Here is a 1,113,876-nt window from a genome sequence, read left to right as displayed (position 1 = left end):
TTGATCAGATACCAGTAAAAAAAAATTACTACCACCTTCTTGTGGGGGAGGAATCTTGTGTTGCCAAATTTTTTAAGGAAAATTAAGAGTCTCTTTGCTCAACTTGAATTTGTGAAAATGCCAGAGGGCAATACAGTCCGTGCCAAAAGATTAGCTTTTCCACTGCCTCTGCATAACTTGACTCATTGCACATGAGCCAGAAAGACACTGTAAAGTTTTTGAGAAGAGATCAGTAAATTCTTCAGGATGCCTCTGCATTTCCCACTTAGGGAATTAAGTACTCAAACTTCTGGAATCTCCTGGTGTGAGTAGGGTTCTCTGGACATGGTCCTTTGTTTGGCCAGTGGTGGGAAAGCAGCTCAGCCTAATCAATCAGTCCGTGGCCTAGAATAAAGGTAACTGCCAACGGGACAAGAAAACAGTTATTTTATTTCTAAAACTGGTACGTCACTGATGGGGTGAGGACTGGGGTACTGTGATTTTTTTTCTAATACCTGAGAGCAGACAGACCCCACTGTGTACCAACTTAACTGGTGAGAGTAAACGGCAGGCTTGTGTACACATGAAGGTTAATGTGGAATAAGGTTGGGTGTGAATTTAAAGTGAATTACCTATCCCTGCTTAACTCCATTTGTGGAAACTTATTCCATAATAACAGCGCCTTATTCCAAATTAGCTTAATCTACTTTAAACTAATTTGGAATAAGGCATTCTTCTTTTGGATTAAGAGAGTCCACACAGGGAGTTGATCAGGAAGAGTTATTCTGGAATAACTCCTGATGTGTGGTGGTTGGGACTGCACGTGCCTTTATGCCCTCAGTTGAGGGATCACAGGCATGCAGGGCACATGTGTGGCCCCAATGGACACTGCCAGCTAAAAGACCATGAGAGGGATCCACATGGAAAAAGCATCTCAAACCAGAGTTACTGTTAGGAGTGACCTGCTGTTCCCTAGGTTTTTCAGACCTGCTCATCACCCGTTAAGATCAATGGGAGCTGCTGGGTGTTCAGCAGGTCTGAAAAACTTAGTCACTTATTTATATGGCTAAAAAAAAGCGGTTGGGTACTGAACTCTTTTGAAAATTTGACCGACCGCCCCCCCCACCCCCCACACACACTGAAATCAGTAGGAGTTGAGGCTTCTGCACCTTACACCAAAAGGCATTATAAACAGGGGCTTAATCCTGCTGTTATTGAAGACCATGACAGGTGCAGGACTGGGACGTCACAGGATAAATGTAGTCCCTCTGGAACCCATTAATATCAGGTATGAATGACAACACATGTACTTCTTGATGTATTTTCACAGTGCAGAGTGCACTCAGTCCGTCATTGCTTCAGCTTGTCTAAATTGCCTGTCGATGGCTCTTGGAGTAAATTTCAGCATTTGCTATGTATAAAATGTCAGTTTTGCTTAAAGGGAGAATATTATCCATGTTTAAAGACTCTCAAGGACTTAAGAGTTTAAAAATCTGCTAAATGAATTCAGCCAGACCTTGCACTGGAGTGACACCCATTAGTGTTGCCATAGCGAATAGTCAATTGCATCTTCGGTGTTAATACCCCAGTTTTCTAGGGGTTCTAGCAGGACCATTTTGAACTTTCATCCTTCTGAAACTTGGTGTGCAATTTCTCAGCCTGAAACAGATTTTTTTTTCATTTAAAAATAACCTCATTTTTAGACTTAGAGCAAAAAATGGGGGTTTAAATATTTTCTCTAAGGCAAAACAGCTTAAATTTAAGAACCTGAAATTTTTCAAGCTTGTATTCCCAAGAGGCACTTATTCATCTGAAGTTATACTGGCTAAGACAAGAATTATGAGTATTTATAAAGGCTAGTGCCAGGGAATAAGCTGATCACTTACTGGGATGAGGAAGAAATCTCCCTTTTCCGAATAGGTTGACTGTAGAAGTTTTATTAAAAGTCCCCTTGATTTGACAATAGTTTTGATACCAGACTAGATGGATGAATGATCTGACCTGGTATGACTTTTATCGTTTTCATGCTATGTGTAGACCAGTGCCTTTTAAAATTAAAGACTAAACAAACAAAAACTCTGTCATTTTCTGTTTTTCTATAACAACATGGAAAAAAAAGACCCATTTTAAATAAGGATCTGATTTTCAATGGTGCTTTCCTAGCAGATGCACCTGCAGTTGCAACTGATATAATAAAACACCTTTGCAGGTACAGGCATTAATATCTATAATACCTGCCCATATGGCCAATAGTGGTAGGAAAGTGCCCTTGAAAGTACCTGCAAGCTCATAGTTCCCCACCAGGATCTAAATATCAGGCCTAAAGTTGTAGCATAAAATTGTGACCAGAGTAAGGAAAAGATGAGTAAAGAGTACGTTCCCATTTCTGTGCTTTCCCTATTATTTCTAGAACGCTGCAGCCTCTTTTGTGTGTAACATCATTAAATATTATCTTTACATGGAGCCCTGAGGGGGAACATGTGTACATAACAGTTGTGTGGGTGCTGAACTTTCAATGGCTGCTGTCAAAAGAGTGCTTAGTCTAATACCCTGACAGCCAGATAGTCACTTAGGAAAACCTCATTTTCAGCAAACACATTACTGCAGGACATGACACTTTTGTTTTCAGCAGAGATCAGAAGCTAGGTGTATTTATTTTTCCCTTCTCCAAAGTTTAGAAAGTACAATTTAATCAGTATACTCCTGGTTTTAAGATGAAATTCAGTTTTGTGTATGAATAAATACAGCTGTTTGTGAAGGAAAAACCCTATATTTGTTCTCTAAAATGCCTCCGGTTTGAGGAAGTCAAATAAGAGACTTCTATTAAAGACAACACAGATTTTGAGTGATGCAACAGGTTGATCTAAATCAGGCTCATAAAGTGTGGATTCTCACACCTAGACAGAGTTTAAATGCCTCCATGGTCTGCTTGTTAGGAGATCATAAGCAAAGATTTTTAACATCACTTTGGAGGTGCATTATATGGGTGTATTTTCTATATGACATCTGTTCTCCTCAAGCACCTGCAAAAGTATTTCACTTCATCAGTTTGCTTTTTGGTTCACTTCATCTGTTAGACCAGTAATCTAACAAATGAGGCTAAATATTCTATCATTTAATTGTGCATCAGAAATGTAGTTCAATTTTAAAAGAACCTTTGTGAAAGGATTGTTGAGGGTGAAGTCTTTGGTCATTACTGCCACTGGCTGTTTATTCCCATGAGTTTTCTTTCATTGGTTGTTGGCCTTAAAATGACCATCAGTGCTTGGACTGTCCAGCTTGCCAATAAAGGTTGCTTTAAAATGAACAATGCTGAAAGTGGAAAGGAAATGCTCACCATATATACTATTTACTGGGGCAATGGGCATGTCATTGGCGAGGTTTTATTCCAGTCTTTTGAAATGCAGCTTCATTGCTCAAAATGCAGGGATAATGGCTCCCCTCTCCCAGTTTGTGGAGTTGGTGAAGCCTATTCTGAAGAGCGCACACATAACAAAGAGGAGGTGGTAATAGTGTATAACACAGCAAAACTTGGGTCTTCTTCCAGTGTTTGTCTGAGACTGAGCAGGGCACAGTTATATTTTAAAATGTAAAAGGTACATTTGCAGTACAGCGCCTCAGCAGGATGACTCCCGTTTGCTTTTGTCAGTTTCAGCTAGCTACTGAACGATGATGCTTTTTTAATGATAATCTAGAAAATATTCAAAATAGAAAAATGTATTATGTAGCCATCATAAAGGCAATTTTCTGTTGACATTAAAATGCTATTGTAAAATCTATAAATGACTGAGACCCCCTCCCCCTCAATATGAAAAGTAATTAACACTCTGGCTTCTTTCTCCTTCTTTGGTCCCAAGCTGAGGAGTTTTCATGTGCTATCCTTTTCCGATAGCCTTTTATCATTATAAAACTCTCATTGGGCCGAAGAGTTAAACACATGCTGAACCCTCTGACACAACGCCATCTGGCTAGAGAATAACACCAAAGGGCTAAATTCAATTAATGGGTAGTGTAGTCTCTACACACTCAATCCATGGCTTCTCTGTGAAGGGGCCAGATCCTGTCGTCTAGTCAGGGCCAGAGAAAGGCGTCTGTCGGTAGAGGGAGGGCAGAAAGGGAGAGAGAAAGTGTCATCAGTCAGTATTTCCTCAAATTCTGGCACCAGGCTATTCCTAAGTGGAAATCAGAGCAGACTTCGGGCAGCTGGGCATTAGTTGAAGCCTGCAGCCTGGCCCAAAGGCCCATTGTTGCTGAACAGCATTCTGGCCTTGTCCTTTATACCACTATACCAACCCCACACCATTGAAGGATTCCCCGAAAGCGGGGGAAGTCACAGGAAACTCGCTAAAGTACCTTTACAGCTTCTGTGGCACAAAGCGGACAATGTGGGTTGTCTGGTGCAAGGGAGCTAACAAATAGTGATTGTATTAATGGGGTATTTGCTCTAAACAGCTGCCCACACTATACTGGATGGAGTCTACAAACTCATTTCAGCGAGAGCGGTGGGCTGGGTAATGACTTTTAGTCTCTATCGTAATGAACTGGGTTGGAACCATTAACCCAGAGAGGGTTAATGCTTCTCTAAGGCTTTCCATTGCAAACTCAATTTGTAAACCATAGCTGGTTGTTTTGGAGAACATACTGCTGAATCTGGGTGTTTTACAGGTCTGCTATCAGCCCAGGTACAGATTTATTTTGAGGAGGAGGAGGAAGGACATAAATTGATTTTGACATGCATTAGTCACAGATTCGCAAAAAAATGTTTTTAAACACAGTTGCAGATGCTCAATTAAAAAAAAAAAACATACTATGAAAATGGCTTGAATTTAACCTAACAACACTTTACAGACACACAGTCCCTAATGTGGACTGCTGCCTTTTGTTGCTATCATTCCAGTAGTAATAAACAAACTGGTCTTGATGGGAGAACTCAAAGAACAGCAATATAGCAAAGTTGTGTCATAGTTTTATGAATGGAAAATGTCTGAAAATGAATAGATAACAGAGCTGTGTATTTTTGCAGAATGCCTAGAGCAAAATGGTCTGCAGGGAGGCATGTTTCGTGGGTTGCTGTTGTAGACAAATACAAGAAACTACCTACACCACAGAAAAGGCAGCAACTTTATACTGTTTCAAGAAACACTGATGGCATTCTTTATAAAGGCCTTTGTGATAGCTCAGTATGTTCAATTTGTGTCTTGAGTGTCCCACCTTACATTATTTGCACCTTATAAATAGTACATTGGAGTGATGTATGGGCTGCCACCTATTGGGGACCCACACGAGAACACACATCCTACCTAAGTGATGCAACTCCCGTGGAGGGAGTTGGACTCCATTTCAGTGGTGACAAAAACAGTGGTGGAAGTTAAGCAGAAAATAGGCCTAAGCAGCAAAGTAATGTAACTTGCCTTGATTCTGTCTCAGTGGTGGGGTGTAGAGGTGAAATGATGATGCCTTTGTTTTATGTACTGCACTTTTAAAATATACCAGCACAGCAGCTCAGTGAATGAATCCTTTCCTTGGCACACAGGAGGGGTAGAGGCCCTGAGAGAGGCCACCTGGACAATTTAGCGAGAGCAGAGGTCCAGGGAGGTGGAGCCAAGCTGCCTAGAAAATTCAACGATAAAACTCATGTTAAGAAATAATGGGTATTTCTCACTATGAGACACAAGTAGGTGTGTTTGCATGGGTAACAGGGTATTTCATGGCAGTAGAATAAGTTAATGTTGCCACACTGTCTAGAATGTGGGTGCTTTGTTCCCTACTTGCTCCAGCAGAAGTGAGATGCAAAAGGGTCTGAAGAGGAGGACGGTGCAGCAAGACAATGAATGAGGTGGAAGAAAGCAGCCTCTGCCCCTCCGTTAATTTATGGTTACATCATTCTCATTATTTTTCTGAGGGACCAAGTAACTCCTGGCATGAAAGTTCAGCTCCTATGGACAGCAATGGATGTTGCGCTCGTTTTAACAGGTGGGTTTGGTTCCAGGAGAAATACCAAATTGAGGCAAGTTACCCCCACTTACACCAACTTCTGGGCTAACTTACAATTCATTTTGGCCAAGAGCTGTATGTTATGCATGAGACCATTACACTGAGCAAACCTTGTGCATCACCGGCTTGGTTAGGATGTCAAAAATAGAGATGACATGTTTGCTGTGTTCATTATATCCCTCCAGTAAATAAATGAAACGAAGCACTATTTTGATGATTATGCTGTCCGGGTAGTGGCACTATACACTGCTGTGCAAAAAGTCACTGATAAAAAAGGAGTTATAGGCCCAGATCCTCAGGTGGTATAAATCAGTGTATTTCCATTGACTATAATGGAGCTACACCACCTTAGTCTCTAAGGCCCAATAGTCTCTAAGGCCTTGATCCTCAAAGGTATATAGGCTCCTCACTTCCCTTGAAATCTGTGGAATTTAGGAGCCTAAATAGCTTTGAGGATCTGGGCCAAAGGGCTTGTCAGTACCAAAACTTGCACTGGTGTCGTGTAAACCCATGTGGACCCTTATAAACCTATTCCAAATGGGCTTAGTCAAAAATTGCCCCTCAGACTAGAATAAAAGTGTGAAAACAGGAGTTTACACTGATGTAACTATAACCAGTGCTTAATTTGTGCCAGGACTTGCCAGGGCTGAGCCCCGGCACCTCTAGGCGTGGCAGTTCATAGCCGCGGCACCTCTGGGCTTGCTGCATCAGGTATGAATGTAAAAAACTTGCTTGAGTCCTTGCACCTCTTTCATTACAAATTAAGCACTGACTCTATCAGTCTAAATTCACACCTTAGGTTATACTAGTACAACTTCCCTGTGTAGACAAGGTCTAAATAGTGCTAAGCACAAGAAATAGGACCACAGAGGCAAGGAAATACAGAGCAGAGAGTCCTTGCAATTTGGGAGTGAGGCCTATGGATAGAGTACTGCACGGAGTGTGCCCTGGTAGTGTCATCCCTGTTCTGTGCATAAAGAGAAGCATTTGGTGCCTGATCATGTGAGATGCTAATCAGGGCATTGTCGCCTCATGGGATCAGACCATTGGTGGTGTGCTGGTACCTGCTTACAAATAGTTCAGAAAATTCTCTGGGGCATTTCCCTTGACATAGTGATTGTAGCGATACCATTGAAACCTCATTCCTGATAATAAAAACCGTATGGAGACTAGCTACTGAATATGCTGTGCCGTGGTTTTTCAAAGCTAAATGTCTTCTAGATGTGTTGGTCTCCTCCCACCAGAATACCATAAGACCGTACGGCTCGATGTACCTCACTTCATTTGAATTGGTGGTGGTATTATTATGAACCAAGTGTATTACAACAGTGTCTAAGGGAATGAGGCCACAGGGTGCTGTAGTGGGTAGTCCCTGCCCCAGAGAGCTTACAATCTAAACAGGCGAGAAAGGCATCGGGTCGGAGAAGGGGTATAACATGCAAGCAGAGTGAAAATGTGATGGCAGCAAAAGGCATGCTAATCCATGGGTTTTTAATTTTAATTTAATTTTATTTATTCGATGAGCTTACTTACGAGGGGATAAGTTAAATGAACAAAAAGGGAAAGAGAAGAGGGTAAGCAGGGCAGATGTGGAGTGAAACCAAAGTGAAGGAGAAAGAAGGTTGGAACAAGCAGCCAATCAGTGCAGGGCACAGAAAGTCCAGTCAAAACTAGAAAGCTGTCTGAATGTCTCTGCCTTGGCTGCATCTGCTCCTATTGGCTGGAGTCTCTGGCTGGCTTCTCTCTGCAGTTTTTTTCCAAGGGGTGGGCGTAGCACATGGGCACAACCGTGTAGTGCCCCCAGAGTGTGGGAGGTCTGTTCTAGGTCAAGGAGGGTGCTGAGGGAAGGAGTGGCTGGGCCTCATTTTGTATTGACCAATCAGTATTAGAGCCTGCCATTCCACGCTTCCAGCTTTCATCAGACTCTTCCCTCCTGTGATGAAGATTTGAGGGCTGAATTGCTGGATTCATTTTCAGCTACAGCTGTTCTATCTAATAGAAAAAATGTGCTGAAATTGAAACCATTGCAAATATAAGGGAAAATTAGGGTAACTAATTTGCTGAAACAGGTACACCAACTTCCAACCTAGCGTGACTTTAAACCAGAGAACTCATGAACCCCTGATTATTGGGATTATACTAGGAACACTAACTGAATCTTAATTAGAGCTGAAATTTGGAGAGAGAGAGAGAATCAAAATGACCTATCTTGTTTCTGCTTAATTAGAGAAAAAGGAAATGATGCAGAAACTTTAAATAGTGAAAAAAATCATTAAGCTCCTACAGTCTGTATCTAAGAATATACTTAAATGAAATTTTTGTTCTAGTAAAGTCTTTAAAATGTAATTAAAATATCAATGATATGTTTTTGCTTTTTTTAGTCAACTATTTTTTCCCAAGAAGCCTTTTTTAATGAAAATATCTTTTAAGTTTGAAAAAGGTTACACTGTGTTCTTGGATTCTTTTGCTCTATGGATGAGAGTTTGGTGGGAAAGAATGTGGTTGAGTATATTTTTAAATATGTTGAAAGTATACATTACACATTAGGCCCTTGATTATCTTAGACTCATTAGCCAGCACCCTGTTTTGTGAAATGCAGGCATTTCTTCTTCTTATATTGGAGTTTTAACACATTTTAAAATATAATCTGTCATTTGGAAAAAGAAAGCGAAATACTGAACATCCAGCTTGGTACTAGGTTCTTGAATGTGCGTGCTGTTCTCATAAACTGGGGACTTCTGTATTACCACATATAACTTTATATATCTCAAAACTAATAGGATTATTTAACTGAAATGTTGATGTGCTCAGATGCAAGCAAATATACCTCCCCCCCTACGCACACACACAAACACAGAAAACAACATTCAAAGAATGTTAATATTGTAAGATAAAGCACCCAAAAGTTAGGAAATGCCAGAATTAAGGTTTCCCATGTAACCTTAATTTGGCCCCTTGTGTGTATGCATTTTGATACAGTCTTTAACTGCATGATCACAGACTATATTTTCAGCAGAACCTCATTCATTGCACAGGATGTGAGTACTCAGCACTTATGCAAATTATAGGCCAGCTGTCTCAAGTTAGGCACGCAGAAATGAGGAACATAGAGTTAATAGCATTTGTAAAAAGTTTGGTTGAAGTGAGTTGCCCAGCATCACATAGGAACTCTGTGGCAGAGGCAGGGATAGAATCCAGTTCTGTAGGGTGGCTTCAATCTCCAACCCTGCCCTCATCTCATTAGCTGTACATCCCAGTCTGATTCCTCTATATTCCAGTCAAGTTGACTTATTTTTTCTCCATGCTGCCTGGACACCAGGAGCACTAAGAGCACAGGGGAGATAGTTCATGAGCCTTAGCTCCAAGAGAAGCAATACAGCCCTCGGATGGTGCATGCTCAGTACAAACGGACTCTTCAGAGAATTTCGCTGCCAAACTCTAATGTCTCTACTGAGACAGCGATTTCCAGAGGCTTATAATTTAGCCAATTTCGGGCAGAGTTTCATGGGAACAGCAAAAAGCACTTCTCTGGCACAGAGTGAGGTCCTTGCTCCAAAACCTGGAGGCATCAAAGCTTATCAATGAACCAGTGTAAGAAATTTTAAGAAACTTCCCCCTAACCTTGTGCTGAGAAACAGCGGAACCATTTTTACTATAATTAAAAAAATATATATATATGTAAACCTGAGGCAGACATCTGGCATAGAAAATTCAGCCTGAGCAGTTATGTATGTAAAAATTATAAGACTTTTTTTTTGATTGCTTATAATGAAAAGTGATGGCAACCCTTATCTACAGGCGTCACTGTGTATGTCGCCTATATTGACCTGGCTAGCAATGTCAGATTTGTAAGCGCAGCTGTAATTTATGACAAGTGATTATTTTATGTGTCAGAGCAGCACAAGTTTATTTCTGTGTGTGTTTCTGTATGTATCTGATCGAGTAAGAGAGTTGTTAGATGAACAGTTGAAATGGCTTCTGTAGCTGTGGACTGATCAGAGGACAGAGCTGTTAAGGTGGGAAAAGCATTAAAAACAGAATGAATGATGAGAGAGTGGAGGTGTTTAAAATAGAACAATGATGGGCTCCGTTTTAAACAGATTTATCTTTGCTTTCCTTGGAGGAAATGACACTGAGGGATTTGTGGATATTCAGGCTGAGACACGTTGCTGAGTTAGGAGTATTGAAATAGTAGGTCTGTGACGTAAAATGTGTTGATATAAGGTGAGCACTTTGGGCTTTGCTGAAGTGCACATTTCAACACTTTTTATGTCATTGTTAAAATAATGGGATTCATCAAGAGGAAATTTATACACTCTGATGGTGTGTGTCTGTGTGTGTGTGTGTGTGTGTCTGTGTGTGTGTAATATGAACACATACAGACTATCAACATGTGTTTTATAGATTTTGAGATATATACATATATATATAATAGAGAATTGAAGGGAGAGAAAGCACTTGTATTATCTTGTTTGTAGAAAAGTCCTTAATAAGAACACCTTGAAATATTAACCTGTGATGAGTAAATATGTGGTGGTATTGCTCATAGAAACCAAATCATTTTACTTCTGATTTACAAGGGATTTGTATGTAAATGACCCTTACTGAACTATAAACTTAATACAGTTTTGTGTAAGAAAAGAGATGTGTGCACAGGGACTGAGCCAAGTCTTGATTTAGCATACTGCACTTTTTTTTTATTCTCTCTGCTAAGTCCTGCCAAGCCTGCAGACTTTATTTACTAGCACATCATTGAGCATCATTTCCCACAGAGCATACTTAAAAAGTCAGGTGAAAATGAAATAATAATTAAAGCATCTTTCAGCCCACTGATAAAAATTCATGGTGATGGATGTGAAATCCTGGCTCCTTTGAAGTCAATGTCAAAGCTCCCATTGACTTTAAGAGCGCCAGGATTTCAACCTATGGGTCCTGCAGCAGATAATGGTTTGCTGTGGCTATCTTGGTCTGTCTCAGTTTTGCCATCCCTTGATGTGTTTATTGTTCTTAATGCAGTGCTCGGTGAAGCCCAATTAGGCATGCGATCTTCTCTGTGGAGAGCTGGCTGTTGTACCCCTGAGTTTGTTCTCAAATAGCTGTCTGTTGTATTTGAGCCTCAGTATGGAAGGGAGGAATGGCTTAACACAATGCCACTGAATGGCAGAACAGCTGTTTTCATGCAGTACTGGTGGATAGCATGAATCCCAACACACTGAACATGGGATATTGTTCAAAAATGGGACACAATAGGCAGAGACGTGCACAGCTCTGTGAAAATAATTTAGGAGGCTGACAAACTTTTTTCAGTGGTTTACAAATGCTGCTGTTAGCTGAATGTTCCCAACGCATCTATCTGTGTCCATTATTTCTGTTCAGGTACTTTGTATGAGAATAAAATGTTCATTCCAGTGCTCTTTTACCCTGCCAGTCTTAATCTCTCATCACCTTTGCTTGTTCCTCTCTTCTCTAAAAGAAAGGTGAAACAAATGCCTATTGACAGCTGAAAATCCCTGTTCACAGAGAATTAACCTCTGATAGTAAAGCCAAAAGGACACCCAGATTTGTGTCATTTGCATTTGTTAATGGGAGAAAAGAACCTTGTGGCTCAAGAAATGAAGCCTGTCTCTGCTCCATCAATGACAAAGCAGACAGTTGTAAATAGCCAGAGACTGATCATACACATTGTAAATCCATTAGGTGAAAACCTGGCTTTATTGAAGTCAATGGGAGCTTTGACTTTGATTTTAATGGGGCTCGATTTCACTCACTGACTTCAGTGGAATAACTCCTGACTTACTTCATGGTAACTGTGATGTGAATCAGACCCAGTGCATCTATCAATGCAATGAAAATGATATTTTCTGTGTAGCCCATACAACCTCCCACCCCCGTATTAGAAGAACATTAGAGCTGCAAAGTAAAACGCACAAGTCAGGAGACTGTATTTTAGGCTGGAATTTTCAAAGGCTCTCAAGGCATTAGATACCCTAATCTTACTGAAACAATGGGAACTGGGCATCTGCCTCCTTTAGGCTCCCAGTCCTAAGATCTAGATCCTACATCAAACCCCCACGATGGACCTCCACCGCCATGCAGTCTTATTGACTTCAACAGAGCATCTTGCAGGAGCCGGGGTCCACTTGTATGGAGTCAATTACAGGGACAGAGTCTTAGGTCGCCTCGCCTTATCTCTTCCCTTGTGTGCACCTGCATTGTGATACAGGCCCTGATTCTTAGCTACACTCTGCCTGCTTTGCACCTCTCCATGGGTACAGAATGACCGAGGAGTTCACCTACATAGGGAGATCTGTCGGTGGCACAGAGCTGCCGGGGCTAGCATGGCTTTGGCTCCCCTGAACTCTACAAGTACCGAGCTTCCATTGGCAATGGGGCTAGGTTAAAGCCCCTCAGAGTAGTGGAAAGATGTTCTTAGCAGGCAGGAAAGAGTCCAGCTTGATTTTCAGATCCCAAGTTGAGTTTACAGGGTGGGCATCTTTTTGCTGGTAAGGTGAGTCGATGTGATATGCACGTGCCATTGTTCGGTTACCACTCTCTCTCTGTTCATCGTCATGCTGCATTTCATTGTAAAGGCCACACCTGTTGAACTGGATGTGTAATTCCAGCAAGGGAACTTGTGAGTGGATCCCACTTCCTCACAAGGCAGAAATGCTACCGATAGCTTGGCTGAGCAGACACTTCAGATTTGTTGCCATCCCAGTGGAGTACCAGGAGGAGCGCTTGCATGTGAAAAGGAATAAGCATGTAACTATTATAACTGTGAAGACATAAAGAATGAGTGATGCCTATTTGTTGCTGTGCTAAGCTTGACTGAAGCCCTCGGTGACAGCTCCCTGTTAAATAGGGTAATGAAATTAGTCACAAATTGATTATGACTCAAGGAGATCAAACTTTTTGCTACGTATTGTCAGACAGTTTCATTTACAGGATATGCCGAAAGTGGTGATTTTTTTTTCAGACCCAACGTAGCCAGCTCCTGCCTGCACTTGTATAAAAGCACATTTTGTTGAGGGAGGGGTGTCAGGAACCAGGGTCTGCAGCTGGGTCGGTCTGGAAGCAGGCCCTACAGAGCAAATCTCTGGGCCACGTAATGGGCGCAAACAGTAGTAGGCTGTTTGATTGGCAACACAGCCTGATTGGTTGGAAGAATCAGCCAACTGGCTTGTAAGCCCAGCGGTAGTTTGGTAGCTGCTCAAATCACTTGCCCAGGGCTGAGATAACTTCTGCATCTGCTTGTTCCCAGTCTGCTCCTGCTGTGGACCCAGCCCCGCTCCTGCCTGACCTCACTCCAGGAAATCTGCTCCTGATCGTCAGCTCTGATTCCATGCTTCAGACTGCGACTGTGACCCTTCGCTCTGGCACCTGGCCCCCAACTCAAGCTCTGCCCCTGGGCTACTGACTCCTGCTCTAATCACTAGGCATGACTGCCTATGACCCAGGCACTGACATGGGGAGACTCATTTTCTCACATGCTGTTACATGTGTCAGTCACGTGAGTGACATTTTTAATTATAATCTCTGAGAGTATCAATGCCCTTAACGTCAAGCCATGACACATTAATGCAAACTTCCAGGGAATTGCCCTTTAAAAAACAAAAAAGGCCTTTGTTTACCTTCTTTCACTAGGGCATGCTTCCACGTAGTGAGCAGATCTCATACACTTGTTCTGTTTTTGACACGTACCCTACGGTGACAATAGCCATGTAAGCAAGCTTGGAAAGTTTACAGTTTTATTGGTGAATATAGGTAAATGTCCCAGGAGCCAGTGCCCCATGATGTCAGCTTCTCTAGTGCAGCTGCACCGCCCCCAGCCTGCCCCTGTCCCTTCCACGCAGCTATCTGCGTCTCCTGTTTGGGGGCAGTACACCATGCCGGAGGAGCTGCTGGCACAGGACGCTGGCTTTCTGCTCCTTTCGTTGCTGTGGTTCCCAGGAGAGCCCTGCGGTTCCGCAGATACCAATTTATACCTGCAGATATCCGCATCCATGGATCTACATTTGTATCCATGCAGGACTCTAGGTATTTACTCTATTACGACAATTTATGCCTGAACAGTTACAAAGCTTTAACTTTTTGAGTCTCAGTGTCCGTTGTCATTAACTAATTCTTATCTGGCCCCCTTCCTCAGAATTTCCTGCAACTGTGAAAATTTAAATCAGTAAAATTTGTGGAGAAAATGCTTAAAACCCAACTGTGAACTTTAGAAAGATAAAACTGGGGAAACAATGCTTAAAAATAAACATGGATATTATCTGTCAAAATTATAAAAACATAAAATAAAAATTGAATTCTGCCAAGCCTACAAGGAAGCTTTTTTAGGGTGCTGGTGGGAGATTAATTAGAATTTATTTTGCCAGGGTGGATTAGAAAAATAATTACACAGAACCTCTTCAAAATCCTTTCAGGCAAACAATGAAAATGTTGCTGTGTTCTGGGGTACCACATTCAACAATACAATAAAGATCTGAATCCAGCCTATGCAAGCTCCAGCCTAAATTGTAAGCAGGCAATTTTTATTCATCAGATGTCCATGTGCTGTATACAAATTGCTGTTTTTGAGATGAGGCAGTTTGGCTCATGGTTTTAATATGGAAGCAGGGGCCACCTTGTAACTTTGTATTAAAAGATCTCAACAGATGTGATCATATGGGTACAGATTGTTAAAGAGCCCCACAGTCTCTATGGTAGCCCTTCGTTTTCCTTAATACCTGCAATTTTCTGCTGTGCACAGTAAAGTATTAAATTGCTACTGTTTCTACCCAGATTTAGATAATTGTTTTATATAGTACTTTACATATTAAGTTCTTTCAGTATAATGGTACAAAATGTCATTTTCTGGGAAATTAGCTACTCTATGTAATCAGCCTCTGGGGACAGCTACACGCTCATAAATAAGAAAATCATGGTTCATACTTTTAGTGATGTCTGGCTTTTTGTCCTCTGGGATTTGATCTCTTGTTCTTGAGCTTTTATTCGGCCAAGTGGAAATGGGAGAAGTCTCAGGAAATAGCAAAGAGGCCTTAGAAACATTTGCCATTCAAAGTAAGAGGAAAAATAACAGTGGAGAGGAACAGCAAATATGCTGGCTGAAGGGGACTGGTTTATGAGTAAAGGAAAGACTTGTCTCACTTCAGCTGGGACACTCCCAGTTTTCCAAATGATGTGCAAGGATCTTCTTTGAGGACACCTGAAATGTCCCATTTTTTCATGTAATCAAAGCATTTGTTTCAACCACAAATTATTTGATTTAGATGTATTGCTACCATGAGTAGAATTGACTCTGCATTTACCAGGAACACACAGCTCACTGGAATGAGCGATCAGTGTAAGCAACGGTGTTTGGAGTGAAAAGTCAAAGGGTTGTAGTCCCTGTTGAACCCGTCCTTTGCATTTGTTAACAACATACATTCATTGTGTCACAATAGACTCATCCAGAGCACATTCGCGAAGGGGACTTAAGCAATGCAACACCTAACTCCTAGTCAAAGTGCTGCCCAGTGGAATTCACAACCCTGAGTTAAGTGTCCAGGCTCCTCGTGCATTATATGGGGAAGTTAAGCCCTAAGAAAGGGATTCTCAGAAGCCAGCAAGCTGAGTGGGGAGCCCCCTAAGCTAGCTAGGTGTGAAAAGCAAAGGAAAGGGCAGTGCTTACGATCCAGATCCACAAAGGTACTTTAGGTGCCTAACTTCCACTGTGCCTTTGTCTTTCATAGAACTGTTTGATGACCCTATAATCTGCCACCACCTGAGTGTTCTGGTTTTTATTTTGAAAATACTTATGATGAAAGGGTAAAAGAATTAATATGTACAGTTTGTCAAAATGTTAGCTAGAGGACGGAGGACCACGATGGTCCAGATTCTCAATGCAAATTGGTGTAATGCCATTGACTTCAACAGAGCTCTGCCAATTTATACCAACTGAGGATCTATCCTGATAATTAACCAAACATGTTGACCTATTGGAGGATACTGGATTGTTATTCTTGCAATGCTTAACTAACTAGCTGGGGGTTGCTATTTTGGGGGGAAATTAATCTATCTTAAATGCTTTAAAAGGGACCATGAGCAACTAGACATCAAAGTCACCAAGCAAGAAAATGTAAAAGAAATCTTCAACTTTTCAATCCTTCTCTCTCTCTAATCACCAGTTTTCCTCTCACGCATTCACTCTAATCCAAATATGTCCCCTTTCTTTTTCTTTCTCTGCTGCGATGGAGTTATGTTTGTATCCATACGTAGATAAATGTGTACACCACATGTTCATGTTTGTTTTCTCACTAGAGAAAGCAAATTCTTTTTAATCTACTTAAGAGATTTAACCAGCATATTAACATGAGCCGGAAGGGATAATGATATTAGACAATCATGGAATCCTTTAATATAAGGTAATAGGGTATACTTTATACCCCACCTTTGGTATACTTTATTATTTCCCTTTCTCGCTTGTTTCTTTGCTTCCACTGTGAAAGACTATCCCCTCTCTCTCTCTCTCTCTCTCTCTCTTCCCACATAGGATCACTAATTACACATAGGATGATAGTATCACGCTATAATCCTGTTCCCCCCAAACAGAAGGATAGATGGAACTAAAAACTCCATAACTCCAAAAGCCTCGAGTTCTTAGACTATAAACTACAATACAGCAAGGTACTCAAATGTGTGTCTAACTCTACTCCCATGCTTAAAGGTAGACACATGCTTCAGTACCTGGGTAAATTGAGGCCTTAATCCACTCAAGGTGGAGAGGGAAGGAGATGAAGCTGGAGTCAACTTTCTTGGATAGCTGCCTCTCCATGCAGCTCAGCTAGTTCTCCTTTCCCCAGGCATTGCCACTCCACCGTGAACCCCGGGTCAAGAACCCATGTCCTACATAAGACTTGGGCCTGTCCACGCTGCTGTCACTGGCGCTCTGCACCAGGCTGATGATGTGCTGCTGTAATTCTCTGAGGTAATGGTTAAACCAGGGATGCACAGGTGTAAATTAGAGATTTGAAGGGAAAAGGGAGAGCGTCAGTATCCCAGCTACACTCACATGTGTACGCATCCTAATGGCCAAGCCTGGGTCAGAGCAAATCATTAGCACTTCAGAGCTGCCCCATCTCCACACAGGTATGTACAGCTGTACTCTGAATATCCATTCATCACCTTGTAAAGCTCTTTGAAATACGCTGAGTGTGAAACCAGAGGAAATATGCTGTATTCATGCCAATGTCGCTGAAAAATATTACCTATTAACCCTTATGGAACTGGGCACACACACACACACACACACACACACACACACACACACACACACACACAAACAAACAAACTGGCACTTACTGTACCCATCCCCCAGCTCCCAAGACAAAATGGCAACCTTATTTTAGGCTGACTCTTTCTTACCACCTCTTAGAGATTCTGCCCCATGTGCAGCATATGCACCTTGTGTGTTCTTATTTCTCTTTCCGCCGATGTTTCCTCCACTTACTTACCTTGTGCATGTTCAACCGACTACACTGCGTGAGCCCTATTATGAAGTGCAGCCTTTCATTTAGTTTTACCTTTGCTTGCTCCACCCCACACACTTCCCCCCCTCACCTTCTCTGTCACATTTCTGCACTATTTAAGAAGAGCTCAAACCTTCTCTCTCTCATCAAAAGAAGTAGATCCAGTAAAAGACAATGCCTCACTCCCTTTGTCTCTCTAACTTTTATTACAACCTTTTCCTGTTGGACTTTTTCCTTTTCCCATTCACACTTCTAAAATTCCCTCTGGTCTTAGTATAGCTGCACTCCTTCATCACTCTCCGATATCCACCCAATTGTACTTTAATGCATGTACTTTTTTTTCACATTCCTCTGCATTCCATATTCATGTTTATCTGGATAATATACAATAGGCATTGTGAGTTTGTATGGTATTATCCTTCTGCAGAGCAATAGCAGCTGTGGAGAGCCTTACAGATCAGTTTTCTATTGGAAGAGAAATCTGTGGCATTGTGTCTGAGTATGTTCTTAGGATAAATTGTTTTATTTACACCGATCCTGGAACAGAGGTGGTCAAAAACAGCACAGAGGCAATCCCCTCCCCCAATACTCAGCCCAAACACCAATGCCCAGTTCCCAGTTATTGTACCCCAATAATTGACTCTAGAAAGAGACTTTAAAGCAGAAAGCAAACTCTCTTGTGTTGCCACAGCTTCCCGCAAAGGAAACACATCACAAAACTAACATTTCTTCAAAGTTTTTCTTCAAAGACTGAATACTGCTCACCCCTCTCCATATGCTTCAGGACCTGAGCTGCAACTTCAAAGCACTGTCTATACAGCTATTTTTAGAGCATTAGTGTGAGCACTGCTAACTTGAGTCCAGCGACCCGAGCCAGGAGGCTCTTTCTTGCTCAATCCCAAATGCTGTGTAGACATACCCTGTGTCTCTCTCAGTAAACATATAAAGTTAGATAATCTTTGCTTTCTACCTTTTTTTTTTCCAGGCTGCATTTTTTCCCTTTATAGCTCATCCCTAGAGAAGGATTCATGAGTGAAAAATCATTGCTAACTTCATTTTCTGCCTTCAGTGTGCATTTCTTTCCCAGTGCAATAATAAGGAGTAATAGGTAACACTATTTTGCAGAGCCCATAGTATGTAACAAATTGTCTCTTGTTGTTTTCAGTTATTGTTGCCATATTTAACTTATTTGAAGTGTATTACTTTTTCTCCTTGTCTTACCAAGTTGTGCTTACACTTAGTGGTCCTTTCAACCCTTTCTGTAATATTAGGAGCCAGAATTTCTCTAGTGGTATGAGCTGGGAAATGGGATTTGGGTCTTGAGTTTCTCCCACTGTCTTGCTATGTGACCTTCAAGTAGTTCTGAGGTTTCAAAGGTGGCTACCGGTTTGAGATTTTGGATGTCCGACTTGAAATATTGTTTGCCGGAGCTATCAGTGCAACTTCAACTGCAGATTCTCAGCACCTCTAAAAACCAAGTTCATTGTCTCACAAGCTGAACTCCCCAAATCAGTGGCCACTTTTGAATCTTGGCCTTAACCCTTCTTTGCCTCATGTCAGATCTCTCTTCCTCCCTCCCTCCCCGTAGTGCCCAGTCAGGTCTCCAGACATCACCTGTCTCTGGACAGGAACCTTTGTCCACTCCTTTCTGACTTGGGATTTTATAGCTGCACAGCAACCTGCACTGTGATATCCCCAGCAAACCAGTCTGCCTAACAGCCAGAATCTGTACTTTTCTCTCTCTCCGAGGGCTATGAAGAGTGTGTTGTCAACAGTTAAAAGTTACCACACACAGCTCTTTCTAAGGGCTACCGGGGTAAGTCAGCCTAAGTTACACTAGTCCAACTATGTGAATAATGTAGCTGGAACTGATGTAGGTTAGGTCTACTTACCTCGGTGTCTTCATTGTGCTGCATTGATGGGAGATGTTCTCTGGTCGACTTACCTTACTCTTTTTGTTCTGGTGGAACACCAGAGCTGTCCGGAGAGTGCTCTGCTGTTGATTTAGTGGGTCTTCACTAGACCCACTAAATTGACCTCTGCTGCATCCATTGCAGCAGCGTTGATCTCCCCGCAGGGAAGACAAGCTGTAAGTAAGCACATTTATTCATAAAGTAACAGCATTACAGAGAAAACATACAAACCAATAAAAGTGTTTATTTGCATACTAAAAGCTTACAAGAGGTCACTTGGAATTATTACTAATGTATTAATATTATTATTACAGGACACCGCCACAACACCAATTTAACCATACATTACTTTTGTTAAATTCAAAGGCCAAATGGTATTTAAATAGCTGCACCAACATGCCGTAAATGCCTAAATAACCACACCCATTTAATAACATGCCATTATAAGTATGGATCAGGTGCTTACAAGAGGACTAGATCTGGGGTTCTCAGACCCATGTTGTCTGGCTCCAACTTGGTCAGGCAGGTACTAGTAATAAACCCGTCAGCAGTTCACTCTTATACCTACCTGTTGGTCTCTACATGACTGTTTGAGAATTTCTTTCTTTGCTTAAACCAGTTGGAACAACCCTTGGGAATTGAGGCCTCTTCTTCAAGGCCTTTTCCTCCCATCTTACAGTTACTTTCCAGGTCCAGTTTTTCCAATTAAGCCACATTCTTTCCAGCAACTGCTAACAAGGCCTGCACGTTACACAAACTGCAAAGCATATATATTCTTTAGTCAATCTAATTTAACCCTTTATATACCTATCTAATCCTACAGCCACCCATCTGTCTTATGGGGTCCTAGGAAACCAAAGTCTTTCCAAGCCTGCTGCAAGGGTTGTGGCTCCCTTAGACAGAAGGCCCTGTCCATTTGTTGGAGCAGAAAGAAGGCCCAGAGTCAATTTAATCACAGCCTTTTTATGCCAAAAGTCCTTTCTTTGCCTGTTGGTCTCTAGAAAATCCATGTGTTCTTCATCATGAAAGCGTGGTTCTCTTCTCAAAAGGGACTCCGTAAATTGGGCACGGTGGAGGTTCTGTTACGGTGTGTGACAAAGTGTGAGCAGCCTAAGGCTGACTCTCCACTCTGTGTACTTGGCAAGTGTCTTGCCATGGGCCAAACTGAGAGGACAAGTAGTTAAGGACTGCACAGTTCACCAGTTAACAAGGTGATTCAGCTTGTCAGTGGAGGACAGTTAAAAGAGAGAGAGGAAGAGGGAAGAAGAGAGGGCAGACCTAGTGTTTGCTCGCAGTGCATGTAGATGAATTTCTTAGGTCTTGTCTACACTGCGGGGGGAGATTGATCTAAATTACGCAACTTCAGCTACGTGAATAATGTAGCTGAAGTGGACATACTTAGATCTACTTACCGCGGGGTCCACACTATACTATGTCAATGGGAGATGCTCTCCTGTCGACTACCCTTGCGCTTCTTGTTCAGGTGGAGTACAGGAGTCGATGGGAGAGTGATCTGTGATTGATTTTAGTGGGGCTTCACTAGACCTTCTAAATCGACTGCTGATGCATGGATCACTATGTGTCAATTCCCTGGTAAGTCTAGACAAGCCTGTAGGCTACATCTACGCTATAAGCTAGAGGTGTGATTCCCTTGCTCAAATACACATATTTGTGGTAGCTGGATGAGGGCTAACCCAACTATAAATAGCCGCAGTAGCCCAGACAGTGGCAGCATGGCTCAGCTGAGTACATTTTTAGGAGTGTTTGTAATCAGCATGGCTAAGCCATGCCAGTGTTGTTACTGCCCATGCTAACACAGCATCCCTATTTATGCTTGTGCTAGATCTCATCAAACTACTGTGAGTAGGAGTATGGGAACTAGGGAATCACACCCCTCGCTCGTAGCCTTGGCGAGTCAGTGGGTGTAGAATGCTGATCTCTTAATTCACAGTTTGGTGACCTAGCCAATGCACCAGGCTGCCATCAAGACAACCAGTTTTCCATACATAACCACTATCCAATCAAACCTGTTCCCAGAGGTGCATGGGCATCACCAATGATGGTGAACACAAGCATGGAAGTTAAGGAAAGGGCTATGTTGATTTCTGGTCCATGTCAAACATGGAGGAAAAATCAATACTCTGCAGTTATCGAGGACAAAATTGGTCTAGAGAAAATGATTGGTCAATGATCTTGAAAAAAAAATATGGAGAGTAAATAACACACGTCTGTTTTAGATCTAAGCAATATACGTCCACAGTCGTTCTCTAGGGTTTTGGGGTTTTTTTCTGCTCCTTCAGGTTGTTGAAAATATACGTCTGCTTGCTCAAAAGAGGTAATGAATTCTAAGGCAGGTGTTGTTCTTGATTATACTGCAAATAATCAAAGACCTTTTTTTCTCTCCTGTGATGTCCTTGCAGGGGTTCACTTGTATATCTAGAAAGCAGATTAGCGGCTTGTGTGCCTCATCCAACAAAGTGGCATCTACAGGACTGTATGGATGTGGGAGGCAGAAGAGTCTCAGAGAGAGGGAGAGTCAAGACAGTTGAATTCAGTCATCTAGTGGCCAGAGTTGGAAGGCAGAGCTGTGTATCCTGGATTCTATTTCTGCTGGGATATACAGTACTGAGATCTGGAAATGACGGATGTTACGTAAGTGCAAAACACTCTTATAATTATTATTTTAAAACTACAAAGGGACAAGCATAATGAAGGGTGGGTCTAGATTCAGAAGTGGATTTCTCAAAAAATCAAAGGATTTTGGAGGTGGTATTCCAGACTGGATCATTCACTTCTTAAAACCTTACTGTATTGTACTTGAAATTTAGAAGACTTTGTGCTTCATCCAGCAATGCCCAACAAATTAGTGCCACTCCTTGGACACCAGGGTTTGAGGGCTTCATCTGGGCCACAGTATTTGATAAGGCTAGTCAATTGTATTTCTTGTGTAGTTCCCATGCTCAGCTGAAAAATACCATCTTATCTCCCACCCCCAGTCAGTTCAGGCAGTGTAGACTTTGACAGCAGTGCATTATAATGAAAATATAATATATAGCATTGACCTTATATGAATTCACTATTATATTTTATAATCCTCTCCATTTCTACATTTCTTTCCCCAGCTGTGGAGCAATTTTCTTTCTTTTCTTGGTGAGTATTAAACATGCATTTTACTGTATTGATATTAAAAGCCGCTTGTTTCACTGGCAATGTAAACAAAGAATGGTTGCTTTAAAAAGTATGTTATTTGCAGTTGGTTTCCCTGGTTTTCAGCTACCAGTAATCTCTCTTCTAAACTGCAAAAATATTCATAATTATCTTCTAAAAAGTTACACATCACCAATGTACATTTCTAAATATGATCTACGTTTTTGCTGTTGCCTTGCTGACGGTATGGCACACGTAATCATTTTAGAACTTATAAACCCATATGTCTCAAGCCAACAAGCACACAGCTGTTTAAAGCAGGTTTTAAATTATGTTCCTGGCCTGTAGCTAACATCATCCTTATAATATATAACAGTAACAGTAAATAAAAGGAAAATAGCTAACTGGGAAATATAATCAAGAAACAAGAAAATAATCTCCGTTAATAAAAAGGAGATTGCATTGCATAGTCATGACTGCAAGTGCCATTAAGATATCAGCACTCCATTATCTACAGTACCCTGACTATTTAATTTGCTGCTCTGAGCGATCTTTAATATACAAAACAACAGGGCTCATGAAAAAGTAATTTAAATGTATTCGAAATCCTCAACTTTTAGCTTATTTATATTTTCTCATTTGTGATCACTCTAGTTTGGAATGTATTTTTCAGCTGCCAGATTCTTCATTTATTTATTGTGTTCCTTCAACTACTGGTTCCCACACTTCCCCTCTCTGTCTGTGACTACACCAAACTCATTACTTGCAAGTTGCCGTTAAGGGGAGGATTGCAGCCTTGTAAACAAAACTATTGTGAAGTCAGGAACTCAGTCACAATACCCCAAAATGTAAAATCTGGAAATTTGAATCAATAACAAAATATCCTAGCATGTATGTTAAGAGCATGATTTTTTTCAAAGGCCTACTCTGGCAAGCTCCTGGCTTCCATGTATATTGGGGGTTGCACATATAGAAGTGAACCTCTGAAATTCCAACATATAGTATTAAAAATGTAGTAAATGTGAAAATATTAAGGCTGTCGATTAATCACAGTTAACTCACATGATTAATTCAAAAAATTAATCTTGATTAAAAAAATTAATCACACTTTTAGTCACACTGTTACACAATAGAATACCAATTGAAATTTATTAAATATATGTGGATGTTTTTCGACAAACAAAAAAAATCCACATTTGTAAGTTGCACTTTCATGATAAAGAGACTGCACTACAGTACTTGTATTAGGTGATTTGAAATATACTATTTCTTTTGTTTTTTACAGTGCAAATATTTGTAATAAAAATAATAATATAAAGCTAGCACTGTGCACTTTGTATTCTATGTTGTAATTGAAATCAATATATTTGAAAATGTAGAAAATATCCAAAACTATTTAAATAAATGATATTCTATTGTTGGTTAACAGTGCGATTTATCATGTGATTAATCATGGTTACTTTTTTTAATCACACGATTAATCACGATTAATTTTTTTAATCGCTCAACAGCCCTGGAAAATATTGCTGTGAAGAGAAGAACATTGCAATGATGAGTGGAATTTCCATTGTTGTACTGGTGGCTGGTATTTCATGAGTAAGTTCTGAGATATTCACCTCTTATAGGAATACATAAGAAATGATAAACAAATCATGAGTGGGCAAAGATAAAATAAGACTTTGTTATACCTTGAAAACAAGGAAAAATAACCCGATGCATAGAAATTTTAAATGTGCAGCGGTGAACTGAATTAGACGGATGTGAAATGTATTGGCCAGATACTTTTTACACCAAAGCTCTGCTTAGCACAAGAGAGAGGTGGTGAAGAATTGGGGAATCCTAATCAGGCCCCTGACTCTATGTGCCAATACTAGCCCGAAGGCAACTTAGAGCTGCTTCCCACCAGCCAGACACCTGCAAAAGTATTTTCCGTAGTAACTCAGAGCTCTCTCCATCTAGAGTCCCATCTTCAGCCATTGGAGATATTTTTGTATAGCAGTCACAGATGGTCCATATGCCATTGTAGGGAATCTCATCATACCAACCTCCCCCCTCCACTGCAACTTGAGACCATTACTCCTTGTTCTGTCATCTGCTACCACGGAGAACAGTCTAGATCCATCCTCTTTGGAACCCCCTTTCAGGTAGTTGAAAGCAGCTATCAAATCCCCCCCTCATTCTTCTCTTCTGTAGACTAAACAATCCCAGTTCCCTCACCCTCGGAGTTTTGCTCCGACTTATACAGCCCAAAATGCCACTAGCCTTCTTGGCAATAATGTTGCAACTTCCACACAGAAAAACTTACATATGTACTTAACCGCAGGCACTGTGACTAGTGCCACTGACTGCACCCATGACCCAGTGCTCATTATAAATTAATTAGTATTTTCATAGCACCTGGGTCCCTTGCTATGGACAAGAACCCCTTGTGCTAGGCACTGTACAAACTCAGAACCAAAAGATGCTCCCTGCCCCAGACACAGGGCCGGTGCAACCATTTAGGCGACCTAGGCGGTCGCCTAGGGCACTGGCATTTGGGGGGCGCCATTTTCTTTAGCAGCGACCGCAGCGGCCGGATCTTTGGCCGCCCTGGTCGCCACTGGCATTTAGGCGGAGGAAGCTAGGGCAGGGGGGCGCAGGGAGGGCCTCCTGCAGCAAGTAAGGGGGGGTGCAGCACGCAGGGGAACCCACCACCCCAGCTCATCCCTGCCCTGCCTCCTCCCCGAGCACGCTGTGGCTGCTTCACTTCTCCCACCTCCTAGGCTTGTGGCGCCTAAGCTGATTGGTGCCACAAGCCTGGGAGGCGGGAGAAGTGAAGCAGCCATGGCGTGCTCGGGGAGGAGGCGGGGCAGGGGTGCGCTGCTTCACTCCTCCCACCTCCCAGGCTTGCGGCACCAATCAGCTTAGGCGCCGCAAGCCTGGGAGGCGGGAGAAGTGAAGCAGCCACGGCGTACTCAGGGTGCTCGTGCTCATGCACGGAGCAGGGGTGAGCTGGGGAGGGGGGCGTGCCTCAGGGTGGGGGGTGGGGAGCTGCCACGAGGGGGGCACCTCCAGAGTGGAGGGGGGCACAAGGTGGAAGTTTCGCCTAGGGCGCGAAACATCCTTGCACCGGCCCTGCCCGGACAGCTTACAGTTTCAGTATAGGACAAGAAACAACAGGTGGATACAGACAGATGGGGAAGCACAAAGAAACAATGAGACAACCCAGCTCTGTGTGATAAGCAGTGGTCTCAGCACACCAGCAGCCTGTTGTCAGTAATTTTGTACATTTCACAGCAGAGGAGAGTTTTAAGAGGGATTTGAAAAAGGAATCATGACGTAGCTTTGCGGATGTTCGTGGCGAGCTCCAGTCCTCCCAACTGAGGGGCAGCCTGGGAGAAAGCATGAAGGTGCTTGTTCGAAGTGAGCAATGAAGGATGAAAGTTAAGCAGGCACGTATGTTTTTGCAGGATTGGAGCCTTAGTGCATAGGGAGATTTTGCTTGTATTTCTTATTATTTCTTTGACTTGTACTGGGCCAAATCTGATGTACTCGGCACTGTTTAAATAAAATTACAGATCAGAAAAAGGTATTAAAAAATCCTAATCCTGAAAAGGCAGAGTTTTTAAACTGGGGCAGGTGCTGAGCATGCACACACAGGAGCAATGCTTGAAGAATTTCACAAAGATTTGTTCTGCTCAAAGGAAACTGTAGGTTTCACTGTTTATAACCCTTCTCCCCACCTTCTATCTACGCAGTGTCTTTGATTTTAAAATCATTTCCTGGTATTTTCTTGATTTTTATTTTTTATCTCCCAGTCATTCTCTCTGAGGCACAGTTGAGGAATTGCTACCATTAATATATCATAACCCCTGGAGTAGGTGCTAAAAACATGGAAATGTAGACACAAATCACATGTTGGTGTTAATGTAATATTTTGGTGTGTGACTCTCAGGTCTCTGAGAAGGAAATTTAGAAGCTGTCTCTCTCTCTCTCTCTCTCTCTCTCTCGCGTGCTCAAAAAAAAGAAAAAAGAAAAAAATCTATCAGCAAAAATATGTCTGGCAAAAACACACGGAGAGTTTTCCAACAGTTTAAACAATTTTATCACATCCTGTAGTGACTTATTAGCAGTGTCTTCAACCTTTATATTTTCCAATAACAACCTGATGTCTTCATCATATCTTATGGAACTATAATTGGCTGAATCCAGATTCCGGTGCCTGGAGGGCATACAGTCTTGCAGACTTTAATGGCTCATTAGGTATTTATTCACTTTAACTTAAACAGCTCAGCCATTTGTGGAAAATGAGCCTTTAAAATAGAATTAAGGATTTTTTCCTAAGCAGAGTGTGTTACCTGAACAGTCGCTGAATTTAAATTTCCAAACCTGCCGGTTTAATTTGGCTTCCCTGTCTTTCTTTTTCAACAGGAGTTATAGCTTTATAATAACCTCTTAGGCTTCAAGCTTAATGTCAGGTAAATCTGCTTGTATTACATAGAATTGTTTCTTTATTGTAAAAAAAAACAAACAAACCCATATTTTTGGTCTGTATTTTGATTGTTTTTGCTGACAAGCGTGTGTCGTTCATTTCTCTGCAGATGACCTACACAGGTCATGGCTGAACTCTTTAATCAGCCGAGAAATAAGGAAGGCAGGATTGAGGCTCAAGGAAGATTAATCAACGTGAATGTTTGCCATGGTGCTGGGTGGTTTTGTATCACCATATAGAAGTAGGGCTCAAACCTCTACGCACATGGTGCATTTTAAATGGTTTCCAGCAACATATGTTTATTTAAACAATTGCTTGTGAGGGAGGGAGGCAGACAGAGCAATGAGGATGGGGGAGGCTGGGGCAAATATGAGCTGAATTGAATAGTGCCAGTTAAACTGTGCACTCTTCATCGGGACCAGTTAGCGCACAATGAGGCAAATCCAGTTTCCTCTGCCCCTCAAAGGCACAGAGGACCAGAGACAAAGCAGAAGTCGTATGTCTGAGGGCTTGGCTACACTTGCAAGTTGCAGCACTGGTAGAGGCTTTCCAGTGCTGCAATTAGTAACCGTCCACACCTGCAAGGCACATCCAGCGCAGCAACTCCCTGGCTGCAGCGCTGGCTGTACACCTGGCCAGGTTGGGGTGTAGCGATTGCAGCGCTGGTGATCCAGCGCTGCTCATCAAGTGTGGACACACACCAGCGCTTTTATTGGCCTCCAGGGAATAAGGAGATATCCCAGAATGCTTTTAACTAAATTACTCTTTGTTTGTTTTGTTATGCAGCCTCTCTTTGTTTTGTTGTGAACTCCGATCGGAGCTCCGTTGAACTGCTTATCTAAAAAAACAAACACTGATCACAGCAAACAGGAGCTATCTGTACCTGGCTGTGAACGATCAAATGAGAGGCAGGGAGTGAATGTTTGCTTGACAGAGAAACAGCGTTGGATGCAGGCTGTTTGCAATTAAGACTAAGGGTTCGCAAACATTTTGTGATTTTTCAATCCAGGAAGCTAACACACAGTGTTGGCTCCAAAAATCCACTCTCTCTATCTTCCCCGCTCCCTGTCACAGTACACCAGCCTCCACCCCACTCTTTTGAAAAGCACGTTGTTGCCACTTGAATGCTGGGATAGCTGCCCATAATGCAGCACTCCCAACAGCGCTGCAAATGCTGCAAATGTGGCTACACCCCAGCGCTGGTAGCTGTGAGTGTGGCCACACACCAGCGCTGTTCCTGCACAGCTGCATGACCAGCGCTGTAACTCCCAGCGCTGCAACTTTTAAGTGTAGCCAAGCCCTGAATCTTGGCTTCATACCCCAGCCCAGTATGAGATGGATTATAGCTAGAACTGGGTGAGAAATGTTTTTCCCATTCAGCAAAGATTTTCATGATTTCAAAACTTGTTTCCATTCTGCACCAAGATGAAACTGAGATCTGTCCATTTATTTCTGTGTAAAAAAACCCCCAAACTCTCCTCTGTGATGTGGAAGACACGGGAAGTTGAACCTGGCTTTCCCACATCCCACTAACCACTCTCTTTCTCTGGCCAGAGAAAGAATCTCCTGGACCTTTTCAATGAAATTGTCATCTAAGCTGCTCCTTTCCCACAAAAAGTTTAAATTTTGATTAAATGGTTCAAAACTCTTCTAATTATACTCCACAGGGGTCCATATGACTTAGCACTGGCAGGGACACAATTATGAAGATCCATCTGCTAAATCACATACTTCCTACCCCTGTTATAGGGAAACTGGGATATACTGACTGTGGAACTATTGTGTCCCTGTGGCTGAAATTGAGACTGTAGCGGAGTCTTAGGCCTGGTCTACACTGGGGGGGTGGTTGATCTAAGGTACGCAAATTCAGCTACGTGAATAGCATAGCTGAAGTCTAAGTACCTTGGCTCAAATTACTTACCCATCCTCACTGCGCGGGATCAACATCCGCGGCTCCCCTGTCGACGCCGCCACCGCCACTCGCTCCGGTGGAGTTCCGGAGTCGACGGGAGTGCGTTCGGGGTTCGATATATCGCGTCTAGATGAGACGCGATATATCGAACTCCGAGAAATCGATTGCTACCCGCCGATCCGGCGGGTAGTGAAGACGTACCCTTAGTGGCTTGGACGGGTATTGACTCTGTTGCAGCCTCAGTCTCTTTCCTCTCCTGCATTTGCAGATGTCCTCCATGAACAGCCAAAGCTGCTAAGGCTGAGAGTTGGCACTAATGTATATATATAATGTACGCGTAGGTTTGGGCGCATGGTCGCAAAAGTACATTTGCGTTGTGCTGTTTACCTGTGTGATGTGTAACTATGGAGACAATATGTGTATCAATATAATAAAGTTCGGCAGTTTCTTGAATCATTGTTTGTTTGTTTGGAAATTCAGCTTATAGTTCAGTAAAATTATAATGTAGCCATGTCTTAATAATAGTATTTATTTGCTAGAAATATTAATGCCTGTGAAAGCATGCATGCTTTAGGGATTCAAAGGAAGTTCATTTCCATAATGTGGTTAGGTAATATGGTAAGGTTGTTGTAATAATAATCAGTGGTCATTTCCTCATCCTCACCATTGTTGCAAACACTTTACTACCCACATTGCCATACCAATGACAGTGTCTATATCAGGGATTCTCAAAATGAGGGTTGGGACCCCTCGGGGGTTGCGAGGTTATTACATGGGGGGTCGCAAGCTGTCAGCCTCCACCCAAACCCCACTTTGCCTCCAGCATTTATAATGGTGTTAAATATATAAAAATGGGTTTTTAATTTATAAGAAGTGGTCACACCCAGAGACTTGTCATGTGAAAGGGGTCACAAGTACAAGAGTTTGAGAACCACTGGTCTATATGGACCTACACTGTGTGAAGGGAAGATGTCAACTGAAGGTGCTTGTATAATTTATTGATGTTTGGGGCAGCTATAATCATGCATCCTTTTTGGTTTTTAGATGATCAGGTTTTGTAGATGAGGAAGAATGTGTAAAGCATTTCCCACGTTAGCTCTGCTAGGTTAGTGGTAAAGGCATGCATTGATTTTTGGAATGGTGGTTGATATGCGCTATAGTTAAATTACAATTTTCCCTTCTAATAACGCCTTACTTCCGCCAGGAGAAACCAATCCCTTGAAATTTCACCTGGGGCATCTCAATCCAGGATACATTTCCAGCCCCCACCCCAGAAGATTAGAAAATCTCTGAAAAGAGGTATTACTTGTAGTGGTTTTGTTGTTTTAAGTTTCCCTATTGATAACTTTTTGAAAAATGTACCTGACTTTATTGGCACATCTCATCTTGCTTCTCCCCAAAATGGCTTGGCCTTGAAACTTTGTTTCTTTTGTTCTGCTAGCCTTGTTGAGGAAACATGCCATTTAGTAGGGTTTTTTTGTTTGCTTGTTTTTTTAATGTTTTTTTTTAAGGACTTAGAGGAGGAATTGAAGAGATGTATCAAAAACAAACAGCTTATGATGGGGTGTATAAGGCAGGCAGGGAAAAGATTAAAGGGAGACTCATTTGACCAGTGATAGAAAGAAGAGGCAGTGGAAACTCAGGAAAAGGAAGTAGAAATGCTTGCCTTGCCCTCCATTTAGGAGGCAAGGATCAACGGGGATACTGAAGCACGCTACTGCTTATAACAAACAGTAAAAATAAGTCACTCATGTTCACTTACATGTAAAGTGGTAAATTTAGTACTGATTGTTCCTGATCCTCCCCTGCCAGCTGAAGCAAACAATTTTCCTCTCTTCTCCTCCTTTTCCCCGAGTCAGGTTGAAGGAAACTTTGCCCTAACTCCACTTATACTGGATGAGGGATGAAAATGCTTTGACAGAGATGTATGTTACTTCCAGTGGCAAGATGGAGTATTTTATCTTTCCCTCTCTTTCCTGTTACATGTATGTGTATATAGAGCATTTTTTCAATGTTTATAAACAATACATTGACCAGCTATGGATTCCAGGCATGAGCAGATGTCAGGCCCCAATGGCTAACACTACTGCTCTTAGGAAAAAGTGCCATGAGACATTTAATGATCACAAGCAGTTGGGAAGGACCTCAGATTTTTTCTCTCAGTTGAAACACAGCATATCCAGTGCCAAATTAGGATATTGATTCCTTAATGACTCAGGGAAGATTGCTACCTGCTGAACTGACAACATTACTTCTTAATGCACCTAGGTTTTTCTTGGAGGTCTTCAGTCCAGGCCCAGCACTGCTTGATTTGAGGTAACTGTGTTGACATAACATATGTAGACTTCTGCAATGCATTCAACTTAGAACTGCGCAACATTACGATTAAAAAATTATCACTGTACAATATAAATATAGAACATATTAAATGCATTCAAAACTGCCCAAGTGATAGCTCTGAAAGATAACAGTAGATGGTGAATCATCATCCAGAGGGGAACTTCTAATCCCACAGGGATCTGTTCTTGTCCCAATGCTAGTCAATAGCTTTATTAAAGATTTGCTGATTAAAATTTGCAAATGACACTAAATTGGTGGAGCAGAAAATATTGAAAAGTTCATATCGTTTCTACAGAGCAATCTGGATCGCTCAGTAAGCTGGGCTCATTTGAACAACACGTGTCACAATGTAGCAAACAAGGTCATACATCTGTGGGGAAAAAGAATGTAGGTCACATTTAGAGGGGATTATATCCTGAAAGCAGTCATGCTGAAAAGGACATAGGGGTCATGATGGATATCCAATGAGCTCCCAGAGCAATGCTATAGCTAAAAGGGTTAATATTTGGCTGTTTATGCTGCGGAATATCAAGTGGGAGTAGGGAGATGTTGTTACCTCTGTAATTGGTAGAATAAATATTGGGAAATACTTTGTCTAGTTTTAGGGTCTCCACTTCAAAAATAATGTTGACAAACTGGAATGGATTCAGAAATGAGCAAAAAGAATGGTTCAACGTCTGGAAAACCTGCCTTGCACTGAGACTAATGAAGCACAATCTATTTAGCTCATGAAGAAGAAGGTTAAGAGGTGACTTGATCACAGCGTACATGGGGAGAAGATTTTCTAATACAGGGCTCATTAATCTAGCAGATAAAAGCAGAACAAGAACCAAAGGCTGAAAGATGAAGCCAAATAACAGGTTAGATATAAGGTACTAATTTTTAACAGTCAGACTCATGGTAATTAATCATCAGAACAACTTCCCACAGATCTGGTGGATTTTCTATCACTTTGAGTCTTTAAATCAAGAGTGGATGTCTTTCCGGGGGAAAAAAAAAGTTTTATCTCAACCTAGAACAGCCACTCCGCCATTATTAAACCACATAGTCCTCCTTTTGAGAGGTTTGTCCTCCATCTGGTACTGGACAAAACTGCACATTGTTTTGTCTGGTATCGGATGAGGATGCCACTCTGTCCCTTTAAATGGTGCCTCTCCGTGAGATATGACCTCACACACACTGTCATGCCAAAATGTCCTTATTTCAACCACAAGTTGTGGGCTTGATGCAAGAATTACTAATTACCATTTTTTGGCCTTTGTTATACAAGAAGTCAGACCTCATGATCATAATGATCCCTTCTGGAATAAAAATCTATACGATGAGATCACAGCCTAGATGTTATGGCTGACTGTTTCCCATGCATCACAAATGATTGAAAGCTGAACTATTATATTTGAACTTTCATGTGAGAGAACCATATTTTATGACTTATTCAAATCACATGATAGTGGAAGAAATTGAATGTGAACTATGAGTCAGAGCAGGCTAGGAACCTGCTTCTGGATTGTCTTTCTGTGACACTGATTTAACTATAAGGCATTCTTTAAATTTTATACAGGTAATAATTTTCTTGCCAGTATGATCACCCAGAAACTGCGCAGAACATTCTACCAAGGTGAACATCTGAGATTCAGCTGAGGCCAGAACAGACTGATGGCCTCAATGTTACCATGGAACGTGCTCTTTTTGTAATGTTAATGAGGGTGGTAATGACTGATGATGAGTACAGGGTGGCTGTTGTTTGACCAGGTTGCTGATTCAAACAACAGGTGTTCACATGGAAGTTATCAGTAAATCCATGGTATGCCCACATCTTGAATACTGTATGTAGATGTGATCGTCCCATCTCAAAAAAGTTATATTAGAATTGGAAAAGGTTCAGAAAAGGGCAACAAAAATGATTAGGGGTATGGAACGGCTTCCATATGAGGAGAGATTAATAAGACAGACTTTTCAGCTTGGAAAAGAGATGGCTAAGGGTAGATATGATTGAGGTCTATAAAATCATGACTAGTGCAGAGAAAGTAGATAAGGAAGTGCTGTTTACTACTTCTCATAAAACAAGAACTATGGGTCACCAAATGAAATTAATAGGCAGCAGGTTTAAAACAAATAAAAGGAAGTATTTCTTCACACAATGTACAGTCAACCTGTGGAACTCTTTGCCAGAAGATGTTGTGAAGCCAAGACCATAACAGGGCTCAAAAAAGACCTAGCTAAATTCATGGAGGATAGGTCCATCAATGACTATTAGGCAGGATGGGCAGGAATGGTGTCCCTAGCCTCTGTTTGCCAGAAGCTGAGAATGAACGACAGGGGATGGATCACTTGATGATTACCTGTTCTGTTCATTCCCTCTGGGGCACCTGGCACTGGCCACTGTCAGAAGACAGGATACTGGGCTATATGGACCTTTGGTCTGACCCAGTAGGGCTGTTCTTATGTTAAACTTCAGCAGGCACCAAGCAATAAAAGACTCACTCATTAAAGAGACTATGTGGGTGAGGTAATATCTTTTATTGGACCAACTTCTGTGGGGGAGCGAGACAAGCTTTTGAGCTTACGCAGAGCTCTTCTACAGGTCTGGGAAACTAACTCAGACTTTCCCAGATGTGAAGAAGGGTTCTGGGTAAGCTTGAAAGCTTGTTTTTCTCACAAACAGAAGTTTGTGCAATAAAAGATATTACTTCACTCACCTTATCTCTCTAATATCTGGGGCACAACAAATACATTCTCACCTTCTCACTATCCAGATCAGTATTGAAGACCTAGGAGGGATAGGGCAGGGACTAAATTGACCTTATCTTGTATATATGATGTGGCGACAAGCACAACCATTAACGTTCTATTGTTGCCAATTTAATTTTTTAATGGGTACTACATTCACTTTAAAATGAGTTCCTTGTTAGTATGTAGCATTGGTCAAATTAACCCATGCATATCACATCTTCAAAGGTTATGATGTTCTAATTAATGTAGCGATTTAACATCTTCAATGGATGCATGATTTGCCCCTGGGTGCATAAAGAGCTAGCCAAGCAGTATTTCCAAACGTTTGATTACCATATTAAGTTAACTAATGAGCTGCATGTGATCTCCATTAACTACACCACGCTCAAGTCTTGATAAAATGTATGTTCTTATAGTATAGCATAATGACATCAGAAATTCCCTACAAACAATGGTTAATTACAAGCTCGTCATGATTTTGGGATTCAAGAGAAAAGATTAGACACTTTTTTTTTTTATGGCCGTAAAATGGTTCTGAAAAAGAATCTTCCATGAAGTGAAAGTGGAGATGGTGGTTTGAAGATGAAATGATTTGGCAGGAAAAAAAACAATTTCTTTATAGAGAAGATAAAATAAATGTTTATTATTTTTATTTTTCTGTAACGGCATTATCTTGTGTGTCTATTTTATGTAATACAAAGTAAAAATAAACTAATACACTTTTGTCTAAAACCTCTTCTCTATTTCTGTATGTTTATTGACAACAAACTGAGATTAAAATTAAAAAAATAGGAAATGTTACTTGATAAAATATTTGGTCTCTGTTCCTTTAACATTTATAGTTCGCTCTGTTCAATGAACTTCAAAAACATTCATAACGGCACAACAGCTCCATCACATTTATTCACATTACAGGGCCCAGGCATGTAAACGGGGCCCTGTTTCCACTCCTGCAATTTGCATTTCACGCTACTCATTGTTGGCTTCAACACCTTTAACTCCTAAGCTCTCCTGTGGCTTTGAGATAAATGTTGTTCATGGTTATTTTGGATGTGCTGGCAATACAGTGTACAATCTTCAGGCAGAGAACCACACCTGTTCACTGTGCAGATATAAACTGCTTGTCTACAGACACTAAAAGGGGCAACATCACGATTAACATAGAAAATTAAATAAAATTATTCAGCAACTGTGCATGCAAATGTACCTGATTAGTTATTTGTGTGTGTGCAGCTTAGGTGCATAAGTGGGTGCTGAAAGCTTCTGACAACATGTAACTGAAAATCTAACTTTTTACCACTAATGCTGTTTATTTGCTTTACTTTGCTCTCCTCTTCACTTGAGCTGGGAAACTGACTGATCAGGTTCACTTCTGGACATAGTCCCCTGTGAATTTCTCTTTCTGTGCCTTAGCGCAAAGCTGTTGTGTTTGGTGTGGGATGCTGCAGGGGAATGTTCAAATGGGATAATAAACAATTTTATTTGACTAGTTAAAAAAAATCCCAACCCTTTTCCGTGTACCTTGCGCCAAACCCCCATTCAGGCAAAATTCCCATTACATTCCATAGCGTGGTGACATGGTATTTAAGTTAGTTTCACTCTTATAATATTTTCCTCAGTAATACATTGCCCACAGTCAATCCGCAGTGTTAAATTATTCCAGATTTATACCTGAGCAACACAGCCCTGTGTCCCCTCACCACAGAATGATGGATTATTGCACCAAGAGACCAACACAGCAGTCATCTTAACATTAAAATATAACATCAAAGCAGATCTGAGAGGATTTTGTTCATTTGTTGTCTATCCAAGTGATTTTTACAGTACCTGAAAGGCAAACGGCTTCATTTCAGGAGTGCGATTTCCCTTCCAAAACACTTTGATTAAGATATGTAGCAAGGTTTGTATTTGCATATATCTTTAAAATAGTGGCTGATCATAACCATTTTACTCTAACATCTGATCTACAATTACCAAGGGAAAATGGTTGGTGGATAATCAGCAGAAAACGACATCCCCAAAAGAAGGTACGCCTAGGTAGGCTACAGAACCAGTAAGAATTTTTTTTTTTACTCAACAGGAGTTGAGGGTACACAGTATTTCTTGTAAGAAAGCAACGAGAATCATATTCAGCTTTCTCGAATCAAAACATCTTAACATAAATGTCAGTGTCTTGTAAAGATAAACAAGAGAAACTTTCCCTTTCTCTATAGAAACCAGAAACAGTGAGGCAACACAACAGATTTCGGATTATTTTTAACATATGGGAATGTGGCCAGTTGATGGACATAGACCTAACTACACCATCTGCCTACAAAAGACAAAGAATATTTAGCATTAAAGTAAACCAAGTTATACTTGGGAATTATCTTCTGTTTCCGGTATTATAGGAAATACACAACAGCTAACAATAGTATGAGAAACAGGGCGTGCCCGCAGCTAGATGCATGAAGGCTGACAACTAATATGAATAAGAAGGAAATGTTGAAGAAGACGGGGGGTGAGGGGTGGGTGGGTGTTAAATTTGGGAGGTCTTTATGTGCAGGCTAAAGTTCTGTACCAAAACAAGCAAAAGGAACTAAATCCCCCTGCCATTTGGCCAGTAGATGTCTCTGTTACACATATAGCTACTCCTTCAGCTGTAACTTCCTTCCCCAGTTAAATCACATTTTGTCTCAAGTGAATCTTTCAGCATAAAACATATGCACTCATGCCTCTTTATTTTGGGGAGTAGTGTCAAACGAAGGGGGTCTTCTACTTTTTCTCTTTTTCCCCAGCCACCACAAAGAATTAGGAAATTGCCATGACAATATAGGAAACTTTTTCACATTTGAATTAGTACCTCCCAGCATATGGGATAAAGCAGCATTTCGTAAGCTAATAAACTAGGTAATGCTTGTCAGATTGATGTAGAGAGTTCTGCTCAGTTATCAGTGGCAAATATCTATATCTAATTTATATCTATCTCAGAAGGCCAGTCAAAGCCTTATGTTGAATGTACCATAAATGGTATATTTCTGCTAACAGAACAATATGGTATTGATGGATCTTGTCATTTTTGCCTATAAAGAGAGGTTTTAAATGCTCACAAATGCCTGCCAAGTGCAGCAATTCTGTTCTACACCACAGACCTAGATTAGTTTTGTTCGAGTTATAAAATGCATTAATTTAAGAATACATCCCTGTATGCCGGGGAACATATGTAGGTACAGCACATAACTGACAATTTTCCAAGCCTTTTACATGAAGAATGGGATCCAATCTGGATCAGTTACAACTGAATAAACATAATCAACTCAAAAATATGCCTCTGTTGCTTAACAGTGCAAATTATTTTTGTGCAGTTCTCTTGCCCTATGCCATTGAGCCGAGTGTGAATTCTAACTCCATCAGGCCCTGATCCAAGGCCACTCCACACGTGGATCTCAGGATCCTAATCTTTCCATTCTGGGACTCAAGGCCAGTTTTATCCTTCAACGTCTTAAGTCTCCCCTATGCAAACACAAACGTGGTTCAAGTTGTCAGTGGCCTTCTGCAAAGTCCAATGCTGATACCCTTTGTTGCATGATGGATGAAATGGTATTTGTTTTGTGAGTGGCTATATTCCTTTCCCAAGCACCCAAGATCCAAATCTATGTCTTCCACAGCTTGCTGCATGGTCATACTTCAGCAGATCAAGTTGTTGTTTGGGATCTATAAAACCATTTATAGCCTGAGGCCTGTGTACTCCGTATAGGTTCTTATAATGTGGTCATCCCTGTGGTGTCTGAGCACCTTCCAGTAGTGCATTAAGCAATGTGTCCAACTTCTGTCACCAAGTAGTTATTCTCTCATCCTCTCCCCAGGAGGAGAAATGTGTGCAGGAGAGTGTATTATTTTAGTTGGGGGTGTGTGCGTGTGTACATATGTTCTGTGTATATTTGCTAGGGAAAGCAGGTCAAAAAAATGTGTCTGGTGCATGGAGCAGAAGGTGGTGAGATTGGTGATGGTCCTTAGTTCCTGTGCGAGTTTTGTGACAGATATGGAATTTCCTGCAATATCCTTGAAAGACCTAAGGGTATTAAGTGTATGTGGTATTGTGGGCCGGGATTGTATGTCATTTCGTCATAGGAGAGATGTGACAAATATTGCAACCTCATCTTTTGGTCCATTGGTTTAAATGAATGGTTTATGTATGATTGGGTTTTACTCCATGGGGAAGGAACTCCTCCAGGAACAAAAAACACTGAGTGGTGATTAAGACAGATCAGCTAGATTGTAACACCCTGGAGATGTACATGTATACTAGTTTATACCAGATTCTCTGGAAACCAACAGACAAAGAAAGGATTTTTGAATAAATAGGTCAAGTTTAAATTTACTCAGAGCCTCCTTTCTGAACCACCAAGTGGTCAGGAACTTCTGCCCAAAAGGGGGCCCCAGTCCTTACTGAGAAGGGTTGGAAGGACTTTGGGCTACTGGGGCCTTATAAGACTGATGGGTGACCTCTGGTAAGATTTTAGCTTGCCTGTTGGAATGCTTATTGTTTTTCTCGGCAATGCTTTCACCTTAAGAATAAATGTGTTTTGCTTTTAAAAGGCTTTGTCATAACTTCTTATTGCTGGCAATTACAGGTGTTCATAGTCTTCACAGAGAAAGCAAAGCATGGTTTGCTGGAGAATTCACAGTGTAAGCAGGGAACTGTGCAGCCCAGAAAATCCCCGCTCAGACAGGAGAGAGATGTTAATATCTACCCAAGAGAGTGATGGCTTAAGAATGGGAGCCCTCGAGGGACCACAGAGGGAGAATACAGGTGCAGTTGTCCTGAACAAGTTCCTTTCACAGTCTCAGACCGGCCCTGGGAAAGCTCTGTCTCCTGCACAGATGTGCTTTATCCTTATGGTAGAAAGTTCGTTGTGCCAGAGGAGAGAAGCTGTTGACCAAGGTCTTCATTCTGGATTTTTAGGTATCATGCGCCCAGGCCATTGAGCACACTGAAGCTACGGACTGAGACCCTGAGCATCACTTTCTATGGGAAGCCAGTGTAGAGAGCGGCGGACATGTTTGATGTGCAGCGTTCTCTACTAGTTGGAATTTCCTAATGGTTCGAAGTGTCATGCCCAGGTATTAAAGACTAACTATCTCAGGACTCTGGACCAGCTGGAAAGCTCAATTTGACAAACCTTAGATTTGATCAACTAGGGGCACAAGATGGTGTTTGTGGAAGAGCCGTGACCTGGAAGTTCACTCTCCATTCTTTTCCATTGGCGTATGCTGCTTTTCCCAAGGGTGATGGCTCAAGAACAGAGGAGTTTATGGTTGGAGGGGAAGTCCTTTGTTATTAATGAACTTTGGGATTTACTGTATTGTTTTTGTCTGTAGACGCCACGATAGACATAATCTTATTTAGCAAAGGTACAGGGATAGACGCTACCTTCATATTGCTTCATTCTATCAACATCTAGGGGTATACAGTTATGTACATTCCTTCCTCAGGAATAACTTGGGAAAGCTGCTCGACAGGCTACATAATATAAACAATTGCTAAAATATGTAAATTAGGAAAACTAATGATGTGTAATACTATAATGTTTTAAATGTCTTAATTTAGTTTGTAGACTAGCACTCAAAAAGTCTCTTAAGGAGAAAAGCATCAATAACATGAACTCTGTGTTAGCTGAGTAATTACTTCTCAGAGCTGGATTCTTAAATATTAATTTGCTATATGCCATTCATCATGTGGAAAACTGCATCTGTAAAGGCAAAGCAAAACCGAGGCTCAGACTCTGAAGATATTGGAGGAGAATGGCTTTTTGCGGCTAAGCTAGTGCTTGCTACATGCATCTTCTCAACTTACTGATAGATATGCATGTGACACGTTTGCCTGTTGCCTTTTGCATGACTAGTAGAACTGTTGCATTAGCAATGACAGATACTATTCCACATACTGCAATGTGCTCTCTAAAAGTGTTGCTGTAGTTAGTCACCCAGGCCGATGTGACTGCTGCGGGAAAAAGATGCTCTTTCCAGGGTCTGACATGGCCTTGAATTATTGCAACACAGTTTTGGCTCCCAAACAACATGGCCAAAGAAATGCCATATCTTCTATTCTGCCCTTAGCAAAGTGAGTGCAGCTCCAGCTAACTTCAGTAACAGATAGGGTCAGGGGCGGCTCTAGACATTTTGCCGCCCCAAGCAGGGCGGCACGCCGCGGGGGGCGCTCTACCGGTCGCCGGTCCCGTGTCTCCTGTGGACCTACCGCAGACATGCCTGCGGAGAGTCTGCTGGTCCCGCGGGAGGTCCACCAGAGCTGCCTGCCGCCCTCCCGGCGACCGGCAGAGCGCCCCCCGCAGCATGCTGCCCCAAGCACGCGCTTGGCGTGCTGGGGCCTGGAGCCGCCCCTTGATAGGGTGACCACATGTCCCGGGTTTTGGGACTTTTTCTTATATAGGTGCCTATTACTCCCCACCCCCGTCCCGTTTTTTCACAGTTGCTACCTGGTGACCCTAGTCACAGAGCTCAGAGAATGGCTTCAAGGAACAGCACCAACATAACTCAGGATTAGGGCTCACTTGCACCCTTAGATCCTGGGCCAAATATAGAAGTGAATCTAAATTACTGTAATTCGCACCTTCTTCCAGTACTCGCAGTCTAAATTACACCTGTTTAGACCTGGTTAGACTCCCTTAGTCACTCCTAAATCAATTAGGAGAGCCTGGTTGAGTGTAAAGGTGTTAAACCGAGTTCACGGTGGTGTAATTTACATGCTGTTAGGGGATGGCAGGAGAGACAAATTGAGCCAATGTGGAGAACTTGTCACAGGCTACTATCCATTTACTGGAGGGGCTGTATTTTTGCTTCACTTATACACTGTGTTGCTGTGTTTATATAGCTGTTGATAATTACATTGGCCACTAATCTAACTGATTTTTGGGATGAGCCGTGGCAAGCATCCCAATGGAACTCTCTAGTACCAAGGTCAAGGACATCACTGCAAGGAGAGAGTTGCCTAGTGGTTAGCAGGTGAGGTGTGATGGGAGAGATTTAATTCCTAGTTTTGCTACTCAGTGTGTGATTTGGGGCAAGTGATTTAACAACTCTGAACCTTCATGTCACCATCTGTAAACTAGGGATAATAGCACATACCTCACGGGTATACTGTGAAGTTGCATTAGTAATCCTAACATATTTTGCAATCCCTGCAAAGTGTGATACTGAGCTTGTAAGTGGAACTGTAAATCCATGTACCTATATTTGCAGCTGCCCCAAGAGGCTCTACGCAGCAGTGCTAGATTACGGTTCAGTGCCCCCACTGGAGATTGCAGAGATTTTTTATCCTGTGAGAGTTCGAGGCTATGTGTAAAATCCATGCAGAAGAAATGACCCAGCACTTGGGTTCACTTTAACACCTTGTTGTCTTTCAGTCAAGCCCCAGAACATATCCACCTTCCCTACCCGCACATCCCTTCCTATCCCAAGAATACTCCTGGAACATGTACATGCCAGGAATACACTCCTGCTTACTAAGGAGGAGCTAGTTGTGTGGAAGTGGAGAACGGGATAAAAGGAATAGAGCAAGAGTCAGGCTAACATGAACTCTGAAGTATCAGAGGGGTAGCCATGTTAGTCTGGTTCTGTAAAAGCAGCAAAGAATCCTGTGGCACCTTATAGACTAACAGACATTTTGCAGCATGAGCTTTCGTGGGTGAATACCCACTTCTTCGGATGCAAGTGGTGGAAATTTCCTGGGGCAGGTATATATAAGCAAGCAAGAAGCAAGCTAGAGATAACGAGGTTAGATCAATCAGGGAGGATGAGGCCCTGTTCCAGCAGCTGAAGTGTGAAAACCAAGGGAGGAGAAACTGGTTCTGTAATTGGCAAGCCATTCACAGTCTTTGTTTAGTCCTGAGCTGATGGTGTCAAATTTGCAGATGAACTGGAGCTCAGCAGTTTCTCTTTGAAGTCTGGTCCTAAAGTTTTTTTGCTGTAGGATGGCCACCTTAAGATCTGCTATTGTGTGGCCAGGGAGGTTGAAGTGTTCTCCTACAGGTTTTTGTATATTGCCATTCCTAATGTCTGATTTGTGTCCATTTATCCTTTTCCTTAGAGACTGTCCAGTTTGGCCGATGTACATAGCAGAGGGGCATTGCTGGCATATGATGGCATATATTACATTGGTGGAAGTGCAGGTGAATGAACCGGTGATGTTGTGGCTGATCTGATTTGGTCCTGTGATGGTGTTGCTGGTGTAGATATGTGGGCAGAGTTGGCATCGAGGTTTGTTGCATGGATTGGTTCCTGAGCTAGAGTTACTATGATGCGGTGTGCAGTTGCTGGTGAGAATATGCTTCAGGTTGGCAGGTTGTCTGTGGGCGAGGACTGGTCTGCCACCCAAGGTCTGTGAAAGTGTGGGATCATTGTCCAGGATGGGTTGTAGATCCCTGATGATGCGTTGTAGGGGTTTTAGCTGGGGACTGTATGTGATGGCCAGTGGAGTCCTGTTGGTTTCTTTCTTGGGTTTGTCTTCCAGTAGGAGGCTTCTGGGTACATGTCTGGCTCTGTTGATCTGTTTCCTTATTTCCTCGTGTGGGTACTGTAGTCTTGAGAATGCTTGGTGGAGATTTTCTAGGTGTTGGTCTCTGTCTGCGGGGTTAGAGCAGATACGGTTGTACCTCAGTGCTTGGCTGTAGACAATGGATCTTGTGGTGTGTCCGGGATGGAAGCTGGAGGCATGAAGGTAGGCATAGCGGTCGGTAGGTTTTCGGTATAGGGTGGTGTTGATGTGACCATCACTTATTTGCACCGTGGTGTCTAGGAAGTGGACCTCCCGTGTAGATTGGTCCAGGCTGAGGTTGATGGATGGGTGGAAGCTGTTGAAATCGTGGTGGAATTTTTCCAGAGTCTCCTTCCCATGGGTCCAGATGATGAAGATGTCATCGATGTAGCATAGGTAGAGAAGGGGCATGAGTGGACGGGAGCTGAGGAAGCGTTGTTCCAGGTCGGCCATGAAAATATTGGCATATTGTGGGGCCATACGGGTGCCCATAGCGGTGCCACTGATCTGGAGATATATATTGTCAGTATATCTGTCACAGTATATATGTCAGTGAAGTAACGCTAGACTGTAAGGCAGGACCTAGGCGAGTGCGAAAAAAACGGTGAGAGGTTATTTTGACCTTGTGTTATATAAAAATGGAACGCAGACTGTAGCAGGAACTGCTGAGGAAAGTAAGATATCAGGAAGGAATATGTATAAACAAGATGCGGCTGCTGATCATTATTGTATGCAACAAAAGGTATAAATGCTTGCCCTAATTGTTTATCTGGCGGAGACCTGCCTAGGAAGGGGGAATCCCTGTCCGTGCGCACTCTCCCCGTTGCAACTGCTTGATAATAAACAGTTTCTGACATGTTGCAAACAATCTAAGAGTGAAGACTGCGTTTTCTTCCACAGTTGACAAGCATGCATGTCCTCTCCCATCATCTGCTAAGAGCAGGGTCCCTCCAGAGACTAGCCTGAGAGCCTTGGGGCTGGATAAAAGCAGATATGTTATTCTTACTGATTAGTACTAATGTGGCAACTAGGAGCCCTGGGCGTGGCCAGGACCCCACAGTGTTACGCGCTGTACAAATATATGGGGTGGTCCTCCAGCCATTTCTGCTCTTCCTATTTTGGGAATTGTTTAGCTTTTAAAGTGAAATTTTAAATAAGACTTAATCGCACTAAAGAGCTTTCTTTTCCTCAAACAAATTATATATTTACACACAATTCTCTAATTGCTTACAGTATGTTGTCTTCCAAATGTAACACCTGCTTGGGGATGTTGTTAATTTAGATATAACAAGATAAATGCAAAAATTCTGTATTGTACAAGGCAGGAGAGGAGTAATTTCTTAAAAGTAACTCATTAACATTACAAATTAATAGGAATCAAAAGAATTTTTTTTTCATTCACAGCAACCTTTATATCAAAGGATTTCAGAGCACTTCACATTCACTTAATTCATCATTGATTGGGGGGACTGTTCTAGCAGCATAGCAACACTGCATGATGGTTTCAGACAAGAAGTGAAGAAGAATCATGTACTGTATTTAAAGGCATGGAGATTTGCAAGAGACTGGGGGTCTTGGTTTAGACTTGCGCACGTGCCCCACAAAAGTGAACATACATGATTCATGTACACAAACCCAGGATGGTGCACCCAGTTCTGGCAACAGCACATGCAAATTCAGTCCATGCATTTTGTCTGTGTGCAATTCCACATTTGCATCTCTGAAAACTGAGGGGAGATGGCGTGCTGTGCCTTCCTGCTCCTGGGCAGTTCTGGGGACTGGCAGAACCCAACATCTGCACTAAGCCTCTGATTCAAACTCCGTTGAAGTCAATGGGAGCCTTTCCATTTATTGCAAAGGGTTTTGGATCAGGCCCTAATTCCCTTTAAAAAAAGATACTTAATTTAAATTGCAACAATTTCCATTACAGGCGTCTGACGAAGTGGGTATTCACCCAGGAAAGCTTATGCTCCAATACGTCTGTTACTCTATAAGGTGCCACAGGACGCTTTTTACAGAATCTCTATATCACTCTCAACTCCGCCCCTAACTCCTATAGCACCAGGTCTTGCATTCTCTTCAGCACTGGGGTTTTTTCCATATTTTTTTTCTCTGGCCCCTAGACATTTTTACCGTATTATTTTCTTGGGATCTTCAGCATAGTTACTGAATTTAGCTCTGACAACTGGGTTCAGAGATTTCCTCCTCGTTTAGTACTTGTATTGAGACTGGTGAAAGGGGACCATAGAACAAGCCATCACTTTTGTTTTTGGCTTGTAACCCAAATATTAAATGAAGATCAAATGGGGAAGCCACTCGAGAGACGAACTACTGCAGCTTGAGTTCTGATCCAAGTGAGCCTAAGAGGACTGGAAAGTACAGACTGTGCTACAGCAAAGGAGCAGGCAGAACAAGAAAGCCAGGCTGAAAGCAAGAGAGAAAAAAAACCCCAGCAATACAAACCAAAGCAGATAGGCAGGCAGAAAACCCTCAGCAAGACAGTCAAATTAATAAGGGCTTAGAACAATCATATTATCATTTGGTTGGAAACCCCATCAATGTGTTTGGCAGGAGAGACTTATTTAGATATAACTTCAGAAATTCTCGCAAAGACCCAGTTAGACATGCAAATGCCTAACATTATCTATGAATACACAGGTGGCTTTTGGATGCAACATGCTGTATAACAGATGCCATTGTGAGTGTCTCAGCAGCCACTCTCTGTACATTCATTTTGAGCCAAAGTGCTCTGACAATGCGGAAGATTTGGGAAAGGCTGCTTGGCTAATGCTCGTGTTGTGAAACAACCCTTTAGAACAAAAAATCTGGATTTTTTTTCCATTGATTACTAGAGGATCTTTTCAGTAGCATTCTGTCTACTGTTCTTAATCCCATAAACTACTTAATATAATTGTGGAAATTGAACCATTGCGAAATAACCCTTGTTCATATGTATATATATTGACATCAGTGTCCAATTTGGTCTTTGGTACAAGTTTCATTAGTGCAAAATGCATCAACACAAGTCTCAAACAGCAATCAATACTTCCCTAATATGCCATAAAGTGCTGTTCCGCGTTTCCATAAATGATTAAAAATCCTGCTCTGCTTATGCTTTCAGATGTGGTGCAGTGCAGATAAAAATGTTCCACATATGGTGTTTGCTAGCATTGTCTTTGGCATTATGGAGTTCAGAGAACCATGCTAAAGTGCAACAGTAGAATGAGTGTGCTTTGCAGAGAATACTTACATGAAATGCCAGAACACTGTTCAAAGAAAATTAAATATTTTTCTTCTTTTAAGGAAAACGATAGCCGAAAAAGCATAAGCAAATGAAAAAAGGTTGCTTCATTTCTGGACATTGTTGTGTTTAGTTATTTGCAGGAATTCTGTGGGAAGAAAGATATTGGTACTATTTCAGTGATCTACAGTTTGAAGATGTAGAGAAGAAAAGTTGAGGCTCTGTTAGAAGTGAAGGACTGTAATGCATATCTTCACTGAAATTCCACTTCTGGCCCATTGAGAGTCCTGCTCTGAATTCCAGTGACTTACAAATGTATGGTTGTATTGACATAGACGTGAGTAGTAGTGATTTATATTAGTTACTGTGGCTGCGTGGATGGTGGTGTAGATGCTAAGATGATGGAAACACTAGAGTTAGGTGATCTGATAGACTAGATAGGCCTTCATGATAGTCAAGGTGAATATGGCTCTGGAAGTTGTTCTCCAAGGGCCTGATCCAAAGCCCATTGAAGTCTTTCTATATATGTCAATCAGCTTGAGCTCAGACCATAAAAGTAAAGGAATTTATCCATCTATTTATACAGTCCCAATCACCATAATACAGAGTAATTCTGAAGCATTTAAAAATACATAGAGATGTCTATTGCTATTTTTCTTCCTCTCCAACCTATAGAAGAAATAGTTGGTTCATTTATACATGTTTGTTCTGCTTATTGATATTTTCTTGTTTTCCTGCACTGCATCATTCTGCTGAAAACAAACCAGAAGGGCTGAGACCCTACAAGAAATCTTGTTGAGTAAATACTATGGTCCATAATACTCCTGAATGCCAAATACCAAGTCAATTTAAACTTGAGAATCTTGGCTGTAATTTCCTTTGTGAAGCTGGAAGGATGAATATGAGTTTCTGGCTCTGACTAAAATGTTGCTACAATACCACTATAAAATACAGAATCTCCTCTCTGTCTGCCTTGCATTGCCACCCTGCTAAATAGAATGCAGTTAGGCTCGGCATTGTCAAAGATGTAAATCTGGTATATTCTCACATGGGACATGGTAATGTAGTAAGTCAGGAGAATTGCCAATATTATGTATCATATTCTAAGATGCCTTTGCTCCGGCTCCCTTTAAACTAACAGCTGCAGAGATGATAAACCTCAGTTAGGTATGTTTAAAGTTCAACTTGTGATATGGAACAGGGCAGATGCCAGAAGACGAAGGTGGACTTCTACCACTGTAAAACATCTGGATAATGATAGTCTACTCTTATGGTATGTTAACATAAACCAGCAATCTTCAGGAGGGTTAAGCAGGGGACACATTTTGTATGATCTCCTGCATTAGAAATACTATGTGCCAAATGTTCTGCTGGTGTAAATTGATGTGCCTCCGTTGACTTAGGCGGAGCTGCAGCAGTTTACGCTAGCAGAGAATTTGGCTCTATATGAGAACAAAAGACTAAGGGTTCTGATCCAAAGCTCACTGAAGTTCATAGAAAGGTTCCCATTGACCTCCAGGGGCTTTGGATTTGGTGCTAAGCATTGCTTATCACACCTGTCTTTGTGTAACTTTACCCTTATTATTAATTATTTTACTGCATATGAAATAACGCTGTAGTGAAACAGTACCTCGCCCGATGTGTGCTCTGGCTGATAAAACATCAGCAAACTGGTTAATGAAAAGGAAAATGTATTTATTTTCCCTGAAGAGGTGGGGCTGAGATGAAAGCCCCATTGTCAGCCACCTCTTGGGGTAGGCAATTAACAACCAGCAGCATACTATTCACATTCGGGGCTTAATTCAGTAAATACATGCTGCATAGTCACATTCTACAATTAGTAATTACAAACAGATGCAATCAACAGGTCCTTTTCAACATCTTTCTAAACCTCCGTGAACTGCTGAGAGACCTCAAACGAGAGCTAATTCAAAGGTACACCCACGTCTCAAACACACTGTGCAGATGTACTGGCTTTTCCTTATTTTAAAGTAAAGCCAAATCTAACAGAATTGGAAAAGGCCTAGAGATGGGAACAAGAGTGAGTGGAGGCATGTGGGCAGGGTGGGCTTACATGTGAGGAGGAGAGAATTGAAAACCTCGGATTATTCAGGTTGGACAGGAGAGGTGAAAGAAGAATCAGGGTCTATGAAATAAAGCATAGTCAAAAGTCCGTTCTCTATCTCATGGTATGAGCCATTATCTTCCTGCTGAACCTGAGAGGCAACAGCTTTAGAGTGGGTAAAGCTAAATATCTGCTACGCTGTATATAAATGACCCCCGAGGTTGGCTGCCCTGAGAAATCATGGAAAGCAAGTTAGAATATTTTACAAAGGGCCTACGGGTGTCAGGTATCCAGTTTCCATAGGGTCCTTTGAAGATCCCAGCCTGGATGTTTGTATGAACACAAATAAGGTTTTCGGTTACATTCACAGAGACGTAAAACTCCAAGGGATTTCCTCTCCTGCAGAGTGCATTTCCTGCAATAGACACTGCCTACGTACCCACCAGTTGTGGGTACCAACTTTTAAGACACCTGGGGTCAGATTTTCGCAAGTGCTCAGCCATCCGGCATGTCCCAGTGTGACACTTAACTTCACCGACTGTGTTGCAGCTCGCCTAGGATGTGGTAATTCCTTGATGTGAAGGAGATAACCCAGGAGCAGTCCTGAAAGCTATGCATGTAAAGCACTTGGGAAAGGAAATATAAAGGGTATGTACATAACTGTGCTGGTTTGCGTCTTCCTTCTCTTTGCTGTCATGTGCTACTCAGAGAGTATTGCTTACTAGGTGTGGGGGGAAAAAATCCCACCTAAACTTCAATATTACTGTTGTGTAAATTTTAACAGCTTCTGGAGCAGAGAGTGCTTGCAACCCCAACTGCAGTTTGCTTTCTGCCCCCGAGGATGGCATCAGACATAAAGAAAGCAATTGCTCGATGTGATTATAACAGACTTTGCCTTTTTGTGAATGATGTAGCAATGTATGTCACAGGAGACAAGTGGCCTAATCTATGCAGGTGGGAGACTCTGGGATAAATAACAAATGCTGAGTGGATTTACCTGCTTTTTCAATGAATAAACCCAATGCATTATCTTAATTGACTGTATGTACTTAAAACATTAGACAAAGTTCTAAAACCCCCTTCTGTTTTCCTTCACAATGATATCAATGTTAGTCTCTATTTATCACTCTTGATAAAATGCGAACACGTATTCATGCCAGGTGAGCAGCAGTTTCTTTTCCTGCATTTAAATTAGAAATGGATTGCACTATGCACTAGAAACTGCAGAATCGCTGACCTGAGACCCTCTGGTGGCCTAAGAAGAGAAGGATATTTTTCTTCACGGTGCAACTTCCCTGTCTAAATAGTGAACAAAAGTTTTAATTGATAAAACAGGCAGTGTAGGTCAGTAGATAGGTCAGAGAGCTGGAGTCCATTCCCAGTTCTGCCACTGACCTTGCTGTGAAACCCTGGCTTCCTGTGCCTCACTTTCTTCATGTGTCCGTTGGAAATCACACTCACTTATCTGTGCAGAGTACTGTGTAATCAATGGATGAAAAGTGTCTGTTAAGCACCAGGCATTATGATTTGTATTCTCTGACCTAGCGAGCGGCTGTGTTATGCCAGTTTACAGTAGAGTCACACACGTTAACTAAGGCAAAGAGCAAGAAGCTATCTTTCAGAGCAGTGTGGTCTAATGGATAGAGCACCAGACTGAGACTTGAGCACTGGCCTGCTGGGCAACCCTGGACAAGTCGTTTCACCCCATGTGTGCCTCAGTTTCCCCAGCTGTAAAGTGGGGATAATGCTACTGACCCGCTTTGAGATCCACTGCTGAAAAGTGCTGCGTAAGAGCTAACAGCTGTTATTGCAGAACTGCACTCCAAATGCAAAGAAACATGATTCTGCAGATGAGTTACTGTGTGAAATGCAGATTTTTTTCATTACTCCTGGATATAAAGGAAGGGTGTGTGTGTGGGGGGGGGGTGGGTATGGAAAGAGGAAGGGCAGCTGGGTCAATCACTCCCGAAAAACTCTGTTCTCACTGTCTTCCAGTGAATATCACCCGTCAGCCCAAAGCGCTTTGCAGTCTCTACACACATACAGGCACCACCCCTCAGCACAGAACCACTCCTAGGATGGAACAAGGCAACTGCTCTGCCACGAACAGCAACATTCTCGGGCGACTAGCGGAGGGCCAGGCAGGGCGTCCCTGAATCTCAGGGTCTGTTTGCGCTGCAGTGAGACACCTGCAGCTGGCGTTTGCCAGCTGGCTCAGGCTCGTGGGGGCTCGGGCGAAGGGGCCGTGTAACTGAGGTGTAGATGTTCGGGCTTGGGCTGAAGCCTGAATTCGGGGACCCTCCCACCTCGCAGGTTCTGAGAGCTCAGGCTCCAGCCTAAGCCTGAATGTCTCCCCTGCAGTTAAGCAGCCCCTTAATCTGAGCCCTGTGAACCAGAGTCAGCTGGCATGGGCCAGCCGGGGGGTTTTCACTGCAGTGTAGATTTACCACATGCTATTATTACAGGGGAAGAAGCTCAAGCTCTCTTAGAAATGACTCATGCCACAGTTCCCCCTAAATTAAAACACAACCCACCAATGAAAAGGGGGTTTCTTCACTGTTCAATGGACGTGACGGATGGGCACCTTTGATTTACACCGTGACATTCAGCAGGAGTGATTCAGGCTCAGACTGATGAGGGACTTTAGAGGAGAGATGCAGTGGTCGTTCTGGGTCCAAATTTGAGGCGGAGCACTACAATTAATTGTTGCTGTAGGTTAAGCCAAACTCCCATTGGCTTTAATGGTAGCAGGGTAGGCCTAAAGGTTCTCAGTTTGTATTCACCTTTTGCTGAGTTTTCTGCCTTCTGGAGCCACCTCTGGGTACGTAGCCTTGACCCTAGAAGCTTTAATTTGCCACAGCTCATCTTTTCATGTTGGATCTGCATTTCCCATATCACATTGCATTTGATCCATTTTGTTCCCTAAATGCAACCAGTTGTGTATTCATACACCCTGGTTTACTCCAGCAAGGAACCTCTTACCTGTGTGCTACTACAGCATTCTGCAAGCCACAAGAGACAATGATTTTCTGCATTGCTACTTCCAACTCGGCTGCTTTGCTCACCAGAGCTTGGGCCAAATTTTTTACACCTTGAGGAGTGGTGGACTGCTGAAGGAATAAAGGTGGCAGCAAGAGCAAACTGGATTTTTCCTCTTCCATCTGATTTTTGATTTTGAAATCTAAGCACAGTGCACAGCTTGCTGCTTTTCAGCTCCGTGAGTTAATAATTTCCTTCTCTATGTTGTCGCCAACAATCATGGGATGGTGAAAGTGAATAGCTCCCTATACTGCCACGTGCCTGGCAAGCATAATAGAAACCTTGCCTTATCGATGAAAGGGTGGATTGTGCATCTACTTATTTTCAGTCAATTTGCCATGAGGATTTTCTTTGGAAAACAAAAAAGCAGTAAAATTTGCATCTCTAGCATCCTTAGCAGCATACTCAATTCTTCTAAATCTGAAGTGTGTTATGCAAACTGCTTGTCATGGTACTTACAAAAGCCCCTTTAGTAGCTAATCTAGGCAGTTCTCTGAAACATTCACATACATGAGTCAAATAAAAGATTGAGCACAAGGTCTTTTTTCATGTCCTAGCTGCACTGCAGTGCAGGGTGGTAGTTTTCCTTATGTGGCGACGGTGGTTATGATATTAGAGGCGAGTTGGAGAAATTTCCTTCAAGTGATAAAGTGTGTGGTTTGGGCTGGAGGGATCTGAGGTTGGAGAGGGATTTAATTGTGTGTGTGTGGTGGATTAAAGGGGAATGAAATTTAGTGAAACCCTAAATAGTGTGTGAGGAATTCTGCCTCCCCACACTACAACTCTTCTACTCCACTGTGGTAGCACAGAAGAGCCATAAACACCCCACAAAAAGCCAAGACAGAATTCTCCATGCACAGCTGGGTTGTAGTAGGTGGCAAAATGCAGGCCTTGGCAAGGAGAGCATGCTAGGAGCAGCTTGGGATGAGGAATGTCCACAATCCATGGTGCTATGGGGACTCTGAGCAGCACCAGACTACAGAGCAGCCCATAGGCAAATCTCAGGAGATTCCTGCAAATTAGAGCAACCCAGAATCCTGAGGGCACAAAGATGGTTCAAAGCATCTTTACCCTCCTCTCCCTGAGCTGCACCTTCTGTGCTGGGGGCTTTCTGGAAAATGCCAGCCCATAACCAGATGGCTGTCAGGGGAAGAGAAAGAAAGAAAGGCCCTTGTGATGGGGTGTCCACCCCACACAGGACTGGAAGTGGTTAAGGTGGCCGGGTAGGCCAATTAACTCCAGGAAGGTGGCAACAGACAGAGGCTGCTGCTGGGAAAGAGAAGTCAGTCCCTGGGAAGAAGGAGGAGCATTTGGAGCTGGTACACTCAGGGCAAGGAGGGAAACTAGGAGTTGTAGGAAGCAGTCCAGAGAAGGAGCATTTTTTAAGACTGGGAGAGGAAAGCCCAGAACTGCTGGGTTGAGGGTCCCTGGACTAGAACCGGAAAAGGATGGGCCTAGATTACCTTACCAGCCACCAAGGGCATGGCATAGACCGTCGGGGCAGTGAACGGGAAGACTGCCTGGGTCACTGAGGGAGTGACAGAGAATTGAAGGACAGTACCCCAGGAAGGGGGAAACACTGAGTAACCTAGCTGGAGGGCTGTCATGAAAAGGACTCTGCAGTTTCTGGGATGAGAGAGGAACTGCAGACCTGAGAGAGAGACGGTGTGAGGGTATTCAACCATGGGAAGGGATATCGCCGTCATGAGCTAATCCCCAGAGTGACCAGCAGAAGGCACCGAACAAATGGTGAGCGGAGAACCCCTGTCACAGCCCTTAATATTCTCTGTGTTAGGGGCTTTCCATAAATTACATTACACAGTTTTGGGTGATTTTCAAGACCCATCCACCCCCTTGTAACACTTTGTAACATTGAAACAAACATGCAAAATTAAGGACCAACCCATCCCCTAATCCGTTACGTAATTTATGGGCAGCCCTTTAGCGATACCTATCTACCAATAGATGCTCTTCGCATGGTAGTATTTCTGAGTTTAATGATTAAAGATGCAGAAGTAGGTTTCTGTGAAAACCAGGCCCTCCGGAGAGTATGGATAAATGGCTAGATCTCCTGGACTGTAGTTTGAGCAGGTTCCAGACCACTGACCAGAAGAAAATTCAACTCCTGAACACAAAGACATGTTTGCAGCCATGCACGCTATCTGACAAGGTAACTAGATTATGTCAGATTTTGCTTACAGGCAACTGAACGTAAATAAACCTGAAAGATTACTTCACAGTGTATGACTGTAGGTGGTGAAAAATACCACTCGTGAAGAATTATGGCCTAAACTAGAATTACCTTTATGTTCCTAATCCGCTCTCAAGGTTTGCTTTGTGTCTTAAAAAACCAAAACACAGCAACCTTAATATTTCTTATATGTCAGCTCAGACCCCCCCTTGGGTTAATACATTCCACAGTCTTGTTGTTTACTTCTCATTAAGCTAAATGTTTTATGCAAATCATCTGACATAAAGCCAGACGACCAATCTAGAAAGCCTGTAATTCCATTTGATGAGTTCATTCAACTGAAATCTGTACTTAATTTCCATAATTATACTACCCTATTCTCATAATGTGAACTGATTGCTGAGAAAACACAAAATAACTAAAATGCATTCAGATTTAAAATATGAAAATGATATGTCCCTTTGGGCATAAGAATTATGTTTTACAAACAGTTTCTCTATTTTCTTATTTCTCCCCCCTCGGATAATATCTCTTTATTTAAGACTATGCCAGCCTAATTTAAAGACCATTAAAATAACACCCATTTCTGTGCTTCTGCTGCACTTTTGTCTTAATGGGAAAAAACCGCACACACAGACACACACAAAACACATGAGCATTAGCAATGGTATTAATGTGTTATGCTCAGGAGCTTGAAGATTGCCATCTTCAGTCATGCAGCTTAAACGTAGAACAAACGGGCTGCGTTGCTGCTGACAAGTCTAAGCATTTTCTTAATTATAGAATCAGCCAAATGAAGTCACCTCTGCACCAATCAGTCTGCAAAAGAACTAGCACGGCTGCTTCTCACAGGGCTTGAAGAAACTAACATGGATCTAGGTTTCTTTTGAGAAACTTTGGTCATTTCAACTACATCTTTCTTGGCTCCCCAGAATTAGCAGACTGTTGGCTTTCATTTTTGCATTGTGTATTCTATTGTTCAGAGGACTCTTACTATAATATTTGGTCATATTTATTCAGCATGCTTTATCCAGAAAGGATCCAGAAGTGTTCTACAATATGGACTTAATGTAGTTCCCATCAAAGCCAACTGATGGACATGACCTGGAAGTATCAAGCCTTTTGGCCCAGCTCCTCAAAGGTTATTTAGCCGCATAACTGTCACAATGGCAGTTACATATCTAAATAGTTTTGGGGATCTGGGCCTTTGTCTCTCTACATATGGGGATTTAAATTTTCACTTTAAACCAAGACAAATTGATAAAGCAAAACCAGTTCTAATCTACCAGTGTACTTTCTAATGCCCACATCATCCTAGCAAAATTACAAGTTGGGTTAAGTATGTCCATAAAGGACTCTGCTCTCAACCATTTCTTTATGCCTCGTAAATAGGAAAAGACTTCTGGCAACTATAAGTTCCAGCAGTGCTCTGAAAATGTTCAGACTTGGGCTTGTTCACTTGCATGAGTTTTCTCCTGGGCTCCACTATCCATAATGTTCCCGTTGAGCACTGGGGTGCCTCATGAAACGAGAAGTGACCACTAATGTAGCCATAACTTATTCCACAAAGTGCCTTTAAAGATAAGGCCCCAGACAATTACTTTGATGGTACAGTGGCATCTTTGGAGCACCTTCTGATGGACTCATTACTTTTTCTTCTTCTTGCTTAAAACATGAGTTGTTGTGCGCTGCACACATTGGGCTCTCTCAGTTGGGATCCCACCTCAGTGATATTCCTTTAAAAGCAATAGCATCAGTCATTTACTTCCTATGGAAATTCCCTGCTGCAAAAAGTTTGCTTTCTATGTAGAGCAACATCATAGGAACCAGCACAGGAAGGCTTTTGTGTGCACAAGTACCTAGCCCCCAAAGACACTAGGGCTAAAATTTTCAAGCCAGGGAACCTAACGTTAGACTTCGTAACCACATTTAGGTGCCTAAATATTGCTGCTGATCCCACCGGAGGGCGTCGCTCTGAGTGCTGCAGTAAACCAATCCTTAGAAGTTTGGTAGCTTGCTGACATCCCATGTGCTCAGAGGCAAGTGCTGTAGATGCTCCAAGCTCCATGTCTGCTGGGCTGTAGCTGTGGTTTGCAGTGGATTTCCATAATCACTCAGCCACTCTGATGAATAACAAAGGATGCTTTGCTAGGGCTGCCAGAAGTAAGCCTTGCAATTACCCTGGGCATAATGGCTTAAAGTTGCGAACAAAAGCTGATTGGGTCAGCCACTAAGGGCAGTGAGGTAGAGGGGTAGTTAGCAAGGATGTCTTAAGAAATAATGATAATTATGCTTTGCAATGTCTCATTATATACATGGGAATCATGCCACCCACCTATGAAGTGCAGCCACCTCTGGGATGAAGTGCAGCAATATTTAACAGCACATGGCAGTTGTATGCATTAAGTCAGGACAGCAGGTGCCTAATTCTGAGATTGGCTGATCACCCACAACTTACTATTGACTGTAGCTTGGTGGAAGTTGTGGGTGCTCATTCTGACTCCGGATCTGGCTTGAAAGGGAAGAGGGAAGCAGGGGAGGAATTTAGGCTGGCACAAAGTAATTAACTAAGCAGAGTTATTGATCGCTTTCTTTAGTGCACACTATCCATCATTAAGGTGAACAGTTCACCCACAGTGGTAGATGAGATCTTGTAGTTATTTCCTGTACTAAGTGTAGGGAGAAATATGTTATCTCAGATACCACTGTATCATAACTGTTGGCAAATGGAGATGACAATGCAGATGACATGTAGACAAAAAATAGACATAGAGCTCAATCTTGCAAAGGGTTGAGGGCTCTGGCTCCAATCCAGCAAAGCACATAAGTATATGTAAGCACGTGAGTATTCCCTTTTATTTCAATGGGATTCCTCATTGGAGGAAGGTTAAGCCCAGGCTTAGGTGCTTTGCTAGATCAGGGTTATAATAACCAAGAATCGTCCCTTTCCATTTGACTACATAGAGCGTGAGCACAAAGAAAGTTGGATCTGACAAATACAGCACATCCAACATTTGGAACCAGGCACATTTTTATAGTTAATGCTGAGAACTTGTAATTTGTTTGTAATAAAAAGAAATTTATTTTTTTCAGTCTCCTGATTAAACTAGAACACTTTCCCCCTCAGATGCTAAATAATGGAGTCACCAAACTTGATAAAAGGCATTCACGTCCTCTCTCATGTTAAGGCAGTTTACCCATTAAGAGGAGGGCCCAAATTCTTCTCCACCATCCAGTATTGCTGAAGGGTTCTTCACTGTCTCATAACTCTGTGACTGCCCATTTTGCTGTCACCCCTAAATGTGTTACTAGGTCAAAGGTTTCTAATGGGTATACATTCTTGATTTGTATCCCTGGAATAATCACGAGAGTATCAAGAGATAGTTCAACTCTGCTAATGGTGGCCATGATTCTGCCATTTGAAACCCAGGCACTACCTTGAGGTTAGGAGTATTTTGTGTGTGTGTTTTACTCCTATTACATTTTTAAGCCCTCTAAGATGTTTTCCCTTCATTTAAACCTTTTAGGATTCGCTGAACTCTACATGCTCTTACATGGAACTAAAAATTGTAGTTCACTTGTATGAATTCTTCCTGAGGCTTGAATGTGTGGTAGACACTTACGTATGATTGACTGATGGTGAAGCTGGTTTAATATGCAATACGACATTGAGTCTATGCAGTAATATTGCTCCAGGAATTCTATACAATGCAGTCACCACTGCAGTTACCAAGATGTCCTTTCCAAAAAAAAGGAGCAGAATCTCATTACAGTTTTTTAATAAAAGTAAGAAATAATCCTGTTAAAAATTCAAACATTCAAATAAATCAATTTAGAAACTTTCCCACATATCCTACTTCAAACATGCTAGTCTTTCTTCCTTGAAATGACAAATAGCACAACTGAGAACCATGTAAATGGCATAGTCTTGGTGTGTTTGGCAACAAGAAATCCTGCTCAAATAGGGCCTGGTCAAACTCTTATTTGAAGCCTCTGGGAGTCTTTCAAATTCGGTTTCAAAGCCAATTGGATCAGGCCAATACTTGGCAGGAATGGGTGAATCTGAAGAAGTTCAGGTTCCACTTTTGGCCATGAAGTTCAACAAACTCAAACTTCAACCTTCCAGGAGTGGAGTCCCACTCTCGTGTCCACTTCAGGGTCAGCCACATGGAAGCTACCATCCCTCTCTTGCCACATCACTCTGAGAATCAGACCCTAGGGCACGGGCTCTTCCAAATGACCTTTTAGTCTCATACATCATGGCCCAATCCATAGCTGATGTATCTGTGCCTTGCTCCATAATGTAGCAGTGCCAAATTCAACCAGCCTCAGGATCTGGCCCCAGCAGTATAGTTTTGCAAAAAACTCCTCCTCTCCCCTCCAAATCACAACCAAAATCTCTTCCCCCTGCCCCTTTCTGCTTCCCCAATCACCCTGACTTTCCTCCTCAACGTATTCCCTCTTCCCTCTTCCCTCTTTGCTCTGCCTGCCTCAGCAACCCCTTACTTCTCCCAGCCTCTTTCATTCCTACTCCGCCAATCACCGTGAAACTCCTTGCTCCATTCAAGTAAAGGTGAAAATTCCAAAGATATTAGGACCTTTTTAATAGGATTGTAAAGCCTCCATTGGCATTTTTTGGTTTATTTGTCTGATTTACTAAATTGACATAATTTGTGGGCTTTATTGTATATATCAAATATTTCATGTAGTTCATAATTATGCCATACATTGATATAATATAGCACCTTGAAATCCAAAAGATTCTAAAGCACATTATATAATCAGGGATCTAATCCCCATGTGGACAGGTGGCCTGAATTCTGCACTATAGTAATACTGACTTGAATCTAGTCACATTTTTGGGCTTGGAAGGTGGAGGGAGAATTTACATATGCACCATGTAATTGCTGGACTTGGCATGTGGCCAAGGCATTGGGGTAAACACCCCTAACTTTGTGAGACAGTGGTTACAGGAGACACATGCAGCAGGAAAATTCCCAGCTGCATATTGGAAAACTGGCTCAGTACTGATTCAGAAGAAAGAGTGTACTGAATCATCAGCATCACTTCCTGTAGCAACTAGTTATTCCAGAAGAATGAATTCTCACTAATTCAATTAAAGTAATGGATGGAAAGAGTCTAAAAGCTAAATTCCCATTCATGTTAGTTGAAAAGAGTTATTCAGCAAGTGAATACAAAGGTTGTTTGCAGGCTTATAGATTATTAACTTCATGCTCTGTAATCAGAACTCTGAACAAAATATTGTCCTATAACCAAAATCCTATGAATTTTACAGCTGAAAGAAGTCCCTTTAAGAAAGTAAATCACCTTTTACTTGAATGTAGCTTCCAACTATCAAGCTTCATTGAATTAATGTCTCACGGCAATGTAAGGGCTAATGAAACCTATTTGAGAGAAATGTCATTTGTTCTGAAAACTGACGGTCGTTGTGGATTTCTTCATCTGATTGAGAGAATGACCTAATTTTACAGAAGATGAGTCTGGTTGGGGAACCAACAGATTGGATTTGCATAAACCAAAGGAAGCTGCTTTTTACTGTGCTTATTCACACGAAGCACTTTAGATGCAGTTTGGTCATAAAAAGACTCGTCTCTTAGTTTCAGTGGGTCTTTCTGAAAGGTAAAACACAGTAATTACTTAATGGGAAATATAAGAATACTGTTCAACGTCTATAACTTCCTTGAATTGATACCAGCTGGCTAATTTAATGGCTTAGGTTCACTGAACATATTTCTAATGACTCCCTCCACCTCCAATTCAAAATAGATCTCTTAAGTTTATCTAATTTTAGCTCACTTGAAATGTCCAAGGTTGACCGAGTTGATTTACATACCAGCTGAGCAATATAAACAGTTAATATCATTTTTATTAAGTGGCTATATAGCTGCTGAGGACTATCACTTTCACTGCTGTGTGAATGCCACAGCTTTTTAAAAAATCTCTAATTATATTTTAATGAGATACATTAAATGTAGAAATAGAACTTGGTGTGACAATTATTTTGCTAAGAAGCTCTCATCTATATACAATACATTGGGCATGTTTGTATTAATAATGGCAAATGCCCTCCTGTGTGCATAGTATACTTCTTATTATTTGTTCAGTTAATTAATTTGCTGGGTATCCAGACAAAATAGACACAAAAAATACAATAATTAAACATTGGGTCTTATGGCCGAGCTACAGATCCCCTAATACGGCTGGAAATGGAGCATTCCACATGGTAGTGGGAATTAGATCCTTGATTATACAAGTGATCGTGGACAATACAACCCAAAGCAGGATTTACAGTAAATTCTGAAAACAACCTCTGAGCGACTTTGTTGGACACTGTGAGGGGGTGTTTAGCCCACATTTGCCCTGAAAGAGTTAATGAAGACCGAGAAGGGGGCTAGTTAACCCAACAGGACACAGTGGAGACAATCAGGTGGCTAAACAATCCCCTTATGTGACTGAGGGAGCCCAGCTGAGGAGGAATGAGCTGGGCTGGGACTATAAAGGCAGGAAATTGGCAGCAGAAAGGGGCTTCTAGGAAAGTCTGTAGTCACTCCCTAAGAGAAGGGAGATATGTCTGTGCAAACCCAGAGAGGGGAGGTGCCAGGAGCGTAGGATGGGACTCAGGGAAAGATAGTAAGGCCTAGAAGGGAACAGACCTTGACTGCTGGCTAGAGGGTCCCGAGCCAGAACCTGGAGCAGAGCGGGAGGGCTTGAGTTCTTTCCCATTCTTGATTGATATGGGAAAGACTTGAATGAGTAACTGCCGCAGACTTTCACCTTGGGCAAGTCACTGAATTTCTCTAGCCCCCAATCCAGCAAATCACTTCAGCCGATGCTTAACTTTTAAGCATGTGCTCCAGTCCCTTTGGAATTCAATAGTGCTTACATGCATCCCTTACTCAATAAAACCTTTAAACCAGTGCTTAAGTCCCATTGGCATCAAATGGAATAGAGTGCAGCCCAGGGCCGGCTCCAGCTTTTTTGCTGCCCCCAAGCAGCATTTATGGGGTATCATTTGTTGTTGCTTAACATTTTTTCCAGCTAGAGAGAAATTTAATACAGAGCATAGTTTTAGCGGAGCTAGATAGCTTTTAGGGAAGAAACAATGGAATCATCTTGTGAGGAGGAAAGGAAGCTAAATTTCAGGGGTCAGGGGGAATGGTTTGGAAACTCCACTAGTTTTCAGACCTCATAATTAGTTCAAGAGATTCAGGAGACCTTCAGCTCCTGGAGACTCTCATCCCTGATTAAAAGTTTGTAGTGGAACTACACTTGCTGAATACAAGATGAGTAATCAGAGATCACACCTTGGCTACTAATTGGGTAGCTAATTAAAATACTGCAGCTCCTCCCAGAAAGAGAGATGCTCTGGTGGTGATTCAACCCAAGTTACCTACTGTGTTCACAGATTCTAATAGGCAAAAAAAGAATTGTGCAGTGCAAATATTGACATGCCACATACATAGCATGTTGCATTTTCCTCTGCTCTGTCTTTAATATTACATATTCTGAATAAACTTCACTTTAATTTTCTCAGTCTAATGTAGGAATCTAGGAATATTTACCACATTAAAGGGGAATTCTAGTTGGGGGTTTTATAATTAAGTTCCAATGTAGAATGGACACATTGGGTCAAAATTCCAGGCAGCAGATTTCTAATTTTGCATTCAACATTTCTTGTGACCCTGGGCAGAATCCTTATTTGCAACAAGCAAAAAGGCATTTAAGTGCCAGCTAGATTAGTGCACTTTTGACTAACAAATTTAATAATATTGTGATAGAAGTTGTAATATAAATGCAAGGTACTATTTGAATAAGTGTAATGAGTTTAGCCTCACAAATCCCCGTGAGTTATGAGATAATTGAGCCACAAGGATTTTCAGTGGGGTCAACCTGGCTGGAGTTAGGGTCATAAAAAGGACCCTACACATATCCTTTTGTAACACTTTCCCCTGCATGTGCAGATGAAAGCTTCTAACGTCTGAGCACAAGGATGATGGAATTTTCAGTTGTAGAAGACATGGTGATGGGTATTCATTATTATTGTTGTTGATAAAATATCTTTTATATATCACTCTTCAGCTGTGAGATTACAAAGGAAGTAAGTACCATTATCCCCATTTTACAAGTGGGGAAACTGAGGCACAGAGCAGCAAAGGGATATGCCCGAGGTCACCCAACAGGTCACTGGAAGAACCAAGATTGGGACCGAGTTTCTTGACTGCCATGCTAATGCCAGTTGTATGCTCAGGCACAGTAAAGACTGGGTTTTGAGTATTAGGCTCCTCAGAACAGATCCTCAAAGGTATTTAGGCACCTAAGCTCAGTTGAAATCATAATTACCTTTGAGGATCTAGGCCCTACTGATGCCCTTAAAGCTACACAGGAAGTCTGTAGCCGAAGCAGGAACACATTCCAGGTTTCCCGATTTCCCACCCCATCTGCTTTCACCATAAAACCATCCTACTTTGCCATGCCTGTTTTGATGCACAAATGTGGGTTTTGCATACTCAGATGGCCTACACACACACAAAGAAAAGTACACCACTTATGTAAAAATGCTGTTAAAATAATTTGAAAAAGTCATGTGGACACTTTGTAACACTGTATGTTGCAGGAGACTATGTTCCTGTCAACTCACCCCCTTGCTTCATGGCAAGAATGATCAAATTATTCATGATAGATCAGTGTCAAGTATTATCAGGGTAGCTCCAGTGATGGCCAATTCAACTTCCTATATTGCTGAGCTGTTCTTCTAGATCAAAATATTTTCCCAATATACTAACGTTCTAGTCTGCGGCTTAAGTCCATTATTTCTTGTTCGGTACTGACTGATTAATGAACATTCAATCCCTGTCCTCTTTATGTAATCATGTCTCCTCCTTGTTCTAGGACAACTTTCACATCTCTTAAAGGTGCCTGCAAGGGGTTTAAAACAATTGATGGTGTATAAAGAAAGTCCAAATATTCCCCCTTTCCCCTCTCACACTTTTCTTGCTGCTTTTTACCTTAGAATTAACTCACAAATATTGTAATGTACAGGAATAAGATACTATCAGGTTAAATAACTGGTGAATCCTCCAGCGGTGCTCACCATGTTTCATGCATCAAGGACCTCCTGCAACTAGCCAGAGCAGCAGGATGTAGATAGCTAGGCTTTACACGTTTGTGTATGGTTAGAAAATGTGGTTGTCTGGAACCCAGCCGGGCTGCTGGGTTTCTTATAATTTTTCTTAAGTAGAGAGCAAAAGACACACCAGATATGAAATCTGAACTGTTACTTATCTATTAAAAAATCCTAGGTCCTTCTCATGGTGGTTGGTACTCTTTATGGACTCAAGCCAAACTCCATTAAACTCAGTGGGCGTCTTTGTATAGTTTTCAATGAGAGTTGGAATAGGCCCTCTGTAAATGGTAGCTGTCATGGGGGGGAAATGCACCTTCCTTTTAATTGTTTGTTTCTGCAGATTTGGCAGTTATGCTTTGTAGGCTCACTGTCTGGTTCCACGAAGTTAAAACAAGGACGTATTACCAAGTTTTAGCCAATACCCAAATTACCTTTGATATGGTTCTTAATGCTGCTTCATTCAATTGTCAAAGAACATTCAGCTGTGAGACTCAGATGAGCAGGGTATTAGAAGCCAGAAATATTCCATTCTGATTTTCAGAAAGGTGACAAGCCGCAGGAGGGCTGCGGGTGGCCAGCATGCACTGGTTAGTTACCAAACTGCAGTCAGGGAAATGTGTAGTGGAATCAGGTTCAAGCCAGGTCAGGATACCAGGAAGTCAGGGTCAGACACTGAGTTGCAGGCCGGAGGCCAGTAGCAGTCAGGGACAAACTGGGTCAGGAGCCGGAATCAAAGATTCACAGTAAGAGGTGGTCTGCAGAAGCAAGCAAGCCGTCTTCATCATAGTTCAAACAGCTCCCTGTAATGGCTTCATGGTCTATCTACCTGGGGGGGGGGCAATCAGTGGGCTATGGGGGTCCACCACTCAGGCCCCACTGGATGGTACTTCCTGCAGTGTCTAGTTTCACAGGGTCCCCCAGTGGAAGCCCAGACTGCGCTATCCGTGGTGATGCACCAGCGTTAGCAGCCCTGCACCTCCGTGGTCCCATGTTTCACTCTGGCAGGTGCTTATGTCTCCTTTATAATCTGAATGACTCAAGCAAGAAGCCTCTACAGCAGTCTAAATTCTAGTCCTAGCCCATTGACAGTCTATAAAATATCCTCACTGTAATTTGGCTCAAAACACTCTTTTTAACAGCTTGTATTGATTTTACATTACAGGCCCTGTGGAATGAAATGTAATGCAAGTTTATGCCTATGTTACCTATATACAGATACATTAAACATATGCTTTTAATTCCCCTTTTTTCTTTATTGCCCATCATGTCTGGATGCCAATCATATATCCCTATATATAATGAATTGCATTACTGCTTAGGATATTTTCAGTTGCTTGATTGCATCACTGATTTCTATTTATTAAAATATAATAATGATGAATATTGAAAAAGATACTTTCACATTTTTTTCTAGTTGTGAGGCGCAATCAAACAGAGTACACTGATTGCTGCATCAGTGGCCATAGAGATTTATTGTTGGTGTTAGCTTGTGGAAGAGGAGACAGTGATTGTATTGAGATTGTTTTGGTTGGTAGCTGTCATCTCGGGAATAGATAACATGATGATTTCCTATGCAGAGGGAAGGTGTCATGGGCCTCTCGGAGGGGTCAGGCACCCAGCCTCCCTGTGTTAGTCTCTGCTAAAGAGAAACAGCCAACCACATCCACCTGGGGATGATTAATTGGATAAGTAGCTGGATGGCAATTAATTTTTATAAGGAACCCCTGGCCTTATAAAGAGTTATGAGCGCTCAGCAAGAGAGGAAACTGCAGAGGAGAGAGACTACGGAGCTCTCCAGGCAGGGAGGCCTGCATGACTCCCTGATTCAGCAGGGTAGAGACTGCAGAGCTGCCAGGCAATGGAACAGCAGAGGAGAAGGTTTGTTTACACAAACACTTGGCGGTTGATTAAATAAACTTAGACCCCTGAAGGAGCATTGTTCACTTGTATACAAGCCTCATTAAACTTACTGCAAATCCACTAAGAAAACCGAGGGAGGGATGTAACCACAGTTCCACACTAGGCCACCAGGGGGTGTTCCAGGAGTGAGTGCCCACCATTACAAAAGGATTATGAGCCTCGTAGGCGTTGGTTTAGAAAAGAACTTAAGTCCACACATAAGCACAGGAGGCCTCCCATTGACTTTGATGGCTCCATTGCATGTGTAAAGTTAGACACATGCTTAACTATCCTACTTAATTGGGGCTTTAGGTGGAGCTCATCCCTGGCTGTCACAGACAAGCCTTTCTCATGCTAAGGGCAGGTGGTGGGAAGGTGACTCACAGCCCTGGTACCCTGGGAAGTGCCACAAGTGGTTTGTGTTGCAGAACATATGCCACTTCCCCTCCCATGGCTCACACAGGGGATGTGGCTGAGGGAAAAGGAGTGTGGCTAGATCTTCCCTGCAAGCCAGTGATCTCCAGCTGCCACTGTAGTCCATAGGGAAGCTGGCATAATGTAGAACAGCTCTAAGGATGCTAAAACTGGTACTGGCCACTTGTGTGGGCACATAGCCAGTCCAGGTTCCAGGAAGGACAAAGATGACTTAAAGCCACATTGGCCCACCCCTTGCCGTGCTGGGTTGTGTGCTCCTCAGCTGTAGCTGAGGCTCAGGTTTGGTGTCGGTTAGTTTTTAGCTGTGGACCCTTTTACCAAATGGATTGTCCTCAATTCCTGAAACAGTCCTAGAATTATAGCCCAACATCATTATTTCATTCCTGCTTCGCAGTACCCAATCAAAAACCGGACAACCTTCCATCTGTTCTTCACCTCCTCTATGGTACAGTGCAATGCATCTAATCCTAATACACCGCATTACCTATCTTCTGAATGGGCTCACACAACACATACCTTAACAGGAAAAATGCATTTCAAAGATGGGCTAAAATGCCGGACCTCTGAAATATATTTTTCTCCTCTAATGCTGTTCAATAAAAAAACATTCTCCAAGAATATCTTGTCCCGCTGGCATTTATACCCTACAGTCATCACACTCATCTCTTTCCCTGACCTCATTATTTGGATGGCAGCACTATAGAATTTAATTTTCAATCTTACAGAAGCAGATTCTCCTTCTATCACTGTGGATTTCTAGTCAAGGAAACTGCTAAATATGTCCTCTTTTGGTAGCAGCAGACAAAATTAGCTCATGCACAACCTGATGTTATTCCATCTAGTTGGCTTGACATACACTGTGTATTTCAAAGGATCACTCCTCTAAAAGACGAACCGTGTTTAATAAAGACCATAAAAATCTGAGGTCAAACAGTGCCGCGGATTCAGCAACACAATGTCATATCACAGCACAGGTGGTTGCAGACAGGGGACAGCATGCAGCAAGAAAACCCCACAGACCTTTTTTGAAATTTCATAGAGGGCATGCCTGGTGATTTAATAATCGTATAAAAGTGAAAGAAAGTCCTGGAAAGATAAAGGTAGAGACAATCCAGATATGTATCGAAAAAGCTGTTTCCCCAGTCCCTTAACACTAATAGAAAAGCAGATTTGCTGTGAGTGGAGAAAAGTGACTGTCTTGGCTCCCTTTTAAGGGAAGCAAATTGAAAGAAAGAATTCAGAGGTGCCCATTATAGTCCACGAAGGAGACCAAGACCGAATTTGGAATAGCCTACGAAGGAGGAAGGATTCTTCTCTTCCCTGACTTTAGCCCTGCCATTCAGTCAAAAAGCAAAGATCTGAGAGCAGTTAACTTTTCACAGCAGAAAAGGAGAAGAAACAAGTTTATTATAGCAGCCAAGCACTGAGGAAACCTTTAACTGAAAAACATAGTGTCTCTGAGATGAGGAGGTTGTGGAAGAGCCTATGGACATAGGGCACACTGGATAAGTAAAAGATGAAAAATTACACTTTTTGATATTGAAATGGCTGTTTTAATTGGCTGAACACTTTGTTCCTGGAGCTGCATGGCATGGTAGTACTGAAGTAACGTGCTTGTTAAGGACTCTCTTTTCATATGAAGAAATTTCAGAAAAAAATGCTTTTGAAGTCTCTGGAGATTGATATTCTCTTGGACTTGTTATAGCACACAGCATGATGGTGAAAGACAACAGATACCAGCTGTATAAATTCTTCAAATGATTTTCGTAGAGTTTAAAGCCAGAAGGGACCATTAGATCTCGTCTGACCTCCTGTATACCAGAGGACATAACATTACACCCAGTTTTCCCTGTATTGAGCTCAATAACTTGGGTTTAACTAAAGCATTGTACCAGAAAGGTATCCAGTGTTGATAAGAGATGGAGAATCCACCTCTTCCCTTGGTAGTTATTCCAGTGGCTAATCACTGTCACGGCTCAAAATTTGTGCAGAATTTCCGTTTTGAATTTGTCTGCCTTTAGTTTGCAGCCATTGGTTCTCGTTATACCTTTCTCTGCTAGATTAAAGAGCCTTTTAGTACACGGTATTTTTCTCCACCTTAAGGTACTTGTACATTGTTGTCAAGTCATCTCTCAACATCTTTTAGATTAGCTGGATGGAGAGAGCTCTCCAAGTCTCTCACTGTATAGCATTTTCTCCAGCCCTTTAATCATCTTTGTGGCTTCTTACTGTGCCCTCGGTAATATTTCAACATCCTTCTTAAATGTGGCCTCCAGAACTGGACACAGTATTACAGTACTGGTCTCACCAGTGCTGTATACAGAGGGAAATGACCAACTCGTACTCATTTTTCCTACGTTTATTCATCCCAGGATCACATTAGCATTTTTCACCCAGCAGCACACTGGGAGCTCATATTTAGCTCCTTGTTCAATATGACCTCTAGATCCTTTTCAGAATCACTTCTTTTCAGGAGATAGCCCCCCCGTTCTGTAGGTATGGCCTGCATTCCTTGCTCCTAGATGTATAATGTTGGCTGTATTAAAATGCATTTTGTTTGAATGGGCCCAGTGTACCAAATGATCCAGGTCATTTTGTATTATTGCCCTGTCTTCATCTGCAAATGTTAGCAGCAGCGGTTTTATATTTACTTCCAAGTCATCAATGAAAAGGTTGAATAGCATCAGGCCTAGTAATGATCTCTGCGGAACCCTTCTAGAAATCCCCCCCCCCATTCAGTGACGATCCCCCATTGTCAACTCCTTTCTAAGCTCTATCAGATGGCCAATTCTTAATCCATTTAATGTGTTTTATTGATATACTGTAGTGCTCATTTTTAATCAGAATGTTGTGTGGCACCTGACACAAGTTTAAGTATAATATATCCATGCAGTTACCTTTATCAACTCAATCTACAATCTCATCAAATATCAGAGGGGTAGCCGTGTTAGTCTGGTTCTGTAGAAGCAGCAAAGAATCCTGTGGCACCTTATAGACTAACAGACGTTTTGCAGCATGAGCTTTCGTGGGTGAATACCCACTTCTTCGGATGCAAGTGGTGGAAATTTCCTGGGGCAGGTATATATATAAGCAAGCAAGAAGCAAGCTAGAGATAACGAGGTTAGATCAATCAGGGTGGATGAGGCCCTGTTCTAGCAGTTGAGGTGTGAAAACCAAGGGAGGAGAAACTGGTTCTGTAATTGGCAAGCCATTCACAGTCTTTGTTTAGTCCTGAGCTGATGGTGTCAAATTTGCAGATGAACTGGAGCTCAGCAGTTTCTCTTTGAAGTCTGGTCCTAAAGTTATTTTGCTGTAGGATGGCCACCTTAAGATCTGCTATTGTGTGGCCAGGGAGGTTGAAGTGTTCTCCTACAGGTTTTTGTATATTGCCATTCCTAATGTCTGATTTGTGTCCATTTATCCTTTTCCTTAGAGACTGTCCAGTTTGGCCGATGTACATAGCAGAGGGGCATTGCTGGCATATGATGGCATATATTACATTGGTGGAAGTGCAGGTGAATGAACCGGTGATGTTGTGGCTGATCTGATTTGGTCCTGTGATGGTGTTGCTGGTGTAGATATGTGGGCAGAGTTGGCATCGAGGTTTGTTGCATGGATTGGTTCCTGAGCTAGAGTTACTATGATGCGGTGTGCAGTTGCTGGTGAGAATATGCTTCAGGTTGGCAGGTTGTCTGTGGGCGAGGACTGGTCTGCCACCCAAGGTCTGTGAAAGTGTGGGATCATTGTCCAGGATGGGTTGTACATCCCTGATGATGCGTTGTAGGGGTTTTAGCTGGGGACTGTATGTGATGACCAGTGGAGTCCTGTTGGTTTCTTTCTTGGGTTTGTCTTCCAGTAGGAGGCTTCTGGGTACACGTCTGGCTCTGTTGATCTGTTTCCTTATTTCCTCGTGTGGATACTGTAGTCTTGAGAATGCTTGGTGGAGATTTTCTAGGTGTTGGTCTCTGTCTGCGGGGTTAGAGCAGATACGGTTGTACCTCAGTGCTTGGCTGTAGACAATGGATCTTGTGGTGTGTCCGGGATGGAAGCTGGAGGCATGAAGGTAGGCATAGTGGTCGGTAGGTTTTCGGTATACGGTGGTGTTGATGTGACCATCACTTATTTGCACCGTGGTGTCTAGGAAGTGGACCTCCCGTGTAGATTGGTCCAGGCTGAGGTTGATGGATGGGTGGAAGCTGTTGAAATCGTGGTGGAATTTTTCCAGAGTCTCCTTCCCATGGGTCCAGATGATGAAGATGTCATCGATGTAGCATAGGTAGAGAAGGGGCATGAGTGGACGGGAGCTGAGGAAGCGTTGTTCCAGGTCGGCCATGAAAATATTGGCATATTGTGGGGCCATACGGGTGCCCATAGCGGTGCCACTGATCTGGAGATATATATTGTCAGCAAATTTGAAATAGTTGTGTGTGAGGATAAAGCCACAGAGCTCAGCAACCAGGTGTGCTGTGGCATCATCAGGGATACTGTTCCTGACAGCTTGTATTCCATCAGTATGTGGGATGTTTGTGTAGAGAGCCTCTACATCCATGGTGGCCAGGATGGTGTTTTCTGGAAGGTCACCAATGCATTGTAGTTTCCTCAGGAAATCAGTGGTGTCATGGAGATAGCTGGGAGTGCTGGTAGCATAGGGTCTGAGTAGAGAGTCTACATATCCAGACAGTCCTTCAGTGAGAGTTCCAATGCCCGAGATGATGGGGCGCCCAGGATTTCAGGGTTTGTGGATCTTGGGTAGTAGATAGAATAACCCTGGTCGGGGCTCTAAGGGTATGTTGATTAGTTCTGGTGTTAGTGTAGGGAGTGTCCTGAGTAGATGGTGCAGTTTCTTAGTGTAATATATGCCATCATATGCCAGCAATGCCCCTCTGCTATGTACATCGGCCAAACTGGACAGTCTCTAAGGAAAAGGATAAATGGACACAAATCAGACATTAGGAATGGCAATATACAAAAACCTGTAGGAGAACACTTCAACCTCCCTGGCCACACAATAGCAGATCTTAAGGTGGCCATCCTACAGCAAAATAACTTTAGGACCAGACTTCAAAGAGAAACTGCTGAGCTCCAGTTCATCTGCAAATTTGACACCATCAGCTCAGGACTAAACAAAGACTGTGAATGGCTTGCCAATTACAGAACCAGTTTCTCCTCCCTTGGTTTTCACACCTCAACTGCTAGAACAGGGCCTCATCCACCCTGATTGATCTAACCTCGTTATCTCTAGCTTGCTTCTTGCTTGCTTATATATACCTGCCCCAGGAAAATTCCACCACTTGCATCCGAAGAAGTGGGTATTCACCCACGAAAGCTCATGCTGCAAAACGTCTGTTAGTCTATAAGGTGCCACAGCAATCTCATCAAAGGATGAAATCAAATTTGCTTGACGACCTATTTTTGATAAAACCATGTTGAGTGGCATTAATGATAGAGTCCTATCCTTTAATTCTTTTGTCAGTTGAATCCCATTTCCGCTTTTCCATTGCTTTGCCAGGGAATGATGGCAGGCTAACCCAGAGGGGTGCACTAGGAGACTCTGCAGAGGGGCGCTTGTCAAAGACACAACTAGCCCTGTAGCTGTGACAGTACTAGGTGAACATCCCATAAATCATTTGGGAATTCCTAGTATATAGGGGCCGTCTCCAAAGCTGACTGAAGCCAATGGGAGTCTATTTACTTCACTGGGCTTTGGATCAAGTCCTCAGTGTAAGATATTATTGTTATGACGTGGTTTATACTATTCCTTGAATTCAGACTGATGGCACCTTGTCTCCTGGGTTTTCACAGGAAGAGCTCCAGGGCAAAGGTTAATGGCTTTTAGCAAAAAATCTCGTTTGAACTGAAGAGATCTCTACCTGATCTGCCCCGGGAGCATTTATGGAAAGGAAAGGCGGCTCCTGCAGTGATGCATCATAATTGGTTTTGTTCCTGCATAGCCCTTCTGAAAGCTTTAAAATGTGCAGAGACTGTTTTCTGGATTTGGTGATAGCTGTCAACAGTCTCTCCATTAGGAAAGAGGTGACAAACACACGGCCCTTATAAGACCAGTTAATGTAAATGTATTTTTCTATCTTCCGGCATATTATCTTTATTGAAATAAAGATGTGCTTCATTTCATAGATCGTATTACCTCCATCACCTGTAGGACTTGCACCACTAGGTCAAATAATGCACCATGTTGGGTGGTCACACTTCAAGTGGCAAGATGAGGAGGTAGGCTTGGTGGGTTTAATAGTCATCTCTGATAAGCACATACGAACCTGTAAAAGGGCCCCATTTCTTCCCAGCCTCATCGTTAACATCTTCGTTACACTTCAACTTGCATGACAATCCTGCTGAGGTTTAATACAGGACTGGAATTGGAAGGAAAACGATGTTTGCTTTCTAATTGCCCTGCTCATTTCTAGTTTCATCTCATTTATAAAGCATTAAAACGAAATCTTTCCCAAGCAACTGCTTCACAAACCAACATGGCAGCACTTAACACTGCTCTAGCACATATGTCTGTCATTCAAATAGACAGCACTCTGAAAACCTGTGTAAGCAACTTCACTCTTCCATCAGAAACCTCACTGTTCCCCAGTCAAAACAGAAACATGGGTAGAATTTAATTGTTATGAGAACCTACTCCATTGTCTCCATGCTGCAATGCTGGACTAATTTCACTGGGGAAGAGTGATGGGGCTAAGGGAACCAGTGTTCAAAAATTACTTGTGATTTATATGTACCAAACAGTACTTCTGGCAGCCTAATTATTCCTTGTTTCATTATCCCTGGATTCCTGGTAGCTGACTGATTCACAGCTTTTACTTTCCCTTGCTCTAAGATAATAGTGGGAGAGGTAAAGCAGCCGCTGTTTTCAGCAATAGCTGTCATGAGGGAAAATTCTGAGTACTGCCTAAGGGAGTTCTTTTGAAGAAAGTCTATTTGATATGCCAGGTTCTTTTGAGGAGTTGGAGAATACTTTGAAAGTCGGTTTAATGATGCTTACTGTTTAGTGGGAGTGACTCACTGAAAAATGCAGTAGTGGGGGTGTCTAATTCCCTAATTCCCATGCGGCTAGAAAATATGGACTGCTGGTGAAAGGCTAAACATATGGGGCACTGCTGCAAACAGAGACTTACAATTTCAATGGCTTTCTCTGTAATAAGGTGAATGTATAGCAATATCTGTCATATTGGCTGAATTTTGCTCTGGGGTCTGTATCCATATTCACTGTACAGCTCTTAGCTATGTATTTTATACATCTGAAGGTTGAGGTACAAACATCAGTCTCTCATCTTCATTTGCTCTCCTGTGTGTCTACACTTGTGCTTTACTTGGAGTGCAAGTGCCAAGTGGATAAAATCCAATGAACTAATTTTAAAAGGAAAGACCCATCATGCATCAAACAGGTGTGTGCTTCATGGAAATTGAAGGTGAGGAGAATGAGAATTTGCAGGGAGAATGAGACACTTGAACCATGTGTTCTATTCAGAATTCAGTGGGGTGTTATTGAAAATAGAATTCAAGTCAAGGACTCCAAAGCCCAAGGAGTACAGAGTTCATCACTGCTTTGCATGGATCTGGGAAGAGGAGGTTAGGAATGAGTAGGCTTTCGAGCAGCATGGTATAAGTAGTACAGTGAAGTTGGGAACTGCATGATAACCAATCCTGGTATGGGATGAATGTAAGTTATAGGTCTCATGCTGGAATTTTTGGATGAGGTTCTCTAGTCTGTGTCATGTAGGAGTTCAGACTAGATTATCATAATGGTCCCTTCTGGTCTTAAAATCTATTAGTGTGGTGTTGTGCTGTTTTGAAGTTGTATAAGTAAGAAGTTTTGGAAGATTGGTTAGATTTCTGTCATATATATGAAACTTTCATTCATGGTTGTCAGAACTCAGTTCTGCTTGACTTGAACAAGCACTTAATTTAGAAAGATTAATTAGGATTGGCATAGTGGTGATGTCAATTTTTGATGAATGCTTCTTTTTCTCCATCTTCCACTCTTTTTAAATCACTCCACTTTCTTTGCCATACTGAGTTGAAAGGGGTTCAGAGCAGGATTCTTCTGTTTCTGGGGGTTTCATCTCTTCTTGGGTTTCTCGGTATTACTTTCCATTTGTTCATCATGGGATAGCTGTAGTAGCTAAATTAGATTTCTAGTGATCAAAGGCATGTTTCTTTTTTAATATCTTGACTTGTCGGTAAAGTGGCAATAAGAACTGGTTGACAATTTTCCATCAAATTATTTTTATATGGAAAATGTCTTTTAAAAAAAAGATGTTAGCAAAAACATCATTTTTTCTTGAATGTTTTCTGGTTTTCTTAAAACTAATTTTTGCAGGGTTTTTTTACAAAACTCCTCCAAAATTCAAGTAAAAATGTTGACAAAACAACAAAAAAGTGGTTCTCATGTACATTTTGTGCATTGGGAATTTTTTCCCCCTCAACCAACTCTAATAACAATATTTCCCCAGTTCAGTAAAGGACTGTGAGATCCTCCAGTGAAAGGTGTTACTAAAGGGCAAATTATAACCTTATGGACTTCATATTTTACATAGTATTAATCCACCAAGCACTGCTGGTGATCTACCATGAGAGAGGCTACATGTATGCTGAACAGTAAACACAGAAATTTAGAACTGAGCCCCTTAGTTCTCCCAATGTTTTGGGGGTCTATCTGATTCCAACCATCACAAAATAATTTTTTTTGTGCCAAACCTGTGCCTCTTCGCACATTAAGGATTCTCAAACTCAGATGAGGTAAATCTTCCCACACAGGTTTTATCATCCTACTTCTTTTGGTTCCTGTGTAGCAAATAACATCACTTAAAAAGGTAATGGGATCAGCTGGACCTCCTCAATGTTAGCTAATGGGAAAAATGAAACAACTGCATTTCCAGTGTCTCTGGGGGTCTCTTGGACCCCAACCTTTTACAAAAATTTAAATAAAACATGCTAGGCAAACCACTGCCTGTTCTTGCTTTAAGTTTTCTCAAACTATGATGAGGACAACCTGTTAGCATTGGTTTTTGTCTGCATATCTGTGGTGGTTTTAGTGAAGCAAAAAAAATCAAAGTAGAGGGTGTCGGACCCCAAATAATTATGCCAGCATTGGATTATTTTTATTTTGAGTCAGCAGCTATATGATTAGATGAATCTTTTAGCATTGTTTTTGTCCTCATAGTTCCAGGTTTTTTTTTTTTAAAAAGCACTTGTAGGGTCTTGGAGGAGGGGAGAGGTGTCTCTGAGACCCTGGATAACATTTGCCTCAAGTATCATCACAATTGTCCAGCAAATTGAGTTTCTTTGAAGATAACTCTGCCAAACTGATTTTCTAAGATGCCAACACTTGCTAGCAAGAGTTTCTGGTAGGGTTGCCAGTCCTCCAGGATTGTCCTGGAGTCTCCAGGAATGAAAGATTATGTCATGTGATGAAACCTCCAGGAATATGTCCAACTAAAATTGGCAACTCTAGTTTCTGGGGAAGCCACAATTGTCAGATACATTTTCTAGCATGCCCATGCTTGACAGATGATGCTGTTGAGGCAAAGACTTGCTGTTGCATTTCACGTGCGCATTACATGTCTGAATGCATATATGGTTTGGATTTTGTTGACCGGCACTTGGGATAATAAATCTTTCTCAGGGACCTGGACACAGAAATGGTGCAGGAAAGGAACACTGCAGCCATGCCTCAGGCTTCTAGGGAAGTAGCGACTAGTGTGCTGGGTACTGATCCTGAGCCTAAGAACCAGGGAAGATGTTACGTCTGTCCCAGAGAACAAGACAGAAAAACACATCAAAAATGTGGGAAGTGTAAAAACTTTGTTTGCTCAGAACATGTCTTGTATTTGCTCTGTTTGTTCAAAGTATAGGCCATTTGTTGCCACTTTGCTGTATTTGTGCTTTCTATATCATTGCTAGTGCTACCTATTTTCATTGTCTAAACATGGGGTCAGTTAGACTTTGACCACTTTGATACCGTTTAATCACGGGAGTCAGTTAGACCCCAACATGAGTACTGTGTAGCGTGCTTTTGAATCTAGGAAAATTTTAACTTGTTCAAAGTGTTATGGTTCACTGGTTACAATCAAGTCAGTTTTAAATGCATCCCATGTTTCCCCCCCCTCAATTTTGACATAATGGGGGTCTCCAAGACCCCAATACGGAAGTAGTCGGGTGATTTTTGGTCCAGTTCAAGGGTTGCACTCTTTGTAGATTACACTGTGATTCATTAGGTAAATCCAGACTCTAGCATTTATTTTTCAATCCCATTTTATGCATATCAATACTGTTAATTCTCAGTATATACAGGTGTGTCATCTTTTAATTACCAGAGAATATCATGGATCTTCTTCGTTCCATACTTGGGTTTTTTGTTGCAATCTTTGGAGCAATGTAATGTGATTTACGTTACAGCGATTTTTTTTTTCAACCTGTAGTCAAAATGCTCTCATTGCTGATCAATAGGTAATAACAAGGACAAAACATCCCAGGTATTCTGCAAGTTCATTTAGAAGTCATACGTGATTTCGGCCTTCTCCTCCGCCTCCTTTTCACCCCCCTTAAATAGGCACCTCATTTGTTCGCTTTCAATCGGTATATTTTTGCTCCAACTTGTGGAGAAGTGTGTTCCTTTCCTCCCCCAACTTTGCACATTGTTATCTGCATGTCACCTGTAAATAATTTATTCATACTTGGATGGTTCTATTTGTAGCCAGGTAAAGCTTCTCTATCACATTGTGCATCTTCTTTTTAAGCAGAAGGAAATTTTACATTTCACAAAACCCAGAGACTATATTATGGATGTGCGACCTGATGAAAATAAAATAAGAATCAATAAGAGCCTGTTTGAAGATGAACCTGGAATGAACTTTTCAGGAGCTTCAGATATGTTCAGAGACCTCTTGTCTTCAATATTCTCCACCGTGTGCCCCTGAACTACCTGCTTCTGGAAAGGACAAAGGGCATGATCCTTAGAGCGGCTCAGCACTTCCAAGCATCTCTGGCTTTACTGGAAGTTGCCAGTGTTCAGCTATTCTTAAAATTAAGCCCTGAAGCTAAAGTTCACAACTCTGCAGACAGACAGCACAATCCAATGCACTACTTATATTTCACTTAGACCCTCAAAATTGGACTTATATGAGACATAAGCAGTGGTCTTCTGCTCAGCAGTGATATCTATCCTAAAAGCAGAAATGCCACAAGGAAAGCTTTCTCCCTGTATCACTAGACCAAACAGACTAGGCATTTTGAACTTTTATGAGGTTTCCAGCCAAGTTTTGTTTCCCCAAGAGATCTGGGTAGTTTGGATAAAGAGCTGCACTTTTATGAACAATGATTCTAATTGATTTCATTACACAGCACCATTAACGTGCATAGTACCTTACAGAAACATAAAGAGACAACACCCCCGTGACAATGAGTTTACAGCCCAAATTAAATATTGTCACAACAGAACTCCCAGAACATTTGGGTGCCTCTGCAAACTGACCCACCCAAATTCTATGAGGTTCACCCATCACTAGGCCACATACAGTTCTTGTATCCAATCCTTGTCTTGAATGGTCTATCAAACTGATATGCACCAAACTTGTCATTGTTCTTTATTGTTATTTGCCAGACTTGTTTAATTTGTATTGATTTTGGGCTTGATCCTGCAACCCTGACTCATTTGAGTAGTCTTCCTTTTACCTAGATGCAATCCCAGTAGTTCCGCTGCTCTGACTGAGTAAAGTTGCAGGCTCGGACCTGAGACTGCTAGAATATGCCAGAGATACAGTTTTTCCCAGTACATCCTCTTGCAAAAGCAAAACACTAAGACGTGTCATTTTAACTCGCTGCTTAAATTACTTTTTAAAAATTTCATTGAGACAGTTTTAAAAGGGCGTAAAAATGTAATTGAGAATTGTCATCCTGCTCTAAATGATTCAAACTTCTGCTTAGAAAGGGGAGGGGTGGAGGGAAGGAAAAGGATCTGCTAATGTTTCTGGTTTGTCTTGTCTCGCTGTGGAAATTATACTTTCAAATATGATGTGCAAGGACCGTGCGCATAATTGATTGATTGGCGAATCGGAGAATGAGCTACCTGTGCTTCACTAGTTAGGCTCTGGGAGTATTACACAGCCAGAGAGAAGGTTTCAGAATGGTCCCAGGGCTGACAGACACAGAGTGATTTTGGAGCACCTCTGACTCTGAGGGGAGATCTCCGAGAGCAAAGGGAAATGACCCTTTTTTCAGTTCCTCCCCTAGAGGCAGTTGACGGGGAGCCATCTCCTTCTGTAAAACAGGTTTTTTATTCTGAAGGAGGAGAAGCTTCTGCTTGTTTTCTTTTTTGCTTAGCAAACTGCGCTCACCTTAAACTGCACAGTTCACATAACCACCAAGCAAAAAAAAAAAAAAGCATTGTCCAGGACAAAGGCTTTCCAGCACATAGATCGGAAGCCTGACGTAAGTCAGTTCTGGGGTCACTAGAGCGGTGTCAGATACCTCTCCATAAGGGGAAGCGATGTGGAGACGGCTGGATCAGTTGCTAAGCCTAGGAAAGCAGGAAACAGCCAGCGACAGCTGAAAAGGTGGACTGGCTTAGGAATGCATGGGCAGCTTTGTTATCTGGGGTTTGATTCTTTTAGAAAGATTTGCTACAAATCCACATGTGCGCTGCACTCAGCTCTTTCTTCTCCTTCCCTGAGCTCAGGGGCAATGGTTGGCCAACGCTGGAGCATCTGCCTTCCTTTTCCCCACTAACCAATTACCACACAAGCCCAGCTCGCTCTGTTTCCATGTAGACTTATTACAAAAGAAGCCCCACTGCTTGCATCGTTTAAAAGGAAACTGCACAAAACACCGCAAAAGATCCTATATGGAACAATCCCCCTAGCTTGGTAGGGTGTGTAGGTGGAACATATGATGTAATACGGTGGGTTTGTCCCATCTCCATTTGCTAGGACTGTAGGGATGAATCACAAGGAATGGTCCCATAATTCTCTGTCCCAGCTAATCTATGCATTTAGGAGGGCATTTTCAAAGGTGTCTAACAGAGTTAGGCACCCAGCTCTCGCTGAATTTCAGTGGGAGATTCACCCTTGCTGGACAGCACCGTCAAAGTTGTCCAGCCCAATCTGCCCCAATTCCCTCGCTCCATACCGTTAACCCCTGGGAAGGTTTGTTTCTTGTGGCCTGTGTTATAGACATTCACTGGAAGCAGAGAGTGTTGGCTTGAGCACCGGATAGACAATGAGCCAAATTCAGCCCTGGTGCAAGCGGGTGCAATCCTGCTAACTGGAAAGGAGTTAAATTTGCCGACACTAGGAGTGAGTTTAGCTTGATATCTCTTTTCCTTCGGGACTGATCACATCCTGCCTTTTGTTCTTCTTTGATAGATTTATTTCCTGCTCTGGAAAGTAAGAGGCAGGGCTAGGTTATAATGAATATAAAAGGGTTTATATATTAAGTCTGCTGGACACAGATAGACCCTGTGCTTCCACATGGCTTTCTATGCTGCTAGAATGACTACTCCCAGCCTGTGCTGCTTTGTGAAAACATTCAGAATCTCCCTGCATCTTGGCCAGGAGTTAGCAGTCATAGAAGGGACTACATATTTTTCTGACTGCCCTTGCTTCTGTGATTGAAGTGTAGCTAGTCTCTTGTAATTGTTTGTAATGTCTCTTTGGGGATTTAATATATAATATTACATTGAGCGTTTTCCTTTCCTCCAACTGCCAAGGATCCTATTTCTTGGCACAATGGAAAATTAATTTCCACTTCAGAAATTGCTTTGAAATAGACAATACAGTACAATATGATTTTTGGTAGAGCACTTTTCCTACAAACTGCATCTCAAAGCACTTTAGTGAGTTAAATAATACAAGACAATGGATGGTATAATTTATCACTCCCCTCCTTCCCACAATTCTTTCAAAAGTTAGAAATAGCCCAGGGAGTTGATTCTTCTGACCCATCATTTAGGGTCATTATCATCGCATCTTCTGCAAAGCTTGTAAAAAAAAGGGCATTATCCTGTCTTAGCACCACTTAGAGAGATATAAACCACTAGGGGGTTAATAACATAGAGGAGGATCTTGCCTAGCGCAGACTTGACGGTTTCTAGGTTACGGACAGAATAGTTAAATGACTCAGTTATAGTCTCATCTCCATAAAAAGGGATTTTCACGCATTACTCCCAGTTATCTGAGATCTCAATGTACCTCAGTCTCCATTTTAAGATGTCCTTGATAAAGTTTCCAGTGACAGCATGTTGCATCTAAATGCAACAGAAATCCATTATACATATATAACCACATCTAATGAAGGGGCAACAACCGTTACCCTTAAAGTTGATGAAAATATTTTATATATTGAGATGGCAGATCCAGCAAATGAGATCTCACAGGTAGCATCATTGTTGTCTCATGGTTAGAGTAGAGGAGCAGAAATGCTGGGTTCCATTCTCTGTTGCTGACTTACTTTGAAAACTTGGCCATGTCACTTAACCTCTCTGCCTCAGTTTCTCCATCTGTTTAAATGGCAGCAGTACTACTTGCTTAACTCACAGGCATACTGGGATGTGTAATTGATGACTTATGATGCCCTTTAAGATCCTCTAATAATATCTGGGTGGGAATCACTGTTATTAACATTTCAGTCCATAGCTGTTTCAAATTAAATTAAAGGAGTAAGAAAAACAGAGAGAAAGATATTGAAGAATTTGCAACTGTGCATATAGCACAAAAGTGAGAATTAAGGTGCAGATCTATGGGTAGGGGGAGGCATAGAGGTGTCCTGTGAGGGGAAAATCCCAACAGTGCAATTTTTTCCATGATGCTAAAAATTTAATGTAAAAGGATCTCCTACAACTGGAGCCAGAATGATATGAGACATGTAGAAAAGGGGCTATCTCTTAATATGTGTATTCAAAGTGGGGAGGTAATTAAAAGAGCAAATAAAATGTTTGGCTGAAGTGCAGGGAATTATTATAGACTGGATGGCTGAGGTTGCACCGCGCTCTGGCAGCCCGCAATCAAAGCGATAAGTTCCAGTCACTGCATTGCAAAACACATTACAGCGCCTGAAAAAAACCCAAACCCCATAACAACAGAGGAAGGCACCGGCATTGTTGCCTCCAGCTTTAAAGGAATGAATTATGAGGACAAGTTAAAAAACCTTAACCTTAGAAAAAAGTCAACTAAGGAGATCTAATTAAAGAGCTCAAACTCTATAATGGTTGAGCTAATGTCAGCATTATTCATAACTCCATGCAGAAAATTTGACAAAAGAGCACAAATGGAATTTAAATTAAAATAAAGACACAAGGGAGCATCTTCTCTGTTTGAAAGTAATAAATGTTTGGAACGAACTACCTGGCAAGGTTTTGGAGGTGATGACACCCAGGGCATACTCAAGAAGCACCTAGATTTTGCTCTGTGGAAACAAGGTATTAATATGGATGATCTCAGATGAGCCAAATGCTAATTTTCATCCCGGCCAATGCTGAGAATGCCAACAGCTGCTCGATCTCTAATGAGCACCTGAATGGCAATGGCAAAGACAAACTGCTTCCCATTTTCGGATGGTGACATGGACCATCCAAGGGACAGAGGACTGTTTACCTTGGATTGGCACTTTCTGACTAATTTATTGTGATCTTGATGCAACCCTCTGTGTCAGCGGTTCTCAAACTGTGGGTCAGGACCCCAAAGTGGGTTGCAACCCCCTTTTAATGGGGTCGCCAGGGCCGGCTTAGACTTGCTGGGGCCCAGAGCCCGAGCCCCACTGTTCGGGGCCAACGCTGAAGCCCCTGGCCAAAGCCAAAGCCCTCGGGTGTCAGCCCTGGGTGGCGGGGCTCAGGTTAAAGGCCCCCTCCCCGAGGCTGGAGCCCGTGGGCTTTGCCCCACCTGGGGCTTGGGCAGGCTCAGGCTTTCGTCCTCCCTCCTGGGGTCGTGTAGTCATTTTTTTTGTCAGAAGGGGGGTCGCGGGGCAATGGAGTTTGAGAACCCCTGCTCTATGCATTTGCCCCCCTCGTTGGGAGAGGTTTTCCACACCATTCCCAAACTCCTGCACATGGTCCTGAAATATTTAGTGCTAGAGCAAAGAATTAGTTTCTTCCATTTGCTGAATAGCTGAAAATAAACAATTCACTGTTATTTATTGATAAAACAACAGGGGGGGAATGGCTTTGAGTGAGGTTTGCTGAAAGGCATTTTAAACTCATCAGTTTTTACCTTCTGTTCACCCTCGCTGCGATCTGATCTTGCACATCAGAGTTCATCATCGGTCCCAAATGAAGCTTTGCCCGGACTGGCATTTGGTCTGTCTCTTAAAATGAACACTTCTCTCATTCTTCACTGGTTTCGGGCTGTCTCTGAACTGATGGATCCTGTTCTATTTTTGAACATCCAGCCATTATTTTTTTCATAGGAGGCCAGTGCTAAAGTTTTAGGAGGCTCGCAGAAGGAATTTAATTTAATATCATGTCAGAATAGTAGTTGTTTTGACGAAACAGTATAAATCCAGTAATTCTGTGGGAAGTCACACGAAGCTTCATCCTCTCCAAACAAAGTAGTGAAAATTCACAATTGTTAACCAATAATCTAGAAGCCATTGCTAGCCCCTCATTAAAGGAACCCATGGCCCACAAATAGGGTACCCAATGTGTTTTCGCTGCTCTGGATTCCCTAAATAGTCATTTTACCAATTTTTAAATCAAGACTGGATTTTTTTTTTAAAATCTGTTTCAGGAATTATTTTGGGGGAAGTTCTAGGGCTTGTGGTATACAGGAAGTCAGACTAGATGAACACTATGGTCCCTTCTGGCCTTGGAATCTATGAAATAATTACAGTAGCGATACAATACTACACAGATAATGTGTATCATGGGTGCAAGCTTTCAAACTGGATTCAGGACTTTTGGTTGCCTCCTTTTTTTTGCAATTGCAGACGCTTTAAAGGGAGCTGATTTTCAGAATGTGCATGCTCTGTGGCCCTTTTATGTATCTCATGCTGGGCACCCAGACACTGAGACATCTGCATGACTGTTGAGAACATAGATATGCTCAGATTATGCCTGGGTCTGGTTTGGCAGCTTAGTAAAAGAAGAATTGTGCATATATAAGAAAATTCAAGTAATCATATCTGCGAGGAAAGCAGAAGATACAAGACACCACAAAGCCAGAAGAGTCTGGGCTGAACTTGCACAAAACCTGAACTGACGGGGAGGAGAGCAAATAGGGAAATTAGAGGTTAATAAATACGGATAAGGAAAGATGATATAAAGTTATATGTAGTCAGCATAACAAAGGCTCTGGGAAGCTGTGAATTGACTGGTCTTGAAGGCAAGTATGGTGGCATTGTCCCAATGTGCTTCCCACTTATAAATGACTTAATTAAGATTTGTTGGTCTTGTCTGCTGAGTGGTGAACTTCTGTCCAACAATGATGATTCACTTTTGAAACTCTTGGCCCATTTTTTTGTCAGTTCCACTAGAACTGCCTCTAAAAGTCACATTTTGCTGATGCACTGAGGTCTGCTAATTGGGAAGAAGTGTGGTCTAATAATTAGAGCGAGGGGCCATGAAACAGATCTCCTGGATTCAAAGTCCCTGAATCTGCCGCTGATTTGTTATGTAACTTTGAATAAGCCGCTGATTCAGGGCCTGAACCAAAGCCCACTGAAATTAATCAATGTCTTTTCATTGACTTCAATGGGCTTTGAATCAGCTTTTTAATGTCTCTGGATTTGATGGTGATCTCTCACACAGTTTCATATCACTGTAACGTCATCGACTTCACTGGAGTTGATCTTGATTTACCCCAGAGTAAATGAGATAAAAATCAAGAGTTCAGTGTCTTGCAGAGGCATTTGTGATAATTGATGTTTGGGATCATTGTATACAAGTTCAGATGAAAGGGGAAGGTTTAATCACTACCACTGGAAGTCGTACTTTCAGTGAATACATCTTGTGAGAATTTTGGCATGAAAGATGAGTGCTGGCCTCGAGGTGAACATACAGGTACTCTACGTGGAGGTAGATGCTCAATGGGTGTTCACTGTCATAGCTCCACTGAAATCAATGGTGTAAATTGCTGTATTACTAGGTGAGGAGCTATTTCTTGATGCCACTCTGAGTCTCCAGATCCCACCGTGTTCAGATGCCCCCACAATTCTGCCAAATGTTAATGGGGTGCATGGGAAACTATATAACTTCATCACATCTGTTTGCTATTGTGCTCTCCTACCTTGTCCTACAGCTCTATTTTCTTTAGTAAAAGTCCCCCCACCCCAGCCCTGGACTTTAAGTTAAATTGTACCTTTGTCAGCTTTCGTAAATTTGGTCATTAATGAAATCCTTTGGAGCAATCAGCAGAGTTGGGGAAAGCCAGTGAAGGTAAGAATCAGCTATTAAAAAAAAATCAACCTTTAAAAATAATTAACTCCCTGAATGCCATATTCATTGGGCTACTAAAGAACTCTACTTCTTTTGCACTAATAAAGGCTTCTTTAACAATGAAGATTTGCTAAACGAAGCTGTTAACACCTTGAAAGAGCAACTTCCTTGATCTGGAGTTCTGTTTTTAACAAATTTCTATTTCCAGTGTGCAGGACTGGAACTGTACCAGCAGAACTGGAGTTATGCTTTAAATTAAGCCAGTTCAGTCATGCTAATGTATTGACATTGACTTCAGCCAAAAGTACGGAGCTCTTTAATTAAATGATAATCTCACAGAATGAAAAGAACATCTTATCCACAAAGGATGCTGACTGTGATTATTATTATTATTATCATTATTTATTTTATTTTATTTTATTATCACCTTTTCTTTCATTCATGAGAGAGATTTTCAAAGCCACTAGAGTCACTTATGGGCCTTTCACTCTGAGTAATTATCCTAATTACTCTTCAGGGACTGCAGAGCACCATTTAAACTCTGTGTGTGTGGGGGGAATACCCTATATACTTGTTCATTAGCCCATTAGTTTATAAGCCAACCCTCCAAGATGGTTAGGTAAAAATAGCAAAAACTGTATGACCCTTTCATAAGCCAACCCTATATTTCAGGGGTTGGCAAACTTTGGTTCCTGGCCTGTTAGGGTAAGCTGCTAGCAGGCCTGGACATTTTGTTTACCTGGAGCGTTCACAGGCAAGGATCCCCTCAGCTCCCATTGGTTGGGAACGGCGAACCGCGACCACAGGGAGCTGAGGGGCTCCAGGCCCACAGACACTCCAGGAAAACAGAACGACAATGTATTAGATATTCAATTCAATGATTCCATAGAGTTTAAAATCATCTAATTTTGGTGTAGACCCGTTTATAAGTCAACCCCCGCTCTTTGATGTGTCACTTTTTTATCAAAAGTATTTGGCTTATGAACGAGTATATATGGTATATTTGTCCTCGCTGGCTCATGAGTCCCAACCTCCACCCTCTCCAACACACAGAGAATGAGTGGCGTTGCAACCGGGTGCACAGGGTTGCAGTGGCACTCAGGTTTTGCCAGGCCACAATGTGGTCGGGTCATGGCTTGGGTGCCTCTCCCTGTGGCTACACAGCCTATGCTCTTTAACAAAGCAAGGCGTGCTCCTTACTCGCGTTGAGTAGTAGCTTACTCCATTAATATGTCCATTGTAGTCAACAGGACAGACTTCTGGAGTTACGCCATCCAATGGAGTTACACCAACTTATACCAGTTGAGGCTCTGACTCATTGGGATTACTTGTGGAGAATGTTGCTACACAACACGAGTAAAGATATTGGAACCTGCCCTTCAAAGATGAGTCCCTATGCTGAATCTTGGCCCATGGCACATCTCCTCTTCATGTGTGTATGCTCTAACCTGCAATGAATCTCAGAATGTTCTCAACCCAGATTCAATCTGTTCCAAATCCTAGTCTCATCACACTGGGGTATGGAAAATGGTGATCCTTGGCTGGTACAGACATATTCCAAGCATGATAAGCTGGTACAGTGGCCTGAAAAGATTCAGAACCATAGTCTGATGCTAACCACTGAAACACGACTGCAGCCAAGATTTTGTTTAAAGAAAGGTGAGTGAAGGCTTGTTCCCTTTAGTGTTTTGTTTCTGAGTTGTATTGTTCATCTGTCCACAGATATAATTTCATAGCAGAAGGAACAGTCACAAAAGAATTTGATAGACAAGATAACAGGCAATGTTCAGGGAAGGTTCTAATGTGCTTCGAAATACCATAAATAGTGATAAGTATCGGGGGGTAGTCATGTTAGTCTGTATCCACAAAAACAACAAGGAGTCCGGTGGCACCTTAAAGACTAACAGATTTATTTGGGCATAAGCTTTCGTGGGTAAAAAACCTCACTTCTGAAGTGAATGCCCAAATAAATCTGTTAGTCTTTAAGGTGCCACCAGACTCCTCATAAATAGTGATATGTGCATCCCTTTAGCCCCACTGTAGCACAGGTCCCTGGTTAATTCAGAGTGTGATACCAACTTGTTCTGTGATCTTATCACATAAACTAAACAGGGTTGAGCTAGCTCAATATTTGGATGGGAACTTGACTGCTATCACGATGAGTGCCTTAAAATATGCCTACACGGAAATAAAACCCCTGCAGCATTGAGTCTCAGAGCCCGGGCTCTGCTGACTCGGGATCACAGGGCTGCAGGGCAAAAAAATTGAAGTGTATATGTTCAGACTTGGGCTGTGACCTCCGCAAGGAAGAGTCTCAGAACCTGAATGTCCAGACTGCAATTTTAAGCCTCGCAGCCCAAGCCCCATGAGACTCGGTGCCACTCTGAAACTCGGTGCCATGGTTTTTTCATCATAGTGTAGACATACCCTTAGGATTACTGTAGGTAGGCTAGATAGAGGAACAGCTGGGCAGGAGGCGTTCAGATACCACTGAAGTGCTGGAGGCAGAGATGGTGGTTATTCAGTAGGGGGCAGGCCATATTCACTTTCCAATAAAAGCAAGAAGACATCCCTCAGGACATGCCTGCCCGGAGCCCTGTGTAGATCTCTGCTCACAGAACTCTCCAGGCCCCCAGGAAAGAACATAGCCAGCTATAAATTTGGTCTAGAGCAGTAGTTCCCAAACTTGTTCCGCTGCTTGTGCAGGGAAAGCCCTTGGCAGGCCGGGCCGGTTTGTTTATCTGCTGCATCCTCAGGTCCAGCCGATCACGGTTCCCACTGGCCGTGGTTCGCTGCTCCAGGCCAATGGGAGCGGCTGGAAGCAGCGGTCAGTACGTCCCTCTGCCCGCGCCGCTTCCAGCAGCTCCCATTGGCCTGGAGCAGCAATCCGTGGCCAGTGGGAGCCGCGATTTGCCGAACCTGCAGATGCGGCAGGTACACAAACCGGCCCGGCCCGCCAGGGGCTTTCCCTGCAGAAGCAGCGGAACAAGTTTGGGAACCACTGGTCTAGTGGATTGAATTTGGAAATTAAGAGAGCCAAGAAGTCAGCCGAGTTCTATCTCTGGCTTTTCCGCAGACTCACTGTGTGATTTTTAAGCAATCAGTAAGGTCCAGATCCTCAGAGATTTCAAGGGTTTGGATTTTAACCCCTTTGGCCTTCAGTTTCCCCATCTATTACATGGGATTTAGGCACCTTGGAAGAAAAGCGCTATATACAGACAGCGCATTATTTAAATTAACATATGGGAAGAGTGAACTAGCCTGTGTGTCAGCGTACACATTTCATTTCTGGGTGGTGCCCTACAAAAATATCACGTCCAACAGGCAATTTATCTCCAGGAGTCACAAATTACTTCTCATAGAATGGATTATAAATCTCAAGTAAAGCCTAGTCAATTCTACAAATGATGTATTTCTGTCATTACTGACCCTTTTACTGATGCTCTCTGGGCAGAGGCAGTGTCATAGTGCATCAATATATTAATCTCAACAGCTAGGCTAACATTCCCCATTGTCTTTCCTTTTTGCATGCAGATACTTGAATCTAAACTTTTTTGTCAATATTAGTTTACCTAGGTATTTAATAACATGATTCAGTGATCTTAAAGATATTTAGCAGGACAAGGTGAACATTTTTGAATGAAACATTTTCCCATAGGAATATGAGCTTTCATTCAAAATTGAAATTTTCCTCCACAAAACATCAATATCAGTGGAATTTTCCACCAGGAAAATCAAAGCAAAACATTTCAATTCAGGAGCATCAAGATGCTTTGTTTAGATTGAAAATGCCAAAACAGAGTGGTTTGATATTTCCAAATAATTTTTTCTTAGAAGCTTCTCATTCCATTAAGTTTTGTTCTTTCAAGTTTTCATCCTTACTCAGGATGAAAACAAATGCCAAAAGAGTGGAACTTCCCACAGCACAGAAATTTTGTTTTTTCAATCAGCTGCAATATTTACACAGCAATTTGTGACCAAACCAATCAGCTGCAGCTGGAGGAACAGCTTTTCCAGGTGTGATCAGTGTGTGCAGGTCAGGCCAATCCATGCTTTTTTTTTTAATTTTAATTTTTTTGCACATGTCATCTCCCGTGACACTTAGTAAGTGCAAACCATAGGACAATTGATCCTGAGGATGCATGTAGAGAACAGAGGTAACTTTACAGACACAAAGTGTTCATTATATTGTGAGTGCACAAAAACAAAAAAATACGCACCTCTAAGTGGTTTATATGTGTCACTTTAACAACCTGGTTGGCTCTTTGGGCTTGAACAATCTGAAGCTCACTGTAAATTAAATCAAAGGAGGCATCGAAACAATAGAAAGAGCCCAAACTCTGCCAAGCAGCACCATAGCTAAAGAAGGAAAAAGCCCAGGTTTTAGTTCCAGGGTGTTCAGCCACTGCATGGCTTCTGCATCATGGAAGACGACCCTGAGCCCTCCCTGGTGACAGGCAGTAAAGTCCTGTAAGTTACTAATTCAGTCCTTACTGTTTTGATGTTTGAATGGAAAAACGTCTAGAAACAAATATATGAAGCATGCTACGCTGGAGAGAGACAAATCTCTCTTATGCCCTCAGGGACTGAATGCAACTTACAACTGCTGAGTGAATAATTAGTTGTAATTAGCACTAGAAATTGATGCCTTTGGAGATAGTCTGCCAAGTTTTTAAGCACTTTAATACTAATGGATTTTTTTTTCTCAGGAATAAATCTTTATAGAGGAAGCAAGCGCAAATTGATTTTTAAAGAGCCTGTCCAATGCTGAATTTATCTTTCAAAAACATTAGGTTTAAAAACAATTACATTTACCTTTACTGTGTTTTAATGTTTTTTCAATAGGCTCATTTTTCTTTAAATATTTTTTTCTGTCACTTTTTGTCCATTTTCTTGGAAAACGAGCATATAGAATGCATATATATCTATAGAAGGTATTAGGATAAGATATGACACATGCTACAGCCATTTAGTTTCTAAATCATTTTTCGTTTATGAAAAAGTAGCATACTTTAGCAATAATGGAAGTATACTGACACTTTGAAGTATATGAGTAAAGTTCACTTCCTTTTTATAAAAGATTTTTGAGTAGGGAAAAGGCAAAGGTGTAAAAGTTAAGACAATTGTCTATGCAATTTCATACCTATTCTGTATTTGTATCTTTCAGATCTTAGCCATGCAAACTTAGAGGCAAGGCAATGGGAGTCTGAACAATGACTTGGGGAAAGACCTCAGAGTTTAGTCCTATTCAATTGCATGTGCAATTGCAGCAATTGTGCAGGCAAATGACCAGTTGTACCAAGTATTAGACAAACTTTGCCACAGCTGGTGAACTGGTACGTTTGGAGGACAAAGAGCGACTCAGGTTCTGATCTTGCAATTGGCTTTGCATAGAGATGGTGGTATGCCGACACTGAGCCAATTGCAGCGTCTGGGGTTGAGTGCCAGACTGGAAGTTCAGACAGAAATACAAAAAGCTGATTTTTCAGGAGTGCTGAGCACCCTCAAATCACAACTGAAGTGATTGGGGTGTTGGAGGCTTCAGAACATCAGGCCCCAAAAGGTGAAGATACTGTGTTTTCATTTAAAATAAAATGTTTATTTTTTTGTATTGTGGTAGTAGCTAGATGCACCACTCAGGAATCAGGGCCCCATTATGCAAAACACTGTATAAAAATAACAAAAATATGGTCCCTTCCCCAAAGAGTTTACAATCCAAGTAGGTTGATGGGTGATGTGGCTACCTCTAACATAGATACCATAGCAAGAGAGACTATATGGTAGCTAGAAGTCAGTGCACTAAATCAGTGCAGCAGCTACTTTGTTGTTACTACCAGCAATAAAAGGAAGATAAAATAATAGCCATTACTGGAAAATCAGAGCTAAAAAAAAGTTTGAAACGTACAAACATTTCAATATTAAATGCATTAACTACAACAAAATGATATATCTTTTACAACAGGTGGTGTGTGGACATTAGGCTTATAGAAGCAGTCTGTTGTGGCTTTTAACTCTGAATCATGTCATGCAGACATCATGCAAATCAATTTAATTTCCTGCAGCAAGAAGGTGTATTTCCTGCAGCAAGAAAGTGGTCCTTTTTCACTGCCACCTTGAGTGCCCAAGCATTTGTTCATGGCAGTGTAAATATGAGTGTGACATAATGTACAAAGGTAGAAAGCAGACTTCCTCTATCCTTTTGGAGTAAATATGTTTCCTTATGTGATCGCATTGAAGTCAGCGAAAAGGCTCTCATTGATTTCAGTTGGCTTTGGATCAAGCCCTGTTCTAAGACTGTCTACTCACCTCACTCTGAATCATCTAAATTACAGCTACCTACTAAGGGGCCTAGTTTTGTGCTGACATGTTACCAGTGCAATTTCTGTTAATACCAATGGAGCATTCATGTGTAAAGTGTATAAACAGGAGGACAGACCCCAAAATTTACATCATGGGCCATAAAAACCTCAGATCAAATTAAATTTGCAAGAAAAAAAATGAAGACTTCTTCAAAGCAATCCTCTTTTGAAGGACCTTGGTTGAATATGCTAGTGTCATTCTGACAAATACACATTTTGGATATGTGCAGCCAGTAGGTGAATAGCCTGTGTAGTGCAACTTCAGGTTACATCAGTAATATCAGCAATATATAACATCATGCGAGAATGATGGCACAGTGAAGTAATATGACCAACAAATATGTGTTGAGGTGTGCAGGTTTGCTCATGGATGTTCTGGTCTATGTGCTATTATTAGCCAATGGCTTATCGACAATTACATTAACATCTCTGTGCACAAATTTTCATTAAGAAATTCAAACATTTCCCAGGAGAACAGGTGCTGTGGGACCTGCCAAATGTATGAGATTTTCACCCCTAGGATGGAGGGAGCTTTCATATATTTCTGACATATGAAACATGCAAAATCTTCATTAAGTTTTGAGTTTTAAACATCTTGCACAGGAACATAAGGCTGGAAGGATCCACTTAAGTCATTGATTCCCGTCTCCTACTATCACATGAAACCACATCATATGTTCTTAGATAATGGTTCCTGTCCCATGTTTTATTTATAAGAAAGAAAGAGTGTGTGAAGTGTAAATGAATTATAAAAGAATTTTTAGCTGGCTATTCCCCCTCCCAAACAGTTCATGAACAGTAGAGATGCTACTGCATAAATACCTAGTGTCTCTTCACTATTCATGATTAGATGGTTCAGACACCTGTAAACAAATTACCAAGGTGTAGTAGATGCATGCATGCTCCTTGCTTTGCCTTGTGGTCTGGAAGGAACTCAGCTTTGACCAAAGCGTCACAGTGGACAAAGAGTTGGTGCTGAATTATTTGTGTTTACATCAAAGGCTAACCAGGGATCATCAAGTCTTTGCTTGTAACTCTGAGGGCACCAGACCTTGTGTTGCAGTGTCAACTGTTCGTAGTCGTTCCTTCTTCCTAGTCATTCGTGCTCATCGCCTTCTTCTACACCGAATTCCTCTTTTTCACTTCACACACTGCTCCACGGTGGCATTTGCTTTATGGAAACAATGAGTACAGCATGCTTAGTTTGGAGGTTATTTTCTCTTTCTGATTGTGTATGGTGCAGTATCACTCTTCATTAGGGTATCTTTAACTCGGCCTCAGTTACTCCGGGATTCAACGCCGGCTTGAGGAGAAAAACAAGGTTTCTTTCCTTTTTTTTCTATTGGCTTTTGAATTATTGCCTTTAGTTGATTTCTGAGAAAGCAAGCAAGTCCACTTTCTGAGATAAAGAAGCATTTAATTTGTGCGTTTTCTTGAAGGAAGTTATTTATGGGTCTGAACTTGGTAGCGTGTTTTTCATCCCGACTATAAAGTAATTCACATCTATTTTGGGAAAGTACCAGTGTGAGTGAGATTTCAGGAGAAGAAAAGAACATGTTTTATTTTCTACTTTCTACTTTCAACCTAGGTTCAGTCCCGAAAAAGCCCCCACAATAGCTAGTGAAGGTACCAGGAAGGTGACAATATCCACTGGTGTTATGATGTTGAGCCAATCAGCAGGCTGAGTGACCGATAAACAATCTTTAAGGACATATTAGAAGAATATTGAAATGATAAACAGGGCCAATCCTTGTAGATAGTTAGCAAAGCCAGGATAAATAGACTAGAGTCCTTAAAATATAGGTCTCTATCGTCAGAGAATCAGAATTGATGCTAATTGTATTTGTTTGTTAAACTTCTAACAAGATATAGGTACACAATGTGATCTAATTAGCTTGTAGATGCTAAACTTCTGTTCCTGCCTATAAATGTTTTATTACTGTAATCTATTGATTCAGAGATCAAATGGGGATATTGCCATTTAGATGTGGTGTAATAATATTATTGTCTTCATTTCTCTTTGAAATATGTAGGAAACTACCTGTGAACTGTTGCCCTATGCTAATGAATGCAGCTAGTTACTAGTGTATGCTTAGGAAATAGATTAGCTTCAAAGCAACAATATACATGACCTATTCTGCAGCCAAGAATGGACCCTGCCACAACCACAGACCCTGATCCCGCTGTCTGAGGCCAGGTGGCAGCCAGGACTCCACAGCCTGACCCTGTCGGGCAGTAGCCAAGACCCCACAGCCCAACCTTGGACCACAACCCTGCTGCACAACCCTGCCACATGACTGCCAGAACCTGTGGCCTTTAGCACACAGCTGAGCTGGGTCACAGCTGTGTGCTAATTGGGCTGCATGTGGCCCACGGGCCATGAGTTGAGAACCGCTGCTTAAAGGGAACTGTATTTTGGCTTCTTGGTAACCAGTCAGGTATTATAGAAGCTGCTTGGTTACTGGCTTGGTGAAATCTAATTATAGAATAAACCCTCATTTTGGGGGATCGTCTTCCCTATTATTTGCAGTTTGCCCTGATTGAGCATTCTCAGGATAGCCCCTCCAGTGACCCCGGTCACAAGTGTTTTAACCAACACATCACATAGACCTTCCCTGTGCAGGGCTAAAGAACGTGATGCTGAAAATGGATCTCCATACGCTGGCACTCCCGACATTGCTATCGGCCGTGGAGCTGCACTGACAATAGGAATGGAAGACTTTCTTTAGGAAGAAGGCTGTGGGATAGACACCAGCTTGGTGTGGGCAAGGCTTCTGAATCTGAATGTGTGAAATGTTGGTGAAGCACAGAAAACAGAACTGAAAGAGAAACGCTGCAAAGAGACAGCCCTGAAGAGATGGAGAGCCTCAAATGGGAGTGTCCATTGGATAGCACATGTCAGTGAAAACTTGAGAATATACTGCAGGGAAGTGTTTCTGGATGGGTTCAGGAAGCAGTGATGGCTCGCAAAGCTAAGATCTTGTCGTCATATCTGTGCCATAAAAAAGTGAGTGTACCTAGGATACCTGGCTAACATCTTAGGGGAACCCAAACTTATTCCTTGGATAGCCATCCTGTTTGTTCTCTCTCTTTACAACCTAGGGGGCGGATCTGCAGGCAGGGGCAATTTGTATAGTGGGGATGCTGAGAGCCATTGAACCAAACTGTAAATCCTGGATATAAAGGAAACTGCTTCAAGCCATGGGGTGCAGCAGCACCCCTAGTGCCAGCACCTGTGTCTGTAGGCAGAGCGCTCACACACCCCCGGCCGCTCCAAAATCTATGGGGATGAACATGAGACCTGGTCCTCCCATGCCTACCTCCCATCTAGTTTCTAGGCAGTGTGTGTGGGATCTAGGCAGTAGAATTGTCAATAAAGTGCCAACAGCCGTGAAAGCGAGAACAGGAGAAGGAGAAAGCACAGAGAAAAGTCTCGTAGCAGTTTCAGGAAAGGGACAGTGAAAAGAGAGCGGGGAGGGGAAATCAGTTATGAACAGCTTAAGAAAAGTCAGCTGGCTGACACCTGAGACAGGAGCCCAGCAAGGAGGAGCAGACAAAAGCACAGCAGGTCGACCTGTCTAGAAACCGGAGGGAGTGGGAGGGCCAAGTTTCAAGTTCACCGTGAGAACTTAGAACGAGCTGTGTGGAACCTTGTAACTGCTGGCCATGCACTGTGCATAGCCCGCGGAGAGAAAGCAGTCCAAGGTGCCGGCCTTTCGGCAGACAGGCTTGCTGGCGATATCACAGTGTAAGGCAGGGAGCTGTACAGCCTTAAGAGCTCCTGCCCAAAGATGTGTGATGGGTGGAGACCTGAAACCTAGTTGGTCACTCCTGGGGTGGACCGTGGAGGTGTGGAAGGGGATATAGGTGCAGTTACCCCGAAACTGTGCCCCATACATCAGCCAATGTCCATGCCCTGCCATTCTGTGAAACTGGGATATGGAGCAGGACAGACACCACAGCAAGTGCAAGAATGCCCAACTGCATGGGAGAGGAGAGCGGTGGCAGAGGCGTGGAGCCCTGCAGCTCATCACAGATGCAGGGATGGGCAGCCAGTGTGGAGTACTTGACATGGAAGCCTGAAGTACCAATGCTTCTGCTGCACATTTACTGAGTTTTCTGAGCCGGTGCTGTACAGAACAGCCCCACACTCCCGAGGGGATGGACTAGATGAACTAACAGGTGTTTTCCATTTCCCTGGTTCTATGTATGTTACCTATGTAGCCTAAAGAAAGAAAAGACACACGAGAGAAGCCTCATTAAAGGACCAGATCCACAACCCATTGAAGTCTATTGAAAAATTGCCATTGACTTCACCAAGTTTTGGCTGAGGACTGAATTAGAGCATCTATTACTCTTTCTATTTTCAACTCTCCTATTATGCCCCTTATTCCTTCACATATGACGAAAGTTATAATTCACTCCAGGAATTATTCTGCAGAGGCAGAAAAAGAGAATCTGGTCACAACCATGTTCCCCAGGTCACAATGGAACATTAGAGTCGTAACCTGATGTCTGTTGATCTTTTCACTTCTCAATAACAAAGTTATATGAATACTTTAGTTGCTTTACAGTTTTCTTTTTTTCCTTGAGAAGCTGAGAAAGAGGCCGAGAATCCAAACAAGGCAGCCATTGTGGATTCATGCAAGCAAACTGGTTTCCTTAGCAACAGAAATTCTGTGAAAAGTTGCACATTTATATCTATCCATTTGTGCTACGGGCCTTACTTTGGGGGTGGGTCACACACACTTAGATGGACAATCTCTATTCAGAGACCTAGAAGGGAATTTTCAAAGCCTTACATAGAGCATATCTAACCCACACACACAACCTGTCCTTTGATGACTAAATTCGGATGTTCTTTTACTTCATGTGAGGCAAAACGGCAGTCAGACCAAGGCTGCTCGATCATCTCCAGAACCTCAGTAAGTGTACTGACTCACCCTGCAACCACAGCCTGCAGTGACTTAGGCTGCTGCAGCATGCCTGAAGGCTATCACTGGGCAAGGCATGGGCCAGATGAGTCCCAGGCACAGGTATTCACTGATCTCACAAAGCTGCAAGATAATCTATACAACAGCGCTACCCGGCCAGGAACTCTCCTGCTGCCTTGCAGTGTTAGACTCCCTAGGCTTCCAGACAGCCCCATGATCCAGTTCCTGTTCCTGCCCCAGCCTTGCCGAGCCCTCCTCCAACCTGCTTCAGCCTTGTTCGCACCCTACTCCGACCTTGCTCCAGCTCTGAAGCCTTCTTGTGACCCGCAGACCCTTGGACTGACTCCATTTTGGCTTCGACCTGACTCCAATCCTGATTTGGCTCGTCTGTGGATGCTGACCTCAGTTCTCAGCCCCGGCCTGTCCGCTGGACATTGGTTTCAGCTCTGACTTCAGTTCAGTTCTGACTGCACGGCTGACTCCAACCACCAGGCCTGACTGCCTATAACCCAGAGCCTGACATTGTCCTATTTTAAAGATTCACACACCTACACAGAATGTAATTTTCAGAAGAGCTGAGCATGCAGAATTCTACCTGCTGCTAGTGGAGGCTGCAGAAGCTTAGCACCTCTGAAAATCAGGCTCCTGCAGCTAGTTCCCAATAGGAACACAACCCAGCTTCCTTTTGTACAGGCACAATTCTGTGCATGGAGAAAGCTGTATTTGCACTTTTCAAGCACTAGCACTTGGATGTAGAGTGGATAGATTCTGTCCATGCTCGTCTTAGGACATTAAAAGGTTATATTTGCATGTAGGATGTTGTATATGCTCAAGAAGTGTTATTTACCCTGTGCTGTGTATAAAAAACTGCTGTTACCCAATTACCATACAGTTTGGACAAAGTGCATCATGTAAGGTGCCAATGGAAAAGTTACAGTCTATCAAGTATTATTATTATCCTGGTTAAATCCACGTATCATCTTTGTATCTAAAGTTATGAATATTGGCTACGATTAGTACCGCAAACATGTGTTTTGTTCCGGGTGACACCCCCATTTACATGATGGATAGATGGCTTTGTGTTGATGGCCTATTAAGGACACTGTCACAATGGGCCATAGAAGAAACTCATCCCGCCCAGATAGCTTTTCCTGTGGATGCCTCAGACAGCAAGGAGCCAATGGCCATTCTTGTGATTCAGTAAATGATGTAAGGACATGTGACGAGGACATGTGACCTAAGATGCCATCTTTTACCAGTAACTTACCATGCTCATGTGACCCTGGACTCCATCTTGGGCGAGTAATTTTCCATGCATGTGGCGAAGGGTCTAAAAAGACACCCGAGACATCTCCATTTTGCCTCTTCCCTGCTCTAATTCTCTGGACTGTGGATTTACAACTAAAAGGAACATCTTGGAAGATGGACTGAGGACCTTTCCAATCATTCGGAAGTTACCACAGAAACTTTTGCAAACCAGCAGTCTATTCTACCACTGCTACAAACCTGATGTAAAGACTTAGCAACCATTTCTGTGTATATGATCTATTAACCATTTATAACTCTCTTCTTTTTTATTAATAAATCTTTAGTCAGTTTACTAAGGATTGGCTGACAGAGTGGTATTTGGGTACGATCTGAGATACATATTGATCTGAGGGTACATGTCTAATCCTGTGGGATTAGTAAGAACCTCACATATAGTGAAATGGGTTTTCTGTAACCTCTGTTTGTCTGGATGGAAGTCAAGGGCTGGGATGCCTAAAGAGGACTGTGTTTGGCTTCTGGTTCACCAGTGTGGTACTGCAGAAGCTCCTTTGTTACTGCCTTGGTGAATCTAATTATAGAATAACCCCCCAGTTTGGGGGATTGTCTGTGCTATTTCTTGCAGTTTGCCCTGAGTGTGGCATTCTCCATGTGATCCATCCAGGAACCCGGTCACAAATCCTTTCCCACAACACAGAATTAAAAGCAGTCTCCCAATGGAATTAACAGGCAGCAGGTTTAATACAAACAAGAGAAAGTACTTTTTTCACACAGCACTCAACTAACCTGTGGAACACATAGCCATGGGATGTTGTGATGGCCACAGGTACAAATGGGTTAAAAAAAAGAACTAGATACGTTCATGGAGGACAGCTCCATCAATGGCTATTGGCCAAGATCGCAACCCCATGCTTGGCGAGACCCTAAAGCTCTGAATACTAGAAACCAGGAGTGGAAGACAGGGCGGATCCCTCACAATTACCATATTCTATACATTTTCCCTGAAGATCTGGTCCTGGCCACTGTCAGAGACAGGATACTGGGCTAGATAGACCACTAGTCTGACCCACTACGGCAGCTCCTATGTAAAGGAAAGCTGGTTTTGAATAGCAAATCCATAGTATACTGTCGAGTGTGATGAACCAACATAGGGGAACAAAAGAAGTGTGAGAATTGTTTGAACCCAGTAAGTATCTCCTGTACAGCAAAGTCCAAAAATGACAGTATTTTAAATCTTATAGAAAACATCCAGATGCATTGTAAACACTTTTCTATTGAGGATGCACTTGTTTTCCAGGCACTATAAGACACGAAAGAGATCAGGATTTTAATTTGTTGCCTCAGCTCTTTGACCGATTTGGTCTGTATGTATCTCTGTCCAAAAAATATGGGAAGAGTTGATACAAAATAATTCCATCCTTGGTCAATTGCCCCCAATATCGATTGTGTATATATATAAAAAGCTCTTGAGAGATTTTCCTCACACCTGCCCATTCATAATACTTACAGCTGGACGGGACATGGTTTTCCTGTCCAGCGCACATTTTTGAGATTTTGAAATTTTTCCCCATCTCTCACTGGGATAAAGAGGTCATTTTTCTGAACTGAAAATTGGGGGGAGGGGGGGTGGGAGCAGAGGAGGGAAGCCATTTTGAACTGGAAAACTGGAGCTTATTGTTTCTAAAAGGTTTAAACAAAACTTATTGACAATGTCAACACTTTTTATTCAGAAGTATTTTCATAATGAAAAGTTCACTGAAAGCAGCCCTTTCCTGTGAAAAGTATAAGTTTAAATAGATAGGCTTTTTCCTATAAAAAAAACCCCAACCATTTAATCAAAAAATCCCTGAGCCACTCTAATAATAATATCTCATGGGGAATTAGTCACAAAACAGCAGGGGTACATTCAAGTGCTGCTGAAGCTAACGCTATGTCAATATTTCTATCATAAACCTCTTATTTCCAAAGGCCATAAAACTTCACCCTGAGCTAAAGTACAGCACAGAAGGTCATAACTTGGAAAAGATTTTTATTTTTAAAGAAAAGTTGATACACACTGAACTGATAGTTTTCAAGTTAGAGTGGGGCAAAAGACAGAGTTTTTTTATTTTCTATTTCAAATGCATTTTCTGTCCTAATCTAGCTCAATAACTGTATTGGTTTTTCTTGAAGAAATAGTGATTTTTTTCTAGCCTGTAACTCACTAATGCGGATGGCTCTTTCAGAAGGATTTTAAAGAGTAAAGGGAAGAGATCTCCGTGTTTGTGGATGTGAGTATTATTAAGCATGATATTATTCAAAGAATAAAGTTTAGCAATGAAGAGATACTTATGTTTAAACTTAGCCACACAGCCAGTTGTTTGCCAGGATAAATGTCCAAAAGTGTCTGTGACACCTCAGGAATGTATTTCAGAGAATCTTATTTCTTTTGGAGTCTTCAATTCCCACACTCTAGCTTCATGAAAAGCAAAGTTCATTTCCTGTAGCAGGCCCATTTTCACGACACTAGCTTTGGCGTTGTAACTACATGCTGCAAGGGAAATGATACAAGTCTGCTAGTCAGGGTTATGATTATCAATGCAGTAGAGACCAAAAAGGTGTGACCATTTGCACTTTATTAGCAAGCAACTATTTAAAAAAAACAACAACCTTGTGTATATTTGTATTTACAATAACATCTCTTCATAGCTACTCATCTAGCTGTGGGTTTGTCCATTATAATCATTGACATGATCATTTTTGTATTATTGTGTAGCAAACAGATGAGCTCCATACTGAATCATGTCATGAAGTGTATATTTACATACTTTCAGTTATGATCACATGAGTACTTATGACCATGGGACCAGATGACATGATGGCAAAATGATTTTTTTTAAAAGAGTGAAACCAGTGATATTGCTTCAGAGTGAAACTAGTGTGTTTCATGCAGCTGGGGCATGCAGCTCGCTATCTGAATGCATGAGAAAGGCAGGCACTTTTATAGTTATTGTAATGCCATTTTTCTTGGCTTGTTTTTAAATTGACAAATTTGGGCCTGATCTTAAGCCCATTAAACTCCAGGGAAAGCATTTCATTGACTTCAATAGGCTATGGATCAGGGCCCTTCCCAATCAAGGAATTTGCTTTAGAATGACATCGTGAATTTCCTGTCATATGCTGAAACATCAGACTGTCAAGAGGACAGCTGTCTGTTCCCTAATGACTCTTTTGTTGTATTTTATTTGCTGTGCACCTCACTGATTTGTTTTAATTGCAATATATTCTTTGTAATTAGCCACCGTGATTAGAACATATTTAACGTTACACTCCAGTTTTTCTTGTCATAACAATGTGAAATCCCAGCCCCTTTGAATTTTTGCCTTTCACCAGGACCAGGATTTCCTGCAAGGTTTATTTATTTATTTATCTATTTAACACCATCCCTAGAGAAATAGTGGGCCATTCATGCTAAATTGAAACAATGGTGAGCAACAACTATCTGGAGCATGTGAAAGCCAAAGCCCTACATTCTCCAGTGTCGCTAACAGTGTTCCAGGTTAGACAGTGACTATACCATGAAGCTAATTACAGAATCTGCAAATTGAAGGGAATTACAGCTTTGTGTCATGGGGGGAAGAATATGATACATGCAAAAAATTAACCACATTGGGGGGAAAAAAGACAAAAGACAAATACTGAATAAGATATACCAGAGAAGTACAATTAAATTTTTATTGTTCAGAAATTTCCAAGCAGGGAGTCCTCTGTTATAGAGAGATGTGCTAGCTGAATTCTTTACAGTTTGAGGATTTTGCTGTGGGTTTGTCATCTGACAGTTTTTGGAAATCCCTATGAAAGCTATTTCCGGTGTTATGTAGTTTCTCTGACACTTTCTACTGGTAAATAATATCCTGATGTGCTTCTTGGTGGTGTTAACATTTAAAGACTTATGCATGGACCAGCTACTCCAACGTGGCAATCAGGGACTGGGACGGTAGGACTTGAAACAGCTTTTTCAAAGATTAGGAATCTAGGCCCTGATCCTCAAAGGTATTTATGTGCCCAACACTCATTGAAATCAACAAGCAACTGTCAACTAGTAATGGGGGTGAAAGAGAAAAGGCCGAGGTTAAGTAAAGATAAGCAGTTGAAAGTATGCTTATCTGAACTACACCATGCTATCCAGATCTTGCAAAATAGGATTGGAAATTTCAGGAAAATAAGCTCCTTAGTTACAGTCCAGAGATCCTACTACTGGCAATAACCTGAGGTCTTGAGAGCCTAATGAAAAGCTAAGTGATCATTTGACCTGCAAACACAGTGTTGAGCCGAGACAACATAATCATATAATTTTCTCACGCTATTCACTGCAGTGATCATAGCATGGTGATGCTTTCCCAATACAAGCAAACTACATTCATTGTTCCCAGAACAATCATCCATATTATATTCCAGTTCATAACAGGCATCGACAGATTTCCTGCAGGCTTTCTTTTCTTTTCCCCTGGTTATAATCAAAATCAGCAATTCATCCCCCAAATTTTGTTATGGCTGTTAACACCAACACAGCACAATACCCACCTCTGCTTATTCTGAAGTGCTCTTTAAAAGATGGTTATATCCCCTTTTCTCCCTCCTCCCTTGATCATAGCAGGAAACAAGAAACAAGCCCTCCAGTGCCGAAGTACAGTTGTGACAATTCCTCAGTCTATTGCCTCTACTGGTTGAGAGCCTGATCCAAAGCCCATTGGAGTCAGCTGGAGTCTTGCCACTGATATTATGGGATTTGGATCAGGCCCTGAATTTTTTTAGATTATGTCCCTAAACTCTCCCTGGTGAGTAGACAGGCCCAAGGTTTAATCCTGCATTAACCATATTGTTTGTAGGATTTAATATTTTTCCCTACATTTTGATATGTCAGGAGTGTTTATCACACAAACAGACAAATTAAATTTTATCAGTCTCTCAAATGCCAAGACCTTTTGTGTTCTCTCTGCATGCGTATCCAGAATAACAGTGCTGCAATGAGCAATGCTAGCAGACTAGCCAGAACACAGCTTTGATTAATACTATAAATCCATTCCTAGATTAAATATATTGAAAACATTTAATAATAACCTTTTTCCTGGATGAGATGATGTGCTTAGCATTTGATTCTTCTGTGTTTGGAGGCTACAGTTTTGATTTCTGAAGGTTACATTGGAAATGCTGCATTTCTCAAGCCACACAGATGTGGGTGTTATTTCAGTTGATGAGCTGTAGAAATATCTATTTGCAGCTTTATTACGGAACAGCTATAGCAGCAACACAAGTTATTATTCACATAGTCAGGTGGGGATGTGGTAAACATGACCATAAGTTACAGTTACAGAAATCCTTTGTGCAGATGCAGTTAGCTTGGGGACATTAAATAGCCTCTGCAAAAATAATATGTAGCATTTCACAGCAGCTAATCTAACTTGCATAACTTGTATCATCATTGCAGTTCATTGCTGGCTTTCTTTCCAGTTGAAATACTCAGGAATATTACTTAGGTGACTAACAGAAATAAGCTCTTCTATTGTGTGCTTCTGCATGCAGCATGTGGTTGAGCCTTGGAACTCCCTGATGCAGGGAGACAGGTCAAATAATATGGCTGGATTTTTCAAAAGACTGGTTAATTTTATGACCAGAAGCAATTTTTCAGTGAATGTAGTAAGGTGAATATGATAGGGTTAACTGGGTTACCCAGAGTATTATGGGATGGGGCCAGGCACCACTCTTCCTTTATTTCCTGTTTAGTCATTGGGAGTTTTCTCCCTCGCTTTCTGTGATGCAGTTAAATAAAGCAGCAAGCTCTCAGCCTGCAGTACTGTGAGTAGATTTATTTTTGTGGCACTGAGTGGTCCCTTTCCAAAGTAAGCATGGTAAAATCTCATGCCTTCTGATGTAAGTAGAGTACGTGAAGGTAAGGAATTTTCTTTCTTGAACTGCAGTGCACGGATGGATAGGCGCCTTTATAATGTGGGGGACAGGATGCATGTGGAGAGTAGAGACCTATGACACTGTGACCTAGGTGAGTGCAAGACTGTCTTTATTTCCTATATCCTTCTTACCTCTTTTCTATATCCCCACTAGGGCCGCACTAAACATTCACAATGAACGTTACAATGGGACGCATTGTCTTCCTCTGAGTCATGACTTAGTGCCCACTTTCAGAGCCAGCATATTGGAGGGGGGCCCATATTCTGATTCGGTATGGCACATTGGTGGAAATATGCTATTGGAAGTCAGGCTGTTCCATTTATTAAATATTCTGGTTAGGCAATGCTGCTATTTCCTTTATTAAGTATTCTGGTTAATTTCAGATAGCTGGGGATGTTTGTGTGTAATTCTGTGCTTCTAGACAATAACTCAAGAGACTCTTCTGCTAATTCCAAATCCAGGTAGCACATGAACTATATCATTTCCATTCCCAAAACTTTTTCAAAATTTAAAATATTAGACAAGCCTAAACAAAGCAAGGAGTTCACGGATTTGAAATGAAGACTGGAACACTTGCTGGAAAGAAACCTTAACAATATTATTTCTTCACTGATAAGATCCCCAAATCCCTTGCAGTTGAAAAATTACAGAGGATTTAAAAGACTTCATGCTCCAGGTTATAAACCGACAGTGAGCCAGTCACTCTGAGGAGTTCTGTCTTCCAGGGACATTGAACCACTATTTCTTCAAGCTTTCTAATTCTCTGCAACCTGAACTTTGACAGATGACTGCAAAGAGAAGGCAGAAATGTCACTTGTTCCACTCTCTATCATGGTTTAATTATTTACTTAACTGCTTCCCACACCATCCTCCAGGAGAGAAGAAAGTAGAATAAAGAACTAAAGGAAATCTGTCTTGAAAGCAAACTGAACTCCTTCCGAGAAGCTGCTTCAGTGCACAATAGGGATGGTCTCTTGAGGGTGGGGGAATCACCCAGATGTAGTGATGGGAAACCGCAAAAGGTGGAGATTCTAATTTTTCTTCTTGCTCTGTACCTTGTGCAGTTATTTACTTTGGTGCAAAATGGTGGCAGCTATGTGGACTCCTGGTATGGTACAGCCCCTCTGTGAGCCCTCCTTTGCAAACCTTGCCTTCGAAGCTACAATCTGGCCCTAATTATTACAAAAAAATGCTACTTAAATATAGAGTTTGTGGTAACCAGGTACTATTGATGTGTCAACAGTTCTTACTGATCAGTGTTGTCTAGTGGTTAGAGCAGGGCTTAGGCGTTGGAATTCTTGGGGTTCGGGTTCTGATCCTGGCACTCATTTGCTTGGTCTTCTTAGGTGAATCACTAGAATTTAAAGGTGTGATATTAGCATGCTCTAGCTCATATGTACAAACTAGAATGTTTGAAAAGTCCCGTGCAGAAAAGGTCACATAGACTTAGGCTTTAAATCAACCAGTGCAGCACACATTAAAGGCTTTGTCTACTCTAGACTATTAAAACCTGCTATTTGGCACATGCTAGCTAACATGCCAGCATCCCAGCTTAATTTCTAATCTAGACACGACCTTGGGGCCTGACTTTCAAAAAACGTGTGTGCAATTTTGTGCAATTTTGTGCTGATTGGTATGCACACAAATGGTTTAGTTCCGTGTCTAACTGGCCATATTTATGTGCTGCCTAATTTGTACAAGGCAATCATTATAAATGCCTGTGTAACTGCAAACACATGCACTTTTATGTGCCTGTGACTGGGGTTCCAGAGAGCCACACTGAGATTACTCAGTTAGGGTAAACTGTAAAGAATGGGGCAGGCAATCCCCAAAACTGGGGGATATTCCAATCCTTAGATTTACTAAGCCAGCACAAAACAACTTCTGTAATACTTTAGTGGTTCCCCAGAAGCCAACAACACAGTTCCCTTAAAGCAACCCAGCCTTAGGCCTCCATCCAGACACCCAAGTCAAATATCATGGGGATTAATGAAAATCGTATTCACCATATAAGAAAGTTGTATGAATCCCAAAGGATCAGATACATTACCTGCCAGGTTAATGAATATTCCAGATACACGCTTACAGCCAATTCTTATTAACCAAACTAAAATTTATTAAACAGAAAAGAGAGAGAGTTGGTTAAAAGATCAGTATACATACAGACCCGAGTACAGTTCTAAGATCAGAATCATAGTAGCGATGGTGAGCTTTGTAGTTGCAAAGAGTTCTTTCAGAATTAGTCCATAGGTTATAGTCCAATGTTCATATTTAGGGTGATCCAGATGGGACTGGAGATCTCTGTTTTACAACTCAAGCTTCCCCCGCATGAAGCATCAAGCAGATCTGAGATAAAAAGGATCAGGGCTCAAGGGTTTTTTACACAGTTCCAGGCCTTCTCTTGACAGCTCAGAGTTCTTAGGTGAACAATAGGCAATCATTAATACTTTGAAGTAGATCTATTTCCTAAACATCATTGGTAATTAGCTACAGGGGTTAACATAAGGCAATTGCCTGTGTTTTCCACCATTCACAGGTGATTTGCTATACATTTCAAAGAGAAATGAATACAGTGATAGCACTACGTTTACAGTTCATTTAAATGTTAAGATCTCCTTTTGATGTCTGAATTAACAGAATACAGCATAGACAGGGACTGTTTGATTACATTGTTAACCTCTAGCAATAATCACACAAACCACAAACATTATCTACCAATATGTCCCGAAAAGGTTGATTCTGGGTCAATTAGCCAGCAAGCTGCTTAACCCTTTCTGGCCATGTGTCACAGTGCCCAATAAAAAAAAATAGCCTTAACCACTTTGGGCTCCTATTTCCCTATTTGTATAAAGGGGATAATAAATCTTTCCTACCTTACAGGAGTATGATGAGGCTTAATTAATTAGTAATCAGAAAGGGCAAAATTCTTATATCTGCTCCATGCTGGTTAAAGGGACTCTTAAAGCCCCATGTGATGCTAAGGGAGAGTTTCCTTAGTGCGGGAACTGAGGAAAACAGCCCATCACAAACTCCAGTGTAAGGAGTATGCCAGGATGGGAATGGAATTTTGGGGGCGAGGCTGCAGCATGTAACATTGCAGCGATAGGACAGTGCTGTGCCTCATAGACAACTGGAGACAGGATGCCATTATTCCACAATACACTTTGGCCTGCAGATCACTCCTGAAATGTGGTTTAGAGACACCTTAATCCCCCCGCCTCCCCGCTGCACTGTGAGTTCTCTGCTGTGCTTCTTAGTGGCATAGCACAGAATCTCACCCAAAGTATTTTGGGCTCCTCAGATGAAAGCTAATGTATTAAATAAAGTATTATCATTTTTAATGGGCAACTATCCTAGTAAATGCAGATGAAATTCACAGCTAAGTGGATTTACAATAGTTATTTTAAAGTGTTGCACAAATCTCCCTAAAGGTTATTTCACTTCAGATCCCAATAGCATTGATAATGGAGCAAAATAGCTTCCCAGATCTGAGGATGTCTTAAAATGATTTCTGGGGCTCCTGTTTCTCCTAGGAAAAATAACAGCCCAGAGCTAGAATAACTAGATCCATCCTGCCTAAAAGAGGTCCCTACTGATGCAGGTTTTTGATCAGTTGCTGACTGTAGACCAGATCCTCTGCAGGTGTCAACTGACATTCCCTTGAAGCGAATGGAGCTGTGTTGATTGATGCCAGCTGAGAATCAAGCCAGATATGTACCAGTGATTCCTTTAATCAAAACAGTATCTGGTACAGAGGAGGAATGTGCTTTCTCTGGAGACGCAAGGCCTAAAAACTCCTAGTATGATCATTTCTTGCTGCAAGCATAGGGAACTATCTCATACTGCATCTGCATAGCAGTCTCGGAAGCACAGTGAGATCTTCAAGCGAGGCCTCCAGAGTGTTGAATCAACACATCAGAACCCCTGGGTACACTATTAAGACTGTGCAAGAAAGCATAATTTAATGATGTAGAGTTTTGCATCTATGAAAATGAGCGATACTAATTTAATGAATGCATGTGCTTCCAGATAGTTATGCTTTCCTCCCTGGCTATTCCTGTTGATATTAGCTACACTCTTAGATTGTTTTCTTAAGCTTATAGTTGTTATTATTATAAGTCTATCAGGACAATTTTATTCATAATTATTTTGCACTTAACAATTTCATGTGTATATAGGAGGCAAGTTTAGACCTCCCTAAGGACAATGAATCAAGGCATTATTATTTTTTTTATCTAGAATACTTTTTTCCACATGAATTACCATCTAGCCCTAATCAGTTATCAGCAACTCAGCTAACTCGGAGCCTCAGTACTTCAGCAAATGAATTCAGCAAAATGTGCTAGCACTTTTCAAGCCTTAATCAAGCCCAACTGAGAAGGTGTTTTCCCCTAGCAGGGGTCTTTGGAAACACTTGGATCAACTAGTTCAAATACTATTAATAACCTTCACGTGGTCTGTGAAGAATACACTCTATAGCAGGGGTTCTCACAACAAAAATTTTGGTGGCCTCAGAGTGCAGCCACCAACTCTTGTTGGTGGCCGCTCTGACAATTTTTCCTACAATACTTAATTCACTTTAGGAAAAACAAATAAATATGCATTTATTCAGGTCCAAATCAGTGTAATTTATTTACGTAGGGTTTTTGAAGACCTAAGAATAAAAATAGTGTACCGTTGTCTGTATTCTTTACTGGATCTAAACAGAATAGAAACACCAACAAGGTACTTTGCAGGTTCTTGTCTTTTGTCCTTTTTTTGGTTGCTTTTTTATGACTTGCTAGCTAGTAAATCTGCTTCTGTGAAAAGTGGTATGTGTATGTTTGTTACTATCACTTTTCACAGCAGCAGACGAGAGCTAGAAGACAGTGGAAAGTGATAGTAACAAACATACACATACTACTTTTCACAACAGACTTACTCAGCCCTGGCAAGCCGGAGGACAAATTAAGCCCTGGATGGGGAGGTGGGTAGGAAGACAGTGTGGGGCCAACGGAGGCAGCAGGACCCAGGGGCAATGGGGTGGTGAGCGCGGGGCTGGGACCGGAGGCTGAAGCTCTGTAGATGTAATGGAGCCTGCTGCCGGGTCGCCGGAGGACAGAGCCCGCCACCCCAGAGATGAAGCCAGAAGCCCACAGCCCCTGGGAAGGTGGGAAACTCACACTGGCTGCCTGCTCCTCTGGAGTTTGCAGCTCCACTGGTTCCCCACCCCCGATCACATTTGTGGAGGGTATAATAGGCCAGGGAAGGCTCTCTGCAGCCGCCGGACCCCAGGTTGCAGGGTTTGGCTGTGAAGTTTTTGCTTTATTATGCCCTATGCAGGTTCCAGGGCAGCTGAGGAGGCACATACAGTACCATACCACTGCCTCAGCCACCCCAGAACCTGCATGGAACATATCAAAAGCATCTTCTAACAGATGCTTTTCCCCTGGGTGGGTTGGGTCCAGGGAGGGGAGGCAGGGTGCAGCTGTAGCCAGCCCCAGGCTCCGCTAGGCGTGGCGGGGGGTGGAGGAAGTTTGGGGCTGCAGCCGGCCCGGGGCTCCTGCGGCCGGGGCGGAGGGGATGTTTGCCAGGAGCGGGGCCCTTGTGGCTCTGGCCACGGGAGTGGGCAGGGGGTCTTGGGGCTCCAGCCATGGGAGTGTGCTGGCAGCAGGTTGGACCCAGGGGCAAGCCTCCCCAAAGGGAGGCTCCACCCGCCGTCCTTGCCCCATCACTTCCCAAGAGGCTGTGGCTGCAACAAAAGCCCTGGTGGCCACATGTGGCCATGGTGGCCGCATTTGAGAAATGCTGCTCTATAGGGTCAATGAAGTAGATTCACAAGCTAAGTTATGGCCCTTTGCACCCAATTTGTCCACATCCTTTCTGTAGTAGGGGGCCCAAAACTGGACCCAGTACTCCAGATGTGGCCTCACCAGTGCTGAATAGAGGGGAATAATCACTTCCCTCAATCTGCTGGCAATGCTCCTATTAATGTAGTAGGAGAACTGAAAGCTGTTTAGCAGCAGCTTCAAATTATGTCTGCATTGGGGTTACCCCCGAGATTAACAGAGATGAAACAGGAAAAAAAAAAAACCTACTAGCCAAGCCTCTTTCAGTGTGAATCTCTTTGTCCATTTTCTACCAGCCTTTCCTGAAGGTTTCTATTTGGAAGAGCAGAAGATAAAGTTGCTCATGGATAATTCATGAACTAAAGCTAACCACTGAATATTCAGATTAAAGGTTTAAGATTTTGCAAAACAATTTAATGAACTGAACAAATACTGAAGACATAGGTGGTTCCCCCCCCATGCCAATCATGCTCAAACTATGCTTAATTAAATTTGTATTTTACATTTTAATGGCATCTCATTATTCCATTAATGGTCTGCAGCAGGATTATCTGTGTTTATTTTCCACTAGCATTTATACATCATGGCATGACTCAACAAGTATTAAAAAGCTGATCTTTGCCTGGAAACATGGAAGACTTGGGTCCATTCTACTGAATTCTTTTCAACATGCATATTTAAATGGTAAGCTCTAATTTACATCTGCTTTCTGCTTCTTTGGACTTCACTCTTTTAACCCCAGGCATCAATTTAGTGTTTGTGGCACTGCAAATTGTTTATTTCTGGGATATTAGGATGAAGAGAAATGGTGTTAATTACAACTATTACCATACAACAGGCTACATCGTCAACTATTATAAAACAAATGTATCTCCATTGATGTCAGTGGAGCTATATTCTTTTACCCCAGCTAAGGATCTGTTCCTACAACTCTAGGGATGCTTCAGTTGCCCCACACGGGTTTGGAATCCCCTATACATGAAGGGACTTGATCCCTGGATAAGGAAGTTATATTTCCATTTGTGATGGGTGAATAAGCTCAGGTTTGGTTTGGAGAAGCACTTAAAAAATAGAACATTGTTTGAGTACTGATTCCCAGGGAAGCTAACCACAGCAGTACTTCTTGCAGCTCTCTGGATTTTCCCTTGCGGGCTTCCAAGCAAGTGCTGACCCAATTTAGTTTATGAGAACCAATAAGTTCACCAAAAGGCTGCCCAAAAAGTTACATGGATTCAAGTTAAAGTGTGATACACTTGAAAAAGGTAATAGCTCACCTTAACTGATCACTCTCATTAGAGTGTGTATGGTAACACCCATTGTTTCATGTTCTCTGTGTTTATATATATATCTTCCTACTGTATTTTCCACTGCGTGCATCCAGTGAAGTGGGCTGTAGCCCACGGAAACTTGTGCTCAAATAAATTGGTTAGTCTCTAAGGTGCAACAAGTACTCCTGTTCTTTTTACACTTGAAAATGTTTCCCAAGTGTGAATTCCCCTTTAGAAAGCATTTATGCTGACACATTTTGCCGAGAGGAGTGGAGGAATGAATGTATCATGTGTGACCATTTCAACTCAGCAATGCTAATAGTTGTTTAAAGGTTGTCATGCTGTGAGACTTAAACCAGCCTGCGACCTTATCTGCTTCATTGTCGTCAGACAAAAATAACTTGTCATTTTACAAAATAAGAGGCTGTGGCTTTTTCAGAACTGGAAAGTAGTAATGAAATATGACATTTGATAAATGGGTTTTATGCTGCATGCAATTCCTGTTTTCTCCACATCTTTTTTGGTATCGTTTACTGTTCCTTTTTTTCTTTATCTGTTTCTCCTGTTGTTTGGAATGTGCATTTTGGCCAATTGTTAAAGGTCTCCTGGGCAATTAGGAAGCTGAGACTTAGACACAAAGCTCCCTGGGGTGTGGAATATCTTCTTTGCTATTACTTGTTTGTTCATACGAGATTATTGCAATGTACTTTTTGGGGGCTGCACCATAGGTCAATGTGGAACTTATGTTGGTTCAGAATGCAGAAGCCAACCTATTAAGCAGTGCTCCTCAGTAGCAGCATGTGCAACCAGTGCTCCTTGATCTGTATTGAATTCTGGATTGAATTTAAGCTGCTGGTTTTGACCAATAAAGCTCTACATGAGTTGGGACCTTGCTACTTGAGAGACGACCTTTCTCCTTGTGCCATACTGCTACGGTTGGGACTGATGTAGGCATTTGAGCTGGCTCTCCACTAGTTTAAATAATCAGGGACACGTGGTAGAACATTTTTCATATAGGACCTTCAACTCTGGAACAGGCTTCCACCCTGGTTTGAAATAGCCCAAGTTTGCTGATCTTCAGAGAATGTGGCAAGATGTGTCTATTTATGTGAGCTCATGGGATTTTGAGAGCAAGCTAATCTGTGGGGGAAAGGGGAGCCTGGTGTTCCACCAGTGAGCTCAATTGTTTTAGTAGTTTATGGCAGGAATGCCTAGAGTCTTGAGTAGGGGGCCCCTTTATATTTTTTGTATGACGCTAACAGGAATAATTTCTCTGTGCAGCTCCTACACAATGGAGTTCTGATCCTTTGTGGGGATTCCTAGGTTCAATTGTAATGAATGATTATACTGTGCTTTATGAGCTCACTCATGAACTTGTTTTAAAAAAATTCTCAGCCACATCAGCCCATATCCTCTCGCCTTGATGTTGTTGAAAGCAAAAGGAGGACTTTGAAAGACTGGAGGGCCAACTTTTCAGCCAGCTTCTGAGTTTTCATGCCCATGTTTGTGCATGTGCCAGGAAATGTGGGTTCTTGCCAGAGCTGGTTGAGTAGCTGAAACAAAATATTTGCAAATGCCTCACAAATACTAAGGCTTTGGTTCTACTGAGTCACATTGATGCTCTTTAGTATTCATGGAGCTTTGAAACTGGTCTGCATGATTCAGTCATTGAATACATGTGTGTGACCCACTGGTTGTCAGGGTTGAGCACCTTCAGCTGAGCCTGATACCAGCCAGCCCAGCCTCCAGGCAGATTAATGAGCTCAGCTGGGTGCGGGAGGGCTTCCTAACTGGCTGAAGGGAGCCGGCAGGCCTGCTTTTAAACTTAGTAACAGCAGTGGGTCACTGGCTGCTCAATACTTCTAGCCGCAGCTGCAATCAATCTTGTCCCTGCTCTGCTCCAGCCTTGCTCTGGTCCAGCTCCAGCCCTGCATTTCCTTCCTAGTTCCCGGCTCCTGGCTCTGGCTCTGACCCTTGCTTCTGGTTCCCAGTTTCTGACTCCCGTTCCTGGCCCCCTCAGACTGGTTCTAACCACTACGTCGAATGGGCGGTGCCTGGGATCTCCTGAGTTTCTGACTCTGGGTGTGACCCTTGGCTCTGGTTCCTGATTTCTGGCTGCTGGCCCCCTCCGTATGGTTCTAATGATTAAGCGGGGCTGCTGGCACCTGCGATCCTGACACTAGTCACTTGCGTGACCCATTTTGAAGCTGAAATGCTAATATTAGGTACTTCAGGATTAACCCGCCGGCTGCCACTTATTTGTGTATGACATTGATCGATGATTTTGCACGCCACATTGAATAAAAAATAACAATATTGGGTTAATCTTTGCATGCAGTGACTAGTCTTCCAACAGCCCTATTGTGTAGTCATTTTGCACAATCAATTTGGACAGTTGGGTGCTCACTTCTATGGTTGTTCACAAACAGGGCATACCTATTTGGCTAGCAAAATCAGCTGCATGTGCAAAATTAGAGGCAAAAAAAGGCAGTTCTCTTAACGGGTACCATCAAGTAGTTAAGCCCCGGAGATGAATGTTCCATAAAGGACTTCAGAAAACCTTGTAAGAAGTCCATTGATTGTTCCCTGAAGTACTGGAAACCCCAAACCCAGCAGTAATGTGCAAATACACGAGAAACAGAAGGCGAAACTGACCAGTCGAGTTTCATTATGTAAGATGAGTATTGCAGAAAAATAAACAGAATAAAAGATGAAAAGTGAATTTGATTCTTTCACTCCTACTAGCCTGAAGGCAAGGATGTGGGGCCAAAGTTAGTTGTATTCTCTAGCTGCTTTGCGTCACACTGATGAACTTGGCTCAACCGTCCATCTAACCCAGGCGTCGGGCCAATTTACGCCACTGGCGTGGAACAAAGATTGCAAACCCTGATGATGAATCTGGCTCTTGTTTTTTTTACCTTAGTACCATATTTGTTCGCAAATGACCTGTAAAATATTTGCACCAGTTTTTCCTCCTGTCTGTTCACAGTTGTATCCTACAGTATTTTGTTCTCAGATGTGTCTAAATCCAGTTTAAAACTATTGATACTTTTCACCTCGGTGGCTACTAACTAGCTTTTGGTAAAGAAATTCCATTGGGGCCTGGCCTTCCATCATCTCTGCTCTTCTGGCTGAGAGCACCTTAAAGTGCTTGATAAATTCTGTAATCCAGAGGTGTATCTGTAACAAGAGGAATTAAGTTGGACAGCTCAGCTAAGGAAGTATACAGTAATGTATTGGTAACAGTTACCAGTAGTTAACACCTCACTTGCTCTTTGGATCAGTTCAGCTATTTCCAGAACAATACACGAAGCACACTGGATAACCAGGTAATGGATACTGGATGCTACAATGTTTATGACACCAAATAAAAATAATGGGACATTTTACAATTTTGTGTATATATTCGTGTCACACAGACAAAATAGCCTTATGTGCACTTCAAAAATGAAATTCCTTTCCCTTGCACAGAACAAAAACTCTGAAAAAGTTTTCTGTGCAGGGTAAAACTCTCATACATCTTTACCTTGTTTCCTCTAAGGGTAACTCTACACTGCAAACTCCTTACGGTGGCGTGTAACGTACATTCGCTGCATGCTTCCCTAGCATGGGTGTAAATAGCAGTGTCGACGGTGAGGCACTGCTTAGGGGAGTAAAGACATGCCTGAACCCTCTGGGTGTGTCCCTGCATGGCTCTCTACATACCCAACCACTGCCTCCCCAGTCCGCACTGCTATTTTTAACAGGGTAGTGTTCCCCTGCCTCCCCATTTCTAGAGTCTTTCCCTATAGACTTTCCCTGCCACCAGAACCGTTCACTGACACATGTAGCTACATACCTCAGTGTGGATGCAGCTGCTTTTCCCTGCACTGTGTAGCTACGGATGTATATCTGCACCAACAGGAGTTTAGGTACCTATGAGATTTGGCAGCAGACGAGCTGGGGTTGTGAGGATCTAAATTGTGGACTTTGTGGCTAGTAGGCACCTAACTCCCTTTGTGCATTTAGCCATCAGTCTGCTTGACTGGCTCCTAAATCATTTGGGCACATTTGAAAAACTGTATCCCTTATCTCTTATGAACATCTTTATATGGGGCCTGAGCCAAAGCCATAGAAGTTGATGAAAAGCCTTCCAGAGGGTCTCAGTGAGCTTTGCATCAGGCTCGTCATGTCCTTTTATGGGTTGACCAGAGCAGGTTTCATAGGTTTTTTAAAGCCAGAAAAGACCTTTGTGGCCATAACACAGGCCACAGCATTTCCACATTCCATTCCAACCATCCCATAATACTGTGGTGGAATTACTTCTTCAATCTCCCATTGAATGTGTGAATGCAACCTAGCATTTTGTTGACTTTCATATTAACTGCTTCTCTTCCTCTGAATTGTCTTGCTCATGCATCTCTCCAAGGATTCAAACCACCTTCTGAAGGGCTTTGATGAAGAAAGAATATATCTGAGACAGAGAGAGACTATTCTGGGATGGGAAGGGGACTGGGGTGGGAGATGAGCTAGAGAGACAGAGAATGAGAACAAGGGGTGAAAAAGCACTTTATGATTAAGTACAAAAACTTCAGTGCATACTCTGAAGGAATGGATATAGTTGGATCAGAGGACTTGAGTTGAGGACTCCTGGCTTCTGTTCCTGGTTCTGATGCTGACTTGCTGTGTGACTTTATAGTATGCAGTTGAGGCAGTCCCTGGAGAGCAAAGTCAAACAGACTCTTAGACAGCTCTGTTAAGTGATTCTTCTCCTTTGTAGATTTGTTTTGTTTTACAATATTTCTGAGATTATTTAGAGAGGATCCAGAAGGCCTTTGCACAGCTGCGACTCAATTGTAATAAGCAGCAGGAAACCGCTAGAGAGGTAACTACAGCAGGCACTATGAGGAATATCATGCAAATTACATTCATGCATAATTCCCATTGATTTTCATGGTAGTTCCTCACACAGAATTATGGTAGCGTTTGGCCCAATGGCCTATTTATATTAGGTTTGGTGGTCATGCAATCCACATTTGATAGTTTCTATAGTTACTAGAGCCATAACACACTCATGGGTGACTCATGGCTTCATTCATTTCTCACCTTACATGTGTGTCTTCTCCAGGGTCCAGGCACCTAATTAATGGAGCTGTGCTTGTGTGGCTTCACTAATTAGGTGGGTGGCCTTTCATTCTTTTGTGTGCGGCCACCCAGGTGCGCACCTTAGAGGGAACTATCCGTGGACCACCTGAATGGAGCTTGCGGACCACTGGTGGTCCACGGACCACAGTTTGAGAACCTCTGCTCTATAGCAAGAGTATCTAAAGCATAAGAATATTAGTTCTCCCTTGTTTCAACTGCATTTGCAATGCAGATACACTCGGTTCCCTTCTTCCTTGCTCCAAGAAGTGCACAGCAAAATATACTACTTGAACCCCATTCTCCTGATGCAACATACATATAACCCTCTGAAGGCTGATGGACAGCCTTTGTCAGCAGCCTAAGGCAAAATTGGCCATGTCCAGTTTAGTTTGTAGCCTTTACCTCAGGGCTGTGTATTCAACACACACACAAATGTGGAGCAATAATAAGAAGCAACAGTCCTGTTCTCACCTGAGACCCCTGGCCTCTGGTAGCTTAACAGTCTCGCCCTTCCCGCGGCTGGGGGAGAGGGGGTTGGGATTGGGGGCACAGTCCACAGGGTCAATTGATCTGCCTTCTCATAGCATTCTGCTGCATTCAGTGGAGCATGTACTGCCAGACCTCTCTTGGAGCTCGGGGCCGGGGGATAGAGGGCTGCTATTCATAGCTGGAAATCATCCTACCCAATCACTAGATGCTGTCCAGCTGGGTCAGACAGTACCCAACACCTGCCTGTTGGGCTCCTCTCCAGAGCAGGGTTGGCTGCACCTCGGTCCCCTTGAATAGCCAGACACCCTGTTATGCCCTCACTGATTCCAGTGGAGAATAAACCCTGCTGTACAGACCTTCCGATCCCAGCTTTGTCAATTTGATTCTTCCTCAACCAATCCTGCTGCAAACTTTAGGAGCTCCAGTCCACCTTTCCATTTCTTTTGCTGTGTTTTAAAGGACTGTCTTGCATTCACTGAGAGGTTATTTTTACCCATCAATTTGCCGAAGGTCCTAGAGAAGCCGTAAGTAAAGAACACACCATGTGGCATTGTGGGATAATTCTACCCTTACATCCTGAGTGAAGAAGTCAACCTAATTAATGACTTCCCTCCAACTGGCCATGTGCAGAATAGTAATTTGGATACTGGCAAACCAGGACTTACTGTCAATTCACAAATCCACGAATGCCAGCACTGCAGTTCTCTACATCTCAACTTACAACAGGGATCAATACTGCACTCACAGCGAGCCCTTGTATATTTTATTTATGGCAAACATATTTTGAGACTTTTTTTTGCTCGGTAGTTTTTAAGAATTATTGCAGCCACCACACTTGATTTACACCAGCCCAATTTTAGTCTCTTCTCTCCTGCAGCCCGAACTACAGGTGATGGCGTGTGTTTGTGTGCATTCACGTGTGCGCACATTTTTGTGTCTATTGGGGGTGCGTAGATGTAGGTGTAATGGCATATGTAAATCTGTGGTTCTTATTCTCGATTAAACTAAGGCCTCTTTACACTGCTCGGGTAGTATATTTGTAATTTAAAGCCACGTTTACACTACCAGAGTAGTGTAAAATAGCCTTAGAGCAAATGAGAATTGGCCCTTGTGTACATAGGTGTGTGTGCACATTTCTACGTGTGTGTCAGAATACAATCTATGGAACAGGGATAGGTGGCAATCAAAACCCCACGTCTGACCTACCACAAACTTTAAGGGAGGTCAATTCCATGTCCATATCCGGACATTATAACTCTGCCCTGGCTCTAGCCCTGTGCTCGTACAAGTTACACTTGCTGTTGTATTTCATGGACAGTGACATATATTTACTCAATAAAATGAACAGAGCAACTTCCCAATCCTACAACCTGTTATATATTTATTTCTTTGGTAGATTCCAAGAAGAAAGACTCTAGTTAGATAACAGAGGTTTCTGGGTTCACTGCACATGTTGACTTAGTGCTACATTATCACTACAAAATGATAATGCACTTAACTTTAGCAGGTGAAGGAACAAGATAAAACACATTTATTTTAAAGTCTAACATAAAAATCCCTGGCTAAATATGTACGAGAAAAACAGGGAATTTTAATATAGAAGCTGAATTATATAAAGTAACATGCACATTCAGACAGGAAAATAACAAAGTGTTATAAAACTCTTAAAAAATAACAGTTATTAACCAAAAAGATCATTAGTCTTTACCTAGCTCTCTTTTGTATAAGATGTGTGGCCACCAGCATCCTATAAAGAGATAACTCCGGAGTCATCGTTTGGGTGTCTGTTTAAGGGACTCTCAAAGCCCATCCCTCTATTTCCTCAGGCAGGTGAAGTTTAGTTCAAGGCTTCCCATTTTAGTAGACTATTGAGGTTGGGCCAGCTTAACCCTAACACACCTTTTGCCACCCCAGTGAGTCACAGCAGCCAAATATCCTCTTTTGGTGGCTTCCATCTAGAACATGAAACTTAGAATTGGCCCATCCCTATATCAATGATATATACATCAGTCAGTTGCCATATGGACATCTTCTAAGGTTGTGAAGAACCTGGCTGTAGCTCTTTGATGCCACGTTGTGCCCTCCATCAGGAAATGGACTTTAACCACCCAACCAGTCTGCTAGTGAACAATAGAGGATAAACAATATGGGATGGATTTGACGCTGTGCCATAGTAATGAATGGCGCTGTAGCCCAGTATCGATCCCCCCAGTCCTCCACAAAATAGGTACCTCTAATAATTACTGTCTGAATTCTTCAGTATCTTATTAGTTTACTTCTCAATCTTAACTTTGCATGAACAATGTGGTGGTGGTGGTGTTTTGTGCAGAGAAGATAATTGCATTACTGCTGTCTGTATGGGAAGGACCATTGTTATGGCCTTCCATTAAATATCTGTGAAATCTCTTTCTGCACCACAGAAAGAGCAATAACAGCTGAACCAAATGCAAATCAGGCACAGTTGCACTTACTCTGCATTCTTTATAATTAATACACATTCGTTCTCCAGGCCACTTGCTTAAATGGTGATAATAACTGTGTTTGTATCAGGCTGCAACATCCCTTGATTCCACGGAGCACTGTGTTTATTTACTTTTGCTTCATACTTGTTTAAAGAGACCATTTTTAAAAAACTGAACTAAGCAAGCTTTTTTTGGGGTAGGAAACTGTTCCTCAGCTTTCACTATTCTATAAACCATGGAGCATCAGTTTAACCGTTACCTAAAAGGTAATGTATGGACGACTCACTATAGATTTGATATATTGCAGGAAGGCTGCATTCATGAATTCTGAATAAGAGCAACAATTTTTCAAATATATATTGTCAAAGCTATTTTCTATCCAATAACATTTCACATAAAATGTTACAAGTGTAATGGCTGTTTTACTTGCAGTTAAAAAGAGCATACCATTGTAATATATCAGCTGTTGTTAAGATGACATCAGGGAATATATGAAGGTTTTTTTTTCTTATCCTATTTGAGCCTTCTTTACTACCAGTGTTTCCCATTAAATAGACTAGTATTAAAGAATTACTAGAGAGAGTATACTGCCTATATATTACTTTTTTGTTCTCAGTAGATTTTGGTACCTACATTTAACATACGTTACTATATATCGAAGGGCATAGTGGCATCTCTCTATAGACTGCATATCTGATCTTACTCTAGGATTTCACCCACATCTGTCAAATAATTAATTTCTTAATCAGCCTACGGTTGTTTTGAATGGTGGCTTGTTCCCAAATTATATTTAATTGGAGGGTTGATCTAAGCTGCCAATCCAAAGATCACAAAAGTAGGATGATCATCATAGTTCAGGACACCTGGGTGTTAACAAGCACTCTGTTGGAATAAAATTACAGCCCTTAAACAGTATGTGTTCAAAACTGTTGTAGAATTAAATAAAAAAAAAGTTAAAGAGTTCTAAGGGGCTAGCAAAGAAATCCAGAGTTACACAGAGATAGGTAAATCTGCATATTTATGAACACATAGGGTGAAATTCTGGTCCCATTGAAGCCAATGGCAAAACTCCCATTGCCTTGGATAGAGACAGGATTTCACCCAGGGTGTGGGATTTTTCAAAATTGCTCAGCAGTGAATAGGTGTTTTTCCACAGACTTCAGTGGGAACAGAGTTAGGCTAATGCTGAATGCTTTCGAACATCCCACTTATAGCTATGCTATTAAGAAGAGCATATAACAAACCTGTGTGGCATTATGATGTTCCCTTTACCCATCTCCCCATTGGTTGTTGCTTTCACTCATCGCATCAGCATTACAATTCAGCCTTGATCTTGCATTGGAATGTGTTAGAATGGAGTTTGGGCATGGGGCCAGATTAACAGATCCCTGATCAGGATCATGACCTTGGAAGTAAGCTCTTCAGCACAAGGGATAATGGTGTCTATTTCTTTATCTGTAAAGCACCCCACTTTGGGTGCTGTGCATTTATTAAACAACTCTAACAAGAATTTCAATATATCTGGAGTTTGGGTTCAATTTACATAAGCACCGAAAAGATGAGGAGTCCGGTGGCACCTTAAAGACTAACAGATTTATTTGAGCATAAACTTTTGTGGGTAAAAACCCACGTCTTCAGATGCATGGAGTGAAAATTACAGATACAGGCATAGATACACGGGCAAATGAAGAGGAGGGAGTTACCTTACAAGTGGAGAACCAGTGATAACAAGGCCAGTTCATTCAGGATGGATGTGGTCCTCTCCCAATAATTGATGAGGAGGTGTCAATACCAAGAGAGGGAAAATTGCTTTTGTAGTGAGCCAGCCACTCCCAGTCCCTATTCAAGCCCAAATCAATGGTGTTAAGTTTTCAAATGAATTGTAGCTCTTCAGTTTCTCGTTGAAGTCTGTTTTTGAAGGGTTTTTTTGTTGAAGTAAGGCTACTTTTAAATCTGTTATTGAATGTCCAGGGAGATTGAAGTGTTCTCCTTCTGGTTTTTGTATGTTACCATTCCTGATGTCTGATTTGTGTTCATTTATTCTTTGATGTAGAGGCTGTCCATTTTGGCCAATGTACATGGCAGAGGAGCATTGCTAGCACATGATGGCATATATCACATTAGTAGATGTGCAGATGAATGTGCCCCTGATGGGTGTGGATGATGTGGTTGAGTCCTATGATGGTGTTGCGAGTAGATATGAGGACAGAGTAGGCAATGGGGTTTGTTACAAGGATTGGTTCCTGGGTTAGTGTTTCTGTGGTGTGGTGTGTAGTTGCTAATGAGTATTTTCATCAGGTTGGGGTGCTGTCTGTAAGCGAGGACTGGCCTGCCTCCCAAGGTCTGTGACAGTGAGGGATCGTTTTCCAGGATAGGATGTAGATCGTTGATGATGTGCTGGATTGGTTTTAGCTGGAGGCTGTACGTGATTGCCAGTGGTGTTCTGTTATTTCCCTTGTTGGGCCTGTCCTGTAGTAGGTGACTTTGGGGTACCCATCTTGCTCTGTCAATCTGTTTCCTCACTTCCCCAGGTGAGTATTGTAGTTTTAAGAATGCTTGATAAAGATCTTTTAGGTGTTTGTCCTTGTCTGTGGGATTGGAGCAAATGTGGTTGTATCTTAGGACTTGGCTGTAGACAGTGGATTGTGTGATGTCTCCTGGATGGAAACTGGAGGCATGTCAGTAAGAATAGTGGTCAGTAGGTTTCCGGAATAGGGTGGTGTCATAAATAAACAGATCAGGGTTAAGGTCTCTTTTACCTGGAAAGGGTTAACAAGCTCAGTAACCTGGGAAACACCTAACCAGAGGACCAATCAAGGGACAGGATAATTTCAAATCTCTGTGGAGGGAAGCCTTTGTCTGTGTTCCTTGTTTGCTCTCTGTGCTCTCTTTGGATCTAAAAAGACCAGACATGTCTCCAAGTTCTCATGGAGTATTTCCTACTATCTAGTATAGTGAGTATTAGTTAAAAAGGCGGATTAGTCTTTTGAGTTGCTTTCTGAATTTGCAATTCTGTGTTTTGCTATAGAATTTCTTTAATTCTGTACTGTTATTGCTTTTACTGAGAAAGAAAGGAGGGGGGATTCTCTCCAGAGATTGATAAGTTTAGACCCTGTGTATTGTTCCATCTTGGTATTACAGAGACAGTTACTTTCTTTTTATTCTTTAATAAATCTTTTCTGTTAAGGACTTGGTTGATCTTTCCTTGGGTGGATTCTCAGGGAAAGGGGAGGAGGGAGGAGGATGGCATCCCTCTGTAGTTGGATCCCGGTATCTCTCCTAGAAAAAGGGAGGGGGGAGGAAGCAGGGGGGAATGGTTTATTTCTCCTGGGTGTAAGAACTCCATGGATTTGGGGCTCTTGGGATCCCCAAGGATTTTGGGGAAGGACTGTGTCCCAATACACGTATATTATTGGGTGGTGGCAGCTTTTACCAGATCTAAACTAGAATTTTAGTTTAGAGGAGTCCATGCAGGTCCCCATTTTGGAACCCAACAGCTCTAAGTGGGGGTGAGACCTATGACAGGTGGTGTTTATGTGACCATCACTTATTTGCACTGTAATGTCCAGGCATTGGATCTCTTGTGTGGACTGGTCCAGGCTGAGGTTGATGGTGGGGTGAAAATTGTTGAAATCCATGTGGAATTCTTCAAGGGCCTCCTTCCCGTGAGTCAAGTTGTCCCCAAATCTGAAATGGTTGTGGGTGAAGACAAAGTTACTTGAAAAGATACTTCTCCAACCCTTATCTGCTAAGGAGCACACATGCAGGTTTTCTCATGAGTTACAAGTCAAAGTCCATATCTGGCCCCAGCTGGAAATGTTGTTAGAAGACTCTCTCTTATGGTAATCCAGCCACAACAGTTCCATCCCTGGCCAGAAACTAGAAGGAAAAAAAGAGTCAAAGAGGTTCAGGTTGAGAGTAAAAATAGATGAAGGTTCTTATTAAGTCTGCTCTTAACTCATGCCATTGTGCCTGGGTGTTGTACCTTGTAATATATCACCTGCTGTTCTGCGATCTCTGGAACTAGTCACTCTGGAGTTGGTTAAGTATTTAATTCAGACCTGTAATATACATGAAAAGCTTCTGTATTTGATTTCTTTAGAATTTCAGTAGTGGTTTGACAAAATTTCTAAATGATTTGAAATATAAGAAAAAATATATAATGACAATCTCTAAAATCAGCAATGACTAAATATCTTAATTTTTTTATTATTATTATTATTTATTAGTATGTCTGACATTGTAATTGATGATATATATGTCAAAATGTATCACGTTCTTATTTTTCTAGCATAATGGCTGAAGGCAAATCACAGATGAGGTATTTGTACTCTTACCCCCAAATAGATTGTAAAAATGCCTTTTCTTGTCATGCTTAGTCAAATCCTGCTAAGATAGAAAAGCAGACGGAGGTTGAGGTAATGTTGAGTCAGGTATGTGCTACTAGACAATAGTTTATCACTGACAGCATCCCACTGCTTGAGGTTTAATTGTTCCTCATTTTATCATGCACTCGTCTTCTTCAAAATAATTTAATAACACCAGCCGTTGCCATTAAAATCACACTCAAAATATGGTAGAAAGCAGCACAGCTGCAATCAAAGGCTTGTGGGGTTTATTGTCTTTTGTTTTCCCTAAGCACAATCTAGGCTACGTTTGATAATAAAATTGTGCGTACGGCAGTCAATATGAAGAAGCTGCTCTTGTTTCTGTATCACGGTGTTTTTAAAGGTGTCATTTAAGAATCAAAGTGTGTTTTGCAAGGCTAGCTTTGAATAATGTTTCCTGCCTCTCAGCATGTCTGCGGGTGACGTACCTCTTCCAGAGCAATCCAAATTAACCTTGAGCAGTACGTTTTTAAGCAGTGAATGGCAAGCTCTTGAAGGGGCTGAAAGAACAATGCAATAAATCTGACCACAATAAAAGCAAATGTGGGACGGTGCCAACCGGCATGCTTGGTGGCATGGAAATTGTGGAAGCTTATTGTTTGTGAGGAGATGTTCCTATGCTCTTGCTTGCCGCAATGAGCAGAAAGCCAGCTCCACCTGGAAGGACTGAAGATAGCTGCATGCCCGATTTTGTCTCGTGGAATAGCTTTTGGCAGAACCTTTAATGAATGTGGTGGTGCTTTAGAGGACAGAGTAATGAAACAGTGTAACTAATTTGACTATCCCATAAGGTCAGCGAGTACTAGGGCAGCAAACACAGGAACCCTTTTTTGATGCCGTTACCTTTCAGCAAGTGTTGAGCAGCCTTTTCTCTCTCAGTCACATAATCAATCAGTCTAGTCTGCATACTCTTGTTCATTGCTGCCATTCTTACTCATGATGAATTGTGCCTTACTCTTTAGACAGTCCAACAGAAAGCACTGGGGCTCACCGTTAAATAAAGAGGAGTAAAAGTAGCAGCATCTGGCCCCTTGCTGGATCTTGGCATGTGCATTAATAAAATAAACATTTTTATTTGGGGGGGAGGGATAGCTCAGTGGTTTGAGCATTGGCCTGTTAAACCCAGGGTTGTGAGTTCAATCCTTGAGGGGGCCATTTAGGGAGCTGGGGTAAAAATCTGGGGATTGGCCCTGATTTGAGCAGGGGGTTGGACTAGATGACCTCCTGAGGTCCCTTCCAAACCCTGATATTCTATGATTCTATACACTACTAGCTTAGAACATTTAAGTCTTTGCCAAGGACTGAAATATATTATGTAGTGTTGAGAGAGTCAATGGCAGAGAAAGAAAATCTATAAAGTAATAAGCATTTTAAAAGGTCGTTATTATATCACTAAATAAAAATGAGGCCTGGCTTCATCCTCGAAGAAATATTTTTATTAAAGAAAGAGTAATTGACATTCATTCCTGAGCAACTGGAAAGAAATAAATCATTCTAATTTGGGACTAAATAGAGAGGATGCAGAGGGAGCTAAGCAAAAGGTCTGTTCCAAGCACAGCTGGGTTTGTTCACAGATGCTCCAGGAACAGGGGATCTGTGGGATAGGGGGGACACAGATGGAGACACTGAGATGTTTAGTGGTTCAGAAATCCTGGATAACATTTTCTCTCCCTGACCATTTCCAGGCATCTCATATCCTGCAATTTCCTCCTCAAACAAGCCCCAGTCAACACCGTATTTTCTTGGAACCTTAATGCTCCCTGTCTTTGTTGATGAAGGTGCCGTGTGTCTAGCAGACTCTGTGTTGTGTCCTAATATTTCTGAAGTCAAACATCACATGTCCCGGGGTTCTATCAGTTGCTAGTGAACAGGAGCGGCTAATGGGGGACTTTGGTGAGGGACTTCTCCAGGTGAAGGAGGAGCGATTGCGGGACCCATGGGGTAAATTTGTTGTCTGTAGTGTTTGTGGTGTGCTTGCTGCTTGACTGAAATATACCATGTGGTCTGTTTGTTTCGGGGACCGTGTGCTGACCATGTGTGTGCTGAGCCTAGCGGCCTGCTAGGCTCGGCTGAGAGCTAGGAGCTTCTTGACGAGGCATCCAATCAACCCTTAACCAGAGGGAGAGGCTACTCAGGCAGAGCAGGGCTTTAAAAAGCCTGGTCCTAAGCAGCCAGAGGAGCTAGCAACCAGGAGCAGCTAACAGGGGACTTTGGCGAGGGAGTTAACAGGGGGAGTGTGACCAGGCGCTAGATACACCTGATATTCTTTACACTTAAAGGTTAAAACACCACTTGATAAAAACAAAACACCAACATGGGAATAAGCTTCAGAAGTAAAAAGAGAATTGAGGCAGAAATCCAGCAACAGAGTGGGAGCTACCCAGTTTATTACACCTAATGCAGCATGTATGGGCTGGTGACGTAGGTATGCATTCGGTGCAAGGAGCTCCTGGCCCTCAGAGACCGTGCACGGACTCTGGAGACCAAAGTGGCTGAGCTGGAGGAGCTAAGGGAGACAGAGAGATACATAGATGAGACTTTCTGGGACACAGTAGAATGGTCCTACTCCTGGTCTGACAGCCTCTGTGCTGTTGAGGATGAAAGCCTCAGAGAAGGAGAACATCCAACTGGACCAGAGGGAAACGATCCCATAGTTGGGACCCTCCTCCCAGATGATGTGGTATCCTCTCACACTGAGGATATGTCTCCGGGGGGAGGGAACTCCAGTTATTAGGAAGAGACAGGTATTAGTAATGGGCAATTCGATCATTAGAAACATAGATAGCTGGGTTTGCGATGATTGGGAGAACCACATGGTGACTCGTTTGCCTGTTGCAAAGGTTGCGGATCTCTCGAGGCATCTAGATAGGCTTATCTGTAATGCTGGGGAGGAGCCGGTGGTCATGGTACATGTAGGTACCAACGACATGGGGAACGATAGGAGAGAGGTCCTGGAGGCCAAATTTAGGCTGCTAGCTAAGAGATTGAAGTCCGGGACCTCCATGGTAGCATTCTCTGAAATGCTTCCAGTTCCACGCGCAGGGCCAGTTAGACAGGCAGAACTGCAGGGTCTCAATGTGTGGATGAGATGATGGTGTAGGGAGGAGGCGTTTAGAACTGGGGAAGCTTTTGGGAGAGGGGGAGCCTATACAGGAAGGATGAGCTCCACCTAAACCAAAATGGAACCGGATTGCTGACGCTTAAAATTAAAAAAAGGAGGTAGAACAGTTTCTAAACTAAGGGCTGGGGGAAAGCCAACGGGTGCGGAGGAGCATGTGGCTTGGACATCCCTATCTATAAATGGAGATTCCCTATGTCCTAATAAGGAGGAGAGGATGGAAAATGATAAAATACAGGGAGGATCTGATGAGAAACAGTCAAATGAAAAAAAGTCCCATTCAATTATGTCATGCAATAGGAGACAGACAAAAAATGACAAGTTTTTAAAATGCTTATATACCAATGCTAGAAGTCTAAATAATAAGATGGGTGAACAAGAGTGCCTAGTATTAAATGAGGCTATTGATATGGTGGAATGAGGATAATCAATGGGACACAGGAATACCAGGGTACAAAATATATCGGAAGGACAGAACAGGTTGTGCTGGTGGGGGAGTGGCACTATAAGTGAAAGTTAGCGTAGTATCAAATGAAGTAAAAAACTTAAATGAACAAAATTGTACTATAGAATCTCTATGGATAGTAATTCCAACCTTGAAAAATAAGAATATAGCAGTAGGTCTATATTACAGACCACCTGACCAGGATGGTGTTAGTGACTCTGAAATGCTCAGGGAGATTAGAGAGGCTTAAAAAAAAACAACTCAGTAATAATAATGCGGGATTTCAACTATCCCCATATTGACTGGGTACATATCACCTCAGGAAGGGATGCTTAGATAAAGTTTCTTGACACCTTAAATGACTGCTTCTTGGAGCAGCTGGTCCTGGAACCCATAAGAGGAGAGGCAATTCTTGATTTAGTCCTAAGTGGAGCACAGGATCAGGTCCAAGAGGTGAATATAGCTGGACCACTTGGTAGTAGTGACCATAATATAATAAAATTTTTCTTTCTTTCTTTCTTTTGTCCCTAGCTGTTATGGTTGTAAGGAAACCTCTGAATGTGAACTCCACATTCCTCTCTGTGAGGGATGACCTCAGATGTGCATATACATTTCAGCATAGCTAACTCAGTATTCTTCATGTAAGGAGATGGGGATGGTAGATTTGCAAAATTGATCTCATTTTGCTGCCACAAACGGGTGATATTTATTTCCCCTCTCCTCCCCTTACAAGGGACCAACCCAAGGAGTGTCACAGTTCCTCTGGGTATATTCAAACCCCACTGACAAGGGGACAATCTTGGGGAGTATGCACGGTCACATTTAGAACATCTACACCATTGACTCTGGGTGGAGTTCCATTTTGATGCTTCACAGGGATGGGTCTTATTTTGTGGGTGGAGTTTGGAAGAATATGGCCTCCCCCCTCAACCCTAATTCTACCATGGTTTAGACCTGGTCTGCCCTTGACCCCCTCTTTAATTCTGGCTGACATTATTTGTGTAAGCGGAGAACCCCAGAAAAGGATTCTAGCATCCTTTTTAATGACTCACCACTCATTGGCATCAATTTGCTACAATACGGATGTACAGGGCAGGGGGAGCGGGGAAACTAAAGATACAATTGTGCCTTCTCTTTCCATCAGAAGAAAGACATTTTAGTTTTACAAGAACTAACCAGCTTCAGAGAAAGGAAAAAAAAGTAGCTAAAGGACTTAAAATTATGCTATCTATCACTAGGAGGTAAAGCAGAGATGAGCAGGACATTTCCACGGGGAATCATTGCAACAGCAACTTGCATTGCCAGGAAAAATAGCCACAACAAATCTGAAAACAGGTTCTGGTCAAAACGGAGTAAACACATACTTATGATTGAATACACATCCCGTGGGAAGACATGCTTGGGAAAGCATATGAATTACAGACGAACACTAGGAGAGCCTGTGAGGCGTGTGCAGAAATTGTGATGCTGAGCTAGTAGAAAAGAAGATACTGCTAAATCTAACTGGGGACAAATGTCAAGTTGGCACTTTTCCTTTGCATAGTCTGCAGACACCGCCTCGGTCAATAAAATGCAAGGAGATAGGGGATTGGTCCTGCTTTGAGCAGGGGGTTGGACTAGATGACCTCCTGAGGTCCCTTCCAACCCTGATATTCTATGATTCCATGATTCTACCTGCAGGCTTCTGTAGCTGACTGGGGGTTCAGGTTCTGCCAGTCTTAGGCCTGGTCTACACTGGGGGGGGGCGGTCGAACTAAGGTACGCAAGTTCAGCTACGCGAATAGCGTAGCTAAACTCAAAGTACCTTAGTTTGAGTTACTTACCCGTCCTCACGGCACGGGATCGAAGTCCGCGGCTCCCCCGTCGACTCCGCCACCGCCGTTCGCGGTGGTGGAGTTCCGGAGTCGACGGGAGCGCGTTCGGAGTTCGATATATCGCGTCTAGATGAGACGCGATATATTGAACTCCGAGAAGTCGATCGCTACCCGCCGACCCGGGCGGGTAGTATGGACGTACCCTTACATTACTGAGCACTTACTCACACAAGTAGCCCTGTTGGAGTCAGTGGGTGAGTAAGTGCTATGCAATGTGAGTAAGGATTCTGGAATGTAACCGCTGGGAATGAAACTCATTGGCCAAGAAGTAATTGCTGGATAATCTACACTCTGGTTCAGTAGTGAGGGATAACGATGGTTGATTGACAAGCTTAAGATAAAAGGGAAACTTCCCCTTTACCTTCACTTGACAGAAATCAAATCCAAGCCTTTTCAGAGATTCAGAAACCTAAGGCTATGTCAGCACTAGAAAGGCAGCAGAGGCACAGCTGCTTCACGGTAGCGCTTTGGTGTAGACACTTACTACAGCAATTGAAAGGGTTCTTCTGTCACTGTAGTAAGTAAGCCCACCTCTCTGAAAGATAGTAGTTAGGTGGATGGAGGAATTCTTCCATCAGCCTAGCGCTGTTTACACTAGTGCTTAGGTCGGTTTAGCTACTTCTCTCAGGGGTGTGTTTTTTTCCACACCCCTGAGCAATGTAGCTGGGTCAACCTAACTTTCTAGAGTTGACCAGTCCTAAGTTGTCATCTTATTTGTATGAGCTGCTGGGCCAAATCCCTCTCTCTCCAATATCCACTCAACCCCAGTGACTTAAACTGGGGTGCCTGGCTGTAGGAGAGTGCAGCATGTGCTCTCCTACATGCCACAAATGCTTTGCAACCCCTGCATTCCCTTTGCCTGTTTGTTCTGGAATTGTACCCCAGAAATGCGAATTGAATGTGTGGCACGATTTGTTCTTCAGAATCCATGCAGCTTCTTAGCAAGCATATGGCATGGGCCCGATTCCGCCCTTTGCACTGCTAGAGAAGTTTTAAAGCTACCCTGAAATGGGCAGCCGAGCATTCCCCCAGGATTGAGAGGGAGCTGAAAGGCATCTTCGAGCTGCCTTCGCATCCCCCCACCTTCAGCTGCACCAAAGGCAGTTTTAAGCACTGCTGGGGTTTGAGCCCTGAGTGTCTCATGACTACTTCACTTATCCCATTGGGATCCAAAAATGGCCTGTGCATCACATCCAGTGGAAACTGGAGAAAGCAGGCAGGGCAGCCGTTCTTTTTGCTCTTTTATGTACTTCTTGGAGTGAGTTTGCCTCTTTCAGGAGCAGTGAATTTTTTTTTTCTTTTTCTGATTGAGGATATGGAATGGCTTTGATCTGAAACTGCTCCAGGATGGCTCGGTGATTTTCTGCTCACTAGTAATGCACCGGCAGGAGTGGGAAGTGCCCAGGAGAGCTTTGGTTATGGAAGAGGAGAGGCCTCCTCTGAAGTGCTGTTGTCGGGGGTGGGGGGCGGGGAAGGACCTCAGAGAGCTGAAGGGTGTTTTGTAGCTGTGTAGAAGTCTGTGGCAGCGGAACAGTGTGAGGGCTTTTGCCACAGAAGGAAGGTAATCTGGGTCCCAGCCTCCTGTGTGGTTATGAGGTGCTTTCTGACTGATATAAGAATTTGCCTGATATTGGTCAAAGCAGCTGCCAATATCACTCACAGCAGGCTGGGTGAGTGTGGTGCAGGGGATGCTCTGTCTGCTATCTTCTCTCCATTTTGTTTTTCTTCCCCAGGTTGCTTCAGGGTTCCCTGGGCAGTCAGATAGAAAGTTCAGATCCTTGGCAGCAGTGACAGTAATGCAGTAATGCAGACAGACACGAGTCTGCAGTATGAACATTCTAATTCAGTAGCTTAGGACGCTACACACAGCTCTCAGGGGTGAATCAAGACTACAGAGAACTTCCCACACAATATCCAGCTGCTGGAATCATACCACTGTCATCTACTCCCTGCTCCTAACACCAACCTGGGGGGCATAGCTGGCCCCAGAGACCCAGGGTTCATCTTCTGGCCCTAGGTCCTGAACCGCCCAGCAAGTGGCTGGTTGGTAGCAAAGAGCTATACACTTTGCTGTCTCCTGCGAGTTATTTCAGCATCAGGGTCACTTCTAAGTACTTGTGGCTCAAATTCCAAGATTCTTCCTTATTCCTTCCCTGTATCAGTCTTGGCTACCAGCGATTGAGTAATAGTCAGTCTGCTAGAGACTCAGATTAATAGATCCACACTATTAGGAAGTTATAGTGCTCTCTAGAGGCTGGATGGCTGTCTCAACAGCTTTCTGGCACTTTGTAACATACAGAAATATAGATTGAGCCTATGGATTTTACAAGTTAGGACTAATTTTGCTTTTCACCTTGAATTGTTCCCTTTATTGACACTAGACGCTAGTGTGGAGTAAATACATTTCAAGATAAATTCTTCAGTGAGGTTCCTTTGGAGCTCTGGCTTGATTGGATCTGTGTGGGTGAAAGGAACCAGGAAGGTGAGTGAAAGCATCTGAATGTGCCTGAAATTGCTGTTGATGTGCAAAAGAAAGGAGTGCCAAAAAGGGCTCCCTGTGAAGGTGGCCTGTGATTTGAAACTTTATAAGAGCCAAAAAAGCAATTCTGTCAAACCAGCCTTAAGGAACTGAACAAAGAGCGACACAAACCTCTGTGGACTGGTGATCTCATGGGTGACTTAAGGGGAAATGGGGCCAACCATAACCGTGCCATAATTAATTAGCGGCTCTCCAGCCTGCAGGAGATGGGATTGATGAGGGCCAGATGATAGCGTAATGGACACCTGGGTCTAATAAAAAGGCTGAGTCAGTGAGATCAGTCTGAGAGTGGGAACTGGGGAGTCAGTAGGTTCTCATGGAATGCCCTGAGCCCAAGTCTGCAGGATGCTGGGTGCTTTAGGGGAGCAGTCTAAGGCCTGGTGCTCCATGCTAGCACTGGGAAGGATTCAAGCAACAGAGCTCAGCAGGGCCTCAGAACAAGACTCCAGGGGAACCGGCCTGAGAGCTGAGTGCTCTATCTTAGAGCCATTATGACTCTCAAAGGTAGTTCAGGAAGGGGCAGGAATAGGGCCTACAGGGTGGGCTGAAGAGAAGCCTGGAAGGGCAGGGGAACTCTGGTTTGGGACTCTTTAGTTGGACTTTTAACCCCTTCTGGGATAGCAAGTTTATCTGTGACTCTTCTGGAAGGCTAAGCCACATCTCCAGCATTGGCTTGTGTGGAGAGCTCAGGAGACCCAGCTCGGAGTGGGGGGGGGGAAACTGAGGCAGAACTGCCAGCCATGCCATGCTTGGCCAGCAGAAGCTATGGGGTAGCCACACCCCTTCACAGGTGACATAAGAAAATGTTCCATTAATTCAAAGCTTTTTCTGTTCTTAGTGACCTAGTATGTTCCTAGAATTCTCCCATTCAGTACTTGGCAATTCAAACACTTTGCTTATCCTGCAGAGCTGATATTTTTGAGTAGTCAAATACTTGAATGGACCCCCTAAACTTATAAATTACTCCCATTGTATTTGTTTTAAAAATATTGTCTGTGGTGATTCTCTCCACAGGTGATAATATTTACAATCAGGATGTGCAAACAAACAAAATACGTCTTCTAACAGTTGGGTGTACATGGATTATATCACCAGTTGATTATGCAAGAACAATTGGGTGGCTAACAAGGCATCCATTATATGCAAATACTAGTTGCTTTAGAATAGGGCAAAAGCTCTGTGCCAAAGATGTTTTTCCATTTCATTTAGATTGATACCAGTTGGAGCAAAGCCACTACAATGAGAAATCTATTAAAGATAAACTGATAGTCACTGCATCCCATATTCTGTCAGTTTCTACTTTCCAATCCCCTTTAAATGGCTCCTTTCACTCAAGAGCACCAGGAGTCCAACCTCCTTGGCTGTCCTTCAGACAGAGATGTATAGGTTTGCCTTAACTCATTGGGCTGACAGGTAGCAAGGCTGAGAATTATGTGGGCATCATTCTGACTGCAGGAACTGGTTAAGGAGGGGACTTGTTTGGGGTGGGAGCTGGTCACACTGGAGAGAGGTTCTCTGACAAGTAAGTTGTTATAAAATATGTGCAGATCCGTTTGGGTGTGGCCTCTTAGGACAGGAAGTATTTGGATAAAGGTGAGCCCTTGGATAGTTTCCCCTGGGAATAAAGACCCAGTTATACAGGAACACAAGCTGGAGGTGTTCTTTTGATGCCCCCAGGCGCTGTGCTGGCTCCCCGTCTGGTAGTGAATTTGGTTTAAAGAACTGGCCTTAAACTTTAAGGCCAGGAATCCCCAAAGCCCTGACTATCTCAGGAATTGCCTCTCTCTTTCTCAGTGATCCTGCCATCTCCTCGGACATTGGAATTGACAGTGCCAGAAATGTGTACCTGGAGAGAAACAAGTTGTTTTGGCAACAGGCTTGCAGATTTTCAGGTTCCTTCTAAAAGACCTTAAATTGATCACTCTCAGCCTGCAATACAATATCCATCTTGGGTGGTATTTTTAAAGGTGCCGAATGAAGTTAGATATCTGAATCCCAGTTGGGTGCATAACCTCCATAGGAAATACTTCTAGCCATTCTAGTTTTCTCAGTGCACCAGGAGACTATTGGGAAAATTAGCCCAGGGGTATATGGATGTTTTCATAGTTCTGGTAACTCTCAGTGATGGCTGCGTTATGAACAGAGAAAAACCAAGACATTCTGTCTTCAACCTAGTAGGAGCTTGGGGTCAGGGACTGTTTTGGAACATGATAAGCACATTGTTGGTATATAACAGAAAATAATTAATGAATAACAGTAAAACAAAATTAGAAAAACTGCTCAATTTTTTTCATTCAAAAAAACTTTTATTTGGACAGGAGCCTGTTTGTCCAATGACTTTCTATAGAAAAATTTTATTTCATTTACTATTTTCTGGATTTTTGCTGAAAAAAAAAATCTGTTCAGCTTTTGGTTTTCATTTTTCTTTCCCTCTCCCCTTCCTTTCCTTTCCCCACTTGAAAACGGGGAAAGAGCAGGAAAAACAAAAAAATGATTTTCATATTTTGATTAAAAAAGAATCCACACAAAATATTCTCATGAAAGTCAAAAATGTCCATGAAACACAATGACACGAATAACATAGCTGGAGTCGACGTAGCTTAGGTCAACTTATTGCAGTCTCTAAACTGCGCTGGGTCGATGGGAGAAACTCTCCCATTGACTTACCGTATGCTTCTCGTTCCGATGGTGTATTGGAGTCGACAGGAGAGCGATTGATGGTTGATTTAGTGGGTCTTCCCTATACCCGCTAAATCGACCCCTGGTGGATCAATCGCTGTGGCATCGATCCATGCTCTGAATGACTAGCAAACCCAGCTCCTCATCACTCCCTGCTTACAGCAGATGCCAGGAGATCAGGAGCTAATGTTTGCCCTTTACTCCTGGGAAGATTGGCAACTTCTCCTTACTGTTTTCCTCTGTTCAGCTAGGGCAGAAGGGAGCAGTAAGGAATGGGATAATCTCCTTGGAAGGCAGCATTTGGCACCTGTCTGCTAGGAGATAATTGCTGCATTCCAAGGGGATTAGCACAGTGGAACTTTATTATAGTGGAGTGAAACTGCACCGGCTATCACTCACCAGATGGATGTCAGACTGTTTGTCACAGTAGACACCGAGCACAGAATGGAAGACATGAGGATGAGCTGCATCTCTGCAGATGAAATGTGGCCTACGCTACCCTCTCTGCTTCAGAACTAGGTGCAGACTTTCTCACTCACCTGCTGCCTCACTTCAGAACTTTTTCTAGGAATACTCATGTATAACTACATTTCTTGAGGCTCAATCCCAGGCCCATTGAAGTCACTGGGAGTCTTTCCACTGATTTCATTGTATTTTGGCAATGGCCCTTCCTGCCTCGCAGGCCTACCGACTTTCAATTAAATTCAGTGAGAACTTAAAAAAAAAAAATCCACCCACTGAAAAATCGAAGCTTCCCTATGAGATGGGTGAAAGCCTGTTGAAATTAACTATGCAAATGAGGACATTTTGTCCAGTTCACTGCAATTACAGTTTCCCCGTGGTTGGGTTCAGTACAGGCAGGGGGTATCGTATTGTGCCTATCTATAGATTTAGATCTAATGTATGTAGAGAAAGGAAGGTAGAAATTTAGCAAACAGAAATGCAGAGAGGAATATGCTCTGCATGGCACAAATATGCTCTGCTAGTCAGATTCCTTATGGATCACCAATTCAGTATCTCTAACTGTGAGTGAAAGAGCAAGCTGACAGTTAGTACCATTGCAAGCCAAGTGTGTTCTTCAACAGAAAAATAAAGTAGTGCATTCTCCTTTCTATAGGTCCAAAGGCAGACTCAAGCCATATAATGTGAATGCTGTAATTGTCTTGTAGAAAGTGCTGAATCTCGTTCAGATGATCGCTTACCTGTACTGAGTGGGTTAGCAACGTAATGGAAAATATCCTCCAACTTTGCTCTTCTATGACCTGTCTGTCTTAAATTGGGATGAGCCACATGTGGCAGAAATTAGAAACTATTTAAAGCCTTGCCTGGCAGTTTTATAATATACTGGTGTTAAAAGTGGTGTGTTGGCATTTAAATCACACAGTGTGAACCTTTATTTAAATCATGTTTCCTGCTGTAGGACAGTCTTTTCCTAAATATAAGTGTGTGTTGGGTTTGGGGCTATTGTTAGAACCTCAAGCAGTGAAAGTTCATGGTAGCAAAAGAGTTCTACTAAAAAAAAGTAAACGTTCTTTCCCAGTGTTTGGTTTTGGGAAGAAGAAAGTTGATAGAGCACAATATTCAATATGCAACACAGTCATTTCAGTAACAGGATGGGGACATTTCTCTAGGTCTTTTTATGACTTTTCTACTTTAGTTACTGCTTCCCTACCAGTACAGAGCCCCAATAATACTCAGAAGGCAAAATTGTGTCTTGATTTACAGCCCACTGAAAGGATGTAGATCAGGCAAGAACTTCCCCCAAAATTTCTAAATTGACGGAAGACTTTTGCCTGGTTGTGGTGAAAGGCTGCAATTTTGTTGTTGTGTGTGCTATACTGCATTTGGTACAGGATACACTGAATTGAGTTTGAGGCTGTATGCATGGTTTGGGCAGTTTACATCCAGCATACCCATTATTTGCACAGCGCACACCGTTTGTAAGCTGCACACTACTTCGTCTGAGATGTAAGAGCACTCTTTCAATTCCCTGACTGTTTTGTGAAGCAGCTTAAAAGTCTGGTTGTTTCAGCACAGCTCAGAACTTTACCGAACAAAATTGTTGCTTGCTCTAGTTAACTGTAGGGCGGCAGAGTGGTGTAGTGGCTAGAGCACGGCCCTGGGGCTCAAGAAACCTGTGTCCTACTCCTGGGTCTGCTGCTGGACGACTGGCTGACATGTCACCTCTCTCTGCCTGCTCCCCTCATGTACGCTGATATTTATCTCATTTGTACAGTGTTCTGAGATCAACTTGTGAAACGTGCTAAGAACTGGGTATTACTGTCTCTTTGAAGGCTAGCCCTGTAGTAGCTTAGGACAGTCCTGGTCCAAAGTCCTAGAATTCACAATCCTAATTATTACCGCTCTTTGTATTACAGTCGTATCAAGAGCCCCATTGACCTAGGCACTGTACGTACAATTAGCAAGAGACAATCCCTGCCCTGGAGACCTTCCAGTCTGTTTCCCCTCCCATTCTCTAGCAGTAAGCAGGCACTGAAGGGTCTGCCTCAGGTCACACAGCAGGTGTGAGGAGCAGGTAGAGGAGCGGAGTAGGCCACAGAGTGAGAGTCGTCTCAGTGCCTTAAGCACTGGACGACTCTGCCTCAAGTTAGTACGCCATAAAAGATACAGTTTATCAAACACCTAATACGTTGAGGCTGATGTGAAATCTGAAGCTCCCATACTGAGTCTGAAGACAGACCTGTATTAGGGAGCAGAAGGGATAATGCCCTTGAAATGGAGGCCTGGCTATGTTTCCATCCCTGCCTGGGGCCAGCGGGGGTGAGAGCGGGTCACAGAGGATGGGCTGTCCTATTGATTCCCTTCCTCCGACCCCTGCACTCTTCACTCCCCAGCAGCAGGGAGACACTGTGTGTGTGAGTGAGAGAAACACATAGCGCAGACCAAAAGTACACCCAGTACTTCTGAAAATGGAAACTGTCCTAAATCAGTAATATAGCCGTTAACATAAATACTTGACAAGCCTACTTACAGCAGAGAACACAGCGATTGCCAAAGTTGTTAATTAGTAATTAATGAGTAATTATTATTACTGCAGTATTGTATGTATTTCTTATACCCTGACAACCCTAATTGGGATTGGTAATGGTACCTGCTCTGATTCTGTCATGCAGCTATACATGCTGATGGTTTTGAATACTCTTTCCCCCACACTTTTACTAGAAGACACTTTTACTTCTACTTTTATTCGGCCTCACTGTGAATGTATTTCATTTTCATGATTTACCACGGTTGTCTGGAGACATCCGTCTCATGGAATCTCCTAATAAAAGACTGGAGTGATGTTGGCTCCTGGTATTAGAAACGAACATCTGTAGGTCAGACAACTGCCCTTTTTTCCAGCATTTCTTGTTGATCTTGAAGGAGAGGCTGTCTCTCTGTTCCCTGCTATATTATAAGGACCAGAAGAGCGTAACTAATGCATATTGCTAGAGAGAATTAAACCTATAATAAGTTTGTGACACTGTCAATATCTAACAGTTCTATTTAAGCTACATGTAAAAGCAGAATTTATTACTGTGAGAATATTTAAATTCTAAGTGCTTCAAATATGAAGCAGGTGGACAAGGTTTAGAAGAAAAATAATTTGATCTCTTTCTAATATGTGTTCGCTGCATGTTACCTAAAGATGGAACATGTCAAGAATCTATAGCATTCCAGATACTTTTGAAATCAAAGAACAATAGAAAAAGGAAATAAATAATAAAAAAAATTAAAGCAATATGCCTGCATGAAATGATTGTACCTATAATAGTTCTCTGTGGACCTGATTTTTGCCTCCACTACCTACAGTAAGTAGTAACTTACAACAAGCAGTTTCAATGGTTTCTAGGGGACTGTTCAGGGAGTAAGGTATTACTCAATGTGAGTAGAAGAGGTGGCATCAATGTGATCAACTGGTGAACTTAAAAGGCAATTCTCTTAAAAAATTTGCAGATGAGATACTTTGTCATCTTGTTTTGTACTGCTAGAATCAGTTCAAAGGCTGCGCTTCGGTAAGAGGAATGGTGTTTTGGTAGCCTACGTCTACCTGCTGTTGTAATGCTTGTGGAAGTATTATACTGCTGCTACAGTAGAAATGCTTAAGGAGTAAGTCTCTGGGGAACAGCTGGCAAAAAGCCACAAGATTTACTGTATCTTAAATGGAACCGGCTGCTTGGTTGAAAATCAGAGGTAGTAAAATTGTTGCTGACACTGGGAACTTGGATGCAAAGATCTAGTCTCTCTCTTTCCTCATCTTATCCTGAAGGAATCTGATCAGACAAACCCAGAGAAGGGGCAAGACAGATTTACATGACTTTGTACCACCCCTGCCAAAAGATAGGGTGTGGGTAGGTAGTGGTGTCTTTGATGTATCATAGCACATATGATGAGCTGTGTAATTACAGCAGCAGATGAAAAATTTAGTTAGTGCTCTGGATATAAATAGCAAAATACGTCATTTTTTGAGTCTTCTAAAGTGAAGTTTTTTCTTGAGATGACTAACCCTGTCTAGGAGGATGCAGCATCTTAAGACTTGTCTACATGGTACCACAGTCTGGACTATGGAGGTGTGACGTGCAGAGCACTTAATGTCTTGCATTCTAACTGGTCCATGTTGACCCTGCTGGTGCAGACTAAAAGGTACTTACCTCTTGCTAACATAGCCCTGGTTCTAAACAAGATGACATCAAGGTAACTTTTAGTTTGCACCAGCAGGGGCTACACAGGCACTTAGACTGCAATCCGTTGAGTGGTCTACACTTCACACCATAGGCGCCGACTCTGTGGGTGCTCCAGGGCGGGGAGGGGAGCTTGGCTGGAGCCCCCATGGGGAAAAATTGGTGGGTGCTCTGCACCCACTGGCAGCCAAGCCCCCCTCCCCGCCTCACCTCACCTCTGCCTTCTCCCCTGAGTGCGCCGTGTCCCCGCTTCTCCCCCTAGCTCCCAGTGCTTGCCCCCACAAAACAGCTGCTTTGCGGCATACCAAGCTCTGTGAGGGAGGGGGGAGGAGCAGGAATGCAGCTCGTTCAGGGGATCAGGTGGGGAAGAGGCAGGGCCAGGGCTGGGATTTGGAGAAGGAGTCCAATAGGGACAGGGAGGGGCAGAGTTGGGGCTGGGACTTTGGGGAAGGGGTTGGAATAGGGGCAGGGCTGTAGTCGGGGCGGGGCCAGGAGCAGAGGTGGGTTGAGCACCCACTGGCGCCAGCAGAAGTTGGCGCCTATGCTTCACACCACCATAGTTCAGATGGTGGCATGATGTAGACAAACCTCCGGTACAGAAAAATGGTTCTCAACCTCTTTCATAGTAGGGACCCCTGAGCTTCCCCTCTCATCTAGCTGATGTCCATCCGGGAATCCCCTCCCATTTAGCAATATGGAAAATCTAGGGTAATCACAACCCCCACACCCGTTCATGACCTGAGAACCCCTCTTATGTCACAGGTTGTCTCTGCAATTTTGTGTGACGTGTAGAATTTGATTTCACCTTTAGAGCATGGTTGGTTTTGCCAAAGATTGCTCTTGGCATTTGCTCTACCCTTTCTCCATTGTGCATAATGGCTGATGCACAATTACTGCCATTATGCATGGTTCAGGTATGTAGACAATTAACTTCATACCATACGTGACGAAATGACTACAGCACCATTCCACCATTTCCATATGAACCCAAACAACTAGAAAATAGTGGATGAGCTAGTCATCAGAATCAGCAAGTAGAGCTTAGCTCTTTTATCCATGGAGCGCTTGTCAATGCACTCATGTAGAGCTTTCTGCTGTTCCAAGAGCCATTTGTGCATATAATAATTAAAGTTCCAATGATCTGGAACAGCTTGATTCAGCTACTGTTTTGGCAGGTGGTTGATCCACTGAAGCATATTCAAACCGTGTTAGCCTTGATAAAGTAGCCACAGATTATATGCATGCCTGAAATTTTGGTATTGTTACAAACAGTGAGAAATCAAGGGCGAATCCATCAGCTATGTATATGTAGCTATCATTGACGCCACATATATTATTTGCATGAATGAGTGATGGGGTAAGGGGGGGTGAAATACGTTATTCTGCATTTAATTTATTATAGCAGTGGGATATTTTAATCTTTCCTCTATATATGTTGACATGTAATATACCTACTATTATCCACAAGCCTGATTACCTGTGGGATTGTGCTTTGTACATGAATCTAGATGTAAACACATCAAAAAATGAAACAATATCTTTCTACACAGAGCTTAGGGATACCTAGCCCTAAAGACCTTCCTTATTTCTTTGGTTGAACGTTCTGGGCCTGGATTTGCAAAGTTTCATGTATGGGAAACGTCAAGTCCACCACCGGTTGCCAATTAAGAACCAAGGAACTACGCCGAGGCCTTAGGGCACATGCTAAATATTGTGGCCACTCTTATCTGAGCAACTAAAGTTCCCACCTGGAAAGTCTGGGGGCTTCGATAGACTTGCCTTGAGCAGGTGCAGTTTTTCTGCTGGGCTGCATAAGTGGTGACTGCATCCTGCAGTCCCTTACCCAAGCAAACCTCCCCAAGGCCAATGGGAGTTTTGCCTAACTAAGGTCTGCCAGCTCTGACCTGCCCAAATTCCAGACCTATTCCAGGAGCGCTATAGACATGAACATAAAAATGACTTTCTGGTGGGGAAGCCAAGGGAAGCCACAAGCGCGGTCAAGTGCCCCTCCTCAGCAGTGTGGACGCGTGGTTGCAGTCAGTAGAGAGGTAAATCATGGAGAGAGGGCGAGGGGGTGGAACAGGGCTGAAGATGCCTCAGCTGGTGTTGGGTCAAACGCACCCTCAGTCTGTCCACCCCCCCATGCATCTGGACCCTCAATATCCAGACCCCCCCTCCCATGGAGCCCCTGCACTAGGATCCTCACTGCTGAGCCTTCCCTCCTGCACTTGGCACTACCACCTGCACCGGGTGGGACTGGGGATGCCCTGGCAAGTGGCTCCTACCCTGTGCCAGGCTCAGCTGCTAGTCCCCGAGACCCTCCCCCATAAACTTCCCCCAGATCTGCATCCCCCCTATTTCCTGCCCCTGTCACTCATCCTCTGTGGAGGGAGGGGTGACTATATGGGAGCTGCTCCCCTGTTCACCCAACCCCCATGCATCTGGACACCCCACCCCCCATATCCAGACCTAACCCCCATGCCTCTGGCTCTCTCCAATGAGCCCCACCCTCCTGCATCTGGACCCACACCCCTGCACCTAGACCACCCCCTGCTGAGCCCTCGGCACTGGAACCCCTACCCCGACAAGCTCCACTCCCTATGCACCTGTACAACCCCACCAAACTCCCCAGCACCTCCCAGCTCACCACCCCACTGAACCCCAAGCAGCTGTACGCAGATCCCACACCCCACCAAAACCCACTCCTCCAGCAACTGGACACTCCCCCCCCGCAGAGCCCCATCCTCCCACACCCAGACCCATATGCTGAGCCCCAAGCACCTTCACCTGGATCCCCTGTCCTCACACCTGCAACCTTCGTGCATCCACATCCCCCACTGAGCTGCCCTCACCCAGATTGCCCCACACAGAACCCTCTCAGCCCACACCTGGATCTCCCCACACTAAGCCTCTCCACACTTGGATCCTGCCTACCCACACCTAGTGCTCCTGGTGCAGAGGGGCAGGGCTCGGGAGGGAGGGGGTTCTGTGGCAGGCCCAGACCATGCGCTGTGTCAGGAGCGGGTGCAGCCACATCACCAAGTCCATGTCCTGGGGAGGGTGGGTCTGAAGAGTGATCTCTCACCTCTGTGCAGCTGGAGCCGCCACATTTATTTATTGACAAATAAAACATGCAGAATTTTAAACTATTGGTGCGTGGAATTTTTATTCTCCCTCAGGAGATCTTCCTAATGTCACACAGGAAGGCTGTGGTGGAGCAGGGACTTGAATTCTGGTCTCCCAAGTCCAGGGGTAGTGTCTTGACCACTGAACCATGCTTATTCTCCAACACTCTTTTGGTGATGATTACTGATTGCTGCTGATGGTGATTAGTGGGCTGCAACTTATTTACAGATGCCCTTTGGTCAGTCTTGCCTTGCTAGTATCAAGATGGCTTCCTACAGAACACGGATTGGAAATGCCAATGGTCATTAGAGTCTTTAAATGACATTTCCTGCTTTTAACCAGGATGACAAGTGTTTCTTATTTTGCAAACTTGGGTAGGGCCAGGCAGAGAAAATCAAGTGGAGATTTCCAGTAAGTCTGTTTGCCGTCTGAAAATCATAAAAGTATATTTGTAGAAAGGATTATCCATCTTCTGAAATTACTATACTGCTTAACAAGGTCAGTCGCATCTCGGCGTGCAACTTACAAGATAAACACAACTCATTTTACTGATTCTTCTTCACATTAAAGGAAGTCCCAAGCAAGTAGGGCAGTCCCAGTGAAAAGAATGCGTGCACAAGCCTCTTCGACCTTCACAACATGAACCATGTCTGCGTCATAAATCATGGAGAAAGGGCAGAGAGACAGAAGCAGCCATGCCGTTTGGCAAAATAATTTCTGTACTTCTTTTAAGAAGTTTGAGCCACCGTGTGCTTTGTCAATACAAATACGACACAAAGGGCAGCTGATGTTAGCAAGGCACAGAGCAGAAGAAAAGAGAAAATGATGGCGAGTGGACAGTAGCTGTGCATTGCTGCTTGATTGGCTGCTTGTAAATGTACACTATCTGTGGTCCTGAAATTAACTTTATGGCCTGGCGCCTAGTCTACACATTGATGCATTTAGTCACATATTTTTGTTTATGTCAAAATATTTTGATGATGCTATTTGGAACTCAAATAGTGCCACTCTGCTTGCTGAAATCAAGTGACACCATGAAAGAGAAGAGACATCAGGCCAAAGTTATTATTCCTCCTGGTGCCTTGCTCGACCAGTGGGCAGTTGGATGATGTTAGTTACACTTGGTTACTCTTTGCAATGCTGCTTGTGTGGCTATCTGCTTGTGATACACTGTTGGCATTTAGAAAGGTCAATAGGGCAATAGGACAAGCTGTGGTTTTGACACTGAGGAGAGCTGACACTCAGTATAGGGACTACCTGCTAGACAGACAGGTGAGCATAGTGCACCCATGCAGATCTGCTTGAGAAATTGCAGTGGGAACATACTGCCTTTGTTCACATGGATATAGTGGAGCCTTCCTTTAATATTAGGACCAAATTGTAATATTAAAATCCTAGAGCTAGATCCTTGGGCCTTCTGAACTCCGCTTTGTGTAGGAACAGAGGAGAGGAGAGGAAAAGGTATTTTCGAACTACCCTCCTGATCCTGGGGCCATTTTTCACCTGGCACAATTTAAAGCAACCCTCACTGGGTATGTAAAGGGGAGCTGGACTCTTTAGAAAATCTAGCTGCAAGCTGTGGGTACTGAGCATTAGAAAATGTGACCCTTAACCAGGGGTGAAAGTAACTTAAAGGACTTACCAGTATGCCGGAGTCCTGAGCAGGGGCGTGGCCTCAATCGGAAGAGGCGTGGCCTCAACCGGAAGAGGCGGGGCCTTTCAGTATTTAAAGGGCCCAGGGCTCCCCGCAGGGTCCAGAGCTCCAGGCCCTTTAAATCCCCGCCCAAGCCTGGCTGCCAGAGATCCGGCGGTGATTTAAAGGGCCAGAGGCAGCGGCTGGAACCCTTTAAATCACCGCCGGGGAAGCCAATCCAGTCCAGTACGGCATACCAGCTCTTGCTGATACGCCGTACTGGAGCGGACCAGCTTACTTTCACCTCTGCCCTTAACTCTTGTAAAATCTAGTACTGGTCAAACATTTTCCGCTGGAATGTTCTTCCATTGGAAAATGCCATTTTGTCAAAATCATGAGTTTCCTCAGGAACATGTAGATTTGAAGTAAAATTATTTAAAAAAAAATCAAAACAAAGCACTTTGACATTATCAAAATGGTCTGTATCCACATTTTCAAAATGGAATGTTTCAATGTTTTGTTTTTGAAATAACTTTTCTTTTCAAAGTGTATTTAATTTTATATTTAAAAAAATGAAATCAAAATGAAATGTTTTGATTTTTATTAAAACAAACTGAGCCAAAATAAAATTCTTTTGAAAATTAAATTTCATGGGAAATTTTGTCTTTTCCTTCCAACTCAAAATGAAGAAAAAGAAAACAAAATTAGAGATGTTGGAATTTTTCCACAGGATGGAAATTCTGATTCCCAACTAGCTCTTGTAAAATCCTTTTCAACACAAAATCTGAGCATGGGGCTTTGAAACTAGTTGCAGGTTTCTTCTTTAATATGGGTGGATTTTTATGCTCAAGGATAGATGGTCACTATTGTTTTGATAACGGATACAATATTTTGGAAACTGCAGATTTTTCTTTAAACCATAGCAAGTATACATACGGTCCTTATGCTTGTCAAAGCAGGACTCTAACTATTAATTTTCAGTGCAAGGGCTGGCCTTGCTTTTGTTGAAATGCCCATTGGTGGAGGCCCCGGTGTGCTTTGTCGTCTTTTGTCAGCACTTGTTTTACAAAATCTAGCTAGTATGTGACCAAGATGATTTGGGCTAAGGCTGTGGAAATTTCATTCCCAAAGAAGAGGTGATCAGAGAAGTTCTCTCTTTATCCTAGGCATATGTATTTGCTATACATGGCTGCACATGGATAAATCTCTCTACTTTCCCTAAGGCTTCTGGCCAAAGAACTTACTTCCTCACCAGGGACATAATTAGTAACTGCAGGGGATAATGGTAGTATCCTCTGTACTACACACATTTAATTTCTATTAAATTGCTACTTTCTTGTCCTCCTTTTATTCTGCCACGGGCGCCTGCCTCATCTCTGTGTCAGAACCATCCCCGTCATGCTTAGCTACCACTGCTGTCATTTCTCTTGCAATCACCTAAGGAAGTAAGATGAAGTTTAGGAAGCTAAAAAAAATCAGGAGCACACAGTTAGTCTCAGTGTATTGCCAGTGAACAGGCAATCAGCAGGTAGCTTGGCTGGGTTGTTTGTTGCTTAATGGAAACCTCTCCTGCCTGCTCTTTCTGTGTTTTATATCACTAGTTGCTGTGCTGAAACATCACTTAGTGCCTCTGTAGCTTCTAGTAAGGCAGTTTTCATTTTAAGATAGGGTTTTTGGGCAGAACAACAGAAAAAAAAAACCCCGCTACCAACTCGTTTCTCCTTTGATGATGCATCAGAAGAATTTTCTTCACAGAGTGAATTCTATTTTCGTTCGCTTGCTCATCCTACGTTCCCTAGAGTGGGTTGTGCCTCACTTGCACTGTGTACAAATTTCTTCCTCAAACAGAAGAGAGAAATCAACTTTATTTGGGGAAATTTACTTCACACAAAAACAGTGCTTCATCCCAAAGCCATGGTCAGAGCATGGATTTGATTGTGATTTAAAGAAAAAAATATGCTTTAGAAATATCAGAGAGGAACGGCTGTTAGGACTCTCAGAAATATGTTGCTGCAATTCCTTTTTTCCCTTTTTGTGCCCACAATAAAGAGGAAAGAGGAATAGAGCTCTATCTCTGTGATGAGTGCAGAAGCCTAAAAAAAAGATGCAAATTTAAATTCACAAAAGTCAAAAACATGAAAAAATTAAAGGCTTCATTGCAACATTAACTTGCTCACATATCTCCTACTGAGACACTAAAATGCAATAGAACTTGAGCCCGTAACTCCTTCCAGCTTCTTGGAAAATCCCAATGTAAAAATACTACATCTGTACAATGCGGGTGAATTAATTTTGGACTGAGCAACCATAACCTTTCAGGGCCAAATTCACAGCGTATGTAAGCAGGTGCAACTTCTGTGAGAGGTGTTGGAGCCTGATTCTGTGGGGCTAAGTTGGTGTAAGTGGACATGAGTCTAAGGGAGATAAAGTTGGCATAAAGTTAGGGGCACAGTCACATGTACCACTTACTGTTAAGAACCTGTGTCACCTCTGAACTTTGCCCACCTTTCAGTTGAAACTCAGAGAAGAAAGTTAATACTAAAAAATTGAATGAAAAAACCCCACTGAGTTATAAGGAAATTCAGCTTGCAAGCGCTACCATAGTATTCTCACAATGGATGCTAGTGGGAAACAGCCATATGCTACAGGTACTCCTTAGTTTGTGATAGTTTGCTCCTTTGAATATGTAGGACCGTGAAGAATGAGGCCATCTTGCTGTTGTTGGTGTTCATTTACATTCAACACAGTGATGTCCTTAGCCTAGAAGTGTTTTTAAAAGTGGTAAACTGAATATTTTTTCAAAGAGAATTGGGAGGAATAGTTCTAAATTGGACAGATGGTGGGCATCCATTCTGACCGACCAGCACCACCACTCTGGGAAGTATGAGTTTGTATGCAGGGATAAGGTGTGAGACAACAGGTATGTCAACACTATACAGAAAAACCTATGGCTGGCCCGTGCCTGCTGACTCAGGCTTGCGGGACTTGGGCTGAGGGGCTATTTTATTGCAGTGTAGATTTCTGAGCTCAGTTCTGGGACCCTTCTGCCTTGCAGGGTCCTAGAGTTTGGGCTCCAGCTGGAGTCCAGATGCCTACACAACAATGAAAGAACCTGCAGCCCAAGCCCCACAAGATCAAATCAGCTGGCACGGGCCAGCTGCAGGTGTCTAGTTGTTGTGTAGACATAGCCAAAGGGGTTTGGTGAAATAAATATGGGGAAAGGAGTGGTCTTTTCGCTATGACTGGGAGTGTGGGGGGCTTTTCCTCTTTATGGGAGAAATTGCTGGAGAATCAGAGAAACCCGGTGCAAAAGGGAGAGCACTGCCGAGACAGGAGAGATAGCCTGCTCAGGGAAATTAACATCCCTGGAAAAATTACTGTAGGCGGCAGTTTTGGTCTGTCTTACTTATTTTGTTCAGCTGCTGAGGTTGTACAGAATTTCAATCCCTTCTTTCTGTTAACAGTGAGACACTTTCTTTTAGGATAATAATGTGCAGCTTTATGGGAATTTGATGTGTCTTTACCAAAGTCTAACTGAGGCTTTGCTAGTGAAAGAGACAAAGATGTTCAACAATTACCTTTAAACCCGCTAATGAACTACTTTTGCCAAGCCAGGATTGCAAGCCATGGATGAGCTTTTATTGTTGATACTGGCTTCTGCAGCTGAGGAAGAAATGGGTGATTATATATACAGTTAGGAATTCAATCACGAAGAATAACAATTCTAGGAATTATTGTCTAGGTTCTCTGTAGACCATAATTATACCCTTTAATGCATGATTGTGCAGACCTTATGCAAGCAAATTTCCCATTAAAGTCAATGTGATATTTGGTTGCTCGAGAACTGTGACACTGGCCCATTAGCATGCATTGATTTACAGGCTTCATTTTCCACGTATTAGATACACATGTGATGCACAGCATTTAGAAATGGTAGTTTTGAGTTTTCAGTGTCCAAGTTTGCCTCTTCTCCAGAGGTCTGTTGTTTTGGGGTAAGGAAGGGCAATGTTGCCTTGTTCTCCAGACCATTAAGATGAGTCAGCGTACTCAGTTCCTTGGCTCAGTTCACCCACCCCTGCTTTTGAATCTTCAGAACCTGCTCCAAAGGAATGTGACTTCCCTGAGATAGCAAAGATCACCCATAATGCAAGGTCCTAAAAAGGGAGAAAAGAAAGCAAATGTAGGAGAAAAAGTGGTGAGGTTCCTGGGTGTCTCTCTGGGCAAACGGGAGAGATTGGGATGACCAAAAGCTTAATAGCAAAATGGATCAGATTACAGAGGCTGAACAGGAAGAGCATTGTTGAGTTGTCCTGAATTTTTATACTCAGGCTTCAGCAGTTATTGAAGGTTTTTACTAGGCTTGTGTGATGGAGTAGGGACTGTCTGCATGGGGGATGGGAGGATTTTAGGTGAGGGACAATACCTGAGCCTGGAACCTGAGCTAAGCACGGGGGAGGGGAGGTCAACACCTTTGCCCGGCAAGCTGGACAAAGGCGGAGAGCCGAGTGGAGAGGGTTGGGTCAGTTTCGGTTTGGGGCTGGGGGGTGCAGTGCAGGGAATCCCAAGCTGGGAACTAAGCTCCCTGCACCCCCAGAAAGACCAGATTGAGGGGTCCTGGCTATGCCCACAAGCTCTGCTGTAGCCTGTGTTCCTGTTGTCCAATAAACCTTCTGCTTTACTGGCTGGCTGAGAGTCACTGTGAGTCCCAGGAAGAGGGGTGCAGAGCCGAACTCCCCCACACTCCATGACAGTAGTGGAATAGCAGGGGGAAGTGAATAGCAGAGGTAAGTTTTTGGCACATATTCATTGATTCACAAGTAAGTTTCAGTTCTGCTGTGTTTTCTACTCTCTCCATGAATATCTGAGTAGGGCTGATCAAAAAATTTCCATCAGAATTTTTTTTTCCAATGGAAAATTGGAGTTTCCGGGAAACACATTTCAGTGGAGAAGTCTGCTTTCTTCAACACTTTTTTTCACCAGAAAACTGAAAAATGGAACATTTGGGGGCTTTGGGTAGTTTTTCTTTTTTTGATGAAAAGTTGAAATTTTATGTTGAAGGTTTTGATGAAAAAAAAGAAAAGAAACAAACAAAAGTTATTTGTCCCCAAAAATTCCACGGGGGGGGGGGGGGATGGTGGAGTGGGGATGAAGATATTTTCCAGCAAGTTCTATATCTGAGTGCTGAAGCTTTGCTAGCATGAATACTCAGGGTAACACACATTTTTAGATTGAACGTTCAAATAGTCACTGAAAACGAATGTCAAAGTTGTTAAAAGTGCAAGTTATGCAGTGCTTAATTTGTGCCAGGGCTGTACCCTGACACCTCTGGGCTTGGCAGTTCATAGCCCCTGCACCTCTGGGCTCGCTGCATCAGTTATGAGAGTAAAAAAAATTGCTTGAGCCCCGGCACCTCTTTCATTACAAATTAAGCACTTGAGCTTATGATTCATACTGAGTTTGTGCATATGGGTCACATGGACTGTTTCTGTTCCCTGACTGGATGATGTATATAACTAACCAACCTATCACAGCTTTCAGCTGATTAAAATGAACGTATAATTCAAAATTTGGGCTGTGCTGGTTAAAATTCATTACATAAGTTACAAAGTGAACTGTGGGTTTCCCTGTAATATTTGCAACTTGCAATTCAAATGATCTGCAGAGCCAAATTATTCATGCAAGTAACTTCCAAATAATTGTGAACAATGAATATATTCAACAAATTTGTGGTCAAAGCATGGATAGTTAGCAAAGGGGAAGGAGTAGGCAGGATGCCAGAATCCTGCATGTGGGATGTTCACACCTGGCCTTCTTTTGGGCTGTTATGGGAGTTGTGAGGAAGAGGCAAAGAAGGTGTAAAACTTGGCTGGTGGATGGACAAATATATAGATTCACTGGCCTCTTCCTCCAGCAGAATGTGGAAGCAAACCAAACTGAGGCTGTTTTAGTCTGGATGCTGCAGAACTTGCTTTTGCTCCATAGCTTGAGGATAGTGGAGCCATCCTGCCCGCTTACCGTTGCTGAGTTCTCACGGATCAATCCCTGTATTTGGGCTTGGCACAAGCTTTACCTAGGGCTTTGTTTGCACTCAGAACTAACCCCGATTCAGCAGTCTGTGGCCACCAGCTAGTATAGCTGCACAGGCTCTGACCTCTAAGCATAGACAACCACAAGCTGGGGTTAGCAGTGATTGAACTTACTGGGGTTTGTTCCACCAGTGCAGCTACACTTCTGTTGGTTACTGATTGCTGAACCAATGTTATCCTCCATCATAGACAGGGCCTTATTAGAAGAGTTTATGAATCCATCATTCCCATCAAACGTGCTATCTTGAATCACATTGCTTGGTTGCTAACCATTCTGCTCGTTGTATTGTCTCCCCTTATATGAAATACGTGCTTTCACAATAACAAAAGCCAATAAAAAGTAATTTAAAAAGTAAAATACACAGAAAATATATCTATCCGTGCAGCAATATTGGCACGTTTAGCTGTCTTGACTTTGCAATCCCCCCAAATGTATTATAGCTTAACTCTACTGAGCCAACCTCCTCTGAGAGCAAAAAGATCTTATTAAGGAATGCAAAGTTCTTGTGTTTAAATTGGTTTTAGTTTTAGCCCCTGGAGGAAAACAGGCCTAATGTTCCCAGCTACCAATAAGGGAATATTTTCCAATTCTACAACAATGCCAAACCTCGAGGAGGCAAATAAAAATCAAAGCATTTTCTTTGAAAACAGAGAGTTTCTTTTCCTTTTCTTACATTGCTTTGGTTGATGACCTACACAGAGAAGGTTTTCAACAACCTCTTCACCAGGTCAGGATCAACAACTGCTCCTATTATACAGCGAAAGACAAATCTTAGGGCTTGGCTACATGGTACTTTTGGGCGCACCATGAGGGGTGTGCTTTCTAATTTGCATGGTATGTTGTGCACCTGGCTCAATTACATTCTGCTGGCATGCACTAAGAGTTCCCTAGTGTTTATTATTGTAATAGTTTTGAAAGAAGGCCTGCATTAGCGCACATTAAGGAACTTTTAGGGTGTGCCTGCAGGATCTACATGGGCCAATTAGGGCTCCAGGCACTGTGTGCATTAGAATTTACATCCCTGTAGTATGGACTAAAACAACGTGTAGACAAACTATTAGTATTACTCTTAACTCTCTGTCTCTCACGCACACACCAATGATGCAGACACACACCACACAGGTGCACACCATATGTGTAGAGATTGACACACGCATTCAGTGCACACCATAGCACAGAGACACTCACATGGGCATACAGCCACCATAATCACTGACACACACCCACCGATGTACAGCCCTGTGCACAATATGGAACAAAAAGAGGCCCGTGTTCTCTGGTGCAACCCTTTGATGCCCAAGGACAAGAGAGTTTGATCCATATAACACAGGATACATAGCTGTGACTTTCCATTTTACAGAAGACTTTCATATTGAATGTGCCTGGAACTGTACTGCAGCTTGTCCTGTCTGTTAAGTGGTAACGTTTTCAAAGCCTTCTCTGGCTTGGTTACTGTGCTATACAAGGCACTGCACAGAGGATGTACTCCCCGTGCATAGCACCCCTGCATCCAGCCACTCCACCATCAGTCTGCTGCCAAGGGCTACAGAGGAAGGCTCTGAAAATCCACTATTCTCATTATTGATTTGTATTGCGGGAGCACTCAGGGGGCCCAATCAGGAATCAGGGCCTATAATAAAAAGACAGTGCCTGCCTCTAAGAGCTTACAAGCCATGTATAAGCAGATGTCTATATTGCAATCCGTGGGTGTGACTGCAGCTCGAGGAGACATACCCCAGGTAGCTGGTTCAAGCCCTGGATCAGTGCAGCCATGGCAATACAAGCTAGGGTGACCAGACAGCAAGTGTGAAAAATTGGGACAGGGATGGGGGGTAATCTGTGCCTATATCAGACAAAGCCTCAAATATTGGGACTGTCCCTATAAAATCGGGACATCTGGTCACCCTAGTAGAAGCTAGCCCCGTGAATAATTATCCAGGGTTCTGGATGGGTTTGTACAGCCTGGGCTGACGTTCATGCTGCTGTGGCTTCACTGTTCTGGCCCAGGCTAGTGAGATTAAAGCTATCTACGGTGTGCCAGCACAAGCTTCGATCACACACCCTGACTGCCGTATAGACACGCCCTAAGATGACAGGCGGATACAACAGACACACAGGGGAGTGCAAGGTACCAGTGAGATGATTATAACAGAATGATAAGTCATCACAGTACACCAGCCGCTGTCCTGAACAACAACTTTAAAGCATCCACAAGCTTCATGGTATAAGACTGCTTATACCATGACTGCTTACTTTGCTTAAGTGTCTTTGGTGAGGGACCTTGTCAAAGGTTTTCTGAAAGTCCAAGTACACTATATCCACTAGACCACCGTTGTCCACATGTTTGTTGACCCCTTCAAAGATTGGCAAGGAATGATTTCCCTTTACAATCACTGTGTTGACTCTTGCCCAATATATCATGTTCATCTATGTGTATGATAATTCTGTTCTTTACTATAATTTCAACTAATTTGCCTGGTACTGAAGTAAGGCTTACTGGCCTGCAATTGTCAGGATAACCTCTGGAGCCTTTTTATAAAAAAATCAGTGTTACATTAGCTATCTGCTAGTCATCTGGTAAAGAGACTAGTTTAAATGACAGATTACATACCACAGTTAGTAGTTCTGGAATTTCATATTCGAGTTCCTTCAGCACCCTTGGGTGAATACCATCTGGTCCTGGTGACTTCTCGCTGTTTAATTTATCAACACCTCAATCTGGGACAGTTCCTCAAATATGTCGCCTAAAAAGAATGACTCAGGTGTGGGAATCTCCCTCACAACCTCTGCAGTGAAGACGGATGCAAAGAATTCACTTAGCTTTTCCACAGAGGTCTTCTCTTCCTTGACTGCTCCTTTGGCACCTCGATCACCCAGTGGCCCCACTGATTGTTTGGCAGCCTTCCTGCTTCTGATGTCCTTAAAAATTGGTGGTGTTAGTTTTTGTGTCTTTTGCTAGTTGCTCTTCAAATTCTTTTTTGGCCTGCCTAATTATACATTTATACTAGTTGTACCTGTAATTGCAAAGATCCAATTATCATACATTTTGTGAATGGAGCGATAAGGTTTCTGGAGTGGGAAGTGATAAGAGATAATAACTGCCTAATTTCTCTTAAAAGCTATCTACACCAAATGTATGATTCTGATAAGAACCAGAGGCAGATGATTTTAAATACTGACATCTCCAAGTAAACAACATGAAGAAATGCCATCATTTGGTGGAGATGTTTTAAACATGTAAGACCGTTACTCCTGACAATCTACCCACACTCCTCCTATACAGTGTTGTATCAGTGACAGTACAACAATGACATTCAAGACCCAGGATGTAAGAGAAATAGTGTTTATAGAAATCCTGCATTTAATAATGTTGTCTAGGATTGTGTGATCTTCTTTAAAGTCATTAGAAAACCAAGACTTTAACTTACTTTAAAATTCTTATTTTCCACTGATGAACTGTCTTTCAGATTGTAATTATCCTACTGAGATTGTCACCTCCATAGGAATGGTTATTTTGTATACTGAAAATGTTGAAATCTTCTGTAAGTTCTTTTACAAAAAACTTTGGGGCAAGACTGAGAGATTTGGTCAAACCACAGAACAGTGGAAATGTAGTCTTAGGGCTTGTCTTCACTACGGGGGTAAGTCAACCTAAGTTACGCTGCTCCAACTATGTTCTTAATGTAGCTGAAGTTGACGTATTTTAGTTCGACTTACCCCGGTGTCGTCACTGCACCGGGGTCGACTGGAGAGTTCTCTGCCGTCGATTTAGCGGGTCTTCATTAGACCCGCTAAATTAAGCCCTGCTGTATCGATTGCAGCAGCGTCAATCTCCCCATAGTTTAAGCACTGGCTGGAGTTGGTTCTCTGGGATGGGGGTGAGGGGAGTCTCCCATGTTGCTGCTATAGTTCACAATGGTGGTGGAATATAGGTGTATCGTCTAATATTGCCATTCTTCATTTTTCATCTAAATCTTAAAAGCAAGAGCTGGAGTGGCATTAGAAAGCTTGGAATTCAATTTGCAGAGGGGTGTAAAGGTGAGAGATTGTGTGTGGGACCAATAATTTTGAGACATACATAAAAGAAATAAAAGGGCGGCCTTAAGAACAGGAAAGATAAAAGAATTGCTGATATTAAGTAGAACTTACTTCACAGAAAAACAATACTGAATTGCCTGCTATTAGTGAGAAGGGGAAAAAAAGGGGATTTTTTTTTCTAAGAACCCAAGAGGCTTTATCCATTTTAAAACCAATTCAGTGCAAAATAAAGGCAAGTGAGCATATGTATTCTAAATAGCACTTCAACCTCCCTCCAAAGAAGTCATCAGTGTTAAAATAGGAATCGTTACTGTGTTCTTGCAGTCCGTGGATTGCAAATGACAAGCCTGCTTTCTAATTGGTTTTAGAACTGTGCGCACAAAGTCTTGCATGTAAAGTGAAGGAAGCCAAATGGGGCTGGTTGCATGCAATAAAATACAGGTTAAAAAAGAAAGAAATTAATCAATTTTTCACCCTTTATAGTTTTCACAGATTTGGCCAGAGACTAAGAAATAGTTTTTGGTGACTGAGATCAAAGTAAAAAGACTTTTGGCTTCAAGAAATTAAAGCGTGAGTCACAACCCAAGGGAAGGCTGAAGGTCAAGGAGTTATAACTGCATCTGCTCTAATGACTTCTTGAGTTAAATTGTATCCAGGCGGTCAGCGGCATTCACGTGTTGAGTGAGAAGTGCTCAGAGAGAGATGGGATGGCCAAGTGCCAGCGAAGAGAAATCAGTCAAATAATAGATACAGTAGTAAAACTTCATTGTAGTTATCGTTTTGCTTTTCCTCTTATGCTCCTTCTGGATACATATTTGCAGCTTTTTAACTTTGCAATGAGAGTCAGTGAAGAGGAAAAAAGTGATTGCAGCATAGTGTGTAAGGTCAAGGGAGGCCGGGGACAGGTGTGCATTTGTGACAATGTAAGATGGTGGCCCATGGCACAGTCATGACAACAGGTGAGTCCTTTATTTCAGTCTTTAGTTCAAGAAAGACTTAGGGATTTTTAGGATAATGTATTTACTTAACTAACAGTGAATAATGTAAGTCTCAATCCTGGTATTGCATCTGTACCGATGTCGGGGGTCTGCCGGGGCAGATCTACTTGTAGGATCAAGGCATTATAAAGTCAACACTGCTCTGGTGCTTCAATAATCAAACCTAGGTGCAGCTTCTGTCTCTGATTATGTCTACACAGCAAAAGCTGTGCCTGGCCTAGCCTAACCAAGCTAGCTTGAATCCAGCCAGCATGCGTAACATGGCAGTGATGACAGCAGGTTACAGTGAGGGTAGGCACAGGCTATGAGTAAGTATTTGGCTCACTATCCCTGTATGAAACCTGTGCTACACAATCTTCTCTACTATTGATGCCTGCACAAGCTGGATTCAAGCTAGCTCGGCTAGGCTAGCCTGTCACTGCTTTTGCTGTTTAGACAGACCCTCAATCTCTGCGCTTGGTTCCTTTCTCGGTGGGTGTGTCTGTGAGGGTCAACTGGACGTGTGGCACTGCCCAGCATCCTGTAGGATGCGAAGCAAAAAGGAAAAAAAGGTGAGCTGCACACTGAGCAGAGGTCTGTAGTGACAGTCATAACAAACCTTCTGCTGGGAATTGTTTGCCCATCTCTGAATCTCATGGTGGCAAGATCTGTGAGTTTTGCCATCACTACACAGGTGCGTATGAAAATGTGAACCGATCAAAGAGGAAAAGGAGGTGAATAAAGCATTTTAGCGTTGCTAGGGAATCAGAGTCCTGATGCCGGCTGAAATCACTCTGGCGCATGTCAGGGCATTACAGAGTTATTGTCATGAAGAAAAATAGTCTAGCATCACAATTTTCTCAACACAGGTCAGTACCTCAATGGCAGTGCTTCTAAAATTATAGTCCAATGGGCATAATGTTTTTTCTGCTTTGTTCTTGCAAACAGATGTCCGCTTCTCAAAGGTTAAAGTTAATAAGGGATAAACCCTATTATTTTTAGAAGACGTAAACCACAAGGCCCAAAACTTCATTATATTATTTAGCTAAGGAGCAGGAATATCTGTCCAAGTTTGCCTACGATCTTATCAGCTATATGGAGGCAGCAGCTTGCAAAGTGGGTGCCTGGGGCATTCTGCAAAAATAGCTGAATTCACACCGATATCTGGCACAACTTTTACTTTGGGTAAATAGATCCTGCTGTTAGGCCTGAATAAAGATGTAGCACAAAACCAGTTATGCCAACCTGACTGAAGTCGGGCTAACAGAGGTTTCTGGGTAATCCCAGAGTGGAAAAGTACTGAGAAGCAGCATTGTTTCACAAAGCCCTGGAAAACGTGAGATAAGCCAGGGATTGCATTCCTGGCATAGCATCAGCTGTGCTAAGGACAGTGTTTGAAGAACTGATAAGAAACTCTAGCATCCCACGGTTCAGATTCTAACTCTCTGGTTGAGTTATAGGTTTGTTTAAAACTCCCCTGTATTTCTAACTTTTGGGGTTTTGTTAAGATATAATTAATAATCTAAAGTTGTAGACATAAAGTCTAGGCATGTGTGTATATTAAAAGGGTCTAGTTTTAAGTTGTTAAACAAAGGGGGGTGGGTTTTGCTCAAGTGAGTGATGTATGACGTAATAAAACTGTCTATATAGGCTAATGCTAAGCTGTAAAGAGAGGCTGGTTCTCACTGGAGATGAGTTGCTCTTTACTGACGCGTGCACTTGTCAATAAAGAGTTTTTAGATCGGACCTTGCTGGTGTTGCCTGTCTCTCTGTGATCAGACAACGAATTTCGCTGTCGGGGTAAAGTCCCTGACACTGCCTACCCAAATCCCCTATGGAATGTCCACTGGATATGGTACTCTTCTTTGTTCTTTGCCCTAAACGGAGCCACAATACTGCAAACACACATAAGAACAGAAGAATGGCCGTACCGGATCAGACCAAAGGTCCATCTAGCCCAGTATCTGTCTACCGACAGTGGCCAATGCCAGGTGCCCCAGAGGGAGTGAACCTAACAGGCAATGATCAAGTGATCACTCTCCTGCCATCCATCTTTATCCTCTGACAAACAGAGGCTAGGGACACCATTCCTTACCCATCCTGGCTAATAGCCATTTATGGACTTAACCACCATTAATTTATCCAGTTCCCTTTTAAACACCGTTATAGTCCTAGCCTTCACAACCTCCTCAAGCAAGGAGTTCCACAAGTTGACTGTGCGCTGCGTGAAGAAGAACTTCCTTTTATTTGTTTTAAACCTGCTGCCTATTAATTTCATTTGGTGACCCCTAGTTCTTGTATTATGGGAATAAGTAAATTACTTTTCCTTATCCACTTTCTCCACATCACTCATGATTTTATATACCTCTATCATATCCCCCCTTAGTCTCCTCTTTTCCAAGCTGAAGAGTCGTAGCCTCACATGGGACCCTCTCCAAACCCCGAATCATTTTAGTTGCCCTTTTCTGAACCTTTTCTAGTGCCAGTATATCTTTTTTGAGATGAGGAGACCACGTCCGTACACAGTATTCGAGATGTGGGCGTACCATCGATTTATATGAGTAAAATTATGTACCTGCTTAAGTATTTTCATGACCAGGACCATGGTGTCTCATGTTACTGTATGCTGTTAATCAGCAATCTCATTCTGCTCTAGAGGTAGCTGCACTTCAGCTCTGGTGAAGTGATTTGTGTATTTGCAAAATACTGGGGGATCCTGGGTAGTGTGCGTGAAATATAAGATGTTAGTAATACTAATAATCCATGCTCAGTTACAAGCGTCATCTGGAACTTGGGTCTGATCATTAACAAAAGCCTTTTAAATCCAGAGAAGACAAAACAATCTGCAGTGACAGCCATAAGGAACATGCTGCCAGAGAAGACAAAGAAGTTTGAAATGACAGTCATAACAAACATGGCACTGTAGAATAAAACAATCTTTCCTAAGCAATTTTCAAATTAAAAAAAAATAACAAGTTTATATTAAAGCCATGCACTTTGGTTGCACTTTTTTAAACATTTTTTTTCCGGGGGAAGTGAAGGATGACTTTTGATCACATAAACAGCTCAGGCGAGATGGATCTGCAGGGAAATCAAACATTCTTGCAAGAATACAAAATCCTTTCCCCGAGTTGCAGCAGCAAAAGGAGGGCTTCAGAATTCTGTGTCATGTTAAATGTTCACAGCAGGAAGAGATCCAGGCACTTGAATTGACATGATGGATTTCCTTCTCACCTGCTGCCTCTATCTCATTAAACTGAAGTGATTAAAGAGTTATCAAAATTTGATACTTCAAAATGGCTGCACAAAGCAACTTCTTTTTCTGAGAAGGCATCCTTACAATATGACACACACACACCCCTTTGAATTGGTTGGAAAAGTAGCAAAAACTTTTTCACCCTTGAAAGCAAACAAGGGCTCTAAATTCTTGTGGTTATGGCATGTATTATACCTAGCTCTTATGGTTCACTTTGTGGCAGCAGATCTCAAAGCATTTCACAAAGGAGGTCAATATCATTATCTGCTTTTTACAGATTGAGAAACTGAGGCACGAAGAGGTGAGGTGACTTGCCCCAGTTACCCAGCCAGCCCATGGAAAAGCCAGGAGTCAAACCAAGGTCTCCTCAGTCCCAGTTGTCCATCCACTAGGCCGCACTGCCTCCCCATATATAACCCATCAGGCAGCCCTGTGCATGTGGTTATGGCATGTATTATACCTAGCTCTTATGGTTCACTTTGTGGCAGCAGATCTCAAAGCATTTCACAAAGGAGGTCAATATCATTATCTGCTTTTTACAGATTGAGAAACTGAGGCACGAAGAGGTGAGGTGACTTGCCCCAGTTACCCAGCCAGCCCATGGAAAAGCCAGGAGTCAAACCAAGGTCTCCTCAGTCCCAGTTGTCCATCCACTAGGCTGCACTGCCTCCCCATATATAACCCATCAGGCGGAGAATGGAATACCTTAGGAGAAACATAATATATTGAACTGTGGCTGAGTCCTGGTAAGTATCATCGCAAAGGAATTAGCAACCTAGAAAAGGGGTGAGTTAGCATTGATTCATCACAGCAGCTTGCAACTGGAATCTAGAGCTGTACTGTGAAACCATTGTTGGACAATGGCTACTTTGAAGAGCCAGTGTCACCACTGGGGAATAGAGGTGAGGCTAGAGAGTGGAGTGCTTGAAAACATGAATAGCTGGGAGAAGACAGATCCACTGGGGAACAGGTGGCAGGGATGGAAATTAAGTTGGAGGATTTTTCTTAAACCCGCCAAATTCATAAAACAAATACAGCTGTACCTCGATATAACATGACCTGAGCTAACACAAATTTGTATATAACGTGGTAAAGCAGTGCTCCGGGGAGGGGGGGAGGGAGAGTGCTGCGCACTCTGATGGATCAAAGCAAGTTCAATATAGGTTTCACCTATAACACAGTAAGATTTTTTGGCTCCCGAGGACAGCGTTCTATCGGGGTAGAGGTGTACTTACTGTACCAGATACTTGGCTTCCCTTAAATTCCTCCTGTGTTGTTTGAGGGGACCATAACGCTGCTTTGGGGTAGCAGCTGGGGGTTATTCTAGTGCAGGAGAATCCTGAGCTGGCATAGGGCTCCCCTAGCCAGTTCTACACTGGTCTCTCTTGTTCCCCTTCTATCTGGTGTATGGAGTGGGAATGGGGCATATCAGGGAGTGGAGCTGGAATGCAATAGCTCTCTGGAGATCTTAGCCAGTAAAGTAGCCCCTTGAGGACTATTATTCACTGGCACATGTTAGAGCAGCCCTGAATTTGCCCCCTGGTAGGCGTGGAGACCAGGGGACAGAAAGGTGGGATTCCCATTCCCCAGGTGTGCCTGAGGTCTGCTGAGAAACAGCAGTACTGTGCTTTCCCTCTAGGGTCCATAATTGTGACATATGGGCTGGTGTGTTTTCATTTAGAAATGTAGGCTCTGTAGCCTTATAATTAATTTGGGATGCAAAATGCTCTTGTCACCAATATCAGGTTTGTTCTTTGGTGGCTACTTAGAGACTAATTAAGACGACGATTGGTGAGACACACAGAGACTTTGAGTTTTATTTCTATCATGATTAATGTAAGCAAAATCAGAGAACTAGAAAAACAAGACAAGAATAACAGCAGAATTCACATCATGCATACTTACAAATCTGCAGGACTGTGGGGGGCCCCTTAAAGTGACATTAAGTATTAAGGTTTTCACCATCCTGCTATCCTGAGGTCCCGGTGAGGGTGGTGTTTGATTCTCTTTTAATGCATCTAGTGCTTACCTCTCCCTATTGTCCTGAGACCATATTTGATTAAGTCTTAGTCTCTTGTTCATGCTTGTTATTCCTGCTACCCATTTGTCTACATTCCTGCTACAGCAATTGTCCTAAGCATTTGCACAGAGAGAAGATTCTTTATACAATGTGGTTAAGGAAGTCTGACTAAATAAAGCTAGGGTTGCCAGGCATCTGGTTTTCGACTGGAATGCCCAGTTGAAAACGGATCCTGGTGGCTTCAGTCAGCACCGCTGACCGGGCTGCTAAAAGTCCGGTCGGCAGTGCAGAGGGCCTAAGGCAGGCTGCCTGCGGCTCCCAGAAGTGGTCGGCATGTCCCTGCAGCCCCTAGGCCTAGGGGTGGCCAGGGAGGCTCCGTGTACTGCCCCCACCCCAGGCGCCGACTCTGCAGCTCCCATTGGCCGGGAACTGTGGACAATGGGAGCTGCGGGGATGGTGCCTGCAGGCAGAGGTAGCGTGCAGAGCCAACTGGCCGTCCCTAACCCTAACCCCGAACCCTCTCCCTCACCCCAACTCCCTGCCACAGGTCGGAACCTCCCTCCCACACCCACACCTCACACCCTCCCACACACCTCAACCCCTCGGCTCCACATCTGAGCCCCTCCCTCACATCCCAAACCCCTCATCCCCAGCTCCACCCCAGAGCCCACACTCCCATCCAGATCCCACACCCCCTCCTATACCTCACACCCCTGCCCCAGCTGGAGCCTCCTCCTGCACCCTGAACCCCTCATTTCTGGGCCTACCCCAGAACCCACACTCCTTCCCGCACACCAACCCCCTGCCTCAGCCCAGTGAAAGTGAGTGAGGGTGGGGGAGAGCAAGTGACGGAGGGAGGGGGTATGGAGTGAGTGGGGGGTGGGGCCTCATGGCAGGGTGGGGCAGGGCCTCTGGGAAGGGGCAGGGGCGGGGCAAGGGTGTTCAGTTTTACGTGATTAGAAAGTTGGCAACCCTAAATAAAGTCTAGAGAGTTTATCACAAGATATATATTTACTAAATTTTCTAACCCAAGGTTACTTACTAATGCTAACTTTTATTAGGCCTGATGTGGCCTTATGCTAACTATTACTACCATTAGGCCTCAAGCTAAATGCTAGACTTCCGGCTTACTGCTAAGCCTATTTTAAAATAATATTTAATTTTCTTTCTTTATTTCTACTTGCATTATAGCTCTAGTTCCATTTGCACTAATTTAGCAAGCACCTGAACTCTTTCTAAGATATACATGTTTATTTGCCTGATCACCTGGGTTCAAGTCATGGGTCAGAGATCAAAAGGTCCAGTCCTGCATCACTGATGTCAATAAGATCTTTGCCATTGACTTGAGTGGAAGCAGGATTCCTCCCTTAAACTACTATTTGTGCATTGATCCGTTCTGTCCAGTCACCCCAGATAACTTGGGACTGGCTGCTTTGTGTATAATATTTTTCCATTAACCACAGAGGATTTCCCAGAGGCTAATAATAAGAGAAAACCACAGGGATCAGAAGAGGTGAAAACCTCCTCCATAAAAAAACAATCTTACTGGAGCCTGCAGCTCTGCTTTCATAAGCCACAGCAGCATCAGCATTCAGTAATTCACATCAGTGGATAACAGAGTAAAAATTCAGGGAAATAATTTAAGGCAAAATAACTAGCTCTTTATCCTGGAATGTTGCACGGTATTCACTTGTTTAAAAAACAATTTTGAACATTAGTACTATCTAGCCCATTTATCATTATTAATTATTATTATTAACATTATTTATTTGTATTGTGGTAATGTTTAGGAGCAAAGACGGTCACTGTCCCCAAACCTATACAATCTAACTATAAGGTGAGAGACAATAGGTGAGTACAGACAGATGGTGGAGCACAGAGAAACAATGAGAGAGTATCCATCAGCATGATGGACTGTGATGTCAGCATACCAGCTGCCTAACTGTTGTAAAGTTTTTTTTGGTGTCACAGCAAAGGAAGGTTTTTAAAGAGGGATGATAATGTTAATGGTAACATTATTGATATCTATCTATATATATTTAATAGATGGAGAGGCAGATTCTGATCTACTTTCATCAATGTAAAGCTGGAGTAGCATTCTCAACATCAGCCTGAAGTAATTCCCTTTGTGCCTTCAGTTTTTTTTCCCTCCAGCGGTAGAATTGCTTCAAATTTATCACAGTGTAACTAAGATCAACATATGCACCTGCATTTTTATGGAAATGATTCTTTCCATATTATTCTTTGCGGGGCTTTGGTGAGGGGTGCTGGAGGGGTGTTGTGCTGCTTGATTTTTTGTAAATGTTATTAAATTGCTTCTTTTCCCACCCACCCCTCTTATCACATCTCACGGCTCTATATCCAAAAAGGGAGGATTCCCAACCCAATCTGATGCAAATATATAGAAACGTTCACTTCTGAGGTTCCCCTCAAGTGCATTAGCAAGTCCCCTTGACTGTGTCATAGGTGCCAAGATGTTACACTTTTATTTATCCTGGCTGTCTGTGAAGGAGATACAATAAATACTGTGGCCCAAAGCCCTCATCAGGCAGTGCTGAGGCAAAACACTTAGTAAACTTAATTACTTTGACTTCTGACATGCTTCCCTCATACCTTGAATAACGGTACTGAGTCAGACAGAGACAGCAAAGGGTAGTCATGCTGATGGATATCTTTTGGACATGGCCACAATCGAACAAAGTTGGCTACGTGATATTTTTTTACCTGATTGAGTAAAGGAAGGAAGAATCAGACCTCTGCTTGGTATAGAAAACATTTTACTGGTTAACCCCTAATCGCCATATGTCAACCTGCTCACGTTAGGAAGGCCAGATGATGGGGTTGATACCAATAGCGGGAGCAGCATGCATTCTACAATAATCTTTTCTGTATAAATATCTTCACTCAAAAAACATGGGAGTATTAGTAGGTAGCAGGTGATGAAAAAATATGGGGAAGACATGATTAAAAACAGGCACAACACAACCATGACCGGGGATTTGTGCACATGTTCAGTCAGGGAACAGAAACTTTTTCCTGAGCCTGTGATCTGGTGGGTGAGCAAATCATTTTTGTTGACATTATTAGCTTTGTTCATTGAGTGCATGTAGTACCAATGATGTATGTGGATTTTTATAGACAAAATTCCCGTCGGCATGGCACTTAGAGTTTAAGGGCTTGATCCTGTGAGGTGCTGAGGACCTGCAACTCTTATTGATAGCAACACTCTGCCTCTATTAGGATTTCACACTAACTACAGAAACGAAGGGCTTGATTCTCATTTACATGAGCATCCCTTTGCATCATTTTAGCAGTGTAATGGGATCTTGAACTCTATGTAAATTACCTTGTACAACTCATTAAATGTATACTGACCTTAAAGCTCCTTTATATTGCCAGAGCAGTGGGCATTAGTAGCTGCAAAGACTAATACAGACCCACAAAAAAGTTATCTATCCATTATATTTTGGATGAGGGGGAATTACAAATGGTAGCCAAGAAGTTCAGGTGGCCACATAAAGAAGGTTCTCACAGTTTAGCTGAGGTTGTGGTCCTGGCATGACATAGCAAGACACCCATTTACCCTTCTTTATTTGCTTCACTCTAGCTGAAAATGAGAGTTCTCTACTGCTAGCTGGAGACCCCAGTGCACTCAGAGCCATTGACTGTAAATATATGAGAGCTGTAGCCCTTGTGCACAATAAGGAACTGCACAGAAGCAGGGAGAATAACGGTGACATGAATATGCAAGTAGCTCTCAATGCCAACATCATAATCACAGCTGTTGTTGCCATGCATCTGGGGTCCATCCCTGAGTCATTCATTTTGCACATGTTCCAACTCCACCAGCTACTCCAAATATTTTCACCCAATGGGGGATGGCTGATTGTTCAGTCTTTATCATATTTTTTCTGAAGTTTACTTTGTTAACAGCTGTGTACAGTCATTATGGAGCTGGCACTGGTTCTGAGACGCTGCTAATTTTCTCTATTTTGGTGACAGGGAATGCTGTCCCTGTCTATCTCTTTGAATAAAGATATATTACAAAGCGGTCCATGCATTCAGAAACCGTCATGTGCTAGAGTTACTCCATGGTGGCCTGAAGTGCTGAAAGCCACCTACAGCAGCTGTTCTTCTGGGGGCCAGAGTGGACACAGTTGGCCTAAGTGAGTAGGGTTGGCCCCAGCGGGGCTGGGGCTAGGCCAACTTGTACTCAACATTGCACTGACTCACAGCATCTTCTGGGCAACCAACGCACGTAAACAGAATTTACAGCCCTCCTCCCACACCCAGAGAGGAGAAAAGAAGCCACACTACTGCCATTACATTTCTCCAGGGGTGAATTCCCTTTGGCGCATTTGCCACATAGGCAAAGTGTTTGTGCAGATGAGTGTTGTCACAGTTTCGGGGTTAACTACCTCTTTCACCTTGCTCTTGATCTTCCTCAAGGGCACCTGCATAAGGGTTCAGGCTTCCAGCCATTCCTTCCTTTGGGTAGAGACCCGCAGCTCTCCCTCCCTCCAGACTGGGGGTGTGTGGGATTGAAGTCCCTCTGTACTGATTTCCCCAGCCAGTCTGAACAGGGTCCAGCACCTGTGGTTAGCCTTTCTCCAAAGATACACCCAGCCTCCACAGAACAAACTACATGTATTCTTAGGGTAAAAGCATTACAGAGAACACGCACAAAGACAATTGAAGTTACTCTATGTATGCTAAAACCTTACTAGAGGTCACCCATCAATTCTAGAGAGTCCAGGTAAGCCGAAGTCGTTCCAGTCCTTTCCCTCCCTCCCACCCTGGACAGAAGGTCCTCTCTGCCTGCTGAATCAAACGAAGGCCCAGTGGGAGTTCAAAGTCAGCCTTTTTATAATCAAGAGCCTTTTCTTTGTGCGAGTCTCTGGAAAACCCAGTTGGAACCAGTATTCGCCCTTGCAAACCTCTCCAGGGTCTGGTACCTCTCTAGAGTTGTTTAGTCTCAGTGATTCAGCTCAGTCACGCCCCACTGTTTTTAGTTCCATGGAGCAGAACATAATCATACATGGGCCATTCACAAATTTACTAAAATGGTCCCCAAAGATACTGCATGGGTTTGTAAGATGTGTCGCAAGGGTAAATTTAACATGAGTATAAATATGTGTTGCTATATTGAGGGGGAGTTGGGTTTTTTTAATGTCTCCTGTTCTCTGCCGGATTCCCTTCCAGACTGAGGGTTCAGCTCCTCCATCATATGGCATAGGTCAAGCTTATGGGAAATTATACCCAACATAGGGCAAGAGCCAGTGGCCACTGAGCCCAGAGGCTACCCTTAAATGGACAAGGCCATTGTCTTGCATCTGATACGGGCTTGCCAAATAATATTGCCTATTTGGAGAAGGCAGCTGCTAGTATTCGCAGTTGGAAAGAAATTGTTCTAGCTGTTGTTCTTAAGGGTAATACTGTTTATTTTTTGGGGTTGTTATTTTTTGTTTTTTAATTTTTTGAACCAGTGGCAGGAGGGGATAGCTTCTGAGGGCTGCAATGGTCTTCAAAATGATGATCTTGCTGAATTGGCAGTGTTAATTGACCCATTATATCGAAGTATATTGAACACTAAGTTATTAATCGTTGTGACTAAAGCTATCACAGTCTGGTCCATAGTCGTTATCCAAGTATTTGCTGGGGAGTAGTTTTGCAGTCTGGAAAGGAGGCAAAATACTTGGCTTGTTTGTTGTTATGTTTTATTATTTTTTCCTTATGAGTGATAACTAGTACTAAACTTCTTTCTCTGGGGGGGTGAGTCATTTATTTTATAGTAAATTGATATCTGTTGTTATATGAACATTACTTATATATTATTTATATGTAGATCTGCATCCTTGAGCTGAAAAATGTAATTCTTTATTCTGTAATTTACTGTTTAAAATTTAATGAAATTTTAATTACACACACACACACACACACACACACACAAGATTTATGTAGCACAGAACAAGTGCCGTATATTTGTGCGAATTGTTCATGCTGAACAAATTGTGTCACAAAGGGAACAGGAATAAATTAGTGAGCACAAAACAAAAACATCTGCAGTTGGCCTATTAATCCTATGTAATGTGTCATTTAGAAAGATGCACCTGAAGACAGTGTTACTGCGTTTGGAGATGGCAAAGCCAGAGGAATTGGTATCCATCTCTGCCTCTGAATAGGGCCCAGTGGCAATGGGTTTCTGGACTCTGCAGCGTGCTCTACTAGTCTGGCATTACATTGTTTCATATCCCTATGTTGTTAAAATTGGGAATTTTTGGTTTCCATGATGTGGTTATACTATTTGGCAGTGTCCTGATGACCTCAGGCAGACAAAGTAATTGGCCTGAAGGTCCATGTTGTGACAATGTACCTGAGGCACCAACTGTTGTCTACAAAAGACCAGCAAAGCCTTTGAATTAAGTGATACAGAGAGAGACCATTTTGTTTCATATACTTTTAGTAGCAATACTAAAATGCTATGTTAACAACTGATTGCACCGTGAGGCCTCAAGTCACAGTCATTGCTTGATTCTATATTAATATCTATGTTGAACCTTGATATCTCCTGAAATTTTGTGTCCTGAACTGAATGACATGTCAGACAAATAACTGTATTTCCTTAGACAGATAAATCACCTTATGGCAATAGCGTCAATAATTTGCTGCCATAATTTTTTAAGGTAACTTATTTTAAGAATTGCGTCTATGCTCCGAAACTGAAACCTAGATGATTTTTCACATTTCTATTAAAAAAAAAAAAAAGGAAAAAACCCTCTTGCTTGTTAATTTTGAATAGTTTTGGTCAAGCTGTTTTTTTTCCTTAGAAAACATTTTCACCGCACTGCGCTTTAGCCTTCACAAAACTGGTGCCATTAGACTTTCATAGCTTCCAGCACAAGAATGGTAGTTCTATTTCTAATGTGCTCTGTGGCTTTATAAATGGCAAGGTCATGTCTTTGTAGGATTTGTGACAAAGATGAAAGTTCTCTTAGAGCTTCTTCCCTGAGAACTAAATCCACCATAAATCCAGGGCTTTCAAGATTTTTCTAAGCTGAGAAATGTTGAGCATTCTGATAAAGATCATACTTTTATCACTGCAGCAAACGCAAATAGGAATATATATATGTAGAGTATCTATGAATGAAATACTTCTGGGATTGTCCTGTAACTATTGCCTTCTTTCTTCAATCACTTTAATAGGCGGCTAATCTTACATAGCACTAGTGATCCTTCCTATGCACGCTACATGTTCCTGCCGGCTGTTCGTTGGCTGAGTAATAATGAATACTCTGTATCTCAGAGCTGATGATTCTTGCAACATCCTTGAGTGCTTTTGATTCTTTACTGTCAGTTCAAGTTGGTGTGCAGTAAGCAATTGTAAAATTTATGGAAGGAGGACAGATAATTCTGGACTGTACTCAAACAACTTTTTAACAATACTCTTCAAAACATTGCAAACAGACGTTCATCACGTGTCATGTGTCGTTGCTCTTCCACCTTGTTAGAGCCAAAGCTCCTTCTAGTATTATATATATTGCTGCATGTACCAACAGATCCAACGTAAAATGATTGTTTTCGGACATTCCATCTACTACGTAACAGGAAAATTCCAGCATGGTGCCTAGTAATCATTTAGGATGATTCTCATTTGCTAGATATTTGACAATATGAAGATAATTTATCTATTTTTCTTATTTGTTTCTGTGAACATCCAAGAAGAGTGATGAATGCCACTTTATTAAAAAAATCCTGTCATCTAGCAACACAAATAAAAAAAAAGTTAGATGTATTAAGCGTTATGTTCTTTTATATTTCACTAGCAACATACCGAATGTGCTGAATTCTATTAAAACTGGAGTGGTGGTAAAGCAGAAGCTCTTTCACTGAGTCCAATTCAGCGTCTATAACTACAGCAGGTCGCTCTGGCAGTAACAAACACTGTCCGAATGTAGAGTCTCTACAGATGGAAGCAGGAATTCTTTCATCTGGGCATGCGCTTTTATGAACATGTTAAATTAATGTATGCCTTTGAATGAAGATGTACAGATATTTTCTCATAGGAATGCTTTGGGGATTCTATGTGGTTATCGTAACATTGATCCAAGCAGTCTACTCCAATGGATTTGTTAAACAGGTTTTTACATCAGCACATAAAATCAGGAATTTATGGTTTGCCATAAGGCTTGCAAAGTGAGATTTCAACTCCCTGTGGTGCACAGCACATCACGCATCAGGAATGTCACTATTCCTTGTAGCAGCTATTGCTCTGACCTGCTGCTAAAATGCAATTTTAAGCTGTACTTGGTGTATCTCGGGAGCTGGAATAGACAGCGAGATGGATACATTGCCTTGGGAAGATGGCATAAAGGTGGCAAAGCTCATCACTTTCCCAGTTTTCCCCCACTAACATGACCATTTCTAAAACCACTTGTAAAAAGCATAATTGTTCCGATATGTATAAACAGAACAAGTTACACTAGGGACCTGAGAAAAGGCCCAAGAGACGGATCTGAAATGATAAAAAACACATTTTTATGTGTTGTCATTAGCATAAAATGGAAACTGTAAAACTGATCACCAGGCTAAAATACAATGTTTTCTCTTTTAGACGCTGTTATACTATGTCTTCCAACTGCCGTAAACTCTACTGACAATGCCTTCCATACAACAGCAATCTCACTCTGACGTGGAAAGCGTTTGTCTTACAAAGGACAGTCGGGTAGAAACAACCTTGGATACAAATGAGGGTGGTGGAAATACTTCATATGTATTGCAATCGCTACGGAAAGGTCAAATGAAAATATCTCAATGCACTGAGGGAGAATCCACCCAGTTCCAGAGAAAAGCTGCGGACTCATAGAATCAATGTGTCACCTTTCCTTGGGTCTGATTTTATTAACAAAAAGGTAACACTCAATGAGCCTCAGCCTAAGCCTTCTCCTCAGGGTTGGCTGCTCCTAGGGTTCCTTCCTGCTAGATCCATCTGTTCCCAGGCCCTAACTCCCAATGCTGAAGAGCTATTGCCACTTTCCTTTCTATTCAGTGAGAAAGCTAAGGAGCCCCACTTGCCTTAGAGAATGTGGCCCTGAGCAATGGTCTGCAACTCAGGAGAGCTGTGTTCAGTCCTCACCTCCCATGTTGGGTCATCTTGGGCAAATCGTGTCCCTGCTGTGCAGAGGTGACAGTAAGCTGGTACGCCCCAGCAAGAGCCAGTGCGCCATACCGGGGTGGATCGACTGCCCCTGGAGGCAATTTAAAGGGCCTGGGGCTCCCAGCAGTGGCTGGAGCTCTGGGCCCTTTAAATTGCTGCCAGAGCCCTGTTGACGGAGCCCTGGGGAAGCGGCAGCAGGGCTCGGGTGGCAATTTAAAGGGCCGGGGCGCCTGCTGCAGCTACTTCTCCGGGCCCTTTAAATCGTCCCCAGAGCCCTGGGGTAGTGGCGGCAGGGCTCCGGCGGCTATTTAAAGAGTCCAGGACTCCGGCAGCCGCTACTGCCCCGGCCCTTAAAATAGCCACTGGAGACCCGGTGCCTCCTCCCCAGGGCTCCAGCAGCAAGACGCCGGGGACGATTTAAAGGGTCCAGGGCTCCGGTAGCCGCTACCGCCCGGAGCCTGCCGGAGCCATGGGGTAGCCGCGGCAGGGCTCCGGCGGCGATTTAAAGGGGCCGGGGCTCAGCCGCTGCTACCACCCCAGGCCCTTTAACTTGCTGCCGCAGCCCCGCCACCTCCTCCCCAGCGCTCCGGCAGCAGGGCTCTGGGGACGATTTAAAGGGCCCGGAGCTCCCACCGCCGCTACCCTCTGGGGCCCTTAAAATCGTCACCCGAGCCCTGTTGCTGGAGCCCTGGGGTAGCGGCGGCGGGGCTCTGGTGGTGATTTATAGGGCCAGGGGCTCCCAGCTGCCACTACTGCAGTGGAGCCCCGGTCCCTTTAAAGCTCCGACAGAGGCCAGGGCCCCGGGGTAGCGGCAGCAGCTGGGAGCCCCCTCTGATGGTGATTTAAAGTGCTCAGGGCTCTGCTGCGGTAATGGCACCTGGAGCCCCGGGCCCTTTAAATCACCCCTGGGGCTCCCAGCTGCCTCTGCCGCTGGTAGCTCCGGGGGTGATTTAAAGGGCCTGGGGCTCCCAGGTGTTGCTACCACAGCCCCATCCCTGGGCCCTTTAAATCCTGATTTAAAGCACCCTGGGATTTAAAGGCCCCACTTCTTCTGGTAGAGGCCACGCCTCTTCTGGTTGAGCATCCCCCCCAAGGACTCCGGAGTTCCAGTAAGTCCTTTAAGTTACTTTCACCCCTGCTGCTGTGTGCCTCAGTTCCCCCGCCTCATGTAAAATGGGGATAAAGCTACTAAGCTCCTTTGTAAAGTGCTTTAAGAGCTGTTGAGAAGAAGCCCTGTATCAGAGCTAGGTGGTATTATTATTATTTATTAGAGTGTCAGCAGTAATTCACTGGCAGCTCCCTGCTGGATTCCAACACTTTCTAACAGGGTTTGGCAACAGGAGACTTCTTCCACCTTGTTGCAATGTCAAATACTAAAGATTTGACAAGCATTAATAATCATCCCTATAGTACTACTTTTTTAAATGACAGAAAAAATGTATTTCACATCTCAATAGCATAATATGGCATAACTCTTCATTATTGGTACAGTGGTAGGCAAAATTCAAGGTCCCATTGTGTTAGGCACTGCAAATGCACTTAACAGGAAGCTAGCCGCTGACTTAGAGAGTTCACAATCTAAGTATGTGACTGGCTGTTGCATGTTTTGTACTCTTTAAATATGTGAAAATTCTGTTGATGATTTTGCTTGGGAATCCAGTGCTCTATACTGGGTCCTATAATTAGCCCTCATCTACATTTTCTCCAGAAGTCAAGGTACCATACATATCTTCATGTGTATCTGAAGAGTCCTTGTGTTGAACATTAGAGAGTCCTGTTTTGCTGGATGAATGTCAGTCTTGTTGCATTTTTCATTCCACGCACTGATCTACAATCGCTTATCAGATTCTGCGGAAGTATTGATTTATAGATACCAAGGCCAGAAGGGACCATGGTGATCATCTAGTTTAACCTCCTATATAACACAGGCCATAGACGTGCCCCCAAATAATTCCTAGAGTAGATCTTTTAGAAGAACAATCAATCTTGATTTTTAAAGTGTCAGTGATGGAGACTCCACCATGACTCTTGGTAAGTTGTTCCAATGGTTAATTACCCTCACTGTTAAAAATGTACACCTTATTTCCATTCTGAATTTGTCTAGCTTCAACTTCCAGCCTTTGGATCATGTTATACTTTTTTTTGTGTGGCTACAGACGAACACGGCTACCCCCTGATACTAAATGAGTCTTGTGTCTTTCTGAGTTGTGTGTGCTCATCTGCTAGTTTCCCCAAGCTACAAGGGCTGGTTTTGCCATGGCAGAAGGGAAGCTGTGTTGATGTAGGAAAAAAAAGAAATGAAAGAAAATTGGTGAGAGTGTTTGTAACCAAAGCCGCTCAGGGCAAGTCATTGTTACCTACATTCGTACAGTGCTGTATGCATGCATGGCACTTTTGTATAAGCAGAAAGTACCTAACAAAGGGCAGGATCTCTGCCTTGAGGAACTGTGGCTTCAGTCCAGCAAAGCACTTCACACTAAGTACTTAAGTAGTCCCAGCTTTGCTGGATCAGGTCCTGCAAGTGCAGATGTATTCAGCACAGTGCAAAGCAATCTAGACAAGAAAAGCAAAGGAAAACATGAGTCTCCATCCTAGCATTTGCAGCAGGAATCCACATAAAAGCGATTGGGCCTAGGATCTATGCTTCAATCCGTGGATGCACTCTGGCTGACTCAGGGTATGTCTACACTGCAAAAAATAACCCACAGCGGTGAATCTCAGAGTCTGCGTCAACTGGCTCAGGCTTCTGGGGCTTGTGCTACAGGGCTAAAAGAAGCAGTATAAATGTTCCCGCCCAGGCTCTGAAACCTGGTGAGGGGGAAGGATCTCAGAGTCCGGGCCCCAGGGAATGGCTACACTACTATTTTCACACGGATAATGAGAGTCCCACAAGTCCAAGTCAGTTGATCTGGGCTCTGAGACTTGCTGGGTTTATTTTGTAAATGTTCCCTCAGCCAGGAGACTGCTGAGACCTTGGTTTCACTAGAGCAGGATTTCTCAAACTGGGTCTGTGGACCCCTGGGGGTCCGCAAGGGAATCCAGGCAGTCCACGGGCCCTGCTGATCAACTCCTCCCCTCCCTCAACCTCTCCCCCTCCCTCTCAGTGCCTCCTGCACGCCGGGGAACAGCTGTTCAGTGGTGTGCAGGAGGCGCTGGAAAGGAGGGGGAAGAGCGGGGACGGGGCACGCTTGGTGGGAGGGGGCTGAAAGAGGTGGGGAAGAGGAGGGATGGGTGGACTAGGGGGTGTGGTCTGGGGGTGAGTGGGGGGCTTGGTGGTCTGTGGAAAAATTTAAATCAAAATCCTTGGGTTGTTAAAGTTTGAGATCTGCTGCACAAGAGAAAAAGGCGAGTTCTTACCCCAAGTTTGCTAAATCAAGTGCACTAACGAGGTAATATTCTAGTGAAAATAAGGCAGGCTGAAGTTTTCACATGTTAGCAGGTTGAGTTACAAAGACGACAGTCTTTAACTCAGCCTGTGTACATGGGAGAAAATGACAAATTGTCTTCCCTAGCATTTTCCCTCAGGTTAGTTACCTCACGTTAAGAACACAGCTTTTTTCCCTAGAGAAGACACTGCCTGAGAGGACTGCGGGACTGTGGCTTTGAATACTAAGCATCTGAGACACCCATCTATCTAGGCCTTCACTTTGATGGTCAGTGTCTGTTACCCAGCTGCAGACTGTAAACACCCACTCGCGCTAGCTGGGAGCAGAACTGCAAGGAACACCCAGCTTTGAATCTTGGCTCAGGGTACGGTGGCCAGCCATCCTGATTTGATAGGGACGATCCCGATATATATGGGAATGGGCTGCTTTTCCTTTTCACTAGTCACAGTAGTCTTCCAAGGCCGATACACCCACCTTCCCAAGAGCCAATCCAGAGAGCACAGTAGGGAAAGGCGCAGACAGAAAGCTCAGATGCTCCCTGTGTTTATTGTTTCATTGTCATTGAGTTTTCAGTTCGGGGCTTTTTTTTTTTCTTTTTGCACTTTGTCAGTTTGGGCCGTGGCAGTCCAAGCCAGCTTTTTTTGGGGGGCGGGGGCAGTTCTGGCAGCGTGGAGAGAAGCTGCGGCCCCGAGCCTGCCGAGGTCAGAGCACACTGGTGCCTGCAGCCTGCAGCCCGAGAGTTCTCTGTCCCTGGCAGGCAGGGGGCTGCGGCTTCTCTCCCCTGCTGGGCACTACTTTTCACACCACGTCACTAGGCGGGCACACATAAATGCCCCGGCAGGCGCCATGGCACCCACGGGCACCACTGGTCTAAATGGAGCCTAGTTACAACAGGACTAAAACCTGTGTTTGCAGGGCCGGCTCTAACTTTTTGGCCGCCCCAAGCAAAAAAGAAGAGCGTCGCCCCGCCGCACCCCCCCCCACGACGCGCTGCCGAAACCCCGCCCCCGAGTGCCACGCTGCCCGAAACCCCGCCCCCTGAGAGCGCCGCGCTGAGCCAAGGCCTGACCCTGCTGAGTGCTGCACCGCGCTCTCACCCCCCCTCCGAGCACCGCGCTGCCCCAAGCCCCGCCCCCATTCCAAGCGCTGTGCCAGCCTCCGCCCCTCCGAGCACCACGCCGCCTGAAGCCCTGTTCCCTGAGTGCCATGCCACCCGAAGCCCCGCCCCTGAGCGCCACGCTGCCCGAAGCCCTGCCCCCCCCTCAGAGCACCGCACCCCTGCCCCCCCTCCAAGCCCCGTGCTGCCCCAAGCCCTCACTCCCCCTCCGAGCGCCATGCCAGCCCCTGCCCCCATAGCGCCGCACCATGGAAACAAACAAAAAAAAACCCCTCCAGCGCTGCCTCAACGAACCAAAAAAAAAAAAGAAAAAAACCCGAGCTCCGCCCTGCCCCGAGGTGCTGCCCCAAGCACGTGCTTGGTCGGCTGGTGCCTGGAGCCGGCGCTGTGTGTTTGTAGTGTCCTGGCAAGGAACACCCTGGGGCTCCTGACAAATCCAGGACGTGTTTTATTCAAGGCCCACTCGAAGTGGAAAAAAGAAGCAATCAGGTCACTCAATGGCCTAAATCTCAGCAGTACAGTTGCCGGGTCTTTTCCCCCAATGCAGTTTGTGGTCACTGAAGGGACCAGCTGAGACACAACAATAGTCTGAACAAAATACAGACTCACAGACAGGGGAATATTGGGCCAGATTAATCCCCAGTCTAACTCCAGCTATGAATGTGAGGTGGGGGGACTCCCCTTGCTGGTAGTTAATTCCAAACTCCCATCCCTTGGCTTGGGGTGGAGACCACTCCGACAGCGGGTGGGGAGGCAGGAATTCACCCAGAAATCACCCAGCAAACAGTCCCAGTTCACAGTCTAGTTCCTGATCAGGGCACCTCTTTCCCACTGGCTGTCTCTCACATGTGGTGCAGGCTCACTGTGACCACACGGACAGGCTGTTTGCTGAGCCTATCCTCTGACCCTCAGCCTGCTGTGTCCCTTGGGAGCGTACACACTCCACTGGCAAGCCGAGCCTCTAATCAGAAGAGAGCTGGACATAGGGGCAAGGTTCCTGCCAGCTCTCTTGCCAACCAGGACTCTGGCAGGGTGGAGCAACCAGCTTCCCTGTCTCACTGCCACATAATCTCAGGTCACCAGGAGAAAGGCCAGCCTGCACCTCCATAAATGGTGTTATAGTGGAATGAACATGGCACATTATATATGTCCTCTTCTTGATGGCATTCAATCACACGGGCCGGAGCATCATAGCTCATATGCAGATTTGCCATCAAGGAGCCTGGATTCCAGTGTCACAAGTTAGCAGTGAAGAGGAAAAAGTTTCCCTACTGTCCACTATTATATATAGTCTCTCTTGCTCATTTATTTTGGCATTGACAAAGCCGGCGGAGAGACCGGTATATCACAGTTTTATTATTTGGATTGGTTTCCAAGAGAAACATAATGGATTGAGGTTGTCTGGTAAGGGCAGCTGGTGTGTGTTATTGCAAGGGGATTTCAAACAGTTTCTGTAGTGGAACAGCATTCTGCTCCTCACACAGCCGGGGACAGTTTCTGAGCGGTGGCTGAGGAAAGTTCAGGAAAAGCAGTGATAGGGCAGGTGCAAAGGTGCCTTTGTACTGCCCTGCTTCAGGGACTGTTCTGCCTTGAAGGCTGCTTTAGCCTGCTCCTTCTGCTGAGATCCCTACAATACGGAGCTGCTCTCAAAGCTAGTTCCACTTGATTTTGTTGCCCTATGGCAGTTTAGCAGTGCGAAGTGCCCAAAGAAACCCAGGATCAGATCCATTTCATATCCAGATTGAAATACTAATCATATGTAAATGTTACTGTATAATATAATCTCTTTACCAGATAAATTAATTCTGCAATGATATACCCAGCCTTCAATGGGAGTATAGGGGGCAACCATCAGACCAAGCACATTCATTGACTCTTGGATCCATAGTAAAATCCACTCAGTTTATACTGTGAATTAGTGCGCTTGCAACTTCACCACCAGCCTTGAAGCAGCACAAGATCATTGCTTTGGGAGAGGTTTGACATCTCGATGGTGGAAAGAGTCTATCGAATGGCTTGGCAACTTCTGCGGAGAACAATGACAAGATCCCAGTCAGGTGAAGGCTGCAGAGTGGGTTTTTTTTCCCAGGAGACTGTAAACAGAACTCTTTCATTTGAGCAAGCTTCTATGAACACACACAAAGAGCAGACACCTTCCCTGAGGAATGGAAAGCTTGCAATGTGTTAATCAGTCAGCCACAGATATAAAATCCGCTGTGCAAGTGCTAGGGATGAGCGGGCCAATTTAGACATAATAAGAACCAATCTGAGCCAGCATCCGCAGCTCAATTCTCTTTTTCTTTTTGCTTGGGGGCAAGAGAGTTGAGAAAGTTTAGTTAACTCCCTTTTATGTCTGGGTTTTTTTGTGTGTCTAGTGAATATCCAGAAATCAAATCTGGGACTCAGTTACAGTAAAGTGGGGGCACGAGGTGCAATGGACTTTAGAAGCATTATGCTTCAGAGGCTGGGTGCATCTCCAGGGATGATCTGGGAGTGTGCTCAGTTCCTCAGGACAAGGACAAGAAACTCACTGCTGTGTGTTTGCCCAGCAAAGTCGCATCTCCTCTAATGTTCCACTTTGTTCTGGTGACATCACTATGATGATGCATGTGACTTTGTGTCCTGGGCAATGGCACCTCCTGATGCTTTGTTCTGCACCTGTTTGCAGAGTGAGGTAGGGAGTCTTGTAACACTGTGTCATTTAAAATTGGCCCTTTCAGCAGGCATTTCCTCAACAATGCAATCAAATTCTCCTTTGCTTGCGCTGCAACACATGAGGCTTTTTAACGATCACTTTTGTCTACACCATTGAATAACTGGGGCTAATATAGCCAGCTATTAGTATTCTGCTAATAGGATTTATAGCTCACTCTAACAGAAAATGATGTGGGGTTGCTAATGATGATGTGCCAATGTTCTCCAGTTTGCTGCTCAAGCAGTTTGCTGTTTGCAAAGGTTCGGCTTTAGTAGAAAACACATCCTTGAAAATAAATAAGACAGATCCATGCAGAGTATAACAACTGAGTTCTTGTTCTAAGAGCAGAGGGAGAAAAAGTGGGGGTTTTTTGGATGCTGTTTCAGACATTATTATTCTTGAAACCCTGCACACATCAAGCTAAGCATCAGCTCCTAGACAGCCTGCAGACCATGCAAGCAGGAGTGCCAACTCCTTCTGAAACCCAGGTCTTTCACGCAGCAAACAGATGTGCTGCCTGCAGTGCTGAGCTGCTGGGTACAAAGGTTGGATCTATTTCTAGGAAATTAACATTGCGTAGCCTGGTGCAGCAAAATGCCAGCCCTTGTATTCTTTTAGTAATTTGCCTAGTGGCCTCTACTTCATTTGAATGTCTGCCCCAATGTCACATCTAATTTATATATCTGTGCCGGATCCATTGAGAAGATCAAACAAACAGAGGCTGAAAATATGAACATGAAAACATTGGTGATATGGCAGCCAAATGCAATCCTCTTACTCTATTGGCTACTGTCATGTGCACAACAAAGGAAATGCAATACAGTAAGTCTGTAAGAAGCCTATTCAAACTAGTGGTGGACAAGCCTCAAAAGGCCCCAAGATTCTGTTTGGCTTAGATAAGCTTCAGAAAGCATCTGAGTGTTGAGATGATTATCTGAACCTCTTTGGTCTACCAGGTTGAGCTAGAAAGCTCACTAGCGCTGACTTTCTTCTGAAATTTCTAGTGCTCACTGGGTTGGACCAGATGTACCGCATGAAGGTGCTTAGATACAGTGGTGATGGGCACAATATAAGGAACGAGATCAGACAGAAGCACAGATTCTCATAGTGGAATTTGACACATCTGCTCCTGATCCCAGTTGGGACCCAAAAGTACAGAGGAGTTGAAAATAGAAAAGAATGAGGTAAAGGGGGTGGGGAGAATGGCATAGTTTTCAGATAACAATAGGAAAAAAATTGTTCCCTTCAATGTATGGGTGAAAGTTAGTTGGAAATCTTATATCTGGGCCAGTTTCCCCATTCCTAATCGAAACCAACACAGAGTATAAATTCTTCTGCCACCTATGTGTTTGTACAGCACCTGGCACAGTAGGTGCTCCTAAGTGCTACTGAACTACAAATAAAAAGTATTTGAGCTCCTGAGATGTGTCCTGCTGGCATTGTTCCCTGCTTTTTGCTAGCTGCCATCATCCTTCTCCCTTGCTGGGTTTCAGTGAAACCCAGTAAGAAAATTATGGTTATATGCTGGAAAGGCCTGCAAATATTGCAGCTTGTTGCACAAGTCATTTGTGGACATCCTTTCGGGGAAACATTCAAAAGCCTTTCTTTTTTTATCTTGCAATGACAAGTCAGATCTATATAGGCTGTCCGTAGTATGATAGCTGACCGAAAGAAGTACAGATTTTTAAAGAGTCTGCAAGAAGAGAAAGTATTCTACAAAAAAATTATAAAGAATGAAAAGTATCATGTATATTTCAAGGCTTTTGCATCTGGTGAGCTCCAATATAGCTTTTCATTTAATTACGTTCACCATTAGGCTTTCCAGCTCAATGAATTTAGGCACCTTAAACAAACAAAACAAAACAAAACAAAAACAAAAAAAAATAGTGAGTTGTCCTTTTTGTTGTTTTGTTATATCTCTGTGCTTTATGAAACAGTTCTGATGACTGAGCTGTTCTGATCTAATAGGTAGCATATCATGGGGACAATTCCACATTTCTATAGTTGCTAGGCTACCAGAAGTAATTCCTGGTATTCTACAGCACAACTCAGTAAATACAGTGGTCACATCAAACTTGTCTGAAGGCCTCATCCTGCTCTCACCAGAGTCGATGGCAAAATTCAGATTGACTGAAGTGATGCAGATTCAAGTCCTTAGTTACCCTTTCCAGATCGGCCCATTCTGGCTTATAATGGCCCCCCATTCTTGCTTTTAAGAAGCTCCACAACATCTAAATTCTAGGCCTAAAAGTCATTGGCATTGTCCCTTTAAATATGGAGAAACACCCCGTATGTGGAAAGTTCAGGCCCCATCAATATTCAAAAGTAAATCTCTGAAGTCTTAGTATCAGTTAGTGGGAAAATCCTTGGGTTATAAATGGGCTAGAGAAATTCATTGGAATCATTAACCTTTAGTAAATCTGATGCCAAAGCTAAAACATTTTGATTAAAAAGTAATTAATCAGCTATTAACAGATTACATTTCCTTTGGTGAAAGTCCAAGACAGCGTATATTATGGAAAGAGTTTAATTACGTTCAGATGCTGTTTCTGAAGTAGATGACCTTTTATTTGGGGATCTATCTGCCTTTGCCCTCTGAGGATCTGATCCCAGAGCTAATCTCAGCATTTTATGGAAAAACATCCTGCCACCCAGAACCCTGAAACATAACTGACTCCTGTCCCCTTTTACTACACCGCTGTGCACAGGAACAATGTGAGGATTTGGAGAGGGCTAATGAGATGATTAAGTGGACACACTTTAATTTTGCATTAAAAATCTCTCTCTCTCTCTCTCTCTCTCTCAGTGTTTGTTTCAGGGATTTTAGGGTTTCCTCAACTTCTTGAGCCCCAGTTAGACACATGTGTAGTCCCATTGCCTTGCTACCAAAGTGGAGTCAAGCCGCTCCTTCCTTTCAGTTGGAGTGATTGGGGCCAGATCCTCAGCTGGCAGGAACTGTCATAGCTCTGTTGACCTCGAAATATTGCCTATTACAATATACTCAAATTATGGTTTTGGCCCTGGCTTCCATCTAGTTAACTTTTTTCAAGTCTATCTCTGCAAGGAAAAGCCCTTCAAACATACCTTGATTTAAAATGAGACCTGCTATTTTCCTTTATATTTCTATTTCTCCTAAATCAGAGGGGCCATTGGCCACTGGCTTCATCCTTGTGCTTTCCAAGTAACCCACAGCTGCCAATCAAGTCAATGAGAAGATTGGGCATGCAAAGAATGCCAGAGAAGATGCCACACCTAGTATAACGAGGGCAATTAACTAGAAAGATTGAACATGAATGCTTAATTTTCAGGCTTCTCTTGGTTTCAGCTAGCCCGCAATCACTATTTAAATGTATTTTTGTGTGCATGGTATCAATAAATTATTCTCTCTGGTGATCTGCGATAATGTGTTGCATTGTGTGAAAAGGAACATTTCGAAAGAAATTTAGTGACACTATTGCTTCAGAGCTCGCTTGCTCCCTCTCCCTCTCTCTCTTTCTCGCTCGCCACACGAGAGCTGTATTAATACTTAATGCTGCTAATGAAAACATTGCCTGCTACTCACAAGGGAAGGAAAAAAACAAACGCCTGTTTGTTTGTTTTTGAAATACTTGCAGCAAATATCTACAATAGTTCGTATTTGCCAGTGGTTACCATGCACTGGTATCTGACGCACTGCATGGATTTCCTCTTCTACATAAAGGGAAGAGTCGCATCCAGTTCGGATAACACTGTGTTGCAAATATGATGATTATTTAACATTTATATTGCAGTAGCACCTGGCGAACAGGCCCTCATTCTACTGCACGCTGTACTAACATATAGCAAATGACAGTCCCTGACACAGAGAGCTTAATAGTCAAAAAATCTCCCATAACGGGTGGGTTAGATAAACAAGCTGGCCAGCGTGGATGAAATGAAGTAACAAAAACAATAGGATGGGCACAAGTCTCAGCCATTCAGGAGCAGGAATCACAAGTCTGGCAACACTGTGAACCTTGGCAACTGCTGACTTTTTAACAATAACCACGGGCCATTGTAACAGAGAGAGAAATGAAGGAGGTTTGAGGTTTCCGCACAATCTGTAGCGATGCAGGGGTTAAAAAAAATCAGTTTAGGGCTTTTTCTGTTAACTCTCTCACAAGGCCTGACTCCTTCACCCCCATGGCACATCCTCTATCAACCCAGAGTGAAACTAAACTGCCAGATATAAAATTCTAATTTAGATTCTTAATTAGCTGCCCTCAGGTAGGCTCCTGGTTCACCACAGGCCAAGGAACATCTGCAAAGGATGTATAATTTTTTTGGCCTGGCAGTAAATTAAACAAATGTATCAAGTCAGAGAGTTTTCTTGTAGCCACTACCTTGGGGGCAAATCTCCCAAGCGCCCATCGCTGTGTCTGACCTGAAAGGCAGCAGAACCGATGGCAGGGTTGCTATGTGGTATGGGCACGAGGCAAAAGTATTCATGTATGTGGGAGTGGGGATGGTTCTGAACCTTTGATAGACACAATCTGAAAGGCAGTGCTCTGTCCTCCTCCTGCATTAGTGCAAGGGAGTGTTTTGAAGGCAGGCAGGGCATGACCTGTTCATCTGAAGCTATGTCGATCCACCAGCCAGACCCGCCCACTCACTTTGCTACTGTTTGCAAGCTAGTGGACAGCATTCTGTCACCCTCACTGAACTAAGGCCCTTTAAAGCTGTGCACAGGGGATGTGATTTTAGGGCCACATTATCCACATTTTACTCATACAACTGGTCCCATTGCCTTCAGCAGGACGACTCCTGTGAATAAAGCATGCAGGATTTACCCAGGGGCATTAGAAAGGTAGTAGCAAATGCTCAAACCATGCATCACTCACTTGGCTATAGCAGCACAACTGACTTTTTCCTCCATTTTACTAGCAAAATCTTGTTTGATACATTTAGTCAACATTATTGGTTATGCTAATTCTAATCAATTAATTTCAACCATCCAGAATACAAATGAATCCAGAAGGTCTCAAATCAACAGCTGCAAACTAACTAGGTAATGCAAGTCAGCTAGAAACAGGCTCAAATAGTCTGACAGCAATTGCTGCATGAGTGACATTTACAATTGCAGAACATTTCTTTCTTCAGCCCAGTGAATTCCATCATTCCGCCCCCACCCCTTCTTCTACCCCTGCCCCCCTCCATTTCCAATCAGATTCAGTAGATGATATTGGACAATGGATTTTTTTTTTAATCTTGTCAGTGTCAACCACAGTACGTTTCACTCTAGGCAACTGACTTTTTGTCTCCAGACCCATTGGCATGAGGAATTTCATGTTGATCTGGCTAATCATGAACTAATATAACCAAACACAACACTGCCATATTCAGAGTTGTGTTTAACCATCGATTTAAATGGAAGGCTAGGGTCCAAGCTGTCTTTGTCAAAAAGTAAATGTGACTACGTTGAGGTGGGTTACTCTTTTTTCCTGTATGTTACACTGTCTGCAAGAACTATGTGATAAGTGCACGTCAATGAAGACTTTGGTGCAAAAGGTTCATCCCTGATATATTCGTCGTGTGGAGCTTTATAAACCAGCACGTACAAAACATGATAAACATTTTATGTTATGTCCTAGCAGTGGATATTGAACAAAAGGACCCTTCTGAAATGTTTTAAAAGGAACTATATTGCTGTCGTTTTTGGTTTTTGAGTGCAAAATATTAGGGCAAAATTCTACCCTTACTTAACTCTGACTCCTCTGGCTGGAAAAGGCCATATAGCAGAGGGTGGATGGAGTGTCCTCTTAAGTGAACTTTGTTGCTGTTTTCCTTTCCCACACCCCCCAAAAAAGGCAGCATACATGCCCCCTTTCACATGTTTTACTTGCACCCATATACACGCAGGCAGTGATGAGCTGCCAAAATCTTAACAACCGGTTCCCTATAAAAAGTTCTGATTTAAGGGGGGGGAGCAGGGGAGGGGCCGGGGGGGAGATCCTCGTGGGGCCGGGGGCCCCTGCAGGGCCTGGGCCAATTGCCCCACTTGCCCCCTCCCCTCTGGCCAGCCCTGGAGCTTGCAGCAGCGCCCCCCACTTGCTGGGCCATTGAAAAAGTGGCAGCAGGATGACTCCAGAGCTCAGCTAAGCTGCGCGGCTGGCCATGCTGCAGCTGGGGGGAAGTGGGGGAAGGGCTGGGGGAATCCTGGGAGCAACAGGATGGTCCAGCCTGCGGACCAGAGTTCTTTGCCCACCCCCTGGCCCTTTAACAACCGGTTCTCCACAGAGGTCTAATTTTAGCAACCGGTTCTTGAGAACCTGTGGGAACCTGCTCCAGCTCACCACTGCACGCAGGGAGTAGCACCGGTCATGCTCACCAGATGGCAGACCACAACTCTTCGGGTCCAATGGCAGCAAAGGGTGCGTTAACTGGGTCTGCTGTAGGGCTCCCGAGAGTGAGAGAAGGAGGACTGGGGGATGAAGTGTCTCCCTGAACCCCCACATAAGAGTGAAAATTAGTTCATAACCTTATGCTGTCGTTCTAGATGTGCAGAAATGTGATGATCACTTTGGAATCTTGCACTCACATTTGTAGGACTCTCCAGGTAGAACCAAAAACAGATGAGAAAGGGACTGTTTGCTAAGGGACCTGGCACTGGTCACGGTCGGAAGACAGGATACTGGGCTAGATGGACCTTTGGTCTGACCCAGTATGGCTGTTCTTAGGATGCCAGCTACCTACCAAACTGATTTGGGTTTCATTAAAATAGCTAAGGCAGAGTCTTGTTTGAGACAGGCCAAAACACACTGAAAATGAACAAGGAATAAAGTGAAGGTGATACAGTCTGCATAGGTGAGGAGTCTACGGCTCGTCTACATGACAAAGTTGCATCAGTTTCATTTAAATAGGTTTAAAAATCAATTTAGTTTAAAGAGTGCAAAATCTGTATAAACATTCTTATTTTGGCCTGAGACTAGCTTATTGCAGTTGAGCTTAAGAATCGACATAAGCTAAAATGGTATAAGCCATTTTAAACAGAAATAGGCATCTAAACAGGGTTTTGCACTGGTTTGGTCAAATCAGTTTTACAACATGCAACTAGTTAAACCAGTGCAAGTTTGTGAGAGAAGGGCCTAGCGTTGTTTTGGGTAGTGCTATTAGTTGTCAATCAAATAAAATACAGTCTGAAAAGACATTGGACTATGTCTGATCTTTCTTGTAGCCCATCCAGAAAAAAAACAGTACTGGGAAAACTATGCAGTCAGTGCCAGATTCCTACCTAGCATCTCTTATTCACTATTGAGAGGTCAATTTCCACCTTCCATTGGCCCATGATATCAGTTTCCACCTTGGTACATTTTCAAAGGAGTGCCTTTGTGCTTTCTCTCATGCTTGGGAGGATCAACCTGTGAACATCTGCAAAGCCACCTCATAATTTTTCTTCAAATCCCCCCTTACAAGTCTCCTTTGTTATGGCACCTTCAAAACACTGGTCAACAGCTAGGCCAATATTGTCTCATTGTTTCCCTGTACTTTCATGTGTGTCTGTACGCAACTGTTGTCTCTTGTCTTATACTTTTTTGTAAGGTCCTTGGGATAGGGGCTGTCCTTTTGGTCTATGTTTGTACAGCTCCTAGCACACTCAGGTACTGATCCATGAATGGAACGTCTAGGTGTACTACAATACAAATAATCAATCATAATATGGAATATTATTTTCCACTGCAAGTGCTTCAATTGAAATCAGTGGGGCTACTCGCTATTCAGTGAGTAAGGATGGGAGAGTCTGCCTGTCAGACATCAAATGGAGCATAGAAACATCAACTGCAGTTTAAACTTACATTCTACACCACTACCCCGATTTTCCTCAGGTGTCATGAACAGATCTGTGAAAGACTTTCCTACTGAAACACAAAACCAGGTGAGTCAGCCCAGGTTTGCCTTGGTACCAAAGTGTTCAGAAAAGTCCCCAAAGCTGGGCTGAGTTTCATGTGAAACCTGAGGGATGAAATGAGGCAACACACTGTAATTTTCATGAGTTCCGCTTTGAATTTTGAAGCTTGGGGTACGTGAACAAACAAGAAACTAAGAAAAAGTCCACCAGCTCAAGCTGGACCCACTGTTTAATACCCAGCTCTAATCAGAAGTAACATTAAAGCAAAATCACCTAATTTAGAGCCTGATTTCAAAGCCCACTGGAGTCAGTGAGAGTCTTTCCATTGACTTCAACAGGCTTTGTTTTATAATTTAATCAGAGAATGGGTTTCCATGGAACAGACCATGTTTGCTAGTACACTCCAAGTAGTATTTTAGATAATTACATTGCTAATATAATGAAACTTTCCATTTCACAGTTGTTTAATTTAATTGAGTGAGAATCTGCACATGCTTAATGGGGTATATGTGTAAGGCAGGTGCAAAAAATACCCCTATGGTAAATTAAACTAACTCAACAGTCAAGAAAATAATGAGATGCTGTGGGAGTTGCATTGCAAATAAAGCCCACACGGATCTAGCCATCTTAGCAGAAGTTATTCATTAGCTTTCCTTGCCTTCAGTAGGAAGAGAAGACAATTTGGGGTTCCATAAATGCATGACTGAGTTTGATGTGAAAAGTGAAAATTTTGTTTTAATGAAAAAGAAACAATTTCTCTTGAGTGATTTCCATAGAAACTGCCATCAGTTATCCCAGCTCTTAGCAACCTGTCTTGCCCTGACTCACACGCCACAGACAGCAACTTAGATGTTCACATCACTTTTTATGAAGGGACCCCCCTGTGGAGAATGATCTGTTTAAACCTTGACTCATTACAGGCATATCAGAAGCTACCAATGTCTAAGAAATCCATATAGGGTATGTCTACACTGGAAAAAAAAATACCCAAACCAACCCTGCCAGCAGTGAGTCTCAGAGCCGGGGTCAAGTGACTTGGGCTTGTGGGACTCATGCTACAGAACTAAAAATAGCAGTGTAGATGTTCCCACTCAGGCAGGATCCCGGGCTCTGAGACTCTCCAGCCCAAGCAGGAACGTCTACACTGCTATTTTTAGCCTTGCAGCAAGAGCCCTATGAGACTGAGTCAGTTGACTGGGGCTCAGACTTGCTGCAGCGTGGTTTAGTTGTTTTTTGTTTTTTTTGCAGTGTAGACATACTCTAAGTCCACAGACCCAAAGTATGGGCTACTCCTGCTGTGCTTGCAGTGGGGGAAGGGGATTGATCTCTAACGGTTTATCAGGCATGCCATGAATCATTCAGCAGTGAAGGATCCACAGAGGCTGCAGGCAAAGCAGAGCTGTAGGACCACACAGCTAGGAGGAGACTTAGATTACTTTGAAAAATGCCATAATCTAAAGTCTCATTGGACCCCTGCAAAGCTGAAATATGTTACAAGTGGGGCCACCAAAGACAGAATAAAAACAACAGGGGAAAGATGCACTTATAGTGCCATTAACATAGCTTTTATGGGTCAAAGTCCGTTAAAGTCAATGGGAAGCTTTCCACTGAATTCAGGGCCAATCATCTCTTTGGATCTGACCCCATAGTTCTCTCCCTTGGTGATAATGTTCAATCCTTGAAGTTTAGATGACCATATATCCCCCATAGATAGCTTGAGTCCAGTAGTAGTTCTCTCGTCATCAATGTGATGTTCTCTGAGTCTGTAATGTTGTGTAATGAACTTCTTCACTACAGTCTCCCCCTTTCTTAGATAATGACACTAAATTATTTTACATTGGTTTTTGCTGGCTGCATTCAAATACTGATCTCACGCCTGCAAAGGTCTCTTGATCCATAACTGCAGAGACCCTTTTGTGCGCCTCTGTGTCACTAGTGTACCTCCCACATAGATAGCATAGTGTAAGTCTTCACTAATGTTTCTCTCCACTGGTTAGCTGTGTTCCAGTATGTACTCTTTATCCCTCTTCTATAGCTCCATTACTAGGCAGTCTTCTACTGTGTCTTTCATGCTACGGTTTTGTCCAGAACATCTTCATACATAGATTGTTTCCCTGTTGAGTTTACCACAGTGGTTCTTATGGCATTGGTCAGTAATCTCTCATGGTATTGCTCAAAATTTGTTTTTATGAAAAAAGAACAGGAGTACTTGTGGCACCTTAAAGACTAACAAATTTATTTTAGCATGAGCTTTTGTGAGCTGCAGCTCACTTCTTCGGATGCATAGAATGGAACACACATTCTATGCATCGGAAGAAGTGAGCTGCAGCTCACGAAAGCTCATGCTAAAATAAATTTGTTAGTCTTTAAGGTGCCACAAGTACTCCTGTTCTTTTTGCGGATACAGACTAACACGGCTGCTACTCTGAAACCTTTGTTTTTATGGAGACTGATTACCCCTGGCCTTTCAAACATTAGCTCATGTAGACTATGTTATTGTATTGACCTAGGATAAAATCCTAGTCCTACTGAAGTCAGTGATAAAGTCATTGACTTCAGTGGGGCCAGGATTTCACCACTAGTGGCCATGGTCAGTTTCCATGAGTAAACTTGTCATTCAGTACTCTGAACGTAGTCCAGTTCTGCATCTCTTTTCATCAGAGACAGAGCTAGATTAGAACTGTAAAACTTTATTAATAACAACAAGTAGGAAGAGGAAACGGGATGGATGGATGATCTTCTGGTTAAGGCACTGTACTGATATCCCTGAGTTCAATTCCTGGTTCTTCCTGTAACCTTGGGCAAGACAGAATTTCTCTGTGCTTCCGTTCTGTAAAGGAGGAATAATACTGACTTGTCTATTAAGATCTCTGGGATAGGACTTTCTTCATATATGTTCAAATAGCACATAGACTAACGGGTTGGGACCTCTAGGCAGTACCAAAATATAACTAATATTAATAAATAATAATGACAGTTTCCAGTTATCTCTTTTACCAGCTGGAGAGTTTTTCTTATATATACTCAATAAAGAACCAGCCAAACCTTACATTACCTGTCAGATTTCTGATTTCTGGAATGCAAAATTTCTCCAGGGTTAACATATCCCTGAATACTTTATCGAAATGTGGTTACTGGGTGCTCTTTCCACCTTACATGTGACTCCATAAATCAAAACTGTAAGTGAATTATTTAGTATAAATCTCTCCCTGCAATAAAGTAAAATTGATCCTCTTACACGGGCCACAATGAGACTCTGCCACCAAAGGGTTACACATGTACATTGTCTTCTAGCCCAATAAAATGAAAGAAGGATTGCTTTGAACCAGAGAGCTAAATTGCCAATCAACTTACTATGGAGCCTGGAGTCTACTGTTATTTTGTCAACCTTAATGCTTGTACATGTCAATTTGCATAGGATTATTCTTGACAATATGACCTGTTATTTAGTTTATGTCTTTTTTGTTATAGAAATTATACTATACACCATAAAACAATTATTTCTCATAGTTGACATGCCATTGTGTAAAGTCTTTTGAAGGCTGCCCAGAACAGATGCTAACCAAACACCTTATGGCATTATATTTCAATATTGTAGTATACAAAATACTAAGTCGCAAGCTTATAGCTTGGAAACGTATTGTACTTTCTTTGATTGTACATGATTCTTAACTCCAAGTTATGCACGGGCCTGTTCCAAAACCTATTGAAATCAATGAAAAAAATTCCCATTGACATCATTGGGCTTTGGATCAGCCCCTTATCCCTTTATCAAAATAGCAGGTGAAATCCTGTCTCCATTGAAGTCCATGGCAAACTCCAATTGACTTCAATTAGGCTTAGATTTCACTCACAGTTTTAAAAAGGTTCCATTTTCAGTCTGTAGATAGGTACAAGTTCACCAAGGAATGGGGATTTCTTATGCCCTCGTCATTACATGGGGTTCACACTCCTTCTTTAAAGGTACTTTTAAAAAAATTAAATCTCAGGCTTTTGTTATTTTACAAGTGGAACTATTAATCTCAGCAGTTTTGGTGTGTAGCAGACAGAGCTTTTGTGGTAGGTGGTGCTTCCTTTCTCAGGAGACATTAAGGCTATGGTACTTACTATGTTAATAACAGACTCTCTTAATAGATGGCAGAAATAGACTTTAAAATATTGATCTAGTCTTGTGCTGTCAATGAGGCAAAATATTTTCCAGCTTCTCCCAGAGAGTTCAGGAAAACAGGTGTTTCAGAGCAAGCATATCTCTCCTTGATGAAATGCTTATTTTAAAGCAAAGACATTATCTGTATTACATCCTTGTATGTGTTGGGGTTTGCATAATTTCTAGCAATCTCAGTGTCTGAATTCCTCTCCATTATGCATTCTGCTGGTTAATTTATGAAGTGTAAAGAATAAAGCTGGTTAAAAAATAAATTGACTTTGGTGATACTTAATCTTTTTCTCACACTCTGTGTGGTAATTAACATATTCATCTGTACCAAAACCTAAAAGTTTCCTCCTAATCATCCTTCCATATATTACATTTGACATCTCAGTCATTTTCAGTTATATTTCACTGGCTTCTCCCGGGTGCATGAAGTGATGAAAACATGCAATGAAATCTGACACTTTAGTACTAAGGGTCTGATTTTTTTTTAAAGAAAAAGATTAATTTGATTTTTGTAAAAATAATAGTTGATAAGAATGTGTTTTACATGAATTAACATGGATAAAAATACCATTTGCTGAATGCCACTGGTAGGGAATAAAATTTGAACTTTGTAAATGATTATGTAACAGTTTAGCTACACTGAGCTATCTCAGCATGAGTTAAGTGTAAAACACTGCACAGGCACATTAAATTGCATCTTTATAGGGTACAAAAGGCTTGCAAATCACAAAACCTGCCATTGTCTGAAAATAAATGAATAAATATGGTGGCTTAATACAACACTCCGGGTCAAATTCCTCTCTCAGTTACATTGGCCCTAATCAGCTTAGTTTACATGATGGTTTGAGGAGCTCTTGTAAGATTGATTGATTGACTGGTTTCTTACAAAGACAGCAATGTTTTTGGATTTAAACTTTCTCCTAAAATGTTGTGAACTCAATGACAGCAGCAGTGGGCTAACACATGAGCCCTACAGAGTGAAAGCAAGTACAAAATACCTTGTCTAGTTTCATTGTTCAAACCGTGTGTTATCCTGTACCAGTCCCAGGGCCTACTTCGTTATTTTGGTTGCCTCTGAGGTTTTGGAAGACAAATACCAGTTCATTGACACTGCAAGGAGGACTAGTCACTTTCAAGAGATACGTCATAGTGCACAATTGACAAAAATAATATTGTGGTTCATATCATTAAGTCAGGGGCATTTAAAAGGAGTTGGAGAGGCAGGATACTACCCTCAGGGGCAATTAGGAGCCCAAGAAAGTCATTCGTTTCTACCACCTTCTTTTAAATAAAACAACATATTTATGACTAACAGAAAGCTAAAATAATATATTTGAGAATAGATAGCCTTTTTTACATTCAAATATACACTTTTTTCAATAGGCAATGGAGCAACTGGGCAGAGCTAACTGTATACTCGGATGCATTTATTTATTATAAGGAAACTTTATGGTCAATGTTCAAATGAGCTCCAGAGGCAAAAGCATCACATCATGTTTAGGGAAGTGACAGTCCCTGCGGGAAGAAGGAGCCCAGTATACTGCATACAATTCTGGATGCTTCAGTCCCATGGAGAAGTGAACAAACCAGTGTGGAATTTGGGGGAGAGGAACAAAAATGAATAACACGGGGTAGGAAATTGATCATGGAAAATAATCAAAAGAGTCAAGGGAGTGATTTTTTAAATGATTTAGGAGCATAAATTCCATTTACTTTTAATGGAACTTGTGCTCCTAACTCATTTAGGTGTTTTTGAAAACCTACCCTTAGTACAGCTAGTACGACTAGACAATGACAAAGGAAAAATTGTCTTCAAGGATGTTAGTGCCAAGGAACAGGGGCGGCTTCAGGCACCAGCACGCCAAGTGCGTGCCTGGGGCTGCAAGCCACAGGGGGCGCTCTGCCGGTCGCAGCGAGGGCAGCAGGCAGGTTGTCTTCAGCAGCATGCCTGAGGAGGGTCCGCTGGTCCTGTGGCTTCGGCGGACCTCCCGCAGGGTGCCGCCGAATCCGCGGGACCAGGGACCTCCCTCAGGCAAGCCGCCGAAGGGAGCCTGCCTGCCGTGCTTGGGGCGGCAAAATACCTAGAGCCGCCCCGGCCAAGGAGGAAGTGAAATATGTTCAGGGTGTGAAATGGACATAACTTGGAGGAATGGGATGAAATTAAGCATAGAATAATTTAGTCTAAGTGTAAGTAAACATTTCCTAACAGTGAGATTGCTCTATGTATGTAGATTCCTTTATGGCCTCCAACACCATAATATCTGAATACTCTTAGGGCTAGTCCACACTTACCGTCCGGGTCGACGCGGTGAGTTCGACTTCTCGGAGTTCGAACTATCGCGTCTGATCTAGACGCGATAGTTCGAACTCCGGAAGCGCCGCGGTCGACTCCGGTACTCCACCACTGCAAACGGCGGTGGCGGAGTCGACCTTGGAGCCGCGGAGTTCGACCCCGCCGCGTCTGGACGGGTGAGTTTTTCGAATTAGGGTACTTCGAATTCAGCTACGCTATTCACGTAGCTGAATTTGCGTACCCTAATTCGAACCCCCTTTTTAGTGTGGACCAGGCCTTAGACTCTGGGGAATTGTCCCCAGAGTCTGTAGTAATACATCAAGATCAGGATGTCTATGAAAGAGTCGCTACAATTTGTTGAGTCTGAACTGATACAACAATTACCACATTATTAAGTGGCTTGGCATAATCGACTGTAAAGACTCCTGCTGCTCTTTCAATGAGCTTTTTCTGTCTTAAAAGTAAACTGGAGAGATTAAAAAGAGAAACTGTTTATAAGACAAAAATAGGAAAATAATCAGTGTACAGACATTGAAGGCCTGGTATGGAATGCAAAGGAAGGGATTATTTCATTTTGTCTTTTTTAAAATAAGTGGGAAGAATCAAGAAAGCGGAGGTAACTTGACTCCAGTTTGTGCGCCCATTTATTGAAAGTATGCAAGCCCAAGTCACAAGCACACAGTACTCATGCAAGACAATCTGGGCTAAATTACTGCATTTGCTAGATCTTACCTGTTCAAATTAGGATCTAATGATTTTGCATTAGAGTATAGCTGAGAACACAAACTTAAATCAGGGACAGTAACAAGAGAAACAAAAGAGCAATTTCCAGATGAGGCAAACTTAGCACAGCTTTTCAGCCATGTTAGAGCAGCTGTCTTCATACTATGGTGGACCCAGATCTTCCCTGTAGTAAGAATGTAATAACATACAAGATGACCAACATTCCATTTGTGACCTCTACTGTCTTATCCTCTTGCCATACTAACCTTCACACAAAACACAACAGTGTTGTGTTGTAACTTTGTTGTTATACAGCGGATCCCATAAGATATGTTCTTTTGAACCCTCTGACTCATAAAAGAGGCAGTTTTCTTGCCATGGTATGACAGTATCAGACAGTGATTGAACCCTAGAGTTCTTCTGAACCTATTTGTACCTTTCATGTGACATACCTCTGGCTAAGATCAGTGTTAACTTTGTCTATGTTACAGATTACACTATATCATCTAGTTTTATAATCCTCCAGCAGTGTGAAAAATGTACCTCTGAAAAATACAGCTTGGGGGAGCCATGTTTCAGTGTCATACTTCCTGCACCCCTCCAGAGGTATTTCCCAGAGTCTTCTTTCTGTGAAGTCAAATCTGCCTACAGGTAGAAATACAAGCATCCATAGGCACGGGAACTAGGGTTGTGTGTGTTGGAGGGGGCATGATGCAGCACCCCCAGGTTTTAGCCGGGGCTCTGTTGCTGGCCCCCCACACCTGGGTCTCAGCTGCTCGCCCCCCCCACAACCCAGCTGCCCAGCCCCCCATATCCCCAGGTCCCAGCTTCTGGCTCCAGAGTGGGAGGGCGGACAGGGGTAAAGGAGACTGGTGGGCTGGGTTGCCAGGCCACTGAGTAGAAATGTTGCCATGCCACTGAAGCACCCCATGTTTGGCTTGCAGTTACAGCAGTTGCTTGACTGGCATTGGGTTCTCTGCTTCTCTGGATATTAGCATTTGAAAGACACAGCAGCAACTACCATCTCTCCTTTCATGGTTAGTATTTAAGTAATGACTGGACCAGAAAAGACAGAGATATCCAGGATTAGAATGATTATAATTAACGGAGAATGAAGTAACTAAGAACAAAGGTTAAAAAAAAAAAGACCTAGAAGTGGATCTCTCGACTTCATTCATCAACTTGTTTTTTACATTATTTTTTACTTTGGGTGTCTCATGGTTTATTTATTTATTCCCCCTCCCCCCATTCCTTTATGAACAGAAAACAGAAGTTCTGCTCCATTTTGTCACAGAGAAAAATGTACTGGGATTTCCTTGTTATCAGCCCACCAGTCGTGAGAGATGTTGGATGTTTTTTTAAAGGTTTTAATCACCTTGCTGACATTGTTACACCCTCCACTTGTTGGTGGCTACTACGAAAACTGATTTCATTTGTAATATTGACTGTGCGACAACCTGCACATCAGATTCCAATGTGCTTCAATAACAGTTTAGCTACTGAAAGGAAAACATGTTAGTATTTAGTATGAGACATTTGGTTTAAACCTTGCATATCGTCTGTTGTTACTGATCTCCCATAATATCCTTGAGCATGGCCCATTGTATAGGACACCAAATTGGGGGATAGACAGTTCTAATCTAGGTTCTAATCCCCCATCTGCTACCTCACTTAACTCTCTGTACTTCAGTTTCTTCAGTAAACCGGTAGTGCATTTTCACCTTGGACAGTGCTTCAAGATCCATGCGTGAAAATCATTCTGTAAGTGCCGTGTACTATGTTATTCTTACGGATATTCCAATTGTAATTTAAATACAGACATTCAACTGAATTCACAATGAGATGCTTCCTGGCTTTTAAACTCTCAGGTTGCTGGATGGAGTTTTCTTATATGTCTTTTGCTAGAATTAAATTAACAGCAGTAAATAGCCAGACTGGGTATTGAACAGATTTTGACTATAGACCAAATAGATGGGCTCATCCTTCTAAAACATACACTTGTTGCTTAGCATCTATACAAATCAAGACACTTCACTTATAACCTCTCTTTAATTTACAATATATCCTGCATATATCAGTCGAAAGCCACTTGTTCATTATGGCTGAAATCTCCATGAAAAAAAAAGAAATTGGTGACTTTCAGGAAGCACAGCCTGGGTGTTGGGAGGAGGAGAGAAAAAAATATAAAAATCACCCACTTATTCTTATCTGTACTTTCATTGATTTTTGCTTTAACACAGAGGGGGATAATTTTCCTACTTTGTTTGATTGTTTCTGTTTTTCTAGTTAACAACATCAAGGTTTTGCTGTGGGCTGTCTAGAGGAACACCCACCTGGCCCCCAAACTTGCTTTCGAAATACACTGCACATCTTTGAAACATAGACTTTTAAAGAACTTCAGAGACCTGCACTGCCTGAACTCTGGTCTCTCATTTGCATGAGGCTTTTGGCTTAACTGAGGAAATATTTTTATCATGCTAATAATAAACGCTTTAATGAACTGCAGAACTGATCCTTGATGACAGATAGTTCAGCAGAATTGGTGGTGACATGACTGATCTGAGGTGGGCCTGTGAAGTAGAGACACTGTGTCACCGAAATATGTCTCCAGAGCTAAATGCCCTGAAAGCAGAGCAAGATAATAGCTGGGATGGAATTGGGCAAAGTGGTATGAAAGCCAAAAAGTCACAGAAGGAGCAGCCGTCAGGTGTGCAGGGTAAAATGCCTCTTCCCTTTTCCAAGCAAAGAAAACAAGAGAAACTTCCCATTTGGGTTTTGCCATGCAATTTACAACAACAACCAACTAACTCTGATTACCTCTTGCTTAGAACAGGACACTACATTAGGAAATGACATAGCAAATGAAAGATGAATGTGCCAGCCAATTGCCCTGAGAGGATAAAGAAAGAAATCTCATTCTGCAGGTCCCCTTATCTACCTCCTTTTCCAAAAATATGAACAGAAAAGAAGTCTTTTATGGCTACCCCTCTAATTGAACCACAGTCTGGGAAGCTTCTCCTCATATTAAGCAAGAAAAAAAGAGAGACACCTCTATATGCCTTCAACAGAATTGAAAGCATGGCACCCAAGCAGACATGAGAGGGAGGAAAAAAAGATCAGCCTACAACGAAAGCAGAGAGATAATGGCAGAATGTCCGGCAGTAGGCGGAGATATGAATACTGACCTTCTGGCATAAAGAATAACAATAACTTGGAAGTCGGAAGGGCAGATGTTCATTTGGCGAAAATCAGCATAGTACCAGTGACTTCAATGTAGCTATGCCAATTTACACCAGCTGAAGATCTGCGCCCAACGTCTTCAGGAGGAAGACCAGTGCAGGCTAAAACTGGGGAGTTTGCACTGATTTACAGAAAAGAGTGAGAGTTATGGCAGCTATAGAAATCCAGTGAAAACTGGATGGCATTGAAAACAACGATGGGAGGAATAACAAATATCTGAATCCTCTGAAAAAATGTTTCCTATTGGATTTATCCCACAGCTATTAAAAGAAATATTAGATGTTCAAAGTGCAGATGAGTGAACTATTGTGGTACATACTGTCCTCTAAATGCTGGTCAAAGACCAGAGGACTTTACAATAAGGCGCCCCGATTATCAGCCAAAAGAAGCTATAATAAAAAGGACAGTAAAATGAGTGGATAATCTTTTAAGGAAATTGGTACAACTCATTTTGAATGAGAAGAGAATGAAATGGAGAAACAGTTCCTGTGGGGAAACAGAGACTGTTGAGACATGGTCTAGATTTTTCTTCAATATGCGCTGTGCAGTGCCTGTGTCATTAGGCAACATTATCAACAGGGTTTTGGCATGTCAATAATTGTCCTCATAATTCTTGTCTCGAAGGCTTTCCAGAAACCTGGCTATTGTAGGAACATTCCTACAACATGGGAAACTTGAAACAAGGGTGGTGGTGGTGAAACCTAAAAATAGGGGTCTGAATATGAAGAATGAAGATAAACTGCAGGAATTGATAACAGATAACTCTGAAATTGAATCAATAGTTTAAAACTGGTAAATAACAAAACCAAAATAAAGAAAGCTGGACAAAGAAATACTAGTACTAATAAAGATCAGGGTTCCCAGGATAAAAAGGAATCAGATAAGGAAGAAGAGTTGCATGCAGGCATGCGCTCGCATGCGAACGTTGAAAAGCTTTTTCTAACAAAGTAAAGTTGGATTTAAATTGCTGTTGCATTGATGGGTTTAGCATTTGTACATATGGCACTCTACATTTAGTAAGGTTGTTTTGTTAAGGCGGAAACAGTTCTATGTGATAAGAGTATCAAAGTAAATCTATAGAAAATGCTATATTTTATAAAAAAAATAATTGCATCAGTAATCTGAGTGGTTAAAATGGGAAGAGAATGGCACTCATGGGAGGTGTGAGCTAAATTGCTCATAAGGTTTGAAAAAGAAAAGAATGGGAATAAAAATAACTAAACCGATTTGTATTAGAGGAGGGTCTCAATGATGAAGAAAGGAAAGTCCTTCAGGGAAGACCTTCATCTGAGGTAAATTATAGCTCCATTGACTTCCATGGAGCTAAGATAATATATACCAGTTAGCGATTTGTTCTCAAAGGTACCATGTAAGGGGGAAAAGAAACCTTTGCATCACTACATGCTCCAAATCAGGGATAATTGTAATAGAATGGTAAAATGTACCAAAATTGAATCTGTTAAGGAGGGTGGTATAAATAATACAGCTGGTTGAAAAACAGAAAAACTCTTTCACAGGAAATTTCAAAATGGCTTTCGTTTTGTAGGCTTTGAAATGGACCCATTTTCTATTTTTTTGTAAAAATTTCTGCAACATTTTTACTGACATTTTAAATCAAAACTTTCATCAAAACCATGTTCAACATCTTTATCAAATATTCGTATTGACCAAAAGATGCATTTTTCAGAAAAACAATCGTGTTCATATTGTCATCAAAGAATTTCAATTACTGAAACCCACGTAAGCATTCAGTAATTATGTGAAACAAGTTTTTTAAAAAAAAACTTTACAATGATCTCCTGTGCTCAGGGAATTCTTTGCGGGCAGGGCCGGCTCCAGACCCCAGCGTGCCAAGCACGCTCTTGGGGCGGCGTGCCGCGGGAGGGCGGCAGGCGGCTCCGGTGGACCTCCCGCAGACGTGCCTACTGAGGGTCCGCTGGTCCCGCGGCTCCAGTGCAGCATCCGCAGGCATGCCTGCGGGAGGTCCACCGGAGCCACGGGACCAGCGGACCCTCTGCAGGAGGTCCACGGGAGCCGTGGGACTGGCGACCGCCAGAGCGCCCCCCGCGGCGCGCCGCCCTGCTTGGGGTGGCGCAAATCCTAGAGCCGCCCCTGTTTGCAGGGTATTTGTAGTTTCCGGTCCCAAAGCAGATTGAGCTCAGTAGAGAATTTGAGCCTGTAGGTCCGATACACTCAGTGGCTGTTACTGTGAAAAATTCCCACTGCACTGGCTTAGCAATGAGATGTTTTGCCCTCAAATTTGGAGACAAGTAGTTAATTAAAAGATAGAGAGGTGGCCAATGTTTGCCATATGCTAGTCCTTTGTGCACGAGACCTCCATTGCTGTTTGTATCAGAGTGAACAGGGCTGTTAAATAAGAGATTGAAAGCTCCAGGTTTGCAGAAGTAGGGACTGACTCTTTGCTACTTGTTGCTGCAGCATGGGGAGAATGCAATTTCCTTTATCCCAGAATACCCTTCTGGATGGGAAGAGATATAACGCTGTCTGATGACCTTGACCCAGGAGTCAGATATCAGCCTTCCATCTGGCAAAGAGCAGAGTCAGAGGCTCTGGTCCTTTTCCACCAAGAAGACAACAGCTATTGAAACAATAGGAAGTTATGTTGCAAGCAGGGCCGGCGCTTCCATTAGGCAACCCCAGGCGGTTGCCTAAGGCACCAGGATTCGGGGGGTGGCATTTTGTGCGCTCCCCATGGGGCGCACGGGAGCTTCCGGTTCTGCTCCCGTTGTGCCGCCGAAGAAGGACCTTCTGCCGACCTGCCGTGGAAAACAGCAGCAGGCAATTGAGCAGCTCAATGACTGGCGCTGTCGCCTGCGGCATTTTGGCGGAGGGTCCTTCTTCGGCGGCGTGATGGGAGTGGAACCGGAAGCTCCCGTGCGCCCCGTGGGGAGCACACAAAATGCCACCTCCAGAATTCTGCCTAGGACGCCAGAAACTCCGGCGCTGCTCCTGGTTGCAAGGCCTGTTGGCAAGAGGTGATTGGATGAGACAGCTGGCCTGAGGCATGTTGTGAAGTCAATAGCTTCAAATGTCAGAAGTTTTTATGTATAGTTTGACTGTGTTGACGCTGACGTATTGAATTCTTTGCTATGCAGCTGTGCTCAAGTGAGACTGGTTCACTGTGTGTGCGGAGTCTAGTTTGGCTGTGTTAATAATGCTGGGACTTGCCTGCTTTTTTAATTTTGATCCACTCCCAAGCCTGGAAGCAGGGCACACATTATTTAGAGCCACAAAGGAGAGATATTGCTTCAGCAAACCGCAGCCATTGGGAGCCGTGGGTGGCTGTGCTTCTGGTCGGTCAATGTAAACACTGTCTCGCAGCCCGCCAGCAGATTACCCTGACGGGTCATGGGTGGCCCGTGGGCCACAGGTTGCCCACCACTGGTGTATATTCAATGCAGAACAAGTGTTCTCTGTAGCATCTACCCATATAATACTTTCAGCACTACTCTGACCATATATTTACAATAGTGGGAAGGGATGCTGGGTGGGGGATAAATACATTGGAATGCATGGACCATCAATTCTCCTATGCTTGGCTGTGTACATTGCAACTCTTACCTAATGCTTAGGGTGAACTCAGGGGCGGCTCTAGGATTTCCACCGCCCCAAGCACGGCGGCATGCCGCGGGGGGCGCTATGGCGGTCATCGGTCCCGCGGCTCCAATGGACCTCCTGCAGACGTGCCTGCGGGAGGTCCACCGGAGCCGCCTGCCGCCCTCCCGTGGGACGCCGCCCCAAGCGCGCGCTTGGTGCGCTGGGGTCTGGAGCCGGCCTTGGGTGAACTGTGGGTTTTCTCTGGGAACCTGGCTTACTTAGGTGCTGTTGGTGATGACAATGCAGGTCTGTGTAGCAACTGTGGAGATTAAAATGTAGGCAGTCTAAAACTGTGCAAAAAGTTACTGCAACTACATGGGGATTTCAGATGCAGATGATCAGTTATGTAGCTAATTGTAAAGGAAAAAAAATCCCTTTGTCAGGCCCATAGGCATACTAGAACTTCTCCAATCTAGCTCAGCTGTCCCGTGAAGGACTGTATGAAGCTAGAACTCCTGCTGCTGCTGTCTTGTGTGTATAGTCTAATTTGTTTGAAATGGCATCTGCCATTTTTCATGCTAAAACTCCATCTCCTCAGTTTGCAACACCTCCAAGAATTGTTGAGTTAGATGCATTTTTCCTCCTATTAATCACTGTTAGAAAATATCGCACTTTATTCACCCTGAACCCACGGTCTGATCTCCATCATTAACTGCCATCTGCTACTCTGGGATACAGTTGTCCTCAGTCTCCCGCCATCTGAGTCAGGTAAGAATGCTAGACTAGCATTACTAAAATCAGAGATGACTGTATGAGGGGAAGCATTGTTGGAAACACGAAGAATGGATTTTAAATTGTGGGCTAGGCTGTTTACATTTTGCAGCTTGGCTTTGTTTGCCAGTGGCTGGTAATGCTAACATCCATCATGTCTGGCCTGTCGTGTAGTCAGAAGCAGGCCCTGCCACTACTGTGCAGGCCCAGCCAGGACACAGAGGGACCCAATCTGGCGAGTCTGGGAGCTAGAGAGAAGCCAAGGGTCTGTCTGTGTCCAGCAGCCTCAATAAAGAGAGCCTTTTTATATCCCTTAAAACTGAGCACTGCCTCCTCCCTACCATGAACAGCAGTCCTGAGATGGACTTTGCAAGGTGCTGAATACTTCCAGTGAAGTTCTCAAGTACTCTCAACTCCCACTGGAGTTTAGGGTGCTCAGCTGCTCACAGGACCAGGCAGCATCAGTAACCATTCCAGTGAACATACAGAGCAATTGTATCCAGTGCTTCGGGCTTTTTAATATTAATGCCTTCCCCAGAGCAGCACCTCCTAAGAGTTAATGGAGATTGGATCTCATCTAGAAATATAGCTCCAATTCACTGAAACTTCCTTAATAAATTTTAGCATAGACTTTAGTGCGGAATTACAGTGTAGGTCTCTAGCTATTAAAAAATGACTTATTGCCACTGGTGTAACTCAGCAGCAGTGCTCTCTGACAGAAATGGCCTGAGCTAATTCCCTCCAAGATTACTCTCTGTTCCTGGAAGATAAGTGCTTTTGCCTTGTTTCCTTATGTTGGATTTTATATAGTAACTTGACTAGCCCTGCACCATTTTCATTTGCATGTTCTGTATTGTCACTCTCAGAGCAGGTGTTATATCACATCAGATTTGAGAAGACTTATTGAAGGTGCTCTCAGCCAGCAGCAATACCACCACTGGGCCAGGTATACAGCTATTAGAATAATGTGTAATGAATAATGTATATAGAAAATTTCACCTCTTTTTTTTCCTCTGTTCATTAATTGCTTGGGAACTGCTCTCAGCTTTCCCCAATTCAATCAGTGTTTAAAGTTATTTGTTGAGTAATTTCTGCCAGTTACTTTTGAACTGTAGGTCACTGGCGAGCCGTTTGCTGTATATATTTGACATTCCGAATTCAACTTCTTTTGATTAGACACACAGGCACATATGCTACTATGTCTACTCCCCCGAGTGACTGAGGGCTGGTCTACACCACCGCTTAAGTCAATCTGACATGCATCACTCATAGGTGTGAAAAAGACACCCCCTGAGCGACGCAAGTTACAAAGATCTAAGTGCTGTCCACACCGGCGCTATGTCGGCAGGAGAGCCTCTCTCACTGACATAGCTTCTGCCTCTTGCCAAGATGGAGCAATTATGCTGATGAGAGAGTGCTCTCCCTTTGGCATAGAGCATCTTCACCAGACACGCTACAGCAGCACAGCTGTGCCAATGTAGCACTTTTAGTGTAGACCTGTCCTGAGTGTAATGTTTAGAAAATCACTGGGTTTAGAGGAAATACTGATGATTAGGAATTTGAAATGCAGTTTACACATGTAAATATGGTGAATGGTAAACTCCTCTTCAAAAACACAAATGGGGCAAAAGATAAATTATTAAAAAAAATATGAATAGGTATTTGTGGATAATTCTTTGTAGCATTCACCCAAATCTAACCAGGAGGAAATAGTGGGGTTGCACATGCTCTTAGAGAGAAAATATGTATGGAATATTCTCATCAGCAGTCTCTGTGCAAACATTCCAGCAGCGGAAGGTGCATGACATATAGTACTGCATACTAGCAGTTTTGTCAGAGTAGTTAGAAAGCTAATATTATGAATGTTCCTTTTCCATTACTATATCCCCTTCCCCAGCTTCCAGGCCCAGAGCCTAATTCTGTTTTCACTGACACAGATGCAGCCCAGACAATGGCATTTCCTACATGTCACGTAAGGGTAGAACTGGTTGGAAAACGAGGGAATTTTTATGAAAAACATTTCCAGTTTTTCATCTCATTTGTCAAAATTTGCCAACCGAGGCAGAATGTGGACTGCTGAATCTTTATTGCTGGAGATGAGGCTGCACAAGCTGGAAAGCACACAGCTTGACTTTCAGATGCCAAGATGAGATTGCAGGAATGACAGTTTTTTACTTAGAAATTGGGGGGCGGGGGGATTATGAAGGAGAAAAATAACTTCGAATCCTCCAATGCTGCTTTTACGGAGTCATCTTCAGAGCCAAGCTGACTTTAATGCTTTAGTCCAGTTCTGGTTGAATTGGCTTTATTTCCACTCTAAAGTTTAATAATTTCCCCCTTTTAGCAATTTTTCCATGTGGTGGTACTGGTGTTGCAATCTCCTGTGATTTTATCATAAGGATCATGATATTTGGTGTTTTTCTTCAAGACCCAGCTCCTAAACTCAAGTGATTTTGAGAAAATCTCAGCTTTCATATTTTTAAAAAAAGTAAGTTTCTAGCCATCTTGGTGCAAAGAAAAGCTTGAAAACATGACTTGCACTCAGCCTAAAGGCTCAGAAGCCCAAAGGCAAATACAAAGAGCCCCACATTTATTATTTGTTACAATCTCATGATTTTAAACAAATCACGTGATTTGGGGGGCGGGGGCTGGCTCATGATTGTTGAATGCTTGAGGTTGGCCATACAGTATCTTGAGTTATCCTGCACCCAGAAGACTTGGAAGAATTAGACTATTGTTATGTGACCTGTAGTCTCCTGATTGACAGTCATGAGTCCTTGGTGTAATGACTTTGGCACAAGCTCAGTTTAACAACAGAACAGCATCTGGTACTTGCTGCTGGTGCAACTGGTACAGCTTTCTTCTCCTTAAAACATGAAGCACACACCAGAACTTCCTTGCAGAGGTGCTAAGAAAGCGGTCCTTCTCTTCTGGGAGTTTCTAGAGTGCAGTTTCTCTTCACTCTAGAGGCTGCTTGCGGATGTGCCAACAAACACCCACTCACCGAGCTAGCACAACAACTGTGACATTGTTCATTGAAGATGCTGTGAAGGGCTCAATCTTCCCAAATAAGCATTTCTGGTATATTTGCACTTTAGACACAATCTTCTAGGACATGGTTCACTGGAGTTGTTTGTGTTACCAAATTTTGTAAAGCTCCTTTGGAAATAGCAATATCATTGATGCCAAAGTTGCTGTAATTTCATGGCAGAGCTTATACTAAGGTATGTCTCCTCAAACAGGGAAGTAAAGATGTGTTGATGTATTCTTCTCATTCTAGGCAGCTACACCTTTATTTTAGTAGCAGCAGTTTCCTAGCAACCTCTCCCTATTTAGGATTTTGGGGAATTTTTCCTTTGGTTAAATCAGGTTTAAAATTGTAAGTTGTAACTATGCTGCGATGCATATGGTGTACTGCAGAAAAATTAGATTAATTAATTAACATAACCTCCAGACAAAGCTCTTAATATTTGAGTCTGTTTCACTGAGGGAATACACAACACAACCTCCATCATTTTAAGTTAACAGGAATAACAGTCATTTGTATTTTAAATTAAAAGGAATGATTTGTAGCCAAATGGTATCTAATGCACAACTTAGTGGAACATCAAGCTAAGCTTCACTTTGGGCCAGGTTCTGCCATCCTTTTTCCATGAAGAGACATACCATATTGGCAAGAAGTCTCACTGATCTCAAAAATAAAACCAATCCCCATCGGTACATATATATCCTTAACTAGATGATCTGGGGAAACAGATTGAATATTGTACAGTCTCCAGGGTCCTGTGGGACAATTAAATAATGCAGTCTCGCTACCCAGTATCTGCAGAATTTGACAGGACTTGAAATCTTTGCTCTATTTGGGTATGGCAGTAGCTTTTATAAATATTTTTCTTCATTCAGCTAACTACACTTGTGCTGCTGAATTGCAGGAAAGATCATCTCTGCTGAAAAGGAAGATCTCTGACAAACAACTACGAAGCTAATAAATAACAGCTATTGTACAGAATAGAGGTTCCCAAATTGCACTCCATGGATTACTGGTGAGCTGCAGAGTACTGGCTGTGTGTATGGTGCCGATTCTCTCCCTTATTTCCAGCTGATAAATTTTCACTAAAAGACAGCTAAAAAAGCCATTACATGTTTTCCTAATAATGCCAGAGAAAAAAATATAATCAACTGCAAACAGCTAAGCCGCTAATACTAAGCATGTTCTCTCGTAGATATTCCCCTCCCCATTGCATAAAACTCTGTTTTGTTATGGTCTCGCTCTCTCTGTCCCAGGTTTAGTGCTGAGCTGCATTCAGCCACACTATAGTCACTTTTTGCTACAACCACATATTTTCCCCATTAAAATTAGTAGGAGCAAGGGAGGTGATTTTGCCTCCATATATGGCACTGGTGAGACTGATACTGGAATACTGTGTTCAGTTCTGCTGAGCACATTTTTAAAAGGATGTAGAACAATTGGAGTGGGTGCAGAAAATAGCCATAAAAATCATTCAAGGGCTGGAAAAAATTCCTTCCTTTGAGAGACTTAAGGAACTCAATCTGTTTAGTTTATTAAAAAGAAGACTGACAGCGAACTTGAATAAGCATCAAGTATCAGAGGGGTAGCCGTGTTAGTCTGGATCTGTAAAAGCAACAAAGAATCCTGTGGCACCTTATAGACTAACAAACATTTTGCAGCATGAGCTTTCGTGGGTGAATACCCACTTCTTCGGATGCAAGTGAAGAATCAACTCTTGCATCCGAAGAAGTGGGTATTCACCCATGAAAGCTCATGCTGCAAAACGTTTGTTAGTCTATAAGGTGCCACAGGATTCTTTGTTGCTTGAATAAGCATGTGTATCTTCATGGAGAAAAAATACCAGGTACTAAAGACCTCTATAACCTCGCAGAGAAAGACATACTAAAAATAATAATTAGATATAAAGGTGCAATTTGTTAATCGTGAGAGTGATTAACCACTGGAATAAACTACCAAGGGAAGTGGTGGATTTTCCATGTCTTGATATATTCAAGTCAGGCCTGTATGCCTTTTAAGCTGCTGGTGTACTGTGACCACTGTCATAACATGACATATCATATTGTGCATTGCTATTACCGGCATGTCACAATATGATAGTCAAAATATTCTATTAATTTATTTTATACTATTTTATTTTAAAATTATTTTTAAAACCATCAGGGACAGCTGTTATTGAGCATTGATTGAAACATCTTATCTTATTTTATTTCTCTTGTTTCCATTGTAATGAAACAGTTTGATATTTTGTCTGCATGAACAAGAAAAGAAGATAAGCCCTCAGCCCCAGGTGAGAATTAGATGCCCAAATACTTTTGATGATCATTGAATCATAGAAATGTAGGATGCCAGGTCAGGCCAGCAGATGGATGCCTCCGTCCCCCTTAGAAGGGAGTCACCAAGTGCTACCACTCTTCGTTTCCTCTTGAGAGTGGTGACTGGGATCCTCCCAGCCTTGGAGATATGTGGCTTCTCCCCCTCCACCATTGTGGGACAGTCCTCAGCCCCATTGGCAGGGCAGCATACTGGATGGACAGTGTGCTGGGACAAAGATGGAACACTGCATGGTGCCAGAAGTAATCAGGAGCCAGCTTCCTACCTGTGAAGGAGCTGTTCCCTCCTCCTGTGGTGGTGCTAGTGCAGTCCTCTCCAGCTGGATGGTTTCCTCACCCTTGGAGGTCTCTGTATGCATGTTTTCAATGAATTGCTGATGTGAACCGATGCTCCTCAGCCTAGCCACCTCCCCCTGTAGCTCTCCAACCTGCTTCCTGAGAGCAGAGTCTACAAGTGGACACTTCTCACATTGGATGGTCGTCTCAGCCTGGCTTTCTATGACAGGAAATGAAAGCCACAGTCTCTGAAAAGGCACACCAGGACATGAGTAGGGGCATCCATGGTCAGGTTTTCGGTCTGGACGCAGGTGCAGCTGGAAGAGCCAGTGGTGGTGCTGGCATTGGTGATGTGGCCTTTCCATATCATGCTGACAAACTCCCTGTCAGAGTCTGCCCTCAGTTGAAACTGGGGGGTTTCAAAGTGAGGACCCGCATGTCTTCCCCCACCCCAAAATCCTAGGGTAGGTCCCCTTTGCTGCCACCACCTCGGTCAATTACGTGGGCTGGGACACCCCTGTTTCCCCCCTGTCTCCCTTCAAAGACACTCCCTGGGAACACAGATCAACTCACAGAGGAGGAACCTTCCCCCTCCCCTCTCTTCCCTCTCTCCAGCCTGCTCCGGAGAGAGAGATACCTTGATTCAAACTCCTTGAATCTCACACACACAGGGAAGCAGCCCACTTCCCCCCCTCCCTCTCTCCTAGCCACTGTGGAGAGATACACACCGATTCAACTCTGTGAATCACCGAGAAAGAATGTCTTAGCCCCTCCTCCTATATCCACAGTAGAAGGGATTTAATCAAATCTTTATAGAAAGAATTTATTAAAAGAAAAATAAGAAAATACAGAATCTCTATGAGTCCAAGCTGGATACTCATAGGGTATAACCTTGCTAAGTTCTGGAGAGAATCCTCTCTCTTCTCAGTACAACCAGTACAGGCAGAATTAGGAATAATCAATAACAAACACACAGAATTGCAAACATAGGATTATTAGATAATGACACAAAGTATCTTTCTAATACTCACTATCTTGACTAGAAGAAATTAGTTCAGAAAGGTAGAAACTTGTAGACTTGATTAAAACATCTGGACTCTTGTAACTCCAGACGGCTAAAGACAAAACACACAGGATCAGAGGGAAAAAGTTCCCTCCTAGAAATTTCAAATTCTCTTCCCTGATTGGTCCTCAGGTCAGGTGCCTACCAGGTACTATTTTTAACCCTTTACTAACTATTCATGACACTCCCACTCAGACTTCCCTGTTTGCTAACTCCCCTTGATCATTTAACATCCCTCTTCTATGCCCTTCTTTCCTAGGCAAGCCCTACCCCATCCTCAACCCACAGGGGAAGGATGAGCACAAGGGCGATCAATGATCAAAGGACAGGAGGCTAGAGCCCTTGCTAGTGTCCATTCAGCAAGCAGATAGTAGGCCTCTGACCCTCACTGTGACACAGTCCACACTGCAAATGTTCAGCAAGCCAAAAGAAAAAAACAAGCAGACAAACAAGCTTGCTCCCTCATTCCAAGGATTAGTGCCCGTACCTTCTTCAGCAGGGGATCTCCTTCTTAAACTCCCCGGTTTGCCTTGGTCGCTGAGTGTCTGGCTTTTAAGCACTTCTCTCCTAGGTCAGCCCTTCTCCCTCATTAACACTGGGCCTCAAAGTACTAATTAGATGGGCAGCTGTTTTCAATGTCCTTGTGTTAGCATGGAATCATTTTTCTAGGATAATAAAAACAGTTGGTCCTTTAACTAGTGCACTGAGTGCTTATCTTCTTTTCCAGATCCAAGTGTCAAAATGCCAAACCGTTTCCTTACACCACAAACAGTAAACATATTGTTTTTGAATATAGGATAAGATGTTTCAATCACAACTAAGCAGTTGCATGAATGACCTGTCATGTTATGCACTACTACTGATGTGTCATGAAATAATGACAAAATTATAAAAGTAATCTAATATAAAAAATCCAGCACCAAAAAAGGCATTTGGAAACAAAGTTTCAATTGTTTTCTGAATTGAAATTACTCAAAATGAAAAAAAATGTTTGAAATTTTTTTCCCATGGGAAATTTTGTAAAAATCCATTCAATTGCACAAAAAACAATTGGTTTAATAGAAATGGCATTTTCTAATGTTAAACTCTTTCAATGAAAATTTTCCAACCAGCTCTGGATCTTACCCATTCCCACCTCTGAAGGAGAGAGGATGGTTCAGTTTTCATGTTTATTCAAATTTAATTCTCTCTGCTGACACTGCCAACAAAGGTATAAATGACAGCATTGGTTCTGTGATGCAGACTGGGTCCATCAACTCACCTTGCATACCCCACTTTACAACTATCATACAGTAATGACTTTTGGCTTATCACCCAGCTGTGTTAGATGCTAACATCTCAGTTGAATGGCTCAATATCCTTGAGCCATCCAGTCCCTTGCAATCATAAATAGTCTGTTCTTTTATCTTCAAAAATAAGTTTAATATTGTAGCAGGTTTCTTTTTAACACAAACATCAGAGAAGAATCTATCCCAGCTGCTCCGCGGTTTCATTTACTCTTCAGAAACGTTCTCTTTGAAGGTTTAATCTAACAGCTTTTAGAAATATTGCAATAAACTTATTCATTTGTAGACTCACAAAAAAACCTCTTGTTTTTTGCATTTCAGTTGACGTTCTGTGCTTGTGGAACATCAACTAATTAGTTTTTAGGCAAATTAATCTTCAAGTAACACTAGGAGGTGAGAAGTTAATTCTCTTGCATTTCTAATTTCTTTATGACTATCTAATTATTCATGAATGTTTCTTGGGCACAGTTATAGAAATGGAACTCAACATGGGGTCAAGCAGTGCCCCAATGGAGGGGGAAGGGTAAAAGCTTTGCAAATTTGACATGCATGTGGGTTGCTTTGAGATTGGCATTTACCACCCGTCAGTACCATCTTTTGTTTGGTAATTGTAAAGTATTAATCATCAACAACAATTTTCTTTATAGCCTTGTACATTTCCAACAAGTGTTACAAATATAAAAGACACATTTACTTGCCCAAAATAATTTACAATCTAAAGGACAAATTTTGCCCTGGCTTAAATCAGTGCAAGCATGCTGCTGAATCAAGGAGAGCAAAGAGATTGGGAAAATGCTGTCAACAGAAATGAGAACGGAGATGTCAGTAATTCAAGATTTTCTTGGCACTTGTAGGTGGGGATGATTAAATTTCAGGTGGTAAGAGATAAGAAGCCATTGGAGGGATTCCAGGAGGGGATGTTATGTGATCAAAGAAGTGAAAGAGGAAGATGAGTTTAGCAGCAACATTTGAAAGTGAAAGAGGAAGATGAGTTTAGCAGGAATATTTGTACAGTCTGAAAAGTGGAAAGACAAGGAAACAGGATAGGTAAAAACTTATGCTCCATCAACTGTTTGTTGTATCCATCTGTTTGCTCTCATGTTGTACTAGGTTGTAAACGCTTTGGCACAGAGACCATCTTTTTTCTGTGCACGTGTGTAAGTTACATACATAGGTTTTAAGTAGGACTAGTCAAAAAATCCAAATTATTTTTTGTGAAAAATTTAGGTTTTTTGTTTCCTTTGTTTTTTTTTATAAATGTTTGAGTTTTTAAGAACAAAAAATAAAACACAGATGGACTCCAATTTTAGAAACTGCTTGGGGACTAAGTTAATCAACTAACGTTCTAAAACTGAACATCTCAAAATTACGCTAAGCACATCAGTACAATGCACTGCATTAATTTCTTCTTCTCCTCAAACTACTGTGAAGCGATTCCCAATGCATTGAAGACATCAGGTGAAGGCTCGTCGACTTGCTCTTGATCAACATCACTTTTATTACATGATTTTTTGTCCTCTGGTGAGGAAAAATGGTTCCTGTGACTGGGATGGGTGTTAGGAAAAATTGAGGTTCTACGGTAAAGCTAAACAAAATATTTTATTTCATTTTCTTTTATTTCAAATGTTTGTTGCATTTAGGTTGTTGAAAACTAAAAAAAAGGGGTTTTTTAATCTTTGATTTGTTTTCTTGGTTTTTATTCTCCCTTTTCAGTGGAAAAAATTAAAAAGGGAGAGAAATTGAGACAATCCCCCCACACTTTTTTCATTTTTCCCATTGGCCCACCCAAGTCTCATTGAAGCCAATAGAAAGATCCTTGTTAATATCATTGGCAACTAGATCAGGCCATAGATATGAAGGGAGATCAAGAGCAAAGAGAACAGGACGGAGAGCACAGTTGACAATGGAGACAAAGAAAAGCAGAGGATGGGAACTGGAGAAGCAGTAGGAACTCCAAGTAGGTGCTACATTCATTACCCACAAAACTCTTCACTATCATTGAGAAAGGCAGAGAGGCTACAAAACAGGAACAGCAGGCAAAGAAAAGCCCTGTACCATTCCAGTAAGTCCCATCCAGGTTGACTTTATTTTTCAAACAATGTGTATCCAACCAATTGCATCAGCTACTTCTTCTCTTGACAAAATCAAAGCAATATAGATTTACAAAAAAGCCTAATATCTCAACGGTTTCTTGAGAGATTTTTTCATGCACTTATAGGTGTCATAGACAGGGAATTGATGTATCTGGCTTTCTTCTTTGCATGTTCTTGGTACCACAAGCTGTGCGCAGCATGCTTTCAATTAATTTAAACTAACTTTCCATCTGCTCTAACAAATGTAGGATTTGAGTGAAAGACAGTATGATGGAGTGACATGAAATACGCAAATAGCAAGCACTAATGTGAAAGGCAGTCTTCTGTGGAAAATGTAATAACCACGGTGCATTCTTTCTAATCCATGTTAAAGGCTCACTTTAGTGAAAAATGATTATTGTTCTCAATATTTTCTAACCAACAAAAGAGACAAAAGCTTTCATGAAGGAGATGGCGATTTAAAATTTTTACATAGCATTGTAATTTTAAGAACAGGATGCGTCAGATCAATTTCTTGTTAATTGCCACTTTAATCAAACTTTATGTTATGGAATTATTTCATTACCTTTCTGCTGTTCAAACAAAACGACACAAATGCCAAATGTGCGCAGAACTTGGGGCTTTTTATCAGCTTGATCAGAATACCAGTTTGAAGAAATACTATGCTCACTCAGCAAATAAAAGTTCCAACAAAGGGATTTAAATTTCACAAGCAAAGGCCACAGTGAAACAGCTACAATTCAATTACACTCAAGTAATGACACAGACTAAATTACAGCGAGTACATACAACAAAAGCTTTTTGCTAGCAGATGTACACACTTCTCAAGCATTACTGTAGTCCTTTGTGTTTTCTTAGTACAAAGCAGCAACCTAACATTGATTCTGACACTAGCCTTTGAAACAATAACTATTTAAAAGCTTGTGCTAAATAAATTCCACTGGGGGCCTGCTTCTGCTCCCACTAAACTCCATGGCAGCAAGACTGCATGCTCAACTTCCAACTTTTATATAGTATGAGAATTTGCATAGCAACTCGTTCAAATTCTGGTGCCTTCTCCTTAAATTGCTAGCTTTAAGATCTGTCCTTTTAGCCTTGCTTTGACCACAGTGGCTGTTGGCACAGTTATCAAATACAGCTCAAATCAAAATTCTAGGCCTGGCAAGGGTGAAAATGGTTCTAGCATTAATATATAGGAAAGGTGGTGAAAAAAGAAGGTTCTGATTCACATTTAGGCCCAGAACCTCAAAAGTATTTAAGCACCCAACCGCTATGGAGCTTGGCTTTAGTTCTTCACAAAATCAACCTAAATTTATACTCACTCTTTCCAACTATGCATATACAGAGGCTGATTATATAGGAACATAGGGAATACCATACTGAATCAGACCAGTTGACCATCTAGACCGGGGATCAGCAACCTTTGGCACGCGGCTCACCAGGGTAAGCACCCTGGCGGGCCGGGCCGGTTTGTTTACTTGCCGTGTCTGCAGGTTCGGCCGATCGCGGCTCCCACTGGCTGCGGTTCACCGTCCCAGGCCAATGGGGGCAGCGGGAAGTGCCGTGGGCCAAGGGATGTGCTGGCCACCGCTTCCCGCTGCCCCTATTGGTCTTGTGACAATGAATTCCACAGGTTATTTTTACATTTTGCATGAAAAAGTGTTATCTGCTATCCGTTTTGAATTTAACACCTTTTAATTTTGTTGACTGTCTCCTGCTTCTTGTATTAAGAGAAATTCCTGATTGTGTATATTCTATATGGTGGGAGTATTCTGAATGTATGTGAGTGTGGCAGGACTTCAATTCCCCCTAGACCATTAAATGTCATAGGTCATGACATTTTTATTCAACAGGTAATATTCCCTTGTTTAGATATAAATTCTTGGATCTGACCTCTGACCTAAGTGTCGTGAAGTATTAGTAATTAGAATTTTCTGACAGTGTCCCTAGATTGCTTGCTAATGTCCACTTAAAATGAAAGAGCTCCCTAGCAAAGTATTTTCCTATAGAATACATCAGATCTTGTGCCGATCTGTGGCTCCCTTGATTAGACTCATTCAGCAGACACCATTAAAAAACCCAACATTTGATAACAGTTATCACATGGCCCATAGCCTGGAAACTAACTTCTGACTGTACCGTTTAAAAGTCAACATTTGCCAGGACAGTTATCACAGAGTAATTATTTTGGAGTACTGCAATACTTGTTACCTGGATGTGATGGTGATAGCTTCTTTAGACATGGAAGAACAGAGATGGAAAGAGTCACTCAGTCTCTGAAAGCCAGTTGCTCAAAGTCTCTCGTGCTTAACTCCCAATCAATGGAAGTTTAGGTGCCTAAATACCTTTAAGGATCAGAGCCTCAGAGAGTCAGTAAAGGAACAATTCTTAATTCCCAGCAGTCAACCCATAGTATGCTTTCTTCAGTCTCCTCAATTCCCTTTCCAGTCTCAGTCTTTTTCTTTAATCTTCCAGATTCCCAGTTCCTCAAACTCCCCAAGAGATTCCTCAGGATCTCCTGAGCCAAAGTGGCCCTTTTCTACCTTGCCTCAGGGCAAATGATCATACCCCTCATTAAGTATATTCTTGTAGACAAATATCCTGGAAGCAGTGGTATGAAATAATTTAGTTTTCCTGTGACTTAAAGATGAATTTGTTCCCTACTCTCTAGAAACAAAATGCTGGCACATTTTGTATTACCTGTATCACCTATTCCTTTCCTCTGTTATCTTTGTATTAACAACCATTTTTAATTTGATTTTCCTATTCCTTATTTTTCTGCATCTTATGTGTTATATCCACTTTCTGAATTCATTACTGGGATGCCATGTTTCTTGTGCTCAAACAATTTGCTGTTAATGATAAACATTTTAGCGCTCACAATTCAGAACCAAGTCATGTGTACCAGCCACAACATTAATATTAGCAAAAACATACTTTTATACTCTGCTTATGTTTAATAATTTCACTTACTGCTACAAACAGATCCAATCAGGGTTGTGAAGTCTCTTGGTCAATTTTCAGTTAAAACTGTTACCTTTTTTTTAAATGGATCATGCTGTGAATGTTTTACAGGACACTTACACAGCTACAGCAAATAATTTCTGAGAGAATTTATATGCTCACCCTGAAATCCTTGTCAGAGACGTGATTAGACAAGCTTAATTATAGGCAGCATGACAAAGTGTGTCAGGAAAACTCAACTCTTCTGCCTGCATAAGCAGCTTCAAAGGACTAAGGATGCCCTGCCAATCACACTGATGTTTCAGGTATCGCTTGCTCGTATTTTTTAACCTGCATTAAAAGTATTTACAAATGGGACCGTTTCATGCACAAGTTTAACATTTAATCAATATGTGTTGAATTTAGATACAAATTGAAGCTATGGCAGAGAGGGGAAAAAAAGAATAAAAATGCATTGCCACATCAAGAAAGAAAATGCGAAAGTGACAGATTAAGTAATTTAAAATGAAGGTAATTGAGGATGAATACGGGGGATATTTTATTTTATGCCTGAGCTGGCTCATTGGTTGAAAATAATCACTTAGTGCAACAAAGACAATAATCCAGAAAGGAGATGGAACAGTAAGTTAAAAGGGAAGGCAATAGGATGAGTAATAGAGTTAAGAGACCAAGAATGCAGCGATGCAGGGATTGTAATGCAACTTATTTAACACTGGGAACAATGGCAACTAATGGTAATTAGCACTAATGTGAACACATTTTCTCCTCATAAATCCATTCTTGATGTCAATGAGGGTTGCCTGCGTGTAGATTCCGGGAAGAACATGGTCCTAATCCGCTAGCAAGAAAGAAGGGAAGAGCGCCACTGAAAGAAGAGGGCAGAAAGAGAAGGGAACCAAAAGGAAGGGGAAAGGTTTCAGGGGGGCAAATCAAGAAGGATGTGTAACTCACTGGGGAGTATATGTTTCAGGTCTCTGCTGGGCCCAATCTGCAGAATACATGAGTCTATCCCAGACCCTCTTAGAGAGCTTGAGTTGCAGCCGCTCGTGCATTTAGCTCTGGAGGTTCTTGGTTCAATTCCTGTGTGTTAACCAAGATGGTGATTGTCATAGATGCTCCTTGTTATGTGAAGGGTGTTATAGCGGCAGCACCTTGACCCCTGTCTGGTCTCAATAAGGACACCCCCTCAGGTGTTAGGCCCCTTGCCATCAGTTCCCTCAGGGGGGAAATCCGGCTGATTCTACCATTCTTAGAGCAAGCCTTGGGCTACAGTATCTGTGTACCACCTGCAAATCTTCCCATCGGGAACTGTGACCAGTGGTTAAAACAGGTGACCAGACAGTTTTCTTAAAACAAAGTGTTGTTTTCTTTTAAAAGTAGGAACACAGCAAAGCACACCAGAAAAAGGATTTTAACTCAATAAAATGTATATCTTACCTAAAGCTTACCATGCATCTGCAAGCTTAGGAAGGCTTAACTACTTCAGATGCCCCCGCAGGATCTGGGTCAGTCTGTTCCTCATGTACAGCTCCCTGACAACTACTCCCCACATCTGGACAGAGAGAGAGTGTGTTTTTTCACCATATACAGACCTTTTGATCTGGGTGTTCCCAGCATTGGCAAAACAGCTGTTAGCCTGGAAGTAGCATCTTCCTATCTACTAGAGCAGGTATTCTTTCTTAACCTCTTGACCCATTAACCAGGTTTTTATTTTTCCGGTGCCATTGTGTTGTCTCTCTGCTTGTTCCATATTAAACTAAACCACATATGTGTATACCAGTTACCCAATAGAGCTATACACTAATATAGCCAGCTCACATGCAGTATTCATAAATTATTGTAGATCATTCCCATGTCCTTCACACAGGACAATGAGCAGTCACATACCTAGAAGACAAGAAAGGTTATTCTGGAGTTTGCAGATGTAGCTTATTAACCCCTCCCCCCAAATTACTCATGTCACCTCCTCCCGCTCGCCCATATTAGATATGTGTACCAGTCCCAAAGAGGCGTGGAATGGAGAGCAGAGCTAAAGCTTGAGAATGGCTCAATTCAAAAGTAAAAGTCTTCTAGTTTAATCGTAAGCTACAAATATACTAAGCCCCTGTCAGGGTAGATGCCGGAAACCAGATAGTTAACTGCTTAGAAGAGCTGAGACGACAAAAGGCAGGTAAAAAAGTCAGCTCAGTTTGGCTCGGAGTGTGTGTGTGTGGAAAGTACAACTTTTGCGTGAGCTCTGTCTGGAAGCCAGCTGAGATTAGGCTGTGAAGTTATCAGCCATTCAGGAAAACAAACACCAAACTAAGCTTCCAGCACACATGCCAGACATACGAGTGTACGGTGAACGAGCGAGCTTCTGGTTGATAACCCCAAATATGAATACGTTTAGCTGCAGTCTCTGAGGTTCATTCACACACACAGAGATTCAGGTCTGCTTAGCCTGGCGGTTATCTCTAGACAGTAGTGGGTCATTGTAATGGCTGTTTCCTCCCCACTTGGCAGAGCTACACCGCATTCTTCTTAAACAGCAATATTCTTCAGCCTGGGAGAGTTACCGGAGACCCATGGATCTGCTGAATATTTACATTAAATTTTAATTGGAGCTTCAAATTTGCTGCAGCTCAAGCATCATGCTGTTAATCGCTACATGAAAGCTCCCCCCCAAAGGAAAAAATAATTGCTGCATCTCAGTACATTCTAAAGAACTTGCTCTCCAAAGGACTTGTTCCATTAAAATTCCCAAGTAATTATTTTAAAATCCTGTAACGTTTGGTTAAAACCCCCACACAGACAGACACCCGCCCTACCCCCACACCTTTTGTAAAGCTCTTAATGGTTCCCACGTCTAAAAATGCTGGCCATACATGTTAAATCTTCACTGCTATGAGGTCTTTTTTTCCTAGAACTATTTATTATTTCCTTTGGTTCAGCTTAGTTTCTTTCCAGTTTCTTATTTTTTTAAAAAAACTATTCAAACCTTTTCTACAAAATTATAAAATCTCCAGATATTTATTCAGATTGAGAACCTGAATAAATAATAATGTGCAATTAACTAGCAAGAGAGTCTGAGTTGAGAGTCAAATACTTAACTTTTTACTTTTCATATAATTGAGTCTTCTGAGATCCTGACTTTTAAATGACAAGTCATTCAGATTCTTTCTTTTTTGTTATTGGTAATTTTGCCTTGGCTTGAAAAAATTGGTTTTAAATTAGTAAACTGTTTAGCAATCCCTGTGATATGTCTTGGATGATGTGCAAGGAATCACACTGTTCTATAAGAGCTGCAAATTGAGTGTCACTTTAATACTATTGCATTTCATTGTACAGGTGCCTTGGAAAATACTTGTTATTTTCTGTGAACTTGATGTTATTGTTAACAGACTGTTAACAGGCCCCCAGGAGCTTTCACACTGTTCAGTTCACACCTGGACTTTGCAATAGTTGCAAAAATTCACAGAGTTCAAAAATGTCTAGGAGACTTAGACAGCCACACAAAATGTTAATGAAGAGAACAGAACAGAAATCTGAGCCAGGTTTAGAATGTTGCCAAACTTCTTCAATACTACATAATGTTGTTGTGAAATAATCAGGACTTTCATCAACCAGTCACAGGCCAACTAGGATTTTATTTATTTATTAAAACAAAAGTGGCAGACTGAAATACAAGGGACGGTTTGGAAGAAACCCATTGTTTTAGGCTGATGGCATATGTCTTTCAAATTAACTGGTGTCCACCAATGGGTTTTGCTTCATATAAAGAACTTTCAGGACGTAATGACCCACCAGTAAGATTTGGAGCCTGATTCTCCATTGCCCTGCAGTCATTTACATCCATGCAAAGTGAGAGTAAAATGCTAGCAAATCAGAATGCTTGTGGCTTGCACTCACTTTGCATTGGTGTGAATGACTACACAAGGGGCAAGGCAGTGGAGAATCAACCTTTGGTCTTCCAAAACTTGAAAAAACTCTGTTCAGCCAAACCTCAGATCCAAAGAAGAATATAGACTTCAGAAGTGTTCAGATTCAGTACCTTGGATTTGAACTCACCCGTACAACTTTGGCTTCTGATTCAAATACCTAACCATAAGGTGCCATTTTCTGGTTCCAATCTGGCTTGCAATGGCAGAAATCTCATTGAAGACTGGGAAAGCCCATGATGTTCCCATCATTCAAGATGGCAGACATTTCACATGATCAAAATTTTTGTGAAAATGGTGCACAACCACCAACAGTGCCATCAATTCGAATACAGAGCTCTCGTTGAGCTTTGAACCAGAATCTCCATCCTTAGAGGTTTTTAAGGCCCAGCTTTGACAAAGCCCTGGCTGGGATAATTTAGTTGGTGTTGGTCCTGCTTTGAGCAGAGGGTTGGACAAGATGACCTCCTGAGGTCTCTTCCAACCGTAATCTTCTATGATTCTATGAACCCAAATAGTTCATCCTAGCTTAAGCCTATGCTGGAGCTGGCTATGATCATTGTCTTTGTAGCCAATCTCTGGTTGGAATACTACCCTTCTGCTACTTAACATTTTGTGTGATGCTTTTACAGGAGGAAGTGAATGGAGGAAGCTCATGCTCTCAATTCATGATATAACACCTTTCTTCTAGCAGTCTGACTTTTGGATTAAGCAGTTTTGAAGACAGTATGTGAGATTGGAATTCCATCTCTTTGGAGCTTTGACAGGTTCTTTTCCCTTCCAACGATCAGAAATATGTTTAATAAAAGTCCAGTTTGTAACCAACAAACGTCTTCTGAATCAGAAGAAATTGACCAGCTTGTAAGACATCTTCTTGAATCAGCGACCCTTACTGAGAACAAACAAACAGGGCTCTCCCAAAGCTACAAGTTGCTACACAAACTGAGAAAGGGCCCAGAGGCTAGGCAGGCTGAGAGCCTCAGATTATTCTTCCTATTCACAATGTTTCAGCTTTATTGGAGGGGTGGGGAGAAGCAGGAAGCCAAGAGATGTTCTTTTACAAATCCAAAACTGAACAGAGACCTGGGTTTAGTTCAGTGGATGAGTAAGAGTTTGAGCCATTTTGCCCGTCTCTCATTAAACCTCCCTAACAAACAAACCGACCCCTCCGAAAACAAAATCAACCTCACAATCTGGGGTGTCCAGCACTTCATTTAGAACAAAAGAAACAAGCCCATTGTATGATTCTCTTACGTAATGACTTGCTGCCAGCAATCCCTGCTTCCATCCCAGTTTATAGCTATGAAGCTTCCTTGCATAGCCCAATTCCCATATTAATTAGTGTGCAACGCAAATTAATTCCATTGTATTACTTTTTATTTTCCTAATGAATTGAGGTCTTAATGAGCACTCGCTATTTAACACTAAAGTAACAAGGGCCTCACAGTATCCTTTTTGTGAAATTGAAGGGTCTGACTTTTTTCTAAAACGGGCTTCTTTGATTTGAATTACAATTAATTTTAATTCATTTATTTACCCTTGTAGATTAGTGATCGCTTAGTCAGAGGAGAGCATCTAAAATGCACATACTCCTCTCATTTAAAGTCAAAACAAGAGAGGAGGGCACTTTTTGATTGTCCCATTAAAAAAAAAATCTTGGATTGCCCCAAAGGATGGAGCTATGTGCAGGAAAATGTTTTATTAGCTTCCTGTTCTCAGTATTTATTTTACTAAAGAACAACGTGCAGAGTGCCAAGGAACATGAATTAAGAGACTAGGAAAGGGATGAAGATCAAGAGCTGTGTAAATGGTAACAAAAAGCTACAATTAAAAGTAGGTTTATCACTGAATTGATACAATAGCAAAATTCTAATGGCTCTTTAATGTGAAGGAATACGAGAAAAATTACTAGAACTCAAAGCCCATGAATTAAATGATAGGGTGCCTTAATGGAGAGGGAGATGGAAAAATCAGATAATTCTGTATTTCTTTTGGTGGAAAATATATAACCATATATTCAGCTCCAAGCGATATTGATTGCTCACTAGCTCAGTATATGTCAGGGATGGAATACCTATCAGAGCTAATAATCAGCAAGGTGGGGCAAAATGAGGCCATTTTTTTCCTGCTGTGCCTTAAGGAAAACACAGAAATTAGGGACTGAAAAGATTGATGTGGCCCATCTGGAGAATACAGTGTAGGAAAAATCCTATATTAGCTGGAGGATAGACAGGATGATCCAACAGGTTATTCCCTTTACCATCTCTATGGGCTGTATCCAAAGAGTCTAGTTTGTCAACTGTTTATAAAGAACAGCAGGAAATGATCAACCCAGGTTGGGGTAGGCGGTTCAAAAAGTGCCTAAAGGCTGTGAGAGCACGTGTCACATTGACTCTTCCAAGGGACAAAGTCAGTGAAACGTGTGCTCTTAAATAACTTAGGAGCCCAGGCTGAAGCCCAGTAAGTGGACAAGGGACTCAGATCCCAACCTCCACCCGAGCAGGAACATCTACTCAGTTGTTCTTAGCCTGGCAACCCAAGCCCCACGAGCCCAAGTCAATTGACCTGGGCTCTATGACTTGTTGCCGTGAGTTTTTCTTTGCGGTGTAGACATACCTGTAGGTGCTTTGGAAAACCAAACCAATATTTTTTAAAATTCTTCATCTTTCCCTTTTTTACTGAGGATATTTGTGTTGTACCGCTACCCCCATCATTGATACCTGGCACATCAGCATCTAATGTAGGCAAAGTCTCATGACAACTCAAATGGGTCAACAGTTATGAGCCCCAATCCTGGAAAAGGTCAGCATGGGTGATGTCTAGATGCTGCACAAAGCCTCATTCATTGGGACAGGCAGCCATCTATGCAGAGCTGATTGCAGGACTGCGGCTTTGCTTTTCAATCAGTTCAAGAGATTTCTTTATGTTGCTTCTTTGGCCTGGTTGGAGACCGAGCCCTTTTCAAATTGACTAAAGCATTTGGTGGTACCTGGGATGAAGTCCTGGCTCTCCTGAAGGCAATGGCAAAACTCAAGTTGACTTTACTGGAGCCAGGATTTCACCCTTGATCTAGTTATTACCTTTTTTCTACCTTGCCTTGTTATTGGACTCTGCCACATTCCTCAAGATGCTGGTATTTTGGCGGAAGACAAGAACTGAATATAGCACATAATTTTTTCTTCCGCAAGCCAGTACATCAAAGACAGCATGTTGGTTAATTGGGACATTGGCTCTCTAGGGATTTCTCTATTTTTCCCAATATAAAAAGCTGATGGCAAGTAAGTTACCTTGTAGTTACCGCCAAAAAAAATCAGCTTATATTTTGGCTCATCACATTCTTCAAATAAAATAAAACATTTATGGTTATTTAATAATTTTACCACCTAGGAAAAACTTTAGCATTGGCTTTTAAACTGACATTTGCAGAGCAGTCTAATGGAGTTAGATGCGCAAATCCAATTGACAGTCTTATTGTCGTGATTTGTAATATCAAAGTCATTAATGTGTACTGTGATTCTGAGATTGATTATAATGCCCTGTCTTATGGATGCGTGGCAGAGATTACAACTGCTATAACAGCTGACGTTATGCTACAGCTGATCAAATAGTAAGCACAAAAACACATACCCAGAATAATTGATATTTTTGTGAATACACGTGACAAGTTTGATCTTCTGTCATTTGTGAGTATTTGGACAAGCCAATAGTTTAAAGATCTGTAGCACATTATGTTATTCACATGCAATTTTAAGAACATAAGACTGGCCATACGGGTTCATCCCTATGGTCAAGCTAGCCAAGTATGCTGTCTTCCAACAGTGGCCAGTGCCCAATGTTCAGAAGGAATGAACAGAACCAGGCAATTCTTGAGTGATTCACCCCATCATCCACCCTCAGCTTCTGGCAACCAAAGTTTTAGGGACACCCAGAGCATGGGGTTGGATCCCTGACGATTTTTGTCTAATAGTTATTGGTGGACCCTATTGTTCATAAACTTATTTAATTATTTTTTGAACCCAGTTATACTTTTGAACATCACAACAGACCCTAGTAATGAGGTCCACAGATTGAGTGTGCATTGTGTGAAGAAATACTTTCTTATATTTGTTTAAAATCTGCTGCCTATTAATTCCATTAGGCTCTTTTGTTACGTGAAGCATTAAATAGTACTTCCCTATTCAAATTGTCAACACTATTCATGATTTTAGAGCTATCATATCCCCTACTTAGTCGTCTCTTCTAAGATGAACATTTCCCGTTGTTTTAATCCCTCCTCACATGTAAGCTGTTCCAAACCCCTAATCATTTTTATTGTCCTTCTCTGTACCTTTTCCAGTTCTAATATGTTTTTTGAGATGAGGTGACCAGAACGGCTTGCTATAGTCAAGATGTGGGTGTACCATGGAGTTGTATAGTGGCATTGTGATATTTTCTGTTTTATCATCTATCCTTTTCCCAATGGCTCTTAGCATTACATTAGCTTTTTTTGACTGCCATTGTACATTGAGCAGATGTTTTCAGCAAACTATCCATGATGACTCCAAGTCTATGTCTAGACTTAATATGCTAGACTGGCACAGCTGTGCTGCTGTAGCACTTCAGTGTAGACACTCACTACAGCAATGGGAGGGGTCCTCCCATAGCTGTAGTTAATTCACCACCCCAAGAGGCTAGGGGGGTAGGCTGATGGAAGAATTCTTCCATCAATCTAGCGCTGTCTATGATGGGGGTTAGGTTGGCATAGCTACAGCTCTGAGGAGGTGTGGATGTTTCACACCCATGGAGATGCAGAAATGCAATGTAAGTTTCCAGTGTAGATCAGCCCCAAGATCTCGTTCTTCAGTTGTAGCAAGTAATTTAGATCCCCATCATTTTGTATGTAGAGTTGGTGTTATATTTTCCATTTTGCATTACTTTGTACTTATTGACACTGAATGTCACCCACCATTGGGTTGTCTAGTCACCCCATTTTGTGAGATCCCTTTGTAAATCGTCACAGTCAGCTTTGGACTTAACTCACGAGAAATTTTGAACCATTTGCAAACTTTGCCACCTCACTGTTTACCTCCTTTTCCAAATCATTTATGACCACTTTGAACAGGATAGGTCCCAATACAGATCCTCAGGGCCCCCAACTATTTGCCATTTAATAGTGTGAAAACTAACAATTTATTCTTACCATTTGTTTCCTATCTGTGTCCTATTTTAGGCCAGCAGCGTTTTATTGACTACTCATTATTCATCAGTCACAAAACTACATGAATTAGGTGAACTACTACACAAAACCAATAGCAGTTTGTGAACAACCTATAGTCTGAACATTATTCAGCCAAATTATTCAACAGATGCTTAAGAATAACAATAATAGCTTGGAAGAAAATTGGGAATAGTTTGCAAGTGATTAACTGAAACAAGGGGCCAGCTCTAGTTTTCATTCTAACTTGGCAGTTTCAGCATGCCTTGCAATGACGGAGCAACTTAGATTTGACCTTCTTCTTTGGAAATGGCACTAATACCAGATCTAAGCCATGAAAAGTGCATCCAGATGCCATGATTAGGGGCGCCCTACAACTGCATGTGATAATAGTGAAACACATAGTAAGTAATACATAATAAATCGCAGCATAATGTAATGCTGAAAGCTCTGGGATATGGTAACTACTTCCCTTTTGTGCTTACAGGAGCATTGCAGGTCAGAGCATTTGGGGAAAAGGTTGTGTGTCGTTCATCCAGAGGCATCATAGTTTAGGAAGACCATCCTGATAGTGCTGCAGGAGGAGCAATGGCCCTTGTCCTATGTCTGCAGAGAAGGACTTTATTCTGAAGCCAGAAGACATTGTACTTATTATTGAAGGAGAAATCTGTAACTAGCATGAGTTGTGCAAAATTACAAATTAAAAAATAACGCCTCAGATTAGAACTTCTAGATGGTGCCTATGAAGGTTGGAAGGGCAAGGAAATCATTTAGCCTGATTAAAAAACTCTCAACATCCTCTACTCTCATTGTCATCCTTGTCCTGGCTTGTGGCTTAAACTTGCTCTGTTTCAAATTGCTCTTTTAAGATATAATACGCAGCATCAGCGTAGCTCAATCATATCCTCATTTCGGGAACAAATGAAGTCACGGGCAGGAGCCCTTTGTGGTGGCCTCCAGGTAACGGCCTTTTGCTAAATTTAACTTCAGCTTCCATGTGTTTTATCTTTTGTTATTTGTAAAGGTCCTTACTCATTTTATATTCAGTCTGCTCAAGGTCAAGTAGAACAAAAATTGAGGGTGAAAAAGCCCATGGGAGCAGGCCTATGCGGGGAGAAAAACCACAGCAAGAGGACTCCTGTGGAATGCACTTGAATGCTTCCTTTTTGGAGGTGGGGTTAAATAGTTTTGCCCATCCCTGTAGGATAAGAAGCAGTTCCTGACATTCTCTGAGATCTTGGAGGCAAAAACATTACTTGTGTCGTGACCTTGAGCCTACACCATCTCTACCTACAGGGTGTAGAGTCAAATGCTTCCTCAAGCAGCAACATTCCAGGGAATTCCACACAGGCAGCTGCTTCTGGATTCCTCCTTGAAGCGAGGATTCCCCAGCATGGAGAGCTTTGATGCAGAATGAAATACAGCCTGGTGACCTTTTGGATGGATTCAAAGTGGTACTTTGGCAGAAGATGATGTGCATTCCACCTGACCCTTCCACTCCTGCTCTTGACCTCCAGCCTATTGTATCATTACTATTATTTGTATTACTGGTCTTGGAGAGGGCCCATCACCATGGTCTCAGAGCATCTGCTGGAGTTAGAAACCGTGGTGATTCAAGTCAGTAAAGTTTCCTCTTTATTCCACCCCCACAGAGAAGTAAGTTGCATAAGAATATTTTTTTTCTGTGTGTGTGTTCCAGAGCTGTTTCTGGGTTATGAGTTGCTTTGCGGGAAATCAAAGTTACAAACGAGAAGTGGTGAGGATTGTGAATCCCTAATATCCTGGGAAAACCTGTCATCATGCTCATGTGAGCTTCACCAGTAATGTGGACAGTTCCATTGTTCCTGCCGTGTAGAGCTGTCAAGTTAAAATCCCAGTGGGTGTCCTGGGCCCAGAACATTTAAGGCCTAGAAAATCAGGACTTTAAATTTGGGGGTATGATTTTTGAGAGTCTCTGCAATGGCATCATGGAGTTCTGGGGTGCAGGAGCTCATGCTGCTAATCTGACCAAACTTTCCTTCCAGGCAGTTCAAGAAAATCTATGGGATGGAGAGTCCACCCTGTGCATGGATCAAGGGGAATAATCTGGCTCTGAGAAAAGGCCTCAGAAATGACCCAATACTAACAATCTGAACTTTAATTCTTTTGAAGCTTTGGTAGGAAGGATTCAGCAGAATTGCAGCAGGTTGAGCCCAGCACCTTAGCATTATCATTTAAATATATCGGGCTAAGGAAAGACTGTGACTGAGCAATCAATCCACACGGTGGGAGAGAACATCTAAGGATTAGAGTCACTGTAAGGTAATCCCAGTATAGTAACTTTATTGGTAAACCCCTTCCCTGAACCTCTCATGAAGCCCCTCAGGAGAACAAGAGGTTAAACCATCAGTAAGATGCACACGGCAGAGTGAGTCTGAGCCCATCTCTTGCCAACTATATTATAGAAACAAAGGCATGGGAAATTTTACCTTGAGTGAGAATTCCCTTAGTTTTCTGGGTCATCTTTGGAGCTCAAGAGAAGCTACCAGTACTTGCTGGAGGAGGTCATCTTGGCATGCAAGTGGACCAGGGAAGCACTGCTGACATACAGCACTGCACAGTGCCAGGAATCTAGTACTGCAGCTTCCCATAGCGTTCAGTGGTAAATCTGCAGGAAGCTGACTTATGGTTTTGTTGATCTTTTGTTCGGCATTTGATTTGATCATGGGTGGCTTTTCTTGGTAGCCCTTAACTGCCTGCTGATAGAAGAAGGTGAAGAGGGCTAGTTGGCTGAAGCCAAAGGGCGGTGAAGCCAAAGACCGATGAAGTTTCTTTGCAGCATGTAGCCAAGAAATTTGCTCAGCGTGATGTAACAAAATTGGGGCTTTGGCAGGCATAATCCTTAACTGAGCTGGTGTATGCAAAGTAATCCACTCCCCCCGTCTTATGAAGTCTAGTGAATGATCTGTAGCCTTCTTCCATTCCTACACCCACCTGATCCCACTCTATGGCCATTGTGTGACAACAAACTGCTCAATTCATTGCTTAATGAGGGGAATTGGGGGAGGATCTTCAGGGGCAATGCCAGCCACTTCTTGGTTGGGGGCCTGAGGTAGGCCAGACATAAAATTGGGTGGGCTGCGCCTCCCACTCACCATGAGGTCAACCCCCTCCATGGACCTTCCCCATGGCCATGTTGGAGGCTGGAGCCGGGTAGTTTGGGGCATGGGCTGCTCAAAGCCATTAAGAGCTACCCAAGTGGGGCAACCTGGCTCTGGGGCCAGCAGAGCCCTTGGGGAGTAGTGACCATCGGGGGTGGGGGCCTGGAGCCCAGGCTGGGTGGAATGTCCCACCTGGCCAGTAGCTGCCATTCTCTCCACTCTGCCTTCACAGCTAGGCAGCTGGAGAGCAGCAGATGCTGCAGGGTGGCTATGGCAAATTTTGGGGTGGCTATAGCCCTTGCAAGCTTCCCTCCAGCACTGCCCCTGAGGCTCTTGCTTCTAGTTTAGCATAGGGTGGGTTCAGACCCCTGTGTCAACCACAGCAGGGTGATTATATAGCCCCCTTTGTTCATGCAATGTTGTTTCAGGAAGGTCTAAGCCCAGACAAAAGGATAAAAGCCCAGACATCCTTTATTTGAGCATTTCACAAATAAATTACAAGTTTCTTTGCAACCACATCATAAATCAAAACGTTTATTTACACCTCAGAAACAGCAAGCAATTCAGCAACTAGGGCCTAAAGGAACCATTAACTGGAAAAGTAGCTGAATAAAATATTCAAATCCAAACAAAAATTCCTGGTGATGACTGAAGGAGACAGAGGTCATTATGGGGCAAACGTGACGATACAGGAGGTTACCATTGGACGTTTCAATTAATCACACAGCATATCTGTACTGAATTCGCCACCATACACACTTTCATTTTACAATCCTAGTTCATGGGCAGTGTGCATGCCCACGCATGAACTCTCCCTTTAGACTACATTCATTTAACCTCAAAACATCAAATACAGCCACTTATTAATGCAGAGGAGAAGCCTAACTTTCAGAGGATGGGTATAACTCCATATACTCATCCTGCTAATATTGAAGAAAGTTAGGATTCTTTCTGTATCCTCCTTCACACTGCTACTGACTTGCTGGTACATAGACAACTAAAACAAAAGGAGTCAGTAAACAAGTATGCATATCTTCAAATTATGTAAATCAATATAAAGAGAGAGAGAGCGCCGAGTGAAGCTTAAATCAGTACAACATCAGAGGTGGGAATAAACTATTTATTTTCAGCAGTTTGGCTTGACCATGCATAACCCATGCCCCTGCTTGAGTTGTGTGTTCATTTGTAATTCATAGAATTAAACTGCTTATTCCAAATCCCCATGCTGTGTAGTCTCGCTCTCCCCCTCTAAATATCTTATATATAGCTCTATATATGTATGTGTGTATCTCTGTATATCTACATATATATACACACACATAGCAATTGTGCAACTAGTAACTTTCACTGAGAATTGATGTGTGTATTCATTTAATTTGGACATTGAGAAGTCAGCGGTCATCATAACTTGTGGTTAGGTAAAGTAGTAACAGCAATGGGCTGTAAGTTTTACACAGTAAAATAGTTCTCTCTATCTGCTTTACGTGGACTCTAGCTTTGTTTTCTGAAATAATTTGCATGTGAACTTCAAGGTTACAAATCACCGAGAGCTAAATGGGAAAGAATTGTTGTTGTTTTTTTGGTTTTGTTTTTTTGCTACCATTGGGAGATGTAGCACTTGGACAACAAATTCTACAGATACTGTAAGGGGAATACATAATCCTATATTCTCCCTTGGACCTGCTATTCTCGTGCCAGTGTCATTTTTTATTGTCATTCGTCTTTTATTCAACTTTTTTGACATGAAATGAGATAAACACATTTGGTAAGAATTTGGCTTCCGGATATACAATAATATGATCTGTGTACAAAACTCTGCTGTGTGATCAAATGGCTAAATGTATTGGTAGAAACAAAGAGGGGAAATTAGCAATCTCCATGCTTTAGAAAACTAGTGATGGAATGACTAGTGGTAAAACAAACATAACCATAACACACATGCTTCTCTTTTTCTGTAATGATAAAATAAAGCATTTAAACCGGGTCACCTACAACTGACTGGAAATCCTTAATTTAATAAATGAGATTGTATTACAGTTCAAATGATCACCCAAGAAACCAGCCAGACTTACTTGACTAGAAGTGTGGTCATTCTAAATAAAAGTTAAACAAAATTGTACCGGGGACCTTTAGGATCCTTTAAAGGGGTCAGTGAAGGAAGTGAGTCATCTAGAGTGTAGGTTTCCCTATGTTCAAGACAGACCTACAATAATAGATAAATGATTTCCAAGTGTCTTATGACAAGTTATGTTATTTTACTATTTACAGCAGACTGATAAAAGCAATGTGTTGAGAAATTGCTCTGGTCAATGGAGTTACTCTTGATTTATCTAGGTGGAAATGTGATGAGAATCTGGCTCCACGTTTATATTACCAAAACATTATTCCACTGTAATCTAAATCTTATTTGACACCCACCATGAAATTCAGCTGGTTTTCTTTTGTTTTGATCTTCAGACCTGCAGTTACTGAACATAATATACATTAATATATGCACATTGGCATAATGCGAGCACACTCATGAGGTGTATTGACAGTGTTTCAGTTAGCAAGCACACTGAAAATGACACATTTACCATGCTAATCAACACCATTCTTTGATTAACTTGATAACTGTCATATTGGATTCGTGTTTTACCAGAAAATACAGGGTTTTGAAATGAAATGATTTAGACTGGCGCTGTTTTGCGTCTGCTTCAAAATGAAAATGATTACCGGTAAATTCAGTGTCTTTCAAAATACAGACAACTCTGCATGTATTACACGCACACAGAGAGAAATAAATGTTGTAGCAACTAAAATAGCTAAATTAAAATAAATGATGGGTTATGAAAACAGCAAGGGAAACCTGAACAAATTTTAAACTTAATCCAACATAAAAAGGAAGAGCAAAAGTTATGAGGTTTTTCTTTTTGATCTTTTCTGATTTTGCATGACACGAAATGCTTCCAAATTCTGCTAGTTCCTGAGTTTCAGGAAATATCATTTTGGGCCTTTCCCTTCATGTAAGGAAACCCATAAGTTTTAATGTGGCTTCTCACTTGAATAAGGCTGTAAGATTTGGCCTATTGGGTTTCTTAATAGATGTTCTTTCTTGAATACGGGGAGTTAGAAAATGAGGAAAAAATATTAAGATGGCAGCTATGGCTCCTCTTTTAGTGCCTAGGATGCCCAGAAGTTAACTCAAGATGGAGCCCTCGGGCTTATGAACAGGAGAGGTTGGGGACTGAGGTTTCAGAACCCCCCCCCAGTTTTGGATGAGAAAGTCAGGGAGGTATTGGTACCTCTGTGATCCAGAGCCTCCATTGGGGGAATATTCTCATTGGTAACCACCCCTTGTATAGGTCAATTTTTTTGCAATATTATTTGAGATGTTACTCTCCACTGTGGACTCTTATTGCACAGGTAAACGGTAGGCAACTGGCTTTACCCAGCAGCTTGTCACTAGGACAGATTCAAACATAAAAGTTTTATTCCTGGATTTGGGCCCCCTGAGGAGGATCCATAATGTGCTAGGACCCATTCTGACAAGAAGCAGGGATAACGTCTCATAATGACTCACGCAAAGCCCAGCAAAGTCAATGGGAATCTTTTCACTGAGAGACTTTGAATGATGCTCATACGCAGGGGGAGGAAGAATCCCATTAGAAAAATATATTTATGCGGAAGGATAGTTGTTGTTTCCATTACATTCAAGTGAAACGTTTAGTAGATCAAGGCATGGGATGCAATCCCTCTTGGGAAAGATCCACAATGTATTTAGCATTCATCTATTTTCATTTTGCAAACTTTGCATTTAACACTTGTTTATATGTATAAGTGATTGGTGATTATAAAGCAGCAGCATTTGCTTACCACAAAGCCTGGGCAGATGACGTGGAATGGAAGCATGCCCATGTTCAGGTCGGGGTAACATTTGAGATCAGGCACTTCCTGCTTAAAGGCCTGCAGTTGACTAATGAACCTTTCTGAAATTCTTCTCAAAAGAACCTCCCATTGACCTCTAAGTACTACTGTGGTAACTCAGACACCTGTGATGTGCTGTGAAAGAAGCAAGGTCAGTGGGAGTATTTCCTGGGTGAGGACTTCAAGAGTTAAGCTCTCAGAGAGAAAAAACAGCTTTTTGTATCAAGGCAGTTTATATCTTATCAAGAAATCTAAAAATTTAGGGATGTCCACAACATTAACTTTTTGCTGTCACCATTATTAATTATTATTATTATTACTTTAGTTAAGGACCTGTTGTAATATTTGGTATAATACAGGAAGTTAGAGAAAAGCTATTGTACAGCAATTTTTCACCACCAATACACATTTAATATCTAGTGTAACATCATGAAAAACTAAATGTGTGTTTGGAATTTATTTTTTATACTTCCAAAAAGCTTTAATATTGAAACATATACATGATGTGGAAGGTATGTGTATAATCTCACTGTAGTAATGACAACATACAGAATGACCCATAAGTACTGTAAAATGCTAACCCAAAAATGCAGCTGTGAAGTTCTATTGCATAAGAAAGCAGTGTTGTTTAAACTTTAAATAAGTAAGTTTATTAAAATATTCTGAGACACTTACCTCACCCTAGTTACTGGCAAGCTCTAGTAAAAGCCACAGTCTGTCACTAGTATATTTTTGTGTGTGTGTGTTAATTTTATAAAAAATTTGGTGTGAGCTTTGATGGATCATTTACAATTTATTAACAGGATCGTCATCTTGATACAGTTAGAAGTTTTTGTTTACCTTACATGCTCACAGAATAAAAAAAGGATTAATATTCATACATAATGAACACCTTTTAATTCCATGTTTGCAAACAAGTGTGGTTATTTCACACACACAGAGAAATGATCTTGTTACTTTTAATTGATAACTGTGTGTACATGTACATGTATGTGTGTGTATATATGAATATATTTATACAACAGGGCATCTATTTTCCTCACTGTGCTCAGGGACGTCAATGAGAGCTGAGAACAGGCCTTTGTGGTTAGGGAGTCGAAAGAGAGATGATCAATTCATCTGAGAAAGACCTTCACTCCTACTATTCGCATAGGCCTTCTGACATGTAAACATCTACCTACCTGATTGCCGCTGCAGATCGGACACTAAGAAGTTTAAAATGTCCTCAACTGCCCCAGCAAATAATTATTGGCAGGAGCAAAAAGAGAGGCTGGGTTAAGGCCCCTTTAAATTCAGGCCCAGAGAGTCCCAATATTCGAGATAATGACCCATAGTGCATTTAACTGCTTTCAGCCCCCTTGCAAATCACAGTCTCCTTATCTCCCAGGGCTGCTGCCATTGTAATGTGCAGTCAAAAGCTGCTTTCACTGCAGCCTCATCAGTATCACCTGTGGCAGAAGGAACAAAATTGTGATCGGCAATGAAGTGTTGGGAATTTGCGTCTCTTGTACACTGAGCCTGAGGTAAAAGAAGTGACATTGCGGAGGAGTGGCCCTGGCATAGCTGGCATCACTGACACAGCAATTTTAATGCTATAGTTGCAGTTGCTCTTGCCTTTTGTGTTACACCATTGTATAAACAGCATATACAATGGGTTTAGCTATGATAGGACAATTATGACTCACCTGTGGCTCTGTTACTCTGCCCTGTTCCTCCCAAACTTCAGGCAACTGTCTCATAAAAACTAACCCTATTGTGTATCTCTTCTCTGCATATAAATTTATATACACACATACATTCATACATATACAAATACCAACCCACAGACAAAATATTTGTTTTTGAACAGTTGAATAGCAACAAGTCAACAGATAGAAAAAAATGGAGTCATTCTATATTCAGCTCCCAGAAGGTCAAGTTGAGATGTCATGGTCGTTTAACATTCAGTGAAAATTCGCATAAACCTTGCATCTTGCAAGAGAAATCCATTATTGAACAACAGTAAGGGCAGAGGTTGTCAAACACTGACGTACAGTCGGATAGACTAAGTGAGGTTGCAAATTAAACTGAATCTGGAGCAACTGAGGCCTAGTAGTGAAGAACAGTAACTGTAAACTGCGATCTTCAGATTTGATGTTTTCCTTTTCTTGTTGCCATGGCAACTCGGTAGGACAGCTTCAAATGTCAGGAGTTCTTACAGACCTAGGTGATGGGAAATGTGTGTGGTTATTACTGAGCAGGATCACAGCATTCTTTAACTATTCCTTAGGGGAAAAATACATCGAATTACTCATTGGGTTGCATGCATATTATTAAGCAATTGCAGCTAAATCATTCTGGTTCAGAAGCAATTATTTGAAGACAGACATCTATGGGAGAAATGCCACTTCTGGCATTTAAGGATCTTTAGCAGTGCATAGTCAAGAGGTCCGAGCTCAAAACAGGAGACAGGACCTGTGACCTGACCCTCTTGTACCCTTTAGTCACTTACACCTGTGTAAAGTGAGATAAAATACCAACCAATAATCTTTTTTTAACCAATGATCAGTGCAGGAAAAACAGGCAACTTTTTAAAGAATCTGCACTTTTTAAAATTATAGTTGTACTGGCGCTTTATGCTCCCTGCAAGCTATGGTTTGGAATAGCTGCTCTATTGATTACGTGGTAGGACAATAGAAACCAAGGATACCGACAAATACAAAGTATATTTCTTATTTTTCCTGTTAGCCAATTTAAAAACACAAATGTTTGCAGGTGTTACACGTTGAAGCACAACTCTGCCTTTTTTAGATTGTCACCCTTTACATTGTATCAGAGAGGTGACTACACAAGACCCAAAGAAGCAGAGGCAATTAGGATCTGCTCTAACACCCACTGGAGTTAATGGGAGTCTTTCCATTGACTCCATCGGGCATTGGATAGGTCCTTCATTGAACTGAAAATACTGTGTTTGAATTGAGAATGAAAGCACAAGGCTGTTGAAAGGATTCGGGTCAAATCACGCAGGGACCTGATCCTACAATAGTTGGACCCAATCTCAGCAGGGCTCCAGGCAGATGGAAGGATCTGCTTATGTGGAGATCACCGCACGCTTGGGCCATGAAGACACATGTCATATACCCATATCAAAAGAGATGAATGTGTTTACTGAATATGCTTGTCTAATCTATGTTAAATTTCTATTCCTCGATCACCTATTTATAGTTAACTGGCAAAATTATAAACACCTGCAGCCTATTCAGGACACAATGGGAATGGCTATTTCTGTTTGCTCCTTTCTGATTATTTGTTTTGTTCCTTTCAGACAAACTGAGTTTAATATCAATTTTGATAAAATTTATTTTGTTCTGACTAATTATTTGCTGCTTATTACTTTTGCATTATTTGAATGGAATGTAATGTTAAATTTCACTAACTAGGGAATCACATGCAGCACAACAAAGCAACCCGGGAAAACCTATAACAGCCTACCATCCCCTATGGCAAAATATAAATTATGCAAAATATATTCCTCTAATAAAAATAAGTGGAGGGAAATGAAACAAGCATAAGAACCTGGAGAGAGGCTTTTGAGAAGGTACACAATCTCTAGAGCTGAAGAATCAGAGTTCAGCCACTGGCTATCTTCTGCTTGCCTTTGTATTCGTCTTCCCCACTACTTTCTCCTGAGTTTGCTTAGCTATCATCCATACTTGCTTATATTTTTCCCAATTTTAAGTACATGCTGCTTTGTGATGTCTACTAGGGTTTCACCTACCATTGCACTGCAGTCATTTGGGGGGTGGAATTTAACTAAAGAGAATACAGTAATGCTACATTCTAATATAGTGCAGAAAGGAGGAGAACATATATCCATTTTAACAATAGAGTGAATCTTAGTTAGGAAAGATGCAATTACCTGAAGTGGAACATTGTCTGGATGGTAGGGCTAATGCCATCCCAATTTCAAACTACCACAACATTTGGGATGGTTTGGTTTGGGTGTTCAGGTATGGTTATTAAAGGCAGAGATGCTAATCACAAAATTCTGATCCATGTTTGGATATGGATACTCCTTGAGCACCACCACCATTGTTTAGATGAGGGGTTCAGATTTGGGCCCAACTTTCATAAATGCCTTGACCTCTGGTGACAGCGAAAAATAAATTTCACATCTCTGAAAGGCAATACGATGCCTCTCAGCATCATGAAGGGGCTCTTATTCAAACCTGACTCACAGGAAGTTGTGCTGCCTTTTGAATCAAAAATCTACTCTGAGTTTCTAGGAGTCTCTTGGAGGTCTCCAGCTAAGGACAGCCAGTCACACGTGGCAAATAAACAATAATCATAACACTCAATATCTGGATAATCCATAGGCTGAAATTTCTTCAGAAAATAAAATTTCAGGACACAATTATGAATCCCAACACAGTCAGGAAATTCCTAGTTGGTTCATCAGCAGCTTGTGAACAAAGAAATAGGGGCTACATTTGTTGCATTAATCATTCATTCTAAATAGGTTGCCCAGCTCTAGTTTTGAGCATGATTTTTCCATGCTAGTTTCTTCTCTACTGGAGTCTAATATAACTGTAACATAATATATATTTCAAAACCCTGCTTCACGCAGTATTGACAGCTCCTACTGTGCTGTGTTCATGGAAAATAAAATATATTTTTATGATGTAATGGTAATATTTTGACAATTTTCTCCACCTGCAAACAATCGCACAACCTCCCCCGTCCCATCCCACCCCCCAAAAAACATGCCCCTCACCTTCTATCTCTGAGTGCGAATTCGCAGTGGACTCACCCATTTACCAACTAGAATTTAGTTCCTCTGCTCAGCGACTCATGCAATATTCCCAGTGCAATTTCAACCAAATAAAAGAAATGCATTTAAATGTGCCTTGAAAAGTTGCATCAGCTGCTCTTCCTAATTGGAATGTCACCAAATTGATAAAACAAGAGGAAGAGCCAAGAAAAGATGGGATCCTGAACATATTCATCTCCCATTGAAGTCGACTAGAGACCCTGGTGCTCTGCAACTCTTATGATCAGGCTTACTGGGTTACTGGAACCGTAGAAAGGGCCACAGAGATGATTAGAGAGTGCACATTGGCTGAGAAGCTAATGCCAAAACTGGGCTTCTATTTAAGTGAGGGGTCCAGCTGAGGGCCAAGGTTCTGCTGTGTAGGGTTATGGGATTTAAGCTTTGATTTTGTGCATGCATACACACAGTCACAGACATACACACTTTTAAGAAACAATAGGGGAAAAAAAACCCTGCCGTTTTTCATCTAACTGTAGCAGGTGGAGATTCCATCTGTTCTGGTTTTCTTGAGGAAAAAATAGACTTTTATTTTTTATCAAGAGAAAGCTGTCAAGATTTTCAGTGGGAGTTAAGGTTATTCCTTTATGAGCCATGTAGTCTATCAAATGAAACCCTGGCAACAGTGAGACAAAGAAAACTGTTCATTCCATAGGTTCCAGGGACAGCACAAATGATGTACTGCTTCATTCTCCTGGATTTTGATGTGACCAGAAGCCCTTGATGGGACAATTCTTTTTATTTTTTTTTGCAGGCTGTACACTTCCTCTTCATTTTCTGATCTGGAGTTCAACACAGCCCTGTAGACATCCTTAGCTTTAGGTGTGCAGATGACAAGGACAATCCTATTCTAAGCACTGTTGGTTAGAGTAGCTTAATTTTGCTACTTCTTCTGCATGTAAATTGCCTGTGAGCTGCTTTCACTTCTCTGAGATACATGTTTTCCAAAATTATGTGCCAAATAATTGCTGCAAATAATTCTCTTCTGTATCTTGAGAGCAAGTACTCAGTATTTGAGTGTCAGTTAATTTTGATTGCACACAGAGGTAACATGATATGGTTTATGTTCCCAGATTGAATTCACCCCACTCTTCTATTCCAGTGTGAATATCAAAGTTTGCCAACTCAAAATTTGCTTTCCAAGAATATTCTCAAACAGTCACTTAAAATGTAGCATTTTCACAAACATTCTGGCCAGTAAAACTCATTTGCTGGAATATTTGCAGAAATTAAGAAGAGCCAAAGTAGTGGGCAAGATGCTCACGTGGGATAAATGAGTGTAGCCTCACTGAAATCAATAGTGTGATGCTAATTTAAATCAGCTCCCTTGCTACAGATTAAGCAAACTACTTGTAGTCCTACTTTTAGTGGACATAGAGAACAATTGAGCACCGTCCTCTTCATAACAGCATTAACATAGTTGAAGACTATTATCACATCCATCCTTCGTCTTCTTTTGTCAAGTCTAAACCTGCCCAGTTTTTTTAACCTTTCCTCAGAGGTCAGGTTTTTCTTTTAGCATTTTTGTTGCTCTCCTCTGGACTCACTCCAATTTTTCCACATCTTCCCTAAACTGTCGCATCCAGAGTTGGACACAGTACTCCAGCTGAGCCCTCCCCAGTGCCGAATAGAGTGGGACAATTACCCCCTATGTCTTACATACAATACTCCTGTTAATACAGCACAGAGGAGACCAGTCCTCTGAGGCCTGCCAATTCCTTCATCTCTTTTAAACGGCTGAATGCCTTCAAACTCACACTTGACTGCAATGAGAATTGAAGTTGGACTATTCTATTTAGGTACTCATACCATGCCCATTATCCTAGTCTCTGAATGCCCCCTGACTGTTGCATAATCAGACCAATACACCTATGAAGTTATGCCTCAAGATTAAAGGCTAACATCTCTGTTTTCTTGGCCACTGAATGTTAATGTGCTCTGCTTACAAGACCTTGGCATTGACACTAGAAAAAAGCCTCATTCCTTGTCATAAAAGAGGTACGTTTTCTGATCTGAGAGCCATCAGCTGTAATGGCCGTAATTCAGGAGATCCAACACTTGCTCACAAAAGAAAGACATGATTTAAAATTATATTGACCAGTTTTTCGGTGCTGCTCAAGGTATGGGTCAGACTTCCTGATTTATGAGATTCTTTGGCATTCTTATAAGAAAAAATAACCTGACAAACTTCCAACAGGTTTCACTTTCAATTTTGGTGGGAAAATAAATTTCAAAGAAGGAGGGACAATCAAGCCCTTCTGATTTGGACAGAGAAGAATGAAAATGGAAAGACAGGACAGGGATGTATTTCAACAGCATTGTTTCAACAAAGCTTTCTAAGAACAGTTATTAAGGAACCAATTCAACAGTAATTGAAGTCAATGGAATGCCTCCCAAGGGTTGTTCTAAGTGACACTGGGTAGAACAATCTCTTACAGACCATTCCACTGGTCAAGAACTGTCAGAATATGGGGTGCCCCCAATTTGCCCACTCCCCCTGCAGGATGTGCAAGAACTCTCCTTATGCCTAGCTATGCCAAACTGATTGTTTAATATATGTTCCAGTATTTTTCCAGGTATTGAAGTTAGGCTGACCATCATTCCCGAGGTCCTCTTGATCCTCCTTTTTGAAGATAGGTAATATATTTGCCCTTCTGCAGTCCTTTGGGACCTCATCCATCCCCAACCTCTTTCTCCCAGATGGAGAACTGCCCTAATAGAGCAGCTGGGGAATCAAGATATTTAAGGGGAATCCATAGTGGCAAAAAAGCAAAAAGGGGATGGAGGATGAGGAGGAAGTATCTGGTCCACAAACTAGCTTTACAGAGTTATATGAGAATGGCATGTGTAGGTCCTCTGCTTACTGTGTAAGGAGAGCTAATAACTGATGATATCAAGAAGGCGGAGGTGTTCAATGCCTACTTTGCTTCAGTCGTCACTAAAAAGATTCATGGTGACAAGATATTCAACACAATTTATATTAACAACAAGGAAAAAGGAATGCAAGCCAAAATAGGAAAAGAACAAGTTAAATAATATTTAAATAAGATAGATGTAGTCAAGTTGGTAGGGCCTGATAAATTCATCCTAGGGTACTTAAAGAACTATCTGAAGCAATCTCAGAACCATTAGCAATTATCTTGGAGAACTCATGGAGGATGGATGAGGTCCCAAAGGACTGCAGAAGGGCAAATATATTACCTATCTTTAAAAAGGGGGATCAAGAGGACCCAGAGAATGATAGACTGGTCAGCCTAACTTCAATATCTGGAAAAATACTGGAACATATATTAAACAATCAGTTTGTAAGCAGCTAGATGATAATAGAGTTATAAGGAGAAGTCAATATGGATTTGTCAAGAACAAACCAACCAACCTAATTTCTTTGTTTAATAGCGTTATTGGCCTAGTGGATAGTGGGGAAGCAGTAGATGTAATATATCTTGATTTTAGTAAGGCTTTTGACACAGACCCACTTGATATTTTCATAAGCAAACAAATGAAAAAGGTCGAGATGCAGTTTCTATAGGTAAATGCACAACTGATTGAAAAGCCATATTCAAAGAGTTGTTACCAGTGGTTCACTGTCAAATTGTATCTAATGGGGTCTTGCGGGGTTAATTTCTGGGTCTGGTACTATTCAAAATGTTGATTAATTACTCAGATTATGGAGTGGAAAGTATGCTTATAAAATCTGTGGATGACACCAAGCTGGGAGGGGGTAGCAGCACTTTGGAGGACAAGATTAGAATTCAAAATGACTGACAAATTAGAGAATTGGTTTGAAATCAACAAGATGAAAATCAGTAAAACTAAGTGCAAAGTGTTACACTTAAGGAGGAAAACTCAAATGCAAAACTATACAAATGGGAAATAACTAGCTAGATGAAAGTACTAGTACTGCTGAAAAGGATCTGGGGGAGATAGTAGATTACAAATCAAATATGAGTCAACAATGTGATGCAGTTGCGAAAAAGAAAAGTCATTATCCAATCATAAGGGTTTGTCTAATGGATAGTTTTTAAAAACGAGCTTGCAGAAAGTAACAATCCATTTTAAACAGTTTACTTAAGTGTCTGTGTTATGGATTTATACAATGGTAGTAGCCACTTATCTATTCCTAGAGGGCAAATCTAATGTGCACTCTCTATCCGAGGGTGTGTGATGGAAGAAAATGGTGAAAGAACACACATGCCATTCTTGAAGCCCAATATTTCAACCCGTCTTATCTTACCAAAAAAGCCCTATAGTTCATACCCTTGCCTATGGGCCTGATTTCCAAGAGCTCATTGTCCAACAACTCCCATCTAGGTACTTCCAGCTTGTATTGGAGGTACCTAGGTGGCACTGACCATTCCCTATTTGTTTCAAAGAAACAGAACAGAACAGTAAAACTACATTTCAGAATGTGGACCCATTTGCTAAACAGCCCTTGAATGCTTTCTTCCTCCCAAGAGACAAAAATCAGCCCTGTGTGGAGGGACATCAGTACATGTCCTATGCACCACTGAAACCCTCATGGGAATTAATGGTGCATAAGCTTTGTGCTGACCCTCTGCATGGAGATGAACTTTACCCAAGATGTGTTTTTGTACCAATTCTAATTTAACATACAGTAGGATAGGTAATAAAACTGGATTCTAGAGTTCACTGCTTGTATGTGCCATTTTCTTTAGAGAGAAAGCTTCAATTACCCTCTCATCAGAAACACTGAATTTAATCTTTGCATAATTAAAAAACCACATTTACAAGATGGGGTTTGTTGAAACCTCAATACTGTTGCAGAGTTAGTAGGGAAATGGTATATAACATCAGAACCACAGTCACCTCACCAACATTCAGATAATTATTTCCTGGGCTTACCCTCTAGAAAAGGGCACGGATTAGATACATAGTTACTGCTGTAGCCTAAATGTAAATTATAACAACAACACACCGTAGAAGTTTTCAAATAAATTATCTGTTTTGCCAGTGTCCCAGTGTGTGTGAGTTTTCCAAATATCCAGAACTATGCTCTCTTTGAGCTTTCTCCAAATCTATCTCCATCGACTTCAACAGGACTTGGATAACACTCTTGGAAATTACTAATATTTCTTTGGGCATATAGAAAATAATCATTTAATAGTCACTTCCTAATGAGACCTAGGTTAAATCTCAGTGTAGCAAGATGTTCTATAAGCTTTACTGCAGGTGTCAGAAGATATAGGTTCCTGATCTTTGCCAAAGAGGCATTAGCTTTTCTTGGGAAAGAAGGGAAATTTATTCCCCAAATTCCCGCTAGACTTGGAAAGATGAAACATCTGCCCCAGTTAGAAAATGTGTTTCCTCATCTCAGCAACCAAGAAACCTATTTGTTGCATGAGCCAGGCAGAAACAGTGATCTAACTGAACATACATACAAGAGTAAAGGGTCTATAAGAAAGAGAATGTAAATGATTTTCCAATGGACAATATTCAGTTCACAGATTCACCCATGTAGTTCATTGTCATTTGCTTTAGTAAAATGACTTCTAGATCCTCAATGGTAAGAAAAATACAGCATGTAGTATTTCTGTACGTCTGGAGTGAATCTGTTGTAACTCTACCTACAACTCCACTAAAATCTTAAACACCAATATCAATATTTAGTTTTATGAATTAAAATGACAGAAGTGCTATACAAATGGTTGAGACCAAGCTTGGCAAGGAAGTGGAGAAACATGTCAGTTCAGGCAGATCAGCTACAAAAGGGCACACCAGGTCTTCTGAGGCTGAAATAATTTCCAAAGGGAAGTTTCTTTGCTACTGCCAGCCTACTTTAAAGATGTTTTCACTTGCGCTATGAAGTAATTTATCAGAGGGGTAGCCGTGTTAGTCTGGATCTGTAAAAGCAGCAAAGGGTCCTATGGCACCTTATAGACTAACAGACGTTTTGGAGCATGAGCTTTCGTGGTTGAATACATGCATCCGATGAAGTGGGTATTCAACCACAAAAGCTCATGCTCCAAAACGTCTGTTAGTCTATAAGGTGCCACAGGACCCTTTGCTGCTTTTACATGAAGTAATTTGTTAATTAAAAATATAAATTGGCCCGAACTTCCGTTGGAGTAACACTACTTTGGACTGGCTGATGATCTGGACTTTATCTTTTTAACTCATCAAGTTCCTCCTCCTTCGTTGAACCCTTTTTTCTTGATTTGTTTATTTGTTTGCTTTTATACAATGGACAATTCTTAGGCAGTGTAAAATATGCATGTGACCTCTACTTAAAGCAAAGCACATCAGTCCTATATGGATTAGTAGTGATGCTTGTTTTGTGGTTGAGGGAAAGTTTGAAACCTAGCCTACAACTTTTTACAAGTGCTCAAAGTGATTATGCAGCTACCTAATAAAGCAGCTTCCATAAAAATCCCTGTGTATTATTTGTTGAGAGTATATTAATTTGGGGACTATGATTCCTACAGTAAAGCAGCAAACATATTACAGGCCTTGGATATATTTTTTTCTTTAAGTAATACAGTCACGTCACCATAGCTTTGATAGACAATAAATATAAAGCTGCACTCTCTTTCAGTTCAAGTGGGAAATAGGAGGGAAGGGGAAGATGTCCAGTAAAATAAGTATGTAGGAAAGAATTCTCTCAAGCACTGAGCTGTTAAATCCCACTGAATGGCTGAAAATATTCATTTAATAAAACAGACAAGTAAATGTTTGAAGTAGACCGACCGAGTAGTTCTTTTTAGGTTTTCACACATATAGTACTACAGAAAATTAAATACATCAAAGGTAAGAGCCAGCCAACCTTTTAAAACAATGGAGAACTATTTAAGCCGTCTGGTCTCATCTTCCAAAGCAATACAGCTTAGTTTGCGAGCAGTCTTGCAAAAGTAGAGCATGAACATAATTAGTCCAGGGACACTTAGGTCTCTAGGTAAACTACATCCCAACATGAAATATTGAGAGAATCCCTAAAAACTCGTTATTAAGATAGAATGCAAATGAGAGGAAAGTAATTTGCTCAACAGCCATGGAAGAAAGTGAAATCAATTAGAAATTTTTCAGATATGGCTGTGCTGATGCTATATATAGATAAATATCACTTTAAACTGCCCCTGAATTTTCATTTCAACCCTAAATCTTCAAAGCACTTTTGTACATGCCCAGTCTGTGCATGCATAACCCATGCATGCACAGATCTTAAGGTGGACATGAATGATTCAAAGCCCCAGTGGCTTCTTCAAACATTCCTCTGGATAATAAGAGTTATCTTCATCCAATCAAGCAACACAAACAACACCATGTGACATTTGTGGCCAATCAAAACCCACCAACTCATCTTGAATTTCAGATATCACATACTGAATACCAGTAGCAAGTTGTTTATGATCAGTCTATATAGAAAAATATAATTCACAAAGATATGTGTTAGTAATTTTGAGGTCCTCAGATACTACAGTGATTGAGAGAGAGAGAGAGAAAAGCATAGCTAGATAAAATAGCTAAGCTAGAGAAAACAGAATCATGATTTGTTGTGGACATTTTAATGAGCAGGAAAACAGCCTAAATTTGTCCAGTAAATTATTTTCTGTGAATCATTTGCTCAGCCCTCATTTTTAAGTAGAGTCTATTTTAGAACAATTCAGAATACTGCCTGAAGTTATACACATGATGTTACAATGCTATCCAGAAAACAAACATAGTACTTTATATTACAACCATTTACCTCTGCCAAATAAAAAAAATGGAAAAAGAAAATGTTCTTCTGAACGCACACCACAGAAAAGGTTACTAGTTTAATCTCTTCAAATGTCTGTTTCACCTCCATGGAATGCCTGGTCTTACCACCACTACAGATTTTAAGGAACTAGTTGTTTTTGTATTATAAAATATTTATTTATTTTACATTCCCAGTACATATCTATCGAGCTATATTTTCTAAACTGTCACATGTTTTTCAACATTTATTTTTCTGGAATCTTTAGTTTAAATATACTTAAAATGCCCTTAAAATCCAAATAACTGTACTGATTCACTGAAATTTAGGCTAATGACTTACATTTTCATTAAGGTTAAGTATAAACTGTGTGTGTTGCTATTGGTCTTATCTATATAGCTAGGCATTAGATACTGAACCTGCAATTCATTGTGCATGGGCAGATTGCTGTGCCCATTTAAAGCCCTCTGACTTTATGTGTGCTCAGCAGTCAGTCGTCTCACAATAAGTTGTAAGACCCAGGTGTTACATAGCCATTATTATCAGAGTATCTGAGCATCTCATCAACATTAATGAGTTAATTACGTTTCTGAGAAGTTGGAAAAGATGGGGGGCTAAGAAAGACACAGAGATTAGATGTGCCCAAGATGTCTGAAGTAGACCTGAATCCACATCTTCTGGCTCCCAGTCAAGCGCCTTAAACATAAGAGCACTATTCTTCTACTAGAGCTTGCTCCATCAAAAAATTTAAGGGGCTCGCAACAAAATGATTGTTCTCACAATACAGGTGGGCCTGTGTCTCCTTGCATTTCAAATCTAGGCATAATTATTAAGTACATTTTACAGCACTGTATATCCCTTATCTTCAATGGAGATATTTCTGATTTACACCAGTGTGAGAAGAGAATCAGGCCCTAAACAGCACTATTTAAAGCTCCTTTCATGCATACAGTATGCATGCTGGAATACCAGAAAAGAGCCTTTGACTGCAGCAGTGCACAGCTACTAATTTTCACATCTGAAGCATTCATAGATTTTGTACATAGGGAAATTTTGCTAATATGTACAGCTCTATGTGATGTCAATACTGAAATTCTATTTTTCTTAAAAAAATGAGTACTTGCCCTGGTAGAAATTCACTACTTTTACTAAGAAGTTTTGGCTTTTGTTTTCATTTAACCAGCAAAATGTCAGTTCTCCTATCTGTGAAAACTACTTATTAAAATAAAACCAGCCACAACACATCCTAAAAGCACTGAGATGGGAATTCTATATATTTACTTTTTGGCAAACCCACTAAAATGAAATGTTTTCCGCGTAATTTCTTCCTCTGACCTCACAGAACAGAACCAGATATTTGCTTCTTTTGAAAAAAATATCCTCTAAAAATTAAACAAAAGTTAAACGATGAAAAGCTGTATTACTCGTCTGATTCAACCTAAGCAAAGCAAAGAAATTCAGAGATAAGACTCAAAACTGTGTACCTGCAGGTAAAAGCCCTGCATTGGCAAAGGAAAAGACCAGACAACCTGATAGGTCTTTTCCATCTGTAACTTCTATCATTTGTCTTTGGTTCACACGAGATCGCATTGCCTGAATCTTCAGATGCGAGGTGTTCTTGCATAAAGTAGAATTTATATGCTGCAATTCCTTTGTACAATGAGGTGGGTTAAAGGTGACATTTCATTATCAATTCTGGCTCTCCACACTCACGCAAGTTTAAATCTGCCAGTTAATATTATTTGAAGATTTTTTTATTTGTTTAATATCCAACATTTGAAATCCAGGGGAAAAATACAATGTTGGGTCTATTAGCCCTGTAGATGCATTCCTAAATGGGGATGGTGGGCAGCAGAGAGGAAAGGCTATAGAGGTGGTGGTTACCATTTCAAAAGAAAGGATAGAGGAAATTAATAGGAAGTTAAATTCAAGGATCTCTCTCAGGCTTGTCTGCAATCAAATACAGGCATCAGTGCACTACTCTTGTTTCTCACCACACTGAAGGCTTTTTACACTTTCGTTTGACAAATTAATTTCAACACAGAGACCACAACTCATTTCATTTCTTCACAGCCACCTTATTTTTGGTTTCTATTTCTTTCTGTTCATGATAATGGAGACGTGGGCTGAAGTCATCTTTACAACTTTGTAGCCCGCTTCCCAGACTGGATCAAAGGTTCCTATCATTTGTCTACCGTCAACTAAGACTTAAAATGTTTAACAGACGTTTTCAGTTTCACTTCTTTCTCATAAGTAAATTAAAGAAAAATATTGTTACTGCTGTAATTAATTGAAGGCATCACTGAGCATGCTATTTGTTCTGGTTTTGACTATTGGTCTTTGAGGTCTCATTTTTAACCTCTTGTTTTCAGTGGGCCTAGCTCTGACTTGGCCTTTTATGTTGATTTAACATACATTAAAATGTGACAAGCAACCTCCAGTTTGAGACGATGTACAATTATTTCAAAATCAAGTCTAAATATTTAAATAATAATATTCTGCATACTGGCCATCTGGTCTGAAATCTAGAGCTGATCATACAGGATAGCTATAGTCGAGCTCTTCACGGAGAGCCCGGCCTTTGCTGTTGAGCTCACTGTGACCATGAACACAGGTATGTTTTCTTCCTGGTCCTCTTTTAAGGCAATGGCAAATAGCCTGATGGAGCTGGAGAGCATTTATACTTGCCCACTCTGTTGTGCATATATCCAGCCCTGTAGGTTCTTTGATGCATATCTGCGAGTGGGCTTGTTTTGATTAAGTTCATTGTGGAAACTCATTCTACCATGGCAGCGCTACAGGGGAATGAGAACAATATTTCTATCAGGCACAAAGTATCCTGAAAAACAAATAGTCTGGTGGTTAAAAGCTTGTTAACGTTTATGTACACTGTCATTTGTTGTGAAATTAATGGTATTTAAAGTGTAATTTGTACAGACAACTATGCTCCTTTTACTATCCACCCAACACCTGTGGAAAGTGATCTGCCAGACTGTCAATTTGTACATTGCCATAATGGGCTAATTCTTCTTTTTTTAATCACTAGGTCACTTTGTGGAGATCCTCTTAGTGGAAAGGCTGGGAGGTTTCAGTTAAAATGGTGAATAAGTCCATCATGAAATACAAAATGCTAAAAAATGTTTTGATCCCCTTCAGAATACCCCTCACTTGGGCTACATCAGCTCCCAAATTCAGATATTTTTACTGCGTGACATTAAAATAATCATTTTTGATCATTTTCCATCTGTGGTAAATCCGCCTAGCATACATGAGGGATACCTCCATGTAGCAGGGTGGACCCTGCTCCGGGGTTTTAAGGGGTTAAAAGTGGCCTGACAGAGCTGGGCTGATTGGGAAAGTGGCTGCAGCTGGGGGCCACGCCCCAAACTGAAGCCCTGGGGCTTATAAGAAGCAGGGAAGCCAGAGCCCACACAGTCTCTCTGCCTGCAGAGAGAGATGGGCCTGGCTGCTTAGGGCTTGAGGCTAGATACCTGAGTGAAGCAGGGCTGGGAACAGGCTGAGGAGCTAGGGAAGCTCCAGCCTGGAAAGCCCCAGGCTGCGGCCTAGCAAAGGGCCAAAGGTACTGGGAGTTGCAGAGGGCAGCCCAGGGGTAGGACAAAGCAGCAGGTCCAAACCCCTATTGCCTGTGATGAGTGGGCTGATACTGCAGTCTGCCCCAGGGTGTGGGGCTAGGCCATGACTGTCAGTGGCCACTACTGAGGCAAAGTGGGGATAGTAGGGTGGGGGTTCCCCTGGGAGGGGGGAGACCCAATTACAGAAAGGGGCACCGGGTTCAGGGAGGGACACGGGGGCCTGCGAACAGGGGGATCACCAGCCTGCCGAGGGCGCTCCAGGGCTGGACTGCGGGAAATTCTGAGACCAACCAGCAGGAGGCGCCGCAGGGGTGAGTACCGCCCGTTTACACTCCAACATAACTTATTTTGGCTTGGTTGGTAAATTAACATGCTGCGTCTCTTTCCTGAAAGAAACAAATAGTTGACTGTAACTGAAAGGCCCTGCCCGGTCATCACAGACCTCAAATCAGAGCCCCGAGAAACAATATTGTACCTTAAAACTGAGGCTTATGCGCAGATGTGTCAATAGTGCACTCCTCCCTAGTCCTGCCTCCTTGTCCCAAGGCATTGCTCTGTGTGACTGACATCCAACAGGCTTATCCCCGTTCTCTCTGGCTGGCAGCTGAGATCTATTTCTCTGATCAGCCCCATCTCTTCACCCTACTACCCGGAAGCTTCGTTTGTTCCACTCTCAATCAGCAATGCCCTTTTGACAGGCACCCTATTTCTGCTCTCCCTGATAGTACAGGGCCACAAGGAGACAGGGATGGCCAGACTGGATCCGACCCATGGAGGATCTTGTCTAGTATCCTGTCTCTAACAGGGCCAGCACCAGATGCTTCAGAGGAAGGTGTAAGGTGTAATGTCTGCAAAAGGCAGATTAGGAATAATGTTCCCCAACTTTAGGTCTCATCCTGATATCTAATAGTTAGAGATTGGTTTAAGCCCTGAAGCATGAGATTTAATATCCCTTCCAAAATTTCTTAGCATTAACTATTGTAACTCTGGATGTTCTTGTTATCCAGACAAGTGTCCAATCCCTCTTTAATCTTGCTAAGTTCCTGGCCTCAATGACGTCCTGTGGCAATGAGTTCCATAGATGAATTATGCATTGCACAAAGAAGTATTTTGTTTTATCACTTTTGAAATGTCACTTTTCCATTCCTAGGAATGGCCTTTGTTCTTGTTTTATGAACACCACACAAACGGGCAATCCCTGCTTTCCTTTTCTTGCCCCAACCACACATCTACTTATCCCAGGCTTCTGGGCAATTGTATATTTCTTAGCCTGCCATTACTGAATGTACTCAGCAGCAGCTGAATATGCTGAACTGTTTCCTTTTGCTTGTCTTGAAGTTTTAATCAGGTTCTTCAGTTCTGCATTCATTTCATTCAGAAATCTGTCACATATCACTTCTCCTGTGACTTACAGAACAGGCATATTTTCTAAGTGTAGCTAATAATTGCCCTATTTAAAGATGTTTTGTACTGGCTGGAGATGCACACCAGGCATTTTTATATGGAAAAGCTCTCTCATGGGGTTATCCATCCTCACGCCAGATGTCAATTACAAAAATGAAAGATTTTGCCACGAACAGCAAAGTTCACTTGATTGAGGAATTTACCTCCTAGGAATAAGAGCCTCATAAAACATAAGCACCAGGAGCAAAGTGAGCTACGTAAGGGGTTTTGCAAAAATTAAATCCATAACTTGACACTAGCAATGGGATATTTCTTCTGTTCAATAAGCATTAAACTTATCTTAGTTTTTATGGCACCATAATCTTTGATTACTCTGATAAATATTTGGACTATGCAAGACATTGTGATGGAACTAATGGCAGCTATAAAAAGATACCCTACTTTTGGACATGAATAGGAACCACCCCTCTTCACCCCCTCCTCCCCCCATAGCTTCCCGGAAATGACACCAGCACATTTTGCAAAAGTTCTGAGGCAGAGCCAAACTTCTCAGCTACCTCCTAGGCTTCATTCTCTACTGCCTTGTGTGGTCATGCGCACCTGTGGAAAGTGATTTTAAAATGCTACCGGTCTGATTTAACAATGGTTTTCAGTCACTTTGCACAAGTATTAATGACTGTACAAGATATAAGACATTGTAAAATCAGGGCCCCCTCTCTCCACAATGGATTGAATCAGATTGAGCATCACTGGATTTTAGGAAAAATTCTAAATATGGTCTGAACACGGGAAGTCAGGCCTATCTTTGCCTGAATGTGCTTAACCCTGTTTGTTGAATTCATGCTCACATTCACAACTGTGGATAAAATCACCTACATCTGGCAAAAGGTGGTCATTCCACATGTGTTTCCCAAAACAGCTGGTGTTTCCCTGGCTTTTCATTAGTTGCCAAGACAAAAAGAATATCTTTTCCTACCCAAACAAACCACACCTGCAAATCATGCACACATACACCATTTGTGCTGCTGTTTTGCAAAATTAGAGACCAGGATCCATTTTTAAATTTGACCCTTAATTTTTTGACAGGCAGCTTTTTAAAAAAAAAAAAACAGGCTACTATTTATGGGCTTGCTTGTGGCTTTTATGCCTCAAGCCCACGTAGCATGTGGTGCAGAGCTCTGCTACTCCAGGAAGAGTGCCAGAGAGAGTGAGCGTCTTGGGTGGTACTGTCTCTCCGGCGCTGCACCTTGCATATAATGATGGAGCAATATGCTCCCTCAGTATGCAGGCCTTGTTCTATGGCTTGGTATCGAGTGTTGGCAGGACCAAGCAGCTACCACCTCCTACCCCTTCTCATTATATTGCTCTGTAATGGAATTTTGGGGTGGGCAAGAAAGAACCAGCAGTCCCTGTCTTTCCCAGAATGCAAGGACCATCAATGTGAATGGTTCTTTTGAAGCCACATAAGGAGGGGGAATCTCATTGTGCAATCTTCTGTTCCTGCGCACATAGGCCATTTCTCACAATCTGGGCCTATATATGGCTCACATTTTAACTAGTTACAGTTGCAGGGAAATATCCTCAGTGATGATCTGGATCCAAAATGTAGATAAACCTACTTCCCAGGGTTCATTCCCAGGAAAAATGTCTTGACCTCTTAACCTGCTAGATAACAACCAAGTGGGTACATTCAAAACCAAAAGACTTAACCAAAAGATATTAAAACAATGTAACCCCGTCCTGTAATCACATCCTGTACAGACAAACCAAAAAGAGTAAAGTTTCAGAAGGAAAATTGAAATCTCATCTACAGATGCAAGGAGGTTATCATAATGGGCCTGGCTTATGCCTGATATAATGCCATTAACTTCCATGTAGCTGCATCAGAAATGAATCTGACCCAATGAGCTGCATATTAATACACGCTGATATGATTTTTTAATGTCCTGCAGAATAGTTCTAGCAAACATAATAACTACTTAGGGCTGAATTCAGGGTGCAGGTAACTGGACTGACAAGTGCAGTCACTTCAGATGTCACCCAATGGAATCAAAAACAGGAATTTGCACTTAACATTTGTACAGCTCTTTTCATCTTCAAAGAGCTTCACAACGTTAGCTAATTCTAAACTTCCCACAGTGACTTTTATGCCAACCCTTTGGGATAAAAGCAATAGACTCAAATAGAAAAGCAACCAATATGATGTATACTATATAACTCAAGCAGCTCCAACATGCCATATGTGCAGAACTCTGCTACTCAGGCCTTTATCTCAGCATAATGTCATATTTTACTTTACTCAGACTTTAAGCCCTTTGGTCATGCTGAGGTGTTAAATCCACCTATACAATACCATGCATACATATGGTGTACCGTACAAATCTTACACAATCCTTATATCCTAGGTGAATTGTTAGTATTATCGCCATTGTATAGATGAGGAAACTGATGTAAGAGATTTGTCCAAGATTAGAGGTGGGCAAATGTTTTTTGGACAAATAGCTTATTTGTCAAAAAATGCAATTTCGGGTTGACCAACACTATTTGTGAATTTGGGTTGCATTCATCAAATAGTTTTGGCCAAAAATCCTCCCTCAGATTTTTTTTTTTAATTCAAAATATTTTGTTACAACATGCTCAAACTGAAACATTTTGACCTTTCATTTCAAAATGATGTTGTGGGTTTTTTTAAAATTTTGCTTGATTAATTTAAACAAAACAAGCAAAAACACACTCAAAACTAAAGCAAACAAAGAGGCGGGGGGAAGGGTTTGGATTGAATAAAATATTTTGTTTGACCTGAATGAATTGAGGGGAGAAAGGGAAATGGAAATGAAAACTTCCATTTCAGGTTGATATGAAATTAATTTTATTTCCAGATTTTTTTGGCTCAACTACTGAACTGAAAAATCAATTATTTTCTCAGTTCTGCCCAAGACCATTAGAGCGAGCCAAGGGCAGAGCCAGCATTAGAACTCGGAAGTCCTTGTCCCCCCAGTCACATCACCTTTCAAGCATTAGTTTTGACTCTTAACCCTCCAAAATTAAATTGTGCATTCGAAAGGTTTATTCTTCTTTTTAGAAAGGCCTACTCAGAAGCATCAAAGAGAGACCATCCATTGAAAGTTATCCCAAGACATCAACTCCTGTTCTCTCTTTTTGTCTTGCAGTTCTCCAGACTATCAATCTTAGATGTCTATAAACTCAGACTCTTGAATAAATTCCCTGTGTACGGTTGCTGACGTACTTTATGCGGGGGAATAGATTGAAGCAGACACTATTCATTTTCATAGTGACCCACAACAGCTATTGTTACAAGAACACCTTTAATCTCCTGTTTCTGTTTTTGAATTGAATTCAGGTGGGGAGAGATGAAGGAAAATGAGTCACAAATCTCTTTACTACCACCCATGCTTCTCAGTTTATAATATCTCAGCTTTGATTTTCTTTGATTCTACTCAAAACTTTTCCTGTATTTGCAATCACCTGCTAATTTGACAACCTGGCATTTCCTACCCTTTTTCTGCCTATAGAATTTTTTTTCCCCATTCACATACTTTCTCAAAATATTCAGATGTCACACTGTGGACTCTTAGATCACTGTACAAATTAACTTCTTCTCCCTTGGGTAGGTTTTCTTATGAAGAGGCACAAAAGATTCACTTCCAAGAACCTAGATAAATAATGCTTCACTGTTACTACTTGGAGTTTAGGAAAACTTACAAAATAAACTGAAGAGTGAAAAGAGAAGGATTAGGATCATGCTGATATGAAGGGCATCGGCTGCACTGCAGTCCATTTTGGATTTCTTGCAGGAACACACTTGTACTTTCAGTTCGGTATTATTAGTCAGAGGCGGTTTTCCGGAATCTGTCACCAAGATTGGGATGTTGTAATTGGCCTTCTTCAGGTTTTGAAGCAGGCTGACCTGGGCATGAGTGTCTGCAAGGAATAAGGAGGTAACAATTAGGCAGCCATGCGGGGGTGGGGATAAAAAGGCACCAGTACGCCACACCACACATGCCACATGAAAATCTAGGGGGAAATGAGAGCACTCTGCATAACTAGGCTGGGAGGATTTGTTCGTAAATGTCCATTTCACAAACCCACAAAAAACAATTTCCATCAATAATAATCAAAATTCAGATAGGCACAGTAAGAAAGTGCTTCTTGAGAATTTATGAGTTTAATATAAGGATATTTACTTTGTACATTTTGACATGTGATATGTTTTAACTATTATAAAAAGCTTTATTAACTTTTCTAATCTCAACATCTACTGTCATTAAATAACCGTCGTCTGACTCCCTCCTCCCCTTAATTTTGTGCAACTGTGAAAATGTAAATTGATAAAAGTAAACAAAAGTGCTTAAAATTAAACGTGATATTATCAGTCAAAATTCTAAAAAAATAGAAATGTATTTCTTCCAAGCCTATATATAACTGATTACAAAATGGTATTCAATCAACAACTTGGTCATAGGAATTCTTCTTCTTTGGCATGAGTGTATTTTCCCCCAGCTCCTTCTGCAATCCCATTACCAAAAAAAAAAATTAAAGAGTTTATTTAGTTTAAAACTATGATTTTTTCAACTGAAGCCAGTCAACTGGCAAATTCCAATGGAAACATACCAATTAAGGGGTAGATTGTGGCTGACCCACAGTGAGAGGGGAAAGGGGAAGACAGATGCGGAACTGTTGTAACTTATCAATACTCTATGTGACCTCGTTTGTGGCACAGTTACCGTATAGCTATAACAACGACTTTATAGACTAACAAATTTATTAGGGCATAAGCTTTCATGGGCTAAAACCAACTTCATCAGATGCATGGAGTGGAAAATACAGTAGGAAGATATATATACACATCGTACGTGAAAAGATGGGGGTTTCCTTACCAATTCTAACGAGACAATTCAATTCAATTCTATTATCAACAGGAGGAAAAAACACTTTTGTAATGGTAATCAGGATGACCTATTTCAAACAGTTGACAAAGTGTGAACAACAGTAGGGGGAAATTAGCATGGGGAAATTAGTTTTTAGTTTTTGTAATGACCCATCCACTCCCAGTCTTTATTCAGGCCTAATCTGATGGTGTCCAGTTTGCAAATTAATTCCAGTTCTGCAGTTTCTCGTTGGAGTCTGTTTTTGAAGTTTTTTTGTTGAAGAATTGCCACTTTTAAGTCTGTTATTGAGTGTCCAGGGAGGTTGAAGTGTTCTCAGACTGGTTTTTGAATGTTGTAATTCTTGACATCTGATTTGTGTCCATTTATTCTTTTGCATAGAGACTATCCATTTTGGCCAATGTACATAGCAGAGGGGCATTGCTGGCACCCGATGCCATATATCACATTGGTAGATGTGCAGGCAAACAAGCCTGTGATGGTGTGGCTGATGTGGTTAGGTCCTATGATGGTGTCCCTTGAATAGATATGTGGACAGAGTTGGCGACGGGATTTGTTGCAGGGATAGGTTCGCGGGTTAGTGTTTTTGTTCTGTGGTGTGTAGTTGCTGGGGAGTATTTGCTTCAGGTTGGGGGGCTATCTGTAAGCAAGGACTGGCCTGTCTCTCAAGGTCTGTGAGAGTGAGGGGTTGTTAGTCTCTAAGGTGCCACAAGTACTCCTCATTGTTTTTGCTGATACAGACTAACATGGCTATCACTCTGAAACCTGTATGGCTATATTGAATCATTGCGATGTTTCCTGTAAGCATATGTTGGTTTAGTTTAAGAGCAAGGCTGTTGGGAAATAAGCAGAAAGACCACACAATGGCTCCAGATAAGCAACCTTCTAATAAACACATCAGCAGGCATGAAGAGACAACGACTGAACTATTAGTTGTGAAGATACTGGTTCCAGGCTCCAGCCAAGTTACAGGACTTGTTTTGCCAGTGCTGGAAGCCAATAGTACAAAAGGATTTTAAAATGCAGTTGAGAGGTGGGGGCAGTTGTCAGGGAACTGTTCCTGGAGAACAGACAGCCACAGACAACCCGCTTGGAGATCTGAAGAAGGTAGGCCTTCTTCCAGGGGGATGGTAAGCCTTGGGGAAGATAGACATACATGTAGACCTCTTATTGTTTTAAAATATTTTTTCTCATATGTTACACGTTGTTCCAGCTATATTAACCACTGGCCACAGGCTCCCAAAGGGCGGAATCACAGGTATCCAAGCTGGTTGGGACCTGCTGGAGGTAAGCCCGAGACTTGGTGTAAGAATGGGAGAATTGCGGGATTCCAGCCCCTGGAAAGATAAGGGCACAACACCTAACACCTGCTGAGCTTCATTCAGACAGGCCAGAGAAGGGGTCAGAGGAGCTGCTAGTCTGTAACCATGAAGGCCTATAGGGTTGTCCATGGGGGGATTCCCTCACCCTACTTAACTGGTTTGATAAAAAGGGGCTATGGGGAAGTAGAGAGTAGGCAGGTCCATGGCTCTGTACATCCTAGGCAGTGGCCAATGGAGTTGCCCACTGGTATGCGAGGGAGTGTGCTGAAACCTCTTATGGTGTACTGACCCCAAGGCAATTGGGCTCTGAATGCTCCCCACCAGGGTGGAAATGGGCAGGAGGGAAAAAGAATGGCCCCACACCACCCATCACAGTGGGTTGTGCATTAAGAATCACTAGTTTGTCATTCAGTTCAATGGGCTTTGGATCAGGCCTTAAAGACACAATCTACTCATAAGTGATCTGTTCTAATCATCCAAAGCACATAAGAGTACATGTGTGAAAGTACGCCTATCACATTACTTTGCTCCTTGATCTCAGAGAGCACTTATAGGAAGACTGAAAGAATAAAGGTATAAGAAAAATAAATTAAAAGACTTACTGTTGATCTTGGTGATTTTCCACACTTTATCTGGGCCAGACTGTTTACTCAGTTCAAACTTGAATGGATCCGTGTTAGGGTGAAGGTCCTTATCTGATGCCCCCAAGACCACTACCCTGAGATCTTTTGCATCATCACAGACTTTTGCCAATGTTGGATAAATGGCGGGGGCATTGTCATTGACATCTTCCAGAGTTATCTGTAAAGTTCCCGTGCCGGTTGCAGGAGGGTTGCCTATGTGACAAATAAGCAAGTATTTATAAGCTTGAGCTTTCATAATACATGCTCATCTCTAACAGGCACACCTGAATGCTCACAAAAGGAGATCAGCATCATTGACAAAGTGCCCACTGCTGACCATCATAGGTTGACCTTTGCCATTTTTTTTAAACTCAAGGGTTCCTTTCTTTTTGATTTAGACCCTATATTTTCCAAAATCCAGTAAGTATGATTTCAACAGTAAGGAGAGTAGATCTAAGCAAACCTCTGTTCAGGACGACTCTGTGAGGTAGAAAATGAGGCCGAAATTATATTAGAGTCCAAGTCTAAATCTAGGGAGCAACTTGCTGTACACAAACACACAATAAGAGATAGTTCCTGCCCCAAAGGCTCTAAATAAACACAACAATCAAAGAGTGAGAGGAGAAATGGAGTCACGGAAAAGTAATCTGCCCAAGGTCACACATTAGGTCAGTGGCCAAGGTGGGAATAGCACCAAGGTCTCCTGAAACCCTTGTCACTGGATAATTTAGTTAATTTAGTGGAGATTAAATCTGCCAGATTGAGAGTTTGGGAGAATGAGCTCTTTTATTTATCCAGAGATGTACAGAATGAGCAATGGCAGCTCAAACTTCCACAAATTATCTGCATGAGCATTGACCTGGAGGAATCAACTTGAGGGGTGAGAGTATTGTTTTTCAACATAACACCAGTATTAGCCTCTATTCTGTGACCGATGGACCTATGGTGATGGAAGCGTTTGCAATGTAGACATCTGCCCACAGGGATAAGGACTGAGCCCACCACCTCATTTTACAGAGGTGAATAGCTGACAGATGGTAATACATTTCAGTCACTACTGATTGTGTGCCAAGGCTGAACTAGTGACTTACTGTCCTGGTTAAAAGTTCAGTATCTCCATACCAACCCCTTTGCCATCCAGTTCTCCATGATAGCTGGTCACAAAGGTTTTTAAAGGTGCATCTCTTCTTTCATAGGCTGTTATACCTAATAATAATTTCCCCATCTAAATGAAACACTTCTTGAGATCCAGGTTTTCTTATTCATATCAGAGATCTACCATCCCCTTAGTATAAAAAATCTGAGATTCCTAAGCTCCAGTCATCTCAGAACCCTCTGGATATAAAAAGGAAGCCAGGGGGTATGTTTAGCCTCTGAACAGCTAGTGTGGTTCAGCAGGAAAAGTGGTACTCTAATGTATAATTAATCTGCATACAATAGCTCAATCAACTTGGGAATCATTGATAGATTGTGACACTGCATTCTAAGGAAGAAAGTATTCACCCCATGGTCTGGATCTGACAGAATTGTAACTGTAACATAATGTGATTAGTCGTTATAATGACAAATGTTACTAATAATGACACTTCATCTGTTTCAGACACATAAATGCATAACAAAGGCAGAATTTTCATAGTTCCCTTAGGTTTCTTTTCCTCACTCTTTTGTCATGACGAGGGTTAGGGTTGAGTTCTTTTTAATGAAAAAGAAATTATTTTTCACTTTTTATTGGACTAATTGAATTTGCAGAAATATTCCAATACATTTTTTGTTCTTGATATATTATTAAGTGAAGTCATATGGCAGAATGGATGAAAAGAGATTTGAGTATTTGAAATATGATCATAAAAGTCAGGCTTTCATGCACTTAATTAAACTGCTGTCTTTAATTTTGAATGCATTATTTCCACACTGGACTGATAATGTCTTATGCATTGCCCTGCTTATCTTCCTCTGAAGTCAGTAATATTAAAATCTTTCTTTTGAAATTAAGAACCCAACGGCATTATGACTATACTGTTAATTGTTGAATGCAGATATGGCTACATTTGCTCTGCTTAGCTAGTTCTTCACTATCTTCCCATGGCTTATGGACCAGTCAACAATACACACACAAAGAGAAAAAGAAAATTGCTTCTGTCCATTTCAATGATTTATTCTCAGACTGTTTTACTTATAACTACTGCGACAAAATGTTTTGCTGATTTATAAAGACTTTCAAAAGAAGAATAGGCAAATGTCAAGGTCATAAATTGAAGCTTGTTAACAAGCGTGCCATAAAAATGCAACAAAAAGTAAGTCAAAGTAAAATGGCTATAACACATCCATCGGGAATAAACAGCTTTTATAAATTTGACACTATTATGCCCTGGAAATAAGAACCATTCAAAACCCCATGATCTGTATTTGGCAATGAGTTTGAACTAAAAGTCTCTCACTAGCATATTTTAATTCTAAAATAAGCTTTCCCTCAATCTGCATTGTAAAATTTTGTAGCTAGAGGAAGAATTAATGCATAAAACAGATTATAAAGGGCCAGTCCTACAAACCCTGGGGTAAGATTTGAAAAGAAGCTCAGCTTCCATTTAGGCACCTAAGTGAAGTAGCCTGTCCCACTGGGTGCTGAAAGCTTTGAACTTGTAGGTGTTTGATTGGGAGCTGTTGGCTACGGAGATTTTTTGACAACCCTGTTCTGAATTACACAAGCTATATAACTGAAGGTAGTGGCACTATTCCATAAGAAATGGCTACTAGTGTGTGTAAGAGTTTGTGGATCAGGCTACAAAAGTTAGTTTAATTGTATATGAAAGTGAAGAGAATAGTTATCAGATAGGAACATTACTAATAAAGGTCAAATCCTGAAGCCCTCATGAGTAATCTTCAATGAGACTAAAGATTATCCAAATTGAGTAAGGTTCATGTGACTGGACCCTTCATCAGTAATAATATAAAGGTTCAGGAGAATATCAGATCATTCAGCAATGGGAAGTGGATGATGGACATTAGAAGCAGTAATGTCTTCATATCCTAACATTAGATCACATCAGAAGGTTCTGGTCTCTGGTTCTCATGCAGAAATGCAATGCTGCTGCATCTGGGCTTCCAACATGGCAGGGCTATGCTCAGATCAGTGAGAGCAGATGTTTGTTTGAAATTTCATAAAAATTAATAAACACATTTCTATTCCGATTTGGATTCTGTTATCCTCGCACTTATTTACTTAAAAACAAAACAACAACAACAACAAAGCCTAAGTCTGGGACCTAAGCACAGTATATGGGATTTTCAAAAGTGCTTAAGACAGTTAGAAGCCCATCTCCCACTTAAAGTCAATGAGAGTTAAGTACCTAATTCTCGAAGGAATTCTAGCCCAGACCCTCAAAGATATTTAGACGTCTTTGAGGATCTATGACCCCAATGTCTGTATGAGAGCTTTGGTTGATTTATGGTTCTATATACTAAGTGTAATGGCTGCCATTACTAGCAGGTTACATAAGCATGTGAAATTCTCTCTCTTATAATTTCAACTTCAAACCTTGTGACATTGACTGAGTTCATTTTGAATTCTGGGGTTTGTTTCAAGCAGAGACTAAAAGGAACCCCAAGGAACATACTACTGTGTGTCTGTGCTAAGCCTGTAGTTTTTAGGTCTCTGAAAGTGTTTGCACCAATGGCTGGAGGTGGACCAACCCCTGCAGGTCTGACTGAACCTGTAAAGACTTGATTGCATGAAGACTTTCCCATTAAAATTTTCCACTATTGCTAGCACTAGTTGAGGTCCACTTGTAGCAACAGGGGGAGAACTGGTTTAGGCAAAGGGCTATTGACTTTTAAATTTCCATGATGTCTAGACCTGATAAGAGTAGGGCTGGACAACATGGTGGTCAAAAAGCCTATAGCCACCTGCACTCCTGCCTACCACAGAATTGCCAACCTTGCTCTTAGCAATGAACCAGAGCCAATGGTTCACTGATGGAGCATTTTCAACCAAAAGGAAAATACTTCACAATACTTTACTCTCTTCCTTCCAGGTATCCTTCCCCATCATTTGACAAGCCCAAGGCAGCTGAGGGCTGCAGAGAAAAGTTTCCAGATGTGCAAATAACCCCTGAGTACGTCTGCCAAAGTTTCACAAGCATATCCAGAGCTTTGTGAACAAACAACTTTGAAATTTGAACTTAAGGCAAAGTTGGAGTAAGCGCGAAGTTCAACATGCATCTCTTATAGGCTGGGCTCTCTGGCTCTGCCAGTGGCTTGCTGTATGACTTTGGGTAAATCACTCACCCTCTCTGTGACTCAATTTTCCCCATCTGAAAAATGAGGATAATAGCACGCACTCATCCTTTTAAAGTCCATTAAAATATACATGTGAAAAGTACTCAGTAATTTTATTAATCATTACTGTCTTCCTATAATGTTGTGCTGTATGGGCATTGGGCCAGATCCCAGGTGGTGTAACCATCAGTGGGACTGATATACAGGATATGGCCCAGAGAGTCTATGTTAGACAATAGTATTGGGAATTAAAAGTGGAAATATTAAAAAAATTAAATAAAAGGGAATATGTATATTTATCAATACTTGATTTCACATGAGAGGAGCAAGTTGTGCAGTGAAGACATTGGTACTGTACAATGCAAAAAATATTTGACCATGTTACCATAGGCTTTGAATGTTAGATGCACCTGTAAATAATATAAGCTGTTTAGTGGGACAGCTGAGGAACAAAGAACAGATAAGCAAGACATAACCAATTAACAAGGAAAATACCAGACACAAATCAGAAAATGTTAAGACTGGGAGACAAGTTAATCAGTGAGATTGCATATTTTTGCTTAGATATAAAAACTTGTGACATCAAAGCACCAAATATATCAAATCTTCATTATTAGAGACATACATTTGATAGTGTACATTTTTGTCATAAGTATGGAACATTTATATAAGTCCCTTCAAAAACAATTTCTTAACAGTGACAATTAGAAAAAAAAAAGAACTTTATTGCTGAATTATATTTCAAGCCCATCTCAGACCTAGTGCTCTGGAACTGCTTATCAAATTCCCAAAGAAGAAACTTCAGCCACTTTGGACGATCTGACTATTATATAGATCTCGAAGCCATAGTGTTGCTTGAAGCCAGAACCATATCAGGAACAACAGAGCAGAAACTGTCTCACATCACACTGACAATACTAAAGGTAGAAAGACTTGTGAAGTTATTTCTTTTGATTGTATTATGTTTACGGGCCTATCAAGTGAATCCATTAGCTATGTCCTTTTGTGCCACCATGCAGAAATTACAAAACCATTTAATTCTTAGGACAAAATTCTCTCCTCCCATTGCAATCAGTGAGAGCTATTAACACACATCTGAGGGCAGAATTTGGCGTTTAAACACAGATTTTCTTTCAAGCCAACAGTCTGAAAACTCAGCCACTCATTTAAGTTTCACCAACAATGATTTGTTTCTCAGAAATTAGAGTATTGCTATCACTTCCTTTAAAAAGTCTTTTTTACCCACAATTTGCTTTAGGCTATCACACAAAACCCAATTCTGGACTCTGTTACACTAGTTTAATGCGGCTATAATTCTACTGAAGTCAAAAGTTGTACTGATGTAAAACCAGAGTGTAGAATCAAACCCCCAGTGTTTGTTCACTTATAATAGTAAGAAATAACATTCTTCACATGTAAGCAGTAAAAACGGTTGCGATTTTGGAGTCGATAATTCTTGGCACAACTAACTTTCCATCACCCTGTCATGAAAAAGTTACTGAAAGCTGAAGTATACCTCTTTAAACATCTATGGACAAGATTCTTATCTCAGTTATATCAGAGTAACTTAAGGCAGTAGGGCTATTTGGATTTACATCCACGTAACTAAGAGTACAATATGAGCCTGAGTTGGGCTCTCTGACTTTGGGCTTTGACTTGGACTTTTCACCAACTCACTTGTGTATTCTCAGCTTCAGCTTTGCCTCAGATGGCTATGCAAGGACTTACAAGCAACACAATATAAGCTCACTGGATTGCTTTAATATATTCCTCTTGTTGCACTTAATATTTTCAAGATGGGAAGAGAAGAGAAGAATGAAAGGAACACTTCAAAAGTCCCAGAAGTGTTCGGAACAAGCTATGCAGTCATATGGTGTAACCCTTGGATGGGCTAAGTAGCACATTTTCTCTGGAAATAGGATGCTGCAAATTCAATTTTTGAAAAAATAACATTTGGAAACCTGCCGTAGGACTAAATGACTTTGAAAGTTTAAGGCAAATGTTCTAACTTTCCTCTTGTTGCAAAAATCTTTAACTGCCTCTCTCTCATCAATTTCAGCTAAACCTCGCACGATACGAACAAGAAATTCTCTGCAAGCTGTTTCTCTAAACAGGAAATGTGTGCATGTCAGGTGTTTTGGCACTGATCTACCTGACCTGCAGGCACAAACCCAGTTCACAGGCAAATTCTGTTATTGTCATATGCGGGTTCATGTCTACAAATAACCCACTGAAGTCAAGAGGACTTTCTGAGAAGCAACTCTTCACAAATAAAGGTATTGAATCTGGCCACATTGGAAAATCTGGCCCATAAATGCAATCCTCTGTCATTTTGCAAAGAATAGCTCCCAAGATTTCAATGAACAATAATTCATTTCTATTTTTTGTTACATTTCTCTGGTACACAGATATCTTCTTTCATGATATATGGAAATAAACAGCCCATAAAAGTTATAATCCTTTATTCATTCCAATATTCTATGCAGATCATATTTTGAGTAATTATATTTCAAAAGAGCAAAGCTCTGTCAGCATATCAAATTGCTACTGACATATGCATCCGTCTAAATACTGTTTTCAGCAATTTAATTTCTTTTTCTAATCACCAGTCCATGGTGACAAATTTAAACAATATTTTCTGTGCAATTTATATTTTATTGAAATTTAAAATGGCAAGAAAAGGATGAGTATTCAATTTATTTTCCCTTCTCAATTAATACAGCAATTAAGATAAGAGGTGTAAAACTGGCTTAATTGGGTTGCCATAGCAACTAATAGTCTTATTTCTTCCAAAATAGCATGTTTTAGGTGGAATCAATCGGTGGTAATTTAATTATATACATCATGAAGCAAGAAGACAGGTTAAGATACATGTAAAGAGAAATTCTGATTGCAAATTGTTATGCATCTCTTTGTTACTGCAGTTTTTCCTCTCTTCTGGTTGTTGTCTGTTTCTGTTCATCATCAGACACAACACTAAATAATAATTTTTCTTTTTAATTAATGGAAATGTTGCCCCCCTGTATGTATTTTAACTGGGGTTCATTCAATCTGGCCACCGGAAACACTGAAAAAGTTGTAATTAGAACCTTCTTTGTCATTTCTTATTCATTTTAGTTTGGAATGGTCAATGGAGAAATTGAAACTGTGCCATTCAGCTGACCTGTATATACATAGAATCATAGAAATGTAGGGCTGGAAGGGACATCAAAAGGTCATCAACTTCAGTCTCCTGCATTGAGGCAGGACCTAGATCATCTCTGACAGGTGTTTGTCCAACCTGCTCTTATAAACCTCCATTGATGTAGATTTCACAACCTCTCTTGGAAGCCTATTCAAGAGTTTAACTAACCTTATAATTAGAAAGTTTTTCCTCATATCTAACTTAAATCTCCCTCGCTGCAGATTACTTCTTGTCCTAATTTCAGTAGATATAGAGAACAATTGATCACCATCTGCTTTATAATAGCCCTTAACAGTTTTGAAGACTTATCAGGTCCACCCTCAGTTTTCTTTTCTCAAGAGAACACATGCCCAGTTTTTTTAACCTTTCCTCACGGGTCAGGGTTTCTAAACCGTTTATCATTTTTGCTGCTCTCCTGTAGACTCTCCCCAATTTGTCCATATCTTGCCTAAAGTGTGGCGCCCAGAATTGGACGCAGTACTCCAGTTGATGCCCTATCGGTGCCAAGTCGAGTGGGACATTTACCTCATGTGTTTTACATCTGACACTCTTGTTAACACACCACAAAATTATTAGCCATTTTTGCAACTGCATCACGTTATTGACTCATATTCGATTTGCAATCCACTAGAGCCCCTAGAATTCTTTCAGCAGCACTATCATCTAGCCATTTATTCACTGCTTTGTAGCGGTGCATTTGATTTTTCCTTCCTAAGTGTAGTACTTTGCACTTAGTTGTACTGAATTTCATCTTGCTGATTTCAGACCTATTCTCCAATTTGTTAAGGTCATTTTGAATTCTAATCCTGTCCTCCAAAGTGCTTGCAATCCATCCAAGCATATTTTCCACTCCATTATCCAAGTCATTAATGAAGATATTGAATAGTACTGGACCCAAGACTGACCTCTGCGGGAACCCACTTAGATACACCCTCTCAGTATGACAGTGAACTATTGATACTCTGAGTACAGTCTTTCAACCAGCTGTGCACCCACCTTACAGTAGTTTCATCCAGACCACATTTCCCTTGTTTTCTTATGAGAATGTCACGTGGGACTGCATCACAAGTCTTAATAAAATCAAGGAATATTTTGTTTACTGCTTCCCCCCTATCCACTAGGCCAGTAATCCTGTCAAAGAAGAAAATTAGGTTTGCTTGGAATGATTTATTTTTGACAAACTGCATGCTATTCCTTATAACCCTATTATTCTCTACAAACTGATTGTTCAATAATTTGTTCCAGTATCTTCCCAGGTATCGAATAATTCCCTGCTATAATTCCCTGGGTCCTCTTTCCCCCCCTTTTTAAAGATAGATATTATATTTGCCCTTCTCCAGTCTCCTGGGACCTCATCAATCCTCCATGAGTTCTCAAAGATAATTGCTAATGGTTCTGAGATTGCTTCAACTAATTCCTTAAGTACCCAAAGATGAATTTTATCAGGCCCTTCCATACTTCTACATTATCTAAATATCCTTTAACCTGTTCTTTCCCCATTGTGTCTTGTATTCCTGCCCCTTTGTTGTTAATATTAAATTGTGTTGAATATTTGGTCACATTAACCTTTTAAGTGAAGACTGAAGGAAATAGGCATTAAACCTCAGCCATCTTGATGTCATCAGTTATTAGCTCTCCTTCCCCAGTAATTAGAGGACCCACATTTTCTTTGCCTTTCTCTTCTCTTAATATATTTCTAGAACCACTTAATATTGCCCTTCATGTCCCTGGCTAGATGCAACTCACTTTATGTCTTAGCCTTTCTGATTTTGTCCCACCATGCTTGTCTTACACTTTTGAACTCCTCCTTAGTAGTTCATCCATGCTTCTACTTTTTGTATGATTCCTTTTTGATTTTGAGGCCATTAAAGAGCTCCTGATGCAGCCACATTGGCTACTTACTATTCTTCCTGGCTTGCCTTCACATCGGGATAGTTTGCAATTGTGCCTTTAATATTGTGGCTTTGAGAAAGTCAACTTTCCTGAACTCTCTTTTCCCTTAAATGTTCTTCCTATAAGACTTTACCTCTACCAGTTCTCCGAGTTTGCTGAAATGTGCATTTTGGAAGTCCATTTTCCATATTTCTTCTGCTTTTATGGCTTCCTTTCCTTAGAATCATGAAATCTATCATTTCATGGTAACTTTCACCCAAATTGCCTTCCACCTTCTGATTTGCTACCAATTCCTGTGTCTTGGTCAGAATCAAGTAAGCCCTGGTTACTTCCTCCACCTTCTGAAATGAACAGTTGTCCCCAACAATTCCAAGAACTTACTGGATATTTTGTGTTTTGCCATATTATTTTTCCAATAGATGTCTGTGTAGTTAAAGCTCCTTGTTACTTCTATTTCTCTTGTTTTGGATATTTCTGTTATTTGTTCTAGAAATGCCTCATCCACCTCCTCTTCCTGATTTTGTGTTCTATAGTAGACATTTACCACAACATCATTTCTGTTTTTTTACCCCTTTTATTTTTACCCAGGGACTTTCAACTGGTCTGCCTCTTCAGCTCCTCCTAGATCTCAGAAAGGGTGGATAAATTCTTGATGCAACAACTCCTGAACAAGCTGTACATGTCTATACCAATATTCCAACATTCCAGTCATGAGATTTATCCCATTAAGTCTCGATGATGCCAATTAAATAATAATTTAGCGTATGTACTTATAGTCCGAGTTCTTCATGTTTATTCCCCATACTCATTACATGCGTAATTTGTCACAATGTAAATACTGAAATCACTTTGGATTTAGAGATTGTTCTACACAGTCCTACGTGTTCTTTTCCCCTTACCATTGCTTAAGGATATTTGCATAAATACAGGGCAGTTCCAGCTTGTTCCACTGATGCAGGGTCCTCAATGGACCCTATACTAGTTAAGTATTGGTTTAATGTAGCCCATCCCCAATACGCCTCCTTCCATGAGGAGAGAAGGGACAGGAACCGGTACACTTTTCTCTCCAGTGGGGGAATTCTCTGCTGGACATTTGTGAACAGTGTTCATCCCCTTTGGTCCTCCTGAATAGCACCTCATGAGTAATGCCAAGGGGCTGAAGCTTATTACAGAATCAGCTCAAATCAGAAGCGATTACTATCTGAGTTTTGTGAGCCTCATCATGGCACCTACAGCAGACATTCCTGGGTAACAAAAGTGATATTCCACGTGATATTCCACATGATATTATACTGACATATAGTAACTAGAAGCCATATTTTTAAAATAGACAACAAAAATCTCCATACTTGAGAATTCATAGCACAAAATAAAGAAACTTTTTCATTCCACAATCACAGTGATAACTTCCTGCTTGTTTTCTGGGCGGTGAATGGAAATTTCAAAATCCAATGAGAAAGATTGTACTTAGTTTTCAGCATGAGCTAAAATAGCCAGCTGCTCTATTTTCTGGCAATCACCCAGAATACTCCAGTTAATAATAATGTCTTTGGGATGATTATTGAAGGATACAGCAACATATTCAAACAGGGAAATGCTAACATTTTCTTGAAAGGTTGTTCTAGCCCAGTTTTGCAAACCCACTAAGCTTCTTGCTCTTACAAAAATAAATAAATGAAAAATAGTACAGCATCCTCAAGTCATGGTGCAAACGACCACATTCTATAATAGTGATACTGCAGTGTTTTGAGTGATTACTGCAGCATTTATTTCAATAAGGGGACATCAGGAAGAAGCCTAAGATGTTTTCCAGGTTTACCTAAAACTGTATATTTCCCATTATCAACCTGCTCTCAGATTAAACACAGTCCACTCCACTTATGTTAACTCTGCTCCATGATCTTTTGCACCAGCATTTAATTTCTCCTTTAATAGACCAGAGTCTCTATGTCCACACAAGCCCTTCATAAAGAGTTCTCAGATTCTAAAGACACGGTCTTGACCTTTACAGAAATCAAGAGTACAAAGAAAATTAGGATGTTCATTCCAAAAAGTGAAATTTCTTCCACATAAAAGGTCATATATTTTAATCTATAAAATTAATCTATGATCAACAAATTCATTATTATCTATGTTGTTTCAATAAGTCCTGGCAGAGATCAGAAAGGCTGTTTACAACTGGAAGAAATCATTTCACACAACCAAATTTTCCCTTCAGATAAAGTTATAATGTTGAAGAAGAAGATCATCAAGCTATCTGACAAAACGATTAATTATTTTTTTCCTGCAGGGAGAATGGCAGCCGTAGCTCCATCTACTAACGTCCTGTTGTTAAGAGCATCTTTGTGGTGGGCTGAAGAGAAGTGATGCAGATGGAGGTGTGGCTGACTGGTTTATGCCCAGAACTGCCAATGAGAAATTTCTGAGTTATAGTCCCAGTTTGCGACACACTCTATTCTACAGATTGGGATAAGAGCCCTTTTACTAGTCATTTGTATGGTCAAATGACCTCAATCTAGTGCCCACTGGATTCAATGGGAGATTTTCTATTAACTTCAATGGGCACTGCTAAGAGCAGGCAAAACAAAACAAACCTATCTATGTGGATTTGATTCCTGTCATTGTGAATTTGATTCCCATTTCACCCCACCTTCTTACCCACAATTTACACAACAGATAGTGAAAGAACATGCTGGAATAACTAACACATTCTGTAGCTAAATATACCCCAGGCACTGTGGCTAGCAATGGGAACATTTAGGCTTCTCATCCCTTTACTGTATGACTAACTCTGACATACAGCATATTAAGGTCAGGCTTGAGGGCTCAAATTCTGGAGTCGAAGCACTACGACTGCCTTCTAATTGAATGCCTTAATTAGTCATTAGTTTTGAATAAGGAAAAAAACAAACTTGCTAGAGACTGAATAGCTGTAACCCAGGTTTATTAAACTCCAAGACTATTAAAACCAGAGGAAAAATCTACAGGTGCCTTCCCAAGGCATGTATTCAGTTTCTCAGACTTATTTTTATGAGCTTACGACTTAAGGCAAAGTCGGCAGCAGTTCAAGCTTCCCCAAGTGGCTCAAACTGGACTTGGAGGTGAGAAGATAGTTCGAGCCAATGCCTAGTCAAAGCCAGAATTAAACAGATGCTACTTTTTAGGCCGTATCAATCACAGAATAAAGAACCCTATGATGTGTTATTAATAGATAGAGAACATGTTTGCATTGGCCAGGACCAAATCCACGTTTAACGAAGATCAAATAAATATCTGCTCTCTTTTCCTGGCTAGTGGCCACATGCGATGGCTGGAGAAAAAAACCTACAGTGTGTGCCAGAACGCAGCCTTGGAATAAAAGGCGCTGTGGTTGAGTGTCTTTTGCCTCCCCTCTCACCTTGCTCCAAGACTCTGGGTCACATGCATAATTTGAACTGGCTGAAATAACACTGTGTTTTCAATTTACCACCCAATCTGTTTGGACTGCTTTTAATCTTCCAAGAACAGCCACTATCACACAGCATTCTAACCTTATTCACTGATTTAAACTAGAATATATTCAGTAAACTGAAAAAATGACCTTTCCCTTTGGAGTGTATGGACACTGCAGCTCTCAAAAAGAACGTATGCAGGGTATTTTCATTTGATTTTCATTCAATTAATTTAACCTTCTTTTAAAGTCCTGGAAGAATTTTATATTCATTTTAGATTATTCTACCACCAAGTTACATATATTATTTAGCTGTACGGAAGGTAATAAACCTTTTCAAACTGGGCATTAGAGTTAACTGGCTAGAAAAATCGAGCAGAAGCCAGCAGGGCTGGTTAGCACGTTTTGGTGACCCATCAGTAGGAGAAGGAGGGGAGTAGGATGTGCCTCACTTTGCTTGGAGGTGTCCAATAATGTCAACGTTGATTGACTACCATGTTAACAGTACCTTAGAACTACTCAGATAGACACATAACAGACTTTTTTAATGATATGCTGCCATTGAATATGGCTTCCCAAGTACACTGAGAGAGTTCTTTGTACCAGTCCTCCATGAAACTTGCTCCTCTTGTTTTTCTGAGCAGTGCACAGGTGCCTTTCCCTCTTCTTGTTCATCCATTCTGCCCAATATCTGGCAAAGAATCCTGGCAGCAGTGAGCTGAGATTCTCTGGTCAGAATGCATGTTGTCATGTAGGTATTCAGGTGCTTCATAGCTGAGTGACCTCGCTCTGTACTGAGGTGCCCAATTCCAACTGCCTCCTAGCATCTCTTATTATCTGCACCCATTTGAAAGATGTTACTGATGAAGTTAACTGCAAAAAACAACTGTGCAGCGGCCTGTACAATTCCTTTTGCATACAGCCACGATGCTCAGATACTGTGACATGAGAGCCCACATACTTGGGTAACAGGAAAAAACAATCACTGTGACTGCCTGCATTGGCAGGTGTCTGCACCTGAAAATATTCAAATGTTTTGCTCCCTCATCTCTCTCTGATAATTGGTGGGACAATTTCCCCCTGCTCCTGCATACAATTCTAAGCCTCTGCTTTCTGCCTCTTGAGTGTGTCTACAGCTTTGCCCTTGATGCAGACAGCGGCAAAATGAGGACAGACACATGGATGGATTTTTAAGAAGTAGGCTGCAACTGTTATTAAGTTTAAATAGAGGGGAGCAGGTGTCTCCCTCCCTTGCTGAAGGGCTGTTCCCTTTCACTGCTGGCCCCAACAAGCTCCCCTACTGACTGAAAATTAAGCCATAAGTAATTTGATCCCAGTTTTCCTATTGGCTCAATATAAGATTACAAGGGGTCCCCGGTATCCATCTCCCACTTATCCATCGTTTACTATCAATAGGGGACTGTGTTCTGATTCGCGTCAGTCCCGATCCACATTTCCGTCGCTTCACCTTTTGCGTGGCTTTTCTTTGGGTGCTTCCCCCGGTGTTCAGGAGGTGCTGGGAGGGTGAGGGAGGAGCAGGAATGGGGTGTGCTCAGAGGAAGAGGCAGAACTAGGTGGGAAGAAGCGGGGCAGCGTGGAGAGGGGGTGGGAAGTGGTGGGGTGGGTCACTATTTCTTATGGGGAAAAATTCCCTGGTATCCGTCGTTTCAGTATCCATTCCCCTATTCAAGAGCACAACCCCGACATATACTGGGGACCCCCGGTATCTTTCTGATGCTATTATAATTAAGATACATTTTTGAAAAAATGATTAGCCAGCAAACAAAGGTAAAGGGGTAGGTTTAGTGCCATATTTCTTCTATGGAAATTACACTAAGAAAGAAACACAAGTAAATCACTTCTGCAGAGGATTCTTTTTCCTTTTTGCATTGAAGGAGATGATTCCTTTTTCTTGTCAGACCCAGCAAACGTTTCCTGAGCCAAGTCATGTGATTCAAAAAATGTGAAATTACTCTCCTAAAAAGAACATTTTACAATTCATCACCAGGGCTAAAGCAACTGCAGCTGTGGAAAACTGTTAGCATATTAGCTGTTATATTCCATAGAAAGGCTCTCTTTATTTTGTGCCTTCAGCTCTGGAGATTTGCAGGCATGTTCAGGCTTTTCTCTACATTTTTATGTGCTACAAAAGTCATTTGTAGTGAATTTTTGCAACATACTTTAATTTAGATTATGCTCGACAGAAGAAACTTTAATACACATAATATGTAAAAATATTGCATTTTAACAAGGGGTTTTAATTATGTTTTTATTGTCACTGTCATTATGTGTTAAATAGGATAGAATTCACCATATCCAGGATGAGTTTGTTATTGGTGCCTTAGGCTTAATAACAGTTCAAATATTATGAAGAAATTAACTCTGATGAAGATGATTTATTACTACCCAAGTACATTCATCACATGCATTGTTTACTATTAGCAGTGAGGGCTCTGTAGGATTAAATGTCTCCAGCCTAGCCCCCCAAACCTATGCCATTCTGAGTTTGAAGTCTAACTTCCTCCCCACTTCCTTTTTGTCTCTATTTGTCTACAAATATCTTAGATACTTAGGTGCTGATTTAGAAAATTACTTCAGCCTGTGCTTAACTTTATGCATGTGCTTTTTTGAAAAGTGGCCTTCAAGGGGAAAAAAATCAAATGCATTTTCAATCCAGTAATGTTATCAGCAATCATTACTCACCACTGTCAATTGCCTGAAACAGTGCTGTATAGACGTTGTTGTGGACATAGAGTGATTCACGATCCAGGACAGCAGTGGTGAAAATGGTACCATTTGTAGGATTAATTTCCAGCCATCCTGCTGGATCCTTGTAAACAGAATATCTAGGCAAAAAGATAAAAGCCATCAATTGGTCACATATCTAAACTTGAACTGATTATGTTATTATGTTATTACAAAAGGAGAGCCCTTTGCACGGACTGCAATGTGCCAGCAATGCCCCTCTGCCATGTACATTGGCCAAACCGGACAGTCTCTACACAAAAGAATAAATGGACACAAATCTGACATCAGGAATCATAACATTCAAAAACCAGTGGGAGAACACTTCAACCTCTCTAACCACTCAGTGACAGACTTGAAGGTGGCAATTTTGCAACAAAAAAACTTCAAAAACAGACTCCAAAGAGAAACTGCTGAACTTGAATTAATATGCAAACTAGATACTATTAACTGTGGTCTAAACAAAGACTGGGAATGGTTGGGTCATTACACCAATTGAATCTATTTCCCTATGTTAAGTTCTCCTCACACCTTCTATGGGCCATCTTAATTATCACTTCAAAAAGTTTTTTTTCCTCCTGCTAAGGATAGCTCATCTCAATTGATTAGACTCTGCCTGTTGGTATGCATACTTCCACCTTTTCATGTTCTCTGTATGTATAAATATCTCCTGTCTGTGTGTTCCATTCTATGCATCCAAAGAAGTGAGCTTTAGCTCACGAAAGCTCATGCTAAAATAAATTTGTTAGTCTTTAAGGTGCCACAAGTACTCCTGTTTTTTTTCTTGGGAGAATCTCTTAAGCACTTTCAAAAACAGTTACTTAAGCCTCACGACACTCCTTTGAAATAGGTGATTATAATTAGACTCATTTTACAGACGGAGAAACAGAAAGAGAGAGGTGAAGGCCAACATTTTCAAACAGAGTTAGGCACCTAAATCAATATTTAAAACACAGGCAACCTGGTTCTCATAGGTGCTGACTGCTTTCTGCTGTCTATCTGAGGACTTTAATACTACTGTCCACCACCTTCCACATACAACCAATAGCAATAGTGAAGCCCAGAGTGAACTTCATCACATCTCTAGCACTGTTCCCTTTTCAGGGTCAGAACTCTGTGGGGGGATAGTGCTTATTTTGTTGTTGTCTTTTTCTTGGGTATTTTGGATTTTATTTTATTGGTTACTAAGGGGTTGGGGATTAGAAGGGAATTAAAAGGGTGTTTTAAATGCCATTCTTATAGTGGAAAGGATTTTTTGAAGAGCAAGGTTTTGCAGTGTTTCCCAAAGATGGTCATATGTTGGATCTGCTTGGTCTCCTCAAAATGTTTGTTCCATATCCAGCTCCCCTCCTCCAAGGATGCTTTGTCTTCAGCTCTCACATGCTTCTCTGGGCTTTGTGATCTGCACTGTTCTGCTTCCACAGACTTCAAGCTGCAGGTGATCAGACTGTGAACAATCAGGCCACTTCCATAGTCACTTAAAAATGGATATAAACCGTTGTCTTCTGGGAGCCCTGATACCTACTCCACTACTGTAGACTATGCTTCTTCCTTATCATGATCATTTAGGTCCTGATCCTCAAAAGACTTTGGCCAGTGCTTAACTTTATGCACTATAATTGAAGTCAAATTACATGTATAACTCTTTGTAGGATCAGGGCCTAATTCTATATGCAGTTAAATACATTGAAATAATCTAACCATAATGAGTTGAAATAACGGACACAAATTTCCTTTTTAATTAAATATTTTAATGCATCAAGTCTCCAACTGAAGTGCCTATTGCACAATCAATATTCACTTTAGCGAGATGCTTATCTGCTTGAAATGGATTGCTTTATAGGTCATAACAGTCAGCAAGTCTACCATTGGTATTTTGAATCACTATCAATTGACATGAAGCCTGTTTATTGTTTTATGAGTATCTGTGAAAAACCAGTTTAGAATGGCCTTCATTTAAAAGATGCACTAGGCAGGTATTGCTGCCAAAAATCACCCACCCATTGAGGGAAGCAATCAAAAGCAGTGGATTGTCAAGAAGAAAATAATGCCAGAAAAGAAAAAAAAATAATGAATTGAGGGTCAGCAACCTAAAGAAGCGAGCACACTGAATGCCAGTTTCGGAAGCTTGCCTTGGTTTCATGTAGCTGAGACAGTCTATTTATTTCAGGTACTTATATGGAAACCATTACCACAACATTTGAGCACCTCACAATCTTTAACGTATTTATTGACACAGTGAAATCCATTCACTTCAACTGACTTTGGACCAGGCAAAGGGCTCAGAATAAATCCTATTAAAGTCAATGGAAAGACCATCATTGACTTTCACAAGAGATGGATCGTGCCCTAAATTCTGTCTTCCCAGCCTCTACAAGTAAAGCCAGAGTCTAATCTCATTTACCCCTGGTTAGCTCCATTAGCAACAGGGAAAGTGGTTCTCATTTGCACTAGTGTAAGTGAGATCTGACTCAAACCTTTATTCTGATGGCACAGGAAATGGAGTTTGCTTTTTGATCTCCAGCTCTCAGCCCTACTAAACTGTAGCCTGAACCTACTCCCATTGAAGTCAACACATTTTCACCCTTGGCTTCTCTTGGAGCAGAGTGAGTCCAATAGGGAAAATGCAAAGAAATGAAAGCAAACGCTAATGAATAGCGAGTGCTACAGTCTATCAAACGTGTCTGCACTTCCACTTTAATAACCATTTAAACATTAATCAATAGTTGAGCTTTATCTCCCATAAAAATGAGTTGCTAGAATAGTAACAAGGCTGATAATTATTTCATTGTACTCCTTTGTTTTCTCTTTTATTGTTGTTTTTATAACATTGCAACAAAGGTAGGAACCAAAAAAAAAAAAAAAATGGAACCAGGGCAGTCTAAACAATTCCCAGTCTATTGTAAGGCAGCAAATTCTCAATTAACCCTGAAACAATTTAAGGAGATTCAACACTTTTAAAGTAATGAGAATTTAAAATGGATTATATTATCTTCCCTGATTGCTCTACAAAGCGCAGTTGAATGTACAAATAAAAAAATAAAAATAAAAAAAAGAATTGTCTAACCCGCGATTTGGCTCAAAATATTGTAAAAGCAGTACTTGGTCTTTCCCACCAGATTTTTACATATTGTTAGAGTATACTGCGGGAGAGTTCAGATGATTGTTCTTTGTTCCTTTTTCAAAATGAGGGTTCCACTACCAAAAGTCTTAAAATAGACACTCATTAAGAAAAGCATTATATAAAACCACAAAAACTACGGAATACAAAGACTGACTTCCCCCTCCCTTCTACTGACTTCAAGGGGACCTGCTGGTCATTCAACAGTTTTGAAAATCATGCCATATATTCAGGTACCTAAGTATGGGTTTAGCAGCCTAACTTTAAGCACCGAGTTTTGTGAGTCAGAGGCATGTGTATGTTGACCCCATTTACTCACCTACATATAAATGTAGGCCCATATTCCGTGCTGTGTCAAAGACCTGATTGCAGCTTGTTCTGGGGCCAGTTCTACATCAGCACTCATGAAACTTAGAACAGCCTTAGTTTGTTCTAATCTGTGCCCCTCCCCCCGCATATTTGTCAATGGGGATCACCAGAGTATAACCCGTTTGGCTGTGCCTCTTCTCCTAGTGACATGCCCCTCTATGCCAAGAGCTTCAGGGAAGTGGGAGAGGAGCCAGCTACACCACCTCTCTTTGCTTGGAAATCCTCAGCTGAGAAGGGCTTCATGGTTTATGGCATCTCTGGAGAGATGTAGCAGGGATACAGCATGGGAGAGAATTTGACTTAATGTGTGTGTGTGATGGGGTGCCTGCCCCACACTGGGTTCTAAAGGGTTAATAGAGCCCTTGGGACGCTGTGCAGGAGGCAGCCAATCAGAGGGGGGGCTGCAAGGAGTAGCCAATCAGGGCCAGGCTGACCCATATAAGAAAGGCCGCAGAACAGAGAAGCTTCAGTCACTCCCTGGAGCTTGAGGAGGAAGGTGCCCTGGCTGCCTCACAGGCTGAAGGCAGCAAGCACCCTGGATGGAGAAGTGCTGCAGGCAGAGACCCAGGGAGCTAAAGGCAGCTCCTGGCAGGCTGAAGGGGTCTGCAGGCTGAGGCAAGGGCAAAGAGTGCTGCGGCTGCAGGGAACTGGCCCAGGGAAATCTACCAAAGAATCGGAGGGGGCGCCCCAAGCAGTGGCCATCTACAGGGTCCCTGGGCCGGGACCTGGAGCAGAGGGCGGGCCCAGGTTCCCTCCCCACTCCCACTTGCCACTGAGGAAGTGGCTGGACTAAGTGACTGTGACATTCCCCCAGAAGGGGGGGGCACAGAGTGCGGCACAGCCAGAGGGCTGTGTCATGAAGAGGATGCCACACTCCTAGGAGAGATGTGGGTCCTGGGAGCAGAAGTGGCGGCAAGATGCCACCAGAAGAGGGCGCACTGGCTAGCAGAGCTGATCCCCGAGACATCCAGTAGAGGGCACCATGGTAGTGAGTCCCACCCCGCCACAAGGTGCAATTAGCTTACATGGCTAAAAAAACAAGTTAAAATATTTGAAATGGCTTCATCTTTAAAGTAGTGTGGGTGTATGTATGTGTATTTATATACATATTTTCTGGGAAATATTTTAAGTCTTCCAAAGAACATCTCCTGAGGATGTTTAGCACACATACATAATGTCTGTGGCTGGCAGCCGATTAGTGGGGAAGATCATTATACAGAACAGTGGAGACAATATGGACATGAAAATCTAATCAGTGTCACGACCCTGCACTTGCCACATAAAGAATTTCATAGCTAGCAGTGAAGTAGCCAAGGGGTTACAGAAGAGCAGCCAGGCATCTAGGCACAGACCCAGATACTGCTGCTGGCAAACCATTCCAGAGCTTGGTTGCTGCCAGACACATCCCATGTGAGTCGAGGGGTCTTGGCTTTTATGATTGAACAGAATGAGAAGGAAGGCAAAATGAAGCATATTGAACATACTGAGCACCACCAGTGACAGAAGAAAGCCGTGCCAAATGAGCACTGAATTAACATATATGTGCCAATTTGATGTTGCAGCTCTTTTGCTATGGTACCTTTGAGGTTAGCAATCTAAATAAGCATGCTGGGATATGCCTTTCTCTGTTACAGGAATCTGAAGTTACAACAGAGGTTACTCAGATTGTATTGCACAAAGACTGTATAACCAACAACATGCAATGGCTGTGAAGACACTGGAACAAGTATTGCAGTCTTGGGTAGCAAAATATCAGTCTGGCTGTGCAAGTCAGCTCTGCTCTGACAGCATGTTCCCAAGGAGCTGGGGGATTTAGGCCCTGAAGTCCAGATTTGTAAAGGTATTTAGGTGTTGCTGTGTTTAGCATTGCAATGCATAACTGATTTAGAAGCCTAAATCTCATTTTCAAAAGTGATTTAGGCTCTTAGGAGCTTAAATCCCAACTGCCAATGAGATTTGGGCTCCTAGGTGCCTAAATTCCTTATAAAATATTTATGCTCCTAAATCACTTGGGTGTTGCAATGCTGAGAAATGCAATGTTTAAATACCTTTACAAATCTGGGCATGAGCCCACAATGATGGGCTGGAATGGACCTGTGGCATTCTCTAATGCGGAGGAATGATGATCTAGTGCTTAAATCACTGGACTGGGACTCCAAAGATTTGGGTTCAATTCCTGGCTTTACCACAGATTTCCTGTATGATGTGATCCATTTCATCTACACTGAGTCTCAGTTTCCAATCTGTAAAATGGGGAGATTAATCTCTACTTTGAAAAGGTGATGCAAGGATAAAATCTATAAATGACTGAGAGACATTCAGATATTACAATGATGAGGGCCACAAATGTTCCTATATAGATAGAATAAGGCAGAGCTAAAGACCCCCTGTTCTTGTAAGTTTCTTCTGAGGTGTCTACAACATTATAAAATAACAATAATGCAAAATGGAAACAATCTAGAAAATCACAAACGAATCACACAATATTTTAACAATAGCCTTTCATTGTTAGTACAAACTGAATTTGCCCCTGAAAGTATAGGGGCAGAAGGGTATGTGCATTCATCCAATTAGGTAACAGAACACATCCATGACACTTATGTAAGCAATCAGAATCACACTGACGTAGGGTGACCAGATGTCCCAATTTTGGGGTCTTTTTCTTATATAGACTCCTATTACCCCCCATCCCCGTCACGATTTTTCACATTTGCTGTCTGGTGACCCTACACTGAGGGTAAATAATGGAAAAGATGCAGTCACATTGATCTCAGGCCTGAGCAAAGCATTTTGGGTCAGATTTTTAAAGTTAAAGATGCAGATAGGTCCATAGAGGGAGTTTCAGAGGCACCCAAGTGCCCATGGGAGTTTTAAACACCTTTGAAATCTGGCCCTTTATAAAAAATAAGACTAAACACAGTTGGGTTAAATTTCTATTACTTTCCAGACATGTGATTACTGGTTCTAAATGTGCCTACCATGGGTAAAAGCCATTTTTGCAATATGTCCAGCCTAACCGGCAGCAAGAAATGTCACAAGGAAGTCTATTCACACATTAGATTTCCACTCTACATTTTCTGCCTTTAGGGGTGAAATCTGGCTCACTGAAGTCAATGGCAAAATTACCATTGACTTTAATGGGCCCAGGATTTTACCTTAGAAGTTCACTAAGTGTTCACCTTTTGGGGGGCTTATCCAAACATCTTGCAGCTTCACTCATAGTTAGGTGAAATTCTGAAACAACTGTGTGTGTCCTCATCCCTGCTGGGCCTATATTACATAAAGGCAGCTTCAGAAATTCTTCTATGAACTTTTCATGAACTGTTCAAGTAAAAGGATCAGTGGGGAATGTAACTCCATATTTTCTGTGCTTAAGAATTCAGCATGAAAAGTTCCTTTTGTCCTTGAATGAAACATCATCTAAACATGGATATTATATGATCTTTGAATCACACCAATATACATTTCATACTATTAGATGAAACAAGAGAGCACAACTGCCTCTGAGAAATGCCTGTAGACATGTAAAAGGGACACGGGTGGTAATTATAGCAGAGAGATATTTGTTCCTCACATTTGAAAAAATGCAAATAGGTCAAGACAGTGAATACAAGATTAAATGTTTGGGCTGAAATGATAACTAATGTACATTGCGTTTCGTGTGCTTTACCTTTGGGTTGCATAACCTAGAGCAGTGGTTCCCAAACTTTAACAACCTGTGAACCCCTTTCACTAAAATGTCGTCTCGCAAACCCTCTCCTAAAAATGAATATTTCCAGGGATTTTCTCCTTTACCTGAGTATAAATTATAAAAGCAGTGATCTTGGAAATGTAAAGTTTTTTTTATGACATGCTTATTACACACTATATTAATTATTATTGATCATTACAGTATTTTTATTACATTATGAAAATGGCAACTCTCTTCCAAGATCTCACTTTCGTAGCTCGTATCACTTTGAATAAGCCTGTTATAAGACAAGGCTCCTATGTTTCATCAAGGAGTATCAGATGTAAAACAGCATGAAGGTATTTAAGAAGCCAACTCTGACAGTTCCTCCTACACAAGCATTCAAGTCTTGAGCAGTCCAGGCAAACAACACACTTTACAACAAAGCTTAGCTGCCTATTTAATTTTAAAAAACAGCAAAATATATCCACCTCCCTTTCCATTTCTTATAAGGAGTCTTGAAGTTTAAATCTCCTCAGTGTGATAGATATACTTGCTTTGATCTGCTTAGCTCTTGGAAGTCTAGGGGCTCTGGGCTGCTGGCCCCATGCTGCCAAGAGTGCCTGAGGACAGCTCTGTCCGCCATTAGGGAATTTTTTTCCGAGAACCCCCTGTAACATTTCACGAAGCCCAGTTTGGGAACCACTGACCTAGAGCTTTTAAAATCGTAAATTGTATGCCATCATATTCTCTGTTTCCCACTGTGCCATCGATAGCGTTAGTCTGTGCTGTTTACTGTTGGTAGTAGGTAGTCTTCTATCAGCAGTATAGTAGCCCTCAATGTCCTGCAGCTAGTTCTAGATTTTCTAGAAGGTTCAGAGACGAGCAAATACGGTACAAGGAATAATTTATATGATCCATTTACATGATATTTCTGCCTGCAGAATAATTGTCAATAGATAGTAAGTTAAATGAATTTCTTTGATATCCAAAAGCATTTGACAAATTATTTTGCAACTTTTGTTTCTTTTTAAACTGATCAGCAAATATTTGCTGCTTGATCTGTGTTGGCTAATGGTGACCCGTTATATACCGTATTGTCCCGAGTATAGGCCGCACTTTTCCCCCCTAATGTGAGTGTTTAAACTAGGGGTGCGGCCTACAATCGGGACAATAGCCGCGGCGGGAGCCCAGAGCCCTTTAAATCCCAGCCGCGGCAGGGAATCAGAGGGCTCTGGGCTGCCAGCAGCCGTGGGGAACCCAGAGCCTTTTAAATCCCAGCCGCGGCCGGGAATCAGAGGGCTCTGGGCTGCCGGCAGCCGTGGGGAGCCCAGAGCCTTTTAAATCCCAGCCGCGGCCGGGAATCAGAGGGCTCTGGGCTGCCCGCTGTGGCGGGGAGCCCAGAGCCCTTTAAATCCCAGCTACGGCCGGGAATCAGAGGGCTCTCGGCTGCCCCAGCCGCGTCCCCGCCTCCCCCGCCGCCCGGCTCCGGCCCCGGCCATGTCCCCGCCCCCGCGTACCTGCCTCCGCTGGCCGCGTCCTCGCCTCCCCTGCCGCCGGGCCCCAGCCCCGGCCACGTCCCTGACCCCCCCCCGCGTACCTGCCTCCGCCGGCCCCGGCCTCAGGGCCGCCCAGAGGGGGGGGGCAAGTGGGGCAATTTGCCCCTGAGCTCAGCAGGGGCCCCCACGAGAGTTTTTCGGGGCCCCCGGAGCGGGGTCCTTCACTCACTCCGGGGGGGGCCCGGAAAACTCTTGCGGGGCCGGGCGCAGGACCTTCTTCTGCTCCTGGTCTTCGCCTTCGGGGGAGGGGTGTCCTTCCGATCCAGGGCGGAAGGACCCCCCGCCGGCGAATTACCGTGCAGCTCGGTCTTCGGCGGTAATTCGGCGGCGGAGGGCCCTTCCGTTCCGGGACCCGCCGCCGAAGTGACCCGAAGACCCGCAGCGGGGCCTCCCGCCGTCGGATTACCGCCGAAGACTGGGCTGCACTTTGGCGGTGGGTCCCGCTTCGGCGGTAATTCGGCGGTGGGGGCGCCCCGCGGCGGGTCTTCGGGACACTTCGGCGGCAGGTCCCGGAACAGAAGGAGCCCCCCCCCGCCGAAGACCCCGGGCCCCCGGAATTCTCTGGGCGGTCCTGCCCGGCCGCGCGTCCCCCGCCGCCCGGCCCCGCATCGCCCGTCCCTGTCCCCGCGTCCCCCGCCGCCCGGCTCCGGCCCCGGCCCCGCATCCCTTCCCGGCCGCCCTACTCTGGCCGGCCAGCTACCTGGCTCTGGCCGTCCGGCTCCCGCCACATCCTCCAGCTCCGGCCGCATGACTCCTGCCCTGGCCCAGCATCCCGGGGCTCCTGGCTCCAGCCGCGGCCGGACTGTAGTGCCGCCAGCCACATCCAGGCAGCGCAGTAAGGGGGCAGGGAGGGGGTGTTGGAGAGAGGGCAGGGGGGTTCGGGGTGGGGGGTGGATAGGGGTTGGGGGGGTCAGAGGGCAGGGAACAGGGGGATTGAATAGGGGCAAGGGTCCTGGTGGGGCAGTTAGAAAGGATCAGGGGATGGATGGGGCGGTGGGAGGCAGTCAGGGGCAAGGGTTCCAGGGGCTGTCAGGGGACAGAGAGAAGGGGTGGTTGGATGGGGCAGGGGTCCCTGGGGTGGGGGGAGGTGTCAAGGAACGCGGGGGGTTGGATGGGGCAGGAGTTCGTGGGGGGGGCCATGATCCCTAACCGTAAGAACATTTGCTAATGTTGATTGTTGTGCAGGGGAGAGGGTGAGAACTGTTCCCATCAGTCTCCTTGTTGTCCATTCCTTTTCCCTTCTTTATTTACAGTATAACTACAAAATAGTTTTCAATATTTCTGAGTATATAACATATGCCGTCAAAAGCAGGACTACCAAAAGTGTTAAAAGTGTTAAAAATACTGGTATTTATTCATTTCAATGAATAAATGGAAACAAACAGTTTCTCTCTGTTTTCCAGCAAGCTTTGGTGAATAAAGTGAATGTGTTTAAAAATATGAGTGAATAGACTGGTTGTATTGCATAATTCTCTATTGCAGTCCTTTAATTCCATACCTTGTCTGTGTCATACAGTTCACTAGCACAGCTGATTCTTGGTCCCTCAGTTTAGCATGATGCAGAGTGTGTGCTGTACCAGTAGAAATGACACAATACTAATAATAATTGAATTCTCCATTTCAACAGAAATATTAGTGATGAAATATGGAAGCCACTGATAAGACCTGTATTGTAAACTTTATCACATTAGTCGACAGGATACTACTAGTAAGCACTTCTGGGGAAAATCAGTAATCCAAAAGGGCTTTCATATTGCCTTTCAAAACCACTGCCTGATGTGCCTTCCCATTAGGATACATAAAAGCTGTACAACCCCTAAGAAATAAAAAAGGGAATATATATTTTTTTTCTTTATGACTCCTGAATAGCTCCATCTTTCATTCCTACATCCATACAGCAGGATGTTTTTACATCCTGTCCTATGGACTGAACTCAGAGGCTGGTCGCTTGCTGTTAAGTTTGATAATGCTTGGATATAAATCTGCATGCGACCACTATGGTGTTTCATACCCTGTTGCCTACCTCTTTCAGTACTCAGTGATGTTGCTCTGTAGTCAGAAAAAGGGTGTGAATGCCAAGTGCTGGACTCTGATACAGCTTGTTTTCTCTGCTTCACTTTTCCATGCCTGCATTGGTCCCTTTTTTTTTTTTAAAGAGCACACATAGTGGGAGCCGCAGTATTGTCAGAACTATCTAATTATATATTATGCTGTGTAATCTGATGACAGAATCATTTGAGGATAATTTATTCTCTGCTATTGCTTAGGCTGTTTGCTAAGCACATGTCTGTGTGTGCAATAATTCCAAATTGAGTCTTTTTTCATAATTTATTAGCAATTCAAATAAAATTTGTCCAAAACAACAATACAATGTCAACAGTTAAGTGGCCATATGTTAGCAGAAATGAGAACAAAAATTGCATCAATATTGCCCTTTGTGCATTTACGTATAGAACTGCTGTCAGCAACTGGACGTGCACTGCTGACCTGCACTGGCTAAACCCAATAACCCAAATTTCTTTCAACAACACTCCTTTGCCCCATCATACTTTATGGGCCCTCATGCTTTTTTGATGTGCTCACGTATGAATGTGGCAAAGGCAGATTTCGCTGTATTTATAGACATACTGGCTGCTCAGTGTACCAAATCCATGGACTTCATACAATACAACAGACTTAGTTACCAGTTAAATCACATTCCCATGAGACATTTGGAAAACTGAAACTAAAATTTGGGTGTCCTTAAGCTCTATACACACAGCCCTCTTCCGCCAGAGCTAATGGAGATCTCTTCTGGGTGGCAGCAGTGGTAGGCCATTATCCACCTTGTAGGCCAACCACTAGAGGGGACACCATTACAAGTACACACACAAAACCGGTAGATTGCATTATGTCTTTAACTACACAGTGTGCTCCATTTCAATCATGTAACATAAACCATATGAGAAAGCATTTGGATGACATGCAAGGGATGACAAGCAATCAGAAAATTTCATTTTATGGATGAAACTCAGATCAATTGCTTCAGCACACAGCATTAATGAGTCAAAGCTTAGGCATTTTTTCTACTTGGCCCAAAAATCACAGTTCAAGATAGACAGGTTACCATGAGGAGTAGTAATGGTAAACATGCTGGCATCCTTTTTAAAGCTTGTACATATGGTCTACTGCATAAAAGAACCACCACCTGGATTACTGATCCCTGAAGTTCATAGGAGCTTTACTGTATAAATCCAAGCTTGTGATTTTTATGATAGTGTGACTGCGGGTCATAAGACCCACTTGGAAACTTCACAGTATCTGGATTTTTGACAGGAGCCTTTATACATTCCATCATGTCAAAGTCCTCTTACAGGTACACCGCTACCTCGATATAACGCGACCCAATATAACACAAATTTGGATATAATGCAGTAAAGCAGTGCTCAGGAGGAGGGCTGCACACTCCGGTGGATCAAAGCAAGTTCAATATAACATGGTTTCACCTATAACACGGTAAGATTTTTTGGCTCCCGAGGACAGCGTTATATTTGTGAATCAGTGGCAAGATTCTGCTGCTCCAAAAAAGCAATTACAGCCCATCATGCTAATATATCTTTAAGTGCTTAGACAGGAAGCTTGGGTGCTAACCTCTTTCAACATCTTTCATAAGAAATGTTATGTCTGAATGGTAAGCAATTTTCTCAATAAAATAACCTACTTGCTTGTTGTTTATTTAATTACATATTACGAGGCGGTTCAAGAAGTAGCAATCCCACATATTCTCACCAATTTTCCTTACCCTTCTTGGCTAACTTTGAAACCTGGATCACAATAATACAATCCTTCAGTCAAGGAATTCTACATGCATGTTATTTCTGCTTGAGTGGTTCCAGGGAGAACCACTCAAAAAGAAGGTTCTTCTTTCCCCAGCATCTTCTAGTCCAGGGATGGGCAAACTTTTTGGCCTGAGGGCCACATTGGGGTATAGAAATTGTATGGCGGGCCATGAATTCTCACAAAATTGGGGTTGGGGTACAGGAGGGGGGCGAGCTCTAGAGTGAGGCTGGAGATGAGGAATTTGGGGTGTAGGAGGGTGCTCTGGGCTGGGACCAAGGGGCTTGGAGGGTGGGAGGGGGATCAGGGCTGGGGCAGGGGTGTGGGAAGGAGTGTGGATTCCTGCTGGGGGTGCGGGCTCTGGGGATGAGAGGTTTGGGGTGCAGGAGGGTGCTCCAGGCTGGGATTGAGGGGTTTGGAGAGCGGGAGGGGGATCAGGTCTGGGGCAGGAGGTTGGGGGCGTGGGGAGAGGCTCAGGGGGTGCAGGCTCTGAGTGGCATTTACCTCAAGTGGCTCCTGGAAGCAGTGGCATGTCCTTTCTCCAGCTCCTATGTGGAGGGGTGGCCAGGCAGCTCTGCACACTGCCCCTTCCGCAGGCACCGCCCCTGCAGCTCCCACTGGAGTGTGTAGTAGCCGGAGCGGGGCTGAGCCGCGTGATGCGGCTCCAATCCTGCACCCCAGCCAGAGCAGGGCCAGGCTGCGTGGTGCTTCTTGTGGGCCGGCTTAAAATGGCCTGTGGGCCGTAGTTTGCCCACCCCTGTTCTAGTCTATGGACCAAGCTCAGGACACAACTTGAACCACTCATTTGGTTAAAAACACCAATACTCATCCACCAGCAGCCTTCAAAATATGCTATTAAAAAGCCATGTTTGAATTACAGAAAGGAAGAAAAATCTTTGCTCCATTATATTCGCACTCTTCTCATATTTGACTTACGTTGTTCGGGTGGGGAACTAAGAGTGGTGGACAAGTTTTTTTTAATTAAACATTTGACGGTACAAATGCATAAGTATGTATTTGGATGGAAATGCTGTTACCAAAGCAATGATTATATGCTACCTGTGCTGCAGGCCATAAAACACCTCCCGTAGTGCACACAGATTCTGAAGACACAAGCTCAAGCTGTCATGCTCTGGTGGATTCTTTGTTAAATCCATAGCCTTAAAATGTAATTAGGAAATTTAACCTAAATACACTATACTTTAATAAGAACAAATATACTGGTAACAACAACAAAACGCTTACTTAAATTGCCCTTTCTGGCTACCAAGGGGCAATGTTGAGAGTGGCACTTGGTTAGTTGGATTTATAAATTGACTGCAGCATAATTGCATTATAGGTACAATATAAATTGTATCATGCTGATATTGCTTTTGGAACAGAGTGTGCTTTCGAGGCACAGGCCTGCATTGAATTGAATAGAGTACCCTCTGAGGAGTGCTGGGAAGCATTCAGCAGGACGCACAACCATCCTGGCACCCTGGTTTGACAGGGGAGATCACACATTGCTTAGGAGGGTACAGAAAGTGTTCACTTGTGTGGCCTGCCAGCTCTGCAATCATGGATCAGGACCACACTTTACTAGGGGCAGTATAAACACATAATGATAAGATGATCCTTGCCCCCAAAACCTTGAATTTAGACACCTTACTTCCACTTTTTCCTTTGAAAATCTCCTCTTTAGCCACCATTCCTGCTTGAGGCAGAAGGAATGGAAAATATAGATTAAAAACAAAAATCGGATCAATACCACATAGATTCATGTGCCTCATGCCACGCTTTCCTGCTAGTATTTGTCAAGGCCATGATAACAAGGGTCACAGTTAAAGCTGGTTGAAAAATGGATAAACAATTTCATAAAAATATTTGTAATTTTGAAGTTGTTTCTGTTTTGCAGGATTCAAAATGGAACAATCCTTTTTTTGAAAAAAAAAAATAAATAAAAATAAAACACAGTGCTAACCAAATTCTGAAATAAAATAAAAAACCTAGACATCACTCCTGTTTCTGAATTCAAGGACAAGGAAACAGGGGAAAAAACAAAAATCTGAAATTATGAATATATTTCAGTTTTCAAAAACAAAATGATAATTTTGGCTCAAATTCAACAAAAAGAAAAATGGTGTTTATTTTTGAAATTTCAAGTAAAAATGGGGGGGGGGGGGGAATCAAAACGACATTTTCCGACCAAAATTTCATTTTTGACAAAATCAGTTTTTGGCAGGAAAAAATTCAAATATTTTTGACCAGCCCTTATCACAAGGAAAATGTTCGAGCCCCCTCTTGTCAAACTGATATATGAATAATACTGAGTCTTTCCCAAACCCCCTCTTATGGCCCTCAAACAACCTCCCCCTTCCCAGAACCTTGTCAAGCTCATCAGAAGCAAGCTCCCCACAGACCAGGACCCACCCCCTCAAAGCGGCACCAGACCCTGTCAGAACAACAGATGCAAAACCTGCAGCCATATCTCCACTGCTACAATGATCACTACCTCCTACAACATCACTAGGTCCTACACACGCCTACCACAACATGTGGGGTACCTCATCCAGTGCATTAAATGCCCTAATAACAGCGACATGGTAAAACCAGACAATCACTAAACTCTTGAATGAGCTCACAAAGAAAAATGATAAAAGACAATACTACCATGTCACCCATGGGTGAACCCTTTTCACAAAATGATCACTTTATATCTGACCTCTTGGTCCTCATAGGAAACCTGCATAACACCTTCAAAATGAGCCTGGGAGCTTAAATTCATAACTTTGCTAGACCCTAAAAACTATGGTCTTAATAAAGATGATGGATTTATGGCTTATTACAACAATCTGTAACCCATTAACCCTCAATCTGCAAAATATATTATATTAGCTTTATTATATGGCTTTCCAAAAGTTTCTATATTCCAAAATGTAATTTTCATTTAGAAGTAATTAGGGCTATGGTTAAATAGGCTCAGAGGCTGTGATGATTTGTATTATTCCGACAGCCAAAGAATAATACATCATATCTGGGACTAACACACTAGCATAATCAGGATGTTACTGTTGGAAGATTTGCCGACATATGCAAATCAGTAAAAATGTTTTAACTGTAGCAATTGTGTGTCAGAAGCTAATCAACACAAGAAGAGCTGGAGGTGCTTTTATGATGCACTTAGAGGAGGTTTTGGCTGTAAAACTCTATCAAACTTCTGTACATGCCAATTATTTATATCCATCCTTCCAGCTGGATCGGCTTTTTCTGCTACCTGTCCATTTGCTGGTTTTCCATTCCTTTAGTCAGGAGCCATGCAGTCTTCAAAGATGGAGCAGTGTTGATAAGAGTCTAGCAGATTCACAACTAGTCACTACAAAATAAATGACAAATTCTAGGATTGAAAAGGGAGTTTTGTTTTGTTTGTTTTTTCCAGCGGGCAGGCAGAAAAGAAATGAGAAGCGGCACACTACTGCAAAGTATTGTTCCATTTGGATCAATAGAACTTCAGCAGGTCAGCAGCACTTACTGCTAGAAATCCAGTTGGCACCAGCATGAGATCCCTTAAATGACCTGCAGTAAAAGCCTAAATTCTACTGCGATCTCTTAGGCCTGGTCAACACTAGTCTGTTATTTCGGAATTAGCCAAGTTAATTAAAAAAAAAAAAGATTCTGTCCACACAATCAAACCTTTTTTTTTTTTAATTTAAAGGGCTCTTTAATCCGATTTCTGTACTCCACTTCAAAAGTGGAGTAGCGCTTAAATCGAGATTGCAATCCCGGGTTAAAGGTATTGTGGATGCAAATAAAAGGAACGCAAATATGTACACTAAAGTCTCCAGGGCCATGACAGAAAGAGGCTACTTCAGGGACACAGAGCAGTGTCGTACAAAAATCAAGGAGCTCAGGCAGGCATACCAAAAAGCCAGGGAGGCAAATGGAAGCTCTGGGTCACAGCCCCATACATTCTGCTTCTACTGTGAGCTGCATGCAATTATGGGGGGTGATGCCACCACTATCCCACCACTGTCCATGGACACCTGCCAGGGGGGAGTTGCACAGAGCGAGGAGGAAGAATCATTGGAGGAGGAGGAGGAGGAAGACAGTGCACAGACGGCAAGTGGGGAATCCATTTGCCCCCCTAGCCAGGAACTATTCTTAACGCTGGAGCCAACAGCCTCCCCCCACTCCCAAGGCGGAATCCCAGACCATGACCCTGGAAAAGGTACTTCTGGTGAGTGAGAGCCCGATCGGAGCCACGTGCTGGGGGGCCGGGGGGAAACCCAGCCGCTCTGGGCTGTTCGCATTTAGCTTCAAGGGCTCATCCCTGCTCAGAGCCTCATCGGAGCCATGCAGTGGGTGCGGGGTGGGGGGGTGTTGTGTGAAGCGATCATCCCAGAGAGCCCGCAGGCCTTTCTTTTATATGGCAAACCCACCAGGCATTGCTTTCTATGGGAAAGGGGACCCAGCAGTTTGAAAGCATTGAAATGAACATAGAAGAAGCAGAACCCCAGGTGTCCCTAGGCTGCCTGCAAGCTGAATTCTGTTGCCCAGCCGTGTGTGATGGCTCACTCACACCAAAGTGGCAGGCACTTCAGTTTAAGAGGCAAAATGCTAACTTGTACAGAAAGAACATGTGCTGTGTACTATGAATTGCCTGTTTCACTGAGAAGGAGTGTCACATTTCAGAGAACAAAGGGATCTTTTAAAATACTACCTTCCCTTTTTCTCCTCCCGCAGGTGCAAATGTTTCAACACGGCCCCTATCTACTCCATCCCAGAGGCTGGTCCAGATTAGAAGGCGGAAAAAAAACAACTCAGGATGACATGTTCACCGAGCTCATGCAGTCCTCCCGCACTGATAGGGCCCAGCTGAATGCATGAAGGCAAACAATTGCTGAGTCCCGTAAAGCATTACAGGAACACGGAGAGAGGAGGGATGTGCGCGATGAGAGCAGGCAGGATGCTATGGTCAAGCTCATGGGGGGAGCAAACTGACATGCTCCGCTGTATGGTGGATCTAATGCAGGAAAGGCAGCAAGACCACAGACTACTGCTGCAGCCCCTGTATAACCGCCCTCCCTCCTCCCCAAGTTCCAGATGCCCAAGAACACGAGGGGGCAGGCTACGGGGACCCAGAGGATCGCCCAAGCAGCAGAAAGCTGGCATATGTGAACTTTTGATTTGGTTTCTGGACTTGTCCTTCCCTCTTCCACCCCCCAACCCAATACCCGCCCCCAGTCTACCTTCGGATTTCTCTCAATGTGTTGTGCAGCAAATAATAAAGAACAGTTTTAAAACAATTTTGACTTTATTTCCTTTCATATATACATATAGGGGGCAGGTAACTTCAAGAGAAATAAACACAACTGTCACACCGTACCCTAGCCAGTCATGAAACTGGCTTTCAAATCTTCTCTGATGCGCAGCGCGCCCTGCTGCGCTCTTCTAATCACCCTGTTGTCTGGCTGTGCGAAATTGGCCACCAGGCGAGTTGCCTCAACCTCCCACCCCGCCATAAATGTCTCCCCCTTACTCTCACAAATATTGTGGAGCACATAACAAGCAGCAATTACAATTGGAATATTGGTTGTGCGGAGATCTAACCAAGTCAGTAAACTGCACCAGCGCGCTTTCAAATGTTGAAAAGCACATTCTTCCACCATTCTGCACTTGCTCAGTCTATAGTTGAACTGCTCCTTACTACTGTCCATGGTGCCTGTGTATGGCTTCATAAGCCATGGCATTAAGGGGTAGGCTGGGTCCCCAAGGATAACTATAGGCATTTCAACAGTAATTTTCTGGTCTGGAAAGTAAGTACCTTCCTGCAGCTGTTCAAACAGACCAGAGTTCCTGAAGATGCGAGCGTCATGCACCATGTTGATGTCGGTGAAACATCCCTTGCGATCCACCAGTGCTTGCAGCACCATGGAAAAGTACACGTTGCGGTTTATGTACTGGCAGCCCCGGTGTGCCGGGGCCAAGATAGGTATATGCGTTCCGTCTATCGCCCCGTCGCAGTTAGGGAACCCCAGCGCATTAAAGCCATCCACAATGGTCTGCACATTTCCCAAAGTCACTACCCTTGGTAGCAGCTGGTCAATGATTGTGTTGGCTACTTGGATCACAGCAGCCCCCACAGTAGATTTGCCCACACCAAACTGATTCCCAACTGACCGGTAGCTGTCAGGCGTTGCAAGCTTCCACAATGCTATGGCCACTCGCTTCTCAACTGTGAGGGCTGCTCTCATTTTGGTGTCTTTGCGCTTCAGGGCAGGGGACAGCAAATCACAAAGTTCCATGAAAGTGGCCCTATGCATATGAAAGTTTCACAGCCACTGGGAATCATCTCAGATCTGTAACACTATGTGGTCCCACCAGTCTGTGCTTGTTTCCTGGGACCAGAATCGGCGTTCTATCGCATGAACCTGGCCCAACGCCACCATGATCTCCCAATCGCCACATGCCGTGCTTCTAGGAACGTCCGTGTCCATGTCCTCATCAGTATAGTAATCGCACTGTCGTCGCATCCTCGCTCAGTTTTGCAGGTACTACACATACTGCTGGATAATGCGTGAGGTATTTACAATGGTCAAAACTGCAGCGGAGATCTGAGCAGGCTCCATGATTGCCGCTCTATGGCACCTGCATGGGTAATCCTGGAAAAAGGGCGCGAAATGTAGATCTGTTCGGTTCAAGATGACCGATAAAAGGTGGTAAATGGTTGTCTTCTGTAGCTTTCACAGAGTCGGGAAGATCGCTAGAGCTGCAAGAGCAGGAGAGCAGAGTTTGCGGCGGAAGCTGTGAAGCTCAGGTCACGATGGCCGAAAAACGGCAGAGAATTGTTGCCTTCTGTAGCTTGCACTCGAGCCCAGGGCAGATGACATGGAAAAAATAGCTAGCGATGCAAGAGCAGGAGAGCAGAGTTTGCGGCAGAAGCTGTGCTGCTCGGTTCATGGTAGCCGAAAAAAGGCGGGAAATGGTTAGATAAGAGAGTAGATAGAAAGATGAGAGGATATGCAAGGTGGATTCATAGTACCAGGAGACAGGCGGTGCACCGTATGGCACCGTCTGCTGGCAGTATGGCATCTGCCGTAGCTTTCACGGAGGGAGGAGCGAGTGATGGCACCCACCCAGAACACCCGCAAGAATGTTTTTGCCTCATCATGCACTAGGAGCTTAACCCACAATTCCAATTGGTGGCGGGGACTGCGGGAACTGTGGGATAGCTTCCCACAGTGCACCGCTCTGACTTTCGATGCTAGCCTTGGTACTGTGGACGCACTCTGCCAAATTCACGCGCTTTAATGGGGACACCCAACACTGAATGTATAAAATCACTTCCGAAAATTCAAATAGAATATATTCAAATTAATTTCGTACTGTAGACGTACCCTTAGAAGGTCCAAACCTGCTCCCACAGAAGTCAATGGCAAAATTCCCATTAACCTTAAGAACAGAGTCAGAGCGGCAAGAATATTAGAAGGGAATTAATATATTTCTATGAGTCCATCTGGGAGATGAAGGGTAACTACTAAATATAAATAATCATTTAAGTGAAATTTATGGATTGGGATATCCATTATAATGCATATTTGAGATCTGTGCTATATGCTCTTCTTTCAGTAAAGATTAGGTGAAATCAGTACGTTACACACACACAAACACACACACACACACACACAAACACACACACACCATTTTTTTTTCTTTTGTCCCAGGCTTGCCTTTTTCCCTTTATGTTATTTACCACTGCCCTTTTTGCCACAGAACTTTTCAAAATAATTACAGTCCGCCATACATGTAGGAGACAAGGAAACTATTTTATCTTGGAGATTGGTGAGTAACTACTTGACACACTGAAAAAATAATAATCAAGTTTATAGTTATTCTAGATCTTTCCCCCTACTGTCAGAGAAGCAAACAATATCGAGACAACATTTTAAAAAGCAGTTCCTGAGGATTTAGCTGAATTATTTCCTCTGACACTAAATGGAGTCTTATGGTTTAAATGAGTGCCACTTTGACAATTAACTTGAGATGTTCTTCGAGAGGTTAAGAACATTAGTGAATGAAACAAATGCGAAAGAAAGTGAAGTTTAAATCCTGTGAACACTTTCAGAGCATACACAGGCAGAATCACTGGTATTGTATCCCCAAGATACTCTCAAGTTTCTTGGCGTTCAGAAATATTAAGGGCCTGATTTTCCTCCACCTATCTTTTGTACATTAGGTAGTCATTCATTCCCATGAGAAGTGGATGTAAAATGCTTCCAAATGTACAAAAGATAGTGCTGAAACTAAGACTATTAAACATGGATGAAGTCAAACTCAACTTTTTCTTGCTTTATATGGTCTGAGTGTTACATGGGAAGCAAAATAATTTACCAGAAGAAGTCTGAACTACTGTTACTCATGGGAAGAAAATTGTCTCAAATAGAAGCATAAATTATGATGTATATAGCTGCAAAAGGTGTAGAGATGATGCCCCTTACAATTTTTAAAAGAGATCAGGGGAAAACGAGAAGTTATTTCAGCTTCTTAATACCAAATACACGTGTTTACATAGAGTGCATCCATCTGTTGAAGTATGAAACATGCAAAAAAGAGAATGAATTATAAAAGAGGTAGGAGAGTGAATGAAAGGAGGAAAGTCTATTAACTAAATAGTCACATTCCAAAAAAAACCAATCTTATACAATTTTAATTCTGAACTGAAAGGGACTGTTAGTGGCACTGAATGCAAACTGGTGAACATTACCTAAAGTCACAGAGACCTTGGAAAGTATAAGAAAGCAGCATTCATTTAGCATTCCCATGAAGTCTATCAAAAACCGGGATCATATCCAGGACAAGAGAAAATATTCACAAAATGGACCTTTCTTAGAAAGCATGTGATGGAATCACAACCTCTGTCCCCCACACCAGCAGAAGACATTAGTTAAAGCTACAAAAGAGATCCTATGGAGGTAATCTATGCTCGGTTTGTCAACTCAAGGTGAGCAAAGATGAAGTGAAGAAGTTCTCGAGAATGAAGAGTGAGCAGCTGAGGGCTAAACATGATTAAACTTGGATAAAGCAGAAACTACAGTTATCCCTTGAAGAGGAAATATGTTTGAAGCATCAGCCACAAATGATCAGTGTTTGACAACAGACAAGGACAACCAGAGTGATTATTGCCTACAGAAGGGATATCATAACAACCAGCAAAACCTCCATTTTCTATAAAGCTACTGCAGTTTGCTCCAAGGGCTAAATAAAGTATTTCAAGCTATTCCCAATAACTTGGAATTCCTAGATGATTCCATTAGACTTTTCTTAAGGAGGAAACACAATTTTAGGAATGCAAGCGGTGCAACAGCACTCCGAGAAAAAAAAAAAGTTTACTTATTTCAGTGAACCAGCACAAACACTTTGTTGTATTCACCTATTTTTTCTTGGTTTTGCAGACAAAAGAACAAGAATCAACAACAACAAAAAAGCAACTGTAGAAAGCACAGAACTTAACGCACAAAAAGTAATAACTGAAAAGAAAAGTCTGTAAAGAAGCTGATGTTGCCAAAAATTGTAATAGAACTAGTTTCCAATGCTGACTGAACTGGAATACTATTAAGTTGTCTGAACTGACAAGGGACTCATTGCTAGGAACCAGCTATATATAAGGGAAACAGACAAAGCTGGAGGAGGTGGAATAGGTATGCTATTCTCTTGATTCAGAAAAAGATTCTACATAGCTCAGTTTTTCATTTATAGATTCCATGTAGCTGAATGCAACACATTAAGATGTAACACTAAGAATGCATCTGTGGCATGCCCCATTCCAGCTTGATTCGCTGTTCTAATACTGACTTCAGTGGGAGTAGCATTAGGTCCCTGATCGGTGGTCTGAAAAGAACCAAAACCCTAAACACTTGAAACCTGCTCATTGTGTGAATATAAAAAGTTTACATATGATATATGGCTAGTGGAATTTCCCCTCAAGTTATATGTTTTTGTTAAATGCTGAAAGGCAGAAGTCCAGAACCAATGTTTATAATGGCATTTTTATGCGTTGGTGCTACTCAGGCCCATGCCTGCAAAGTTCTAAATTAGAATCCAAACTTTCCCAAAGCATAAGGGGAACATTGGTTTAGAGTTCTGTAGAAATAGGTGCACAAGTTGTGAAGTTTGGATTCGCCAAAGTTTAGCGTGCAGGCTGGGGCAGGGTGGTGGTGGGTTTGTGGGGGTGGAGAGTGGAGCATGTTAGCTTATATCTGGAGACTCTGGCTTTCACTTGTGTGTGTACACATTCTTGCCCAGCAAAAGTATATGCACTTGCAGGCGATGGGGTTTACATGCACAAAATCTATTTGTCCACTTGGGATATGTGCATGGAGATTCTGTCACCTACACTCATAGCTGATGGACTATCACCTCCTAGCATAAGTGTTAGTGCTGGAAAAGTGTGCATGCCAGTGTGTGGTACATGGACATTAGTGCTGGGTTGATGTTCTAATAAAAAACAGGCCCCAATATTTAAATTCATATCATTTGTGTGTGTGTGTTCTCAGCCTTGATTATCTTCTGGCACACAAATATGATAAAGTGGATTTCATGTCATCACTCCACAAAAGGTGCATGCCAAGTTTTCTGATGTTTGATTAATGACCTGGCTTTATCCAGAGGAGCTGGTAATTCTCAAAGTGCTTCATGAATAAGTGGAAAGACAGCAAATGAATAAGATTGTTTCCATAGAAATAGATTCATTATCGTGCCAACTCTTAAAAATATGTGCCAGCAATTAAGATTGTTTTTTATTCTGTTTGTTCATTTATTTTAAATTGTATTATTGGGGATTTTTAGCAGCAATACTCATGCTAGCTCTCCTTTTCTCTAAAATAACTTCCAGTTTCTTGAGAATGATGTATGACTGCCCAACGCACCCTTTAAAAGCACCAAGGGAATGAGAAAATCTGGTGGAAAACAAAGCCATCTTGATGCACTTCAGCATTTATGTAGCCCTGAGGAATATGTTCTATCCTTGTAGCCAGCAATAACAGAAGGTAAGAGTAGGTGAGAAATTCAGTAAGACATGCCGACATGATGATATATGGTTCTAGAAAACCTCACACCAGAATTTAGTCCAAAAATTTACAAAAATGGGAAAATGTTCATTTGTATCTGATAACAAAAAGTGGGGAATACACAATGGAAGAAGCTAAATTATAGGTGCTAATTTGGGGGATATTGTGCACCATATAGGCTGCACTTCTTGTGCCACAGACATCCAATGCTTGTTTTAACCAACTCTCTTCTCCTTTTTTTATTGTGACAATAAGTAGGCAAAATCCTATCAGATATTTAGTTGACCAAGTCCATCCCAACATTCTGTACAGAAAACTGCAGTAGGTTTCTATTCTAAATACACCGCTACCTCAATATAACGCCACCCGATATAACATGACCAGACTTCAGAGAGAAACTTCAGTTCATTTGCAAATTTGACACCATCAGCTCAGGATTAAACAAAGACTGTGAATGGCTAGCCAACTACAAAAGCAGTTTCTCCTCCCTTGGTGTTCACACCTCAACTGCTAGAGAGGGCCTCATCCTTCCTGATTGAACTAACCTCGTTATCTCTAGACTGATTCTTGCCTGCATATTTATACCTGCCTCTGGAAATTTCCACTACATGCATCTGACGAAGTGGGTATTTACCTATGAAAGCTTATACTCCAATACGTCTGTTAGTGTATAAGGTGCCACAGGACTCTTTGTCGCTTTTTACTGAATTTGATACTGCATGTTTAAATATTAATGAAGAAGAATACTAATATAATTTAATTTCTGTTAGATTTGCCAATTTGTAATGGGGCACAAGCCTTACCCATGGTGTGGTTGAGAAAATGGCGCTTTTTATATTCCACAGCTATATGAGTCTATGATAATATACAGGCATTTCTGAACAAAAAATGTGTTTTTTTAAAAGAAAAAGGACAGAGTATTTTCACAAAGCAAATAATCTTACTTTGCAAGTGAGTGGGTACTAAAGACTTTAAGCATTGGAATAAATTGCCTAGGGAGGTTGTGGAATCTCCATTATTGGAGATTTTTAAGAGCAAGTTAGACAAACACCTGTCAGGAATGGTCTAGATAATTAGTCCTGCCCTGAGCGCAGGAGACTGGATTAGATGACCTCTCGAGGTCCCTTCCAGTTCTATGATTCTAGCATCCTTCTAGCAGTTACAAAGTTTGAGAGTGTCTCTCTTGTTAGCTTAAGTATACTGTGCAGTAATGAATAGAGATAGGCTATCTCCATCATGATGCCTATAAGAAATTAACTAAGCACCAACAGCTGAGTTGAAGGGGGTGGATGGCAGTATTTGACACTAAGTTTATTTCTCTCTCGATATATATATACCTACGCCCCATATAAATATACTATGTTAACAGAACATAGCAAAATCAGGCACTCAGATGATAGGAAATGAGTGAATTAAGACTGCCTGTTCAACTTTATTTGTCACCTTTCTGCCCGTGTCTTCTGAAACAAGGTGAAATCCTGGTCCCAGTTGAGTCAATTGCACAACTCCCATTGACTTCTATGGAGTTAGGATTTCACACAGTCTTTAATTACAGGACCTCATATTATTTATTTCACATGAACCCTGCCTCATTCAGTGCACAGGATACATCATGCTCACTGAATGGGTGACTATTCAATTCTATATTTTTATCCTCATCATTAAATGTCCAGCCTTGTTTACTGCACATTAAACCCAGCACTGAATACAAAATTATTAATTTCCCCGTAGATTTTCTATTCTGGTCTGAACATAGTACCTGATTGCTTCACTAACATTAATGAATTTATGCTCAGAACACCCCTGTGAGGTGAGGGGATATTATTATCCATGTTTTATACATGAACAACTGAGGCACCAAGACATTAAGGCCAAAGCTGTCAAAAGTGCCAGCTATTTTTAGGTACGCAACTCAAGACACCTAGGGCCTGAGTTTTCAGAATATGTAGTATTTTTCTAGCACTTTATATCTTCAAAGCACAGTTACAATTGCAAGATCAACCTCAATCCTGCCATTTTCTAACTTTTGAGTGCTTGACTTTGCAACTTTAATGTTATTCTGAACATTTTCAATGCAATTTGTCTTGATTTTTTTTAAAAAGTATATTAAAAATGGAAATACTATCAAGTGGAATCCTGCTGGACACCCCAGGGGTCATCTTCATTGCTGGAACCATTAGATTCACAGCACAGTCCGTTAGGTAGAGAGAAGTAAGAGGTAGCAAAAGACTTGTTTTCTATGTGTTCCAGCCACTAGAGGGCGATGACACAAACTTTGCCAGTGGGTTTCAGAGCTATTTGTTAGATATCAGAGGAATGTTGAGACTCTGGAATCCTGGGTTCAGTTTCTGTTCTGGAGGGGAGTGTGTTTTATAACCCTTCTCCCACTATTCTCCCAGTTCTTACCCTGTTCTCTCCTGTTTGGTTCCTATCCAGCCCTTAATCACCTCCTGTCTGCCCCCATTTGTTCCTATCCTTCCCCTTCCTGAAGCAGCTCCTCTCTCTTTCTTCCTTTGCTATTACTGTAACCCCCTTCAGGACCTGTCCCAGAGCCCACCTCCTGGTCCCTATGCCCTCCTCACCCGTCCACAACCCTGACCACTTCTTGCTCCTGTCCTTAGCTCTGCTCATTCCTCTGCATTGAGGGAGGCTGTTTCCTTATTTTCATCAAAACTGCTGGAGCACCAGCAGCAGGAGCATTCAAAACACAGGAGAGGCCATCGTCCCGATTGTATTTTAGGTGTCTGGCACCACAGTGGGCCCAAGCAGCCTCGCGGCGCAATTGCAAGAAAAGGCCCAAAGCTCTGCAGCCCTGGGACGGCCTATGCTCAGTTGCTCTGTAGAGATACTGCATGCATAGTTGAAACAGGAGCATACCCCATCCCCATTCATCTCCTATGCACTGAGCATGCTCCATCCCCATACATCTCGTATGCACTGAGCATGCTCCATCCCCATTCATCTCCTATACACTGAGCATGCTCCATCCCCATACATCTCCTATGCACTGAGCATGCTCCATCCCCATTCATCTCCTATGCACTGAGCATGCTCCATCCCCATTCATCTCCTATGCACTGAGCATGCTCCATCCCCATTCATCTCCTATGCACTGAGCATGCTCCATCCCCAGACATCTCCTATGCACTGAGCATGCTCCATCCCCATTCATCTCCTATGCTCAGTGCATATGGAATCTTTAGAGACTAATGCTGCCACACCTCTACTGACCATGTGCAAAATGCAATTTTCAGAGCCTTATAATTTGCCCAAATTTGGGCAGATTTTAACAGGGACACTGTATGTGTCACATTTGTTACAGAAAACCTATTTTAGGAATGTTTTAAAGGGGTTTAAATATTAAATTGAATTTCTTTCTATATCCATTCCCCCGTAAAGTCAAACACCATAGTTACCAGAGTCTAACTCCAACTTTACATGACTCAGAGGATGCTATGGAAAATTGTTAAAAGTACTTAAGATGTAACTCAGATCCTTTCAGCGCCAGAAGCAAGTGCTGGGTGTTCCATTGTGAAGCTGAAAACCTCCTCTTCCGATAGTATAACGTTCCTGTTTATAGCCCTGCAGAATCATGAGCTAAAAAACTTTAAATCTGCAACATTTTATGTATTTTAAAAAAATCTATCACTAGCTCAGGACTGAATATCACCCAACCTGGGGTTTACACAGATAGAGTTATGTAGGAAATTTCATATTTGCAAGGGAAAGGACGAAGCATTTATCTGGTGAGTTGATTGAAAAAAAACTGAATTTTTGAAATGGCCTCAGTGTTTAATAGGCCCTGAACACCAGATTACTGGCCAGATGTGCATAATAGACACCATTATCATACGACTCTGCAAACAATGTACCACATGGATATTAATTACCTACCTGTTTGTGGAGTATGTCTCTGTGTGCATGGTTACTCATAAACCCACAGAAAGTCTGATTCAGGGGTGACTTCTGTTTGAGCCAAATGTGGAAGTGCAAACTTGCCACTGCTTAACAAAGTGCATAATTTCACTTACACGCAAAAACTATTTTACAGAAACTGGGCTCCTTATTACTCAGTTAATAGAAAAATTCCAATTCAACTCTGCGAGATTTTTTCTATTACAGTAACTTCACAGAGCTCTGTTTAGTGAAAAATGAGTGCTAAAACCTTCTAATAATTTCCTAGCTGAACTTAAATTCCATTCTAAGAATAGCCACATGTGATTTTGAAAGAAGACGGGCTGCTTAATTCCTAGAAACGCACAGATCAGAGTGATTCATGGCTGAGCAGCACCTGGAACACTAGCAGCTACAGTACTATGTGCAGCATTGTGGAAGACCTGAGTATGGGAATGGCTCCTTTCTAGACACCTAAGACCCGGCCTCACTGAACTCAATGGGAATTTTGCCAGTGATTTCAAGTGGCCAAAATTTCAACCCTGACCTCATGGATACTAGACGTGAGCGAATCCACACTTATATGAAGTATATTGACACCATCTGAATCTTTTGGATCTTCAAACCAGGCTAAAGGGATCTGCAAGAATTCCAACATGCCCTTTGTGCACCCAGAACATGAATACCAGGAAAATAGCTACTCTTCTGTCATACAAATTCTGGTTCTGGATCTGGTCGAAAGAAGGAAGTTTAGAGGTACACAACGATGACAAAAGGCTTATTGCGTTTTTCTCTGGCCACTGTTGGAGACAGTATTCTGCACTAGACAGACCATTGGTCTTGTTCGGTATGGATGTCCTACAGCAAGCTCTTGTTCAGGTTTTTGCTTTTACTAATATAGCCTGGCCTTTGCTTATAGAATAACAGTGGTCTTGTGAGCTATCTTCTATACTTATTATCACACAAACACCTTTCCTTAAGAGCACAGTGGAAGTGTGTTAGGACTTTTCAAGTATAGTTTAGCTGTGAGGAACTCCAGAATTCCATGAAACATGAACTATTTTCTGCATTTTATACCACCAGCTTCATAGTAACTCAACCACCTCACACAATGTCCCTACATTTAATATCCAAATATATAATAACCAAGATGCTGCTCACCTCTTACACGGGGTCAGTGTCTTCCTATTCTGTAACCGGCATAAAATAATGACAACATGAGTTATTATCAGGATCTATCTTGCACTATAGGCATAACTTGTGACTTATAAACCCCATTGTTTTATTTCTCTAGAAGAACTGCAATATTGTTTAGTCAGTGACATGAAAAATGTGCCCTATAATTTTACGGTTCAGAGCAATTCATTCTCTGCGCTGACACAGTTGAAAACATGATGTGAAATAATGCTGTTTTGCGGGGGTGGGTGTGGGGGGGGAAGAGGGTCTAATTAGACTCCCCTTAAAATGTTACATTCATCTTTGTTAATCAAGAATTTGGAGCTCTTAGGGAAATATCAGGGGAGGTTTATGTTGGTTTTGATGGCCTTTCTGATTACATGAAAACAAACACATTCTCAAGTCTATCATCATGTGTAACTTTAACAACACATTAAATATGGTTTATAGGCAGGGTAGGGCAGATTGCACATTTTAGGAATGTAACTGTTCTGCCAGGTGTGATTGGCAGCAACAAGGGCTGAGTTCAAATAAGCTAAGGGTCTCTTTTAAACCTAAAAAAAGATCAGCAGCTTGAACTCCTCTCACCCACAAAATTTCTGGGATTACTGAACACTTTAATAAGCAATACTTCCCCACTCACAATCCCTAAGTCTGCATATGAAACAAAGACAACTTTAGTAGAGGAAAAAGGAAAATGGCATCAAGGTGGGAAAACGCAGCAATGCTATATCTAAATGAATGATAAGTAAAACACTCCTGTATTGTGACTTTGGCAATTGTCCGTTAGCTTGGTTCCCTGCCTACCAGTGTGAATGTCCAATAGGTAAATGTCTATTACCACATCACTTCTCCCTGCCCCATCTGCTAAACCCCACTCACTGTTTGGTGTCAGTGGATAGCATAGTCCCAGGGGCCTGAGGTGTGCTCAGGCAGGCCTGTCTCCAGTCCCTGGGAAGTGCTGTCTGATCCTGTCCTGAGGCTCTACCACCTAACCCAGCTATCATGATGTCAGCTTTATTTAGTAGCTGGTTAGAGTGCTACTATCCTCTGAGGCTTTAGTGAAGAACTCTTCCTGCATTGCATCCCATCATGGAGCCGCCTCTGCATCACCTCCCATTGCACAGTCTACATCACTTCTCGCAGTGAAGTCCCTTACCCAGCACAGGATCCTCTGGAGATAAGAAACAGTAGCATATAGCACTCTTGAACAGAGTTCTTGCCATTATGGGTATACTCCTTGCCATGAGATAGGAATCTTTCCCCCTTTTCTCAGTTCAGTTCTATTACTCAACCAATTCTGAGCTATTGTACCATGATGGTGGCTCCAGAAGAATTCTGGGTTAGAAAGTTGATGCAAATGAAGCTCTCTGTAGCTGTATATCTCCCTGCTCACTCACAGATGGGAACAGATCACTCCTTCCCCTCTGGAGTTTGTTCATCCACCTAGAGTTCTGGGTATATCTCTTATGCAGATGAAGCAGCTCTGTGGCCGTTCTTCACACTGTTTCACCAACAGATGGAAGCAGAGAACTCCCTCTACAGCTTCTAGCCACAGGGGTTACAGGAAAGGAGACTGTGAGCCAGATCTTCTGGTTCATTAAGCCAGCTTTGTGCTGCTATCCTGCTGGAAAACTGCCTTAAACCCAGTTTAACTACCACCAGAGGATTTCCCTCCAGCATTGGGTGATCCTTGGCTGACAAAGAGTCACTATGGTAGCTTCTGCACCATAACTGTGTTCATTGCAGCAAGTGCATGAGGTGTGGCCAAGGTAAAAGGGGTATAACTGGGGAATCCTTGTGCCTCGTGCCATATCAGCTCCTCTGCTGCTGTTTGGAGCCTGGGTAAGACTGAAGACTGCTCTAATCAGCACACAGTGCAAAACCCAGGATTAGGAAGCTCAAAGGTGCACCCCCACCGCACCTTGGCTTGTGCTGAGCACTGGTCCGTGGGATCCCAGGATTTTGGCTGGGGGGCAATTTTTTCACTCATCTTTCTAATTCTTAGAGCAGCTGCTGTTCTCAATTCCTTCCATGCTACTCATGAGGTAATTTCAGAACTTCAACCCAGCTGTTTTTAAAGATACAAACAGAGAGGCCAGGTGGGTATCTGAGTCAGATCACCTCCTTCCATGGAGGAGAAACCAGCAAGGGTGGACCAGAGGGGCAGGCTATCTCAGAGAGGAGATGTGAAGTCTCTTGCCAAATATTCCACAAGGGACTTGAGGACCTGTGGAATTCAGACAATGTGAAGGATCCCAGCCTATGAAAGAACCTTCCAGATCAATGAATCCTGCCTCTGATGCTGTTTCTTACCACTGCCAATGTGGCTCCATCCACAGCCATGGTACCAGTGGCTTCATCCACAGCCATGGTACCATAGGTTGGTTCCCCTCATGATTTGTCAGAAGCATCCATGGAGGAGACCCAGAGCAGCATTTATTCCTGCTCTGGTTCAGCTTCATTAGAATCTCTGCAGCAAGTGGCAGATATAAGCCTATCCCATGTTCTTCATCATTTTTCCTTTATTCCTGGCTTAAAAGTCCACAGAATATCCATGATGGAGTACCCAACAATGCTTCAGGGAGCGAGGAAGCATGGCCTCATTTTTAGGGCATGAGCATACATCAATAAAAACAGGGCAATCTTCATTTCCGCAACAAATTCTTCATTCCCTTCTTGCAATGATTTAACCTACATAGTCTGGCTTCTTATTTGTCTGATCAATTAAGACCGCTTGGCTTAGTCCTTTATACTCATACAGGAAAGAGACTCTCCTTTCCTCAGGGAACTTGCCTTATGCACTTGGGGTGAGATTCTTCTTTCCGGTGGAATTTATCTCTTTGTCCAGCTCTAAGGTTGAGGAGAATGTTTGGTGGTTGTGGTGGTGTGTGAGGTGCGAATGAGATGTCAGGGTTCCTCACCTGTGTGGTCATGTTCAGCCTCCTTTCAGAGCTTTGGTAGGACTTGGTTTCCAGATCTGGCAGATTTTTAAATTCTCTCCAGCCTAAGAATTTTACTCCAGCCATTAATTCTCTCCAGTCTCATTTCACTAGTTTGTTCCCACCAGAGAGATTCTCTTGCCAGCTGCTTCCTCACAGTTAATTCAAAGTGTGTGATCTCTCCAGGCAGTGCCAGCCAAATGCCCTTTAGCTGTAAATAATTCTCAGAACAGGAGAAACACTGATAGATATTGGACCCAATTTTCTTCTCACCCCTCGTAGCCTCACTCTAGGTATACATGTAAAAGTAGTGTGTGAAGAGAATCAAGCACACCCATTCCTTTCTAGAAGCCCCTCCAATCTCAATATCTTCACTCCTTTTCTCATTTTACTGTTAGTCTATACAGTCTGTTACACAGGGAGAGAATTGTATATTTATCTCACCACTTAATAAATGAAAGATGCGTCAGTTTGTTCAGATTACCAAGGAGCAATGTACGTGAATCTTTCATTCAAAGTTTCTCCTCTCTGAGTTTTAGTATTACAACTACACCACAATACAGCTCACGCACCAATATACTTACACTGCTACTACAACCACATACAACAAATGGGTTTCAGTGAAAATGTTGTTCTGCAGGGTGGTATGTAACAATTCCCTCTATAGCATGAAGGAATGGGCAGGACTGTTTCTTTCAGAATGAGGTGATTCAAGCCTCTTCCACTCCCCTGTCTCTGGATTCCACTGCTACAATTAGCTTCTCTGGAGGCAATGCTTTGTGTTTCAAAGATTTTGGCAGGAAGGAGAGGATAGGAATGACTTGTACCTTAGGTCAAGTTCTCATGATTTCCCTCTCCATCTCCATTATTTTAAAGCAGTTTGTACTCCCCAATATACATCATCTTCAGATTTAGAGATGTGCTCCAAATTCCCTGGGGCGTGGATTTTGGACAGGCCATAAATACAGCTGCAGAGCTAACTCAAGATGCTCTTGGGTGTAACTTAAAATGAAAAACCCTGGTGCTTCATACTGAGAGTATGGCTCAGCCATTAATTTTTAAAAAGAAGATCTATTTTTCTATCTGTATAAGGAAAACAATCACCTGATGTTAGGGGTCCAAAGACAACCTTTTCTGACTCTGGAAGACATATTTAACAAAGATTGCGTGTATTACTTCATAAGCATGAACTCTTACTTTGAGACTTGCTGTCCCTCTCTCATTATATAGTACTTCCTTAAAATGATTGCTGTGCAACCTAAAGCAAGTCTATTGACCCGTGCCTACAATAAAAGTGTGTCTTAAAAAAGACTCAATATGCATCAGAGTATGCAAAATTAATCCCTTAACAGTTGGCGAGCAATGTTGTTTGAAGTCTCATCATTCTTGGACAGAGGGTGCTCAGATTTGCTTGAAAAAACCCAACTTTCAGCAGAGAATGAAATACATTTCTTGAATTAGTTTAATGATGCATGGCTTCTGATTTCAATACATATAAAGCTAGTAACTGGCAGCACAAATGGGAATAACAGACGTAAACCATTTCTTACTTTATTCCACTGAAATCTGCTTAGTTTCTCCCATGTTTGGAAGTCAGGATGAACTCACTGAGCTTGCAAATTTCCCATTTACTGTAGTCTCAACACTACCTTACAGGCCTTTAGGAAACCGCTCCAGCTTTTCAAAGATGAAACACGGCAGTTTTCACTTACACCAGCAGAAATCTGGAGGATCTTTCTCCACTGACTTCAGTGGATTGCACTAAGCACTGACTCTAGGGGTACGTCCAGACTACCCGCCGGATTGGCGGGTAGCGGTGGATCTATCGGGGATCGATATATCGTGTCTCATCTAGACACGATATATCAATCCCTGAACATGCTCCCGTCGACTCCGGAACTCCACCAGGGTGAGAGGTGGAAGTGGAGTCGATGGGGGAGCCACAGCCGTCGATCCCGCGCCGTGAGGACAGGAGGTAAGTCAAAATAAGATTCCCGTAGCTGAAGCTGCGTATCTTACATCAACTCCCCCTCCCAGTGTAGACCAGGCCTAGATTTCTGAAGATGGAGCAGAGCAAAATCTGGCTCACTTGCAAAAGTAACCACCAATGGACTTAGTGGACACTTTGCTGCCCGGTTGCGCTTTGAGCCAAGATATTAAAAAATAAGTATCATTCTTTAACTCGTGCCCTGAGAGACTCAGGGCTTGTCAACACTTACAACACTGCAGCAGTACACCCCGAGTGACATTATACCAACATAAGTTTGTAGTGTAGACCAGAGCTCAGCATTATTACTTTCGCAGTCTGTTGTTCAGGAAAGCAGCCCCATTAGAATGTGTCAGTGTTTTGCGTTAAGGCTCAAGTCCAATATAAAAAGTAAAACAAAGTCTGTTTTACATTTCAACAGAGACAGCTGTTATTTGGAAAACATGCTATAAAGAGCAAGAACTGATTACGATCTCAATTCCACTAGTATAAACCAGGAGCAATACAACCAAAGCCACTGGAGATATTTTGGTTTCATATTGATGTATTTCCACTGACTTCAAACGCATTGTAAGTGAGATCAGAATCAGACCTTACGATTGTTAATGTGTCATATTTACTGTAAAATAACCACATTGGCTTTCAATGTAATGCAGTTGAGCCTCATCAGTATTATTATTATTTATTAATTCATTTCTATTATTGTACATAGGAGCCCAAGTTATGAATCAGGACCGTACAGCGTTAGGTGCTGTACAAACTACGACAGTGGCCTTCAGCTATCTATTCAGACATCCTTGATATTATATGGCATCAGCTGGGATTGACTACAGATGAGTTGCCAAAATTATTGCATATAATGTTGATAAAGTTTCCATTCCTATGAGCCTCATTCTAGCATGGGTTCTATTTCTAAGCACTCCAGCTTCAAATACATTTTGTCAGATATGAATTAAGGCCATTTTAATTTTGTTATTTAATTAATTATACATGCTGTATTCCATAAACTATTTTTTTTCCTGGAGATGTTTCCACAGCAACCAGTCACATCATTTACCAAGAATGAAAGTTGCAATAATATACTTACATAAATAATTAAAAATCCTAGAGCAGAGTAGGTAATAAAAATATATTGCCATGATAAAACATGAAACCAGAGAGCATTGCTTTAATTAAAAATTATAAGTACACTGCAGTAAACAACTTATTTACACTTAGTTTTAAGTCTAACTATTGTGTATCCTGTACTTGTTGAATCCAAAGAGCAAAGAAATGACAAAACTGATCTCTCCATGCAGACAAATTATTGAGGCCGGTAACTATGTTTAATTAAGATCTATTGTTAATAATGGATTTCAGAAAGCAAGGCTCTTCTTTTAATTTCCCCAGGTAGAAAATGTTATTAAATTTGGCCTTTAACTTCTCATTGACACATACCCTTGAAACTTCTGATTAAAATTTCAGAGGTGGGAAAGAGGCACCCAAAATTAAACTCTTAAATCTGGCACAAAAATAACAGCAATCCCTGATTAAGAACTCAAATTTGAGAAACTTCATTATTAGTCTATTAATAAGTTGTTGGATTATAATTAATAAGGGGGCTTCTGGATTTATTATTATTTATTATTATTATTATAATAAAAAGTTGGGAGCTGTAGAAGGAACTGAATACTTCAGAAAAAAATATAGGTTCATATAGATTAATCCGTCTTAAAATTGCAATTGTACGTTAGCTGGTTCCATTGCTTTCTCCCTGTGAACACAGAGGGACAAAATTTTGTTCTCAGTTACATTAGTGTAAGTTGGGAGAAACTCTTTTGGTTTTGTCTACAGGTTCTTGTTTTGAGGGCTTGATTCAAATTCCATTGTACTCAAGGACAGCCTTTCCATTGACTACAGATCAGGACATGATTGTCCAAGGCCTGGCTTGAAATTAAAATTACTTTAGATTTAAACAGATGTAACTAAGGGCACAATTGGACTCGGCTCTTGCAGTATATGGCTGTGCGTTTTAGTTCCCAGTATGATGTTTATAACTCTAACAACATCCCTTGAATAGTAATGCAGGTGCACTGCTAACCATATGCAGAACGATATCTAGACCTACAGGTTCATGGGGTTTGATTCTTGCAAATACTTGGAGTCTTTGAATACTTCAAGCTGAAGAACTAGAAGGAAAATTGTCTCAAAAATACAGATGCCTATAGGAATCTTTGTAAGGCAAGCTATGTTTTCCAAAGAGACAAGTCATTTAAATCGGATTCAGATATTTGGTGCTCAAAGAACAGATTCAATTTGATTTGGAACCATGGTACAGAAATGTTTCTTTATGTTATATTCATGGCTTTAAAAGTGTAGTTGTTACACTGAATACAGTAGAATAACCTATGTTAGTGGCAAAGAGTCCTGTGGCACCTTATAGACTAACAGAAGTATTGGAGCATGAGCTTTCGTGGGTGAATACCCACTTCATCGGATGCATGGGTATTAGTGCTATGTTAATGGTAATTAATAATAGCTACCAGCAGCTCCTAGCTGTAGGTACAGCAAATTGAAAATACCTTTTTGGCACTGAATGGTCTCATACATTAGCTGCAATACGCTGAAAACAAAGATGGGTGACATGAACAAAACCCCTCAGACCTCTAGCTGTACAGACAGACATTTTGCAACTGACGTATGTATTTTGTTGGGAATAATGGATGCACAGATCAGGGACGTGGGCATGCGGTTCACACAGACACATGGATCAAGGATGTGGGCATGCACACACAAACCATGACTTGCACTTGCCCATGAAGGCTTAGTGAATGTGCACTTTGTATTATGCCTGCTACATTTGATCTTACTCTACCAGTACAGCCACTGGTGAGAACTACAGAGTATTTTCCACAATACGTGCAATTTTACCCTAGCTAAATTGAAAATGCTTTTCCCTTTCATATAAATGTCTAATCCTTTATTGACTCTTCATAAGCTATTTGCTTCAATAGTACCCAGCAGCAGTGAGTTCCACTGCTTCATTACACTGCATTGCATGAACAATCCTTCCTTTTCTCTATTATTTACTTTGTTCAGTGTTTTCTATGTCTTGTATCAAAAAGTAGATATATACAGCCTGATTAGCCTGAGTCACACATTATTTTCCATACTTCTATTATATTCCCATTTGTTTTTCTCCTTATAAAATTAATAGTCCTTGTCTTGTAAAATACTTCCTCGTATATGATCACTATCCACTCTCAGCCCTCTACACCTCATTGTTTTGCTTTTTCTGGATGTTCGGCATGAGAGAAGAAAACCTCTCTTTTGGGTAAAAGAAAATTCCAATTTTTGGCAGTGCAGATATTGTCCACATTAGGTTGTGAGCTCTGGGAACTTTTCATTTAGCTTATGAGCTATTATTACTCAGAATTTCAGGAGTCTTTTGCAGCAGGTTGTGACTAGTGGTAGATTGCAAAAGGATTTATGCTGTTTGGCTGGCTACATACACTATTTGAAAAGCAAACTAGAGTTCCCAGCGATCCACTAATACCACCTATAATTTGCATTCCCAACATAATCATTAAAAAATTGGCAAAATCAGCAAGTCTGGTTGAGAAGTACAGATAGCAGATTCAAGATTATAAGAAAAAACTACTGCATGATTTTCTTAACCCATTTCACGTATACTCCCTATTCTCTTGGGGCTGCTCTCTTAGCAGAACAAGATCAAACATTGCAAATAATTAATGAGCCTTTTCTTATCAAATAGCTCTCATGAAAATACTTAAAACTATCAATAAATTTAGGCCTGTATATGCTAAACTCAATACCAACACCAAAGGGAATATGGGACTTTTTTTTTTACATGAGTCAGGCTTTGAATAATGCACCTGAGGGGCATATTGCTGTATCTGACATGATAGAAATTCCACAGTTCTTTTCCATCCATCAAAAGAAAGCTATGACAATAGTGAATGAAATAAGAATTCCCCGGAGCAAAGACTAAAATGAAATGAATGGCTAAAAATGCATTCAATAAATAAATACATTTAAAAAACAGGGGAAATGTCATCAGTTAAGATCCATCCTTCAGATAAACTGATTTTTAAGTGACAAAGTTTGCAGGTACTCTTGATACAGAAAAACAAAATATTCACAGCCGATTAACTAGATGTTTTTGAGATGATGCAGGGAATTGAAATCTTTAATTATATGCAGTACCTTTTCCCCCCACATTAAATGTTGAGTACTCTTACCTGTTTAAATTCATCTTCACATCATTTTAATCCCTGCCCTAGTCCAGTCCTTCACAACACTATGCGGATACATGCTTATTTACATTGAATTTCATTAATGATCCATAGACTAATCATCTGTAAGAAGTGCCCAGTCACATCTAAACAATCCTTGTGATGATGGACAAATCCACACATCTGAGATGGATTGGCATTCTGGTCTCTACAGGTAGAGCCTTAGTGCCTGCCCTGCAATCACTGGGCACTCAAAGTTTCAATTGACTTTGCCTGGAGTGTAGGGTAAACAAGGAACACAGGAGCAGGCCAACACCACTTCAGCTACAAAGCTTATCCATGACTTTGTTGCGTCCTCTCATGGGAACAAAAGGAAATACAGAAGGGTAAAAAATGACTTCTAAATCTCCATGAAGTTTATCAAAGTCAAAACATCATTCTTCCTTCATGAAAATGGTGTTTGCAACCTCATGCAGCAAGGACTCGGGAGAAGGGGTCACAGACTGCACTGCCCAAGAGAATCCATAGGGAAATCAGAGCACAATGTTTCTTAATCCCTCTTACATTATTCTATGGCACCTTTCTACCATTCATCTTCAATTCCCTGCAAGAAGGCTCCATTTCTAACAGGAAACTCTCCTGGGAAGCATATTCCAAAGAGTGGCTGGTCACTGACTTTTCTCCTCCCATGCCCCCTCTCAATCTTTAATGACCAACAAGGCAGCTGATCTGGAGAGGGGCTCCCCAGGCTACAGCCTCTGGTCCTCCCTTCTGCATTCTACATCCTCGCTCCATCCAGTTTTACTTCCTCATCCAGCTCAAGTGTCTAAGCATCTGATTGAAACGCCTGCTCTGATACGCAGGAAGGTAGAGTTAACATCATTTCAAAGAAAATGCGATTTTGAGACTAACATCATTGTGTGTTCTTTCTAAATTTTCATCCCGTTCACCAGAGACTCCAGGAACCATTTTTAACAGTAAAAATAATCTGCTTTTTTGAACTGAAAAATTATTTTCCTCTTTCCACAGGAGCCTTCCCAGAACACTGGCAGATCATCATCATAAGCTGCCTAATATAGCCTGTGGTCTCAAGAGATTCACACCAGGAACATAGCAATCATATGCCATAAAGTAGCTTTAAAATTGATTCTCCATTTTTTAAATATGAAAAGATGGCAGCACTTAATTGCCAACTCTGTTTCTCAGACACAGGGTATATGTATGAATTATATTTCTATAGTACAGAAGACATCACGTGGCTGGTGAGAGGAAGACAGCTAAGGGAGCTAGCCAGATGCTGAATATCTCTGGGGTTTTCTGCCTTCCTGCTATTGATTAACTTTGGCAGGCAAAAAATTAGCACTTTTTTGTGCTAGGATCTTGTCATCCAGGTTAGTAGGACTCTGGGTTAGTTTACTGGGTAGTATAGTGTGGTTGAAATCTAGGCTCAGTTGCTGACTGTCTGGACTAGATCACCCTGCAGTTAGGTGGGTTAATACCTGAATTCAAGTGGGGCTCTTTGAAGTGAGGGCAGTGCAATTTTCATTGACTAGGCCAGCAATTAGAGGTGGCTGAGTGAGAGAGGGTGAGTCACCCATTCCAGAATGCTGTGCTGGCAACAAGAGAGGAGCAGACCCCAATGGCTGAGGAAGAGAAGTCACCTGCCCCTCCCCCAAGGCTGAGGGGCTCATGGCCACCACCCCCAAGATGAGAAGACATAAGGTGCTGGTAGTCAGGGACTCCCTTCTGAGGGGGATGGAAGCATCCATCTGTTAACGTGACGCAGGAGGCATACTGCCTGCCTGGAACCTGCACCTGAGATGTTACAGAAAGCTTGCCAAGGCTCATCCATCCTTCTGAGCACTATCACATGCTGCTCATCCACTTGGGCACTAATGATACTGCCAGGTCTGACCCACAGCACATGATCACTGACTACAGGGCTCTGGGAGCAAGAGTGAAGAAGGTGGGGGTGCAGACAAGATTCTCTTCCATTCTCTCAGTTGAGGATAAGGGCCTAGGCAGAGACACATGCACCCTGGAGAGGAGTGCAAAGCTGTACAGATGGTGTTGACAGGACATCTTTGGCTTCCTCGACCATGGGGTGCTATTCTGAAAAGGAGGACTGTTGGGAAGAGATCAGGTCCACCTGAACAAGAAGAGGAAGTGTATTTTTGGACACTGACTAGCCCACCTAGAGAAGATGGCTTTACACTAGGCTCCAAAGGGGGCAAGTTACAAAAGCCCACCAGTAGGTATAAAAAGGTGACCTTGATAGAGGACTAGAAGATGCGGGTGGAGGGAATGAAAAATGACAATTGCGTCATAGAAGCAACAAAATGGAAAAGAGTGGGGGAATCTGCTTAACATCTTAAAAGTCTATATGCAACTGCCAGGAGTATGGGGAATAAACAGGAAGAACTGGAAGGCTTAGTACACAAGTTAAATTGTAACTTAATTGGCATCACTGAGACTTGAAGGGGGTAAACCTCATAACTGGAATATTGCTATAGAGCAGTATTGCTTGGTCAGGAAGGACAGGAAGGGGAAAAAAGAGGAAGTGTGGCTTTATACATCAAGGATATATACAGTTGTTCTGAGGTCCAGAAGGAGGTGAAAGGCCGACCAGTTAAATGTCTCTGGGTGAAGATTAATGGGGAAACAAAATATGGTAGGGGTCTATTTGAGACCACCAAATCAGGAGGAGGAGGTAGATGCGACATTCCTAGAACAAATAACAAACATCCAAAATGGTAAGTAATGAGGGGTGGGGGTATTAACTACTCAGACATCTGTTGGATAAGTAATACAGTAAAACACAAAATCTTCAGTATGTTCTTGGAAAGTATTGGGGACAACTTATTGTTTCAGAAGGTGGAGGAAGTAACAAGGACAGCCATTTAAGACTTGATTCTGACAAACAGGGAGGAACTGGCTGTGAATCTGATCATGGAAGGCAGTTTAAATGAAAGTGATCATGAAATGATAAATTTCACGATTTTGAGGAAAGGAAGAAGTAAGAACAGCACAATAAGGAAAATGGACTTCAAAAAAACAGACCTGAACAAACTCAGAGAACATGTAGGTAAGTCCAGTATCTAAGGGAGCATATCTAAGGGGGAAAAAAAGAGTTCAGTTTTGCAAAGAGACAATATTGAAGGCAGAACAGGAAACAATCTTCGTGTGAAGGAAAGGCAGGAAAAATAGGAAGAAACGAATATGGCTTGATCAGGAGCTTTTGAATAACCTGAAAATCAAAAAGAAATCTTACAAAAAGTGGAAATATGGACAATTTACTTTGGATGAATACAAAAGAATAGCACAACCATGTAGAGACAAAATCAGAAAGGCCAAGACACAAAATGAGTTACATCTAACAAGGGACATAAAAGGCAATAAGAATTTGTTCTAGAAATACACTAGGAGCAAGCAAAGGAGAAAGAAAAGTGTAGGTCCACTACTTAGGGGAAGAAGAGCTAAGTAAAGGCTGAGGTGCCTAACACCTATTGTGCTTCAGTCTTCATTAAAAAGGTTAATTGTGACCAGATGCTCAACATAATTAATATTAACAACAAGAGAGAAGGAATGTAAGCCAAAATAGGGAAATAGCAGGTTAAAGAGTATTTAGATAAGTCAGATGTATTCAAGTCGGCAGGGCCTGATGAAATTCACCCTAGGATGCATTAAGGAACTAATTGAAGCATTCTTGCAACCTTTAGAAATTATCTTCAGGAAGCCATGGAGGACAGGTGATGTCCCAGAGGACTGGAGAAGAGCAAACATAGTACCCATCTTTAAAAAAGGGAACAAAGAGGACCCAAGAAATTATAGATTAGTGCTGATTGGTTCACTGTCAAACTGGGAGAGCAAATCTTGTGGGATCCCTTGGGTGTCTGCCCTGGGTCTGGTACTATTTAATATTTTAATTAATGACTGGGATAATTGAGTGGAGTGTGCGCTTACAAAATGTATGGATGACACCAAGCTGGGAGGAGCACTTTGGATGATAGGATAAGAATGCAAATGCACCTTGGTAAACTGGACAATTGGTATGAATGAAATTCAGTCAATACGAGTGCAAAGTACTGCATTTAGGAAGGAAAAATCAAATGCACAACTACAAAATGGAGAATAACTGGATAGGTGGTATTACTGCTGAAAAGGATCTTGGGGGGTTATAGAGAATCACAAATTGAATATGAATCAACAATGTGATGCAGTTGCAAAAAAGGTTAATATAATTCTGGGGTGTATTAACAGGAGTGTTGTATGTAAGACAAGCGAGGTAGTTGTCCCATTCTACTCAGCACTGCTTAGGTCTCACATGGAGTACTGTGTCCAATTCTGGGCACCACATTTTAGGCAAGATGTGGACAAATGGGTGAGAGTCCAGAGGAAAGCAACAAAACTGATAAAAAGTTTAGAAAACCTAACCTATGAGAAAAGTTAAAGGCTGTTATAAAGAGGATGGTGACCAGTTGTTCTCCATGTCCACCAAAGGTAGGACAAGAAGTCATGATCTTAATCTGCAGCAAGGGAGATTTAGATTGGATATTGAGAAAAACTTTCTAACTTTAAAGATAGTTAAGTCCTGGGATAGGCTTCCTGGCAGGTTGTGGGATTCCGGTCATTGAAAATTTTCAAGAACAATTTAGGCAAACACCCGTTGGGGTAGTTTAGGTTTATTTGGGCCTGTGTCAGTGTGGAGAGCTAGAGTAGACGACCTCTCAAGATCCCTTCCAGCCCCCCATTTCTGTGAGTCGATGATCCTTGCATTTCTCTTCGTTGGCCTTTATCCAGAAGTAAGTTTATTATTAGATGCCACTGCTTAGTTGAGGAGCATTTATTATCCCTGTAGCCCTTGAATCTCAGTGGATAATAATTACTTCACTAAAGACGTTAGAAATAAATATAAGCCTGGTTCATCCATCTGAAAAACAGAGAAATCATTCTCATAAACTAGTTTAAAATTAAAAAAAAAAACCACCACCACCAGTTTTCTTGTGATCTCCTGGGCAGGGGTGGGGAGGAATAACAAGCAGGTTACAAATCATTCTAAGAACTCTGTACCATAACTATTTCACTCCACCGCTTGTGGCGCTGGATTGTTCTATTGCCGTAACTTACAACTTGGAAAACTATTGTCACCTGCCTAATGTAGTTCTTTGTCTTCCTGATAATGAAGCTCTTCATTATGAAAAAAGAAATCTTCACTCCTTATTATTCAGATCCCAAATGAATTTAATTTAATGCAGTACTAACAGCCAAGCTCTGCAGGCACAACAGACATTTGTATTCACTTTTTGGTAGACTTAGAGTAAAGAATATTTCACTCACCTAATAGTCTGGTGTTGCAAGGTATCTGGATCTGTGGCGCTTACTGTTAACACAACACTGCCTACGGGGATGTTTTCTTGTTTGGTCACTGTCATTGGGTCTGGGTGGAAAACAGGGCCTTCGTTTACATCCAGAACAGTGATCTGAACTGTTGCTGTAGAACTGGGGCCGTAGGCTATGTCTGGAACCAGCGGGTCTTCATTTTCTACTTTGATCAGCAGTGTGTGGAATGCTGAGATCTCGTAGTCTAAAGGCTGTAAGACACATCAAGAAATCAGAGTACCAGATGCAAAGAGCACATATAACATTCACCCAAGCTTGTAAGTGACAGAATTAGTCACAAAGGGACAGCACCTTCATTGGCTACATCCTGCTGGCCAGTCCAAGTTCAGCACCAGACAAGCTGTGTTGTCTCTGTCTCATTCTCTGTGTATACATAGCCACACGACAAAACCACATCATGTACTCTAGCATAGTAGCAGGGCTACTAGCTTCCAGTAAGCAGGATCCAACATGGTTATTGTAACACAAAAGGAGTGACATGTATTGCCTAAATGGAACTGCTAGTTAACATACTTTTGACTAGCCAATTCCAGTAGTTGGTCCTTTTCATGCGTAATGCACCTCACAATAATAATAAATTACACAAAAGCAAATTGTCCTTACCTTGACAACAGAGAGCATTCCCTCATTCGTCTTTGGATTGGTATGGATTTCAAAACTCTGTCCTGGGTTTCCATTGATAATAGTATACACAGCTCTCCAAGCTCCTGTTGCTGGATCATCGCGGTCTTCAACAGATAAATTCACTATCACTCCTGTGACTCCTTCCTTTACTGTAGCTTGGAACTAAAACGGGTAATTGTTAGTATTAGTAACAATAATAATAGTTACTATTTTCCAGTAATGACCACACACATGTTTTTTTGTTCAAGCCAGCATTAATTATTTACATCAGGAGAAAGATGTAATACTTGAGTGAAACTGAATTTCATAGGCCATAAATAATACATTCCCAGAGCATGAAGAGTAAGATACTGCATTACTACTGCACTGCCTCTGTTCTTGATAGATTGTAGATAAGTAACAATGTGATAGAAAACATCCTTTGAAAGCACTTGACTGAGAAGAAAAAAAAATCATCTAGTAACTTCAGTTAATGCCCTACAGATAACACACAGAGGTGCAGAAGTGCACAACTACTGGAAAAAGAAATATTCAGAACTGAGAAAGCAAAAGGGTGGATGGAACACGATTCAGTCTTCTTTTAAGATTCTTGACTTTTGATATTTTACAAAGTTCCCTTCTTTTAACTGCTCATTACAGTGTCATAAATAAATAAAATATTTGACTTGTGTCCCTGTCCTGCTTTTTCCCCGATGAGTTTCTCTGGCATAGAATAATTGCAGTTCATTTTACTATGTAGTTCCCATAACTACCATGCATGACATTCTCTTTTCAGAGGGAAGAACTGTCTTTATGGGAAGTTTGCAGCTATTTTACAGGTCAATTAACCAAATCTTACCTGGGTAATCTACAACTTGATTATGGTCCAGTCAAACTGTATATGAACGCTATTCTCGCTTAGCAGGAGTATATTAGGTAAACATTGCAGATGCACATGAATTTCAGACACAACAACATTCCTCACTTCTAAAGCACTGGCAGCAGAAGCACTTTATATTAATTCATGTAATGAATACATCTCTCCATGATCTTGTGGTGGGGAAGAATTTTGATATATCTATTTTATGGATGGATAAACTGAGGCTCAGAGAGACGTAAGGCCCAATCTTGAGAAGTACAGATCACCTGCAGCTCAATTTTAGATCATTAGGAGCTGGGAGATCTCAGCATCTCAGGATTAGCCCCTCAATGGCCCCATCCTGCAAACTTCACTAATATAAGTAGCCTCCATTCCCCTAACTGGTTTGCCTGTGGCTGCTTTGCCAGTGGCAATACTGTTTTTTATTCCCAGGGACAAAATTCATCCATTATGCAACTGTAGCGGTGTCAATACTTTTGCCCAAGGAGTAGTGATGGGGAGTCCTTTGCTCTATCTTATCAACCTCACTCCCCCCATAATAATTAAACATTTTGAGAGGTTACAGGCAGTGGTGAGCTGGAGCCAGTTTGCACCAGTTGGCATGAACCGGTTGTTAAATTTAGAAGCCGGTTTATAACCAGTTGATACAGGGGTGGGCAATTGGGAGAGGGAGGCTTTTCTGTCGTTACATGCACGGCAACCATACATGCTGCCCTGAGCAGCATGGTAAGGGGGCTGGCCTGGGGCTGGGAGGAGGGGTTGGATAATGGGCAGGGAGTGGTTGGAGGGGGCAGAGGTTCTGGGGGTGGTGGTCAGGGGACGGGGGGTTGGATAGAGGGTGGAGTTCTGGGGGGCAGTTAGGGTGGGGGGTCTCGAGAGGGGGTACTCAGGGGACAAGGGGGGGTTGATGGGGGCAGTCAGGGGCAGGACATGGGTGGGGGTCAGATGCGGGGGACAGGGGGCTTGTACTCACCGGGCAGTTCCCTACCGGGATTTCAGCGGCACTTTGGCGGCGGGTCCTTCACTCACTCCGGGTTTTCGGTGGCACTGAAGGGCCCGCCACCGACGTGCTGCTGAAGACCCAGAGCGAGTCAAGGACCCGCTGCTGAATTGCCACCGAAGAACCGGTAGGGAACCGGTTCTTAAGACTTTGGCAGGTCATCACTGGTTACAGGGATTTCCAAATATTACCCAAGATAGAAGATCTAAACTATAATCTTATTACAATATAGACTTTGCAATCTGGTTACTTGTAGGTACGATTTGATCCCCAATACTAAAATATAGGGGAGGCAACTATGTCTTTTTCTGTCTTCAGTGTCCTCTTTTTCATTTCTTCCAACAGACTTGACTTAGGTTCTCAAGCCCTTTTTGAATGTATCTGGAGAATCTGAGTGCATGCATTAAAATTCATTTATTTCAAGCTCTTCAGCTTCAGACTTGATTTTCTAAGAAGGGCAACATTATTGATTGTCTGTTTCTATCGTCTTCAATACAGTTGGCAAGAAATTTAAAGCTTCTTTTGATTTTGGGAGTTAATACATAGCTTGTTATTGAGCTTCGGTTCGGGCAGATCATTAAGCTCATTTACAGTTTAATTAACCTGAAATAATACTTTAACAATATGTTAACTTGACTTCAAATGGATCAAAAGAAAATACAATATTTTAAGAACCTCAGATATAATGAAGCAATGGTTACCAAGAAGGTGCTCCACTCCACATAGAAAAGTGCTGTAACTTATAAAGCACACTTGTTCAGGTCTCATGTTTTGAAAGAATCCACCATTTCTTGTAGCATTTAGGGTCTGAATCTCAGAGGTGCTAAGCACCTGTAACTTCTGTTGAAATCAGCTTTCCAAGTTCAGTCCCATGACTGATTTGTTGAATTAGCAAATTCAGTAGTGATCCCTCTCCAGTCTGTTAACAGTTTAAGTTCTGCAGCCCTGCAAAGTTTATCGGATGTTGACCCAGGAACAATGAGAAACATACACTACAGTATGGTTAAATGTGGAGGCCTGAACTTTATTTAAAACTATTAAACTGGGTAGCCAAAACCTCATACTACCCAGTGGGGTTGTTCCAGTACAGACCTCAACTGGCACACCAATGGCCCCAGGGACAGCAAACATGAGGGTGAGTTCGAAGGCCATGCCCCCTCTACACCCTCAGGCCTGCCCAGGGACCCTGACTGGAAGCAAAAGTCCTGCCCAGCCTCCCTCCTCCAGACCAGAGATAAGATGAAGCCAGCAATAGGCCGTGCAAGACATGGAGGCGTACCCTCTCACCATGCATTGTTGTACTCAGGATCAATGCCCAGGCAGTCCACTGGGTCACAGGGACCTAAAACCAGACCATTTTCTAACCCAACACCGCACTGCCTCATGATTTCTTAGAGGTGGGTCTCAACTGGCACCGGTGGCCCGTGTAGACTATAAACCTGAGGGTGGGTGTCAACACCATGGGCCCATTACACACTCAGGCCTGCCAGGGCACCCTGCCTGAAAACCAGCATCCCAGCCCACTTCCCTCCTTCATGCTGGAGATAGCAGAGATAAGATGAGGGTGCTCTACAGTGTGCAAGATATTGGTGCAGACCCCCTCACCGTGGATGGCGGTGCTCATGGCCACTGTACAGGGAGGCCAAAAATAGCTATTTGCCTAGGCAGCAAACAGCAGCCACCTTCCTTCCCCTCCAGTTTTCCTCTCCTATTATCACCCACACTGACCAATGGCAGCAGCAGTGAGCAGGAGAGTCTCCAGTGCCGAGAGGCAGCATACAATAGCTTTCCCCTTCCCTGAGTCCTGCAGTACAGGAGGTGGGGAGAAGGGAAAGGGAAAGGAGCAACCGCCCCATACACATATTGAAGGCAAGGGAGGGGGAGGGGCAGAAGTGGAGGACACGTGTGGCACGTGGCCCTAGTTGTTCCTAGTTGAGTTTCCATGCACCTGCTCCCACTCTCAAGGTGCTTCCACTTCTCCCAGCCCCACTGCAGCCACAACTCAGTAGCAAGATGAGCATTTACTATTATTGACATTTTTTACTTAAAAAAATCAGCAGATTCCATATTTTAAGCTTTTTCTCAGTCTTGGCTCTATACAATTACTAGACATGCACTGCAAAGGCCATATGTTCAAAGGTGTTCAGGACCCAACACCTCTCATTTAGACACCTAAATAGGGGGCCAGATTTCAAGAGGGTTCAGCTCCCATTTAAGCCCCTAGGCCATGATCCTGCACCATTAAAATCAATGGGGGCTTTGCCATTGACATCAATAAAGGCAGGATCAAGGCCCCATGGAGGGATTGGGACTCATGCTCCTAATTCACATAGGTGTTTTTGAAAATGCCACCTCTGAATCAAGTGGACAGATTTTTCATATGCACTCAGTACTCCCCTGCAGCTCCCATCAAGAATACCAAGAGCTGCTGGTGATGAACAATTTGAAAATGTGGTCATGTTTCATTAGGTGCCTAATTTGGAGCTGGGTCCTTTTGAAGATCTAGTTCTTAAGGTAAATATAGAAGAACACCCCAGTTATGATGCTGGACTCTGATGGAAAAGCTGGCAGAAATTCTAAGGTTTTTCAGCCAGGTCACAGACCACGAAAGTCAGTTTAAGGACATTTGATTTAACAATATCTTAACTGAGGGTGGTTCTCTTATGCTCTCGGGACTCTTACCTACTCCTTTTTCAGGAGGAACTCCCAGTGGCTTCAATGACAGTGAGTTAGCAATTCAGAAAAGGGCAGTTAGACCTGGTGTGGCCAGAAACCTTCAGAGCTTATGATACCAGCCGGTCAATTAACTGAAACTCCTCTGGGAAAGACGACAATGTTAAACCTGATAACTCCGACCTTCAAGTTACATTAACCTAGGTGTCCTGCAATTTACAAGCACTTCAGATGACCATCAAAGCAAGTGGCTATTTGAAGCTGCTTAGAGTTTGGAATGTTAGGGCTTGTCTACATGAGGCAGTTAAGACACAGTAAGCTAGGGTGTGAATTTAAAGCACTTTAGCTACTCCGGACTCACTCCCTGTTAGGACACTGACTGTGCACTAAAGTGTTCCCCTAGGCAAATTAGTTTAGCACACTTCCAAAGTGCATTAAGCTAATGTGCTCAAAGGTACTCTAAGGCTTTGGCTACACTTACACTTCAAAGCGCTGCCGTGGCAGCGCTTTGAAGCGCTAAGTGTAGTCAAAGCACCAGCGCTGGGAGAAAGCTCTCCCAGCGCTGTCCGTACTCCACCTCCCTGTGGGGAATAACGGACAGCGCTGGGAGCCGCGCTCCCAGCGCTGGGGCTTTGACCACACTGATGCTTTGCAGCGCCGCAATTTGCAGCGCTGGAGAGGGTGTGTTTTCACACCCTGCTGCAGCGCTGCAAATTTGTAAGTGTAGCCAAGTCCTTAGGCTATGGCTACACTTGCACTTCAAAGCGCTGCTGCGGCAGCGCTTTGAAGCGCTAAGTGTAGTCAAAGCGGCAGCGCTGGGAGAGAGCTCTCCCAGCGCTGTCTGTACTCCACCTCCCTGTGGGGAATAACGGACAGCGCTGGGAGCCGCGCTCCCAGCGCTGGGGCTTTGACCACACTGGCGCTCTGCAGCGCCGCAATTTGCAGCGCTGGAGAGGGTGTGTTTTCACACCCTGCTGCAGCGCTGCAAATTTGCAAGTGTAGCCATGGCCTTAGTGCGCAGTAAGAGTGTTCACATGGGGTGTTAGTGTGGAGTAGCTACATGCACCAGCTAGTGCCCATCAGCTACCGTGGGTTTTTCCCCATGTAGATGAGCTCTTAGGCCTGGTCTACACTGGGGGGGAATCAATCTAAGTTACGCAACTTCAGCTACGTGAATAACGTAGATTAAGTCGACGTACTTAGATCTACTTACCATGGTGTCTTCACTACGGTGATTCAACTGCTGCCGCTCCCCTGTCGACTCTGCCTGAGCCTCTCGCCAAGCTGGAGTACAGGAGTCGACAGGAGAGCGCTCGGGGATCGATTTATCGCATCTAGACTAGATGCGATAAATTGATCTCCGCTGGATCGATCGCTGCCCACCAATCCGGCCGGTAGTGAAGACATACCCTTAGACTAAATCCAGGGGAGATGGATTAGGAAGCAAAGTGATCAAATGTGCATGATAAATTATCACATTGGCTCTGTGATTTAGTACATGGATAATGTGAAGACATATCACTCGTATGAGAGTGTGAAAGAAGGAGAGAGAGAAAAAAAATTCTTACTGTGGACAAAAAATACAGTATATGTTATATAAAGGACAACCTCTGGTGTCATTCTAGTCCGGAAGGCCCTTTTGTACACAGAACAGACTCCATGGTGACTAGAAAAACATGTTGTAGTAACAATGGCTCCCCCTTAAAAACCAAAAGCAAAAAAAGAAGGGTTAAAAAAATGAACTCAGAACTCAAGCTAGTTTTCGAAATGGGGGAAACAGAGTGATAGGTTCATCATCTCTCAAAATGCAAGATTTACACTCTTAAGGCAGGGTGCTGAATACGGAAAAGCTACTGCCGTGCTGTAAAACCCCCCACAGTGGCTAACACATATAATTAGATCGCGAGTTAATTGATTTTACTCATTTTAAATATCCGCACATCCCCAAAGCACCACTATCAATTAAGAATAAAATTGATGAGTTCAGAACTTTATTTAAACTGCTGCCATCAGCACCCACATAAAAAAAAAATTATAAATAGAACACCTCGAGACAGATGCTTAGCTGGTGTAAGTTGCCATAGGAAGTCAATGGAGCTATATATGCTCATTTATTACAGCTGAGGATTTGGCTCTGTAAGTTTAACTCATTCAAAAGCGTTATATGCCTTATTTCTACAAATGGGCTCAAATCAAACATTCAAATCTAACCCCCTTGCCCTGGAACTGGGAAGGCAGTTCTACATTATTAAAAAAAGGATGATGAAACAATAACATTTAAAGTGTTGGTTCCATAGGGGAAAGGGCCTAATTTTACTGATTCGGTGCAGTTCAAGATGGGAAAAATATCAGAGGAACAACAGATCTTAGGGGCGTTCCACCATTTAGAGCTGAAATCTTAAGAGATCAGCTAATGGGACTGCAGCATCAGCAAATGTAAACACTCAACCTTGATCAAAACTACACACTCTATCTTAAACTATCTGAAAATTGCCTTCTTGGCCAAAATTGTAACAAAGTTTCTGCAATAGGTGAGATTTTATTTACGATGTGTCCATATGGTGCATAATAATAAACGCACTGGGGTACCATGGGTGACTAGCATCCAGCAATGAGTAAGAGCACGAAGATGTGCCCTTTGTAAGGCCATTGAGCAAATTCTGCCTTAGACTCGGACACTAACCCAGTAAAGAGCTGCAATGAACAGCAAATGCAATGTGAGAAAAACGTGCTTGAATTGATGATCTGTATATCAAGGCTCATTAGGATTCCACACACTGTTGGCCCCACTCAAGAACAACCAAATTAAAACTGCAAGTCAGTTTTCATTAATCAGAGCACCATTCCAGTTGAAGGTGTGTGTGTGTTATCGTCATGGCATTTGTTTTCCTGTCTACATCTCATGAATGATGAAAGATGATGAGATATATTAATACACACAGCTCCATAAGAGGACTAGAGAAAGCTCCCAGAGGGAGATCAATCCGCCATATTTCCCAACACCACCCTTTAGAACAGGGATCGGCAACCTTTCAGAAGCGCTGTGCCGAGTCTTCATTCATTCACTCTGATTTAAGGTTTTGCGTGCCAGTCATACATTTTAATGTTCTTAGAAGGTCTCTTTCTAGAAGTCTATAATATATAACTAAACTATTGTTGTATGTAAAGTAAACAAGGTTTTTAAAATGTTTAAGAAGCTTCATTTAAAATTAAATAAAATGCAGAGCCCCCCAGACCAGTGGCCAGGACCCAGGCACTGTGAGTGCCACTGAAAATCAGCTCGCGTGCTGCCTTCGGCACCCATGCCATAGGTTGCCTACCCCTGCTTTAGAACCACCTCATGTCTATTCTTTCCCACAATCCCTTGTATTTAAAACATGAGTTCTAGATATGCAGGTTTTTGCAAATTAGGTTTATTAAAGTTCCATATTTTATATTTTTTGTATATTTTATCCTTTCATATTGCTATTCAGTGGTAGCTGTGAGATGTGCATATATAGTATTCATGCATTTCTTTGGTAAGAGGCTAGCAGGTTTTCTATGGCATTATGCCTAGAATACTTCCCAGGACACATGAATCTTTGGTGTGATCACATAGGTTTGATGTGTCAAAGAACCCAGCAGAGAGAATCTCATGAATGTCAATTGCTGACATTTATAGTGGAATTCACTTGGAGACACAAACCAGACTTTCTGGCCAATGATAAGCCAAATCACCTGGCATTATGATCCCATCAGACGTCCCAAAATTGCCAGATTAGGGCCTGGATAGAAATATTCAATTAACATATGGGCGCCTCACAAAGTGATGTTGGTGATCCATTTGATCGCTCTTCCTTCAGAGTCCAAAAGTGATCAAATGTCCTGGCATGGTGGTAGGGGGCACAGTGTTTAATGTAAAATAGAGGACATGACCCACTGTGACCATTAAAGATTTACTGAACTTTTCGTACGAATAAGGCTGTTGTTAACCCTGTGACCTTGCCAAATTGCAGCTTGGAAAATTATATTCTCCCCTCATAACTCTCTCCTGTGGTTTTTTTTTTTTGGATGACATTTACTTTAAGTGGTGTGTAGCCTTGACTGTGCTCACACAGACAATTGCTGTTCTTCACCCTAGAGGTAGCTGTATTACTGTAGTGTATTTAAGGTTTTCCTTGCACAGTTTGAACATTAACATATGAAGCACGTCGGGAACCATTTAGATGAGAGGTGCTATGGAATTGTAAGTTATTATTATAACATGACCAGGATTTGACGATGTAACTAGATGCAATATTCTTTTAAAGAGCAGAGTGCAAAATGTAAATCACTTGAGTAGCCTTCAGTAATTTTCACTGTTTTACTGTAATAGTTCAGGCTGTTGGCTACTTTATTTCTTATAAAATGATGATATTTCTTCTAGCTGCTTCCTTATTTTCTTCTTAATACAGAATATTCTCAAGGGGGATGGAAGAGATATAGAAAATAATTGAATTGTACATTAGGAAAGATCTTCCTGAAGATATGAAATTGACCATCATCATTTTGAATGCATTTGTACTCTTTTTTTTTTTTTTTGCTATCAAATGGTTACAATTTCTATTTACTGCAGTAGGAATTGCAGTGCAGAATTTGTTCTCCTTTATGGAGAACCTCTGAGGCATTTTAACGTTGCTGATACCACATATTTGAATGATGATTTAAAAGAAAAAGGAGGCTAAGATTGTGGTCTGCATAGTGTAGCAGAGGAAGGTCAATTTAATGGAAGGACTGGAGATTTAGGGGATTAAGGGAGAATCTGCCCAAGTGTCCTTAATCGATGATCTCCTCCTGGCTGTGGTAAAGGAAATGCATCCATGCTGATTTTACTGGTTTTGTGGAAGGTGGGCAGTGGGGGGAATTTGCTGTGGATTTAAGTGATGTAATGCAATTTTTTGCTGTTGTGAAGATTATGTTTTGGAAGGAGTGCCCAGAGTTTGTAAAGGGAACATCTAATGGCTGTTTTTATATACATACCGCTACATAGTGTTTCTGTATGGGTGCATAATGACAAATCAATGAAAGAAAGAACAAAAGATTTCTGAATGTGACCAGGGAGCAAACTTTGCCAGCTAAAATTCTAGTGTAATAAAGGTCATATGTATAACTACTGCCATAGTCAGTAGTTAATGTTCTGTGAACCCATAATTTCTGAATGGATTAAATTGCATCTGTTGCTTTTTAAAAACATAAATCAGCTCACCACCCCATTTGGTTGATTTGAGCCTTGAACAGTAAGTATTGTACTTCTGAATATATTAATAAGTATGTTGCTAGACTTAAAATGTATTAGGGCTGAGTACAGATTTGAATAGAAAGTAATATGTCAAGAAATGCACTCTTCCAAACATAAGAGATGTAATAATTTCAACATGGCTGATAAAGAACTTCAAGCTGATGATCATTCAGAACTGAAAAGGAAATTATTATTTGATCAAAGGATAATTTGTTGCTATTTTCTTTAACTCTTCACTGTGGAGTTCCACACATAGTCACATAGTACATGTACTTGCTGCTAACGCATTGACGACAAAAATAAAGTACAGGGCATTCTTGGTCTGATTTCCTGTGAGACTCCATTCCTAGAAATCAAACAGGAAAAATATTCATATCTATTATGCTAAGTACTGAGAAATATCTGACTAGGCCATATACATTGGGTCAAATTATTCACAAACTCTGAGGCCAGAAGGGACAATTAGGATAATCTAGTCTGACCTCCTGGCCTTTAGAACTCCACCAACATTGAGCCACACAATTTATGGTTGAACTAGTGCATATTTTCAAAAACCATCCAATTCTGATTTAAAAACCCTAAAAGAGCAGTATTTTACCACACCCCTCGGTAATTTGTTCTAGCTGGTAATTGCTCTCACTGTTCATTGTGCCCATGTATACCTCCATATTTTATACAAGCGAGGCAAGACTTTTTAGCCTCATTGAACAATGAACAGGTTTGTTGATTTTTCTGGCCTAAATCCCACCTCCATTTTAATTGCCACCATGTTGGAATATCTATTTGTAACCAGGTTTACAATACAGACTAAAGCACAATTTGATTCTGTAGCGTAGATGGGACTGAATCATGTTTTAACAATTCCCCCAAACTATGCTGTACCCTGCAAAATGCAAGGAAATTGTAGTACAGCCTTGGACTTTGTAAAGCTGTTGCACAGTTTGAGTGATGCAGCAAAAACACTATGATCCCTTTAAGACTGTTGCATTTTAATCCTGCTGAGAAGTTGCAATGTTGCACAGAGCTCTCACCATGGAATAGAAATTACAATGTAAGTGAGACCTTCTCCAAGGCAGAATCCTTGGGATAGATGAGAAAAAGCAGCTGAATAATAAGATAAGAAGCCTAAGCATCCTATCTAATATCGTGTCACTTTTTGCACTGTACCTCTCAACTGTTAAAGAACCAATTTCCCAGTGAAGATGGTTATTCACTTGCAGCTGATCACAATCCGTGCTGCCAACAGCAGATGTTTCAACAGTGCTTAAGCCTCTTCCTGTGGTCCTTGGCGAGCACCATACATGCATCAGAACAACTTGTATCTCTAGAATATTTTAGCAATGAAACGTAATCAATTCCCCAAACTTCTGGCATTTCAGAATGTGCCAACTCGTGGGTGAGATGCCCTAGATTTACAAGCCCCTCCAGCAGAGATATGTATGAAGTTGGCCCAGTCTGAAAACTCTTTTTTGGAGTCAGTTAAGAACTATGGAAAGTTTCATAGTGTGGCAGGAGGTACAGATGGAAGGAGGTAGCTTTATGTGCAATAATACAAAATTTGTTTGAATTTTGGATCAAACTTCTAACCAGTATCCATTTTCTAGGGGAAGTGGGAGGTGAAGGGGTGGGAAATTCTGGCCAGAGGTACGGTATTTCACACTGTCTGCACATAATAACTCTTCCAGGCAAGCCGAAGACTCTGTTTTCTCAAGCGGATGAATAAAGTCTATCGTATGCAGAATCTGAGAGAGGAAGTACATGAGTTTCCATCAAACTATCTGTCATATCTCCTGTTTGTGCAGCATTCACTGAATGGAAATAGCAGTGGTATATCAAAATGCCGTAATATAAGGAGAATCATTTAAGGATTATAGTAGGAGAAATTTCATGATTAGTTCTTTCTTTCTTTTTCTATTCTTTTCCTCTCATGGGAAGGTACTTTTTATCATATTGCCAACATTCTGAAGAACACAGTGCTAACGTTACACTAATAGGGAACAGTTGGACTATGGGTCTGCAACTCCATCAGCACAAAAAGACTCCCCTCCCAAGGTCAAAAAGGAGAAGCAATAATAGATGTAATGGAATCTCACCAACCTTGTGACTTCAGAATGATGTGAGCCTTCTTGTATGGCATTATGATGGCAGTGTTCAAAGCAGAGTTTGCAAGGAGTTCTCTTGCAGATTGTGAATGCACAAGGTGAAAGTGTGTGTGAATTAAATGTCGACTGGGAAGTGCTGTGATGGGGAGTGACTGAAGCATGGAGTGAATGGATGTACTATCTGAGGTTGAGTAAAAGAGAGGTAGGTCAGGAAGAAAGTAAAGATATGCTAAATGGAGTCTCTCTTTTCTGTTTTAAGGGAACCTATATTTCTCCATCCCCCATTGTCCAGCTCCTTTCTTAGATACTCATTTCATCTGTACTTGAAAGAAAAGTATATAGTGAAAAAGGAAAACTAAACATCTCCTTTCAGAGTGACTTTTGTGGTACTGTTTCTTCTTTGCAACGTCTGTGGAGGGAGCATTCAATCCACTTTTGTCTTCTTGCCCGTAATTTAAATTTTCTTAACAGTGCGTTCAGAAGGCACACAGCCTAATAGAACACAATCATTCCTTTTTCCATCACCTACCCTGCACACGTTTTGATGTGGATGGAGAAATAATCACTTGAGTGCTTATAAATAAACATGAACAAAGAGTGTAGATCCAGAATGACATAATTACTTACATAATTTCATGTCAAAATCTATCCAAAACTATCCAGCATACTACAGATACTTGTAGACCTAAGTACCAAAGCACTGACGAGGCCCTTATCTCTCTCAGTTTAATACAATAGCCAATATCTACACATTGCTGAGAATAAAAGGGGATGTTATATTTGTAGGTCAGGGTGACAAGCATTAGAAGGACCCTGAGGCCTAGCCAATGCCTATTTGCATCAATGAGGGTGGTGGGTGGGTGTGTCTTCTGTTCACAGGCCTCAATGTACATTAGGTCTAGTTTTGAGTTTAGCATGCGGGCGGTGTTGGTGGCCTGTGATACACAGGAGGTTAAGCTAGACAATCTGGTGGTCATTTCTGGCCTTAAACTCTATGACACTGGATCAGGACTTGTATGAAGAAAACTTGCTTCCTAAACAGTTATGCCATTCCTCCTTTTGAATGGTTCTTCCCTTTCTTCATCTGTAAATGTATCTTTATTCTTAGTATTTATGCAAACTATTAATAACAAACACATCCCCACAGATAAGTACATTCTGAACCTTTCCCAAGCAAAACCATGCAAGCAACCCCATTACTAAATATTTGGATCCTAAGGCACAGATCCATATGAAGCACTTCCAACTGAGCCTGCCAGTTCTATGGCAAATAATATTAAAGGACAATAAACATCTCTTTATTTCTGTATATAGCTATATGATACGCTGCAGCCAGCAGTTCTTTCTCCCTTCGGAAGTGAGAATACTGCTGCATTAGCAGGTAGGCAGAAATCTATGCCAGTTCTTGCCTCTGAATAAGCTCATAATGAGAGAGGTGAAACATGAGGAATGATTTCAATGGAGCTACAAACCCCAATAGGAAAATCAAAATCTATTTGACGTTAGAACAAAATCTTTTTTAATCTGGCTAATGCGGCTTTTGTGCTGATGCTGATCGGTACATTTATTACTGAACAGTGGGATGTTTGAAAGCAGACACCTGACTCCAACACTTCCTAAGAAAGCAATAATTTTCAGGTGTTCGGCTTGGTGGTTAATACATAGATATATAATTTTCAGCAAATTAAGCAGTGTTTTATCAGTCTTGTGATCTTTAGGATTTATAATCAAACCTTGATGACATCCTGATTAATGCTGGTGTAGGCTCTCTGAACCCTACAGTGTTTCTGATCATTTGGAGCTTAGCTCGTGCCAAGATAATTAGCCTCCTGATTATTCTAAGTAACCGGGGTCAAAGGTTAGCTAGCACCACAGAGCACATTTAATTCAATCAATTTACTTAGTGAAGCAGTTAGAGAAATGTATTTCTACCACTGCATTAGGAATTTTTTTTCTGAATTCCTATGCTTTGGCTGATGAGCATTTTAGCTTAATTTCTAATTTGATATTCTAGTGGGGTTTTCAACTTCAATTACTCATGATATTTTCACTCATAAAACCAGGAGCTTCTGTGTGGGGAGAAGGAACTGTCTCACTGAGAGACAAAAAAGCAATTGCTATGAAGGTTGTGTTTTTTCTGCTAGCACATTCTAGAATGGGCTTGGAAAGAACCCTGCTGTACATTGTATGTGAGTGTGTTTTATTGCTTTGTTGAGTCTAATTTTAGATGTCTCTCAAGCAAAGGGAGTTTGACCAATAAGTTAGGGCCACATGCTATTCCATGGTAGCAGGTTCCAGAAATCTTGGCAGTTTAGTTCATGTTCAGAGGTGGGCTTCAGTAGTTTACTAACTGCTCCAGTATTGTAGTGCTAAGTGAACATCTTTTCCCCAACCTTTTTTTCGCAGAGAAATGCAGATTTGGGCCAGCCAAAATATTTAGCTAATCTGTATTGATATTGGAGAATTATTTTGGTCAAAAGGAAAAAAAACACTGGGAAATGTCTAAACCATTTTGACGCGTCCATTTTTGGAAATAGATTCAGGTACCATTCACAAAACCAGTCATTGTGACCTTTTACCCAATAGCCTAGTGGTTACGGTACTTACGTAGGATGCAGGAGACCCAAGTTCAAATCCCCACCCTGGAACAAGACCCTGAACACAGGTCTCCACCCTCCCAGATGAGTGCCCTAACAACCAGACTATTGGAAGGTGGGCCTCCCTGAGTCTTCTCTTTGTACGAATAAGTAAATGTCCATTGGACTAGCGACTGGAGCCCAGGTCTGCCCTGCTACAGGTGAGTGCCCTAACCACCAGGCTAGAAGGTTATTCTCACTCAATGGCTCATGCCCAATGATTATTTAATCCACTTTTTTTTTTTGATTTTTCAGAATTGCCAGAGAACTGAAAAATCAAGTTCACTGCTCAGCTCTACAGCAGGGTGATTGGGAGTGTCATGTTGCAGCAAGTCCTATGTTTGGGATAAGATGTAGAATGCATCCCCTGACTACTTCTGGTCCACAAGGGTTTCGTGGCACTTCTTATAAGAATAGGAAGCACTTTTGCTCAATTCTATCTGGATAATTTTCCATTTTGACAAGCCAAAATTCACATCTGTCAATGCATCAGGTATTCTCCATTTCTTGTTCCTTAGCCGTTGGAGAGTATTGCTTCTGCCATTACAGCAACCTGTTACTGCCACCCCTGAGATGGACTGAATTTTAGTCGTGAGAAATGAGTATCTATAATAAATAGATATCACAGATAGCAAGAAAGATGTAGGACCTAATTTCCACCAATTGATGCTGGCTTCTTCCCCCATAAATCAAGGTACAGGGACCCTGATATGTAAAATTGCACCATTTGGGATGCTCAGTGTATCTGTAATGTCCCTTGTCTGCTAAGAGGGTCTAACGGTTTCAGTACTGCCCTGAAAAGGGTACTGCTGGTTGGGGATCTGTTGTGGCCAGGACAACTTGGAGATGTTCTCAATAGGGAATGTCCTTAGAAGCCTCTACTAGCAAGATTCCTATGAAAATTAAAACTAATGCCCTGGGCGGAACCCAAAAGGTTGGAGGACAGTGGAATCATTGTTCCTTTCCTTGGAAATAAATTCCTCTCTTCCTCCAGTTGCAGAGTTGCAATTTATACTACCTTATATCGATGGAAATTAATCTGGCCCACAATCTGTACACTGCTTTGGGGTCCATTGGGATGAAAAGTGCTATATATATGTAAAATATTCTTCTAATGAAGGTCACTCTGAAGTGACTGTTTGACAGGTCTCATCCTAGACACCTGTGGGTATCTGCCCTCAGTACAAAATTTGACACAGATGTCAGACTCTCTCAGCTCAAGAGAAGTCCAGAACAGGAGCTGCAGGGTAACTGCAGGTCAGGAGTTAGATGCATGAGCAGCAATATGTGGAGAACACTGCCAAGGCAGCCGAGTGTCTCCCTATGCTATGTAGGTCACTAGACAGTGCTAATATTCTCACACTTTCATGAACATGAAATTCCCTCAGCCTGTTTATAGAACGAAAACCAAGAAAACCGCCTATACATTATATGACTAAACACTGAGTTATCTACAGAAGAGAAAACACAAGACCAACAAAAACCCTACAAAAACAGAAAGCTACTGCACATACAATTCTCCTCCAGGAGAGAGGAGAGAAAGAAAAACCATACTTGACAGACGTTAGTTATGTCACAATGGACAACTGCAAGGCACTCAGGTATTGTGGCAATGATACCCACAATATAAGAACATATATAGACTAGAGTAGGACCCCATAATAATAAACCTATTCACAATTGTATAGCATCGTTCACAAGGTTCGACTTTATGAATGATCATCGGTGTACTGTCTTTAATTAAGCTTGTAGCTTGAATGCCGAGAAAGAAAAAGGCTTCATGTCAATGAATAAATAAATAGGACTGAACCATAAAATGTTGATCCAGGTTTCAGGTTTCTTCCCCCCTCCTCCTCCCATTTCAGCAGTGTTCTGATCTGGGGTTTTGGTTCTGCCCATTATAGAAATCGGGATCGGCTGCAAAAAGCACATTTGCTTTTCCAGCTGCAGAATGAGGTGGGGGAAGAAGAAGCTTGTGTCTCTGACACATAATTCAGCCACAGTTACAGCCCCTATGCTCTCTTTAGTACATTAACAGGCTTCCACCTAGCACTCTTGTGGGTCCAAATTATTCCAACAGCAGCAGGGAGGGACAACGAAGAGGCAGAACCATGCCCCCTCCCCTTCCCTGCACTGGCTAACAGAGTTGGCTGGATATGCAAGGGGAGCAGGCTGCAACATCCTAAGGGATGGTACCAGGGGCGTATACATAGCAGAAATCTGGAAGAGATTGTGCTTCCGGCAGCATCATATGTTCCCCAACTCCTCATGGGCTGCTGTGTTTTGGCACCACCTCCAAATTAGAGATTTTACCAAAAGTCACAACTGAGCTCTATTGTTAAGAGTTGCCCATAAATTGCTGCACACAAGAAGTCATTTGCAGCGCACAAGAAGAAGTTCCATTTGTCCTGCGGGGATAGAGCTAGTCAAAAAACTGGAATTTCTGTCCTACAGGCAGTTACGATATTTTAATATTTGTTTTTGGCTCAACTCTAGCCAAAAAGTAAAACTATCAATATGTTTGTCAGATTGGAAAGTTCCTAAAACGTTGGATTTTGAATGTCAAAACATTTTATTCCAGTTTGTTGAACAAAATCAAAACACTGTTTTGATATTGAACTGCAGCCACCATGATGTCTCATAGGAGTTGTAGATTAGGTGTCTCATGCCCCATTTTCCTCTATGGGCCAGGATCCCTGGATGGACTAAATCTCCCAAGACCACTGTACCAGTTCAACTGGAGGGGAAGAAAATTGGGAAAACTTGTATAATTTTTTTTAAAAATTGATACTGGAGAAACTGCATTTTCTGTAAAACAAAATATCACTAGAAAATTTCCAGCGAGCCATACCCAGGAAGGGAGCTGCATATTCTTAATCCCCATTTTCTGGCATGTAATTAACTAACAATTTGCATATGTAAAGACATCTCTCTCATATGTATAGCTTTGATCAGATTAATAGGTTGTTTATTGTCATTGCCTTTAACCATTCTAAGGCCATTTACTGCTGTGCTTATAACCATCTATAACACATACTACTCATATCTGTACCATGCTTACAACATTAATCTATTACATGGTAAACCCTGTGGGTTTACGGGCTCTAGGGACTGAGTTTGTACAGCACCTAGCACATGGGATCCTAGCCCATGATTACGGATCATAGGTGCTATGTTAATACAAATGTTACATTAATAAAAGGTAACCTTAATATAAAAGGTGACCAACATCTCATTTGGAGGATGGTACCTTCTATAGTAGAACATTATTTTACTTCTGGCAGGACCAATCTGAAATATCATGAGGTTTTAGCCAAGAAATAGGTTATTTTTATCCCTTTGTTGCTAAGATTTATGAAGTTCTGAATGCCTCTATTTGTTTATCTCATATATGCAAGACACCCACCACTATGGTGTCTGGGTGCATTTATACACTCACGCTGGATGAATGAATATTTCCAAATACAAGGAGTACATGATTTATCTTCTCTTGTAGACCAGAACTCTAAAGACAACACATAAAGAGACACTTGGCCATTTAATGGAGTGTCCAGAAGTTCATATATTGCATGGCTGTTTTGTTTTTTTTCTTTCAGCAAAGCACTTACACATGTGCATAACTTTTAGCACATGCTTAGCCCCACTGACTTACTGGGCCTATGTTTAAACAGATGGATCAAGGCCTATCTTATGGGATAGATTGCTGCACTGTTTCCATTATCCACAGACAACCAATCAACTGGAAGGGAATTCTGGATGGAAAGTGATTATTGCACATGTGTAAAATTCATTTTCTCAAGGAAATTGTGCTCATTTTTGTGTGTTCATTTAAAAACAACAAAAACAACTAGGTGATATTCCTAACCTCTCCTGCAAAGCTGTGTTTAAATTACAGAACAGTTACAAATTGAATAAAGCAGATTGTTTCATATTCTGTACTCCTTTGGCCTTGCCAAAATGATTTTTATAAAATTAAAAAAAAAAATAAAAAAAGTTCACAGGCCGAGAACGCCAATATTGCTTGCAGCCTGTAGCACATTTTTACTGCTGTCTTGCAACATAAACCCTTAGAAATAGGATTTGCAATGGAAATGCGGCCAGAACCTCAGGGGCACATTGTGAACAAGTACAAAAAGTTGCCTGCAAACCTTGCCAAACAAGTAAGACTGATGATATATTGATAGTAAACGGTCTGGAATTTTTATACTAATTTTTCCCATGGCAATGGATTTGTTTAATGCTCTTCATGACTATGATTTTTTAGTCCTTTTATTCATCTTGTTTTGTTTGTTTATTGCTTCAGTGAAGCACCTACAATGGCAGTGCAGTCTGGTGCTATATAAATAACAAGCATCATTAATTGTTGAGGCGAATCAAAAAAGCCCCTATTAATCGCAAAGATTAATATCTATGCCATCACCACATCATATGCCCCTTCCTGAGTTTCCCCAAAATTGACCTTATGGAAACAAACTTGCTATTAATTGTATACCCTTTTCTGTCATTACAGGTGTCAACCTAAAAGTTTAAATGTGGTTGTGTACCACCTCACTCTGTCAGAGAGAACAGATAATCTCATATGATTCAACTTCTCAGTCTTGAACATGGGTGGCAGGGAGATTTCCAGTTGGATCCTGGGTGTTCTGTTGCCTGGCTTTTGCTGAATAGCCTTGAAGAGATGGGGTTTAAACTATGTCACGGATATTAGTCTGAAGTGAATGAAGTGAAGAGTACACTCCTCGTTTATATCCCCAGAGGAATAAATGTGAGAGCATAATTTTTTTTTCTAAAGCAAAGAAAATGGGAAACCAACAAGGATTTTAGACACATGAGAAATAGCTTATGAATTTAGATGATAGTTCAGCAGAAATAAATTGTACATCTGTTCATTCATTTTAATAAAGTGGGGGAATGACATGCTGCTGCAACCCTTTGCAATTTTTAAATTATGATCCTATAATAGTACCATTAACATTTGTAATGTAGCCCATACGCTATGAATTTTAGAAAAAAATTAATTCATGGAATAAGAGAGCATCTATCTATAATTTGGCCTTTTGGCAATTAGAAGGGAAAACGCAGTGTCTTTTGACCTACTGCAAATGTGTCCAAAAAGGATCTTACAACATCTTGACCATGTAACCTATAACTCTCTGTGTAAGCCTGTTGACAAAAAATACTGCACCGTTCTCAAATAAATAATACAGGTGGGCAACATGCAGCTGACTGGATTCATTTCTGCTGACTAAAGCCTAGTCTTTTTTGTACTCACCAACAATAGCAGATTACTGCTGTTATTTGAAGTGAATCTTCAATGTAACAAACAAGGTGCTCTTTCTCAGCTGCATTTGTGGATAGAAGTGTATATCAAATTTTGCTAAGCTCAGGGAGGAACATGTCATATTACCCTGGTCTCCCACCCACTGATAATCCAAATGTGAGACATGCAAAGTGTTCTGAGTAGGGCACAATTAGATCATTGCTTTGTGCTCTTATTATGCTTTACAGAGATGATAATGGCATGGAATTTAAGATATAACCACGCTGGGCTGCAGCAGACAACACCTTTTAAAATTTTGTTTTTCAAAACTGATGTCCCATGGGAAACGATAAATTAACGTTTCAATAGTAGATGTCATGTTTTCTTAAAAAGCCCAGTTGGAGGTATCATTACATTTTCCCTTAATTACTAGAAGAAGTGTTGTTAAGCATACGATTGTTATGGGGGGGAGGGAGAGGGAGAGAAAGGAATAGAGAAGGAGCTTTTAAAATTGGTTAGTTGTTTGTGTATTCTTCCATTGATCAACTGATATCATCTACATGTGGGAAAAGAGAAAGAGAAAACACTGACAGCCCTACAACCATGTGAAAAAAGCCAAAGCTGGATGTCAGAAGCTGTGAGCTCTTTCTGTAATCCATCCTGCCTTGCCTCCTACTATCACAGCAAATGAATCTAGACTGCATGCTTAAGCGTTTAATCTTCCAAAAGCAAAGATTTTTCTAGTGGCTATGTCTGATCCCAATATTGGAAGACAGTTGCCTTACTGCCTTACATTTTGCATCAGCCATATATAATATATACATACACACACACACACACACACACACACACACACATATATTTCTCACCACAGCTCCAGCAGGTTGTTTGAAAACAATCTCAACAGGTAGTCTAGGTAAACAAGACTTACCAGAACTGGTGAATTCCCCAATGGATACTGAAGAATAGAAGAAAATAAATACCTCTGGGGCACAAGACCTCTAGGCAAACACTTACCACTGACAGAAACCATACGGATTTATTGATTGGAGCTGCATTTTAATCATATGGCTGGAGGAAAGAAAACAGTTCCTAGAGTCTACCAGACAGCCCCAGCATGGGGTATGATAAAACAGTTTTTACCACTAATATCAGGCAGCAGATGTAAAAGGACTTAGGGAGAGTTCAACATCTGCAAGACAAGCTGGATTTATTTACTCATGATTTAAATTATTATTTAAGCTGGAAACTTTGAAAAGGTCAGAACTGCTAACTTAGTAAACATGCCCTTCATTTGTCTTCAAATAAGCACTTTTCCTCCCTAGCTGGGAGTACAATAATCAATTAGCCAAGTACAGTGCTTTCTCTCTCTCTCTGTTAGGATGCTTGTTTGGTTACCAACAAACAAATAAAACACCCCAGGGAGGAGTTATTTAATGATGAGGGAGTTCGGAGGAACTCTCCTCCATGAAGATGGGAGACCTCAGATTCAGACACATGGGAAAAGGAGGGCAAGATACACCAAGAGGATGGTAACGTGTGATGCTGCATGATTGAAATATGACCATTTATATCATTAATATTGCCTCTGTTAGGCAATTGCAACAAGTCTTGTACAAAGTATATCATGTAAGGTGTCAATGGAAGAGTTATGATTTGCTAAATATGTTTATCCTGTTTAAATGTATGTATCATCACTGTAGCTGAAGTTATAAATATTGATGCTATATATCTGTATCCCAAATGTGTTCCTTTGGTAACACCCAGCAGATAAAATCTACATTGAAGCCAGACAACCTTGTGTTGATGGCCCACTAAAGGCAATTTACTCTCACAATGGCCCAGCAAGTATTTTTGCAGACACCTTAGCCCCCAAAGGGCCAATGGCTGCCCCTGTGAGTCAGCAAGCCATGTAAGGGCATGTGACTTGCTCAGGTGACCTTGGGTTCCATCCTGTGCCTGTAATTTTCCACAAACAGAGCTGTGAGCTTTGTTTTGGAACAGTGAAATTCCAAGCACCTGGAAGATAGTATAAAAGACTCTTGAATCATCTCCAGGTTGCCTCTTTCCAGCTCTGATTCTCTGGACTACAGACTCACAAGGGAGCATTTTCTAATCTATGGACTGAGGACCTTCCAATCTTTTGGATGTTACCAGAGACTTTACAAGCCAGCAGTTTATTTAATCACTGCTACAAACCTGATATAAGAACATTGCAATGATTATATGTATATCATCTCTGAACCATTTTTAACTCTCTTCATCTTTTCTTCCATAATAACCTTTAGATTTTAGTTAGTAAAGGACTGGCAACAGTGTGATTGTTGGGTAAGATCTGAGTTATATATTGACCTGACAGAGTGGCTGATCTCTTGAGATCAGAAGAACCCTTTGTTTGATAACATGGTATTCAGTAATCACTCATCATAAATTCTAGTGTCTAGGTAGTGAAATAAGGGCTGGGGTGCCTAAGACGACTGAATTTTTGACTTCTTGTAAAACCAGTAAGGTGAGACAGAAATTTATTTTTGTTACTGCCTTGGTATAATCTAATGATAGAATAACAACCAGTCTGGGGTGAGTCTGCTCTATTTCTCAGCAGTTTGTCTTGAATCTGGTATCTTCAGCTGTGACTCACTGAAATTGTGACTCACGGTGACATTTGACGTAGTTGGCAGGATCCACAGAACCAGGTCAATTACGTTTTGGATCAGAACCCCATGCTATTCAAAATTTGAATCCTAACACACCCGCAAGGACAATATGGATGTGTTTCATCTGTATTACCTGTTAGCAGTTTGGAGAATAGTGGAAAGGAGGGGAATATTCCCAAGACTTTACCTATCCCATTCTCCAAGTATTTGTCTGTAGTCAGCGGTGAGTGCCGGGACAAGGTAAAGGATATCTCCAATTGTTTGTCTGTTTGCCTGTTAAGCAAGCTGTTCCCCTCTCCCAGTTGTCTGTTAGAAAAGACAGCCTGACTGGTGACAGTAAGGGAGCCTGTGAACAAACAGGGAGAGTGTCTCAGCCTATGCCAGCTGAGAATTTGTCTGAGATGCCTCTGAAATTGAATGAAACACAGGAAAAAATTGTTGCAGTGCAGCAAAATGATGTTTCATTAGGTAAGGCTAAAGCTGATCCTTACAATCAAGTCCCAACTGGGGAGGGCAGAGGCACATTTTGTATGCAAGATGAATTGTTGTCCAGAAAAGCTCCTGAAAAGGGAAAACAGCCTCATGGTGGATTTTGCAAGCAGCTTGCTGCAACTGAGGAGCGTGGAAGTGATTTGATTGCATTAGTTCAGTATGAATCACTGTCTGTAGAAAGCAACATTTTTTTGTTGAGACACTTTTCAGTTCCTAACTGCCAGAGTCTTTCAGATGTGTATGGATCAACTGACCTTGCTTTAGAAAGATCCAGCATGGATAGCTTAAAGGAGGTTTCAGATGGAGTGAAAATTGTTAGGGAGTTTGAACAGCCCTATAACCAAGTGGGTGTGCTTAGCAGGGGCGGCGAGTTATATGGGCCCGTAGTGCCCTTGCTCCAGCAAATTCAGGGCATGGGGGCCTGGATCCACCAGTGTTCAGGGCCGGGTCACTCCCCCGGCCCCAGCTGCCGCCCTGGAGCATCTCCCTCTGCCCCAGCCCTGAGCCTCCTCCTGTACTGTGAACCCCTCATCCCCGTCCCCACCCTGCAGCCCCACACTCCAACCCTCTGCCTTAGGCCTGAGCCCCTCCCATACCCCAAACCCCTAATACCCAGGCCAAGCCAGAGCCCTCATCCCCCTGCACCCCAACCCTCTGATCCAGCCCTTAGCCCCCACACACTCCAAACCCCTCATCCCCAGCCAGAGCCCTCACCCCCCACCCGCACCCCAACCCTCAGCCCCCTCCCACACTCTAAACCCCTCAGCCCCACCCCATTAATTTTATTATGTGCAACAATATGCAGGTTGGAGGGAGGCTTGGATTCGTTCTGGGCACCACCAAAAATTATACAAACCTGCTGCCCCTGGTGCTTAGCCAGCATTTTGGAGAGAGAGTCTTATTGGAACATGAATATCTCCATGCTAATAGACTAATAGACTTTAAAGTCAGAAGAGACCATTATGATCATCTAGTCTGACCTCCTGCACAACGCAGGCCACAGAATCTCACCCACCCACTCCTGTAACAAACCCCTAACCTATGTCTGAGTTACTGAAGTCCTCAAATCATGGTTTAAAGACTTTAAGGTGCAGAGAATCCTCCAGCAAGTGACCCGTGCTCCACACTGCAGAGGAAGGCGAAAAACCTCCAGGGCCTCTGCCAATCTGCCCTGGAGGAAAATTCCTTCCCAACCCCAAATATGGTGATCAGCTAAACCTTGAGCATGTGGGCAAGACTCACCAGCCAGACACCCAGGAAAGAATTCTCTGTAGTAACTCTGATCCCATCCCATCTAACATCCCATCACAGGCCATTGGGCATATTTACCGCTAATAATCAAAGATCAATTAACTGCCAAAATTAGGCTATCCCATCATACCATCACCTCCATAAATTTATCAAGCTTAGTCTTGAAGCCAGATATGTCTTTTGCCCCCACTACTCCCCTTGGAAGGCTGTTCTAGAACTTCACTCCTCTAATGGTTAAAAACCTTCATCTAATTTCAAGTCTAAACTTCCTAATGTCGAATTTATATCCATTTGTTCTTGTGTCCACATTGGTACTGAGCTTAAATAATTCATCTCCCTCCCTGATATTTATCCCTCTGATATATTTATAAAGAGCAATCATATCTCCCCTCAGCCTTCTTTTGGTTAGGCTAAACAAGCCAAGCTCTTTGAGTATCCTTTCATAAGACAGGTTTTCCATTCCTCGGATCATCCTAGTAGCCCTTCTCTATACCTGTTCCAATTTGAATTCATCCTTCTTAAACATGGGAGACCAGAACTGCACACAGTTAGTATGGTACTAACACCTCCTTATGTCTACTAGAAATACCTCGCCTGATGCATCCCAGGACCACATTAGATTTTTTTAACGGCCATATCACATTGGTGGCTCATAGTCATCCTATTATCAACCAATACTCTGAGGTCCTTCTCCTTCTCTGTTACTTCCAACTGATGCGTCCCCAATTTATAACCAAAATCCTTGTTATTAATCCCTAAATGCATGACCTTGCACTTTTCACTATTAAATTTCATCATATTACTATTACTCTAGTTTACAAGGTCATCCAGATCTTCCTGTACGATATCCCGGTCCTTCTCTGTATTAGCAATACCTCCTAGCTTTGTGTCATCCACAAACTTTATTAGCACATTTCCACTTTTTGTCAGTAATAAAAAGATTAAATAAGATTGCTGATTCTTTTAAGTGAACAGTTTGTGTCTCAGGTTCAGAGGGGAGATTGGGTAGCTGAATTTGCAGAGCAGAAAAACTTTGCAGTTGATGTCTTGAGAATGCAGGGGGTGGCAGGCAAACTCTCACCCCTAGACACTTTGGATATGTCTTGTAGTCTCTTAGTGGATTAGAGTACATCTGATTCCATCTGGAAGCAGAGATTGGTAATGGAAGGACACCAGAAGCCTGGTTCTGACATGTTAGTGAAAATGGATGGTCTTTAAGACAGAGTCCAGCCTTGGAATTGGTAACAGATGAGAAATTGAATTTGAAAACTAATAAACAAACTAGTGTCTGTGTTGATGCAAATTATGTGGCTAACAGGGGGAAGCATAGCTGTTAGCACAGAAGACACACTTGGCCAACCAAGGGAATCTGTTAAACAAGAGAGCTCAGATTTCAACCCTCCAGGAAAGGGAGGAGGAGAAAGTCTTGATTCTGCAAATGGAAGCCTCACAGGTTAACCCTAAAATACTAAAACCCCAAAGATGAGAGGAGGAAGGAAGTGATGGAGCAGAACCAGCATCACTCAGCCTTAGGTCAGGAGGGTTAATGACATTTCAGAATTCAGGGTGACAAAGCCTGGGATGGGAGTGTGAACATGGGTGCACAGTACTGTAAAGTCTGGGCTGTCCCAGCATGGGATTACACCTTTTTCCCCAATACATATGGACGGGGAACACAGGGAAAACATTTTTGCACACAAATAGGTATTAAGTGACTCAGACAGCCGGTTAGAGAAAGGACTACCCTTTAAGAAATAAGCATCTGGGACTCAAAGGCAACGAAGACATGGAAACAACATAGAAGGATCTGAATAAATTACTTTGCTGAATCATCTTTCTCAAAAGATACCATAACTGCAAAGAATTCTTGATGTAACTCCAAACCTGCCTTTTTTTTTTTTTGGTTAAACCAATCGACAACATTTTCATTCCAGTAAGTTCAATAGATGATCAGCCATATAGAACTTTATTGCCTTCCAAATGGGATTGTTTCTTAGGCATTTACCAACAGTTTTGCTTGAGTAAATGTATGGCTCTTTTTAGCATGTTGATTTTTATCGGTTCACTATTTTAATGTTCCAGAGCAGACGGAAAAAAGATATTTTGTCTAAATAATTCTGACACTTTGATTCACATGCACAGCTGCTTAGCAAATTTTGCAGTAGCCAAATCAGTTTTTGTGTTGCTGATTGACTTGTCAGTGAAGAAACTGAAAAATTGATCACAAAAATAAATTTTAAAAAATGTCTCTGGAGCAATGACCTAAGCAGTCAGATAACAATTATTTTTGTATGAATGTTCTGCAGTTTCATAACCCCTTTCTGGTCATATAAACTGTAAGTACTACGCTAACTAGTGCATACTGCTATTAAATAGGGTTTTGTCTGGTGCAAATTGAATATGTTAAGATCTATAGTAGTTTATCTTGTTTAATCCCACTTATAAAGAGAAATTCTTACAGATGCTGGAGGCTTTTAGGCTGTATGGGTTTCTTAACTCATGGGATTAGTGTGATATTTTGCCACATATCTAACAATTCCACTGTGTGTTACTAATAAAATCAGCCATGCCAGTGTCAAATAAAGATGGAGTTCTTAGCATTTTTGTTTAGTGCAGATTCCATATTTTGGAGATGCACTTAGAGACAGGGAATCATAACCTTCTCAGCACATCAGTGTATAACAAGTGTTTCCATTAAGCTAGAAAATAGTTTTGTTGGCAATATCTCAATGCCAATACAATTTGCCACCTATTCCACTTATTGATCCCATAGTCCTTACTCCCAGTTATAAGAACAACATAATAAACACTTAGGCCCCCAACCTATAATGATCTCTGCATGGGAAAACTTCTGCAGCTGAACGCTGAACCATTGACTTTAACAGGGCTGTGTGCAAGACCATGTCTCTCTCCACAGAGAGGTCACTGCAGTTTACGGGCCTCAAAATATCGCACTTTCCATCTGTGGATCTCAAATATGCAACAGGTAGAGCCAATAAGGTTTTTTCCTCCCTGTTTTTAATTTTGATATTTTTGGGGGGGCAAAAATTAGAATACCGAAACACTGGCCGAAAACCTAAATATTTCAATTCAGAAATGAGGCTGTGGTGTCTTGTTGGAGTTGGAGTTTGGGTGCCTCATGCTTTCATTGTCCTCTCTAAGCCGCATCAGACTACATACGCTCAGACTCCATCTTCCATCATGAACCACATCCTCCACTCTTGGAGAACGGAGGAGGTGTATCATGAGTCCCTGGTCATGGTGCATCCTGTGAGATGTTGTCTTGTCAGAGAGCCCAGAAAATAGCAGAGAGTGGGTACAAAAAGCAACTGAATTATAACTCCCAGCAGGCACTGCAGCAGTATGTTCAAAATGAAATACAGTAGTAGAACATCATAATTACAAACACTAGAGTTACAAAACTGACCCGTCAACCACACACCTCATTTGGAACTGCAAGTACATAATCAGGCAGCAGCAGAGACCCTCCCCCCCACCCCCCAAAAAATCCAGTACAATACTGTGTTAAATGTAAACTACTAAAAAATAAAGGGAAAGTTTAACAAAATAAAAGATTTGACAAGATAAGGAAACTTTCTGTGCTTGTTTCATTTAAATTAAGACAGTTAAAAACAGCATTTTTCTTCTGTAAAGTTTCAAAGCTGTATTAATATTAAGCCAATGTTCATTTGTAAACTTTTGAAAGAACATCCACAACAATTTGTTCAGAGCTATAAACATTTCAGAGTTACAAACAACTTCCATTCCCGAGGTGTTCATAACTCTGAGGTTCGACTGTATTTTGGTTTTCTGCACCGTTTTCAGGTGTTCGGTTTTTCAATTGAAAAACTGAATATTTCCCACAGAAAGCAGACAGTTTTTATGAAAAATTTTAATTTAATGAAAAATCCAAATTTCAATTGGCAAAATGTTTTAATGGAACATTGTTGACCAGCCCTAATAATGAGCGCAAAATATAAGATTTTATTGAATCAGAGATGCAGGGGCAGCCCTGGATTCTGGCTAGTCCCTTTCTTTAGCTTGTGCTTGTCTGGTTGGCTGTTTTTAATTTCCTTTTCTTTTACTTTTTTTAAAAATCTGCTCTCAAATTATCTTCCCAAATATATTTCTGCTTGATATTTACAAAACTGTTACTGCTAACTGTTTGCTCTCTAATTCCAAATGTAATACCTATGGCAAAGTTCACACTTCACAAACCATGTTGAGGAAGCATATGAAGCTTCAGTTCTTGGAGAAAAGAGCAATAAATTGTGGCTTTATGGCTTTTTGTTGCTTTCATTGTTTGGATATTTGCTCTTAGTTGAAGCAGATGGAAGAAGTCTTCAGGGGATACTCAGCACTGGAATGGTTTAGTGGTGAGAACTATCAGCTGTAGTGAGACTTGCTGTTATTACCATTGAGTTGTTGTTGACCTCCCGAGCATAACCAAATGGTTAGCAAAGATAAGGACTCAGACATTGATATCAAGACTACTCAAATCAGCTGAACATGACTAATGAAGGAAACTAGACAAAAGACAGGAAGGGAAAATAGGTCTTTTGAAAAAGGACTCACAAGAATATAAGGTTTTTATGGGCACTGATTCAAATTATAAGAGTGCAGGGAAAGAAACACATCTGGAGAAGCAGTGAAGTGCTTTTGCGTCCGCTCTCCCCTCCCAATTTCGTATGGTTTGAACGATCATTTCTATTCAGAGAGTCTTTCCTGTATTTATACAAGTGTTTTTGGCTGCTTTCAGATAATAAAGCATGCACTGTGTTGGTTCATGTACCACTGAAATGAGTTTATCTGTAGATTAAATAGACAACTCCTTGTATTTCATGACCTTGGCGGAGAGAAACAAAGCAATGAACTCAGCCTTCAAAAGCAGAGATAAATGTAAAACTCTGCTGCCTACTGCGATGCAGTATATTCTACTCTAATTATGTGATAAGTGGACGGACTCTGTGTTTAACATATTTTGCAGAAGTTTCTGAACAAAGTGCTCATACCGGTTTTACAGATAGCTAATGGAAAGCCACATGAATACAAATTATTATGTACACATATGAATTTGGAGGAAGATGAGAAGCACTGATCTTCCAAATGCTATTTTTTCCCTATGTTCCTCTTTGTTTTACTCAATGCAGAGAATAAGTATAGCCTGGTCCCATTACATTTTACCAGTCCCACACAGCTGAATGTTTGTCGCTGTGCTCATTATGGGCTCAAGCCTGCATGGCACTGAGCATTCCCTGTCGGTAGGGACCATCTTCAACTCCTCCTGACTCCAAAGGGAATTCACCACCTAGGTGCTCTTGAAAACCCCACCAGGCCCCCACCTGCATAGGTAGGTGCCTAAATACCTTTGGAATTCTGGCTATAAGTGCTGAAGTCACTTTTGAAAATGAGAGTTAGACTCCTAAGTCATGTAGATGCTTTTGAAAATTTTACCCAATGGCTTGAAAATTGCACTAAAGATCAGCATGCAAATTAGGAAAACCCTTAATTGTTTGAACTTTAATACCTACTCCACAGAAAAGGCTAAATATTAAACATGACAAGAAATAGTATAGTTTGAATCAGACTATTAACATAAATTTAAAATAATGTAGGTTTTTTTTGCAGTGAGTTTATAGTGCATGCATACTTAATTTAGAGAAAATATATTAATCACAATTTCGGTGTTACTTTCCTTACACAGGTATCTGATAAACAGCCCTCAATGTGACTAATAGACACTTTGTAAACTAAACTAATAGGCACTTTGTAAACAGAATCTAGTTACACCACCATGTATGCATCTGCAGCTTTGCCCCAGGCACAGACATGAAAGAACACAAATAAACCAATTATGGGACTCCCTAATCTCTTTTGTGTTCGACAAATTTGTTGCATAAAGGGCTGTGTAAAAATATTTGCAGCACAGGTAAAACCAGCAAAAAATTATGAAAAGAAAAAGTATTACATTCTGAGCTGTCAATATGCCTGCCCCGTCAATGATCTTGCCTACTCATGGCAGCCTGATGAAAATTTGACAATTTTACCTATATTTTTCCTTCCAACAGATTATAAGTATTAAATGTCAGGGACTAAAGTCAAGATAAAAGCAGATTCTTTGGTAGGCCATGACGTTCTAGGAGGAGGGGTGTCCTGCCAGGCCCAGTTCCTTCCCTTGTGTTCACAAGGATCCCCAGAAGTCATGGAGATCAGGGTAGAATAAGAGTGGTAGAAGTCTACCTTTCCCTTGTCCCTTTGGGTCCTGCTTTGAGTGTGGCTTGGCTGGACCCAAAGATGCAAGCCAAAGTGGAATTACATTATGAAAAGTGACTGTGTAAAAATGGCACCTACTTACTCCACTGACTTGCTCCATGTGTGTATTCAGAGCCTCACCTGATTGTTTTTTTATACTCCTGCAGTCCCTGAGGGAGAGGGTTGTGGAGTCCATTCCATCTCCCTTATCACCCACTGAATTGCTAGTTTCCAAATACAAGGCCTCACTTATCAGCACTACCTTCCCCTCCTTCTCTCCCCTCCCTTTCTTCCCTGCCCCCAAAGAGAATGGGTTTGCATGGGTGTAATTAAAGGCAGAATTTGACCTGCAGAATCTTCATTACTGTTGACAACATGCCAGGAGGAAAACACCAGGATTGATTTTTAGATCTGAACTGCATTTTGCAAAGTGGCGCTTTTTTCATTTGTCAACTGAGAGAATCTAATCAAAGTCACAGAGACACAACAGACCAGGAACCAGATAATGCCATAGTTCAGAGTGTATTTTTTTCTCCAAACTAAAGCATTTGATGATACCCTAGTCTGTGGAGAGGATTTAATTATAATCCATTATCTCTATCATGTTATTGTTTCTGCAGAGTTAATAAATAATGATGATACTGATATATTTCATTTAACCTCATCTTTTACTTGAAATGCTATTCTATCCATTTAACTGATGAGTAAATGGAGACACAGAGAAATGGATTGACTTGGTTTATCCTGAACTGTGTAAAAAACCCAAGATTTCCAACTCCCTGTCCATTGTTCTAACCGCTAGATGGGGCTTTCAGTCAATTCTGAGCAGACAACTACACTAGCTAGCAAAATACCAAGGGACCATCTCATGAATCCATCCTGAGCTCAACAACATCTATCCAGCAAAACGGGATATAAGGAGACTTGAGACAGCATACAGAAGGTTATTTTGTGCTTTATTTGATATCCTTGTTTGAAGAATCAGTCACATTTTATATTAAGGTTCCACTTATAAATGGTTTATTAAAAGGTTAATACATAATTTATGGATGCCATAAGCATGTTATAGAGATGAGTTGTATGTGTCATGACAGGTTATAAGTGTGATGGCCACCATCTTGGCTGACATCAGGGATTGAGCCAGAAACTTCCAGAGCTGAAAGCATGAATATCTAAAGCTTGAGCCAAAGAACAAAGCTCTCTAAGTAGGGCTCTACAAGACTCATTCTCTGTGGATAAGTAAAAGAAGGAGACATGTAACACACCCTCACCAATGCATTACCATATGCACATAATTATAAATATGGTTATAAATCATGGTTATAAGCAACCGATTGACTTAGTGAAGTCTATGACAATTGATAATCATTTATGAAAACATCAATTAATCATTTATTAACCCTTTATAACCTATTAATAAATGGCTCTTCAATGTAAAATGTGACCAAATAATCTCTCTCTTGGAGGCACAATTTAGTTAACAGGGATACAATGTCGCTATTTTTCACAGTGGGAATGTTTAATTAAAATTAAGGAGAGATTTACTTTATTTGTGTTTGTGCGTGAGTCAGGGAGGGATACAGAAATCTCTCTTTGTAAATACATAAATAAAAAAATTAATTTCCCAAAGTTGAGTTCCCTGATGCCGTAGAACTCTGAGTGTTTAAATGATTTAACATTCTGGAAATCGAGTAGATTGAAAGGGGGGGGGGTTGGAAGGGAGAGAGAGAGAGAGAGAGAAAGAGAATATATGGAGGAGAGCAAAGAGGACTGATCCTCACTTGCCCAAAACTTCTATATAAATTATCCCCACAAGGTCTCTCTGTGGATTCTCCCTTGCCATATGCAAGTGGCTGTGGGCAGTAACCTCACAGTAGATGCCACCTCTCCCCAGGGCCCTGCAGAAGGCATTTTGCTGGTTCTAGAATCCTGTGTGGGGACAGGATGGGTACTGGGTGGTCAGCAGCACACTGTTTTTCACCCCTCACCCCAGCGCTTATGAAGGAAAGCTTATGCAGCCTTCCCATAGAGTGCCGTTCCTTTAAGAACATGCCCGAGATAGCAGTAGCCAGAGGAAGGACTTGGCAATGTGGTTCCAATGGAATCACACTACCGCAGAGGCACAGGGACATCTGTTGATTCCTTGGGATCCATGGGAGGTGGCTTCTACATCCCATTTTCTTAGGAGAGGGAGAACAAACCCCTGACACCACTTCTGTGATGGAACCACCTGAGGTAACACACCTTGATATTTCTTCTACTGACTACGGGCAAAAGCATGCTGACCTCTTGCCAGAATCTATGGTGTTAGAACAAAGATATTATAGAGATGGATTAGCCTGCTTATAGCTTTGTAGCAGATGTTTCACCACTAGCTCCTTATCACACAGTACCAGCAGTGACACTAACCATAGGCTAGCATGCATGCATTGCAGGTGCACAGCACTGCGGTGCTCTGTCACCAACTGTTACAAAGTGGCTCAGAAAAAAAATCATGTATTTTCTGAATGCACTGAGTATATAAATAACTCCCAGTACCATTAGCAATCACTCAGCCTAAGTAATTCATTGCCAAGCTGTTTGAATATCCTACAGTAGGCAAGGAAGTTGTCAGATTTTCCAAAATGATCTATTCCTGCACTTCCCTTTGGTTCATTATTTACTTTCTGATTGGCATTCCCTTGGTACTGTACAAAAGTTGAGCCCCATATCTTAACTTTCTTTGGGAAAAAAGGCCAAATGTTCTTCACGACACAGAAATATATCTTTGTGTACAGTAATAACTCTCAAAATTCCATTAAAAATCCACTAACATTAAACAAGCCACAGGTTTTCAGAGCTCCCAAGAACAAAATCGCCACAAAATCTGCAAGCACTTCTATCTATATGCATTATTATTGTGCATATGGGCAATCACCTATGAAACTGGTGAGCCATTAAAGGTCTTGTGTACACATCTGTTACCTTGTTTGAACATTTTTGGAGAAACTTTGGAAATTTTATCCTTAAGTTTCCGGTCAAGACCAAATACCATTTACCTGCAAAATGCTATATTTAGGCATTTAAATTGCAATTAGATAAACCTATGGAAAGTATGCGGTGGAGTTTGAGAGTTTGCTATTGAGAAGCTACATTTTGGGCCTACATTTCTTGAGTGTATGCCACCTCCGCTCAGATACAATGGTGATCAGCGGGGTATAAGGACATGCATCAAATGGAATAGGTCACATATTTTAAGATAGCTATAATTTGATGCTGGATTAATAGTTCACAAGCATTTTCATTTTTGGCTTGATCTCACCAAGTGCTGAACAGTCAGAACCATCCATCATAGTATATGGCATATGCTTAATTTCAAGGAGTTGACTTGTCCTACTGAATTCAATGGGAGTGCTTTTCTGGATCAGGGCCACGATGTTCAGCACCTTGCATGACTAAGCCCTAAAAACACCATGAGGGCAAAGGGCTGCCTTTTCCCTCCATAAACATTAAGGTCATGTTTGCAACAGAATGGCATAGTTCTCCAACACAGGGAAAGAGGCAGGAGACAGGCTTCTGTCTGAGGAATCAGCATCCACTTCATAGGGAATTTAGGGAGGAGCCATGAGAGGAGCTGAAAGAACTGCAGTTATCAGAGTTACTGGCTAAAACACCCCAGGAGCGAGGAGAAAATGACTGTGGTGACTACTGCAGCACTGTGTGCACAGCAGAGGCTGAGGATGAAGAAGATGAAGTATGGATTGGATGAATGGACTATAAGGTGGATAGAAAGCCGGCTAGATTATCGGGCTCAACAGTAGTGATCAATGGCTCGATGTCTAGTTGGCAGCTGGTATCAAGTGGAGTGCCTCAGGGGTCAGTCCTGGGGCCGGGTTTGTTCAACATTTGTTCAACGATAGGATAGATTGCACCCTCAGCAAGTTGGCGGATGACACTAAGCTGGGGGGAGAGGTAGATAGGCTGGAGGGTAGAGAAAGGGTCCACAGTGACCCTGGCAAATTGAAGGATTGGGCCAAAAGAAATCTGATGAGGTTCAACAAGGACAAGTGCAGAGTCCTGTACTTAGGACGGAAGAATCCCATGCACTGCTACAAGTTGGGGACTGACTGGCTAAGTGGCAGTTCTGCAGAAAAGAAATTGGGGATTACAGTGGAGAAGAAGCTGGATATGAGTCAGCAGTGTGCCCTTGTTGCCAAGAAGACTAATGGCATATTGGGCTCCATTAGTGGGAGCATTGCCAGCAGATGGAGGTAAGTGATTATTCCCCTCTATTTGGCACTGGTGAAGCCACATCTGGGGTATTGCATCCAGTTTTGCCCCCCACCCCCACTACAGAAGGGATGTGGACAAATTGGAGAGAGTCCAACAGAGGGCAACAAAAATGATTAGAGAGCTGGGGAACATTATTTATGAGGAGAGGCTGAGGGAAATGGGCTTATTTAGTCTGCAGAAGAGAAGAGTGAGGGGGGAATTTGATAGCAGCCTTCAGCTACCTGAAGAGGGGTTCCAAAGAGGATGGAGCTCGGCTGTTCTCAGTGGTGGCAAATGACAGAACAAGGAGCAATGGTCTCAAGTTGCAGTGGGGGAGGTTTAGATTGGATACTAGGAAAAGCTATTTCACTAGAAGGATGGTGAAGCACTGGACTGGGTTACCTAGGGAGGTAAGTGGAATCTCTATCCTTAGAGAGTTTTAAGGCCCAGCTTAACAAAGCCCTGGCTGGGGTGATTTAGTTGGGGTTGGTCCTGCTTTGAGCAGGGATTGGACTAGATGACCTCCTGAGGTCTCTTCCAACCTTAATATTCTAGGATTCTATGACGATGCTTCTGTCCAGCCAGCCTACAATAAGACCACTAAACAAAGCCAAGTTTAAATGTGTTTTGAATAGGTGTCCAAAAATTTGGCTCTTAAGGATTAATTGCAAAAGTATGTAACTATTCAAGAATAGTTACAAAAACACTATTTGTGATATATACTGTAAATCAGAGTTTATCGGGGGGCAGGGAGAAAGGGAAGAGTTGCCTCAGGCATCAAAACAAAAATCATCTTTAATGAACAGACATAGACTCAAACAAAGCTGAGGTTGCTTTGCACTGGGGATTTACAGAAAACATCTGTTAAGCAATCTAGCGCATCTCAGAAACAGAAATGTAAACACTGGTTTCCAATTTGGTGGAAAGCAATAAAAATCTCTGGACTTCCAGTGAGACAGCAAGAAAATAGAAATTGAAAACATTTTAAGGAACATTGTACAATCTTCCACTTTGTAGCTCCACTGGAGTACCTGACATTGCATCAATGCAGTGTCCAGATTTTTTTTAATTAGGTACACACCACACAACATTCACAACCATATGCATCTGTGGTATAACTCCATTGATTTCCATTGTGTCAGACCAGCAATGAATCTGGCCCTCAGAATTCACATTTAAAACATAGCTTAATAGAGCTACCTTCACAACACCATGAAAAATAAAAGCAAAAGCTATTTTCAGTAGAAATTATATTGTCAGACGATAAAGCAGGCCACTAAATATGTATTTGCTTCATAAAAGAGAAAGAGGACCGTTGGAAAATATCTTTAAACAGAAGGGAGATAGTTGGGAAAAAAATACATCAGTACTAAAAGAACCCATATAAAGCAGCCAATCTCAAACTTAATAAAAGATGATAGCACTTCTAAATCAAATCATTATATTTATTGTATTTGAGCTTTCTGCCTCAAAAGCTATCCTGCAGAAGCTGTCTTTTCTTTTTTCCTTTCTCTTCTTTTAAGTGTTATTGTTGTCAGCTGTGAGGAAAGTCTACCTATAACTATCTGTACCGAAATTCAAATGCAGTAATTATGGCACCTTAAACTAGTAACTCAAAGTAAGAGGCTTTCTTTTAACTGTAGATTGCCATGATGGATTTTTGTCCCCTCCACATTTTTGAAGAAAAGGGTATTTAATTTTTGTAAAAATTGCCTGACTGGCAGGTCAGAGGTCGAAGCTCCACTTTTTTATACACAGAGTAAGTATACCACAGGCACCAGCCATGCAAACATCTTCACACTACCCATCCCAAGCATCTGCAGAGGAATCACAAGGGTGAGAAGTGGGGTTTGGTTTCTGGCTTAGATTTGCGAGAGCAGCTTGGTGGGACTTGGGCAGGTACTTCAGTTCCACCGTGTCTCAAGTCAATGAAAGTCCTGCACATCCTTAACAGCAAGCACATGCTTAAGTGCTTTCTGAACCAGGGACTCTTTGTTGCCATTTCACGCCTGATTTTTTAGACTGACTAGTAGATCTAAATGTTGTGTTGCTTGATGGGATGGGACATTGCTAGAAACTGGAAAGAGACCACCAAAGGCCACCAAATTCAGAAGGAAAAAAAATACTTTCAGGTACTATTAAACATAGACTGCATCTGAGCAGTAAATCTGATATAGAAATGAAAGGGTCTGATTTATGAATTACAAATATTTTTCTGAGCCATCCCATCCACTGGCAACATTTACTGACTTGAAATCCTGACAGCAGCAGGTTGAAAAATCCCAGGCTTGTGCTTGTTTCAGAACTCAGCTTTACCAGGGCAGAGGATTTTTTTATTATAAACTTCTATTTTAAACTGTAATGAAAGGGATCAAAAAAAGAAAAAAGAAAAAAGGACAATAGGACTAAATAGAGAAATCAGGCAAAAGCATTTCAGATAAAGTGGAACAAACATATGATCTAAAGCCAAACTTTTCAAACCTGGGTGACTAAAATTAGCTGCCTAAATCCATAGTTATAAATGCAAGTGGTCGGGTTTTCATGTAGATCAGGTCCCACTGACTTGAATGGAATTTGTAGGTGTTCAGAACTTCTCAGAAACAGACCGTTTTCATTCAGCTGAAAATGTTGGCCTAAACTACCAAAGATTATTAAAGCAAACCATAAGAATGATTTCAAGAAAGACATGTAGTTATTTCTGGAGAAGAGGAGGATTGAGGGAAATGGTAGAAATTCAGGGAAGCAGGCATGTGAAAGCCTAATTGGTAGCAATGTTGAATAGAATGTCTCCCTATTCTTATCATGTTGAGTCTTCTTATGTACTTATAACTATCAATGGGGAGCCTATGGTTATACAACATTAAATGCCTATTTTAACTAAAAGTCCTAATGAAATAACTCTTACAGGGTTAAGGGCCTGATCCAAAGAAATAATTCTAACAGGATTAACAGCCTGATCAAAAGCCCCTGTAAATTAAAGGAAAGGCTCCTTTTCACTTGGATAAGTTTTGGATCAGGCCCTAGAAACTGTTTGTGGTATTGTTTAGTGGCACTCCAGTAAAAGCACCCTGCTGAAAGCAGCTCGTGTTGTTGGCATTTAGCACCACATTTTTACTGCCAAGAAAAGCTGTTTTGAATCCTTCTTGTTTTTCAGTCTGGTCCCTCAATCTTCAGTTGCTGACAGAATGATTATTAGAGTGAAATTTCTATCACTCTTTTGAAAACGAAACACTGCCAAGTGGATAAAATTAAACAGGGGGAAAAACAAACAGCAGCAAGAAGAAAATAATAGTTTAATAATACAATTCCCCCTTCCCTTTCAAAATTATATTATATTCAGCATCTCTAGTGTTCGCTTCCTACAATCTGGAAATATTTCTGTAAACTGCAGAAGTTTGTGAAACTTTTATGACCAAATCTGGTGGTTTTGGGTGTCAAACTGACTGGTGGAATTAGCCTATGCTCATAGGAGTCTTTTGCCCTTTTTGGACACCACAGGTAGGGTGTAGAAAGGGAAGGATTTGAGGAATGGTTTGCCTGAAGCCAGAGAGCTTTGTCATGACAGGAATAGGGGTTTAAAATGCCATCGTTCTACAGACAGGCGATGTCTTTTGTGTTTGTTTTTTTTTCTTCCAGGCACTCAGTATTGTTCAATAGAATTCGTCTTGCAGGGCAGAAAATTATCACACAGAACAGGTGAAATTTAAAAGGCATCAGGACCAGAGTTTCATTACCAAACTCTGAAAGCTGGCAGGTCTCAAAGGGAAAGTGCTGAAATTCATTGCCTTCATGACAAAACATGTTGATTTCAACTGAGTGTCATATTATCATATGACCCAGAGCTAAGTTTACAGTGATAGGACTCCCCGCTATGGGAGAAAGGAGGGAAATAGCTCTGTAGGCTTAATTTAGATATTATCTCATCACCCGCAGCCCATTTCTCTACAGTACTTTATGTTATAACATTTGGGGTTTGGTTGTGTTCTGCTTTTGGAAATTATATTAAATGGTGTATGTAAGTGTACTGATTTAAGGGAGGGAGAATTTATTAGATATATCCCCAGGGAAATTATGTCAACCTGAGCCCAAAAGCAGTGGGGTACAATGAGCAAAAATTAAAAAGGGAGAAAATGCTGAAGGATTCAGAGACCAGGGATTCTGTCCAAAGAGCCAGAACACTGTCCAAGGATCCTGCAGTGCTCTGAGTTTTGTTTCCTGTGTATCAGTTTCCTGAAATCCATGTAAGCCCAAACTGACTGGTTTTGCATAGGCAAGGTGGGTTAGGTAATATCTTTTACTGGATCAACTTCTGCTTGTGAAAGAGACAAACTTTCAAGCTTACACAGAGCTCTTCTTCAGGTCAGGTTTTGTTTAAGAAGATATACAAGGTGAGAAAAAATGCTTTTAATCACCACTTTCCAAATAAAAGTTTGTCCTGGGCATGATGTTAAACTCCATCCTCCACTGCCTTATGAATACTTCTTGGTTGAAGAAAGGCTAAGGGATCTCACCCGGACAGAGAAGGTGCTCATGCTGAAGTGACAGGCAGTTAGCAGCTCTATCTAGGTTGTTCTCTGGCAGAAGCTACAACCTCTATGTCACTGAGCATCCAAACTCACTCTGGGCTTTGGATTTGGATCAGTGGTCTAAAGGGTGGATGACAAGCCTATGGAAACCTCCTCTCCTCCATAACTTTGTCTAGGCGTATGCGCCAAAGATCTTGGCAAGATAGTCGCAGGGATCTGAGAGAGGCACCTGGGGCAGCTATCACGATTTCCAAGCAGCACTGTATAGGGATGGCCTGCATGAGGCATGTGAGGGTGACCCTAGAAAAGGTGGGTCAAACAAGCTGAAATAAAGCTGACTATAGGTGTTCCCCTCCCTCATAAAATAATGTTATTTTATATTCAGAAAGAGAACTAAGTACAATTGGATGCAATGATTAATAGAACAAAACCGGCAAATTCTTACCTCTTTCTTGGTGAATTCCGGTGGGTGATCATTTTTGTCATCGATAACAATGGTAGCTGTTGCTGTGCCAGTTAATCCCACATCCAGACCAGCCATGTCCTTCGCTTCTATAATAAGCTCGTACTTTGGGTTTTCCATCGTCTGACAAAAAAAATGGAGAGATCAAAAATTCAGTTTCCTCGACTTCAGACATCAAGAGCAACAACAAAAAAACACAGGGGGAGGGATAGCTCAGTGGTTTGAGCATTGGCCTGCTAAACCCAGGGTTGTGAGTTCAATCCTTGAGGGGGCCACTTAGGGATCTGGGGCAAAAATTGGTCCTGCTAGTGAAGGCGGGGGGCTGGACTTGATGACCTTTCAAGGTCCCTTCCAGTTCTAGGAGATTGGCATATCTCCAATTATTACTTTTTATTACAATTTGGTCTGATGCAATATAGGACAAAATTTTATTTGAACTACTGCTTTACTTTAGGAGAGAGTGTTGCTCTCCTCTGGGCTCCAGGGACCGGAAGGGCAAATTTTATCTAAAATACAATATGAAGCAAGGTATAATGGGTTTATGTTTGTGAATAGTGTATAAGCTACACCATTATTCAACTGTATGGTGAAATGGGACAGAAATTAAAATATTCCCAGGTTTTATGCACTTCAATGGATCAACATTTGGTCACATGATTCATTAACGTTATGATAGTTACATAATTAAATCCTAAAGTCACATTGAATATAAATTCACACTTTATTGTATTAAGCCTTATGTACTCTGCACATACTATTCTAAATGGTAATCCAAATATTCAGAAGTAACAGAAGTAGGAAAGCCATATCTAAAAGATGTAATGGCTGGCACAAAAGAATTAGATATGGTGACATTAGCACATTAGACCTATCTAACCACCATCCATCCAGTTTTTATGCCATGCTCATCATCTGAGTACCTACCCATCAAAGAACTAGAGAGCACCAGGTCTCCATGCTGGTGCTGCAGCACAACCCATTCTCAATTCCCACCCCACTCCACCTTTTCAATGCTGGCCATAACTTAAAAGCCAAAATGGGGCCCAGAGTGAATTCTGAACTGGGGGCAGCCATGGGGTTCTCAATTCCCCTTTTGTTCTGGGCATGGAAGCATAGATGGTGGGCTGCCAGACAAAAGGGTAATATTATATACCATCAAATGGAATTACTATTCAGTGCCTGAACCTGCTCCCATTGAACTCAGAAACCATTTTGACAGGTTTCAGAGGGGTAGCTGTGTTAGTCTGTATCAGCAAAAAACAATGAGGGGTCCTTGTGGCACCTTAGCTCAACTCACTATTTGGGCATAAGCTTTCGTGGACTATAACCCACTTCATCAGATGCATGGAGCGAAAAGAATAGTAGGCAGGTATAAATAAACAGCACATGAAAAGATGGAATTGCCTAACCAAGCGGAGGGGGGGGGTGTCACTGACTTCAATGGAGGCAGGAATGAGCCCTTCTTAAAATGAGTATTTTCCCCCTTGTATGATGGTCTTGTGTGGGACCATCTGTCTATCAACCATATGTGTTGCATTGTCCATGGAGAACAAAGATGGAGAGGTGCTGTAGTCATCTTTAATGTTATGTAGTAGGAATATCTTGCATGCTCAATAGCTGTTGTTTAAACATGTATTTGGAGCGCTGTCATAAAGGGAGCCAATTGGTGCTGAGTTCCATGCTGCAGAGAAAACAAATGCCTCCCCCATCTCCTCCAAATACCATCACCACCTCGTGCAGCAGAACTATAGAGTCTGGGATGAGATTTGTCCTCCATCAATTAACCCTCTGCCATTTAAAAAGCCTATTTTTGACTATTGCTTAGCAAGCCAAACTCCCAGGGCAGCCACTTTGCAGCTAAGAGCTCACTGCAGGGGTCCTCCAAATTATACATTGTGCAGCCCATTTTATACAAGACAGCCTTTCACGGGGAATTTCCATTGCCAAGCCCCAAGCCCCCACATTTTGGCTCTCAAAATGTCTGCAGGCCACCACCAAAGGTTCCAAAGGCAACTGATCAATACCATGGCTCAGTAAGAAACTTGCTGTTCAGGCAGCCCAAACTAGAAGAGATGCTAAACACTGAAAACCTTCAGCTATTGAGCCTTAAAATCCCACCTATCCTGCAAGAGGTGTGCCCCCTTTCATATAGAAACTAAATGTTATTGCATGCAGTTCATTCTGGACGACAGAAAATCCCCTACTGGGATTTTAAGGCTCCAGGACGGTATATAATTGTACATATAGCAATATCACTGCAGTTTCTATGACTCAGTGAATGAGCTTGAACATATAAGGCTGGGCAAAATTCACAGAATTTCATTTTAAAATGTTCTCTGTTTCTCTTCAGGCTGTATTGGAACCTTCCCTCAAATTTAGCTTTCTTCATTATTTTGAAAAAATGGATATTATTGCGTAGAAAACTCGCAATATCGTGTCTTACTGCATGTTTTATAAGCTGACTTAGCTGGAAAAATAGGCCTATTTATGCTCAAAATGGGTCATTTTTTTTGTTTGAAAGCTGGCCCATTTTCCATTGAAAAGGAGTCCATTAGCGGTAGGAAATTGTGCCTGTCTCAGCAGAAATTTCCACGACAAGAGTCCAGTGTTCAAGCTCACATTGAAATGTGTAAAACACTGAGCTTTGAGTCGCATTTCATATTATTAGGAATACTTCACACTTCTCTGCAGTGCAGCAGTTTATGCATCTAGTCCTGTCACCCAAATATGTGCTGTGTTAGGAAAAAAGCAACTCCTGGCATATCCTAACCGAGAGAAGAAGCGTGATCCAATTAGATTCCCTTTACACTAAAATATTGGTTTTGAGGTTCTTTTCAGCATTTCTCATATTTCTAGAATTTAATAGCTCAACTCACTAGTTCCTACTTATTAGCAGTTAACTGTGCCTATGTGATTGTAAAGTATATTTAAAAGACGTCTTTTTTTTTCTCTCCAGTAAAAAGTCCCTTTGAAGTTGTTAAGGACATACAAACAAATAGTAATACTTAGCTTCTCTCTAATAGGTTTCATTTGATAAGTGCCTTGCAAACATTATTTAATTATAAACAGCCCACTAGCGTAGGAGGATCCTTGGCTGGGAAATCCGGTTGATGTAAGACCTTTTCACCCTGTGGGAGTAAGCCACAGCATAGCTCTGAATCAGGACCTATATTTTATGCTGTTAAATAATATGAATATAACCAACAGAAATTAACTCTGTGTGGGCTCTGGCAAGACAAGTAAGGGGAGGCCTTGTGAACCAGTAATTTCCAGAGCATCACTCTCCTGATTTCTGAAACTGTCAATGGTGATTTATAGGACATCTGCATAATTGAGGAGGAAGAATTGTTCCAGGTGCTGCAGGGAGGACAAACTAGGAGCAATTATATGAAGTTGTACAAGGAGTAATTCAGATGGGAGGGACAGGGGAGGGAAATAAACAAATAACCAAACCCAGAACACATTTTGCAGTACGAGCTGTTTGACTATGGAACAACCTTTTCATCTGTGAAACTCCGTTGCTGGAGATATTCAAAGATGGCCTAGGTAAAACATTTATGAATATCAGCAATGACAATAATGCATATTTGTGGGGGTGGATGGGATGATTACCCATTTCTGTGTGATTATATGGTTTAAAAGATATGGCGTTCCTGATGGCTGCCTTAATGGGAAAAAATACATTTTCTAACCCTTTTTCAGCCTTTATCAAAAAATGTTTATTCATATTTCCTTTTGCTTTTTATAAGCACCAGTTATACCTTCACTCCCTGTATTGAATGGCTTCATTTGGCTGTGGGTATTGAACTCTGTCTCTGTTCCCTATGTTAGTCCTCATCAGCTAATAACAGCAGCTAATTAATCAAATACTATTGTTCTGGCAAAACAATGCACTTATGATTGAAAATTACAATTTGTAAACTGCAACTAAGTATTGTAGGCTTCATTAAGAACCCAAAGAACACTTGAGAAAGACAAGCTGCTCAGTACACTTAGTAAATCCTAAGAATGTCATCATTTTCCCATTCTCTCCCCGTATGAATTGAGCAACAGATGAGGTACATCACTCTGAACAAATATTTACAAAAAAATTAGTACCTAGTATACATTTGCAGGAAGGTATCAAGATCAGGAATTCCAGATTTTTTTTTGGACAGATCAAGTTTTGCTCAGCACAATGTTTAAAAGCTGAGCATCCCACAATGATTAGATATGAAAATGTATTACATCAACTATTTGTTAGAAAAACCATTCACCACATGTATGTTGCCTCATTCAGAATAAAATACTTGGATAGCAATGGCATTTTATTGGAAAAATCTCTCATCAATATCAGGTACATGTAATTGCAAAGTGATACTGAAAGCTAAAGATTTGAGCTTAAATGTTGTATTAAATACTTTCAAACAAGGGAAATATAGAGGTCCCACTGGATCCAACCTTCTACAAAGTTTGGTCTTACAAGTGCATATATGTGAAAGGTAAGTTGCACTGATGGTAACTGAATTTCAATAAGAGTAATAGAGGAAGAAGAAATTCAATACACTGGATAATTCCAAGATATGAATCAACTGTAAACATCTTAACCTATTGAAATAGGTCATTTTGTTTTAACCATTTGTGAAGCGAAGGTTGACTTTTAACAGCTTCAAATGGTTGCACCACAGCAGGTTCCATTTTGATGAGCTGGGAAAAGTAGAATATTTATCTGAATCTTGGAGTCTGCCAAAATGGGCCTTGTAATCTAAAGAGAAAAGGTTCTCTTGTACAATTTCTGGGACCAGTAAACACCATGACATTTTAAATATTCCAGTACTTATGCAGTTGGGTATTTTTTAGAACCTGGATGTTAGGAGACATTGCAAATGAATAATATTTTTGACATCTTTTTTTGAATCTGAGAAGATTTGGTTATTATTAATAATAAAATAAAATAATACAATTGCTGGCACTGTAATTTTCAAGCTAGAATGAAACTTCTTGACTACACATAGAAAGATATGGACCAGCTGAAAATATGAACGCAGATCCAAACCTTCCTCAAGAGAGTGTTAAGTGACTTACCTAAAGCCACAAGGTAGCAGAACTGGGACATCTAGAGATCATCTTTTGTCCATATACAATATGCAAAATATATTAAAAAAATTCCTAGAATACTATGAATCAATGGTTCTCAACCTTTCCAGACTACTGTACTTTTTTCAGGTGTCTGATTTGTCTTGGGTACGCCAAATTTCACCTCACTTAAAAACCAGTTACTTACAAAATCAGACCAGCTAACTTAATTTCAGTACCTGGAAACATAATGGAGCAAATAATTAAGCATTCAATTTGCAAACACCTAGAAGATAATAAGGTGATAAGTAACAGCATGGATTTGTCAAGAACAAATCGTGTCAAACCAACCTAGTATCTTTCTTTGACAGGGTAATGAGCCTTCTGGATTGACAGGAAGCCGTAGATGTGGTATATCTTGACTTTAGTAAGGCTTCGATACTGTCTTTCATGGCCTTTTCATAAACAAACTAAGGAAATGCAACCTAGATGAGGTGGGTACACAACTGGTTGGAAAACTGTTCCCAGGGAGTAGTTATTAGTGGTTCACTGTCCAGCTGGAAGGGCATATCAGTTCTGGATCCGGTTCTATTCAATATCTCCATCAGTGATTTAGATAGTGGCATAGAGAGTACACTTGTGGATGATACCAAACTGGGAGGGGTTTCAAGTGTTTTGGAGGATAGGTTTAGGGTGACCAGATAGCAAGTGTAAAAAATCGGGATGGACGTTGGGTGTAATAGGTGCCTATATAGGAAAAAGCCCCCAAAATTGGGATGTCTGGTCACTCTAGATAGGATTAAAATTCAAAATGATCTGGACAAAACTGAAGAAATGGTCTGAATTAAATAGGATGAAATTCAATAAAGAAAAATGCAAAGTACTCCATTTAGGAAGGAACAATCAGTTGCACACATACAAAATAGGAAATGACTGCCTAGGAAGGAGAACTGTAAAAAGGGATCTGGGGGTTATAGTGGATCAGAAGCTAAATACGAGTCAACAGTGTAACATGGTTGCAAAAAAAGAAAACATCATTCTGGGATGAATAAGCAGGAGGGTTGTAAGTAAGGCACGTGAAGTAATTCTTTTGCCCTGTGCTGATTTGGCCTCAACTGGAGTATTGTGTCCAGTTTGGGGCACCATATTTCAGGAAAGATGTGGACAATTGGAGAAATACAGAGGAGAGCAACAAATATGATTAAACATGACCTATAATGAAAGATTTTAAAAATTGGGTTTGTGTAGTCTGGAGAAGAGAAGACTGAGGGGAGACATGATAATAGTTTTCAAGTACATAAAAGATTGTTACAAGGAGGACTTAGAGGGATAAAAATTGTTCTTATTAACCTCTGAGGATAGGACAAGAAGCAATGAGCTTAAATTGCAGTAAGGGTGGTTTAGGTTGGCATCAGGAAAAACTTCTTACCTGTCAGGGTGGTTAAGCACTGGAATAAATTGTCTAGGGAGGCTGTGGAATCTACATCAATGGAGATGTTTAAAAGCAGGTTAGAAAAACATCTGCCAGGGATGGTTTAGATAATACCTAATCCTGCCATGAGTGCAGGGGACTGGACTAGATGACCTCTCAAGGTCCCTTTCAGTCTATGATAAAATACAAAAGTGTCACAGAACACTTACTGAAAAATTGCTGACTTTCTCATTTTGTCAGTATGAAATTTAAGTTTGTACTGACTGTGCTAGTGCTTTTTATGTAGCCTGTTGTAAAACTAGACAAATATCTACATGAGTTGATGCATCTCCTGTGAACCCCAGAAATATGTGGACCTCTGGTTGAGAACTACTGCTAAGAATGATTCGTAGGAAGTTCAATCCTGGGATCAAATATCTGAAGTGGCCCTTACATTTTACTTATGTAGGATGCAAAAAGGAAATATGCCTATCTGTGCATCTCCCTCAGAACCTCCCACCCCCCCAAAGAGAAATAATTGTTATTAATTATTTATATTACTGTAGTGCCTGGAAACTCCAGCTGAGATCAGAACCCCATTATTTTAGGTACTGTACAAAAAACATAGTAAGGAACAGTCCCCACACAAAGTATAAATCAAAATAATCAAGACAGACAAAGAGTAGTAGGGGGGCACTGAGGCACAGAGCCCAAGGTCACACAATAGGTCATTGGCAAAACCAGGATAGAATCCAGGTCTCCAGAATTCCTATTTAGTGACTTAGCCACTGGACCACTCTGCATCTCCAAAATCAAATCACTATGCACAGGGATAAGCTGGTAATGTAAACATGCAACGGTTTCAAACAACGTTTATTCATAGCCAAAAGGGATAATGGTTTTAATTGAGGAACATATAGTCGCTGTTTGTCTGGTGTTTCATGTATCAGCCCTGGCTATGTGCACCTTAGCGCTGTTGAGAGACTTTATACTATTACAGCAGGAAACCCATTCATTTCCCCATACAGTTGCACTTTAGTCATTTAGCCCACTGTGCAGGTGATACTGGTGAATGGTTTGGTCTGCAGTCAGGCTGAGAAGTTTGCATTCTACAGTCCACTCAATGTCACTCTCTCCAACATGTGACATTAGTATCAAATTTCCATCCCCTGCTCTCTCAGCATCACGGTTTCATCACTGGTAGGCAATGAGAGGTAAGAGAGCTCACTTTTTGAGTTTATTGGCTTGCTGACAAAGCCAGCAGGATATGATAGCAGCAGAAGGAAACAAGTAGCTCAGTGCAGTTACATATGGTTAGAATAAACCCAGTGATAACGTCTAGGTAGGGGACAGATATGACCGTCCTGTGCCGAGGTTAATTCTTTTAATGTTTTCTTTATAGTTACACTAAGAAAACTGTCAGTGGTATAGAAGCCATAAGAAAAGCGATCCCCACAATTTACACTTCACATCACCATCACTAACAGAGGCCTCCATTTTGCTAGATACAGAGTGTAAAGCTCCCATAATACTCAGTGAAATCCAGGAGATGAGGATTCTCAGCGCCTAAGACCCTAAATTCAGCAAGAATGAAGTCAATGGAAGTACTCACATGTTTAAATCTAGGCACACTTTTAAATATCTTGATAAATCAAGCCTAAGGGACTGATCCAAAGCAGAACAAAGCTAACTGGAAGACTTCGGTGGCTTTTGATGGAACCATAAATGATTTTTATTCCCCAATAATTACAAGTAGCAGGACATGCTTCATCAAAGATTCATGAACAGTTAATATAGGGAGCAACCAGTTTTTTCTACCACTGGTTTTAAAATCCACTTTTATTCAGTGTTTAATATTTTGGGAACAGGCAAAAATTGTCATAGGAAACCAAACTTTCCAGGAAAAGTTCATTCTCTGGACTCCCAAGCTAATTAGTAAATGTACAGTGTTAGGTTGGTGTTGCAATCTGCTAGAACTTTACTCAACTATATAAGACTGAATAAGCAGTAGCTATCTAGAGGCCATAGTTAGAGTTCATTCTCTAAGAGATGTTCCCAGTTCTGGAGATATTGTCTATAACTTAACATTTGGAATCCAACCTGGCTCAGTGACATGGCTGACCTCAGAACTAACTAATGATTGGCATTCTGCGGAAGAGAAATGACTGAAAAATCCAAAACAACTTGGGCTGCGTTTTAGAGATCTATGATTACTGCAGATCCTGAAGACAGATGTGTCTCTTCCCCTTCCCCCCAACCCTTTATCCTAAAACCTCTTTATTTACTTTGCATATTATGATGAATCTGGTATATTTTTGATTTTTTCCCCCAAACAAACAAATAAAAATTTGGAATCACTAGAATTAGAATGAACATTTTAAGAGCGTCCACTGTGCAAGGGTGAAATCTCAAGAGTGTGTGTGTGTGTGTGTGTGTGTGTGTGTGTGTGTACATATTTCATTGCTTTGTTTTGTTGACTTTTTCAGAGATGGCATGGTTCATTTAATCCTCCATAAATAATATTAAATTCATAATTATATTTTGCATCACACAGCATCTTTTACATGAGAATTTAAAAGCATTTAACAATCAGTCATTAAAACTCACAACATCCTTGTGGTCTTGCACCTATTTAAAATAATAAATTAATGGAGGCACAAAAGGACAGAATTTTAAATGGAGTTAGTGCTCAGTGGCATTTTCAAAACTACCTAGATACCAAATTCCTACTGAAGTCAAGGACACTTTGAAAATCCCATTTGGCGATTATCTGCATCTTTAGCTGCCTAATATATTAAAAAACCTGACCCTTAGGCATTTTTGAAATTTTTACTGTTAAATGGTTTTGTTGAGGTGACAGAGAATTAGTGGCAGCATCATGAAGAGAACCCAAAAGGTATATCTACACGGCAATGCAAGCCCAGGGTTCAAACTCAGGCTCAGAATGAATCCCCCTTCTGTCTGCACAAAAATTGTGCTAACTGGGGCTTGTACCCACGGTTCCAAGACCCCTGTGGGGGTGGAGGGTTCAAGCCTCACTCAATCCAGAACACAGGGTTCAAGCCTTATTGTTTTGCAGTGTGGATGCTTCCCTGCTGGACTCATGCTCTGGGAGTCTACCAAAAGCATGCCACAATCCCACAAGCCAACTTTTTGTCCTCTGGACAGTCACATTTGGTGGGCAGTCAAGTTTTCCCACACTGCCCCAAGAACAAAGGACTAGAGTGGTCACATTTTGGGAGAGTGCTAGGAAGACTGGGATATGGGTGGTTGGACTCAGGCACACAAAATGTAGTATAAATGCTGGAACCCCAGGATGGGATTGAGGGTTCAACAATTCCTAACGTGGGGTTACAAATGAGTGTATACCCTCAAGCCCTAGCTTAACAAAACCAGAGTCTGCTAACTTGAGTTCTACTAATCCTGGTCTCACACTGAGGTGTAGACATACCCCAAGAGTCCTGCCTCCTTGTTTTACAAAATTATCCTATGACTGAATGATTAATACATCTAGAATGGATAGACTGGGTAATTTTATTAAATTATTGGGTGTGGGAGGGACTATGAACAAATGTTAAATTATTTCAGAGTGTGAAATTCATGCTGTATAATCACTGAGAACACAGAGTCCAAATTTGCCACACTCAATCACCTGAAGTGAGGCACCTACATCCATATGTAGGCACGTAAATAAAAGAGACCTGATTTTCAAAGGTTTAGAGCATTTGTGGCCCCCACTGACTTTGAATGAAATTGTGAGTGCTCAGCACCCATAAAAATTGGGGTGGGGGTACCCATTTAAGTGCATAAATAGAAATTGAGGTTCCTAGTTTTAGAGGCTGAAAATTTTGCCCAGACAGATCATTTGAATATAAAACTAATTCCGAGCAAGCAATAAGAATCCACATGAAAGATGTGAATAATGAACCTCTTCATGAACAGGCTGTAACAAAGTCCCTTTTTTGTCATTGGCACCTGAATAGACTGTGGTTGTGACTAAAATGGGATAATCAATGAAGCTGACATATGGATTGCTGGCATATTCAAGGTGCCCACACACTTGACTAAACACTGAATTCTACTTGCTGTTACAGTAAGTCAGATAGAATGTGCAATGGGAAGTCTAGTTCCTGGAATTATGCTTTCTGTTTTGTTTTTCAGATTCAGCTGTCTCTGAATTGCTTATTTTCTGGGGATTTTTTTTTCCAGAAAATGTTGATAAATTATTTCCTGGAAAGAGGCACCAGTCGGTGTGAATACATGTTATGTAGCTGAGTCTGGATTATACAGAGTTTGGACTCTGATTCAAACGTCTTTAAAGTGTAGGAGTGGATGGAACCAGGATTTAGGGCTCATCTATAATTTGAGCTCTCTAATGCAAAATATCTTAAAAAGAGCTCGCAGCATTTTCTTGTAGATACTTCTAATACCAGCTTTAATCCACTGGATATAACCATAAGTAGATGATTTGGAAAAGAAATTTGGCGATTTGTCATATTGCCCTTGCATATTTGCCCATATCAGCAACCTGCCACCCAATCCAGCTCGTTTGGCAGTTTCTCCTCTAGCAGTCTTGAGCAGGGAGACTTTCAAAGGTACAAAAGGCAGTCAGGCACCAGCTCCCACCTCAAAGACACCTGACCCCCAAATATGCTTTTGAAAGTCTCTCACTAGAAATGGAAAAGCAAAATCAGAAGCTGGGAGGTGCATTGGCATAGATGCATCAGGGAAGGAGACTTATTTTGGGGCCCCTGTGCTGCTATAATAGCAGCCTTCAACTACCTGAAGGGGGGTTCCAAAGAGGATGGAGCTCGGCTGTTCTCAGTGGTGGCAGATAACAGAACAAGGAGCAATGGTCTCAAGTTGCAGTGGGGGAGGTTTAGGTTGGATACTGGGAAACACCATTTCACTAGTTTAGTTGCTGTTGGTCCTGCTTTGAGCAGGGGGTTGGACTAGATGACCCCCTGAGGTCTCGTCCAACCCTAAGATTCTATGATTCTATTCCCTCACTTTCATGTGTTGTACCAAATCTCCTGTCCTCAATTAATGTGTTGCATCACCAATATGGTGCTGTCTTGGTTCTGATCAACTGACTAAGGATTTTTAAGATGTAGTTCCAGTCTGAAAGGCGACTCTAAAATGGCATTGTGGGGTTCCTTGTTAAAAGCACGTCATTGACTTCTGGAGCAATTTCCTCAGTTTACTAGTAAAATGTGTCTGTATTTTTTGCTACTGTCCTGCTAGAACTTAGTTAGAAAGACCAGGTGGGTGAAGTAATACCTTTTATTGGACCAACTTAGCGAGGGACACAAGCTTATGAAAGGTATTTCCTCACCCACCCTGTCTCTCTAATATCCTGGGAGCGACACGGCTACAACTACACTGCACACATAGTAGAACTTAATTAATACTTTCACTGAATGTGTGAGAGTCCTGTTGAGATCAGTTCACTCTGTGATACCTGTCTGGGTGCTGTCATGCTAACAGGAGCAAATAATAAATACCTCACTTTTCTATAGCATTTCTCATTCATAGATATCAGACAGGAAGTCTGTATCATCGTCATTTCATAGATAGGAAAACTAAGGCACGGGGAGAGAAGTGACTTGCCCAAGGTTATCCTGCAAAACAGAGGCAGAGCTGGGAATTGAACTCAAGACTCTTGAGTCCCAAGCTAGTGCCCTAGCCACTAGGCTGCTCTAAAATAAATAACTATCACTTGGGATGCGAGCAGACAATCACCTCTACTGAGTAAGAAAGTCCCATCTTTCATCACTTCTCAGTGTTGAACTACAATCCAACAGTGAGAACTACAACCATGTGAGAGGAAGACTGGTCCTGTAGTTAGTATACTAGCTTGGGACTCAGGAGACTGGGTTCAATTCCTACTCCACAACATCCTTCCTATGTGTCCTTTGGCAAGTCACTTAGTCTGTCTATGCTTCAGTTTCTCATCTGTGAAATGGGGATAATAGCATTTCTCAGCCTATCATGGATGCTGTGAGGATAAATACATTAAAGATTGTGAGACGTTCAGATGCCGTGGTAAGGTGAGGACACAAAAATACCATAGATCGTTCAAATGAGGACAAACAGCAACTCAAAACTTTTAAGTGTTTTTTTAAAAGCATCCTTTCTGGTCCTATTAATTCTTCATCTACCAACATTTCACTTAGCGTCAGAAGACAGAAAATATTATTTTGTAGAACTTTAACAGTATTCTCTCTAAAAAATAAGATAGTAAGTTTATTTAAAATTCTGTTTATAAGCTATATATTTATAATCCTATTCATAGTGTATTACCATATCACATTTTTTAGTTACACAATTATAACGAGGCTCAACAATAAGAAAATCTCTTAGGATATGAATAATTTCAGTTAGTACTAAATAAAGGCTCATGTTCATTTTTGAGGAAAATTGCATGCACAAAGTATTGAATTTGTCCTATTAAAACGTGTTGAATCTTTTTGTTGATTAATACTATCAGCATTCAGTGTATCAGTGTTCCAGGGTATGCTGCCAGAATTTTGACAGGTGGAATACAAAAACTGAAGCAATAGGATTATTAACCCAGAAAACTTTTAAAAAATTATAATAGCAATATTTTCATTAGTTCTAAATGCCAATTATGTCTGTGGGAAGAGGATACAAAGGCAAGATTCATATTCAGAGCCTGAATTACAGTTTCATGAATACAAAACCCAAAACAATTTTGTAATGTAGATCCTCTATCTCATCAATTTCCAATTCTTAGGTCTTAAAGGAAGGTTCTATAATCAAAGTAATAAGGTATTTCAGTTATGAAGAAAATCAATATATATTTACTACCCACAGGAGAGAGAGAGTTCATAGCTACAAGAGGGAGTAATAGTGAAACTAAATTTTCCCCTTCTGAGGCCAATGTAAAAGAAAAAATATGTGTCTCCGAGATGCCTGACACAAACTGCAACTTGGATTGAAGGACTGAGAGCTCTGTATGCCATTGAAAAGAGAACTGCAGGGCATAAAGGTTCAAGAACACAGGGCATAAAGGCTCAAAATTTTAATCATCAAAAATGCTGGCACAATTGTCTGCCCAATATGCATGTACACTTACTGAACTTTATATGCAAATACAATAATTGCATTAAAAGACACTCATTAGATGCATTTGCACATACAATTACCAGATTTCACACAAAATGGTGATACTTGTGCATATAAATTAGGGAGTTACAAGCTGGCCATCGGTATGGCTCTTCTTGGATTTAATTTCTTTGAACATTGAGCGATCAGAAGTGCCAGTGCTCACAGAAAGGGCAATATTTGCTTCAATATTCATGGAAAGAACATTTTAAATTGTATATTTGATAATAAAATGCGTCATTCATCCAATGTTAGTTAATTGGATCAGACCGGGTGAGATTCGGTGTTGTGCCCCCCAGAGGCTTGTCTGCACGGTACATTAGTCTGCACCTGTGACGTGTAAAATTCTAGTCCTCACCAGGGTGTCGTGAGGCCAGTATGAACCATGCTAGTGCGCACTAAAAGTTTCCCTAATGCTTGTTAATGTAGTCCCACTCCCATATCAACAGTACTATATTAACACATGCTAAGGGACTTTTAGTGTGTGCCTGCAGGGTCCACATAGTCCAGTTAAGTATCAGAGGGATAGCCGTGTTAGTCTGGATCTGTAAAAGCAGCAAAGAATCCTGTGGCACCTTATAGACTAACAGACGTTTTGCAGCATGAGCTTTCGTGGGTGAATACCCACTTCTTCAGATGCAAGTCCAGTTAGTACATGACACACTGGTCTGGACTAGAATTTACACCATTCTGGTGTGGATTAATTTATCATGTAGGCAAGCCCCGAGAGGAACAGCACAGAACTCACAGCCCACGTGGTGCTGGGCAAAGGCAGCTTTAAATCACCTTTGTATCCTCTTGATTATAGGTTGATCTAGTGGCTGGATAGTCCCCAGGTATTACTTAGACAGTCATAGGGGCCTGTCTAAACTATGGCATCCTTCCCAGGCTGCCCTATAGGCTGCAACATGCCTGGAATCTCCATAGTGAAGCATGCTATAGTCCTGTCACAACACACCCCTCCCACCCATGCCACATTGGTTTTTTACCATGGTACAAAGGGTCCAGAGTGGGTGATGGGGAGTGGTGAGGATTTGATTTTTGGTGTTACTTCTGTTCCCTGACTGGGTGATTCATGGAACTACCAAACACGGCACAAACTGAGAATACTGAAACTGAATATAGACTTTGAACTTCACTGTGTGTGTATTTATATGAGTTAGTTTCATACTCACATAAGTACCAGCCTTAGTTGTATATTCAATTATAACAATCATAATTTGCAGTTCAAACATTTTGCTGGCCTAGAATTATTTGCCTGAGTCATTTTAAAATAATTCTGAACAATTAATACTTTAAAGAGCTGTGCAATGTGCTTTCAGACAATCTGTGAAGAGAAAAGGAGGGCAAAGTTCCTCTAATAAATTATTAGGTGCACATCATTCACTCATGTCTACTCCCTGCCATGACTGGCACAGGTCTGTTTAAATCCAAACATTTAAAAGGAGAGACATGTTTCTTCAGCACAGTAACCTATCATATGTAACAGTGAAGACAGCTTTTTCAAAGCCGTGTATTAAAATAGGTCTGTCAGGAGACTTTCTCAGGAATATGAAAGGTGTAAAGGTTATATATTGTAATGAGGAGCAGCACACAGACATGAGTGAAGGTGTTGGTGTGACATATATGAGAATTTCTTTTCAGTATCCTGGACAAACCTTATTGAATGAAGTTAAACCTTACTGACAAAAGTTTAAAGTATTTTGGAAGTTCATTGTATTAAAATGGAAAAGGTTTAAGTATTATTGTGGAATAGTATGTAGAATCTAGGGAGGAGACCTGACTAATACAGACACTGGGAAATGTTATGAGTCTCAAAGGACTATTTGAAATAATGAAACTTTTAAAATATGACTCCAGTTATGCAAGAACTCAGCCTTTTGAAGCTTTGCCTTGGGGAAGGGACCTTTTGTCGGGCTGATTACCTAGTCATGGTCATTTCAAAGACCCCAAACTGGTAAAGGAATGATTCATAGGTTCATGAGGGTGTTTGTTCTGAGCAAAGGCTGTTAAGCACTTGCGATCACAGAAAAAAACTCTGGGTGGGGGTTGATGGACAGATCATCTGACAAAGCCCTTACTGGAGTTGGGATGATCTCTGGTAAGCTTATTAGCATGTGTGTAGGTTCTTTTATTGGCTTCATATGTTTTCTCTGTGATGTTTTTACCTTACACATAAATGTACTTGCTTAGAAAGAGCTGCATGGGAACATAACTGTGACAATTACACTGTTTACCGTCTCTGAGGAGAAATCAGGCCTGTTTAGGTAATTGGACTTCGCTGAAGTATAGGCAGGGAGCTATGCAGGGAGGCATGGTAGGCCAGGAGCTGTGCAGTCTGGAAATACCCCATCAGGGGGAAAACTGATGTGCCTCCACACAAGAGAGATAATGGCTGGGGAGCCGGAAGCCTGAGAGCTGGTGCCCGTGCTGGGCCATAGAGGGTGGATACAGGGGTAGTTGTGGCAGTCTGTATTGTAATTTTTTAAGAAAGCAAAAACTTTGAGCGAAACCAAAAAGTTAAGAAAATACAACAATAGGCCAGATCCTCTGGCTGGTGTAAATCAGCAAAGTCACTGACTTTAAAGGAGCTCCACCAGTTCACACCAGCTGAAGTTATGTCCCAGGATGTGTACTGAAGCATCCTGGCGGGCCAGGCCAGTTTGTTTACCTGCTGTGTTGGCAGGTTCGGACGATCGCGGCTCCCACTGGCTGCGGTTTGCTGTCCCAGGCCAATGGGGGCAGCAAGAAGCTGTGGCCAGCACAACCCTCGCCTGTGCCGCTTCCCGCCGCCCCCATTGGCCTGGGATGGCGAACTGCGGCCAGTGGGAGCCACGATCGGCCAAACCTGCCGACATGGCAGGTAAACAAACTGGCCCGGCCTGCCAGGGTTCTTACCCAGACAAGCCACGTGCCAGGGGTTGCCGAACCCTGCTAGATCTTGCTGCAAACAGCCTGCCGGCTTCCCTCCCTTCACAAGGATGCAAACCTCCTGCATACAGTTGGGAGAAAATGTTCAGGTGAACCTCTTTTTTCACCAAAAAAATTCCTATTTGTAGTTCACAAATTTGAGTTGAAATCACAAATAAAACCTCACCGAAAAGTTGAAACATTTTGTTCTGATATTTTCAAAACTGAAAGTTTTGACTTTTTTATTAGAAACAACTTTCTATTTTCCTTCAATTCTATTAAAAAAACCTGTAAAAAACAACAAAACATTTCACGTCAAACAACTTTTATCTGGACCTTAAATTATTTTTTTAAAACTTTTTCAGTGTGCCAAAAAATTGATTTTTTTTTTCATTTTGGGTTGACCCCAAACTAAATTTCCTCTCTCCCATTTTTTTGGTTTGCCAGCAAACCAAAACATCAGCTATTTGCAGTTATATACCAACCCACCAAAGATACCTCCACACTGCCATCTTGTGAGACAAAAGAATGGCCCTTACCCTGAGTCTTTTGGGGCGCAGGGTGGTCTCTCCCAATACTTTCTATTGTTAAGGGGGTGACTGATCCTCAGTGCCAGGGAGTGCCCTGGGCAGCAAGAAAGTAAAGCTGCTCAATAGGTACTTGCCCTAACCACCTTTCTGGAGGGCAACACGGCCTCCCTTTCCCGCTGAAGCTAGCTGTGCACTAAGCCACACAGCCAAATAATGCCCTATAAGGCGTAGAACAGTAGCTAGGGAACCCTCAGGTATTGCTCTGCCTCTGTACCCGTACCCAAGACTGGGCTTTACTTCCTAGTGCATCCTCCCCAAAGTGAGACACAATAGCAGCAGTGGGTCTAGCTCCAGCTACTCCCACATGCTGCTAGTACCACCGGAAGTGACAGGACCGTGATCTCTGGGCACTTTGGAAAATCTGAAAACAGACATGAGAAAACGAGAGATATTTTCTAAACTGTGGAAGTGAGGCTGTGACGTCTTCCTCAGCCCTTCCTGTTGACACAGAATGGACACTGAGATTGTCAAAGGGCTCTGCATCCCTGACAGGGAAGAAGCCCTCAGGTATCAATCCTGTTACCACAACCTTCACCACCGCCTTCCTGAGTGATGTCCACTTGCCATGGTAAATAGGCTTGGCAGAATTCAGGTTTTTTAATACAATTTCAACAAATATTGATGTTTATTTTAAGCATAGTTTCTATTTTAGTAATCTTAAATTTTCACAGTAGTGGAAAATTATTATTTTAAGCATTATTTTAGATTTTTATCCATTTAAATTTTCAGTTGCAAAAAATTATGGGCGATCCATCATTATTTTATGACAGTAGATGCTGAGATTCAAAAAGTTAAAGCTTCATAACTATTAAAACTCAATTTATCAACATCATGTGTCAAATATACAAAGTAAATATCTATAAGTCAAATTCTAAGTAGTTCTTAAGCAGCATTTTTGTTACCTTGCCGCCTATCTATACATTTCAATTATTGGTGGAAATATTTTTTTCATCTGTTTGTGTGTGTATGGCAAAATCGAGGTTTACGAACATTTACCAGTAAAAATCTAATCCTTCCCCACCTCTCTTTCAAAGCAGGAAAAAGCAATAGAGGCACCATGACAACACAGACTCTTATTTCAAGTAAATAGATATATGATGCCATTGTCTCCTTACATTGAGCTAACTCCTGCCTGTCATTATCATTATTTCCTTTGTTGTTATGCCACCATGCTTTCACCAGACCCTGCACTACACCAGGAACGCATTGTTCCATCTCCTCCCAGTCCCAGGTTACAGTTCCAAAAGGTATCCAGCGGACCTGCCTTTCCCATGGCACTTGGTGGCCCAGACAACCCACCACTTCACCTATCACAGTTTAAATTGGGAAGAACTATCTGAGGAAACATAACAGACATAAAACAGATTCTAGATATCGAAGGCCCTGTGCAGGACCACTACATTGTCAAAAGCAGACAGCACAAAGCAACACAAACTACAACTGTGTCCGATTTTCAGCCTAGATATCAATATCATGGACATGACAACCCACTGTCAGTCTTGGATAAACCATCAGTTTATTCAAGCAGCGGTTAGAGCTCTTCCTGCTACCAGGCAACAAGAATGACCCATGATCATAATTGGACTATGAAGACTGATGGACTCCATCAAATTCCAAAGCCTGGTAAAGAACAGCATTCTTCTCACAGGACAAGGAGTCAAAGACCTGGTGAATTATCATCATTGTAAAATAGCTTCAACCATGAACCCATTGGTCACCAAACAGCCCATTCCTCCCCATTGCCCACACAGGTCTCCTTAATTTTCTGACATCCTGCACTGGATGAAGGGAGAGGGGCAAAAACTTGAGCACCATAGGAGAAAAACAAAGGCTGATACTGATAGGACAAAACACAACAAAATCCTCCACATCTATATGCCAAGGCTCTAGTACAGACCATGAAAATCTGTCAGCCTCCACCGAAGCTACCAAATCCTTCCCCAATGAACAATCCTGGGTGTTTACAACACCAAGCCCTGCAAAGAATTATCAACCTACTTTGCTGGAAACATCATGTGTGTTTGGGAAGGATTCCCAAAGAACCTGGATCTGCCTTGCCTGCACCCAATAACCAATAGCCTGCAATCCCAGAATTCAGTATATTCACTCATCCAGAATTTCTGGATACCCTGAAAGAGTCTTGACTGAAGACCTGTGAAGCCAACACATGCCCTTCCTGGCTTGTGAAACAGAATTGTAAACAACTGGTGTCACTCATGACCGAAATAGCCAATGCCTCATCCAGGGAAAGAATCTTTTCTTCCTCCTTCAAACACACAATAGTATGACCAACACTGAAGATACATCAATTCTAGTCAACTATCACCACACATCAAACCTCCCATTCCTGAGCAACTTCACAGAAAAGCTAGCCAAAGTCCAACTTCAAGATTATCTAATTGAAGCTAATATCCTAGACCCAGCACAATCTGGATTTAGGCCAGGAAATGGAATTGAAAGTGCTTTAGTAGAACTGATGGATGATGTCCTGCTGTCAATGGATTGAGCGCAAACATCCACTCTCATCCTTCTGGGCCTCTTTGAAACATTCAACAGTGTTGACCATAAGATATTGCTGCGTTGCTTGAGCCTTAACATTCCTGATATTTTTAGGGTAAAAATACAAGAAAAGAAAAAATGAGGGAAAAATAGTGCAGGCCTTCTTCACACATCACAAAGAAGCCAAAGAAGGCACAAGTCCTTATTTTATATATATATATATATATATATAAACCTTTGTAAATCATCCTTAATGCTCTGCAAGTTAATCACTTCAAAGGGCAACTGATGCATAAAACTGCCATAAAATAGTTTATTTTGATGCCCAGATCAGTCTGAAGAGTCTGACTGAGGCTGTCTGAGGCATGTGACAGAATAGAGAAACCGATGCTCTCGCAGACCTTGCACATTTGTCGAAAATGAAAGTTTTCCTTAATGTGTTACCATCTAAAACAATATTGTCTGCCTCAGTAATAAAAGAAAATATGCTTTATGACAACCCCTTTATGCCAAGTCTTTACACAATCAGTTATCAAATGAAGCTGACTGGGTTAACGGCAGATAGCCCATTTTTACAAATTAGGTGCACTTGGGTTATATTTTCCTCCATATACATTCCTATTCCACACCAGAAAGTAATATTACAAAGGTCAGGATAGAGATTGTATTCTGCTATGTAGTCTGTTTTGCAAATCTGTACCAGTGGTGGTCAAAATGCTCCGGAAACCCAATTACTGACTTGCTATGACAACCATACATCAGCAGGCCAAGATGATAGGGGTTATTTCTAAAATTAGTGCCTTAATGCAGAAAACACAGTCTGTAATTCCGGTTTTACAATCTTTGCCTGATATTTATATTGTTAAAAATTAATGGGAGCATTGCCTATTATTTCAGGCATTTCATCAGGAACATAAAACTCCTGTTAAACAGGTTCAGTTTACGTTGCAGTTAAAAAAAAACCCCTCATATCTGTTTGACCCTGTTACTGTGTAAACACATTATTCTAATCAAAGCAGCCATCAAATGTTAGTTTTAATCAGTATTATTATTTTCCCTTTAAGTTTAATTTTTTTATGCAAAGCTTAGTTTAGTTTAGTGTTCTATTGCCAGTAATAATTCCAGGTAGCTTTTGAAATAAAGCACCCTGCAGAGAGTGTAATGAATCAGAAAATGATAGGCGCTTTGCCTATGGACAAAAACAATTCTGGTGGCTGCATTTATGCTCTCATTGGGTTATACTCCTGGAATATAAAATTGATTTAGTTCCAAATCATCTGAGGAAAAATCATGTAAAATGGATTTCAATTATACCATTGCTGCTTTACAAAAAGGCTTAATACTCTATGGGGGGTGGGGGGTGGGGAAATCAGCACCTCTATAGGATTCACTTTCTGATGAAAGAAAACAGAATTGTCCATTTAAATTTTCTCCAGTCACTGTTATGTAACTCCAAATATATTTTGATCAGCTTTTCTTCTGCCTTATTTTGATAAAAATAATTTGGGATACCTGTATTTTCTGTACAGAGAAGCAAGTTTTGTGTCTGTTCCCCTTTTCTGTGATACCTGAGCCTACCCATAGAATCCACAGATAATGCTGTTCAAACAGAAAATAAAGCAGAACCTTATAAATTCCTACTCCCAATTCCTGATGCTGAGTATTTCCTGTTAGGCTAGTCTCGCTTTCAAACAGTGTGGTGTATCCCATTTGCCTTCATAAAATTTTGAAACTCCTGAGAGACGAACTGCGGTCCGTTGTCGCTCACAAGTTGTTCTGGCAGACCAAAACGACTAAAGAGTCCTCGTAGTTTTTGGATAGTACTCTCTGCAGTAGTAGACTGCATTATAGAGACTTCTGGCCATTTAGAATGGGCATCTACTGCCACCAAGAACATGCTTCCTTCAAGGGGGCCAGCAAAGTCAACGTGAATACGTTGCCACGGGTTTTCAGGCCAGTCCCATGGGTGTAGGGGTGCTCACTGGGGTGCATTTCTTACACCCTGACATGACATACAAGCTTTTGCCTTCTCTTCAATAGCACTGTCCAATCTAGGCCACCAAAAATAGCTTCGTGCAATTTCCTTCATGCGCACTATTCCACAGTGACCGGAATGTAGCTGTTCTAACATCTGTGATCTCAGGGGTGGTGGAATAATGACACGCCTCCCCCACAACAAACAACCAGATTGGACCGATAACTCCGTCCGCCTGGACATGTAGGGAACAAGGTCGGGTGAGACCGGAGAGGTTTGTCGAGATTTTCCATGCATCACCAGGTCCATAACTTGGGATAATACTGGGTCAACGCGGGTTGCCTTCTTTATCTGAGTAGCAGTGATGGGTGTATTCTCTACCTGTTCAAAGTAGAAGATTTCCTTTTGGGCACTATCTTGATGTTTGACCGGTAAAGGCAACCTTGAGAGGCCATCTGCATTGCCGTGCAGAGTGGATTTCCGATATTTGATTTCATATGTGTGTGCAGAAAGTATCAATGCCCAACGTTGCATACGACTAGCAGCTAATGGGGGAATGCCTGTGTAGGGTCCAAAAATTGATGTCAGAGGTCGATGGTCTGTAAGAAGAGTAAACTTTCGCCCAAACAGGTACTGATGAAACTTCCTAATTCCAAAAACAATTCCTAATGCCTCACGTTCGATTTGGGCGTAGTTAGTTTCTGCTTTGCTTAGAGTGCGTGAAGCAAAAGCAATAGGTCTTTCTTCTCCCGAAGGCATAATGTGTGACACGACCGCTCCCACTCCATAAGGGGAAGCATCGCAGGCCAATTGCAGGGGTAAGGATGGATCAAAGTGCGTTAGAACTTCAGAATTTAACAATGCATCCTTAGCTTTGTTAAATGCAACATCACAGGCTTCAGTCCACTTCCAGGCCTTGTTCTGCCCAAGGAGCTCATGAAGTGGTTTTAGCAGTGTGCCTAACTGTGAGATGAACTTTCCATAATAGTTCAGTAGTCCTAGAAATGAGCGCAGCTGGCTTACATTTCGAGGTGGGGGAGCCTCCACAATAGCTTTAACTTTTGCAGGGGCCTTCTGAAGACCTGCAGAATCGATGATGTGTCCCAAATATTCAACAGCGGGCTTGAAGAATTCACACTTGTCTTTGCGAACTCGTAGGCCATACTCTTCCAGTCTTTGTAGGGTAGCCTCTAAATTCTTTAAGTGATCCTCTTCATTTCTTCCAGTGACCAGGATATCATCCAGATAGCACTGAACTCCTGACAAGCCACACAAGATCTGGTCCATAGCCCTCTGGAACAGGGCAGGAGCAGATGTGATTCCGAAGGGTAGGCGACAGTATCGATAAAGCCCCTTATGAGTCGCAATAGTCAACAGCTCTTGGGACTTTTCATCGACGTGCATCTGTAAATATGCTTGACTCAGATCAATCTTACTGAACTTTTGTCCCCCAGCCAGGCCTGCGAAGAGGTCATCGATGCGGGGAAGCGGGTATTGCTCTGCACACAACACTGGGTTGACAGTGACTTTAAAATCACCGCAAATCCGGAGAGAGCCATCTTTCTTCACTATTGGAACGATAGGAGTGGCCCATGAGCTATGGGTAACTGGTATTAGGACTCCATTGGTGACCAGGCGCTCCAGGTCTGCTTCAACCTTTGGCCTGATGGCATATGGCACAGTTCGGGCTTTCAGATATTTTGGTGGACTGCCAGGTTTAATGTTCAATGTCACAGTGATTCCCTTCATACTTCCCAAATCATCTCCAAAAACAGCAGCATGTTTCCTTAGTATCGGGGTTAGACTGGTTTCTTCTTTAGTCATCCGGTGCACTTCTGCCCAGTTCAGTTGAATCTTCCCAAGCCAAGACCTACCCATTAAGGCCGGGTAGTTACCTCTCACCACAAACAGTGGCAATCTAGCCGCCTGTCCATTGAGCTCCACCTTAACATCAATAGTGCCCACCATGGGCACAGCTTCACCTGTATATGTCTTCAGAACAGTTTTTGTTGCCTTAAGCGGAAGATGCTGTAGCTTTTCCTTATACACAGTCTCAGGAACCAGCGAGACAGCTGCACCGGTGTCTAGTTCCATGCGTATAGGTTTGCCCTCCAATAAGGGGGTTACCCAGTATTCATGTGAGCCCGCTGCCAAAGACAAAACATGCAGTGGCACTTCCTCTTGTGAGGAGGTGTCACCTTGATCATCCTGGGTCTGCTCTAGGGTATGCAAGGTTCCTCTTTTTGTCGGCCAGACCACAGGCCTCTTTTTCTTTTGTTTACAGGCACACTCAATGTGTCCCTTTTTGCCACAGTGTCGACACACCAGGTCCTTACACCAGCATTCTGATGCCTGGTGTCCTGGCTTACCACAGCAGTAACATTCTTGACTCTGCATAGTTTTGTGGGTCAGTTCTTGTGACACTTTTTGCACCCTAGGGGGTGCACCGATGTATTGTGCCTCCCTTGTAGCCAGTTCCATGGAGACAGCAATATCAACAGCCTTCTGTAAGGTAAGCTGAGCCTCTGTCAGTAGGCGCTTCCGTATAGCTTCACTGCAGAGGCCACACACTAACCTGTCACGCAGGGCATCATTTAACATTTCTTTAAATTCACAGTGTTCTGCTAGCTTTTTTAAAATGGCTACAAATTGTACAACTGTTTCATCTTCCTTTTGGTCTCTTTTGTGGAACCTATATCTTTCAGCAATTACCAGTGGTTTTGGGGAGAAATGAGACCCCAGGATTTCCACAATGTCACTGTAAGATTTAGTCTCAGGCTTAACAGGGTGTAGTAAGCTGTGTAGCAGAGAGTAGGTTTTAGCCCCTACAACAGTTAAGAATATTGGCACCTTCTTCGCTTCTGTAATGTCATTTGCAATACCAAAAAGCTCAAAACGCTCAGTATACACATGCCACTGCTCTGTATTCTCATCAAAAGGCTCCAGGGGCCTGGTCAGAGTAGCCATGATTTTTAGTTTCACTTTCACAGTCAGTGCAAACAAGCAGCTTTTTTTCTTTGTTTGGTCTTTACCTTGACTTCTACTTCCTTCTGTTACTGGAGCAGCACCAGGATCCCATCCTCGTCGCCAGTGTTATATCCTTGGGGCAGCCGGTGTAGGAAGCAATCACTTGAGGCCAGAGAGCAGACAAGTAACCAAAACCTCCATTTTATTTACAGAGAACAGAGAGCTCACTCAGCCAGTTGAAACCGGCTGAGCTATCCCTTAATAGTCTAACTCAGTTGCCATAGTAACAAAACCCATGACAACCAAATACACAACAAACAGTAAGTCCGTAATACAGACAAGGGGCCTGATTTTCCACTGCCTTGGCTTTTTGTGTTTTCATTTATGCCTGTGCATATTCCTCTCCCCTAAACAAAGAATGCCAATCAGCTACAGGTTTCTCCTATCGTGCAAACTATTTTAGTCCATCTATTACCAAATGTCAGTTTCTTTGCACAAGCTAATTTTTTAGAGCTTTTCACATTCACTGTGGAAGAAGGATTATAATCCCCAATCACTGTTATAAATGTATTTACACAACTTATTACAAGTCTGACAGGGAGGGGGAAGATAAAGGGGAACGGAACAAAACAAAACAAGTGGAACACAAAAAGTATTTTAGAATATCTTTTTGCAAGAATTTTGCATCTCTGAATAAACCTATAGCTGTCGTGTTAGATGGCTAACCTCACTAAAGGCAGTAGTATATTAACGCGGACTCAGACAGATATTTGTCATCATCTAATTAAAGGTGCTCAAATAATAAGAAACAACAGGGGTAACAAACCTGAATTCCTTCCAAGACATTTCTGCATTTGTATTTTCTTTGAGGCGTTTAACACTACAGACATTTTTTCTGGCAACTACCAAAAAAAAGTGTTACCCTATGCTTTGTCTCAGTAAAATAAACTGTGCTTTATTGGCGGTATGTTCTAATCTTTCGACTTCAATGCCGCTGCAGCACTTATCAAAAATTTTGTTTAAACCAACAATGTTCCTACAGTGCAAAAATCTTTAGCTACTCTTCTCACTTTGTCTGTTTTCCTCTATTCATTATTATAAAAAAAAATATTTGGTAGGTTACTGAGAGACTGTTAACCCAACAATACATTGATAAGGAGATCTAAGATACGGGATGTGGACCTGAGGCTGAAGAAGATCCTAACAGGAGCAGGAAAGAATCCACTGATTGTCCTTCATGTGGGAATGAATGATACGGCTAGATTCTCACTGGAATGTATCAAGGGAGACTATGCCAGGCAGGGGAAGACACTTAAGGAAATAAAGGCTCAGGTGATCTTCAGTGGGATTCTGCCAGTTCCTACAGAAGGGCAACAAAGGTGTGACAAGATTATGTCAATCAACAGATGGCTCAGGCAGGGGTGCTATAAGGAGGGCTTTGGGACGTATGGCCACTGGGAGGCATTCATGGACAGAGGACTGTTCTCTCGGGATGTCTGGGCCTAATCGGGTAAAGAATGCGAGTGAAGCCAAACAGCAAGAATTAAGATGTTTGTACACCAATGCGAGGAGCCTAGGTAACAAAATGGAGGAACTAGAGTTACTGGTGCAGGAAGTGAAACCGGATATTATAGGGATAACAGAAACATGGTGGAATAGTAGTCATGACTGAAGTACAGGTATTGAAGGGCATGTGCTGTTTAAGAAAGACAGAAATAAAGGCAAAGGTGGTGGAGTAGCATTGTATATCAATGATGAGGTAGACTGTAAAAAAATAAGAAGGGATGGAATGGATAAGACAGAGTCTTTCTGGGCAAACATCACATTGGGGAAGAAAGCTACTAGAGCCTCCCGAGGTAGTGCTTGGGGTGTGCTATAGACTGCCGGGATATGATTTGGATATGGATAGAGATCTTTTAAATGTTTTTAATGAAGTAAATACTAATGGGAATTGTGTGATCATGGGAGACTTTAACCTCTCAGATACAGACTGGAAGACAAGTGCAGTAATAATAATAGGGGCTCAGATTTTCCTAGATTCGATAGCTGATGGATTCCTTCACTAAGTAGTTGCTGAACCAACAAGAGGGGATGCCATTTTAGATTTGGTTTTGGTGTGTAGTGAGGACCACATAGAAGAAATGGTTGTAGGGGACAACCTTGGTTTGAGCGATCATGAGCTAATTCAGTTTAAACTAAATGGAACTGTGACTAGGGTTTTTGATTTCAAAAGGGCTAACTTTAAAGAATTAAGGAAATTAATTAGGGAAGTGGATTGGACTGAAGAACTTGGGGAACGAAAGGTGGAGGAAGCCTGGAATTACTTCAAGTCAAAGTTGCAGAAGCTTGCATCCCAAGAAAGGAGAAAAAAAATCATAGGCAGGAGTTATAGACCAAGCTGGATGAGCAAGCATCTCAGAAAGGTGATTAAGAAAAAGCTGAAAGCCTACAAGGAATGGAAGATGGGAGGGATCAGCAAGGAAAGCTACCTTATTGAGATCAGAACATGTAGGGATAAAGTTAGAAAGGCCAAAAGCCATGTAGAGTTGGACCTTGCAAAGGGAATTAAAACCAATAGTAAAAGGTTCTATAGCCATATAAATAAGAAGAAAACAAAGAAAGAAGAAGTGGGACTGCTAAACACTGAGGCTGGAGTGAAGGTGAAGGATAATCTAAGCATGGCCCAATATCTAAACAAATACTTTGCCTCAGTCTTTAATGAGGCTAATGAGAAGCTTAGGGATAATGGCAGGATGACAAATAGGAATGAGGATATGGAGGTAGATATTACCACATCTGAGGTAGAAGACAAACTCGAACAGCTTAATGGGCCAAAAGCAGGGGGCCCAGATAATTTTCATCCAAGAATATGAAAGGAACTGGCACATGAAATTGCAAGCCCATTAGCAAGAATTTTTAATGAATCTGTAAACTCAGGGGTTGTACCGTATGACTGGAGAATTGCTAACATAGTTCCTATCTTTAAGAAAGGGAAAAAACATGATCCGGGCAACTACAGGCCTGTCAGTTTGACATCTGTAGTATGCAAGGTCTTGGAAAAAATTTTGAAGGAAAAAGTAGTCAAGGACATTGAGGTCAATGGTAATTGGGACAAAATACAACATGGTTTTACAAAAGGTAGATCCTGCCAAATCAACCTGATCTCCTTCTTTGAGAAGGTAACAGATTTTTTAGACAAAGGAAACGCAGTGGATCTAATTTACCTCGATTTCAGTAAGGCATTTGATACGGTTCCACATGGGGAATTATTAGCTAAATTGGAAAAGATGGGGATCAATATGAAAACTGAAAGGTGGATAAGGAACAGGTTAAAGACGAGACTACAATGGGTTGTACTGAAAGGTGAATTGTCAGGCTGGAGGGAGGTTACTAGTGGAGTTTCTCAGCAATCGGTTTTGGGACCAATCTTATTTAATCTTGTTATTACTGACCTTGGCACAAAAAGTGGGAATGTGCTAATAAAGTTTGTGGATGACACAAAGCTGGGAGATATTGCTAACACAGAGAAGGACCAGGATATCATACAGAAAGATCTGGATGACCTTGTACACTGGAGTAATAGTAATATGATTAAATTTAATAGTGAAAAGTGCAAGGTCATGCATTTAGGGATTAACAACAAGAACTATTGTTATAAGCTGGGGAGGCATCAGTTGGAAGTAACAGAGGAGGAGAAGGACCTTGGAGTATTGGTTGATCATAGGATGACTATGAGCCGCCAATGTGATATGGCCGTGAAAAAAGCTAATGCGGTCTTGGGATGCATCAGGCGAGGTATTTCCAGTAGAGATAAGGAGTTGTTAGTATCGTTATACAAGGCACTGGTGACACCTCATCTGGAATACTCTATGCAGTTCTGGTCTCCCATGTTTAAGAAGGATGAATTCAAACTGGAACAGGTACAGAGAAGGGCTACTAGGATGATCTGAGGAATGGAAAACCTGTCATATGAAAGAAGACTCAAAGAACTTGGCTTGTTTAGCCTAACCAAAAGAAGGCTGAGAGAAGATATGATTGCACTCTATAAATATATGAGAGGGATAAATACTAGGGAGGGAGATGAATTATTTAAGCTCAGTACCAATGTGGACACAAGAACAAATGGATATAAGCTGGCTATCAGGAAGTTTAGACTTGAAATTAGAAGAAGGTTTCTAACCATCAGAGGAGTGAAGTTCTGGAACAGCCTTCCAAGGGGAGTAGTGGGGTCAAAAGACATATCTGGCTTCAAGACTAAGCTTGATAAGTTTATGGAGGGGATGGTATAATGGAATAGCCTAATTCTGGCAATTAATTCATCTTAGACTACTAGCGGTAAATATGCCAATGGCTTGTGACGGGATGTTAGATGGGGTGGGATCTGAGTTACTACAGAGAATTCTTTCCTGGGTGTCTGGCTGGTGAGTCTTGCCCACATGCTCAGGGTTTAGCTGATCACCTTTTTTGGAGTTGGGAAGGAATTTTCCTCCAGGGCAGATTGGCAGAAGCCCTGGGGGTTTTTTTTGCCTTCCTTTGCAGCTTGGAGCACGGGTCACTTGCTGTTAGATTCTCTGCACCTTGAAGTCTTTAAACTACGATTTGAGGACTTCAATGGCTCAGACACAGGTTTGATACAGGAGTGGGTGAGAGAGATTCTGTGGCCTACATTTTGCAGGAGGTCAGACTAGATGATCATAATGGTCCCTTCTGACCTTAAAGTCTATGAGTCTGACTAGATGAACACCAAGTGGTACCTTCTGTCTTGAGAATCTATGAATCTATTAATCAAGCCAGTTAAAGACCTATTTCACCAGGAGCACTGAGATATGGTAAATAAAGAAGGAGCCCATTCAGTGAAGTCAATTGAAAGGCTAACTTTGGCTACAAAAGGCTTTGGATCAGGTGCTATCATAGGAGGCCAGATTAAATGAATATTTCCTCTTTGAACCAATGACTCAATTGGAAAAGATCAACTGATCTGTAGGGTTTTTTTGCTGTTACTGTGGCAGAATGGCTCCCGATTCTGAAGTCTACCTTATGGCAATAGATCACATCCTAACTCTTGTCCCAGATCCTCACTGTGATGTATGAATATCAGTCTCAAGGCAGCTACTAAGTACATTGAGTCAGCTGAAGCAGCATCTGTAAGGTTTCTATACTCCTAACCCAGCTGAGACCCACTAGACTCCCCTCATTCTGCAATGCTGGTAAATAACCAACTTCCAAGTAGGATGAAGGCTCTCATTGGAAATTGAGAACTTCTCAACCAGGACATTGCTAATCATAAACCAAAACAGCAAAGACCCTAAGCAGTCTCCTGGAACCAGGTTTCCTCTGGAATTAATTATTTAACCAACATTTGTAATAATCCCTTAGTGCAATTTTTTTGTATCATTTACAAAAAAAATTAGTTCTAAAGTTAGGACACTATATAAACCAATGCAAAGAAAACTATTATGAGCTCAGTCTGCCACGGCATCCTTTGTGTCCAGGGACAATATTTTATTATCTTTCCACCATCCTATGCAATATCAAAGTGTTTAGGGGCCACTAGTTACAATGCAAACCAGCTTTCAACAGCACTCCTTTATGAAGAGCTACCAAAAACACATTACAGAGAAATTCACTGTTAAGTCAGAGGGGCAGAGAAGGAGTCACTAGTTTAAAGAGAGAGTCACTAGTTTAGAGTGAGGAAGAGAAAATTCTAGGCTGATGGAGAATTGCAGAGGAAAGAATGACTCCCAATCATGTCTCAGTAGAGGGACGGTGAGGAGGTGATGCTATGAGGAATAGAATGAATGGGTGGGCGTGGGAGTGAGCTGAGGTCAGAGAGGCAGGATGGAGTGAGTCCACAGGGAGTTTTGAAAACTAGGAATAGATTTCTGGACAGTTCTTTGTAGATTAAAAGATAGTGAAGGTAACAAAGGATGGGGTGATGCTATGAGAGGTACACTTCTAAGAGCGAAAAAGCAGTCTGGCGGCAGAATTCTGGGCTTCCTTGAAGATTAGAGAGCAGACATTTATGACAATATTAAAAGGAAAAACTTCAAAGCAAGAAAGGGCTAGATTGTGACTCTAGCCACAGATCTGAGAAAGGGCACTACCAAAGCTGCACCACCCCAGGAGTAACCATGGGAGGCATTGTGCCACACATACACCTTTCTAAATCACAATTCCTTCCCTGATTTCTCCTTGCTCTGCCTACTCAGTTATGCTGCAAAACTCGGCCAAATCCTCAGTCACTTCCTCTGGAGGGAATAAGTGAGCATGCAGCACCTGCTTACTCCTGCAGGCTCAGAGCCAAGATGTCATTGCCCGCATGGGGGCATAAAGCAGGTGTTACTCCTCATTTCCCTGCCTGGATATTTAATCCAAGTCCCAATCTAGGCCAAGGTCATTTAAGTCTGGTAAGGGCAAATTCTACAAGGTTCCAGTGCTGGTGATAAGAAAATTTACACACAAGTGAGGTGAGGTTTTAAAAGGAACATAAAACAGATTTGGCTAAAATACCTAGGTGTGATTCACTTTAGATGCACGAAGAAGGTGAACTGTCTTGAAACAGCATCTTGTCTCTCAGAACGGTTTCTGATAATGCCAAATAAATGATTGATGACCCTTTCAATTCTGCAAGCATCTCAGCCATTTGGATGAATTTAAATCCAAATCAGCAAGACCTTAATCAGATTCTTAATACTGACCTTAATCAGATCAAGATCTAACTTTTCCCCCCCTGAGGTCAAGGACTAAAAACTCTTACTCACATAAGTAATTAATTTAGCCACACACTGGGTTTCCCACTGAAGCCAACACTGTAGTAAGTGTTGTAGCTTCAGGCTCATGGCTTGGAACTAGTTATAGACACATTTGTAAAAAGAAACAAAAAATGTGCATGACAACTGTGAGTATAATAGGGTTTGAATATACTTAACAGTGAACACTGAAAATGAGGGTGTGTAATAAAAAATGACAAATCAAGATTAGCAGATTGGTACAGTAATGGAAGTATTACAAGCTATCCCCTACTCTCATTCCACAAAAGGGGTTGGAAATCTGGTGTAGTACAAATCCACTATTTGAACTGAGACTAACAAAATGTTAGTTTTGTTATAAATTATAAATAAATTATAATGTTATTTGCGTAAACTTTATTGAGATGAAGAAAAAACAGAAAAATTGTAAATTCAGTAGCAATAAAGATAAAATAGCATTGCATTTTGCACTACTTTGAAAACGCCACTATCTAGGTCACTGAAAGTGAAAGAAATTTCCAGATTTTTTTTTTTAATGCTGAGCTAACATTATAACAACCAGAGCTCAAATGGAAGAGAAGCTGGGAGGCATAAATAATTAGTTTCTTAAATACACAAAGACGACACACTGGAAAATGATGGCCTTTGTTAAATGTTTATCATCCTGTTCCTAATCCTGGTTCTACCCTGCTTATCAAAAGTGAAATCCAATTATTAATGGGAAAGTAAAATCACATCAATAGCAGATATGTATTAATTTACTAAAGCAAAACTATTATACACAGATGAAAGTACAGTAGAAAAAATAGCATCACTCTTTCTCAGGGAATTCAAAAACTCGCAAAAGATCAAAAATTAGTAAGACCTGAATGTGAACTGGACCATAGTATCCCCCAGAGGAATCAGAACCAAAGTGTTTTCAGTCTCTCTGGAGTGGGACATGCAGCTGAATTCTTTGGCTAAAAAACTTTTTTGTAATTGAATCAAAGTTAACTTTGCAGTTGTACAATGTTCATGCTGCAGGATTGCACATATGAGAACACAGAAGTGCATATGAGATAGCACTGGGAGTGAGCAATGCAATCTTGATTGTCTATAAGCAGTTCTAATAAAAAATTCTGATTTTTCTTTTTAGGCCTTGTTTCTAGGAAAGGAAAAATACTAAGTCTTCAGACCGAAACAGGGTAAAGGGAGATTCAGGAGGAGATGAGACAAGGACCACTATTTCTTTGCAACAATTTTTGAAAAGAAAAGGAAACCAAACTGCTGCTGTTTGTAAGTATAAGAAGTACAAATTAATTAAAAATTGGATGTGTGGGGTGTGTGCTTGCACACACATGGGCATGCTTCTGATTCTTACAACATTTTTCATATTGTGTCTCTACAACGTGGATTAAACTTTATTGGCATTTTTCTGTTCTCAACATCCCCAGCAACTCTCTGAGTCCAGGACCCCAATTCAGGAAAGCGCTTAAGCATTTACTTTAAGTTCCACTGACTTCAGTAAAAGTTAAGCATGTGCTTAAGAGCACTTCCTGAATAAGGATGTTTTCCTGAACCAGGGCCTAGAAGAGCACATAACTTGCTTTCTAAGATGAAATTCCCAAAGACAATGGGAGTTTTGCCATTGACTGTAATGGAGATAGATAGATTTGCTGCTTCTAAGCCAACAGATCACACCATTCCTCCACTAACTGAAATGATTATCCCCTAATAAGGATATCTCCCAGTCCCTCCCTCCCTTCTGGGGATACTGCCGCAACCAACAATGACAGCTCAGATACAATTTTTACAGTGCATCTTAGTTACGTAGGGCAAAAACCTCCAATGACTGTGGATGGAACCTGCGTGGTTGTGCTGCAGAATATGGAGAGCTTGTATAAGGAACCCACAACTCCTGCATGCAGTAATGCTGAGCGTTGATGATGCTCCATTCACTCTAACGAAGAGGGTTGGCATGGTGTGAGGCCAATGAATATATAACTGGTTTTCCCCAATCCCATGCCCAGGGAACTGCAATACTGGCTAAGGTGTAGCCCCACACCCTGAGCAGGGAAGGATTTCATCCCCACCACAGAAACTCCCTTTAACAAAGCTTGTTTATCCAGGCTTTGCACTGGCAAGAGGATTCAGCTCTTAGAGGATAATAAATCCTTTATAGGCTGCTGTATATACACAGCCAGGGAGAAATGTGGAAAACTACAGACTGCATATTTCACAAGTACCATGATACCCTATTACAAAATAATGTATCATACTGACCAACATACTATTCAAAGCAGTGACACAGAAGCATATTTTATAGTAAATGCCATAAGCAACTTAAATGGTTTTTGCAGTTTCCTCTCTTTAAGCACGTAAGTGTAATTTTAAGTAGTAAATAGAATGCAATGTGCCTTTAAACAATTCTAGATGACCAGATTATTAATAATATTAATTTGCAGTTATCTAGTGACTTTCATATGAAGATCCTAAAGCCCATTACAAAGATTAATTGAGTCTAGCAACACACTGCGGGAGAGACAAATACCATTATACCCATTTAACAGATGAGTGAATTGAGCCAAAATGGCATGCCTGAGGTCATATGGAGAATCAGTCACAAAGCTAGTAATCAAGTATCAGGGGGTAGCCGTGTTAGTCTGTATCCGCAAAAACAATCAGGAGTCCAGTGGCACCTTAAGGACTAACAGATTTATTTGGGCATAAGCTTTCGTGGGTAAAAAACAAACTTATTCAAAAGCATGGAGTGATCTAGGAATAAATCACAGGAGCCCAAAATCCCAGTCCACTACTTTAACCACTTCTGCTTTGTTAATTACAAATGAAGAACAAAACCTTACTGCAATTTTCTTAACCAATCTTTGTGTAACATTTGCTTGCTTCACATGGTAGATTTACAAATTCCCAATATTCCTTCTCCATCATGCCTACTAGCCTGGCTGATGGCCTGCAAAAAATCTGTTTATGTGCTCCACAGTAGCAAAGTGAAATTCTACTTAGGGAATACAACACATTATCTTCGTATTTGGAAGGCATGATTACTATGATTCAATGTTTTTCCTCCCATGTTTTTTCTTAAAAACTTCAGTGTATCTTAGTTTTTTTTTTAAAAAAGGCCTTTGATTTTTTTGGGCTGAAGGAAGAGTAGATTGCATTCTGTTAGTGAGAGGATTCAGATGCAATATTTGGATCTGGATTTTGAACAGAGAAAGTACTATGGGATCTCTGCACCCCCATTTTGAGTTAGTTGTATCTCTATTTACTACAGCTCCTGAGAAACTGTCATTCATATGCTCATTTCTCTGAGTCTGTTTGAAGTTCTGTACATGTTTGATGAGTATTTTGTTCTTGCCATTTAGTTGCCAGCTTTTATTTGCTATGACAGGATCTCTGATGTTCACATGAAGGGTGACATGTTCGTGTATTGACTGATAGATTCATGTCTCTTTTTGACCCACCTCTGTTTTCTGAAGGAAACTGCATGCCCTGGTGTGAGCTTCCTTGAAAAATAACCGTGGAATCGCATGCAAAGTCAGTACTTAAGTCACTTGTATAGTATCCCCATGAGTTCTCAATGGCTAAGTGATACATGACTTTTTCTGAAGGAAGCCATAAAAATTGTATTTAATGTTAAATAGATTGAGACTAAAGAATCACCCCATGAATTCTTGTTGAAAAATATTGTGTGTGTCAACCTTTCAAGGCCTAAGGAAAGAACTCCATTATTCATGCTGTTGTAAGCTCTGTATACATTTCAGTTCTTTATATAGAAAGCTTAATGGCCATGGATTATGTGCCTCATTGGTCATGGTGCTAGGAAATAAAACAATGGAAAGTATTGGTTATAACTTTCCTATATTTAAACTTCTAATGCATTGAACCATTAAAACAAACAATAAAGAAATCATTCCTAAAATTTAAAGCAAAATTGATCTTTCTGTGAATGGAATTGATAAAGCATGTCAGGCTCCTTAATGCCACTTTTTTTTCTCCTGGTTGGTTGTTACATTACAAGTTTACAGGCATTTCTGGTTAGTCATCCACCTTTATTTCAACAGCTTCTCATTCATCTTCATTGCTAGGAGGTAGAATATGACACAAATTTTGGAGAGAGAGACAAAGAAAGAAAGAAAGAAAGAAAGACTAGTAGTACATTTTCTGTGTGTAATCTCACAACACTAAATTATATGCTCCTGTGTTTTATTATTAAAGTCAGTCTTTTAGGATTAGGTCAACTTCAGTCCAGCAAGTGGAGCTGGCAAATTTGAAGACAATAATTTGTAAATTCAATATATGCTGACTAAAAGGCTAATTTCAGAAGAAAAAAGTGGGGGGGCAGAAAGCTATGGTTTAGGCCTATCATGTTGAAACTTTGGTCTAAACTCTAGTTAACATAGATTGTGAATGGCAGTCACACTGCTAACCGCAGTGTAGACAAACTGTAAGAGTCACACGATCTAACGGTTAGATTCTAACCCATACTATTCATTTATCTTTTTAAGCAACAAAACAGACACTCTTAAAACTTACTACAATTAAAAGGTCAGAACTTGAAGGTAACATCACTGACCAAAAACCAGGACCACTTTAAAGACATAATTCCCTCCCTCATCAGTCAATGGGCTAAAGCTTGAGTAGGCAGATAAGTTTGACACCATTTCCTGATGGTTAACAAGCTTCGGGTTGTGGCCATTCCAAAAAGAAGCAAATTCCAAAATTGAGACCCTCCATGGAGAATTCCCACCCAACAACAGATATTCAAACATAGGAACGGTTATTGAGAGCACATCAGACAATCTCACTTGGCCAGGAAGTAGGATACAAACCATATAGGGCTATATACAGCAATATAAATACACATCTTGAGTGGCACCTGGAGGAAGACATGAAGCCAGCATAGTTTATGGAGAACTGGTGTACTGTGCTCCCTGAAGCCAATCCCACTAAGCAGCAGGGCTGCCATATTCTGTACCAGCTGCAACTTCAGGATGGTCTCCATGAACAGCCCCTTTAGATTATGGTACAAAACATTACAATAGTCCAATCGGTCAGCCACACAGGCACGAAAATCCAAAAGAAATGGTTACAGCTGTCATGTAATATGCAGATCAACTTCCAAAATAGGCACTTCTGGCTTCTGCAGCAACCTGGGATTCGAATAACTGATGTGATTTTAAAAAGCAGGGTGAACCACTTCTCTATAGGAAGCAGTCACCATCACTGCTATGCTATCAAAAAGCTTCTGCCACCCAACCAGCATCGCCTCAGATTGATCTGTATGAAGTCGTAACCAGTTCACTCTCACATTTGCAATTCGGCTTGACCCTGGGAAAGCATTGATACAGCATCTGGTGGGTCCAATAAAAAAAAGAGTTGTAAAGCTGCATCTCAGCAGTATACCGATGCAGCTGCTTCCCAGACCATCACACTATCTTCTCCAATGATTCCATATACATCAAACAGAAGGGTGACCGGGAAAAAAATCCCCCCAAATATTAGAACTAAAATGGACCAGCCTTCTGTCCACAGACAGGAAGAGATCATCAACCAATTGTCAAACAATGAAACCAGTGCAGTCCCTTACTTATAATCAGGCCTAAAACCAGACTCACAGTCAAAGAAATCTGAGAACTCCAGATGGTGCCACAGTTTCCTTACGACTGCTTTTTCCTACACATTTCCCCCCCCCCAAAGCAGGTTAGAGGACAGGCAATAAATCTGCAAGTTAGTCACTGTCAAATGGATTGCTTTTTTTTGAGCAAGGGTGTAGTGTCAGATCCTCAGCTGGTGTAAATCAGTGTAGCTCTATTGACTTTGCTGAAGCTACACTGATTTGCACCAGCTGAAGATCTGGCCCTTAGGTCCACAGATTTGTGAAATGCAATATTCAGACTACCAGCTGATCATTTGAGAGGACTAAGGAAGGCACTTGGGGGGAAGTTGTTTTCTCCTTTTCATAGGCACCGGATGGATTTAGTAGAACAATGATAAATGACAACTTTAAAAGTTCATCTAATATGAAGTAAACTTTTTAAATCTGCAATGGGCCTTCATTATCCATCAGCTTTATTACATTAGCAAGTAAAGAACAGTGATTTTTTTTTTCTTTTCTGTTCCCCTCAGGAATGGAATGCATTGTATTCGCTCTCAGAATATGTAACTGTGGTAACAAAGTATAAATCCAGATACAATAAATTAAGAAATATAATTTACAATAGGAACATCTTCCAAATATTTTGACAAATTAATGGAAAAAAATCAAGTTACTATTTCAAGTAGTATAAAATACTGGCATATGATTTTACATTATTTCGTAGTGGGGATTGTAAATTCACTAGGATACAGTGATTTGCTGCATGGAATTAATAGGAGAAAACATGTATAGGGTGGTAATCAAAGCCTTATTTAGATAAAAATAGCCTTTTGGTGACTACTTGTGAAAAACACGCCCTAGATATAACTGGCCATTAACCAACTGTCAGCCAAATATTCACCAATTATATTTCTTTTATTGTCACAGGTAGTCCTACTTCCTGTCAATGCAACATTGCTGCTGTTGTCAAGCAATTCATAAATACTGCCCTAAGTCAAAAGGGGAAGTGAATCTGCTTAAGTCAGTAAAACTGACAAATAAGGCCACTGAAAATATACCACCTTAAACCTCGGTTAGTACATTTCATGACTGGCTCATTAATAACGAAGCAAAAACACCTCAGGGATTTATTATGTTTGGAAGACCACGGATTACCTCCTTGCAATTCTTTTTTAAATTTAAGGGTGGTAGGAAAGTGACATTCTAGATCTGGGAAGAATGATAGAGGTTTAGTCTAGCTTGCTCCTTTCTGAAGATAAGGTGACTTTTTTCCCAGCATTCTGCCGTTCATCTTTAAAATAAATTAATATTTTTAAAGGCCAACTTGTGGTTTCATTTTTCATTTTGACAGCTCCTGAAAATGTAGACAGATTTTGCATCAGATAGTGTTTTTTCCTCTTGTTTTGGTTCACTTTCACTCTGCTCCAGCACTGTTCTACTATCCAATGACTTTACAAATGACCCTGTAATAAGGGAGAAATCAGAAAATAAAGCTAGACAATTGGCCATGTGCTTTGCTTTCCTGCCTCTAGAATGTTGATATTTTCTTCAAACAGAGGCAGGTGTTTGCAATATTTACTAGAGCAAGGTGAAATATTCAGTGAAATCTGACTTCTGAGTAGCATAATGATTGTCATCTGGGCATCATCAGGGATTGAACTGTCAACTTCTGGAGCTAGAACATTAATCTCTGCAGATTGAGCCCTAGCTGGCTGTGGTAGCAGAGTCACACTCTCAAGAAACCTGGTACAGAGGACCACATATGGCCCACACTGAACAATGGGCTACATCAGCACAGACACAAAGCCAGATCCTCAGCTGGTGAAAATCAACATAGATCCACTGAAGCAGAGCTATTTCACACCCGCTGAGGACCTGACTGCTGTCCATGTACAATTTTATTGACATCATTCTCAGTGCAAAGTTGTTCTTGCTATTGTAAAACTGATCTTCTTACTTCCTAAAACCCTGAAGTGTGAATAATTGGGATAATTGAAGGTCAAAGTTGACAGTTGGATCTGTTACCTTCCTCTCATTGTCCCAAGGTCAGGGAAAGGTGGTTGTTGGGAGAGAAGAGAAAAACCTGTCAACGATACTGAGTACAGTTAATTAAAAGCAGATGAAACAGCTCTTTCTGCTTCTGAAGTTTTCTAGTGGTGTCAGTACAGGGAATTCACTGAAGTAGTTGAGGAGGTGAAAGCCTGGCTCACTAAAGTCAATGACAGTTTTGTGATTGACATTAATGGGGAGAGTCCCCTCTCTCAAAAATGGCATAGGGCAGGGAGGGGTATAGAAAGCAGGAGACAATTCCAGCACCCACAGTATTTCTTTTCTATTGGAAAAAGCAAGAGACCTCACCTTCTAACCTCTCTATCTACTCATGGGCTGGATCTCATTGTGCTTCATCCTTTATAAAACAGGTCTACGGAGAAGAGCAAAAAGAAACAGCAACAGCAGCAAGGGGAAATTTGAGGAAAATAAAATGTCCTGAGAAAAGAAGGAATAGAGCTGCTGTGGTCAGTGATTTAGGGCTCAAACCTTCAACTGTTACTCAACGATACAGCAATTTTTACGTCAATGGGACTACATGCATGAGCAGGGACTGCTTGTCTCAATGAAGGATGGAGGATCTGGCCCTAAGAGATGGGGACAGAGACGAAGTTGGCAGGATCAGCCAGGCAAGCATTTTAACATGGTAACTCTTCCCCCACCAACTCAATGCAGAAGGGGAAGCAGATGGAAAATGAGGTTTCATTTAGAAGATATTGGAATATTGGGGGGGGGGTATTTTACACCCCTAAAGGCCATCAAAGCAAAATAAACTTAACTTGTTAGTTACAGAAGGGTCAGAGGAAAGCACATTTCAAACACCTCAGTGGGAGTACTGATTACAGAAGGAAATTGGGACTAAAGGAAAAGCTCTCCAAAGATAGCTGTAAGTAGCATTAGTGGTGAGGAAGGCACAGGAGAAACATGTATCATTGGCAAGGAGTTTGAAATAAAATCAACATCATTGATCTGTGGATTTTTTCTCTCTCTCCGGATCAAAAGCACAGTAATGCAGCCAACCTTTTATTGTAAGGGGAAAATGAACTCAGTAGAGGGAGGAAGGAAGGTCACACACAAACTATCTGCTTTAATAAGCCTTTTTGAGAAATAACCATTGCAGAGGCATATGACCAGCATGCAGGAAACAACCAGCAGTGAAATGAAGGTGAGAAGGACGCTACAGGAGTGAGGAATCAAATCAAAACTTAAAGTATGTAACAAACCAGGTACTGAGTAAAACAGAGTTGGTCATTCAGAAAGGAGTGCTCTTCCTGGTTTATCTGGATGATGTTGAAGAGGGGGTGGTACTATGATGTCATACCATCCATTCTTGGACGCTAGGATCTCTACACTAATTAAACAAATGAGGTGTTGGAAGCTGTGATGGAGCATCCACCCCACACTTGCCCTGAAGGGGTTAAGGTAAGCCAGAGGGCCAATTAACCTATTAGGAGGCAAGACTGAGAGAAAAGCCCTAGTTAGAAGCTCACCTGTGCAGGAACTGGTGCGACTTCCATAAAGCCAGGGAGCAGACGGCAGAAGAGGGCTGCTGGGAAAGTCTGCAGTCATTCCTTGTGGAAAGAGAGGTGTGTTTGGGCTGGCAAACTCCGAGATGGAGGAAGGCAGGAAAGGAATCAGGTCTAGAAGGGAACAGGCTTTGACTCCTTAAGTCAGAACTCAGTAAAGGGCAGGCCTGAGTTCTCCTGCTAGCTGCAGAGGGGGTGGCACTACAAGACAGTGAATGGGAGGACTGCCTAGGATTGCTGAAGGGGATACCCTAGAAGGCGAAAAATGCATAGAGTGACCTGGCCAGAGAGCCTTGTCACTAAGAGGCAGCAGCAGCTCAGGGAGCAAGAGAAGTGCTGCAGACCCAGAGAGAGGTGGAGAGACGACCTTGCGAGCTATTCTCCAGAATGACCAAGAGGAGGTACCATTTTATCGGTGAGTAGAGAAGCCCTGTCACAAGCTGCCTTAGACCCCTCAGCCCACAGAGAGACCAACTAAAGTCAACAGGGCCCCAATCAGGGCCACAGTCAAGACACTAATTAAAAGCAAACACTGATGTTATTTTAAAGAATAGCCATGATCAAACAAAGCCTCAGTTAGTAGGCAACAGGCCAGACAAATGATGCATTATTGACTTCACCACCAGCTGTTGACTGGGACTTCACATGTGCTTAAAGTTAAGCATGTACTTAAGTGTTTTGCTGGATCAGGGCCTGAGTGCTCAGCCCACGCAGGATTGAGCACTAAGCTCTGGTTTTTCCTTCATCAATTCCTTTTTCCAATTGGTTCTAGGTGAAGATATTGGCATGTTGGGCAAACAAATGAGGCAGATCTGTAGTGCAGAGGTAGAGGCATCTCATACAGGAGTTGCAAGAAGCAGAAAACAGATTGTTTAGTTTGGGGGCAGGAATCCTTCAGTTTCTTCAGAGCTTCAGCCACACATTTGTCTGTGCAGCGGAACGTTCACTGGAACTCAATTTAAACAACAACCCATTTATCTGACGTTTGTTCTTTGGAGGAGTAATGAGAAGTGGGACCATCAATATTATTCAGTCAGATGAATGGTTTTCTCTAACTATGGTAATGAGCGAGAGTGCAGATACACCTTCTGGTAGATAGGAGTAGTGTGCCTATGTCAACCTGCATTTGCTCCATGCTTGTTGTGGCAGAACTTTTTTAATTGCAAAGGCAACAACTAACGTCAGATGCATCTTCATTAGCAAGCCTTGAGCCACCTATTGGATCATAATTTTAACGTTTGAGGGCAATTTGTTTTTTTACCACCACCATAGACAGCTGTTTAAATTTTTGAAGGAGCATAAAGTTTGAATAGCAATTGTTGCCTTACAGTTGCCTGGAAATCACTTGAGTGTCCAGCAGAAGCTCTGTACAAAGATGGAAGTCAACACAACCCTGCTGAGAGACCAGAATTACACATGGATTCTGTAGGTTCTTCATGAGTTTTATGCAACTGTCCTGCTGCATGAGAGATAAAATAAATAAAACAAAAACAAATAAACCTGCATGTATAAGTGGACAGTAAAGCAGGAGAGAGCCCTGAAATGATGAAAAATACCATTATCGTAATTTTAAAGTCTTCAGTACTACAAATATGCTTGGGTAAGCAGAAATGTATATTTTCTTGCCTTTATAAACTATCAGGGACTGTTCTATTTGCTCTTTACACCATAATTTTGGTTTTAAATTAGCTATTAAATTACAACATGTGGTTTGCTAAATGGCAATTAAAATTTAATTTTATTAATTTTGCTGATGTTAATCCACCACAAAAACTCATTTGCAGGAATTGGATGAAACAAACTATATAACAAGACTGCTTTGGAATCACTCTGTTTTCCTGTTTCTTCTGTGGGGAACTGGAAAAGGCCCCTGTATGTATCCAACAGTTCTCAGAATGATTTATTTATGAGAAACTAACACCATATGGGCTCCAAGAGCATACTCCGTAATGGTATTGGACACTGGCCTATTTGTCTGGGCTGTTGCTGCAGACACTGAGGACATGAGGCGAATGCAGACACCTGACTATAGGTATCAAAGTGATGGAGCATTACACAGTAAGATAGAATGCTTTTCATCAAATCCACGATTACCTAAAGATGTATTTTTCTACAGAGATTTTAAACTACTATAGTGAAAGCATAAGATGATGACAGTAGAGGTTTCAACAAACTAAAACGGTACAAAGAATGGGCCAGATCCTGCACCACTGAGAGCAATCGGCGATGTGTTATTGACTTAAATGGAAACCAGAATTCAGCCTCATTCTGCAAATTTTTATTCACTTGAGTAAGATATGCCAATGTGCCCCTTGCTCCACCCCAAGGCAATTCTCACAATGCAAACTAGTAACGCAACAATATTTCCCAAGTATTGCCTGTAGTTCCAATGTACTGAACTCCATGTTAAGAAATCTACATTATTTATTTATTTAAAATCAAGCTTATTGCTTATGTACCATTTCAAAAGCCATACGTTCATACTATGTTGCCCATTGATGCCAGATACAATAACACAAAATAGCTGGTCTAAAGATGGACATTGTAAGAAACTTACTTTTAGGCTGAGTAAAGAACAGATTTTTTTGGTTCACTGGTAATTCTAATAAAATTGAAAAAATCATTATGGATCAAACAAAAAACTCCCCCCACATCTCCGAAATGTTCAGCAAATTGAGAAAAAAACAGCCACCACTGTTTTGCTTTGGCTTGAAACAAACCATTTGTTTGATCTGAAATGAAATGTTTAATTTCAATGTTGAGCATTTTCAAACATATTTTAATTATATAAAATGGAAAGGAAATTTCAAAACAAATTCATTTTGAATCACAATGGGAACAATTTCCATTTAAAAATATCAAACGATATATTTTGAATGTTTTCCAGGTTTTTTTGGCAATATTGACATGGATTTATTAAGTGTTTTGGTGTTGCCAAATGTGAATTTTTTGCTGGAAAAAGTTGCAGCCAAAATGTTTCCCCCAACTCTACTTACATGACAGCAGGAGGAAAATGAAGCACAGAGTATGTTAAGTGTTTTGTCCCATGTCATACAGCAAATCTATGGAAGAGCCAAGGTGATGACTGAGACGACTTAAATCACAGGATTATGCTCCCTCCGCTACGATGGCTTCTGATCCCTGAGTCTGACACATAATGACTTCCTTTTGTTCTATAAAGAATAATATCTCATTTTCATTCAGTTCTATTAACTGCTCTGTTCATCACTTAGCTCTGTGCCAGAAAAGAGGCATGAGGTGGGTAGCCTAGGTTTGGAAATAGGTGAATAGAAAAATACCCTATTTTCTCAGGTTAAACTACTCAAATTCCCCCTGTGAAAGCCTTAGACATGTCATGCAAACTGTTGTTTTTTTCTCTTTTAAGCTATCCAAGTAGAGTTACTTTCATACATTTGACCGTTTGGCTATTAATTTAGGAATAGCACCAGAGAGGAGAATGAGACTAGTTTTGTATCACTATTTGATGTGACTGATTGCAAGAGACTGAACCTCATGTTACACAAAGTGGCTACAGCGTGTGGTGTTACAACCAGGAAGGCTAGGGGATTGTTCCCAAGACAAATGGTAATTCCCACATTGCATTTCTTGGCAGACAAACACGTTCTTCCATTGATCCACGTCTACACCCAAAGGAAATATGGCTTTCATGTGGCCTAGGAAAGTGAATCAAGCCAACACAGAGTTGTCTCTGTCAAACACTTCTTGTATTTTGTGCTCTACTAATAGCTAGAAAGACCTGACCTTTGCCACTACCACAGAAGAGTGTGCATTGATTTAAAAAAAACAAAAACAGGAGGTGTCATTATATGATTGCCTAACCTAGACTGTAACCAGTCCTTTCACAAGTGGTGTCCCCGTACAGTGGCAGCTCCATGCAGATTCATAGATCATGAAGATCATCTACTCTGTTCTACTGCGTAGCACGTGCCATAGAATTTTATCCACTTCAGACAAACACAGTGAGTGTTTTGGATTATATTTGGTTTTAAAGATCCCAGCTTCATTGAGCATTAGCTGCTAGTAGACATGCAATGATGTAACAAATGCTGGGTTTTCATCTTTGAGGAAAAAAAATCCATTGGCATAAAGTCAAATGCTGAGAGCCACAGAGATCCAGGATATACACTGAATTTAAAAAGAATAAATTACGTTCCCTATGCTGTAAATGATGGGCATACCCTTCTGGTCTATTTCTTCTCCTGTGCATTCCTACATCCTGCCTCCTAATTCCAATCTATTTTCTTTATTTTGTTGCTGTATGGTGGCGCATCCCTACGCTAAGGTGCATTATTTTCCCCTGAAACACTTAAATCTCTATGTTTAGTTTCTCTTTCTCACCATCCATTCACTTTTGAGAGGGTGAGCTGCCTGGTGGACACAGTGCAATAACAGTCCTTTAAAAAGTCTAACTGGTGTTAACAGAATTTGCTAGTGATGCTAACTGCAGCCAATGCTGAGATAAGAATGGTAGAGACTGCTTAGTTTACTAGTTAAGGCAGGAATTAAATAAAGAAGGCCCCTGTCTACAATGTTGGACACTTAAGCCTTTTATTTAATTGAAGTTGTATATATTTAAAGTAAGGATTTAGTGATACAGATTTGGGAAAATCCTTACAATTAATTATTGACTGTGTGTTTGGCATTCTACAACCTGGGGCCTAAATCTGCTCTTAAACTGATCTGTACTTTTGCCATTAACTTCAAACTTAACTTTTCCTAGTAGAGTCAGAGTAGGCCAAAGTAGGGTCTAAGATACTTTAGACACACACAAACCTGTTTGGATGACAGCTCCCACAGCAGGCCTCCTACCCATCATTCTGATTAAGATTTCATAATATACCACCTCAGTTACACTAATATTAAGTTAATGTCAAACTAACCATAAAGATCTGCTGGCTGTGGTTCCTTCATAGCAGGTCCTGGTGATGTTTATTGAGCCTTGTCTGAATATTTTCCTGTTACTGCCAGTTTCAATGGCATGAATGGAATTGAAGCTATAGGAGCGTACAGTATCTTATTTTAGCCTGTAGATGTGTTTTGTTCTGTTTTCGTCCTATTTTCCTATTGATACTCCTTTTTCACCAAAATGCCTTACTAGAACTACACCAGAAAATAAACAAATGTACGGGGGCAGAGCCTCAGCTGGTATAAATTGCCAAGTCAGACCAGCTGAGGATCTGGCCCATCTCTCCACTAGTAGAAATGTCTCAATACACCGGCTGTTCAATTCGAATGGATACCCTAATAGTCCCTATAACTTCAATCTCTTCTTCTATATTCTTTCCTTTCTAAACATCTTCAGCCTAGTGTGGGATAGGCTTAGCGTGACCATATGTCCCGTGTGGGCCAGGACATTCCCTTTTTTAGTCCCTTTGATCATCAGTTGACAAGAGCAAATGTACAAATGCCCAGTTTTGTCAAAAAAGTGCAGCGGGACCCCTAGCGGGGCATGGAAGAACATGCAGGGGGGAAAGGGAGAGTGGCAACACCAGCCCTGCTGGAGAGAGGGATGTGGAGCGTGGCTCGGGCCTGCAGCCCACCCTGCATGCAGTGGGGAGAGGCGGGCCTCAGGCGGCCCCACGTGCGGCGGGGAGGTGGAGAGGCTCGGACCACCAGATGCACAGGCGGCAGGGGGGCTTGGACCACCAGCCCCGCATACCGGGGGGAGGGAGAAGGAGGCTGTAGGGGGAGTCATGGGCAGCGGGGAGCTCAGAGGACCACCCTCCTCTCACACACGCAGGCAGACATGGACCAGCTCCATGCACTGGGGCAGAGGGGTGGTGGTGGATGGGGGGCGCCAATGGGGAGGGGGATCTTAGTCTGGCCCTGTGCCAGTGGGAGAATGGGATGGCTCGGGCCAGCCCCATGCGGAGGTGGGAGGGGGCTTGGGCCGGCCTGGTGCAAGGTGGGGGGGGTGCTTCGGCCAGCCTCGAGATGTCCCATTTTCCCTTTGGGAAATACGGTCACCGTACTAGGCTAGCAAAGAGATGACCCAGAACAAGTTGATTTAAAACGAATAAAACCTTATCGAGAACAGGAAAAAAACAAACAAAAAAAACACGGGTAAGAGCGTCCCAAAATCTTGACTACACCTGTAGCCTAGCGGTCTATCTCCTGAGGCTACTGCATAATCAGGTCTTGTCTTCAGGACTTTTATCCAACACAATTCCCCACCCTGCCTTAGCTCCTGCTGCATGTGACTCTGATTTAGAGAGCACTGCTTACCACTACATCTATGACTCCCAAAAGAGACACAGCTGGGCTGGCCAGTGCTAATGGCAGCTTTTGACAGGTAATGATTGATTGCTTAGCAGATCCAGAATTTCATGTTGAAGAAAAATTTATTGCCATAGGTAATGCCGACACACCTTGGTTGTCAGTGGCTGGGATCAAATCTGAGACCTCTGGAGCTTAAAGCATAAGCTGATATGGCCTGAACTGAAAGGCGTGTCTCTTAGGGTACGTCTATACTTACCGTCTGGGTCAGCGGCTAGCGTTCGACTTCTCGGAGTTCGATATATCGCGTCTAATCTAGACGCGATATATCGAACTCCGAACTCCGAACGCGCTCCCGTCGACTCCGGAACTCCACCACCGCGAACGGCAGTGGCGGAGAAGACGGGGGAGCCGCGGACTTCGATCTCGCGGCATCTGGACGGGTGAGTACTTCAAACTAAGGTAGTTCGAGTTCAGCTACGCTATTCGCATAGCTGAACTTGCGTACCTTAGTTCGACCCCCCCCTCCCCTTAGTGTAGACCAGGCCTTAGCGAAGGCTGTAGCAGGCTCATCAATCTCTAGCTGGTCTAGATTTCACTAGAGGGGGACAGAGAGCCACACCAAGCAAACCTGGGTTCCAGTCTCTCCCCTGGCTGGGGAAGCACATCCTGAGCTTCAGAGACTTCCCAGTTGAAATCCCAGATGAGCTCCCACTCGTAATACCGACAGACCCTGGTTGTAGGAGGCTGGGATCAAACCTGGGACCTCTGGAGCTTAATGCATGAGCCTCTATGGTGGTTCTGGGATTTCAACTGAAAAGACATTGCTGGGCCCCTTAAAGGGCAAAGGGATGGTTTCCTCTCTGCTCAGGGGAAGAGCTGGAAAGATAGAATGCTTCAAAAATTCAGAAGACATACAGAGATGTATGCATGAATGCACACACCCACCCGTGGCTCCTAGAATTGGGGAGATATTGTAAAACTCAGTGGAAACATATCAGGAGATGGGGTGGGAAGAGTGAGAAATTAAGGTCTCTCTCTCTCTCCTCCCTCTCCCCTCCCAGATGCTTCACCCTCTTGTTTGCAAGGAGATGGCAAGAAGAGCTGTTGTTTGCAAAGCAAGTTCCCTAAGAGCTCCCTTCCCTGAAGAACAAGCCATAAAGGCTGGGTGCGCAGAGGGGCACGACATTCATTTCAAAAGGTAAAATACTGGAAGCATCTGAGCACTCAGAACCAGGAGAGAGTTCTGATTAATATGCAGACATGATGAAGGTGCTGCCTGCTCCCGCACAGCTTTGTTGATATAACTCACCTGTAGCAATTCTGCTCTTTATCTCTGAGTCTCCTGCAAACAAGGACTGCAAACCATGCCATGCTGCTCCAATTTTGTGGCTTTATAATGTAGACAATATCCTGATAAATACTAGATTGCACCAAAATTATTTCTATTGCAGCTCAAGCCAAATCTGAAGCCCGGGCTGGAGAGGTAAAAAATAACAAACAAAAACCACCTAGTGCATTAATTTATTGAACTCCCTTACACTCACTCTTGCAATCCTCTATTTAAATGACTTTCCACCAAATTGCTCAGTAGCACATCTCCATTATGGTCTTCTGAATATGTATGGACACAGCAGGTGACTTAAAAATAGCTGCAAGTATCTCTGAGAAAGATGTGGAACACAGTCAGCTTGTTTAGGGAGAATTTTAATGACACCCATAACAATTGACAGTAGACTTTTTATATTTCTAGAATGCAAAACTACCCAAAATGAATTATCTTGTTTATCATTGAGAAAAGGAGAGTAAGGAAACACACTAACTTAGAACAAAATTAAATTCCTGTCAAGATAGTGTTCAAACAAGTACTATCTCACTTGCATTTGTTACATCTATTAATTTTCTAATATTAAAGGCAGAACATAAGATAGGGGTATCACAAGATGGTCAAATTAGACAAAGTACAACGTACATTATACCATGCACACACTCCAGTTATAACCTAGTTTGAGTGCATTAGGTTACATGCATTACATCTCAATGCATTTTCCCACTAAACAGTAGGACATCATACATAGCTATCACATTTAATACAAAAAAACCCACCCTCTACTTAAATCTGATTCCTATTAATATTCAACAAACAGATTTCCTGTAATAAAAATTGCAGCTTCCTGAAATACATATGTGTGTTGAGATAACATGAAAACTCTTCTAAAAACATATGTAATAAACAAGAGAGAACATTTCTTAACTGCGATTCTCATTTTTAGAAGCTTATTGTCTCTGGACAGTTCCTGTGATGCTACAATACAATATATAAGTAAATAATAAAATCACCATTGCTGTAACTTCTGTCCCCATGGTTCCTGCAGGGGACTGGCAGATATCGCATACATTTGAAATCTAAAGAGGACAAATCACCTCACCACAAGATGAAACCTGTCAGTTCCTGCTGAGGTGGTAGAGTGGCCCTGACTGATACAGGAGTCTTAAGTGGTTCTAACCACCAGTTCCTACCACTTCCACCAACTACCATTTCTAAATATTACTTCAAAACACACACCCTGCTCTGCATAGACGGTGGGTGAGTACTATAACAACAGGCCTCCAGAGAACAAGGGTTACACTGTATAAATGTTTTTGGTCTTCATAAGATATTATTCTAATACAACCCCAATCATGGTGAATAGCGACATCCCTATAAAAAAGCTAATGAGTTAGTAGCAAGAGATGCTTCTACACGAGGCAAGAGTTTCAAAGTGGCAAAGATGTGGAAGAGCAGCAATAACTATAGAATTATATACATAATAAACTGTCTCAAGCATAAACCAACTAAGAAACTGTAGAGGTGTACAGAAAAACATTAATGACAAAATATCTAGTGTTGGTACCTTCCTAACTTCAAATGGAAATAGTGAAAAGTAAAACCAGAAGGCCAGGCCAGAGTTCATGTGACAAGCATGAGTCTGAGCAAGTAGCAACGTTTCGCGAAAGTAAGCAGAGACCTCCATGAGATAGCTAATGATAGGAACAAATAAGGAAACAGTCCCACAGCGGATGAAATGAGCTGATAAAGTTGTTGGCCAACTACGAAAGAGCAATAAGAGATGCAGTGAGATAGCCACTTAGGCATGGCTCTCCTGAGAATGGAATTTAACCGCAGTGGAGGTTTAGATTGGGAACTACAACTTGCTTTCATTGCTCATCAATTCAAAGGGCCTTCTAAAAGTGCCCCTTAGTGCCCAGTTGGGACTGAATGTGAATCCAAATTCTTTCCAGGCTGTCAAAGATCACTTAGGGCACGAACAAGCCTTTACAATTCCTGTCTTTCCCGAGCCACTCTCTGGATGTCCTCTGTGTTGTTAATTCCCATAATATATAATCCCTCTCCAAGTACAGTTTGAGGGAGGATTTCTTCCAGTTGGCCCCCGTCATGGGGTGCTCTACTCATGGCTGTAGTGCCTCCTTCTGGCTGCATCTGGGGATTAGCTCTGCCAGGCCAGCCCCATTTCCTGTGGTTGCACTCTGTCATTCTCTCTCCTGGGACTCAAATGGTCCCAGTTTGTGGTTTGGATCTTGGTCAGGTCACTATAGTTTTGAGTGTGAGTGAGACAGACAGACAGACACACACACACTTACTTTCTCTCGGGACCCACCATCCCAGACAATCTTCCCATTCACTGCTTCTTAATGGTGCCACTTCCCCAATGTCTGGCAGGGGAACCCAGGTCCACCCTCTACACGGGGTTCCAGCCCAGGGACCTACAACACACAGCCAAGGTCTTCAGCCTTACTGCTGTATCCATGGACCACTTCCTACCTTGTCTCCTCTCACCCTGAGAGTGACAACAGCCTCACTCTCTGTATCCCCTATCTGCCCCCCAACGTGGGGCTTTATATTCCTGTTCCTGTCTAGCTGAGACTCGTCTCTAATTAGTCCTTGCTCCCTGGCTTCTCCTCCAGGTGCAGCCAAGGCAGTTAATTTACCCAGCTAGCCAACTTAACCCCTTCAGGCCTCGTGTGGGGTGGACACCCCCATCGCAGCCCCTTTTGCACATTCCTCCAGCTTCCCAATGGCACACCAGCCATGGCAGAGACGCTGGGCTTACTGTGCACAAATCCCAAACATGTCCACTTTCTTTTGGGGGGTCCGTTGGGTTTAGTGGGCTGATTAATTAAGTCTTCCTGCTGATGCTGCTTTGGAGTCCTTACAGGAACGTGCAGCTGAACGCAATACAGTTGGGCGTGCTGGAGCAGCTGGCCCCCTGCACTGATCCTCATCGAGAAGGGAAACTCCACCACACAGCTGTGACCAGTGCATAGAATTAGGATGAATTAAAACCACGGCCTATGGGAGCTGGGGGCAGTCCCTGTGGGTGAGAGCAGCGTTCAGAGCCTCCTGGCTCCCACGCCTAGGAGCCAGACCTGCTGGCCACTTCCGGGTTGCAGTGCAGAGCCAGGACAAGCAGGGAGCCTGAAATAGTTCTGCTGTGCTGCTGACCAGGAGCCGCCTGAGATAATCTCGCACTCCAACCCCCTGCCCCAGCCCAGAGCCCCCTCCCACACCCTGAACCCCTCATCCCTGGCCCCACCACAGAGCCCGCACCCCAAACCCCTGCCTCAACCTGCAGCCCCCTCCTGCACCCCAAATCCCTAATCCCCAGCCCAGTGCCTGTACCCCCAGCTGGATCCCTCGTCCCCTCCTGCACCCCAACCCAGAGCTCCCTCCCATACTCTAAACCCCTCATCCCTGGCCCCACCCCAGAGCCTGCACCCCAAACCCCTGCCTCAACCTGCAGCCTGCTCCCGCACCCACAGCTGGATCCCTCATCCCCTCCCCAGAGCCTGTACCTCCAGCTGGATCCTTTATCCCCTCCTGCACCCCAACTCCCTGCCCCAACCCAGAGCCCCTTCCCACACTCTAACCCCCTAATTACTGGCCCCACCCCAGAGCCTGCACCCCCAATTAGAGCTCTCACCCCATACCGCACTCCAACCCGCTGCCCCCAGCACAGTGAAAGTGAGTGAGGATGGGGGAAAGTGAACCACCAGGGGGGAATGTAGTGAGCAGGGGGTGGGGCCTCAGAGGAGGGGTGGGGTTAGGGTGTTCAGTTTTGTGCGATTAGAAAGTTGGCAACCCTAACATACATGTGTTAGTGTCCCCTTGGACCCATTGGACAGGGCGCTAGTGCCATGCTTTGCTGACAATAAACCTGTCCAAGCACCTTCATCACTGAACTGAGCCAGTGGTCTTTCTTTATGATCTGTTGAATCAATGTGCTGCTCTCTCTGCTAGTGTAGCTAACACCAGAGCTCCAAGAATAGCAGCACTAGCAGCATTAACAATGCTGCAGCATTACCAACTCTCTGTAGCACTAACAGCAGCATCCTGTAATACAGCAGTAGGCAGTGTTAAAAATAGGGTCTAACTTCTTTGCATGAGAGTATGCACTGGTGTATTCATCAGAGCAGCAGCAAAATGCTTATGCTGTTGATCGCAGAGTGGACAGATCCGCACTCCACTTTGATGTAACCAGCTTGCAGAGAATGTTGTTTCGCACGTTAACCTTGGCTTTAGTTTTCTCAGCGTAGGCTTTAAAGGAGAGTCTGTGGTCAAAAGTAACACCAGGGTATAAGGGATCTGTAGAATAATAAGGTTTGTCCCAAGCCAGATGATGTTTTGAGTTTGCATTTGGCCTTTTGGTTTTTGAGATGGAATGCACTGTCTTGCATTTTTGCTGGGTTTGCATGTAGTGGCTGGCTATGTTATACTTGTCTAGGGTGTCAAGTATCAGAGGGGTAGCTGTGTTAGTCTGGTTCTGTAGAAGCAGCAAAGAATCCTGTGGCACCTTATAGACTAACAGACGTTTTGCAGCATGAGCTTTCGTGCATCTGAAGAAGTGGGTATTCACCCACGAAAGCTCATGCTGCAAAACGTCTGTTAGTCTATAAGGTGCCACAGGATTCTTTGCTGCTTGTCTAGGGTGTTCAGTGCATGCAGGAGAGCAATCTCTAATATGCCAAACTTCTTGTGCTGTGTGGAGGCGCACGGATCATCTGAGCAGGTAAAGCACCTTGGGCCAGGGTAGCTTGGCTTGTAGTTTGTGTAGATATTGAATAACATAGGTGCTTAGATGCTGCCTTGTGGGAAGTCATTCTTCTGTTATTGCCATCAGCTCCATTTGACACAAAAGTTCATAAATCTTCTCTTCTCTAGTATGGTCTCTATTAACTACATATAGTGCTGGTTCTCTGTTAACATTAGTATCTTGGCAAGGAGCCCACAATGATTGACTGTATCATATGTGGCAGTGGGTCAAGAGAAGAGAGGTATGTGGGGGGCCATTGTATATGTGACCCTTTAGGCAAAGAGCAGGAGCGTATATTTGATGTGGAAGACAAACTGAATCTAGCAAAAGGATCTGAAAAGGAGATGGGCATGACTGATGGACCCAAGGCCAGATGCTCTTTGAAAATTGCTCACAAACAGGTATTAGTATCAACAGCCATTCACATAAATTGGGAATGCTGGCAGGTGCAGAAGGAAAGGAAAAAGGGAACGTGTCAGAGTGAAGAATGAGGCTGACCAGGAGCCCTGGAGAGGCAGAGAGATGATGTTAGAGACGTGTGAGAATCTGAAGTATTATGTCCTTTATTAACCAGCTGTATTTTGCAAGTAGGAATGAAGAAGTAATTACTCCATTCACTTCAATAGACTTTTTCCTGCCTCCACTCCAGGAGAGAGATGGTTGTTACTGGGAACACAAACAGAACTGTACCCAAAGTGTAAGAGAGACAAGGTGGATGGACCCACCTTGTCTCTCTCAACATAACTACAACACCACCCCAAAGTATAAGTCAAACATCTTGGTTCTAATGAAACTTGTTCTGTTGTCATAGACCTATTATAATCACAGCTAGGGGAAAACACTGTATTCCAACAAACAGCCTTAAACCTCTCTCCCTATAACACACATGCCTACAATATGAAATCACACACTTAGTCAACATAATGACAGTTGGAACCCATTTGTACAGTGCTTGGAAGACAAGGGCCTTCATTTCATTTGTGCATTGCCTCTTATTAGTTACAGGTCATTCAGTCACAAAATGTTTCTAACACCTAACACAAACCAATTAGGACAGTGCTTTCTATGTGAGAATGAAAGCGTTATAGTCTCTCTGTCGGGTGGCAAGCATTGGTAAAGAGATCTTGATTAATACGCAATTCGGCCTGATCTGATTTGTGCACGGCAGAGCAGTCTTTCCTTTGGAGTTTGAAAAGTAGGCTGTAGAATCTCCAGAGCTGTTCTCATTTCTGAAAGTGACAGAAGTATATAGTGTTCCTGAAAGGATGAACGCAGGAAGACTCTATTCCGTTTGATGTGCCATCTTATGTCTGTTTTTACTGCATTTAAAAATTCCATTTCATTATGTTCATAAAAGCCGAATCTATCACGCTGTGGAGCCTAACAGCTGTGTTGCATACAGATATTATACCCAGAGGCAAAACTCTTTTATGGGGCATCTCATGGGATCAGATAGAGAAGCTTCCAAATGTTACAACTAAACAGTAGCTGGAATGACAAATAAATATTTGTGACATAGACATGTATTCAGACTTTTCACTTTTTATTTATAAATGAAGTCTATAAAATATGTAGGTTGCTTAGACTCAAATGCTTTGTACTGCACAAACCAAAATGTATTACCTTCCTTTTACGGCAACATAATAATCTGTTAAAGCAGACAATTTAATCCAGGTTTGCATCAGAGTATCGTGAGGTTAGGTTTAATATTTATTATATGTCCTAACCTGAATCTAAAGTAACTGCAATTCCTGGTCCCTTATACACTGGAAATTCACATGAGATTTGGTTGGGATCCCTCGTGATTTGATTTTAAAATGGCCAGCCTGATTTGGATCGATCAAAAAAGTGATCTACCTCTTTTCCCATCTCTTGAAAGGAGGTTTCCATTATCTTCTTTTCGTCCCTCCAAATTTGCTGGACTGAGACTGGACAACTGTTTGGGTGGATTTCTAACCCAGCTAAAAACATGAAAATGCCTGAAATTGCACAAGACAGTTTTTTTCTTATGAGAGTTCCAAGCCTGGTTTTCAGCTGGTTGCTGTGGTGGGTGCACAGTGATTTTTCGTGACAGAGACAAATTTTCAAAATGGTGGCCTCGATTTTGCAGATGCAATTTGCACCATCAAATAGAGAAGTGAAAAACGTACCCCACAGTAGCTAGTTTTTCATTGCTGTTGGCTGCTTAGATTGCTTAAAAATGAAATTCAACACTAGAAGTAAACAGAGATCACTGATTTCTATCCATGTTAATTAGGCCATTAAACATCTGTAGTGCATTAAACAGACAAAACTAAACATACACATATAATGACATGGAGGCTAATATAACATGTTAAATAAATACATATATGCTTACTTATGTCTTTGCAATTTTCCTTTTATTCTAATAATTATTTACAATTAAATTTATTAATTCAGACAGACTTCTGATTTGACTTTGGCCAGATCCCGTCTGTAACATGGGTGTAAATAAATATTTATCTATCTGGCAAAAGTGCTGTGAGGATAGACAGACAGATGCACTGATGGCAATAGTAAGACCTAGTAGTTAGAGTGGAGATCAAAGTCGGACATAGGATTGGGACTGGGATAAGGGTAGTGCTGGAACCGAGATCTGGGGACAGGCCAGGGTCAGAACCAAGATCAGAGTTGGTTGACAAGCCAAAAACAACTCTGTAGCCAGGATCCAGGTGCAGGCCAGAGGTCAAAGCTGGGTGGTCAGAGTCCAAGAGAGTCAGGAGGCAGAGATAAGGCTGGAGCAGGTCAGTAATAGCGGTGGAGCAAGGTCAGAGTAGGGCAAGGACAAGACAAAACAGGGCTTTGGCAAGGCTGGGGCAGGAACAGGAACTGGACCTGGCTGGGAGTTGAGAGAATCCAATACACTGCAAGGCAGCAGGAGGGATCCTGGCTGGGTAGTGCTGTTGCACAGACTGATCTGAAGCTCTGGCAAGGTTGGGGAAATAACAGAGCCTGGGGTTCATCTGAGTTCATCAACTAAATCAACCCAGCCAAGGCTTTGTCAAGCCTGACTTTAAAAACCTCTAAGAAAGAGATTCCACCACCTCCCTAGGTAACCCATTCCAGTGCTCCACCACCCTCCTAGAGAAACTGTGTTTCCTAATATCCAACCTAGACCTCCCCCACTGCAACTTGAGACCATTGCTCCTTGTTCTGTCATCTGCCACTGAGAACAGCCAAGCTCCATCCTCTTTGGAATCCCCCTTCAGGTAGTTGAAGGCTGCTATCAAATCCCCCCTCACTCTTCTCTTCTGCAGACTAAATAAGCCCAGTTCCCTCAGCCTCTACTCATAAATCATGTGCCCCAGCCCCCTGATCATTTTTGTTGACCTCCACTGGACTCTCTCCAATTTATCCACATCATTTCTGTAGTGGGGGGGGGGCCCAAAACTGAACACAAAACTCCAGATGTGGCCTCACCAGTGCTGAATAGAGAGGAATAATCACGTCCCTTGATCTGTGGCAGTGCTCCTACTAATGCAGCCCTATATGCCGTTAGCCATCTTGGCAACAAGGGCACACTGCTGACTCATATCCAGCTTCTCGTCCACTGTAATCCCCAGGTCCTTTTCTGCAGAACTTCCGTTTAGCCAGTCAGTCCCCAGCCTGTAGCAGTGCATGGGATTCTTTTGTCCTAAGTGCAGGACTCTGCACTTGTCCTTGTTGAACCTCATCAGATTTCTTTTAGCCCAATCCTCTAATTTGTCTAGGTCACTCTGGACCCTTTCCCTACCCTCCAGCATATCTACTTCTCCCCCATTTAGTGTAATCCGCAAACTTGCTGAGGGTGCAATCCATCCCATCATCCAGATCATTAATGAAGATGTTGAACAAAACCAGCCCCAGGACAGACATCTGGGGCACTCCGCTTGATACCGGCTGCCAACTAGACATCGAGCTGTTGATCGCTACCCATTGAGCCCAACAATCTAGCCAGCTTTCTATCCACCTTACAGTCCATTCATCCAATCCATACTTTTTTAACTTGCTGGCAAGAATACTGTGGTAGACCATATCAAAAGCTTTGCTAAAGTCAAGATATATCATGTCCACTGCTTTCCCCATATCCAGAGAGCCAATTATCTCATCATAGAAGGCAATCAGATTGGCCAGGCATGATTTGCACTTGGTGAATCCATGTTGACTGTTCCTGATCACCTTCCTCTCCTCCAAGTGCTTCAAAATGGATTTCTTGAGGACCTGCTCCATGATTTTTCTGGGGACTGAAGGCTGAGTCACTGTAGTCTTTGTGAGAAGGGTATGTTGGTGCAGATGGATTGTTGCTGCATGCCTGAGTAGTGATTCAGCACAGCTCTGTTGGAGAGGCACCTATTGAGGCTCTGGGGATGTAAGGGATCCCCCAGCCTAAAGGGAAGAGCCATTGGACCCAGGCATCAAAAGATTCTGGGGGACAACAAATGAAAAACAGGGGTGGGAGGGTCACAGGTTCAAAAGCAGGGATCCAGAGGAGGAAACCAAGCAGAGAACCCCAAACAGTACCTACTGCTCCCCAAAGGTGTCCAGGGAGCCAGTGGACATGGCCCAGAGGAACTCTGCCTGGTTCTGTTGGAGGGGCAGCAGAACGAGCAGCCCCAGTTTGGCTGCAGGTTTGCGTCACAGACAGATACTGAAAGTAATATCATAATTTTAGCTTAGCTACTCTTTCTGTTCCTTTTTGTTAGTTTATTTCTTAATGGACCGCTGCAAGAAAGGACTGGAAGTGAACTATGGAACTAATTTTCTCCATAAGATTGACAAAGCACATAGATCCACATCTTTTTCCAAACACAGCTGCATTAAGTGCCCGTTAGAAGTATTCTATTTATCATAAGTTATTGCATTACATTATTTTAGGCAGCCCCAAAATACCCATCCTGAATACAAGAACCATGTGGGAAAACCTGCTTGCTGGTGTTTATTTCTAGATTGTGGCCAATTATGCAAATCCCGAGAGCGTATTCCTGATACAACTACTCAAGGATTGTGGCCCAGATCTTACACTGCTGTAAACTGCTGTTAGGGTGACCAGACATCCCGATGTTATTGGGACCATCCAGATATTATGGGATTTGTCTTATATAGGTAACTATACCCTTCACCCGTGAAAATAAGTGTCCTGATTTTTCACACTTGCTATCTGGTCAGTCTAATTGGCAAAGCTCCATTGTCTTTTAACTATCCACTTCTGATATTTAAAAATGGCATCAGTTATGAAGTGTTCTTCCTATGTTCAGCTCATGTCTGAGGATAAGAAATTTCACAGATGTGGGGAGACTTAGTAGGGTGTCTCAATTATTTTAAATTTGCACCTGTATTGATACAGAGACAAATATCACTGAACAGCTTAATACCAATGAGGCGAGTACATATATGGTCACCGAAATGACAGTATTTCTCTAGTTAGTGCCAGCTAACAAGAAAGTATCTCTTGACAAAAATCAAATGGTCTGGGAAATGCCTACAAATAATTTAAATCAGACTAGCAGTACCCAATGTAATGAAGTACATGTTCCTCGGAGTAAGAAAATGAACCACCCTCTGAGTTTCAGTATATCTACTTTCTACAGTCAATGTAGGTAAAGTTGGTATTGTAACAATAGGTCAGCTGTAGCTGAGTAGCAGCAGTTGTAGAATCAAGATCCAGAGAATCTTTTAAACTGAAGATACAGCACTTCTACTCAATATATGAAAGGTAAAAAAATCCTATAGGAAAACATTGTGTAGGACATTTATCTTACCACAAAACTTGCCATCTGTTTATTAGGGTATATTATGCAATATTCTATGTTTAAACTTTGTATTAAAATGACTGCATAAAAGCTTGTGTTCTTATGGGTTTAAAGTCCTAACCTGCAGAAGCAGCCCTACAGTTTGCACCCACATCTGACAGCACGCAGTAATTTAAATACCTGACACTATCCATCAAAATGCTAACAAAACATGGCTGCAATTATTTTCAGGACCTAAACTGGAGACAAGCTGAGGTGCTATTGGAAATCCTTAATCCATAAAACATAGATTTAACAAAGGAAATAGCTAATTATCTAATTATAATCAGAAATTCAATGACATTATTCAAATTAGGGATCAAACAAGTAAGTGTAATTTTAATAGTATAAATTAAAATATTTCTGGAGTCTTGAACCAGATTCTGATTTCATTACACTAGTGTAAACCTGCAGTAATTCTGCTGATGTTAACAGGTTTACCAAAAGCTGACTATATACGACTATCAAAATAAGCACTAAGTAATATTAAATAGTATGTGGAAAAATCTGGAGGATTCTATGGAGAATCTTCTCTAGGTGGAGCTAGTTAGCAACGTGCATGTAAATAGGCATTGGACTTTCAAAGGATATTATCAGGTCTTGCTTTCAGAGCCGTCACTTCCTAACCAAATTTAAATGAAGCACAACAGACTATTTAGCCATCACTATGCATGTTACTTATATTCAATATTACTCATCACTGCAAATAAAAGCAGAATAAAGACGATTTAAGTATTTCTACTTGCAAAGTGGATAAAAATTGTATCTTCTTACTCAACAAATCTGCTGTTTACCCCAATATTTGCTTCATGCCACTGACAAAAATATTTTTTAATCCTCTTAGCAACACAACAACAGGAGTGCATGTTGGAGTCTTTTCTGGTTCATGCTTTTTTAATGGAGTCTAAAATTCAAAGTTAATGAAGGTCCATAAGAACATAAGAACAGCCCTACCAGGTCAGACCAAAGGTCCCTCTAGCCCAGTATCTGTCTACCGACAGTGGCCAATGCCAGGTGCCCCAGAGGGAGTGAACTTAACAGGCAATGATCAAGTGATCACTCTCCTGGCATCCATCTCCATCCTCTGACAAACAGAGGCTAGAAACACCATTCCTTACCCATCCTGGCTAATAGCCATTTATGGACTTAACCACCATGAATTTATCCAGTTCTCTTTTAAACACTGTTATAGTCCTAGCCTTCACAACCTCCTCAGGTAAGGAGTTCCACAAGTTGACTGTGCGCTGCGTGAAGAACTTCCTTTTATTTGTTTTAAACCTGCTGCCTGTTAATTTCATTTGATGACCCCTAGTTCTTGTATTATGGGAATAAGCAAATAACTTTTCCTTAACCACTTTCTCCACACCACTCATGATTTTATATACCTCTATCATATCCCCCCTTAGTCTCCTCTTTTCCAAGCTGAAGAGTCCTAGCCTCTTTAATATTTCCTCATATGGGACCCTCTCCAAACCCCTAATCATTTTAGTTGCCCTTTTCTGAACCTTTTCTAGTGCTAGAATATCTTTTTTGAGGTGAGGAGACCACATCTGTACACAGTATTTGAGATGTGGGCATACCATGGATTTATATAAGGGCAATAATATAGTCTCAGTCTTATTCTCTATCCCCTTTTTAATGATTCCTAACATCCTGTTTGCTTTTTTGACCGCCTCTGCACACTGCATGGACATCTTCAGAGAACTGTCCATGATGACTCTAAGATCTTTTTCCTGACTCGTTGTAGCTAAATTAGCCCCCATCATATTGTATGTATAGTTGGGGTTATTTTTTCCAATGTGCATTACTTTACATTTATCCATATTAAATTTCATTTGCCATTTTGTTGCCCAATCACTTAGTTTTGTGAGATCTTTTTGAAGTTCTTCACAGTCTGCTTTGGTCTTAACTATTTTGAGTAGTTTAGTATCATCTGCAAACTTTGCCACCTCACTGTTTACCCCTTTCTCCAGATCATTTATGAATAAGTTGAATAGGATTGGTCCTAGGACTGACCCTTGGGGAACACCACTAGTTACCCCTCTCCATTCTGAGAATTTACCATTAATTCCTACCCTTTGTTCCCTATCTTTTAACCAGTTCTCAATCCATGAAAGGACCTTCCCTTTTATCCCATGACAGCTTAATTTACGTAACAGCCTTTGGTGAGGGACCTTGTCAAAGGCTTTCCAATTACAGGCACAGATATTACCTCTAGTTACACTTGCGCAGCCTCACTGAATAATTGGAAAAATAGGCTTACTAACTGAAGGCAGAATTTAACTGCAAAATCTTTAGCGCAGCTGTTGATGTTCAAGCTGAAAAGAACCCAGCTTAACTCTCAGAACACAAAACGGAATTGCAGGGCTAGCAAATGTGAAAACCTCTTGTCAGTTTAGCAGATTTAATCGGGAGTCACCGGAAAACAACATGGAAGGACCAAGATGCCATTTAAAGAGTGGTTTTTTCGAGTTTAAGTGTACTGTAAGTGAAAAGTATTTTTTATTATTGACTAGATGCACATATAATAGTTAAAAACCTACACATCATATTAATAAAAAATAGACCTCCAACAAGCAAAGTCTTTAACGTACATTTATGGCACTTCTAATTCTTGGACTTATTTTTCAAACGATAAAAGTACGATGTCTCAACTGTTATTACTTCCTGTGCTAACAGTTGGCTCAAAAACGTTTTCATTTTTTTTTGTTGTACAGGGTAAAAGTAGTAGAAAACCACTAGCCCTAATCAAAATAAGACCAGATAGCAATCTTGATATTTCACCCAGATCTCTTTCTATGCAGTTAAATAAATCCTAGCACATTTTTGTGAAGGGGAGAGTTTATCTGTGTACCATTACGATCCACATGAGAGTTTGCACCTGTGTACATCCTCACCTCAACCTGCCTTTAGTATTTGCAACAACACTATAAATAAAGGATGCAGTGGCAGGCGGCAGCAGGAGAAGATTGAAAATGTTTATAGTGGATTAGCTGCTTCATAACACACCATTTTCTATCACTTCATTTTCATGAATCAACATTTCTAATATTAATCATTAAGAGAGAGAAACAGTAAAAACACAGCAGGGACAGAAGAACATTCATGTCTAAAATGAGTAATGTACAGTATCTTGTAAAGTAGTTTAGTTAACAAATATGGTGCACAGATGGTGCTCTGGAGACAAGAAAAACTATCATACACTGTGTGCATGCACACACCAGTCAGAAATGTCAAAAACTGTGGGCTAGATCCTGAAGCTTTCACTCCTGCTACTCTGGCAAACTCCTATTGTCATCAGCGAGTTTACAGTGTGAAACTTCTATCATCCTGCAGACCAGTACACATATCAGCTGAGGCTGTGGGCTAAAAATCATGCCAGGTGATTTCTTATACATTTAAGAAAATTATTCAGATCATGTCGAGTGAATGTTGATATGTTTCTTTCATTGTAACATAGGCCTCGTCTTCCCTTGGAACAAAAAGCTGTGTCCTTGAGTTAGTGAACTTCAGTTAATTCCAGGTAAAATGCTAGTGAAGACAAGGTGTACTGTAGTTTGTGCATGAGTTATTAGATTGAGTTAAAGATTAGGCTCTCCCATAGTCTTGAACTTGACCTGAAAACTTGTACATAAACTACAAACTGCCTTGGCCACTCTAGGTTTTTTTCCTTGAGTTGGCTAAATGGAGTTAAGAACATGGCTTTTCCCTGTAAGGACACAGACAAGAGACTGGTACGTGTTTATTTGAAGAACTCTTCATTCAATGTAAGATTTATTCAAAGTGCACTGTATAATATCCATTTACATTTCATTTCTTCATTGCAGTCCTCTTTCACAAATCTGGAAGATGGTCAGGAAGTGGTGGGTACGTATATTTCCTATACTTTATTTTATTATAACCCAGTCCTCACTCCACAGCGTATATTTCTCATTTCAATGTGTAAGGATTTGTGTGCATAATTTCCATTACCATTAATTTGACGCAAGCATGTGAAGGCCTGCACAGCTTAATGAATACACCTCTAAATTGGTGTCTGGGATTTCATTGTCATTGACTGGAGTGTTTGTTGATGTTGGGTGTATGTTGTTCTCGTACCTTGAAACCATTCTGACAGGCTAACCTAATCCTATGGTTGAAAGAATATTCTGACTAGAGAAATTCCTACTCAAACTGAGAAGCACCTAATTTCTAGTCTCAAATATTGGGGTACTTCAAAATGATTCCTCTGCAATACAGCAGAAAGTCTTAATCCACTTGACCAGCAAGTGTAATAGTTAAACAGTTTAAATGTGTTAAAATGAAGTGGGATTTCTATATATATTATCAAACAGGAAATTCTTCAATTTTCCTCATTTTATATGCTACGAGTGTAGTTATGAAACAACTTAATATCATTAACTCATTTCTAGATAAAAATAAAACCCAGTTTTGATTGAGAAATTACAATCTGACTCATCTTTTGCTATTCTTCAAGAAAAGAATCTCTGTTCAGGAAAGAACTTAACGACACTTAAATCCCATGGTCTTCACTGCAATTTAAGCATGTGCTTACAGTTAATCCTTTGATTAAGGGCTTTCTTTATCAGAGCCTAACAGAAAATGCAGTTACCCTTCCATGCACTCAAGAACAACTCTCATCTGTTCTAAGAGTTATAGACAATTGTTTATGTGTGTTTACAGAATTATATTTGTACAAGAACAGAGCTTTTTTTATTTATTTATTTTTAAATATCTGCTTTGCTATAAGCAAGTTATTTATCTTGTCTCACTTCTAGCCTCCACATTTTTATTGAGGCTGTATGGGTAGATCACAACAGCGGTGACAGGTCCATTATAATCTATCACACAAATATGTATCCTGACACATTTTAAAATGTATACTAATTACTTGATGGCCAGTGTAAATCTCTCATGACCTTTCATGATATAGGGTGTCAAATGGGATAAATAATAATAAAGTTTTCATATGGAATATGCGCAAGACATGGTGGTGTTAAAATGTAAATAACTCAGCTGGTTTGGAATGGTGAAAGGTTGCTCAAGGGGCCTAGTCTAAATTATAGCCAAGAATTCTGCAGTACCCCATAAAAAATGTTTTGGAGTTACAGGGCCTAAAAAATGGTCTGTAGCCAATGGATGTATGTTTCTATACTGTCTTACAACAGACTCTCTATTGTGAAACTAATTTTCATTTTAATATTTTATGTAACCCCTCTGAGAACAGCGGATTTGTATTCTGTCATACAACACCGAGTATAGCCTTTTCTGTCAATAATAAGACATCACATGCAAATTAATCTAATATACAGTCCATAAATGGCCATTAGCCAGGATGGGTAAGAATGGTGTCCCTAGCCTCTGTTCGTCAGAGGATGGAGATGGATGGCAGGAGAGAGATCACTTGATCATTGCCTGTTAGATTCACTCCCTCTGGGGCACCTCGCATTGGCCATTGTCGGTAGACAGATACTGGGCTGGATGGACCTTTGGTCTGACCCAGTACGGCCTCTCTTATGTTCTTATGGTTCTTGTTTCAGACTTTTTAAATGTGGAGGCGGGGGGACAGGGACTTGCACGAATTAGACATTCAAGGAAAACTTCTCAAATTTAGGTGACTAAAATTAGACATCTAAATTCAGTAGGCATAGACTCTACTGAGTTTAATGGGAAACTTAAATGATCTACAGCTGTGAAGTTGAGGACACTTATTAAGATGCATAAAATAAGGATTTAAGGAGCTAATGGTAGACACCCAAGTTTGGAATTTTTGACCCCTTACCCTAATCCTACACCCACTGAAATCAATACATTTCAATCAGAAAGGGGTAAAATGGTTTGGGGGAAAAGTTAGAACTAACTCAAACCTCACACACAAACTCTAACTGAACTTTGCACATAGAGGTCAAAAAGATTGCTTTCATTTGTGTCTGAAATTCTGGGCCAGAAGAGGAAGAATCAAAATACTATATGAAAAGATCTTCTTCGGGTATTTCAGCCAGACAAGGAGGACATTACACAAATCTAATGTGAAAACCTAATATTTTAGGGGACTGGACTCGATGACCTCTTGAGGTCCCTTCCAATCATAGAATCTATGAATATACAGACCAATGCTGTCTCAAGATGTTCAGATAAGTTTTGTTTAAGCATCCAAATTTCTAGGGTGGTCATGCAAACCACACCTTTTGAGGATCATCTATCAAAGTTCCCAAGACTTCAGACACCACAGTTGATGGAGATATTTAGGAAGGATCCGTGGGGAGTGGAGCCCTGCTTTCTAAAGAAGACCAGTATGGCAGTGAGTCAGTGAGAAACCAAGCCTTTATGAGAGACCTCGCTGGCCAATATTAAGAACACCATTGGAGGGGGAAAACTGGAAATCAGAGGGATGCAGGGCTGTAGATGAAGATCAAAGAGTGAAAGGAAGTGGGAATCTGTACAAGGGGCCCAATGGAGTCCTAGCATGACCGGGGCTCGTAGGCACCACTGTAATACAAATAAACAACAATAATGGAGGGAAGCACAATTTTGTTGGATCCTGGCCCCATTCGATCTTAATTGAACCCTATCAATTAAACACACCGACCCTTTGGCAAAGAGGCAGAAAGAGAATGCGGCCATCCGTCCACGTCTCCTGCTGCACCAGCCAGGAGAGCTAACCCAGACTGCATCGGAGAGGAGAGAACAACTCACCCTCTTTAAGACACGACGCCAGCCTGAGGTCTCATGGAGGTCCCAAAGGGGTGCGTGTTCTGTGGACTGTGGTTTACTGCCAGGCTTAACCCCACCAGTGACAAGTTTGAAATGATTGTCAAATTAACAAATCATCATATAGGCCTTTTATTTGAGGCAGTAGTTCTGTGGATAGAGTGACAATGATGAATAAAGAAAAGCATCTTGAATGAGACCAGCAATTCTCTTTCCAGTGAATGTCACCTAAGTGCATAACTGAGTTAAATATGAAGACATGCAGCAGAGAGAGACTTGAATGGCTTCAACATACACATTCAGTAAAAAGATGAAATACATGTTAACACTGAAGATGCAGCATGCGTCACTTTCCAGGTTAGAGACCTCCTGCTTATACTTTCTGGGCTCCATTCACTGACATACTTAAACCACTAATGGCAGTGCCAACCAGAACAGTGCTGCCTGGAGGTGAAATACCCACTGGAATGGGATGGTAGTGATGAGGTAGTTGCAATATCCCATCCATCGAGGAAACTGCCCAGGATCAGTGTGCAGCAAAGCACTTCCTAAGAGTTCTGTGTTTGGTTTTACTCTTCCATTCAACCCCTTAAAAGCACAAAACAGTTATTTCCCTGCTGGTTTTGCATATTTGAACTGAGCAAACATGTATTCCACCCCCCAGCTCCTTTATTTCACCACACCATCCTCAATGCCTGCACCTTTCTAAGATCATAGAAAGGGTCGGCACATTTTCTTGGATGAATTCCCAGCTCCATTGAAGTCAATGGGATTTCACCCCTTGTGTTCCCTCTGCACTGACATGTCAGCTGAGCGGGAAAAGAGGCACATGAGGAATGTCCCTATAAGTGCCAACTGGTGCTTGATGGGAGACCTGCATACAAACAAGCAGGAAATGACAGGACAACATATCCCACAGCATCAAGAGAGAGGATCATCAGGGCTTACTCAGGTGTCAGAACTATCAGCTTTCAGATCCAGTTAAGTGGACAGAGGTGAAGTAGAGACAAGCCCCACAGTGGGTCCACAGAGTCAGGAAACCTGTTGATACTAGTGCAGAATGCACAGGCATGATTGTGCACGAATTGCAGTAGGAGTAGATTTTTCACTTATATGCACCTGTTGAAATTATCCCTTAAGCGCCAGAAAACCCCCATCTCATTTTCAGAGATATGTTAAAATCTGAGGCTAAACTACCTGTCAGTGTCCCTTTAAAGTGAGCCATTGTGAACAAGCATATTAGTCTATGAACAATTCTGGAAACACGATTCTCTGAGCTAACTGCCTGGAGCAATTTCTGAGACAATTTCCTACAACAGAACAGAAACTTGCACGACTCAAAATATAAAACAATCTGGGTAAACTAATGTTTAAAACCTTTTCTTCCTTCCATTCTTCTGCCATGCTTATGTTTGTCTACTTGCATTTTTTTTTTCTGAAGCAGCCAATTTATACCTTTGAAAAGACTTTAAAAAATCCAACAGTATCTGGAAAGGGGAAAAACATTTGCTCCAACACTTTTTAAGCTCAAAATAAAATTGCACCTCATTATCTGAACATCTGGGATACTCAGAAGTGAACTGCTTGGATTATTTAACAATAAAATTGTCAGATGACAGTTCTGCACTGAAGTCATCACAGACTGAACACATTTTTCCAGAAATAACTTTTTCTACATCAGTGAGTCTTCTCACCTGATTTATTTTTCCATCATATCTACTGATGAGCCCCACTGAACTGATGGTCCATAATCTATTGTTTGTTCCATATTCTAGTTTTCTTACCCAACTTTACTTTCATTAACCAAAATCTCTCCTAAATGTTAAAAATAAATAAATATTTGAATATTTTTGAGTAGTTAACCTATGTGGCTTAAATTCAAATTAAAAAATTAAATAAAGCAAAAACTGTTAAAAATAAAAACCAATATATTTCTATTTTAATACTCATTAAGTTTTTTTCCTCTTAAGTTAAAATGCATCATTAAGAAACTCCTGTAAAAGTAAAGTAATATAAATGAAAGGGGGGGAGAAACTATTATTTGAACTTTGCCATCACCTGCCTATGCAGAATTGCCCTTAAAACCGGATTTTTTTCCCCACTCTACTTTTAAATGTCTCAGCAGCCTTGGAGATTATTTCATTGTTTGTAGTCTTGATAGGAAATATTCTCTGGTATTTTCTTTTGTTCGGTTTCATTTCATTACTCCTAGATACAGTACATTCACTTCGAGGGCCCAAAAAATCCAACTCAACACCAGGCATTTATTGGAATATGCCTGTTTTCAAAATATTTCTCTCCTTCTGATTATCTGTGGTCCAGGTTGTTTTTCCTTACAGATTTTGTCCAATGTGTTACTGAGTTCTAAGCTAAATCCAACTCTGTTAATTGTTTCAGGATATTCCTAACCCCTCTCAGTTCCTTTGTTTTATTTCTCTAACGTACTGATGTTTGAAACTTGGGAAAAAAGGATATTATTTTCTTAAATTGTCCTTGGCTCCTTGAGAACGAGCAATCTGCCCTGAACTGAAAAAGCCACTGAGAAGATACCACAGGGTATTAGACTGGAAAGACAAAAAGGAACTAGTAAATAGAGACACAGAAGGAACCATCTGCAAGATGAATACTCAAGAGCCCATCTCTCCTTTATTCTCTCACCATCCATCCAGTCATCTGTTCCCTTCTATGAATTTGTAATATTCTATCCACCATAGCATCTAGTTGCCAAATACAAGGGCAAGTAGAAGCATAAATTGGTGTCCTATTAGGACAGTAATCTTTTCCTCTCCCAACGAGACAGTTAGATCTGAAATATTACTTGCAGAGATGGATTACACAGGAAAAGGTGGAATGGAAGAAGTGCCAACTGGCCATTTGGGATACTACTCAGTCATGGGAAGTCTTGAGAAAGGTGGTGTCCTGCATGTACCTATGAGTCTCTGTCAACTGCAGCATGTCTGGTGATTGTAGAATTTTGGGAAAGGTGTGGGGAGAAAGATGACAGTCAGCTAGGTCCTAGCCTGCATCTTGAAGTAGGTCTTATCACGTAGCGAAAGAAGGTATAGAATGTGAACCTGCAGACAAATATGCTCTCCTTGGTTTGTGTTACTTAGGATTCAGGCTGCTGCATGCAGTAAAGATAAAACTTCCTTGAGGCCTTCACAGCCATCCGAAGTAACAAAGCCATGGACTATGTCACTATGTGCCCGGTTGAAAATGGAAAGTCATTCCTGGCCATTGTTGCTTTCTTAGTGTCTGTGACCGATGTATTCAATAGACAGTGAAATCTCTATATTATATAAATGAAAACCTCAGTACTTTCCAAAGTTCTACACTTCCACTGAATCTAGGGATTAAAAGGGAGGCAGGAAAAACCTACTATCATTTAGAAATGTCACCTTGAAATAATGTGAGTGAGACTGGGGATGCAGCTCAATTATAACTGCATACAGCTTTGCTAAGTGAGAGAACTGTTGTAGAGCAGCATCCCAGTGAACAGAAATGATACGCCAGATTATGTTGTCTGTTTTTTTTATTTTACTTGCTCTTTTCCTTTGCCCTTTCCTCAGTGGCAGATGGTGATAGCATCCACTTCCCTCCTGGATGCAAGGGGAGGCTTATTGAGACAATTGAGTCCATAACTTTTGCCTGCTTGGGAATTAACCATAAGAAGTAGGTCAAATTATTTTCAATAACGAATGTTATAAACAGGTGTAAGAAAACTAGACAGAAAGAATTAGTCCAAACAAAAAGGCCTACTGATATAGTTCAAGGATCTGTGCTGATGTTGGACTCAAAGAAAATCAGAGAATCCTTTGGCCTTATGGAAATGGTTTTAATTAGTGGATGAAATAATTAAGTGTGAACCTCAGGCAGAGCTACTATAAAGTGAGTGCATAACTGGTTGGACAACTGTTCCCAGAGAGTAGTTATCAGTGGTTTGCCATCAAGCTGGAGGCCATAATAAGTGGGGTCCCACAGGGATCGGTCCTGGGTCCAATTCTGTTCAATATGTTCATCAGTGATTTATATAATGGCATAGAGAGTACACTTAAAAAGCTTGCAGATAAGAACTTAGGAGGGGTTGCAAGTGCTTTAGAGGATAGGATTAAAATTCAAAATGATCTGGACAAACTGGAGAAATGGTCTGAAGTACATAGGATAAAATTCAATAAGGATAAATGCAAAGTATTTCACTTAGGAAGGAACAATCAATTGCACACATAAAAAATGGGAAATGACTGCCTAGGAAGGAGTACTGCAAAAAGGGATCTGGGGGCCATAGTGGATCACAAGCTAAACATGAGTCAACGGTTCAACACTTTTGCAAAAAACAAAAACAAAAAACCCAAAAGCAAACAAACAAACATACATACATACATCATTCTGGGATGTATTAGCAGTAGTGTTTAAGCAAGATACAAGTAATTCTTCCACTCTTCTCTGAGTTTATTAGGCCTCAACTGGAGTATTGTGTCCAGTTCTGGGCACCACACTTCAGGAAAGATGTGAACAAATTGGAGAAAGTCCAGAGAACAACAACAACAACAAAAATGATTAAAGGTCTAGAAAACATGACCTGTGAGAGAAGATTAAAAAAAAATGGGTTTGATTAGTCTGGAGAAGAGAAGATTGAGGGTGGCCATGATAATAATTTTCAAGTATATAAAAGATAGTGAGAAGAAGGAGGGAGAAAAATTATTCTCTTTAACCTCTGAGGATAGGACAAGAAGCAATGCAGCAAGGGAGGTTTAGGTTGGACATTAGGAAAAACTTCTTGTCAGGGTAGTTAAGCACTGGAATAAATTGCCATTGAGGTAATGGAATCTTAGTCATTGGAGATTTTTAAGAGCTGGTTAGACAAACACCTGTCAGGTATGGTCTAGATCAGTGCTAGTTCGGCCGATTGCGGCTCCCACTGGCCACGGTTCGCCACTCCAGTCCAATGGGGGCTGCGGGAAGCAGCGCGGGCTGAGGGATGTGCTGGATGCCCTTCCCACAGCCCCCATTGGCCTGGAGCAGCAAACCATGGCCAGTGGGGGCTGCGATCAGCTGAACCTGCAGACACGGCAGGTAAACAAATTGGCCCGGACCGCCGCGGGCTTTCCCTGAACAAGTGGTGGACCGGCTTTGAGAAGCACTGGTCTAGATAATACTTAGTCCTGCCTTGAGTGCAGGGGATTGAACTAGAAGCCCTCTTGAGGTCCCTTCTAGTCCTACCATTCTATGATTCTAACTATGCTATCCACCCTCCCCCCCACCATTTTGAGGTCCTTAAAATGGAGACTTGGAAAAATCATCATGGCATTGAAGCTCAACCCGCCTCAATCCAGCTCAGCTCATCTTCCCTGATCCCACGACAGATGGAGCAGAGCAAACCAAAGGATTTTCTTCCCAAAAGGAAGGCTGTCAGGATTTGCTCTTGTTTAAGGAACTGTTTTTCATTTGAGAGTCCTGAAAGTCATGATATCATCATGACATCCAGCCTTCAGCCCACCAGTGGGGATACCGAATTGACAGTGCCTCAGGGGCTCCAGTCAGATGCATGTAAGATTTTGTTCTGTCTCCCTTCACTTTTTGTGTTACTTTCTGCCAAACTATTCTTCCTCCTATCCTCTCTCTCACTCTCTCAGCTTTTACGGGATCCTGAAATCAACTACACTGCACGCATCAGCACAGCAAGATGAGACAGCCCAGTAGCCCTGACCTCTCTAAGGAGAAAGGATCCAACCAGATGACATCCCTGACTGGAATGTGAGCCAGGATCCAAGCAACAGGTATCATGGCCGACCTGCCAGCCTGAAGCATGTATTCATGACTGATCAGCTGTCCAGTATTCCAAGAACACGAAATCAACAGTATTTCCACCCCTTTTTGTATTCTCCACTTTGTGTCTGTTGAAAACAGGAGAAGTGAAGGTCCTTCACACATCAGGACAGAGTAAAATTAACCCCTTCCTTTCCTTCAAAGAAAGATTATTGGTGAAAATAAGAGACACTGATAAAGGAGAGACTTTAACAGGTTTTGATTAAGTTAGTTTTGCACAGTTACTCAATTTCAGTTTTTGCTTGCTTCTGATTTCTTGTTTGTTCTTGTGTTCTAATCAGTCAACTTCCAACTTTAGAATGAGTGCTTTTGGGGTGTTTGCCAAGAAACCAAGTAAACCAGGGTCTCTGTGGATAAAGCCCAAACCTTTGTACTACTGTTTCAACATTGGAGAGTGAGAGAGTTTATAACTAACCTTTTTGGTCCTTGAGATCAATACAATAGGGTGCAGAGTAGTGGTTGCATGTGTTGTTGTTAAGGAGGTTTTTTAAATGGAAATATGTCCTGGAAGGAGTGCTTGGGAAGAAGTCTGGAAAGGTGGAGAGAGCTCGAGACAAAGGGAAGGAGGGAGTGGGCTTAAAACCGGTTTCCAGGGCACTGGAAAGTCTGTTGAAGTGGAAACTTTAAGGTTCAGAACTCCTGAGCAAAGTTTACACTAGGAGGTCCACTGCTGATAATGCTTGAAATTATTAATGCTTATCACCGATTTGTTTGGATGAATAATGTTCAGTCCAGGGTTGACGATTATCTGTGGTTCAGTCCAGTCAACAGTCATTATTTATTATACTTCTGGAGTGACTGATCCCCTGAATCACATGGTAACATTTCTGCTTGCTGTCTGAAGACTGAATACTTTAAATGACGGATAACAAAATTCTGGTACAATTTTTGCATAAATACACATTTGTGCGAAAATTTGTGAAAAGATAAATGGTTGTGTCCAAATACTCTCAAAAACCTAGTAATGGGAACCCATGAATCAGCGCAACACCAAAATGGTGCATTTATACTTGACCGTCTCTAACTGCGACACTCATTTTCTCCCTCTCCCACCACTACCTTTTCCCTGAAATCCATAAGTGTCTGACTGCTCTTGTTTGTTGCCCTTCTCCATGTTCCATTTTCAACACAGGTTCTTTTTTCTACTTTCACATCTCAGAGAAGCTATCAGATCTTTGAGTGGTTGTTATTCTGTCACTATCTGAATAGGATAAATATTTGTATGTAAAGCATTTCAAAATATTTCCTCTGACTTCTTCTAAATAAAAGAAAAAGTTATAACTGGGTGGAAAACATTGTCAAAAAATTATATAAATATTTTCATCTTTTTTTCTCCATATTATATCTTACAATTACTTTTAAAGATACCATCTACTATTTTCTGAGATGTTTTGCACAGAAAAGGAGAAAGTGTTTAAAAAACTACCTCTCTCATCACTGTTTACTGCAGCATGTAGAATATTCTATTTAATCCATTACACTTATCTATAATAGTTTAAATTATACCATATAATATATCCGTGCTGAAAAGGATTTGTAAAGATGGACTGTAGTCCAACCAAGGCACAAGACATCGTACGCTTATCAATTTCCTCAAAATACCATCTAAATTCATCATTTATATTCCAAAATCTGTGTTGGCTTTTTGTCTCCTTCTTATGAAACAAAGATGACATACTTCTTTCTATCATTTCAGAATGAAAAAGAGAACTATTTATCTGTTGGAAACACCCTCCCTGCAATTTAAATCCCATCTGTTCAAGTAGGAATAACTTACCAAGTCACTAAGATCAAACTCCTTTGCCACCCATAGATAATGTTGACATGCTGGGTCATGTAACGAATCCCATCTGCCTCATATGAAGTCTGATAAACTAAATATAATGTGTAAACTGGAAAAACACAGACTTTGCTGTCGGATGGGAGTGGGAAGAAGTTATCCAGAGGGAAGTGTCCTTTTAAACTTTTGGGCTGCGCTGCTTGGCATTCTGTTTTAACCAGCTCTAGCAGGAAGAAGCTGACTGGCTTGACAGTGGGGGAAAAAAAGATCTGCTGAATTTACACAGCCTTAAATGTTTACTTTCTTTTAAAACAATTACTTCCTCTCCTAACTTAAGTTGTTCCTGTCCCAGTTTGTAGCTGCCTTACTAAAAGCCTGGTTTAACTGAATCTACATCTTTGCTGTGTGATGTAATTGACCTTTTGACACTAAGGTTCTTGTAGAATTTCTGATAGTCACAGCCACAAAACCAACGTGCACAGTTCTCTCTGTGTGACCATTTCAAATTAAATGTATGCTGGTCTATTTAATAAAATGTCATACACCTCTACCCTGCTGTAACGTGACCCGATATAACACGGGTTTGCGTAGAGCGCGGTAGCAGCGGGGCTCGGGTGGCACTTTAAAGGATCCCGGGCTCTGGCTGCTGTGGGGAGCTCCGGACCCTTTAAATCCCACTGGAGCGCTGCCGCCGCTACCCCAGGGCTGCGGCAGTGGGGGTCGCTGGCGATTTAAAGGGCCCGGGGCTCCGGCTGCTGCAGGGAGCCCCAGGCCCTTTAAATCCCGCTGGAGCCCTGCTGCCCCTACCCTGGGGCTGTGGCAGCAGGGCTCCACCGGCAATTTAAAGGGCCTGGGGCTCCCCGCACCAGCTGGAGCACGGAGCTCTTTAAATCACCGCTGGAGCCCTGCCGCTCCAACCCTGATAAAAGGGGGTTTCAGCTCTAACGCGGTAGGGATTTTTGGCTCCCCACGACTGCGTTATAGCGGGGTAGAGGTGTATAATGAAAACTGCATGCAGGATAAATATCCATCTTTCTAAATATGGTTTGCAATTATTTATTGAAGGACCTTTGAGATGAGATGTGTATTTCCTAGCTAGTCCATGCCCCCACAACACACACACACACACACACACACACACACCCTTCCTGTGGTCAGATGGGAACTGATTTGAAAGGTTTCTTGTAATCTGAAGGTAGGCCCTAGGGATAAAAGCTCAGACTCCCTTAATGAATGAGGAGAAATACAGGGCAACTAAGTGTCTGGAGGTTCCAGTTAGTAGAAATGTTATCATGTCGGGACTGCAAATGCCTTTCCTTTTTCTCCAGGGAGGAAAGGGAGCACAACGTATTGAGGATGTTGACATATGGCTGAGAGCATTTTTTTCTCTAAAGTGCAGAATGGCTTGGAGTGTTCCACTATATACATGCGAGAGAATCAGTTCACCTTAGAGGCAGCCATAGTTCTGTAACATGAATTTAGAGTAGGTAGTCTGGGCAAAGCTGCATTACAACAAACAGCTGCAAGAGTTTCACCATTCATATAGGAACCTAAAATATGGACTTAGGAGCCTAACTTTGTGCTCTAATTTGAAAAATAGTGGTTCTGGGCCTTTGATCTACATGGCAATGGTTGCTAATATTTTGGGTAAAGTTTTGGAGCAGTGGAAAGACCAGTATAACATTCAAGCTTCTTGAGTGACATAGGATGGAAAAGACTGGAGCAATTGTATAAATATAGTAATTAATCTCCACAAGCGATGGATTCTTTTAATCATCATACTAAAACATAGAACTAAGACAGTTTGCATGGTAATTGCTGTTTACAACAGACATCATTAAACAGATTTTTTTTTTGCTCCTCTGTACAAGAGCATCTATCTATAGGGGTTGATAAAACCATAAACATTGCCTTTGATTGCCAGTTTGAAAAACATAAGGCTAAATTCTGTGAGGAACAGAGCACCGCATGCAACTTCTACTGAAGTCAGCACCACTCAGTCATAAACTCCACCCTCTGGAGGAGACCAGGATGCAGCAGAAATTCCACAAACCTGATTCTCCGTGGCCTTGCATCTTGGGTAGCTATGTACACCTGGATAAAAATCAGTATATTGTGAGGGCAAAATGCGTAATTGCATTTTAAACACACTTTTCACAGGTGCAAATTATGACAAAAGGAGCAAAGTCCTGGAGAATCAGATCACGTGATTTAGTCTTGCAAAGCTTTGGAAAATCTCTGTCCTGCAGTCAAGTGTTGCCACTGGAGAGGAGAGTGTAACCCAGCCATTATTTACAAACTGCTAAATTCACCCAAGCACCATCCAGTTCACCCAGGCATCAAAAGTTAATGCTTGCCAACAAGTCTCCATACTGCAATACCGTTTTAGAAAATACACACACAAAACCACACCACCACCAGGAAACTAGCAACATGATTGTTATTCTGTTGCTGGAACTAGGATTAAAAAAACTAATGTATTTCTAAATCAGTATCTAAAAGGGTTTTTGGCTTGTGTGTGTTTTGATTGAGCCCTTTTCTAATTCTTATAAAAAGAAATTTGGAGAAAAAGAGGGAAAAACACTATTTCAAATTGGTGAACGTTTAATACTATACCTTCCTGTTTGTTTTTTAATGAGTGCGCTGCAGTTGTCTCTACTGTTGTTGCTAACCCTGGCCTTTGCTATGCTGGACACAATGCCTCCTGCCTATCAGCATTAGAAAGCACTACCTCTGGAAGTGACAAGACAACATACTGAAGGACCTGGGGTTATCCAACTTTTTTATTGTAGGTCTGTGTCTTAATGGTATAATTTGATCCTGGTGGGCAAGCCAGTAAAAACTATGTGATAGTTAATTCTCATGCAAAGCCATGCTGTGTAAGCCAGTTACTTCGGGTCTGACCCAACATCCACTGATGTCAATGGAAATCGTTCCATTAATTTTAATAAGCTTTGAATCAGGCCCGTACTGCCTTCTCCCAGTGTATTTTACCCGAGTCTTTACCATTTACTATTTTTGTCTTTGGACTGTTGTATTTCTAATTAAGTTATTGGAGGAAGCCGGACATTCAGACACCAAAGGTTCACACTTTATCTAATTCCCCCAAAAGATGTTCCTTATTTCAGTACTGAACATTCATTATTTAAGGTTGTTTTAAGCAGCAGAAATGTTAAATGGAAACATTTCTGTGGCAATTGCAGCTTACTTCAATTTGTAGCTCTCATAGGTTTTATATTTTAGCAAGAACACATTAACCATAGCACCTGAGGGCTACTTGATGATTTGTAAAACACCAGAAATTGAAGGAAAAGGAAAATAATACAGATAACAGGATCTCTGTTGCTTTTCATTGATAAAGTGATATTGGATTTAGCAGAGTGAAAATATCAGGACAACTCTCCCCCTGCAGATGATTCCGCCCCCCTTTTCAAATAACAAGAGCCAGACTAAATCCTCCCTTTGTTCTTGCCCATTTTGGGGGAGCCTTTTGTTACTCTCCTGTCTACTCTGCTATCTACTGCTCTGCTGACTGGCTGGCTTCCTAGTATTGCCCTTCTGGTATCTTCAAGAGGTTGATTGTCGGGGGATGGCCTTGCACCTGCTTTGACAAGTTTCAAAAGGACCCCACGCCATATTCAGAAATGATGCAAAGGGTCGTAGAAGTCAGACCCACTTTTACTCATTTTGTTTCCTATACAGGTACTCGCACCCTTTCTAATGATGTGTACAGATGTCTCAGTGCTTGATCCAAAGCCATTTGAAGTTAATGGAAAGATTGTCATTGACCTCAATAGGCTTTTTGATTAAGCTCTCAGTGGGAGAAACACCCAGGCAGAAGGCCTGGAAGGTGTAAATTAGACTAGATTGGGGGTTACTTTAATTAATATCTTCTTTTAGCTCTCCAGACTGTAATTTAGACTCTCTTACACATTTGTGGAATGGATGAATAGGTCCAAAGGAGTCTGAGTGAGGGTAAGGTAATGAAGTTTACATGAGGTTATGCAGCAGTTCAGAATTCGGCTCCCCAACTTTTCTCAAAGCTTTTCAGGGGAGGAGCTACATACACGCACTCTCACTGAATCATACAGTAAAGAATTTCACAATCGCCCTAAATTATAATGGCAAGTACATCTAAACTTCTGCCGTCTACTTACTCCTGATGTTACATCTTTTGTTTTTTCACGATTAGGTACCCGTAACAACAAGCTAAACATGAGGTATTGAGTTATGGAGAGAAAACCCTTAGTGCTTACCTCTATTCTTTTAATTGTTTAGCCTTCCTTAAAATTGCCACTGCAGCTGTCAACTATTTAAAATTTCTGCAAATGATTAATTTACTACAATATTATGAAGGCACTAAACAACTTCTGTACACACACATAGAAGAATCCAAATCCTCTCTGAAAACTGCAATCAAAAATAATTTCCAATTAAAATACTTTCTGTCAGAAGAAGAAAATTAATTTAAATTTTAGCTCTAGGACGAAAGGAGAACGAGCAACGTCATGTTTCATTTTCTTCAGTGCGTGAACTGTCACTTCAATTCTCTTTTGAGAAGGGCTTGTTTTGAGATGTTATAATTAGAATCCTGAAATGGGAGTTTTAAATATACATGACAGATGTTTATTAAATTGCCATATATCCCAAATAAAATTTCCTGCCCCCTCCCCATTTAACTACAGCAACTATAGACAAATTCTGATCTCCAGTTTTCTGTTGCACTGGCATATATAAAGTAGCTCCAGATTGTTGTTAGTGGAGTTACTCCAGATTTTCACTGGTGAAACATGACCCAGTAGACCACATTTCATCACTGGGGTGAAGATGCAGCCTGGACTATTAAAGATAATCTAATATATATAAATATATGCAAACTTTATGCAGATCAACATCCTAAATTACTTTCCATAAAGGAAAGTGAAAGTTGCAAAGAAGTTAAACTCAATGGGATGCACAAGGTGTCAGTCAGAACAGGATTTGGACTATTATCATGTAATTAAGTCAGTAGTGTGAAGCGGTACCATGCAGTCATTGTGGGGTGCACATTAGGAGAAAAGTACATGCATAAATTGTGACATTAATGTACCATTCCTTTCAACAGGGATTTCAGCTTTTAAAATTATGGTGCAATATGGCCCTAATTTTACCTTATACAAAACACTTTTCTAGGTAAAAAAAATACCTTCCTGGACATAAGAATGGCCATACTGGTTCAGACAAATGGTCCGTCTAGCCTGGTATCCTGTCTTCCAATAGTGGTCAGGTGCTTCAGAGGGAATGAACAGAACAAGAAATCATCAAGTGATTCATACTCTGGCATCTACTCTGAGCTTCTGGTAATCAGATGCTAGATACACCCAGAGCATGGGGTTGCATCCCTGGTCCCCTTGGCTAATAGCCATTGGTGGACCTGTAATAGCTACTTTATATATGGTCCTAAGGACTTTAAATTTACAGTTGTCCTGGGAAGGGGATTCCTGCCCTATGAGTTCCTATTAAAAAAGATACATACTTTCCAACCTGCAATCCAGGTAAAATTTAAATGCTCCAGGAGTGTACTATAAAATGTAATCAGAAAACGGAATTATATGCATAAATAGCTAGATCTTGACCACTGAGATACCACTCTGTGAGCTTCCAGAGGGTTGAAAAAACAATCATGTACAAAACATCGACACACACATCAAAACACAACACAATATTTATATAGAGAAAACACCAGTCTCTCAGTGGTGAGGATAGTTGCTTTCACGCTTTAATGGTCACTTGTATTGTTATGCTACTGTTGGCTTGTTCATTTTATTGTTTAAAGTTCTGAGCTTTTAAGACCTCTGTGTATGCAAATTATGGTTTAGAATTGTTGGACTTATAAAAAGAGTGAATTTTACAGTCACATTTTAATTAAGACTCCAAAGCTATTCACTTTGCCTTGCATGTAACAGTGACAAGTACTGAAGTAAGCAAAAAGTTGCATTAATGTGTTATAAAAAATTCCCTAGTCAATTTGATATATTTTGAGAAATTCATTGGTCCAAGAACAAGAAGGGGGAGAATTTGATTGACACCCCACATTGCTTTATGTTCATGAGGGTTTAATCCAGCAATTTATCTCTATCTAATTCTCTCCAAAGGGACACTAATCTGTCAAAAATATCTCTGAATATTTAACTCAAGTAAGATTTACAGGGTATATTTAAGTAAAATACAGATTGTGTTATATAAATAACTGCCTTTTTATTGATTTATCAAGTATATCAAAAAACAGGTACGAGGAATCCAAACCATCCCATACTCTCCAAAGAGGTTTTTTACTTTCAATACAGCAAAGTAGACCAACAGAACACAATTAAATTCAGAGTAAAGGCTGCCACCACTCCTTTCTTAACTCATGTCACTGTGATTAAGTATTCCAGCACATGGGACAGGTACAATTGCGCAGTATTCAGAGTTGAAGAGGAATTTCTTGGCTGGACTTTAAGAGGAAGTCTTTTAAGGAATATTTTAAATTGTCTTTGTTATGAGAACCCTAAAAAATACAAGTCACAACAGGATGTGTTAAGAATGAAGGGCTTGATCTCAGTTATACGTGTGTGAGTGAATTAAAAAAAGTCTACTAAAATTAATAGGTTTTACACCACTGCAGAATCAGTGTGAAATCAGAATAAATTCCCTTGATATTACCATGTTAATTTAGAAGCAGGCCTATAACAGGTTTTTGTGTCCAGCTTCTTTTTTTTTCTTTCTAGCAGTGATCACAAATAAAAGAATAATGCTCTCTTTTTAACTTCCCGTTGGGAGTTTATCTTACGCAGGAATGCTGCATGAAATTATTTTTCACAGCACTGACTCGATCTCTCCCTTGACAAGATGACAGTACCAGATAAACATAACATTTTTATTGTGTTTTTAACTATTTAAAGGGAAGTCATGGAAAAGTACATGGAGAGGCATCAGGAAGGAGGATAATGCTTCAGTGAACTGAGTCCTGACAGCACAAGTCAATCCCCTCTCAAGAGCACATTCTGAACTATTCTGAGGTGGAGTACCATATTTTTCCGTGTATAAGACTATACTTTTTCCTAAAATCCTTAGCCTAAAAATTGAGGGTAGTCTTATACACGGAAGTAAGCCTCCTGTTCCCTGCCCTCTGACCCCCCCAACCCCTATCCACCCCCCCACCCCGGAACTCCCCTGCCCTCTCTCCAACACCCCCTCCCTGCCCCCTTACCGCGCTGCCTGCACGTGGCTGGTGGCGCTACAATCCATCCGCGGCTGGAGCTGGGAGCGCGGGGCCGGGCAGTGTCCGGAGCCGGGCATCCGGGTAGGTGGGGTCGCGGCCGCCGCAGTGCCCGGACCGCACTACCGGAGCCGGGCAGCCGGGGAGCCGGGCGGCCGGGGAGCCGGGCGGCTCCCCGGCTCCCCAGCCGCCCGCTCCCCGGCTCCCCGGCAGTGCGGTCCGGGTACTGCGGCGACTGTGGACGCGGGGAGCCGGGCGGCTGGGGACCGGGAGAGCTGGGGAGCCGGGCGGCAGGAGTCCCGCGGCCGGGGAGGGGCGCGGCAGGAGCCGGGCAGGGCTGCCGCCGGAGACCAGCCGGGCGCACGGCCCTCCTCCTTCTCTCTACCCCTACCTCCGCGTCCTCTTCCTGGGCCTGAGCAGCAAAGTCGGGGGGGACAGCTGCAGTGCGGCTGGAGGGAAAAGAAAACAAAACAAAAAAACCTGGGGCATGGCCGGAGCGGCAAAGCAGGAGAGAAAAAAAAACAAAAACCTGAATTTGGGGTTAGAAAAGTGGGGGCGTCTTATACATGGGGGCGTCTTATACATGGAAAAATACGGTAATTACTTTTCATACTTGCACAAGCATATCCTCTTTCAGCTGTGTATCTTCTGTGTGACTCAACATGGGGGGTATACGCTACATATTAGTCTGCCCTTGTGACACTAAAAATGGATGGTCAGATACTGCTTTGGGTAGAGAAAACCTACAGATGTACAGAAGAGTATGCCGACTAAATACATTCACGGGGATTCCCTTTTTTATGACTATATGAAGAAGCAACACAAAGCTTAATGCACTGAGCATGCTGCATACTACTTAGTATTTTGTTACAAAGAAGCATGGTAACAGCTTCTTTAGCATTATCTATTGATGGCCAGACTCCTCATGCTTATAATTTCAGTCCTTGAAACTCTATGGTCACCAAATGATTTCCTTCTAGGTTCCAAGGACACTCTTGAGGGTCAGGACACTTCAGATCTTAATATTCCTAGGTGTTCACTGATTTAAAAACCAACCACAACTTTATACATTGTTTATTTTTCTAATCCATTGCATATTAGGATAGTGTTGCCCTAGGCTTATAATCACTGCATGTACAGCACATCAAATTCTTCTCTCAAAAGGCATTAGATATGCAGAAACTGGTCTCAGAATGACTCCCAATATTCCTATTCCAAACAAGAATTTATATAAATACAAATGGGGGAAAAGATCACATACAACTAATAGCCTACAGGACATTAGAGGAGATGCTTATATAAGGGATTCCAATCTTACTATCCTGACTCCTAAATCTCTTTGTAGGTGGCACTTACTGGCATCTTCAGGACTACAAAACAACATTAGGAACTTTTTTACTGCTACAGTCCTGTCTTTCTTCCAAGTGGAAGGCAAGTATACCAATGGCCAATAGGCTTCAGGAGAGGCCAAATACATGATGTCCAGTCCTTCCTTATAGAAAATGGAAGGGGGAAATATTGAAAAAATAAGTAGATTGCATAAATATCATTGGTGTATATATATATTTTATTTGGTTTGTAAGTTCCTTGGATCAAGAACCATGCCTTTCTCTGTTTTTTGTACAGTGCTTAAAAGGTCATATTGTATAAACATCTTTGGTGATCTGTAATGTGTATGTTAAATTGCAAGTCTATGGGGTGCTTGGGGTTCAGTGGGCTGGCACTACTTTGATCTTATTTCAACACTGTGGCAATTATCAATCACTCATATAATTGGAGGAGAGTCATTTCAGGTCACCAGGCACTGTCAAATAATCAGCTATCACTCTCAGAGAATATGTGGTTTCTTACTTAGGCCTTGTCTACACTACAAGACTATTTCGAATCTACTTAAGTCGAATTTGTGGATTCGACCTTCTGAAGTCGAATTTGTGTATCCACAGTAAATACACTAATTCGAATTTCTGAGTCCACAGTAACGGGGCTGGCGTCGACTTTGGAAGCGGTGCACTGTGGGAAGCTATCCCACAGTTCCCGCAGTCCCCGCTGCCCATTGGAATGCTGGGTAGAGCTCCCAATGCCTCCTGGGGGAAAAATGTGTCGAGGGTGCTTTTGGGTAACTGTTGTCATTGAACCATCAAGCACGCCCTCCCTCCCTGAAAGCTCTGGCGGGAAATCTGTTCACGCCCTTCTCTTGTCAGTTACAGCGCGTACGCCACAGCACTGCGAGCATGGAGCCCGCTGCGATCATCGCTGCACTTATGGCCGTTGTCAACTCCTCGCACCTTATCGTCCACCTCTTCTACAGTCAGCTGCTGAGAAATCGGGCGAGGAGGCTCCGGCAGCGCGGTGAGGACAGGAATTCACAGAGTGGCACAGAGCTCTCTCAAAGCAGGGTACGCCGCGCCGTGGAGATCATGGTGGCAATGGGTCAAGTTCATGGTGTGGAACGGCGATTCTGGGCCCGGGAAACAAGCACGGATTGGTGGGACCGCATAGTGCTGCAGGTCTGGGATGAATCACAGTGGCTGCGAAACTTTAGGATGCGTAAGGGCACTTTCCTTGAACTCTGTGACTTGCTGTCCCCTGCCCTGAAGCGCCAGGACACCCGGATGCGAGCAGCCCTGAGTGTGCAGAAGCGAGTGGCCATAGCCCTCTGGAAACTGACCGGTAGCCAGACAGCTACCGGTCAGTAGCAAACCACTTTGGCGTGGGCAAATCTACCGTGGGGGTTGCTGTGATTCAAGTAGCCCACGCAATCGTTGAGCAACTTCTCTCAAAGGTACTGACTCTCGGAAACGTCCAGGACATCATAGATGGCTTTGCCGCGATGGGATTCCCAAACTGCGGTGGGGCTATAGATGGGACTCACATCCCTATCCTGGCACCAGCCCACCAGGCCAGCGAGTACATTAAACGAAAGGGCTACTTTTCAATGGTGCTGCAAGCACTGGTAGACCATAGGGGACGTTTTACCAACATCTTCGTTGGGTGGGCGGGCAAGGTACATGATGCGCGTGTGTTCAGGAACTCTGGTCTGTTTAAACGCCTCCAGGCAGGTACTTTCTTCCCGGACCACAAAATAACGGTTGGGGATGTGCAGATGCCTACAGTGATCCTCGGGAACCCAGCCTACCCGCTAATGCCCTGGCTCATGAAGCCCTATACAGGCGCCTTGGACAGAGAGAAGGAACTCTTCAACTACCGGCTGAGCAAGTGCAGAATGGTGGTGGAGTGTGCTTTCGGACGTCTCAAGGGGAGATGGCGGAGCTTACTGACTCACTCGGACATCAGCGAAAAGAATATCCCCGTAGTTATTGCTGCTTGCCGTGTGCTACACAATCTCTGTGAGAGCAAGGGCGAGACCTTTTTGTCCGGATGGGAGGTTGAGGCAAATCGCCTGGCTGCAGTTTACGCTCAGCCAGACACCCGTGCCGAGAGAATATCCCAGTGGGAAGCGCTGTGTATCCGGGAGGCTTTGAAAGCAAGTTTCCTCGGAGAGCAGGGTAACCTATGTCTCTCCACTTGCTTTCAAGAGAAACTGACCCTGGGCCTGTGTCTGTATGTGTCGATTTCGATCTGCGGTTACATACCCCGTTCTCCAAGTTTCCCCCACTTCCAAAGCACGTTTTAAAGCAAATTAATTGTAACACTCATTATTAATAAATCTTTGTTTTACTTTGCATTTCTGTTCAGGTGTTGAAACATGGACGCATACTGTGCTGGGCACGGTGTGCACTGATGTACAGACCGCTTGTTCCATAGAGGAATGACATCCTCCTGCTCCTACATAGGTCTCTGGGGTGGGGGACGGTTGCAAGTGGTTGTGCATGAAGGGGAGGGTTTGCAGGAAGGGGTGGGTTTGCAGGAAGGGGCGAGTGGTGCCTTCTTTGGATAGGGGTTTGGATGACGGCAGTGGGCTGCGGGTTTGGGCGTAGGAAGGGGTGAGGGGTGTGGGGGAAGGGTGAGTATCTGTCCGTGGATGAGGGCTCTTGTTGGGGCTCAGGGCAGCGGAGAGGCTCGTTGCTACGGTGGAAGTTCATGGTAAGGGCAGCGTGCCTTAACATTAAGGGGGTGGCAGGCGCTAGGACCCTGGACAAGCATACACATCACAGAATGACCCGGGGCAGCATACACCACACAGAGTGACCCTGGTGCCTACTGACTGCAGTGTGTGTGTGCCCTGCAGTTGATCATGCCCCCAAGTCTGTACCCTGGTAATGTAGGCTATACCGTGCAATTATAAATCCCCTCCCCCCAACACACACAAAAAAATCCTCTGACACGAAAGACGTGACCGAAACAGTGAATAACAGCAAACAAACAGCTTTTAATAATCTAATACACAGTGGGGGGATGAAACTTGGATTTGGGACTGGGTGAGCCTGTAAGGGAAGCACTTCTACAAATTTATAGCATGAGAGGTGTGTGGTACATTAGCGCTATGCAGTGGTGCAGTGACAGTTCTCACGGCCCCTACCGCCCCTCCGTCTTGTACTTTTGGGTGAGGGGGGGGCAGGACTTCTTGGCGGGGGAGGGTGGTTGCAGATACACTGCAGGGGGGCTCTGTCCTCCTGCCTGCGGTCCTGCAGAACATCAACAAGGCGCCGGAGCATGTCCGTTTGCTCCCTCATTAGCCCAAGCAGCGTTTGAGTCACCTGCTGGTCTTCCTGCCGTCACCTATCCTCCCGTTCGATGTGTGTGCGATGCTGTTGACATAGGGTCTCCCTCCACTGTCTCTGCTCTGCCGCCTCGGCTCTGGAGCAGGCCATCAGTTCCGCGAACATCTCGTCCCTAGTCTTTTTCTTTCGCCGCCTAATCTGCGCCAGCCTCTGCGAGGGGGATGCCGGGGCAGTCCGGGAAAGAGCCGAAGCTGTGTGATGGGAAAAGTAAGTGATTTCCTTGAACAGATACATGTTTGCGAACAGTGAACACAGTCTAGTCAGTTTCTCTGAACAAGACCATACAGGGCAACAAGTCTCACGAGATCTCAGGCCAAGTTCGAGATTTCGGAATACGCTCTCATTGGCTGCGGCATTGCACAGGAGAGCGGACAAGTGGGGAGAGACAGCTGAATCCGTCTAGCAGACAGTCCTGGTAAGCCTTACAGTACATTCTGCTTATCAGTTAATGGATAGCTGTGCCCTCCCGCTAAAGGCAATCTGGAAATCATATACTCTGACCCTTTTCCAGCCACTCCCGCCAGTGCACGGGAAAGATCAATGTATGCTTTTCCTATGTGGCCTACAACACGTGGCTGTTAAGCGAGGGTCATTGTTATGCAAAGTAAAAGTCAACCATTCACAACAGTAACAATACACTAATTGCCCTAATTAGATGCAGCATTTCATGAACGAGATCACCCTGAGGCGGGTCCCTCGGAGTCACAAAGAGCGGATGCTAAGGGAAGCCCTGCAGAGACCAGGACCATATGCGGCCATGCTTGTGGAGGCGATGATTCCCATGTACATAAGGATGTCCTGGCGCGGAAGAGTGTGCTTCCACGGAGCACCCAACAAGGCACCTCTCCCCAGGAACCTCCTGCGGAGGCTTTTCGAGGACCTCTATGAGACCTTTCTTGAATTGTCCCTGGAGGATTATTGTTCAATCCCTATATGTGTGGACCTACTTTTCATATAGTTTTTCATTGAAAATTTTATATATAGTATTTCTATTTTTTTATACCTGTTTTATAAAAAATAAATGTTTACATGTTTATAGCACTTACCGCCTGATCCTTCCCCTGATTCAGAGTCCGGGTTAACGGCCGGGGAGGGTTGGTAGGGGATCTCTGTGAGGGTGATGAAGAGATCCTGGCTGTCAGGGAAAGCGGTATTGTGTTCGCTGTCGCCTGCGCCGTCCTCCACAGACCCTTCCTCATCTTCCCCATCGGCGAACATCGAGGAGGAACTGTCCAGGTTCACTATGCCATCCACTGAGTCCACGGTCACTGGTGGGGCAGTGGTGGCAGACCCACCTAGAATGGCATGCAGTGCCTCGTAGAAGCGGCATGTCTGGGGCTGGGCTCCGGAGCGTCTGTTTGCCGCTCTGACTTTTTGGTAGCCTTGTCTCAGGTCCTTGATTTTCACGCGGCACTGCATTGCATCCCGGCTGTATCCTTTCTCTATCATTGCTTTGGAGACCTTCTCGAAGGTCTTTGCATTCCGCTTGTTGGAGCGCAGCTCCGACAGCACAGACTCCTCACCCCACACACCGATCAGATCCAGGACTTCCCGGTCTGTCCATGCTGGGGACCTCTTTCTATTCTTGGATTGGCCGGACTCCTCTGCTGGAGAGCTCTGCATCGTTGCAGGTGCTGCGGAGCTCGCCCCGATGTCCAGCCAGGATGTCAGATTCAAAGTGCCCAGACAGGAAAAGGAATTCAAATTTTCCCGGGTCATTTCCTGTGTGGCTGGTCAGAGAATCCAAGCTCGGACTGCTGTCCAGAGTGTCAACAGAGTGGTGCACTGTGGGATAGCTCCCGAAGCTACTAAGTTCGATTTGCATCCACACCTAGCCTAATTCGAGCTAGCCATGTCGAATTTAGCATTACTCCACCTGTCGGGGTGGAGTACCGAATTCGAACTAAAGAGCCCTCTAGTTCGAATTAAATGGCTTCCTGGTGTGGACGGTTGAGCGGTTAGTTCGAATTAATGCTGCTAAATTCGATTTAAAGTCCTAGTGTAGTCCAGGCCTTAGATTGTATCTTGAGTCTAGCCAAGTCTTGCCAGTTAGTGTCTGGGAGTGGATTTTCTGAAGACTGGGTGGTCTGTGGGAAAGGAATTGTGCTTCATGGATGACTTAGCTGTGAAAACACTCAAAACTTTCTAACCTTTAAAAGCTATGGGATCAAGGTTCTATAAACTCTGCCTCATGAGTTTTGTTCTGTAAAGCATATGCTTACTTTGAAGCATATTGATTGGGGCCAGAATGACAGTACCTTGCAGCTTTGATCCCTGCTTGAGGGAATTAGTAGTTATGCTGGTTGCAAGCTGAATGCAATCATAGTTTTCCTTTTAGCCTCCTAAAACCAGTGAGAGATTAACTTCAAAAACAAACAAACAAGCAAAAAAGCATGAATATCTTTTTTAGTTTGCAAAATTCAAACATTTAACAAAAAAACAGGAAAGTTTCTCCAGCAATCTTAACTCAGCCACATTTCACATATGTTGATTTTTATTTCTTTTTTCCTCTTTAAATGCAATCTTTAATGTATTACAGTGTAAGCAATTAATGCAGATCATAAAATATAAAAAATGTGTAATGTGCCCTAGTTAAAATTGCAAAAGAAATCTTAACTTTTGGGACTTCTTGACTTTGAGATCACAACCTTAAAACCGTATTAAAGCTAGTTTTGTTCTGTTTGGTTTTCTTCTCTCTGAATGTATAGCTCTCTCAAGAGCAAAAGGGAAGATCTGTATCAAAAGACTCTTACAGTTGAGAAACCAGGGCAGTGTACTCTGAAAGGGAAGAATTTCTCTGTTCATATTAATCTGATGTGACTTCAGCTATTGCTAAAGTCATACAAGGTGAAGTGTTGACTAGTTGGAGATTTTGTTTGACTTTCAATAAACTATAAATAAAGTAAACATCAGAGAGCATCTTTCTTTAGTTCACTTGGGATTTCAAGTGGGTGTCTGTCCAGTTACAGCCATATCGCAAGCATGTTAAAAACACCCCACCCCACACACGCATGCATGCATAAAACCAGTGGGAGACCTGGGATTTTAAAAGGGACCTAAGTGAGTTAGGCACCCAACTCCCATTGATGTTTAACGGAAAATGGGTGTTTTACTCTGTTAGGCCTCTTTGAATGTCCCAGTCTAACTCCACAGGCAATTAGTCCAAGCAGAGGAGGACCTGAAGTATTTTCAAGAAAGTCCAAAATGTGATAAGCCTATGTCCACTGCCAACTCATCATGAGAATCAGCCAGATCATCTTCCACACTCCTTCTTGCATCAGCAAACCCCGGTACCATCACAAAAGACTGTGAATAGAAGCTTCAGTTGATAATATTGTTCCCTGATATAAGTGCATTTGTTCTTTCTTCTGAAGCGGGCTGGGGAGTAATCAGGGCAAATGCCAAAGTGATTTTCACCGAGTAAACAAAAGGATTTTAAAAGGCTTGCATCTCTTTTTAGGCTCTTACCAGCATTGAGAATAGGAAAGAACACTCACACTTTTTTCAGCTGAAGTTCTCCTTACAGTACAGCAAGTGACTGAACTAGACCAGTAGACAAGGGTTACAATACTCTAACCACCACTTTTCAGCATTTCCAGGGAGACTCATTAACTTTAAGTTCTTAATATTAGCGCTTGGAAGAACTGAAGGGCACTCTGTGCCAACCTTTTCTAGTTACATGCCAATCGAAGGCTAAATTGTTCTCCCTGAAGCACACAGAACTCTTCAAAGCTTCTCTGTTCTCCCTAGGTGCATGGGAGCCTCAATGATGCAATTAAGAGCACATAGCTGACCAGACTTCCTATTCCTTTCCTTTCACACACATCTTGGACTCTATACAGTGCAATAAGAGGTACCTCATCTTGCCCAGCCTAAGAAACATGGCTGGGAACAGGAATCTCTGCAGAGGAAGGGATGGGATCAATCTTACTCTCAGGTTATAGGCTGCATTGGGGTTGATGCACAGAGGCCTACTCTATCCTAGCAGTCAAAATAGCCTGTGTGTCTGAATTCCCCATATAGGAAGGAGACGAGTGGATCCTGTGGAATCTTCCTTTCTTTTGCCCATTCAACCCCTCCCCTGAGGTGAAGTCCTGAGTGGGGCATCCCACATGCAGGGGGTACAAGCCCCCATTGTAATAACAGGGATCTACAAATTCATCCTAATTGTGAGTTCAGCTGTAAAAAATGAATGGACGTTCATAACGTGTCACAATAACCTATAACAACAAATGCTGATGGGAAAAGGTATGAAAGGGAGACAGAAAGATTGAATTAATCCAAACCAAAAGGCTTACTGATATAACTCAAGGACTGTGTTGAGGTCATACTTGGTAAACAAAAAAGAATGTACGACTGAAAGTCAATGGACTAAACTTGGTATGTTGGAAATTAGGCCTAATGGGTGGACAAAGTAATAAGAGGATGGACTATTCCTCTTATCACCCCTCATTTGGGGGCCTTAAAAAAGGAGACTTAAAGGGGAGTGTGTGCTGACTGAGGGATTCCTGAAGGAGCGGGAGACGACCTTCAGTCCTCCACTTTGCTCCTGGGACTTTGTCCTCCACTTGTGAACCTTGAGAGTCATTACATCATTGTTATACCCAGACCTCATCATAAGAAGGCGGCATGTGGCAATCACTGCCACACCAGCAGAGACTGCAGCTGGAGATATGTGAGATCCTACTCTGTCTTCCCTTCTCTTGTGTATTCCTTTCCACACTATTTTTCCTCCTGTCCCCTCTCTCTCTCGCTCTGATTTTCATCTGATCCTGAGGTCAACTATACCACATGGCACAAACATGGCAGATGAAATGGCCCATCCAGCTCTTCCCAGCCTGAGAGAGACAGGTAAGGGAGACGGCTCAGACCAGCCAGAGGACGTCCCAGCCTGGGGAAGCAAGCCAGAACCCAGAGCAACAGCTGCAGTGGCCAACCTGCCAGCTGACAGCATCCATATGTGACTGTTCTGCTGCCCAGAATTGTGAGAACACCAACAAAATATTGTATTTCCCAAACCTTTACTATCCTGTCTCTTCACTCCCTTGTTTCTGTCTGTCAAAAAAGCAGGGAAAGTAACCATCACATTTTGGAAACTAATCCTTGCCTTCTGTGACCGGGTATACAAACCTCACACCAGTAAGGAAAGGGTTATAAGCAGCTCCTCTGGGCCCATGCAGCCCAACCCGACCACCAAAAGAAGAACAAGCCAGCACAATAGGGCAGCAGACAGTGAAGGTGAATGGACCTACCTTCTGAACTCCTAAGAAGGAGATCTGCAAGAACACTAGCCAGGATGATGGACCCGATGCCTTACATCCATTTCTCTCTTTTAGATAGTAGATATCTAGTAGATATCAAATATTTGGAACAGAGCAGGCCAAACCTTTTTTTGGGTGTGTGTGAAAAATGACGATTCAGTGTCCCCAAAACATTTTGTGAATTCATGTCCGTTTTGCTGAATTATTTCATGTGAAAACAAAAATATGAAAAAAAACCCAGAATGCTCTGTTTTGACATTTTCTAAGTGATATGTTTGTTTTTCACTTTAAATGCCTTTGAGTTTCAATATTTTCTTTAATTTTATTTAGAAAAAGCAATAAAAAGTGTGTGAAAATGTCCCGAATCTAAAGTTTTCATTTAGATACTGTTGAAATGAAATGTTTCATTTGACCCAAAAGATTTTTTGACAAATTAAAAAGTGAAACAATCTTGAGAGAAAATCCTTTGGCCCAAAACATTTTTTAGTTGCCAGTAAATCCATTATTCATGCTGCTCTAATGGGAAGCTCTCCAATATTCAGCTGGTCCCAGGGGTACTGGAACATTTTTTATAGTGGGGATGCTGAGAGCCATTGACCCAAACTGTAAACCCTGGATATAATGGAAACCACTTCAAGCCAAGGTGTGTGGCTCCCCCAGCATCACTAGTTCCAGCACCTATGGCTGGACCTGCCTAAATGATTCTGCTTCATACTTGGTGTTCATATCCTTCAAATACTTTGCATATAGCTATCATCTTCCCCTCCCCTTTCATGTAACCCCTTAGTTATCACGTAGCCAAGAAATATATGTATGTTTTAGTAGTCTCTTGAACTACTATTGTGGGTACACCATGGTGGAGAGGAAGCATTTTCTAGGGTTTTGAAGCACAGGGTGGGGAGTCAGGAGATCTGGATTATCTTCCTAGCTCTCTCAACAAATTTCCTGTGTGGCCTTTGGTAAAATCACTTAAACTCATATTCTCAAAGGTATTTAGGCATCTAACTCCAATGGGAGTTAGACCTTTAAGGTCTGGGCCTTAATCTCTCTGTCTCTCATTTCCCCCTTTGTAAATTGACACTTAATTACCTGAGAAGTGGGCTGTTCTGAGTTTAGTGATGGCATATTTAAACACATACTTAAATGCTTTCCTGAACCGGTCCCTATGTGAAGCAATACAAAAATAAAGCTGCCATTACTGTGTGTACCAAGAATTCCCAGTCTGTTTGCCATTGTGTTTCTGATAAGAAAATGTATAAGCCCATATTCATATTGCCAAGGAAACTTTTCTAGAGGTGTAGAAAAGTAAAGGTGATGTGCCAAAACATAAGGGGTATCATTCAGCTTGGGAATAATAAAGGTTCCCATTGCAGAAATTCTTCATGGGAAAAGAAAAAAAAACTAATTTGTATAACCATAAGCCGGCAAACCCCTTCCGATCCTTTTATGTTATCATCATCCTTTTTAGTTTCACATTCTTCAACAGGTAACTTAATAGTCATTCTGTTCATATATAAAAAAAGACTGACATTAATAGGAAGTAAATTTTCTATTCCATTAAAATCTTTGATGGCTGAACAATATAACACACCAGGAGCATCATAAATGGCTGTTCTAGCTCAAGGACACTCACTGTTTCTGGACACCGCATACAATATCAAAATCACAAAGCATAATAAATTGCTAAATGGATTCCTATAAAAAAACAAACAAACAACAACAACATGTAAGATAATTACAGATGAGCAAAATGCAACAGGTGAGCACAGATATTTGCTTCCTTTTTTTAATTAAAAAGTTCATCTACATCAATGCTAGAGCCAGATACTAGCCTGTGATAAGCCTGCATTTGACGGTTCCAATGGAGCCCTGACTGGCCACTGGGAACTTTTATTAGGAGAATCCTTGGATGGCATAGAGGTGTCTTATTGGCTTCTACCAAACACCTCTGGACTGCTGGTGTAGGGGGCAGGACCACAGACAATGAAACATGTAGTGGATGTTTGTCATCCTGCCAGTCCCATGCACCCACTGGCACCTGGTGTAAATGTACATCAGGGACAGGACCAGGACTGGTTTATTAGCCCCAGTGTCTGTAAAGAAGAAAGTACTCCCTTGTACTCTCATTCCTAACCCCACACATTGCTTGTTTGCAACTAAACATTTGGCCCCTATGGCCTGATTCTCCACTGACTTGAACTTTCTGTAGTTGTTTACCCCTGGGCAAACAGAGGGAAAAGTGGGTGTCAAATGCTCCCAAATCAGTCTTTCAGACAGAAGGTAGCATTTTATACCCACTTCATATTCAATTTACATAAGGGTAAATGACTGCACAAGAATTCAAGGCAGTGGAGAGTCAGGCCCCAACTGCCTTAATATTCCACTTACCTTGCATATTCCACTGAATATCACGGAGTTCCTGTAAAACAAACAAAAAGACACTCCGCCGGTTGCAGAGCAGCTGGACTTTTTAAGGATTGAGACTAGTACTGGAGAACTCTCAAAAGCCAAGAGTTTAATGGCATCCACAAGATCACTTCCTTCTCCCTCTCCATTTTATTATGATGTTGAAATAAATCTCTCCTGGGGCCAATTGTATCTGCCGTCTCTTCCTAACTCTTAGACAGACATTCCAGGGGCGAGGAAAGAAATCTGTTCTCCCCTTCCCTTATCTCTTTGTCTCTCTGACACGCCATGAAGAAGAAAGTACTTATCTGTCTCTCCTAGACCTCAGTATGTTCTTCCATGCCATCTCACTGGCTCTTTCCATTTCTCTAATGCACAAGTTTCATCCGTTATATACAGCAGAAACTAAGAGAAGAAGACCCCGTGCAAGTGATATGGTGCCGAACATCATCTTAAAAGGATTCCGGCTTCTCCAGAGGCCCATGTCTTTGGAGTCGTTTCAAATTTTCACAGTGAATTCATTTTTCAAGCCACCCATCCCGGTGTGCTGCATAAGTGGATATTAACGTGCATAATTACTACCATGGGATGGGTCTGGCTTGTTGGGCAGCACTTTCACTTGCGCAGATAGTTTGCAACCTCTCTGGACGTGATGCTAGTCTAAATAACGCAAGTTTCTCTGCCACTGATGTGTTGCTGAAAGATAGCAACCCAGTTATCTGCAAGGCACTGACAGAGAGCTACTCTAAGCATGATAGCAGCTGTCTGTATATTCTGAATAAATGCTGATAGCTGAAACATATTCTCTTTTGGGGCTACAGTTGCATTTTGTATAAATAAAGTAAGAAATATTACCTCTGTGGCTATATAAACGTTAAAAGCGGCTATCTTGAAGCAATGAATAAGGAGTTTATAATAATCCCACCAGATTCATAGAATAAACCAGGTGTCTGGCTAATATATCCAGTTGCATCCTCTGCTAGTACATAGAGTCCAGAAGCTAGTTCTGTTACACCAGCAGGCAATAGGGTTGGAGAGGCCACAGAGGGCATTGTAATAATTTCAATGGAATAATGGGCCCCAAAATTCAAAGGTGTTAACATGATCCTGTCACGGCACAACATTAAACAGCCAAGCAGGATGTGGGGTTTGGTATCTGGAGACCTCAGTTTGTTTGGTTTAATGGCAAACATACTAAAGGAGGAAAATTTATTGGTTGGGATATACACGGGGAAAGGAATCAAAACAAGGCATGAAGCACTGAGTGATGGACAAACTTAATCAAAGCCTATCAAAGTCCCTTTTGAGAGAGAGGATATACACCTCTACCCTGATACAACGCTGTCCTCGGGAGCCAAAAAATCTCACCGCGTTATAGGTGAAACAGCATTATATCGAACTTGTTTTGATTCACCGGAGCGTGCAGCCCCACCCCTCTACTTTACTGCGTTATATCCGAATTTGTGTTATATCGGGTCACGTTATATCGGGGTAGAGGTGTAATTTAGAGTCTTATTTTGTTGAACAGTCTCTCGTCAGGGGAGGGAGATCACTTGCTGCAGGTGCCACTCAGTGGTTGGGCAGGGCATGTAAGGTTCTTTTTTTTCCTGGCTCCCCCTGTTGACAGCTGCTCCGGTCCCATGGTGGTCTGCCTCTTCTGTGACTCAGCCCTCTAGGCAGTCACATATTAATGTCCATCCCTGCTGAGCTATATAAAGATTCCAGCAGTTGGTAAGTCCTATAGGTAAAGTGAGGGGCTTCTGGGTCTCTATCTTTTTAGATTGATACATGAAACATACATGCAATGTTTTCATTTTCAAAAATGGAGCTTAGGGAACGAAGTCCAGCTATAATATTTACTATCTTGCAAACAAAATAAAGGGAGGGTGGGACTTTCAAGCGGTAGAGAAGATAAAATGATACAATCATTCTAAGTCAGAGCTGAATCTAATTCAACTTATAGTTTTCCCTAAAATCATTGTAAATATGAATATTCTAGAGTATAATACAAAGATCAGGTGTGAAATACATTTGCGGAAAACAGTAATTTTTTCATTAAAAATGCAAGCATGCTGTCAGTCCAACATTTAGAACGAGAAAGTAAGAAGTCTATTGACTGCTTAAAGATGCATATTGCCAAAAAAGAAAGAGAAGAATATAGAGGGTAGTGTGCACTTGCAAATGTTGTCAATAAAATAAAGCAAAAGCTTTGTATTATGTACTGTTGCCCTTTAGAGTGGCAAAGTATTATCGACAAAGAATAATGTGATTCACTGTCAGAAAAAGAGCTGGCTGAATATTTCAAAAGCCATGCATGCCAACATTTGTCCAAATGGCTAGTCCTTCCAAGCATGCTTACGCATCTTGGTACTGTAGAATATGCAAGAACGTTTGGTTTGCATGACTTCTTGGGGAATAGCTTCTCTAAGTATGAAAAGCCACCAACTCATGCATTAGCAAGAGTATTCACTAGTTAGCCATCATTCATCCTTCTCTTGTTTCAAAAGTTTCAGTCATGCAATCGGTAAGAAGAAACAATATTAGGTGACTTGGTAATTGATCCCACTTCACAAAAAGTCAAAGTGAACAGCAACTCAGTGGGCTGGAGTAACCTCATATTTATGCCACCTTAAGGCATAAATCCTTTAGCTCGCAGGTAGCAGGTACAGAATGAGGGACCAGGGTGCCAGGATACACAGCAGATGCAACCTCAATGACAGTGGAGGAGTGGGCAATGATAGGTCAGCACAGTTGACAATGTGGAGGACACTTGTTGGAAATATGTAGTGTCTAGCCAGGGTGCCCTGGGGGTAAATTTCCAGAGTACAAGACATTTAACTTTGCTGGACTTGCCCGAGTGTCATATATCTGCATTGATTTTCTTTACAGATGAATCCTTTAAATATATAGTATAACATAACATAATATCTATCTTTAAAAAGGGGAACTAAGAGGACCCAGGGAATAATAGACCAGTCAGCTTAACTTTGATACCTAGACAGATACTGGAACAAATGATTATACAAGGAATTTGTAAGCTCCTGAAAGATAATAGGGTTATAAGGAATAGCCAGCATGGATTTGTCAAAAACAAATCATGCCAAACCAACTTAATTTCCTGATTTTGACAGGGTTACTGGCTTAGTAGATGCTGGAGGGAGGCTAACTAGATGTGATGTATCTTTTGATATATTCCCACATGACATTCTCATAAGTAAACTAGGGAAATGTGGTCTAGATGAAATTACTATATGATGGGTGCACAAATGGTTGAAAGACCGCACTCAGAGTAGTTATCAACTGTTGGTTGTCAAACTGGGAGGGTCTATCTAGCAGGGTCCTGCAAGAGTCAGTCCTGGGTCTAGCACTATTCAATATTTTCATTAACGACTTGGATAATGGCGTGGAGAGTGCACTTATAAAATCTGCAGATGACACTAAGCTGGGAGGGGTTGCAAACGCATTGGGAGGACAGGATTCGAATTCAAAACAACCTTGACAAATTAGAGAATTGGTCCGAAATCAACAACCTGAAATTCGATATAAGTAAGTGCAAAGTGCTACATGCACGAAGGAAAAAAAAATCAAGTGTGCAACTACAAAATGGGAAATAACTGATTAGATGGTAGTACTGCAGAAGGGGATCTGGAGGGTATTGAGGATCAGAAATTTATTATAAGTCAACAATGAGATGGAGTTGCAAAAAAGCCTAATATCGTTCTGGGGTGTATTAACAGGAATGTCATATATAAAACATCGGAAGTAATTGTCCTGCTCCAATCAGTACTGATGAGGTCTCAGATGGAGTTCTGTATCCAGTTCTGAGTGCCACATTTCAAGAACGATATGGACAAAATTGGAGTCTGGAGGACAGCACAAAAATTGATAAAAGGTTTAGAAAACCTGACCTATGAGCAATGGCTAAAACATCTGGGTATATTAAGTCTTGAGAAAAGATAGCAGTCTTTAAATATGTTTAAGGGCTCTTATAAAAAGTATGGGGGTCAATTGTACTCCATGTCCCCTGAAGATAGGATAAAAAGTAATGGGCTTAACCTACAGCCAGGAAGATTTTGGTTAGATATTAGGGAAAACTTTCTAACTATATGGGTAGCTAAGTTCTGGAATAAGAATAAGCTTCCTAGGGAGATGACGGAATCGTCATCATTGGAGGTTTTTAAGAACAGATTGGACAAACACCTGTCAGGGATGTTCTCAGTTTACTTGGTCCTACCTTAGCACAGGACCTGGATTTGATGACCTCTCGAGGTCCCTCCCAGCCCTACATTTTTATGATTCTATATACTACAGCATTTTGTAGATATTTCAAACTATTTTTAACTATATCGCAAATTAACTAGCAGGAATGAAAAGCAAATTATTTATTCATCACACCATATCAGGAGGAGAGTGAACAGCATTTTACATGGATAGAGGTAGCACTAGCTTCTATATACCCCTCAATTCACACAAGAACTGATATTTTCCTCCACAAAGCTGATTCCGTAACACTTGCAAAAGAGCACAGTGGGTAATGGATAAAAATGATTAGTGCTCTAGCAAAGAGGTTTAAGAGAACTTGATTCTATGAAAGTACAGCTGCCTTTTCTAGTATTCACATAAGAAGCATTATTTCTTGCTCACTGCAGGCAAGTGTCACTTTGAAATGGATTTTTTGTCCCCTAAAATACAAAACTTCAGGCCATTTACACAACATCAGATTTTTTTTTTTTTTTTTTTTTTTGTAGGTGAAATTCTGCTATGTTCTATTTTGGGTCATTTAGGCCACTGTAGCAGGGTGGACCCTGCTCCGGGGTTTTAAGGGGTTAAAAGTGGCCTGACAGAGCTGAGCTGATTGGGGAAGTGGCTACAGCTGGGGGCCACGCCCCAAACTGAGGAGCAGGGCCTTATAAAAGGCAGGGAAGCTAGGGGCCCAGACAGTCTCTCTTCTGCCTTCAGAGAGAGATGGGCCTAGCTGCTGGGAAAGAGAGACCAGGTACCTGAGTGCAGCAGGGCTGGGGAAGGCTGAGGAGCCGGGGAGCTCCAGCCTAGAAAGCCCCAGGCTGCGGCCTAGGAGTGGGCCGATAGGTACTGTGGGTTGCAGAGGGCGGCCCAGGGGTAGGACAAAGCAGCAGGTCCAAACCCTCCTTGCCAGGGATGAGTTGGCTGAGACTGCAGTCTGCCCAGAGTGTGGGGCTAGACAATGACTGGCAGTAGCCATACACTGAGGCAAGGTAGGGATAGAGGGTGAGGGTTACCTAAGGAGGGGAGACCCAGAGAGACGGGGGTTATTGTCAGGGGGCAGCACCCCAGAGAAAGGGGCACCGGGTCCAGGGAGGGACACGGGGGCCAGACGAACAGGTGGATCACTGGCCTGCAGAGGGCGCTCCGGCGCTGGACGGAGCTAATTCCATGAGTCACCAGCAGGAGGCGCCGCAGGGGTGAGTACCGCCCTGTTACAGCCACACACTTTGGTACAGGGCATCTTTCTGCTCTGAATCTATGAATCAAAATGTATTCTCCAGTGGATGTTTGGAGGTATAATTTGCCCCCTTATGCTCTTCAATCTTCATCTCTGACACACTCAAGGATGCTCAAGTCCCACAAGAAAAAAAAATGAACATAAATCTTCAAAAATATGTCCTTACATGCCTTCTTAAAATGAAAATGGATGTTCTTCCATAAATTATTAGAGTTTGCTGCAAACTCTGAGGAACATACACTTTTGGAAACAATTTGGAAACTGAAAAATACATAAATAATATAAATGTTGATAGATTTGGGGCATAATCATTTCTGAAATTGCTGAACACTTCCCTGAGGTGCTAAGTACCTTCAACTCCCATCCCCAGAAGTGAAAATGCTCAGCAGGTTTCCGGATTGGGCCTTTCAGCTTACAGTATATGCCATATTTTTCTGTAAACTGAAGAAAATAACTTTTTCTATCATTATATTTTGCATGTGGCCATGTGTTATAGAAACAGGTCCAAGCTGAAACCTTGGGTCTAAGCCAGTGGTTCTCAAACTAGGGCCGCTGCTTGTTCAGGGAAAGTCCCTGGCAGGCTGGGCCGGTTTGTTTACCGGCCACGTCCACAGGTTTGGCCGATCGCGGCTCCCACTGGCCATGGTTTGCCACTCCAGGCCAATGGGGGCTGCAGGAAGGGCATTCAGCACGTCTCTCAGCCTGCACCGCTTCCTGCAGCCCCCATTGGACTGGAGCGGTGAACCACGGCCAGTGGGAGCCGCAATCAGCCAAACCTGCAGATACGTCAGGTAAACAAAGTCCCCCCCCACCAGGGACTTTCTCTGAACAAGCGGTGGCCCTCGTTTCAGAACCACTGGTCTACACACCCCAAATTTGCTTTGAACTTTGCAGCTAAAATTACACCGAAGTTCATATTACAGCTCAGTGGTCAAACCCAAAATTTTTTAAATTTTTTTTTAGTGTAACCCAGAAATGGAAAATTATTTTCTCTCACCATAAAAAAAATGCATTGAACTCATCATTTTTTTCAACCTGAAACAAAATGTTTTGTTTAGTTTTTGAGAGCTTATCTTTGTGTTTTAATAAATCTAACTACATTTCTAACCGAAATATCATTTAAAAATGAAAAGTTAAAATGTTTAATTTTAAAAATGTCAGAATGAACCATTTTGACTTTTTTAAAAATCCCTTGTGGGAGAGGTTGGGGACATGAATCTATTGGTGGGAATTTGACGTGATTTCACAAACAGATTTGGCTAATCTGAAACTGCGATTTTGCCAAGGAGCAATGACCAGGGAGGAAGAAAGGCTGCTCTGGGTATCCTAGCTGCCCCAGAACCTTTCCTAGGTATCCACCGACTCACCCGCCTACACACCATCTTATCTCCAGGTCAGATGCTGGGGGAGGGTTAAGGCAGGTGCCTCTGTCTAGTCGATGGGGAATTGCCCAGCTCTAGTACATATCCAGGCCTGAACTTACTGGCTGGGGTGTTATATTGCTATATGCCAACCCCCCCTCCAATACAAAAAATTATCTGACAAACAGTATTTAGGCAAACTAGGCAGGAGCCCAGTCCAACTCCCACTGAAGTCAATGGGGAAAACTCCCATCAACTACTAGAGGAGTTTGATCTGCCCTAAATACTGGCATATGATACTGTTTAATACAGGGGTTCCCAAACTGGGGGTCAGGACCCCTCAGGGGGTTGTGAGGTTATTACCTGGGGGGGTCTCAATCTGTCAGCCTCCACGCCAAACCCCACTTTGCCTCCAGCATTTATAATGGTGTTAAATATATTAAAAAGTGTTTTTAATTTATAAGGGGGGGTCGCACTCAGAGGCTTGCTATGTGGAAGGAGTCACCAATACAAAAGTTTGAGAATCACTGGTTTAATACTGCACAGACAATCTAGGAAGTTTCTGGAAAGTGTAGGGGACAATTTCCTGGTGCAAGTGCTGGAGGAACCAACTAGGGGAAAAGCTCTTCTTGACCTGCTGCTCACAAACAGGGAAGAAATAGTAGAGGAAGCAATAGTGGATGGGAACCTGGGAGGCAGTGACCATGAGATGGTCGAGTTCAGGATCCTGACACAAGGAAAAAGGGAAAGCAGTAGAACAGAGACCCTGGACTTCAGAAAAGCAGACTTCGACTCCCTCAGGGAACTGATGGGCAAGGTCCCCTGGGAGAATAACATGACGGGGAAAGGAGTTGAGGAAAGCTGGCTGTATTTCAAAGAAACCTTATTGAGGTTGCAGGAACAAACCATCCCGATGTGTAGGAAGAAAAGTAAATATGGCAGGCGACCAGCTTGGCTTAACTGTGAAATCCTCGCTCGTCTTAAACACAAAAGAACAGCTTACAAGAAGTGGAAGATTGGACAAATAACCAGGGAGGAGTATAAAAGTATTGTTCAGGCATGCAGGTGTGAAATCAGGAAGGCCAAATCACACTTGGAGTTGCAGCTAGCAGGAGATGTTAGGAGTAACAAGAAGGGTTTCTTTAGGTATGTTAGCAACAGGAAGAAAGTCAAGGAAAGTGTGGGCCCCTTGCTGAATGAGGGAGGGAACCTAGTGACAGAGGATGTGGAGAAAGCTAGTGTACTCAATGCTTTTTTTGCCTCTGTCTTCACAGACAAGGTCAGCTCCCAGACAGCTGCACTCTGCAGCACGGTATGGGGAGGAGGTGACCAGCTCTCTGTGGAGAAAGAAGTAGTTCGGGGCTATTTAGGAAAGCTGGACGAGCACAAGTCCATGGGGCCGGATGCGCTGCATCCGAGGGTGCTAAAGGAGTTGGCCGATGAGATTGCAGAGCCATTGGCCATTATCTTTGAAAAATCATGGCGATCGGGGGAGGTCCCGGATGATTGGAAAAAAGCTAATGTAGTGCCCATCTTTAAAAAAGGGAAGAAGGAAGATCCAGGGAACTACAGACCAGTCAGTCTCACCTCAGTCCCTGGAAAAATCATGGAACAGGTCCTCAAGGAATCAATCCTGAACCACTTAAAGGAGGGGAAAGTGATCAGGAACAGTCAGCATGGATTCACCAAGGGCAAGTCATGCCTGACTAACCTAATTGCCTTCTATGACGAGATAACCGGCTCTGTGGATGAGGGGAAAGCAGTGGATGTACTATTTCTGGACTTTAGCAAAGCTTTTGATACAGTCTCCCCAGCAAGTTAAAGAAGTATGGGCTGGATGAATGGACGTAAGGTGGATAGAAAACTGGCTAGATGGTCGGGCTCAACGGGTAGTGATCAATGGTTCCATGTCTAGTTGGCAGCCGGTATCAAGTGGAGTGCCCCAAGGGTCGGTGCTGGGGCCGGTTTTATTCAATATCTTCATTAACGATCTGAAGGATGGTGTGGACTGCACCCTTAGCAAGTTTGCAGATGACACTAAACTGGGAGGAGTGGTTGATACGCTGGAGGGTAGGGATAGGATACAGAGGGACCTAGACAAATTAGAGGATTGGGCCAAAAGAAATATGATGAGGTTCAACAAGGACAAGTGCAGAGTCCTGCACTTAGGACGGAAGAATCTCATGCACTGCTACAGACTAGGGACCGAATGGCTGGGCAGCAGTTCTGCAGAAAAGGACCTAGGGGTTACGGTGGACAAAAAGCTGAATATGAGTCAACAGTGAGCCCTTGTTGCCAAGAAGGCTAATGGCATTTTGGGTTGTATAAGTAGGGGCATTTCCAGCAGATCGAGGGATGTGATCATTCCCCTCTACTCAGCACTGGTGAGGCCTCGTTTGGAGTACTGTGTCCAGTTTTGGGCCCCACACTACAAGAAGGATGTGGATAAATTGGAGAGAGTCCAGCGGAGGGCAACAAAAATGATTAGGGGGCTGGAGCACATGACTTATGAGGAGAGGCTGAGGGAACTGGGATTGTTTAGTCTGCAGAAGAGAAGAATGAGGGGGGATTTGATAGCTGCTTTCAACTACCTGAAAGGGGGTTCCAAAGAGGATGGATCTAGACTGTTCTCAGTGGTAGAAGATGACAGAACAAGGAGTAATGGTCTCAAATTGCAGAGGGGGAGGTTTAGGTTGGATATTAGGAAAAACTTTTTCACTAGTAGGGTGGTGAAGCACTGGAATGGGTTACCTGGGGAGGTAGTGGAATCTCCTTCCTTAGAGGTTTTTAAGGTCAGGCTTGACAAAGCCCTGGCTGGGATGATTTAGTTGGGTTTGGTCCTGCTTTGAGCAGGGGGTTGGACTAGATGACCTCCTGAGGTCCCTTCCAACCCTGAGATTCTACGATTCTACAGTATTTAGTTACTACTATGTCATATTTCCAGTCTTTTCTGAAGATTGAGACTGAGATCATAGATGTAGACTCCCTCTCTATCCGGGGGGGAGGGGTGCTCAAACCCCCTCTCCCCTCCACCCCAGACTCCACCACTCCATCCCTTCCTCCAAGCCTCCACCCCACCTCTTCCCTCCCCATTCCATCCCTTCCCCCAAGCCCCATCCCCCTTGCCTCTTCCTGCCCCTGCTCTTCTCACTCCGTCCCCACCCACCCCCTGCCTCCCAGTGCATCCTGCATGCCATGGAACAGCTGTGGGGAGGCGGTTGGGGGAGGGGGAGAGCTTGGCTGCCAGCAGGTGCTAAGCACCCGCTAATTTTTGATCCATGGGTGTTCAGCCCTGGAGCACTCACAGAGTCGGCACCTTTGTAGCCAGCCTGGTGTTCTAAAAGCAGACAGGTAATGCAGGAAACCTAGGCTCACAGTGGCTTCAGATCTCCTTTCCCTCCAGGTAGCAGAGGAAGGGAACGCCGTGGCAACTGCACACTTGACAACCATAATCTGACTGCACAAATTCTTCCTGATAACTGATCCCAGAATTGCTCATCTTCAGAAGAGGACACTTAACGTTCCTTCTGACCTTCCTTTGTTCACACCCTCATATAAGGGCAGGTTTTCCAGTTGTGAGATATTTCAAGGCAGTCCAAGGAATCAAGATTCTGAAGGTTCTTAGGAATTTATCTTAACTGGTCTTCATTTAGAGGCAAGTGTGATTAGAGATAAAAAACTGCTCGGTTGAGTGGGAGGAGCAGATGGTACCTTGAGGCTCACATAAAGCAAGTTACATATACTTTTTCCATCAAATAAATGTCCCTTTAAATATTTATTTTACTTCCTAGAGAGTTACCAGATATATGGGGTTTGGGGGTGTGTGTCTTAATCTCATTAAAAACAATAACCCCAACATTTGTCTTTCCATTTGGAACAACCAATCCTTCACCCAGGTGTGTTTACTCATGTATAAAGTCTGAGCTACCTAGCTCTGATGATTTTGGTTGGTTGGGGTTTAGTACCTGGATCTTGAATTTCTGCATAGAAACGACTCCCAGAGCTGTCTCACAGCAGCTCCTCTTAAAATATAAAAGCATGAAAAAATAATATGGGTTACTGCTTATGTTCAAAAGGGAAATCAAAAACTGCCAGATGCCTTGTACCTCTCCATCTCAGTATCTCCCCTTGGGCAATATTTGCAGCTTCCCTATGATACACAAACATGAAAGAAACTAAACTTGAAATAAAAAAAAATAGCAATTTACATTCTGTCAATTTAGCTCGAGTCAAGAGGAAGGCTTCACATAAGCATCTGCAGCTACTCAATGACTAAAATTAATAAAAAAGAGCTAGAAAACATGGACTAACTTTGATCATCACTTTAATACAGTTGCTTTAAAAGCATTTATATCAACTTCCAGTGCATTCACATTTGAATAATGAGAGCCACATTTTTTTGTTCTTCTACATTTAGTCTACCTGATATGTTTAACCTTAAACTCAGCCACAGTTTCCTCAGTTGCTTTCATTGTTATTCAGTGAACGTACACAGAATGACTAAGGATAATACCAGTTTGGCAATTGTGTTTGTGTTTCAAGAGAAAATATACAGTAATAAAAAAGGACTGGTACATAAGACAGATTGGGCTGACTGCAACTAGGGCTTATGTGAAGCTGCTGAAATTTTGGTGGTCAGAAACAGCTGGCTCAATTTGTATGGTTTCATGGCTCACCTGGAGCTTGCACAACCTCCATGTCAGTTTCAACAAGAAGCTTCACTTGAAAACCCTGCCCCTCAGCACCCATAATCTTTGGAGAGGGGGTGGTTCAATTTTCTCTCCCTCAGATCATCAATGGGGGGATCTTTGACCCATTCTTCACAACTAGAATGATCAGATGTCCCAATTTTATAGGGACAGTCCCAATATTCACACTCACTATCTGGTCACCATATTCACAACTGGCATTCACATAAGGGCAGTAAATAGGACTGGTTCCTGCCCATCCCTCTCCAGCATCCTGGAAGACTTCCTGGGAGCAAGATGCATGTGCATGCCTCATCATTAAGCAGCAGTGGGACCGAGATATGCTACTCCAGTCTCACCCTGCCTCTGCTAATACCCCAGTCTGGAGCCTGAGACACCCCAAGACAGTATTGTGATGAGAGAGAGGAATTTCTTTTACTGTGACTTGACATAGAAGGGGAAGTGTTGGCATAACCGTGCCCATTTATAATTATTTGTATTATGATAGTGCCTAAAGGCCACCAGCACTCAGGATGGGGTCCCCCCTGTGTTAGGTGCTGTATAAACACACAGGAAGATAGTACCTCTCCTGAAGCTAATTTTCCAGGGCTATTACAAGCCTCTGCCTCTGAATGGGATTGCAGTCAGGCTCCCAAGTTCCTCTGATGAAGTGAATCCAGGCTATGGGGAGGCAGCAGGCCTGCTTGTTGGTCCCTAGAAGACGCTGGATAGGAGCAGCAGAACTGCTGGCTGACTACAAAAGTGCCAGGTGGCATGATGGGTAAGTGGGATAGTTAACTGCCAGGACTCTGGAAGGAAAGGTGAGATTGCAGGCCACTGTGTTGCCCCAAATGACACATGAAGGCAAGTCAGTGGGGGTCAGAGCCTATGAGAGAGGGAGAGCCTGGTATGGTAGAAATGGAAGGGATCCGGGTTAGCCCATATTCTCAGCTAAAAGTTAATTATAACACACGTGAGCCCAGGTAACACTGGGTTTTCAGTGCTAAAGGTCTGCATAGTTCCAATTATAGCTTTATAATGCTTTCAACACACGCAGCAGCAACAAAAATCACTTTTGCAATTTTGGTGAGATTGGATGATGCCACCCTACTTTCCACACAAAGGTATCAAATCAGCAGTTAATAGGAAATCCTGGGGAGCTCAAGTCTTGCTTTCAGCACACACTGTGCAGTAGCAATAACAGTTCAATCTTAGACAGATTTCTTGTATGTAAATAGCATCATTATTTCATGTATTACCACTGACCTTTGGCGCATACTAGGCAAGGTAGGGTTGTTCATCACCTTCCATTGATTTTTCAATTTCCAGTAAATTGGTTTTATCTTGAGGTTGTTTACGTATTAGGAATAAAAAATGCAGAAGCCTGACTTCAGAAAACAACAACAAGATTTTGAACTGGAGACCCTGTGGTTAAAAAGGAACCCTTTGCAGATATTAACATTTGGTTCTGCGGACAGAGGATTCTGCTCTCAGCTATACCCGTATAAATGGATTGTCAGTGGAGTTACTCCACATCCACACTGATGTATCTGTCAGAAGAATTTGGGCTTTCACAATATTAAATGTCAGTTACACATTCCAAAATAAATATATATATTGCTGAATTGCTTTCCTTTACCAACAAATGTATAGACAGTCTGGCTTATTAAAATTCATTCTGGCTTGCAGGAAGGGACTGATTTTTGTTTTTTGATTATAAGAACTAAGTTTTACTCAGTGAAATTTGTCCCATAGGCTAGGAAATTCCCTTTAAGACCAGAGGGTATTTAAAGAGTCATACTGACATCCAGCACAATTTCATAAAAGGTCAGAGAGGAAATCATGTCTGCCTTTTGTTCCAAACCAGCAGACAGCTACTGTTTCAAGTTCTAAAAGTTTATTCATTTCAGTGTTTTTATGTCCAGTGTTATGCAATGAAAATATCTACTGCATCCAATGCCAAATGCATTGTCTATCAACTCTGTGGTACCAGATTCACAAATGATGAGCACGGTATACAAACTCTGATACAGACATCAAATGGAAAGCTCTACAATATAGAGCTTCATTGAGCAAATTTCAAGATCTGAACATTTCTGAGCCTCTGTTCATGTAACACAAAAATACTATCAACAAGTATGGTTAGATGCTATGTTGAAGAGGCCCACATGGATGGAAGGGCAGTACATATATTTACATAGATAAATTGTTCACCTACCTCACGGTCCAACAATGCAGGTGATACCACTGTGACAATGTCTCCTTTCTCTGGATCAATGAAGAACATATTTGGAGATGGTTTGTCAGGAGTCTGCTTAAGGATATTATACCTCAAAAGAGCATTATCTGTACCAGGGTCATCAGCGTCAAAGGCCATCATGCGCATCACAGTGCTTCCTAAAGAGAAGGTAGACAAACAATATAACATGGTTACCAATATAGATTATGTGACAAGAATGCATAAAGCTCCTTTGGTTCCACGTGTGAGCATCACTAGGCTGTAATCCAACATCAGCTCAGGAAAACCAATAAAGAATTTCACCTGCTATTTAGTCTGTCAGTTTACTTTTCCTCAGGCTACTGATTTCTAGGTTGGTAACAACAGGCACATGTGTCTACCCTGCAGCAGACAAATGTATCTAAACCAAATACAGCATCTTCCCCATGTGGCTTTCATGTGTGGTCACACCCACATGCTTGCATATAACCACTCTTTCCTTTTCACACCATGAAAATAAAGAAATAAAAGAGTCTAGGATGTCTTCCAGCTAATAACAGACGAAAGAAGAATAAGAAAATGAAAAATGCAATATTAAAATGAGAGAAGGGTTTCAAAACTCTGTAGTATTCAGCCTTCTGAGCTTTGAGTTGATCAGAACTATTTGTGAATTTGCATGAATTTGCTGAATAATCCACATGCCCCCCCCTCAATTTTTTACATTGCAGTAGTTACGGCACTATCCTTAACTATTGTGGGGTGAGCTTCTCTCAATCCCTCCTTTTGAAACTGTTCTGCTGCTGTCCACAATGACTCCAAGTACAAATCCCTACTCCAAACCAGGCAGAGTGGGGGCTTGAACCCAGATGTCTTAGATCCCTAGTGAGTGTTCTACCTCCAAGGGGTCTCCACCGCCTCCTGGTGTTCTTTCCTTTTGTTTTAATAAATACAAAGCAGTACAAAATACCTAAAATAAAACAAAACATTTTATTTCGGGTCAAATTAAATGTCTGACTGAAAATTTATTTTTGTTTCAATTTTGGGGTTTTACCAAGTAAACTGGAAAGTTTTAGTTTCGGGTCAATCCAAAATGATATATTCTCTTTCAATATTTTGATTCAGCCAACAAATGGAAAAAAATCAATTATTTGCACTGTAGACACGAAACCATATAGTGATGCTCTGCAAATCATGTTCTTGCTAGTGGACCAACAACTGGAGAAGCCTAATCTTAGAACTCTTTCTCAGTCCCATTGCTCCTTAATGATGAGATATGCACATGCATCTCACCCCCAAGAAGAGTCTTCCAGGATGCTGGAGAGTGATGGGCAGGAAGATGTCCTGTTTCCTGCTCTTGTGTGGATGCCAGTTGTAAAGAATGGGCCTGTGGTTTCCCACTGATGATTTGAAGGAGAGGAAATTATGTCAGCCCCTCTCCAAAGATTATGGGTGCTAAGGGGCAGGCTTTGCAAGTGACTATATGATGTAGCCTCAGAAGATACCCTCAGAATTTACAGAACAGGGTCCTCCTTTCCCAAAAGATTCCCCAGTTCCTAATAAACCTAAATCCCTCTTCCCATCACCATTGTCTCATCCATGCATTGAGACTCTGCAGTTCTGCCTAATTGGTCTTGTACATGGAAGGAGAAGCATTATGGAGAATGCTACCATTGAGGTCCTGGACTTTAATCTCTTACCTAGCAGCGTCAATTTGGCCTCCAGGACCTCTCTCCTGACTCTCTATGTCACTGGTATCCACATGTACCACCAACACTGGTTCCTTCCTACTACTGCAACCTTTGCATGCAGCAGGCAATTTACCCCGTGGTTCTCCCGGGCATCGCAAACCCAACCACTAATAATCAAATCCCCTTATTACATTTTGTAATACTGGGAAACATAGCAAGGCATCAAGGGATAAGTTTCTTCTCTCAGAGCTGTCTGACCTTTAATCGCAGGTGAACAAAACCAACATGCTGTCAGATCTGTGTTATATTTCTCAAGGGGGGTAACTGCCTGAAGTGGCAATGAAGCAAAACCTTGGAGAGCTCATTTTCAAGGTCACTACAACAAAAGGCTCCGCTTTGTGCTCTGAGAAATACAACAAAAGAAAAGGAGGAGAAAAAACACATTTGACCAAGAGAGTTGAAGTGCTTGTTTCACAGTGCGCTATAATGTTGTTACATCCACCCATAAATGCAGTAGCCTTTGTATTTTCTGTTTGATTTCTAAGGGCTTGTCTACATGGGGAGCTATTCTGGAATAGCTATTCCTGATTAACTCCATGTATGGCACTCTTAGAATGGAATAAAATTGCCTTATTCTGATTTAGGTTAATCCACGTAGGATGTTGATTAAGCTAGTTTAGAATAAGAGCATCCACAGAAGGAGTTAATCAGGAATAGTTAATCTGCTTTGAAGTCACACCCAACCCTAGTCTGGATTCATTTTAATGGGTAGAATCAAGGCTTGTTCACATGGAGGTTTAGTGCGCAGCAAGCCAGGGTGTACATCTCAAGCTCACAAGCCTGCTGCATGCTTACTGGCCTCATGGACTCTGCTACTGCACACCAAAAGTTTGTAGTGTGCTTTGATCTACTGCTATTTCAAACAGCAGCACATCACAGCAAACTGAGCAACTTTTGGGATGCGATAGCAGAATCCAAATGGTTACTTAGTATGTGGCACACTAGTGAGCTGTACATGCATATCCTAGCTTGATGTGCATTATGTCTCCAGGTAGTCAAGCCCTCATCAAATCATAAAAATGCAAGGCTGGAAGGGACCTCAATATTTTCAGTCACAGTGGCATGAAACTCGTGTGATACTAAGGGCTTGTCTACATTACCCATTGGATTGATTTATCACGTCTAATCTAGATGTGATAAATCAACCGCCGAGAGCTCTTCCATAGACTCCAGTACTCCGCCAGGGCAAAAAGGGCAGGCAGAGTCGAAGGAAGAGCGTCAGCTGTCGATTTACTGCAGTGAAGACACCGTGGTAAGTAGATCAAAGTACGTTGACTTCGGCTACGTTATTCACGTGGCTGAAGTTGCGTAACTTAGATCGATTCCTCCCTCACCCCATGTATACCAGGCCCTAAGGAGTAATGGTACACTAACCCTCTTTCTGAATACTGCTGTTTGCTACACATGATCTTGAAAGGCATGGATAGAAACAATATATTGTGAAGTAAATTTCCACTGTTCAAGAGTTACTAATTCCAAATGGTAGCATTTTGCAGTCACTTTGTATAGATGTGGATGCTTAATATAGGTGGAGAAGCAGGTCCATTTTTTTCTGTCTTAGCTATTTCTAAGGTGTCCATGCCTCACAAGTTACTCTGCTTCTATGAGTCTCTGTAACCAAATTGAAAATAAATGTAAACAGATGAGGTTTTCTGAGGTTCAGTAATATCTCATACTGCTTATACGCCAGTACAAATCATCAGTGCTTGTACATTGTTGTGATACCTGTCACTTGTTCATACACATACACACATGCAGAATAGCAACTCTTTAGATCCAAGATCCCCTGATACTCTCTGTCCCACCGCACAAAGGGAAGAGTAGCTCTTTCAATGGGACCGATCTGAGTGTTACAAAGGCTTGTCTATCCAAACTAAAAATGGCCTGTGTTCAAATATATACCCAAACTAACATGAAAGCTCATTGCTGCACATTTCACACGTGCACACTAACAGCACAATAGTAGCTAGTATATATTCAAAGCCATTTTTTAAAATGAAATCTAAATGTTTTACAAAAATAGCGGGCAAGTGGTTGCATTTCCTTCCTCCAACAACACTGCTGCTTTAAATTAAGAGTTAAACAAACACAGTCACTGTTCTATATTTGTACTTTATAATAAATTAAAGATTGGACCCAAGTCAAAAAGATCAAATTCAGATCTGCATTTCCTAAAGATGCAAAGATGTGAAGATCAATGGTTCTGGTTTGGGCACACACTCTGCTGCTAGTATTTCAAAAGGATCTATAGCGTAGACTTCGGTGCCAACAAATTTAATTTAAGATGCATACATCTTTGGCATTACTCTTTCATCATAAAATTTTATTCTTCGTAAAAGATTCATTTCCCCAGACTCATAAACTGACTACTTCTAATTCAGTGTCATTTTATAAATACTTCCATTCCTGGCATCAATCAAATCCAGCTGGCTTCCAAACCACAAAACAACAGCTTGCAACATTATCATGTTAAACAATACATATTAACTTATCAAGCTGAGGAACAAATGTCTGCAAAATCAGCAACTATATAGTTCTGCCAGTGATTTGGAGATATTCACGTTAGGTTCTCTTCCTCAGCAAAGGTATAGGAGCTGCCATGCTATATTTCAATGTTTGTTACACCTTCTGGGCAGTTTTGTTATTGTTATAATCACTGGAAACCTCTACTTGCACCTCCCAGAGTTGCTCATTGATTAGATACATATTTCACCAGCCAATTCATTGCTCCAAAGACTGTAGCTATCAATCTGCTGATTGTTGATTTGGCCTACAATTTGCTTTAGAAATATTAGTGAATAACTTCCCTGAGACACCAGAAAACAAAACACAATGCTTGCACAATCTTGTGGCAAGTAGAATAGATGGTTTCTTGGGAAAAGTTCCTTGGCATTTTGTAATTTACCTTTCAATAACCTTTCTTTCTTTCTTTGTCAGGTGCCAAGAGAGTATCTGATACATTTGAGCTGACAGAGAAAACGCCTATTAACACAGAATTATTTTAGGTTCAACTATCAGATGGGTTGAGGGCCTTTTGCTTCATTACCTGTCATCTCCATTCGCAGTTACCTTGGGGGTCATTACTATACATCTTGCCCTAACCTAGATGTGCAGTTACTGTATTTTATCATGTATTAGTTAAGGTTACCACTAAGTAGTGCAGTTAAGTGAATAATGAAATTTAAAAGGTTTCCTGGGTGATACAGGCTTCAAAACATGAATTGTGCAATATCTGATTAAGGTGTTATTTACACGTTCTTATTGCAAAATGTATGGAGATGGGTTAAAGTGTAAAGCATTACTTTTAAGGAATTATGGTTTTACGGTGAAGGCACAGGATCGGAAGGCTGTAGAAATGAAACCTCTTCCCAGCTCTGTCACAGACTTCCTGTAAAACCAAATCACTTAGGGCCAGAGTTTCAAAAATGGCTTGTAACTTTGGACAACCAATTTTAGAAATCTAGGACCTGATTTCAGTGGAACGGAGGTCAAATGGAGTTGCAGCACCTACCAAACCCCCCCCCCCCCAAATAATCAGGCCCAAGATCTCAAATAGGGCGCCAGAAATGTTGAGACACCCAAAGTACGAGCTCACTTTTGCAAAACTGGTCCTTACCCCCATTGTTCCCAGGTTTCCCCAGTCTGTAAAATAGGAATTGTATCAGTAATACATGGCATTAGGTTAATTCATAATACAAAGAGTGTTATAATATTAATGTATCACAAAAATCTACTAGAAATGTATTACTCTGTAAAACATTTCTATGTAAATGTTGTTCTTTTGGCATTTTCCTTCCTTGCTCTTCATTACCTCTGAGGACATTTTGTATGGAAACAGGGAGCTAATCAGGGCCTTTTAGCCACGGCATGTATTAGGATATGATGCAGAATTTGAAAGCCCAAGTGAGCTCTCCCAGGAACGTGAAGCGGGCAGACAAAATTCCTCCTACAGCCCAGGGGGAGTGTGTGTGTTGCATCATGCTTTGAATTCTCATCACTGTATGAGAAGGTAAATGAAGCAATATCTGGACTTAGGCTGAGTGGCCTTACACAAGGTTATGATAATAAACAATACGGGCCAGGTTCTCTTTTACACTAAGGTCCATTTGCATTGCTCTGACACTATCAAAGGGCCTTAAAGTGAATCTCAATTACATGCATTCCCATTTAAGGCCCCTTTACACTACCAGAGTGGTGTAAAGGGCCTTAGTGTAAATGAGAATCTAGCCCACAATCCTTTGCTGATTTTGAGCCTGATCCTGCAAACACTTAAACATGTAAGCAGCTAATGAGATTACCTGTGCAAGTGTAACCCACACACCTCCTGGGTGTGGTGTTCTGTCCTATCTAGTGGCACTGAGACCATTTAGGCCTGGTCTACACTTGGTTCGATGTAAGATATGCAACTTCAGCTACAAGAATAGCGTAGGTGAAGTCGACGTATCTTAGTTTGACTTACCTCCCGTCCTCACGGCGTGGGATTGACGGCCGCGGCTCCCCCATTGACTCCGTTTCCACCTCTCGCCCGGTGGAGTTCTGGAGTCGACGGGAGCGCATTCGGGGATCAATTCATTGTGTCTAGACGAGACATGATAAATCAATCACCGATAGATCGATTGCTACCCGCCAATCTGGCAGATCATGTGGACGTACCGTTAGAGAGAGGAAAAATGAGTCTGCTTTACAGCCTTAGCTAACAGCCAATTGGCTTTTAGCTCATGCAGTAGAGGCTCATGCACTAAGCTCCAGAGGTCCCAGGTTCAATCCCGCCCACCGATGATCGGGGTCTGTCAGCGTTACACAAGCACAGTTGCATGTGTGCTGCCTCTGCAGCATCTTTATTTGATACTACTTAAAATAGTCCTGAATGTTGCCCTGTAGGTTCTGGTGTGGGGAGTGAAGAGAAGTATATTTTAGTAATTAAAGAGTGGATAAGTGTTGAGCTGCTTGCTGACAGTGAAAAGGGCTTCTTTTCACACTCTTTATCCTGCTCCTTGTAAATTAAGATAGGTGTCTCTATGTACTTACAATGACAAGAATTAGGGCTATTTCAAGAGAAAACTAGAACAAAGAAGAGAAGGAGATAGGACGATAAAGGAGAAAATACAAAGAGTGACAAACATCTCCACTACACGTCACATTTATCGCTATAGAAATAAAGCAACTCTTGGAAAATAGAACAGAGAAGGGTAGTTTGCTGCCTGCTAAACTCATCATAACCAATTACATGTTTGACTGTCAATTTGTACTTTAAAGAAAACAAGCCCCAGGGAAGCAAAACAAATGTAAGAAGAAAGGTCTATTACGTCTCCAATCAAGTACATTTGAATTGCAACTGCAAATATTAACTTATAGCTGTTATTAAACTTGGAGGCCTTACTCAATAGAGGAGAGGTTAGTAAGAATTAATGAGTTCAGTCTTTGAGCATATTTTATACTTTTGTAGGACAATCATTTCTAGTCCTTGTTTTACGTTGTCTATTTAAATGGCGGGCAAACACAGGACATTTTAAAATTAGGAGTGATTAGCACTGTGAAGACAAGACATCACATTGGAGCTGACAACAAAACACAGCCAGTCAAAAAAGCTAGATGAATTGGTGAAGTTCATTAGTGGGGTATGCTATAAAACAACTGCTCTTGGTCTGTGAAGGATCAGTGACAAAAGTAGATGATGTTAGACATGAAGTGAACTCCTGGTTGCACTGAAATCAATGGGAGTTTTGCAATCAAGGATGGATGCTTTCGCATCACAGCATATTCAAGCTACTCTACTTTAGTTCACAGAAAAAAATGACAGGTTTCAGAGAAATAAATGAGTGGCTGTTTTGTGCATTCAGAGTGAAATTCTCCATGCACAGGACCAGCAAAGGTCCTATGCACCACTGAAATCTTACTTAAGCCCTGGACATCAGGTATGGCAACCAGCAAATCCACCCACCGAACCAAGCACTGAAATTGGCATATGCCCATCTGTAAGATTGATGCCATAGAGTATCACTTAGCCAAATAATCAGAGTCTGATTGCTCATGCCAACTGTTTCACAAACACAAGAAATGAGTGAGTTTTAAAATACAGATGAAGCCCTATTAAGAACAACTGGCACCTATGGAATGAGAACAATCAGTCAGAAATCTTTCATCAATGGAAGAGGAAATAACAGGACATTATTTTTTAATTGAAAGCTATGATAAACTATGCACACAGTGAAGATTTACAATTGCAGAGTTTAGTCGTTCTGCTACTTAACCATTTTTTTTTCTAGAAAGCATTATGGATGTTTGATTAGAAGAAGATTATTCATGCATTGGTTTACCTGAGACTGTGTTATGTACAGTATTGTCCATAGCAATACTGCACGTGAGAGTGCTGTGTGGCTGAACATTAGAATATGTTAAATGCTTCCAAGTAACTGATGCTCCAGGCAAGGCAGTGGAATACGAAATGCCTAAGAGTTAGGATGTGAATTTGCATTGTTTGGGGGCATATGACCCGGACACTACTCTGGTTTGTTGTTTTGTGTGCCTCTACTGGGATAAAGGCTTCTTCCTCTGGAAATGTTGATTGAACACTGGTTGAAAACGTTGGGTCCAAACCACTTAGCACGTGTTTGCATGACCCAGATAGGCGATACAGACCTAAGTCACAAATATGAGATGACTGCCTTGAAATCAGATTGTTTATCAAAACAATATATTAGATTAATCAGTACTGCAGCAACGTTTTCATGTAAACAACTTGCATTCCATCTGACGCACATACATCGCATTGTGAAAGTGGTAAAGTGAAGATAAACACCATCATTATACCTAGTATACTATTCCTCTCTGACGCATGTTACATACATGGATAAGTAAAAGCTATTGGTCCAAACACCCAGAGAGTGCAGATTGTAAAAAAACAAACAAAAAAATAAAAATCAATATGTCCCAGATGTCTAGATTTAGATTTGAAATGCGCTTTATTGAAGTTAGCCAATTCTCTATTGCCACATACTTATGCAGGCTGAAAAGTAAAATCTATTTTTCAGCTAAAGGTCAGCAAAAATACTAGCACACTAATAGTCTGGGCTTTCACTAGCTAAAAAATACTTATTATAGTTTTCAAGGAATCCACATACAAATGGACACAGAAACACACCCACATCTCTATGTAAGTGGAAATAATGATGGGGTCTAAATCCAAGGCTGTGCTTACATGGCTATTAAGGGCTTGTGAGCATCAAGAGAAGAGCTGGTTAAATGTTGATGATATTTTGAAATTTTAAAAAAGGAACATTTTTTGTGTTATTTTCCCGCTGTTTTACAGACAGCTGCAGAGCTGCTCCACATTTTTTGAATTTCAAAATAAAAACCTTTCGAATTTCAAAAATTAATGGGTGGAAACAAAGGTTATACATTTTCTTTCTCTTTCCCCAAGCAGCTCAGCTCCATAGTTTGCATAAATATGGTGCCTCCACCCAGGGCTGCAGTACACCTCCCCCTATGGCGTTGCAGTAGAGAAGAGGACAAGACCACAACATGGTCCTGACCCATTTTTTATCTGTTTTTTAATTGAGGGAAGAGTGGACTAAGGGTTTGTGGGAAGGTAGGGTGGTGACTGCTGCTTTCCCTCATTGCCTTTGGAGATTTCATTGATCAGATGAAATCCCCACCATAGCCAGTCTAGAATTCTCTCTTCAAACTGAATGGTCCCTTTAAGTTGGCATTTGCTAGGCCAAGGAGTTTGTCCTTAACTAGGTGTCTGCCTAAACTGTGGAACCACAGTGCAATGTGCTTTACTGGAGTTCCATGTCTTTCCCTTTCTACCAGGAAAGTCTATTAAAAAGGTATGAATTACTTCTTGAATCATGACCACATGGTAAAAGATCCCACTGTTCTAGTATGTCAACTGAACATTCATAACATAATATGTCAGATAACATAATTTACAATACAATATAGCATGTTTCCTTGAAATAAATGTTTTACAGTAAATGATTGAACAGCTTGCAGTAGGTAAATATGATATAATAGCAATCACCTGCCTACTGTACTTTAGGGAGTAGTCAACCAACACATACAGGGTGTGTCTACGCTGCACAGTTGGCCTGGGTGATTGGCGCTTGGTTTAGCCTCATTCTAATATGAGTGTTCCCACAGTAAATCCCACTCTGTCTCACCTGTGTCCTCACTATTTCTGCACTTGCTCACATGCATATCCCCTGGGTCTTTGTGCTGAGATGCTCTAGGAATCTTTCCCCAGTCAACTGCTGGAGAACTTGTCTGTTACTCAGAGTGAATTGTGGGAAGGGCATTGGAGGACTCGGATGAGCTTACCTGCATCCTCACTTCACAGTGGGTGGATCCCAGCCTGAACTAAAGCACAGCTTGGTCTTTAACCCAGTTCCTAGCTGTGCAAACAAGTATGCATTCAAAACACAAACAAGCATGTGCTTGAGTTTTGTATAGGTGGATGGTAGTTGGGGTTAGGGAAGGATGTATAGGAACATGGGCTAGGGATATAGTGTAGCATACCAATAGGGCAAGAGTTTGCCCTGGGCATCCTCAGGTGGGGTACAGAGGGGCCACAGCTGATTCTCTCTACAGTAGTTCTGCCTGACTTGGCAAGAACTGATGCTGGAAGCTCTTGAGAAATGTGTGCTGCAGTGGTAGGTCCTCACCTGCAAGAAGATGCTGCATCCAGCCAGCTATGGTGTCCGTGAAGAGGGTGAGATGGAGCAATGGCCCTGTTCCAGTTCAGGCAGGTAGTGAAAGTAAAAGTGTTGGTCAGTAGAAAATACTACACTCCCTAAGCAGATTCATCCACATTTGGAGCCTTCCCCACATCACACACAATCCATATGGCAGGACAGAATCTGCCCTATGCCTTGATAAAATCTATTCCCAGCTCTGCCTAGACTGAACAGTTCTCTCAATGTCATTCAAGTTGAACTATTTTACAGCTAACTTTCTATCATAGGTGCTCCCACCTCACAGGATTTGCCATGTTGTTTTCTCAGTTCTTGTGGCAAACTGGAATTACCTGCAATAATTCAAATTTGATTTCAGACATTTCCACGCGGGTTAAGTGCAGATGCAAACTTTATAGCCTAGAACCGCTAAATGCAGAGCTTGCTTAAAAACTGTATGTTCTGCTAGGTTGATCCCAACAACTCCTTTCACTGTTAACAATCCAAAAGTTTTCTCCAGTTCCCCTTGGACTTTTCTTTAATATTTTCCCATTCTTTTTCTCTTTGCCTATTAACCAGGCATCACAGTTCCTGACTGCTGCAATCCAAATCACTAGAGAAAGCAAATTTAAAATAATACTAACATATAAGCCCTACGGTAAGTTTCATATTCACAAATACCTGTGAGAAATTATCTTGTAAGTGTGGTGAGAAGAAAGATTCCCCCAAGGCTCAAGATAGAAAATAAACAGGACAAAATTAGATTAATTCATTAACTTGCTTTAAAAAACAGAACAACCAGAACGACAACAGCATTCCTCAGTTTCACTTGGTTTCTAAGCTGGGAGAAATCTTAAAGCAAATGGAGAAAAAAAATATTTTCAAGAGTTTAGGGCTCACAAAGCATGAGAGCCAACAATTAAGTCTCATAAAACTTGAGACACAATAATTAGGGCTCACAAAACATAAGAGCCGATAATTCTGTGCTTTTTTTTTGATAATTGCTTCACTCAGTCATCTTTCATCCTCTCCCCACTCTAGTTCTATGATGAAGAGTTACCATTTTGCATATTTAGTGGATGAACAATAGGAGCAGTGATGAGTTCTTTTTGTTTTTCCCTATTAAGCAAGCAAGTCACCACATTTTCTCTGCACTGAGTGACCCAGATGAGGGAAGACTAAGGCTGACTGGAAAATGAAAAATTCAGTTTCACATGAAAAGTTGAAGTTTTGACATTGGTTTCCATTCTGTATTGTTAGACAAACATGATCTTCTGGATGTGTTTTTTTGTTTTTTGTTTTTTTTTGTGTGTGATGAGAAAGAATTGCCCAGTGCCATTCAGTGGTTAGTGCACTCACCTAAGATGTAGACCCAGGTTCAAACCCTGGCTCTGAATCAGGCAAAGCATGGATTTGAACTTGTGTGTCCCACATGAGTGCCCTAACCACTAATACATTGGTAGCTTTATTCTCTAATGCCCAAATCCTCAAAAGTATTTAGGCACCTCATTCCCATTGATATGTCTGCGAATATGGGCCTGAGAATCTCAGAAGATCTGACCCTAATTTTCAATATTGTGCACTACAAATCTGGTTCCCCACCCACCTGCCTATGGCCCCTGCAGCCATTAAGACAGCCTGGGATCACAGCAGTGCTCTGGACACACTTTTTTACCCCAGGCTAGGGATTGGGAAAGGTCTGGCAGAGCGATGCTTTGCCAGGTCTTTGTCAGTCACATTTTTTCCTTACACAGGAGGCTGACAAGTCATCTTTGTGGCTGCGTTTCCAGAGGCAGCCAAACTGTAAGCGAGGAACAGGACAAGTGTAATGAAATTCATGACAGTAATGGGCAAAAGAGGGGGAATGTCATATGTGCTTTTCATTTTTTTTGTAGTTCTTTTATTTTCTTTAAAATATTTGAAAAGCAAAGAACAATGAAAAGAGTAGTTCCTTTGATCCCAACAACTCCGTGCTTGTAAAAAATAAAAATAAAAATCTAGGAAATAAAACTGGCGACTAACACTCAGATTATTTTATAAAACATGGTAAAATCCAATTTCTTGATGTTTTCAAATATTGTTGTAGCCGTGTTGTTCCCAGGATATGACAGAGACAAGGTGGGTGAGGTAGTATCTTTTATAGGATGACTTTTGTTCGTGAAAGAGAAATGTTTGAGCTCCATGGAGCTCTTCTTCATGTCTGGGTTTTTTCCACTTTCTTGGTGGTCTATTTTAGTAAGAATCCCAAGCTACGCTATCCTGTATATGCATACTTTGCACTAGAACTGGGCATTTTTCAGGGCACCTAAACTACTTATGAATTCAGCAAATAGTTTTAGCCAAAAAATAAAACAACCCCAAAACCCTGTAAAGCACATTTCAGAGATGTCACAATGGTTCAACATTTCATTTTGAAATGATTTTTTTTTCATTTTCATGAGAGAGAAAAAAGAAAAAAAATCAGTTTGAGGCCAAACCTTTTTGTCTGGATTTTTCGTTTCAGTAACTGAACTGAAAAATCAGTTATTTACTCAGCTCTACTCTGCACTACAGATTTTTTTTTTTGTATTTAGGACTAAACCTTGACATTCCCCTCCACTCCCCCCCAGAAAAACAAACAAAAACAAACAAAAAATAAACCACACCTTTTTGGCGAAAAATGCAACACTGAAATGTTTTGTGATGGTTTGCACCAGCTAAGAATTTGGCTGCCTGGAACATAAGATGTGAGTTTGCCGATTTTAGCAGAGAGCGCATTACATTCTCACTTTTCTCCTCTTACCCTCCTGATCATTTGGTTGACCTTATCACTCATCTTATTTTCTTATGATTCTCTGGTGTGATTCTTTTTTCACTTAGAGGTGCCAATCAGAAAAAAAAATCCACAGAAGTCAATGATGTTACACGGTTTAAAATTAATGTACTTCAAAGGGCAATCTGACCTCTTCATTTAGAGGTGAATCCTCTCCTCATATCTTATGGTCCTGTTTCCTGGAATCTGGACACAATTTTACTCTAAATTATCATTTAATCTTCCTATTGATTTCATAGTCAAGTCCTGTTAATCTGATTGCAAAAGAACATCGAAAGTCCATGTGCTTGATAAGTAACAGCCACAATCCTTGAGGATATCCTGGCTCTTTTCCACTTGAACTATTTCTTAGTCTGTTTGCTGTCTCCAAGCACATGCCCTACTGAAATTGTTATAATTATTCAAAAAGCTAGTTATCCAGTTAATTTTCCATAGTTTTATTTTTATTCATGTGCCTGTATTGTTTCAGTGACGTCACCGTCTTCCAGGGCTTTTGCATTTTACAAAGCCAGTTTAAGGTTCTTACTCTAGCATTTAAGCTCGGTTATGACATTTGGGCTGACAAATTTATCCTAATTTTGAGGTCAGTTGTAAAAGTATGTAAAAGATTATGAGATACAATAACCCGTAATAACAAAGGTTGATAGAAAATAAGTCAAGTTGCTTTCAGTAATGAACAGGAGCAAGAGAACCAGACAGACTATGATAGTCCAAACAAAAAGAAAAGGCCACATTGATATAATTCAACGATCAGAGGGGTAGCCGTGTTAGTCTGGATCTGTAAAAAGTGACAAGTCCTGTGGCACCTTATAGACTAACAGATGTGTTGGAGCATAAGCTTTCGTGGGTGAATACCCACTTCATCGGATGAATGTAGTGAAAATTTCCAGAAGCAGGTATAGACAGACTGATTCTTGCCTGCATATTTATACCTGCCTCTGGAAATTTCCATTACATTCATCTGACGAAGTGAATATTCACCCTCGAAAGCTTATACTCTAATATGTATGTTAGTCTGTAAGGTGCCACAGGACTCTCTGTCATAATTCAAAGACTATGTTGAAATCATGCTTCTTTTCTTTATCTTTTATAAAAGGTTAAAATTATTTTTAATCTTGTGTTTGCCATGGTGCTGAGCAGGCTGAGGTCTGTATGCCAAACCCTGAATCTGTTAACAATGTTTAATGTTGGACTGTTAACACATTTGACTCATTTGTTCCATCTAAATTAATACAACAGCTCTTTCACTATAGTTTGCCATATTACCTGAGGAACTTGGTGCCTATGAGAGTTACTTAATTATACTGGCAATAAACTAAACCAATGGCTGGGTAAGAACCTACTTATGCCTTTTTTAAATTACCATGGGACAGATGGCTGCATCTGTTTCATTTAAAAAGAGTGAAGCTGGATGCAGGTTAAATTGAACAGGTAGAACTTTATTAGATCCTGTGCACTCCTCTGTCCCTGTGGCTTTCACCCTAACTCGCTCCCCTCCCTCTTTTCCTGGTGTTTCAACAATAACCCTACTTCCAAGGAACATGTGCCCTCTGACTTCAGTTCCACTGATCACGATCCAGCATCTGGACAGAAACCAGCAGCAGGAAGGAGCAGACAGTGTTGCCTGTTCCCTGAGCTGTGCCTAGAAATTCCACAGGTTGGTGGGCTAGGGGGCATAAGTCAGGCATGTCCACTGCACTTGCCCAGGTAAATCTGTCCAAAGAAGGCCATGGTTCTTGCAACCATTACTATATCTTTACACCAAAGGGTCAATTTTCATTTTGATGCATTAAGCTTAGTGAGAGACACATGGTTACATTCTCACACATGCTATTAGGGTAATTTATATGGAAATAGGACAAAATATTCACATGGCAGCTAGCCTAAAAACACCCCAGATTCTTATGAATAAGGCTCAATTTCCTAGTTCATAAGAGTTCATGGCAACAAGGAGAAACACAACCAGCCATTCTGAACATCTCTTGTTTGAATTGGTCCACCTCTACATCAAAATCACAGCCCCAGTTCAATCCCCTTAGAGTACTTTCAAGCAGCAGATGATAAAATGTTTTTCCAGTTATTTCTCAGTTGCATAACTGAGGTTTGTTTGGAGGAAATCTGCATGTTGAAGTCTCAACAGCCCTGCTCAAGCTCCCTCGGCATTTTTGGTGGATTTTTATTTTAAAACCATTGACAGTTCAATCTCAGGAAATACTTCAGCTGTTTAAAAAAGATGCTGTATGATTTTTTAAAATGAGTCTTTTAAACTACTGTATGAAATGCAGGGTTCAAATACACAAATGTATATATAAAATGGATCTAGTCTGGTAAGTGATATGAACTTCCATGAGAAGAGCCCTGATATTCTATCGTGTATGTAATCACCCTACATAAAAACCCTCTGAACCCAGGTGACTATCCCCTGCAAAGATGTGCAACAGGGTCACAATAAAATGCATCGCCAGCTGTGTTTCTTTCCCATGACCTGGTGACAGAAGCAGTTCTTAGGCTCAGCTGACAGCAAGAATAGAGCTAACACAGTGTTATCTACCCTAAAGGAGTGGAGAGGAGGAGGGGCCATGGCCCACCCAATTCCTCACACTTGCCATACTGCAGACGGGAGCATAGACTGTATCCTTGTAAGAAGGGTTGCAGAGGCCACATCCCCAGCTTTGCTCCAAGCGTCACTGTGCTCTGCACTGATACTTGTCCCTATAGAGACACAATACAGCCCCTATGTGACACTGAGTTATGGCAGAACACGACAGCGGCATTCTGACGTCCTTGGAAGTGATGCATCTTGTGAGTTAGGGACCTTAAATAACAAATCAAGCTCCTTTAACTTAGCTTGGAATTGATTTACTCTTTATGTCCATGCAGAGAAAATATAGGCATTCGAAAGACTCTGCATGTCATGAAATATCTATGCTATTGATTGAGCAACTCCTTAAAACAAAATTAATAATTAAACACGGAACTGCACTCTCTCGCTCTCTCTGTACATATCACTGAATGTTACGATACAGTAAGAGATCAAAGAGTTGTGTACAATTAACAATCATTAAAACATTGTCTGGTTTAAATACACACACACAGAGACACACACACACACACACACACACACACACAGTGACAGATTTTTGTCACAAATTTGCCTGATTAGGCTGATGCCTTAGGATTTTTTTTTAGGGAGGAGGTGACGAAGCACACCAAAGGGTTTAAGTTTTAAAGCTTTATTAATAAAATACAGCAGAGAGTGCTGGGAATGCTTTTACGTTACTTAGGGGAAGAGAGAAAGCATTAGAGCCCCAAGCCCTAACCCACTTTTATACTTATACATGCACTACCCAAGACTGGCCTGGCCTGTGTGTAACGTAAGAAGAGGGGGTGGGGTGGACGTTTTTGCCCCAGGCCCAGGTTGTTCGGGGAATTTGCTGTGATTTTTTAATTGCTTTAGTTTTTGGGAGGGTTTTTAAGTTTTTGTTTTTTTGGAGGGTGGTGTTCTTTAGGGGTTTTTTTGCTTGGTGCTTTTTATACCAGTTTTAATTGGCTTGCTGTGGCTTTTTTGGCTGCCCAAAACACACCGGCTTTGGATTTTTGTTGTTGTTGTTTTTATTGTTGCTGTTTTATTTGCTTTGTTTTTGCTGCTATTTTTGCAGCTTTGCTTTACTTTTTTTTAAATTTATTTTATTTTTAACACGACTGGGCAGCTGTAGATTTTTTGTTTGTAGACTTTTTGTTGAGCTTGGGCTGGGGCCAGCGTTTTCTTTTTCCACAAAGCTAGCTAAAGTGCCGAGTTAACCCGTTTCCCCCAGCCCCTTTTTTGGCCTTTTGTACTTCTGCAAAGGATTTTTTTCTTCCCACTTTGGCCCTCCCCAAAATGCTTTGCGATGCTTGCAACAGCACTAACCACATACAATGCTCATTAGCCTTCCCTGGGGACTCCCTGTTGCCTGCCTGCTTGTTTGGACCCAGTCCTGTTTTTGGTTTTTTTTTGTTGAACCATTTTTTTCCCATGGGCACGGGCTTTGTTCCACTACCAATTTAGCAAGGAGGGTGGGCTCCATAACTAGCCTCCTCCCCTTCTGGTCCCTTTCTTTGTCATAATTACCCCATGGGGTGGTTTTTTTGTAGTTGGGGGTGCCATGCATACGACCTCCTTCCACTTCACCCACTGGCCCTCTCCTCAGTCTTAATGAGGGCCACTATAGGAGTGCAACAAGGTTCCACCCAAAACTGAGGAGAGACTAAAGCCCTTACAAGGGTCACCCGAATCATCCCCCATGAGGCTCGCCACCTGGACCGAACGCACGGCCAATTGACGTTTTAACTGTTTAATTTTTTTTTTATGCCAAGCACACTGCCATTGCCATGTATGCTGAGCAAGGATAGTCACGTTTTTGACGAGTTCCTGAAAGACCCGTACCTGCTTAGCCAGTGCTTCCAGGTGGGTGTGTTCCGCCTTTTCCGCCTGGAAGTTCTGTTTTAAGGCTTGGAACTTGTCCTGGGCATAGGCCTGGGTTGCCACCTGGTTAGTGATCTGCACTTTCAGTTGCTCAATTTCTGCCCCCAGCTGTTGGGTACACACCTCTTCCCTTTTTCCCAACTTTTTTTTTGTCCTGACAACATTTGATACCACATGGCTGCTGCAGTCCAAATTAATCCCACAGCTGCCCCTAGGTTTTTGCCCAATTGCTCCATATCTAGTTGGCAGCTGGTATCAAGTGGAGTGCCCCAAGGGTCGGTCCTGGGGCCGGTTTTGTTCACTATCTTCATTAACGATCTGGAGGATGGCGTGGGTTGCACCCTCAGCAAGTTTGCAGATGACACTAAACTGGGAGGAGTGGTAGATATGCTAGAGAGTAGGGATAGGATACACCGGGACCTAGACAAATTGGAGGATTGGGCCAAAAGAGATCTGATAAGGTTCAGCAAGGACAAGTGCAGAGTTCTGCACTTAGGATGGAAGAATCCCATGCACTGCTACAGACTAGGGACTGAGTGGCTAGGCAGCAGTTCTGCAGAAAAGGACCTAGGGGTTACAGTGGATGAGAAGCTGGATATGAGTCAACAGTGTGCCCTTGTTGTCAAGAAGGCTAATGGCATTTTGGGCTGTATAAGTAGGAGCATTGCCAGCAGATTGAGGGATGTGATCATTCCCCTCTATTTGGCATTGGTGAGGCCCCATCTGGAGTACTATGTCCAGTTTTGGGCCCCACACTACAAGAAAGATGTGGAAAAATTGGAAAGAGTCCAGTGGAGGTCAACAAAAATGATTAGGGGGTTGGGGTACATGATTTATGAGGAGAGGCTGAGTGAACTAGGCTCATTTAGTCTGCAGAAGAGAAGAATGAGAGGGGATTTGATAGCGGCTTTCAACTACCTGAAAGGGGTTCCCAAGAGGATGGATCTAGACTGTTCTCAGTGGTACCAGATGACAGAACAAAGAGTAATGGTCTCAAATTGCAGTGGGGGAGATTTAGGTTGGATATTAGGGGGAAAAAATTCACTAGAATGGGTTACCTAGGGAGGTTGTGGAATCTCCTTCCTTAGAGGTTTTTAAGGTCAGACTTGACAAAGCCCTAGCTGGGATGATTTAGTTGGGGATTGGTACTGGGTTGAGCAGGGGGTTGGACTAGATGACCTCCTAAGATCCCTTCCAACCCTGATATTCTATGATTCTATAAATTCAACTGTGTATGAGAAATCCCTATGTGTTATTCTTCTTTTCTTAGCCTCTGTCCATCAGCCAATCTGTCTTTAATCTCTAAGTTCCTAATGGCAGGGACCATCTCTTCTTGAATGTCGAGAAAGCATCTAGCACTTCATGGGGCAGATCCCCAACTGATGTTAACTGTCCTAGTTTCATTGGCTGGGGTCCAGGAAGGATCTGACACACAGAAATTATGCCAGCTCTATGCAAAAATCAGGCCCCCAAACAAAAAACTGACTTCAATATAACTTACACCACCCGAGGATCTGTCCTGTGAAGCACAAAATAAATAGGCCTTAATCCTGCTTCCATTGAAGAGAATGGGAAAATGGAGCAGAATCAGATCCATAATGAATAATAAACATTTTCATTTCCTCTCTCTCCTTTCAGACTTAAGGCAATGTGACGTTCTTAATAATATATGCAATAATTTTAAAGACAATATTTCATACAATTTAAGTATTAAAATGTGCTAAAGCATATCCTTTTAGGCTATATTTGCTCTCAACTATAGATCTGATGGCAGCCATATGAAACACTGTATTCTAGTTTTAAAAGGTATCACATTGCAGGATCAAATCCATAACCAGTTGAAAAAGGATTTTTCCATGCAAGACCCTCAGCTAGAAAAAGCAAGGACGCTACATGGTCTTGTGATTTATTTGTTTCTTTCCCCACTGACTTATTTGAAATCTTGCAGCTTGTGAATTTGAACTGTAAGTCTTCAAACTAATCATTCATGTAACTCGAGGTCAGTACTCAAGTATCTCTCTTTGCCTCTTAGATACTTGCTAGTAGCATCTTTCCTTGACACTGTCATGCAATTAGATGAGATTGTCTTTATACTTTTTGACATGAGATTTATATAATTCATAAGAAGAGGAAAGGAAGGTTTCCATCAGAACAATATTCCTTTGGTGTCTGACTTTTCTCACCATAACCTCCTTCAGAAAAATTGAACCCAGTAATTTTTAAAAGTTACTGACTTTGATAGACTTTTAAACACAATTATTTTATGTCTGTTTATCCACAGAGAAGAACCACTGACAGTTATGGTATAATAGTGAGTCACAATGATTTATATCTATGGATTAAAGTGTCACATTTGAAAAATAGTAGTTTAAATCATGTATTTATGTCAGACTTTGAAAACCGAGGTGGAGATATGCCAACTAAATGTACGAAAGTCAAATAAAGCTATCCATACATTTTTGCTATGTTACAAAAAACATGCATTAAATTGCTCTGTTCAGAAACTTTTTTGAATTTTATAATATTTTATTCAAATATACAACTCTGAAGAAAGACATGTAATAGGCCTAATTTTGATTTCCTTTGCACTGTGTATATCCACTGACAAACTGAGTTACTTCTGATTTTCAGCCGTGTGAGATCAACTTTAAGTCACACAGATAATTTGCATTAGTAAGTACAGTAACTCCTCACTTAACGTTGTAGTTATGTTCCTGAAAAATGCTACTTAAAGCAAAACGATGTTAAGCTAATCCAGTTTCCCCATACAAATTAATGTAAATGGCGGGGGGGGGGTTAGGTTCCAGGGAACTTTTTTTCACCATACAAAAGACATTATACACACACACACACACACACACACACACACACAGTTTTAAACAAACAATTTAATACTGTACACAGCAATGATGAGTGTGAAACTTGATTGAGGTGGTGGATTGGGGGTTGGACTAGATGACCTCCTGAGGTCCCTTCCAACCCTGAGATTCTATGAGTCAGTGGGTGGAAGAGGGTGGGATATTTCCCAGGGGATGCCTTGCTGCTAAATGATGAACACTCGGCTAAGCACTCAAGGGTTAACACACTGTTGTTAATATAGCCACACACTCTACAAGGCAGTACGAATGGAGGGAGGAGACACAACAGACTCATGGCAGTGGCTGCAAACATTCCCTGCAGAAACTGAATGTGATAATGAACCCACACTATCCCACTGGAGCGCACCACTCCCTCCACTTTCCAAAGTGCCGGGGGGTGCATATACGTGTGTGTATGTGTGTGAGAGAGAGAGTGTGTGAGAGAGAGAGAGAGAGACACACACACACACACCGTGTGAGAAAGACAGAGAGAGAGAGACACACACAGACACACGTGCACTGCCCCTTTAAGTATGCTGACCCCGCTCTAAGTACACTGCCTTTTAAAGTAGATCAGCAATTTTAGACAGCAGCTGCTGCCAGCAAGCTTCCCCCGTCCTGAGCCCTGTCGTGTTCCCCCATGCTCTGTGGAGATGAGGTACAGGAGCCAGGGGCAGGATACCCTGACTTCAGCACCCCTCTAGCTCTGCCCCATCCCCGCACAGCAAGGAGGAGGCTCCTGGGAGCAGCTCCAAGGCAGAGGGCAGGAGCAGCAGATGGCACTGGGGGGAGGGACACCTGAACTGCCCGGCAATTGATAGCCTGCTGGGCAGCTGCCGCACAGGGAACTTAGGGGAGCTGATAGGGGGGCTGCCGGCCCACCCTGGTTCCAAGCCCCCACCAGCTAGCTCCAATGTGCTGCTTCTTCTGCAAGCACTGGACAAATCAGGCGGCTGCCAAACAATGTTATAAGGGAGCATTGCGCAACTTTAAACGAGGGTGTTCACTAATTGATCAGCAATGTAACAACGAAACAACGTTAACCAGGATGACGTTAAGTGAGGAGTTACTGTAGAGGGCAGTAAATTTTAAAAGAATTTCTCAATAATTTTGAGCTGTCCTGGCAGAAAAGCTCCCAATTAAGATAGAGTAAAAACAAATGAAGGAAAATAAACCCAAGAAAGTGTCAGCAAAATGTGTTTATTCACAGTAGGAAGAGGTTTTTTTTTTCCAGTAGCCAATCAATGACAACATGGTAATATTGCCAAAAGGCAGAAAAAAGCAGCTGTCAACACTCCACATGGTGTGACATGTTACTGTGTGGTAACATCTAAAGTAAGCACTAAAGAAGATGTTGACCTCTGATTTTCTACTATATGCATGATGCCAAACAACTCACATTCCTCAATTCTTGTTTTCTGGCAAATTTTAGTTAATAAAGCTCCACCCAACTTCCCTCATAAGCAAACCTTATGGCTCTGTGGAGACTATTGTATCTTGCTACGTTAAAGACTCAAGGACTAGGAACGGCTTTAATTCCTTGAGAGGATTTCATTTGAGAGTGGGAAATGTCAGCTTCCACTGAAAAGTAACAGATGCACTATAATTTTACTAAGACATTTCAGTATGGAAAAGCAACTTGCATTTGCATTAAACAAATAAGCAGCTTTGGCCAATAAGCAACTTTAGCATTACGTTACTGACCTCCATACAACACTAAGGTTATGCCCTCGGTCTCATATACCAAGAAATATCCTCACCTCATAAGTAGTAGTCCATTCAGCTACGCTATTGAATCAAACTCACTAACAGGAAATAAAATGGCTGCTCATAAATTTTCTTAAATAGAAGTTGAGATTGTGCAGCACCTCTGAGTTTCAGGCCCCAAACAAATAATACAGTAGGCTTATTTTATTCCACTCACTTCCAAAAGATTTTACTGTGCTTTAAAACATTAAGCATCCTTCAGACTTTCAGATCATGATGGAGCTTGTTTTTACTCATGATAAGTGATGATTACAAAATTATTACTGTTATGATGGTGAACTATGATGCTAAAGCACTTGCATCTTTTGCATTGAACTTGTGCAAAGAAATATAATATGACATGAGAGTTGCTAACAGAATATGTAAGTTGCCTTTGTCAGCCTGAGTGGAATACATGCATCATGGTGCCTACAGTACCGTGTCTGCCAAAATTCTCTTTTTCCACCGCTTGGATAATGATTCTGCTGATGGCACTGAAGCCTGAAACAGATATTAATGCTGGAAGCAACATTCACACCTAGCTTCTAAGCTAAACAAAATGAAAGTGCTGACATTCTTCTCTTAGTCACAGTCTATAAATTGGGAATTTCTTTTGTAAAAGTAGCAGACAGTGGATGATACACATAGTGCGTCTGGAGTTTCTCATCTAATTTATCACTTCTAATGTCAGTTTGTAATATCACTTATTTGCAGCCCACTTATGGAACAACCCTGCCATGCTAATCCCAGCAGGGTGCTTAAAAGAATTAGAAGAAAAAAATCCAAATGTTCTACCTGCATTTCACTTTATGGAATCTAGCGTATGAATCTGCACATTGTGCTTCCTCTACATAGAGCCACAGTTTTCTAGTTTGAACAACAATCCTCAAGAGAGCAGAAAAAAGGTTGGACCATGAATAATTTAATGGGATTTGAAATATTTTTATAGCTTCTTTTTAAAATACTGTTTTTAAAACAAGGTATTGTGCATTGGGCAAACACACCTCTGCACAATATCCTGTAGTAGGCACATGACATTCCATTGTGACTTGATGGCACTCCAGTGAAGTGGTATTGGTGCACAATGTGCAAGAATCTCAGTGAAAACATGAAAAACACAAAAATGAAAACAAATATGTTCACACTTTGATAGTTTATATAAAGGTTACATTTGTACATAGTTTATAAAAGGTTAATAAGTGATTAATAGATGCTATAAACAGTAGTAGTATGTATTATAGCTGACTAAGCAAATCAGTTGAACATGTTATAGATGCTTATAATCTGGTGACCTCTTGGAGTCTATAATAAATAATTTGTTATTTATTAACCATTTATAAATGGAACATTAATATAATCTTAATATAAAGCATGACCCACAATTCTCTTCCTCTGCCCTAGTGGTTCAGCCAATGCTACTAAATTGATAGTCAGATAAACAACAAATACATCTCTACCCCGATATAATGCGACCCAATATTACACGAATTCAGATATAATGCGGTACAGTAGTGCTCCAGGGGGCAAACGGGGGGGGTCGCTGCGCACTCCGGCGGATCAAAGCAAGTTCGATATAACACGGTAAGATTTTTTGGCTCCCGAGGACAGTGTTATATTGAGATAGAGATGCATAGAGTGATCACCATTAGGAAGTCAGCATTTACTTGTTGTTGTCTGTTTTAAGTTCAACATAGAGAAACACCTGTCAGTATGTGAGAATATAAATGTTGATTTTTCTGGTGACCACTGCAATGTGAAGTGTGCTGCAATAACATTAAGTAATCACACCTGCAAATTAATAATTTAAGGGTTAGCCATAGATATGCAATTAAAGCAAAGATTTACTTGAATGTACCATACTGATGCAAAGATAAGCATATTTGAATAAGTTGTCCATGTATTATTCTGTGGCATGATTGCACTCTGTATAATGCAATGTCAAAATGCATTGTAGGTAATTTCCAATTATAGGGATATGAATAATTGTATCTGATATATGTTTATCTTGGACCAGATTCTGATCTCACTTCCATAGATTGGTTTCACATAACTGTCAATCCATACACTATAGTGAAGTTAATTCTGATTTATACCAGAATAAATGAGATCAACATTAGGTCTTTTGTTCACACTGATATTTATACCTGTTTCAAATCCATGCTGGCAGTGCTTCCTCCATGTGTAATATACTAACTAAAAACAACAATGGGAATAAAAAGGCAGTACATGGAATACAAAGCCTACATTGACCTCTTTCTGTTATAACCCGTGTTGATACATCTGCCCCTTCTTGCCTGTGCATCCCTTATACAACTTCCAGGGATGTGGTTTTATCATTTCATCCTCTATAAAGTGCCATATAAATCTATGATTCTATAAAAATAAAAAAATTAAAAAATCCTGCCCAAATGCTGTTATCTTCTGATAAGGGTATTTTTTTTGCTTTTAATACTTTAGAAATTTACTTTACTGTCAGTACTAAAAATGTAATTGTCTATGGATGCAAAAAAGAGTTACAGAAATAGACACTACCAATGCAAGTTGCTCTGTACTGGACAGTTTAGTTAATTGTTCATTACTTACAACATATTTAACACCTGACCCCCTGCTATGGCTGCTAATTATGATAGTATGGTTGTTTTTTCTGAGGGGGATTCTGGGAACTGATTTGAGACCACAAATTTATTTCACAATTTTCTGTGCCATTCAATCACCCTACAGTTTTGCTTCTAAGCGTAAAATATACAACTTCTTCCTAACTGAAACACCACAAGATTTTTCATGGATCTACAGAACAGCATAGTAAGCATAAAACATTCAAAGAAATATTAAATACAGATACAGTACTTGTACTATTCCTTTTATGCTGCACTAAAAGCAATTAGAACAACAACAAAAATGGTTCTGCTGAAAGATATCCCATAATTATTACACAAAAAGAGGAGCAAAACATCATTTTCTCTGCACCTCTGAAAATAGAAAACAACTAAATTGTAAATACTGGACACTGACACGTTATTGAAACATACAAACAAAACCGTTATGCTAAAATGGTGCAATATCATAACAACCATATTGTATAAAAGTGACTGCATGACTTCTTCGCACTGTTTATTGAAGAGAGTGTGTGTGTGTGTGAGAGAGAGAGAGAATGCCAACAAATAACTATAAAACATTAGATATCCAGGGTACAAGCCATTACAACTAGTGTAACTAATATCTCCATTCTAAAATTTAACATGGAAATGTTTACAGAAAACTAACAAATACTGGAATTCAAAAAGGATTGGTTCATCTGATTTCACCAATTTATGTCAAGCAGGCAAACAAAGATTTAAAGTCCTCCGCCCCCATGGAAAACTGCTTTATTCTTTATTTTGCATAATCCTGTACTGTTCTAGCATTACCTTATGTTATCAAGGAATGTTTTCCTGATCAGTCAATTTCCTGTAGCTACATAGAATGTTATATCATTTTCAGTAATGAAACACTTTTTAACCAGAAAAGGAGAACTTCCAGCATAAGTAACCTGCCTCCTAGCAAAATATGTTTTCTTTGCTTTAAATGCTGTCTTGTTACATAAATAATAAATTTATGTTTTTGTAACAGAACAAGCGAGACCTCCTAAAACAGATGGAGACATTTATTTATGTCCTTAAATGCTGCTTGGATTGTCTGGCTGAAATTGTAAAATAAATAGCCAGGGTGACTTATTTCCAATTTGCACGCTATATCATCAAGACCCTCAAAGGTATTTAGGCCCCTAACTTCCACTGATTTTCATACCATGAGAATCTGGGCTAATGTCATTATGAAAGAAACACACAGCCTCCAAAATGGGAGTTAAAGAAAGGAAGAAGGTAACTAACTACATGCTTGTACCATGCTTAACAACGTGTGTAAAGTGTGTTTTGCACCATGCTTTACTGGCTGGTCCACATAGAAAATAACATTCCACTACTGCTGCCAGCAAATTAAATTATTCCTTAGTTCAAGTGGGAGAGACCTGTGCTGTGGTGGTGAATATGTAACCCACACACCTCCTGGGTGTGGTGTTCTGTCCCATCTCGAGGCGGGGGGAGGAGGAATGAGTGAGTGTCTATCTGTCTGCCTGCTCTACAGCCTTAGCTAACAGCCAGTTGCGGTAGAGGCTCACGCACTAAGCTCCAGAGGTCCCCAGTTCGATCCTACCCAACAACGACCAGGGTCTGTCAGTGTTACAAATACATATGGTGCTAATCCTCCAGATGACTAACTAAACTTGCTGCTAGCAGCACACAGCTCTGCACTTATATAGGACTTGATTCTGCATGCTGAGTGGACCTTATTGCTTTGATGTCCATGGGAGTGTTCCTGTGAGTAAGGACTAACTCCTTTGAAGCTAATAGAAATTGACTTCAGTAGGGCCAGAATTTCACCCCGGGGCAGTAAGGATTGTAGAAATACCTCCACAAGAGGGGCCAACAAAGCAGGATTGCTCTTGCTGGGTGGGTGTGGCTATGGGATTTTCTCCACCTGTAAATTATTAAGCAGTGGGGAAAGAAAACAACCAGCATTGTGGCCCTGGGTGTCGGGGCATGTCCCATAATTCTGCATTTGTCTGTGGTACATCTGTGAGATACAGACCTCAATATTGATGCAAACATGGTGTTAATAAAACTACTGATGTGTTTTTGGTTATTACAAACCTGTCTGAGTCTTTACTGAATATTAAAATACAGTATGTTGTAGCCAGACTGCTTGAAAATGCATTGATACCTCTTAGCTAGTTGTGTTACAAAAAGATAATCAAAGAAATTGCAGGAGGTTTTTGTTCTGTCACCATGGACAAGCAAATGTCAGGAACATAATTCTGCTTAGCAATAAAACTGTGTTTATGACCCCTAAGAGTATTATACAAACTCCGAAAAGCTGCATTTACAACTTTACCTTACTTTAACGTGTATGCTATTTTCCTTTGTGCTATATTTAAAAGATATGGTGTTTATTGCAATTTGTACTTTGTACAAAATATTGAATAGAAGTTCAATTTCTGAAATAGACAGATTGTAGCTCTAAGTGTCTTGGGTCAAGAGACAAACTCCTATGAGTGTCTTCTCTAGACTAGGACTTTTCTCTTTGTAGTCAAGGCAAATCTAATTCAATTGTAATCCTTATATCAAGAAAACAAGCTATATACACATTCATGGTTTAGGAAAAGAGCTAATTGTGTAAAGGCCTGTAGGGTGTGTTATCAAAAAGGTAAACCTACAAAAAAAAATCTAGACATATCCTTTCTGAAATAACTTTTACAATTACTCTGATTCAGAAAACCTGCTAGGAAATGTGTATAGTTGGAAATATTTAAACGCTTTGTTTTTTCCTTAAAATCAGTGGTTCTCAAACTTTTTGTATTGGTGACCCTTTCACACAGCAAACCTCTGAGTGCGACCTTCCCCCCTTATAAATAAAAAAACCAAGACCATTTAATTTACAGCCCCGTTCATGGCAGGGCTCACGACCCCCACATAACCACCTTGGGCTTGTAGCCCTCCAGTTTGAAAACCCCTGCTTAAAATCTTGAAATGGCAAATGCCTTAGTGGAATGCATACTTGAAAATATGTTAGCTAAATGCAAACTTCCTAATAATATTGCTGTGTAAATTGTAAAATGCATTAAGTACCAACATGAATTCTAATGATCTTGCTAAACTAATTACTAATTTAAGAAGTATAGAATATTTACATTAATGGGTGGAATAAATTAATGACTGGCAGTGCTCAATGCCTCATCCAACTCAGGAAGACACACAGAATAATTCCTCCAAAAATTGTTATAGAGAATTCCCAACTTCTTTAATAACTATATAAGCTAAAGAGTTTGTAAGGGTTGTTTAATTTCAAGAGACTGTTTTGAGAACTAAAAAATATATGTATAAAGAATAGGAATATTTGGACTTTTCAAAACACAGAATTTCATTTCCTGTTGAACTCTAATAAAATTGAAGGACTATTTAAGAAAATGAACTCAATAAATAAGGAGTAAAAACACAAAACGTAAAGACGTTCTAAGAATCTCCCACTACAAAGACAAAGGAACTATAACCATCAAGAAAGAATTACAACCCTAATGCACATATGTATTAACAAATTACATATTCATAACACAGATGTTTCTAAAGACAACCCCAAAGTCATGGAGCCAATGAGAGGGCGACAACAATAAACTTTGAACCTAAACAAGCTAAAGAGGTGTTTTTCTCCTATAATTTCATAGAAATAGGAAGGAGAAGACTAAAAATAGAACAACCCAACACCTCTGAAGTGAGCACCACGGCACACACATTCTCTGCTACTCTACTTAAACCATAAGCACTCATCAAACTTTTCCTGTCCACCTCTACAAGCAAGCTGCCACAACAGCTAAGAAAAACAGAGAAGCTTCAAGAAGAAACCAATCCAAAGAAATTTCCCCAAGACTTCAACATGGATTGAGGAGAGAAAGTTAACTAAGGGACTAGATTTAAAAGTCATCATGATTTTATCTAAAAATGAAAATGTTTCTGTAACTTGAAGTATTAACAGCTTCTCTTGTTAATCAAGTGATTAGACTATGTATTCCTGGAGAAGAGGTAGAGCTAAACACTGATAAACAGAGAAACCGTGGGATTTAATTGGATTTAAGATTCTTAATATTGGTTAATTGGTCTGTCTCAAGATAGAAGAAGCCATTTAAGAACTCAGTAACTGATTTAATTTTTTTTTCAATGTCATCAGATATAGTTAAGATTGCTTACTTTGCCCAGTTATAAACTGGATGGCTATTAATAATAACCGACTGGATCCACCAGTCCTTAAAATGCTCTTGCCTATTTACAAACCTTCTTAGTTATCTAAAGACAGATTAAAACTGACTTTATGATAATTTGGGAAAGAAGACCTTGATTGCAATTCACCCAGAGAAAAGTGGGCCTACTCTCAAAGGTGTAATCTCTTTTAAAAGCTCTCTATTGAGAGACATACAGAAGAAGCTATAACAGCAGTAATCAGTTTATCATTTGTGTTCTGTCATTTGTTTCTATTTTTAATGTTTTCGTTCTCTTCCTTCTAAGGTAGGTAAAAAACACCTGTGTCTAAAATAGTTGGAGTCACACGACTGCATTGATAGTAAGAGAAACAATTAGTAAGAAATGACTTAGTATATCTTGTTTCTTTTTAGTAGATAGCTTTAGTCATTTTTAAAATGAATTACTTAGTGGCTAACCATCTAAAATTACTCCCTTTCCACCTTACAGAGCTCTCAATTTTTTATATCTAAATTCCCCCATACAGCCTCCAAGAAAACTGAAAATGGGAGTGTTCTCCTCATACCTTTAGAGTAAGGGTGAAGAATGTGATCTCCAAGTCTGGAAGGAATTCTCTTCCCAAGCCCACAGAGAAAGTTGATGAGAAGGGGCTGGAGGCAAGTGCATGCACAGACTGGAAGTGTACTTATGGCAGAGAGAGCTGTTGAGAGTGAGGAACGCGAGCTGACTTGCTAACAAAGAGCCACAGAGCATGCTCAGAGATGCTGACCCAGCAAAGCACTTACTCATATGCAGTCAAAGTCAACAGTGTCTGTATTCCAAGCAGAAAGGGCTATGAGGTCCTGAGCCAAAGCCCCCTAGAGTCGAAGGGAGTGAGAAATATTGTGAAGACTGATGCAAGGGAAGTTACAAGCAGGGACACCGAAACTGAGCCAATTATTTTATTGTGTTTTTGACAGCCAAAACTATTTATCCTTGCTTAGGTTTTATAGGCTAATTCATCACATTAAAAAAAGGAGTGAATGAACCATTGTTGATGTGATCAATTCAAGAGGCGTGCAAAGTCATACTGTACCATGAATCACTGCATTCTAATGTATTGTGTGATTGGGTATTGGTCTCTTAATCTAGAATGGCTGGAGTTGCACAAAATGAAAAATGTTCACTTCATTCTGTGCACCAGGCAGGGGGAGACAAGGTCAGAGGTTTTAGAAGGAAACAGAATCCTCTTCAAATCCATCAGCATAAAACCAACAGACAAATGAAACAGTTATGGTCTCTCTTGCCTTTGAGCATATGGAGAAGGTTGTTGCTTTGGCAGGTTTCAACCTTTTCCTAATAAAGTAACTACAAAAAATATCCCACTTCTCAAAAATGCTCATAAGTATTGTTTTGTCATGATGCCACCTTTCCTGACAAAGTAAATTTCTTTCATTGCAGGAAGGATGGAATGACAGATGGAGAGACTGAGGTTTCAGTTCTTTGGGGCAGGAGATGAAATGTTGTATATGTTCGTACAGTGCAAGGCATCATGAGGCCCAACCTGATTGTAGTGCTTAAGGTGCTACTGGAATATAATTGCTAAATAAATACTACTATCACTATTAATAATAATGCCATACCCACATCATTATTCTGATTAGTTTTTGAAGCGGATATATAATGTCATTTCATCAATTACTTTGTTCTTTTCTAATTTGCATTTTATTCCACTGTTTATTAGAACTGTGCACTCTTGAAAATGGTACTTAAAAAGAATAATAGAAGTTAAAGACTGATAAAACTGATTAGATTATCAAGTTCAAGCCTGTGTTGTTACTAAATTATTCTCTTATTCTGTCCAGTTTCAAATGATGGGAACTTGCAGTATATCCTTTAATAGATATTTCCAACAGGACATGGCTGTTGCTATTCAGCTGACATTTTTCTTTCCTTATTCTCACTTAAGTAATAAATGTAAGGATCTGTGGGACTAGATCCCAGGTTTGCAGTGCCTGGGGCACCTGACATTCCCACATTGCCACTGGGAGGCTCCAAGGAGCACTCTGGAGATTAGGCACTGTGGTAAGAGGCTGTGTCCAGAGCCAAAGCATCCTGTGGTCTTCTGATTGGCCAATGCTCACTATTTAACCCTGGAAGATGCCCCAGGAAGTTGTCTAGTCAACCATGCAAATGTCTGGCTTGCTGCAACTCCAGACCTCACCTTGCTTTCTGATCTCCAGTCTCTGATCCCAGCTCAACTCTGACCCTTGCTCCTGATTAACCTGACACTACTGATCCCAGCTCTAGAAATTACTCTGATCCCTGCTTGCTGACTACTACCGGTGGCCATCCTTGACATGTGGACACCAGCCCAACCATGACTGCTAAGCCAGACTGCCTACTTCCAGGTCCCTTACAGTGAGGAAGGTATTTCTGAATAGCTTGTGACTGCCTGCGAAAGCTGAAGTCCCAAGGCACAACACATGTTGCCATGCCACACTGTCTGCTTCTTTTCCCCCGCAGTTTTCTTTTTCACGAAAATTGTAGTCACTTGCACTTCAAGTATGCCATAAATACTTTATCCTTCTTCCACACAAGAGAATTGTAATAACCGATCCCATTAAACCACACTCATTAGGTGATTTAATTCTTTAACATTTGTTTACTGGATTGGGCTTTGGGTATGTGTAGTTCTGTGCTGGAGGAACAGAATCTTCAACTTTCAATCCAGGAGAGCATTGCCACTGCTTTGTGTTACCCTCAGCCTCTGATATACTTTAATAGCCAAGATCCTCTCCAGAACTTTTCAAAAATAGAAGCCATTTGCACCAAGGTTGTCTTTAGCTAAACATGTCTCATCTCTTCACTTTGATGAGGTGTCCTGTCTGTTGCCTGTACACCTGGCCACTGCCCTCCATCCTAGAGGTTGCAACAGTGGGGTAATTTCTGCATTTATCTAATTTGTAAATTGCTGCAATGTACTATAGTAAATAAACATAAGTTATTGTGCTGAGTTCCCTAAATATCTTTCAATAAACATCTTTCTGCCAGAATACCTTATCTTCTGTGGATCACAGGAAAACTTCAGAGTAACAGCAAATAAAATGGACAATATAGAAGGACACAGATTGGTCAGCAGAGAAAATTGTCCCAGAAGAGGGACACATGAGACTAAATCAGACACAGGGAAGAAAATTTGGACTTCAAGATTTTTGTCACCCAGCTCTCGATCTATCCCTGTTAGCTATATAGGCACAAACTGTTCTCTCTAAGCATGTCACCTACCATATAATGGCATGCCAGGAGGTGTTCATTCTGGGCCATCCAGCAGGTACTGTCAAACTCTTGAGTTTCATTTCCTACGAGCAGTGGTGAAGAACATATCAGCACTGATATAAATATTATGCTTCCTATGCAGAGCCAGGGAAATCTATGAAGGCTCTGTGGCTAAAACCACATAAATTAAATTTTGATTTGAATATATAACCCAAATAGAGTAGAACACTTTGATTGACTGCTGGCTGGCTGTACTCCTTGTGGTTAGCTGGCTATGAGATTTAATTGAGGGCACATCTACACTGCATCTGGGAGGAAGCCCATGTTCACAGACTTGTGGTAGCAAGGCTTGCACTATCATGCTAAAAATAGCTTTGTAGGTGGTACTTTGATATTGCAGATCAGGCTGGAGCATGGGCTGTGATGCTGCCCCAGCCAGGTTTTAGAGCCCAAGCTCCAACATTTACACAGCTATCTTTAGTGCACTCACCTGAGCCCCACTACCAGAAGCAGGTGGACCTTGGCTCCAAGGCTCACTCCCAGATACAGTGCAGACATACCCTTAAAGATCAGGGTAGAAATAATTAATATTGTGCTCATCCAAGCCCTGATTTCTTTGTTCCCATATAGAGAGAAGTCTGATGTTGGATGCTTGGGAGTGGCATAACATCTAATACCATATGTGATGAATTTCTGAAGATCCAAACAGATGGATGCTTTTGTTACACTTCCCGCATTATCTTTGGAAAAACTGATTGCATAAAAGAACTATATATTTTTTCTAAGGTTGATTAACTAGCTTGTTTCCAGTAAAATGACTTCCCCTTGGGAGAAGATTTAACATTTCTTTAAGGCTGTCTTCATCCATTACCATTGATTATGGATTCATTAAATATGAAAATGAGAGTTTACTCTTTGCAACAGATGTAACTTTTTTGCAGAAGTGACTAAACATTTGCCTCTGTGTGCTTTGCTCTGAGGGAGAAGCAGGAATTAATATATACTTTTATACAGTGGTTTGAAAGAAAAAAAATCACATGTGGCAAAGGAACTATAGACACAAATCACAGGAAAATTACACTCCAGTGACATGGCAAAGGAGCAGCAAGAAAAAAAATTCTGACAGAAATCACTCTGGCAATCTAGGCAATTTTCTTGCACCAAGAGGTTAAATGCAACTAAGTATTCATTAGCAAAAGAAACTGATCAATCAGATGCAACCCTTACCTGTGCATGAATCAATAAGCTAAGAAAGGTGTGGTGGAAGACAAAAACACAGTTCAGTATTAGAATACAGCTAACTGGCTAATAAGCCTTATGATGAAAATTGGTCCGTGGCTGATACAATGGTCTCATTTAGCATGAAATAGCCATAATTGAGGGGGAAACAGCAAACAAATTACATAAGAATGTATTAAGAGCACTTGAGCTGCAAGAAAGATTAATATATATATATATTTATTATTATTTTAGTAGGGCTTAGTGAGCTGTCTAAAACTGAGAAAACATTAGAAGAAAAGATATTACTTACCCTAATTAATATACGGGCCGCTATCAATACTTAGCACATGAAGCTTTGAAATGTTAAGTTCCTGCTAACAATGGCAATAGCTCTGCCTTGCTGGCTGGGTTGCCAGTTACCTGGTGACCAGGTCTTGTACTGGCTTCTTCAAATAACTTCAAACCCTTCCTCACAGTGTAATGGGATATTTCGTAGATTACATTCAAGTTCTCACACGACAGCTTTTGCACACACGGTAAATTGACAAACATACAGAAAACTTGCTGAACGTGGCATTCCCAGCTTCCCCTTTTATCAAGCAGATTTTTTTAGAGGGCCATTCTGTAACCTGAGGGATTGATTTGGGCAAAGCATATCAGATCAATAAGGTAAAGAAGAGAATGGAGGTGGGAGGAAAGGCAGGGAGAGTGAAAACGAGATTTAACAGACTCTGCATATATTCCCCTTGAAAGCAAAAGCAATTCTTATGATTAGGAGATCTCACACTTGGCTTCACTGCAAAACAATAAGCAGTTTGTGTGTGTATATATATATATATATATATATAAATAAATACAAATGCAGCTTGTTATCTTTCTATCATGGAGCTGCTGCTTGCAATTGACCAAAAGGGATGGGCCAAAACCGATCAGAAAATTTGTGCATGTCTAAGTAGGGCAGCAGTGTACATAAATACCCGACAGAACCGTATAGCAATAATAAACGACTCTTACCACTAAGGTGGTTTAAATAACTGTACTGCAGGCAATACAGTCATGGCCTCATACAGGAGATTTCAGACTTACATAATAGCACAGCAATTCATTTAGGGCAGAGGTGAGCAAACAATGGCCCCTGGCCCCTCCCCTGCTGTCCCCCCTCCCCTGCTGTCCCCCCTCCCCTGCAGCCTCAGCTCGCCATGCTGTCAGCACTCTGGGCGGCGGGGCTGCGGCTTGGCAGCGCGGCAATGTGGCTTGCTCCGGCCAGGCAGTGCGGCTGCCAGTCCTGCTGCTCTGAGCAGCATGGTAAGGAGGTTGGTGGGGTTGGATAAGGGCAGGGAGTCCCGTGGGCAGTCAGGGGACAGAGAGTGGCTGGATAGGCGTGGAAGTCCCGGGGGGCCGGTCGGGGGGGGAGGTGTGGATAGGGGTCGGGGCAGTCAGGGGACAAGGCGCAGGGAGGGTTGGATGGGTCAGAGGTTCTGAGGGGGGGCAGTCAGGGGGCAGGGAGTGGGAGGGGCAGATAGGGGGTGGGGGCCAGGCTGTTTGGTGAGGCACAGCCTTCTCTACCCGGCCCTACATACAGTTTTGGAACCCCAATGTGGCTCTCAGGGCAAAAAGTTTGCCCACCCAATTTAGGGTCTGATCCAATTCTGACTGAAACCAATGGGAGTCTTTCCTTTGAACTCAAAAGAAGTTGGCTGAGGTCCTTAAGCAGCAGTAGAGGTATAAAGCATATTGTGCCCTCAAAGCACCGTGGACACATTCATCAACTAATCTGCACCCATTCTAAGTAAGGCAGATAAGAAAGCATATATTACCTTGCATGCTACCTATGATAACTACTGATGATTCAGTTAGCTGACTGCCCATTCAAAGAAGCATCAGTGAAGCTTACAGAGTAAAGGTTTTGCATCTTGTCAAAAGTCATTCACTTTGTCATGGGATCGCTCTATGACTTTCTAGCACAGTCAGAAGACATTTCAGGCTCCCTCTAATGTGAGATAGGTGACATTTTGCCCTTGTTATGAGATGGGGGAAGAACAATTTGCAAATACGGAAGCATACAGTAAAAAAAGCTGTATTTCTTTAAAAAAAAAGTCATTTCAATCTAGCATAATACATCTTGATTGCAAGGGAGGGAAGTCTCTCTTAAAAGAATCCAACTAGTTGATTCAAAGAGTAGCTCTTCTGAAAACACAATAGCATAACACTGGAGTAATGCAGTAGAGAATCAGGCCCACAGCAATTTTAATGACAAAGATAACTGAAAAGATTTCAAGGGTGACCACTGTAAGTACATCAGTAATCATGCATGGCAGACATTTCTCTGGTTTAATTACTGGTAATCATTCTAATTCTTGAACTAATAGCCAACATAGATGGCAGACTATTAAATTTTGATTAAAGTACAATATTTTGATTAAAAGACTAAAACAATGTAAAATTAACATAGTGCACATTAAATAGATTAATATCTGGCTAACTGATAGGCCTCAAAATGTAACTATGCATGGGGATCATTACTGAGTTGTGTATTTCTAGTGGCTTCCTGTAGGGATGAGTTCTTGGCCCTACACTATTTGCAATTTAATATTTTTATCGGTGACCTGGAAGAAAATAGAAAATGACTGATAAAGTCTTCAGATGACATAAAAATTGAGGGAGTGATAAACAGTGAAGAGCACTGATCAATGATACAGAGCAATTTGGATTGCTTGATAAGCTGGGTGCAAGCAAGCAATATGCATTATAATATGCCTAACCACAAATGCATTCACTAGGAACAACGAATGTAGGCCATACTTACCGGATGAGGGACTCTATCCTAGGAAGCAGTGACTCTTAAAAAGATTTGGGGGTCATGGTAGATAATCAGCTGAATATGAGTGCCTAACATAGCACTGTGGCAAAAGGACTAGTGAGATCCCTGGATGCATAAAACAGGGGAATCTTGAGTAGGACTAGGAAGGTTATTCTACCTCTGTATTTGGCACTGGTGCAAACAGATCTGGTGTCCACAATCCAAGAAGGATGTTGATTAATTGGAGAGGGGTCAGAAAAGAGCCAGGAGAACAATTAAAGGATTAGAAAGCATGTCTTATAGTGACTGATTTGAGGAGCTCAATCTATTTAGGTTAACAAAGAGAAAGTTAAGGAGTGACTTGATTACAATCTATAAGTACCTACATGGGAACAAATATTTGACAATGAACTCTTTAATCTAGCAGAGCAAGGTATAACCCAATCCAATGACTGGAAATTGAATCTAGACAAATTCAGATTGGACATAAGGTGTAAATATGGAAGTGAGAGCAATTAACTGTTGGTACAATTTACCAAGGATTGTGGTGGATTCTCCATCACCTGAAAGTTCTAAAATCAAGGTTAGATTTTTTTCTAAAAGATCTGCTCTAGGAAGTTTTTGGGGGAAGTTCTATGGCCTGTTTTATACAGGAGGTCAGACTAGATTATCACAATGGTCCCTTCTGGCCTTGGAGTGCATGAATCTACAATGTTCTAGCTCCTTTTTATGCATTTTTTCTTTTGAGAGCTTTTAATACTCTCTGCATAAGTGTTGTTTTCAGCTGGTATGAATCACCAGAGCATTCAATGGGGATACTCTGATTTACAATAAGTGAGGATTTTGCCCCAGCATGATAGACACCATACAAATACCCGTGATACAATATTCTGGATAAAACACACAAAACTGATATCTCATTGCACGAGAAATATCAATCGCATCATTGATGTACATCTCTAGGTAAAAGATTATTCTCATAAAGGAATGATTCATTATGTCCCAACTTGTTTCATTATATCTGATGTTAGGATCAACATAATCTGAAATATTTGAATAAGGCCCAATTCAGCAACAAACACTTAACCACGTGCTTAATTTGTAATTGCTTTAGCGAGGTGCTGACAGGAGGCCTCTAACTATTTTAGTTGTTTAGGAAGCATTTTGATACATTTGGTGGATTGCTATTGGGGATATCCCTTTACAACTTCTCTACATTGAATCAACAATGACTCATAATACAGTGTATCCAGTATTTGTCACAAAATGCACCAATTGCCTGAGGGAAGGTGTTAAGGGAGGAAAAAAGACTTCATACTTCAAACTAGAATACTTTGTTTTCTCTTTTAACAAAAGTGGGGAGTAAAATGGAGTGCTTCCGAACTAGAGGAAATAACTGCACTGACTTGTGGCTGGGCAGGGTGTAGGCAGATGCTGCACAAGATGTGGACCCTCAGCAATAAAGTATTCATAATGCCCCTCCAAACAGCTTTGCCAATGCATTTGAAACCTAACTTCAACCACAACACACAATCTATTCCAGTTCCAGGCCTTTCCTGAGCAAAGAATGTCTATTGTGTGGTATAAAGTTATGGCTATCACCTGAGATTGAATTTGAACTCAGACCCCTATAGGAGAAAGGAGAGTACCCTATCCTACCACATAGGCCTCATAGTTTTTCTTTGTACACTCATATTGTATTGGATTTTCTTGTCTCTTTATATATACGCACAGCAAGCAGCACAGCACATGAACTGCATAACTTTCTCCTTATTCCATCTTGGCAATGGTCAAGGACTTTCTCATATCCTTCATTTTTCACAAAGTGCTGCAGTGATTCCATGAAGTCTAGACATGGCCTTAACAGAAAGAAAAGAAATAAAGAGAAAGTCTTTATTCTTGCTACATCGCCTTGTACCAATCTGGACTCTAGGGCCATCATTTCCTTCTGCCAGCAGGCAAGTGAGAAAAAAAATACTCTCAGAGCTTTGATAGTGTCACATATCCAGTACTTGAGATAGTGTCTTATCCGTCCTCAGTTGAGTTGTTTTTTCTGGCTCACAGCAGGCAAGATCAGAACACATGTTCTAGGACTACCTTTTCAATTCATTACTTTTGAGAAGGATAGCAATTTCCACTCTATTGCACGGTGCTGATAGGTCGTTATTGAAATGGGACAACTGACGACAGGAAATTTAAACACATACACCCAAATAGCTTTTCCCACATTGTGCGTCTCTATGAATGTCTCTGAAGTTCTTGGTAAAGAATGAGAAAAGTAAATGTAACCTCTTGTGATGAGGTTTACAGACCCCACACTAAACCATGGAACAATGCTGGGCCAGAGATGCTCCCCCTCCCCGCTACAGCTACATGGCATGCTCCAGGAGAAGGGACAGTTTAAAATGCACTGGTAGCCCAGGGAGAGAGGAGAAAAAATTGCAGGCTGAGCCAGGAAATAAGGATGATACCTGGCACTGTGGGCAAAGAGACTGCAGCCTTGGCAAGGCCACTCTGGGAGCAGTGATACATATTTCCCCACCTCCATCCCTCACTATTTTGGAGCTGAAAACCCACAAGAGGCACTGAAGAATGGGCCACTGTCCCTCTGCAATTGAAGCAGATTCTCCTGAATGGAGGAGTCACAGCCAAGTAGGAAGTGACCCACAGTGAATGTAACTTGGGGAAGACCAACAAGTTGTGTGGACACTAACACACCTTTAGAGCCCTGATCCCCCCTCTCACTAATGCTTTTGGGTGCCTTAAGTTGTTCTCGACCAATTTGAAATACCTCAAAGGAGGTTGTTTTTCAGGTAGTTCTGGGCACGTACCCCTTGATAATTAAGTTCCTTTAAGTGTCTCAAGTTGGACACCCAAAACCACTACTTACTTTTGAAAGTGTAGGCCCCAGTCTGCAGAAGGACAATGGAACTGCATGCTAGACTGTCTGTGAACAAATTTAGGCTGGAAATTAGAAGGTTTCTAAACATCAGAGGAGGGAGGTCCTGGAATAGACCTTCCAATAGGAGAAATGGGGGAAACCAACCTAACTAGTTTTAAGATGAAGCTTGATATGTTTACGAGCAGGATTATATTACAAGGTTGCTGCCACCAGCAATAGGGGACTGGACTCAAGGACCCAGGCAGTCCCTTCCAATCCAATATTACTTAAAAGACTTCACATTCAGAACTCCCATTGACTTCAATAGGGTCTAAGTTTGGAATGGTAGCATGCCTGGGCTCACAATATGTATTAATTGTTAAAACACAAGCTTTCCTCTAATGTATCCTTCCATGTTGAGGTTCTTCTGAGACACTGCGGTTCATAAACAGATAGGTTATTGAAAAGGAAAACACTTTAAAATCTGATTGGGTTTTCTATACTGAAGACTGAAACTGTTTTCAACAATGAGGTCTGAGAGGTAGACAAGGTTAACACAAATCAAAATGCAAGTAGAAAGGAGTACAGTATAAACCACAGAACCCCTTGAATTAAAAGTAAAAAAATCAGAGCCTAACCAAGATTAAAACAAAAACAAAAATACCTACAGCAGACCTTAGCATCCCATGTAGTACACACATTGAAATTGTTGTATGTACCTTATTATAGTAATATGAGAGTACTCTTTTACTATCCTATATTACAGTAAATTATAAACACTTATATTTTTAAAGATCAAGGTCTAAGACTGTTTGCTATTTCCCTTTCTCTTTCAAATAAATCCAGAGGAGAAAAGGATTTTGTGATCAAACACACTGCAAGAATGTCATTATTCATCATCAGCACAAAAGCAGTACAAAGGTTTCAGTAAACATCACCTAAAGGATGGAGACATAAGAGATCAAGGTAATGAAGAATTTTGTAAGGAAAATTTGAAATCTCATTTGAGCTTCATTCTCACTGGAGTGTCAAGAGAAATATACATTTACATTAAATGATTCTTTTCCTTGGCAAACAACATACCCAGTTATTCAATCCAGACAGATGCTGAGCAACCTTAATTCCCACTGAAATCAGGGTCTTCACAGGATTGGGCCTTAAAGTTACAAATAACTAAGGGTTTGAAATAGTTCTAATGGCAAATGGAGAAGAATAAAGCATTAGAGCATGGCGTATTTACCAGTGTTCACAGGGGCACACAGCTGGTAAAAATATGAAAGTTTCTAAAGGAAGATGAAAGTTCTGGTTTGGCTGCAACAACTGACAGACTATGGGACTGATCTTGCATGTAATGCTCACCCAAAGCATGTAATGTTCACCCAAAGGAAGGGATAGCACTGGCTAAGTGTCTTATGGGCCTAAAACCCCTTTTCAAAGTGCCATTTTCTGACAGTGCACCTACAGAGGTAACCAGAAGGATCATGAAAGTCAGTGCCTCTTAGGCCCCTAAATCACTGAGGCACTTGAAAATTTTACTCAATGTCTCAGTCTTCCCCATAAAAAAAAAAGTCACAAAATCTGAATCTCCTACTCCTATGCTTTTTCCTTCTACTTCGCCAACAAACAATGGGTACATGTAAGGAAACGTGTGACTTTTCTCATTACCTCAAATAACCATTTTGACCTATCTATAGTCATAAGCCTTTATTAGATTATTTCTTGCATTTGGTGTAATTTTCCTGAGCACAAAACCCATAAATTAGTCACATCTATCACAAAATGCAGTCACAGAAAGAGGAACTGAAAATGCCAGAGTATTTAAACACCTTGAATAAAGGAAGAGGAGAAAATGAGAAGAAAGTTAATGGAATGACTAATAGCACGGTAGGTGTTATATTAAAAAAGTGCACTATAAAATGAGATAAAAAACAAGCTAGTAGAAATTTACCCCTGGTGAATCATAAATTTTAAAACATTTGCAGAAACAAACAATGGAATTACAATCTAAAATACCCAATTATTTAGACCTGAGATGAGTATCCTCCTGCTGTATCTATTTAGAAAAGAAGTTATAGAGATGCCGAAAAAGCAGTTTAAAATATAGAGTAATAAGAAAAAATGTCTCTTTTGTCATAAAATCCTTGATGAACAAATTACCAATGTATGGGGAAAAAATCATCCATTAAATCTTCTTAAATGCTGACAATTTCATACAAATCTCATGAAAGATCTGCTTTGGCTAACCTTGTATAGCAGACACTTGTTATAGTTTGAGGCAGAAAGAAAACAGAAAAAAAGTCAAAATATCTAGATAGCCACAAGTTTTCTATCTAAAGCCCAATGTGATGCACGTTAAATTCAGTTGAGATACTTCCACTGACTCCAATGGGAGCTAGATGGGGCCCTTAGAAAGAAGAGAGAGATTCTTGCAAAATATAATACTGAATTGCTAACATGCTGCCTGCATTATTAAGAGAGGAGTGTTGGCCATCTCTGGCTGCGCCATACTGTTGGGCCAGAAGGACACCACAAGCCCAGAATAGTATTACAGCACCTGTAAACCAGCAGCAGTCCTATTGGCCAGTCTCAGTGCTTTTAAGAGACACTAAGATTGGCCACTAAGCTGTACATAAAAGGTGGTGCTAGGCACAAGTGGACTCCTTTATACTCTGTCCCCACCACCCAAATATATGGAGATATACCTATCTCATAGAACTGGAAGGGACCTTGAAAGGTCATCGAGCCCAGCCCAGCCTCCTGCCTTCACTAGCAGGACCAAGTACTGATTTTGCCCCAGATCCCTAAGTGCCCCCCTCAAAGATTGAACTCACAACCCTGGGTTTAGCAGGCCAATGCTCAAACCACGGAGTTATCCCTCCCCCTTACTTATAGGTTGGCTAATCGGTGCATGGGTAGCATCAAGTTCCATTGTTGTTTTTGTTTGTATGGGGTTATGTATTTTGCATCAGGTTGTTGTGGTATTTGCTGTGATCATCAGTTTGCAGCAAGCACCTCTGGATTTGCAGGGTTTGTGTCAGCAGGCAAAAGTCTACATGCTGAATGAGTGCAGGTATCGTAATTCACTTGATTTTATTATTTGCTTCACAGCATCATAGCTTTAGGATGTAAGTCCTGGTTGAAGGAGTTACATTCTCTTTAGTGGGGTTACAATCCTTTGAAAGTTGGGGTGTTGGCTCACCCAATGCTACCTATGATGGAGAAATGACGAAAATGGCCTTCCCTACAAAAAAGGGATTGACCATCCATTTTTCCTGAAGGAGGTCACATGCACAAAGGTGCCAGAGTTCTTGTGATGAGGTTCATGGTGCTGCAGGCCTTGGAACTGCCCAGGACATCATGGTTTAGGTGGGTTGGTTAAGGCTTAGATGGTTAGGTTTTCCTCAGGATCAGAGCATCGAAAGGAGAATGAGCCAGGAGCAACTCAGAGTGACTTTAGCATCCCTTCTTTTCACGGCTGCCAGGCAAGCCTGTCTTGATTGTTTTTATAAAAGTAATAATCAAGTTGCAGCTACTTGTCCAAAATTCTCATGTTTGCCTCTGTCCTCCATGGCCACCTGCCATTAACAATCTGCCCATCAGTTTGCAAAACAATACAGCCCTATTGCACCATGTACTGTTATCAGCCAGTAAGCCTTTACTCTTGAATATATAACACTGGGATGCTCATTTGCCTTGTGGCTAACTGTCATTACAAAGGATGTTTAGTAATTGGCAGGTGTGAATGGCTGTAATTTATTCATTTCATATTTTCTCTCTTAACCAGTGTCAATCAAAAACAGATTCAACCTCAAATTTAAACTGTTAAAAATAACAAATATGTTCCACTAACTGAGGAGAAAACATTCCCCCGCCCCCGCCCCTCAGGATTGGAGTCAGTAATGACATTAAATCTTAAACAGCTTTATCCAGCTTTGCTGTTGATGTGATACTGGGAAAGGAAAAATCTGAAGTGAAGCATCAATTGTCAAAGTAATGATGCCATCCAATGAACTTCATACATCACTAAAGGCCTGATTCTGCATTCCATGGTAACCCGAAACTGCCACTGACTTCAGAAGAATACAGGGATCCAAAGAATACAGTATCATTTCCCGAATATCCAAAAGGAAGATTTTGTTATTTCAATACTATACAACATGATATTTATGAAAATGAATTCATAAAAGTATTGGGAAACGCAGGACAGGAAAAAGTCTCTTGGCTAAACAATGCTGTTCATTTTATATTTAATCTTGATACCATCTTCTTCTTTGATTACTATGGGCCTAATTTTGTCTGGACCTTACAAAAAGCATAATGAGGATATGCAAGGAGTTCTCCCTACACCCCTGCTGGTAGTTTGGGTGTGGTGGAGGGGGCAAGGAATCATCACTGCTACACTAAATACATATAAGCAGGGGCGGCTCTAGGCACCAGCTAAACAAGCAGGTGCCTAGGGTGGCGAAATTTAGGGGGCGGCGAAATGACGGGCGTGTATGTGCCCGCTTACCGGAAGAGCGGCGGGAGCTCTTCCCCGGCTGCAGAGGAGGGGCCGCTCCTCGGCTTGTCCCCGCGGGTGCACACCAAGAAGCGGCCCCTCCTCTGCAGCCGGGGAAGGGCCGCGCTACCAGCTCCGCCTGGGGTAGGGAGGGGAGGGGGTTGCTTACCGCGGAAAGGCGGGAGCCGGTAGCGCAGCCCTGCCCGGGCTGCAGAGGAGGGGCCGCTTCTCCTCCGCTTGTCCCCACCGGTGCACTCCGAGAAGCGGCCCCTCCTCTGCAGCTGGGGAAGGGCCGCGCTACCAGCTCCCGCCGCTCTTCCGCAGTAAGGCCCCCCCCCAGGCGGAGCTGGTAGCGCGGCCCTGCCCCAGCTGCAGAGGAGGGGCCGCTCCTCAGCTTGTTCGCGCTGCTCTCCTGCGGGCAGCAGCCACCCCCCACCCTCCAGACCAACCGGTAGCCAGCTGCGGGCTGCCTCCCTGGGGGGGGGGCTAGGGCGGCACTGCGCTGCTCGGGGGGCGGGGGCTCGGGCTGCGCTCGGCGCCGCTCGGGGGGGGGCGGCGCTCTTCCCTTCTGCCTGGGGCGGCAGAAAAGCTAGAGCCGGCCCTGCATATAAGAACACAAGGATAGCTGTACTGGGTCAGACCAATGGTCCATCTGATCCAGTGTGCTGTCTGCTAACAGCAGCCAGTGCCAGATACTTCAGAGGGAATGAACAGAACTGCACAGCACAATTTCAAGTGAGCATCCCCTGTCCTCCAGGCCCAGCTTCTGACAGTCAGCAGGTTAGGAACACCCAGAGCATGGAATTGCATCCCTCACTATCTTGGCTAATAGCCATGTGATGAACCTATCCTCCATGAAATTATCTAATTCTTTTTTGAACCCACTTATACTTTTGGCCATCACAACAGCCAATGGCAACAAGTTTCACAGATTGACTGTGTTTTTTGTGAAGAAATACTTACTTATGTTTGTTTTAAACTTGCTGTTGATTAATTTTATTGGGTGACCCCTAGTTCTTGTGTTATTTGACAGGTTAAATAACATTTCCCTATTTACTTTCTGCACATAATTCGTGATTTTATACACCTCTATCATATCCCCTCTTAGTGATCTATTTTCTAAACTCAGCAGTCTCAGTTTGTTTGTTTATTAATTTCTCCACTTATGGAAGCTGTTCCATACCGCTAATCATTTTTGTTCCCCTTCTCTGCATCTTTTGTGATTTTAATATATCTTTTTTGAGATGGGGTGACCAGAACTGCATACAGTATTCAATGAGTGGGTGTACCAGGGATTTATAAAGTACCATTATCATATTTTCTGTCTTATTAGCTATTCCTTCCTAATGGTTCCTATCATTTTCTGAGGGGGTTTTTTTGTTTGTTTTTTGTTTTTTTAAACTGTCGCTGCACATTGAGTGGAATGTTTTCACAGGACTATCCATGATGATGCCAAGATCTCATTCCTGAGTGGTAACAGCTAATTTAGACCCCATCATTTTGTATGTATAGTTACGATTATTTTTCCATTGTGGATTACTTTGCACATATCAGTGCTGAATTTCATCTGCCATTTTGTGGCCCAGTTTAGTGAGATTCGGACTTAACTATCTTGAGTAATTTTGTATCATCTGTACATTTTGCCACATCCCTGTTCATCACCTTTTCAAAATAATGTAGGAATATGTTGAACAGCACCAGTCCCAACACAGGTCCTTGGGAGACGCCACTACTTACCTCTCTTCATTGTGACCATATATCTCAACCCTTTGTTTCCTATCTTTTAACCAGTTACCAATCCATGAAAGGATCATCCCTCTTATCCCATGACTACTTAGTTTGCTGAAGAGTCTTTGGAGAGGGATCTCATCAAAGGCTTTCTGAAGTCCGAGTACACTATATTGATCAGATCACCCTTGTGCATGTGGTTATTGAGACCCTCAAAGAATGCTAACAGATTGGTCAGGCATGATTTCTCTTTACAAAAGCCATGTTGACTCTTCCCCAACATATTGTGTTTATCTGTATCAGAGAAAGGATTGGATATGAATCCCTGAATCTGTACCCACAGCTCCAGTTTTGTTTAACGGTTGTGTTCTGTTTCCAGTTCAGGGGTGTCCAATAATCTCATGAGGTTTCAACCCTAACTAGTGCAAAAATCACCAGATTCCTTTACATTTCCACCATTCAAAAAGCAGATAGCAAGTGTTGGTGTCATCAAACCTAAACCCTTACCATTATTTCACCTGGACTCCACAACTTAGACTAACTCACATTTAAATCATGCCAACACTTCATTGACCCATTTCTGTTTTTCTCACGCTTAGCTGATTTCCTAACTCTGGCTCAATAGTGAGAGAAGCAAGGCACCTCCAGCCAGGTGCAGGATATGACTCACATGTAGATGGCAGGAGAAAAGTGCAGTAAAATAAATTATTGAGATTTGAGGGCATAAAGCTTCCTCCACAGCAAAAGCAATGAACACATGACTATAGACTGTCCTGATCATTTGGATACTGATGAACTTTGTCTCTTTACAAATCCATGAAAGTCACAGATACTAAAGTCCATTAACAGTTTGGCAGTTGGAGGTTTAGTTTCAGTTAGAAAAAGTGAAGTGACAAGCAGAAGTTAAGCTCTTCAGTCATGCTATTTGCTAACAAGATTTGTATATGGAACCTTAAGGCACTCTCACATCCTGTATTAGGTGTGGCCTGAAGACAGCTCTTCCAAACAGCAAATAAAAGGGTCTCTTTGCCCTTAGATAGCTTTCACCAGCATCAGTGTCTTATTCTGATGCATCAGAGCAACTTACAAAGGTAACCATACGTGTGTCAAAGCAAACATACTGTTTCCACAGCAGGACATACTTAAGTATATGCTAAGAGCCACATATCCCATCAGCACATGTGGAGAGAAAGCTGAGCTCAAGCCAGGCAACATCATGTTATGCAGGAATGCTGAATGAAGGAAGGAAATAAATATCTTGTCTTTATATAAATAACAAAGGTAAGGCTCAAACTGTTTGGCAAATGATGCTCTGAGGTGAAAAACCCAGCAGAAGCCAGTTAAATCTTAATAAAATGGAGGAAAAGAGCAATCTTCATTCTGTCCTTGAGAGGTTTTGATGTTTTCTTTGTTTGCTTACCCTCAAAAATGTCTTCATCTTTGTGCAACTGCTGTGTGTGCTTCACATTCATTCTTAATAACTGGGAGAGGATAGAGTCACTATCTGATGCATGCAGCCACTAAAAATGATAGGAGATACATGCAGAGCTGGGTAAATAACTGATTTTTCAGTTTGTTGGCAGCTCTAAAAGAAAATCCGAAAAAAAATTGGTTCAGGTCAAAATGAATCTGATTTTGTTTCAGAATTTTCAATGAATCAAAAAAGCCTGGTTTCTATTCTAGAGCAGGGATTTGAACCTGGAATTCCCACATTTCCAGTGAGTGCCCTGACCATTAGGATAACGGTTATTGGGGAGGGAGGTGGAGTGTTGTCTTAAACTGCATTTTTTGGACAAAAACAATTTATTAAAAAAATTTGCCCAGCTCTACTTACATGTGGATCCATAAATAAATGCTCCAATCTTGCATTTTCTCCAGGTGCAGCACTCCTGCTAAAATCCATGGGAGTACCATGCCAGAAGGATTTGCCAGACTGGACTCTGAGAAAATAAGATAGATCCTATTGCTTTTTAACCACGGATCATAATCTTACCCAATGGGATAAATTTTGCCCTGTGATACAGGCATAAAATTCAGTAAAATTAATGAGGGATACACCCCAGAACACAATTTAACCAGTTGTACATTGTCAGTATTTTATTATTAAGCTATGCCTTTGTCGTTTTAATTAACTGTTAATGTACTAAATATTTTGTAATCTAGTGGTGGATGTAATAGTAAAAATGGTGGCGCAGAGAATGGCACTGTTTCTCAATAAGAGTTTCTGTACAGTGATTCATAGCAGGGCAACTGAGGTCCACCTGTATATCGGGAATAATGGGCTGCCTAATGGATTGCAATGAGTATCATGTTTGCTGCAGCTGCTACAGGCAAATTTGGAGTAGTTTTCACTTCAAGTGCCATTAAGAATTTCATTAAAATGTGACTCTAATGAGCATGGTCTACTACCTCTTTTAAATGTTTTCCAAGTTGTTGTATTGTGCAACCAGTTCCTGAAAGAAAACAGGAGTTGTTCAGCTGAATTCAAAATATACTAATAAAGTAAACGGGAGATGCACATGCCTGGGAATTTAAGCCCCACAGGTTTAGGACAGTGGTAAAGTAATGCCAAAGTGTTACAAGGACTAAAGTCAACCACTACACTCATTTGATTTGCAAGGTTAATGAAATCTGGGGCCAAATGTAGCCCTAGAATAACCAAAGAAAATGTCCATTAAATTCAGTGGGGCCAATATTTGGACCACTGATTTCAATGGGAGTTAGAGCATTAGGGTCGTATTAGAGTTATTCTCCTCAGTCAAAGCTAACATAGAATGAAATTAGGGAAAGATCTATTACAGTGATGTTTGACCACACTCATGTAAGGTACATTAAATGCGCAACTCAGGCAGAATGTGGTTACAGTAAAACAAATAATTTCACTGTAATCTCACTATTTCAGACTATGATTTCTAAGCAGCGGGTGGAAAATCATCATTGTAATGTTAAAAATAAAACATTTCCCAAAGTGACTTGAGTGTGACGAATAGCACAAACAAAGATATATACTGAAAATTCAGCCTTACATTTTACAGGCTTTGACAAATAGCTTACTAGTAAAACTAATTCTCACGAGTCTATATGATGTCTTGATTTTTTCTAATCTAGCTCTACCCCATGCCAAAATATTAACTAATTAAGAAACAATTACATCCCACTCCTTCTGAGTTTCTCTTTCCTCCAAGTAATCTCTAAATATGAATCTAGTGCACAAACTCTCCGCTTGGCACACTGGACCTGGCAGCTGTGCTTTCATTTTGCTATGAAAAGCCTCAGAAGGAAGGTACAGTCTGTTCCACTCACAGCGGAGCTGAACGTGGATTCACTGTGCTGACCTTCTGCTAACACTGAGGGCTGGTCTACACTGTAGACCTATATCAGTATAACTACGTTGCTGAGGAGTGTGAAAAATCCGCACCCCCAAGTGACTTAGTTATCCCCCTCTCCCCCTGTAGACTGCACTGGGTCAGCAGAACAGCTTCTCCCACCGACATAGCTACCACCTCTTCGGGAGGTGGATTAACTCCTCCGACAGGAGAGCTCTCTCCTGTCAGCTTAGAGCGCCTTCCTTACAGTGCTACAGCAGCATAAGGGCATCAGTGCAGCCGTGCCAATGCAGCGTTAAGTGTAGACGTGCCCTCACTTGCTGTGTGACCTTTGGACATGCAGTGTAGGTGTCGCCATGGCGGTCCCAGGATAAGAGAGAGAGACAAGGTGAGTGAGGCAGTTCCTTTTATGGGACCAACTTTTGTCAGTAAGAGAGACAAGCTTTTCAGCCTGGCAGAGCTCTTCTTCAGGTCTGGAACAGGTAGTCACAGTGTCGCAGCACAATGCAAGGTGGGGACAGTGTGTTTAGGGTAAGTAGTTAGGGCATATGGTAAGGGTCCATTCCAGACAGAGTGGCCCGTTAACACCTCTGTAGCCAGAGGACAAAAAGAGGAGGTTAGTGGGTTACCGTAATAAGCGATAAATCCAATGTCTCTCTTCAGTCCATGATTTTTAGTGTCTAGCAGAGTAATGAACGGAGACACTGGATTTATGGCTTATTACAGCAATCTGAAACGAGGGGCGCCGGAATGCCATGGCGTCATCATTTTTAAAAGTGGGAGGGCACCTTTTACTGGCCCTAAGGGCAAGTGATGAGGGAAGGGGGCAGAGAGGAGCGAGCGCAGGGGTGGGTCTTGGGGGGGGAAGAGGTGGCAGCGCAGGGGAAGGGGCTTCTGGGGAAGAGGCAGTATGAGGGCAAGAGTTGGAGGGAATCAGAGGTGTGGGGGCAAGGCTGGGGGGAAGGGGCAGCACAGGGGGCGGGGCCACAGTTAGGATGCCAGTGGCCTCCCCACTTTTAGGGAGCTTCTGCCACTCCTGTCTGTAACCCACTAATCCGCCTTTTTTTGTCCTATGGCTGCAGAGGTGTGAAAGGGCCACTCTGCTTTGAATGGCCCCTTACAAAATTCGCTGACTACTTATGGTAAACTCTCTGTTCCATCTTGCATGTTGCTGTGCAGCTGGGAGTCCCTTTTCCAGAGCTGAAGAAAAGCTCTGTGTTGCTCAAAAGCTTGTCTCTCTCACCAACAGAAGTTGGTCCAGTAAAAATATATGACCTCACTCCATCTTGACCTTTGGACAGTTTTTAATTCTGGCCAGAAGAAGCACATCCCAGGGTAACCATAAATGAGGAACAACATCTAGCAGCCAAAAAGCAAAGAAAAGAGGGACAAAGATGTTTTTATGACATTTTTCCCCATTTTTGTTCCCATAGAGCCCAGTTGCGTGTTTTATGGGTCATTTCATGACTCTCCAACCAACTGGGTTCTTAACATTGGATGGGGGAAAGTTCTGTGGTTCTTTTATTAAATGAAATGGACCAGAGAATCCATCACAGGAGACATTTAACCCTTCCTGTCCCTCATCTGATCCTTAAGTTTAAAAAAATGGATATGGCAATATTGAGGTGGCTCAAACTTGACACCTTATTCAAACCCGCTTTCTCCCCAACCCACCAAACTTTGTGGAAATGCAGATTTGGATACGAGTCCAGATCCCAACTTTCCACTCCTACCATCTCTAAACATTACCTGCGTATATGACAGGGCAATAGCAAAGACTAGCTAATTTTTTTACACCATCTTCGCAATGCTTGTTTGAAAAAAAAGCTATGTAGGAGCAAATCATTATTACCAAGTTTTATTAATTTTTTTCTTCTGCAACTTGATAACATCAAATATAACACTCAGCAATTATCTGAATTTGCCTTCTCAGTAACGTTCCCAAGGGCACCACTGACCACATAGAGAGTCAATACTTTTCCATAGCTTATATACATCTCCTCTTAATTCATTTCACTCTTTTTTTTTGAACACCACACTAAAATAGTCATCTCTTTCATACATTTTACTTGATATCTTCTTAACTTTTACTTAATCACTTTCTAACTGACTTTTCAGTTACCATAGTGCCCTTTTTCATGTAATCAGAGACAGCAAGGGATGACAGGAAAGCTGCTCATTTCAAAGGCTTACTGCAATTTGTTCTCCCGCAAACCTATTCCTTATGATAAAAGGAGCTGTATACATCTGTTCGGCAATAGAGAACTCATTATCTTTTTGAGCTTCTATTAACTACAAGCTGTGCAGCATATTTAAAAAAATGGCTGGCCATTTTGTAAGTGAAGTAGGGGACCTGTCATATATGTTTAGATAGACATTTCAATTCTCATTTTTGTGTTTGGGTACCCACCCCAATTGGTTAAAAACAAGAAAGGGTGGGGCAACCAAAAATAATATCCCTCTTGGACTTGTTTGTTGAGATGAAATTGTTGTAACAGTACTGATAAATGACAGATTTTTTTCTTTCTTTCTTTTTTAAAGTGTAATTGTTGTGTGACAAAATAGCAGGGCTGGGTCAATTATCATGATCATGGAAAATCATGCAACAGCACTCCCTTGAACTTTGTAGCCAGTGGATCATGCTGTGTCAGCATATTTCAGAAAAAGAAACAGACCTGTTGCATTATGAGACACCTTAAGTGTCCCAAGTCCACATTATATTAACAAATGTATTCCAGCATCCAGAAGGCTCCTCTGGGGAACAAACAAAGAATGTGCTGGATACTTAAAACAGAACAATTACAAAGCTTATCGAGAGCTTTAATTATCTGCAATTCATTGGCAGCCTTTAAAAAAGAATGTTAATGAGACATAAGAATTCAGAAAGGGATGTGTGTATATATTAGGGAACCCCAGAATCATAAATGTGTATGTCTCCATCTGGTTTGCTGTTTTTCCACTTAAAGAGACACAACATGCAATAGTCATAGTAACACTTGCTTATTTAATACACTGAAATGATGCCGGTCCTTGAATATCCACCTTCTGGAGGACTATTTCACAATTAAATTTATTCCTAAACTATTCCTAAAAGTTATTAGCACATCAAAGCAATGAGAAGCCAATGAAGGGAAAAATCCTTTTTGTAGAAATCCTCAAATTCATGTACTGTGCCTGTGTGATTATAATAAGGTACCATCTGTATAAAAAAATGTGAAGAGGAGGACACAAAGAAACAGTGATAGAGGCAGACCTCTTTCCCTGGCTCCTGAAATTCAATTACAATCAAAGTAAAGGTGTATTCAAAATCTCAGTGTTTTATAGATTGGCAATTGCAATCTAAGTTTTTCAAAGTGTGTGTTCATTCAAAACCAACATCAAACTGACTTGTTAGCTACAGGCTCAATCCTGATCCCATACAAGTCAGTGGGTGGGGGAAAAAAGCTGCCATTGCAGAATGAAGCTCTAAGGTCTCTCTTCCTCCTCAATGCTCATTAAAGTTAATGGGCTAAATTCATGCCTGGTGTGATCCCACTATCATCAATGTAGAATTTAGCCCAACGAGAGTTATGCACGTGCCTTGGTGGGGGAATGTGCACCCTAATATTTTGGTTTTAAAAAGAGTCCTAAGATGAGTAAGAATAACAACAGTCAAGAAATGATACATGGACAATTACAATCCAGTGATATAATAATTCCACTCCATGAAATACAGATCCCAATAACTTCACTCTCCCAGTGCCACAGCTGCAAGTCTTGTTAACAGATCTCAAGGAAAAAGAGTTCCAGATCATTGGGCCTTTTATGTCACTTTAATGTTTAGGGAGGCAGCTGGGGAAATATATTAGCTTATGCTCCAGTATTCATAGTGGATAGTTTATGGGCTAAATGAAGGACCAGGTTTCTTTTTTTAAATGGCTACCTGCAAAACTATTTCCGGAACTAGGGTATAATTAAATTAATTAAACTAAAATATTCATTAAATTATACATTGTAACACTAACTTGGCAGCAACCAATGAGGCACATTCGCAGACCTGTCTCTCCAAGCTAACTGTCTGCAGGAAAGAACATTCACAAGGGAGACAGGCTGTGAAATAGATTCATTCCAGGGCTTGTGGATTTTAAGATTAGACTGGTTGTTTCTTTTCATGCAAAATGTAAACATATCTGCAATTGCTTCTAAGAGAAAACTAAGTGCTCATAAACTACGATCAATACGGCCCACTACTATAATAAGTAATTTCGTTATTTTTTCCTTTTAACTGACACTCAAATTACTCCACAGCAAAGATTGTCACTGTTCATTTAATCTGAATGAACAGAGATAAGAAGGATTGGCAATTGCCTATTTTTATACCATTATTCTTTTAAAGTAAAATAGAGAAGCTGACAAACTACAGGGTTTTTATCTTTCAACAAGATGACTGATTTCTATTTTGCAGTCAAAGTTTTGAGTCTGATACACAGTTTAATGAAATAATTTTGTGAGTTTAGGGTTTTTTTTATTCCAGATTTGTTGATTGATAAGAATCTAGAACAGCATCAACAAAATAATTACATCATATAATATGCTTGTGGGACATACCAAGAGGTAATACTATCTGCACTAATAATAAAAAGACTCTGTACATCAACAGTTCATTTTACAGAGAGGATCTCAAAATGCCTTAAACATTAGTTCACTTCAATGAATTACTGTACTTCATAATACATAGATGGCTAAAATGAGGGACAAGGAAGTTAAGTAATTTACCCAAGATGTCACAATAATGGGCCAGCTTCTCAGCTGGTGCAAACATTCACAGTGAGCATATGTCTACACTGCAACTGGGAGGTGTGATTGCATCCTGTGTAGACATACCCAAGCTAGATTCAGCATGGGTGGCTACACTTGAGAATGTACCTAAGGTCCTGGGCAGCCAGGGCGAGGTCATGCAGCCATTCATGCTGCTGAGACTTCACTGCTATTGTTACTCCAGTGAGCTTTGGAAGACAGGATTAGAACTGAAAACAACCATGACAAATTGGAGAAATGGTCGAAATCTAACAAGATGAAACTCAATAAAGACAAGTGCAAAGTACTTCACTAAGGAAGGAAAAATGAAGTGCACAATTATAAAATGGAGAATAACTGGCTAGATGGTAGTACTGTTAAAGGGGATCTGGAAGTTATAGTAGATCATACACTGAATGAGTCAACAATGTGATGCATTTGTGAAAAAAGCTAATATCATTCTGGGTATATTAACAGGAGTGTTGTATGTAAGACACGGGAGGTAACTGTCCCGGTCTTCTCGGCCCTGGTGATGCCTCAGCTGGGGAACTGTGTCCAATTCTGGGTGCCACACTTGAGGAAAGATGGTGATAAAGTAGAGAGAATCCATACGAGAGCAATGAAAACAATAAACAGTTTAGAAATCCTGACATATAAAGAAAGGTTAAAAAAATGAATATCTTTAGTCTTGAGAAAAGAAGACCGGGGGAGGGGGGAGGAACCTGGTAACAATCTTCAAATATGTTAAGGGCTGTTATAAAGAGGACAGGTTTCAGAGTAGCAGCCGTGTTATTCTTTTTGTGGATACAGACTAGGAGTACTTGTGGCACCTTAGAGACTAACAAATTTATTTGAGCATAAGCTTTCGTGGGCTAGTGGGCTGTAGCCCACGAAAGCTTATGCTCAAATAAATTTGTTAGTCTCTAAGGTGCCACAAGTACACCTGTTCATAAAGAGGACAGTGATCTATTGTTCTCCATGTCTACTGAAGGTAGGACAAGAAGTAATGGTTTTAATCTGCAGCAAGAGTTATTTAGGTTAGACATTAGGAAAATATTTCTAACTTTATGAGTAGTTAAGCTCTGGAATAGGCGTCTAAGTAAGGGAGGTTGTAGAATCCCCACCACTGAATGTTTTTAAAAACACCTGTCAGAGAAGAACTAGATAAGTTCATAGAGGATAAATCCATCAATGGCTATTAGCCAGGATGGGCAGGGATGGTGTCCCTAGCCTCTGTTTGTCAGAAGCTGGGAATGAGCAACAGGAAAAGGACCACTTGCTCTATTCTGTTAATTTCCTCTGGGGCACCTGGCATTGGCCACTGTTGGAATACAGGATACTGGGCTAGATGAACCTTTGGTCGGGCCCAATATGGCCATTCTTATTTTCAGAGATGTTCTTGGTTTGCCTGGGCCTGCTACAGTGCAGGGAACTGGACTTCTCAAGGTCCTTTCCATCCCTCCATGTCTATGATCCCAAATCTGCAGGGATCTGCGGTTAACCATATAGAGGCCCTCTCTCTACACACCATCTCTCATCCCAGCCAGTCCTCCCACCCCAGCTTCTTGGCAGTGGAACTTCACTACATTTATGCTATATAAGGGAATTCCTCTGTCCATGGCAGCCTCTGGGACTCCAGTAGGATGCTGTACTATAGAAAACATATTACAGCCTCATCCACCACTCAACTCTGATTCATTAGCTGAATACCCTTCTATGCACAGATCTGCCATGTCCCCTGCAGTGCTTTGGCTAGTGGCTGATCATCCGTTGGGTTCAGGAAAGAATTTTCCCCACACTGCAGTTTAGCATGAGCCATCAGGATTTATTCCACCTTCCCCAAAGGGTCAGGGGTGGGGATTCCAAGTGCTATATTGGTTAGTTTGCTGCTACTTTGTGGAAGAGGTGTCCAAGTACACAGTTTTTTGTGAGCCAGTGTATCGTTATTACACCCTCATAGAAGCCTTTGGTTTAGACCAACTGTGCTGCATAGGGATGAGCTTGAAGTTGACTTCAAATAGTTGTATATATTGAAGTATCCTTCATCTAGACGCTCAACTTTTGCAGGAGGACAAGGTGGACTAGGGTCTCTGGCCCTGCACTGAGTTCCACTGCCTAGAGTGGACAGGTTGTTACGGGTAACTTTCTTTATATGATGGAACCAATGCATATTGCCCTGGGCTGGGATACTGCTTGGTATCTAGGTTGTTATGTTCTAACCTTATACAGCTATAGATGGTTATTTAAGCAGTTAAATAAAGTGCCTACCTGCCTTTAAGCTTACCAAATGTATGCTTCATTTGACTCCTCTGTAATGTCCACATCAAGTTCACATGCCTTAGAAGTGAGTAGCAGAAACCCTCCTGTGACAGGGGCTGGCCCTCTGGCCAGGTCATCAGTTGGGTTTGCCCCCTTATGGGGTAAAATCCAACTTATATATATATATATATAAATCCAACTTCCCCACAGAAGAAAGGGTCTTCAACCCACCTCCCGGGCTCTTGTGGCTGGCACACCCTTGATTCGGGTCTTGTCTCTGGGTATGTCTACACTACCTGCCGGATTGGTGGGTAGTGATCGATCTATCGGGGATCGATGTATTGCGTCTTGTCTAGACGCAATATATCAATCCCCGAACGCGTTCCCCGTCGACTCCGGAACTCCACCAGGGCGAGAGGCGGAAGCGGAGTTGACAGTTTCACAAGGACGCGAAATAAGTCAATCTAAGTCGATCTAAGATACGTCAACTTCAGCTACGCTATTCTCGTAGCTGAAGTTGCATATCTTAGATTGATCCCCTCCTCACTCCCAGTGTAGACCAGGTCTCTATCTCCAAGGGTGGGAGGGGAAGAGGGGTTTGCACTCCATTCATGAAAGGATGGTTTGTAGGAGAGCTAGGGCCTATCCCTTTCACCAAGTTCCAACCCAAGATCATAAAGGAGGCAGCTATAGCAAACACCTTTGCATTCTGGGAAACTTCCTACCACTTACTTTCCCAGTCTAAGGCATGTTCAAAAAACCTCACAAATGATCCCCCAAAGTTAGAGAGAAGGGTTCCCTAGCCCTAGGGAAAGGGGCTAGTGCCTCTTCTAGGCCTGGGATAGCTGCTGTTTACAGACCTCTCCCTGCAGTCAGGACTTCTCCTGTACCCTTACTCAGGAGCTCCCAGGATCAGTCTCTCCTCCTCTCCTGATTACCAGGGGCAGCTCTAGACATTTCGCCTCCCCAAACACGGCATCATGCCGCGGAGGGCGCTCTGCCGCTCGCTGGTCCCGCGGCTCCGGTGGACCTCCTGCAGGCGTGCCTACGGAGGGTCCGCTGGTCCCATGGCTCCGGTGAACCTCCCGCAGGCGTGCCTGCAGAGGGTCCGCTGGTCCTGCGGCTTCGGTGGAGCCACGGAACCAGCAGACCCACTGCAGGCATGCCGCCGAAGGCACTCTGCCTGCCGCCTTCCCGGCGACTGGCAAAGTGCCCCCCGCGGCATGCCACCCCAAGCATGCACTTGGCGTGCTGGGGCCTGGAGCCGCCCCTGCTGATTACCCCACTTCTAGGCTGTCTGGCTCTCTTTAAAAGCTCCCCTCCTCCAGCTGAAGCAGGTTCTGCAAGTGCAGCACAGCAGAGTCACCTAGGCCCAAAACTGCTTCTTAACCCCTATCTGGCCCAGTGTAGGGTTCATACAAGCCCACCACACATCTTTTCAACAATCACTATACTACATGTGGATTTACACTTGCATCATATAATGGGCATTAAAAATGTTTTAAACTAATTGCCAATTGTTACAAGAATGCTTAATGGACCCAGTCTACCAAAAAAAACCTAACAGCACATAGAGTTTCATTTAAAAAACATGAAGCTGTTCAGCGTGAAAAAGAAAACTGTGAAAAAAGGACTGTAAGGGGCAACATTCTATTCTTGGATGTTCAGGGCAGAATTTGACACTAAATATCTTACTCTCTCCATTGAGTTCTGCATATACAGGGAGAGCTGGAATTCAGAGTCGAGAGAGAGTTGTGTGCATGGAGGGTGAAATTCACCCCTGTGCAGAGAACAGTATAAGTATCATGCACCACCTGAGACTGACTTAGTGTTATTTTGGGGACCATTTTAAGGTCTCATAGGGGACTTAGGTGGTGTGTGGGACTTTTGCTGGTTCTCTGCACAGGGGTGAATTTCTCCCATATTAAACTGATTTCTATTTGAAAATGTGATTAATACAACTTTAGAATTATACATGTTTAACTTCTGGGATGAGAGCCTGATCTCACTGCAAGCAGTGGCAAACTTCCCATTGACTTAATGAAGTCAAGATTTCACTCTGGAATGGATAGAAATTTTACAGCTAAAAGATAAACTGTAACACATCCCAGGTTTAGAACAGAGCTAAAATAAAACAAACCCTTAAATCTGAATGATACCACTATTATAATAATGGATACAAACATCATTGTTACACTGTTTCTCAAAATGTTAAAAATAACAAGCCTTAAAATTCAGTCATCAATATACATAAAATTCCACCCACCTCCAATAATTAAGGGGAATGATGAACTGTCTTCTTTCATAAATTAGTTTATTATATAATAAAAATTATGGAGATTGCATTTGGCTCCATGTCATTCAGCATTTAACAATATAATGTACATAGTGTAATTATTCAGTCAGGCTTTAAAAGTCCGTTGTCCTAAGATTCTAAACTTTAAGAGTATACGACTTTGAACACAAAACGTATTTATTTATTAATGCAGCTTTTCATAGTCTTGTGTATTTCTTAAGGTGCAATATATTAATGAAGTAAAATAAAACATGAAATGGTCCTATCATTTTTTTTTAAGCTTGGAATATCCTTCTAAATTACTTAAGAATTCCAAGTGGGTATATTTTATTATAGTAGTTTATAGTAGTTCCTTCTGTAGTTAAATTGACTAAACAATCCCCTGTATAGATCCTATGGAACGAATTTTCCTCAGGGATGCAATTTCTCACACTTGTTCTGTGCTCATAAATGTATTTTGTTTTGGAAAATTTCATCCATTTATGAGTTATACTCCTAGAATAACTTATCTAGTGAAGAGAATCAACAAAACATTGCTTCCCTGAACTCAATGTCGAAATGCTCTTAGCTGACATTGTAGTGCCTTTGCTAAACACTAAACAAAAAAATCATTTGAGTTCATAAAATTATGAATGATTAGAAATAAGATTTGGAGACAATATAGTGGAAAAACATTTTTTAACTCTGCATGTCAACAGTTAGGCCTGGTCTATGCTTAAAATTTAAGTTGATATAGCTAAGATGCTCATGCATATGAAAAATGCATATCCCTTGTCCCATAGCTCTGCCACCCTCATCTCCCATGTAGATGCAGTTAGATCGACAGAAGAATGCTTCAGTCAACCAAGCTACTGGTGCTCAGGAGGTGGTGTTCCTATAGTGACTGAAAAACTTCTGGTATTAGAATGCACATACATGCTCAGCTGTGTGAGCATACAATACACATGCATAACAATTACCTTGACATCAACCAAATTATTCAAATATTTGCAGGCTCTCCGACTATTTATAGCATGTGACTAGCAGAGCACAGTGGGATAAGGTTTTCCCATCCCATGAAAATTTTCAACAGTTTTAAAATATTTCCTATTCCAAATTGGAACAAAAAGTCAACATCTGGAAAAAATGATTATGAACCAAATGTGCAAAAAAAATAATCTTGGCTCAGACAAAACATTTCATTTTGATAATTTTGAAACACTAATTTTGATTTGACCATTTTTTATTCTTAATACTTTATTATGAGTAGCTTGAATTAAACTGAAAGGCATTTGTAACTGAAAACCCAGAATTTTTCATTTCAACAATTTTGAAACTTTTAAAAAACATTTTTCAAGTCAAAAATTCGCTGAAACTGATCTTTTTCCATGAAAAACTTTCATTTTTGACAATCCGGCATTTTCTGATGACAAATTCTCAAACAGCATTAAAAAGTAGTATTTTAAGCCACATGGTATTGTCCCTGTTCTTGTATTGCCAGCCACAAATGTTCAAAAATTATTAGTTAGGCCCCCAAAATTATGAGATTGACTTGAAAAAAATAATACATGTGATTTTTTAAAAAATATCTTCTGATTTTTCAGTCCTCACAGTGCACTGAGGTCACATTTGAACACCTTCCTCTGCAATCATAAGGGCTAGAAACATTTTTTTTAATACATGAAAACTGCGATTTTCACACAATCACTTGCGTCCAGGAGGTGGAGCTTTAAGTAAAATATCAAATATCTTGAGATTTGCAATAAAACATAACAGTTGACAGCACTAATGTTTTCTGACTGGAAAACAAACTTCTAAAATGAGAAAATAGCCAATTATTTCTGATGAGTAGCATCTAACAAATAGTGTTTTCTTGTTCAAATATAAATGAACAGAATAGGTAAAAAAATCACCCTTGTGCAGAAAGTTAGCACAAGGACTGTGCACCACTTATGTCTCACTTAAGCCCCAGCACAGGATGTTCAGTGGTACAAAGCCCCTTGTGCCAGTCCTCTGGATGAGGAACACATCAGTGAAGAACGCCTGTTTCCCAGACATTTATGCCAATCAAAACCAAAGCATTCATACTGATGTTTGTGAATAAAAGGGGGCATGAACATGATCAAACCAAACATCTGTTCAGAATTCAATAAATGATCATGGCATTTGACCAATTATAGTCAAACTTCTCTATGAAGGCTGCAATTTCTTTTATAAAAATGAAATATTAAGAAGTTTTATTCTCTATAGTAATGTGAGGCCATACATTATGGACTTCTCAAGGGGAACCAGAGGGGTAATCTTAAAGGTAATCTTTAACAAGGGATCAGTAGTGGATTGCTTCCATGTTCCAAAGACCTCATAAAACTTCTTTTCCTTGTCATGCTTCAAATGGAGTAATTAATTCTTTTACAGCGTATTATCTTAGTTAATGTCTCCAAACTGCAAGCTTCTACTTGACCTTCCTTATAACCCCTCCCCGTGCACCATCCCAAATCTATAATGGCAAGTAATGGTCTAAAAGACTATATATGACACTTCACTGAATAATGCATCTTTTAGAAAATGGACATGCTTCTTGCAGATTATTATGCATATCAAAAGTAACTCTATACTTCCTAAAAGCCATATTAGACTACAAGAGATATGCGGCCATGAATTATGGCTTTTTTCTAACATTCTGTTTTTAAATGATAGTATCTTAACTTCAGCTTACCTCAAGATACAAGTAATAATAATAATAAAAACTCTGATAAGGAACCACAAAACATATAGGTGGGAATCAGAAGATTCTTCATACCATATAACATGAAATACTCTCTAATTTATGATGAAGGCTGAATTTTCTTGACAGTTCCCTATTTAACTTATACACAGCTATTTCTCTTACTCAGCCATCTCTGTTATTATCCCAAATAGTAAACGCTTAGCAGCGACCTTCAAAATCTCCAGCAACATAGAGCAGTAACTTTTATAGTGCATAATATTATTAAAATCATGACAGAAAACAGAGTGGTATTTGTACAAGCCCAAATGGAAGCTTTATTCAGAAGACCACTTGCATATCTAACTTTTGGTTAAAAAAAAATAACCACTATCTACAAGTCAACTGTGTAACATAATTTTATCAATGTAAGGAAAGTAAATAAATATACATACTGCATGTGCAATATGAGTATGTAGAAACATCCTCACTCTCCTTATGGCTACAGAGATCTTGGCAGTTGCCAGGGCATTTTGGAGTCTCCAGCAACAGCAGCCATTTCTGTACAATCTCAAATCCAATACAAAATAAAAAGCAAGAACTGGTGGTATGCTAGGTATGCTTAGAAATACTCATGTTAAAAACGAAAGAGAGAATAATTGGCCCATAGATATGATTTATTATAGAACACAGCTATCAGAGGCACCCATCACAACTGCTGTGTAGAGGAGTTGCATATACAAATATGTAACATTGTTCATAGTATGTAGTAGCAATAAAGTTATTGCTGTTGAATCTTGCAAATGGCTTCCTAATCAGACAGCTCCTAACAGGCCACTGAGAAGGCTAACGTTCACAATAATTACAGAACTCACAGAAAAGCTGAGAATTTCAAAGTAGATGGATGCTCAGTTTCTACAATCCCTTAGCTTAAAAAAAATCTCAGTTGAACCTGCTAATTATATTACCATATAAGAAATGAATGAAATAAAAACAAGCTAAAAATACATCGTCAGCCTCTTGTGATTTAGTGCATGGCAATATACACAACATTTGCAATGCAGACAAGTTAACAGTGCTCTGAGGAATAATACTGTGGCCAAAGAGAGCTAATGTGATCCTGGGATGCATAAACACAGGAATCTCAAGGAGTAGAAGGAAGGTTATTCTACCTCTACATTTGGCACTGGTATGATTGTTGCTAGAATATGGTGTTCACTTCTTGAGCCCACAATTCAAGAAGGATGTTGATAAACTGGAGAGGGTTCAGAGAAAAGCCATGAGAATGATTAAAGAATTAGAAGATATGCCTTCTAGTAACAGACCCAAAGAATTCAATATATGTAGCTTAACAAAGAAGTTTGGAGTTGATTACAGTCTAAGTATCTACATGAGGAACAAATATTTAATAATGGGCTTTTCAATCTAGCAGAGAAAGGTATAATACAATGTAATGGCTGGAAGTTGAAACTAGACAAATTCAGACTGAAATAAGGTAATGTTTTTTTAACAGTGAGAGTAATTAGCCATTGGAACAATTTACCAAGGGTTGTGGTGGATTCTCAATCATTGACAATTTTTAAATGAAGATTAAATATTTTCTAAAAGATCTGTTCTGGGAATTATTTTGGGGAAGTTCTATGCCTATGTTGTAGAGGATGTCAGACTACAGGATCACAATGGTTCCTTCTGCCTTGGAATCTATGAACGCAAATACTTTAACTGTCAGGCTCCTACATTGGAGTTGGGGCAGAAAAGTTTTTCAACCCTACCTTCCATCTATGCCTCCACAAAGGAGCCAAACACTTATAGCCATTAGTGTTTCTCTATAGCTGGTCAGGAAAAACTGAAAAAAAAACAAAAGCAAAAATGTTTTTAATGGGAAAACAAACAAAACAATCCAACAAAAAAGAATGTATCCATTTTCTCAGAAAGTCATTTCAATTGACAAAACATTTCAATAGAAAACTTTTGACCAAGAGTCCCACGTGTTTTAAAAATACCTCTAACTTTGTACTGAGATGCAAGTGTATCCCCTAAAGAAAGTCTTGTAGGCTTTTAGCTTCTGCAATAGTTCAAAGGACTAATGAAATAAGGAAGAATGTATTAATTCTACTGGGCATGGTTCATAAAGGAATCTATAGATTGAACCCTGCTGTCTGGTTTGCAAACAGTGGAAGTGAGCAGGGATATCATAGCACCAGTAAAGTCTAGGTAAGCAGCATATTGGTGGTAAAGAAACCATCATGCAAATTATGCATCTACAAATAACCTAAGCCAGTGAACTGAGCATTGAAAAGATGCCACTATTGACTGCCCACAATTGATGACATCTTGCCAGAACTCTCCAAAGCCAGAATCTTTATGGTCTGTGAGGTGAGAAATTGATTTTGGCACATAAGCCTGGATAAAGAATCCAGCATGCTGACAACTTTTGCAACACCATTTGGCCATTACAGAAGGCTATGCATGGTGATTGGCATAAGCCAAGAACCAGAGATGTTCCAGAGAAGACTCACTCATGCACTGGAAAAACTGCCTGAGGTGAAAACAACGGAAGATGATATCCGCATTTTAGGTGAAGAGAGCAATGAAACAGAAGCCGAATGAGACCATGAATGAAAACTATAAAAGCTTTTCTACAGAAATACAGGGATGAGAATATAAAACTCAACCCCCCAAAAATGTGACTCAAACAGCTTGAAGTGACATACATTGGACATCTGCCCACAGCAGAGGGCCTGAAAGCAGATTCCCAACAAGATCAAGCTCTCGTGGATGGCACAGAGCTTCACAGTAATGATACATTTTCTGTTCCAGTTCTGTCCACACTTGGCTGCAGTAGCATAACCTGTATGTTAGCTCATAAGGCAGAATGTTGGGTGGGACTGGGCAGGTCCTCAACAGCAAGCATTTGATATGCTGAAAGAAATTATAATGGATACTCCTGTCCTGAAGTACTATGAGCCAGGAGAGCCATGGATATTCCAGTGTGATGCACTGGAGAGAGGAATAGGTGCAGCTATTTTCTGTTTTGCAAGAGCAGCAGGTCACTTATATTAGCAGAGCCCTGTCAGAGACTGACTGTGGCTGTGGTAGTTGAAGAGTAGTAATTACATCAGTACACCTATGACTACTCATTAATAGTGTAATCAGATCATGAACCTCTAGAGACAAGAATGGCAAAGCCCCTTCTTATTGCTCCAAAGAGATTTCAGTGCTTGTTGATGTGCCTACAGCATTACCAGGTAGAGATCAGATATTGTCCAGGGTGGCTACTAGTGTTAGCTGACACCCTGAGTAGGGCATATATACCCAGCATGAGTGAGTTGGCGGAAGAGATTAGGACACTGAATCTATTAACATGCTGTGCTATCTCCCAGCTTCTGTAGAGGATGGAAATCAAAGAGGTTACGGAAAAGGATGTCCAATCACAGGCAGCCAAGAGAGCAATAGTCGCAGGGTGGCCAGAGGACAAAAGCCAAGTATCCGTAGAAGCAGAACCATATTTTCAAATTAAAGATGAGCTGAGCGTGCAGGATGGAATCATATTTTGAGAAGAGAGAGCTACTGTTCCTGCCTCATTATATGATGATGTCATGCAACAAAATACATACCCCACACCTGGGCATTGACAGCTGTCTTAGATGGGCTCAATAGTGTGTTTACTGACTGGGAATGAATACACAATTCCACTTCTTGATTAAAGGGTGTGACACCTGCCGTTCATGTGATAACTGCCAGCAGAAAAACACCGTTACCACATGAACTCCCCACCCAACCATGGGAAAAGGTGTACTTTACAGTAGAATACTACTCACATTTTTGGGAGGTTGATGCCATGCCTGATACAAAAAGCAAGCCAGTGATTGGCACACTGCAGGACCACTTTGTGAAATATGGCATTCTGGACCATCTGTTCACTGACAACAGATCCCAATTTGCCTCAGAAGAATGCAAGGAATTTGCATACAAATGGGAGTTTGACCACCACACTACCTTGCACCACACATACCCTCAGAGATATGGCAAAGTGGAATCAGCTTTGAAAACAGCTAAGAGACTGTTACACAAACCTCCTCCTTCTGGTTCAGACAACTTGTTAGTATTTCTGGAACACAAGTATACCCCAAAACAGTGGTGCCAAAACAGTACAACACAGGCACAGATGGATGAAGGACGATGAAAACCCTGCTACCAGTGAGGAGATATCTGCCTCAGCAACAAGGATGGGGACACTGTCGAGAGAAGATGACCAACAATCAGGGAAAGCAGGCACTAGAGTATGACAGGTCAGCCAAGGACTTACCAGCCCTGGAGACAGGCACATGTGTGAGGGTACAGCCATTAGAGAGACACCAAGAAGAGTGGACTAAAGGATTCATGAGGGGTGCAGTGGTACTGAGGTCATATGAGGTGACTACTCAAGAGGAACAAGTGATCTGAAGGAACAGGCCACTTACAAGCAAGCAGACGCAATCACAGAATGGAAAGATAGCAAATCATCCAGAGGCCAACCCACAGGCAGGGAGGAGTCTCCACAGACAGTTTGCTAGACTCTGAGACAGGTGACAGGAAAACAGAGATAGGTCACTCCAAGTGTGGTCACTTGCTGAGAAGATGAGACTATCACCAGTTGAGTCTGTGGTAAGGATAAGCCTCTCACTTGGCTATATGCTAGCAACCTATGGCCAAAGGAACACCAGGTGGGGCGGGGCAGTCTCAGCCAGAAATAATTTGTTCAAAATGTTTAAAGGTTTGTAAAATAGGGAAGGTTATCATGATCAGTGGAACTGCAGTCCGGAGCTCCATGTTTCCTGGAAGGACTGTCACTGAAAGGAACACAAATGGAACAGGGAATGTGATGTAGTAGGCTAGAAGCATCTCAGACACATGGACAGAGCAGCCCACAGGGTTTAATAAAGTTCCACTTGTTCAACTTAACTGGCATTCAGCTTCACTCTTTGCACATGAAACACTCAACACCAGGAAAACAACTTTTCAAAAAGTGTTAGATCCTTTGCTTCCATTCAATAACAATAAAAAGAAGAAGAGAGAAGATTCATGCAAGCTGTCAAAAAGAAGAGACTCTAAGGCAACAGTTCTCAAACTTAATTGCACCGTGATCCCCTTCTGACAACAAAAATTACTATACAACCCGGGGAGGGTGGGGGGAGAACCAAAGCCCAAGCCTGCCTGAGCGCTGCCACCCCAGGTGGTGGGGAGAGGAGCCAAAGCTGAAGCCCAAGAGCGTCTGCCTGGGTTGGGGGCATATAATCTTAGCCCTGGAAAGTGGGGCTCGGGCTTCGGCTTCAGCCCAGGCAGTGGAGTTTGGACCCTGGTCCCCAGCAAGTCTAACACCAGCTTTGATGTCCCACTTTGGGGTCCTGACCCACAGTTTGAGAAACCTGCTCTAAGGGTATCTGCTGGCATTCACAACGAGCACTTCTGCAGCCAAGATCACATGAGACAGCCTTGGTCACTATCTCGTGTCATCCCAGGACTCATTAGAAAGGTTTGAGGGAGAGCATGCCTGGACACAGACTTAGGGAAAAACTAAACAAATCCCTGACAGCAAAGTTCTGCGAGAGATTTTATCTAGTGCCGGGTGTCACACAATGCATCACTCTTCAGTATCAAGCCATTAAAACAGTCAGTAGCAGTGTATGCTACTGGCTCATTAATGACCCACTTTCGTGCAGCCTATTTTGTTTAGAAAAAGTTCAGAAAATCTTGAATATTAAGCCTCTTTTCAAGCTATAATGATCATGGAGATTAGCTCTGATCAGCAGTTTTAGGCCATATGCAAATTCTGTGTCCCAAGGCATAGTAGCTGACTATAAAACTTTTTTCTTCCTTTCTCTTTCTTGCCTTTTTTTTTTCTTTTTTTTGGTTAGCTGTGATAAGGAGACTGCTTCATAGAGCCTCATTACTATTGGTCCATACCATCTACTTAGCATTCAACAGGTCAGAATTCTTAGAGCATGTCAAGGACTAGCCTTCAGCTACGGTTTACTAGCTTTGAAAGAGAATATTATTTAAGCATTAAAAAAAATCTAATTCTGGTTCCCTTAATTAATCCTTTTTTATGTGCTCCAGCTCTTTGGCTTCTGCAGCCTGAGCTAATTTAATAGCATTTAGATAGACTGTCCCTCTGTCCTCCCCCTCGTCCCCCACATTTGCTGATTTAAAAAAATCCAAAATGAGAACTTGAGACAGCAGGGGCTTGGAGGGGATGCTGTTTTTTAAAGGTAATAATTGGAGATATACCAATCTCCTAGAACTGGAAGGGACCTTGAAAGGTCATTGAGTCCAGCCCCCTGCCTTCATTAGCAGGACCAATTTTTGGCCCAGATCCCTAAGTGGCCCCCTCAAGGATTGAACTCACAACCCTGGGTTTAGCAGGCCAATGCTCAAACCACTGAGCTATCCCTACCCCCGGCTCCTAACCTACTATGAACATTTCCCCCGTCCCATTCCCACTGCCAAGGAAATAATATTTAAGGCCCTCAAGACTGGCCACAGCCACCTCATACTCACCACTCCTAACCCATTGAAAACAGCAACGTTCTTCCGTAGCAATACAGCTGCTACTGCTCAGAGTGAGCCTGAATGAAGTCATTCTCTGTTGAGGGTGCTGTAATGTGGAACCTACTACTGGATGAGGTGACACAGGTCTTTTTCAGAGAATACCGATTGACTCACCATTTTGGAAAAGCTTTCCCATAAAACCGAATACATGAAAATTTAGTAATGAATACTACAGTAAACATAAGAATGGCAATACTGGGTCAGACTAAAGGTCCATCTAGCCCAGGATCCTGTCTTCCAACAGTGGCCAATGCCAGGTGCCCCAGAGGGAATAACCAGAACAGGTAATTATCAAGTGATCCACCCTGTCACCCATTCCCAAAAAAAGGTCCTAACCTACTATGAACATTTCTGCCTGAATCTTGGCACCTGTACATGGTGCTCAGATACTATGATGAAGGGCGCTCCAGAAGTATAGTGGATAATTCCTAGCATCACTGTTTGGGGAAAGGGCACCAAAATGAAATGTTTCCCCTAATGTCTGTACTGACAAGTTAGACAAAATGTAAGCAGAGAAATCAATTCTTAAATGTTGTGAATAAAAGGAAAAGTTGCAAACTTAATTCTAAAAGTCTTCCTCACAAGGACAAACTGGAAGGAGATAGAGTTCTATTTAATAATGATGAAGTTGGAGGTTGATCATCTCTGACCTGGCTTATTGGATGCAGTGTGGCAATGAGAAAATAAGAGCTGAAGGGTTAATAAACTAAACTACCAAGGACACGACTTTAAAAATATAAAACTGGGGTGGAAAAGTGCTGATTTCTCTCTCTCTCTCTTTTGTTTTTTGTTTTGTTTTTGTTTTTTGTGTGCTAAGAGCATATGGTCACATTCACAACCTGTGTAAACTGGTGCAGCTTCCATGAAGTCAACAGAGCTGTGCCAGTTTACAGCAGCTGAGAATCGTTGAATGAGACTCAAAAGATGACCATAGCCATATTTTATAGTTTATCATATCAAGGTTACAGATTTGTTTAAAAAAACAAAAAAAGAAAACGAAAAGAAAATGAAAAAAGAAAAAGGAAACAAACAACAACAACTACAACAACAGAAACCAAGATATATTTCAACTTGAAAGCAAAGAGGCAAAACTTTTTAAATTAAGAAAGCAAGAAGTTTGCAAAAAAAAATGTTTGCAAGCATGTCCAAATAGTAATTTATACAATTTCATGACCCATTACACTTTCTGCAAGAAATGCTGAGGGGCCAGTATTGCTTTTGTTGTCAGTAGCTGTGGTCCCACTGTTTCTCACACTTGGTAATTGAATGCTCATGGAAGACAGCTTTTCCCATCTCCCAAATCATCCCCATCATCACCAAGCATATCTTACTATAATCCCAAATGGTGTAAGACCTGTAGGGTATGTCTACGCTGCAGCTGGGAGGTGTGATTCCCAACATGGGTAGAAAGACACACTCTAGTGCTGCTCAAGCTAGCGCACTAAAAATAGCAGCACTGATATGGTGGCATGGGTGTCAACTCAGGCAAGCCACAAGTCCAAGCTCACCTGACTCCCTGGGTCTAACCTTGGGTAGCTAGCCTGTGTTGCCACCCATTCAGTAACATCCACACTGCCATTTTTAGCACACTGGTTTGATCATAGCTAGGGCAAGCATGGCTACCTGTGCTGGAAATCACACCTCCCAGCTGCATTGCAGACATACCCATAGACTCTTTGAAGTCCACTAATGACTTTGCTTTGCCAATTCAACGTGGAAGGTGCTCATGTACAAGAGTGACAGGCAACAATGCAAAACCCTAAAACAGAGAGAGATTCTTGTTCATTCACACAAGTGGTCCAGCACAGAACTTTAGGTGCAAACTTCTCCATGGCACCCCACTAATGTGCTTCAGCACTATAGCTCGTCAGGAATTTCTTACTACATATTTTTTTCATTTCAAAATGCAGATTTATCTAAACCAAACATTTTTGTGGGAAAGGGTCAGTTTCAAATATCTCTACTTAAAAAGTTTTTGCATAAGTTTTGAAGTTGTCAAACCATCCCATTTTGATATTTCTAAAAATCAAAATGTTCAGTTCTCTGGTTTGGAATGATTTTTTCTTTAGAAATTTAAGCTAATTATTGTACTTTTTTAAAAAAAGCCAAAATATTTCAAATAACCTTTAACAAATTTCTTATATGGTTAATAAATCCCTTAAAACACACACACTACTTGGGATATGAACATTTTTAAAACAAACTTTTCCACCTAATTTGAGGCAGGAATATTTTCTAAAGTCTTTAAAATTTTAGCGGACAGTAAAGCCATTTCGCACTCAGCTCAATTCAGCAATGTCCAGGAGACACAGTTATCTACAGAAGTTTGGTTTCTAACTCACCTATGTTTAGTTTGCCAACAAGAGCTCTGTTGTGGCTTTCAGATGTGGACAAGATCCATCAAACTAATTTCATGCAATGTACTGAGAAGTCATCAGATGGTAACACTTTTATTTTTTCACCAGTTTGAGATCAACAGATGAACTAGATAGTGGTTTTTAATATGTCAACGATCATGCAGGTTTTTAGTTAAAAATTAGACTTTCAAAAGCCAGCCATTTAATTTGCTTTGTGCAAAAATGTCCATAATGCTGAAGAAACTCTGGTGATCTAAATGTCCAATTCTGCTAGATACCGAATACTGAAATCAGGTGCTCAGTACCAGAGTTTCTAAGTATAATTAAATATTAAATAATTTAATAGGAAGTCTTTTTCCCTCTTAAGAAGATGAACTGCTCTCTGTCAAGGGAGGAAACCAAAAGCAAGCACTGTCCACACAGCTCAGTTTCTCAATCCTGCCAATCCTGCAAACAGTTTCTGCTGATTGTAGTGCTTACTACCTAACCTGAATAATCTGTAGGATTATGGGCCTGATCTTGCAAATGCTAACAACCACAGTGATTACGGATGTAAATAATCCCATAAACTACCAAGCAATGCTGGACAGCAAGGACCCAATCTAATGTCCGGTGAAGCCAATGATTTTTATGGACGATGGATTTGGGAATAAACATTTCCAGGATCAGGCACAAGTGCAATTTAGTCTTGGATTTGAAACTTTACAGTACTGTACAGCGTTTTAATTGAAAGACATGTAATTTCTGTGATTTTATTTTAATAGCCTGCACCGCACTCCAACAATGTTTGAGGAGGGAGAAAGCGATGTGGGAGCTTAGAGAGAACTCATTGTGGGGGAATCTGGGGGAATAAATCAATACTTTTATTCATCAAGCTCCCCAGCAAAGATGCTGTGGGCACTGCACAATTAACATTTGATTGCAAGAAAAAGTATCATTAATTAAAGTTTTATGCAATACAGTATGAAAGAAAAGTACCATAGTAAGGTAATTTCATAAAAAAAGCTCTGGACAGAAAACAGTCACGGAAACTTTGTGGACCCCGTGTATGACACCCTGGCACCACAATATTCACCCTGTCATGTAATTAGGATATGTTTTGTACAAAGTATGCCTTGAGAGGTGTCATTCTAAAAGTCTTGATCTAAAAGACATTAATATCTCATTGGATTGTATGTGCGATCGTCACATGTGAAGTTATTAAAATTTGGCTTGTATGTGTTACTGAAACATGTTGTGAGGTTGAAAACACCCACAAGCAGCCTTTCAGGTACAACAGTAAAAAGGTCAAACAATGTTAATGACTCACTGAGGAAATGCACACATGCACAAGGATAACCCCAGGAACTGTGTGCAATAGAAACCTCTCAGAGATAGCACTACACAATGGGAACTGTTTGACCCAGGTCACAGCAAAAGAGCTTTCCAGCAAGTGGGAAGAAGATATAAAAGGGGGAACATGACATCATGATGGTACCTCTCTCTTCCTACAACAACACATCTGGAAACACCTGAGGGGCAAGGACTGAACTGTGGGAAGCGATGGTCCCAGACTCGAAGGATTTTTAGCCTGTGTATGAAAACCTGGGAAAGTCAAGGCAACTTGTGCCTTAAGAATCTGCCAGCCTGTTTATCACTCAGCATGAGAATTTGCTAATTCATATCCATCCTATCTAGTGTGTTTAGCTCAGCTTGTGGTTTGTTAATTTACTAAAGTAATCAGCTTTGATCTGTTTGCTATCACTTATAATCACCTAAAATCTATATTTTGTAGCTAATAAACTCATTTTTGTTTTGTCTAAAACCGTGTGTGGAAATTATAACTTGGGGCAGAAATGTGTTGCATCTCTCTCTCCACATTGAGGAAGGGGCGAATTTTATGAGCTTATGCTATACAGTTCCCTGTGCAGCACAAGACAGTATAATTTTGGGTTTACACTCCAGTGGGGGATGTGTACCTTAGCAGCGGGGAGATGCCTTAGCTGTGTAGCCTAACCATGCAAGGGCTGGTCAGAAAGCCTGTTTGCATGTTACAACACCTGGGTGTGTGTATGCTGATTGAAAGAGCAAGCTTAGAGAGTTTAGCAACTTGTCACAGCAGCACAGTGTAAGAGGGAATCCAGGCTGGTGGGTCAGGCGAGCTCAGTGGTACCCTAGTTCCAAGTGGCACCTCGGGCGGAACCCGGCATGTTGTACAAATAGGTTTGAGGCAACTGGAACTTTCTCCAAGACCTTCTCCATGCTAGGCCTCATCTTCAGTCTCCAAAGATTACCCTTCCCTCCAAAATAGATCCACTGCTACATGGAACTTCCTGGCTAGAACTCTCCTGCATGAATTTCACCAATAATTTAGCACAACTTTGTTTAACTGCACTCTACTCAGGTGGAAAAAAAGAATGGTCACCTGACAAGAATGCACTCCAGGATATCAGCTGTCCTGTTTATCACAAGCCCTTTTAATCTGAATGCTTCAGATGCCTCCCAAAAATTTTGGATACATGGATGGATGGAAAAATATAATTAGATAGACAAATTAAATAATACAGTAATAACATTTAAAGGATTACTTCCTCAACATTAATAGATGTTTAAAGTAAGAAAGCACAAGTGCCTTTGCTTTAATGAAAGCTAATGGAATGCTTGTTCAACATACTTTTGTAACTTAACATTTTGGATTCCAGACTATAAAACTATACAAATATAATGATCTCGGGCAACTGTTTTGAAGCCCAAGGTTTTTGTTTGGCATGATAAAATGACAGATTACTGCTTGAAGCAGCAAGACATTATATCTTTGAATAAAGTTGAAAAAAATCTAATCAAGAACCCTAACCATTGTCTACAGCCAAGCACTGAGGTACAACCGCATCTGCTCTATCCCCACCGACAGAGACCAACACCTACAAAATCTCCACCAAGCATTCTCAAAACTACAGTACCCGCACGAAGAAATAAGGAGACAGATCAACAGAGCCAGACGTGTACCCAGAAGCCTCCTACTGCAAGACAAACCCAAGAAAGAAACCAACAGGACTCCACTGGCCATCACATACAGTCCCCAGCTAAAACCCTTCCAGCGCATCCTCAGGGATCTACAACCCATCCTGGACAATGATCCCACACTTTCACAGGCCTTGGGTGGCAGGCCAGTCCTCGCCCACAGACAACCTGCCAACCTGAAGCATATTCTCACCAGTAACTGCACACCGCACCATGGTAACTCTAGCTCAGGAACCAATCCATGCAACAAACCTCGATGCCAACTCTGCCCACATATCTACACTAGCGACACCATCACAGGACCTAACCAGATCAGCCACACCATCACCGGTTCATTCACCTGCACATCCACCAATGTAATATATGCCATCATATGCCAGCAATGCCCCTCTGCTATGTACATCGGCCAAACTGGACAGTCTCTAAGGAAAAGGATAAATGGACACAAATCAGATATTAGGAATGGCAATATACAAAAACCTGTAGGAGAACACTTCAACCTCCCTGGCCACACAATAGCAGATCTTAAGGTGGCCATCCTGCAGCAAAAAACTTCAGGACCAGACTTCAAAGAGAAACTGCTGAGCTCCAGTTCATCTGCAAATTTGACACCATCAGCTCAGGATTAAACAAAGACTGTGAATGGCTTGCCAACTACAGAACCAGTTTCTCCTCCCTTGGTTTTCACTCAACTGCTAGAACAGGGCCTCATCCTCCCTGATTGAACTAACCTCGTTATCTCTAGCTTGCTTCTTGCTTGCATATATAAACCTGCCCCTGGAAATTTTCGCTACTTGCATCCGAAGAAGTGGGTATTCACCCACGAAAGCTCATGCTGCAAAACGTCAGTTAGTCTATAAGGTGCCACAGGATTCTTTGCTGCTTTTACAGATCCAGACTAACATGGCTACCCCTCTGATACTAATTAAGAACGTTAGACAAACTGAATTCACTTTTTACCCTTCTCAGCAAAAATCAAACTCCAGTCTGAGGTCAAGTATAATCTGGCCTTCTAAAACCTGAAGTAGTGAAGCCAAGAAATACTGTTTGACTGTTTACTTGATAACATTATCCCCTAGAGTGCTCTCAAAAATTATCCACAATGTATGTTCAATGAAGGAGCAATCATATGACACTATGGACAAAGTCTATACTATATATCAAATCATGTAATTAATTAGAACAATTCTGTTTTAAATACCTTTGATAATTAAAATGGAAAGATATTAAAACCTGTATTTTTTTCACTCTGTATTCTAAATTCCTGTTCTGCCTTTCCCTTAGATCTTGGGGAAGAGAATAGACTCTGGGTCAGTTTCACTTTTGATTGTAGTCACTTACGTTTTTTTTTCCCTATCATGAGCCCATGCACTAGTACAATGCTGCAATGTTTGAGCTGCAAATACTGCAGGAGAATATTTACTTATTTAAAAAACAATTTCCACTGAATGACATTTAAAAAAATAAATTAAATGTTATATGATTTTAGGTTAGAAAAGGCAGTATTTATAAAAATCGAAACTTGGGGGCATGTCCCCTGTAAGAGTCCTGTTAAGAAGCACATTCCTGGTCATGGTGAGAATCTCATGGGGATATTCAGGGCTAATGTAACAAAATCACCATAACACCTGGCTGTTATGGCTGGTAGCACAAAGATGGTGCTTTCCATTTTCAAAGTGTTTTACAAACATAGTGAGTAGGGCTGAGCAAAAATGTCCTGTTTACTTTTTTTTTTATGCAAAATGGAATTCTGGGATTTTTTCCCCACAAAGTTTCTGCTTTCTGCAGAAAAAAACTGACATCAAAAACTGAAAGGCAAAATTTTTCTAGCCTTTTCTTTATTGGAAATTTTTAATGAAAACTTTTTTTTTCATTTTTGTTGAAATTATCTATGAGGGAAGAAAAAAATAATACTTACCAACCAGCTCTAATAAGCCAGATCCTCAGCTGGTGTCATATTTGCTCCACTGTAGGCAATGGAGGTTTTCCAATTTACACCAAATGAGCATTTGGCTCAAAGAATCTGACTTGGGGTGTCCCATGCACTGACCCTACTATGGCAATGTCTGTGAGAACTGACAGTCTGTGAGAACTGTCAGTTCTCACAGACACACAGATCATAAGCACCACACAGATCATAAGCAATTAGACCTCAAAACACCCATGTGAAGTATGTAAACAAGTGTTATCATTCCTATTTGCATACATGAGACACTCATGCTCAGGAGCTAAATGTCTTTGCCATAAAGAAAATCCTAGTCTAAGTCAGAACTTAAGAGTTCCTGTCTACTAGTCTTGTGTTCAAGCCCACTTCTCTATAAATGACACAGACTTTTCATCTGTGACTAAATCTGAAAAGATTTAGAGAAGCAGAGACAGTAGATGTAAGGCTCTAATGCCATGAATGAGTAAGGTAAGTTATTTTATTGCAGGTGTTCTGAAATCCCCAGAATGATGTGTTACAGCTTGATTTAAGTAACTATTTGTCTATGGAGAACTGGATAGTCCATATATCATTTATTTGTTTCTTGTTTGGTAAACAGTCATTGAAATTAATCAATATAGAAACATTTGAAATTTGCATATGTTATCATAATTGCATGAGAAAAAAAGGGTTGTTAGTTATTATTGTTCAATTGAATACTGCTCCACCAATAGTTTCAAAATCTAATGAGTGGCTGATGCTTTGAACAATACTAGAATAATTCTGGGCCAAATTATCAGCTGATGTAACTAGGCATAGATCCACTGAAGTAAAGATTTACATCAGCTGAGAATCTGAGCCTTTATACATTCTCTGACTAGCTCTATACATGAATGAGACTCATAACGCTTTGTCTCATTATACTGACTTTGATATATACATCAAGGCTAGTAAATGTTAGACCTAAATAGACTAATATTGTCAATTCTAAACTCCCTTTAAAAGAGAGCTGCCAACCCATTAGGGAAATCCATGAGAATCAGCAATCATTAGCACTATAAAGACAATGCTGTGAAAACAGTACATTTGTTATTATGATTTCATGTACAATAAGGAGCTTGTTAAGAAACAGAGTCATAGGCTGCTTCTGACCTAACTTACACTAATATAAATCATGAATAAATCCACTAAAGTCAATAGAGACTATAGGTGTAAATGAAATCAGAATCAAGCTAAATGTCCCTGGTGGAGCTGGTTGGAGAAACTGTGATGGAACCCTAAAGTATGGGACTGTATAGTTCTATTGAAAGCAAAGTGCGTTGCAATATCGGGTTGCTTCTTGCCAGAATTTTGTTTGCAATAAAGTTGGGGGGAAAAAAGTTCCAATGTCAAAACACGCTGTTCCACTGGTTTTGGAACGAAGCTTTTCATCTTTTGTTTTGACATGATTTTTCCATAGAGACATTTTTAAATGTATTATATGAACATACAATACAAAATACAAATAGAATGTTTTGACAGAAGCTAAATGATTTTTTTTGTTGTTCCTTCCTGGAGAATTTCCACATTTGGGGAGTTTGTTCCCATTCAGAATGAAGCCAACATTTGAAATCGTGCTTCACAAAGGTACACATAACTACTGTCCTCTGTACAGCCCCAGTTCTTAGTAAGAAAGAATTTGCTCAGAAAACTATACATAAGCTAGGCTTTAAATGTTTTATTTGAGGCATCTGTTGATCTTTAATAATATATAAATTTGATGTCCAACAAAATAGTCTTTGCTTCTAACACAGAGGTAGCTGGAACAGATATATTATTTATAATATCACTACACTAACACTTTGCCCTTATTTACCACTTTCTATTAAATATGTTATAGGAAGCCTACATTAAGTGGAAACATGAACAAATTGCTACGCAGGAGTACAAAAGAATGTAGGGACAAAATCAGAAAGTTTAAAGCATAAAATGAGTTACGCCTAACAAGGGATATAAAAGGCATCAAGTAGAGGTTCTTTAAATACATGACGAGCAAGAAAGGCAAAGGAAAGTATAGGTCCTCTACTTAATGGATAAGGAGAGCTAATAACTGATGACATCAAGAAGGCTGAGATGTTTAATGACTATTCTGCTTCATTCTTCACTAAAAAGGTTAATGGTGACCAATGAAAGTTTAATCAAAACTGGCACACTTCCATGAACAATTTCAGTTTTGCCAAAATGGCATTTTCTGACTAAAACACATTTAATCAAAAAACTCAGAAGCAGCTCTAATCACACCCTTATTTTACAGATAGGGAAATTGAGTCAGAGAAATTAAAGTGAGATCTCAAGGTGACACAGGTGAGTGAAAACCTAGATCTCCCGACTCTTAAATTAAACCAAAAGGCTTTTCCTTCCACTGCAAGAAATTTTAAACATAGTGTAACTTGGAACTAATTAACAACTTGTAAGACTTCCTTTGGATATCAATCACAAAAGTGATCAGTGATAGAATATTTCATTGCTGTAAAGCTAATACATTGTATTAGATAACTATCAGTGTTTTATGTTGCCATAAAGCAGAATCATTGCATTCGGTAATGTTCCTCTCTAGTCTTTCAAGTGCATCTTTAAAACATACTTCTTACCAGCAGCTTTCAACAATTATCCACCAAAAATAGATGGATAAAATCAAAAATTGCATCACTTTGAGATTCCACCTTCACCCTTTCTGTCCTGTGTCTTCTGAACTCTACTGTCTGTGCTTGATTCAGAGTCTGATCCTGCTTTCTTTGCACATCCAGTACATACACGGACTTCAGTGTAAATGGTAACTGTGCAAGGAATATAAACTTAAGCCATTAGTTTGTTTTGCAATATTCTTGAGGTAAGGAAGACATCTGCATCAGTGTTATGCAGTGTAAAGAACAACTGGTGGTGCTCACTTGGTAACAAAGGGCCTGATTTTCAAAACCACATACAAACAAGAGCATGCATATTTTATTTTCCATCTCTCTTTGATGGATAATTGTTGAAAGCAACCAGACAGAAGTGTGTTTGCACCTAGTTTGCAAACATAGTAGCCACAATTGTGTTCACAAATTGAATATTTTCATACACAAATGGACATTCACTATACCTAAATTGCACATTCAAATGAATACATTGCATAGACAAAATAAGCAATACTTTTTGCACATGCATTTTCCCCAAATCTGTCCCAATAGTATTACAATGCTGTAAATATTAAGGGATGAATACTACTACAAATGAACTCACCTAAACAAACTTGAAAAATCTACTTTTCCTTTTTTTGCTCTTTTGTTTACTTTTTGCATTTTACTCACTTCACCTTGTCAGTTACTTTCTTTTGCAGTCAGTTTCACTCTCCTGTTCTATGCCTAAATTCTGGACTGTTAGGTAGATTCACTGTTCCATAGGGGCTCATGTACACCAAACTCCTGTTTCATGAACATTTCAAAAAAAGTCTTTGGGAAAAGAAAGGAGGGTGGGGAAACCCCCATCCCCATGTTTTTTTAAAAACAGACATTCAAAATTTTGGATCCTAAAAGTAGCTGACACTTTCTCTTTAAAACAACATTAGAAAATTCAGAGTAACCAGCATAGGAATAAATAATCCTGTCATTCTCAAACAATCCATTGTGTGTTCAGGTAGACATGTTCTCTGATAATAAAGGTAGTGTGGATTTCTCTGTTGATTGATACTAGCACCCCATGCTAGGGCAGACTAATCCCACCTACACTGGCAATTTATAGGCCTTTCTCAACTGAGCATTTTGAGTACTGACTGCACCATAGTATTACTGTCACAGGAAATCATGTTCTATTGTTATAATACTTGGCAACACAATAGTAGGATTTACATCCATTTGAGGGGGAGGACAGCACAGGGGCTAGACCCACACCTAATGTATCAAAGCTCATCAATCTCTGAATAAGATCATAAATTTATGGCACATGATTGCAAGCTGTTCGGATTTATCACCCTCCGCATGCACAGTAAAGGACTCAAAAGAAATATAGTTGGGTGGAAGCTGACAGTCGACTGACTTACAGTACAACTCACCAAGCAGCCTGCAGGGCTGGCATCCTGCACACAGGAGATGGAAAGGCGAAATATAAAACCTGTAATTTACATCTATAGAAACAAGAAAAGAGTGAGATCTGGTACAGCCAGTAGCATATCAACAAAGGAACGAGATACCATCCTATTCTGGAATATGTCATGTATGTAAATATGTTTCTTCAGGTTCATCTTCTTTGACGCTGTCTTAACTATGCTGAAGCACCTTTCAATTAACTGATTATATGGATGAATGATATCCCTTGCATTCAAGTCATTTGAATCTTTGAAGCACACCCTGCCCCTCAGAGGGTATACAGACAGATGCATAAACAGATACATAAAATCCCTGCTAGCTGAGCTAATGCATAAATAAAATTCCCTGTGCAAAGAATTAGATACAGAATTATACAAACAAACTTGAGTCCCTGATTTTCAATACCCAGAAGGGAGTCCACTACTTCCTTAAAAATTCATTTGTTCTTTAATTAAGAAATATGCTTATTTCTAATTAATAAACCAATGGTATAATGTAAATATATGCCAAGCAACTAAACATAGTTGCTTTGATAGTTCTATGCCTGGAAGTATATTACAGTGAAATAATTTTTCTACATGAAATGCAACAGCATAAAAATATCATGTGTTCTGTATCCTGGACAATTAACATTGTTCAAGTCAGGTGCCTATTATTGTTGGTATATTATTGTGCGGAGTAGAGCCACAGGAGATGACAGGTCATTTTAAACTTAGGTGCAGTGCACAAACAAACCATCTATTCACAAACAAAGTTAAACAAAGGGCTTCTTGCAATTTCTTCCGTTCACACAGCCTCAAATACTGACCTCTGCTCCTGAGGCAACCTGGAGCTTTTCCTCAATCTAACCTATTTCTGTGGAGAGCCAAGCATAATTGAACCCTGGAGTGAACCGCAGACTACTGCTTTCAGTCTTTTACATAGCAGTTCTTTTAGCTGCAAATTGCTACACTTGAGATTATTTAAATTTGCTCAAGATGGACTGGGCTGAGCACAGTGGCTTGGCTGGGCACTTGTTAGGGACAGGATGCTCTAACAGGTCTTGCCCAACTCCAGTGTCCTTGAGTTCAAGACCGATTAGAAAACAGGAATGGTCTCCGTATCTATACAGATATCACATCCACCTAGTTGCTGTTACACCACCCTATGTTATTTATATGCGCACACACTTATTTTGACTTCACTGGAGATTTGGGATAAAGACTGATATTATATGATTGCTTGTAGGGATCCAGGTCACAGACCAGGACCACAGACCATTGTTCTAGGCATTGTACAAACGCATCAAAAGACAGTCCCTGCCTTGAGGAGTTTATCATCAAAGCAACATAAATAGATATATGTTACTAGGCACTACTGCAATACAAGTTAATTATTATGAATAGTAATAATAAAATAATTAGTGTTTGAAGATTAACGACTTCATGGCCTGTAGAAAGATACCACAAAAGAGACACAGTGAGCCTAATTATGAGTGCACAAGAGCCATCCTTAAGGCTTAATTACATTCAAAACAAAACTGACTGACAGAACTGCTCCCCGAATGCAGACTGTGTTCCAAAAAGGACAGACAATGGAGCACGTGCTGCACGCCTGCAGGAGCCTGGCTCGGAGAGAATATATGAACAGACACAATGAGGTCGCCAAGTGTCTGCACTGGAGCCTCTGCTGCAAGTATGGATTTAAATGCACCATGCGGGATTATGACCAGCAGATTGAAAGCGCTCTAGAGATTGAAGAGGCTAAGATTTTATGGGATCTGGCAATTGTCACAGACCAAATGGTGCAGGCCAACAGGCTTGATGTAGTTTTTGTAGGAAAGACGACAAATAAGATAATGTTAATTGATACTGCCATACCAGCAGACAAAAATATATTATATAGAAAAGAAACAAGAGGAGAAGAACTCTGCCACAAAGTGGAACAATCAAGGGAAACGAGATCAGAGATGAACCCAGTGGTTGTTGGAGCACTTGGAGTGATCCTTAAAGGTCTGAATAAGCAACTCAAGAACACACTAGGCATTCAAGACATCATGAGCAGTGTCCTCCAGGAGACTCTTAAGCACTGAGAGAATTTTCAGGAAAGTCAAAGGAGAACAAGTATCAGAGGGGTAGCCATGTTAGTCTGGTTCTGTAGAAGCAGCAAAGAATCCTGTGGCACCTTATAGACTAACAGACGTTTTGCAGCATGAGCTTTCGTGGGTGAATACCCACTTCTTCGGATGCAAGAATACATTACTTGCATCCGAAGAAGTGGGTATTCACCCACGAAAGCTCATGCTGCAAAACGTCTGTTAGTCTATAAGGTGCCACAGGATTCTTTGCTGCTTCTAAAGGAGAACAAGTGCATTTGAGCATTTAAAATGCAGGAATTCTGCAGAGGATTTAACAAAACTCCTGACTACCCAAACCTACAGAGTCAGTTCCTGATCGGGATTTATTGGTGCCTCATAGGTATTTTAGACAGCAGCATTCCCCTTTTTTATGCTTAGAGTCCTGGTATGTTGTAAAGGCTGTTTGTTTAAAAAAGGCATAATGTAATAATGAGGGATAATAATAATAATAAATATATAGAATCTCCAATATCTCCTGAGAGACATAGTCCTCCAACTATTGAAACAGTCCTCTGTGATTATCCTATTGGCTTCTGGTTGGCACCTGTATTTGAAAACCAAAATATCGGCATTACAAATGTTTGGGGCCTGGGCAGCTCTTATATTTGTCTGAGCAGATACTGACTGGCATCTGTTAAAATACCTTAGAAATCGAAAACTGGTAAAGCCCCATATAAGAGACATTCTAAACGTAGGTTGCACTTTTTCAGAAATATTGTTAGTCCTAGGTGAAAACAAGCTGTCTTGTCCTGATAGTCTATTCACTTTCCAAAATGTGTGCCCTCTTAAGAAGCTCTGGGACAGACAGATATATTATACAAGGCAAAATTGTGTTCTTTACAATCCTCATCTGGCAAAAAGAACAAATAAAACAATTGTTGAGGCTTGATGATTTTTTCACTTACACCAGTATAAACCCAGGAGCAGCTCCACTGAAGTCATTAGGGATACTTAATGCAAAACAGGACAAGTGAAGAGAATCACACTTTTCGCTTCTGGGTGTTGGCAGAACATGACCTTTTAAATTGGGACCAACATATGCAGATGGACAGAATCAATGATTCTATTTACAACATGCTTTGAATCTTACAAATGCAATTTATTACCAAGAGCAATATTTTATTTTTCACTCTCTCACTATATTTAGCAACAATCCTTCACCATACAGTATATCCCTACAGTGGAATACCAAGGTGCAAACTTCTACATTACTTATGAAAATTAAATCTACCTTTTTGGAATCTTCCTTTGGAAATCCATTGAAAATACTCCTGTTATTTTCGTGAACTCCTACAAGTATTCATTGTGATTCACTGTATCACAAGTCACATCAAAAGAATTCATAACGATTTGATTTGCATTATAAAGTGTTAAACACAGAAAATTGCTTTTGATGTTGTCTTCAACTTGTTCTTTAATTGTTTTAATGAGAGACCATCATTTGTATCTGCAATACTTGTATTGTGTAATTTCCTGAAAATGACAGTTTAAGACGTAGCAACAATGTTTCTTATCGCTTCATTTACATTTTCTTCAGTTCTTGATTCACGTGTTTCGTATTTTGTTCTCCCATTATGGTCAAGATCTATTGTGAAGGTGTTGACTTACTGCTGGTGCCTCCCTGTGGCAAAGTATGGCATAGCAGCTCTCACCTTGCTGGGGGTCTCCTGACAATGGCTGCTCTGCCTCTGTGGTGACCTGCCTCTTTCTGTGATTTTGACCCTCCACCCAGGTTACTTCAAAGTCTGTCTCATTCTGGGGTAGTTCATGAACAGAAAGCAAAGGAAATTAACGCAAATAAATGGAGTTAAGAAGAAACAGACGGGAATGATTCCCTCTCAGGGTGTGTCAGAATCTGGCCCTCACTTCTCTCAGAGAGGGGCCTTCATGCAGTGGTTTTCTGGGAAGCTCCTGCCCTCAGTCAGCTCTTTCCTCAGGAGCTGAGGGCTGAAGGTCTGTTCTCTCCCTTGATCTGCCAACAAGAGTGCTGTTCTGCTTCCTTTTAAGCTCCTTCTGCAGCCTGTTCATGCCTAGCAGGTGTGGTGGTGCAGAGTGGCCTGAGCCCAGACCTGAGCTCATTGACCCCTTGTTGTCCAGTGTGGGGTTTAGCAAACCCCATCACACGCTAATCAAAATGGTTTTAAAATTACTGACCCCCATGTACTTTGTTGTAGGCAATATTCTGTTCAGTGAAATGTTTCCACAGAGTAAGTTTGCCTCTCACCAAAAATGACTGAATATTTTTCATAAATGTGTATTACAAAAAAATTGCAGATTTCCCAGTCTCACTTGGAGTGAAATTAGCCCCAAAGCAGAGAACCAGCATAAGGAGTATGTGCCACTTGAGCCCTATTTTGTGGATTTAAGAGTTGCACAGTCCTGTGCTTGGTGTGAATATCTCCCTCTTGTGCTGAGTTTGTGTGGTTTTGGGTCTGAAATCGAGAACCCTTCCATTATTTCAGTCTTCCAGGAGGAATTTACTTATTTTCAAAATACAGTGGAAATGCCGTAAAACTCTGCAATCCATGTGTGCAGAATGTCAGTAACTTTTGTGATTGAAAGAATGCATGAAAGAAAGAAAAATGTGGTCTTGACACTGGTGGAAGAAGAATCAGAGGCCCTTAGAAAATACCTGATTCTACTTTTTCCTGGTTTCACCTAGTCGTAAAGAAACATAATCTTTGAATGTTCTCCCCTGCTGGAAGCTCTTTATTAAAATTGTGTCTTTTCTATCAGCTGGCTGCAGGAAAGCTCTTAAGAGAACCCCTGTAGTTTTTCCCCAGGTTGTTGGAATCACAAGTCACAGGCAAGAAGCAAGCCCGTGGAGCTCACCAAATTCAATGCAATTTTAGTCATTTTAAAGCTTAAGTTGTCCTGGTTTTTTTCTGCACATCAGCAATGATCACAAAGTAAAAAGAAATACACTGGGGGGGAAATATTATTATAATCCTTGAGACATACATCAAACAAAGATCACTGCAATGTGTGTACAGGGAAAAAATGTCTAACTTATTCTGCCAACTTCTCCAGATATATCTTCATGCAGTTTACCTTTGCAAATGTCTTTTGATTTTCATCTTCCATATGCAATCTCATTTATATTCATTTCTGCACCAACTTTGTTGTTGTTATTAGGCTAACTGAAAAAAAGGACAGCCTTGCATGCTGTATTTGATAAGAGGAAATATCTCTATAACCCAATTTTCATTTGTCTGAATGATAGCAACATACAATTATATAGCATGTGGATATCAATAATGCATGCTCAGTGATCTAAACCCTTCCTCATGCCTTATCCATTTTTACAAATTATTATTTTATGAAATTGAACGTTCTTCTGGGCTATTGTGCTTAATGTCATTCTGTGTGCCACTTTAAATGTCTCTTTATTTCTAATAATTATTTACAGACATCTTCTATCAGTTCTGCTTTAGGGCTCCTCAGTTGGAATGCAATGTATTCAGGCTACTGTGCTTAATGGAAAACAAGTTGCTGTTTTTAATGCAATTCGCAAGCAATTTCCCTCACCTCTGTGGTTAGGCTTTTAACCCATTGGGCTTGTAACATATTGTTACAAGTTGCCTAATCAAGTCAAATGTGTTCAGAATCATTTCTGCTAAATGCCTCCGGCGAATGAAATGAGATGTCAGCTAAGTTCATTTAACCAGCCCAAAGTGGAAAACAAAATAAACTTTTCATCAGCTGGAAACTGTCAGAAATTTCCAGGTGACCACTCTCCTGCAATCCATAAGGCTATTGACCTAGGTTTTGCCATAGCAAGTGGGTTCTCAATCTGGTGGTTTGTGACCAGGTCTAGGGTGGTATTGGACGTGCTCCTTTCTTAATGGGTGCATGGGACAGGGTCTCATGGGAAGCGGACCTCAAAACTTTTCCCTATTGTAACACAAGGTTGCAATATGGAAAAAGGTTACTTTAGTATAAAGTATGCTGAGCTTGATCCAAAGCCTATTGAAGTCAGTGGAAAGACTCCCATTGATATCAGTGGATCAGGCCCATATATATAGTCTTTTATGGGAACTAGGGACAGTTCTCTGGGAACTAGAAATCAACATTAAAACAAAACAACTGAACAAAGATTATTTTTCACGTACAGGTTATCCTGAACAGGCGACCACCAAACTTGCAGTATATGTCCAGGATTGGACAACTCTAACGGAAGCCAAGTTTGCTATGATTTTTAGAATTGTTTTTGTAAGATTTTGACAGTTGGCTAGTCCCAAGAAAAATCACCAGTCTACACCAACACCACAGGTATCTTATGTTACAAATTAATTCCATGCAAGAAAAATCTATAGGGAAATATACGTGTATAGCACCTTTCATCCAAAAGATCCTAATGCACATTACAAACTAAATTATAAGCTCTGGTTCAGGTTTTGAGAAGTGGCTTCCATTTAATGTATGCACAATTTTGCATTCACAAATAACTGGGCCCAATTTTTTGCTCCTTCAGTAAGATGAAGATGCTAACATTGTAGAGGCCTAACCAGCTGTTTGTGTCCATAATTCATTGTGGGTTCAAAATAGAAAATGCAATTATTAGTAAGGACAAAATTGCACTCTTTCTGCTCCACCAATCCCAAAAACATGGAGGCTAGATTGAGGTCCATTTGAAAATGTGGCTTTCATTACACAGGAATCACTTCATGCGCCACTAAAATAAAGCCATTTCTGGGATTAAGCATGGCAACTAACATAGAATCATAGAAAATCAGGTCATCTAGTCAACCCCCCTGCTCAAACCAGGGCCAATCCCCAGACATTGTCAGTGCATAGTCAAACTAAACAAATAAAAATACATATAAACTTCTAGTTTAAATATATCATACTTGGAAGCCTTGTCTTGCCTTGGATTCAGGCACAGCATAACAAAATGTGTTTGTCCTTATTATCACATTAAAAACAACTATATTATACTACACTCCATAATAGATGCCAGTCTTCTCATTGTAAATCAATGTCCTCAGTCCTTCATCAAGTCTTGTCCACATATCTCTTCTCTACAGACTTTCAGTTGAGTATTTAGTACACCTTTTTGTTTACTGAATTCCACTTGTGATATGCAACAATAGTTTAACACATTGAAATTCCTTTTTCCTCTTGAATTGACCCATAAAGTTGAAAATACAAATACAACTCTTATGTACTTTAAAACCAATTATACTAATCCTATTTCCACAACTGCTTTGATCTTTCAGAAACTTGCTATGCAAACTTTTGCAAATCAACTCAGCTATGTATGAGATTCATACTTTGCATGACTTTTAAAACTTTTAAGCAATGTAATAATTTTGCCTGACAAGTTTATAGTTAACTCTTTCCTTTTCAGTATAGACTGTCAGCCTGGCATTTTCTCATCAGTTCCCTTGACTCAGATTTCAGGATTGTATCTGGGTGCAAGATACATTACTCAGCACATTATTTTTGCCTGTGCATTGTTATGTGCTGGCATTCTGAAATCTCTGACCTTGTGGCTCCATCAACAGGTCTTCACCATTCATGCTCTCCAAATTTCTGGACCTAATAGTTCCATAGTTTGCCCTCAAGTAATGTACAATAATATCCTTATAGCTCTTAAAGTGAGCTAATGGATCCTATTCAATTTTGATCTTCAACCTCCATTACCTTCCTGGAGCAAAAGGTGGTGTTCATCTTCTGTACACCAAGAGGGTTGCATGCAGAGTTCCTTCTTTCATTTTTTTCAGGTTTTTATGTAAGGAGGACAAGTTCTATAGTTCTATCAGCTTTAGGATTCTAGTTTTGATTAAGCTCACCTGGATAAGCTCTAGTCTTCTTGATCAAAGCTTCATCCTTTAATGATCATCCCTAAGCCCTTCCTTTATCAGAGCAACAACAAAAACAAAAAAATGGCAGTCCCTTCCTCAATACATGGAATGTGTGACAGTTGGATGTGCTGATCTATTGATATCATTGACATAAAAACATAGGAGCAAGTTTAGACAGCAAGTTTAATTTAAGTTGGGGTACATAGTGTGTTTTGGTACCTGTTGGAGGTAGCAGTAAAAAAGAAAGCCTTATGGAATACTGGAGCACACTCTTGTCATTCTGAAGGTGTCAAGGAATGCACAGATATTTTCCTTTAACTTCATATTTCCATACTTTTCAGGTGGTTTGGCCTGTCATGTCACAATGCAACCTTACCTGCTCCTAAACATTGCTTTTGTTTGCTAATATAACAATGCTTGCATCCTCTCTTTTGAATATCTTTAGCACCTAAATGAGGGAGAGGGGCTGATAATTGAAATTTGCCAAGGAAATAAACCTCACTGAGGAGAAATGCCATGGAACACTTGGATGAAAACTGGCTTGGTTTTGACCGAATTAGCTTTTTTTTCCTTTCCCCCAAGCAACATTAGTGGGGTAGGTGGGTGTTTTTCTCAACTGTACCCTAATGTTAAGATGGAACTGCTCATGTGCACATGGCAAGTTTTGCTTCATATTAAAAAATTTCTGAAGGTTTGTGTATTGAAAGAGGCAGGGTTCCAACAGATTGCTAAAGCAACACACTGAATTGAGGGGGTCTGCAGGAGCTCAGCCTAATTTGTTACAGTCTCTTAAAATGTGCATTTACTGAGTTGGGGCACCACAGGAATGCTGACTCATCTAATGTGGTCTCTGTTGGATACCTGCCTCACTCAGCACTTCGGCTGACAACCTCATACTGCTTGGTTATATTTTAGTTTATTCTGGTAGTTTTCAACGACGTCTAATGCTTTACAGCCTTCCACTTATACACATCTAGACTGAGCTGTTTTCTCTCATCGGGATATGAGGTTTTGGCAAAGATAAGTTAAATCTACAGTGAATATAAGAACCTAAGAATGGCCATACTGAGTCAGATCAAAGGTCCATCTAGCCCAGTATCCTGTCTTCCGACAGTGGCCAATGCCATGTGCCCCAGAGGGAATGAACAAAACATGTAATTATCAAGTGACCCATCCTCTGTCGCCCATTCCCAGCTTCTGGCAAACAAAGGCTAGGGACACCATCCCTGCCCATCCTGGCTAATAGCCATTGATGGACCTATACTCCATGAACTTATCTAGTTTTTTTTTTTTAACCCTGTGATAGTCTTGGCTTCACAACATCCCTGGCAAAGAGCTCCACAGGTTGACTGTGTGTTGTGTGAAAAAATACTTCCTTTTGTTTTAAACCTGCTGTCTATTAATTTCATTTGGTGACCCCTAGTTCTTGTGTTCTGAGAAGGAAAAAATAACACTTCCTTATTTACTTTCTCCATACAAGTCATGATTGATTTTATAGACCTCTATCATATCCCTCCCTCTTAGTCATCTCTGGAGTCGTCTCAAAGCTGAGAAGTCCCAATCTTATTAATCTCTCCTCATACAGAAGGCATTCCATACCCTTAATCATTTTTGTTGCCCTTTTCTGAACCTTTTCCAATTCCAATATATCTTTTTTGACCACATCTGCACAAAGTATTCAAGATGTGGGTGTACCAGGGATTTATATAGAGGCAACATGATATTTTCTGTCTTATTATCTATCCCTTTCTTAATGATTCCCAACATTCTGTTTGCTTTTTTGACTGCCCCTGTACATCAAGCGGATGTTTTCAGAGAACTATCCACAATGACTTCAAGATCTTTCTTGAGTGGTAACAGCTAATTTAGACCCCATCATTTTATATGTATAGTTGGGAATATGTTTTCCAATGTGCATTACTTTGCATTTATCAACATTGAATTTCATCTGTCATTTTGTTGCCCAGTCACCCAGTTTTGTGAGATCCCTTTGTAGCGCTTCGCAAGTAAGTTACCTTACTTCCTCCCCTCCCCCCTCTCTGAGCTCTGATTGGGGGGAGGGATAGCTCAGTGGTTTGAGCATTGGCCTACTAAACCCAGGGTTGTGAGTTCAATCCTTGACTGGGCCATTTAGGGAACTGGGGTAAAAATCTGTCTGGGGATTTAGTCCTGCTTTGAGCAGGGGGTTGACCTAGATGACCTCCTGAGGTCCCTTCCTACCCTGATCTTCTATGATTTCTTGTTCAAATGCATTGCCATGGCTCTGCAGCTGCACTCAATGCTTATATTAGGGATCACTGCACAATCTATAAATAAAAGTAAATGCATTCTCTTGTCCGATGTGACAAGACAAAATGCTAACAAGGCACGTCAGGACTTCAAATGGCTCAGGAAAGTAATTATAGAAACATTAGATTGGAGATGGATTGGCCATGGGGGTCTTCCACACCAAGTCTAAATCATGACCCTCAAGAAACTTGACAGCAGTAAGGCATTGGCAGTGCAGAGACCACTGTCTATCCTGTCAACCAATATTGTATCCTCGTATTCCCACATCCGTATCCTTCTCTGGTCTTATACTTAGATTGTAAGCTTTTTAGGGTGGGGACCTTCTTTTTGTTCCATATTCGTACAGTGCTCAGCACAATGGGCTCCATCTCCTGTCAATATAAAACTGCCGCATGAGTGCGTTGGCCATTCTAATTTAATGTAAATGTTGCAGACAAAAATGATTCAGTAATGTCCCATGAAAGACTATTCCACAGCCTAAGAGCTTTCAGGTTGCTTTTCTGGATGCCTAGCCAAATTTTTTTCTCCCTCAGTTTCCTCCTAATAACCCAAGTTATAGTCTCTTTCACCACACTCACTAAATATTTTGAAACCAGCTAATATATATTTTCCATGTTGATTGTTGTTCTTCACTCTAGGAATTAACAGAAACCAGAACATGTCTCAATTTTAGCACCAAGCAAGTGTAAAGCAGTTATATCTTCCCCAAGTAAGAGTGTGATGGGGTGAAGCCCTATCACAGGCTGGAAGGGAGTTAATAATCAATTAAGTAGGGCACAGGTACAATAGATGTACCCAATTAGCTGCCCCTGAGCCAGAAGGTCAGGAGTTGGAGACATCAGATAATAACTTAATGGGCACCTGGGCCCTATGAAAGGGGAAAGAGTGCACTCTGAAGGGAGGAATGACAGAGAGAAGATATTAGGAATAGCAATATACAAAAACCTGTAGGAGAACACTTCAACTTCCCTGGCCACACAATAGCAGATCTTAAGGTGGCCATCCTGCAGCAAAAAAACTTCAGGACCAAACTTCAAAGAGAAACTGCTGAGCTTCAGTTCATCTGCAAATTTGACACCATCAGCTCAGGATTAAACAAAGACTGTGAATGGCTTGCCAACTACAGAACCAGTTTCTCCTCCCTTGGTTTTCACACCTCTACTGCTAGAACAGGGCCTCATCCTCCCTGATTGAACTAACCTCATTATCTCTAGCTTGCTTCTTGCTTGCATATATATACCTGCCCCTGGAAATTTCCACTACTTGCATCCGAAGAAGTGGGTATTCACCCATGAAAGCTCATGCTGCAAAACGTCTGTTAGTCTATAAGGTACCACAGGATTCTTTGCTGCTTTTAGAGAGAAGAGGGACTCTTCTAAAACTGCCAGAGCCAGAGTCTGCATGTGAGCAGAGACCTCAGCAAGACTCATTCTGAGAGGCCAGTGCTCAACATCAGAACTGGGGGATAAAAATCTGGAGTAGCTGAAGGAAATTGAAGATGGAGCCCAGAGAAAGGTAGATTTGTTAAGAGACTATGATTACCAGTTTGAGCCCAAAGGGGTTGGACTTGGAAACGTCTCAGCCAGAGGGCTAAACTGCACACAGACAGATAACCTGCCGGGTGTGCTAGAGATACAGATTCCTAGAACATCACACCCTGATGCAAGCGAGCGCTTTAATGATGAGTGTGCACACTGAGAAAGAGAATAATTATCAGAATGTAACCTGTACAGTGGATAAAATTGTGTCTCCAGTACCAATTACTTTTTGTGTTTATTTTGGAAGTTAAAAAAATAAAATAAGAAATGAACCTATTTTCCCCTTGCTGAGGAACCGAGGGAAAAGAATCTTCAGGATTTATTTTTAAAGCCAGGAGTTGTCTCTCCCGCCCCCCCCCCAAATACTATAAATATGGATTTGCAGAAATTTGCTTCCACTGGCTCTGGAGTCCTTGCCATCTGATCTATTTTCAGAATATTTAAAGGCTTTGTTGGTTTATATGTTTGAAATCAACTGTGAAGGATGTTGGGTTGGTGTGGTTGTTAACCCTGTGACTCCTAAACAGCACAGAGCTGTCTGTAGAAAGTAATGGAAGTCATTAGCAGGCATTGTGGATGATAGATTTAACTATGCATACTCAGAAACTGCTTACATTGCAGTTTAAATTAAAAAAATGCATTGAAACCGGTCACTCGATCTCATTAAGTAGTCATACTCCGTTATGTACTATTGATTAGTTTGTACAAAGGAATTTCAGAGGAACTCTGACAGCTGTGCATATGCAGTCAATAGCCATGAAACTCTTGTTTCATTAATTCCATTACAATGGGGTGCGGAAGGAAGGGAAAGTAAAGGGGAACTTTCGGGAAGATTTGTTTTGGATTCTTTACGGTTCACTAAAATCTGAACTATACAGAAAACAATGTTAGAAAATAGTTGATTTTCCACTTGGATAGCTATACTATACTTCTAAACAGGACTCTAATTTATCTCTGGTTAGAATGAAAATTTGGCCAATTTTTTAAATTGTCCCATTGGTTCTTAGCCTGATTGTTAAATATTGCAATATTCAGCATCACACATTTATCTTAATACCTCTCTGTGTTAATCTTATGGAATAGCAGCCTATAATTCAATTCAAGTCCAAAGCCAAGCAGGGAAGCATAACCATGTACTAGTACATATAATTGCTGCTTTGGTCAGATGATTCCTAAAAGCTCCACCAATGATAAAGTTTGAACAAAGATTAATATATAGGCTTACCAATGGTTTAATACAGTAAAGAGGGAGTACAAAATGATTTTCCCAGTTCACACTAAACACAGCACACCCTATATAAAAGTGAAATTAATGTTAATTGTTCATAATGGTATAATATATTTGATTTCAGTCTTCATCCTGAAAGATTCTAGTGTGTCTATAGCCAAATCTGTTAAAACATAGGACAATCCTGCAGTCTTCATTCAGCCACAGCTCCCACTGAGGACTATAGGATTTAGCTCTTTATTTGATATATGTACATATCTATATCATACATATATATAGACATACAGATGTATGGCCCAATCATAATCTCCCACCACTGTCACTCCAGTGATTTTAACAGGCATTTCCCCTAGCTTGCACAGGTTTCAATGAGATCAGAATTAACTCATTTATATTTTCTGATAATATAATTAGCATTCACAATCGAAGTGGGGATACCTCTGCACTGGAATACAACAGCTGTTGAACAACTCACAGCAACTTTGCACAACATCTGAGGGCAGGAACTGAAGAGAAATATATTGAGTTGTAACTGCAGGAGGAATTTAGATAGAGAGTCTGGGTATCCAAGTTGGAATTTGGCAAGGACATATGTTCTAAGACCCCTTAGTTTTACAGAAAATGCCATGAAAAGCACACATGAGCATCGTCAAATCTACATTAGAAATTATCAGAAAATGTTCATACTGGTTCTAGTCTACATGGTGTATTTTTATTTGATCAGTGTTCAAATATGTACAATGTTGCAATATCTCAACAAGCCCTACAATATCAGCATATTTCTCAATACGCATTCCATTTATTCTCATCATTTACCTATCACAGGCATTGCATATGCAAATAAATCCTTCCAAGAGACAATCTGACTGTGAAACAAGTAGAGTTCCTACCTGAACGGAATCAATACGGGATGTATTCAATCCCAACCTTAATCCCATCCTGCAGTTTCTCTCTATTGATAACTCAGATAAAAATAACAAAACCTCAGTCTGAGCTTCCTTCTCAAACTATGTTGTTTCTAGGTTTTCCCTGCAGCATCCCAGAGACAATTACCCTCTGCCCAAAAGGCAGGGAGAAGTTAACGAGCCACACCCATCACACACAATCAGCAAGTATCCTTCTGCAATGGAACAAATGTGCAGGTATCAGAAAGCAGTATATGGCCTATAAAACATACAGTAGTTTACAGAAGCACAAATGATGTCGCCATACCTGTAGGTGACCCTTCCATGACATGTCCAACGTACGGTCCTTCCCTGAAGATGGGTCTGTTGTCATTCTGATCAATAACAATGATATCTAGAAGGACTGGGCCTTCAATACTTTTGCCGCTGACATCAGTGATCTCAACTTGCAGCTGAATGAGCAAAGAGATAGGAGTTCATGAGTTAGTTCATTATCATGACATAAGCAAGGAGCAAGGAAAAGAAAAGCTTACATCAGCATTTTTCTGGAACAAGCTACTGGCAAAAACTTAGTACTTCAGTCTCAAGGGAGATTCTCTAGGACTGGGCTAGAAGCAAAATGGTTTTGAATGCAAGCAAGAGAGATTCATATGGTGACCTCCATTGGGTACTCTGCAACTGATATGCTAAATTTGCTAAAGAACGCAGTGAAGGGGAGAAAAAAAGAAACATAATTTGATACTAATGAAGTGAATATTTGCTTAGAAACAGTATTTCCTTCAAAGGGAAACATACAGTACCATGTATAAAATAAATTACAAGATCCTTGTTAACTGATTATTAGAAGATATAAATAGGATGTTATAAGAAAAGGTAAGAGTAACCCTTGTATAGAGTAAATAAATGCCCTCCTTGATGAGGGAGTGGAGTAAATCAGCACAAAATGTGATTCAATCTCTATGTATTTTGTCCTGAAAAGAAAGGTATGGAGGAAATAACTGAAATATTATCATTACAGCTGGGTTACATCATGACTTTCATGCCAAGTCACTGCTGCCTTCAACACTTCTTTATGTCACCTCTTTGTTTATTTATTTTTATGTAGCAGAAATGGGAAATTGTGAAATCGACAGCCACTATTTCCTTGACATGTCAAATTCAACAGAGCACACCTCAAAGTCATGGTGCAGCAAAAACCTGAGGCATGCAATGCAAGAAAAATTTCTTTCCCTTTCCGTGGCAGCTGGCTTTTGTTCCAGTGTTATGAATTGCTATCTCAGCCATGAACACAGAGAGACAGTAGTAACAGGGATTCACTGTAATCAATGCCTATTTCTGCATCTGGGGTCATAGAATCATAGAACTTAAGATCAGAAGGGACCATTATGATCATCTAGTCTGACCTCCCGCAAGATGCAGGCCACAAAAGCTGACCCACCCACTCCTGAAATAATTCTCTCCCTTGACTCAGCTGTTGAAGTCCCCAAATCCTGATTTAAAGACTTCAAGTAGCAGATAATCCTCCAGCAAGCGACCCCTGCCCCATGCTGCGGAGGAAGGCGAAAAACCTCCAGGGCCACTGCCAATCTACCCTGGAGGAAAATTCCTTCCCAACCCCAAATATGGCGATCAGCTGAACCCCGAGCATGCGTGCAAGACTCTCCAGCCAGACACTCAGGAAAAAGACTTTCAATATCCCAACATTGACCCTCGGTACTAATTACCAGTGGTCGCACGTTATTGACCTATTGACTAAATCACGTTATCCTATCAAACCATTCCCTCCATACACTTATCAAGCTTAATCTTAAAGCCAGAGAGGTCCTTCGCCCCCACTGTTTCCCTCAGTAGGCTGTTCCAGAATTTCACTCCCCTGATGGTTAGAAACCTTCGTCTAATTTCAAGCCTAAACTTCCCGACTGCCAATTTATATCCATTTGTTCTTGTGTCCACATTAGTACTGAGCTGAAATAATTCCTCTCCCTCCCTGGTATTTATCCCTCTGATATATTTAAAGAGAGCAATCATATCTCTTCTCAACCTTCTTTTGGTTAAGGAAAACAAACCGAGCTCCTCAAGTCTCCTTTCATACGACAGGCTTTCCATTCCTCGGATCATTCTAGTGGCCCTTCTTTGTACCCGTTCCAGTTTGAATTCATCCTTCTTAAACATGGGAGACCAAAACTGCACACAGTACTCCAAATGAGGTCTCACCAATGCCTTGTATAACGGGACTAGCACCTCCTTATCTCTACTAGAAATACCTCGCCTAATGCATCCCAAGACCGCATTAGCTTTTTTAACGGCCACATCACATTGCCGACTCATAGTCATCCTGCGATCAACCAGGACTCCGAGGTCCTTCTCCTCGTCCGTTACTTCCAACTGGTGCGTCCCCAGCTTATAACTAAAATTCGTGTTAGTCATCCCTAAATGCATAACCTTACACTTCTCACTATTGAATTTCATCCTATTACTAATACTCCAGTTTACAAGGTCATCCAAATCTCCCTGGAGGATATCCCGATCCTTCTCCAAATTGGCAATACCTCCCAACTTCGTGTCATCCGCAAACTTTATCAGCCCACTCCTACTTTTGGTTCCAAGGTCAGTGATAAATAGATTGAATAAGATCGGACCCAAAACCGAACCTTGAGGAACTCCACTGGTAACCTCCCTCCAACCCGACAGATCACCTTTCAATACGACCCTCTGCAGTCTCCCCTTTAACCAGTTCCTTATCCACCTCTGGATTTTCATTTCGATCCCCATCTTTTCCAATTTAACCAGTAATTCTTCATGCGGTACCGTATCAAACGCCTTACTGAAATCAAGATATATTAGATCCACCGCATTTCCCTTGTCTAAAAAATCTGTTACTTTCTCAAAGAAGGAGATCAGGTTGGTTTGGCACGATCTACCTTTCGTAAAACCAAGTTGTAATTTGTCCCAATTGCCATTGACCTCAAGGTCCGTAACTACTCTCTCCTTTAATATTTTTTCCATGACTTTACATACTACAGATGTTAAACTAACAGGCCTGTAGTTACCCGGGTCACTTTTTTTCCCCTTCTTGAAAATAGGAACTATATTAGCTACTCTCCAGTCAAACGGTACAACCCCCGAGTTTAGAGATTTGTTAAAAATTATCGCTAATGGGCTTGCAATTTCACTCGCCAATTCCTTTAATATTCTAGGATGAAGATTATCCAGGCCGCCTGATTTAGTATAACAGTACTAAAGTCTTTTGGCACAAAAAGCTGGGAAAGCAAAAGGAACCATTCAGATTTGGTTGGGATTTTGGCTAAGAGTGTCAGAAACAATGCAGTGTTAACTGACTGGAATTAAAACACAAAGCTTTTGAACTAAATGTTTGGGATTTCTATTGTAAATTTCTAAAACTGCTTAAATAGCCTCAAAAGCTAAACAACAAGTATTCTGCTGGGGGAAAAAAACCTAAAAAGTCGGTCCACTATGACCATAGCCAATGCATATTGAGCAAAACAAGTGTTTTTGTCAAAATGGAATGATGCAAATATCATAATAGAAAACTACACATCTGATGACCTTTACCTTGAAGGGCATTGTGCATTTATGAACGTGTTTGCTTAGCAGCTGAGGGTTGATACAGTGCATACCAACATCATGTGGTAATGAATTGTGCTGTTTTGAAAGGCTCCACTTTTGAGTAATAAACATTCTTCACAAAACCTGAGCAACCTCCAGCACTCAACAAACCTACCATTCTGGTCCATTTTCAGGTTTTCCTTTCATATCAACCCTGCTTAACACACACAGCAATCTATCAGCTGTTACTCGTATGGCAGCTCTCAGAAAACAGCTTGCCTGTGTTCATGTTGTGGACTCTGGGATACTAATGGGATTTTCAGTTAATCATAGAATATCAGAGTTGGAAGGGACCTCAGAAGGTCATCTAGTCCAACCCTCTGCTCAAAACTGGTCCAATCCCCAACTAAATCAACCCAGTCAGGGCTTTGTCAAGCCTGACCATAAAAACCTCTAAGGAAGGATATTCCACCACCTCCCTAGGTAACCCATTCCAATGTTTCACCATCCTCCTAGTGAAAATGTTTTTCCTAATATCCAACCTAAACCTCCCCCACTTCAACTTGAGACCATTACTCCTTGTTCTGCCATCTGCTACCACTGAGAACAATCTAGATCCATCCTCTTTGGCACCCCCTTTCAGGTAGTTGAAAGCAGCTATCAAATATAAGGTAATAATTGGAGATATACCAATCTCCTAGAACTGGAAGGGACCTTGAAAGGTCATCAAGTCCAGCCCCCTGCCTTCACTAGCAGGACCAATTTATGCCCCAGATTCCTAAGTGGCCCCCTCAAGGATTGAACTCACAACCCTGGGTTTAGCAGGCCAATGCTCAAACCACTGAGCCATCCCTCTCCCCAAACCCCCCCCCTCCTGCATCATTGTTCTGTTCTGCAGACTAAACAATCCCAGTTCCCTCAATGTCTCCTCATAAGTCATGTGCGCCAGCCCCCTAATCATTTTTGTTGCCCTCCGCTGGACTCTTTCCAATTTTTCCACATCTTTCTTGTAGCGTGGAGCCCAAAACTGGACACAGTACTCCAGATGAGGCCTCACCAATGCGGAATAGAGGGGAATGATCACGTCCCTCGATCTGCTGGCAATGCCCCTACTTGTACAGCCCAAAATGCTGTTAGCCTTCTTGGCAACAAGGGCACACTGTTGACTCATATCCAGCTTCTCATCCACTGTAACCCCTAGGTCCTTTTCTGCAGAATTGCTGCCTAGACATTCAGTCCCTAGTCTGTAGCAGTGCATGAGATTCTTCCGTCCTAAGTACAGGATTCTGCACTTGTCCTTGTTGAACCTCATCAGATTTATTTTGGCCCAATCCTCTAATTTGTCTAGGTCCTTCTGTATCCTATCCCTACCTTCCAGCATATCTACCACTCTTCCCAGTTTAGTGTCATCTGCAAACTTGCTGAGAGTGCAGTCCATGCCATCCTCCAGATCATTAATGAAGATATTGAACAAAACCGGCCTCAGGACAGACCCTTGGGGCACTCCGCTTGAAACTGGCTGCCAACTAGACATGGAGCTATTGATCACTACCCGTTGAGCCCAGCTTTCTAGTCAGCTTTCTATCCACCTTATAGTCCATTTATCCAGCCCATACTTCTTTAACTTGCTGGCAAAAATACTGTGGGAGACTATGGCCTGGTCTACACTACGCGTTTAAACCGAATTTAGCAGCGTTAAACCGATTTAACCCTGCACCCGTCCACACAACAAAGCCCTTTATATTGATATAAAGGGCTCTTTAAACCGATTTCTGTACTCCTTCCCGACGAGGGGAGTAGCGCTGAAATCGGTATTGCCATGTCGGATTAGGGTTAGTGTGGCCGCAAATCGACGGTATTGGCCTCCAGGCGGTATCCCACAGTGCACCATTGTGACCACTCTGGAAAGCAATCTGAACTCGGATGCACTGGCGAGGTAGACAGGAAAAGCCCTGCGAACTTTTGAATTTCATTTCCTGTTTGCCCAGCGTGGAGCTCTGATCAGCATGGGTGGTGATGCAGTCCCAAATCCAAAAAGAGCTCCAGCATGGACCATACGGGAGATACTGGATCTGATCGCTGTATGGGGAGACAAATCTGTTCTATCTGAGCTCCCTTACAGAAGATGAAATGACAAAGCATTTGAAAAAATCTGCAGGCTATGATAGACAGAGTCCACAGCAGGGACTCAGCACAGTGCTGCGTGACAAGCGTAACGGAAAGCCAAAGAATCAAATGGACGCTCATGGACGGAGGGAGCGGGGACTGAGGACTCCAGCTATCCCACAGTCCCCGCAGTCTCCGAAAAGTATTTGCATTCTTGGCTGAGCTCCCAATGCCTGAAGGGTCAAAAACATTTTCCTGGGTGTTTCAGGGTGTATGTATTCAATTTACACCCTTCCCCCCGAAAGAAAAGGGGAAAAATCGTTTCTCGCCTTTTTTCAATGTCACCCTATGTCTACTGCATGCTGCTGGTAGACGGGGTGAGGCAGCGCTGAACACCAGCATCCCCTTCCCAGTGGCAGACGGTGCAAAATGACTGGTATCCATCATCATTATCAGCCCATGAGTACTCCTGGCTGGCCTCAGTGAGGTCGGCCGGGGGCGCATGGGTAAAAATGGGAATGACTCCCGGTCATTCCCGGCAGACGGTACAGAAGGTTTGGTAACCATCCTCATCATAGCAGCTGGAGGCTGAGCTCCATCAGCCCCCCTCCCCTTTCATGTCTAAAGAAGATTCTGTACTCCCTGGACTATCATAGCAGCGGGATGCTGGGCTCCTCTCCCCCCCACCCTTTAATGCCCTGCCTGGACTATCATAGCAGCTGGAGGCTGCCTCCCCCTCATTTTATCTCACTAAAAACTCAGTGTTTCTTATTCCTGCATTCTTTATTACTTCATCACACAAACGGGGGGACACTGCCACGGTAGCCCAGGAGGGTTGGGGGAGGAGGGAAGCAATGGGTGGGGTTGTTGCATGGGCACCCCCTAGAATGGCATGCAGCTCATTTCTGCGGGATCTCTGGGGCTCTGACCCGGAGCAACTGTGTTCTCTGGTTCTCTAGTACACTTGCCCCATATTCTAGGCAGGACTGACTCTATTTTTAGACAAAACATAAAGAAGGGAATGACCCGAGGAGTCATTCCCACTTTTGTCCATGCGCCCCCGGCCGACCTCAGCGAGGCCAGCCAGGAGCACCCATGACAGCAGCAGACGGTACAAAAGGATTGATAACCATCATTGCCAATTTCCAAATGCAAACGGTGCAAAATGACTGATAACCATCATCTCATCGTGCAATAGGGATGGTAACCATCTCTGCCGCCTTGCAAAGGCAAATGAATGCTGCTGTGTAGCACTACAGTACCGCGTCCGTCAGCAGCATCCAGTACACATACACTGACCGTGACAAAAGGCAAAACAGGCTCCATGGTTGCCATGCTTTCCTGCAGTCAAATGTAGGAGCAGAGACTGAAACAAGGGCTGTTTTATAGCATGTTCATTTTGATCTGAACCACTGATTTTGCAGTTCACCCACCAGGGCAATCCAGGGGAAAAGGGCACAAAATGATTGTCTGCTGTTGCTTTCACAGAGGAAGGATTGAGTGACGACATTTACCCAGAATCACCTGCGACACTATTTTTGCCCCATTATGCATTGGGATCTCAACCCAGAATTCCAATGGGCGGGGGAGACTACAGGAACTATGAGATAGCTATGGGATAGCTACCCACAGTGCAACGCTCCGGAAATCGACACTAGCCTCGGTACATGGACGCACACCGCCGAATTAATGTGCTTAGTGTGGCCACATGCACTCGACTTTATATGATCTGTTTTAAAAAACCAGTTTCTGTAAAATCGGAATAATCCCATAGTGTAGACATACCCTATATCAAAAGCTTTGCTAAAGTCAAGGAATAACACATCCACTGCTTTCCCCTCATCCACAGAGCCAGTTATTTCATCATAGAAGGCAATTAGTTAGTTAGGCATTGCCTGCCTTTGGTGAAACCATGCTGACTGTTCCTGATCACTTTCCTCTCCTCTAAGTGCTTCAGAATTGATTCCTTGAGGACCTGGTGCATGATTTTTCCAGGGACCGAGGTGAGGCGGACTGGCCTGTAGTTCCCTGGATCCTCCTCCTTCCATTTTTTAAAGATGGGTACTACATTCGCCTTTTTCCAGTCTTTCAGAACGTAGAGTTACCAAGACTGCTTCTTGGTGACATTTTTTAATCATAAAGTGTTGCTGTCTTTTGGGGACAGACAGTTTGCAATAAAATTAAAAGAAAAGGATTGGGAATCTCTCTAGCTAATATAGCTGATAATACCAAACTGTGAAGGATGGTAACTTTAAATGAATAGCTATTAATTTCATGGGTTGTCCCTGGTCCATTGTCACTTCCTAATATAATTGAAATTTGATGCTAAATTCAGCCCTTGGTTATATCACTTTAACCAAGGGTGCAAAAGCCTCCACTGACCAAAAAAAAATAAAAATATCTAGATCATGCCTGGGGCATTGATCAGAATTGGGTCTGATGCAGCACAGTCTTCGCTAATGAGTGTCCTATGGAGTCTTGGCCTGAAACTAAAGTTATCCTCTCCAGTCACAACCCCATTGCTTTGATGAGAATGGTACCCACTCTCCATTGGAGTTAAATCTCATTCCACTCCTTTGGATATCTCGCCACAACCACCATCCTCTGAACTTTAAAAAAAAATATTTTCCAACATGCTGAAGGTTTACCTAAAACAACAGATCAATGCCAAACTTGTATCTGGTAAATTCATGTAGTATTTACATTGACAGAAGGAGCTGTTCTAGTTTATGAGTAAGTGAATATTGAGGATCCGATTTGTAGCAACTGCAGGCATGGGCAAGCAAATTTACTAGTTGTCTGCCAAAAAAGTCAAGACTTGGGCTCCAATCGTGCAATATCGGTGCACTGTCAATGGGGCCCTGCCTGGGAACAGCAGTCTACCTACCTGCAGTCAAATGTAGGAGCAGAGACTGAAACAAGGGCTGTTTTATAGCATGTTCATTTTGATCTGAACCACTGATCTTGCAGTTCACCCATCACCTCATTATTAACTTTTAAAATGACCATTGTTTATTTTAATAATCTAGGAGTTGCTGCTATTATTACATACTAAACATGTTTTCAAAGCATCATACACATATTACTTAGCTAAGCCCGTCAGATAGACTTGGCAAAAATTGCTGAAAAGGGACACGTGATGTTTTTCATTAACTCACATCATAGGGTAAATTTGTCTCTTCACAGATCCAGATCTGTTTCTAGCTTGAAAAAGCACATTTCATCCATTGACTCCTTCAGTCCATCATTGCCAGTCTCCACAGCCTCTTCAATTCCTTCTCCCACACTTGTTTTCATGCCTTCCACCTTGCTTCTGCCCCATGTGCAATCCCAATCTCAGTCTGCAAGGCCCTCAGACTCCAACCTAAGATTCACACCTTCTGTAAGACCCACAGAGTCTCCCCCATATCAGTCAATCATCCTGTACCCGCCTAACATTTTAGAAGCGAAGCTATAAAGTGAACAAAAATATTAAGTTAACATCTGGTCTCTTTGGGCAGTCCATCTTATCCATTTCTGTCTTTTAGATTATACGCTCCACAGGTCAGGAATTGTCTATTGTGTGTGTTCTGTAATGCCTGAATGTATTGTCAGCGTTATCTGACATTCCTGCGTGCACCCCAGAACTTGACAGTATTGCAGGGAGCCATTTAGTATGGTCAGCCACTGACAGCTGAAAACCAAGCATCACATAGCTAGGAAATCTTAGGCCTCTTTGAGACAAGGTCAGACAGCTGCATACTTGCAGTTTGTTAATTAGAATGGGAAGATGGGACAGAAAGATACGGAAGAGAGTGAATAGTGACCTTGGTTTTAGGTACCCCTGACATATCGTTGTTTTGGCTAGAAATACTAGAAAAGTATTGAGATAATGAGTAGTTTGAGAACTGGTGACCCAGTAGAGGTTATTATGCTGACCCACTAGTAGCCACTATAGATTACGTGCTTTGTTAGAGTTAGCAATGAAAGATTAAGTAAAAGTAAATACCTCAGCTGTACAAGGACAAGGAGCTGACATCTAAACTCCCCATCAGCTGGATGGAAAGAGGGCCTCTGGAAGCCTCACTGGTGATCATTTGAAACCATCTCCGACTGTGGGTAACTATATCTGGGATGTCCTAAACCTAGAGAGAGTGTGTGTGTACGTGTACATGTAATATCTAACAAATAGTAGTTTTAGATAAGAGCATGCTTGCTTCTATCAATCATTTATCAGACGGAAGCACTGTGTTCCCATTGATTTATTCCTGACACTGCCTAGAGAGAAAGAGTTCGGCTACCACTGTTCGGGATTCTGAAAACTCCACACAATACAAATGTATAAATGCTAATTAATAATAAACAAAATCTTTGGAATGTTTTTGGTACATGCAAATAAGACATGGAAGGAATATACATAGTTACACACACAGAGACAATTTATTACACATGCTGACACACACAGAGGCCTAGTTCAGGTCAGATCATGGCATAAGCAGCCTGGGCATTGTGCGTTCTAGTGCCTCCTCCAGAAATGGCACAGGAATCTATACCAGGTCCTGCATTCCCTGAAATCTCCAACCCACAATCCAGCCAGATGAGGAGCCATGCTGAGGTACTGAAGCGTCAGAAGCCATAAGGGGGAGATAACCAGACCTTTCTACTGGGTGGAAGAAGATGGTTGTCCAGATTATGGCCACCTTCTACTTGTGCATGCATCAGCTGAGCCCTGACTTTAATTTCTCTCTCCCTCAACACATCCAAGGTGAGAGATTAGAAACAGAATGAAGACCTCAGAAAACGAGCTACCATCTGCACCCACTCTACTTCTCCCTGCTTAACTCTTCTATGAGATAAACCAGGAGGAACAAGAGCCTGAGGACAAAAGTTACCTTCAGCCTCTCAGTTCCCTTCCAAGAGATCGCAATAGCAGCAGGGGCCTGAGAGTGCTTTAAGTGGTTTGTTTATTCTGTTAATTTATTCTTACTCATGGTGCCTGATATTTATAAGTTATTTATAGGTTAGCAGTGAAACCTACTGGGATAGCATTAGGTCAGAATTCTAATTTGTTTGTTAAGATGGATGGCTTATTATCTTATCACAGTGCATTCTGCTATGCTTGTATGCACATTTCACTTTTATATTGTACTATGATGGGTATACGTGGGAGAAGCACAATATTTATGCTCTGAATGGACTATTTGCTCCCACAAAATACTACAAAAACTCTGAGCATTGCCTCAGTCCATTTTATGGGCCTCTGCTATCCCAGTCTTGATTCGGATGTCCTCTTGCCTGATGCCATTCTTGTAAAACCCTGCCCACTCTCCCTATGATCTACAATATATATTGTTTAGGGGTCTAGGAGCCAGCAAATAGTTCTGGCACATATACATCTCCTTGCAGCTGGTGCTTCATGGGCTGAGTTGCTCATCTGGCCTATCCAGAATGAGATGTTTCATAGAGAACATTTGATCATCACTTTCCAAGACTTATTTAACGTTAATCCTTGAAGTCAATTTCATGTCACAGGGTTAACAACATTTTCTATACCCTAACCCATATTGTGTTACTGGTGCCATGAATTAAAGTTCAGTCTTATACCTGCACTGCTGTGTCACAATGCCACTGCACAGAGCTAACCTGAAAATGAATAGTAAATGAAATGTCCCTGGTTGCTTTGGAGCTTGAATCCTCTCTCCAGACTGATCCTGACTCTCAGCCATGTTATTTTTCCTCCTCCACCCCTTTTTCATTTTTGGCAGTATTGGTAGCTTATTTTATTAGATTACAAATGTTTTGCAAGCAATTGCTGGTGGTAAGGCAATGTGAAGGTACAGTGGGCATGGAAAGGCGACAGTAGGAGGAATCTGATGAAAATCAATTCCTAGTTGTGTAATTCCTTTAACATGATCCAATGGCTGGAATTTGAAGCTAGACAAATTCAGAATGGAAATAAGGTGTAAATTTTTAACAGTGAGAGTAAGTAACCATTGGAACAATTTAACAAGGGTTGTGGTGGACTCTCCATCACTAGCCATTTTTAATCAACATTGGATTTTTTTCCCTAAAAGATCTGCTCTAGAAATTATTTTTGCGAAGTTCACTGTGCTGTGTTACATGAGATAATCACAATAGTCCCTTCTGGCATTGGAATCTATGAACCTTCAAAAGCAAGGTTTTAAATGGCTCTTAATGTCAGATCTCCCAGTGTCAAGAAAAGAAATAAGTCAGTGGGAAAGGCAAGCATTAAACTAGGTTGATAAAGAACCAGACCCCAGCTGGTTTTATACAAGAGACCACCTCACAAACACAGAACACGGTAAGCTGCCTAGTTCATGATTGTTTAAATGTTGCATTCATTAATTTTCAAAAAGTAAGGAAGGAAAGAGGGGGTTGTTATTTTTGTTTATAAACGTCATCCATATCCAGGTAAAAGCAAGGGATTGAGATGGTTTGTTTTAGTAGAAGGATCCCAGCCAGATTGCGAGGTCTTGCTGGTCAACCTGTATGCCCCATATCAAACCCAACAGTTCTTATCTGACTTCTGCTTGATCTCGTGTACAGATTATGATGGATTTCTTTACTCTCTTTGTACAGTACATATCTTGATCACCAACTGATCTGTTTCTTTTGTCCCCTCATCCCCTGAGATTGCTTTCTAAACCGAAACCCTGTAGCACACTTCTTCTGACCCGTTATTACCATCACTCTGTACACATGATGCGAGTGTTCCAGAGAGTTGGCTCTCTAACTGGTGCATAAACCCTGCCTTGGCTGACAATGAAAATCATACTATTAGGCAAATATAGAAGCCTTCTACTACATTCTTCATTCAGATCTCAGAGTGATCGTTAGTGTAAAAATGCCTAGAGAGAAAGACAGATATGCAGAGTGCCAAGCTGCCAAAACTCCCACTGGAGTCAGTAGGAGTTGGGGGTGTTCAGAACCTCTGGGAATCTGGTCAGTCAGAACACCTTTGTCCAGAACACTCACTCCCACAAGACTGGAAATGCTTAAAGCTGTGGTTCAAGATACATGTACAACACTTGACTTCCAACAGAATAATTCCTGGAACCAATGACCCTTGTTAAACAAATAGGCAGGCTTGCCCAAACCAGCAAACAACCCTAGGGCTCTCTAAAGCTATTTACATTATTATAAGAAAAACTGGGAAGAACGACTACCCTCTAGATGTCTGAATTTGAAAAGTCATTGAACTTTACCTTCATTGTGCTAACACTAGCAAGCCTCTCTCATATACTCTCAGGAAGAGTCAATCCTAGTCCCATGGGCTCAGTGTTAAGGAAGATATATGCAGACCACCTTCAGGGCAATATAAAGTTAGGAGTGTTTATTGGAAACACTATATCTCACAGGCTTAAGATATGGATCCCTTTTTGGGCTAATGTCCCTAGCCTGGGTGAGAAATGCAGGTCAGAGTTTCACAGATGGATAGAACAGGTAGAGGTTTAGAAGCAATAAAGATAATGCAAATCTCAGGCAATAATAAATTTTAATCTGAGTTTTACAAGACAAGCACCTCTGAATACTTTCCATTCCAAACAGGACTGTTTAAATTGCCTTTTAACTTCTCCTCAAACTTCACTCACCATATCTGAAGTGAGAGTCTCAGGTTCAAAAGTAAAAAAAAAGATACTCAGGACAGCACGTCAAAAAGATCCAGATCTCTTTTTAATAGTGAAATTAATATCTTTGTGAAAGTGCTGCCATTCAAAGTTTAATGGAGATATCCTATCTCCTAGAACTGGAAGGGACCTTGAAAAGTCATTGAGTTCAGCCCCCTGCTTTCACTAGCAGGACCAAGTACTGATTTTGCCCCAGATCCCTAAGTGGCCCCCTCAAGGACTGAACTCACAACCCTGGGTTTAGCAGGCCAATGCTCAAACCACTAAGCTATCCCTTCCACCCCCCCAAAGTCAATCCATCATCCTGATTTTAATAATTCCTGTATTACATAAGATTTATAAAAGGTAGATACTCACTTAACCTCCATGGGATGTTAATCTCATGAAACCCCACATCATCACCTTTCACAGAGTATAGGAAAATCTCTTGACTGTGGTGAGCAACTGTTTATATTTACATTTGTAACTAGGTTTCGGAGGAATCTGACTTCACAGAACGTTGGTAGCACCCATCAAGTTTGCTCATTATCCTACTCGTTTATTTTGTACTTGGAACTTTTAGTTGAGTTCATTCGACAACACAAGTCTTGTCATGCTTGTAATGGAGATGGCTCAGGCCATGAGGCCTCTCTACTATACTTTTCATCTCTCACTCTCAGTCAACTGCAGTCCTGCTCCAGTAATTTACATAGTATGGCTGCATAAATTGGAAAGTCAACCGGGGAGGCAGTTTACATATCCCTTCTTGACTTTCCTCTTCAAAAACTCACAAAACCTTAACTTCTTTAGTACCTGGATAATATCCTCCCTACCATCGCCTTTTAAATCCAAGATTAAGATCAATTTGCTTCAAAGAATCAGTCTGATAATTTGTCTTGGGTAGCTAAATCCCATTAAAATGGAAGTTTGCCTTCACTTACTAGACACATGCAGCAGCTACGTACTAATGTAGCCCCTGAAAATATTATCAAAATAGTAGCAGGTTTACCGTATTGTCCCGAGTATAGGCCGCACTTTTTCCCCCTAATTTAAGTCTTTAAATTAGGGGTGCGGCCTATAATCAGGAACTTGAAAAAAAAAAAAAACAATAAAAATACTTCAAATCCCAGCCGCGGGGGGGGAGCCCAGAGCGCTTTCAATCCCAGCCGCGGCCGGGAATCAGAGCACTCTGGGCTGCCTGCCACGGTGGGCAGCCCAGAGCGCTTTCAATCCCAGCCGCGGCCAGGAATCAGAGCGCTCTGGGCTGCCCGCCGTGGCGGGGAGCCCAGAACCCTTCAAATCCCAGCCGCGGCCGGGACTCAGAGGGCTCTGGGCTGCCCGCCACGGCGGGGAGCCCAGAGCCTTTTAAATCCCAGAGCGGCAAAGCAGGGGAAAAAAAACAGTGCGGCTAGAGCAGGGGGGTGGGGGGGGCCACGAAAAACTGCGTGGCTGAAACTGCAAAGGGGGGGGGAGAAACAACAACAAAAAAACTTGGTGCAGCGGGAGCAGTAAGGCGGCGGCGGGGAACAAAAACGGTGCAGCTGAAGCGGGAAAGCAGGTGTAAAAAAAAAACAAACCGGCAGCACGGCCAGAGCGGTAAAGCGGGGGGGAGAAATTTACTGTTCTACTAATGTGTATATTTTCTTTGTTAAAAAAAGTTAAAAATTTATTTTTTTTAAAATAGCACCAAACTTTAAGGGTGCGGCTTATAATCAGGAGCGGCCTATACTCAGAACAATACGGTATATGACAGCAGCATAAACAACAGATCAGTCTTCAGTGTACTATTCTGTACTATACTCTACAGGTCTGTAGTGGGGTGGCTACCCACTCCTGCCCTTTGGGGCTTTAAAACAGCCCTGGGAAGGGGCTTTTGGCTGGGCTGAGTGGGGAAGTGGCTGCAGCTGGGGCCACGCCCCAAACAGAGCTACAGGGCCTTATAAGTAGGCCAGGGAGGCCAGAATGGAAAAACAGTCTCTCTCTGTTTCTAGAGGAGATGGGCCTGGTTGCTGGGAACTGAGACAAAGTACCTAGAGTGGAGCAGGGCTGGGGAAAGGTAGAGGAGCTGGGGAGCTCCTGCCTGGAAAGCCCCAGGCTGCGGCCTAGCATAGGGCAAAAGGTACTGGGGGTTGCAGGGGGCAACCTAGGGGTAGGCCAAGGCAGCAGGTTCAAACCCCCTTTGCCGATGATGAGTGCTGGCTACTGCAGTCTGCCCCAGCGAACGGGGGCTAGATAGAGACTGGGCAGTAGCCACTACTGAGGCGAAGTGGGGATAGTAGGGTGGGGGTTCCCCTGGGACAGGGAAACCTAGTTAAGAGTTAAAGGGGCACCGGGGTCCTGGGAGGGACACGGGGCCAGTAGCAAACAGGTGGATCACCAGCCTGCAGAGGGCGCTCCAGGGCTGGAAAGAGCTAATTCCCAGAGTCACCAGCAGGAGGCGCCGCAGGCGGTGAGTCCGACCCGTTACAAGGTCATTATATAGGTTCTTACATTGTGATGATCAGCATAGTATCTAAGCACCTTATTCCCATAATGCATTAGGCAGTATGGCTAATATTTAAGGAACAGAGAGGCTTCATCTCGGCCAACATGCAGTACTACTGTTAGGCGTCCGATTATATTATCTCACAGCATGGTTGTTACAGGTCACTGACTGTACTTGGCTTCTCCTTTAATCTGAACTGTCTGTGTTGTCACATTGTTTCCCTTTCATTTCTCTGCATACAAGCATCAATGTCTCCTGTTGATGCTGCCATCCAACCTATGGTCTTTTGGCAATATGATGGAGTCAGGTCAGTTGGTCTTTATGCTTGGAAGGCCTTTTTCTTCTCAACCCTTTCATTGGTAACCCCAATTTTCCTTCATCCTCGGTTAGAGGTAACTTCAAAACAAAGGTGTATTATGAGTTCTGCTCTGTTCATCACTGTATTCCAATGCTGTCTTCAGGTCTGTTGCTGATTTACACATTTTGCATAGACTTCTCCCCAGTTGACTCAATGGTTGTTTTTCAGGATTATTGTCTCCCAGCCCCATGTTCATTCTTCTAGACAATGCTGTCCATCTTCACCCATCAATGAAAGGCAGCCGTTTTTGAGCTGGAGTGCAAAAGCTGTTTACATCAACTGTAGACGGACTGTCATGCTAGACGGTGCAGAACAGCAACATATCTCCATTGAAACTACAAAGGGAATTAAGTTGGCAGAATCTGACCAGGAAGATGCAGTTAAGAATCTTAGTCCTGTAAAAAAGCAGCAAGGCATTTATAGGCCATAAGAGGCTACATCAGCACTTCCAGCTGCAGAGTGCACTCATGGAGTGCATTGTTTCCAATACTTATTAGCACTGAAGAATGACCCCCACTGAATCAGTAACACTGCTACCTGCAATACCCTCCATTTCCTTGGAGGGTATGTATACTAATGCTGTATTTATTGAAAGTCTACATTGGAGATGTTTGTTAGTTTTATTTAAAATGACTTGCTAAGTGCAGGTTCAGAGTGGAGAAACTTTGTCAGACTAATCTTCAGAGTGTTGGTATATAGTACTCTTCTACTAGGGAAAACCACTTAGCGACCACTGGTTAGGGAAAAAAGTGATAAAGAACCACTCTAAACACTTTATGGCTCTATTTAAAAGGAGTCTGCATTATCTAGAGGAACAATTCAGGGAAAATAACAGTCTGGACACAAAGAAAGAAGTTGCTATAAATAACGTCTAACAAATAATTACGCCAGCTTTTCTACTCTACAAAAATACAAAGTAAATACTAGCTGTTATACAGTATCAAGAAAAAAAACGGGCTAAAAATCATGCTAGTAAGCAGCATATTTAGATAGCATGGACCACATTTTTCCCTCAAGGACAACTGTGTCACTCCCTGACTGTTCTGTGATTGCTCAGTTAATGTCAGAGGGGTGGCACAATTGTCCCCAAAGGGAGAATTTAGCCACATTTTCAAAGCCCGCATTTAGTGTACATCTACGCTGCAGCTGGAGGACTAATTTCCAGCTTGGCTAGACACACACGCAGTAGCTCTGATCAAGCTAGCTGCAATAGCATGGGCAGCAAGAGGGGCAAGCCACTAGAACACATACCGTGTGTCTCAGACGGGATTGCATTAGGATGGCTAGCCCATGCTGTCACCCATGCCACCGTGGCTTCGTTGCTATTTTTAGAGTGCTTAGCTCAATCAAAGCTAGCTCATGTACATTTACACAAGCTGGAAACACACTTCTAGCTACAATGTGGATGTACCCTTAGAAGTTGACATGGATAGGTGCAACTGGGACCAAATGTCTGTTGGTATGCCAAACCACCCTTGGGAGCATCCTGATGTGGACTTTGATCATCTTGTTAAGGCACCTATTTTTGAAAAGTAGGTTCCCATTCATAATGAATTGCAAGGCTGCTGGCCTCTTTCCTCAGCCTAGGAAGACCTCACTGCCATAACCAAGTTTCTTTCCAAGCACAGTTTTATTATTCAAACATAAAACTTAGGCAAAATACACACAAACAAAAAAGCGGTTCTTCTGCCTACCAAGGATTACGGCTCCCAGAGGCTGTTCCTCTCTATGATGAAAGGAAAAAACACCCTTCCCTCAAATCCTCCTATTTCATGTCCTACTTCAGGAGCTCATCTCCCACCTGCTGCTCCTCACTCAACTGAGCCACTTGTTGGCTTTTATAATTCCTTGTTCCCTTCCCATCTGGGCTTGCTAATTGACCAAGACTGGCAGTTGCTGGGACCCTGGCCCTCAGAGGGGAAGACCACCCTATTACATACATATTCAATTCATTTGTCTTCTAGTGAACACACACTTCATATATGATAACTTTTTGGTTTCACTTCAAGCTACAGTCACATTATTGGTGCATTTCAACTTCACAACATGTCACTCCTGGGGAAAGTGTTTTCAGTCAACCTGCAAGGTGCTGAGTGGCTGACTCAATAGGAATCGAAGGCTCTGAACATCTCTTAGAGGGAACATAGTATCTGGCAGATATAGTCTACTTATGAGTTAATGTTTATTATGGAAATTAGAAGTTGTAAAGCAGAATATTGGTGCTAATTATAGATATTATTAAATTCCTCTTCTCTTTCCTGTACTTTTTCATACACATAAAGGCTCAAGATAAAGGAGTGTACTTGCTTTTATTTTTAGAAAGGTTTCTATCTTTATCATGCATGTTTTATCTCCTACATGTTTTGCTGGAAAGACATTATTGCAAGGAAATGTTAAGCACTAGAGAGTTATCTGAATGAAGACTTTTCTGAATGTCTCCTCTAAATTATAGATCATTTTTTCATAACATACAATCACTATAAATCTTCAATCTATTCTCTTTCTGACAGTTCTGACACATCTATCTGAGATGTGAAAATTATCTTTCTTGCTGTCTTCAGGTTGTGAAACGCCAAAGAGGTCTTCTTAGAAAAAACACCTAACAGTTCTGATTAGTCTTCTTATCAGTCAGGACAGAATACCTAATTTTAATTGTTACTAAAATTCTGCCCTGGATAATTAAATCACAAATTATAATCTTTTTTAGTCTACTTTTCTTCTTCCCTTTTTCTTGAGTAATACTAATGTTATACTGGCATAAATGGCTGATGGCTTATCTCACAAATAAACCATTTGAGAGTTACTATAACTAACAGAAAGAACAGGAACAATAGGATAGTCTACAAATGGCTGATAAAAATTGCAGCCAGGTTTATGGAAAAACTAGTAAAGTTCTTAGGAAAATATATATAGAAAAATATATAAACATTTTATTTTACCATATTCATATTATGACTGTTGTAAGTTTTCATAGTATAAATATATATAGCTGTCATCTTATGCAAAGATGCTTAAATTTCCCTGTTGTAGGGAAAAAAGGGTTTAGAAACCTTAATATTTATCAACATGAACAAACAGAAACCTCTAAAGATTTCGAAACTAAGGATTTCACAGAATTAGGAAAAACTAATTAAAACAACAGAATAACATTGAACCTGCTGTAAAGGCTTCAGTTTAAAGATTGGCCTCAAAAACACTGTAAGTTGGATTTGCAGCCTACATGATGAAGAAGGTATTATTAAAGGCATTACAAATGAGAAAAGGTTCCAAACTAATCATTCATTTAATAGCTTATCTTTTCTTTCTTTTTTTCTTTTTTTGTGGTTTTGATCTTTGTTAACAAAAGCAGCAAAAAAAAACGAAACAAAAAAAATCAGCACATAAAAAGTCTGGGGTTTGGAGAAAAAAGGTTGAGGTTTTTTTGTGAGTGTTGAACATGCTCGAATATATGCAGCACAACTATTATTCAAAATACTCCATTCACTGAACGGGGCATAAGGTACTGAAACCCTGGCTGACTTCCATAGTAGCATCAATATCAATGTCTACAGGGCAAGTCTGAAGCATTCTAGTTCAAATTCAAATGGGAAGGTGGTATATTTAGAAAACTATGTGATATGTGAGAGAAGCCCTCATACCTCATCCGAAAACCAGAACATTATGTGCACAGCCACCCTCTCACCACCGCTCACACGTGCTTGCAATTGCTGGGCTACGTGGCCCAACTTGCATGGTACGGCCCACGTGGCTCTGCCTTAGGCCCCTGCAAGCATGGCTGGCATCGGTCTATGTCCCCAACAGACACAGTGTGGACCATATGGTCAGAAAATAATTGTGGATCAAATTTTACACCCTCTAGTCAAGCAAAACTCCTCAAGTGTGCCAATGTCCCATTTGCAATATCTGGCCCCATAGTGCTTTATAAAGGATAAAACAATTTCTGAATGTCCTTTCTCTTAACACAACTACATTTTAACCGCGTGTGTAAATTAAGAAGAATTTCAAAAGAGACTGGTGAGTCCCAGTAGAATTACACAGAAATTAATTCTTCATTAGGAAGAAATCGCTTCAACCTCTTTGAAACATCAGACACAAAGAATTGCTGACATGTTGATAAAAGTTCTGTGAGCAAAAGGAGGAATTTAACAAAGTCATCATATAAATAGCCATGGACGCCAATTCTTCATCAGTTTTAATGCCCTCTCTTTAAAAAAAAATTCAGATCATTGTTCAAGTAAGGAGAATAAAAGGTCACAGCCAACATTAGAGAGTGTCTTGATTCCTGAAGTGACGCTTAGCATGGACTCCCAAGAAACTAAGAGTAAATGTTAAAATGATGTTCGTTGCTCCCTCTAACTTCACTCATTGAAAGGGGGAGGGGGAATCTATATATACACATCTCTAAAGCCCCACTAGATTTCAAGAGTTCTTTATTAATTTATTTATTATTCTCCTCCTCTTTTGAATTGCTATGAAATGATTTTTTGGGTGGAGGTGGGGAGCTGGGATGGGGGGCAGTTAGAGTGGCTTCTTAGCAAGTGAAAAGCAAGATAATGTGCATCTATTGCAAGAAGTTGTGCTATCATCTAGATTATATTTGAAGTTAGATGCCATTTGACGAAAAAAACATATCGGGGGGACAGGGGAAAGAAGACAACAGGACAAAATAATACAACAGTTTGAAGGAAAAAGAAATAATGGAGCCTTATCTGTGTTAAGTCAAATGCAGTAATACTTTCCAGAATTGATCTCACTCTGATTCCCTGGGGTTCAAACAAGAGACTGTTAACTTATTGCTGGTGTGAGTGGTCTCAAAGTCCACTTAATATAATACTGTCTGGTTCATCTACCGATGTCCTTTTCAGTTAGAGTTGCTATACAACAGTGATCAGAGGGGGAAAAAAGAATCTATTCCCAATCCATTTTGAGGTTTTCATATTGTATTTATTATCCTAGCAACATTCAACTGAAAGAAAATGAGTCAGGGGGGAGGGGTTGAATTAACTTGGTCAAGCAAGAGACCTAGATGAACATCGTGATTTTATATGGCAGCCTGAATCCCATGTTTCATTATGGTCAAACTTCTATAAAAGCAAAAGGTTATCAAATCCATACTGATGCTTTGATTCAATTATTTACTTATTTTACTGTTTATTTACCACAATGATTTTTTACACAGCAAATAGCTTTACTCACAATGCACTACTTCTTGGCCTTCCTTGAGGTGAGAACTACAGGAATGTTACCTAGCCAGTAGCTCTTGCATGCGTTATATTCTGTAATGGCCCATTTTACATAAGTGCTGAGCACTTGCATCTCCTGTTGCCTTCAAGTAGAGTTATGAATGCTCAGTTCCTCTGAAAAATCAGGCCCCAGTTTTTTTTTGTGATAGGAGAGCTCTGCAACATCCAAAAGCAGCAACAAATTAAGGGACTGTTTATTTTTCCTCTTTTCCAAGTGGTGGAAGTACACAAATGTCAAAAAATGCTGTCTAACATCACCTCCATAGTCCTTTCTACACTAATTAAAATGGTTCTCTCAGCCAGAGCCAGTCCTGGAAACCTGAAAGTTCAAACAAACAAACAAACAACAAAAACACCCTTAACAGAAACACTCTAGTGTATCTGCTAGTTTGAAGAACACTTTTGCAAAGTGGGGATTTTTCTACCTGGTAATTACTATAAGAATTGCCAAAGAGACACTAAGTTCTGTCATACTAATCTTCCTTACTGTTAGCATTAAAACAAATCTTTAACGATGGAATATAACTCTAACTATGGCCTGGAGAAATCCAGGTTGTTAGATGTCATAATGGGAACACAGAAGCATAAAACAGTAAATGTTCTAACCCACCAATGCCCACTCATTCTAATTTCAGGAGCTCAGTTGTGGGAAATATGTCAACCTGACCCCTACAGGTAAAAGATGCTCAGTGCCATAGAGTAAGGCAAAAACTCTCAAAGTCCCTGCTAATATATTTGAATATGCTAAAATTTCTGCACCTTAACAGCAGGATTGTCTGGCTATGTGGACTCTCTCCTCAGGCCCTATGCTACCAGCACTCCCAGCTATCTTCGAGACACCACTGACTTCCTGAGGAAACTACAATCCATCGGTGATCTTCCAGAAAACACCATTCTGACCACTATGGATGTGGAAGCCCTCTATACCAACATTCCACACAAAGATGGACTACAAGCCACCAGGAACAGTATCCCCGATAATATCACGGCTAACCTGGTGGCTGAACTTTGTGACTTTGTCCTCACCCACAACTATTTCACATTTGGTGACAATACCGTATATATCTTCAAGTCAGTGGCACTGCTATGGGTACCCGCATGGCCCCTCAGTATGCCAACATCTTTATGGCTGACTTAGAACAACGCTTCCTTAGCTCTCATTCCCTAACGCCCCTACTCTACTTGCGCTACATTGATGACATCTTCATCATCTGGACTCATGGAAAAGAAGCCCTCGAGGAATTCCACCGTGATTTTAACAATTTCCATCCCACCATCAACCTCAGCCTAGACCAATCCACACAAGCGGTCCATTTCCTAGACATTACTGTGCTAATAAACGATGGTCACATAAATACCACCCTATACCGGAAACCCACTGACCGCTATACTTACCTACATGCCTCCAGCTTCCATCCCAGACACACCACACGATCCATTGTCTACAGCCAAGCTCTAAGATACAACCGTATTTGCTCCAATCCCTCAGACAGAGATAAACACCTACAAGATCTCTATCAAGCATTCTTAAAACTACAATACCCACCTGCTGAAGTGAAAAAACAGATTGACAGAGCCAGAAGAGTACCCAGAAGCCACCTACTACAGGACAGGCCTAAAAAAGAAAATAACAGAACGCCATTAGCCATCACCTACAGCCCCCAACTAAAACCTCTCCAGCGCATCATCAAAGATTTACAACCTATCCTTAAAGATGATCCCTCACTCTCACAGATCTTGGGAGACAGGCCAGTCCTCGCTTATAGACAGCCTCCCAACCTGAAGCAAATACTCACCAGCAACCACACACCATACAACATAAACACTAACCCAGGAACCTATCCTTGCAACAAAGCCCGATGCCAGCTCTGTCCACATATCCATTCAAGTGACACCATCATAGGACCTAATCACATCAGACACGCCATCAGTGGCTCGTACACCTGCACATCTACCAACGTGATATATGCCATCATGTGCCAGCAATGCCCCTCTGCCATGTACATTGGCCAAACCGGACAGTCTCTACGCAAAAGAATAAATGGACACAAATCTGACATCAGGAATCATAACATTCAAAAACCAGTGGGAGAACACTTCAACGTCTCTAACCACTCAGTGACAGACTTAAAGGTGGCAGTTTTGCAACAAAAAAACTTCAAAAACAGACTCCAAAGAGAAACTGCTGAACTCGAATTAATATGCAAACTAGATACAATTAACACTGGCCTAAACAGAGACTGGGAATGGTTGGGTCATTACAGTAATTGAATCTATTTCCCTATGTTAAGTTCTCCTCACACCTTCTATGGGCCATCTTAATTATCACTTCAAAAAGTTTTTTTTCTTCCTGCTGATGATAGCTCATCTCAATTGATTAGACTTTTCCTGTTGTTATGCATACTTCCACCGTTTCATGTTCTCTGTATGTATAAATATCTCCTGTCTGTATGTTCCATTCTATGCATCCGAAGAAGTGAGCTGTAGCTCACGAAAGCTCATGCTAAAATAAATTAGTTAGTCTTTAAGGTGCCACAAGTACTCCTGTTCTAAAATTTCTGCCTGACTCTAAATACCTAATCTAATGTATATACTTCAATGCTATTGGTGTCCTAGTAAATGCATTTTTCCCCATCATCGTATGTTCCTCTGTATCCAAATGTTGTGGACAGGGGGAGAAATACCATTTTCCCTTGGAGCCCAATGTTGAAGACTTTTTTCTTTACTGTCAGCATGAAAAGGTTATTTTCTGTGAACCAGATCACTGTGTAGAAAAGTGTGTTAAAGAATTATAGAGAACTATGGTGTAAACTTCACAGAAAAGAGAACCTTATGAACTCAGCTTATGATACAAGACATGACTAACCTCTTTTTTGGTTTGGTTTTGTTTTTTCCGGAAAAATGCATTTTGAGATTTTCAGCTCACAAAGAACCCAACTAATGCTGTGTTAGTCAAAGTTTGGTTGTTTCTTGGAGGGAGGGATGTTTCGGTTTTTTGAGTCAGTGGAAAAACAAAGTGGGAAACAATCTGATATTTCTATTAGTTACTCCTAGACATAATTACAGGTGTTGAAATCAAAACTAGGTTACTAAGTAATAAATGACATTTAGTCAATATAAGCACATACAAAGATAGGCACACGTATTCCATTTTGGAACAGGTAGAACTTTACTTTAACTGCAGTTATGTGGTTATGTTTGTAACACAGATCACATACAAGATATATTTAGCACTTGTAGCCCTAGCCTGCATTTCTTGCACACAACACATTCCTACTGATATCAATACCGAATTAAGTCTTTATACACAGGATCAGGACCTTGTACAAGTGGTGTTTCACATCTTCAGAGCACGTTACATACATTAACTAATTCATCCTCAAAGTCCCTGTGACGAAGGTATCCTCCCCAGAGAAGTAGAGGGAAAAGTAGATTCAGTGAGTTGTGCAAGGTCACGCAGTGAACAACTGGAATTCTCTACTTTGCATTATTGGGATGCAGGGGGAACATACCTATTCCGCCAGAAGACTAGGCAACACCTGTATGGTGGTGATAGTCCAAAGTTTTCTAGTTGAGAATGAAAGAGTACAAGTGCTGGCAGTCAGGATCAGTAGGCAGGCATCTAATCTGGCCTGTACATAGGTCTGGTTTTGGACTGTGCTAGGAGACAAGATGAGCATCTTTGATAGGTTTAGACATATTGGATAAATCAGGTCCTCACAAGAGCCCTATGAAACAGACCGGTATCATCACCCTCATTTTACTGGTGGGAAAAATGAGGCACAGGGTAATTAACAATCATCTCTGTGGCCTGCATTGTGCAGGAGGTCAGACTAGATGATCATAATGGTCCCTTCTGACCTTAAAGTCTATGAGAATCTCCATCATTATTTTAATATTAGGGTAGTATCTCAGGGCCCCAGTTGAAACTTCAGCCTCATTTTGCTAGGAACAGTGCATACAAATAGTAGGATGGTTGTCGCTGTCTGTATCCCTATGTTCACCCTTTTTACAAGACTATGATGGATTTTGTACAAAGTATGCCTTGTGAGGCATTATTTTAAAACTCATAGTTTATCATTTTGTACTGGTAAAATATGTGTGGCAACATTGTATGTGAAGTTATAAGATTCTACTGTATAACATTACTGAGACATGTGCCAAGTTTAGAAAAGCAGGTACAAACCAGTTCCTCAAAGACAAAAGGCAAACTAACCCCTCAGTCAGGTGTCAACAAAATCAAATGGAAATCCCCTGGTTAAGAAGCAATTCTTCAACAGGAAAAATGGTGTGTGAAAGAAATCTATACTTTGGCAAGTGTCTGCTGAACCTCAGTTGGAGATGATTTTCAAGGAAAGAGAACTATAAGAAAGAGAAGCAGAGACCCCAAAATACTCCTCCCTTTCTCTCTCCCCAAGGCATCAATGACACCTGAAGGACAAGGAAACACTGAACAGGGAGAGGGGTCCTGGCTGAAAAGAAACCAGCCAGTAAGACTTCTTACCTTGAGGTGAGAGACACCTTTGCTTGAATTCATTTAGCTTGTTAAGTTAGATACTAATTACATTTTACCTTTTATTTTCTTGTAACCAATTCTGACTTTTATGCCTCATTACTTGTAATCACCTAAAAACTATCATGCTGTACTTAAACTTGTTTTATTGTTTTATCTACACCAGTGTGTGTCTGGATTGACATGTTTGGGAAACTCCATTTGCGGTAAGATTTATGCATATCATCTTCTATTATTGAAATGATGGACTTCATATGAGCATTTATTGTCCAGGAGGGTGCTGGGCTGCACAAGAGACACAATTCTGGGGGAAAGTCTGGGACTTGGAGTTTGCTGGTGTTGCCCTGCGATGTAATTCATGAATGGCTGGCTATAGCACTCATACAATATAGCTGGGATTGATTTACAAGCTGGAGGCTGTGTGTGGGCACAGATCAGGAGTGATTGCTCTCACAGCAAAGCAGTATAAGAGGCATCCCACAGCTGTCCATCTGCCCGGACTGTACCCTGGGTAATGTCACAATTGCAATTGCTCCAAAAGGTTTACAATTAAAATAGACAAGACAAAGGCTGGGAGAAGACACAGAAATGAGATGACTGTTAAGACTCAAAGATGGTCAGAATCATAAACCAGGATTAGATCTTAATTAGCTTGACTTTCTGGCCCCAGTCTGATAACTGAACCATAATACATGCCAACCAAGTCATTTGTCTGTAGCATCAAGCTTCCTAGCCTGGGTCAAAGATTTGAGTTTGAAGGGCTCCTGCTAGCACTCTAAAAATGCTGTGTAGATAGTTGTGGCTCAGACTGAAGCCCACCCACTTCCCTTGGCTTCAGATCTGTCTACACTGCTCTTTTTAGAGCATTAATGTGAGCCCTGCAAGCACAAGTTGGGAGGCTTGGTGCCAGGGGCTGTGTAGCCATACCCCATGGGACCAGATTTTCCAAGGTATTTAGGTGACTAAAAAAGCAGATGGGCATGTAGCAGGATTTTCAAAAGTCAAAAAGCAGGTTAGTCATCTAATTCCCATCCAGATTAAGCCCCTATATACCTTTGATACATAAGAAGCTGCATATGACACATTGCAGTCTTTTCTGTGATCACTCTGTGCTGCCCTTATTTTATTATCCTTCCTTCTTTGAGCCTTTTCTACAAAGAGCAGCGGCACAGGAGGCAGCAAACAGAGCTGCTAACAGGGGAGTTTGCGTGGGAGTTAGCAGGGGGAGGAGGAAGGGGGCCGCGCCGTGTCCCCTGTGTGTCCCTAGGTACAAGCACCGAGCGAGGCCGGGACAGCAGCAGCCATGAGCCAAGCAGCAGAGGACACACCAAGGATGAGAGCATGCAGCAGCTGCGGTATGTACCTGGTTCTAGTGGGGGACCCAGAGCAGTACTATGTATGTATGAAGTGTCGCCTAATAGAGCTGCTGGAGGAAAAGATCCAGGGCCTAGAGCTGCAGGTAGAAACCCTGATAGAGAATAGAAGGGGGTTCGAGCAGCTGATGGAGCAATGGCAGGCAGTAACTGAAGGGGAACGCCCAGGGGCACAGGTGGGAGCAGGGGCTAAGGCCAGTGATGGGGGACCACCAGACGAGGAGGATGGGCGGTGGAAGCATGTGACTGTGAGAAGCAGGCCAAGGAAAAGGAGAGCCAGTGACGGGGAAATAGAGCTAAGGAACAGGTTCGAAGGTTTGGAGAATGAGGAAGGGGTAAAGAATATGGTAGCTGATGGTGGGAGGCCAAGGAAAAAGAGACGAGCGGCCAGTCCCATAGATAGAGGGGAGGAGTCTATGGAGGCAACACCAAGTTTGGGTCAGGGGAGATTACGGGATGGCTTAAGGGGAACCACAAGGGAAGATAGGAATGGAAGGAGCTTGCAACCAGGGGGAACGGGGGATAGGTTAGAGGACCGCACTGTCCCCAGGCAAAGGCAGGTCTACGTGATTGGGGACTCCATACTGAGAAGGTTGGACAGGCCTGTGACCAGGGCCGATCCGGAGAACAGAAGGGTGTGCTGTCTACCGGGCGCTAAAATACGGGATGTGGACCTGAGGTTGAAAAGGATCCTAAGAGGAGCAGGTAAGAACCCTTTGGTCATCCTTCATGTGGGAACGAATGATACTGCTAGATTCTCGCTAGACAGGATCAAGGGAGACTATGCCAGGTTGGGTAAGACGCTTAAGGAAATTGAGGCTCAGGTGATCTTCAGTGGGATCCTACCTGTCCCTAGGGAAGGGCGCCAAAGGGGTGAGAGAATCCTGACGATTAATAGTTGGCTGAGAGAGTGGTGTTACAAGGAGGGCTTTGGGATGTATGGGCACTGGGAGGCTTTTGGGGACAGACAACTGTTCTCACGGGATGGGCTCCACCTAAGTAGGGAAGGAAGTAGACTTCTAGGAGGGAGGCTGGCTCATCTGATTAAAAGAGCTTTAAACTAGACACTGGGGGGAGACGGTTGGGAGAGGCCCTGGTGCACTCCACGCCAAATTTATACATTGGGAGTGAGAACAAGAAGATAACAACAGATATAGCCAGAGGGGGACGGTTAGGTGTAAGGAAGAGGGGGGGGACGGATACTAGATCGACAGGTCATACTGGTAGTACTGTGTCCCTACCGAGCGGGGTGAGAAGAGTGAGAGGAGCCCAACAGCAAAAGGTAGGATGTTTGTTCACCAATGCGAGAAGCTTAGGTAATAAAATGGAGGAACTGGAGCTCCTGGTCCGAGAATTGAAACCGGATATCGTAGGAATAACCGAAACATGGTGGAACGATAGCCATGACTGGAGTACAGGTATGGAAGGGTATGTGCTGTTTAGAAAAGACCGATGCAAAGGTAAAGGTGGGGGAGTAGCATTGTATATCAATAATGAGGTGAAATGTAATGAAATAACTAGCAATGCAATGGATAATACGGAGTCTGTGTGGGCAATGGTCACATTAGGGAAGAAAACTACCAGAGCCTCACCCGGGATAGTGATTGGGGTGTGCTATAGACCGCCAGGATCTAGCTTGGAGACGGATAGAGAGCTCTTTAATGTTTTTAAGGAGGTAAACACTAATAGGAACTGCTTGATCATGGGAGACTTTAACTTCCCAGATATAGATTGGGAAACAAATGCTAGTAATAACAATAGGGCTCAGCTTTTCCTAGACGTGATAGCTGATGAATTCCTACATCAAGTGGTTGCTGAACCGACGAGGGGGGATGCCATTTTAGATCTGATTTTGGTGAGTAATGAGGATCTTGTTGAGGAAATAGTTGTAGGGGACAACCTTGGCTCGAGTGATCACGAGCTAATTCGTTTCAAAATTAATGAGAGGATAATTAATATTGCATCTGAGACTAGGGTTTACGATTTCAAAAGGGCTAACTTTACTAAATTAAGACGACTAGTTAGGGAAGTGGACTGGACCAACATATTTAGGAATCTAAAGGTAGATGACGCCTGGGGTTACTTCAGGTTGAAATTGCAGGAGTTGTCAGAGGCATGTATCCCGAGAAAGGGAAAACGGCTCGTAGGTAGCAGTTTTAGACCGAGCTGGATGACCAAGCGTCTTAGAGGGGTCATTAAGAAAAAACAGAAAGCGTACCGGGAGTGGAAAATGGGAGGGATCAGCAAAGAAACCTACCTTATTGAGGTCAGAGGGTGTAGGGATGCAGTGAGAAAGGCAAAGCGACGGGTGGAGATGGACCTAGCAAAGGGGATTAAAACCAATAGCAAAAGGTTTTTTAGCCATGTAAATAGGAAGAAAACCAAGAAGGAAGAAGTGGGACCGCTTAAAACTTTAAACGGAGTGGAGATTAGGGATAATCTTGGAATGGCACAATATCTGAATGAATATTTTGCCACGGTCTTTAATGAGGCTAATGAAGGGCTAAGGAATAGTGATAGAGGGACCGATGGGAATGAAGATATGGGGGTAGACATTACGGTATCTGAGGTGGAGGCCAAACTTGAACAGCTTAACGGAAGTAAATCGGGGGGCCCGGATAATCTTCATCCTAGAATATTAAGGGAATTGGCGAGTGATATTGCTAGCCCGTTAGCGATGATTTTTAATAAATCTCTAAATTCGGGGATTGTACCGTTGGACTGGAGATTAGCTAATGTAGTTCCTATATTCAAGAAGGGGAAAAAAAGTGACCCGGGTAACTACAGGCCTGTTAGTTTAACATCTGTAGTATGCAAAGTAATGGAAAAAATTTTGAAAGAGAGAGTGGTTAAGGAGCAGGAGGCCGATGACAACTGGGATAGATTACAGCATGGATTTACGAAAGGTAGATCGTGCCAAACCAATCTGATCTCCTTCTTTGAGAAAGTAACAGATTTTTTAGACAAGGGAAATGCGGTGGATCTAATATATCTGGATTTCAGTAAGGCGTTTGATACGGTACCGCATGAGGAATTATTGGTTAAATTGGAAAAGATGGGGATCGAAATGAAAATCCAGAGGTGGATAAGGAGTTGGTTAAAGGGGAGACTGCAGAGGGTAGTACTGAAAGGGGAACTGTCGGGTTGGAGGGGGGTTACCAGTGGAGTTCCTCAAGGTTCGGTTTTGGGTCCTATTTTATTCAATCTATTTATTGCTGACCTGGGAACCAAGAGTAGGAGTGGGCTGATAAAGTTTGCGGACGACACCAAGTTGGGAGGTATTGCCAATTCGGAGAAGGATCGGGATATCCTCCAGGGAGATTTGAATGACCTTGTAAACTGGAGTATTAGTAACAGGATGAAATTCAATAGTGAGAAGTGTAAGGTTATGCATTTAGGGATGACTAACAAGAATTTTAGTTATAAGCTAGGGACGCACCAGTTGGAAGTAACGGAGGAGGAGAAGGACCTGGGAGTCCTGGTTGATCGTAGGATGACTATGAGTAGGCAATGTGATGTGGCCGTTAAAAAAGCTAATGCGGTCTTGGGTTGCATTAGGCGGGGTATTTCTAGTAGGGATAAGGAAGTGCTAGTCCCGTTATATAAGGCGTTGGTGAGACCTCATTTGGAGTATTGTGTGCAGTTTTGGTCTCCCATGTTTAAGAAGGATGAGTTAAAACTGGAACGGGTACAAAGAAGGGCCACTAGAATGATCCGAGGAATGGAAGGCCTGTCATATGACAGGAGACTTGAGGAGCTCGGTTTGTTTTCCTTAACCAAAAGAAGGATAAGGGGAGATATGATTGCACTCTTTAAATATATCAGAGGGATAAATACCAGGGAAGGAGAGGAATTATTTCAGCTCAGTGCTAATGTAGACACGAGGACAAACGGATATAAATTGTCAGTCAGGAAATTTAGGCTTGAAATTAGACGAAGGTTTCTAACCATCAGGGGAGTGCAATACTGGAACAGCCTACCGAGGGAAACAGTAGGGGCGAAGGACCTCCATGACTTTAAGATTAAGCTAGATAAGTTTATGGAGGAGATGGTATAATAGGATAACGGGCTTAGTCAATAGGTCAATTAGGTGCCAAACTGGTACTTAATTGGGTCAATAATATGATATTCTTAACCTCTTTCAGAGGGTATGGCTGGAGAGTCTTGCCCGCATGCTCGGGGTTCAGCTGACCGCCATATTTGGGGTCGGGAAGGAATTTTCCTCCAGGGCAGATTGGCAGTGTCCCTGGAGGTTTTTCACCTTCCTCCGAAGCATGGGGCAGGGGTCGCTTGCTAAAAGAGTGGGTAGATCGGCTAATGTGGCCTGCATCTTGCAGGAGGTCAGACTAGATGATCATAATGGTCCCTTCTGATCTTGAATTCTATGATTCTATGATTCTATGATTCTCTCCCTTTCTCTAGCACGTTGGCTGCCATGGTATTGTACTCTACCATGTCCTGTTTTTATCCCTGTTACAATCTGCTTCAGTTTTGGACTATGCTAGGTAATGTCCAACTTTCTACTTTCCAAGGACCCTATTCAGCACTCCTTATTTTGGAAAACTGTATCTCATTGTAGAAGTGCGGACTCACCCCTGCGGCGCCTCCTGTTGGTGACTTCTGGGAATTAGCTCATTCCAGCTCTGGAGCGCCCTCTGCAGGCCAGTGATCTGCCTGTCCTCTGGCCCCCTGTGTACTTCCCGGACCCGGTGCCCTTTTACCTTGGGTGCTGCTCCCTAGCAGTAATCCCCTCTCTCTCAGGATCTCCCCTTCCCCAGGGAACCCACACTCACTATCCCCACCTCGCCTCAGTGTCAGGCTACTGCCAGTCATTGTCTAGCCCCCATACCCTGGGGCAGACTGCAGTATTAGCCTACTCATCACTGGCAAGGTTGGGTTTGGACCTGCTGCCTTGGCCTACCCCTGGGCTGCCCTCTGCAACCCCCAGTACCTGTTGGCTTTGTGCTAGGCCGTAGCCTGGGGCTTTCCAGGCTGGAGCTCCCCAGCTCCTCAGCCTGTCCCCAGCCCTGCTCCACTCAGGTACCCTGTCTCTAGCTCCCTGCAGCCAGGCCCTTCTCCCTCTACAGGCAGAGGAAGACTGACTGGGCTCCTGGCTCACAGCCTTTTTATACAGGCCAGCTATGGCCTGACTGGGGCGTGGCCTAGCTGCAGCCACTTCCCAATCAGCTCAGCTTAGTAGCTCTCAACCACAACCTTCCCCCAGGGCTGTTTTAAGCCCTTCAGGGCAGGATCGGGTGTCCTCCCCATTACACTCATTTTTCTCAACGTCTCTAAAGACAAGAAAGGGAACTGAAAACCGTTTTTGTCATAGAAAGCAGCACAATTCTAGGGACTGTCCTCACAAGCTACAAACAACAAAAACACTTAAAATCATGCATCCCCTTAAATGTTATCTAGGAGTTATGGACATAGAGAAAATACGCTCTAGTGTCCAATCCCAAAATAAACCCAATGAATATTTCAAATAGAACTAAAAGGACAGCTTTCAAATCTGTATGATTGTAGAGCCCTTCAAGTGAAGCCATGTGTACTTTAGACAAACAGAAAGCATTATGGATGATCATATAAATACTAATTAAAATCTTCCCCTATCACAAGAGAACACATGTTGAGGCCCTCAAAAGAGAGGGAGAGAGGATATCAGGATACACCAAAGCAATCAAGTCTAATCACCACTAGAAAAACGTGAAATTAAAGCAAATCAAAAGAGGAGGAACTAGGACTGAAATAAAAGCATGAAAACACAAGCTCTGCCAGCATTTTTAGGCTCCGTGCTGAACAACACACACACATGCATAAGAACAGACGGAGAATGGCAATACACTTTTATATCGCTCCAAAGAATGCTCAAGTCCTGCTCACTGTTCTTAATACTTGAAAAGGCAGTGCAGTAATGAGTGTCATAAAGAGAGTGACAACAGCCTCCACAAGAGTTCCATTGCAGAGCAAGATTCCAGTTAAGAGACAGCAGGGTTGCAAAACTTAATCAGAAAAAAATAAAATAAAATAAAAAAGTGCAGCAGAAACAAGACTACCCATGTCGGCAGAAGAAATAAAGGTCAATGAAAATCTTAGGGATATCTCACCATGTGTGTATATGTTTTACGTCACATTACCATGCTGTTCAAAGTATCTGTTGGTATTAGAGGGAGGAAGAAAAAAGGACTTCCTGACACATTCTAGGAAGTCACTAGTTACCTCAGTTTGAGCCCATTTTGTATTAATGTTAAGAGGTTGCTTGTTTCAATGGAGGGAAACAGCAGTAAAATCCAGAATTTTCTACACTTTGTGGGTTACAAAATGGATGCAACCACTCCTTTAAATAGTGCCTGTTAAGGAATTATTTCATGTATATGAACAAACTTTGCTCCATTCTCTTCACTCTGTTCATGATAGTGACTGAGAATCTGGCTGAACTCATATTCATGAGTGCTGTATGTCCTTAGAAGTTCCATGGGACCAGCAGAAGCATCAAATAATGCAACTCTGTACTTTCCAAGGTCCCTGTTCAACACTCCTTATTCAAAAAAAACTCCTATGGACTCAAGTGTATGTTTTGCCCGCACATGGAGCGTCAATCGAACATGAAGCATTTCATCATTCCTAAATCTCTCTTGCAATATCCCTCTGAGCCTCCTGCACTCTAAAAAAAAAAGTGGTCACGATCCCTCACAAACATAATGCATCCTGACGTGCCCACCCATCATCTGGGATCTCTCCACACCTCTTGACCACCAGGTGTTCTACCTGACTGTGACCACAGGAATATCCTTCCTAAGCACGGTCTCCTCTAATAAACATTCTGTGCTGTTACTGAGCCTATTCAGTAAACCTAAGCAAACATATTTTCAGTGTTGACAGCAAAGATTGAGTTATTGTAGCTCCCATCTATATGGTTTGCTGTGAAGCTGTGTGTTTAGTTATGTTTGTTATCCATAAAATACAAGAGCTCTTTTATTGATTTTCTCAAATATCCGCATTCACAAATAAGAGGCTGTCAGCTCTGTTATAGTGCCAAGGTAAGATTTTGACATTTGATTGGCTAAAAATACCATAAAAGTTTCCACAGTTGTTCAAAATTTTGATTTCATTTCCCTCCTGTATTCTTTTCCTGGCCCTAATGGTTACAAAGATGTATGGGAGAGGTAGTAATGGTGCACTTGTTTTTCTTTGCCTTTTACTTTCAACTAAATGAGTTTCTACTGATTTTGTCTACCGTTAGCTTTATTGAATTTCCTGTTATGCCCAGTTGTTTTGCCAATAGAATGTCTATGGGACGTATTTCACAATTCTATCAGCTGATCTTATTGGTCTTTAAACATATTAGTTTGTGTCAAGTCATAGACATTCAGCTGCTTTTCCTCATACACAATGTGGAATGCTTTGAGTTTCTTTTTTTGGTAGTTTTTCTAACGAGAAGACTATATACAAAAGAGAATGTCTGACTTTAGCTCCACCTTTTTATTTCAGGAAATATAGTTACTGAGGTAAATATAATGGAAGTGGATACAGAAAGCAGCCTGTCCCAGTGCCTCTAGTTTGAGTAAGATGTTCTTTCTGATTTCTGTTTCCAAGATGGTTTTGGTACTTTTAACAACACTATGCCATCTCTGTCTATTGTCACAGAAAAATGCGTTAGTCAACAAGCCCTGAATTAGCTGAATCATCACATTAATGTTTAAGTAAGTGTGTCTTGTGTGATGTCAGACAGTACTAACCAAGTTCCCAGACGAATGTCTGAGATCGCCTATGTAGGTTACTCTAAAAATTATGTCCATGAGTGTTTCAAAGCTGGCAGTCCCAGAATCAAACCACCTTCCTTGCCACCACCTCTCGTTTTACCTGTGCTTTGGCCAGCAACCCTAATTTGGAAACTCCTTATAATTGTTTTAATAGAATCAGTTCCCACAGCAATACATGAGTCTAGCTCTCAACCCAAACTCCAGCCCTTTGGCTGGTTAGGCATCTCCAGGTATTTCTCAGTATCTCTGAGATGTCCTGCCACTATTCTATCTCCAAAATTGAACCTCTTCTCTGTCTTCCTCCTTCTTGTCCATTCATGTCACATCTCTCAGGTCCACAACATCCATGTCATCTTTTCTTGTCCCTCGCTCCTTCTCCCTTATCAAGTCTTTTTCTATTTCCTATCACATCTTTTTAATATTACCCATGTCATCACATTATGCCTTTTTCCTCACTACCTTCACTGCTGACCATGTCATAGCCATTTCTTTCTCCGTTTGGTGCAACTTCCTCCTTCCCGGCCCTACTGCTTCTCATCTATGCATTCCTCTCAATCCCTCCCACGTGAGACTACCCAAAATAAAGCTTCTTCAGTTATTATCTTCCCTTGATGATTGGACCATTTCTCCCCTTTCCATCCCTTGAGCCCCATTGTTGGCTTCCTGCCTCTTATCACAAATTTCCCATCCTTGTAGTCAAGTTAACATAGTTTTGTCCTCACTTACACCTCTACTTCTCTCTCACTCCCTATGCTCTTCTTAATGTTTGCTCCTCACTTTCTCCCTTAGGACTAAAACCTGGCCCTAATGAAATCCATAACAAATTCCCAGGGACAATTTACTGCCTTGGTTTCAGTTTCATTCATGATTTCCCCTATGCTTGGAACACTTTCATGTTTTGTAGTCAAGTGACTTCTCCTTCATACAAATTTCTCCTTAAAGACCTCTTCCTTTACGAATCCTAAGTAACAAAAGTCTCTCCACATTCTCCGTTACTGGAAGTGTTGTTCCACTTGTTTGGTCTTTGTCTTGTCTATTTTAGCTGAAAGATCTCTGTGGCAGGAAAGTATGATTACTACCATGTAAAAGTATTTTACTAAATTAATAGTAATAATTAGTTAAGCTGGACACAATTTTTGGATGAATAGTTTATTCAAACCCACAGCTCCCACATCCCAGGCATGTGCCCTCAACATTAGATTAACAGACATGCATGTACGTTTTCGGCAGCTGACTGAAATGAAACATTTCATATGACCCAAAATGGACTTTTCCAACTTGCTGACAAATTCCAAACATTTTCAAACTAATCAAATCATTTTTCCCGCTGATTTTTCAGTTTGCTGGCCAAACTGGAAAACCAATAATTTCCCCAGCTCTAGAATTAATTTATTTTATGCAGTGAACATGCTTATTATGTAGAGACTTTTTTTTCAGCTCTCTAGTTTGTTGTTGCTTACTCTAATCTAATTTTTTGTTGAAGAAAAAGAAAATTGTATAATTCAGCCAGAAAGGAGTTACCTGAATGTCAAAGTTAATTACAATGACCAGCAAAAAGTTAACCAGAAAAATGTCTAATGCCACCTACCCCTATAATTACAAATGAAAAGAACAAATATGTTGAACTATGCACCTGAAAGTTAGTGAAACATTTCTTTCCAATAAATAATCTCTGCCCACAAAAGAAACAATCATAGAAGACATGAACTTCCCAGTCACACCACAGGAAGCTACAGCAGTGAAACCTGCTATCCATATTGAAAAGCCACAACTGAAACAACAACAAAAAACCCCTATGTTTGAAACCAGAAGAGAGACTCACTAAAAGAACAGGAGCAAATGACATATCAACAAAAATAGGAAATTGTACTGTATTAGACATGAATAGCAATTAGGAAAAAGGTAACTAATTTCAAAGAAACAGGGTCACCACAACAAGACTTGATAATTAAAGTAACACACAGCAGAGATAAACATACCCACAAAATAGAGGAAGCAGTTGAAGCCTTACAATAGCGAAGCACTGGACTGTTTTTATGCCCTATTTGATTAGACAAAGAAAAATAGTCAAGAAAAATCTCTTCACTTAAATTTGTAGACCTAAAAATGGCTAGTTTCAAGGGTGCCCTTATTTTTTTTGTCTGACTTGAGATGCCTGATTTTCACAGAGTGCTGAGCATTCCCAATGTGAAAATGAGGCCCCTTTAATCTGGCTCAGGTTGGACATGACAAAATTGAAGGATCCGGATTCACTAGTCATTTCTGAGTATTTAGACCTAAGCATGGTGAAATTTCTGATCATCATATTTCAAGTATAAAGTATGTGAACAATACACCACTGTTTAAATAAATTGAGAGTTATTTAGTCACATCCAATGACTACCACTAACTTCAGCCACTATCAACCTCAAACCAGTTGTCCAATCACTGACGAGCACTTATTCATACAAGTAGTCCCAACCCTGGTAGCACCAGCATTCCCTACTCCCCACCTAGCAGAGAGGAAGTTGGAGTTGGACTGCATGTGCATTCCCACTGTGAGAAGCTCTGCATTGTGGATTAGACATCAGAAGATGGTGTCATCTAGAGCTAAATCTGCGTCTGTGTGTAGAATATACTGTCTATATCTACTTGCAGTATGCAAAACATACATTCTATGAAATACAACACATGATGGGGATAAGTAAACTTAACCTTCATGTATAAAAGAATGATTAAAATTATACAGAAGTTCTCAGTTTATTCAGTGTTGCTACATCACTGTAGCTCTTTTGAGTATCCTTTTGTTCTTTTGACTTTGCAAGGATAGTTTCCAGCAACATGCTTACAATATAGGGAAACTTTCTTTTTTAGAGTTATCTATTTATCACCATTAAGTAACCTGCTGCTTATTGCAAAACATAGAAAGAAATTCAGATCCAATCAATACCTACAGTTTAATTCTTGTGCTCCAATCAGTAGCAACACATCCGTTATACAGACATTAACACACGGAGGAAAAATGTTCTATATAGAAATATTACGTGGGAAGGAGTTCTGCAAAACTGAATGCTCAGTACCATAACAGTAAATAGATTCAATAGATTCAATACTGGATAAACGATTTAGGAATACATTCAAACTTGGGTAATGATTCTACTGACACTGTGATATATTTACAAGAGGTACAATATTAGTAAGAAATGCAGAAGGAACAAGTCATAAATTACTGTAACACGAAGGCCAGAATGCATATACCATATACAATCTGTTCAACAAACTCAAGGTTCTGATTTCTCCTATGGAGCCTATGCAAGTACCAAGCATATTGAAGAAACTGCTATCAGAGATTATAAGCCCACATACAAACAGTGTGGGGAGTGGAATAAAGAAAAGAACAGTACATTGTGAATAGGACAAAGATATAAAAGTTAGGGGGCATCTCATGCCAACAACAAGATCTGCAAAGATTTTGTCAAATTTAAAAGGAGATAAAGAACAGCCATTTTAAAGGCTCTCCATGCACCATCCCAGGAAGCCAAAACAAAGGAAAACCATCTTCATGTCCATAGTAAGATGTGCTAATCATCTTGTACATATGGCTGTTTTATTTCATTCCATCAGAAGGTTGCAGGATCACAGAATTGTTCAATAGATGGCACTGTAGGTCCTCCTAGAGACACACTACATGCCATTAAATGGAGACAGCTGGGGTAGAGTTATGACTGGGAGGATATTTTATCATCTCCCCTAATTTTACTACACACTTTTTTTTAAAATCTACTTAGTATAAGAAGGCAGATGGACATAATACCACACAATGTTTCAAAGGAACTGAAAGTTTCAACTGCAGGAAACATGGCTCAAGAAAATGATTTTTTGTCACTTTTCAGCAATTTAGCCTTCATTTCTCCCACGATGAATCAGCAGTTGCTGAATATGCATAGACACTCAAAAGGTCAAGTGAGCAGACATCTCACATCTATGAATTGCCTCTGCAGGCAGGAACCAAAATGGTACAATAGTTAATAGTGCACTGAAGAAGAAGGGCTGTTAGAAAAGTACACATCTGCTGTTTAGTACTAGGAGTAGAATGACTTACAAAAATGCATAATAGAAAAAAAAACTTTCATAACTCATTAATTCCTGACATGTTCTTGGTTATGTCACTGACAGACTGTGTTACTTCAAACGGGATTTGATAGCAGGTAAATTACATAGTCTATGGCCTGGTCTACACTAGGCGTTTAAACTGGTTTTAGGAGCGTAAAACCGATTTAACGCCACACCCGTCCACACTGAGAGGCCCTTTATATCGATATAAAGGGCTCTTTAAACCAGTTTCTGTACTCCTCCCTAACAAGAGGAGTAGCGCTAGTATCGGTATTACCATATCGGATTAGGTTTAGTGTGGCCGCAAATCGACAGTATTGGCCTCCGGGCGGTATCCCACAGTGCACCACTGACCGCTCTGGACAGCAATCTGAACTCGGATGCAGTGGCCAGGTAGACAGGAAAAGCCCCGCGAACTTTTGAATATTTCCTGTTTGCCCAGCGTGGAGCTCTGATCAGCACGGGTGACGATGCAGTCCGAAATCAAAATAAAAAAAGAGCTCCAGCATGGACCATGCGGATGTGATCGCAGTAAGGGCAGGCAAATCTGTTCTATCAGCGCTCCGTTACAGAAGACGAAATTCAAAATCATTTTAAAAAAATCTCCAGACAGACGCCATAGCAGGGACTCAGCGCACTGCTGCGTGACAAGCGTAACGGAAAGCCAAAGAATCAAATGGACGCTCATGGACTGGAGGACTCAAGCTATCCCACAGTTCCTGCAGTCTCTGAAAAGCATTTGCATTCTTGGCTGAGCTCCAAATGCTTCTAGGGTCAAACACAGTGTCCGCGGTGGGTCAGGGCATAGCTCGGCAATTTACGCACCCCCCCATCCACCCCCAGAAGTGAAAGGGAAAACAATCCTCTCTTGACTCTTTTACATGTCACCCTATCTTTACTGAATGCTGCAGATAGACGCGATGCTGCAGCACTCAACACCAACATCCTTGCTCCCCCCCCCCCGCCATGGGTGGCTGATGGTGCAGTAAGACTGATATCCATTGTCATCATCAGCCTATTGGCACATGGGGCAGTGCAAAAGGACTGGTAACCATGCCGACTAGCATCCGTTAGGTCTATCAAGGGCGCCTGGCCCTAATTTTTCCTGGTAGATGGTGCAGTATGGCTGGTAACCGTCCTCATCATAGCAACAGGGGGCTAAGCTCCATCAGCCCCCACCCTTCATGTGTAAAGAAAAGATTCAATTGCCCCTGGACTAGCAGCGCGATGCTGGGCTCCTCTCCTCCACACTTCTTAATGTCCTGTCTAGACTATCATAGCAGCTGGAGGCTGCCTTCCACTCATTTCTCACTAACAAGTCACTGTGTCTTATTCCTGCATTCTTTATTACTTCATCACACAAGTGAGGGGACAATGCTACGGTAGCCCAGGAAGGCTGGGGGAAGAATGGAATCAACAGGTGGGGTTGTTGCAGGAGCACCCCCTGTGAATAGCATACAGCTCATAATTTCTGCTGGATCTGACACAGAGCAGCTGTGCTCTCTGGTTCTATGATACAGTGGTTCTCTAGTACACTTGCCCATATTCTAGACAGGACTGATTCTATTTTTAGATACCAAAAAGGAGGGATTGACTCAGGGAGTCATTCCCAATTTTGGCTTTTGCGCCCCTGGCTAAGAGCAGCCAGGGGCACTTATGACAGCAACAGATGGTGCAGTGCAAAAGGACTGGTAACCATGATCATCTTTTTACCAATTTATGGATTGGTAGATGGTACAGTATGGCTGGTAACCATCTCTGCTGTCATGCAAAAGCAAAAGCATGCTGCTGTGTAGCGCTGCTGAATCGCCTCCGTCAGCGGCATCTAGTACACATACGGTGACGGTCACAAAAGGCAAAACAGGCTCCATGATTGCCATGCTATGGCATCTGCCAGGGCAATCCAGGGAAAAAAGCCGCGAAATGCTTGTCTGCCGTTGTTTTCCCAGAGGAAGGAGTGACTGACGACATTTACCCAGAACCACCCGCGACAATGATTTTTGCCCCATTAGGCACTGGGATCTCAACCCGGAAATTCCAAGGGGCGGGGGAGGCTGCGGGAACTATGGGATAGCTACGGAATAGCTACCCACAGTGCAACGCTCCAGAAGTCGATGCTAGCCTCGGACCGTGGATGCACACCACCGATTTAATGTGTTTAGTGTGGCCGCGTGCACTCGATTTTATACAATCTGTTTTACAAAACCGGTTTATGCAAATTCGGAATAGTCCCGTAGTGTAGACGTACCCTAAGAGTTTAAGAAAGTTATTCAACAAAAATGTCTTGATCATGAATAGGATTTGCATAGTGGAAAACATTTTATTATTAATGAAACAACAAATTGGTAAACTGACATTAAGCTTATTTTTTCTGCACCATGGTTCCATTGCTTTAACTCGTTGATTTTGCTAGCGGAAGGTTGGTAGCAAATAGAACTGAGTGAACTATTTATTGCATTTCGAGGTTTAGCCTTTTTCTGGTTACCTGTGAAAAAAGACTTCAAATTTTAGAATGGCATTTTTCATTCAGAATTGTTCAATGGTGATTATAAGTGAACATATTTCAGCCTTTAGATTGTTTGAAAACTGTGTGCTGTGACTCCTGCCTTGAGTAGTTGCTATTTGTGCTGTGTGATTGATCATTTCAGTCATATGGAGTTGTTTCTGCACTCTTACTGGAACATTTTTTATAAACAGGTGAATGACTCGAATAACTAATTTCCAGTTCAGCACTCTTTGCACAAGATTCTGAAAGACCTCTGCTTCCCTGAACATTCAGACAAACTAATACAAAATCCCTTATACTAACATTAGCAGAATTTGAATGTATGAATTAATGCATGAATGGCCATCAATACCATCAGAGCAAATATGTGGCTTTTATCCAAATTAATTATATATATTATAGAATTTCAGTATTCGTTAGGATAATGCCATTTGGGGTATTATCCACAGTTCCCTTTCCAGAGGGTCAATACAAAAGATGCTTAGCAAATGATAGATTATTTAGCTAGATAATTCCATAATCTGCTATAAAACAAGCTAAAAATGGGCTTGGATTGAAATATACAGCACACCAGCCTACCTATGGTAATTGGCAATTGCTGACAGCTGATATGACCCAGTTGCTACCTGAAAAATTGCCGATTAGATTATTTTGTTGTTGGAAATTATTGTAACATGCCAACTGCCAAACTAAATTGCCACTGAAATCAATAGGTGAAAGGAAACATCTGCTAAACCTCCCAAGTCCGTTACTATATTGTACCATACCTCTTATACCACACATCCCTTTTGCTTTTCGTTTCACCTTACAGCTCCTTATCCTCTTGTTACTTCTTCTCCTTTTTATTATAGATGTCAGTTCTTTAAAAGGGACACTGCCAAGGCCAGTAGAGCCTAAAATCAGATCTTAACAGTTCTCTCTCTCTTTTGGGGGACTGCAAAGTGATTATGCTCATGTCATGTTGTCCTGCTGCTCCACCTGTCTGCTGTAGCTGTGTGGCCTGTTAGAGGAAGCAGGATTTTTGTATAGTTAATAAGACCACCACGTAGTTTTCCTGTAGTACTTTTCATCAGTAGATCTCAAAGTGCTTTACAAAGGAAATAAAGTGATACTTGGCCAGCTCATAGGAAGAGAGCATCAAGGGAGGCTTAAGATTTATTGTCAATCACAAAGAAACCCAGTGTCAAATGTCTGTCCCTGACATGTCTCCTGGTAGAAGTTGATATTTTCTTTCATTGGGATCATAATTTTGGACAAATTGGTTAAGCTCAAGAGGTCAGCTTAAAAAAACCCCTCAGTTATAGGGTATGTCTACACTACCCGCCAGATTAGCGATCGATCTATTGGGGATCAATGTATTGTGTCTTGTCTAGACATGATACATCAATCCCCGAACACACTCCCCGTCGACTCTGGAACTTCACCAGGGCGAGAGGTGGAAGCGGAGTCGATGGGGGAGCGGAGGCTGTTGATCCCGTGCCGCGAAGACACAAAGTAAGTCAATCTAAGTCATCTAAGATATGACGACTTCAGCTACGCTATTCTCGTAGCTGAAATTGCATATCTTAGATCGATTCTCCCTCCCCAGTGTAGACCAGGCCATAGAGTCTGAAAAATCTGGGGACACAATGAATGTATTACAGCTATGGATGCCTCAAAATCCCCCTCTAATTTTCAACCTATCCTGGCAAATACGCTCCTGGCTTGCAAATAATGTCACTCTCCCTCACCAAGGTAGATTTGTATATTTATTCCTTCGAGCAAGTTTATCTACAAGTCTTTGTGCACTTCAGCATGTTATTTTATCAGTAGCATTTCTAGCATACATTTCCTGTTTCTTTAACCAACAACTACAGAAGCTCATTTACCTTATGGAGAAGGTAATTAGTAGGTATCGTAGCTTGCCATTTATTTGACAGCTTTCTCATTTTCTCAATTTTACGTAATTTGACAGGGACCATTATAGACCCATAACTAGTCTTTCAGAATGACTTTCACAAGGTTAGTTCACTTATTAATTGACCCTTAGTAATGGCAATTTAAGAAGCATATTAATCTCATCTGTCAGTTCTAACAAATAGTAGATGTGGAAAATAATTTGTCTTTTGCAAGGAGCCTTGCAACAGAAATGAAGTGTCTGAATTTTTAATTAATATTCATATTCTTTCAACAAATGAGATTGCGAGGGGGGGACTTATTTTCAGTGGTTTTCCTTTATTGCCCCTTTAAAGTGTTTGGCATTTTCTTATTATGAAGATAAACACTATTCCAATGATCAATAAATCCTATGACGAGGATAATCTTAGCATGAATTTTAGACATTTAAATATGAACCATCTTATTTATTGGCTATCCTGCTACAACACCTTCCCAGCTGTTGCGGTTTGCTGCGTAAACAGGTACTCAGGCAATTTTTTTAAAAAACACAAAGGACACACTGGTGCTCTCAACAAGGATCCATGAAACCGACAAAAACATGAACAAAGTATTCGACAGTAATGTTATCATTACATATACATAAGAAAGGTTTCTTGCGTTCACGAGGATTAATCGGTAAGAATATATTAGATAAAAGATTATTATTCAGTGACTGGAAAAAAACCTAATATCAGATGCTTGATGCTGTAGCCTTTTAAAATCTGCCTCTATAGCTCTTCAGAAGCTTTGCAGAATGCAGATAATTCAGTTTAAAGCAAGGGCTTTTAATTTTAATTTTAATTTTAATTCAAAACACTGGTAGAGAGATTCAACACCTGTTCTCCTCTTTTAGTTCTCTCATTAACTAAATAATGGAGATCAGTTAATGAAAAGGGGGGAAGAAATCTCTTAAAAGAACTAATTCTTGACCTTGTGTAGTTGTATTAGCGTCTCCTTTGTCTGCAACTTACCTCACGCTGACAAAACCCCACACAAACAGATTAAGTGGTATATTCATCTATTAAGTGGTATATTCATCACACAAAATTCCCATTAAGGTTAACACAGGCTTTGAGGGAGACTATAACTCCTACAGTCTGAATTTAAATCTGCAAAGGCCAGGAAGTATAGAATTAAAGGCTGAGTTGCCCTCCTGCCTCCTGTCTTCCTATTGTGCCCAAATAATGAAGAAATATGCTAACAGTGTGATTTGAGAAAGAATAGGTACTTAAGTCTGAGAACTATGGTATGTAAAGCAGGCTGTGTTAAGCACTATACAAAATGTTTGCCTTATTTCTACATACCCTTATTGACTGAGGTAAGGCTTTTTTTCTGTTTTTGTATCAGACTTTTACTAGTACCAGGTAGAATCCTATCTTGAATTGTCAACAGAGGCAAAACTCCCACTGACTCCAAATATGTTAAGATGTATTCTCATTGCTCTTATTTTAACAGGTTAAAACACCTCTCTCAGGTGACTGTAATAGAAAAGACACAAAGAATGATGTTATGGTCTCATATTTATTAGGAGCTAGCCCAAACCAAAACTCCAACCACCAAAATTTAGGTGACCGAAAATCTCAATGCAGCTCTGGATCCAAATGCCACAACTCTGCTACTTACAGAATTTTTAATATGCATATAAATAACCACTTCCTTGCAGTCATTGTGCTGGATAATGTTAGCATGAATTTTAGACATTTAAATATGAACCATCTTATTTATTGGCTATCCTGCTACAACACCTTCCCAGCTGTTGCGGTTTGCTGCGTAAACAGGTACTCAGGCAATTTTTTAAAAAAACACAAATTACATACTTGATAGAATGCAGTGTCTCCTTCAGAGTCATTAGTGTCAATCATGCAAATACAAGTTTTAAGCAACGTTTGAAATGCATGCCGTTTAAACAATAGTTCATAGTCTGGAACTATTGCAACAATAGTACAGGTTTAAGCTCTATCTCAGCATTAGTAACTCAGCCATTACAATGCTATTCATATTATGTTTCCCCATGATGATGTTTCATGGTACAAGAATAATTATTACTTACTTATTTTTTAGAACTATTAAAAGCACTCTATGTTTTCCTTTTTAAAAAAAAAATGAAGAGGACCATAATTTTCAAAGACACAGGTGATTGGATATAAGGAAGAGCGAGCCTTTAAAAAGGTACAGAGTTCTTGTAACTTCACCACATTTGTCAATGTCCTTATCACTGAAAAGTAGGAGAGGTGGAGGCCATGCAGAGCAGAATTCTGTTACCATATTGCCTCCTCTTTTTTTCTCCTCAAATGGGGCCTAATCCTCAAGATGATACATTCCTTCAGCACTTGTTGAAGTCAGCAGGAGTTCAAGTGACTTTTCCCTGAAGAGGGACAGCTGGCATGAGTCACCCAGGGAAGCCACATTGTACTGTACTGCATGAATGGATTGTTGAGAAATTGCCAATAAAAGTAACGGATTTTATGTGGTTCCCAGAACTCAAGGCCAGATTCTTAGCCGGTGAATTTGGCATAGCTCCACTGCTGTCAATAGAGTGACACCAATTTACATCAGCTAAGGATATGACTGCCAGTATCTTACTCACAGATCCAAGAGTAAGAATGACGCTGGAGCCTTAACTAATATCAATGACCCAAGTACAGAGAGAAAAAGCTTTCCACTCTGTTGCACTATATAGTACTCTTAGCAGCTTATGATATAGCCACAAAGATTAAAGATGACCTGAGCTACTGCATTACACTTTGCCATTGTTACAGTAAAGAAGGGTAAACTCCAGTGTAATCTGTGCCCCAGCAACATTGCTGCTGTTAAAACAGAATTATGGTCTGGAGTTGGCCATTGCCAATCTATTGATCATTTTCAACAACTAATCAGAGGATATCTGACCAATTTCATCCAACTGAAGTATTCTTAAAACTGTTTTATATTTTCAGGGTTATGTTCTAGTGTTTGTGACAGTAATGTCATCTCATTATCTTCAATGGAGTTATTATAGATTTACATTAGTGTCTATGAAATGGAAACCCATCCCACAGATGGAAAGCAGGCACATATTCAAAAAATGTATTAGCATTCAGACATTATAGGAAAGCCATTAAAAAAAAACACTAGGAACAAATGTTTCATTCCTTATATTTCAATTTCCTATTTTCTAGTGGCTCTTTGACTACCACCTTCTGTAGAGAAGCTTTATTTTCAGACAACTTTCCTGCCCTCAAATGAATTCCTGCATGGTTTTGACTAGTTGCAACTTTCAATACTCACTTGGCCAGCAGGAACAAAACAAAACACTAACAGAAGATTTAAGACAGCCAAAGAAAGGAGATGATCCAGTGTTTAATAGGGTTGCACAAGAGATAAAGTAAGCACTAGACTGGTGCAAATAACAAATGTTTTGGTTCAGTCACCAAACTGAAAAATAAAAAAAAATTAAACTTGTTTTGGGTCAACATAAAATGATTTTTTTTTAAATGTAGTGAACTAAAAAGAGGTAGTTTGGGTTTTTTAAGGCCAAGGTTGAAGGAAAGATTTCATCTCATCAGAAACAAAATGTTTCATTTTGTTTTCAAGTTCTTTTACCTTTAAAAAAAATCAAAATTAAGTAAAATTTGAAATTGAAAAGTCATCTCAAATTGAAAAGTCAAAACATTTCATTTTGAAAATGTCAAAATAAAATGTTTGCACTTTATTGGGACTTTTGGTTTTTTCGATTGAAACAATTCAGTGAATTTGACATGAAATCACAAAATGTTTCAATTAACCCAAATCTGCATTATTATTTTTTTTGCGCTACTCAGATATGATCCCCTTGAAAACAAATCTTTTCTGGGGCTCATAAAAGGGTTGTGCACCTTAGCAGTTTTGATTTCCAGGTCACAGAAGAGCTAAAATACTAGCAGTAAGTCTGAGCTGGCTGCATTTAGACTGACCTCACACTTGGTAAAGCAACCCCCATCCTTTCACGTATTTATACCTGCTCCTGTATTTTTCACTTCATACATCTGATGAAGTGGATTCTAGCCCACAAAAGCTTATTCTCAAATAAATTTGTTAGTTTCTCAGGTGCCACAAGGACTCCATGTTGTTTTTGCATAAAATATGTATTTTGCAGGAAAGTATGTTCTTAAGAGATTTCATGTCCAGTTTTGCAGACCCAAAAGGTCTGTGTTTTAGGAAAGGCATGCTGGATATTCATATGAGGTGACTCCATGCTTGTAAAATTAAAGTGAGTCTTTAGTAAGGGAACTATTTACAGAGATGCTGCAGCTGCACCTAGAATTCAGCAACCGAGCACACAACACAAAGCCTGTCCTTCACTGAGATGAATATCCAATAGCTAATAGGCTGGCATGCAAGGAAAGTTTAAATTATACCTCTCTGAAACCAACAGGATGAAATAAGCCCCACAGAAGCACCTGAATGTTTGGGGGTTGATCTGTATGGAAACCAGACTCAAAGCTTTTGATGTTCACTCTTCACTTGCATTCCTGTATTAAAAACTGCCCAGAAAAAAAAATAATTGAACACTTTTTCATACTGAATGTGCTTCCTGAATAGCCATTAGTCAAAGAAAATAATGGAAAAGAATGTAACCCAACCATGAAAATCTTTTTTGATGAGTATGGAGACTGCAGGAAGTCATAAAAATCAGTACAGAATACACCTAGATTAAATAGAATTCTCGTTTAGGTTGCTGGAAAACTAAGTAGATACCAATTTGATATGACTGCAGTCACAATACCATGGGTTGCTTGGTAACCGACAGACAAATATGTCAAGAAATCATTTTAATCCATTGTAAAGTTTGTGGAATCAGGATGTTTGGAAATGTTTATGTAATCAACAGTATAACAGTAATGTTACCATCCATTTGGTGCAGGGACAGAGTGTATGCCTGCAGGGATAAATGGAGCAAATTTCTGAAAATCCAGCTGTCTCTCTCTAATGAATCAAAGCCAGTTTTGCAAACTGACCTTTTAAAACATAAGCTTCCCCCTACCATCCAGCATTTAAATTGTCAGAATCTTCAAAAAAAACACAAGGACTTACTTATCTCAAATGGCGGCTGCCAAAATTAATTGACATTATGGGTTTCCATTTTTTCATTATTATTATTTCTATTTCAGTAATGGTGAGAGCCCCAAACAACTGAAGGCCCCATCAGGCTGGGCAATATGCAAATATTTGATTATAGACAGTACCTACCACAAATAACTCACATCTAAGTTTAAGACACACAAGTAGTGTAACAAATATGCAGAGAGGGGAATACAAAGAATAATAGCAATTGTGTTATTAAAAATAATAGAAAAGCAGTGTGCAAAATTATGTCCTTTCTCAAAAGGAAGTCATGCTATGTTATCTGCATGCTGTTACAGGGCTATGATTTAGGGTGGAATGATATGCATGCCACAAACTTATATACCAACAGGATAACACTCCTCTAAAATTCACATAGACCTTGCTGTGTCTCGTTCAGTTTTTTTATCAAAATTATTCACCATCAACATGACGGCGCTAAATACAAGTTAGCCAAATGAAAATGCCATCAAAAAAGGAGAAGTGGCCTGTCTATAGCTAATGCCACTTTGTCTATAGCTAATGCAGGCAGCATTATATTCTAGGTATCATAGTAACTGCCCGAAAGAAAAGCAGCACCTGGTTGAAAATTTGCAGGCTAAAGAGAAATTCAGATTAGATGGAAGTGATGCTGATGGAAAGAAGGAAACACTTTGGGTCCCTAACCATCACCATTATCATTGATATAGACTTCAGACTGTCAGGCAGGTTTGCCCTAGACCTTTAAACTACAGTTCCATGAAAGCAGCCTGGAGGTATACCACCTCAGGCTCCAATTTCTTCGAATTTCCAAAGAAAAGCAGCATTCAGGCTTGAGTGGTCCCTGAATGGAGACATTCAAAGGGTAAAAAAGGCCACTGTGAGAAGAGATACTAGTGACTCAGCAAATGGAACTCTCTTTGAATCAGAAATGAAACTATGCACCAGTGTTGTGTTATAAGGCTGTGTGGTTTTGGGGCTGATACCTCCGAGTGGAGATGCAAAGTAACTTTCTGTTCACTTATCATTAAAGATCCCATTAAAGGCAGGGATCATCTGCCCTGAGATCTTGGCCATAATTGAATATGGGCAATTTCAATTTCCCTATCTCTGTCCTCTTGTTGAGTTAACAGAACAAAGGTACTGTAGCTCTCTTCATCTCCGAGCTATAGGCTCCTTGGTAGTGCTGAAGTTTCCTCTCACTCCAAATTTGGTTGAATTTCTGTGCTGTTTGATATGAATTGATTTATTTGACACAATACCACACAGATAACTTTGTTAAAAAAAGAGTCAAAGTTGCTTAAGTGCAAATCCCATTAAGGAAATCTCTTAACATAAAGGAAATTAACAGGTAAGACAACAAACAATGGCTGAAATCTTGGCACCATTAAAGTCAACGGCAAAACTCCCTTTGACTTCGGCATGGCCAGGATCTTTAATCTACAAACATTAGACATATTATAATTTGCTAGTGACCCATCTATCATATACCGAAATCTTCAGTCCCGCTCCAATACACTCCAAACCAGAGCTGGTCAGGAAATTTTGACTAAATGTTTCTTCATTGCAAAAATGAAGATTTGTGAAAAATGAAACATTTTGCAAAAATACATTGGTTTTGACAAAATTTTCATTGGGAAGATTTTGCTCGGGTCCAGGATGAATTTTTTGGTCAGAGAAAAAGAAAAAGAGCCCCAGAATAGATAATAGACTGGTGGTTAGGGCACTCGCAAGTAATATGGGAGTTCCAGGCTCAAGTGCCTACTCTGTTTGATTTGGAAGTCTCTTTTTCTGGCCCAATGAGTATTAAATTAACAGGAGAAATTAAGTGAGAGAGATTGACTATATAGCCTACTGACCTGGAGCATAGGACATCCGGGTTCAAGTCCCTCTGCTGAATTTAGCAGAACAGGCACTGAACCTGAATATCCTACATCCAGAATTAGTGTCATTGTCTGTTCTGGGTGGTCTACTGCAACTTGGGTTTAGTGAGCAGGAAGTATGGAATTTTCATAGACAACAAACACTTCCTGCCTGCCTAAATTCAGTGATTATCCAAGTAGAGAATGCTTTCTGTGAATATGGTTCTTCAAATAATAAATGTATCAGTGTGTGATAATTATTGCTGCAATAACTATAGCATCTAGTGCAGCACTCATTACTCCTTAGCAATTGGCTTTCCTGTTTGTTTAGCGCTCTCAGTTCACTAGGGATACTTAATTACTAATGCAATCCATTATCTCCCAGTAACAACCACCATATCAAGCACTATTACCTAATTAGTCAAATATGATTTTAAAAAATCATGATTGATTGGCATTTTCAATGCACAGGATAACTATTTAAGGTCTATGTGTTTGTTCTAGAAACCAAACTGCATCAAGGTTTATGTCTATTCAAATATTCCTATGAAATCAGACAGTGAAAAAGTAAGTAACTGATTAACCATGACATTAATTTTTCAATTCCATCTCACCTGGAAAAAAATTAAATGATTCATATGCAAAAAAACTCTGGTTTTAGATCTTTGCGGTTATGACAGAGTGAAAAACCAGAGACATTCTAGGTTAAGATCAACACTCCCTGCTCCTTCCTTAATAAATAGCTCTATACACTTAGGACCTAATCCAAAAGCCACTGAAGTCAATGAAAACCTATTATGGAAGGCTGTATGACTGCTAGACCATCCTATCTCACTGCAGTAAGGATTTGATCCAAAACCATCAAAAGTCTTTGGGATTCTTTCCACTGATTTCAATTGATTTTAGATTAGGTTCTTACTGTAGTGAGACAGTATGGTCTAGAGGTCATGTGGGCTATGAAAGATATTGCAACCCTATACAGTATCTCTGGGGACCATTGTATTAAATTTGTGAATGGTTTATCCATGATAGTGTTCTTTTCCCTGGGCAAGGCTTGCCACAGCTCCTACAGGAACTAAAAACAGTAGGGATAGTTACCCTGGGGATTGTAAACAACTCTGAAGAAGCATCATCCATAGGGTTCAAGGTTTTCCAGATACTCAGACAAAGAAAGGGTTGTTGGTATAAAAAGCTGAGCCTGAACTGACACAGGGCCATCTTTGTGATCCAGAAAATGGACAGGACCTTCTGTACAAGGAGAGCCCCAACTCTTGTGGAAGGGATGTGGAAGACCTTGGCATACTGAGGACCATAATACAGATGGGTGATCTCTGGTAAGCTTTTGTCATGTGTATAAGAACGTGTATTGTTTTTTTGTTTTGTTCTGTAATGTTTTTGCCTTAAGAATAAATGTGCTTGCTTAGAAAGAGCTGTGAGGTAAATTGTAACTGCTGCAAGACACTGTTCAGAACTCTCAGTGAGAAAGCAATGCACAGGTGTTGGCCATTAGGCAGACTGGCTTGCGGGGGGTATCATGTACAAGGCAGGGAGCTGTGTAGCCTTAAATACCCTAGTCATAAGGGAGAGGGATATGGGTACCTGCCCTGAGACAGATGGCAGCTATATATATGACTGGAAACTCCTGGAGCATACCGTGGGACAGAGGGGTGTGTGTGTGTGTGTGTGTGTGTGTGTGTGTGTGTGTGTGTGTGTGTGTGTGTGTGTGTGTGTTCAGGTGCAGTTACCTTCGAACTGTGACACAGGGGTCTGGAAGTCAGAATTTGAGTTCTTCATGAAACTCTGCCATTGACATGCTGTTTGGTCTTAGGTCACAATCTCTTATACATTTTCTCTTACCTTCTTTAAAAAGTCAATCATCATACAGAGTCAGTATCATCACACCCTAATCTCAGTCCTGTAGAAAGGACACATGAATGCCTAACTGACACAAAGCCAGATTCTGAAAGCCCCCTTTATATGGGTTCTTTAGTACCTTGCTTAGTGACAAACTTCCACTGATTTGAATGGAACTATTCAACCAGTAAGAGGCTTCTCAATGAGGAAATGTGGCAAACTCTGGCTTTTAAATGGGAGATGTGTGTACAGAGGGACACAGGAGTTGACCTCATCTGTATTTTTCAATACTGTCTTCCCAATCACAACAATGTAAAGAAGAGACCACACAAATGGTGGCATGAGACGCGTAAAACCTTCCATGGGTATAGTTAAAGTTCTCTAATATCAGCTCAAACCTGTTGCTACAGCATGACACACATGCACATACTCTTTCTTCAAAGTGAATGAAAGCAGGTCTTACTAAAACAAGCTACGAGACTCCTTGAGATCATATTAATGGAAACATCTGTTCTATAGTCAGGACATATCTATTCCACATATTTTGTGTGTGTAAGATTCAGTCTTATTTACTGCATGCACAAGGGTAGTGGTGGTGGGGAAATCCTAGTAAAAATCAATATACAGCAGGCTTGGATCTGTGTTCCTCCACTCTCCCAACAGAAACAACAAAAATACTGCATTGTTGTCAAAAATACCACAGTTACACTTACGTTTTCTTTGAGAGATACCTGTTAATGAAGCACTAGACCCATGAGCACCTGATAGCATATCACCTCCAGTCAGCGGGCTCGTTTCAGGAGCAGCAGACACTAGGCTTTTGTTGCTAAGAAATTGTACTCTTATGTTTGAAATATCTCTTACGAAAAGGTGCAGCTTCTCTTTATGAAATGTTGCCAGGTTGACAGCCCTGGAACCAGCCACGGTATTCATGTGTTCATTCTTGCAAGGTCTCATCAGTATTTCCCAACCATGCTCTGATGTCTATTCAAACATTGCCTTGTGCTGAGACTACCACTATGATCACATCAATTAGCTCCATATTCTGTTATATAGACACTTGTCCATTAGATTGACGCCCATAAAACAGTCCGTATAAGCAACCAGAGAGATAACATATGGTATATATCACTGTTCTGTACCAGATTTAAACTAGAGACTGCAGGCCCATTGAAGCCAATGGCAGAATACCCTTTCACTTCAATCAGGCCAAGATTTCATCTCTAGAGATAAAAAAAATCTGAATCCCATTTCTACCTCCTGAGCATTGGGGAATTGCCCCCAAACTGCACCTTAAATTGTGGTGTTCAATACATAACTTCAGCTGAATATTACGAAGTCAAAAAGGCACTTTGTTCTCCTAGATACATAATGTTATTGTAAATTAAGTCTGTGTTAAGTGCCTCTCTTGAACCTAACATTTTACAAATAAAATTCAAAGAGTAGGAGATATTAGTTTTCAATTGCTGCTGAGACAGTTGCACTTTCTAACAGCACATTCATGCTGTTCAGGAAAAAACAAAACAAGACACACACACACACACACACAGTGCTCTCTTTTTAATAATGCTCCACCATATTTAACTGTTCCTCATTCAAATGCAATTGAAAAATACGACGGTTACCTTTGGCTCCTAAATGTATTGAATCCCTATAAAATTATTTTTAAAGAGTATTCATCTTCCTTTGAATGATAAAATCTTTATCCCTTAGCTGTAATGAAAGTTGATAGGTCAATAGTCATAATTTGCCATGTTGTGCCATTTCCTTAAGTACTGTATTAGCATTTATAAGAAGTCTTTCCAAATGAAAGTTCTTCAAATATTACCTCTTTAAATAATAATTAGAGTTGAATTGCCACCCTCCTGCACTGGTGATGTCTGGTGAATTGGAAGATATGATAACTCCAAGGCCCTATTATGTTGAGTGTTGCTTTTGTACTCGTGCACCTCATGTAGTTGAATTAGTATTCAGATCACAATAGGGGGTGATTAATGATATACTATGACACAGCAGTGAGAGGCCTGTCACAGAGCTGCACATATTTAGGTATTTAAATCAGAAGCATTTACTCAAAATATATGGTATACCCTAAGGTTAAACTGCTTCTGATTTTGAATAGTGGTAGTTTGTTCAAACTGATGCTAAGACATGCTCTTAATAAAATCATATAGTTCATTTTCTTTCCAAAGAACAGTGCAACTATATATATATAAAAATGGACTGTGGGGATCTTGTTGCCAGAGGCAAATACTACCAAAACCAAAATAGAGAAATAAAGCAACTTTCTATTTTTAAGTGAAGCTGAGAGTTATTCTTTGTTTATTCTCCCTTTGTCTTCATTACGAAGGGACTATATCAAGGGGATAAAAATAATGATAAAAAATACACACTATTTACCTTGGTACCTGCAAGTCACATTTCTATAGAATCTCTGCCCTCCGAACTTGCTTTGCAATTTAATTGAATATAGTGCTGGTGAAAGGTGCTGAGTTAAAGCCCTGGGGACTCAAATCTACTTATCCACAGACAGTGAACAGCACAGGCAGTTTATAATTAAAGTGGTCATTTCATTTAGCACCTTTTACAGGAAGGAAAAAAAAACCCACACAACCTGTAAAGAGAAAACTTACTGTTCTTCCCTGAGACATTTGAGTTGAAACACTGTCATTAATTTTACAGACAAAAATGGAGGGGGTGGGGAGGAGATAGAGAATAGAGAATGCAGAGGTTTTGGCCCTGATTCTCGTTTACATTGAGGCCTTTTTTTTTTTTAAACCACCACTTTGGGAGTGTAAAAGGGGCTTTAAATGACCATAACTATAATTTACATCCACTTTAAGCACTCTTTATAGTGCCATGTGATGTAAAATACCGTTACTATAAAGTGAATCAGGCATTAGGCTTTTTTTTTTTTTTAAGTCCTCTACAGCTATACGATAGGATAAATGTCTGTGGTAATTAAGACAGGAAGGCTTCTAAATATCATTTAAAATATATTTTCAAATATAAATACTGTGCATACACAGAAATTGAAAATTTGATACACCACAATAACTATTGTGCTATTGAGAACTCTCCTTTAGCAGTCAGCACAGAGTCACCCGAAAAGAGTAATGATACATGATTAGAAAAAAGTTCCCATCAAACCTTTGCCTTAGATAAGCTGGAGGCAACAGGATAATAGTCTGGAAGAAACTCACTACAGCAATGAGTGTGCCAGCTTTTGATTCTTTTAGCTATTCTGCTTAACACCGCTAGACACTTTGTACATGTGCATGTAAACAGAAAATTACTGCATTTGAAGTTGTATCCTTTTCTTTCTCTTTGTAGTCCAAATCCAACTTTCTATCAAAACAATTAGCATTCATATCCCTGGAATAAAGATATGGACAGTAGAAAAGATTAGCAAGTAAAATGTTAAAACATCTTTTATTTCATTGCTGCTAACTTTGGGTCTTATCTCCTTTTCATTGAAGTCAGTGGCAGCTTTGTCTCTGTCCAAAATAAGAGCAGGTTTAGGCATTCATCTATGTCATAAATGTGCAAAACAAAACAAAGACACCCTAGCATGAATGATACGTTAAGGCTAAGAATTCAAACACTCAAAAGTTTGTGTTCATTATGGTTTAACATATGGTTTTCTTTGTGTAGATTAAAAATTAGTGAACTACTCTCAGAAGCTGGTCAGAAAATAGAATTTCCATCCCACAAGTAATCAGATGCACAATACTTATCATGAGTTAATCTGATATCTAAATACAACTGAGGTGCTGATCAATATTTCAACATTTTTTGGGGGGCTAATCAGGGGTTAAAAACAAAAAAACAAAAAACAACCACCTCAGAGAATTTTTTGTTTGTAACTGTGGAAATGTCTAAGTGAATTTTCAAGAGGAAGAAAATGCTTCAACATTTCAGAATAAAATTCTCTTCAAACCTAAACATTTTGTTTCAAAATGTCAATGCAAAATGGAAATGTTCCTTTCATGGTGACTTTTCAACTTTTAAATGACATAAAAATGACATTTTAAGCTGAAGTGTCAGTTTCAAAGAAAATGTTCATTTCAAAATGACAGCTGGAAAAAATGGTTCATTTTGAAATGTCATTTCCAAAAATTTAAAAATGTTCTTGAAATCAACATTTTCCTGTGGAAAAATTCTATTTTGACAAAATCATATTTTCCATTTAGAAAATTGTTTGTGGGAAAATTTTCTATGAATTTTAATTAACATATGCATTCTGGAATTTCTGGTGTAACCTGTTTTTTACAATATGTTACAAAACAATGCACAGAGTCTATTCATTTATGGTTTTCCAGACTTTATGAAATTCACTAAAATAATGCAGATTTGAAACCAATCTTTTTGGGTAGTTTTACAGTTGTGAATGTTTAAAGCTGAAAAACCAATCATCTATAACATTACTAGCCAACCTAATAATCTAACAACAACTGGGTGCTGATAATCATATTCACAGCCAGAAGAGTTATAACTAGAGAGAAAAATCAGCACTAAATTATTCAGAATCATTAAAAATTATCGAGCAAGAAAATCACACTCCATAAAAAGCACCAATTGGTCTCAGATGATTTGGTGATACATCATACAGAGTCTCTGCTTAAAGTCTGGTTTCAAACACTCCCACCTAGTAATCTGCCATTCACTGATGAAATCATTGCAGTCTGTTGGAAAGATCATTACATTGTATTGGTCAGGAAGCTATTTACATTCACACTCTCACACACGCTATCTTTCTCTTCATCAAGTTTTCTAGATCTTCTCATTAATAATACAAGACAGATAGATCAGGACTATTGATTTTTTTAACTCTGCAACGAGAATCATAATCTTAGTCATTTGCTGATGACTGAGTCTAAATCATTCACTGAAATATCATTCACTGGTTCCTAGTCGGACCATTCAAGTGGATCTCTGAGCCCAAGAGTTGGAAGAAATAATTCAGAGAATCCCTATTGTAGGGACAAAAAGGAGATCCAAGACAAGGTGTGGGAATATGAGAGATGGAAATGCTCATTGATATGATTCTTCTGTGCACTTGGACTATTCTGTAAGTATGTTGGAACAGCCATGAATTTTGGTTATTGCAATCTTCACTGAATAGGTAAACCAGAATCTCCTATTGCTGGAGCTTACTGATTTAAACCTAAATCATCCACAGTTAGGACTACTCTGGTAAGCTGCCCACAGACAAGAACCAAAACAACTAGTATGTACTATTGACGCATGGCCTGCACAGAGTACTACACAGGTATATAGAACTGTGATGAAGTATACAAACCCCATTCTCTAGAAGAAGGGGTTAAGGAATAGCTCTGGGCCCAGGTGGCCCTGTCCTGCCACACCTGCAAATCCTGCACAAGCTGGAGGTGGAACTTCAGAAGGGAAGTAGAGAAGCTCCATGGATAGGAGACAGAGGTGAGCAGACCTAGGCGCTGAGTACTTGGGAAGGAGTGCCAGATGCAGTCTTGTTGCCAGGGACCTGGCAATATGGATCTGAACAGGCCTTCAAAGGGGGACCGGTGGTAGTGTTTGAAGGTCAGAAACTTTATTTTGTATTCAGTTCTTTAATTTCCCATGTGGGGAAAAAGGGGATTCTGGTAAGATGTGATCCAGCGAGGTAGCTGTTTAGCGCCTTGAGGTGCAGGACTTAGCTGCCCCACCATTGGGCTATGGATTAGAGCCAGGAGGAGAGGCTGGGTCCTGGCTCCCCTACTAATCTCTACAGAGGAGACAACACGAGGAGCCTATCCCTCAGTGGGGAACCCAGATGGGGAAGGCCCTGAATGCACAAAGGTCTTGATCCCAAGTTCCTGACCCAAGGAGAAAGCCCCGAAGCCCTTGCAGGCATCTGAAAATTGTCCCATTACTGGACTCTTTTTGTGTGCCTTGAAAGGAGTGGACTGGGACTCATGACCCATTCGGAGGGCTGAGTCGCAAAAAAGGGATGAACCACCACATGACAGAGCTGTAGTGAAAATGGATCTGTGAGGAAGAAAACTTGCCCTGACACAAGAACTGACAAACATCTCTTTCTAGGCACTCATTAAAGACACCCAAATTAATTAAAAAAACACTGCAAAAATGTTTTGTATAAAAAAAAATCAATGGACTGAGAAGTCTGATTTCAGCCTGGAGCAACTTTCTAATGACTTAGTTTGGAACTACTGAAAATACTACAGAGTTTTATAAAGCAGAAAAAACTGATCTTTCAGCTTGTCAGCGCTGGAAAGCTTTACAATCACATGGATTATTTTAGAGATCCTTATGCTGAGATGTGCTGCCTAGTTTTGTTTTGGGTTTTTTGTTTTGGTTTGGTTTTTAGATGGCAGGAGTGGGTAGATAAAGTAGCGCAGAAAATTGGAAACAGTTGCTAAGGCACTTCCATGTTTTGCCATCTGCTTCCACTAAGCAGTAACATTTTCCCTTTTGCTACATTTCTAGATTCCAGGAGTTCCTGATGGTTTCCCATTCCCTTGACGCTCTCTTCCGTGACTCAGAAAAATTAGCAGAAAGTGTTTCAAAGAGGTTTAGTTTCTTCCGATAGGTGGTTGTTTTCATCGGGCAGAAATGCAATACATTCTCATATGGATCATTTATGTTTCAGATTGTAAGAGAGGCTAATAACCCCTTTAGCAGGCAAGTCACTCCTGCTGTGACAGCTAAGCATCAGAATCCCTTGGTTTGGGAAAAAGTTCTAATTTTTTATTTTATTTGTCCTCTTTAGCATTCCTATTTAGTTGTAACCTTCGCCATAAAAATCCTCTTCTTGCCATTTTGGGTATTATTCACTCAGTGAGTATTAAAGCAACAAAGATATAAAAAAAGAAAATAGTTTGGTATAGAAATGCTGGCTTGAGTGTCGTTCTTCTTGACCTACTGGTTCCACCTATTTAAAAGTTCCTCGTATAAGTAATGCTAACAATGCAAACACAAGCAATTTGCAGAATTAAACTGAACTTTGCGGCTGTGCTTATATGTCCTGTGGCCTCTTTTGTTAAGTGCTGAGGGGGAGACAAAAGTACATGCAGTTTATTTTGGATCTGACAGTACGGTGTGTGCTTGTAGTAGGCTCAGACTTGGCCATGATCAAGAAGGGTTTCTTTCTGAGAGTGATATCTACAATTACCGAAAAATCTTCCCATAAGGGACAAGGGAGTTACTGGCAGTGCGGGTATCACTTCAAGCTTGTTGTAAACCAACTGGCCTAATCTTAATATCAAAGAGTCAGGATTTAATTTCTGAATGTTCTTGTTTTTAATTTTAATTTTACTCAGCAGCTATATACACATCACAGCCACCTTTACTCCTCACAGCCAATATTCTGATAATAATTGAAGTTAGCAGAAGCTTCAATCAGGGAAAAGTGGCAAATGCAGATTATGGGAAATATGTAGATTAGAAGAGCTGTCATATCAGTCACAGAGCAAAAGCCAGGGCCAAATCCTGGAGACCTGGTATAATCACCAGCCAACCTCACTACAACTTAGAGCAGACAAATGCATCAGTTAAAATGGATAGGCCAAGTTTTGTGCTGAGCTATATTCTGGGCAATCCTTTGGATTTCAATAAGACTGAAATGGTATAAAATGAGGGAGAAATTTGGCCCTAGAAGAATAAGATGATGATGCTTGGAGCACTTACAGAATCAGATAATCTGTATCTTGAGGACCCAGCATAATCATTAAGGGTAGTGGATCCTTGGGAATTCTCTTCCTGGAAACATTATTTATCAAAGATTTTGCTTTTAAACATTAAAGAGAATCCTGTTCAAATTGAGACGCTCTATCCAGTTGCATTGAAGGCCGCACCTAAAGGTACTGAAAGGGTTGAAATACTCATACTGTTGGAGGCTCACAACATTGACAGAATCATAGAAACTGTGGGAAAAGAGGGCAGTGGTGCTCTATTAAACAGAAAGAAAGAATGATCTATCAGAGTTTTGAAATATAAAATCCTGAAAAAAGGGTGGGGGTCTGTAGCGAGTCGGTGTGGCTCCCCTCCTGCCCAGCAGAGGGCGCTCCCTCCCAGAAGCCCAGCTGGGCTGAGCCACCACTTCCTGTCCCCGCCCCCCAGAAGTCAAGGGGCGGGACAGGAAGTAGAAAAGGAGAACGCCAAAGCTCAGTCAGGAGCCAGTCACCGCCGTGAGCAGACGTGCCGGCGGGAGCTCCAGACTGGGAACCCTCCAGGACCCAAGGCGGCGATCCGGACTGGCCCCCACTACCCCGCGCCCGGTACGATGAGGAACCCGCGGAACTTCCCCGGGATCGGATCCCGGAGCAGCCGCTAGGACTTCCCCGCGCCCGGTATGAGGAGGAGCCGCCGCCGCCGCTTCCGCCCTGCTGTTATCCGGAGGAACCACCGGAGCCAGCCTGGCCGGACTGCCAGCAGGAGTTGCCTGACTTGCCCCCAAGCCCTGGTCCTGCAGACCCCATGCCGGTGAACTGGCCCGAACTCATGGTGACCGAGGAGCAGGTACCTATAGAGGGGGATATGGAATGTAGCCCGGGGATAGCCGACCCCTGTCAGGCTATAGGCACCGAGGTGCCCATGTCGGTGTGTTTCGGTCAGGACCCCACTGACCAGCGGCAGTGCTAGCCGCTAATAGGGCCCCGGGCTGGGACACAGTGGAGTGGGTGGGCCTGTGTCCCCCCTGCCACACCACTCACGGGTGGCAGTCTCCCCCTCACCCCAGCGCAGACAGAGCTGCCTGCACTAAGCTGAGTTGCTGTCATTGCCCAGCTCCTGACACCAGGACTTGAGTCCTGTGGACTATGGTTTGTTGCCCCGCCCTGACCAGAGGGTCTGGGCTTACTGACTTTGTAGTTGCTCAGCTCCCGAGGCAAGGACCTGAGCCCTAAACTGAACTGCTGTTGCCCAGCCCCCTGCTCCAGAGGGCCTGGGCTTATATAGAACTGCTGTTGCCCAGCCCCCTGCTCCAGAGGGCCTGGGCTTATATAGAACTGCTATTGTGCTGCCCCGCCCTGATTGAGGGCCTGGGCTTACACTAATGGACTGTGTGCCTGGTGTTCTGCCCCTGCCTGAGGATCTGAACCTGAAGGCGTTGAGACTGATTGCTGTTGCCCAGCCCCTGCTCCAGAGGGCCGGGGTTTATATTGAACTGCTGTTGCCCAGCCCCTGCTCCAGAGGGCCTGGGCCTCTATTGAACTGCTGTGGCCTCACCCCTGCTCCAGAGGGCCGGGGTTTATATTGAACTGCTGTGGCCCCGCCCCTGCTCCAGAGGGCCGGGGTTTATATTGAACTGCTGTTGCCCGCCCTGACCGAGGGCCTGGGCTTACACTAATTGACTGTGTGCCTTGTGGTCAGCCCCTGCCTGAGGGTCTGCACTTGTGAACCTTCATGAGACTGATCGCTGTGAGAATCCGAGACTGATTGTTGTTCAGCCCCCCTGATCTAGGGGTCAGCCCCCCTGATCCAAAGGGCCTGACTCCTGAGACGGTGCTAACCTTGACTTCTTGCCGCCCACCAGTTAGAGGGGACAAGGAGCGAGTCGGTGTGGCTCCCCTCCCGCCAGCTGGAGGGTTGAGCCCCGACCACCAGCTTACAGGGTCATAGTACCATTCCCTGCAAGACTGAGGTTCAACGTATATTTTCTGGGATATAACAGTAATCTAGAAAAGATCAATAAAAGATGGGTGTTAAAAGCTCAGGCGCTAGTTTCAAACCTGTGTGCCTAATGTTAAGCCAGCTGAGTTAAATTAAGTTAAAATAAACTGAATTAAAGCCACTTTGTATCTGAATGAGAGTGACCACAGAGGGGTTTAATGCAGTTTAACTATTCTAGGATTAAATCACACCTGCCTGACCTCTGGCCTGACCTCAGAAGGTAAGTAGGCTGAAGTGCAGAAATACAAGGATCCTATTAGAGAGTTATACATAATATTACCTCAGCACCATCCAATCTATTACAAATAGAACCCACTACACACCATTGGCTGAGATAAGTCTTTATTCACCAAATGGGGAAAAATATCATACTATTTTACCTAATCCTTTGAGCACTGTATATTACAGGCCCATTGGGAGATTCAATTCTTGATCATCCTAGAAGTAACCATGATATAGAAATGCTATTTGAACCAAGAATATAAATGTAGATTGTTGTTGTCATTGGTATAGATGTGTGTATTAAAGTGAAAAATCAATACAAAGAAAATGAAAAAGGGTTTATTATTCTTTGATGCTAAGAGACTGTAATTATTAGTGTAAAATGGAAAAGATATACAAATTTATAGCTAAATATTACAGTATCCAATATATTCTTAGAAATGTGTTAAATATACACATCATTGAAGCCCCCACAATGGACCTATGGGGCCAGATAAAACAAGATATTGTAAATTACAGCTTATGAGATTGCAGTTGTACAGCTAATAAAAGGCTATAGTTCTCAGAGGAGCTGACTGACAGTTAATTTTCACAAAGAATTTATAACAGAATTTTCTTATAATTATCACGAGTGAACAATACTAGTCAAACAGCTTGGCGAAAGAGAGAAGAAATAAAAAGAGAAGTCCTTGTGAATATTGCTTGATTATAATAGCTGGATTCCAGCCCAAGTATCATCAATTATTTCACCATTTTCACTGAGAATCCAGGAATAATATGATTCATGGCATTTTATGATCTTTGGTTGCGCATTATGTCATCTTTTAGACAGTTACTTCCATTTGCAGCATTTTACAAACTGACATTAATGGTCTACAGTGTTGTAATGAGCCGCAAAATGGCGCAAACACTTTCCTTTCCTTTGTCTGATGACTGACCTTCTACATTTTTTAAAATGGCACTCGCAACCTTTGGACACGCCTCTCTTTATAGCGAGATTTCTCAATGTCTTATGTGGTAATGGACTGGCACAAGGGCATCTAACTGCTATGCTTATTACAGTATTTTAAACAAACCTGAGATAAATAATCTAAAACTACAGTTCATGAAGTACTAGAACACTGACTATGGGGAAAAATCCTACATTAGCAGGAGGCTGGACTACCCCTTCCCATCCCTAATATCTATGATATGAGAATTAATTTCTCATATATACATCTCAGGAACCACCAGGAAAATTATTTGTCCCCTCATACTGAACTGCAGAATATTGTGAAGATGCACACTGCAATCTTGTTCAGTAGAATTTTAAACCTGCAGACCCTAGGAGCTTCTAGAATTCTAATCCCACCATTGCAGGCACTTTAACTCACACACAAGACTTCATGATATGATCATAGTTCTTCCAAATGATGAGAAGAGCATTGCTGCTCATGAATTAGATAGAAAGGTTGTTTGCAGAGTGACTCTCTCCCTCCCACTGCCATGGATTCAACAGGTCACTTCAACAGTTTTTCTAGATGCTGATTTCTCTGAATTCTTGCTGCTGACGTCTAGAGGTTCCCATGGTAGCACAACATGCTACTTCTCAACTACCAGCCTGGCCCAATATAATTTAATAATAATTTCAGAACGTGTGTGTATCTTGTTCTTATAAAGTCAATGAACTGATAAAACAGCTGATTATTGCAGTCATCTTTGGGTGGAGTTCAAAGTAAACTGGTGTTAAACCAGTGCCTCTATACAATGATGTTTCAAGTCCAACTAAATGAGGTTTTAAAACAAACAAACAAACAAAAACTATCAGTAATGAACGAAGGGAAACAAAACTGGAAATATTGGCCTTCTACACAGGGGCGGCTCTACGAATTCTGCCGCCCCAAGCAGGGCGCCGCGCCTCTCGCGCAGCCGGGCGCCGGTCCCGCGCCTTCGCGGGACCTCCCGCAGACGTGCCGCTGGTCCCGCGTCTACGGTGGAGCTTCCGCAGTCATGCCTGCGGGAGGTCCACACGAGCCGCGGGACCAGCGCACCCGCCGCAGTCATGCCTGTGGGAGATCCGGTCATCCTGCGGCTCCGTTGGACCTCCCGCAGGCATGACTGCGGAAGGTCTGCCGGAGTCGCCTGCCACCCTCCCATTAAAATGCCGCCCCACGCGCGCGCTTGGCGCGCTGGGGTCTGGAGCCGGCCCTGCTTCTACACCTAAATTTCACGTTCTCATCGTGACCCTAAATATCAGGTTGCCTAATGCCTTACCCACATAATTTAGAAGTAAGAAAGGGACCTTTTAATCATGAACAGATTATAATCATTTTGTAAATGTTAATGACTTCCAAATACTGGATGAAGAATTGCATTCCCCTCTAAATGGATAGGTGAATTGCATTCATCACTAGACTCATTCACCCCTTCCTAATTAGATAGATGTTATTTATGTGCCGACTTTGGGCCTGATCCTTAGGCTAAGATGCTCAGATATAAGGTACCAATACCATTGTTTCCATGGTTTGGGACACCAGATTAGGGGATAACACACAATGGGAGAATCTGCCCTGCTTTCTCAGAATGACTATATGTGGTGGGACTCTGTAGATTAGGAAATCCAGGAAAGCACCAAAGTATAACTTTGAGCCCATGACAATGTAACACCAACAGACCCTGGTCGTTGGCAGGTGGGGTTGAACCTGGGATCTCTGGAGCTAAATGTATGACCTAAAAGCCACATGGCCCTTAGCTAAGGCTGTAGCAGACTCATTAATATCTCTGTAAGTGCTCTCGGCGCCACTAGATGGAACAGAACACCACACCCAGAAGGTGTGTGGGTTGCATACTTCCCCTAGCTACAGAGACTTCCCAGTTGAAATTCTGGATGAGACCCAACTGGTAACGTGGACAGACCCTGGTTGTTGGCAGATGGGATCGAACCTGGGACCTCTGGAGACAAATGTATGAGCCAAAAGCCACATGGCCTTTAGCTAAAGGGTAGCAGACTCATTAATCGCTCTCTAAGTGGTCTCAGTGCCACTACATGGACAGAGCACCACACCCAGGAGGTGTGTGGGTTACAAGTCAATGAGCACATAATGTGAATAGGGAATCAGTAGACATATCCATTTCTTAGGCCCAGCAGGCAAGAAGCCCTGGGCCAGCTATCCTGGTACCCAGGTGGCAAAGCCTTATCATACTTTACTACTTTTCATGCTATTAAAACCTTTATAAACTTGGGCTTTGCTCATTTTTCTCAGGGTCAGGTCCACAATTTTTAACAAATCATAGCACAAAAGGACATTTTGGCTTTAGGAAAGGAAGCAAATAGTTGTGTTATGCTGTTTTTAATTACATGCTGCCTTCTCTTTTTTTTTTAAGCTTATTACAATAGATTATGGCTCTGCTGTGTGATAGTATATAAAGACACAGCAGTAGATCTCACTGGTATATAATAGAAATAAAATTCCTGATACTACTCCCATAATTAATTTCCACAGGGAAACCAGTTTAGTTTAGTAAAGAGATTAATGAAAATGTTGCCCAGGATACAATTCTCCTAGTGAGATGCAAAACATTATTATCTCTGATTGGAAACTATAGAACTATTTTAAATGAGCATGCCATCAAAAGTGGGTATATTTTGTCTTTTTTAGGTTACTGGCTTTATAAAATGGAGGATTTTTGAGAGCTTCCCAGTCTGCCGCAAGTAAAGATAATGCTGATCATTTCACCAAATCATAGTTATGGTGCATGAATAAGAAAGCATTAACTTACTTAAAACTGGTAAACCAATAGTGAATTGGTAACAGTGACTCTCACTGTCATGGCAATAGAATAAATTGCCTTTTCAGCCACTGGCTCGGTGGACTATATTAAATGAGTTCTTAGCTCCTCCATTAACTAGACGTGTTGTCTTGTGCAAGTCATTTAGCATTTCTATGACTTAGTTTGCCAATCTGTATAGTGGGGATAATACAAATCTGCCTTACATTCACTGGGCATTCACACACTAAAATGCTTGATTTGTATAAGCAATTACAATACTTGTGAATGCACATTTTAAAAACTTGGATCTGCTTAGCTGTGCTCAAACAAAAATAATAAAATAGAACTACACAGTATTTTGGCCTATGAAACTAACCAGTTTATAAACCACTTCTGATACTAGTTCTATTAACAGTACAGGCAACTCATCTTTGACTTCAAAATCCTGGATGGACTTTTTAGTTCTTGATTCAGGTGGGATTTGGAGCGGTTTTCTACCTTGGTTAGAAGTGGTGCCCTATAATGGATATTAGGGTCTAGAGTTCTGGATCAAGTGCTACTTAGTGCATTTGATGATGGACAAGAAAATAAATCTGGGAACAGTCAAAAACTTTGGATACTCAGCAACAGACTATTCAGTCAAGTGAAAGTTTAGATTAATTTCCAAACATAATAAGAGAGAAATGTTCCATTTTTAAAAGGAGATAGATCATTTATATGTCTCCTATGGTAATAACTGACATTAGCTTTCTAGCTGCCTATTAGTGCTGCTATTATTTCCCTAGACACAAATCATTCTTGTTAATGTCAATAGAAGTCTGGGCATGAATAGGGAGAGGAGAATAATGTGATGACTGGTAGTAAGACTAACCACAAGTCTAGACATAACAGTAACCTGAGTTCATCTATCTCAGTATGCCATGTCTGATATCCACTCAGATTTGTTCAAAGATGCCAAGATAGATAAAGAAGGACTCATGCAGTTAGGAGAACTACCAAGCTGGTTGTCAGGCAGTAAGTGTCTCGGCCTCTTATATTACAGACTGGTGAACTGAACTACAAAAGGAGAAAATCAGAGCCGGAATCATGGCTTCAGAAAAATTACATGTACAGTTACCTGACAGCAGCCATTTTGGTGCCTATCTAGTCTTACACTGTACCCATCACTAGAGTAGCTGAGCACCAAGTCACTTACACCTTTCCTGGGTGAAGGCCAACTCAGTTGAATAAGTGTTGTAGAATTGCTCAGTTGAATTCTTCCTGTTGTATCCCATTGACATTGCTGGCTCTCATCAGCTAGTGAGTTCTACCTGGAACATTCCCCAACTGTCAGTGAGATTAAAAAGTTAGTGCTAATCCATTGTGAAAATTGACAGTGTTCAATAATACCCTATAACTTCCCTCTTGAGAGACAAAAACTCCTCCAGGTTTACTACTTGTTATACCAGTGGGATTTCTATGGAACATGGAGACATGTGGTGGTAATTTCCAACATCTTAAAATAAATTTTTTTTTGTAACATACCAACAATAAAATGCCCTGTTGTATGCATGCCTCTTCATCTGGAAACACGTCTGGTATTCTGCATTTACCTCATATTCAGAAGAATTGGAAACAGTTATTGTCTGTACTAGTGGTGCCCATTCATTTCAATGAAAGATTTGTGAGTAATTGGTTTGGCTAATGTCTCTCTGAGGTCTCCCTGCATGGAGAGCTCTGTGACCCCTTCTCCCTCCCTGGCACCTTCTTGCTGCTCTTTCATAGAGCATCAGCCCCTTTTATAGCTTGGGCAACTAAGTCCCACACCTACTCTGCGGTGTGGCACATTCAGTAATCAAGGTTGGCTAGCCTTAGGCCCACCAGCCCATAACAGGCAAGCTACCCTGTTGCAAAGATATTGCTCATTGGATAATTATTATGACATCATAGAGGTGACTCCTGATGAGGGTTTTGAGGAGGAGAGGGCAGTGGCCTTGTCGACTAGCCAAGAGGACATTCCACACACAAAGGAACAGCAAGGAAGAAAGCAGAGGGATGTTTGTGGGATGCTGGAATAATGTACAGAGAAGTGAGGGCAAAGAGATAATGCAGTAACATGAGAACACATAGGTGGAAGGGGCAGCATTGTGGAGGGGCTTGGAACTAAGGAGAAGAACTAGCACTTGATGCGATGGGAAACAAAGAAGCTAGTGGAGGGATTGAACTAGGGAGTGGGATTTGTCAGTGACAGGCAAGGGAGATTATTTTAGCCGTTGCAATTTGTATGGGCTGGGGATGGATGATGTGTGTTTCCAGGAGACCTCAGAGGAGGAGACTGCAGTATTCAAGATGCGATAGGATGAGGACATGGATGAGAATTTTAGTAGTGTGACCAAAAATAAAGGCAGGACAGTTCTTAGATGTTATGGAGGAAGACGTGCAAGATTTGGACATGGCAGGAATGTGTGGAGCAAGCAAGGAAGGGGGGTAATTCAAAGAGAACCCCCAGGCTGTCAGCTTGCATGACAGGGAGAATAGTGGTGGTGTCAAAATTGAGAGAGAATTGGGGAAGCGGGGCGAGTTAGGGACGAAAGATGCAGAGTTCTGCTCTGGCCTTGTTAAGTTTGAGTTGACAGCAAGACATCCAGGAGGAGATATCAAAGAGACAGCTTGACATGTGGGACCAGATAGAGGGAGAGGTCAGGATATAGATAGATTTGTGAGTCGTCAGGGTAGATATAGTTAGAAGCCATGCAAGCAGACTAAAGTTACCCAAAGAAAGGAGGCAGCCAAGCACAGAGCTTTCTGGGACTCCCGGAGAGAGAAGGAAAGGGGAGGACACTAACTCCCTAGAAGAGATATTAATAGAACAGTTGAAGAGATAGAAGGAGAACCAGGAGAGGGTGAAGATACAAAAGCCAAAGGAGGCAAAGTGTGATTGGCCATGTCAGAAATTTAATCCTGTCTGTAAATATTTTTTCTTCATTTTGCCAATTTTTTTTTCTAGTAAAAAGTCAATTCTGGCTCTAGCAAGGTGCTCAGGCACATCATTTGTGATATTTACAGTGTGATATATTGCACAAACCTGAACTTTCTTAGTTGTTTTTTTAACAGATCAAATATGTGTACCTATGCCCTCCACAGACAAAAATCATTGATGTGAACAGAATTACGATACATTTCAAAAGTGCCACTGCGAGGCACAGTAATTGAAAGGACCATTTAAACAACAATAATATGGATATGAAATATGCACTCGTAGTTGATAACATGATGTGCTCTATACCATTAACTTTTAATTAACTCCAATTTTGCCACAATTAAACTCAATTAGAGCAGAATGTCTGACATTGCAATTAGCTGTATATAAGCACCCCAGTTGGTGTCACATTGAATTAATGTCTCCTGATGGTGGATTCTCTTTCTAAAGATAATGGATTTACCATCATAAGATTGTTAATGGGCCCTACATTTCATGTGTTATGTGCATCTAAGGCAGGTAACACCAAACAGTTTTCTACATAAATGATTGTCAAAACTAAACAGATTGAAAACACATGACCTGGTTCTTCATTGTACTTCAAATTCTATATTTATTTACGCCAGTGTAAATTAGGTGTAAATGCTACATTTTGGGGCGGTGACTTTTTACACTCACTTTGCACTGGTCTCCACAACTATGCAAGGAGCAGTGTGGTACAGAATCAGTTCCATAATGTGTGTAAGAATAAACCATATCAGATACTCTTGATAGAGCAACCTACCTACTTTATTGGTACCGTTTGCTTTGAAAACCAATAATGATCCAAATCTATCACCCATATTCACATGAGTGCCTCACCCTTACTCCACGAATAGTCCTATTAGAACCAGAGGCCAAGATTGTGAACCTCTTACTCTCAATTGCAAGCAATTATATACATGACTAGCCCCATTTCCATCAATGAGACTACTCATGTTGTTTATCTGCCTAACATAAAGCCCTTTGAAGCAGCGGCGGCTCCAGGCACCAGCGCTCTAAGCGCGTGCCTGGGGCAGCAAGCTGTAGGGGGCGCCCTGCCGGTCCCTGCGAGGGCAGCAGTCAGGCAGCCTTTGGCAGCTTGCCCGCGGGAGGTCCACCGGTCCCGCGAATTCGGCAGCGGGTACACTGAAGCCGCGGGTCCGGCGGATCTCCCGCAGGCATGCCTCCAAATCCGCAGAACCGGGGACCTCCCGCATGCAAGCCGCCGAAGGCAGCCTGCCTGCCGTGATTGGGGCAGCAAAAAAGCTAGAGCTGACCCTGCTTTGAACTCAGTAAGATGACTTTCCCCATTGCCTTCAATGGGGTTTGGATCAGACCCTAAGTGCTCACTAATGTTGACTAAAAGGCACACAGTCTAAACCTAGTGGGAATGCTCACAGAGGAATGTACTACTAGTGTAAGTAGGACATTAGAATCTGACCCTTACCTGGCAATGCTCAAAGATTAAGGTATTATTCAACATGAATAACAATGGCAAAACTGAGCCCTATATCTTTAAGAACAAGACTTTGTAAATGCTTCAAATTCCCTGCTACATTCAGTGGTGCCTTTTGCTGTTGGGGAAAAAAACAGTTTAACTAGAATAAAACAAATTAAAGTTGGTGTGATTGGAAAAAAAGGAAAAAATAACATACATCCTCAGATAGATATACACTTATATGGAGCTCTTGCAAGCACAATGCAATACCACATGAAATACCATGGTAACTGGGAGGATAATGTGTGTCACTTTTTAAAGCAGTACATGTGGGTCTTCTTTTCAAATGTGCTGAGCACTTATAATTCCAACTGAAGTCAATAGATGTTATCAAGTCACTTGAACCCTGAGTGTTTTACTATCTTTTGAATCTGGCACATTTCATCTTCAATTTATAAGGTATTTCTGGCCTTTTCCCATCACTTTTTGTTTGTTTTTGATAAAATACCTAGAAAATAACCTATTCAGTAGTTGGTTACTACTGCACGCCGCCTCTCACCAACTTCAGAGCCTAGGTTTGGCTACGTTAAGGACAATTGTCTCTATATATTGCATCACATGTTTTGGGATTGGCTTGTTTACTTTGCAGGAACCAAGCCTTCTAAGCATGCTCTGTCCACATGCTGTCCAAGTACAACCTACACTTCACCTCCTCTTTACCTTCCTGGCTTATCTTGTCTGCTGTCAACTTGATCTTTGTAAATGGCTCCCTGGGTGCACCCTCTCTTATCTTAGCTAGTTCAGATCTTCTGTCTCTTAGCTTATTGACCCACCTTAGTTAGCACAACCATTCCATTTTGAGCCTGCTGATATATTTACCTCCTAATCTTGTCTTCCAATAAATGAGGCCTCCCCCATGTCCAGTTACTCGTGTCAAGTCAGGTCTATAAGCAGATGTAATGATTCTGGTGCCAGAGCTCAATCATAAGCTTTGTATGCATGTGTTTGCCTTTCTTTGTGAACAGATAGAGAAGGACTGGACTGGAGAATCAAGGCTCAGCTCAAGACTTTTGTGCTTTGTTGATCTTATACTGTTTACAGTTGTAATGAAATCCAAAGGGGTAAAGTAAAGATTCAGCACCTTGTTGTTCATCTCATTCATAATCATGGTATCTCCAGCAGCACAGGACCCCTCAAGAACAGCTGAGCTTCTGATTCAATTAAGATGCCAAGGGAAAAGTGATGTCTGTTAAATGATGGATACTACTTCCTGCAATGCTTAGATAGTCTCTTATTGTCTCCCATTCAAGTACCAACCTGATTCGAATTTGCATACCCTGCAAGACCGGATGAAATCATAACACCAAGTTCTATAGCTAGTGGCCATGGAATTTCAGCCAAACAGATTTGGAAGAACCACATTTGAAGATCATAAAATAAGGGAGAAAGAGATGCAAAAAGAGATGAATGGAAGGTGCTCAGAGATATTAATATTCAAGCGAAATCATTCTATCTACAGCTAAGCACATTAGGAGTAAAAACAAGAAAACAAAGAAGAAAAAGCCTAAACACAAAAATATTTATCACCTGAATGTTTGTACACATACATGCACACATTTAAACAGGAATATAGCACAACGGTGATGATTGCCAATTATAGGAATAAATGCATGTATAAATTCCAGCAGTCCTTAACATATTTTTTATCATGGAGAACCAAATCCCTAGGTGCCTTCTGTTTAGTCTCAGACACATATGTATGTCTGAGCTATACCCTTATACTGGCACAGTAAAATGTATTTCTGTGCACTGTACATATTCTATTAATTTTAACTGCAATGGAGAACTTCTGCACAAATCAGATCCATAGCTTGAGCATCGAAGTGTATTGGCAAAGTTAGATTATGTCATTGATGTAGGCCTCACTGGAGCCCTAGGCATAACGAACAGTGTGAACCTAAGACTGTGAACCAGAGTAGACCTGGCCTTGGCAAAACAATGACACACTAGGTATTAGCTAACACCAAGTAAGCACATTCCTGACTGGAGAAGACAGTACAAACACACACAGATCTCTCAAGTAACTATGTACAAGAAAACATCAACCCCTCGCGAGATAAAGAGGGAATGACGGAATAATGGATGAGAATGTTTTGTTCAAACTCAAATCATGTAGAAGGGTGGTAACTAATAACATTTGTAGCATAATATGTAATTTGTTTGTATCAATGTATAAAAGTAGTAATAAGAGAGGCATCTTTGTATCAGTTCAGGGGACAGGCTCTGAGAGTCCTGACTGAGCCTTAACCTCATCACAAGCATAGATGTGTTAGTGTCCCTGTGGCCCACTGGACGGGGTATTAGTCCCATGTTTCTCTGACTATAAACCTGGCCGAGCACCTTCGCCTCCAAACCGAGCCTGTGGTCTTTCTTTACTAAAAACGTCAAGGTCTGAATTGGCAAGCTGCACTCTCTGGTAGTACAGCTGACATCAGTGCTCAAGAAACGGCAGCACTTGGCAGCCTTATCAATGCAGCAAAAGTAAACAACCTACTGCAGCACTAACAACTGTTTGTAATTATTTTCAATGAATCAAACTTTCAGTCTTTTCAATAACCAATGGAACTTCCCCTGCAAGGAGAAAAAAAAATATTTCTATTCTTTGTTGCTACTGTTATGAGAATTTGCATAAACAGAAATAAGTTATTGGATGAGTTTTATCCACAGCACAATCCTCTGTCAGAAGCCAATAATCTGACCACAATACTTGGGGGAGACGGTCTGCAGCTTTTCTAACAAATACAAATTCTCCTTTAATGGTAATGTTTATTCAGAATTCCACTGATCAATTCACTAATCCCACTGACCTGGATTTAGGAGTCAACTTGCCTTTTAGGTTTCAGCCCAGGTAGATCTGCCGAGAAGAGACCAGGGGGATGATTTATATGCTTGCATTTAGAAGTTCAAAGTGTATTGTATTGGTAGTAAGCATAGTATTGATCAATAGCTACCACTAAAGAAAAACCAAAACGGAGAGAAGCATGTCGTTGAATATCTTAGTTCCTTTGCTTTTGTCTCTTAATATAATAATTCTCTATACTTCATCTGCAAAAAGATGTAAGCCACAGTTTATACAGGAACTCAAGTATTCAATATTAGTATTATTAAATGATATTTGCATCTTTTACAGTTCAATATTAACATTCAGTATTAATTTTTAATTTGAATCACAGTGCATTTTTCACATTGATGTACTGTTCATTTATCAAAGGTTACAACTGCAGTTACATTTTTCTTCTAGTTATGTATTGCCACAACTCTATTCTGCAGTGATGAATGACTATTAAATTACATGTTTGGGTAATCAGCTTGCTGGCATCTAAAGTCTATATACACAATGTATTGGTACTTAATTTACTGGTTCAATGTATAGCAGTTCCATGCATCAATAAGGTCATTGCCATTAGACATACACCTCCAGAGAACAGTGTACAAATTGTTTCACTTCTAAAAACTTGAAGTTACACATAACTCAGATTGGTCTACTACTGAAATTGTTGCTTTTCCTCTAAGGCTCAGTTGGAAGCTCTAGATTTCTAACTGAGAGACCAATATTGCACTCTTTATTGAGTGCAAACACCATTTGATGGGATTGAACACTGTCGGATTTAGATCCTAAATTTTTTTGCTCTTAGGTTTACTACCTTTAGGAATGTTGGGTGAAAACCTGACCTCATTCCAGTCAATGCCAAAATTCCCATAGACTGAAATGGAGCCAGGATTTCACCCATAATGGCTATGAGAGAATAGCCTAAGATCTTTCCATTCCAACTATTTCATCAATAATGATAATAAAGAAATACTTTTTTTAGACTGGAAAATTATTTTGTTTATCATTTTTCCATCCCACCATTGATTTATCTTCTTTTTCAATTTTTCATTCTTTAGTGGAAAAACGGAGAAAAGACAGTAAAATAGGAGAGTAAATGGAAAAAAACACACTCGTTCTGAAACCTGCAAAACAATGTTTTTCATTTTTTTTCCATTTTCCAAACAGCTCTAAGTAGCAGACTACCCTTCAAGAAAACCAACCCAAATCTATAACACTATTAAGATAATATGGATAAGATAACACTTTTCATAAGTCCACACACACAAATAAAAAAAGAGTAACCTATAATTCATTTAAATTGTGTATACATACATCTAGTCACACACATCTAAGCAAAAAATAATATTTTTTCTATTTAGATGTCAGCGAAGACTGAGATCAAGTTCTATATGGTACAGTATATTAACAGATGTATAATGATGATACAAATATGGTGGACCACAAAGACATTTGAATTGCAGCTGTGTAAAAATAATACACTAATTACAAACCTCAGAGGAAAGTTGTGATTTTTGTCATGTTCATAACATGGTATAAGTCTATTCCTTTTTAGTCCCCATATTATGAGGAAAAGTAGAAATTTACAAGTGGGTGCTGTGTCGGTAGCTACCCAAATATACACTATGCAAGGCCCAGGCTTTGTAGGGAAAGACCAGAAAAAAAATCCACCTCTTTTTCTCTCATTATATATATCTTCAGATGGAGGAGCCCACTTTATGGTCAATTTTTCAGTATTCCTCCAGATCTCATATTCATTCTCTAATTCAAAGTCCCTCAATCCCAGATGGACTTTTTTATGACAGCCTTCATGGTTAGATGAGTGGAGCAGAACTTCTAACAGGCTCTGCTTATGTCGGCAGTCTCCGAAACTTTATTTATACAAATATTTTGAAAATAATGCAAGTTATCTATGTTGATAACTATCCTCCTGGAGGCTGATGTATGTAGCAAGTGAGCTGCAGAAGTTTGGGGAAAGAATGAGTAGTCTAGATTCCTAAATCTCTCTCAAACCATGATCCTTAGCTTTGCAATGGCCACAAACTCTTCCATGTGTTTATACATGAGAGAAACCAGTACAAAAGATGTGCTTATAGGATGAAATCATGATTACAGTGAAGTAAATGGCAAAACTGCCAATGACTTTGATAGGGTCCCAAGATTTTGCCTATGCCATCTTACTTCACTTGACTTAATTTATATCTCCACCACAAGGAGCACTGGTGACAGCTGCAAGGATCTATCCCACTCTTCTACATCTCCATGGTTAGCTCAAATGAAGGCACATTCTAGTCCTGGTTCTTACAAACAAAAAGACCCCTTCTATGAGTCTGAGCACCAGGAACCCTATTCGCTGAAAATTCCAAACTAATCTCCCACCTCTTGATTGCTGCAAGCTTCCTGTTAATGAGCTACTGGAAGAAAAGCAGTCTCAGCAGACATAATTGCCTAGATTTGAAGAGGAGTGTGATTATGGTTTTGAAGAACGTGACTCTAATATAAAAGGGGGAGGGAATCAATAATGATCAAAATAAACCGGGATAAACACCTTCAAACACAGCAAGGCTTCTGTCCTGGAAATATGAACAAAGTGACTCCAACAAAAGCATCTGTGATACTACATGAGTTCTCGCTATACCAGGCTTTTTGCATATTTATAGCTGTCACCACTCTGACTCTCTCTCTGATTTGTTCACATTATATTCTAAGAAAGAAAGAATTTTAGGTGGACAAGAATCATTCCTTTTCATGAGCGTTTTCACTATGAAAGATTTGTGAAGTGAAAATACAAGAAATTCTCACAGCTCCCATTGCCACATGTATTGTTGCCAACGCTTGCAATTTTACCATGAGTTTCATGATATTACCAGTTTTTCTTAAAACCCCAGCTACTGCAGTCCTGTAATATGTGAGAATCTCATTCGAAAAAGTAAGTTTCTAGCACTAATAATTGAAGAGAAGAGACTTAAAATCCTAGATGTCAAATTTAAAAAAAAAAAAAAAGAAGTGTACACACACACACACACACTTTGTGTATCTATGCCTCTTTGGCCACCCCAACTATTAAAAACTTCTAAGTTCCTCCCTCTCCATTTTATATAATATCAGGCTTCTGGGGGGTGAGGAACTTACAAGTTTTCAATCGTTGGGGTGGCCAAAGAGGCATAGACCAGAGCTATGATATGTGAATTCAATGTGACTGGGATGTCCTCCAAAGCAACTGGAAAGTGTGGTGACTATAAAGTGACTACAATGCAGCATGGGTTTGATGCTGCTGAGGAGACATGATTTCCATTTAACTAGTGTAGAAAGACAGATTCAAGTGGAACTTAAAGTATTTGGCCAAATAGGTAGGCGTCACTCCTAAGTTATGTATAGACCTATTTGCATTTGCTGGGATTTAGAATGATTTTTTTAAAATAAAAAGTAGGAAGTAGCAGCTAAAAACAGGCACCACATACAAATATACATGCTACAGCCCATCAAAACAGGAGTGCAGCCAGTGAGGATATTGCTGAGTTGCAGTCAGAGCAGACATTACTGGGGAAAGGAGAAGTCAGGACAGTAGCAGCAGCTGAGATATCTAGGGAGCTAAACACATGAACTGCAGTTGCATTGTGAAAAGGGAATATGTGAACAGAGCACCTTTTTACTCAATGTATCTTCCCTGTGTGTGTGTGTTCAGAACCAAGTCCGTTACTTCTTTCACAAATATGTATTTGTTCCTACATTTGACTCCTGGTAGCACTGCAGAGCTCATACTGCAATGCAGAATAGCGATAGTTAAATCTGTTGATGATGCATGAGAATAAATAGAAACTAAGTTCATTTGACAGGGACAAATTAAAAGTAAAACATTAATTCAAATTTCAGGATATTTTGTGAGGGGTTCTAGGGGGAGATTGATATGCAAACAGGGCAATTCTTGGTTTAGATTCAGTAACACAGAATGTGATTGTTGCAAAGCTAGACAAAAGTATCTAAGCAATAGTAAAACCATTCTACTTCAGTATTTAATTAGCACTAAAGTGATGCCAAGGAGGAGAATGATAAATACTTTGAATAAAAACAAACAATATTTGGAAGAATATGGGAACTATAAGGTATGTTTATTTAAACAGAGTAAAACAATGCAGACAAAGGAGGAAACAGTAGCTATGGAAAGTGTTTAAGGACAAATTTATTTTCACATAAAGGGTGATGAACGCCTCCAGCAGTGCAGTTTATAAAAGACATGAAACAGGCTAGCGTGGCTGAATATGGAAACACAGATAGTGAGAGTAGGAAAAATATCTACAGATGATATAAAACACATCAAGGATGACCAAAGAAGTAGAAATGATAGAAACTGACATTAAGAAAGTGCAAAAAAAGATAAGAAGAAAAAGTGGTGAATGAAAGGAAGTTTGCATAATAGGATAAGATTGGTATTATGATTTTCTTCAAGTACATAAGGAACTAGAGGTCAGTCAAGGAGACAGTGGGGCCCACAGGAGCTGAAAAGAGTAATTTATTGACCCCAAAATTTAATGAATTCATTGCCTCAGTTTTCACAAAAAAAACATAAGGGTCGTGTATTTCACAGGGGAGGTTGAAGAAATATTAATGGAAATCAGGTCCCTGCAAAACAGGTGATTACAAAACTAGGTTGTTGGAAGTTTGACCAGAATCCTTTCCAGAATTTTGATAGGAACGATAAAAGAGATAAGGGAGCCCTTAGCAGATATACTTAAAATCTCTTCAGCTACACTGAGAGTTACTACAGGGCTGAAGATATGTTAATTTTAAAAGGTTAACTCCAGACCTCTAAGACCTTGACTTGAGCAGCGGAGAAGGTACTGGAAGTACTAATCAAGGACAGCTTGAAAGATCTATTGCTTAATGAGAACCATCCACATGGGTTTATAGCAATCAGATCATTTGATAGGCTATTTTAGGATGTAATTAAAACAAGTGCTGACTTGGGGAATTTGGGGCTATCATCTCTGGATCTTTAGGAAATCTTTTTTCTGCGAATTAATACAGTAATCTACAAGGTCAGAAGTATAGAATGGAGGGAAACTGCTTTCACAAACTGAAGAACAACCCAGCTAAAAGATTTTGGTAGGTATGGGAAAGAAGAGCAGAAAAAATGGATATTTTTCTTTTGAAATTCCATCCATGCAAACAAAAATGATTATGCATTAATGTCAGAGAGATGTTCAGAAGCTGGGGGGAGTATACTGATGTCTTTCATTTGATCACAGAGAGACAAGGTAGGTGAGGTAATACCTTTTATTGGATCAACTTCCATTGGTGGGAGAGATAAGCTTCTGAACATACACAGAGCTCTTCTTCGGGTCTAGGAAATGTATGCAGAGTGTTTCCCAGACCTGAAGAAGAGCTCTGTGTAGCTCAAAACTTTGTCTCTCTCACCAACAGAAGCTGGTCCAATAAAAGGTATTACCTCACCCACCTTGTCTTTCTAATATCCTGGGACCAACATGGCTTCAACAGCATTTGGGCTCCGAGACTGTTTCAGAGAAAGATTATTGTCAATGAAACAAAGGTGATATTCCCTGTCAGTCCATCCAAGAAAAAACTTAATGATCTCTAGACATAGTTAGTTGTCACAATGCCCATGTGTCAAAACAGGTACATCCAATATGTGTGTCAAGTGGATTCAACTGAAGAACATGTCCCAGCCAGGTTGCTTAACAAAGGTCAGAAAGGAAGAGTAGTCTCACCCTAGTTCTAGATTTTTCAATTCTTCAGAACAAAGCTGAGATTCTAAACACCTGCATTTATATGCACAGCATCTCAAAGGTGCTACAAATGTTGTGGTAAATGGATGCACAGAATGTGTGCTCATAAGATTGTAGGCATCAAACCAGAGCCCACTTTTTGACACGTCTCTCAGAAACGTTCATCCAAAAGTAAATTGCTATAAGGAGTTGGAACGCAATCAAGTAACACTTATCTACTTGATACAACTGGGTGCAATTTTTTTTTCTAATAAACTGTAGATGGCTACTAGGAAAAAAAGAAATTAATCACAAGGTAAACCATTCAGAAAGCTGCCGTTATTCTTACTAGTAGTAGTAGATACTGAAGGGCACAGAAAACATAATGTTACTTGTACCTGCAACTGAGTGATGCAGGTTTAATAGGTATGGGTACTGTGTTCTTGCTCACCTTGATCCAGAGATTATTGCACTGCTCAGAGACACACCGAACCACAGAGACACCCATTAATGCACAGTTCCTCGGCTGTGCACATCACATTTCTCAGGGAGGGGGAGTTATCTGCTACAACCATAGACAAAGCACAGACTAATCCCTCACCATGCTTTGAAGAACACAAGCTCTTTGGAGAAGGAGTCATGACTTCTCGTGTATTTATACAGCACCTAACACAATAAGACCACAGTCCCAATTGGATGCTTACAGTACTACCACAATTCAGACAAACAGCAATAATTATAGTATTAGAATCAATTAAGGCATGCAAAAGTATCATGAAGACATTTAAATGCTCAAGATACCAATTAATATATAATGGCAAAAATTGCTTCACAGACTATTAGCATGATATGACAAACATGTCATTAGCTCTAACTCACATTCACATTACTATTCTTTCCAGCATTGCTACTCCATTAAAAAAAAATCAAAACCAGAATTATCCTAATTTCCGCCTGTCTGTGTGAGTAAGGTTTGATCGCTAGGATGGTAGTTTAACTGGAGGAGGGAGTTACCTCCTTCACAACCACCCCATTTTTATGAAAAAACACTAACTTCATTCTCCCTACCATTTGTTTTTTTTAGTATAATTATTATTTTGGCACAAGAACCTAAGCTTGCTGCTCTGTCTGAGGTGGTACGTTATAACCAAACAACTGATCGTCTCTGACAATAAGAAAACTTCACTCTATTTCTCTTAGCAATGACATGGACATATACCTGGCAACTATGACAAAGCCATTCCAGTGTTGAGATCTGAAAGCAAACCACAGTAACCATTGACTTTATGTGCTTCCCAAATAGATGAGACCAGCATGTCAGTGGTTTGTGAAATGAAAGCACAGTATCCTGCTGATATCTCATAACATTAAGACCGACAGTATTCATCAAGGAGTCTATCTACAGTAAAAAATGAACAAGATATGCAAAATTATGGAGTTTATACAATATCTATTTTGTATATACAGACAATAAAATTGACTCATTCATAGAAATCCCATTATTTTAACCTCTAGTCTTCTGACAGTTTTTAATTTTCTCTCTCTCCAAAAAAATCCAGTGATACTGCATCTGTAGATACTCTTGGAGACCTGACACTCCATTGACTTCCTAGCTGTTATTAACTATTTCATGCTCAATTAAAAAAATGTGTGTGCAAGTCTAAGCATATTGTACCTCTAATTAGCATGTGCAAATACTTGATTTGCATGCACAATCAAGGCAATTGCACACACAATTTGGTGTGTGTAACTGACACTTACAGAATGGCTCTCTGTCCCCCTATAGCAGGGGTAGAAAACCTATGGCACGAGTGCCAAAGGTGGCACATGAGCTGATTTTCAGTGGCACTCACACTACCCGAGTCCTGGCCACCAGTCCAGGGGGGCTCTGCATTTTACTTTAATTTTAAATGAAGCTTCTTAAGCATTTTTAAAACCTTATTTACTTTACATACAATAGTTTAGTTATATATTATAGACTTATAGAAAGACCTTCTAAAAATGTTAAAATGTATTACTGGCACGCGAAACCTTAAATTAGAGTGAATAAATGAAGACTCGGCACACCACTTAAGAAAGGTTGCCGACCCCTGCCCTATAGTGTTGCTGGAATTGTACATATGCATTATTGAAAATCAAGCCCTTCATTTAAGAAGTGGTAATTTTTTCTGGATTCCTAAAGTAAGAACCCTTATTTTACAGGTTAGATGCACGCTATTTATCCATATTTAATGAAAATAATTGACTTTTTTCATTGCAAAATTCAACTGGCCATCTTAAAATTACAGGCCCAAGTGATGGCACCACTGATATGAGTAAAGTGAACAGTTAAACCATAGTAAAGGAAGATAGTGGCTCATGTATGTGGTAGTGAATATAAAAGCTTTCATTTCCAAGTCACTATTTCCACATGACAAATCTAATAGCTTTTCGCAACTATATAAAATGAGTTGGTAGTCTCAGTTCACTTCCTGATGGACAGGTGTACAGACAGGAGGTTACCTAGGGAGGTGGTGGAATCTCCTTCCTTAGAGGTTTTTAAGGTCAGGATTGACAAAGCCCTGGCTGGGATGATTTAGTTGGGACTTGGTCCTGCTTTGAGCAGGGGGTTGGACTAGATGACCTCCTGAGGTACCTTCCAACCCTGATATTCTGATTCTATGACACACACACTCCAATCTAACCCAAACTGACAACTTTGCTGGCACACATCACAGAGGCCAGTGAATGAGTTGGGAAAGGGACTGCATGAATGACTCTCCCATTGAAAGAGCTAGCTCCTTAGGAAGTAGATTAAAATATAGTGACAAGACAGAGTGAAGAAGCTTGAATGTCTGATGCCTAAACCATACCTGTTCATGAGTAAACATAGGACTCTGTGATAACTTTCACCAGTTCAAGAGTCACACACAAAGAAAAGGTATAAGGTACCGCGTTCCAGTGGGGGCCATCTATGGTCACTCAATTAGGGTGAACTGCAAAGAATGGGGCAGACAATCCCCCAAAAGCTGATGGATATTCCAATACTTAGATTTACCAAGCCAGCATAAAACAGCTTTGTTACCTCACCGGTTACTGAGAAGCCCAAAGCTTCCCCTGTATGAAGCCTTAAGCAGATCTGAGATGACAGAATCAGGGCCCAGGGATCTTTTATACAATTTCATGTCCTCTTTGACAAGCTGGGAGTTCTTCCGAGAACAAAAGATAATTAGGATGACTTTGAAGGAGGTCCATCATCGGTACTTAGCTATAGAATTAACATAAGGCAATTTGCTTGTTCCTCTATGATTCTCAGTATATTTCAAAGAGAAATGAATACTGAGATACCCCATGTTTACAATTCATTTAAATGCTAGGATATTCTTTTGATCTCTGAATTATCAGAATACACCATAGAAAGGGTCTGTTTATTACATTGTCAACCCTACTCATACATATGTAAATACACAAAAATTGTCTCCCCACATGTGTCTTTTGAGGGTTATTTATTCTGCAGAATGTTTAACCTTCTCTGGCCATGTGTCAGAGACATTCTACCTTAATTTTGGAGTTAGTAAAATGTAAGCTCAGAAATAATGTGGAATCCTTATGTCAAGCATTTATTTGTCACTCGTCACAGTGTATTAAATATTAAATCCAAATTCCATTAGCTGTGAACAATACATAACTGTTACAAGCAACTGACATACTCTGAGCCATAATTAGATTGCATGAAATAGTATAGCACATGCAACATGAAGATGATCTCAGGCCTTATGTCACACAAAGCAGAAAAAACTTGACTGTTTGAAATCCCAGTTCACACAAAAGGAAAAGAAACAGAAAAAGAAAAAGACATCAGAGGAAAAAAAATGTTTCTTGCGTAGCTGTTAGACATGATTTTTAACACGTTAGAAGGTAATATATTTAGGCAGCATATTTAGATAAACTGATTGAATAGATGAAAATTCTGGTTCCAAAAAAGAACTATATAGCTTACAATAAAAATACATATTTGCAATAAATTATCCATATTTCAACATGCCAGGCAAATTCAAGGATAGCTCCTTTGAATTACTTCCCCTTGAGAAAAAGGACATGAAATCTATCTTCTGCCAGTGAGACAGAACTGGGTATTGAATCAAAGAGCACTGTTAGGTTGCTACAGGGCAATATTACATGAAATTTAGCTAACTCTACTACATGGACTTTTCAGCATGGGGTCTGGTGATAACGTCTCTGGAAGAGGAAAACTAATCCCTGGAAGAAAAACATGAGTAGTAAAATGCAGGATCAGGAAAGAAAGTGAGCACCTCTTACAAAGTGCTGAGGTCCTTCATCTCCCAGGGCAGTCCATGGAAAAGGAGGGTGCTCAGAATCTTGTAGCGGTCATAATATTCTCAGAGAAGAGGAGAGTCTTAGTTTCAGTGAAATGCACTGATTTGACTATTACATCTGCAATGGAATGGATAAAGCCTGGGTCTTGCTCAGAAAGTCCCTAACTTCTGTGGGTCAGATCCTGGTAAAAATTAGCTTAGCTTCAAGCCTTGTCTACCCTAGAAAGTTGTGTCACTTCAACCCCACCCATATACTTAAGGCGGAACAGCCTCCCTAGTGTGGACTCAATTGCATTAATATCAAGGTGTGCTACTCCAATATAAATACTTCTATACAGGAAGGAGAATAAGCTATACTGGCATAAAGCACTTTTATATCAGTAAAACTGTGTCTATACCCAGGCTTGCACTAGCATAAACTATAGAAGTAAAAATTCATACACCAACCAAAATAGTTACAACAGTGCAGCTTTCAAGTGTAGACCATGATTAACTGCCTTCAACAGGGCTGTGCAGAGTGACATCAGAATCTAGCCCTATACATCTCCATCTCTCTCTAACCAGCTTCCTTTTGCCTCTGCGCTTCCTGATAAATACATATAGTGGCATTATGCTACAGTAGGCACCTGGCACCTTGCAGGATTGGATTCTGGATTTGACAGCATTAATTTGATATCAATACTGCTTCTGACTCAATTACCAAGTACTTAATCTTGCTGCTACTTGCTCTCATCAATATGAGGGGGGAAATTAACTAGATGAATCTAGTCCGCCTAAGGACACAGAAATCTACCCTTGTAGGGCTGTTTTGCTTGATTTTTGTTTGGTTTGATCCATCATGAATCTTAGAGTATGTCTACACTACAGCTGGAAGATGTAAGATTCCTGCTCGAGGACACATACCCACACTAGCTCTGATCTAACTAGAGTGCTAAAACTGGAAGCGTAACCACTGCAGAACAAGCAGATGGAGGGACTAGGTGCCAAAAGTCCAATACCCTAGCCACATGTTAGGGCAGCTAGCCCCTTCTGCTTCTTCTGCGATGTCTAATTCGTCAGAGCTAGCACAGGTACATCTACCCATGCTGGGATTTCCACCTTTGAGCTTCAGTGTAGACATAACCTTCAGTCTATAGTTTATGGGGAAGCAATGTTTCTGTCCCCCACACAGCTCGCTTGCACAAAAGTCCCTTTACTCAGAGCTTTGCACAGAGGAGACGATTTGGGCCTAAGAAGATATGATTTCATAATTCTAAATATCTCCGTGGGGGGGATTCAAATGTTAAGAGGCAATGCCATGGAGTGAATAATTTATGGCAGGCATTGTTCCAGCAGACATTTTCAAGGGTAAAAAGGTGCAGGTACCAACTACAGTACTAGTTAAGAAATATAGCAAACTCCCCGAGCTGCTGCTGTGGTTGTCTATGCATATATATCTGAAGACTGTAGATCACCAGAGCAATTCCTCATACCATACCGGATCCAATATTCTGAGTATGTAAAACTGTTCTGAACTGTACTGAACAGGTCTATATATAAAGGACAAGTTATTCCTCCTTTCATAATGATATAATTTACAGCTGGCGCCTCAACAGGCTGCTGCTACATTAATATGTTCAAGGTCATTTTTGACTAGTAGTTTTCAACTTGCAATTTTAGCAAAAATAAGTAAGTAAGTAAGTAAATAAATAAATAAAAGACAGATGGGAGCAACTATCAGGCCCTGGTAATAATATTTATTGTATTGTAGCAGCACCCATAGACTCCAATAAAGATGTGGACCAACTGTGGGAGGTGCTGTACAAACACATATACTGGATTAAAATACACACACACACAGAATTAAATATTTACTCTAGTTTATTGTTTGTTTCTGTATTTGTTTTAGAACGGTGTGAAATGAAGACATTATGCAACAAAGGGCACACTTTCATAAACCTCTAACTTTGCACATAATAGCATGTTCATGTGCGAATCACTTTCGTACAAGCAAAAACAGGCATATATTTGCTTGTGCCAATGACCATGGCCAAGGTTTTCAAAAATAAGAGACTAATGTTTGTACATCTGTCCTCAGGAAATAAACGTTCTCAGGACCCAGCAACTCCCATTGTTCTAAGAGGAAGCCAATAACATTTTCTGAAAATCTGGCCACTTCTTTTATTTGCTTAATTGAGAGCTTTGGAATATCTGATCCTTAAATTCTTATATAGGCTCCTAAATAAAGTGATCTGAGCATTCAGCAGGTCTTGTGGAAATCAATAGCATTCAGCCTTTTGAAAAGTCAGATCACTCCTCTAAGAGCCTAAATAAGGATTTGGGAGTCTAACAGTAGGTTCCAGTTTTTTAAATTCTTGGCTTGGGTGTGCAAGATTGCAGAGGCCCAAGCCGAGGCCAGGCATGGGAATGCTGAATAGTTCATGCAGGTAATCATTGTGGTCTGCTCTAGTTTATGTGAAGGACTGCAATAAGCACAAGCTAATCAAGAAACCTCTTAGAGCCCAATTTGTCTGGGTTGGTTTGGTAATTAAGTCTGGCTCAATTTCTAGATCTAAGATATCGAGGAACTCATATGACCTCCATCGCTCAAGTAGCTAAGCATGTCCCAAGTATTTTAAAACTGTAAAAGAATTATAATCTCTCCCCTATTCCTCCTCAGCCTGTTGGGAGGAACAGTTTTATTAGTTTATAGATGTTGTTACTGTTGCTGCTTACTTATGTTGATTAATTAGTGGATGTGTCGTGTGACCCTGTGTATAAGGAAACAGCTGTAGGAACATTAAGTCAAAGACATGAGTTTTGCACTTCATTCTTACAACTATTTCTTCACACACAAAGGGCAGACAACACATCCACTAATTAATCAACATAAGTAAGGAGCATAATTTCTCATGGACAAGACAGTCCATGAACTTTAAAACAAGTAATAAAGTTTTGTTAATATTTGGTTTGAGTTTTGGCCAGAGATTCACATTGTACAAACTAGTTCACTCATCACTTATCGCTAAATGCAAATCCCACAGCACTGACAAGAAGCTCTGGATCTTTCACATCTTAAGCATCAAGATTTTAAAAAATATTTAGGCACCTAACTCACGTTTATTTCAATGTGATTTAGAGGCCTATATGCCTTTAAAGATCTGGCCCCAAATGATAACGTGCCAGCTAGCCAACAGGTAGCCTCCATTTGAGTCTATCTGACTTCTGTATCTAATACAAGGTTGAAGTCCTTTCATAATTGCTTTACAAGTCTGAATACAGAAACTGATGCACTGGAAGTGCAAAACAAAAAAGCAAGATAAAGCCACTCAACAACAGCATGCAAATTAGAGTGGTGACAAAATTTACCTAGGCAATTTGAACTGTTAATGAAAAAAAGTGAAGAGTTTGTTTTAGTTATTTATTTTTTAAAAAGTGAAGGGCTTTATTTGTTTTAGAAAATGTTTAACATGTACAAGGTGTGAAATCAATTGTAGGAGCTTTCAGCTTGTTTTCTGCAGTGACAGATTGTCTCCCTGTACAAGGATGCCTAGCCTTTGATAATGACAAAACAAGAAAATTCAAACAAATTATATTGGCAGTACTGCAAAGGAAATCAGGAAGCACTGCTGCCTTTCTGGGTCAGATTTGTTGCTTGCGTTAATTGGGATATTAAGTAGAGCTAAGGAAACTGATTGGGTTAAACTAAAAATAAGTGACAAAAAACTCAAACCAGAGATGGGCCTGAACAAAACAGCTATGTCCAAAACCCCCTAGAATGATGTGGAAGTTCAGTTCCATTTCTAAACTCTTCAACTGGCCCCTATTCTCAATGGAACTGAAAATGCCACCCTTACTCACACAGAGTAATTGTGGAGTAATGTACCATCCATCATGACTGCAGGTGACAGAATGAAGCCCAACATTAGAGGAATCAGATCCTTTGATCTGAACGCCACCTTAAATATTAAGAAAGTTTAGATTTTGAATTTTACAACTGGCCCCTATTTCCTACACTAGCTGAACCAAACTCCTGGAGTAAAATCTTGTCCTGAGTAAAGCCAATGGCAAAACTTCCATTGACTTCACTGGGGTCAGGATTTCACCCATGGATCCTAACTATCAAAATACCAAACAGTACAACTCAAGCCCATCTCTAATTCAAAATGACCCTCAACTAGAAGATTTTTTAAAAGCTAGAAAAATATTATTTAACTTATTCTGCCAATATTATCTCATACATCTGTTTTTCTTTGTTCCAGCTGGGATAAATGCTAGATATGCTTTACCACCATGAAAAAAGACTGTTCTGTTCTAGCTTAATCAGCAGCATAAAGTAAGACTACCTAGTGAGAGAGATGTTTCCTGAGATTTATATTCCTGTTTTGCAGACATAAAAACTCTGGAATTTTGGGGTACTCAACCACATTTATGGATGCTTATCTGAAATGAAGGAGCTTCTGGGTTCATCCCTCAGAAATCTAAAGATCTTTCTTCTTCTTTTTTAGAGAGATTTGGTCTTAAACATCATTGAAGCAAAACAGTTATGTCAAGGCCTGTCAGGTTACAGAGGTAGCCAAACCAGACCCTTCAAATTTAGGAAGTGTGTGAATGCCCCAATCTGAATATGTCCCTGTTGTGTCAGCTGTATCTTGGATCCAGTTTGGATGCCAAATTTGAGAGACAAAAAAGCTTGTGAGATCTCAGAGACATTAAATTCAAACCAAATTCCTAGCCACTATTCCACCTTGAAATCAAACTATGACTGCAAACACTGTCTTCATAAAAGTGTTTGTACATGGGCTGTCATGTCCTGACTAGGATGTCTGGGCACTACTATTACATAAATAATAACTATAATAAAGCTAATGTGGATCTAGATTGGAACTCTACCTCCTTAGTCAATCTTTAGTTATAATTAACCCTCTTCAAACTGTTACATTCATTACCTGATGCCAAGTAGTGTTCAGAACAGGTCTGGCAGTTTTTCCTGCCTTTCAAGCTATCAGAGAACATGAAGACTATTTCTGAGAAGATTCTTACAACCAAATGCCTCCTGATCATAGTAAATTAGGGGCAAATATGTCAACAGCTGCTGGAAATTTCCTTTGGTAAGAAAGATTTAATCAGTATAGCCCAGTACATGCTATAAATGGTGGTTACTAAAAAACAAATTCTACTGCATTGACTTTTGAACTTTGTTGTCACTCCAAACTTTAACTGTCATCTTCTCAAGAGAAACCATCATATTTGCAAATGTATTAGTGACTAATGGAATTAATCATTACTGACACTAAAATTTTAGGTAGGATTTTACAAACGTGGCCATCATTTATCTAATTCCAATAAACAGCTCACAAATGAATCAGATAAGTAGCAATAAGGGTTTATGGGACCGAGGTCATTAAAGCATCAGCCTTGAAAAATACCATTAATCCTTTGCCTAAAACCAAATGAAAATGGGATGGAAAAAAAATCCTTAAGGCAGCAAGGGATTGTGAATACTTTAAAACTGCTCTTGCAGTGAAACTTGCCTCTGTGTATTAGGCCAATACAAGATCTATGCATCACTGAGGCAGGGTGCTGATGATGGAAACCATGCATTTGGTGTTTGTTATTACTACTTCAAGCCAAGGAGTGCGGCAGCAACCCCAGCATCCCTAGTTCCAGCTCCACTGCACTGAGGTCATACATTTAGCTGTTAGGGTAGATTCTAAATGCAAGGCTATAAAATATTGCAAATACCATGGATAAGTCAGATATAGCTGAGGGTTTAAGTGGTGCATAGACTATGTACTGAGTCTGTGAGTAGGGGGCAATTTCATGCTAAGTCAATTCTGCACAAGTATATTTTCAGCCAACTTGCACCAGCAAAATATTGACTTGAATTTTTGCACCTACAGTTGGATTGCTGGTGCAAGTTTAGGTGCCTGCACCTTCAACTAACTGCAAGTGGGAACCAATTAGAAGGGAAAGTACCACACATCCTCACCTGTAGAACATGAGATGTGACTGTGTCCTGATATATATATGTCCCCAGAAATATGCATCAAAACAGTGTCTGATGTGACCATGGTATTTGTAGTGTTTTATCTATTTAAGAGTGAGAATTTCTAAAGTGCTCAGCATCACTCTCTCTCTGCTCCCATCCAAGTCAATGGTTAAGGAGTGCTTTTTAAAATCCCACTGTTAAATTTAGGAACTACTACAAACACTGCAGTAAATTTAACTGCTACAGAAGGTAAATGCAGATTTTCTTCATTGTTTGTAGTGTTGTTGATTAAGCCGTGTTGGGCTCTGGGTATGAGACACACAAGGTGGGTGAGGTAATATCGTTTATTGGACAAACTTCTGTTGGTGAAAGAGACAAGCTTTTGAGCACCACAAAGCTGAAGAAGAGCTATGTGGAGCTTGAAAGTTTCTTTCACCAGCACAAGTTGGTCCAATAGAAGATAATACCTCACCCACCTTGTCTCTCTTGATTTTCTTAATGTTCCCACTGTTGGAGATCTGACACTTTAAACTTCTTTAAAAATACCGTGCCATCCTCACTCCTGTTTTGGTTTTATTGTAGTTTATTTTTTCCATTGAATGGGTTATCAGGTAAAAACTTTTGAGTTTATGTCTATAGCATGTTTACATTTGGATACTGGAGTCAAAACAGAATACGAGTATTTGAAATATATACTTGGATAATTATTGTGTTCATTCTGTCCTGCTAATATCATTGTATGATTATGTTTGTAAATGAAAAACAATAGAAATGAGATGGAAAATAAAATACTGTACAGCTGGGACTTCAGGGGGTCAGGGTTTATTAATTTCAACTTTTCAGGTTCTATTTTAGCAATTTTCAGATGTGTGTGTGTGGGTTTGTGGCTTTCTTTGTATATACTGTATTGCAGTAGTAAATACTGTAATGAGTCATCTCATTGTAATATTCCCTAGTGCGCTTTATAATACAGCTGTTTCAAACACAACAGCTGGGTCTACATAGACCAATTAATATGCTACATGTTAGTGCGCTTTAGAAATCACATCCACATAGTCTGCATTACTGCTCTGTATAGACAAGTCCTTAGATACAAGTAACTATTTCCAGAGTTTATTGGATAAACACCAATTTCATTTCTTTTGTACCGGGGTATTTTATAGGGTGTTTATGAGTTAAGATAACAAATCAGAAGCCCCATGTACATTTTTTATCATTCCATTACATTAAAATCAGACTAGTATTTAAACTGATTTCTTAAAGGTTGGTGGAGAGGGGATGATGTTCATTTTCCTTTTTATTTTTCAGACTGTATATTATTTTATCATAAGATGCATTATTTTCCTGGTTTCTGAGCAGCAGTCTTTAGAATTCTGTATTCTCGTTTCTCATTGGAGGAGACCTAGAAAATGCTTTCCTAGGGTATTAACATGAACATTTTTTTTGCCATTTTATGTCCAGCTACATGTAACTTTTCTAAATATCTCCGGCCAAGCTAATTCTGAGTTGGCTGCTTCTCCCAGGTATTACTCCCACTGTCAAACATGCTAAAGAAGTCACTGTGAAGGATTTCAGTAAAAGCCACTCCAGTCAGCAAGGAGAGTCAAGTGCACAATCACATCGAAAATCCACCTAGAGTTGATTTGTCTGAGATTTTCCAGGTAAAGAGACCACCTCCTCCTAGTCACCACACATAGCTTTAAGAGAATCGGCTTGACAGGGCCCCCTCCCAACAATTCTGGTTGGGATATAGCAGCAGTAGTTATTTGCCTGGTCCTCCTATGTCAACTATGTATTTGAATACCATATGAAAATGTTAATGGGAACATGAAGATTGAATTGGTTAACCATCCAAAAGTCAACAAATGCCATATATTAGGTTTCACATGTAACAGGTAATCTGAAAAAAAAAAGTAGCTAAATTTTTTAAGTGCCTAGTGATTTTTGGCTGAATTTTTGGGTGCCAAATTTAAGATGCCTTTAAAAGGGCCAGATTTTCAGAAACTGCTTAACACACACCTCTGAACAGCAGGACTCTCTAGCTGAACACCAAAAGAAAGAGGCCTCCAACAACCACTAGTCACTTTTGAAAATCTTGGCCCGTGTGTCTTCCTTTCTTCTTTACAGTGCATAAAGGAGGGTAAAAAACATACTGATGGTTAGAAATATTAGGAATAGCAATTCCTAACCTCTCCTCATCTTTGCCAAAGGACTCACTGGAAGACTTAGATATAAGAACAGTGTTTTCTCAATGCTTGTTTAAAGGATCAAGGGCATGTTGAATCTTTAAGAAAGACATTTCGCAAGTGTGTCTCATCCATTTGAGGTAAATAGAGGTTAACAAAAACAAATGAAGAACAAAGTGTTTAAAACTGTCTGAGTAGAATTCATTACCCTTTTTTGTGAATCAGATTTCTCTAGCATGAATATCATACAGCTTTTTCAGTAGTCCTTAGAATCTTCTAGAAACCACAAAGTAAGGAAAACCTAAATTTCAAGTGTTAAAAAAGAAGCAAAGAAAAAACCTTCTTTATACATCATAAAGAAGGGGAAAAGGGCATGATCCTTTTTTAAGGCCTATGACTGTCCCCTTTAATTCTCCTTCCTTAGTATGTACGACACACACTGATGCACTCCTCATGCACAGCTTTATCTTTGCTGCACCATTTTTATCTGCTGTACTGTATGATGACCTGAAAAATATTTATACTTTTCTCGTGAAAATTTCTTATTTTCCATGTGCACTGTAGTTTTTGAAATACAGAAAAAAAACCCTGCCACAAACCTAAGAAGCTTTCAAACCATTCATCTTTTAGCATATCAAGAAAGAGAAAAAAAAATCTACTGCCTTCCTGACATAGTGATTCATCTACATTGAAGCTAACTCATTGTTTTTTCAGACTGACTAATCAAGTTAAGAGCTCTCCTACAGAACTTTTCAACTACAGTTTGCACAACAGGATTTCAGTGAGCATGCTGAGCAGATGAGTTTTATAACAGGTCAGATAGAAAGAGCTACAGTCCATTAAAATAAACATTTGCATTGCTCTGGATAATCTACTACACTGCACTATTTTTATGTGATTTGCATTGCTCTTCTAGGGAAATAAAGTTTATCCATAATTTAACACATGCCCCACCAGATTAGATAAGGATAGCATTGGAGATTTGATATTTAAATGCATTAGCCTGGAAAGATTACTATGACTTTCTAGCTGAAAATATTCAGGGTTTATTTTGAATGAATTGAGGGAAAAAGGTAACCCAGCAAAGAAAAACAGCTGCAAAAAAAATGAGAAACAGAATCACAAGGTGAAATTGGTATGACTTGATAACATAAACCCGACTAGTAACCCCATCTGTGAACCAGGAGTCCATAATGTGGCATTTACCTGACAGAAACCACAACCTGGTGCATTTGAAGCAGTGCTATTTAGCAAATATGGATATTCATATGATTGGGAAACCCCTTCCAAGTGACAAGAGACAGGGAAAGCTTCGAAACAACAGGTATTGATCAGCACACGCTGGGAAACATAGTGTAACAGCTTGATGGTAATGATCAGAACTGTCAGCACAGAATCGGTACATCATGCTTTTGGAAAATGAGATTTTCACTCTGGATGAGGCCACAGAAGGCAATTGCTCAGGCCTGCAACAAGAAGTGGCAATGTGCAAATCTGATTGCCTCTTCGGGTTTTGATTCCAACTGTTAATCTATACTAATGTAACTAATACTGGTTATAGTATTATATTAAAGTAACCAAATACAACCAAGTGCACAGTCAAAGTGGTAGAAAGAGCATGTGAAATGACAGATCTGATGTGGCCAAACCACGTATGACAAAGAATTGCTGTAAAGTTTTTTTTTTTTTATTTTAAAAGTCATTTGTTTGAATTTCCATAAGGAAATTATGGACCAGGTGGTGACTCTGAATTCCTTCCGAGTCTTTTTTATCAAAATGATTACTTACACCTTATTGTAACTTTTGTTCTTCAAGATGTGAAAGGGAAGCCACACATGTGCCCTGGCTTCCCCCGTGCTCAGAGCAGAGGATATAAAGGGAGGAGCCTGACTGCTCACCCTTCAGTCCTTCATATAATCATAGAAGATTAGGGTTGGAAGAGACCTCAGGTGGTCATCTAGTCCAAGCCCCTGCTCAAAGCAGGAACAACCCCAGCATTCGTACTGGAATGTAATTGGGGAGGTGAACATATGCAACAAATCTCAAGGAACATTAGTTACCAGAAGGTGAGTAACTGTTTTTTCTTCAAGTGATTGCATATGTCCACTATACTGTAAGTGACTCCCAAGCTGTTATCAGCGAAGGTGGGGCTAGGAGTCTCATCAGAAGAGGGGACTGCTTTTCACACATTCACATCTTCCCTTGGTGCTGCAGTAATTGCATAGTACCTAGCACACATACCAATGTCAACAATAGAGATGTTTCCTACAAAAGCAGTGGAGGTTGAATGCACCCGAGCTGAGTGGTGTGATACCCTTAGCAGTACAGCACATAGCAATGTAGATGTCAATCCATTGAGAGAGCAGTTGTGCAGTAACAGGATGACCTCCCCTTCATTCTGCATTGGACACAAAGAGCTGTCAAGAAAACCAAGAAGGGACCTGCCGCTGAAGTGCCAGGTCTTCGGCGGTAATTCGGTGGGGGGCGGGCCCTGCCGCAGGTCTTTGGGGCACTTAGGTGGCGGGTCCCAGAGCGGAAGGACCCACCGCCACCAAATTACCACTAAAGTGGGAGCCCCCCGCCGCCGAAGACCCCAGGCCCCCTGAATCCTCTGGGCAGCCCTGCCTTCGGTACTAGAGTGGCTTATCTTTGCCACAGAAGAGTCACACACCGTGGATTCGAGGACATCCAAGCCACTCTCTTTTCAAGCTTCAGAGGCCGAGAGTGCTCCAAGCAGTCATACTTTTTGGAGGACTGCTCTGGTGGTGGAGATCTCTGTGAGCAGGCAATGCTGGGAGATCGTTCCTGGGAGCAGTGGTCAAGGAGCTCCCTTGCAAGCTCCAATGCTGGGCAAAAAGCAACTTCCTAGAGGTAGGGGCGCTGGAATGGGAGGGGCGGCGCAAAAGGGCCATGGACCCTCCCACTTTATACCACCCATAAGGATGAGCAATGGAGGGGAGGGGGTGGAGAGGAGCAAGCAGAAGGTGGAGCCTTGGGGAGAACGGGTGGAGAGGAGCAAGGCAGAACTCCCACCACTCCTGATCTAAGGCACTCTTCTCTCTGCTTCTTCATTTTTGTTTTGAAGGCACAGCTGATCAGACACCTGTCTCTGACGTGACCCTCAAGCAGAGAGAGTGAAGAGTACTAATGGGCATTGGCTTGCAACACCCCAAGCATGGCTTGAAGCCAGGGGACCTTGCTATAGGCTCCCATGGTACCAGGAGATGCTCAGACATGGCACCTATACGAACAATAATAAAATACCAATTACAACAAAGAAAAGGTGCTCAAAGGGACCAAACCAAGTACCGCTAACTAACAACTAGATATCTAATTAACTTTTATTAATTAGATGTTCACAGAGACATGAAGACTGTAAAGCACAGTACATGCTCTGACCTCTGACAGTGAGAAGGAAACGTAGGATGGGCAGGATGGCTCCACCAGTTATAGTATCAGCTCAGAGTGCGAAGCAAGTCATTTTGCATGTGTGACTGTCCATGTGTACAGCTAGGGAAACTCTCTGGAAGTGGTGCACAAGATGCACACATACCTGCTCAACTACTTGAACAAGAAAAAATATTAGAATTCTTCAGAATATATATATATTCTGAAGAATTCTGTCTGCCAAATGCACAGATATATGCTCATGTTAACAACATTTTTGATAGCTCATTGGACAGAACTTCATGATTAGAAAGTAGACCTAGATAATATATTGTTCCAGGGGCAGCTTGAGAAAATAAGAAGAGAAGAATAGCACTGAAATTAATCTACGTGGCATGAAGAAAGTTTAATTAGACAGAAGGTTGCAAAACCAGGGAGGATTTGCTAATACTTCCACAGCAATGTTCTCAAAGGAGACCTCTTTTTGTCCAAGCAGAACTTTGCGTTCGCAAATCAACTTCATGCACAGTTTTCCCAAACTGCATCTCGGAGACACAAAAGACGGACTTTACGCATACAAAACACAAATATTTATGTGCTGGTCTGACTCACAGCTCAGAAACAGGAAAGAAAAAGCAAGCATTAGGAATCTGGATCACCTCTCATTTAGAGATAATAAATATGGTTGGTTTCCATGCCTGTGGGTGTTTATGAGAGTGAGTGTGTCCAGAAATTGCATATGCAAGTTTTTATGTTCTGAAAATTTTATAGAAATAGTAACATGCAAAATAAATCAAAACATCAAACCTGTTGTACTCTAAAAAAGCAGCAAACCTGAGCCACAAAAAAAAAAAGATACTTTGTGAAGACAGAGGTACAGGCCACAATGCTAAGACTACTCACTTGATAAGTGGGAATTGCTTCTCTATCAAGGGACCGTGTCACCGAGATTTCCCCAGTGTTCTCATTGATTTTGAATGTTCCTTTTGGCTCTTGATCCACTCCCTTTCCAGAAAGTCGAAACTTTGATCCCTCTGTTCTGTCACTGTCGATAACCTGTTAGGTGAAAGTAACAAGTTAGGACCCAGCTCGACTGAACTGATCAAAACTCTTATAAAAGTAGTAATTCAACAAAAACAATTTAAACCTTACCCTAATGCGAAACTATAAAATGAATTTCTTGACATTAAAAATGAAGCCATAAAAAAACCACACTTTAAATCATCCAGAAAACAGAGTGAAATTTTAGTATCTAATCCTGAAAAAACTTGATGTCAATGGGATTAGGTCAACAGTCAGTCAGTCACTAGCCTATCCCTCCTGCCCCCTGCAAGAGGAACTACAATTATCCAAGCTACTGTTATCCTACCTACCCTATCCACTACAGCACTTGCCCACCGGCTAGGGGTGGTGGTGATTTGATTTGATTTTTCATGTAAACTGGCGGGAGGGAGGAGGAATCAGATGTTCCATTTAAGTGGGATGAAATTTGGAGACTTAATTCCACTCTAAATAGTTAAAAAAAAAATCTCAGTAGCAACCACCTACCACACAATCATTCCCAATTCATTTCTAAACAATTTAAAGTGAGACTGACACTGTTTCATGCACGTCCACCCCTCTGTTTTAAAGCAAGGAAAATCCTCTTAATTAAATATTTGAGTGCCCTGCCCAGGACATCGCTTAGCCATGCAGATGGAATTCCTGTTCTTTTCATGTGTCTATTCTTGGATAACACTCCCTCTTTTCTCCATTTGAGAGAATGCCTAAACATCCTTTTTCAGGTGTGTTCCACATTAGTGGAAGCAGCATGTGTAAACTCCTAGAGCTACATGAAGTTTCTTACAAGCTAGATGCTTTGCAAGCTCGTATTTACACACCAGAACCTAAAAGGATTATAAACTAATCTTGCCCTTTTATGCTGACAATCTTGCCAAATCATTCTTTCCTGTTGCTGTTTTCATGTTATTTTTGTTTCTACCATTTTGTTACTGTTTCCATAGAAACATTAACTCAAATATTTATGTGCTGGTCTGAATCACAGCTTAGGAAAAAGCAAAGGAAAAGTATTAGGAATTTTGGATCCACTCCCATTTAGAGTTAATAAATGCACAATGTCCCTGAGGAAACGCATGCTTGTTGCCCTGTTATTGTGGGTTCATCAACGCCAGTTTGCAGATTATTGGGCAGTATGATTTTTGGCTAACTCACACAATCATTATTCCATTTTATTTTAATTGAGAGAAAATTTGCCACAAGACAATACTCTGCAAGAAAAAGAATGTTAGAAATGAAGTTTCTCCTCTCAAAAAAAAATTTTTTGTGGGGGTGGGGAGGGCAGAATTTCTGTGTTATAAATGTGTTCCACCATCTTTGTCTTCTTCTCAAAACATAAATGGATTCCCCACTACCCTCATCCAATTCTGAATATGCCACGGCAAAACAAAGAGTCAGGATAGGTCCATGCAGATCTCCCCTTCCAACCAACAATCAGGCAAAGCTCGCTTGGTGTCATGGACCTTTCTTCCTAGGAGGGCCTTGGATTCCACTTTTGTCAGTTTCTTGGTAGAGGGGAGAGCTGCTGGCCTTCTGGTCTCTACACCCTCTCTTCTGGGGCCTGATTTTGCCATCAGCTCAACACATGCAACTTACACTCAAACCTACAAAACCAGAAAGTCTTATCTGCCCCCCTTTTTCCAAATGGTAGCCCCTCCTAGAGCGCACCACTGCAACAAGCAATCCCTACTAACAAGACTATGGCTCAAACTGCCCACATGCTATCGTGGTTCTCAGAGTGTGCACAGCTAACCTGGAGGTGAGTGGTATTGAACATCAGGAGATCTCTCAGAGGGTCATCCTTGATGTAGCGTTGGAAAGCATGGAGCACATGGAAGCCTGAAGTATCAGTTTCACCTGACTGCTATTGTTTGGGACTGGCAGTGACAGGACTTTAAAAAAGTCATTTTTAAAAAGTTTGGGGTTTTTAATGGTTAATTAGCCACAAGAGGGAGCTACTACATGCTCTCAGGAATATAACAGGAACATTAACATCTTCTAATTAAGATGCTCATATAAAGCCTCCATAAATCAAAGAAAGTGCATTTCCCAGTTCACACTAAGCTCAATACAGATGAAAAGTTTAATAAAAATCAGACTTAATTTGCCATATGTTTCAGTGCTTCAACAAGAATAAGGAGGAAAAAACAGGATGACTTTCTAACATCGCTTCTCATAAACTGGCTACTAAGACTAATGTCTTAAATAGTACCATTCATGCCAAGATCTCAAAGTATATCACAAAGGTGGGTGTTATGATTCCCACTTTATAGATGGAGAAACTGAGGCACAGAAAAGTTAAGGCTAACATTTTCAATACAGAATGCTCCTAAATAAGTGGTCTGATTTTCAGGGGATCTGAGTGCCTACAGCTAAGAATGGGCCATTCATATCAGGAGCCTGCATATGGATTTAGGAGGTCTGAATTTAGGTACTATAGGTTGAAAACTGTGGCTTAACATCAGATCTCTTGACCATTAGTCTCCTATTTTATCTACTAGCTCACACTGCTCTGGGTATTGAAGAGTACAAACATTATTTGAGTATAATGGAAACACAGCATGGATTACACTCCAGAAATTAAAAACTCTCTTAGCAATAACTTATAAGAATCCATATAGAGCCAGGTTTGCAAGGGGCTGAGTTCCTCTTGTGAGGTGCAAGTCACTCTCAGCTGCAATTAATTTCAATGGGATTTGAGAGTTCCCAAAACCGTGCAGAGGATCCAGATCTCAGTTAGTAGTCATAGAATCATAGGACAGGAAGGGACCTCAAGAGGTCTTCTAGTCCAGTCCCCTGCACTCATGGCAGGACTAAGTATTATTTAGACCATCCCTGACAGGTGTTTGTCTAACCTGCTCTTAAAAATCTCCAATGATGGAGATTCCACAACCTCCCTAGGCAATTTATTCCAGTGCTTAACCACCCAGACAGTTAGGAAGTTTTTTCTATTGTCGAATCTAACCCTCCCTTGCTGCAATTTAAGCCCATTGCTTCTTGTCCTATCATCAACAGTTAAGAACAACATTTTTTCTCCCTCCTCCTTGTAACAACCTTTTATGTACTTGAAAACGGCTATGTCCCGCCTCAGTCTTCTCTTTTCCAGACTAAACAAACTCATTTTTTTTTCAATCTTCCCTCAGAGGTCATGTTTTCTAGACCTTTAATCATTTTTGTTGCTCTTCTCTTTCTCCAACTTGTTCACAACTTTCCTGAAGCGTGGTGCCCAGAACTGGACCCGATACTCCAGTTGAGGCTAAATCAGCACAGAGCAGAGCAGAGCAGAATTACTTCTTGTGTCTTTCTTACAAGACTCCTGCTTATTCATCCCAGAATGATGTTGGGGTTTTTTTTGCAACAGTGTTACACTGTTGACTCATATTTAGCTTGTGATGCACAATGGGCACCAGATCCCTTTCCGCAGTACTCCTCCCAGGCCAGTGATGGGCAACCTCCGGTCCGCGGGCTGTAAGGACGTGTCGGCTGCCGCTTCCTGCAGCTCCCATTGGCCAGCAACAGCGAACTGTGACCACTGGGAGCTATGGGCGGCCATGCCTGCAGACAGTCAATGTAAACAAACTGTCTCATGGCCCACCAGCAGAGTACCCTGATGGGCCGCGTGCCGCAGGTTGCACACCACTGTCCTAGGCAGTCATTTCCCATTTTGTACATGTACAACTGATTGTTCCTTCTTAAGTGGAGTACTTTGCATTTGTCTTGATTGAATTTCATCATTTACTTTATACCATTTCTCCAGTTTGTCCAGATCATTTTGAATCATAGGATATCCTCCAAAGCACGTGCAACTCCTCCCACAAACTTTATAATTGTACACTCTATGCCATTATCTAAATCATTGATGAAGATATTAACAGAACAAGACCCAGAACTGATCCCTGCGGGTCTCCACTCATTATGTCCTTCCAGCATGACTGTAAACCACTGATAACTACTCTCTGAGAACTGTTATGCACCCACCTTTTAGTAGCTCCATCTAGGTTGCATATCCCCCATTTGTTTATGAGAAAGTCATGCGAGACAGTATCAAAAGATTTACTGAAATCAAGATATACCACATCTACCACTTACCCCCTATCCACAAGGCTTGTTACCCTGTCAAACAAAGCTATCAGTTGGTTTGACACGATTTGTTCTTGACAAATCCATGCGGACTGTGACTTACTGCCTTATCTTCTAGATGTTTGCAAATTGATTGCTTTATTATTTGCTCCATTATCTTTCCGGGTACAGAAGTTAAGGTGACTGGTCTGTAATTCCCCGGGTTGTCCTTATTTCCCTTTTTATAGATTTCAGAAGATTGGAAAGGGCAAATATAGTACCACTCTCTCCTGTCTTCCGTGACTTTTCAAAGATAATTGCTAATGGCTCAGATATCTCCTCAGTCAGCTCCTTGAGTATTCTAGGATTCATTTAATCAGGCCCTGGTGATTTGAAGACATCTAACTTGTCTAAGTAATTTTTAATTTGTTTTTTCCCTATTTTAGCCTCTGATCCTACCTCATTTTCACTGGCATTCACTATGTTAGACGTCCAATCGCCACCAACCTTCTTGTTAAAAACCGAAACAAAGAAGAAGCACCTCTGCCATTTCCACATTTTCTGTTATTATCCCCCCTGCCCCCAGCTGAGTACGTACATACCAATAATGTTATAGTAATACTTGTTCAGCTGGCCCTGAAATTCCAATGCCTTCTGCACACAGAAGACCCAAAATATGGCTATTAATTACACAGTGTACTCTGCTTTTATATTGTTTTAATGTTTAGAGGGAATTTCAATCCTTAAAACAAGGTATTGACAAGGCTGTATATGACTAGCCTGAAGGGGAAGGATGGTTCAGTGGTTAGGGGACTAGAGGGAGCCCTGTGCTCTATTCCTAATTTTGCAACAAACTTTCTATGTGACCTTGGGAAAGCCACTTCACTTCTCTTGCCTCAATTCTCCATATGTAAAATGGGGATAAAAGCACTTCCCTACCTTACAGCGGTGTTGTGAGAGTAAATACATTAAAGACTACCAGGTGCTCTGATACTATCATTAAAGAGGTCATATAAGAAGTGCCTTAGATAGACCAAAAGGAAAGACACTTAAGACAAAGTGCTTAGGATCATGATGACTCATACCACTCTGTAGAAAATGGAATGTTCCTGAGTTGGTAAAAGCTGCCTCTTGGCTGAAACATATTTAACAAACATGATTTTTCAGCAGACTGTGTCCCCCATCCAGCTAAGCTCATTTCAACACTGTGATCCCTCAGTTGTTACAGGCTTATCACAGCAATAAATCAGAGTATTCTCAAAAAAGGGAGATAAAAGCAACAGTACCACCGCATCCCCCAAGAGAGAAATATTTTTTATAGTTCTGAAACTTCAGCAATTCTGCCATCATCAACATTTATTCCATGTTAGGAAGCACGGAAGTGTCATTACTTAAGAGTAGTTCTCATGAAATATTTCCTGAATTTCTAAATCCTTACCACTGGCTATCTGTATTTCAGAGATGCATCATTTCAGCCCTGCAAAGGGGTTCTTGCAGTGCCCATATATGGGATGAGATTTTGAAAGCCATCTAAATAAACTAGACTGTTTGGATATCTTGACCATGATTCTTGCACCAGTAACTCAACCAGGCCAAATTCTAATTTTTTGCTTGCAGTTAAATTAATTAGTTTAATTGCCTGCAGTTTAATGTAATTTTTGACTGCGGATAACCCATAAAACCATGTGCTCGCTATTAAAGGGTGAGAAATTGGCCCATAAACATGAATACTTGACCGCAGACACCAAGCTACCTCTTGTGAAAACCCAGGAATGAAAGAAAAGGAAAATGTCAAGTTAATGTTTTTTCAGTGGTATGGCAGGAACTGGGGAACACTGTGCTTTCTTCCTTCCTCGAATATCTGCGTTGACTATAAATATTTTACCTGGTTTTGTTGAAAGACTTAGTAAACACTTCTCTGTATTTCTTTCAGAGAAAGGATAGTTTACACAGTTAGTGAACAAACAGGCACATTTGAACTTTGCAAAGAAAACTGTAACTCAGTTATTTTAATTTTAAAACTACGTTTCCCATTGCAAGCTTAATTAGATTCTCAGCCTCCACTCAATGTCACATCCCCAAGGGTCAATTTTAATTGGGAGAGACACGTGACTGGAGTCTGTTCTAAATTTCACACTTTCAAGTGTATAATAAAAAGGCAATGTCTATTGGGCAAAAGCTACTTTTCCAAGATTAGCCATTCCTTTTTGGACTTCTTTGGGCTACATTTTGTATTGGTTCTTCTTGCTACTACCTAAAAACAAAAAGTGACTATTGGGTAGGCTTTTCTTTGCAGCTTATAAATTAAAGACAACATGACACAAACTATTACATTGCATAATGCAGCTGAAAACATCTTTGGACATTGAAGTCCATTTTACAGATATATAAAAGTGCTAAGATAAGCCTATACATAAATAAATTGAACTTGAAAACTATTTTTTCTAGCTGTTATCACAAAATAGGAATGTCTCTCTTTCTCCAATATTGCAATTTTCTGTTCATAAATTTTGTATAAATAAAATGAATTATGAAAATGAAAAGACACAAACTTGTTCCCAATATTGTATTTATACTCTTCTAATTATAAATCTGTTTGGAATGGAAGACATCTTTGGAAATTAAGATCTAGTGCACATGCTCAGTGCCTCTTGAGCAAGCTGCATATGTGCTTGCAAATCTGACTGGGAGAGAATTTATAGCAATCTTATATAAACATCTCCAGCACCTGCCAAATCCAAATGGAGAATCTAATTCATGAAGGCAAATTATCATGTATCTGACCTTAAGCCATGTGAAGTGCATCACATGCCATATATCGTCATCAAAGTGGCATTTGATTCAGTTGACGGGTCAGCACTTTGGCTCACACTGAAAGGAGACGGAGTTCCAGGCCCTTTGCTAACTCTGGTACACCAATCTTCACACTTGTATTGAATGAGAGTATGTGTTGGTTCATGGTTTTCAATGTGTTTCTACACAATATCTGGTGTGCAGCATGGTTGCATTATCACTCTGGCACTATTCTGTCTAGTTATCAGCTGGATATTAGGACTTGCCCTTCACACATCAGAAGCCAAGTTGGTCAAGAAGCATTCACCAACCAAGACCATGCAGATGATGGTGCCTTGCTTCTGGAGAAGTCAGAGAATTTCAGCCCTGATCTTCAAGACGCCACCCATACTACGGGATTAAATGTCTCATGACAGTAGACAAAGGTCCAGAACCTCAGAGCTGGGCCACCAAAACCCCCAGTTCAGGTGAGGGCAAGATCTTGGAGAGCATTGATGAGTTCCTCTACCTAGGCTGCAAGCAGAGTTCAAACAGTTGCAGAAAAACAGACACTCTTTCACAAATAGGTCTCGCTGCCTCCTGCATTAATCCCACCCTTTTGCATCCTTAAGCATGATGTCTTTGTCTCTGTGCATATTCAGGAACTATCAAACTTGTATACTACCTGTATTGCTATACAGAAACCTGGACCCTCTTACAGGCAGACATGGAGCAGTAGAGACATTCCATATGTCATGTCAGCATCAAATCCTGAGACTAAAGTGGTTTGATTTTGTGCAAAATGTCATAATTTCAGAGTGATCTGGCCTTCCTTCCATTAATCATTATATTCAAAAGCAGCATTGTATGATTTTTGGCAATGTTACCCAGATGCATAACAACACCCCAGCACACCGTGCTCTCAAACTTTCCATCGATGCACAAAGGGATGCATGCCCTGACTATCTACCATCACCAGACAGAGAGATTTGTGGATTTGGAGGATTTAGCCAGATTTGGGAACTTTACTACACAACACCTGGTGTGACACCTTGTTGTGCTGGATGGCACAACAATCGTCAGAAAGCTACGTCTGTTTGATAATTTTAAGCACATGAATTTAATGGGACTATACACATGCTCAGAATTAGTCACATGCTTAATTAACCTGTAGTTGGAAAAACAGGTCATTACAAACATTATACATTTTACCTTGAACAGGATTCATCCTCATTTATGAATCAGAAATTTACCAAGGCAATTAAATTCCACAAACCTTCCAAAATGATTTGGTTGGAGTCCCAAATCCCAAAGTAATCATTTTAACAAACTATGTTTCTAAACAACCAGGCCCTTGTTTTCAAGAGTGTCTTTTTGGTATAAATCATCTGAAGATCCTCTTTTGAAATGCAGCCAAAAAGTATCTTCTGAATGTAATGGCCATGAATTGTAACAGGGAAAATACCACAGCAGAGGTTTTAAACCAAGAAGAACTTTGAATCAAGTTTGAGTAAGAGATACAGGGTGTCACGAATCTGTCCTTGGCAGAGCGCCCCTGTTAGGAGCTACATGGAGAACACAAGTGTGAGGATCCAAAATGGCACCACTCCAACAGCTCCTGCTGGCTGTGTTAGTCTAGCGAGGCTGGCGCTCTATCCTCTGGCCAAGGTCTGGTGACTGTTTTTTCCCCTCTCAGGGTACCAGGGGAAACAAATAAAACAGTCCACGGTCAACAAAAGAGGTTAAATAAAAGCACTAAGGAAAAGAAAGAAAACCTGTAGGCAGCTTCAGTCAGGATATTGGCCCCTCTTACTGCAAAGAACCTTGGAAGTGCCACAGAGTTCACCGGCTCTCCAGCATAAGTCTCAGTCTCTTTCTCCTTCTTAGCTCAGGGGATCCAAGTTTTCCTCTCTGCAAGGGCAGAGGCTCTGTTGGCGGTCAGACCTCTCCCTGGGAGCTAGGGAACCCAACAGCCTGTTCCCTTGCCAGGGTTGCCCCCCGAGTGGAGTTCCCTCCTTTTAACTTTTCCTCCAGTCCTGGCATGAGTTGGAGTGCAGAAGGGTGGGGCCACTCTAGGCCAAAGCAGCTCCTTAACCCCTTCCATGCTGCAGTGGAGTTTGTCTACCCCACCACACAAGGGTCCACCCCCCCGCCACCCCCCCACCAAAAAGTCTACTCATTCACACACCTACATGAAGGCTCTGAACCTGCAACTCATAGGTGGACCCCTTTACTTTAACTGGAAGTTTGTTAATGGGGTTCTTCATCAGTGTGTGGGGTTTGCTTTCATAGAATCAATTGTAGGATTGAGGCCTACAGATTTCTCCTGCAGTTACTGCAAATATCATGCAAACTGGGGATTTAAAGATACAAATTGGCATTTTGATACTGAATATTTGCAAACACATGCAAATATGGTAATTGAATGCACAAATGAATGCTGACTTTTTGCAATCTCCTTTTGCCTTTAATTTATGAGAGGCAAGAAGAAGATTCCCTGATTGTAAGCAATGTTCACTCAGCCTGTGGTTTTAAGCAAACTCTGGAACTGACAAACTCACAAATGCTGCTGTAGATTATTATTATTTCATTGGTCTGGATTTGCTACACTACAGGATATATATTGACTATTTTGACTGGGCAGAATTTATAGCCACAGAGTTTCATGATCTCAAACTAATACATTTGGAGTTATCAATGCCTGGATTTTTCACTGGTTTATTTGGCCTTTCAATTATCTCAATTACCATAGTTTAATCATTGTCTAAGTTACTAAACTAGGAAACACTCTATTCATTGAAGGAAGATTGGACTGCTTAAGAGAATTTGAGGACTGATGTCTGAGTGACAAGTGGCTAGAGTAGTTCCAAATGTATAGTTAGTTGTCAGGAAAATTTGATTGTGAGTAACAAATTTATTTTTTTTTAAATCTCAAATGAACTCTCTTAAAAAAAGGGAGGGAGATTTTTCCATATAAGAAATTATATGGGATTTATAGAGGTGATTTATTAAAAACCTATAACTGTAATCTAAAAAGGCAATTATTCAGAAATAGCATTTAATGGTTTCTCACTGGAGGGATTCAGGATATGGGACAGAACAGATAATATGCAATCATCATGTATGTACCTAAGAGATTGTAAGTAAATGAGAGAATAGGATTAAATATCTAATTAAGTATTGTTTTCCCAATATTATCTTAAGTATTATCTAGTCTAAATATGTTCCACTTTTTTGTAATAATTCATAAACTAAGACAAAAAATCCCTTCAATTACATTTGTATTTTGACATTCAATAGCCAGAATGAACCATAAGTGACTCTCTAGACGCCACTTTCTGATACTTGACACATTCCTGATGCAACTCCAACAAAATCAATCCAGCAGTCAGTGGGGCTAGGGTTGCCAACCCTCCAGGATTGTCCTAGAGTCTCCTGGGTGTATTCCTGGAAGTTTCATCACATGATGTAATTATTTCATTGGCCTGGATTTGCTACACTACAGGATATTGCATCATGTGATGAAACTTCCAGGAATACATCCAACCAGAATTGGCAACTCTAGGTGTGGCCTGCTTCACACAAATGATAAAGTTTCCTTGCAGGTAATAATATACTGAAGACTGTACTCTGAAATATACAAATGTATAAACAAGTTATTGTGTTTCCCGAGCTCCTGCTAGGGTGCTAGGATTGCACTGCCCCCCATATCTCACTGCCATGAATACAAAAGGTAAAAGCTCTTCCCCCTGTGCTACTATAAACATGGGAATTATTAAAACACAAAGGTAGAAAAAAATATCTCCTCACCATTGTCTTTTAATGCTGTTTACTTGTCAGTTTGATGTTTGTTTTCAGCCATTTTCTGTAACCCACCACGGCAGCATTTTATACCCATTTTGCAGATGTGTAAATGGCGTCACCAGGTGTGACGCAGTGGAGACTCACCCCCAATATATTTAGCATTCTGCTGCCTTTCCCCCAGAGGCACCCGCACAGCTGTAAACCTAAGTAGCAGCTTTTCCCCAGCTACAGCAATGACTGATTCTGAAATGGTCCCTAGAAAACATCACTCTCCATTGGAAAGCAAAACCCAGCCTGGGGCGAAGAAGAATCAGCTGCTAGTTTCCCACTTCTGGCTACAGTTGCAACCACAGCCCATTCACCAAACCAGCCCGTCTTTTGGGCAATGCCCCCAGGGGAAGCAAAAAAAAGGAATCCGGATCAGGATTAGGTGGAAACCTCCAATGGAAACAGAGTTGCTGGGATTATGGAATAAGAATTGTGGGTAGAGGAATCCAATTTCGGATTGAGTAGGACTGGCAAAGTGAGCACCACAGGGTACGTAAATGCAAGAGGAGTCTTCCAACCAATCTGACCCATACCGGGAAATGAATGTTCAGTTTGTATTTAGAGAAAGAAATGAAAGATTGTGCTTGGTTTTATTTTGATTTAACTAGCTGCCCAGCCCAAGTCTCTTTCTTTGATTTGTGGAGTTGAGGGAAGACTCAGAGAAAAAACATGACCTGTACCAGAAAAATGTAGAAATATGTTTAACTGAACATTTAAAAAAAAAACAATGTGTTGCTAACAAAGTTCGGTGTAAATTTAGTTTCATAATATTAACTCAAAGACAATGCAATACTTCTGGATGTTTTTAGAACCTGCTTAGCACCCAAATCCCATATGTAGCATATAACCCACAGATCTAATTATAGATTTTTCTCAGTCACTAGTTCCCTAGGAAACGAATCCATGGCTCATGAGTTGCACATGGAAGGTCATAGTAGGAAGATAAATATTTTTACGTGTATTGAAACTTATCTAGAGGTCACAGGTCTGCATCTCAGCAAATGTTGGCACTTCTGTCAAGGACAGAAGGCTGTATATTTGATGGATATCTCAAGTATTTAATACCTTAAACATTTTAATCTGGTAAAGTACTTAATGCTTTAATTACCAACAATGCTTCATTGTTTTTAATGCAATAAAGAATTTTATGCTTTCTTTTTGCAAATGCATGTTACTGAGTATGGCTCATTTCTCAACTTCGAAATGAAAAACAGTCACACGACAATGAGAATCATCTGGAAAGTATCTGAAATACATCAGAAAAGTGAGGCAGAAAATGGAGTTTAACTTCAAAGTATGAATGATAAATAAAATGTAGTGTTTGTCCTGAAATTGGCTCCTAAAGTTAGCACAAAATGTCAACAAACAGTTGCTAGAACAAACTGATCCAACAACTTATTGATTAAGTTTGTAGCTGCACTACTAGAATGTGAGTAAATAGTAGTGCTTCATTTTCAACCAGCATCACAAAAGAAGTTAGAATGTAATTAATGCTGAAACCAACCCATGTGTAAATGAAGAACTAGAGGGAGATAGGGATGATTTGGGGAGCAGCAGGGAGAAAACAAGAGGGGATTTAAACATAAGTTCCTTGTGTCAGATCTGTCATCCCCATCCCCAACTTGGAATAGTTCTAGTTCTGGCCCATATATAGTGACAATAGGTAAAATCTCACTGTATGTAAGTAGACAAAAGTCCTAGTCACACTCCACATGACAATCACCCTGGTTCAATGCGACTTAAATGATGCATAGATCCTGTGCTGGCCTCAGCAGAAGGGTGAATTTCAAAGTATGTAATGATTCTAGGATTCAACTATTTACACTCATGGGGCATATTCTTTCTGTGTGTATGTGGATAGATAGATTAGACAGAATCTAATTTTCAATATTTTCAGTTTCTCGACACTGCTTTTTTGGCTCTGCCAACTTGATCTTCTATTTTCACATTCTTTTCTCACTATCTGTTTTTCCTCTCTCCCGTGTCTCTGTTCCTTTATTCACTCTCTCCCATCCACTTGTGCCAGCCTCCCATCCACTTTTGCCCTAATTGACTGACTTCTCTTTAGCTAGAAAATAACAGAAAACACAAACTCAACCAAAATGAATATCATCAAAACCTGAATCATTCCTGAAAGCAAAACTGTGGGTTTACATTATTGCCCAGCTCTTATATTGTGCTTTACTTTCCTAACTCCATCTAATCTCCTCTTTATTTTTTCCCTGTCTGGATCCCACTATTGGATCTTGTCGTCTCTGCTTGACCACTTTGTAACAGAGGAAACAAAAAGAATCAAAGACAACGTGTCTGAACTCTGGCCTACAGGGACCACATCTCCAGACTGGTGAGTAACCTAGTATCCCATCACATTCAATCACTGTCCTGTCTGCTGAGAGTACCAACAAGATGACCAATTACTGCGTGTGGCAGTAGGGGTTTTGACCTAGACCTATCTGTCTACTAGTCGCTGGGAACAATTTATTTCATGCAGGCTACTGAACCACATCTGGATGGCAATGAAATTCAGAAACAATCACCAGAGCAGGATAAGAACCGGTGACATAGCAGTGAAAGGCTCTGGGACTAATTCTACCACCACTAAAGTCAGTGCAGGATCCAGCCCTATATCTATACTTCATTTCCAATTCCTGAGTCTTTCAGCTCTCCCTCAAAGATACTACCTGAATATATACATTTGCTATCTTAATGGCCCAATATAAAATTCTCATTATACATATGTAAGCCAAATAATCACTCTCTCTATATGTATTATACCTTCACTCAGCCTCATTTTTAAGATGAATAAGTGTTTGTGCTGCTGCCTTTAAACCTAATTTAATTTACATAAGAGAAATATACTAAATAAATGTTTCCTGGCCTAAAAAGGCATTACACCAGAAAACTCATTTATTTTGCACATCAGATTGGCTTTAGTGAATATTAACACACACTTTGTGCTGACATTATGTCCAAAATATGCTTCTTGATTTTAATGCTATTATTTACTTACACTAATGGGAATGATTATAATGTTTATTGTGTTGCATATTAAATAGGAGAAAATATATGTCTTCAGTTAGAAAATGGGTGTAGACTGACTAACTCTAGAGGAAAATGGGACTTTTGGACACCAGTGGAATTTTACCATACAATCTGACAAATTTATTTCATATGGCATCTTTTATACAATGTGAATCAAAAGACTTTGGACGCAATCTTGCTCCCAGGGAAGCACATGGCAAAATTCTAATGGATTTCAATGAGAGAAGGAAGGATTGGATGCTTTCTGTAGTTAAAATGATACAGGACTTGCAGAAGGAGAATTAATAATTCCATACAATCCAGGGGTTCTTACACTTTGTGAAAGTGTGACCCACATCTTAATGGAGAGATTAGGCATTTACATTGGAAAATATTGGCCTAAATTATTTGTTCTTCAGAGCGTTTCAGTGAAGTGTATGAACATCTTAAGAAACAGTTGAAATCAAGGAGGAAAGCAGACAGCATTCGACTTTCCAGCAGCAAGTAATCTACAGGCTGCAATGGCTCCACAGACCACAGGCCGGGAACTGCTGCTCTTGACCATACACTGTAGGAAAAATTATTCTGTTTGCAAATACAATAAACAATTTCTTTCCCACTTCCCCTCCCCTCTGAAAATGTACAGAGGATCATATGTCCCTCCAAAGTTAACGGAGCTACTCATGCAAGTGAGAGCTCAACAATGCAAGCAAGGGTTCCACAATTTAGACCCCATGTTTGTGTTAGATTGATTTTTTTTTGCCAACAATTTGCATGCTATGCATATATCTCCTGATATACTTCCACCACAGCCTCTCCTGAGAGAGAAACAGAAGATTGAAAAGAAAAGAGAAAAAGGTCATTTCTGAATGAGCAATAAATCTTACTCTTGTATGTTTAAGAGATTGCATTATCTGTGAGGGTATTTGCACATTTACCTATTCTTCACTGTTAATTTCCATACCTTCTCAGATGGTTTGAGGGCTTTTTAATGGTGACATTCCTTGGTATGCCCATGTTTTAACAGTAGCAACGTTAACTCAAACATAACGACTTTTGTTGGTGATTTGATATTTGACTTTCATCTCCCCAGATGAAGTTCAGCTTTCAATTTTATTCAGTATTTGGGCTGTGAAATTAACCTTTTTTCCAAGTGACAGAACTGCCAATAAGGTACACTGAGATGTACTGTCACTCTGTGTAGGTCTGATTTTTGCCCAGACTGCTTTTAAAAAAAACAAACCCTTTTATTTAAACATGTTTTGAATTAATGAGAATTCTTAAAGCGCTACAGCATCCTCACATTAGGGTTGTGAATAATTGCTCAGTGCAATAAACAGCTCACTCTCTCCTTTTCTTAATTCCTTTCTCCAACTTTCCCCAGAGAGAAGGGTTCAAAATCCACAATAAATCTCAGTATTATTAGCAACTCTAATGTGAAGGTAAAATGTTGTTCTTTGCCATTGTTCGTCTTTGCTTTCACTCAAAAAAAATCAATATTTTACCTAATGAATGCTTTATTCTTGCTAGAAGTAGAAACGTAATGGCTCAAACTACAGGTTCCAATGTGCAAAACACCTCTATAGCATAACAATTAGCAACAGTTACATTAGTCTCTCAAGAAGCTTTCAGATGACTAGATGATAATTGCAATGCAATTTTACATTCTTCTGTATATTACTCTTCATGCAGTCATACTAGGGAATTACAGGCTCAATCAAAAGTTAAAATTAGCAGCAAAGCATATACGATTCCCAAACTAATCATTTTCAAAATACAAAACAGCAAGTCTGAGCTTGGTTTTCAAACCCTCAAAAGCTAGAAAGGTCTCCAGGTTCAACTAACAACTAGGCCACTATAATTTATAATGACTGACAGATCCCACCTTGACAGTGGCAGCAGTTGTGTATCAGTTCCATTGTTGATGGTATATAACACTTTGAGAGCTAAGAATTTAAAGTGTTATGAAAATGTAATATTCATTCAGTAAGTTACAAAGCCCTACACCTGCATTTCTATAATCACATTACTTGGGATAACACGTGGAAATAAGAGGACCAATATTTGTCAATCCAAGCCTATAAAGAGAACTGTTAAATCTATTAAAGAAGGAAATGGAAGGCAGTGAAATAATTTAGAAAATGGAAGAGCACTTTTATAGTCAAAAGCTGCTTAACAAAAAGCCAGCGAAGCAACAGTAGAGTGGGAGTAAAGTACTCATGTAACTTAATGTACCTAAGTAATCTAGCCAGGCACGAGAGTTCTATACCTAATTAACTTGCCAAATCCTGCATAACCTAATCAAGAGAGCTAGTCAGCTTGCACAACTTTTTTAGAATCATGTCCACAGAAGTATTTTACAACTGAGCCTTATTACTAAAAAAAGAGATTAAGGAAAAATAAATATTAGCCTATATGCATCTGATTACAACTGGACCCATTATTATATCCAAATTCCTGGGATTAATATATCATCATAGAAATCATATGGAAACGACCGATTCTTAGATCTCTATTCCCCTCCCAGTGTAGGATTGTTCCTATCATCATCAGTGCTACGTCTTAAGTCTACCACAGTAAATTTCACTTTGAGGATTTTTTTCCTATTTAGAGATTAAGATTTTTTGTTTACTTTCCTCCCTTAACTGCTAACTATATTGCCTTGGACTATTTCCAAAAAATGGCTTTCCATTGCAGTTTCTAACCTTCTAATACTTGTGTGCACATATATTGTACATCATCAGTCATTGTTTAGCAAAACTATAAATATTTAGGGACAGATATTCAGCTGGTATAAATCACCATCTGAGAAGCTGGTCCATAATAGTTACTTAAATCTTCCTTTACACTATAAGTCAATCTCTCCATCCCATTCGTATGTTCCCCCCACCCTTCCTTTTGTATGTCCTACATTTTGTTCATATTCTTCTGATTGAGAGGAACTGAATTTAAACCGGGGAAGATTAAGCAAGGGGACTATATACAAAAATTTATTTCAAAACATTTGCCAAAACTAATACATAAGCTCTTTTTTGCATTTTTTAACTAATCAACTAGAACCTTGACAATAAATTGATCCTGACTTGAAAAAAAAATTATCAGCAGCACTTTAAAACCTAGCTACATTTCCCAGTAGGCTGGCTGGGGGAAGTCCATGGGTGAAATCCTGGCTCTACTGAAGTCAATAGCAACACTTCAGAATTTTCCCCCATACTCACTGTGACCCTCAGAAATGCAATAGGAAAATGCAGGGTGAATCTGTGCTTCCCAAAGGACTGTTGGATTTTCCACTGTCTGGCAGATTATCTTGAATGATTGTGGGAAATGTAGCTACACTATTATATGTCACTCAGTTTTGCAAAAATTTTCTTTGGACCAAAATCATTTTGTCAATTTGTTAAAGGATATTAAATGCTTCAACAAAGATACAAAATACAATAGCCATTACAGCTATACATTTATAGACAGATATGAAAGGAATAAATAAAGTTTTAAGAGGTTGTAAAAGGCTATGTACATAGTAACCATAAAACCACCAAAAAAAAAAGGGGGGGGGGAGTCAGAAAAGCCTCTAAATAATACAATTCTGTCCCTCTCTCCAATTCGGATGGTTTCATTAGAACATTAGGGAGCAAGGTATCTTTGGTACACCATAAACTATTGGATGCTGAAGATTTCCTTTGGTTACATCCGGTAGGGAGAAAAGATTGATGAATTTTTGTAACGCTTCAGACTTGTGCTGAACATTGAAACTGAAATAATTAGGTGGGTTGACATTGTTTTACTTTGTAATATGTATGAGGGTGAAATCCTGGTCCCCTGAAGTAAATGGCAAAGCTCTCATTGACGTCAGTGGAGTTAGACTTTCACCCAGGAAATTTGCATTATATCAAATACATCAAACAGAGAAACACTGCTGTAAACATGGTTGCCTATTTTGTTTTAATGTGGAACATTAAAGTTAATTTCAGCAAGCTGTTTTCAGTTTGGTATATTATGCAATAGTGTACATATCTGTAATGGCCTGATCAAATGTCCACTGAAGTCAATGGAAAAATTCCTATTGACTTCTGTGAACTCTGGGTCATCTGAGGTCCTCACTATTGATGATGTAGTCTGATAGTACATGTAGAGATGGAGTGGAAGCCAATGATAGATTGGAGCAACATATTTTAATCAAACCTTGAAATATTTTGTTATATACTATGCCTAAAACAGCTGTTTCTGACATGAAAGAACAAAACTAGTCTACCAGAATTACAACATGAAATGATCAAAATGGTTAAAACAATTAAAGTTAGGGAGTTTTTAAAAAATGTTAACACAAGGAATTAAATGCCAGTGCAACAAACATTCATCATAAGATGAGAAGAGAAAGTTGTGCGTGCCAGGGAGAGCAGAAGTAAAATACCTGTCACGTTTTCTGCCAAGACTTCTCAGAGCAGTTAATGAGAAAATATGTTCATCTGAAACTTGTGCTTAGCTCTTTACGGTGGTCAGTGATAATAAAGACACAAACATACTTTGTTCCACGTTAACTCTGCACTTCTATTGTTAAGCTCTTTTCTATTCATAGCCATACATTTTGATTAGTGGTAAAGACATCCTAACGTAGAATGGCCTGAAATAAGACAAAGTATTTGGTCTATGACCAGCCAATGGTTAGTAAATGAAGTGTGCTACCTTGGAGGTCAACAAAGTCTAAAGGTGGATTCCTGGCTCTGATGGAGTCAGGGCAAGTTTTGTGTTTATTTCACTAGACCGTGATTTCACCTGAAGAATTTTCAATACATGAATGATATGTATTAAATAAAGTCAAATACACTTATTCTACACAGCCTATAGCCTGTAGAACAGGACCCAGTGAATAAGGAATGTGTGCTACATTCCACTCAGGTTCATTGACTAATATATGAAGTTATTTTGCTTTATTGAACTATAAATTATGAAGAGTAACTATTTGTTCTCACACACACACACACACACACACACACACACACAGAGTAGACCAACTTCATCCCTGACATACTTGTCTATTGAAATAGGAAAGGTTACAACAAGGAAGCATTTGGGACAACCTATTCTCTGATTACTCAAACTCTTGCTCATTGAGTGACTTAACTTTTCTTGACCGATACATGGATTTATTTGAATCAACTTGCTTTGCAGCTGCCAAGTGCCAAGAAATTTCCCAATATCATTTAGAACTGAAACATGATTTATTTTAAGCAAATTGCATCATTCAGGATATTAAATGCAAAAATGGTTCAAAAATAATCTGTTTACTTTCCAAGTCTTCCAGAATTGTTGTCTGATAGGTTATTAATGAGCTTCTGAGAGTGTGTTATTTTAGAATGATAGATGATTTGACTCCAGAATTCAAGTCATGATTCACTGAGTTTGACAGACTTGCAGCAGATTTGAACTTGTTTGGAAAGCCATTTCCTCTGGAATTGATAAGGCTCTTCTCCACCCCTTGCAAATGGCTCTTACTGAGCTACCGTGAGACAAAATTCTTACAAGCAAATATCAGGAAAGCAAAATGGTCGCATTTTACTTGTATCCACCAAGAACATTCTTGCCTCATATTTGGATTTATGTTGTATAACTAGTTCACCTTCTGGTAGCAGCTAGTAGGACTTTTAGAATTTCTCTGTTGAAAATAATAAGAGAACTAAATATGATTTATGTTCATTTACGCTGGGATGGATGGATATGATCAACTCCTGATAATCAGAACTGGTGACACCAATGTTTCAATAGGAATTGCTTTCAGCAGAAACAGGGTTTGAATGAGTCACTCTGAGCATATGGGGTCATTTGCCTCTAAAGTCTCATGATCTAACCCAGTGGAGATAATGGATGGTGGACAACATTCTCTAAAGAAGAACACCACCTTCCTCTTCTGTCTCACAGCAAGTAGATTTACTTCTGATTGCTCTAGTTGAAGAATGCCTTGTTTACTATTTCCTTATACAGACACCACCCATTAGGGTCTATATTTATGTAACTCACTCTTTCAACTGTGCTATTCTGAACACAGGGTTAAGTTAGGGAGATGATATCTATTAATGTGAGGGCTTACAGAGATAAGAGAGCTGATCCTGTTTTCTCTGAGTTCTTACTATAAGTCATTTCTGTAGGTTACTTGTGCTAATTGTAACTGTAAACAAAATTATTAAAATATTAGCACGATAGAAAAGCAACTGAAATGTGGCTAAAATACTGAACTCCTTGCACACCTATGGAAAGGAATTAAATGGTTGAACAAGGAAATATAAGACACAGATGTGTAAGTGTACACTTCTGGTCATAAGAGGCTTTGAGTTATTTTTTTAAAAAGCCAAATACTTGTTGTCCAATTTGTGTTTCCTAACATAATAGACACCATTAAAATGACAATACCTACCAGCCGTTCTCTCAGATACCTTGGTGAAATAACTGTTGAAAGATACTGATTGATTTTTAATGGTAACCAAATGTAATACTCCGTGACTCACATCACTCAAGTATACAGGAACCACCCACTAACTTTAAAGAACACACTTAGAAGTTATCTTTAAAAATGGAAACGTTCTGAAGTGGTGTGCACAGGGTGGCCTGCCCCTTTAAGGGGCAAAGGCCTGGGGTCAGATAGCCGTGGTCAATTCTCAGACCCCGCTGGGAAGGGAGTGATAAGAAGAGCCAGCAAGAGGTGCAATTGTGGGGAGGGGCCCACAGGGCGAAGCTGAAGGAAGAGACAGTCTCTTGCAGTAATCCTTGAGGAAATAAGACTCCAGATGGAAAGCCCTGGGAATCATGGCTGGAAGTTTTGTTTGCCTCTTGAGTGTGTGGGGTCATTTGGACCATAAATGGAGCCCATTAAAAAGGGTTTGATAATTCTTCAGACTGGTGAGGAAGCCAACACCTGACAGGGTATATAAAGTCTATATTTTTGCCTCTTGTTTTAATACATTGCCTCCGTTTGATTTATGAAAGAAATTTAAGGAACTCTGCTTCAGGATATATAATATAAAGTAGATCAGTATATATGCCTTGCCTAAACTGAAATCCCAATCCAAATATGATATAGATGGAATATCAACTTTTATTTTAATCTCCACTGCTTAAATGTTTACATCATATCTTTGATTAACAAGCCTACATTCCTAGAGCTATTAATGTTTTCAAGACTCAATACCTTGTTCGTTCTAACAGATTAAAAAGTCTGTTATAATTTAAAAAAACATGGAATGATCTTGAGTGGTCCAGAATCCAATAAGAGACATTCTGCTATTAATGCATTCTCTTGGAGATGGGATAGCCTGGTTACACTTTTAACCATCTGAAAAAATTTAGATCCTGCAGATTGCTCAGCCTCTCATCTCCCTGTCTCCTAAGGGCAACAGATTTTGTCCATATCTCCTCTAGTTCTTCATCCTTCTAATTCTGTGTATGTATAAAGATTTCTTCTTTTTGTAGAATTACCATCTCAAACTCCAGCAAAATGCTCAGGATTCCAAGAGCTGCAGGGTGCCTCAATTGATGTACCTGAATGGTACATATTTGGCCCTACGCTAAGGCAGTCAAAATGCCCATGAAGTTGTGCCCAGTTTCTTCAAGTCTGAATTTAACCTATGTCATGAGGGTCTGAGGTCACACACATGCAACTTTACATTTTTTTTTCTTAAGCTCCTTTTTAAAAAAGGACACCTAGTGTTAACAAATAAACATTCTTCTGTCTCATCCTACTTGTAATATATAAACCAATTTATAATAAAAGCAAGCTACAATTCCCATGACCTATTGCCTGTTCTTTTGAATAACTATCACAAAAATGTAAAAAATCTGACAAATCCTAATTTATTAAAACCCCAAAGTTTATCAAAGGGGACTGTTCTCTGGTTTTATGCAGTGGTGTTCTAGCCAAGTCGGTGCTAGGCTATGAGAGCAACAAGGTGGGTAAGGAAACATCTTTTACTGGAAAATGAAGAAGAGCTTTGTATAGCTCAAGAGGTTGGCTCTCTCACCAACGGAAGTTGATCCAATAAAATATAGCACCTCACCCACCTTGTCTCTCTATTCTCTTGTTTGGCAGCTATCACATTAGAGATGGGCCTGGACAAATTTTGGATCTGAATACAAGATCTCCAAGTTCAAGGAGGTTCTGATACCATGTTCTGGGCTGGGCCCTTCACTAGAATACATATTCTTAAACTATTTTTTGGTTAGAAAAATAACTGTCTAAGTAACAGCATGTTTGTTACTGACACCACATTCATCATTATAAAGAAACATGATTCACCTCTTTCATCTGCTTCAAGAATGGTCTGTTTTATCATTTATCCTTGTTTTTGTCTTGTCTATCAATCAGGTTTTTTAACTGCTATGAAGCCTAGTCCATCAATGTATATTTAAATCTTCTTTTATAACAAATACTCCTTGGAAAAATGACAATATTTAATCACATGTAAGCCCACAGACAAAAACTAAAATAAAATAATGATCCAATAACAAAGGATCTGTTTTCAATTCACATAAGCCAGGAAATTCAGATTCAAATCCATTCTCAGCATAACCCATTGTATCTAGGTATTTCTGATATACAACAAGGCGTTGGAGCATATGACCACATATTTTTAAAGCCTATTAACACTAGAAAAAACTAGGACAATGAATTAAAAATTGAGTTTCTCGGCCATTGACATCATCATCATGTATAATTCTTTGTGATCCCTCAGTTTTATTTTTAAATACACAAAGGAAAAACAACCATGCATACCAGTAAGAATATGATATAGTTTAGACAATTGCTATATCTGGGTATGATTTCCATGGGAGAACACAAAGGGGTAAACTTTCTGCCACACTCCACAACTTTTATGTTACACGAGTGATGGAGTGGAGACTGACTGCATTACCTTACCTGAGGTTTCTCCTGGTTTAGGGATCTCTGCACTGTGTGTACAGCTGTCATAGCTGGCTCATACACCACCCTCTTCATAACCCCTTTTGCTGGGGAATGGTGAAGTGTGTTTCTGGGCAGAAGGGCAAGAAATAATGGGAATCAAGAAGTGGCTGCAATGCATAGCACTGCAGTTGGTAGATGGTGTGAGGAGTTGGATCACAGAAATCCCCTTAGGGCTGCCAACTGATGTGCCAAGACTACTTCTGCCCCTGATTTCCTGCCCTGGCAGCTTGGGACTTCAGTGCCCTGCCTGGTTTGAGCCAGACCCGTTAGCCTGCTGCAAACCCAGATCCAGGTCTGAACCACGTCCCTTAACAGCTGTAGGCTTAACTGAAAGCAGCTTAAGAAGTGTTCCGGTCTTTAAAACTCAGATGCCCAACTCCCAATGGGGTCAGACTCCAAATAAATCGGTTTGACCCTGTATAAGCTTACAGGGTAAACTCAAATTGTTCTCCCTCTATAACACCAATAGAGAGAGATGCACAGCTGTTTGCCCCCACCCCAGGTATTAATACATACTCTGGGTTAATTAATAAAATACGTGATTTTATTAAATACAGAAAGTAGGATTTAAGTGGTTCCAAGTAATAGCAGACAGAACAAAGTGAATTACCAAGCAAGATAAAATAAAACACGCAAGCCTATGCCTAATACAGTAATAAAACTGAATACAGATAAAATCTCTCCTTCAGAGATGTTTCAATAACTTTCTTTCACAGACTGGACGCCTTCCTAGTCTGGGCCCAATCCTTTCCCCTGGTACAGCCCTTGTTCCAGCTCAGGTGGTAGCTAGGGGATTTCTCATGACTGCAGCCCCCTTTGTTCTGTTCCACCCCCTTACATGGCAGTGGCACAAGGCGGGAATCTTTTGTCTCTCTGGGTCCCTCCCTTCTAAATGGAAAAGCACCAGGTTTAAAATGGATTTCAGTACCAGGTGACATGGTTACATGTCCTGTGAGACTCCAGGCCTTCATTCCTCCCAGCCTGACTCACAGGAAGGCCTGCCTGCCAACAGAGCCATCCACAATCAATTGGCCTTGCTGATGGGAGCCATCAAGATTCCAAACCACCATGAATGGTCCCCATTTTGCATAATTACAATAGGCCCTCAGAGTTATGTTTCATATTTCTAGTCTCAGATACAAGAGTGATACATTCATACAAATAGGATGACCACACTTAGTAGATTATAAGCTTTGTAATGATACCTTACAAGAGACCTTTTGCATGAAGCATATTTTAGTTACATTATATTCCCACTCATCAGCATATTTTCATAAAATCATACTGAGTGCAATGTCACAAATGGTCCTTAGAAGCAGGTGCCAAGCCAAAGGTCAGAACCAGAGAAAGAGTCTGGAGTCAAGCAAGGGGTCGGAGTCAGTGTTAGGGATAGGTTGTAGGAGCAGGGACCTGAAGCAAGGTAGGAAGGCAGGAACCGGGAACAGATGTGTGTCTGGGATAAGGAGGGCAAGCCATAGCAGCAGCCAGCTAGGGGTCCAGGCAGAGACAGATGCATCCTGGAGGTGAATGCCTGTCTGCAAGGATGGTGTCACCAGGAGGGCTTCAGCTTCCTTGACCATGGGATGCTGTTCCAGGAAGGAATGCTAAGCAGAGATGGGGTCCACCTATTGAGGAAGGGGAAGAGCATATTTGGATACAGACTGGCTAACCTCAGGAGGAGGGCTTTAAACTAGGTTCAAATGGGGCAGGTGACCAAATACCACAGGTAAGTCAGAAACATGGAGACCTGGGAGAAGGGTTGGAATTTGGCAGGGAGCCTGGGTTGTTATTGCAGGGATAAAGGAGAGACAAGAAAGAACTGGGGAGGGAAATCAAATCAGTATTTTAGATGTCTGCATACTAATACGAAAAGTATGGGGAATAAGTAGGAAGAACTCAAATGCTAGTTTGGCACATGTGCCAGTAGCAGATCCACATGGTTGCGTACCTGAGACTGCAAGCTGCCCTTGAGCAGCCAGTCATCTAGGTAGGGGAATATTTGTACCCCTCGGTGTCTGAGGTAGGCCGCCACTATCGCCATACACTTTGTGAACATCCTGGGCGCGATGGACAGGCCAAAGGGGAGGACCGTAAATTGATAGTGGTCCTGTCCTACTAGAAAGCGGAGGAAGTGTCTGTGCCCCTCGAATATGTGGATATGGAAGTATGAGTCCTGAAGGTACTGCCAATTGCCAGGGTCCAGACAGGGTATGATATATGCCAGAGAGACCATGCGGAACCATCATTTTGCCATGAACCGATTGAGGCCTCGCAGATCCAGGATGGGGCTGAGCCCCCTTTTCGCCTTGGGGATCAGGAAGTAATGGGGTTAAACCCCTTTCCCCTGGAATTCCCACAGAACCTTCGCCACAGCTCCCAGGCTGAGGAGCCGACCCACTTCCTGGTGAAGCAGGGATAAATGTGACGGGTCCCCCCTGCTGTCCAAGGGAGGAGGGAGGGAGGGCAGGCGTGAGGCAAACAGTAGCGTATAACCCTGGGAAATAGTGCTGAGGGCCCATCGGTCCAGCGTTATTCGGGACCATTCCACAAGGAACACAGCCAAATGGTTGTTGAAAACTAACTTTATTGGTGGGACGGTCCTTTCGGGGGTCACTGAGGTACCCTCCCGCAACTAGTCAAAACCGCCTCTTGCCCTGCTGCTTGCCCCTGGAGGGCCTAGGCTGTGGAGCAGAATGAGACTGCCTCTGAGGTCGCCTCTTCTGAGTTTTGGACCTCTTGTAGGTGGGCTCGTATCTCAGCTGGGGTGCAGGGATGGAGGCTTGCACCTTAGGCTTTTCCTTGGGTGGGACGTAGAGCCCGAGGGTTTGAAGGGTGGTATGTGAGTCCTTCATTCCATGGAGCCTCACGTCTGTCTGTTCCACGAACAGGTCCTTGCCGTCAAAGGGAAGATCCTGAATCGCAGACTGTGCCACCATGGAGAGCCCGGATAGCAGCAGCCATGATGCCCTGCGCAGGGACACCACCGAGGCCATGGATTGAGCAGCTGTGGCAGCCACATCCGACACCACCTGAAAAGCAGCCTTTGCGGCAGTGGCACCCTCCTCCACCAGCAACTTGAATTCCTTCCTTTCGTGCTCCGGAAGGCAGGGCTCGAATTTTGGTAGTGACTCCCACAAGTTAAACTCATATCGACTGAGGAGGTTGGCTACCCGGAGCTGGAAGCTGGCGGACGAATAAAGATTTCTGCCCAAGAAGTCCAATCTTTTGGAGTCTTTATTCATGGGAGATGTTGGCCACCCATTCATGGAGAGGGAGGGCCACTCTGCCCAGTGCAGAGGATGAGAGCATGTTAAACAGTGAGTCCGAGGGTCCCTCCATCTCCTCAGCTTGGAGATGGAGACTGGATGCTACTCGCTTTAGCATCTCCTGATGGGCCCTGAAGTCCTCCTGCGGTATGGAGGGGGGGTGGAGCTGTGATCTTGTCAACCGGTGCGGGGGAGGGGGCCGGTACTGGGCTCTGCACGTCGGCTGGTGCCACGGGGTCCAACCCTTGATCGGACTCCTCGTGCACTGCTGAGGAGCCGTGACCCGCCGATCTATCCCTCGGAGGTCTGGATAGCGCAACTGATGGAGCCTTCAATGCTCCCGCTATTGACCGAGGGCCTTGTGGGCATGCATGGGGATCCAGGAGGTCCACTGGCACCACTCGCTCTGCCACAGGGGTCCCTGCCATTGGCTCTGGTGCGGCACTGATGGCACCAGCCGGTTGGGTTGGGTTGACCCGGCCCGGCTGGAGCATAGGGCGCTGTGTGTGGGTCAAGGCCTGGGTTACCAACAATCTGTTGGTGCTGTGCGAGCGGTATGCGCGGTGGTACTGAGCATCGCATCTGCCACGAGACCGGGACTCCAATGTGAAGGAACGGTACTGCCTCGCACTGCTACTCCTTGAGACACTTTGATGCCTGGATCCATGACACAGAGCTGGTGATCCCCGCCGGGAGTGGTGGGCACGGTGCCTCGACGCACGAGAGCTGGAGCACGAGTGGCAACGGCGTCTGTGCTGGGAGCAGCTCTTGTAGCTGTGCCGAGAGCGGGAGCGTCTACGGCGTTTGCGCTGTCCCGCCAATATTCTGTACTCGTTGTGGAGCGGTGCCTAGAACTACGCTCTGACGGCACCCTGCCAGACAACCTGGAGGGCAATGAGAGTGGAAGCTGGGGCTGTGTCCCGAGAGCAGTCTCCTGACTGGGATCTGAGTCAGGTCAGAGTCGGCTGACGAGACCCCAGCCTCTAGAGCGGGGTCCAGGTGCCAGCGCTGCCCCAGGCACCTACAGGGTCATAATATCTTTGGCTACCTGCAGGGCCTCCAGTGTTGAAGGCATGCGGACTTCAGCTGGAGCGGTCTGAGTCCACGCAACCGGGCTGCTCCACTCAACCTGAGTCAGAGCTCTAGAGCCGGGGGGGCTGGGGGAAGCTGGGGCTGCCTGTCATGGGGCTAGCCTCCTGCCGTGCCTTCTCTCTAATGCTTCTGAGACAACGAAGCCTTTCTCTGCTTTTTCGACGGAGAGTGGTGCCAGCCACCGGAAGGTGCCAGGGGATCGCCACGTGCCAAAGTACCTGGTGCCGATTCCGCTCGGTGCACCAGGGTAGGAGCCAGTGCCGACTCATGAGACGGGCCTGAAGTCTAATGTCTCTCTTTTTTCATCCTGGGTTTGAAGGACCTGCAGGTTTTACAGCGGTCGCTGATGTGGGATTCGCCCAGGCAGCGGAGACAGTCTGTGTGCTGGTCACTCCTGGGCATTGAACGCCTGCAAGACTCGCACGATTTAAATCCTGGGGGCCGGGGCATGCCTCAGCCCAAAGAATATCTAACTAAACTAGAACTTTTACTAACTAACTGATACAGGTACTACCGAACAACGACCACTGGCCACTTCATGTTGAATGATGACCAACTCTTACAATATATATTAACTACTTATCCTCATCTGTTCCACCTCACATTTAGCTGTGACACTTGGAATCCTTTCCCAGACCTGAAGAAGAGTTCTGTGTAGCTCAATAGCTTGTCTCTTTAACCAACATAAATTGGTCCAATAAAATACATTACCTCACCCAGATTGTGCCTCTAAAATATCAGCAAGCATTCAGGAGAGAACGCATGCTATGAGGAACATTTATGGAGAAGAACACAATTTCTGCTCCTGAGGCCTGAATAGGGGGGGCGCTGAGAAACTTTCAGGGGAGGGAGAGCAAATACATAACAGCCATTAATAAAAAAACTAGGTTTTACCTAAACTGTTTGCCTGAAAGCAAGAAGAAAAATCTATCCATTAAAAATAAGTAAGTACATCTACATATTTGTCAAACTGCCCCGTTAGCAGCAGCCTGTAAACTTATGCATTATCAATATGTAAAACTTAATTGTTATTGTTTTACAATTAACTACATTATTTTTTCCAAAGAAACAAAAATAGTTGCAGACTTTCTATTCCATTTAACAATAAATACAGGAAGCTTTCGCCTAAATGAGATAATTTCCAGTCACACACAGTTGCTTAACAAAACATTGTTCAATGTCAAAAACTACAATTTAAAGCAGTTAATGGTAAGATTTTGTGAAAGTTTGAGCAGTTAAATTATTAAACTGTGAGATGCATAACTTTGCCGGATAATGGCTGTGCATTCTCCAGCTTGCAGAATGTAAATGTAGCTATTAGTGTGGGAAAAACTCAGTTTAACACTTCAGCTAGTTTTTAAAAAATAATAAAGGCAGTCAAATAAGTATGGCTGCACAGACCTCAAACTTAAATGCAGAATACTTGTTTTAAGTAGACCAAGATTTAGGAAGAAAATCTATCTACTGTAGCAACGTCAAGTCCTGCTTCTATTCCGCTTAGCGGGCTTTGGTCTCGCTGAGCTTCCTTTGTGCCACTGGAACAGGACAAAGGGACCCCAACCTGTCCTAGATGAGCTGTTCAGGAGCCTCTCTATATGGGGTGACTCTTCATCTGGTATAATTTTGACTTCCTTGTCCCCCCACGCCCTTGCCATAAGTGGTAGGGCCATAATGCACTGTGCTTTGCTAATCTTCATTGGTGCAATGGGTCCTATGGGGCCATTTCAATTCTACAGGCTGGCAACAGGCTGCGGCAAATCCTTAAACTTCTCTAATTTGCACCCAGAGCTGGGTCACCCCTGTGATGGAAGGAGATGATAGGTGGCTTTCAAGCACCTCTACATCTCCTTCCTCTACAGTTAAGGCCATTTTAGAGGTAACACAGTGACTACCATTAAAAAACAACCATTACCAAAGTATGCTATCTGACATGCTGCACTAACAGCTGGAAACTGCTGAATTTTAACGGAGATTGTTGTAACTGATTTTTAGTGGTAATCATTGTATCTGGACCACATTTTGTTGTCAGTTGCACCACTGTATGAGTTTACACCAGTGCTGAATAGCCCAACTAGGCCCAATGCCTTTGGGGAATTATTATTCATTCACTGCGCAACCGATTATTTTCAAGTTGCCTTACAGATTCAAAAAAAAGGACATGAGCCCTGTTCCAAAGAGCTTGGTAGGTAAGAAGAGTCACGAGAACACAAGGGAAGGAAAACAGTGAGGTAGGAGAGGAATGGAGGCTAAAGCTTACAAATACAAGACCATGAGTTATCTTAGTGATGTTACAATAATTAGGTTATTTGAATGGTAGGTGGGTTTTGTTTTTATTCTAAATATACATTTATGATGATCTATTAATTCACATTTTTTGGCAATTTCATTGTGTTATACTTAAGCCTGTAAATAATTATACCATTGCAAAATGGAATTATGATCGGTGTCCATTAAAAAAACCAGAGTAACCAATTAAACTATAGGCAGGCAGCATATAAATACCCAATGGAAGTTTAGTCAGAGTACTGGAGCAAGCTTACTACACTTGTAAAGAGTACAAGGGATCTATAAATGACCACAGCTGTTCTAGGCCTAGGTTTTATGTCTCATTCAAAAGATGGCTAGTCCTGAAGCATTGTGTCTATGCCCATAAGGAGATATTAGCTCACTATTGACTCAAAAAGAAGACAATCTACAACTTGATGATACGGTTTAATTCCAGGGTGAGTAAATGTTCAGGCCAATTTTTGTTTCATACTAAATAGTTAATGCTTGACTAGCTGAGACTACGGACTCATTTCATGAAGGCCAACGAACACCAGATTTGACCCCAGTTATGCTGGTGTAAATCTGAAGTATGTTAAATGTGTCTTCATTGGAATCACTCCAGATTAGGCACTTTAAAGGATATCAGTATCAGAATTTCATCACTTGACAATGTTTTTAGATTACTACCATATTTGTGTGGATTAGAATTGGTGAAATGCTATATGAAATCAATGAAAGGATCAGTAACCCATTTTCGATCTCATGAGCCATTGTGTCCCTCTACTTCTTTGTATTTACACAAAGACCATAACTTCCAAAGCTAAAAAGTATAGTTTATACGTAACACTACACAAAGCTTTTATTCTGTTTGATGTAATAATCATGATACAATTATGAGCAAAATTAAAATATGGTCTTAGGTCAACAATGGTAGGATCCAAATATGAACTTCCAAAAAGTTGAGGCTTTCAGATATAGGTTTGAGTCTCCTGCAAAAATATAATCAAAATACTTTTGTGGTTCTAATTAATTTGTTAAAGGTTAACCTAACAATCGACAAAACCACATGAGCATACATAAAGTACTCAGCAATGTACTAAATGACTCTCCGATATTTTTATATATAATTTAAGAGATCTGTAAGCAGGCTGACAAACGGGCTCCGGAGATGAGCACTGAGATAAATCAAGCCGTTAGGTTAATGAAGCAAGCTAGCTTCCCCAGAATCAGACTTTGTTTTCTAATTTTTACTGAAATGTAAAAGCTGGAGGCATACTATCAAAAGTCTTATATAAAAAGAACAAATGACTTAATGACATTAGCAACACTACTTAGTTTATGGAAATGAGAAATAACACATCTTTAGCCTTTTAAAAAAACTTAACTAGATTTATTAACTTTATTAATAAATGAAAATCATTTTAAAATATGTTTCTATGGCTACAATTATTATGTCCATAAGGAAGATCTTAAGACATTCCCAGGATTATCAACTAATATGAGGAGCTCAGAGGGTTTTGAAACTGGTATTTATAAAGAACACTCAGATCATTCCAATTACAAAGCACTCATTAGCTAGACGAGTCTATGGATGAGAAGACAGATCTCTTGTCAATTAGGGTTACTTCTGTGAGTATCCTTTCCCTCTCTGGAAGGTTTTGAGAATTTTACAATGACTACATAGTATATTCAGCCCCTAATCTCAATGTACAGCTTAATATATCAATTTTAATGTGATGATGTATCCAAAAATTAAGGTGGCTGCTCCTGGAAACAAAAAAAAGCATAATTTTGCAGTCAATTCAGTAGCTGTGTTCCTATAACAACTGATTAGGATTTGTCATTTTAAAAAATAGTACCTTTGAAGTATCTGGCTATCACACGCTAATTAAAAGCAACTTGTTATTTACTCGATTTAGCATTACAGTATGTACGTACAATAAAAATGCCCAGACAGTTACTTTCAACTCTTTATCTATTATATCTGACGTTTTATTGACAGGTTCATTACTACAGTCTTCTCAATATTCTACATGCATGCAGCATGTGCCTAAGCCTATTACCATTGACTTCATTTGGAGGAGAATTAGGCATTACATATATCTATTGTGTATCCATTAGAAAACTCATCACTCAAATTCAGCCCCTCTCTCCTTTTATCCGGAAGATAGTCCAGCAGAGAAACAAATGGAAATGAAGCCTTGAGACACCCAACAAAATATCTCCACACCCATTCAACTTGTGTGATATGGTCTGTTTTGGGGCACTTCAAATGTAATAGACTCTACTGTACCTCAACACAACCATATAACTTTAAAGCCACAGCTGTGAATACACAATACCAGTAAGCAGTTCATAAATATTGATCCTTTTCTGAAGAGCTAGCCATCTGCTGCTGTCCACAGTGTCTTCTTTATGCTACAGCACGTTAATCAAAATTCAAAGTCAACACAAATCATTAGATGAGAACACAAAATACGTCAATACTTCAGAGAGCTTCCATTATCAAGAAATATTGTTTTCTTCTCTCAAGTATTTTTCATTACCCCTGTACATGAAAAGTTCCAAAATGAAAATGTGAAAGACTTTGAATGAAAGGCAGTATATAAGTGCAAAGACATCAAAATGGTTTGAAACCTAAGATGAAATATGTGTTACATCATCCCCATGAGCTAGGTAAGATTTATTATACCTGTTTGACAGCTGGGTTACCCGAGCACAGCCGATTACTCCATGACTCCACAGGGATAGTTCCTATCCCCTACTCACACAGAGTAGTAACTTACTTTGTGAGCAGTGCAATTGAGCCAGATTCTAATACCTTTATACAGCTAGAGTAGCATCTGACTCCAAAAGATGTCTCATTAAAGTGATTAAACTTCTGATGGAGTAACTCTGAGGCACTATTTTGTAAGTAAGGGCATCACAATCTGTCTCTCAGATTTTAACATGACTACTTAGGGAGTGAGGTACTGCTCAGCATGAGAAAGGATGGCCCATAGCGTGTCAGTAACAGAGCCGTGCATCCTAATAGCTGGGCAATATTTCCCTATCTCATGATTAGAGAAGATGGAGATTGACTGGAAGGTAGAAACTTCTCATGGTCTTACAGTAGTCGAATAAAAATAATGAATTAATTTTCATGATATTCTCCGCCCTTTTTATGTGCTTCTGGGAATATTTGTATAAGCTATTTTATTTGAAAGATGTTAGTAGTCTTGCGAATACTCCTGTGAGTATATGATTGCACAGGAAGTCTTTGTGTAGCCATCCTGAAAACTCTTTGATTTCCTTCCTCCTTGTAGGCTGCTGGCTTGTTTCTCCAACCCAGGAAGGACTCACTGCCAGGTCTAAGTCTCTTTCAGGACACAAGTTTATTCTTCAACATAAACACTTGGGCAAAACATCCAAACAAAAAGCAGTTCCTCTGCCTACCATGGGCTACAGCTCCCAGAGGCCCTGAAGGGAGGACATACTGTTCATTCCCCCTGCTTCAGAACTTATTGCACCCAACCATCTGGTACCTTCAGTTCCTTCTCAACTAAGACACTTTCTAGCTTTTATAATCACCTGCTTCCTTCACAGCAGAGTCCAGTAACTCAACAAGGCTTGCTGGCCCAGGCCCCTAAGAGGGCAAACAACAAAGGTGATCAGTTGCACACCACGAATGATAAATTGTTGAAAACATCATAAAAGCAAATAGCTCACAAACATTAGTAAAGTCAAATGTTTGTGTAAAATGTTTGCTGACCAAGTATGAACAACAAAGTTGTAAAAATCAAAGTATGTTCACAATATATTTTCAGAAAACAAAGCTAAGCTCATCTAATAAATTACGTGCTTTGAAATAATTCCCCCAGCTCTGCATCACCACTTTTCCTCCTTTTCAAAATACTGTTACTGTATATGGGTCTACATAGTTCATTACACAATCAACAGGGAGTCATTCCCCAAGAGGATCAAGAACAAAAAAAAATGGCAATTTAGATGTAGTTTGCCTCCAGCTTTTGATTTAAAACCCTGATAGGAAAAAATCAGCCCTATCATAAAATATAATTAACTCTGACAGTAAAATAAGAATTTTAGAAAATTGCTCTTTTGTGAGGGAAAAAAACCTTTGGCTCTTTTTCTCTGCATTGTAAAAAGTGACTATTGTACTGGAGTATGAATCAGAGCAGTATACAAAATCTCCATCTGATAGCACAAAATCTGTCTGGAGTATACATAGAATAGAGGTTTATGATGGGGAAGGTTATGGACATAACTAAATGTTATCCAAGCATATTTTCATGTCAACAAGATAAAGGATCAGCACATTCAGCAACTAAAATGTGCAGAACTTTCATTAGATGGTTGTTAACTGAATGTGAATCCTTTTATCTGCAGTCTTTGAAACATCAACCTTTAAAGAACCTTGAAAAAAAAAAAAAACCAAAAAACCCCTATTTCCTCCTGCTTAATAAGAGTGCCCGTCATCAGTTTGTATACATCTTTAACTTCTTCCCTACAGGAAATATTGTGCTTGCTTCTTAAGGTTTCACAATAACAGATAATACTATTTGATGGGTTTTGTGTCTCACTATTGTGTTCCACTCCTTTCAAAAAATTCATTTAACGGAATTCAATCATATAACTGGATGCTTTTGTAAACAACCCAAAATGAATTCAGACATGAATAGATCCTATTAATTAACATTAATTTTCAAGTTCCAGTGACCCTTAGCAAACTCAAATTTAACAAACCCCAACAACACAGTAATATTGGATGTTGATTTATGATGTTTTCATATTTACTCAATTTCAGCATGTGCTGTATTGTTCATTAATTTTTATTATTTATGAAATTCATATAGATCTTTATACATTTTCTTTATATGAAGGGTTAGATCCCCTATTGCACATACTAGTCTCTGAAGAGATTAACAGAGGTACTTTGAATTTAATCAAGCAATAATTCCTCTGGTAATTTTTGTGTATTTTGTTTTACCTTACGGAAAATAAAATGAGTTAAGGAATTACTGTCAAACTAAAATACATTTTTCTATTATATCCTTAATCAGGTTTAAATATGAACCAACCCTCAAAATAGTAAAGCCACTGACTTTAATTTTCCTCTTAGTTGTAGCCATACTTCCTCAATTCTTGCAATTCTAATAAGTTTATATATATATATATATATATATATATATATATATATATATATATATATATATTAGGACAATGTTATTGGATTATAAGGATCGCTACTGCTTTCAATTTCTGGACTTCATCGCTGTGCAGATTTTTATTATCAAAATCCATTCAAGTCTCTGCAAGTACTGAGAAAGCTCAATTGAAAATGTAAGCTTAATAGTTTCTTGCATGTGTTACAAAAATGAAAGGCAAAACTTCTGAAGCAATGAAAAAAACCTCATCTAGTGAAACTAGGCAAATTTGAGGCTAGATGAAAAGCCCGCTTTTGCTAGATGTACTTTCAAAATTTTTACTCGAAGAAAAGGAAAAACAACCAAAAAACCCAGCTATGTACACGTCAAGTTTATTTCACACTTGCTTCAAGTTAGCAACCCAAATTACATTCTGCTCCTACTAAAACATCCAAGCAGTTGGGCCTGATCGAAAGCAAACTGAACTCAATAGGAATTTTTCCATTGGCTTCAGTAGGCTTCGGATCAGGCCCTTGGGCACTGACTCAGCAAAGCATAGCCTCATCTAACTGACATTAATGAGATAGAAGTGTGTACTTAATTTTAAACACATGCTTAGAAGCTTTGTTGGAGCACAACTAGTGCTGAGTGAAATTGGTGAAATAATGTTTTGGAAAATCCGTGCAAAAAATTTTTCCAATTCATTTCATGCAACTTTGCATCCCCAAAATATGAATTTTTCTATAAATTTTGGTCCTGTTCCACTTGTTTTCCAAGTCCATGCTATTCGCTTGCTATTCAGAAGGATGAGAGAGAAAGGCAAGTGGATGACGAGAGGAAATGCAGTCATTGATGGTGAACTGTTTATTCTAAATCTAGCAATGTAAGTTGATAATTGTGGACATAAAGGTCAAGTAAGAACAGCTGTACTGTGAAAATATCCATACCAGTGGGACTTCTACTAAAAGCAGTAAATATCTCTAAAAAGAGTCCTATGCATTCAGTTGGAGGAGATACTCGGTAGAGTGCAGAAGAAAACCAGCAGTGTGGCAGAAATATAATAAAAGGAAGATGTAGTTTAGATTAAATATGTAGCAATCTGATTGGATGATATGCCACATATTAGTTATTTTAACTGACATAATCCTACTGTATCATAGACAAACTTGAAAATGTGGTGGTCCATTATATTCAATGTTCCTATTACTCCAATGATGGCAATAAACCATGCCCCTTTGAAAGAGGTGTAAATCAGTCAGCCCTTTTACCAATCCAGGCTAAAGCACCCTGCAACCTAGATGAAATTCCTAACTCTTTTTGTCATGCTTAAGCAACAACATGCTTGAACACAGTTCAATAATGACACTGAAATATTGCTTATGTACGATGGACAGCTGCTCGGTATGTAACTCTGGAAGATATTACACAGCACATTGATGTTGATGTCATTTCAGTGCATTGTAAAACATGATGAAAGAGACCCTGAAGGTTATTAAATACATTGAGGGAAAGTGGAGCTTTGCTCTCATTACATTTTTACATCCTGGCCTGAAAGGCACCAAGATCATTTCCCTTCCATGTGGTAAAGCCTAAAGAGAACACTTGAGAGAGATGTTCATATATAAGGTTGCAAACTGTGTGGCACAGGTGATTAATGAGAATGTAATAATGAATGAGAATGATAAGAGGAGAACCTGGCCCTTTGTGGCCAGTTGGAAGAGACTGAGAAAGTTGCTGAAAAAAATTGAAAAATGCTTATGAAAGAGAACCGCAAAAGACAGCATGGAGGTTAGAATCATGCTGTACATCCATCCCTTGATCTGATTATCATACAACACTGTAAAATAAAGAAGGGAAAGAAAATGTCTTTCACATGGGGCAAAACTAAGAGTGAACACTGATATGATGCAAGTCAGAGTACCCTGGATGAACCCAGAGATAAAAAAATAAAACCCTATTAGATCACACAGACCATCTTACTATCAGTGTAGGATGATTCCCTATTGCAAGTTGACTAGTGTCTTTTTCCACTCTAGTTTTAAATGTCCCAAGTAGGGTGACTCTTCCACAGTCCAATACAACTTACTGTGAGGAGATATTCAGCTTTTATTTTGTCTCTCTTATTTTTGTCCCATTACTCTCTGTTATATCGCCTTTCATCATTCTAAATAATCCCTCTCTCTGCTTGGCATTCACATCCTTCTATAATGTAATCATGGCCGGCCTTCCTTAACCATTGCTTACCCAAGCTATGATCTCTGGATGAGTATGTCCACAGAAGTTTTCCCAATCAACTGACAGTGGGTTGTCAGAGAGGAAAGAACTGCAGACTTTAAGCACCAAAAGCACTGGCCCAGACCACTGAGCTCAAGGATTAACTGCCTTAGTTAGCAGCAGTATTGTATCCTTAATTTCAGCTACCAGAGAGACACAACACTGATAAAGTCTGTGGATAACACAAAGATTGGGGAGCGGTAAGCAGCAAAGATGACAGATCACTGATGCAGAGTGATATGGATTGTTTGGCAAACTGGGAGCAAGCAAACAATGCGTGTTTCAATATGGCCAAATATAAAGCCATACCTCTAAAAACAAAGAGTGCATGCCATACTGACAAGACAGGGGACTCGATCCTGAAAAGCAGTGCTTCTGAAAAAGACTTGGGGTTCATGATGGATAATCAGCTGACCAGGAGCTCCCAGTGTGACTCTATGACCAAAAGTGCTAATGAGAAGCAACAGGAATACTGAGGAGGAATAGAGAGGTTATAGTACCTCTGTACCTGGCACTGGTGTGACTGCTACTAAAATACTGTGTCCAGTTTTGGGTTCCACAATTCAAGAAGGATGTTGCAAAATTGGAGAGGGTTCAGAGAAGATCTGCAAGAATGATTAACAGATTAGAAAGCGTGTCTTATAGTGATTGAGGTCCTTGAGTTTATCTGTTTAGTTTAACAAAGGGAAGGCTAAGGAATGACTTGATCACAATCTAAAAGTACCTACCCGGGGAACAGAAAATTGGTAACAGAGAGTGCTTCAATCTAGCAGACAAAAGGTACAACATGTTCTAATGGCTGGTAGCTGAAGCTAGCTACATTCAGACTTGAAATAAGGCACACATTTTTAACTGAGAGAGTAATTAAGCACTGGAGCAACTTACCAAGGGTTGTGCTGGATTCTCTATCACTGAAATTTTAAAATCAAGACTGGATATTTCACTAGAAGATATGCTATACTTCAAATGGGAATTAATTCATGGAAGTCCTGTGACCTCCATTATGCAGCAGGTCAGATTAGAAGATCGCAATGCTCCCCTCTGGCCTTAGAATCTATGAAATATACTTGACAAGTGTGTTACAAACTGCTCCCATCAGGAATGTTCAGTCTAACCATCTGAAGCTTGCAGAAGTTCAAATCTCGACCTAGGGGAGCTTTACAAATGGTAGCCTATTATAGGTCATGAGGAGTGACTGAACTCAGGAACATAAGCACTAAAGCAAAGGTCATCTTTGACATTGGAGTTAAAATAAATAGCCAGCATTAGCTGGCAGCAGTAGTGAATTCTTATCCTCTGGTCACTAGAGTGGGACATGACAATGTTACCTAGTACTATGTTTACAACAGTGTAATGTTTTGCAATAAAAATGAAGCAAAAAATCAATCCTAAAAAACACCAATAAATGAGATTCTTCAATTGAATATTCTTTTAAATAATTACATTTTAAAAAGTCAAATTCAGCTCTCCGTTACATCAGTGCAAACCTACAGTAACTGCATTGACTTCACTGAAGTTATTCTGGGTTTATACCTGCTCAAAGGAGATGAGAATTAGGGCTGGCCTGAAAATAGAATTTGTCTGGAAAATGTCAAGGTTTTGGAAAAAATTTCACCACAATTCAAGATGAAAAGTAAAACCTTTGAAATTCTCCATGGGACAGAAATTTAAAAAGGTTCCGTTTTGGGAGAACTGGAACAGTATTTTTCAGCTCGCTGTCTGACCACCTGGAAGGCTGTTGTCAATTTCACCTTTTCCTGGCATGCAGAAAATGAAATTGACAAGAACCTCCAGGTGGGCTACCAGGCCCCTTCCACTGGCCACCCCACCTTATCCCCAAACTAGCTACCTCACTGTGGGACAGCTGAGTTGGCAGACAGCCAGGGCACTCATCCTCCCTGCCTCCTGCCCACTCTGACCCTGGCTCCTTGGCCAAAAAAAAAAAAAAAAAAAGGCAAAATTTAAGTTTTCCCACAGAAAAATTTTTCATTTAAAAAAAAAATCATTCTGATAGAAATTTTCCAGCCTGCTCTAATCAGAAGCCAGACCAAACGTAGTTTATCTGTATATACCAAGGTAGGTAATGTGCCCTATTTTACAACTGTGGAAAATCAAGCATGAATTATAGTAACTTTTTAAAGGTGACACAGCAAATCAGTGGCACATCTAGGAGTAGAATCCAGGACTCTCAGTTGGGTGTCTGCGGAAAGTAGCACTGCACGCTGATTAATGGATGTAAGGAATCCAAATGCACAGATATGTTGTTCTACATGTGGAATCTCTCTGTGTTAGATCAATTTCCACATTTTAACAAGCTATTACAGGAATTATTTTTTCCCCTTCAGTTAATTATGCTCACATATTTAGTCTTGTTCAACTGATGAACAAATTTCCCCTCTTTAATATACAGTTATTAAAAAAGCCACCATTAATTACTTATGATTAAAAGAAGCTGGCGGTCAGTCAGAAGGAAAAAAAATCCACCATATCCTGAATCATAGATATTTACATTACCTTTCAGATGACGCATATGCAATATACATCATCCTCTTGCTTTTAGAAATAATCTACCAGTCATCTTTCCTTAATATCAATTTAACAAGTGATAGCTAATGAAAATGACTGTCTTGGGGTCAGTACCCATATACTGTCTTCCTCTCTACTGGCCTTAACAAAACCTGTCACCAGAATAAGTGCCAACATGCTTTGGCTTGTAGATATGTGGGGATAAGTTAGTTTTCTTCTAAAGCACCATTCAGTCGATCCTACTTTAAATCATGAATAGTTACTGCTGAAGAATTGTTTAGAAGGGTGGAAAGCCAGAAATGGTGTAGCAGGAAATGGGATGGATGAAGATGGTGGAGATGATTGGACAACAACAAGATCAAGTCTTCGACTATGCTGGGTCAGTCCATCTCTATTAGATGGATACATGGATATAAAAGTGTGTTAGTACGTTCTCACCATGGGCCAGATAGAAAGCCCATTGAAATCAATGGGAGCCTTTCCATTTACTTCAATGCACTTCACATCTGGCCTCTCATGCTTGTTATATTTCAGCCTAGCTATACATATGGATCACTGAGTAGCTCCTTTTGCCTCTCATAATCCCACCTAAAGGAAGATATTAAATAGGTTTATAGGAGGCAATTTCACAAATTAATAGTAGAGAAACGGGCCCAAACTGAAATCTTGGATCCAAACTTTTGGGAGGTTAGAATTGGAGGTGAACTCCCGGTCAACAGTAAAACCACAAAGATGGAAGAGGGATTGTGCAAGATGGTTTGACTGAGTGGGAGAAAGGGTAGGAGGCGTTGACTTGAAATAACTGAATTAAATCGAGGCATGACAAATTTAAGATGAACATAAAGAAAACTTCTCAATGGAGTGATTAGACAAGTGAATAATCACCTTGGGAGAAATGTATAAGTCCCATTACTTGCCATATGTGAAACTGAGACAAAGAATTTAAAAAAGTGTATTGTAAGTAACAATCCTTCATGAGGGACAGGAAGCATGGTAGGGATGAGAGACCATTATTACACTTTTCATCCCTAAAATAGGCTAGATATCTTTTGCTAGAAGTCTTTCCAACTCCTAATGTCAATGAGACGGCCTGATTCTGTCACTTCAGCAAGCAATGTGTCTGATTTCTTGGAATGTTGTTTTCTTAACACAAAACTTTTGCTACTGAACAAGGCTATGGTATCAGCATTTTGGCAGATACCAGCACAAAAACATATTGAAATTTTCAGTTACGTTCATTAGGTAGGGCAGCAGAATAGACAATATCTTTTTTTTAAAAAAAGCATACTTCATTCATTCATTCATTCACTTTCTTATTTCCATTTTAAAAACCTGCCACTTTTTCTTCAAAAAAAGTTAGCACCCAACAGCATAACAACTAAAAAGGAATTGTTAGAGTTTTGCTCTATCGTGGTTCTCTCACATGAACAATTTACTTGGAAGAGTTACAGCATATCTATTAGAAATTCTTTCCCGTAAAAGAGTTTAAGATTTCCTTAAATTCAAAGGTTAAGTTAATACAAACAACACAATAGTTAATCTGTAATATACTTTGTCAAATAGCTCCAGAGCATGGACAAGATTATATCTCTTTGGATCTACCTCTAAGGTCATTAACATGATTTATTCTGAAGCTACAGGAAATTAGGTCCTGGATATTTCAATATTGGGCAGAAAATTTAATTCCATCATTGGCATAGAGCTACTGTATCTCCAACCAAACTTGTAACCATGGTAACTAGATTAGAAAGTATTCCTTAAATACTTAAATAGTCTTTTCTCCTTATTACTGTCACAAAAATATTGAAAACTGAAGGTGAATTATTGTTAATTGTAACCATTAGTTTTCCAAACTGTCTGATGCCAACTGCTCAACTTTGATTCTTCTGAAACATTTTAAGTAAACATAACTGTTTTAACAAGGCTTTTCACCAGGACTCTGTTAGTTTAAATGGAATATATTTCACTGGAATTGTTTATGTGACTACCAATATTTTAAACAGGAAGAAAGTTTAAAGAGAGCCCTTCAGAAAACCAGATACAGCTGGGGTGCTGCTTTTGACTTAATGAATTTGTTGGGACATCAAATATAAGTCCTTTATTGAAAACTAAAATGTCAGTTTAAAATGTATTAGCATGGAAAGCCTTTACTTTATTGGATGCTCACTTCATCAAGAGCTGAAGTGAATGGGCACAATTTTAGTCAAGTCAGTAGAGTTGGTTGTCCCCTTACATCGCCTGATGAATCTGATCTCAAATTTCAAACTACATCTTCAGCAAGCCATTTAGGCCCCAACTAAACTGTCCCAATGGCACTGCTCCTGTGCTAAAAGTTAGGCATGTGATGAAGAACCTTGATGTATTGGTGCTTTATGTGTAAATAAGATAATCATTCAATTACAAAGCATGCAATCCATGTTCTGGGTACCCTTAAAACAAAATACACATTCTCATAAGAAATTTTCCTAAAAATTCATATAACAACATTATGGACTCAATTCCTCTGTCAGTAAGTAGGATCAATAGCAAATGCCTAGATCCAGCCCAGACAAAACACTCATCCTCCAGAGTATTTCTCTCCAAATGCCTAGCAGCATGTCTAGAAACCTGACCACTTGTGACTATCTTCTTTAGACCCTGAGCTCCTTATTAGAAGAACAGTCACACCCCAAATAAAAGGATCATACAATGTACCATTACTGTTAAAGGCTGACAAGAGGCAATCACTAAGTAAATAGAACCACTAGTCTTAGTTTGTCATAGAATAAATATCCATCATTTTATGGAGCACTGACAAATAACCCATCAGTGTAATTAAAGCAGAATTGTATGTCCTGCTGCTTCGTACTTCATTTCGCTTGATGTGGACAAATAAATTGGAAGAGTAACATATGGAAGGAGACCAAAAAATTGAATATAATATCCCTGCACTTGTATCATCAAGAGCAAGAAGAAACACATCAGTAACAGTCAACATGTGTAGCCCAGACCATCTGGACACAGAGGCTTATGTTGCCAAGAGTATTAAAATATTTTAATCTCATTGTATTCCCTTAGGAATGCAGGCTAGTGTGCACAAGCACAGGATCTGCCAAACCACCAGAATCCTCATCATAAATGCAGAGTACAGGTATGATCGTTATTTAATTAAGAGATACCAAGGAAGGCATTCTCAGTTGACAAGACAATAATCCTGTTCCTAAGTAGACAGAATAGGAATAGAATGTTACTTAGCGGGATCTCTACATTTATTGCTTTGTTAGGCTACAAATTGAATTAACTTTTTTGTTTTAAAAAGTGACAAGTTTCCATCTCCATCTCCTCCCTGTTTTGACTCCCAAAATTTCACTGATGCTTAATGAATATTGTCCTCAAACCCTTGTAGTTCTCTATGTTAAGATTTTTTAAAACTGTGAAATAAAATTATTTTCCCGACTCTCCTGTTTTGTGCTATTTGTCCTGCTCCCATCCAAGGTACAGCAAGGAGTTTGGCTGTCGGCTTCTGTCCTTATTATCTCCATGCAGCCATGTGCTTCTCTAGGAAGCACAGAATTAGAGTGGGCCAGAAATATAAACTGGCTAGTCAGGGCAGCCAAATAAACTAAACAGATGTGCTGCTGGAGCAGTTGGAAGGAACAAGGGAAGGTCAGCAGTAGGAGTGTATAGCAAAACGTTCTTGTCAGTGTGATGAGCACCGAGAGCTAGGCGCATCTGAGATTACGGCACTGTCCTGGCCATTTTACCGAGCCAAGAAAACAACACGTCACTTGTAAACAGTAGGAACATAAAGACGAAAGCAAAACATTTTCATTGTGATCACGGATTGTCACAAAGGGAAGGCCCCTGGTGTTTTGTTTTCTGATTTGCCCTGGTGGTTCTGTACTTAAGGGAGCATTCTTGGTTCTTGATTCCTTTTATTCATATACAGTATCAGCAGGAACACTGCACTCTCTTCACTCAGAATGGACAGTCAAGTCAGCTGCAATCCTGGCTAATTAAAAAACATTAGGTTGCTAGTGACAGTTTGAATCAAGTGATCATCCTGAATTTTGTTGGCACACAGATGTGGGATACGGGCAGGGCTACAAGAGAGAAAGGAGTTTACAAAAATCCAACATGACTGAATGAAGAAACGGAAAAGTCTAAAAAAATAACAGTGGCCTTTTATTTTTCAGACTGTTTTCGATATCTGTTTTATTACATCCTCGGCAGTGTGTTATAAGAGATGACAGCATTTTTATGAGGAATAAAGAAGCTTCATTTTAAAATTAAATTAAAATGCAGAGCCCCCCAGACCGGTGGCCAGGACCTGGACAGTGTGAGTGCCACTGAAAATCAGCTCGTGAGCCGCCTTCGGCACTCGTGCCATAGGTTGCCTGCCCCTCTTCTATAGTAAATGACAATACAGTAACATCAGCATTGTAAACTGCAGATGAGAATATTGTTAATAAGAGCCTGCATACTATTCCTTGATCATCTTCATAATATAACATACGGTGCTTCTATACCCATCTATAGTTAATCAGGTTCCTTTCTTTTCTTAAACATAGGTAAAGCCACATCAGACATTTAAACAACAGCAGCCAGAAACAATAGCGTGGGTAGCTCTAAGTGCAACCGCCTCACCAAAAGAATGGCCTCTAACCAGCTGGGAGGTGATTTGGGCAGCCCATGTCTGCCCCAAGTCACATTTGGATCATGGCCATAGCTGCAGTCACACAAACATTATAGTTTGTGACAAGAAGCTTTTCTTTCTTTGTTCCCTGTTTTCATAAACACCATTTGTTAACCACACTTCTGTTTCAGGCACAAATCCTGCTAGTGACTTTCCAAAGTAGGAAGTGTTCTGAAAATGATTGCATAGAGTTAGAACTAATTCATTTTTTCTTCTCGGGGCTCTGCACTATAATTCATTATAACATTTCATCGATTGAGTCAGCCGTGTTCATCCTTATAAGGAGCAAATTCAATAACATTCAATATTATGTTTTTATTACACCCAAGGTGTACATGCTTGCTTTGAATTTTGTTGTTCTCCTTCCTTCTGAGATTTCTACCAGCAGAGAGACAAATATAACAGGGTAGGGTTACCAAAATGTAGTACATATGCAGCATCTATGCATTTAAATAAAATGTCCTTTCTGTATCCTATAATATATATAAATAGTGACCAATTTTGAATAAAAGATGAAACATCCCAAACCACAAATCAAAAGTAGACAACTGTTGAAATCAGAAAACATTTATTTAAGTATTTTCTTTTTTTCCCTCATGCCTTGAACTTCAGGTTTATGTCTGGTCAAGAAAAGGAGTATGTCTAGAAACAAGAAAGGAACAGAAATCTCACAAGAAAGCATGTTCTTGTAACATTTCAGGACCAGTTCTACAGACCCAAGACATCCAGATAATTCAGAAAGATTTGGACAAGTCCCCACATCATGGGGTGCTTGGACACACAGTTAGCCAAATTCTGTCCAGCATTTGGTGGGTTTTGAGAGCAGAAAGCCAGTTGCAGAAGATGGTGGCTGCAAAAGAAGTGTCTACAGCCTCACTCTTACAACATTCTAGAACTAACCAAGGAGGACGAAGGGTCCAGATAGCTGTGGTTGTGCTGTCTGATCCTACTGTAATTCTATGGGGACTATATTACATTTTAAAGCTATTCTCCTGTGCTGGGGAAACAAAAGAGAATGTAGGTTCACTACTGGTTCTCATGCAGTAGCAGATGCTACGGTGTCTCTCTCCTGGAACGTCTGAGCCTCAGAAGCAGCAGAAAGAATCAGAAAAACAAGAAAATTGCTTCTTGCGAAATTCGAAGTTCCATTTTCAGAACTCATCAAACTGCTCACAATAAGCATTTGTAGCTTAATCAGAACACCAGGCTTCCTGAGGTTTGCCCATGACTTGTAACAGGAATGTAAATTCAACTTCTCCATGATTTGCTGCCAGAAATGCTTCTCCGATGTTGACATTTTTCCAAAGAGCATAGCTAATGCAGATGTTTGAGCAAGACATCCAAAAAGGAAATAAAATCAAATGCTTTCATTGTCAGCATTAACTCTTATTGGATTTGGAAAAATATGAAAGGATACAAATTTCCTTCCCCACCACCAGTACTTTAAGAATTAGAGCCTTTTTTTAAAATTTATCCTTTATTTACAATGTTTTATTAAGTACATTCTTGCAATTCACCTGCTGCTGTTCTGGAATATTTCATACTCTATTTCAAACACTGCTGATATTTTTTTCTGCATCTTCAAAGAAACGTACAAAATCTATTTTGTTTTCAAATCAGACTGGGGCAAAAATGTTCAGACTCGGGTACTTAAATTAGACACTGTCACCCTGCAAGGAATAACTAGGCTAGTGGAAGCCAGGATGAGGCCTTATGCTTGTGCGCAGGCTACTGGTGTTAGAGATCTGAACCATCACTGTACCAAGGCACCCTGAAGCTCCAGGGCAGGTGGTGACAGAACCCCTTAATGGCCTGGGTGGTCCCCAAAATATCACAGACTCAGTGGTGCTGGAACCCTTTTAACAGTGGGGGTGCTGAAAGCCAGCCCTCTTACCCCTGTCCATGACCACCACTCTCATCCCCAGCTGGGGGGCGGGGTGACACGTCTCTGAGGGGGGGGACCCATGCAGGGGTAAAGGGGAAAGGCTGGGGGCAGGCACCCGGCCCAGGCAAGGGGCCAGTGGCCAAGGGGCAGGACCAGCACCCCAAGAGCAGAGCCCCGGGTGCGGGGCCCCGGGCACAGGGCCAGCGGCAAGGAAGTGGGCCGGCAGCCAGGACCCGAGTCAGCCAGGGCTGGCGGCCAGGACCCGAGTCAGCCAGGGCTGGGAGTGGAGGCCTGGGCATAGGGCCAGTGGCCCCGCATAAAACCTGGGTGTGCTGCAGCATCCCTCCCCCACCCCCCGCCACACACGTATTTCCCATGCCTATGCATAGACTCGAACTGAAAACCTACCTTTAAGTGTTTTTAGATAAGTGCCCCAGTATTCAAAGGTGCAGAGCACTTGTGATTCTTACCACCTTACGTGGCAGGTACAGATGCTTAGCACTACTGAAAATCAGGGTAATATTTATGTGCCTTAGTATGGATTCCTGTTCTAAGTTTAGGCATCCACATTAGAACTGTTGTTTAGCCATAACTATAGATTCCAGTGAATTTTTGCATAGAGCTGTGAAGTAATTTATCCCATTAGCTTGAAATCACTCATTAGTGTTGTTCAAGACATGGAGCAGTACAATCAATATTGTTTCCAGTTATTGTTTCTAATATATTTTGCTCATTCAAAACACTCTTTAAACTCTCCTTTTCCATGATGCCTACAAAACATTTGACAACACTGAGGCTGCCGGCGTGCTGATACCACTGGTGAGCATGTTAATCGATATTGTCTTATTGTTTCCTTGTACTCTCTTGCCTGTCTGTATCCATCTCTTGTCTTTGGGGCACGGACTGTCTCTTTGTTCTAGCATAATAAGGTCCTGGTCAATGACCAGGGCTCTTAGGTGCTATGGTAATACAAATAGTCTTCTTCTTTCATATGGAGATAGTGGAGGAGATGAGAACCTGCTTGTGGTCTCCCCGCTACATGCATAAGCACAATGAATGTCGTCAAATTGGCAACTAAATGTCCTGAAACGGCCTCCCAGTCAACAAAGTGGTAGTAATACAAATAATAATAAATACTATTATCAAGCTGCTGGGATATTATATGGATTGACAGCTTGGCAATAGGACAGAAATGTTCTTACCTCTATCTCCCTATTCTGAATGGTGGTATTATCTGGCAGTTGTTTGGAGACCTACATAAGGTGAGATGGTGAATTTCAGACTAGTTTCTCATGATATGCAACTCACTGCATGACAATCAGCTAGCCCTAATGGTATATTGGTGGAAAGGCTTGGGAATGAATCGAATAGTAAAATAAACCAAATTCTTATTCCCTAGATTTTAACACTCCAGATGAGACGTTAGACTCTGAAGGTCAGTACAGCCACCTTTGATCCAGCTTCTTTATGGTGTGCCTGTTCCACTCATGTTGCAGTTTACCTCTCCTCTTCCTCTTTACCAAGCAGCCTCTGAGCCCCTACACTTACCCCTCTAAGTTTGAGTGGTACACAGGATTGCAGCACCACTGAACCTTGGCTAGGACAAAGGCTGTGGCCCAGATGGCTATCCTGGCTCCATGGCCTATGTACATACCAGACAATTATAACAACTGAGCTTTTTAGGGCTCCTTCTGTTCCTAATACAGAGCACAGGCATCCCTGTAAATGTGGGTCAGAAAAACTGGCAAAAAAATTGAATTGCCCTGGAAAATAACATGGGCTTCAATTACCAGAAAGAAAAGTTTGCAACTTAAAACTAATTTTGGAACCTTGACCTAAACCATGGCCCACGAGCTTTCCCTCCTTCCAGTAGCTATTCTCAAACACTCTGACGTATTTTACGGTAACATGAGTCAGCAAAAAGTGATTTGTTTTCCAACCAAGAGATTGTGCCACGTATGATTAATGAATGAACATATGCTTAAAATTAGAATATATTTAATTCAGGATTAAGACCCCCAATCTATTTTATTCAGTCATAAAAGGATGTTCTAGGGATTAGCATATTGAGGCTGGATGTGATGCAGCAGTAGTTCATTTGCTCATCCAGCTATTTATCTGGTAATGTTTTTGTTTTACAAGTCTTGGTTATTATTTCTGCTCTAGAATAATCTGTCACTAATAATAACCTTTTGTGGAGATTCAAGGGGAAACATCACTGGCGTTTTCAGTGCTGGAATGGAGTTGCCAGTTAAGTGTACATCATACCAATAGCAGAGATGGTTCTAACTCAACCGCTTCCAAAAGAAGAGGGGAGTCAGGATTGGAGCATGGATTCAGATCTGAATTTCAAGACTGGGCTCTATTTCTGTAAGTGCTGAATCAAATTCTCAGAGGATTGAAATCCAGATCAGCATCTGAATTGTGTGACTTGGGAACCATCTGTTGTTAGTGAAGACTGCAGTTTATGGAAAGGAATAAAGGGATCTCTCTTTAAAATATATTAGATAAAAAAGGTTTTTGTAATGGATGCATGTACAGCCTATGCGAGACATCTCAAATGGCTTGCCCTTCGTATTTAATATGAAAGTGAATTAATATTTTTAAAAAACCAAACCAAACCTCTACCTACCAGATCTGAATATAAAAGAACTTTCTTGTTTGTCTCAATCACTCACATCTGAGAACTCTACAGTTGGTATCTTCTGTTTGAAACAGCACTATGTTAAAGCACACTAGGGAACTTTTAGTGCACACCAGCAGGGTCTACATGGAACAATTTGTGCACTTTAAAAATCTCACATCCTTACTACACATTGCTGCACCATGTAGATATTAAGATATCAAATATTTATCATGCCCATATTCAAAAGCCTCTTACCAAGTTTCTGGTTATCTAAATTCTTAATTCAGTATTTTAAACAAACAAGAAAAAGCTTAGTCATGGCGGATTTTTCACAATTAAACAAGACTTGTACTTAAAAAAAAATTCAAGTCTGCCCCAAAAGAGAGGACTACTTCTGGTGAGATGTGTTTTGTATCAGTGTGAGGGGTAAGGGCAGGGAGGAGGATAAAATGCTGGAGGACTCAGGGTTCTGCCACACCCATCCCAGAAAAGGAGCAGTGGAGAGGTCCTCCAAACAGCCTAGACTGGTTGTGAGGAAGCACTGAGAGGGGCCACTGGAACAGCCAATCAGGGGACCAGGGGGACCATATAAAAGGAGCTGCAGAATAGAGCAGCAGTTAGGTGCTGCTTGGAGCTAGAGAAAAAAAAAGACTACATGCCTGGTTGGAAGAGCAGCAGGTCCAAAGACAGTCTGCTAGCAGGGACCGAGGGAGTGAGAGGCTTCTGGCTGCCTGCTAGGACTGAGCCAAAGACGGTTTGCTAGCAGGGACTGGGGGAGCATTGAGGGAGCTCCTGGTAGGCTGCAGAGACTGAGTAAGAACTGAGCCTGGGGAAGGCCACAGGAAGATAGTGTCTCCAGGGAGAAAGCTGGAAAAAACTGCCCGAGAACCACCAAAAGGGATCACTAGAACTGAAAGAACACAGACACACCAGACCAGAAGGGGGCGCTTGCGAGAGGTGGATGCTGACCCCGTTACCGGCCCATATTTCAGAAATGTCCATGTGCAAAATATGCCCAGGCAATTACAACAAATGATGCCTAAATGATTCATTTATATGTTTAATTATTGTGGCTGAATGAGCAATAATGCTAACTGGATATGCAAGTTATATGTGTGCAGTTCAGAAAAATCTATGCATAAGAACTGCAAGGGTATGAGTGTGTACACGTGTGTCTACAGAGATAAACAAAATAGGGTCTTGTTTTTGACAGAGCTATACCAGCCACACATGGTCTTTGGGTACTCTTGATTGATTAAAGGAGTCCAAAAGCCCTGTGTGCATATCAGTTTTTGGTTGCTATAGCCTCAATTAAAAACAAAACCAGACACCAGATATCCAATCCTATATTCCTGAGGGAATGTACTGTTCTTGAATGGAACTTCATGACTTGCCATGTGGACATCAATACTGGACAAGCACATTTGTTAGGTGACTATTACTGTGAAGTTCATGCCATGGTTAAAAACATATCACTCTGAGAAACCCATTTTACGAGAACTGATCCTGTTAAAGTAAAAATCCTATGCACATCAAAATAATGCTCCTTTGTCCCAAGAGGAAAGAGAGAAAACACCTCTTTCTGTCTGGCTTCCATGCTCTTTAATTTTGTCCAGCATATATCTACCGCTGTGACAGATGCTATATAAAAACCTAAGAGAAATGGATGAATTATTTAATATCACAATTTGATGCTATGTTTTGTCAAGACTTACCCGGCCCACGGCTCTGGGGAATGGCGGTCTCTGATTTTCTGGAATTAATATTGGTGTTGCCACAATAGCCCTTTTGTGTCTTAGAATTCCAAGACTGCCATCTTCAATCTTAAAGATTTCCTAAAAAAGAAAAATGAGGGAAGTAATTATCCAAGACCTCCAGGACAGCATGAATTTATTATCCCCATTGCATAGATCTTAATTTCTGAATAAAAAATTCCAGGTGCCAGGACCTTGCTAATACATTCTCTCAGCCCTCATTAGCAGGAAGAGTATTGTTAGTTCAAGACTCAAACCAGTTTTGTGATTAATGAAGATTATCTTTAAACTATTCAGTATGATCTTCAGGATCATTCCATTTATGATGATGCCAATAATGATTTATGCATGCACTGTTCATCTTGCATTCCTGTAGCCTAACTGAGCCTAAGTAGAAAAACTGGCCTAGCTTGAAAGCAACCACAATGGCTCTATAAATCTCCACCTTTGACTGTGCTACCTTCCCAGCTGATGAACGTGTTAAATCTTAAAAACTAAATGAGGTCTGGCAGGCTAAGTGCTTGGGTAGGAGACCTGCAGGTAAACAAACATACTGGTGGAGTTGGTGTTGGTTAATCCTACTAGTATCACATTTCCATCCGAGTCAAGTAGAATCAATCCTCAAAACCTAGTGCTAAGCAATTTCCATGTATTTAAGATGTTGACTGGGGGATCACTTGTGAAAGTGAAGTAGGTTTTGATAATTTATGGTCATTAAAGATCCCATGACAGTTTTGCGTGATCATAGTAGCTATATCCCTGAAGGAATCTAGGTAAATTTCAGCAGGGATAATTACATTCTACATTCTTCCTCCCTTCTGGACCCAAACTGCTGCATACGGGTGTTGTTACAATAACTGCTGCATTATACCCCAGAGGTGGATGCATTTCAATAGTGGTTGTTGCAACCCCTTTGTAATTCTGCAAATGAGCTTTCTAAAAGGCGTGATTTGTGTGTGTCAACAACCAATGACGGGCTGTTCTTGCCGCTATCTTGCTAGGTTCCTCTGTCTAATATACAGTCTGCAGTAACTGAAAACTGTTGCCTCGATCGGTTTTAGTATCAGTTTTCCAATTTGACAATGAAGAGAAAGCAGGGGAAACACAGGCCTGCAACATACAACTCTAATCCTGCTGAAGTCAAAGAGGAGGAAGAACGATCAAGAGAATCTGTTTTCAGCTTTCATTACTTTGAGGCCCACCCTAATAATATCATTTTCCCATCCATCCCTCGTGCATTGCCACCTCACTCTAGTCTTTCAATCTGCAAGACACTTGGGTCCGTGTTTTTGTTTTGTCTTTCAATTTCTCTCCCCAAGGAATTTTGCCTAATAAAAATTCATGAGAAAGTTGAAGACAAAAACATGGGAAGTGTCAAAATCAAAAAAAGCTGAATTCTACCCAAAGTCACTTCTGCTGTAAATACAGGCAGGAGTTTAGGCTGCCATGTGTCTGTGTGACGTGGTTGAGGAGCGTGACAAGGAATGAACGTTGATATGTCTAAAATGAAAAGGTTCCTTTACTCAGCTTAGCACAAATAGAACTACAGTGATAACAACTTTGATCCATGCTTACTCCTAGGCTAGGTCTACACTGGGGGGGGGGGAAAGGGGGAGTCGACCTAAGATACGCAACTTCAGCTATGCGAATAGCGTAGCTGAAGTCAGTGCATCTTCGGTCAATTTACCTAGCCGTGAGGACGGCGGCGAGTTGGCCGCTGCTGTTCCCCCGTCGACTCTGCTTCCGCCTCTTGCTGCGGTGGAGTTCCGGAGCCGACGGCAGAGCTATTGGGGATCGATTTTATTGCACCTACACTAGATGTGATAAATTGATTCCCAATAGATCGATCACTACCCGCCAATCTGGTGGGTAGTGTAGACATACCCCTAGTCTCCCAAACCCCTCTGAGCTCATGAAGGGCTATATTATATTGAAGAAGAGTCTCTCAAAATGCCTTTGCAAAAGAACAAGGCAACAGAAATTGATCCCTGCCTGTAGTATGGATCCCTGTGCGCTTGTTCAGTGGGAGGCATTTCCAGATGCACGCCACTCAAAGGCATGATCAGCATTCAGAAACAGCCAGGCAATATCTAGTACCATGCTGCATCATGGTGTCTTATGTCTATTTTTGCTACCAATAGACATCAGGTCTAGCTCTATCTGGAACTCATTTCCATTAGTACTAGAAGACTTGAGTCAGGAACAATTAATTCATACATTTTCTCCAGAATCGATCATTAATCTTTTCCAGATTGTTCCCCACTTGCAAAAAGCCAAAGATTATGCAAATGGTCACTACCTCAGTCCACATTTATTATCACAAAATGTTGGAGGTGTCAAAGGGGGTAGGAAGACTAGAAGACCTCACCTCTGCATTCTGAGCGAGATATTGGAACAATGAAGAATTCTTCCAGGGTTTTACAATGAGTCCAGTGCAGGGTGGGATGGGGCTTTGCGAGTTCAGTCAGAAATGTCTGAATACTCATATAGAGTACATTTCATCCCTCTACAGATGACTATGCACCACTTACATCTGATTAATATATATAGCCCAGTTACCACAATTACTTCCTTTTCTAAGAAAAAGGGGAAATTATGGTATGTCAGATAACACTGTGCAGTAGCAGTTGGGAAATGCTGACTTGTTAATGGTGACCAACATATAAACACGGAAGCCCAGAATTTGGGAATTCTGTGTTTAAACACAGCCTGATCAAACGAAGTCGCAGAAAAGATTTGCACTGACTTCAATGCATACTCAGTCAGGCCTGTACTTTGTATATGTAATCACAGTAGCTGGGTTCACCTTTTTCATTTCCTGGAGCACAGTGCAAAGATTATGAAATCATTTCAAATGGCAAAAGTTACACCTTTTAATAACATTGTAAGCTACTGTCTCAATATCACTTTAATATTACTGCATTACAATATAGTGCAAAGGAGTTAATCATAGGTAGCTGTTGAAAGGGTTCAACCTCACATCTGCCATCCTATTTAAAAGGTGGCAATCTTAACTCCATTTACACTTAGCATGGAAATTGTGTTACAATGTTTTTCTTTATTATGTTTCTCCTTTTCAATAAACAAGGGAGTAGGAGGTGGAATTAGCATTATTTATTTTTAAACTTTTTGAAAGAAATATTTTGCCTAGTCACTTACAAGGATACAGCTACTGTCTCCCTAGACAATGGAAAAATCGGGCCGGCATCCAACTCTCACTTGACTATCTGACTCACCACAAGCTTTGCACCAGGCCTTTCTCTTTACTGAGTGCCATTTTTAGATACAATACCAGTAATTGAATTTAATTTCCTAGTCACATTAAGCAAGCATCAAGCACGGAGTAGATTCATTTTTCTAACATTTAGGCATGTGCTAAAGAAAAAAAAAAGACTCATCCGAATAACGGCAATGACCTTGAGTTGCTAGAGGTCAAGTCTACCTAACGTAGGATGTTACACAGGTTCAGACTTCCTTAGTTCCCTTGAGAATTCTCAACTCAGCTTCCGCTTCCCCACCCCTTTGGTAAGGGTCCCTTTGAAGACTTAATACCTCTTGAAAATTTGAATAAATAGCCTAGCACTTTCCAGTAACAGGCACCATTACTCTTGGCAGAGAAAACTTCATTAGAACTTGTCAGGGGAATAAGTTAGATGGCTGAACACTCATCTATTTGTCACAATAAGGGTTGGAAATACCACTGGAGTGGCAATCTGTAACCCATTATTGGTGACCAGGAAAGCATTTGTGTTTCTTGTCATTTAGTTGTTTTTTTATAAATTAGGTTTGATGGTGTAAAGCTGGGTCAATAGCAGGTTCTATTACAAAAAAATAAACACAGTGAATTTACTTTTTACTGCAAGCAACCTGCCCCTCCCCCCAAGAAATTGCAATTTAATGTGGCATTCTGTTGTGTAGCATGGCTGTGTGATGTAAAAGAGCAGCTGGAGGTGGCTGCATCTCAGTGTGGGGAGATATAGTCTCTCTTTATCCCTTATCTACTGTATTTCAAAGAGGGTGTTTGATTTATTTAATGTGTACTAAGTGCTGTAAGTACAGATTATAATAATCATCACCACCATCTGATGGTTACCATCAACAGTATTGATAGTAAATTTTCAAGATGTTTTCCAAAACATCAAAACACTGGTATTTATTATTAATACTCTGGAAAGACCCAACAGTGTTCATGAGCTCTTCATAAGTGAGTTAAAGAACAGCTGTTTAAATAAATCATTAGATCAATTAATAAAATTAAGAATTTGAGAGGCCAGTGATACAGAGACACCTGCTCATAAATACTCTCTCTCTTCATTCCCTGTAAATCCCACCATCCAAATTGCATTGTATACTTTAAAAGCATAAATCTAACTAGAATTCAGTATACTAGGGAGAATCATCTATCTTTCAATATACAGGCTTCAAGGTTTCTGAAGTATGCACAATGGGGCAGCATCTGGAAATTGTTAGGGGAAAAGTGGATTTTATTGCCTGAGTGATTTTACCATTATAAGTGTTACATACATAGACAGATTTCAGCTTGCCCAAGTCGATCGATTCATTGACTTCTCACCAATGCATGACATCTCTGACTGCAGATTTAATAATTGTTTATTTAATGAGCAGCTATCATTTTTTTATGGGGTATTGGATTTTTTAGCCTTCTTGAAGGGTAACAAATATGTTTTATTTTACATTATTTTAGTACCCTTGTAAATAATAATTATTTTATAAATGCATTAAAAATAGCAAAAAAGTACAGCTTCCTATTTTAACTGTATATATGAATACTCAAGACTATTCCAGAGAAAACCATTTCATTTCTGCATTGTAGAATTATTTGCTTTATTATTATCTTGGACTTATGCATTGTGAGGCATGATGTAAAAAAATCCTCTGTCTACATTCAAGTATAACTTTAATTTATCTAAAGGCTCACCTTATACTTTGTCAGCAAAAAGTATTTCTAAGTCAAAGCTGATAATGACTGAATGCCATTAACTTTCTCTTTCCGCACTCATTAACCACGGGAGTTACTTATTCTGGGACTAATCCAGAAATGACAAAGAAATGTTACTTTAAATGAACATTCTCGTTTTTTTCCCCATCATTATTTACCGTAGTGGGTGTATTTTCATTAAAACCATATTGAATCACCCCTCTAGCAAGAATGCTCACATTGGCTGCACACTGCTCATTAAATATAATGAGATACCCCTTCATAGATAAACAACTGATTAGGCTCTGGCTGACTGCACATGTCAGATAACATTGCAAAATATGGGCTTCGGGAAAACTGCTGTTTTGACCTTATGTCTCAAGTTTCACCTGGACACATTAGTAACTCACATTACTCATCACTATGAAAAAAAATCTCCACTGGTGTGAAGCAGACAGAAACAAGTTGCTTTTATAGCAGAAGGCAGGAGCTCACCTCAATATAGTGTATTGATCTGATATCCTGGATAATTCAGTGCCACTAAAGATGCCCCAAAACCTTGAGATCCTCAGTGCATTCAACCATATTGTAAATAAACAGAGTAATTTTCTTTATACTCACTGCCCTAATGCAGTTTGCACAATAAAATATAACAATGCACAGATCATGAAGGTACTTTGCCTAATAAAGGGAGATTTTTCTCCTGCACAATTTCTCTTTACCATGGTATCAAAAGATTGTGGGGGTTTTCAAACTGAAGTGTTTGGATCTATAAGTAGCCCTAGAAAACGTGCATATAGTGATCTGTTTGCCCACTTTCTTGTCATTAGATGAGGCTGTTTGACTAAACTTTTTTCCTGCAACCCAAAAATTACTAATAAAGGATTATTTCTTTTCCATTGGAACTCCCTCCATGATGATGAAAAGGTGACATTGAATGCATTTCAGGAGAACTCCCGTCATGTGTCATCTTCTAAATCAATGTTTCTAAACCTTTTTGATACCAGGAAATGGCTTGTGGCCTTTCTAAACAGTATCAGGGAGATCTCAGGTACCAGTCATTGAGAAACACTGCTTTAAATTACTCAGGGTTTTTTTTGGTCTTCTTTCTATTTTCAGTTTCCTATTTCAACAGAGCTGAACAGAAAATGTAAATTTGTCTTTTAGAACCATCTGCTTTTCTAAGTTTCTGCAATTATTTTTCAGAACTGTGTGCAGATTTCCCTAGGTTTGCCCAAGTCACTTCTGGTATGAAGGTAGTGTCATAGTTTGGGAGATTTATAAAATCAGATCTTTAATAGGTGTATTGGTGGGTAAGATTTTAAACTGATGTCATGTCTGAAATCTGAAAGTGCTGATATAAGTGAATAAATATATTCTACTCACAGGTACCTATAATCTCAAAGGAAAATGCCATCGGCTAAATCGGAGACACTGGGAAGTGTAGGAAGGAGAGGGCTCATTGACTTATTTCTTTTTTGTGCATTTTGAAATAATGGTGGTGGTTTCGAGCCAGCAGTTTGTATTTTAGTTTTTTTAATATTCATAAGAGGCACTGATTTCAATGACATAGCTGGAAGGCCTGTTCTCCCCAACTCCCAGCCCCCTTTCAATCTGTTTGATATTTGAGATGGGCTGCCTTTGGTGAAGTTTGGGAGTCACAGAAATATGTAAGGAAAACACCCTACCTTTGAAGGAGATCTGAAACATTCTGGGGAAATTGTCCAAGCCACTCTTGTGAAATGTATACAAAAAAACCATTTTCTGTTAATAATTATTTACAAAAATGTATCCCTCTATTAAAAGAATAAAAGGCCCTGGCACAATAGAGGAGTTCTAAAATGTATAATGTGTAAATATTTCCTATTAATTTATAAGGTCCCTTGGTGCATCTTAAGCTGCCTAAATACTTCTAATGATCTGGCTCTAAGTGATTTGCCCAGGGTCACACAGGAAGCAATGTGCCAGAGCAAGAAATTGATCTATGGTCTTTCAACCTGCACATCCCATCCATTGAGCCATCCTTCTTCCCTGAATACATTCTAAGGTCTAAATCCTACAGCTTCTACTTAGCCCCATTGTAATGGGATTGGTTACATAGGGAGGTGGGGGAATCTCCTTCCTTAGAGGTTTCTAAGGTCAGGCTTGACAAAGCCCTGGCTGGGATGATTTAGTTGGGATTGGTCCTGCTTTGAGCAGGGGATTGGACTAGATACCTCCTGAGGTCCCTTCCAACCCTGGTATTCTATGATTCTAAATACCCCCATTTTCACATTGGAAAGAGAGGGTGTTGCACAGAGAACTCCTCAGGTTCTTGTACACCAGAAAGCAACCTCTTTCCATGGGAGAATGGGGAGGGGTGTGGTCAGGGCAGTAGCGTACAGATATGGCCAATGGGTTCACAAACTGCATGGGAGTTGTGATAGTGGCCATGAGCAAGTTATTCCGGTGTTCCATCCCTGGGGAATAGGGACAATTCCTGATACAGAAAACTCTTTTCTATCTGTAAGACCATCTGACCTGGCCTACTGTTCTATTTCCTTTTTTTCATAGCATGTGTGGTCCTGCATGGCTTGTAAAGCAGCTTTCCCTTTGCTGTAGGGCAGCTAGCATAGTTTTTTATCCCTGATCCCTAACACATCGGAGGGGTATGTGCTGCATTGCTCGTCCACCACGGAACTCAATCCATTATGACTATGATATGCAAAGCAATTACACGGTACCCTAAAGCAATAATACTGTATGTACAAATCATGTATATAATTGCAGTGCAAGTCCCCTATTTTCCCTCCATCCCCCAAAAGGCTCAACATCCCTCTTTCCTCAAACATGCCTGCCTCCCCGTCAACAAGTGTTCAGTTTTTCCTCTCACTCCGCACAAGCCTCTCAATCTTCCCTTCCCTTTCCCTCCAACCTCTTCACAAACAGCCTTAGGTCTTCCTACTGTCCCCTCAAATACCCCCATCCTACTTGCCATCCCTCCCTAAACTCCCCATCTCTCTTTTCCCTCTCCCCATAAACACTGCCTCCACTCCTTCAACTGAATCTCCCCCTCCCACCCCACTTTTTCACGTGAAAGCACCATGATCCTCCCACCCTTAACCTCACTCTTTTCTCCTTCTTCTAATATCCTTCTGGGACAGATAATACAATGAGGTATTGCAGGGAATTGCCATACGTGTATGTATTATTGTGAGCTGGGATTGTACATAACCTCTCTATGGGGGAGATGTGATAGATGTGAGACCTGAGAGTTCAAAAAACTACCTTGAAAAGGTGCCAGACAAGTAGACTTTTGGGTCATGTGTTAAACGGATTTCCTGGGGAATTCCTGGGGAGAGGTTAACGCAAATTCCTCAACTCTGGTTATGCAAAATCCCAGCCTTTTGAAGCTATGGAGACAGTCATTGTCTGCTGATTACTTGTTACAGAAGGCCAAGATCAAAAGCCCAAATAGTGGCTGGACTGCCCATCTTTCATTCTGGATCTGGAACTAAAATGGATGAACTTGCAACCACTGGAAAAACCCAGTTGTGGGTTTTGAAGGACTAAAACCTAGTTTGGAGTGGGAGGAGAGCACTGTTCAGATTTTAGCATGCATACAGATTCTTTGATAGTTTTAATATGATTTCACTGGAATGCTTTTACTTTAAGAATAAATGTGCTTGCTTAGAAGGAGCCATGTGGTAACTTGTCATTGCGGCAATATACTGGTCATAGCCTTTTCAGAGAGAGAAAGCAAAGTGCAAGTGGTGGCCATTGGGCAGACTGGCTTGCTTTGGTTATTGCTCTGTAAGGCAGGGACCTGTGCAGCCTTAAAACCCACAGTCAGGAGGGAGTGAGATGTGGGTCACCACCTAAAAGAGGTGATGGCTAAGAGCTGAAGCCAAAAGAGGGTGCCCTTGGTGGCCCACAGACCAGGAATACAAATTCAGTTGCCCAGAATCTTGACACCCCCTTCATTTTGCTCCTGCAAGGTCAGTGTCACTCAATATTGTTCACCAGCCAAGGTCACTCTAAACTGATGTCCTCTGCCCCCCAAGATGCCTACTTTTCTCTGTCAATCACCTTGGCACACGCTTCCTTTGCCCATCAACATCCTTTTTTTTTTTTTTTTTTTAAACTTTGCCTCTCCCCAGCTTCCCTATCTTCACCCTTCTTCTGTCTCCCCTTTTCACCTCCACTCCCCCACTGCCAGTATTGGCAACCCCAAAACTTCAGCAATCTTGGTGGATTCTGACTTCATGAGCCAAGACCGAGGGAGGAACTCTTCCAAGCAGCCCTTCTCTAAGCCAGATAGAGAAATACCAATGGGAACTCTCCTTTGGCTTTTGGCAGATAAATAGGAGCTGTTTCCTCCCATCCTTCTACCTCTAACCCCTGGTTTTCCAATTTGTTTATGAGATCCACTGGGAACTGGACTGAGCTACTGACGCTGCTGACATAAGCCACAGAATAGCCTTCATACAGATAACGAACTAGAGAACAGAGATTCGGGGCTTCATTCTATTGTCCTGTACCTTGGGCAGTCATTCATGCCAGTGCAACAGTGTGTGTAAAACAGAATAGTAGCATTTTAAGTCCACTTTACACAGTGCAAGTAGCTATATAAGCAAGGCAGCAGAGGAGCAGGCTCCTTGTACCCTATTTCCAAGCTTTGAAGTATCCAATCTCCCAATTCTGTCATTTTGAATTTTGAATTTGAGTGGCCTGTTTTAAAATACAACACTAATTCATATGCTCTTTCAACTGAAAACAGTTTTGGGCACACAGATCTGATTTCCAATCTCTCTTCTCCCATGTAATGGCTAAGTAGGTACTCTTTTGCAAAATTTGCCAGTTATCCTACATCAAAAAATGCATTGTACAAAGTGGAGAGGGAAGTTGGCTCTCTCTCGGTGCTGTAACAACATGCTGCATTAGACTACAGGGTAAGAATGCAGGGGAGATTGCACAGATTTGCTGTGGACTGCACATCATGCCACAGAGACAGGAGGCTTTCCAGTACTCTTTACTATATATGAATGATGGTCTAAAGAGTTTAAGTTTCCCCTGCTATTACAGTTCTGTGCTTTTCCTAAGCAGAGGCTGCCAGTACTAACAAGAAGACAAAATGCCCAGTTAAAACAAGGCTGAGGCCAAATTCCTCCTTTTCCAAGCCAGATTTGAACTGGGGCCTAACGAGCTGACATGTTACTATATAAATCCACTTCACAACTTGGTCCTTATTTCTTCTACTCAGTCCAAATTAATTAACTGGCATTATCAGCTTGATCCTAAGAGCTTAATTCAGTTGTGAGATACAAACAAGGATGAGTGTTGACAAGTGCCCTGGGTACAGATTCCTCCTACACAGTCACAATGATACCAGAGCCAGACTTCATCTGTCAAACATGAAAATATTTTGGACCTGATTCTCCATTGCATTACATCAGTTTTATACCAGTGACTCATCTGAAGGCAAAGGACTCACACCGATATAATCATAGAATAAGATTAGGGTTGGAAGAGACCTCAGGAGGTCATCTAGTCCAACCCCCTGCTCAAAGCAGGACCAACCCCAAATAAATCATCCCAGCCAGGGCTTTGTCAAGCCGAGCCTTAAAAACCTCTAAGGATGGAGATTCCACCACCAACTTAGGTAACCCATTCCAGTGCTTCACCACCCTCCTAGTGAAATAGTGTTTCCTAATATCCAACCTAGGCCTCCTCCACTGCAACTTGAGACCATTGCTCCCTGTTCTGTCATCTACCACCACTGAAAACAGTCTAGCTCCATCCTCTTTGGAACTCCCCTTCAGGTAGTTGAAGACTGCTATCAAATCCCCCCTCACTCTTCTCTTCTGCAGACTAAATAAGCCCCGTTCCATCAGCCTCTCCTCATTAGGGGGCTGGGGAACATGACTTATTTTTGTTATCCTCTGCTGGACTCTCTCCAAATTGTCCACATCCTTTCTGTTGTAGGGGGCCCAAAACTAGATGCAATACTCCAGATGTGGCCTCACCAGAGTGAAATAGAGGGGAATAATCACTTCCCTCGATCTGCTGGCAATGCTCCTACTAAAGCAGCCCAGTATGCCGTTAGCCTTCTTGGCAACAAGGGCACACCAACGGTAACGGTAATGTAGACGGTGAAGAATTAGGATTACTCTGTTTATAATCCATTTACTAGACTATAGATGGAAAATTCTCAAAGGGAATATCAAAAAGAGCCATATAACTTTTCTGAATGCAAGAGTTTTTATGTGGATCCTAATTTAGGTAAGAGATGGTGAATATTCATATGTACAAAGCCAATTCTCAAATTACTGCCATTGTTATACCTAACAGCACTTGATTCTATCCAAGTTGAGCATTAATTTATATTAATTTTTACCTCAAAATCTAACTCTTTCTGTGCGTATAATAGAAGTTAGTGTTGTTTGGAGCTAGTTCCACCTATTTTGGGGGAAATCTCACCCCTTTTGGAAGAATCTTCCCATACAGGCATGGAAGATGCAGATGAGAATAACCAGCCTTTTCTAGAGGATGGGATCCCAGTCAATTCTTTATTAGATGCAGAATCCAGAAGGCCCCCTTACTTGCATACTGCAAATAAAGTATAATTTAGGGTATTCATAGTGTGGATCTGACACTATCAAGAATCAGGAATAAAATAATTGACCTACTGGAACACATCAATGAACTATATCATCTGACATGTTCCTGACAGTTGTCATCACTGAATGTCTCAGAAGATGGAAGCCTAAATGCATGTACTTAACTGAGCTAGAGTTCCTGACTGTAGCTTAGTGATCTTTTACCATGAAACATGAGGTTTGATAGTCATTGTAATTTTAACCCCACTAGCACAACATCATGCACCATTCTAACTGATGTGTGAAATCTGACCCATGTGGCGGTCATGGTTACATAAAAACATGTCTTTTCTAAATTTACATGTGTTGCCTTTTAAATGAGTGTCCTTCTAGAGTAAAAGAGTCACCACCTGCACAAACCCTAAGCAGGCAGGCTTTGTGCAAATTAATTAACCAAGGGCAAGGTCAATCCAGTCTTTTCCAAGTCTGCACACAACCTGTTCAGCAACTCTGTGAGGATTCCTAGACTGTAACAGTGGTCATGTGCCAGCTACACTGGGTTTCTGGTCAGTGGACACATATAAGCCATGCCATTTAAAAGGAGATGGGATTTTCAAAAGTGTTGAGCACCACATAATTCCTGCTCACTTCAGTGGCTTGCTTGGAAAGGAAGGATGGTCCACTGGTTAGTGCATTAAGCTAGGACTTGGAAGAGCCAGGTTCAATTCTTTGCTCCTGTACAGCCTTGGGCCAGTCACTTAGTCTCTCTGTGCCTTGGTTTCCCATCTGTAAAATGGGGGTTGTGGTATCACAGCAGGGTTGTAAGGATAAATATGCTAGTGATTATAAGGTGCTCACATACTGTGGTTCGTGGGGGGGTGTACCCCATGAATAGATACATGCTCAGCAATTTTGAAAATAAGGCTATTTTATTTAGGGGCCCAAATTAGGATTTAGGAATTCACCCCTTACTGAGCATACGTCTTCCCTGGGCTGTTCAAACATCTCCTAGAGCATTTTTTCTTGCAATGTAATAAGCAATTCAGAATGTATCAGTGTATATGAATAGTTTAAATTGTTCCTTCCAACATGCATTACCTTTACTTTGTACTTGTCTGTGGCAAATTTCATTTGCTATCACGTTGCCCAATTACCTAGTTTTGTAGGGCCTTCTGGATTAACTCTCAGTCTTCCCTGGCCTTGATTCACCTAAATAATTGGGTGTCAAAGGATTCTGACACCTTGAAATGTGTGAAAAGGATTATCCTTCATCTGTGCGGTATACAGTATTTCACAAAGAGAATCTGTATGAGGGCATCATGCAATGCTAGCAGGATATGCAATTTTTTAAAGAGAAGACTATGTGATTATGTTATATGGTATGTAGCTCTTGTAGAAAATAAATTATATATTCAAACTGTTGCCACAGTTATTATTAAAGATATTATTAAACCTGATGTTGTTTCTAAGTCTGAGGATTTAAAATGACACTAGATTTTAGAGGTCCTCTTCCCTAAATTTAGTTAACTAACCCTACCCAGCATCCCCAGGAGGCAGAGCAAATTTCAAGACAACCTGAGTAAGCATACAGATTTTAGAGCACTTTAGGGTATGTCTACACTGCAATTAAAAGCCCATGGCTGGCCCGTGCCACCTGACTCAGGCTCGTGGGACTTGGGCTAAGGGCTGTTCAACTGTGGTGTAGACGTTCAGGCTTGGGCTGGAGCCTGGGCTTTAGGATCCTGCAAGGTGTAGGGGTCTCAGAGCTCAGACTACAGCCCCCAAGTCCAAAAGTCTACACTTCTGTAATGAGGGAAAGAATCATTATGAACTAACTGTGGGATTCACATGCTTATAAGAATGGCATATTAACAATATCCTTACATTTTTCTCTTCTTAATCTGCATTGTGGCACAGTCAACACAGTAGTAGAGAGGAACACTGATATTGATTTGCACGTCATCTTTTGCATCTCACTATGCTTCTCAGAAAGGAAGGGGTGTTGACAAGTTAATGAACTCCAGCTGCAAACACATGGATAAGCCGAGGGATGGGTTTAGCACCTGTCTTGTTCTAAACATCTGAAGTCTTCCTTAGGTGAACCTTTCTTGATCACTACACAAAAGCTGAAACAGTCTGTTCTTATAGTAACCATGAGAGCCAACAGTATCAGAAGTCACATAATGTGTCGCTGCTTGTAGACCCCCTATTAGGCTAAATGAATCAGTCCTTGCACTCCTAAACCTTTACTTTTTTAACATATGGGATGTAATAATCTATGCCAAAAAGTCACCGGGTCCTAAGGCTTCCAAAAATGTACTTTTCTAAGTAACCGTGTTGCTCTGTTTTCAAATGAAATTTCTTGTGCAAATAACTGTTATAGCAGAGAACATGGACAAGATAGCTGAACTACCTACTCATCAAAATCCCTCACTTAAACCCTTGTTTGGGATCCTGCATAATACCAATGTACATTAATGTACTGTCAATGAATATATTTTCTGTCTCAAAAGCCTCTTTGACCTCTGTCCTGTATGCGTTTTATATCCACTTTATCAATTTTTGTAAGACAGATACATTGACTATGTCATCTCTCACATCTTCTGCACTCAGCAGCCGTGATCGAGATCTATGGGCTACATTCGCTCCTCACAAAAGGGAAGGTGAAGGTGTCAGGAGCCAGTTCTTGCTCCCTGAGTCTTTGGATCAGCCTTAACCTTCATGCAACTTGAAGCTGCTTCCAGAAAGGAAGAACGTGGTAGTAAATTGACTTACAACAAGTCCCATCCCACCTCCAATGCTGGAAATAGAGGACAAAGGCACAAGGTCCTGCTATGGTGCAAATAACAGGCTAATCTCCTTTACCAAGAGAATTCTCTGCTGGGCATTTGTTACTGGATCCCCAAAAGTGCTGTAATCCAACAAGAAAATCTGGCCATTTAAATCTTTGAATTAAGGAGTTGCCTTCAAAGTCTCTGCATTAGTTGGGCATGTTCCTTGGTGAGGAAGTATTCAGAAACTACCTAATAGGGGCTATGTGGGTGGTTAGAAGGACAGATTAGATATCTGGATAGGGGAACAGCTGTGGTTTCCTTAAAAGGACTGGAAGTTGGAACAGTAGTTTTCATACTTTCCATCACAATTTCTCCTTCCAGAAGTACAGGGTGGAGTCTGTAGTGGCATGCTGCCCTGAATTCCATATGCTATGCCTTGCCAGGCACTGCTGTGGCAATGAGAATAAACTATTGTCTCTAAGGAATAAACCGGTGCAATTCAGCCAACCAAATGGCAAACACAAAAGTTTAAAAAAATGTGTTTTGTAAGCTGCGCCTGCACTGTGTCAGGAACCTGTTATGCTGCGTTGTCATGCTGACAACTTTGACATACAAAGTCTTTGCTCCCTGTTCTATGACCCTAATAGCAGGTACTGATGTTTCAGATTCACGGAGCTAGGTAAATGCTGCAAGCAGCAGTGGAACACACTACATATACCTAAAGAATGACATGAAAAAATACTATTTACCAGAATGATAAACAGAAAAGGCCTCTAGAGTCCTTTCCAAAAAGATGGATAATTTATTTTCATATTCATAGGCCCCAGGATCTGCATGGGCGAACGTGATAGCAGGATTGGGCATCTTCGTTATTTTAGCCTGATCATATTTTCCCAATGATATTATTTGAACCAATAAGGAGAGAGAGGAGGAGGAGTTGAAATAAAATAAGGATTGATCTTAAGTTCAAAAACTTGCTTAACTTTGAACCTTTTTTTTTTTTAAAGAGGTCTGAAAAAATGCCCAGGTAAATTTGATGTGTTTTGTTTGTTAAACAGATTTCATTTCAGGACTATGACCAGGAGTTAAAATGTCCACATGTCAAAGGAATTTTCTTCTCACCATGTTTTCATTTGCATCACAATCAGCAGATGCCTCCCAAGATGAGGCATCTAAATAATCAGGCTCACAAGAGTTGGATTATTCAGATAAGGTTTGGACAAGCAACCAAAAATTGCTGACACTTCATTCTAAGTCAAACTCCATATGTTTCACCTAAAAAGTTCATTCTGTTTTTAGAGATATTACCAGTTCCAGCAATATTCACTGTACTTACTACTAGAACCCTAACATTTCTAGAATTGGCATTTTAAAGTGCATCTACTGCACTATGCAAGTGCACACAAATTCAACAAAACAGGTTATTGGTATGGCTCCACAACACTATTCATCATCCTTACGATGTAATATCTAAGTTGTGGAGTTTGTGATTCAGAAAAGGGAAATGTTATCAAAAACTGACCTTTTATGTTTGTGATGGACAAAACAGCCTCTTAATTAGCGACCCAAAGGTCTGGGTTAACCCATTATTAAGACAGAGGCCAAATTCTGACCTAAGTTTGGGTTTCAAATACCTCCAAGATTTAAGGGTGTTCAGATCAGAAGTTTTGGTGCTGGCCTTTTTCTGCTTGTAACTACACTGAAAATTCCTAGTTTATTGCTAAACTCTTCTCTTTATATTAGAAATTCAAATCAAAGTCACTTAGGCTAGCTAGGTGGCTCATCAGAAGCTGCACTTAAGAAGCTTTGGATGAATTCCGGTCACTGCTCATCATTTCAAGGATCATAACCATAGTAGAAGCAGAGTTTCCAGAATGTAACAAGCCAATCAGTAAGGGCTACTCTTCAGACAGATTTCCCAGGGGAGGATGGAGAGGGAGGGGTTGTTGTAGTGAAGCGAAAATTGCTGTAGACAGATATCACTGAGAGAACTGGAATTAATAGGAAGAGGAACAGAAGAGGTGGGGAGTCAGGGGTCTGGGAAGAGGGAGCTACATGATGTAAAACTGGAGGGAAAGGATAAGAAAAAGGATTCTTGTAATGAGTGTCCCCACCTTTTTGTGTTTCTTTTTTTCCAATGTGTAGTATGAGTCACATAAAACTTCAGAGATTATAATGCAATACCTTGGCACCAATCGCTCTTGTTTATGTGGCCATTAGTTCAAAGCCACAGACAAGCAATTTATTGGGTATGAAAAATGTCACCTATGGCACCCTAATTTGCATCTGAAAATTGATTTTTGTCACACTGGGATTTTAGGACAACCTCTTTTGGCAGCCAACACTGCCACAAAGCATAATAAAAATAATTATGTGGCCACAAAAGCATGTTAGGCTCACTGTAAATTTTAAGTCTCTAAAGGATTGTACTTGGCAAGGCATTATTGATGAGATTGTGAAAGAGTTACCTGCGGTAATCCTTCTTGATGATTTAATATTGACACCTACATTTAAAGCGTAACTGATGATTGCTAGCTAAGTGTATAACATTATAATGGCTCTTCATTATGCTTAGTCAAACACTCCCGCATGGTACTGGGATATTAGAAATGTCAGTCAAACAATTATGGAGATTTTTAAAAGTGATAATTGCTGAGCGACATCATGTTTCGTGAAGAAACAACCACAAAATATATTTGGATGATCACAGTTAAACCATGTCACCTATTAGACCCTGGCAATTTTGCAAATATTAAATCTACCTATTCATTTTTCACTTGGTAGCATATTGGGCTCTTAGAATCTGCAAATTCAGTGGTGAGGCAGTTAATTTCTATGGGAAGATGTCATCTGCCATCGTGGTTCTGAATTATCCTATTAATTATCAAAATGCAAAGTTGCTCAAACACTTCCATTAGTTATTTTGGCAAAATAGTTCCCCTGAGTAAGTTATATTTATACTGCAAATGCTTCTAAAACTGAATTGACTATATGTAATTATGCAGACGAGTTTCCTCCCTCAGAGATAAATTGTTTTAGAGCCGTATTCTTTATAAGAAAGTTCTTGTCCTGCCATTGTCTCTTTATCAGCACAGAATAATCTACAGCCTCAGTTTCAGTGCGGAAGAGACTTTGCTCTGTATTGTGAATACAATATTTAGTTTTGGCTCTGGATATTGTTTTTTTCCATTAAAAAGTCATGCCAAGTTTTGGAGGGTAAGTGTTTGTGAGGGGGAAAAGGTAATATTGAGAATGAGTTAACAGGTCTAGACAATATGATCTGACTCAAACCTTTCCTCAAAAAAATTAAAAACTATGTTTTTTGGTATGAAAGTAACTTATCCTGGTCTATAGAAGTGCAGTTGGGGTTTGTTCTAGACTTGTGGGGAGAGTTTCTATGACAGCAGAATTCATCTTGCTAATGAAGTTCATATTTAACATCTTGTTGCAGCATTAAAACTATTACAGCATTGTACTGCACTTGAGAAAATTGCTACAAGAGTGTTAAAATATTTGAAGCTACTTGTGGGAAATACTGACGTCATATTTTTTTTAAAAGGTCAGTTGCTTTCAATGGGATTTATTAGTACCTTCTTACATGCTAACCAAGAATTGTGTGTATGTATTTAGGTGTGAGCTGCTATGACAGTCTGGTTCTTCGCTTTCAATGTCTACTTAGCTCTGGTCTAGCTCGGAGAAAGATTTGACCCTGACAAAGGGCATGTATACATTACCCACTGGATTGATGGGCAATGATCGATTCAGTGGGGGTTGATTTATTGTGTCTAATCTAGACATGATAAATCGACCGCCGAGCGCTCTCCCATCAACTCAGGTACTCCACCGGAGTAAGAGGTGCAGGCGGAGTTGATGGGGGGAGCGTCAGCAGTCTACTCACCACAGTGAAGACACTGCGGTGAGTAGATCTAAGTACATCAACTTCAGCTGTGTTATTCATGTAGCTGAAGTTGCGTAACTTAGATCAATCTCCCCTCCTCCTCCCAGTGTAGACCAGACCTAAGAGTTCCAGAAACATTTGGCAATTGTTTGGCCAGAATTTTAAGTAACTATTGAGTTTGGCGACATACCTGTGCTGACTACCTGAAGAGTTTCTTTCCCCTTGGAAGTTTTTATCAGTGTGCTGTTGTACTGTAGGTTTTTTTCCCTGTGGAATAATCACTATGCAACACACAAAGAAGCTGGACACCTGGTAGCTTCAGTTATCTGGAGATTCCTGAATAGCATAGAGCTGGGGTAGCTGGCTTGGCACAGTGCTCATTTGCAGCCCTCAGTTTAGGAGTTGTGCCTGGAATGCTGTTGTTCTCCAGCAATCCTCAACTTGCCAGACAGCCTCTTGGGTGCTGGTGGAATTTAAAAACAGCGCAGGACTTGATCTAAGATACATCAGGCTGATCCAGCAACCAGAAGCTCTGGATAATTGGGGATATAAATCACAGAATCATAGAAGATTAGGATTCGAAGAGACCTCAGGAGGTCATCTAGTCCAATCCCTGCTCAAAGCAGGACCAACCCCAAATAAATTATCCCAGCCAGCATTTTGTCAAGCCAGGCCTTAAAAACCTCTATTGATGGAGATTCCACCACCTCCCCAGGTAACCCATTCCAGTGCTTCACCACCCTCCTAGTGAATATCCAATTGCAACTTGAGACCATTGCTCCTCCCACACTGCAACTTGAGACCATTGGTCCTTGTTCTATCATCTGCCAACACTGAGAACAGCCAAGCTCCATCCTCTTTGGAACCCCCCTTCAGATAGTTGAAGGCTGCTATCAAATCCACCCTCACTTCTCTTCTGCAGACTAAATAAGACCAGTTCCCTCAGCCTCTCCTCATAAGCCCCCTAATAATTTTCGTTGCCCTCCATTGGACTCTCTCCAATTTGTCCACATCCTTTCTGTAGTGGGGGGCCCAAAACTGGACACAAAACTCCAGATGTGGCCTCACCAGTGCCGAATAGAAGGGAATCTGCTGGCAATGCTCCTACTAATGTTGCCCAATATGCCATTAGCCTTGTTAGCCACAAGAACACACTGTTGACTGATATCCAGCTTCTTGTCCACTGTAATCCCTAGGTCCTTTTCTGCAGAACTGTTGCTTAGCCAGTTGGTCCCAAGCCTGTAGCAGTGCATGGGTTCCTTCCATCCTAAGCGTAGAACTCTGTAAAGATGGCTTAAAGACATGTTCTCTTCCACCTCTCCTCAGCTGGGCCAAGTTAAGCTTTGAGGCAACTGAGTATCAAACTCTGTTTCTATATTCTAGTATAGGACCCCAATCCTGGAAAGACGTACGTATGCACTCAACTTTACATTCTGCTATGAGCCCCATTAGCCAAACCTTTGCCGGGTCAGGTCCTAAATAGTTAATAAAATAAAGCAAAGTTTCCATATTCTTTAAAAAAAAGATTTTCTGGCTTCCTCCCAAAGTCATTTTTCAGCAGTGCATTTTTTTAACCTTTTCTCTTTAAAATTTATGGATTTTGTATTTGGGCCACATAGCTTTGCCTATGAACTGAATGTATGTTTCCACAAGCAGCCCAGACCAAGGTTTTAAATTTTACTCAGTAACATCCTTTGTCCATATTTGGCTCACTCTAGCTGAAAGAAGCAACATTTGCTAGTGAAACACTATATTTAGTATTGAATGATGATCTTGCATATATAAATCATTGCCTCCAACGGAGGAGGAAATTATTTATAATCAATACGCAAACACTTAGGCAAATATGACTGCTCAGCTTTCCTAACAATGCTTATATTGTTAAGGAAACAATTGACAAAAATATTTTTCACTGTCAACACAAATGGGGAAAGGACTCCATCTGGTTCCCAGTTGTAGGTGTACAATCATATATAATCCATACTGCAATATTGACCAAATCCGTCTCACCTTGCCTACATGACTAGTCCTATTGATTTGAGGGAGGCCTTGTTAACATGACTAAGATGAGCAAGATTTTTTGTTGCTGCTCTTCTGGGCTTATTTAAAATTTCTGAATCCTGATCTGAAGCACATCGTTATATTTTAGAAACAAAATAACATTCTATTAGCAGTGGAAGGCCAGGTCATTCTTTCACTGTAGAAAGCAAGCAAATAACCAGACCATGCCCAGTGCCATTAGTAGGATTGTTACATGCCCAGAATGCGCACCTTATTCTTTCATAGCTTCATATTGCCGGGAGTGTTCTTTTCATCCAGAGAACCTCCCAAGGCCCATTTTCCCTACTACTTTTACATCATGTAATCCCACTTCTTTCCCCCTTTGTAAAGTTGTGTCTCTGGTTTTCCAAGATGCACAGGAATTATGCCCTCCCTTCTCAAATCAATTGGATCAGGGAGATGACCTTTTTGTTTTCACCACCTTCTGTAAAATGTAATAAATCAAATACGTGCCAAAAGTAAATTTTAAGCTCAAATATTTACTACAAGCAAATTCTAAATAGTATAGTCTGTTATAAAATTTGCATATCATCCTCTGTTGGTTATTTATACAAGCCATGCAAATCTTGAAGCAGAAGTAATATCATGTAAATCACGTAACTAACACAGGTGGATGTTTTCTAGGAACTGTCTGTGAACAATCAGCAGATCAAAAATTACTCATCCAAGAATTTCACACATAGCTGTAAATAATTTGTACAGTCACAAATGCCAAAGTCTGTTCACAGGCAGTTTGTGAGCAGAAAGAAAGGCCAAATGTATCAAATATTCACTGCAAGTTATTTAACTGTCTCTGTTAAACAATCACAAATTCGTCTAGTCTGAATTAAGACCTTGCTACACTCAGATACTGTATTGCAGCCAAACTAGTCCTCTCTCAAATGCTCAAATAGTAGCAGCCGGTGTCACAAACAGAAACAATCAGTGTGGTGTATTTGATTTTGTCGCAATTAAACCTGTGAAACCAGGGCCAAATTAAGGATGCTAAAGGAATCTACAATCAGAATTGTGTTGCATTTGCTCATTTATAATCATCAGTGTTCAGGGTAACTGCACCTGTACTTCTCCACAGTCCATCAAATGCACCCAACTCTTAGCCTTCTGGTTTCTCAACTGTTACCTCTCTTGGGCACAGACCCACACCTCTTCCCCTTCAGCGAGGGGTATATCCAGGCTGCATAGCTCCCCACCTACACTGTGATACCTTATAGCAAATTTCACTTGGGCCCAGCAGACCTAGTTGGCAGGCTGCAGCTCAGTCTCCTGGGGTCTTGGGATTGCCTTGCCAGGCAGTCTGAGGGCCTGGCAGCAGAGTTACAATTCATGGTGCTCTGGTGCTCCCCAGGTTCTCTTAGTCAGATGAAGGAAAGGTAGGGGAACCCAAGACCTCCATCTCCACTAGGCCTCATCCCAGGGCCCAAGGGGAAAGAGGTGAGGAGAGTCTCAGCCTTTGAAGTGATACTCCACACCAGCCTCCCCTGTTCTCTCTTCAGTTTGAGGTGTGGTCCCAGCACTCTGTTTCTCTTTTACTCAGACAATCTCAACCATTCAGACAATCAGCTGGTGCTTCTGAACTCACTTTGAGCGTCCTGTTGTTCCTCCTTGTTAGGGAAAAGATGAGAGAAAAAAAGGAGATCAGGCCTTACCCACCATCCAGCTCCTTCCTCTGTAGGTGGCTCAGTCCCAGAAGCTACTACTTGACTGCTTTCCTTCAGTCTCCCCTCTCTCTCTCTCTCACACCCCCATTCCCTGCTGGACTATCAGATATCAGAGTCCCCATTTAAGCAGGTCCTCCATTTGGAGCATGCTCTGCAGCTGCTGAGGGCCAGAGCCGCCTTGGCCCCATACTGTTCCTTCACCCCTTTAGCCTTAGTGTTGGGTCTGTAAATGGTATCACATACACCCAGCAAACCAGATGGCTTAGTGGCCAGCTTTGCTGTCTCTCCAGATGCCATGCAGGGCTGCCAACACTCCTTTATTTTCTCCTCTCTCTACAACAAGACTGGGAGTTGATGAGTGCTGCAATACCCCTGGCATTCAGTAGGTGAGTACTGCTAAGTATTATTAATAATAAAACAACCACATCAGGAGAAGGGGTGGGATGAGAGTGCTAAGAAAACAGTCCCATATTTTTTTAAATACAATGTTGGCAACTCTATTTTATTAAGCAAGCACATTTATTCTTCAGGTGAATACATTATTAAAGGAAACATTAAAAGCAAAATAAAAGAACACACACAGATGCTAGAAAGAGATTATTCCCAACTCCAGCCAAGGCTCTGGAAGGTGATAAGTCCTTCAAACCCCTCACAGAGCTTTTTTAGTGTTGTTACAATTTCATAACAGCTTAAGCTCAGAATAAGAACCACCATGAATAGTTCATTCTTTCCTTTATACAGTATGGGCCTTTGATCCTGTCATCATGTAACAGCTGATCAGCAGACAATGCTTCTCTCCTCAGGGCACAGCTTCAAAAGGTTGGGTCTTTTCACAACCAGAGGAGGGACTTTGCATTCATCTCTCACCCAAGTACTTCCTAGGAAACCACTTAACATTTTTTTTGTCCCAGAAGTTCATTCTTATCTGGCACATTGTTCAAAATAGACCTTTGAAGCTCCTCATATTCCCCAGGATTTGCTTTGGTCACATCTCTTCCCTAGAGAAGGTACATACAATTCCACAATACATAAATTGTGCATTTGTAATACAACGGACCCCAATGCTACTTAAACTTAATTCACTAAGGTTTTTCAAGGGATTGCAGGAAATTGCCATATCTGTCACAATGACTTTGCAAGTTCTCAACCATGTATTTTTGCTGTATCTGCCCTCCGCAGGGCTTCACATGTCAGATCCCTGTTTTCTAATCATATCTTCACTTTCCATGTTCAATATAAATAGCTGAACAGAACACAATGGGCTTTTTCATTTTCCACTGGCCCCAGAGGCTCCCGCCCCTTGCAGAATGCAACACACTGTGCAGAAACAGGGATGGTTCATGCCAAGTGCTGAAAGAAAATAGAAGTTCAGGTTGGGATTTCAGGCTGCTGCCTTAGCAGCATCCAGCTGAAGATCTCCTGAAGCCATCTGCATTAGAGGCACTATGAAGGAAGAGATGGAAAGCTGGAGCCTTACTCAGAGCCCTTTCAGGCACATATTAGCATTGGTGAGAGGGTGAATCCTGAATCAGGGGGCTTGGCTTTCCCAGTGCCTAAAGGTAAAGGCTGGGCTTGCAATTAAGATGCTAGACTGGGATTCAGGTGATGTGGGTTCAAGTCCCAGCTCTGCCACAGGCCTTAGGAAAGTCAGTTGCCCCTATGTGAAACAGTGATAACACTTACTCCCAACCAATGTGTGTGTCTTCTCTATGTAGACTGTAAGCCCTTTGGAGCAGGGGTTGTCTTTTATTATGTGTTTATACAATGCCTAGGGAGCCTCAATCTTGCAATTGTAACAAATATTAATGCTGAATGCTCCTGCTCTCTCCCTTGTAGTTTTCCTGTATTAGTCTGGTCACCCCTTTCCTCCCCCTACACTGGAAATCACTGTGTTAATACTTACACAGCTCTGTGCATTTCATATGCAAGACCTTTATATACCCTTGGAAAATACCAATATTTATGTAACATTTATTTTATAAATGCACATCACATGGATTAACACTGTGTTTAGCAACAGCTTCATACACACAGTTACATGTATTACTGAACAACCACCTATTGTCTAGGGTCAAGATTAATTTCCCCCCTTGTTTTCCCTTTCTACACTTTTAAAGACAAAGGCTTAATCAAGTCACTCATCCAAATCACGATCATCCCGAAATATATTTTCAGTTAATAAAATGATCCACAACACAGCCTAATGCGCTGAGTTCTGGCTAAAAGAAAAAGGAACAATAATTACCAACAGCCAGTTTGATTCAAATACGCCAATAGATTAATAAAAAAACAAAAACACACCAGACTACCCCATATTTCTGGTTTGTTAGGAGGTGAAGTGATTTTGTCCCTTCAGTAAAATCAGCTCCTTCTGAAAATTATAAGGCAACTTTTCCCACATACACTACAGAGATACTTCCCATTAATTTTGTCCTAATGCAATTTAATATGATACTCTGAATCAGGAAGCATTTCTGTTTGGGGAACAGACTGACTGATTTTTTTTTTAACTGGACTCAATTTCCTTAAAGTTTATAGATCTGGATAGGCTCTTTCTTAAGGTGTTTTTATATTTTAAATATTATGTCTATAGAATTATACTCAAGTATATTTTACAGCCATTGAATCAGAACCTAAAGAAAAAAGTAGTGTGAAATTATTTTCAGAGCCTTTCAAAATTTTCCTGATCAAAAGATATTAATTTTTCAGGGAGGCTACATATGTCAAAACAATTCTGAATGATTGACAGAATTCACATTTTTGTGCTTTACTCACAGAATATAACTGATAATGGTATCCGCCCTTTAACATTATGCACTGTTAATATTATATACTTCAATATGATGCTAAGAATGTTCAGTATTAAGTACTATTTATATCATGATAGCTTATTGATACATTCAATTTTTTTTTTAAATTTCTGGCCAACTGAACAACATAGGTACATTAATAATTAACATCAAGGTCACCCTGAAACATTTTATTCTGAAGGATTTGTGACTGGATTCAAAGCGCATCAAAAAAAATCAATGGAATGAGTCCTAATGGACTTAAACGGGTTTGGATCCTCCCCCTTACAGAGACATTGGTGTAATTTTTTAAGGGCTTTCCCCCACCACAATTTACTATAGCTGATAAGTTAGTCAAACATTTGTTCATACATTTGTTGCTAATCATGCCAGAACCCATCCAAAAATGTAAGGCTAAAATATTTACTTCAGATGTATATGTAAGTGTGTGTTACAGGTCCCTCTCGGTGTCCAATCCACAAAAGATGAAAGTCTGTTACAGCCTTGACTAGAGAACTCTGGTGCTTTATGCTTTTAGCTGTAGACGACCCCAGTTCAGTCCCTGGTGTGTCAATCAAGATGGCGGCCATCACAATTTTGACTTCAGTTCCCTTACAGACTTGAAGCAGGTCAAAAACATGCAGACACAAATGTTGGATTCAGTGGAAGCAACTGAAGAAATATAGACTGGTTGCAAGTGAAGTGGAAATTGGAGTAAGCAATATTATCCTCATTAAGGCCCTCTACCCTACACTTCAACACAAGGAATTAAGGGAGCATAGTGTGGACTAACTGTATTGCCAGTCTCAAAATAAGGGGTGAAAGTATCAAGGAAGAGCAGGCTTGCAGGACTGAAAAAACCCTTCTCATCCATGCAGATCAGCATTGGGTAGACAGAAAGGGACAGAGAATAGCCTTGATTCCACCCCCCCCCTACACACACACACACACACACAGTCCCAAGTTTGTTGGCCAGCACTGCTCAATTCCTTCCCTGGTGTGCTTTACCTAAGCTCCACCCCTTACTGAGGGGCTAGGAAGAAAGTGACAATATAGCCCTAATTTATTCACTGCTCTGTAGAGGATGCTTCTTTAACAACATGGGATGGACCCGCATATCATTTAAGGCTTGGATACTCACTACCTAGCAGAAATATTTCTGCACTCGAAAAGTTCAATTAAAAGTTTCTCTGCACTAGAAACTACCCATCTCTATGATGACTGCAGAATTTTCCTTCCCTGTATCTCTTCAGAAAGTCATTCTAGAGTAGTTAGGAGTTAGTGACTGTAAAAACAAGTAAAACCACATAATTTTATTCTAGGCAGTGCCTCTGCTGCAAAAGATTGGTTGTAGCAATGAGAGTTTCAGCCATTCCAAACCAAATACAGAGTACTGTGACACACTCTTCCTAATTTAAGCTAGACATTTGATTATAACATTTCTTTGTAAAAAGTTGATCCTAAAGGTGACATAGCTAGAAGGCAGAAAATAGAAATTCTATAAGCTTTCTCAATATTCACTCCCAGCAAAACCCCACACCCAACAGTAAGGGATAGTGTATGCTGTTCTCAGTTCCTTGTTGGGAGATATCACACTGATGAAAGATAATGGTTGAATGCAGATGGCCTGGACAGTGTCTCTGTTTAGTCAATGTTTTTTGTACTGGTCAGGAGTTTTCCAGCAAACACAAATGATTGCCTTTATGCTTCACATCAGTAGAAAGCTTTGAGCGTATCAGAATATTATTCCCACACAAAGAGAAAGCTGTGTTATTCAACATGGACACTACCTTCACATTTAGTATTTATGATCCCAATCATGATCCTAGTGAAGTCACTGAGAGTTTTGCTGTTGAGTTCAAAGAGCGCAGAATCAGGTTGATAACATCTCAAATGAGATAATTCAACTGCCTTACTTCATAAGGACAGATGCCATAATTCATAAGTACGCTGATGAGCTGGAAAGAGAGCCTTTACGTTTTGACATAGCCTTTTAAAATATTCGTACATGTTGTGCTCCCCCTCACCCCAAAAGCAAGCTATTGAGACAGTTTCTGTTGACAGTTACGCCAGTGTAAATCAGGAGTTATTTTAGCGAAGTCAGAAAAGTTTTACTGGTGGAGCCAAGAGCAGAATTCAAACCCCCAGCCTTTTGGGTCATGAGTGTGTGCGGGATGGTGCTGAGTGCTTTCTGGGCTGAAGGTGTGTGCAGAGGGGCCCAGAACCTCCCAGGGCAAGCTCAGAACATCACAGGATCAAGTCCTTGAAGCTCATTGTCAAGAATCACGGTCTGCAGGATAGTCAGTCTCTGGGCAACCCAAACAAGGGCAGCTGGCCAGTAGTAGGCTGACTAATTGGCTACACCACCTGATCGGCTGGAAGGATCAGGAGACTGGATCTTAAGCCCAGCAGCAGCAGTGGCTGCTCAAAGCATGTGCCCATGGCTGCAAGAGCTCCTGTGCCTGCTTGTTCCCAGCCTTGTTCTAGCTCCGCTCCTTGTCTCTCTCTAGGTAATTTGGTCCTGACCCTGGGCTCCAATTCCTGACCTCTGACTTTGGCTCTAGTCTCTGACTGTAGTTCTGACCCTAGGCTTCATCTCCTGGCTCCTAACTCTGACTCTCACCCCTGGCTCTGGTATCTGACTTCTGACTCCAGCTTTGACCCCGGGCTCTGACTCCTGGCTACCAACTCATGCTCCAACCACTAGGCCTGATTGCCCACATTCCAGTCACTGACACTCATGTAAAAAAGGGTGGGCTGATATTCCGAATAAAGGGTTGGTGCAGTTTATCGCTAATAAAGTACTGCCACTGTCTCTTTCAGGTGATCTCATGGTAGATCTTTGTGCAGCATATTACCCTTGGACAGTTTAAAAAATAATAAAAAATGAATAAATTTTCAACCAAGATGTTTACATGCTATATCAAAGGCAGATTTGTGTTAGGAAAGTAAATAAATACATTTTAAATTGCATGTAGGCTATCACTACTTAATCTTTTGCAAAATTTATAAGTCCTTTCTCATTTGAAGGATATGACTGTGCATGCCAGGCCTATCAACTAGCAAAACATCAGGGGCGCATGCAAAATGCATGGTACTGCACTGATTCTTATTCGCAAAGTCCTTAAAGCTACAGAAAACCTTGCCATTTATATAGGGATATAAATAATTTGGTGATAGAGTTCACAAAACAACAACAACAGACTAACTATTTCCATCTGTGAATACGCAGGTCACGTTTGACTGAACACTCAAAAGTCTTCTTCATCAATAGCGCCTTGACACTAGCTGTAGAACTGGGTACTTGGCCACATAAAATATGCAATAGTTCTCTAGTGTGATTAGTGCCATTATTTAAAATGCATTTGTCTCTACAAAGTTAAACATTTAGCCCATTTTGACTGGTGATGCAAAGCATGACCCTTTTAAGTAGCAAGAACTATGGTATCATGCTGAGATCATAAAGTACAGTCCATGAGACGGCAATACACTAAGTGCAAGAGCCAAGTCTCATTTTAAAAGGATTATTTTCTAGCCCTTATCTGGAAAAGCTGCACGTACTATATCTGTAATTCATTTCTCTCAGAACCACAAAAGTTTAAGTAATTCTAGAGACAGAAAAGAAATGAAAGACAAAATGATTTAAAGATCTAAGAGATGCCAAATGGTTCAATAAAAATTGGACACCGCAAAATCCAAGTGTGCCTGCTGACTCACAGGCAGATTAATATATTTCCACCTACAGGAATCTGAACATTTGCTGATGAAATGATTTGTGTTGCTAAAAACCTGAATCCAGCCATTTCATTGTAGCTGGTAACATAAAATATTTTAAAACAAATCTATTGTCATCAATGAGTTTGTTTGTTACTATGCAGCAAAGTGTGGCATTCTTGAAACTTCACTGTGACAGCAGGAGTAGACCTCATTCTCCCATGCCAACAACATGCACTTTTAGCACTTGAGCTAAATGGAGATCTTGTTTAGTTCTGAGCGGTAGAAATCATGTGACACACACCTCTCACCATTTATGAATTCATTCAATGGAGAGCCATAGAAGCTACGCACACTGTGCAGCTCGTTATTTGATGATAATAGAATATATTGAGTATTTTTGGTGGTGTCAAAAAAAAACCAAAAAACCAATGGCAATAACTGACTCTTGACAAGGTAGGACTTTACAATGATCAGTTGTCCTTTTACTCCACTTGTACAGATTCACAGTATTCAGCTGCCTCATAGCTGATAAAATGGAGGGCAAATATCTATATTATTAGTAAAAGTTTTGTCGCCAATCAGACTGACTGATTTATAAAATGCTTATTCAGTTTGATGTTGCAGCTGGAATGCATTTGGGGCTCTTAATGTCTCATACAGCAAGAAGACAACATCCTTCCTGCAGCCCCATAAACCTTTTACAAGGGGCAGGTGGTGGGGTCACAGCAGTGGGTGAAATGAAGTGGAGATCTGGATGGTTAACAACTCCAGGAATATTGCATCCGGTAAGTTAGGCATGTGATGCTTCTTGTGATATTTCAAATCATATTGAATTTTGATTCTGCCACTCTTATGATGAAAAGGACCTTGCTGTTACAAGTAGTCCCTCTGACTTCATAAGAATACATGTAGACTAAGGTACAGATGAATGCAAGTAATGGTGACAGAATCAGGTCACACCAGATAAGTTTGCCAAGATCCAGAATGAACTACCTGTCTTTGTGATAGCAGTATTCTTGGGTAGGACAAATGCAGAGTATTTGTTTGCGATGGTCACTGATGTTGGAGATGTCTACTAAGATAGGTGCTATTGTTATAATTGTTCCTTTTGGAACAATTGTGAAAGCCAACACAACGGTGTTGGGGGTAATTATTAGACATGATTATCGATGCCTCCAACGAGAGAAACTACTACACTCAAGAAATCATCTTTTGACATGAATAATTGCTCCAGTTATTGCCCTGTTTCAAATCTCCACTATTTGGGGAGGTTTATGGAAGATACTGTGGTAAGACAATTCCAGCAACATCAAGAATCCTCAGGACTCACCGATCTCAGAAAATTTTACTTTGGGTCAGAGTATAATCGATGCTGGGAGATCATCAAGTAAAATTTCATTTATGAACTGCAGAAGTGATTGTAGACTACAACAAGGATTGATGGGATCATTCTTGAATGGCTTGGGTCCTTTCTGTCTGAAAAGACCAAGAGGAAAGTATTGGACAATTCATCATCTATTCCAAGATGCTCTCTTGCGTTCTGCAGGGTTCCAGTGTGTCATGTCTCTTGTTCAGCCTCTCTACAGGGCTACTTGAAAATATTTTTTCTGTATGGACATTAAAGATTTCGTGGCAGTTTTAATACTGAGTAAGGGTCTGTGTCCTTTTCCAAAATCCCCACTATAAAAGCAACTACATTTCAGGGATCAAATAATTCATCCCTTATACATTAATGTATACTAAACAGATATACACAAATACTTTATATTATACAGATGTTTGTATATAGACAGACACAATCTACACTCATGGATATGCTTTAAGAATCTTAAAGGATGAAAGCTGTTTTATAAATATGACACTATTACACATCTTAATGGATCTCTTATCCTTTATGATCTCTTTTTACATTCTTGTAAATCACATTTAGCCAGTTGCTTTGCCTCCAACATCCCCCAGTTACTGGAATGAATTTTAAATTTAAGATTTCCCCCAATGATTCCTTTATATCTTCTCCACATCTCTGGAGCAGATTTCCCCACACCGTCATTATAAAGCTTAGCAGCTCGACGCATCATCCCAGATGTGCACTAAGACAGACAAGGTGTTAGGGATGGGGTTTAATTAGGCTGCAACTTTTATTAAATTAACTCATCAAGGAGCTCTCTGTCAGTCATTCATACAATGCAGACCACCATTCTGTAATCATTTTCACTTGGTGGGTGTCTGCCATCGGTCCACCATCCCTCCACAGCTGGTCTCCAGCCCACTGCTGGGACCCCACCACCTGCTCTTGTAGAAGGGTTATGGGGCTGCAGAAAGGGTGTTGTCTCCTTGCTGTACGAGACATTAAGAGAACTCCGACTGCACTCCAACTAGGTAAGAAAAGAGGATCAGGCTGGAGGGACAGGGTTTATATATCCTTCCCTGGGTGCACAGCGGCCAATGGTTACCTGAGCCCCACTCATCTGTTCAGGTGCTACCCTCTCCCCACTCCCAAGACCCTCCTTGCAATCCCCAGGGAGGTGACTCTTAAAGGAGACGCTACTGCCAGTCTACAGAATGACAGCCCCCTCTCCTTGAAGTGGCAAATGATACATGAGGGTGATATAGTCTTCCTCATGTCAAAGGAATGCTTTCAGGTTGGTCTCAGACTAGTAATACATTATTTTTACTGCTACTAAATGTGAACTGTTGCCTTTTACATTAGTTTTAAACAGGAAGAAGCTATTTATTATCCCAAATCATAAAGCAGGATTTCCTCCCTGTGCAAAGCAGCAGCACAAGGCCTGTGCTCCACTCAGATCCCAATACTGCCTCATGATAATGCTTCAGAGGGACATAAATGGAGTGTGGGTATTTTCCCAGCCCTTTGCATGGGGGTGAATTTTACCCAAACAGTACAATCATTGAACAACCCTTGCTCCCACTGAAATAAATGGCAGCTTTGCAACTCCAGTGGGCACAGAATTGGCCTACATGCATTTAAGAAAGAAACAGAGCATTTGGTTACAGTGCAGGGACTTAATTTTGGCTTTTGCATTTCACCTGTAAAGAAACCACATGTCCATACTAACAGCACAGCAAGCAGCTGCCCCTCTTACAGTGAAATAGATGCATAGATGACATCTATTCTTCTTGTGAAACACAAAGTTCTATACTCAGGTCCTGGCTGGTGAGTAAAGGGAATTGTGATTCTTAAATATTTTATTTTGGAATATGTTCTGTCGTAATTTTTCAGTCTACCCATTTATTCTGTCACTGGTCATGGCTCTAAAATAATTATTTGTATTTATTTCTGAATGATTTCATTTCACCTTTAACACTTAAAACATTCTGTGCTGCCTGGATTCTGTTTGCTAATGACAAGCACAAAGTCCCTCTCCTAGGATAAGTGCCTCTCTAGTTCGTATAAAATCAGAACGTAGATTATTCACCTAGGAAAGCACAGAACATGCAGTGCAGCCAACAGCTTATAATTTCAAAGTGAATTATTCATGTTTCCAGTCTATAAGACCATTTTTCTCTCCTTAAAAAACTGACTACTTCTCATTTACATGCTGAAGTTGTGCATTGAGGGAAAAGGGAGCAAAGTTAGCAAACAGGGCTGGCGCACCCATGGGAAAAAAAAATAGTGGGTGCTCAGCACCCACCAGCCACAGCTATTTGGTGGCTGCCACTGATCAGCTGTTTGGCACTGGGAGAGGTGATCGAGAGAGGGCAGAGAACAGGGAGTGGTGGGCGGATGGGACCTTGGGGGAGGGGTTGGAACAGGGTGGGAAGTGGCAGAGAGAAGGTGGGGCCTCAGGGGAGGAGCAGACTGGGAGCAGGGCTTTGGGGGGGAGCAACCCCGGAGAAAAAAACTCAGTGCTTATGGCTACCAACATTTGATCCAAGCATTTACACATACAATGAGAGATGTTACTAGAAATACTTTGCTCAAAGATGGAATGTAAGTTAATCAGAATCATCAGTGGATCATGTTCTTTACTTTGCCATTCAATACAAAAAGCAATTGTTTCTCTAGCAACTGCTGCATCTCTTGGCACCATGATAATTCTTAGATAAATGGTACATTGTTAGGACATATTCCAGAACCAATGTATGTGAAATCTGGATTTGTTCAGCAGCCGGAATTTGCAGGGGAAATGCATTCGAGTGCTGAAGATCTACACATGGCTATCAGCACCAGTGAGAGCTGATGCAGGGATGTAGCTGAGTGGATGGGGAACTCAGGGATGGGGTGTACACAATGCAGTCTCTTTACTTCATGTACACTGCTAAGAGGATGTCTCAGTCAGCCATGAATGGCTTGCCAGGAGGGGACTGAGAGCCAGGAGAGAAGCTCTCAGAACCACACTTACGTGTATGTAGTAGCTCAAACTCCTACGTAGAAGGTCTGATCCAAACCTGACTGAAGTCAGTGAGAAACTATTAACTTCAGTGGACTTTGAATCAGTCTCAGGGAGCAGAGGAACTAGGGTTTTGGGTGCAAAATGGTTTGAGTGGCTAAGGATTTAGAGAGCTCTATGTTGTGTAATATTTCACAACACGCAGAGAGCGGCAGTGGGGACTTTAATAAATTTAGACACAGAAATAAATAATTGGAACACATTATTGATTCATCCACTGATGGCAATGGGGTATTGCAGTCATGGACCTAATGTAAAATGTGATCATGTAGTTATAGGGGTTTTGAAGGTTCTCAACTAAAAATGATTTTCATTTAAATCATTCAACGGGTAGCCATAAAAAGGAGAAAAGCTATTTACCAAAATACTATTCATATACCAACACCTATTGCTGCATGTGGATGAAGTTTAAAATATACAAACAAATCTCATATAGATTTGCACATTAGTGGAAGAATATGACAAACTTTCTGTTTCAGCAAATACTGAAACGTCACATTTCATCTAATCTTGGTGTTTTTGTTTCTATTTTACTGGAAAGTTTCAAAACAAAAAATGTTTTTGTTAGGGATCTAACACAAATGACGTGTTTTTGAAAACCTAATGGGTCCTTTTTATGTTGTAATATGAAGTATCTCAAAGTTTTCTGAAAAGAAGTAATTTTCTACATCCTATCTTTTTGATCAGCATACGAACTCATAAGTATATTATCAATATTAATGGAGCACTGTGACTTTACATATCATTTCAAGACTACAAAAATATTCCTAAAGTACATCATTGTACATACTCCTCTTTGAAGCAACTGCTGCTTGTAAAATCTAATAAAATAAAAATCAGCAATCCTATTTGTCAATCTCTCATATGAGAGAGTCCAATTCATACACTTGTAGTCATTTTCAGCCCATTTGGAATTTCCCTCCAAACTGATATGATGTGGAAAAAATGCTAATCTTCCTTGATAGGAACTATTACTGGTTATATCATAGAGGTTGGTACTTTATGATGTTTTCAAATAACCTACAGTAGTTGTACTGCAAAATGATCCTTTTTCATCAGTGCTAAGATAGACAGTCACGTACCTAGGGTCTAGGGCCTCAGCATTTCTCCTCTGCTATAAACAAAATTTGCAACCTTTTGGTATTGCATGGGCAGAGCAGACAGTGAAATCACAAAAAAAAATGTGCTGAATTTGAACTCATGGCATGATTATGTCAATCATAGAAATGTGGGGGTGGAAGGGAACTTGAGAAATCATCTACTCCAGTACCCATGCTGAGGTTGGGCCAAGCAAACCTAGACCATCCTTCACAGGTGCTTCTCTAACATGTTCTTAAAAAAACCCTCCAATGATGGGGATTTTACAACTTCCTTTGGGAGTCTATTCCAGAGTTTAACTACCCATATAGTTAGAAAGCTTTTCCTAATTTCTAATCTAAAATCTCCCCTGCTGCAGATTAAGTCCATTACTTCTTGTTCTACCATCAGTGGACATTGAGAACAACTGGTCACCATCCTCTTTATAACAGCCCTTAACACTTTTGAAGATTGCTTTGTGGTCCCACCTCCCCCTCAGCCTTATTTTCTCAAGACTGCAATGTGCTGACTTTTTAACCTTTCCTCATCAAAGACTTAGAAAACCTGATTTATCATTTTTGTTGCTCTTCTCTGGACTTCCTCCAATTTTTCCACAGCTTTTCTGGAGGCTAGGGCCCAGAACTGGACACAGTACTCCAGCCGAAACCTCACCAATGCTGGGTAGAGCAGGACGGTTACCTCCCATGTCTTACCTATGACACTTCTATTAATACCCTATAATATTAGCCTCTTTTTCACAACTGCCACAGATTGTTGACTCATATTGAGTTTGTGACCCACTACTGCCAGAATCGCTGGCTGAGGCAGGCACAGATGCAGGCTGGAGCAGGGACTGGCTAGCGTGGAAGCAGCAGGGGCTAGAGTGGATGCAGGAACAAGGCCCAGCTAGAGTAGAAGTACAAGCAGGAGCAAGGGCTGGCCAGAGCTGAAGCAGGAGTCCAGGCACTGTGTCAGAACTACCAGGCAGTGGGAACATTCCCAGCCAGGTAATGATGGTGAGCAGACTGGAGAAACTGCTCCCCTTAGGAGTCTATACATTTGCTTTGGGATCACATGAGCAGGTTCTGGCCTGAGGATTGGTTGAACGGCCTGGGGCCTATCACAAGACCTGCAGGTAATTGCTGTGGATGACTCATCATACTCTCTGGCTCAGGGAGGAGTAATCAGGCTTGGGCAGGCTCAGAGGTAACTCAGGGATGACTCATCACAACTGTAACCTGCAGATCCTTTCCGCAGTACTACTGCCTACCCAATTATTCCCCATTGTGTCTCCTAAGTGCAGTGCATCTGGGTGACTTCAGACCAAAATATAGCACTCTTTCATAATACCATCTCGTTCGGATATACGGTAGTACCTCTCAACCATAGGTTTCAGTGTGCTTTACAAAGGGCTAAGAATCATTATTCTCATTCTATCGAGGAACAAGATGGTGAAGTAACAAGCGCCAACAGCTGAGCCAGGAACAAAACCTAGCTCTCCTGAGTCTCACTCTACTCTCCTCGACATTATACGTAACAGACATATATTACCATAATGTTGAAAACCAAAACTTTAACATAGGGAAACTGCAGGCAGTGTAGAATACTGCAGGGCTAGTCAGTTAAAGTGGATGGTACAGGGCAGCTTGACTGCAACAAGTTCATTCCCTTCTTTCTGAGCTACCACCAGAAGCTATTTTAAGTTCTGCTCCTATATTACATGCTGTTCAAGGGTGCTCTCCTCCCACTTATCTCTTCTTTTCCCATCTGGTGCCTGAAAAGAGTCCTGAGGGGTTGATAGGATGAAATGATTAAATGGAAACTGTGTATGGAAGAATCCTGGGCACCATGCTGCACAGCTTTTCCTCGGCCGGAATTTGTGAATATCAGCCTGTCCCCTTATCTGCTTTGGAACCAGGCTCTTGGTAGCTTGCTTTTATTTTTTTCAGTGTTTCTGTTTCTGCAAAGAAAAGTTCTAAATAACTCCTTTTGCTGTGAAAAGGGCAGAATTTGTCAACACACAGACAAGTGCATTGCCATAACAAAATGGATTTTTCCTGTTTCAGCCCAGTTCCTAGTGTACACATGGCATTCTTGCTAAAAGTATAACCAAAGTAAGTGAGGAAGGATAGTCTAGAGAAAGGACACTGTACTTAGAACTGGAAGATGTGGATTCAATGCCCAGCTCAGCCACAGTGTCTTGTGTGACCTGAGGTGAGTCACTTAGTCTATGCTGTGCCTCAGGTTCCATCTATAAAATAGGGATAATGCCTTTCCTCCTTCATGGATGTGTTATGATCAAAAAACCCACAGATGTCTGTGAGGTGTTCACATACTATGGTGATGATGAGGGGCAGGTAAGTATAAAAACAGATCGAAATTGGCATTCCTGTTGATAGTCTCATCAGTAGTATACCGCTCAATAGCATTCATCGCCATGTATTTTTGGCGGGTTTCCATGCCCCAAATTGGGCTTATGTCCTGCCCTCCATTCCCATTGGTGTTGAGGTTGGGCATAGTTGGCCATTTTGATTTTTTTTTATTATTATTATTTTCTATGGTTTAATAGGGGGAATGTTCCATGCTTGTGCTTTAATACATTTGGTTGATTTTTTTTTAATCTTTAAGCTCTCTCTCTATCCTTTCATCCTTTTTCTCTAAACAAAGCTTTGGTTAGGTTTAGAGGTAAAAAGGAAAGAAAGGTTATTAAACAGAAGAAAGATTGTTTGATTAGGTTTATTAAGGAGAGATGATTTTAAAGGAATAGTTTGGCATGTTAAAGAATATTTTTTTAAAAATAAATGTAAAAGGTTTATTAAATATAAAGTTAGGTTAAAAACATATGACAGAAAAGGGGAATTTTAAAAAGCCAAGACTATTTAGCAAGCACATGGTAAAAATATAAATGTAGGTTAATAGAAAATCATTTAAAATATTAAATATGAGGGTAGGTTAAGAAAAGAGCATTTAAAAAGAGTTAAATACAACATGGCAGAAAAGGGGAAAAGAAAGCCCTTTGCAAAGGGCAAAGATAGGCAGCACATGGTTGAGTCAGAGAGAGAGAACGAGAGAGAGAGAGCGCGTGCGATATCTTACCCTTGCAACTGTTCCTGGGGCAGGAGGGAGCTCCCAAGGCTCACAACCACTCAGGCTAGCTATCTCTGCCTTTGGATTGGACCCATCAGATGCTGTTCTACAGCCGCATCATAGAATACATTTTCCTGAACCAATCCTATAGTCCCAAGATTTCTAAACAAGAGCCATCTCCCTCCCCTCATTACACCCCCTCCTCTTTAACTTATCCTTATCTTTAAAAAAAAAAAAAACAGACCCCAATCATCTTGCCTGTCAGGTAGCACTTTTACATAGGTGCTTTAATGAAGGTTAAAGCCATAAGCCCTTAGTAACAAACAGTTTTTAAAAGTTTTCCCCTATGCTTTTGGTGAGGACAAATTTGAAGCTGCAGCAAAAGTAGCTTTGTTAGCTGGTGAATTAGAGATAAAGAAGGCGGTGAGATGTCCAGAACATAGAGATAAGAAGTCTTTTTTAAAACTTTTGAACAAAAGTAAAAGATATATTAAGTTTTGTAACAGAATAAAGCTCTATTTTATAATCACTTGAAAAGACAAGCCTATTTGAAGAAACAGACATTTATTTATAGGTGTTTTAATAAAAAATGAGCATGCAGAAACACCCCAGGATTAAAACCATAGACAACCAGTTTATCAAAGTAATTTATAGTAATAAAAAAGGTTTTCTCCTATGCTTTTGCTAACATTGGTTATTTTTAGTGAGGACAATTTGAAGCAGCCTTTTAAATTAGTGGATTAGAAAAGACCCCTTTGAAAGACAAGCCTATCTGAAGAAACATCCCTCCATTTAACACTTTTACATGCGAATGTCAATAAAAAATGAGCATGCAGAAACCATCCCAGGGTTAAAATCAAGGACAAACTGTTTATAAAAGTAATTTATAAGTGATAAAAAAGTTCCCCCGCTATGTTTTAGACTAACACTGGTCATTTTTAGTGAGGACAATTTGAAGCAGCACGCTTTTGCAGCAAAGCCACTGTTAGCAAAAACAGCCTTTGTAAGCCAGTAGATCAGAGATAAGAAGGCTGCTTCTTCCCCCACTTTTTAACAAATACAAGTGAAAGTTATATTAACCTTTGTAAAGGAATAAACACTTTAAAAGACAAGCCTATATGAAGACATCTCTTTATTTAACATTTTACAGGTGTGTTTCAATAAAAAGAGTATGCAGAAACATATCAGAGTTAAAACCACAGAAAATTAACAGCTAGTTTATATTCCCCTTATTCTGTAACCCCTCAACTTTCCCCCCATACTTTTAACACTTGTAGGACGAGGAGTGGGGTGTTCTGCAGATAGTGGATCAGAGAGAGCCTCTCTCACAGATGCTATTTTCACTAACTGTGGCTTTGCTGCAAAGGCTTGCTGCTTCAAATTGTCCTCGCTAAAAATGACCAGTCTAAAACATAGGGGGGGAACTTTTCTCACCACTATAAACAGTTTGTCCTTGATTTTTAACCCTGGGATGGTTTATGCATGCTAATTTTTTATTGAAACGCATATGTAAAAGTGCTAAATGAAGAGATGTTTCTTCAAATAGGCTTGTCTTTTAAAGTGTTTATTCCTTTACAAGACTTAATATAACTTTCACCTCTATTTGTTACAAAGTGGGGGAAGAAGCAATCTTCTTATCTCTGATCCACTGGCTTACAGACACGGTTTTTGCTGCAGCTTTAAAGTGTCCTCACCAAAACCATAGGGAAAAACTTTTTAAAACTGTTACTAAGGGCTTATAGCTTTAACCTTCATTAAAGCACCTATGTAAAAGTGCTACCTGATGGGAAAGATGATTGGGATCTGTTTTTTTAAAGATAAGGATAAGGCAGTTAAAGAGGAGGGAGGTGTAACGAGGGGAGGGAAGATGGCTCTTGTTTAAAAATCTTGGGACTATAGGATTGGTTCAGGAAAATGTATTCTATGACACAGCTGTAGAACAGCATCTGATTGGTCCAGTCCAAAGGTGGCGATAACTAGCCTGAGTGATTGTGAGCCTTCAGAGATCCCTCTTTCCCCAGGAACAGGCACATGGGTAAGATCTCTCTCTCTCTCACACATGTGCTGCCTATCTTTGCCCTTTACAAAGGGCTTTCTTTTCCCTTTTTCTGCCATGTTCTCTCTTTTAACCTCTCTCTTATTTAACTCATTTTAAATGCTCTTTTCTTAACTTACCCTTATATTTAATATTTAAAATGCTTTTTCTATTAATCTACCTTTATATACGTTTTACTATGTGCTTACTAAACAGTCTTCACTTTATAAAATTCCCTTTTTTCTGTCATGTGTTTTTAACCTAACTTTATATTTAATAAACCTTTTACGTTTAAAAAAGTTAAAGAATAACATTCAAAACTAGTCCTTTAAAATGATTTCTCCTTACTAAACATAACCAAACATTCTTTCCTTTTTTCCCCTCTAAACCTAACAAAAGCTTTTTTATTTAAATCTTTAAGCTCTCACACTCTATTCTTTCAATCTTTCTTGAAACAATCAACCAAATATATCAAAGCACAAGCACAGAACATTCCCCCTATTCAAACATAAAAAATAATTTAAAAAAATTCAAAATGGTCAACAGCGCCAAACCTTAACACCAACGGAAATGGGAACTGAGGGCAGGATATAAGACCTAAATGGGATGTGGAAACCTGTCAAAAAATACATGGAGATGAATGCTATCGAGCCATATACTACTTTTATCAGAAACCATGGATTGAATGAGCCAATGTGGTCTTTTTTAAACAATGACATTCCTTGCTATATTATGGGTTTTTTTGTCTATTTGTTTCTGTTTTTAAATTATACAGGGTAGTGCATCGCTTTCTACAGTGTTTCCAGCTATACTCCTGCAATGTTGAGTTTAGAAGCAATGTATTTATTCCCAACTACTATTTAGTTATCACTAATACTCAGGACCAGACTGATCCACAATACCACTTGCCTGTAAAACTCATGAGCTCTATATGGTCCAGAAAGCCCTTTGAATGTCCTTGTTCTTAATAATTTTGGAGTACCACAACTTCCCTGGGTTCCCATTCCTTGTGCTGCCTTACAGAGTTTATGCATAATGATCAACAAGGGGTCCCATTTTCCTCCACTTCTCCTTGACTGATCGATTTTGAAAAGCATGCAGACTTTGCATAATGCCCATTGTGCAATGGAGATTTCATAAAGAACCGAGGAGTCTTTTCATTGACTTAAGTGGGCTTTTGATCTTCTAGGTCAAAGATCACATCTACGACTATGTCCAACAATACAGCTGAATTTTGTAAATACCAGTAAGTCTTTGTTTTTTGCTTTCAAAAGAAATTCTAGGGAACCCTGGGGTAATCACAAAAATACTTTCCCTCCTCAAAGTTACATGGGAAGGTGAATACAAAGCATATAATGGATCTGCATTGCTCCACAGTCAGGGTAATTGTTAATACCAGTTACCCAAAAATATCCTTGACCAATGTTTTTCATAGTTTACAGGTGGGGCAAAAAACAGCCAGGTGTCCATTGGGTAATGAGACCAATGCTACACACAAACGTAATTGCAAGATAAACCACACAAACCTGCAGAGCAGAGACTAGAACCCTAATCCTTTAGTTACAAACCACAGATTTCCACCTTTTGAGATAAGAGAAAACCTTAATTTCTTTTTTAAATGTACATCCCATGGAAAGTTTTGCATATCCAACTTTTCATTCTGCTTTATTGTGAAACATTTTCAGGAGAGGTGCAATTTTCAATAGGACAGAAATTCTGGTTCCTGCACAGCCATAATGTAGACTGCCCCATAAATGCATATCACAAGAAAAGCCCCCTTTACCAGGAAAAAGCAGAAGATTCCATGAAGTCCACTGGGCCCCCAGCCATTCAAACTTAGTGTACCTGGAAAATGCTTAGATACCACAGCAATGGATGCTATAGAACAGTGGTGGCGCACTCCGGGGAGGAGGCAGAGAAGAGGCAGGGCAGGGGCAGGGACTTGGGGGAAGAGGGTGGAATAGGGTGGGGAAAGGCAAGGAGTTTGGGGAAGGAGTGGAATGGGGATGGGGTAAGGATGGTGCAGCGGCGGGACGAGGTGGTGCAGGGGTGAGGCCAGAGGTGGGGGGAGGAGGGGTCAAGCACCCATCGGGCAGAGGGGAAGTCGGTACCTTTGTGCGCTATGACATTTTTGTATTTCTAGGACTGATTTTCTAAGCAAGTAGTTTTTTAAGTGAGATGAAACTTAGGGGTATGCAAGACAAATCAGACTCCTGAAAGGGGTACAGTAGTCTGGAAAGGTTGAGAGCCACTGCTGTAGAACACCTTAAAACAGACAGAAACCAATGTTACTAGTCATAATTATGGGGAAGGTGCTAACAACTGGACTTAGAATGGAATCGGGTTACCACCTTAAACAATGAAGGGACTCCTGTCCCTCCATTAAATACAAATATATGTTTGTATTACACAGACAGACACAATCTCTGAAGAAAGTTTCAGAGGAAACTTGGTCTGAAAAATCAAAATATAATTTTTGCTTCTTCCACCTCTACTAGTCAATAAAAAAGTCTAATCAGCATCTAATTGGCAATCTTCTTGATTATGCTGGAGGCAGAGTAGCATCCATCTTGCTAATATGAATCTGTTGCCTCTGGAGAGCTAAAAAGAGTAAAAATGTTTTCTGATAGAAAAATAAGCAGATATGTCTCAAAGACACAACAAGCGGAACCGCTAAGAAAGAAGGCATTATCTTTATAATCACTGGTGATGTTTTAGCTATGAATTGAACCACTTAATTAAATCACTCATTAATTGAATCACTTAGGACCTGATCCATCTCCCACTGAAGACAGTTGGAGTCTTTCCACAGGCTTCAATGGGAATTAGATCACTAGAATCCAAAAACTTTTATGTACTCTCCAAAGTCGTCCTCTAAATCTTTCCAGTAGTCATCTCAGCTCTGACTAGGAGCAATCACCCTTTCTAAGGTTTATAGTTTACTTAGGCTCTCTTCAGGCTCACAGCTAAGGTTACCCAGACTGCCAGTCACTGTATCAGTCGATTGTTGTCAGTCTTTTCTAAACATGTTGAGATTCTGTAATTAGAACCATTAACCATGAGATTTCACAGATGTAGGTTACAAGCTTTCAAAAGAGAAACTGCAGTAACAGGCAGTGGGGAAATATTTAATAACTACTTATCCTTTAATTAAACAAGGTACGGAACTCTAAGTACTGCATGCTAAGCACTGCTCTAGCATATGCTTATCATAACCCTACAGAATTGTACTAAAATGCGAAGATTCCAATCTGAGCTATTCTTAGCCAAGATTCATCTCACACACAGATGGAGCAGTTTTGCCATTTCCATGCTGACACACGGAGATTGTAGCATGAAGGATTAAGTTCAAATTTATCATAAAATCACTTCAGATAGGACAATGTAATATTCAAATTCTACTTGAGTTTGACACACAGAAAGACAAAACAGACTGTGTTGGACTTAAAATAGGCAAACAATAACAGAACTATTTGCTTAAACAAAATAGAACCTTCCTTAGAAAGTCTTAGATTAAGCCATCAGCTCTGGGACTGACTCTCTGACATAATTGGGGAATGCTCAATAAACACAAGATGGAGGGCTGGAAAGAGTCTCTCCACTGTCAAATCCAGATATTGCTCTACACCAGGATAGTTTCCCAAGACAAGGTTAAGCAGCCACAAATTGACAATGCCCTTACTACATGTGGGGGTTATCATTTTGAATGGGAACCCTGGTCATAGCCCTTTCTGCCAGTCATGTCCCCTATACCAGCAGCTATAAAAAGGCTGATGGCTGCAGGTGTAGGAGACACTACAGGTAGCTCTAAAACCTGTGGGGATCCAGCCAACAGGGGAGATCAGCCAACAGTTGGATCTGCCAGATTTAGGTTGGTTTTCTTCCACTGGAGCAGCGAAAAGTGGCCAGAGCAGAGCCCAGGATCAGGTCCAGAGTTCAGATCAAACTTTATTTATGAATAGAGTGAAGTTGATGGCTTTTAAACCTGTGATGAGCATTAATCAGTACACTTGGGAGTCTTTGAAGAAGAGAGGCTCACCACCAGAATAGCAGTTGAGGACCAAGGTGCATTGATAGATCTAGTTAAGTGCAGGGCAAAAACACGCACACAGATACCGCATGCCAGCGGTCTCTTCTCTGAGAAGAAAAACAATCTCCAGTTTCCTCACAAAAAATAGTGGTTCAGATCCTGAGGTCATACCTTTCACAGGAAAACTGCTATTGAAAACAATGGAAGGGCTGCCTCATTCAGGAAGACTGAATAAAAATTGAGTAAGAACTTCAGGATGTAATTCATAAAGAATAAGAGACTTTCACACAGGGACTGGGCCCTGAAGATTGGCTTCAGATCTGTCAGCAGCATTCAAGGCTGTTTGGATCTGGGCCCATCCTTCATCTCACAATGAGAGCTGACTGAAAGGCACAATAGCATTTCACGGCAAACTTCCAGGTTTCGACATTTGTTTTTTGTTCCACACTGGAACAAAATGTTTTGAACGTTTTCACAAAAAATGGAAGAGTGAGTGTGTGTTATAGTCTGTTCTGCGACGCTGGAGATTCAGATTCAAGACCCTGCTTCAGACCAGAGAGTTTTCCTCCCACCTCACACTGAATCAGGCAGAACAAGAACTTAACTAGCCAGCTAAAGAGTGTGAGAGAGTCACTCTTGCTCTTGAGGTAACTTAGGGTATGTCTACACAGCAACAGACACTCATATCAGTGAGTCTTAGAGCCCGGGTCTACAGATTCATGCTGCGAGGCTCATGCGACAGCACTAAAAATAGCTATGTGAATGTTTGGGCTTGGGCCAGAGCTCAGGCTCTGAAGCCTGAGCCCAAATGTGTACACAGCTATTTTAAGCATTGTAGCGCAAGCCTGAGTCTGTAGACCTGGGCTGCGAGACTCATTGCCACAGGTTTCTGCTTGCCATGTAGACGTATCCTTAGTTGAAACGGAAAAGGCTTTGACAAAATTTAATTTAATTGAAAACGTTCCAACCACCTCTACTCATGCTATTATAACTTTCTGATGCTGTTTGTTTTCCCCAGCAATCTATATTCACATTCAATACAGCTTAAAATGCAAACCAAAACCTTTCCCTTGGCCATTGACTTTTAAAAGTTTGTTCAGCCATTTAGCCCTACATCTAACCCATTTTTTTTAAAGGAAGATTTAAGTTAAACCACTATAGCTATTGCTGGAAATATAATGAAAGTGCTCCCAGCCAAAAGCCTAAATACTGAAATAAGACATTGGATCAGTCACTCTTTATAACCCTCCTTATTATGGCTTCTTTGAGTTCCTTTAAATTATAGGTCTGTAAAGGTACCAGGCTTAATTATCTTGTAAGTCACTGTCATGCCTGCCTACTTGCTGAATGCCATGGCACCGAAATGAAGGCTACATCAGTTTTTCTTTTGTTATTTTGTTGTGTATGAAGTAAACATTTCAATCAATTCCCCCGCCCTCTACCCCATCATTTTAGGAATACATTGAAATAGTATGTGAAAGAGGAAGGACACACTATTCCATGGATAAAGTGGAACAAAAATCATTGGCATGTAAAGGAGACACTGCAAAATGTGGTGCAATAATTGGTATAGGCATTGATGTACACTAGGACATAGGAGACCCATATTAAAAATTAAAGAGCCATAGGCTGAAATTCATTCCCGGGTCACTCTTAGATTTCTAATGAAGGTTAAGGATTTGTAGGACCTAAATTAAATCTTTACAGTAAGTCTTCTCAGACTCTCAGTAAGGGCCATACTGTGGTAGTCTAGTCCCATTGGTTTGCACTAGTAAGGTTATTATGGTTCGGCCTCTTATGAGCTACCCTCAACAAAGCTGATCTGTGTCCTTGCAGAAGGACTGTTTTGTTTGAATGGTTCTTTTGTTAATATCTGGCCTTCATTGGCATTATCAGTTCTCTGTTGATGCTAGGAAATATGCAGTGACTCAGTATCATACAACATCCCTGATTTCAAGAGTTCTGAATATTAAAATACTTGGATTACGAGTCAATTACCGGCTATTAGCCAGGGTGGTCAGGCATGTAACACCGTGTTCTGAGTGTCCCTAGTCTCTGCTTTCCAGAGGCTGGAAGTGACGAACAGGGAATGGATCACTCAATGATTGTCTGTTCTGTTCATTCCCTCTGAAGCACCTGGCATTGACCACTGTCAGAAGACAGGATCCTGGGCTAGATGGACCACTGGTCTGGCCCAGTATGGCTGTTCTTATGTCTGATGACATCTCTCTTTTAAGGAGGTAATGCTGTCTAGTGTTTAAGATGTTAGTTACATTGAAATAACAACCCTCTGACATTCTCTTGTGAACTTTGGTCTTTTATTACCTTTAAAGAGCCATGATGGTCTTTCCCTCCGACAATTAGAACTTCTGCCATATCTTCAGCCTGAGCAGACCGGGCATGGATGAACAAAGCTCTGCCAGCTTCAGTTATATTTTTCAGTGCAACTAAAGATCCATTGGGTTCCACCTTAAAGTCTGGGTTAGAAACTTCAAAGTTCAACTTGTCATTCCCCTTGCAGTCATCAAACACCACTGGGAAAGAACAAACAACAAGAGTGTAAGTATTGGTCTACACACACAAGCTTCAAACATTTATACATGATTTGCTTCTCCACAGATATCACATACAACTGGTTCCAAACTATGGAGCACATTTTCAAAGTGGTCTCCAATCAAGCTCTCTGTTTGCCTGACTTCGTGGACAAGCTTGTGCATGTGCAGTTTTGGAGGGATGCAAGATTTTGACCAGGCAAATTGGGTAGCTAAGACATGAATTAATAATTTCGTTCTTGGACATTGTGATCACTCAAATCAAGATCACACGAACAGCAAATACATACCTAATTGCATATATTAGGTAGTATCTACAGAGTACTTATCATGGACTTGTTCATGTTACTGGACCTCTAGAGTCTTTAAGGCTAACAAAACAGGTAAAGGTAACCAGTATGTTGCCTTCATGACTGGAATTGGTTGTTTTAAAAATATCCTGCATCATATTCTATTGTAAAAATGTTATGATAGAAAAGTGTAGCAGAAAGAATACTATAGTTTATAGCACTATCAAGACATCTGGCTAAATGTATGAATTCCACATTAAACCTATCCCTTATTGTTTAAAGTTGTAAATAGAAGATTGACAAATCAATGGAAGTTGGCTGTCTATGGGAAGGGAACACCTACCTGCTCTTTATGTTTTTTAAAAACTTCCCCATAATTGTAACAGTGTGACATGTAATTCAAAAGGCTGTAATTGTGAGTAGTATGGATTTTTTGTTTGCAGAATGGTTTATCTTATTTATTGATTTGAGCGCCTTTTATAAAGGGCTGATGATCTATGATGGTGACTATTTTAGCTTATATAGAATTATAAGTGAGTAAGGTAGTTATATATATTAGCCACCATTTAAAACACAGCTATCACCCAAATACAGGATCCCAGTTACCACTGTGTGGGCGTTGTATTTAACGGCAACCATCAATGGAGCAATATAGTTCTTTGTGTTTGTCAGACTTCCACCATTAATAAAACTATGGGGCAGATGCTCACCCTAGTGAAAATTACAATAGCGCCATTAATCCTCAGCCCTAGTATAAATTGTCATAGACCCACTGAGAGCACACCAGCTGGGGATAGGCCCCTAAATATCCATAGATAGAAACTGTTTATGCTATCAAGAAACTGTTTTAAGCCTTGTGAGAGTTGACAGTGTTGCTCAGATATACATGTTCTGCATACTTGCTATTGCGCTGCATCTTTAGTACTTTATTTGTAATATACTATCATCTTTACTAACAATTCTTTACAACACAATTGTTCTTTAAAGGAGATCTCTCTCAAAAAACATACAAAAAGGAAACAAGAGATTGATGGTGATTAAGAAAGATACTGTGATGAATTACATTAATTTCAAGTGAACAACCAGCAAGCTACCGCAAGTTGATAAGTTATGGGGTGATACAAGTATCTATCCCCATTTCTTTTATCTTTCTTATTTCACAATACAGTGAAAATGTATGCTAGATTTTGAGTGTGACATTTGGTAAATGATGAGTAACTCGAGTTAATTCAGATCACATACCCATTCTACATGCACTGGACTTTTTCTTGAGCTGTGTTAGTCTCCTTAACTATTATAGATTTATATTATAGACAGTTTTGCCCCTAAAGACCTTGGAGATTTAGCAAGTGCTCCTAGCTTTTAAATACTGTGAATACCATTGCCTGCAGTAATTACACACTTCATTAAAATGGAATCTCAGTTACATCATGTCAGCTTTAGACCTCATAATAAACCATGTGATTAAGAAGTCTTCACCACAAACTTGTAGTTGCGCCATAAATCTTTTAGGTTTCTCCATGTGAGAAAGATGGATTACGTGTGTTTGGTGTGTTGGTTTTTTTTAAAAGGAGATCCATCCTAGACTCCCAGACTGCTTATTAAGCTGCTGGTATAGTGAACTTCTTTTAAGTTCATGGTGGGCTGCTTGCTGTTTTGAACTTGTTTTCCCTTCTGTAGTGGATCTTTAAAAATTGTGCTTTATGGATACAGACAAGCACCCAGAAATTATAGACCAAAGGCATTAGACTTATTAAAAATAAAGCAGCTTCAAAATGGTTAATTGGTTAAATCCACTGTTGGGATTATTTTGTTAGGTTCAGTTGTTGTTTCTATAGTCAAGAAATTCCTAGATTCTATCACAACCTGACCAATGCTGGAACCAAAGCTATGGTCTCAGATACAGAATAACCTTGTACTGTACCATGGCTGGACACACACTACAGAGACCATCGCATAACAGACCTGCAGGTAAATTTCCCATACGACCTCACTCCACCAACACTAGTGGATTCAGCATATTCACAGCACTGCAGTTCTTGGATCTGGGCTGGCAGGGGACTGTAGACCTAGTCAAATTTCCTCCTGGAATTCCACTGCATTTGAACCCCACCACCAGAAAATTGCAGAGATGGGATATCTGTGACCCTTTGCTGATTCTTCAGTTTGAGTGAAGCTTGCTACCATGTGATGCATTGTTGAGTATGGCCTAAAATGCACACTAAGAGGCTGATTTTCAGAGGCAATGATACCCACAACTCCAACTGATGTCAATGGGAGTCAATGATGTCAAAAGGAATCACAGCTTGGAATGGGGACAATACCAGCCCCCACCCTCTCAGCCAGCACTGTAGGGCTGGCAGATGGTCAGAATCAAATCTAAAATGGCTAACAGGGAAGAACTGGTAGCAAATCTGTAGGTAGAAGGAAATTTGGGTGAAAGTGATCATGAAAAAGGAAGTAGTGAGAGCAGCGGAATAAGGATAATGGACTTCAAAATAGCAGACAAACTCAGAACTTGTATGTAAGGTTCCACGGGAAGAAAAACTAAGGGCAATAGGAGTTCAGGAGAACTAGCAGTTTCTCAAGGAGACAATATTAAAAGGCACAACTACAAACTATCCTGATGCAAAAGATCAGAAGACTAGAAAGAAGCCAACATGGTTCCACCAGGAGATCTTTTATGACCTAAAAATCAAAAGAATCCCACAAAAAGTGGAAACAGACTAATTGGTAAGGAGTACAAATAGCACAGGTATATTGGAACAAAATCAGCACTTGCTAAGGTACAAAATGAGTTACACCTAGCAAAGGACATAAAAGGCAATAAGAAGAGGCTCCAGAAATACATTAGGAGCAAGAGAAAGATGAAGGAAAGCATAAGTCCTTTACTTAGCAGTGAAGAACTAATGAATGCTCAGATAGTTAATGCCTATTTTTCTCCAGCCTTTGCTATAAAGGTTAATGGTGACCAGATACTCAACACAATTAATGTTACCAACAAGAGGGATGGAACAGAAAGCAAAAAAGAGGAAAAAAAACAGATTAAAGAACATTTAGACAAGTTAGATGTATTCAAGTCGGTAGGTCCGGATGAATTTAATCCCATATTGTACTTAAGGAACTGGTTGAAGCAATCTTGGAACGTAAGTAATTATCTTTGAGAACTCCTGGAGTATGGGTGAGGTCCCATAAGACTGGAAGAGAGCAAACATAGTGACTATCTTTAAAAAGGGGAGGAAAACCAGGTAATTATAGACCAGTCAGCCTAACTTTGACACCTAGAAAGATACTGGAACAAACTTAATAATCAATTTGTAAGCACTTAGAGGATGGTCGGTTATAAGGAATAGTAAGCACGGATTTGCCAGGAACAAATCATACTAAACCAGTCTAATTTCCTTCTTTGACAGGGATGCTTACCTAGTGGATGGGGGAAGCAGTAGACAGGATATATCTTGATTTTAGAAGGCTTTTGATACAGGGACATTTGGTCTAGATGAATTTACTATAAAAGTTGGTGCATAACTGTTTGAAAGACCATACTCAGAGTAGTTATTAATGGTTTGCTGTCAAACTGGGAGGACATATATAGTAGAGTTCCACAGGGAGCAGGCCTGGATCTAGTACTATTCAATATTTTCATTAATGACTTGGATAATGGAGTGGAGAGTATGCTTATAAATTTTATGGATGACACCAATATGGGAGGGATTGCAAGCAATTTGGAGGACAAGATTAGAATTCAAAAACAACTTTGACAACTCAGAAGATTAGCCTGAACTCAACAAAGATGAGTGCAAAGTACTACACTTAGGAAGTAAAGTCAAATGCACAACTAGAAAATGGGGAATAAATGATTAGGTGGAATTACTGCTGAAAAGAATCTGGATGTTATACTGGACCACAATTTGAATAGGAGTCAACAAAGTGATGGAGTTGTCAAAAAGGATATAATCATTCTGGGGTGTATTAACAGGAAGTAAGACCCAGGAGTTAATTGTCCCACTCTATTCAGCACTGCTGAGGCCTCTGCTGGATGTGTGTCCAATTCTGGGACCCACACTATAGGAAAGATGGGAACAAATTGGAGAGAGTGCAGAGGAGAGCAACAACGATAAAAGGTTTAGAAACCTGACTTGTAAGGAAAGGTTAAAAAAACTGGGCATGTTCAGTATTGTGAAAAGACAACTGATGGGGGACCGGTTAACAGCCTTCAGATATGTTAAGGGCTGTAATAAAGACGACTATCATCAATTGTTTTCCATGTCCACTGAAGGAAGAATAAGTAGTAATGGTCTTAATCTGAAGGAAGGGAGATTTTAGGTTCGATATTAGGAAAATCTTTCTAACTATATGGGTTGTTAAATGCTGGAATAGTCTTCCAAGGGAGAATGTGGAATACCCTTCATGGAGGTTTTTAAAACAGGTTGGACAAACACCTGTCAGGGATGGTCTAGGTTTACAGGCCAGCCTTAGCACAAGAGGCTGGATTTGATGACTCTGAGGTCCCTTCCAGCCTTAGTTTTCTCAGATGCAGCACCATGAGGGAGTGAGTAAAAAGTGTCCATGTGCATAAGTAAATGGAGGAATCAGGGTTGAATAGATGGGGGAAATGGAAAGTGGAGCCTCAAAATGGGGAAAAACTGCACAAGTGAGCACAGGTGCTAGAATTAGTGGCGCTGCAGCACATCCTGGCTTGAAGTGGTTTCCATCATATACAGGGTTTACAGTTTGGTTCAATGGCTCTCAGCCTCCCTTCCCCTCCCCCCACTATAAAAACTGTTCCAGCACCACTGCAAGTGAGAGGGGAGAAAGAGGGGGAGAGTGATGGGGTAGGGAAGAAAGGAAGGAGTGAGAGACTACATTTTGGGAAGAGATACATTAAGGGGGAAGATAGAAATGAAAATATGAGGGAAGGAGAGAAAAAACACCACTGGGAAAGGAAGGCACACTTATTGGTGAAGAATGGAAGGAAAAGAAAAGAGACAGAATCAAAAAGAAATCAGACATACTGGCCCAAATCCTGCTCCCATTTACTCCAAATTAGCATCACTATCCTCAGTGTAACCTTGGACTGATAGTTGGATAACAGAGCAGAATCGGGTCCAGCAGGTTCATTTCATTGAATAAAAGGTTAAACCAAAACGGTACCATAAATAAGACAAAAGGCCCCTGTTGCCCTTGGGCATCCCACTCCCTCCAGATGAATTCTTCAGCCTCCCCCTACTCCTCTTTTCCCTCATCCTGCAGGCCCCTGCCAACCAAGTCTTACACTGCAGCAGAGAACGAACACACTGAACATGGGATGTGCTGCTCCAAATGACCTGACAATAATAAGGCCGTATGACGCATCAGAGCCAATGCTCTCAGAGCACTCTGGATGTTAATTGAGACCATGGAGCACTGGTGGTAAGATTCATGTAATCGCAGTTAGATCCTGATGTAAGGCTCTGTATTAGCAGCCTGCCCTAGTACCAAAAGCACCATCTGAATGCAGGTCCTGTCGATGATATATGACAGGCATTTAAACAGCCACACAAATCTCATAGCACTGTCACAGCTTGCAAAAAGGCAGCTCCCCACATACACAAAGTGTGGGGATTAAAAGCTGAAATTCTTCATTCAGGTGCATGATGTAGATTCCATCCTGATGGAGAGATTATAAGTGGATCCTTTTGCATAAAAGCAGCCCTCCAATAAAAAAAGCTTCAGGCAATTTACTAGTGCATTAATAGTTCACAGCTGGTAAAGTTTGGCAGCTGCCACTTTGGCAAGTTAAGTGTGTCAGAAGAGAGGAGTCTCCTAGTAACAGTTTAAAAAAAAAAGCCAAACAAATAAGTAAAGCTTTCACTTGAAACAGAGAGCACAGTTCAGACCTCTAATGTCACCAAGCACAGCACTGTTGGCTGCATTAAAAAATGAAGTTACACTTTCCAGGGGTTCAAAAAAAAAAAAAAAGGTTTTATACTTTCTAGTAGGGCATTTCTCCAGCAGCGCTATTCAACATTCACCAATCTCTAGATTTCTGCATAGCCAACATCTGTAAGCATTGCAAAGAGACCCAAGAGCGCATGCTGGTTGGACACTGCAATCAGAAGAGATATTTGGGTGTATATTTTATATTCAGTTGGAGTGTGAACCTGTCATTTTAATCCACTTCATAGTCTGCTCCTTCATTTCTCTGGATTTTATGAAACTGGCACTTTTTCCAACTGGTGGAAAAAACAGGGCTGTGTGAAAAGTGGAATGCTACTTCCTTGCCACGTTTCACCCAAAACACCCATCCCCTGAATTCCCAGTTCCACCACAGAATTTGGCTCTCCGACTTCAGGAACAAGAGGATGTGAAGATGACAGTGGCAAAGAAAGAGAGCAGGAAATCAAATGTTTTGGGAAGGGATATGAAAGAGATGAGAGGAGCAATGAGAGTCTGATTGTGTTTAGGAGTGAAACCAAGAGTGAATGGGAGGAAACAAGAGGAGCCATGTGAACATAATATGAAGGAATATAAAGGCCCAGCAGTGATAGAGAAGTAGGTTGAGCAAAACTGTAAAGAGAGTTGAAGACAAGTATGGTAAATCTGAATTTCGGGGGCAAATCCTGAATCATTGTGATTTCTCTATACAAAGGAAGGGTGGGAATTTGGTTTTGGGTCTTGCAAAAAAAAAAAAAAAAAAAAAGAGTTCTGCGCCACCAGTTCTGCGCTCATATCATAGGGGACCCAGGACAGAGGGTATTCTATTGTGCAGGCATGAAGGGTAGGCAGGAAATCGGGGGATACTGGGTTACAGCAAGCTACGTCAGCTAGTGCACTCTCCATGGAAGAGTCCTTCAGCTGCTCCACAGCTTTATGGTAAGGATTCCTTTCCCTGGCCCAGGCTGCATATTCGGTCCATGAATTTGGGCCTTAGTTAAGAAAGAGAAAGAGAAATGGCACACAATTACTGCTGAGTCATACTCAAAGGCTGATTCAGCTAGATCCAGATAGGATATTAAAGGGTCTACAGTCTCTGTCTCTCAAGAACAAAGCAAACTTGTGTATGAGACAGAGCCTTAGGAACAACCATACCTGGGTGGAAAACTCAGGCTGAGGTTTCTGTTTGGTCGTTATCTGCATTACAAGTACCATCAAACTGCAAGGAATAAGGTTGGATTTTCCTAGAAATGGGACATTCCTCATGCTTGCAACAGATTACTGTCAATGTGCAATTAGAAGAATCTACTCTTCTCAATTTTTTCTTCTAATTTGGCCCTAAAAAAAGTCCAAGTGAAAAAGATGCCTATGAATAACCTAAAATCAAAGTATGTCTGCAGGATAGTGCACGTTTTAGTCAAAGAAGGTTGTTGGAGGGGTTGGGTTGGCATGGGAGGAATGATTTAGTCATTGGACCAAATCTCTAATAGTCCATTTACAGCCGAAGAGAATTTGGCCCTTATCTGAAATTTAGGTGTTCAGATGATATGATGAAATGGGTGATAAAAACAGACAGATGAGACACATGGTGAATGTTACAAGAAATAAGAACAAAAGACGCAGTGCAACTGCTCTCACATAACAGACATGCATACTATATAGCAGGGATTTAACAGATCAAATAAATAGTAACCTGCTTAAAAGGGAACTCTCACACTTGAACTTTTATTTTAAAGTTCACAGGAGTAACTTTCAGTTAGTGCTTAAGACGTTTAATCAAATTAAATTTTAAAATGCCTTAGAGCAAAGACCATCTTTTTTTGTTCTCTTTGTATACCACCTTGCACAGCGGTCCATGACTCAGGATCAGAGGCGCTATTGCAATACAAATAATAGTCAATCATCATCATTCAACTACCCTACAATCTACACTGCTGGAAATCACATACCAGTCATTATTATAAATGGCTGTGTCCAGATAAGAAGTTATCAGGGAATTAAAATATAACGACCTAACTTTTATTTACATGAAGGTAAAGTTATTCATTTATTGATGCCTACATAAGGCTTCTGATGTTCCTTGTCATGCCCCCACTGCCAAGTGAACATGTTTATTGTGTTTAATATGCCATATGGTATGAAATAGTCTCCAAAAATCTGGGAGAGCTGAGTGGAAGCACTGCCAACCATCTCCCAATGAAAAACAACATGTATGTCACTTCTCTCTCTCAGTTCATTTCTCAGCATTAGGCTCTCCAGCATTTATTTTTAAGAAATCTTTTCACCATATGTATTTGGTATAATATATATGCCCACTAACTAACTAAATTGATCAGAGAGTGAGAGCGTGTATGTGTGTGGTTTTAATCATAGCCTTCCATCATCAGAGGCAACTTTGGCAAATGGAGGTATCTTGCGTGGGATCCCAAGCCCATTACTGTAATGATAGGGAACTGAAGATGTGACTGGCAATGTTACTTTTTATAGATCAGAACAAGAAATCTCAGGTTTGTGGGACTCTTTTCCAAGCTCCTTTCTTCCTATCCACCCACCCCACAATTATGATGGGTAACATATGTGAGGCTTTCACACAAGTGTGATATTGATAATGAACCACAGATGTTTTAATGAATCCAGTATTAAAACAGGAAATGTTTAACTCCTGGATCCTTCCTGTAAGTGGTACACTGAGAAAACACAAACTGCAGCACAGTTCTTACATCCTGAAGTTCGTTATGCTGAGACATTTCTATTTCAAAGCCCCATTTTCAAGGTTTTAACACTCAAATGCTTCAATTTGCTTTGAGCTGAAGTATGGGACCCACTGTTCTGAGCCTGCCTGTTTATCATTTGTCTAAAATTGCTTGAGAACTATTTTAGACCTTTAAAAGAAAGAAATGAAAGTACAACATATATGTGCATATTCTGCAACTGCATGCATACATATAATTATGATAAGTAGCCATTTAAACAGACATACTTAATATGGGTAAGAACTTATATTTAGAAAAAGATCCTTGTAAACAATTTATGAAGGCATCACTTCACACAATCACTGGAGAGGGTCTGCCTCTTTGGTGGAACATAACAGCTGGTTCAGGGTACCCAGCAACAGTTTATGATAGAGATTGAAGGATACTATATCTGATTGAAACTACAGGGGAAAATTTAGGCAGGCAGAAAGTAATTATCAACTGGAATATGGCCAGCAGACCAGAAGCTCACATGCTTTCTCATGTAAATAATCGCCATCTTTAATATCCAAACGTTTTGGAATCCCAGTTTTGCATCTCCTCTGAAAGACAAGCACCTCCAACACCATGCTAGGGGACTGACTCATTAATGGCAAGATCACTGCCTGTAGTGGTATAGCTGAAGGCTAAATAAATAAAATTAAGCCTGAAAAGCAGCTACAACCCATCTGTACTTTCTGTTTAAGAGAACTTTTTTTAATCAGAACCCAGGGATAGTTCTTTTTATACAGAAATAGTGTATTTCTGTCCATCGGTGCAAGAGTGAAATATTCACACCTGCAATGCATAACATACCCAGTTTCTTAAGATTTATTTTCACAAAAGTCACTTCAATTCACATTGTATTGCGCTCCTGAGTCCAAGTCAGCCGAACAATTTCATACTTTGAAGGGAAAGGCTATGGGTCAATGTACTAGTCAACTAAAAAAATCTGAAGTATTTAAGTGTGGGTGTTATCAGCATTGGGTTCTATAGCATTCTTCCAACTTTAACAGCCCTGGAAGAGTTAAGTCTCATTCTGTGGATGCAATCTTAGCCCATTGAAGTCAATGGGAGTTTTGCCTCTGACTTCAGAGAGACCAGGATTTTAGCCTTTTGGTTTATTCATTCAGTCCAACAGTTAATTTTAGCTCACGTTTTAATCATAACAGGGCTCGATCTCTCTTTCAGAGTTCAGTTGGATCGGGGTGGGGGGGAGGTGGTGGTGGAGGGAGTCTGATGATGAGAGATGGGGAAGCAGCAGCTACACACAGAAAGCGACTGCTAATAAACTCCCAGCTGGCACGGAACCCGTTGCTGTGAAAAGAATCCAGCCCTGCTCAAAGAATTCAGCAATACAGGCAGGGTGGGTAACCTGAGCCCTGTTAGCTAAGCAGAGAAAAGGGAACAGCAGCAAATGCTATTGAGAGCTCTTATTTTAGTTTGTAATGATTCATAGAACACCACAACCCACCAAGTCTAGTAAGCACTAAAGAATGGAGCTGGGCGAGGACACGGGACAAACAACTGGGAAGATGGCAACAGGCCAGATGGTACATTCTGGAGCCAGGGCCTGGGTGTGGGAGGCAGCTGCTATTGCAGCTCAGGGCAAGAGCAGCAAAGCAACAAAGATGACTCAGTTTAGATCTCTGCTCTTTCCTCGGACAAGCAACAGGAATCCTCTCCCTTCCCCTGAGCCTTCCCCCAATAGCAGCTCCGGGGCATTAGTTTGGTGGGGAGTCCAAGCCCAGGCCTGAAGTTCAAACAAGGCCTTCTCTCTAGCAATAGACAGCTGTTACCCATCTTTTGACTGACTCCCTGGGGAGCTGACCAACCAGCTTGTCTCTCTCAGACATGTAGAATTCAGTGATCATACTGTGCTTATGGTGCCTGCAAGAGCTCTGCTTTACGTGGTCTCTGATTCCAGCCCTCAATACCACAAGTCACAGACACACAGACTTGCTGAAGCGCTAGGAGAGATCTTGACCCTAACTGTCTCTTAGCATAACAGCTGCGTTTCTACTTCCTAACCACTTCTGACTGAAGAGATAATGGCTCAGCCCTTTCCTACCTAATAGCTGCTAAGACTCCGGAGTCCCCGCCTCCAAGCCCCTGCCATGGGTTTCTGTTCTCTAGAGCAGGCTCCCCGCATAGCAACAGAAACTTGCCTCTGTTTATTTGCTCCTTGTGTCCTGCCCCTTTTATCATTAGCAAACTTCTAGAAATAAGGCAAGATCCCTTAACACCCGATATCAACACTAAAAATTAACTGATGATAGGAGGTGGCATTGTAACTCCTGGACATCAGATACAATTCCAACGAAAATGTGATGTCAGTAGAAGTATGTTAGGAACTTTCAATGACATTTTGTCATGGCCATTGATCTTTTGTATACAACATACAGTACAATTTAAAAAGAATGGTTATGTGACTGGAAATGTAGAAGACACCTGCATTGATATTATGTTGAATTACATTGGAACCCTCATGTCAGTGGAAGAGCAAGAGATTTCCCCATTAATGTGGATTACAACCTGAATTATTCAAGTGACCCAAGAACCTAAAGCAGTGTCAAGGAAAGGATTTTTTTTTTATATATATATATTTTTAAACTCTTGTTTCCAGTGGAAGTATATGCCGTTGAAATGCAAATGGTCAATATTTTTTCCTTATGGGTTTATGTGACCCTCATAGAACATACCATAAAAATATATTTTTAAATGTTAATATGCTAAATCTAAGCCACAAACTGACTGAATCAAGGGAATTTAAAATGTATTTATCATGTGGTATTGTTGCAAATAACTCCAAAAAACTTCAGAACAGTGATTTTATACACACACACACACAAGCTGCAATACCTATGTAAGACAGGCCAACACCTTTAGTCGTGAAACAATTCCTATTTGAATGCATTGGGTGGAGGGATAGTTTCAGAGACAAGTAGAATAGGGGCTGAATAATGAATCTGCGCTGCATTGAAAACAGTTTTAAATTTGTGATCTAACTTCAAATTTTCAGAATAGAAGGCTTGGTAGGGAATTGAAGCATCAGAGTCAGTCAGCAGCCAGCCAGCCTAGGGTAAGATGGGGTGAGTTGAGCCTCTCTGTTTTAGAGCAGCTTGCTTTGTCTGTTTTTTGGTTTGGGTATGTTACTCTGAATTTTAAGAAATCCAAGTAGTGTTATGTTGCAACCTTCCAGCAAGTGTATTTCATATTTTTTTAATCTTACTTCTCCGTATGCCATGAAATAGAACAGAATAAAAGATTTGGAGTAGGATTCTTGGTGCTGAATTTCTCTCTCAGTGTGGATGTCAACCTAAAAATTATTCAAGACTACTCTTTATATCTGTGATTTATTAGAAACTAATCTGTTCAGTTACATTTGACAGAAGAAACCAGTGTCTCAAGGGGCTTAACTATGTAAATAAGTTGTCTGTAGTTATCAAAAAATAAAGACAAGCAATCACTCAAGAAATGGCTAGAGCCCAAAAACACAAAAAAAAAATGGTTCACGCCTGTATTTTATTTTAAGTGTCTTCAAGTAACAAATTAATTTAGGAAGGGTTTTCATTTAACCAGGCAATTAGTTGCAGGTCATAGGGGTTTTTTTTCCCCCTCCCTCAAGTTCACAATTAAAACGGTTTGTCTTCAAGGTCTGTTTGTTATAATTACAGTGATCTGTCATTTCTTAATGTGCTCTGTCATAAGGTTGTTGCTTTTTCTTTTTTAAATGGCAGACATTTCCGTTAGTCCTCTTTTTAAAAAAAAAAAAACGGACTTGACTTAAAGTCTAATTTCAAACAAACCTTAAATGAAATGATGTGAGAGCCCAGTTTACAGATAAGCAAGTGAGGAGTTTGCTAACCAAAAGTTGAGCACATTTCTGCTTGGCTGGACCCTGCGTCACTAGAAAGGAGATCAAGACTATTGTCCATAGAAGCTGCCTATATGATAGAGATGAAACACTTGATCTCTAAGGCAGTGGACTATGGATCTGCTCTTACAGCACTCCTGTCTTGTACATGGACCATCCTGGGAGTTGTGTTTGACTTCCACCTGAGAGAGAGTAAACGTTACAGTGATGGGAGGCCGGGAAAGAGAGAGAGAGAGAGAGAGAGAGAGAGAGAGATTTTCCCATTACATGAAACTATCCACCTAGAACTTTCATCTCATACCACTGTCAGTACAGTCATTCCCTACCCCCAACACCTTCAGACATCGAACTTTTTCAAAAAGAGAAGGGAAAATTGGATGCCATATTCTCTCTCACCACAAGAAAACATTAAGACAAGAAGCCAAAGCCAGAGACTTAGTTATTTATGTGTCTGATAATACAACAGAGGAATGCATATGCCTGGCTCCAACCTTGCCACCTCAACAAGAAGCAAAATTATTAGCTGGTATATGCCAGGAAATGCAAAAAAATAAAATAAGATAATGGAAAACTCTTTGCTTGAAGTGCAGTAAATTTACCTTAAAAGGCATCACCAGAAATAAATCTTTTGTCTCTTCCCACCTTCAGTGTAAGTGATACCAGCACATATTTCCAACGTGCTGTTGAGTGGTATGAGCTTGTTTTGGAGACAGAGAATGATGCATTGGCTATACACATTAGAGGAAATTAAAGTGAGTAATAAGTCCACTATGTAATATTTTCCTTAGAATATAAATGCCCTTGCATCTTTAAAAATACAATTACAATTAAAAGACATTCTTTATATCAGAGACAATCTAAGGGCTCCAAAATACGTTTAGCAAACAACTTTTAATTTCAACACTGCGCAGTTTGTCGCTAATTCTATGTTTTGCTTCATTTGAGGATCCCATCAATTTTATGTCACAGACATACAAATCACTCCCTAAACTGGGGAAAAGCAACCACTTAATTACAGTCTACCAAAGGGCAAAACATTTTGGAGATCGCAAGTAATGCCTCCTCTCCAAGCCTCTTAAAACTGTTGGATTTTAAACCTGTTTAACTGTTATCTTGTTTAGACAATATCAGAGCCTGACTAATGGTTACAAAACTGAATAACCTTCATTTGAATATTGACTCTCATACTAAGATCAGACAAGTGGCACTGCTGAGAACAATATAATTAAAGCCACATCATGTAATCTTTCAGTACACAACCATTCCCAAAGCAGTTACTGTTCACATCAAGCATAGCCCTTAATACTTCACATAAAGACAAGCTTTGGCATCTTCCACTAAACAACTGCCTTGGGGGCAAGTAAGTTGTTTCAATCAAGACCATTTAGAAAAAGCCTGAAATATTTCTTTGTACATGTAACATACAGAAAGACTGTCAGACCAATAAAGTCCCCCACCCCTCATTTATGAATGAGAAAGTAATGTGTCTAAGTAGACACGGTAGCACAGAAGTCACAGTCAAGGTTCAGATTAAATAACCTTTGTAATTTTTACTGTTAAACAGCTGGATTTGCTATGACTGAGGCTTCCAGTTAAACAAGCAACATTAAAATAAAACCTTAAATTAATTACTTGACACACACAACCTATCCAAGCTTTTAGCAAGTTGTGATCATTAGCAGTGTCATTCAGATATCTACTTGTCTCTGAAAGCAGAATGGGATTGCATGCAATTTCATTTAACACAAAGCATGCAATGACAACTCCCATCGCTGAAACCAAAGCCAGCTGAAGTTGATGGGAGTCTTTCATTCCAAGTCTTTCCATTGATTTCAGTAGGCTTTAATCAGGCACATCATGACCAGGACCTGCAGTCTCTTTCAACTAGCTGTGGTCCTATTGGCCAGAAGTAAGCACTTGTGGTATTAAATACAAGGCCCTATATGAAGATATTATAAAGATTGGCCTGAGCCAAAACCCCAGATCTGAATACCCACAAACATTTTTTGGAAAGTTTGGCTCGAGTTCCAAATTGTGCATCTTGGAATCAATTCTTGTATAAAATGAATGCTTTTAAAATGAAAAAGCAGTCTCTGTATTGTGGACCATCTAAGGGCTCCAGAATTTCTTTTGCAAGCAACTTTTTATTTAAAAGCTTTTCACAGTTTGCCTCTGGCTTTTTTCCCCCTTTCTTCTCGTTTGAGGGTCACATTGGATACAGGATACACAAGATCCTGGCGCATTGGGCAATAATTACCATTCAGTGACATGGCAGTCAAGATGTAAGTACAATGTTATTGCACAGCTAAATACTCTTTGAAGGATAAATAAATTCTACAGTAATCCACACTCATGTGTAACTCCCATGTAGTGCTTTAGCTGCTACACTTGAAATTATTATCAACCCCAAAATTATCCTCAGTGGTCCAATGGTAAAGCTATTTCCACTGAGACTTCATTTAACTTATTTATTTTAGCATAACATCTGCTATCCTTCCTGCATTCCAAGTCATACAGATGTAAAATTGGGACTTCTCACTAACCCTTAGATTCATTATAGACACCATTAGCTATAAATATTGTAATCATGCTGTTCTGGGGATTATCAATATAGATTTGAGCTACTACCTGACCTTAGTTAGGGCATTAGACTATAGAACCCTAATCAGAGTAACCGTCTGAATAATATTCTCTTTTTTCCCCATCTTAGAACAATCATCATGATTATCGTGCTTAAGAAGTTTAACGAGAAGATAATCAGACTTTACTTTTCTCAATTATAAACCTATTATAAAGTCTAAATCACAAAATCTGTACATTTTCCCAGCTCATGTCCCTTTCCAAAGCAGCAGTCTCTTATGGCACCATAAATTGACAGGCCACTGTATATTTGTAGATCTCATGTGTGTTGCACTTTGCTACTGGCTAAAAAGGATAAACAGATTTACCATGTGACTGTTTTCAAATGACACGGTATAATATATTTATATACATGGCCTCTTAGCAACTTTGTAGTCCCTTCTTGGGATCAGTCTGAGCCATAAATAAATAATTACATCATTCTCACTTTTTTTTTTGGAGGGGTGCGTGGAAAAGAGTAAAACAGCATGCATGTTAGATGACTAGAGGTTTGAAAATAGAAAGGTGATCAAAGATGTCCTGCCTGGCTCTGTGCAAGAAATTGTAAACTCTCTTACTCTTGCTGATTGGCAAGTTAAAGTTGCAATGATGCCTACAGATAATTAAAACGTTGTTGAGTGCTTTGGTAGGCTATAATTTCCCAGTTTATCCTAAAGCATAGAACTGGAGTTCACCCATCAACAGATGAGTCAAGCTCAAAAGCTGACAGCAGTCCTAAGGAGATGACAATACAGAAATGCTCTGCACTTTCTTATGCCTGCCAAGGAAAACTGAATCATTATACAATGCATATAAAAGCAAGGTATAGAAGATGGGACTGAATACATGACAACAGCCACATAGACCTGGAAACCAATGTGGTTTTCACACTACAACTTCAGTGCTGGTTCCAATCAAACAAGTCTGACTCTCAGTATACTGTCTTACACATCACAACGAGATCTAATTATTCACTGAAAGTGTTTAACGGCAGACTAGAACTCATATCGACTAGTAGAAACTAAACATAAAATTAGTTTTCAAATGGCACAGCATCCATCCAAAAAGATTGCCAGATAATTCTCCTTAAAAAAAAAACCATTTTGCATAAGTACCTCATGGACAATTCCTATTTTTGTCTAAAATTAATGCAACATGGCAGCACGCTGGCCAGTGCTCATTACTCCATTGCCGGTTAGATAGATGAGAAGAGAGAAGATAGATGATAGATAGATCTCTCTCTATATATAAGCATAAGCAGCATAGACCTTTTAGACTAGAATGTCTCATTATTTTAAAAGAGACAAAATATTACTCATCAGTGCTAAGACATCTGCTCCTTGAACCTCATTATTAAGAATATTCCATACATATCTGGAGACTAAACAAAAAAGGACTGCAATGCATCCCTGTTGTAGGCCCATTAATTTAATTGGAGTTTCCCTGGAGATGAATCTGGTCCAGATCGTTCACCTTAAGGAGGAGAGTGGAGGGAGGGGAAAAATAATCACACAAAGGGAAAAATATATTTATAGGGCCAAATCCTCAGCTGGCGTAAATCACTGTAGCTCCACTGAAGGCCTACTAGGTTCTGTGGGGTTCTCTAGCTGTATTCCAGCCCCATCAGCTCCTTAAGTAAGATGGGAATGGTGGTCTTACAGAAATGGCAGTGGTGGGCCTGCTAATTCCAGTTTAAGCTAGAGATCTGTAGGAAAATCTGGCCCATATCTTGCAAATATACAGCCAGACACTAGGAATCCAATTTCCTCTGTTCTTCAAGACCTCATTCCTCTATTAGGTTTGCCAGTTTATGTTATGTTCCATGCTACCACTGACTCCTCCATTATCCTTGTTCACTTCTACCCCATCCATGGATGTTACATAGGGGGAAAATTACTGTTGCTCTAATCACCAGGACACTGTTCCATTAGTCTTTAGTGGCCTTTTCCAGGGCTCCTTCCCACTCCTCTCAATAAGGCCAGCATAACAGAAGAGAGAATAATAACTAGAATTCCATTTTACTTTCACACTTGCTCTTCCAGGGGGAGATTCCCTATCTTTCTTCATTATTTCTTTTTTTAAGCAATTCTTCGATATTACATTAAATTAAATCAACTTGATAGTGGGTTTTAGGTACTGGTGTGTGTTACTGCATTAAGTTTCCACTTCAAGATATCTTGGTTCCAATAAAGACAATGGATTATTGTTATTATTAAAAGCTTATGTGGCATTTTTCCATCCATAGATCAAAACACTTACAAAGAAGGGTGAATATTGTTATCCTGACTTGACGTACTGGGAGTTTCAATGGTTTACTCAAGATCACATAACAAGTCAGTGGTAGAGAGCCAGGAACAGAACCCAGGCATCCTGCCTCCAGTCTAATGTCCTGTCCTGATCATGACCATTGGGCTTGGCTGCCTTACATCACAAGTAACATGAGTGTCATGCAGGGGCGGCTCTATAAATTACGGCGCCCCAAGCAGGGCGGCACGGTGAGCCGCCCTTCCCCTGTCCCGCAGCCGGGGCAGAAGTGTCTGCGGCGGGTGCGCTGGTTCGCAGCTCCGGTGGAGCATCCGCAGCCATGCCTGCGGGAGCTCCGTCCGAGCCGCGCGACCAGCACGCCCGCCGCAGTCATGCCTGCGGGAGCTCAAGTGGAGCCGCGGGAAGAGGGGACCCTCCGCAGTCATGCCTACGGCAGGTCCGCTCGTCCCAGGCTCCGGTGGACCTCCCGCAGGCATGACTGCGGAAGGTCCGCCGGAGCCAAATGCCGCCCTGCCCGGACAATGCCGCCCCACGCGCCTGCTTGGCGCGCTGGGGTCTGGAGCTGGCCCTGGTGTCATGTTCTAAATCAGTACCCCATACACAGACATGTTAAAGTTAGTACATGGTCTGTTTGGACAGAAGTTATTTTACAAAAAAAGTTTAACAATTTTGCACAGAAATGATTTCAGAAGAAGAACAGCCATACTGGGTCAGACCAATGGTCCATCTAGCTCAGTATCCTGGCTTAAAAACAGTGGCCAATGCCAGACACTTCAGAGGGAATGAACAAAACAGGTCAAGTGATCCAACTCCTACTGTCCACTCAGTGCTTCTGGCAAACAGAGGTTAGGGACACTCAGAGCATGGTCCCTGCCCATCCTGGATAATAGACATTGATGGACATATCCTCCATGAACCTATCTAGTTCTTTTTTGAACCTTGTTATAGTTTTGACCTTCACAACATCCTCTGGCAAAGAGTACCACAGGTTGTCTTTGCATTGTGTGAAGAAGTACTTCCTGTTTGTTTTCAACCTGCTGTCTATTCATTTTATTGGGTGACTCCTAGTTCTTGTGTTACGTGAAGCGGTAAATAACACTTCTTTATTCACTTTCTCCACACCAGTCAAGATTTTATAGACCTCTATCATATTCCCCCTTAGGTGTCTCTTCCACACTGAAAAATTCCAGTCTCCTTAATCTCTCCTCAAATGGAAGCTGTTCCCTACCCCTAATAATTTTTCTTGCCCTTCTTGGTACCTTTTCCAATTCCAATATATATTTTTTCACATGGGGTGACCAGATCTGGATGCAGTATTCAAGATGTGGGCATAAAATGTATTTATATAGAGGCATGATGATATTTTCTGTCTATTGTCTATCCCTTTCCTAATGGTTCCTAACATTCTGTTGGCTTTTTTGACTGTCACTGCACATTGAGCTGATGTTTTCAGAGAACGATTCACAACGAGTGACAACAGCTAATTTAGACCCCATCCTTTTGTATGTATAGTTGGGATTATGTTTTCCACTGTGCATTACTTTGCACTTAACATTGAATTTCATCTGCCATTTCGTTGCCCAGTCACCCAGTTTTGCCAGATACCTGTGTAACTCTTTGCAGTCCGCTTTGGACTTAACTCTCTTGAGTAATTTTGTATCATCTGCATATTTTGCCACCTCAAAATATGTTTATCCCTTTTTCTAGATTTATGAATATATTGAACAGCACTGCTCCCAGCATACGCCAGTGCGGGGCACCACTATTATTTCTCTCCAAATGGAGAGTTGTCCATTTATACCCTTTATTTCCTGTCTTTTAAACAGTTACTGATCCATGAGAAGAACTTTTCTTATCCCATGAATGCTTACTTTGCTTAAGAGCCTTTGGTGAGGGACCTTGTCCAGTATCAGTTTAGAAAACTTTTTGGCTACTACTACTGAAAAGTCATATGCCTTCTTTAAAAGATGGATGCCCTGAACTATGGAATGCAGATAGTGCCATAGAAAGCACATAAGGAGTAGTCATAAGGTGTCAAAAAACCCACATTTGGATGCTCAGATTGGCTCTTAAAAATCAGAAAAGGCCACTTCAAGTACACAGTTGCCAATGTGAGCCACCAAATCTAGAATGTGGACATCTTATCATTACTTCTGTATTTTACAATTATGCTCCAAATATGTTAAACTATATAAAATAAGCTAAGGATTAAAATCCACTGAAGTGCTTTGGATTTTTTGTTGTTTGTTTGTTTACAGAGTTGTAGTTTGAAACATTTTTCTCGAACACACAGAATTATTTAGGACCAGTATGGAATTAATCATCCATGCATGCAAAGGAAAAAAGTTTTCTATAAACAGAAAGTTGGTGGACTTTTTTCCAGCATTGATTGTTCAAGAGATGTTTTAAGATATTCCATGGAAAAGCCATTGTTGCCAGACCACTCTCTCAGTTTGGCACTCCTCCGAGGCAGCTGCAGTTCCAGAAAATAACGGAAAATGCTGGTGTCCTCCTACTTATGGCTATTTATTTTTTTTAATCCATGAAAGTGTGTTTTTCTTTGCGAAGTTTTTGAAACAGGATCAGCTTTAATGGTGTCTGAGCCTGATCACAATTACACCAGTGTAAAACAGGAGCAACCCCAGTAACATTACATAGGGGTCTAATTAGTATAAGTGCCATCAGAATCAGGCCCTTTTAATGATTCATCTTTAATAAACCATGGTGATGAGATGAAAGAATTATCGAGAGTATAAAAACAATGGTGCTTTGTTTAAAAAGTACCAACATTCCAATAGGTAAAACTATTTTGTTTTTGTCTTTGAAATACTGTAGTATCATGTAGTCCACATATACAATTTACAACAGTTACAGTTTCAGGCTGACCTGCTAACTGTATGAAGTATCAGAGGGGTAGCCGTGTTAGTCTGGTTCTGTAGAAGCAGCAAAGAATCCTGTGGCACCTTATAGACTAACAGACGTTTTGCAGCATGAGCGTGAATACCCACGAAAGCTCATGCTGCAAAACGTCTGTTAGTCTATAAGGTGCCACAGGATTCTTTGCTGCTTCTAACTGTATGAAGTGGAACATAAAAAGTACTGATACTGTGTAATTTCCCCCCTTCTTATTAAAAAGGATATCACATTCCTCAAAGGCACAGTTGGAAACTGAGAATTTCTCTTTAAATCTTAAAGCTTTGCCCAATGCACCAACTTTGAATTAATTATGTATCACTCACCATTATACATAACATTTCTCATTAAAGCTACACATTTTTTAATTTAAGTTGCCGCATGACAAATGTTAAGACCCTTTCATACACGGACATAAAACAACTTGTGTCTCAGATTCACATTGTTGTTTTTCTAATACCCAGGCAACTCTCTGCTATTCAATAATTATCTCCCCCATCAGCATTTAACTAAAAGTGACAAAAAATATACTTCTTAGTAAACTTCAGAGCTGAGAAAATGACTTGAAATGAATCATTTATTGGGTTTTGCCAAGTATTTTTCTATTCGCAAGCAGATTGCTAAATTTTTAGATGTAAATTATTCATGCATTTCTGTCAATGTTTCCTCCTACTTGAATAACTGAAATTTGGTTGTGAATATTGAAATTTAAACACTGGCTCTGTCAATTATATGGGGTTTTAGTTCTGCTCCTGACTGGAAGCAGTTTGGCAACCTAGAGTGCATTTCAAATGTTACTAGCAAGTATACAATTCAAAATTCACTTTCAGGCCAGATCCACACTAGAACATTTTACATGGGGCATGATTTTTTTTATGACGACATCTCCATGTGGCAAAAGCCCTAGCATAGACAGTTTAAATCAGCATAAAATGGTTTTTGCTGGTATACCTTATTTTCCTCAGGGAGTCAGTATAGGCTATATTGACAAAAAGCACTCTTATTGCTGGTATATCCTGCATCTATATGCACAAAACTCTCCTAATGTAACTACACTGATATAGGCCTCAGTGAATGTTTGAGCTCAACAGCTTAAAATATCCTAGTCACACTAGAAAAGACCAACCACTCAAAATGCACAAAATAGAAAAACAATAGTCTGACATTCTTTTTCAATGCAACTGAACATTCTTGGAAAACCTGCCCACTATTTATGCAGCTGCAAGAAACATTTCCAATGAAAGCTAAACTTCTGCTGATTGAACAAAAGCAACTGATTTAAAATGCAACCTTTATGGGAACTGAATAATGTTCAGGTTTAGGAGATTACAAGAAGATGAATTTTGTCACACAAGGAAAGGCGAAAAAATTCACCAGGCAAGAGAGATTGGGTTTTCTAATCCTCAGTATATAAGTTATTCTCAGCAGAAATGTAATTAACACTGTAGCTACCAAGAGAAGTAACCTCAACCATTCTCTACCCACCAAGAGAGGGTTCAAGTTAAAGAAGTGGAGGCAAGTGCCACAATTCATTATTAAAGTTGATGCAAAGTTCAGCTAATTTAAGGTGGTCTTTTTTGTTGTTGTTTGGTCCCATTTCTCATGGAGTCTCCTTGGTTTTATTGCATGTGTCACAGGTTCACCTGAAAAAGTGGAATTCAGTCAAACCAAACAGCTACAACCTCAAGTGACAAACTCCTGGGTGTCATCCAAATCTCGGCCCAGGTTCCCTCAAAATATCTGTGAAGCTTTCTGAGAACCTAGACCCTGTAGCAGATTTGCGAGAAACCTCACCTGGCATGGTCTATTTTTAGATTCTTTCACACCGAATGTGGCAATTCAGTGTGCTCCGGAAGTTAGATTCTCCTTTCAGCTGTATCAGTACAATATGACTTCACTTTCATAGGGCATCAGAAGTGGCTGAATGAGTGAGATCTAGACCATAGACAAAGAGGACACAAGAAGTTCTTCAATATTTCAGCTCAACATTCTCTCAAACTTACAATAATGTACCTCTCCAAGAATTTTTCAGGACACTATTGGGCTGAGCTTTCTTGGAAAAAAGACTTATGGAGATGGAATTGCCTGACTCTAGCCATAATGCATTTTGCATTAGGAATCCCGACTTCGCTTCACAAGGTTAAATAATGTTTCTAAACCAGCAAAACCACATTTCTTGCTGTAAGTAACACGTCCCTCTTTAATCAAAGCAATAAGCTCTGCCAGTAATGGAAAAGGTGCTCAATTGAAAACTTCCAAATAAAAAAGCACCATCACATGAAATACAGGCGCTACATTGTTTATTTCTTGAATTAAGGTTTTGTAACTAATGCATGTTTGCTAACTACAATGGCACAGAGATAAAATGCTGTCAGAGACGCATCAGTTTAATCCTCAGATTTACCTAAAACTACATTAGTGTATGTTACTATGGAAGACATTTATTGATTTATATGAAAAAAAATAAAGACTCCCCTGCTATTAACTGCTTCACTGCTGACACTGGGCACAATCCTGCCCTGGTCAGAACAAAGGAGAGCAGAGATATCTTCATGAATCCCCCCCGGAATCCTGCTAGTACAGAGTCTCTAAGTAATGGGTTGCACATTTTATCACTCCTCTAAGCAGGTTCAATATGTGCACCTAATCCAACAACCACTGAAGTCAATGGGAGCCTTTCTAGATATGCTAATGAGTTGGGGAACCAGACATACAGAATCACAGAAATGTAAGGCAGGAAGGGACTTTGAGCAAACAAATCCAAGCCCCTACATTGGGGCAGGAGCAAGTAAACCTAGACCATCCCTGACCGGTGTTTCTCTAACCTGTTCTTAAAAGCCACTAATGATGGGGATACCACAACCCCCCTTGGAAGCCTATTCCACAGCTTAACTACCCGATACTCAGAGTGTTTTTTCTTAATATCTACCCTAAAACTCCCTGGCTGCAGAGATTAAGCCCGTTGCTCTTACCTCCAGTGGACGTGGGGAAAAATTGATCCCTTTATAACAGGCCTTCATATATTTGAAGACTTAACAGTTTCCCCCCCCCACCCCCAGTCTTCTTTTCTCAAAACTAAATATGCCTAGTTTAACTTCCCCCATAGGTCAGGTTTTCTAAACCTTTCATCATTTTTGATGCTCTCTTCTGGACGCTCTCCAGTTTGTCCCAACTTTCCTGAAGTGTGGCACCCAGAGCTGGACACAGTACATGCATGACAGAGTCTGCACCAGTGACAAGTCAAAGCGGGACAATTACCTCCTAGGTGTTACATATGGCACTCCTGTTAATACACCCCAGATTGATATTAGTCTTTTTTCACAATTACACCACATTGTTGACTAATGTTCAATGTGTGATCCTTTTTAACCCCCAGATCCTTTTCAGCAGTACTACCGCTTAGCCAGTTATTCCCTGTTTTGTAGTTGTACATTGAACTTTTCCTTCTTAAGCGAAGTTCTTTGCATTATCTTTATTGAATTTAATCTTGTTGATTTCAGACCAATTCTCCAGTTTGTCAAGGTCCTTTTGAATTCTAATCCTTTCCTCAAAAGTGCTTGCAACCCCTCCCATCTTGGTGTCATCCAAAAATCTTATAAGCATACTCTCCACTCCATTATCCAAGTCATGAATGAAAATATTGAATAGTACCAGACACAGGACTGACCCTGTTATATATGCATCCTCAGTTTAACAGCAAAGCATTGCTAACTACCTCCAAGTAAGGTCTTTCAGCCAGTTGTGCGCCTACCTTATTGTAATTTCATCTAGTCAGCATTTCCCTAGTTTGCTTATAAGAATGTCCTATGGGACTGTGTCAAAAGCCTTACTAAAATCAAGGTATATCATGTCTACTCCTTCCACTAGACCAGTAATCCTGTCAAAGAATCAAATTTAGTGAGTTTGGTATGATTTGTTCTTGACAAATGCATGCTGGCTATTCCTTATAACTCTTATCATCCCAGTGCTTACAAAATGTTTAATAATTTTAAACCTGGAAAGACACTGGAACAAAATTAGACCGACTAGTCTATAATTTCCTGGGGCCTCTATGTTTCCAATTTTAAAGACAGGTACTATGTTTGCCCTTCTCCAATCCTCTAGGACCTCACCCATCCTCTAGGAGTTCTCAAGAATAATTGCTAACAGTTTCAGGATTGCTTCAGCTAGTTCCTTAAGTACCGTAGGATGAATTTCATCAGACCCTGCCGACTTGAATACATCCAACTAATCTACATATTCTTTAACCTGTTCCTTGTGTATTTTGACTTGCATTCCTTCCCTCTTGTTGTTAATATTAATTGTATTGAGTATCTGTTCACCATAAACTTTTTTAGTGAAGACTGAAACAAAATAGGCATTAAACACCTTAGCTTTCTTGATATCACCGGTTATTAGCGCTCCTTCCTCGCTAAGTATAGGACCTATAATTTCCTTTGTCTTTCTTATGCTCCTAATGTATTTATAGAACCTCTTCCTATTGCATTTTCTGTCTCTTGCTAGGTGGAACTCATTTTGTGCCTTTGTCTTTCTGATGTTGTCCCTACATGCTTGTGCTATTCGTTTGTACTCCTCTTTAGCAATTCATCCATGTTTCTACTTTTTTAAGGGCTCCTTTTAGATTTTCAGGTCATGAGAGAGTTCCTGGAGCTCTGTTGGCTTCTTACTATTCTTCCTACCTCCTTTCCTTTGCATTAGGATACAAACCTGCGGCAATATGGTGTGTGGTCCAGAGGTTTAGCTAGCCACATTGCCCAGTGCATGGTCGAATTACCCAAATTGTTTTCCGCGGAGTGGGGGTAAAGATCCTGCTTATACCTCTTCTGCCTTGCCCACCATTGCAGCAGAAGGCAGGATTTATGTGTAAAGGTACCCCAAGGAAAACGTGCCTCCAGAGTTGCCTGACGCCATTCTCTCTAGGGGCATTGAGCTTTTCCATGATTATTTCAATAGCACTTTGGAAGATCAACTTGAATGCTTTTGCAGCACAGAGGGCCAGCAATAAATCAGTTAAACTTACAAAGAATTTTTTTTTTTAATCATGGAAGTCTGTGCAAGCCACTGACGCTGCAGAAAATTGATTTTCCAACAGGTTTTGCGGCTTTGCACTGGCTTTTGAAGTATGGAAGCTAGATATATTTTGCTAAGTATATTTCTCTGAATTAGGGCCCATAACTGTTTAGTATTTTGCTGCACATTTTCCTTGATTAATGTTATGTTTACAAAACTCTAAATATGGAATGTCACCTTGTTGTTGGAGAATTAATTTCACTTTTCTTCTGTATTTTTATTGTTTTTTGCCATGCAATTTTTTTACCATAATATTCAAACACAAAATTATACATAGATCCTTGAGCTATATCTTATGAGGATTTTCTTTGCTAATTTGCAGTATCAAAGGAGCTATATCATCCTTCTTTTGTAAAAGATTAGATGATAACTATGTTCAGTGCACTTCTCAAACTTCTCAACACAGCATTAACTATGCAATAACACACAAAATAATTTTGCCATTTAATTAGATGCCATAAGATGATATTTTTAAATAGCCTTTGCAGCTTTGCTTCTCTGTGGCCTTACCAGGATATGTCTGTTTTAATCATCATTGTTAAAAAAAGGCATGCTGCTTTTGTTTGATTGTTTCAGAAGGGTAAAATTCAGGACACCTGGGTTCCATTCCCACCTCTGCCAGTGGCTCAGTTTGTTAACTTGCATGTCTGTGCCTCCATAAAATGAGGATAATTCTTACTCTCCTTGTAAATCCTCTGATCTCCTTTGATGAAAGCCACTATGTCTCAAATCCCAAGTCTATGACTATCAGGAGTCTTTCCACTGATCTAAATAGCCTTTGGATCAGGCCCTGCATAAGTGCAAAATATTACTGTTAAATTGCAAAATTGCATCAGCAATATCAGTTTGCAGAAAGATACTGCCCCTTTTAACCCTTCATTTTCTTAATCATACTATGGTAGCACCCATAGATCCCACTGAGAATAGAGTTTCATTGTGCCAGGGGCTATACTTTACACACACACACACACAGAGATGAAAAGACAGTCTGCTTTGGCCACAACATCATGTCGATTCTTGAGTGGATTGTGAAGCCCAGTGGCAAAACAAATGCCATTCTTCAAACTTCGAATACATCACTCTGGTGTAAGGAACTGTCTTTGCTAATGATTTTACTGATTCAAGCCATGGCTTCTTTCCAAAGCTTATTAAATAACAGCTAATTTCCCATATCTCATTTTGACATTTTCTACATAGCTCAGTATTTTCCCCAGTGCTAAACATTCTGTACTGTGTGTTGTGTACGGCTTATAAACAATAGCAAAATTAATTTGTATCTCGTGCATTCAGCTTCACCCCTGCTTAATCATTCTGCTGCATGTTTACTTAGATAAATGCCTGCCGATACTATTGACACTACAAAGGATAAGCCATTTTCTTTATGCACATACATCAGCATTGCACATATGTACCGAAAAATGCAAAGAGGGATGGGATCAAAATAATCCTGGATTAATCCAAATTCTATTTCCCCAAATTTGCAAGCGTTGTTGTACGAATGTTTTACTAAACGATAGCATTCATGGTTCCAAACAGCCAAGGGCAGCGGACGGAGGGCTGACTTTTTGTTCTGTATATGTACAGCACCTAGCACAATGGGGTCTTGATTTGTATTTATGTAGCACTGTCACAGACCATCATCATCATGGTTTCTTAAGGACCATTTCTGAAAGTCATTAGGATGAACTTCCAGACCTGTCCACGGTCCCATATTTGAGGACCTTCACTCGTTTAGTCCCATTATCATCTACGTTCCACAACAGTGTGATGCTTTGATTGTTGACATTAATTTATATGAGAAATAAAGAATCTTGAAACTAAGGTTATAGGTTTGGGGACTAAAGGAACAAATCCCTCTGCATCAGTATTGTGTATGTCCCGCATTTAGACCTTAGAAGACTGAGGGATTCAAAGTTTCAGAGGCCTCAAGGCCAGAAGGGACTGTTGAGATCATCTCATCTGACCTCTTCTGTAAAAGACAGGCAATAGGACTTTCCTGAAAAAATTCCTAGAGCAGATCTTTCAGAAAAGCATCCTATCTTGATTTAAAAATTGGCAGTAATGTAGGATCCACTATGGCTTTTGGTAAATTGTTCCACTGGTTAATTAGCATCACTGTTAAAAAATTGCATCTTGTTTTCTAATTCAATTTGTCTAGCTTCAACTTCCAGCCATTGGATTGTGTTATACCTTTTCCTGTTCGAGGGAAGAGACCATTATCAAATATTTATTCATGTAGGTATGTACAAGCCAATCAAATCACCCTTTAACCTTCTCTTTGTTAGGCTCAATGAGCTCAGTCTATTTAGTTGATCACTACAAGGCATGTTTTCTAATCCTTTAATCATTCTCATGGTTCTTCTCCGACCCCTCTCTAATTTATCAACATCCCTCTTGAATTGTTCACACCAGAACTGGATACAGTATTCCAGTAGCATCTGCACCAGTGCCATACAGAGAGGTAAACTAACCTTTTTACCCCTATTCAACACTCCCCTGTTTATGCACCCACGGATCACATTAGCCCTTTCGCCACAGCATTGCACTGAGAGCTCATGTATATGTCACTGGAAAACTTATGAAACTCCACTTCATTGTGTATCTTACACAAACCATAATTCCTTAATAGAACTAGTCTTTTTTTTTTGACAGAACGTATCACTACATCAAAATTTTAAAGTTTGAAATCTGTCAATTTCAAAACTATTCAAAATCAAAACAATATTTTGTTATGACTCATTTTATTTCAACTTTACTTGTTTCATTCCAGCATCTTTGTTTCATTTAGACTTTTAAATATAACATTTTATAATCTAATTTAATATTTATATTAGGTTTCTAAATTATCCAAAGGAAACTTCTCAACATTAGCGAAATGAAATATTGAAAAGGTCATTTTCATGTTTCTGAAAGAAACATTTTTAAAGAATTTCCATTCTGTGAGCATTTCAAAATGTTGACTTTTCATCCCAATTCATAATGAGAACAAATTTCAGAATGTCAGAATTTTCCACAGGACAGAAATTCTATTATCTGACCAGCTCTATGCCTTACTAAGGATCTCTTTGGGACTCGGTAAGCCCCAGAGAGGAGATAAGGATAAGGACAAACAGAGAGTCAGTCAGGAAGGAGCAATGAAAGTTGGTGTATTAATTAAAAAAAAAATCAAAGTTGAGTGTTGAACAGTAACTAGCTACTCAAGCTTCAAAGTTGACATCCTCAAAAATATTAGCAGCACTTACATAAGTTAGCAGCATGCAAAGGTAATTGACAATTATCTGACTATGTGAAGAAACAAAACAGTTCCTATACAGCCAGTGCTGGCTTATAGAAGATACTTCAATACCTTTGCTGGAGTGTATGTGCAATCACTGCTAAGACATGCCTAGTTGTAATAGAGCTCTCCTATCCACATTTGAAATCTGGGTTATCTACTAAACATGGGATCACCTCAGCAATTACCAGAGGCTGGCAAGTAGCATAATGTTTTCTCTGATGTTGATGAAAATCAGCAATAGAACTGTGGAAGCTCTAATTACAGAAATGGTAAACTTAGGCAGAGAAGCTGCTGATTAAGTGGCATGCCCCCAGTTACACAGTAAAACAGAGGAAACTGCATTACCTGGAGGAGAATACATTCTATGCAATTCCAATGGCATGCACTGAGTAGGAGATAGAAGAACCAAGTAGAGAATCCAGGTCATCTATCAGCCTGCTCTATCAGACCTTGGGCCAGTAATTTCACAACACTATCCTATTTTACAGATGGAGGAACTGAGACAATGCTACTGATCTCCCTTATAAAGCCCTTTGAGATCCACTGATGAAAAGCTCTATATAAGAGCAAGGTATTACAATTATTACTCCAGACCAGACACAATAGCCTGTGTCATTTACACCATATTTGGTTTTGCCAACTAACAATATTAGTTTAATGAGACTTGTGCTATTGTTTGTGCTAAATCATTGTGCTTCTTGCAACATGAAAGGGCATGTTCTTTCACCTGAGAGCAACCTCCTGGGATCTATACTCAGATCCACAAGGGCTGCAACTGACCTCTTCATAGGGAAAGAGCAGATCCAGTTACAGAATCTAACCCAATTGCACCTTGGGACATAGGGCAAATCACTGAAGGCCCAATTTTCAACTAATTCTGAGTGCTTTGATTTGTAGGTGGAATCTTGCCTTGAAGTCAATGGGAGTTTTGTCATTTACTTGAAAGGAGCCAGGATTTCACCTGAATTGTCACAACTTGATGGGTTCTTCTGAAAACATGACAGTCTTAACAAGCCTAACTTTTTCCATCAGTAGATAACTAAAATTATACTCACTTACCTTACAAGAAGGTACTGAGCCACAATTTGCAGTATGCTTATAAATTGCTTTGAGATCCTAAGATGAAGTAATAATACTAGTGGAAAGAATAAAACAACAGCTGTGAATCCAGCAATCAGTTCTGCATAAGCAGATCACCACACCTATGTAAAGCCCCTTTAACTTCAGTGAGTCTCTGAATGAGGGCAGAGACCTCCATGTATGAAGGTCGTCACAGGATTGGGTCCTTCGTATGGGTTTTCACATACATTGCTTTTGGAATCAGATCTTGCTCACCTTTATCCAGTGAGTAGTTTGAAAGTAAGGAGACTACAGACAAAGAAAAGCAGGATTTACCCCTATGCAGTTATCACAATATACAGGGATATGGTAGGTGGAACTCACCCTATAATACATTTAGAACATTTCTAAATTACTACCCTCTTTCCTTCTACTTGGACCACTTTCAAGACTATAAACTCTCGTCTACATAGATTCTGAAATGTATGATTTGTTAAGAGATAGCATACAGTAGTTGCTCCGTGATCTGTCACTAACGTAGTATATAATCCAAGATAATTTTCCAACTCAAAATGTAACTGTTCAATAGAGCTACAGTACAATGACTAATATTATAGGCATTTCTGCAAAGATATTGCAATAAATATTAATACCATGTGCTTCACTCAAAACATATCCCATGTTTAATGTATTTCGGATGAACTGTTCACAAAGTTTGTGTGGATAAGCTGTCAAGAGTGGCAGTCACCGTTCTTATCACCTGGTTAGGACCACGGACCAATTAGACAAGTATCTGAATGAGTAAACATGAATCAGGTGTATTCTGCTTATCAATGACAGAAGACATAAGAGATGACTTTCCCAGTCAGGACTCTCTAAAAGAAGATCTATGCCCTCAAAAGGTTCCTTTATCACAGATATGAGAGAGGACACTGTAGTTGAGGGAATAATAAAATGATGCATCAGATTTATGCTCAACTGTAAACACAGATTTTCAGAAATTTGCAGGAGCATTTGATCACTTATGACCTACTCTAGCTGCCAGTGAAAGACTCCCATTGAATTCGAGGGGACCTGGATCAGGGTCTTAATATGCATAAACAATGCTAGCAACTGGGCACTCATTTCCCACAATTGTAGGGACAAATGATCAGTTACATATCTAATTAGCTGTTCATTACAGATGTATCTACTACATCTGTAATGAACACATGAGAATTGCATTCACACCTATGCATGCAGTTCTGAGAATCTGGGCTTCAGTATTTGGGAGTCTTTAAAAAACTCTTCGTTTTAAACCACAGGCCTCCAATGCAACAGGTTGGGAAACCATTGCACAGACATGAGGCTTTTTTCCTCTCTCCCTATTTGAAATACTGATGCCACACATGCTAAGTTGCCTGAATCTCAAATAAGGTTGAGGGTGCTTATCATTCAACCATGCAGTTATGCTGTTAATTTAGGACATTAAATGCACATCAGCTTTTTACTCTTATGCAACACTGTCAACAAGCAATCATGTGCCTGTAAAGTCCAAAACAAGACAGCCAATTCTGAATTTACAGAGCACTCCTAAAAGGTTTCTATACATTGAGCTAATTAATTGTAACTCAAAGGAACAATCAAATCTTGTTGATTTCAATCTTACATTACAAGGAAAAGTGAGGAACAACATGTTTGCACATTTATCACAGGACTCTCTGATTAAGGAAGGACAAACTCTGAGCTGTCAATTAGTTGTCATGTTTTCCCACTGTGAGCTTTCTGTAAGCTTTACATGAAGGAAATATATGTGGTATCTTTACAACCATATATTTGCACTGAGCTTGGCAGTTGCTTATGACACTGTTATTAACATGGATTTGCATTTAATATTATTTCCCCTTTTGTGGAGTGGTCTTATACAGGAAAGGAGCTTAAGAGAAAAGTGTTTTGCGTTTGCAGTGGGAAAAAAAAAGACAGAGGGACTAAAAAAAAGGGGCTGAGAAGGAAGGAAGGACAGAGTGGTGCCCAGATTACACAAAGCACCTAAGCATGTGATTAGACCTGTTGATCTCAAGGGTGACTATTCACATACTGAAAGTTAAGCATATGGTTAAGTGCATTGCTGGATCTGGGCACAGAAGAGGAACAACCAGCTGTACAGAGACAGGCTTGGAAAAGAGAGGCCGGGCCTCGGTGCTCTCTCTGAACCTTTTGTGACAAATCCGGTTGCCGTTTTCCCCACTTACTCTGCCCCATTGACCCCCCCTTGAAGTCCCCAGTCCTAGCTCCCTCTAAAACCTACTGGCTGCAGATGGTGAGAGCATGAGCCCTAGCCATCCTGGCAGCTTTCCAGTCTCCCTTTGTATATGAAATCAACTGAGGCCATTCATCAGTAGCCTTCTTCAGGGTGCAGAACCATTACCTGACACCCACTATGCAAGGGGCTAATTTCAGTTCAGTTTCTTCCCATGGCACAAAAACTCAGCGTGAGCTTGGAATTCAGAGAGGACTTTCGGGCAAGCACTACCCCAGGCCAGGGCTCATCAGAGGGAGTTGAACAGTTTTAAAGTAATTTATATTCTTGCTCTAAGCACTAATCCATGAGGAAAAGAACTTGGTGTTTTTTTGGGCTGAGTCATCCCACAAACGTCTACATCCCTCCTGCATCTAAATTTCAGCTCTCTTTTCAGATTGCTCCACTGCTGTTGTCTACCCTACAGTCTTCCCCTTTTAGAATCATAGAATATTAGGGTTGGAAGGGACCTCAGGAGGTCATCTAGTCCAACCCCCTGCTCAAAGCAGGACCAATCCCCAGATTTTTACCCCAGTTCCCCAAATGGTCCCCTCAAGGATTGAACTCATAACCCTGGGTTTAGCAGGCCAATGCTCAAACGACTGAGCTATTCCTCCTCCCCATCCCTTTTGGCCTACATGACTCCTCAAAGCCAACGCCTCAGACAATCTCCTCTTCACAAACATTTGGATTTTTTGTCTAAGGACACAAGATACAAAACAAGTGTGCGTATTTTATTTGAAGCAGGTAGAGAGAGAGAGTGCACGCGCGCGTGCGCTGAAAGGAAAAAGGAAGAATTAAATAATCCTGTGGGAAACACAACCCTGCAATGAATTAGGACACAAGTTGGATTCCAACTCTTGCTTAGATTGTAAATTACTTGGGAAAAAGACTGTCTGTCTATACAGTGCTGGCTGGGTTCCTCAGATATTTGTTTTTATTATATGGATAAAGCTAACTACTCCTCTGGGACTCAGCTCATCCAAAAGAGATAGACTTTGATATTTGCTATTTTTATTTGTAATGCTTCAGGGTAGGAATTTCAAAGGTATTTAAGGGAGTTAGGCACAACAGGCACTGAAATTCCATGGGAGTAGTGTGGCTAACTCCCTTATTAGACACTTTTGAAAGCCTAAATCTTAGTTCAACTAGAGTAATTGCCTTTGGAAAACATCACTGTTTTTCCAAAGATGCAAGAACACACACTCCCCCTGATAAAATGCAGGGAGAAGAAAGATAGTAACAATCTCAATTTTGGATGCTTTTTTTCTTACCATCACCACTTCCCTCATGGTTATGGTCCTGCACATACATTGTAATGTCATGCAGAGACTAAGTCTGCTTCAAGTGAGTCAGCATCAGTGCAAAGTGACTACTGAGCACCCATAATGTCCAGATTCTACTATAGTATTATCTCAGTCATTTAAATTATATTAAAATGAATCAGGTATTAACTGTTTTGAAAAGTGCAACAGCACTTTTAAACTTAGCCACATTTAGAGATGGCCTCTGGCTGTTATCTGCTTGTATTTGAGCCCATTGGTGTGGGAACAGAAGGTGTCTGGGACTTCTATTTAAGCTATTGGTTTTAGTTTATGCTTTAATTTACACAATTTCTAGAAATGGGGCCTTTTTGACCTTTTTATTGACTGCAAAATAGCAGGATAGTTTCAAAGTAATAGCAGCCATTAGGAGAGAGAATAGGAAATAAAATAAACTTTTATTGCCTGAGTAGCAGCTTCAGGGTCCAATCCTTCTGTCCTTGCTCAGGCAACAATTTTCATTGAAGTCACTGAGGACATGAAAATCAGGCTCCCTGTACCCTTTGCCTTCTCTTGCCTATAAAGATTTTGTTTGCTTGTTTGATTCCCTCAACTCGGATGGACAAATGCTTGAAATTTTCATCATTTAAGAATCCTTGATCTCTAAAAAGGTAACAGCATACACTGTAAATTGGAGAAAAGGAAAAAAAAACACAAAACAAAAAACCACACACAAAGTGAAATTCTCTATCAGTTAATTTCATTCTGCCTACAGCAATTATCCCATAAAATATACTGCCACAGGAAAGCATAAAATGTCAATGTGCTCTTGCAAAAGGCAGTATAAGATGCCTATAAATGATCCAGCAACTGCTAAGGGGTCTGCATTCCCCTTTCCATTTTTATTTTTAGTGCAGATGCTTACGTTTTAAGTGCATTAATCAAAGGGTACTGCCAAACACAAAGAAAAATGTTGAAGAGCATAAAAGTACCATTTCCATTCACATTTGAGTAGGGAAAAACTGCTTATTAAGCTTTGGAAAATAAGGGCCCTCAAGACCAACTCACCTTTGAAGGGGAGCTATGATAATGGGCCTGTTTCTGTTCCCTTTTAAATCAATGGAACTTTTTCTATTGACTTTGTGATCAGGCCCTACATCAGACTCAAACAAAAGCATTTAATTCCCTTAAGTACCAGAACTTTAAAGTTCAGCATTTGGCCAACAATTTAGAGTCTGATTTGAGATAGTGCCTCACCTGGAACCCCCAACCCGTGCACAAGCTAGTGTGCGCGCACGTATTTGAGTACACAACATTGACTATGTGGAACTCATTGCTGTGTCAGTTACAGCCCCAGCTACAGAAGCTAGCTCTTTAGTTCACAGTTTAAAAACCATGTGTTTTAAACTCTGGAGGACCCTGCCTCAATTCCTGTTCACCAATTTGGAAGCCATCACACATGTGCTACTAGCAACCAGCTTTAAAAAAAAATGTTTAAAAAAAAATCAGGTCTCTATATTCCTATTTACACAATCTGCTTCCTTTCTTATTTACACTAATGCCATTACCTCCTGCCCAGTCACTCCTCATTTACATTCAGTGATTAAAGTAGATTGAAAACAGGAGAGGGAGCTCTGACTGCATCTGGCAAGGAAGGGAAGCTGTGGAAGAGTGAAGTTAACCCAACCCAGGGAGCAGAATCAGAGTCATGATAGAGCTTAGCTTTTCCAAACTGGAGGTGGAGCTCTCCCGTCAGCTGTTATCACAGGAGGGAAGAGCTGTGCTTTCCTACCACCTCTTTCATGCTCCCCTTTATTAAACATCTGTTTATAGTGCTAGAAGAGAAGAATCAGGCTGTTTTCCCATCAGTTTGTTTCTCTATGGGGATGGTGGAGCTAATGGAATTTTATTTTAATTAAAGGTGAATCAATCCCAGTTCTCTGGTTTTTTGCTTTGTGGGAGGGCACAATGCCAAGGTTAGTATGTTATTTCTCAGTGTAAAAATTGGGTGCATTTTCCTTGATAATAGCAACACGGAAATAATAAAAAAAGGCCAATCTACTTGCGCAATCAGCAACCGCAATACAGAAAAGCATTTCGGAACCATTTCTCTTTCCAGCTGACAATGATGCATATTGATTTACAAAATGCAGCTTAAATGCTGCTTTGTGCTGCCCTCTATGCGGGGGGTGGATCCTGGCTAAGGAGGCCATCATGAAGGAGACCGTATTCCTCTAAAAGGACTCTTTGCAACTACAAAGCTCACCATCTCTGCTATGAATCTGCACCTCAATGAACTGAACTCATGTCTGTATGTATATTGATCTTTTAACCATACTCTCTGTTTTTCAATAAATGTTAGTTAAGAATTGGCTGTAGTGTGTATTTGGGGTAATATCTGGAACATTCATTAACCTGGGAGGTAATGTGTCCGATCCTTTAGGATTCGTAGAAACTTTTCTTTTATATGATAAAATAAGATTTAGAGAAATTTTCATCATATTTGACTTAGGTACCTGGATGGAGGCCTGAGGCTGGGTGATTTTAAAGGAACTCCGTTGTTTGGACTTCTGAGTAACCAGTAAGGGAATAAAGCAGCTGTTTTATGCTGGCTTGGTAAATCTAAGTATTGGAATATCCACCAGCTTTATGGGGATTGTCTGCCACATTCTTTGAAGTTCACCCTAATTGAGTGACCACAGCTGGCTCCCCACTAGGACCCCGGTCACAATAGCAGAGGCCAGAGATTTGAAAAAATAAACAAACTTGTAGGCTAGGTAACAATCAGTTACTTTTCTTGCCTTAACTGTTTTCGCATGTATGTTAGAGAGACAAGGTGGGTGAGGAAGTATCTTTTATTGGACCAAGTTCTGCACCGCTCTGTAATGTTCTAAATAGCGGACATAGTAAGTCAGTGTCTAGATGAGCAGCTCTTTCAGTGCAAGAAAGGCTGCTACATTCTCACATGTGTTAGGGACAGAGATAAATGAAAAATATTAAATTTATGCTACTCCAAGCACGACTGAGGCCTGGCCTGCACACCTTCTGTACTGATCTAACTCTTTCTGGTAGGGAGAAAAATCACACCCCAATAGTGCAGCCTGCCGGGTGGAATGCTGGTATTAAAAAGGTCATGGATTCCTATAAAGTTCCCAGGTGGCTGAATTATTTTCACTGTTCCGATTTCAAACCAGTATTAAAAAGTATTACAAAAATCTATGTATAGACCAGTTTTGCTAAACTCCCTGACCAGGCCCTCAACATTCCCTCATTGACCCACCCTGATTTACCCAGCATTAGCAGTAAAAAGAACAGTGTTTAAAGCCTATCTTTAATGATAGCTAGGATCAGAGCATGTTGGGAAGTGTGCCCGAATTGTTGGGGCAGTAACTTTGGTTCAGTAACCTCACTCATGGATTGGTGGTTCACAGCTAGGACCTAGCTCAAACTTCAGACCTGCCCGTAATCCCTGAAGAACCAAAGCCAATACCAGCAGATTGTGAGAACTTCAGCACAGCAAGGTGAAAAAGCCATTAATCAGGAATAATGGTTAATCCATCTGTTCAGCAGTAGGCTTTTTTACCACCGAAAAGGGAGGACTCTAAAGAAACCACAGGTGAGGCCTTAGCATGAACAAGATCTTTATTATAATACAAACAACCTACCAGGGTACATATTAATCAGCCTTTACAAGTACAGGGAGCTGATTAGACCAACAATGCCTCTCTGAGGCACCATGATTAAAACAGAGTGAAAATATACACACATCCAGATACAAGCAAGAGGAAATACTATATAACATGTCAGCAGCAGTTTGGTAAGACTGAACGTTTGGATCTCAGAAACTTTGCAGTAGTTTACTGGATTATTAATTATGAGGCTACAGTGGTGTCTCAAACACTGGCCAGTTGTGTTAGATAACTAAGTATTTGCAACATTCAAGATATTTCCTATAAAGGATATAAAGGAATTCTGCAGATACTCAGGTACAAAGGATCATAGGATTGGTCATAATTGTTCAAACCAAAGGCTCATCATGTCCAGTATGCGGAGGCCAGTATCAGATTTTTCAAATGAAAGTGTGTGTGTGAGAGAGAATATAAAGGACTGTATTTACTGGCAACCACTGTATTGTACGTTGATGCTGCATCAGACGCCATCATCTGAAAGTAAGCAGAGGGCACTGGAGAGCTGGTCTCATGGCAGTGCCATCTGCCATTAGATGCACATAACTAGAGCTCCAAAGAGTTCTCATTCTTTGCTAATTTCTACCTCCCAAACTCATTTTCCGCAGTTCTCCTTCAGGCCCTTATTCGTGGAGCTTGTAACCCCATGGGACCGGGTCTCATTAAGTAAAGTAATACTGCAGTTCTCAAGAGGTGTATTTCAGTCACTGCCTCGTGTCTTATACTTGGTCACCCTTAAAGTGAAAATGCATTTTGAATATAAAAAACCTAAAGATGTTTGTTCAGTTCCTGGGTTCTTATAACCAGTTCCTGCCCACATTCCATATCTACCCAGAAGCCTCATAACAGCAACACAAGCAACATTTAGTTTGACAGAATGCACCACTCCACTATTATTTGTCTTTTTTGTTTGTAATTTTTGCATCAAAATGGAACTTAGCAACAGCCTGTTCTTATCTATACAGTATTGCTCAGCGCGCCCCCCCGCACCCCCGCCTTCTTTCAATGAAGATACTATCCAACCCTAATGGGCCACTTTAAGCAATTTGACAAACTTGCTAGACACTCCTCATTGGCCAAGCAGATAGACGGCAGGGCTGGGCAAGGCAAGACCAAAGAGAATATATCTGCACCACTGTGAAACTTCAGAATTGATTTGACAGGTTTTCATGCCCCACGGGATTCACGGTTCGAGTTTTATCTTGTATTCCCACTTTGCACTCTGGGTAGGTATCTCAGCCCATAAACCCGGTCTCTGTTCTTCTCTTGCTCCTTCTCTGCAGTCTGTGTATACACTGCTCTGATCCTTCCTCTATTGTTGGTTTCAGAGCCTTCTTCCCAGCAGTTGGAATAGACTTCATCCGTCTCCCTGCTCTCTTTCCTTCTCTGTCTTTCTAACTTCCCTTCCCCCGCTTCATTTTTCCTCCCCCCCTTATCTGCTCCTTTAATTTCATTCTCCCACTGCTACCAGCCTGACTGGTTTTAATTTATTCACTGTACAATGTCTTTAAATTATAATTTCCTTTACTTCTATAGCACCTCATGCTTCCTTATATTTAATTCCATCGGGTGCCTGGGGATCGATAGAGGCATTCTACAGAAATACACTTCATTTGGTATCACGTGCCGAGTGAACCTGGGAAGTGAATGCCAATTTTGCAAAATGTAGATCAGAAGGTTGTGTCAAACTATATTTACATTTAAATGAATGTAAATCAGATGAAGGTAGGTAGTGGATGTCCCAATATTAAGATCCCTTAGGATACCCACTCCCCCCACCAACTGTAACACAATTGATGTGGACACAGCAGCAAAATGAGGACATTTATGGAATTAAGCAGCAGGCCACAACTTATTAAACTTTAATGCTGGTGAGGGTCATTACCTCTCTTGCCCCACCATCACCCACATTCTCCTATACCCCCTTGAGGGCAACAGAGTGCAGCAAGGTGATAATGGTCTGTCACATGAGCCCAAGGCCCATCACCAAAATCCCAGGTCTTACCTCTGGGAACTATTCATTTCATTTTCTTAACCACTCTGGAACTGGCTACAAGTGACAATTATCACCACGCCAGGTAGGTACGAAGCACTTTCCTACTTAACCAACTGTGGCTTGAAGATGCTGTGAGGAAGGCAAAAAACTCCTTGGTCCTCTGCCAATTGGCCCATGAGAAAAAATTCCTTCCTGACCTCTTAAACAGGCGATTAGCTAGACCTGCAATATCTGTCGGGCTTAGTTCAGCTGGGCTAGGTGGGTTGCTGGAACAGAGCTGAAAGAGGATCAACAAGGTCCCTGTACTGGGTTAAATCCTGAGAAGTGATGAATGCTGGCCAATCAGCCCCCCTCTCTCCCAGCTGGCCAATGGGTGCCAGAGATTCACAGAGGGAACTCCTATTGTCCTTCAGCAAGTGTCTCTCTTCCTTGCTACTGGGACTGTCTCCCTTTCACTGCCGGCCCCATTAATATCTGCCACTCATTGATGCAGCTGGATGGCATTTGGAACACAAACAAAAATGTAAGTGTTGTGGGGGGGGAAAAATCAGTTCATGCAATAAAGGAACACTCCAAATGTTCTGCCAACTTATTCTAGTTTCTAAAGTAAGACATTTGCCACAATACTGAGAAAGTAGCATTTCATGAGGAGTGGAAACTAAATTAGCCTTAACATCATGTACAAAATGTGCCTATTTTACAGTGTTTTTCTTTCACAGGCTTTGGCTGCATAATCCTAGTAGGAAGAAATGCTTTAAAAAGGATCTGTGCTTTATACAGCATTCCATCTGAGCTGTTTTTTACATCAGCACAATTGTGTGTTAAAAAAGGGAGGACCTCTGTAGGTGCAATTTATTTATTTTAGCCCAAAAGTTTAACTGACCTGTGAGTTACAAAAAGTGCTGCCTTTTCACATGCCCCTCCAGAAAATTTAATTTCCATTTCAAAGAACTGGTGCCATCAACCTGTTTGTCACTGTCTGTTATACAAGCGTAACCTGGCTGAAAATGAAAAATTGGCAGAGTCTCCAGTTTTCCCTGTATATCTCTACTTTGCAGTCCTTGAGCATCACAAAGTGTTTATTTGTCAAAACCTGTGCAGCAGAAAAAGTGCTGCAGTATGATCCTTTCACAAAAATCAACGAAGTTCAAAGCCAGCTATGAAGCAAGCGGTAAATGGGGCAAAAGGACATTCCATTTCTTTCACAGGATGATGCAGTCTCAAGATCTTGGTGTAGGTCTGCAAAATTAAATCCTTGTTTAAAAACAATTTTCATATTTATTGTTTCACTTTGGAGACCTGGAATACTTTCAGGCACTGTTAGGGAGATAGCAGTTATGTCTCCTGGCTCTGTTCCTAGTTCTGTCCCTGAATTGCTGGGATCATGGACTTCACACTCTGTGCCTCGGTTTACCAGCTGCAGCTGGAAACCTTTATCTGAACCACAGGAGTGTTCAGAGTGGAGCAATGCAAGCCATTAACCCACTTGAATTGACCTTGGATGTCAACCAGGTGAGTCCAAATCTGTCTTCAACACAATATATACACAAAAACCATAATGAAACATCAACCTCAGCTCAGCTTTTTCCTTAAACTTGACTATCGCCCGGGTCTTCCCTCCAGAACTCTCTCTTTCCTACTTCCCTATCTCCCGTCCTCTTAACGGCCACTCCCACCTCCCTCATATCCACAGCAGAATTGACAAAACTACACATGCCACTATGAGTCAGTAGAACGTTAAACACCTATATGCAGAGTTCTGACCAGAGGAATCAATATAAAAATCCTTCCATCCCATTGCTGAGTTGGGACACTACATTTTTTGAGCAGGAAGTTCATATGGCAGAGCTACAATTCGAGAGCCCTGCTCAAACATCCAGCTCCCAGCCAGCTGGCGGCCCTCTCCTGTAAGTCAAAATTTCTCCTTGATCCCAATCAATCCTACTCACTACTGACATCTTGACCGTGGATCAACAGCTTCCTTCTATGATGTAATATTGAGGGATGGCTCAGGATAGGGGTTTCCAGGAGCCTCACTGAGATTTGCACTGATTTGTACATTGTACAATTTGCACCACTCTGTATTTACTGCTTGGCACATGAGGAAGTTCTGCGAGTTGCCAAGCAGGACCTATGTGCGGATCGGTGAGCTCAGAGTTCTCCCCACAAGATGAAAACCATGCATGATGTTGTTCCTGGAGTGCTGCTATTTGTCTTTGAAGAAGGATGTAAACTCTGAATTTAAGATCACCCTGTATGGACTAAACAATTCACATAAAAGAAAAAAAATATTGATTAGCTCTGCTATTTCTCCCACTGCTGCCATAAGTTCGACTTCTGGTGCCAAAATTCTCAGCTCATGTAATTCCATTGCAGTGCAGGGAATTCAACCCCTTATGTCAAGGGTGAAGTCAAGAAAGGAAAAAAAATAAAAATGAAAAAAAGCACTTGAAATTGGAGATGGAGCCAAAGAAAAACCCCAAACCAGGCACTCTAAATCTCGTGGAAGTTGAAATCAAACCTAGATCCCAACCGTGCAATAAAAGAAGTTAAAACTGAGGCAGAATCTTGAGTTTATTGCATCTTATGTCACTTATATCATAGCTAGATTCAGGTCTCTTTCCCAAGCACTATGACATTTAGACAGTGATCTTTGACCAATGGGTAGCTACTAGATTGGCATGATCTAGAAAACCATCATTCCTATTTCTTTCTTATGGGTACAGTGATCAGTATTACAAGGTTAACATTTAACCACAATAGTCACCTAGATAGCACATTTAAGGCCAGATCCTCATATGCTATAAATTGGGGTACGTCTTCAGATGATTGTATATTGGCATAGGACATCAGAGGGTCTGACCCTTAAATGCTAGTCTTAAATAGCACCACATTTCTTAAGATATTGTAAAGTAACTGTGGATATTGCCTTTTTTTATTGGTGGCCACTCAATACCGTCTCATTTAAACATTTGCAACAAATAAGTTGTGCTCATTCATCAAGACGACAATGTAACTCAAGCATTAAGAGAATAATGTAGCTCCATAGTCCTGTTATCTGGGGCTCTGGTTCAAACAGAAACCCAGAAAGTTTGCAGAAAACTCAGTTTAGATTTTGAAAAGTAGAATTTTGCCTAAAAAGAAAAATCATCAAGAGGAGGTTCTTAAATGCTCAAGCTCTGGAGTGCCTGTTGAATTAACTAGACATAAAACACTGAGAGGGGCAAACTTGTGGGGAGGGAGCAGTAGGACTTGAAAACCACTATGTTTTTCATTTTGCTTTAGCCAGAGATTCAGAGATGGTTTTTAATATTTATGACTTGGACTAGAGAGACAAAAAAAGGTATATTCAGTAAATACCTAGACTGACAGAAACCCCCCGTTGTACAGAGATTCACTTGGAACACAACTTGGGTCATCCAGTCATTCCCAGTACATCACAGGAACATAGTACTGGTAGATTTCTACAAAAATTCCCCATTAGCCACCCAGGGAAAACAGCACTGAATATTTCTAATGACAGTGTTCCATTACCTCCCTTGGTAGGTATTCCACTATCTAATTGGCATAAGGTTTCTAGAGGGCAAGACTATTTACCCTATCATCTTCCTTTTCTTGAACTTTAGGCTATTACTTCTAGTTAAATCTGCACCTACAGCTGAAATAAAAATAAAAACCTAGTCTGGAGTTAGTACAAAAGCAGAGGCAGGGAGGGTTTTTTATATATCTCCATTTGAAGCCATTAGAAAATAAGCACAAAGGTGCCTACACTCAAGCATCCCTTTAACAAAACACAAAGCTTTAAAAATCAGCAGGTGTGCTCAGAAAAGGATAACTCCTTTGCTGCCCTGTGCACACTGCATGTAGTTTTTGCATCCATGCTTATGAATGCCACATTTCTAAACTGAGAGCTCAGCTGATAGATTTGCACACATTCTGTTCTTTGCTAAGCAGAGCTGGCCACAGACTGTAGGAAGCTAGCACCTCCTAAATGTTAATGTTTTTGCAGTGCTGTAGTGAGTCTGATAGGTTTCAAACACAATAGTGGAGGACAAGCTTATTCCAAGATAAGCGTTTCTTCTTCAAGAATTTCACTATAAGCTGTTTGCCTCCAAAACTTTTTAAAATAAGGACATGGTACAATGTCAACCTTCTACAAAACTTCCAGAAGTTTAATTCTGAAAAATGGAGGTGTAGAAGTATTTCAATGTATTTATACAAATAAAGCTGTGAGTAAGCGGCAAAATTCCAAAGAAAATCCATTTTAGTGTATAGATTTAGGACTAAGAATTCATTTACATTTAAAAAGAAAGGTCAATGGGGTCTATTGTGCTATTGATTTTTTTATATATATCAGAACTACCCATTTAATTCAACAAGGGAGTTCTGCTTGAAAAACCAATGCTACAATATGATCTACTGTATTTAGAACCAGATCCTCAGCTGGCGTAAAATCAGCATCGTTTCATCTTCTTGAATAGCTCATTTGAAATCTTGTGTGTATGCTAGGAAAGGATGGCGTGAAATTGAAACAAATTTTGAGAATGAATTATTAAAATGTTAGTTGTGATACTGTCAATTTGTGAGCTGATATGCTTTTAAGCTTAATTAGTTGCAATTTAAAGTTACATTTTATCTTCATTTCATAAAAAAGAGACTTCCCAAAAAAAAAACAAAAAAAAACCACCACACACAATTTTAAACGTAACTAACTTCTGCTTTATCATATGACGACTCTCCCTATACATGTATGACATGTAATTTAACAAATCTTTCCGATAATACAATAAAGAACAGATTCTTCTTATTTATCAGTTTTATCATATCTGCTGCTAATAAAATTCATGGGAAGTTATGACAGAATTTCAAGTACATTTCAACAGATTTTAATCTAAGAAAAATAAACAAGCCTTAATTTACATGTACCTTTCATGGAAATCACTTTTTTTATTATTGATCTGTGTTTATCAAGTGCTTGGTTTCCTCTCTTAAAATAAGAATTGACCATTTTTGAATGAACAATTAAGGAATCACCAACCGATTACATAGCATAGCCAAATCTTGCTGACTAAGCTAATGGGTATCTTTCCCTTAACATTAGTCAGTGGGCTTTGGATCAAAACCTTACACTTATGTGAGCCAAATGGTCTACTCACACGAGTAAGAGCATCAGGATCTGGCCCTAGAAGAGATAGTGTCTGATTCTGATTCCACAAGCGCCATGTCTACATTGTGAGCTAGGGATGTGACTCCGAGGTCCTGGACATATAGTCATACTAGCTCTCCTCGAGCTACCATGAGTATAAATACTACTATCGCCGTAGTAGCATGGGGAGCGGCAGCACAGCTTAGCCAATTTCAGGCGGGTTTGTACTCACCATGGCTCAACTATGCTACTATTGCCTGTGCCACTACATCCAAGGTCAATTCAAGTGGGTTAATGGCTTGCATTGCTCCACTCCAAACACTCCTGTGGTTCAGATAAAGGTTTCCAGCTGCAGCTGGTAAACTGAGGCACAGAGTGTGAAGTCCATGATCCCCAGCAATTCAGGGACAGAACTAGGAACAGAGCCAGGAGACATAACTGCCAGCTCCCTAACAGTGCCTGAAAGTATTCCAGGTCTCCAAAGTGAAACAATAAATATGAAAATGTTTTTAAACAAGAAGGATTTAATTTTGCAGACCTACACCAAGATCTTGAGACTGCATCATCCTGTGAAAGAAATGGAATGTCCTTTTGCCCCATTTACCGCTTGCTTCATAGCTGGCTTTGAACTTCGTTGATTTTTGTGAAATCATACTGCAGCACTTTTTCTGCTGCACACGTTTTGACAAATAAACACTTTGTGATGCTCAAGGACTGCAAAGTAGGGACAGGATAATAGGGAGTTGATCTTTCATAGCAGACAAATGATGTTCTAATTGTTTTAGTATAATCAGCTTGCCCAGCACAGCCCTGTCCCCCAGAACGTTGGTAATAAGTGCTAAAATATTGCACCTTAAGGACAGCATGTGATCTTCAAGTCTTCTTCTTCTGTGGGCCACATCAAAAACCAGCGTTCCCAGAACACTACAAAGCTTCTCCACTTTTTCTGGAGAAAAGTGCATGTGCTTACTAAAATTCGGCTTTCCACCACTGATGTTACACCCAGTAAGGCAAATTATCTTCTGCAGTTCCCATAGTTATTTCATTCAACTGTGCTGTTGCAAGTCAATCTTACCTGTGCCCATGACCATCTCTGTGTTACAGCCATTCAGAAAAAGTTGCAAGATTTTATTTCTACTGAGAGAAGTGTATTTGTCTTTCCATTCTCCTTTTGTACTTAAAAGGCTGAACAGTTTTCCCCTCTCCCCCAAATCTTACACACAGTAAATAAAAAATTCCTTCAGACAGAAACCAAGTCTAGAAAGTTTGAGCCCAGCCAAAGTGACAGTTCAAAAATTTACCAGCAACTGAAAAATTCTATAAACAGAAATAGTCAATGTCAGCAATAGCATTCCAGTCAGACATCTAATATACACCTGTAAAAAGCCACAGGCCGTCAGCATTACAGTCCTTTCGTTGTTCTGTCTTTTGAGTGTTTGAATCCCAAAAGCTACATATTTTTTCTTTTGCTTCACATTTTCAGCACATGCTATAACAAATTCTGCCCGCTTCACCTCAGGGTATTCTATATATAGCTATAATAGTTGTCTTTTAGGTAAACAGAATTTTATTTCATCCTCTAGCAATTCCCTTCTTGTTCCAAAACTCTGTTCTAATAAAATGCTACCCTACTATTTATGCTTGTGCTACCTAAAGGAGAGCTAATGCAAGTATGTGCATACGATCTGGAAATCACACCCTTGCCTCAGTGTAGACATAGCCTTACTCTATACCAGCTTTAACTTCACTGGGAGTTACTCCTGATTTCATCTGCACAGTTAGGTCAGGATCATGCTTGCTGATCTCACGTTACAGTGAAAGGTGCAACATAAATTAGAAATGTTAATCCCAACAGATCTCCCAGTGCATGATGTTTAAAAAGTAATTAGCATCCCCTCATACATGTATGGGCGCACACACCCCAAATAGTTTCCTTCGACTCAATATTTGCATATTGTGGCATACAAAGGCAGAAAAAGGCATATTTCTGCCTTTATATGCCACAGTATGGAAATATCATTTGGAAATCTGGATGGGAAAAACATTTTCATTTTATGATAAAAAGTTGAACCTAGATCTGGAATTTGTATTTCCATGTAGTTCTGTTATATAAATCCAATAAATAACTAGAGATTATAGTGGGACATCGGAAAGAATCTACTCTCAGATTCAGCACAAAATATTTCAGCCTATGAGCTCCCCTTACCATATTTATCTGTACAGATTTTCTGGTAATGAGAGTAAAAAACAAAGGGAACAGCAAACTATTAGAACTAAATCACTCCCTTCATTAGAAAGTTGGATAAGAAACAAGTATGTGAATAACAGCATTTGAGAGAGAACTGGTATAAGAATTTTCCGACTGTAATTTCTGTTGCCCATTGTATAAAAGTTTTCCAATACAAAAATTCCAGCTAGGTCTAATTGAAATTTGTTATTTTAGCCATGATCTCATTGGTGCCTCACCTTTCAGACTCTCCATGAATTCAAATTACTTCATTTCAGCAAGAACAAGCATTACTCTTGAGAGGGTTTTGATAAACTGAAATCCATCTCTGGCATATGCCATAGTTTCAGAGAATGATTGGTCTCTGCTCTATAGCACAAGCAGCTTTGATAGATTGATCAAGAAGAAATAGTTGAACTCTGATGAAGAATCTACTTCCTACTGGTCAAGGTTGTCTGTCTCAATGACCTCTATCTCTGCCATGTTGCGGGGAGAAGTCTGATGGAGGCTGAACTTTGAAAAGTCAGCAGGAGTTCATCTCATCTAAAATGATAAATGGTTGCCAAACATTGCCAATGTGTGGTGAGTCAACTGCTTGTAGTAAAATCCCATCCTCAGCGCAATTAAAATGTCTTCAGTTAAGCTCAGTAAGTATTTTATCCTTAGGATACAATGGAATATTAAGGTTTAATCTGCTGTTGGGATTTAAGGTAGGTTTTTCCCAAAGGGCTCATCATTGGTTTAACTCTGCTTCCTACCGAAATCAATGGTAAACTTGAGTTGACTTCAAAGGTTGGTTAATACAATTCCTTTGAAAGTTTTGCTCTAGATTTCACAAGTTTAACTAAAAGCAGAATTTCATCCTAAAGTGTATATTTTTTTCCTTTTTCTAAATATGCTTTTACACACACACACACCCCCAACACAGAAAGAGGAGAAAAAAAGAACTACACTATCATGTATCTATTACTGCATCACAAATTGATTATACATAATTAATTCATGTGCAGTCAGACGATTATGTATGCATATATACTACACAAATGTACACAAAACCATATATATGGTATATATTGCCTATAAATGTGTCTCATTCATATTCTAGAATATGTACACACACACACAAATTTAAATATAGATTGATGCTTGTGTCCCAAAACTTCCTTCTCTAAATAAACCAAACCCTTTTAAACTTATGGCTGTCCATTGTCTCCCTGAATAAATGACATAAGAGGTGCATATCTGATGAAGATAGCCCCCCATCCTGAAGCATGCAAAATATGCTGTTTTCATATGCTGTTGAATTGGATAAGCACAATATCCTTTCTGCTACAAAGGGATTTGACCCAAAGGAAAACAAATAAGACATCTCATAGAAAATAAGCTACAACCAAAACCAAGCATTAATCTATATCAAGTTTTATTTCATAATCAACTCAACTTCTTTCAATAACTTTGAACCCCTATGGTGAAAGAACTTGGGTGCAAATGGAAATATAACTCAGTGTCTAAGTAAGTGGGCAGTTTCTTAAAATGATTGATATAGGTTAAAAGGAACAAATAGCCTTAGAATTAGCTTTTTAATTGGCCTGGAGAAATCCTCACAAGAGGCTTGAAAGTATTCCAATAACAGAAGTTAAAAAGACTCAAAATTCCTCCCTCAAGACTAAACTATGTTGTAGTACAACTTGTATTGATGTAGAAAGGAGCAGAATTGAATCAAGGAATGTTATGATTGATTATTGATTTACCATTGGTTTTCACCTTTTTCTTTTTATTCTAATACTTAAACTTCACCATTTAGACCAAGATTATCACATCTAGGAGCTAAAATACATATACATGTCATTAAACTAGTTCAATTAAGAGCAAACCATGTTGCATATTATATATTTGTCTATACAAGACATTCAATAGCAGCATGTCCCTATTCATTTTGTAGGAGCACAGGAAGTGTGAAAGAGGTATGCTTTGGGTCAGTAATGAGAAAGCAGGTTTTCTGGGCACCTGGATACGGGGTGGGAGGGTTTGAAAAAAAAATTAGCAAAGGGGGTAAAATGACAACTAAAAAGTTTTGCACATTTGATATTTTGCTTCCATGTTGTTGGCACATTACTGTTGGTCTGTCTTGCCTATATAGACCCTGATTCAACAAGATACCCGAGCACAAACCTACATTGAAGCATGGACTATTACACTGACTTCAACAAGAATACTCAGTTGTTTAAAGTTAGGTGCATGCATAAATGCCTTGCTGAGTTGGGACTTTAGATTGTAAGTTCTTTGGAGCAGGCCTCTATTTTTGCTCAGGGCAGAAGTGGGCCTTGGCCTTTTTTTGGGTACTGTTAGTATTAAAAGTTAATAATTTGATCAATAATCCCATAAAAAACAGATGCATGCAGTTAACTGAAGACAATATTGCTGGTTTTACTGGAATTATCTAGCTAAGTAAATTGAAAATTGTCATAGTTCATGACATGTCATTTGACATAATCATAGCAAACTAGCTATCTGAACACTAACTTCCCACAGGGTAATTTAATAATAATTCTAACCTACTTATCGAGAACAGCTATCAACGTACCAAACCAAATGGCATCTAAAAGAGCGTACTTCCTGCTGAAAGCCATCTGGACTGCTGATAACTAGAAACGCCTCCTCTTCCATTCTGGGTGGTTTATAACAAAAGCCATTTTCTAGAGCTGAGCGCAAGGAACAAATTTCATCTGGTTGATGCATTGTCATTGAGAAGACATGGCTGGGGGGGGCGGGGAGAAAAGAATCTTTAGGACCATGCAGATATTTTTAAACTCTCATAGAGATGGTATTTGACATATGGAACAATGGCAAAATGTGTCCTTGTATAAATTCACAGAAACTATAACGCTTCTCCACAAGTTGCTGCCCAAAGAACAAGTTCTCATTCCTAGTAGATCAGTGGGATTTCAGTAAAGTCATTTCCAGTGTCATTCCCTTAGCTGAATGCCCCTGGCTCTAGACTATACAGACATTAGAAACCTTTAACTTAACTACAACAGAATCTACATTTTCATCACTTTGGGAACTAGCCTACTTTATCACAGGTGTGGCAAACTTTTGTTTCACTGCTCATGTCAGTAGATGTGTCAAGTTCATACTCACTATTGGGAAAATTCCCAGAGATACTAAAGTCACTGGGTGCTCTGAGGTCATCAGCACCAGCTGTTATGTTGGTTTCTACAGAAACTGTAGATCTGTTGTGCCCAAATTTCTACTCTTCTCATGGGATTGACTACCGCATACTAAACCTGCCATGAAATTTCACATCATAGAGAATACTCCAAGGAAAACAAACATCTTGCCCAGCAATAAGCACAACAGGATAATAGGGAGTTGATCTTTCATAGCAGACAAATGATTTTCTAATTGTTTTAGTATAATCAGCTTGCCCAGCACAGCCCTGTCCCCCAGAATGTTGGTAATAAGTGCTAAAATATTGCACCTTAAGGACAGCATGTGATCTTCAAGTCTTCTGTTGGCCACATCAAAAACCAGCGTTCCCAGAACACTACAAAGCTTCTCCGCTTTTTCTGGAGAAATGTGCATGTGCTTACTAAAATTCGGCTTTCCACCACTGATGTTACACCCAGTAAGGCAAATTATCTTCTGCAGTTCCCATAATTATTTCATTCAACTGTGCTGTTGCAAGTCAATCTTATCTGTGCCCATGACCACCTCTGTGTTACAGCCATTCAGAAAAAGTTGCAAGATGTTATTTCTACTGAGAGAAGTGTATTTGTCTTTCCATTCTCCTTTTGTACTTAAAAGGCTAAACAGTTTTCCCCTCTCCCTCTCAATCTTACACACAGAGTAAATAAAAAATTCCTTCAGACAGAAACCAAGTCTAGAAAGTTTGAGCCCAGCCAAAGTGACAGTTCAAAAAGTTACAAGCAACTGAAAAATTCTATAAACAGAAATAGTCAATGTCAGCAATAGCATTCCAGTCAGACATCTAATATACACCTGTAAAAAGCCACGGGCCGTCAGCATTAGGGTCCTTTCATTGTTGTCCTTTGAGTGTTTGAATCCCAAAAGCTACATATTTTTCTTTTGCTTCACATTTTCAGCACACGCTATAACAAATTCTGCCCGCTTCACCTCAGGGTATTCTATATATAGCTATAATAGTTGTCTTTTAGGTAAACAGAATTTTATTTCATCCTCTAGCAATTCCCTTCTTTTCCAAAACTCTGTTCTAATAAAATACTGCCTTTTCTTGGAGCATTTGGGAGATCTGAAGCAGAAAGAAGGAATTTCAGTTCAGAAATTACTGCATCCTTTACACAGCAGCCATGCAGCAAGAGTGCCTGCCACTTTATTTCAAGGTCATTAAGTTCTGTACTACATTTCCCAAAAATACAATCATATTTATGGCAATAAATTCTGCCTCTGAATTAATAGCTGCCCACTCCTAGCACCTTTACTCCTGTTACTTACTTGTGTCAACAGTCCCAGTGAAGCCAATGCAACTACTTGCATAAGTAGAGTTGCAAAATTGGGTCCTGTGTTATAAAAATGAACATGAAACTCACTGACCAGATTCTCAGCTGGTATTAACTGGACCAACTCTGCTGACTGCAATGGGTCTTTGTCAGTTTACACCAAGGTGCTGCAGATCATCTAAGCGCATACTTATCCATGGGGCTATGCACATGTAAAACATTAAGCACGTGTTTTGTTGCATTGGGACTTGATCTTGCAAGTTACTAGTGAGCACTATTTCCCCAATCCAGCAAAGCACTTAGTCCGTGCTTGACTTTAAGCAAGTCAGTGAGCCTACTGAAGTCCAAGGGTCTACTCTTGTCCTTAAACGCTTTGCAGAATATGTGTGTGTGTGTGTGTGTGTGTGTGTGTGTGTGTGTGTGTGTGTGTGTGTGTGTGTGTGTGTGTGAGAGAGTGAGCATAGGTCAAGGACAGAATGTGCATCACCTTGCAGGACTGAGTCCTTGATGTATAGCTGAGCATCTGGTCTTCTAATTTTATATTTTCCATTGCACATCATTTCTAGAAAATGAGGTAAACCTTATTTTTGAAAAGAGTTCAAAAGATCAGTTTCCCTATGAAAACTTTTTTCCATCTTATGAAGGGTAATCTGCTGAAATAGTTCTATCATTTAAATTAATATTTAAAATGCAATACACTTAGCATATGAGGATTTTAGATTGGAGAGATACTGTAGAATCACTGTAACTAACTCAATTAAACTCTCTTCCTAGTTCCTTCTAGATGTCATTAGACACATCTATTCCCAATAATAAACATTATCTAGCCATTGTTATATATTGGGTTAATTGATTAAATTCATGCAATCTCTAGGATGGCTGCAGTTGGTTGGCAAATGTATTCCACCCAGGGCCGGCTCCAGACCCCAGCGCGCCAAGCGCGCGCTTGGGGCTGCATTTTGCCAGCAGGGCGGTAGCCGGCTCCGGCGGACCTTCCGCAGTCATGCCTGCGGGAGATCCACCAGAGCCGCGGGACCAGTGGACCTCCCGCAGGCATGACTGCGGAGGGTTCGCTGGTCCCGCGGCTCGGGTGGACCTCCCGCAGGCACGTCTGCAAGAGGTCCCCCGGAGCTGTGGGACCGGCGACCGCCAGAGCGCGCCCCGCGGCGCACCGCCCTGCTTGGGGCGGCGGGATTCCTAGAGCTGCCCCTGATTCCACGAAACACTCCTGCAAAAAGAGGAATGTTATTGCAATTGTTTTGACAGAAAAGGTCAAAGTAATCCGATTGCTATTTCTGAAGGTGACTACTGGTCAACTTCTTGGTGATGAATCCAAATACCATCTTTGAGAGAAAAAAAAAAGTATTTAAGTGACAAACCCCACATTTTATTAAATATTTCCTTCACTCTTGAACAAAGTTTCCTATGTCTTTGATCTTTGGAGAGCTCTAAAATAATGACTTGTTTTGTTTAGAAATAATTCTTCCCCAAGGAAGAAGCATAAATTCATTTTTCAAATATGTTCAACAATGCACATAAAAGTCAAAGAAAATAGACAACTAATGTACATGCCTTTTTTTGAAAATTTTACATAAACACCCGAAATGTCTGCCTTAATCTTAGATGAAACACCTGTACAGTGCTTAGTAGCATTAGAAAGTCAACATTTACAACCCGGTGTCTGACAATATTATCTGAACTACCACAATGAGGGCCTTATTTATGTTTTTCCATTGATTTCAGTAGGCTTTGGATCATGACTTTGATCTGTGTTCTAGTACCTGGTAAAATGATGGTACAAATATGGACTTTATAATGGTGGCCAAATACACACATGAAATACTTTTACAACACAGCTACTCAATAACAAGGAAGAATCCTGGGTGCATTAAAGCTAACAGAGATCAGGCAGAAAATGTACAGCAAATTAAATGAGAGTTTGCATTATGATATGGCACCCCAAAAGGCAACATTTTGTCTCCAGATACTGAAGGTTTACGTCCTGATGCAGGGAGGTAATAATCCCACTCTTTACAGTTCTGATGCAGTGGCACCTGGAATATTGCATTCCACTATGGGCTTTCTACAAGGAAGATATTGACAAATGACTGAAGAGAAACAAGAGTAATCAAAAGGCTAGAAAGATTGGTCAAGAGGGAATGATTGAGAGCACCAAATATGTCCAACTTGGGTAAAGGTATTATTTAGGATTGTATACAGGGCTATTAGTAATAGCAGTAAAGTAGAAAAGGAAAGTAAGGTAAATTTTCATGGCATTTAGCATATCAGAAGGCCTGATCATGCCCTTTTCACAGGTAAATCCATCTGCTTTCATATCAATGGGAGCATTAGTTGCGCAGCAACTGGGACAGGCGGGGGAAGAATCAGACCACTAGTTGACAGACTAGGTAAAATTAGCTGACTGACTCAAAACCATCTAGCCGCGTGCACAGTGGGCCTATACAAGTTTCTTCTCACCGCTGTTGCCCTCTCCCACTTTTTTTGCTTGGCTTCCTTGGAGTCCTGAGAGTGCAGCAGCGCTCTACTCCCACAGTTCGGAGATGTAGGATAGGGGAAGGAATCTGGGAACGGGTATGGAGGCACAGGCCTTCTGTGATACCCCACCAAGACTTTCTCCTTCTTTCATCTCACATGGTAAACAATTTATAGCAAACTTTAAAACTTTGAACCCTAAACTGAACATCTGTTTTATTACTGTATCCAGTATCTATATTGGGAATCCACCTTGCTCCTGCAAATTCACCTACAGTAAGAACATTTTTTTTTAATGAGAAGCAATAAAGGAAAAATATGTTCATTTATTAAAACTAGTCAAGCTGCCTCCTTCGGGAAGCTCAACATTTTCCCCTGCATTTCTGGATTTTGACAGAAGATTAAGTTATGAAAGACTGGCTTTATTAAACATTATGTGGTAAAGCTTTGCAGTGTCCATTAAGTAACACTTGCTACAGTAAATGGTAAATTACCATCTACAAAAAAATAATACATGCAAGATCTTTACGAATGCCAAATTAACTGAATATGGTCAATGTTATTACAATAAATATGAGGAAATCAGAATGATGAGGCACTTAAAATGTCCTCTACCTCAATTGTCCTATCATGAATTCATTACTGGATAGTGATGCCCACTTATTTCAAAGCTTGTTTTTCAGCCATTTATGCTGAGAAATGGGATTTAATCATTAACTGAGAGGCCGAAACTTGGCAAACAAGGTGACAGGCAGGAAGTGAGTATTTTTCTGCTTGTGAAAAATATTGAAAACACATAATTTGTCCATTTAAAAATTAAATAGAATAAATTGAATGGAAATAAAAAGTTAAAGTGTTTTTTGTGCTCCCATAACTCCAAACAAGCTTTGATTTTGCAAAATCCTTCTACAAGTGATCTTCAAATGTCTGGGACTGACAGTGCTGGATATTGAGCATCTTCACTTTCTACTGAAATCTATGAGGGCACCCCTCTCATTTCAGAGCCCTCTCAACATCACACGATCAGATCTAGGTCTAGTGATTAATCTAGACAGATTTTGCAAAGAGAAAACCTGTGCAGACAGAAGATATTTTCTGAGTAACTTTTTAGTAGGCACCTTCCAGTTTGAGCAAAAGACCAAGAGGAAACTGGGGTTCCCATTCCAGTTAAGACACTGACTCATCATTCTTTGAAATTAGGCCACTCATTTAATCTTCTTGTACTTCAAATAAGACTGAGTTAAAAGTTATATAAGTAACCTTAATTGGAGGGGAGGAAGAGATCCTGCATTTAAGCTGCATAAGCCAATATTTAAAAACAAAAGAAGTCCAATACTCCCTCAACATAGCACCAACCCTTTGAGGGCTGCATGCCACCTGCAAGATCTTGTGTGCCCCCAAATCCTTGTGCTTAGATACCATGCTAATTTGCACCCTAGAAATAGGAGAGAGAGCTGGAAGTTGCAAAGAACTATAGGTGTTCAGCATCTCACAGTTTTTGAAAACACAGGGCCAGATTCTCAGTTGGTGGAAATCAACTGACTTCAATGGAGGCATGCTGATTTCCACCATAAAATCTGGCCCACATTCAGCTACAAAAGAAAACAACATTCTCCCACCTAAATGAAGTCCCAAAAGACAACATGATTCCCACACACTGAATGTTATGATTTTCACTCATAGCAAAGACTTGTAGGCCTGAGTCAACCAAACACATTCCCAGCTTCAATACACAGCCAGCTGTTGCTTTCATAGGACTTGGTGCGTTTTCATAGTATGAAAGACGTTTGCTTTCTGCAATAAATCAGGTCCTGTGCGCTTTGGCTTGAAAGCCTGTTTTCTTGAGGTACAAGTAATAGAATTGAGTTTAGAATAGTAAAGAATTGAGTTTAATTATACAAGGGGAGGATTTCAGGCAAAGCCCTGACAAATCAAACTTTATCCTCTTGCAAACAAAGCAGAATTCCTCATTGACACAAAATATTCAGCCTTATCCTTCTGTGCTGCCAGTGTTCTAACAGGGGCTCTCGTAGGCAGTGATTAGTCCTCCACTCCCATACCAAGGGCAAGTGCTTGATGAAAGGAGAGTTGGGTGAACACAGATTTTGCTAGAAAGGTTTATACTTTGCTCCTGAAAAATGCACCAAATCCTTATGCAGCAATTGAGTATTCAGCTTGTGACATTTAAAGTGTCACAAGCTGTATTGACCTTCTTTGGTGGAGGAAATCTGGGGCTCTTTCCTATCAGTTGAGTTTGCATGTTTGAATCTCTTTACACTTGATTCAATCTAGTTCATTCCAAAGACCAAAAGCTCGCTCTGTACAAGTCAAGTTATCCACTGGAGGGATAACTCCTCTCGGGCAGGGATAACTCAGCAGCATCCAGAGAGAAAGTGACTCCACTCAATGCAGGGAAATTGTAATTTCCCCTTCTGGTGTGGAGATGGCATTTTAACAGGAGGCAACTGTTGAGAAGCAGCATACCATTGGCTCTACATTTTTGTTTGGTTTTTGTAACCGACTAGTGCCCCAAGTGATGACAATGGAAAGTCTGAACTAGCAGCAAATGCTCCTGGGACAAGAGAAAATGAGTTTCTCCCCTTCCCTGCTTTTATCTTGTGATGCACATTGATTAATAATCACTAACTCTAATTTTCCACAATCAATAACCAATAATTGATGAAGATTCTTGGTTATGATTATCCATTTAGTCAGTAATTTTATTTGAATTCAAATTTGTTTAACACCAAGCCTCAGATAAGTCCAATCAAAGCTGACTTATTAATCACACAATTAGTAAAGGAAGCACATACACAGGCACACAATTACCAACAGCTGTGGAAGACCTTTCCTCTAGTTTCTAAGTCTACATCCAGCCTGTGGATGGACTTACTTCCCTTATGATTAAGGAGTGTAATTGCCCGTTACTCTTACTGTGCATCATTCTGGTCCGATCGCAGCTCCCAGTGGCCGTGGTTCGCTGCTCCAGGCCAATGGGAGCGGCTGTACATCCCTCAGCCCTCACTGCTTCCAGCAGCTCCCATTGGCCTGGAGCAGTGAACCACGGCCACTGGGAGCTGCGATCGGCCTAACCTGCAAATGCAGCGGGTAAACAGACCTTCCCGGCCCGCCAGGTGGCTTTCCCTGCACAAGCAGCAGAACAAGTTTGGGAACCACTGTCTTAGTCTATTGCCCAGGTTCCTGTTCCATTGCAACTTTCCAACTGTCTCAACATTGGGTGGTTAGTCAGAGTTTATGCCCTTTTTTGGATAATTTCATCCATTGTACATCTTGCAGTTAGTATACTATGAAAAAAAATCTTAAAACAGCTTTCAAAATAGGTTACAAGTGACTGCACAGTAAAACTCCATTTTCATTAGATATCTTTATCTTAACTGCATGGCATCATGGGAGGCGTGCTCCCAGGCAAGACTTAAAATCTTTCCTGGCCTATCTTAAGTGTCAACATATTGAATCTTTCCTTGTCTTATCATACCAGAGGAGTAATCCTTGTAGCATTGCAATATGCTCACACCAAGAGATGTGCGAGTTATCAAATGCCTCAGCTTCATTCTGCAGTTGAATCACCTCAGAAGTTGGTTATTGACTCATAATTAATTGTTCATAGCAAAGGAGTGTGACTATTTCAGATAGTACACAAAGCATACAAAAATGTAACGCTATACTGAGATTCAAAGAAAATAAGTAGGCACCTCTATTACAGATAGCCCCAGATGGAAAAGAAGCCAAGTCAAGCTTTATCTCATAAAATTACTGTTACACCATATAGCTGGATGGGTTGCTTTCTTTGTTTCCAGATAAAACAAAATTCAAGAGACAGCAAGGCTTTCAAAACTTGGTGTAAAAGAGCATTGGTCTGCATGTTGTACAATAATCCTCTATTCATCATTGTTAAGCTATACAGAAAGATATCTTTTGCAGCAAGAGAAGCTAGATACTGTATAGTAAGATAAACTGAAATACCTCAGATAGGCTCACCAATCGCTCATTGTACTGGGAAAAAGAAAGGTGAGGACTGTCATTGCCTCTGAGATATTAAGCATATTATCCTCCACTCTAATGACAGTAATGAATTAAATGCTGGCTAAGTAATGAATTTGCTTCATTCAGCGGCTAAGGGATCAGGAGAAAAAGCTTAATCACAAAACATCCAATCCAATAAATATGCACATCAACGCTTCCATAAAGCAGCAGACAAAGTTGCAGAAGCTTCAGAAAAATCCGGGAGTAGGGGAGGAGGAGTTGTTTCATCATGTGGAATGTTTGGCTTTTTTTTTTTTTAAAAGAAAATCAAGTCCTTAATATGCTGCTTGAGTGGTGCATATAGAGGTGGGACGAGCAGCACCCTTTATACCAAGCCACTAGCTAAGAGGTTTACTGGGAGTCTAATACTGAATGTAATTGCTTTCTCCACAAGGCCAACTATTCCCTTGGCTTCAGTAAGGTTGCTCATATTAGCAAGGCCACAAAAGATTTGGTTCAGGGTCAATGAAGTTTGCTACCCAACTGTAGTAAAAAATATAATAAATAATAATAAATGACATCAGTCCCTAGCATTCTCACAGGAGATCACTGGTTTCACTTGAGTCTCACTCAAAGTTGATGGAGCATAGATTCAAACAACAGCAGCTGAGCAAAATGGACTTTGGCTTCCATGGGAACAGGATCAGGTCCTTAGAAACAAGGCTACCAACCAAAGTGAGAAAAGAGAGGGCTAGCAAATCTAAGAATAGAGGGCTAGATATTTGCCTACTGTAGGTCAGCATGGGTCCACTGACTTGAACAAAGTTGCACTGGTTTGTACCAGCTGAGGATCTGACCCTTACTTATTACATTCTGATGAAAACAAAAAACAAAAACCATCAACAAAAAAACCCCCACTAACTTCATCCAAATCATCTATCTTTTCAGTTGTAAGTGATTTTCCGCTCCCCGCCCCCCCGGGATCTTTGGTTGCTGTCAATTTCAGTATGTGAATATGAAAAAAAAAAAAACCTGATACTTTCTCGGCCTTATGTACCCAGAACAATAAAAAAAATTCAATGTCAGTAACTACATGAAAAACATGCCTCTGAATTTACAGCTTGCTATGACTAAGTGCATGAAACAAACTACATAGTCTTCATCAATATTACTACATTTTGCATTTCCCCTGCAGTGCTTCACCTCACAGTATAAACAAAAACTAAAAAATGTTTTCTTCCACCTGGATTATACAGCTCCTCTACTACAATGGCACTGGAAAAAGGTAGTAAATATTTATGACATGTTTATTATATTTTGCAATGGTTACATGAATACATATATATTAATGTCATCAAATGCTGGACTATTAAATCAAATCTATAATTACATCATTTAAAATAAATCTGTAAACAAGAGCTATAATTAAGTAGTTATGAACAAGAAATCATTTGAATATAGATCTAATATATTTAAGCAGTAAGTCTAAAATATATTCTTGTGCTAAGCTAGAAAGGATGAAAACATTTGGTGTCAGTAGTAGTAACTATTAGTAAGGTAGCCAGCAGCAGCAAGAATATCAAAGAATTTAATCAAATCCTGAAGAGATTGATAAGATATTTGCTACAGTACAAACAAGCATGAATCTCTGATGAGTTTAACTGACATTTTTAGATAATGCAAAGTTATGAAAATGTGTGACCACATTTTGAATAGATACCCTTTTATCTTATCCCAGCCTGCAGAGTGATATAGTAGATAAGAAAACACAAATCTATCTTAGATTTCTTTAGAACTCTGGTTTAATTTAGGGCTGTAGAATTGAATGTTGTAGACAGACTCTTGCAAAGTGTCACCAGTGAAATATAACAAAGAATGGTATAGCTTACAAAGGAGCTGTCAGTCAGAGCTTCCAATTTCCAACATTCTAAAAGGTTAAGGCACAAATTGAACAAGTCTCAAATAGCAATGTTTCATATGCTAATCTCATTAGAAAGTATTATTCTGATTTCCGGAAGGTTTCATATGGAGCACAAATGAATGTTTTAAGCACAAAACACACTTTCTTGTCACTGGGAGGTGTGGAAAGAGATTATTCCACTGGTTCCTCTCACCATAGTGAACTGAGTCCACTGGAATATAGCCACAGATTGGAGTCAATGGTGTTGTGGAGAATAATCACCCCGCAACCCAGATCAGTCATAAAATATCCAGCTTTGTTGACTTGAAATAGAGTGGCTTATGAAGGTCAACACTCCCCATTTCTGTACATCCCAGTTTGGCTCCACTACTCTTATGCTAGTACAGGAGACTTGAGCATCAGCAGAGCCGCATCCAATAAAATGACACCTTGTTCCCAATTCTGTGCATTACCATCATAGTAAAAATGATAATCAATGCCCTAAGAGAAAAAAGTGTGTAGAGGTTGGGGGGAAAAGAGTAACACCATGTGATCACACTCAGCTCGTTATAAACAAAGGTTAAGATTAATACCGGGTATAATTTGAGAACTTCAGGGGACCTGATGCAATACTTATAAGTTAGAATATATGTATTTAGTGTAAATGTATAGTGTATTTAGCATATTTAGGGTAACTGTGTGTGTGTGTTTAATAACTGGTGTGCAGGGACTATACTTTCCTATGACCTGTTTCCAAGGTTTGGAATGGTGCTGAAGAAGTCAGGAACATACAGTGAGCAGGGTGTTGCCAGGAGGAGAGCTGGTAATTTCTTTCAAGAAAGAAAGAAAATCAGTTCAGGTCAAATCAAATCTGACTTTCCAGAATTGTCATTGAATCAGAAAAGTCTATTTTGGATCTGTTCCAGAGCAGGGATTTGAACCTGGGTCTGCCATACTTCAGGTGAGTGCCCCAACCACTCAGCTAAAACTTGTAAAGGGGGAGATGGGGTGACCACAGTACTCCCACCTCATTATTTCTTCCTTCTCTGGACATTTTGAGAATGTGAATTTGACAGGAGTAGTTTTGGCCAAACTATTGATTCAATAAAAAAAAGTGGGTTCAGTCACCCTAACTATTCATGCACAAAATATTTCACCTGCTGTTTGGTGGGGCTTTTTTTTTTTTAAATTATGACAAAAGTTAAATAAAGTGCCCCAGTTTTAAACAGCACCATGGTGTGGAGGTTTAACATTGTGACTGACCTTGCTTACAGGGATGACCTTAATATCCAAAGATGGGCTTAGAAATATCATACAATACAACAGCAGAAACATTCCTACTGTCCCATATAAATATTAAAACCTTGGCTCCTATTTTGTTAACCATTTCCAAAAGATTTGTCTAAGTAATCAGACAGAAACGAACCAATAATTAAGTTCCATTGGTTCAAACCACCATCTAGCACTGGGATCCGAAACATTTATAAGCACTGTCTTAGTGTGTGCACTGGTCCCAGAGGCTGGTGTAACAATGGCTTCAGGATTCTAGGCTGTCAGGAAAAAACAAATTGCCAATGAGAAACTTATCCCATAAAAAACTGCTTCTGTAGTTTATTTAAATTTGAATCTGTATTTCTGTTGCTGGCATGTAGCATTAGTCATGACTTAAACTATAGTCACAGAACAGCCCACCACCACCATCCAGAAAACAATTCAATAATAAATGGGACTAGTGTACCAGCACAGAGCAGGGTTTTTATCAGTTCATTCTAAAATGTTATTTGTAAAGATAAATAAAAATCACAAAAACTAAATAAAATGTGCCGCAGTTGCCGGTCATTTATCTAGCTCATGGAGTGGCTACAGAAACCAGAGTATTAAAAGCTGAGGTGAGTCTGTTGCATTGATCTTCATGCAAACATGCCTGGCGTGGGGCTACAGCTTCATGATACGATACAGTACAAAATAAATCAATATGTTTGGGATGGCTTGAATTAAAGGGGTGAAAAGATTGAAGCCTGGTGGGTGTAAGCCATGCCATTTTTAATGTCTTAGGGATAGTATGATTTAAGGTGCTCTAGCAGGCTTTGGTTTATATCTAGACGCATCAGCGATGTTTAATAATCTTATGCAGACTGATACCGAGTGGGGAGCAACCATAGTTTTTTAATGAAGTGAACATAGGTTCAGAGCATTCAGAACTATGCAGGAACAGGCTTAATCCATGTACTGGCATATCCAGTTTGAGAGATAGTGGGAACAATGGATTGGCCACAGCAGGTGTGAATATTTTAATTGACCAGTATTTCCCTTACAGGAAGGGTCAAGTCCTTCCCACACTTTTAATACATTTCAGCGGTATGTGATGTGGAAACCAAGCATGCAAAGGGATGACAGCAGCTCCGAAGATGAAGTTACAATTGAATGCCATTGAGCCAGATTCCCATCCCACCCCCGTTATTCATTTAGATTTTTAAAGCAAAAATATCAAACTTTACGGAATTGACAATGATCATCAACAAAACCATCAATCAACTGGAATGAACATGCTCTCTATTACTGCACTGACAAAGCCTATTCTGGAGGAGGACCAAAGCTCATGGCTGCAAAAAAAACCAACCAACCAAAAAAAAACAAAAAACACTTTAGTAGAGATCTCAGTATGTGCATACATTTAACACTGTCGCTGTTCAGCAGATGGCTGGATCTGATAACGTCTCCCACAGCTATATGCACACACAGATCAGCAATAAATAAATAAAAGAACCAAAAGCAGTGTTGAGAACAAACTCTGCTATCAGTTAGTGCCCAGTGGTGGTTGAGTGAGGATGACACATTCAAAAGGACAGATATGCAGTTTGCCCTGTCACTGTGACGTTACACCCCGTTTTTCTCCCTCCTGAGTGTATCCCTTTGCGGGACAGGCCTTGCTACCTTCTTAGGGGGTAAACCACACAGTTCAAGCACTTGGAGACTGAGTCTCTTGCTGGAAGCCCCTGTTTTACAACCACGTTAACCCAACAAACCCCACTGGATTTGGCACCTGCAAGTTTCCCTTCCAGAGCCTGAAGGGGAGTCCCAGAAACAGCATCTTCTGAACAAAGTATTATTTATTCTCTTTCACCCAAAGGCAAAAAAGCAGAAGCAAGTTACCTCCCATCTCTGGCCTTGGAGAAGCAGAGTCCTTGCTGCAGTTTGTGTGTGTGTCACTGACACTCCCTGGGAGCAGCTCCAAGCAACTCCTCCCATCCTCTTAACTCACCCCAAATGCCCCTCACTTTTCTAGGTGCCAGGGTCCTCTAATGGTTTACCATCCTCCTTTGATCTTAAGCTGAGCCTTGGTAAGACTAAACTGTTCTTAGACTGGATGTAGCTAGGTAGGGGACACTCCTAGCTAAACAGCTGCTCCTTTATTTCCTCAAAGACTTTTGTTTCTGTTATTGTATTGTCTTTGCTGATTGGTTCCTTTAACAATGCCTTGGATTTAAAACGCTATGCATTAAGGAAGGATAATATACAGGTAACCAGATGGCCACATGATTTTTATATAAAAATACTACATGTAACTCCCTCATTCTCCACAAAGACAGTTGGCTAAAATCTATTATCTAGTGGTTAAGTTATTAAGTAATTTAAACAATAGAGATTCATTAAGGTTTTGCTGAGGCTAGAAAATTCACCCGAAGAAAGAAAATCACAGTATCAATAAGCAGATAAGTGAGAATGCAGAATTTGAATGACGACTATCTGGGATTTAGACAGAACAGATGTTCCAAACTTCAGATATTATCATCTGTAATCTCATTTGGAAAAACAATTTTCCCCCTAAAGTGCAATAGACAGACATGATAAATAGTCTGCTGGAAGATAACAAGCAGAGGACAGTTTGTACACAAAAAGCAAATTTGATTACAGACCTGTAAAGTTGAATGAACCCAAACATATTTATTCTGGCATTTTAAAAACTGTTCCCCTTGTGCACGTGCACGCACACACCCTCCCCCACTGCTTAACTTTAGATGTTCAATTAATTACAAAAATAAAACTCTGTGGGCAATAGCTATGTCACCTAATGTTCCCCCCCCCCCATGTACCTTATACTATGTTTATTAGAGAATAATTACCAACCATCTTTTACTGACTTCCATTTGCAGCTTTGAAGAAACATATTACTTTAATACAGTATCAAAATGAAATGTGTTATCCAAAAGCAGTGAATTATTTCAGGAACCTTGATCAGTTTAAAACATGTAGATCTGCTTTGAACTATTAAGAGACACCTAGCAGAACTATTAGTAGTGGGGTATAGATATTCAGCAAAGGTGACGGACAGAAAACCAGAGAAAGCGTCAAGAAGAGGGAAAAATCTTTAATTCTGTGAAAATGGGATTAAGGAACGAATCTATTAAAAAAGAATTAAATTCTTAATCCAACAAAAATGAGTTTGAGCGATCGTGTAACACTATGTTCCCAATCTTAATGTTTTGACAAAGTACACATTGGGTTGATTGTTTTAAACAAACATGAAATTAAAATCCAACTGTTTTGTGCCAAGCAAGGTTTCAAAAATATTAATGTGACTGTTCCTGAAGTAGAAATGTGAAGCCTTGATTATGGATCAGATTAACAAGGTGGGAACCACAGATAAAAAATAAAAGACATACAGCTGTGAAGATTATGAACATGACTCACATTCAGATCAGCAGCCAATTGCTCCAGTTAATTGTCTTTACATTGGGTCCCCATTAAGTTTCATATTTTATAAACACCACATCGCTTGACATTTAAAACTCCATGTGCATCAGTTTTTGATCATCTCACCTATCTTCATACTTATTATATATACACACACACACAATACCATTTTAGGCTCTTAACTCCAGTAAATCAAGGGGTTTTTTGTTGCACTAAGTTTTCACCTTTTTTGTTGTCCTAAGTACTGGGAACCTCCCCCTGTTCCGTGTGAGAACAATTACATTTTCTAGTTTTAAGGACTCAGTGTGAGATATTTCATTTAGTCAAAAGAGCAAACTGAAAAGCAGTGTGTGTGTGTCTTCAATAAGTACAGAATCTTATTCATATTAGTTAAAGGAAATCCAGCCATGATAGAGGACCAGAACATGATAGAGGACTAAAAAAGATCACCCAGATCCTCAGCTGTTGTACACTGGCATAGCTCCATTGGAGTTACATCGACTGAGGGTTTGGCCAAGTATCATCTTGATCAAAAGAGCTGTCCCGTGTGTGTGTGTATCCGTAGACACATATTTAACTTAATACAATAAGCTTTTGCTTTATAACATTTTGCATTCCAGTGCCATCACAGCTAAAGGAGGGTGAGACAAAGTCTATTCATGCTCATACAACACAAGTCAAATGGTTAACTAAGTCCCAATGGCAAAAGTTTTATTACTGGTGAAGATGCAGGAGACAGAAAGAACAGAGCTTGACATTCAGGTTCTAGATAGCAGCTGCAGTTAGAACCTTCTTGTCATTTGTAAAGTGAGCAAGTTTGAGACAGGGACAGTCAGTCAATGGGGAACAGCCAATTTCACAGTCACTTTTTAGACTATAGTCACGTTTTCAGATTATATATTATCATGCACAAAAAAATCTAATTATCTAATTTTGATAACATTTATATAATACAGTAGAGATTGTTTCATGTACCACATGGCAGGACATAATGAGAGGACTCCATGTTTCTAAAACAAAACTAGCTTTTTATTACAAGACCCATTTACCAAGGTGTGACAACCCCTAGCTTGCATTCCAACCACATGCACATAGATAGGCTTTCTGGTGCCTCCACTAAACTCTTCCCTCCTGCAATCTGTGATCCTCCCTCCAAGTTCCATGCAGGATGCTACAGTAACCTGGGTGACAGTCTAAGGTTTCATTACAAGAAACTGTTTGTTTTGACTATTTAGAGATGTTCTGTCAGCATAGCAGATAAATAATACACATTTGATATGTGGAGACAACAAATTTCATAAGTGCCACCACATACAGGTACTGTAGAGTCTGGTAATCTATCTGGAAGTATATGATCTGGGTTAAAAATCCTGCATTTGTTTTATAAGCATAGTGAATCATTGTTAATTAGTAATTATTGCAAATGGTTGCTTTTATTACCCTCTGCTCTTACTCCCTAGATTAGCCAATAATAGGAGGACAAGGGTGTTTCAGTAGATAAGGCATCCTGTGACAATATGGCTTGGAATACACAGCCAACAAGATTTTGCTAAGCCTCCAGCTATTCCATTGGAAAAAGATGCCTTTCAGTGACAGCGCAATGGCAAATTGCCTCTCTTGAGCCACAAAGGTCTAGAAAAAATTATGAGACCTTTACCCCTGCTCTTGATCTCCTCTGCCCTATGAGCTTCTTGAGACAATTCAGCACAATTATTTTGAAATAAGTACTTTCCTTATAAATCATATGACTTTTCCTCCTAGAACCTTGTACGACACATCTTGTATATAAATGGATTTCATGGACTCTTACTTTTCTGCCATTCACACAATAGTAAACGGGAGCTGAAAATTCCACTTATATCAAGAGTGGTAGAAACACAAATTGTGATCATGTTATTATAGACCTGTCACAGGGTACACTCACCACAATGGTGCCTCCTCCAGGCTGCTCAGGAGATTAGCTCCTTCCAGGTCCTAGGCCTGCTTCTGTCATTTGTCCATGAGCCCCATAGCCTCCCCCCCGCCTCTCTGCAACTTGGGGTGTTCTCTCTTCATGGCTTGCAACCTTCAGACAAGTCACTATGTTCCCCTTCTAGGGTATCAAAGTCTCTCTCTCCCTTTACTACCCTGACTGTGCCACTTCTCTAGTGGTTTGTAGGGGAACCCAGACTGCCCCTCTGCTCTAGGTTCCAATCCAGGGACCCTATATCTGGCAACTGTGGTCTACTTTCTCCCAGACCTTGTCATTATTTCCCTAGACTTCTTCTCACATTTTCTAGGTCCCCACTCCTAGGGAGGGACTATAGAGTATTTAATTCCCTGTCCCCAAAACATCTCTTTTCTCACACTACAGCCCCTTTGTGCGCCCAACTTTCTGGCTTTATACCAGCCCTGCCTATTCCTTCTCAGCTGGGCTCCATCATCAATCAACCTTTCAAGCCCTGGCTCTCACCCAGGTGCATCTTATCAGGTTAATTAACCTAATTTCACCTGTTCTATATTGTGAGTATGGAGACCTCATCACAAGATCATACCTACAAGGAAGTAAAGCTGAGTTCATGCATGCAACCTTAACTCTGGCTTGTTTTGAGTTCTGAAGTGTGCAAACCTTAACAGTCTCTTAACACATGGGACATTCCAGGAGTTTTTTTTTTTAAATGAGATTTTCTAGGGTTATTTATTTTTAAAAGAAAAAAAAAGAGTTAGTTTACAGCTTCCTTTCAGCTAGACACAACTAAAATGCCATGCCCCAAGCAGGAGCAAAGCTCTGCCTATAACATTGTCACTGAGTCTGCACTTTAACATTGAATGTTACCACCAACAATAAGTAAAAGTCACTGCCCAACAAAGTTAGTCACACATGCAAGCAAAGCACACCCTGTCCTCCTTACAAGTGTTCATAAAAACACACTAATGTTGCTAAATATGTATTGCACATGAGCAAAGAGTGATTTACTTTTTTAAACAAAGTCTCCTAGCTCGGCCAAATCAAAAACAATTTTCACCTGAACACAAACGTAATTCTCTCAAATTTCCCTACTTTCTTCCTTCGCTATTTGAACCTCAGGTACAAGATTAATTAATTTATTTATTTATTGGAGAAAGGGTCTTTTTATTGCTCATGCTCACAAAAAGCTGAGCCATTTTTGCTTGAGCTTTCCAAAATAAATAAAAATTCAGTTGCTGGCACAAACCAGAGCTGGTCAATTTAGTAAAAAAGGTGAAAGTTTCAGAAAGTGATGATTGAAAACCTGAAGTTAGAATAGAAATGCTTAGGCAACCTAAACTATAGCTGATATATTAACCTCTCCAAGGTACATTAAAACTAAAAATTACAATTTCAGACAGTTACAACTAGCTTAGGAACATCTCCCACAATTCCTTGATAATGAAACCTTAACTATTGAATGGTTAACTTTCTCAGAGCTGCTGTTCTCCAAATATGTCATATTCATTGTGCCCTCATAAATTCTGAAATGCACCTTTAGCAACAGTTCCCTAGTATGTGAAAGCAATCTTCCACTATGTGTGAAAGACAGTTTTCTTGAGAAGGTAGAGAACATCTTAAAAGGTTAAAATGTTTTTTCCTTAATATACTGTGATCTTTTCTATAACCAGCTGAGTATTTGGAATGAGAATAAATGGCTCTAAATAATTAAGTAGTTGCACTGAAGAGAAACATCAAACCTATCAGTGCTGATAGGAAAAACCTTTAGACTATAAAAATATTTACGAACTTCTGCTTAGCGTAATTTTTCTCTCTGGAAACACTTTGGCACTCTGAACATTCAGCTTTAGAATAGGTCTTGGCCTCGCACATAACAATGATGATTTCCTCAAAAATAAAAGGAAGATGGATAAGAACATTCTGGGGGACTTTCAAATTTTATAACACAATCCATGGCTTCCAACAGTGTCAGCAGTTCTTTCCTACATACATTTTGAAATAAAAACAGCAAATTGGAAAGAAAAAGGCCTCACAATATCTTGATCTTCTATTTTGCTGACCTTGAGCTTGTAATTTCCCCTTTACAATAGCCATGGTAGCACAGCTGGCATGCATCTATCAAGACTGATAAAACAAAGACATTTTGACACTCAGTTCTGCTTTTGCAAACTCCAGGCAGAGATTAACAAGTACCAGCATTCCATTACTCAGTTTGCAAATACAAGTACTGAGGATGCTCTTTGATTAAACATAGTTAAATCATCATCAGCAACTGAATTTGTCTTGGCTCCTCCATCCCAGAATCCACTTTATTAAAGATTCCATATGGAGATTATAAAAAAGACAGACCTATGTTTTGTTATAAAAAGAAACAGAGGCGCAACCATTGCAGAAGGTGACCATTTCTTTTCCAAGGATTGCAAATTAAACTATAGCCTGGGGTTTGAAGCTGCCATCTTCAGCTAAGCAAAGTTAATGCTAGAGTAGTCTTCAAGTCAAGGTTGACCTTTGAAGATTTATGGGCCCCATTCTGCAAAGATAAGGATGTGGGTCATAGTGGCTGATCCAAAATACACTGGAGTCAATGGGAGTCTTTCCACTCACTTCAGTGAGCATTGGATCAAGCACTTAATGTAGTATATTTTAATATTTTTAACACTACAGGTCTTTTTTCTTTCTTTCCAGGCTCAGGCTACAAGGTCCTAAGTGAATTATTTGTAGCTAATAATATACCATATTTCATTAATTTGGACCTGTTTTCTGTTTTTCAATTATCCATGTATGGACCTTGCTTTTAAATAAATGTGTCCTTTGAAATTATTTCTCAAATGATTTCTGTGAACATGTGTCAGCCTATGGACAAATCAAGGTCTGTTTGCTTCGATAGTCATTCACTGTTCACACTTGGTGGTCAGCTATGACATTATATTGTTTCTACATTGCATCTAGCTCAAGCCCAAATCCATTTGCCACTTTGAAGTCTTAAAGACTCTGCTCAGAGGATGGTCTTTAAGGTTTTTTAATGGCCTCCGAGAAGCTCATCCTTGAGTCCTTGGGGTCTGCTCCCATTTGGCTATTATTGTGAAAGAGATCTCTGGAAAATGGATCCATTACAGTGTGAATGGGTGGAGATCCATTTGTGTTTCCCATGTAGAATGGGGTGGCAATACAGTGGGGAATACCTTTGCAGTGGTGGTTTCCTAGACACTGTTTGGAACAATGGGTTCGATCCTGCAAAGTACTGTGTGCCTTCAACTCCCATTGCCTACAACGGTTTTTAAGGGATCTCATGCCTTGACTTCCCATTATAGCATATTTTGGAGGGAGGAGGGAAAATAATAACACACAGTCATCCTTATTATAACTCCACTGAAGTCAAAGGAGTTGCACCAGGAATTACCCAATTACTTCTTGCACTTACTTACAATAAATAGACAATGGTTTAAGCAGTTTCTCTATTTTAATAAAGTCAACAGTCTAGAGCAGTGATTAATGGTCAGTGAAAGCTTGGAACCCTTGGAACAATGGAGACACATTTTACAAATGAACTCTGATCCTCCACACTCTGTGAAGTGAAAAGACATTTTACAAATATTTTCAGCTACAAGATAAAGACAAAGCTTTAGATCCTTTTGACTTGCCTGCTGTTTTTCTTTTTTCAATATCTCTAATTACGTTATAAATAATTAGCAACACCAAAGCGAGGTCTGGTTGACAAACTACCAGAAAGCCCTTTGCATGCAGAGAAAACCATGGAAATTATAGTGGCATTTCACGTGTTCCTTTAACACTTAACATGCACACAGCAGAATCTAGCATTATCAGCTCTGCTTTGGATATATGCTGGATGACGAGTACGACAATAAAAGCTGTGTTACTACCAGGAAGGCCTCAGTTCTGTCATCCGGCGCATCGATGGAACTCCCACTAAGTCGAGCATCAGGATACATATTGCGGAGAATTTGCAGTCATTGCTCACCTCTAGGAGTACTAGACAATATTCAAACGGTCTCTCATTGTAACTACCACATTAAGTCCAACTGGGCCCTCAGGTATATGGGCTTAAATTCCATAAAATATTGCCCAGAGAAACAGACGTAAAGGAAAATCCCTCCAGCACAGATTCAAAGCACCGAAGTACGCGTTTAATTTTAAGCACATGCTTAAATCACATGGAAATCAATGAGATTTAAGCATTTGCTGAAAACGAAGCATATGCTTAAGTGCTTTTCTGAACCAGCACCTCAGTGCTTAACTACCTGTTTAGTCTTGTGTTTACTCTCTGGCAAATGCCAAGATAAATACAGAGCAGAAATGGTCAACATTGTTCTAAAAATTTTTTTTATTTAAATTAAAGATAATCAAGAAAAAGTTACTCTCTCCATTCCTCCCAATCATAGCCCACATGTATCACCAATAAGACCTGCCTCAGAAGCAGCTGAGCACATCTGATTTAGATTCTCTCCACATATCACACAGGAGCATTTACAGTATTCTAGGGTTTTAAAGGTCAAAGAGAGATTTCTGAACATAATCAAATACTTTTTCATAAACTCCGCTGCACTCTTCTAGCCCTTCTGAACACATGGCTGTGATACATGCATTGTAGAGGTGCAGACCCAAATACTGAGCTGATGCTACAAGGTAGCTCCCAAAGTTCCATTTTTCTTGCTGCATAATATGCACTCGACAGGTACACCGTCTTGTCACTGTGCTAGAGAGCACACCTAGGGCTTGGCCAGGAATACCGTCAACCACACACAATGAATACTTTAGCACTGGAGTCGTTACACAGCCCCTGCTCTCACGTATCCTCTGCAACCCTTGATCCCCACTCTGCCAGGGAGAAGGAAGGATTGGAGAATCCTTGCAATAAATCTCTCACCACCCTCTGCCCAGCCTACCATATAAAATAACAAAGTAACCCAAATGCTCTAGGCTTTTTATTTAGGGTTTCTGTTTATACGTCTGCCTTCTCCTACCCCAAGGCTGACAGAGGAGTGGAGTGGGCAGAGTCAGGCTTCAAGGAAAGCAGAAAAGGGGCAGGGTTTCACAGGACACCAACTCCATAGCCATGCATGTTTCTGCCAGACAAATGGCAGAGCTCTTCTTCTGCAGGTCTTGGTCTGTCTAGTGAGTCCCTGGGTACAGCCTGTGACTCCAGTGGGGGAAGTCACACTGTGCATGGAGTTAGCAAATGTTACTCTGAGGCATACAAGCTGTTCTGGGGAATGGGTAGGGTGACCACTTTTTCCAAATGCAAAAACGGGACACATGCAGGAGCCCCGCCCCCTCGGTGGCCCTGTCCCCTTCTCCTCCTCTTCCCACTGAGGCCCAGCCCCATGGCCAGGCTGGAAGCCAGAGCTGGGCTGCTGTGGAGAGCCCTGGACCCTGCAAAGATAAGGTTGTGGCTCACAGTGGGTGATCCAAGAGCAGTCCCTGGCCCATGACCCCAGAGCAGGTCCAAGACCCTGGAGGTCCCCACGGTGGCCCAGGATCCTCTTATTACTGCCTGGCTCCAGCTTCTGACCTGGCCAGGGGAGGGGAATTCAGGGGTAAGGGGGGGCTCATGGTAAGGGGATGCTAAGGCCCACCTCAGCTACCCCCTCACCCCCGGGAAGAGGCTGGCGCTGCCTCTGAGCCTTGGGCAGGCGTGGAGCGTTGCCTAGGGTGACCAGACAGCATGTGTGAAAAATCGGGACGGGGTGTGGGGTAATAGGAGCCTATATAAGAAAAAGCCCCAAATATCAGGACTGTCCCTATATAATTGGGACATCTGGTCACCCTAGTGGTGCCACAGGGAATCCAGGACAATTGCTGTCCCAGATTCATTCAGCCTGGGACCAGGACTTGAAATATATATTTTGGGACTGTGCCACCCTTAGGAACATGCCATTTGGTATGGTTCCTCCCTTACTTCTCCCAACACTTCCTTGCTGTGGCCCTGTTAGCATGGCTTCATTGCGTAGGGCACTAGGGCAAAGAACAAGGGGAAACATCATGCACAGCCACTTCTCTTGGAGCACGCTATTGTGGGTGTCTTCCCACTGGTTTCCTTCCCCTGTTTTAAATCACGGAGAGAACATTAGTATCTTCCCAAGGCTACTTAGCAAGACAATAGGGAACCCAGGTGAGATTAGAACTCCCAACATCTTTGCTCCCAGCCACACACTCAATCCTCTAGATCACATTACCGGCCACACGCTACACACTGTACACAGTCAGCGTTGCACATAACAGATGACGGCTAAAGTAACAGTGATCAGAGCCAGCCCAATAAACAAAAGTGAGCACAAACTAAAAATTAATGCAAAGAATTTGAGTGGGCTTGTGAGGTAACAATGTCTGAGCAGCTCCACCACTTTGACAACAGTCAGATTCAAATCTAGTCTGCACCACCCATGCCAGTCTCTATAGGATGGATCCGAAGCAGCAGACGCGTTCCCACGCTAACCTTAAGCTTTAGAGACCTTTGGAGCCGGATCCCAACTTTGCAGCAATGGCTTATCTCAATCAAAATAAAACCTTGAGTTCACTATTAAATCATTTCATTCCAAAGATAGAAAATATTAGAACCACTGAACATATTTAGAAAAGGTTGTTCTTATCCAAGAGACCCAGATAATGCCTGGGAAATGTACTCTTCTCTATTTATTTCCATTGGCGATCTACCGAGATTCTCGCTAACAGAAAACAGATGGAAGGAGGGTATTCTATGCCTCAAAGGTCATATTATTTCTAGCCACTAACATTATTTACAGCTACTGCATGCTTCTGAGTGTTGTGTAAACGGGATGAAATTTAGATAATAAGCCAAAAAAAATAGCCTGTATTGCCACAGGTTCTGTATCATGCTAATTTTAGAACAGAAGGGAAGTGCTGTTTGCTGAAACGGTTTGGCCAGATCTGAAACTATTGATGATTTTTTCCCCCTTCTTCATCACTGAAACCGGGAAGGGGAATTTTGAGAGCTTTGGCTTCGGGAAGCCAGTTAGAGTCTAGGCTATAGCTTCATCATCTGTATTAATTTCGAAAGGCTGATGTGCATGTGAAAGGTGTGTGGCTCATGAACCTAGTTTAAAAAGCTCATGGAGGTAAAATCTTCATGGGTAGGAATAAAGGGGATCAATTAATAAAATACACCGTACTTGTGTCAGCTGTGTCAATGGGAGGCGATGTGGAGTCGGAAATGTTTTAGTTTCCCTGACTGAAAAGAAGGGGCAGATAGAAGAAGTGTATATAAGCTCTGAGGGTAGGGAAAAGCTGGGAGGGTAGGAATGAAACAGGTTAGCATGCCAAAGGCATAGACTTGGAGTAACGTCAGCTAGCTGCCTGTAGAAAGGGAGGAATGTGTATGCCTGATAAACACAAGTGGTGTGACGGGAAAGGAGCAGGATATAACCATTTACTAGCCATATCTTTCTGCCTTGGAGCAAATCACAGCCCTGCTGCATTCAGGGACCGAGCAATCGCAGCCACCGACAGAATGGGAGAGTAATTCCCCAGAGGGAACTGGGGTTATCGCCCTACAGTGAAAGCTGAAAAACTTTAAAAAAAAAATTGTAGCACCTAGAACATAATGATTATGGGCCAAATTGTGCCCTCAGTTGCAGGTGTGCTACCGTCCTGACTTGGAAGCAAGCAAGAAATACCATGAATCAGGGCAAGCAATTCCTCTAGAAAGGGATAAAATAAATCTCTTAATGGGCTTCTACAGCCCAGCTGATAATCAGTTTTTGGTTTTTTTAAACCAAGAAACAACAACAACAGGTCTTATTCTCCTCACTTATAGCAAGGTAAATCAGGGGTAGGTCCACTGAAATGCATAAAGCTTGCATGTGCCAAATTTGTTAGCATTTGTCACATACCAGGGTCAGTGAAATAAAGCGCACACACAACCAGTAACTGGATCCAGGCCTCACTACATTTCAGGCTCTCTTAACTGAAAAAGAGTGCACGGTTTACTCAAAATAGCTATCCTGATGTGAAATCCTAGTGGAGAGAAGCCACATGTTGTTTTTCCCTCAGTGTAGGTAGTCCAAGTCAAATCAATACCCTCACCTGGGGTTTACCTTGACTAGCTTCAAAGAGGTAAAAACTACCCATTCTTTGTCTCCTGTAGGATTCTATATCAAGATAGCTTTCTTGATATATAATTTCCTCCCCCCCCCCGCTTTTTTTTCCTCTGAAGACATAGCCTCCGGCAAATCACCTGGCAGTGGGTGTGTTAAAAATCAAACTCTAATGATCAAATCCTCCTGGCTAGCCTATTAGTTCATTCACTCTAACATGCAGTTTAGCTAATTAATGCATGGTTGTAGTACCATGACAAGGTCACTTCATTCAAATATGCTTGAGAATAAACAAAAGTAATGCTTTTTGTTCAAGAACCAGGTGAGGATTATAGAACGTGTTACATCATTATTATTGAGAGAGTCAGAGAGTGCCCACAGATATTTCAAATGACATTTCTCAAAATCTTCCTTGGAACGGATCATACAATTTACTAGGGCCTTTGTACCACTGATTTAAAAAATATATATATATCAGACACATGTATGCATTCAAAAATATAATCAGGGATACACAAAAACACTCACCTACAGAGGAATATGCTACAAAAAGGGTAAACAACCTTGAAGGGCTAGCATCATTAAACAGAGAAAGTACTTTGTCCTGCTTCCTTCCTCAGCTGTGCCCATAAAGCCCTCAGCACATCTCTGGGTGTGGTGAGACACAAAGGTGCCCATTGTATTTCAATCCTCATGCTGCTCTGTGCCAAGCCAGTCCCCGAGGTACAAATTAGAGCATCCTAAAGGCAGCTCCCTGTGATGGGTTGGATAACAGAAACTCCCTGGGGGCCAACTTATGTGCCAAAACTACTTCTGCCCCTGCTTTCCCTGCCAGCTTGGGACTCCAGCACCCTGTCTTGCTAAGCCAGACACACTTGTCTGCTCCAACACAGACCCAGGGTCTGAACCACATGCCCCAAAGCTGCAGACTTAACTGAAAGCATCTTAAGAAGTGTTCCTGTCTCTAACACTCAGATGCCCAAGTCCCAATGGGGTCCAAACCCCAAATAAATTGATTTACCCTGTATAAAGCGTATACAGAGTAAACTCATAAACTGTTCGCCCTCTGCAACACTGATAGAGAGATATGCACAACTGTTCCCCCCCACACCAGGTACTAATACATAATCTGGATTAATTAATAAGTAAAAAGTGATTTTATTAATTACATAAAGTAGGATTTAAGTGGTTCCAAGTAATAGCAGACAGAACAAAGTGAATTACCAAGCAAAAAATAATAAAACAAGCAAGTCTAAGCCTAGTACAGTAATAAAACTGAATACAGATAAAATCTCACCCTCAGAGATGTCTCAATAAGTTTCTTTCACAGACTGGATGCTTTCCTAGTCTGGGCACAATCCTTTCCCCATAGTACAGCCCTTGTTCCAGCTCAGGTGGTAGCTAGGGGATTTCTCATGACAGCAGCCCCCTTTGTTCTGTTCCCCTTATATATCTTTTGCATAAGGTGGGAATCTTTTGTCCCTTTGGGTTCCCACCCCCTCCTTCTCAATGGAAAAGCACCAGGTTAAAGATGGATTCCAGTTCAGGTGACATGATCACATGTCACTGTAAGACTTCATTACCTACTTGCCAGCACAGACGTGTACAAGGCGACTTACAAGTAAAACAGAGCCATCTACAGTCAATTGTCCTGGTTAATGGGAGCCATCAAGATTCCAAGCCACCATTAATGGCCCACACTTTGCATAATTACAATAGGCCCTCAGAGTTATATTTCATATTTCTAGTTTCAGATACAAGAATGATACAAATAGGATGAACACATTCAGTAGATTATAAGCTTTGTAATGATACCTTACAAGAGACCTTTTGCATGAAGCGTATTTTAGTTATAATATATTCACACTCATTAGCATACTTTCCTAAAATCATATAGAGTGCAACGTCACACTCCCAATTTGCATGATCTACCATAGACCCTAAGAGCCCATCACAGCAGTTAAGTGTCACAAATGCAAAGGGGGCGCCAGCTTCTCTCCCAGTCGCAGCCCCCCTCTGTGCCATGGGTTACCAGGGGTTGGTGTAAAAGCTGCTGCAGCATGCTACAGCCAGGACCTTGAACAGTGGCGAGTGATTTGGGTGCTCTAATTATGGGGAGCCTCCAACCTAGACACCTTAAAGAGGCTAGATTTTCAGAAAGTGCCGTGCGCCTGCCCTCTGAAAATCAGGCCCCCTATGAAGTGTTTCCAGCTGGGCACCTAAACTCACTAATCACCCAAGATTCCCCCTATGCTGCAGAGATCCTCCAGGCTCCTTTCTGGGCCAAGTAGAGAAGCACAAAGTGTCTGGAGCACAGTCTACGCTCGGGGCCATTGTCTGATCATAAGAGCAAGAAGCAGATGCCAAATAAAAAAAAAAAAAGCAGAAATTCAGCAACCTCACAAGACTGACATTAAATGAGAAAAACAGATGATATGTGAAATGGGTAAATAAGTCCCAAGAAATAGGATTAAAATGGGAATTAATCACAAAAATGTTGAGTCATGGCATCTACATAGATCAATTCACAGAAGTCTTTTTAATCGACTTACAATGGCCACTTTCTCGTATTCATATTATCTTCAACAGGAGCCAGGATTTTTTACCTACCCACGTATATCTTGTTTACAAACGAATACACTGATTTTTTTTCCTTTATCTTAGGAAACAAAACTCCTGTTATTCCTCCTTCTTGATATTTTAATCCTTTGCTTTTGTCAGTATAAATAATGAGAGAGACACCAATTAAGCTGCAAGTCTCCTTCTAAGCAATGAAAAATGAACAACATAGGTGAGAGCACAGATACGTTCAGATGACAATTTTAGACTTATTGCTATTACCAAGCAAGCTGTAAACTGTGACAGGCCCAGAGGAATTAAAGGTGAATTGGGGCAATCAAAAGTGTCAGGTTTAGTGAGACACTCTGCCTCTCTCCCACTCTTCTTTACTCCCTGTATAATAGCAGCCACTAAAAAGTCAGTGAATTCTGACCTCTGTCATGTGACAGAGTTATTAAACTTTGGAACTCTGGCCTAGGTCAGATGCCCAGGGCCAGCCAATCTTTAAGTTTCTTCCCAGCCCTCTGCTGTGTCACATGGTGTCAGAAATCAATTCAGTCTTACCCCCAAATAGTGTATTTTGAATCCTTAAGGCTAGAAGGGAACCTGGCAGAAAATTAGGGGGAAAGCAGCGGCAGGGCTTCCAAATTACACCTGGTTGAAATTTCCACTTTTTGCACGTGGTATCCTCCACGCTGCTAGATGTGGCAGGCCTGCAGGCGCCAGAGAACTACAATACACCAGGACCATGAAAGGGATTGCAAATTGATTTGAAACCGCTATTACACTCCTGATAACAAGGCCGTAGCCAATACTGAGTCTCAGCCTGTGCTCAGTGAAGTCAAAGGGAGTAGTGTTATTGAAATCAAAGGAAGCATGATTGGGTCTTCACAGAAGCACATGCAATGCTGTCTTCAGAAGGATACAGGAGTTCTTTTTTTCCCCCCAGGATGACATTTAAAAGCCTATATTTTCTTTCAGAAATTCTGCAAGTAAGTTATTATACAACCTGGCATAGTGGAAGCATTATTATGAAGGATTATTAACACGATCTCAAAGAGTTTAGGCACAGAAAGTGAAATTTTTTTAGCAGGTATAAATCACCATAGCGTGATTGAAGTCAATGGACTTATGATAATTAACACCAGTTGAGAATCCGTTGCAGATCTTTTACTTTCAAGAGGTGTTCCTACTTTTAATTACCTGATCAGTTTTACATGGAATTCCTCAGTCCGTGACATCATTATTAATTTACAAAATATTTTTAATTCTCAAAATTAATTATGTTTTTATGGTGAAGTCAATTCCTGCTTTACCCTTTTTCATGAAGTATTTTAGGAGAATGAAAAAAAAAAGCATCTCTGGATTTAGTTTGCTATATTTATTTTAAGGAATGCACAGTTATTGATAGTATCCATCACAATCCACCACTGTTCCCAAAGGGCTGACAAAAATAGCAGATGGCTAAGTGTTGACTCACGCACCATAGCTCCTCCATGTCAAAGTTAATCTGCAATAGATCTTAGTTTCCAAAGGTAAAATACAGCTGTTTGTAGTAAGCTATAACTGGTAAGTCTAACTCCAGCAATCAAGTTGCTATACTTTCATGACTCTCAAAATATTTCATGACTACATAAGAAGAGTTTTCTACTGAGTCCTCATAGAATCAAACTAAAATATATCCAATTATTTTTCAATCTTCTCTAAAAAGAATTAAATATAATCACATTTTTCACTGTCTTTCAGATCCTACTTTAAACTTAAGTAGGTTTTTAACTAAAAAACAGAGGAAAATATGCAGGAAGGTATATTTGCATTCATTGGTGAGCATCGAACTTTGGTATACTTGGATTTTGACAGGAGGGAAATTGACAAACACTGTTCACGTCCTAACACTGGTGCATTGGAAAAGAAATTTTATTCTTAATTTAGTTTACTCCTGAACAAGTAGGATATTTTTATTTTCTTTTGTGCTGAGTATTTTAGTGTTTGGGTTTGTTGCCTTTAAAACAAATAAATAAATAAATAACCAAATCATATCTGTTAGAGTTCATGGTGGTGATGTTCTTGTTATTTGTTCAGGCAAAATAGTGATGGGACTAGTATAAGAACCTGGATAGAACAGGAATTCTATTCGAATGTTTTAGCCTTCTGATAGATTCGATCAGTGGTTCTCAAAGCCAGTCCACCGCTTGTTCAGGGAAAGCTCCTGGTGGGCAGGATTGGTTTGTTTACCTGCCGTGTCCGCAGGTTTGGCCGATCGCGGCTCCCAGTGACCGCAGTTCACTGCTCTAGGCTAATGGGGACTGCAGGAAGGGCGGCCAGCATATCCCTCAGCCTGCGCTGCTTCCTGCAGCCCCCATTGGCCTGGAGCGCTGAACCACGGCCAGTGGGAGCTGCGATCGGCCGAACCTGCGGACGCAGCAGGTAAACAAACCAGCCCGGCCTGCCGGGGTCTTTCCCTGAACAAGCAGCGGACTGGCTTTGAGAACCACTGGATTAGATCATTATTAAGCTTTTATATAACATCTGTCATTATTGTGGTACTGCATACTCCTAGTCAGTACCAATCCACTATGAATGTTTAGCACAGACTATTAAGAATATCAAATCCAACTGAGACTACAAAATGCAAAATCCTACAAATACATTAGAAGCAAGAGGAAGACCAAGGACAGGGTAGGCCCGTTACTCAATGAGACGGGGGGGAGAAACAGTAACAGGAAATGTGGAAATGGCAAAAGTGCTAAATGACATTTTTGTTTCAGTTTTCACCAAAAAGTTTAGTAGCAATTGGACATCTAACTTAATGAATGCCAGTGAAAATTGGGTAGAATCAGAGGCTAAAATAAGGAAAGAACAAGTTAAAAATTACTTAGGCAAGTTAGAGATTTTCAAGTCACCAGGGCCAGATAAAATACATCCCAGAATACTCAAGGACCTGACTGAAGAGATATCTGAGACAGTAGCGATTATCTTCAAAAAGTCATGGTAGACAGGCGAGCTTCCAGAGGACTGGAAAAGGGCAAATATAGTGCCAGTCTATAAGAAGGGGAATAATGACAACCCAGTGAATTACAGACCAGTCATCTTAACTTCAGGACCTGGAAAGATAATGGGGCATATAATTAATCAATTTGCAGACACCCTACTACAAGACAATAAGGTGATAAGTAACAGTCAGCATGGGTTTGTCAAGAACAAATCGTGTCAAACCAACCTAATAGCTTTCTTTGACAGTGTAACAAGCCTTGTGGAGCGGGGAGGGGGGGAGCAGGGAACGTGGTAGATACGGTATATTTTGACTTTAGAAAGGCTTTTGGCACTATCTCACAAGACCTTCTCATGAACAAACTAGGGAAATACAATCTAGATGGAGTTACTATAATGTAGGTGCATAGCTGGTTGGAAACCCCTTCCCAGAGAGTAGTTATCGGGGTTCACAGTCAAGCTGGAAGGGCATATCAAGTGGGGTCCCACAGGGATCAGTTCTGGGTCTGGTTCTGTGCAATATCTTTATCAATGATTTAGATAATGGCATAGAGAATACACCAAGTTTTTGGATGATACCAAGCTGAGAGGGGCTGCAAGTGCTTTGCAGGATAAGATTTTTTTAAGAGCAGGTTAAACGAATACCTGTTAGGGATGGTCTAGATAATACTTAGTCCTGCCATGAGTGCAGGGGACTGCACTAGATGACTTCTCAAGGTCCCTTCCAGTCCTATGATTTAAATTCAAAATGATCTGGACAAACTGGAGAAGTGGTCTGAAGCAAATAGGATGAAATTCAATAAAGACAAATGCACTTCTACTTAGGAAGGAACCATCAGTTGCACACATACAAAATGGGAAATTGCTTAGGAAGGGATCTGGGGGACCAAAGTGGATCACAAGCTAAATAAGAGTAAGGCTAAGATTTAGTCATGGGTATGTTTAGTAGAAGTCATGGACAGGTCATGGCAATAAAAATTAAAAAATCACGGCCTGTGACCTGTCCATGACTTGTAATATAAATACCGCTGACTAAATCTTAGGTGAAGCCCTCTTCATCTCAGTTTTCCCCATCTGTAAAATGGCTATAATACTTTACTTTGCTATCTCAGAGGAGCATTGTGAGGGTTAATTAGTAAATTTTCACAGAGTGCTTTGAAGACGGAAAGTGCTTTGAAGATGCTTAAGTACTATGTGTTACAGGCACTAACACACTTCACTGTATAACCGCTATTATACACTTTCTACTTCAAAGTGATAGTCATATAATCAGCATACAGTAAAATGTACTTTGGCAAAAATCAATTTTATTTCAGTTAATATTCTTAAAATAAAAAAACTGCAATCTAAAACTCAGTTTACTGTAAAGAACAAAACTTGCATTTTGTAATCATTTAATATTGCTTATTTGGCTTAACAATTACTATTTTTACAAGAAATCCTACACATTACCAATAGTACACTCTATGCAAATGTATCTACTCACACAAAATAAATTCTTTCAGTGTACAGCATTCAGAAACTTGTTTATTTTTCATGATACAATTATGTCTCCAGGGACATTCATATTGCAGGAAAAATATTTATACATTCTTTTTCTACTGGTTCCAGTGGGATTCAGTTTAAAATGATGTTATCTTGAAAGGAGTGTCTATATTGTTATCTTAAGTTTCCTTAACTCAATATCATCTTTTCCTAAACATTAATTGCTATCATGGCTGCTTATTTATTGTTGCATGTTGCTCAATATTCATGCAACCAGAAGAGACAGCAGTTGCATACGTTGACATTTTGACCTGTATGTAGTGTTCTGTATGCCTGCTTCTTCAGATACTTTCAGTAATGGGTAACCTTTTAAATCACAGAGAAGCTTGGTCAACGTAGCCAGCTATTACCATCCCCACTCCACTCAAAAAACAATTTAAATAGTAATTTGAATACTAATTTAAATGCATAAAATACTTAACTCCAGTAAATAATAATTAATATCCAGTGTCTGATACCAAGATTTTTTTAAAATAATTTATTTCTTAAACAAATACAGTTTTGCAGTATTTTCCCCCCCAAATTGACTGAGCCTTTTTATTTAATTTAATGTATTTATTTATTTATGTAATTTGAAGATACAAAAATGGCTAAGATATTTCAGTTTGGGAAATAACTACTAAACATATGGCATGGATTTTGTCCCAGTAGGAAATCTTGTTAAAAGAACTGGGATGGTAAGTATAGATGGAAACCTTGTTAGAACAGTGAAATGTCTTGGAATTAATTTTGTGATGACATTAATTCCCATCCAGATACATGGGAATGTCCCACCTTCATTTTATCGGATCTTGATGTGAGAAGAAACAACATACTATAAAAGTGTTCTTGCAATTAAGCTATATAGCCAACAATATATGAATCTAAGACATTTAATCTTTCAGGGAGCCAAATGCTGAAAGGTTCTGAGCACCTGAAACTCCTGATGAGGTCAAAGATGTTGCAGATGCTGAGCATTTCTCAGGATGTCCACCAATGCATCCATCCAAGTTTTTATGCTATGTCAGCTCAATAGGATCTGAGGTCTTCACAAAGAGTTCATAGCCAAAAAAGGGCAAGCAGACCTAATTTTCCTGCCTACTTCCCTTGACATAGTTAAGTTTATTTTTAGTTCTTTTGCAGCATTGTGAACTACAAGGAATTGCATCAGAATATTCAGTCTTTAACCTCGATAATGCTGATTTGAATTCAGACTATGTTAATAATGATCAAAAGCCATTACCACTTGACAGCTAGTCTGAGGAATATGAGTTAGCTATCCCAGGTGCAGTCCTAGCACACTAATACATACATCAAAGACACCACCTCAAGTGGTACCCTTTTATGGAAATTGTGGAGTGTAGATGCTCTCAACAAGAGGTCAAGGATGGAATGAACCACAGAGATTGAACTAGCCCCACACCTATGGATCTGGTCTCTCCCTATCAGGAAGTAAAACATATTGGTCAGATGTTGTGTGGAAACTTGCACACCTGCACCTTTCCATGGCTGAATAAATAACCTCTGTTGGCAATGCTATCAATGAAAAGCATTTCATGGGGTCCATCAAGTGAAGACTTTACACAGGCAAACCTCACAGTGAAGCTAATGGGACTTAAGCATGTGCTTAAAAATAAGTACATGCTTAGGAATTTGTAAAGCAAGGGTAGACTTAAGCATTTGCTTAAGTGTTTGCTGAATTGGGGCCAGGAAAAGTTAAGTCAAAGGTTAAGTCAGTGTAAACTATTCCCTTTGTTTGTTCTCACAAGTCATTTTATTTCAATTAATTACCAGTGCAAACTATGGTTAGTATAACCCTATTCTGGGAAGTAATTTTGATGTATGAAAACAGTAGTCAATGGCCACTGTTTCCAGAAACATTAAGATTAATAGATTTATTCTGCAAGTGTTAAAACTTCACTATTTCAGAATCCTTTTCTAGCTTTATTAGAGAACCCATCACAGACTGAGTGTCTCAGATAATAAAAGTAAAATCCCACACAGCAACAATCTCAGACTGGTGGGCCTTTTTAAACAAACATTTTCATAATTTATAAATTGCAAACTCCATATCTTATTCCCTAAACCACTGCTCACCTGCATAAAACGTCAATACTATTTTCTTACAATAGATGCACCTAATTTATAGATAAGATTTACATTTTACTTTTGCTTTGATTAGTATAGGAGACAAAATTGATCCATTACAAGGCTACTTGATTTAAAGGATAGCTTTAGACGAGATTATTTCTTATTAAGACACAACCGATCATTCTGAATATTCAGATGAACTGATCTTTTTATTTTCCTATAAGCTAGTGTTTCTATATTTGAAGCTGTGAATATAAAAAGCTGTAAGACTGTAAGACCAATACTGTATGCAAAAATATTGTATTTCTTCAAACTAAAAGGCTCCTAAATCCATATGTAGGCACCTAAACAAAGCAGCAATGTTGAGCACCCAGAAGCTCTCAAGGACCAAAAGTATTTTTAATAGAGATTTTCCAATTGTCTGTAGGAAGCTATTCTGCACTGCACATGCTTCCCTGGATAATTTAGCTCGGTTGTGAACATATCCTCACCCTCATGCTGAGTCCTGGGCTGTGACTACACACCTATAGGGAAGGAAGAACCCTCTTAAGATGCTGTCTGGGCTACCCACACCTTGTATCCAGGTTTGCAAAGGAGTACAGCACAGCCATTTACTCCCAAGCAGAGCTGGTGGGTGTAGTGTTCAGTAGTCAGTCAGGTGTTTAAGGTGCGGCTTAATTGTGTGTCTGGCTTCAGTTGGCTGCACCTAACAGAGCTTCACAGCACCCCATACAGCCGATATGAGAAGCTCAGTTCTTAACTGCATAGTTCCCAATATCACAGTGGACAGGGAATAGGCAGAACACTTGCTCCACCCAGTCCCAATGCACCAGCCAGCAGCAAATTACTACACCTTCAGCCCCCACCAACCACTGGGGCCAAGTAGAAAACAGGGAGATAGGTTTGCCTCAGAATCATGTAACCTCCCAGAAATACTTCCAGGATGGTACTGATTATGCAGTTCCTTGCTCAGGACAGAGCATTCCTAAATAGGTCAGCAATCCATAAGACTTTGCACAGTAAATTGCTCTGAATGTCTTTCATTAAAAAGTCCTGTAATCTTCCTTCCTAAGAGACATATTTGTACCTTCATTATTTTTCTAGTTGATCTGATGCAAGCCAAAATGTATAAGGGTACGTTTACACTTACCGGGACGGTCGACGCGGCGAGTTCGACTGCTCGGAGTTCGAACTATCGCGTCTGATCTAGACGCGATAGTTCGAACCCCGGAAGCGCTAGTTCGAACTCCGGTACTCCACCGCGGCAGGAGGAGTTGCCGGAGTCGACCCTGGAGCCGCGGAGTTCGCTTCCGCGGCGTCTGGACGGTAAGTAAGTCGAACTAGGGTAGTTCGAATTCAGCTACGTTATTCACGTAGCTGAATTCGCGTACCCTAGTTCGACCCCCGAGCTTAGTGTAGACCAGGGCTAATAGAGGAAGATACATCTTAATTAGCATTGGTCAACTCTGATATAGCTTACTGTAAAAATAAGGAATGGAATTAAATGCAGATAGGTAAGACTGAAACTGGACAAATCTATCAAAAGAATGGCGTGATAAAGCATCCTAGGCAATGAAATGTGAAAAGACTTCCGGTCATATAAAGGCAACTTCTGGCCTTGGCATTCCTGAAATATCTTCTTCAAGTTGTACTTTTATTGTGGTCAGTAAACTTAAAAAAAAAATCTAATCTGAAGTAGCCATTTGTTTACAACTTTAATTTAGTTTCACAAAAAAGGAGCTAAAATTGATTGCTTTGCAGATACTCAAGACAATGGAAACCTTGTATCAAAGGTTATTAACCTTTCAAGGCATCTTTCTGTGACCACAAAACTGCATTTTTTTAAATTCCTCCTGTAACATATCATAGAAATGTAGGGCTGGAAGTTCATCTCATCCAGCCCCCTCTGCTGAGGCAGGACCATATATACCTAAACCATCCCTGGCAGGTGTTTGTCTGACTTGTTCTTAAAAACCTCCAATGAATAGGATTTCATAACCTCCCTTGGAAGCCTATTCCAGAGTTTAACTACCCTCATGGTTAGAAATCTTTTTCTAACATCTAACCTAACTCTCCCTTACTGCAGATTAAGGCCATTACTTCTTGTCCAATCTTCAGTGGACATGGAGAAAAATTGATCACAGTCCTCTTTATAACTGCCCTTAACATATTTGAAGGCTACCAGGTCCCCCTCTCCTTTTCTCAGGACTAAATATGCCCTGTTTTTTTTAACATTTCCTCATAGGTCAGGTTTTGTAATCCTTTTTATAATCCTTTTTATTATTTTTCTTCTCTCTTCTGGATTTCCTTCAATTTGTCCACCTCTTTTCTAAAGTGTGGCAGCCAGAATTGGGCACAGCACTCCAACTGAGGCTGAGTAGAGTGGGACAATTACTTCCCATGTCGTGTGTGTGAGCGCACACACACACACACTAACACTCCTGTTTATACACCCCAAAATGATATTAGCCTTTCTCGCAATTGCATCACATTGTTGACTCTCATTCAATTTGTGATCCACTATAAATCCTATATTTTTTCAGCGGTTCTATCACCTACCTAATTCTTCCCTATTTTATAGTTGTGCATTTGATTTTCCTTTTCTAAGCGAAGGACTTTGCATTTGTCTTTCCTGAATTTCATCTTATTGATTTCAGACCAATTCTCCAATTTGTCAAATCTGTTTTGAATACTAATACTGTCCTCTAAAGTACTAGCAATCCCTCACAGCATGGTATCATCCACAAATTTTATAAGCTCACCCTTTACTCCATTATGCAAGTCGTCAATGAAAATATTGACTAATACGGGACCCAGGACAGACCCCTGTGGGACACCACTAGATACATCCTCACAGTTTGACAGTGAACCCTAGATACCTACAGTTTAATTTAATCTAGACTACATTTTCCTACTTTGTTCATGAGACTGTCCTGTGGCACTGTGTCAAAAGCCTTACTAAAAATCAAGCTATATCACATGTACAGTTTCCGCCCATCTACTAAACCAGTAACTCTTTCAAAGAAGGAAATTAGGTTGGTTTGGCATGATTTGTTCTTGTCGAATTCATGTAGGCTCTTAATTATAACCCTATGGTCTTCTAGGTGCTCACAAATTGATTGTTTAATAATTTGTTCTAGAATCTTTCCAGGTATAGAAATTAGGCTGGCTGGTCTATAATTTCCTGTGTCCTCTTTCTTAACATTTAAAACAAGATAGATTCTATGTTTGCCCTTCTCCAGTCCTCTGGGACTTCACCCATCCTCCATTAGCTCTTAAAGATAATCTCTAACAGTTCCAAGATTGCATCAGCTTCTGCTAGTTCCTTAAGTATCCTAGGCCTAGGGTAAATTTCATCAGGGTTTTCTGACTTGAATACTTCAAACTTACTTAAATATTCTTTAATCTGATCTTTCCCTATTTTGACTTGTGTTTCTACTACCTTGTTGTTAAGTATCTGGTCACAATTTAGCTTTTTAGTGACAACAGAAGCAAAATAGGCATTAACAACTCAGTCTTCTTGATGTCATACGTTGCTAGTTTTCCTTCCCCACTAAGTATAGGACCTTCTCTTGTTTTTGTCTTTCTCTGGCTCCTAATGTATTTATCATAATTTTTCTTATTGCCTTTCATGTCCCTTGCTATGTATAACTCATTTTGTGTCTTAGCCTTTCTGATTTTGTCCCTACATGCTTGTGCTATTATTTTGTACTCATCCTTAGCAATCCGTTTGTGTTTTCACATTTTTGTAGGATTCTTTTCTGATTTCCAGGTCATTAAAGAACTCCTCATGGGGCCATATTGACCTCTTACCATTTTCTCTATCTTTCCTTCACATGGGGATAGTTTGCTGTTGCACTTTAAATACGGTTTCTTTGAGAAACTGCCATCCTAAACTCCCTTTTCCCTTAGATTTTCTTCCCATGGGACCTTACCTACCAGTGCTCTGACTTTGTTAAAGTTTGCTTTTTTGAAGTTCGGTTTCCTTAATCTGCTGTTCTTACTCCTTCCTTTCCTCTGAATTATGAAATCTATCATTTCATGGTCACTTTCAACCCAAATTGCCATCAACCTTCAGATTTACAACCAATTCCTCCCTTTTAGTGAGCATGAAGTCTAAAGTGGCCCCTTGGTTGCTTCCTTCATCTTCTGAAACAAAAAGGAGGGTGGGAGGAGATCAGGGCTGGGGCAGGGGGTTGGGGCCTGGAGGATGGGGGCAGGTTCTGGGAGGCACTTACCTCAGGCAACTCCCGGAAGCAGCGGCATGTCCCCCCTCCGGCTCCTATGTGGAGGTGCGGCCAGGAGGTTCATGGCCAATGGGAGCTACAGAGCTGGCTTTTGGGGCACCCCTGGCAAGGAGCTTTTAACCAGACTTTTAACGAGTGTTCTGGTCGAAAACCAGACACCTGGCAACCCTAGTCACAGGTCAAAACAAGGAAACCAAAGGGAGACACTGAGCGGAGAACCCTAGACAACAGCTGAAAGTTCCTGCACTGACAGCCCTGGAGACCTACATTCCTCTGTCTACAGAAACAAGCACCACATTCCATGCAGCAATATTCCCCACACACTTCCTATGGTGTCCCTTACCCAGAAGAAAAGCAGTTAGATCAAGAGATGATTATCCAATCATCGGCCTCTCTTCCAATACTGTACGAATTAGCGACAACTGCAATGGTGGGTTGTTGGTTTTTTTAAATATATGAGAACATTTTTTCACTCAGAACCAACTGTGTGCTTTTTATCATGTGTTTTCCAAAAATTCATTTTCCATACATATAATTGTCTTTCAGTTCTTTATAATTCCACCTGCATTCTGTACCACTCTCTCAATTTATTCATTTTCCAAAGGATGAACTTTCTTTTTGTTTACTTTTTTAACATTTTCTTTTATTGTGGCCAAGTTATAGTTCTCTCTCCCTACTGTGGTATTGTGTGAGTTCAGGAGAGAGCTGGCATTGTAATTAAAATTTAAACTAAATAAAGCCGTCAGGAATTCCAGTTGCAACTATGGGGTTATTTGTTTCTGTATCAAACCATCGAGGATTTTCTACAGCCACTTGTTCACAATAAAAGCTCACCTAAATGCTACCCACATGCCATGAGGCATTCCATGTTTCGCTCTGAATCTGTACAGAAGATAATGTAAATACCCTGCACTGCACGTTTGAAAAGTGCCAATCCTAAACCATCCAACTATCATTGTTTCAATGCAAACTGCTAAAAGAAAGGAGGACAAGAGCAAAATACGGTCTACCGGGAGCGGGGGAATAAAGGTGGCATACAACTCACTTTTGAACAAACCAGTCCTGAACCCACTGTATGCATGCTGCTTGCTGATGTAAATTAGAACATTTTTATGCCACCTGCCCAATGCCAATTGTCAGCTGAGTTTCATTAGCAGGACTGTTCTGGCCATGCCCATTTACTTAATCCACATCTCCAAGCCAGCACAGGAGTTGCTTTGGGGTAATCCACCCATCGCCAGTTCCATGGCTAGATTCTGTTAGAGATGTCTCACAAACCTACTGCCACACTGTAGTACATCGCACCCTGAGATCTGACAGATTATAATCCTTCTAAAGTCTGAACAAACAGGGCTGACAGTCCTTGTATGCAGGAGTGGCTGGAGGCTTTCAAGAAAGTTGTGAAATCCACCACTGCTGAAAGAAACAAAATGACGCATATTGCAAACCCTGGTGTAAATCTAGAAAGCACAGCTCAGAGAAAGATTTTAGAGTCAAAACATTATGCATATGTTGCTGTTACCTGTTGATATGAGGAAGAATGCTTGCTTCTGGATTAGTTATGTTTTAGTGAATTTTGCTAAGCTTTCCAGGTGTGCTCTTTAAGGGCAATTTTTCATCCTTAGCTGTATCTGTAAGATACCCTTAACATGTTGATCTTGGTAGTGCTTTGTTTCCCACATTTTGAATTGATCAGTTCCTCTTCTTTTTGGAAACCTTAAACCACTGGTACAGCACATGAATGGCATGTACAGTAGACTGTAGTTATTGGCCAATGTGACCATTCCTGGGAATATTGCCTTTTTTTATATGGCACCTCAAAAATTTATATAGAAACAAGGCCCTAATACTCCAAGTTTTTCCTAAGAGGATTCCCCCTTCCCTGTCCCTGCCCACATACACACACGCAACCAACCTGGCTGATAGTAATAAAGTAATAAAGGTGTGATGCGTAGGAATGCTGCTCAGAGAATTTACTTGATTCATTGGTCTCAGTCATTTGACAAAAGACTCCAAAGGTTAATGCTCCATGTTGTGTCTTTGCTCTTCAACTCTTAGGCACTACATGAGGGCTATTCAAAATTTTCCCATAAAAATTGAATTCAATGACTGGTTTTCACAGAAAATTTTGAATTTGTCATAACTTGTTGATTTTCAGCTGAAAATTTTAGGGTTTCTCCCCCCTCCCCCCAAAAAAGTCAAAATTTCTCTTAATATTTTTTTTCCTGACAAGCTCTAATTCATACCAATGTCACATAATAAGGCTCAATATGCATTGCTTACTGCTTCACTGGCCTACCTGCAGTAAAATACTGTACCTATTAAGTACAGATGGGTATAAGAGGTATGCTAGTATTAAGAATGGCATATCAAAGTGGCTCTGTTTTTGAAAAACAATCTATAAAATTCTGCCTGTTTACTCTTCCCTGCTTGTTACCGGATGGCAAGTTCAGAGGGGATGGATGAGGTGTGTCTTACCTCCATGGTATGAACACTGGCTTGCAACAAGTGTTCAACTTAGTAAATGTCAACAATGACCCTATTAAATTACTTCAAACATAAATCAGGAGAGATGGAAAGTCAGCTAATAGACGTGTATGTAAACAGGAATACTGTTTCTGGATTGGGGAGTGTATGCACTAAAGAGATAACAGATCTTTATGGACAGAGTGTCCTGTCCAGGAAAGCAGATTGTTGTGGTTGTTTTTAAATATTGGCAAGCTGGAAAAGGAAAGGTTATTTTAAAAGGAATGGATATTTTTGAGCTATGTTATACTTAAATTTAATCATTCTAGAAAAGCCAGGGATGAGCTCAATAATTTGGGTTAGTTGAGCAGAGAAAAACCATAAACATAGTGAATGAGATGATCAGTATTATTTCTGAGCACACCAATGTGCTTGAAAATATTGGTAACTTTAGATGAGGGATAATAAAGATTCCTATATTTACAGAGGGATTCGGCATCACAAACTCCCCCTAATCCCTGTTAAATCTCTGCACACTGCTTTGAAAATTTAATGGAAAGTCCACTATCTATCCACTGGTTCCTTTGAAGGATGAATTTACAAAAATTCTAAAATTAAAATATCAGATCTCCAGAAATACAAAAACTGAGTTGTGGAGCTTCAAAATATTTATATAAATAATAATTTTTTAAAAAGGCCTCACAGAGCCAAAGAGTCTTTGCATCCCATAGCTAATGTCTCACATGGGGAACAATCATGTTATGGTTCATAGTACTTATGGGAAATGCACCCATCACTGTGAAATACCCAGTTTAGTCCCAGAGTATCCCAACATTACCTCCATCCTTGAAAGGAGTCAACATTTTCTGACTGTTTGGACCAGATTGCTGGTAGATGAATTCTTTGCAATTGCAGGAAGAAGCCTTCTTCCCTTCCAACCCTATTTTTTATGCTAGCCTCTGTCCCATGGTATAGTGTCTGTTGGACAATCCCAGTGCTACTCAGTAGCCCTTACCAATAGATGCTCTCCTAACAAACAGGGGATGCCATTGGCTAGAAGGTGGCAGGACATCATCTGCACAGTGTAACCCAGCCTGAGGGACCCCACCATATGACCAGGCTGATGTCTCTTTAAATTAAGTTAGTTTTTACGCTAATTGTGTCAGATAGTTTGCTGGTCAAATGAGAAACCATACACATTTCTACAAAGGCCACAAACAATTTGGCCTTTAGATATGTCCTATTTACCTAAAGAGGAAGAGCCTGCAAGATACTATTGGACCCTATGCGGCAAATTGAGTTGATAACACTGGAAATCAGTTTGGGGGAATAACATAAATTAATCTGCTATTCAATTTGGAAGTGCCAACTGTACATAAAAAGAAAAATCTCCCATTAGAAGTACCTGAAAACATAATTAATATAAGGTTTCCACTGCACTGAGCAACTGACATACCTGCTAATATGGAGCAGTTGGTCATTGATTTAGGCCATTAGAACAACAGCTGGCCTACTTCAACCAACCAAAGCCCTGAAATATTTCATGAAAATGTTATCTACAAATGACAATGTTTCCTGCCAAGTCTATGGAAACAAACTTCATCTCAAACGAAGTAATTTGCTACCTTTCATTCATCTAAATTCATAACCTAAAGGTTAATGGAGCACTCTGTCCCAATCAAATCACCTTTATTCATGCATGGGTTGTGGGGTAATTGAGAAACAGGTGATGCACACATTCAGGTTTATGTTTTGATTTTCTCCTCCTCGCAAGGATTATAAAACCTGATGAAAAAAAATGAAAAGATCTCATTTTACTATATACAGCTTTCTCTCAGTTGTTCAATTCAAGAGCTGTCTTGCTACTTAAAAAAAAAATAAGGGTGGGGGAGGACTATATCCCTTTGAGGTTTTGACTCAACCCCAGAGCTGTTTTTCTGTGACTAATTAATTCTTTTACATTGTTCACAATAATATGCTACCTCCTTTTTGCATATTCTTTTTTTTAGTTAAATTAAATGTATATGCATAAAATCAAAGTCTATATTAAAATTCATTTCCCCCTAGGCCCTGTTAATAAGCTGACATGCACAGTTGGGTAGGCAACTGTCTGACCACCTGGCAATCACTAGTCATATTATCTTTTGTTTTGATCATGTGTGAAACCAGCTTAGAAGATGATACAATATTTTTGTGCACTTAAATATAGATCTGTCTCCAGATACAGCTGTTCATACATACAAAACACAGATTATTTCTATTTTACTATGTAGAGATATATACATTATCCTCATATACATTATCCACGTATAAACATTTGTTATATAGCCCATGTCAAAAGAATATACTTTTCTTTCAAAGGCACACACATAGCAGTTGGGAACCTAATGCCCACTGAAAATCAATAGGAGTTAGGCAACATGTGGAAAAATATGGCATGGTCACTAGCGGGTGGGATGCTCTGTCCACATAGGCTACCAAATGTCCCATTTTAGAACCTATATGGAGATAGCAGCCACATCTTACCCTATATAGTGAACATGCCATATTTTTCCATGTTTTCCACATATATATTCAGACTGTAATAAGTGAAACTAACATATAAGTCTAAAGTGAACTAAACACCTGTTATTTGGCATTCAGATGTAATTTACATATATTTGTTCCACCATGGCCTGATTAGTTGATGAATTTTTTGATCATGTACAACTCTACAGTTTGCGATGCATGAAATTGTTGGCCCAAATTGTTCTTTCATTTGCACCGGTACCATCTCACTGAAAACCTCCTACTCTAACTACAATGGTTAGTTCTGGACATCACTGGGAAATGTTTTGTGGTGGCATGAAATCGATACAAGCTGCATCTCCATACATGGAATTACTGCAATAACAGGGATGTTCGTCAGTGCTTTTCACTACCGTAGGCAATGAGAATGTCACTTGAAACTTGAACGATACATGGAACCTCGCTGAAAGGGGCAGCTTTGCTGAACTGCAGACACACCTTTGAGCACCTATGATTAATTGGTTAATAAATCTCCCACCATATAAAAGTAAACAAAGCTAAGAGTGCCAATGCAGATGGAAAGGAAAGTTTCAGTTAGAATGAAAAAGTGCCCAAATATGGACAGAAAAAGCCCTGACCCTGAAGTATCCAAGCTCTGAAAACATGCAATCCATCATGCAAGAGACAGAAGAGGTCAGCCATTAATTAACATTCAAGTAAGGGTCAAAACTGCTTTTGTTTTGACATTTAAATCACTAGCAATGTATTTCCTAGTTTAGCATGCAAGACACATCACCCAAAGCCTCTTTCTTAATTGCCTTCATTTTTCATGTGTACTATTTGATTTATTGTCCATTAAAAATACCTCAAAAAAGCCACGAATCATGTATGTGTAGCATAAACATGATTAATGTAACACAATTACATTCCACATATGATGGGGCTGGTTAGGAATCTCTCCGCGTGATGGAGCATTGTCACTGGCAGTGACCTGCCAGCTCAGCTTGACTAAAACAGAGATTGCAGAAGGGAAGCATTTGAAGGCCGCAAATGATCCAGCAATGTCTAAATACTGTACTTAAAGTAAGTCACTTATCACCTGATCAAGGAAAATGCAATCTTGCCTGTTTGACAGCAGAGCATTGTTCTAGGACCTTGTAACTCTCCTGATGTTATCTGAAGAACAGGTTCACAAAACTACAAAGAAAAATATCAAGCGATGGTATTGCCCTGTAAGGTGAGCATCTGTCCACCCAATTCAAAGTAAGACTAGCATTCCAGTGCAGGTTATGGGCAAAGGCAAATAACAATTGGTCAGTATTATATCTTCCGTCAACTATTGTTATCCATGTAGTATATTTAAGGATTCAACTGTGGCTGAACCTACATAGCCTCCGAGCAGGAGCAGAGGGAGTAAGTTATAAGATCTCTCAGTTACGACTTCTGAAGAAACCAACCAACGAGAGCCCAGGGCATAGGTAGAACCTTCCTACTCTGGCTGTATGCCTTAAAGTGATATAGCAATTTACTTTCCCTTCAGCGTAACACTCTGAAGAAGAAACTTACTGTAATTCAACTGGGCTCCTCATGGGCATGCTACATGGGACTACACCTTAGCCTGAAATATGCACAGCGATTCCTCAAACAAAAGTATGAACAATGTGTCAGATGGTGAATTTTTAAAACACAGCCAATGTGGACTTAAGAATTGCATTCTAATATTCTCTTCCCCACTAAAGTAATTAAATAAACCCTATTTCCTGCAATCAGAAAAAAATGAAAATGTGGCTAAATCAAACTCTGACTCAAAAATTCACTCTGAGGCTGCCTATGGAAAGTTTTAATCTGAAATAGTCATAACTTTGGCAAAAACAGCTATCTGAAAGGTATTTTTTCCATTATGCTACAGATGCTAAAATATGAGTCCCCTTGAATGCATGCTGAAGAGAAAGTTAGATGCAATGTTTTGAACATGACAGCTTCTTAAAAAATGATCTTAAGAAAAAAAGATAGGGAAAGAGAGGAATAGAATAAAGGGATATTTAGATATGAAGGAAGAGAGATTTAGGGTTTGATCAGAAACAGTTCTGTAGGAAGGCGCACTGAATAAAGAAAAGGGGGATTAGGAAAACAAAAAGGTGTCAGGAAGGGTGGAGGTGGCCATTAAATGAAATGTAATGATAAAATCAATTAAACAGCTCAGTTCAGCTGGAGTACAAAGGATGAATACTAAGAAACAATAGGATCCTAAGGAAACTAATGGAAAGGAGGTCATGGATATGCAACAGAACATGTGTAGTAGTTATGGTCAATGAGCAAGAAGCTGAAAGCAAAACTGTTTAGGAAAAAACAAGCCTGCTGCCTAATCCTAGGGGCAAATGGTGGTCTAGGCACAAGTCCACCTGGTTTCCTCAGAACAGGAAACAAACTGATTTCTTTAGTGAACCTTAAACAGCAGCTTGAAATGGAGATAGCAGTTAATAGGGAGGTAGGAAGCAATATAATTTTAGTAGGACTCTAGCTTGTGAGATCCAAGAGATTCCTACAGCTACACTAATTGGCCCGTTGTGTCCAATTTTTACTTCTAAAACCATGAGTTTAGTCCACCCACCTACCCAAAATCATGAGATTTAAAAAAAAATCTGTTTGGTTTCTTTTCATTTGTTTTTTTTGGGGGGGGGGGGTTCTGAGCCTTAACAGTGAATTTGTTTTCCCACTTTTCTCCAACATGGAAGGTTAGAAACATACAGGGCCGGTGCAACCCATTAGGTGACCTAGGCGGTTGCCTAGGGCACTAACATTTGGGGGGCTGCAGCCGCCCTGGTCGTCAGTGGTATTTCGGGGGCGGGACCTTCCGCCGCCTAGGGCGCCAAAAAAGCTGGCGGCACTCCTGGAAACAATTTGGTTTTTTTTTTAATGAAAGCTGAGAGTTGGATGCAATCCCATGACTCCAGGAACCTGGGGTTAAAGAAAATCACTAAATATAACAAGGCTCACAATAAAATTGTGAGAACTGGCAGCACTACCTCCTTCGCCACCCCCAACCATCACTATTACAGAGAGGGGCGAGTGGATGGGTGCTATGCAACATGCTTCCAAAATCCTGCCTCCATTGAGGAATGGGAGGGAGAGTGGAGATCAGCTATTAAGTTATTGTCAGCCAGTGACTACTTAGGCTACATCTATGCTATAAACTAGGCGTGTGATTCCCAACTCATATAGGCCTACTCACGCTAGCTCTTATCAAGCTAGCATGCAATAAAATAGTGTAGCCAGGGTAACACAGGCAGTGGCAAGCAGTGGCATGAACTAGCCATGCAGAGTACAAACGTTCCTGAACCCCATGGGTATGTACTCAGAACACCTAGACTGTTCCACTGCTCACTGCTGCCAGTGCTACACCAATGGCCAGAGCAAACTAACACAATATGTCACACAATAGATTTTCACTCATAGGATCCAACGCATGTGGAACCCCTTTAAGGGTGAGAAAGGGGTTTGGAACAACTTCTTGAATGCTCTGAACTAGACCATGTTCACCAATTATTCTATTAACAACCATTTGCATTACAGAAGGATTACATCAAGGCTGAATTTGACCCTATAGATTTATATTCATGTGGTCCTACACATTACACCCACTGCCACATTTTCTGGGCATGCCATAACAAAAATGAACACTAAAAATATTAGTGTCTTTAACTGAACACTCGCAAGTGACCAAAAATAAAAATAAAAAAAATGCTAAGATCTGCATCAATGGTAAAAGATTTCTAACTCGAGGCCTCGTTGAACATTGAACGGAAGAGCTTTAAAGTGTACCCTGAAGTTGATCAAACCCAAGCTTTGGTGAAACTCTGAAAGAAGCCCGTTCCCAAGACAAGAGCCCTGATGATCCTATTGACTTCAGTGGGGGTAGGCATTCGTCCCTGTACTTTTCATGCAGCCTGGTTGCAAATGAGGAACTGCTACCAAGAGTAACCCTTCAGCCACATTTCCAGCAAATCTCGGTGTCTCTTATTCTTGCCTTCCACATCTTCCTTAGAGTAGGGTATCTTCTAAACATTATTTTTGTTGAATTCATAATAAATTCTAAGGCTAGAATGGATTCACCTAGATTAGCTGCAGCATGACCTTAGATCTCCTTGCCTAGCTCTGTTGAGCTCTCTATTCCATGTTGCTTTTCATTTGTCCTTGGTTCATCTTTTATGTATTCTGTATATAAATATACTTTCCTTTGTCAACCTCCTAAAATAGTTCCCACATAGGTTAAAAGCTGCAGCGGTTCTTTTATTGTATATTATTTTCTTCAGAGTTCTATGCTTCAGCTGATTGTATTTCTTCGCTGAAGGTATTTAAAAGTTTGCTGAATATGTGAAATAACTTTTTTATTGCCAAAACGCGTGCAAATAAAAAAAGAAATAAATGCCTCTAGCTTTGGTCTCTTTTTTTCAATAAGTTTCATGTATAATGAATATAGCTGCATTTATGGCCAACTAGTAAATACATAAGAAACAACTATAACCCATACTTAATTACTGAAGGAAACATTGACAATGGAATATACAGTATGTTCTTGTTGAAATTAAAAAGATCAAAAAAACAAATATGATTGTTTCCCTGCTCTTCAGTGGAGAATTAAAAGCTGCTTGGTTTATTGAAGACTACAAAAGCAATCACTGTTATAGACCTGCTTTGCATACTGGCTCTATTAATTTACATACTCATGGTAGGCCTCACATTCAGATACAACTGTTAAATTATACTGCTGTTGAGTAATGGGTATAAAAATAATGCAACAGCATGCAAAGTGTATTTAAACAGGCACAATTAAAAATATTGATTCCACTGAAGACAAAACTGAAAAGACTATGCACAGATTTAATATTGTCACATCCAGGACACACTACTTATGAGTGATTGAGTTAGCTAGACTTGCACATTGACAATCTGTCTTTGTCGCATGTTATGTATTAGGCTAATTTAGCATCTGATTATTAAAATAATTTAATTCCCAAGATTGTTTTGAGATGTTTTCCCTCCTGCTCTCTCCCCTCTTAAAATTAATAATGTCTTAATTATTGTGTCAGTTTCACACCAGTGCAATTTGCTGGGTCACCACAATGTAGTCCAATCAACAATGGCTTAAACAGTTTGTCCTTTATACTGCTGAACAGACCGAGGACAAATCAGCAAGAGATTTGGACAGACGTGCTAAGGCATCAAAGTACTCAGATGCAGCCAAAGAGAGAGATACTAAAGGTTATTTGCATTTAACTCAATTTTAACATGCAGCCATTTTTATCCTCTGAGGCCATGAAATCCCCAATGTTATGCTGTTTGGCTGCTATGTCTGTTCAACAAATTGCTGGTATTCTTTTAAAGAAAGCGAACACCTGAACTCTATGGAATCCAGAAGGTGCTCAGCACCTCTGAAAATCTGGCAACTCATTTTAATGCATAATGGCAATATTTTCAAAAATGCCTAAGTAACTTAGGATGCTACGTTCCAGCTTCAACTCAGGCACCTAGAAGCCCAAATCACATTGAAAGTCAATAAACTTAAGTCACTTTTTGGAGATGGAACTTAGGGACCTAAGTCTCTCAAGTGCTTTAGAAAAGTTGACTCTAAATTTGGATCCAATCCAAAGCTCACTGAAGTCACTTTGACTTCAATTGGCCCCTGGTGACAAAATTGTCTCCGAGGCCTGGTATATGGCAGGACCTGCTCACAAAATCTGGCAAGAACAGGGCTGATATTCCTAAGAGGTGCTAAGTACAGAGTACTCACACAAACACATCCCAATATCAAGTGGTATCAGAGCATCCCAATATCAAGGATGGTACAAAACAATCCCCAAGGATAACAGAAACACACTGATCCTTTCTAAAACATAAGGTCAGGATGATAGTACGTAACTTGTTTATATCAGGGTATAAAGATGTATCTCAGAGTAAGTATCTTTGGCCAGCCTAGAGGGCAGTGGAAAGTCCCACCAATGACCAAGCTGCATCCATTGTCTCGGGCATACATGTCTCAGTATCCTCGTAGAATCCGCCAGGTGCTATTACCATGCTTTGTCAACAGTAAACCTAGCTGGGTGCCTTCGTACCTTAACAGCTCTTATGATTATTGGGCAGTTTGCTGAAGGTCTGCTGTGCCAACTGTCTGCACAGAGCTGGGACAGCACACAGGGAGAACACACACACACACACACAGCCAAACATCTAACTACACATGTATCTGAGGTTTGATATAAACAGAGCAAATACTTTCACTCACAATATAATCTTAAATAAGTAGGGGATTGAGAGGGAAAAGGTATTCCTTAAATTGAATTTTATCGCTTTTTATTTTTTATCTAAACTCTGAATCTTACTTTCACATAACTGTTATTACATATGAACTGTTAATTTCAGCTGTTGAACCAAATGTGATCAAATGAAAAGGCTACTAAATAACATGAATTATGTGGGGAAAATGCAATTTTTTTAATCAATATTTAAAGCTCACATTAGGTACCATATTAGATTGACAGCCTTGAAGTCTCAAATCCTCAGAACAGGTCTCAATACATAAATGAACAATAGCAGCGCACCTTTTGCAACATTGCATCATTAATGTACCTGGAAAGACAAACTCTAGGGTTGAAAGAAGAGTTAAATCTCCATGGCCCATTCAATGTTTGACCTGTCTGCGTAGAGTGTATGGTGCAAAGAATCAACGCCAGCTCAGCTCTGGTGGTTGTTTTTGTGATGTCGACACCTGTCCATTGGAAAAGGGACTAGACCACCCAGATCAACTGCTTAGATCACAGAAGAGATGGTAATAACTTTTTGAAACTCAGGCCTGATCCAACATCTACTGAATTTTATGGAAAGACTCTCGTTGATTTCAATGGGCTTTGGGTCAGGCTCCTCGAATGGATGCACACCAGGGAGGAAGAATGAATTTATACTGAAATGCAAGTCAAGATCCTTGTGTACGGTCAAGTACTGATACAGCAGGAAGGGCAAAGAAATGCAGGAGGTGACTCATTCATAAAATCAGAGGATGATCCTAAGCGTCCATGTAAATATTCAAACCCCAACAGATAAACATGCAGAATTTTGCCAACCCTAATTCATAGCAAAGTTCAAAATCTGTATAAATAAAGGATTTTAAGAGGAGGGGAGGAGCTATTGTAGTACCCAGGTGGAAGCTATGCCTGGAATCATGTCATAAGGAGGAAGAGCTCTCTGATAAATTCAGTGTGATACGAAAACACAGACTGTGGTTAATACAGATTTTTGCAAAAATGACATATGAAAATTACATTTCTTACAGTTCAGAATTGGCTGGTCCTCTGTGAATTCAGATGGCTGTTCAATATGAAAAACCTTTTGCTGGAATCCAGGGATGCATTCTAAATCTTCTGCAAATACAAGCAACAGCACCTGAGGAAATAGAGGAAATGGACTTTTAATATCCACTTGCTCACCAATCTTCTTTGCTTTCATGAATGGTAGCAAGTTTGGACTCAATGTTCATTTAAAAAAAAAAAAAACACCGACACATCCAGCCCATCACAGCTTCCCTTTAAAACTTTCTAACCATTGCTTTGCGCGAGAAGTTTCAATCAGCATATACACAGGCAGATATATAGAGGTTGCAAAAAAATAATATGTCTAAAGATACAGCTACACTGCAGCTGGTGTGGTAATGCCCAGTTTGGTAAACAGACATGCACTAGCCCTGCTCAAGCTAGTATACTGAAAATAGCAGTGTGGCGGCATGGCCTAGCTGCCTGAATACAAGACTGCCCAACCCCTGTGGTATATACGTGGACAGTTAGCCTGAGCCACCAGCCACATTGCCCCAGGCCCACATTGTGCAGATGTACCTAAGATTAATTATACTCAATTCAGAAACGCACTTAAGTAGCTGCTTAAAGTTAAGCGTGTTCTTAAGTCCTTCTGAAGTCATGGGACATAAGCACGTATAAATAGGGCTGGAGTATGCTTAAGTTATTTGCTGAAGCAAGGCCTATAAGCTTAGGTTACTTTAGTAAATCTCTGAGCTAGTGAAGTCGTCTTTTGTTCAAGGGCAAAGTTTCACGTCACAAAAGTTTCCTTTGTATTAAACTCTGGCAGCAGATGGAAAATGTCAATTCCCCACCGCCACAAAGCTACAGTTTGTCTGGTTTCCCCATAATCAAAAAGTTGTTTACCCCAGTAGACTGAAAATGGAATGTGTACATCATTCTGTAGTTGGATCTGAAGGCTAAAGTTAAATACAGCTTGTGTCACTGTTAGTATCTGATCACCAAAGCACCCTGTCACCACAAGAACATCTGGCCAAGGGAGGGAGGTTAAAAGCAAAATAAAATTGGTTGGGAATAGGTACAATGCCAATCTCTGTTTTGGAAGATTTGTACTCTATCACTGAACAGAGACAACAAGCTGAAAGACTATTTTCTTTGGTGGGTTTTAAATGGCGGAGGAGCAGGTAGGAAAATCAGAGAAAGAGTGGAGAAGAAAAAAAGGCACAGAAAGTTTAAGGGTTAAATGAAGCACACACAAAATAAATAAATAAAAATAAAAAAAGAGTCAGATCCAATGTAGCAGGGAGGATACATTGACTTTTCCATACCCAAATATAAGCACCCAAATTTTAAAATGCATTTCCTTGTTTTGGGGCCTCATTTTGGGGGTTTCCTCTGGTCCTGATTTTCAGAGATGCAGATCACTTACAACTCTCATTAGTTTAAACAGATGCCTAAAATGTCTCCAGTTGGACACCCAAAGGAAGACCAGAGAAGGGATACAGAGTAACCAAAGAGAAAATGATAAGTTTGACTTCCATTAATACAAAAAGGTAAAGGTTGACATGCAATCCCCACATGAAAGGGCCCTTACACTCAGTTGCTACCTACAATGCTTGACATGCCAATGAGAGAGGAGCTCATCATTTTCAGTGATGTAACACTATTCCTGCAAATAAACCTCCTCCCTATAGGCTAAGAAAAGGTCCTCTAGCGTAGCACCTTCAGTGCTACCTTTGTTCAATAAACCTCTTTGCCATGTTTCTCTTTTCAGAGGACAAGTGATTATTATGATCATTCTTAGGCTAGCATGCTCCCTGCTTAGCCAGCCCTTGTTTGCTCTTGTCAAAGAATCAAAATGCTACCCAGGTTTTCTTTCCATACAGAAAAACCTGGTGCACTACAGAGTCATTGTTGGCTTTATATTACTCAGTCTTTCAAAGCACAGGGAGGACAGCATCCCACCTGCTCTTATATCAGTTGCTCTTATTGAAACTGATTCTCGGGCAGTCTATTTCACATAAACACTTGCTGTAAAAGGCCAGCTAGACATGAACAGACACTGTGTGCTATAGCCAGAACGTTTCGTGGCAATCGAATTGGCAGAGTGCAAATGTGGCAGATGGGCACATTTCTCATCCTTCATGACATGCACCGCATTTACCCGTTTGTTCAAGTAAGAAACCAAGAGAAAGAGAGCGCAAGCAAGCAGAATCTAAGCCACTTTGCAAGATTGTCATGTCTCCCATACTATTGCTGCTTCCCTTTCTTCTCTTAAACAGCAACCTTCAAACAAAGGGCAAGATCCTCAGGTGTAAATCAGCATAACTCCATTGTCCCACAGTGCCTCACTCTGCCCTCCAATGTCCTTCTGTACCAAGGACTCACACAGTAAAGTCCAGATTTTCAAAGCCTACACTCAAAATTGCAAACTAGTTATTTAATGCACAGAAATGGCCAGATATGCATGTAACCAGCCATTTGCATGTGCAGCTACTCCATCTGGATGCAAATCCACAGTAATAGTGCATGAGAATGAAGCATGTAACCCATGCCAGCTTGATGCAGATAAAGTGTCACACGTAGCGGCACCTAGATCAGCTAGAGATTGATAAGCCTGCTACAGCCATGGCTAATAGAAATGTGTCTTTTAGCTCATGCAGTAGAGACTTGTGCATTAAGCTCCAGAGGTCTCAGGTTTGATCCTGCTTGATGATCATTGTCTGGTGGCATATATTTGCATATGCATTTTCTGCACAGAGCTGCAACAGTGTATTTTTAAAAATTAGGCCTAGTTGACACACGATTCCACACAGCATAAATTAGTGCAGAATAAAATTTGCCACTCCTTCCTATACTCCCGTATCAAGACACAAACAGTGAACTACACAGTGTTGCAAAACCAACCCAGTTTGGCAGAATAGCCCATAAAGTACATACATTTCAATGAAAAAGATAAAATTAATTACGAACATGACTTTGCTGCTAAAAAAATACATGACAGTGGATATAAAAAAGGCAGTAAATCATAGCTTGATCGCCTAGCCTCTGGAATCTTAAATTCTAGTTTGTAGCCTTGGAAAACATAGATTAGGATTGGAAAACTGATCTGGATACCATTTAGGTCAGTAATTTCAGATAATGCGTGTTGGCTGTGAAATCAGGATGATCTAAATATGCCATGAGTTCACTTCTGAAAGTCTAGTATACAGGACTCGTGTAATGTCAACTTAGCAAACAGAATGTGACCTTTACTCTCTGAAATAATTATAAAATGCAGGCCTGGCCTTGCTGTGAAATGGAACATTTTATTCTAGCTGTGCAATTCCAAACACTTTCTTCTCTTCCAGACATTAGACAAGATGTCAAGTTTGTCATCACATGGAAGGTTTTTATTAATTATCTCTTAGAAGCACAGTCCTTCTTGTAAATTTATTTTTTCACGCCAAGAAAATTCTTCTATTGAACTAAATGTCTATCTTCTTAAAATTTTTCTGCTAAAGGTCTTCACTTTGAAAAGCCCTGGCAAAAAAATAAACCAAGTACAGATCTGTGTTGAAAGCAAAAGAGAATATTGTTTAAAGCAGAACATATTCTAAATTTCAGCAGTGTACAGAATTCATAACTGTGTGTGTGCTAAAAAAAGCTTCATGGATCATTAACTGTTTAAAGAAAGTAGAACTGGCATCTGAATGTTTATAGGTATCTTCTCCCAAAGAAAATATTTTATTTTGCACATAGGAGATTTTTAAACATTGTGAAGGTACACAAATGCTGTTCATACTTACAAATTAAAGGGCATATATGCCCCCAATTCAGCAAACCCATCCTGTTTAGCAAAGCACTTAAGCTGGTTGAGAATTTTTTGGCAAAATATTTTTACCAAATCCATCAAAACCAAAAGTTTTTGCTGAAATACATCAGTTTCTTAGGTCGAGGATAGAATTACTGGTCAAAACAAGAGAGGCACCTACCCCAAAATAGCCAATAGCATGGTGGTTAGGGCACTCACCTAGAATGAAAATTTCAAAACATGGTTTTGTCCCCATACTGAACTAATTAAACGTTGAAATCTCAAGATTTTTTACGAAATGGAATTCTTCCTTTTTGATCCTCCCTTATTAAGCACATGCTAAAATGCTTTTTATTTTAGCCAATGAGCTTCTTGAAGCTTAAAGTACACTATTCTATAACTGAGAAGGGGTCAGTCTTCCATCCTTTTACTGAGAAAAATAGTATCTGCAGCCTTCAATGATTGAACAATTCTGCACTAAACACCATTTGCTCATAACTTAAATCAATTTGGAAGTGAACTGTTCCCTGCAAAGCAAACTGAAGGGTTCAATCACACAGCCCCAGAGATCCCATGGACTGACATGCACCAGGTGAGAGGGTTTGGTTGTGTAATTTACTTCTTAATAAAAATGTGAAGATTCAAGAGGCAATTTTTAATATCCTGACAATTTGTCTATGCAAACTTACTACTGGTCTTTATAAGTAAATGTCACTGGTTCAGCTAGCTCCTATGTAAGCTTGGTCATAAGGTCAGTAGATAAAGCTGTGCTCCCAATGGTGGTATTAGGCCTACTAAACATCTTAATAAAACAGCAAACATATTCTAGAGGTCATGGTTGATCTCATGCTTGCACAAGAACCATGGAATGGAAAGCAGAAGGGGATTGCACTTTTTTTTCTTTTAATCAGAGCTGACCAGAGGATAACAATTCCATCTTGCAGCAGATTTTGAGGCTCTGAAATGAATGTCCATTCCACACTGGGACAGAGGGGTGGGGGGCGGGAAACTTACCTTTCTAATGTTTTGGTGAACATGGTGGCTAGGGTACTGCCCTGGGACATGGGAGGCCCAGGTTAATGTCTATACTCTGCCAGATTCAGATTGAGCTAGGATGAAATACTCTGCTCTGAATGAGGGCCATCCCAGGCCATGGCTGTAACTGCTCAGTACAAAGTCTCTCAGACCCCAAAATCCTTCCCAGGGAAAGTGCTGTGGAAACTGATACATCCCCGTGAAACAACAAAACAGCATTTTTCACCAAAACTGCATTTAAGCAAAACTGTTCTGACAGTTTTTATACCTCTCCCGCAGCAGATATTCATGAGAAACTTGAACTGAAACCCTTTGTACGTGACCCCATCTCAAAACAGGATTTCTCTGCCTCTCGGCAATTGATGGAAAGTTAGTCTCTAAAACAAGCTCCCAAATAGAACATAAAATGAGATTTTCAAGCCATCAGATCTCTCTGCTTGTTGTACAGGAATTCCATGCAGATCAGATCAGCCATATCCCAGATTTGGAAGTGATGTTCTCCACCAGTTCAACTGTAATCCTTCTCGAATATTTGTCAGCCTGATATGTAATAGATCAAGTCCCTATTATAAAAACCATAGCCCTCAGAATGCCAATTACATCTCACATTGTTCTTATGGGGTGAAAATTCATCCTTACGCAGAAGACTCACACGAGGCATATCCAAACAGGGCGTAAGTGGGGTAGAGTCCGTGCATAGGCTAGGGTGAACTGTATCCAATATCGATACAAAGAAATCTCAGATTATTAGGATTACAATATTCTAAAATTGGAGGTCCAAATTCTATCCCTGGTTCCACGCGAGCAATTGTAACACTAAGAAATCACCATTAAACCCTATAAAGTTACAGGAAAAGAGAATCAGGCGTAAGTGACAGTATTGCCAACCTCCAGAGCTCAAAAAATCAGGAGTTAGGCCCAAAGACATCATGTGATTAGAAAATTATACAATTTTAGGTTTTATTTTCTTTTGCTATTTGTTTTGTTTTAAGGTCTGAGGTACACTCAGCTTGTTTTTTTTTTCAGGATTTCCTCTGGAATCATGAGAGCTAGAAACCTGTTGTGTTTTGTTTTTAAAAAATTAAAGCTGAGGTTCTTGCATATATTCTCTCATCATACTATGATCCCAGGGCCTGAGGAGTGAGAACAAAAACTTCAGACTGCGAGAGTTGGTAACACTGAGTTAATCTCAGGATGAAAAAATCAGGGAAGAATATGTTGTTACACAAATTGAAATCCTGGATAAATAGCTACGCCAAATCTAAAGACCCTTTCCTTCCACAGGTGCTTCAAAAATAGGGCCTCATCATAAGAATGGCCATACTGGGTCAGACTAATGGTCCATCTAGCCCAGTATCCTGACTTCTGACAGTGGCCAATGCCAGGTGCTTCAGGGGGAATGAACAGAACAGGTCATCATCAAGTGATTCATCCCCTGTTGTCCGTTCCCAGCTTCTGGCAAATAGAGGCCAATTAATTTCATTGGGTAACCCTTGGTTCTTGTGTTATGAATAACACTTCCTTATTTACTTTCTCTACACCAATATTGACTTCTATCGTGTTTCCCCCCTGAGCTGCCTCTTTTCCAAGCTGAATAGTCACAGTCTTTTTAATCTCTCCTCATATAGAAGCTGTTCCATACCCCTAATAATTTGCGTTGCTCTTCTCTGTACCTTTTCTATTTCAAATATATCTATTTTGAGATGGGGTGACCAGAACGGCATGCAGTATTCAAGGTGTGGGCAAACCATGGATTTATATAGTGACATTATGATTTTTTCTGTTTTATTACATCTCCCTTTCCTGCAGAAATATTTAGTAAGAGGATTTATTATTGGAGAAAAATAATGTGGGTATAATAGCAATAAGTAGCATGGCCTGACAGCATTCTACAGAAGGAGGGTGAATCCTGGCCCCACTGATGTCAGTGGGAGTCTTTCCATTGACTTCATTGATTTCACCCATAGCATTTTGGATCAGGGAAATAGTTGCATTAAATTGTCACAGATGGTTACCATAACGGAATAAGGGAAATAGTCTTATGAATTAAGGGTCTTATTCTGAATCAGACTGGACAATGGGATTTTTGACACAGACTTCAAGTAGCAGATCCTCAAACAATTGTTTCACCTACCCATATATAGGCTACTTGACAGACATTTTTGTATGTCCTCTGAGTGTTTTTACAGCAACTGACAGAGAAGGAAATGATCTAAAAGGTTGCAGCATCCAGCCTGAAATTGGTGTCATTAACAAAGGTATTATAATACTGTAAAACTATGCACTGATTTATACTTCATTATCACAGCACCACCAAACTTTCCTATGTAGGCTAAAAGAAATGCAATGCTGTTTTTCGGAATTCTATCCTATTGGTGGATTCCTGTGGCACCTTATAGACTAACAGACGTTTTGCAGCATGAGCTTTCGTGGGTGAATACCCACTTCTTCAGACTTGCATCTGAAGAAGTGGGTATTCACCCACGAAAGCTCATGCTGCAAAACGTCTGTTAGTCTATAAGGTGCCACAGGATTCTTTGCTGCTTCTACAGAACCAGACTAACACGGCTACCCCTCTGATATTGGTGGATTGTGTGTGGTATGTTTTTTTTTCTTTTTTAAATATGGGGGGAGAAGGTGAGTGAGTGAGTCTGTGAGAAAGAGAAAAAATAGGAGTTAACCTCTTTTTTTTAAAATCATGAGATGGTTCACAAAAGTCTATTCACAACCTCTACAGCTCTACCTCTGAATCTGATCGCGAATTCAAGTCATTTTTGTAAGAAATGCTATTAAGATTTGGCAATAAGATTCTTCAAGGATGATAAATATCCTTTTAAAGGGCCTGCACATCCATTTACTGCATAGTTCTGTCCTAAAAATGAAAATCACACTTGGAGTACTGAAGGGTGGGTTATGAAAATGCAAATTAGAGTGACTTTATTGGCTCAAATGAATTCAACTCTCTTGTCACGAAGAAGTATGACTGTGGTAGACTTCCATTAACTGGAATCAGAATATGACAAAGTCTTTAGGGGGACTATCTAACAAAGAACTTTCAAAAGGAAAGGCTCATAAAAGAAGGAATGTTTATTATGAGAGTTGTATCACACATTGAATAAAACGTGTATCTTCCCCAATATGGGAAATCTTGTTCATTTGATTATTTAAGAAGTGATTTACTGGTAAGTGGTTTTGAACAGGCAGGTGCTTTGCTTCTCAAGTTTAAGTAAATATGGCTGTTAAACCAGCATCAGAACCAGACTTTTCATGTGGACCCTATATCCATGCAAGTCCCAATAGGACCCCGGAGTCCATGCTAGCAGATCGCTTATAACAAGTCTGGAATTTTAGGTCAAAATTTATAAAATTAGGGGCCTAAGCATAGGCTCCTAAATAAATGGACTGATCTTCAAAAGTCTTGGTAGTCCATCGATCCGAGGATGACAAATCTTCAAAAGTGCTGGGCACCTAAAAAGCTGCCACTGAAGTCAACTGATGTTCAGCAGGCTGGTATAACTAAGGTCTTAGTTTGATACATAGGTATAGTTAAGAAACTCTGGGCTAAGGCTTGAGTGTAAGTTTTGCTACAACATTGCCAAGCAGTTTTTGCAAAAAGAATCAGGATTAGCCTTTATATATTGCTCAAACTCTTACATCCATACCAAAATTATCACCCATATTAATTAGATATCCTCAGGGGCTAGTAACAAAGGGCAGGATTCTGGATACTCATGATGAGTAGTACTTTTCTCCATAAGTAGTCCCATTAAAATAAATCAACTGATACTAGTAATACCACCTAGCTCTTATACAGTGCTTTTCATCAGTACAGCTCAAAGCACTTTAAAAGGAGGTCAGTCAATATCATTATCCCCATTTTACAGATGGATCTGGTAAAGGGCCCTCATCATCAGTGAATGAGTCTACTCAGTGAGTAAAATACTACTCAACATGTGGAGTCTGGCCCCAAATAATTTTATTTGTATTATGAAAGGTGGTAACACATTCTGTGACAAACCCATACACCAGCAGAATGAGATTGCAATGGGTTAGCCTATACAGAGAAGGTTGCACAATAAATATAGTTTACAGGCAACAGAATAATGCAAATGAGCCATTCTGTAGCACTACTGCACCAGCGCAAGAGTCATAAATAAGACACACTGAAAGTCAAACTTCCCTTCTTATTAAATTGCAGTGTATGGAACTAGCCAAACCTAAACCGTATTGCAACAATAGCCTGTTTCAAGGTCTGTTTATATTGAACATTTTAGTTATTTATCATCTAATGAACCAGACAGTTTCATACTGTTTTCCAGTAGTTATGGCTCCATGAAAAACACTTGGATGAGTGAAAATTTTAATCTCTATAAAAAAAATTTAAGAAATTCTTAAACATAGTTATGCCACTTCATAATTACTTTTCCCCATGCAAGTGGATATTCCATACAGAAAAATATTGATGTGGCAGAACCTATTATAGAAAAAAAAATTAAAGTCATATTTCCTACACCAGATAGCACTTTCAGATGAAATTTTTTGCAACTATACTGAATATGATATATGTATAATTTCCCAACAACAACATGATCGTTATCAAAAAGGTATAACCTTCCATCTCTTGCTTTCTTTACATTCCACAATGTTATAACACACAGCAATTATAACTAGATCACAAAACTTAGCTTGGTATAACATTGTACATCTGTCTTTCGGGTATACTGCACCGGGAAGCTAAAACCAAAACAAAAACTTGCTAAAATATACTTTTAAAAGATCACACGTGGATTCATTTGCTATAGTAAAGACAAGAGCAGTATTGTGAGCCCCAAGCATTCAAAAAAATCAGGAGTTGAGCCCCCAAAATATTTCATAAAGAATATTTCACAAGGCCCAATCCAAAACCTATTGAAACCCCCAGGGTAGATTCCATTCAATGGGGCTCATGAACTCTGTAGAATAATAAATATAGCTCATAATCTTCAGCATAAGTATCTGTGTTAATTTGAGCTTTGTTATAATAATTAGATTAAATTACCTGTATTATCTTGCCACAAATTATTCCCAGTGGAATTAATATAGTATCTTATGGCAGGGGAAAAAATGTGACTTGCAATGATATCTAGTGGCAAAAATAACCTGTTCTAGTACAGGCATAAAAAGTGTTTAATGGTTTAATATTCAGTTTCATAATTTCACTAAATACAAAAAGCTGGGGTTCAACCAAAAGATTAAACATCACATGAAAGTCAGGGAGAAGGTTTACTATTCAAACAAAAGAGGCACTTTTTTTTAGTTTTACAAGTGCAATCAAAACACTTCTGTGAACTACTAGAACTCAAAATTTTTCATTTCAGGCCTATTGACAGGCCATTGGTTAACAAGTGACCTAGATCAACTAGGTTCTTTTTTGCCATTGAAAGTATATAAATAACTAACATTTTGTACATTGATGCCAATGCAAACATATTATTAATGTTCTATAATATTATACATTAACTACTGTACCAGGTATAATTGAAGTGGCAGTTCTCTTAATTACATAAATTAGTGACACATTTTGTTCTGAACTCTCACTGGCTTTAGTGAGAGTCACATGTCCCTATGTCTGGGAAGAATTTGGCCCTTCATGCATAATTTTAATTATACTTCCATAACATTGAGTCAATTAGAAGGCATTTTAAAATTGTATGATTAGACTACTGGAGCATGCCATCGTCTGTGAAGAGATAGGGCATAAACCTACTCTCACTTAAATTGGTGGGACTTTTCTTATTGGCTTCATCGGGAGCAAGACCACAGTGTGTTCTTTTAATCTGCAGCAACAATCTTTGTATTGTCTTGGTCCAGTTTATGTGCTCATGATCAGTGCAGCTGCTTTATATATTATTCTTTAGCAAGGGCATGGTAAATCTTCAGACAAAAGGAATTACTCTCATATGAGGTGGACTGCGAAAAGCTTTGTTCTCTTTATCATCACCAAGAGATAAAGAAATGGATGAATGCACTAGCTATTGGGGGCTTGTTGGTCAAGGTAAGGGCATGAATCATATTTCAGCAAGCTAGCTGAGTCTTGGAAGTTTCTCATGCTAACTCAGTGGGAACTACAATGTACCATGCCCTTTATAGAGGAAGGGGAACTGAACTCTGAAATTAATGAAGTATTGCTGAAAATATGTATCAGGGACCTCACAGTTCATGCCGACCTTAACTCACAAGATAGTGGGCAACCTCACAGTTAGCATGCAGATGGTGCCCTTTCCAAACACTAGTTAACAGGAGCCTCTATTTGGGAATCATCTATTGAGGTAACTGGGATTAGAGCCAGCTATGCTAGACAGTACAATATACTTGGACACATTATCTAGCTGCTGATCAACTCACAAAACATACCAGCTAAGTCATAGAAGGGAAAAGGAAAGTAGATTTGTTGTTACTTGTCTGCTCACCTTTATTTGAGGGACACATTTTTACAATTTCTTCTATAAAACATGTGAAATCAACTCGCTGTGCTGGCCTGCATAATTACTCTGCAGTCATGATAAATTAATTGCAGTCCTTTTATGCTCCTTCTTTCTGTGTGTGTCTATCACAAGAAGTAACTACTGACCTCAGTGAACCCAGATGAATGATCAAGAACTACATAAAGTTATCTTATTTTTCACTAAAACTATGATAATCGGTCAACTCTGAAATAACCAGTGTAGAAAAACCAGATGCTTAAAGAGAACGGGGAGGGGAGGAAATTGCATTTCCTTAATTTGTAGAATCAGTATCTGGTAGATTCAGAAGACTCATGGTATAATTTATATTAGTCAAAAATCCAATTCCAAAACTGTTTATAATGAAAAATGTTTAAATTAATAATTTTAATATTGGTCAATACTGGGCCTTTTTTAAAAAAAGAAGTTGTTTTTCCATTCACAAAAGTTTGGTATCTTTAACTTATTATAGGTACCCTCAGTTGGTAATCAGCATATCTTCAATGACTTCAACAGACCTAGGCTGATTTATATACCAGCTGAAAAATCTGCCCCTAAATAAATACACCTTATCACAGTTTATGGAACTAACCAGGCCTTGCACATGTATTCATAAAGCACAGTCCTTTTCAGGTGTTAGGCTTCATCAAGAAATGTGACCTTTTTGGAAATAAGACAAGAGAGAACAACTAAAAAAGCTAAATTCTTTTTGCCAGTTCTTCTGTCTCTAGAAAAATTATGTCCCGGGGGAAAGACAGCAAGTAACAGAACATTTCTGTGCACATCACAACATAGCAAACTCTCTAAAGCTTACAGGCTTCCTCTGTTAACAGTGACATTACATCAAGAATGACCTTTACAAAGAAATAAAACCCATTAGTTCTAGGAACACGATAACTATTAAAGATCAACACATAGGAGCAGAAGCAAAACCTATATCTGGTAAATTAATTAGAACACAAATTATATGAAACCAAGACCTTGGTCTATAACCTCTCTCCTATAATTACTTGCCTTTTAAAAGCTGAATGAAATATTTTATGTATGAAGATACTACTATTGACCCTAAATACATTAGGAGTCAGAAAGAAATTTTTCATATATTGAGAATGGGATTTGACTGAATATTTGAACATGCTTTAGTGACATCTTATTGAAATCACTATTTCTTTTCACTCATTGGCAATAGATACAACCAGTGAATCTTAGTTGGAAAATACTTTGAGGGTGTTTTCTTTTTAAAATAGAATATTACTACACGTGCACATATCAAAAATTCAGGGAAATGCAAGTCTGAACACTTTTATGAATGTGCCAGTTTTTTAATATGATCAAATAAGGCCCCAGTGCTGCAGGACGTGTGTATCTTTACTTATGCACATATTCCAATTCAAGTCAATGGAAGTACTCACATGAACATAAGCTTCAGGATTTGGTGATGAGGGCCTGAATTCCAGGCTAGTCTGTCCATTGACTACCATGGGTTTTGACTCAGGCCTTTAATTTCTATTTCCTTGTGATTACACTGCAGAACACACTTCCCCCCAGGCAAACAGTGACTATATTCTTTCCTTAAAATGTGTTCACTGTCATTTAAAACACCTTTTTATTATTATTATTATTTTTATTTGTGTGGGGGTAGAAATAAAGGAGGGAACAACCACTGCCTGAAATGTCAACTGACACACATCAGCTGTAGGAAAATCTGAGCCCTAGCGAGCTGATGCTTTGATTTTAAACATTTTATTCCCTGGCCAACTGAGGACTCAGGCAAGAGTTACTAATACATCAGGGGGCAGATCCTCAGGTTTAAATTGTCATTGCATCATTAATTTACACCAGTCAAGGATGTTTCCCAACAAGCTTAATGTTTGCATAGAAAAGAGTAGTATTAAGCTAACAGAACACCTTAGCCCTTTTAATCCTGGCAGTTAACCAATATTTAGGGTCTTGTGGTTCGTTTCTGTTAGGTGGAGAAACAGATGATGGAATCAGGCTTTGCTTTGACATAATACTGAATTTACCCACATTCCTGGTTACCTTAAAACAGTAGGAATCCAACAAATAGTAGGCAGCTTCTCTGTTCTTAGTTCCAAGCCTCTTTCCAGGCAGCAATCTGCCCAAAAAGCTCTCTCGCTCTCTCTCGATAGGTTCTCTCTCAGGGCAATGCCTTGAGTCCTTTTCTGGCTCTCTCCATCTGTTCCTGGCTGCTTTGGCTCAGGCACACATACAGCTCCATCAAATAACAACCAATTAACCCCTTCTATCCACATAGCTCAGTTTTTGACCGGCCTTGCATGTGGGTTGTGTTTTGTGTGGTGGCTCCTATTATTTCACTTATCTTACTCCAAAAAGTAGCTTAACTCCTTCTTATGCCTTGCCCACACTTAAGTTAGGTCGACATAGCTACGGTACTCAGGGGAGGGAAAAATGCACAACTTTGAGTGTCATAGCTATGTCTACCTAACCTCTGGTGTAGATGCTGCTAGATCAACGAGAGAGAGAGTGTTTCATTGACCTAGCTACTGAGGGAGGTGGAGCTCCTACAGAGACGGAAGACTCCCTTCTGTCACTATGGCACTGTAGCATATACATGACCTTACATTTATCCTAAATAAATGCCCATCAGCTTTAACAAGGTTTAACCCAACCCCAATCACCACAGTACATTTCTTTTGGGAAATGATGGCTTAAATTAAAAGGCAGCAAAATTTTGTGGAACTTGAAAAATTGTTGTGAACCCCCATATTTAAAAACGCTATACTATCCACAGAAGTTTTTTGGAATGTGTCAGATTCCATCGTCCTTCATATTTATCGAGTTTGCTTTATTTTATTTTTTTTAGAAAAAAAGATGACCCCAAATGCTGTGATCAAAACTGAAGATGTGGACAGCAGGAAAACCTATGGTTTGGATCTGGGTTTGCAGCCTGAACCTGTATCTAATATGGGTCTGAATGCTCGGAACGATTGGGAGAGTTCAGATTCAGATCTGGATTTCAGACTCCCACTTTGAAAGCACTCATAGTCAAGCTTCTGTCCTGCCCATTACAGAGAAACAACGCTCAGATCAGATTCACTATCGGGGTTTTGTTTGGGGCCTCTCTTTAATCAGAGGCAAGGACAACAATTTTCCAAGAAATTTTCACCCATGGAAGACTGACTCTGTGTTTACTTTACCTGACCTCAGTGAGAAGGGACAGTCTTCTTTTGGAATTCCTCCTGTTGGGTTTATATTTGCTCATGGGATGTCCTAACACACATTAAAAATAGTGATGATAAGTTCATTTGTTTGTTGTGTTCAGTTTTTTAATGAGTTTGGTACATTTTGAATCACAAGACCAAGTAAATCTGCTCAACTGACTTGGACTTGTTCTATAAGAGGTTTTTTTATGTTCGAGTATCCAATAATTTAAAGGCACTTTTCCATGTACATAGTAATTTAAAATTACTGGAGCACTTCATTTTTTTCATAAGCGCTTCAGTCTGGAAGTGATTGGGGTTCTGTGCTTGCACAGTGTAAAGCAATTTAAAATTATTCGAGTGCTTCAATTTTTATAGGAGCTTCTATTTGAAAATGATTGGGGTTCTGATTATGTGCAGCATTGCACAATTTTAAAGTGTCCCGCTCCCCAAAAATTGTTTTTCTAATCAATGTTTCATGGTTGGGACTGAATTCTGGAATAATGCAATATGTAACATAAGGCCAGATAAATTATACAAGCATTTTAAATTTAAACCAACTTTCATCTCCTAAATAAGAATTTCAGTTTGGAAGGGTGAAGCCATCTCATAAGCATGAAGCGTTACACTTTGAAATAAATCAGGATTATGCAAAATCAGAACATCAGTTTTAGTTTGTAAATGTTAGAACAGACCCTTTCTAAAATCAAGTTTCCATGTCTACTATTTACTGTAAAGTACCAGCAGTTCAGAAGCTGAACTTTTTTCTGCTGAAGACAAATGTGTGTGGAGGGAACAACGTTGTTGTTTTAGTAGATTATGGTTTGAATCCCACAATAATTCAGCCTATAGGCTTATTCATATGCTTAGTGTTAAGCATATGCTGAAGTGCTTTTAGGATTAGGGCAAGAGTGCCCAGCACCTTGCAGGTTCTAGCTCAACAATGTTAATTAGTATGTTGAATATATAATTCAGGATAAACTTTGTTATTGTAAAGTTTAGAGTTTCAAAATATGAGTAAGTGAGCTTTGTGCTGAAAGTACAGTGTAGCAACTCAAAGCTTTACTGATGGATCTCACACATTAAATGGCTAAGAATATTCATGCTCTTCTTAAACCACTCCCCCTAGGAGGGAAGGGAAAATTGAGGACAGGTAGTTGATAGATAAAAATGGGGGAAATTATCCATGAACCACTAGTGATCTCAGAAGCACTTACTGGTGTTTGGGACAGAGATGGGTAGTCAAAATAGTGACAGCTCCTCTATCTTATTTCCAGTTGCTACATTCCATTATAAGGCTGCCAAAGATACATAAATACTCTACTAAATCTATTGTTTTTCCATGTACACAGTTGCTACAGAAGCCACAAGGATGTTATACAAGCAAGTATCTATAAAATAATCTTGGTATTAAAATGTGGTCCAAAATCTTTAGGACTAAGCATGGCACCCTAAAAAGAAACAAATGAATAATGGCTAAACCTTCATTCTTCCCAAGTGTTTGAAGATATTTCTTTTTTCTTTGCTATTAGAATGAGCCATACTGAAAACAAATTCAATTAACCAAAACAGTAAAGTAATTCAGTGTCATCATGTACAGTGAATTGAAATGATAGTGGCTAGTCCTGAAAGATATTTTACTGGCCTGGCCTGCCAATCAAGACCTTTGAATTCTGTCTCTCTAATTTCAATTAGTAAGTAAATACTAAAAAGAATGAGGAGTCCTTGTGGCACCTTAGAGACTAACAAATTTATTTGGGCATAAGCTTTCATGGGCTAAAATCCACTTCATCAGACATATGCCTGTAAATACTGACATCTTGAATTGCACTGTATAGAGCTACTTTTTTTCCAGAGTTAATCTTGTTCACTGCATCTATTCCCTAGGCTGAGACTTCAGAGTTCTCAGTTCCTGTAAATCCTTGGTATTACATCTTTTGATTCAGAAACAAAAATACTAACATATCTTATCATTCAGAAACACGTGTCTTGGGTTCAGGAAGGACTGTGTTCTCCTCTCTCCCCATAGTCATCTGCTGTGCTCGCTGCATACAATTAAATTGCAAAGCATCACTGAACTCATCTGAAATATTTTGCTTAAGCAAAACCTCAAATTATTGTAATTAAAGAAGCTGTGAAGAACCCCAATTAGACTGAGTGTCCAACAAATATTAATCAGTAAAGTAATATTCTATTATTAAAGAACAGCTATTCACAGTAGGTGCTCTTCTTACAAGAAACAAGATTAGAAATCAAGCCAAAAGCAAACCAGAATGCACAGTGAATGAGGCTATTTCGTGCCTAATTTTAACTAATCAGTGCTTCTGCCTGGGTGGTATTTTGTGTTTTGTTTTTCTCTTCCCTCTCCTTCCCCCCATGCCCACCCCCCACTGCTCCCCCCATAGCAACAGCAGTTATAGTGGTGAAGAAGTGACATTTTATAGAGCATAGGTCTGAGAACCAAACCTCAGGATGAAATCCTGGCTCCACTGAAAGGCAATAGCAAAACTCTCATTGACATTAACAGGCCAGGATTTCTCCCCTAGGTTCTCTTCCCAGCTATATAACTGACTCACTGCAGTGGGCACCCCGGGCAAGCCACTTAGCCTCTCTTCAGTTTAATCATCTGTAAAATGAAGGCAATAATACTAATGTACCTCAGAGAGGCTGTACAGCTTAATTAATCCAGTGTTTATAGCGTGCTTTGAGATCCTTGAATGAAAGGGGCTATAGAATGCAAACAACTCTTCTAAGAGAGTTGATGGAGACCCCAGTCCTGCACCCTGACATGAACTGGAGGCTTGTTGAGCACACAACAGTACCGGGTTGTGTCCAAAAAGAGGTGCACAAGCAGCCCTACAATTATGAACATGCTGCACCTCTCTTTTCAGCTTTTTCTCTACTTGTAGCTGTCACCTACCCTGCCCTGTATGCCTGTTTAAAAACGATGACAGTAGGCTCATAATGAATCTCATCTTAGCTTCCTGAAACCAATCCCACCGCAGCTTTCTTCCTCTCATTTACGTCCATCTTTCTCTGCCACAAGAAAATACTGTTGTGTATGGGCATAAGGCACAACACTTTTTCCTCTTACAATATAAAGGAATAAATGTCAGTGGTTTAAAGTAGGAAATATTCCTGTCTTTCAGTCAAGTACAGCATGGCTGCCAGAAACTAAGTGATTTACAAGCCACCTTGGCATACATTTGAAACATTGGAGATTACAAGTTTACTTCTTCAGAGAAGGCTCTCTAATAGAATAGCTTATAGGGAATGAACTAAGATATCTTAAAAGCAGGTCTATAGACCAGTTAATCACAAATCTGTCCCTTCTCCTTAACAGTTACCTTGTATAGATTTTAAGATGAAGCAGTAAATTGTTCTAATCCAGTTCTCTACTGCTGTCCAAAAAGAATTATTTTTGTTAACGGCACAGTAAATCAAAGACTTGTTAGCTGAGTTGTACAGAAAGTGAGTTTCAAAAACGAAAGCTATAATTTGTCAGGTATCCAAAACTCTTATGGGAACCAGCAGTGCATCTATTACATGTTTGTTAAATTGTATTCCTGTCACATTTGCGTTGCTTACGACAGGAGATTTTTAAGCAAGGGGAGAGAGAAATGTGTAAATCAAAAGTAAAAAAATAATAATAATAATAATTGATTGACTGCAGAAAGGTAAGTTTTATATAATTACCTAGATATGCAATTCAAACAAAGGTAAAGGCAGATAAGTTAAAATACCATTGTACTTCTAAAGTATAAAGTGATCTTTACAATTACAACCTAACCAAGTTCCAGCTCTCCAAAGTCCAGCATGAGCACGTAGAAAGCTCTGTAAGTAAATCAAACACATTGTCAAACAACTGTACTCAGTTTAAAATGTGTTATCATTAGTTCTTATTCATACTGTGGTAGCACAAATGCCCCCAATTAGGGATCAAGGTCCCTTGTACTAAATACATTACATACTTAAAAAAAAAAAGTAGTCAATAGATTCTAAGGATGTTACACACTCAACTCTCTTTAACTTTCAGTGGGAGCAAGTTGGGTACTTAACTCCTTCAAGCACTTTTGAAAAACCCACCCTAAAGTGTTATGTCACTACAGACTTGTTAATACTTGGATATCAGCAACGCTTTACTAGTGAGTCACATCAAATCAATGTTTATTGAAGAACAGATGCAAGGGTTTTATACAGTATGTGATTTGTTTAAAATTCTCTCTCCTGAGACAGTAAAATAAAGTCTTATTTTAAAAAGGCTGATCAATGTTATAGGAGAAATATATGAAAATATATATATATAAAAATACTAATGAGACTGTTATGTTCATTTCTGCCAGCAACAAAATTACAAATCCCTTATTGTACCCGGCAACCACAAAAATGAAAGTCAAGTGGAACAGGAATGAATATTAGATACAACAGATGGAGAATGACAAAGCATCTGATTGAATGGCAAGGAAACCACTATATCATTACTTCTCAAGATCCTTCCAGATAAGATATTACTGGACAGCAGAAAAAAAATAGTTCTGGTAGATCTGGCAATGGGTAAGAAATATTGGAGAAGTTCCTATGTAAGACAACATGAGTCTGTACTTTCTCTCTTATTCTTCTGTACTAAAGCTGGAAAGAGGTGGGAATCATATTTGCCAATGCACTGAAACTTCATCTTTGGCACTGGGGGACTATGCACCATTTCAGCAAAGCATTTGAGCACATGATTAACCTAAACATATGCTTGAGTCCTATTGAAGTCAATAGAACGTAGTCACATGCTTCTCTGTTTTGCTTTGTTGAATCTTGACCCTAGATCTCCGTTTGCTCTAAAGCACACATCAGCAGCTTTACTAAAAAAGTGATACCAAGTGGGAGTACCCCATATTGATCAAAGACAGCAAAGTGATCAGTGGCAAACACAGCCTTGACAAGGAAACTCTGAAGGAGAAGAGGACCAAAAAAAGTGCTGGTGTTTCTTTGGCAGGCTCTGAGAAAATGTTCCATGACAGTGCTCCATGGAATAATGAATGATAGTGCAAGCCTCATGTTTTATCTTCACTATTGTTATATGTCTATTAGTGCTATGACTTTTTACTTTTTTCTTGCTTCAGTTGTATGTAATTTCTCCTTTAGGAATTGAGTTGGTTTTGCTTTTTACTGTCTTAATTCTTCAAAATAAAGGTAAGGAAGGAAAGAATCCCTGTCTTCACAACCTCCCCCAGCTCAGACCAACAAGAATTCTCCTGCCAACCTCTTTGGGTGAAATCCTGGCCCCACTGAAGTCAATGAACATTTTGCCATTTACTCCAATGAAGCCAGGATTTCATCCCATGTATTTATTATTTAAACTCTATGCCTTTGTCCTTGGTGATTTGCTTCTTGTCATTAACTGCCATCACGTGTGCTGAATCCTGGTTCTTAGTTCTCCCTTTTGGCTCTTTTCTCCTTCCTCATCCAAGAGGCTACTGTTATTATTGGATAGTTCAACATAAATATATACATAAATAAATTTGTTTCAAAGCTATAACAAAGACTGAAGCATCCATTTCAGCTGCAAATGGTAAAAAGCAGGTGGTCTGCATGCTTGTACACAGCTTCAGTGATGAACACATACTAATGTGTGCACCACCAAACTTGTAAAATCAACTTTACAATATACAGGCTGTCTACCAGGCAATGAATGCAAACCTGCTTTATGCCACCCACTTTCACCCTTCATAAGGTCGATTCCACAAATTCGAGTTAAGTAGATTCGAAATAGTCTTGTAGTATAGACGTACCCTAGTATTAATGACACACATTACAGAAATCCAGTAAATCCAAAGAGTTAGATATTAATAATTGAATTATATTACTGAATACCCATGTTGAAATAAAAAAACCCAGTGTAGACACAGAGAATCAAAATGTCGACAGCTCTTGCTTCAGTTTAAAGTATCAAGGGAAAACTGTCAGGGAGAAAATTTCTTTGAATAATTGATGTCCGTCTCACTGCCTGTGAAAAGCCCATGGAACAAACAATAAAGTCAATAACCTTAAGGCAGGTCAATATGAAAGCACTGTGAGGGGAGAGCAGAAGACCGCCTGAGACTAACAGAGTAAATTGGCAGTGGGATTTATATTAAACATGTCTTTCCCAAAGTCAAGCAGGAAGATGCAGCTCAAAACAAACTTTCCCCCCCCACACTTTAAACTACCTAATTGCTGTCAGTTAACACTTCTTTCCTAGACATGTATTTCTTTTGTGGTCTCCTGCTGTATAACTTTTAGATCTAGATGTTTGATAAAGCTGGTTGAAAATAGGAATTTCCATCCTGTGGGAAATTCTAGTATTTTGGGGAGTGAGGGAGTCCCAAATTGGGACAATGTTTTTTTCAGAAGGGAAAGCACTGAAAAAAAACTGATTTTTAAATGTTGAAACATTTTGTTATGATATTTTCCATTGTAATGAAATGTTTAGACATTCCCAATACATTTCATGTATTCAATTTCTTTGAATAACTGATCTATGTCTCACTGCCTTTGAAAAGTCCATGGAACAAACAATAAAGTCAATAATCTTAAGGCAGTTCAATATAAACTGACAGCAACTGGATAGTTTTTTTTTTAAGTTGTTTCATTTCAATTTGTTAAAACAAAACAAATTGTTTAATTTCACCTCGGTTCAACTGTATCTACATTGAACTGTAGCTGCATCAGCTGCTGCACCATGGGGATTGTAGTTTGGCTGCCTAATGACTCCATTCTCTTCAGTGGGATGGGCTCCCTCACTGGACTACATCTCCCATGATGCACCATGATCATAATGCTCCTATGATGCACCATGACAGTTCATCAGAGGGGATACCTTGGTGTTTCATGGAAGATGTAATCTCACTCAGGAGCCCAGCCCATAGGGGAGAATGGGGCCACGAGTCACCTGAACTGCAGCTCCATGGTGCCCCACAGCAGCTCAGGCATACACAGATTAATATCAAACTGACCCAACACACAACATTTCAATTTAATTTGGTGAAATATTTTTGGTTTTGGGTTGACCCAATCAAAGTATTTCATTTATACATTGAACTAGACATCTTAGTAAGAGACAGACAGTCCTTGTCCTGAGGAGCTAACATGCAAACAAACAAGACAGATAAACAGTAGGAGGGGAAACTGAGGCACAAGAAGATAAAGAGACTTGCGAAAAATCACACAACAGGTCAGCGATATGCATTAATCTTTGGCCTATAAAAGTATCTTGTCCCCAGGGACCCAAAACAGGTATATTATGAGTTCTGGCAACTCTCACTGACTTAGATGAATTTCACGTTTTCAGCATCTCTGAATGGGATACCATGTTTTGTGAATGTTATATGCTATTTCTGAAATGGAGTTCTCATGAGTAAGACATTTATTTAGCATTGGAATGAATTAAAATGAATTAAAATCTTGGGTCTTTTTATATCCAAATTCACCTTTAGAATTTCAGTCCAATAATATTTTCCCAGTGTAGAAATTAGTAATTTGGGGTCAAATCCGGAAGTCCTCATTCAATTTTTATTCAGCTCAGACCTCAGGCAAAATCTCCCATTGACTCAATAGCAAACTACTAGAGAGTCCAGGATTTGGCCCTTTGTTTCTACAATTGTTCAGTCACAGTGTGGTTACAGCTTCCTCTTGATCCAGGAAGGAAGAAAGATGCAGCAGCCCTTTCCCTGGCACAGCTTACTTCCCCTTCTGTGCCAGCTCAAATGCACCGGCCAGTGAGGTGGGGTCGAGCCTTGGCTCCACCTCCAATCTCCACCCACCTACACAAGATGAGTAGCAGCGGCTACTCTCCTTACCCCAAGTTGCTATCCACAATCCAGGTAGCAAGCAAAAGGGTGTAATGAGGCTCTTTATTCCCCAAGTCCCTGCACAAGCATGCTCACACTCTGGCCCTATGAATAAGGATTACCCTAGCAAGGAAGCACTTGGTCCATGTTCCGAAAGGGGCACCATGCAAGCTGCCCACAGATAAATCTTCCAAAGCACATTGCGCTGGGCATGCATCGTTTTTGCTGTTTGAGTCGGAGTAGAGCCATGCAAATATCTTTTTTTGTTAAAAAATGCTAATTTCATTGAAACGGCAGAAACATTTTTTGCTGAAGCATTTTGGTTTCAAATAAACGTTCATCAGGAAGGTTTCTCACATGATTGAGTTTCTGTTAAAAATCAGAGAGAGAACAAGATCCACCCCACAAGACCGAACAGTCTGGTTGTTAGGGCATGAAACTGGGATATAGGAAATGTATGTTGGGGAGGAGGGATAGCTCAGTGGTTTGGGCATTGGCCTGCTAAACCCAGGGTTGAGAGTTCACTCTTGGAGGGGGCCACTTAGGGATCTGGGGCAAAATTAGTACTTGGTCCTGCTAGTGAAGGCAGGGGGCTGGACTCAATGACCTTTCAAGGTCCCTTCCAGTTCTAGGAGATAGGATATCTCCATTAATTTATATGTTCAAGGCCCTACTCTGTCTGATCTGGAGAAGGTACTTAAACTGGGTTTTCCACATCAGTGCACTAATCAATGAGCTATTGGGTCTTCTGCAGTAAGAGTCTCTTACACACACATTTTATTGCACCCTCATCCCCCCCAAAAAGGTTGTGTAATTTCAATGCAGAATGAAAACAAATTTCATAACCTCAAGACTTTTTGCAAAACCTAATTGTTCTTTTCCAGCCAGCCCTAGTCATGGTCACCAACAAACTAAACTTTTTTCACTTGCGACTCAAATCCAGTATTGAACTCAGACCTACAGATGCAGAAGAGGGGAAAGGATTCACTAAGCCTCTGCATCACGTAGCCTCATTTCTGCATAGCTAAAGGTGCAAGCCACCCTTTGATTATGCTCAAATGGAAATGAATGCTCAACAAAGAATCCAGGCAAAGTGGCTGTAATACATGAACTCCAAAGGCACTGCAGGATGCCGCCTCCCTTCTTTACTGTCTTGGTTAGTTTGTATTCCTAGTCATCTTTACGGTTCCCCATGGTGCCATAAAGAAAGGTGAATCTGTCTTAAGCATGAATTAATGTGTAGTGATATTACAGCAGCTTCTTGCTTTCCCCTCTGAATTCACTCTGCAGTACTTCCGTTTTAGCCATGCAGGCGTAGTTTTGCAGTTACCTGCTGGTATCAGAAAGAAAGTTTGATAGCAATGAATTGAACTTGCCCTTTGTTCTCTTACATGGCATTTGCCTATGGCCGAAGGCACAAATATGCAACTCAATTAAATTCAGTCCTCTTGTGATAATATACATAGAAGTGCAGTGAGGGAAGCTTGGCCATGACACTCCTTGTTGCATTTGACAAGTTTATTCAAAAGTAAATATTTCAGTGGAATGACAGGTCTCCCGAGTCTTGTCCTGTATGTGAGATGAGCTAATGCAATGTCAGTTACCTTGCTTCCAGATGTTCCATTGTGCTCTGCAGATGACAAGTGGTGTAGGATTGGCACCAAAAGAGAGAAAGGGATTATGAATGGCTCTCATCACTAGCTTCCTATTAGCAGAGGTTTAAAATTTCATTGTTGATTCCTCTAAATTTGGACAGGCACAGTATAAGCCAGTATAATGCTACCCTTCTGTAGGCCTTTCAGATAATAGCAATAAAAAGGGGGCAACTGGAGCAAACAAGGTGGTTAAATTAAGTTACTCTCAAACTAGTGAGAGAATTGAAATGATGAAATAAGAGAAGTTGAATCAATGATTCAAGTCTGGGAGAAAATTGTAGCCCATTTGTGGTTCCAGGGATCCAGACCTCAAATTGCAATGTCATCAACTGGTTTTGCTTACAGTGATTAGCGATATAGCAAAACTGCAGGAACATCGCTGTGGGAACCACAGGGACATCATTAATTTTTGAGAAACACAAGGAAGTTGAAGGATCCAAACAGGTGCAACTATTGCCAACAGCGGGAGGGAGGGAGCTGGAAAAAGACTCAACTAACTTTTGAAGGCAGTATAACCGATGATGGTGCATACCCACTGAAATATAGGGCTGGCATTTGCTGCCATAATGAAATCATAAATAAAATGAAAAATACAGAAAGTACCCATAAAGAGACTATGGGCAAATAATATATGGGAAACAAACAATAAGCTCATTTATTTCATAAACAAATTACTTCTCCCGAATCAGAATATTGTGCTTTTATTCAGCCTTTTACAAATATTAAATAAGCTTCACAACTTCCCTGGGGACTATAATTATTAGTAGACCACATTTTCCAGAATGACAAATGGAGATGCAGACAAAGTTGCACAGCAAGTGATGAAGTCAGAATAAGAACTCAGGAGTCTTTAAGTTCATATGAATAAATACTTTTAATAGAATTTGAATTTAAATTTGGCTTTACTCATTAATACCTGTGTTTAATTTCCTGATATGTTGCTTATGGTTGATAGCAACTGGTTTTCTGCACTTTCTTTGTGTGTGTATACATGCAATATTTATCTAGATAGCATGCCTTTAACCATGAGCTTCTTCTAGGAAATAAAAGACTTTCACTGCCAATTTTATAGCGTGGTTATAAATTGTTCCAGAGTTGAAGGACCAGATTCAGACATGTGTTTAGTATCTGCTATTCTCTTTAAAGTCAATAGGAGTTTGGGTGCTCGGAACTTCTCAGTGGTTCAGGTTATTTCCTAGACCCACACGTAGAGTGGACAGCAAACACCACCCCAAAAGGCAATGTCACAATCTCTTTTGCAAAAATGCCCCATCCTGCATTCGCAGCAGCTATGCTCAAAGCTGCTAACTATATATGCACTGAACTGACTCAGGTGTGATATTCATACTACACACATCCACTCTGACACATGAGCAAGCACTCCATTCTACCTTTGCTAGTATGTCACTGGTTGCCAAAACTGGGAGAAATCAATCTTTTCCTTATCTTCCCCTTCACACAATGAACTGTTAAAACCCCGAGATCAAAATCTGATACAAGGTCAAAAGGATTTCCCCTTCTTCTGAAACAAAGACAAAAGTTATCGTTTCTGACATGCTTGTTATCAAAGTATGATGACCCATCCCTTCCACCCACACAAACGTATGTTATGATGGGCATACATGTCTGTTTGTGTATGTCACTTCTGATCCACGTGCCATCCTCTTTCCTAGTGTTTTGGGATAGAGATCAATTCATGAAAGAAAACCCATAGCAGAAAAAGGAAGAAAACAAACAGTAATAAGACAGGGGCACTGGTAGCTAAATAGAAAGAGAGATGTTCTTATACAGACTTGACTTTATTTTGCATACCCTTGTTCAGGTTACCAATGAATATAGCCCAACTAACCACCTGCTCAGCATTGAAATTCCTTCTTAAACAATTCTCCAGAAAATCCTTTTGATGTTAATCCACTATTAAAAAAAAAAAAAGCACTGCTTAAAAAAAGACAAAGGGAAATCTGCACAACCTTGAAATGGAATTGTCATCTGACAGTGATCCGGTGCTGTATTTGTATGAATGAATTCTATTGTTCTCTAATTCAGACTGTGAAAGGAGGGACAGTCTTGAGGGTAAGGCACTGTACTGTGATTCAGGAGAACTGGTTCAGTTCCCAGCAGACTCCCTTTCAACTTTATCCAAAGACTTTAGAAGTCATTAGGAGACTTCCCATTGACTGCAGCAGGATTAATGTCAGGCTCTTAAGTGACTTTGGGCAAGTGACTTTGCATCTGCATCTGAAAGTGGGGGGGAATTATTTCCTTCTTCTGTCCTTCATCTTTTCTATTTAGATCCTAAACTCTTTGAGACGGGGATCATCTTTTATTGTGTCTTTGCAGCACATAGCACCATAAGACCACCCATCTCAAAAGGGATGTCTAGACACTAAGATAAATAAGAAAATGAAGAAGAAAAGACAGGAAAAAGAAAAAGGAAAATAAATGTCTTGGGCCTGGGTGTGTCTGTTTTGTACAGCACAGAGCACACTGTTATGACACAAATTTTAATAACTAGTTTCCTGCATAACTGGTGCAGTGAAAATACTTAGGAAAGTAGCGTATTTACACCAGATGTGAACATAGGTCACTGGGAAAATTTTCAGAGCAAAGCAGATGGAGAGTCAGTGAGGCACAGACTGATAGGAAGATGTTTTTGGATGACAGGAGCCACAAAGAACCAACAGTGACAAGATTGTGGAAGGGGATAGAGATTCAATGGGAGACCATCTATGGGGTGGTTCAGAGCTTTCCTTTCTACACTAGTAGGAAAGATTTTTGTAGGTCTTGTACTGAAAAAAAATCATAGGGTCTCTTCCAAAGCCTACTGGAATTGAAGGGAATCTTTCCAGGAACTACAACTGGCTTTGGATCAGGCACATAGTAAAGAATTCCCTCATTTATTAAGAAGTCAGATCTATAAGATCTGCTGAAATGAGATAGTAATAAGCATTCTAACATCTGTCACATCATGGGGCTTCATTACATATATGACTTGGAGTTTATACAATTCTATGCCAATGTGCAGTGGAATTAGACGTTTGCTTACATCATTCTTCTCCACAGTAGGAGACAGAGGAGAAATTATTATAAGGGATAAGAGACAGTAAGATTTGGTGGTGGGATATTAATTAAAACTGCCGTGTGATTTCAGAGGTGAGATGGGATAACAATATGAATCAAACAGCCAGTTTCTTGTACTAAATGCTTATTTATATACTTTAACATATCCATATTCTTCGTATGAACATTCACAGGTAAATGTTTCCTACCGAAAATATTTCCTTTTGTTAGCTCATGCCCCATTCCACCATAAGTCAGCTAGAGCGGGCCAAATATTTTTGGACAAAAAAAAAAAGTCACTGAAAGATACAGGTTCAAATCAACCAAAACTTTTCACAAATTTCTGCTGATTTGTTTCAGCCAAATATATATCCATCCAAAAAAGAATTGAAACATTTTGTTGAGCCAATTTCTAAATGAAACATTTTGACTTTGATTCACAATGCTGTTTTGAATTTCACTTGAAGTTTATTAATAAAAACTAAAAAGGTAAAAACTATTTTTTTCCTGACCCAAATTCTGCTATTCTCATAGCTCTGAAGTCAGCTAGCAAACGGCAGAGAATTTACCTCTTTTGTGTTCTCCGCTTACCAAATGACACTTTGAGAACAAAGTAGGTGAGGTAATCTATTTTATTGGACCAACTTCTGTTGGGAGACAAGCTTTCAAGCCACACAGACCTCTTCTTCAGGTCTGGGGAAAGTAACTCCCAGTGTTACAAGTAAGTAGTTAACATATATTCTAATAGACCATTCAATGTGAAGTTGTCTGTTAACACCTCTGCAGTTCATAGGACAAAAATAGAGAGTCAGTGGGTTACAGATTGTTGTGAAGGGTCCTGTAACCCCCTAACTCCCACTCCACCTTGAATGGTCCCTTATAATATGTGCTAACTGCCTATGCTAAACAATCAGTTACACCTTGTGTTTTGCTTTGATGCTGGGAGTTCCTGTCCCAGACCTGAAGAAGAGCTCTTTGTGGCTGAAAAGTGTCTCTCTCAAACCCACAGAAGTTGGTCCAATAAAAGAGATTACCTCACCCACCTTGTCTCTCTAATATCCTAGGACCCACATGGCTACAGGTACACTGCATGCTTTGAGAACATTCATCTTGCAGAGAAGGTTATTTTGTACTCTCTCTCTCGGCCTCACTATCCCTTGCCTTACCAAGTAAATGGTGGATACTCCAAAACATTCGGATATAAAAGCATTTTACTTAATGGAACAATCCTGCAACAGACAGGGGAGAGAGGATGGGAACCATATGAACTAATTGATTTTTCCATCTCTAATTCCTGTGACTACACAATTATTTCCACTGCAGCTTTACACAAACAGTCAGTCAAGGCAACATTAACTTTATTTTCCCCCTAAGAAGGAGCAGTTCTGTTCTTTGTACATGTAGTTATGCCATGAACAGTGACAACCATGGCATTCTCTCTCTCTTATGCCCTCATCCAATGTCTAATGACTCCAGTGGACTTTGAATTCTCCTCTGCATTCAGGAAATTTAAGGGCCTGATCCAATCTATCCTCTTGTCATCAGAATGTTTACATCCCATGGTTCCCACTTAAAGCCCCCTTAATCTCTCCCTCCGCCCTGTCTTCTTTCACAGTATTAGAAAAGGACTTGGGGAAACATCTCTTCTTATTGCAAGCACCAGCAGCAGCACAGTAATCTATACAAAAGGCAGAGAATATAAGGAATAAATCAATGATGCCAGAGGTGGCTCTGTTACTATATTTGGTATAAAAATACTTATAGGGTTTTGACTTTTAAATGATGCAGCTCAGCAAGGGTTTCCAGAGCATGAGGACAGGCTGACATCAACATAAGAATAATCATTCAGGAGAACAGTCTTTGAAGCATGAGGCACTGAACTCAATTGGATAATGAAACACTGGAATCTCCACAGGGAATATTTTTCACCTCCATAAAGAACATTAAATTAGATGACTTTTTCATTTAGACAGAGGGCATTTTTTTTTATTAACAAAAGCAATGGATGTCATTTTGGCTCAGGGTCTAAACATTTTTCTTTTCCTCCCTTGCTACTACTTCCCTCTCAGTGTTCAATGATATGAAGACGTGCAGTATCATTGCAGTTTGAAGGAAAATTTTCCTCCTTGCCTTAAAAATGGTCCCTAGACAGACACAAAGGCCAGGCTGGTAAGAATCCAGCGGCTCGAAAATCCCTCTATTTCATTGAGAATTTCCTTAGTTTTACAATGTGGGAAAAGTTGTCTTGCTGAGTTAAAGAATAAAACAAGAATTTTTGAGTGCATTAGACAGACAGTGTCTTCAAATGTACCCAATCCCAACCACATTGCTAGACCTGTTTCCCAGACCAGCTCCCCAGCTAGCTGTCTAGTTCCATGGCTCCTTCTCCAGTCCTAATGCATGGGAAAGTGAAAGGGATCACCTCTCTCTTCTCGTTCACCTGCACTATCCTAGCCTCATTTAAATATACCAATAGGGCTCCCATTTGGCAAAACACAGGATAATCTGCCAAAGGCGGGGGGGGGGGGGAGGGAGACGACACACAGTTGCAAACTGCACATCTCAGGCACCACTGACTGCAGCCTTCTCTCTCTGGCTATCCTGCTGGTAGCAGGGGCTAGTATCCGGGGAAGAAGAGACTTGCATCCAGAATGGCTCTGAGGAGAAGTGCTGGCAGCTCCTCTATGGAGACAGCTTCTCTGTCGGATGAGTTTCCTGTAGTTTCCCAAGAGGCAGACCTATAATGACACACCTTTCTTAGTGCACTGGAATTGGACACCCAATGCAGAAGGGTTCCACGTTTCAGTGCCAATTAGGTTATGATTAGAAGGGAGCACCTAAGGAGAGGGTTTGCTAAAAGGCTTTGATCCAGCAGAAAGACAAAGCAGGAGCACTAATGAGGCAGTTTCCAACGAAGTCCTACTTCTCCTCCAGCACCTGGGGAAAACAATAGAACGTTATGGCAAGGAAGCCAAATTCCAGTTTGCCTTTGTAATTTCCTTCCCTCAGAAATCTCTTTATCCTCAGCTTCTGTGTGACATAGAAAGTTTATGGCTTCTGAGACTGCTATATGGAAGAGGGGTCCAAAGCAATGTTGTAAACCTTCCCATAAATCCTAAAAGAAGAATTCTGAATCTTTTAGAATTCTGCAAAGTCTCTAAAGATTTCATGGATTTTAAAGGTCTGAAGGGACCGTTATGCAGGGCTGGATATTCATAACATAGGCCAAAGAATTTCACCCAATAATTCCCACGTGTAGCACAATAATTTAGGCTATGTGCTAGCGATGTGAAAAGTACAAAGAAAATCAGAGATTTTCCTTCTTGAAATAGCCTACATTTGAGAACAGTTTCACCAAGTTATGCAGAATTAAGGGTTAGTGGAACCTTCAACACAACCATAACTACAGAGGCACGGGTAGCCTCTATGCTGCTACATACGAGCAATATACAAGCAAGATGCCAATAGAAGCAGACTAGATACTACGGTGTTTCAGCAAACAGACCCTATAGTGGACAATAATTATTCTTACAGCTTCACACGGTCACCAACTTGCAACACATGAAAACTAGAAAGTCTAGTTTCCCCTTTTGCCAAACTGAAAGCTAAAATGCAGGGCTCAATGGGGCACTTCTGTCTGGAATGAGAAATCAATGGCACGGAATCAGAGTAATCTTTGCTGTGATCCAGTTGCTTACAGAAATATACCCAAAATCCTGTTTCTCTGAAGAGCTGAAAAAATATATATATTTTCCTGAAATCCCAAACCAGATGCCCTATGCACCACCATCCCTACGAAGTGCTGACTCTCCTTGCGGCTTTCCAGCGTCACACAGAACTGCCACTTCTCATTCACACAGCAGTAAGGAAACAACAAATAGCCCCTGCATTTAGAATCTCTGGGAAATCCCCTTAGCACCACATTTCTTAACATGCAGCATCATGGCGGACAAGGTAAACCTAAACCATTAGTCTCAAAGTAGTCCTTTAATGAGCCTCTGGATGGCTACGTGCTTGTATCCATCCATTCAATAACATCCCTCCTATCTTAATGACCTTTAATGGGACCCATTACAGTACTGTCACTGAGAAGTTACAGTCTTCACTGCTACATGTAACTGCAGAGAGTGTGATTTTCAAAAAACACTGGCATAACTCTGTTCCCACTAAAGTCAGCTGGAGTTTTACCATTGATTTAGGCCTGGCCCACCCACAGTTTTTGTATCTATTTCTCTGAGGGGTATGATTTTTACCAAAGTATTTATACCAGTACAACCCATTGTGTGGACATCACCATATTGGTATAAAGCTACCTTTTACCAGAATAGTTTATTGCCCTAAATTTACTAGGGGTTTCTACTATTTATACTAATTTTAAACCAATATAGTTAAAGGAGCACAAAATATATGTGCAGACCAGCCCTTAAGGGGTTTGCCTTCAAACTGGTGGGGGCTGTGCTACTTTACAACAGCATGGTTAAGGTGGTACAACTTGTGTGTTTAGACAAGGCCTTAGATGCAAGCACATTTAAGCCAATGCTGAACATGTCCTTAAACCCTGTGTAACACTTAAGGTGGAACCCTAAACAAACGGTAGCAGTAAAGTCATCCAAAGTAACAAATGGTAATCAAGTCTTCATGACACTATTACAGACAAGGTCATAACCAAATAAAAGGCAATACAATACATATGCAGTCACGCAGCTCTGACATAGCAGGAGAGCCACTCAGTTACCCTTACCACTGTGGTTCTTCCAATTGCAACTTCAACTCCCTCCGACATTAGAAGTGGGGAACACATGTAAATTCACTGATGCCATTTCATTAATCTGATGCAAATGACAGCACCTGGGTGCTGCACCTTAGTTCTGTATCATTTTTTCCCCTTCCTCATTGTCATGCAGCACTGTAATACATCTTACTCTGATGTGCCTGGCAGGAGACAGTGATATTAACTGTGAAGTCTGTAGGGTTCTGCCAAATTCACAAATGCTGGCAGCAGAGCCTATAGAAGGGGCAGACAGGGCTTGGAAAATGAGGAGTAATTTAATGCAAATATTCTGTGCCGCTCCCCAGGCTCCAAGATTAGGGATGTCAAAAAACTTAAGTGCTCCTTCTGGTTAATAGTATAGAGAACTAATTATTACTTACTGTACATAAGGTTTTCTAAAATGACTGTATTCATCATTTTTCCCAAGCAAGGCTCTCGTTGTTTTGTGTGCTGAAGTGTATTTTGCCAGAGTGCTCAGTATTTTTCCCCCCTCAAAGTGAAAGTTCATTGTTAAGTTTGATTTTTAACCATGATTTCCTTCCACTTAACTTATTTTTACTCCCTGGTGTAGTAGCTAATGGTATATGGTTAAAGAAAGAAAAGGATTACATTTTCTAATGCAGGTAAGCACACCTTATGCTAAGGGCTAGGGCTGTGTTGAACACATTCTCTTAGAAAATTAGAGGGTAACTCTTAAAAGCATGTTTACAGATTGCTTCTGAAGGTGAAAATTGCTTGCGTGTGAGGAGAGGGGGAGGGCTTCTTTTCTATTTGCCCAGCTTCCCAAGTGCTGTAGAATATGCTTGTACTGGGTCACTTTGATTCACTGAGCTGGATATACCTTGCAGTCATGTTTCAGTAATATAAATAATCCTGATTAATTACTGAAAGTTTCTAGATTAACAGCTGTGCTTTCATGCACAGCTGAATAGTTCATTAGGGAATTTAACCTAGCTGCAATCTGTCTATCCTAAGAAGAGTAAAATAGTACTTCCTGGATCATCTTAATGCATAACAAGATGAGCATGGTCAGCATTTATCTCTAAGCAAATGAAGCAGCCATCTCCTTATTTATGAATTCATTTTGGTTTATGTGGGCTTAATTTATTTTCAAAATATTTTATGGCACAAATATGACTGATATGCACCAAAATCACAACCCTTTTGATTTACAAGATTTCAATAGTATGTCCAAATCAGTGATGCTTTAAATGGTAGCATCCAGAACCCTTCTCTAGGTCTCCTTAAAAATAATAATCTCCTGTCTTCCCAAAGACTGCATTTACACATAAGAACATCCAATCTGAACTCCCCCAGATATGGCTTTGGTTTTGGTATTTAAGACTTGCTCCATGTTCAGACTGGTGTTTTGTTACCAGTGGAAGTATCCTGATACCGTTATAGCATTAACTATACTAATAAGAACATGCCAGTGTGTTGAGCCTCCGAGAAAACCCAGCAGAGTTGGGTGAAAAAATTGAAATTTTATTTTGTTCACTTGCAATTCTGAAAAATTATTTTTTTCAATATGTTTTGGGTTGAACCAAAAAGCAAAAATAATACAATATTTTCAGTGAATCAAAAAGATGTTATGGGTCAAACTAAATGTTTCATTTCAATTCCGAGCACTTAACATTTAATTTTAAGAAGTTAAAGGAAATTTCAAAACAAAAAGTCATTTTTTAATTAAAAATTTAAACACATTTCAGTTCCAAACAAAACATTTAGATTTTTATGGATTTCTTCCCTCCCAATTGAAACAAATTGGTGAAATGGACATGAATTTGAAGAATGTTTTCATGTTGATGAACCTGCTTTTTTTTCCCAAAAGTTTGAGTTGAATAATTTTACCCAGCGATAAAGCACACTGTGAACTAACATTTTCTGTAAGTAGCTACTGTTTTTCAGTGCCTCACTTTTTGGTTGCCCAATTTGAGGTACTTATTTTCATACATACTGAGCATCCAGTATTCTGAGAGATGAAAACTGGAGTGGCAAACACTGAAAATATCTCAAAAAAAAACAAACAAAAAAAAACCTCAAAATGTCTGAAGTTGGCCAAAATGAGTGGCCACTTTTGAAAATTTTGTAGCCTTTATTTCCAGACACTTGCATAGACTGCATCCGATGTGACTGCTCTTGCAGTAAATAGAAAGCTCTCTGCCTTTATTTCAGACAAACCTGATTCCTATGTTCTCCTGGATCCTTGCATCCGATGAAGTGGGTATTCACCCACGAAAGCTCATGCTCCAAAATGTCTGTTAGTCTATAAGGTGCCACAGGATTCTTTGCTGCTTTTAAAGAACCAGACTAACACGGCTACCCCTCTGATACTCATTATTCATTGGTATATGGGAGACACGAGTCTATATTTTGGCTGAAAAAGAGGTCATTTACTGTTGTTCGTTTTATTTCAAATCAATCCAGGTCCTGCACGTGGTGCATAGTAATTTGTTCCATTGCCAAGTTCTCTCTAACAAGATTAAAACTTTTTATATCAATTTGTGAGCAAAGGGGGGGTTTGCTCATTACTGAAATTCTAAAATAGAATGTGAAATTAAAAACAAACAATTCACAAGACACAGACAGTTTATGTTATTAGAATCAAGCGTATGATTAATTAGTCACTTACTTTGAGTGATTTACTCTGTTCCTTTCTCCACTGGTGTTGCAAATGCCTGCTGTGGACATCAGGTGTACTTCTATGCTATGCATACTAATACAACCAATAGAATGATACACCAAAGTTGTCTCTGTACTGGAATTTTACAGCTCATAAGTTTTTAAATCAATAGAACACGGGAGTCCAGTGAATAGGTCAAAAGTCAAATGTCACCAGACCCCACAGAAAAGCAACTAACCCAGGGGATGAGTTCAGCCATTTGATAGCTGAAGTTTTAAGGCATTTGCTGCACTTTGTCACAGGATTTTAAACTTGCAGGCTCTGAATCATCAAAGCACACATGTCAGTGCTTAAGTCCCATTGAAGCACAGGCTTAAGTAACTGTACTGAATAGGGCTGGGCTTAGCACATGCTGAAGTGCTTTGGTGAGCAAAGGCCAAAGAAAGGATTGTTAGTTACAGAAGAAGAGGAAATTGTTTGCCCACCCCGTGAATATTTTTGAGAGTTAGGAATAAATTTCACTCTCAAACTGGGACAAAAAGTCAAAATCTCAAAAAAATGTTGTGAATCAAAAACGAAACTTTTTTTGCATTTGGGTCAATTAAAATGTTTTGTTTCAATTTCAATTTTTTTAAAAAATCTTGTTTTAATATAATTAGCTAAAATGTTTAAACAAAAAGACTTTGAGAACTGAAAAAAACCTAGAATTTTAGAAAATGTTAAAACACAAAAATATAGTGAAAAAATCAAAAAAATATTTATCTCAGCTTTTGAATTGGGAAATTCATAGAACTGGTTCTGCAAACTTTTTCAGTTTTGACTAATCAGCATGTTTTGACCAGAATGCAATTTGTCAAAAATTCCCAACCAGCTCTATTGCCTATACAATGTTGTGCCAAATAAAACCAACCAAACCAACAAAAACCTCACCAAGGAGCCTTCTAGAATTGAGATTTCTCTAAAGTTTCTTTGCCTTTAAGGAGTTTTAAAGGGGAGCAGCTCTTTCTATCATAAGAGTGGCCATACTGGGTCAGACCAAAGGTCCAGTTAGCCCAATAGTGGCCAATGCCAGGTGCCCCAGAGAGAATGAACAGAACAGGTAATCATCAAGTGATCCATCCCCTGTCGCCCAGTCCCAGCTTCTGGCAAACAGAGGCTAGGGACACCATCCCTGCCCATCCTGGATAATAGCTATTGATGGACCTATCCTCCATGCATTTATTTAATTCTTTGTTGAACCCTGCTATAATCTTGGCCTTCACAACATCCTCTGGCAAGGAGTTCCACAGGTTGACTGGGTGTTGTGTGAAGAAATACTTCATTTTGTTTTGAACTTGCTGCCTATTAATTTCATTTGGTGACCCCCTAGTTCTTGTGTTATGAGGAGGAGTAACTAACACTTCCTTTTTTACTTTCTCCACACCAGTCATGATTTTATAGACCCCTAGCATATTCCCCTTAGTTGTCTCTTTTCCAAGCTGAAAAGTCCCAGTCTTATTAATCTCTCCTCAAATGGAAACTTCTCCCTACCCCTAATCATTTTTGTTGTCCTTTTCTGAATATATCTTTTTTTTTGAGACGGGGCGACCACATCTGCATGCAGTATCCAAGATGTGGGCAAACCATGGATTTACATGGAGGCAATATGATCTATTCCTTTCCTAATGATTCCCAACATTGTTTGCTTTTTTGACTGCTGCTGCACATTGAGTGGATGTTTTCAGAGAACTATCCACAGTGACTCCAAGATCTCTTTCTTGAGTGATAACAGCTAATGTAGACCCCATCATTTTATAATGTATAGTTTGGATTATGTTTTCCAGTGTGCATTACTTTGAATTTATCAAAGTTGAATTTCATCTGCCATTTGGTTGCCCAGTCACTCAGAGTCAAATAGAGAGGAAAGGCCAGGGGACAAAGACTCCATTGGGAATTTTTTGCATACTCCATAAGCCACTTTGCTTCATTCCGGCTGGGAAAAAAAAATCACCCAATACAGCTGTGGAAACTACTTTTAATTTTAATTAATCCAGTTGGATCACTGATTGAAACAGCCATGTCACAGGATGGCTGAACTTGGTCTAGCTCCCCTGTGCCAGAGCAGGGACTCCCACTTTGGCCCTGTAAGGAGACAGGACAGAATTGAAGCCCCTAACGTTGACGGACCCCACCTAATTCGGGTGATTAAGGAAGATGGAGAAGGTAACAGCCCAGCAACAGGTGGCTGTGCAGCAGCAGAGGCAACCAGCTACATTACAGCGGCAGCAGGTACAGCAGTAACAGACCCAGGCTATGCTCTTGCAATTGATGATGGAGAGCCTCCAGAAGCAACAACCATTCAGCAGTGGGGTCAAGAAGCCCACCTCCAGCAATAGGAGCGAGTGCAGAAATCAGTTGGGCCCAGGGTCTCATGGGAATGTGGTTGGTTCTGGAGAGGGAAGCTCAGGCTAGCTGGTCCCTGGCCTGGCAAAGCTAGGGTCAGATGATGGCCTTCCTTCCAGACCTTCGAGAGAGTGGTGAGTGCAACAGGCTGGGATAAAAATCTACTTGGGAAGCCTGTATAGCACTATTCCTGATGGGTGAGGCACAGGCAGCCTACTGACTGGTAAGCAACAAGCAGGCGGGCTCGTAATCTGTGGTGAAGGCTGCCATCTTAGATAGACTAGGACTGACTCCAGAGACATACAGGCACTGGTTTCAGGTTGCACCATTCTTGCAAAGGCACAACCCTGGATAGTAACTCAAAGATTAAGGGATCTCATTGCTTGGTGGCTATGCCCAGACCAACTCAAGAGAGAAAATGACGAACCAACTTGTCCTGCTTATGGGAGCCCAGAGCTGGTAAGGCTATTTCAGCCTGCCTCAATGGGGGAAGCCTTCTTTGAGACTGAAGGGGGCAGAGCGGCCTGAATGGTGTGGCCAAAGGAGAGTGACTCAGCAGGGAATGTTACAAAACAAATTCTCACTGGGGAAAGACCCCGAATAGCCCAAAATGGGGAGGGGGGTTTTTACACAGGATCTACTAGCACCCTGGGAAGTCCCACAATCCAATGGAGGTACTTCTGAGGGAGTCCAGAGAAGTCTGGTGGTGTGCTTTAGATGATGCAAGCCTGGTCATATTAGAGGAGAATGCCTGCTAGACAACTCAGGTAATCACATTCACAATCATTACATCTGGCTCTGTGGCCCAGGCTCCACTCTGAATGACTCTGAGGCTCAGTCTGTAATCATGGGGACAGAACGGCAGGGTTTCCCAGCCATAATGCAGGGGAAAGTAGAACAACAGCTTAAGACAGGAAGGACCAACATGGAGAATAGGGTTGCCAACTTTCTGCTTGTACAAAACCAAACACCCTTGCCCCGCCCCCTACCCCCGCCCCTCCTCTGAGGCCCTGCTCCCCACTCACTCCATTTCCCCTCTGTCGCTTGCTCAAGGGGCTGGGGTGCGAGAGGGCTGAGGGCTCCAGCTGGGAGAGCGGGCTCTGGGTTGAGGCCAGAAATGAGGAGTTCAGAGTGCAGGAGGGGGCTCCAGGCTGAGGCAGTGGGTTGGGATGCAAGAGGGGGTGAGGGCTCTGGCTGGGGATGCAGGCTCTGAGGTGGGGCCAGGGATGAGGGGATTGGGGTGCAGGAGGGATCTCTGGGCTGGGGGTGGAGCGAGCAGTTCAGAGTATGGGAGGGGGCTTGAGGCTGAGTCAAGGGGCTAGGATGTAGGAGGAGGTGAATACATCAATTGGAAGGCTAGCTTTAAGGACTGTGGGGAACAGAGATATATCTGAATTTATATGTATGGGTTTATATGGAGTCTTCTGTGGGGGGGTTTTTTTGGGGGGGGGAGAGAATCCAGAACAGTCCAGTTGGGGCCTCACAGGTCATGGAAACAACCTGCCTGAGAAAGAGGCATATTTTTCTGTACAGGGGGGAGATATGCCATGGGATGGCTGGCCCTGTAACTGAAGTATGTCCAGCTCCCCTGGGCCAGAGCTTGATGTGCTCCCAGGTGGGCCAATTAAAGGGGTGGGGCCTCACTTGGGATATGCAGAGTTACAGGGTTCCAGTGAGGGGCTCGCTGTGAGGAGGAAGTGGCTAAGGAAGAGTGAGCGAGAGCACGGCAGGAAAGCAGGCCTGCCTGAGCCCCAGGGAGGGTTGACAGTGAAAGCCTGAGATGCGAAGGGTGAGCTGGGAAAACTGGCTGTGTTTGCTAAGTCTGGTCAATAAAAACTGCCTCAAAAAAAGAGCCTGTGGACATGGCAGTGAGACTTTAGCAAGCTAGGGAGAAGCTCTGCTGTGCGACAATCCACTTAATCACAATCACATAAACTTGGGTCCAGTCATCTGGACGAATACACTCAGCAGGAAAACCTACCCTCAAGAACATACTTCATGCACATATCACTTGGCTGTCTATGCTCCTGTTTTCCTGGTAGAAAGGTATCAAAGTTGATCAAAACCATTGTGCCGGGTAACAATGGGCTTGGGTGGGGTATCCCTGTATAACACGAGAGCTGGCATTCCTGACATAGGAAAAGGCCTGATCCTCAGCTGAACTAAACCAGGATAGCTCTACTGAAGTCAATGAGTTACACATAGTTACACCAGCTGAGGATCTGGCCTGAAACATTGCTTCTCTGCCAGCGATTAAGTAATAGAACTACATGCTTCCTTATGACTGATTACACCAGCTGTTGATAATCATCTGTTTAAGAAAAGAAAGGGGGGAAATGTAGCACATTGTGAAAGAAAAACATGGAATTCCAAAGGAACTTTCGGAAACCAACTGGAGTGGCTAAACTGCAACGTTGGATACCATGAGTCACAGGAGGAGTGAATTTGAGCTGCTCAGTGAAATCACACCTTAGTGCACCAGGAGACAAACTAGGCCCATAGATGAAGTCCAGCCAGACTTCATATGGTTGCACTTACAAATCTGCATAATCCTGATTCATCACCCACAATGCAGAAAATGTCCTTTTACATGTGGCTACGGCATTTCAGTTTTGCTTGATTGACAGCCTTGACCACCTAGGGACATAATCTGCTTGGCGTAAGAACATGCAGAGTAGGGCAGCTACTTTGCAACTGTGTATAAATGTAGATGGATACAGAGGGTTATTGTGATCTTCATGTGCCAGCATCTGGAGAGGCCTATTAGCAAGGAGCAGACAGGCATTCAGGTAGAAAAGTATATGTTTCCCTTTAAGGATGATAGACTCCAGCTGCTGCCAGTATGCCCCGGAAGACCTGTTCTCCTTTGTACAGAAATAAGTGCTCAGCTCACACACTGTAATAAGACTTGACCAGCTTTCCTATCTGGACCGTATGAGGAGGTAAAACTAGTCTGCCTCTTTTGTGCTAATCCAGGGAGATTTAACAAAGCTGAGAGTCAGATTTTCACTGCAGCAGTGCAGGGAAGAACTTTTGATTCCTGAAGTAAGCTCAGCAGTAAAAACACTAGTTTTTGTGCTGTGCTGCCAAAACCACAAAATCCAGATTTGTGTCCAATTAGACCCCATCATAACATAATCACCAATCAGTCCAATTTAGAATAATGTCTGCAACAACTGATTACGGCTGAATGTTACCATTTGTTCTTTAAAATATGAAAACTAGTTGCATACCATCAAAGACAATACAGCTAATTCTGCCAGTATGTTGGTCTGGGGCACAGAAGACAGTGACTCATGAGATGCCGTAGTCTTGCCTAAAATAAATGAAGTATATTTACAGCATACTATCAAAGGTCAGCAGTCATCCACTGCTCCTGCAAAACAATCACGTAAAAAGCAGTTGGAATCGGTACACAGTTGCACTTTGGGATTTGTGGCGCTAAACTATCACTCCTAGATCACATGCTGTGACAATACGAAGAGATAATGTTTGTTACGGAGATTGCCAGTTACAGGTTACAAATTTTCATACCTGCAAAAATAAAAGGGAAAATAACTGTGTGCTACACAACAGCAGGAACAACAGAAAGAAGAGTGTAATGCATTGTGAAACAGAACTGCATTTGTGCTTCATGAGTGCAATGTGACAAGAGCTGGCTAGACTCAATAAGAGGCTGATTATAGCTGTGCAAGGTACTAATACAAAGATACATCAGTTTGTTCCTTCTCAGAAGACATGAACATCAGCAGTTGTTCAGATTCAGAGGACCCTGAGAGAGCCTCCTGTTTGAGAATGCTTGGGTTTGGGGTGTGGTGGGGAGTTACCATGGAAATTCCAGAGGTAAAATACGAACTATGAGACACCGAAGAAAGAGCCCAGCATCAGCATCGTGAGAACAAGCACATAGAACTAAGAGAGTCTCAATTTTCATTGAGGGGGTTCGTATCCTTTATGAGATCATCACGGCAGAGAATCATAAACAAACAATCACGGGTGCCCAAGACACAAGAACAAAAATGGACCTGGCTAGAATCTGGGCAGGCACCAGCAGCTGCAGCACATACCAACACTGCCTGATGTGTGCCCAGGCCCCTCAGCTCTTTGTGTGGTGTGCATTAGTGAGTGTCCTCAGTGTGTCTGTCTTTTCCTATGAAGTCAGCAGCAGAGACTGAGCACCCGCCCTTCTCTCAGTTTCTGTCTTCTTTCCTGCTGGGTTGGGGAATAAGGAAGAGAAAGAGAAATTGTTTTTTTCTTCTCCACAAAAGGCTGAATGAAGAGCAAAGTACTTCCAAACTAGCACCAAAAACTACTGAAGAATGACTGCAAGGCGTTGAGCCACACAGGTTACATGACAGAGTCAAAATACAGCTAGTGATTGGCTAGAATGCTTGTCCTATTACAGGTGAGCTCTTGGGGGAAAAAAAAAGAGAGAGAGAGAGAGACATAGGTCTGTATTTAAATAGTTGAAGTGCCAGTAGATGCTGCTCAAAAATACACAGCATCATTTTCTGGATTTTGGAGAACTAATAAGTCCTCTTGTCATCATGCCCTGCAAATGGTTTTTTGTGTGAAGTTCTTTATCTGCAATTCCTAACACCTGTAGACCCATGACCAACTCCTAACCCCATTTGTTGTGTTCACTCCTGAACACCCAATCACAATAATAATCAATGTAGCAACCTCCATGGAATGTGGAGGGAACAGCTTTGAAGGTGGGGAAGAGTTTGGAGGAAGCACAGGGAAGCCAGTCTGTGAGCACACGTCTACAATGCTCATTGCAGTTGCAGCATCTCTATAAATAGTTTTCTTAATAAAGAGCCAGCCAGTTTAGTTTTACGGGCATGGAATCTTCTCATATTATTATTCAGCACATGTTACATGAAACAATAACGATTTAGTTTTAATCTAGTTTTCATCTCGAAGCTGATTAAGCATTATTCCCATTTTACAGGTAGCAAAACAGAGGCAGAGAGATGTTAACATAACTTGCTCAAGAAGGACATAAGTGAATCAATGGTGGAACTATGAAAAGAACAAAGATCTCCTAATTCTAAGTCTAGGCCTTTATCAGATCTACTAGGCTGCCTTTCTAGCATCTGAATATTTCATGCATTCAGTCCCGGAAATCCAGCAGACTGATATTAAGAAACATTCACCTCCTTGAGTATGGTTATTTGTGCTATATGCCCAGTTCATTGTTTGATCCTCCTTGTCTTTAACTGGAAATATGGAGGCTGCCACCCTTCCATATGTTTACTGCTATCCCAGAGTTTTGGGGGAAGGAAAGTTCCAGTTTCAATGGCTGTTCTTTGCAGGCCATGCTGCATTTTAGGAACACTGTATTAGGCAAATAATTCTACAATAGTATGGAGCAGAATTGCTCGTTCATTGAAATTTGAGCATTTTGCCATTGGTGTTCATGGGAGCAGGATCGAGCCGACACTAGTTTTCTCCCTGTGCAATGTTTTACTTTGTCTACCTGAAATTTAGAGCCAAATTCCACATGGTCCTTACACCAGAGGAGACACTTGACCAGCATCGCTGCACCAGCAAGGATTCCAGGTTTATACATGTGGGATCCTGCTCTGTCTTCCCATCCCTCCTTTCCATCCCCCACTGTGTTCTTCCTATCTTTTTGCTCTCTCACCTTTTCACTTGATCCTGAAATCAAATGCACTGCATCACTCCAGTGCAGCAAGATGAGACGGCCCATCCAGCTCTGCTTACCTCAGAAGGACCAATGAAGGAGAGGGACCTGATCAGACCACACAGATGGTGTCTCTGACCGGGAGGCCAGCTGGGCTCCAGAACAACAGCTGTCGTAGCTGACCTGCCAGACCAGAGCAACCATCCATGACTGTCAGCTGCCCCAAATTCGGAGATCAACAAAAACTGAATTTTCTCCTCTTTACTCTTCTTCCTTTTTTCCCTCTTCTGTGTCTGTTTGTTTTGTCAACAGCAGGAAAGTGACTATCATTCACAACTCAAAACTGAAGAGAACTAATGCTTCCCCCCCCCCCCAAGAAGGACTTTGACAGAATAAGAGACTAATCAACATTCTCTCGCGCGCTCTCTAAAAAGAAACTTTGATAGGTTTTGATTGTTTGTTTTCCATAATCACTCAACTTCAGTTTCAATGCTTTTTTGTGTGCACGCCTTGTTTTGATCTTTTCCTTCGGTGTGTTTCAATCAATACATTTCTAACCTTTGCAATTAAATTCCTGGTGTTTGCACCACGGTGCTAAACACGCTGACGTCTTTGTATAGCAAACTCCAACCTTGTTTACAACTTTTTAATGTTGGACAGTTACTGGGTCACATTTCCAGTTTTGACTCCTTGGGCTCATATATTCTGTCAAAATGACTACAACAGCGAGAGGAAAGTTTTTAACATTTTCACCACCTCCCCTTGTTCGGCCTACACAAAGGCCAGGCAGAATTGCAGACTTGGTTTCAGAGGGTCAGGGAGGGGATCAGAATATACCTTTTCCTCACCCCCAAGGCACAGGCCAGTGGAGCTGACCTTCAGCATAGGGATAAAGAGGACTCCCCCCTCAATGAGGTATAGCAGCAGGCACAGAGCCTGTATATGCATGCAAGCACAGGCAGCTGGCTTTCTTCAGAGTGAGTCCCAGTAATGCTTCTGGAGTGGTCCTTTACTAATTGCTAATTGGACTATCCAGTCTGTAACTCTCTATATACACACCACAGCACAGAAGCGTGACTGCATTGTTGCAGAAATATGGAGAGCCCAAGCAGTAGCAGTGAAGCACAGAAGGACTGTCCACAGCTATCTTCAAAGTCGGAGGCTGCTCCAGAAGAACCACCCTACTGAAAATGATCTTGAGACAGAGAAACTTGGCAGCAGCTCTGATGCATCATATTTGCACATTGTCTCTGACTTTAGATCTGCAAGCCTACACCAAAGCCACTGTTACAGGCACTACAGAAATGAGGTAATGCATTGTTTTGCTAAATGGAAAAAAAAATAGGCCAGAATATATATGGGTTACACTTTATATTAAAGATACATCTATAAATATTTTGTAAAGGGTCCATAAATAAGAAATATTTTAATAAATACTTAATCCTTACTGATTGTTAGAATGCCCAACAAGTTGCTTATAACCATCTATAACTCCTTCTACCGAGGTGTTTATAAACTATCAATAACACATACAGTTCACATCTTTAACATGCTTATAACTAGAGCTGGTCAGGAATTATTTAAAAAAATATATTAAGAAAACGTTGATTTGTCAAAACTGAAACCTCGCTGGAAGTATAAAAGTTTTGACAAAACTTTCATCAAGAAGGTTTCTCAGGTCCAGGATTGAATTTCTGTCAAAACCAGAGAGACACTCATTCCAGAATAACTAATAGCCCAGTGGTTAATGTCTCAACCACCAAACTATTGGCTATTCTCGAGTACTCTGTCTCTCTGGTTGTTCATTAAAATTTTCAAAAGATATCAATTCCATCTCAATATGGAATGGGAAAGTTTTTGAAATCTCAAAAATTTTCATGGAATGTATTAATCATTTCCCACCCACCTCTACTTATAATATCAATTAACCATTTATTTACCCTTTATAAACATTATAAACCTGTATGAGTTGATAGCAGCCCAAACAGCTTTAAATAAATAAATAGAATATATACCAAGAATATTACATTTTAGTATAATATGATCTTATTTTTTGAAGGAGGAGTCGTCTCATGAATTTTTATCATGTCTTCTGGTTGAAAACAGAACTGGCTTTCCTTGTCAATAAACCAGCCCTACAATGATGAATCTCAAGGTCCATTTTCTATTTTTAAAATTAGTCTTTATTCTAAAAGAAAAATAAATATTGGAGGAAAATGTATGCCTCCAGGCCCAGATTCTGATCTCACTACTGATATTATATTAGCATATTTCTCCTGATTAATACCAGGGCAACAGAGAATAGACTCCATCACTGAGGTTGAGTTTTTAATCATCCCATTTTCATTCCAAATCACAAAACAATGTCTGTTCACTGTACCACATGGTTGAAAATTTTGAGAGGAAGCAGTGAAATAGATGGAAGTTGCAAAATTGTAGGAGCACAGTGTGATCTTTTTATTTATATGAGATCAGATTATATACCTACACAAAATGACAGAGAACATACGAATGGCCATACTGGTTTAGACCAGTGGTCCATCTAGTCCAGTATCCTGTCTTCCAACAAAGGCTGGTGCCAGATGCTTCAGAGGGAATGAACACAAAAGGGCAATTATCAAGTGATCCACCCCCCTGCCATCCAGTCCCAGTTTCTGGCAATCAGAGTTTTATGCACACCCCGTGCATGGAGTTGCATCCCTGACCATCTTGGTAATAGTCACTGATGAACCTATCCGCCAATTTTTTTTAACCCAGTTATGCTTTTGGTCTTCATAACATCTTCTGGCAACAGGTTCCACAGATTGACTGCATTATGTGAAGAAATTCTTTTTTTTTTTTTTGGTTTTAAACCAGCTGCCTATTCATTTCATTGGGTGATTCCTGTTTTTTTGTTATGTGAAGAAGTAACTAATATTTCCCATTTATGATTGTATCAACTATCATATCCCCCCTTAGTCATGACTTTGCTAAGCTCAACAGTCTGTCTTTTTAATCTCTCCTCATATGGAAGCTGTTCCATACCCCTAATCATTTCAGTTGCCAGAAAGGAGCATGATTAATGTAACTGGGGTTTGTTTATGTTTGCAGATGAAATGCTGTAAGGAAGAAGCACTGCCTTATATGATCTGCTGAGAAGACATCGTAATGAGATGTCTACATTACACTGACTTGGCAGCTGAAACATGTAGATCTGACTCCAGACTTAGCTATGCCATTCTCCAGCCTCGTCATGCCATTTGATTTGTCTGTTGGCACTCAAATATAAAATACAAACCTTTCCCCTCAAAAAAGCTGAATTTTAAGAATGCCAAAGTTGTGACAGAAGACGACAAAACCAGCATTCCACATTAATGCCAGCACACCATTATTACTGCAAGCTGTTTTGAAATGAGGAGAGACAAAGTACAGAGTTATATTAATAACACTTGTTCTTAAGTTACTTCCATTGCAGCAGCACCAAAAATGTGCTTGGTGCTGTGTGGACACATAAAATGACACAGTCCCTGCCTTAAAGATCTATAGTCAAAGGTCCTGATGATTCTTCAATCGAATCCACATGGGAGACACAAGGAACAACTTGCCAAGGGTTGTAATGTATTCTCTATCACGGGGATTTTTTTAAATCAAGATTGGATGTCTTTCTAAAATGAGATGCTCCATTTCAAACAGGAATGAATTCGGGAAAGTCTTATGGCTTGTGTTATGCATGAGGTCAGATGAGATGATCCCTTCTGGCTTTCTGATCTAGGACCGTATGGGACATGGGCCCTGCCTCTAGGTGCTTACAAAATAATTTCACTGTGCTTCAATATAGAGGCTTCAACACGGGATGGGGGAGCAATGAAATAGTAAAGAGATGCTGGAGAAAGGTTAAAGTAATAAGATTACATGGTTGACCAAAATAATAATAATAATAATTTGGATTTATATTTCCTCAGTGGGGAGTGCAATGCTGCTTCCCTACGGGGAAGCCTAAAGGTATCGACCAGCATGTGACAACAGTGAAACTCCCCAGTAAGCAAGTACTCCATCTCTTGTGACCACCAAGGTTCTCAGCCTACAAGCGGCTGTGCTTGGGCAGACTCCTGGGCCCACGTCTCCCTTGGCAAAGTCAACAGGGCTGGATGCACACACAGGGATCCATGCATGTGGAACCATTTGCAAATGCTTGCAGGGGCTACCAACCCCACCGCCAGGTTGCAAGCAATTTAATTAGTAAACTCTTCTGGGAAGGGAATGAGGCTTCTTGTGTGTTTGCAATGTACCTAGCACAACAGAGCCAGGAAGTTGATGTGGGGCAAAAGCCCCACAAGACAAACAAACAACAATACACAACAGTTGAGTGACAACTGGAAGGGTCTCTGTGCACTGTCCTCCATCACTTAAAAAACACTACCACCCTCCTGCCAAGAAATGCTCTGTACAATGCAAGGACCCAAGAAAATGTGAGCGGAGAACAAATCACACTGAATAAACACAAATGATACAAGGAACAAACGCACAATCAGGGATAAAAATGGAATCCGCATGCAGATCAATATGTAGAAATTAAGAGCACAAAACCTATTCACAGGACTAGTTCCAACAGGGTGGGCAGAATGGTAGGCTGAACAGCAGTTTGCTGAGCCACTTGTCTAAAGCAGGAGCATTGCTGGCTTTTGTTTATTTATTTATTTTAAACTGGCTGGCTGATCCTGTGGTGCTGGCTTCTCTTCCCTATTTCCAGCTGCTAAATTACATTAATAGAGAGCTAAAAATACATGAAATGCTTTCCCAGTGTTACCTTCCCCATACAATCAATTACTGTAGTTACAGCAGGGATGCTCTGTGACTGAATAAGCAGAAATGGGGGAGAGTTGGCTGTGAATGGGGAAGAGGAGATGCACACAAGATAATCTCTGCATTAAAGTTCACACAAGGAACATTTCTGGGATTCACAGGATTCTGCCTGTGTCAATCCCCTTGTCAGTGCAGAATTAGATAGCATGTGCCACATTTTCAAACATGGGTACACAACTGCATGACTTCTTTGTGTGTGCAGTTACCATGATCGGTCATGTAACCTGGGCAACCAGATGGGTCGGAGCACAATTCTGCCCATGGCAATTTACCAACTTGTACGTGCAAAAGAGCTCAGAAACTGCACATACGAAGCATGCAGTTGAGTGGCTAATTAACTTGAAAACCTGGCTTTGCCTGAAGTGACCTATCTGATCCTTTAAACAGTCCACATAGCAACGCTTCCACTATTTCTACAAGAATAATAAACCTTGCTGTTAGGGGGGAAAAAATGAAAACCTCTCCTTCGACCATGAACTAAGATTACAGAGATCATTCAACCGCTGCTAGACCATAGCAACTTTCAATCACCATTGATTTGTGTAGAACTCAAACCAGTGATCTACAGGTGAAAGGTTGCGAGTGCTCTTACCAGTTGTCTTGAAGAGAAGATAGAGGGTTGTGAGCATGTGTTTGCGTAAGTGTGTAAAACAGATTAAATTTGAAAGAGAGATGACTGTATTAGCAGCAGCGTTTCAAAACAACGTAATGTGATGTAAAGGAGAAACAGACAAGAGAACCCTGACATTTCATTAGGAGCTTGCACATGTTCTGTTTTAACACTTTTCAGTGTTAAAAATGAGATTCAGTTATTCAAAGCATAGCCCTTAATGTAACACAAAGTATATGGCGTGTCTTTGAATCTATGTCAGGACTGACAATAGCACAAGTGAGCTACTGTAAGGGTTTGAACACTGATGGAATTAATGCTTGAGGGTAGCCAGGTGGGAAGAGAGCCAAAGATAGACGTAAATAGGGTCTTCCGTTAAAGCTGCACTTAGTGTCAAAATCTAGATTTCTTCTCTTTCTGCAGATACATATTATGGGCTGAGTTCAGCCTACAGTTTACTCTCCATCAAGCCCAGTGTGGTATCAAAAGTGAAAGTGGGTGCAGAATTTCTCCCCACAACATGGATTAGCCACTTGCCACTAGAGCTGGCCAAACAATGACAATTCCATTTCACGACGACTTTCAAGAATTCAAAATGTGTTTCATGCAAATGCAATCGTGTCAAAACATCTATTTTTGGATCAAACCTGAGGGCATATGAGCGTCCCTCATCTTGGTGGTTTGGGGCACTGGTTGATTTAGAGGAAAGACTTTCATCCCAGGTCACTCTGAGTCAGGCAGAGCAGGAACTCGAAGCAGGATTTCCTATATCCCAGGCCAGTGCCCTAGACACCAGACCATAGAATCAATCTTTGTCTGTCTATCCATCTTCCTATCCAGCCATCTCCTGCTCACCCACCTTCTTGACAAAAACTTAGTTGAAACCAATACATTTAAAGAAAACAGCATTGTAAGCAGTTCCACTCACCACTGTAGCACCTCCTCTCATCAGGTCATGGCATTGCATGGGTCCTCATCTCTAACAACCCCTGTTGGCCACTTCCTACAATGACCCATCTCCATCTTCCATAACCTAGCCCTCCAGCCAGGCCATCTTTCAGTTCAGTCCCCTTCTGGAGTAACGAAAGTCAAATTAACCAGCCAAACAAAACATGTTTTTGTCTCTTTTGGGGTACGTTGAAGTTCCGTGCTCTTCACCCCGCTCCTGGGGAATGCAGATTTCCTTCTCTCTTCCAGTGGCTTAGGACTGCTTCCCAGGGCTTTTCCCTTCAGACCCTTCTTCCTAGCAGATTTCCCCACTGCCTCCCCTCCGTGGAGGACTCTGGTGGCTTTTCCCAGGGACCTCCCTGCTTCTTGCAGGCCTCCCTAACTCCAGGCCTCCCATAGGATTGTAACCTGCTCCCTGTGGTTCTCTCCATTCTGCCTTCACCAGGCCCTTCCCAGACCAAGGAACCCCCTTGCTCCTCTTTCCCAGGTCACCTTCCCTGACTGAGCGCTTCTCTCTCCCTATGTAGTCCTTGCTAACCCTTTTACAGTTGGGATCATCAGTGGTACTTAAGTCATCAGGTCAGGATCAACTGCCAGGTCACAGGCAAGGCAGAGCTGACTCCCCTTAAAGGGCCAGACACTTGTGACAAGCATAATTCAAGGAAAATCTGTTTCAACAAAAAAAATGTTCTGACCATAATGCCAATGATGTGGCAAAGTCATGCTTACAGGCCTCCCCAAGAGAGATGAGTGGTCCATTGTACTAGGCACTGCCAATACATAGCAAGAGACTGTCTTTGCCCTGTAAAGTTTGCAGTCAAACTAGACAAAACAGACAAAGATGTAAGAAAGCCAGAATTATTAGGTCACATTTTTCCCCAACATTTTTTTTCCTAGGTCTACAAATGGCAAATAGGTGCTTGAATCTTTTTGTATTAAGAAAAAAAATGCAGGTAAATATTTGCGTTTTAAGTAAGCTTATGATTAAAGCAGGATTCATCTGCCTTGCACCTGCAACTTGTACATGGTTCCTTAATAATAGTTAGTTCTATCAGTGTTCAAACCCCTATGACAGCTCTGACATCCCATGAGTTATTTGCAGCACTGCCACAGTATAAAGAGCATTTTATATCCTTCCTTCATATCACATTTCTAGCTCAACAGCACAGGTAAAAAGAAAAGAAACCATCTCTGTCTTTTTTGCATGACCTCATTTACATTCCATTAATATAATAAATATTATATGGAAAGCTCTCACAATATATTTCCGATTACTCCGTCTAGCAATCTATAAACTAGGATATTGGGAGGCCATTTCAGGTAGAAGCATAGCTAAGGTCATTTCATAAGTCAACTAAAACTAGTGAAAACCATGTTTACTGTGAAATGACAGATCACTCGAATCTCTACATGATTACATCATCTGCCAGTTATATTTTTGTACGAATAAAAGGGTTCAATAATTCAAAGGAGTATTATAACACTAATGATAAAGATATCACCAAGAATGAAACAGGATCTTTTAAATCATGTTTCTGCTTATGGTAACCCATATATACTTTATTACATGCCATTTAAAAACAGTTGCATTTTTCCCCCCCAAAGGCTGCACTTTGCTCCAGAAATATAGCCGATAACCTTTCTGACGTTACCTCTGCCATTATGTTGGCAAAATATATTTACTCCAAGCTGCAGAAAACTGAAATGGGTTTTGGCTCTTACAAAAACAAAGCAACACAATGTCAGAATGTTTTCACGGGTGCAGGGAACTGCTCTGATGTGAAGGCCGTATATGAGCACGGTCGCACACACACCTCCCCCTACATAATTTGCAGAGGGCACCCACATATTGAAATGTTTTGCTACCCTAAAACACGGATTCCTAAGAACAAGTTAACACAGCTCAAAGCAGAGCTAACTCTTTGGGACCGGATCCTCGGCTGATGTTAATCAGTGAATCTCCATTTACACCACACTCTGGATCTGGTCCATTTTCAGTTATTTGTAGTAAAAACTTACATTGTTTTTTCTAGCACTTTCACTTAGTTGGGTCTCCTGCCACTGCCAGATTTCCTCCCACTACCCCCACTTTTGAGGAGTTTGCAGCGGTTTTGACAGTTATCTTAATAGGAACATATGCTGCAAGTGGTTAGGGCAGCTGAGCAAGCAGAAGGTATCTAGAATTTTACATCAGTGGCAATTTGCTCATTGGCCCACAAACCAGAATTCAACCCATGGCAGCCAGAGTGAAGTACAGGAGACCCATGGCAAAGACCTGACAGAGCAGCAGCCACGGAGAAATCATTAGCATTTAACTTTGGTAGGGTGATGAAACTATATGGGTGTGCAGAGCTATTAGAATTAACCAAGGGCAACAGCACTGGCAGCAATGTGATAATTTTGTAAGTCATTGCTTTCTGAATGGCCCTTTAAAGATGTCTGCTTTACTGAGAGATGTGCTCAGCTCGGTGAAATTGCCAGAATGTACTAATTTTAAAATGAAAGCCGCTTACTTTTTGGATGGTGTTCAAATGACTTTGAAGTGAAAAACCCCGTAAAGAAAAAATGGCATGGCAGTCCTAAGAGGTACCTGCTGTCAACTGAAACAACACCTGTGCCACCCTGATAACCCTTCAAGAAGGGAGAACGGTTACTGTACATCTCTGTTTACTGCTTTAGCCTGACAGAGTAACTGAGGAGGTCTTTAGTGGGCATATTGTTATTGTAAAAGTCAGCCTGGCAGCGTTATCAGTAACACTGCATATCTGACTCCCTTCCTTCTATCAGCTTGTTCCCTTAGCAGGAGCAGGAGCACTAGGTGAACTATTCTGCTAGGAACCAGATTGTTTGCACAACCATTTTTAATAGTGTTGGAAGAGTTTAACTATGGGGAAGGACTTGGTACATGCAGGGTCTATAACCTTAGAAGGGGAAGAGAGATTGGGTATCACAAGGCAGGGTATAGCACCATGGCACTAGAGACGAGATAATTTCTTGTCTTACGTATGTGAACTGGTTTAGTTGGGAGTCAATTTAGGCCATTAAAAATTATGGTTTGGAGTCTATTAAAGAACTTTTTTAAAATCACATTTGCTATGGATATATGTTTTTAGCCTTCATTGTTAGCTGGACTACTTAAAAACTGCATGCATTAAAGGACCATATTTGAGGCAAAACAGGTTAAATTTAGTGCCAAAAAGAACACGGTAGAGCAATTTCCTCTGTCTGAACAGTAGATAATGTAGAGGCAATCAATTCTAACTCCACAGAGACCTCAAGAATCTCACTTCAGGATATCTGTGGCTGGAATAAGAAGCATCCCATTGCACATCAGACCAGCAGCTTCCAAACCAACCTGTTGAAGAATGAAATAATTTTTTTTGTCAAATATCTCACATTTATTCTTGTAGCTCCTCTCTGTTCTTCCCTCTGTCCAGAAGAGCAGATGATTTTCTAAAGTTTCTCATTAAGATTGTCTCATCCAAAATATATATATAGGGTTTGTCTACATGGTGAGTTAGTGCCTATATGGTGTGGCAAGCTGGTGCATTGCCTGGTCACACCTTGGCTTGCCTCACACTAACCCTCTATGTAGGCACATCCTTAGTATCTTATTTTTACTTTCACTAAGGCTCTAGTAATGTAAGGGGCCCATAAAACAAGAATAAATGTAATTTACTCCCAAAGTAAGGCCCCTTTACACTGCCAGAGTGGTGTAAAATGTCCTTATGATAACTGAGAGCCTGTTCCTTAGGAAGGAAGAATGGCTTTGTGGTTAAGGCACTAGAATGAAACGGAGGAGATCTGGGTTCAGTTTCCAGTTCTGAGACAGACTCACAGTGTGACCCTGAGCAAGTCACTTAGCCTCTCTGCGCCTGGGTTCCCTAGGGTAAAATGTCAGTTGACTATTTAGATTATCAGCTCTTTGGAGCAGGGCCATCTCTCATTGTGCCCAAGAGCAGCCCCAGGACCATGTCCCTGCCCCCTGAAGCATGTCGCCCAGGGGACGTGGATGGTCCAGGGCGCCCCACAGCAGCTTGGGCTCCCTGGGAAGCTCTTACTACTGGCCAGTTCTGGCTTCTTGCCTGGCCAGGGGCTGGCCTCAGGGGGAAGGGCCATGGAGGGGGCGAGGCTCCTGCATGTGTCCCATTTTTGCATTTTGAAAAGGTGGTCACCCTAGTTGGAACCAGCGCATGGTCTCCATGCTTTGGTCACCCAGGTTTCTCTTACGCCAGGTGTTCGTAGGCCTCCTTCTCCATCTCCTTTGACCAGGAAGACAGTGCTTGGTTCCTGGTGGCTGCCTCAGACAGTGAGCTAGTGATCTTTCCTTCAAGTAGGGAGGCCGCTAGCTCCTGCCTCTTCACCAGGCTCCTCCTTTTTTCTCCCCTCCAGGCCTGGCATTGGCTGCAGGTATAATGCAGTGGGGTTAGCTGGGCCCAAAAGCTAATCTTAACCCTTTCTGTGCTGGTGGGTGGTTTCTCTGCATCACCACAATGCTACATTACAAATAAATAATAATCATTCAGGTGTCAAGTGTTCCTTTAATCAGCTTGATTTTCTGTTCCTAAAGTTTTAGCCTGACCTACATACGTGTCGAGAGTAATGTGCAGAATATTCTTGAGACATTCATAGTCTGCACCAGGTTTTCAAGGTTACACATACTGTCCCAGGGTAGTTTGCAAATGCATGTACAGCTAACTACAGATTACAGTGCATCCTCATTTCATTAGTGAGGTGATGATCTTTAGATGCACAGAGGAGACTAAGTTAGTGCACATGGCAGTGATCATTTCAGCTAATTAATTTTAGCTGAGATGTTCAAACTGACAGTTGCTAGGTTTGTACATCTGTGGGCTGGGAGATGCTCTCTCAGTGCAGGTCCCTTTACTCAGTACGGTCTTCCTTCACTTGCCTGACAGGCTGTATCACGACTAGCCCATTTTTCTGAAAAATTCCCCACTGCTGCTAGCACTAGTGCAATTCCATTGAGGTGCACAAGGCTCCAGTTGGACTTTGGTGTTTAACAATCATGTCATCCAAGCCTCATCCGGGCACCTGTGGGTGATAGGATGTTAAATTGGCTGTGATTGCAGATGTCCCGTCTACACTAGTCAACCCAGCACTGCCACCGTGAGGCAGCTGAACCTATGACAGAAACAGTGATAAGTTATTTTAGGTGTAGACCAAGCCACATGGTCAGAGTTTGCTTCACAAGTTTATACATTATTATATTTGTGCTTTCCCTACATATGGAAAATGGTTCAAGGGGCAAGGTCTTGGGTGAATATGAGGTTTGGCAGAGGTGGGAAGAGTAGCTCTTGATGACATGTTGCTTGAGATTTTATTGTTTCATGTGTGTCACTCAGGATGACCAGACAGCAATCGGGACAGGAGGTGGTGGGGGGGGTAATCGGTGCCTATATAAGAAAAAGCCCCCCAAAAATCAGGACTGTCCCTATTAAAAAAAAAAATCAGGACATCTGGTCACTCTAGTGCCACCGTTTTTATTTTTTTTGGTATGTGTTGCTAGAGATAGTGGCACACTATAAACCAAAGTAAATAAGATAACTTTAAAAAAAGCCATTAGTAGAGTTGAATGAGGATATCAGGTTTGCATGAATGGTTTAGGGTGAATTATATTGTAGGAAATAAGTTAGTCGCCAGAAACAATTGCTCATTTTTAAATTCCAACATTACAAAACTCTGTTCAACCCAATTACTTTGCATTGGGCCTGGAAGCTAAGTGTTGCTCCTTAGAAGCACCCGAGGCAAATACGTGAACTGCTGGCAGGGTAGTTTCGCTGTAACCAGTACTTGTCACTTACATCATTTGTGCTCTGAGGTTTCCTTATGGCCACCCATATGCTTTAGAGAATCTCCTGCTTTTCCCAGAATCTTTCCGTACACTACTGAAGAGCCTCTCTCTTCCTTCCCCGCTCCATATGCGCCCTCCTACCAACCAACTTAACTCCCAGAACATTTTTGGCTCATTTGGTTTTTGTTTAAGCTGGTATGTCTAAAAAGTGTTTGAGCTAAAAAGTGAGAATGGGTACACAATAAAACGCTGATTGCAGAGATGGCTCTCTGAAAGATGAGAAGTCTATGAAAAAAATCATTTAAGAACTTGGTGCTGTGTATGTAGGAAAGCCCCAGTTCAGTAAGGTAATTAAGTTTCAAGCACTGCTTGAAATCTCTGGGACCACTGGCATGCTTAAAATGAGGCACATGCTTAGATACCTTGCTGTATGACTTAGGTCATTTTATTTAAATTGCTTTGTGTTGTTTTTTAAGTAAAGAGTGTGGCCCTCTTCCAAACTGTTTATAGAAGCCGAAGAAAATGATCTGTTCAATCATTCATGGATACATAATAGAGACTATGTAAAGCGGAATTTAGTCTAGTCAATAACAAGGTTTAGGTCCTTTGGCAAACCACACCCTCCTCAATAAAATGGGTTGTGTCACTCTATAAAGACAAAGCAGAAAAAATATACTGCGCTAATATTAGAAGTTCAAGCCTATTAGTATTAACGTATCTGAATATGTTAAAAGACCTACAGTACAAACCAGTAGCTGATGCAATCTTAAATGTCATCCTCACCGGTGAACAGCCACCAAATAAACTTCCCAAAAATGACGTTAAGCATCCAACACTTTGGGCCCATTATGTTCCATTATTCTCAGAAATGTCACTTGAGGCACAGAATGAAAGGCTGATTTTTAAATTGGCAGTCCGCATTTGCATGCCTTATTTGTGCATGGAATTACAGTGATTGCATGCATAATTTGGGTAATTGTGCATGCACAACTGGCCAGCTGCATGCACAATTGCCTGATTTGCGCACGTAGCCTTAATTGCCACTTGAATCATGACATTTTACAATTATGTGCATGCTAATAGGAGCAGAAAAAGGGCTTGTTCTGTAAACAAGGCATCTTTCACTGGTCTGCAGTCCCTCCTAGTTAATCAGAATACTTGAGGCCATTTCTGCTGGCATCTGTAACACTACCTGTATCCTCACTTTGATATACTGTACTACACTGAGCGATGTTCTCCTGAACTTTCATAAATAAGGTAAAGGCAATAGTGGGAAACCATAAATCGATGGAATACGAGTATCTATTTATAATTTAGGAGCAAATCACTTCCCTCTGCTTCACTCTGAAAAGCTTTGCTGTATTCTTTGCAGTCATTCTGCAGGTTGAACCTCCACTGATGGCAACAACACATAATAGTTTGCACTTCTAGACTTTTACCAGGGATCTCAAAGTCCAACAGAAATACTAAAAGCCACGTGACAGCAGAATTATGCAAGGAGGATCTACAGCGCAAACAAGCAAAGAGCAATTAGGACCTAATTCACCAAAGCTACCCATGTGGGAGGGCCTCCATCTTTGTGCAGATGGAAATATACAGAACTAGATCCTCAGTTGCACCAGAGAAGCAAACAGAAAATCTCAGGAGCAGGATGCAAGGACAGCATACAGTTTACCTTAAAACTCGCTTGACCCTGGGCCAGCAGTGTGCACAGTGATCCAGCATAATTTAGAACACAGTGGTTCTCAAAGCTGGTCCGACGCTTGTTCAGGGAAAGCCCCTGGCAGGCCGGGCTGTTTACCTGCCGCGTCCACAAGTTCGGCCAATCACGGCTCCCACTGACGGCGGTTCACCACTTCAGGCCAACGGGGGCTGTGGGAAGCGGCACGGACCGAGGGATGTGCTGGCCGCCCTTCCTGCAGCCCCCATTGGCCTGGAGCAGCAAACTGCGGCCAGTGGGAACCGCGATTGGCCGAACCTGTGGACGCAGCAGATAAACAAACCCTGAACAAGTGGCAGACCAGCTTCGAGAACCACTGATGTAGAACATCCGTAGGGCTACATATTATATATATTGAGACAAAGCTCTGTCTTTGTCTCCATGGGTCCCTCATTTCCTGGTGGATTTCACTAGCCTCAGGGGCTCACTGTGACCCTCCACATAGCTCTTCTCTCTCTAGAGGCAAGGGTCACAGCTTACTGAGCCATTTTCATCATAAGCGAGCAAAGGAGGTGAGGAGAAGCAACCCTCCCTCGCACAGTCTCCGATATCTCCCAGTTTCAGTGATTAATCGAGGAAGGGAGGGAGCCCAGGCTCGCCCTCTACTCCAGGCTCCAACCCAGTGACCCTAATAGTAGCAGCTATGGTAGCTGACATGTACAATTCCCTGGGCCACTTCACCACAGCAGCCCCCACTCAATATCTCCTTCACCGTTACCTCAGGGCCTCCTTCCTTGAGCCTGATATGGATTTGTACTGCTTAGTTCCTCCAACAGCACAGCTTCCTCTCACAGCTCCTGCTACACACACCTCACTGACTAATTGGAAGGATTTTACCTAGTTCCAGCCAGCCCTTCATTGCCTTCAGGTGTCCCAATCAATCTGGCTATCTCCACTACTTTCTAGAAGGATCTTAACTGGCTCCAGGTGTCTTGATTAACCTGGAGCAACTGCCATTTGGTTACCATGGTACCAGGGATTTGTTTAGTCTGGGGCTAACATACCTGTTCCCCACTACTTTACTATAGCCAATTGGCCTTGCCCTGTCACAATATATATCAAGACTCTCTTTGTTCAGGAAAATTAGCACTAGCAAAAAGATATACTCCATCTGGTACAGGAAATCAATTTTAAAAGGTCTGGTAAACATATGAATGGCAGCCCATGGCCCCAAGGCATAAGAGAGCCTTAGCCATGGCCCTGAAACTGGCAGCAAGGAGGGGGCAGTGACACTAAATCTGCCACATGAGCTTAAATCTCCTTTAAAAGATTCCCTAACACTGGGGTGATCCTTCCTCAGCCAGCCGCAATCTGCCTCATGCAGGTAGCGCAGTGCAAAGCAGCCACAATGCAGAGGAGAATCTGCAGCAAAATGTCTACCCAACCCTGACAACCAACATAATCATCCTCATCACCACGAGTCAAGACTCTTATTCCAAGTGCTGTGATTTGGCACTTAACACTCCAAGAGCACAACATCTAAGATCACGTGTCCTTCTGTCCCACATGCTGCACAGCAAGAACAGAAGGTATGGCATTAATATTAATTTTAGTCAGACCTTGACTAAATCTGTCATTTATTTAGGAGAGAAAACAGTAAACAAATATCATTTCCAGCTTGGTACTCGAGGGAATTAGTTATGCAATGCCTGATAAGAAAAACAAGAGCATCATGCACCTATTCTAGACTGCCCTTCACTGCTCTCGCCTCCCCCTCCTCTGAGTACTTCTAAGATGAACTGAGAGCAAGCCCAACAGGCAGTGTTTTAAATGTGAAACTGAGTTTTCAAATGTATTCATTATATAAATATTGCTATACTCTGCTTTATTTGGAATGGCTGCTGTTTGAAATTGCTGGTTACTACATTGTCATTTCCTCCATGGTTCTTGTAGTTATCTGTATTTTATCAATAAGCCCACAGAGGCCTGTTTCCCTTGTACAGGAACAGATCTGGGCAGCAATGTTCGGAGGTGCCAACGTGCTGCTTTTCACATTAACTTCTAAGAAGAGCAAAGCAGCACGTTAGTTTTGCACGTTATCATAGAATCATAGAAGATTAGGGTTGGAAGATACCTCAGGAGGTCATCTAGTCCAACCCCCTGCTCAAAGCAGGACCACCCCCAACTAAATCATCCCAGCCAGGGCTTTGTCAAGCCAGGTCTTAAAAACCTTTAAGGATGGAGATTCCACCACCTTCCTACAGCCATTCTGTTTGACAAAAAAAGGAAATCTGAGTACTTACAATGGAACTACTGAGGGTGAACATGGAGAAGTGAAACTCCATCAATATAGAGGGATCTGCAACCCATATTCTCATGGCTGAACAAGACTCCCAATTGCATTCTGGGAAGACAATTCTGCATACCAGATCAAGGGGAAGATTCTCTACCCACTTTTGCACATTGCATCTGTGTTCCTCTCCAGCTCCACATAGCCCACTATTCAAGGAAGCATTTAAATTATGGCCAGGGGATCGCGCTGATACTAATTACCTCCTTGGCAATGCAGCCTGGAACAGCATTTGTGGAGCTCCCTTTACTAATCCACACCTTGTCGGTGGGTTGGGAGCTGGGCTACAAGCCCAGTGTAGATCCTTGCACAAGGGCTGTTTACTCAGGTTTTGTTTTAGGGAGTGAAGGCAAATCTCACACTCCTTGGGAAGTAGAATCAAAGTCCTGAATTATTTCCACGTGTTTCAATTTGCGTCCCCTGTTGTTGTAAGCCTCCCACTTACGGCAAAGCTCCTTCTGTGAAAATAAATGACTTCCTAATAAGCAGGTTGTAGATGATTTGTAGAAGTATATTTTAAATGACAATACTCTGGGGAAATAGTGCAGGAAATATGTCTGTCCCCTTCTGAGGTCAGTTCCTACCAGAACACCTGTTTATGAGTAATAAATTATTAACAATGTCTAAAGTGATGTGCAGATTACGTTTTGATTTTAATTTTCATGTCTGTCTAGGTACTTAAATCACTGCAATAACTGGGCACCTCGCACAATTAATGAAATGTGGTTGGGAAGTTTTATCCTTGTGGTATTCAGTGAGCTTCGCAGTACCCCAACCAGATTCTGTTTGGGAAGCTCAGTCCTTAAAGGCACAGTCTCCAATACCACAATCCTAATTTTAAAAATAGGTCAGAGGTACAGAGACACTAAGTGATTTGCCTGAGATCACACAGGAAGTTGGTGGCTCTGCTAGGATTTGAACGCAGCTCTGAGCATCAGTCCAGCACTCTATACACAAAACCACCCTTGAATATAGACCTGTAATATGAACAACAAAAGCACTGTACTCAGACTCCTGCAATATTCACAGAGCTGAAGTTTTCCTTTCCATTCTGCTGAATCTCTTCTCATTTCAGTTATATCATCACTCCAATCACCTGCCTGTCATATGCCAAAATAGCTATATATACATTGTATCATTAAATCTGCAGTCCTTTTTGCATACTCCTTTTCTGAATGAGTCCATAAGTAAAAGAGGCATACTACTGGCTCTAACTGAATGAGATATTTAGAAAGGGAAGGTCTGACACACGAAGGTTCCAATTGCTTCTTCAGACATAATAATAATGCAAACTGCAGCTCTTCAGTTTGACACAGGACAAAACCAAGGAGTATAGGAAGGAAGAAACTTGCATTTTTATATCAGTGAAACAGTCACTCTCTGGTGGGGGGGGAAGTCAGTTGTTTTTCTTATCTTCTACCATACCCACCCCAAAGGCAGCTGATGCAATATTGTCAGATTTAAGGAAATATGGAGGTTTTATTTATACAGTATATGGATGAGAGATTAACAGCTTTAGAGCTGGATAACAGTGTAGTTTCCATTTGAGCTCACACTGTTTATTTTTAGTTTCTTGTGTGTTCCACTCAGCTAAGAAAGGTCAATCACTAAAACACTCCGTTTTGGATATTTTTCTTCCAAAAATGGGTCTTCAGCCAAAAAGTCAGTGTGTGGTTCATGAAAACTGGGGGGGAAGTGGTGGGGGGGAGATGGCCTTTCGGTTTCTGACAGTCAATATTTTCCACAGGGGGGGGGGGAAACCCCATCCTACCAGCTCTACAAACTAAATGGTGAAGAAAAACAGGAGTACTTGTGGCACCTTAAAGACTAACAAATTTATTGTAGCATGAGCTTTCGTGAGCTAAAGCTCACTTCTTCGGATGCATAGAATGGAACACACAGACAGGAGATATTTATACATACAGAGAACATGAAAAGGTGGAAGTATGCATACCAACAGGCAGAGTCTAATCAATTGAGATGAGCTATCGTTAGCAGGAGGAAAAAAAACTTTTTGAAGTGATAATTAAGATGGCCCATAGAAGGTGTGAGGAGAACTTAACATAGGGAAATAGATTCAATTGGTGTAATGACCCAACCATTCCCAGTCTTTATTTAGACCACAGTTAATGGTATCTAGTTTGCATATTAATTCAAGTTCAGCAGTCTTAATAAATGGACACAAATGGCCCATAGAAGGTGTGAGGAGAACTTAACATAGGGAAATAGATTCAATTGGTGTAATGACCCAACCATTCCCAGTCTTTATTTAGACCACAGTTAATGGTATCTAGTTTGCATATTAATTCAAGTTCAGCAGTCAGAATAAATGGACACAAATCTGACATCAGGAATCATAACATTCAAAAACCAGTGGGAGAACACTTCAACCTTCCTAACCACTCAGTGACAGACTTGAAGGTGGCAATTTTGCAACAAAAAAACTTCAAAAACAGACTCCAAAGAGAGACTGCTGAACTTGAATTAATATGCAAACTAGATACCATTAACTGTGGTCTAAATAAAGACTGGGAATGGTTGGGTCATTACACCAATTGAATCTATTTCCCTATGTTAAGTTCTCCTCACACCTTCTATGGGCCATCTTAATTATCACTTCAAAAAGTTTTTTTTCCTCCTGCTAACGATAGCTCATCTCAATTGATTAGACTCTGCCTGTTGGTATGCATACTTCCACCTTTTCATGTTCTCTGTATGTATAAATATCTCCTGTCTGTGTGTTCCATTCTATGCATCCGAAGAAGTGAGCTTTAGCTCACGAAAGCTCATGCTACAATAAATTTGTTAGTCTTTAAGGTGCCACAAGTACTCCTGTTTTTTTTGCGGATACAGACTAACACGGCTGCTACTCTAAATGGTGAAGGTTCACTATACTTCAGACAAGTCTTGGGACTCTTGTATTCTTCATGTTTTGTGTAAACACATTGCAACTGTAGGCTTTTCTCTTGTGAGTCATAGCACGGAAATGTATTTCCTTGCTGTTATTTTTAATAATCAGAATAAAGACCTTGCTTGTTTGTTGAATAAATTTGGGGCAGGGTGGTAGGAACAGCATATCAGTAAACACATTAAGTTGGGTTTTCAATCCTGAAATTGTCTGCCGAGGTTCTCTAACATGTATTTGTGTGTGACAAAAATGTTTAGCTCTGTGGGCAGCCTAGAAAATCTATGTGTGATAACCTCTTGTAGTGTAAGTAAGAAGGTTGATTCTTCCATCCACATTCAAACTTTCAAAGAGAAAATCTAGTCTGGTATAAAATGTGCCATCCTGTGAAATTTAAGGTGGATTGGTTTAGTTTAAGAAGTTTTTGGAGAATGGTGGGGAAAAAAAATAGGCTTAGAACAGATGTCTCTTCCATGTTTTCATATGTTTGATAATCAACTTCTTCTGGCACGGGGAAAATGCAGAACTTCCATTGATCAGGCATCCTTTGGATCTCTAGAAACTACAGCACCACTGTTAAATTCTGTCTTTAAGGGTATGTCTACACTGCAATTAAAAACCTGTGGCTGTCCCATGCCAGATTATTCAGGTTCACGGGACTTGAGCTAAGGGGCTGTATGATTGTGCTGTAGACATTTGGACTCGGGCTGCCGCCCAGGCTATAGAACCCTCTGAGGTGGAGGTCGGGAGCTTAGGCTGCAGCCCAAGCCTGAACACTGCAACTAAACAGCTCCTTAGCCCAAAACCTGCGTGCTTGAGTCAACTGGCACAGGCCAGCCAGGGGTTTTTAATTGCAGTGTAGACGTACCCTAAGAGTTTTAGTGCCAGCTAAATGCTTTCAAAGTGGGGTTTTTCTATTCAGAAACAGCAGAATGCTGGACAATTAGGCTAATCACAAACTTATAATCTCTGGTGCCCAGCATAATTTCCTACTTGAAATGGAGGGTAAATGTGAATGAGATCTCAGATGCCCTCGGTGGTATTGAATGCATTTGTCAATAGTAATGTTAAGGACCCTAGACCTTCCCTTCCTAATTGCTAAGGTATCATTTAAATGCATTTGTAGCCACTCCAAACAAACGTATTGATTTCATGTGAACACTTTACATTTAAGAGAGGGCCATATGGCACTGTCACCTGCTCTGTTCAAGTGGCTCACGGACAAAGAGTGAAGCTTTCTGCTTCCCTCAGTCACTCATAATGAAAACACACTATTTTCACACAGGGAAATGCTTTAATGTAATTAATGGCAGAAATTAGGTTTCTCCAGTATCCTCCACATCTTTTCCTTTGAGTAGCAAACATCAGTGAATGGACCTAGGCACTCTGAGAGGACTCCCTCATCATGTTGATTGTATTGTGGTTCCATTGCTCTTTGTACTACACATCTGGTGTGAAAAATGGCCTGCACTAGCCATCTGAGCCCCAAAAGAGCTTGGGAAGTTACTTTACCTCAGGAGAGGCAATTCCTCTTGGAGGTTGCAACTATACGCTACTACTGATTTTGGGATGTATCTGAATGGCAAAATTCAGCCCCTCATAGAATATCAGGGTTGGAAGGGACCTCAGGAGGTCATCTAGTCCAACCCCCCCTGCCCAAAGCAGGGCCAATCCCTTATTAATGAAAACCAAAAAGTAGGAAACAAGATGACTCATCCCATCTTTGAATCACTATATCATCTCTTTCCTCTGTTTTCCAACTGTCATTTATTCCAAATTTCTTCCATATAGTGCTGACTTTCCCATTTCTGTAACACAGAGGAAGGTCATTACTGTAGGAGTTTTTTAATTCTTTTGTCACAAACTGCCATTGTGTCACTGAAAAGGAGCAAACTTATTGGCCAGCCATGTCCCCTCATGGCTGGGCATGGTGGGGCACTCAGTTTCCTCCACTAGACAACAGTTTGGGGCAGTGACAGTTGGTCTCTTCTCATAGCTCCAGCTCTCTAGTCAGGTGATTCATAACCTCAGTCCTTCCAGAGAAATACAGAATCCTAGAGGCTAAAAGGTCTGTAAGGGAGTGGACTCACCCCTGCAGTGCCTCCTGCTGGTCATCCATGGGAATTAGCTCTCCCAGCGTCCTGGAGCACCCCCTGCAGGCTGGTGATCCACCTTACCGCTGGCCCACGTGTCCCTCCCAGGACCCCAGTGCCCCTTTCTCCAGGTTGCTGCCCCTCTGGCAGTACCCCCACACTCTGGGTCTCCCCACCCAAGGGAGCCCCCACCCACTAACCCCACCTCACCTCACTGTAAGGCTACTGCCAGTCACCATCTAGCCCCACTCCCTGGGGCAGACTGCAGTATATGCCACTCATCACAGGCAAGGTTGGGTTGGACCTGCTGCCTCTCTCTATAGCTGGGCTGCCCCTCTGCAGTCCCGGTACTGCTCTTAGGCCCACAGCCTGGGGCTTTCCTAGGCCAGAGCTCCCCAGCTCCTCCTAGCCTTCCCCCAGCCCTGCTCCATGCCCAGTACCCTGCTCAGCTCCCTAGCAGCCAGGCCCTTCTCTCTCTACAAGCAGAGAGAGAGAGTCCTGAACTTCTGGCTGCCCTGGCCTTCTTATAAAGCCCAGTTAGTCTGTTTGGGGCATGGCCCCAGCTGCAGCCACTTCCCCCAATCAGCCGGGGTTTTGCTCCCTTCCCCAGCCCCAGCCCTCTGCAGGGCTTTTCCAACCCCTTCAGGGCTGGAGCTAGTGCTCACCCCACTACAGTCCCATGACTCTGTATCAGGCTGTGAGGGTTTCTAGCCTGTTTTCCTGGGGATGGTATGGGAATACAGGCCCACCCTCTCCTCTGGGTTCCAGCCCAAGAACGATGTGTTTAACCAAAACAAAAAGTCAATAGATACAAAGTGGATACCTGCGGATTTGACAGGCTCTACTTATGCTTTTAGTGCTGGAAATCCCAGTGCTAGTTGCCACTGATAGATCAAGGAGGTGTTTCTTATGGAAGTATTTTCATTCCTCAGAAGACCACCCAGGCCTGCTGCCCTACTGTCAATTTGTGAGAATGAAACATCCTGCAAACCAAGCAGTGCCAATGTCGCCAGTGTTTCTCAGAATTCAGGAGTGTTTTCCCATGAAAACCACCCCTATTGAATGCTCTTGTATTATTTCTAGTCCCTATGGTCCATATTCTGTTCTATTTTACATCTGTGCCATTCCACTGCCTTCAATAGGAGTACACGGGTGTGACTGCACATACAAATAGGAAATGTGCCAACAATAATCAAAAGCAATCAGCAAAAAAATACCTTGTTCTGAGCTTATACAGATGACAAAAATCAATAACAGAGGTCACCAAGTTCTTCAAAGCCAGCTTGGTGAAAACATTATTTTTGCTTATTAGAAGCTACCCCTGTAATGAGTCAGACCTTTAAAGTTGTGTACAAGAAAACAATTGAGGCATCCAATATGTGAAGCTTTTTACTGACTACAAAAATGCCACATGCACATAGACCAATGTGTGGGTAATGGAGGGTAGAGTGGAGGGCTTATTAAAAGGAGAAGAAACCATGCATAGAAGGGGACGAAGAGGCACAGAACTTTGCTGGCAAGGTGGGATTGGTGTCAGGATAATGGTGGATCGATTATTTTAGGGTTGGAGGGCAAGAGAAGAATAAGTGAAACAGGAAGTAATCAAATACTGGTGGATAGGAAGGGCAGCCTTCCTCTTCCCCCAAACCCCGCAAAATTAGAGCAAACCAAAGGGCTAAATTCAGATCTGCTGTAAAGGCATGCAACTCCATTTATTTCATTGGGTCTACAGGTTTCTCTCCTTTAGTTCAACACAGAGTGACAAGTACCCGTCAACCCAGATGCACTGTGGGATTACAAAACCTACACATGCCCCTGTTGACATGTGTCAATCAAGGTTAATGTTGGTTTGAGGAGTGCCACCTTTCTTCTGCTATCTCATACAATTTTGTACAAAAGGAAGTTTTGCTACCCTGTAGTAAGTACTCATTTTAAAGTATAAAATATACATGTATATCTTTGAATTATGCATAAAATGAAAAGAGTTTAATAACTGTTATTTCCAATTTCTATTTTAGAATGCCAATGTGAACTGTAGGTATATATGGGTTTCTTATCATTATCCCTTTCTGCCACTTACCCACCTTGGGTTTCAGTGTTAAAATTTACTGTGCTGCTAGAAATCTGACATGCATAGAAATATAAATCTAATTTAAATAATATGCATTTTTACCATCATGATTTTAAATTTGATAACCGTTTGCTAAAGAGAAGGATTTATTCAAGATAAGAATATGAGTTGCTACTGATTATTTCGTATCATTATTGTCCACTGAACTTGCAATTATTAGCTTTATGCATTGGGAAAAAAGACTCTACATGTAACTGTCTCTTACAATTTATTACAATATGTCCTGAAATTAAGTCAATCAATTTATTTTTAATGGACTCCTACCAGAATTTTTAAGTACATTCCTCAGACTTATTGTAGTTCACTAACACTTTCTTTCAGCACATGATGGATAGTTTCCATTTTAAAATATGGCATTTGTTGTAATGTAGTTTAAATTACTTTTCTTCCTGGAACATGTGTTATTCAGAGTTACCATTATGTGGTAGGAAATTGTACATTATGTTGCGGCTTTATCTCCTTTTATAGCTCATATTACAGTTACATCCATTCAGGTACAATTACATTGGGGAAAATATGATTTAGCATTTATATTAAGAACAATCCTATTTAGTAAATTTATGTTAGCTTTTGGTTAATTACCAAAGTGGAGTGAGAACAACCCAAAACAGCCAGAGGATATGAACTTCATAATTAAGTAAGTAAAGCATATTTTCCCCAGGATAAGTACGCACAGTAAAACCTATTTATGGCAAAATATGTATAGACAAAGTTATATTAATTCTAGTTTATTATATAAATGTACTGTAATGTGAGAGCATTCTGCTTAAGAAAAACTTCCTCCAGAAAAATAAAGGCTCAATTTTTAATATAACAACTTTATACATAAATTCACTTTTCACAAAATATTTATTTCTGTTATTTCCTCATCCCAGATGTAGTACATCTTTTAGCAGTAATTCCACTGGGCAAGCTGACACCCTCATAGTATATGTATGTAACAATATAATTTGTGGTATATAACTATAAAATGTGCCGAGCTTCTCAGATGGTTAGAAGTTGTCATGTTGGTATATAGGAACTAGGTAGTGGTGGTGAATATTCATTCTGAATTAAACCATTAGCTTCTTCTACATGCAATATAAATCCAGGAGAGTTTTTTTTCAGGCTTGACATCAAAGTTAATATAATATTAAAATATATGCTGTACATTAGAATATCTAGTTTGCTCCTGTTGCTGGTAAGGGGTTGAAATTCATCTCTCTCTCTCTCTCTCACACCCACACACACACACCTACCTACCTGTTGGACAAGTACAAAGACATTTTAATCAGGATATAATAAGTATTCTTATTCTGTTCATTAAGATAAAGAAATGTTTGGCAGGAAAATGTTTCATTAGGTTGTAATTTGCTTTGATATGCAAATTATGATGTAATTAGTTTTGAATTTCTGAAGAGGTAGAATTTATGTGCTAGACATATTTTCATGTGTGTTAAAAAATGAAAGTTCAAGTATCATTTTTCTTTTAAAAAATATAAAATTCATACTCGCTTTGTGTAAACACAGGGAAACATGGGAGTTTTTTGCACATTTACTTCATATCAGAGAAGATTGTTTTTGTCAATTTACTTATGAAACATAAAAAGTTACCTGGCAGGGCTGCATTTGAAATGATATTTTTTCCTGTTTAATTCCATTCTCTTATTCGAGAAACTGTGGGACAGATTCACAACTACTGTAAATCAACATAGCTACAGTGACTTCAATGCAATTACACCAATTTAGAGTAGTTGAGGATCTCACCCAGCATACTGTAAATAGAGTTTGGGAATAAAGAGAGTAGCATATTAAAATTGTAATGATAAAATTAATCTTAGGTACTTAGCAACTTGATAACTGCTTTAGTTACTTTTGTATTTGCAGAGTTCAAGGTATTTTCTGTGGTAAGATATAAGAAAGTACAAGGAAATACTGCAGATACTGAAATGACTATTTATCTTAAATAAAATTAGCTCATTTTTCTATAACACCACAGTAGATGAGTACGGACTAATATGTCCAAACTATGATAAATATCAGCGATAGCACACAATAGAACAGATCCTTCAGGATATTAGATACTCTAAATTGTCATCCTCAGCTCTCACTAAGGTGCTCAGCATATGGCAGGATTAGATCCTAAAGCACAAAGGACCGAATGCAATAATAATGATATCACCTGGTAGTCATGGTAGCAAGCAAGAACAAGTGTAGTGCAAGCATAAACAATGTCCTTAATCAGATTAGAGGTTCAGTAAACTGTGCTGCTTGTTAAATTTGACCTTTGGCACTCCAGTTAGAATGAAGAACCATGGTGAAATCCATGGAAACATTTCATGTTATAAATGTGTGTCAGGAGTGGAACTCATGTGGGAAATAGCCAAGAGGCAAACATTCTAGGCACATACTATTTACTCTTTTAATGCTGCAGGTTTTAAAGGCAGTAACTCCACTATATTACAGCCACTTACTTATCTGTTTCAAAGGATTAACCCTTTGTGAACATTTTATAAACCGTTTTCAAAACATTCATTTGTCTGGAAGTCTAGAAATTACCAGATTGCAAACGGCTAAAAATTTGTGTTTAAATGCAATTATACTTGATTTTTAACTGTACTAATCCATTTGGAATAACAGTTAGGAATGTCATCACCATTAGCCATTTTGTTAGAGAATTAACTGCCTAAATCTGTTTTCTTGGGAGAGTTTCTAAATAGACAGGTCATTAATTATTTGAGCAATTATCTGGGGAATTATTTCTAAAATTAATGTAACTCCTGTGTTTTTATTGTAATACTCCTAGCCATTGTCAAGGTTCATCTTTTAGTGGGACAGTCAACATGATTAGCAGAGTAAAGGCCTAATGTAGGAAAGAATGCATTTCACGTTAAACACATAAGTAGTCTCACTGAAGTCAATGGGACTACTTATGTGTCCAAAGTGAAACGTGTGCTTAAGGTTTTTGAAGGACTGAGGTCCACATCTGTTAATTTCAGAAATCACTGTTGGAGTCAACGCTGTATTTAAAATGCATTATAACAGCCTGCTGGACATGGGCCCTGGATTTGCATATTTTTCTCCAATGGAGCCCTCAGCATTCCAGTTGATTAGAAAGCGACGGCTGATTGCACAGTTATCCACAGGTAACAGCAGCAGTCACGCAATTAGCCGCATCATCACCATTGCTTCCAGTTGACAGATAGTTAAGCGACCTTGTCGTATTGGTTCTATTTCATGGTAATGATGCACCAAATCACCCTGAATGCCTGGAGATTTGTTGGGGCTGAAAAGAGCCCAATCTAGCCAGCAAATATTGAAGAGGGAGGAAAAGCCTGTGGATAGAATCTCCCTCTCCCCTCCCCCCTCACCTCTTCAGCACTCTGTAAAAAGAGCTATTGGCTAGGGTGCTGTATGTTTCTGGGAGGATCTGTAAGGCAAAGAATGGTGAAGGGTAAACCACAGTGGTACTCATTGAACATTATTTTTTCCCAGGAACTAAGGACCGTCACAAACCTATCTACCTTCTCACTACAAGTGCAAGTCCACTTCTTTGCCCTGCATCCGCTAACATAAATACATAGCAACAGGTATATTTATATTTTATTTAAAGAAAGACACACTACCAAAGCAAGACACTCCACTAAACATGTTTCAGAGTAGCAGCCGTGTTAGTCTGGATCTGCAAAAAGAACAGGAATATTTGTGGCACCTTAGAGACTAACAAATGTATTTGAGCATAAGCTTTCATGAGCTACAGACCACTTCATCGGATGCATAGAATGGAACGTATAGTAAGGAGATATATATACACATACAGAGAACATGAAAAGGTGGGAGTTGCCCTACCAACTCTAATTAAGGCTAATTAAGAGAAAAAACATGTTTCTCCCTGTGGGGAGAGGATGAGAGAAGAAACAACACGATAGTTGTGTCGTCACTTTGCTGCATGCACTACTGAAAGGTGCTCAGATTCCACAGTGATGAGTGATGACTGTGGTATAAAGAGTGTGGTAGAATAGCATAGGACAGGATTAGGACTCTATCTAATGAACCTGATTCGCACAAGAGTGGAACCCCTGATTTCCTGAATTCCAGTCTAATCAGTCACCTACAAGAGTATTGTTCCACCCTTTAGCCTCCAAAGTTTCAACATTAACTGCAATCTCTTCTGCCTCATTTACTTTTTTGGCACATTAAAACTTGTTCATTTAGGGTGGGACTTTCAAAAGCATTTAGAATTGGTCTAACAACCACTAAAGCAAATGGGAGTTTTACCATTGATTTCAATGGGAACATGGTTAGGCCAATGCTGAGCACTTTTGACATTCTCACCCCTCAAGGTACTAATTTTAGCAGAAGTTTATCATGAAGTACTCTATTAAAATAGTCATTATCTGGTCTCTAGTTTTATACTTAAAGTTTCACAATGCTTAGATGACAGTCTAGCTTAAAGATTATTTAATTAGAGGAAAATCTGAATAACTATGTGATGGATTCTTATTTCCATGACTAAAATATAGCATTACTGACAGTCATGGCAGAGCTATTTACAACCTCAGCAGCTGAGTTTTAGCTGTAGTGCACCTGTCAAGCCCATGAACTGGATATTTTGCGCTTTCATATGCAGAATCTTTTCAATACATACTTTCAAAAGAGAATGTCAAAGATATTTAATTGACAATGACATCTCTTTCCTTTTAGGAGGTTTCTGTAACTGAAGCAGAGCTGTGGAAATCTACAGTCAAGTGCTTGAAGTATAACTCAAACAAACACGATTAGTGATATGAAATGCACAATTTATGTTACAAATGTGATCCACTGAGCCAGCAGAGAAACATTAATTACTGCTATAATACAGGAGGTGGAGGCGGAGAGATAATATTAGCTTTTAATTTGGGCATGGATAATTTTCTTCTTATTTTTGTTGTAGAACATGGAGTATAATACTTGCTAGAATACAAAGAATGATTTAAACCAGTTTTTATATATGTTTGGTTTTTGGTATTTTTTTTAAATGTAGTCTAGTTTCTCACTTTCACTAGATGTTAATCTTTGAATGTTGTTTGATTGATTGATAGTGAATAACAGGAGAGTAAAACCAAAACACAAATGACACTTCTAAACAGGAGAGGGAGGAACATATTCAATAGCATACTCTAATCCACCTTTAATTTAGGTTACCAAAATAATTTGCAGCACAACATGATTCTGCAGGAAAACATGGGAATAGATCCAAAAATGCTTTCCGACAGTCTGAATCAGTCAACGTGGGACATACCAAGGGATGCAGTGGATTTTACATCACTTGAAGTAATGGACTGAATGTCCTTCTAAAAAATATTTTCCTCGAGCCTAGCCACATGATATAGCCTTGATGCAGGAATTACAAAGAGAAATTCTGAGACTTGTGTTATTTATTCATAGGTTTCAAGGACAGAAAGAACCATTATGATCATTTAAGCTGACTTCCTATGTACTGCAGGCCAGAGGATTTCACCCAATAATGTAGGAGACTGGATCATAATGATCCCTGCTGGCCTTAAAACCAGTGATTAATTCAGCACCCGATCCTGCAAGTGCTGACTGGCAGGTGTGGTGGAGTAGTCCTGCTGAGTTCAAAAACTGTTTGCAAATTGCTTACACAATTGGGCCCTTAGTGCCTAATCCTTCAAGGTGCTGAGCATTTCCTAAGAGCTAGTGAGCATGCTCAAATCAAGGGCTTGCAGCAACTCTCAAGCCTTGTGTGCATGGGAAACGGTATGCACTAGGTGGTAATTTAAAATCACTATATCTCACATACACACACACACACCCCATAAGTGTGACTTTCTTAGTTTAGTTCAGCATTTCTCAAATACGGCCACCAGAGGGTTTCCCTGGAGCCACCACAGCTTCCTGAGTGGTGATGGTGGGGGAGGAAGGCAATGCATTGGCCCCTCCCTCTTCCCTCCCAGTTCCTCATGGATACGCAGCCCTGCACGGCGCCTGGAGACAGGTGGGGCATCACGCTGCAGGAGTACCTGTGAGTTCTCTACCTGGAGGGAGGGGAGGCTATGAGGCTTGGGCCCTGGCTTTGCGGACCAGAGCTCCAGCCATGGGGCTCCAGGTGCCAACACCTGGCTCCTGCTGCAGGGTTTTGGGTGCTGAACCCCAGACCTGGCCACGTGGCCCCAGCCTTGGGCCATGGGGATTCAGTTCAGGCTCCAACCCCTGGCCACGTGGCACCAGGCTCCAATTCCCATCTCTGGCCATGCAGCACCGGCCCCGCACCTCAACCCTGCTGTTAGCCACTGGCCCCAGGCACCAACCCCCAGCCCCAGGCACCAACCCCCAGTCTTGGCTGCTGACCCTGGGCACCGACCTGTAGTCCCAGCCACATGGCCCCAGGCACACAACAGTGGGTGCTGGCCCTGGGTGTTGATCCCTGGCCCCAGGTGTGTGCCAATCCCCATCCCCAGGTGCACAGCAGCGGGTGCTGGCTTCGGCCTCATGGTGGCAGGCACTGACCTCAGATCTGGCCACGCAGCCCCAGGTTCCAGCACCCAGTTTCGGGCTCTGACTGCATGCCAGGTGGCACTGGCCCTGGGCTCCAACTCCCTTCCCCAGCCATGCAGCTCCTTCTCTGGCCACAGGCACTGACCCCCGGCCACGTGGCAGTGGGCGCCAACACCCAGCTCCAGCTGCAGGGCTCACCACACACCCTCCTCTCTCTTGACCCTACATCCATGTTCCCCTCCCCATCACCCCTGGACCCCACTGACTTCCTGGCCCTGTATCCACCCCTCCATTGCCCCATGCCCCCACTGCCTTCCCCGGCCCACATCCATCCCACCATGTCCCCCCACTGCTTCCGCCTCCTTCCCCTGCATCCAGGGCTTAATTTGTCCTGGGACTTGCTGAGAAAAGTGATATTAACAAACATGCAAGTATCACTTTTCACAGCCTTCCCAATATCTATTAAGCGTCCTGTGACAAGTGATTAATATGAAGGCACAAATATCACTTTTCACAGAAATATTTTTACTATTGAGTCTGCAAAAAACAAACAAACCCTACATAAATAAATTACAGTGATGTGTATATGTGCTATTTATTTGTTTTTCCTAAAGTTAATCAAGTATTTTAGGAAAAATGATCGGTCCCGCCACCAGCAAGAGTTGGTGGCCGCATTCTGAGGCCACCAAAAAATTTGTTGTGAGAACCCTGGTTTAGTTTATGTCACTTAGGAAGGGGTTTAAAGCTAAACTGGAAAAAGCCACTCTTCTCCTGGAATAAGAATGTTCACTTGGGGGATTATGCCTGTATAATTAAATTACAGTAGTATAATGGTAAACCTTCCCATGTAGACAAGGTCTTAGGAAGCACTTAGTACTTTCAGATTAGGCCTTTCATTTTTATTTGATCGGATTTTTACTAAATAATGCACTTCCAGGTCAAAACTGTCACTCTATTTGGAGACAAAAAAATACACTTCTCCCTACCAGTAATTAATGCATTTTGTCCCCTAACATGCTCCCTCCTTTTGCCTAGCCCCTATCCACTGTCTCCCACTTCGTTGCAGTCTCACTTCTGGTGGTTTGAGGCCTTCTCCTCTACAGTTCCTGCTTCTTGGCATTAGCCTGATCCCTTAAAGTATATTTTATAGGAAAGATACTATATAAAATCAAGGACCTTGATCCCTTGTCAAAGGGATTATTCACTATGCAGAATGGGCTCTGATACTCTTTGCAATACAAAAAAAATTCTGCTAGAATTTGTTAACATTAAGGGTCAGTCTTTACTCAGGTTTAGTAGCCCTTAAAGCCAGAAGCCCCAAGTAAGGAGCAGCATATAGTTATGTTGGCCCAGGAGCAGACAAAGAACCACTCTTACCCTTGTCCCCTTTTGCTCCAGGGAGGTAATAATCTGCACCAGTCACATGTCTGGCATAGAGTACTTCTGTGCAAAGGCTCTATCCCCACTCCTAGTTTTGATCCTGCACTTCCCTACCTATGTAAGAAGAGGAGTAGCAACCCTACAGAGGTTTTGGTCCCTCCCAGAAATACAGAGAGAAGAGTGAACAGTGGGGTTTTCGAGTGAGATGCTATTAAATGTGAATAAAGGTATCCGGCCTTAAATAAAGTATAACCATCTGCACTAAACTTGTGCAGCACTGGGGCTAAGTTGCACATATGTACAGCAGTCACAAGATTCTAATGCCCACAATGTTTTCAGCTCACATGCTTAATGGATAATGAAAAAACGTTCAGCCTTATTGATCTTCAGGCCATGGATAAGTGCTATAATATTTGAAGCACACCAAAAAAAGGATTTTTTGGTGTTACGTTATGATAACCTCTGCAAAGCGTTTTCCATTATTTGCCATGTTGGTGGGCTTTTCACCTTGAAATTGTTGACAGCAGAGCAGACTGCTATGTCTCGGCACTTTTTTAATCTCTACTCAAATATACATCTTGCTGTTTTTCACCCTGTCAAGTTAATCCCTCGAAAGTATCATAACATAGTAAGCAAGGTATAAAACTGTGGAGCTGCTCAGTATTGTGGGACAGAGCTCAAACGTGCCGTGCATCACGCTGAATGTTTTGTCTCACCGAAAATGGAAAAAGAATTCCTTTCGGTTTTTGGTTGTTTGTTTTACACAGAGAGCTGTATCAAGTATAAGATGACCTGAAATAGAAAAACGTTGCAAATGTAACGTGTTGCCTTTGCAATTCCTACGATCAAGTATATTTTTGCTGCATATTTCTGTCTCAGTTTCACAGCCTCTACTGGTTGAAATTTTAATTATAAAATGTATAAGGGTTTATTTAATGCTTCCACCCTTGTACTTCTTGTCACCTGTGTTCTGAAATGTTCATAACCCCCTTATTGTAAGAGAAATAAGATAAGAAAAAGCCTTTGAGAGTGTCTGCACATAAAACAGATTATATCACAGGACAATGATCAACTGTTCTGTTCCCATGAGCCTACATTTGAGAGATCAAAAGAAGCTTTAAGATTATGGTCTCTCCATGGGTCCATAGAGAGGAACAGATGAAGGTCACTCACTGTTTCATATGAGAAAAATACAGGACACTCATCTTAATTCATTCAAATCTCTCACACACACACACATGCACACACGCTTCATTGTCAAGACTTCCCTATTGCAAAGCAGTAAGATTTTTTTCCCCCTACAATTTGTGATGGGCATCCTACCCTTTGATATATCAGATTTCAAGGGCACTTAACACAACCCCTGTGGAAGAAAAGTAAAAGTAATTGTAAAGGTTGCCATGGCTACTGTTGCTCAACTATAAAATATGGGGAGAATTTGGGTAGGAAATTGGCAAAAAAAGGATGTTTTATTCAAAATATTTTAAATGCAAGCAAAGACACACAGGGACTGTTTATCTGATTGTCCATGGCTCATCACTACAGGCCACTTTATTTGTTCATTGTTTCAGTAAAGTTAGTCTAAGAAAAGGTGGAAACAGTTTATACCAAGATTTAGTCTATTCGTTCAGAAGTACGTGCATGGAAAGAATGAGCTTGAATCTAACAGATATCCTTTTCAACTCTTTTAAATTATTGCTAGCAATTGTGTGGGTCTTAGAATAACATACTGATTATAATTTCCAAGGCAGCTAATTCAGTCCTGAATGGATCTGGGAATCACACAATAGATGTTTCAGAAGATCCAGGCGTATCATCCTCCAAGTGTACATCTGCGGAAAGACCATCATAGGGGCAGGGAGGTAAATGTAACTTGAAAGGGGACTCCCAGGATAACTAAGAAGAGCAAGTATGACATGAGATACCTATTACTGTATGGGAGAATACTGTTATGGCAGGAGTCAGCAGATGGTGCTGTTACACATCCAATTTTGAGCAGTGTTTAGTCTTTGAAGAAGTGTTGTATTGTTGTTAGTTTTTATGATTCAAGCTTCTTTAGGTGAGCTGTAGACAAAAGCAAAAGAGTTGACTCTCTGCCTTAATCTCTCTAACAAGAGTCAATTCTAAAGGCCAAGCAGATTCCTGGGTATCAGTGTTTCAGTGGATTTTTCCTGGAAAAGAGGATTACGTGTTGCTGTTTGTGACTGTGATCGGCATGGCAATTTCCTGCAATATCCTTGAAAATTCTGACTGAATTAAGTTTAACTATCTTTGGAGTCCATTGTATTAAATGCAAAGGTTGCATACTATTGTGGGCCTGGATGCAGGGCCGGCTTTAGGAAGCGCGGGGCCCAATTCAAATAGTTTTCATGGGGCCCAGGCAGGGATGACTCACCTGGCGGCGCTCCGGGTCTTCCGCGGCACTGAAGGACCCACCGCCGAAATGCTGCCAAAGACCCGGAGTGAGTGAAGGACCCACCCCCGAAGTGCTGCTGAAGACCTGAAGCACCGCCAGGTGAGTAAAAATTTAAAAGGCGCCTAAGTTAGGCACTCTTCTTTAGGGTGCGGGACCCTCTTAGGCGCAGGCGTAGGGCCCGATTCGGGGGAATCGGCCTAAAGCCGGCCCTGCCTGGATGATCAAAGAATTATATTGAACAGTGTGGCAGATAAGAATGGTTTTGGGGACAATACATGTGAAGTGAATTTCCTGGGAAATACCTGGGGGGAGCTGAATACAACTCCCCTCTGCCCCTGCTATGCAAAAACACAGTCTTTTGAAGCTACAGCCTGAGAAGAGCACTTTTGCCACGTGAGGCCAAAATGCAAGGCCCGAGCTATATAAAGGAAAGACTAATCTATTTATGGTTGTGCAAGTTCTGAGCGGTTATCAATTTGTAACCATAGAAAAATCCTTTTGTGGGATTTGAAGGACTGACTCCTACCAGAGCCCTTGTTGGAGCTGGGGGTGATCTCTAGTAAGCTTATTAGCCCTGGACCCTGCACTGCCCTGGGCAGGAGGCTGGGGTGCCCAAGAGCAGCCCCTTGCTCATGCCCTGCTGGGGCAGGTGGAGGGTCTGGGGCTCCCCACAGCAGCTTGGGTTCCCTGGGTGGCTCTTACCATGGCCCAGACCCAACTTCCAGCTGTCCAGGGGGCAGGGTCTCAGGGGGAAGAGGAGGAGCAGGGGAAGGGCTATGGAGGGGGCAGGGCCTCATGCCCGCCCCCCCACACACACACACACTTCTAATGAGGTTCTGTTACTTCTGCATCAACCCATTTACTAGAATGGGGGTTGACCTGTTAGCTAGTCGAACTTAGAATTTTTTTCCATTTTCATGGGGTTGACCTGCCTCTTCAGGTAGTCTGGCTTGCTGGGAATATCACAGGGTAGGCAGGGAACTATGCAGCCTAGAAAAACCCAAGATCAGGAGGGAATACCACCTGGGTCTCGGCCCAAGAGAGATAACAGCTGGGAGCCAGAAGCCTAAAAGTGGGTGTCCTTGGTGGAGCATGAAAGGGGATACAGGTACAGCTGCCTTGAACTGTGCCAGTGACCATTTCTGTTCTAGGACTGGTGTACGTAGTTATACTATACTCCTTACACTAACTTAGATGCTGCCTCACTTCTCCAGTGGGAAACAGACTTGCAGGACTCCAACATCTGCTATCATTCATTGGAGAGGCAACAATACCTACCTGAAGACCTGTGGCAAATTCTCAGACATGCTATTCATAGACAGGAAAGAGAGAAAGAGGGTGTATTCATTAGAAATACAAAATTTTGCTTTTAACTGTAATTGAAGAGATGGGAGTCAACTAGAATAATATTTGCTGAGTTTAAGAAACAAGATATGTTGTACAGAGTGTCTCTTTTCTTTCAATCAGATTTTCTCTCTCCCCATTCTAAATAAATCTTGTGTTACAACCAGGTAGGTACAGACTCTTAGGGAATTTCACGCAGACTGCTCTAGAGAGGTGGAAAAAAATCATCAACCTCCAAGAATAGGAAAGGGAGTGAGTGTGGAACCCACCCCACTCTGGTTTCTCTGGCCTTAAAATTTAGGTCCACATAGCTATGACACTCAGGGTTGTGAAATGTCCACCCCCTGAGCACCGTAATTATGCTGACTTAACCCCTGATGTGGAGGCTGCTAGGTCAAGAGAAGAATGCTTCTATAATTGCTTGGGGAGGTGGTGTCCCTAAAGTGGTGAAAAACCCCTTCCATCACTTTGGGTGGCATCTATGCTATGGGGCTAAACCAGCATCACTACAGTGCTGCTATAATCCCCATAGCATAGACTGAGCCTCAGTCAAAAGGGCACAGACTAAGGCCTTCTCTCCACAAGGCTTCATGGGGTTCTCAAAGCAGGACTGTGACCAGAGAAAAGAACCACATTTATGAGGCATAAGGGGACAAAAGACAATAATCCACAATACTGTCTTGACCTACTATTTTGCAACAGCATATGGAACACAACTCACAGACCAAATTTCTCTTTTATCTGATTGACAAACAGTTTATGAGAAGAAAGCTTAAGCTTTTATTAGATGCACAAATAGTGTCCTGGAACTAACCTAGCACTCCTTAGAATCATAGAATATCAGGGTTGGAAGGGACCTCAGGAGGTCATCTAGTCCAACCCCCTGCTCAAAGCAGGACTAATCCTCAGACAGATTTTTGCCCCAGATCTGTAAATGGCTCCCTCAAGTGCTGAACTCACAACACTGGGTTTAGCAGGCCAATGCTCAAACCACTAAGCTATCCCTCCCCCTTAAATTCCTGTGTTTTAAAAATTATTTTCTGTTACGTTTAGGAAGTATGTTGGCATCTTCTTAAAGTGTGTCTCATGATTTGCTGTGCCCTCATCTTTTTGCCATATTCGTGCAGGGTCTGATCTACTGACTTCAGTGCATTTTGGATCAGACCGTTAAAAAGTAATAGTTTGTGAAACATATTTGTCTATGTTTAATTATTAGTCTAATTTAGAACAGTGTTTGGCAACCAATGAGTTTGGACAGCCATGGGGTGTCAAAAAAAGGCAACCATGTGGTCATGAGGTGTTGAAAATTGTATTACCATCTAAAGCAAAGAATCTTGCCCTCAACACCCTGCAAACCTTTACCCTTCAAGGGCCAGCATTCTCTGTCAACCGCTCAAAATACAAATATATATATTATTAGGCTTATCAGGTAAATTAGCTTTGTCTGCCTTGACAACTCAACACAAATCATGTAATTAAACCATTATAATAGACAACATATATTTTGGTTTTAATTCTTTAAACTTCCTTATTCACATATGCATGACTAGAGTAAATTAAATGACTCTATAAATGAGGTTGAAGTACCAGTTACTATACACAAAAGTCAGTGTTAGACCTACAATCCACTTGATTTCACTCAGTTTCCAGAAGCGCGTGCTATCAAATGAGTGACAGAAGCCAACAGTCTATTTTCTTTATGATTTATTCGTCTCTTGTTTTTCAAAGATCTATCATGTTTTGGGTATCCATTTCAGTTGCTATTGAAGAAACATTTGGGTTGTCTGCTCTTTATTATATTTGTATATTCACTTAAGCCGTCATACTGAACATGCCAAGACCAACAGGATTTCCTAAAATTCAATGTATCTTTATCACAGTAATAGATTTGAATTAATGTTCAGTTTATCACTTGCCCTCTGGTTTTGCAGAAGATTACTTGTGAGGATTAAGAGGCACCCTATATTGTATTCAAATAGAGTTGCTTTTGATATAAAGACTGAAAACAGCAAAAATCCTTGACTGACGGGGACCGTGACACTAGTAGACAATGATCTTATTACTAACCTGAACAGGTTGTGTAACAATGAAATGTAATACATAGTGAGAATGGAAAATTCAAGTTGAACATTTTCAAAACATGGTCTGTTCACACTGGATCTTGATCAACAAAGGGCCTGACCCAAAACCTATTGAAATCAATAGGATACGTTTCACTGGCTTCAATGAGCTATGGATGAGAACCTAGATTTTGGAACAGAGCAATGGTTCTTTTGGTCAAATGGTTATTTTCTCCATCTGAAACTGACAAGAGAACGCAAGAGAAATATGGAGCAAAAGAATCCAATAGAGCCTCTGCTAACATTTTTACTAGGGACGGTCAATGAATCCATCAAAGAATGAACATCAAAGTAAAAATGGAGTTAATCTCAGACTTGTGTACTCACATCACCACTACTGATGTTATGGGGAACATGGGCCACAAGAATAAAGTTTTATGTTAGCTTTTAACCCTTCCCCCACCCATCTTTTCTTAGAGTGTCACACGGCTGCCTATCACCAAAGTATCTGAGTGCCTTCCACATAAAATCAATATAAATAACCAAGTCCCTAGTAAACTTCATAGCATCTCTAGGAGTTCTCCCTTTTAGGGGTAAAAATTCTCCTCAGGGGAGGGGTTTTGACATTTTAGATTTTATTAATTTAAGGATGGGGTTGCTCACAAGTTTGGGGTTGTTTTTTATTTTGTTTTGGCAGTTTTTTTTTTAGCAGAAGGGGGTGTCAGTTTCCCCTCTCTGAAACATACTGGTACCTACTGGTTCACTTAAGATAGGAGAGAATGATGCATGCTTGGTCCAAGTTTTCTCTGATGCTTTTGGTGAGCCAAGTAGTACAAACACTTTTCCAAAGCAGCTAAGGTGAAGGAAGAGATTTCTCAGAAGTACATTAAAGCTTATTCCTATGCTGTATGAAACTCAGACTAGTTAATGCCACATTCTGTCTTTGCTATGCACCCCAGTGCATCTAAGCACCTGTTCACATTCGGGGAAAAAAAACAAAAAAATCTGGATTTAAACCCATTTTAACTTGAGCTTTATAGTTCTCCTTTGATTACTTGTTTTAGTTTTTTTGCTGAACTGTGTGAGCTGGTATGTTTATCTCTGTTGGCCATCAGAAGACAAGCTGAAACCACAAAGCTTGTTTCACTTAAACCTTAAGGTTAAATGAGCACCATGAACCTAGAAATAGAAGCTCAGGACTCCATTTAAGCCTACCATCATTTCTGTTTAAAGATAAAATAAAATAAAATATTCATGGCTGGTTTAGACAGATATAAAAATGTTGTTATCTTTCCAGTGTATGATCAAATATTTATGGTTCTACAAACTTCTTGTTGCACTGTCGGCTCCTTTTTGTGATATCAATCATGGAAGGTGAATCAGGCTATAGGATGAATATCAACAGAAATTAGAAGAAAAAACAAAAATTTGGGGGAGACAAATAAATCCAACTGTAGGCAGAAATTCATTTAAAAAGTCGTTTAAAGAACTTTTCCACCAAATAAATATTTCAGTTAAAACACACCTTCAACACCAAAGACCTACAATGTCTCCAACAACTGAATCTTTAAAAGTTATCTTGAAATAGAGGTGTTCTTCCTAGGGCAAGTTTTGTTCTAGTTGTACATTATGTGAATTTCTTTCATCTTGGTACAGTATAGATACTCTAACAGAACTCTTTAACTTCGGGTGTCTATGTTGGAGATGATTCTTGAGATCATTTTCTAATGGAAGCATGACTTGGAAAATTTCATCACAGAAGAATGTACTATTCTTGGCAAGATGTCATCCCGAATGACACCTTCCCATTGTTAGACCTCTGAAGGATTCCTTGGAAGAATTCATCAGCAGAGAAGATGAAGTTAGGGCATGGGAGAATTTCATGTGTTGAAGGGTCTTTAGAAGAGTTTCATACTGAGAAGAAAGCAGTAAAAGAAAAAATCTGCCACAATAACCCTCTTTCATTGCATTAAGCATCAAAGTTACAAAAAACAATCTCTACTTCTGTGTCACTGTATGTAGATATGGCAGACAGAGCAGAAACAGAGCGTAAAAGTAGCTCTATGTCTGTACAATATTAATGGGATGGACAGCAAAATATCCTCTTGCTCCTGCATTTGGTGAGGGGGTGATTTTGAAGCCTTCAATATCATTAAACTTTTCCCAGGGTTATTGTCTGGTTTGCGTTGCCCTGTTATTCCACTACCCTGCTGAGATGTTACAGTTTATGTGAAAAATGATAGCGTAAAAGGTTAGAACTAAGCTATGCAATGGAGAAAAAGTGCTACCATGACCTCACTGCAGCAGTTCCTATGGGTACAGATATATAGACAGAACTGGCAATATTCATTGTCCTCATTGTTCTGTATTTCCTACCCATTCTGGTCATTTCAGCTGCTTATGCTGAGATCTCTTTAGTTTATGCAGGGAAGTGTCAGTCTGCTAACTATATAAAGACCAAATTACAGATTGAATGTAGGTCCCAGTTGTAGACAATAAGGCTGCAACCCCGTCATAGGTTGCTGGTGTTCTGCAACAACATATCATCATGGAGAAAGAGGCCATTGATTGAAAAGGCAAAGGAAAACGGGTTATGATTATGTAGAGGGGCATTCTCATGACTAGGCAGGGCTCTGTGAGTCTCCCATTCCCTTTGGGCTCTATAACCGTTTTTCCCTTTGCTCTCTGTGGTTCTCCCTGTTGGACTCCCTTGACTTGTTCCCTGGTGAAGAGCCCTCATGGGAGAGAAGTGTCATTCATTTCAGGCAGTGGATTTTGTTGCACCAGTAAGCAGACCCCATTTGGCCCTTGTGTTTCAAATTCCCTGTATCCTCTAGCTGGGAGCTGGGAAGTTCATGATGTGATTTTTTTGGTTATCAGGAAAAATGGGTTTGCTTGACTGGGATTTTGTAACCCCTCCTCCCTTTATGATTACACACTACCAGCTCCAGCCTGCAGGGTTAAATTACAAAATACAAGGGTCACAATTCAGGGTCCCTAAATAAACTGATGATACAGGACCAGTTCTTTACCCTGGCCAAACTCCTGTGCTTGAGAGGTAAAAGGGGCGTAAGGAGTCACCTTATCCCCTACATGAGCTAACTGTTTCAAAGGCAGCGGCATGGGAGATTGGGGGACTATGTTTTTTGCTGCCCCAAGTACGGCAGTCAGGCAGCCTTCGGCAGCACAGTCTGCCGGTAACGTGGATTCTGCGGCGTTTCTGTGGATGATCTGCCGGTCCCGCACCTTCGCCACCTCCAAAGCCGCAGGACCGGCGGACCTCCCGCAGGCATGCCGCCGAAGGCTCCCTGACTGTCGCCCTCACAGCAACCGGCAGCGCTTGCTGCGCTGGTGCCTGGAGCCGCCCGTGTTGGGGGAGCAGCTGCCTGCATGGGGTCAGAGCCAAGACCAGCACAGCTGAGCTAGCTTGGAAGGGGAAGTAATCTATACCAGATACAAAGGCCTAGCCCTTACGACTTCCCCCTCACTCTCACAGCCACAATTCAATCCCAGTTCTGTACCCTAGGGCTACACAGCTACGTGCTGCTCCTTCCTGAGGGCAGATTGCAAGGCGCCAATCTGGCCCATAAAGATTAAAAACGTCCACCAGGGACAATCACTATCCATTGTCATGGTGAAAAGCATCACAAGCACGGAAATGAGTCAATTGACTATTATGTATTCGCCAACACTGACGGGCATCGTATCTATCTCAGCTTCATAAAGGTAGATCACACTCTGTTTATCTTATGCCTACTGAGTAGTGTTTGTGAAGGACACAGTTTGCTGGTAGTGCTGCCTAGTGGGTACAGGGTTGGGCCTCTGTTCTCCATGCCTCTACTCTTTCCCCCCAGCCACCTTCATGATTGCTGGCAGTCTCTCTTTTATTGGGGTTTGACTTAAATTCAGAGAGCTCTTGATAAATTGGAAAACTGGACTATAAAAGACAAAATGAAATTCAACAAAGACAAATGTAAGGTGCTACGCTTAGGGAAGAAAAACGAAATGCACAAATACAGCCTGGGGGATAACTGGCTTGGCAGCAGCACTGCTGAGAAAGATCTGGGAATTGTGGTGGATCAGAACCTCAACATGAGTCAGCAATGCAACGCTATTGCAAAAAAAGCAAATGCAATTGTAGGTTGCATTAACAGAGGCATAACATGCAAGTCCTGGGAAGTGATAGCACGGCTCTACTCAGCTCTGGTTACACCTCTGCTGGAGTCCTGTGTCCAATTTTGGTCATCAATGTATAGAAAGGATGTGGAGAAACTGGAAAGAATCCAGAGGCGAGCAACAAAGATGAAAAAAAGGGATGGCATGCAAGCTGTGTGAACAAAGGCTGAAGGAAGTCTGGTATGTTTAGTTTGGAAAAGGGAAGATTAAGGCAGGACATGATAGCATACTTCAAAGGCTGCCATAAAAAAGATGGAGAAAAGCTGTTCTTTTTTTTCCACAGAGGGCAGGACAAAAGGCAATGGGTTCAAACTACAGCATAGCAGATTTAGATTAAATCTCAGCAAAAACTTCCTAACTGTATGAATAGTAGGACAATGGAACAGACTGCCGAGGGAGGTCGTGGAAGGTCCTTCACTGGAGGTTTTCAGAAGGAGGCTGTCATCTGTCTTGGATAGTTTAGACATAACAAATCCTGCATCTTGGTTGGGGGTTAGACTAGATGATCCTTGTGGTCCCATCTAACCTTATAATTCTATGCCCCTCTGGTCAGCTTACCACTCAGTCTTCTCTCCCTTCCCTCCCCAGTATGATCGGGTTCCTAGGAAGATGAGATGTTCAACTACTGACCCCCAGGAGTGTCCAATCTCACTGGGGTTTCAAAGGTATTTATCTTTTCCCTCCTTCCCTCCGGGGGGAGTCTAGAAAGTGAGGGTTTTGTGCCCTTCTTAATGGGGGGGAGTGGATTGGTAGGGGAGGCCAGGCCTTCCCCCTCTACCAGGCTCTAGCCCAGGGCCCTATAAGGGTTACCAAATGCCATAAGGCTGCCTCCTGCTGCCACTTCCTACCATCCATTCTCTAGCAAAGTCTTGAAGTTTGTCAAGAAGTAGTTCGAGAAAAGGTACCAGCTGAAGCTTCAGCCCCTTTGACTCAGCAAGCAGGATCTTCCTCTCCAGGAGAAGGGTTCTGTGTCACCCTTTCTCAGGACAGGTCCCGCTCCCTGTCTTGTCAGCCCCTTTCTGAGCTGTCTGACGCCCTCTTAAATTCCACCTTCAGCTGGAGTACACACTGCAGTTGCAGCTGGGCAGGGTCGCCTGGGCCCAGCACTGCTGCTTAGAATCATAGAAGATTAGGGTTGGAAGAGACCTCAGGAGGTCACCTAGTCCAGCCCCCTGCTCAAAGCAGAACCAATCCCAACTAAATCATCCCAGCCAGGGCTTTGTCAAGCCAAGCCTTAAAAACCTCTAAGGAAGGAGATTCCACCACCTCCCTTGGTAACCCATTCCAGTTCTTCACCACCCTCCTAGTGAAATAGTGTTTCCTAATATCCCCCACTACAACTTGAGACCATTGCTCCTTGTTCTCATCTGCCACCACTGAGAACAGCTGAGCTCCATCCTCTTTGGAATCCCCTTTCAGGTAGTTGAAGGCTGCTATCAAATCCCCCCTCACTCTTCTCTTCTGCAGACTAAATAAGCCCAGTTCCCTCAGCATCTCCTCATATGTCATGTGCCCCAGCCCCTTAATCATTTTTGTTGCCCTCTGCTGGACTCTCTCCAATTTGTCCACATCCTTTCTGTAGTGGGGGGCCCAAAACTGGATGCAATACTCCAGATGTGGCCTCACCAGTGCCAAATAGAGGGGAATAATCACTTCCCTTGATCTCCTGTCAATGCTCCTACGAATGCAGACCAATATGCCATTAGTGTACCCTTGTTGCCAAGAAGGCTATCGACTCATATCCAGCTTTTCATCCACTGCAATCCCCAGGTCCTTTTCTTCAGAACTGCTGCTTAGCCAGTCGGTCCCCAGCCGGTAGCAGTGCATGAGATTCTTCCCTTGTCCTTGTTCAATCTCATCAGATTTCTTTTGGCCCAATTCTCCAATTTGTCTAGGTCACTTTGGACCCTATCCCTACCCTCCAGCGTATATACCTCTCCCCCCAGCTTAGTGTCATCTGCAAACTTGCTGAGGGTGCAATCCATCCCATCACCCAGATCATTACTAAAGATGTTGAACAAAACCAGCCCAGGACCGACCCCTGGACCACTCTGCTTGATACCGGCTGCCAACTAGACATTGAGCCCTACAATCTAGCCAGCTTTCTATCCACCTTATAGTCCATTCATCCAATCCATACTTTTTTGACTTGCTGGCAAGAATACTGTGGGAGACCATATCAAAAGCTTCGCTAAAGTCAAAATATATCTCCTTCGGATCTAGTGCAGGGTTTATACACCCCACCACGGTGCTATATTCATGGAATACAGGCAGAAATTTAGAATTAAAAAATGTATTCTCTTCTTGAAAGGTTGCAGTGTAACACTACTTTATTTCCTGGAATCTACAATTCTAACTCAGCAACAACCAATTACAGAGAAAGAGACACAAAGCAGGCTGCTCCCTAAGGTGGCGAAGCACAACTCAACTGCCGAAGAGCCAAATCACATGCTTCCTACAGAGCCTCCAAGCCTGCACCAAGGACCAGGAAACCCCTTGTAACTTAAAGTGATAGCTTGTCATTGTAACAGTTTTCTACACACCAGAAGTAGCACCTTAATACACAAATAATCCCACTGAAATCATTGTAGCTATTTGCATTGTATTTGTAATGCACCACTCAGCACCAGTAAGGGTGGCAGAACTATGCCTTTAATTAGCACAAGAAAACAGCATGTTCCAGACAGTTATTTAGTTTTTAGTTAGGCAATTGCAATGCTAAATGAAGATACTAAAATACAAACATAGAACCTAATATCTCCCTTTCCTTCCCCACAAGAAGCTTAGATTAATGCAAGAAGTTAAACAAAATTAATTTATAGTTAGTCCAGTGTGTCCAATGCATGGATGATATGATGCACACTTCAGTGACTTTAGATTCATGCACAAATTTCAAGAATATAAATAAAATTCAAGCAAGGAAATATTCCACCATCTGAGAACTAACTCCCAGTAATGTTAAAAGGTTTTCACCTGCTCTAACTCCAGAAAAGCTGGGAGAATGGAAAGAAATGAACAGCACACCATGAAAATGGAATTAGGAAAATTAGCTAAAGGGGAACCCCTCATTGCATAGGGTCTAAAAATCCTCAATACATATGAAATTTATAGGACTAATTCCCACTGGCACTAATTGAATTTACACTCTCTAACTCCCATTAGCATTAATAGGAGTCATCACCTTGCACTGACAGCAGAGTAGACCCTACAAAAGGAAGAGCAGGAAAGAAAAAAAAAAGAGAGAGAGAGAGACAGACAGACGGAGATGGCAGGAAGACAAATGAAAATCAATCCCAAGATCAAAGGCCTCTGTAGAGGAAAAGCACAGCATAGTAGAGTAAAAACAATAGGCAGTACCTATAGAAATTTGATATCTGCAAGCAAGACTCCCATTATTTTTTCAGTGAACTGTCAGTGGGTTTTAGGAAAACAGGTTGGGTAGGTGTGCGTATGAGAACTGATGGCATTTATAATTGGGAAATAATCTAAAAAACATGCCAGTCAGTCACTTTGTTTCAGCAGAGGAATCGAAACATGCAATACCTATTCCAATCCTGAAAAATCATCAGACAAGCAGCTTTATTATAAACAGAAATTCATAGCCTCAGCTCTCAGTTTAATGCCTGGTTAATTTTGCTAAGAGGATTATTGTTGTGTATTTGGCAAAATATCTTCCACAGTATGATTACAATAATGTATATACAATAACATATAATCTCTATTGTTAATATTTATAAAACATCATTAATGCACATAGCTCCATAAGCATATGAAATTTCTATCCTGCTCCAAAATGGAGCATATGCACTAGAAATAGTCCAAACTTACCAGTTTCCTGGTTTTCATAGAATCATAGAATCTCAGGGTTGGAAGGGACCTCAGGAGGTCATCTAGTCCAACCCCCTGCTCAAAGCAGGACCAAACCCAACTAAATCATCCCAGCCAGGGCTTTGTCAAGCCTGACCTTAAAAACCTCTAAGGAAGGAGATTCCACCACCTCCCTAGGTAACCCATTCCAGTTCTTCACCACCCTACTAGTGAAAAATTTTTTCCTAATGTCCAACCTAAACCTCTCCCTCTGCAACTTAAGACCATTATTCCTTGTTCTGTCATCTTCTACCACTGAGAACAGTCTAGATCCATCCTCTTTGGAACCCTCTTTCAGGTAGTTGAAAGCAGCTATCAAATCCCCCCTCATTCTTCTTTTCTGCAGGCTAAACAATCTCAGTTCCCTCAGCCTCTCCTCATAAGTCATGTGCTCCAGCCCCCTAATCATTTTTGTTGCCCTCCACTGGACTCTCTCCAATTTATCCACATCCTTCTTGTAGTGTGGGGCCCAAAACTGGACACAGTACTCCAAATGAGGCCTCACCAGTGCTGAATAGAGGGGAATGATCACGTCCCTTGATCTGCTGGAAATGCCCCTACTTATGCAACCCAAAATGCCATTAGCCTTCTTGGCAACAAGGGCACACTGTTGACTCATATTCAGCTTTTTGTCCACCGTAACCCCTAGGTCCTTTTCTGCAGAACTGCTGCCCAGCCATTCAGTCCCTAGTCTGTAGCCGTGCATGGGATTCTTCCGTCCTAAGTGCAGGACTCTGCACTTGTCCTTGTTGAACCTCATCATATTTCTTTTGGCCCAATCCTCTAATTTGTCTAGGTCCCTCTGTATCCTAGCCCTACCCTCCAGCGTATCAACCACTCCTCCCAGTTTAGTGTCATCTGCAAACTTGCTAAGGGTGCAGTCCATACCATCCTCCAGATCGTTAATGAAGATATCGAACAAAACCGGCCCTAGCACCTACCCTTGGGGCACTCCACTTGATACCGGCTGCCAACTAGACATGGAACCATTGATCGCTACCCGTTGAGCCCGACCATCTAGCCAGTTTTCTATCCACCTTACCATCCATTCATCCAGCCCATACTTCTTTAACTTGCTGGCAAGAATACTGTGGGAGACTGTATCAAAAGCTTTGCTAAAGTCCAGAAATAGCACAGCCACTGCTTTCCCCTCATCCACAGAGCCGGTTTTGTCTTTACTGTTAACATTATAAGGCTCAGCCTAAGTTTCCTCTGGAGCTTGGATGTTCCTGATCGCTTTTCCTTGCAGAACCACCTTATTCCCTGACCCTAATCCTATCTGCCTCAAAGAGACATTTAAACATAGTAAGACACAGCTGATTTGATACCTGAGCAAGTCAGGAAAAATAACTGCATCTTCATGTGGTATTCCAGTATGGTGACTCATCAGAAAATCTGTCATTCCAGTGTAAGGTCCTGTAACCTATACTACTTATTACAAGTGCTTTACAAAAAACAATTTCACAATACCTGTTGCAAGGGGCAAACAATCAAAAACAGTAAGCAAATACGCTGCAACAGGTTAGGCGCAGGAGGGTGTACAGACAGTATTGGTGAGGAGACCAGTGTAGGAAGTATTCAAGGAAGAAGTTGGTTTTCAGAAGATATTTGAATGTGGAGAGAGAAGGTGTTTGATGGGCAAGTCAAAGACTATTCCAGTTACCCGGGGCATTCTGCTGTGCACGGTAAACGGACACAAAGGGAGCAATCTAGAGGACAGGTAGAAGCCTAGAGGGCAAGAGAAAGAGCAGATGGTAGCGAGAGAGAAATTCAGCAAGATCTTGAAGGTGACTGGTAATATTACTGAATAAATATTTTGGCTAACGATTCCAGCCCATGTGAGCAGAGGGCCAGACTGTAACTTAAAGGCCCTGGTTGCACTGGAGGCAGGGTGAAGAGAGAGCTACACAGATTAAGAGACCCGAGATGGTCTGCATTTCCCCAGAGACAGTTTATCTGAGGTAATACCTATCTAGAAGAAAGGATGGCGTCATGATTGAAGCTCTGGCTTGGAACATAGGAAGTCTGTGGTGGCGGAGGGAATAGAACCTATGTGACCAGGGGCAAGTCATTGAGTCTCTGTGTGCCTCTCAGTTCCTCATTCACAAAATAGGGATATAATAATATTTGCCTACCTCACAGGCGGGGCGGCTCCAGGCACCAGCGCAGCAAGCACATGCCTGGGGCGGCAAGCCGCGGGGGGCAGCGTGCCGGTCGTCATGAGGGTGGCAGTCAGGGAGCCTTTGGCGGCGTTTCTGTGGGAGGTCTGCCGGTCCCGTGGTTTTGGCGGCAATTCAGCAGTGGGTACGCCGAAGGCGCGGGACTGGCAGATCACCCGCTGAACCGCTGCCAAATCCGTATGACCAGTGGACCTCCCACAGAAACGCCACCGAAGGCTGCCTGACTGCCATGCTTGGGGTGGCAAAAAACATAGAGCCGCCCCTGCTCACAGGGGTTCTGGGGAGGAGACAGGTACCACCAGGATGAAAGCAACCACCCAGTGAAATGTCATTAAACAGGATGCCCCTATGACCAACACAGTCATGGGACACACAAACATAATACCTACTTGAACAGAAGCTGGGCCTCTGAAAGTGTTCCGTGCATACCCCCACACTACCCTGGTGGTGCAGGGGGGAGGAGACAGAAGCATTGATTTCCCCCTCCCCTCTGCTCTTCTTGTCCACACTGGAGTGTCTAGCTAAGACCATGAGGTTAGTGCAGTTCCTGCACACACACCCCACACTCAGGTTGTGGCTGTGCAAGACTACCTCAACATCTCGTGTGGCCTGAAAATTATGCATCTCAGGAGCCTCATCAGACAAATCACTCCATCAAGACAATGTCTTTCAGAGACACTCATGCAGCATGCTGTCGGTGCACACAAACCGGAGTTCAGGCCAAATGCCCATTTGCGTGCACAATATGTTCAGCTTTCAGGTGTAGTAGATTTAATTCAACAGAGAAATGCAAGCAACCGAATGCACATTTACCTCTGGCCTCACTTAATGAAAATCTGGCCCACAGAAATCTCAGAGTGATAGCACAGCAGATGCACAGGGAGTCATTTATAAAAGCTGTAAACTAAATAGGGAAAAGTGTACTCTTGCATTGGCAAAAAGCAATTTTAAACCAAGACAATGTAAGGTGTCACAATAAATCATGCTGTGTACAGTTCACATATCTATTTCTCATCCGACAGAACATGCCCCGATGTCCTGCTCTGTCTCTTGTAAGGTCAGGGATAACCTTCTGAGCAGGACTGCGAAGATAGGCTTATGAGAGATTCAATAGCCTGCCTATAGTCACAGACAATTGCTCTATATGCTATTGGGTCACAACTTGAATAACCAAATATGTATTTTTATATTGCGACCAAATTAGACAGCACATGATGACATATTGGCCAAAACTAAAGTCACTCATGACTTGTCGAGTTGAAGAGACATTTATAATTTTTGGCACCTCCGTTGGGATTGATATTTAAAATACTATGTAGAATATGCGTCATCGTAAAATCATAGACATGTAGAGCTGGAAGAGAACTCACGAGGTCATCTACTCCATCACTCCACACTGCAGCAGGACCAAGTATCCCTAGACCATCCCTGACAGATGTTTGTCTAACTTGTTCTTAAAAACCTCCCATGACGAAGATCCCACAACCTCCCTAGGTAATTTGCTCCAGTGCTTAGCTATCCTTATAGTTAGAAAGTTTTTCCTAAAATCTAACCTAAATCTTCCCTTGTTGCATAGTAAGCTTGTTCTACCCTCCATGGCATAGGCGCCAACTAAAAAAAAAAATAGTGGGTGTTTAGCACCCACTGGCAGCTAGCTCTCCTCCTCTACTCCAGCACCTCTCTGCTGGCGGGCTCACCAATCAATTCCTCCCCCTCCATCTCAGCGCCTCCCACCAGTAGTGGATCAGCTGTTCCGCAGTGTGCAGAAGGCGCTGGGGGTCAGGGAGGAGCGAGGATGGGATGCACTCATGGGATGGGGTGGAACTGGATGGGAAGAGGTGGGACTGGGATGGAGCGGGGGTGGGAAGAGGCGGCGTGGAGGTGGGATGGGGCAAGGCCTGGGGCAGAGTGGGAACGGGAAGAGGCGGGATAGGACTGGGGGCCTGGGGAAAGGAGTCGGGTAGGGCGGGGTCTGGGGCAGAGCTGGGAATTGAGCACCCCGGGGCCAAGAGGAAGCTGGCCCCTGTGCTCTGTGGACATAGAGGACAACTTATCACCTGCACCTTTATAAAATCTTTTACATATTTGAAGACTAATGACCCCTAGATGCATTTTTATATAAAACCATGCCCGTGCTCTGTCCCCCTGTAGGAGTAGCTGGGCCACATAGATTTTGAGGAACCTGCCACAGCCTTGTTTAACAGATCTAGTCTCTTAGCTCAGGTGGTGGATGCTCATGCCTTTAGAGACAGAGGTCTCAGTTTCCATCCTCACTGATAACCACCCACCGTCTCCTCTACTCTGAACCTCGCTTCGTCTTATCGAGCCACATCTAGTTTCCCCCACAATTACCCATACCATGCTCCCTTGGTTTCAAACGTCACCCACATCTCTCCTTTAATATTTAAACATTCAGCAGAACCTCGTTTATCCGATCTAATTAAGACCGGGGCCTGATCGGAGCATCAAAAATTCAGATAATCTGGAGAATGGGAAAGTGCCAGGCTGCAGTGCCGTCTAGTGGCCACAGGAGAGATCTCCCACTTCTAGACCTGTGTGTGCTGGTTGTTTGGTTAATACAGAGAGGCAGTCAATGAAGGGTTGGATAAATGGGGTTCTACTGTACTTGGACCAATCCAATGTGTGCACAGAGAGAACTGTGCCAGTGTATCTGAGGGCGGATACATGTGTATTTACACATTTATTTTAAAAGGTTTAAACAGCGATAAATACTGGTATCAATGTTTGCAGTTAAATTATTGCCAAGCCACCAAAGTAGCTATCATAGGCAACAGCCTGGTTCAGACGTGACCTCTTCTGTCTTGGCCAGCACAGATTTGACATCACAGGGAGGTGGTTTGTCAGCTTCCTTGGAGCAGTGGCTCCCAAACTTTCTATTAAGGTGACCCACTAAATCCCTTTTGTATTTTTGTGACCCACACAGGGGGCTGGGAGCCCAAAATCATAGGCCAGCACCCTTCTGCTTGGCTGCCACTGTCTCCTTCTTGTCACCCTGCTGAGCAGATACTGACTACTAGCCTCATCACCCTCTGCCCCAGCACTGTAACTCTACATCCAGCCCACTGAGGGAGGAGGCCTGGGGGAAGGAAAGTGGTTAGGGAAGGAGCCCACACTCACCCTTCAGCAGCAGCTCACATCCTTGCTCCCCACTCTAGGCATTGTGACTGGGCACACGGGGGTCACAATGCCACTCAGGTTTGGCTCAGGCAACCCTCCATTGTGCCACATGGACAAAGAGTGGAGTTGTACGCTTACATGGATAAAAGCATGCAGAGCAAAATCGATCTGGCTTTCCACACAAGGGATCCATTTAGCACATCGCATCCAATTTTCATATCTCTGAAAAGGCATCTCTCTCAATAGAGCATTGTCAAGGTATTTTGGCAGAAAAATTAACATACCTCAACAGCAGTCACTCGTCTAAAAGCTCTCGCCTTCTGGAATCCAAGGTATTATTTATTCTCCCAGCAGCTGTATGCTTCACCCTCCTACACTAGGCCTGGAATTAGTGAAAGTGAACTAACTTGTTTGTTGTTAAGCTGACAGAGTCAAGTGTCTTCTTTTCACCTAAGTTAATTTAAGAGGAAGTATCGGTGCACTGGGAAATAAATACATCCTTGGATACTGGAAGACGAGGCTTTCTGCACAGGGCGGCTGTCAGGCATGGTCAGGTTTTATGGCTTTAGTACCTGACAGCATCTCTTTAATCAGGCTGTAAGATACAACAAATACTTTCCTTCCATGCACAAAGGACCCAAATCCCTGTAAGCGTTAATTCTTAGCCCTAAAAACTAATGTTAAAGATTACGGAAACAAATATTGGCCAGATCCTGAGGATCTTATTCAAGCAAAATCCCATTGACACTTTGGTAGCAGTTTGACTCAGGGAAGACCTCAAGGAAGGGGTCTGGCTATATATGCAGTGGTGGATAAAGCTGCGGGGGGTTGAATCATGCATGAATATTTTAATCAAACTTTTTCATTACATTTATAAAAATGCACAAATATTTGTGAATCATTCTCTGGCCTGACTGAAAGCCCACCGAAATCAACTGAAGGACTCATTAAATTCACAGGGCACTGAATCAGGCCCCTAAAGCTGGAAGAAAATATTAATAAAAAACCCTATTTTAAATAATATTATGAAATTCAGTGAATTATTCAACCAATTATTTCTATCAGCTATTATCCATATGCATATCCATAGCAATATCTGTATTTCTCTCACACACACTAAAGTCACCAATAATCATTACAATTTGTTACATTTGACTAAAGTCCACTGGTTCCCATTTCTGACATTGCACATTTCAAGGTAACTAATGGAATATTATCCATCAGCTGCGAGGTCTTGTACATTCCGCTGACGTCTGGCAACTACTCTCCTTGCTGCATCTATCAGCAAGTTAGCACTCTGAATAAATTCTGTACTGTTGGAAAAACAGCTAAAGTGCACTTAAGAGCTAAGGGTGCTACAATAAACAGTCTGCTAATCCTCCAAATGCAAATAAAGATTCCCTTCCAAACAGCCTATGTCTGTGGACAGTTATATGGCAAACGCATTTATAGGCCTTCCAAATGCTGACACTTACAACACGATTTGCATAACCATACCTTTCACTCCTTTTTTTTCTTGCATGACTACAATAGAGCTTGAAGTAGCTTAAATTGTATGATTTGAATTCCTGTGTGCTTGCCAAACCTGCCCATTTACTCATGTTTAAGCCCACTCAACATTCATTTTTTCCAAGCCTACATCATTTTCCCAGTGTTCCATAATTGCAGTCAGAGGGGGCTTGCCCATACCTGCAACAAAGCTATACATTATGGAAGTCAAATGTGGCAGTTTTGACAAGCTGTAATAAATTAAACAAAATTGATATAAATTTGAGACATCCAAGACATTAGCTTAATAACCAATCATGCATTTCACAGTTGTAAGCCAGTATTAAAAACTCTGATCTTGGTAATTTGTACAAAGACATACGTTGCCCAAACCATCAAAAGACAAAACAGGCTTCTTTAAAAAAAAAAAAAAAGATACGTGTAATCTCATTTATACTCTGGACGTTGCAGTTGGTTTGATCAGTTTCGCTTCCATGGTTCTTACATGAAGGAGACAGAGGTCAGTCAAATGAGCAGAAAAGCCATTCCAAAGAAAGAAGCCTTTCTTCTGATACCTTCAGTGATTTCAGAGTTGTTGTAAGGAAAGTATTCCAGAGGTTTTTTTCCCCTCCTTAAATCAATACAGTTCTTCATTAGCTCTGATAAATGAACGATGGTCCTGAAGCTAAAATAAAAAATTGGGAATTAAGAGAACTTGATTCTAATCCCAGCTCTTCCAGAAATACCACAGAATGACCTGGCTGAAGTTTTGCGGGACATGATCCAAAACCCATGGAAATCAACAAAAAGACTCTCCCTGACTTCAGCAAGTTTTGGATCATTCCTCGAAACTCCTTGAGCCAAATTCTGTTTTGACGCACACTGAAGTAAATCCCGAGCAATTCCATTGACGTCAGTACCGCTACACAGGATTTGCACTGGTAAAAATGAGAACAGAATTTGGCCCTCAGTGTCTCAGTCACCATTGTGAAATAGTGGTAATGATATGTCCTGATCTCCATTTAGGTGCTGCAAGATTTAACTCAATGAAGTTTGTAAAATGTGCTGTCATCTGCAGGTGGAAAGTGCTGCAGAAAGTAACGTATTGTTATTAAACATATAGATGAATCTAGAGAGCCGAGGTAATCTCTTTTATGGGACCAGCTTGTGTTGGTGAGAGAGACAAGCTTTTGAGCTTCCACAGAGCTCTTCAGGTCTATTCCACCAGCCTGCACAGAAATCTCTTGCCAGAAATAAAAAAACGCCATATACACCCAATACACCTGGGGAAGAGGTGGGAAACAATTAATTTAATTCCATCCTCTTCTCCAAGTAACTAAAAAATGGGGAACTTCAGATTGCTAGCTCAGTTTTAGCATATTCTACAGAGCTTTTCCACTTCCAGTTATTTTGTCGTTGAACTCTCGGCTTTAGGAAATAAATCCATATTTTAAAAAGTTTAAAATCTGGAAGATTATTTTCATATGCTAAAAACAATTATACACACACACACAAAAAAAACCAATATACAAAAAAGGGTACCATAGAATCATAGAATCTCAGGGTTGGAAGGGACCTCAGGAGGTCATCTAGTCCAACCCCCTGCTCAAAGCAGGACCAAACCCAACTAAATCATCCCAGCCAGGGCTTTGTCAAGCCTGACCTTAAAAACCTCTAAGGAAGGAGATTCCACCACCTATCTAGGTAACCCATTCCAGTTCTTCACCACCCTACTAGTGAAAAAGTTTTTCCTAATGTCCAACCTAAACCTCCCGCTCTGCAACGTGAGACCATTACTCCTTGTTCTGTCATCTTCTACCACTGAGAACAGTCTAGATCCATCCTCTTTGGAACCCCCTTTCAGGTAGTTGAGAGCAGCTATCAAATCCCCCCTCATTCTTCTCTTCTGCAGGCTAAACAATCTCAGTTCCCTCAGCCTCTCCTCATAAGTCATGTGCTCCAGCCCCCTAATCATTTTTGTAATATATATATTGCTAATTCATTACAGGTGGAAAGGAATTAATGGAGCCAAAAGAATGTTGAGAAAGGAAAGTGATGGCAAATAGCTGGACACATTGTGCATCCAATCACCCACATCTGCCAAAAAGAAAAGAAAAGTAGAGAGAGGAAAGGAAAAGCAATAATAATAATAATTTAAAAAAACCACTTTCACTCTATTACAGGCCCTCCTGTCACAAGTAACCTAGGTTTAAAATATTGTGATTAGCTAAGCAGGCAAAAATATTCACTTTGAAAATCATCGTTTCATTCTGATCTTTTTGAACTGATTCTCTGCTTCTTCTGGCATGCTGTCTCCAGAAGTATTATTTTATTCTTAGGGGAGAGAAAGGTGGATAGCTCTGGCAATTAAAAGAGAGAGAGAGCCAAAGATGTAACATAACGGACCAAATCTTCAGCTGGTGCATATTAACTTAACACCATTGACGTCAGCGGAGCTATGTAGATTTACCCCTGGCCCAATATCCCTACATATTTCATTTCTCTAATTAGGACAGATCTAAAATAGTATGACTTTTTTTTCTTTAATTGCTGCTCTAAAAATTCCACAGTTGTCTCTCTCTTGTGTATCCTTGCACAGCACTTTGTTTCTATGTTTGTATATCTCAGCTGGCCTGTTTGGTAAGGGATTCTCTTTGTTACGTTCTCTCTTTACTTGGCTCATATTTAGCCTTTACATTATTCATCAAATAATCCTTTAGCAAGTTTCACATATTTTCATATCCTCATTGGATTCTCCAAAACAAATTCAGACCATTTCCTTTTGATATGCGGCACAGGAAATTAATGTGCCACTACTAAAATATTTAAAAGATGACTCTTAATGCGGTCTGGGATGGAACAAGCCTTTTATCAATATAAAAAGAGCTCCATACAAGCTGGGTCTACCTTCAAAAAAATTCGGAAGAGCAGTCCATTTTTCAGGGATGTTAAATTTAAATGCCACCTGGTTGTTTTCATATTGACCGTCCTAACAAGAGGTGTAGCAACAGGAAGCATAATATTGTGCATAAGTGTGTATTTGCAATCCCTATTTTTCCAATATTTGAGCATAATCACTTACGCCACAAACAATAACCTCTGGTGGTCTCAGTGCATAGAAAAAAATCACTCTTCTCAAAGATCTTTCTGTTTTTCTTTTGAAAATCTTCCATGTGGACATTCTATCACCGGTTCAGATCTTATTTTTGAGGGGTGTTCCCACCTAATGATACCTCACATGATATGTGCCTTTTTATATCACTTATCGATTCCCTGCTTAGTTAACTGAATGTATTAGAATAAAATAATTTGGGTTAGGACTGTCACAGCCACAGCAAGGAGTAAATGGAAGTAAGGTTCTCCCTTATTTGGCCTTGCTCACTCTGCGACTGTCTACGGCAGGAATAGGGAAGGAAAGTCAAGCCGACTTGCCCAATACTCCCCTTTGTGATCAAATGGGTGGTGAAGGTCAGGACATGGGAAAAACCTGGGCTCTGCCCCTCTCCCTCATCAGCCAGAGGAGTAATTTACAACCACCCCCTAGAGTAAGGGGAAGTGTGAAGGTATGGGGGGAAGCCAGGAAGTCAAGATTCCCTGCATCATAATTGTTTCCCTGCCCTTCTTCTGGCTGGGCACAACTTCAAGCCACCACTGAGTTAGGGCAGATAGCAAAGTTACAAGCTAGCCCTGTGTCCATCTCAAAGCCTTTCCTCCCTGTAGACCTCACATTTTAATTCCCAGGTGCATTAAGGCAGTGTCACTTTAAGAAATAAATACTATGGTTACTTCACTCTGTTCCTCTGCTTAACAATTATAAATGCTCCAACTCCTAGGGGTTGGTAGGATATTATTTTCTCAGCACTAAGTTAAGAACAATCTATAAAAAGCTGTCAAAGTACCATTTAAGCCCCCATTGTTTCCTCCTACAGAGCTGGAATATCAAAGCAGCTCATCTTAGACATCTAGGCACCCTGCACACCTGGGGCCTGATCCACAGCCCATTGAAGTCAATGGGAGTCTTTCAATGGTCCCCGAGGGCCAGCTATAACAGACTTGAGAAAATTCATGGTGTCCTGGGGAAATCCCTATGACTTGAAAACATCAGAAAATTATAGCAAGAACTCTGTCTCGAATATCAGAACATGTTCTATTTTACACTTCAAACAGCTCACGCACATTTAAAGCTCAAAAGTTAACAAAGGCCAACAACAGACTGAACTTTTTCCCCAGCTTGGACAGATGTGATCTATACAGGTTTAGGAGGAAATGAACCATGGATTCTACAAAGCAAGAAGAGGAAGTTATTAAAGGAGAAATATTGGATAATGGGATAAGAACAAACTGTTCAAACCAGGAAAGGCTAGGGCATACACGTCAGACTAACTGGCCTGGCACTGAAGAAAAAACAAATTCTTCAGATAACTCTAGATCAAAGTACGCTTCCATCAAGGCTTTCTGCAGTCTTGTTAGTCATCTACGGATTGACTAGTGATCTTTATCCATCCTTGAGCTTCTCTCCCTCATTAAAAACTAATTTCCTTAGAGTTATAAAATATCTTTCAAAGACCAAAACACTAAGAACGTGCAAAAAATTACCAAGTTGTGTTTCATGAAAAGAGACAATGAGAAAAAGGAGGGATATAGAAATATTATGGCATCATCCTCATATAGGATCCTTTACAAAATAAATCCAGAGTCACAAACACTAGGGCCTGGTCCTAAGAGGTTCTGAGCCTTTGCAGTTCAGAGGGAGTTCCTGGTGCTCACCATGTGTTATAGTCAGTCCCAAAATTAACTAGTCACAGATTACCCCGCAGGGGAGAAGCCAAGACCTTGAACTACAGAAATTCGTATTCCCCTTGAAATAATCTCTGACGGGTTTACCCAACCCATATACAAGGCACTTTGGAGTCATTTGGGGCAAGGTATAATTCCCAATTCTATACTATTTGAGAGCCCATAAGACAATGAATTTCATAGCTGCATACAGTTCAAGGCCAGAAGAGAAAAAAAATATATAGCGCAATTTATGCTACAACGCAAATAAGGAGCACTGAATTTGGTCATGAAAATGTTTAGATGTGTATACATTGATACACTATCAATAGGGAACACAACACAGCATTTGGTTTCTGGAATGAGAACTGCATATTGGAGGCATCTTTCTCCATTTCAGAAGGGCAAACAAAACAGAAAGCAGTAATTTCTCCTCCCTTGCTGTAATGCTCCCTTACTTTTCCTTCTATGACAGGCAAAATTATGCTAGGTTTGCTGCCACAGATTTACTGTAGCACACCCGCAGACACTTCACATCTGCTATCAAGCATTCAATCAATCATTTATTGATAGCAAATGTGTGGCAGACAGGTCAAAAGCCAAGTTTGTGTGGGTGTTAGTTGATTTGGCACACGAACAAATACTTAGCAGGGATGCCAAGAAACCATTCAAATAATTGTCAAATAAGCAGTGAGTGCCCCCTCCCCTCAAAACCAGCTATTAAACTTCTTGCTGGTGAGATCTTAGCAGAGCTGTGCTGATGGGATTGCAGATTGCAGTATGTTCCTACGGTGGACATAAGAAGAAAGTGATTTGTTAAGCATGCGGACTGTCGATATTTGCTAACAGATGCGGCACCGTTATCACCAGGACTGGGTAAATGACACTCCCCCCCCTCACAATAAATAAATTGCATGTTTAGGGCTGGATTGTGCCTTGGGTTATATCCTTCACACAGGAGTGAGAAGCCCCTTCCAGCCCTGAAGTACCCAGAGCTTGGGTCCAGGAGTAATTGGGCATTATGCTCCTTTGGAGCAGGTGGGGGTGGCCTCGCCCCTACTCTTCAACCAGCGTAGTAGAGCTGGCACAGGGGAGAGAGAAGAGAGACGGGGGGTCAAAATCTACTTCAGGTAGAGGCCAACAGTACATTCCTAGCCCCAGTGCAGTGAGGAAGCATGGGAGGAATCAAGACCGAGAGGTGTGTCTCTGAGTCCCAGTGCCTTCAGGGGTCATGCACAATGCAAGCTACTACTTACTACTGGCAGAGTCTAAAATCAGCATCTGGTTCTGTGTAATTTTTCCCCCGTTATGAATATTTTTATTGCATTCTCCATGTTCTCACCCCTTTCATCATCTTGGACAAGCAAACAACATTTTGTGCAAATGCATTTCTCGCCTGTAGCTAAAATTCAGGAGTACAGGAGAAAAGGAGGAGCTGGAAAGGCGCTAGGCCCACCTCCCAGGGTGGAGATAAGGGTTGGCCTCTCAGAACTGAGGGATCATCTCAAGCAGCCGGCTCCAAGTCCTGGTGCCACTAATGTTGACCCAGTGCACACTAATGGGTATGTAATCAATGGCTTGGCCGCTGCTCTGAGTGTGGTCAGGGGGACGCTCGCACCGTCACCGTTCTGCAAGGCATGTTGCATCCCAGCCTGAAACGCTCAATGCAACTTCAGCACAGCCTCTTTCCCCTGAAAAGATTGGTTTGATACTAGGGAGTAGCAGCAGTGATAGACTCTTGGAAACCCTCACCCTACACAGGGCAGAACTGGGATAGGTCACATGCTCAGCACTGTTGAATGGATGACATATTTTAATATGTACTACAGCATTTTTGGCCCCTTTCAAAGCTCTCGGCGAGGATCTGCTACATCGTCTGTGATCATACAATGCCTGTCACAACCAGCTGGAGCAGGGGGAGGGAGGGGGCACTGCACTTGCCCTGACACATGGCCCGGCTGATTTGTATTGAAAAAGGCCCCTTCTCTATATGGGCCATGCTGCTTATCACACCCTTTTGCCCCTTGCTGCATACCATGCTGTGCATCTGACGGGTGTCAAATCCTCATCTCACCACCCACCAACATCTCAAACACATCCCACGGGGTCCAGCAGGGCTGGCAGATGGAAACACACCCTTTATTTTGACCTTTGGCAGATGACGGCAGGTTCTGCCTTTTGTTTTCCTGCAGCTGCTGACAGGTTGCCATACGAATCTCTAGAGGTAACGGCAGCCATTTTCAATGAACAGTAGCAACTTAGGCCCATATCCTCAGAGGTATTTACGCTCCTAATTTTTGGACCCTTAGTCCCTGCATGGGAAAAATCAGGCCTTTGGGTCTTAGAGTTTATATATCACAGGATCTGGTTTCTCCCTTGTATACAAGAAGGGCTGCCAAGCTGCTACCTAAAGCATATCCTTGCGGCCTATTTATAGGGGGAGGGACACCCTACTGCGCATGAACCCTTATAATTTTCAACACAATATAACGAAAACATTTATCAGTTTAACTAACAACAGTGCTAGAGATGAAACCATTCACACTGACTTAAATGGGGCTCCCTGCGGGTACAAGCACCGTAAGTACCAGAAATTGTAGGATCTTAGTCTCAGGGAGTGTGGGAACTCAAGTAGATGCAACAGGCTAAATACAGCCCAAGTGTTAATGGGGCTTCTCCAGTAAAGCCAGTAGAGCTTTGCCAGCTCACCCCTGGGCTGAGTTTGACTCCCTGTATTTCAATCAGTCCCCAGAACAGTATGTTACTCGTCATGTTTGAAGTCCCTGATGGATAATGGCATTTGTGACCAGGAAAGAGGGAGGCAGTGTAGCATAACGAATAGAGCACTGAACTGGAACTCAGGCGAGCTAGGTGGTTCTATTCCTAGCTCTCCCAATGACTTGCGGAGTGATACTGGGCAACATGTCTCTCGCTGTGCATCAGTTTCCCCATCTATAAAATTGGTTATAAAAGAGAAGCGAGCACTACTGTTAAAGTGTTTTGAGACCTACTCATGAAAAGAGCTAGCTAAGCAGTAGGTACTATTAAAAATCAGGGATTATGACTATTAGAAATTATAAAAAACATACTTATACCCATTGTATATAAAGTATCAATAAACTCTTGATTTTAAAGGTTGGATAGTCCATTGCATGATGACAAATTAGTTTTCTTTCTCTACAAAGCACATTGCTTCCCCAAATCACAACTCTGAATTTAACTATTAAAAACAAACACGTACGTGAAACATGTAGTAGACAAGTCTCCAGGTTTCAGAGCTGTTTTGCAAACTGAAATGTTCTGCCTCTACATGGCGTTTTTCATGCCTCCACTTTGACCGTATGATTAAGTTGCAAATGAATGGATGCACGCAGCATTAAAAAGCAGGCTGACCTCTTTGAGCTATTAGCTGGAAATGCATTTTGCATCATAAAAGCAGAATAATTGATCAGGTCTTTGAGAATGCGAAGATAAAACTTGTAAATGGCAAAAAAAATAGCCATTTTAGCTTAATTTTTTTTAAATTTAAAGGTAAAACCGAATTGTTGACAGTACATGTTACTTTCTTACATAAGCCATAGTAGAAAGGGACACGGGGTATGAAAGAAACGAGAACACAGAAGAGCTGAAGTATATGCGATTCACTAAGTTCATATAATGTTGTTATAAAAGTTACATCAATGATTAGGTGTTAATCAGAAAGACAAGGTGTTTAAGGTAATATCTCTTACTGCACCAACATCTGTTGGTGAGAGAGACAAGTTTTGAGCAACCCTGAACTCTTCTTCTGGTCTGGAATGATTCTTCCATTGACCAATCCACCACCTCTCAAAGAGGTGGATTAACTACAATGATGGAACCCCCCTTCTGTTGATGAAGGAAGCGTCTACACTACAATGCTGCTGCAGCACCATCACCATGCCACTGTAGTGCAGACGCAGATTTAGTATCTTAATTATTTCCTAAGCAGGAACAATATCCCTATAGCGAGAATTTGCCTTCCCCTCCCGCCCCCCCGTACTGATGAAATGGGCTGTGGTACCGGAATTACTAGTGAGCGTATCAGTCTCTGATTAATTTCAGTTAAGCAGAACATTTCTCATGCATCCTCGTAGAAATTTGGGAATGTGAGGCAGGACAGTCACACCCTCTTGCTTCTCTGAGGTCCATGCATGGAGTGGGCTCAAGGGCTGTCATTTTGCCTGTGCTTGTTGAGTGGGGCTTCTAAGCACTACTACAATGAAACTAAATAAATATACAGCTCTAACCCTGTCCCAAGCAGCAGAAGAGCATCCTCCTCCTTCTTGACTTGGCAGCAGGACTGTCCTGCTGAAAAGGCACTAGTCTAACCCCTAACTCCTGCCTTTTCATTGCAGTTATGGAAAAACCCTGAGGCTACAAGTGCAGGAGACACGCCTTAGTTCAGCCAGAAGCCTGCCTCTGAATTAGCATGGCACATGCCATCGATGTGCACAAAGCTGTCTGCCCCCATCACGTCATGTTCGCTGGCATCCTGGAAGTTTTCTACAGCACATGCTCAGATGTGTTAAATTTTCCAACACATGCCTTTTAACTTTCATTATTATTTGCCTGGATGTAGCATGTAAGGGTCCCAGTCCTGGATCGGGCCCACAGTTGCCAACTTTCACTCGGGAAATAAGCACCCTGATTTTCACAGTAAGCTAAAAATCAATCTAATTCCATTTCAAAACAAGGCCAAACAAGCCAATCCCTAAGAATCCCAATATTCCATGTGACTAGATCCCCCCGGCGTGCAGTCTGAGACTGTGGTGGGCCCGCTTTGCACCCCTAACTCTCTCCCACTCTTGCCCCTGCTGCTTGCCTCTCCCCTTGCCCTGCTTGCCGGGAGCAGATCAAAAAAAAACAAAGAAAAAACCTACAAGCCAAACAAGCAACAAGCTACAAGCCAAAAACTAGCCAACAAGCAACTCACAAGCCAATTAAGACAAAAACAAGCCCAATCTCTGCGCTTTTTTTGCAGGTTTGGCATGTCTAATCTGCAGGGGTGGCTCTATGTATTTTGCCACACCAAGCCCAGCAGTCAGGCGGCTTTCGGTGGCCCGTCTGCGGGACGTCTGCCGGTCCCGCGCCTTCGGCGTACCCACTGCCGAATTGCTGCCAACACCGCGGGACCAGCGGACCTCCTGCAGGCATGCCACCGAAGGCAGCCTGACTGCCACCCTCACTGTGACCGGCAGGCTGCCCTCACTAGCTTGCTGCCCCAGGCACATGCTTGGTGCGCTGCTGCCTGGAGCCGCCCCTGCTGATCTGGACCTTTCTGTGCTGGACACTGTATAACCGCAGAACAAGATGACCGTCCCCGTCGTACGATGAGAGGTACCAGGTGGATACAGACACAGAGAGCACAAGGAAACAGTGAGATAATACCAGTCTGCATGATTGGCCGCAATCTCAGCATTCTGCCTGTCTGACAATTGTCAAAAGTTTTATTTTGGTATCACAGTCCAAGAGAGCTCTAAGGAGGGATTTAAGGAGGAGAACGATGAGGTGGCTTTGCAAATATTCGTGGGGAGTTGCTTCCACATCTGAGGGGCAGCGTGGGAGAAAGTATGTTTGAAAACGTAACAGATGATGAAGGCTGGCATTGTTGGTAGAGCAGAGATGGGAGCTGACATCTCAGAATATGAGAGAGAAGTAGGGTAGGAGGCAATGTATCTTACTGGATAGCGCACGAGACTGGGACTCAGAAGACTTGGGTTCTATTCCTGGCCCTACCACTGACTTGCTGGGTGACCCTGGGCAAATCACATCTCTTCTCTGTGCCTCAGTTTTTCCAACTGTAAAATGGTGATAACGTTCCTGGTAAAGCACTTTAAAATCTACTGCTGAAAAGCATTATACAAGAGTCATTCCTCCTTGCCTTCAGCTGACAATATCAACATATCAGCTTTCTGTTTATAGCAATGCAATGATACTCACTCTCTAGCAACTTAAAAGGTGAACAATTTTTGTCTTTCCAACTTTAAAATACATGATAAAATCCTGCAGCAAACTGTTCAGGTACTGTACACTCATGGGGGTGGGGGACACTATACACTGTACACTCATGGGGGTGGGGGACAGGCAAGCGAGGGTGGTGCTTCCAAAAGGGCAATCTGAGCAACAAAACTGTTACCTTGGCACTGTTACGCAGTACAAGTCCCATGCAGCAGTATGAACAATTACAGATAACAGGTTCAGCAAAACTCCCCTCATTCAAATGACTTACTAGCTTACAAGAGGAGCTTTGATTTCTTTAGCTGAACTAGACTATGGAGCTGTTGGAAAGGAGAAATGCTCCTCACAGGATTGCACACAGCATTACAGGGATTGTGTACAATACTGTATAGTAAAAGCACATGGCCAGCACTTTGCTGGGTTCCATCACAGATTTGAAATAAAACCTACCAACCAAGTCACGACAATGGGTAGTTGTTACAGACTTATGGCTTATCCTTTCAGCACGAGAAAGGGTTGTAAGTAGTCAGCTTCGTATGAGGCAATACATATTTGGCTTACCTACCTACCCCCTGCAGTGCATAAAATAGGCTTCGTTTCCCAAACCATTGGTTACTGTGTTTTGCTTGCTGTTAAAACAATTGCTACATCCCACCCCAGCAATAGCAATCATTCAGCGGGGGGTGAATGTATTATGTATACGCACATAGGCACGCATAAAATGATGCAAAGATCCATCAAATACTTACTCACGGAGTAACTTTATGCATGCAAGTATTTCCATTAGCCTTGAAGTTTTAGTCATACAAGTAAGCAATTGCAGGATCTGAGCCATAGGTCGTATAGTACTTTGGGATCCTTCAGAATGAAAGTTACTATGTAAACATAAAATCATTATATAATTAGGTAAAAGGTCAGTAATAAAATAATTAAAATGTGCAAATCTTAATTACACACAAAGGGTGTAATGCTGGCCCCTCAGAAGTCAGAGGGATTTTTACCATCAATTTCAACAGAGCAAGAATTTCACCATCTGTGTGCAATATGACCAATATGAAATTGTTATTTAACATCCTTCTGCCTGAATCTCTGGTTCCTGTAAAATATTTGCACTTGAATGCTATGCTGCATTCAGCTTGGAAATCAACTTACAGGTAGATGGCTTGGATTTTCCATAAAAATGTAATTTCACAGTAATACAGAGTGAGAAAAAGCAGTGTTTCTAGTTAAACGTGCCTCAAGATAAATCAGAAAGGGTGTCTGCCCAGCCATAGAACCACTTTCTCTGTGACAAATATATTTAGCTCATGGTGGCCACTGATCAGAATGCCAAGGGAGCGAGTTTTAATCATTGTTGGAAACAGACATCAAAAGGAAACCAGGGCTGCACCCCAGATATAGAAATAAACCTCGTTGTACTCCCGGTTTCAAAAACTCTCTGGTTTCCTTACTAGGCAGCAAAAATAGCCATGGTCACAGCTAATGGCTTGCCGTCATCAAGATTCCTTATAGTAACTACAGAGTGAGGAAATTCTTTTCTATTCATGTGTCAGAAAGCATCAACTCTAATCCATCCTTGAAGTCAGATATTACTCAGTGCTGGCCTGGGCTGTTTAAACAAGAGAACATCACTTGACTGATAGGCGGAATCTAGAAAGCGGTGTGGCAGGAGGGAGAAGAAGAGCCGTCCTCACAACACTTCGTTTGTCAGTCCCCTTCTGCTCTGTTCCTGGTTCTGATTCTGCTCCCAACCGGGATGTTCTCCTTGATTCATCGTGCGCGGGATCTACCACGAGTGAGCTCATCGAATGCCGTGAGCCCGTTTGGATCTCATCTCTATTCTTTGAAGTGACTCTTTTGAGGAACTGGTTTTTTTACAAACACGTAAAGCAAAACAAGTTATTTTAACTTGCATCCCCAGCCCAACCCCCAAAGCATTTCATAGAATCATAGACTTTAAGGTCAGAAGGGACCATTATGATCTTCTAGTCTGACCTCCAGCACAACGCAGGCCACAGAATCTCACCCACCCACTCCTGTAACAAACCCCTAACCTATGTCTGAGTTATTGAACTCCTCAAATCGTGGTTTAAAGACCGCAAGACCATTTGCCATGGAATGTCTCAAATCCTGGGCCAGACCTTGGGATGGCCTAATGGGAGTTTAGGGCTGCCTTAAGGAAGGAAGGAAGGAAGGAAGGGAGGATTCCCCTGTCAAAGAAGAACCCTCAGCAGGCGTAGCCAGCCCTAAGCCACCACCAGCATACATGGTGTTCCGGGGCAGGAAGCTTTCCAGCCACGACCACTAGCAGAACGGGTATTTGAGTACCCCTGTCTGCTACAATGTAAGCTACAGCAGCCTGAGGGCTGATCTAATCTATTCCTCTAGGATTTGGGACTGGAAAAGTGGGGTAAAAAAATCACATATCTCCCCTCCTCCTCCCCAGGTGTTGACTGCTGCTCTGGCTCACCTGCAGATCTAGCCCATAATCTGTTTCACTTTTGGATATGAAGATGCTATAACATGAGAGCAACATACGTGTATGAACTGGAGAAACCATGATGCTATATCCTCATTTTTTACTCCCCTTCCACACATAAAGGAGAGAAGCATGATTAAGGAATATCCCTTCCACACAGGCATCCCATCTATTTAAAGCACTGGGCTACATTACTTCTGAAGGGCCGGGGGGAGAAGGTGTGTACAATTTGTATCGATCCTGAGCTGTATTGATAGGACGCACTTCAGTGCTTCAATCCCAAAGCACTGGTGTAGTCTAAACCTTTAAATATTATCATCTTCTGGAAATTCTTTTGTAAAGATTTCTTTTTCTGAATGAATGTACCATCATCAGCTCTATTAATTTCATCCACTCTTCTGAAGATCCATTGTTTCTACTGCTTGAATGAAATGGATTTTTTTTTTAATTCTTTCTAATGACCAGATACATTTCCTAGTGCACCTATTCCAATAACATTGTACTTTCAGGAAAATTAACAGTGACAGCAATGGATAAAATCATGTTTTGTTTATATTTCAGGTACTAAACAGCTGCTGCTGGATATTGCTACCAGATGTTCTAGAATTATATGCAACATTATGCTCAATTTTAACTTTTACAAAATTACATGCTAATAAAAGATGACACAGCGATAGTCAATGATTTATTAAAGGAAAAGCCATTAAGTTCCTTTTAAGCTTCACACCCTACTACCTCAAATAACTTGCCATTACATACCACTGAACAGATGCAATGTCTGTCCCATTTTGAGAATTCAGTGCTACCAATATACGAATTGTAGATCCATATGCCTTTTATTCTAGCAGCCTCATGCACATCTGTACCTCTTAACCTGAATACATGCAGACTGTTCATTACATGGTTAAATTACCGGCAAGACAAAGGAAGTCTTTAGGTTTTAAATGGTTCTTGTAAGGTCCTTCTTCCCCTTCTTGCTAGTGAGTATGTACACAGTGAAGACATTTTATCCTTTTCAGTCACATTAGTGGTGTTTTGAATCTAAATGCCAGGATGATTAAGTACCAGTATGTATAAAATGTTGCTATATTACTTTCAATTCCACTTAGGCACCTCGCTTTGCAAATCATTTAGAATATTGGAAAGCTTGCTTTCTACAATGAAGCTGTATACCCCAATGGCAATCATAAACTGTTTTGTTCAATTCTCCCAATTAACGTCACAAAGCAACAGACAGTGGCCAAGCTAGCAAACAGCCTTTCCCGTACACAAGCACAATAAACATAACTAACATGAAATGGGAGTGACAGCCACTAATTATAGAACAAGAACTGTCTTGGATTTGTGTGTGCCGACGAAGCCGGTCACAAATGTAGCAAATCTGAATGGCTCCTTCTAATCGTCTAACAAAGAAACATACACATTAAAGGAGATGCACAATATTTTGAAAAAGTTCTGATAAATCTGCTGCCAGGAGAGCAAGTGAAATATTGATCCTGATTCTCCTCTCACTTACAGTGCCATAAGGTCCTCGTTCTGCAACACATTTAAGCACACATAGCTTCAAGAATGGGAGTCAATTATTGGTGTCAACAGGTCTACACGCTTGTTTAGGTAGCTTGCTGAATCAGTGCCTAAGCCAGGAATAACTCCAGTGAAGTTAATGGAGTTATACTGTGTAAAACTGACGCAAGAGAGGAGCATCAAACCAATTATCTACCCAAGCCGGCTCCAACTTGATTTCATAGTAAATTCAGAAAATGCTTAGCTGCAAGAGTTAAAAATGTATTTACGCCACCTCACAAAGCTATGCTCCTGTAAGCAATCAACCCTCCACTTCCCCCCACCAACACATACACACACACACACCCCTATCTACCAGACACGGTTATAAATAACTCCAAATCTGCAGTTGGTGTATATCAGCATAACTCCACTGGAGTAACTAGTGCTATGGCAATTTACACAGGCCAAGGATCTGGCCATGGTTATTTAACTGTTCAGGATTCTAGTGGGCATCCTTGCACAGCACAGCTCCTCCAACTAATCATGCTGGAGGTAACTGCATCTTAAGTGTGTGGTTTTAAATTGAATAATATTACCATTAATAACAGTGCCTAATTAAGACATCTATAATGTTTTTAATGAGAAAAATTGAAAGTCCTTCTGGAATTTTTCCAGTCAAATTAATTCTGAGGACTTTAGACATTATTACAAGTAATGTTACAGGAATTAAAATTAGGTCTAAATTAGAACGTGTCACTTTATTAAAAAAAAAAACTTTGCTCTGTAGATCTGTGTAGTGTATTTTCTCCTTTATTCATACAGTTCTGTCTTGCAGTGTTCTACCAGTGATCAGAAGCAGTGCAAAATTAGTTTTCTAGTCTGCTCTAAATTGTGCCGTGTACAGCTATATTGTACCTGATGCATCTCTTGGGTTTGCAGCTTCTTTGACACTTTGCTTTTCCTTTCCATCTGTTTTTAAACACTTTCTGATCAGTATCCTCCTGGGAACAGGGACTACCAGGATCTTAAGATGTGAATTGCCATGTGGCTCATGTAGGCCCAGATCCTTTCAACTCTTACTCACATGACCAATGTCTGGAATGAGCAATTCCTTTGAGAGACTGCATGCAAAAGTAGAACTGCTCACATGAGTAAGGATCACAAGATCTGGCCTGCAAAAAACTGTCCAGTAAAGCTAAGTACAGAAAAGCCAAGACACATGGTTCAGAATGGCGCTGTCTCTTGAATAACATCAAATAGCATCAAAGGCCAGCAGACCTAACAATGAACCTTAATTTGTATTTCTAAAATGCCAGTCCTGTAAACACCTTTCTCTAAGCACATACTCGATTTACTTTGCCATGTTCCTTGTTCACTACATCAATGCCACTTTGTCTTTATTTTCACTGGGCTCCCAAAACTTGCAGCACTCGAATGCTGGAGGACAAAGCAGGTTACTTCAGAGACAGCTACGTACTGCCATGAGGAGAAATTCCGCCGCTGCATTTTGCGGGGGCTCATTTGAGCACTTTTTCCATCCCAAATCACATGAGTTTGTACCTGTCCCAAGAGACAAATGTAAATGGTTCCAAACTCTCAGCGTGAAAACTTAGTGCCAGGTTTCACTCAGTTATCGTGTCAAAAAGAGCAAGAACCTGACTTTTGTACAGTTTGGAAACAAAACCATAATTCGGCCCAAAACTCATCTGAAGGATTTGCGAACCTTTTGATGGATAATGTTTAAGTTTGAAGTTAGTAACAGAACAGGTGAGTTATGTGCAACCTGCACTCTTTGGGTCAGATCCTCATCTGATATAAGTTGTTTAAGGATCCACCCCTTGATATCTGGCATATTAGGCTATGCCTGCCCTATATCAGAGTCAAATCCAGTCTGGTCTTATCCTTCTGCTATTAAATGTTTTTGACCACAGCTTTATTTTTCAGTCGTGCCAATCAACCTTCAAAGCACAAATGCTTCCCTGCTCAAAATTCACTCCTCCTTCGAAACCCAGATATGAATCACCAACCCATCATGTCTTTTAACAGAACCAATGTGTGTTGTGTGGGCTGGCCAATTAGATTGCAAGTCCTTGAGGACAGAGATCACTGTGCTTGTCAGTGCTTGAGAGAATATTTCGAATGAGGCTGCTGCTTATTACTATTAGAATTCTAACAGCAAGGTCATCCAGACAGATGCACAGACCCCTAAAGAGTGCTAGTAGAGTTGCTCTCTTTCAGCTCTAAGTTGCCTTACAAAATGGGTTCTAGCTTAATAGAATCGTAAGGACGCCTCAGATAATGGGATTTTATTTTATATGCCATTAAGTGAATAAGCATAAAGAGCAGAAAGTGTAAATAAAATGCTAGAGTGTATTACTACCATTTAGCGCTAATATGCGTTGTGTGTTTATTTTTAAATAAACCATATTGCCGTCACTGTTCTAAAAAACATTCTGTCAAGCTAATGGCAAAGTTTAAAACTCCACCATTCTTATTCAAGGCCTTGCAGCTTTTTATGCTGCATGCTAGCAAATATAAAGAGGCCTAAGGACAAAAAATGCGAATATTCAACTAGCATATGGATATGGTTGTCATTAATGCAAATGTATGCTTAAATTATGTAACTTTTTAATTGGACAATATTACTTTGTTCCTTACTCAGATATTTCACATGTATGAGTGTGATGGAATATATTCAAATGACTATAGCACTTTACTTAAACTACTAGGTTTAGCCTCTGGCGCAAACCGCGCTACAAATGATAATCTACTTGCTCATTTAGCCATGTGGTCAACTACAGATTAATTATTTGATCTGAGATGTAATATAGGAACATCTAATGGAGGAGAAATGGCATTCGGATACACATCAGCTAGTTTTACCAGATAATTTTCCTGTTATAGTAATACGATATTTTCATGGCACATTCGTAGGGCACACCATATGGGAGAATAGCACTTGAGTGAGGGATACGTGGCGGGGATGTGTGTGGCAGTAAAGGGAAGGAAATGACTACAGCCAAGCAGAGGACAGCTATTCCATTTTGCAGAAGATTTTGAGAATTCAATGAACCCGTTTCACTCCAATTTGGAACCAAAACTAACTAGCTGAAAATTCTCTGCAAAACGGAATTGCTGTTCTCTGCCCAGCTCTACTGGGAGCTCGGGTGCAGGCTGCCTAGTGGGCGGCACCAAAGCCAGGGCCCCTTGGAGTCCCAACTCCAGGGCAGTCTGCCAGACAAATGATTTGTGCCTCCTCAAGCTCCCCCCGCAGTTAAGAAAATTACTTTTCTAGATTAATGCCATTTATAATAGTACTTTGTACTCTATATGGGACTGCTCATTATTAGATTTCAAAGTATTTTATAGATGGGGAAACTGAGGCAAGAGAGTTGTACTTATGGCTTGTCTATGTAGAGCAGCAATGTGTGCGCTAAAGGCCGGCCCAGATTAACCAGTGTGCACTCAGTGCCCTTTATAGAGCTCCCCATCTCAGGGGACCTCCCAACCTCTGGAAACAAAAAAAACTGAGTGGTGTTGCAGCTCCATGCAACGTCACTCACTCACAACACCACTCACTCAAATTTGTTCTGGCCACCCTGCTGTCATGACCTATACACCGGATTGCGATGGGGGAATGGGGGAAAGGGAGTCAGGACACAAATTTCCATGGTGCCAAGGGGTTCAAAATTCTTTCATCTAGCAATGACTACAGGGGTGTGATTTCTAAAGCTCACAAATATGTTGCACATTAGCTAGTCTATGTAGACCTTGCAGGTGCGCACTAAAGGGTTCCTAGTGTTCTTCAACGTAGTATTGTTTGAAACAGCGCTAGGTTAAAGCACACTGGGGAATCTTTATTGTCCTCCAGCAGAATCTACAAGGACTAATTGACATGCCAAATGTTAATTCACTCTAGAACTCACACCCACGTAAGGCACGTTACCCCATTGTGCAGACAAACTCTTAGAGGTAAAACACCTTGGGGCAAAGGCCATCCTTTCATCCTGAGTTTGTACCACACCTAGCAAAATGGGGTTCTGGTGCATGACTGGTCCACAAGACTACAGCTGCCCCTTTAAGAATCACACCATTACCCTACAGTGTGTTAAGTCACATTGGTAAAAGGGGATGGTTCTAAGCAGCTCTTGTAGGAGCCAATTATTTCTATGTGGCTCCTTATGTATTACTGTCACATTCTGTAATGTCAAGTAAGTAGGTGAATATTCCTTATAGCCAAGGAGAGGCTAATTCTTTCAAAGCACAGTCAGTCTTTCAAGAGTCTGGATGAACTATTATTTGCTTATGTCTATGAATACTGCAGGGCACCTCCCATGGAATCTATGTTCAACACTGTATTGAATTGGCAGCCTTTGGCACTGTCACTGCCACATGATGTGAGCCAGGCAAGTTTCAAAACATTCCCATAACATTGCATAGCCGGCCTGAAAATCTCTCTGCCACTCTAGGGAGATGAGTGATCTCTTTGGAAAATATTTCTGGAACTGTAAGCTAATGAATCACTAACAGCTTTGAAGTAGACGCTGTGTGTTGCAAAAGACTGTCTAGCGCTGTGGCCCTGAAGAAAATATGTTGACAGTGCTTCGGTACATACTCAAAAAAATCAAGTTGCTCAAGGCGGATGAGGTTATAAAGAGAGAAAAGAAGTTTAGGACGTTCTCGCACTGGTTCTCTTTACAGTAACTCCTCATTTCACTTCCTCCCACTTAACGTTTCAAAGTTACGTCGCTGCTCAGTTAGGGAACATGCTCGTTTAAAGTTGTGCAATGCTCCCTTATAACATCGTTTGGCTGCCTGCTCTGTCCACTCCTTGTAAGATGCTGTGGAAGAGCAGTGACTTTACAAGGGAGCATTGCACAAGTTCCTCTTCTCCACCTCCTCCCAGTCCCCCTCCCTCCCAGCACTTCCCCCATGGCCAAACAGGCAGCGCTTAGGACTTTCTGGGAGGGAGGGAGAGGAGCGGGGAAGTGCCGCATCTCTGCTCCTGCCCCTCCCTCCCAGAAAGTCCTAAGCGCAAAGCGCTAGGAGGGAGGGAGAGGAGCAGGGAAGCGCCACGTCTCCGCTCCTGCCCGCCCTCCCAGAAAGTCTTAACTGCTGCCCGACAGCTGTTGGGCGGTGCTTAGGATTTTCTGGGGGCGGGCGGAGGAGCAGGGATGTGGCGTGCTCCGGAGAGAAAGTGGAGTGGGGGTGGGAAGAGGTGGGCCTGGAGTGGAGCGGGGATGGGAAGAGGCGGGCCTGGAGCATCCCCAGGCAAAGTCAGTGCCTTTGGAGAAGCTGCTGCTGTGAAAGTGCTTCCTAGCGTCCTTGTCTGCAGCGGGCTGTAGTGGGGGTAAGCCAGGGGCACTTCCCAAGCACAGTACAGTACAGTACATAATGCCTTTTGTCAGCCCCCAAAAAATTTCCTTGGAACCTAACCCTCTGCATTTACATTAAATCTTATGGGAAAATTGGATTAGTTTAACATTATTTCACTTAAAGTTGTTTGCAGAGTACAGTAATCGGAGTTGACTACCTTCATATTTAAATCTCTTGGAAGCTTGCAGAGATTAATACACTGCAGGAATGTTTGGTCCCAGTACACCAACATTATCTGCCAGGAAGCCTGCACAGTCTTCACATTATAGCTGGTGACAAGGAATTCATAGAAGTCACAGAATATCAGGGTTGGAAGGGACCTCAAGAGGTCATATAGTCCAACCCCCTGCTCAGGGCAGGACCAGTCCCCAGACAGATTTTTGCCCCAGATCCCTAAATGGCCCCCTCAAGGACTGAACTCACAACCCTGTGTTTATCAGCCCAATGTCAAACCAAGGAATGGTTGACACAAAACCTGGAAATTCCAAATGCTGGGGAAAATGTACATTGTCTTATGATTCAGATTCATGGGGAACTGATGCAACCCAAGGAAATGCTGCATTCTGCTATCAAGTGAAAAAGGTCTTGGTCCATGGGCGATCTCTTGAGTAAGATTAAGTGTTGCCGATGCTTGAGATAATTGGTGGCGAGGTGAGAATCTCAGCTTTCATTTAAAAACAGTTTCTGGGTAGTGATAGTTACAGAAAAGAGCTTGAAACCGTGAACCCTAAAGGTGCAAAACCCAGAAGGCAAAGAAAAGGACCCCATGTTGATTGTGACTGGGTTTTTATTTTACCATGATTTTAAGCCAATTTCAGGATATTTGGGAGCTTGACTCGTGGTTGGGGGTGGAAGAGGGTTGTTTGGGTTTTTTTTGTTTTTTTGAATGCCTGGCATTGACGGTATCAATCCCATTTCTAAGGAGTCTAAACATAGAATAAAAAGGATGGGGGATTAGTTTCTGGCTACTAATGTTGCTACCTGCCCAAACTGTTGAGAAGCCACAACTACTGGTGGGGGGAAGTGAAAGGACACGCTCTCCTTATTTAAGCAGATTGCTTCAGATTCCCTGTTGGTGAAATTCACTCGCCTCTGGAGACATAAGGAGAGTAGCTGCCCCGGCGTTGGTGAGGCTCTTCTTTCCCTCTGCATTGGCCTCGAATAGGCCAGCACACAGAGGGAAGACTGAGCCAAGGAGAGGCTAAGGATTCCCAATTACACAACTCCTGTACCTAAAACCTCAGAAGGGCAGCAGCCTCTCTTTCAGCACAGAGCCTGGAACAGCGGCTGTGGCAGGGCAGAGGGATGGCCACATCCCCACCCCCAGCCCCTTGGACACATGCTCTGGCTTTGTGCGGGGAGAAGGGAAATTCACTCTATACACAGAGAGTTCGCTGCACGACACTGCATCTAGCCTGGCACAAAATGCAGCGTGCAGCAAGAGACGTGCTGTGTGTACTTTTGCTGCTGCTTTCTGAGAGGTTAGAACAGGATGAAAGAGCTTGGAAAGAGATATGTTTAGATTGGGGGGCGGGGCGGATCTGTAGTTACATTTTGTGTCCTTCAAACCCAAAACTTCTTTACATCCATTTAACACACTACCCTATAGGTGAAGTTAGCACATGCTCCATAGAAAGAATAGTCACTACAGACAAGGCCTTTGCCTCTGTATTGACACTACTGATCCATGAAACCAGTTGCGGTAGAGATTATATTTGAGATTCCAACCCCCACCCAGTTCCCATCCATTAGCAAATGGACCAAGACCCACCACAAGCACAACCAGGAACTGGTAATGTCTCTTTGACACTGTGGTCCTGAACTACGTTCCAACCAGTGACCTGGAGAAAGCGGAGTCAGTGGACTTGATTCCTCCCAGTCTTGTGGTTTGTTGGGTCATTTACACACAATGGGTGTAACACACAAATCTGAATGTTTGCATGATGACCCAAAGTGCAAAGCAGTGGAAGCCGGGCAGTGTTTCCTTATCACCAGTCCCCTGTGCTACCCAGTCTCTTGGGACAGAAATTCTAAGGAACGGCGCCTTGTTTGTAGATCTGGCTACAGGATAAACGGCGATGATTCACGTAACTAACCAATATTTCAATTGTTTCTTGGCAATAGTATAAAAGGTCAAATATATTTGAACTCTGCTGTGTTCTCTCTTTTTTATTGGCACTTAAACTCTAGCACTGCAAGATGAATCAGACGAGTTACAACCAAATACTGCAAAAATTCGGTCTCAAAAGCAAGTTAATAGTTTATAAGTTGCATGCCTTGATTTGTAATTTGTTTTTAATACAGCTCAACTCCTGACAAAACTAAAACCCTTGAAGAAGGGCAGTCACAGTGCTCAGCTTGCCAAAAGCCAGATATCTTTTTCCATTTCTGCTCATTGAGCTTTAAGCTGGCCTTTCAGAAATGGCAACCAAGGAAGGGAAGAGGGTTAGCCAAAGGGCTGATTTACAAGTGAAGATACTGAGTCCAGGTCCCACAAATGGGGCCTTCAGGCCCAGACTCAAAGCAGACCCTATACACAACCCTAAAATAATCTGCTTCCAACCTCAGCCACCTTAAAATGCCCATTGTACCTGACACCACCCACTAGTAACCATTGGGTCTGCTCCTCTCTTGAGGGCCCACCTCCCAAAGATTATTATCTCCCAACTGGCTCTGGTCCTTTCCCCACCTTCTCACTTCCACTAGGGTTATATCTACTTATCAGACATGCCGTGTGTGGTAAAAAACCTGCCACTGCCTGCTAGTCTCTTGGGTGGGCTAGTGATGGTCTCGCCACAACAAGCCAGAGACCCCCTGACTAGTGACTGACAGATGGGAGCACACAGCATTAAAGGAGCTGCAACCTCCACCGCCCGTGTCTCAATGAAGTCTGATTTAGCTTCTTATCCTATCCCCAACTCGTCCCTTCCTGTTCTCTCCTCCACTCCCTGCGGCCCTGCCCTGCAGAGAGGTTATTTCCTCTGCAGCTGCAACAAGTTCTCCGAAGCATTGCTAGGGTGAGATTTATGCCCATGCACACAAAGGTTTCAAAAGCATCAGGCAGAGATAAATATCGTCCATTAACACATAGAGCAAATGATAATGAAAAACACCAAACGATAATATATAGAAGTGAAAAAAAGTAAATTCCTTCGCTAGGAAGTTAATAAATGTTGGAAGCCAGGGAACAGATAGTTTATAAGGGATAAAATTTCCTGTCTCTATCATCCCTCAGTGCATTGATGCTTGCACATAAAATCGCTGGGATAACACACTGATGTTTCTTATTGCAAACTCTAGTTCAGATTTGGATCTAGTCCCAGCACAAGGGAAATGAATCTGTTAGTGTAAACACATAGGTAGACCTCCTGCTGGGATTTACCTGTATTCATTCACATGCATCAGGGCCAGACTATATCCTGTACTCCCATCTTAGCGTGGACCAGTGAGGTCCAGCAAGGATGAAAAGGGCTGTTTTCCCACCTGCCAGTAGCCTCACCAAAATTACAGGGCGTTCGGCTCCACTTTGTTTTCTCCTTTCTGATTTGGCGCGTAAGAGTTTAATCTTCTCTCTCATATTCCCACGTCAGCACAAGAAAAGGAATGTACATTCAACAACTATGTCAACAAGAAAATTATTACTAAATTGCTATATTGGTACTCTTGACTTTCCAGGAGCTCAAGAACTTTAAACCATTAATAGTATAGTCACAAAGACTGGAGCTGACCTGCAAAATCCACTTTACCGTAGGTGCAGCCAAAATACTGGAATAGTTTGGGAAAAAATAAAAGAGATGAGTTTGAACCAAAAGTCTCAGACCTGAACTTTCCAAAGTTCCCAGGTATTTGGACTCAGGCTTTAGTTGGGGAAGCATCTCTAACATCTATACTTCCCAAAGAAAATGAGAGTGACTCCCATAAAATCTGCTATTCACTTTTCTCCTTGCAAAGCTGCTGGTATCTGTGGTAACAGGAAAAAAAAGTCTTCAAATAATAATAAATAGCATTTTGATCACAGTTATAATGAAAAACAAAGTAGAAAAGAATGAAATTAAATCACTGTGATTTGTATTTGTAAACCAAAGGTCAAATTTGCCAGCCACATTAGCAAAATACTATTATTTGACACCAAAGTAATTCTAGCAAATCTGCAGGTTAGATACCAAAAATAACGAATAGCTGTAGAAGGCACTAGGAGAATCTGACTTTCCTCAAATCTCTCTGTGTTTTTCTTGCTGGACGGAGAACTCATCTTCCAAGTAAAATAGCAATACATTCCAAACATAGGGTCTGAGCCAGAGCCAAAGCTCAAGGAAGTCAATGAAAGTCTTTCTACTGACTTCAATGAACTTTTGGTCAAGTCTATCCCCACCTGAGACATACATGGGATGAATTATTCCTTGCAAACAGGTCAGTTCTTCAGTTGTTAGGTGTGATGGAGGTAGAGTTTAGGAGTTGATAAGCACACAGAAGAACCTGACCTTCCTGTGGCCCGCAAAATGAGGCAGAAAATTTAAAGCTGATTTCTGATGCTTTTGGCTTCCAGTCAGGCTGGAGATAACACAAGGGCAGCTTCTCTTGTTGTAGATTGGCACATCTGCTTCAGATCCTGGCTGGAACCCGTAAGTGCAGAGATACACAAAAATGAAAACTAGTGAAGAATAAAAAGTTGGAAGAACAGCTTGGGTCTGGTTCAATTTGAGCTCTAGGCAAAGGATCAAGTCAGTCTCTACTTTATCCAAACTGGTTCAGCCATTCACAATTTATGTATGTGTTTAGCTCCCATTAACAGTCATTAAGAAACAGGTTATATGTATTTGGAAGGAGAGAAAAAAAAGGCACAAAATAAAACTTTTGAGAAGCACATGGAAGAAAACTGAATCCTCATCTGAAACACACATCAGGCATAGGAACAGAGAATCATTTAAGGTGGCCTTTCGAAAATCTTTAGCTCTGCATTTTCCATGCCAGTCCACAACCTACCTACAAAAAGGCATAGTCCTTGAATTTGAGTGCTAAAGCTCAGCTGTGACAGACTCCCTCAGTGGCCTAGGGCACCTCGCTTAACCTAAATGATATCTGAGTGCATCACATTTGTTCACTTCTGCCTAGAACAGCAGATCTCTAGGGTATCTGTGTGGTAATGACAAGGAAGAGTTCCCTTGTTAATAGCTCCTACTGTACACCAAATGCAAAATGGCATCAGCTGAATGGGTAATACTTTGGCCAATCAGGACTAATTATATTTTAAAAAAAGCATAGCAAACTTCTTAAAAAATGTGTACCTAGATTGACCTAGAAAGGAAATTTATTCTGGGCTTCAGCCAATCAGAAATAATCTTTGGTCAGTACAATGAACTGTCACTACTGAATCAACATCCAGAAGTAAAAACGACAGCAGCCTACATCATTAGTCAATTAATATAATAGTGCTAAAGTCAATGGAACAGGCAGATGGCAAAGCCAGTCTCCCACTTCAGAATAATGTTGCCTGTCATCTCTCAGCATTTATTTTAGGGAAGTGAGGATACATTCATTGTTGTTTGCAAGGTACTCAGATAGCATGGTAACAGGAGCCATATAAGTAGGCCAGTAGATGCACAGTGGAAATATGTAATGTTGATAGTAATCACGCTTTGTAAACACAGTGGGCCAGCGTCTCAGCTGGGGTAAATTGGTCTTGCTCTGTTAATTACAGTGTAGTCAATGGAGTGATCCCAAGTTACACCAGCTGAGAATCTGGCCCAGCATCATTAACAGAAATGGTTGTTGATAAGTTTAAGAGACATGTGATGCAGAAAGTCACCTCCACTAAATAACAGCTTATTCACAGATCATAGCTGTCTGCCCCCACCCTGTTCCAGATACAACAGGGGTGACTATGAAATTGACACCTGAAAGGCTGCCTCTCTTTGACACACTGCAATAATCAATCCCTACTGCGCAGAATATTGAAATTCCTGTGTTGTTTGTCAACTGAACACGTCCCACAAATAGGGTAAGTGTATTTAAAACTAAAGATTGTTCTGCTCTTTTCTTTTATTAAAGTGTCACAATTAGAACAGCAGGAAAAAATAAAGATTCAGCACAGCAAACTAAGAGCATGTCAGACCACTATCCATCTCATAACAGAAGCATTTCAGATATACATCCCCTCATTTATGATTATTACTAGGGTTCATTCTGACACCCTTGCTAACCCCGAGGAGTACTGCCTAGTAAGGTACTACTGAAAATGTGTAAAGGGTGGTAGAATCCAGCCCTGGGTGTTTTTGTATTCAAACCACCAAAATCTGTACATTGATAGGTTAACAAGGCTCTTGGTATTCAAAAAGCAGACTTTATGGAGTTCAGAGCATCAGCTAGTTCCATCAGTTCATCAATTATGAGAACACAAGACATTTTAGGAAGAGGGAAAAGCCACTTGGCTCCAGCCCGCCAGTACTGTGATATAAACGTCCCCCTAGACAGACAGATGCCCGTTTCACAAATCTCATCCCTTTACTTTTAGCCACAACCCTCAATCTCTTCCTTTTCCCTCACATATGTAAATTTCAAGGAGGATCTGTTTCAGCAGGTGCCACCCATGACTCTTTCAACACGTGTAAGGCCACAGATTCTGTCTCTGCAAGCAGTGAACCTGTCCGTGGTTACATTTGCCTAGTAGTCTAGCCAGATCAATCAACACGACAGCTGAAAACTCGGACCCCACTGGGCAGAAGAGTCAAAAAGGTCCCCATTTCCCATTACATGGCTCCTCTGAACGTCCAGGTTTTTGACTCAGCAAAACCCCAGCCATGAAAATAACAAATGTAATTTGATGGGAAATGCCTATCAAATCCTGATGGCTGAGCCTGTCCCATTATGCTTAGACACAGGTGCTTAGGGTTTCCTGCTTCATCAACGATACAGCGGTGATACATCCAGCTTTCAGAGCTCCAGATATAGTGGTGCATGGGTCAAAAGGATGTTAGTTCCCATCATTTATTTTATCATTTGATAAAATGTGTTTCTTAGGGCCATCCAGAGGGGCTGTCTCTGGAGAAATTGCCTCATGAGGGAGGAGGGGAACCATTCAGATCCAGGAAAGACACAGGTCCTGCTGCAAACTGGCTTGAGAATGCTGTTCAAGAGCCCCATTTCTTCCCGGAAAACTGTTACTAATGCTAGACTCTGGGAGTATGTGTGCAACTACTGCATTTCCAAGACTGCCGCCGTACACTGGGAGAGCTGAAATCACCAGTCTGCTGAGGGGTGGGGGGGAGCAAGCTTGACAAACAGTAAGTCTTGAACACTACGGCATGCCCCGCGTGTGTTGTTTTCGCCAGCCATGTACATTTATAGACAATGAGCCAGATTCTCAGCTGATGCACAGTGGCATAGCGCCTCAGTGGATCTATTCCAATTTCACCAGCAAAGAATCTTGGCCCCATGAATGTGGACAGTGATTTTCACGGTAGTGGAAGCTCTAGTTAAGGTGACATCAGGAGACTGAATTTTCATGCACTCGTAACATTTGTAAAAATTCCCCTGAGGGCTCAATATCCTCCACCTCAGAGAGGTCTTTTCTATTCTTGAAGTTTGATCAAAATCCCTTCTGACATGTTTAAATTATGCAGAGGTGATGTAAAGCAAAGGGGTAATTGTGTATAAAGCAGCCAGCCTGATGTTTTCCACAATTTCAGTAAATTTTACAATGCCTTTTTGCTCATGCATAATACAAACAGCTGAACATTACATTATAAAGACCCCCAATCCTGCAAGTTGTTCCACAATGCCCAATCTCTCCTCTTGTGCAGGCCCCACATCCATGGGATTTATCTATCTAGGAGAACTTGCAGGACTGGGGCCACTATTTTCCAGCTTTCCAAGTCCTCACTAGAACTAGCATGATTGTTCTTTTGCACAATAAACAGCTAAAAGATTTAAGAAATCCAATTTCTCTCTCTGCTCATGCTTGCCAGCAAGTCTCTCTCACGTACCCTTAGAGTTATAAATAATTTCCCCATCCCCCACTGTAATGCCTCATCCTCTTTGAAACCCCTTAAAGCTGTTCTGAGGACTGTTTCTAAGAAAATTAATAGTGCAAAATAGAATTGAATATTTGATATGGTAATGGGGGATATGAGTTCACTCCACAAGAAAAGGAATAAGGTTTTCTGAACAATCTGATTCTTTTGCGAGAAGAGATAACACAATCCATACCACAGGTCTACACTATTATCTCAACAGTAGGCTAAAGTCTGATGACACTGTCAATCAATGGTGCTTCATGGAACAGAACAGAATTTGGTTTCCTTGCTAGGCACCAACAATCCTGTATTTGTACATTCTTTACGTGTGGCATCTAATATCCTATGACCTCTATCCACTAACAACATTATGGAGGAAGGACAACTAAAGTGACCTGAAATCAGACCACTGGATAGCTAGCTGTATGCTTAGGAACGAGTTCCCCTCTTCGTTGCGCAGGTGACACTCTGTGTTCACTGGAGTTGCAGTGATGTAAATGAAAAGAGAATTTGGCCACTAGCATTTATTATGGTGAAGTGGAGGTGGAGGAATCGCCAAGTGGAAATCGGAAGAGGAAAGCTGTTATCCTTGCATTTCTGTTTCAAATCCAAGCCTAGAGGAAGAACCCTTAAGGAAAACACATATGTCTTACTCTGGCCTAACAGATCTAAGGCCTGAAGCCAAAATCTTGACAGCAAGAGGGTTGCCTCCACCTTCTGAAGACAAGAAATGCATAAATGAAAAAAATAAGTCCCTTGACGGAGGGAGATTATACCATCACAGCTCTGTTCTCTTCCTCTGGCTTCACATGTTAGAAGGTTGACAGCCAACTTGTTGGGGGAGTTATAGTCATTCCTGTAGCTCTCTGTACAACACTAAAAGCTCCTGTTCCTTCTGTGGGGCAGCAGTCACTAGAGACTCCTTCCCAATGTATTTGTTTTTTATTTGATAAACCAAAATTACTCCAATATTCATTATGCAGTGAGAGGTTGTAAAGTCACCTGTTGTTTGCCACACCAAAAGCGCTATGCGCAATAGGACTTAGGTGAAAACTAATTTCATCGTCTTATGAATGCCACTAAATGCTTGAATAAACTAGATAGATCTCAAATATCTTGCACAGAAGGAAAGTATGATCCAGCAATATTTAATGTGCTCTGCTATAGCCGTACCATTTACAACACTACAGATAAAGTTGAGCAGCATTTCCATTATCAACTGCCACACCATCTCTGCCTGTGATTGTTTCAGATCTCACATGGCCAGAATTGTTGGGTCTGGTCAGATCCTGTGCGAGGCAAAACCCAGAGTTGCTGCAGGTAGGAACACTAATGATTCAGTGCTGGGCATGCTTCCTTCTGAGCCAGTATTAAACCAGTGCCACAGCATGATGCTACAAGGCACTGTATTATTTGGAGGTATCATCGTTGGAGTGAGATGTTAAAGATTCCTTGGCACTGTCCACAGAAGGAGTGTTAACCCCTTGGGTCATTTTCACACCACATATAAGCAGATGGAACTCCATTGATTTAAAAAAATAATCCAGATAACATTTGGCATGGAAGAACAAGGCCTTTTTTTAAAAGCGACATTTGAAGAAAATTGTCCAATCATTATTGTGTTATAGCATGCAAAAGTAAAGTACTCAACCAGTAAGTTCAGGGTTAAAGGAGAAAGTCCCAAGTACAACTACATGATACATAACTTCCTCTATGTAGGCGTCTGAAATTAGAAGTAACCCTAATTATGCCATCAAATCAGATGCAATAACAAGACAAGAAGGAAATGTTTGAGATTAGAACTTGAGCAAAATCTTTAAAGTTATTTCTACAGAGTTTCTGTTTGCGAATGAGAGTCTTCTTTTTCCTGCAGCTGCTAAACTTCCAATGCTTTTCAGATATTACTTTTAACTTTCATGCTGTGCATGGAGCCCTCTTCTGGAGAAATTTGAAAAATAAAGGACAGCTGAATAATTCTTACAGCTGTGTTGGTGTATATGTATGAAGGATGTGTTCTGGAACTAGCTATTCAATAGATAGATAGAGAGAGAGAGAGATAAACAATACATGTAGATATCACATTGATTCCTAGAATTCTCAACACTGTAGCTTCCTTATATTGTAAGCTATAGCAGAACAATTATCTGTATAACCTACTGATAGCCATTTGATGATCCTGTTGGTTTCAAATTGATGATAAAGTTGGATTCAATTGTCCATATTTCAATGTAGTACGTAGACATGCCAAAGCAACCCCCTTGAAGAATTATATTTTCCCTACAAATAAAACTTTTGTATGTAAATTTTAGCAAATGTTAGTTTTGGTGAAATTAAGTTTTCTATGTAGGGAGAACTATTTAGCGAGCTATAGGTATTTACTCCCCATTGTATTTTTTATGATTAAATGCACAGATGCAAGTTACCAGCAAACCTTCCAAACTTTCACAGTCAGCTTCAGATTGATTAAATTGTACAGTGCACACATTCCTGCAAAATCTTAAAGATTACCATAAACTGCCGTGCTCCTAAGAATATGTCCTCGTTAGCCACTTAGACTGAGATACTGAAAACAGTCTTCCTCCATCAAATTATGAGACACATAAATGATAGTAAAACAATCCCATCAAGTAGACTGTCTTTTGGGTAGCAAATTAAAATCCAGTGATCAATCATCTTCCTAATACAGGTTAACCCTCACCAAACAAACCAACTCATAAAGTACCCTTGGCTAACGAGGATGACGGTACAATGTCTGGAAAATTGGCTCTTAGCCTGTTCTTGTCAACCACTGACTATTTAAAAATGTCAATTTATGTTTTAAAAGACTGATTTTCTTTTATTAATTACTTTTGACCTGAAAAAAAATATATATAAATTTTTCATCCATGCACATTTAATATTCTCATGGGCGGTAGGTAACGTACTCTGCAGAGTATAGATTTGCTTTGTTTTCCCTCCCCCAAATGTATCCCTTGTTGTTTTGAAATTGAATTATGCTTTTCCTCCACTGTCCCCCAAGAGTATTGCATTTACTGATGTTGATTATTTAGAAGTCAGCTTATCAGGATTGATTTTTGCTAGTTCCACTAGCATGAGGTTAGAGAAGTAGCTGTTGTTACTGCTGTGAAGAAGAAAAAAAATACCTAACAAAAATGTGTTACAAACACTACCACTGCCAGATGGCTACATTTGTTTAATATGTTGTTTCTCCCATTCTTCTGTTTACTCCTCCTGTCACATGAAAGTTGTGTGTGTGCGTTGAGTTGAAGAGGAAATCTGTACAGCATTTTAATAATTCCCCTTTGCCCGCCCCTCCCACTGTCTATGTATCACCAACAATTAATATTTTACCCTGACTATATTCAATAGAACAGGTTTTTTTATGTACACTTTCCTATTACCAATTGAACTGATTTCCTAATGAATTCACTTGCTGACATTTTTTTTTTGTTTTTTTTAATCAAGTACATTTAAAAAAAAAATCACTGGGTAGACTGCCTGCTAAACCTTCCCATCCTGATAGGAGAGGACGGATCACAGTTTGAACCCCCTTCAACACTGGGTATTATGAAACACTAAGATCTCAATCCTGCATTATGCTCAGCACTCTGGCCCCAGCTCAGCAAATCACTTAAGCAGCTACTTAACTTAAGCATGTGAGCAGCCCCAGTGACTTCAACGGGGCTACTTGCATGCCTAAAGTTAAGCACGTGCGACAGTGGTTTGCAGGATCAGGTGTTCAGCACCTTGCAGGATTGGGCACTAATAGACTATGAAGTGCTTGGCTGACTCTAAAATGCAAGCTGCTTTCTCAACAGGCCATTGGTGGAGTGTTATTGAAAGGGTGCCTTCCTGTTGCTTCTTGACAAAAGAGGAATGTTTGAATAAGAACGGAAGCCTGAGCTGACTAATTTGATGCATTAAAAAAAACCACAGGATGGAAAAGCCTGAAGTCACAGAGAAAGCAGGGTGAAATGCAGTGGAGATGGCAGTCCTCAAGTTTTGAGTGAGGTTGTCAGCTTAGTGCATGAGCCAGGTTCCCGCTGTGGCGTTGGGTGTTCCCAGACTGCACCCTCTCTGCTTAGCACCTGTTCTCTCCATGCTTCAGCCTTTGCTGGCAGCTGACCTTGCCCAGCTGCCTGCATGTTCAGTCCCAGCCAGCCCTTGAATCTCAGCCCATTCTTGCAGCTTCTCCAACCTGACGCCCACGCGGGCACTGCCAGCCAGTCCCAGAGCCTCAGGCCATGCCAGTCGCAGGCAGCAGCATGCCCACTCTCCCATATGTGCAGCCTCAGCCTGCAGCTTAGCTCGCCCAGCCCCCTACCCATTTGCATGCCCACCCAGGCAGCCCATAGAGCCTAGCATTGTTTATGTGGCCTCCCATATACACGTTGCCAGCATGAGCATTCCTAACGCTCCCATCACTGCCGTATCTTGGCCCCATGGACGTGACCTAGAACAGCATCATTTACACACAACTTATAAAGAACCAGACCCTGCACCGTCCCTCTTCTTCTGTTCCCTTTATGTGGGACTCTTCTTAGTGCACAGGCAGTCGAACCCACCCATCCGCTCCCTCAAGCAAATTCCCAGCAAGACACCAATTCTCCCTCTGTACCGTAGTTTCACCAGCCACCCACATGGGCACTCCCAGCTGCAGGCAGGTTGCACTAGAAGCCAAGCATGCCCGCCCTTGAGCCACAGCGTGCATGCACTCACTTTCTCCAGCTGCCTTCTGCTCACAGACCCTCGGCATGCCTCCCCTCAGCAGCAAAGCTTTCCCTGCAATGAGCCCTCACCATTCTCTCTCAGTCTGTAAAAGGAAGCTTAAAATCCGTTTAGAGACTGCAGATGCACACACAGACTCAGCATCCCAAGCATGAGCAGTCCAGAACACGCCAGGCTCCTATGGGTTAACAAAGCCGTTCAAGCCCCAAGTCAAAAAATTAACTTTTATCTCAAGGGGAGCCGGCGATGCTTTCCCTCAATGGGAGTTTACAGAGCTACTAGGACAAAATCTGTAAGTGTTTCACTCCGGACGCCAATAAAGAAACCTTCAACATCACACGGCGCTTTCAAAACTAAACATATAAAAGGGGCATGCAGGGGGGGGGGGAAGAGGGAGAAAGAAACCAAAGAACCCAGCTAGTTCCTCTGCTTTGAGTGACAGAAGCAGCAGGGCTGGAGCAGCCCCCTGGGTTTCAAGGCTGGGAGTTTTTTCTGCTTTCTGGCAGAGGGGATCTATTACAGTTAATAAGGAGAAAGGCTACAAAGCAAGTCACTAACATTGAGTACTATACATGTCAAGAGGGTGGAGAGGGGAGCTTTTGCATGCTTTGATTTTTTTTTCCCCATCCGCATCGTTTTTCTAGAAAGCAATAAATAAGGTGAGCTGTCTATAACAGACCCTTCTAACCGGCACAAGCCATAGAGGAAAAAGGCATATCAAAGTTGCAGGATTTGATATGACAAAATATTGCTGCTGCTTCCGAAACACTTGAAAGATCACACACACACACACTCCCCCTGAAAGGAAAACATTATTACATATCGCAGAGCAAATCTGTTGTAATTGTAAATCAGGGAGATACGAGATTCTACATTCCTGGCAACTGCCTTATAACAGAGATCTTGCATCCTTCAACAGTAATTCAAGCAATGTATAATTACTCAGAAATCAGACCTGAATCACAAATACTTCCAAATCCAAATGCAGAAGAGAGAAGATGAATGAAAGCAAGAAAAAAAACATCCCATTTCTTACCTGGGATAGTAGAAAGGGCAGAGTAAGTTGAGTTTTGTGCTGCATTTTGCCAGACTAGAAGGTACCGGAGGCTTTTTCATTCATGCACTCGGCTGCACTGAGCATATTTTCACTGTGAAACAGCCTTTGAGAAGAGACTCTGCCTTGAGAGCCAGCCAACTTCCCAAATAGATCAGCAGCATCATCACTAAAGCATTGGATAGAGTCTGATGACCAGAACCAATAGCTTTACAAGGATGATTTCTTCACAATGCATCCCCATTTTGCATCACACAGATTGGGCAAGCACCTCTCACAAACACAGCACCTTTAGAAAGCATTTGGCTTTGGTGAACGTGTGTGTTTAGTTTCAGTCTTACAAATCATGCTTTATGGATTTCATTAGTATTTTGCTCTTTCAGAGAATGGAATTGCACAGGGGGAAATAACAGCAACTCAGAGCACCGGTGCAAAGAGATCCTCTTTATTAAAATGTTAATAAGGTGTGCTTTAGTTTCAATAAATCAAAAAAATGACCACTGCAGCTTTAGTTACTTGCAAGCCCTGGAAAAGCAACATAGTGGAGTTTTTCGGTGCAGCCGAAATCCTGATTATATTTTGTGTTTTCCCTCCATCTCACAAATCACAACGAGGACAGATCAATTCTAGCCTGCAGGAAAAAAAAATCCATCATAGGGCGATAGATTTTATTAACTGCTCAGGTAATGGGCGGTCTGGCTTTCGACTCAATGAACTTGAATCTAGGACTATGTTTCTCAAGTCTGTGTCCTTCAATTATGGAAACTTTTCTTGTTTGGAAGGGGATCTGATGTTATAAGAATCAAATACAGGGGGGCTAGTTAAATTATGATGTTATAGTTAGCAATGTAATACTATGCAAGTGGGCCCCAACCAGAAATTCAGTGTTCCCTTTATACAATTTGCCCTCATTTCTGCCTCCTCAGATGTATCCCCACCACGTAATCTCTGGGTGGTTTTGTACCTGTAATCCTGACACCCCTTCCTTCCCCCTCTTGTCTCACTGCCACCTCCCACCACTAACTCCTCAATGGCTCTAAAAGTCTCAGTGTCCCTGGTGTTTCTGCTGTTAGCTATTTCCCATGTTCCTCAGCGTCAGCAGGAGCTTCCTGCAGAGAGGGACATGATTTTGCAGCATTCCCAATGCATGTTCTTATCCTAGCTGCTCTGAACACACTCCCTCTCCCCCATGGACCACTCAGAGACTGGGGGAGGAGCTGTCCTAAGAGCCTGACCCTTCCCATGAAGTAGCAGCTTAGTGCCACCTGGACTCATAAGTACCCCAAATAATGTCAGGGATATGTTTAGGCCCGTGTATGGATCAGAGCTCCAGCAGGAAACAGAAACAGTACTGGCAGTGTTCGTTAAGGTCTTTACTGCCCTAGACAAACTGAAAAAATGTTCACCATTCCCAACCCACAGGTGCTGTCCCCAATACCAGATGGCTTGCTGCAGAAGGCCTCTACCTGCTCCGCCCTTTTTCTCCCAAACATGACTTCCCTTCTCGGAGGCATGAGGCTAGCTGTATGAATGTGGGGTGGAGGATTCAGAGCACAACCTGAGATCATAGTGGGGCAGGAGTAAATCCTTGCACCCCCACTATGTTACTTTCAGAACAGGATGCTTCTAGGCAGAAGCAGGATCACATGCATGATAGCCATTTTACAGCGCTATGCCCCTAAGGGAAATGCTTTCATTGGTATAAGACCCCATTGACAAGGTGGGATTGAAGGGTGGACCTGCTGGTTCTGGCTCTTTCCCATATTCTTGAAACTTGGAACCAACAGAAAGGATGGTTTAATCTCAGTAAGATTTGCCATTGAGCTTGCTTGCACGTATTTCTGCAAAAGGTGAGAGTAGGATACAGTTCTTCAGCGTTGGTAATGCCAACGCTTTGCAGCCAGACCTGCGAATTATTTCAGTTCTGGACAAGTGAACCTTGTGAGGAATCCTCTCCCTTGGCTTTTAGGGTAGCTGTCCGATAGTAGCATCTAGGACCACGGTCCCTGTTATGGGTTTAGCCTTACAGGTCCTTTCTGTTATGCCCTCACCGTGTATATGAGTATTTTGGTTATAGGAACAGGTGATCCAATGCATTAGATGGGGAAGGGTGGTCTTATGGTTTTGGCACAGGACTGGGACTCAGAAAATTTGGGTTCTATTCCTGACCCTGCCACAGACTTCCTATGCGACACCGCCCAAATCACTACACCACCCAGTGCCTCAATTTCCTCATCTCTGAAATTGGGATAATACCACCCAACCCAACAGAGATGCTGTCAGACTAAGTTAATTAGAGTGTGCAATGTGCTTTGAAATCCTCTGATGAAAGGCACCATTCTTAGCATCACGGTTTTCCATTATAAAGCCTTAAATAGGCAGGTTACCTTGCAAACCATTTTTTTCTCTGGTTGATACCACAGCAGTGGAGGTCAATGCTAAGCTTGAGTTAACAGCACCCTGTTTGCACCCTAGCAGGCCGGATGCAGGGTGTTTTCAGTGAGGGACTCATTCGAGAAGGGGCTGCAGTCGTCCCTTCCCCTCTTAAGTTGCCAGTCACTAGGAACTTGTCTATGTGGTAGGGTGATGCACTCTATGGGCTGGGGGACGAGAGTGATTTCTAAAGTGCACTAACATGTTGTGCATTAATTGGTCTGTGGAGACCCTCCTGGCACACTTTAACATGGTTGTCTGAAATAGTATTACGTTAAAGCATACTAGAGAACCTTTTGTGTATACGGGCAGGGTCTACACGGGTCTGCACTTTAGAAACCACACCCCCGTAGAGCATAACCCTACCATGTACACAAACCTGAGATCTGTTGACCTTCATGTCATGGTGTAGAGCTTAGCTGTTCTCCCAGGCAGTGGAGTAGGTGGAGGGACTAAAGGCTTGGCTACACTTGCGAGTTAGAGCACATTAAAGCAACTAACTCACAACACATCCACACTAGCAAGGCATGTAAAGCACCCTGACTCCATGGCTGGAGCGCTTCTGGTAATCCACCTCAACGAGAGGTGTAATGCTTGGTGCACCCTGGCTGGAGCGCTGCGGCACCAGTGTGGATGCCCTGGTCTGTTAATGCACTCTGATCGGCCTCCAGAAGTGTCCCACAATGCCTGTTCTAGCCACTCTGGTCATCACTTTGAACTCTACTGCTCTGCCCTTAGGTGACCAACTGTCAGGCCCACCCTTTAAATTCCCTGGGAATTTTGAAAATCCCATTCCTGATGCTCAGCAAGGCATGGAGTGTTCTCAGAGCATCTTTCCAGGTGACCATCCTCCATGCGCCAGGCAATCACCAGTATGGAGCAATGGCGAGGTGCTGGACCTCATCAGTGTTTGGGGGGAGGAAGCTGTCCAGTCCCAGCTGCGCTCAAGCCATAGGAATTACGATACCTTCGGGCAGATATCAAGGGACATGATGGAAAGGGGCCATGATCATGACGCACTGCAGTGCAGGGTTAAAGTAAAGGAGCTGCAGAATGCCTACTGCAAAGCCCACAAGGCAAACCTCTGCTCCAGTGCTGCCCCCACGACCTGCCATTTCTACAAAGAGCTGGACGTGGTACTTGGGGGCGACCCCACCTCCACTCCGAGGACCACCATGGACACTTCAGAGCCCAGTTTAACAAGGCAGGAGGATGAGGAAAGTGGGAGTGAGGGTGCTGAGGAGGAGGAAGACCCCCCGGCATCCCTAGCTGCATGCAGCCAGGAGCTGTTCTCAAGCCAGGAGGAAGGTAGCCAGTCACAGCAGCTGGTACTTTGGGAAGGACAAATACCAGAGGACATGCCCAGTAAGTGGCTTTTATTTTGGGAAGGAAGTTATTTGGTGCGGGCTCTTGGGACGAGGAGGGTTAGGGCTGCGTGCATGCCTTGATGCGGCATAGGGCGTTGATGTGCTCTCTCACATCGCGGCAATCAGCCTCAGTGATCTCTTCAGGTCTCATGCAGAAGCTGGACAATGCGCTTGCACAGGTTCCTTGGGAGCGTAATTGTGCTCCTTGACCCAGTCAGGCTAACATGTCCACACCACTGTGCAGTGAGGGGCGGGGGGACATTGCTGCACACAAGCAAGCTGCATATGGGCCAGGGCGGAAGCCACATTGTAGTAGAAAACCCTCCCTTGCTTTCCAGGTCACCTTCAGCAGCGAGCTATCTTCCAGGACAAACTTCTGTGGAAAATGTGGGGACAGTGTTCAGTATAGGGGCCCCCTGCAGCTGTTGACTCTCTCCAAGGCACAGAACCCCAGAGGACACTACAGCAGTGAAACAATCAGTCCCCCTCGACCCTGTGCTTACTCACGATTTTGGGGCTTCTGTGGGTTATGTGCACTTGCTTTGGGACGGACAAATTCTGCTATCGTTTAGACTGTGCTTGTCTTTAAGATGGGTGAATCATTGCTCTGTCTGGTGTGAACAATGCTGCCTCTGTTAAGTGTTGCATTTTGCCTTTACAGATGTAACCTTGAGATCTCAGCCGTCCGTGTTATCACTGGCCGAAAGGCTCCAAAGAATTAGGAAGAGGCCACATAGAAGCAAAGACGACCTGCTGCGTGAAGTAATGCAGCAGTCCCTTCATGAAAATCAAAAAGCTCAGGAGTGGAGGGAGAGCAAAAGGAGGATCCATCAGCAGAATGCGGAGCGTCAGCACCAAAGCATTATGCACTATGGAGCGCCAAGCAGACTCGATCCAGGCGCTCATAGCCATGCAGGCGGAGCACTACTGCACCCGCCTCCACCCCTGCAGCCCTTGTCCCAAAACTCACTCTCTCGTGTCCCCATGTCACCTGCAACACTCTTTCCCCAACATCCTGGTTCTTATCACCAGCTGCCACCCAGCCCTGCAAACTATGACCCTTACCCACTGCACTCAACCCCCATCACCATGCACTTTAGCCAGCCTGAAGTGCAGCACTCATTGCACAGCACTCCAGATGGGAAGGCTGAGTATGAGAACAGGACATATGCAAATCTGTGATTGAACCGTTCCCCACCCTACCCCCTTGCCCTTTCTGTTTCCCAAGCAGTTGTGTTTCTTTTCAATAAATGAATTTTCTTGTAAATAAGTGGCGTTTTTGGCTTTGAAAACATTCTTTATTATTGCATAAAGTAAAAGATACCTTAGCCCAGGAAAGCAACAGGCACTGCAAGTCAGTGTAGCAAACACAGATTCCTACTAACATTGGAACCACTGCACTTCACTCCCGTGCAGGTCACCAAACATTTCTGGTGGCTTTCAGCCTCCCTCGAGGCATCCCTAATCCTTGCAACCCTGTGCTGGGCCCCCTCTAATAGCCCTGCTCTCTGGCTGTTCAATTTCAGCCTCCAGGCGTTGAACCTCCGAGTTCCATGCCTGAGTGAATCTTTCACCCTTCCCAAATGTTATGGAAGGTACAGCACGCGGATATAACCAGGGGATGTTGTCATTGGCCAGGTACAGCTTCCCATACAGAGAGCACCAGCGGACCTTTAAACAGCCAAAAGCACACTCCTCGGTCATACTGCACCGACTCAGCCTGTTGTTGAACCACTCCTTGCTGCTGTCAAGGCTCCCTGTGTAGGGTTTCATGAACCACGGCATTAAAGGTTAAGCGGGGTCTCCAAGGATCACAATGGGCATTTCGACTTCTCCTACGGTGATCTTCTGTCCCTGCCTGCAGCTTCCTGAACAGGCCTGTGTTCCGAAAGATGTGTGCATCATGCACCTTTCCAGGCCAGCCTGCGTTAATGTCAATGAAATGCGCACGGTGATCCACAAGCTCCTGGAGAACCACAGAGAAATACCCCTTCCGATTAACATACTTGGAGGCTAGGTGGGCTGGTGCCAGAACTGGAATATGCATCCCATCTATTGCCCCTCCGCAGTTAGGAAAACCCATTTGTGCAAAGCCAGCCACAATGTCATGCACGTTACTCAGAGTCATGGTTCTTCTGAGCAGGATGCAATTAGTGGCCCTGCAAACTTGCATCAACACGATTCCAACGGTCGACTTTCCCACTCCAAACTGGTTAGTGACCGATTGGTAGCTGTCTGGAGTTGCCAGCTTCCAGATTGCAATAGCCACCTGCTTCTCCACCAGCAGGGCAGCTCTCAGGGTGGGGGTGAGCTCATCACACAGTCCCACGAAAGTGGTTTCTCTCATCCAAAATTTCTGCAACCAAATTACTAATCAACATACTTTGGCAGAAGAACACAAGGCAGAAAAAGAAGATCTTAGATGGATGATGTGCTGTCTCAGATGGATCAAAAGGACTATTCATCCACAAACAGATTAGCATAGGGTTGTACAGAAAGTGTTACTAAGGTTGCAAGACTCCACTACTGGAGAGGTCATGTAAAAACCACCATCTATTAGTAAAAAGTCTAGCACAGTGAATTAATGGACAGAAAAATGGAAGCTCCACATAACTCTACAGTCTATCACCAATACTAGCCCAAGGAAGTAATTACTATCTAAGTAGATAGCACGGTAACAGGGGGGCATACAAGTACCTATCCAACACAAGCGCCTCTGAAGTATAGCAGTGCTCTCATCCCCATTTTACAGATGGAGAATCAAGGCACAGACACACTAAAGCCCAGATTTTTAAGGGGAAGTAGGCACTGCAGTGCCTAAATACCTTTAAAAATATGACTTGCTCAAGGTCAGACGGGGACCCTGTAGTGGAGCTGGGAACGAGTCCTAGGTTAGTTCCCTAACCACTGACCTGTCCTTCCTTTACTGAGATCCCTGGTCAGAATGAGCCTCACTGGAGGACCTTGGAGCGCCTGCTGCGATTGCACAAGCCTGCAGCTAGGATACAGTTCACCATGACAAGGCCTTTTTGCCTGGCCTACCTGTATCCTCTGCCTCCAAACACACACCCTCAAATGGTGTTTCTGGATTAAATTCAGACCTTTCAGAAGCAGATGCAACTCCACTGACGGTCATGAAGTTAAAGGGCTTATACCAGGGAAGAATACAACATGTTTCCTTACTTCCCTTTGGACTGCACCTTATCCTGTCCAAGTAAAATACATTTCTTTGTTTGAGAAGGGGAACTACACTCACAAGCTCCCAGAATTCTGAATCCTGTTCATAACTTCAGATCAGAGTAATTAAATTAAATGGATAAATGCACAAAACATATCCTCATTCCCTACTTTTTTGTGGCAGCACTACCATGTCAGAGTCATCATCTGAAGATTCATCTGACAAAGTTACTAAAAAAAACATAATATAGATTTATATATACATACCAAGATAATCATGAATCCACTGAAAACAGTTCAAAAACACACAGAGGGAGCAGGTTTAATACAGTAGGAGGTTTCTGAAGACATATCCAAGATCAAGACATTCACCATGAGTTACAGCAAAGTTAATATTGTGGAAACAAATTAAACACAGAATGTTGCATTTTAATGATGTTATGATTGTATGACAGCTGCCAAAGTCCAACCAAATGTCAGCCAGGAAATTCAAATTTAAGACTGAGATTTGGTCCTTAAATTCCTGCAGTCATTTATGGGTTAAAACAAAAAAAACCCTCTCTTCTTGAGAGAGAGGGAGCATTTAAGTATTCTACCATGTATATGCTGCTTACTAATGGCGAACACGCTTCACCACCTTTATCCAGCAACAATCCCGCTTAACCTTTCATCTTTTCACAGAAGAACGGCAGATGCATAAGTATAGCTTGAGGTGAATAAAATATGAGACAGAGAAATAATGTGTCAGTCTGTGAATATCTAGGTGTAATGGGCTCCAGCTGGCACACAGGACCACAGCAGTTGTAGCATTTATAACACAAGGATGACTGGATTTGGGATACACACAAATATGCTTTCCGCGTCTTCTCTTTTGTCTAATGCTAGTAAAGGATAGCCAGGGACGAAGCCTGTCTGAGCTAGACAGTTAACCGTTCAGTGGCTGACAGTATATGAAGCCCACTCTTACTGGTGTAGTGTCTTCAGACATTCAAGCAGGAGGACCAAGCTGTGGGAGAAGGGACCCCCAAGAAGTGCCCCTTGACATTTTATATAAACCTTTGTGGATACTCTGATCTGAGAAGGGAATACATGCAAGTGTAACCCACCGGTGAGCGTTTGCTACATGCTCCCCTCTGTGCTAATTCACAGAGGATATGAATTGCTACAGCTGAAATACTTGGCGCTCAAGAAGCTCACGCTTGATAGCTCTGGAGGTCCCTGGTTCAGTCCACATTGCCACAGCCCAGATGGAGACCATCACACAAGCAGAACACCAAGAATGGACTGGGCATTTTGTGTCCTAGAGACCCGATGCTACAAGTTAAGGGTGCACAATGGGAGTGAAATCCTGGCTCAGTTGAACTCAGTGGCAAAACTCCCACTGACTTCACAGGAGTCAGGATTTCACCCTGGTCCTTATGTCCTTTCCATCCTATTTAAAAATCACAGTCTAGTCTCCATGTAACCATCAAGGCTTTTAAGCAAATAAATATCGTATGTGACCCGCAAGGGTCTCGTTCGCTATTCAAGATCTTTCTGGTACAACCGCCTGTTATAGCAATGAAGTCCTTACTTTACGTGTTTGGCTTCAAGAGGAGATCAAAGAAGAATTGATTTCAGGACATCTTATCACCTGAGAATCTTCAGAATTATTTTCTCCCCCAATCAGTTTCCAAATACACAACAATTAAGAATGAAGGAAATTAAGTAAATAAATGAAGGAAGGAAGTAAATTAAGGAATTTCCCTAACCTCTCAGAATTTTCTAGGTCCATGAGATACTGTGTGACAAAGCTGTCCACCCTCAGGTCATCTACCCTGGTTAACATACAGGAGATTTACCTCTGTAAGCCCACAGTACTACACTATACACTAGAAATAAACACAGATATTTCCTTATCACAGGAAGAAAGAAATAAAATTTGGAGGAACAAATGTCATGCTAATGACTTACATCCATGTAATTAACCCTCTTTTTTTCCTGCTGCTTAAAGCACTTCAGGACTCCAATCAGTCTCATAACAACTCTTACTGGTCATGCTGGGTGACAACTAGTTACTCACCTCCTGTTCTCACGTCCCATAGTTCAATTATTCTAGAACCGAGCTACTGATAGCTCTCAAAGAACAGCCAAATTAAAAACTAGTTTTAAACATGTCATTAATAATCTTTACATCAGCCAAGTATGCAAATTTAACAGAGGAGGCAGGTATTTATAGCAAAAACTATTAGATATAGTATTAACCTTAGCCATTAAAATAATCCTTCAGGAATGGCAGGATGCTACACAACTTTATATAAACCACTGGATCCATTCCATATTCTGTGACATATAAAGCTGAGAGATATTGCGCTCTGAAGCTTAGCAAAATGGAATCTTTCTTCAGCCTTTGGATATCTCAAGCTGAATATCCCACTCAAAGCAAACATCTTGCGTATATACTGTAAGTATGTGATTCTTACTCCATTTTCTTTCATTAAATTTGAAATATTATTGTGCATGAATTCTTGGGTCATTGGGTATATTGGGTTCTCTTCATATTTCTTTGTTTGTCTCCAACTTTATCTTAATTATGTAAAATTCATTAAGGCTTTTTAAACATTAGAAGAAACCTGTTCACTTTACTTCACCTTATAGAGTGCTGGGAGTCATTGTTGCCTCTTTTGGGCCTAGTTTCCCTAATATGCAAAGAAGTGGACTTACCCATGTCTTCTGCTAGATTGTGCACAATCCCCTAAAGTAGAACTGAATTAGGCCTCAAAATACAAGCTTGCTGCTCTAGCCTGGAATCTGTAGGTCCAATTCCATCCCCTAAACTGGTACAGACAACACAAAGGGGCCAGAATCCAGCCACAGCTGGCCAGCTGCAAATTCCCTCCATGGAAGGAACTATCCGCTGACAACCCTTATGCCAACTGCCTACAGTACAGGGAAGATGTCAGGCATCTGTGTTTCACCAAGCCTCAGCTGGTGTGCAGAACCATAGCCCACCGGCATAAATTAGAGCAACCTAAGGCCTGTTCTGATTCAAGCTGAAGCCGGCACAGAGTGGCTAACTGAACGACGAAACTATAACCAGCTGCCCAGTACTTCCCCCGACCACACACACACACACAGCTGCACTGAGCAGATCTTGGTGAGAGAGCAAATTTGGCCCTATTTCTTTTCTATAAGAAACACTATATCTAGACACAGAGAATTAAACAAATGCGTTTTCTACAGCAAGTTTAGCGTCTTGTGGCAGTTCTAGCCTGAGGAACCCACAACCTTTCGTAGTGCCTTCTCACAGTGCCAAGCATCTGGTTGCAAAAGAGGAGGTCACTAGCTCCTCCCTATGTTGTATGGGCAACTATCCTGAACATTGTGGAACAGAGTTTCCATCCCTGAATATTTAACCCTGGAGCTAACACACACAGATGGTGAGAGGGACTGAAGAGTCTAATGGCAGCTACATCTGAATGGTCAGTAGAAAGCTCAGGCAGGAGCATCTTGGTTACTAGAACATTTTCTGGACACAAAGGTCTGGGAGAATAGGGCAGGGTGAGAAGAGGGAAATGTAGTCCCATGAAAGCAGGTCTTTGTACCAGGCCAAATTATCCTCCCTGGAAGGGAAGGAGAAGTTGGGGTACCTACAGATAGGTTGTTTGATTAGCTCTGTCTCATCCATCCCTGTAGCTCAGAGAACATAAGCTGCTGTAGAACAAGGCAAGACTCCACATTAACTCCCACAGCTGTAGGGCAAGTAGCCAAATTCTGAAGGTCCAGGACCCTGTCTGGCCAGGAGTGGTGCTGGGATTTGCTATTGTGACAGGGAAGGGGATGAGAAAGAGAAGCTGTTTTGCAGCCGCTCTACATCTTGTTTGTATTTCTTTCCTTTAAAAGGAATGAAATGAGGCCTTTTAAAAAAGCCCATCCATGGAGGGGCTAAAATAAAACCCTGGACCATAATGTACATATGAAAACACTGCTTTATTTTTGGAACTGAGGCTCATGGGAAAGCTGGCTCAGCTATAAAAATCACTGTTTCCCTGATTAGCTTCACTTGGAGACTGGAATTCAGGCAGTAAAGTGCTAAAGTAAGATGTATTGAGCTGAATGGGTACAGCTGAGTTTTGTGGGTAGTGAGTTGCACCTGTGACAATGAAATCTGAGCAGTGAAAATAAGCAGTGTGGTTAACCCTTTTAGTGCACTGAACTGTTAATTTATCAGTTCATAAAGTAGCTGAGATTACTAAGATCCAAACAGAAACAACAAGAAAAAGGATCCATAGATCCCAACATCTATCCATAGATCCCAGCAGCTCTATCTATGGATCCTTTTTCTTGTTATTTCCGTTTGGATCTTAGTAAACTCTGCTAGTTTGTGAAATATGTGTCAGAAAAGCAAATGAAACTGAGGGCTCTTACTGATGATTAAAGTCACTTCACAGGCCTCTGTAGATTTACACAATGCTTTACAAACACAAAACATGTTCCCTGCACTGGAGATCTTAAGAATTTAAGGGCCTAATCCTGCCTGTGAATAGTCTTACTGAACTAGTGAAGGAATTACCTCAGTCCCCAGTGCTGTAATTAGATCCACTGGTGCAGACCCCTCACTTAAGATACATGAAAAAGCAGTTCAGGGAAGTAGATTATTAGTGAGGAACTGAAGAAAGGAATGATTGCTGGAAGAGTGGGATGTAAAATAATATCAATCAAATGTTATTACACATGCCAATTGGCTTCACAAATAGACCTATACAATCAAGTTACAATAATAAAATAGGGGGAAAAATGACTTGTGATTAGATCTGAGTCAAAACAGATGCAAAAGAAACCAGTCAACTCAGCAGAAACAATCCTCCAGAAATCTACTCATGCCAGAATCTAATTAAGTTTGCATAATATGCAAATTGACTAACTCCAAAGTGAATGTCAATACAATCTGAAGCTAGCAATCAGATTGCTTGCTCTTGGGGAGACATAATCATGTTATACATTTACACAGCACCTTTTATTCTACGGCATTTCAAAGCACTTTGCAACTATATTGTTAATGTGATAACAGATATCGACCACTGATGTGCAGTCACCTCTGGTGTGGAGGGCAATAGCCATTCCACAGCATATTGTAACAATGCACTACAATTTTTGAACATAGAAAGCAAAGAAGAAGAATACTGGCTCCATCTTAAACTACAGGTAATAACACCACCAAACATTTTTCATCAGTAGATCTCATAGTGCTTCAAAATCTGTAATGTATTTATCCTCCCAACACCCTTGTGCTATTAGCCCCATTTTACGGTTGGGAAACTGAGGCACGGAGAAGCTAAATGATGTGTCTGTGGCAGAGCAAGGAATGGAATCGAGGTCTCCCAAGTCTGAAGCCAGTGCCCTAACCACTGGACCATCCTTCCATCAGCTCAGGTAGGCAGAAATGAATTAAACCAAACTAGAACCCAACCAGGGACTAGGAGATGCTAACTCAGCTCCACTTAGAAAATACCCAGGGAATATTTAATGACCATACGTAGTTAGAACTTCAATGTCCCAGCTCATCTGAAAGATGGCACATTGTACACACAGGACCCATAATGGCTCACTGCTGACAGACAAATGAAACACCAATACTGGTCCCTTCTGTGACCAGGGTTCTTCTTGGTGATTGATCATTTATAAGCCCTTCAGGCAGGGGCTATATCTGTGTATGGGAATGCAGCCTAGCAAAATGGGGCTTGATCCTCTTTGGGGCATCTGGGTATTACTTCAATACACATAACAGTAATAAAACTACTGACTAGCAATGGCTCTGAGATCAGATGAGCTTGCAGCTCGAAGACGCTGCACTAGGAGAACAGAGCAGAAGAGAGCATTATGGCATTGAACAAAGGCCTAGTGAAACAGCACACGAATTATCATGCACAGGCTCACAGGAAAGGGCCTCGGTAATCTGGAGATGGTGCCGAAAGAGCACATGAAAAACGCTAGATGTCTCTGAGTTCTGACTAAGAGTCCACCTGATAGTGCCTGTTTTGGCTGCTTCTGTTCCTGCTTGCACTGGGTGGGGAGGGAGTAAAATGGGGCCCACAGGGGGCTACCCCTCTCCCAACATTGCACTGGAGCCAGACCTATGGAAGTGAGATACACACCTCCTTTATTCTGAGGGCATTAAGACTCAGGGGGGCGCCTCCTCTCCGTCTACCACGTGGTCTTGGTGGAAAACTGCAGAGAGGAGTCAGCATTAGGCAGAGAAGCAGGGACCTCTGCATATTCCCGTCAGAACCATGGAATGCTCTTTCTCTGCCCTGCACTGATTGGCAATTTGCTCCAATCCTCGTGCACAGTCCCTTCACTTCTGATGCTGTCCAAACCTGCCCCTCTGATTCTTTCCTCACCTGCCCTGTCCCTCCCCCCCCCCCACATAACTCCCTTCTTTCTCCATTTAGCAGATTGCCTCCTAATTAAACCCATCCCAGCCCCCTAAAAATGTGGACCTAACATGCCATTTGCTGCCATCACACTGTTCACTCTGCTTGTGTGTTCCACCCCTCCCCCCACTCTGTGGTCTATTTCGATTGTAAGCTCTATTAGGGCAGGGACTGACTACTACTCTGTGCTTGTACAGGGCCTAGCACAGCAGGGCCCTTGTCCAGGATGGGGGCACCTAGGGCCTATTGTAATACAAATAACAACAACAACAACAGGATAAATAATATCGTCCTTTCTTCCAACAGCAGTAACCAGTTCTGACTTCAGTGTTGTCCCTTTGCAGGTCAGCTTCCTCAGTGGAGGAGAAATCAGTGACATGGAGGCTTTGAGGTAGTCCAAGCGTAACATGCTTTATTTACACATCCACACTAGTCCTGCAATGAGGTGGTCAAACAGCATGCAGGGCAAGCCTTTCCCCCAAGAAGCTCAGCCCAACCCCAATATCTGATTCCTGGGGAGCAACTCTGCCTCAAGAATTGACTCTAATAAGAGCCCAAAGCAGAAAGCAAACTCTCCTGCTGCTTGCTCGTCTTTCTGCCTTTACACTAAAACCTGGCAGAACCTAAAACTAAGAAGACCACAGTGTGTCTTTTCAAGGGTCAAGGCTTGCTTGCATAACAAGAAAAAGACCTTGGAAGGCCGTGTGAAACAGCACCACCTGGTGACACTTGCCATAACTACATTTACATTCACTAGTAAAGGGGAGATTAAGAGGCCTATTATTGAAGTACATAGCAAATTATGAGAGAGCTAATCAGAGAAGTCAAATGCTGTAACGTTTTGGCACCATGATTTGTTTGTTATGCATCAGTTTTTCTTGGTCTGCTTGTCAGGAGACTTCATGTGCATTCTGCTCGTGGAAGCGATTAGACACCCATCTCCAAAGTGAGTTGGGGTAAATACAATAGTCTATACCAAAGGGGACTGGGAAACATTAAGTTACGTGCAGAGCCCAGGAGAGACATGCAAACCACTCGAAGCTGCTTTGCATAGTTATGTAGCCAGTTACCAGAAAAAGAGTAACTGGAGAAATAGCGAAGAAAGAGACTCATCTTGCTGTGACTGCAGCTGCTTCTCTCTTTTCCAAGCACACTGTGATCAAAAATCTGGAATCTTCACGCCGAGTAATAGTTGCTGCAGAATTAAAGCCAGAGGCAACGGTTCTAGAGTTAGAGTAACAGTCCTGTAGCTGATGAGAAGTCACTGGAGAGTGAAGCCAGTAATTACAGGGCCATTATGCATCTCTTGGGTCCAAATGGATATCATTCATGCATTTTCCTTCTGCACATAGGTCTCAAAAGATTTCCATTGCTCTGTTGGAGTCAGCTTGGAGGTGAACTTGGCATTGTACCCTGAATTGCTCACGGAGGGCATTCAGGGCATTTATCATGTCCTCCTCTTGTGCTTTATTCAGGCCCAGAGTAGCATGCAGAGGTTGAGACCTTGCCGTTGCAGAAGGCTTGTGTTCGAGCGTCTCTAATACTTGTGAACAAAACAGAAGATACATTAAAATGTTAAGAATAAATTATGTGTCTTTTTGAGTCTTTACAGACTCTTATCCTGCAATGAACTCCATGCAGGCAAGGCCCCCGGGATCGGGATTTTATAGTGCAACATACACAGGCTAATTTTATTCACTAAGGGATGAACAGTCTAGTATCCTACTATTCGTATCGTTATTTTTAATGGGGATGTAAATTAGAAGCCCCCAGAGCCTGGGATGGGAGGTGTGACAGCATGCAAGTAGCCTTAGGCTGATTGAAGACTCTGGTCATTTGGTAAGTATCCCCACCTGGGGAAAATCAGGGAGACAGTGGGGCTAGGACTGAATGATTAACCAGTTATCAAGGTGGCTCAGCTCATCAGCAGAGGAAAGCTCAAAGAGAGACAGGAAATGGAAGAGAGGTAGGTTAGAAGGACAGGCTAGAGAAGCCCAGGATCTCAGGGAGGTGAGACCTCTCCCCTCCTGTGCCTAGGGACAATGTAAGAACCACAAGCTGCTGGGAACTTCTTCTGTTATATTCACACTGTAAATAAAGCATTGGGTGTTGTTTGCCATGAGTGCTATGTGAGGACTGGTAGCAGTAAGGAATCCAGGGTGAGAGGACCCCACCTTGTAACAGGAGGCTATTGAGTGAATGCCAAACATCTTTCCAAAGTAAAATAAATAAAAGCCTAACAATCCTCATTGTGCCTGGCCTTCTGTGGCGAAGTTTGTTATATGATGATAAAAACAAATGGGTTTTTCCACAAATTGGCAGCAGCACACTATGGAACCTATAATGTTCCGCTTGTGATTGGTCTTTCACACCTACTTTTTGTCTCCGGGGGTATATAGCTCTTTCCAAAATGCAGTGGAAAGGGCTAGCAGCACATTGTTTGCGTGACGGTTTCCAGGTTGATTGCAGTTGCTCTTCCTCATCTGATTGTCCAGGGGTGGGTGTATTTACACATGAGGCTTTGCACATTGGCTCAGAGAGCTGAAAGTTCATTGCTGTACATCCTTTGAGGGCAGAGCAGACACAGCAGTGCCGGCTTTGATATTTTGCATTTCTTACTTTGCTTAGGAAGGCAGGGACAACAATTCTCGCACAGATGGAGAAGATTTCTTCAGGGAGAAAAAACAATGTTTTGGTTCTTAATGCCATCCTCTGGTGAGCCCTTGGCTTCTTGTTTAGGGTTCCTGAGACATCATTTTGAATAGAGAGAGACACTTTCGGGTGATTTATTGCATGAAAACAATCAGCAGGAGCAGAGGAATTCATTGAGCAGACCATCTTGTTTGGGTCCCACATGTTCCTGTCCCCGAGTATAAAACCTGTATTATTTAACCTGTTAAGCCAGAAGTAAAATCTAACCACCAAATGTAGTGGTTGCATATAAAACCTTATCACTTTTTCCTCTGATAAATAGAGGTTATCTGAACATTTGCAGCATTCTCTCTAGAGAACACTGGGAATACTGAGAGAAAGTTATTTAGTTATTTGGAACAAATGGTGCATTTGTACTGGTAACTACTATATTTACCAATACACATAATATACGTCAGTCACACCGGTCACCACTCTCTGATTCTACCCGATTGTTTGTATCACATCAATATAGAGAGAGGGGCTTACTGTGTTAGAACAGTTATACAGATCTAAAAAGCTATCAGATGCAGAATTCAATGTACACATGGCAATAGTGTTTGCAGTGGCTAGTTCTGCCGTCATTCTTGTCTCTTGTAGGCATGAGTTCAATAGTCGAGAGGCCAATTTGGCAATGTACAGGGAGGGTTAGGCACATATGAATGTCATTCACAGAAGCCAGCACTCTGAGCAAGCAGCCACCCGAGTTAGCCAGTAAGAAGTGCCAAAAGAGTTAGGCACTTATGGCCAGGCTGGCGGGAGGCATCAATCTCTGCTTGAGATTCACAGCTGGGAAGTCCCTCCTGGGATGAGGCACCTAAGCCAGATCAGCCCTTTCTCAAGAAGAGCAAAGGAGAATGAGGAGAAAGTACTTACCCAGGATGTGGGAAAGCCAGGTTCAGATCTCCACTCTGCTTGATTCAGAGCCGTGACTTGAACCTGTGTGAGTGCCCTAACCATGGGCTACAGGGTATTTGGAGACAAACTCTCCTGTTGAAACTGTTCCACTTATATATTCATTGGGCCAGAGAGAATGTGAGAATGGCTCTACAGGCTAGCCCACCCACCTGGGAGATCCAGGTTTGAGACCCTGCTCTAATGAAGATTTAAATATTTGTATCTGGATGGGAGCTAGGCCCTACACATCAAGTTTTCACAGCTGTATGCAGGCCCACCAGCAGAAACTTAGGCACCTTGGGAATTGAGGTGCCTACAGGTTAGGTGGCAGCTGAGCTGAGGTTTTAGGATCTACATTTTGGATTTAAGCATCTAAAGTGGCAGTTAGGTATCTAAGTCCCTTTGTGAATCTAGTCCTACATGCCTATCTGCATCTTTAGACATGTAAATACCTTTAAAAGCAGCAAAGAATCCTGTGGCACCTTATAGACTAACAGACGTCTATAGTCTATAAGGTGCCATAGGATTATTTGCTGCTTTTAGAGATCCAGACTAACACAGCTGCCCCCTGATACTAAATACCTTTGTAAATCTGACCCAAGGGTCCAGTTCCCATGAAAGTTTTGTCTCCTGTATTTCTGAAACTCCCCCTATGGGTTGTCAGTGTCAGTGATCCAGTGGTATGTACATGTCCTAGGATGAGCTCTTGATAGGAGAGACAATTTCTTAGGTCATGGCCAGTCTGTGGAGAGCTTGGAATATCATGACACAAAACTTACTTTGGAGTCTGTACTCAAAGGGGAGCCAGTTTAGAGAGCAGAACATTAAGGTGAGGTGTTCAGAGACCCATTTTATTGAGTAGACAGCGTGCCCGCATGCAAAGTGCACAAACCTGACCAAAAGAGCTGTTCCTATGACTCAGAGAAGGTGTGACATCAAATGCTCATCGCAAGTCTTGACGCAGTCCTCACAAATATCTAATCACAGCCCTCCAAAGCAGTTCTTAGCACTCTACTGATTCATTTCTTCGTATTGATCAGAGCCCGCTTCTCAAACATGGATGCCTAACTTCATCCACCTAAATGCACGTTTAAGCACCTATATTTTCCTGGTTTAGGCACACACATTCTAGGGCTTGTAAATCAGCACTTGCTGTAGGTACCTGGAATGTGTATTTAGGTGCCTAATTTCAGACATTCAAACTGGAAAACTGGGCCCTCAGTTACTAGACATTTCTCTGTCTTATTTCTGGTTTATCTCCTTCTTTTAAAAAATGGCCTTGTAACTGGTTTTTAATAAAAGAACAAAATCTGAACTAATGAAAAATCAAAACAAAGATCAGTTATGTTTTAGGTACAGTTTTCCTAACATGTCCTAAGCTTTTGAAAATGTGAGTATAAGTGTGGTCTGAATTCAGACCCACATCAAGCAGAGAGTCTTTCAGGCTTAGCAGAATGTGAGCATTTCATTGAAAAGAAAAATTTGTAAAAGAGAGAGGCAGCATTTAAGGTTGCTTCCCCCAAAGTGTTATTAGCATCTGACTGACACTGATAGAGGTTTCTGAGACATAACTGAAAGGTAGAGGAATATTTCAGCCATGAGACCCACTGATTTTTCTTTCTGATACAGCCTCTCATAAAAATAATATCACATTGATAGATTTTTTTTCCAGGGTAAAATATTGTTTCCACGCAAGAGAAGCAGAATATTTCCTACAATGTTTTAACATGGGTCAAGAGTTTATGGGGGCGGGGTGGAAATCATTGTTCCACATTTGTGCTGGGATGCAAAGAAACAGTTAAGACCAAAGAGCTGCACTTTATGCATGCATGCACACATTTTTATTATTATCACAAATGGACAAAAGTTTGCTGGCCTCAAACAAATGTTCAGAGCTGACTTATCAACACTATATTAATATACTAGAACTTCTCAGTGGAAAGGGTTAGATGTATTAACTCCTGGGGTTTGTTTTAAAATGATCTTTTTTCTCTTCCTATGTTTTAATACTGTTGTATTCAGCTTTCACTTAGCACTTTTCAACCATATATCTCAAGGTGCCTTACAAGTATCACCATCCCCATTTTACAGAGGGGAAACTGAGGCATGGGGATGTGATGTGACGTGCCTACGGTCATACTCTAGGCCAATGGTAGATTGGGAATAGAATCCATGACTCTTAAGTCTCAGACCAGCAAACTATTGCAAGGGGGCAATAACTTTAAATAGGACTGTATTCAATGATGTCTAGGGATCATAAATAGATCAGACTAAGTCTTAGAACCATACTCACACTTCATCTTCTAGCGAAACTAAATAAACAAACATCTGGACACCTTTAATGGTAGCTTTCTTCCTCTCTTGCAAATATGCACAGAAGTCTTGGTAACCTGGGAACACAATCACTTTTATTTGGGAAAACACCAACTAACTAATTGGCTACCTGGTTAGGACTCCCCTCCCCACAACCACTGGCTTTGAGCAGAAATTCCTTCTAACCTTCACTCACAAGTCCAGTCCAACCCCACCTCAGTCAGGTGTCTAACCTTCACTCACAAGTCCAGTCCTTCTAACCTTCACTCACAAGTCCAGTCCAACCCCACCTCAGTCAGGTGTCTAACCTTCACTCACAAGTCCAGTCCTTCTAACCTTCACTCACAAGTCCAGTCCAACCCCACCTCAGTCAGGTGTCTAACCTTCACTCACAAGTCCAGTCCTTCTAACCTTCACTCACAAGTCCAGTCCAATCCTCCTCAAGTGTGGATTTGTTTCATCCTGCTGACATTGGGTCCATCTTGCCTGACTCTGCCCAACCAGATCTTCCCTGACTCACAGCTCCCAGTTTCCATCCAACTGCTGCTGCCACTTCATCAGTTCAGCTCCCTTGCATCCGGTTCACTGCTGGAATCCAAAACAAAGATGGACCCTTCCCTCTAGAGACAAATAAGACCTGAAAATAAGCTCCACATCCTCCCCATATAGTTTGGGCCTGATTACCCAACTGAGTACCCTGTCTTTCAGATCCCTTTTTCCCATTGAGTAACCCGCATGAATGTACACCCTTGCCCATCCTTTCACATATATGCAGTTGCATGATGCAATTAACACAGTTCAGGGGAAACTCCATCTGATACAACTTTTGATGCTTTATGGAAATCAACAGAAGCATACGCAAGTTATACCTGCCAACCAGGAAGCCCCAGAGTTTTCTTTTTTGACCAATAGGAGGAATCAGAAATCAGTAAATGCAAATTATCCTAGCAGCAGGTAGGAACTCAATTCTCCCATTTCACCCACAAAGATCAGCCAAGGACTTATGTTCCCACAAACCTGCTAGCCCTGAGGCTTACCAGTGTTTAGGAACATCCAGTGGCAGAGAGTAGTTCAGAGTCAGTGAGCCTGTACACAAACTCCCTGGAATCTGTGTGTTTTCCTTGCGTGTTGCAGGAAGCTTTGAGTTGATACTGATGGAATTTCAGACCTGCTGCAATGGCTTTTCATATGTAAGGAACAATGTGAACCTCAAGCTAAAAATCTAGCCTCTACGTTTTTGTTGTTTAGGATCTTTTCTAGCTTTCTGTTGTGCTGATTACTCTTGTTGACTAAGGATTGGGGTAAGAGAATTCTGCTGAAACTGCTTCTCAATTACTAGCTTCCTTGACTTTGATTCAGGGCTTCTTTCTTTTGAATCATTTCGTATTAGAGATAACTTATTGGCATGAATCTGTCACCTTTGTCAAAGTTTTATCAACCGTTTTCCTCCATGACAACCCCCATGACTAGCTAATCTTTCCTTTTGACTCAGTCTCTGTACCTTGGAACCTTTATTTTGTTGCTCCAGTTTAATCTCTGTAGAGGGTTTCCTTCAATTCAGTGACCAGAACTGCCCACAAAATGCTAATAGTAGTTCTCTCATTTCCCTATAATGCTGGAATAACTTTATTGCTCTATGTCCTTGCATGGTATCTCCTAGGGTGACTGAGAGGAAAGGTGGTCTGGTGGTTAAACACTAGACTGAAAGTAGGCTTCAGTCCTGGGCTGGGACCTTGCACGAGTCATTTAATCAGGGCAGGTTGAAAATTTTTCATCAGACCTCTTGTTTGATTGAAAATTCAATTTTCAACAGCAAACATTGTGAAAAGTGTCTCCTGTCCTTAAAATATAAAGAGATTTTTCACCAAAAAAAATCCCACACCAAATTTTCAGTTTTCAGTTGCTGAAAACAACAAAAAATTTCTCACAAAAAGTCAAAATTTTCCTTAAACCTTTTGACAAAAAAAGTAACATTTTCATTGAAATTTTCTGCAACCCACGTTTTCCAACCTGTTCTAAACTTGACCTCTTTGTGCCTGAGGTCCTCCTCTGAAAATAGGGATAATAATGCTTCCCTTCCCCTCCTCTGTCTCTCTTCTCTATTTAGATTATAATCTTCTCAGGCCATGGATAGTCTTAGAATATGTCTGTGCACTGCCTAACCCAATAGAGGCTTGATCTTAGGGATAGGCTATATAGTTGTTACCATAATACAAATCAAAATTAATATGTGAGCACCAAATTTCTGTCCTTTCCCCCTGCACAGCTGATATGCCCTTGAAAATCCTGTTGGACTTTTTTCCACAGCTGATAAAGAACACTAGATTTGAGTATAGTCTCTCTAATCATCTCCAAGTCCCCAACCTGATCTAGCATCTCCTGAGAGTATAGCCTTATAATTATTTTTCATCCCCAGCTGCATTACCTGATACTTTCCAACATGAAAGTGCATCACACATTCACCTGCACATAAACCTAATTAATCTCAAATTATTTTTAATTTGTTGGCTTTCTTCCACCACCTTTGCTGCTGTCCTTCCCTGATATCAACAAGTACACTTGCCTGCAGGTTTTTTTAAATATAAAATAGGTAAAGAGAAGCCCCCAAGCTACCCTTGGCCAAACCAGCCCTGTGGTCTCATTAACCCTCTTGAACCATTGCCTTTTATTGGTCTCTTTTTCTTCTCACTAAACATGTTTTGGAGCCACAGGAATATACTTCTCCCTACGTACCCCACACCTTGACTTTGTAGATTAACCTTTTGTGCGGTACATTTTTTAAATTTGCATAATTTATATCATCTACTTCACCTTTGTCTGCTAGTTCACTAATGTATTCATCAATTTCACGCATCTCATTCAACGGTGGGGTGAGGGTGGGAGGAATCAAGCTGTGCATGGTACTCAGCTCCATTTGTAGAGTGATTGTCCTATGGGGAAGTTCCTAATTTCAGCTGAAACAGCTCCGCTGAAGATAGCAGATGATGTGAATGCTACTGTACCTCAGCACGGGAGAGAAGAGAAAGGCCAGAATACTAACAGGAGAATAGTCAGAGGATGGATATTTCTAGGAAGAGATGGAGGATGTACATATGGGAGGATAAACTGGGGATAGATGAACCAGATCAAATAAAATGAGAGCTGACACAAAGCATTGATCCAAAATTGAACAGAATTTGGATAGAAGCATTTTTTAAGAGATGCTCAGAGGACTTTTGTTGCAATTCCTTCTCTTTTCTCTGCATTTGCTGCATGCTATGAAAGAGATTGTGTTTTCTATGCTTCTGGCCAGATCAGAACCAGAAATCTCAGGAAGGAGACTGCTTTTCTGAGATTCAGAGGCTGGTTTTGCATCCACAAGAGCTGAGCATCTGCTTCTCAGATACATTTCCCAACTGGCCATATGAGCTTCTCCCAGCACAAATACAAACCTCCCAAGAAAGAAGAAGGGAAATTAAGATAGGGGATAAACACCAGGCTGTAGCTTGTAGAAAGAGGGAATCAATTAATAAGCTTTCCTGGGTTTATTCCAAGACCAACTTAGCAGCAGCATCTTTTTAAGCAGCTCATAATTAAGTAATGGTCAAGCCTCCTTAGACAATAACAGATTGTGGTGTGTGGGAATTATAGACTTCAGCATTGAGAATATAAATGATGGACTGGGGTAGTAGTGCAGCTATAGACAATGGAAATCCCAGCTTCCAAGTTCTCAGTACAGTACTGCTTTATTATGGTGACACTATCAGCGAAATGGACCAGATTAGTCTCTGATGTAACTCCCTTTACATGGCCTAATTTCTAAAATGCATTGTCATTCTGCAGGACCTTTATACTGTGGCAAGTAGAAACATTGAATACTTACCATAGCATGTTGGTTTGTGAGTGTTAGGAAAGTGGAACAATCTATCTTGTGAGTGGTGAGTCACTATGAGAAAATCCACTAGGATACATTAGGAAAATACACTTACCGGATCATAGCCTTTAGAATTAAAATGAGAAAGTGCACTGTATACTGAGAATGCAAAATCTAATCCTGCTGCTGAGGTATCTGTTGGTGAAAGATGACTTTTTAAACAGCAAACACTGCTCTCCAACTGAGATGCAACCAAATATCCTCAACTGCGAAACATTTTTGCTTTAGGGACTAATTAGTTCAATCAGACTTCCAAGCTGTAATTAAAGGTAAGCACATGCATGAGTGTTTGCAGGAACAGAATTTGCCTGAACACTACATGGGATGTACTTAAGGATTGTGACATGCTAGCAAATCTGAGAACTAGCTTAGAAACCACAAATGATGTTCGAATAGCATTTTTGATGCAAGTAGTTAGCCAAAAATGTAGGATCTTTGAGGTGGTTTCAGTTAGAAGGAAAAGCTGATGATGGGAGTCAGGTATCTTTGATGCAATCCTGTTTACTTTCAAAGAATGCCCAAAACCCTGTTTCCCTGAACACATGAGGAATCAAAACAGCAGAAGATAGTTTCTTTGCTGACATGTCAAAGCCCCTTTTAGCCAGCACTCTGCCCAAAAAGCTCTCTCTAGACCTCAGTACTATGTCCTCAGTGCTTCTTCAGGCTGCATGTAGTGCTTTGTTCTCAGCTTCTCTGGCCCTTGTGCTGTTTCTCTCACAGACACAGAAACTGTCACAAACCAAAAGTTAATGAAACCCCTCCACCTTTGCATGTGTCTTTGCTTTGGGCAATAATGTGTGCCTGCATCTAGGTTGGAGGCCACTATTGTTTAAGCTATCCGTTTTCATAAAGGAGCTTAATGGCATCTTACAACTGTGTTAAATGAAGGATAGTTGTTACCCCTTACCCCCCCTCCCCATTTTAAAGTGGTTTAACCCATCCCATCACAATAGATTCTAAACAAAATCCTACAGATTTCCTATCAGTGTAGAACTGCAACCAAGTAGAGGGGGCTGCTTTATTCTGGTGCCCCTGAGCACCTCCAAGGTTTGCAAATATAAAATCCTGATTATTCCTCAGAAGTGTGCTCTGGAGTTGTAAAAAAAAAATAAGTTGCTTAAGTGGTGAGGCTTCAGGACATGGTGCAAGTGAATGGTGGGTTTTTAATGATCCATAAAAAAAGAGGAGTTTATACAAAGCTGCATCTTTGCCCATCACGTCACACAGATCAGTAAAAGGAACCCTTTTTTCCCCAGTGTATTCCTACCCTAGCTGGCAAACTGAACCTAAGCCATAGACAGTTCTTTGAAGGATATATAAATATATGCACACCTCCTCACAGTACCATTTCTCTTTCTTAAATATCTGTTGCTGAACAATGACATCCTCTTGCGTAAATAATCTCATTATGGGATTATCTTGTTATGGGATGTCCCCTTGACAGGTTAATCTCCCCAGTAGCCTCCTGAAGATTTTTGTATCTTTTTAATCTGGAATATGATTGGATCCCATTTACAGATCAATATGTTCTTTGTAGTCGTGTTCCAGAGGCTGTGGATAGGCGTTCTCCCATGCAGTTCAAATGCCTTATTAAAGTTTTCTCAAGCTAGAAAGTCCTTCCAGAAATATTGTGCCTTCAGTTGCTATATATTTGCAATGCTGTTCCTTCATTCAGCAGAGTTTTAATGTGAGCCATAATCTCTTTTTCTTTCTCAAAGAAAATATATCTCTTAAAATACCCTCAGCTCACCACAACCGAGCCCCTATAAATTGTCAACAAGTAGTATATTCATTTGAACAAGCTTTACCTGAGTTAGATACTGGACATTTGTTATGATGCTTTGTCACATTTACTGCACATTTTCAGCATTAATATGGTCTCTTCTCATTTCTTAGCCTTATGTCTCTAGCAATAAACTAAAATGATCTATCGATCTCTGATTTGCACTTTGTGCATCTGATTTTTAACATCATTGTATTTTAAGGGGGGAGGTAGGGGTTGGTTTGCCTGTTCTATAATAGCATGACTCACACATATTAAGATCTTTGAAATTAAATTAAGAAAAATGTGATGTTGCATGTTGAGTGTGCTGTGATTTGTACACAGCATTAGTCATTAAGAAGATTTCTGAGGTATTCACAGAAACTATTCCACACATGCTGCCTATTTAGCAACATTGATAAGGGCATTAATGTATGCTAAGAGGCACATCAGCTACCGCTGCTGAATGCTGTTCTTCATAGTGATGAATTCTGCTTGCAAAGATACAGTGAGTAAGCCAAGGAGAGATTTCCCTTTTGGAGGCAAACATCATAATGACAAAAACCAGAACAGACATCCTTAAGGTGATGTATGGAAAAGCCTGGCCAAAGATATATGGAGGAATATGACTGATGCTGAATGAGTGTTTCACTCACAAAGCAGAACAAAATAATGATTTGCAGTCTCTCCCCTTTCAGAGGTAAACACCAGTGATTAAGAGGCTGAGCCTATACACCACATTCATTTACACAGCCAGGTGTCCAGTAGGTTTGCAAATACCACATGGATACCAGTTGATTTGCTTCCCAACTGTGCTGTAACTATGTCACTAGATAGTTGTTCTTAGGGGTCCATTGGAAAGCTCTAGTTTTAATTTCTTCCTTTTGACAGTCATTTAATTATAGCACACCGAAACGGGCTAATTGCAATTAGAATATTTTTGCTGCCAACAAGCTGAATCTTCACACCATATACTTGATGGTGCAGTAAAAAGGGCTTCAGACACACGGTATGCATAGGTAGGCAGTAAACAGTTTTCTATAGGTAGAAATATAACATATGCCATATTGGCCATACCATTGCATTTGGTATTCTGCCTCCACCATTGTTTTATACTTGATGCTTTGGTGGAAGCTAGAGACAAAAGAACCCCATCTCTAATTCACCTAGAATATTTAGTTATGAGATCTCTCATACTGGACCAGATCCAAAGCCCACACAATCCCCTGGAAAAAGTTCAGTGGGCTTTTCTCTCTGCTCTGTATGTTAACTTTCACCATGTGGGTAGGAGATCCACGGGCTACACTTAATGTGGATCAGTGCTGCGGCGATCAATCCACTGGAGGTCGATGTAGCAGGTTTAGTGAAGACCTGCTAAATCAACTGCAGATTGCTTTCCTGCAAGCATAAGGTAAGTTGACGGGAGAGTTTCTTCCGTCAGCGCAGCACGGTGTAGAAACTACAATTCGTTGACCTAAGCTACATCAACTCCAGCTACATTATTCACATAGCTGGAGTTGCGTAACTTAGGTCAACTTAACCCCGTAGTGTAGACCTGCCCAGAGTCATAATAATAATTGAATCAACATGGACACATGACATTTGCCCATTGCAGGTGTTAAACTACTAACCAATGGAATGAGCACAATCTCGGACTAAGAGCCAAAGGACATCAGAAGCTGTTGGATGATGCCACAAGTGCCTTGCTCCCACATTGTCAATAATCTTTCCCCCACACACCAGGAACATAATTCCCAACACTCACAGCCTGCAAGGCACACAACCAACATCTCCTGCACTGACAAAAAGCCTAATATCACCCTCCTAATACATGCTCCTCTTACCTGCTCAGAGGTTCCCCCAAGACTGGGAAACATTTCTGGGAGGTGAAATCAGAAATGCACATTTTTAAAATGCTATCACAGCCTCTCTAAAAGGGGGTGTTAAAACAAATATAAGTTATTACTCCCACAGCCCTGGCACTTGCACCAGCCGGAACACCAAGTACAGGGCCTTCATCATTGGTTGAGTGGATGGCTAACCTAAGAAGGAGAAAATGGAAAAAAACTTTTGGAGAAATACCCTTTTCTGTTTATAAATTCTGATCCCTGACTGAGGGAGCCGAGGCAAATAACAGGCACATAGGTCTCATCAGTTGCTCCAATACAGTTTAGGAAGCTCATGTTTGCAAAGCCGTCAGTAATCTGATCACCGCGCTTTATAACCCAATGGCATCACACGGCAGGACATGTGGCCCCAACAAAGTTGATTAGATTCCAGACAGTGACCCGCTTGTCAGCAGGTGAGGGGCACCACATGTTGGCACATTGTCACTACAGCTCCGGGGTTAGTTCAGCACATATCTCTGTAAAGGTTGCCTGTCCCACCCTGAAATTCTCCCACCACTGCTGGTCAACCCAGGTCTGCAGAATGACCTTTCCCCACCAAACCACGCTGACTTCCTTGGTATCCTCCTCTCCTTCCTCAACCTTGTCCCACTTTCTCTGCCACTGAAGTTCCTGCAGGAGCCATTGTTGCTGCCACATCATGTACTTGGTGGTGTGGCAGGTGTACTCCAAAGCCTGATTTTTCTGACTCTGAGTGCTGAAATATGACCCAAACAGCAGCATTGTTGGGTACATGCTGGCAGGCAGCAATTTGAAAATGGCCCGAGCTCATCTAGAAGGCAAGTATGGGATGGAGCCAGAGGAAACATGGGAATTTTTAAAAAATTGAACTTGCCTGGCTTCTGCTATGTATCCCACAATGCCCAGGGAGGACAATCCCAGAATGTACAGTGCTCAGCAGTGATGCAAAGGACTATGGGATACCCTCTGAGAACGCCACACTTAGTATGCAGCAAGCAGTTGCCATGTATATACAACCACCAAAGAGTCCTGTGGCACTTTATAGACTAACAGACGTATTGCAGCATGAGCTTTTGTGGGTGAATACCCACTTCGTTGGATGCATGCATCAACATGGCATGCATCCGACAAAGTGGGTATTCACCCATGAAAGCTCATGCTCCAATACGTCTGTTAGTCTATAAGGTGCCACAGGACTCTTTGCTGCTTTTACAGATCCAGACTAACACGGCTACCTCTCCGATACTTGACACCATGTATATACAGTGATGCACATGGAAAGAGGACACCCTGTCCTGAGCGCACGCTATTAGTGCAACTTACATATTGCACGGTAGCTGACGCACATCAAAAAGCTGTGGATTGAACCTCCCCCCCATGAAGATAAGCCCTTAATTACTGTATTATCGTCTGTAAAGATATTGATTACATGGTGGAAAGCTAGAGTCACAGGAAACATCTCAGGAATTAACTCTGTGCTAACTTGTGCTAGTTCATACTGGTAGCTTTAGTCCATCCGCAGTATAAGTTTTGTGTGAGCATGAAATTCATAAAAAAGGTGCCATTTCAAGTTATTCCTAACAGTGCACTCGGCAGCATTCAAAAAGCTCAATATTTAAACTTAACACTATAAATATGGCCCTCCAAGGGTCTTTAGTTCTAAAGCATCGGATCGTTAACTTTACAATGTCGACCTAGTCATTCTTACACCCGTTTAATTAGTGAACAGCACAAGATGTAAGAGTCAACATCACATTGCTGGCTCCTGACTGGTGAACTTCGGAATGCTCTGTAGGTATTAACACAACCCCCTACACACTGCATGCACACACAGCCGCAGTCACAAACCTAGCAGAAAGAAGCCCTAACATTTGGAGGTTTTAATATTCAACTGCCGGGGTGAGCGTGACTGCATTTGCATGCCTTTACTGCCTTCGTTTTCTTTTTCCCCCAAGGGCAAAATAAGAAAAAAAAAGAGACCAGAAATGGATGAGAAGATGCTTTTGATGCCACAGGACAATTTTGGCAATATGTCCGAAACTAATCCATAGTTATTTCATATAAATGTACATAACAATATACCTTCTTAAATAAATAGGGATGGCCACTAATTAATACATTAACATGCATGGAAAAGCAGCTGATTGCACTACAGCCCTGGCTTTTAGCATTTCAGACAAGTTATCAGCCACTAAGACACAGGAGCAGCTTCAGTGGTTCAAGCAGCAAAGAATCTTCTGCACTTCCAGTTAATCCCAGAGGGAGGAAAAATCTTTTGCATTTTGATATATGTAACAGCACAGTGTTAAAGCAAAATGGATAAGCGTGATAGTCAGCAAATTAAGACTTTACCATAGCCAGAGGAAAACCTCTTCTTCTGTCATTGATTTGGCTTCTAAAATTCTTTTTCTGCCCTAGGATTCCAAGGACATTAAATCCACTTGTTGGAAGCAATAAGATCTGTATTCCTGTTCTTTTCTTTCAGTTCAGCTGGTATCCAAGACTGTGGACATCCTTTGTCAGTGTCAGGATCCCAGCAAGGGCAGTCAGGGCCAAGGGTCAGAGCAGGAGCATATCTGAGGCTAGGAGTTCACAGTCAGGTCCAAGCCAGGGTTGATATCAAGGATCAGAGTCTTCAGGTTTCAAGGTCAGAGTCAGGAAGTGAAATCCAAATCAAGTGAAGGGCAAGCCAGGCATTCAAGAGCAAGTGCACTCATGGCAGATACAGAAGAGCTACACTGTTGCCTGGACACTTCATGAAATACCCCTTGGGTTTATATAGGGCAAAGAGCCAATCAGGAACCATGGGGGTGCTGTCTGTCAAACCCTTCAGGTGGTCTGCATCCACAATGGGTCATTGGAAGCGGGGTGCAAGTTAATTATAGCTGCTGCTAGGTGGCAGCCTGGAGCAGCCAGCTGCCTTGTAGCTCTACAGGCCTGGGTTGTTGAGCCTTGCATTCAACGGCTTTGCACAGTGGTGAAAAGGAGCCTGAAGGATCAAAATTATGAGATGATTAACTCTTCCTGAAAGAGGATGAGCACCCCCAACTCAATGGGAGCAAGGACAATCAGTTCTTTGCAGAACTAGTACTTAGCTCCCAGAGGCCAATAATGTTGATTTGCGTCCACACTACCTCAAATTCATAGATTCTAGGATTGGAAGGGACCTCGAGAGGTCATCGAGTCCAGTCCCCTGCCCTCATGGCAGGACCAAATACTGTCTAGACCATCCCTGATAGACATTTATCTAACCTGCTCTTAAATATCTCCAGAGATGGAGATTCCACAACCTCCCTAGGCAATTTATTCCAGTGTTTAACCACCCTGACAGTTAGGAACTTTTTCCTAATGTCCAACCTAAACCTCCCTTGCTGCAGTTTAAGCCCATTGCTTCTTGCTCTATCCTTAGAGGCTAAGGTGAACAAGTTTTCTCCCTCCTCCTGATGACACCCTTTTAGATACCTGAAAACTGCTATCATGTCCCCTCTCAGTCTTCTCTTTTCCAAACTATAGCAATTCCTATATTTTTATTCCACCAGCCCTGGCTGTGATTTTCACATATACAAAAAATGGAGATATCCTATCTCCTAGAACTGGAAGGGACCTTGAAAGGTCATTGAGTCCAGCCCCCTGCCTTCAGTAGCAGGACCAGGTACTGATCTTGCCCCAGATCCCTATGTGGCCCCCTCAAGGATTGAGCTCACAACCCTGGGTTTAGCAGGCCAGTGCTCAAACCACACCCCCCCCACCCCCCACCCCCCACCCCCACCCCCACCCACACACCCACACACCCACACCCCCCCCCCTCTCTCTCTCTCTCTCTCTCTCTCTCCCTCCCTCCCTCCCTCTCTCTCTCTCTCTCTCTCTCTCTGGTACTATTGTATATGGGATCGGCACATCAGCCTCTCTTCCCACCCCATCTCCTTGCCCCCTGCAAAATAATATAGAACAAATAACAGATTACAAACATCAGTCATGACTTCTCCAAATCTGTAATCATGCCTACTCTAAATTGCTGTCCATACAACAGTCATGTCTGCTCCAAATGGATAACAAAATGTCAGCAGTCATCATTTTTGCTATTTAAAATTTGCAGCATGTGAAGTTTTGCACTATCACTGTAAACTGGTGGTGTTTGAGTTTGTGTAGCAAGGCCAGTTTATCAATGGGAAGATTTGGAGTCGACAAAGACAGCAGCAGTTCAAATGTCCATTCTTTGCAACTTCACAACGTAATTAGGCTACTTTTTTTATTGGAAAATAATCTGGTTTTAATCCAGCTCAGTTATGTATCTGAGACTACATTTAAGTGAATAACACTCAGGACCCAGCAAATACATTTTCTTCCCTCTAGGCTTGCTTTCCGAGCATTTCTTAGATCAATGGAGTCAGGTTGGCATGTCCTTACCCTCACCTCTGAAAACACAGATGTGTCAAACCATAGCTGATCTAAGGGCGGCTGGTAATAGGGAAGGATTGTATTGTGGTACCATCTTTCTTCTCCTCCACTTCCTATATTTTGTGCTGATATAATGATGTGATGTGATCACTGATGCTGTAGATGGATTAAGACCTGCCGTAGTCAAGCTTTATGGTTTCACAGCTGGGAGTGAGAAATGTTCCAGAGCTGACTTCCTGTATGCATGGTACCAAGAGATAGTTTAACGGTTCAGATATTCTGAAGAGGTTGGATTTTTTTTTCTTGTGTGTGTAAACAAAAGGGGGAGTGGAGCAGCACTGTAGTTGATCCTCAATAATTTAAAGGATTACACAGAGCAAAATGTTTATGGAGTGGCTGAAGAGTTTAAAATAGCACCGTTCACAGGAAGCACTGCCAGTCCTTGGAAAAGTTTCAGGCTTTTGCTCTTCAGTCTGGACTTTAAGCCAATTGATAACCAGACCTATTTATAAACCACGTCAAAGGGCATGTTAGAAGTACGGGGATTTTTTTGCAGTGGGGAAAGTTGCTTGTTCTCCTTCCCACACCCTGGATTTTTTTAAACCTGTGTTCTAATGCCTCAGCCATTTCGAAAGGCCAAGAACTGAAGAGCCAAGGACACTAATCTACCCTCTACCTCTATCAGATATTCCTTCAGAATAAGCCTGAGGTATTATGGCATAGAATCACTGAGCAGTGTGTACTGCTGCTGTCCAGGCTGGATACATGAATGCAAAGCATTCTAGAGAGGATTCCAGTCCCTAGGGAGCTAAACTGGTGTATGAGCACCACGTTCGTTTTTAAAAGAGACACCTGTCATGACATGTGTCGTTGGTGTTTTGAAGCCAGACAAGCCTAACAGCCAAGAAATACAGTATTTATAAGTAAGCACCGTTTCAATGGGTCTATACTGTCTGCTTGAACAAAGGATCTCAATAATTGGCCTGGTATCTAATGAAAATGTTTTCACAGCCTTCCCCCATTTCTGTACCACTCACTTATAAACAAATTGTAACCTCACACTGGGGGGAAAAATAATATTGGAGTTGGTCTGTCAGTCAGAATAAGAAACAGTCACTGTTGCTAGGTGAAGGGTTGAAACTCTGGCTACTTAATGTAGCTCGGAAAGGTCTAATGGTAAGAGCACAGGTAGCAGTATGTCTACACTGCAGTCAGTGGTGTGGCTGCCATACAAGTAGACATACCCAAGCTAGCTAACTCCAATTACAATAACAGACCCATACGTGGCAGCATGGGCTGGTCACTTGACTACATACCCAGAGTCTGGGCAGAGCAGTATATAGATGTATAGCAGCTAGACAGACCTGTACTGCCCCAGCTTCCTTGCTATTTGAGCTAGCGTAACTCAGATACGTCATAGATCTGGTAATAAGGGCAGTAACCGAGTGACAGGGGAACTAGTAACTCATTTATGAATTTCAGGCAAATGTGCAGTGCTGTTACAATAGAGAATGTTGTTGCTTCTGGAAGGAAATCCTGTTTCCGAGTGGAGACCCATCTGTTCTTGAATACAGATTAGAGGCAATGTTCTATTTCTACCTGGAAGGCAAGCCTAGGGACAGAAAATAATCATTTGTAATGAGATATTTAGATAACTATCAAAGACGCTCACTTTGATAATCAGCTACATCTTGAACTACTAATTCCTTCCACTTTAGTGGTTTGAATTCACGACAGAAGACTAATCTTTCAAAGGATAGATCAGTGCCTGATTGTGCAAGATTGATCAGCTCCAACTGTTACTCTGCTCTGTTCAGTTGTCCCTGTAGAACATACACTCCTTGAGTCAGCTGGTCTCATTCAATGATTACCCCTGCTAGTCAGTTGAATTTACCCCTGCCTCTGTGATGTAAAGAGAAGCTAACTATTTATATTGTGTAAAGACATCAGACTCTACCTAGCAATTGTACTGCAGAAAATGGTGGACTTCTGTTCCCTGGCATCCCGTTGAGCTCAACTGAAAAAAAAATGTGCTGCCAACTGTTCTTATTTTTCAACATTGTAAATCTGAACTTCACGGCTCTAAATAATAATGAGGTTCATTCCCAGCTGAGTTATGGGAATGTAACGATAATATCAGGGTTTAGGAAGAGATGAAATAAAACTTTGTAATTCTGTGCTGCCTTTCATAAAAGAATGTTACTAACTCACTAATTAAGCCTCACACTATTCTTGTGAAAGCAGGTTTTGTTATACCTATTCTTATAGAGGTCTAACCTGAGATCACACCTCTGTAGGTCAGGGTAATTGGTTGGGCTACAACTTGGTTTCTAGTCTTTGGAGCTAACCACTAGACCATGCTGTCTCCATCAGTGAAGATGTTGCTCTGGGTCTGTCCCTTCAGTTTGTGGCCCTTAATTTCTTTAGTGGTGGTCAGCAGGATGAAAACTTTTGAGAAATAAACAGGGGGTGAGGTGACTGGAGGGGAGATGGACCATCAGAAAAAATCTCCCCTTAACAACTGGCCAAAAAAGCAGGAGAACTTCTGTATGAGAGGGAGCTGCACCATGCCCCAGGGACCGAGCAATCTGCACCTTCCTCAGTAACCTACATCTCTGAAAGTTAGAGTCATTTGTCTCTGGCAATGTGCTCTTTGCAATGTAGTGTATTTACTGCTTATTAGATTTGCTCTGTCCCAATGCACCACTGCCGTTTGAGTTATCTGAGAGATATTACAAAGTTTAATTGCCCATGCCAATAACTATTTTGCCTGGAGGAAGAAGAGGGTCACTCTGTTTCATTCTTCTTCCCTTCAGATGACTGAGCAGGAACTGGGACATCCCTGCCTGACTTCACAAATAATAGGAAACTAATTACAGATTCTTTCAAACTGGATTCCAGCGAGTTTAAGCAGAAGACAAAATATTTGGTTTCTACAAATTAATGAGTACAACAGTGCACGTTTCCTTTGTATGTCAATTAGCAGCATATGGTGTAAGACTTGCAACCACCCTGACAATAAAGAATGGAAAGATATTTCTTTTTCTTTCTTACCAGCTAAATATAGCACATGATGCTAATTTTACAGATTTTCCAAACAGATTGCTGGAACACCTGCAATCATATGGGCTTCCCTTCTCTGTGTACACAGTGTGTATATTTCCTGTTATGTCTAAACTTGTTTAAATATTTAGAGGTCTATTTATACAATAGAAAGTCAGAGAGTTTCCATTTTTTTTCATAAAAATTATATGGGGAGAATGAAACACATTTTTCTCTGTCTTTTATTACTCTCTTTTTATTAACACAGTTTTTTCTGTATGTGTAATATCAGAGAACTTAGAGATGGGAGGGGGGGAAATCCCTATTCATTTACCTAGTCCAGCTTGCTATGAATGCAGCAGTGTTTTGAACAGTACTGTATGTTTGCTAATGTTTTGCCCAGTCTAGTTTCAAATGTCCCATTCGGTACTGTGTCCACCATGTCCCCTGGGAGCCTGTTCTTCATCAGCTGGGAAAGCATTTCCTGTTCCTAGTCCCACTAGCAAGTGGGATTGGGCAGCAAGAAGGCAGCTGCCTCTGGATCAGAAGCAGATTTGCAGCAGGGCTTCCAAGCTGTAGTTGGGAAGAGAGAGGAGCTCTCTCTCATGGGTCTGTATGTATGGACTCTCCGAAGGTGGAAGTTCTAGGACTATAGAAGCAAAGGAAATAGCAGTGGCTGAGGGCCCTGGAAAATCACTGGAGACTGAAACAGGTGGTGGTGGGAGGAACTAGAGAGAAGGTTGTGGCAGAGATTGCTGAAGGAGCTGCTATGGAGGAAAGGAGATGCTGGAGCAGTGACATGGAATACAGAGTCTGTGACCAAACCTGAAGCTGCTGGATTACAGCTCCCTTGGAATTTGCTTCCTCAGGTAAGCTGCTGATCCCCAGGGGAGGAAGCAAGAGAACCTTGTGTAAAGGTTTGCTGGGATCTGGCCATTCTGTGATACTGCAGCAGTTGCTGATGGCAGGGGAGGAGGTTTGAAGCCTGTAGAGTTGGAGTACCTGTTAATCAGTATATGTTATGATCCATAGAGGATACAAGTGTGGTACATCTCCTATCTCTAGAAGCTGGCTGCTTTGCTCAAGCTATAGGGACTCGTGTGTTTAGTCCTGGAGGTTCCTGGTTCATTTCCCAGAGCAGACCAAGATGGTGGCTGTTGCAGAGGCAGGCAGGACTGGGAGTCTGGAGCAGGCAGTGACTCAGCTGGTTCCTGCAATGATTGAAGCCAGTCTGAGTTGTTTTGTTTGGCAGCTGCTCTGAGTGTAATTGTATGTGTATGCATTTAGTTAGTTGGCTCTTACTGCTAGCTTGAATTACTCAGATGTGGCTACACACTTCTTTCCTCTGTACCCATTTACTCTACAGCTGACATGGGTTTATTCCATTATGTTTTTAGCTATTCTCTTCTGTTTTGCTCTTATGGTGATAATGGCTTTTCTTGGACTTCCTCAGAGAGAGTTTGATTTTGAAACCAAGTCTGTGTGCCAATGAAGCAGAATGCTGCGTATTGCTCACTCTGCAGGCTAATATCTATTCACGCTGCTGTCTTTAAATAGTCTTCAGATTACTATTGTATCCTTGTGGGGTGTAGACTAAACACTCCCTTTAACATGTGGGGAATTTCCACACTGCTATACTCTGGTGAGAATACTTTGACTGTTATTTATAAGAGGAAAAAATAGCTCCATAGAGGTTGCTGGGTTTTGTCTCTAATCCACTTTTGACATATCTTTTCCCCTTTCTGCTGATCTGATTTGATTTTCCTACTTTCAGAATTCATATTTAAACAAGTGCAATGAAGAGACACTTGAGTCCACACACACACACACAGCTTGTTGCAATGACACAAGAGCCTTGTCAGCACTGTTGGAATCGCACCTGCTTGGAGCATGTGTCAGCACCACTGTGTTCTGCAGTGGGTCACTGGGCGTTGTTGCAGCGTTCATGTAAATGGGAAATACAAGTGTACTGGCTCTGCTGGGCCTCACAATGCTTCCTGTAGTGCTCCTGGCCACACTTCAGTGACAGATCCGACAATCTGTCTCTGTCAGCTGATCGCCCCACATGCACACAGACATACACCAATAGAAGCGATACATTGTGGAAGGCAGTGGGAACCCGTTACCATGGCTTCTGCAAAATGAGTGAAGGCCCCTTATGGCACATGCACAGATCCTTGTGCATGCCAGAGCAGTCCTGGAACAAACAAATAGCTGGTCTATATTATAATTTCCCATAGAAATAGGCTCCAGGAACCGTGGACTAGCTGGAGGAATTGACAGTGGGGAGTGCTGCGTGTAGGTGCAGTGATGCTGAGGACCTGAATCAACACGATTAGTGGGGCTCAGCTGGCACCCAGTCAGTCATTCTCATGCAAGTTGTGATGGTGCAGTTGTTTAGTGCTGGCAAGCCTTAGTGGTGAGAAGTTAGTTCAGAATCCAAGGTCCATGCTGCCCCGTGCACCTGTAATAATGCTCCAACAAGGCTATGTCTGCACTGAAAAAAACAGGTGTGTTTCTTACACTGAGATACTTCAGAACATATGAAATCCTAGTGGAGAGGGAGCACAGGTTGTTATTTTACCTCAATGTAGCATGTCCAGGTGAATCCCAGATGAGGGGTGTGCAGTTGATCTCGACTGGCTACATCAAGGTAAAAACAACCTGTGCCTCGTCTCCCCCTAGGATTTTACATCAACGTAGCTCTCTCGATGTAAAAACACACCTATTATTTGCAGGGGAGCCCAAGTGGATTTCTGTGACTTGTCCATAGGCCACCAACTACCCATTAAGCAGTAACAGCTTTTAGCCACCACTTTCCTGAGCTGGATTTGAATGAGTGATCGAGTGGAGATGGCTCTGTCGCTCATTGCCAATCCTCTGAGTCACCCAGTCCCGCAATCTGATTGCTTTAGCCACGCAAAAGACTAAATATTCCTATGTAAGCATCATGGGGTTGGCGGGGGTAGCAGCGGTGGGGAGGGTCGTATTTTGTTTTGTTTCTTACAGAACCAGAAATAAAATTCCTTCCTCCTTTGTTGTACCATGAACTCTTTCTTTTTCTAATGAGTATATGAACCAGTCTTTTCCCTCTTAATAGGCCACTTACTGAATTTGATGGAGGAGATAATTAAATGTGACAGATATTCGCATACATCTATCTTAAATCTAGCACTCAAAGATTATAAAAGCCATAACATTCCCTTCATGAAATATAGCTGAACATGAACAAAACACATTACAATATATCTGAAAACAATTGCAAAAATGTAAGGATGAACATTAACACTTGATAAGCTTGAAAGGATTGATTTTCTACAGCAGTACTGCCGTAAATAAAGACCTGCTTTGAAATAGCTGATAGTTGGGGGTAAACTTCTTTGGCACCCAACCAAGATAGAACTGGACATTTATGAGCCGATATTAATGTCCAGATTATGCCTATTAAAATGAGAAAGTCTTCATAACTTTCAAAAAAGATTTCACAACCAATCTATTTAGACAAACCCTTTAGAGAGCTCACTACTTACAGTGGCCTTCAAACTTGCATCTTAAGTGCCTGTGTCATCTTAGGCAGTAATGGAAAGTATATAGGAAGATTAGCTGGATCCATACCTACTATCATTTTCTCCTTCCTCTCTCTGGTGCTGCTTTCTTTACCGAGCTGTGTTCTTTGCATGTATATGTAGTCCGTTTAAATAAAAAGGACAAATACATTTTGTGGACAGCAGTGAGATCAGCATAAAAGGATGCTTAAGTCATACAAATGGGGACGTTCAGAAAGCTCACATGAGGAGACAATCAAGCGCATTGTCAAACCGCCATAGGTGTGCGCCTATGATCAAGTGCCAATGTGATTGGGAAAGGAAATGTTGGATTGGTCTGTATTCAGAACTCTTCTCTCCTGGGAAGACCTGGAGCCTATGTTATATATTTAGGTATTTGTTTACCGTGAGTTTTAGAAATACCTTGAGGAGTTCTACCTGTCTAGTGCTAGGGAAGAGAGACTCAGCAGTAAGAACCCTCAAGATAATATCTGCTTAAAGCAGAATTATACAGTAAGGAATTGTGCATTCTCTTCCTTCTTTACATGTCCTCCCTGTCTTCCACTTTGATCACCATTAAAAGTCAGCATTGGCTAAAATCTACCACAGAGCGTTGTCTGAGATATCACTGTCCTCCTGCTATGATCCAAATGTGACATCGGTGGTCACTGTTAGCCTGTGTTGACCACTGGACTAATCAGCATTCCTGCTGAATTGCCCCCTGGATACCTGATACCAATTTCACTTACCCTGCTCTAAATCAGCAACAACTGAAATTAAGTCAGTGACATTGTACTAGCATGAGATCAAAATGGGTCCCAAGGGGTTTAGGATCCTACACTCATGCGGCTTTCTATTCCATTTAATTTAAAGGAACGTTTAAAAATGCAAACAAACAGTAGTGGGGGGAAAACAAGGCTTTATTTGGTCCCTTCATATACAAGAGATTTTTTTTCCCTTCAGCACACTGCTCTGAGGAGACTAATGTGTCACAATAAAAGGAATGTGGCGCTCTGCCGGTCTCTCGCAGAATACATTACTTAAATTCTCCGTATGAATTTACGTCCTTTTCCTGAAATGTAGTTTGGCACTTAGCAGGAAATGAATCTTCAATATTTTGAAAGTATAATTTGACATCTCAGCAAAATCCTGAATTGTGAATTGTGCTTTATAGAAGCTCTAAGGGATAGTTGAAGCCTACTTTAATAAGAATAGAGAATTATACTTTTACATGATATTTCAGCTACAGATGGGCCTCCCCTAGTCATTAGTTAGTCTGTTTATTCATTTGTAGCATACGCTTTATAGATTTCATTTTGGATGACGTTATTTTGCCTAATGTTTCATTCTTTAGTTTAAAAATATATAGATTTTTCTTACTGAATAATAATTTTGAACCAAATCAAAACAAGTTCATGCAAACCTCCACCCCAAATATCAGCTTCGAAAGAGAGAAAGTCATCTTTGTTTATACACTTGATAATTTTTGGAGGCTCTTGTATAGCATGGAGATTTAACCCCTGTTGGAACTTTAATAGACATCATACTTCCCATTTGACTCATCACACTCTTCTGCTCACAATAATTTCAGTTGGCATATTTCTCCTTTCACTTACATCAATTTCACATCAGTGTAATTCTATTGTCTTCAATGGACTTGATCCTAATTTCTGCCAGGGTAAGTGAGAAAAAGAATCAGTCCCAGAATGTACAAGGTAGAAACCTGAAGGCTTCCTTCTGAGGTTGGAAGTAGACAGTACTAGCTGTCATGTCACCATTCATGTTTACACTAATCTTATCCCATAATATGTCTTGTGTTTCCTCTGATACAGAAGCAATATGAGGATGTCCTGGGTGATTTACAACTTTTTGCAGACCTGAATGTTTAAAAAAAAAGCCATTTTAAACATTTCAAAGTTCAAGAATAAGAGGATTCACTGGGGAACATTTCATTTGAGCGATTTGTAATCTGTGGCAGAGTAGTATGCATTCAGACACTTGGTGCTTGATATTCGGTGGGATCATTATGTTTCTTATCTTAGGGCCTGACCAATGTCCGTTAAATTTAATGGGCACTGGATTGGGCCCTTTGAGAAGTGCATAGTTTAGATTTTGTGGTTTTAAAGCAGTATTTATAGATATACTTTAACAAACTCTAGTTCAGTAATCTTTACAGTATACTAATCTATTATTTTCCTATGCAATTCAGTAACATCCTCTTACCAGTCATCTAGGCCTTGTTTGCAAAAGCTCTGAAAAACCCATTAGAGTGCTCATTTTGTGCAACTGTGAAATTGATACTAGTTCTCATTCATACAAACGTGTTTTCCTCTTAAATCCGGTTAAGTGTGTTCCACAGATTAATTATACATTATACAAAGAGCTAATTCTAGTCATTCTGTTTTAATTTTGAGTGTCAGCTTTTTCTTCTGTCATGGGAAAGGGTAAACTGGAGTACTTGCCTGGCCTTCTCTGTAGCATTCATTGCTTGATAATATGACTTCCTTTTGTTTTTTGGCTTTCTGAGGTGAATAGCTCTTGTAATCTCTTCATTTATAAAAGCTCCACCTTCTGTAATACTTCTAATCATTTTTGTTGCCCTTCTCTGGCCCTGTCTATTTTTGCTGTGCCTTTCTGAGACGAGATTTCCAAAATTAAATGCATGGCATACAAGGCCAAGAGAAGTCTTGCACCTCTCTTTCGTAGTTATGCCTCTGCCTCAGTCCGTCTGTGCTGGATCACGAACTTTCCCTTTCAGGGGAAAGCTGAGCTTCTCTTTACTCTTTCGAACCAGCCAGTCAAGCATATGCTCTTCACACTCCTGTCTGCTGGAGCTCTCTCCTCTATGAGATTGTTTTGGCTCCATATTCGGTTTTAGATCTATGCTGATCACCCTTGAGTTTAAATCTCCTTTTTGGCCTTTGTTTTTAATGGCGTGACTCCCACCCGTCCTTTCAGATAAGTCAGTGTCAGAGTTCTGTGATTTATTTTTATTTGTGTCATCAATTTCTGTGAACAGAATGCCCTATTCAAGAGCATGGTCTCTTTTTCTTCCTTCAATATGGAAGGGAAAGTTCTGAGAGTTGACGTGGGATGATGGGGAGGGAGATATTCAGGAGTCCTCAGATCAAAAGAAAATATACACACACTAATGAGATGAATTTCAGCTAGAGAATTATTTCTGCATCTCTCTTTTACAGCTAAAAAACCGAAAAAGGATACAGGGAAAGGGAATAAAACAAGTAATGAGTGAAGTCTGGGAGAAAATGTACTAGTAATTAGGATAGAATTTTGAGCTAATCTTCAGTGATAATTAGAAAGAAGCAAAAGGCAACGTAAGAAAGGTGATGTCAATACAAAGAAAGTGTGAAGACTGATTCGAATTAATGGGTCCAGTGTGAAAATCAGAGCCAGATTCTTCACCTCCTTGGTCACACTGAGTAGAATTTACTGAAGTCAGTGGATAAATGCTGTTAAACATGCATACATGTTGAAAAATCTGGCCCTTAGAATGTAGGGTGAGGTATATGAAAAATGCTGCATGTTGGAAGGAAGAGTGGCATTTACAAATTCCAACAGACTTTTAAAAAATGATTTTCTACTATATTAATGCATTTTTTAAATTTAAACATTCCCCTTTGGTGTCATGCACCATACACAGTGGTATGATGCCAGGGCATGAGTACTAACATGTTAAACTGAATACAGATTGCAAAGCCTTTAGGCGATGATCTACCAAAGATATGAGAGACGATTAAAATGAAAAGACTCAGCACCTCTTCCAGACTGGATTCATTGGTTTGTCTTTAACGTGTCTTGATCAGTATTGTCTATGTCTGATTTAGATCTTGATCCTGCAAGTTGGTCCATGTGGGCAAACATGCACACTGAAGTCAGGGGCACCTTGTACGTGTGTCCATCCATGTGGTTGTTGGTGCAAAATTAATCTTAGGATCCTTGGTGCAGGCCTGGCTTGACATGAGTACTTGGACATGAGTGAGGTGTCATTTTTGGGGAGAAAGGATTAAGGAGAAAAATGGATCAGCAGGCTGAAAACAGAATGTCTATCCTACCTAAGATAAGGGAGAATCCCCACGGAACCATTTACAATGGACAAGATAACAATGGATAAAATAAGCCTGGAACATAAGATGAGGTAACGAGTAAGTCATACATGGACAAAGCATGCAGTACAGGGATTGGTTCCTACAAAGTGATCAAGCCAATTCCAAAACATGTGATGTGATATATAGTAAATGCAACATAATGTGTACAAATATATGAAGGAAGAGGTTTGTTATGTAACTTTCAATGTGTGGTACACCCCCTATCCATGCCCTAGGCTTGAGTCTGATTAACTCAGCCTGGCTTTGCTGTATGCCAGATAAAGGAAGCTGAGTGATGAGACTGGAGTTGCACTGACTTCTTGGGGAACCAAGTGGAAGAGGTCTCAGGGGAACCCCAACACTTGGTCCTTGTGTTCTTCTCTGTGACCTCCTCCTGATCAAAAACAAAAGCTAGTTTCACTGTACAGGCTGAATAAAAATGGAGGTGGGGAGGGAATCACGCAGAATACAATGTTAAAATGTCACTATCTGGTCCTGCATATACATACCTCCTCCCCTTCATCCTGCCAGTGTATGGTACAAGCCTCAATGTGTATAAAAATGGCCACAATGTGAAACACTTCTTTCTCTTACCGGTCCCCCCACCACCATCCCACTTCATCTCTGTTTCCCCCTTTGCCCTCTTATTCGCAAATCTCTCAGCTACTTTGGAAGGTAGATGCATTTTCAATGTAGGCTTCATCAGGCTAAAGATGGTGTTGATGGCAGCGGTAGGGGCCCACAGCTCCTTTCTTGTGCCTGCCAGCATTAAAGTGGGTGTGGCTTGTGTACGGTGATCATGAGCATGCAGGGGTTGTCACATGCAGGCACTCCCTCCTTTACCCTCTTCCCTGCCAGTTTTCGTCACCGCAAGCAGCACAGATGTGGAACACTGCCTCAGAAAGCAGAAAGGCAGGACAGGGAGTCAGAATCAGCGCCAAGCCATGAGAGGCTGTGAAATGTTGTACGGTTGAGATATCTATGTCTCCATATGGCAGGGGTGGCCAACCTGTGGCTCCAGAGCCACATGCGGCTCTTCAGAGGTTAATATGCGGCTCCTTGTATAGGCACCGACTCCGGGGCTGGAGCTACAGGCGCCAACTTTCCAATGTGCTGGGGGGTGCTCACTGCAGCCCAAGCTCTGGGACCTTCTTACCTCGCAAGGTCCTAGATTCCGGGCTCCAGTCCAACCCCAACATCTACACCATAGTTAAACAGCCCTGCAGCCCGAGACCTGTGAGCCCAAGTCAGCTGGCATGGACCATCTCTGGGTTTTTAATGGCAGTGTAGACATACCCTCAAGCATCCCTATCCAGCTCATTGGGTCTTATGACCACATCTGATCAGACTGAACCCTGGAACACCAAGGGGGAAGTTTTCAAAGATCAGGACTTTTTTTGCATCTGCAAAATATGCATAAGCGAACATGTATTTATGCATTTAACTACCCATATGCAAATACTGATTGTTCACATGCAGTGATTGTGAGAAAAACTTAGGTGTCCAAGTTGTCTCCAAATTTATAACAAACAAAGCTACAGTTCAGTTAATCACAAGTAAAATAGAAAGGCCTTAATTGTGCATCCATTCCAGTGGAGAGTCTTTATGTAGGTTCTAGAGTGGTAGCCATGTTAGTCTGTATCAGCAAAAACAAAAAAACGAGGAGTACTTGTGGCACCTTAGAGACTAACACATTTATTTGAGTATAAGCTTTCGTGGGGTAAAACCCACTTCATCGGAGGCATGCAGTGGAAAATACAGTAGGAAGATATATATATACACAGAGGACATGAAAAATGGGTGTTGCCATACTAACTATAACGAGAGTAATCAGTTAAGGTGGGCTATTATCAGCAGGTTCTGTAACTGATGTCATTGATGAGTGGTCTCATGTGGGTAAGTGCTCACTAGTATGAGTAGAGGTTACACAGTTGGGCTCATAGAGAAGAAACCAATCAAAAAAGCTCTTTCCTTGCCATGGTGTAATTCCAGGGTCCTGGATGTCCTACCTTCTGAAATTCATCACAACACGGCAGCTACGTAACAAAAGGGGTGCACTCTACCAATACGGGGGCCAGTTGCAGTGTCAACGAAATATAGTGTGGTTACATTAATAATCTGAAAGCCACACTTCTTTCACCCTTCAATATTCTTTTAACTAGGTTCAAAATATAAAATTTAAACATTTGGGGACAAATTTCCAAAAGAGCATAATGGAGACACCTACTAAAAGCAAGCATGCCTGGTGTTTGTCCATGCAAATAGGTAATTGAATGTGCATATTGGACAATTGCCCACCTAATTTTCCAACTGTGCAGGCAAACCTAAGCTTTGCAGCAAACAAACACCTTGTTCTTTCCTTTGAAAAGCTGGCCTTCTGAATTTTTGTTTCTCCTAAAGTGTGTTTGGTCAAATGGAGCCCATAAAATGAAGAAATTGCTAACACTCACACAATAACAAGAATCTACTCTCTTCACCAAATTCTCTGGCCTATGTTATACAGGAGGTCAGACTACATGATCTAACAATCCCTTCTGGCCTTAAATATCTATTAATCTATGAACAAAAAATCACCATACAATGGCAGCTGTTTGCCAGGTATTGGTTATGTAAAAGTAGCTCTGTTAGGGGGTGTGATTCCCAAAGAGCACCTCTCTTGTAAGGAATAAAGGCATTCAATTCTGAAGCCCATAACTGGTCAAATACAATATAACAACAGTGGCATCCAAAAGGGGCATAACAGTGAAGATTCTGAGAAGGCTTAATTCATAGCTGATTTATAACACAACCACAAAGACTCAAAAATTCATACACTAGGTCCCAGCCTCGGGAATACTTTTTTTTTTTAACATTAAATTTAGTTTCCATTATTTGGCCCATTCTAAAGTTATATATCAACCGGACAAAACAAAACCGAAGCTGGTGTCTTGCTAGTTTTGTGCCACTTGGTGTTCTGCACATTGGCTGAGCAAAGGCCATAAATTGTGTCCTACTGACAGGCTAAACTATCCTATCCTATACATGAAACGGAGAAGTCTTTTTTTTCTTTTCAAAGTTTTTTTTAATTAAAAAAATAGTTAAAATGAATCAGTTCTGCTTAAGCCTATTTTGAAGCTGCAAACCCATCATTTAAGCACAAGCAATAATTTATAAAGCCATCTCACAATGTTCTCCCTCCCTTCCTTTTCCCCTAGAAACTAGCATCATAGCAGCAAATATCTCTCTGATGTACTTCCTGATGACTTTCATACACTAGGTGAACCCATGTACTCTGAGAAATCCATCAGGGTATCAGCAGTAATATACAAGGTGACCCTATTGTATAAGCAGAAATACAGCACAACCATTTAGAGGGACTGGAAATATGTGGCTCAACGAGGGGGTGAGAAAGTTAATGGAGATATAAGTAGAGTATTGACATGTAGCGCTTACTGCTGATATTGCTCCCAATTTGGGCATTTCCCTAGAGGCAGGAAATAATATAATTGCACATTGTTATGGTCAATATGATTTGATAATAGATATTTAAAAATTACATGTCCGTCATATGTGGTTCTTTCCTATGTTATTAGAAGCAGAGAAGTCCTATGAGCTAAACGTTTTAGAGTGTGTGCGCACTATTCTACTCCTCAGCAGTGCATGTTGCTCTGCTTTTATATTTATGGCCAACAGTTTACAGGTTTTTTGAGGGGAGAAGGGGGTTGGATTAGTGCGAGCCACAGCTGAAATGTCTGTTACTGACACAATCACTGGGCTCTTTGTGTTCAGCAAGCTGCAGAGATTAGAAGCTGGCCAGATAGCTTTTGGCATTTAGCATTTGTGAGGCTTTTCCATATTAAATGTTAGATTCAAGTGTATTTACAGTCTTCCCCCCTTCCCCTTTACAGCCAATAGTTTTTGAGTTTTTTTAATTGCCATTTCTCTTAGCTTTGAACCTGTGGAGGGCCAGATATTTAGGCCTGCCCTTATGAAAATCCAGGCACTTAATATGCATGTGTGATTACCCCATTCAATGTGTAAGAGTAGTACAGTAATTATACCACCTAAGGATGAGCTAGATGTCTGCCTGAACCTTGGACCCGGTACTGCTACCTGGGGTAGGTAGGTGTATATCTTCTTTAGTTAGCACAACTGCATGCACACTTTTCTAAAGATGGGGCCCATAACTAGGTGCAGTGTGGAAATGTATATACATTAATACGGTTGACTGCTCAGGCAGAATACCTCACGGAACATATAGCTCATCATTTGTGAGCTATCATGGTATTATTGGCAGGGACATTCATTCCAAGGCACTTGAATATTAGGTAGGTGTATCTCTTTTTTATGCAATCTTTCTTCCAGCCTATCGTCCTGTACACTGACTCTTATCTGCCGTGAATGAGGAGTGGGCAAACACGAGGGAGGAGGGAGCAAGTCTAGGCAATGATCCCCCATTACAGTGGCCAGCACGGCTTAGCTGGAATGGAGAGGCAAGTGAGCTGCACCAGGTATAGGATTGGCAAAGCTTCCTTGCTGTATTGATCAAGGGGGAAGCAGGGACGCTGAGTCGCAGTTCAGCCCCTGCTCTGCTCTTTGGCTATAACCTCCACCCAGGGCGTGTGGTAACTGTACCTCCTCGGCGTTAGGAAAGCGGAGTGCAAATCCAGAACGGGGGGCATAGATATCTTTGTCAGAAGCAGTTTTATAATGGAACTATTGCCCTTCTTTGCAACTGTGTCAAAGCCAAGTCTGCCAGACAGTTTTACGAACTCGAGCACAGACTTTTCCTTTGGGGTCAGTCCTAGAGATTAGGTACGGCCGAGGTCATTAAGATCTCGACAGACACAGGAACACTTGGCAGACAAAGCACACAAATGATTTAGTAGCCTGGCCAATAAATAACTGGTTACTTTGTTTTGTTTTGCCCTCTGTGAAATGAGCGTAAGAATGTATAGCTTCTTACGGCCGCTTGCTTGATCAGGACTATACCGTGGTGCTGGAACAATTTGTATAGTGGGGGTGCTGATAGCCATTGAACCAAGCTCTAAACCCTGGATATAATGGAAACCACTTCAAGACAGGGGGTGCTCCCACACCCCCAGAACCTCTAGTTTCAGCACCTATGGGACTATATGCCTAAAGATGCTGTCCTTGTCCGCTTATGGTGTTAGAGGTTTATACAAATGTTGACTTTCACCCCTGCTGTCCCAGGGATTGCTTCCCCATGAAAGCCAATGTCTTGGACTAGGGCTGAGCTTTGGCTCATTGATCTCCAAGAGTTTCAGAGTAAGAGCGATCAGACAACTCTAGAGGTTTTCAGCTCTTTTTGGATAGTGCACGTATGTTTCGAACCCACCTTAAAATGTGGTTTTCATACATAATTCAAATTCCAGATGCACCCAGTCGTCTTTTTATATATCTCTTCTTGTTTGCAAATGTTTCTTCAGCAGCTTTCATTGTCCTTGTGATAATAAAGAAAGCTTTTTTATATGCAGGGTAGGACCTCCCAAGCTGCATGTATTAAGCAGAGAGGTTTTAGATCAGGTCAATTCTTTGTTAAAACAGGCACTGACATTTCCAAGTTGAAACCTCGCTCCCTTAGGAGTTCACTGTTATTGGGCATTAATAAGAATCTAGATATAAATGCTTACTTATCTTGTAATACAGATGGATTTTGTGTAAGAGGAAAAAGTGGTTTTGTCTGGTTGTTTTCATCCATATGGTAACCGGTAATTTTCTAACTTTAAAAAAAAATTTAAATGGTGATTTACTAAGGTCTCGCTCCAATAAAAAAAAATGGTGATTTACTAAGAGGCCTGATCCAGAAAAGCACACACGCTTCTTAACACAGTGCCTACTTGCAGGCTTCAAATTGAGTCCATGCTTAAGTGATTTATTGGATCAGGGCCCAAGTGTAAATATTATATCAAAAGATTAATGACTGGAAGCTTCAGTTATTTTAACATGGGTCAAGATTTCCCACTCACTTGCCCTTATGTTGGCTAGGAGGTAATCATGGTACCGCAGCTATCAATGAGGGTAAATGTTTTTAAAGGTGATCGTTGTATTTTATCCCATCTTGTCCAACACATGATGTAAATATCCTTTCTCCTCTTCTTGCCTACTCTTCACTTTATCTGGTTCATAAAGAAGTGCAGTCATTGAGGTTCTGGAAACTAAAACCTCCACAGTTAATGTCCGTGCTAGGTGTGACAAGAAACAAACCAACCATAGGAGCCATATTCTGCACCAGCATGAATCAAAACTGCACCATGGTATTCAACAGAGTTTCTCTGGATTTACACCACTGCAATTAAGAACAGAATTTGGCCTAATATACTGAAGTCAGCGGGAAGCATGTGCAACTGTAGGGAGGCAGGATGTGGCCCATTCAGTAGGTTTTCAGAATTCCTTGTGTGCACTCTCTTAATGCTCAAATAAATTTGTTAGTCTCTAAGGTGCCACAAGTACTCCTGTTCTTCTCTTTACTTTGTTCGGTCTTTTCCTGCTGTCTTGCAATGACTGGTTGCAGCTTCTCTACTCTCTAGCACTTGCAGACTCTTGCATTTCAGGGTGTATACAGCATTCATTATAAGGCATTTACTTTAGGACCTGAGAAAATGTTTAATGTTAGTGCAATGCTACCTGCAGTGACTCAAGAGAATGAATATCTACTTCAGGGCAGACTGTTAAGAACCAGGGCACAAACCCCAAATTGATTGTGAATTCTATACATAGATTTCACCAACCAATGATCAAGTGTAAACTCCTCAGGCACTATAACAGCCAAAAAATAGAGTCGCAAACAGCCCCCTTGGGTACTCCGATCTATCTTGCCACCCAGAGTGAGCGTACCTTTGTGATAGATGGTCCCTTACATCAAGAATCACAGCAATATTCAGCTTACTGCCAGCCCCAAAGGCCAGTCACTTACCTCAGGTCAGTTGCACCTTAGCTCTCACACCAAAGACAATGCTTGTAGTCAATTTTATAATAAGCTATGTGAAGAGTTATTAAATAGGAAAAGGACATGAGACATATTTACAAGGTTAAAGCAGGTAAATATATATACACAAATGAGTTAGAATCTTGAGTTTCAAAAGGTAATGGAAATGTCTATAATAAGCCAGCTCCATATGTCCTTTAGGGTTGACCTAGGCTAAGCAGCTGGGAATCTCTTGCTTATGCCTAGAAAAGCTTGCCCCCACAGAGTCCAAGCAGCACGGAGATAATCTGTTCCTTCCGTTTGTGGTTTTTATCCCCCTCCTGCCCTGTGGTTTGAGTTGCAAACTCAGCTGGTGGGAGGAATCAATTTGCATGACCTATCTTCATGGGGGGAGGGCAGAACAACCAACATCTTTTATCCTCTTTAATGTCCCACAACAGTATATCTGGTGTTGATGGATCTTTCCTGCTGGAGATCAGCACTTCATATTAGTTAATGTCTCTCTTCTATCTGGTGATTCACATAGTCACAGAGGCTCACAATACAACCACTCAAATATTACCTTACAATATGGGATACAGAGCTTATAAGTGAGATCAATGCATGCAGAAACTCACAAGCATTCAATAAAGTCTAAACACATTCTTATAATTCTAATACCTGTTTTAACAATAGCAACCCACTGCTGAGCCAGACTGATTCCAGTTCTGTATTTGTCAGTGTTCAATTGAGACATGGGGACTTTGGCTTGAGCTGGCACCTGGTCTGCCAGCATCACAGTTAGATGTAAATATATAACCATGCTTATATACCGCATGTAAATGTCTAAACTAAATTATGAACATTTCTGAAGTTTTTACAGTTAGACCTAAAATCCCACTTCCCCAAACAAGGTCATATTCCCCCAGCATATATTGTATTTTTATTTGGGGGCTACATTGTGACTAGCGAGAACACGGCCACGCAGGAGAATAAGGAGGAATAATGATCCGCACAGCTGCTTGAGACTTGCCTATGCTGTTGTGTGGGTGCTCATGTAAACACAAGGCCTGTATGCAGATGCTATACCTACCCCAGGAGCACCTGGATGGGGAGAATGGTCCAGTGGTTATGGTGCTGGCCTGAGATTCAGGACATCTGGGCTTAATTCCTTGATCTGCTACAGAGCCTCTGTCTGATGTTGTCTTTCTGCACCTTAGTGCCTCATCTGTAGAATGGGGATAGTAGCATTGGCCTACCTCACAGGAGCCTTGTGAGGATAAATCCATTAAAAATTATGAGGCACTCAGTACTACTGTAGTGGGAGCCATATAAGCGTATAAAATAGATGGGATAGAATTGATAGTAGGTGTAGTCAAGGCTCTGCCGCACTCATCACCAGCCAGTAGAGTGAGCAGGGTGTGCGGGGAGGGAAGGGAGGAAGGAAACTGCCCCCAGAGAAGATCTGTACCACCTATTTTTCCCCCACTCCTCATAGTGCCCCAGGGGGAACTGTCTCTCTCCAGGGCTGCCCAGAGAATTGTGGGGGCCTGGGTCTTCAGCGGCGGGGGGCCCCCTACTGCCGAATTGCCACCGAAGACCCGGCACTTCAGGGGCGGGTCCCATGGCGGAAGGACCCCCCGCCACAGGTCTTTGGGGCACTTCGGCGGCGGGTCCCGGAGCAGAAGGACCCCCGCCGCCGAATTGCCGCCGAAGACCTAGCACTTCAGGGGCGGGTCCTGGGGGGGAAGGACCCCCCACTGAGGGTCTTCAGGGCACTTCGGCGGCGGGTCCCAAAGCGGAAGGACCCCCCGCCGCCGAATTGCTGATGACAACCTGGAGCGGAAGAAGATCCGGGGGCCTGAGAGTTTTCCTGGGCCCCAGGAGCAAGTGAAGGACCCCACTCCACGGGCCTAGAAAAACTCTCGTGGGGGCCCCTGCAGGGCCTGGGGCAAATTGCCCCTCTTCCTCCCCCCACTTCTGGGCGACCCTGTCTCTCTCTCTCTCCCTCTCCCGCTCCCACGGCCACCCACAGGGCAGGGCAGCTATACATCACCCCTTCCTCAGACCTGATCCTAACATCTAGCTTTCATTTTTTATTTTAACATACAAGCATGGTGGGAATGCTTATCCCAAGCTCCAGATGGCCTGGACAGATCATTCAAAATACAATTCATAGAGAAACAGCTCTAGAAAACCAACAACCTTCCTCTGTACAAAGAAGCCAAATCCCAAAAGCAAGAGCTCATACCACAGCTCCCCCAAAACCTCCCAAATGGAAAATCCATCCTGCCCTATCTGCATCCCTAGTACTACCCCCAAAGGATGAGCTTTTCAGCATGCAACAAATGTGAACTATTTGTCACCAACAGAGGATACTTAGCTGATTATTAATTGTCTCAACAATTCTCTCCATTGTCCATCATACCAATTTACCCAGATTACAGACCTGATTCACCTGGGAGGACCCTCAACTTCCTGTTAAGTCAATGTTATATTGAGGTCAATAGCTGCTGAGGTTGCTTAGCATCTCAAAAGAGGTACGGTACCTTGCAGGATCCTCTTAGTCATCTCCCACGCCATTCAGGTAATCGGGTCTGACTATAGTTATAACAGTCATCTTTATTATGTGATGGTTTTGTTCTGAATTATGTCAGGGGAATTCATTCTGTTTTAGAATGGCCTCAGTATCCCATTCCAGCTGATGTCATGTTTCCAGGAGTGTGAGTGCCGAAGTACAATACTACCCAGGTTTCATTATTTATTAACGCTGGAAAAAACAGAGTTATCTGCTCATAAATTCATGGGTAACATCATTTAATGCTGCAGTGCTTTTATCGCGAAAGGTGCAAGTACAAATAAATTGCTTCTGGGACCAAGAACGCATTTACAAACATGACAGAGGCTACAGGCACTACTGAGATGAAGATGCAGTGTTTTTAGATCACGAAACAGAGTGATACTGAAGATAGTCTTGAAATAGGCAATATCATAGTCAGTGCAAGGTGCACTCAGAAGAAACAGTGTGGCACAGTCTGAACACAAAGCCGAGGATAAAAAATAAATGCAATGACAGAATTCTAATAGGCAGAAAGCAAATAAAGGCAAATTAGCATCTGAATATTCATAAGTCTCAAATCAGTAACACTTTGAATTAATACAAAATAGGTTCACAATGAGGACAGTACTAGGCCCATCAATAAAATACAGTGCTAAATCAGTAGTTACCAACACATTTGTTGGGGTGTGTGTGTGTGTGTGTATATATATATATATATATATATAAAGAAATATGTGTGTGTCCCTGGGTCTAGTTTGCTCGGCAGTAACACATTAGAGGTAATGAGTTGAATAGAGTTTCTACATTCCTGCCACACAACACTCTATACTTTCCTCCCATTGGGAATTGTTCTCCCAGCTCTTGTTTAGAAATGATACTCTCTTACTCTTAGAAGTGGTGATTTTTATCCTTCAATGTTGATTGTTGTACTGAACTTAAAAGTCCATTTCCTTCTCTGTAAACAGGTAATTAGGTTTGTCAGTGTAAGTGCGGAGATAAAGATTACTGTAGAATGAGTGAAAGCAAGAATAGATGAATGGATTGCATTTCCAGAAAACATTGCACAGTCTGGGGCAGCTCTATGTATTTTGCCACCCCAAGCACGGCAGTCAGGGAGCTTTCGGTGGCACGCCTGCGGGAGGTCCACTGGTAATGCAGATTCGGCGGCATGCCTGCGGGAGGTCTGCCGGTCCCGCGCCTTCGGCGTACCCGCTGCTGAATTGCCACTGAAGCTGCAGGACAGGTGGACCTCTTGCAGGCATGCCGCCGAAGGCAGCCTGACTGCCGCCCTCATGGTGACTGGCAGGCTGCCCCCCGCGGCTTGCCACCCCAAGCATGCGCTTGGTGTGCTGGTGCCTGGAGCCGCCCCTGTGCACAGTAGGCATATATTAGTGCATCATCTGTTATGCATGCAGCAGTGACATGCCATCTGTGCCCAGGACCGGCTGTGTCTAGGGGATGAATCTGTCCAACCCCAAAACACACATGGAGGATGCCATTTTGTACAACAAAATGGTGTCCTCTGCACCGCGTGACCTCACAGGCACTGCACATGTGAGGTCACACTTTGCTTGCAAGTGTAGAATTGGATGCCGTACTGAAAATGTCGTGGCATGCCACTTGTGTACAGAAAGTATGTATTGATGTATTTATTTCCTGTCTGTTCCAGGGTGCATAATAGAGGGAAACAAGCTTTAAAAAACCTCCGGTTTCGTTGTCTTGAATGCTCATGGCATCATTTTGTTTTATTTAGGAGCAAGAGATTGTCACTAACATGCAGAGATGCGTCAGGTTCTCACAAACTAAAACAATACTCATCCCTTCCTTCAGATCACACACTAATCTGCTTGACTATTGTAATTATAGCAGACTTCTGAAGGTTTTCACCAATGAAAAGTCTCATTTTAGATGTCATCTACGAGCTTTTGGGATTGGTGTTCTCTCTTTCTGTCTGCAATATAGCAGCCGCACACAAAACAGATGGCACAGAGTCAATCTGGTTGAAATTAATGGAGTCAGACTATCCACACAATTCTTTTCAACCAAAAAGACAGATTTTTTTTTCAGTGATTCGAACACCAAATGCATTTTGTTTCTCAAGAAACGTAGTTCAAGTTAGGGATAAAAAGTGGAAATCAGTGAAGAGCAAAGCCTGCTGTTTAAATCAAAGCCCAAGTTCACCTACATTGGTAGCATTCGAGGCTTGTCACACAATTCTGATGAATAGCGCTGCCCTCCCCCCATCTGTTTTGAGTTGGGTCACCTGGTCCAAACCACCTCTCTCTGTGTGATAATACTACATAGACCCCCTCTCCCATCTTTACCTACAGATTCATAACGAGTGTGTAACACATTTGAATCCACACATGGGATTGATGACACAGCTAAGTAGTCCTTACAAGCAGTCTCACTGAAGTCAAATGGAATGAATACACGAGTAAGCATCTGTACAGTGAAACCCTGGCTGACATGATTTACAATGGTAAACAGAACCAGTTACAATACAAAACCTGGTTGACACCTGATTTACAACGGTATTTAGGTGCCTATAGATGCAGTTAGGTGCCTAGCAGGACTTTCAAAAGGGTATGTCCACTTAGGGTATGTCTACATTGTGGCTGTGGCTGGCCTGGGTTAGTTGACTCAGGCTGGGGTTGCGGGGCTATAAAATGAGTTGGGTTGGAGCCCAGGCTCTGAGATCCTGCAAAGGGGGGAGGGTCTCAGAGCCCCCCGAACATCTACACTGCAATTTTTAGCCCCACAGCCTGAGCCCTCAGAGCCCGAGTCAGCTGACTTTGGCTCTGAGATGGTGCCACGTGTTTTTTATCACCGCTTAGAGGTAGTGTTAGATGCTTTTGTAAAGCCCACTAGGTGCCTAAACACCTTTGTAAATTTGGTCCTCTGCCATAATATACTTTGTCCTTCCCCGTGAGTAACACAATTATCAGGATCTAACCTGATGTCTCTCACAGCTGTACCATACAGGTGAGACCATCTCCTTGTCTTTACCTGAATTAGCTAGTTCTTCTCTCTCCGTTGGCTCTGTTTGAAAAATGTCCCAAAGTGCATTGCACGTACAAAGCAAGCACAATGCTCCACTCCAGCACCTGTATCTGTGGCCGTATGGAATATCTGCCCAGAATGCACAGGCAGACACACGATTGTGCAATGTGGGAGATATAGACAGTTGACACATGGCTTTGTCTTAAACATGTCTGTACGGATGTGCTGAGAGTATCCGTGACAAATGAACATAGAGTCTCGTTAAGAGCCTTACATTGCTGTCACAATACTAGAGAAACAATGTGTATATTCTTAGCAACAAACTATTATTAAATAATGTAACCGAGCATTGTTTTTTCTATTCAAAACTACCAAGAAGGAGGGACAGGAAATATTAAATGTGGTAATAGTAAGAATGAAATTAGGAAAAACAATTTTAGTTGAATATCAGGAAATGCTTCTTAACCGTGAACTATGGTAGAAAAAAATAGAAACCCAGTCACTAGATACTGCTTAAATCTACAGTTAACAAAGCAGTAGAAAACACACTGTAGGCCACAATCTTGTATGGGCAGAGAGAAGCACTAGATAACAGGTCTTTTTCCACCTCTAACTTGTATAATTTGATGATTACCAGGTAAGGCCACTCACATCAAAACAGATGGCAATTATTGGCTTATGCGTTGACATTCCCATTTCTGAGAGACATCTAGTTATGTAATGTCATTTCAAGTATGTGCATTGTCTGATTTTTTTCTTCTCCCAGACAGAAGTTTCTAAAAACAAGCCCATTAACAGAAAACGAAACTACCTTTCGCTGATATTTAGGATGGAGTTTTATGATCACCCAACAAAAGCAGGAGCATTATACCCATATGCTTTCAGGCTGAGAACATTTTTATGCTCGTACACTCCAAAACTGCAACTGCTGTGTGGGATTTATTGTGTTTATTTAAAAACAGCAAACATTTTCAATTATTTCCACACTGTTCAGGGAGCATAATTTACTTAACACTCTGAGCAATCACGTTTCTTGGGGATTGGTGCAAAATGTCATATCTAAAAGATGACTCCCTTGTTGGCTACTGAGCGATCCCCCGTTTCTATTTTTCATTTTTTATTTTGATTTAATTTTCAGACAATTCAACTTCCCCACCATGCATGAGTGGGTAAATTCATTTCACTTGTCAGAAGAGAGAAATTTTCATAATTAAAATCTAAAATAGGGGTGGCCTTTCCTGAGGTGACCACATATTTCACATCTGTTCTATTTTATTTATTCCCTTTTGTGGTTTGTTTGGCTTTGGATGTATGGTGGTTTTAAGCTGCTTTCTGTTCCGAACAGACACATGCAAACTTTGATTAGTTTGACTGGATTTTGGATGAACTTCAGGGGCCAGGCTGACAGCTCTGGAGATGGAAGTTCTCTCTCTATCCCCTGCAGGGAAATTCACGCCTTTGCAGAGAGCCAGCTTTTGCAGTGTTGCAGTGGGGCATAGGTCTTGAGTTAGACCTCTGGATAGGAGTGAATTTCACCCAGAACAGTAGCAGTGCAAGCGTCCCCATCAGTCTGTCTCTAGCCAGCCGTCCTGCTGCAGAGCAGGTCAGCCTCTATGACCCATTTCATCCTTGGTCAATCTACTGTGGCTGCCCATTACTGCCAATTGTGCTGGTGTTTTCTGTGTGCAGTAGACATCTGTCCACTAATTGAACTGAGTCCATCAAGTCATTTTGCATAAGCTGCCAGCCAACCATTACATGGTAATAACTTTTATTCTTTTTTATTGATTTGGACTGCAATCAAATTGGCAAGCTTCAGGTGACAAACTCTGTATCCCACCACCAGTCCAGTGAGCCATCAAGTTCTGCTTAATTTAGTTATTCTTTTAATTAGAGATGGGTCTGAACTGAGAGGTTTGGATCTGAATCTAAACTTTAGAGGTGTTCAGATTTGATGTTTCAGTTTGGTTTGTTATCGAGAGAGGCTCTGAGCATATATGTACTGTTTCTTTAAACCTGTAGTTGGGAAGCAGGGAATGTGGCTGGGAAAGGTGGTAGGTAGAAGCCCTACAGTGAAGCAGAGGCAGAGAGACTGTTTAGGGATAATAATGGCTTCCTTGTTTTAATAAAGCTCCTTGTTCAATGATAGAAAACAGTGGTTCTATGAAAATCTGAGGCAGGTGCTGCAAGGTTCTGCTTCAGGCACTTCTCTAATTTTAATGTTTTCTTTACAGATCGGAAAATTCCTCTCTCTCTCGAACATTCTGGCTCTTGTCTGGGAAAGCACATTGGCTCCTTTCCCGAAGGTTGGGCTGCTTTTCATTAGGAAACCACGAATTGTTCTCCTAACGCATTTACCACAAAAACCTAAAGCAAATAATTATTACAGTTAAGCCATGGTCATAATTTTCATTTCACCGAGGTCAGCTGCATTTCAATTTTAGGATTAGCTGCTGCTGATGTAACTGGCTTGTGTTCCTCTTGCACGGTGCAGGTTGTTAATTAGGCACTGATCTAGAATAGGTGTACCTGCTGTAGGCTTGCCAATAGCAAACGTGCCTTCTTTAATCAAAATCCACTTCTTGAGATTGGGGGTGGAAATAAACTTTAAATAACTCCAGGGACAGTGTTCCGTAGAAGTAGAACTGATCTGGCCCTGTGCTACATGGTGTTTATGCTGCCTTTCCTCTGCCCTATTGAGATAAATGGTCCCTGGAAAGTGTAGCATGGGGCATGCCAGTAGGCACAGAATTTCAGAGGTTAATTAATCTTCAGACTTCTCCAAGCATAGCTTGAAAAGGATTATGTCTCCATCCAGCTGGTTGTAATTTGTCTGAACACTACATACACCTTCCCTACAGACACAGTGTGGGTGTGTTTGCTGTGCTACCGTGGAACATGTGTTTTAAAGCACTGGTATCACAAAGCCACCAGCATCTCTATTAAAGCATGTATGTTTCTCTTACATGTATCTCAGGTTAAAGAACTGGAACCTGGGAGCCTTCAGCTGCAACTTAAAGGAAAAGTGAGGTTTAATGGTAAGATGGGCTGTACAGAGAGGGTTAGAGCATGTGTTTAAGTGAAAGTGTATTGACTGATTACCGTCAGCTGCACAAAGAGAGGAAAATATTATCCCTGCCCCAAGGCTCTATACACAGTCCATAGGATCCACTTAGGGCTATCACAGCATAGCAGCACATAGCTTGCTCCCCGTCCATTATGTGACTGCAAGTGTTGAGTATTCCAAAGGGGAAGTAGCTCGGGCTGGGGGCAATGACAGCCCCCCAGAAAGGCAGTGGCGTAGTATAGGAGGGATGGCGCCAAGCCCACCCTACCTGTGTGTAGCAAGACACCACAAGGGGGCAGAGCACTATGCTTATGTCCTCAGTGCCTCTGCAGACATCATCCCTTTAACATCAGAGACACTGGAGCTGGGGGAGGGAACATGTTCATCCAGCCTCACCTTAGGCTCTAAATTTAAGCACATTCAACTGTGTGTACAGTCACCTCTCGTGTGAACAAATCAGGGGCCTAAGCCCCTGTGTGTGCAAACCGAGTGGCCGTTCTATGAAATATTGGTCCTCATAGAAAATAGTTACTAGAGCCCAGGTTTTTAAAGGTATTTAGGCCTTGCTGTGCTCCGCATTGCAATGCCTAAGCCTCATTTTTTAAAAGGAATTTAGGAGCCATCATTCCATTGACTGTCACTGAGATTTTGCCTCCTAAGTGCCTAAGTCCCTTTTGAAAATGAGATTTAGGCTCCTGAATCAGTGAAGCCTTGCAACACTGAGAGCAGCAATGCTAAAATACCATTAAAAATCTGGGCCTTAATGCCTGGATCTACAGGCTGTTGGCTTTTTCTCCGTAAAGGGACATCCTAAGACATAGAATCATAAAACTGGAAGGGACCTCGAGAGGTCATCTAGTCCAGTCCCCTGCAGTCAAGGCAGGACTAAGTATTATCTAGACCACCCCAACAGGTGTTTATCCAACTTGCTCTTAAAAATCCCCAATGGAGATTCCACAAGCTCCCTAGGCAATTTATTTCAGAGTTTAACCACGCTGACAGTGGGGAAGTTTTTCCTCATGTCCAACCTAAACCGCCCTTGCTGCAATTTAAGCCCATTGTTTCTTGCCTTTTTTTTTTTGCGCAAGTGTTACACTGTTGACTCATATTTAGCTTGTGATCCACTATGACCCCCAGATCCCTTTCCACAGTTCTCCTTCCTAAGCAGTCATTTCCCATTTTGTATGTGTGCAACTGATTGTTCCTTCCTAAGTGGAGTACTTTGCATTTGTTCTTATTGAATTTCATCCTATTTACTTCAGACCATTTCTCCACTTTGTCCAGATCATTATGAATTTTAATCCTATCTTCCAAAGCACTTGCAACCCCTCCCAGCTTGGTATGGTCCACAAACTTTATAAGTGTACTCTCTGCCATTATCTAAATAATTGATGAAGATATTGAAAAGAACCAGACCCAGAACAGAGCCCTGCAGGACCCCACTCATTATGCCCTTCCAGCATGACTGTGAACCACTGATAACTACTCTCTGGGAACGATTTTCCAACCAGTTTTGCACCCACTTTATAGTAGCTCCATCTAGGTTGCATTTCCCTAGTTTGTTTGTGAGAAGGTCATGCGAGACAGTATCAAAAGCCTGACTATCAAATCAAGTTATACCACATCTACCGCTTCCCCCCCATCCCCAAGGCTTGTTACCCTGTCAAAGAAAGCTATCAGGTTGGTTTGACACGATTTGTTCAGCTTCATTAGTATGTTCCTCCAAAAACATTTCCTCGCACCTCGTTTTCAGTGGTTTAAAAGTCCCTTTAGTGGATCATAATTTTTTCCACCTGAATTAACGAGCAAGGGCCTCTCCGTCACAATGAGGCTCTGGATGCATTCTCCCTGTATCAGATTGTGAAACTAAAGCAGGCTTTTTGTAACTGCCTGTGGCAGGCAGGGGTAAGCCCCTTGAATGCCCTGCTAAAATGCTGGCTAAGCCCTGCTTTTTGGTAAGGAGGCCAAGTGCAGGGGCTCGGGCAGCCAGCAGAGGGCCCAGCTGCAGGCCCTCATGAGGCCTGACTCACAGCAATGACTGAGTTGCTGGATGGGAGGGCTGGGCTGAGGATGGGAGGGTTATAAAAGCCCTGAGAAAAGGTCAATCAGGAGGCTAGCCTGGGAGGAGACAGGAGGGCTATATGTCTGTCTCCCCACCCAAGGAAAGGAGCCTCATGGGCCAGCAGACCCTGGGGAGGGTCTAAACGTGGATAACTGTTGGGGGAAACAAAGTGGAATTGCACTGTTAATAAAGACACAAGGGTGAAGCACTGAAGAAGGCGTGAGGACTATTTATTTAGCCAGCCAACACAGGGCACAGGCACAAGAGGGTGGACCCTGTGACACTGCCCCTTTGGAGAGGGAATGGAGAAATGGCCGGGCCTCTCCCCCCACCCTCTTTGGAATGGGAGTGCTGGCATGAGTGCTAGTCAGGAATGTTTCTGGTGCCCGTGCAGGAGCGAGAAAAGGGGAGAAATCCTTGGGCTCCTTCCAGCAGTTGCAATAGACTGAAACAAATGAGGACACCCTCACCCAAGAAAGAGTAGGGGAATCAATGGTGGACCACTGCTACCACACCCATGATTTCCAAGAAGATTTTTTAGAAATAGGGTTGCCAACTTTGGTGGATGAATTCCTGCAGGTTTCATCATATGACATTAAGATGAATCTTTAAATCCTGGAGACTCCAGGACAATCCTGGAAGGTTGGCAACCCTACTTAGAAATAATAGAATGCTAAAGTCCTGGCTCATTTGGTCCAAATTGGCTTTCTAACTTTTTTTTTTTTTTTGGTAATTCAGAATGCCAAATTCATTCTACACAGCATCTTCAACTGGAGGAAGTGTTACCCTGCTTAAGTAAACTGCATCTCCAAAACATATAAACAACCTCATTTCTAAGTATCCTCCAGATCTGACTCAAACGTATTTTCTATGCTAAACCATTGAAAATTAAAATACTTGATGGCAAGAACAACAATATTTAGCACTTACATAGCACTTTTCATCTTAAAAACTTAACAAACATTAGCTGATTAATAATTTAACTAATAAATGATGTATATTAAAGCATAACCAGTGGGAATGCAGGCCCCACTAGGTAGTATATTTTGATTGGATTTCTCAGACTAAAGCACTGGGATTTCTTTTTTCTCCAAGTCTTGGTGTAAAGTAGATAATTATTTGAGCCGCTAAGCTAGCTTGTGATATTTAACTAATTTACTCTGAATTACAAACATTAGTATGCTCCTAAATAGTATAAAACCTAAATATTTAAAAATCAAAAATTGCATTTTTTCCCTTTTGTTTTTATGTCTGGACTGGATGATCAATAAGCAGGATGGTTGAGAACTAACAAATTGTTAAATAAATAAAAGGCTGCTTGGCTGTCATGCTAGCTATCAGACTAAACTGCATTTACAAATGGCATGATTTTCATTTGGTGCTTGTAAAACAAATTAGGCAGAAAAGAACTTTATTTTAAAATATGGTTAACCACTGGGCTCGTCAAGAGAAAATAGATGTCACATATGATCTTTGAAGTAGCAAATGGTGCTACTAAAAAATCATTAATATGCACACTAGCAAAAATTTGACAGGCTCTTGTGGCTGTTCTTCCAGACATCTAACAAGGGTTTTTTCAGAAAGCCAATCAGATTTTGCTAAAGCTCCCTTTGTTAATTATTTGTTACTTTGAGTGCAGTGATAAAAGCATGTTCATATGCAGTAGTAGCCTTTTTTCCCCCTAGCCTATTTAAGGACAAATGCATTTAATAACAAACCAAAAAAATAAAAAAATGTTTTAAGTTTGTAGGTGTCACCTGAGTTCCTTTTCCAGACACTCACTAGGCTCTAGGCGGCACCACAGCACTCACCAGGCCACTGCTCTGCAACATCCAGCTGGCTTTCCCACTCCAGCAGGGCCCCAGACAGTCCACCCTTTCTGGGGTTGTCAGTGAACAGAACAAAAGGGGACTTCACACAAATGAATCATCTGAAAGCTGAGTTACGGCTCTCTTCCTTCAGAGGACTCTCAGCAGGTGGTGACAGCCCCTAAACTAAGTTCATAAGTTAATAAAGAATAGTGCCCTCTCAAGATGAGTCAGCTCTGGGCCCTCCCTTCCCTCAGGGAGGGACATCAAGCAGCAGCTGTCTCTGGGAGCTGAGCGGTCCTCAGCTCCCCGGATTGCCACCAGCCGAGCTAGGTTTCTCCCTTTTAAGCTCCCCCTCCACGCCTGACATTTCTCACAGGTGCGATGAGGAGGAGCCACCTGAGCCCATGTTGGCTTTGTATACCCGCCACACTAGGATTACTAGTTCTTTTTTCCTTTTGAATATGCTTCTGTTTCCTTGCATTATTACCAGGAATTGGGCCATCTGCTGATTAGAGTTGGTTGAATATTATTGTCTATCACATCAGTTAAATATATTCTGCCATTCTTCTCCATGGCTAAGATGTTCAAAAATACAGCACAATGTTAGGCTCCTAAGTTAATATCTAGGGGTAAATAGGCATAGGCCCATTGACTTCACTCGGCCTTTGAAAATTTATATCAGCTGAGGATTTGCCCCTCAGGCTCCTAAATAAGTGGACTGTGCAATCAATGGGAACTGCTGGGTAAGCATCAGTTTTGCAAATCAGGCCACTTAAATATTTAGGAGCCTATAAATAGACTTAGCACTATAATTTAGGATTCCTACGTTTGAAAATCTTGGCCCTAATACTTTACTTGAGTCAAGATTTTTTTTTTATCTTGACTCCTAAATAAGTGGATGGGGCACCCACTGAGTTTATTGAGATCCTATATTTGGCTTCATTTCAGCAAAGCATTTAAACACATGCTTAAGCTCCACTGAAGCACGTGCTTGTTATATCCTTGGGGCAGCCGGTGTAGGAAGCAATCACTTGAGGCCAGAGAGCAGACAGCTAACCAAAACCTCCATTTTATTTACAGACACAGAGAGCTCACTCAGCCGGTTGAAACCAGTTCCTCCTTAAACACTCTGCTTACCAGAACTAATGGGGTCTCTTTCTTGCAGTCTCTCCAACTGTTACTTCAAGAGTTTACTTTTTCCCCCACCATCCATTGTCTATGCCTTATAAAATTCCAATCACTAGACTTCTTAGGGCATTTCAAATTCCCTCAAAGTCAGCCAGAAATGTTTGCACTGCTCATGCCCATCATAAATGTTACAGAGCTGCTGAAAACGCCATCAGCTGGCCCAAGATGCTCGGCTTCAACATCTCCCCAATGAGGGCATGAAGGGTGTTTTTATTTGTATTGCTCCTCAGCAATTTCCCTTTGGGGGTCTTGAATAATGAGCTTTATTTCTACTGCAGTGAGTGAAGGTGGCAGCCAGCTTTCTCTTCTGCACTGCTGTCCTGCAAAACCATCAGGGGTTGTTGAATAGTCACAATCATTCCACATCAGCTCAGCGGCAGCCCTTTCCTTCCAGACCCCATCCCTTGTTTGCGTAAGGACACAAGAGCAATCTTCAGAGGTTCCATTCCTCACTCTCACCTCCAAAACTGCTTGGTGACATCTCTGCTTGACTTCTTGCCAGCTGCTTCTTGTGGATAAGGAGGAAAAGATTTGTCCCTAGATAGACAATAACTATTGACAGTCATTAAGAGCTTGGGTGTTACTTAAGGCTGGAAAGTAAATAAAAATGAAACCAGAGTGATTTATGATTGTCCCTGAGTAAAACAGTCCTCAGTGTTTTTATGCAATCAGTCTCCTTCAGCACGTATGAAAAATTAATTCCCATTCTGTTTAAAAATAGCATTTCGTCAAAACCACAACAAGACTGCAACGATGTAAAAATAGTCTAAATGGAAAGATTATATTAAATGTATGGAAATCTTCCATACCGGCCATTTAGATACTAGGAAGAGGAAAATAAGAGCAAGAATACAGGATTGATAATGGAATTATAATAAGTAACAGCTTTAGACTCTAATGCTGCCTTGTGGAATTTGGATTTGAATACGGAAGTGTCAATACCTGATTTAAATGAAAGGGAAAGCATGGGCTAGTGGTTAAACAGAGGAATAGGAGTTCTGCATTCTATGCCGCACTTGGCCACAGACTTGTGTGATTTTGGTCAAGCGACTTAACTAGTGTCCGAACCACTGGGCCATCTTTTCTTTCAGCATAAGTCCCATTGTAGTGGTATGAGCTGGTAATGGGGGAATTTTGTATCTCCTAGATATGGCAGTGCAATGGTTTGGCCATTCCATAGTGATTTGACCACATGATGAGGCAGAGTGTTTCTGTTCCTCCCCCAAACTGCATAGTGTAGTTTGCCATACAAAACCCATTTACTTAGGCTTTGTTCTGGTTGGGGCAAAGGGTATGGGTATGTCTAGGGAAGGAAGAAGAATTTCCCCTTAGCGTTGAAGAATCAGTTGGATATCTTCACCGGATGGCACCATAGAAGTACAAAGGATGATTATTAATGAATTAACTAAATGATTAATTTAGTTTAAAAGCTAAATTATTTAATTATTCATTACATTAGCCCCAAAACTGACAGCAGTGACGAGACAAGAAATCCATCTGCAAAGCAATAACATAACTCACATTAAAGAGAGTTTCTCTATTATTGAATGAATTAGACCATAGGTTATAAACAAGTTGGCCAACAGCCTTTTTCAGGCATGCTAAGAATGATGCCTCTCTGGTGCATCGTTACAGATTATAGCAATGTGGGATTGAAGGCAAGAGCAGGTCATCCCTAATGAAAAACAGTTTAAACTTTTTATATGTGGTCTGTCTAAAACAAATGAATCCTTTCCTTAGAAACTCAAGCTTAGGTGAACCAAGGTCTGTAGTTTAGAGGAAACCTCCCTGAGGAAGCAAGGGGGGGATTTCTCTGTGCTAGAGAGGCTTTCCAGTACTTGTTCAAGTATTCCAAACAGCATCACATTTAAGGGAGATAATGGGCCAGAGTTATCCCTGGTGTATAGCTCCACTGAAATCACTGAAGTTACATCAGGGATGAATTTGACTTGCTTTTAATGGTGCGACTGAGACAAATTTTAAATAGTTCCCATTGGCAATGGAGGGAAGATATTTAAAACAAGGAGTGGGGATACTTTTACTATGCACTTATTTGTTGTGTCTATAGGCCCCAAATGAACTCAGGTCCCCACCGAGTTCAGCACTGTACAGACACAGAGGGTATGTCTATGCTGGATCTGGATGGTTAATTTCCAGGGTGAGCAGACATACCCACACTAGCTCTGATTGCGCTAGCATGCTAAAAATATAGGTGTAGCCAGAGAGGCATGAGCAGCGAGATGGGTGAGCCACCTGACTACATACCTAATGTATCAGATGAGATCAGGTGGCCAGCCCATCTCACTATGGCTGTGCTGCTATTTATAGAGCACTAGCTCAGCTAGAGTTAGTGCAGGTATGTTGACCCAAGCTGGAAATTACTCGTCCTGCTCCAGTGTAGACATATCCATAGTAAGAGAGAGCCCCTGCCCCAGGCAGTTGTTAACCCGAATAAACAAGGCAGACAAAGGGTGAGATGGAACACCAAGATGTAACTTCCTAATGTCACCCAGTAGGTCAGTGGCAAAGATGGGAATAAATCCCAATTCTCCAGAATCCTAGTCCAGTGCCCCAGCCAAAGAGTTAAATACCTTCATTGTCTGCTATTCAGGAGTAGGTGGAAATGCCCATGACTATTTTGCAAAAGGATCTTTAATCTATCATTAGGCATTGCATTCCTTCAGTGGGAACTATAAAATCTATTCTGGATCTACCTTATTCCCACTAGCAAGAATGGATGGAAAATCAGACTTCCAAATCATCACTAACTTGAGGTTTTTTAACAACAACCAAAAAAAGCAACATCTTTATAAAAATAGAAAACGTGTTCTACTCAGCTCTGCCTTTCTTTTCCTTTCCAGTTCTGTTTTGCAGAAGCATGAATGCTACTTGGCACTGCCCTTATCATCTTACAAAGCAGAAGTCAAAAGTGTTTGGCACCAGATACTTGGCAAATACTATACACTCTGCTATTCTAGATGTCACATGAGCCACTGGATCATAGGTCCTGATCTTGCAAAGTTTTAAGTACATGAGTAAATGTACATGTCTGAGTAGTTGTTCTATTGAAATCAGTTTAAGTCATTACAGGATTAGTGTCTTATTCTCTGTAAGAATTCAGATCCAATAGGATAAGGCCAAAATGCTCTTTGAAGTTCATGGGATCTTCACTTGCAAAGCAGCTCTGGGATTGGGTCCTGCATTTCTTGACTATTAATAATTCTAGTTTATTGGTGCTACAGAAATATCTAAGAAGCTTCAGCATTTTTCTTCCAGCTCCGTACTGAGATTCTTGAATTAGATTTTGAGACATCTTCTTTCACACATACTGCAGAGGCGGAGAATGGAAGCAAGTTGTCATGCATGAATGAAGATTCTGTGAAGTAGATAACAGATATTTTCCCACCTCCTAATAAAAGTCACAAATGACTCATCTGAAATGGGGGAGATTAGACATGGCCAATAATCTGAGTACTGCTTTGCTGATGGCAGATGTTGTGAACTCTTGTCAGAAGAATGACCCAAGATAAAGTTTGTTCTTCACCTAACAGCCCAGGAAACCTGACAGTTTTGTGTGCGAAGAAGCTCTTATTCTAAAGCTTTGAAATTGTAGTTTGGGATCCTTCTATTTCTCTCTCATCTTCAAACCCACAGATTCTTAATTCTGAGAAGGAATTTAGAGCATTTTTTTCAGAATCTGCTCCTAACACAGAGACTGACAACTTATAGGGTATACATTTCACCAAAAAAGAAAGAAAAATGGCTCAGTGTTAGTGGCCATTCACAAGTCACCTGGATAAATCAGAATCCTGAAACTCAGAATCTTAATAAAAAAAATTAATGAAGCCCACTTGCAACAGTGGGAATGAATTCTGGCAGACAAAGTGTTACGTTAAAGTAATTTACACCATCCATCATAAAATATGTCATGAAAAGGAATTATTTAGATTTAACACAGGACCGTAAGCTCCCAAGGACTTTTGGACAGTGAACAAGTCTGCCTGACGTGCAACCTAGAGAGTACTCGAGGCTAGAGGCTCTTGTATCTCACTATTTATAGCCTCTATGACAGCTCACATATCTGATGTGTTTGACAAGGTGTGGGTCTCCAAAAGCGAATAATATTGGACATGAACTTCTAGTTCCTGTAATATCCAGGACCCAAGGCAGAGGGTTTTGTGTTTTTGCAGAAATCCTTGAAAAGGGAAATTATGCTTGGTAGTAGCATGGATTTTTCTGAATTTGTGAGCCCCTTGCAGACTGCAGTGCTTAAACTCTCATAGGTACACTGGGAATCGCACCCTGTTTCATGTTTTTTCTTAAAACCTCAGTGATTGCATGAGAATCAAAGCTTCCATTTTTAAAAAGTACATTTCTAACTCTCATAGTTGTGGAGAAAAACCTGAAAATATGAAGGAAGTGCACCCCAAAGGCTCAGTAACCAGAAGGCAAATGGAAAGAATGTAACATTTAAAAAAATCATAATTTTAAACCAGTCTTGATGATTTTTTTCATGATTTTGACCACTTGCATTTGGCAATAGTGAATCTGGCTTGAAGCTGGGAAATATATGGAAACTGAATTGATCTCCTCCCCGTCATGGGGAAATGTAAGATGTAAGTGTTGATTGTTCAGAGTTGTCAGTCCAGACTTTCTAGTGGGTTAGCCAGGAGATTTTTTCCTTGAACAATGTTCTTTCTAGATGCAAGAAGACAATACCCAGGAGAGTAAAACACCTACCCCTCCTTATCAGGGAACATACTTTTTTCCCAAAAATCCCACTCTAATGCCTTTCCCTGGATCCTTTTAACACATCTGAAAAACCTTTTCACTTCCAAATCCCAGACCAACCGATTCTACTATTGAGCTATTTTACAAACTTAAATAATCTGAGGTGGGGTTTTCTACAAACAGATGTAAGCTTTCATAGTATGTTTAATGGAAGCGATTGAAATTGAGACGTTGACATGACCAATATATCCGTGACACAATGAGTTCTTTACTAGCTTCCCTGATTCTGAATCTTTACTCTGGAGAGACAGACAAAACGTATCCCCTTTGAAGACCTAAGAGCAAGATGTCACATCTGTGCCTTCATGAACATGTTGTAGCTTCTAACAGTAAGTTCTCTATCCCCTGCAGATACATATTCACACATGAAACAAAAGGCAAAGTATAGATTCTTCAGGGTTGGACATTTGTGGGTATTTAATTTTTATTCTTTTTTTTACATTAAGAAGTTGATTGAAATTGGGATGAAAATGGGAGACTAGAATATGCAACGTGGTGGAAATGGGGAGAGAAGATGATATCAAGAGCCTAACAATATCTTCCCCTCTTTATTCTCCTGGAAGAGGCAATCTCTTTAATGAGTTACCTTTTTAACAAACCGTTAGCTGCCTAGGAACTTCACAGCTGTTGCTGTACTTCACAAAATGGTCATTTCCAGCATCCTGCTGGCAGTGGGACAGAACTGAAATGTACTTCTCAAAAAGCATGTGCTCCTAACACTTTGTGCTACTGGAGAATTGCTGTTTGCACTTTGTCTACTGCAATGTTGTTATAGCCATGTTGGTCCCAGGATATTAAAGAGACAAGGTGGGTGAGGTCATATCTTCTATTGGACCAACTTTCATTGGTGAAAGACACAGGGGCGGCTCCAGGCCCCAGCACGCCAAGCGCGTGCTTGGGGCAGCATGCCGCAGGGGGGCGCTCTGCCGGTCTCCGGGAGGGCGGCAGGCGGCTCCGATGGACCTCCCGCAGGCGTGCCTGCGGGCGGTCCACCAAAGCTGCGGGACCTGCGGACCGCGGGACCCGTGGACCCTCCGCAGGCATGCCTGTGGGAGGTCCATCAGAGCCGCCTGCTGCCCTCCCGGCGACCGACAGAGCGCCCCCCGCGGCATGCCGCCGTGCTTGGGGCAGCGAAATGTCTAGAGCCGCCCCTGGAAAGACACAAGCTTTTGAGCTACACAGAACTCTTCTTCAGGTTTGTATATCTCGAAAGCTTAAGAAGATACGAATAGACATACTGGCTCAGATCAATGGTCCATCTAGCCCAGAAACCTGTCTTTTGACAGTGGCCAGTGCCAGGTACTTCAAAGGAAATGGCCAGAACAGAGCAATTTTTGAGTGATCCATCTCCTGTAACCCAGTCTCAGCATCTGACAGTCAGAGTCTTAGGTACACACGGAGCATGGGATTGCCTTCCTGACCATCTTGGCTAATAGCCATTGATGGACCTGTCCTCCACGAACTTATCTAATTCTTTTTTGTACACTTTTGGCCTTCACAACAAATCATGGCAATGAGTTCCACAAGTTGACTATGTTGTGTGAAGAAGTATTTCCATGTGTTTGTTTTAAAGCTGCTACCTATTAATGTCATTGGGTGACCTCAGGTTCTTGTGTTATGTGGAGGGGTAAATAACACTTCCTTATTCACTTTCTCCAAACCATTCATGATTTTATAGCGCTCTATCGTATCCCCCCTTAGTCGTCTTTTTTTCCAAGCTGAATAGTTCCAGACTTTTTTCATCTCTTCGCACATGGAAGCTGTTCCATACCCTTAATCATTTTTGTTCTCTGTACCATTTCCAATTCTAATATATCTTTCTGAGAGAGGCGACCAGAACGCCGCACAATATTTAAGGTGTGAGCATAGCATGGACCTACATAGTGGCATTATGATATTTTCTGCCCTTTTATCTATCCCTTTCTAATGGCTCCTAATATTGTTAGCTTTGTTGACTGCTGCTGCACATTGAATGGATATTTTCAGACAACTATCCAGTAGGACTCCAAGATCTCTTTCTTGAGTGATAGATAATTTAGACCCCATCATTTTGTATATATATTTGGGATTATGTTTTCCAATGTGCATTATTTTGCATTTATAAGCATTGGATTTCATTTGCCATTTTGTTGCCCAGTCTCCCAGTTTTGTGAGATCCCTTTTTAACTCTTCATAGTCATCTTTGGCTTTAATGATCTTGAGTAATTTTGTATCATCTGCAAAATTTGCCACCACACTGTTTACCCATTTTTCCAAATCATTTATGAATATGTTGAAAAGTGCTGGTCCCAGTACAGATCCCTGGAAAGACACCATTATTTACCACTCTCCATTCTGAAACTGACCATTTATTCCTACCCTTTGTTTTCTGTGTTTTAATGAGTTACTGATCCATAAGAGGACCTTCCCTCTTCTCCCATACTTAAGAGCTTTTGGTGAGGGACTTTGTCAAATGCTTGCTGAAAGTTCAAGTATGCTATACCTATTGGATCACCCTTGTTCGCATATTTGTTGTCTATTTCACCAATAGAAGTTGGTCCAATAAAAGATATATTATATCACCTACCTTGTCTCATTGCTGCCTATGACACACAACTAGCAGTTCTGATACAATAGCAGAAGGCAATGGTAACCAGAGCTGGGAGGGATATGAGTTTCCCATGCCATGACAATGTATGATATGTTGAAAAAAATCCTATCCTGAATCTGGATGAGAAGTCAAAATCTCAAAAACTTTTGTGAATCAAAATATGTGTGTGTCGGGGGGGGAATGGTTCGGATCACTCAAAGTGCTTTTGTTCCAGTAACTTTAAAATACTTTCATTTTTATTTCAACCATCTTTTATTTTTCAACGTTTACTATAATTAGCTTAAATTTGAAAACATTTTGAACTAGAAAATGAATATATTGTTTTGAAAATATCAAAATTAAAAAATTTTCAGAACGTTTTTGAGTCACACTTTTTTCCCAAAACCAACCCTCTTTCCATGAACAATCAGTTTCAACAAATTGGCACTTTCCAACAATTTAAAGTTTCAGTGGGAATTCTTAACCAGCTTGTTGGGAACATAAAAACTGGCTCACTATAATACTATTGTCTTTTTTGTCCAGGAAATTCAAATCCTGGCTGTTTCCCGGGAAGATATTGCAAATAAAAGAGCCAGAACCTTGGCAAATATTTTACATTTTATATAGTGCCCTTTATCTGTGGCAGAACCCCCAATAATATCATTGATGGCCCTATGTGTCAAATTTAAGCTTGGAGTTACTGATAGCTGCTAGTGTTTTCATTGTGTAAAACATGGGTGGTTTTTCAGTAAAAGTGAAAAATTCATACAGTTTCTTCATATTAACTTAATGATAGCATTTCAACAAGCTTTCTTTCATTTCCCAAATTCTTCCCTGCAACCACCTCCAAAAATAACCATAAGAACTTTTTTTTTTTTAATTTGCAGGTAGTGCAGTAGGAAACCAGTAGGCTGGCTCTGAGGAGTAAAATCTAAATGCTACATGTAGTATCTCGACACAAAATGACATTAACAATAATAGAAATTGTGTGCCTGATGCATTATGCAGAGCAATGAAAATGGACCCCTTGGGGCCTTACTCTGGAATGTCCAATAGTGTAATACACAAGAGAGAGGCAAGCAAAGACCGAGGGTACATCTACACTGCAGCTAGACACCCGTGGCTGGCCTGTGCCAGCTGGCTCGGGCTAAGGGGCTGTTTAATTGCAGTTTAGACGTTCAGGATCAGGCTGGAGCCCAGGCGCTAGGACCCTGTGAGGGGACGGTCTCAGAGCTCGGGCTGCAGCCTGAGCCCAGGAGTCTATACTGCAGGTAAACAGCTCCACAAGCCCGAGTCAGCTGGGACAGGCCAGCCATGAGTTTTTAAGTGCGGTGTAGACATCCCCCGAGAGGCCTCTTTCTTCTTTCAAAGAGGTGCTGATTCCAGCATTTTTGAATAGAGGTGTCAAAACTCTTGGTCCTTACATGATGACTCAAATCATAATCATAAAATTAAAATGACAAGAATACAGCTGGTCCTTTAAGGGCAAGGTTTTGACCCAGACTGCAACTATCTAGGAGAGTAAGAACCCTCCTTACTCCTCTGTCTAGGCTACACTGACACATGCTTGCTTCCCATTTGGAATAAATAGGCAGATACTGGGTGGGAAGGGAGAGAGACTTGACTGGATTCCGCCCTTTTTCCTTGTGTCAGCCGCTGAGCTAAGTCAGCATTAGAACGGGTAGAAAAATTTCCACTGACATGTTTTCTGATGCAGGATTGCTACTGGGCCAAAATGGAAACTTCTGCAGGAAATGTCTTTTCAATTAAAGGTTTCACATTTTCATTGAAAAACCATAAATTTGAAAACAAAACATTTTGAAAATCATCGGTTTTTCAACAAAACCAGAAAAAAGGGTAAACATTTTCCCTTCGCTTTTTTTCTTCCAGAAAAAAGGACATTTCTCAACCAGTTCGAGGCAGCATCCCTGCTGTAGTAGTTTATGGCTAGTATAGGTCAGTAGTAATTGACCATCCTTCCTGAAGCAAAGGAGAGGCAGATAGCAAATTCCCCTTATGACAGGCTCCTGTGGTGGTGCAGCAATTATTTCCTCTTACTATAGTCTCTGTGTGTGTGACACAATTGAGATCAAAGTGGTTTGATAGTTTCATAATTTTAAGTCCACAATGGTCTATTAGATCATTCTATGGCCTGGTATAACACAGGCCACAACATTTTATCCAGGTCCTCTTGTATTGAGCCAAATGGTACTATTCAGATATTTCCAAGCAAAATTACTTCCATGAAAATTGTTTTTAAAGTGTGGTTCTACTGTGAAAAGTGTTTTACCTCCTTCCCCCCAGATCTGTTCTTTGTATTCAAAGTCCTATCAGTTCACTGCAGGGACAAAAATGGACTTGTACTACTTTTGCTCCTCTGAGCTCTGCAAAACCAATGCTAATGAGAAAGGGGCAGTTGCATTTGATGCCTTTTTGCACACAAAAGAAATGGGCGTGGAGGAGTGGCCCTGAGAGTCTAATCTGGCCTGTAGAACCTTAGTTATTAGTAAGAGCAAAAAGAAAGGAAGAAAAGAAAAGAAACCAGTGTGTGCTTCCCATCCCAGGTTGCATTCAGAGAAACTTTGCCATTGACTGCAAAAATAAGTTAAACAAAAGAGAAATCTAAGGATAGTTTTTTGTATCTATCTCTCTTTAAGGTATTTCTGCCATTTGGCGCTATCCAAGGTGTCCTTTTGGGGACATCTGTGCAGTGCAACAGCTAAGAGGGAATAAAACCAAGAGTGAGTAGTGGGATGCCTACAGCAGAAGAGCTTTGGTCGGGTATATTAGGATAAGCTTCCTAACAATGAGGCTTGTTAAACTGTGGAATCATCTCCCAAGGGGAGTGGCAGACACTGGACAAAGCATTAAAAATGAATGCTCTGACAGTGGCCTATGGTCTCTGGGAAGATCAGGAGCAAGGGATGGACGAGATGATCTAGTGGTTCTTTTTCCAGCTGCAGTTCTTATGATCCTAGGATTCCCGATGCTTAAATAATTCACATTAACCGAGCAATCTCACTCAGTTCTGAACTCTCCCTTTCACACAATACACGTGTATCATATTGCTAAATGACAGTGTATCATATTGCTAAATGACAGCGTATTTGGCACTTCACCCATGTACCTTCGGCTTGATATCCTTCACTGAATTTTTATTTTTGTGGCAGGAAAAAGTCTTCTGGGATCTCTTGCTCAATCTTTTCTTTATGCATGTCCTAATATGTTGCAGCTGTACTAGGCAATAGGCGCCTGATTTTTCTTAATGGCATGAATGCATGTGCAATGAGGTATCTAATTTGTCTAGGCAATTTCAGTGATTTTGCATGCAAATCATGTAATTTCACATGGTATATGTCTGACTAGCTATTTGCATGTACAGTTGCAGTAATTGTACACATAATTGTGCATACACTGTTTAAGAAAAATAGGCTCTAAATGTTAATATTTTTACTTGCGAGATTCAAATTTATCTTTGAATATATAACACAGGCCACAAAATATTATTCAGGTCCTCCTGTATTGAGCCAAATGGTACTATTCAGGTACTATTTACCCTTTTTAGTCACTCTCTCATTGACATCTATTCAGAAAACTGTTTCTTTAGGCTGTGTTTATATTTTCCAGATAAAGTGGATACTGTTTCTACTAAGTCCTTGTGTTGTCTGTCACATCCGCTTGCATTTTATTTAATAATGTACCTGTCATTTTGTCTAAAACATGATGCTGATTCTTTGGTTTCTTTTCCCCTAAACGCTTCCAAAATTAAACTTCCTTAAATCATCGCCCATGTTCTCAAACCAGCCTTTAAATCTGCACCAGCAATCGACTACATGTGCAATTTTGTGAGTGCAACAGATTGCAGTTGGAAATTACAGAACTTAAACATCCAGCCGGTCCCTTATTTGGAAGCACAAACAGGAGGTATGAATAAAATCAGTGGGAACTGTAAAGACGCAGCCCCTCTTGCGATCAGGTCTGCTGTTTGCCTCCACAAATTAGGTACTAAGAAATCAAATTCTACCATTTGTACCGTCAGTTGATTGCAAGAGCAATAATTGAGCCTAGGATAAAGTCACTTTAAAAATAAAGCATTTAAAGTTCTCTTGTGGTTTTCATATAAACATGGAATTTGTCATGCACGGTCAGATAAGTAATCTGCCTCATCTAGTGTCCTGCCTTCAGTCACAGACTGAAGCCCCATGCTTCAGATGAAGGCAAAAAGAAAATATAATCTGCTGTGTATGTAATGCTAGATATGGGGAGGAAGCCACAGTGGGCTTGTCTGCTCAGTAAGACCACACTAGAGGGTTTGTAATATTTGCTTGTACACAGGCAGGACTGAACTTCCTGTTAAACTCCTTCCCCCCTCCACCCCCCAAATTAACAACATGACAACATACAAGACAAGAGCTTAGCAATTAGATATGGATATAGCACCATCTACCAGTAGAGGTGCTGTCTACACTAAACATTACAGGGTGTAAATTCTAGTGCGCACTAGTGTAGACATACTAACTGGCCCATGTTGATCCTGCTGCTGTACCCGGGCAGTTTCCGAGATAACTTGTAGTGCATGCCAGCAGGATCCACACAGACTAGTTCATGAACAATACATGGTGCAGTAAAATTCACACGCCTGTAGTGCAGACTAATTCACTTTGTAGACAAGACCTGCATGTTTGTGCAACATCTAGTATGGGGGGTTTTGATTCTGACTGAGGTTTCTGTGAACTTCTGTCATATGCATGATAACAAGCTGGGTTTTTCCCTATTATTTTGGTTAGTTAAGACTATATGAGATGCACAAAAGAGGGATGGTGTTGTAGTTACAAAACTGAACTGGGGCTCAACATATCTGGGTTTAATGTGCAGCTCTGTGTGGCCTCATGAAGGACCTGCCTAAGGTCTGGAGCCAAAAGAAGGTGAAATTGTATCCAAAAGGACAGATTTATTAAACCTGTGTGCTTTGAATCCTCTAATATGATCTGAAACATGGAGGTTGCTTAAACAAGGCATCAGGAGGCTGGATGCATTTCATATGCATTGCCAGCAGGAACTACAGGGCAGAAGATGGTTTGATTTGATTTATTGAGGGCTGGCCTTGAGAGGACTGAAGTAATCATTGGTCACCGCCAGCTGGCACTTTTGGGTCATATAGCCTGCACATAGAGCCCTGAAGGTCAGACTTAGAAGAGAACATTGCCCGGCTATGGACTGGAGGCTGCCTTGTGGTCATCTGTGATTCACCCAGCTGCACTAGATCAGTAATTACCCTGTGAAGCTTTTAGATGTCTAGAGTAAGGCTGTGCAATGGGGCCATGGACACTTGGTGCTATGGACCTTCGCTGTTGAAGTTGCTTGTTGTTGCAGCGATAGCCTCAGGCACGTAACCTCACCTATCTGTGCCTCAGTTCCCCATCTGTAAAATGGGGATAATAATCCTTCCTTTCTCCCACCTTTTGCCTGCCTGTCTATTTAGCTTTTAAACTCTTTGAGGCAAGAACTGTCTCCTACTATGTGTATGCACCATGTCTAAAACAATGAGGCCCCAATCTCAGTTGACCACTATGTGCTACTGTAATATGAATAATAATCGATACGTACTCTCTGTGCATGCTTGTTTTTCTTTCTCAAGTTAAATTTAGTCATTTAAAATGTCTTATTTAATCCCACCCCGGGTTGGCAAGAGAAAGTATTTTGTACCATTAAAGGCTCTTACAATTTGGTCTGAAAAGCAATCATTTAATACTGAACTACCCAGAACTTTATATCTACATATATCTCGAGGGTTTCCTAATATATACTTAGTAGTTTGAACTCAACCATAATTACATCCTTATTATCTTCATAAGATTTACTTATCTCATTATCAGCTCCTTTCTATGTTGGAGGTCAGTAGCATTTCCCTTTTATTAGCCATTTAATCCCTCTACCCAGTAGCTCAATTCTGATTGATTCGCTTACCATACTTCTCTACAGCTAATATTTCTGACATTTAATACTAACCTCTCCCCTCGACTTTCACTCTGTCCAAAATAATCTCTACTCCTAACATGCTTGGTAATAAACTCAGGATCTATAAGAGTGCTTTAGGTCACCAATAAAATCCTTTTTAATTTTGCCTTTGCAAGCACGGGTATTGTGGTGCTGCAGTAATATTAATTATTTGCAAAGCAGTTTGTAAAGACTGTAGTGGTAATGGTGGTAAGCTATAAAGACCAGATCCTGCTATTGTTACAGAAGCTGGTCCTAACTTTGCAATCCTTATAACAGCACTTACTCATTTTCTTTCATTTTTGAAACATATTTTGCTCCTGCTACCTCTACCAGTTTGTTTAAAAGAGAAAACATTTACTAGTTTTATTTTTTCTCTGTGTCTTTTATTGATTGCATCTGAGTTTTACGTTTCTTCTTTCCTTTCTCTTGTACTGTCATTCACAGGTAGCTTCTTTCAGCTTCAGTTCTTGTTTACATTTTCTTCTAGGATTCTCTTTGTAGATAGGAATTCTTCAATCCACCCAGCAGCGGGAGGAGAAAGCCTACCTCTGACAAACCTTTCAACTACTCTCCCAAAGAAATTGTTTCCTGTACATTATCTTGAAGTGGCAGTAGAAAGTGATTTTTTTTCCTCTCTCTCTCCCTTATCTGGTTAAACGAACCATTTTTTTGAAAACAAGGTGACGCTTATTTAATTCTGAATGTATTCCGGCTCTTGGCAACCTTAAGTATATTGCTGATTGCATACTAAGTCTAGCAAGGATAACTGCACCAGCTCTGATCTTTTAGAACATGTATGTGGACCAAAACAGTTTGCAGTCACTTCTGATTGACTTGGGTTTTACTTGGATTTACATTCTGTAAACTTCAAATATTAGGTCTTTGGTAGGATGGTTAAAGTCTCCTTAGCTATGTATCATGTGCAGACTTAGTATCTGCTAGGCAGTTTCCGAATTAAAACAGTGTGTGGGGTTCTTTTTAAAAAGCCTGGTGATTTGGGGTCAAGGTTTATAGAAATTTACAGCAGTGTGGACCAAAGTTCTCATTGCAAGCCTGAACAAACAAGAAAGAAAAAGCAAGCAAGCATGGGAGTATGGGGTTCTGGTCCATGACTCAGGTTTGTTGGTGCTGCTAGTAATAATATTGCACAAGGCAATGTACAGACTACAGAACGAAAATACAGTCTCTGCCCCAAGGAGGTTACAATCTAAGTATAAGTCCAGAGACTACAGATAGATATAGATAGACAGGGGAATGCAAAGACACCATGAGATGAGGTGTGTGTGTGTGTGTGTGTGTGTGTGTGTGTGTGTGTGTGTGTGTGTGTGTGTGTGTGTGTGTGTGTGCGTGCGCGCATGCACACTGGGAGGAGGGGGATTTGGGAACTGGCAGAAGATGGGACCTCCATCTCAACTTTTCTCTGCCTTATGTTTTTCATCCAAGCCTCCAAATTCCCTCTCTGCATTAGTCATGCCCTTTTGATAAGACTTCCATCCATTCAGACCCTCTTCAGAGGCAGGTACAGTCCTCCCAGACACACACCTGATCCAGTCTGTCTTTTTCTTGTCACACCAATGAATTCTCGCTGAATTGAACTGACTGCCACGAAACCACATTTACCAGTTCCTGAACTCTTATTTATTGACGTCTGTTGGGCCTTAATTATGAGGGACAAAATCAATCCCCAGCACAAGTCAAAGAATTCTCCAAACTCCTCACACATGAGTAGATTTCATTGTTCCCTTCCTTTGCACCATCCTACCTTCACAGTTTGCATCCTTTCCAATGCTATCCTCTCCCATAAAGTCCTGGCAGCATCTGTCTTGGTTTCTTAATTCCCCCACCTCACATTAAGGGCCCAGCCTGACTCCCATCAAAGTCAATGCAAATATTTCATTGACTTCAATGGGAACAGGATACGGCTCCACCCCTGTAACTCTTCATCTTACCTGCTTGTCACTCAGCTGGATCATCGTGTTCTCTTAATGCTTGGTCCTGAGCATCGTCAACTCCCGTTGAGGTCAGTGGGCGTGAAAGGCGCTTGGCCACTCACAGGAGTACTCTTCATCGTGTAGGGTTTAACCTTTCGGCCTACAAAACCACCACCTTGGTTCACTATTCCCCCTTTGCCTCTTCTTGCTTTGCCCAAGCCCCTCCAAACGCAAAAGGTGCCAAGCAATTCTGGTGAGACAGCAGGTGTGTTCAGCTCCGAGGCACCTCAGCATTTAAATTGTCTCAAATTGCTCCCAGAGAGTCTCAAAGGGGGCAGAATATTTGAAGGAATTGAAATGTCCACAGTTCATCTCCACAGGCATGTTGCGAGCTCACCATTTTCTAGAGCACATTCCTCCTTTCACCCCTAATCAAACTCTCTTTGAGTGGAAAGTTATTAGGTCTCTATGAACAAAGGGAAATAATTGCGCCGTAGAGCAATTGCACTGTACAATTAGAGAGAACACCACTACTCCTCACGCACCAGCCCAGCCCACGGTATCAAGGCTGATGGGGTGGCGCTTTGCATCCCTGGATTACAATGGGGAAATGAACACTGAAAATACAAAGGAAGAAAATTGAGTGAAAATGCTCACTAATCAAGTATAAAATCAGCCTGAATCTTTCCGAATAATCCTTATCAAGCCGGCATCATAAATCAGTTTAACCTCTGTGCTCATTCTCATTTTCAGTTGCTAATATAAATACCAAATAGCTCCCAATCCTTTATAGAAAATACCCCCATTGTATCCTGGAACCAATCTACATTTTATAACTACACACCACAGTCTACCATAGTAAATGTTATATGTTTGGCTCCACTCTAGTATTAGGGACAGTTGTTCAATTAGGATGGTTTATCAGGAACAGATGTAATTCAATGTATTTAAGAGGATTTTTACTTCTGTTTTATAGGTACACCCCTGAGCCCTCATGCTGGATAATAGGATCAGTTGGAGTAGCATTGTGTTATTAATTATACCAAATGAGTGAGAGCTCAGCATGAATATTTTAAAGAGAGTGCATAGGAAAAATAATTTTAACACTTTAATTTTTATTTATAAATGCATCATTTTAATACAATGGCCATGCCCATAAGGGGCATAGATAGATATTATTTTCAGCTTTAACATTCTTTCTTTGCATTTTATAACCTCTGATTTCTGCCCTGTGGGACATGCTGAAATGCCAGCAACTGCTATAAAAGACATTCAGCTAATCGGAGGGAGTTATTTTCCACCAACCAATTTCCCTATTAACCAAATAATAGTGAATCCCAGACAATAAAATTGTCATTACAGTGAAGGAAAGGCACTTTTATTGATAAATCAAAGTAAATTAAATAAAGAAATACTTACAGACATGTAGCTTTAATACATTTCAAGGGAGAATAGTGGTAAGGAGGCTTTCAAAGAGATTTCCACTAGGAGAGTCCAATTTAGCATACTGTTTAGTTCCATGAATCATTACTACTACCCTCACATTGGGAAGAAACTTACTCTGAAAGCAGTGAAAAGTTTTACAAAGTAAGTGCAGCGTTCATGAGCAATGGGAGACTTCCACAACGGGGCACAAAGAGGCCTATGGAGGTGGTGTCATAGTTACAGGGCTAGCTGCACCTATGTCTCCTTCATGGTCTCTCTGAGTTCCCCACCCCCACCCATCCTGGAGTATTCTGCAATTTTCCCATTCTTAAACTGGGATCTGGGCTCCAGTGCCCTGTGTGTATACCCTGTAGATCTGACTGAGATCTTCTTTTTGGAAGTCTGGGACCAGTTGCCTATCCTGTGACCAGATGGCCTTCTTAAACTGAAGTCTTGTTTTTGACAGTTGGAATAAAGCATTAGAGGAGAAGGATTTTAAAACAACAGTCTCCATACACGTCTGTCTTTCCTAAGGACTTCCCATCCCCTCTCCTGGTAACCTAGGCAGGACTAACTTCTTCAGACATCCCTAATAAGGTGCTTCTGTCTCAGCTCCAAACAACTGCCTGTTTTTGAGAGAGGAACCCCTTTTAAACCCTGCTATAGCTCTTTTATGATCCTGGATTGTGACCCATGTGGTTGCAACCAGTTGTGTAGGCTCAGAAGGAGATCAGGCCAGATTCCTCAGAGCCAGTGTTTGTGGCATCGTCCCTTAACAACTCTCAAGGGTTTGCTGAGGGGTGGATATCTTGAGCCATTCTTTTGCTTGCTGTCTGTTTTTCCAGACAGCCTCCTCACAAGTTAAACCAACAGAGCCATGTAGAAAACACCCCAATAACCACACCAACATACTGTATTAATAAATCATTACAGGGCAACTCTGAATCATCACAGGTGGTATTTTCAAAAGCCTCACTGTTGGCCTAGTTATGCGCCCATAGAAGTCAGTAGGAGTTTTACCATTTCATTTCACTGGGAGCAGAGTTCAGCTGAGCACTCTTGTCAGTTGCACCTTAATAGTACATATGGAATAATCATATTATTTTATAGGACATAGTGAACGCGAATATATGGGAGGTAATATTCCAGTGGGGTAACAAAAACAATAGGATGTGCTCAGTACTTAGCTAGCAACATTATTGACGCATCTTAGGCTATGTCTACACTACGAGCTAAGGGTGTGATTCCCTGCTTGTGTACATATCTTTGTGCTACCGCGATCAGAGCTCATTAGCTCCATGAGCGATAGCATGAGTATAAATAGCCGTGTAGCTGTGGTAGCAGCAGCCTCAGCAGTATGGCTGAGCCATGCTGAGTATAAACCCAACTGTAACGGGTGTGTATCTACTCGGCACTGCTGCTCCTCACGCTATGGAGCTTAAACTCACGCTAGCTGGATGAGAGCTAGTGCATGTATGTGCACACAAGCCAGAGACGTAGTCTAGACATGGCTTTCAAGTGACACATTGCGGATTGGCAAAGCCTGAGTCTTTTTTAACAAAGTGAGTCTGTATAAATAAGCACTAGGAAATAGCTTCAGATTTCAAGGATTGTGACTCGCAAAGATGCTTTTTAAAAACTCCAGAATACTGTAACACAAAATGTATTTTGTTCATTTCATGCATACTAGAAAGCGAAATGTAGGCAACTTAGTCAATTAATTAAATCTTAACCTTATGAGGCCTTACTTCAGCCCTTGATTAAATATTAGCTTAGTCGTGGGTGAGGCTTCCAGGCTGTTGGAGAGCAACTACTGAGTTTGCGAATGATCAAAGAGAGATTTTGCTGTAACTGCAAACCTGATCTAAAGTCCTTTGAAGTCAGTAGGAATCTTTCCATTTATTTCACTGGGCTTTGGATCAGGCCCCGTGTGCACAACTGCAATTCAGACAACAAGATATTGCAAATGTTAGATGCACAATTTTGCATGCTTCTCTGCATGTTTTGAGAGTGACATATTGTGCAGGTTTAAACTTCTCCCCTACAAAAAGTAATAATATCCAATGGCTCCCTGCGAAAGGCAATGCTTCCCTTTGGAACATGGAGAATGTTAAGGTTCCACTATGGGAGGTGCAGCTTTTGGAAAGCTGAGCTTGGAGAACCTGAATTTAGTGGTTAGTTTATTGGAAAGGATACTCAGTACTTGATGGGTACATTTCTTTGGTTGCTCTGCCTGACCTTAGTTTGTATTTCTTTCCAGTGTCCATTCATGGGACGTTGTTGCTTTCAAATATAAATCTTTCACAGCATGGAAATTCCATACATGACAAAAACCACACGATAAGGGGCATGTCATGGGCCAAGCCACACACCCAGGCAGGGGCCTAAGAGGAGTAAAGGCCTGGTCTACGCTACACAGTTAGATCAATATAAGGTGCCTTGCATCAACCTAGCTGTGGAAGTGTTTTCACTTATGTCAGCAGGAGCCAAATTTAAGTGCCTCTCTATGTCGATTTAGTAACATCACCTCACCGAGTGGCGTAAAGTAATGGTCAATGTAATTAGGTTAACACAGTGTCCTTTTAGACACTGTGTTGCTTACATGGACTGTTACTGGCTCCCGGAGCTCTCCCACAATGCCCCACACTGACAACACAATTGATACAAGCGCTCCTGGTGTGGAAGCGCACCGCCGACCCCAGGGGCCAAGCGTGCACGCACACAAGTGATTTAATAACCGCGGTGGCTGTATGTCAGTTGCTCGACATAATTTTATAGTGTAGACGTGGCCTAAGATATGTACTCACCCATGCTCCTCAGTTCTCAGGTCCAGGCATGGAGGGTTAAAGGGCATCATGTGGCCACCATTGCCCAACCTTCCACTGAGCCGGGTGGAAATGGGCATGGAAGGGTAAGGAGAAGACTCTCTTTCCCAGCATGGCCACTTCACCTTGCATGGGGCAGATTATAAATGCACAGTCTAGGACTAAAATAAAAGGGAAATCAAAGCTAAGCCCAGTTCTCACCCTTTCTGTTTTTCTGTAATAAATATTTCATTTTCTTGAGTGTTTAAGACAATGTCTGGCTGTACATACAATTTTCCCTGTATTTTATTTTTTTAAAGTCAGTTGATCTCCAGCCAGTCTAATGGACGAGGAATAGTTTGATCATATCTGCCCCTGGTGTGGCAAATGTCACTGGCATGTCATGACAAATGTCACGGCTCTCTTGTTTCACAGGCAAAAGCATCAGTTGAACCTTGCCACTCATATGAAAACCAGTGATGTATATTAATGCATAAGTAAAACTGATTTTTACCCAGATCCACCCTCGTGGAAGAAAAAATGCCTGTGCATTCACTCGGTGGCAGAAATGAAACCCAAGATCAATGTCTTACTCTTTTTTAGGCCTGATGTGCAAGGTAAAACTATTCTTTCTCTCTGCAATAATGTCAGGCAGAGAGAAATATGCACCTAGATAGGTCACGGTCAGTTCAGAAACAAAACATTTTAAGAATAAAATGTCTCCATATATTTTGTGTATTTTTTTTTTAAAAAGAATGATTACGATATCTGGCTAAAATTTAAAGAGCAGGAGAATTTATGGTTTGTTTTTACTACTGAGATTGTTCTCTACTTGGCTGCCTGAATGTGCTAGCCTTTTGGTGAAGACAAATAATGTCTGCCTATCTGACACATTGATTTGCATGTCATTGCCAACTGTGTTTTGCGATATGGCCCTGTATGTTTCCTAATGTTTACAGGAAGAGACTGAGAATGAAAAATTCCTGGACCAGCTATTGAGAAACTGGAAACCACAGGATACTGTACTCGTGGGGAAACTGTAACAGCTCAGACATCTGTTGGGTGATAAACACAACTAAACATAGATCATAAAAAAAACATACTGATGTTACACAGAGGACAACTTCCTGATCCTGGAAGTTGAGAAGACCGCCGGGGTTACGAGAGCAGGGCCCAAACTAAAACCTTTCAGGTCCAGAACTGGTTCACAACTTTTGAGCATTGTCTCATCTCTGCCACTTAGCGATAGGGAATAATGGATGGAGAACAAGAGAACTAATGCTAAGGGCCATGAGGTGTTTGAATTTAACACACTTGTGGCCAAATCCTGACTAGTCTTGGTGCCTTCCTGCCTGGATGTACTGAGTCCAGTAGAATTGCTCTGGGTCTATGGGGATCGACTCAGGATTCTGGGAGCCTGCACAGGGATTTGCACTTCCTATGTACTCTGCTCCCTTGGAGGAAGAATCAAAATCGTGCCTAGAACCACAAGCTACCACTGTCCCACCTCCAGCTGGGGGTGCAGGCTCTGGGGTGGGGCCGGGATGAGGGGTTTGGGATGCAGGAGAAGGGTCTGGGCTGGGGCCAAGTGGTTCAGAGTGCAGGAGGGAATGTGGGCTCTGGCTGGGGGTGGGGACAGGAATGAGGGGTTCGGGGTACTGGAGGGGGCTCCAGGCTGGGGCAGGAGGTTGGGGTGTGGCGGGAAGGGGGCAGGACTCCATCTGGAGGTGCAGGCTCTGGGGTGGGACTGGGGATGAGGAGTTTGGGGTGCAGGAGGGGGATCCAGGCTAGGGAAGGGGGTTGGGGTGTGGAGAGGTGAGGGCACTGTCTGGGGTGTGGGCTCTGGGGTGGGGCTGGGGATGAGGAGTTTGGGCTTCAGGAGTGGGCTGGGCCCCGGGGTTGGGGTGTTGGGCGGGTGTGGGCTCCAGGAGGGAGTTTAGGTGCAGGCGGGGACTCAGGGCTGGGGCAGGGAGTCGTGGTGCAGGAGAAGGTTTGGGGTGTGGGGTCCTAGTGACGCTAACTGTGGCTCCCAGGAAGCAGCCGCCAGGTCCCTGCAGCCCTAGACACATGGGCAGCCAGGGAGGCTCCACACGCTGCCCTCGCGCCCGCAGGCGCCACCCCCGCAGCTCCCATTGGTCGTGCTTCCCAGACACTGGGACCTGCGGAGCTGGCCCTCAGGGTGGGGGCAGCGCGCGGAGCCTCCCTGCCCGCCCATGTGTCTAGGAGTTGCAGGGACTTGGAGGCTGCTTCCAGGAGCCACACGGAGCTAGGGCAGGCAGGGAGCGTGCCTTAGCCCTGGGCCTTCACAGCACCACCGACCAGACTTTTAACGGCCTGGTCAGCAGTGCCGACCAGACCGGAGCCGCCAGGGTCACTTATTGACCAGTCGTTCCAGTCTAAAACTGGACCCTTGGCAACCCTAGATAGAAGAGTCCTTCTTCCAAACAACCCATTCTGAATGGCCAATCAGGAGGTGACGAGGACTTTCTAAGTATATTTATTGATAACGGACGAGTGTAGGAATATTTTGAGAAACTGAATATATGAAGTTCTAGGTGATGTTCACTATGCAAGTTTCTTTATAGTTAATTTACTGACCCACTGGTAATGACTTTAAATCATGGAGACTGGGGAAATATCAGAACGAATGCAGTAACAATCTTTTTAAAAGAGCAAGTACATTGTTCTGGAAGTTATTAGCCTGTAAGTCTAAATCTTCAGACCTTGGTGAAATAATGGAACAAATATTCACACACAAAAAATCTGTGCACAAAAATCTGTAAAAAAATAAAATAAATAAAAATAAAAAATAAAAGAACTATGGCACAAAAAATTGCTTTTATACATCTCAGTATTCAAGGCTGAATTTCTATTGTTAGACCCCTCAATGTACATTTAGTTTATGCACCTAAATATTTAATTAAGGCATTTAAATGGGCATTTTCTTAGATAGTAAACTTTTCAGGGCAGGGATTTTTTTTGTGCTGTGTTTGTACAGCACCTAGCACAAGGGAGATCAAGTCCATGACTGGCACTGTCATAATACACCTAATAAATAATGTACAACTCCTAGCACAGTGAGGTCCTGATCCATGACTGGAGCTCCTGGGTCCAGATTTTTAAAGGCATTGCAGCACCTAAATACCTTTACATTCTGGTCCCTGCGCACTACTGCAATATAAATGATAAAAAATAATAGATGCCTAAAATGAACATTTAGGTAGCTATATACAGATTAATTCACCCCCTTTCAGTGCCCAAATATGAAAATTGGATCCCTTCAAGGAGAAAACTACGCCAAACCATTGTCAGTTTGATTGCTCTTTTTTGTTCAAATTATAAAATAAGTAGTTGAAGGGAATGCACTACATATAATTTAGCTACATTTTCTCTACAGCACTGGCTCAAGTGCCTCACAAAATCCTACTTTGAAAAGTAATTCAAATTGAGTTGGCTATCAGCGTTGTCACATGGATTGAAAATTGGCTGAAGGACAAGCAGCAGTGTATCAATTTGGAGGGAAGAGTCTGCTAGGGTACTTCAGGGATTGGTGTTAGGCCTCAGTTTATTTAATGATCTGGAAGATGGGGTAAACTGCAGATTAATGAAAGATTAGTCCAAATTAGGAAGTGTTGCAATCACTACTGAAGAGGGAAATAATAATAAAAAGGGAACTATAGAAGTAAAATAGCAAAATGTAATTCAGTCGGCAATAATGTGTGCTAAAATATCTGGGAAAGAAATGATCCGAAATGTGGATATTCAGTGGGAGAAAGCAACTTGGAAGGCAGTAGTGACCTCAGCTAACAATGGACAGCAAACTGAGTCTGATCTTGCAGTCCAGAGGTGGGGGCAAAAAGAAGCCAGTGTGATTTTTGTGACATATCTGAGAAGCATCAAGTCATGTAGCAAGGAGGTGCCTCCTGTATGGCACGTGTGAGGCCAGCACTAGAATACCCAGAGTTCTGAGCTGGAATTTTCATAGGTGCTCCGTACTCACCAAGGGCTGCTCCCATCAAGCTTCAGAGATTGAACACACCTTTTTTTGCAGGGTAGACTTACTCTCTGTCTATCTTGGCAGAGCGGATATGGGCTATGGTGAGTGGCTACATGTCTGAAGGGTGTGACCAACAAAGAAGGAGAGTATTTACAGTAGTCAACAGACTGAAGTGGGGTCAAGGGAAATTAAGGTTAAATATCAGGAAGAATTTCAACTGAGGAATATTCTCCAAAGGGAAGTGGTAGGGTCCTTGTTTCATGAGATATATTTCACTGAACTGGACAAAGCACATACGAATATAATGCACGGTACATTCCTGTATTGACGAGGGGTGGACAAAATACCCTGATCAGGTTCCCCCCACCCCCATTTCTAACTTCAATTACTTTGTGAACCTTCATTGTAAGCTTCATTGGAACAGGCATAGGAAGTTACCTTATGTTGGAGAATGAAAAAATGATGCAATCATTGGTTTCCCCTCAGAAACAAAGGAGCCATTTGCCATATTTTTTCCATTTCTAAATCATTCTCGAAATTATTGTTGTCACTTTGTCATGACAGTGGTTGAAGAGGACATTAGTGGTTACATTTCTTTTGCCAGCTAGATTGTCAATAAGTAAATGTCTTTATCATAAGGAGACAGGAGTGCAACTGTCACTTATTTTTTAAGTAATAAGGTCTCATCTGTAATTGTGAAGGGTAGTAGATTGGTGGCAGCATGATGCTGTTATACAGTGATTGGAAAGTTTAGAACTAACATTCATCTGTTGAATAATCTTTGAAAGTGACCTTATCCCTCATGATAAAGAATGACTAGTCATTTGACCAACACAGCAGAAAATGCAGATACAGAGGAGCTGTATTCAATTGTTTAATTTAGTCTTCACTAGGGCCTGCTAATCAGGGCTGGCCCACAACATTTTGGCACCTGAGGCACGGAAATCAAATGACGTCCCCATGCCCCCTCGCTTGGGCCAAAACTTTGAAAGGTCTCAATTCTGCCTTCTTCCTGTTCTACTCCTCTCATGGTACTGCTCTGCTACCTACCCCAATAAAGGAGAACTAACTACTTAAAATGCCTTGTTCAAAAATTTTAAGTAACACTTAACTTTCAAACGCCTGAACAGCAAATGTAACTTTTCTTGTCTGCATAGTAAACACTGGCATTTTTATCTGTTTGAATAATCAAAGTGGTGCTTTCTGTGCCACCTTGGTTGCAAAGATTTGAACTGCTTCCTGAAGGTCCAGAGTCTGGCCAACTCATGCTCTATTGAGATGGTTGCAAGGCTGACCAGCCTCTCCTGTGTCATTGTGGAGTGTAGATGTGTTTTTATTAACTTCAGCTTGGAGAAGCCCTGTTCTCCACTGGCATCTGTTACAGGAAGGGTTAGTAGTATGCACAGAGCAACAAAAGCATTTGGAAAGAGGATGGTCATCTTATTTGTGCACATATATTCCAGTACAGACTTTGGAGTTGATCCTGCTGAAATGTATCTTGAAAGGATTTTCAGTTCATCACCTAAATCACTTGCATCAATATTGTGCATGTCATCATGTGTCAACACTGTCTCTAGTGCCCTGCTTGCTGGTGTAGCTCTTCTTCAGGTATAGTGAGGGATTTTGGAATATCATACAACATCCCAAATATACTGCTGTGTTCCTTGCCCTCTGTGCCCTGAAGTACAAGCTCCCTAGTGATTCTCTCTGCCAGGGTTGGTTTCCAAGGCCCAGCTGAAATTTCTGTCCCTGAGAGCTATAAAAAAAGACACAGGATTCAACTGTGCTGAGTGCAAAGGGTAATCTTTACCAAAATTGTTATTCCCAAGTTTTCAAAAATCATGAGTCATGCCCTCAAAGATTGTGAGATGGATCTTGAGTCATAACATTTTTAAAAATAATACATTTGGGGAAGGGGAGGTATTTGCTTTTTGTCTTCTGGGGCTTTAGGATGCACTTGGTTCCCATTTTCAAGACTTTCTCTGCAGTCATGAAGGCTAGAAACTTACTTTTAGTTTTTAAATGAATACTGTGATTCTCCCCTAATCACATGACTCCAGGAGCTGGGGCTTTAGGAAAAACTCCAAATATCATGAGACCTGTGATAAAATCTTGAGAGCTGGCAACAGTATAGGTAATTCTCCTTTACTATGCTACCATGTTGGCTCATTCTAAGCCCTAGCCTAACCTGAGCAATCACAAAAAAGGATGTCATCTACATCTCAAAAATACTTAATTTACAAATGTCTCAAAAATATGACTACTGAAAATGGCTGGGAGATTCCAGTGCTTCCAATTGATCCCAGAAAAAGTCCACCTATGATCCTTTAAAACAGGATGTATTTATTCTCATTTTGAGTTAACAGTTTTCTAAACTTTTGTATGTGTATTCTAAATGGAGCCAGAAAATGGATTTATCAGAAATAATTAATATTTTTGTAGCACACACTGATTGCTGCAGAATCACATCTGAGTGTTGCCCCTATCATTGCAAATCATTTCCTAGAGGTGTCATGCAAAAGCAGAATATGCCTTTTTGAGTAGTGTAATGTCCACAGAATGTAAGATTAATGCTTGTATAGTACAAGGATACATGTTAAGATTTGCAACTTTTTTTTTTCTTACTAACCTTGTTGATGTCATGAATATCAATTTCCATCTTTTTTTCCAGATAATTTAACACTCCATTTAGTCATCCTTGGTAATGCAAATCATATCAATTCTGCTGCCACAGTACAAGGTGATCTCCATTGTATCTTGTTATAGGTGGGAGATCAATTTTTTTTTCTTTTTCCCCTTTTTTTTTTCTTTTCCTTTTTTAAAAATATTTTTGATCATCCAAAATTTGGGGCGTTTCAAATCAAAAAGGGGAATCTTTAACCATCTAGAAAGTATCATACTTTATTCATCAGTTTTTCTGCTTCTCACTCACCATTTTTTTCTTTTAGTCCATTTACATTTATTATCTGATTCCAGAAAAAGCTAATCACATCCAGCAGCCAAAGAACCTACAATTAGATTGTTGCCTAGCTAACGTGGGAAACAACATTGCTGGCCTCTTACTGTGGCGTTTGCTATGTCTTTCTAATAGGCCAGTGAAAACCCTTCACCTGTCCTGACTCTAATGTCCCAGTCGCCCCAAAATATTCCAACCCCACCCCTCTTCTCTGCAAAATTAACCATCTCCAGGTCACAGATAGCTGAGTCCCCCTATTGCATAGCATTTACCTTGTTCCTCAGCTCACCATCAGAATCAATGCAAGCTCTCTCTCCTTTTCAGAGGCAAGACAGCATCCACAGCGTTTCATTCTATTGCAGCATATATCATTTTAACACAAACCAGTCCCCTTATTAGTTAGGATGAGGCAAACATTTTCGAAATAGAAATTGATGGAAAGACTAAAGAAGCTGTTTTGGTTTGCTTTGGGTTTTTGATCCCATGCTTTACCATAGTCTACTGTTCCTGGTGATAACGTCAATTGCAGATAGATAGTTGTGTGTGCACAGTACATGCCTAAAGGCTATGTAAGCACATAATAGGTTAGATCTGGGAAATTCATATATTGCATTATATTTCTGCCTACCAAGATCTGTTAATTCAATAATCGCTATTGCTTAAAGCAGAGGTTCTTAAACTGGGGGTCGGGACCCCTCAGGGGGTCGCGAGCTTATTACCTGGGGGGTCGCAAGCTGTCGGCCTCCATCTCAAGCCCCGCTTTGCCTCCAGCATTTATAATGGTGTTAAATATATTAAAAAGTGTGTTTAATTTATTAGGGGGGTCGCACTCAGAGGCTTGCTGTGTGAAAGGGGCCCGCAGTACAACAGTTTGAGAACCACTGGCTTAAAGCCTGTACAATCCACTCCAGACTCAAGTAGAAATGGCACATTATCTTCAAATTATTATTTTGCCCTTTTTTATTGGGCCTGGTTTCCCTCCTCTACCCACACCACTCTTCTTAAGGTGGCTATCGCTGCGGGAAATTACTTCCAAATAAATTATTGGAAGGAGGCAATGTACTCTGGTGGTTAGAGCTCCAGAATGAGACTCATGAGACCTGGTTTCTAGTCCCACTGGCTGGCTAGGTAAGCTAAACACTGTGATCTACAATTTCCCCATCAGTAAACTGGAGAAAATGCTCTTTACCCAGGTCAGTAAAGGCCCAGGCCTGGAAGATGCTGCTTACTCTCAGCTCCCACTGAGTCAGTGGAAACTGAGGTTCTTGGGTACTAAACAGGAGTTGTTTAGCACCCTCTCAGGATCAGGCCCTTGAATGGTTTGAGACATCTGAGCGACAGGTGATGAGTGCAAATATTGTTGTTGTGTAGAAGTGGGGTAAACACGGCATGGTCTGCACTGGGGATTTGCCTTGGCTACAACCAGCAGGAGCCAGCCAGTGATGTAATAGCTTAAAATAAATCCAGGCATGTTAAGTTACGGCAACACCCAGTTAAAGCACCCAAACAACCTTAACTCTGCCCACTAGATGATGAATACATTTTGGTCCAAGTTTATATGAACTCTTCTTTTTCCTTGTGGATATATAGGGCATAACAAAGAAGTTGAATTCCTTTAAGTGCAAAACTCAGCTAACCCTTAACTATGGAGCTGTGACTGGCTACTCCATTGTGTACCTTTGATAAAATGTTCTGGATATAGGAAAAAATGCAATATACAGAAAACATATTTTTCCTCTTTTGTGTGTACCAAGAAAACCAGAGTCCTATGTGCATTCAAAACATTTCAACTGTGTCCTCAGGCAGAATATAGATTATTTTGTTTCTTCTATAAGAGATGATATTTTTGTATTTGATTTGGAGGGTCTCAGACCCTTATACACAATAGGTAAGGACAAACATTTTTGCCTGACAACATATTGATATTTTTATTTAGCATGCAAGACTGTTTGCAGCACATCAGAGGGTACTCTGAATGTTTATAAAAAAGGATATCTGAAGGAAATTACTGCTCATCACAGCTGAATAATGAATGGCAAATAATAAACGTTGCCATGTTTTTGTGCAGAGGCACTATAAGCAGATGGTGAGCTCACCATGCTTTGAACAGTGTGTAGACGTGGGTGAGAATCCAAATGTACCCTTAACCTGGGGTTTTTCTCTTTATTTTATTTATTTCAGATTTATAATTAATAGTTTTAAAGGATCTGAAGCCCATTGACGTGGATGGGAATCTTCCCATTGACTTCAGCAGGCTTTGAATCAGGCCTGAAGTTTCCATCCCTTTCTCTAAGTGCTTTTGATGTTAGTTAAAAATATAGTTGCATGAAAAACCAAACCACAGAGTCACGGCTGACCTTGTATCTTGGGTGGAGGAACAAAATATGGCTAAACTATTTAATCAAAAACTGTACTGCTCAAAAATGATGACTAACTTGTCAGATTGCTGAACTTCTCTAGCCTGTAGTTAAAATTCCCATTTTATACTCAGTTCAATGGCAAAAGCTCTCATTGACTTTATTGGTGTGGAGTCTGGACCGATGGCGTTACTATACTTTTCTGCACAGTACTGTCAGAGGAATGAGACAATGCCATGTGCGGTTTGGATGGTGGGGCTATACGTTGTTTGTTTGTTCTTCTTTTGTTCAGCCCATGCACCTTCATCTAGTAAAGAAACAGATCACACAGGGCACGAAGGATTATCTTAAAAAATGGTATATGTTATATTTCTTTAGTTCCTCTCATCCCAAAGGTGTGAGCCCTCACTCACATGGGTTGGGTAGTCCAATTGGAGATGACATGGACTACACATATGCTTAATAATTGCAGAATCAGGTCTCTTTATAACTATAGTACATTTGTATAGCAGTCACCTCTGAAATTAGGGAGCAGCAAACAACTGGTGAGAGAACTTGGGTGGAATGGTGAAATTTTGGCCAAGGGCTGATGTTATTAAAGGTATTGTGGGACCTTCAAGGTCTGTTTACTTCAGTACTTTACAAATGCAAAGTACTCCACTTAGGAAGGAACAATCAGTTGCATCCCCATACAAAATAGGAAATGACTGCCTAGGAAGGAGTACTGCAAAAAGGGATTTGGGGGTCATAGCAGATCACAAGCTAAATATGAGTCAACAGTGTAACATTGTTGCAAAAAAAGCAAACGTCATTCTGGTATTAGCAAGAGTGTTTTGAGCAAGACACGAGAAGTAATTCTTCCGCTCCACTCTGCGCTGATTAGGCCTGGAGTATTGTGTCCAGTTCTGGGCGTCACATTTCAGGAAAGATGTGGACAAATTGGGGAAAGTCCAGAGAAGAGCAACAAAAATGATTAAAAGATTGAAAAAAATTGGTGTTTGTTTCATTTGGAGAAGAGAAGACTGAGAGGAGACATGATAACAGTTTTCAAATACATAAAAGATTGTTACAACGAGGAGGGAGAAAAATTGTTCTCCTTAATGTCTGAGGATAGGACAAGGAGCAATGGGCTTAAATTGCAGTAAGGGCGGTTTAGGTTGGATATTAGGAAAAACTTCCTAACTGTCAGGGTGGTTAAGCACTGGAATAAATTGCCTACTGAAGTTGTGGAATGTCCATCATTGGAGATTTTTAAGAACAGGTTAAACAAACACCAGTCAGGGATGGTCTGTATAATACTTAGGCCTGCCATGAGGGCCGGGGACTGGACTAGATGACCTCTCGAGGTCCCTTCCAGTCCCATGATTCTACAATTAGACTACTAAGCCATCCCTTCTGGCTAAAAACAAAAGCTCTAAGTGAATGTGACTTTTTTAACTACTTAATCTTTTTTGTTGGTAACATTGTGATTTACTAATTTAGTATTATTATGTAACAATAGGTTAATTTGTTGGGTGGTTATTAAATAAAATACCGGCAATGGAATTTTGACTTTATTTGAGAATGAAAGTCCTTTGAATCCTTTATATTGAATTATTTGTAAAATTCTTTGCGAAGGGCTCGGTGTCTGTTTGTTTTCTTTTGGGGTGAATAAAGGTTTATGGGGACTTATACCTGGGAGCATGTTTATTCATAAGAAATAGGGTTTACACAGTAAGGGAGGCAGTTGACATGTCTCTTCTTATGGGAAACGAGACTGTCAACCTGAGGAGGAAATTCTGTCAGAGCTTCAAATGAAAACATTATAGGTTGGGAGGAAGCAAATTTTTATCAGGCCTGGGTAATTACATAACAGACCAGATTTCTCTTTAGTTAAGAAAGGCAGAGATGCAAAGCTTGATGGACACCTGCCATGACACTAGTTGAAATTGCCTTCTCTTGCCATTCCTGGGAATTCTGTTTGGGATGGGGTACGGCCCCAGCTATCTTTGTGTGACTGCTAACAGGAATGGATCAGAAAAATGAGGGGAGGGGAAGTTCTTTCATAAAAAAATGTTGGGGTGGGAGTGATAGGGTGTCTACCTCACACAAGGCCTGAAGGGCTAAATTAGGTCAATTAACTTATAGGTCACGCCTGGAAGAGAGCCAGGGAGTGTGAAGGGTTAATTTTCTGATAAAGTCCAGCTGAGGGGAGGAGCTGGGCTGGGTTTATAAGGCCAGACAACAGAAGGGGGCTGTAGGGAAGTAGTCTGCAGTTGCTGCCTGGCTGTGGCTATAGAGAGTAGACTATAGTTACTCCCTGGGAGGAGGGAGTTTGAGCTGGTATATCCAGAAAAGGGGGGAAACAGAAGCTATATGAAGGAGTCCAGGGAAGAAGCAACATGGCTTGAGGGAAAGCAGACCACAGTTGCTGTATAGGGTCCCTGGACTGGACCCTGGAGTAGCGGTCAGGCCTGGGTTCCCCTACCTGCCCCTTGGAAGTGGCACTAACAGTGCCAGAGAAGGCTGCCTGAGACTGTGCGGGAAGACTTTGGGTAACCCTCAGAGAGGGAAACCACATAGTGACCCAGCTGGAGGGCTGAATCATGGAGAGAAGCCTGCAGTTCCTGAAGTGAGAGGGGCTGCAGGGGAAGACAGGATGGGTGAAGACACCACCAGAGGAGGATGCAACGTCTTGCAGAGGTAATCCCCAGGATGTCCCGGTGGAGGCACCACCAGTGGTCAGTGCACCTGGTCACAGAGGAAATGAAAAAAACCATTACAATTTTCAGTTAAAAGTTTAGAATATTTGTCAAAAAGCAAAAAAGTGAAGTTCTTTTTCAGAAAACTGTTGATAATCAGAAAAAAATAAAATTTAAAACTGAAAACTTTGTTCTGATGAAAAAGTTTTTAGCTGTAAACTATGTTTTTTTTCTGATTTTTCAGCAGTTTTCTGCCAAAAACTTGTTTAGTCAAAAACTCAGCTCTTTGTTGAAACACATTTTTTCATGCAAATTGTCCATACAGCCCTTGTACTAACTTACTTGCAGAGTCATGCTGTGGTCTCCCCTTGACATTTGAGAGGTAAGTTTGCCATCTTCAAATGATCACCTTAAAATATATCTTTCCATCTTAGATACGTATATGGCCACTACTATCATAGTGCCTTAAGCTCTTTATTGTCACCATACCCCGTAGAGCGCTATTAACCATATTTTCCAGATGAGGAACTAAGACTAAGTGACTTGCCCAAGGACACACAGAAATCTGTGGCGGAGTGGGGAATTGAACCTGGTCCTTCAAGTCCTAGGCTAGTGCCCTAATCACTTTTCCAGGACACCTGATGCTCCACACGTCTGTACTCTGCAGTCACTACACCTCTGTGAAGCTGGGGCATTTTGTTCCCACTTCTCCCAGGTGTAATTGGAGAATGGAGAATAAGACCCAGCATGGACAATAAACAGAGAGAGAGAGGGAGAGGCCAGAGGGATTCTTGTGCAATTTCTTGTTGCTCTGGTTAAAAGACAATAATTATTTTAAATGTTTTAATGGTAGCTTTAAATGCTATATAAATACCTATTCACTCCAGTTTTCATTGTAATACTATCCTGGAGATACAACATATATACACACATGCCCCTAAAATATATGTGCAATATATCTACATATTTATATAGTGAGAATTTACGCCTCCTTGTGCTGTTTCAAATGTCTTATTGGCAACTGCAAATATCAAAGGAAGTCAACAGCTGAACTATTACAACATTATAATTTGACAGCACATTTTGTGTTTATCAGACATTGCTTCTTTGCCCTACATTTTCTGTGCTCATTTCTTGTGCGTCGGGGTTCTGTTAAAGGGAAACTTGCACACTGGGTATTTCAAAAGTGATGAAACGTAAACATAAATTCATTTGCCTTTTCTTCCTTGCCGTATTTTCTGCAGCACTGCATTCTAATGTGCAGGAGGCATCCGTCATGCCATCCTCTTCGTCTTCTTTTTTTTTTTTTAATCCGATGACTGTTCTGTGCTTCTTTCCTTGTATCTACTATTTTTGAAGGAAGATGCAAATTTCAGTATAGAGAAATCATCTAAATGCTGTTGTTTGCTTCAGATAGAGCGGGATTTATTGTGCTTGGTCAGTGCCATGTTGGTAATTTTACATTCATTTCATCTTTGCTGGAGGGCCTGTTCCTGAATAATAATGTCCCTGGATTTTTAAAGCATAGCTACTGTACGTGAGGTGCTGCTGGGAAAAAAAGGAATGATGGTTGAGGAATATCAGGTAGAAGAGTCTTTCTTTTATGGAATGCTTCCCTTTTGCATCAGACCCAACACAGTAAAAGATATTTCTGTAATACTTTCCATTCTTCCATAGTGAGTCTCTACCGTTCAAAATAATACTGAGCCCTAGTTTAGGGATTTGGACCCTGATCCAGCAATGCACTTAAGCATGCACTTAGGTCATAGCGATTCATGCTTATGTGCTTTGCTTGATGTGGGGGCCTGGCTGCGGAAGGTGTAGTTGCTCACTGCCGCTCTGTCTTTGGAGAATCTTCTATCCACTTGTGGAACCTACATAATTGTTTCCTGGGCCCGTCTTTTCATTTTTAATAATGTGAATTTTTACTTAGAGAGAGGTTCATGTAGTTCAGCAACTTCCCTGGTCTGTAGTTTTTCCCCTGGAGTTCAAGGTCAATGGTGGATCCTTGGGGTACTCACATAAGAGGCCTTACTTGGGCTCAGAGGGAGTCAAGGATGGCTAATGCCATGTCAGCTCCACTGCCCTCTCATGATCTCGTAGACATCCAAATGAATTTTCTGGCCCTTTCTATTGCCTCCACTATTCTTTTTGGTAGCCAGCCCAGTAATAGGCAAACGTTCCTATGGCCAGGAAAATAGGCAGAGACTAAGGTAATGTCTATACTACCATTTTTGTCGGTATAACTTATGTCGCTCAGGGAGTGTGGAAAAAAACACCCCTAGATGGACGACAGAAATTACACTGACAGAAAAACACCCGGGTGGACAGTGCTGTGTCGGCAGCAGAACCTCTCCCGCTGACATAGCTCCCGCCACTCGTTGGAGGGTGGTTTAATTATGTTGATGGGAGAACACTCATCAGCTGAGAGCGACTACCTGAGAGATCTTACAGCCGCTCAGCTGCATTGGTACAGCAGTAAACTCTCTAGTGCAGACATGGCCAAACACATTGTATATCTACTTGAAGCTCCAAGTAGCTGTGAGCGTATTTTCAATGCTTTGTAAAATTCTGACATCCCAGAAAGGGAGTTCTAGATCTGTTTTATACTCTGTAGTAAAGGTGATCTTTGGAAATGGTTTGTTGAATAACTCCACAGTCTGCTGTACATCATTTTTATTGACAGTAAGGAAGATGTCATCTGTGTGGCTTGCCTTGTGGAGGAAGGTGGTGGGGTATTGAGCTGGCTGAAACATTACATTCCCCATTAACCCATAAAGATTTCAGTGGCTATTGCAAAAAAAATCCACAAAAGTTCCCACTGAGACTCCTGTGGACGGTCTGAAATATTTAGCATCCTCAAATGCCGTGTGGGCTGGTGACACATAAATCTATGAGCTTGCTGAGGTCCCCTGTCCTTTTTTCAGTATTTTTTCTTGGTGGCATTTATTGGTAGTTTGCTGTGAAAGTGGCTTCTGCTAGCAATCCAGCTATAGGGATGGAGGTGTGTAGGCCTTGAAGCTCGCTGCCTAGTAAATATGGTTAGGGTGTTTTTATGATAGCTGCAAATTGTCGGCTATTAGGGGAGAGAGATTGGTTTTATGAGCGAAAGCAGGATCTCTCTCATCTACTGTATGTGATAGGTCAGAAAGGGGTCGCATCTCTCTCTCTGCTCTGCGTGGGTTTTACGTGGGCAAGTGCCATTAATGCTACTGCGAGAGAAAAACCATTAAAACGTATCATGTGAAGCAGTTTAGGGATTACATAGTGAAGCACATACTGCTAACAGCATGTAGTTTGCTAACTGCATCGCTCCTGAATCAGGTTGTCCATTCAAATCATGCAAAACAATTAAAACTAAATTGTTGCATCCTGCCAAATGCTTTTTTTTTCCCCCTCCGCATAAAAGTATCCAAACCTCTCTTTAAATATCTTGGATTGCTGGAATTTCACAGCTCAGAAAGGAGGGTGTGTTTTAAACCTAGGACCTCAGAGGTTGTCAGGGTTCTGGTTCTCCAACAGCACTGCTGTGGGGTGTTGAGGGGGTTGTCTGTCACTCTGGGTGTGGTCGATGTGATGGGAGGGGGGCTCAGTAACCCTCTGAAGGGGATGGAGTCTCAACCCTCCAGATGAGTCTCTCTGGATGTTTTCCTCTTCCAGAGTCCCGGGAGAACAAACAAACAACTGAGGAGCAGGAAAGTAAATGAAGACAAAGGGAATACACAGTCAATCCCAGCCAGGCTGCTGGCCTCTCTCCTTCAGAGGGGCCTGGGACACACTGTAGTCCAGCTTAAAGTCTGCTGGCTCACCAGCAGAAGAATCTGGTAAATCCCCTTTCACCTCTGGGAACTTGGGCTTTCTTTCAGGCAAGCGAGTAGGCTCTGCCCTCAGCCTGGCCTCTGCCTGAGAGCTGGGAAGGTCAGCACAGACTAGTGCTGTCCTCCGAGAGCGGCCTACTCGACCCACTCCAGCCCAGAGCAACTCCTTAACCCCTTCCTGCCTGGTGCGGGGTTTATTCCCCGTCACAAAGGCAAATACAGATTTTGCCACATCACCACAGTCCATTGGGGTTATCACATGAACAGTGAGACTTATACTCTTATCTTAGCTACTGTGGCTGAGCTGGTGTGGGCTGAGAGCTGGGTTTGAACCCAGGACCTTCAGCTTTAAAATCTGGCAGACAACGGCATAACAGGAGCCTGTGGCAGGAAGCTGAAGTTAGACAAAGGAATTGGAGTATCCCCCTGTTCATTCCTTCCCTTCATGGGCCATGGAGAGAACAGGAAGCTCTGTGCTGCCCTCCCACTGCTCATAACAGTTAGAACAATCAAATATCATGTTTCAGGGCTTCAGCCTGCAGGGATCAGGAAGGAATGCTTTCCCCCCCCAAGGCACAATTGGCCAGATGTATTTTAGGGGTTGATTTATTTGGCCTTCCTCTGGAGCATTAAGGATTGTCCACTGATTGAGATGGGATACTGGACATGGTGCATCAATTCTCTGAGGTAGAACAGAGAATCCTCTTTCTTAGATGCCTGGCTAGTGTGTCTTGCTCACATGCTCAGGATTAATTGCCAGCTTTGGGGTTAAGATAAGAGTATAAGTCTCACTGTTCCTGTGGTAACTCCAATGGACTGTGGTGATGTGGCAAAATCTGTATTTGCCTTTGTGATGAGGAATAAACCCTGCACCAGGCAGGAAGGGGTTAAGGAGTTGCTCTGGCCTGGAGTGGGCCGAATAGGGTGCTCTGGGAGGACAGCACTGTGCTGACCTTCTCAGCTCACCTGCTAGGATCTGGTGAGCAGATCTCACCTAATCAATTCCCTGACATTGCAGGAGCCTCAGGCAGTTGTGGCCCCTCAGTCTCCCCGTTCTCTGCCTGAGACACACAACAGTTTAGTTTCTGAGGTAAAGAAGTAAGCCGGTAATTAGAAACACTTACAGATCTCTTATTTGGACTGACCACTGAATCTGGCTGCTTCTGGAGCCATCACATGTTGCTTAGGGCTCAAACACGGCTGCTACTATTTACATGTCCTTTATGCTGCATCCTGTAAGTTTTTCCTCTCTAAAGACTGTTTGATGGAGGGATTCTTTCATCTGGCTCCTCCAGCTGCCCAATGGCACATCTGCCATGGCAGATACTCTGGCTTCATTCTTAGGGCATGTTCCCGATATTTCCATCTTCTTTTCAGGATAAGTTCAGAGACAGGAGCTGTTCAACTCTCTGACAAATCTTGGTATTAGTTATTAATTCATTCCATATAATACCTAGTACTTTCCTGAGGCTTTTAGACCTCCATCTGTACCTATTGTGGATTACTAGCTTTCACCTCCAGTCATGGAGGTGGAAATAACATTTGAATAGAAGATTCATAGTTTGGTCTGGAAGTTGCAGACTTTCAATGGCCAAACCTTGTTTAAGCTGGTAAATGCAGCTGTTGCCTTGCCAATTCGCCACATTTCCTTCTAGATATCCCCACTGACTTGCACTTTACTGCCAATGTATGTGAATTGACTCCCCTCTTGCATTCCTTTGTCTGCTAATGTAATACTGGAGTTGGGAGTTGCTGGGATTCTCGTTTGATTTGTTTTTTCATAACTAATAATTAACCTGGTCTTTTTTGCAATGTTGACTGTCTTTTAATTTTCATTTGCCTTTTAGTTGAGCTGTCACTTAGAAGAGCTATATCATCTGCAAAAGCTAAGGCCTGGTCTAAACTGTGTTTGGCATAACTATGGCTCTCAGGGGTGTGAAAAATCCACACTCCTGAGTACTGTAGCTATGTTGACCTAACCCCCGAGGCAGACACAGAAGAATTGTGTCTCCTCGCTTGAGGAGGTGGAGTTCATATAGTGAGAGAAAAACCCTTTCCATCACTGTAGTCTGCGTCTATGCTACAGGTTACAGCGGCACAGCTACGACACTGTAGCACCAATTAGTATAGAAGTGGCCTAAACCTTCTAGCAGACTGTTAAGTCATGTGATGCGTGAGTTGTACCAGGCTACTTTTTTTCTCATAATGAAGTCAATGGCAATGCCAAACGGGAGAGGTGTTTGACACCAATATCTATGTAAAAGCCCCATCCCGTCCTACTGTGAGTTATGCTTACATAGTTACACGTATTACTTTTGGTCATAAAATTATCCAGAACTTTTTTTTATAAATACAGTATTACTCCAGACAATGTATCTGCCTGTTCTTCCCTTGTGCTCAGGATCAACAAAGCCCATCGCTCTTTGTTTTTATGGGATAACGTGATGCACAAAGTGTCAGAAGTTCAGAAAGAAGCTAGGAAACCAGTTCACTTATTCTTGTGAAGTTCAAAATTTCTTGAGTCCAATTGTTTAACCACCCAAAAAGTGCTCCTGGATGGTGCTCCGGCAAAATCCAGTGTTTGTGAGCCCTCATTGGGTAGTAGCATGTGGAAATGCAGATTTGGGTGTGCAGTTACTATGGAGAGACAGATGGAATTTTGCTAGCCCAGTATTATGATGGTTGTGAGCATCTTATAAATAAATAAGCAGCTGCACATGCATTTTGCATGGCTGACCAATTGCATGGGACTTTGAAATGTTTTTGGCTCTAAACATTAGACCACCTTTAAACTCAGTCTGCACATCCACAGGCAGCTTGTGAAGGGAACACAGCAGCAGGTGGACAGAATCCTTTTTACCACCCCCGATAACAATCAAGCATACTCTGTACCAGCTGGAGAGAGAGGCTCAGCTTCTTAGGTAACTCATTTGTACAGAACTCAGCATTGCTGCATGCGTGATATCAAAAGGATGCCTCCTGATTACCCAGCTAGATGATGAGAGGAGGGGGGTCTGGCATGTGCATCCTGGCTGATTTAAATGGGAGGCAGCTTTAGTAGGGCATTCTCCATTAAAGCCCCTGAACTCTGGCATCAGTTCCTGTCCATCCACCACTCTTGCCTTTGGTCTGCCAGAGATCAGGTTTGTTCGCTTTCTGATGCACCTCTGTGCACCTCCTTGGCCCATTGAAACATCTCCTAAAAATAGGCATTCCTAAGCATTCTTTTATTCCTATTGCACAAAGCAATAGGCGTCACTTCAGCCTTGCTGGGATTGACGGAGACATTTTCTCATCCTTTGACCCTGAATGTCCTCCATGCCAACTGTTCAACCCTTGCTGATTTCCCCTTGGTGCCCAGAGAGAAGTAAGTATGCTGCCATGTACAGTTTGAAAAGCAGTGATAGCCCAGGCAGGACTTCCAAATAATTCCACCCCAACCTGGCAGCATACAAGCACTGAAAGCAGAAATCTCAGAAGCATCACATCCCAGTACAAGCTGATGGAAGTCCACCCTGTAGCACCAACTGGACTGTTCAAGGAAGCATGCCCAGAATTCATTCATTGTCATTCTGGCCTGTTCCAAAACAGACAGCAAGGTCTTGTGATAACCCGTGTCAAGAGCTGCAGATAGATCCATAGTGCTACATGTGAGCAGCCTTTCCCTGTCCATTGCTAACAGCAGGTACCATGGTGATGAGTGCAGTACGAATGCTCCAGCTATGTTGTTCCCCTCCACACACACACACACACACACACACACACACACAGGTGTCCTACTCTAAAGTGGGGGAGTAGGGGGATGGTCCTGGTGGACCTGTTCTCTCTGCCTCACTGGGATCCTGGTCTTGGATGAAGGAGGAGGATGGCCCCAGTTGGGCCATTCTCTACCACCATCTGACAGGGGCAACTGCTTGCTTGGAGACTTGCTTGACCCTGGGGAAAAGTTCTTTCTCCCTCATTCACATGGCTTGAACAGAAAGGACTTTGGGACCTCTGAGAGGGATACATCTTTCATCCATGTTTTCCCCTTGCTCCACGATCCTATTATATTAATAAAATAGGCCATAATTCAGCAAGATCCTTCAGCAGCTGCCTAACTTCAAGCATGTGTCGTTCTATTGACTTTAATGGAGCTGCTTACATGCTTAATGTTGGGCACGTACTGCAGTGCCTTGCTGAACTGGGGCTATGATTCTTAGTCTCCCTCTTCAACTGTGAATTCCTCAAATCCTAGACAGCCTGGTAGATCACCTGACACGGTCACCATTGATATAAAAAACTAAATACAAAGGGTTCTTCTGACTGAGCTTTAAAAGCTACTGACTGTTTGTCTAGTATATTAGAGGAGCTTGTTCATGTGTGTGTGCGTGCAACATATGCATATGTAATGTTACATACTAAGCCATGAGACATGTATCTAATAAATATAGATATAATATATATGTATTTATGTACCGCATTCTGTGGTATGAGAAGCAGCCTTTTTTGTGAACGAGACCACCTGTTCCTACTTTTCTGATTTGACAGGTTTTTAGTCTCTCTTCACTGCAAGTGGGCGGACAGTTGGGTTTGATTTACTGGATAGTTTCCTGAAGTGTGACTGCAGAATAATTATACTGATAATCAGCTTTGGTCAAAATGTTTTCTACCCCACCCCATCCCTCAAAAGAGCTTACACTGTAACACTTTTCAATGTGCTCCACATATAGATTTAGTTTACATTTAGCTTAGAGGTGTTAGGAGATATGTTAAATATAAATTGACTTTTAAAAGCATGGTGTGTGGGAGCTCACTTGGGTGGGTATGTTATGTGGCAATTTTGTAATAATACATTGCAGGTATTTAGTAGAACCACCCCTATGGTTAAATGAAACATGACAGACAGCTGTATGATGTGCATATATTCTACATATCTTAAAGGACGCGCAGATGGCAACAGTAGAAGGATATAATGCATATAGAATTGTGAGCAATCTGTAAAGCATGTAAACAATCTACCACCCATACACACCAAAAGGATAGCGAGTCTGCAAGAGAATACAAGACAAAGCAAAAAATGTAAACGATATTAAAGCAGCATATTGTTCATAGGTGCTCCTTCACTATCATTTAGCAGCAGCAGCATTCCAAAGCTTTCCCGTGGAATATAAATATAGATTTGGGTCCAGGTGCTTACGCCATGGATAAAACTTCTTATGAAGTCAGTAGAATTTCTCACTATAGTAAGCACTACCCACAATAGTAACTTGACAACAGGCTGCTAGTGTACTAAACAGGGGCGGCTCCAGGCCCCAGCACGCCAAGCGCGTGCTTGGGGTGGCAAGCCGCAGGGGGCGCTCTTCCGGCGCTGCAAGGGTGGCAGGCAGGCTGCCTCCGGCGGCTTGCCTGTGGAGGGTCCGCTGGTCCCGTGGCTTGGGTGGACCCTTTGCAGGCAAACTGCCAGAGGCAGCCTGCCTGCCGTGCTTGGGGCAGCAAAATCCCTAGAGCCGCCCCTGGTACTAAAACTACTGCCTATCATGCTAAACCAGAGGTGGGCAAACTACAGCCCGCGGGCCACATCTGGCCCATGGGACTGTCCTGCCCAGCCCCCGAGCTCCTGGCCCAGGAGGCTACCCCTGGCCCCTCCCCTGCTGTCCCCCATCCCCTGCAGCCTCAGCTTGCTCACTCTGCGCCAGCGCAATGCTCTGGGTGGCGGGGCTGTGAGCTCCTGGGGCAGCGCAGCTGCAGAGCTCGGCCTGACCCGGTCTCTGTGCTGCGTGGTGGCAGTGGCGTGGCCCGGCCCGCCAGCCACCAGTGCTCCAGGCAGTGCGGTAAGGGAGCAAGGGGGGTTGGATAGAGGGCAGGGGAGTTCAGGAGGTAGTCAGAGGGTGGGGGTGTAGATAAGGGTTGGGGTGGTTGGGGGGGAAACAGGGGGCTGAATGGGGGCAGGGGTCATGGGGGGCAGTCAGGAAGGAGTGGGGGTTGGATGGGGTGGCAGGGGACAGTTAGGGGACAGAGAGAAGGAGCAGTTGGGTGGGGCAGGGGTCCCAGGGGGGCCATCTGGAATGAGAGGAGGGGCTGGATGGGACGGTCAGGGAACGGGGAAGTGTGGATGGGGCAGGAGTCCGGGGGGGGGGAGATAGGAGTGGGGGCTGGGCCACACCCGCTTGCCTACCGGCCCTCCATACAATTTATGAAACCCGATGTGGCCCTCGGGCCAAAAAGTTTGCCCGCCCCTGTGCTACTGTCTCATTGTTTCTATGTCTGTCTGTCTGTCTCCATCTGTTGTCTCTAGTCTTATACTAAAAAGATGGGCCAGGGACCATCTTTGTGTTCTGTGTATGTACAGAACCTACCACAATGGGTAGTAAAATGAAACAATGAGACAGTTACGATTATAGGCCGTGGTTGCAATGCTCTTTACTGCCAGGATGAAGTAAAAAAGAGCAACCAGGAGAAAATGGTTGCCTGATTTCCAATGACATTTTTTCAATGACTTAAGTTCAAGAAAATGGAAATAATTTCTCTGAAAATACATGAGTTTGCCAGAGTCCTATACTGTAAAGATATCTTACAGGTGAATCCACAAGAAAATTAAATTAAACCCAGCTTTAATTTTGATCAGTCCTCGTACCAAGCTAGGGCAACTATTCAGTACAGAAAAAAGTTCTAACTAGCCTTTTTAAACACTGCTTTCACCCCTCAGGAACACCACTTTGTATTTCCTGGTTCCTTGAATACATCCCAATATGCACCATGCTATGACATCACAGGCAGCACTGTTGGCACGGGTCACAATGAGACATCTGGTATTTGTGATGTCATACTATGGAATGTCTTTGGTGAACCCCGTAGAACTGAGAGAATTTCCCAGAAGGAAAATTTCAGAATGTATTCCTGTGCTGAACAGATTGAACTATACAATGAATGGAATTTATTTATTTTGCTCTGACCACTCTCTGGAAGACAGCTCTCTTCTGTATATTAGAGAGAAGAACCCAAAATGTTTCTGTGAACGGAGGAGCTACTATCAGCACGCTCCCCATGCCAATAGGCACAATTCCTGCTGACGACAATAGCAATGACCTTGTAACTGGATGTCAAGCAGTAGGCTCCTGTACATCAGTGGTTCTCTGGGGCCCCCTATGGGGCTGCGAGCAGGTTTCAAGGGATCCGCCAAGCAAGTCTAGCATTATACTCACTAGGACCCAGGGCAGAAAGCCGAAGCCTCGTCATGAGGGACTGCAGCCCGGACCTCTGAGCCCCATCACCCAGGGCTGAAGCCAAAGCCTGAGCAATTTAGCTTTGCGATTTCCCCCTGTGGAATGGGGCCCCGGGAAATTGCCCTGCTTGCTATCCCTTAATGCCGGCCTGGCTTTTATATGCAGAAAAACAGTTGTTGTGGCACAGCTGGGCCATGGAGTTTTTAATAGCATGCTGAGGGGGCCTCAAAAAAAAAAAAGTTGAGAACTCCTGCTGTACATGACTCTATGTTGGACTGTATAGGGATGCAGAACTTTTCTACTGACTCACTGGTAGCCAGACTAAGGAGGGACCATAAAGCAAGAAATAGCTAAAGGGGAGGCCAGGAGAGGAGATCCTGTAGGGAGAAATCCCAGTTATCCTGCTCAGGACTGAGCTTGGAGATGAGCTTATGTCATAAGCACAGCCCTGATTTAGGGCCTTGTTATTCTAAGAATAAACACAAATCCTAGGAAGGGAAGGTGAGTTTGGGTGATATCCATTATGGTTATGTCCAACGAGTGGAGCAAGGCCCATTAACACACCCACTTAAGCCATGACTGAATTTGACCCTTGGCCTCCTCATACTGTTTACAAGGCAGGTTAGATTCCATTGCAGCCATAATTGGTGAAGGGTGTGCATATTTGGTAGGAAGAACAGAAAATGGAGATTTGCATTTAAATCCCTCATGATTTGATCTGTTTCTCCCTGATAACGTTTGTATTGGTCTTTAGCGGCTCTCTTCTTGTTGTTTTCTCACTTTGGCTCCCATCTTATCTGCACACTGAACAAATGGATTTATCTATTTTATGGACCTGTGCTGGAGAATTTATTTATTATGATAATTGGACCAGAAATAGAAAGAGCAAGAGGTTTTTTTCCTCTAGACAATTGAACTTCAGTGAAACTTAAACTAAAATATGGGGAAATAATGGACTGTCTTCTTCCTGGTTTTTTCTTTGTATTGTTTTATATTTGTTCTACCGTTCTGTATGTGTGAGCTCTGTTGCAGTCAATGCGTTTTCACCATGGGTGCAACTGAATGGGTATTGAGCATAGTTAAGTTTCAAGCACAGACTGGAGCGAACCATCTTAAACACCCTTTCATATAGCCATGGTAGCAAAAAACTTCCTTCTGCAACTGGCTGGAAAATTGTGCCCCATTGTATTGAACACAGTGCTGGCCATGGCGATCTATGGATTCATGACCTCCAGTCTTGATTATTGCAACCTATTCTATCTAGAAATGAAACCACATGCCCTGGGAAAAACTCCAGCTAGTACAAAACATAGCAGACCATCTACTGGGAAATACAAGCTGCTGTAAGAATGTCACCACCGTGCTTCATTCTTTTCACCGGATCCCCACTGAGTCCAGAGTCGAGTTTAAGATGTCTGTGAGACTCGTTCTAGATACCTGACAGATCACATCTGCCTTTGAACAACTGATATTTTCTACTGAAACCAAGAAACTGTCAACCAGCTGTCACAGGAGCCGGGCCCTGATTATGGTGCTCATGCTTACAGGAGATAAGAATGACCATGGAGCACACTGGGTTCAGAACTGAATGCAAAACTCATTTCTTCCCTTACAGATACGCATTACATTGACAAATTTCTTCACCCATAGGCTGGGATGGAGGAAAGAGACGTTATTACTGCTATTTGTAAATACTTGGGAGCAGCTCAGGTACCACTCTGATGAGGACACTATATGTACTTATGAGAGGCCAGCATTTTAAAGCCATTTAGATGCCTACAGATGTATCTAGTCACACAGTGAGATTTTTCAGAAGCACCTTGCCACCTGGCCCCCGTTGAAGTCAATGGGTGTTAGGCATCTAGGAACTTTTGATAATCCCACTGGACCAAGATGGATTAGATAGAAGTATTTCCACAGACTCATTAGAATGTCCTACTCTTTCAGCTGCATCACCGTGTCTGCACCTGAGACTTCATAACACTGGTGCGCTATTATTCAATTCTAAGAGGAAAATTCAAATAACATTTAACTTCTAGCTTAAAAACTGTAACTGGCAGGCCCTGTCACTGCAGCTTTTCTCCTCTCCCTTCAGGTAGTTATTGCTGCTGTCAGTATCCTCTTTAACAACAGTGGGTAATGTATTTTACATATTATATCATCCAAGCTGTAATATCTAAGCACAATGGGTTCAGTTAAGGAAAAAGCAGCAGTACCTTAATGTTTTTCTGTCACAGTTGCTTTAGGATGTTATATTGTTACTATTGTATTACATACAAAACATATCAACAGGGCAGACGATGGGGAAACTTTTTCCTTAATGGTATTCTTTCAGTTGCAGCACAATGGACTAATTACAATGCACGACTCATGCTCTGTGTTCTAGCTAACACAGAGCATTTTTGGCAGGTTTACCAAGAAAGTGCAAATTTTAAGAGTATGGGGACACACTAGTAAATTGACTGTGCACTTTTTAGATGCACTAAAGCCATTGTACAGTAACTACAGATAAACAAGTACTTTTCTTCCTGAAGCTCCAAGCTGTGCCAAAATCTCGGAGGCTAAAATGTGGAGCTGTGTCCTGTTCAAAGAATGAAACAAACAAAACCATGGTATACACATTAAAGGAAATTAGGTTACCATAGAAGATGAGCGGGGAAAATTCTTGTTCGCTGCTAACGCTATAATTTTTCCATTTCTGTTTGTTTCTTATTCAACACTTTAAAAGATACACCCTTCCAATAAGGCCCTCACTCATGAACAAGTTGTGTACATGTCACCTACTGGTGAGTGTGTTTAAGGTCTCTCTCTCTCTCTCTCTCTGCTCAGTCTGCAGAGCATAGGAGTCTGTTACAGCCCCACCTAGGCAGCACTGGCTCTTTTGCTCAAGCTATAGCAACTGATGTTCTGGAGGTCCCCGGTTCAATCCCCAGCCAAGGTGATGGCCCTCTCATAAGGATCGGCTGGATCATCGCCACGCATTATTGCTGAAGAGCACCCTTCCCACAGGTAGAGGCTGAACAAATGGCCTCTGCACAGTTCCCCAGGCCTGACTCATCTTGTGCCAGTGCTGAGCCCAGCATAGGGACTGAGAGGGGAGAACAGCAGGATTCCCCTCTTACTGGGCCTGTCAAGGGATGATTCAGCCATTGACACAGGACATGGCAGCGTCAAGGCCTTGCCTAACTTGTACCAATGATACAACAGCACCACAGGCCATTCCAACAGCTTGGATCAGCCAGGGCATGGGAACACCCAAGCCATAGCACCTCTCAACCCAACTCAGTGTCTCCCCTACATATCCCCCATTCAAGGTCTTTTATAGAGGCCAGCCCTGGCACAGAACCATCAACAGTGGCTCAGCTCCTGCAGAAAAACAATAGAAAGAAGGTGTGGGAAAGATCTGTCCCTGGTATTTCTATATCTAAGCACCAACTATCTAAGCTACTGTAATTGGAAAGCAACAGAATATGCTTGTTGGGTCTGGTGAAATGTGAAGCTATCTCATGCTCTGACTTCAGTGTCAGTCTCTGGACCTTCACCATATTGAGTACAAAATGAACAAAGTAGCAGCTGGTGTGCTTCAGAAGAAAGCCCCCTCTAAGAATAGGAGTGATATTTTCCCGTTACTTAACAGACTTGAGACCACGCTATGTGCAAGAGCACTCCACTCCCACAAATAGCAGATGGGATGGAGTATCCATTTACTTCTCATGAACAGAAATGATAATAGCTGAAAGAGAAGGGAGATGGCAATTTTTTACTTGGTTCTTATAATGTGATAATTACAAAATTTGGCCTGATTCACACTGGTTGGATTAAACTGTGTTGCAGCTAGAGCTGCAGAAATAATTTATTCCTCTAATTTTGCCTCTTTTTCTGTCTGGGAATCATCTGTGAGCAGTTTGCATATTTGTAAAATTAATTCATATTTAAAATCATTCTCTGAATAATTTCAGTGAACAGATCTTAATCTGAGGATGTGAACTCTGCTCCTCTAGCTCTTCTGATACTCGCTATCCTTGAGCTGATTGGAACTTAAGAAGCCCAATTCGAACCATTTACACGCTAAAGCTATTGAGCAAGGGCATCTTCTCTAGTTTCCTTTATTTTTTTTCCAAAAGATCCCAGTTCACCCTTGGATTCACACCCTTCACAATATTATAATAATCTTTGTACAGCATGTGCCTTGTGAGGTATCGTTTGAAAACTAAACACCCAGTGGGTCAATAATATCATGGTGAAATGTACATAGCAGCAGTATATGCGAAGTTATGAATTCCCTCTCTCTGACATTATTAGCATATGTTGAAAACCAGACAGCTCTGCAGGTCTAGCCTAAACAAAGGAATGTGTGCTTACCCCAGATGACATATAAGTAGTAAAAAGGGTCCTCAAGATATATGGGGAATGGCAGGAAACAGAACAATTTGCATTTTAGCAAACTCAATTGGGGAAGAAAGAGCATGGAGTCTCCTTCACCACCAGACTCCATGTCGCCGTCCTTACTTCTTGAATAAACTTTACTTTCAAGGGTAACCCACAGAAGAATGCACTTCAGAGGTTCACTGGAATATAAAAGAGAGGGGCAGAGAACCCCAAGTTACGTCTACACTGCAATTAGACACCCGCAGCTGGCCCATGCCCGCTGACTCAGGTTTGTGGGGGCTCAGGCTAAGGAGATGTTTGTTTAATTGTGGTGTAGACGTTCCGGCTAAGCCCGAGCTCTGAGACCCTTCCACCTCCCAAGTTCCTTGAGCCTAGGCTCCAGCCTGAGCCCAAACATCTACACCACAATTAAACAGTCCATGAGCCCAAGCCCGAGTCAGCTGGCATGGGCCAGCCCCGGGTGTGTAATTGTGTTGTAGACATACCCTATAACGACAAAAGCACCAGAACCTTTGGGCCTCTCGGAAGATCCTGACGGAGTAAACGGTGACCAGTCACCATCTTGCTGAAAGCCTCTCTCACCCAGTCTATCTTGGACAAAAGCCTTGAACCAAAACTTGCTAGATTAAGTTTTAGACTTTTAAATGTGTGTGTTCACTTTTATTTGCTTTTAATCATTTCTAACTTTATCTCATATACGTGAATTCACTTAAAACCCTATCTTCTTTTGTTAATAAACTTGTCCTATATTTAATCTAAACCAATCCAGGGCTGTGTTTAAACTGAACTGTTTGGTAACTCCAGTTAAAATAACAAACTTTATAGGGGCAACGAACCTTAATACCTGAACTACCCAGGAGAGGGCAGAACAGTGCAGAACACAGGTTTCTGGAAAAATCCAGGACTGGGAAGGTGTTGGGGTCATCCTGCAAGCTGTTACCAAGGCTGGTGGAAGCCAGAGTGGTGTGTTTCTGACAGGCTGCTGGATCAGGGCTGCAGCTATAAACAGACACTCAGAGTAACCTGCATGTTGGTAGGCTGGGTAGGTTGTGAGTGGTCCAGGTTGGGAGCTACAGCAGCAACACATTGTGAAGCACTCAGGGTTGCAGGGCAGGCAGTGACATAACCCCTCACTGGTCCCTTGGCCCGCACCACTTCCAGCAGCTCCCATTGGCCCAGAGCAGCAATCCGCAGCCAGTGGGAGCCGCAATCAGCCGGATCTGTGGACGAGGCAGGTAAACACACCGGCCCGGCCCGCCAGGGGCTTTCCCTACACAAGCGACGACCCCTGTTTGAGAAACCCTGTCTTAAGTGTTCCATTTCCTAATTTTTGTATTTAAAACTATGCAACCTTAACGGTCTATTAACAGAAAAAGATACTGAGGTTCTCACTCAATTTTAGCTCAGTTCCTACTCAGGGAAAATTCTCATTGATCTCAACTGGAGTTTTGCCACTGCAGAAGTCACGGAATCTGTGACCTCTATGGCAGATTTGCAGCCTTACTCATGAGCAGTGCTGTGCCTCTTTCTCACAGTACTGACTGATAATTATGAGCCAGTAGTTTGCAAAATTCCATTTGTTCAAAGAATCAACTCCACTTCCATTTGTGTTTATGCTCTCATCTTCTCTGCTGCCTTGTCTCAGTCCATGACTCCTACCAATCAGCTCCTTTTGAATCCTTTCTGTGCTCATCTTTGTCCCTGCTACCAAGCTGCCTTCTGCTCCTGGAACTCTAGCCACTGATGTGCCAAGCATCCTTCCTTGCAACACATTGCTGCCAGGAACTCTGTCAGCCTTAGTCCATCAACCTATGGAGAACATAAGAATGGCCATACTGGGTCAGACCAAAGATCCATCTAGATTAGTATCCTGTATTCTGACAGTGGCCAATGCCAGGTGCTTCAAAGGGAATGAACAGAACAGGTATTCATCAAGTGATCCATCCCCTGTTGCTCATTCCCAACATATTTGAGTTTTAATGTATTTATTAAATGTAGTGGAGATAGTCCAGTTATAAAGTGGTAAAACTCAGATTAGAATCTCGCCCCAGTGGAAAAACTTGTTAAATCATTTGAAAAATGGGGGGCAGACAGGGAGATGTCATCAGAAATAGTAAAAGATATAAAAGAAACAAGGCAAAGAATGCAAGGGAACTTCCCGCAGACTATCATACTAATTAAGGAAGGAGGAATTCTAAATACAGTATCACATTCATTCAGAAAACGTAAGATGGTATCACAGTATCCTCTGGCAAGGAGTTCCACAGGTTGACTGTGCGTTGTGTGAAGAAATATTTCCTTTTGTTTGCTTTAAACCTGCTGCCTATTAATTTAATTTGGTGACCCCTAGTTCTTGTGTTACGAGAAGGAGTAAATAACACTTCCTTATTTACTTTCTCTACCCCAGTCATGATTTTATAGATCTCTATCATATCTCCCCTTAGCCATCTCTTTTGCAAGCTGAAAAGTGTTGCTATACTTTTGTTTCAAATCCCTGATCCCAAACCTACATTGTGGTGTGTTAAATGCATCTTCTGACACCCTGGGGCATTTTATCCCTGATTTGTATTGTTTGTGTCCTTATGTTGTAAGCCCCTGTCTGAGCTATATGCCACCAACCATGCTGTTAGCACTCAGCTACTAATAGCTAACAGAAATAATAATTCCAGATGGCTCCTGCATCTGAAGCTACATACAAATCTTTTCTAGTTTGTTACCTACTTTTTTTTTTTTTAAACAGACAGTTTGGCTGAACCTTAATGCATTAGCAAAGAGTTTGACTCTGGATTTAACAATCTCTATGCTATGATTCAGGTCTGTGCAACTTAAAGGGGCCAGACTATTAAAATTACCACTGTGGTTCATCAGTTCAGTTAATATGCACTCATTGAATAGGTAAATGATAGACTCTAGTGACTTTATACTCTTCGATAAGGAAGATTTGGGGTAATTAAATTCCATTAAAAGGGGAACTGAAATTAACACACTCGTTCTGCTTTTAAGGATAGCTATGAGTGTGGCAGAGATTGGTGAAGGGAAAGAATTATTGACTGAAGACACCCCTGTTTTGTTTAAGCACGTAGAAGTCTAGAGAGGCAGTGCAGTCCAGTGGCTAATGCAGAAAACGGTTAGTCAAGAGGCTTAGGTTCTATTCCCAACTCTATCGCAGACCTGCTGTGTGCACTTGGACAAGTCACTTCACCTGTTTGCCCTTTGCCTGCCTTGTCTATTGTAAACTCTTCCTGGCAGGGACTCTCTTAGTACGTGTTTGTACTCTGCCTAGCACAATAGGGCAATGGCTGAACACAGGGCTTCTAGGCACTACTGTAGAAAATAATCTATAAGGTCTTGCGTCGGTGTATTGTCTACTTCAGAACTAGCTAGCCTAAAAAGAAAATAATATATACAAAACATTAATATTTCTATGATAAAGTCCTACATACTTTTTGACAGATGCAAGAACCGCTATACTTATAGCTGACACGTAGTTATTTCTGCAGAGTAATGAAGCTGCTATTGAACAGCATACAATAGTTTTGGACAGGGTATAGCATCATAGCAATATAAGGAGGAAAAGGACCTCAAAGTCATCAAGTCCAGCCCCCAGTGCTGAAGCAGGACCAAATAAACCTGGACCATCCTTGATAGGTGTTTGTCTACCCTGTTCTTAAAAACCTTCAGTGATGGGGATTCTACAACCTCCCTTGGAAGACTATTCCAGCATTTAACTAACGTTTTTCCAAATACCTAACCTAAATTTCCCTTGCTTCAGATTAAGCCCATTACGTCTTGTCCTACCTTCAGTGGACATGGGGAACAATTGGTTGCTGTCCTCTTTATAACAGCCCTTAACATATTTGGAGACTATCAGGTTCCCCCTCAGTTGTCTTTTCTCAAGACTAAACAGGAGAGCTAGACATTGATCCCACTGTAGAACTGGTCCAAAGGCAGCGTGTTATGGACAGATCCCCACTGACCTAGTGGTGAATCCATTCACCGCTATCAAGGCCCTGGATTGGGACCTGGTGGAGCAGGGAGGGCCCAAGTCCCCCATCCAGCCATTAGGCCATGCAGATCCGAATAGGAAGGCAGCCATATTGACTCTGGCCATGAGGCCACACAGCCCTTCAGACTAAGGCCTGACCCAGTATGGCCATTCTTATGTTCTTATAATATGAAAAAAATTATTCTGAATCCTAGAACTATGAGGAATTAATTCAGATCCAGCCTGGAAAAGTGTCAGACACCTGAGAAGTGCCACTTCTAAGTATAGTAGGTATTCAGCTACTGCTAGGAGGTACATGACATAATAACCTAGATAGAGTGTGTCTTTAAAAAGCAACAGTTTTGAAGACCAAGAACTCGAGTTTGCAGTTGTTTCTGTGAGAAACAATGACATCTAGTGGCTAGTGCTTATCCTAAGCATGCATTGGTTCTGGGAACCCACTGGGATGCATAGTGTACACGGACTGTTGCAGGTAGAAGGGCAGTTAAACTGCTCATCAGAATGGCTTCTGATAGCAATACTGGTACAGTAATGACTGTGCTATATAACTGTTTCTGTGTGAATAACTTCAGGTCAGTAAGAAGTCCAGAATGTCATGGGTGAGAGGTCCTTGGTCTTCTGGGGTCAGCTATCTTATTAGCTACCAGAATACGGCTGACACCTTTTTGTAGCTGCAGGAGTTTTCTAGAGGTGAAGAGGACTGGGACTAATAATAATGTTTCAGAATGAAGGAGTAGGTGGGGGGAAAAAGCCAGGGAGCAGCATGACATCTTGACAGGGAGGTGAGCATCAACCTGGTACATGCACTTGGGTATCAGTAGTGTTAGGTGGCTAAACATGAATCCATGCAGGTATGCTCAACCAGCACTAGAAAGGGACTCATGCTGAATAGTGGACTGGGATATATCAGTTACTGACAGTTCTTGGAACACTTCCATCCTGTTTATCTTGTACTCAACATCTTCATAATTACATATTAAATATCTAGATGTAGTTGCTTATGTTCCTATCATTTATAACCTCATCAATGATGATTTCCTCCAAAATGGAAGACAACAGAAAAGCAACAATTACTTTGTTACAATTACAAACACTAATAAGATGTTTAGACAATTATTTTAAACAATATGGAATCCTTCCTATCAAAAGGTATAAATGTCAAGTTGTTGTTATGGTAATGGCTAAAAGCCCTAATCCAGACTAGGGCTCCAATGTGCATACACAACAAGACACAGCCCCTGCTCCGAAGAGCTTACAATTTAATTAGACAAATCAGACAAAAGGTGGAAAGGAAACTAGAGGCATAAATATGTGAAGTGACTTGTCAAAGGTCACACAGAGTAGCAGAGCTGAGAGTACACACCAGGTGCTTTGATTTGCAGGTCCTCTGGTCACACTGCTTCTCTAGACCAGGGGTTGGCAACCTCTGGCACGCGAGCACAGGCAAGGTTTGTGCAGGCCGTGGCTTCCCGCCACCCTCATTGGCCTGGAGCGGCAAACTGCAGCCAGTGGGAGTCGCGATCGGCCGAACCTGCCGATGCAGCAGGTAAACAAACTGGCCTGGCCCGCCAGGGTGCTTACCCTGGCAAGCTGCGTGCCAGAGGTTGCTGACCCCTGCTCTAGACAATGATAGTTCTTCACCCTCTGGTTATTAACTTCATCCCTGGAGTAATTACACTAACTTCAGTGGAGATATACCAGGATCTGAGTCATACAAAGTGTAGGGGCATTTAGAAATTCTGTGAAATTCCAAATCTCTACTACTGTATGCAGTACATAATAGTCAATTCAGCCAAATTCTTGTATGTATTCAGGTACAGTTTGAAGGACAAATGACACTAAAATCATTATAAATGCACTACCTTAATTATTTCAGTTTGTGATGGATTAGCTTTAACATTCATTTTAATTTGTAGTTGGATTTTATCAGCTGTAGACAAAGTTTGATCTCTTCCTTGTTTAATTAGCACAATCCTCTTAGGAGGGAGAAATGAGTACATAATAATAATTCTGTATGTTTTATGATATTTCCACACTGACAATATTAATGATCTCATTTGTGTCATTTTTCCAGCATTTTTACTACATCTTATGTGTGTGTGAAAGAGAGAGTAAGCGGGTGAAATCACATGCTATGAAATGTTTCCTTTATGTAAAAAGGCAACAGAACTTGTAAACAGATTGAATAAATAACAGATCTTTCCTTAAAAAATGAGATACTCCCGTCTAAAGTCTAAGTTCAGTTACACTCCTCTAAATCTGGAGTAACTCCAGGGATGTCAATGCACTACTCTGGCTTTACAATGGCATGAGGGAGCTCTGAATCTGGCCCTTAATTTGCATGTATAGCTAGGCATGTTTTTTGTTGTTTTCTAGAGACGTGATTCTGTTCTCCAGCATTGGAGCCGTATTCTCTGCTGGTGTGAGTGGGCAGCACATTATTGTTTTCAGTGCAGTTTCACCCATTGGAGCCATGCCCATTTACAACAGCAGAGGATTTGGCTTCTAATCTATAATAGTATTACATCCCAGATATAGGGTCTGCTTCACAATGGTGGAAGAGACTGACCCAGCTCCTGTGGAAGCCAGTGGGACTCTTTCCACTGACTTGTGTGGGAGTCAAAATGAGCTCTGAATCTGTCACTTGTAAAGCTGGTGTGAGCAGAATCAAGTCCACATAAGACACACCTGGGGCCTATTTCTGATCCCATTTTATCCTACTGAGCTCAGCAGAATTGCTACTAATTTAGATCAGAATTGGGCTCACTGGGCTAAGCCATGACTCTGAGACCCTATATTGTGCAGGTAAGTGCTGAGCACCCGTAGAGACTGAGCTGTGACACAGGGAGGCATTGATTATAACATAATGCTGAAAGCAGGCAGGACTGCTAGGGAGTGCATGCACAGCAGTGACACCTGTTATACAGCCACTGAAAGATGCAGCATGCATGGCCCCTGCATTCACGTTGCTCAGGCAGCTGTGGCATGACTGTCTTCTGCAGGAGTGTGCTGGGAAGCAAAACAGCTGCCTCTGTTCTGTCTCCTCCCCAACCAGAGGCAGCCAGAGGTTGGCAAGGGTGATTCAGTGGCTGTACTGGTACCAGAGGGTCAATTCCTCAGCTGGTATGAGTCAACTCCAGTAGATTCTACTCTCCCACTGGTATAAATCAGAAGAAAGTCCACTGAAGTTTATGTGGTAGAAGTCCTATGTTAAGTAAGAGCAGAATCGAGCTGATTATGTATATAGACATATAACCATAGTAACCTGACATGAATATTTCAATGCACATATTATCACAAGGCTTTTTTGGTCATATTTTTAAAGAATTGGAAACACATTTTCTTCATTTATGCCCTACTTCAGTGGTCCCCAACCTTTTCGTCTGGCGGGCACCAGACGAAGGACCGTGGCGGTGGTCGAGCATCCGCCGAAATGCTGCCAAAATTCGGCGGCATTTCGTCAGCGACGCCTCTGGATGACGCCGCTTGTCAGCAGCAAGCGGCGTCATCCAGAGGCGTCGCCACCAAAATGCCGCTGAATTTCGGTGGCATTTCGGCGGATGCTCGACCGCCGGCCAGGATGTGGGCGCATTTAGATGCCCCCGTGGGTGCCATGGCGCCCACGGGCACCGCATTGGGGACCCCTGCCCTACTTTGACTATTTTGTAAATCAAACTCCTTTCTACAGTGCTAGTGAGTTCTAATGACATCTCAACAGTTTCTGCTGTTCCTTGGGAAGGCAGCTAAATACCCATCGTTCCTGTTCTACTGAGAGACGTACTTCCAATCTACATACCTTTCATATTCTTTTAAGCTGCTCTGTGATGTATTTGGTACATTCACACCCTTTTGGGAGGCTAATGGCTCTTTCCCCCTTCCTGCCCCATGCTGCCCTGATTGTTTCAGAATTGGAATTGATATGTGCTACTCCGTAAATGCCAACTGTCTGAAACAGCACAGTCAGAGATGTCGTTTTCAGGCATGCTTCCAGACTGCTTGCTCTGACCTTTAGGGGAAGCAACAATGCCTTGACATTTGTGTTTTGATATCACCGCGATCACTTTCAAATTAAAACTCAACTCTGCACGACTCTCCTGGAGCACCATCCCTCTGCAATTTAGGATGAATTCTTGATGAACTGGTGCTAAATGTAATGGATGGTACTTTCGTCAAGCTTCCCTGATTGTTAGGAATCTCCTTGGTTTGACCCCCTTTGCATGTATTATTTTGTTCTGGGAAATCCCAGAGCTGCATTAAAAAGATGTGATGTTGCAGATAGATGCTACATAGGGAATATTCAGGATGTCAGTGATGCAAAACAAGGGGGCTGCTATCCATGTTGATGAGAACCACTGGTGTTCCCCATAGGGAACTTGATTCTTAATGATGTGTAAGGCTGACTGCTGGATTGTGGAAGAGGTTTTGACAGCATTCAGTGGAACAGATGACTCCATCTTCCTTTCTATAGCATGATATGCTGTGTGACTGTGAGTTGCTTTACTGGAGATAATGGGAAGAAAAAAATTAATCCATTAAAAGTGGTTATCATATAATGACTGATTCACGCTGATGTGACCCCACCTTCCCATTCCCTATTTTATTTTTGAAGTGACTTATTTAAAAAGTCACATTTTGTGTTACCAGACTCACTGGAGCACAGCATAGAACTTTGTAGACTCCTGTGTTCCCTGATTATTCTTTTTGTAATAAATACATGTCTCTATTGTTGCATTTGCTTGCTTTCTCTCAGCAGGCGACTACTCTTGAAATCATCTTCAAGTAATTAATACTCTCCCCAGCAGTGACGCTGGCAGTGGAGGAGATGGCTTACCACATAGTTACATAGCAATCAAAAGGTGCTGAAATGCTGTTTTCTCTTTCTGGTAAAGGAACCTGTAAAATAACAGTTAAAGCCAGCATGTAAAGAAACATCTTGCTGAAGGCTCTGTGACCCCTTTCAGCTCATGACACTGCAGTTGCACTGAATTTAGAATCAGGGCTGAGCCTAATAACTTAGGCTTTTGAAGTTGTGGTTGTATGGGTCCCAGATTTTCAGTGGAGATTACATGAAAAGGTATATCATCTGGAAATGTTAGTCTAATGGAGAAAAAGAGCCACTGGATCATGAAAAAGGAATTCTTCTTGCAGTAAGAGGAACGGTCATCCCTGCAGAAGGGGCAGTTCTGTACATGTTTGCATGAAGGACGCATCATTATTCATTAAAGGGCCATTAGTGGCAATAAGTCCATCGCTCTGACCTCTGTTTCAGAGTTCTGTGGTCTACACTACGGGGGGGGGGTCGAACTAAGGTACGCGACTTCAGCTACGCGAATAGCGAAGCTGAAGTCGAACTACCTTAGTTCGACTGACTTACCCGTCCAGACGCGGCGGGGTCAAACTCCGTGGCTCCAAGGTCGACTCCGCCACTGCCGTTCGCGGTGGTGGAGTTCCGGAGTCGACCGGAGCGCGTGGGGAGTTCGAACTATCGCGTCTTGATTAGACGTGATAGTTCGAACTCCAAGAAGTTGAACTCACTGCGTCGACCCGCGCGGTAAGTATGGACCTACCCTAAGTCTGACATGAATCATTTTCCACAATAACAGTGAAGGGGATGCCGGATTGGGCAGAATACAGGTAACTTTGGGACTAAATTGAGTGACATCTCTCAGAGTCACCGTTGGTTTGGGGTGATAGGAAGGCGGGCAAAAGTCACTAAAAAGATTCCTGCTATGCATATTAAATGGCAGCTTGGCTGCATTCAAATTGATACCACAGCTCCTGGGTAGGCTGCACATGTGTGGGCCCTGGGAGAGAGACTCCTAATCCAAAGGCCTCAGTCATGGGTATTGTGTTAACTTTTATTCCCTTTGCCATTTTGTCTGATCCCATCCCTGTCTCCTCTGCAGAAAGGGGCACAGGTAGCTTCTGCGCCTTTTCCCATGCCCTTCAGAAGCATTCGTTTCTGAGTTCAGAGGTCCTGTGCACAGTGATTTACAACATTGATTTGCCAAGAATCCCAATGCTCCTATGAGGCAGATTAATGTTGTTGTACAGTTGAGTAAACTGAGGCCCAAAGGGATTAAGTAACATTCCGAACAGGGCAGAGTGAATCAGTAGCAAAGCCAGAAACTGAACCTAAGAGTCCTGTGCTTAGCAGGAGACCACGCACTTTTCCTTTGTCTCCTAGAAATTTTTTAAAGCATCCTAGTAGTGTAACTAATTCATTTCAACCTAGGACTTGGCAGTCATCACCGTGCTACACAGTTCAGCCACTTAGGGTATGTTTACGCTGCAGTGTAAACCCACAAATTGCGCTAACCCAGGACTCAGCCCCAGGATCTTCCAGGGATAGAGGGTTCAAGCCTGTGTCAAGACAGGACCCAGGGTTCAACCCTTACTGCTTTGCAGTGTAAACACAGCCCACCTGGACTCATGCTTTCTGAGTCTGCCAAAAGTATGCCACAATCCCATCAGCTGACTTTCTTTTCCCTCTGGACAAGCAAGATTGGCAGACAATCAAGTTTTCCCATGCTGCATCTCAAACAAAGGACTAGAGTGACACATTTGGTGAGGGCACTAGCAAATCTGGATACGGTTGGTCGGAGTCGGGTCTGCGTACCGCAGTGTGAACACCGAAGCCCTGGGTAAGAACATTCTTAACCTAGGGTTGACAATCAGTGTAGATGCTCAAGCCCTGGGTTTTCTAACCCAAGATCCACTGACTCAAGTTCGACTTAAGCCTAGGCTTACATTGCAGTGTAGATGTACCATTAGATCTTCTCAGACAGAACTCAGATCCTCCAGTTTCAAAAGCACAGGATCCTACCATATAAGCCAGACTCACCATTAAGGCCTATACACACAGCTGAGCAGTTCCAATTCAATATAGTAGAAGGCAGTGGTTCTCTCTCTCTCTCTCACACACACACACACACACACACACACACACACACACACACACACACACACACACACACACACACACACACACACACACACACACACACAAAGAGTTTATTATCTGATGTCTCTGACCTATTTCAAAAATAAATTAATGTACCTTTATCTAGCCCTTAAAGAGCACCTTATTTTCTGCACTACTGAATGATTCCGTTTTCCTATGCTGGTATCAATCACCAGGCAGATTAAGAAATTTGCTGGTGCAGAAAAGTGTAGATCTTTAAAGCTACTGATCACCCTGACAATGGAAATTCTTTTCTTTTATTGGCTGCGGTTGCAGCTACTGTGGAGTTTATGTTCAGCTGATGAACTGGAGCCAGCAGAGTTCGTGGACCAGTAACATGTTAAAGCTAAAACTTTTAATACATCCCTTTGCGTTGTATGAGTAATTGGTCAGGCGGCTATTACTACTGTTGATTAGATTAGTTAAAGGGCATGATTTATGCCTCCTTGACACTTACCTCAAATATCAGAAGCTTTGAAGAGAGTGTTTGTATTTTATTTTATTTTATTATTTCATCCATCAGGAAGTTTCTTGCCTTTTCCACCTATCATTAGAAACTCCACTGCTCATCACTGCACCTATAAAGATAGGGGAGAATTTCCCAAAGGGAGCAGAAAAGCAGTTGAAAATTCAAAGAGAGAGCAGAGACAGAGCCTTCCGGAGTATGCACAATTTGTATTAAATAAAACAGGAGTTCTCCATGACTGGGAACCTAGAACTCTTAGGGACATAGGAGTTTCCAATCTGGATCAGAGTTCAGGCCTGTCTAGTCCAGCATCCTGTTTCCAGCAATGGCCAGTATCCAGTGTTTCAGAGAGAGGTGTTAGAACCCTGTCCTCTTTGTTAGGTCTCACTCTGGGCAATAAAAGCAGCAAAGAATCCTGTGGCAGGCAATAAAAGTAACTCCTGAGGCAATGAGTTCCACAGTCTAACTACTAAATATGTGGGAAAGGTATATCCTTTTATCCACTTTTAATTTTGTACCTGTTAATTTCAGTGAATGTCCCCTAGTTCTTATGGTATTAGGACTGGCAGAACAGAAGTTCCCGATCAACTGGCTCATTATTCATTATTTTTATATACTTTTATTATGTCCCTTCTTATTCATCCCCTTTCTAAAACAAACAAATATCAGTGCTTTTTCATTTCTCTTTACTGTGAGCAGGGGCGGCTCTAGGCATTCCGCCGCCCCAAGCAGAGCGGCGCACCGCGGGGCGCACTCTTGCGGTCGCCGGTCCCGCGGCTCCGGGGGACCTCTTGCAGACGTGCCTGCGGAGGGTCCCCGCGGCTCTGGTGGACCTCTTGCAGACGTGCCTGCGGAGGGTCCCCGCGGCTCTGGTGGACCTCCCGCAGGCATTTCTGCGGGAGGTCCACCCGGGCTGCGGGACCAGCGGACCCTCCGCAGTCATGCCTGCGGGAGGTACGCCAGAGCCGCCTGCCGCCCTGCCGGCAAAATGCCGCCCCAAGCGCGCACTTGGCGCTGGGGTCTAGAGCCGGCCCTGACTATGAGGGCTTTTCCAGGCCCTTGAACATTTTTATCTCCCTTCTCTGAAAACTTCACCACCAATACTTGAGATTCAGGGAAAGCAAGGGGCTGGCCAAAGACATCCTCACAGACCTCACTTTATGAGTAAGTCACTATTGGTCAGATTTTCAAGCAACTGAATCTGCATTTGTGCAGCCAAAAATACACACCTAAGTTGCATGCCATATTACAGCAATGTCCTGTGCAGTCACAGTAGCGCAGATAAACTAAGAACAAAAATACAAACACGTTTTTTTTCCTGAAAATCGGCCCTTTTCTCTCTCTGTAGTTCTGTATTACCATGTGTAGAATGAGGTTTCTAAATCTCAGGTACTCTCATTCCCTCCTCACAAGGTAGATTTGTAATATTTGTGCTTTGAGATAAATAAAGGAGCAGGCACTATGTATTGCAAGGATGTACTTTATAAATTGTTTATTGGAAGAGAAGGGGAACCATGGCCAAAAAAAAAAAAAGTTGGATATAGAGATAACCAGCCTAAGAATCCAGGGAGATTATTATAGTATCTTGGGCGGGTGGGGTTGGAGGAAATGGGAGGGCGGAACTGTTGTTAAACTGATAACGACTCAACGTGGTGGCAGGAAGAGGCCACTCTTTCAAATGTATGTGGCAAACCTTGAAGTTCAGTTTTCAAAAATCCTGTCTAGTCAGTCTCTTTCCAAGATTTGTCAGGCTCATATTTCTCTTGATTCAGTATGGGAGCTGTTTGTGTGTTTTTATATGGATGAAGTCCCCTTGTAAATTTGTGTCTAAAACTGCTGTCGATCACCTCGCTGGAGTAGCAGAGAAGAAATGTTCATGTCTCAGATGCAAGTTGTGTTTTGTTTTGTTTTGTTTTATTTTCCATTATGGGAGCACCTAAAGGTCCCGACTAAGATCAGGGCCCCCTCGTTTGCTGTAAGCATGTGTAATAAGAGACGTTCCCTCCTCCAGAGCGAGAGAAAGCACAGAGTGAGGAAGTGACTTGCTCAAGAGCACAAACCCTATCAGTGACAAAGCTGAGAATAGTACCTAGGTCTCCGGACTCCCAGGCTGCAGCACTGTGCCCTTGATCAGGCTGCTTCTCTTTCAGAAAGGTGATGCATGAAGCAGCAACTCTTTATACTGAAAATTCTTTTGAGCTGACTGACTGATACCTAAAACACCCACCAGCATGAAAGCAGGCATACTAGATCTTCCTTCAAAATCTTGATTGCTTGCTTTCTCAAGACCAACAGATGGTGATTATTTGATGGGTACCTGCCTTGCTGTCACCGAGACCACATGCAGTCTCCTCTAAAGACAGCCATGCCTGCAAAAGTACAGCCACTGCCATGCACATTCAGACATAGGCTCTAGGAATGCCCTTCCCAAGCACCTTTTTCAGAGGGAGCCATCAAAGGGATGGAATTGTCACTGAAGCTGCTGTGGTATTGCTAGGGAATGCCAATCATCACAGCAGCTGAGCTATTCTTAGGACCTAATCCAAAGCCCATTAGAGACAATGGTAGTTTTTCCTATAGATTTTAATGGGCTTTAGTTCAGGCCTTCAGGGGACAACTTACCTGACTAATTTAGCCACTTTAAATTTTTATTTTATGTTACATTTTATTTTTGTAAATTAGATGCAGGTAAAAAAATAAGAAAAATAGTTGTCCAATACATGTTTTAGGATGTAATTTTTTTTTGACAGACTGTGGAAGTTTCTCCATGGACAGAGGATTTCATGATTTATGAAGCCATTTATTAATTAAAAAGTTGCTGGGAGACTTCTGCTCAGTAGCAAAACAATTCTAGCAGCTAACGATAAATGTTGGGAAAGGATGGGAAAGGATTCATGATGAAGTTCTGTTTGTAAATTCTCCACGAATAGACTTTGTTTGTTACAAACATGTTTGCGGTTTAAATTTCATTGGCACCTTGAGCAAACATAATTCATATTAGTTTTTTGTGAACGACTCGTTTCAGTTATTCACTATTCATTAATCATTGTATATGATTGGTCAGCAAAGACACATGGTATTGTTTCTGCTCCCTGGCTGGCTGACTAAAATGTATATAAACAAGAAAAGGTAAATTAAAGAGATTTCAAGAATGCAACAGAAACATTTCTGGTCCAGACTGTCCTACAAACGTATATTAACATGAGCATTGTAAGACATATGCTCCTCACAAACTTTCTTGTGAATGAAATGTAATCGCTCATACAAATGTAGCAGTAAGCACTCATTGAGCAGTCACCTAATCATGTGCTTAACTTTAAGCATGTGCTGAATCTATTCCTGTTGTTCAAAAAAAACTTAAGCACAAGCTGAAAGGTCAGTATGTTCTTATGACTCCATAAACTTTCCCATGACATTTAATGTATATGCTTTTCCAAATTGGAGACCAAATGAATAAAAAAGGAGTTGAGCAGCATCAAAGTGAGTTTGTGGCTTCTAGTCAAATAAACGCTTTTTCACAATATTGGCACAGTTCTACTAATCATCACATTCCAATAAGCATCAGGCTTAATTCTGTGTCTAAACTATTGATTTCAGTAGGAGTAGGAGAAGGCCCAGACTGCCTGAGAATTGTGTTGTAATGTATTGAAAAAGCAGCCATATGATAAAAACACAGAGCTGGATTTCTGCCCTGCTGGATAAGGCTAAATAAAAGAGACTCCCTTTTGCATACCGCAGTTAATTGGCTACTTATGACGTAATCTGGACTATTCTATTCTGCAAGCAGTTCACATCTGCCTGTCTACGTTCAGGAAATTCTAACAGGAAATTCTAACATAGATTATTATGCTGGGAGTTCGGAATGAGCCCTTATTCCATTTTTCCTTTTTGTCCCCTCTCTATTCATTGTTATTATTATTTCCCTTCTCCATCCTCTTTTACCTAATTATAAATAGTCTAGCAGTCTCCTGTACTTTATAAATGATAAATACATACAAGGGTGTGGCAATTTCCTCGTAACTACAACATAGGTTCCCAAACTGTGGATCATCGGTGGCCTGTGGAGCCCTTGCCGTGATCCATAGAGAGCTGGCTGGTCACTGGTTGGCTCCTTCTTGTTTCCAGCTGCCAACTTGTATTAAAGGGCATCAAAAGGCACATTACTTGCTTCCTAACTTTGCCTTCCCATGGAAGCAATTGCTGAAGTTTCCATGGCAATGTTATCGACTTATGAATGAACGGAAAGGTCTCCGTAAAACAATCTCTGAGGTAAAAAGTGGTGCAAACAATGAACAAGTTTACGAGCTCCTGAAACATCCCCTTCATGCTATCATGGTTGGTAAGTGCAGGCCCACTGTTACCTTTTCGTGTAGATTATCCTTATAGTTGGGCTCCACTGGCATTAGTGTATATTCTAAATCGTCAGGTAATATTTGAATGACTAAATAATCTCATACAGTTGTTGTATTTTACACTGCCACTCCAGACATCAGTGCAACAGCTTCTTCTTTGTTCAACAGCTTTTTCTTGACTTCTTTATGTCAGGCTGTATGCAAGTCTAGTTTGTATTGCTCTACCATCAGTTCCATCAACTTTGAGGTTAGGCCTCACTGTCTGAGTCCTTACTAGAGATGGAAAATAGTGGAGGGAATTTTCTGTCTATTACCTAAAAAAACATGTTTGCAGCCCTTCCAATAAATAATTGAATGGTTCGCGTGAATGCTGACTGAGAACAGATTTTATGCTCAAATATTTGCCAGAAGGGAATTTCAACTGTTATATTCACACATAAGATTTTCAACGCTTCATTGTATTGGGTTGGGCCTGATTTTCAAATGTGCACATGCAAGGCATGCAAATGGACACCTAGATGCACATCTGGCCATTTGCCCACTCCCATGTGCTGTCATTGTTACTGGGCTTGAAAATTAAAGTCCATTTTTGAGTGCTCCATAGCAGACATGCATGTTTGAAAATCAGGCTAGAGTGTGCCACCAAAAAAACCTTTGCTACTTTACCGTAAGCTCCCTTCCACATCACTTCTTGTTCTCTTCTCTCTCTGCATCTGGGTGCGAGCCCTAATGTGTCCCTGTCACTCATGGCTTCTGTAGAACTTCTATCCAGTCTCATGAAGGCTTCTCCCATCCCATATATCTCATTCTTTCTTTTCTACAAGCATAAGCCTGATTTCCCACCTGCAAAACATCTTCTACAATTTTTTCTCTGCCCTACTTGTCTGCCTATCTTTTTGCTTTTATAAAACAAAAGAACTTTTGTATACCTTTTTTCCTAAGAGTCTTGTTCCTACTTCCCATAGGTTGGGGGGTTGCTTTGTGGTCCACTTTTTTTTTTGTCAACTTAATAGGAATGAGCTCACTTTTTGCAGTTGATAATCCCTTTGATCTTCTTTGTCTGCTGCTTGGCAGAGTGCCGTGAGGTGAGTACTGCCTTTAATCTTTCTTGCTATAGATCAGTAATAACTCTTGTCCGCTTCTTTTCCCTGGTTCCCTTGCTGAAATTGCCGCTTTATCCCTTTTCCCCCTCATGAATGAAGCGTCACAATATGAGACTTCAGGGTCATGAATGTTAACGTGGCCAAAATATTTGGAGAGAATATTTTACACGAAGGCTGATAGAGCTAGAAATGTTCAACGTGAAATACTGTGTTATGGTGTATTTCTAATTATGGAAAGTTGTTTGAGTCTCGGCTGTTCATTTTTTAATCTAAACATTCTGCTCTGTTCCTCCAGTCTATTCCTCCTGCCTGGCGTTCAAGTGCTCTGAAAAGGAGTTCTGTAAACATTATGAGCTTCCGTATTTATTCCCCCTCAATGGCTACTGGCCAAAGTTTGCTCGGTTTACAAGTCAAAATATGATGCCTCCAAGACAAAATCCTTGCAAATTGAACCTGAGACCTCAGAAACAGTGTTCTTTCTGCCTCTTGCAGTCAGTCATTGCCAGCACTGAGTCTGCAATAGCTGCTGTGATATTGGTAATAACGGGATGCTGAGGAGAATCTAGCTTTCTCTCTAGCTACATTGACTTGGCGATGCTAACAACAATAGAAAATTTGGTCAACAAAGCAAGCAGGTATGACTCAGACACACAGATTAGATGTCTGGATTAAGAAGGCACTTTTAATAGATAGTCATTATTCTGGCGATAGGTGCACTTAAATACAAATATAAGGAACACTATTTTGGATCCATATTTTAAACTCCCTACATTTTGTGAGGGAAGATTGAGGTGGATTTACGATTTTGATGTGGCCCATTATAAGGAGAGGGAGCATTTTGATCGGGGAGCAGATCTGAGTCAAGATTTTGAGCATCCCCCCCAAAATCAGCCACAGTTGTAGGTATTTATAAAAGTATGATTTGTTGGAGTCTGTGCTATGCCAGTTTCACAAATGGTTTCCAGCTTGTCTGAGTTCTTAAGAGTTGGCCTCAGTGGGTCAGTGAATTCTGCTCATATCTAGTTACCGTGTCAGGATGGAGATCAGAGAAAAAAATCTGCTATGTCGAATACATGCTTTAGATGGGACAAGGAAATCTTGAGACTAATTTCTCTCTTAAGCAGTTCCAAATAACAAGGGTATGTTAGCTTGATTATTTTGTAGAGCTGATCTCAGCTGGGTCAGAGAAGAAGCTGATTGTTCCAACCATGCCTAGACTACGCATTTGTGTGGTGCTGAAAATCAAGCGAACCCAATATTTTAGTTTGGCTGCCTGAGAGAATTCGATGAAGCTTGGGAGGGGCAATCCCCTGTTCCCATGGCATCCTGATCCTGCTCTTATCCCTTCCCCAAATGAAGTTAGTAACATGAGTGACCAGGAGCCCAAAGAAACATGTTGGGAGCACCAGAGAGATATATAAGAATCTCAAGAGAGCCTTCATTTAAAACACTTGCATTCTACTTGCTAAGGTTAGAGGTGGTGCTGACCACCTGTCTAGCCCCTTTTTTTTAAAAAAAATAGATTAGTTAATGAGGTAATTTTTGTCATCTACTGACTTTACACCTAGGTAGGTTCCCAAGCTATCAGGAACCAGATCTGCTCCAATTACAGTACTCAAGGTCCCATATTCCCATCATAGACTTTCTTCTGGGCTTGTTTATTTTATAACCAGAAGCTAAGCTGAGAGAGGCTGCTGGTGCTGATGTGTCAGGTTTGTGATGTATAGCAGAATGTCATCTGCACAAAGAGAAATTCAGCTCTCCACTCCCTCTATATTTATCTCTTATATCTGTGAGTTATTACGTATTTTGTTGGCCAAGGTCTTGATTGCCAGAGGAAAGAGTAATGGGGATAAAGAGAATTCTTGTCTGGCTTTTCTCTGAAGCCTGAAAGGTGCTGCATTTAAGGCATTCACCCAGGCTGTGCAGGACAGGGCTGAATATAGGGCCTTATTCCATTATATTAATTTGTCTGATCCCATGTGATGCAATAGGGCAAAGATGTAAATCCATTTCAGCCTTTCTCCAGCCTAATATGTTGTTGTTATTTATAATACAGTAGTGCCCACAGTCCCCAGATAAGATCAGGAGCTCCATTCTGCTAAGCGCTCTACCGACATGAGTAAAACCATCCCTGCCCTGAAAATCTTACAGTCTAAATAGATAAGAGACATAGGATGAGAAGGGAAACAGAGGTGAAGTGGCCAAGATCACACTAGTAAACAGTGGCAGAGCTGGAACAAAACACAGGTCCCCTGGCTCCCAGTCCAGTGTCCTAGCCACCATACCAGGCTGCCTCTGCTCTTAATTGGGGTATATTCTTGACATATTAAGCTCTGGATTAATTCACAGTGCTTGTTTGGGTGCAGTGCTCATGCAAGGTGGTGTTTATACTCAAGCATAAGAGGGATGCCACCACGAACATTTACCGTGTTCCTTAGAACCCACTTTCCCCCAGAAAAATAAATGAAGGGGAATAGCAGCAAAGAATCCTGTGGCACCTTATAGACTAACTGACGTTTTGCAGCATGAGCTTTCGTGGGTGAATACCCACTTCTTCGGATTTCCGAAGAAGTGGGTATTCACCCACGAAAGCTCATGCTGCAAAACGTCAGTTAGTCTATAAGGTGCCACAGGATTCTTTGCTGCTTTTACAGATCCAGACTAACACGGCTACCCCTCTGAAGGGGAATAGTTACAGTCCAGTCCTACTGAGCTGTGTTTCATAGAATCATAGAAGATTAGGGTTGGAAGAGACCTCAGTAGGTCATCTAGTCCAAGCCCCCTGCTGGTTTAGTTGGGGATTGGTCCTGCTTTGAGCAGGGGGTTGGACTTGATATTCTACAATTCTGTGATTAAGGTGACCTCTTCAGATCCTTGATCACATCTTTGCTACCCCAGATCCCCAGCATAATGCTGCTTTAAGCTATGCGTGGGGCAGTTCCAGGAACTAGGGATCACAAGGGTATAGGGACAACTTGGCAGTGGCTCCCTTACTCGGGATATGCCCCGTATACCAGGCACTGGGAGTGGAGGTGGTGTCGGCGCAGCTACAGCATGTCTGCCACCTGCAGGTTCCCCAGCTCAGGGATAGTCACCTAGGAGTTCCTCAAGCTGGCTTTGGGGCAGCCAGAAAAAGACACAGATGTGTCCTGAGAAGTGCTGTCTAACTGTACTTCTGGACTGGAGCCTGGCTATCCTAGATATCACCTCACCATCTGCAGCCCACCAGGTCAGATGCATGTGTGTGGTAGGCTGGGGCAAAAGCTGCAATAAAACTCATGGGTTCAAGCTGCTCGCTTGCTGTCCTCCTGAGTGTGAATCTCTTCCATATTCTCTTAATGGTTTAGGATTGAATCACTTGTTTTCTGGAGCTGGACAGCTCAAGTCTAGCATGTGTTGGACTATTTACAGTTGTTATGCCTCTACCCGAAACAGGCATTGCTGCTGTGTCCTGTATCCAGCTGACTGCAATACACACTAAGGGCCAGATTCTAACTTTAGATACAACTCTACATATGCCTAAAATCCAAACTTCCTGCATGTCAGCCCTGATCCTTCTCCTATTGAAGTCAATGGCAAAAGAACTATTGCCTTTGATAGTGCAGGATTAGGCCCTTAGGGCTGAGTCCTGCTCCCTGTTCTATAGGTATAGAGGGTCCTGTGAGAGTGGAGATGTACACGCTTTTCTATGCAGGTGAGTACAAGATTCCTGGAGTCTGCCTGGGAGTGAGGTGCAGGATGGAGCCCAGTGTGGGGGACCTCCTTACACAGCTGTGCACCACCAGGGTGGGGTCAGGGCAGGGACAGGATGGGTGATGGTTAGTACTGGAGAATTCACTACAGCACTCCCATCCATCCGCTCCTCCCACTCATACACAGAGAAGTGCTAGTCCAGCCTTCGGCACTGAGCAGCGGCTGCAGATGTGTTTCTGCAGCCTGTTGAGTGGAGAGACTCCTCCCCTTCTGTGGCTTTCCCAGTGACCAGAATCTAATCAACTTCTAGGGTTGCCACTTGGCTGGTTTTTAACCAACCTGGGCAGTTAAAAGCGGGGAGGGGGTTCACTCAGGACACATTAGAACACTCTGTAATTCACACCCCTGATGGGCACACTCACATTGTCAAATGCCTCCTAGGGCAATGCCAGATGACAAGCCTGAATGATGAGTCAGAGGGAACCTACATTTCCTCTGAAGCCATCTGCCCTTTACCTGAGAATCAGCTCTCCAGGGTCATGCACATGGCAGGGTAGAACAAGTTAGCTGAGGTCCTCAAAGCCTCTGCTTACTTGGGTCACACTTTAATATTATGGGTTGTTTTTAATTAATTAACTGCCTTGTCATTAATATGTGCATGTAGCAGTGCTCCAGTTGTTTTCATTGTATAAAACAGTCATGGAGGTGGGAGGATCACATTTTTATTCCCCGATGATGATGGTATTATTATGAATCAGCATCATTTTATTTGTGAAGCACCCCATGCCAAAGCGTTCAGGATGCCACATGCCTTGGTCTCTCGGAGCAATGCAATGTGCTTAACGACATTGGAGATGAGTCGGAGTCTGTAATTACTGTACGGTGCATTTATTAATAATAAAAATCAGTGTGGGTAACTCTTTAGCTGAACTGCTTCCACTGTCTCTCAGCAGGTATTCCCATCCCAGACAATTAACTGTTGTCGTGTGATTGGTTGACTCTAGCAATGCAGAATGATCTAGAGGTGCCTATAGATCTGCCATACAGAACCTGAAAAATGGCTTCCTATGCAGCACAAGGAGAGAAAAATGACTTATAATGCAAAAATTATAGGTACAGTTTTGGTAGTTTGGCCTCACATAATAATCACATGAACTTCAGCATACTGTCTTAATAAGCACACAAACAGGTATTTTAGTAGATTGTGAAGACAGACACCTAATTTTTCAGTTTATACATGAAAAAATGATAGGTACAGCTTTGGATGCTGCCAATTTTAGGTTGCCTAAAAAAATGGCCCATAAAATACTATTGTGAGTAGAGCTTTAGACAGTATTTTTTTACAACTACGTATTACATTTTCATTGGTGATAACGCCATTTGCCTGATTTTGATATATTCCAAATGTAAAATTAGAGAATTAAAATCTGTTGGCTGCTCTGAAAGTGTACCAGTAAAATAGCATGAAGATATTCTTCTACTATGGGACGGTACTTCATGGGCAGTTTAGTACAAGTCTCTTTGGCCTTGGTTTTAGTTGCTTCCCATTTAATTTAAATTTTAGTCCTTGTACGATATTTCAGGGATCATTGCCTGCTTTCGAACTGTAATGCTCAGTGGATCATAATATTAATTTACGCAAACTGTAAACCTGTGTCATCTCCAATTTTGCAGTTTGTCATTTAATTCTGACTGAATGAATCATGCCACAGATTCTGAATTGTCCCCAGTTTCTTGAATGCAAAAATGCTTATTACTGTCACACGTCAGTGCAGCCTCCTATTTAAACTGGTTATTTCTCAGGGTGGAGCAGACCCGTGAAGCCATTTCTAGAAGCTTGTGACAGTTGATACATTTTGGAAATTAACCCTTATATGAGCTTCACATGCTTCAAATAATTGCCTGCTCTCTGTCACTATGTGCAAGTTGCATAGATTTGTTGCAGCTGATCATATTTCTTGTTCATATTCTAATATTTTCTTTTTACATACCCTGCCTTCAGATGTTCTCAGAGTGCTTTATAAACTTGAGTCACTCAAATTCACACCACTCCTGCAAAATAGAGGTTGTTCTTTCCATCTTATGTTGAAGGAAAGCACAGCCCAAAGTCGTTACAGGCCCAGTACAACGTTTGAAGAAATTAGATTTGTCTGAGATCACCCAGCAAGTCCACAGTAAAGTTGGGACTAGGACACAGGCCCACCAGCTTCAGTGTTTTAACTAAAAAGTCTTCCTCAGATATACGGTAGGACAATACAGTATCTCTCTGAGGTATGTATACTTGCAAGCTCCTATCCTGCCATAGCTACCGCTGGCTGTATTACAGCTGTGGTACAAAGCAGAAAACAAAGAAGGAATTTTAAAAAATTAGGTATTGATGCTGGTTGCTAAAGCAAGCTTTTCTCCTTCCTACTTCCCTCTTCATTGGTGGAGCTGAAATGCTTCCAGAAGTTGAACGGAAAGGAGAGTCAGAATTTCTATCCATTTTCCTTAGAAGCCCCTGTAAGTGTTTAATTTCCTGAGAAGTGACCTCTGCCTCTTTGCCTGGAGAACACAGATCTCAGAGCTCCCCACTGATGTGCTGGTGCTGTGATTTCCACACTGGCTACCAGAGCACATAGGAGTCAAGGGTCTCTTCTGAGTGGTGAACCTGCCAGATGACCAACTTCACCCTTTTTTTGTCCTCTGCTTTGCAGAAAGCTCACATGTTGATTGGTGGGTGAGCCTGAGAAATGTCATGCGGCTAAGGTAGGCTAATTTGTCACCTCAAGGACTAATTTTTCCATAAAACCATGGCTCAGGCCCGTTATCATTATTTAATGTCAGTGATATGCCAGTGTAATACCAAAGCTTTTTATAAAGTATACTGTTGCTCTGAACTTCATTGTTAGCAATGCAAAACAGAAACAACAGTATGTCGGGTTCCAAAATTGCTATCAGCCATCAATATAGATGGTGTATTATCACTCAAATCCATAAAGCTTTTAAGCTGTCTTGTTTTAAATTAAGGTTTACAATGCATTACAATGGGATATTTAAAATTGTGTTTGCATCTTATCAATTCTTCATGATTACATCAGTGCTTTCTGGTTGGTGACCCCAAAAACCCTTTCTGATCCAACTTTCACATGTATTTCCATTCACTGAAATGGAAGTTACTCCTGGTGTATTTTGGTAGAAGTGAGAGGAGAATTAGGCCTCAGACCATCACCGGGGCTGGAATGAAAGTCCGAAGTGAATGGAAACTGAGTTTGGCACAGCAGGGCATGGTAGCACTACTGGAGTTAAAGGTCCATCAGAATATTAAGAAGCCTTTTGGTAGGAGGTGGCATTAGAGAATTTTGTCACAGTGATGGGAAGATTATGCAAGTTTTAGTTGCAACACTGAATATATTGTTGCCATTTAGTATTTACATGGTGGTAGCACCTAGATGTCCCAAATGAGATCCTTTTGGGCTAAGTTCTGTACACATTGATAGGAAAGATAGACCTTTGCCTAAAGAGTTTATAGTCTAAATAGACTTCATCATCATCATGTTCCCATTACACCTCAGGCATTTAGGGCAGTGATGAAGCTCCTCCACTCCTGTCTGTTTCTGGCAAGTCTTTCAATGGTTCCCCAGCTGTGCCCCAGGTTTTTCAGCTCAGCTTCCACAGCTCTTCACCATGTTGTTTTGGGCAGTCTCATTTTTACTTGCCTTCAGGTGTCCATCTTATTGCTACTCTGGCGATGGAATCAGTTTCCATCCAAAGCACATGGCCAATCCATCTCCAACGCCTCCTGGCAATGACGGTGCTCATATCCTCTTGGCTGCACTGTGTCAATAGATCTTGGCTTGAAATTGTTCTGGGCCAAAAGAAATGGAGGATTTTTCTGAGGCAGGTTGTATGGAATGAAGACAGTTTGGACATGCCATACTTTCTCATTCCCACAGCATTCTGCACTATAAAGTAATGTTGAAAGTACACAGCTCTGCTAAATCTTGAGTTTGGTTTTGGTGTTGTATTTTGATGATTTCCAGACTGTATTTAAGCTCATGAAGGTGTTGGCTTTATTGATTTTGTTCTGGACAAGACATGGACTTACTGCTTCAACTCCCCTTACTTCATATGAGCATGTCTCTATCTCCTTCCAGGTATATGGGCTCCTCCAACCTATAACGTGGCTAGAGTTATAGTTCTGAGTAAGAGTGACTAGTATGTTTGCTTGGCTGTTGTTATTTCATATTTATGTGTGTATTTTATTAAACAATTGAGTAAACCATCATTTTTGTCTCTTTCTGATTTGTCCTAATGTTCTTTTGGGTAGCTGTTATATAGATATCTGCCAATTTTTTTACCGTAGATACCAATTGATAGGACACTCAAATTTAGTAGTATTATCAACGAAGATAATGGAGTGTATCAGGACTTTTAAGTATAGCGCCAGGTAGCCTGCTAGTGTAAATTAATATAGCTTCATTGAAGTTGATGCAGTTCTGCTATATAACACCAGCTGAGGATATGGCCCATACATTTTAACCTGACACTGTTAAAAAAAAACATTTTGGTCCTTTTAGTTAATCTGAATCAACCTCACCCAAATTTCTTTGTTAGAAAATAGATTGTATCCACAGCATAAACCCTGTCTCATGTGTCAAAAATGTAATCGTTTCTGATCTTTCCCTTTTTTTTAAGAATAAACATTTTATTTTCCCATCTCCCAAAATGGTAAAATAAGGGACCGCTAACTCTGTGAGCTGGCTAAAAATATTAATAAGCCTCAATAATTTATTGCTTACAAAAGGTGGCCAAGTTGAATGCTTGTAGTTTCATGATTCTAGGTTGCCAAGTGCAATGGATAATAATTGTCTGAATTCACAGGATGAACTGTTAGACAAAAACAAAATGAGCTTCTAACATTCAAATTCAGCCCACATTATATTAACTGTTATTTGAGTCATATCCACATTCTGCATAAGAGCCGGAGAAATCAGAGGCACAGATCAAAGGTGCAGATCAAACCTACATAGCTTCTATCGTCACAATCTTAATAAAGGTTGTGGTCAAGACTGGAGCTGGGTTTTAACTGTAAGTTTATATGACTGACACCTAAGTGAATGGGAAATGAAAAGCCAGTGATTAATTGCCTGTTGTTATTGTCAAACCAACCGGATAATTAAATATTTATTGTTTACTGGTTTCAAGCATACACTTGGCATTTTGAGATACTATATAATCAGGTGATCACAGATTTCCGAGGGAGCAAAATAGTAACCTTGCACAAGCCTCTTGTGAGGATTCGCTGGCTAATGGGCTTGACTTACTCCCATGAGCACAGAGGGTGCAATATGCAACTGCAATGCAGTTCCCACCCGGATGGGCTTCCAATGCCATTCCCACCCCTGGGGAGCAACTGTGAGCTCTAGCCTGGCTTCTGCCAGTGGAGGTTGCCCAAGTGCTCTGATGGATTAGCACAATTCCAGTGTGCGCTGGTCCTGTCCCTCCTCTCTGGCTTGCCCCCGTCTCTAGGCTGGGCTGGGCTGGTTGGCTCTCCTAGTGAAGCTTGAGTTGTAATTGGCTTGTTGGGGCAGACTTTTCACCATACGGCCACTCCTGAGGCTCTATCCCAGACCGACCCTGTGCTTATTCAGACTGCTTTCTCCATCCCTAGCAAGAGAGAAAACATACAGAGTCTTGCCGAGGCCTTAATGAATGGTGGTTCTGTGTGGTGCAGAGAGAAGATGCCTGATAGAACAGTGGATAATTAGTGTCCTGCAATGCAGGGGACCTGAAATCTTCAGCCATTCATGTCCCAGCTGCAGCCAAAGTGTCACCAGGATGATGTTTTCAGTCTTCGGAGGGAAGAGCATCTGCACCACCATCATATTCCCTAGCATCAGGCTATGGGCTGGTGTCCTAATCTCAAAGATGCTCTCCCATTACCCACTCGATGGAGCCAAGGTTAGTAGCAGGTCTGAAGAAAGAAAAACATGATCATAAATTACACTGGGAAAAAAGCAGTTCGTACCAAAACCATTAATGGAGAAAGGCTTGATAGCCCCCTGCCCCCAACACCTGCTTCAGCAACCTATCGGCTTCCTTACCACATGTCCTAGCAGGGGGAAGGAGAGAGGAGGAAAGGTCAGTAGGGCAGGGACAGGACACTCTGTGAGAACAGAACCACCCACTCTAAGTAGGCAAATGTTACAAAGGGAAATTGCCAAGCCCAGTGCAGGCAAAGCCTTCTAAAAATATTGAAATGTCTTTATTGGGATGAAGACACAGAATCCAGTCAAGCAAAACAAGGGGGGAAGGTTGCAAAAATGGAAATGGGTCTTTTGCAGAGAGCTCCTCTCGGAGCCTTTCCATCAGCACCCAGGCCCTGTTCACCATAATAATAAACGATAAAACTAGCATTTGCAATTTCTCAATTAAATTGTAATTTAGACCCAATACTGTGTCTCAGATAAAATACATGCCTTGCTCATCCAAGTGCAAAACAGTATTTACGGAAACGTTTAATTGTTTAATATGGTCAGCAGTTACAGGCATTCACACACACACACACACACACCGATTAATGTTCGTTAAATAAATCTCACCTTTTATAGTTCTGGGTCGTGCTTGAGTGATGTGAGCCCGTGGTTACTAGATATCTCTGTCGCCTTGCTCTTCAGAATGTATTTTGGGTGGTGAGCAGCTATGGGGACCTTCCTCCCCCCGTATATTTTCAGCAATTTTATCGTACACATTTCAAACGTTTAAATAGTGTAGTGGAGGCAGCGTTGTAAAGTGTGCACTACAGTTTCCCTTAGTGTTCATTTGATCAGTGGAGGATTTCATTCACCAGTGCTGTCAATCTGGGAAGCTTTAGTGAGCTTAGTGCTTTTAATGTATGAATAAAAATGATTGAAATTGTTAGTTGAGTCCAAGTTTTTGGTATGCGATTGAGGCATTAGAATGAGAAGATTTAGTCTCACTTACAGATTTAAATAAAGATAGATAACCCTTACAGTAGCTTCACTAGAGCTGTAGTAGTCTCTCCCTCCTTCTCACAAATGCCCACATGATACACACTCAGTGCGAAGAACAAGAATTTAGCCCCAAAACCCTATAAAAGTTAATGGGTCTCCTGTGACAAACACCACCGCTTAATTAATTTAGGCCCAAATTCAGTAAAGTATTTGCTCACATGCTTAACCTTCAGCACATGAATAGTCCAATTGAACACACTGGGTCTGGTCCAAAGTCCAATTAAATCATTAGACTTTGCATCAGGTCCAATAGGAGTACTCACATGTTAAAACTAATCATGTCCTTATCTGATTTGTTGGACTGAGACCTTATTTAGATGATTTCCTTAAAGCACCTATTACAAATCATTTATCCCATCAATATTTATAATCAATAAAAATAGGATCTAGTGCCCAGAGCAAATACTTACCCAGCACATAAATAAAGCCTCACATATGTCCACTCAGATCCCTAACCCACGTCTCAAGAAAAATACAAGGAAATAGACAGCAGGTTTAAAACAAACACTTGGCCACACAACACACAATCAGCCTGTGGAACTTGTTGCCAGGGAATACGGTGAAGGCCAAAAGGATAACTGGGTTCAAAAAAAGAATTAGATAAGTTCATGGAGAATATTAGCCAAAATGGAGAGGATGTCCCTAAACCTCCAACTGCCAGAATCCGGGACTGGATGATGGGGATGGATCATCTGAAATTGCCCTGTTCAGTTCATTCCCTCTGAAGCATCTGAGACTGGCCACTGTCACTAGACAGGATACCGGACTAGATGGTCCAGTGGTCTGACCTCAGTATGGCTGTTCTTATGTTCTAATAGATGCTCCTATTGGCATGTCAGATGCAGGCAATATCAGACTAAGGAGAAAGTTCATTCAGAAACAAGGACCTCTTGTAGAAAATGCTTTACTATCAACCCTCCTCCCTTTACACCAGCAGATTGTAACCTTGAGGACCTCTGCTGATTGCTTTTGAGTTTGTATCACACTGGGAGAGAGGCAGTCTTTCAGCTTGTCAGGTCTCAAACCATTTAGGGTGAGATTTTCAAAGAAGCACATTGAATTTCAGTGGGATTTGGGTGTCTAATCCCAGCTTTAGAGATCAAAATCCTCTCTTTACACGCTGCTCAGAATCTAATGAGAAGTCACTGAAGATCACCAACCCTGGTTTGTAAAGCGCCTGCCAAGGTGTCAGACCAGATACACAGAACTAGACAGAACAAACTGCACAGTCACCTGTCTCATCAGGACTGCTCGTGGAGTCAGCTGGTACCCAGTGTGAGGAAAGAAAGAGGTATCTAGTCCTGAGTTACTAGATATCCAGTCTGAATTTGTGACAAATGTCAGAATATTCATGGCAATTGAAAAGAGGAGAAAAAACCACTCCAGTTTAAGGAGTCACTGCCAGGTTCCTAATGTCTGATGGGGCCACAGTGCATGGTTTTTTTAAATTCAGAAGCTGGGAATGGGCAACAGGGGATGGATCACTTGATGATTACCTGTTCTGTTCATTCCCTCTGGGGCACCTGGCATTGGCCACTGTCAGAAGACAGGATACTGGGCTGGATGAACCTTTGGTCTGATCCAGTATGGCCAGTCTTATGTTACAAACTTTTCATCGAGATTCAGAGCAGGAGTTTTAGACCAAGCCCATCTCTTTTTTTTCTTTCTTTTTTTAAACTGTTCAAATGTAGCTGCTCAAAGGACCTATCCTGGGGAATATATTTGCTGGTCCCAGTAGCAATCCCAGTGGACAGTGGTGGAGTTTTCACAGGATCCGTAGAAAGATAACGTGAATCTCAAATCCTACTCTGGAATATCACTACTTATTGAATAGCCTAATATGGCAATACCTGGCTAAAAATGATCATATGACTAGCTCCCCCACTCTTAATAGACCCTTAAACTATGCATTCAAGCTTGCAGAATACTTTAAATTATAAAGTGCACCAATGATTCATGGGTTGTTGGGCTTTTTTTCATTAGACTGGATTAGCTTTACACACCGTTATCTAATTTGGAAGCCGAAGAATTACAGATCGTAATTGGATAATCTCTCAATTATCCCCAGTGACTTAATTATCATCATTAACTGTATTTATTTCACTAATAATATGGAGGATTTCTTTTGGAGGTTTCATTTTCCAGGCATTAGTTTGACTGATAATGGAACCTACTAAAGACAAATTAGCAGAAATATACAATCATTAAAACATAATGCTTGGGTAATATCTGAAAATAAAAAGCCCTCCTTCAGGGATTCTCCTAAAATCAGAATTTCCAGTCATTTCTATTTCAATAAGTGTATGTGTAATCACTTGAAGTTTCCCCTGCAATGCACTGAGCTCTTCATTTTACTATGTTATAACAAGAAAAGATTACTAAAAAAGTCAAGGCACTGTATATAAGCAACAAATATATAGCAATGGAATTTGCTATATAATGCCCTTAAAAATGGCATGCTATGAAAGTATGATAGTAAGATAACTATTTTTCTGATGGGTACACTTATATTCGAGTATAAACTCGAAAGCCATGGAAGCAAGGTTGAATCATCCAGCTTTATAAGATCAGACAGTCTTTCCAACAAAAGGCATCTCAACCAAATCTATTCTCCATACATTCTTTGGGACTTGAAGTATCCAGGGGACTTTGGCCCAGTCTTGCTCCTACTGAAATTATAAAGAGAAATTTGGGATCCGAGCTGGGCACTTTCTGCATCTCAAGGCTTAGGAACATCCATCTAAAGAGACACGAGCAGATCAATATAACAAAGGCTGTGATTGTTTATTGTAAATTGTTTTGTATTAGTTGATTATCTCTAGCTAAGTTGCAAGTGTTTGGCTTGCTTCCTTGGAGTAATTTAGCTTGAGAAAGCCACGAAGGGTGATTATACAGGGGAAAATCTCAATTGTAATGTAAGAATCACAAGGTAAAGGGCAGGGGACCTGCCAAGCACATTTAGAAAAAAAAATCTATGCGATGCTTTTTATTCCATACCATATCTAGTTTAAATGGAATAAATCTTCTACAATCACCAGTGTTCTGACATTAGAAGCAAAATCATTCAGTGCACTTACTGTCTGCTCGGAGCAGTGAAAAACCCAGTTCCTTAGTGTAGTATGTAAATTAATTTAAATGCGGTATATACAGCCGTCCAGCCTGTCTTACTTCTTCTTTTTTTTTTTTGGTAAGATTTTTTTAAGGCCTCCAGACCATTATTTCAGGGTCTTGTTTCAGGCTAATTTACTGTGTCAGTCAATATATTGTCATCCCTGGTCTTCAGTATTCTGCACTACATGCCATTTCTCTGCTTTCATAGAGTTCCAGAAAGGAGCAGACAGGCTAATAGTACCTGCTACAGATTTTTCATAAGCATTCAGTTAGATGAAGCATTATCCTGGATTTTTTATCACTGTCTGTTAAGGGTTATGCTATTTAAAAAGCACAAGATGCCCATTTTATGTGTAAATATTGCCTTTGCAGTCCGATGGGAATACTGCACGTTCACAGCTCAGCAATGAGCTTTCCAGTACATAAATAATTGGTGTTCTCAGGAGAATATATTTAGATCAACCACCGTACTTTTTGGCTGAATGGGTATGGTGTTATATTACTCTTTTTATATTAATTGTTATTTGATTTTTTTTCTCTTACCTACACTAGGGTAAAAAGGACACTGTCATGATAAAAATTATTGCCAAATTCTCATCTGGCATAACTCCATGGGAGCCAATAGATTACACCAGCCATGAGCCACCCCCTCTCACACACACCTCCGCCCCCCCACACGTATGCTCACTATTTAAAAAAAAAACTTACCTCTGTTACTAGATTATTATATTTGTAAGAATTTTTTAAATCTAATAGAGGGTCCATTCCTGTAGCATGCAACTAGAGTGATTTCAGTGGAGGTTCTGCATGTGGTAACACTGCAGAATTGGGCTCCTAATTCCCATTATTTATGCTGCCCTGTTAGGACCAAATTATGATACCCTTACTCATTGTTGCCAGCTCTTGTGATTTTTAGCACAAGTCTCATGATATTTGGTGTATTCCATAAAGCCCCAGCTCCTAGAGGTAAGTGAATCAGTGAGACTCTCACCTTTCATTAAAAGAAAAGTAAGTTTCTGACCTTCATAGTTGAAGAGAAAACCTGAAGTGCACCAAGGTTATGTCTACATTGCATTGTAAGCCCAGATTTCAAATTCAGGCTCAAATCTAACCCCACTTCCATCTACACACAAATCTCGCTAACCAAGGGCTTAGACCCAGGGTCCCAGAACCTCATGGGTGTGGAGGTCCAAGTCTGAATCAAGCTAGAGTTCAAGCTCTATTGCTTTGCAGTGTAGACACAGCCCCACTGGCCTCGTACTCTAGGAGTCTGCCAAAAGAATCCCACAGGCTGACTTTTTTGTCCTCTGGACAGTCACGTTTGGTGGACAGTCAAGTTTTCCCACACTGCACCATGAACAAAGGGCTAGAGTGACTACATTTTGAGCTGGCGCTAGGAAGTCTGGGATATCAGTGGTTGGACTCAGGTGCACATAATGCAGTGTAGATGCTGAACCCAAAATGTATTAATTATTTTAATTGCTTGATTTTTTTTTTGAAACCCAACTCACTATTTTTGCGGGACCTGACTGAAGATTTTTGAACACTTGGGCTTGGCAATACAATTTAAACCCAATGAATAGCACCTTACTCCATAAGGTTTATTGCTTGCAGGATAAGGTGCTATTCAGCAGGAGTAAGGATATCCCAATCTGGCCCTTCTATTTACATTTCATACTGCTTTCATCTTGTAAGCACTTACTGATGGGTGGAGTGCTTACTAGTATAAGCAGTCCAGTGAAATTTGCAGGACAATGCACTCAGGTTTTGTATTCACTTGGGATTATTCCACGATAGCTATTTCAGAATAACTATTTCTGTATCACACCATGGAGACGTACTTATTCTGTAATAAGAGTGCCATGTTCCAATTTAGTTTACTCCACTTTGAAAGTAGAGTAAACTACACAGTAATAAGACACTTCTATTCCACAATAAGTGTGCACACCTACAGTTAATCTGGAATAGCTATTGTACTCTAAATTCACATACTTCTTTAATCAAAATTAACTGGAAGTGTAGACAAGATTGACATACTGGTCAGTTTTTCTTCCTCTTCATAGTCTTTTCATTTTCAGTATCAGTTCTGATACACTAAAACAAGGCTATTACTGTTACTTTGGATTACAACACACATTTAAATTCCCCAAAAAGTTTTCATTGACTTAAAAAAAAAAAACATAATGTACAGGTTTTGTAAAGTTCACTCCTCAAAATAATTTCAAATGATAAAACTAGCTTGGGGAGCACCCTTTAAAATATACCAAATGAGAAAATTGATTTTAGGGTTTGTTTTTTAAAAATTCATATTATACTGGGCAATAGAGATTTGAAAATCCAGAGAACCCTTTTCAACAGTGAACGAGGATGCAGAAGCAATATTATGTATAATTCTATTACAATTCTTCTTGCACCTCAGCTTAACTCTTTGCTGGAGGACAAGACCAACTTTTGTCTTTTTAGTACTTTTCAGACCGCAAAATTCAACCTTGGGGCTGTTGCATGAAAACCCTGAATGTAACTAATAGCTCATTCAGTCTCAAAGAGAGAGTTCCATACAGATTCTTAGTAAACAAACAAACAGAAAACATTAATAGACCCAAACATTGTAAACCATATTTGGAATACTTATAACATTTTAACCGATGTTATTAGGCAGTAAATCTACTCATATTTCTTACATTGATTTCTCCTTTTGTTGCTGATACATATATTTAAATGCAAAGTTCCAATATAACATTTACTCTCCTGTACCTTTAACACACACTTACAAAACAGCCCCTTCTGCTCCTCTTTCAGAGAGGATTTCTCATGCTTCATAGAAGTGGTGGGCAACCTGCAGCCCACGGGCCAGCTGCCGCTTCCTGCAGCTCCCATTGGCCGGGAACAGTGAACCGTGGCCACTGGGAGCTGTGGGCAGCCGTGCCTGCAGATGGTCGATGTAAACAAACTGTCTCGCAGCCCACCAGGGGATTACCCTCATGGGCCACAGGCTGCCCACCACTGCTTTATATTGGGGCCATAATATGTCGTGTGTGTGAGCTGGACTCTTCAGAGCTGGAAAAGAACAGCAACATCATAATTCTTTTCCAAACACTTCAGCTAACAGACAGTCTGGGAAACTCTGCAGCTAGCAGCAGTCCAGCCCTTGGGTTAATAGTTGACTGGTCTTCAGCTGCTGGTGAAACAGAAGTCTGGTCTGTACCCAAAGTGACAGAGGTATTGGGATCAGCATATAAAATACCCATGCCCTGGATTTCTAAAAGGGCCTATCTCTATAGGGCACCATCTTTTGCTCATAAGCCCAGCTAAGTCATGTAAGAATGTACAAACCCTCACTCCACTCAGCCCTGCTCCTGTTCTCTCGCTAACTGAGGCAGAATGCCAGTTTAAAGCAGTTAGCGGATAGCGGCATGTAAATTAGCTAGGTTATCTAGCCTTTAGGGGTAACAAATGCTCCCCTCCCAGCTTTCATCTAGGTCTATAAAACACGTCAGTGGATCAAGCATTGTCAGAGCAGAGGAATGTCACTCCTCTGTACCCAACGTGGCATAGGGATTGGTACAAACACCCTCAGCCCAGATACGTTTCTTAATCCTGCATCGATCAGCTGCTGAGTCCCCAGGGCTGTCTTTCATTCCTATGTTTATAACCTCCCCGCTCCCTCCCGGAGCTCTGTTGGCTCCTCTATCAAATAGTGTATAAATGTTGGACTTGCTGGAGTCCTTGCTCACAATGAATCCTTCCTGTACGACTTCCGAAACAGCCGCTGAGCTTATCTATTAACTGTCACACACTATTGCTGGATGTTTCTGGGCTCTTCTAGCTGAGTTACAGAGATACAGAGGAATCCAACTAAAATCCACAGTCACCTCTCCACTGCTTTGTCCACTTTCTTTAGGCCCAACAAAGTCAAATGCCGCAGTATAAAGTGTGTGGGTTATATTGTCATAGATGAGGGGGGGAATCCTCTCATACTAGGTATGTTTCCAACTTGACATTTTCTCTGTTTTAAAGTGTCTGTAATTAGGAATTTCTTTGCTCAAACTGTTGCTCTGGAAACTGAAGGCATCTATCTATACAGGAGGACTTAATGCTACAGGCTATTGTATCCCCCATTCCCATTGTCTTGACTCTAACCTTAATCCTAATTTTAGCAAATTCACTTCATGTTCTAAGGCTAACAAGGTAATTTGTAACAGTTTGGCTTGAATGAAAACATCCTATTAATCCCTAATTGTTACAAATGATATTAGTCTGTGTTTGTGTAATGTGCATCGCAACAACATAATGCAGACTGCATTTAAACCAGCAGTCGCATTTCATTTGACAATTTTCATGCAAGAACTAAAGTTTCCTGATGAAAAGCCAGAGCTTTGGCTTCCGTTGTTTCCCATGTGTTGGGTGTTCTCTATTATTACTATTTATTATTTTTTGTGGTAGCACCCAAGAGCCCCAGTCAAGAACAAAGACCCCCATTATGGAGGTATTGTACAAATGTAACCCGGTGGTGAGTGTGTGCTACAGGTCCCCCTCTGTGTTCCATCCACAGAGGACAGACGCTTGTTACAGCCACAGTTAAGGAGACTTGGCTCTTTAGCTCAAGCTGTAGGAGCTGATGCTGTTGCTCTGGAGTTCCCTGGTCCAGCCTCCAGTGTGTCCTCCATGATGGTGGCCATCACTCAGACACGTAGCAAAAAGATGGTCCCTACCTGCAAGGAGCTTACAATCTAAGTCGTATAAATTGTATAGGCAGTGGGTCTGATGACATCCAGATGACCAATAGTGGAGTTCAGAACAGGATTATCTACCACTTGGGTTTCCGTGTGATCTTTAAAGAGACCCTAACATGTTCAAAATGCTAACTCTGGAGTTGACAACTGGGAAATCCTGGCAGATGATTTAACTCTGATGTAGAACCAGAGTCAGGAACAGAGACCAGGTTAGATAAGAGAGCTGAGCAAACAACTTGCAGGAACTATTTATCCTGTGAATTTAGCCTCTTTTTCTGGTTGTGGAACATCTGCAAGCACATTGTGATTTCCTCATATTTATTTATCAATTTTTTTTATTTTTTTTAATTTAGTAAACTAATCACAAACAGTTCTCTCTGTGCATTTTCACTTCTGTTTCTATTCCCCGGTTGTGTGAGTGCACAAGCATCTCTGGCACAAATATTCCTAGGTACCTATTTAAAACTTGCAAAGAGTCCTGTGGCACCTTGTAGACTAACAGACGTATTGGAGCATAAGCTTTCGTGGGTGAATACCCACTTCATCAGATGCATATTTAAAATTTGTATTCCATGTATATTTGCATTTGTTACTTCAAAACTCGCTTTCCAGGAATATTCATACCAGTAAAATTCAATTATACCAATGCCACTGGAAAGCCAACACACAGGGCACGGATAGTGCAGAAGAAAGGCCCCTGATCAGGGCATTAGCTTAGGACTTGGAAGACCCAGGTTTGAATCACTGATCTGTCATGGACTTCCTGTGTGACCTTAGGCAAGTCACTTGGCCTCTCTGTGCCTCAGTTCCCCATCTGTAAAATGGGGACGATAGCCCTGCCCTACTGCACCAGGTATTCTGAGAATAAATACATTAAAAATGAGATGCTCAGAAGCTATGGTAACAGAGGGACTAGGTAAGTACTTAGACTGCCAAGTGAATATTTGTGGAAATGATTATCTGCAAGGAGAAGGGTGATCTTGTAGTTAAAGGGCTGGCCTAGCACTTCAAAAATATGTTCCCAGCTCTGCCACAGATTTCCTGTGTGCTCTTGGGCAAGTCACTTAATTTCTCTGTGCCTCATTTCCTCAAATGCAAAATGAAGATGTTACCCCCTTTATCTGGTCTGTTAGCTCTTTCAGCAGGGACTGTGTATACATCTAGCACGTTGGGGCCTTAAGCTCAGTTGTGCTCTCTAGCTGCTACCTTTTAAAAAAAAATCTATTTATCTTAGAGTTTTACTCTCCCACCTATTACTGTAGTATCTAAGTACCTCCCACATAAAATCAATAGCAAAATCTCTAGTG

At 41.4% G+C, this 1,113,876-nt stretch overlaps 1 protein-coding gene and 2 long non-coding RNA genes across 6 annotated transcripts; 1 reads left to right on the top strand and 2 right to left on the bottom strand.

The window, feature by feature from the left end:
* Window positions 1-222,182: 222,182 nt before the first annotated feature.
* CDH13 (cadherin 13) lies at window positions 222,183-967,779 on the bottom strand. Of its 4 annotated transcripts, XM_044987229.1 has the most exons (14): window positions 967,659-967,777; window positions 839,455-839,566; window positions 739,331-739,539; window positions 693,912-694,031; window positions 643,634-643,786; window positions 548,220-548,364; window positions 455,243-455,421; window positions 348,997-349,137; window positions 309,318-309,500; window positions 308,652-308,905; window positions 265,459-265,601; window positions 249,953-250,186; window positions 246,845-247,063; window positions 222,183-227,826 (listed from the first exon to the last, which is right to left on the bottom strand). In XM_044987229.1, exons 1-14 carry the CDS (start codon window positions 967,701-967,703, stop codon window positions 227,819-227,821), a joined length of 2,145 nt encoding a protein of 714 aa, XP_044843164.1. In that variant the 5' UTR covers window positions 967,704-967,777; the 3' UTR covers window positions 222,183-227,818. The 4 variants fall into 4 exon arrangements, with proteins under 4 accessions (XP_044843164.1, XP_044843166.1, XP_044843165.1 ...); XM_044987231.1 differs by lacking the exons at window positions 839,455-839,566; window positions 967,659-967,777 and adding an exon at window positions 805,648-806,062; XM_044987230.1 differs by lacking the exons at window positions 839,455-839,566; window positions 967,659-967,777 and adding an exon at window positions 761,964-761,985.
* Window positions 890,527-896,728, bottom strand: LOC123349291. Its single transcript, XR_006573452.1, has 3 exons — window positions 896,540-896,728; window positions 892,517-892,690; window positions 890,527-891,641 (listed from the first exon to the last, which is right to left on the bottom strand). It is a non-coding gene; the product is annotated as an uncharacterized LOC123349291 (long non-coding RNA).
* On the top strand, window positions 903,028-910,112 carry LOC123349292. Its single transcript, XR_006573453.1, has 4 exons — window positions 903,028-903,084; window positions 904,842-905,027; window positions 908,715-908,809; window positions 909,924-910,112. It is a non-coding gene; the product is annotated as an uncharacterized LOC123349292 (long non-coding RNA).
* Window positions 967,780-1,113,876: the final 146,097 nt, after the last annotated feature.

The sequence above is a fragment of the Mauremys mutica genome, chromosome 14 (assembly GCF_020497125.1).
Source record: "Mauremys mutica isolate MM-2020 ecotype Southern chromosome 14, ASM2049712v1, whole genome shotgun sequence".
Taxonomy (NCBI): domain Eukaryota; kingdom Metazoa; phylum Chordata; order Testudines; family Geoemydidae; genus Mauremys; species Mauremys mutica.
The sequence above is the reverse complement of the archived record's forward strand: the minus strand, read 5'-3'. Positions and strand labels throughout refer to the sequence as shown.

What these genes read in the sequence shown, in the direction of transcription:
- CDH13 (XM_044987229.1), bottom strand. Translation starts at nt 967,703, where the DNA reads ATGCAGCACAAAACTCAACTTACTCTGCCCTTTCTACTATCCCAG. An exon ending in CGGAATTCACCAAGAAAGAG is followed by an intron (nt 309,501 to 348,996) that starts GTAAGAATTTGC and finishes TACCCGTTTTAG; the next exon opens with TTCCAAGCTACAGTAAAGGA. An exon ending in GAATGCTCTCTGTTGTCAAG is followed by an intron (nt 308,906 to 309,317) that starts GTAAGGACAATT and finishes TGTGTCTTACAG; the next exon opens with CCTTTAGACTACGAGATCTC.